The sequence below is a fragment of the Hypanus sabinus genome, chromosome 7, assembly GCF_030144855.1.
Source record: "Hypanus sabinus isolate sHypSab1 chromosome 7, sHypSab1.hap1, whole genome shotgun sequence".
NCBI lineage: Eukaryota > Metazoa > Chordata > Chondrichthyes > Myliobatiformes > Dasyatidae > Hypanus > Hypanus sabinus.
The window spans coordinates 122,075,806-123,070,824 of NC_082712.1; the positions used below are offsets into that span (position 1 = coordinate 122,075,806).

At 41.7% G+C, this 995,019-nt stretch overlaps 1 protein-coding gene, 2 long non-coding RNA genes and 1 other non-coding gene across 4 annotated transcripts; 2 read left to right on the plus strand and 2 right to left on the minus strand.

The window, feature by feature from the left end:
* Positions 1-33,836: 33,836 nt before the first annotated feature.
* LOC132397142 (potassium voltage-gated channel subfamily KQT member 1) lies at positions 33,837-828,933 on the minus strand. Its single transcript, XM_059975504.1, has 17 exons — positions 827,415-828,933; positions 825,775-826,161; positions 693,746-693,836; positions 584,075-584,201; positions 583,589-583,667; positions 582,143-582,239; positions 579,894-580,034; positions 570,124-570,234; positions 564,625-564,720; positions 560,459-560,575; positions 559,664-559,811; positions 543,226-543,349; positions 333,961-334,036; positions 331,176-331,270; positions 293,647-293,693; positions 289,693-289,754; positions 33,837-37,904 (listed from the first exon to the last, which is right to left on the minus strand). Exons 2-17 carry the CDS (start codon positions 826,098-826,100, stop codon positions 37,704-37,706), a joined length of 1,938 nt encoding a protein of 645 aa, XP_059831487.1. The 5' UTR covers positions 826,101-826,161; positions 827,415-828,933; the 3' UTR covers positions 33,837-37,703.
* LOC132397144 (uncharacterized) lies at positions 66,042-128,796 on the plus strand. The gene is made up of 4 exons (XR_009513274.1): positions 66,042-66,121; positions 81,164-81,240; positions 117,695-117,819; positions 128,427-128,796. It is a non-coding gene; the product is annotated as an uncharacterized LOC132397144 (long non-coding RNA).
* On the plus strand, positions 245,801-258,925 carry LOC132397143 (uncharacterized). The gene is made up of 3 exons (XR_009513273.1): positions 245,801-246,230; positions 257,325-257,458; positions 257,796-258,925. It is a non-coding gene; the product is annotated as an uncharacterized LOC132397143 (long non-coding RNA).
* On the minus strand, positions 334,775-334,938 carry LOC132397576 (U1 spliceosomal RNA). Its single transcript, XR_009513393.1, has one exon. It is a non-coding gene; the product is annotated as a U1 spliceosomal RNA (small nuclear RNA).
* Positions 828,934-995,019: the final 166,086 nt, after the last annotated feature.

A 995,019-nucleotide genomic window follows, 5' to 3' on the forward strand; every position in this document is an offset into this window, starting at 1 on the left:
AGAATCTGTTAATCACACTGCGAATCTGGAGGGGTTTGCTAACTTTGCCGTCATTTTAAATTAGGACAAATGGAAAACTCAAAGAAAAAAAACTATGGTCCAGAATGCAATGGTTTGTCTCATATGAGCTTCAAACATCAGACAACACGCTCCCTTACATTGAAAGTATGGGAAATACAGCAAGTACTATTTTTAATAAGAATTTATTTTTTATATATATTATGAAGAGTGACTGCAATCCTGGGTCTTTTAATCTGAACATTGCACCGTTTCATTGAACAGTCAATCCTGTTGCTTACTGCAACAGTCCGTCGCGGTCCACTCCTCCATTGTGTGACGCAAACTATTGTTGCCTTATTTTTTTTAAATAAATCATATATTAAGTAAACAGCGGAAACCAAATACTGATTTTGAGAAAGATCTTAACGTGACCCCTGCATGAACCTAATGGCAATTTCCTATAAATCCGCTGAATATTGGTACTGACACAGTGGGACAGTGGACTGGTTGGCGAGGCTAGCTTTACACTCAATGTTACAAAGCTGATTTATCAGATTTAGCACATTCAAGGTCTGGATGGGGGACCGCGCCTCGGTTTAAATCCACAGACATTCCTTGCCCATCTGCAGAGCAATACAATTTAATTCCAGAGAGAGAGAGAGAAGGGAGGAGGGGGAGAGAGAAAGCTAAGACAATTAGCATTTTACACAGGGCATCTGGCACTAAGGTTTGTTTCGAAGCAGACGACGTTTGTGGATGAATAACAAAAGAGAGCTTCATGGCGCGTTTAGGCTGAGGGTTGGAGTGAGCGTGCCACGCTATTGACCTGTAAATAAGCTATTGTACCCGAATTAAAGCACTCCCGTCCCGGGGCTCGCAATCAGCTCGATCGACCTCAATCAGAACGAAAACACTAATGAGTGCCGTCTGCCTTCTCACATACTCCCATTATGTAGCCAGGGTCCCGATAACAACAAGAAGGGTCTACGGGAGTGATTAGCGGTATCAGCAGCTCCTTGGGTTGTACCTCCTCTTCAAGCGCACCCTGAGGAGGGGTCATGGTGTTAACAACCTGTCTCTCTTAATAAATTATATCAGGCAAACCTCAAATGCTTGGTCGCGGTGATTTCTGTTATTTTATGTGTTACAAACAGTGATACCAAATAGTTTTGTGAGTGAGGTTTCGGACCAAAAAAAAAGGCGCAAGAAGCGGGAAAACATTTCGTTGTCTCATCAAATTTTGCCTAGCAGAAAATCGATCAGTTGCTTCAATTTATTACTCCGAGAGATTCACACCAAAAACCCCAAGGAATTTCATTGTACCCTGGTGTCTATGACAATAAACTAATCTGAGACACGCAGGAGTGTGGCAAACTGAAGATTTAAATAACACCCGAAAAAGTATATTCTTTTACTTCATGCGTTTTGAATCATATAGAGTCATTAGGAAGCAACCTACTGGGCTTTTTGTATCCGCCTCTTTATTTTGTGTAGAAATATTTGGCAATTAGAAATTGTACCTGAGCAGATCACGCCCATCTTTCGCAATGATTGTATGCGCGGGAAAAGCGGCTCCTTTACTGGCCTGGCGCCTCCGAGGAGCGGCATAGCGGAGAGCGCTCGGCAATCTCAATCTCCTCGGAGCGGGCGGAACAAGACCGATCGATCAATCAATCAATCAGTCTTAGGGGCGCGAATAGGCGCGGGCTCAGGGGAACAGCTCACCAACCACCAGGCGCAACCGATCAATCGTGTGCCCCTGAGCAGCGCCAGAATGAAACCGGCCGACCGTGCGGAAACTGGGAGGTGGACAGTAAAGTCAGCAGAGAACCGTCAGTTAAAGCGCAGTTATGTTTAAAGAGCGGCTCATAGCCTGCGAGGAACAATTTCTTCCCACAAGTAACGCTACAGATGAAGCACTGCTCCTTTAAGGGCAAATGCAATACAAAATAGCCGACAATTTAAAGATGTTGTAACAAATACCCACAGCTAGTCCACCTTAGACATTTAGTAGATTGCTCGTACTGTTGGTAAATCAAAGGGAATTTTCTGACCACATTTTCTGACCAGCATTTTCTGTTTTTATTTATTTAATGCGAAGAACTAGCCTATCTTTTTAAAAACTACCGGGAATTAAGTTGGTGCTGAGTTGACAGAGCTACTTATCTTGTCGTAGAGGTATTTGTTGCTCACTTGAAAAACGTAAAATAAAGACAAAGGACTCCACTTTGGTATTGTAATTCACCTCCTTCGCTTCAGTGTCCTTTCAAAATGCTCTTAAACCCAAGCTGTTGATTACACTGCACTAATAATTGTCTTGGTGTCGAACTTTGATTGATAACTCCTATGAAGCAATTTGCAACGCTTTTCTAGATTAAATAGGTTCGATATTGATACAGAGCGGAACAGGCTTCGAGCCGAGTCGCCCTATAACACCCGATTTAATCCTAGCCCGATCGCGGGACAATTTACAATAACCAATTAACCAATCTTCTTACTAAATTGACATCACGTTGACTGTGGGAGGAAATCGGTGCACCCGGAGAGAACCCATGTACTATAAGGGGAGAACGTACAAACTCCTTACAGCAATAGCGCTAACCGCTATATTACTGCGATACCCACAATTAACATAAGTTATAGCTGATGTCTGCTCCATTGCCATAATTGGGCGAATCGGGCACCGACATTTTTTTTTGCCCTTGTTCTCTCGAAGCACTATTTAGCCACCAGTGCAATGAAAAGGAAGAAGCTGATTTTCTCCTCTCGTGCTTGGTCGCTCCCAGGTGTTGGGAGCGGGTTTATCTCCTGTGCAAACAATGGAGACCCATTCAGGCAAAGCGGCCAGGCAGAAGGCTGAGTGACAAGGAACTCGTGGCAGCTTGTTCGATGGACGGCGAGAGGCTGGCTTTGCCTGCCCCGGACCGATTTCTCAGCACAGATACGTTTACCGGAGAATTCTAAACCCCTGCGAGAGTACTGGAGGAAAATATTAGCCGTCGCGGCCCAAGACGCTTTCGCTGAACTGGCCGTGCTCTGTTCTGCTTTCACCCCACCCCCCCCTTTGTTTTTATCGGAGCAGTTTACTATAAGATTAGGGAGTGAGGCTTATCATACGTTACAAATCTCAAATCAGGAGGAAATAGTCTTACCACTACACGGAGTTGTGAAGAAAGAAACACGATAAGGAAAATAAATAGTCCAGTCATATATGTATTTACGTGGGGCTATTTGGTCCAAGGGAAAGAGAAGGGATGATGTTCAGACCACTTTCAGCTCCACGGGGTCTTGCAGAGAAGGGCACATCAAATGCATCCAAACTTTCTCTCTCTGTCCACGATTGGGTAGCAAACTTCAAGGTACCACGAACCCAGATGAACCTTCTTCATGACCCACCTACTGGCCCAGAATTATTGACTTCAGCTGTATGCATTCTCAGCATCCTGTACCCACACAGGGTATCACAGAGTCCTGCAGTATAGAAACAGCTCCTTCATCTCATGCAGTCTGGACCAACCAATTGTTCCAATTCTATTAATCTCAGACTAATCCCTTTTAAAATTCTCCCTCTGCAACCAGATTCTGTGGCTCACCTACATAACTTGGGAAAAGTGGCTGCTCTTAAAATGGGAGAACTGAGGTAGAACAGGAACAGAGTAGGCACTAATATCCTCGCAGGAAGGTTTGCTAGTGCTGAACCAGAGGTTTTAAAAGGGTGGCAGTGGGATGGGAACCAGAGTGCAGGGGCAGATAGTGGAATAGTTGTGGGGAAAGATGTAGTTAAATCTACTTACAAAGACAGGGACTGAAAAGTTGAGCATGGTGGGAATAATGTTCTGAACTGTGTCTAGTTCAATGTAAGAGGTATTATAGGAAAGCTGGATGAGCTTAGAGTATGGGTTAGCATGTGGAATTATGACATTGTAGCCATTAATGAGACTTGCTTGCTGGAGGAGCAGGACTGGCAGCTCAGTGTTCTGAGATTCTGTTGTTTTAGACATAATAGAGCAGGAGGGATTAAAGGGGGAGGGGTGGCATTACTAGTCAAGGGAAATGTCACGGCAGTGCTCAGACAGGATAGATTGAAGAACTTGTCGACTGAGGCCTTATGGGTGAAACTAAGGAATAAGAAAGGGATGATTGTGTTAATGGGATTATAATTTAAACCTGCCAATAGTCAGCGGGATTTAGAGGAACAAATTTGTAGATAGGTAAGGCTGTTATAGTAGGCGACTTTAGTTTTCCACATATAGACTGGGACTGCCATATTGTAAAAGGACTAGATGGGATAGAGTTTGTCAAGTGTGTTCAGGAATGTTTTCTTGATCAGTATGTAGAAGTCCCAAAGAGAGAGTGAGTGATACTTGATCTGTTATCAGGTGACAGAAGTTTGTGTAGGAGAACACTTTGTATCTAGTGATCCCACAATGCAATTAGTTTCAAATTAAATAAGCAAAGAAGATAAGTCTGATTGTAGGTTGAGATTCTAAATTGGAGAAAGGCCAATTTTGATGGTATCATAAGTGATCTGATAAGTGTGGTTTGGGAGAGGCCGTTATTTGGAAAGGTGTACTTGGTAAGTAGGAGGCCTTCAAAAGTGAAATTTGAATATGACTCTAATACCATAAAAGGCTTAATGGGATTGAGCTTGTTAAATGTGTTCAAGAAAGTTTCCTTAATCAATATATAGTGAGTGTGATACTGGATCTCCTATTAGGTAATGAGACAGGACAGATGACAGTAGTGTGTGTAGGGGAGCACTTTGGATATAGTAATCATAATTTCATAGGTTTCAAGATAATTATGGAGAAGGATAGGTCTGGTCCTTGGGTTGAGATTCTAAGTTGCAGAAAGGCCAGTTTTGATGGTGTCAGAAAGGATCTGAAAATGTGGATTGGGTTAGGTTGTTATCTGGCAAAGGCATGGTACGTGGGAGGCCTTCAGAAGTGAAACTTTGAGAGTACAGAGTTTGTATGTTACTGTCAGAATAAAAGGCAAAGCTCACAGGTTTAGAGAATACTGGTTTTTGAAGCATATTGAAACCCTAGTTAAGATGAAGAAGGAGATGTACAGCAGGTATAGGGAGCAAGGAATAAATGAGGCACTTGTGCAGTATAAGAAATGCAAGGAAACACTTAACAGGGAAATCAGGAGAACTAACAAAAAGGTTGCTCTAGCAGACAAGTTGAAGGAGAATCCAAAGAGCTTCTACAGGTATATTAAAGGCAAAAGGATATCAAGGGACAAAATTGGTCCTCTTGAAGATCAGTGTGACCATCTATGCATGGAACCTAAAGAGATGGGGGAGATCTTAACTGGAATTTTTGCAGATGGATTTACCTGGGAGATGGACACAGAGTCTATTGAACCGCAGTGAGCTTATGGGCTGTATACAGGTTAGAATGGAGGAGTGGAGAAGGTGTTTGCTGTCTTGAAGCAGATTAGGGTGGATAAATCTATATGCCTTGACAAAGTGTCCTCTTGAACATTGTAGGAGGCTAATGCAGAAATTGCAAGTGCCTAGTGGACATATTTAAAATGTCCTTAGCCATGGGTGAAGTGCCAGAGAATTGGAAGTTAGCTAATGTTGTTTAACAAAAGACTTAAGAATAAGTTGGGAAACTAAAGGCTGATGAACCTAAGTCAGTAGTGTGTAAGTTATTGGGAGACATTCTAAGGGACCAGATATATATGTCTTTGAATAGACAGGGCCTAATTAGGGATAATCAACATTCTTGTGCATGATAGGTCATGTCTAACCAATCATATAGAGTTTTTCAAGGAGGTCACCAAGAAATTTGAGGAAGGAAAGGCAGTGGATGGAAACACATGGATTTTAGCAAGGCTTTGACAGGGTCCCACATGGGAGATTGGTCAAGAAGGTTCAGTTATTTGACATTCAGGATGAGGTAGTTTTTACAAGATGCTCCTACCCATGCCAGCTTCTGAGATGTAAACGCTCTAACTCTCCAGAGGACAGAGAGCTAGAGGAGGGCTTAGGACATTCCCATTAATTGGTAATCATGCTTTGGGAGCCAAGAATTGAGTATTTAAGGAACATTTGAACATAGGTTCAATGCTCAATCGTAACCCTACCAGTGATTTTGTCTAGCGTTTGATTTGTGTTTGGTTTCTCGATCCTGTTTGATACTGTGTCTCAATCCCAGCCTCGCATATCTGAGACCAAGTCATTCTCATCAAGGAATTTGGTCACAGTATGATTGAGTCAACATGGACCCAGGAGGGTATCAGAGTCTATCATCCGTTGTGACCAGCTACAGCGAAGGTATTTCCAGATATAGCCTGGAGATTCATGACCTCTGGGTAGCCATTGGTCAACTTTTGCAAGGAGGAAGCCAGAGTCACTTTTGAGAACCAGATGGTTCTGCTCCGGAGCCAGTACATCTTCCAACCCCATAGAAATTCTTCAGTAATCCAGGCTCTTGCTGAGACTTTCTCATTCTGTACTCACTAGTATTTGAACTTCAACTGTCTCAGTTCCCTTTGGAGTATGCAAAAATGGCCTTCATTATCGCTCTCCTGATTGGAAGAGCCCTGGCCTGGGTCACCATGCATTGGGAATGTAGGTCAGAGTTCTGTGCGGATTTGGAGGAGTTCATGGTCGTCATGAGGAAAGTGTTTCATCACCCCACCGGAGCCAGCCAAGCCTCAGACCGTCTGATGAAGATCCAATGTGGGGGACAGTCAGTGGCCGACTACGCAATTGAATTTTGGACCTTGGCCCAGGAAAGCGATAGGAACAGGGAGGCCTTGGCCACACTATATTGCCAAGGAATCTGAGATGAACTAAAGAATGCCCTCGCCTTGGGAGAGCCAGCAGAGAACTTAGAGGTTTTATCAACTAATCCATCTGTCTCAAGCTGGGAGAGCGAAAGTGGGACCGCTTCAGGAGGTCGAAGAGAGCTGGTCGGAGCCCAGTCCCTAGGCATCACAGTGCCACTCCCCAACCTTGGGCCATGACCAGCCCATCACCTGCTCAAGATCCAGTTGAACCCATGCAGGTCGGTTGCACTAGACTCTCTGCCGATGAAAGGTCCCGGTATTGGAATCAAGGTTGCTGCTTTTACTGCAGGGAAGCAGGTCACCTGAAGGACAAAAGTCTGAAGCTGCAGCCACCTGGGGAACTGTTACAACCATCCAGTGTTGGGAGGACTGTGACAGTCGCAGCCACTGTGTCCAATCCTGTGGATTTTAGTTTTGCGATAAGAACTTAAGGCAAGTGAAGGCTTATGTGGACTTTGGGACAGTGGATAATTTTATAGATTTCAAAACTGCCCATCAGTTCGACATACTGCTGCAAAAGTTGAGTCAGTCCATGCTTGTAACTGTTTTGGACAGCGGAACACTATGTTCCTAGCAGATCCAGACTGTGGTGTTGCAGTTGAGGATAGGGGATCATGTAGAAGACATTAATTTCTGCATTATTGACTCAGCACTCATGCCCCTTATCCTTAGATATCCTTGGCTGTCCCAGCATAACCCATTCATGGACTGGGAAGAAGGGAGAATCATTGCTTGGTCCAGTCATGGTAAGAGGCTTTGCTTACAGCATGGTGTTCCGACTCTCTGGTGAACAATGACCAATAAGAGGACAGGGTTCCCTATACAAGGGAACCTAAGACCTTCTGGAGACCTACTCCAGTCCTCAAGAGCGGACAAGCCAATTCTGGCCAACAGAACAGTGCGAGTCATGATCCAGTCTAGTTGGAATCCCACAGTAACTAGAGAGAGGGACTTTCTAGGTCAGGAGAAGACCAAGGAGAAACCTGAGCAGACTGGGAGACTTGCTGCTAAGCTGAAGGGAACCAGCCAGCAGGTCTCAAGAAAGGGAAAGACTCCTTTACTGTGATCCATGAAGCCAGTTCCAGAGAATGCAAGAACCCTCTGTAACACTGCATTGTCGTTGCCTTTGGGGAGTCAGACTTTGTTTCCACGGATGAACTTGTGAGCTCAGAGAGAGGACTCTGAAGCCCGTCAACTCACACCACACAAGAGAAATCTTAGGAGTCATCCTTGAATGAAGGTCTGGAGGAGATAGCAACACCCAAACCAGTTGAAATCCCCTCTGTTTACAAGGACTTAGAGGAGGTCTTCACCAAGGGAAAGGCCTCGACTCTACAACCATACTGACCCTATGACTGTGCCATAGACCTGCTACCAAGTACTTGTCCTCTGTGGGGTTATTTGTATGTGCTCTCAGGCCCAGAGAGAAACATAAAGGAAGCTCTTGCCACAGGCTTCATTTGGCTCTCCACCTCACCCGCTGGCACAGGTTTCTTCTTCATATAAAAGCAGATGGGAACCTGTGGCCGTGCATTGATTAAACTGCATAATGACCAAGTATCACTACTCCCTTCTTCTTATGCATACAGGTTTTGAGTTGCTCCAAGGGGGTGAGGGTACTCACAAAATTAGACCTCCAAATTGCTTACAATCTGGTTCATGTCAAGGAGGGCGATGAGTGGAAGATGGCATTCAATTCTCAGACAGGACACTGTGAGTACCAGATTATGCCCTTTCGCCTTGTGAACACCCCAACTGTTTTCCAAGCCTTTAGAAAGTGATGTGCCATGGGATACTCTCAATAAGAATGCCTTCATTTACTTGGGTTTAGTACTTTTTTTTTAGGATTTACTACTCCTTTTTTAAGGATTATATGGGTCGGCACAACATGGAGGGCTGAAGTGCCTGTACTGTGCCGTAGTGTTCTATGGTTCTATGGATGATATCTTAATCTTCTTGAAGTCCATGCTCATGGAGGAGCACGTCCTTAACGTCATGGATGTTTTAAAGAGACTGCTAGACCATGCACTTTACGTCAAGTTGGAGACATCCCAAGTTTCCGAGTCTCATGTGACGACTGTTTCATTTTTGGGTTTCATCATTTCGAATGGTAATCTCAAGATGGACCCTACCGAGGTCCATGCAGTCAGAGACTGGCCACCAGCATCCAATATCAAAAAGGTTCAATAATCCTGGGTTTTGCTAACTTCAGGAATTTCAGCTTGGTGACATTTCTGCTGACAGCCCTAAGTAAGGAATCCATGGGCCCTTTCATTTGGACTACTGAAGTGTAGGCTGCTTTTTGCAGAGCTTGAACAATGGTTTACTACAGCTCCCATTTTGGTTTCTCCTAACCCGGACCTTCCCTTCATTGTGGAGATGGACGCCTCAGTCATTGGAGTAGGTGCCACCTTGTCTCAATGACCACTTTTGGACAGTAAACTGCACCCATGTGCATTCTTCTCCAGGCAGCTATCCCCAACAGAGAGGAACTACGACATTGGAATTAGGAACTTCTTGTGGGTACGTTAGCTTTGGAGGAATGACACTACTGACTGGAGGGGGACAAGAGCCCTTTTAGTGTTTGGACTGACCATAAGAACCTGGTCTATATTCAGGAGGCCAAGAGGCTGAATTCTAGGCAGGCCAGGTGGTCTTTGTTTTTTAACCAGTTTAATTTCATCCTGACCTAGCGACTGGGGTCTAAGATCCAGAAGCCTGTTGCCCTGTCCCTCCAGTCTGAATAAAAGGAGCAGCCTACCAACATTTTGCCGCAAGCCAGGGTGGTGCTGCCAATTCGCTGGGGGATCAACGTGCTTGTTTACAAGACCCAAGCACGAGGAGGACAGCCCTCCTACCCAAATTCTTCCAGTCCTAGGTACTGCAGTGGAGACATTCATCAAGAATGACCACACACCCAGGGATTACCAGGACCCTTGAGTTTATCAAGAGGAGGTATTAGTGGCCGGAATGATGAAAGAGGTTTGGCAGTAGGTGCAGACATGAGAGGTGTGTGCCAGAACAAAGAGTCTTGTACCCAACCTCAAGGGCTCCTCCGCATCTACCCATTCAGAAAAGACCTTGGGCACACATCTTCATAGACTTTGTCACAGGTCTCCCAGCTTCCAGTCACCATGGTGGTTGTCGCTCGGTTTTCAAAAGCTTGTAAGTTCATTGGCTTGGAGAAGCTACCTTCTGCGGTGGAGACAGCTGAGATTGTCTTGGACTAGGTCTTCAGGGTCCAAGGATTCACAGTGGACTTTGTCTCCAGATCGTGGTCCACAATTCTCATTACATTTCTGGAAGGCTTTCTGTAAACTGATAGGGACAACAGCAAGCCTTTCATCTGCATTTCACCCACAGTCCATGGCCGGATGGAGCGGACCAACCAAGATTTAGAAGGTACCCTGAAATGCCTGGCCTCAAAAAGAGCTGATGTGTGGTATGACTATTTGATATGGGCAGAGATCGCCCATAACACCTTACAGCATTGAGCACATGGGATGTCACTGTTTGACCAGTTTAATTATCCTCTGCCTCTCTTTTCAGAACAAAAAGCTGAGGTTGGGGTCTGTGCAGAAGAAAATCTTGTCCAAAGCTGCAGGGAGAAATGGATTTGGGTAAGAGAGATTTTGCTGGCCTCTGCCCGGAGAGTCGAGACCAAGGCACACCAAAGAGGAAGTCTGGGCTTACCTCTTGAAGCTCTCCAAGATCCTAAAGATCAACCTTACCTTCCATATCTCTAAATTAAAAGCTGTCTACACCAGCCCCTTAGCCCCACCACCACCCAGGTTTATTGAGGGGGAATAGGTCTTTGTGGTGAAAAGACTTTTGGGCTTGTGTACTGTTCGAAGTGTTCAGCAATACCTAGTGGACTAGGAGGATTTTGGACTGGAGAAAAGGTGTTGGGTGTGGAAGGACACATCCTGGATCTGACTCTCATCCATGATTACCATCACTCCCTCTCTGAGCAACCAGGGCCATCAGGATTTGGCCTTAGGGGAGGGGGTCCCGTTACATGACGCTCCCAAATACGCCAGCTTCTGAGATTTAAATGCTCTAACTCTCTGGCTAGTTGGCGCAGCCTCTTTAAGGGCTTAAGGCCTTCCAGTTAATGGATATTAGTGTTTTAGGTGCCAAGAATTGAGTATTTAAGGAACACCTGAACATAGGGCTCAATTGTACCCCTACCACTAATTTTGTCTAGCATTTGTTTTGTGCTCAGTTTCTCAATCCCATCTGAGACCGTGTCTTGATCCCAGCCTCTGATACTCCAGCAGTTGGATCCAAACCGTCCTCGTCAAGACTCTTATCACAGTAGTAAGTAGAATTTGACATTGGCTTCACAAGAGAAACCAAAGAGTGGTAGTAGATGGTGGCTAGCTGACTGGTGGCTGTGACGCAGGGATCAGTACTGGGTCTTTGTTGTTTGTCACTGATAACAATAATCTGGGTGATAACGTGGCAATTGGATCAGCAAGCTTGTGAATGACACTAAAATTGGGGGACATAGCGGACAGTGAAGAAGGCTAGCAAAGCTCACGGCTGAATATGGGCCATCTGGAAAAATGGGATAAAGTTGTCAGATAATGCACTCAAGTGTGAGGTGTTGCACTTTGAGAGGACTGACAGAGTGAACGGTAGCACACTGAAGAAGAACAAAGGGATCTGGGATTCAAATTCATGGTTCCTTGAAAATGGTATCAGAAGTAACTAGATTTGTAAAGAGAGTTTTTGGCACATTGGCCTTCATAAATCGTAGTACTGAGTACAGGAGGTGGAATGTTATGTTGGAGTTGATGAGGCTAAATTTGGAGTATGATCAGCTACCTACCTGAGAGATATCAATTAGATTGAAAGAGTACAGCCAAAATTTTCAAGGATTTTAGGACCTGGGTTATAGGAATAGGTTGAATAGGTTGGGACTTTATTCCCTGGAGCATGTTGCGACTGTGTTCAAAGTCATTGGAGAGACACCGAAACCGGTGATATAGAAGTTTTTATTCATCACATCAAACAGGCTTCATTCTGGAAACACTTTTAGTAGAGGCCCACAAACTTGAAAGTATATAGGTAATAGTAGGTGGTGCAATACAATTTCAATAATTGGAATGACATTGTTTACTTCAATATTTTGAGCTGACAAGATTCCCTGGATTTACATATTTGCAATGGTTCAAATTACCTAAACCCATAGTTGTCTGGATTTTTGCTGAGCAATTAATACAACCCTTAATGTCTTAATATATAGCTCATGCATATACAAACATCTTGGTCACCATTTTGGAAATCATATCTCTTAGTCTGTGGGCTTTTAACTTCAGTTTACTGCTTACAATTTACATAAAAATTGAAGACAAGTTCTTGCTTGAGTTAATACTGGCTATATTCACATAAATCCAGAATATTCCCTAACAGAGTGAAAGAGAATGAGAGGAGATGTAACAGAAGTACACAAAATTAAAAGGGGTACATATATAGTAAATGCAAGCAGGCTTCTTCCACTGAGGTTGGGTGAGACAAGAACTAGAGGTCATGGATTAAGGGTGAAAGGCGAAATACCTAAGGGGAACTCCTTTTCTCAGTCGGTGTTGAGACTGTGGAATGAGCTACCAGTGGAAGTGGGGGTTGCAGGTTCAATATCAATATTTATAAGTAGCTTGGATAATACATGGATTTGAGGGTGATGCAGGGCTATGGTCCAGGTACTGGTCAATAGGACCAGGCAGTATAATAGTTCAGCATGGACTAGATGGGTCGAAGAGCCTGTTTCTGTGCTGTAGTGATCTTTGACTTCATGACTCAATTTGTCTCTGGACAATAAAAGCACACTGCTTTTTGTGTAGCTAGACAAGCTTGTCTAGCAGGTTTAGCCTAAACCTTTGAGTGGTGGCCTTCTCTGATTCAACAAGAATTCCCCACAGATTACAGCACGTCATTTTTGTGGCCGTCCGACTACTGAACAAAGTGAGCTACGTTGTAAGAAGTGCCTTACTTGCGCCTTCAAGTGGAGCTAAGAAGTCTTATATCACTAGCTCTAGAAGGCTGAAGAAGGAAGTCGGCAGGTCAAGCATCATCTGATCAAGTCCTCATTCAGGGTTTTAATCTGAAACATCAACAACTCTTTTCTCCCCATTGGTGCCGCTCGACCCGTTGAGTTTCTCTGTTGCTTGCTTGCTGCTCCCGATTCCAGTGTCTTCAGTTTCTTGCATCTCCATCTTCTGTTACAACTACAGAAGTTGTACCAGTTTCCTGATATATCACAAAGGACTTACAGGAAGCTATCTGGTGGGTGGAATGCTTGGGACCTCAGCAGAGCCTGATCTTCTGAGTTTTCCAATTTCAGATTACCAGTAAATTATCTTCAACTCCAACCCCTTATTCCACTGTACTCTCCCTAACTACATCTGAGCTACTAACCAGCCCAGCAAGTGTTGTTGAGTGAATGAAATCACCAGAGAGAGAGTCACTGGTACTTATAAAGCAGCTTCGTTATTCAACAAAACAAGGTGCAGCAGGCATCATATGGAGACGCTTTTGGTGGAAAAGTCTGCTGGCCCATTGTGGGGCTCGATATTTATTTGCTAAACACAAAGGGCAATTCATATTTACAAAGTATAGACAATGCTTTCTTTTGAAGCTACATACAAAACTTCATACCTTCTGATTACATCCATCCCATCGGCGTCAGCAACATCTGGACTGGTATTCAGGAATCCATTGCCCCAAACTGAATCCACAATACATTTATTTGGTATCTTACATGCTAAACATGAAGGACAATCCATATTTACAAAGTATAGATAATGCTGTCTTTGAAACTACATGCAAACCTCACACCTCCCAGTTTACATCCATCCCACAGACACCAGCAGCGTCTGGACTGGTATTCTGGGATTCACAGCTTTGAGGAAATGCATTGTTACAAACTAAAAATTGTCAAGGAACAGGTGGCCAAAGCCAGTTGCTAAATGTAAATGACCTAAACCCAAAAATCACTATAACACCAAGTAGGAAAAAGAGATAAGAAAAAAGGTAAAGAAAACAATGACGATGCATCGGGGGGAGGGGGGTGCGGAAAGAGACAGAATAAGTAAGAGATAATCAGAGAGATAAAATATAAATTTCTGCAGGAATAGGCCACATGCCTCATTGATATTTAAAGGTAAAGGATGAACCCCATCGTTGTCCGATCTTCCAGATAATGTCATATTGATATCTGTAAAAGTCAAATTGTTGGGCATCATGGAAAGACAGCCAGTTTCAGAGAAAGTAGTGAAAGAAGAAAAGATAAGATATTCATGTTGGGTAACCACTGTGTTAGTTAATCTGCTGCAAGTGCCTGAGGTTGACTGTATAATGCATATTTTATGTGTAACTATTTTCCATTTACACTTTTCTTTGAAAATTACCCTGCCCCTCTGGGAGGACATGTGGTTTTTGCTTCTTTCTCTCTTCAAAGAAACTCTATTTTCTAAATACATTACATTGTTTGATGTACAATGAAATGTTTGCTGTGAGTCCACTGTGAGCCCCTCCTTCAGTCTTTTGGCCAATGTGGTGTTGTCAATAAATATTCCATTTCAGAATGAAAGCTCATTTATTTTTGCAGGTTAACTCAAGGAGAAACCAGATTTAAAATTGTAATTAGCACAATTTTTTTCTGGATGGAAAAATGTACAAACTAAATCGCAGCTTCAGGGATTGCAGTTGAGGATGTCATAATCAGCTTTAAAGATCAGTCACTCTGCCAATAGTTATTACATATTCCCTGTTCCAGATTCATGCCTCTCCTGCTGTAGTTTTTGGACTGCAAAACCTAGGATTAGCAATTATCATAATTCTGGTAAAACTGTAAACTGAACTTTAATTAGTCTCCAGTCAATGTATAAAGCACAATATTATGTATATGTCAAGACCAATATGAGCGACGATTATATTTATAAACTATTATGAAATACACTGAAATACTCTGCAGCCACACTCAGCAAAGCACAAGACTATATACTGAAAGCATGAGTGGTATAAAAAACAGGAAAAAAAACATTTTAATAGAAAACATTGCCAGTTTAAAACTAATTAGATTTTAAAGAGCTGATCAGTAAAGGCAGCAGGACATTTGTTTGAAAGATGCTTTCTTAAGATTGTCCTTAAAGTATCAGGTCCTAAACTTGCTTCTTTGATCTTCAATCGCATCAGATTAACAAAATTCCTTTAACAAGGATATAAGCTAACAAGAGCAAACTGATGATGAAAAGTGCAGGAAATCCTTGGCAATTGATCTGTGAACATTTAGGCAGTTTCACAAACTTTGCAGTTCAAACAGTTAATAGAAGGACACTAAAATACACTTCCCTCACAATACTGTGGGTGTACCAGATGGCACAATTAAAATTCAATTCAGAAGCCCAGACATCTACGACATCATCTGCGAGTATATACGTTCTGTTTCTGCACAGATGTCCACCAGTAAAGCATTGGATAAATGAATGAATTTGCATTTCAAGCAATTGCTGAGGTCTATTCCCGGAACGCCAGGAAATGTCTGACTTCATTTTTATCAGCCTGATTGAGCTACCTGCACAATATAAAGTGTAACATAATGGTATATTCTAACACAGTTGTGTATTATCAACACTTAGTCAAGACCAGGTTAATCTTTCCACTGCAGGGTGAAGCCATCTCTAAAGTGGAAGGCTTTCAAGATACTTATTTTCAAATCACTTCAAGGCCTCAACTATCCCTGCAACTTTCTGTTTCTCTGGAATTCCAACCACATAACATATCCCCCTCCCTGAGATACATCCTTCTTTTCTAACCTCCAGCTCATCCTAAATTTAATTGCTCTACAACTGGCAGTTGTGTCTTTATCTGCCAAATGCCCTAAACTCTGGAATAATCTTTATGAAACTCTTCAACCTTCTGACAGTTTTTGATCCCAACTCTTTACCAGTCTGCCCAAGTAGCTCTTTGTTTGCCTTAGTATCAGACTTTGATTTTTTTTCAGAATCAGAATCAAGTTTATTATTGTTGATTTATATTGTGAAGTTTTTTTGGTTTGTTGCATCTGTACAGTGCAAGACATAAAAAACAAATTAATAATGTAATAAATGAATAATGAGGTAATATTCATGGGTTCATGGACCATTGAAAAATCTGATGGTGGAATGGAAGAAGCTGTTCTTAAAAACTGAGTGTGGCTTCAGGCTCCTATACCTTCTCCTGTGCTCTCATGATAACATTTAGAATGTTTTACCATGTTAAAGGTGTCATTTAAATACAAGAAAACTGATCACTTGTCAGGTCACCTGTCTGAGTGCTACTGGTACCATGTAACTCAGTACTACCTGTCGCATGGTCGGGTGGTCGGCGACTAAAGCGGTTCCCTGCAGCAGGCTTGCCTGGTGAGGAGCAGCTAGACGCCCTGCAGGACGAAAAACGAGACCTGTCAAAGGGCGGATGAACCCTCTCGTAGGGTCAACGGCCATCTAGCAAATACATGCCGTGAAGTTTGAAAAGGGCATCCCTTGTATCGAAGCTTGGTCTGGCCACTCACTGCAACAGAACTTCCCCCACCCATCTCGGACCCCACCATGCCGCTGGATCCGGGAGGGGATGTCGAGAGGGTGGGTCTAGACCTGTGCAACCCCCTACTCACTTAAAATCCATTCATGCACAGGCTATTCTTTTCTGAGGAGTGGGGTAAACCCCACTAACTGACTGAAAGGAACCATCATCATCCCACGGGATGGATAGCCAGAGAGATAAATACAAGATACTGTTGCTGTTATTTTGGAGATTTGAGATTTGGTCCAAATCGGAACCCTGATTTCAGCCAAGGCTCAGTTTGTTGCATGCTCCCTTTCCACTAAAAATTTCAGCTTCAGGTCACACTCCAGAGAATGAAGTTCAGCCCAGTAACTCCAGCAGAGAACTGAGTAGTGTCGTTGTTCCTTTTCACACCGTGTGGCACACCAGGTGGCATTTTTTGGCTGTTTCTTTAGCTTTTGACTATTTTTTTTTTACGAGGCTGAATCGCTCGCTTGATGCTCAACCCAGCACAGATGGAAAGCATGCAAGAAACTGGCTGGATTCGAGCTCTGGACCAATCACCTTGAAGACCAGTGCTGATGCCACTGCACGGAGAGCCAAATGAATGCTGCACTACTACTGGTGTTGGCTTCCAGATAATATATTACACTCGAGCGTTATCGGTTCTCTCAGGTGAACATAAAAGTCACCTTGACTCTGTTTCAAAAACATGCAGGGTAATTATCCTTGGTGTCCTTGCCAGTGTTTATTCCTCAGTCACTATACAGGACATTTGATTATTGAAATAATGTACCAACCAAGACAGCCACGAGTGCCATCGTTTTAAGTAAAAATTAACACTACTGAAACTTTTGAATGTAAACTGTTTTGTGCTGTGTTTATTCTTTCATATGTATTTTTATTATGAATAAAGTGTATATTTGAAAAGTAAAACAAATAGTCACTATTGTTGTATATGGAAGCTTACTGTGCTCGAATTGACTGCTGTGTTTCCCATGTTTTCGCAACAATGACGCTTCATAAGTATCTTGCAGGGTGTAAGCACGCCTTGGGATGTTCTGAGGGAATAAAAGTAATTTTATCAATGGAAGTCCTGCATCGAATAGTAATCAGTTCATAACTTGGTTCTGATCTTTGGCATTCTATTCAGTGGCACTCAGTGCTAGTACACCAATTGAAATTTTACATTGTTCCGAGTAAGTACTGCCTTCATCAATATTATTATAAAGATTATCCTTGTCTATAGAATCTGGCTGTTCAATATTAAAGTTCCTTAGAGCAATGCCATTTGCATAAACATCTTCAGCTGTTTCAGAAGTAGGGACATTTTCTGGTGAATGCATGGCATTTCATTCGACTGGCAATCTCCCACCTTGTGAAGCAGTATGTACTGAGCAGCTGAACTGGTGAAACGTTTAGGCTTGGCCTGGTAAGAGGCAAGTAACAATGACACCATGGCTGCTTTATCTGGCATGCCTGTACCCCTGCCCATTGATGCAAATATCTAATCAGCCAATCATGCGGCAGCAGCTCAAGTGCGTCATGATCAACAAGTCCAGTTGTTGTTCAGACCAAACGTAAGAATGGGGAAGGATGTGATCTAAGTGACTTTGACCATAGAATATTTGTTGGTGCCAGATGGGGTAGTTTGAGTATTTTAGAAACTGTTTATCTCTTCTTGTGTTCATGCAGAACGGTCTCAGGAGTTTACACAGAATGGTATTTAGAAAAACATCCAGTGAGCAGCAAGCCTGTGGGCAAAAATGCTTTTTTAATGAGAGAGGTCAGAGGAGAATGACTAAACTGGCTCAAGAAGACAGGGAGGTGATAGTAACTCAAATAACCATGCTTTACAACAGTAGAGTGTAGAACAGCATCTCTGAATGCACAACAGATCAAATCTGAAAGACCACGAACATACACTCAGTAGCCACTTTAATAGGAATTTCTTGTATTTAATAAATTGGCCTCTGAGTGTATGCCACATTATTGTCAGACACTGATTATCCCCTGGAGGAAATACTTTAACCACCCCTCACATGGTCCAAGGAAGGTGTCTAACCCACTGAGCATTCTCCATTTTATTTCGGCCTGTCACCATTTGCAGTGTTTGTGAATGTTTGTGAAAGGGCGAAAACTGATCAATGTCCGTCTTTGAGAAGTCTGAATTTTGAGAAATCAGGCTCAAATGACTCAATTGCCAGTCACCCTCAGTCAGAGTGATAAGTCTGCTTGATCTGTGAGTCACCAGTCTGATTCATTTGTGAGTTGCAGAGCAATTGCTACATCCTTGATAATACTTGCAGTAGGAAAGGTCAGAATGGTGGTGATGACTTTGCGCATTATTGCAGTGTTACTGACTGTACTGGAGATTAGTTTCCAGCAATTGACGCAATCTTACCACTCCTCTTTTGATAGATCTATGACAGTATCTGAGCCTCTGGCTGTAGCTGAATGCGTAGCTACAAGTGTGTTTGCAATCTATCACAGCTGCAACCTTACCTGTCTGTCGTCTCGCTTTAATTCCGCCAGCGACCTGGATGAAATCCTGATCTCTGGTGTTCTCCGTGTGGAGTTTGCATATTCTCCTGAGTTTCCCTTGTGTTCAGTTTTATCCGAGATCCCTGAGACATCCAGACGGCTAGACTAATTGGCCACTGTCAATTGCCTTTTGTGGTTTGGCATAGTGGGGGATTCTGGGAGGGCAAGGATTGTTGCTGGGATTGTGGGCAAAAATGTTACTGGAACAACTGGAGACAAGTGAGATTATCCTGTGAGCTAGAATAGATTCAATGGGCCAAAATGCCCATTTCTACACATCATTTGGAAATATGGAAATGTGGAAATATAGCACATACTCCACAAAATGGTAAATGACATCTAAAACTTTGACAAGCTTCTATAGATTGTAGTGGAGAGTATATTGACTGGCTGCATCACACCCTGGTAATGCCCTTGAATGGAAAATCCAACAAAAAGTAGTGGATATGGCCCTGTCCATCACAGGTAAAGCTCTTCCCACCATTGAGCACATCTACTTGGAGCAGCGTTGTAGGAAAGCAGCATGCATCATTCTGGACCCCCACCACCACTGCAATGCTCTCTTCTCACTGCTACCATCAGGAAGAAGGTAAAGGAGCCTCATGGCTCACACCACCAGGTTCTAGAACAGTTATTACCCCTCAACCATCAGGCTCTTGAACCAAAGGGGATAACTTCACTTGCCCCATCATTGAAGTGTTCCCCCAACCAATGGATTCACTTTCAAGGACTCTTCATCTCATGTTCTTGATATTTACTGTGTACTTATTTATTATTATATTTCCTTTTTGTATTTGTTCAGCTTGTTGTATTTTGCACACAGGTTAAATGCCCCAGTTGGTGCATTCTTTCAGTGATTTTGTATTGGTTATTATTCTATAGATTTGTTGAGAATGCCCGCAAGAAAATGAATCTCAGGGTTGTATATAGTGACATATAAACACTATATATATGTAACCACCTCCTGCAGGTCCTCCAGAAATGACAATGAATTTACTTTGAACTTTGAAATAGTCACGGCTGGGCAAGCAAGGAGAGAGAGAGGCTGGCAGCCTGTCTCAGTGAGTCTGCTCAGCCCCAGCCAGCCCCTCATTGTGGCGACTGTGATGAGGAAGGTAGGTGGAGGGGAGTCTAGAGAGGGCACGCAGGACTGTCATGTTTGAGCTGGCAGACGATGCTTGCAGCCCCATCCTCGCAAATCCATTCCGATATATCCGTCTCTCATTTTCACAGGCTGAACATAAGCTGGATATTCGTAACCTGGGTAACCCTTTTGCTGTAATACGTCCCAGTGGAACATGTTAAAAGCTTAATCAGATTCACATTTTTCCCAAATTTGTACGAGATTCCCGTCTACTACCTTAACTGAAGAATTAACACAGTGAGTAGACTAACATCTCCCAGTGTTTTAAGAATTTAGCTGTCTAAACATTATTTTGAACTTTTTAGTAGTTGCAGCAGCCATCATGGTGAAACAGGTGTCTCCCCTGAAACAAGGAGCCTGTGCACATTATTGTGACAACCGAGTGCAGACGAGGTCACTAATTTCTTTCAGTGAAGATATGCTGGCTTTCACCTGTTAAAGATGTGCTGTGTTTTTCTTTTGAAGCTTAAAGGCTGAATGCAGATGGATAGAGGAGCTCCTGTAACCCGATCCTTAACTCACAACTCAAGGTCAGCCGAAGGTCACTGGCCATACAAGCAACTCCATTGAAAGCTTTGTTGCTGGCCTGGGATGTTTAGTTAGGCAGAGCTGATGTTGGGACAAAGTACAGCCTCATCCATCCACAGGTGTACGGGAGAAATGCAGTCACTACCAAGAGTAACAGGCTCTACCATAAGGGGGGAGGGGGGTTCAGGTCTTAACTCAAGACGCATGTTAAAATAAATGGTCAAATCATTTTAAAATTTACTTCAAATATTATGATTTTTTTCTCTATTTTTCCAACAAGTACAGTTATTTTTTTCATCCCCGCTGTGATGGTTGTAATTTGATTAAAACCCAAACCTGTTTAGTTTCTGTCCCATTGACAAATCACCAGACATCTCTTTCAGAGGCAGGTCAAGTTCTCGGCCATGCCCGCTCTATCCCGTCAGTAGTTTGGGGGATTCTGTGACGACTTCAGGGTCTGCGGCAAGCTGCTCTATAAGATCTGCTGACTTGCAACTTGCTTCTGCTGCCAATAGGCCTGGTTCCCTTGTGGGTCTAATATAGAATCTGAGACATAAGGCAAAGGAAATGAAAATAGAGGGATTAATTCCTTTCACAGTTTAAGCTATCCGTTCCATACAATTATCGAGGGGCTATTGGACCAGTCTTTAAAGATGGCAGGAAAGGTGAACAGACTGTTAAAATAAAAGGCATATGGCATCCCTCACCAATAATAGACAATACAAAGCTAAGTACAAAATACTGGCCAGATATCTGCTGGGCTTTAGTAGGTAGTTCTGCCTTTACACATTTCCATAATGCAGAATGACAGATGAGGGACACTACTTTCATTACGCGTGCTGCATTGGATATAGTTCAATCATGATTTGGAAAATCTATTTAAATCTGTGCTTCAACAGCAACTATAGCGTTTTCTGCTATCATGCAGCTTTCTGTAATACAGGGTTTCTATCACTTTACAGTAATACTAGCTGTGTTTATTTTTGGAGGCTGTGTTTTAGGGAGACTGTTCAGTCTTAGAGGTGGCGATCAAGATGGTCAGTAGCCTAGACAGATAGGGGATACTGGGATTGTTATTACCAGGTTGAGAAGAGATTTTACAGCAGATTACATAATCATTTTGGTTTTGGTATGATAGCAGAAGGCAAATTGGAGTGAAGGAGTAGTAGGTGGTTAGATTCTATATTCTTTGATTAGTTGATTCTAAATAATGTTTCACCTCCTTCTATTCTGTCACATCCTAACACGATACATGTCTTTCAGGATAGAAGGGGCTGACTCCAGGCCCCCGTGTAGAGCTCCTAAAGACATCAAACTGGTCAGGTTTGGATTTTAGACCAATTACACCCGTCACAGCAGAGATGAAAAAAAAAACAAACACTGCATGTTGGAAAATAGAGAAACAACAATGTTGTAAAGTTGTGCACAGAGTACTTGAAGTACAACTTTAAAACAACAACCATCTATGTTAAATTGCACCTTGAGTTAAGTCCTGTCACGGCAGAGTCTGTTGCTTTTTGAGTGACTGTTTCTCCTGTACACCTGGATAGAAGTGGTTGTACTTTGTCACAACATCATCTCTGCTTAACGAAACATACCAACTAAACATCAAGCAGTGGCACAAATCAGAAGCATTGGAAAGAGTTTCTATTTTCTTACAACATGGACCATTCAGCCTGTTGAGCCCATGCTGGCTCCCAACATGGCTTCATCAATCTCATTTCACCAATTATTTCCCTGCAACTCATTCTCTTCCACTTACCCATCAACCCTCATCAATTGTTCCGTCACCCATCTGATCTTAGGACAGCTTACAGTAATGGATCAACCTACCAGCACATCTTTGGGATGTGGGAGGAAACTGGAGCACCAAGAAGAAACTCAATGCAGTTGCAAGGTCCACACAGGTAGAAGCACCAAGGTCAGGGTCAAACCCATCTCTCTGAGGTTTTACTAGCTGGGCTGCTATGCTGCCATGTCACACTAAAGTTCTGTCCTGTTAAGATTTTCTACTCCTGGGTTGGCACCTATTTAAGCAGCTTTCCCATGCAACACAAGAGAGAGAGAGAGGGACAAGGCTATGCCATTTTGTTTTTCTGATCTAATGGCAATTGGGTTAAGTTTGTAGGAAGACGTTCCGGCATCAGTGCAAGAAAATCTGCAGAAGTAAAGAAAAATTTGCAAATGTTGAACATTTGAAATATAACAAAAGCAAAAATGCTGGAAATACTTAGAACGTCAGTTAGCACCTTACGGAGAGAGAAAAACAGAGTTAATGTTTCACATTGGTGACGTTTTGTTGCGATCAAAGATAACTTTATTGGCTTTTCTCTCTCCACAGATGCTACCCGAATTGTGGAGTATTCCCTGCAATATCTGAGCCCAGCTGATCTGCATCACCCTGAGGATCTGAGTGACATTTGGATGCCATCTGCTGGGTCATACAAACAGCAAGCAGTTACTTCAAAAGGTGGGAATGGAGGGTCAGCTTTAGAGGCCCTAGGGCCATGTTTACACATAACATGCTAAAGGCTTTGTTTTGAATTCCATTGGCACTGAACGGCTGTGGCAAGTTGAGTTGAAGGGCTTGTGTCCATTTTGTATAACTCTACGACTCCAAGTAGTGACTGACTTTCCTTTCCCACTTCTAGCTGTTAGGCTCTGTGAGAGAGAAAATGGAACTTTGTTTGAGGACCATCTGGCCTATATAAATAGAACCATAGAACCACAGAACATTACAGCACAGAAACAGGCCTTTTGGCCCTTCTTGGCTGTGCCGAACCATTTTTCTGCCTAGTTCCACTGACCTGCACCTGGACCATATCCCTCCATACACCCCTCATCCCTGTACCTGTCCAAGTTTTTTTTACATGTTAAAAGTGAGCCTGCATTTACCACTTCATCTGGCAGCTCATTCCACACTCCCACCACTCTCTGTGTGAAGAAGCCCTCCCTAATATTCCCTTTATATTTTTCCCCCTTCACCTTTAACCCATGTTCTCTGTTTTTTTTTCCCTCCCCAAGCCTCAGTGGAAAAAGCCTGCTTGCAATCACTCTATCTATACCCATCTTAATTTTATATACCTCTATCAGATCTCCCCTCATTCTTCTACGCTCCAGGGAATAAAGTCCTACCTTTCTCTGTAACTCAGTTTCTCAAGTCCCAGCAACATCCTTGTAAACCTTCTCTACACTCTTTCAACATTATTAACATCCTTCTTGTAATTAGGTGACCAAAACTGCACACAATACTCTAAATTCAGCCTCACCAATGTCTTATACAACCTCACCATAACATTCCAACTCTTATACTCAATACGTTGATTTATAAAGGTATCTTAAAATCAGTCTTCATACTAAGACAGGCAGAACATAAGAGATCTGTTACATGAATTCTGTTACCCCTTAGTAATAATGATTAGAGAAGTACAGAGAGAACTTGTATTTACCGATCAGTACCTTTATTCTCTCAACTAAAAAGTATGTGAAATTACACAACTGACTACCTGTGGGCACATTTAGTAAGTTTATCTGATCCATTGAACAGTCAATGAAGAGAAAAGGTATTAGCTAGGAAAAGAGTCAAAGCTGGACATGCGTTCCTCATGGTCCCATTCCAATCTCCATGTGGCCGTGGGGTCCTCTGAGATGGTTGGTCTCTGGGCAGTTGTTGCTGCCTTGCATTGAATCTCATTACTTAAAAAGAAATAGTAACAGTTAAAATGGTGCATTTCCATTTTATTGCCTCTAGGTCACCTGACCTACCTGGTTTACCTTCGTATTTGCTCTGGTCCAGGGCTACAAGCAGCACTTTGTAAGAGTGCTGTTGTGATTGGCGCCATATAGGGTGGGTGGCATATCCTGCTCACTGCCATCTTACTGTAAAGCTAGAGCAATGAAGGTAATTTCCTTTAATCTAACAGAAATTCAGATTGAGGAATGAGGAATTCTGCTTGTTCATATAATGCAACAATCATGAGTACACACTTTCCTCAGTTAAACATACTTCAACACAACGTTCTTCTTTGAGCTAATTCTTAGTTTGTTAATTTCTTGACTCACTGAGATTCGTCTTCTAGGATGCAAATCTGCTGATGTTTTCAAAAGGCCCTATTCATTCAGCTGACTTTCTGTGGAGCTCCAACCCACATGCTGTACCGTGTAAATATCATACATTATCAGCACAATGATACACCTCTTTTAAAACAGCTGCAGAAAACGTTTGGAACAGGAACACACAGAAGTCATTATCTGTAATGAGTGTGGTGCTGAACCTCATGTCTGGACTTGGTCCGACAAAATTGAGTTGTAGGGATTTCAGTTGATTCTGACCAGTTTCAATTTCACTTCTTTTTCCATGCTTTAAGGTGACATTTAACCTTGTCTATTAGCAGAAATATTTCTCATTTATTATGCTGCTCTCAGAATCATTCAGGAATTTGTGGAACAGAATTTGTGATGACTCAAAGCCAGCAATTCTGAATTCTAGTTGCCATTGTGGAAAGCATGCCCTCCGATTTGTCCTCAGTAGGGACCCTGATCAACAATGTGTTAATGGTCTGATATTATTGTAATGATGGCTGAAGATTATATATTGAATGTCCATTGGAGGCAACTGTTATTCAGAATAATACTAGACTATTTTCAAATATCCACACAGGACAGTCATAGCCTGGACTTAAAATCCTGGGTAAAAGACCTTCAGAACTGCACCATCCCCTTTCTCTTTGCCTGCTGAATCAGACTGTATGTCTTCATGTTTCTGGGGAGTGACTTGAACCCACAACATTTTGATTCAGAGGCAAGAATGACAAAGAGTTAATGTCCCAACATGTAAATGTTTATAATTCAAAAAGACAATATTTCTCTCATTAAGTTGCCAAATTTAGAGTGCTCTGCTCGCAATCTGGATCCTACTTGTGAGGGGTAGGTGATTTACGTAGAAAGCTCTGCATATTTTGGCTGGGGTTATACAGCCCTTCCTCTTATCGCCGTGCAAAATAGAATAGAGTAAACACCTCAAATGACTGCCGAGGAATAGCTAAGTGCAGCCGCCACAAAACACTTTGATCGTACAGTGTTCGCAGTCTTTAATCTCAACCAGCAGATGGGCCAATACATTTGTTCCCTGAGGGACAGCCTTCCAGCAGCCAAGAACAACAGAAGGAGCTTAAATGAAACTGGTTCATTAAAATGCAATTAATGCAATTCTAAAGAGCTATAAAGAAGTGTTCATGGTATGTTGGGACTGTGTTGACATAAATGTACAGTACATTAAGAGTAAGTGGAGTAAATTACCTGATCCTTAGGCTTATTTTAAGGTAAATGTTTTGGATAGTAACAGGCATTCAGGACCTCTACAAGAATGTTTGGCTAACCTGTAGAACTTTATCTCAATTTTCCAATGACAGGGAGAGGAAATAACTGAAGAATTTAAAATATTGCAATCTCTTTTGATGAAAGCACAGAATGCATTCACCTGCTGTTTTCACTAAACTGGTGATATTTAACAGATTTGATCTGGTTAATTTTATAAGGTACACAACAATCTTCTGAGGCACCAATTACAAGTACTGTACGTATATAATATTACTCAGAAAGAGGTTGCTGTATTACACTTACAAATCTATTCCATACCCACCCATTACATTTGAGACAAATTAGACGGAAAACTCTCAACTTATTTCATTCAGACTCACATTTCAAATGGGTGTAGGTTATTAGCAGAGCCGCAAGATCTTGAAGTATTCTACATCTGCACACTTACCTCTCTATGTACAATTATATTGTGTATTTTCTCACTCCAATTTTTGACTTCTGGTCACATTTCTCTTCATAGATCCCTTTGTCTCTAAAACATGCCCCCCCCCCCCAACTATTAACTTGCAAGTACTTGAAGATCAGGTCTGTCCAGATACTTTCCTAAGTTCCATTGTGTCAATCAGTCCTGTAATAGTTTGCACTTCTGACATTTGTTGAAGTTGGTTCATTCTGTCTCCCACTTACATCTTCATTCTCTGAATGTAACAGTGAAATGTTATTGTGACGGAGGTTACACCTTTACCCTTTGTCCTCTTCCATTTTGCAGAAGCCAGAAAAAAACTTTAGACTGGAGATTTGGATTGACTCATTTTCTTCTAGGTTAAAATGGCTGGACAAAGCATGTGGATCAGATTTATTTAATGCAATTTATCTCTGCACAATAACATAAAGAGAGTAACTGCATCATGCTGTCTCACTTCAGCAGTTTACTTTGCCAAAATACACAAGCCAGCTGAGAAATTTTTGGTCTCAAAATGCAATGCTAATGGAAAAGACAATTGGGAATATATGTAAAATAGAATCACTTTTACACTTCCTGTCTTACTGAAGTCATCCTGATTATAACCTGAGTCTTATCACAAACAAGAGAAAATCTGCAGATGCTGGAAATCCAAGCAACACATTCAAAATGCTGTAAGAACTCAGCAGGCCAGGCAGCATCTATAGAAAAGAGTACAGTTGACATTTTGAGCTGAGACCCTTTACCAGGGAAGAAAAGTTGAGGAGTTAGAGTAAGAAAGTGGGGGGCATGGGAGGAAGAACCACAAGGCGATAGGTGAAACCAGGATGTGGAAGAGTGAAGTAAAGAGCTGGAAAGTTGATTGGTGAAAAAGATACAGGGCTGGAGAAGGGTGAGTCTGATAGGAGTAGACAGAAGGTCATGGAAGAAGGAAAAGGGGGAGGAGGACTAGAGGGAGGTGATAGGCAGGTAAGGTGAAAGAGGGAAGTGGGAATGTGGAATGGTGAAGGAGAGTGTGGGGGGGAGGTGGAGTTTGAGAAATAGATGTTTGTGCCATCAGGTTGGAGGCTACCCAGGCAGAATATAAGGTAAAACTCCTCCAACCTGAATGCGACCTCATCGTGGCAGAAGCATAGAGCCGAGCACCCATGCTCTGTGATGGTGCTACACTCAGGTTGGTGGAGCACCTTGATGAAGGGGCTCGGCCTGAAATATCGATTGTACTCTTTACCATAGGTGCTGCTTCGCCTGCTGAGTTCCTCCAGCATTGTGCGTGTGTGTACTTTGGATTCCAGCCTCTGCAGATTGTGTTTCTGATTAGAACTTCATTACACCTTTTCCATCTTCTCTGGGACCTTCCTACCTCAGTTGTATTTTCCATGAGGGAAGCTACGTTACTGTCAGATGTCAAATGTTCATGTGTGTTCGCAGTAGGAACAGGATCAAAAGCCTTTCACTGATGGGCATAACCATCAGGTTGATTAGATGTCGGTTGTTCCTTAATAATTATACTTCTTAAGGTTCACATTTCACTTCAAAGGCTTGCACAAACTCTAGACAGACAACCATGGCAGTACTGAGAGAGTGCTGCACACTTGGAGGGTGCCATCATTCAATTGAACCACTGATTATTTGCTGGCATGAGTGTACATCAAAGGTTCCACTGCAATCTTTTGAAGAAGATGAGACAAACTTTGCTTGTTGCTCTGACCTAGTATTTACCTGTTAACCAACATCCAATAAACTGATCATTATCTCAATGTACTGTGTACGCTGAGAGCCCATGAAAAGTTCTATATAATGTAAACCTCTCTTTCAGAGTTCATATTAGTTATGAGAAAATAATATACTCACTTGCATCTCAGTCATCTACTGTCAGAGCCTTTTTAGTTTGATTTTCCAAATTCTTAGTATGGGAAAGCAGTCAAACTATCTCTGACACGCGTTCACAAGTTGAGACAGAGAATACCGACAGACTCAGTGAGTGCAGGAAGTTTCACAGTCAAGTGCAGTGCTACTGCCTTCCAAAGTGAAGAAAAGATTAATTGTAGCAGGGCTTTCTGGATTGCAATTATGGATTGAGTGTCCTGGCTAGTATTCCTCTCCTTAACCTGAGCGCAATGAGAACAACCATGTCTCCTCTGTTGTTATCCTGGCCAACCTTGGTTAACTCAGTAAAGGTTAGTAATAAACAATAGTAATGTTAATACAGCTTGCTGACTGAACTTACTGAGCCATGAGGATAACATTTGTGCTTTTATTTTATTAACAGGGCACTGCCAGAAGACTGAGTCAAAATTCTCAGTTGTAGATTATCCTCAGCCATTTCATCAGAATGGAATAATATACAGAAGGCGTGGTGGGGAAGGGAATAATGGAATAGTTCACAGGTTCAATCTTCTGCAGCTCTTAGCTAGTTCAAGATAGCAGGGGTGGTTGGCATGGGAACGGGAAAGGATTTATATTAAAAAAAGCTAAAACACTCCTAAAGTTATTAAGAAATTGTAGGGTTGAGAATTCCCATTGCTACATGGCAGCTTGGTTTTGAATCAGGCACCAACCAGGGAGATGAACATCTGGCACATCGTAAATCATTGGTTCGGATGCAGCAAGATGGGATCCAAATTTGATTGAGCATGGCCATATTTAGCCACTGAAAAATGACTGTCACACCAAATGGAGAAGGAGCATAGGTGCATGGTCAATACTCTTTTTAAGAACTAACTTAAGGTAGAGATTTTGGGTGGATCACAGGCGTTTTGCTTTGTACACACTCCATAATGCATTTTTGGTGTAGATATATGGCAATAAGCTATATTTCCCAAATATAGTTGTCTTTTATCACGAGGGCATACAATGTGCAATGAATGAATCTACCTTTGACCTGCACAGCCTAGTATAATCTCCCTGTGGAATGTGGTAACCTCTAGTTTTGCTTTAAAAACCTGCTCATCTCCGAGCTTGTTACAGAGACGTACCCTCTTCTTAGCTGGTGTTTTTGGAAAGTGCATATTCGGGATCTAGGTCTTCCTATTTCTGCTGGCAAAACAATTTTGGACAGACCCTAAGAGACCTTCTCACATTTGACTGATGTGCTGAAGGCCTATTACAGCTGGTACAGAAGGTAAAAGGAAGAAGGATGACAGAATAAGAAAATAGCACTGATTTATGACATTATGTGACTTGTTCTGAAGCATTTAAAATAACTTTGCCAAAGGAAGGAGAGAAGTGTAAAACTTCAATGCAAGGAGGTTGCTTCACTCTAGTTCTTCATCATTTCCTGCCCATACCTGACCACTACTTAACTCAATGGCATTATAAAATCCATAAAGTACCTAACTTGCAGACCTCCAAAGCCCATGAACACAGAGATCTAGAATATTTTTTATATAATTGAAGAGGAGGCAAAGGAAGAAGCCCTGTTTAGTAAGGCAAAATATTAAAACAAGAAAGAGTAGGGGAATTAAAATAATAAAGAGCAAGTCTAAAGTGATTACATTGGGCAATAAAGATTTTGTTTTCTGAATACTTTTGGATGTATCTTATGGACTTTGGGCTGCTGATCAAGAGAACCACCATGATATGATGAGAAAATGGCGGTGTGATGGCAGCGTGCGTGGCCATTCCAGGAATGAATATCTGTTATCTGTAAGTAGGGGCTGTGCACAATCCTGATTTGATGGGGACAGACGTGAGAAGCACAGAGGAACATCTGGTGAAACTTCTGACGTGCCTGTTTCGCTGCCACTGCTACTGTGCGAATGAAAAATCTCCGGAGGGGAAGGCCCCGAATCCTTGGCTTTGCCTGTTGCTTGGTGGCCGGGGCTGGGGTCGAAGCACTCGGTGCTCGGTGTCAGAGGCTCGAAGTTTTTCGGATGGACTCAGAGTTGGCTGTGGTCGGATGCTTCCAGATGGTGCATCGGGAAACTTTGCGGCGCTGGAGGTTCATGGCAGGAAGAGTTTTTCTTCCTTCTACCGTCTGCGTGAGATGATGTGCTATCGGGGACCTTGAGACTTTTTACCGTGTCCATGGTCTGCCCTTATCAAATTATAGCATTGCTTTGCACTGTTGTAACTATATGTTATAATTACGTGGTTTATGTAAGTTAGTCTTGGTCTGTCTTGTGCTTTTGTGATATCATGCTGGAGGAACATTGTATCATTTATTAATGCATGCATTACTGAGGACTGAGTGTCCTCACAATCTAATATTTCCCTATCACACACTATATTTTGAAAATGCCTTTTTAAAAAATTTCAAATCATAATTCAAATCAATTCAAACGTTGCCCTGAATGTAAGCTGAAGAGTTTTCTATATTTTCCAGGCATGCCTGGTCATGCTTAGACAAGGTGCATTTTATGTAACTGAGGTCTTAAAAAGGTTATAAATTTCCGTGAGGAATTTCGATATTTGAGACAGATGTTTCCCAGAGTAACTGATGCCAAAATTAAGGAAGGTATTTTTGTTAGTACACAAATCAAACAGGTCACCAACGACAGGCAATTTGAAGGACTTTTGGTGGGACCAGAGAAAATCACATGGAAGGCACAGTGTTGAAAAATTTCTTGGCTGATACAGAGCATAAAAATACATATAGCTGGTTGACAACATGCTTCAAGCACACAAGACTGTTAAATGCAACATGTCACTAAAGATTCATTTTTCTGCATTCCTATTTAGACATCTTCCCTGTAAATCTTGGCACTGTCAGTGACAAGCATGGTGAAAGGTTTCACCAGGACATTGCAGTCATACAGAAAATGCATCAGGGCAACTGGAATCCATCAGTGTTGGCTGATTATTGGTGGACACATTAAGCAAGAAGCCTCAGACAATAAGTATAAATGAAAATCATCAACACAACATTTTTAGCTCAGCTGAACTACTATATTGCAAAGCATCAGCACCTTTATGAAATTAAACACATTATATTAAAAAAAATAATTTTGTGTTTCTTTAAATTCCTACATGATACAAATAGTCAGAACGTATATTTGTGTTCAGCTTCATGAATTCTATCATAAACAAAAAAAATTCTGAGGAAGCAACACTTCTGAAAAAATTTGTTGTCCTGTGTTATTAATGCAAATGCTAAAGGTGCACTGAAGAAGCAGGGTTTAGAAGAATCCTCCCATCTGTACCTTAAACAAAACTCTGCCAGAGATAACACAGAAGGATGAACAATATCAGCAAATCACAGACAAAAAAAGGAAGATCGAAGCTCGCCGCGAACAATCACTCAAAGCGTTAGCTGAAGCATGTCAATAAGCAAGAGTAGTCAAGACCCAGGAGCTAAAGTGAACTTGCTGCATCAGGCCAGAGCAGATGCTCCAGTCAGTCATTGGATATTGAAAATATAAATAATGGAGTAAAGTTTGCAGACAATGGTAACCGGACCAAGGACAAAACCTTCGCGGATATTGTCAGCAGCTGAGTAGCCATGCAGCTAAGAACCTACCGACAACAATGGCAAAAGAAGAAAAGGGAAGGAGTGAGATGGCTTGTGCCTGAATACGGCCTGGAGCTGCACATGCTGTCGTCGCCATAGAGACTAACCTCTCCCTTGAGAAGGTTTGATGGAGTATTGTCTGGAAGACATAAGATGTGTCATACACCAGATGGTCGTGTGCTGTATAACTCAGTTATCTGTCAGCATCAAGTGATGGAATGTAGGTTGCAAATCGCTTCAGAAGACAGAACAGGACACCATCTGTTCCTTTAGACTGAAGGCACTCATAAAATATATGGGGAGGATTTACATGAACAATAGCTGATCAAGAACAAAATGAAACGTGTGCATAAGTTTGGCAGGGAGTGGCTGGGGGAGGGGAAAGCCAGGGAGAGAGGAGAGAAAATGTATGTTGGATACATAATCCTACCTAATAAACAGAGCTATAGGTTTGACACCTGTGTTTGTTCACAATGGAGAGCAAATGTATCAAATTTAAATTAATCATGGTTTGATTTTTAAAAAAATCACTGTATAAAGTCAATTACCACTCACTGATCAGGAGCAAGGTCTCCATGTGCAGTGGTACACGTTTGAGGTGTGGAAACCCCAAGTGTTGCATTGAACTGGGGTACAAATTAGACAGGTGTTCAAGTGACTTCATTAGTGACCGTGGGTGCAAAGTAATGAAGTATTTCAGTGGAGTTTGTACATGTTAGTTAGTATGACAGTCCACATCACAGTGCAGCTCAGAGTCACAACATTTACACTCTCACAAACGATCTCATCTCCAATATCACTACTCAGTATCATTAAACCAAAATTGCTACTTTCATTCTGTACTGGACTAATATCACTTAATCCAGTGTCAGACTGAGATAACACGAGGAAATCTGCAGATGCTGGAAATTCAAGCACCACACACAAAATGCTGGTGGAACGCAGCAGGCCAGGTAGCGTCTATAGGGAGAAGCACTGTTGATGTCTCGGCCGGAAACGTCGACTGTACTTCTCCCTATAGATGCTGCCTGGCCTGCTGCGTTCCACCAGCATTTTGTGTGTGTTGATCAGAATGAGATACTTGCTGTCCCATACAAAAATTATGCAGTTCAATATTAAAACAGAATGACGCTGTGCCGGAGACACGAGAGTCCCATGACATTAGTAACTGTAACAGAATCATACACTGTGATGCTGAATAATAGCATTGGAATAGCAGCACTAATTAATACTGTCTTATTGTGATACAGTGACAATCTGTACTATGCTAAGGAATACATTGCACTCATTCTAATACTAATACATGGTTAGTGTTTTGCTACCGAACAACAGTATTTGTCATATGCTATTGAGTCAAATGCTTACAGGTTCAAAAACCATACAACCTACTATCTGTACTGTGACATTCTTGGATAAGTTTGACCTTAACCACCAAATGAAGGAACTGATGGAATGAGATCCAGTGCTTGTTTTGGGCTCTGTGCAATTTTACCCCTTCTCCTGACCTCAGTGTGAGAAAGGTGCCAATGGGTGCAGGAAGGGGAGAAAAGGCACATTGGGATCAAAACTGATTGACTCAAAGGGAGAGTGTGGAACGAGCGGCCAGCACAAGTGGTGCATGCAAGCTCGATTTCAACATTTGAAAAGTTTGGATAGGTACATGAATGGTAGGGGTATGGAAAGCTATGGTCCTGATGCAGGTCAATGGGAGTAGGCTGCTTAAATGGTATGGCATGGACTAGATGGGCCAAAGGGCCTTTTTCTGTCCTATATTTTACTAAGAAAGCAAACTAATGAATGGGAATCTTTACTTTGAAAGATAATTAAGTTTTAATTTGGGAATAAGTACGATTAACAATATTTCCCAAATCCTCCAAACTATATATAAAAATAGACAATGGTCAGTAAATCAGGCTAGGGAAAAAATGAAATTTAACTCTGCTGAATGTGCACATTGTTTCACGAGGGCCCCTTTCACAGGATTTTATGTGCTGTGTCAAGACAAGTGTCATTTAAAACCAGGCCACAATTAATAGAGCTTTTGCTTTTATTTGAGGCTTGATACCTAATTGGCATCTTCAAATTTATACACAATATTTGAGTTAAAAAAAGAAAGCATCTTATAAAATTGAGCTTATAAATCATAGCCTGAGTCCCAGGTAATTTGCTTCATCTGTAAGTAGGTTTGTGATCAGTACGTTTGCACTGGATTGATACGTAGGGAAAAGAGCTTAACGAGTCATTGAAATCTTAGTCGACTCAGCAGAGAGCCAAAGGATGTGTCAATGTGTGAGGAGAAGGATGAAGGCGAGGAAAGGAGATGGAATAGGTGAACAGATAGTGAAATGAAAAGAAACAGGCTGAAGCAGGAAGAGAATGGGAAGAGGAAGTTAAGGAACTGGTAGAGACTAAAAAGACAGAGAGATGCAAAGAATGATGATGGTGGAAAGACGAAACAGAAAGCAATGAAAGAGATAAAGGAGGTAGAAGGAAGAAAAACAGTGATGCTTCAAGAAGATTGTTAATCACCAATAACCTTAAGTGAAATTGGAAAGGCCAAAAATACTGGCATTGCCCATACCTTGTGAATGAATAAGGGGGAGGCTATTAGAGGAAGACAGGAATGAATGAAAGAAGGCTGAAAGAGGGTAGAACACAGAAGGAAGGGAGGAAAATGAGAAAGTGGCAAGGAAGGAATCAGTTATTATTAAAGTAATGGATGTAATTGAATCAATTTAATTTGATGAGTAAAATTTATAAAAATTACAATATACCCCAGGTTGTTTATATCAGTAAAAAATTTACAATATATATTGTTTTTTTAACACAAAGATAAAAGGACTCTTGAATCATTTTGTAGCTTGGCATGCCAGCATCAGTAGTTGCCAATTGCAAACAGATCCTTCTATACAGCATCAATAATCTTGGCAGGTACCAAATGATTTCATCCTTAAAAAGAAAATGATTAGTTATAGTGCTTTGTGCAATAATCATGGCATCATTTACACACTTGAGATGCAATGGATTTCATTGATTTTCTCTAGCTTCTTAGAATATCATCGATTCCCTGTTTTGCAAAGTCTTTTGAACTATATCTATGGTTGACACTATGGCTCCATTTTCATTTACACATTGTTCTCTCCCATCTCTCAAAGAGAGAGCACACATGAATCAGCTCCATAGAGGAAACTTTCAGGTTTGATTTCCAGGACTAATTTAGTTGAAGTATTATGCTCTTCAATTGTGAAAGCAGTCTTCTCTCATCCTTTTTCTTAATATCAATTTGTAGAGGGTTATGAGGGTGTTGGGTAGATGAATTATGGTCCATCACAATGATGTTCTAAATCTGAAGAACGCTCCTGTTTTTTTCCAGCACCTAGTGTTGCAAAAGCACAAAAGACAAAAATTTACTCATTCCTTCAGTTTCACCTAGCTGGTAAGGGACTGCCAATTTGGTAATCATTTCACACACTGCCACATGCCGAAAGTAGCAGGGGTCATCTAAATTGGAAGAATCATTCCTAAGGGATACAATGACAACATCACACTGTGGCATATGATGCAAGCCTTGCTCCGAACCTTAACAAGAAAGTTGATCTTGCAATGGATCCCAGTTAATCCCAATGTTGATGTTGTTAGATATCCACATGACTGTGGTTGTTTGGAATTGACTTTTTAACCCCTTGCCCTGTTCCAAGGTGCCAGAGTAAACTTTCCAGACCTACTTACTGCTTCCCTTATTCAAGGTAGCTGAGATTTAGCTCAATTATTTCCACAGACTTAATACCATAACTCATAAATATGATGCACAAAAAGTTCAAATGGAGATGCATGACTTGGGCACATTTGAATTTCTAACCTACTCACTGAATCATACAAATGTATGCTACTTACAGAAATCTTTTGGCCCATTATGTCAATATTGGCCAAATATAGACTTCAGTCAAGTTGCATTTTCTAGGCTTTCATGTATACTCTTGTAGGACATGACTGAAAATCCTCAGTGCTAAGCCCATCTCTTCAATGTCCCACCCAATTTTTACTTCAATTGATTTCAAAGTGATGGTATTTCTTCTGTGTCTGACTGTGGATTGTAGCTCATCCAATCATGAATTAATTTTATCTTCTAGGATAGCTGGAGCTGCTTGACCTTTATCATTCAACTGATCTTCTGATAAGCTGCTACAACAGGGCAACAGTAATTCCAGTAGCTTGTAGTCACAGACTATATTGGTTATTGACAAACAGTCTGGACTCATCGGTCTTTGGTTCCAGGATGACCTGACACCAGATTTGGAAAGACAGCATTTCACAAAGGCAGGTTAAATTTCAACCCAACATGTTACAGGACGCACCATCAGACTGATGGGTCCTTTGGAATCAATCGTTTGGGAGATTGTGCACTTTTCCTTCAATCTGTCTTATAACAATGACATTAAGGTTATAAAAATCAGCTGCAGAAAGATCGGAGGGGGCATAATATTGTGCACTGGTATATAATGGTGGACAGACATTGGCAAGGTCACTTCATTTGTGACTGAAGTATATGGAAGTAAAATCATGGCACAAATTTTAAATGGATGACTGTCATGTGCTTCTGATTCCAGTTTCCTGTAATGACGTGATTTTCCTCCAGGTGCTCTGATTTTCTCCTACATCCCAAAGGGCTGTGGGCTGGTGGGTTGCTGGCCACTGCAACAAGCACCAAGCATGTGGATGCGCACTGGAATCTGAGGGGATTTGGTGAGTAGGCGGAGAGAATGGGTTGCAGGAAAAATCAGATTGGGAATGAGAAGGCGAGTCCTTTAAGCTAGTTTAATCGCATCATCTGAAATGACCCACTTCCAGGTCTTAAGGTAATTTGGACATCATGCTGTCAGAAATCCCCAGAGTGAATTCCTTGAAATCAGTGAGCATTGAAATATAAAACCACTTTACGTCAAATGGAAGAGGATGCTCACTAATGGAGACTAGGATAACCGCAGACTCGAGAACTAGAAAAACCCTTGTAAATTAATCTCTGGTTGTAGTTACAGTCTGGGGGATGGTCTGCTATTGCAACTAAAAGGAGAAGTGTGGCTCCAGAGGTAGCAACTGACTTGCCTGAAGATATTCAAAAATAAAAGAGAGAAGTGAAACTATCATAATAATCGAAGTGAAGTGTGGATTACTGTAGCTTTAGAAGAACATACTTATCCCTTTATGGTGCTGAAAACAAAACAGCAACCTGGCCTATCTGGAATGAACTGGGATAAATATTTTTGAGAATTTATCAATGCTCATCAACCCTCTGGGTTTTTGGAGATTTACATGCGATATAAATTGCCTGTGCATTTCTTCTCCTGTCAGTCTACCTGCACAGCAGAATGAACGAAAGAGACAGTGAATTTTCACAGTTATGCTGTCACTGAGCAGTTTGGGGAAGATTGTACTGACACTGAGTTAGTGTTCATACATCTTTCATCAACCATACAATATTTTGAATTTTGCATTTAAAACAAATCTACTCTAAAAAGGATTACAATTTTCTTAACATTGAGTGCTACCAGTCCTCCAGTCTTACAGACAGTCAAAGCACTGCCTTCACATTTTCCTAAACAAGTAACCAGAGGGGTGTTTGAAATGTGCTTGGGCAATGTCCAACAGAATGCTACGAAGAACTCTGTAAAACCAATGGAGTCCATCAACCAGAATCAGAAGGGACATTTATGTCAAGGAGGCAGATGGAGTTTAATCATGGGCTGGTTTCAAGTTTCACACACTTGTTCAGTGCACTGTCAGCTCCTGAAGGTTAGTGTCAGTTATGTGTATAACCTTGAGGCTTACTACACAAGCATCCAAATGGTCTCTCTTGCAATCTCGTGAATGTGGTTGAACTTGAAACACCAGAGGAACGAGGATTAGGCCATGTTGTCTTGGTCGTTTCTATGCACGGTCAGCTGCTCATAGCTGGGCAGAGAGCTGTGTCTCGAGGCAACACCTTGTGAAACAGTTCCCTGCGGCAGTCGGTGAGCCTGCAAGTGCGAATGGCCCTCCTGGTTAGCAACCAATCGGTGCAGCATGTCCGTGATGGTGTTTAGCTTCTGATCCATGTCCACGACCTACCAGAGAGAAAAAAGAAACACAGTTTCTCAGTGGAGGGCAACAAAAGAGGAAGACTGCAGTCGGCTGGTGTGAGCATCGGAAACAGAAACAGGTTTATTATCACATCGATTCTCTGTGATGTGAAGGTTGGTGATTTGCAGCAGCAGTATAATGCATAGACATACATGGAAAATGACCAAAAAATACAAAATAAATTATTAATGCAAAAGAAAGGAATAATGAGGCAACTTCACTAAGTTTTGATATTGGACACCTCTCAGAATTTCAGAGCATCCCCAAGCATAAGGCAGCCATTCGGAGGACTTTAAACATTGACTCTGGTGTTTCCAATTCGCACACTGCAGGGCCTCACAGACTGAACTGTGATAATGGCCCGCTAACTTGCTTTTGTTGTGAAGCTGGTGGAAGGTTAATTATTACTAACCATAGTCTCATTGTTTTTATATTGTGTGTTTTCACCCGTTCTTCCTCGTTTTTCAGGGAAGGGGGATTCGGGGGCCGATGTTCTTGTAGTTTTTTGTGAGGAGAGGTGGGTTTCGAGGGCTGATGTTCTTGTAGCGATTTTGTCAGATTTTTTGTACAGGGAGAGGGGGATTTGGGGGCCAGTGTTCTTGCGTTTCATGGGGGAGAGGGTTTGGGGAGGCGATGATGATGGTGTTACTATTCTTTTTTTATGTCAGGTGGAATTGGTTTGCTGTTTCTCTGTGAACTGACTTCCATGGTTTTCTTTGTTTCGTGGCTCTATGGAGAAAACAAATCTCAGAGTTGTGTACTGCATATATACTTTCAGAATAAATGATCTGAACCTTTTGAACTTTTATTGGCCAGCATGCCAAGGAGAATTCCCCTGCTTTTCTTGTGCTATGTGATCTTTTCCACCCACCTGTAACTACAAATGAGGACTTGGTTGTCCAAAGAAAGTTACTTCCAATAGCATTATAGCACTCAATACCCTGTGTAAGGCTACGTCCACACTACACCGGATAAATCCGTAACTGAAGCTTTCTCTCTTCGTTTTTACCCTCCGTCCACACTGAAACGGCGTTTACATCCCCTGAAAATGTAGATTTTCAGAAACACCTTCCAGAGTGTGTAAATTTGAAAATGCCGGATTGGCCGGAGCAGTGTGGACGGGGTAACCGGAGAAATCTAAAAATGCTGTCATGACGTGCCGGAACAGATGGTGACGGCAGTGCACCATTTCATTGTTTTCTTGAACGCAACCTAACAATTTCAGAACAAACGGCAATAAAACTGAAGCCCGAAGAGTTAGAAATGTACTCACCAAATACTTTGACCCATAACTTACTGAATAAATAAGTATACTGACTTTGCCTTGTTTTCTGTCCTTGCTTGTATGAAGGTGATTTACCCATTTATGCAAGTACTTCTCTGACAATAGATGTGTGACAGCCTAATGTAACATTGTGTGGAAATACAAGATAACACTGATGCAGACATATTTTATACATTTAACAAGGGGATTTATTAATGCAACAAAGTCAGTCAGTTTTTCAATGTTCGTCGTCAGCCAGTTCATACTGTCCGTGAACTCCCTGTCGGTTGCCTCCATACGCTCCAGTATTTGTTTTTTCTTCCTCCTGCATGTGAGCCAACAGCTGTCCATTGTTTAAGTTTTTCTAGTCTGTAACTGAACAAATGCGCACCAAGTCTTTCACGGCGAGATTCGACACCAAACATGTCACCTATTTTCGGTAGTCTTGTCCTGCACGTGCGCAGTAGGAGGAGATTCACCGAAATATCCATTTTAATGTGGACAGAGATTTTTAAAAAAACACTTAGTGTGGATGCCTATCTTTTTTACTTGAAATCGGCATTTTCAAAATTATCCGGTCTAGTGTGGACATAGCCTAAGTGTCTGATCTGCCATCCAACAGCAGTGCTGCCGCTGTGTAATTCAGCCAACAACTGCTTACTGATGTTGAGTAAAAGACCTACATCCTGATAAATCTCCTTAGTTTAAGAGAATAATTAGTAAAGTTTGAAGTGTATTTATTATCAAGGTATGTATACTATCTATAACTTTGAGCTTCGTCTCCTTACAGGCAGCCACTAAACAAAGAAACCCAATAGAACCTGTTAAAAATAGACCATCAAACACCGAAAGTGTGGAAAAACCAAACTGTGCAAACAACAAAAACTAGAACAATGGAAGTTCACGAACGAGTCCACAGCCGCAAGGTCAGTCATCACTGTAGCTGATCCAGTAGCCCGTTAATTGCAGGGCACAGCCTCAGTTCAGTGTAGAGATGAATAAACCTCATGGGGCAGCGAGCCGAACAAGTCCATCTGGCTCTGACACCTTGACCTTTTCTTTTTGGCCCAGAACTTAATTCATCCAGAACTCAGCTTGTTCCTCACTCTCTGGCCCAGGCCCTGATATTTTGCTACGCTCTGGGGCCTGAGCCCCACAGTCTCAAGTCAGTCAGTAGCCAACCTTTCCAATTCAGCCTGGCATTTAAATTGATGAAACCATGGGTCACTCCTTGCCTGCCGCTTCAATACACTACTGCGCCTGGACTCCGCCACCTCGATTCGGCCTGTAGCCAACCAGTCCAATTTGGCTCACCGCTTAAGTTGATCATACTTCGGGTCCTCCCTGCACCTGGGCCCTGCTGCCTCAGCTCTGCCTCACCTTGGTTCTGTTGCATCGAATCATCTCCAAGACAGGTCCAGCAATAACAAAACATTGGCTCATTCCCTACTCTTATGCCTGGGCCCCACCACTTCAATTTAACCCATACGTACCACACCGCAACTGTCCTGCATCTTTGAGACTTTAGTTCACACCACAAAAATGTCAGGTTGTTCAGACAGTTCAAAAGCTCCAAAAGGGAGTTACAGGCTACTGGGCTGCAGTGGTCATTTACCAAAAAAAGTATGACAGTAAAGTAGATAGTAGTTTTGTTTGTGTTTTTTTTCTGCTGACAAGAATCTCATGTGGATAGGGTGGTGAAGAAAGCTTTTGGTATGCTGTCCTTTATAAATCAGAGCACTGAGTATAGGAGTTGGGATGTAATGTTAAAATTGTACAAGGCATTGGTGGGGCCAAATTTGGAGTATTGTTTACAGTCCTGGTCACCAAATTATAGGAAAGATGTCAACAAAATAGAGAGAGTACAGAGGAGATTTACTAGAATGTCACCTGGGTTTCAGCACCTAAGTTACAGGGAAAGCTTTAACAAGTTAGGTCTTTATTCTTTGGACCGAAGAAGGTTGAGGGGGGACTTGATAGAGGTATTTAAAATTATGAGGGGAATAGATAGAGTTGACGTGGATAGGCTTTTTCCATTGAGAGATTCAAACAAGAGGACGTTAGTTGAGAGTTAAGGGGCAAAAGTTTAGGGGAACACGAGGGGGAACTTCTTTACTCAGAGAGTGGTAGCTGTGTGGAATGAGCTTCCAGTAGAAGTGGTAGAGGCAGGTTCGATTTTGTCATTAAAAAAAATTGGATAGGCATATGGACAGGAAAGGAATGGAGGGTTATGGGTTGAGTGCAGGTCGGTGGGACTAGGTGAGAGTAAGCATTCGGCATGGACTAGGAGGGCCAAGATGGCTTGTTTCCATGCTGTAACTATAATATGGTTATATGTTATAAGAAGTCACTATACTTCACCAGCGACAACTTAAACCGGAAGATTTAATTTTTAAATCAGTCTGCAAACTCCACACATTGGGAATGGTTTGATATGGTTTTCCTTCTCAGAACAAACAAAATTTCTAAGGCTCAACAAAGAGGTGACAGGAGATCTCCCATGAAAAATTGCTCCTAAAGCAGGATTTCTCAACCTTCTTTATGACATGGACCCTACCATTAACTAAAGGGTCCCCAGGTTAGAAACCCCTGCCTTGAAGTTAGTTTCCTTGGGTCTTGGAACATTACAGTAGCCTGCACAGTCTCAAATAATCATTACGGACATCACCATACTCAGAATCAGAATCAGGTTTAACATCATTGGCATGTCAAGATATTTTCTGTTTTGTGGCAGCAGTACAATGCCATACGTAATAATAAAAAAACCTACAAATTATATATCACTGAATTCATAATTTAATTAAAGAAGTAGTGCAAATAGAGACAAAAAATGTTGAGGTAATTTTAATTGTCCATTCAGAAATCTGATAGCAGAGGGAAAGAAGACATTTTGAAACACCGAGTGTGCATCTTCAGATCCCTGCACCTCCACTTTGACATTAGCAATGAGAAGAAGGCACGTCCTGGGTGGCGGGGTCCTTAATGATGGATGCTGCTTCTTTAATGAGGCTAGTGCTCATGATGGAGCCGGCTGAGTTTACAACTTTCTGCAGCTTTTTCGAATCCGGTGTGGCCGCTCCATACCAGACGGTGACACAACCAGTTAGGATGCTCGCCAGAGTACACCTGTAGAAATTAGCGAGTGTCTTTGGTGACTTACCGAGTCTTCTCAAACTCTCAATGAAATATAACGGTTGTCATTCCTTTTTTGTGACTGCATCGATTTTTTGAGTCCACGAAAGATCCTCAGACGGCTATGGTCTAACTGCAGGTAGGTGGGCTTGGCAGAAAAATTGTTTGGCATAGACAAGATAGGCCAATGTGCTGCAATGCGGTATTTTTCTAAGTCACATGTCATACTGGAAAGATATTGATGATCCTTCATTACTTCAGAGATAAAATCCATGACTGGTTGAGTGCTATTTTTGTCACAAGGCAGTGGCTCATCACAACCTTCTCCGGGACAATGATGTTTGGAAAAAAGTGCTGCTATCACACATATCCTGTAACACGAATAAAAATTAGGAGCTGATACGCCCTTGTTGCTGTGGTGGTAGAAGAAGGATGCAATGTTGCAGACTGATTTGGATATGCAAGATGGTGAAGTCTACTTAAGGATTGCCCATGAAAGGAAAACCACTGTGTTCTTGTTATATATGGAGAGCCATATATAGTGAGAAATGGTTCCCACAGATTACATGGTTCAGGTACAGCACGGGACAGAGAGTCTCTGAAAATGTAAACAAAGTAGTGCCTGCTACTTGTTTACCATGATGCCTTTGAACATTTTATTCTTTTGAAGGTATTATATAAACTGCAAGTTGCTGTAGCTTTATGTTAAACAGTTAAAAGACCAGCTTGGGCATGTTTTTTTCTCTTTTGCTCCTCTGAGGGAACAAACACTTTTGTGTTAATCGTCACGTGGTTTAAACAAATTGCAGATTACAGCACATTTTTTCCCAAGACCCAGTCTTTTCTCCCATAACCTGCCCAGGTAATTTATTTTGATTATAGAAAATAGGTTTTATGCAAACAGGGGAGTCAATAGGCAGAGCATTTCACAGTGTGGGAGGTGGGAGAGTCAGCATTGTTTGACCAGGTGTACCAGTAAGATTAGCGTTCTGCCTCAGTTGCAGGCCAGTGCTCACGAGCTGTTTTAATTACCAGCTAAGCTGGGGTTTGGGACCAGGTGCAAATCCCTACCCCTGCTGTTCCTTTCAAATACATAATACAGTCTACAGTTTAATATTGATGTTCTGCATTGACAATGTAATTGGAATTGTGTGAAAATGGGACTTCCAATGTTACCAGACTGGCCAGGGATAGTTCATTGAAAGCCTGACTTTCTGACAGGGAATCTTGATAGCTAGGTATGTATGTTCAATCTGAGAAAATGGACAGCATCTGGGGTTAACACCTTATCAGAAGATTGGTACCTCAATCAGTAGAAGTGTCCCTTAATGTCACATTAGAACCCTTAAATCTCTGAATCAGAAGCAAAGGTGTTGGCAACTAGCAATAGTGAACTCTAAATCATTACATAATAACAAACTATGAAATAAATAATACTTCTTATTTTAAAAAAAATGACAGTGACGGTGCTACTGGCTCATTTTCCAGGCTGTGTTTAATTCTTAACAGCACCTCTAATAAAATACGAAGAAAATATTTAAATGCCATGCAGGAACTACATTCTGGAGGAGTCCAGTCAGGTGGCCTAGGGCGCTGCTATTTCTGAGCTTTGTGCCTCCCCCTGAGAGCAGTTTCCATTATAGTCAATGGCAAAGCTTGGGTTTCAGTCAGATCCCTGCCCTGAAAAGGAACATTCAGCCGGTGCCCATGAATCTGACTCTACTTCCCCTTATCTCATCTCATCTTTCACTAGTCTGTGCCTTGTGGCAGGTCACTGCATTGGAATGTTTAAATATTACAGGTGCAGATCTTTTTTGCTAATGGTTTTTATACTCATTGATGACTTGTTTTCCTAACCAGACCCACACATAAGCTATCCACTTACCGATCTCTCGTATGCATGTTATTTACACTAAATTATGTTGAACACTAAAGCCCACACTCCATATCTGCTATGGATAAATGCACCAGAGTGCCAATTGTCCCATCACTAACTTTGCATTTTACAGGGGAAAGATTGAATCAATTACACCAGCTCTTCACCTTTTCTAGACATGGCACAAATTTGTTGGTAGCACCTTCAGCTCTGGTTGAAGATTGCGAGTTTGAATCCAACTACAGAGCCTCAACGTATCGTTGGGTAACAAGTATGAGCATTTTCATAGTAGGAATTGGAGAGCAGATTTATTTTCACACTACCTACTACTCTTGAGGCCAGTTGAAATATCCCTGATAACCATTCCAAGTTGTCAGTTACCGCAGGAGTTGGCCACTTGATTCTTAGGACCAGCCCTGCCATTCAATATGATCATGGTTGACCTACTCCATGCATATAATTCCCTGTAGCTCTCAATTTTCTGATCTTAAAAGCATGTATCTGCCTCTTCTTTGAATCCCTCCAATGAATGGCCTGGCCACCACAATCCTGAGTACGTAATTGAAGAGATTCAATTTCCTCTGCAAGAAGCAATTCTTGCACACCTCAGTTTTAAGTGACCACTATCCCTCATGAAGATGGATGAAAATTTACTCTTATTTACTGAATCATCCAAGGTACTTTGCAAGAACCTTATTGGACAGAATTTGGCACCTAGCTACGCAGTGATGGAGATGACCAGAAGACAGGTCAAAGCACTGGATCTTAAGGACTCATTTAAAGGAAGGAAGGAACATGGAAAGCAGACACATTTAGAGAGGGAGTTACAGAGCTTAAATATCAAGTGGTCAGAAACAGTGAAGTCATTAACTTTCGAGTTGCATCAGATGTAGGAGTTAGAAGAACTCCAATATCTTGTAAGACTGGTGGGTTGGAGAAGGTTACTGATATCAGGAACAGGTAAGACCGTGTATAAATTTAAAAAGAATGGTTATATTAAAATAAAAGTTTTGCTTAATTAGGCAAATGTAGGGTAGTAGGTAAAACAGTGATGGGTGAATGTGACTGCGGCTTACAGTCATACTTATACAGCATAGAGAAAAAACCTTTGGTCCATTTTGACCAAGAAATGAGAGGTTCTGCAGATGCTGGAAATCTTGAGCAACACACACAAAATGCAGGAGGAACTCGGTAGGTCAACACTATCTATGGAGGGGAATTCATAGATACCTTTTGTCTGTTGCTCAGGATTTCCAGCATCTGCAGAATCTCTCATGTCTCTGCTTTGCTGCTCCACTGTAAATTTTCTTCAGGGTATATGCAGATGAGGATTTCCTCCGTTCTTTTTGGCCCAAAACGTCAACTCCGCATTTCCCCCTATAGGTGCTACCTGACCTGCTGAGTTCCTCCAGTATTTGTGTGTGTTGCTCACATCGACCAAGTTGCATACCTGAGCTAGCCCCATTTTACTGTGTTTGGCTCGTATACTTTGCAACCTTTCCTATCCTTGTATGTGTTAGTGCAGAGAGGGTTTAATTAAGTATTATTTTGCAATGGTAAGTCACTGGAATCTAGTTGGAAATACATTTGAACAGCAAAGACTAGAGAGCATGGACAAAGATTTTACCAACACATGAACTAAGGCAAAGCTTTGGTAGGGTAGAGTTATAGATATATCAACAACTTGATTTCATGTTGCTATAGACATGTCTTGAAATTCTTATGTCTCGTTTGCAAAAAGTTTGGCTTAACTTTGGGCCGGTTTCAGGAAGAGTGATGAAGTCAATGTCTGGGAAATGGATCACTCCAGGTTAGAAACATTACAGACCCCATTTCAATAGTTTAAGAATAACACAAGTTCTCTCAATGTTGTGAATTAAGTTTTTCTCTCAATGCCAGTAAAGCTAGATTAACCATGTCTTAATGTTTGTGTGACCTTAAAATGCACCAAATGATTTTATAGAATAGCATTGACCATTCCATCTCAAAGTAACTTACTCGTATAAGAAACATTGATCTATTTTTGAAATAGGTGTAAAAATAGCAGAAAAAGTATTTTATATGATCCATTTTGCTAAGCAATTCTGTGCCTGACAGAATTTGCACACAAGCATTTCGGATAGAATGTCTCAGTTATCTTTTCTGTGGATAAAACTATCTTGCCGATTTACATCACAAGATTTACCACTTTGTAAATGATAAATGTACTCAATCTCACCATTTGTGTTTTTTTATATGACTCCACGTGCCACATCCTACCCATTGGGAACTTGTAACAATGGTTTAGATCCTTCCCACACTTCCATGTTTGAATTAGCTAACAACCACATATGCCTGCTTCCATCTGGTCTCCTCAGATTGTTTGGTTGGTTTGTGCAATGCCTGGCACAGACCCAGATCATTGCAAATATAAAGTATTGCTTCCTGGATGAGCTACAGGGAGCTCGTGTTTCTTGTTGAGGATGGACAGCAGCTGAACTGCTGTGATTCTACAAAACTCCATGTCAAGAAACCCTGCAGTAAAAGGTACAGCAAGAAAAACTGATAAAACATCTGCCATCTGTGGGGGCAGCATGACCTTGGGAAGGAAGTGCAAAAAAATTGCAAAATTAAAGAGGAATATTTGAGAATATGAGATGTTCTTTTCTTACTTTACAAAACTGCAGGTAGCCATTAATCCATCTAATTCACTCTTTCAACCAGTAGCCTCATCACAGTTCTAAAGGTTGCTTCCTACATTGAGTTGCTCTTCTTTTATTCACTGGGAACTGCAAATGATGAGTTAACATCAATCATTTTGTTTCAAACCTGGCAGGTAACCAGTTCACCAATTCTAGATTGTCTCAATAAGAAAAAGTCATCCAAAGTTCTGTATCTAGAGCATATTATCCAAACCATGTAACTTCTCATCTCTTCCTCCAGCTCCTTTTCCTCTGTCTCCTTTTCAGAGAGTGAAATCTCACCTTCCCTGATATGGAGGGTCCACAACTGAGTTGGTCTCACTAGGCAAAGGTTTAACTATTAGATTAGATCGGGTAAACAGAGGGAAGAGTTTCTGATTCCTAGAAGTTTCAACTTTGGCTGAAAAACAAGGCTGTGGTAACAAGGTGGAGTGGAGGGGGTTGTGGAATTGCTGACGGGAGAGTGTGAGGATAAACTTTTAATGCAGAGAAGAATTTGATCTGGAAGTGACTGCCTGCAGGATGGCGTAAGCAGAACTTTCAAAGTGGAATTGTACTGGTGCTTGAGAGAGAGTAACACACGCAAAATGCTGGAGGAACTCAGCCAGTCAGGCAGAGAGAAACTTGCTCGGTGGTGGAGAAATTAGAGGAGAGAGGGAGTGACAAGATTCAATGAGCTGGTATATATCCAATGAGCTTCCTTCTGCGTTCAAACAGCTCATTGACTTATATGTCACCTCCCATGTCTGAATCATGAACATAATGATAATGACTTCATTTGAAATTTTTGGGATTTCCTGTCTGCTTTTGCAACCCTACCATTTCTTTACATTTTATCAGCAAAAATTGCCAAGCAATAACAAAATATTAAATCCACTACATTCATGTTCTGTGGTACAACTTCCCCACTTCCATCTGAAAATGTCTGAGTATCCTACTGCAGCCAGTTTTGACTCCTGAATAGCCAAAATAAAGCTACGTTCATATTCCCTACTGTACATTTCAGTATGTTTCCCCCGGAACTCTTATCAGATTCATTTCACTCTACTGTTTGACTCCGTAGATCTCTCATTCCTATTCTGCCCCATGACAGTTACAATTTTATTTTATATATTATTTGCAATAGTCAATTCCCTTTTAATCTGCAGTTTTTTCACTTTTGCCTTTTGGTCTCAAAATTTTCAGAAAAAATAACAATACGGTATATTGTAGAACAAAATATACCACTGGAATATGATTATTGCACATAGGTAATTAGAATATAGTTAGGGAGACATATAGCACAGAAACAGACCCCTTGGCTCACCACGTCTGTGCTGATCATGAAGAACCTATGTTTTGTAACTCCATAACATTAAACTAATCAGAAGAAAAACACGAAAGCCCAGGAATGAAACTTGAATGAGAATATTTGTTAATTAACTCTTCAAAAGTCATCAATCGACCATCACAAAATAAATCTGTAAAAGAACGGATCCCTTTACTTCTCCATAGGAGAAAAACGGGATTGGTTATTGAAGGTTTAAATAAAAAGTTTCAATATAAAAAACTTTTATACCGATTTTAAATTTTAAAATTAAAAAAATTGCGAAACTGAAACCAAATCCATAAGGACTGTTTAATAACAGAGTAAAGATTAAAATTTGGAAATTTAGAGAGTTGTAGAGGTAGTGGAGCTCCTAATATTGAAGTTAAAAAAAATTGTTTAACAGCTTTTAATTCCAAATCAACCCATGGTGGTTTTTGGCACTTGTCAAGCCAATATAGCCAAAAACATAATTGATATTAACAGCCCGATAATACTGTCTTAAATTAGAAGGTGCAAGTCCACCATCTTTTTTAGATTTTTGTAAATTATACTTATTAATTCTTGGTCTTTTATTGTTCCAAATAAAGGAAGAAATAAGAGAGCCAGTTTGATCAAAAAAATTTTTAGTTAAAAAGATAGGTATATTTTGGAAAATATATAAAAATCTAGGTAAAATCATCATTTTCACAGCATGGATATGACCTATTAAAGAGAGAGTAAGTGATTTCCATCTAGAAAATAATTGTTTCATGGAGTCCATTAAAGGAACTATATTAGCTTTATAAAGATCTTTATATTTTTTTAGTAATTATAATATCTAAATATTTAAAAGTATTAATAATTCTAAAAGGAATATCATTATATATAAAAACGGATCAAATTTCTGCTGAAGATCAACAGATGCTTGATGCTCCAATTACCAAGCATGAAATTCAGAAAGCTATTTTATTAATGCAATCAGGTAAAGCTCCCGGACTTGATGGTTATTCGGTAGGATCTTACAATAAAATTTGAAAGATTACTTTCTCCGTATCTTTTGGAAATATTTCATGAATCCTTTGAGAAGGGTAGTTTACCTTCTTCCTTTTATGAAGCATCTATTTCCTTAATCCTTAAAGAAGATAAAGATCCTACTGAATGTTCATCACTTGGACCGAGTTCACTATTAAATGTGGATGCAAAAATTCTCTCTAAGATAATGGCTAACCACTTGGAAAATATTTTAACTAAAATCATCTCTATGGATCAAACGGGCTTTATTAAAGGCCGTTACTATTTCTCTAATGTTAGGAGATTGATGAACATTATATATTCACCAATATCTAAGCAACCTCAATGTGTTATCTCTCTCGACGCAGAAAAATGCATTTGATAGAGTTGAGTGGCCATATTTGTTTAAAGTATTAGAAAAATTTGGTTTTGGTAGTAATTTTAATAGGTGGATTCAAATGATTTATAAGAATCCTATTGCCACGGTTATTACTAACAATTTCAGGTCCTTTTTTTTTCACTTTCTCATGGTACTAGACAGGGATGTCCATTAAGTCATTTATTATTTAATCTTGTATTGGAGCATTTGGCAATAACACTACGTGAAGCTAAAAATATTCATGGTATCTCTATGAATGGAACCATGCATAAGATTTCTCTTTATGCAGATGATCTTTTGTTGTTTATTTCGAACCCTGAAGAATCAATTCCTAATCTTTTGGAAACACTAAAAGATTTTAGTGGATACTTTCAGGATATAAACTTAACTTGAATAAAAGGGATAAAACTTGTCTACTTCATCTTTACTGTAGTGAGGCACATACAGATGACATGGTGGTGCAATGATGTAAGCCAAGCAAGTAATTGCAGTCTTCTCCAAAGAACCAGGAAAAATACTTGCACAGTTCCAAAGCAACAACATGCCAGTACCTGAACCAATTAAAACAGCATCTAGAAGTGCATATGGGAGAAGGAAGCATCATATAACACCAGTACTCAAAGGCTGAAGACCTACAACAAGGCCTCTGAAATCTCCCAACCAGTCACCATCATAGCAGTAGATGTCTGGAAATGGGGAGCAAGTATGAAGAACTGGACATCACCAGGGCCCGACATGATCCACACCTATTGGCTGAAGAAACTAACAGCATTACGCACATGGCTGGCAGCTCAAAAAAACCAGCAGCTTGAAGCAGGCTCCCACCTCGACTGGCTAACTCCAGGAAGGACAGTACTCATAATGAAAGATCCTCACAAAGGAGCAACACCATCAAACTCGTGGCCTGTAACCTGCCTGTCACCAACTTGGAAGCTCCTACCAGTCATCATAGCCATCAAGCTGAAGGGACCTGTGTGTAAATTCCTGAACCCTGCTCAGAGGGGGATTAGTTATGGAACCAGAGGCTCCAAGCTCCAATTGCTGGTAAATAAAACAGTAATGTGCTATTGCAAGACTAGGTAAATTAACCTGGCTCAGCCCAGGTCGACTACTAGAAAGCATATGACTTAATGCCCCACACATGGATCCTGGAATGCCTCTCTCTGTACAGGTCAACAAGACACTAAGGACCTTCTTTGAGAACTCAATGGGCCATTGGAGGACAATGCTAGAAGTTAACTCTAAGCCAATAGCACAAATGACCATCAGATGTGGAATATACCAGGTGATGTCCTATCCCCACAGCTGTTCTGATTAGGCTTGACTTCCCTCAGTCAAATCATCTCAGAGTGGACATGGGCACAGGTTCAAGAGTGATGTGACCATCAGCCGCCTCCTGTACGTGGATGACATCAAGCTCTATGCCAGAAATGAAAGAGACATTGACTCACTAATCCACCTGACAAAGGTATACAGCAGAGACATCGGGATGTCATTGGACTGGAAAAGTGCAGCCGGATATTAGTGAAACGAGGTGAACTCATCAAGACTGAAGGAGTCGAGTTACTTGAAGGCCACATACCAGATGTACAGGACTGCTACAAATACCTGGGGATCCTGCATGTGTATGGAAGCCACCATGAGGACTCAAGGAAGTCTGCAACATCCAAGTACTTCCAAAGAGTGAGACAAGTCTGAAAAGGCAGCTGAATGGGAAGAACAAGATCAGAACCATTAATATATCTGCCCTATTAGTCATCAGATATCCAGCTGCAATAGCTTGCTGGCCAAGGAGCAAACTGGAATCCACTGACGTCAAGACCTGGAACCACTCACAATACATGAAGGATTCCATCCTGAGTCCAACGTCGATCAACTATCCACCAGTCAGAATAAAGGAGGATGGGATTTGGAAGTGCCAAGGATACAGTCCTGGAAGAAATGCGAAACATCCATGAGTGTGTCACGAAGATGGCCCCTAAGGATTACCTGCTGGAGAATACCTCAGGCAGCAGGCAGGGGATATGGAAATGGAAGTGGATGAAGCCAGGGGACCAGAGGACCAGAGGCCACGGCAGGACAAGCCACTGCACGAGATAGACCATCATCAGATATCGGAGCTGGCTGACGTAAGAAAGTCCTACCAATGGCTGGAAATGGCAGGGCTGAGAAACAACACAGAGGTGCTTCTCATTGCTGCACAAGGGCAGGCGCTGAGCACAAGATCAGGGGTCTATCACACTAGACAAGACCCAAGATACAGACTGTGCAAGAATCCACCAAAACCATCCAGCCCATCATAGCAGGGAGCAAGATGTAGGCAGTGATAGCATCCACTGAATGGCACAAACAAGTCACAGGAATTGTGTACAGGAACATCTACGCTGAGTATGGGTTAGACACTCCCAAATCCAAATGGGAAACGCCCGAGAAGGTAGTGAAGAACGACAAAGCTAAGATCCTTGGGATTTCCAAATACAGATGGATAAGCAGGTACTTATCAGTCTGTACCAACTGGACATAGTAACACTGGACAAGGAACAGCAGAAAGCAATAGAAATAGATGTGGCAATCCTGAATGACACTAACATTTGGAAGAAAGAATATGAGAAACTACCAAAATTCCAGGACTTGAAAGAGCAGACGGAAAGGAAGTGGAAACTTAAAGCCAGAGTAAACCCAATGGTGACAGGAGCACTTGGAGCTGTGACACTTGGACTGAGAGAGTGGTTCCAACAAATCCCTGGAACATCTGAGATCTGGGTCCGTTAGAATGCACTACTAGGAACAGCAAGGATACTGCGCCAAACCCTCAAACTCCCAGGGCTCTGGTAAAGGTCCTGAGATTGAGGGAAAAATACACATACATACCACCCATAAGGGGTGAGAGGAAAAAAGTTATATATATATAAGAGAGAGTGAGAGAGAGTATATAACTTTTATATAGACATCCATAACATTCTAAGTTGTCCTTTTCAGGCATGAAGACTTAATCGCTGTGGAGGATTGCTGCTGAGATCTGTGGCTGTGAAACCAGCTCAGGTTCTGAGGCCTTCCCTATGGTGTGGTTGTAAGAATTAACTCCGGGGCTGAAGGAAGTTGTTCTGACAGCTCTGGCCACCATTCTTCTCTAATAATTGACCTTGATCTCCTCAAACGATCAATGTGTCATCTCCAGGTGACATCAGACACTGTGTAGGAGAGTGGTCCAGTACTGTAGTTAATCTTTCGATCACCTTCTGTAATCCCTCACCAGGACTGCTTGTCCTGAAGGAAATTGTCGAGCTTCTGACTGAATGTCAGTGTAGTGTGTTCTGCTGACAATGACTCTGGACAAACCTTTTCACCAAGCTATTTGTAGCAGGGTGGTATGATGCAGACTTAATATGTCATTCATTTTCAGGAATGACTGAAACTGTTCAGAAACAAACTGTGGTCCATTGTCACCGACTGAGTGCTCTGGAACAGCAGTCCTCGAGAAGAGGCTTCTCAACATGTCAGGAGTGTGCAAAGCTGTAGTGGAAGTGATTGGGAGCAATTCTGGCTACTTTGTCCTGCGTCCACTACTACCAAGAACTTTTTGCCTGTAAGTGGTCTGACAAAATGCATATGAATCCACTGCCGGACAATTCAGGCCATTCCCATTAATGTAGAGGTGCTGCTCTTGGCATTTTCTGTACGTGTTGGCATCCTGAACAGCTGTTCAATCTGCTGATCTATCCCAGGCCATCAGACAAAGTTTTGAACCAATGCTTTCATTTTGACCGTGCCTAGATGACCGGCATGTAGCTCCTTCAACACTTTAGCTCTCAGCCAGGATGGTACAACTCTCACATGAGGCAACCCCCATCCTGGGCAAATTCATTCCGGCTCTGGCAAAAATGGAGGAACTGGAATTTCTGCTCCATATTCCAGCCATTTTTGGTAGCTAAACAGACCTTAGACGGTATGGGGTCTTTTCTGGTTTCCCATTGGATCTCCTCTGCCGTAAAAGGGAGACTTTTGACTTGCATTAGGGAGAATATGTCGAGAAGTGTCCTCTTTTGTAAGTTTTCAGGTACATTATCTCCTTATCCAAGGGTAAATGGGACACTCCATCAGCATTTCCATGATTAGATGTCCTCTTGAATTCAATCTTATAATTGTGTCCTTCAAATAACAGAGCCCATCTCTGCATTCTTGCTGCCTCTGTTAGTGGAACACCCTCTGTCGACTGGAAATGCACACGTGGTTGATAATCAGTAATGAGGGTAAACTCTCTCCCATGCAAGTCTGGTTGAAATGTCTTATAGCCCAACCAAGACACAAATCCTCAATGTCAATCTGTCTGTAATTTTTCTCTGCGGTGGTAAGGGTACTTGATAGAAAGGCTATGGGGATGTTCACATCCATTACTCCTAACATGTGACAAGACCACACATGTACAATAAGACAATGCATCAGAAGCAAGCTTTACTGGACGATGTGGATCATAGTGTGTAAGTACAGTATCTGCCATCACCACTTAACTTTTTGAAAGCCACTTCACATTGCTTTGACCATTGCCATTTTTTCCCAATCTGTAGTAATGAGTGCAAGGGGTAGACTCAGTAGTCAGGTTTGGCAGAAACCTGTTATAGAAATTGACAATTCCTAAAAAGGACTGCTACAGCAACACGTCGTTTGGCCTTGGGACATCCACCACTGCTTGAATTTCCTCAGCACACTTGCATAACTCCTGAGCGTAAATGATATGATCACAGTAAGTGATGTTTGGTTTGAAGAATTCACACTTGTTGCATCATGCTCTGACCCTGTGATCTTCTAAACTTTTTAACACTGTCTTGAGATCTTGGAAGTGTTCCTTGTCAACCTCGCCAATGACAATAATGTCATCCAGGTAACACTGAGTGCCTGGGCAGCCTTGCAGCTCTTGGTCCATAGCTTTCTGCCAGAGTGGAGGTGCAGATGCTACTCCAAAAAAATAAGCTCACGAGACCAAAAAAGTCCCTTATGAGTGTTTATGGTGTGAACAACTTTGGACTCTTCTTCCAGCTCCATCTGTAGGTAGGTCTAGGCTAAGTCCACATTGCCAAAGTGTTTTCCTTCAGAAAGGTTTGCAAAGATATCCCCTATCCTGGGCAGAGGGTATTGATAGACTTTCAGTACTGGTTTGATGGTGAAATTAAACTCACCACAGATCCCAACACACCCATTCTTCTTGGAGACTGGGACCTTTGGTATTGCCCATGGGCTCCACAATTCCTTCAGCCTCCATGTGATCTAGTTCACTGGCTACTTTATCACGGAGGGTAAAAGGAGCAAGACAAGCTTTGTAAAACTTGGATGCAGCATTTTCATTTAACACAACTTTATCCTTGATGTGTTTGAGTTTTGCATTGACATCCATGAACACAGCTATGGCATCATCCAGTACCTTTCTGAAATTGCTTTCTGTTGACTCTATTTCAGGGATGTGGCATGCTGATGGTGGATAGATAGTCAATCAGCTTGTAGTTGTCTCAGCCAATCACATCCCCTCAATGCTGGCCCTCCTGCTTTTACCACATACAAGCCCAATATGGATTGTCAGTTGTTGTATTTCACTGTTACGAATGTCATTCCCATAGGAGTTACCATTTCTCTAGTATAAGTTCTTAGTTTGAAAACTGCAAGCTTCAGTTCAGTATCTTTGAAATGACATTCAAACTCATTTTGTGGAATGACTGAAACTGCCGAACTAGGGTGCAATTCCATTTTAATTAATGCTTCTAATGTAAGTCATATCTAATGGAAGCTAGCATAAGACACACTGTAAATCTCAAGGCTACCCAGTCCTGTGCCACTCATCAATATCAAATTTTTCACCCACAGCATTCAGATCAGTGCTCTTTTTGAAGCTGCAACTTGACTTTTTCTCTTTTTCTCTTCCCTGTGCAGTCAATTTATTTTTGTCTGCCTGACTGATTCTTTATATGTCTCCTATTTTGTAGCTTTTTCTGCAAGTTTTGCCTTTAAACCTACATCGATCTTCTGTATGTGTGCCCAGACCACAATTGTACCACAATTGGTCTGGCCAGGCTTGTGCCTGCTTAGAGGTTGCAATTTTGTTCACACTCACTTTCATTCCTGACTGCAACTCAATTGTGTCTCTGTCTGCTGTCTTCAATGATACAGCTACTCCAACTGCTCTTTTAAATGTAAGTTGTGCTTCAGTTAGGAGCTGCTTTTGAATGCTTTTTTGTAAGATTCCACAAACTAAAACAATCGCTCAGTACATTATTACTAAACTGATAATGCTTCGACAACCTCTTCAATTCAGCCATGTATGTCGAAATAGACTCCGCTACCTTTTGATTCTACTTATGAAACCTAAAGCGTTCTGCAGTCAACAATGGTTTCGGTTCTAAATGTTCCTGCAATACTTTCACAATATCAGCAAAGCACATTTCAGTTGATTTGATTGGAACAGTTAAACTTCTAAGCAATCTGTATGTTTTTCCACCCAGCGCTCTCAGCAAATCTGGCATCAATTTTCATTGGCTATTTCATTTGTTTCAAAATACTGCTCAATTCACTCAGTATATAATGTCCACTCATCTCTTGTGCAATTGAACACAGCTATCTTTCTCATGTAGCCAGTCATTTCTGCTTTTATTTTTATTTATGATCATTATCACTATTTTTGAACCCATGAATTTCTTCTGTTTTCTTCCTTTTTTTTAACTCTACTGTCTCTGTCCATTCCCAAAGAAGCACGTGTTGTGCTTTTTTAAAAACTTGGATGTTTCACTGTGCTTTTTTAAAACTTTAACAAACAGATGCACTTCAACAGGTAGGTAGTCATGCAGGGTTCATTTAAAACTTCCTCGTCTCCACTGTTACAATTTGTAACTCCAAAACATAAAATTAATTGAAAAACAAACACGGGAGTCCAGGGATGAAATTTGTCATCTTCATTTTTGCTTTGGTGGGGCATGCGCATATGACATGATGGCATAATGACGTATGCCAATCATGTACTTTTATATATAAACCATAATGAGTTATGTAAAGAACAAAGAATGCTTAATCAAACAATATATTTACAATCTTACTCAAATATTAAGTACACAGCTCCTATTTACACTCATGCCAATCACCAGCACTTGCTATGTGGCCTGCAAAGTGTTGGCATTCAGGCGCTTGTCTAAATACTTCTTTAATGTTTTGAGAGTGCCTACCTCCACCACCCACTCTGGTCGTTTGTTCTAGTTTAGAACCACGCAGTGTGTGATGACATTTTCCTTTAAACCACTTACCTCTTAAGCTAAATATGTCTTTCATTCTTAGATACCTTAGCTACAGGGAAATATTTCTACTCTCTGTACTGTCTTCACACCTCGTAGTTTTGTATACCTCTATCAAGTCCCCAATCAGCCTCCTTCAGGTCCCCCTGTATTCCAATAAAGTAAAAACTCTGTTCAAGATCTCTGTAGCATGCTTCTTTAGATGACTACATCGTGAGATACATTCAATTTTCTTTAATTAATGGTGGTTTTGAGCAATGCGTTGAATTTTCTTTGACAATACACATGCAGTGTGCTGAGTTTGGTTCAAATCATAGCAGCCAAATACTTTGAACCAAGTATTTCCAGAAATAGGCCATTGCAGCTGAGGGAAATTTTAACAGAAATGCAGATTCTGTTAGATTAATTGGGTCTGATTGGGCTAGATCTGGACCAGACCTTCAACTCACCTTGTGCCTGCACCAAACTTTTTAGGAAACAGAGAACTGGTAAGCTTTCTTTTGCACTCGAGGGAAGTCCCGTCAGGTGGGTTGGGCTCCCTGTGGCAGCAAATCCTCAGGAGATAGATCCTGAGGCCCTGCCTTGTAATATTTACTGCTATCAAACCCACTGATGCTAGGAACTTTCTAACAACAGAATAAATAAATATATATAAACTGCTTAATACCAAGAAAAATAAACGGGGACATTTAAAAAGTACCATGGTACCATAGCGGTTAGTATGATGCTATGACAGCTTGGGGCATTCCAGGGTTTGGAGTTCAATGTTTGTAAGGAGTTTTCATGGAATGTATGGGTTTTCCCCAGGAGCTCCGGTTTCCTCCCACAGTCCAAAGACTTACTGGGTAGGTTAATTTGTCATTGTAAATTGCCCTGTGATCAGGCTAGAGTTCATCAGGTTTGTTGGGGCTTGGCTTGAATGGCCAGAAGGGCCTACTCCATTCTGTATTACTAAATAAATAAAAATAAATTCATTGATCCTTTGTACAAGGGATTGTCAATGTCAGACAAATGAATAAGTTATGATCCTCCTATCAGTCAGACCCAGTATGAATTTATGGGACAAGGACACCCGGCCACCTATCACAGCACACTGGAAGCCCATTGTTGGTGGAGTGGGGAAGGGGGGTGGAGGATGACCTTCAGATTGTCCTTGCATTCTGCACTTCAATGCATGGATGTAGATGTCTGAGAAAAGGTGAGCAACCAGCTTGAGGAGCTGACAGTTCCTGAAAGAGCTACTGAGAGAAAGTCAGCATTGCTTTACTCAGTGGCTTTTCAGAAACATTCTAGGTAATCAGAACCTTCATAGGAAAGGATAAGGTAAACAAATTATCTCCCAAAATTAGAATTGATTATAGAAACGACGGGGACTTAATTTTAGAAGGGTATCTGTAAAATAATGGTTTAGCATTAAGTTGATATTTTAATTGTGCATATAATTAAATGTAATGATTTCTTTCACTTGTTTTTACTATGATTAATAAAGTTGATAGTTATTTTAATTTTAAACAAAGTCAGACTTGCTGCCCTGTACATTTTAAAAATCAATGTTAAATGTTATGAAGCCTTAATGAACAAGAAATACTAAATTGAGTTCACAGTTTGTTTTTGCCAGGAGTGTTTTCTAACGCTTAATAGACAAACATGTAGGTACAGGGAACTGGGACTCAGCTATAAAAGTGATCTAAGATATCAGAACCAGGATAATTCACGGAAAGATTAAAAATGCATCCTAAATTTAACAACTTATAAGAGATAGGAAATTGACTTTAAGGCACTGATTCTTTTCTCCATATTATTCTGTTTTGAGTAGCTTTTTCCCATTTATTCCTCTTAAGCAATGTTCCATCCCCACCCGTAATCGTTATTTCCAAAATTTGATTAACAGGCCCAAAACATCATTCATTATTACTCACTTATAAAGCCAGTATTACTTTCCCAACCGCACATTTGTACACAAATTCCAAAAAAAAATCCAAAAGTACTTCAGTCGAGATTGTTACATGGAGATAATTTTCTTTCTATGTCTTGTCCAAATTGGAAGTGATTGCAAATGTAGTTTTATTTTCTGATGTTTAGGCCTTACACTGTAATCCATTTCATCTGGTGGTGTTCCACGCCACCAGCTTTCCTCATATACTTTTGATAGGTAATTTCTTTGATATTTCACAACACCACTTTCTAACCCCCGAGTCATTCCTGTTCTCTGAAGATAATACTGTTTAAGTATATAGGTTTTAGTAAAATTTGAAATGAACTTCCCATTCACATTCATTCTTCTCCTCCATACCCTTGGATTCGTGTCCATATACGTGACTATATGTATAATTTCTTCCCAATGACGGGCTCACATTGCACTCTTTTCTATTCCTTGCTTGAACTGTGACATCAAGGGAAATTGTTGCAAGAGCTATGCTTCAGCATGCTTCAGAAATGATCACAGCAGGACAGGACATAGAAGCTCCTCTCCTACGTGCACTCATCTAGATCTTCTCGATCATTCTCAAATGGGTCCAAAGTGCAGAGGGCCAGTAATTTCTAATCCATCTCCCCACTGTTATTTTTCTCTTTTCACTTCCATGGTTTCTGAAAGTTGTTTTATGGATCCTCATCTCCTTCCTTTGTTTTCCCTCATCTCAGTGAAGTCCCGAAACATTGCAAGCAACATGCCATTTGGGATTCCTGGTAGTTTTTGAAATTTCATCTGGTAGTACCAGTCATCTTAAATGTTGACCTTTGCCACTGGAAACCATTAAAACCCATAAGCTCTTCCTTCCGTGCTAAATTCTATTGCTGAAAATCTGTCAAATATCTTTAGCTCCACAGGTTTGCTGCTTTGCTTTTTTTTTAATAAAGCCTTGAGTCATCCATCCAAATTTTGTTGTTGGCTTCACTGTCTTCCTTTATCATACTGGTAACAACTTCACAGAACTACATTGCTTCACATGTCCTGCTTCATTGCAGAATTTGACAACGTTAATCCTTGAGTCTAACTAGTCATTTGGGGAGAAATTCAATTATCTGCAACCTTTTCCCCATCTCCAACCCCTCCACCACCAACATTCACCTCCCAGAGCTATTACTATCTATCACAGAATACCACACATGAACTGTTAAGCTCTTCAGTCAATACTGTAGCTCAATGGTCCACAAGCAAAAATGAATTCCCAAATCCCTTTGCTATCGTTCCTGATTTTGTGTTGTAAAACAACACTACGGCAGCACTTGGGGTGCTAAAGGCTGAAGGAACAGCCAGCAACCAAAATCCCCTTAAAGGGAAATGATAAACTGGCAGATTCATTTGTTTTATTCAATTAATAGAACTCAATTGTACAACCTAACACAATATCAATATTTACCAATATTGTCAACCATTTGTTAACACTGAAAGGGAACTTCTTCTAATTTCTTCCTGTCAAGAATGCAAAGTTCCCAGGGCTTTACTGCAGAAGCATGATCTCCTTTGTGGGCCAAGAACAAAGGCTTAGGCTGAATAACTCATTTGATTCTTATTTAAGATGCATTTGTTCAGGAAAGTAGAATTAGGTGAAGAAGTCAAATAAAATTCTTCACTGTGAGTAAAGTGAATTCAAGTTTCAGATGTCAAATTAATACAGGCTGTTTGGGTAATGTAAATTTGCCCTTGGAGAATTCACAAATTACTCACCAAAAATTTGACATATGAAATAAAATTTTCTCTTTCAGATTTTACGTGAAAGAAAGGAAAAGTTTCTCCTGCATGTTGTGTGTGTTGTTCTGGATTTCCAGCAACCACACAAACACTTGTGTTTGTAAATAAATAAGCATATTTTATTTCCAGCTTGCATTTTATCATGTGTCCAAGTGACATGGATTTGTATCGAGGAAAATGAAGAAGTGAACCATTTTCTATCAAAGTAATCTGCTGTAATGCTGAGTTCATCTGTAGTCGCTTCAATCTTTGAAACTTTCCAGTTATTTTTTTGCTGATTACTAACTGCCGGTAATTGCCCTTGGTGTGACATTGTCTGTGCTTTATCAACCAAGGAAAGATTCCTCTCACTTACTCTTTTCTCCAAGGAGCTTGGATAATCCAATAGTACTGTTTGACGATTACTTTCTTTCTCTACTTCACCTCATGTTCTCAATATTTATTATTTATTTATTATTATTATTTCTTTCTTTTGATATTTGCACAGTTGGCTATGCTTTACACCCTGAATGAACACCCAAGCGGCTATGGCTTTTCATTGATTCTATCATAGTTATTATTCTATTATGGATTTATTGAGTATGCCCACAAGAAAATGAATCTCAATGTTGCATATGGTGACATATATATACTTTGATAATAAATTTACTTTGAACTCTACTTGTTCCGTTTGCAAAATACATATCTCAACAGTTACCTACTTGTTTTTTTGGCTTGAAATAGAATTGAGACTAAGCCTGAAATGCTGTGTATAGGTCTGCTCTTCTTACCTATGAGAAGAGATTGAATAGCTCTGGAAATTGAAAGGAGATTTCATCAAAACATACAAACACCCCTAAAGAGATTGGCAGGCTAGATGCAGTAAAGATGTTTCCCCTGGCTGAGGATACTAGGAGCATGCAGCACTGTTTCAGTATAAGGACCAGGCTGTTTAGGACTTCAATAAGGAAATAATTCTTCATTTAAAAGGAGGTGGATTTAGAAACCTCTATCCCAAAGGGACATGAATAAGTTCATTTAAAACACAGATCAATCGATTTCTGGAAATTACGAGAATGAAGGGCCATGAAATTAGTGCTGGAAATAGGCACGATGGTAGCAGATTTAACTAATCTGAAAGGAAGAATCTTAGATCAGTGAGAATGAATTGTCATGAAGCTGTGGATTTGTGATAAAAGTTGAAGTGGGTTACCATGCTCGAGGGAAAAAAATCAGTCATCTTTACCCAGTTCAGTGTATGAGATCTCAGTTCAATCATACAAAGTATTGAGGTTCAGCAAGCCTTTCAGTGGTGTTACGCTACTATGAGTGATACACAAGTCAGACAACCATCATCTTCTCAAGCCAGCTAGGCAATGCTTGTCAATAACAAACTCAGAATGAATTAAACAGATCCAGCCTCCAGATAACTCATCCCTGAGTACTAATTCCAACTGTGTCTGCATTCTTTAAGTGCTGTGTAATTGGAGATCAATTTCTTTTGAATAAACTGTGATAATAACTACTTCTGCATTGCTTTGTGTCACTATAGAAATTAAACAGGGAAATTCCTGGCCCTAATCACTGGTGGAACCTTGGCCTCTGTCCTGTATCATCAGGGCAAATGTCCTTCATTTCCTCATGTAACACATCTTTTGGAACAATTGAGATGAACTTGGATCGACATTGTGATCACATCACTGGAACAGCCCAAGGCAGCATGGATTTCCCATGCTAGTACCTGTTCTGAGTGCTTGACAAATGGGTCAATTGCTTCACTTCATGAAACTCACCCACAGACAATACCACATGGATCTCTGCCCACTACTCCCAAACCGTTGCCTTATCCTGAAACACCAAACAGACATCCCTCACGACTTTGCAATTCGTTGCCTCATTGAAAATGCTATTTTCTCATATACCTCCAACCTGTCAGCTTCCTTATCCACCGTCACTGTAACGTCCAGATTCTGATGAAGGAAAACATGTTACAGGGTTTACTATCACTCTGTCCACTTCTCTTGCCACTTACAAGGAGCCAAGATCCTTCCGTACATCAATGCTCCTAAGAATGTTGCCATTTATTACGGCATTCCTCTTGCATTCCTTGGTTCCTTAAGGTTGTTATAGCCGAGAGTGGTGATGTGGACGAGCTCCCACTACCTATTGAATGCTCCCAATGGCGTGTGCCTCAAATAGCCTCTGACAACCAAGTCCAGCTCCTGGCCTCCACGTGTGGCTTAACTACTCAGTCCAGCAGAACCATTTCTACACACAGGAGAAGGGGCAAAGGCAGGTTACTGGCGCCTTAAAACCAGTCACTTCGGGCAGATGGGGTTCATCAACCATGGAAAGCAGCTCATCTAGGAGAAGGAAAACTTTGATTTCAAACCTCTGTTGCCTTGCAGCCATACCCACTCATGGGCGAGGCTTTGGGAGTAAACCCTGAGAGAAAAATCTGGAGCTGGAGTCCCTAAGGCAGTCCTGCATTAAGTTCAACGTTGACTGGAAACTCCTGCGACGCTGCTGGTGCCAAACTGTATCGGTCTCTGCCGTTCCTTTGGGTTCATCAAATGTGTGGAGGGGGAAGCTCGCTACATGGGCCTCAGCTTGCTCTCCATATCTAGACAGCTAGGACACAATATCCATGGTCAACTCTGACCGATGGAGGCCTCAGGCCAGCTCAGACCTGTTGCATTTGACCTTCCAAATCGCCCACCTCATACCTGTCTGAATTAAGTTCCATCTGCCATTTATCTGCCCAAATTTCTAACTATTCTATATCTAGCTGCCCCCTTTCTCAATATCCACAGCTCCAACATAGTAAATATTGGCAAATACAACCTGTTTAATGCTTACTAGAGGTGAATGCAGATCTCCATCAAGTAAACAAAGCCAAGGCTTGCATTGTTGTAATACCATTCAGGTTCTCTCGGCATTTTATAACCAATAAGGTCCTTGTAGTCAGTGTTGTAATAGAAGAATGTTGGCCCACCTGTTCAGTGCAAATTCCTACAAGCAACAAGGGAGAAATGGTGAGTCCTTTGTTTTAGGAGTACTAATGATTAGTAGATATTGGGTAGGGTAACCATGAGAACTTCCCTATGGTCCTAGGAATGACATCTTGTGTGTCCAGACTAAAGGGAAGATGGGGCTATGGTTCAAAAGGATATCCTATCCAACTGTGTGGAATTTTCTTACCAGTGCATTGGGGTGTCATCTGGATTTTGTGCTCAAACAAGATAGTTTGAGAATTGATTAAATGCATTAACTAAAGCGCATACAGTTAGAGTCATAGAGCTACGGAAGACTATAGCACTGAAACAGACCCCTCAGCCCATTGAGGCTGTGCCAAACTATTAATCTGCCTAGTCCCATCAATCTTCATCTGGAGCATAGCACTCCATTCCCCTCCCATCCACGTACCTACCCAAGCCTCTCTTAAATGTTGAAATCAAACCTGTATCTACGACTTCCATTGGCAGTTTGTTCCACACTCTCACCACCCTCTGAGTGAAGATGTTTCCCCTCATGTACTCCTTAAACAATTTACAATTCACCCTTAACCCATGATCTCTATTTGTAGTCTTACCCAACCTCAGTGCATTTACCCCTCATAATTTAGAATAACTTTATCAAACTTCCCTCAATCTTCTACTATATGTTCCAGGGAATCAAGTCCCAAACTATTAAAACTTCCCTATTGTTCAGATTCTCATGTCCCAGCAACATCCTTCTAAATTTTATCTGCACTCTTTCAATCTTATTTACATCTTTCCTATAGGTAGGTGATCAAATCTGCACACAATACTTCAAATTAGGCCTAATCAATGTCTTATACAACTTCAAAATAAACTTACAACTCCTGTACTCAATACTTTGATCTATGACGTCCAATTTGCCAAAAGCTTTCTTTACGACCCTACCTACCTGTGAGGCTATTGTCAAGGAATTATGGATCAGTATTCCCAGATCCCTCTGTTGTACTGCACTCTTTGCTGCTCTGCCGCTTGTTGGCAAATCATCATCACACAGCCTGTCTTGCTTGGGAGGGATTCAGAGATATTTTCTTCTCTTTCACATCAGAGTTCGTAAGTGCAGCAAGGATGGGAAAATCAGAGTCCTATCTCAAATGTGGAAACAAGGCCAACATTGTCATGCCTCTCTGGAGTCTGGCATGTTTCACTTGAAACACGAGACTCAGAAACTGCAGTCTGATCTCAGTACGGGTCAGAGGAGCCAGCTCAGACTGTGGGCTGAGATCTATGGCATGAACCTATAGTCTTCTAGAGCCAGCATGAATGCTACCTTGAATCGGGGTTGGCACTGGAATATAATATATTAAATCCTCCTTCAACATGCTGCTTAGGTTGTTTTTCTGAGGATAAGATAGTGTGCGTTTGTTCTTCCAAGTTACAATGCAGATGCATATGGAGCATGACAGTGTGATTTTCATATTTTCTTACAACAGTAAATGCAAAGGTGTGTTGGCACGTGGCTAAGTGATTATGGCGTTCGTCTAGTCATCTGAAGTTCGCTAGTTTGAGCCTTGGCTGAGGCTTGCGTATGTGTCCTTGAGCAAGGCATTGCTCTGCGACAACACCAGTGCCAAGCTGTATGGGTCCTAATGCCCTTCCCTTGGACAACATTGGTGGCGTGGAGAGGGGAGACTTGCAGCTTGGGCAACTGCTTGTCTTCCATAAAAAAAACCTTGCCTCGGGTTGCGCCTTGGAAACTTTCCAAGGTGCAAATCCATGGTCTATCGAGACTAATGGAGGCCTACTAAAACAAATGCAAAGGATCATTTAGGTCTCTATTTAGTGCACTATATTATCTTGGGATGGATGATCATATGTAATAAGAAGGATCCACTTTCATGATCGGAAGTAGTGACATGGAAAGATGGAGACTTTGGAGATAAGATTTGTGAAGTAGGTCTTGGACTTAACGTGAGTGTATTGCATGGTCAATAGTGGGTTGAAGTCAGAGGAATCAAAATGGCGAATTTGCTAAATTGATAACGATTTCACTATCACATGCTTAACCGAGTTCATCACATTTAGATCTGCTCTTTTGGATTTAACATTAAGATTAGCAACCATGCTTTTTTGCATTTATTAAGTTTAAGTTGATTTACATTTTGATCATCTTTTAAACAGTGCCAGCCTGAAGGTTTTAGCCACTGTTATGGGCTAATAAACTTCAAATCAACAACAGAGTGGTCTTCACCTTTGCTGAACAGAGCATTCTTTCATTGGTAGTACGCTGTATGCCTCAGCAGTTTTATAAACAGACAGACCTGTGATAAATACGTATTAATCATATAGAAGATACCATGAAGCATGAAGTATTTTGACCTTTTCCAGACAGTCACTGGACTTGAAGATTCCCTCCAGATACAAAAATACTTCCAAAGCGTAGTACAAACAGCATTATAATTCTGCAAAAACACAGTGATCATGTGGTGTTTACGAGTGCAAAGAGCCAGCCTGTACTGGTTTCAGTTGAATACAGTGGTAAAGGTTCAATCTCGGCACACTATCTGGCCTTGATTTCTCTCTAGTACAACATGAAGTTCTGAAGTAAACACCAGTGCCTGCAGAAAAAAATGTACACACACTTGCCTAAGGTTTGAAAGCAAATACATCATGAGGATGCTTTATTACGGAGGATAAGATTTGCCTTATGCTATTGTCTAATTATCTTTTTATTAAACATTAGGGATTAGTAAGTGCTTTACTTTTGTGAGGGACATTTGGTATTGATCAGGAAATCATCTGCAAGATAAGACCAAAGGTACACCTATGTACAAAATGTCATCTTCTTCTGACATCTTGCAGCTGTTGAATTATCTTTGTCAATATTATGCAGAAAAATTAGGAGTTAGGCTTGTTTTTTTAAAGTGTGACTCCTGAAGTCAATCACAAGTTATTTCCTGTTGGTGTAAAATTCCTTTGGCCTACTGTAATTGTCTGTTTCTTCTCCCTGTTTTTCAGGGAGAGGTCCATTTCACTGGTCTCTGTCCTTCTGTCCACTTACCCTAGCTTTGATCAAAGAACCACAGACATTTCAAAAAAGACACGTGGAAAGCTTAGGGGCATGAGCAGGTGCTGGCATTTGACAGATAGGGGCAAATTGGTGCTGCTGGGATTTATCAACAATCTATTTTAAAATTTATTTAAATATTTACAGTGATTGCTATCAAAGGCAAGCAGTGATTAAGTTTCATTAAGTATATTTTGGGAGTAATCAATCTTTGGTGGTTTTGCTTTACTATCATTCATATTGAGACGCTGATGAATTTGGTATGAAAAACATGTCTATGTTAGAGTTACCCTCTGCAGACCTCTTGGCATTGCAAAATATATCGTTCCTCTCACAGCATCACCTGCAGGTGTGAGAGCTTCAGCACATAATGCTGACTTTCACTTATCCATGTTAAGATATGTTAGAAATTGCATTTCATAGTGCTGTGACCAGAAGTACTGTACATTTGAAATTAAATCAGAAAATACCGCATGCACTCACCAGGTCAAGCAGCATCTGTGAAAAGGGCAGAAAATGGTCAAGGGTTTACATCTGTGACTCTGGTGCTGAGTTCTGGCTGTGTTACCTGGACTGGAATGTGCTGAGTGAAGCTCAAGGTGGAACAGGGAAGAGTCTAAGTGTCAGTGGGCTGAGCTAGACTCTCAGAGGTTCACAGATTTGCACAAAGTACTGCTATACGGTCCAATTGTCATGTTGACCATGAGATAGTCCCATTCAGCCCATTAATCCTTTGCTTTCCAAACACATTTTAAACATTGTAAACCGGCGTCACCAACCTTTTTTGCACTGCGGACCGGCCGACGAGTGGCGGTGTTAATCACGACCGGAATATAGGTGATAAGTCAACCGTAAGTCACTTATAAGTGGCTAATACACTCAATTTCATTTCTAAAAGGGTTTATCTAACGAATTTAATATTAAACACACAGTGAGTATTTTCCTCGTATGAACATATAAAATCATTGCAACACACCAGTGGGAGGACAAGGTAAGGGCCAGAGGTCCCCGTACTGGGGCCGTGGTGGTCACAGTCCAGCGAGAGCGACCAACAAAAGTTTGGCTCGAGGGACGACTTTCAGTAGATCGCAGCGAGGTAGCTGCTCTGCTACTTATGGAACCCTGAGCCCGAATTAGGCCGTCTGTGAATATTTTAGCACCCGGTTCCCCACGAACATTCGGTATGCTGAACAGGTTTAGAGGCGGCACCCATCTGTCTGCACTCCAACCCAGTATCAACGGCACTTCTCGCTGGCTGCGCGAGGTGGCTGGTTACCCAAGGCCAAACAATGATCACTGCGTTTAGGTGACTGATGACCTCACGTGGGTAATGACTTTGAGTGCATAATGACCTCATGTGCATTCAAGTTCAACAGTGGGCGTGACAGGGAATGAGGAAAGGTGCAGCTGACTCATATCGTTTCATATCGACAAATCATAACATTTCCTCGCAGCCCGGTAGCACGTGCTGGTCCGTGGCCCAGTGGTTGGGGACCACTGTTGTAAACTAAGAAGGAAATTAATGTAATTGAGCCTCGGCAAGCTGATTCATAAACCCAAACTAGTCCTCAGTGAGCACACATTACTATGGATGGAAATGGGTTAGGGAGATGGCAAATAATCAAGGCCACAGTGCAGGGAATAGTTAGTCTGGTGTTGACTTGCTTCTCCTTCCCCGAGGATTCTGTACAGATAATGTTGGTGGTATCTTTATCTTTCCAGTGGCTTTAAGGCATCAGATCTAGGTCTCAGAAGCATGTGTGAGGGCAAGAGTCATTCTACCTGGTAGATCACGTGCCAAGATTGAGGTCTGTACAATATTGTTATTACCTCCAGCGAGGTGTTGGGAAGGAAGAGGAATGAAGTCTTCTGTGTCTTGGCACTAAATGTTCTTGAGACCCTTCATGAGTCTTGATGAAGGGTCTCAGCCCAAAACATCGACTGTTTATTTGCCTGCACAAATGCTGACTGGTTTCCAGCATTTTGTGTGTGTTGCTTAGGATTTGCAACATCTGCAGAGTCTCTTATGTTTCTGGTTCTCACAACGTCCTGCCTCGGTTAATTTGATGGAAACTCCTAAAACACTTCCAGTCCCCTTTTCTTTGATGAGGTGATGCCAATTAGATTTACATAGTTGGCTGAAGTCGATTGGAAACTGATTGCATAAAGCAAATGATTTATAAAGCATGAGATGTTGATCTTGGAGAAAACCCTACTAATATTGGCCTGCTAACTAATTCCCTGTCCTCCTTTCGGGGTATGTGTTGCCGCTTGATGCTTGCTTTGCTCAGCTGACTTCCGCTTGGTGTTATTTATAAACTGGAACCTTTCAACATCACATGAGCTAACCCATTCAGAAGCACAGGTTGGCTTAGTCTGCTCCACAGGTCATAGAATCAAATAGTTATAAAACCAGTACAGCGCAGAAATAGGCCCTTCATCCCATCATATCCATGCCAGCCTATCTCAACTAATCCCATTTTGCCTGCTCTAGCTCCTATATCCTTCTGTGGATTATAGGGAAATGTGAAGGTTACATGATGTCACATTGATAAGGTCCAGTACCTACTTGCAGAGTTAGTAACAAACCATTAACTGTTTGGTTAATCCAACAGTTCTGGATACCGATTTCAAATAGTTTGAAACAAATTGGAAGTTTTTCAGACGAAGTTTCTTCTAAGGAAATGTTATTTTAAATTTTTGACTTTTTCCATGTCTTTTGCTGCCAGCCGTATCTTTTGATGAAATTTTCCACAATCGAACAGCAGCTTTGTGAAATAAGAGTTACTGATAAGTTGCATACAGGTTCAAACTTCAGGGAGAATTTCAAACTTACTGGCTGTGCAGAGAATGGATCAGCATGAGGCTCCATAAAGCTGGGCACAGCTGAGCCTTCCTGCTATGAAAGGAGAAAAACTGCTTTGCTTTCCTTCTTTGTGAATCTGCCGGAAAGCTGAATCTAATCTGAAATAGATTTGATACTGATTGATGTTTCTGACTGCATTATAGTACCAATCTGTTACTGCCTTATTAGTTACTTTGTAAGGAGTTCTCCCGTAAATCTGGAGATTTATAAGGGATGCTGTGGTTTTTATTCACCTCTGTCCTCCCTCACTGTAAATAGGGATAAACAGAGAAATAATGGGTAAGGTAGATGAAGGAACAGAAATAGAAAGAAGGAGAAAACAAAGTAAATAAGGAAGATATGAGTGAAGATGCAGAGAGAGTAAAGAGAAGGGAAGTCAGATCTCCTGAAATCTTCCTGGAAGCCATGTGGTTTTGTCATGGAGTCATAGAGACAGGCCCTTTGGCCCATCTAGTCCATGCCAAAAACCATGTAAACTGCCTACTCCCAACGACCTGCAGCTGGACCACTCGCCTCCATATCCCTACTATCCATGTACCTATCCAAACTTCTCTTAAACATTAACATTGCACTCACATGGACCTCTTGTGCTGGCAGCTCGTTCCACACTTTCACGACCCTCTGAGTGGTTGCAGTCCCACCCAACCTCAGTGGAAAAAGCCTGCTTGCATTTAATCTGTCTATATCCCTCATAACTTTATATACAGTACCTCTATCATATCTCCACTCAATCTTCTGCATTCTGAAGAATACAGTCCTAACCTATTCAGTCTTTCTTTAGAACTCAGGTCCTCCGGACCCGGCAACACCTTGTATATTTTCTCTGTACTCTTTCAAACTTATTTACATCTTTCTCGTGGGTAGGTGATCAAAACTGTACACCATACTGTAAATGCTCCAGGACAGCATTGGTGAAGCACATTTTGCAGGCAGCTTACAAAACTATTAAATATATTTCATCTGAATTACTGTCACTGCAATCTGCAGTTCTACTTATCAAGACAGTTTTCCTCCATGAAGGTCAATGTAAACAAACACTCGAGGTATTCAGTGCAGTGATTGGCAAAGAAGGAACAGGCTACCCCAACGGCTTGCTGGGGACTTCAGTCAGGCTTATTTGAAGAAACCTCTGCTCAGTTATCATCAACATGTCACCTGCAGCACAAGGGGCCTCAACACACTCAACCACTGTTACACTACAATTAGGAATGCCTACTGTTCCAACCTTAGTCTGCATTTTGGTAAACCTGACAATTTGAGGTTAAAGAGGCAGAGGCTAAAGTGCAAATCTCCAGAGATAAGGACAACAAAAAAGTGGGTGTGGGAGGCAGGGGAGTGGCTATGGGCTTGCTTCAAGTCGGTGGACTGGGGCGTGTTCAAGGACTCATCAGAGGATCTGAACGAATAAGCTACTGTTGTCACAGACTTTATAAAAACAGTTGTAGATGACTGTGTCCCCACAAAAAGATTCAAGAGTCTTCCCCAACCAGAAGCCCTGGATAAACCAAAAGATCTATTGACAGCCAGATAGGTCGTTCACGTCTGGTGACCAAGTAAACACAAAAGGTCTGGCTACAATGCCTATAAAAAGTTTTCATCAGCTCTGTAATTCAATGTTGTAAAACAATAAAACGTGGAAACTTCCAAGGGTAGTGAATACTTTTGATAGGCACTGCATGACCCTCAGAAAGCCATCTCACATGTGAAGTTGAATCACTGAAGAATGCTTGACAGCCATAGCAGGGCTTGAATGATATTACCTTCTACAAAGTGACATAGTTGATAACAAGGTTTCGCTCCCAATGATTTTTATGCTCTCTTTGATCATCAAAACTGAGAGGCATCTTCCCACAGCCCCTGACAATCCAATGTAAGAGCACTCTTCAGGCAGGTAATCCCACAGAAAGCATTCATCCCAGATGGGGTGCCTGGTCGTGTAATGAAAACACGTGCTGGTCAACTGGTTGTAGTGTTCACTGATATCGTTAACCTCTCACTTTGGCAGTCTGAGCTACCCACCTGCTTCATGAAGGCTTCAGTTATACTAGTGCCTCAGAAGAATGTGGTAAACTGCCTCAATGACTATCATCCAGTAGCATTTAAATTCATTATGATAAAGTACTTTGAGAGGTTGGTGATGAAAAATATCAGTGCCTGACCAAGGTGCAACTTGGATCTGCTCCAATTGCCTACTGTCACAACAGGTCAACAGCGGATTCCATTTCATTGGCTCCTCACTCACACCTGGAGCTTCTGGGCAGTGAAGGTGCATACATCAGGATGCCCTTCATTAACTACAGCTCTACATTCAGTATTATCAACCTTTCAAGACTAATCAATAAGCTCCAAGCACTAGGCCTCAATACCTCTTTATGCAATTGGATACTCAATTTCCTCACTTGCAGACTCCAGTCAGTTTGGACTGGCGACAACATCTCCTCCACAATCTCCATTAGCACAGGTGCACCACATGGTTGTGTGTTTAGGTCTCTGCTCTATTCACTTTATACTTATGACTGTGAAGCTAAGCACAGCTCCAATGCCATATTTACATTTGCTGATGACATTACTGTCTTTGGTCAAATCAAAGGCAGCGATGGATCAACATATAGTAGGGGGAATTGAAAATCTGGCTCACTGGTGCCACAACAACAACCTCTTACTCAATGTCAGCAGGACCAGAGCTGATTATTGACTACAAGGGGAGGAAATGGGAAGTCCATGAGCCAATCCTCATCAGAAGATCAGAGATGCAGAGGATCAGTGACTTTAAATGCCTCAGTGTTGTTATTTCAGAGGATCTGTCTGGGTGCAGAACGTTACAGGGAAAGCAAGTCAGCACCTCTACTTTCTTAGAACGTTGCCAAGATTCAGCATGTCACCTAAAACTTTGAAAAACTTTTATAGAAACAACAATCTTCTTGAATGGAATATCCTCCAAGAAGTAGGATTATGGGTAAAGCTCTCCCCACCTTGGAGCACATCAACACAGTGCGCAGTGGCAGGAAAGCAGCGTCCATTATCAAGGACCCCCACTCTCTTCTCACTACTGCCATCAGCAAGTGTGTATAGGCGCCTCAGGATCTGCAGCATCCGGTTTGGGAACGGTTATTACCCCTCAACCATCAGATTCTTGAACCAATGGGGGTTAATTTCACTCACCTCAACACTGTGTTGTTCCTACAACCTTTGGACTGACTTTCATGGACTATTCATCTCATGTTCTTGACATGATTGCTTATTTTTTACTGTTAGTAATATTTTGTTTGATTTTTGTTTGTTTGTTGTTTTGTATTTACTGTGAACGCCCGCAAGAAAATGAAGCTCAAAGTGGTATATGGTGACATATGTGAAGTTTGAACTTTCCTTTTAAATTTACTTTTAACTTTGAACTTTAAATGCTTCACATTTACCAGTACAGCCATAAGCTGAGGTTGAATCTAAACTGCAATATCGAGAGAGACCATAAGACATTGGAGCAGAAGTAGGCCATTTGGCCAATCGAGTCAGCTCTGCCATTCAATCATGGGCTCATCCAATTCTTCCAGTCATCCCCACCCCCTTGCCTTCACCCCATACCCTTTGATTTCCTGGCTAATCAAGAACCTATTGATCTCTGCTTTAAATGCACCCACTGACAGAGAGAGGGTAGGATGCTGGTTAGTATTGGAAGTTCAATCAAATAATTTCTCCTTAGATCTTCATATAGTACTGGTATTGGTTTCCTATTGTCACATATACCAAGACACAACAAAAAGCTTGCCTTCCATACTGTTCGTACAGATAAATCATTACACAGTGTTTTGAAGCTTTGAAGTAGAATAAGGTAAAATATTAAGAATGCAAAAAAAAATAGAATGATTCTAATCAAAGTAACGAATGGATCTGCTGGGAGCAGTTTGTGGAAAGTTATCACACTCTGGCATCCTTCCAGTTCAAACCTAATCAATTTTTGTTTTCATTCTTGTTGATCCCAGAGCTAGGCAATATTTTCAGTTGCCTGTCACCCACTTTCTACTATCATGTTTGTGACCCCAGAAGTTATGGGAGAAAGTCCTGCTTGGCTTATTTAATCTGGTTATTGAAAGAAAAGGTTGGATGTAAATGCATATTTTATGAGAGAGAGGAGCCAATTTCCAGTGTTTCTCTGCCCTTGGTAATGTTTTCATGACTTGTCATTGAGTGGAAGACTATAACTGTGTTTCATTGAAATACAAGCTGCTGGTGTTAACCTCCCCCTCTCCATTACTAGCTACAATGTCATTCACACAGATTCAGTACACTTTAACAACCAGAGTCAAGTCTTTGGGTTTGCTCTTGGAAGAACATCACAAATGGGATGTTTTCATCCTAAATTGCATAGGCCTTACTACTATGCCTCCATAAATCAAGGCCCCAAGTCATGCCCAGAACTGTCAGCAGTGGAGCCACTACCAGAAATTACAGAATCTGTTCTGACTATACCAGTGATCTGCTGTGCAACGCTGCTTGAGGGCCTTGCGCCACTGATTGTTAAGTTCCCAAAAACAGCAGCAACTTGTCTAAACACAGCATTTCAGATTCAGGAAACTATACAGTTAAATTCTAGTTAACTGCTGAGGTCCACGTTAAATGGAACTAGGGAGATCAATCTTAACCACACTGCTGACACTGGCATGATGGAGAAAACAAACAAGCTTTTCCTGACATTGCTGACTTTGACCTGAGGAGATTGGCAGGTGATGAAGTAACTGCCCAAAGCTACCTAATGCATGTGAGTCTCATCCTTGTACAGAATGTTGACAGAGTCCCAAATGCATTATAAACACATGCTTCAGTCATCTCGGTATAGTCTAACAGATTTGGTCTTCCAGAGTGATTCATATACTGAGAACATTTTTGTAAAACACTTGAGCTATGTGCAGTTATTTCCCTATCACCACTGTAGTTCTGGAGTACTTTGGAGCACCTTACAGTTTCACACAGCAGCTTTCAGAAGGTGTGGTTGCTTTTAGGAAAATTCCCTGAAAACAGAACTGAAATGAGCTGCAGCTTGAAGTTAGCATTCCATGTTAGCTATATCTGGCACACAAACAAGGTTTGAATAAGGTCCCATTCACCAATATTTACAACACCACTTGCTTTTGTTGAACTCTGATAGGGTCAACATCTGGCATTAAAGTTTACTTAACTTGTGCTAATGATGAAGAATAATGGTTGGAATAAATAAATTTTAGTGTGTTCGTTTCCCTGAATAATCACACCTTATATTTCCTTAACCATTGATCATTGTAATTTCTCAAAATTAAAGGACACTCATTCCTCAGCCACCAATCTCTTCATTCCAATGTGCTTCACAGCTCATGAAGTATCCTCGATATGTAGACGTTATCACGCTGCAGAAATTGCTGTACCAGATTGGTGCATTGCAAACTCTCGATGAGTTCTGGCAGGTGGGAAGATAAAGTGTGGGACGGCTAACAGTATTGTTCTTAGATGAATTTGAACAGCCTATGCAGAAAGTGGGTGTCTAAGCTGACTTCTCAATTTCTTTTTTCCCTCCTCATCTTTCGAATCCATCCTCACTTGCCCTATCCGCCAAATAATGGCAACATTGTACGGGCTGCAGCAAATACAAGTGCTACAGCATTCCTCCAGTTTGATTCCAGATCCAAGCAAACCATTCAACCTGATACTCATATAGTGATGAGGTACTGCAATATTAAGGGTGATGCTGCCATTCCAACAAGTCATCAAACAGAAACCCATAAAGTTGATGTAAAAATTTCAGTGCACTATTTCTTAGAAGAGTAGGGGATTACCTTCTATAACAGTGGCCTATATCTATCGCTCAATCAGCTTCCCTGACACAGATTTTCTAGACATTATCACATTACTCATTGTGGAAGTTAGCTGCTTCATTTCCTACAAAAAGTCCCCATTAACCATGAAAATTGCTGGGACATTCTGGGATAATGAAGCACATCATAACATATGCTAGCCTGACTTCCCCTCTCTTTCCATCTAATTAAAAACGGAACTCTGGCGGTCTATAATGATATGCAGTACTGGAACCTACAGTACTATTCAGCCCAACCATCTTATTGATGTTCTGCTCCAATCTTCTTTTCATGCCTCCCTTCATGTAAATGTATTAGTGAAACCCTCTGTTACTTTCTCCCTCAACTGCATGTCCAAACTTCCTCTTACCGGTATTTGACCGTGCACTTCAATCATCCTTTGGTATCAGTTTTCACTTCCTCACCTCACATTAGGTGAGCTTGTCATTTGTCAATTCCTTAATGGATTTCATGGTAACAGTCACCTACTTATGGTGTCTAGATATGCTTCTCCTCACATGGAAAGATTCTCTCAATATCCACCTTTTATCCTTCTGAATTCTTCTAGAAGGCTGCTCATCAACTGCCATTGCTGAAGGGAAAGAACCTCTGTCTATACATTTTTTGTACTCTCTGTCCCTTCAGATATCTTCCATGTGAATCTTTGCGATTGTTTCTGTGCTTCTAAGTCCTTCTCACGTCAAGGAGCTAAGAACTGTAGGCAATACTGCAAAAGTGGTCAATAAAAGATTAGCATAGTTTCCCTCCTTTTATTTGCCAAGGGAAAACATGCTGCTTGAGATATAATTATGATCCTGAGTGGACTAAATATGGAGAAAGAGAAAGTACTAGAAAGATGAGGTGTATTTGAATGTAGATAGAACATCTGGTTCAGAGGGATAGTTGCTAAAAAAAAGAAAGCCAGGAAATTGCGCTGGCATTGACCATAACTTTCTAAACATCTATCAGTTCAGGAACATTGCTGGAGGATGGAAAATAGGAAATATTATCCCCTTGTCCAAAAAAAATGGTTAGAAGAATAAACCCAGTACTACCTAGAGTTTCAGCTTGGTGGTGAGGAAAGTTCTGTGAATAGTAATCAGGGACAGAATTGTCCACCACTCAGACAAGATTGGATTCGTTAGAAGCACATGACATGAATTTGTTAACAGTAGATTGTATCTAAATTGAGAATACTCTTGTTTTGAGGAAGTAACAAGGAGGATCAATGAGGGAAATGCAGTTAATGTGCTATATATAAAATTCCAAAATGTGTTTGGTAAAGTGCAAGTATTTAAAGCAGGGTTCTCCTGCTTCATCTATACCAGCAATGCAATCTGGCATTGAGATAGAACAGCCTTGTTACTCACAGTGACAGAACAGCAGGATTAGTTGTGACATAGGAATTGGAATTGATTGCTAACATTAATCAAGTGGGTGGTCATTAATCTTCACCTAACTCTGGAACCAATCTTTGGGACAATTCACATACCTACGTGATTGTTCCCGTAATTGGTATCAATGCCCCCCAACAAGCACAATATCTTCCAGCGGTGGTAAGATTCCATGGACACTTCTCATTTAAGGTATGCCGAGGTGTCATCAATTAGTAAAATTTGTTGCAGCTTATTTTCAGGACTCCTGAAATTGCTTGCCTTTACCAAGTACTAATGAGGAAGACAAAGTTATTAGCCTCCCTTACATCTTGCATGAGTTGTGTGTATAAAAATTCCACACTAATGGCATAGGGATATGCTGGCAGAGGTTCTCTTGGACAGACCTATTTTCTGACATGCTTTTGCCCATCAGTGAATTGTTCAGCTATCAGGTCTAGAAATCACAATAGTGTAGATAAGAGTTTCAGTGGTGGAGAGTCTGAGGTAAGTGAAAGTAAGTATTCATAGTAACTCACAGAACCTGTGGTTTGAAGTTCAGCTTGGACTTTTGCACAACTGCCTGGCTGTTTTGAAAATCGGATTTAACCTTATTAAGAAGCCAACAATGGATTTGAAAGCTCAAATGTAGAACTTATGATAAGGGCTGAGAGTAATGTCATTGGTTTTATACTAGGTTGGTGGAGGAAATTTCTACAAATGGGGTTATTGGCCAACAGCTGATCCATGGCCATAGATGACGTCACCAGAGAGAAACATGCAAATGAGGAAGTGGCTATTTCATCACTATTCCAACTCACAGCAGCCTCAATATGAATGATCTGACTTGTTTTCTGTGTTTGCTCTCTGGCTGATCTAATTGGCCTTGTACTGTGGTGAACTGGTGTCTCTCTTTACACACACACACACCCCATTGTTTCCGCCTCCCACCAACCACTGTATACCCGGTATATCCTGACTTGGTGGGGCATTTCAGCTTTGTGCCCACATGTGAGTCTGCCGCCTGCATTAGCAACCTACCTGTCATTTATGGAAAACCACCCTATTTTCAGTTCCATTCAAAATAAACAAATTGCATTCTCGGAAGAATGGTCATAAAATAATATTTCACTGGCTTATAGAAATAAAGAAGGCTACTTCATTTTGATTCCTCCTTGCTGCTTAGTTATCTGAAAGCCTGGTTGGTGTCACAGAATGCCATACAGCACAGAAAAAGCCCTTCAGTCCGTTAGGCCTGTGGAAACGATCAAATCCCCATCTGCACAAATCCAACATGTGCCTATTTTATTCTGATCATATTCCCATCGACTACCCTCAGTTTCTGCCATTCACCTACAAATTAGAAGCAATTAACAGAGCCCAATTAGTATACCAACCTGCAAACCGGACATGGGGGCAAATCGGAGCACCTATGGGGAAACCCACATGGTCACAAAGAGAGTTTACAAACTACATAGGGGGTAACAAAGGTCAAGATCGGGTCCAGTCGCTTTTGCAATGAGGCAGCAACTCAGCTGGCTCTGACACCGTGCTAGCCCATTGTTTGGGGCTCATGCAATTGGATTCAGTAATTGTGCTTCAGAAAGCTGAATGTACTACATGAAGTCACCATCCTTCAAGAGGTTAATGCAGCAATATAATAACTGTTAGACTTTAGTGGCATTCTCCATTGAGCCTTAGACCATAAGACTGTAAGACATAATCAGAATTAGGCCATTCAGCCCATCAAGTCTGCTACACTATTCCATCATGGCCGATACTGGATCCCACTCAACCCCACACACCTTCATGCCATAATCTTTGATGCCCTGACTCAGCAGGAAACTATCAATTTTCACTTTAAATGTACCCACAGTCTTGGCCTTCACAGTTGTCTGTGGCCGAGCATTCCACAGATTTACTCTGGTTAAAAAAATCCTTCTTAATTGTGTGGATACCGGCATATCCAGAGGCATCACAGCTTGGTATGACATCTTCATACCTGAATGAATATGCCCTAGCTGTCACTGACTTCATATTTTTATGCCATGGACCAATACCATTAACGAAGGGGTCTGTGGACTCCAGATTGGGAACCCTTTGACATAGAGGGACGTAGGTCAAACCGAGACAAATGGGACTAGCTTAGATGGGAGTCTTGTTTGGCATGGACCAGTTGTGCTAACGGGCCTGTTTCAATTCTGTATGACTGCATGACTCCAGAGTCATTCCAAAGTAGTCACTGACAGTCTCACACACCTTCAATGCTGGGCTCTCCAACACAAACCTTTTAAATATTCTAGGCTAACACACATAAAATGCTGGACAAGCTCAGCAGGCCAGGCAGCATCTATGGAAGAAAGTACAGTTGACGTTTTGGGCCGAAACCCTTTGGCAGGACCCTTTTAGGCTGTTAGGGTCCATTTTCTTGTGTAAGACCCACGATGACTGCGAGTTGCTTATGTGTGAATCTGCTTCATAAGGGAGATGTCAACTGGGCATTGCACCAGGAGTGATCCCTACCCTGTCCCCTGTGTACTTTATGTCTGTGCACAGTACCATCCAATGAAAGACTTGTGCTAGAAACTTTGAGCTAGCACTGCAGTCGATTCAGGCTTAAAATCAATTGCACAACATGCAGAAAATAAAATGAAGCTGATGTCCAAACCGTCTTTGCAATCCTGTCCATAGCTCAAGTCACTCCCTGTCCTTGGGTTACAACTGCCCTTGATGTCTAGTTCCGTTTCAGCTGATGACTGGAGACTCTTCCAGCATGTTATGTTTTTTCCAGCTTTACTCTTTTATCTGACCACTCCCAAACTATTTCTTCTCCATCTTCATTTGTGGTTTTAAATGTTCCGTACACTTTCATTCACCTCTTGCCCAACACCCAGAACTGCCTGCCAGTTTTGTTTGTGGTTTGTTGAATTGGTTATGCTTAATTATTATTTGTTAAACCTTTCAGGATGCTGTTCATAAATGCAAATTATTGTAAATTGATAAGATTACTTCATAAGTGAATTATTTGTAGTGGCAATATTTGTAAAGGAAGGGTGCAGAAAAGTTATGGAGTGCTGACTGCGTTAGAAAATACTCTTTAGGCCATATACTTTAAACAAATTCTACTATTAACAAATTAAATTTAGCAAGTTCATGTTTTTTCTGCTTCCTTCTAATTTGTTAACTTGCTTATTCTCTAAAAATGTAATTAGTTAATTTCAACCTGGTCTGAAGGTAGCATAAGCAAGTTTCTTGAGAGTGTGTTTGTCTGATCCCCCTTGGGACAGCATAGAGGTAGGGCCAACTTGTTCCATATTAAACCACTTAAAACAGTGTGGATTGCCACTGACCTTTTAAATTTCTTTTGCTTGTTCCTAATAGCTTCCAGTGTTCGATCGCTGCTGCAGTCCCCGCACCCCCCCCCCCCCCCGCTCTCGTTCCCTTCCATATGAAAGCTCCAGTTGATTTTTGGTGAGAATTACACAGAATTCAGTGCACAATTGCAAAAGAAACTACAACACTAAAACTGGAATTCAGCTTTTCACATCTGTGCCTAATTCCTCATTAGTATCTTCTCTGACCCCAGCATCATCTTATATTCCTTCCTTCCTCATAAAATTGCCTAATCATCATTTAATTTCATCAGTTTGAGAAAAAAAAAGACCCTCTTAATTAATGCTATGGTACTGTCTTGAAAGTTGCCTTGAAATTCTATTGTACATCACATCATTTACATGTTCTTTGTAACTGAACTTCATTTATTTATTTATTTTAACTTAGAGACACAATGCAGACGAAGCTCTCCTAGCTCAGCGAGCCTCACTGCCCAACAACCCACCTATTTAACCCTAACCTAATCACAGGACAATTTACAATGGCCAATTAACCTAACTGCTGTGCCTCTGGACTGTGGGAGGAAACAGGAGCACCTGGATGAAACTCTTGTGCTCACGGGGATTTCTTACAGATGGCATTGGAATTGAACTCTGAACTCCAATGCCCTGAGCAGTAATAGCATCGCGTTAATCGTGGCACCTACTTCTATGGGAACAATTTTTTTAAAGCAAACCAGGACAGGTGGCATGGATTATGCGACCATAATTTTATTCTCCAGAGTCTATTATTGTTTTCTTGAACCATTAACACAAGGAGGTGCCCAGATACGGGAAGAGATGTCCAACATGGGCTTTACTAGAGCACTGCTCGACCTGCAGGGTGTTGGAACCAATTATGTAGAAGCAGGTCCAACAACACACACGAGCTTGCTTTGTCTTTTGGAAATACTGTGACTGGGAATCAACTTCTACTAGGTCTTCGTCAACAAAAAACTTACCCCTCAATGAAAGTTTTCCTTGTAACAACCCAAACCTCAAACCTACCCTGGTTGCAGACTTCAGCCAGATCTCACACCACTGTCACAAAGCCATGTCTCCTTCTCCATTGGATAACAAGGGTAGTAGTGTTCCCTTCAGCAGTCAATTATTATTTTCTCTGAAATTCCTACCCTAATCTCCACTCCAAAACTTAAGTACTCTAAGTATGTGGACTGTTTCTTCCTTGCTTTCCAGGGACCTTGAACAAGACTGGCAATATCAGTGGGAGTGGAGTGAAGGTGTGGGAATACTGGGTGCTGGAAAATGTCTAAGTAAGTATGTTTGTTGTTAATAAAGTCATCGCTCATGGTGCGTGAGTGTCAGGCCTAAGTCTTCACTGACTTATGTTCCGGAGGCTTTGAGTCATTGAGTTGAACAGCTCAGGAACAAATCCCCTTGGTACACTGTGTCCATGCTGATGCTTTGGCCCATCTACATTAATTCCATTTGCCCACATTAGAACCATGTCCTTCCATGCCTTAGCTATTTAAGTGTCTGTCTAAACACCTCATAAACTGTAGTAATTGTATCTGATTCTACACTTTCTCTGGAAGTGCATTTCAGGTATCAACAATTTTCTATGTAATAAACTTACCTCTTGATTCTCCTTCTTATCACCCTAAACCTATATCCTATTGGAACCCTTACCATGGGATAAAGATTTTGATTATCAATCACACCTATGCCTCATAATATTATATAGACTTTCCAGGTCACCTCTCAACCCCTCAAACCAGCACAGCCTATCCAATCTCTCCCCATTACTGGTGGCCTCCATTCCAGGCAACATCCTGGTGAATCCTCTCAGGACTCTCTCTAATACTGTAGTGGCAGGAAACGTACACAACATTTCAAAGTTGTTTCAAGCTACTGGATAGATATACTATGGATCGCACTGATCAGATTCCAATTATATGATTATTGCTGCTATGTTGGGTCAACCCTTTCACAGTACTTGCTGACTGATCACAACATTATTCCACTCATTACACATCATGCTCCGCTGCTAATTAACTACAATACACTTCACTTCACGTCAAATGGACTGGATTTATACAGATCTGGCTTTGGTCTCCTTGACCAAGGAAGGATGAACTCAACACAGAGGAGTTGCAGCAACAGTTCACCAGATGTTTATTTAGGGAGAGGTTAAACTGACTTGCTCTGCAGTAACCAGAACTTAGAAGAATGAGAGGGGATATAAATGAAGCACAAAGTTCAGTTAGGGTAGATGGACTGGATGCAGGGAGGATGCTTTCCCTGACCGAGATATCTATCCAATATGTCACAGTCTTAGGTTACAAGGAAAAGGGTTTACAATAAGGTGAAAAGAAATTGTTTATAGGAATTCACCACTGCAGAGCTGTAAATTCCTGAAATATTTTAAGATACAAATTCTAAATACGAAAAGCATCAAGGGACTAGGGCTAAGAGCAGGAGTATGGTACAAAAATTGACGAGCAGCAATTATAGAGCAGATTCAAAGGGCCAAAGAGTCTACTTCTATCAATTTGCAGTGGAGAGTATATTGACTGGTTGCATCACTGGAAACGCCAATGCCCTTGAATGGAAAAACCCTCAGCAAGTAGTGGATACAATCCAGTTCATCACAGGTAAAGCTCTCCCCATCATTTAGCACGCCTATAAGGAGTGTTGTCACAGGAAAGCAGCATCCATCATCAAGGACCCCCACCATCCAGGCTTTTCTCTCTGCTGCCATCAGGAAAGTGGTATAATTAAGTCACGTCAAATAAAGTTTATTGTCATTCAACTATATGCATGTATATAATGTTTGTAACGATACAATGAATATAGAAATGAGACATTTCTTTGAACTAGGGTGTAAAGCACATAACACACAAAACTTATGAAGGTAAGGATTAAACTCTGCAGATGAATCACACATAAGTAACAAACTAAATTAAATATTCATTAATTAATATGAAATACAGGAGCCTCAGAACCTGTACCACCAGGTTCAGGAACAGCTATTTTCCCTCAACCATTAGGCTCTTCAACCACTGTGGATAACTTCACTCAATTTTACTCACCCCAACACTAATTGAGTGTTCTGAGGGATTGATCTTAGAGGAGGTTACCGGGTCAGCACATTGTGGGCTGAAGGACCTCTAATGCATTGCTCTATGTTCTATCTATCCTTCCCTGATCTGTGCAACTCTAGAGCCTCCAGTTTGGTAACATAGAACAATCTGTTGCCACAACTTAAGGACACATTTTCAAGGTCTCTTTATCTCAGGTTATCGATATTCATTGCTTATTTATTTATTATTATTATTTTTCTTTTTGTATTTACACAGTTTGTTGTCTTTTGCACACTGGTTGTTCGTCCATCTTACTATGTATGGTCTTTCAATGATTCTATTGTGTTTCTTTGAATTTACTGTGAATGCCCACAAGATAATTAATCTCAGGGTTGTATGTGTTGATATATACATCTTGTAGATAATCAGTGTACTTTGAACTATGTTTCTCACTACATATTTTGGAAAAGAGACACTATCAGAATCAGAATCAGAATCATTTACTAACTTCCTGATTTTCTTTTTCTGTCACTTGTGATGGTAACTGTTTAACGTACATCATGGAAAGAAGAACTATTTATTCATTCTATACAAAGCACATTTTTCAAATCTAGCTGCCCAAAATGCTCTCTGGCCCTTTAATAACACTTGGAGAGTACAGGAACAATGGTACAGGCAGAGGCATATGGAAGGAAGTAAAAAATTAAATCCTCAAGGGTGATTATTTTATGTTTCCACAATGCATGGCCTGAGCTCATTGCCAATTTGACATGAATATTGATGATGGCTTCACACTGTCTGTAAAAGTCAAAGTCAGATGGATTATGGAGACTGTGGGACTATTGTGGATGGAGATTTGGGACTGACATGAGTTCTAGTTGAGCTTTAATTAGTAATCTAAAACTGGCACCTATAATGTTAATCACAAAGCTACTTGATCATCATAAAAAAAACTCTCTAGTTCACCCAAAAGAACATTTGCCAGCCCTACTTCACTTGGGTCTATATATGACCCCAGAACACACAAATGTAGTGGATTCATTTGTCCACTGATATGGTCTAGCAACTCAAACTCAATTACAAAATGAGCTTCTTGTCAAAGAGGTCCTTATCTAGTAGACGATGAAGGTTACTGGTAGAGCTTCATAGAACCAGGGCAAGAAAGAGACTGTCATAGTTTCTTCTATCTGCTCCTCCTTCTCATTCATTCTTGAAAATTAGTAACTAAATCATGTATGGATTTCATTCTTTGGTGGGTTTCATTAGAACAGGTCTCACTACGACCTGATTTCATCAACATCATTAGAAAAAGGAAGAGCAGGCTATAAATGTGACCCAGAGAGATTACAGACTGGCACCTGGCCAATTTGCTTCTGAAAAAAATAGAGGGAGGAGAGACTGTAAATGGGCCTCAAGAAAAACTGGCGTTAAGCCAATTTGTTTGTCAAAAAGAGTGTAAATGGGGCCCACAGAGAGATAGGCCTGACTATAGACTGGCAATAGGCCAGTCTTTTAATGAAGAGTTCAAATAGGTCACAGACATGAACATCAATATGTCCTGGTACTAAGTCAGCCCATTTATTAAAGTGAGAATGTGACAATAAATTTAATAGGCTTATAATTAATGGTATAGTTTCTTTCCCAGGACCTCAGAACTGTGGAACTTTACCTTTCTCCAGCTTTGCTTTCCATTATAATGCTAAATTTAGCACCACCTAATCCATTACTATGATTAACTTAGTTATGGATTAGGTGATGCTAAGTAACTCCCAGCCTTTTCAAATTTGATATTATTTGGGTTTTCTAAAGTATTTTGAAGGAACTGTAATACCACATTGTCAAATATCTGGGTGGTAGTTTTGTGTTTCCCATGTTAGAAACCTTCCCCTCTTTAAAGCATACAAGTACATACTTTAAACCAACAAATGATACCCCGGTAAGAGAAGTGCAGAGAATGTCTTAGGTTATTTGAAATACTAATTCCCCAAATGAAAGCAAATTTCAGACAACAAGAACAGAGCCGTGCAGTTGACTGTTTTCCAGATTCTTTCCACTTCAATTAATTTGTCTTGAGAGCCCAAATTATGGAGCACTTGGTTTTCATGCGTAAATCATGGAAAACAAATCAATTTAACCCAAAGACTAGCCTAGGGATAACGTCCTGGTGAAATAGTTTCTGTGATGTATCTCTTCTTCCCGATTCTATGATGCTGTCCCTGTCCTCAGATTCTACCACTCGTCTATGCACTACAGGCAATTTACGGTGGACAATTAACCTTCAAACTAACACAGCTTTGGGATGCTGGAGGAAGCCCGATGATTTGTGGTGACAAGAAAGTCATACAGGTAGTGGCAAAGGTCAGGATTGAAACTAGGTCTTTGGAGCTGTGAGATAGCTGTGCCACTCTTCCACCCAGTGCCAAGAACATGAAATATATTCCTACTTTACTCCATCAAGTAAGGGGTCTCACACAAGGAGACAGCTGGACTTTTCTCCCCCAAATCTCCCTTTGCTTGCACTGGCTGGTGTCCTGGTTCCCTACATGCACGGGATGTCCTTCCTGCTAAATATCTCTCTACTGAGAGCTTCTGCATCCCTTTTAAAGAATCTGGGCATTTTCTCCCTCTCATACTGCCTTTCCCTCTTTGATGTTAGCTTTGGTATGTTTTACTGCTTTCAGGCTATCATGATGAGTGGGATTGATGAGTAATCTCAAATTGGTGTGCATATTCACTTGGCAATGCTAGTAAGTCCTGACTATGCCAGTGATATGCAGATCTTGAAACACAAGGAAAAGTAAAGTAAATTGGAAAGAAAGTAACTTCTTCAGGAATTATTTAAGCCTCACAATATGGTATTTTTCTGGATCTAGAACTGTCTGACAACATTTCAAATAACTCTTTGTACAATTTCCAGTTGCTTTTTTTTTGGGTATACAATTGGATTTTAGAACAGAACACAGCAATGATTTGAAGCATCATGGCCATGTAAAATCCATTTTCAGGAGGGCAAAACAGTTGAGAAAACAGTGAATATTGCACAGTGGAAAGATAAGTCTGTAGTTGCTTGGGTATGCTGAGGGGGAAGGAAGTATTAAGATGTATGTTAATTATGGGTTAGATGTTAACCCATCCATACCAACACAGAAAGGGTACCATTAATTTGAAATATTTATAATCAGCAGGCAAAATATGTTTGAACTCAGGTGACTTATCAATCATTTCAAAGAAATATTCTTATCCTCTGTCCTTTTTCAGTTCGGTTTTCCTGAGCAAAATTTTTGACCTAATTATTGTATTTGAAAAGCTCCTAGTACATATAAATCTTTATATTAATATCTTCCTATACTTGTGCCACTGTTCCTTAATATCACAATTTGGTATGACAACTGTTCAGCCGAAGAACTCAAGGATTTGAAAAGAGCTGTGAACATGCAAACCAGCCTAAATTGTAGTGAGGGGAGAGGTGCAGGGGCAGTTGTAGTGCTTGACAAGCTTGCAGCGATAAGCGCATGGTGGGAGATCAATAAAGAGGGATGAGTGGGAAGCAGAGTGGGGAAGGAAAGATATGCTTAGTGTAGTAGGATCCTGTTGGAGATGGTGGAAGCTATAAAGAATGATGCGCTGGGTATGGAGTCTCATGGGGTGGTAAGTAAACACAAGGGAAACCATATTCCTGTAATGACAGTGGGAGGATGGGGTAAGGACAGTTGTGTGGGAAATGGAAGAGATGCATGTAAGGGTAGCTTCAATGGTGAGGGAAGGGAAACCCCATTCTTTGAAAAAAAGAGGACATCTCAGAGGTTCTAGAATGGAAAGCCTCATCTTGAGAATGAAAGTGGTGCAGAAGGAGGAACTGAAGGGGATAGCAATTTTACAAATGACAGAGTGAAAAGAGGTATAGTCAAGACAACTATGAGAGCTGGTAGGCTTTAAAGTCAGTAGATAGTCTGTCTCCAGCAATGCAGACACTACACTTTCCGTTAGATAATCTGTCTCCAGCAATGAAGACAGTGAAATCGAGAAAAGGGAAAGAAGTGTCGGAGATAGAACAAGTAAATTTAGATCAAGGTAGAAGTTGGAGGTAGAGTTGAAAAAAATGGCAAGCTCAGCATTGGTGCAGGAAACACCAATTGACTCTATTGAATCTGTTACTTTCCACTGCTTGAATAAGGCACTGAACATAATCACAGATCCCTCCCACCCCAGTCCTTCTATCGTCTCACTTCTCCCATTGGACAGAGAAGTAAAAACATAGAAACATGTACCACCAGACTCGAGCACTGCTTCTTTCTGCTGTTATCAGACCCTTCAACGGACCTCTGATACTTTAAAGATGAAATATTGATCCCTCAATCTACCTCATTGAGGCCCTTCTGTTTTATTTGTCTACCTGCACATCACTTTCTCTGTAATTTCAACCCAATATTAGAAACATAGAAAACCTACAGCACAACACAGGCCCTTCAGCCCACAAAGCTCTGCCTAAAATGTCCTTACCTTAGAACTACCTAGGTTTACCTATAGCCCTCTATTTTTCTAAGCTCCATGTACCTATCTAGGAGACTCTTAAAAGACCCTATCGTTTCCACCTCCACAGCCTCTGCTGGCAGCCCATTCCATGCACTCACCACTCTCTGCATAAAAACTTACCATTGACATCTCCTCTGTACCTACCTCCAAGCATCTTAAAACTATACCCTCTTGTGCTAGCCATTTCATCCCTGGGGAAAAGCCTTTGACTATCCACATGATCAATGCCTCTCATTATCTTGTACACCTCTATCAGGTTACCTCTCATCCTCCGTCACTCCAAGGAGAAAAGGCCGAGTTCACTCAACCCATTCTCATAAGGCATGCTCCCCAATATGGGCAACATCCTTGTAAATTTCCTCTGCACCCTTTTGATGGTTTCCATGTCCTTCCTGTAGTGAGGCGACCAGAACTGAGCATAGTACTCCGAGTGGGGTCTGACTAGGGTCCTGCATAGCTGCAACATTACCTCTCGACTCCTAAACTCAATCTCACGATTGATGAAGGCCAATGCTCCGTATGCCTTCTTAACCACAGAGTCAAGCTGCTTAGCAGCTTTGAGTGGTCCTATGGACTTGGACCCCAAGATCCCTCTGATCCTTCACACTGCCAAGAGTCTTACCATTAATGCTATATTCTGTCATCATATTTGACCTACCAAAATGAACCACCTCACATTTATCTGGGCTGAACTCCATCTGCCACTTCTCAGCCCAGTTTTGCAACCTATCAATGTCCGGCTATAACCTCTGACAGCCCTCCACACTATCCACAACACCTCTAACCTTTGTGTCATCAGCAAACTTACTAACCCATCCCTCCACTTCCTCATCCAGGCCATTTATAAAAATCACAAAGAGTAGGGGTCCCTGAACAGATCCCTGAGGCAAATCACTGGTCACCAGCTGCCATGCAGAATATGACCCGTCTACAACCACTCTTTGCCTTCTGTGGACAAGCCAGTTCTGGATCCAAAAAACAATGTCCCTTTGGATCCCATGCCTCCTCACTTTCTCATTAAGCCTTGCATGGGGTGCCTTCTCAAATGCCTTGCTGAAATCCATATACACTACATCTATGGCTCTACCTTCATCAACGTGTTTAGTCACATCCTCAAAAATTTCAATCCGTTTCATAAGGCACGACTTGCCCTTGACAAAGCCATGCTGACTATTCCTAATCATACTATGCCTCTCCAAATGTTCATAAATCCTACCTCTCAGAATCTTCTCCATCAACTTACCAACCACTGAAGTAAGACTCAATGGTCTGTAATTTCCTGGGCTATCTCTACTCCCTATCTCAACATCCACAACCCTCCAAATCCTCCAGAACATCTCCCATCCTCATTGATGATGCAAAGTTTATCACCCGAGGCTCAGCAATCTCCTCCCTCACTTCCCACAGTAAACTTGGGTACATAAGTCCGGTCCTTGTAACTAATCCAACTTGATGCTTTCCAAAAGCTCCATCACATCCTCTTCCTTAATATCTACATGCTCAAGTGTTTCAGTCCACTGTAAGTCATCCCTACAATCGCCAAACTCCCTTTCCGTAGTGAACACTGGAGCAAAGTACTCATTAAGTACCTCTGCTATCTCCTCTGGTTCCATACACACTTTTCCACTGTCACACTTGATTGGTCCTATTCTCTCACGTCTTATCTTCTTGCTCTTCACATACTTGTAGGATGCCTTGAGGTTTTCCTTAATCCTGTCCGCCAAGGCCTTCTCATGGCCCCTTCCGGCTCTCCTAATTTCATTCTTAAGGTTCTTGCTGCTAGCCTTATAACCTTCTAGATCTCTATCATTACCTAATTTTTTGAACTTTTTGTAAGCTCTTCTTCTTGACTATATTTACAACAGCCTTTGTACACATCAGTTCCTGTACCCTACCATCCTTTCCCTGTCTCATTGGAACGTACCTATACAGAACCCTATGCAAATATCACCTGAACATTTGCCACATTCCTTCTGTACATTTTCCTGAGAACATCTGTTGCCAATTTATGCTTTCAAGTTCCTGCCTGATAGCCTCATATTTCCCCTTTCTCCAGTTAAACGTTTCCCTAACTTGTCTGATCCTATGCCTCTCCAACGCTATGGTAAAGGAGATAGAATTGTGATCACTATCTCCAAAATGCTCTCCCACTGAGAGATCTGTCACCTGACCAGTTAAATTTCCCAATACCAGATCAAGTACGGCCTCTCCTCTTGTAGGCTTATCTACATATTCTTCATCCAGTTTTCCTGTTTTTACTATTTCAATTTACTCATATCTGAAGTGTATGCATGGATAAGACTGATCTTACATAAGACTGATTTCCATGATGGACTGGGCAGTGTCCACAACTCTGCAACTTCCTGAGAAAAGCCATACCAAGCGATGATGCATCCAGATAGGCATAAGGTGAAATCAGCATTGCAAATTTGCAACACCATAATTCAATGCAAATTGCCCTCACATAATTCAATGCAAATTGGGTCGCGATCCCACTCAAAAAGGTCTACATAATCGTCGAAGTGGGAAATGATAATACCTAACTATTTGGAGAGACGGGGGTCAAATTTGAAACAATCAGCATGGCTTTGTACATGGGAGGTCATGTCTGACAAGTCTCTTGGAGTTCGTTGATGAGATAACCAAGAGGGTAGAGCAGTGGATGTTGTCTGAATGGACTTTAGCAAAGCTTTTGACAAGGTCCCTCATGGTAGGCTGGACTGGAAGGTTATATCCTGGGGATCTAGGGGGTTATAGCAGATTGGATTCATAATTGGCTCAGTGGTAGGTAGCAGAGGGTGATGGATGAATAGTTCTTCTCTGACTGGAGGCCTATGTCCAGTGTTGTGCCACAATAGTGTGATGGGAACTTTGTTGTTTGTAATTTATATAAATTAATTGAATGTGAACTTATGAGGCATAGTTATGTTTGTGTATGATACTAAAATAGATGTTGTTGTAGAAGGTGCAGAAAGTTATGAAAAATTACAAGGTTATCTTAATCAGTTAGTTATGTGGTCTGAGGATTGGCAAACAGCTTTCAATCCAGATAAATATGAGGTGCGCATTTTGGGAAATCAAACAGGGTAGGGCTCATATGGTAATTTGGTGGACCTGGGAAGTGCTATAGAACCGAGGGAGCTGGGAGGGCAAGTGTACAGTTCACTGAAAGCAGTCTCACAGGACAGTGAAGAAGGCATTTGAGACACTGGCCTTCTTAAGTCAGAGCAGTGAGTATTGAAATTGGGAAGTAATGTTGCAGTCACATATGATATTGGCAAGGCTACATTTAGAGTTTCGTATACAGCTGAAGCACTGTCTGGTATGGGGAGGGGGTTGAGGGGTGCTATCGCACAGGAATGAAAGAGGCTGCAGAGGGTCGCAAATTTAGTCAGTCCCATCTTGGGTACTAGCCTACAAAGTACCCAGGACATCTTCAAGGAGCGGTGTCTCAGAAAGGCAGCGTCCATTATTAAGGACCCCCAGCACCCAGGGCATGCCCTTTTCTCACTGTTACCAGGATGTACAGAAGCCTGAAGGCACACACTCAGAGATTCAGGTACAGCTTCTTCCCCTCTGCCATATGATTCCTAAATGGACATTGAACCCGTGAACATTATCTCACTTTTTAAATATACATTATTTGGTTTTGCATGATTTTTAATCTATTCAATATACATAAACTGTAATTAATTAATTAATTTATCAATCATTATTTTTTCTTCTTCTATGTTATGTATTGCATTGAACTGCTGCTGCTAAGTTAACAAATTTCATGACACATGCCGATGATAATAAACCTGATTCTGATCTTTTGTAACCCTGTTATATGAAAGATTTTAGTAAATTAGAAGGAGTGCAGAAAAGATTTACCAGAAAGTTAACTGGACTTGGGGGCCTGAGTTACAAGGAGAGTTTGCATAGAATAGGATTTTATTCCCTGGAACATAGGAGATTGTGCAATAATCTGAGAGAGGTATATAAAATTATGAGGGCATTATCGAGTGATTACACTACTACTCCTATTAACTAGAATAAGTTAGCAATGCCATTATGATCCAGATGACCAAGTTGCCTGATAAGCATTGTCAAGATAGAGTCTCATTTTAACTCAAACAGAAGTTATCTGGTTTAACTGCATCTCAATGTCTTGCTAGTCTGAATCTCCAATTTTCCCTTCCACCCACTGCAAATGATCCAGGGTTAGGACAGAAGGATGTTTCTTGGATCTGAGATCTGTGCACAAGTCTTAGATTTGGCTTTTCCACTTAAACTAGAATTAATCTTTTTATCTTCCAGATACAACAATGATCTAGCATCTCTGCATATAATCTGAAACTACTTTTTAAAAAGGTATATTTGGCACGTTGTTTGTGTTCATCCCGATGAGAGATCTCTCAGGGAAGATAAACTTTTTCATTTCAGATTTTAAGGTTGTGAATACGGGAGAAACTGATGCTTGCTGAAACTCTGTCTGAGAAATTGACGTGAATATCAATACCAAACAGTATTTAGGAAGTACATGCAAAATAATATTGCAATTTTTTGCGTAAATATGGACCAGGCAGAACTCAACATAGAGACACAGAAGGAATTAAAGTGTTATAAGCTGACTAAAACCAAAGCAAACCAAAAGAGCTGACAACATGGGCGTGGATATTACATAAGACTGTCAGTAAGCAAACATATCTCAAGGCTGGATATTTTATACATTCTTTGATAATAAGTAGACCTTGAATCTTGAATTTTTGAATCTTTATATTGTGTGACTGACGCAAGCTTCTTGGAACTAATTTCCAAGCATACCCAATTCCCCATGTTAGACTTGGATTGTCTCCTGAAAACTTTGACTCAACACACACAAGGTCCCCGAATTTCCTGTTGAGGCAGATCAGAATCTGCTGCCAATTATGCAAAAGAAACCTCAAATGGAACCGAAAGGTACAATGGTTTCTTGCTGCCTCTTTAAATTCCACCTCCCTACTTCCCTTGAGGTTCCAAACTTGCTTACATGGTTTGATTAATTCGGTGATTTCCCCCGCACTTCAAAGAAAAGGAAGGACAAAAATCATATATTTCTTCTAAACGCAGGAGATAAATCTTTATATTTAATTTGAAGTAGAATGGATGGCAATGCTTCTAAAAAGGACAGAGCACCCTATGAGTGCAATGATGATACAGCCTGCAATATTTGCCTTGTTGTCTACTTTCTCCAGTGACTAGCTACTACTATTCTCATTGTTTTACATTCACTCCTGTGGCTAATTTGTTCCATTCTGCTTGATAGCTGGAGTATTTGTTCTATTCAGTTCCAATACAGCCACTTCATTAATATTCAGGGGTCACCTCTAACAGCAAAAAGATGTATCAGTTCCACAGGGTCGATGTCTTCTTCAGCATCCCTTGTCAAGCAAGGAGCAAATCCCAAGAAGCCTTTCACTTCCCATGTACACTCAAAACCTTACCATAAATATCAGAATCAGATCAGGTTTATTATCACTGAATTATAGCATGTGAGATTTTTTTGGCAGCAGTACAGTGCACAGACAAAAAATTACTATAAATCTGGTCAATTGACAGCATAATGGTATTCCCAGAAGGATCCGCTAAGATGGGAAAATAAGATTTTACAAAGCATTGTAGTACCCAAAGGAAAATGTTGGTGGAAGTACATTTTTGTTAATACTCCAGCAACAAAGGATTCAAAATTAATATAATGTTTGTAATTCTATACTGCAGAAGAATTTTAGCTGTTTAAGCAAAATACTATGTTTCTGAAACAAAAACAGAAAATGCTGACATATTCAGCAGTTCAGACAGAAACTGCACAGAGCAGAACATTAACAGTTTGATGATTTATTACAAATCCCAGTGAAGAATCAGTAACCTGAACTATCAATCCATTTCTCTCTTTGCAGATACTGCTTGCTATTTCCTGAATGTTCCTGGCATTTTCTACATTTTTAATTTATTTAATTACTTAACTTCATTATCAGGATTTTTTTTCACTCTGGTTTAGCAAATGGAAATAAAGTATTAAGCTTCTGCCCTGAGACTAGTAGCCAGAGCTTGGAAACCAGCCAGGTAGTGCCTCATTATATAGAAAGTGCAGCACGTGTGCGTCTAAATGTGCATGCATATTTCCCCTTGCAGTTGTTAAAATTTAAATATGCAGTGGGTTTGAACAGTGCCTGCACTGTTGAACCGCTCAAGTATATATAATATAATTTATATAACTCACATACAGTATATATAGAGACTTTAACACAGTAAATTCCACAAGGCACACCACAGGAGTATAATTAAATGAAATTAGTCTCCAGGCCATGCAGGACATATTGGAATCAGAGGTATGTACTAAGGAGCTTCTTAAGGGGTGGATTACATAACCATGCATTTTGGTGGAAGAAGTAAACGGGCAGTATATTATTTAGATGGGGAGAGAATTCAAAATGCAGAGATGCAAAGGGATTTGGGAGTCCTTGTGCTGGATACCCTAAAGGTTAACATCCGGGTTGAGTAGGTGGTGAAGAAGGTGAATGCAATGTTGGCATTCGTTTCTGGAGGTATAGATTATAAGAGCAGGGATGTGATGTTAAGGCTCTATAAGGCACTAACTAGTGAGACCACACTTGGAGTATTGTGTGCAGTTTTGGGCTCCTTATTGTAGAAAGGATATACTAACATTGGAGAGAGCTCAGAGAAGATTCACGAGAATGATTCCAGGAATGAAAGGGTCACCGTATAAGGAATGTCTGGCAGCTCTTGGGCTGTATTCCCTGGAGTTCAGGAGAATGAGGGGGGGGATCTCATAGAAAGGTGCCACACATGAGGCTGCTAAACATGGTAAGTGCATTAAGCATGGACAGAAGATTGGCTAACTGGCAAAAAGAAAATAGTACAAATAGAATGGTTGGCTGCTGGTGGCCAGTGGTGCTCTGCAGGAGCTGGTGCTGGGACCACTTCTATTCAAGCTATATGTCGATGATCTGGATGACAGAACTGATAGCTTTGTGACCAAGTCTGTAGCTATTACAAAGAGAGGAGGGGAAAATGTTGAAGAAGCAGAGTCTGCAGAATGATTTGGACAGTTTAAGAGAATGGGCAGATGGAATACTGAGAAGGAAATTGCATAGTCATGGACTTTGGTAGAAGGGATAAAAGCATACTCTAAATGGGGAGTGAATTCATAAACTGAGAGTCCCTGCATAGGATTCAAAGTTGACTTGGTTGTAAGGAAGGAAAATGTAATGATAACATTCATTTCTAAAGAGCTCCAATATAAAAGCAGATATGTAATTCTAAGCCTTTCTAATGCTTTGGTCAGATTGCATTTGGAGTATTGTGAGCAGTTTTATTTTCCATATCTAAGAAACTATGTGCTGGCGTCGAGGAGAGTCCAGAGGAGGCTTACGAGAATGATCCTGGGAATGAAAGGGTTAACATATCAAGACCACTTAATGGTGCAGGACTCACTGAAGTTTATAAGAATGAGGGGGTAGTTCACTGAAGCCTACAAAATATTGAAAGGCCCAGATAGATTGGAACATGCAGAGGATACTTCCAATATTGGGAGTATAAGGAGCTACAGGGCAAAGCCTCAGAACAGAAGGGTATTCCTTTAGAACAGAGATGAAGAGAAATTCACCAGTGGATGGTGAATCTGTGGAATTTATTGCCATAGACAGCTATGCAGGCCAAGTCACTGGGTACTTTTAAAGTGGTGGTATCAGTTTCTTGATTAGTAATGGCATCAAAGGTTAGTTGGAGAAGGTAAGAGAATGGAGTTGAGATGAAAGATAAATCAGGCATGATCGAATAATGGAATGGACTCGATGTGGCAAATAGCCTAATTCTGCTCCCAAGTCTTGTTTTCTTATGATAGATAGGCAGGCAGAATTAGTCAGAGAGTTCCATAGATTGAAGCCTAGGCATTTAAGTGCATGGCCACCAAAGTTGAAATTACGACAATCAGACATCCGGATGATACTTGGATATAAGTTCTAGTGTATCAATTTGTGCTTCATGTCAAAGGCTGAAGCTCAATAGTGGATAACTTGCATGACTATGGGAAACGAGCAGAATAATTGGACTGATTGAATGCTTTAGCTGGCACAGGTTTGACGGACTTCATTTGTACTACAGTTCTATAAGTGAACTGAACCATTCCAGTAAACAAGCTATATAAATAATAGATATAATAATCGTTGTTGATACTGTCTCTGGCTTACTTTATTTGTAGGTGAATAATTTTGCCTCGCAACCTATCATTGTTACCTTATGTTTACCTTATTTGGATGCCTTTTTTTTCTAGTCATGTGCAAAAGTCCTCCTCAAATCAGTGAAATAATCTTTTTCAGGACAAATCTTTTTCAATTCCAATTTTTGCCCTTGACTATAGCAACAATAAGATTTAATAAGCTTTGATAACGATTACCTAGGCATTCCTTTTCTAAAACATTGAACACTTCATTCCTCAGGAGTACATTGGTGTTGTCTTCCTCTTAGGAATAAACATTAACTAAAAAAATTTATATGTGCATAATTAGGAATCCTTCAACCTATTTGCCAATTGCTTTTTTGTTCTAGTTGAGTAGAGGGAACTGAAATGTTTTTATTATGCTTACATGACATGGAAATGGCTCACTGATTTTATATTTCTCATACCACAGCAGTTTATATCAAAAACAGAAATGGAGCAGCAATTTTTTCTTCTTACAGTCATGAAAATGGATTCAGCTTTTGAATCCTCCAAAATTTCATGCCTTTAAAGAATTGAGATATTATCCTTGATCCATGCTGGTACCCTACACTACCAGCACAATTCTGTCTCATAAGATTTTTCTCTATTTCTTCTCTTCAGAATTTGTGATAGCCTGGAACATTTAGCCTTCACAACTCTTTGTTTCTGTTATAGCCATCATATCATAAAATGGTAATTTGAGCCTGCACCTCATCGATCTCATACCTAACACTCCATGCATTAGCATCCATGTGCTCCAGCACCAAGCTTACTTACTGTGTTATTTTCCTTCTTTCAACATTAATCATGGTGTTACTTCCCCCTTCTGTTTCTTTTCTGCACAGTCTCTCCTCCCTGTTGCTGTGTCCCTGCATGTAAGAAGGCCTCAACCGTAGATAAGCTGAGGCAAGTATGCAATCAGGCAATGTTATGGACAGTGTTTAACTATATCAGGACTTGTTGGCAGGACATATCAAAGGAGTAAAGAGAGGTGATTTGAGTGTAAAGGTGAAAGCAGGCAGCAAATGAGTATTAAACTGATTGAATTCACCTGCTTAAAAGTCTGGATTATGGCTGCAGTCTTGGAGCTGATTGCCAACGGTGGCTACTGCTCCTCACTGGAGGCTTGATCATTTCTTAATTAGGACAATGCGCACACACACACACCTATTGAGTGTATGAGGTTCACAGTGGCATGTTTCATGAAGGTTCAGGGTTCTGGAGTAGGCTCAAAGAGCTCTTGGGTTGCTGTGATGTTGGAGGAGGGTCAGCGGAAGAGGTAAGAGGAAGGCCACATGACTAAGTGATATGGTAATGTGGCAATAGATGACTGAAGGTGCCTGCTACCCACAGAATGATGCTCCTGTGTTTTACTAAAGTTAACATCTTGACATAAGTGGCCAATGATTTACAATTTAGTTCAACACCCACATACTTACTATTTACATATTCCACACTGCTGTATGTTTCTCAAGCATTGTACAAATCTCTTCAAAGAGGATGCTTTCTTACTTCCTTGTCCCAATTTTTTCAGTCATCATTCATTCCTTACACAATCATCACTCCTTCGATTCACAATTGTCACTCCTTCCTTACACAATAATCACTCCTCCCATTCACAATCATTACTCTTTCGCTCCTGGGGACTCACGACTGGCCGCTTTTCAATATCCCAAGGATACGGCCTAGAAGACAAGCGTGCCTTCGAGGTTCTGAGGCTTCACAGCCCTGTGGACGAGCCAACTCTATGCTGGTGTCACCAAGTGAAGAGTCATTGGAGAAGACAGAATATTGGGAACAGTGAATTGGCTGTCGGGGGCTCTGTACTTAGTGAACTGTTTCTCTCTCTCTCTCTCTCTCTCTCTCGTTGGTAGGGGAGGGTTTGCTGATTCTTGAGTCAAATCACGGCAGACTTTATCATCACAAATCAGCAAGCTGTTTTCTTATGTCTCCTGTCTTGCTGTTGAATGGTAACACCCTTCTGTGGTACGTCGAATTGCTGGGTGACTGACTAGCTTTTGTTGTACTGCAGATCATGGTCTTTCTTGGGACCTTTGCTTGGTGGGTGGAGGGTGCTGATGCTTTGTCTTTGCTGAACTAAGGGGGGGAGGGGGGATGTCATTGCTTTGCTGCTGCTTGTGTGTGGGAGGGTGTAGTGGGGGGGGGGTTTGGGTGTTCTAATGTTCTTACTGTCACTCATTCTTCGGGGCGCTCCTCTGTTTTCATAGATGTCTGTGAAGGACAAGAATTTCAGGTTCTATATATCGTGTAGATTTCTCTGATATTAAATGGACCTATTGAATAATTGAACTATTTCCATTCTTTCCACTTCCATCTCGACCGTCATCCATTGATCCGCCTATCACTTGCCAGCTCTGGTCCCAACCCTTCCCCTCACGTCTTTATACTGGCTATCCCCACACTCCCTTTTTGGTCTGGATGCGGGGTCTTTTGATGAAGTATCAACTGTCCCTGTCCCTCTACAGCTACTGCTTTGTCTGCTGAGTTCTTCCAGCAGTTTGTTTTTTTACTCTCTCCAGATCCTAGCGTCTCCAGCCTCCTGTCTTACTCTACATTGTAATTGTTGCTATCCTGTGGCTGTGAAGCATTTTAGAACACCTTGTCATGAATGGAGTTCTAATGACGTATGGCTGTGTTGTCACAAGTATACAAACAATCAAAACCAACAGACAAGCGAAACACAATTATCTAGCAAGACTGCCCCACCCTATGATAAATGGAGGAGCATGACAGATCACTTGCTCACTCCAACCCAACGTCATTTTTCTGTGCCCAGCAGCCCCACAAGCAATCAAACAAAATACAACTTGCCCGTACATGCTTCTAGACGTCAAGAATGAGTTGGAAGTAATTACCTCTCTGAATTAGAATGTACGTCCACTCCTGAGACTTTGGTACAAAAGTCTTGTCAGTCAAAGAGTCCTACAACATGGAAACAGGGCTTCATGCAGACCAAGATGCCCAGCTAAGCTAGTCCCCATTGCTTAAAGTGGTCCATGCCCCACTAAATCTTTCCTGTCCACCTACCTGGCCAAGTGCCTTATAAAAGTCATTATCATTACCTGTCTCAAAAATTTCCTCTGGCAGCTTATTCAATTTATGGGCCTAGCTCCACATAAAAATGTTGTTCCAGTGTAGTTAATTTCCAGTGGGGACACTAATATCAAGATCTATCAGCTCCCTCAGGCAATCATTTAATATTCAGCAAGATCAGTTAGAAAAGGAGCAGGAGGTTAACCCTATTACCCTCATGTTTAATCTTACTACACTAGTCAATATACATCTTACAATGAAAATTACAAAAAATATTTCAAATCATTCTCATATTGTCATTTGTGGCAGCTTTCTGCGTGTGAATTGTCTGCCACGTTTTCTTCAATATAATGTGTTGTAAGATGCTTCAGGGCATTTGGAATTCGTGAAAGATGCTGTATAAATGTAAGTTTCCTTTTCTTAATTACAAGCTGTTTCTAGGAAGCATTTCAAACTTGAAGTGAACATAATGCTAGATTGACATGAGTAACCAATTTTTTAACCAGTCAACCTAATGCTAATTAGTGCAGGATTTTGCAAAAGATCTCAATTATTTTCTTCACCTTAATCCCTGGACCTAAAATCTTGCAAGGATCGATGACTTAAACCGAGCGTTAGCATGTATGTGACTTTGGAGAAGTTGACAAACTTTATGATCACTCCTCCTGTGATCGTATTGGGTTTGCTGACCACAAAGCTCTAAATTCAAAAGAAAATTCTCGGCCTTATCTGATGTCAATAGCTACAGGTACCCTCACTAAAGGGAGGTTATACTGTAGCTATCTACCCTTTAAAGACTAGTTCACTTCCATGTTTATCCTACACAGTGAGCTTAGCTGCTAATACCCACTATTTGAGCAATGCTTCCTCCCTCCCTACCAAGCAGGAGATGCATCTGGCTAACAAAGTAGTTTAAACACAGTTTATTTAATTTTTGTGATACTCATTTAAATTTAAATAAAGTTCATAAAGCACATTAAAACTCACAGAGGTTTTCTAACTTGTAAAATATATCCACATTACAAACAATTTTGAAAACACAAAGGATTTCCAAAACATAGGTGCTATTCCTCTAAACTAAAAAGACATACCAATAAGTTGCAGATGAACAAATCATACATCACAGAAATCAATGGCAGAGGAATGGACTCTAGATCACCTCGTTTTTCTGGCATTCTTCTTGATATTTCTTAAACATTCCTAACAAGCCTGACGACTGTCTTTTGCTACTTGTGTCACTGCACACATGTGATTCTTTTTTCACAAAGGTGGTCTAAAAGCTTCTGGGGAGAGGGTTCTCAAGTGCCCATAAATAATGCTATGTAACTTACTATTTGAGTACACAGATCTTCCAACTTCCATAGATCAGCTATTTGATGTGCTAAGTGATAATATCAGTCTAGTCTGCAAACTTTCCTGAACAAAGTAACTTAGCTAATGTTGTTTGTTTTGATTCAAGCAAACTAACATGGTCCCATTGTCTTACACTGTGACCAGCTGAATGCTATGGGCCAGCATCCTGTGTTGATGAGCAGTTTGAGCAGACAGACTGAGCAGTTTGTTTGCAAAGATGTTCTTTTAACTTCAGACTGATTATTGCTTGCCATTTACATTAAGAACTGAAGAGGGGCTCCCATTTATGATGAAAATTTGAACAAAGAATTTTGGTTGGAAGTTTAACTTGCTCAAAAACAACTCTTTGATCTCTAAAAGTATCAGCTGCTGTGTTTATAAAGCTGAGCTTGGCAAAAACGCAAGGCATTCTGGCCCAGACAGTGAATATACATCACACTCCTGTCCTGGTGTCTATGACTACAGCTCTTTCCTCATAGAACCAGTCCTCTGCTTGCCAGTGGATCAGCTACACCAAATCCATGCTAATGTCCACTGTATCAAGTCAGATAGCCACTGAATAACAAGGGGTATTAGTTTAAAAATGTGTGGCTCAGGCATTCAGGAATATCTAGGAGTCAGTATGTTTTAATTAAGCAGCACAAGTCCTCATGAGGTTAGACCTTCTTACTTTTCTGCCCAAGCTGTTCCGAGTGCATCCTGAAACCCTCCTTGCAGCATCCGAAGCTGCAGCCACTTGTGCAGTGGGGATTTATGCCGCAGGGTGCAAACACATACTTTTCTCCTTTTGTGAACAATTGCTGCAGCGAGGCTGGGCAGGGAAGGAGCACACACAGCACACACAGTGCGGTGAATGCAGGGCAGGTATCCTCCCCGCCCCCGCCACAACTCCTTATTTTGATATGTGGCTGGTGGCTGAAAGCACTGACTGAGTCAGCAGTTCCCGTTGCCCAGACCGCTCGGCACTGCCGCTCTGAGCCTCCATTTATCATTTCCTGCAAGAGAGTTTCTTGGCTTCCCTCCTTTCAAAACATAATTTCAAAAACAATGCAGCATTCCAGCAGACTCAGAATACCAGAACATATATCCTTCTCTGTTCTCTGGCTGTTTCTCATTGATGAGAACTAAATCTTTCGATCCTGTTTTTAAATCTGCACATCCCACTCCTGGTGAACAACGATGTCATTTTAGGGTGTCACAGCCGTAACTTTAAACTTGCATTGATATGTTGATTTTCTGTGCCGTTTCCACTGCTTCCCCCACCCCACTCCAAATGAGAAGGAGGGAAATAATTGCATTTCTTAGTGCCCATCAACAGCTCTGCAACAGTGAGAAGGAAGAATTATTATTACTGATCCAAAGCATTTATAAAATACTTGGGATATGTTGTCAATTTTGCAAAAGTGGTGCACAGAAAGATGCCATAATCAACAAGGGGATAATGAACTGATAAACTGTTTTGCCACTGGCGGCGGAGTACATCCAGTCTCTGTATAATCCCTTTGCAATAGGAGCCCATAAATTCTATTGCGTACTGCAATTTTTGGCCATTAAATTTATACGCTGTGACTTCTGTTAAGGGCAACTAGGGAGCTCCTACATAATTTTCCTTCCAGCAAGTCCATATTGCTGGCAAACTAAAGTAAGTGTACATAATTGTCCAACGTACTGCAGCACATAACAAGGTGCCCATCCCCAGATGTCCTTCCATGGACAATGCAACCCACTTCCCACTGAAATACAGCTATAACTGAGCATTGGTTGTTAGAAGCCAGAGCGCAACGGCTGCCACAGCATGACACTGCTCTGGGTTAAGTCCGATGGGCTGCCCATATTTCTTCAAGACCAAGGTGAAAAGCTTACACGATCTCACTCGGTTGAGCAGCATGCTTCAACGGTGATTGTGGTGATTATATGTGCAGTGCTTGAGGACAAGTGCGAGGCAGCAGAGTTCCTGACAAGAGTTAATGCGTATCCAAAGTGGTGGCGGAGGAGCAGATGGCAGCAGAGGGAGTGTGGGAATGGGGTCCAGTATATTACTGGACAATCTCACAGGCTAACAAGTTTTGAACATAAAACTCTCCCCTCTCCTACAACATATCCACTGCCTGGAGGAACTTAAGTGAATGCCTACCTACCAGTCTCCAGCATTTTTGTAGGAAGAGAATTCAGAGAGAAAGGTAGAGAAGAATAGAGAGGGAAGGGGAGAGGGAGAGAGATAGAGAAAGAATAAAATTTGTAGAGGGGTGTGAGTGACAGTGGTAGTGGTAGTGTGGAAAGTACTGATTTCATGATACTAAACCATGTAAAATAAGTCAACATACACACAAATGGTAAACCCTCTTTTTCTGAAGATCTATTGATGAATTGCTCAAAGGCCTTTGTTTTTTTTGGATGCATTTTTATGCCAGGATTTTCCATTATTTTTACATTTCAAGATTTACCTTTCAGATCACAACTTAATTTCGTACAAGTGGGAAACACCCATGAAGAGTTTAAAGACTCATGACCAAGGGTTCAGCCCAGAAAGGGTGGACATTTTGTTCCATTCTGTGGGTTACTGAGTTGAACAAGCCATCTTCTGAAGGGCTCGTGGAACAGTATGGTTGTAGCCACACTCTGCAACAGTGAGATGAACAAAAAACCACCTTGTAGTTTGGAGGCTATTTCTCGAGATTTATTCTCTCCTGCAAAACCCCAATGTTTTTCCAACATTGACCTTCTCACTCACCCACACACCCAACACCTTATTTTATTGGTGAACTGAGCAAAAAGCGTAATGTTTATTTTTGTTTTTTTCTTCGTTGAGTTTCTGTACTTACTAAAGCAAAGGTTATCGAGGTTTGGAATGGAACTTTTTTCTCACTTACACCCACTCAAAAGATAAAGCACTTTCCGTGCTAAATTGTGTATAGATAAACTCAATCCCTTGCAGAACTATCTCTACTCACCCTTCATTCCTATTCTGCTGTTATTCGGTACTTATCCTGACACAAAACCATTTTTCATTCAATTGTATGCATTCATCAGATATCTCTGAAGGATAGTTCATTTAGTGGTAATTAAAGACTATCATCTAGGTTTATGCTGGTGACTTTCAACTCAATGCTAACATAGTATAGACCACATTCACTGGCAACGACTCAAGTAATATTGTAAACTGGCAAGTGCCCATAATTTCCACTGGGCAAGCGGATGGGAAAGGGGGCCTTTTAACCTTTGAGAGTGAGCAAGTAGGATTAAAAAGCCTGGTCTCATGGGTAAAGGGGCTGCACAATGTAACAAGTTCCATTATTCTGTCCTTTAAGAGAATGGGCACATTTCCTTTGTATAGCTAAAAAGGAGAGCTCAACACAGAATCTCGCTACACACTCAATCCCAAGGGCTGGACTCTGGTACACATTGTTTTAAGGATGTTATGGATGGCAGTGAGATGCTGTATTCTTTCCTTTTTTTGATAACTTTATCTGCAGTCATAATTGGCAAAAGGGGGTCCACCTGCAGCTTTAAACTTGAATATGACAGTTCGATTGTGTTTATAAAAATAATCTGAAGTTCATAGTAACTTCCTCCAGTGCATTGCTAAAACCCTAAGTATAAACTTTCTCGTGAGAATTTGAGCATAAACAATTAAAGCTGTGATGGACATGCATTTGCTCAACACAGAAAACACCAAGTAATTAGATCATTGATTTCTATAAACATGGCATGTCAGTCAACTAGATCTGACAACATTCTAACGCTGCATGCCTGATCCCTACCTTGAGTTAAACAGAGGCAGGCCTAACAAAACACAACATGCTCTGTCTTGAAAGTTGGAAAGAAAGGGAAGTGAAATGTGGGTCAGCAAAGAAATAGTAGAATTTGTGTTTACTGTCTACTGAGGCATAGAATAATACTCCCCTATGGAACCAGCAAGCAACCACAACTCTTACCCAAGTTTCGTGGTTTTTAAAAAAAAATCATATAATCAAAATTATAACTACTGCCATGTACTGCCATGTGGTCAGAATGATGCTATTGTAGCTCGGGGCATCAACGTTCGGAGTTTAAACCCAGTGTCCTTTGTAAGGAGTTTGTATGTCCTCCCTTTGGAAAGCTTAGGTTTCCTCCAGGTGCTTCAGTTTCCTCCCACAGACCAAAGACATTCCAGTTAGTAGGTAAAATTAGGCTAGGGTTAAATTGGGGATTGCTAGTAGTGTGTCTCGAAGGCCCGGAAAGGCCTACTCCTCACTGTATCTCTAAGTTAAATAAATAAACAAGCCCATAATATACGCAATGCTTAATGGGTTATCTCACATATAAGCCATTCATTCTTTTCAAATCTCGTTCCTCTCCAGTTCTTGATAAGCTGAACTTTACCCAGACATCAACTACCTATACTCCCCCCATTTCCTTATAACTTCTTATGTGCCGAAAATCCTCTGGACTATTTTGTATTTTGTTCCACTGTTGTTGGCTGTCTTCAAATGTCCATCTGTGGGATCTCTTTTCTTAGTGTCCTTGCCTCTCCACCTTTCTCTTTACATTTTATTCCTAGTACAAGTTAATAACTTCATGGTCATAGAGTTCCACCTTAAAGATATTGTCAAATAGCACTTGGGATATGTTACTTTGTCATGCAGGTAGTTCTTCTATCAGTCACAATACCTACAAGTATCTGGCCCAAATGGGCAGGTATCTTTGTCTGAGACCAGCCAAGGATTACTGACCGGTCATTCAGCCTAGGATGATTAGGGTCAACTCACTCATTTACATTGGATGTCATTAAATCATAGAAATTATATAATACAGAAAGAGGCCATATAGCCCATGAGTCCATGGCAGGTCTTTATGAAAAAAAATCATACAATTCCTTTCCTCAGCAGGCAATGAATTCCATATTATAGGTAACCATAATATTGAGGCCTTCCATACTTCCTTGAATGATCTTGCACATCTCCAACAAATCTCTGTTCAACTTTTTCCACCAAGAAAAAAATTCTAGCTCTCCAGTCAAACCTTGCAGTTGAAGTCCATCATCCCTGGAACCATCCCACTCAATTCCTCCTGCACCCTCTTCAGAGCTTACATGTTCTTCCTAAAACTCCAGCTCTGACCCTCTGTAACAGTTTGGTACAGCTCTCTGCTTCTGTGTTCTATTGGCTTTATTGACAAAGCCCAGAACTCATCATGGGTTACTACCCAGTATCTGAGTTTCAGATACCAGCACCTACCATTTTCCAAGATTAATGTATACCAATTCCCCAATTTCCATTTCTGTGTACCCTTTAGAAATATTCCATTAAGCCCATATTATAATATCACCTGTCTCTCTTAGCAAGCATTGACTCTTTCTGTATATTTTGTCTACCACCTGTCTGCAGCCCTTGATCAATTTGCATAGATTACCTCGGTGTCCAATCAGCTGCAAACCTCCTCTAGCTGCTTTACATACCACTCAAGGTTTATGGATCTTTAGATTGGTTATTGCTCTTCTATATGAATAAAAGATCCAATGATTAGCCTTCCCTAAGTAGTCCTCTGCTGATACATTGCCCACTTAGCCACCTCATCCATAGAAGGTCATTAAAACCACAGCTCCTTCTTCATCAGGTGAAAACATATTGGCCAACAAAGTTCTCCTGAACACACTCCATACATTCTATCCCCTCTTTTCATTACATTCTAACATTAGCCCAATATATATTGAGGTAACTGAAGCCTTCCAGTTTACTAAATCTTTGAAATCTACTGCAATCAGATTTATTGCCACTGTATTATATGACGTAAAATTTGTTGCTTGATGGCAGCAGTACCAAAAACTATTATAAATTACAAAATAAATTAACAGTGCCAAAAAAAAGAAATAATGAGGTTGAAACAACCCACATAAAATGCTGGAGGAACTCAGCAGGCCAGGCAACATCTATGGGAAGAAGTAAACAGTCGATGCTTTGGGCCGAGATCCTTTAGCAGCACTGATCAGAGGGCAGCAAAGATTACGGAGGGGGCCTTGTCCTTTGGAAGGGTCTCAGCCCAAAATGTCAACTGTTTACTTTTTTCCATAGATGCTGCCTGGCCTGCTGAGTTCCTCCAGCATTTTGTGTGCGTGTTGCTTGGGCTTCCTGCATCTGCAAGTTTTTTCTGGTTTGAAGTAAAAAGGTTGTGTTCATTGGTTCATGGACCATTCAGAAATCTAATGGCGGAAGGGGAAAAAGCTGCATCTGAGTTGTTGAATGTAAGTCTTCGGTCTCCTACCCTCCTCCATGATGGTATTAATGAGAAGGCACGGAGCGACCACTCTCAGCTGAACATTGATGGCTCCTCCATTGAGATCGTTAAGAGCACCAAATTTCTTGGTGTTCACCTGGCGGAGAATCTCACCGGGTCCCTCAACACCAGCTCCATAGCCAAGAAAACCCAGCACTGTCTCTACTTCCTGCGAAGGCTGAGGAAAGTCCATCTCCCACCCCCACATCCTCATCACATTCTACAGAGGTTGTATTGAGAGCATCCTGAGCAGCTGCATCACTGCCTGGTTCAGAAATTGCACCATCTCGGATTGCAAGACCCTGCAGTGAATAGTGATGTCAGCTGAGAAGATTATCGGGGTCTCTCTTCCCACCATCACAGACATTTACACTACACGCTGCTTCCGCAAAGCAAACAGCGTTATGAAGGACCTCACGCACCCCTCATACAAACTCTTCTCCCTCCTGCCATCTGGTAAAAGGCACTGAAGCATTCAGGCTCTCACAACCAGACTGTAACAGTTTCTTCCCCCAAGCTATCAGACTCCTCAATACCCAGAGCCTGGACTGACACCAACTAATTGCAGCTTACTGTGCCTGTTGTCTTGTTCATTATTTATTGCAATGCCTGCACTGTTTTGTGCACTTTATGCAGTCCTGGGTAGGTCTGTAGTCTAGGGTAGTTTTTTCTGTGTTGATTTAAGTAGTTCAGTGTAGTTTTTGTACTGTTTCATGTAGCACCATGGTCCTGAAAAATGTTGTCTTGTTTTTACTGTGTACTGTACCAGCAATGACAATAAAAAGTAACTTGACTTGACTTGAGAAGAGGGCACATCCTTTATGGTCAGGGTCCAAATGATGGACATTGCCTTCTTAAGGCACTGTGTCTTGAAGATGTTCTTAACGTTTTTATTTCCTCTCTTTTTGCACTACTTATTTAATTTAAGTTTTTAAATATATATATCACTGTAATTTATAGGTTTTTTTTATTATCATGTATTGCACCATATTACTGTTGCAAAACAACAAAATTCACGACATATGCCAGTGATTCTGTTTCTGGTGGGAAGTTCTGTGCCCGAGATACAGCTGTCTGAACCTTCAACCCTCTGCAGCCACCAACTGCTACGTTTTGCATAAAACACACACAAACTACTAGATACTCTCATAGATATACTTCTTCTGAACCCCGATCACTGCGGTCTGCAGCCTGCAATTTCCCTTTAAGGATGTCCTTTTGAACTGACTAAACAATCTGGTGCTTTTGCAATCTCCAGGGGGATTGGGCGAATGTGACTGTCAAGAGCGCGGGTACGGCCGGGGTGGCCATCACTGGAGTGGATGTTGTGTCGAAGCCTGATGGTGGAAGATGAACCTGTGGTCCGCACTGATTAAAGCATCGAACAAGATTGTTGAGGACGGGAGCAGAAAATAAACGCTATCTGCCTGTGTTTGACCGGTCTCTCTTTCTGCTCACTACGACTGTCCAGTGGGACATGCAGGAATCTTGGGCCCCACACCGCCAAGTTCGGGAGCAGTTGTTGCCCAGCAGCCATTAGGCTCCTAGATGGACTTCACTCGTCTAAGCACTGAATGCGGTCTGTAGCTGTGGGCTCACTTTCAGAGACTCCAGCAGTTCATGTTCCACAGGATTTTGTTTACTGTTTTTTTTTAACTATTTGCACAATTGACAAAGGACGATCCTGTGATCAGCTCACTATTCCGTGAGGCTTACTCACCTCAGCGCTGAACCGACTCCATGAGGACTTGCGATCGGGGACTTTGTGGTTAATATTCCATGTATTGTTTGTTTGCTTTTTACTCATTTGCATGACTTTAGTTTTCGTACATTGAGTGTTTGATGGTCTTTGTTTTGTGGGGTTTTTTAAATGAATTCTATCATGTTTCTTTATTTTGTGGCTGCCTGCAAGAAGGTGAATCTCAAGGTCATATACAATATACATACTTCGATTATAAATATACTTTGACCTCTTGCAATCCTGTAAGAAGGTTAGAGCCTCAATACCAGACTGTGAGGCAACCAGTCAAAATGTTCTCCACTGTACATCTATGGAAATTTGCAAGAACCTTTGATGAATCTCCTCAAACCCCAATTGAAGTAAAGCCTTTGTTTTTTGGTACGTCACCAATTTGATGGTCTGCAGTGGGTCCAGGTCTTTGCTCAGGCATGAGTTAATTCTGACCATAACCAATCTCTAGAATCGCCTTGTTATGGTAGATATGACTGCTAATGATTGACAGTTGTTGAGACAGGTCATCCTGCTCTTCTTGGGCACCATGGTATGAATGATTCCCTCTTGAAGTAGGTGGGAATCTGGGCAGGAATAGTCATGTCCTCTTTTTTGAGGTATGTTTAAATTCTCACCATTGCCACTGCCATGTGTCTACAGCTCGCTGGGTTTATTCACCACTCTCTGTCATTTTAATGGAACTTAATTTGTACATTTACCCTCATGCATTAAAACCAACCTTTGTTTTCCTTGTGCTCAGTTTTCTACTCTACATCCACCTGTCACTCCCATCCTGTGTGCACCTCTCTTTGGCTGCCATGTGTGAGTGCTTAACTATACACTTCCCTGCAGATGTACTGGACAGCAGCCAGGAACCAAAAAGGGTGTAGGCAACTACAGAGAAAGATATATACTGGCTGCGGTCTAAATAGCTATCTTGCTGACTGACATTCCATGATTCCAGCAATAAGTGAATCAAAAATTATCTGTTCCTTCCCTAGTGTCACAACAAACAATCTGCAACTGTTCCAGCTTCTCTCTTGTACTAGCCTGCAGCCAAAGACATGGAATTATCCAAAAAACACTTCAATCTGGCTGTTCCTCCAACATTACGATTGTTCCAGGTCCTTGCAATTGCACAAGATAGGAGTCATGCTGTTTTTAAGAATTACAATAAAATTCTGATAATCCAGAGGCACAAGAGACGGCAGATGCTGGAATCTGGCGCAATGCATGGAAAACACTGGACAACAGTCAGCATCTTTGAAGGGATGTGAAACCCTTCATCTTGTCTAAAAGACCGAGAGGAGACAACCAATACAGATAAGGTGGAATGAAGGAGCGGAGCAAAACCTGTCAGGTAATAAGTGCCGCCACGTGAGGAAGGCTGAGCAGGCAAACAAGAGAGGTGGCAGAGTGAGAATCACGTCAAATGCTGGGAGTTGATTGGTGAAGTAACAAAGGGCTGCAGATGATGGGATTTGATAGGACAGGAAGGTGGACCCTAGAGAAAAGAAGGGAGGTGTTGAGGACAGAAGGGGTAAATCCACAAAGAGTTATCATTGTTGTAATGCAGGGAGTATTACAAACAATTGGTCATGGAGTCACTGAGAGATACAACACAGGAGGATCAAAGGAAGGAGTATGCGGTTAATGGACAGACGGAGGATGAGAGAGGAGAAAATATAGGGTGAGAATCCCTTGGTGGTGCCAAACTGGCAGACTTTCCAGAATATGATTGAAACATATAAGATTATTAAGGGATTGGACACGCTGGAGGCAAGAAGCATGTTCCCGCTGTTGGGTGAGTCCAGAACTAGAGGTCACAGTTTAAGAATAAGGGGTAGGCCATTTAGAACAGAGATGTGGAAAAACTTCTTCATCCAGAGAGTGGTGGATATGTGGAATGCTCTGCCCCAAAAAGCAGTGGAGGCCAAGTCTCTGGATGCATTCAAGAGAGAGTTAGATAGAGCTCTTATAGATAGCAGGGTCAAGGGATATGGGGAGTGGGCAGGAACAAGGTACTGATTGTGTATGATCAGCCATGTTCACAGTGAATGGTAGTGCTGTCTAGAAGGGCCAAATGGCCTACTCCTGCACCTACTGTCTATAATATTGCTTGTTCTTGCAATGAGTACGCCTAAAAAAAAAGTTAATTGACTTTATTTTAGATGTTACACAGTATTGTAATAAAATTTTCAGTGAACACGTTAAGTTTAGGAAAATTTGGGAGGCAGGGCCCCAGTCAGTTTAAAAGGAAGAAGTCTGTAACTGGGGCCCTGGTGAGTTTAAACAGAGAACAGGAAACAGGGCACCATGTGCTTAAAGTGAACATCACCCAGTGAGCCAAATAACAAACCACTGGGAGTTATAAACAGCTGAACAGCACATTACTGGAGGTTTATTGCAAGTACTTTCTTACTACTTTTCTCTGCTACCACCCCTCACCTTTAAGAGAAAGCATTGAGGCAAAATTCCACAGTTGTGGTTGAATTCCAATATCTCAATAGAGGAACCATTACCTTACTATTTATTATGAGCCCCAACAATGAGTTTCTTCCTCCTTGGGTATGAAGAACACCTTCTAATGTGGAAACATTTTACTCTCGGGCTGATTGCAGCAATAATGGTCTTGACCACACCCATTTAGCACAACTCAGAAATCTGCAATGCACACTTTAATGCTGGCACATACACCATTTTACCATTTAATCCAACAGGCAAGTGCCACATTTGTTGGCAGATGTAAAAGTCTTGAGATGACTCTGTCTCCTTGATTGTATTGCTATAAGACAGAGCAACAAAATGGTTAATAAAAAAAAAATTACAGCTTGCCAGAATTTTGGATTATCTGCAACAAAGAAGAGGGAGGGAATGGAAGAATTAGAGCTCTGAAAAGTAGGAATTTGAAGCTGAAGGAGGTAATTCCTATTTAAATATTAATGTTTTAGAATACCAACAACATTATTTTGCTACAAAACAATGCATCAGGAGAAGACTATTACAGCAACAGATTCTATCAGAAGACTGTAGGTAATTTTTTTTACCCAATCCCACCTTCAAATCCTCCCACTTTATGTAAAACATCTCCCACTACTTGTAAGGATCACGCTTGTTCTTAATATCTTTCAAATATTATATTAATGACTCTGAACACCCAGACAACTCCCTACAGACAACTCTCAGTGATTCATGCTTGATTATTGACTCTGACAGCCTTTGGCTGACTTGGCCATGCAGTTACACTTCTCATTGGAGCACAAGTACAGACAGGGTATTCAACCTGGAGTGTGTCATAAGAAAGAAAGCTTTTCCTCAGCTGACAAGAGAGATTATTATCATTGATTCCTACAGAATGGAAGCAGGTCTTTTGAGCATCAAGCATCCATTTACACTAATCCCATTCTATTCCCCCCCCCCACATTCATCTATCACACCCCCCACCACCAAAAAAAAGTATCTACCTCTCTCACTATGGGAAATTTAGAATAGCTACTTAACTATGAACCTAATCATCTCTGGGAAGTGGGAGGAAACCAGAACACCCCGAGGAAACCCATTCTGTCACAGGGGGTATGTGCAAACCTCTCACAGAGAGCACTGGAGATTAGAATTGAATGCAATCGCTAGTGCTAAGAGATAGCAACTCTCCTTTTTTGAGCCATGATACAGAATAGGAGCTGTCTTTATCAAACACAATGAACTGAAGCTAGTTCAACCATCTACCATTTGCAAAGTTGGCCCTAGTTGTGACTGAACTTCCTAGTTCAAAGATGATTTTAAGCTAAAACCTCTTCATCTCTTTATCACTCCCTCTCTTTGACTGCATTTGTAACCCATGTAAGATATAGCAAAGAAAAGTTGGATGTGGATGTCAAAATTCCATTTGTCCGACAGTGGTTTCAAATTTGTAAGCAGGGGTGGCTCTGGTTATTAGTGATTACTGCAGCCAAGGCTCAATGGCAGGAAGGTCAACCTAAAACCAAGATACAAGCATAAGATCATAGCTGAGACTTCAGTGCTGTACTGAGGGAACCTGTGCTTCTTTGATGAAATGTTATAGCAAGGTCTAGCCTGATGCAGTATAAAGTATCCCACGCATAATGTGCCTTCCATTGTCCCTAATATTTATCCCTCAATCAAGATCTCAAACAAATTATCTATTCACTACCTCATTGCCACTTATAGGGGCACCTGCCTATTCACCAATGGGTGAAGCATGTGGACTTAGTGGGTTGAAGAATTGTTTCTGTGCACTGCCTCTCCATGACTCGATGAGCAATTGCTTGTAACACTCGCTACATAACAACAGTGACTATTCTTTGCAAATTTATTGGTTGTAAAGCACTTTGTAACATCCCAAGGTCTTTAAAATTACTTTATAAGTTATTTGTTTCCTTAAAAGGTCTGCCCTAATAAGTCATACAGAATATTGTGGAGAAAAAGAAGCTTTTTCTTGGAAAAGCTTTTTCCAAGAAAAAGCTCAAAACTATGAAAATATTTTGTAAAAAAACAATGTATGTATTTATATTTTAATTCCACCTCCAAAATCTTTACATCCATAACATATTACTTACTTCATAGTAAGCTGACATAATTAAGCTGTACTCAATCAAATAAAAGTCCCTCTACAAATATTATGAGAGAGAGAGAGAGAGAGAGGGAGAGCATAAATGGCAGAAAAGGTGGCAGCTCCGTTTGAGGTCTGCACACTGGCGAACGGAGGCCGAGTAGCCAAAGAATTCCAAAAGCCAGTCTGAGCTCTGCTCTGCTTGTCACTCACAGAATAACTCGGTGACAAAACACAGTGATGGTGCACGTGAAAGAGCAAAAAACATAGCAGCAGCCGGGCTACAGAAATCAGTAACAACCGCATGAACAGCAGTGACAAACTTATCAATGATACAAACATGGAAGCAAATGACGTGTCTGATTTAGATTAAAAGAACCTTGATTAATGGTCTTTATTGCTATTCTGTAGTCCCTATTTTAAAATATGTGGGCCTGTATAACAAGCAGAGTAGGATTGAGCTTGCCTGAGATTTGACATTAAGTCATACTGCTAAGAAACAGGCCCTTTACCCCACCACATGCATGCTGACTAACAAATAGATATTTATACTGATTCCATTCGCTAGCACTTGTTCTGTAGCTTTCTACGCCTTGGCAATTCAAGTGTTTGTCCAGATCTGGAAAGAGATCAGAAAGAGTTAACATTTGGGCCCAAAGGCACAAAGAATAGAGACCTGGGTGCCGACTATATACTGTAAACTTCCTCAGAGAGAAGAGGAGGCAGACAAGTTATTATTGTGTTGTGAAGAATTTGCACTGATGATGTGTACACAAGTACCAGTTACAGAGTAACCCTGGCCTATGACAGGAAGGAATCCTCATGGTCTTAAACTATTGCATGGATCTGATGGGTGTTCCATCATTTGCAATGGAAACGTCAAATATTGATGTTCCAAATTAACTGTACTGAAAAATAAAGACAGCTCTTTCATGCATCTCTTCTCTCTTATCACTTCTCCAAGCTTATTTCACTGCCCAGTGTATTCACACAATTCCATATGTCCTCAGTCCCAGTAATTATCATAAATTGGGGTAGTGTAGGTTTAAATTTTCCCTCAGCATTGTCCTTGCGTATGCCCATCTCAAAAAAGTCTTTCTCTCTCAAATGTTCCTATAAATCAACTATATATAGTAATATTTTTAAGGAGGTGGAGACACATGGCTCACTACAAGTCAACTATACTCTGAAGCCATACTTGGGACAGAATGTTGAAGGCAAATTATATCAGTAGTCTGGTCAAATCCTGCACACTAGAAAGGTCCCATCACAATTGTCTGAAAGAGTGCCAGCATCTTGTAGAGAATGCTGGGAATCAGCTCAGGGTGTCCTCTGCAGGATGTTCTGTGAAGGGCTGAGCGGCGGCAGATGGAGCAGGCGGGGAGAATACAGTGTAAGCTGTACTGTAACTGAGAACAGATTATCTGTCTGGAAAGATGTGATTCAGGAAAGCTGCAACACTAGCGTTTCCTGAGACATCACTTCCAAAATTAACTTACTCTCAAAGATTTATTATTATAATGCTAAATCCTCATAATTTAGTATTGGCAAGGGAATAGAGTGAACCTAAATACAAACGCTTGTACTAAAGAACCTGTTCTGGCTATGCTAAGATTTATTTTCAATCAACCTTAGCTTGGACTTCACAACCACCTAAAAATGTATTCTGGCACAAGTTGTCTTCTAAAGAACTGCACTTCTGAAAGGCAGAAATAGAATACCCTTGTATTTCTTTCCGGTCCTCTCACTCTCTCCATAAGCAGAGTTGTGATAGAGTGATATAGACATTCCAACAGAACATGACAGAGTTTGCCCTCTGTCGGCTTGACTGGCTGACGGAGGAAAGCTGCCCTGAGGGTCTCCAGAAAGAGAGTATCTGCCATTACCAGAAAGCTGGCCCACGCAGGGGCAATGCTAGCATAGTGATCTCAAGATGCTCTGGAAACTGGAACCACCAGCCAAAACATCTGTAGATGCTCTCTGGAATACACCTCTTTTCAAGTTCAGGTAAGCTTGAAAAGAAGGGCATTCCAAAGTGAGCCCAGAGCAGATTCTACAAGATGAGGGTCACAAGTCTGTAAAAAGCAATTTCAAAACAGATGGCAGTAAGCTTTTCACTTGCCAAGTGGCTGGCAGGTGGAATGAGTGGTCAGGCTGAAGAGTCAAGATCAAGAGAGTTGACTTACTCTCAAGATCAAGAGAGTGGTTGTGACGAGGTTGAAAATAAAAATGAAAAGTGGCCCAGTAAAGAGCAGAAGTTTGAAGAGACTTGGTGCAGCACCAAAGACTCCAGTAAATTTCAACAGATGTGTGGTAGCATTCTGACTAGTTCCGTTATCCGTGGAGGCTCCAATATGCAGGATTGGAAGAGGCTGTTGATGGCTGTAGCTTCAGCCAGCTGTATCACAGGCCCAGCCCTCTCCACTATCGAGGGCACCTTCAAAAGGCAATGCCTTAAGAAAGTAACAAAGGACCCAGACCATCTGGGATATACCCTCTTCTCTTTACTACAATTGGGATGGAAGTCCAGGAGCCTGAAGACACACACTCAACATTTTAGGAACAGCTTGTTCCTTTCCACCATCAGATTTTTAAAAGGTACATGACCCATGAACACGAACCCTTTAACACCATCTTCCTATCCATCCATCCATCTATTGTAACTGATGGTAATTTTTATGTTTTTTCACTGTACTGCAGACACAAAACCACAACTTTCATGTGATAAAAGACAATGATAATAAACATGATGCTGATTCAATTACTCGCTTCAGTTACTCAAGAATATAACTTATGAATTAATAAGCAATCAGTTCTGAGGAAATATGGAGGTGTACATGCAACACACGCAAAATGCCGGAGAAACTCAGCAGGCCAGACAGCATCTATGGTAAAGAGTAAATAGTTAACGTTTCAGGACAAGACCCTTCATCAGGACTTTGAGCATTTTGTGCGTGTGGCTTGGATTTCCAGTATCTGCAGATTTTCCCCTCTTGGAAGTGTACATACTGACTTAATTCTTGTATACAGATTTATTTTTAAATGATTCTTTGAGAACACACAGTAATTCCTCATGGTGCAGATATATTTTAAAATCCTCATTGATTAATGTTATTGATGCATTTACGTGCACAATGGGAGAATGTTACTGTTTCGTTTAAACCCACTGTTCTTTTCATTAATTTAAACATTTCTAATAGACCTCCATATAACAGCAGTCTATTCGTGATGCAATACGCTCTGCCACAAAGCCAGATTATACAGGCTATCTTGTGAATTCCTGATCTCAACTGTCTCAAGTGGAGGATGGCCATTTCCCGTGGGAAGGAGGGAGAAACATTGGAGACAGAGAGGCACAATCAATTCTCATGCACCTCCACGCTGGCTGCACACCAAGGCTGGCAGAGGTTCAGGAACAAGTGGCCTCTCAGTTCTCTTATTTCAGGCAGATAGTGCGGGGAGACCACACGAGATGGGGAAACAGATAAAAATAAATAGACTCTGTGCTGCATGCTTTATTACATTTCCCTGTAACACTTTAACACAGCTAGACCATTTAACAATAATCCTATGAAAAGTCTGTCAATGAGCAATGGGCTGGCCAAGTTCTAATCATTGCTCAGGGGATTCTATTGTGAACTGGCAGGAAAGCTTTCACCATCTAGTTTGCCAAGTCTCACCCATTTTCTGGGAATTTTCGCCCTTCATGAAATACCAGGTCTCTGCCATGGCTCAATGGGAGCACTTTGACTCAGAAACTGAGTTAATATTTCAGGTTGAAAACCTTTCCTCAAAAGGACTCTAATGAAGTGTCTTTCACCTGAGATGTTAATGCTGTTTCTCTTTCCTCAGATACTACCTAACCTGCTAAGTGTTTCCAGTATTTTCTATTTTTGCTTTACAAAACATTGGTTTAATTTTTAACTTGAGACACCCTTCTTCAGGAAAGATGTAAAGGCCTCAGATAAGGCTGCAGAAAACATTTGCCAAAATGAGCCCATGGAGGGACTTTATTGATGTGGATGGATGGAGAAGCTGGGGGTTGATCTTTTGGGAAAAGAGAGAGTTGTGAGGGTGTCTGTTCGAACTATTTTAAATAACCAAGGGGCTTGACTGATATTGTTCCCATGATCGGAAGAGTTAGGAACCAGAGGGCATAGAATAAAACTGGCTGGCAAAGGTGATGTGAGGAAAAGGTATATTTTTAAGCATTAACTATGGACGTAGTTAACCCATATTTCAATGGTGACGATGAAGTGGGAATAGTGCAAGGCACCTGAAAGGGAAGAACTTAGCAGGCTAATACAATAGGTTTCAGGAAAAGGATGCTTGATGGTCAGCAGAGACTTGATATGCAAAAAAAGCATGCTTCTATGCGATATGACTTTTTAACCTATGGATGTGGGATGAGCTTGGAGGGGGGACGAGCTTGCTGAGTACTGGTATGACTTTACAGGCGAATGTCTGCCATCCTATGAAGAATCGCTTGCTGACTTGCTGCACCAAGTTAATATGAAAATCCCAAACCTCGGTTAATCACAAAGAAGAGAAAATCTGCAGATTCTGGAAATCCAATACACAGAATGCTGGAGGAACTCATCAGGTCAGACAGCATCTATGGAAAAAGAGTACAGTTGACATTTCAGGCTGAGACCCTTTTGTATCTGCAAAAGAAGGCAGTATTTTTTTTAATACTGAAATAAGCAGATCAAAGTCCAAGGCAAGTCAAAATAATCATTAGTGTCAGAGAAAAATAAATCTAATCAGTAGACCTGAAACATTTTTATTGAGACTACCTACTGCTGCCAAAAATGTAACTGGGTATGACTGTACCAAGGTCTTGTGTATGAAATAAGCATTAAGCAATATTGTTCCCTCTTTCAGATTATTATGTGTAGTTTTCACCGCATCACCTTTTCATTCATCTCTCTATGGTTCTTCGTTGCAGATCAGCCTTTACCCCTTCCTGCAACACCATTTTGCTCACAGCCGCAATGGTGCCTTTCCTCCCTTCACTGCTTCTTTGTGACGGTTGTGTGACCCCTCTCAGATGATTAAGGTTCAACCATACTGGTGAGTCCGGAGTCATATTTAAGCCAAGGATAGCAGCCTTACTGCACTAATGGATAGTAATGCATTATCTTCATATTTGTTCATGACATAGAGATATCTGAGTCCAGCCAAGTCAAGGCCAACTCGAAGAATAATCTAATTCTTCCATGTAACCTATTCTTTCCATATTCCCATTGACTCCCCCCCCCCCCCCCAATTTACAATGACCCGCCAACCTGTAGGTCTTCAGGAGGTGGAAAGAAAAAAAAGCACCTGAAGGAAACCCATTCGAGCACAGCAAGAACGTGCAGACACCGCACAGACAGTATCGGAGCTCAGGACTGAACAAAGGTCACTGTAGTTGTTAAACAACAACTCCTCCAGCTGTGCCATTAAGCCAGTCTTGGGTTTTATCACAACACTGCAGTTTCACCACTGATGAAAAAAGGTTTTATATTAAATTTCCAGGTTTATTTATTTTCTTGAATTTAAGTTCCCCAGCTGCAATGGTGACACTTAAACATGTTGTTGGTTCAACGATGTAGGCCTCTGGTGTATGGCCCAGTATGTCACCACACCCTCCCAATAATCTGGACTGACTGCTTTACGAATAAATTGAGGCCTATTTGATGGAATAGATATTCAAGGATAGAAGATGTGTTGCTCAGTACACAACCAGATAATGGCAATGTGCTTTGCTTCATTTGTGAATCCATTTACCTTCATTTGCCAGTCAATTCCCACCACTGTCTGTAAGGAGGTTGTGTATTCTCACTGTGACCTCGTGGGTTTCCTCTAGATGCACTCGGAGACTTCAGCCACGCCCAGCGAGCCTCCCTCTCCCCTCACCTTCATATTTTGGCATCTTCCCCCCCTCCTTCTCAGTCCTGAAGAAGGATCTCGGCCTGAAACATCACCTCGTTTCAGTAGATGCTGCCTGATCTGCTGAGTTCCTGCGGCATTTGTGTGTGTTGCTTAGGATTTCTGGCATCTGCAGAGTCTCTTGCATTTATTAGGAGCTCTGGTTTCCTCCCATGCTCCAAAGGTGTACAGGTCAGTGAAGGTTAATAAGCTTTTCGAATGCTATGTTTGCGGCATAAACAGTGACATTTGTGGGCCGCCTTCAATATATTCCCATACTATGCTGGTTGTTGGCACAGAACAACACACATCACTGTATGTTTTGATGAATGTGTGACAAATAAAGCTAAGATTTTAAGATCTTTAAATTTCTTCTCTGGTTTATGACAGGAAGGGATAGGGACCATAGTTCACATGGTGCATTGCAACTAAAGTAAGAATTAAATCTGGCAATAATATAATGCATTTCACTGTTGGACTACACTAAATTACTTTTGAAGCATAGCCATTTTTGCAATGGTTGAAGTGCAACTAATTTGCACTAGAAACCCTCACAAACAGCATCATGGTGTTAACAGAATAACTGCCTTGTTCTTCTTTGAAATTAGCTATGGGATCCTTTACATCTATCTAAGAGCACTTAATGCCTCATCCTGAAGAATCCCTTCAGTATTATACTGGAACCTCAGCAGTATTTTTTAGATAGCCAAGCTGCTGAAGTGAGACTTGAACTCATAACCTCTGATTCAGCGGTGAGTGGGTGAGCAATTTAGCCACAAGATAGAATAGAACCAAGTGGTCTTCTCTCATGTAAAAGTTACTTATGACTTCTTGATGGATTACTTTGTGGGATATTAATCCACTGCCTCAAACACTCTGACTACCAAAATTCTCTGGGAGAGTGATTTGTAGAGAAATAAGTCTCCTATAATCGTATGCAGAAATAGAATTGAAGGAAAATAAATACTATCCTCTCTTGGAGGGAATTTTTTTTCCACTGGAATGGCCCGTTGGATTGGTATTTGTTTTCAGACAGAAGCAACAGTGGAAAAAGCGATACTTCTTGCCTTTGAGATGGTGGTGAGGAGATGCCACTTTAAGCAACAACATCATGTGGATAAATTGCTGCCACCATGCCAGCTGGTAAAGGACTTAGACAAAGCGTGTTATTGACATTGTTCTGAATAGCACATCAATATTACAATGTAGAAGTGGTTGTCTATTTGCAAATACTAAGTTCCCACATGAAGTTATGTGATAAAGACCTGATTATCTGTTTCAGTAGAGGCACAAGAGAGTGTAGATGAGGGGCAACACCTAAAGGAGATGGAGGAACTCAGAGGGTCAGGCAGCATCAATAGAAGGAGATGGACAGTTGACATTATCTTCCTCCATCTTCTCTGAGTGTTGATCTGATTTAGAAATTTTGATTTGAAGGGTACTACTTTGCAAAGGCTCCAGACATGACACCTTTCCTATTCTCCACAATGGTCCCATAACCTCTCTCATACTCATCTCTGATAATACTACAGTCACATTTGCTTTGGGTCAGAGGTTGAGTTCTGCCACTTTGAATGGTTTCCCTTGGTGTTGAAACCTCTCCTTGACCTCACTCCTTCCTATTTACCTTCCCAAACTCATTCAAGCCTCATAGAACCTTCTTCAAATTCCGTCCTCTTGAGCATCTCCCATTTCTTTCACCCCAGCACTGGAACTCTCCCTGTAACTCCCCTCCTCACCCTTAGTTTTTTTTCACCTTTAGAGCCTCTCCTCATCAGTTCTCCATGACTGATTATTGACTGTGGTGCTGCTACACAGGTGGTTCCCAGTTTGGCTCTCTGCTGGCAGCGTTCTAGCCTTTGAGGCGACAGGCTGGGGGTTGTAACTTGGATGATTCAGTAATAGAAAAGCAATAAAATTAATCATTAATGTGCAATTTTAAACAACCCCTGGGTTTCAAGGTTCCTGTTCAGTAAAAGCTGAAATGACATGCTGGTCAGATTGATAGTGGTCAATAAGGGATGAGATCACCTAAGTTGGTGTAATGAAGTGTAGCATTCCTACAGAACAGCTCACCTAACTGACTGTAGTATTTCTACTGAAGCCTACATTTTCGATTTCACTGACTTCTGGTGTTTTAATTGGGTGCTGTGCCACTCTCTAAAGATATATTACTAACAAAAATTACTAAAATGATACAAGCCTGCTTTAAGAAATCATGATTTTTGTCCAAATTGTAGGGGCTAAAGTCACACCTGGAAATTCACAAAAGGCAGCTGTCCACAGAGCTCATAGTAGTGGCGTTTTGTTCAGCTGCAAGGTGCAATTAATGCAAACACTCTGCGGGAGCCATACAGACTGGACAAAGATGATGGGAAGTGGATAGGGAGTGAAAAGGGAGGGGGGAACCTGAGGCGGGACGGATGGATGGGGAAGGGTTAACTTGCACAATGGTGTGTGACGGGTCTTCTCGGATTTCAGAGTGGTTTGATCGGGCCTCGTGCCTCAGGAGGACTGTTCAGGAATTGGTCATCGGGGTCATATTTTGCAACAGATAGCGCTCAGATAACCTAATCTTTATTAGGGCTACTTGTCTGCAAAGGAGGCAGAGGGTGAAAATGAACTTTGGGGAGTCGGGGAAAACAAGGACTGCAGCAGCAGGGGGTCCCTTCGCCTCCAGCTCACCTCGGTCACAAGCTGATGCCCGTTCCGATTATGTCATCAGGTGCACTAGACGTGGCAGGCGGAGGGGCACCTACATGGGCGAGGTGGGGGGTGGACTGCGGTGGGGACAACGAGCTTCCCGACCAGCAGAAGTAGGCGCGGCTGTGTGCGAGGCGCTTTTGCCGTGTTGGAGTGACCAGCCGCAAATAGCTTGTCTCTAATCTTACTTGACAAGGATTTTTTTCCCCCCCTCAATCCAAGTCAATCAAATTGAGGTCATTGTCTTAATGCACTAGCACTGTGAGGTACAGGTAGAGTGAAAACCTTGCTCACAGCGTCACAGGCGCGTAGATTAAGATAACACGCAGAATTTAAATTACACACAAAGTGTGAAAGAAAAACCACAGACCCTTGCAAACAGAATGAGCTTGCCAACGTCTATAACTCTCCCCCCCCCCCCACCTACAAAACAGCTCCCCATTCCGAGGCGGTAATGTACTCCTTTAAGAACTGTGAACTGCTGGGGAAAACAAAGTCTCAGCCTGTGTCAGCTCTTTTGAAATCAGCCACGGGTTATGTGTGTGTGTGTCGGGGGGGGGGGGGGTAGTTGGAAGAAGAACTTCTTTCCCCCCTCGGTGTCCTGCAGTTGCTCAGAGAGCAACAGACCGTTGTTGCTCTTGGCTACTCGCTCCTAAAGGCACCACCTGAATTTGATTCTCTTCGGTTAGCTCACTCGTGCTCTAACCTATGTAAACACAGGAAGCAGACAAGAGATGCCGCGGAGATGGAACATTATGTACCCTGCGCACTCTGACAGGAACAGCACACAAACCCTTTCATGGCTTCTGTACTGCCTGTCTGCAGCCAAAACGTGTCTCGCAAGTGATTCAAACTGTTAGATGCAAGGCTTTAGAGAACAGCACAGCTGAACAGAGTGGGAAAAGACTCGAAAGATTTTAATGCAATCTGTGTGTTTTTGGAGGCTTTTAATAGTTTCATTTTGCGTCAGTAAAACATTTTCAAAGTGCCCAGTTTGGCTCGCTCAACTCTTTCCATACAGCTGGAATTATTATTGACATTCTAGAACAAAAACAACAGCAAATCCCCACCCCCACCTCACTCAAACTCCCTACCCCCCCCCCCTCCACACACACCACAGTCATTCAATCCGCGGTTTGCTTGTTCAGGTGAAGCAGCTTCCCCTTGCCTTTGGGGAGCTGGGGGGCGGGGTAGGGGTTAGGGGGAGTGAAGAACTCTTTAAAGAACCATTGTCTTCATGGGAAAGTGTTTGGCAAACCTCTCTCTACGTTTGCAAACAAAACCATCTGATGAATTCATTTGCATAATTATAGTGTCATTATGGCATCATGTTACACACTGCGCTCTCAGGCATTGCAATTATGTAAATTAAGCCAGATTGTTTGCAAATTCAGAGAAAGACCTGTTAGGGGGCTTCTATAATAAACCACGTCCCTGTAATTAAAGATACAAGCTGATTAAAAACACATTATTTTTACGCTTCTGTGAAGTGCATTGGACTATCTCTGCTAAACGGCAGCAGAAACATGTTCAGGTAGATTACTGGTGCTCCTCCAACAACACTAACATTAAATCACAGCAAAAGCATCTTTTACAAAAAGACACAGCTCATAAAAAAACCAGCAATTCAAAAGCAGATCTGAAGGTAAGCCAAAGGTATATATACTTATACTGAAAACTCAAGCTGTCATGGGCAGTCAAGGTCAGTGGTTGGCATTTCCATTCTATGTACATCAAGATGCAAAATGCCATCACCTCTATTCATTCCTTATCCCTATCCATTTCATCCCAGACGGCGAGGTGTCTAGAATAGGATACCACCCTGTGGTGGATGGCATCTAGCTCAATAACTTCAAGTGAAAACTGGGCCCATTTTTAGTTGGTATGTGGTCATCACCTCAGATATTTAAGGATTCCAGGAGTTTAGGGATCAGAATTAGGCACAACAGCACCTCTTTCACCTCAGACAGTTGAAGAAGTTTAGTATGGGCCCCCAAATCCTAAGAACGTTCTATAGGGGCATTTTTGAGAGCATCCTGACTGGCTGCATCACTGCCTGGCATGGGAACTGTACTTCCCTCAATCATAGGACTCTGCAGAGAGTAGTGCAGACAGCCCAGCGCATCTTGCAGATGTGAGCTTCCCACAATTCAGGACATTTACTAAGACAGGTGTGTAAAAAGGATCACTGGGGACCCGAGTCACCCCAACCACAAACTGCTCCAGCTGCTGCCATCTGGGAAATGGTGCCACAGCATAAAAGCCAGGACTGACAGTCTCCGAGACAGCTTCTTCCACCAGGCCATCAGACTGATTAATTCATGCTGACACAATTGTATTTCTATGTTATATTTACTGCCCTGTTGTACATACCAGATATTATAAATTACTATAAATTGTACATTGCACATTTAGATGGAGATGTAACAAAGATTTTTACTCCTCGTGTATATGAAGGATGTAAGTAATAAAGTCAATTCAAATTCAATTTACAGTTGGAGGGGATTCTCCCATATTCCTTGCTTGGTTTATTATTTGATTTCTCACTTCTCCTGGGCATGGTTAGCAACAGCTCCCAACTGAACACAACCTTCCTCATATCAGTGGGAAAAATTGGTCCTCTGCTTACTTACTTATTATGAACCAGAAGGAAACTAAGTAGCCAATGGTTCCAGGCTGGCTCCCAGCAGGGGATTCCCAGTATTCCCATCCATGTCTCCTTATCCCTCTGTAAGTCTCTCATGTTCATCAGCTCCCGTCGGATTTCTCTGCCCACATTAGGGGTAAGTTAAAGTAAACCAATTCCCCTATCAACATGTACATGGCATAAGTGGCTCCCACATTGCAGTCAAGAAATGCAAGTTGGAAAGGAAATATATTTTGTGTTTATTTCTTTGCATTCCCCCACCCCCCAATTCTGTGAGTTGTGCAAACACCACATAGCAGTGCCCTAGTATAGACTTGAACCAGGATCTCTGGTGTTATGAGGAAGCATTACCAACCTCTGTGCCACTGTTCCATTCATAAGGTTCTGGTTCAGGTCATCCAAATTCTACAATGATTTTCTTGACCAGGGATGTTGAACCCTGGCAAGGAAAACTAGGATTTTCCAATTAAATCAGTCTGGCTCAATGCTGACTTCAAGAATACATTGAAAGTTATCTCAAACCCAAGTAGGACTCGCTGTAGATCCTCTAGAAGAGCTTCCGATCATACACAGTACAGAGGAAGGATGGTGGGGGAAGGGGAGGGTTGAGAATGAGGAGGGTAGGACTGAAAGAGAGGCTATAGGAGGGAGGAGAGTGGAAAGTGCAGGAGGTGGAAGGGTAGGATGGATGGGATGTAGAAGAAGGAAAAAGGAAGGAAGAAGAGGATAGGGAGTGAGTAGGGTGGAGGAAGAAGGTATAGCTAGTGGTGTGGGAAGGAGAGAGGTATTGATAGAGAAAGGGCTAGGGAAGATAGAGGAAGGTTAATGTGATGAGGAAAGGAAAATATGTAGGAGGTAGGAGGGAAGGTTTAAAGGGAGCAGGGATGGTAGAAGAGTGGGCAGGGCAGGAGTGAGAAGAGATGGTATCATGTGGTGTGGTAGGAGAAAGGGGAGGGATGATAGAGTGTAAAAAGGGATAAGCTGATGAGGAGACAAGGTGAGAGGAGGGAGGGGTGAGCTAAGAAGAAAGGAGGTTGTTTGGAGAGATGAGGGAGTTTAGGATGACATTGGGAAAGTTATGATGTGGTGGAAAGTTAAAGAGGTAAGAGGGAGGATGGGATGATGTTGGAGCGAGAACGGAGAACAGGAGGGAGAGTAGGTTGCAGGATAGCAAGAAGAAAATTTGGAGTGGGGGATGAAAGCAAGTGTGGTTTGGGGTAGAGTGCATGGAGGGAGCATGGGGAAAGTGAGGAGGGGAAGAGTTGTAACGGGTTAGAAGGGAGGAGAATGGGGAGGTAGGGTAGAGGGGAGGGAATAGCAGTGGGTATTGGTAAGTGGAGGGATAGGAGTGATGAAGTATGATGCAAGGGGTGGAAGGAGAGTTTGATAAAATAGGGTATGAGGTGCGGTAGGAGAAGAGCAGGTCTTAGGAGGCTGGAGGGCAGGTTAGAGAGAGGAGAGGAAGGAAAAAGGATGAGTGTGGATGGGATAGAGGAGGGGATATGGGGGCTTAGGAGGGGTTAGGAAACTGGGAGGGAAGAGAAAGTTAGGAAAGAGTGACATTTTGGGAAGTGAATGGTGGATATGAAGATGAATGGTATGAGGTTGTCGTGATGGAATAGGAGGAAAGGTGGAGCATAAAGGGAAGGAATGGGCTGCAAGATAGGATGGGGAGAGATTGGGAAGGAAGGTGGAATAGTGGACGGATTCTGGGAAGGAGTGTGTGTGTAAGCAGGAGGAAAGACAAAGGCTCAGTTTAGCATCCCCAGAAGTACAGTAGTCCCTCAGAGCTAGTGTTTCTGCCTTGTCCTTGCGATCAAAGTTGAGATTTTCAACCTTTTTCAATGAAATACGCAGTTATTCAGTCAGTATAATATATCCCCACAAAACTGCCTGACACCATCATTGGCCTCTCCTTTGCAGGAGTCTAAGAATTTTCCAGGATCTCTGAGGATACCTTTCACCTCTGTGATTGGGGAAGTTGGTGTGTTGTGCATTTTTACTTCCTGCTTCCTAGTTTTCTTTTTGTGAACTTTCTAACTAAATTAAGTCAATATTATTAGGGCCTCACAGATCCCTTATAAAACTTGGCATTTCTCAGGTTGGGAACCTCTACTCCAGAGTAAGAACTGAATCTACAGAATCGTTTTTTGGCCCAGAATCAAGTGTGTTAGCAAATGAGCCATAGCTGACAAGGCCCTAAGCAAAGTGGGAAATAAATTCAGAGCACCATTAAATTTATGTAAATTTTCTCTGAGCGAGAAGTATTACAAATGTGCTGTAAAGTCTGAAAATCACGATGATTAAATACGTTGGTAGGTTAGTTGACCAGTTGGTAGGTAAGTTGCCTCTGGTGTGTAGGTTGTGGGAAAAATGGGGAGGAATAAATTGGGATCAATGCAGGAATAATGGTGACCATGGATTCGGTGGCCCAAAGGGCCTGTTTTCCATCATGTCTCAATGATGCCACGTACTACCTCAAGGATGAATTTATTGAGTGACTGGGGCCAGGACAAATAGTTGGAAGTGATGTGGATTCTACTTTGGACTGAGACAAAAGACAGCTCGTTTATTGCAGATGGTTGTAAACCTTGGGAAATTTTAACCTAAGAGGGCTGGTGTTGCCCTGGCCTTGAGTACATTCAAGGTTGAGATCCACGAGATCAATAGGTTTTTGCAGACACGGAGGATCAGGATGTACGATGATTGGATAAGATACTGAGTGGCAGAGTAGAATTAATGAGTTAGTTTGGCCACCCCCATTGCAGTTCACTGTTTTCTTAAAAGTATCCATAACAAAGTTTCCATCCACATTTGGCAACACCAGTGCCGAGGTAACACCCCCATTTTTACAAGTTGCTTCAGATGTACATCAAGGTTGTGACCGGAATCCTGGCCTAATGCTGTGAGGAAAAGAGTCCAAATCACTCGCCCGCAGTTTGGAAGTTTTAAATGCCTTTAATAAAGCTTTTCTCAAGGAAAAGCTGCATCAGCAGTGACGGCTGTGAAACTCTCAGTCTGCATTAAAACAAAACATTTGGTTCACTGATGTCCTTTAGGAAAGGAAATGTGCCATGCTTACCCTGCCTGCTCTACAATTGACACCAAGCAACGAGCAATGTGGTCAAACCATAACTGCTGCTTGAAACCCAGTCATTTGTAGAAAGCTGTTTTTACAAAGTGCAAAGTCTGAATAAAACTGGATTAACCATACTGGCTTCAAACCTCAGCTATTAATATGGCAAAGGCAAATACATATCCTACCCTGCCAACCCCACAAAGTCTTCTTATTGACAGCTGGAGATGAGACTGAGAGAATTTTCTCATAGGCGTGCAAGAAACAGATTGATGCAATCATATTCACAGAGCCTTGGGGCTTTCAGGCAATGCCCCTCATCTTCTGTATTAGCACGCAAAGTATTAGTCTCACCAGAGTTAGGGTCACAGTGGAGCACAGGTAGCACAGAGAGAGCATCACAGAGAGTCCTCAGTTTTGACTCTGAGTATTGACACTGAAATTGTCTACAAGTCAGTACTTTACTCTCTCAAACAATGTTTAGAAAAATCAGTAAGAACTTTAAGGGCATACAAGGTACCCTGGGTGGCAATCTCAGTAACCATCACCAAGTATAGCCCAGTAACAATCCTACTGATGAAGGTGTCTGAGTCCTGAAGCTGTAATCCTGGATTGGATCTACAACAGGTGGAGAGAAGAAGAACAAAAGGGAAAATTGTGTAACTGTTACAGATGATGGAGGTGGCCATCACATGTTCACAAAGAGATAAAGTCCCACCCTCAAACAGATGACACCCTACTTCCAGCAGATCGTGCATATCAAAATTTGGCATCTATGAGGCAATACAAGCCAAGAGCAGCAGAGAAAACTAGCTTTGCAAACCCAAGGAATCCCTCTGACAGGAAATTCCCATTCAAAAATGAAAAAAAATCACAAAGCACTGGCTCTCAATCCTCCCCTTTCAGTGATTTCCTAAACCAGGGGTTCCCAACCTGGGGTTCATGGACCCCTTGCTTAATGGTATTAGTCCAGGGCATAAAAAAGGTTGGGAAGTTCTAAACAGAACTCGAATTGCTTTATGTAACATTGGTCCCTAGATCCCGAGCACAGATCTTGCAAATGATATTTAATTATTCCTACAACATTCACACAAGTTAGACCCTTGAAACTGTTCTGACATTTAATGAAATCTTGGCTGATCTCTTTTGTTCCAAATATCTTTGGTAAAGGAAGATCTATTGATCTTAAATTGAATGTTAGTATTTTCATTAATACCATCTTTGTCCTTTATGTGGAGATATTCCTCCAGACTTCACTCCTGTAACTTATGTCTGAGCCTTCTGCTGCCTAAACTTGCCCACTAATGAAAGCAATTTCTCTTTTGTTCACCCTTCATTCAGGAGTTGGAACCACTCAGAAGTGCAGCCAAGTATAGGAGTGATGGAGAGTGGGGCCCACACACTGCTGGAGCCAAATGTGGATTGTTGGCATCAAAGCAATGCCCTGCACTTAACTGCTATCAATTTACTGTTCTCCCTCTCTGAATACATTGACAGCTTACTGGGCTACACCTCTGTGTCCATTCATTTTCCCACACTAGCTCTCTTAAATGATCATTTTTCATGTGTGAAACCAGAGAACGAGGCTGGCTATGTTATTGCAGAGACCATTGCAGCCGATCTTCAATCACCACCCATTCTTGCACACTTCAACAAGAGTGTTATGGGGTGACAATTAGAGGCAAGAACCCTTGGCTATTTTCCCTTTCCAAGCCCAAAGGATCAAGACACTGGAGTCAAATCACTGTATTGCTTAATGCGATCATCTACTGAGATATTGGAAAGCAGAAATAAAGAAAAACAGTTTATTGAATTGTATATTCACAAGCTATTGATCATACCTTTGTTGTTTTTAATGATAATAATGCACCTCCAAATCCATTATATTTTATAATAATGGCATTAGCTCCCATGGGAAAATATCGATTACAGGGAGCTGAGGAAAACACTCAGTTGGAAAGGTTTTGTTGAGGGGAACACAGAGTTCAAGTTACAGCTGTGGGATGTTGATCGACAATCCAGGGAGTTGGAGCACGGAATATGATTCAAATCACACCACAGCTAAGAGTTAAAAAAGGAATCAGAAAACAATGCTTATATTAGTGGAAGTGAGCATAAAATTGACAGGGTAGTGAAAAACGAGAGAGATAAAAGACTGCAGATGCTGGAATCTAGAGCAGAAGGCAAAGTAGCACACAGGGAATGATGGAGGGAGTCAGCGGGACAGGCAGCACCCATGGAAACGCATGGTTGAAACGCAGTTGACATTTCGGGCCAAGGTCCTTCTTCAGGATTGGAAAGGGAGGGGGAGATGTCCAGATAAAAAGTGGGGGGGAAGGGAAGAGGCTAGCTGGAAGGTGATAAGTGAAGCCAAGTGGGTACAAAGGTAAAGGGCTGGAGAAGAAGGAATGTTCAATGTTTTGGCCTGAGACCTTGTATTGAGACCTGATCCAGGTTCTTGATCCAAAATGTCAACCATCCTTTTGCCTTTGCGAATGCAGCCTGAACCACTGAGTTCCTGTGGCAGTTTATCATTTGCTTGTTGTGAAAGCCTAACCGGTTCAAGTTCTTTAGGGAAATTTACCACAGTTAAGATTCACCAGACTGGTTTCAGGGATGGCACATAAGCTGCATGAGAGTCTGAGTAAACTAGGACTGTATTTTTTAGAGTTTAGAAGATGAGAGGAGATTTCATTGAAATCTGTTGGCTAGATGCCGTGAGGGTAGAAAAAGGGACCCAGCCTCAGAATAAGAAGTAGGTTCTTTGGGACTGAGATTGGGAAAAATTTGTTCACTCGGGGTAGTGTATGATTGGAATTCTCCATCCTGGACAAAGGTAGAGGCTGGATCATTATATATATATTCAACTTACACATGTTCAAATTAGATCATAAGGCTGTAAGGCAGAGGAGCAGAATTAGGACATTCAGCCTGTCCAGATGTTCCAGCATTTAATCATGTCTGATTTATTATTCCCTCTCAATCCTATTCTCCTCTTAACTTTTGACACCATTGCCATTCAAGTAAGGGATATTATAATAGTACAGGAAAAATAAAGTTGAGGTTCTTGAGAAATGATGGAGTTAGCTGGAAGAGTTGTGTCCCTGCTCTCATGGCTTTTTTTTACTGAATGGAACTCAGTGTCTTTACCTGCAGAGACTATGTGGGACTCCAGTCTCACCAACGTAAATGGATGCTAGTTGGTCACAAACTGCACAAATCCTCACAAGGAAAGCCTTGGCTGAGTGCAGATTCAAGTCTTGCCAATAACATTCACATTTCTAGATCCGCTAAAGTGAGTGGAAGTTAGGAGTGGAATTTTTTGAAATATATTCCAGTCAACTTCTGCTGATGCAATAATTGACACCTAAAACTTTGTCACCTGAACATCCCCACAGAATGTGCTGGAGCAAGGCCATACAACTGGACACGGTCAGGGAAACTCAACTCTCTTTGTACACAACAACAGAAGAAACAGAATGAAGAATAAGTCCTTTTCCTCCTTGTGAAGCAGTAGTGCCAATTAGCTTCCCCAGGAGGAGAAGGTTGGTGTCACACGGCGGGAAACCTTGAGCAATACACACAAAATGCTGGAGGAACTCAGCAGATCATGCAGTTTCTGTGGAGAGGACTAAAGAGTTGTGTTTCAGGCTGAGGCATCGACTATTTATTCCCTTCCATTGATGCTGCCTGACCTATTGAGTTCCTCCATCATTTTCAAAGTTCAAAGTAAATTTATTATCAAAGAACATATACGTCACTATTTACAACCCTGAGATTTGTTTTCTTGTGGGCATATACAGTAAATCCAAGAAACACAATCAGTGAACGTTTGCACTAAACAGGACAGATAAGCAAACAATGTACAAAAGACGTCAAAATACACAAACTCAAGAAAAATAATAAATAAATAAACAATAAATATTGAAAACATGAGATGATGAGTCCTTGAAAGTGAGTCTATAGGTTATGGTAACAGTTCAGTCATAGGGCAAGTGAAGTTGAGTGAAGTTATCCACCTTGGTTCAAGAGCCTGATGGTTGAGGGGTAGTAACTGTTCCTGAACCTGGTGGGTGTGGGTCCTGAGGCTCCTGCATCGTTTTCCTAATGATGGCAGTGAAAAGAGAGATGGTGCAGGTGGTGAGGGTCCCTGATGATGATACTGCTTTTCTGTGACAATGCTCTGTGTAGATTTGCTCAATCGTGGGGAGGGCTTTACCCATGACAGACTGATTCACTACTTATATTTTATTTACTTATTATTTATTGAGATACAGTGAAGAATAGGCCTTTCTGTCCCTTCGAGCCATGCCACCTAGCAATCCCCCAATTTAATGTGAGCCTAATCACAGGACGATTTACAAAGACCTGCTAACCTATTAACTGGTATGTTTCTGGACTGCGGGAGGAAACCCGAGCACCCGGAGGTTACCTACGTAGTCACGGGGAGAATAAAAAAACTCCTTTATAGGCACCAGAGGGAATTGAACCCAGGTCACCTGTACTGTAAATAGGCATCCGTTTGTCTCGAGAGACCATGGATTTGCACCTTGGAAAGCTTCCAGGGCACAAGCCTGGGCAGGGCACTGTAAAGCATTGTGCTAAACACTACGGTGCTATGCCACCCCATTAGTGTTCCGTACCAGGCCACGATGCAACCAGTGAATATATTTTCCGCCATACTTCTATTGAAATTTGTCAAAATTTTAGATGTCACGTCGAACCTTTGGAGACTTTGAAGGGAGTAGAGATGCTGCTGTGCTTTCATTAAATGGTTCTTATGTGCTGGGACCAGGACAGAGCCTCTGAAATAATAATACCAAGGAATTTAAAGTTGCTGATCCTCTCCACCTCTGATGCCCCAATGAGGACTCCAGTTTCTTTCTCCTAAAGTCAATAATCAGGTCCTAGCTCTTGCTAGCATTGAGTGAAAGGAAGTTATTGTGGCATCACTCAACTAGATTTTAAATCTCCCTCCTGTATGCAGATTCATCATCACCTTTGCTCAGCAATTTCTCTGGTTTACTCAAGATTTCCAGCATCTGCAAAACCTCTTCTATCACAGTGCGACACCTACCTTCTCCCCTTGGAGAAACCAATTTGCACCAGTGGAAGGCCTGGACTAAGTATTTAAGAAATAGAAGGAGGAGTAGACCATTTGGCCCACATTCTTGCTCTGCCATTCAGTAAGATCATAGTTGATCTTTTGCCTTCTGTTTTCCTGTATTATCCCCATATACTTTGAATCTATTAATATCTAAAAGAAAAGTGTTAATCTCAATCTTGAATATAATCAGATTCAACCTAAACTAGATTTGCATGGACCTCCAACCCTGGTGTCCTGGGCCTCCATGAGTCCTTCATCCATTTACCTTCTGTCTTTGACCTTCAGGCTTCTACCTTTGGACTTATCGTGCTCTGGACTTTGACCTTTGGTTTTCCCCTCCAAAAATGTAACATCTGGACTTGCCAATATTATCAATAACTGTGCCTCTGTAGTCTTCTTGTGTAGATAATTCAAAGAATTCTAACTCTTTAGGTGAATATATTTCTTCTCATCAGTGACTTGAATGGTTTATTTTGAATTCTACATATCAACTAGGGGAAATATCAACTCCTCATTTACCTGTCAAAGTTGTAAGAATTTTATGTAATTCAATCAAAACATCCATCCAATGACAAGCCTTGTTTGGAGGTTTGTGTGCTTCAATGACCCAGAGAGCTCTGTTGGCTGGAGTCAGGGCTTTATGACAGGTCACCAATGCGAAACAGGTCAAAGGACATTGGCCAAACTAAGAATGGTCCACCAATCCTCCAGGTTTGGGGATTCAGCTCAGGGCTACCAGCCATGATTGGTAAACCAAACTATTATAGAATCCTTCTACGTATGAGTACAATGGTATTCCTGAGTCTCCACCCAGAATTTCATGACTGACAATGATGAAAATTGAGAGGAAGCTCCTGGCATGATTAAGGAAGACCTGAACGCCACCAGAGATGGAGGAGCTTCATTGCTGTCCTAAGCACCAGTGGTGTAATGGGCAGTAAAGGGAAATGAGAACATCTCACTTCTGAACTCATGACAAAGTAGGCTTTCTTTCTTTAACTTCTCCTCCTTTGATTAACCATCCATCCCTGAACAAACCTGGAGGACCTTCACTCCATTCCCTTTATCACAAGCATCCATTTCCTTTCAATAAGACAGAGTGTGGTTCTTCCAACTGTTCCTGCACTTCGTCCACTTGCTGGCGACCACATTTGGGACACTGATGCTACTCTGTGAGATATTGGCCAGGATTGGTTCACTGATGCCACTTGTGCCTTTCAGTCAGAAGTTCAAATCCCACTTCAGGGAGTTAATCACACAATCTGATTTTACACATTATAAGACATGCAGATTATTTCAGATTAAACTTCGACCCCAAATTCCCTCTTGCCAACATAAGAGCTACCATAGCACAAACAGGAGGAAGGTGAAAAATTTGGGATAATATTTTTTCCTTAATCAACCACATGAAAAATGAAAAGACCTTTAAACTTGTTGACCTCTGTGGTGTTTGCTGTATTTTCCTACATCACCGAAGTGACTGCGCTTCAAAACTCTTTATTTGAACATGAGGCACTTTGAGATGTCCTAAAGATGGTGTTTTATAAACATGAGTTAGTCACATGTACTGCAAGCAATTGCTGTTTTAGTAAAAATAAGTGCTTGCACGTGGGAAAGACAACACAGTACAGAGCAGTAATAAAAACTGCAACAAACCCACTGGTTTATGCAATGCACCTTTCACACAGTAATAAATAGCCTAGGGATAACTTTTCTCCTTATATGTTATGTGCTATCTCACCACCCCCTAACTTCAGCCCTGAGCTGAACCCCTGAATCCAACTTCTTTTGCACATATTAAGATTTTTGGAGATTGGCCCTTGCTTGTTAATATGTTATGGTTTTTTATATCCCTCTCTGTCTCTCTGGATTTCAATATGAACTGAGTGCAAAGAAACTTTTTTTATTGTCTATTACGTGTACTCTACTATGAGATCTGGGCGGTAAGGGCTTATTTTTTTCTGCTGCAGTCACAGTGAAAGAACATTGTGCAGTTTCCTGTTTGAAGAGGAGAACTGCGTGTTCTTGATCTATTAAAACCACATCCTACTTTGCAATGTCCTGCGCATGCCGGAGATGTACAGCCAGCTGTTCAATGAATTCTGGCAAAAATACTTTGCATACAAAGGAAAAAATATAGTAAGAGCTGCCACCTGAGGGTTGGGGGTGTTGAGGCAAGATGCAACCACCTCACTCAAGAAAAAATGTTAACTCTATATTTCCTTCTCACTTATTCTGACACCCAACAAAACCTGAAAGAGTAGAATTAAATTAATGGTAATTAATTTGGAGAGGACTGGGGTATGGTTTGAGGCACAAGGTATCTGGAAATAGATTTCTGAGGCAGAGTCTCTTCTGCCTGCTGTTCATCTGTTGGGAAGGGGTGTGGTGGTGGAGAGGGTCCCAGGTTTTAGAGAAGGAAGGAAAGTTTGCAGTAGAGGCACAGCTACATAAAAAGAGCTGAGAAGAGGGAGTACCTCATTTTAGGATCAGAATTATGCCAAAACAAAAACTTGAAACTTGTTCCACAATGGCTCACACCATTCTTCTGCCCCACAAGGCTGCAAGTCCCACTTCGTGGCACAATAATATCAGTGCCAGTCTCCGGAGCGGAGGTTCCCGTGTTTGAATCCAGGTCGGGTCGAACATCGAGCTAGCAACTCGGCCTCGTAAAAACAAGAATGGTTTACTACAGAAACACCGTCATGATGGCGCCCCGATAACTCCACTAGCGAGTTAAGGGCTGTTCTTCTTCTACAAGGCTGCACTTGCCCTCAGCTTTCTAGATTTACATTCAACAAAAATCTCCCTAAACCTCCTGGTCGAAATGACAATAAAAGTTGACTTGACTTGACTTGAAATCCAACTGTTGACGAAATACTTTCTTACTTGCATTTACTTTTCACTCTTAGTCCTGGTAACAATTTTTCTTGGTAGTGCCCACAGTCACTCTCCTTGTAGTATTTTATTTTAATAGGGCAATACATTAATGAGGGTTGTTCTTGGTCTCATTTCTGATGAGCCGAAAGTGGTGGTGTCTATAATTTCATCGAGAATAAGATAGAAGTCAACCTGTATCACAAAGACTAAAGATTCTGAAGAAGCTTGAAATGTTGAGCAATACACACAAAATGCTAGAGGAATGCAGCAGGTCAGGCAGCACGTAGGGAATAAATGGTTGGTGATTCAGGTCAAGACCTTTCATCAGGAATCATGAAATCCTGTTAAAGTGTCTCAGCCTGAAAAGTTGACTGTTCCATCATTATAGATTCATCTCTATAGATATCGCCTGATCTGCCGAGCTCCCCCAGCATTTTGTGTATGTCAACCTGTATCACTCTTCTTCATCTAATCTGTTCCACCACTCAGTAAAATCATGGTTGATCTTTTATCTCAGCATCAGTTTCCTGCATTCTCCTTTGATTCCTTTAATATTTGAAGTTCAAGCTTCAAGTTTAAGTTCAATTGTCATTCAACCATACATGAATACAGCACAACGAACCCATGTGGGGCCAAGGTGCAAAACATGGTATCAACACTCATAGATAGCAAGCGCATATAAGATATCAGTAAAATACAGTCACACAAAAAATGCAACATTGATCTGTGCTTTGAATAGCTAGTGACTACCTTCTACAACTATTTGTCTTAACTGTTTTACCTCTCATTTTCATATTGTAATCTCTAGTTCTAGAAATTCCAGCCAGGATAAACATTGAAACTGTATTATCCCATTGAAATTCTTCAGGAATTAGTGCGATGATATTACAGCTTGGGGTGTTGGATTTTGGAGTTCATTTCTGGCGCTGTCTGTAAGCAGTCTCTGTACATTCTCCCCACAGAATATGTGGTTTTCTCCGGGTGCTCTGGTTTCCTCCCACAGTCCAAAGATGTATGGAGTAGGTTAATTGGTTATTGTAAATTGTCCTGTGATTGGGTTAGGGTTAAATCAGGGGTTGCTGGAGTGGTGCAGCTTGATAGGCCAGAAGGGCCCATGCCATGCTGCATCACTAAATACAAAAATAAATAAAATAAAACCCATATGTTTCAATGGGATCAACTCTCATCTTTTCTACACTTAAGTAAATATACACCCAGTCAGCTTAACCTCTCCTCTTATTGAAATGTTGTCATCCCAGGAATCAAACTTCATTGCACTCTTTCAATCATAATTATATCCTTCTTTAGGTAGTGAGATTACATACTATGTTCCAGATGCAGGTCTTCACACAACTGAAGCGTGATGTATCTACTTTTGTGCTCAAACCCTCTTGCAATAAAGTTCAAACATCATTAGTCTTGTTAATTATTTGTTGTTTCTGCCTATTAAGTTCCAGTGATTTGTGTACAAAGACACTTTCTGATTAGGAACACCTTTGAGAATCTCATCAATTAAAAAAAAATACTCTTCTGTACCAAAACTGATGGCCCTACATTTTCCCACATTATATTCTAACTTTCATATCCCTGCCCACCTAATTAAACTCCTTATATTTTCCTCAAGCTTCTCAACATCTTTCTCACAGTTCACAACTGCCACCCAATTTTACATCATTTGCAAACTTGGCTATATTATACTTGGTCACTCCTGAAGTGATCAGAATTATGAATAGCATGGATTCTTATAACATTAGTCACATCTTGTAACCAAAAATGATTATTTTTGTCATATTTTGCCTGTAAACTAATTCAGTTTTCATTAGCATGTTGTCTCTTATGCCCTATAATACTTTTCAATAATTTAGGATTTGGTACCTTATTGAAGGCTTTATTAAAGCCATATTGATTAGTTATCTTTTTCATTGGAAACAGCCTCAAAAATGCCAACAGAATTGTACTAAACATTGACCCCCCCCCCAAATCCTATTAATATTTTCAAAGTGCTTTGTAACCCCATCTGTTATAATAGATTCTTACACTTTCCCACTGTTATCATATTAACTGGTCAACACTTTCCTGCTTTCTCTCTCTCCCTCCTTTTGTATATAGTGCAGCTATCATGACTTTCTTCCAATCAGTGAGAGAGCCATTTCTGAATTTATAGGAGTTTGGAAACTGACAATCGGTACAGCCACTGTTGCCACACCATCTCTTTCAAAACCCCAAAGATAGAGGTCATTGGGTCCTGAGGAGATTTTCACTTTCTCCTTTCACTAACTTCTCCAACACTAGTCTTTTGCCAAGGCTAATCTTTTAAGATGTTACTGGCAAGACCAGCATTGACTTGCAATCCCCAAATGCCATTGAGCTATTAGCTTAATAGGTTGTTTCAGTGAGCATTTAAGAGACAACCACATAAGGTGGTCTTGGGTCACATATAGGCCAGATCAGGGAAGGTTGACAAATTTCATTCCATGAATTATTTTAGTGAACCAGATGGATTTTTACAACCTAATAGTTTTGTGTAGTGGTTACTAAGACTAGTTATTTTACCATACATCAAGTTATTAACTGAATTTAAAATTTATCGCTGCCGTGAGAGAATTTGAGCTCTGCTTAGTATTTCAAATTAGGTCTTTGGATTGATAATGTGGTAACTTAACAGCTTGAAGACAGACAAAACAATTGTTTAATTTCTCTGTTGTTTGCTTAACCACAATATACTTTCTCCTGTTTTTAAAGGATATCCACATTAACTTCAGTGATTTGTAGAATCTTTTGCAACTGGTTGTTATGGTTCTCGCTAGGTTAGTTTCTCTTTCCTGATGAATATCTTAGCCTTCGTTTGCAGAATTCAGGAAGTTTCCCAATCTTCAGCCTCATTACTATTTTTTTTTGGAAAGATTACATGTCTTTTCCTTTGATCTTAAACATTAGCATTATCTGTTTACTGAATTATCTTTTAATGTCACTTCCCAATTTACTAAAGCTAACTCACACCTCATACATTGGGAATATGCTTTATGTAGATTTATGACCATGACTTTAGTTTGAACTAAGTCATCTTCACTTTCATAATATACAATTCTGTCACAGTTCTTTAAAGACACTATAGCTATTAGATCCTTAACTAATCTTCTCTCATTTCATAATACTCAATCTTCAAAAAAAGCCTGATCTCTTGGAAAAACTGATCAAAGAAGTCATGTCATGCATACTTTGAGAATTTGTCCTTCACTCTGTTAATGTTCATTTAGCTTCACCAGTCCTTATGTATATTATTCCCCTGTGAATAATTTCATGTCTGGTTATTAACGGCGTGTGAGAAAATAAGTATGAAATTTGAGACAAAAACCAATTCTAAACTGATTTTATGCAGCATGATTGTGCACTGATATTTTGAGAAAGGTCATAATCCATTCTAATATATGTTTCTTGAGAACTAATCTCTGGAATGCTGTAATAATAAAGATGAAGTATGAGTTCGACACCAAGCTATTTCCAATTAATTTGCAATGACAGCATTGGCTTGGTGAACAACAACCCTCTCCCATAACAATATTGGTGGGGGCCATTAGAAGAGAGACTGACGGTGGTAGAAATAGAACAAGAGACAATTCATGTACTTTATAACTTCTTTCACAATTTTACAATATCATAAAGTGTTTTACTTTTGAAATGCAAACCGTTATAAAGCAGGTACTCTAGCAGTCATTATTTGTCCTAACCAAATAAACTTATTTTTTAATGTTGAGAGCAAATTAGAGATTTGAGTACAGTACATCCCTAGTCTTCATAATGGTGCCATGCTGTCTTATTAGTATAATATCTTACCTGAAGGACATCCTGTCCCACCTGGAAAATGGTGCCACATATGCCAGGTTGCTGATTATTCAACTTCAGCTTGGTGTTTAATATGATCATTACTCAGAAGCTGATTGGTAGAACTGTCCTCATTGGGTCTCAACACTTCTCTCTGTAGCTGGATCTTGGACTTCTTGACAAAAAGACCAGTCAGTCCATGTTGGCAGCAACATTTCTAGCTCCACCAGGCTGAGCATCGGCACCCCCCAGTGCTGTGTGCACAGGCTGCTGCGGATGCATTAGCTGCACTGCTAGACCCAGCTCCAACGGAATCATCAAGTTCGCTGATGATGCAACGGTGGTTGACATCATCAGCAATGGCGACGAGGTGGTAGAGTGGCTGGTAGAATACTGGAAGCACAACAACCTGACTCTCAGTATGGACAAGCCTAAAGTGATGATTGTGGACTGTAGGATGGTGCAAGGCTGACTATTCCTCACTACACATAAATGGCTCCTCCTGGAAGATTGTTAGGAGCACCAAGTTTCTGGGAGTGCACATAATGGACAATGTTATCTGGTCCCTCAACACCACATCTTTAGCCAAGAAAGCACAACAGTGTCTCCATGTCCTGAGGCAATTGAGGTGAGTGAGGCTCCTCTGCCTCCCATTCTAATCAATTTTTATAGATGCCCCATTAAGAGTGTCCTGACCAGTTGCAACATTGTCTGGTACGGGAACTGGAAGGCATCTGACCACAACACAATACAAAGGATTGTGAGAACTGCTGAGAGGAACACTGGGGTCTCTTTACCATCTATCCAATACATTTATCAAGAGCGCAGCATTTGTAGGATCCTTAGCATTGTCAATGATCCCTCCTTTCCAGCCATCCAACAATCCTGGAACTCCTGCTATCAAGCAGGAGGTACTGTAGCAAGGACTGGGAAAAATCTTCTTCTCAGGCTGTGAGACTACTGAACTTCCTGCCACATCCCAGGTTTCAGCATATATTAAGTGCCAGTAGAAAATACTGCTTACTTTTTGACTTGTGTCGTCAATGCACATTATTGTTTGTTAAGGTATTTGTGGTAACATTACTTTTGGGTTGTTTGTGAGTTATAAGTACTATGCTGTGCACCTTGGTCCAGAGGAACCTTGTTTCATTTGGTTGTATACAGCTGAATGACAATAAACTTGAACCTTGCACCTTTCCACCAGAACTTCAGACAGCATAAAGAAATCCATCAGCTAACAGTTTTCTACATTAGTGTGTTAGTGCTAACACAGAGCGATTGTTGAAATCATCACAAGAATTAGTGAGAATCCCAAGCAGATTGTTTGCCTCTGTCCATACACCTGCCTCAATACACTTTGGCCGTATTCACCTCTAATGTCCCCATTGGAAGGGATTTGCTGCTGCTATACATGATTAATCAACTGGTCCACTACCTCTCATTGCGACTATAGGTAGTCAGGTCTTTCTAGCATTCAGTTAAACTAACGCATGCTGATGCCCCAAACCATGCCTCTTCTCATTTTACTACATCCCATACAAGCACCATTTTGTCAGAACAGGTTTGCAGTGTTAATTTTCCTGCTTACCTTGTCCCTTTGCCCGGTTAGTCCCTCCTCCTCATTCTCTCCCTGGTCTAGTTTCCCCAGTAGTTCACATACTTTGCTCGCCCATACTTCAGTTCTTGGCAGTTCATCATTTACACACCCCAAAAGTAAAATAATCACTCACTTGACTGATCAAAACAATCACTTCAGTTCACATGCTCTACTGGTTTGTAACTCATAAGTATAAGAACTCCAGACACAAGCATTCCAAACAATTTCATTTTCACTCACCCCGTTATATCAGTTTGTAGACAGCAGAGCAGCTCCAAAAGACCCAGGGACAGTTTGGAGTGTTCTAAAATAATGCCTGGCTTAGTGGGAGCAGGGGCACTACACCTTACAGAGGCAACACCACTGGTGGGGAGGCATTATTCTTTTATATTCAGCTGAGCACATGGACTCTGATCTATGGGGTTAACTAAGGCATTTGTTGTGGAATAAAACTGAAGGATGTTAGAATCCCCGTTATAAATGTTCCAATTCTGCACCTGAAATAATTATTATGGCTTGGTCACATGATTATCCCTGCCCCCCCCCCCCAGACCAACAGTAGAATTTCCGGGTCCTTCTAGGCCAGGCGGAGTCACATTTAAGCCGTCAGCCTGGCCTTGCTGAAGAGGTGTGGAGCTAGGTTTCAACAGTGGGTGAATAGTTATATTGGAAAGTTAAAGACAAGAAGTGTGTCATGGAGAAAGCCTCTGTATATTTGCAAGTTCTTGTATGTACATGTCTGCTTTCATTTGTCTATTTGTCAGTACTTCTCAACTTTTGGGCAGCATTTACATTTTTTTCATCAGGAACTAAATAAAACCCCTTGCACTAATGTGCTGTTGTGGCTTACCATCTGTTCTTTTTCAACTGGTGACCCTTGTCGGGCACATTTACCCGCACCTGATAGTGAGGTGTGACAACCATATTCTCTTCCTTTCATGCAAGTGACAGGGCAATAAGGTGACCTATCAAGTAGAGCTGCTACCTCAAATCACCAGAGGCCCAGGTTCATAGCCAATAGAAGCTGGTCAAGGGGAAACAAATTTCAGAACCGGGTCAAGAAATGCCATGTCATGAGGGCAGCCAGTGGTAACTGAGCAAAGAGGACAGCCAGTAAACATTTGGGCCAGGATGACAGCCAATAATTTTTGGGGCCAGTGGTTAGTCAAAAGTGCCTGAGTCAAGAACGTAGCCAATAATTATACTGCTATGAAAATAGACCTAAATTGTCCATGTTGATCAAGTTTCCTACATGAGCTAGTCCAATTTTCCCAAATTCCTCTAAACCAAAGGTTTCCAACCTGGCCTGCACAGACACTTATTTGATCATTTTGCTCCATGAGGGAACTCTTGCTCTAAACCTTTCTTTTACATGAACTTGTATAAATGCTGTAATTGTAAAAGTTGTACTTGTAACCACCTCTACGAGTTCCTCTGTCAACTTGCTCTATATAGCTGCCACCTTGATTGTGAAAGCTTACCCTTTAAACCCTTCACCTCTCACCTTTACCTGGGACAAGAGAAGGGACAATAGTCAAGAATGTAGCTAATCGTAATATGTCAAGAAAACCCAAGAGTAGTTGAGCTGGGAAGATAGCTAAAATCTCTAAGCCAAAAGGGACAGTTGATTTTAGTTGGACCTAGAGTATGTCTCATTTTTCTTGTACTTTCTTAAAATATCGAAAGAAGTCATTCAGCCCTTCAAGTCTAAGATGACTCTCAGTGCAATTCCATAAAGCCCATTGGCCCACTTATTTCAATCTAACCTTTTGCAATTCAACCTATCAATTTCCCCTTGATTGATCTACCACCCTCTTACACCAGGGTAATTGAAAGTGGCTGATTAACCTTTGGAATGTGGCAAGAATTCAGAATCCCTGAGAGAAAACCCATGCACTACCAGCAGCACCAGAAGCTGGGACTGAATCTGGTTCACTGCGGCTGTGAAGCAGGGGCAATAATAGTTAATAATATTAACGAATAATATTCAAGTCAAGACCAAGACAATAGCCAAATGTAGCTAGATATAATAGATTCTCAACCGGAGTTGGGATTGAGATGAAACCAAAAGTATTTGGAACTAGAAAAAAAGTGCAATTAATAACTAAAGAGATTAAGGTACCATTATCACCAGACTGTAAAGTCCATTCACACAGATAGAACATATTCGGCCAAACTTTCTATTTGGTGGGTGGGATAGGAGCCAAAAATCTATATTTCATTTTAATTCAGGAACTTGCATTTGAGTAACTCCTTCAAAGTGGTAAAATGTCCCAAGGCATTTTATTAAAACAATCATCAAATGGAAGCCACATCTGAGGAGATATGAGGAGATGACCAAAATCTCAGTCAGAGAGGCAGTGTATGTTTATGGAGCTCTTTAAAGGAGGAAAGGTGAAGAGTGGACCATAGCAGCTGACGATATGGCAATGTGAACAGCTGCAGGGAGGGATACATAAAATACGACAGACCCACGTCCCAGACACAGCAGTGGGTGCACAGAAGAGCAAACAGCACAAGGAGGACAAGGGAAATGAGCTTTTGTTCAGTCAGGTTTATCTAGTGCACAGAGCAACAATAGACTTCAGAACGTAATTGCACTGCTGCTGTCAACATGACAGCTGTAACCAAGTACTACAGTTAAAGGGAGTCCAGTCTGTGTTTAGAATTACAACACGAGAAGCAAATAGCAGGGAGTGTTGATAGGACACGAGCAGATTTGTTAGCTCAGCGATGATTGATAGCTTTTACTTTCATGCTGGACTTTCCAAGATGTCAGGAGCTACTCTTAACAACAAGCTCACAATTAGGAAAAGTGCTGACTCAACGAACAACATTCACTGCCGAAGAAAGCCGCAGGTTAAAACAGTTCCAGGAGAAATGCTTTCAGCATTCAGCTCAGTACTGTGTAAGAGAGGTGAAAGCAAGCAGGGAGTTGCTGGGTTGCCAAACTGCTGAGATTGGCCTGGAGTCTCCAAGAATTAAAGTAACTGTTGCAACCAGAAGGGAACTCACAGGCACTGAAAAATAAATACTTTTATTTATTCTATTATGATAGTTCCCTGAATGAATTACAATACAGGTAAATAAAGTGTAACTTATCAAAAGTGTAAACTAAAACCTTTTCACTTTCAAACCGGCCTGGGTTCCACAAAGATGGATGTCGTAGATAACCAGTGCCAGAGTGTGGATGATGTGCTGTAGGTGGCAGGAGGTTGTGATGAAACCTCCAGGAAGTTGGTGACCCTGCTGGTGCATGCTTAGAGGGGTTGCTGGTGAGGGGAATGATAAGAGCAAGGAGTCTTGATGAATCAGTGGCGGTTAGGAGGGATCCTTAATTTCTCCTGAATGAACTGCTTTCTCCAGTACCAAGAAGATTTTCTTCAGCCCATTGAATGTCTACCATCAAGCACCTTCTACACTAATCCTATTTTATTCTCACCACATTTCTAACACCTCTTTCTAAATTTCACTACTTAACTACATATTTGGGGTAAATTACTGTGACCAAAAAACCTACCAACTCACATGCCCCGGGGATATGGGATACACACACGGCACCAGAGATTGGGATTGAACCCAAGGCACTGGAACTGAGGGGCAGCAGCCCTGCTGTCCCTCAACAAAGACAGCTTGTGACCCCACAGACACACTTTTGGAGAAGTACTGCTGGATTTGTAGCTTTGCAAGTGATCTAGTAAGCAATTTTCTCATGTAAGGTAAAGCAAAAATCACTGTCGCCTTCTTAACATCTACCGTCACAGTCAAAGGCTCGTGGTCTGGCAATGCTCTGATTGTAAAAAAAAATTCTTCCAAATACATTTATGGTCACACTCTCCTCTCCCCATTCCTCAGGGAACTTGTCTGGTTCTCTAGCAGACTGCCTCCACGCCCTTGATTTTAATTACTCCACAATATTGGAGGTAATATTTTCAGCTGTTTGATTCCCTTCTCCAAATCTCTCTGCCTCAAACTGACCTTGACGAAGTCACATCTCAGCAACCCCACCTGAAATAATACCTTCTCATGTGGCTTGGTAACAAATTTTGTTTAACAGCACATTTCTAAAGCAGCTTTCCTACATTAGAGCTGATACAAAACTGCTCATTATCATCGCGGGTACATTTTCCAAGCAATGCTGAGGTCTGTCAGACAGTCTGAGATAACCACATGTTTGACCCGTCTATCTGTCAGACCCAAGCAGAGTTGTTGCAATTGTTCCCAAAGCCCCTGCTCTGGGGAGTGCAACGAAGAAGGACCAGCAGTGGCCCCTGCTGGAAAGTCTGCATGTGTGGACGTCACTTCAGAGCTGGAGTTCCAGGCCCTGATGCTACTTAGGACTGAGCAGCATCAAGACTGTGGGCAGTGATTAGCTGCCTGATGTTCAGCACCTCTCCACCCCCTCCACCCCGAGACTCTTGGACAGGTAGCAGCCATGGGAGAAAAAGTAATGGTGCACAGAAATAACATATCGCCATGCAACGGATTTCACTGGCAGAAACATGGGCCTTGAAGCGCATGATATAAACTGTACGCAGTGTCAAAGGCATTTTAGCTCAGAAATTTGATGCTTGCTAATGAGCAAACTGCCTGTGGTCCTTGCGACTGAGCCAGATTGGTGGCACTCCTCAGGTGTACTGCCTATTTATTACCGACATCCCCGTTCCAATGTTGAACTTCAGGCAGCTTATGTCTCTTAAAGGCAGCCAACACTTCTTAAAGAGGAGGTACAACCTGGTTGAAAAATAGCTGCAGGAGAGACAGACTGAGTATGGAGGCTGTCAGATTAAATATAGGAGGCCCTGGTCCATGGGAGGCATATGATACAGGAGAACTCTTTGCCTTCCAGACAACGTTAGATCAACGTGAACTCAGATTCAATCTGTGATGATGTGCCTCGTTGACAGTGATCAGGATATTGAGGATGCCTCGTCACTCCATATTACCTAAGTGTATACCAGTGAAGAGGCTGACATGGAGCATCCTTTGGAAATAAGTGCAGGGCTGCTGAATCAGTGGCCAGGAACTGGAGTAGGGGAAAGGCACAGAATAGTCACAGGTTGAGATCACGTTCCAGTGCCGTTACAAATGATCCAGAGTTCACATCAAGGGTTCACGCGTCTGAATGAGGCTGATGGATGAACATCAGTGTATTCCAGGGGTGCTGGGCAGCCTGCCAGCGAACATGCTCGCATAGTTCATGGCACGGAACCGTTCAACCTTTACCAGGGTAGACATAACTCTGTGTAAAAGCAGACCAAGCAAGAGGCTGCCCGGACATGATGCGATGCCCATCATAAAGGAACTGCTCCGACAGTTTCTATGGATTGTCCCAAAGCTGTCAGAGAACAGTAAATCAGACCTCAGCCATATTGTTTATCCCCAGACTGAGCCTCTGCACAATGGGCATTCTCTTATGCCCCATGGTAACACTGTTGTATTTATTTGGAGGGCAGAGCTTGAATGTTTCCAGAAATTTCAATGACTTTGGTGTACAAATCATGCTAAACATGATGGAATGAATACTCCTTCAGAAGTATTCCTTGCATTCTGTCTGACAGATGCTAAAAATTACTAACATAATGCAGTTACGCAATGTACTCAGTAATTCCAGGAACTATGATAACACCTCCATCTAGGTGAGCCGCTAAAGGTCTGTGTACTTCCTACGAATGTGCTTTCGTTTGAACTTTAACAGCAAAACAGTGAAGACCAGTTCGTAAAGGTCTAATTTTCCTGTCTGGAGAGTGGAAGAGTGGTGCGGTAACTAGAGTGCTCACTCAGAACATCAGGGAGCTGGGTTCAGTACTTTGGCGCAGTCTGGGTGATATTTATACTTTCTCCCAGTGACCATGAAGCTCACCACTCAGTCTTTGGTTTCTATCCACCTCTCACAAGCCTGTAGGTTGGAAGGTTACCGACCACAATAAATTACACCCCTCCCCCACCTGTGTGCAGGTAAGTGGCAGATTCAAGAATCGATGCAAAGGGGATTAGAGTAAGTAGGTCCTTGATGTCTGGTACATGCATGGTGGGCTCGAGATCTCCCTCTATGATATATGAATCCGTAACTCTCATTGAAGGTCCTATGCTTAACCAACTGGTTCAGTCCATAGTTAGAACCGATTTTCACAATACAGGAACATTCCTCCTGCTGGTTCTGCATATCAACTTAAATCCTTCCAGGTATGTCCAATACGACTGCACTGTGCTGCAGAAAGGTCGACTTAGATTAGATGGGAGCAGGAGGCTCCAAGTCAGCAACCTAAGTCACAAAAAAAAAACACATCTCCTTTCCAGTTTAGAGGATGAGAGTGGAGAAAGGTATTTGCCCTCAGGAGACAGATCTGCTCTCTGGACGCTATGTAGCTCCATTTTATGTCTCAGGAATTCCACTGTGTAGAGTAATAGACTCAAAGTCACAGATCATACAGTATGGAAACAGCCCCTCAAACAAACAAGTCTGCACCAATCATCAAGGCCCCATTTATACTGTTAACATTTATTTGCCCCAAATATCTGTAAATTACCCCAAGATTCCAGCATTCATATACACTCTAGGGTAATAACCCTGGCCTAATCTATGGACCTAAACATTTGTGGGACGTTGGAAGACACTGGAGGTCCTGTGGGATTCCATACAGTCATAGGAAGATAACTCCACACAAACAACACCAGAGGTTTAGAGTTGCTGGATTTATGAGCCAGCAGCTTTACTAGCTGTGCCTCTGTGCAGCTCAATATTTATTTGCAATATTGGAATAAAAATGTTCATTAAAATATTCTGTGGCTCAATAGATGCTCTGCAAAGTCTGGAATTTTCTTTGCAGATTTCCCTTATATCAGAAATAAAAGTGTAAGGAGGCACCTGACTATCTGAAGTCATGTGCAATGGCATACAGCATGTATCTGGGCAACATGTTTTTTTCAAGTTCGGTTCCCATGAGTGAACCAAAGGGAACTTGCCCAAGCAGGTTATAGGCTTTCTAGTCTGGTGCTAGGAACTTAATTCAGGTAGGCCATCTTTTTAAATTTAAAACATACCCCTCTTAGTGGCTGTCCCTGCGTCCCAACACATCCATTAGAGAATTTCAAAATAGTTAGCCCTCAAAGAATTTAATTTGTTTTCATGCGTTATTTTCTATTTCAATTCAAATTACCAGGGAATCTGGCAGGTAAAATGAGGGAGAACTCATCTCTCTATGTCCATGCCAACCATCAACTATCTATACAGAACAAGAATTTCAAAGGACAAACTGCATAGAACATAGAGCATAGAAATCTTCAGCACATTACAGGCCCTTCGGCCCACAATGCTATGCCGACCATGTAACCTACTTTAGAAACTGCTTAGAATTTCCCTAGTGCGTAGCTATCTGTTTTTCTAAGCTCCATGTACCTAAGAGTCTTTTAAAAGACCCGATTGTAGCCACTTCCACCACCGTCACCAGCAACGCATTCCACGCACCCACTCCTCTGTGTGAAAAACTTACCCCTGACATCCCCTCGTGTTAGCCACTAAGCTATAAACTATGCCCCCTCATGTTAGCCATTTCAGCCCTGGGGAAAAAGCCTCTGACTATCCACACAATCAATGCCCCTCATCATCTTATACACCTCTATCAGGTCACCTCTCATCCTCCGTCGCTCCAAGGAGAAAAGGCCAAATTCACTCAACCTATTCTCATAAGGTACGCCCTCCAAACCAGGCAACATTCTTGTAAATCTCCTCTCTACTCTCTCTATAGTATCCACATCCTTTTTGTAGTGAGGTCACCAGAACTGAACTCAGTTCTCCATGTGGGGTCTGACCAAGGTCTTGTATAGCTGTAACATTACCTCACGGCTCTTGAACTCAATCCCATGGTTGACGAATGCCAACACACCCTGTGCCTTCTTAACAACACTCTCAACCTGTGCAGCAGCTTCGAGTGTCCTAGGGACATGGACCCCAAGAACTCTCAGAATCTTACCATTAATATTATATTCTTTTTTCAAATTTGACCTACAAAAATGAACCATTTAACACTTACCTGGGTTGAAGTCATTCTGCCACTTCTCAGCCCAGTTCTGCATCCTGTCGATGTCCCGCTGTAACCTCTGACAACCCTCCACACTATCCACAACAACCCCAACCTTTGTGTCATCAGCAAACTTACTAACCCACCCTTCTAATTCTTCATCATTTCTCCTCTAAAACAGTTCCTAAATGAAGACTGATCATTACAAGTCATTGCTGAGCATGATTAAAACTGAATTTTAAGTCCTTGCTTGAACATTTTAGTTTTGCATTCTGGCCAAGCAGATCTACCAAGTAAATGAATGGAACAAGGCAAGATATGGGTGATGAACAGTGTGACAGACAGCCTGGGCTATCTCGGTTGCTGTTCCTCATTTCTCTTTCTCATCTCCTAATCTTCCACTAATTCCCACTCCAAAGCTAGGGTCAGTCCTCTGATAATGGCAACAAAATGCACAGCACAAAGAGTGCTGCAGGTGTAAGAAGCATTGCTGGTCAGTTGACTGCTGTATATATCCTGTGTGGCAGCCTGACGGTCTCCTTTATCCTCCCCACTGATCTTCCTGGCACTTATTCCTGTAAGCAGGACAAGTGCTACATCTGCCTCTGCACCTCTTCCCTCAACATCACTGAAGGCCCCAAACAGCCCTTACAAGTGAGACAACACACTTCACCTGTGAGTCTGAGAGGGAGCATCCTCTGTATTTGACGTTCCCAGTGTGGCCAATCCTACATCTTGAGACCTGACATAAAGTGGGGGATCACCTTGTTGAGCACCATCGCTCTGTCCATCTCAAAAGGCAAATTTCCTACTGGCCACCATTTTTAGTTCTACTTCCCCTTCCCATTTTATTAGGCCCATCCATATCCTTTTGCACCATCACAATGAGACCACTCTCAGGTTGGAGGAGCAACACCTCATATTCTATTTGGGGTAGCCTCCAACCTGATGGCGTGAACATCAATCCCTCTAATTTCTGGCAATTTCTCCCTTATCCCCCTTCTCTCATTTTCTATTCCCCAGTCTGGCTCCATTCTTATCCCTTCTATTCTCCTCTATACAAAGATAGGTGGAGGAGCGGGTAGTGTCGAGGAAACAGGGAGCCTGCAGAGAGACTTAGATAGCTTAGGGGAATGGGCAAAGAAGTGGCAAATGAAATACAATGTTGGAAAGTGTAGGGTCATGCACCTTGGTGGAAGAAATAAACGGGCAGACTATTATTCAGATGGGGAGAGAATTCAAAATGCAGAGATGCAGAAGGACTTGGGAGTCCTTGTGCAGGATACCCTAAAGGTTAACCTCCAGGTTGAGTCGGTTGTGAAGAAGGTGAATGCAATGTTGACATTCATTTCCAGAGGCGTAGAATATAAGAGCAGGGACGTGATGTCGAGGTTCTATAAGGCACTTGTGAGACCACACTGGAGTATTGTGTGCAGTTTTGGGCTCCTGATTTTAGAAAGGATATACTGACATTGGACAGGGTTCAGAGAAGATTCATGGTAATGATTCCAGGAATGAAAGGGTTACCAAATGAGGAACATCTGGCACCTCTTGGGCTGTATTCTGTGGAGTTTAGGAGAACGAAGAGGGATATCATAGAAACATTCAGAATATGTAAAAGCCTGAACAGATTAGATATGGCAAAGTTATTTCCCATGGTAGGGGATTCTAGGTCAAGAGGGCACGACTTCAGGATTGAAGGATGTCATTTTAAAACTGAGATGCGGAGAAATTACTTTAGTCAGAGGGTGGTAATCCTGTGGAATTTGTTGCCAGGAGCAGCTGTGAAGGCCAAGTCATTGGGAGTATTCAAGGCAGAGATAGATAGGTTCTTGATTAGCCAGGGCATTAAAGGGTATGGGGAGAAGGCAGGGGAGTGGGGATGACTGGAAGAATTGGATTAGCCTATGCTTGAATAGTGGAGCAGACTTGATGGGCCAAATGGCCTACTTCTGCTCCTATATCTTATGGTCTTATGGTCCTCAACTGCCCATCACTCTCCTCTGGTGCCCCTCATTCCCTTTCTCCTATAGATCACCCTTCTCTCCTATCACATTCCGCCTTCTTCTGCCCTTTTACAGTACTTCCTCTGCCTATCATCTCCCAGCTTCTCACTTCATCCCCCTCCACCGCACACCCACTTTTCCCCTCATCTGGTTTCACCTATCACCTGCTAGCTTCCAGTTCTTCCCTTCCACCATCTCTTATTCTGCCTTCTTCACCCTTACTTTCCAGTCTTGTTGAAGGATCTTGGCCTGGCAAGTCAACTGTTTATTACCCTCCATAGATGCTGCCTTACTTGTTAAGTTGCTCCAAAATTTTGTCTCTGTTGCTCCGGATGTCCAGCATCAGTAAAATCTTTTCTGTTTCTTTCTCATTATACCATATACCTTCTGCATATGTGCATTGACGGTGATCCACAGTTAAAGTCCATGTCTTCAATGAACAGTCCTTTATAGCTGATACCACCCACCAACCCCACACACAATGCAGATGGCTCATAGGACTGCTAGAGGACAGGGGTTTAGACAGTTGTACAATTCTCTACTTCTGGCCACACATTAAGAAAGTGATATGTTCTCCCAATCCAGTTTATATCCAATTTAAATGCAGTATTTACTTGGCACATTCATGTTTCCAAATGCAATCTCTACCCAGCCTGGAAAGTCTGCCTATTTCTCCCTAGCAAGGCAGTGAAATTAAATCTGACGTGTTGAAGTAAGAGGCTTATTGACCTCCCTTATCAACAGTAGGTGGTAAGTGGAGGGATAGTATAAATGTCTCCAGCTCTATCCTGGAGGGTTCAAGAAGGTGCATGGGACTTCAAGACTATGGCGGCTTTGGCAGTCACTGGTAGTGTTCTCATTTCCCTGTTCTGGGGTTGCACTTGTAACTGCAGCCATCAGAATGCCTTCCTTACAGAAGATCTGACTTAATGCACAGAGCACCAACTAAGATTCAGGTAGGATATTGATCACTGTGTGTGGATATTGCCTTCTGTTGAGAGTCCTTATCATTTCCTCCCCTCCCCCACCCCTACTCTGCTCTATGTGCCCTCTGCTCATTTTCCCTGTGAAACTATTCAAGTGGAATTGTCTACAAATACACAAATATCTAAGAACAACTGAAGCCAGAGAAGTCCAGTGCCACATATCAAACCACATTATGTACACTTTTGCCATCTAAATATCTGTGGCTGATATTAACTGCTCAGTCATTGCAACAGCCTGATGAGACCCATTTGCCTGTGAGCATTTGATGACCTTTCTAAATAGTAGAGTTTGGGGACTCCCCTGCTGCTCATCACATAGCTAAGGAAGGAAGCATTAGAGTTGGGGGTGAAAGTAATATAATTTTGTTATTGATAAGTCTGCATTGCCAATTTAACACTTCTGTTGAATGTAGCAGCCACTTCCTCACTGGTGCATGGTGAGCAGCTTACTTTCACTTCGGTTCCAAAGTAACCTTGCAGGTGTCAAATCAGGCTCTGCACATTTTGATGGATCCAAAATTGCTTTTGTTGCCATTTACCCATGGATGTGCACCCTCTCATCAGTGCTAATTTGGAACTGGTCCCTAAAAAAACACTTCCACTATGTTGCCTATGGTCAAGTGGAAGCGCGGAGCCAAGGCAAGTCCTGGGGCTGCACTGAAATGAGCTCAGAAGACAAGAGCTTAGAAGTCTGCTGATGGATGACTGCAGGAAATGTCAATGACTAATTAAGCTCTGTAGTCACCAGATCCCTCTGAAGTACAAACATTTAGAGGTTGTGGGCTGCAACCTTCAAAGATCTTTTAGCAGTAAAGAGTCAATGAATGAGGAATAAGTTCACCATTACAGAACTAATTAGAGAGAACATGACCAAGTGTGAATGATAATTAAAGTCTGGTTAAGCCTGGTTAAGATGAAGGAAAACTCAGTCAATCCAAGGAATGACTGAGGATCAGAGTGTGCTAATGGGCTGCCTGGGAAGCTAGTTTTCTGCTGTCTAAGCTAATTTCATGAGCAAGAATATTGATTGGAATATACGAGGTTTGAGCACAATATACTGCCTTTTGTATTGAACGCCCACAGCCGGTCAGTTGTACTCTCCTGAGGTGGAGGTGCTGGAAAAGCACTCTGGATTCCTTTCAATCATCTTGTGGACATCCAGCACTGTCACAGTGAATTCACTGATCACCCTGGATCTCTGCCAATCATATCCCAACTTGGTCTTTAACTACAATCAAGTCACGAGTCCCTGAATGGGGGGTGTGAGTGTGAATGTGTGAGAGAGAGAGAAAGAGAGAGATGGTTAGGGAAGAAGAAACTTAATAGAATTCAAAACAATCCTTTGTAGCTGGGAGAAGAGTAATTTTGGACCCTGCTCCTAAGAGACATGTGCTGGAGTACAAGACTGCTCAGGTAGCAGATTGCCAGAATCGAACAAGACTACAAAAGTACACATATCAAACCTGGTTTACTGAGGCATGGCTTGCATTAAAGGGAGTGGTGGATGAAGTGGCAGAGATGGATATTTGAATCACAGCACTAAAACCACCCCCTTGCCTTTGCCAAGAGTAAAGGTGGGAGTAGCTAGCCAGTATAATGAGGATAGATAGGAAAGGGTGGGGCAACAGGTGGCATGTGACAGGTGGATCCAGGTGAAGGGACAGATGGATAGGCAGCTTGGGGAGGAGGGATGGAAGAATGGGATTGAAGTCAGTAAACAGGAGCTGATAGGTGAAGGTGACATAGGATTGCAAAGGATGGCATCTGATAGGAGTGGAGTAAAGGGTGGGAGGTGGGGAGGGCAGAGGCAAATAGTGGCAGCGGCGACCATGGGAGGGGTGTAGGGGTGATGGATAAATGGAGTGAGTGGGAGGAGGGCAAAGAGGTGGGGTGATGGGTGCAATGGGCCAAGAGGAGAGAGGAAAGAAAATGGGAAAGGACAGAGGGGGCGCAGTTACTAGAAGGTACAGAATTGCACTTAGTTTAATCTATTTTTTCTTTATTCATTTGCAAATTAGAACATTCACACCATCTAATTGTATCAAACAGCAGCACACCAAGGGCAATTTATAATGGCAATCAACCTATCAAGCAGTACATCTTTGACCTATGGGAGCAAAGCAGAGCAATTGGTGGAAATCCCAAGCAGTCACAGGTGGAAGAAAATGTACTAGAGATAAGCATTCTACGCAGGTTACCTGGGTTACCTGGCAGTTCTGCTAGTTGCAAAACCATTCCTCTTGACCTTGAAACAGAGATAAATGCGTACTGTGTTGGAGAATACATAATGTTAAGATAAGGCTTGGTTAGAGTTGCAGGGTGGTGGAGTTTGTTGGCAGGGAGAGGCAGAGGCTGAGGGCAGGCCCATTCACTGGTCTAGCAAACGCTTGCTGAAAATTCTTTCACCTTGCTGTATTTGAAGCTCCTTGACAAGCTCTCGCTCTGCACGGCAGCATGTCCATTTAGCAAGGAGTGGTACGAGCTGCTTCAGGTTCTGTGTTCTGTTTTCTGGGCAAAGCATGCTCCATCAAAACACTAAGAAAACCCTAAATACAAACACCCTCCTCAATTCCAGCCAAAAATGAATAGCAATATCATTTAAAAACAAAATAGTGCTTGGAGGCATTTAGAGCTGGGCACCATTCAATTGATCAAGACATCATTAAAAAAGAAGTGGCCTTGAATTTTTAAGAGCAGTTCTATATAAGCAGAATCAATTCTATTCAAGTCAGTGTGAAGTTCACTGAACTCACTCAATTGTTCCCTGTCAGATTTATTTTTTAATTAGCTCCTCATTGTATTGAAGGGAAACATGGTAAACAAGCTCAAAAATGCTGCTAACATTCAACCTGTTCTGGTCATTTGTCCCCATTGCTCCCCCAGTAAATGCTCTCAACTTGTTCTCATCTCTTTCCATTTACTGCATTCCACCTTCCAACCCCACACTCATTCCTGAGCACAAATGCAACTGGCAACAGCTCTCTACTCTCTTTAAGAGGACAAAGAGGTTGGAGGAACAACACCTTATATACCGGCAGGGTAGCCTCCAACCTGATGGCATGAACATTGACTTCTCTAACTTCCGTTAATGCCCCTCCTCCCCTTCTTACTCCATCCCTAATATAATTATAATTTTTCCCCCCTCCTTTTTTTTCTCTCTTTCTGCCCATCACTCTGCCTGTTCTCCATCTCCTTCTGGTGCTCCCTTCCTTTCTTTCTCCCTAGGCCTCCCGTCCCATGATCCTTTCCCTTCTCTAGCTTTGTATCCCTTTTGCCTATCACCTTTCCAGCTCTCAGCTTCACCCATCCCCTCCGGCCTTCTCCTATCATTTCGCATTTTCTCCTCCCCCCTCCTACTTTCAAATCTCTTACTACCTTTCCTTTCAGTTAGTCCTGACAAAGGGTCTCGGCCTGAAACGTCGACAGTGCTTCTTCCTATAGATGCTGCTTGACCTGCTGCGTTCCACCAGCATTTTGTGTGTGTTACTCTCTTTAAGATTTAGGTTTGCAATGGAAGTCCATTATAACAGGACTTACAAGGTAGTAATTTCTGGATTACTCCTAGTACCATGTGTTAGTCAGGACAGGAATAGGATGAATGAATGAATGAATGATTGACCAAGGGAGTGGTGCAGGGGGCAGGGTTTCAGATTTCTGGATCATTGTGATCTGTTTTGAGGAAGGTATGACTTGTACAAAACAGAGGGGCTACACCTAAACCCGAGGGGAATTAATATCCTTGCAGGTAGGTTTGCCAGAGTTATTGCAGAGGGTTTAAACTAAATTGGCAGGGGGGTGGGAACTGGAAATGTTAGGGCTGAGGATGGGGCAGCTGATGTACAAGTAGATGCAGCGTGTACTGAGACTATGAGGAATGACAGGCAGATGCTAGGGCAGAATTGTAGTCAGTGGGATGAGTAGAAGTGTAACATGGAGGCAAAATTGAAAAGGTTAATGAATACAGGACTGTTAAATTTGAATTCCTGTAGTTTGCAGAATAAGGTAAATGACCTTGGAGTGCAGTTTAAGATTGGCAGGTATGATGTTGTGGACATTAATGAGATGTGACCGAAAGTAAATCATAGTTGGAAGCTTACATCTAAGGGTATATCTTGTATCGAAAGGACAGGCGAGGAGGTGGAGAGGGTAGGGTGACTTTGGTGAAAAAATGAACTCAAATCCTTAGAAAAAAGTGATGTATGATTGGAAGATGTAGAATCCTTGACAGCAGAGCTAAGAAACTGCAAAGATTAAAAAAAAATATGCTGATGGGATTTATACCTAGGCCCTTGAACAGGAGCCAGGATGTGGGATATAAAAAGCATGTAATAAGGGCATGTAATAATAATGGGGGATTTCAATATGCAGGTAGGCTGGGGAAAACAAGTTGGTGTCAGATCCCAAAAGAGAGAAAGGCTTTTAGAGCAGCTTGTAGTTGAGCCCACTGGGACAATTCTGGACTGGGTGCTGTGTAATGAACCAAATTTCATTAGGGAGCTTAAGGTAAAGGAACCTCCAGGAGTGAGTGATCATAATTATAATAAATCCACCCTACAGTTTGAGAGGGAGAAGTTAAAATCAAATGTATCATTATTATAGTGGATTAAAAGGAATAACAGAGGCATGAAAGAGGAGCTGGCAGAAGTTGAATGTAAGGGGATGCTATCAATTATGGTGACAGAACAGCAATGGCCAGAGTTTCTGGGGGCAATACAGAAGGCACAGTACAGGTACATCCCAAAGGTGAAGAAGTATTCTAAGAGGAGGATGAGGCAACCTTGGCTGACAAGGGAAGTCAAAGGCAGCTTAAAGGAAAAGAGAGCGCATATAACATAGCAAAATTTAATAGGTATGTAGAGGACTGTGAAGCTTTTAAAAAAACCAACAAAGGCAACTAAAAAAAGCCATAAAGAGAGAAAATGAAATTGAAGGTAGAACTTGCCAATAATATAAAAGAGGATCCCAGAAGTTTTATCAGATATATAAAAAGTAAAAGAGAGAGAGATGGAAAAGTGGATATCGGACTGCTGGAAAATGACGCTGGAGAGGTAGTAATCAAGGATAAAGAAAAGGTGGATGAACTTAGTAAGTACTTTGCACCATTCGTTACAGTGGCAGACACCAGCAATATGCAAGACGTTCAAGAGTGTCAGGGGGAAGAACTGAGCGTAATTACTATTACTAGAGAGAAGGTGCTTGGGAGCTGAAAGATCTGAATGTGATAAATCACCTGGACCAAATGGACTGCACCCCAGGGTTCTGAAAGAGGTAGTTGCAGAGATTGTTGAGGACTGGTAAATTTCAAATGCCACTCCATACTTTAAGAAGGGAGGGAGGCAGAAGTAGAAAAATTATAGGCCGATTAGGATGCTTTAGTAGTTGGTAAAATGTTGGAATCTATAACTATGGATGAGGTTTCAGGGTACTTAGTAGGCCAAAGTCAGCATGGTCTCCTTCATGGGAAATGTAACCTGACAAATCTGTTGGAAGCCTTTGCTGAAAGAACAGGCAAGATAGACAAATGAGAGTCAGTAGATGTTGTTTACTTGGCGTTTCAGAATACTTTTCACAAAGTTTCGCACATGTGGTTGCTTAGCAAGATGAGGAGGGCCCATGGTATTGCAGGAAAGATACTAGCATGCAGCAGGTAGAAAAGAGTGGGAATAAAAGGGGCCTACTCTGGTTGGCTGCCAGTGTGCAGTGCTGTTCCGCAGGGACCAGTACTGGGTATGTGTCAATGATTTGCATGATTTAATTGATGGTTTTTGCCAAGTTTGCAGATGATACAAAGATAGGTGGAGAGGCAGATAATGTTGAGGAAGTAGAGAGACTTAGACAGATTGGGAGAATGGGCAAAGAAGTGGCAGATGGAATATAGCACAAGGAATGTATAGTCATGTGCTTTGGTAGAAGGGATGAAGGCGTAGAACAAGTTAAAAAATCAGAGATGCAATGGGACTTGGGAGTCCCTGTGCAGGATCCCCTGAAGATTAGCTTGCGGGTTGAGTTGGTGGTAAGGAAGGCAAATGCAATGTTAGCATTCATTTTGAGTGAACTTGAATATAAGTGCTAGGATCTGATGCTGAGGCTTTATAAGGCATTGGTCAGACTGTATTTGGAATATTGTGACCAGCTTTGGGCTCCTTATCTAAGAGAAGATGTGCTGGTACTGGAGAGGGTCCAGAGGTGGTTTACAAAATGATTCCAGGAATGAAAGATTAACATATGAGGAGCATTTGATGACTTTGAGCCTGTACTCATTGGAAGAAATATACATGTCTATGGTTGAATGACAATTAAAGTTAAATTTGAACTTGAACTTGTATGTGTAAAGATCTGGTCTTGAACAGGATATAAGCCATCATTACAGGGAATGAAATAAGTTACAGACCTTTTGGCACTAACTGTACAGATATACACTTCTTCAAGTCATGAAGAGCAAATTTCATTTGGACAGTGGTACAAGTAGACCTATCTGAGTTGCTAGACTGAGGGCTTGCTTACCTGAAGCAAACAGGTCTCCATTATGCTTACAAGATGGGCTCAGATCTCTGCTGAGGAGCTTTAACCCATGCTCCCAAGAAAGCCAAGCTTACACCTGAACACAACAAGATTTTCTGCATGTAACTGGAGGAGGGCTGAAGTTGAATCACCATTGTTTAATATGCTTTAGATATTTCTCCAAGAAAACTGCAGTCATCCTTTAGAAAGCTTCTGGAAGCAGCTCCTGGAATTTTATGGCGTTTGGCTCTGGGGTAAGCAAGCACTGGTGAATTCAAGTTGCAACAATTTGTTAAAAGGGCTTGCTTAAAAATACTCAAATTCAAGTCCTCTTAATCTGCCACACAACCTCTGCAAGCAAGTGTCCATGCTCAATATTTTGCATCCTAATTGCTTAAAGATTATGCTGAGGCTTGGCAATAGAATTAGATTTGCTCTTGTAATGAGCTTTCTGGTTTCATTGCCGTTTTTACGAGTTTCTGGACCTGTCTCTTTCTGTGGATCATTCACAGTGCAAATAGAAAGCACAATTTGTGAACGCAGCAAGGGGAGTGGTCAAAGTTAAGAATCAAGCCTACACTTTCAATGACCTTCGAAAAGCAAACATACTCTTCCCATCCCCCAATACACAAAAGCCTCAGAGCACTTTAGGAGCATACGTGTCAGTTGGAGCAAACCCCAAGCCCCCAACCATGGCTGCTTTTGCAAGCACCAATTCTATACTCTCTCTAACTCATTTTAAACCACAACAGAAGCAAAGGAAGCCTGACAGCTAGTAAAGAACTGGAGGTTGGTCTCCTTCGCTTGAAGGGTGTTTATGTTTACACATTTAAACATTCTTTAAATCAAGTGCAGCTTAAAAGGTTTGTCTTTTTCATAAGTTCTAGCATTTACAAAGTTCAAAGTAAATTTATTATTATCAAAGTACATATATTTCACCATATACAACCCTGAGATTCATTTTCTTGTGGGCATTCACAGTAAATACAAGAAACTCAATAGAATCAATGTAAGACCATGGAAGAAAGGGAAGGGGGAGGAGCACCAGAGGGAGTTAATTGTGAAAGCTGTCTCCCTCCTCACTTTCACCATTCCCTATTCTTGTTTCCTTCTCGCATCTTCTCTTCTTACTTGTCCATCACCTCTCTTTGGTGTTCCTCCCCCTTCCCTTTCTTCCATGGTGTTCTGTCCTCTTCCATCAGATTCCTTCTTCTCCAGTCCTTTATCTCTTTCACCAATCAACCCCAGCTCTTTACCTCACCCCCTCTCCCTCTCCCAGTTTCACCTATCACCTGCCACCTTGTACTTCTTCCTCCCCTCCCCACACTTTATTATTCAGACTCCTTCCTCTTTCTATTCCAGTCCTGATCAAGGGTCTATCCCAGTCCTGATGCCGACTGTTTATTCTTTTCCATAGATATTGCCTGGCCTGCTGAGTTCCTCCAGTACAGTGCATGTCCAACTGATAATAGATTCTCTAATTCTAAATCAAGCTTGATCGAAAAGCAGAAATCTTTCATGTTGTTATGTTGTCTTCCAAAAAGCATTTTATTCTGTCTCATACACATGGTTAATAGAATCTCTTAACATGTATATAAACTGCATCCAATACTTGTGAAATTCCACCAACATCTAAAGAAGCATTGATTGCCTTGCGATAATTAACAGCCAAAAAAGAACAACCAGTGTTATCAAAATAAATCAAGGAACTTTCCAGGGTAACTCTTTAAGCCCACTATGGCTTTGTCTATCTTCAAGACCACTCTACTGAATAGATGAAAATTGGTTATCAAATCAAGAGACTGAATGTACTTTGAGATACCTTCTGCATATGGGTGATTTGAAATTATATGCTCCAACAGTAATGCTACAACAATTCAAATAGTGGAACAATTTTCTAAAGATATGAACATGAACTTTGGAATAGAACATTACGCAGAAAGAAAGGTGCACTAGAGCTAGTAGAATATAAAACAGAGCAGCGGGACGCAATACAGCTTATGGATGAATGTCAGTATTTGGGAAATTAACAAGCTAAGAAAATAGATCATGGTGCGATTAAGGGAAACCTTTGAGAGAATTTACTTCAAGGCTTAAGAAACCAGAGCTCAATGGTAAAAATATAACAAAGGCAATAAACCCCATATTAATATATTATTTTGATGTAATATCTTGGACAGAAAGTGATCTGGAAAATTCACAAAGAAAAATAAAAATTGAAATGACAAATTTTAGAAAACTCTATGTTCACTCGAATGAACTTAGATTAATTGTACCTAGGACAGAAGTAGGAAGAGGAATTAACAGACATAAAACAATTACACGTCAGTCAGATAAAGTTTCTGAGGATATACTTCTAACAATGAAAATAGGCTCCAGCACTCCATGTGAGCGTTTGCAATTCTGGTAAGAAGTACACAGCACTAAACCTAAATGAAGCACAACCAAGAACAATGAAGAAATGATCACCACAGAAGAAAAAGTTAATCTATGGAAGAGCATGACCCTCCATGGAAGTATTCCCATAATCTGAGCAGACTAGAGGTTGACAGGGAGGTATTGAACGCCAGGCTGAAAGGTGGAGACCTCTTCCCAGAAACAGAGGGGCTCCTTGTGGCAATACAAGATCAAGTGGTTAACACAAAAAAACCCCAAAATACCTAATAAATGACCAACAGATTCAAGACAATAAATGCAGAAAATGCTTCAAGAAACAAGAAACAATCCAACACATTACAGCATCCTGCAGCAGTTTAACTCAATCTGATTAGTTACACAGGCACGATCAAGTAGCAAATATCATTCACCAAAATCTTGCTTTATATATAAACTCATAATATACACCATAGCTTACTATAATTACAAGCCTGATCCAGTTTTAGAGTCAGTCATACAAATTATATAACGACTGATTGATTATTACAGATAGGTCAATCCATAATAACTGTCCGGATATAATTTTACAGGATTAACAAGCAAGAACTGCTTAATTAATAGGTATATTCATTCAAAGCATACAGAAATCAATAAGTGGAAAATGCCTGAATTATACTGAATTACAAAAGGAAACTGAAAGACTATGGAACATGAACAGGGTATACGTTGTTCCAATAGTAATATCTACAACTGGTATTATTCCAAAGTTACTACATAATGCTTAGTTAAACAATTAGGCCTACAAAGCAATACGTATGTAAATTTCCAGGAAATCGCAATAATAAACACCACTAGAATAGTCCAGAAGTTTCTAGCAATTGAGAAATGAGTGTGCTTGGCTATGCCCGCACCTCAGGTTTTACCAGCTTGAGCTGAGAAAAAAGCTACAATAATAATAATTACAACAATAACACTAAGAAAAAATAAGCAATAACTCTCAAAAACATGAGGCGAAGAGTCCTTGAAAGTGAGTCCATAGGTTGTGGGAACATTTCAGTGCTGGGGCAAATGAAGTTGAGAGAAGTTATCCCCTCTGGTTCAAGAGCCTTATGGTTGAGAGGTTAGGAAGAAAAGTTTATTCAGCAGTTTTCACAACCTCAGGACACACCAAAGCACTTTGCAGAAATAAAGCACTTTTGGAGTGCAGCCACTGCAGTAATTTAGGAAATACAACAGCCAATTTGCACACAGCAATCTCCCACACACTGTAATGAGATGTACATACAGGAAGTCTGTTTGTTCAAGGCAGACTGTTTTTTTGGGCTGGACCATGCAATCTTTTTAAAGAAAAAAAAATGCTGTAGATCTGAAATAAAAGAAACAAAAAAGCTGAATCTTTTAGGGGTGACACAGTAGCATAATGCTGTTACAGTGTTAGGAGCCCAGGGTTAATTCCTCTGCTGTCTGTGAGGAGTTTGTATGTCCTTCCCATGACTGCATGGGTTTCTTCTGGGTGCTCTGGTTTCCTCCCACGTTCCAAAGACTTACCTGTTTGTAGGTTTATTAGTCACATGGGTGTATTGGGTGATGTGGGCTCATTGTGCTGGTAAGATCTGTTATCACACTATATTTCTAAATCTAATTCTTTATTATGTTAGAAGACGTGGAATCCTTTATATTTCAAGATTCAAAACTCTTTTCTTGTCATTCGTCAGTACACAGGTGTAAAAGAGAATGAAATAAGTTACAGATGAAGTCAGAACTTTAGTTTAGCATCTGACTAGATCAACTGAGGAGGTCTCAGTTTAAAATCATCTTGAGCTGTCGAGTTAATCTTGTTTACAATACTATATCTGGAGAATGACTTAAAATGAAATATTTGGTCCCAGTTGACCACTGTGCACATTCATCACAACTCAAACCACAAAATCCATACCCAGCCAGCTTCGCAATGGGTGATACAGTGGAGTGTAGCTGCCTCACAATTTACTCCTGACCTCAGGTCACGACAGTATGTTCTTCCTGTAACCACATAGGTTTCCCCTGAGTGCTCTGTTTCCTTCCACTTCCCAAAGACTAGCAAGTTGGGAAATTATTTGGTCATTTCAAAATTTCCCTGGTATGTGGGTGGATGGTACGTTCTGGAGAGAGTTGATGGCGATGATGGGCGAATTTAAAAAAAAGGATGAATGCACATGGTGGTTGATGGTCAGCGCAGATCCAATGTGTTGAAGGGCCTGCGTCTCTGCTGTTTATCTCTTTGCCTCTATGAGGTTAAATGTCACTAGCTGTGGACTTAAATAAGCCCGTAAGACATGAGTGCAGAATTAAGCCATTCGGCTCACAGAGTTTGCTCCACATTTCAATCATGGCTGATTTACAATATTTTTCTCTCAACCCCATTCTCCTGCCTTCTCCCCTTTGGTGCTCTTCCTAATCAAGAACCTATCAAATTTCGCTTCAAGTACACCTAATGACTTTACTCGCAATGTGGCAGATTCACCGCCCTCTAGTGAAAGAAATTCTCTTCATCTCTTTTCTAAATAGACATTGATCTAATCTGAGATTATGCCTTCTGGTCCTACAATCTCCTACTATTGGAAATATCCCTTGGAAACATCCTCTACATATTCACTCTATCTAGGATTTGCAATACTCAGCGCATAATCTACTGTGGACCGTTAACCCCGAGTGGGTTTGTTTTTCACATGTTACAGTAAACCAAAAGACCAATTCAATGGCATTATTCCTCCTCAGTTGACACCACCAATACAAATTTACCAGTCATTTAGTGTTAATGAGGCCTAATTGTATGTGAACTGGCTGTAGAATTTATCGAGATTATGAGAATGACTGCATTTCGAAAGCATTTCTTGTGCTGTGACACAAGCTCCTACAAATATTTAATCAAAATTGAGGATGGTAGCAATGATCAACAACAGAGTGTTTCAGCCTGCATGTTTGTGATTCAAAAAAAGTTGAAGGAAACAAAAAGAGGAGCCCTTGTTACACATCAACCATGATTCTGGTAAAAATGGAATCATTAACAGCACTTACTAAAATCCTCCACCACAGATACAGTCCTCCTGCAAAACCACAACCAAATGTTATGCAAACTCTGTGTTGAAGTTGCTGCTTTGGAAGAGTCCAGAGTCTGGGCCATTTATCTGATCGTTACCTTGGTGCAGGAGAAGTGATGTGTGTTACCATAGGAAGGCATGTCTGAGGGATACTGGATGTAGGCCAGTCAGTGCTACTGAAGTGCCTTAAATCTCATTATAAAAATCAGACTGAAGCAATTCCTAATGTCGCTGAATCAAGCTTAAATATCTGCCATTACTTGCTAATGTTGCAACATGATGAGCTACATTTAAATATTAATTATTTTTGTTAACTCAAAAGCAAATCGAAATGACTAAAACACTCAATATTAGTTAAAGGCAAAAATTAAACAGATCTCTGCACGACATGACACATTTGATCAGCTGTGTGTCATTGTGTTTGAATGAGCAGATGGAAAGCAAACTTTGAAATTTTTTAGAGCTGTTGAATCCTTCTTTTCGTGGGCCTGGGGGGGGGGGGTGCGGGGGGGGGGGGGTCGAAAACTCAATCAGAGGCCTGAGGAAAAAAATTGTGAAGCTAGAAAACTTGAGGAAGTCACTGAACATCCCTTGTATGATAAGATGGACTCTTGAGTTCATAATCTACCTCATTATGAACTTGCAGTTTACTGTCTACCCACATTGCACTTTCTGTGTAACTGTAGCACTTTATTGTGTACTCTGCTGTTGTCTATCTTGCACTACCCCAAAGCACTGTTGTAATGAATTGATCTGTATGAATGGTATGCAACACTGTACCTCAATGACAGTAATAAACCATCTTACTACTTTACATCTGTATTCCCTGGGAATGGTCCAATGTAATGGCAGGTTTCTGTTTCTGTAACCCCACTACCATCCTATCACTGCCACAGCTAGAGAAGGAACAGTTGGGAAAGAAACAAACCATCTAAGGAGCCTGCAAGAGAAACTTTGTCTATTTCTTCAGAAGGTGATAAATCTCTGGAATTTTCTTGCCATAGAAAGCTGTGGAGATTGATAAGTTCATGCTTTGTAAAGGGTAAAGGGTTACAGAATGAAGTTGCGAGCATGGTGCTAAGAAAAAAAAACAGTCCTGATTGAATGATGGAGCAGACTCGATGGGATGAATGGCCTAATTCTGTTCCCTTATATTATGGTCTTACGGACACCACTTCCAGCTAGGGAGTTAGGGCAGTTATGTGTCTCATAATGGACAGGAAACACCCTTTCCCTTTGAGTCTCATATGTGTACAAGGACCAAGATGAGTACACCCAAATAGAAAGAATACTGTGGGTTTCTGAGGAGAACAAGTTCTTGTCATGAAAAGGCCACTGACCACAAACCATTGTTAACAAATTTGAATTAGGTATGGAATTCCATAATGGTGGCCTCAAGAATGAAACAGTGGCCCATCCTTGTGTCCCAGTTTCCTTATGATATTGAATATCAAGCAACCACACAGATGTGTTATCAAGATTTTTCTATTAATTGTGGGACACTGATACGTATTGATATACAGTATATGTAGAGAATGGGATACACACGTGGCAGGATGATCAGAGAATGCTTTTCTTGTTCTGGCAGTGACAATCTCTAAAACTGACCCAAAGGGATTGAATATTAAAGCAAGTCTCTGGAAACACTGAGTGATTGGACTGACTTGGACAATACAACACCTTTCCATCAAATATATGAGTTTTCTGTTAACCAGGCCTATATCAAGTGCGGTCACAGAATAGTTACATTCAAAAAACTACAAAGCAGAATTATGAGGAAAATTCACTCCGACCTCATGGACGCTCAAAATCAACAGATATAAAGGAGCCTGCCAGCGAGTGCCACTGGCAGACATCAGCACAAGACCCATCCAGTCTGTCCAAGTCGGCTATGGCAGTGAATGTCCTGTTGTTAGTGCACAATAATTTCGAGTTTAAGCAGGTGAGCCATGTATCGCCACTGAAAGCACCTGTGAGAAATTCAGATCAATTTTGGCATTGTGTTTTGGGTTGATGACCTGCTACCCTGATATGAGTATATGAAATTATGAGAGGCATAGTAAGGGTCTCAAAAACGAGAGAGAGAAGTTTTAAGGTGAAAGGAAGGAGATTTAAAGAGGAATAGAAGGAGAAGTTTTTCTTACACAGACATTTTTCGGACATTGCTTCACATCTCCTAATAATGCTACCTTAAACAGAGAAGCTGTGAGATCAGCACACCCAGTGAACAAAGCACTAAGGATGTAAGTCTCAGACAGATGAGGTCATACTATGGGGCGACTGACTTGCAAATTTTCTCCTAATCTGTAGACAGGCACTGCACATCTGCTGAACCTGGAAGTGAAAATGGAAATACACATATCACATCCTGCAATGATTGGGGGTGGGGGGGTGATTGAGATTACATTAAGATATGTGTGCTGAGAGGATCAGGAAGGATGGAAATGAGAAATGGGAAAAACAGAAGGATTGTGGAGATGTATGCTTCCAAAAATGATCTCAGAACTAGAGATTCAGAAACGTTGATAGACTACTTGATCTCAGCATGAGACACTGAGGTGAGTAGTAATGGACATACTTCTGAAGTAAGTCCTTTGATTGCTGAAGGCAAGTCAGCAGTGAATATGATTGAAATGAGTCAAGAATTGATTCCTTCTTGGGTCCAGAATTCGTTGCCACAGTAACAACATCTGTTCAGCCTCCAGGATCAACACAAGCGATTGCACATCAAAACACAGTTGATGTGTTGAACCAGTTGTACACCACTTTTGAAGGAAGAATCAGTGTTGTAAGAATGACTTCACAGGATGATATATTTGATCAGATGTGAACCATGGTATGCATGGTGCAGCTCAGGAAGAACCTCAAATAATCCAGTCGCATCTTCTCATGTGCTCGATATTTCCTGCATGCTACTATATAGACACTGCATGTCACTACAGTGACCAGGAACCCACAGGGGCATACATATTACCACTCTGAAGCCAAATCTGAGTTCCATTTCCCATTCACTGACCCTTGTAAAAGAAGACATTTTGCCTATCAATAAGCGAACTAACTAATGCAGGCTTCATTAACAAGGAATGTGTCTAAACACCAAGACGATAACTGTACTCAGCTGCAGCCAGGGAATATTACATTTAAAAAACAGGCAGAACTTTTCTGTTTACAGAGTAATAAATATAATTATCCCCTCTTTAATGAATCTGATGTGACTACATTGGATAAAGTCAGTGACTTCCACATTTTACCAAGAGGCATATTATATTTTATAATTATGACTATGGAGATATCATAGAACAGTGATGATTTCATGGACTTATTGATCCAAAGTCTATAGCAAAAATGATAACTTCCATTTATACAGCACACTAATATAGAAAAAGTGCCAGAAAATGATTGATTGGATATCATATGTTAAAAACCAGAGAAACGAAGCCACATAAGAAAGTATCAGAACGGGTGATTAAAGGTTTGTTCAAAGGGGTCAGCTTCAAGGAGCATTTTGAAGGAAGAAAGAGAAGTTGAGAGGTGGAAAAAGTTTAAGAGGAAATTCAGCAGGCTGGGCAGCTAAAGATGAGCTGCAAACAGTAGAATATTTAAGTGTGTAAATGTCCAGGTTTGTCTGTCCAAGAATGGAGGAGCACAGCTGTTTTTGGAGGGTGAAGGAGCATGAAGAGATTACATACATAGGCAGGGGTTAGTACATTGAGGATTCAGAATTTTAAAAGTCAAGTTTTATTTTTAAAGTTGAGACTCAGTGTAGGCCAGCAGATGCAGGGGTAAAGGACTTGGTGTGAGTGAGTGAGTTTTGGATAACCTTACGTCATCAAAATTGGAGTAAAGGAGGACAGTTAGAAGTGCACGGGAAAGGTCAAGTGTGGAGGTGACAAAGACATGCATAAGGGTTTCAGCAATAGATTGGCTGAGGCAAAGCCAGAGTCAGGTGATGTGAGGAGGTGGAAACAAGGAGTCCTACAGACAGTGTACATATGATGTTCAAAATTAAACACAACGTTGAAAATACTGGGCTAGTTTTAGACGATTGCCAGGGAGATGGATGACTTTGGTGGTTTAGAATCTGTTGAGGTTTTAGGTGATGGCTTTAGTTTTTCTAGCATTTATTTGGAGTAAATGTTTGCTCTTCTAATCACAGGACCGAAAGAAGCTGCAGAAGGTTATATATCTAGTCAGTTCCGTCTTGGGCACTGGCCTATAAAGTACCCAGGACATCTTTAGGGAGCAGTGTCTCAGAAAGGCAGCATGCCCTTTTCTCACTGTTACCATCAGGTAGGAGGTACAGAAGCCTGAAGGCACACACTCAGTGATTCAGGAACAGCTTCTTCCCCTCTGCCATCTGATTCTGAAATAGACATTGAAGCTTTGGACACTATCTCACTTTTTAAAATATACAGTATTTCTGTTTTTGCACATTTTTTAAAAGATCTATTCAAGATACGTAATTGATTTACTTGTGTATTTATTATGTTTTATTATTTTTTTCTCTCTCTCTGCTAGATTATGTATTGCATTGAACTGCTTCTGCTAAGTTAACAAGATTCACGTCACATTTCAAGGTAATAATAAACCTAATTCAGATTCTGATTCCATCTATTGTTACTTATTTATTCAGATAGATAGTTAGATAGATAGATATATGGATAGATACAGCATGGAATAATCCTTTCCAGGCCTTCCGAGCCACACTTCCCAGTAATCCCCTGATTTCATCTGTGCCTAATCACAGGACAATTTACAATGATCAATTAACCCACCAAACGGTATGTCTTTTGACTGTGGGAGGAAACTGGAGCATTGGGAGGAAACCCACGCGCTCACGGGGAGAATGCACAAACTTCATGCAGGCAGTGGTGGGAATTGGACGAGGGGCTCTGGTACTGTAAACCACTGTGCTAACCACGATGCTACATGTGCAGATGTTGGGCAAACAAAATTAGGTGCAGATATGGGTGGGGTGACAAGGACGACGTTACTGAGGTAGAGTTGGTGATATCAACATACATTTGGCAACTGACACTGTATTTTCATATCTGCCACTGATTGGACTAAGCTTTGATACTTAGTTCATTGAGCATGACATTAAATACTAATGCATCAGTTTGCGAATTTGAATACAGATTTTAAAAATATCTAGGAGTATTAAGTAAACACAAAACTGTCTTATATTCTCTGTTGAAGGATAATTGCTGTGCACAATAGTGCTGTTTGTATATGTGACTCAAGTTCTATGCTTATATAATTTATTTTAATAGTGGTGGCTTTGGATCACGGCCAGAAGAGGATAGACAATAAATGCTGACCTTGGCAGTAATGATCACATCACAAAATACACATATAAATAAATTAACCTGAACAACAGTCTTCTCCAATATCACTCCACTTATTCTGGCTCCCACTCTTGTCTCCAGATGACACCAAGGAACATGGTAGGGCCCGAAATAGTTGTTTCCTCTCAGGATTCTGCTAGGTTTACTTGGTCCACAGGTAACAAGTGCATTCAAAATGAAGCTTTGAGAGACTCAGTTCATCAAGTGATCCAGACATGAAAACAGCAGTTTGACAGTCTTTCAGACTTACTCAAAAAAGAAGGAAAATATTAATCCTCTTTTTTGCAACACATGCATGCTTCTTTTAAAGATGATATCAGTGAATATTTCTGCACTAAGTTTAATAGCGCAAAACAGAAACAAATAAATGAAATATCACTACTTCAACCTGACCCTAGTATATTGTTACAGAACTCAGTTTGCATAGGTGTATCTAGTAAGAATTAGGAAGTCTCTCCATTGTATCCAAAATTGCCAAAACACAGGACTGTCCTTAATACATTTCCTTCCTTTATGATCTCCTCTGTGCTGTTTCCACCAGAAACCTTAATCTGTCTTGTTCTACAGTGAGCCTGATCCCAGACTCTCTGGGCCACACTGTGGCAACAAAGTTGCAAAAAGGCAATTCTATTGCTGGTGGAGTGCAAACACAGATTCAGAATTTCCAGGGAGCTTGACGACCAATCACTGTTGTGTCTTAACTGCAGGAAAGCTGAATCCGATGATTTAATGCAGCTACTGGGAAGAAGCTCTTTACCTTTCATGCTGCTTCTCAAAGACAAAGGGAAATTGCAGAGCTCGCATCATCTTGAGCATTTAATATTTATCAGTCAAGGATGCAGTTGCACCCTCAAAGTTGTGAGATCAAGTGGCATAGAGGAAATGTTTGGCAAGTCTTCTTGCTGGAGGAAAGAGTCTCCATATAGCAAAGAAAAGACCAAATACAGGCTCCCAAAATTATTGGTTAAATAGCATAGAATGATTCCTAATTTCTCAGTGGTGTAAGCCATATTCTGGGAGGGAAAGTGTTCTGCCAGTACGCTTAATCTCCATTCTCACAGTTTGCTGTGTTGCGTAAGGCTCCCATGGTGCTGTTACCTTGCTTTTTTTTTCTGCATAAAGCACGCAGAAGCATTTGGATCACTAACATGGGTTGAAATGATTGCACAAGGCTGCTGTACATTACTTGAGAAACATGAAAGCTACACAAGCCTTCAAAAATGTTAATTTTATCCAAGAAACATTGGCACTAAATGTATTAACTTGAGGAGAACTCAATCAATAGTGGAATTGTTAATTTGAATTAACACATTCATAGGTGATGATATATGTAACAAAGACAGCTAGGTGACGGTGCCTGCCAGCTATGTCAAAGAAGAAGCCAAAACAATGCTCCCCACAATTCCTGGCCCACACGCTGCACAACTGAAAGAATATCTATCAACTCTGCAGTGACCTTTGAAAAATAATATTCATTTTTTGCAGGTAGTTGCCACTGGCAAGGCCAAGATGTATTGCCTCTCCTTAATGGTCCTTGAGAAAGTGGTGGTGTGCCATCTTCTTGAGAAGGGGCTCCAATGTTCTGATAACTGCTCTGTCAGCACGGATCTGCACTAGCTTTGTCCTGGCTTGTTCAGACAGTGACTGCAGGCAGGGCTCGTCTACCCATGGAGGGATCTCTTGAGATCTTATCACCATTTTGGAACCTCGCTTTTTATTGCCATGTGGGCAGCTCCTGACTGAGGAATGATGTACAGAACTGCATCTATTAGACGGTTGCGTTACCAGTTGGGACAATTCTCCCAACGTTGGATGATCTTAAGATAGCATGTTCCTGCTAGAAAACACAAGGAGTGTTCAGCTTGGGCGACACAGACTGGAGGGTGGATCTCATTGTGGGTGTAGCTGATAAGGTCAAGAACGTTCAGTCACTAGGCATTCAAGATGAGCTAGTAAATTGGATTAGACATTGGTTTTGTGGGGGAAGCTAGAGACTGGTAGTGGATGGTTGCCCCTCTGACTGGAGGCCGATGGCTTGTGGTGTGCCACAGGGATCAGTGTTGGGTCCGTTGTTGTTTGTCAGTTATATCAATGATCAGGATGATACAGTGGTTACCTGAATCGACAAATTTGCGAATTACATCAAGACTGGGGGTGTTGTGGACAGTAAGAAAGGCTATCATGGCTTACAGTGGGATCCGGGCCAGTTGGAAAAATGGGCTGAAAAATGGCAGATGGAATTTAATGCAGGTAAGTGTGAGGTGTTATACTTTGGTAGGACCAACCAGGGTAGGTCCTGAACAGTGAATGGTAAGGAAAAATTGAATAGGTTAGGACTTTATTTCTTGGAATGTCGAGGATTGAGGGGGATTTGACAGAGCTATACAAAATTATGAGGAGTATCAATAGGGTAAGTGCAAACAGGCTTTTTCCACAGATTGGGGGGGGGGACTACAACTAGAGGTCATGGGTTAAGGGTGAGGGTTGAAAAGATTAAGGGGAACATAAGAGAAAACTCCTTCACTCATAGGCTCATGAGAGTGTGGATTGAGCTGCCAGCGCAAGAGGTGCATGTGAGCTCAATTTCTGTGTTTAGGAGACATTTGGATGTGTATGGGTGGCAGGTAAATGGAGGGATATAGTCTGGGTGCAGTTCGATGGGAGTAGGCAGCTTAAATGACTCAGCGCAGACTAGATGGGCTGAAGGGCCTGTTCTGTGCTGTACATTTCTGTGACTCTATGACTCCATAACTTCTGCTTCAGAAGGTTTAATTGTCATTAATATATCAGTATATCTGAGCCAGTTTGAAACCTAGAGTATTTTATGTGTGCTATCAGTGCTTAAAGTCAGGAGATCTATAAACAATGCCAGCAGCACTGCCAAGTTCAAGAATTGGGGTTGGACCTAATACCACCCACCATTATACAGTCTGTAAATATGCAAAGATGAATCAGCATTTAATATCTCTAGAGATCATCACAGTAAAAGTACAATTCCTGAATGCTATGAATTGATTGCCAAGATCACTTAAACTAAAGTGAATGGTTTAGATCCAAGATTTTGTGGTTAACTCATCATTACAGCTGCAGGTTTGACGTTGGCATGCACAGGAGGAGGAGAAATTTTGCAGATGCATCCTAAGGAGGCAGAGGCCATTATTAGGAAATGCTAAGGAAGGAAGACAAAAATTATTGCATCTTTAGGAAAAGCCCAAAAAAAAACCCTTCAAATCATCAACATTTTCTCAAGGCTGAAGGGGAATCTGGCTGAGAAGAAATAGGCAATAATGGACGGAAAGGGAAACAACTTTGAAGGTAATAATCCTGAATGATCTAATGGAACGATTGTTCACTCTGCTCCTGCCTGTCAGAGTGGAGATAATGTTGTATGAAGTGTTCGGAAGGTGGACACTATTTGTAACCCAGCATGCCTGGAAGACGTTAGAGACCTTACTTGACCCTAAACTAAGTAATCAGCTTAACTCTTCTCCTCGTCAAACTCACATCCATTTTGTTGACATCGTTTTTTTGCAGGAGGCAGCGGTTCATATACAGTGATGAAACAGCAGAATGTAGGCATCCATTTAGCTGTAAATCAACATAGAATCGAAACTTTAATTTCTCAACAGCTGAGGGGAGCATATTTGAAGGGAAGCCACATTCTTGGAGGGGAAATGTACTTCTTTTGGAGGCAATCTAACATCCACTCTTCATAGATGTCAGTTCATCCAGGATGTTGTTATATCCTAACCCATATCACTCATGTGTATTCAGAACCAGAATCACAATCAGAATCAAGCATAACATCACCGGCATATACTGTGAAATTTGTTAACTTAATGGCAGCAGTACAAAGCAAGTAACGATAAATATCGAGAAAATAAATAAATGAATTAATAAATGAATAGTTAAATTAAAAATAGTAGTGCAAAAAAAGAAATAATAAAAAAAAATGCAGTAGTGTTCATGAATGGGTTCAATGTCCATTTAGAGACTGGGTGGCAGAAGCTGATTGAACACTGACTAGGATTTAGATCCCTATGTCAGATATGAAGTTAACTTAAGTGAAAAGCAGCCTTCTCTCCACTAATCACTTCAAATGTAAGTCAGGCTGCGGGGTGAAGTACATGCCCTTGTCTATCCCAATAGTGCTGAGATCATTTAGAGCTTCAAGTTCCTATGTGTACATATCACCAACAATTTGTCCAGGTCTGACTATGTGAATGGTCTGTGAAGAAAGTGCACTAGCATCTCCACTTCTTCACAAACCTAAGGAAACTTGGCATACCTGCAATGTCTCTCACCTGTTCTTTTAAAGGTGCATCTTAGAAAGCAGCTGCTCCAAGTGCATAACAACTTGGCAAGGCAACTGCTCTGCCCAAGACCACAAGAAATTGAAGAGAGTTATGAATGCAGTCCATTCCCTGAGCCTCCCTTCCATTCAGTCAGCCTACATTTCCTGCTGCCCTAGGAAACAGCCAACATAATCAAGGACTTCTCGCAACCCTCCCTGCACCCCTTTCCTGTCAGGTAGAAGATACAAATGCTTGAGAGCACAAGCCATCAGGCTAATGGACAGCTGCTATCCTTCCTGAACAGATCTCAAGACTCTCAAAATGAACACGATCTCCCAGTCTACTTCACTGTGGCCCAGCCGTTTGATTTGTCCACCTACACTGCACTTTCTTTCCAAACATAACATTGCTTTTCCTTTATACTACCTCAATATACTTACTGATCTGTCTAAATGACACACCAAAAAAACTTTTCATGTTTTTAACATATATTGATATAGGTGACAACTAATATGAATTCAATTTCCTATTGGTGAAATGCTGGTGAAGCCACATAAAAGGAACTTGCGTGATGTTTGGTTAATGAAATTACATATTAAAATCGAACTGTCCAGCCAAATAATTAACCTTTGTTCTAGACTTTGGACATAGTTGTGGAGGTCATGGATTCAAAGAGCACAAGTGGATTGATTTTATGTTGACTCTTTCAAAGAATTGCTGATTACTCTTACATTTCTTGTACCTTCTCCACACAGTGTAAGTTCATCCTCCTGAAGCAACTGTTTCTGTTCTGAACATAATCACTGAACCTGTCTTTCAGAAACAGTATTGGGTTTAATATCACCGCATACAGCACGTTGTGAAATTTGTTGTACAATATGATACATAATATTAGTGAAAAACAGTATGTATATATATTAAATAGTTAAATTAAATAAGTAATGCAAAAAGAAATTAAAAAGTAATGAAGTTGTTTTCATCGTTTCAATGTCCATTCAGATATTGGATAGCAGAGGGGAAGAAGCTGTTCCTGAATTAGTGACTGTGTGACTTCACACATATTCTGCATATTGAGGTCTATTATAATCAACCATAGAATGATGGTGCATTATGTGCTAGACATTTCATAAGAACTTTATAAAACACAATCTGAAACTGAGCCATATAAAGAGATATGATAGAAGATAAGCCATAGCTTCATCAAAGTAGCTTCTAAGAAGGAAAGAGGGGGTGAGAGGTAGAGCTTTAGGGAGAAAATACCCGTGCGTAGGAGCTTTCCATTTGAAAGTCTCACCACCAACTGTAGAGCTGTTAAAACTGTAGATGCACAAAAGGCCACATATCTAAGGAGGTTAAAGGATTCAGAGATTAGAAGGTGAAAGGTGAAAGGTGAAAGGCCATAGACTGATTTTAAATCAAGTATGCGAAGATTAGAGATATACCATAACTAGGACCCAATTTGACTTAACAAGCATAATGGGGTACATGGGTGATGGGTGAAGGGAAATTAGTTCAAAAAAGAATGCAGGCAGTCATTCTGTACGATCTCAAGTTCCAATTTGTGTAAAACAAATTCTCTTTGACTCTCTCATGGTTATTTTGCCAAGTTTCTTAAGGGTCAACCTTACAAACTGCTGACTCAGAGACAAAAGTCTCCTCACTGAGCCAAGCTCGTGCATTAAATAAAAAGCATTTGAATTGTTGGCAAGCTTCGTTGAGCTTGAGCTTTCATATTTACACATGCACAGACCCTGAGAGATATTAGAGCACGTCTCAGTCTGAAAACTGTCTAGGGCAAACAACAGTGAAACCAGATATGGAATGACTCCAGCGACTGCTCTCAGCTTGCAAACAAGCTGAGAAAGGAATGCCTAAGTCAATGACACACAACCTCCAGAGCTGGAAAGATGGGAGTGCAAACTGCAGCTTTAGAGCTTAGTTTATTACTGATAATGCAGCTCTGTGATTCCACTTAAATTCATCATCCACCAATAACGAGCATTGTAGGCTAATAAGGAATTTGATTAGTTGTCGAATTAACGGCCAATTTAATATCAATTTTTTTTGGGGGAGCATGACAATGTTAAATTAATACTTGTACCCATCCAAATACACTACCACAAATCTCAGGGAACGATGATTGTTTTATAACTGACTTGCAGAGCTAGGGGTAATTTTGAGGTTAGAGGTAAAGATGAGATGGATGAGAAATGAAAGGGCATGGTCTTATCTCTCAGAAACAGAACATTGGAAGAGTACAGCATAGGATAAAGATTCTTCAGTCCAAAATGGTGTGCTGAACTCATTAAATTAATAATCAAATGCCCAACTAAACTAAACCCTTCTGCCTACAGAATGTCTATTTCCTTCCACTTCCTGCACATTTGTGAGCCTACCTAAGAATCTCTTGAACGCCTCTATTATATTTGCCTCCACAGTAACCAAAGGCAGCACATTTCAGGCTTTCGCCGCTGTCTGTGTAAAAACTTCTACCCGCGCATTTCCTTTGAACATTACCTCTCTCACTTTAAATGTGTGCCCTCTGATTCCACATATTTCAGCTTTGGGCCAATCTACTGGTTGTCTTTTTTACCTTTCCTTATGGTAATCTTATAAACACCTATCAGATTTCCGCTCAGCCTCAGATGCCCCAAAGAAAATCCATCCTGTCCTGATAGCACATGCCCTCTAACCCAGACAACATCCTGGTAAGCTCCTTCTGCACTCTCTCCAAAGCCTTGGCATCCTTCCTATAATGAGGTGACTGAAACCTAATGCAATACTTTAGGTGCAGCCTTGCTGGAGTTTTATGAAGCTGCAACATAACATCCCAACTCTTAAACTCAATTCCTTGACTAATAAAGCTCAATATGCTTTCTTTACTACCCAATCAACCTACATTGCCACTTGGATCCCAAGATCCCTTTAACACTGTTAATAGTCTTGCCATCAATAGTGTACTGTTAATTGCAAGACCCTTTCTGCTTGAACCCTGTAGGGTCCTGATACATTATTTTGACCTAAATGGATGACAATTCCTTTCCTCCCACAGATGCTGCTTGACTTGTTGAGTTTGCTCAGCAGATTATTTGCTGCTTTGGGTGTTTAACCTGCTGCTAACACTGTTGATGGAAGGAGTACATCCTGGTGCCTTGGCCAATATTTATTCTGGAACTGACCCTTGGTTGAGCAGTGCTGCAACGACCACCTCTTGCTCAGTGTCCGCAAAACTAAAGACCTGATCGCTGACATCAGGAAGGAGAACAAGGGTGAACAAGCTTAGTGATGGAGCTCAGTGGCTTTAAATTCCTGGACATTAACATACTAGGAGACATGTCCTGGGCCCAAAATATCAACGCAATCACCATAAGGAATGTGTGCCACCATTTTTACTTTCATGGTAGGATAAGGAAGTTTGGCTTGTCACCAAGTTTGTCTAACAAACTTCTACAGATGCGCTGGTAAGTTATTCTGACCGGTTGCATCATGGTCTGGTACTGCAGTTCAAATGCACATAGAATAAGAAAACTGCAGAGTGTAGTAGACTCTGCCCAATGCATCATGGGCACATTTCTCCCTGCCATTGGTAGTATCTACAAAAGGCACTGCCTCAAGAAGGCAATATTTATCATCAAAGATCCCACCATTGGGCCATGCTATTTTTTTTTATAGGTACCATTGGGTAGGAACCTGAAGTCTCACATCACCATGTTCAAGAAAAGCTATTTCTCTTCAACTATCCAGCAAAACTCTAAACACTATACTTTAGCAAAACTATGAGCACTTTGACCATTTTGCATTAAAATTAACTTTGTTTTTTATTGTCCAAATTTATGTTTACCGCTTTATCAACCCCTTAAACCTAATCAGTAAATTCGAAGACCTATGGCTCAATACCTCCTCGTGCATTTGGATCCTGGATTTCCTCACTTGCAGATCCCAGTCAGTTTGGATAAGCAATCACATCTCTTCCACGATCTCCATCAGCACAAGTGTGCCACAGGGATGTGTGCTTAGCCCCCTGCTCTACTTCCTTAACACCTATGACTGTGTGGCTAAACCCAGCTCCATATTCAAGTTTGCTGATGACATCACTGCTGTGGGCCATATCAAAGATGGTGATGAATCAGCATACAGGAGAGAGACTGAAAATGTGGCTGAATGGTATCCTAACAATGACCTTTCACTCAATGTCAGCAAGACTAAGGAACTGATTGTAGACTTCAGTACAGGGAAACCAGAGATCCATGAGCCAGTCCGTATCAGAGGATTAAAGGTGGAGAGGGTCAGTGACTTCAAATTCCTAGGCATCACTATCTCAGAGGACCTATCCTGGACAGTGCCTTGAATTCCTCAGGAGTCTGTGAAGATCCTGCATGACATCAAAACCTTGGCAAACTTCTATAAATGTGTCGTTTGCAATTACATTTACATGATGGGTCCATTTTCATGGAGAGTGTCTTGACTGGCTGCACCATGGCCTGGTATGGGAACACCAATGCCTTTGAACAGAAAACGCTACAAAAGGTAGTGAATACGGCCCAGCACTACAGGGGTAATGCCCTCCCAACCATTGAGTACATCTACGTGAAATGCTGTCATGGGAAAGCAGCATCCATCATCAAAGATCCTCACCACCCAGGCTATGCTCTTTTCACAGTATTGCCATGTGGTAGAAGATGCAAAAGCCTCAGGACTTGCATTACCATGTTTAAGAACAGTTAGTACCCTTCAGTCATCAGCCTCTTGAATAAGACAGGATAACTACACTCATCTATTCCCTCGACCAATGATCTCACTTTAAGGACTCTTTATCTTGTTAATTCATGCTCTCGTTATTTATTGCTATTTATTTATATTTACATTTACACAGTTTTTTGTCGTCTATGCTCTACTTGATCTTTCATTGACCCTGTTATAGCTCCTATTCTATAGACTTCTTGAGAATGCTCACAGGAAAAAGAATGTCAGTGCTGTATGTGGTGACATATATGTACTCTGTTGATAAAGTTTACTTTGAACTTTGATCTTTGCTCTTTCTTGTAAAAATTGTGTAGAATTTATATTTAAATTATGTTTTTTTTGTAAATGATGTGTATCTGTTGTCTGTAATGTGCCTGTAATGTTGCTGCAAGTAAGTCTTTCATTGCACCTGTGAATACATGTCCTTGAGACAGATGACAGAGACCATAAGTTCAAAACCTGAAATGACACTCAACGTATCTGTAGATGAGGAGTAGGTTTGTAATGCTTCCAAGCTGGCCTCGGTATTGTCTTTGTTGAATATTCACCTTCTCCAGATGACCACATGGTTTTCCTCAGGTGCTGCAGTTGCATCTCCCTTTACAAAAGCACACTGCTTGGCAATACCCCCTAGACTCAATGGACTCACTTTCAAGAATCTCACGTTCTGGATATTTATTGCTTATTTATTTCTATAATTGTTTCTTCTTTTTGCATCAGTCAAACAACACAGAACAGTTACAATCAAGTGAAAACAAGCCTCTTTCCTGCCTCCCACCACTCCACCCCCCCCCCCCCAAACACACCCACGTAGACGGTCCTCCACTCCCAAGAGAGGCCACTGGGCTTCCAGCAGACTTATGGACAGCAGGACTCTGTCATTCCATGTGACTTTCAAACTCATAGATCCAGGGCTGCAGGCATCAGGTTTTGACTTTCAGACATCCAAACGTACTTCAGGCTTGAATCTTCAACATTGACCCCTGGACTAGCCAATGATGGGACCCCGAACTCCAGGCTGTGACCTCTGGACTTGCTGACTCATGTACCTATGGTGTCACTGGCTCTTCAGTCTCCTGTTTGCATGGACTTCTGATCCAAGGACACACCAGACCAGCTGACCTAGTAGACGCCAGACCACATTCTTCCTGGTCATTGTCTACAACACTCACCAACCTGACATCCACAGGTATCCTTTGTCATACGTCCACATCTCTGACCTTCGAGAGCAGTTCTTAGGTCTAGAATCCCAATGCCCTTTCTCACAAGTCCACGTTATTTGTTTTCGAAAGTAAAGCACAGAGTGGAGGACTAGCCTGAACTCTAACTTCTCCACATCCTTATCCCTAATCGGATGCCTAATTCCTCTCTCTGACCCCCAAATCTTCCCCACAAGCTCAAAAAACAGTGAAAATAAAGCCATGAACCAGCATGGATTACTTCACTCACCTCAACACTGATCTGTTCCATAGCCTATCAACTCACTGTCTACAATTCGTGTTCTTATTAATCACTCCTTTTTTATTATTATCATTATTATTATTTATTTCATTGTGCATTGGCTGTTTCTCTGTCTTTCCTTGTGTGCGGTTTTTCATTGATTCTGTACGGTTTCTTTGTATGCCCTCACAATAAAATAAATCTCAGGGTTGTATCTGGTAAAATCTACGTACTTTGATAATAAATTTACTTTGAATGTTGACCGTGACCACAGCTTGGCATCATCTTGATCGGAGAGAGAATGGATCACGGGGAACTAAGATGGTAGGTTAATTGAATAAAGAAAATTGTCACATGTACATATGTGGTTGGCAGAATCTGGAGTGTTTTGACTAGAATGTAGGGAGAATGAACACAAATGGGATTAATGAAGGATTAATGTAAACGGTCAATTGTTATTGCAGGTTTAGTAGGTTGAAGGGTCTGTTTCTCTACTCTCTCTCTCTGTGATAAGATTGTTTTGAAATCTAGAATAGACTCAATGACCAAATAGCCCCCTTTATGTCATGTGACAATTACGAATTGTCTGTTTATCATTTTATTACTTGTGAACCCTCGTCAGGTGCCTGTTAGTTGTCACTTTTCCTAACCTGCATATCAAAATTACTTAATTGACTGTAAAACACTTTGGATTGACCTAAGGTCACAAAATGCAAGATAGAAACTCATATCTTGCATTTTTCTTTTTATTAGGTATAAGTCCAGTATCAGCCTAAATGGAGCTTTAATTAGGTTTTAATTGTGATTGTCCTGACCTAGGGTTTGGTTTAATACAGGCCCACAACTTGTGTCAAGCCAGAAGCTCGGACCCTAGAAATCAATAAAGAAGATGACATTGACCACAAAGACACTCCTGATTCTGCCAGTAAGTAACTAGAGTGCTAATGAAAACTGGACAAGAGAGTTGGCGCAGTGTTTTAAAATGGGATTGAAGGAAAATGTGAGACTAAGACATCATCTGGCTCAACTTCAGCGGTCCTCCCTCCTCTTCGAACCTTACCCCTCTGAATGCTCTGCCCTCTACTCCCTAAGCACCAACCATCAACCACATAGACAAAGGGCTGTAGTGTGATGGACCTTGCTGAGACCAGGTAGCACCTCTCAGACACTGCATCTTATTTACCTCTTGAAAAGGACGCCACTCAGGACCATCAGAAAATTGTCTCCAACACCATCACTAACCTCATCAATTCTGAAAAACTCCCACCCTCTGCCACCTAACTCAGAAGTGATCTTCACCCTCAACAATTTCTCCTTGGGCTACTCCTACTTTCTCCAGACTCAAGGAGTCACCCACATTGACATTAACTACATCTGCTTTTTCGTTAGCTACGTAGAACAGTCCATATTCCGAGCCTTCCTTGGCAATGCTCCCCAACTCTTCTTCTGCTAAACTGACGACTGCTTTGGTGCTACTTCATGCAGTCGAGCTAAGCTCATCAACTTAATCAACTTTGTCTCCAACTGCCACCCTGCTCTTAAACTCACTTGGTCCATTTCTTCCACTTCTCTCCCATTTCTCGATCTCTCACTCTCCATATCTGGAGATACTGTGTATTGACATCTTTTATAAACCTACTGATTCCCACGGCCATCTTGTCCATATTGCTTCCCACCCTTTTGTCCTGTAAAAACACTATTCCATTTTCTCAGTTCCTTCGTCTGCACCACATCTGTTTCCAGGGTAAGGCTTTCCTTTTCAGGATATCTGAGTTGTCCTCCTTCTTCAAGGAATAGGAGTTCCCCTTCCCCACCATTGATGCTGCCCTCACTCACATCTCCATTTTGCCAACATTCACACTCACCCCATCTTTTCATTGCCTTAACACGCAAAGAATTCCACTTTTCCTCATCTACCACCCCATGAGCCTCCCCATCCAACATACCATTCTCCACAACTTTTGCCATCTTCAATGGAATTCTACTATAAAACACATCTTTTCCTTCATACCCCCACTCTCCACTTTCCCCAGGGGTTATTCCCACCGTGATTCACTTGTCCCTTCATCCTTCTCCACTAACCTCCCTCTTGGCACAGATCCCCGGAATTGACGGAAATGCTACACCTGCCCGTTTATGTCCTCCCTCTCCTCCACTTGGGGTCCCAAACGTGTGAGACAATAGTTCACCTGCAAATCTGTCGGGGCTGCTCATTGTATCTGGTGCTCCTGGTGTGGCCTCCGCTACAATGGTAATGTAACTTGGGGGACTGCTTCATCAAGCTCCTCTCTGCTCCATCTACCAAAAGTGGAATTTCCCGGTGGAAGACCATTTCATTTTCTATCCACATTCCTGTTCTGACACATCAGTCCATGGCCTCCTCTCTTGCCATGATGAGGCCACTTACAGGGTGGAGGAACAACACTTACATTCAGTCTTGGAATGATGACATGAACATTGATTTCTCCTTCTGGTAATTTTTTTGTTCCCTCTTCTTCTACTCCCCATTCTGGCCTCATACCTCCTGTCATACCTCATACCTTCTGTCACTCCACCCACCCCACTCCGCCCCAGTGCTCCTCCTTCTCTTTCTCCTATGGCCCATTCTCCTCTCCTCTCACATTCTGACTTCTCCAGCCCCTCCCCCAGCTTTTTTTATTCTGGCATCTTCCCTCTCCCTTTCCAGTCCCAAACAAGTGTCTCGGACTGAACCGTCGACTGTTCATTCACTTCCATAGACACTGCCTGACCTGCTGAGCTCCTGCAGCATTTTGTGTGAGTGTTGCATGAGAGTGAAAAGCACTCCCTTTCCCATCTCTCTGTGTCTCAGCAGCCAGCACGTTGTTTTGGTCAGCTGAACTGCAGTTGACTATAAGGCTGTAAACCCAGCCTTGTGGTTTCTCTTGTGGTGCAAAGTCTGGCTGTTTTCTTTACGATGCTGAGTGCAGAGGCTAGAAAGAGCAGCTTGCATGCAGGGTTTGGATCGTCGTGTTTAAGACAAGGCTGTCCACAACATTTTTTCCATTACAGCTCGAGACTGCAGATAATTTCCTTTGTTTTTTTTTCTTTCTCTTTTTTTCCATTGGTATTCGCCAGATTGCGGGGGTTGGGTGTGGGTGGGCTCAGCAGGCTTATTTTGTTATGAGTGCAATTGTAACGTGCACTGTGTCATTGCAACATCATAAGCAATGGAGGACAGCTTTATTCCAGGGCTGGGTAGGCCCACTTTCTCTGTCTGCTCCTGGCCCACTGGACTCCTGTCCACACACCACACCTCCATTCTATTCCCTTTGGTTCAGTCCCTTCCCATCTACATCCAATCTACATCACATACTCGCAATCTCCCCAACAACTTTCAAGCTGTTTCTGTTTATCTCCACAAGCACAGAATTACACAGCGAGTTTAGTCGTGTCAGAACTATTTTGGTTTTTTAAAGGAGACACAAGAGATTGTAGATGCTGAAACCTGGAGCCAGGAAAAACAACAGCGAGCCCCATCCCTGGGGTGGGGGGGAATGGGCTTGCAGTTTTGAAATTCTGAATCAGGAACTGAGAGGAGGAGGGCTGGTATAAAGAGGAAAGGGGGAGTGGTGAGGCAGGAGCTGGTTCAGAGGTAGGTAGATCAAGGAGGGAGAAGGGATAATAGGCAGAAGAGACCAGTCAGGGGAAGGTGAGTGGTGGTGCTGAGAGACAAAGATAGATGGAAGTGATTGATAGAATGAGATAATTGGACTAAAAATAGTGGTTGATGGAATCAAGTGGGAGAAGGGAAAGATGAAGGTAGAGACAGAGGCTAGAGGACAATGAACAAAGTTACAAAGGCTGCAAGTGCTGGAACCTGATGAGTGCATTTTGTTTCCTTGACTGCTTCCACTTTCACCCAGCAGCCACAGTCACAACCCTCCCAATTTAATGTTGGCTGTCTTCCCCTCTCCACTGTCAGTTCCGATGCAAGGTCTCAAATCGAAACACCAACCATTCCCCACAGATGTTGATCACGCTGACTGGCTGCATCACGGCCTGGTATGGAGGCTTCAATGCACAGGATCGAAAGACTCATCTGGTTCCATCTTGGGCACCAGCTTGCCCAAGGCCGAGGACATCTTCAACGAGGCAGCGTCCATTATTAAGGCCACATCATCAGAAACATGTCTTCCCCTCACGACTACCATCAGGGAGAGAGTTCAGGAGCCTGCAGACCCACACTCAATGTCTAAAGAGCAGCTTTTTCCCCTCTATCAGATTTCTGAACAGTTCATGGACACTACCTTGTTTTCCCTCTTTTTAGTTATTTCCGTATGCATAAGAACATAAGAAATAAGAACAGGAGTAGGCCATGGCTCTGCCATTCAATAAGATCATGGCGGATATGGCCATGGACTCATCTCCACCTACTGGACTCTTCCCCATAACCCTTAATTCCCCTACTATGCAAAAATCTATCCAACCTTGTCATAAACATACTGCTGTATTGTAACTTGTAGTAATTGTTTTGCCTTGGGGCACTGTACTGCTGCCACAAGTCAACAAACTTCACAATGTGTAATCCTGGTAATAAAACTGATTCTGATTCAATGGTGCGTGTTTTATGTAGTATTTTAAAGAACGTTTTCACTTCCGAATTTAAAGTTTTATTTTGTGTGACAAGAGGAACCAGCAGTGGAAGTAGACTCAAAGTGATAGAGAAATGGCAGAGACTGAGCGCAGGAATCTCAGGTAGAGGGAGATGGCCGGGACTGAGGGGACTCTCACAGTGAAGGAAATAGGGCAGAGATTCAGTATTGGCAATGGTTTGAACTGAAGGCAGGAGACAGCGAGGGCAATGGCTGGGATTGAAAGCCGGAGACAGTGAGGGCAATGGCTGGGACTGAAAGCCGGAGACAGTGAGGGCAATGGCTGGGATTGAAAGCCGGAGACAGCGAGGGCAATGGCTGGGATTGAAAACCGGAGACAGCGAGGGCAATGGCTGGGATTGAAAACCGGAGACAGTGAGGGCAATGGCTGGGACTGAAGGCAGGAGACAGCGAGGGCAATGGCTGGGATTGAAAGCAGGAGACAGCGAGGGCAATGGCTGGGACTGAAAGCCGGAGACAGTGAGGGCAATGGCTGGGACTGAAAGCCGGAGACAGTGAGGGCAATGGCTGGGACTGAAAGCCGGAGACAGTGAGGGCAATGGCTGGGATTGAAAACCGGAGACAGTGAGGGCAATGGCTGGGACTGAAAACCGGAGACAGTGAGGGCAATGGCTGGGACTGAAAGCCGGAGACAGTGAGGGCAATGGCTGGGACTGAAAGCCGGAGACAGCGAGGGCAATGGCTGGGATTGAAAGCCGGAGACAGTGAGGGCAATGGCTGGGACTGAAAGCCGGAGACAGCGAGGGCAATGGCTGGGACTGAAAGCCGGAGACAGCGAGGGCAATGGCTGGGACTGAAAGCTGGAGACAGCGAGGGCAATGGCTGGGACTGAAAGCAGGTCCTTGAGTGTGACAGTGCAATGGTGGAGGTAGAGAGCAAGAGATTCAGAATTTTAAAAAAAACATTAAGGGAGCAAATGAAGAGTAATAAATATCTGTACAACAGATTTGCCAAAACACCCCTAGCTCTCGTTTCACGTATTGCTACTGAGTAAGTAAAGCATGAAGAGTAAGACAGGAAAACTGGGACCAAAGGGGAATTGCCTTAAAATGACCAAGGGCTGAAATTTGGAGAAATAGGGTTACTCCCTGATGGAGCTTATGAGAGGCTGTTTGAAAGGCAGGACGCTCTGACAGACAGATGAAAGTCACTCTGGGGTTAACTGGGGAAAATTCAAGGGACATAGATTAAATGTGTTAATATATTGCTATTTGCAATACTGAAACAATACAAAGTCTCCTTGAACATCCTCTAGTCCAATTAGAATCCAAATAAACAACATTGCTGAGATTCTGTGTCTCTGACTCCCAAATATTTCCTACATTATTTCAAACCACAACTATTTGGAGGTTTCTAGCATCAGGGCTATGTTTTCTTTCTCCAGCATGCATCTAATACATTCATGCTCCAAAGCAGCAGTCGCTAATTGTTACGGCTTATCTGCTATGATGATTAATTTGATTAGTGCAATCTTTAACTAGACTTGGCTCCACTACAAAGATCCTGCAGTGGGGAAACTGCGCCTTCAAAGCACTTTAAAACAACAAATTGATTTGTAAATATTAGGCTTTTAATACTCAACCAAACTACACTGTCACTTAAATCACTTCAGATTACTCTAATTTATGAACTGTTAGGATTAGTGCAATATTCCTAAAAGATGTACTTACATCTTTTGAAAATCAATCTACAGGAAAACTTCTATTCTGAATAAAAATCACAATTGCATTCCATAATAGAGTTGTTCTGTAGCCCATTGTATTAGTGGGGCAATAGAAAGTAGAGAAGAATGATGGCACAAAAAAGTTTTCCAACTGGAGAGAGGAATAGGATTGGTTATTCAATGTTAGAATTACAACAGTTGTTCATAAAGTATAATTGAACAATATTTGAATATAGGGAAAACATGTCAATGTGCAAATAGAGCGAACCTATTTGTGGCACACTTCAGAAGGGTATTGGTTATGAACTGGAGATGCATACAGAGATAAAATTCAACAAAATATGAGTATTTCCTGGCTGTCTTTCATGAACTACAGGTTGAAGAGGATGCAGAGCACGAGAGAGATCTTCCACACTCAGAGGCTTAGAAAGCCATCTAGGCCTGAGTGGATGGTGCCTGTGATTTGAATTGAAGGGGGGATGGCTCGAGGAAGTTATGGGGGAAAGAACATCATGACTTCACACACGTGGCTGAGTTTAGTGAAAATGTTGGGATGTTTCATCTACCAATATCTAGCGAACTCCACTTCCACTCTATGTACCACTTTTCCAGTAGTCACCTAACAGCGTTTAACTATCTGCACTGTTACTTAGCAGCACACTTGCATCCAGTCAACTACTCCAACCGTCGTGCATAGTACTCATGCTTTCTACTATTCAACCATGAAGATAGATAACAATGAACTCAATAATCCTTCCCTTGTCTTTTGCAGCCATGTCAACAAATTAAGAGGCTCTTAGAAGAGGATATTGGCAAACGGGGTGTTGGAAGCTACTTAGCTTGTGGCTAGCTGTAGTTTGGAGATCATTGGAGGCAAAGGTAGAACTTGTATGATGCATTCTCAAATCTACCTTCTCTCCCATTTCACAAGTGTCAGATGATTGAAGTGAGTCCAGGCTCTGGACCTCCCTCTGTCACCAAGACAAGGGCCATGTTCTTTTCTCGCCTCGATAAGAGAATCCCTCTTGGCTGGCTCCACTGGATGAGCTGTGAGTAAAGAATCTCATCATTCCAAGACCCACAGCCACCATCACCTGGCTGTAGCAAAATGTGTGTACCATAAGCCACCAATACTGAGTAGACTTATGACCAGGCCGTGGATTAAAGGTGACATAGGTCAAGAAAATGTAGAAGTCTTGTCACCGTCTGCTGCTCACAGAAAAGTCTTTCCAATTCAGTAGAGAAGTCACTGCTCACTGCTAGAGTGAGAGGAGCAAGAAGCCCACACACCAATAGGAACAGGAAGTATGAACTGAAGATTGAATGAAGCAGGAAGAACCTGCCCACCTTAAAACTTATATGAGATGCCAGAGAAAATAAGCAAGCTTAGTTCCAACTATACACGTATGGAAACTGGGGCCCATGGAGAATCTCGTGTACAGGGATATATAAATTGGCATCTACCTCACGGATTTTAGAATAACCAAGCAGCAGATGTCCTTTAGTTGCTGAATAGTGAAGCTTCATATGTACTGGTGATAGCTGGTGTCCATTTTGCAGATGGCTTACATTAAAGGCATTGCACCTGCACCTGGGACAGATGAAGATGAAAGTAAAAGATGGTAAGTGTTCTGAATAAATCCAAGTTACTTCCACACCTGTGGAGCTGCAGTCATGGATGGAATGAACAGTAATCTGGCCCACAAGTGGAGGAATTCTTATGTCTTTGAAGCCATACCTATAGGCAAATTAGAGAACTTCAGTCGTTCATCCCCTGATATGCTCTTACAATGTCTTTGCAAAGCCCGGAGATGAATCCCACAATGTATAACCTTCAACCCCTGTTGTGCTTTCACTAGTCAAATGGCTAGCATGAGTCATTTCCTGGTTAGTGGTGAACTTGAGGGTGCTGGTGGTAGAATAAAGCCATTAACTGACAAGAGCAGGAAGCCGGGTTGATTCTTCATAGAGGATCATTGTGAGGCACATGCACAACTGGAGGGCAATTTGCCACTTATCACTGTAGAACTGTCTGTTACTAAGGCCTTGCCTGAGCTGTTTCTCCACTCCCTTATTAGCAAGCGGCATTCTTATTTGAACCACAAGGTGATAAGAGAGCTTTTGAAAATGTGTATAGAAAAGGATGATCTGCTATGATCTTCCTCTTCATCTTCCAGCAAGCATGTGAGATACCCTCATTAAAATGAACTGCTCCTCTGCAGCAGTGGCAAGCGACAAAGAAGGTGGTCCATTCTGCTATGGACTGGATGGGATGATTTGACTGGTGTAGACATCAAGATCTCTATTTGACTATTGTGATGGTGCGCAAGGTTTTCTCAATGATTCTGGTAGTTAATAGCTTGCCAGCATCTCCAGGATCTTTGACTGGAGTGAAGGCACATAATTTCAAGTAAATTCCCAGTCACACCATCTTGGTCAGCAGTTGAAACATGGCGGACAGCCTCAAAATGAGTTAATCATGCAGGCTTTTTGGGTGGAAAGCATTGAATAGCAAGTTCTCTGGAATGTGAGTGAACATCTGCTCAATTAAAGAGTGATCATGTATATTCCGTTGTTGTCTACAGGAACTTCACATGGATATGCACATTATGCTTGTAACTTGGGCCGATCTACATGCCTACCCTGTAGCAAAAGTTCACAGGATTCAGACAGAAGGTACTTCTACATGAAATGATCTAAAGTGAGAAAGGCCAGGCGAGAGGGACCTTCCATTCTTCAAGGAGAGTTGGGCCAGCCACAGCTGGAGCTTCAAAACTCTTAAATTTGCAGATTAATTGCAACCTTTCATTCAAAGCCTTGTGTAAAAGCCTTGCCATATAAAGACCCTCAGGGTGGAACATCATGGGCAGATCCTTTTCATCTCCATTGATAAGGGTTGTTCATCCATGGCCCATTACCTCCTACTTCAGGAGTTCTAGTGAGACCATGATTGATCTCCTACATTCTATATGAACTCATATCTGCATATGATTTGATTCCTGCATTTTAACAACAATAGGGCAAACCAAATGCAAAATGTCTTGTGCAACCCTGTAGAGAATAATGGGCTCTCCTTTAAGTCAATCTCCAAAAAACCTCCCTATTGAAGCATCCCTTTAACTAGCTGATGTATGTGGCTTCTGTTTGCTGTTTATTCACATTATCCTTGTGAAATTGTTTGTGATCACATAAATTAACACAGCAATTACCACAAGGCAAATAGATTTGCAAACTGATATGCCAATTGTATTTGCCATCAAGTTATCCCTAGTGATATGAGGGTGAATTAGTATGCCAATCACATTTGAAAAAGTGACTTTAATAAAGAGAACTGGCACTTCTCAGAATTCAGTCAGTGTGAAGGGTGGTGGGGGGAGGGAGAAAGCAAGTGGGGGGAGGGTGTGGTTGAATGTTAGACAGTATTAAAGAAGAGATGGAAAGGTTTATGGAGAAAATTCCAAAGAATAGAGCCCAAAGAATTTAGTTCAGTGACCTCAGCTGGGTCACAGAGAGGTAAGTGTCCAAGAGGCCAGAATGTGGATACTGTGGTCGAGCTCATTAACATGGGATAAAGTAGGCACCAGTGAATTTGCCTATATTGGTTTATTGAGGATTGTGAATGAAGGGAAATCATAGGAGAATTAGAATAATTGAGTCTGGGAAAATCCTTGCAAATAGTTCTATTAAGTTATATTATTGAAAATATAGTCCTGATATCCTATGTTTGGCACTGAGTTAGAAATCTCTTAAGTCTGCAGTTTTTAAGGGAAAGAAGCACACGCCATGATTAAGACAATAATTCTTTCATTTGTGTAAATAGAGAAGCAAGACTATGTGAAGTTCTTAAATATGTCAACACTGAGATTCTGTCATTCAATGCTAGATGTTTAAACTAAATGTAGAGTTCAGGTGAAGGGGATTACAGGGCAGGGGATAATTGTACAGAGCTTGCAATAATATTCATTTTCCAATTTAAAATTATATATTCAGTTCTTATTTTAGAAACTATGTTAACTTTTTTGTTCCTTAGAATTATATACCATAAAAAGAACAGCTTGAGAATTAAAAAGTAGGGTTGATTTGTTTGTCTTTAGAAGTTAACGGGAGCAGTAGAAGGATCAACAGGTTCATGATCAGTCTGACAGAATGTAATAAGAATTCTCTTTCCATGATCAGAACCAATAGTGATTCGTACTTTACACCAGCGATGTTATGATTTCTCACATTCAATTTGGCCATTTGGCTGCTCACCCAGAATTCATACAACCTATGTGGGGTTTGAATCATGATTGGGTGGGAATATTGCCATGAAAGCTCACTGCTTAAAGTTGGTCAGAGCTCAGCAACTTAAATGCGATACAATTTGAAGAGCAGGGAGTAAAAACAAAGGCAGAGGCAAGTGACTATAGCCCAAAAATTTGCTCAGAAAATTTACGTTATAAATGGAAATATGTAATCTCTTTCCCATTGTGTGTATATGATGACCATTTACAGTTTTGTGATTGGCTCTGAGGTTTGAGAATCTTTTCTCTGATTGGCTGAAAACTGATTCTGTTGATGCCATAACCAGGCTTTATTCTCTTGGTCTAACTCATAGTCCAATCACAATCTGGAAAATAGTTTGTTCTTGGTGTATTCAGGGCTTAAAAAAAAGAAGGTACATTTTCCCAGAAGCTGAGTTGGTTCATTACTGGTGCATTAAATATTGTTGCGTTTAGTACAGCACCAAATCAGGCTCTTTTCTCAAAAAAAGAGTTGAGGAATTGGTCAAAAGCAAATGAGCAATTTTAAAATGTGATCTTCATGATTCCCAATGGGATTTGCCTAAATTCAGCACAGCTGTTGAAACTTTCTGCACAATAATCAGAACTTAAAGGCACACTGCCCACCATAGCCTGAGACTAGCAGCATGCACCCTGACTGAGTTTGAGGAGTGACAGGCCGCAGGAGAGAGGAAATGTGATGAAAGGGCCAGTGAGGTGTGAGTGAATGATATGCTCACCATCACATATGAGACTAGCTGTCTCCTTTATGAGTGAAAAAGTGGTGGATAGCCACAAGAAATATCATGACCTCACATGATATCAACAATTGAAAACACTGCTCTGTTGGGTAGTCTCCAACCTGATGGCATGAACTTTGATTTCTCAAACTTCTGGTAATGGCCAACCCAACTCCCCCTTCACCATTCCGAACCCCTTTCCCCCCTTTCCCCTTGTCTCCTTATCTCACTATTGCCTCTCTCTGGTGCTCCTGCCCCCTTTTCTTTATTCCATGGCCTTCTAACCTCTCCCATTAGATTCCCCCTTCTTCAGCCTTGTATCTCTTTCACCAATCAACTTCCCAGCTCCTTACTTCACAGCCCCCCCCCCCACCCACCCCCGGTTGCATCTATCACCTTGTGTTTCTCCCTCCCCTCCCCCCACCTTTTAACTGATTCCTTGGCATTTTTCTCCAGTCCTGCTGAAGGGTCTTGGCCCAAAACATCGACTGTTTCCTCTTTGCCAGAGATGCCGCCCGGCCTGCAGAGTTCATTCAGCGTTTTGTGTGTGCGCGTCGCTCGAATTTCCAGCATCTGCAGATTTCCTCTTGTTTGCTCTGTGCTACAGGGTGATATCCATTCTTTCACTTAACCCATTCCCTCACACACCTCACCTTTCCCTAACACCAGTTCCAATCTTCTCCCTGCTATTGACCTTCTAATCCCCTTAGGCTAAACCATTGAATTTAGGATCTCAAGTGTACGGTCACTTGATGCCATTCACTTCCTCAATTTAAGCTAAAACAGCAAGGAATATGAGATGACCGGACAGATGGAAACAGGGTCCACCAGAGTTCAGTGGTTCACCTGCCTGGATATTCTGATACTCTTTTGGGGGAGGGGGCTCGGGGGTACGAACAGCCTTTCCTACTGAGACATTATGAAATTTTCCAGGCATGCTTAGCAACTGTTTCATTTCAATCACCATTATTACTAGCCATGGCGCTACGTTACCATAAAAGTGTTCTGGGTACAGCTTATCGATTCGGTTTTCTTCTGTTTCGACTATGCAATGAATAAGAGCAAGCTAAAGCTGCACAAACCTTCTCCGATAACTTGAGCAGTCTGCTGTCGGGTCACTTCTGAAGCCGCTTTAAGGGATGTTCTGATGTCAGTAGTGCACCCCCTTAAATCTCTAGTACAGGAATGGGATAGCCTGGTGTGCTCTGAATCCTCCATAGACTGCCTCAGGAGAGCCAATCCCTGCAACTGTGGGTGGCCATTCATATTGGGGGCTGAAGCAGGCATTGTGCAGAACAGGTATCATTAGGTAGGCACAAGATGCCAGGAAAACATCAGGCATGTTAACATTGATCATGAATAGAAGTGCCTGGTTCAATTTTGCAAATGGGGTGATTTCACCCAGAGATAATTACATCGTTTGCAGATCGATTTTTGGACCGTGTAGTGCTGAAAAAACAGCGCTACGTGATCTAATTCCTAAGCAATTCTGTGGTAGAAAAACAAACATTTTTCAGTACCTTTTTTTGAACCAGTCAGTGAAACAAACTCCAGATGTTCTGAGGGAAAGGTGAAGGGGGAAGGGTGTCCTAGCATTAAAACTGGAATCTCTGCTTCACTTCGGTGATTTATATCTCAGTACCAAGAATGCTGTCCTGCAAACACAGTGTGGGTGTAGAGCACTACCAAAAGTGAATTTCCACCAGCCCCGCTATTGTGAGAATGCACAGCAGTCAAAGTAAGCCAAATCTCCAAGCAAGTCTGATTGACCTGGACACACTTTTGCAAACACTACACAGAAGATCATACCACATTTTTCAAGCTGTGACTACTAATGTAGCAAAAGAACAGAGCATTTATCAAGCTGTTCATTTCATTAAAATATTTGGCAGCCACACAACATCCCTTGGCCTTAATCTGACCAATATATTTTGGCTTGGCTGGCCAAATGTTAAGCAGCAAGAACAGTTTGCAATTACTTGGTGCTTTCCAAGCAAAATTAATTGTGGATGTGAAGACAGGCGTGATAATAAGCAAGGGTAAAACGAGTGGAAAAGAAAGGCCCAAATAAAGATATTGAACATGTTCTGGAGGAAGCTTATGAAAGCAGAAAGGGAAAGAGCAAGGTGGAAATATTTGACAAAAGAATTCCATAAGACCTGAATATGGTGAATGGAACATATGAAAACACAATGTGTGGACCTACTCACCAGTGGTGGTCAGGAGAGGATTATAAGAAAGAAGAAAAGTGCTTTTTGCTTTTGTCATGTCCAGCGCACACTACATTTTTCACAAAACTCAAGCAGTCAGCTTGTTTAAAAAAATCTTTCCAGTCCTGCTCAAAGCCTTCAATTATTGCTAGATATGTTCTACCCTTTTAATGATACATACCTGTTGAAAGGTTGGTGGAAGCAAATGCAATGGTAACTTTGAAATGAAATTGGAGTTATACTTTTCCAGTAAAGGGTTGCAAAGATCTGTGGAAACAGCAGCTACATATTTTCCGTGTTATATGATTCTGTAAGTAATTATCTACATTGCCCCAAGCCAGGATTTTTATTGTGTAGGGCATTACATCTGTGACCAATTCAATTCTTAGCCAATGCACTGGCACACGTACATATACATGCAAGAGTATTTCATGGCGCAGGTGATTGGGCTGGAATAAGGACCAGGCTTAATTTTCACATCTCCTATCAGAGGACTATAGTTAGTCATGTGACTCAATTGTTTTTGTGGCTGAGATAGATAACTAAATAAATACTGGGAATCAAGTTCATTTTGTCTTGATATTAATCAAGTACCTTAGTATTAATGCAAGCAGCGTAATTAACCGCTGGATTCAGTTGTCTTTTTAAATAGACAATCTCTAGAGCAGGAGGGAACAGACTCGGAGAAATGGCGAGATGGTGAGTCCAGCTTCACTATAATTTTATTCTCTACAGGCAGCAACCAGTCCTGCTGATGTTTTCTTTTTTTGCTATGTCCCTCTGGCTACTCTCTTACCAGTGTTTATTCAGTACTCAAAATATTCTATGTCGCTTTATGTGGCAGAGTTCAACTAATGGCTGTAACTGCTTCTAATGAAAACAATCACTCCCCACATGCTACTATCTCTTGTCAGAGAACAGCCTATTACAGGTTTATTTTTGTTACGTCTAATGAGCAAGGAATTTGTAAAAATCACAGAATGAGAGCCTTCTGCCATCATGTACAAACTTCAGATTATGGCAAGCATCCCTAAAGCTCTTCCAGTATGCCAAAACTTTTGTGACTGTCTTAACCGAGATTCCTGAAGAGCAATGGCTTGAAGAGGTTGGGTTATATGAGGGTTTATCCATAAAATGAAAATCTTCTGTCTCAGCCATTTGCAAACACGTTCTGAACTACTTTTATCTGGCTTCCTGCACAGATTTACTTAAATTTTCAGCTAACAGCCCCACTTAGAGAGAAAACAGGTATCTGCAGAATGGTTCAGATGGGGGTTCATACTCCAGTCTTTGGTGGTATGATCAAAACTGAAACTGGGCTACTTTGACAAACTTCCATATATATGTTGTGGAGAGTGTATTGACTGACTGTGTCAGGGCCTGTTATGGAAACACAGAAAATCTTACAAAAGGTAGTGGATTCGGTCCAATACATCACGGGTGAAGCCCTGCCAACCATTGAGTACATCTACATGAAATGCTGTCGTAGGAAAGTAATATCTATCAACAGAGATTACCACCGCCTAAGCCATGCCGTTTTGTCATTGCTGCCATCAGGTAGAAGTTACAAGAGCCTCAGGACTCGCACCACCAGGTTCAAGAACAGTTTTTACCTCTCAACCATCAGGCTCTTGAACAAAAGGGGGTAACTACACTTACTTTCCCATCCATTGAGATGTGCCCACAACCAATGACCTTACTTTCAAGGATTCTTTATCTTATTATTTCATGTTCTCATTATTTATTGCTATTTATTTATATTTACATTTGCACGGTTTGTTGTCTTCTGCACTCCAGATGATCTTTCATTGATCCTGTTATAGTTACTATTCTATAGATTTGCTGAGTATGCCCACAAGGAAATGAATCTCAGGGCTGTATATGGTGACATATATACACTTTGAAAATAAAATTTACTTTGAACTTTAAACGCTGTGGATATTTTCCTAATGCCAGAATGCAAAAATGAATGATAGTAAATTATCTTCTCATTTTACAGCTCATATGAGTTTTATTTCTACTGAAAACAAGGATTGGATTCATAGGCAGCTTTATGGCTCAGAATCCATTTATTGTTACTTAAAAATGCCATCCATTTAGATTTCATTAATAAGAATTGTTTGCAGATTGAGACTTGCACTTTGATTTACCAACTGGATCCAGAGCTATGAAAAGCTTAGCAACTACAGAAACCATGGCTTCTCTTTTAAACATTCCAGTCTCCTGGCCAAGCTATAAATTCACATAAAAAGATAAAATATAGAATTTCCTATGAATTGAAACTGGACAGGTCCCAGGACCCATCATAACATGTAGGAGCAGAAAAGTGCAGATCAAAGGAGCTTATACTGTTGCTACTGGCACTAGTCAAAGCATTGCCGGGAATATCATGTGCAGTTCTGGCTGCTTAGTCATAAGAAAGATAATTAATATTCCTCTTCAAAAGATCCAGAGGAAAGGAATGAAGATGATTGTAGCTGGAAACATTTCCCTGTGGGTTATGTGCTGTGGAATTATAAACATATTGATAAAAAGCCCAGGTGAGTAAAGCCCGTGGATGTGGGTCAACTGAAAATTTCAAGGCTGGGGTGACAGATTTTTATTCATGAATTATTTCAAGCGATTTGGATCAAATGCAGGCACACAGATTTGAGGTCTCGGTTACCCATGAGCTAATTGAATGGCAGTACAGATTTGAGAGACTGGATGGCTTACACCTGTTCTTATTTATGTTATGGTTCAGCGTTGGGATGGAAACATCACTGTTACCTCCGGCATTCCTTGCCTACTATCGTCATGCTAGGGGTAGTGACAATGAACTGCCTTGTTGAGCTGCTTTTGTGTAGAGAATTCCAAGCGTTAGGGCAAGCAGCAATGAAGGAATGGTGATACATTTCCAAGACAAGTGTGATATGGAGGGGAACCTGCAGGTGGAGGTGTTCCTGAAGTTGTTGGACATATCATCTTTCTGCTCCTACATGTTATGATGGGTCCTGGGACCTGTTCAATTTCAATTCATAGGAAATTCTATATTTTATCTTTTCATGTGATTTTATTGCTTGGCCGGGAGACTGGAATGCTTAAAAGAGAAGCCATGGTTTCTGTAGACAACTTTGGTGTAGAGATGAGTTCAAGGACATTAGCCTAAAAATAATGATTACTAAATTAAAAGATAACATTAATCACAGCAAATGAAAGGTGAAGAATGAGAAAGAAGTTATCTCAGGAAGTGTCATTGATGCCCAGTAGAAATGGGTTCAAGATTGGATTCAGTAATTGATGCACCATCAATAACTCTAAGACATAAGGCGAGATATCGGCTTTTATTGACTGGAAGAAGGAACAAGCAGTGAGTGACCACCATACTACATCCTGGAGACTGAGAGGCTGGGCTCAGGCCTTGATTGCCTTTATACAGGAGTCTGTGGGAGGAGCTACAGGAGCAGTCAGCAGGGGGTGTGTCCAGACAGGTATATGTAGTTCACCACAGTAATAATGACTTTGTAAATCATGGAACTCCTAATTGATGGAAAAGTACAAATAATAAAAGCCATTTCCAGGCTGCCTATTCTGAAAAAAAACAGAATGATGAATCCTTTCATTACATCATTATTTTTTCAAAGGATTCCAGAGATTCTACCTTAATCATTCCTATATACATTTTTCTCGTGTTAAGAATCCATTGGATGAAGAGAAACAAGAACGTTCCAAATGGGAGGTGCCCTCTGGTGCACCAGTACTTACTGATGTCACCAGCTATACTCTAACAGCCTTCCCTAACAGTCTCTGAGACTATCTGCACCATATGGACTGCAATGATCTGGAAGGAAGCTCACCACCACTTTTTCAAGGGTTACACTATAATTACTGGCCCTGGTATTAATGTAACCATGAAGAAACTTCCTCATGCTCAGGTAATAAACATTTTCAGACCTGGGAGAAATTCTCCATCCAGTCTGAGGATTTATTTTCTTCTATTTATTCCAACATTTTCATCTGAGGAAGATAAATGAAGATTTTGTCTGGAATATCTACATTCCTTGTTGTTTTTGGAAGAATGATCCAATGTCTGAGGGAGCAGTGATAAATGTCCACCTGGGAAGCAAACAACAATGTCACAGTGATGACTTTTCCCCAACATTGCCTCCATTGCTGAAAGAGACTGCAAGGGGAAGCAGTGCCTCTTAAGTAATTTTATTGCTGTCCTCTTATAATGAGCCTCGCACTCAACATCAGCAAATTCAAGGAAATGATGTGGAGCCCAGCAAGGGGAAGTTAGGAGAACACATACCAGCAGCTTCAAGTTCTTGGGTTGCTACATCCATTGTGGCCTAACATATTGACACAATCATGAAGAAGCCGTGCCAGGGTTGTACATCATTAGGAGTTGGATTAGAATTGGTATGTCACTAAAGATTCTGGCAAATCTCTACAGATGTTCTGCGGAGAGCATTCTGACTGGTTCCCTTACCACCTGCTATGGCAGCCCTAATGCATACAGAGGTTTGTAGACTCAGCCAACTTGAGTATGGGCATAAGTTTCCCCACCATCTTGAAAAGGCGATGCCTCAGGAAAGTGGCATCCATCACTAAAGACCCTCATCATTCAAGGCATACCTTTTTCCTCATTACCACCATCAGGGAGGAGGTACAATAGACTGAAGATACACAGTTAATGTTTTAGGTTCTCCTCCAGCATCAGAGCTTGGTCCATGAAAGCATGGCCACTACCTCACTGCTCCTCATTTGCACTATTTAATTGTTTTACTTTAAATTGTAACTGACAGTAAATCTTTTTATGTCTTGCACTGTACTGCAATCACAAAACAATAAATTTCACAACATACACTGTACTTCACTTCCAACTAGCTTTCTTGTGGAATGGGGCTAATCTGCAGCACATGTAGAAAATCCGTTCAAGCTTTGTCACTTCCACTGCAGAACCAGGGTGAATCCAAACTAAGTTGCTGAATTACAGAACATAGAGTCAATACTGTGTATGTGCACATTCAGAGACAACTCCAAATTGACACCTTTTCTGAACCATACTAAAGAAAAGGCCTGACAATATGCACCTGGAGGACAAGGTTCCACAACCAAAATGACCTTGCACATAACACAGCCCCCACTTCTTCCCACTACCTGAATCCACAGCGAACTCTTGTCATATCTAAGGAGCAAAAGAAGGCCTTGTTGAGAAAGTTCAGTACTGATTTCAGTACTCTTGCATAGTCCTTGGAAACTGGAGAGGTAAATTGTATTGAAGAATTTGGCCTTAAATCTGGTACTACGCTCAGGTTCTACAAAGGAGCAAAGGTTTCCACTATTCTTCTCATAAACAGTAGACACCCTATACACTACACTGTCTCTGCAAAACCCTGTTCATCGCTTGACAGGATAGGTAAATCAATGGAAGTTTGCTCTGCCAAAGCAACGTCACCAGGCTGTGATGATGCTCACCCAGGAAATGGGCTGATCCTACGCTTGCTGACATCAGAATCCCCTAGCACGCACTCTGCACTGTCACAGGAGGAGAGCTGCATGAGGACAGAGAAACCACTTCAGGGATTAACTCCACATCTCCTAGAAGGACTGTAACATCTTCACTGAGTCATGGGACTCTTGATAGCTTGCAGATGAGGAGAAGCATCCAGGAAGACTCTGAGAAGTTTGGGTGATGGGAGAATGTGAAGGCTTGTGTGCAGACATTGGAAGCAGCCAAAAACATCCCAAATAATCCACTCTCCTTCCCATTAAGCACCAGCTATCCCAATTGTTGGCTCCATAGTTTCCAAAGAACTGAGCCAAATCATCCTTATGGGTCTACTTATAAAGAATAATCTATTGTACACTTCTGTTGTGGGGGATAGACATTGAGCTCCTGTAATGTTGTATCAGGTTCATGGGTCTGGCAAGTGAGATAAGAAATGCACTGACTTTGAACAGGTATATTACTAATTTATTTACAAGCAGTAAAAATTTGACCAAACATTCATGTTCCCCAGGTTACAGACAATACGAAGCTGAATACTCAACAAACAAATGTACATTCAACAAATGTTCTTAGTTGAAAGAGCACACAGAGTATACCTTCCCAAATGTTTCACCTTAAATAAAGGAAGAAGAGAGCAAGTCCCTTCTCTGTGCTATTTTATATACCCACGTGATTTGAAAGTGGACACCAGGCATCTATCCAATAGGAAAAGAAGCTGCAGCTTCTAAACAAACCGATCACAATGGAATTGACTTTTGACAATCAGAATAAGGCACGCCCCCACAGCACAGCCCTGTGTCAGGAGCACAGTGCTTTCTCCTGGATGATCTGAACTTGGGTTTTGTTGGAGTTCTTTTAATGCACTTGGAGATGAGTGAATTTAAAGACAAAATCAAGCACATTGGCAAGGCAGGATTTTCCACTTGGATAGAAAATGACTGCTGTTTATTAGATTACTCTTCTACAGCTAATTAATTTTACTCCTGAACACTTAATTGTCATTATATTGACATAAAACTAATGAGCTATTAGCTGTCCATGTATGAATTGGTAGAATATAGAGCAAGGCGATAGGACATTTAGTCCAACGTTTGTATACCCAAAACAGCCTTCTCCCATTCTGTTGATTCTATCTTATCAGCATAACCTTCTGTTGCTCTGTATTTATCTAGATTCTCCTTAAATGCTTTGTTTAGACTACTGCTACCAGAGCAGTATCTGTGAGCATGATGCTTGGTGAATTACCCATGTTAAAGCAGAGATTGCATCTCACACAGAGCTTAATGATAATGTTAATTTAGTTTCCCAGGCAACTTCTTTTTATCATATTGGAGAAATGAAGTAAAATCTTTGCATATCCCAGAATTGCGAGAATTTCATAATAACTCACTGTCTGCACTCAATGATCTGTCACATCATGCTGAACCCATTGGATGAAATGAACTAACAAGAGGTTAAGAAAACAAAGTATTGAGCCAGGTTACTGGAAGACAGAGTTTAACTGGAGGACAGCCAGTTCCAATCAAGTTCAGGGTCAAGAATAATTTATTTACTTGCAGTGTGAGTGCAGTAAGCGAGGTATAAGGATGACCTATTTATCAGCAGGCCTTTTCAGCTAAATGCTCACAATACCTCAGCTCCCCTGCACATGCAGGCCGCTATGAGATGCTCACACCCACATCACCCAGGCTAATGACCAATCAGCTATTTTCAAATATTAATTGACAGAGATGTAACTAATTAATATAATTCAATCAATTGCTATAAATAGACCAGGTTTATGTTTGCCCATCACCCTCAGCATGGTGAAATGTCCCAAACCTGTTCAAAGGAGCATAGTCAAAGAAAATGTGACACTGGAGTCTAAGAAGCTTAAAGGAGGAGAGAGGACAGAAGAAACTGAGGAGAGGTTTTAGGGAATTCTGGAGCTGAATTAGTAATTAGTACATCACAAGAGATAAAAGCAAAAAAATAAATGTGATTCTGAAGAGGATCTTGATTAACTGTACCAGCAGGAGAAGGTTTATAGCAGTGTGTTGGCCTTTGAACCAAATAACCCTGAGTAGTATTTATATTTTTCTTAAAAATATACTTCATTCACAAAAATTTCAAATATCTAAAGCAGTGCTCACATTTGTCATCAGTAAGGCATATTGACAATAAGTTTTACATTATATTATTACGTCATGATTTTTTCTTTTACATACATTCCACTGTGTAGTTGTTCGAGGATGCAATATAGAGGCCTTTTGCCAAAGGGTCTTTGTGACAATGCACCAGGCTTCAGTGGGGTCTTCAGTACACAATCCTGTACTTTGGGAATGTGCCGGTGTGTAACACCTGACTACGGGCAGTTCCTTGCAATGAAGGTCCAGCTCAGAGGACTTCATTCATTCACCAAGCTCATAATCATTTGTCAACAGAGATCATACAACATAGGACTGTAGCTTGGACCACAAAATTGTTCCAACCTTTTAACCTACTGCATGATCAATCTAACCCTTCCCTCCTACACAGACCATATCCCTCCATATTTCTTTAATCCTTGTGAGGATATGAGAGTTTCTTAAATGACCCTAATGTATTTCCCTCTATCACCATCCATGGCAATATATTCCAGGCCCTTTCAATGGCTGGTGTTTCTCTCAGTAATGAACAGCCTGTGGAGCTGTTACGCAAGTGTTTGAGCTGAACCTCAACAAAATCACTGCAATCTCTTTCCGAACCTTTTTGGCATGCTCCAGAGGGTGGTCTCACCTCCACTGCATTGCCTCTGTGGCAACATGAGATGGACCTAAATCCAGCTCAGCATAATGGACACCCTAACATTGGAATTCAGTCTCCACATCTTGTTTCTCAGAAAGTTCATTCAATAACTGGCCAGGGCAATTGACAAGTCATGGCTGAAAAGGGAAAGCTTAGCATAGCCATGGTGGAGTGTCATCATTAGTAGCAGTTGACGTAGGACATTTAGCAATTGCTCTCAGTGATCTTGCTGGCTGCTGGTTAAGCAGACACACTATTCCCTTCTCTTCGCTACAGTGGACAGCAGCATTCAGTTAAAATGAATACAAACAGAAGAGAAAAATCATCGTACACAAAGTGGCCTTCCAGCCTCTCTGACCCATGCCAGTTCCTAGTAAATGTACTCCTATTCATTCTATTGTCTGATTGTTCCCCATATCCTTCAACCAGCCATCCAATTCTCTCTTAAAAGCCATTTAGCTCTTTGTCCAAATAAGAGCAATCCAATTTGTTCAGTCTTCCCTATAATCCTTCATATTCTTTCCTTTCAGATACTTACCCAGCTCCATTTCAAAAACGATAACTGAATTTGCTCTTATCACACTCTACAGATCATATATACTTAAGACATGAAATATTTTTTCCCTTTTTCACTTTAAATCTGGATGCAGATCCTTCTGCCAGTTTCTCTTTACTTAAGCTATCTGGATCCCAAATCAACATTCAACCTTTTCAACTCAAAGAAGGACAAGTGTATCTCTGCAATCGATCTACTTAACTGGTCACTCAGCCTAAAACCATTCCAGTGACTCTTTCCTGCACCATCTTTTAAGGCTGTTGCATCCTTTCTAATGTTCAGGATCTAGCATGGACATAACACTGAAATAGTTACTTAACCAGAAGTAATAAAATTCTTGTTTGCTTTTTCATCAGTCTCTCTGCTTACTTTGTTCCCTGTACTCATTTTAGAATTGTGCCTTTTATATTGCATTGCCTCTTCTAATTCTTCCTACCAGCACTTTTCTGTATTAATATCAACGAGAACGTGTCTGTTCATTCCATCAGCCCCTTGAAACCACTCACTATAATCTTCACTATTCACTATGTTTCATCATCTGCAGATTTTGCAAAGTTAATTTGTTACCCACACAAATCATTTAGGGATCAGTGTGAAATGCTATTCTTACCAGCAATGTCTACAATGTCTGGGGTTCAGTGGGATCCAGGATCAGCCATGATGGAATGACGGAGCAGACTGTATGGGCGGAATGGCCTAATTCTACTGCTATGTCATGGTCTAATTCATAATGAATAATAAATTTAATACGTATAATGGACAACAGTGGTGCTAGCTCTGATTCCTGGAACAATATCTCTGCATCATTATTACCAAGCTGAAAACAACACTCTTTCCTGTTACATGGACAATGCATCTAAAATTGTAATTTTTTGGAACAACCCCATTTGTGGCACTTTAACCAATATCTTCAGAAAACCCATATGCAAAAATCAACAGTAACACCTTCATTAATCCTTTCTGATGTCTTGTTATATAACACAGTTGTTAATTAAACAAAATTTGCCTTTAAAAATATCTATGGCATTTGCCTTTATTAATCTACACTTGCCCAAATGATTCTAAATGATCACTTCCAGCATCTTCCCCACTGCCAAGATTTGACTGACTGGCTGGCCTACAGATAGCGGGTTTATCCAAGGTTCCTTCTTTGTATAAGGGTGTAACTTTGGCAATTCTCCAGTCCTCTGGAACCACCCTGTACACATGATGGAATGGAAAATTATGGACACCACCTCTGAAAAATTCTACCTCTCAGCAACCAGATGTATCCCGTCTGGAGCCATTACCATCTGCTTTAAGTAGAACCAGCATTTCTAGAACTTCCTATTAGTTAATTTTAAACCTATCCAGTATCTCAAATACTTTCACTTCTACTGTGACACTGGCAGCAGCAACTTTGTCTGTGGAGTCTAATGTAAAGGACTCATTTAAACCTATTTAGTTCTCTTTGCATAGAACTTATTTGGCCACCAAAAGGACATACAGCAAAGAAATAGGCCCTACAGCCAACACATCCATGTAAACCATTTTATAATAGTCCTATTTACTTACAAGAGGCTCCACTAGTAAACTTACCACCACTTACTAATTATATGCTAATAGAAGACTTTCGATCACTCATTTTCTGCTCCCCACCAACCCCCTATGTAATCTACTTTTGTTCTTATTTCTTTTATTCTTCCACCTTCAGCTGGTTTTCACCAGGATCCTCATCCTGACATGTGTCTTGCATCAGATTATTCTGTATCTCTGGGTTTTTTTCCCAGGAGAATATTGGCTTATATTGTTCCTACCTTTTCTGCTGGTAGAACTGTAAATGGACCATTCCCAAACCAGCTCCTCTTTAAAGACTTCAATTGTTTGATTACGGTTTTTTCTGCCAATCTTTGATTTCAGCTTACTCTGGCCAGATCTGCTTTCAACCCTCTCAAACTGGCCCTCCTCCAGTTAAGTATTTTTGTACTTGATTGCTCTTTGTCCTTTTCCATAGCTAATCTAAACCTTATGATACCATGATAAAGTTCCCTTAACATTTCCCCACTGACACATGATCCACTTAACACAGCTCATTCCCTTGAGTGAGAGCTGGCAACATCTTCTTTCTTCTTGGGCCAGAAATGTAAGCAAGATCCCTTGAACACAAACTCCCCTCTTATCCCTATGCATATTCACTACTCTAGCCTGAGAATAGTTAAAGTCTCCTATTATTAGTATTCTAGGGTTCCTATGTCATAAAATGATTTCCTTTCAAAGCTGCCCCACTTACCATATCTACCCCACTTATTGCTGGCGAAGAATATATTCAAAAGTTTAAGTGACTTTCATTTTTTGTCAACACTATCTACTGAATCCTTGATCTGTCAGCCACATATCTCTCCAGCACAGTAAAATTCTTGTTAATAGTGTCTCTCCTATCTTAGCTAAGACCTTCATATCCAAAAATATTTAGACTCCCAATCCTTCTCCTTTGCTGTGTTCACATTCCCATGTGGTTAACACACACAAAATGCTGGAGCAACTCAGTGGCTCAGTCAGTATCTATGGAGGGAGATGAACAGTCAACATTTTAGGGCAAGACCCTTCATCATGTTGACTGTTCATTTCCCTCCATGGAATCTGCCTGACATGCTGAGTTCCTCCAGCATTTTGTGTGTGTTGTTCAAGGCTTCCAACCTCTGCAGTATCTCTGCATCCCATGTGGTGACTTGTGCTTCCAGCTGACAAAATTATTTGCAATTTTTTTTTAAATGTTTATTCATCAGCACAATGCTATGCTCTCCCTTTGTCACATCCCATTTAACACTATTATTTCTTACTGTAGTACCATCTATCTCTGAGTCTGGTGCACAGCTTATGTCTCCTTTCTAAGAATAACTCCTCAAATTTATCCCACTGCCCTGCTTTACACTGTTTTTCACCATTCACCATTACCCTTATCATGAGGATCTCAGTTCCATCCTGACTTTTGCCATGCCCACCTCCTGATGTCACAGCTTCTTCCCCTCTGTCATTAGATTTCTAAATGATCAGTGAACCCATGAACACCATCTCACTGTTTTTGCTCTTTTTCTACACCATTTATTTACCTATCTATCTGTTTATTTATACTGTATAGATAAATATATGCACAGAGGCCACTTTATTAGGTACTCTAGTGGAAGTTGGTGTGGTCTGCTGCCGCTGTTCTCCATCCACTTCAAGGTTCAACATGTTACGCATTCAGAGATGATCTTCTGCACACCACTGCTGTATCACGTGGTTATTTGAGTTATTGTCACCTTCCTTTCAGTTTGAACCAGTTTGGCCATTCTCCTCTGACTTCTCCTATTAACAAAGCAGTTTTGGCTCAGAAGTGCTGCTCATTGGATGTTTTCTTTGTTTCTCACATTGATGTGCATGGAAATCCCAGGAGATCAGAAGTTTTTGAGATACTCAAACCACCCCATTTGGCATCAACAACCATTCTATGGTCAAAATCACTCACATAGTTTCTTCCCCATTCTGACGTTTGGACTGAAAAGCAACCGAATCTCTTGACCATGTCTACATGCTCTTCTGCATACGGTAGCGGTTCCCAACCGCTTTTATGCCATAGACCCTTACCATTAACTGAGGGGGCCATGGGACCCTGGTTATGAACCCCTGTTATATAGTATATTTTGTTTTTCACTACTTCCTCAAAGTAACAAATTTCATGACATATATTAGTGATAATAAACCTGATTCTGACCTTGCCTCCTAGTTTCTCCTCCTAAATGAATACGCTCCCACCAATCAATAGTCTGGTGAATCTCCTTTGCAAAAATTAACATATCTTTCCTAAAGTCTGGTGACCAGTACATTGTTTTCTGAACTTCTACTATTGTATGGCTCTGATAGTAATATGGAGAATGTCATCTTCAAGGTTTGTTTTTCAGAAACTCATCTTCAAAATCTTGCCTGCAAGTCCTCATCTCTCTTTGTCTTCAAGTCATAGATGCCAGTAAGGACTATGTACCCCATCAACTTCCCACTGAAGAAGATTCTGCAGCAACATGGAAACTCCACACAAGTACCATGAAGACAACCCACTATTCTTTAATTACACCATCCTAACTAGTCCCTATTCATAGTTGTCTTGCTGGCTCACATTCTCCCCCTTCCCACCTGACTCCCTGACCCCACTGTTCAGTTGAGTTCCACTGACTTGCCTGTCAGCTGCACCCCTGAAAGAAAATACTGGCCTCACCAGAATTCACAACACTGATATATATGTAAGCTGCACTTAGGAAACAGACTAAAATTTACAAGCTCATTTGAAAAAAAAGAGGAAAAGGTCTGATTTTGGTTCCAATAAATATGTTTTTAATCTCAATGTGTGTAAAACCAAACAAAAAAATTTTGGTTCTTTTTGTTCATTTGAAGCATACTTCAGTTGGAGATAAAGAAATGAATAAATTAAGCCTCTTCAAATTTGTACTTATTATTTATTATTTTCCAGAATCTCTGAGGAAGGACCACACCCTGGATGTCTCACGGAGCTCCACTGTCATTAGTATCTTTACTGGAAATATCATCCCACCCAGCCATTTTTTCATAGAAATTGTAATCTTATAACTCCAAATTCAAGTTATTTGTGTCAATGGAATCCTAAAATGTAAATAGGAAAAATTTGCAAATGCTGAAAATTTGAAATAAAAACAAAAACTGATGGAAAATTCAGTGGGCATCTGTCAAAAGGCAAACAGTTAATGTTTCAGGAGATACAAGAAACCAGAGGCTGGAATTTGGAGTATTCACCCAAATCACCTCTATTTCCTACAAGTCTCCCCCAGACAGGACAGGGATGAAAGTACCTTGATCCTCACTTATCACCTCACCATCCTATGCATCCAGCATATTATTCCTTGTAACATCTGACAGCTACAATGAGATCCTACCACCAGCTGTGTCTACCTCTTCCCATCTTCTAAAAGGATCATTCTCTCCATGACTTCCTCAAACTTTTTCCACTGGTGTGCCTCCCACACTTCTCCATTCTTGTGTCCCTCCCCAGCTCCCTCCCTTTATTCGATACTCCATCTACTTCTCTTATGTGGTTCCCTTGCCACTTCCACCTATTACAACTTCTGTGGCTTCTCCTCTCCCCATCTGTCTATTACGTCCCCCACCCCCACTCTGTTCCTTCCCTCCACCTTTCTCTACTGCTTATCTCCCCACCAAAAGGTAGTGGGTAGTGGTTCCATATGTCACTACTACTGGGTGTGACGACCCTGCCTTACATGAGTCCCGGGCTCAGCTGTCTCCGGCTAACAGTACCCGGTAAGGGGCCCGTATCCAGGGTTACAGATCCCACTGCCTTGTGGGTATCTTCAGGAGAAGAGAAGGCTACGGAGTAAACCCCACACAAATCCAGAGTGGAGCCTCTAAGGCAGTTGGATGACGTATCACGTCACCTGACGGCAGCTCCTGCAGTCAGATGCCAAATGGGCTGCTTCACATTCCTTTGGACCACATCCATGAGGCCGAGAGGGGGGTCTTGATGTCTGGGCAGCTCAGGATGTCAATATTCATCGCCTAGGTCAGCACCCCAGAGAGGTTTGAGTCCTAAACCGGGCGCATCCAGTGTCTACTTAGAGAGACGGAGCCTTTACATTACCTCCCCACTACCTTTCTGTCCAGATAAAACATCTCAGACAGAAATATCAGCTGTCCGTTTCCCTCCAAAGATGCTGCCTGACTGCTGAGCTTCTCCAGTGAAAGTTTCACGTCTGGGACCATTCATCGTTCTTGGAGAGAGAAAGAAACAAGTAAGTTTAGGTAACAGAGAGGATGGAGATAGGGAATTTCTCTGATAGAGTGAAAAAATGCAGCTGCTTAGCTCCATTGTATCATGTGTTGCTCATGTCAGTGTAATGTTGCAAAGTCTTGCCCACTGGGACGTGCCCCATACAGACCAATGAAAGAAATGGGAATAAAGGGATTGAAGGCAAAAGTGGCCGGTCCTGGTACAACCTGAGGAGCAGCTTATCTAATGTCAGTATTTTGCAGGTGGCAAGGTATTCAGATATACACTGCAGTTCTGCTCTCCAGTTTTCAGTGTGTGGATCCCTGTGACCACGTGGATTTCTGGTTTCCTCCCACATCTCAAAGTATGCTGCTGGATAATTGATTATTGTAAATTACTCCTCAGGTAAGTGTCAATAGAACCAAGTGGGAGGTGATGGGCATGTGTGGCAGAATGTGTTAGAGGAGCGGAGCAGGGGAAGGAAGAGGAATGGAACTGAAGTGATAGCTTTGCAGGCAGTTATAATGGAGCTGAATGACCTCGATCTATGCCAATAATAAGTAAGTAATTTATGTTTTATTCTACTACTGACAACAGAAGTCTCAGCAAAATGGGTCAACTATTAGCTACTTCTGTTGATTCATGATATTGCTGCTGAGTTATTACAGGCTGAAGAGCACACAGTGAAAAATAAACACACCATCATGTTCTTATCTAAATGACTGATAGCTGCATCTGACATAAAGCCAAGCAACATTCTCCAAAAGTTACAAAGGAAAATGCTGTAATTTCACAGGGTCACAGACAGACACATGCCAATCATCTACACTGACCATGAGATACCCACCTTTATACTATCCTACCCTTATCCAGTTTATTCTCCCTAAGTTGTCATCAATTCACCCTGAATTTTACCTCTGACACACTAGGGATGAGTTAAAGTGGCCCATTAACCAACTAACCCACAGAACTTTGGGATCACATGTGTGAATGCAAACTCCACACAGACAGCGCCAGAGGTCATAGTCAAACCACAGTCGCTGCAACTATGAACACCTGTCCTACTAAACTGTGCTCACCTGTCCTACCAAACTGTGCTCACCTGTCCTACCAAACTGTGCTCACCTGTCCTACTAAACTGTGCTCACCTGTCCTTTCTATGGAAAAGAGAGTGCAGTCGATGTTTCGGGCCAAGACCCTTCAGCAGGATTGGAGACAAAAGGATGAGGAGCATAGAGATAAACACAAGGTGAAAGGTGAAACCTGAAGGGGAAGGAATGAAGTAAAGAGCTGTGAAGTTGATTGGTGAAAGGGATACAGGGCTGGAGAAGGGGGAATCTAATAGCAGAGGACAGAAGGCCATGGAAGAAAGAAAAGGGGGCAGGAGCACCAGAGGGGGCAAGGAGATAAGGTGAGAGAGGGAAAAGTGGATGGGAAATGATGAAGGAGAGGGGGGTGGGGGGCATTACCAGAAGTTGGAGAAATCGATGTTCATGCCATCAGGTTGGAGGATACCCAAACGAAAAATAAGGTGTTGTTCCTCCAACCTGAATGTGGCCTCATCGCGACAGTAGAGGAGGCCATGGAGTGACATATCGGAATCGGAATGGGAAGTAGAATTAAAATGGGTGGCCACTAGGACATCCCACTTCTCTGACGGACGGAGCATAGGTGCTTGGTGAAGCAGTCTCCCAATCTGCGTCAGGTCTCACTGATATACAGGAGGCCACACCAGGAGCACCAGACACAGTATGTGACCCCAACAGGCTCACAGGTGAAGAGTCACCTCACCTGGAAGGACTGGTTAGGGCCCTGAATGGTAGTGAGGGAGGAGGTGTAGGGGCAGGTGTGGCACTTGATGCGCTTGCAAGGATAAGTGCCAGGAGGGAGATCAATGGGGAGTGACGCATGGACAAGGGAGTCGCATAGAGAGTGATCCCTGCGGAAAGCACAAAGTGTGGAGGAGGGGGGTGGATTGGAAGATGTGCTTGGTGGTGGGGTCCCATTGGAGATGCATTTTACGCACTTGAACCCAGCTCATCTGCGTCATGGATCATCTAGACAGATTTTCAAAGCCTCTATTGAATTCAGGGCAGTATTTATATTAGTGTATCTTGGAATTAAAATCATCTGAGCATCTGAAGCACACCAGCTTACAGCATGTGAGCTGGTGCTTGATTAAAGTATCCTGGAGTCCGTACAAGAGGTACATTAAACCTGGAACTGAAGCATGTGATAAGCATTTCAAACTTCTCCGCTCTTGCCACAGCACAACTTATTGCAGAGCAACTCCTACATTGTTGACATGCAGTAGAAATTCTGATTCTGGAAATAAACAGAACAGCTTGGTGCACTTCCGATGGAGTAAGTTAATGAATGGATGTTGCTCGGGAATTTTCACATACTTGGGCTAACTGCACAGAACTGTTGGTCCATAATCTACAACTATTATACCTGCAGATCTCCAGTTGTTCCATTGATATAGACTGTAATGCCAGTGAGGGCAATACAAGAATAGAATAGATTATCTACTGGTGAAGCCTGAAATGGCAAAACAAGCTACAAACCACTCCAAGATATTAATGGCAGACACTATACTAATTTCATCTTGGTGCACTGATTGGTGTTTGATTTAATAAATGTCAACACATTATACAAACAATATGAAATAATTTCACCAGGTTGTCTAGTTCTCATCCACTCTGATCCTATGTATCACCAAGTGTGAGAGCTGATAGACGACCAATGTGCTCGTCTGAGGATGCTTACCCCTGTGACTGTTTGAGCAGCAGAAATCACAGTGTATACATATCACACTAGGTCTAGCCTGAGCTTGCATTCCTCCTCCTCTCGGCTTGGTTTGATGACCATGTTATAGCATGCCCGTTGAGATTAATTCACTGAAACTTCAGAAGAGAGAGCCAATGTATTTTAAAGGGACATTACTACCCCTTTTTTCTTACAATAATCTTATGTCTAGGGGCTGTGTACTAGGCGAAGAGGAATAATATCATGAAGCAGATAACCTTTGTTGATCATAAATTACTGTTACCTTTTATTTTATACAATTAGTTTGATCAACTACTGAGAATGAACTTATCATCACAGTGACAATCAGACATGAGCACTTCAGAATGATGCTGTCCATTTAAGTATGAAAGAAACAATTTATAGTTTGCTCTACCTGACCAAATATTCAGTTATTTCTTTTCCATTTAGAAGAATCAAGAGATAAGGGGTTGGTGCAGGTAAACAGCACTAAGATAAATGAGCAGCCATCATTTTATTGAAAGGTTGACATGGCACACGAGTATGATTGGCCAACACCAGTTTCCATGACTTATATGATGGGTTTGATTACTGTAGTTGTGCATCTGAACAAGCTGCCGTCAAACAAAGGAAGCATGATAATGCAGCTGTTGACATGCTTGCATCAGAACAGTCTGACAACATGATTGATTCTGGTTTTAAGGTGGTGCTCAGTGATTTCTGGCTGGTGGCTAATGAAACAAAATAAATCAACGAAACACTTTGTTAATCACTCTTTTTCTGGTAAGTGATCTTTGCCAATGATAGCCAGTAACTTCCCTTTGGACTTGGAGGCAATTCGATGTGGCAGAACCGAGGTGAGGCAACAGGCCTGTCATTAAGTCCAAGGTCGACTCCAGATTCGATTGATTTAGATTCCGAGCTGAATTGGAAAGGTCGAGGTGGCAGGGTCCAGGCCCCAGTGTATTGAAGTAACTGAACCTGAAGTTTGGACAATGATTGAAAGGTCTGGTTGTCAGCACCCAAGGCAGAGGACAGGCCGGTTCAGATTGCTGCCCTGCTCGGCGCTGAACTAAGGGTCTGTGGTCGGACTCTGTGGACTTCAGTTCAGAATGCGATTTGCTGGCATTTATTGTTGCATGATTTGTTTTTTTTCTCTCTGCACATTGTGTGTACAACAGTTTTCAATTTTTTAATGTGTTCTTTTTGGGTTCCTCGTTTCCTGGCTGCCTATTAGGAGATGAATCTCAAGGTTGTATAATGTATACATAATTTGATAACAGATGTACTTTGAACTTTGATTCTTTCAGTCTGTCTGAAACAGTGCTGCCTCAACTAGACCCATCTGATCCCTTCTCTGATACTATTGAATCGTTCCTCAGGACAACCTGATACAATCAACCCTTCCTTGATCCAGTGTGATTCAGCCACAGCTACTCTGGTCAATATAATGAAGGAAATCCTATTACAGATACAGTGCTACCTCTCAGTGTACACACACCGCCACTTCTGCATATCTGATTTCCCAGATAACAAAGGAAATACTGCATAAAATGAAGAAACAAAACCGTTCGTGCAGAAATTTCAACATGACTGTTGAAGATGGAAAAGAATTACTTCATGCACTTTAGTTTGCTGCATTACCCTGGTAATGCTGACCATGTCAAATTGAGATGAATGGTAATCTCCAGCTGTTTGTCCTCCAAACCTGCGAGGGATGACGTCTCTTTGAAGAGATATTTAGAGCAGAGAGAAAGTCCTTGTGGATTCTTCAGAAAGCCTTATGACTTGAGCAAGGTTATGTCCTGGAGCAATGATACTTGCCAAGTTTAGTACAAATGTTCTGATCCCAAGAAAAAAAAATAGCTCCATCCTGGAGTACCAGTACTTTTTTGAGTTCAAGGTTATGCTTTACAAAAGGAAAGGCCTTACTTTAGTTTAATAATTCAGTACCCATAGAATCTTCACACGTGGAAAATTCTGAGCTTCATCAACATTAAATTTAGAATATATCTCCTTTTCAAACAAGAGCATCATTATGCTATTTTTTTTACCATTAGTGAGTTTTGCGGATACTTTTTAAATTGTGCATGCTATTTTTTTATTGAGTGGAGTGAAAATGACCGTGAGGCTGATAATTATATTGTCCTGCCATCATTTCATTTGACATATCCTAGCCAATTATAAATCACAACTCAGGTACAAATGGAAGAAAGAACCAAATTTAGACCAACTTCTTCCAATTCAAGAGAAGAATGAATGAGTCTGCTTCTGATTTAAATGTCTCACTGAGAGTAACAGCAGAGGTACAACCATAGGCTTCTGCACCTATTGACTACCAATACTTCCTCAGGGTCTCACTAGAAAGCAACCTTGACTGTCCAGTGGAAAACCTCTGCCACATCAACAGGCAGTGTACAAGCAAAGCCAGTCATTTATATTTGCATGGTTTTTTTTAATGCAGATGCAGCAAAATGTTCCAATCTGCATCGCAGCAACAATGCTGGTCAACAGAGACGGTGGTGGGAATGGGACTTTGGAGTAGAGCTTAGAGGGCAATGGTTATGGAGAATAGAACGAAGGCCAGGCAAGTTTAAAACAAAGTCAGGGGTTGGGTGCAGAGGCAGATTGAGACTGTGTTAGAGAGGTGGAGCTATTTGGTTTAGGTTATAGGGCGGATACTTAGCTCAAAGCTCACCTCCAGGTCAAATACGAAACTTAAATCGGACTTCAGATGGTCATTGGTTAGAAGGATGGAGTTGGGAATTTGGGGAATAAAGCTTCAGTTTTGCTTTGTTGCTGTGTGATGTGCTGAAGGGAGCCTGGAGTCTAGCATTCAGATGGCAGAGGGAGGTAAACAGGTTCTTCATCCTGGAAGAACAACTGTTCAGTCGGCCTATACTTTATGCTCAAATAGAGCAGGCGCTTGAAGTACATCTAATCAGTGATGCCTCAAAAAGGTGGCATCCATCATTAAGGACCCCCACCACCTAGGATGTGCCCTCTTCTCATTGTTACCAGTAGGAAGGAGGTATATATAGAAGTCTGAAGGTGATTCAGGAACAGCTTCTTCTCCTCTTCCATCCCATTTCTGAATGGCCATTGAACCCTTGAACGCTCCCTCGATGTGCTGTTTTTGCACTACTTATTTAACTACAGCATATATGTCAAACTCAAGGCCCGCGGTGGAATTATCTTTGGCCCGCGAGATAATATCTAATTACTATTAAAGCTGGCCCCAGTAATCAAAGCGCCTATGGCGTATGATATGTCTAATGCTGAGTTTATTCAGGTACCAGGTTTTCAGGGATTTAATGTTTATTCGGTTTCCCTGGTTTATTTCCTGAATATCATTAATGAATAAATTTTTTTTCTATTAGAGCTGGCCCGCCCGTATATTGCATGCACCACTAGTACTACAAATCCCACAATGCACTGCCAGTGCATTGCTCACGCTTGCCTTACTCTCTCATCAGCATCCTTATGGCGCTAGTCACGTGTGGTCAACTTTCAGCTACTCCTCACCCCAAAAATGGCTGAACGAAAGGTGGACTTTGAAAACAGGGGTTTTCAAGGCAGGTGGGAGGCAGAGTATATGTTCGCAGATATAAAGGGCAAACCTGTTTGTCTTGTGTGCAGAGACAGTGTGGCTGTAATCAAAGAATATAATGTAAGACAACACTATGAAACGAAACACCACGACAAATACAAGCATCTGGACAAGAAACAGAAGCCCGCGATGTGCGGTCAAAAGAGTGGATTGGTGGGCAGGATCCGGGAGAAGATGCGGGAGGAAAACGGCACAGGTGAGCTGACAGCTTATCACTGCATCATACACCAGGAATTGTTGTGTGGCAAAGCCTTGAAAATGGAACATATAATGAGCACCATAACACGAGCAGTTAACTTCATAAGAGCCAAAGGTTTAAATAACCGCGAGTTCAAGTTGTTTTTGGAGGAGTTGGGTTCAGAATATAACGATTTGCCCTATCACACAGAGGTGCGATGGTTAAGCCAAGGAAAAGTGCAGAAAAGATGTTTTGAGTTGCATTAGGAGATCCGTCAGTTCATGGAAAGCAAAGGGAAAGACACAACAGAGCTCCGGGATAAAAAGTTGCTTTGTGAAATGGCGTTTCTGTGTAACGGTTAGGTCTACATTTGTGTTTGCTAATGCTTGATTTCAAACGGTTTATTAATGGAAAAGGTATGGCTCCCAAAACAATCTTAGCTGAAATAGCATCGTTTTTTTCTCGTTGCCTACTTTCTTGTAATCTACGTCTGTAAGTTAATACCAATCATAAAAAGAATGCTTGCTAGGCAATCTGCTTCATAAAAAACGAAATTCGTAAAGTGAAACAATTTTAGATATAGCAGAGACTGAGACACATGAGAGCAGGTTGAAAAAATGAAGGCAACGAAAGCTGTGGGAGCACGCGCGCATGCACAACTGATCCGGCCCGCATGACGTCGCATTTTTCTCAATCCAGCCCGTGACCTAAAATGAGTTTGACACCCCTGAACTACAGTATTTAATATACATATACAGATATGCGTTGCTTAACATCCATGATACGTTCTGTGAAATCGGACATTGTGTGATTTGGACACTATATTATATACCTTGCCTCTTGCTGCTACCATCACTAGGAGTGGTTTCGCTGCATTTGGAAGCCATGATGCACTTTACGGTGATATTTTTGAAAGAACATTAAACAGCGAGATAATGCTACTATACTCAAGAGACACGCGATACACAAGATTCTCTGATCGGGACTATGGATGTATATGCGATCGGTTGTTGTCCAAATGGACATTAAGCGGCGCAAACCTGTACATGTTGCTGTTGTTTAGTCATTAAGTCAGGTCTGACTCTTCATAACCTCACAGACCAGAGGTTTCTCATGGCAAGATGCGGGAGTAGGTTGCCAGGCCTCTGTTCCGCGCAGATACCGCGGTTGGGAACCAGCTGGGTTTGAACTTAGGACCATCTGCCTTGAAGTCCAGTGATGATGCCACGACACCACCAGCGGGCATTACATATTCATACATATACATACTTACTGTAAATCACAGGTTCTTTTCTATATTTATCATGCAATGCATTGTATTGCAGCTGCAAAGTTAACAAATTTCGTGACATATGCCGGTGATATTAAACCTGGTTCTGACTCAGTACTTCATTGAAACCGGACAATTGAAATATTTCGGTCAGCACTGCAGCACAGCTGGTAGCACCGCAGCTTCCATAATCCGGGTTCAATCCTGATTTTTGGTGGTGTTTGTGTGAAGTATTCACATTCTCCCCGTAACTGGATGGGATTCCTCTGGAACTTCTCCTACATCCCCAAAATAAGCATTGTTAGATCAATTGGCCACTGTGTGCTCCCCTGAGTGTAGAGCTGAGTAGTTGGTACTGAGGGAACTCATGAGAATGTGGAGAAAACAACAGAGTATTGATGTACTGTAAATAGATGCTTGCTGGTCAGTGTAGACTCTGTAGGCCAAAGGTCTGCTTCTGTATCTCTGTGCCTTTATTGCTAAACGTATAACATACATACAGTGAACAGTATATACTTTCTCCTCATCCCTATAGATTAGGGCCCTGCTGCTGATGTGATTTCACTTACAGTGAAGTAAGTGAAGCAACACCTTCCCCTGGACACAAAGAAACCATGGCCTTTGGCAGTGGGAAGCTTACCTCATAGCTGCAACCGGACACCCAGTAAATTAATCCCATGCTTCCTGTCCGGCACGGACTCCCTATGACCATCTCGGTGCAGGGATCAATAGTAACTGCAAGCAAGTATGAGGAATCATACAGGAGTAAGTCAGGTTGGATGATTTGGCGGGGGGGGGGGGGGGTGTCACAAGGTCACAATCGAGCACTCAATGTCAGCAAGACTAAGGAGTTGATGATGGACTTCAGGGACATGAGAGCACAATCTGTTCTCATTGCTTTCCTCCTCCATCACATCACTGAATGATCTGTGTATATTCTGGTTCCTTGCTTTGTAAGATTGCACATGCGAATGATAATGTGATCTAGCTCATTATTCCACTTTGCATATTTATGTATTTTGTAATGTATAGCAATTTTATGTCTTTGCACTGTACTGCGGCCACAAAACAACAAATTTCAGGTAATCTAGGACAGTGAAAATAAACCTGTTTCTAATTCTGATATGAAAATATGTGGTATTTTTAGTGTGTTCTAATATATCTGAGTTACTCAAAGTTCAAAGTAAATTTATTATCAAACTATGCATAGATCACCAAATACTACCCTGAGATTTATTTTCTTGCAGGCATTCATAGCAGAACAAAGAAGTACAACAGAATCAATTTCAGGTGTCTCCCCCCCCCCCCCCCTTACAAAGGTAGAGTGTTCCAATGAAACCTTTCTTAAGCCGAAATGGCATAAAGCAAAGAACCATTAATTTATATGGGAAAAATTTTTGTAAAAGCGAAAATCCTCTTTGTAATGCGAAAACAGGTTACTAATGTATGTCTTTTGTAAAAGCGAAGTGGCGTAAGGCGAACATTCGTAAAGCAGGGGACACCTGTAATAAAAACTACACACGAAGACCGTAAGCAACCAATGTGTGCAAAAGTAGACAAACTGAGCAAATACAAAGAAAAACAAATAATAATAATAAATAAGTAATACTGAGAACACGAGCCCTTGAAAGTGAGTCCACAGTTGTGTTCAATGATCAGTGTCGAGGTGAGTTCAGGAGCCATTAACTGTTTACCCCTTAACCATCATAACCGTGCAATGATGTTTTTTTCCTTAGAAATGGGAAGAGGTGCACAATGTCATGGTTCCACACAGGATATAGTTCTGTTTCCTTGCTGTTCAATACTGCATATGGGAAAATGATAAGGAATAAGTTAAAAGCAAATTACATTTATATAGCAAATTTTTTTTAAAGTTGTAGAAATTGGGAATTCAAAAAGGAAATAGATAATTCCAGAAATATTCAATCAATTAAACAGCATCGGTGGAAAGAGAAAACGTTCAGATTTTAGATTGAAGGGTCCTTTTACAAATTTAAGATGCCTTCTGCACTTATGTAGCATCTTTTATAAATACAAGGGATTGCCTTCTGCGATTACTGACAAGCAGTCATTGATAGGTTCCAGTAAATGTTTCAGTCAATTTGCAAGTTGCAAGATTCAAGAAGATGCAATATGATCATGAGATTGGTGTAGATGGGTGCTCAATCATTGACCTGGAGTTGATCTGAGGGGCCTGTTTCCATGCTCTGTTGGTCATTAATAATGACCTGATAAGCTGACTCCATGCACAAATGTTGTGGGATATATATATTGTCCAGAACACTCCAATAATCCCCCTGATCCTCTTCAAAGTAGAGCAATGGGATATGTATCATCCATCTGTGAGGGAAGGCAGTCCTCTTTAGTTCAATTGGCACTTTCAACACTGTGACATTCCCTCAGAGGTGCAGATATTCTGGATTACATGCTCAGGTTTCTGGAGTGAGGTTGAAACCCATGAATTACTGTGTCTCAAGGTAAATTGACTGCAATTGAGCTGTAGCTGACACACAGCTGTTTTGGATGCTTGTCAGAGAGTGGAAGACTAATTTTATTACAAATCCACGAGTAACCTTTTCAAGCCACATCATTCATTTCTGAAGCATAATCAGTTAATGCAGCCTTGTCAGCATTTCTGGATATTTTTGTTACAGACTGCTCTCCTCGATGTGAAAAATAATATCAACTATGTTCAAAGATTCGGAGTGCTCTTAACTCTGACTGCAGGGGAATGGAATGTCCGTCTCAGGGACCAAGGGTGAAGAAGGTCACACCATAGATTTGTGCAAAGTCCAAGATACAACATACAAAGCAAAGTGGTTATCTGCAAGGTTTCTGTATCACATTTTGTTAAAGAAAACATATGTAATATTAATATTGCCAACAACCATATTAAAAATAAACTTGTGGATTGAATGATATTGCTTGTTGAGTTACGCTGATTTCTGGAGGGCACTGGTCGAGTTTCTTCGGATCTGTTTCTAGCCCCATATTTTTTAAAATATTTTTTAAAAGGTGAGCATAAAAGAGGATTGAAGAATTCCTTAGCCTGAGGGAAGCCTTTGCCAAGTCAAGGGACACAGCAAAGGTGGTGAGAGGCAAGACCAAAAGAAAACATGCGACAATTTCTTATTCATTAGACTATTTCATACTGATACAAATAAATATTTAATTCTTCCAGGCCAGTGGCAATGTGGCCAGCTGTAAGTCTCAGCAGGGTAAAGTCAAGAAGAGTGATAGTGATAGAAGACATGATGGAGATTCTGTGGCCACAAAAGAGACAGCAGGGTGTCGTGTTTCCTCCCAGCTGCTGGGGTCCAGGATGTCTCTAGTGGCTGCAGAAGATCCCTGGGGTTGGGGGAGGTGGTGAGCAGCCAGGAGTTGTGGTGCATATTGGCACCAGTGACACAGGAGAGTAAGATGAGTATAGGAAGTTAGGGAAGAGGTTGAAGAGCGGCACTGCCAAGGTAGTAATCTCTGGATGACTCCAGTACCACGTACTAGTCAGGGCAGGAATAGGATGGAGCTGCAATTGAATGAGTGGCTGAGGAAGTGGTCCAGATCGCAGAGATTCAGATCTCTGGATATTTGAGATATCTTCTGGGGAAGGTATGACCTGTATAAAAAGGATGTGTTACACCTGAACCCGAGGGGGCCAATATCTTTATGGGAAGGTTTGCTAGAGCTGTTGTGGAAAGTTTAAAGTAATTCAGCAGGGGGGTGGGAACCGGAGTGATAGGGCTGACGGTGGGGCAGTTGGTATACAAGTCAATGCATTGTACAGTGAGGAAGGACAGGCAGATGATTGGGCAAAATTGCAGTCAGTGTATCATGCAGACAAAATCAAAACGGGTGATGAATACAGGACTGAAGGTGTTATAATTGAATGCACACAGTATACGGAATAAAGTAGATAATCTTGCAGTGTGTTTAGAGATTGGCAGGTATGATGTTGTGGGCTTCACTGAGCCATGGCTGAAAGGAGATCACAGATGAGAGCTTAACATCCAAGACATCCAAGGATACACTTTGTAAAGAAAGGGCGGGTAGGTAGGCAGAGGGGGTGAGGTGGCTGTGTTGGTAAAAAATCAAATCAAATGTTTAGAGAGAGGTGACAATGGATCGGGGTAGTGTTATATACAGAACAGTAACCAGGATGTGACAAATAAATTACAACAGGAGATAGAAAAGGCATGTAAAAAGGCATTGTCGCATTAGTCATTGGGGATTTCAATATGTAGGTAGATTAGGAAAGTCAGATTGACACTGGATCTGAAGAAGGGAACTTGTAGAATGCCTACAAGATGGCTTTTTAGATCAGCTTGTAGCTGAGCTCATGAGGGGAAAAGCAATTCTGGATTGGGTGTTGTGCAATGAACCAGATTTGATTAAGGAGCTTAAGTTAAAGGAACCCTTAAGATTGAGTGATCATAATTTGAGAGAATTCATCCCACAGTCTGAGAGGGAGAAGGTAAAGTTAGATGTATCAGTAACACAGTGGAGTAAAGGGAATTACAGAGGCATGAGAGAGGAGCTGGCCAAAGTTGATTGGCAGGGGACACTAGCAGGAACGACAGCAGACCAACAATAGCTTGTATTTCTGGGGACAATTCAAAATGTGCAGGATAGAATAGTCCCAAAGGTGATGTATTCTAAAGGAAGGATGGCAACTGCAGCTGACAATGGAAGTCAAAGCTGCATAAAAGCAAAAGAGAGGGCATATAACATAGCAAAAATTAGTGGGAAGTTAGAGGATTGAGAAGATTTAAGAACCAACAGAAGGCAACTAAAAAAGCCATAAGAAGAGTTTACTGCTGGGTTCCTCTTGCTTTTCATGCATGTTGCTTGGATTTCCAGCATTTGCAGATTTTCTCATGTTTATAACACAAGATTGTCTATAATTTAGCACTGCTTGGAAAGTAACATTGATTCTATCAGGAGAAATCAGCAGGAGATGTCTCCCTGAGATTGGGAATTTCTAACAGGCAACAGTAGCTCAGAACGAAATTGTTTCTGGCCCATGCTGGGGACTAAGTCCATCACTTCTCAGCAGAAAGAGTGGCTCTGAGCAGCGGCTGAAAACTTCACCGCAATATCCTAAAGCTGAATTTCAAATGCACTTAATATTTTAGGATTAAATCCAATTAAAATTAATTCCAAATGATGAACTTTAAGACTAGTATTGAATCCGGTCAACCCAAGAAAGGATACTGTGCTGAGATTCTAATGCCATTCTCTGTAAGGAGCTGTGAGCCTGAAGTTTTTCTGAGAGCAATGGGCATAACTGTCACACTCTCAGCTATGTGAATCATAAACCAGGACTGGGGTCAACTTTCTCTAAGGAAGCTCCATGAGGGAGTAGCCAATCCACAAATGATAATCCATCTACCATTACGCTTAGAATACAGCTACAAAATGACCACTTAGAAGACGACTTCCCCTTTGTTCCTTGCAATTCTGATTTGGCCATTAAAACATGAATAGGAAAATATGATCTAATCTTGATGTGAATTACCATGGGAAGAAATTACCCTTGTTAGTGCAAAATGAGACCTATACCATCAACCCTGCCTGATACTCTTGTGTTTCTATCTTGGTGAACAATGGAAAGTTGTCCAGTTAGGGCCATCTTTTTGACTTTGTGACTTTAATCAATTAATTTATCAATCTGCAGGTAGAACTGGCACAGCTCAAATGCTATTTATAAATTTACCGACAACACAACTATTGTTGGCAGAATTTCAGATGGTGATGAAGAGGCATATGGAAGCGCAATTGATCAGCTGGTTGAGTGGTGTCACAGCAATAACCTTACACTCAAGGTCAGTAAGACCAAAGAATTGATTGTAAGTTGAGGACACACATACTGGTCCTCATCAAAGGATCTGTAGTGGAAAGAGTGACCAGCTTCAGGTTCCAAGGTGTCAATATCTCTGATGTTATATCCTGTGTTACTGTTTTTCATTTGGAGTTTGGGGAGAATTGTTATGTCACCAAAGCTACTAGGAAATTTCTGCAGATGTACAATGGAGAGCATTCTAACTGGTTGCATCACCGTCTGGTATAGAAAGGCCACTGCACAGGATTGAAATAAGCTGCAGAAAGTTGTAAACCCCTCAACATCTAGGCCACCTTCAATAGTCGATGCCTCAAAAAGGCAGCATCCATCATTAAAGAGCCACATCACCCATGATGTGTCCTCTTCTCATTGCTACCATCAATGAGGATGTACAGGAGCCTGAAGACATCCAGTCAGCAATTCACGAATAGCTTCTTCCTTTCTGCCATCAGTCATCTGAATTGACAATGAACCATGAACACTTCCTCAGTATATTTTCCTCTCCTTTGCACTACTTATTGAACTTACTTTTATGACATAATTTTTATTGTAATTTATGGTTTTTATTAATATGTATTGCATTTTACTGCTGCTGCAGCAAAAAAAAATTCACAACATATGCTGATGATATTAAACCTGATTCTGATTGTGAACCTGAAGGACGACTGAACATTTGAAGGAGAAGGAAAGTTGGGCCTGGTGTCTTGAAGAGTCAAGTCATGTAAATACAGAACAAACTACTGAATAGTTGTTAATGCCAATATAGATCTCCCCCAGCTCTTCACTCCACCCAGAACTCAGAGTAAGATCCGGTTCCTTCGGCACAATGATTAACAAAATGTGGTGAGAACCTGGTCTCTGTTTGTCTTACGTTTGTCTAGTGATTGACAGTGTGAACGGAGTGGCCCCCACTTCCAAATGGCACGGATTGTGTTAATGAGGTGGCAGACTGCTACCTTGTCCTTAACTGACAACCTCCTGATTTATTTTGATCTGGGACCCGGGAAAACATAGGGCAGCAGTCTATCTTCATCACCCTGCTCTCCAAGGATTCTCCTTGAGACCACAAATTGGTGAAATAAAGATATAAACTGCTCCTTTATATTTAAAATCATTCTCCTCTCCGCTCTGCCTCTTTCCCACCCTATCTCCTCTTGTCCCTTCATACCTGAAAGAGCCGAGCTATATCTGACTTTCCTTCAGATGTTGAGCCCTCCTCCCTGTACAGGTCGAAGGATAAATACTGGAAACAAGTGCTTCAAAACAGAAGCCATGAAAACCTGTACACTCATTTCACAGGGCAGGAGAGGATCTATTTGCCTTGAGAAACCAGTCATTGTAATCAAGAACCCCGTTTACACAGATCATTCTCATTTTTTCCCTCCTTCCATCAGGCAGAAGATAGAAAAGCTTGAAAAGATACACCACTAGGTTCAAGGCCAGCTCCTAACCTACTTTTAGAGGATACTTGAATGGACCTTGAACGCTACAGAAGAACTCTTGATCTCACCATCTGTTTTATTGTGACCCTGCGCCTTCATTACCTACTGCACTATACTTTCACTGTAACTGTGAACTATATTCTGCATTCTGTTTTTGATTTCCTTTAGAACTATCTTGATGTACTTAGGTATGGAATGATCTGTATGAATGGCTTACAAATGAAGCTTTTCACTGTATCTTGGTACATGTGACAACGATAAACCAACTTCCAATTAATTTAAAGTTTTAGTCAAGAAAAACACCTTAGTACAGCGTTACAGCAGTATAGACTGTCAGCCTTTGACATGACTGCCATCTGTGGCTTCTCTCCTACCACAGGATGCCATTCGGCCCATCAAGTCAATGTCAGCTCTCAGTTAATTCCCCCCCAATTCCATTGTTTCTGTCACTGTAACCTTTTCTTTCTCATTTTGCCCCAGTCCTTCTGCCACCCACCTACACAAGCAGTAATTTACCATGGCTGATTAACCCAGCAATTAAGTCAAAGTCAACGTTGAGTTTATTGTCATATGCACAAGTACGTGTGTGTGTACAGGTGCAATGAAAAAAAAAACTTGCAGCAGCAACACAGATGTAGTATCATATAAGGTCATAAATTATGTGGTATTTTTACAAGAAAGCACACAATTAGAAAAAATATGCCAATTTTTGTGCTAAATGATCAAACTGGGAAAAGAATTGCTAAACTGTAGTACATATGGCTATTCCTGTTGGTTCAAGAACTGAATAGTTGAAGGGGAATAGAGATGCTGAATCTGGTGGTGAGGGACTTCAGGCTTCTATACTTCTTGCTTGATGGTAGCTGCTTATAGATGGCTTGGCCCAGATGGTGGGGATCTTTGATAAGTGATGCCTCCTTCATGAGGTTGCACCTCTTGTAGATGTCCTTTGTATGTGGTTGAAAGCCAGAGTACTTGGGGGAATTCCAGGCAGTTGCAGGAAGCACCTTAGAGGAGGATCAAATGCCGGACACTGGAACTGTATGGTGATGGGACTGACTGTGCCATACCGATTGGAAAAGAGGAGTTGCTACTGAGTTGTGACTGAAATCCATTTTTGGAATGGAGGCTGTTGCAAAACTGCAGTGTTTCCCCAGGTGAGGTGGGACAAATCATGAAGGAAAGACAAACTTAAATTTATTCCTGGCAAGAAGAAATTGTACCCTCCTGGCAGTAGCAGAGTGATTAGGTGTTCACTAATCTCAGTCAGGTAGGGCAGGGGCTGGAAAATGCAAGGAAGGAAGTAGCAAAGGCCACAGAAAGGTATAACTTCTCGATGTATCTACTAGTTGAACAAGCAGCAATAAACAATGCAGAGAGTATTAATTTTGCATTTCATGAAAAATTCCACTCTTTACAATTAAATTATTCTCATAATTTTTTGGTACATTTTGTGCTGAGATAAGCAATTAGGGCATTTTGCTGGAGTCATGCGCAACAAGGGCAGTAAATTATTCCCAGATGTAAAAAATCTGGGAAGATTTACTGCTGAGTCGACTGAAACATGGGCTTCAAGGGAAACCGTGCGAACCCCAGAAAAGGTCATGAACCTGGTCAATTTGAGGTCATGACCTGACACATGTATATTCTGGTGTTGACAAAGTATCTGTTTTGCGAAGTGTTGCTCGGCTGAAGTCTGGCACTGATGTCCTTCTCTCATATTACGCATTAATTATGCTCATCAAAAAAAACTTGCTGCAAACTTATCGAAAGATGGCTGGGTGGGGAAATATAGGAGAAGTGGAAGGGATAGGCTGCTTCTAAAAGTGATGGGAATGGATCAAATAAGACTCCTTGGTGTTTGTATTACATGTTGTACAATAAACAAAATTTGTAATGTCATAGGCTACATGTACACATCGATAAGCATTGCTGCCTTTTGTTATGAGCTACAGCCCAAACTTTACTGTCACACATACCATCGTTCCTTGTTTCTTTAACAATCCACTCAACCCATGATTATTTCTCTCGCTTGTCATCTGAAATCGTGTGCATTTGATTTTGCCTCCTGCCTTCACATTTAATCCCCTCGGTCACTGGAAACAGTAAATGGTTACATCTACCCGGTACCATTCCACCACACTTCTTGGAAATAAACCCTTTAATCTCCTCTGCATTAACAAAAAGCAGCTCCAGGTCTTCAAATCATTCATCTGCTACATCAGTGAAAGGTCAAATAGCAACAGTTCAGAGTCTACAATGAACTATGAGTGGATTGATTGAAGACCTCGAGAGATTATTTATGCTTCAAGCTATTGCTGACATTTATGCCTCTCAGTGCTTCAATAAAATAGAGCGATTTGTGTTTAGGAGGTGATTATTAATTCTATCTTCCCCTCCCCCTCCTCACTCTTCCTTCTCTGGACTCATGCTGGAGTAGTGTTTGCAAATAAGGGGTGACATAATATTCAGTTATCATAACAGTGTCATGACACACAAAGGATTTATCACTTTTAATTCTCTTTAGTGTGATACATTTATTAACCACATGAACAGGACCAATAAACTAGCAGCAGCTTCTCAGTTTCAGTCTCATTTCACCTATTTTAAACACAACCTCAACAGCAATAAGCTTCTTGCCAGGTGATGCTTCATGTGGTCACCACTTGTCTTGCACTAGGCAGTGAAGACAGTGGGGGGGGGGGGGGGGGAGGCAAATATTTGAACACAATTAACAAAATATGCACAGGGAAGGTGGCCAGCTTTATGGGTTCAGCTTGTAGTCTCTGGAGGCAGCTCCTGATGTTGCAGTATGAACATATAAAGCCAACATCGATGCAGATGGTTCTTCAGTACCTGACTGAACCGTTTCTTACTCATGCTATTGCCTCCTCCGATCGAGGGGATTGAACGGGTAGAATAGAATTTAGAGCTGAGGTTACAATAAAATCAGCTGTCTTCATTAATGACAAAGTGATCTGCGACAGTGGTAAGACTGGTGCAAGGAAGAAGGAATCTGACCCACATCTGAGAAGTCAATAAATTCACTCGGCAGAGAAGCTGTATCACAACAGCATTACTTAAGTACTCACTTGCTCCAGTACTGGCCAACCAAGGATGCAGTGTGCACCATCTACAAAGCACCTCACAGCTGTTTTTCAAGGCTACTTAGGCAGAGCCTGCAAAGGCTGTATTCTCTACCAGTTAAAGGTCAAGGACATGAGACTCGTGGAAGCACCATTGTCCCTGTGCTTCTTTAAATGTCACCTCATCCTGCGATACTTCTCCAATCCTTCATCATTATTGGGTCTACATCTTGCAAACATATTCAGTGGTATAATGGGATGATATTCTCTGGAAAGACTCAAAGGTTCACCACTTCTTTTTCAAGCTCAATAGGAATGGGCAGCACCACTGCCATCTCATTAACTAAGGTATGCAATGGTTGACGTGAACAACTGGTGAAGAAAGATTTAGCTTGGAAATACTGGACTTAGAAGTCCATAGCAACAAGTTACTACCATGAGGCAAACTGCTCAAGACATTTTCACTCTCGAGGCAGTGCCAAACTTGTGGTTGAATAGGACTCTCTGAAGTCGGCATTAAATTGCAGTTTCATTTCACTAACTATGGTCTAGCATTGCCACGAAGATGATTTTATTTTAATTCATTTTTGAGATACCGACATCTTTAACAAGGCCACTATTTATTGTTTATGACAAATTGCCATTGAGAAAAAGTGGTCTTCTTGAACCAGAAGATAAACACACACTTCTGTTGTGTTGTCCAGGTTTGCAGTGCTAATGAATGGTCAGCTTGCTTGGACCTCAACGAAGAAACTGGTATCCTGATATATGACATCTTTTTTCCAAGGAATCTAGTGATCAGGGTTTGCCTAACAAAATCTGGCTGCACAGTTGAATTAGTTGTCTAGTTGCCTATCCAGCTGCTTGGTTCTTGTGTCTGCCTCTAGGGAAAGTGGTGAACTCCACATTGTGAGCAGAAACTCCTAAAAGCTTCTCATTTGTTCAGCTTGGAGACCTAAACATGATGATAACTTTTTCTATAATTGTTGTCTACGTTACTATATTTGTAGAGATCCACCCTCAAGATATATATCCCTGATACATGGAATAAACATTCTTGATGACAATAAAGAGTTAAAAAAAAACATAACCAACTTTTCATACTAATAATCCCAGTGCACCCTGGGAACACTTAACCTACTTAACCCTGGGAAAAGCTTAATAGCCTGTTTGTAAAACAATTTTTTATCAGCAGCCAGTATTGTCGAACAGAAACAGCTGAGAAGGCAAACCTGCCAATGGGGCCATCATTTCGGTAACATGCATTCATTTCAGGGGAAAATGGTGTAAATGTGGTGACCCACTTCCTAGCACACTCGAACCGGTTCACAAATAGCCAGCATGCAGGCACAAAGGCCAGGTCCGCAACAAAGGGAGAAAAGCCTGCGGGGGTTTGTGAGTACATGTCTCTTGGAGCATCTGCGCCCGGGGAGGGCGGGATGAGGGAGGCTTTAAAGCAAGGCTGTGAAGTTCGAATAAAATTATCTTTGACTGCAGTTTACCGACTCCGTGTCGTTATTTTAGCGCTGCATGTAGCACACCGCTACAATTGGTGACCCCGACAGTCCAAACGATTTTGGACCGGAGATGAACGACGCCGCATCTGTTCATGCGGTTTCGTTGAAACTGCCAAGCTTCTGGACGCTGCGACCTCACCTATGGTTCCAGCAAGTAGAAGCCCAATTCCACGTTCGGCAGATAACCTCAGAGGACACCCGTTAATACTACGTGGTGAGCTCCCTCGACCAGGGCACATTGGCCCAGGTCGCGGAGTTCGTACAGTCTACCCCGGCGGACGGAAAGTACACGGAATTCAAAGCCCTGCTCCTAACGACTTTCGGACTCTCACGGCGCGAGCGGGCTGCCCGTTTACTGCACCTGGAAGGCTTGGGCGACAGACCTCCATCGGCTTTAATGAATGAGATGCTGTCCCTGGCCGGCGGACACACACCCTGCCTCATGTTTGAGCAGGCATTCCTAGAGCAGCTGCCCGAGGACATACGCCTGCTGCTATCCGACGCGGATTTCAGTGACCCCCGGAAGGTGGCAGCCCAGCTGGATGTGCTGTGGAAAGCCAAGAAGGAGAGTGGGGCATCCATCGCACAGATCACCCAGCCACGCTCCCAGCAGTAAACCAGTCCAGGCCCGGCTGCAGAGCCCGCTAACCCCAGAGGCAGGGGTGGGGAGCCCAATGAACAATGGTGTTTCTACCACCAGCGGTGGGGCGCAAAAGCCTGCAGCTGTCGCCCGCCCTGCCAGTTCCCGGGAAACGCCAGGGCCAGACGCCGCTGATGGCTATGGCGGCTGGCCTTTGGGATAGCCTCCTGAATGTGTGGGACCAGTGGTCAGGACGCTGTTTTTTGGTTGACACCGGTGCCGAGATCAGCGTCTTACCTCCGATGAGTTACGACACCCGCAACAGGGCACCGGGTCCCCCCCTGAGGGCCGTGAACTGCAGCACAGTAAGGACCTATGGCACCCGTCAGGTGCAGCTAGAGTTCGGCTCCAGCCAGTTCACGTGGGACTTCACACTGGCCGCCGTAGCCCAACCGCTTCTGGGTGCGGATTTTTTGCGGGCTCACAGCCTACTGGTCGACCTGCCCAGGAAGAGACTGGTCCACGCCGAGACCTTACAGATGTTCTCCCTGGGTGCAGCCCAGTTGCCAGCCCCTCACCTCGGCTCCATCACGCTGTCCGACAACGACTTCACCAGGGTCCTGGCGGATTTCCCATCGGTTCTGGCACCGCAGTTCACAGCGGCCATGCCCAGGCACGGCGTACAGCACCACATCCCGACCCAGGAACCACCACTCCACACCCGCGCTCGGCGGCTTCCCCCGGACAAGCTCCGACTGGCGAAGGAGGAGTTCAAGAGGATGGAGGAATTGGGGATCATCCGGCGGTCCGACAGCCCATGGGCCTCCCCCCTGCACATGGTGCCCAAAGCGACAGGGGGCTGGAGACCGTGCGGCGACTACCGCAGGCTGAACGAGGCTACCACACCGGACCGCTACCCTGTGCCGCACATTCAGGACTTTGCAGCAAACCTGCACGGTGCATGGATCTTCTCCAAGGTAGACCTCGTCCGAGGATACCATCAAATCCCGATGCATCCGGACAATGTTCCTAAGACGGCTCTCATCACCCCGTTCGGCATTTTCGAGTTCCTCCGTATGCCGTTCGGCCTGAAGAATGCCACACAGACGTTCCAGCCGTTAATGGACGCGGTGGGATGCGACCTGGACTTCGCATTCATCTATTTGGACGACATCCTCATAGCCAGCAGCAGTCGTCAGGAGCATCTGTCCCACCTCCGTCAACTCTATGCCCGGTTGAGTGACTACGGTCTAACAATCAACCCGGCCAAATGCCAGTTCAGGCTTGACACCATTGACTTCCTGGGCTTCAGGATTACTAAAGACAGGGCAACCCCTCTGCCCGCTAAGGTATATGCGGTCTGCCATTTCCCCCGACCCACCACGATCAAAGGCCTTCAGGAATTCGTAGGTATGGTCAATTTCTACCACTGCTTCCTCCCTTCAGCTGCCCGGATCATGCGCCCCCTGTTCGCCCTGCTGTCCGGTCCGGGCAAGGACATTACCTGGGACGAGGAGTCCACTGCCGCTTTCATTCAAACGAAGGAAGCCTTGGCAAACGCCACGATGCTAGTGCACCCCAGAATGGACATCCCTACCGCCCTCACAGTGGATGCATCTAACATGGTAGTCGGTGGGGTACTGGAGCAGCTCATCGCGGGCCGCTGGCAACCGCCTGACCATTGTGGACTGGTTCACAAGATGGCCAGAGGCGATCCCGCTCACCGACACCACCTCCGAATCTTGCGCCCGGGCACTGATCGCTACCTGGGTGTCCCGCTTTGGTGTACCGGCCCACATTACCTCCGACAGAGGCGCCCAGTTCACCTCCAGCCTGTGGTCAGCTATGGCCAGCCTTTTGGGGACTCAGCTGCACCACACCACTGCCTACCACCCACAGTCGAACGGGCTAGTGGAGCGTTTCCACCGTCTCCTAAAGTCGGCTCTCATGGCCCGCCTGCGAGGAGCCAACTGGGCGGACGAGCTTCCCTGGGTCCTACTCGGCATCCGCACGGTGCCCAAAGACGATCTGCACGCCTCGTCGGCCGAGTTGGTGTACGGCGCACCCCTGGTCGTCCCCGGGGAGTTCATAGCAGCACCAAGGGGGCAAAAGGAAGAACCCACAGCAGTCCTGGGCAGACTACGTGAGAGGCTCGGTGACCTGGCCCCCATACCCACTTCACAGCACGGGCGGAACCCGACCTGCGTACCCAAAGACCTGCAGAACTAAGTTTGTGTTTGTACGAAGGGGCGGGCATCGGCCACCGCAGCAACGGCCCTACGAGGGGCCGTTTACGGTGCTCCGGAACAACGGGTCCACGTTCGTGCTGGACGTTGGGGGGAAAGAGGAGGTTTTCACGGTGGACCGACTCAAACTGGCCCACGTGGACCTGGCGCAACCAGTCGAGTTTCCGGCACCACGGCGCAGAGGCTGACTTCCCAAACAGGGTCCGGCCCAGACTGTGGACATTGGGGGGTGTATCGCCGGTTCTGGGGGGGGTGGGGTTATGTGGCGACCCACTTCCTAGCACACTCGAACCGGCTCACAAATAGCCAGCGTGCGGGCACAAAGGCCAGGTCCGCAACAAAGGGAGAAAAACCTGCGGGGGTTTGTGAGTACGTGTCCCTTGGAGCATCCGCGCCTGGGGAGTGCGGGATGAGGGAGGCTTTAAAGCAAGGCTGTGAAGTTCGAAAAAATTATCTTTGACTGCAGTTTACTGACTCCGTGTTGTTATTTTAGCGCTGCGTGTAGCACACCGCTACATAAACTCAATTTAGACAACTGTATTTCAAATGTTAATTTACTTCACATATATCTCTGTTATTCAATAGCTAAGGAAGTAATGCACCCAAAGCAGTCAAAGCAACACTCACACACCCTGCTCTTTGAAACTTATTTAAATCAAGTGCACTAAGAGCTTATATGGCATGTGCAAGTCCTGTGTGAATTGATGTTTGGAGATCATGTGCTAACTGATCTGCCCATCACTCAATTTGTATTTACTAATCAGAAGAGGAATTGGACCAAAGTGGATTGCCACTTGCCAGCAATGCTCATGTATCAACCAACTTCAAACTTATACGATAATATGACCATGCTTCAGAAAATAAGAGAATCATTTCACCACTCAGATAATTCAGATTATTATCATTATTATCAATCTTATATTGATTCCAGAATTATAGCAAGACTATTAATTTTACTATTTTACTTTCGGTTGATCACCTTCATGCGATTACTTAAGTGTCATTTTTGAATTGTATTAAATACATGCCATTTTAGTTTGCCACCTTTGTAATTTTCTGTAAGGTCATAAAGGGAGGCCTCATGAATGCTGCCCTGGCCTCAACTCTCTTTCACTGATGTGACAAGAGTCCTGCAATATACCTCACACATGAGTACACCCCTCACTCAAAGTCAATTACGCAGTGACACTGGGCCAACAAACGATTAACAATTGCCTAGAGTCCCGTGTAATTACCCATTCATTCACTGACAATTACAGATTAAAGGAGCAGTCGAATCCAGACTGGGCTCTTACAAGGAATTGACAATCAATACAGTCAAACTCTTTCAAACCTTTCTCACGTATAGAGTGAAATAAACAGTGACCTTCAATCATTAGAGTCATTTTATAATATCATCTCTCCCACCCCTTCCAGCACTTGTTCAAAACTTTTCCTTCCCAACATCACCAATTTCACCCCCCTCCCACCCCCAACCTCTCACCCTGGCTCCCCACACTCTGCAATGTTTCTTGACTGAGAAGAGGATAGACAATCCTCTACCTAACGCAATCTTGTCATACTCCGGAAGCCCTGGAGGTGGAGATGCCTTGAATTGAGTTCTCTTCCTTCATGGTGCAGTGAACCATGCACTGCCACATTAAGTCTTGCTCAGTGCCTTCTCTGCAAAGATCAGAATCTCACAGTACAAATCCGAGGCACATAACATCTGCAGACTGTTGTCTTGCAAAATAGGGAAAGAATTGAAAGAGAAAGCCAGCAAAAAGCCACATATTATGGTCAGGGTTAGAGACCAACAGACAGCTGTTGCACTTACCATTAGACTATAAAACCATAAGACATAGGAGCAGAATTAGGCCATCTAGCCCATTAAGTCTGCTCTGCCATTCCATTAATGCTTTATTTATTTTCTCTTTCAACCCCATTCTCTCGCCTTCTCCCTGTAACCTTTTCATTCTGGTGAATACAGGTCCATCAAATGCTCCTTATCCATTAAATGCTTTCATTCCTAGGATCATACTTGTGGACCTCCTCTGGATCTTGACCAAAGTCAGCAGATTGGAGATTCTTAGATTGGAGATCCAAAACTGCTCATGATACTCCAAATGTCACCGGACTAATATCTTAGCATTACGTTGCTGTCTTTATATTCTAGTCCTCTCTAAATGAATGTCATCTTTGTATTTGCCTTCCTCCTGACTCACTGACTCATCCTGCAAGTTAATTTTAGGGATCCTGGACTAGGACTCTCAAGACCCTTTGCTCTGCCTTCCTTAAGCATATCCACACCCTGTCATCCCAACTTTGCAATATTCTCCAGTGCTTTAGACTCTGGAAACAACCTGATTATACAGGATTTTTTGGACAAAACAGGCTACTCCTTTAATATATAAGATCCACATGAGCCTTCTCCAACCCTATTGTCTTGGCCAATAGTTTATCCTCTGGCTAACACTATTGTCATAATCAGCAACAAACAATCTGCTGGAGGAACGCAGCAGGTTGAGTTTTTGGGAGGAAAGGAATTGCTAACATTTCAGGTCTTGTCATCCCAAAATGTTGACCATTCCTTTCCCCCCACGGACGCTGCTCAACCTACTGAATTCTTCCAGCAAACTGTTTGTTGATCCAGATTCCAGCATCTGCTGTCTCTTGTGCCTCTTTCTCATCATCATCATATGATTATTCTTGGGAACTTGCTATGCAGAGATTAGTTTGCACATTTCCCAAGTTACGATAGTACCTCCACCTAGTCACACCAGCTGTTTTGAGGTCATTCAAATTCTGCTTGCATGACCAAGAACTAAAGAAAATAGGAGTTGGCTATCCAGTCCCTCAAGTCTGCCTTGTCATTGCTGTACATGAACTATTTATCTTGTGTATCTTATGCTGACATTTTCTTTATTTGAATATTGCACTTCAACAAGATTGAATGTGAAGAACTGAAGGGAAGAAGTCTGGACAAATAAAAATTCTTTGTATTCATGGATTTTTGATCTGAGCAGGGACATGTGCCTGAAATGATAATGAGGGAGAATTTCCTCTGCAAGTACATTGACATCCTGATTTAAGGATAAATGTAGGTGATTTGCCCACATCACTTGACAACCCTCCCTGGATGTTTTGAGATGTTAAACAACTTATCCTGAATACCAAAAATATCTCATTTTTGGTACTGAGAGTAAGTAATTTAACATGTAATTTTAATAAAAATGACATGTAATATCTAATTTTTCCCAATAATGCAAAAGGGTTTGTAAAATTCAGGTAACAATTCCTTAATGACCCAACTACAGCTAGAATTCATTATAGTCAGGTAAGCAGAGTTGTGACACTTGTGCATTTCATAAATGTTGAATGTATCAGGGCTTAACGGAACATTTTGTTGCAAACATTTATCTTGATTTCAGCTTGGCATCAGGACGTACTTAAGCTTTACAATTATAGTGCAAAGTCACTGATTGATCTGATTCTGTCATTACATTTGCTGCCTGGTCCATTGAGTATTTCCACCCATTTCCAAGTTTTGTTCCTACAGAGCTTGAATACTGTTCAACATAATTCCAACAGGAGATATTCAACGCTCTTCTGGAGAATACTGATAGCAAAAGATCATTTTGCAGTCACAGTACTGGCAGATTCAAAGGACCTGCAGCTGTGTGTTGGATTCTCCGAACAGTACCATTTGGAAATGCCCTTGTGTAATTTTGGCTGTTATATGTGTTGCATAGAAACCAGTTCTGCAAAGTGAACTTTAGAAAAGGATATCAAACTTAGTAAAGGATCAAAGATTGTCACCCTCAGTTTAAATAACATCATTCCCCCTTGAAAGGGTACACTTAGATACTATAATTTGAATTCGCCCCCGCTACCATCAGCTGCATAACCAGGGCTCTGCTGAAGGAGTGGTGGACCATCAGAGATGATTACATTTGACTGAGACATTGAACCAAGGGGCCACATACCCTGTCAGGCAACTGAAAAAGATCTGATGGAATGATTGAAAGAAAGCCAGTTGAAGATCTGCTGGAGGTGATTATGTAAATAGTTATATAATAAGTCTACACATTTGGGGCTACTGTTACTTGAATGGCTGGTTTTAAAATGGTTGAGTTTGGAACTTGCTTTCATGTACCATGAGCAAAGAAAGACATTGGTGTGCTGGAATCTTGCTAGCAAAGTCTGTTTCATTGAAACCAACAGAAGCAAATTTTGGAATTGGACTACAATATGCATACACTATGCTTAGTGCATCAGCTAAAACAAAGTTTCTACTACAAATTCAAAGTTGAAGGTACATTTATTATCAAAGTATGTATACTCTGTGCAACCTTGAGATTTGTCTCCCTACAGGGAGCCACAAAGTAAAATAAACAATAGAACCTATTAGAACAAGAAGGCCGTCAAACGCCCAATGTGCAGAAAAAAGACATCTGTGCAAACGACAAAAACAAGTAAACAAGTGATGTTGATGAAAATGAGTCTACAGCCGTGAAGTCAGTCATCACTGCAGCCAACTCAGTAGCCTGTTCAGTGCAGAAACAAGTAAACCTCGTGGAGCAGCAAGCTGAACGCTAGCTGTTTCTCCAGCTCTGACACCCTGACTGTTTGAATTTGGCCCGGCATTTAAATTGTTCAAACCTTGCTCTCGGATCCCGGCCCTGCCACTTTGCTGCACTCTGGCCCAGGCCGTGCCACCTCAATTCAGCCCGTACCCGATTTTTCCAATTTGGCCTGGTGCTTAAACCAATTATACCTCAGGTCGGTCCTTGCTCTTGCATCCCAGCCTTGCTGCTTCGATTTGCTCTTGGACATGTGTCCCACTGTCTCGATTCGGCCTGTACCTGACCTTTCCAATTCAGGTAGTGCCCCACCGCCTAGACTCTGCCTCGCCTCGGCTCTGATGCATTGAATTGCCTCCAAGTGCACTCCAACAATGGTCAAACATCGGCTCATTCCCCGCTATTGGGCCCGGGCCCTGCCACCTCGATTCGGCCCCACACACCATGCCTCAACTTCCGAGACTTCAGCTTACACTGCAAAAATGCCAGGTTATACAGGCGGTTCCAAAGCTCAGCTCCAAAAGGAAAGTTATAGTCTATTGATTGCAGTGAATGTTCACCAGAAAATGTGTGATTAATAAATTAGTTTGTATCTTTCTTTGTTTTGCTTGCTACCGAAAGAAGTGCTTCACCAGTGCCATCTCCAACTGGAATGTGTACGAGTGAAGTTTTTTCCGCGTTTTTGCTTCTGTAGTTTAGCTGACGAGAGCTGTGTGTATTCACCTGCATGTGGAATGGCAAACTGAAATGCTGAAATCAGTGTCAATAACACCATTTACCTAATAGGTAACAAACTGAACTAGCCAAGGCTTCTGCTTCTTGTGTCTCTATTGCCCAATGGATTATTTCACTGATGAAGTTTGCAAGACTTGATGCTCACCTTCTGACATTCAGTAATCTGATCTGAACCAGAGTTCACAGATTCAGAAATGGCATGGATTGTAAATCTCGCGAGCAGAGACACACCGATCAGTATCTCATCTTCCCCCCACCCCCCATCCCTCAGCCCTCCTGACTCTAACAGCAGCTGGAGACAGCTGCAAGTTCAAAACCAACTACACTGCTTCAGGAGAGATTCTGCGAGAGCTCTGTTTTAACTAGTCTTAACATGAATTGCATGTGGCATCAACCATCTGGTTTCCCAAAAGAGTCAGGCAGAAGCTGCCAGTGCTTTACAGTTAGGCTCCGCCTGCTTCCGTGACTAAATGCAATCAGACGAAAATGAAGTGTAGGAATGAATCACTGCAGGTTAATTGCATTTCCAGATAAAATAAATGGAAACTGTCAACAAGGTCAGAAGCCATTCCTAATGGCTTGCCATGCTACGGTTGGATCCAAGCATACCCCATGTTCTAAGGAAGTTAATAGTATATGATCTGCAGAGACTTCAAATCTTTATGTAAGTAACTGCACAGATTCCACTCAGATACAGCACTACAACTTGAGTAATGTTTACTAAATGTTCACTGTTTTAACATACCTACTGTCGAAGCTGCCACAGAATCTCTACAGCTCCTATATAAAATATGACAATAAATTCTATGAAGACACCATAAGCTAATCTGTGTAATCATGTACAAATTCTTACGCTCATTTTCAATCATGAGTAAAACAAAATTTGAATCTATAAAATCTCTAAACATGTGGCGTACGTGGCTGTACATAGCCTGCACAGGCACTTTCTAGTATTTGTGCTCTCTAAATATCTGATATTGTGACTGTCTATAACCTGCACAAGCAGTTTCTAGTGTGCAGAATCCTCAGCAAATCTAATTAGTAAGTACAGCTCCTAAGGAAAGTCCCGAGACTCTCCCGAACCTGGCATAGCTCCAGGTTCCTCATTGAGAGTTGGAGCCTACAGGGAATGTAACGAGAACAGTTAGTGAAAATGATGGAGGAAAATGAATACAAGAAAACATTTCAGAAAGAATAAAAACTACCAGCTTCTGAAAAGATTACATAGCAGGAGGTAGATGTTTATGTTCATGTATCATGAGAATTTATTACACTTTATTTCTACTGACTTCTTTTTCAAATGAGACCTTTACCTTGCAAACATAATTTTCTCTCCTCATGATCTCTGATATACAAACCTACTGATCAGTTCAGCAGGATATTTGACGTTACTCAACCCTTGGGTCAATAAACAGAAGTCGAAAAATACTGACTCATTTTCTCCAACTTGCAGTGCAGGAGAAGACACGTTGTTTTGATATACTCTAGCATCCTTCACCCACTAGTGTGCCTTACAACCAATTAAGTAATTGTTTGAGTACAATCCCTCACCTAATTTTGAGAAAGCAGCAGCCGATTTGTGCATGAAATCTCTCATGCTGTAAGTTTCGGTGAAAAAGAAACAAAATGTTATATGTGCTAAAAACCCTCAGAAGATGATTCTCAGCAGGTCAGGCAGCGTCTGTGGAGAGAAGCCGAGTTAATCTGTCTGTTCAGTGGCTTTTCATCAGATTCTATTGACTCTGTTTCTCTTTCCCTGGATGCTGCCTGACCAATGATTATTGCCATTATTTTAAGTATTCACCATCTTTATTTAAGTTCCAGTGAGGTTGTTTGAGGTTTAAATACCAGCCAAGGCAATGGAGTTAAACAGTGCCGTCATATTGTTTTACATCATCCTCAAGGCCTGGTCAGGCGCTAATTTAATATCTCATCCAAAACACAATGCAGCACCAGATTCACTGGAGTGGGACTCCAGTCCATAACTTTCTGACTTAGGGACAAGAGTAAAACTCTCTGGCGATGCAAAAATTCTCGCACTTAATTCACAAAACAGAAGTGATTAGAAATTGCATTCTGCTTACCGCATTCACCTTCACTTCAATTAATAAAATTGAACTTTGGAAACAAAGCACAAACAGCTGTGATACATGGTTTCAGACTGATGCATAACTTACTCCCTCTCGTCATGTAAGCTCAATAAATTTCTGAACAATTTTACAATTAGAGGGATTGCAACACTCCCTCTTTCTATCATACATTTCAATGGAAGGTGTACTAGATCTTAAGCTGGGCCAGCTTTATGGTCACTGCACTTATATTTCAAGGTGTTTTTTAGCACTTATCCTGCTAAACCTTATACAGTTTTACCCTGATGGGAGACTTGTAGAGGTGGGTAAATGGTGCAGTAAAGCCTTAGGGAATGATTGTAAAGATAAAGTGGTTTTGTGTGGCAGCCGAAAATGATGAGAGCAAATCATTTGGGAAGGAATTTAATCAGAATTCAAAATTAGCTGTCTTTTTACTAACAACCTTTTCTGTGATCACAGAAGACTCGTTCTCAGTATTATTTTACATTCTTTTGCACGTTGGTTGTTTGTTGGTCTTTGTCTAGCTTTTCATAAATTTATATTGTATTTTTTTCCTGTAAATGCCTACAGGAAAATAAACCTCGAAGTAATAATTGAGTTCCACTGGGATCCCCTCTCAACCCCAAATCCACTGATGTCTCCATTCCTCCTGTAATCCACAAGCAGCTCCTTTTTTTTGCAATATTGAGGGAAAGGTTGTTTCCTTGACACCACCGTGTCAGAGAGATGACTTCTTCCCTGTAGGCCACCTTATTATTGCTTGAGATAAGGCCAATCAATGTAGTGCCATCGACAAATTTAATTAGCAGATTAGAGCTGTGGGTGGTGATACAGTCATGCGTATACAGGGAGTAAAGGAGGGGACTCAGTACACAGCCCTGAGGGGCTCCTGTATTGAGAGTCAGAGGGGTGGAGGTGAGAGAACTGACTCGTACAACCTGCTGGTAATCTGACAGGAAGTCCAGGATCCAGCTGCACAAGGCACGGTCAAGGCCGAGGTCTCTGAGCTTCTTGTCGAGCTTGGATGGAACAATGGTGTTGAATGCTGAACTATAGTCAAAGAACAGCATTCTCACATAAGCCTCCTTCTTCTCCAGATGTGCAAGGGTGGTGTGTAGAGCTGTGGCTATCATGTCATCTGTTGATCAGTTGCGTTGGTAAATGAATTGCATGGGATCCAGTCTGGGTGGTAGCATGCTGCAGATGTAATCCTTGACCAGCTTCTCAAAGCATTTGCTTATTATTGAGGTGAGTGTGACAGGACACCAGTCGCTCAGGCATGTTACCTTGGTCTTTTTTGGAACAAGGACAACGGTGGATAATTTGAAGCAAAAGTGCACTCTACACTGGGAGAGGGAGAGATTAAAAACGCTTGTAAGCACACCTGCCAGTTGTGCTGTGCACATCCCAAGTACTCGCCCTGGGATGCCGTCCAGTCCTGCAGCCTTACGACTGTCCACTCGTTGGAAACATCTGCGTACCTCAGCCTCAGAGACGACCAGGTTTCAGGTTGTAGCGGTGGCTTTCCTCGGAGGCTCAGAGTTAGTGACATCGATCAGAGCGTAAAAGCGATTGAGCTCATCTGGGAGAGAGGCCGTGATGTTGGCGGCACCTCAACACTTGGCTTTGAAGTCTACGATGGTAAGCAGCCCTCGCCACAAGTCACGAGTCACAATGATCATAATAAGCTCTGCAGCATTTCAATCTTAATATGGCGGTGTCACTAGTGGCCAATGGAAATACTTTTGGACACAATAAAAAGAATGTCAGCTGTAAGAAGTAGCTATTAAAATGGGAGGTGTGGTCGGGACAGAGGAAGGGGGCTACTGTCTGCTCCACAATTTCAGATCATCAAGCCTGTGACACTTTATATTGCTTAAGTAATTTCTGTAACATGCAGAAACAGGCCCACCTGCTTGTATATACACCTCTCTAACATAGCCATACTGCTCAAAATAACAGAAACTCTAAATAAAATTTATCGTCTCTTAAAATGGAAGGCAATTTTACCAAGTAAGGTTCATCAAATCAAAATTGAAAAGTGTTATGATTTGACTTAAGATTCAAAATGCTGTTAAATTGACTAAGGACGAGCATGCACTTATTTAGCTCTTTATCGTACCTCATACCTTATTTAGCTTGTTATCACACCTCATAAGATATTTTAAAATAGCTCAATGCAAGTGAAAAGAGATGATATCCATCCACTCTTGTTTTGTAGGGGAATGTGTAAACCGTGTTTTGGTTCACAAACTAAAACATGTTTTTCACAACAAGTTTCCACAAACAGGACTAACAATTTATTTATTTATTGAGGTATAGTGCAGAGTAGAATAGGCCCTTCCAGCCCTTCGAGCCAAGTGGCTCCTAGTCGAATCATCGGACAATTTACAGTGACAATTAACCTACTGGGACTGTGGGAGGAAATCAGAGCACCCGGAGGAAACGCACGCGTTCACAGGGAGAATGAATGTCCAATCTCCTTGCAGGCAGCGGTGGGAATTGAACCTGGGTCGCTGGTACTGTAAAGCACTACTCTATTGTGCTGGCCTAATCTTTTTTACTACGTCATTCTTATAAAGGAGAGAAATAAAATTATACAAAAGCAGTGCCCCGAAAGGGAACAGGAAGGAAAAACAGAAACCGAGCCAAAATACAAAAGGGAAGCAAATACAATGAACGTACAGAGGGAAGAAAGTAGAAATAAATAAACTCATTGAAAATCAATAAGCTGAAAAGCAGCCAAGAAAAAGACCAGTGCATTAAAAGGAAAATTAATGTTAAAAACAAACATAAAAATGTATCACAAACAAGTAAAAATCTGCAGATACTGGAAATTGAAGTTACACACAAAATGCTGGAGGAAATCTGTAGACCAGGCAGCATCTATGGATTAGAGTAAACAGTCCATACTTAGAACCGAGCCCCTTCATCAGGACTGGGTAAAAAAGGTGAGCAGTCAGAATAAGGTGGTGGCGGGAGGGGAGGGAGAAATGCAAGGTAGTAGGTGATTGGTCGAACCAGGAGAGGGAGCGAGGTGAAATAAAAAGCTGGGAAATTGATTGGTGAAAGAGATAAAGGGCTGGAAAAGGGGGAATCTGATAGGAGAGGACAGAAGGTCATGGAAGAAAGGGAAGGGGGAGGAACACAAGAAGGATGTCATGGGCAGGTAGGGTGATAAGGTGAGAGAGGGAAATTGGAATGGGGAATGGTGAAGGAGAGGGTGACTGAAAAGGGCTATTATCAGAAGTTCGAGAAATTGATTGTCATGCCATCTGGTTGGAGGATGCCCGGAAGAACATAAGGTATTCCTCCTCCAACCTGAGTGAGTCCTCATCATGGCAGCAGAGGAGGACATGGACTGAAATTCAGCATGGGAATTAAAATGGGTGGCCACAAGGAGATCCTACAGCTTTTGGTAGATGGAGCATAGGGGCTCGGCAAAGCAATCTCTAAGTCTCTGTTGGGCCTCACCAATGTACAGGAGCTCACACCAGGAGCACTGGATACGGTAGATGTATCAGTTCCTTGGCTGAAAGAGGTCAAAGATTGCAAATCTACCCCACTGTCTTGAATATTTAATGCAGTCTTTTGGAAATACACTGTTCCCGTGTACTCGCCCGTTAATTCTTTGTACATTTTGCACTGACCCAGCAAACTAGCTATTGAAGAACTTATCATGGGTGAACAGGATTTGAAGAAGGTGGGGCCAGTTCACCCAGAACCTGGTGTCACTCCAGCATCACTTCCTCCTCTGTCCACACTACTGCACCCTTTCCAACACAATACCTCTGACACAACACTCCATATCCTTACTGTATGTGATGTGTGGCCTGCTGCCACAAAATAACAAGCTTCACTTGATACAAGGCAGAGATAATAAAACTGTTTCTGATTCTGATGAGTCCAATAGGGGACAGGGATAGGAGGAAAAGAGATAGGACTCTCTATGTAACATCTAGTTATCAATTATCAACATTCAGCAAAATAATCATTGATTTATACAACTAATTTTGCAAAATGCATGTAACTTAAATAATGATATTTTTTGAAAAAAAAATAAGCTGCATGAAATAGAAGGGGAAGAACAAAAAGGCAGTTAAATGTAGGGGACAGCACAGAGGAGACACTTAATATGTGGAATGAGTTAGTGAGGCACCAAAGACAAAAAGATCTGCAAATTTAAAAAACAAACTGCAAAAATAAAAACATAAAATTCTGAAAACACTCAAGAGATCAAGCAGCAACTAGTGAAAGAGAATCATAGTTCCTTCATCAGAAAAATTCTGAGTTGGAGTATGAATAGGTCACTCAACCCCTCAAGCATTGAATATTTTTCTGTCCCAGGCCACATCTCCTCTCTTAATTTCACATAACCCTCAATTCCCCAATTTTTCAAAAGAGAAAGATCTACATGCCTTTTAAAAAAAACCCTGGTGATCTCGCCTCTACCTTTCCTCTCAGACAGAGAGTTCCAGAGATTCATCAACCTAACGAGAAGAGTTGAAGGCTTGGCAACTCATAAGACCAGAAGGCCAAAGACACAGAGGCAGAATCAGGCCATTTGGCCCATTGGAGTCTGCTCCACCATTTGATCATGGTTGATTTATTTTCCCTCTCAACTCCGTTCTTCTGCTTTCTCCGAGAAAACAAAATTGATTCTATAAATTTGCTGAGTATGTCCACAGAAGAGAAGAATCTCAGGGTTTTATGTGGTGACATGTATATACTCTGATAATAACTTTTACTTTGAACTTTGAGACAATACCTCTTTGTCTAACTGAAGCCTTGATTTCCTCACTTGCAGACCCCAGTCGGTTCGCATTGGCAACAGCATCTCCTCCACAATCTCCATCAACACAGGTGCACCACAAAGCTGTGTGCTTAGTCCTCTGCCCTATTCCCTTTACACTTACGACTGTGAGGCCAAGCACAGCTCCAATGCCATACTTAAGTTTGCCGACGACGCCACTGTTGGCCGAATTAAAGGTGGTGATGAATCAGCATATAAAAGGGAAACTGAATATCTGGCTGAGTGGTGCCACAACAACCTCTCAATGTCAGAAAGATCAAGGGACTAATTATCAACTTTAGGAACAGAAAACTGGAGGCCCGTGATTCAGACTTCGTTGGGCAATCAGAGGTGGAGAGCATCAGCAACTTCAAATTCCTTGGTGCTATCATCTCAGTTGTGTGGTGAATAGTACATTGACTGGTTGCATCACAGCCTAGTATGGAAACACCAATGCCCTTGTATGGAAATGACTACAAAAAGTAATGGATATGGCCCAGTCTATCACAGGTATAATCCTCCCCACTGTCAAACAGATCCTCATGGAGCCCTCTCACAGGAAAGCAGTATCCATCATCAACTACCCCCATCATCCAGGCCATGCTCTCTTCTTGCTGCTGCCATCTGGAAGAAGGTACAGGATCCTCAGGAACTACATCACTAGGTTCAGGTACAGTTATTACTCCTTAACCATCAAGCTTTTGAGCCAGAGGGGATGACTTTACTCAACTTCACTTGCCCCATTGCTTAACTGTTCCCATAACACATGCACTCAAGGACTCTTCATCTCATGTTCTCCATATTTATTGCTTATTATCATATGTATTTTTCCTATTTCTTTTTGTATTTGCGCAGTTTGTTGATTTTTGCACATTGGTTGTTTGTCCATCCTGTTGGGTGTCAACATCTCAGAGGATCTCTCTTGGGCTCAGCACATGATGCAACCGTAAAGAAGACATGTCAGCTTGTCTATTTCTGAGAAATCTGGAGAGCCAGAATGTCATTAAAGGCTCTGTCAAATTTCTACAAATATACAATGGAATGATTACATCATGGCAGAGTATGGGAACTCCAATGTGTAAGAGAGTGGTGGATTCAGCCAGTTCCAGCAAATTTCAAGTGTTCAGAGTGTGGTAAACTATACGTATACCTGTCTGGACACGCCCCTCTGCTGACAGCTCCTGTGGCTCCTCCCACAGACCCCTGTATAAAGGCGATTGGAGGCACTGCTCCTCCCTCAGTCTACAAGATGTTGTGGTCACTTTTGCTGCTAATAAAAGCCTATCATTCGCCTCCCGTCTCTGAGAGTTATTGATGGTGCATCACAGAGTAAGATTACTATCAAAATTTTGATTACTATCAAAGTATGTGCTACCTTGAGGTTCATTTTCTCACAGGCATTTACAATGAAAAATGAAGTAAAATAGAATTTACAATAACTACAGAGACAAAGATTAACAAACAGCCAATGTACAAAAGAAGACGACTTGTGCAAATAAAAAAATAATGCTGAGGACATGAGTTCTTGAAATTGAGTCAAAATCGTTTCAGATTAGGTGGAGGAGATACATGGGAGGTAGGGTTTAAGGGTCAGCACAACATTGTGGACCGAAGGGCCTGTACTGTGCTGTACTATTCTATGTTCTATCTACGTCCTAGTGGTAATCGAGGGATCAGAAATGGAAAGGATGAGCAATTTCAAGTTCCTGGCTGTCAGCATTACTGATGGTCTATTCTGTGCCCACATGTTGATACGGCTACAAAGAAAGCACAACAACAGCTATATTTCTTTAGGAGTTTGCGGAGATACCATATGCCACCAAAGACTCTCGCAAGTTTCTGCAGGTGTACTGTAGATGCATTCTAACTGGCTGCATCACCGTCTGGTATGGGGTAGCAGGTAGCATTGCACTGGATTGAAAGAAGCTGGAGAAAGTTGTGAACTCACTCAGCTTCATCATGGGCAGTAGCCTCCCCAGCATCCAGGACATCTTCAAGGAGCGATGCCTCAAAAAGGCAGCATCCATCATTAAGGACCCCCATCACTCAGGGCATGACCTCTTCTCATTGCTACCATCAGGGAAGAGGTAGAGCAGCCTGAAAGCACACACTCAATGATTCAGGAACAGCCTCTTCCCCTTCTGAATGGACATTGAACCCATGAACACTACCTCATCGTTTTTTTTTAACTACTTATTTAATTTAACCTTTTTAAATATATATATATATACTTCTCACAGTAATTCACAATTTTTGTTATAATGTGTTGCAATGTGCTGCTGCGTAACAATGTATTTCATGACATTTGCTTGTGATATTAAACCTGGGTCTGATTTAAGTTATCCATGCTTGTTCAGGAGCTTGATGGCTGCAGAGTGATATCTTTTCCTGATCCTGGTGGTGTGGGACCTTGGGCTTCTATACCTCCTGGTAGAGGTGAGAAGAGGGTGTTATTGGGTGGTGGGGGCCTTTGGTGATGGATACTGCTTTTTTGTGGCATTGTTTCATGTAAATGAATTCAATGGGGGGGGGAAGGGATGAGTCTGCCACTTCTGTGGCTTTTTTCATTCCTGGGCGATGGTCCCCTCCACCAAGGGCATCTCCAAGAGGCGATAGCTCAAGAAGGCAACATCCATCACTCAGGATCTCACCTTCTTCTCATTAGTGTCATCAGGAAGAAGGTACAGAGACCTGAACGCCATTCGCCCAAATCAACCTTCGCCCTGGCATCCCGAGGTTCAACCGCAGTTTCTTCCCCACTGCCATCAGGTTCTTGAGCCAACCTGAAATTCCTTAATTCTACCTCTGATTATATTTCCCTCAGCTTGCAGCAAAGGAATGTAATTTATTTGGTTGTGTAAGTTATGAATAATTTAATTTAATTTGATGTAATTGATGTTTGTCATGATTTTGATGTACTGTGGTGCTCCTTTTGCAAAAAGCTAATTTTCATTGCATTCATTCTGTGGGTATATATGCCATTAACAATCAATTTAAAGTTCATAGGCACAGATATGGTGATCTATGGGGACTAGTCCATTGTCACATGTTAGATACTGCCTTGCTGGGAACCTGCAGCCAACTTGAGCACAGAGAATTTCGATGGACATCAATGAAGTGACAACTGGTTAATTACATTGCATGAGGGATAAATACTGACCAGATGGGGATTGTTCCTGTCTGAAGTCCTGTAATGGGATTTTTAGGGCCAATTTGTATTTTCTAAACTACAGTGTAACAGAGGAAGAATGTAAATAGGTCACTGCAATGCTTAACAAGTTTGGGAGTAAGGAATTTTTATAGCAGTCACTTCCAGAAGCCTGGAGGAACAGGTGCCGATTGAAGCCTGCGTATATCTGGGACATGGAAGCCTGAAAATATTGTTGTTTGGCGACTCCTCTTCTCTTCATCACTCGCAGATGTTGCTTTATTTCCAGACAGAGATTTTGAGAGCCACAGCTTAGAGAGATCCTGGGCTGGGAAATCTTGTAAAATAGAGAGGTTACAATCAGGGAGTAAATTATAGTTTCGAGGATGGTGGTAGAATATATTAGATCTGTAACTTTAAGTTTTCAGCTTCAAAACAGGCTCCTGCAGTTGCTCCAGTTTTCTGACTTCTCCTTGTGTTTGCAGCCTTTACTTTGCATTTAATTCCTGGATGCCTCTACAAATGCTGGTGAAATTTGAAGCTGTTCAGTGCCTGGCCTGGTTCCAGGCTTTAAACAAAAACAAAGTATTTGAGAAGCAGTCGCTGAACACGCAGCCTTGCAGGACACGGGATATGAGTCTCCCCTGCTCTGATGCACTGGTATTTTTGCCCTCGCTGGCTGCATGAAGGGATTTTGAAGGCAGCTCTGACTGTGACCAGGCTAACAAAAGGAAAGGGACACCATTTCTTTAAATGACAGGAGTGATGGTGTTAACAGTGGTGAGGGGAGAGAGAGAGAGAGAGAAGAAAAACTACAGTCTTAACGAATCATTTCTCCGTTATTTCCCCTATTCACTGTGTTCATTTCAATAGAGAGACAGAATGTGGAAGAAAGTAAGACAATGCAACAAATGGAAGGAGGCAGACGTGTGGAGAAAGCAGGGGAGGGATAATGGGAGGAGTAACATCAGCTAGAAACTGAAGGTAGGTTATGCAATCAAGCCCTGAACTGCTCACCACCACGTTGCACCTTTGTCAAGTAAGCTGCCTGTTTGCCCGGGGTCGGGAGGGGTTGGTGGTGGTAATGGTTGTGCCTAGAATTGGGATAATTCCATGATCCTACACTGCTGAATGAACACCAGCCTGGCCAGACCGGTGTTCCCCACCAAACTGTGCAGCTGAAATAGGGAGGGGCCGGGCGGTGTTACTTTCCTCCCGTGACTTCTAGGTGAACGTAAGAGGAGGGAATGTGCTGCCGTGTTCATTACAACAGCAACTGATCTGACTGCCAGGAACTGGCCTCGCCTAGTTCTAACCTGATCCTTCCAAACGTTGCACCACTATTAAAGTTCTGGCACTTGGCGTGCTAGCAGTAAGTTGGACAAACACAGATGGGTGCTGTGACAAAGGGGATTGGGGGCGGGGAATCCTGCACACTTGTGTTTGTAAATTTAAGGGCTGGTGAAGGGAGTACAAAGTGTTTTGAATTGGCACAGGAGGGTGGATACCAGATTAATTCTTGCCTCATGTGAGGTAGGGTTGTGACAAAGCGCTGTCGCCTGATGCTTGCTGATAGAATCACACTGTCTTACACTCACAAGAAACTGGAGTAGGATGCCAATCCCCTCAAACCTGTGTTGACATTCAATATAACCACGGCTGATCGTAGCCTGCTTCTCATAGTTCCCTGAATTGCCCAATCTTTCAAAAATGTATCTATCTCCTCTCTCAATGTCACCAGTGATTTAACTAATAAACTTCTGGGTTGGAGGATTTTTGAGACCAGCAAATTTTGAGGAGAATAAGAAGCCCTCATGGCTAACTGTAAAAGTATATCGTTCAGCTCACTTTTTCAATCCCCCTCTGCCATTGTGGCATAGACTGTCATCTGTAACAGGGCCAAGGTGAAGATTCGTCTTAGCGCCTGGGGTAATTCTGAGAATTGTGCACCGTAATCGCATGCAGAGAAACAGAAATCTGATTCAGTATCATGTTGAATATCACCAGCATATGTGGTGAAATCTGTTGACTTTGCGGCAGCAGTGGAATGCATAGATAATAATAAGGAAAAAGCTGTGAATTACAGCATGTTTATATATATATGTTAAATAGGTAAATTAAATATGCAGTGTAGAAAAATGGAAATAAAAATATAGTGAAGTTGTGTTCATGGGTTCAATGTCCATTCAGAAATCTAATGGAAGAGGGGAAGAAAGTATTTCTGAATCGTTGAGTGTGTGTCTTCAGGCTCCTGTTTCTCCTTCCTGGTGATAGAAATGAAAAGAGGGCATCCTGGGTGGTGATGGTCTTCATCAGGCACTGCTCCTTGAAGATGACCTGAACTCTACGGAGGTTGGGGCCCTCGATGGAGTTGACTAATTTTACAACTCCCTACAGCTTTGTTCACGGGATTATATTCCTCACTGAGCTTGCCTGATCTGCAGCTGAGAGCTGTGACCATTTTTAAAAGGAATCTGTGTGCACAGCATTGTGGAAATAAACATTCTGCAATAAACCTTTTTCTCTTATTGAGTGACCATAAGAGATAGTTCAGTACACTGCATGTCCTTGACAGGTATTGCACATTATGAACAATTATTAAAAAGTAAATTTCTGTGAAATCTGAAATAAAAATAGAAAAAGCTGGAAATATTCGGCAGATTATGTAGTGTTGGTAGAGAGTGAGAAGGTAACATCTCAGATTGGTGGCCCTGATAAAAGATTAATGACATAAAAACTGCCTTCTTCCAATGTCTTCTGCACTCTATGTATTCCTGTTTTTATTTCATTCATTTATCAGTGTTTTCACTTTTGGGTTAGTACATTTGCTAATGATGCAATCTACAGGGGTCAAAGGATGCAGCAGTTTATAACTCAGTTGCAGAAATGGGTGGTGAAATGGCCGAAGGAATTTAACCTGGCCGACTGTGAGATGGTCCACTCTGGGACATCAAATGTAAAGGGACGGTACACTGTGGATGGGAGGATGGTCACCAGTGTTGATGTGCAGATGGTCCTTGGGGTCCATAGCTCCTTGAAAGTGTGCAGACAGGTTGACAGGGTGGTAAAGAAGACATGTGGAATGCCTTCCTTTCTTAGTTCAGGTGTCAGGAAGTTATGTTGCATCTTTGTACAGCTCTAGGTGGGCCACTTATGGAGTATTGTCTGCAGTTCTGGTTGCTGCATTACAGGAAGAATGTTGAGGCTTTGAAAAGGTTCACCAGGATGCAGCCTGGGTTTCAGAGTATTGTGAATTGCTTTCTTTGGAGTGTTGGATGTTGAGGGATGACCTGATCAAAGTATATAAAATTGAGAGGCATTATTCCAGAGCTTTATTCAGAGGATAGCAATAACAAATATCAGAGGGCCTAGCTTTAAGGTGAAAGGGTGAAATTATAAATTAGAATTGCGAGGGAAGTTTTTTTTAAACAAAGACTGATAGACACCTGGAGTTCACTGACAGTGTAAGACGCATTTGGACAAGCTAATGAACAGGCAGAGAATGGAGGGATATGGGCCACATACAGGCAAATACACAGTTTAGATGCTGTAATTGGCACAGACTTGGTTGGTCAAAAGGCCTGTTCCTGCCCCTGCTGTACTGTTGTGTGTTCTGTGTATTCATTGCTCTTGTAGTGAGTGGCTTGCTGTACCATTGCTTAGAAATCAACCATGTCGATGGGTCTGGAGCCACATTTAAGCCAGTGTGGCAGATTCCCTTCCCTGTTTGAATGAACCAGTTCAGTTTTACATCAATTTAGTGGTTTTGTGGTCTTTGCTACAACAAAAGAAGTTTGTTTTTGAATTGCAGATTATTAATTGAATTATCTTCCCCAGCTGCCATGTCTTTAATCTTATTAATTCTGCAGATATATGCTTCACAGGCTGAGGCGATGTTTAATGGCCCAGCCTTTGAACTGTGGCTGTAAGCACCCTTCTTAAACCACTGTAGTGGTTGAGGTGTGAGTCGACGCTGAAAGGGGGAGAGAGATCGAGAATTTTGACCCAGTGATGGTGAAGGAATGGTGATAATTTTACGAGTCAGGGTGGTGTGTGGCTTGGCGGGCAGCTCCCAGGTAGAGATATTCCCATGCCTTTGTTAACCTTGTCACTTTGCTTGGTAGAGTCTCTGAGTTTGGAAGGTAATTGCAGTTGCTGTAGGTGGTACAATCTGCTGCCACTGTGCATCGGTGGTGGAGTGGGTGTTGTAAAGTTCAAAGTTCAAAGAAAATTTATTATCAAAGTACATATATGTCACCATTTGCTACCCTGAAGTTCATTTTTTGAGTGAACGGATGTGAATGTGGTGCATATCAGGCAGGCTGCTATGTCGAGCCTCTTGAGTGTTGTTCAATCTGCTAAGAGTGAGAATTAGGGAGGAATATGAGGAATCTGATAAGCAGCTGAAGGAATTGGAAATCAGCTGATTTTTGTCCTCTCGTCACAATCAGTTCAATCAGAACAATATAACTAATAATTTCAACATATTTATCTAGAAAAGCTTCCAGTTCCTGCCAGATTACCATCATGTTAAAAGCATTGCTGATGGCTTACTGACTTGAGTTTTAGGGTTAGAGTGGAGGAATTATTTCTTTGCTATTTAGCGACAATGTCGGCAAGTGGTAGATTAGAAGCTATCAGTAGCATTAGCTTCATACAATGAAATGCCAATACTGAACCAGATCTGTGCAATGAAATGCCTAGACTAGATTTAATGGCAGCATCAGTACTTGTCCTGTATGATGATATGTGAGGAACTGTGGTAAACTATGTATACCTGTCTGGATACACCCCTCTGCTGACTGCTCCCACAGACCCCTGTATAAAGGCGATTGGGGCACTGCTCCTTGATGTCGTACTCCCTTTTTGCTGCTAATAAAAGCCTGTCGTTCACCTCCCGTCTCCGAGAGTTACTGATGGTGCATCAGGAACAAAGTCAGTGCCAGTGAAATGGAAGACCCTGCCCAGAATCAGTCTCAACTAAATTCCAACATAATGAGTTGCCCTGTCTAGAGTCTGTGCCAGTCCTAACCCATTACAATGAGACATCCCGTCGCAGACTACTGTTCCTGCTTCTCTGACAGAACAAATTGGTTAGTTTGCAAAAGTATTGAAAGCATTGGTGTGACGGAGCACTCGGACTGTTGGCATTGAGTGTACATGTATCCTCTGCAATGTATGCTCACCACAGCTGCTTTTCTGTACTTGGACACGTTTGTTTAAAATTACAACATATTTGCATCACACTAGGCATGGGGGGGGGGGGCAAGGAGAAGAGAACTAACAGTTCAACATGTTGTTTTAATCTGTATTATTTGTAGGACTTATAAAATTCAGCCAATGAAATTGCACACACATTGGTTTCATTAACATTATTAGTGTGCTGAAGTTGTCAATAACATAGAGAGGCTGCATTGATGACTGACTGAAAAGACTTGCCTGGACCTTTTGCTATTCAATGCAACACTTTCTGGTGTAAACTGGCCTACTAAACTCCCAATGTGGCAAGCAGGAAGAGTTTGCAGAAACCCTATAATTGTACATCCATCCATATTGGATAGGGTAGGTGTGTTTTCATCAAGAGTGCAATTACACACCAGAGCAATTTATTTAAGCAACACACACAAAATGCTGGTGGAACACAGCAGGCCAGGCAGCATCTATAGGGAGAAGCACTGTCGATGTTTTGGGCTGAGACCCTTCATCAGGACTAACTGAAAGGAAAGATAGTAAGAGATTCGAAAGTAGGAGGGGAGGGGGAAATGCAAAATGATAGGAGAAGACCGGAGAGGGTAGGGTGAAGCTGAGAGCCGGAAAGGTGATTGGCAAAAGGGATACAGAGCTGGAGAAGGGAAAGGGTCATGGGATGGGAGGCCTAGGGAGAAAGAAAGGGGGAGGGGAGCATCAGAGGGAGATGGAGAACAGGCAGAGTGATGGGCAGAGAGAGAGATAAAAAAGGAGGGGGAGAAAAACTAAATGTATCAGGGATGGGGTAATAAGGGGAGGAGGGGCATTAACAGAAGTTAGAGAAGTCAATGTTCATGCCATCAGGTTGGAGGCTACCTAGCTGGTATATAAGGTGTTGTTCCTCCAACCTGAATGTGGCTTCATCTTGACAGTAGAGGAGGCCATGGATAGACATATCAGAATGGGAATGGGACGTGGAATTAAAATGTGTGGCCACTGGGAGATCCTGCTTTCTCTGGTGGACAGAGCGTATGTGTTCAGCGAAACGGTCTCCCAGTCTGTGTCGGGTTCAGCGAAACGGTCTCCCAGTAAACTTATTTCTGTCTCTGTCGGACCACTTGCTCAAGTTTTGACTGCAACAGAGCGTTGCATAGCACAGACTCATCTAACACTTAACAACTGAGTGAATCCCTCTCTTATCTGGATGACACTATGGAGGAGAATGAAAATTTAAAGATTAGCTTTATTTGTCACATGTATGTCAAAACTCAGAGTGGAATGTGCTATTTGCATTAAATCAAATCTGTGAGGTTTGTGCTGGGCAGTCTTCAAGTGTTACCATGCTTCCAGCACCAAAATAGCGTACACACAACTCACTGACCCTAACCTGCACATCTTTGTATTGTGGGAGTACACAGGAGTGCCTGGAGGAAACACGTGCAGTCACGGGGAAAACATACAAACACTTTGCACACAGCAGCGGGAATCGAACCATGATCTTACAGATAGTGTTGTACAGCGTTACCCTAACTGCCATGCTAATGTGCTGCCCTTAAGTGCACTTAATCACCCAAGATTAAAAGAATACTTCCCCTCCTCCTCTGCAGTGCACCTTGAACAACAACATGGAGTTTCCACCCTAAAAATATCAATCTCTGACTTCTGCCTCAACCCCTCTGCCTCCATTTCTACCTGAGCTCTCCCAATTGTTCAGTTCTTCCCAGGAGATCTGATGTAACACAGACAGTGACCCTACTTTCAAGAAAATGTGTTAAAAATTTGCAGTTACTAGAAAACCAAGGTAAGAACAGCAAAAAGCTGCAAACATTTAGCAGACTAGATATCAATTGTGGAAAAGGTCGAAACCCTTTATCAGAATATGAAAGAGAAAGGTAAGTTTATTTTAAGTTTTCGGAGAGCATCTGGAGTTGGCTGACTAATGTTGCTCGCAGTTCAACAAGACCTCCATTTTGGAATTATTTCTTTCTCAGATCTCTCCAAGGCTTCACCCCTTTGTATTTCTGTACACTCCTGTAGCACTCACTTCAGTTTATTTTCTCTCTCTCTCATTTCTGGCAAAGGGTCTTCAACCTATAAAACATGATTCTGTTTCTCCCTCTACAGATGCTGCCTGAGTTTTCCTGCAGCACTTCAGTTTTATTTTAGGCCAATTTTCAATGAAGCCTTGTGGATTGAAGGAGATTGCAGATGCTGGAATCTGGAACAACATACAATTTACTCAGACTGCCCGTCTCGATGCAAGGTTTCAAACTGAAATATCAACATATACACCCCCCCACCCTACTACCGAAATACACTGCTCAAACTAATGAGCTTCTCTAGCAGAATTTTATGTTATTCTGTGAAGCCGCCACTAACAGCTCCAGACAACAGAGTCTGGAGACTGACTGTCTCTCATCAGCTGTGAGATGCTTGATGCCTGGAGGAAAATGGGTAAAGAAAAAAATAACTTCATAAAGAGCACTCACAAAGGCAGTGTGCACTAGTTACCAGAGTTAAGTGTTGATTCAGTGTTGTGCTATTGTCTCACCATAGTTAGGCAGTGTGACAGCTATTAGTATGAAGAACACCTTATTTTTGTGAAATTATTCATAAGACAGTCTATGCTAGAGTATCCATGGCAGTGAGTCCAATATTAGGGGTGTTTGACCCAGGGATATTTCCCAGGCATGTGTATAGCCGAAACATAAGGCCACAAATTTTAGTCAGTTTTCTAACTGTTAGAATGGACTGAGTGTGTTTAGAGTTGAACAGCAAAGCTCTTCCTCAATAATACAGTGGTGGCTGCAGGGAAATACACTGGGCTTAATGCCAAACCATATACCCCCCCCACCCCCCCCATACAAATTGTCACCCAATACTACCTATGGTTACACTGAAACTCACCTACCCTGGAGGGCAATCAGCATCCAAGCAACTGAAGCCTAACAAAAAGCAGCCCTTCTGGAGAAGAGAGAATGAAGAGGGGAAAACTAAAGAGAGGGAGGCCTTTAGTGAGGGGTGTTTAAATTGTGTTATGTCTCTCAGATCATGGATATTGCCAATTGCTTGATACAGCATGTGAAATGGGTGCTTTTGTTGGAAGATGAGCAGGCATTTTTACACATGTTTTTGTTTTAAGTGTTTTTCTTAAATTACTAGTTGAGTTCTTAAATTGTGCTTGTGGACTGGGTCTAATGTGTTAACTGCACCAAGAGACCATTAAGCACAGATGTTACACAGCAACACGACCAATTAATTATTTAACAATGCAGTAGTTCATTGAAGAACTGCTCCAGAAAATGTTAACCCCTGTAGGTCTGGAAAGAAATGTGCAAAGATGTAATTTCAGAAATAAAGGTTTTCATACTAACAGCTACGACCATGAGACACAAGAATTTCTGCAGATGCTGGGAATCCAAAGCAACACACACAAAATGCTGGAGGAACTCAGCAAGTCAGGAAGCATCTATGGAAATGAATAGACAGTCACCATTTCAGGCCGAAACCCTTCTTCAGGACTGAGAAGGAAAGGGGAAGATGCCGGAATAAAAAGGATAGGGGAGGGGGAAAGAGGCTAGATGAAAGGTGATAGACGAAGCCAGGTGGGTGGGAAAGGTCAAGGGCTGGAGAAGAAGGAATCTGATAGAAGAGGAGAGTGGACCATAGGAGAAAGGGAAGGAGGATGGGACCCTGGAGGAAGTGATAGGCAAGTGAGAAGTAAAAGGTCAGAGTGAAGAATAGAGGGGCGGGGGGGAAAATCGATGTTCATGCCATCAGGTTGGAGGCTACCCAAATGGAATAGAAGGTGGTGCACCTCCATCCTGAGCGTGACACATCAGAACAGGAATGGGAATCAGAGTTAAAATACTTGGCCACACTCATCGCTGCTGTTTACCAGCATGACATTGATTTAATGGTAAACACTGTGAAACAACAGCACAAACAGATTCAGCACCTAACTGTTACACTTATTGCCACAAGTGGTTAGCGTAAGCTTTAGTCTCACCAATTTTCTAATCAGCTCCTCCCCCATTTCTCAATTATCTTGCACGAGGTGTGATCATTAGACCATAAGACACAGGAGCAGAACTGAGTCATGTGGCCAACTGAGTCCGCTCGGCCATTTCAAGATGTCTGTTCTATTATCCCTCTCAATCCCTTTCTCCTGCCTTTGCTCTGTGACCTCTAATTCCTTTACCAACCAAGAACAAATAGATCTTTTCTGTAAATACACCCAATGACAGCCTCCAAAACCATCTGTGACAATGAATTCCACTATCCTCTGGCTCAAGAAATTCCTCCTCATTTCTGTTCTAAAGGGATGTCCTTATCTTCTGAGGCTGTGCCCTCTGTCCTAGACTCCCCCACTATAGCAAGCATCCTCTCCATGTCCATTCTATCTAGGTCTTTCGATATTTGATATATTTCAAAAAGATCCCCCTCATTTTTCTGATGCTAGCAATACAACCATAGACCAATCAAGTCCTCCCCATTCGTTAACCCTTTCATTCCTGAGATCATTCTCGTGAACCCACTCTGGACCCTCTCCAATGCCAGCACATCCTTTCTTAGATGAGGGGCCCAAAACTGCTGATAATACTCCAAGTGCAGACTGACCAAAGCCTTATAAAGTCTCAGCATTACATCCTTGCTTTTATATTCTCGTCCTCTTGAAATGAATTCTAAACTTCTTCAATACCAATTCAACGTGCAAGTTAACCTTTAGGGAATCCTGCATGGGGATGCCAAAGATGCTTTGCACCTCTTTTTTCTGAATTTGTTCCCTGTTTGGAAAATAGTCTACGTCTTTATTCCTTTGACCAAAGTGCATTATATATAAACTGTATACCATCTGCCACTCTTTGCTTAGTCTCTTACCCTGTCTAAGTTCTACAGCAGAGTTCTTGCTTCCTCAATACTGCCTGGCTCTCTAAAAATCTATCTTCGTATAGTCTGCAAACTTGGCCATAAAGCCACCAATTCCATCATCCAAATCATTGACATGTGTTACTGAACAAAAGTCTTAGACAACCTAGATTTGTTATATGATTTCAGGCCTCCACAGAGCCCTGATCTCAACATCATCAAGGCTCTCTGGATTACATAGAAACATAGAAATCCTACAGCACAATACAGCCCACAAAGCTGTGCTGAACATGTCCTTACCTTAGAAATTACTAGGGTTACCCATAGCACTCTATTTTTCTAAGCTCCATGTACCTGCCCAGGAGTCTTTTAAAAGACTCTATCATATCCGCCTCCACCACTGTTGCTGGCAGCCCATTCCACGCACTCACCACTCTCTGCATAAAAAACTTAACCCTGACATCTCCTCTGTAGCTACTTCCAAACACCTTAAAACTGTGCCCTCTCATGTTAGCCATTTCAGCCCTGGGAAAAAGCCTCTGACTATCCACACGATCAATGCCTCTCATTATCTTGTACACCTCAATCAGGTCACCTCTCATCTTCCGTCGCTCCATGGACAAAAGACCGAGTTCACTCAACCTGGAGAAACAGAATTAAGCAGGACAGCCAAAGTCTAGAGAAGAACTGTGGCAAGTTCTCCAAGATGCTTGAAACAACCTACCAACTGATTTTCTTAGAAAACTGCACAACACTGTACCTAAGAGAACTTATACAGTTTTAAAGGCAAATGGTGGTCACACCAAATATTGTTTTGATTTAGTTGTTTACTGCTTACTTCTCTTTGTAGTATTTTTTAATATTCAGAAACTTTCATTTCATTATTTTTGAAAGCTTCTTTGCTTTACAGTATTTTTTTACAAGTGTCTAAGACTTTTACTCAGTACTGTATAATGTAAAGAGAAGTGGTCCCACCACTGATCGCTGTGAAACACCTCTAGTCCCTGGCAGTTTGCAGTAAATCATTGTTCAATTGAAAATTGGCAGTGCATTGAATGAGAATAACTTTACCCACTTTTTGTCTGAGACTTTAGCTGTCTTTTGGCTGAAATGTCAAATTGAGGCTCAATCTGTTCTCTCAGATCCTATTGCACTGTTTCAAAGAGTGGAGTTCATGCTGTCATGGCCAATATTTAGCTTTCAAACAGTTTGATGAAAGGAGTAGATTTGGTTGTTAACGCATTGCTCTTTCTAAGATATGCTTGTGTTCAAAATCGTACATAACAACTGTCAGCTCAAAAATATCTCCTTGTCAGTAAAAGGCCTTGCAGCATTCTTAAATGATTAATAAACTCTTTATAAGTCCGAATTCTTTTTTCTAGAGAATCGGTTTATGTGTCTCAGTCAGCAGTGAGTGCTGGCGAACTTCCCAACAGTGTGGTACACAGCAGCATCTATTCCTCAATTCCTCAATCATGCAACATTAACGTGCAGTTCCAGCAGTTTTTAAATGGCCCACGCTTCTCTCCAAAGTGCACGGCCACTGAAGGTAACCTTGCTGACACTAATCTGTTTGGACCAGGGCTGCAGTTTGTACCTGGGACTGCCATGATCCAGGTTGCTCAGATACTTGCTGGATACATTTCACAGCCATCCTGGACTGGTGTATAGTGGTGCAACCATTTGTAGTACCAGGTTTTCACATCTTCTTTATCACTTAATACAATATTTTCCAGACTTCAGTACAGCCCTCCCTCCAATGATACTACTTGCTCCCTCAGTAAAGCAGGCAGCATAATCAAAGACCATCCCATCCCTGACGTTCTCTCTTCTCCCCTCTTGCACTGGGCAGAGGATGCAAAAGCCTAAAAGCAGTAACTTAACGCACCATTGTATTGTTGGAAGTAACCCGACATGTAACAAACACCATGGTCTGGCAATATGAGTGCACAGGAACAAGCTACACATTCATATGTGCATGATCATAATATATGTGTATTTATATGTTCATATATTCCATAGTGCACTCAGCTGATTACACACAACGCTCCCCATCAATAGAAATATCTCCAGGAAATGCCACCTCAAGAAGGCAACATTCATCATCAACTACCTTCAGGATCCAAGTGACACCATCTTCTTGCATCTACCATCAGGTAGGAGGTACAGAAGCTTAAAGTCCCACACCACCATTTGGTTCTTTAAGCCAAGCCCTAATAACAACAAGTTAGCAACACTAACATCACCGTTTATTTTTGTTCCATTTATGTTCTTTCTTGTAAAATGAACATGTATAATTTGTTTTTCATATGAACGCTGCTTGTATGATGCTGTGCTCCTGTGATGAAGCTGCAAAATGAGTATTCCACATGTACACACTGTGCACATGTATACTCGTGTATATAACAATAAACTTGTCTTGGACTTCAATCCAAAGCTAGATATTAACAGTACATTCATTAAGAGCAGCTTTGCCCATGTTTTGTCTTACAGTTTTTCAGTTGGAATATCAAACTGACACTGAAACTATCCCTGGCTCTCCGCTCATCCTTCATCAGGCTACTGTTAAGTGATTACAGCTCAGCATTCAACACAATCGTACGCTCAGTTCTAATCAACAATCTCCAAAACCTGAGCCTCTGTATCTCCTTCTGCAACTAGATCCATGACGTCCTCACTGGGAGTCTGTATGGATTGGAAATGACATGTCCTCCTTGCTGACAATTAATACTGGTGCACCTTGAGCACATGTGCTTAGCCCACTGTTCTCCTATCTCTTTAACCATGACTTTGTGGGTAAGCATCTGTATCATCTATAAAGTTGCTGATGACACAATTACAATTGGCAGAATTTCAGATAGTGACCAGGAATGAGATAGAGCATTTGGTTCAGTGGTGTTGCAACAACAACCTTATGCTCAACATCAGTAAAATCAAGGAATTGATTGTGGACTTCAGGAAGGGGAAGTTGAGGGAACACACACCTGTCCTCATCAAGGGATCAGCAGTGGAAAGGGTGAACAGTTTCAAGTTCCTGCGTGTCACGATTTCTGAAGATCTGTCCTGCATCTAACATATTGATGCAATTGCAAAGACAGTGGTTATATTTCATAAACTGTTTGAAGAGACTTGGAATGTCTCCCAAGACACTCACAAACATCTACTGGTGTACCGTGGAGAGCATTATAACTAGTTTCATCACTACCTTGAATGGAAGGGCCACTGCGTAGGATTGAAAAAAGCTGCAGAAAGTTGTAAACTCAGCCAGCTCCATCACGATCACTAGACTCTACAGTATCCAGGACACCTTCTAAAGGCGATGCCTCAGAAAGGTGGCATCCGTCATTGAGGACCTCCATCACCCAGGACATGACCTCTTCTCACTGCTACCGTCAAGGAAGAGGCACACACTCAGCATTTCAGGAACAGCCTCTTCCCCTCTGCCATCAAATTTCTGAATGGACAATGAACCCTTCAAATATACCTCACTATCATTTTTGATCTTTAGGCACTACTTATTAATTTTAATTTTAAATACTTTCCTTATTGTAATTTAGAGTTTTCTTTTAAGTTATTTTGTATTGCAATGTACTGTTCAAAGCTTAAAGTAAATTTATTATCAAAGTAAATATATATATCACCATATACAACCCTGAGATTCATTATCTTGCAGGCATACTCAATGCAATAACCATAATAGAAAAATGTACCAACAGGGTGGACGCCCATTGAGGAAAAGACAACAAACTGTGGAAATACAAAAAGAAAGAAAATAATACATACTTAACAAAACCAATGTACAAGCACATGGATGAATGAATGCAAGTAAGCAATAAATATCAAGAACATGAGATGAAGAGTCCCTGAAGAGTCTATAGGTCATGGAAAAGTTCAGTGATGGGACAAGTGAAGCTGGGTTAAATTATCTCCTCTTGTTCAGAAATCTGATGGTTGAGGGATAATAGCTGTTTCTGAACCTGGTGGTGCAAGTCCTGATGCTCTTTTACTTTCTTCCTGAGGCAGCATTGGAAAGAGAGCATGACCTATGCAGTCCAGGTCCCTGAAGATGAATGCTGCTTTCCTCAGCAATACTCTGGGTGAATGGTGGGGAGGGCTTGACCCATGATGGACTGGGCCGTATCTACTAGTTTCTGTAGGATTTTCCATTCAAAGGCATTAGTGTTTCCATACCAGGCTGTGATTCTGCCAGTCAATGTACTGTCAGCTACACATTTATAGAAGTTTGTATGCCTAGTCTTCACAAAACTCCTAAGGGAGTAGAGGCACTACCCTGCTTTCTTTGTAATTGCACCTACATGCTGAGCCCAGGGCTGGTTGTCTGAAATCATAACACCAAGACCTTGCTGACTCTCTCCACCCCTGAATCCTTGATGAGGACTGGGTCATAGATCTCTGGTTTCCTCCTCCTGCAATCAATAATCAGCTCCTTGGCCTTACTGGTATTGAGTGAGAGGTTGTTGTTATGGCACCATTCAGCCAGATTTTCAATCTCCCTCCTATATGCTGATTTGTCACCAGCTTTGATTTGGCCTACAAAGGTGGTGTCATCGGGAAACTTAGATATGGCATTGGAGCTGTGCTTAGCCATGCAGTCATTAGTGTAAAGCGAGTAGAGCAAAGGGATAAGCACACAGCCCTGAGGTGCACCTATGCTGATAGAGATTTTGGAAGAGATGTTGTTGCCAATCTGATCTGAGAGGTGTTACTATCTTTTTTAAGGGACTTATTCAAGCTAGAAGTCTGTAATTGGTGGTGTTCCACAAGAACCTGTGCCGGGACCTCTGCAGTTTATAATGTATGTAAATGACCTGGATGAAAATGTAGATGAATGGGTTAATATGTCTGTGGGTGATACTAAGATTGGTGGAGTTGTGGATAGTGTAGAAGACTGGCAAAGAATACAGCATGATATGGATCCGTTGCAGATATGGGTAAAGAAATGGCAGATGCAGTTTAACCCCAAAAAATGTGAGGTGTTGCACCTTGGTAGGATAAATGCAAGGAAACAGTACACCATTAAGGTCAGGATCCTTAACAATGCTGCTGAGCAGAGAGATCTCGGGATCTAAGTTCATAGCTCCTATGAAAGGGACTACACAGGTTGATAGGGTGGATAAGAAGGCTTATTCAATGCCTGCTTTTATTAGTCGAGGAATTGAGTTCAAAAGTCAAGAGCTTATGTTGCAACTTTATAAAAGTCTGGTCGGCCAATATCTGGAGAATTGCATACAGTTCTGGTTGCCCCTCTGTAGGGACGATGTTGAGGTTTTTGAGAGGTTGCAGAAGAGGTTTACCAGGGTACTGTCTGGTTTAGCTGACATGTGCTATCATGAGTTGTTGGATAAACTTGTTTTGTTTTCTCTGGAGTGGTGGAGGTTGAGGGGAGATATGATTTAGGTGTATAAGATTATGAGAGGCATAGACAGAGTGGGCAGAGAGTATCTGTTTTCCAGTGTTGAAATGTTTAATACCAGAGGGCATGAATTGAAGGTGAGAGGGGGCCGGTTCAAAGGGGATGTGAGGGGTGAGTTTTTTATTCAGAGAGTGGTGGATACCTGGTATGGTGGTAGAGGCAAATACACTCAAGGCTTTTAAGAGACATATAGACAGGCAGTGATCATCTTACTTGCTTTTCCTGAGATCGTTAGGACCTCACTGGATATTGTTAATATGGAATGCAGCAAGTCCAACTCACTGAGTTATTGGCAGACGGCAGGGGAGCTGCGTGTCCTTGGCAGTTGCGAGGATTCGGCTTCAAGCCGCAATTGTCATTTGTTTACAGCTGCCCAGGAAAGAGGTGTCTTCTGCAGGCGATCAGGAAAGTCATTTGTTAAACTTCACAATTAATCTGATTACCTGGCTACAGTAACATTGCTGTTAGAGGGATCATTCTACGCAAAGATATTTTCACCAACAATTGTTAGTATGCCCGATAAACAGTTAACAGGTGTACAGTGCACTCGAAAGTCATGAAGAAGCCTATTATGAAAGAGGTATTTTTGGCTCTGTATGGTCCCACATGTGTTTTCCAGGTTATGTCAAATCAGTTTATTTTCAGAATTTTCAGAAGGACTTCCAGACAGATAGGAGAATGATAGCACAGTCACAAATCCAGCCATGAAGGGAGTAAGAAACGCACAGAGGGCAGAATTAGAACAGCCAGTTGGATCGTAAGGCTAAGGGGTAGTGATAGAAAGTGGATGGCATCATGCCATGTAGAGCTTCAGGCACTAAGACATTTGTAAATGCTAGATTTTGAGAGACGAAGTGTCAAAGTGACTTACTGCGTGAGCTTGACGTGGTGTTCAGTGGAACACGGGCAGCAGCATTACCTGCCGCATTCTCCTGCTGAGACCACAGTTATAACACCGACCTCATCAACCCAAAGTGGATTTCGGAAAGCAGTTGCACAAATACACCTGGGAGCTTGAGAAAAGCCATCTTGAAACATAACTGAGAATAAATGAAGTATGTATAACCCCACGTGCTGCCTGAAGATATCACCCTTTGAATAACATTAGGTAGAACATTTTTCATATTGTGATAAGCAGGCCGGGCAGCATCCATGGAAAAGAGTAAACAGTCGATGCATTAGGGTAAGACCATTCACCAGGACCCTGCATGAAGGGTCTCGGCCCGAAGTGTCGACTGTTTACTCTTTGCCATTGATGCTGCCTGGCCTGCTGAGTTCCTCCAGCATTTTGTGTGTGTTACTTGGATTTCCTGCATCTGCAGATTTTCTCAGTTTCATATTGTGATAAATTTAGTTGGTAGAGTTACAAAATGAGAGTGGCTAGCAAAGTCTGCTCTCACAACAGAGTTTAGTGCACTAGGTTCACACTCTGGTGAAGGAAGGAGAGAATTCTCTTCCATCTAAGATGCCCCCTTTAAGGTCAGGCCTTCAAGCAAAATCACATCTCCCTCAGGTACATAAAGACGACATCACAAAGAGCAAGGTGTATTGGTAAATATTTGTCACTCAGCTAATAAAATTAAAATAGGTAGTCTGGTATTGCCACATTTCCATGAGTTCGATGTGTACCAAACTTTCCATCTGATGACAGCACTTTCATTTCAAATACAATTCTCTGGCAGTAAAATGGACTGAGACATCCTGAGGTCAAAGAAGGCATTATGTAAATGCAAGATAGTCCCTCATCTGGCACATCCCAGTCCACGTTGCTATAAGTATCACATAGCTTCACACAGTACAGATGCAGAATTTGGACAGGCAGTCCATTCACCAGGGATAGGCAGTTACATGAATTTATCAGTAAAAATATACAGGAGTCTGCAGACGCTGGAATTTGGAACAAAGAAAAACAAGATGCTGGAAGAACTCGATGGGTCATGGAGTGTCTGCAGGGGGAAATTGACAGTCAGCATTCTGGATGAAGATTCATCATCTAGACTGAAAGGTAGAGGAAATACTTCTAAGACAGGAGGCAAAGATCTTCAAAGTGTGAAGTTCTTGGAGACATTTCACAAAATTCTCTTTCAGACCAAGCGAAGGGTCTTGAGCTGAAACATCAACGGCCCATTGTCCTCCACAGATGCTGCCTAACCTGCAGATTTCCTCCAGCATTCTCGTTGTTGTTCATGCTTTTGATGCTGAAATGTACTCCTACAACCCCAACAAACCAGGGGTGTGCATCCAGAGAACAATAAGGACATTGTCTAGGTGTACATTTATCCCAGTTCAAAGACAACATGTACCAACAAGAAGGACCAAAACAATTATAAACCTACTAGATCTGATTGTAATCTGCACTTCCCCAAACCTGCCGAAATTCTTTGGCAAAGGTAAAGGGAGAGCATCTCATAAAGACAAGAGCACTAGGAATAAGATCTCCTTCTCCTTCCCACCCATCCAGTCAAATGTTACGTCTGAAATAAAGGCATAACATGCTGGAAAAGTACATAGACTCTGTGAAAACTGATACAGTTAATAATACAGCAAAAAAAATCAGTTTGCTGAAGGAACTCAGTAGGTCAAGCAGTATCTGTGGAGGCAAAGGGACGATCAACGTATTGGGCTGAGCTCCTGCATCAGGACTGAGAGTTGTAGATGGAAGGCAGCTGCTATAAAGAGGTGAGAAACATTCTCAGTTTAGCACCTTTTGAAATGATCAGGTCTGGGGCCCTTCAGAACTAAGAAGGGAGAAACTAATTATTCTACATACTGTAGGGCTAACACCTTCTATAACGGGGGTTCCCAACCTGGGGTCCATGGACTCCTTAGTTAATGGCAAGATTCCATTGCATAAAAAAGATTGTGAACCTCTATTTAGAGGTTAGGGAAGGGCAGAGGTTTGAACAAATGGAATTTTTCTGTTAAGGATAAGTAATAGAGGCAAATAAGGTAAGTCTAAATTTTTAAATAATCATCTGTTGCTAATGATATACAATCTGTGCATAGTTGCATGGCCTGGCTACACAAAAAACAAATAAACAAGAAAGAAAGAGGAGGCACAATGCCAGAAATCTGGAGTTACACATACAATGCTAAAGGAACTCAGCAGGTCAGGCAGCATCTACGGAGGGAAATGGACAGCTGATGTTTCATGTTGAGGCCCTTCATCAAAAAAGCAATGGCAGGCAAAAACAGCCATCCTAATACAGACAGAAAGCATGGAACCTGAAGTTGAAGGATTCAGTACTGCATCCAGAAGTCTGCAACAAGCCCATATGAAAGATGAGGTGTTCATCTTTAAGTTTACATTGCCACTAGCATTGAACCAATGTCCAACGCTATTGGACCAGACATATGTGTGTGGATGTCAGATAGGTATCTCTTCTCTGCTTGTCTCAGCCGGAATAAGAGAACCCATGGTGTCCACTGCAGAGACGTGCTGGAGAGGGATTGCAAGCAAATGCAATGGCAAGCTGGGAGGTGGAAACCATTACTCAGCTTTAGTAGAGCCTCATTCCCATCAGGCAGTGGCTGTTTTTGAGGGCAAGCACTGAGCCATCAGGGATGGAAAGAGTGAGAGGAGAAAGGCAAGAGAAAGATTGCACTATCAGTATGCAGCTGACTGGCAAAGAGACATCTGTACCTTTTGTGTTGGGTTTGTGATCAACTCAATACTCATGAATTAATATAAGGTCATCTGGGAATTGTTGCATTATCAAAAACGTGACTGAGTTTTAGACTGACAACATTCTTAATCCTTGGGCTCCAGCTCCTTTGGATTCAGTTCCTAGTCTATACTGAATCCATTAATGCCAGTTAAGTCAGTAGTCAAGGATAAGGTGATTGACCTCAGTACCAATAGACTACAGGGCAGAAGGAGGAAGAAGCCCTGGGTTGTGCCCATGAAATCGAGTTGGAGCAAAAAGATTAATTTGTGGGTGATTTTAAAGATATCTGTTATATTACAGAAATGTCTGTCCATTGTACAAGATATACAAATATACAAAATATTTTCACATTTTACTGTCTCATTTTCTAAATACACAATATATTGAAATAGGATTTTTGGGCTAATCTACAAAACATTGTACATCATGTCAAATCAAAAGCAAAATTTCAAAACCTGTCAACAATTTACTGGAATTTAAAAGCTAAAATTGTGAGGCTGTGAAGGTGTTCATCCCCTTTGTAATTATTAGACTAACTTACCTCAGTAGCAGTATACTACCTTACCAACTCACCCAATAAGCTGATGTACAAAATTGGAAGATACTTGTTTTACAATGAATTTTTAAAGATATTGTAAATACCCCCTCTCTCTGTAAGGTGCAACAGTATAGTACAGGGGTGGGCAAACTTTTTGACTCGAGGGCCACAAAGGGTTCTAAAATTTGACAGGGGGGCCAGACCAGGAGCAGATGGACAGAGTGTTTTGGTAATACACCTCATAAGAGAAAATAAAATATCATGGGATATGTAGAAAACATGTGCTTTAATTTCAATTGAAAATGAACAAATGCATTACAACAAAATATCTGTCTTTGAAGTCCCATGGTATTTAGCTACTTATTGAAATGACTTTTAAAACACTGAAAATTAAATGAATAAAATACAGCTTTTTTTAATAGTAACAGTTATTATTTTAAAGCACTGAAAATTCTGTTATCCTTCAAGATATTATCATCATCACTCTCCTCTTGACTGTCTTTATTTCAAAAACGGTAGGAGATGCAGGTCTACTTGTCCTGCTCCTTCTTATTCAATTGTCCCCTGTGCCAAAACTGTGAGAGCGCGCCAGTATGCGGAGCTTTGTGCTCACAAATCCCCGCAGGCTATCTCCCTTAGCCGGAACGCTGGCTAATTGTGAGCCGGTTCGGATGTGCCAGGAAATGGGTTGCCACAAGGTCATAAAGTAAAGCGCAAATGTGGAGTAATACGCTGCACCTCAACAAAGGTCAATGTATATAGACTGCGTCATCTATTGGGAAAACGCCAGAATTGCGGGGAAAAAATGTTAACAAGGTTTATTAATATAATTTCATCAAGTTCTGCGGGCCGGATTAAAAAGTTTAACGGGCCGCATATGGCCCACGGGCCGTAGTTTGCCCATGCCTGGTATAGTAGATTTTTAATGGACCAAAGAGCATTCAAGACAAGTCAGGGAAATTATAACAGAGAAGCACAAATCTGGGCCAGGGTACAAAACCATCTCAAAGGTACTGATCCCTGGAGCTCAGTGCAGGCGTAATTGAGAACTGGAAAGAGTATGAAAACCCACAGCCACACTGCCTAGGTCAGGCCGGCCCTCTAAACTTAGCTGCCCGTGAAAAATGGCACTTCTAAGAGAAGCTATTGTGATGACAACAGTCACTCTGAGGGAACTGCAGAAGTCACTGGCTGCAACTGGAGATGAAGTTCATGGCTCACAATCTCTAAGATAAAGGCTATTTATAGAAGAGTGGCAAGGAAGAAGTCCTGGCTAAAAAAAAGCATATCCTTGCCTGTAAAGACTTTGCAAAGTGTCACTTAAAAGATACTGCAAAGATGTGGAATAAGGTCTTGTAATCGGATGAGACCACAATTTTACAGAGTCTAATACTGCACATCAGCTAGGTAAACCAGTCCTTACAGCAAAATATGGTGAAGGTAGCATTATGCTATGGGGATGCTTTTCAGCAGCAGAGACTAGAAATCTGGTCAGGATTGATGGGAAAATGAATATTGCTGAACACAGAGAGATCTTGGATAAAAGCCTGCTAGCCTCTACCAGGAAGCATAGACTGAGGAGGAAGTTCTTCTTTTTGCAAACTATGACTCAAATCACATTGACAGAGCACCATGGAGAGGTTTTAAGTGAAGAAAATTGATTTCCTTGAGTGGCTCAGTCAGAGTCCTGACCTTAACCCGACTGAATATCTCTGGCAAGACCTCAAGAGGGCTATATACTGCTGCTCCCTGACTAACTTGGCACAGTTTGAGCCATTTTGCAAGGAGGAGTGAGAAAATCTTAGACAATAGACAATAGGTGCAGAAGTGGACCATTTGGCCCTTCAAGCCTGCACTGCCATTTTGAGATCATGGCTGATCAATTACTATCAATACCCGGTTCCTGCCTTGTCCCCATATCCCTTGATTCCCCTATCCATAAGATACCTATCTAGCTCCTTCTTGAAAGCATCCAGAGAATTGGCCTCCACTACCTTCCGAGGCAGTGTATTTCAGACCCCCACAACTCTCTGGGAGAAGAAGTTTTTCCTTAACTCTGTCCTAAATGACCTACCCCTTATTCTCAAACCATGCCCTCTGGTACTGGACTCTCCCAGCATATGGAACATATTTCCTGCCTCTATCTTGTCCAATCCCTTAATAATCTTATATGTTGCAATCAGATCCCCTCTCAATCTCCTTAATTCCAGCGTGTACAAGCCCAGTCTCTTTAACCTCTCTGCGTAAGACAGTCCAGACATCCCAGGAATTAACCTCGTGAATCTACGCTGCACTTCCTCTACAGCCAGGATATCCTTCCTTAACCCTGGAGACCAAAACTGTACACAATACTCCAGGTGTGGTCTCACCAGGGCTCTGTACAAATGCAAGAGTATTTCCTTGCTCTTGTACTCAATTCCCTTTGTAATAAAGGCCAACATTCCATTAGCCTTCTCCACTGCCTGCTGCACTTGCTCATTCACCTTCAGTGACTGATGAACAAGGACTCCAAGATCTCTTTGTATTTCTCCCTTACCCAACTCTACACCGTTCAGATAATAATCTGCCTTCCTGTTCTTACTCCCAAAGTGGACAACCTCACACTTATTCACATTAAACGCCATCTGCCAAGTACCTGCCCACTCACCCAGCCTATCCAAGTCACCCTGAATTCTCCTAACATCCTCACCACATGTCACACTGCCACCCGGCTTAGTATCATCAGCAAATTTGCTGATGTTATTTTCTATGCCTTCATCCAAATCATTAATGTAAATGGTAAACAGCTGCGGTCCCAATACTGCGCCCTGTGGTACCCCACTAGTCACCACCTGCCATTCCGAGAAACACCCATTCACTGCTACCCTTTGCTTTCTATCTGCCAACCAGTTTTCTACCCATGTCAATGCCTTCCCCCCGATGCCCTAAGCTTTGATTTTACCCACCAATCTCCTATGTGGGATCTTATCAAATGCCTTCTGAAAATTGAGGTACACTACATCCACTGGATCTCCCCTGTCTACCTTCCTGGTTACATCCTCGAAAAACTCCAACAGATTAGTCAAGCATGATTTACCCTTGGTAAATCCATGCTGGCTCGGCCCAATCCTATCACTGCTATCTAGATATGCCACTATTTCATCCTTAATAATGGACTCTAGCATCTTTCCCACCACCGATGTCAGGCTGACAGGTCGATAGTTCTCTGTTTTCTCCCTCCCTCCTTTCTTAAAAAGTGGGATAACAATAGCCATTCTCCAATCCTCAGGAACTGATCCTGAATCTAAGGAACATTGGAAAATGATTACTAATGCATCAGCAATTTCCAGGGCCACCTCCTTTAGTACCCTAGGGTGCAGACCATCTGGACCTGGGGACTTGTCAGCCTTCAGTCCCATCAGTCTTCTCATCACCGTTTCCTTCCGAATGTCAATCCGATTCATTTCCTCTGTTACCCTATGTCCTTGGCCCATCCATACATCTGGGAGATGGCTTGTGTCTTCCTTAGTGAAAACAGATCTAAAGTACTCATTAAATTCTTCTGCCATTTCGCTGTTTGCCATAACAATTACACCCAATTCATTATTCAAGGGCCCAACATTGTTCTTAACTATCTTCCTTCTCTTCGCATACCTAAAAAAGCTTTTGCTATCTTCCTTTATATTCCTGGCTAGCTTGCGTTCGTACCTCATTTTTTCTCCCCGTATTGTCTTTTCAGTTAAGTTCTGCTGTTCCTTAAAAACTTCCCAATCATCTGCCCTCCCACTCACCCTAGCTCTGTCATATTTCCTTTTTTTTAATGCTATGCAATATCTGACTTCCTTTGTCAACCACTGTGGCCCCTTTCCCCCCTTTGAATCCTTCCTTCTCTGGGGCATGAACTCTGGGGAATCTTGCTCCATCACATAATGTAAAGCTAATAGAGACTTGTCCAGAAAGACTACTGGCCATAATAACTGCAAGGTGGTTCAGCTAAAGACTGAGCAAAGGGGAACGAGAGCTTTTCAACTGCTGACATTTCAGTATTTGAATTTTTAGTATATTATGCTTTACAATTTCCCCTGTTTTTGAGGCTGTATGTGAAAAAGAGGCATGTGATTCAAAAATAAAAGTTATCAGTTAAATTGATGAAAATTCCTGGTTGTAATATCCATTTATGTGAATAAAGGGTTGGGGAGTGAAAACTTTTTACAAGGTTTTGTATACGTCTGAATTACGGATATCACCTAGTATTTATTTATTTACTGAGTTATGGGTGGAATAGGCCTTTTTGCACCCCCCCACCCCCGGCACCGAGCTGTGCACCCCTGCAATCCCCTAATTCCATCTCAGCCCAGTCACTGTTCAATTTTTAATGAACAATTAACCTGCCAACCGGTATATCTTTGGACTGTGGGAGGAAACAGAATATTGTAAAGCTTTGACATATTGAGCATTTTGTTCTCAAGGAGGATGTTTATCAGAACACTTTATCTCTGGTAACCACAGCGTCCCAAGAAGAACAGTGTAATTGTAGCTAACTTAATCAAACTCAGCTCCACTCAGCATTAACCCTATGTTAACAACATTCAAGCAATTTTGCAAGGCTTTCTTTTATCAGATACGGTAAATGTATATTTCAATCTTCATTTTAAACCTGTCTACAATCTAATTACAAAACTAAATAACTAAAATCATGCAGCACAAATACAGAAGCTTGACCAGGTATTCAGTATCACACTGCACAGATATGGGAGTTAGTCTGGGTCCTCAGTATCACACATCACATAAACAGGAGTTAGAGTGGGTCATCATTATCAAAAAGTATTTACAGCTGCTGATCTGAAACAAAAGCTTGCTGGATACTAGATAAGGCAGTTGTGGAGGAAGAACCAATGTTTCAGGCTGTTGAATCTTTCATTGGAATTTGGAAAACCTATGAAATAGATTTTAGCATGTAGAGAAGAAGGGATGGAGAGAAAATTTGGGAAGATCAATGATAGGGCAAAATGCAGGAGTGAAAATAGTGAAAATAGTCCAAAAAAAACCAATAACATCTGAAATGACACAAGTTGGAAACTGAGGCGCTGTTCCTTGAACTGACATTAGGCTTCCTTGGAATAACATAGATGCCCAGAATCAGAAAGATCATGGTGAGAATAAAATAGTGAACTAAAGAGATAGACCACTTCCTTTTTCAAGAAAGTTACCCAGGAAAGTTGATGAAGGCAAAGCAGTGGATGTTGTCTACATGGACTTTAGCAAAGCATTTGACAAGGTCCCGCATAGAAGGTTGGTCAAGAAGGTTCAGTCGCTCAGCATTCAAGATGAGATAGTAAATTGAATTAGACATTGGCTTTGTGGGAGAAGCCAGAGAGTGTGAGTAAATGGTTGCCTCTCTGACTGGAGGGCTGTGACTAGTAGAGTACCATAGGGATCAGCGCTGGGTCCATTGTTGTTTGTCATCTATATCAATGATCTAGATGCTAACGTGATTAACTGGATCAGCAAATTTGCAGATGACACCAAGACTGGGGGGGGGGGGGGGGGGAGGGCCAAGACTGGGGGGGGGGGAGGGTTAGTGAACAGCGAGGAAGGCTATCAAAGCATTCAATGCGTTCTAGAGATAAGGGAAAATGGGCTGGAAAATGGCAGATGGAATTTAATACAGACAAGCATGAGATGTTGACCAATCGGATAGGTCTTACACAGTGAACGGTAGGGCACTGAGGAGTGTGGTAGAACAAAGGGATATGGGAATACAGGTCCATAATTCATTGAAAGAGACCACATAGGTAGATGGGGTCATAAAGAAAGCTTTTGGCACATTGGCCTTCATAAATCAAAGTATTGAGTACAGGAGATGGGGAGTTATGTTGAAATTGTGTAAGATATTGGTGAGGCCTTATTTAGAGTATTGTGTGCAGTTTTGATCACCTACCTATGGGAAAGATATAAATAAGGTTGAGGGGGTACAGAGAAAATTTACAAGGATATTGCTGGGTTTGAAGAACATGAATTATAAGGAAAGAGTGAATAGGTTACTTTATTCCTTGGAACATAGAAGATTGAGAGGAAATTTGCTAGAAACACACAAAAATATGGGGTGTCTAGATAGGGTAAACGCAAGCAGGTAAATGCACCCACTGAGGTTGGGTGGGACTACAACCAGAGGTTAAGGGTGAAAGGTGAAAAGTGTAAAGGAACAGGAGGAGAAACATCTTTGCTGAGAGGGTCATGAGAGTGTGGAATGAGCTGCCAGCACAAGTGGTGCATGCGAGCTCGATTTCAACATTTAAGAAAAGTTTGGATAGGTACGTGGATGGTAGGGCTAGGATCCCAGTGCAGGTCGATGGGAGTAGGCAGTTTAAAAGGTTTGGCGTGGACTAGATGGGATAAAGGGCAAGCTTCTATTCTGAGTTATTTTATCACTCTAAGATTCGATAACTGATAGCTCAGGATCATTGTTGTGAACTGAACAGAGGTGCTATGTAGTCAGGACAAAACTTATGAGCAGCAATAGATTGTGATAGTGGGTAAACAGAGGTGATGTCATTCATAATTGAAGCCATGGCAAGAGCAGAAATATAATTGGGGGAGGCGTGATTCAGACAAAGAGGACTGGAAAGATGGACACGTATTTGCAAGTCTCCAACATGCTCAAGAACTCTCAAGAAGAAGGTAAGAGATCATCCACATAGACGGTATCTAGGATTGGATTTCTGAGAAGTGAAAGTGAGGGGACAGTATCTGAGGAAGGGAAACAATGAACAACAGCAGGTAAATCAGGCAACAGGACAAGAAATCAGGTTGTTATTAGTTTAGTGGGAATAGAGTGGAGAGAGCAAAATGTGTTTGTGGACATGATAGTTTGTAAATAGCTGAAGAGGAGTAGGAATGGAAGTTAGGTGAAGTTGAAGATTAGGACTGGGGTTTAACAAAAGGTCCAGTAATCAGTGCACAAATATAGAATGAAATTACACTCAGTGGCCAGTATATCAGGTACAGCTGTGCACCTGCTCATTAATGCACATATCTAATTGGCAAATCAAGTGGCAGCAACTCAATGTATAAAAGCTGACAGACATGGTCAAGAGGTTTAGGTGTGGCTCAGATCAAACATGAGAATGTAGAAGAAAGGTGATCTTAAGTGACTTTGACCATGGAATGATTGTTGGTGCCAGACAGGGTGGTTTGAGTATCTCAGAAATTGCTGATCTCCTGGGATTTTGATGCATAACAATCTATAGAATTTACAGAGAATGGTGTGAGAAGTGAGACAAAAGCATTCAGGGGGTGATAGTCTTGTGGGCTGAAATACTGTGATAATGAGAGAGGACAGAGGGGAATGGTCAGACTGGTTCAAGTTGATTGGAAAGTGACAGTAACCCAAATAAACTAGTCTTACAACGGAGGTGTGCAGAAAAGCACCTCAGAAGGCACAAATATGTCAAACCTTAAAGTGGATGGGCTACAGCAGCAGGAGACCACAAAGATACACTTAGTGGTCATTTTATTAGGTACAGGAGGTACCAAACAAAGTGCAATTGAATGTAAGTAGACAATATCACGTTGTACTGAACTAACTTTATGCAATCAATATGATATGCTCCAAGTGCTGGTTTAGGGGGAGGGAATTGTGAAATTTCAGTCATTTCCTGCCCAGTTACACAGTAATAAATAAAAAGTTCAAACATTATCAGGACATTCCCTAGAAATCTTGAAACCTCTAAAAGAGGAACTAAACCTGAACTGGATATGAATTCCCTCCTTCCCACTGCCTGTGATAATTAGGGCCTGAGAGCTTCACCACTACTGCTATGACATTAGCATTCTGATGAGCATATTTTATTTATTTAGATCTACAGCAGGGTAATGGGCCTTATGGCTCAGTGAGCCTGTACTGCCTAATTACACCCATTTGTCACATTAACCCACTGACCCAGATGTCTTTCTGATGTTGGAGGAAACCAATGTAGTCAATGAGAAAACGTACAAACTTCTTAAAGATAGGGGTGGAATTGAACCTGAATTGCTGACTTAATAGCACTATATTAACTGCTACGATATTATGCCTCCCAGGAAAACATAGACTAGCATTCATTAAAATCTTTCCCTTTAGTTTTTCCCACGAGTACCTCATGGAAACCATTGAATGGCGACTTTTGAAAAGTGGAGGCACTGAATAAAGAAATGCTTGTTGTCAGTTTAATCTTTGTAGTTTATTTCAATATCAAAAGTAAAGCCACTTAGGAGGTACCTTCAAATTTAATAAATACAAAAATGCCAGCCACATTCAAGAAGGTGATGTAGCTGATGTAGCTGTGTGGATGGAGAGGACTAAATGAGTTATCTGGCACTTGAATATGCAAAATGATTTGGGTCAGAGAGCTCTGCTACTGTAATTTCCTCAAATTGTGTGGTTTTCTGGGTCAATGCAATTCCTTACTTCTTTTTATTTAGTAAGGAGGAAGCAGGCTCTGCATGGCCTTACTAGCGAGGATTTTGAGGGAAGCCATAGGTGGGAAATAATAACATGCAGATCAAAACAGTGTACTCAACATATATGATAGCAAACTACTCCACAAACAATTGGATGGGCTGGGCAACATACAAGCTGCTGACTGTGCACTAAGCATACATCAGCATCCCATAGCTTGCTATTTATATTAAATCCCATCTTCACTTTGCTTAAGGTCAAGGCTTTGGCCATCTGATGTGTCACATTATTTTTGAGAAATTTGATCTTATGTGGTAGAGTCACTGATTAGCCAAGATAAATCTATTCACCAATTGATGGGTAGCTTTGTGCAAAATTGTTGCAGATTGACCTAGTTTCAAGAATTAAGACTTTCAAAAGCAACTTTTAAGTCAGGTATACTGCAGTTGAAACGTGGAGTGTTAAGCATATAATAAACTATCTTTGAATGCCAAAGGCAGAATGTAAGGATAACTTGCCAATTTTCCTTCTACTTCCTTCTTGCCTGGGCATGTAGGGAACTCAAGTGAATCTTTACGCAAGCAAAGTGGCCGTGAGAGGGCTTCCAGTGAGAGCTCCGTATGAGATGATCTGCCAAGATTCTCCTCCCCTGTTTTCCTGTTTCTATGTTCCTTTTCTTGCTGTGCCTGCTATAATCTTCGGTAAGTAGTGAGTACTCTAAATAGCATAATTACACAGAAGTCAGCAGATGGTGAGAAGATATTTCACACTCAAATGGGGAATACCACATGAAAAACACTGACAGGCATAGACATTAGAATTGATTTGTAAGGCATCCAGTGACATTCTCCGCTAGATTCCAGATGGTAATGCTTAAAACTGTTGTCTGGTGTACAAGCCAAAGAACAGAAGAAAGGTGTAGCCCTGACCATTCAAATTCCCTCTTTGGAGTCGAAACAGTTTCCAAAGTTTATAATAGATTTTACTGACCACGACAAATTTCTACAAATGGATGACCAAGAGTTGTGTGTTGAGGAAATGATATCTCTTGCAAATTTTGCAGAGCTCTCAATTCAAATTGGCGCTTCAAGGAGAGATGTGTGCAGTACACTGCGCCCTCTGACACTTCTGGCAATTTTCACAGAACAATATGATCCCCTCAGCATAATTCTGTCTCAGCAAGGAGAAGGAGACACTTTCTCCTCAAAGAACCATAGAACCATAGAACACTACGGCACAGTAAGGCCCTTCAGCCCTCCATGTTGTGCCGACCCATATAATCCTTAAAGTACTAAACCCACACTACCCCATAACCCTCTATTTTTCTTTCATCCATGTGCCTGTCCAAGAGGATCTTAAGTACCCCTAATGTTTTAGCCTCCACCACCATCCCTGGCAAGTCATTCCAGGCACTCACAACCCTCTGTGTAAAAAACTTACCCTTGATGACTCCCCTAAATTTCCCTCCCTTAATTTTGTACCTATGCTCTCTGGTGTTTGCTATTGGTGCCCTGGGAAACAGGTACTGACTATCCACCCTATCTATGCCTCTCATAATCTTGTAGACCTCTATCAAGTCCCCTTTCATTCTTCTATGCTCCAAAGAGAAAAGTCCCAGCTCTGCTAACCTTGCTTCGTATGATTAGTTCTCCAGTCCAGGCAACATCCTGGTAAATCTCCTCTGCACTCTCTCCATAGCTTCCACATCCTTCCTATAATGAGGTGACCAGAATTGAACACAATACTCTAAGTGCGGTCTCACCAGAGATTTGTAGAGTTGCAACATGACCTCTCTACTCTTGAACTCAATCCCCCTGTTAATGAAGCCTAGCATCCCATGGGCCTTCTTAACTACCCTATCAACCTGTGCAGCGACCTTGAGGGATGTATGGATTTGAACCCCAAGGTCCCTTTGTTCATCCACACTCTTAAGTAACTGACTATTAATCCTGTACTCAGTCTTCTGGTTTGTCCTTCCAAAATGCATCACCTCACACTTGTCCGGATTGAACTCCATCTGCCATTTTTCTGCTCAACTCTGCAGACTGTCTATATCCTCTTGTAACCTTCACCACCTACAGCTCCATCCACAACACCTCCAATCTTCGTGTCATCCACAAACTTACTCACCCATCTTTCCGCCCCTACATCCAGGTCATTTATAAAAATCACAAATAGCAGGGGTCCCAGGACAGATCCCTACAGCACTCCACTAGTCACTGACCTCCAGGCAGAATACTTTCCTTCCACAACTACCCTCTGCTTTCTTCCTTTAAGCCAATTTTTATCCAAACAGCCAAGGTTCTACTTATCCCATGCCTCATGACTTTCTGGATGAGTCTCTCATGAGGGACCTTGTCAAATGCTTTGCAAGTCCATGCAGACCACATCCACTGCCCTACCCTCATCAATTTCTTTTGTTACTTCTTAAAAAAACACAATCAGGCTTGTGAGGCACGATCTTCCCTTCACAAAGCCATGTTGACTATCCATGAGTAGACTGTACTTTTCCAAATGCTCGTAGATCCTATCATTAAGAATCCTTTCCAGTAGTTTGCAGACCACCGGTCTATAGTTCCCAGGTTTCTCCCTATTACCTTTTTTAAACAAGGGAATTACATTTGCCATTCTCCAGTCCTCCAGCACTTCCCCTGCAGCCAAAGAGGATTCAAAGGTCATAGCTAATGCTCCTGCGATCTCTTCTCTGAATTCCCACAACAACCTGGGCTGTGTCAGTATAAACGGCATGTGTCACTGAGCTTCCTACCACTGCGGTGAAGAGCAAACTGGGGTATAACACAGGAAGCAATTGCCATCATACTGAAATTCAGGGCAATGGTCACCTTGACCTCCAGGAAGGAAATGTCTAAGCATAAGCTCTTGGTTGCAGGACGTTTCTAATCAGTTTCCACTGTCTTTGAAAACCTGACTTCACTCCTGAAAAGCTATAAATTGGATCATGGTTCCTGGGAATTAGTATCTGCAAACATTCCTTTACTTCTCCTCAGTGATAACACTATTGTATATTGAGTTATGTATCATATGTTTTGGGACCATCATAGAAATGTCCATGTTAAAGGTCTTCTTCCTCTTCTCAGCTGGTCCTTGGAGATCAAAGATACCTTGCTTCCATTCTGGCTTTTTGAATTCTGAGGTAGCTAATGGGGCCAATGTAGGAATCAGAGCCTTTTCCATAGACGTGGCTGGTGGGGTGGACAGATGTGCAGTTTCGGAGGTGGTGCCCTGCTTCTACTGCTTATTGAATGAACTCTTCAGGGACAAGCTGTGATTTAACTGAAGCAGGAAAGGGTACTATGATTTGAATACTTAGGAAATCATACGTGTAGGGGATTGATGGGACAGCAAAGAATACTTGTCTTTCCAGTGAATTTGGAGGCATTTGTAGAAGTGTTGGTGTTTCCCCAATGCTTTGAAATTCCTCTGTAGGTGGTGCATGTGTCAGAGGTATGTAGGAGGGCAGGGATTACTGCTGCCAGGAGATGATGAATCTGTCCAGCATTCCTAGTATTGAAGGCCTGGCTACTCTCCATTCGTTAAGTGTGGGCAGGGCAAATCATTTTGCATTCCCAACCCCCGACTCCCAAGAACAGATACACTATTCCAAGCACAGTCCTAGGAAGATTTTCCGTGTGGACTGATGAAAAGACTGGAGGAAGTGCTCAGATGGGGAAAATTACAACATCTTTTGACTCCTGGGGAACTCTGATGCACGACATCTCAAATGTCCTCTTTCTTTCAGGATTGTGGTTTCCCTTCTGGCGTCATTAAAGATGACCTCACCCGCATCTCCTCCACCTCCCGCACTTCAGCCCTTAACCCATCCTCCCAGCCTTCCGTCACCACAACAGAGACAGGGTTCCCCTTGTCCTCACCTATCACCCCACCAGTCTCCGGATCCAACACATTATCCTCTGCAACTTCCGCCACCTTCAACAGGACCCCACCACCCAGCACATCTTTCCCTCCCTATCCCTCTCAGCTTTTCGCAGGAATTGTTCCCTCAGCGACTTCCTGGTCCACACGTCCCTCCCCACAGAACTTCCACCCGGCACTTATCCCTGTAAGCGCAAATGCTACACCTGTCCCCACACCTCCCCCCTTATCACCATTCCAGGCCCCAGACAGTCCTTCCAGGTGAGGCAACACTTCACCTGCAAGTCTGCTGGAGTCGTCTATTGCATCCGGTGCTACCAGTGTGGCCTCCTCTACATTGGTGAGACCCGACGCAGATTGGGGGACCGCTTCGTCCAGCACCTCCGCTCCGTCCGCCACTACAGACAGGACCTCCCGGTTGCCACCCACTTCAACTCTGCCTCTCATTCTCATCTAGATATGTCCATACATGGTCTCCTGTACTGCCATGATGAGGCCAAACTCAGGTTGGAGGAGCAACACCTCATCTACCGTCTGGGTAGCCTCCAGCCTGGTGGTATGAACACTGAATTCTCCAATTTCTGGTAATTCCCTCCCTCCATCCTAGGTCCCTCTCTGCCCCTCTCCCCTTTCAACTTTCTGCTCTTTTATCTCTACAGTTCTTTCATGCTTATCCCCTCCCCCTTTATCATTCCTCTGGTTGGTTCTCCACCTGGCGCCTCTAGTCCTTCCCCCTCCCCTATCTCTATTTCTGGGCTTCGGCCCTCTCTTCCCCACCCCCATTCCTGATGAAGGTTCTCGGCCCAAAACGTTGGCTACTCTTTTCTCACAGATGCTGCCTGACCTGCTGAGTTCTTCCAGTGTCGTGTACGTATTCTCTGAATCATGACTACTGGACAAGTGGTCATGGAACATCTGATGCGGTTTTGAGAACTTTGCATTCAGACATCGGCTGTAAACGTAGGCTTCGCCTAAGCCGTGGAAGGAGATGAGCGGCTCTCTCTCCTTGCCAACTGCCAGATAAGGCAGCTGCACCCTGCCCCATCTACAGTACTTTAGTGACTGCAGGTCATGCTTTGGTTTTATCAAGCATTGCAGGGCTTGTAAAGCTGGAGAGGAAACAGGACTGCCTAGGAATAAAGGAATAGAATATAGCAATTATCTTCGAAGCCATGTTCATTTTCTGCATATGACTGACTGAAGCATCCACACCATTTACAGTGGTAGCTAGATCAACAGAAGGGGTCAGCATCTTTAAAGTGTTATCATTTCAGAGGCCCTGTCCTCGGACCAACATGTAAGTACAATTATGAAGAAAGTCTCTACTTCATTAGAAGTTTGTGGAGATTCAGCATAACATTTAAACTTTGATAAACTTCTATAGATGTGTGGTGGAGGGTATATTGACTGGCTGCAGCAAGGCCTGTTATGGAAGCACCAATGCTCTTGAATGGAAAATCCAACAAAAAGTAGTGGAAATGGCCCAGCCCATCACAGGTAAAGACCTCCCCACCACCGAGCACATCGACATGAAGTATTGTCGCAGGAAAGAAACATCCATCATCAGGGTGTTCCACCAACCACTTCTCGCTGCTGCCAACAGGAAGAAGGTACAGGAGCCTCAGGACCCACACCACCAGGTTCAGGAAGAGTTGATTCTTGAACCAATGAGGCTAACTTCACTCAACTTCACTTGCCCCATCACTGAAATGTTCTCACAAACTATGGACTTGCTTACAAGGACTCTTCATCTCATGTTCTTGATATGTATGGCTGATTTATTTACTATTATCATTATTTTTGTTTATTTATTTCTGTACTTGCTCAGCTTGTTGCCTTTTGCACACTGATTTCCTGTCAAGATGGCACCAGTGAGCAACAATTTCTCAGGTGACACCTGACAGATAGCCAATCTCTTAAATTTTTCTACACCTTCTGCTTGTTCTTTTTGTTTCCAACACTGTCGGAGCTCGTGACGTGCAGTTTGGAGCTTGATCTGTGTCTGGAGAGCTGCCTCATGGAGATCCAATAAGATGGGGACCCAAAGAGGACCGAGAACACGAGCTGCCTTGTGGAAAACACCAAAGGTGAGGCGTGGGGTCGTGAGCGACCTCATCTCGAAGCGGCAAGGGAGATTGAAGCAACGAGGTGAGTGTGGAAGGGTCAGCGATCGCTAATGATGGAGGCCACTGGGGTGATGAGGGTGAGCAGCCGGGTTTATGGCAGTTGGATCCGGTGTTGTTACTCTGCATGAGAGAGAGGGGGTTGGGGATGGTTATTATCACTGTTTTTTTCTGCGGGGGAGGGGTTTGGGATCTGTTGCTATTATCTCTGTTTTTTCCCTGTGGGGATGCTTTGATGCTGTTGTCGCTGTTTTTTTTCTGTGGGGAGGGGGTGGAGGATTTTGGGGTTTGCAAGTTTGTTTCATTTTCTTTTTCATGCTGGTTGGTGGGGGGGGGTTACGTTGATGTCTTTATTTTCAACAACACCCATGGCCTTTCTGTAGTTCATGGCTATATGGAGAAGACGGATATCAGAGTTGCATTGTACATGCATACTTTGACAATAAAATGAACCTTTGAATGCCTAAGCTGGTGTGGTCTTTCATTGATCTTATGATGGATATTATTCTACTATGAATTTTTAGAGTATGCCCAGAAGAAAATGTTTCTCAAGGATGTATATGGTGACATATATGCACTTAAATAAATTTGATCTTTAAAGAGACAAACCATCTGTCATATCAGGCAGAAATAAATAAAGCAATAGAGGTGTTTGATGAAGAGCTGCTGCCTTGAGCAGAAACAATATCTAGTCATTGTCTCATGGGTGTCCTGTGCTACGTTGCTGTGCAGTGATAGGCTGCAACACACTAGTTATTGCACTATCCCACTAATTCCACAAGTTCCTTTGCAGGCAATTGTGCACTGATGGCATGGGACTGCTGAATTTTACCCTATCACGATATTAGAAAGATGAGGGGTGATTGATAAGTTCGTGGTCTAAGGAAGAAGGAGTCAATTTTAGAAAACCTAGCACATTTATCTTTCAACATAGACCCCTCCTACATCTACACACTTATTCCAGAGTTTGTGGAGCATACAGATCCCTTCTTTGTAGAAGTCAGCGTCTTGGACCTCCAGAAAGTGGTCCACAGCAGGGGTGATTGATAAGTTTGTGGCCTAAGGTAGAAGGAGATGAGTTATTAACTTCAAACTTTCTGCATTTTCACTCAAAGAGTTGAACTGCACGTGCATGTAACGAGAGCTGTATAACTCATCTCCTTCTATCCTAGGCCACAAACTTATCAATCGTCCCTTGTAGAATCCAGGTATGTAAATATAAATAAGCGGGCAGAAGTCCGGGTCTTACCGATTGTTCATTTCTATCATAATTATTTGTGTTGGATATTAATAATACATTTTCTGAAGTGGCATTATAAATCAGAATCCTGTTTAATCTCACCAGCATGTCATGAAAGTTGTCATCGCAGCAGGCAGTACACAATGCAATACATAATAATAGAGAAAAGAAACTGTGAATTACAACAAGTATATATTATATATATTAAATATTTAAGTTAAATAAGCTGTGCAAAACTAAATATTAGACTAATTGGATGGCAGAGGGGAAAAAGCTGTTGAGTGTGTGCCTCCTTCCTGAGGGCAGCAATGACAAGAGGGCATGTCCTGGATGACAGGGGTCTTTACTGATGGATGCTGCCTTTTCCAACCATCACTCCTTGAAGATGTCCTGCATGCTGTGGAGGCTAGTGCCCATGATGGAGATGATTAAGTTTGTCAATCAGAATATGTGTCAGTACTTGCTGAGACTACCTTGCGTGGCTAGAAATCTGCAGGCTATAGAATGTGTGGAGCCAGTTAATGTAAGCAGGTTATATTTTTAACTGTGTTGTGGGATAGGTGGACTCAGTGGCAAAATCTAGTGGTATGTACATTGTATTTGCCTTCATCTTTTCTCCACCTCCTGTAAATAAACTATTCAATGTACTGAATCCATGGAGCTTTTAACTTCCACTATTTGTTTGTTTCTTTGAGAAACAGGATGTGGAGGAGACAGCAGGTGCAGTGACAATGGATAACATGGAGTTTTGTTCAGAATAAAAATGGATATGCTTTCAGTTAGCTTGGAGAGGAAATCCTCACTTGTTTTAGTTAATAACCATGATTTTGAAAGCTAAGAACAAGAATCTGGTAATGTGGTAGTTAGGCCTGTTTCGAGATGTTTGATGGTAAAGATTAGCAAAGAGGAGTGAAGCTCACAGTCCGTACAATAGGAGGCAGGTAACAAGTCAAATATAATACATGCACAGACCTCTAATTGTGTTAGAGGCAAGGTTCACAATTAGTCATAATTTACAACGACCTGTTTTTCTCCCTAGCAGTATATTGCTTAATGTATTTATGGAGGACAATCACATAATATAATGCAAGGTAAAAATAAGGGAATAAGGAAAATAAGAAAAGAAGTCACCAACACTCAGTAGGTCAGGGTGGATCTGTGGACAGAGAAACGGTTGGCATTTCAAGTCCAAGAACTTTTGTCAGTAGTGGGAAAGAGAAAAAACAAGATTGTTTTCAGTGGCAGGGAAGATGGAGAAGGGAGGGGCAGAATAAAGGGAATGTGAGACCAAATGAGTTAAAATAGTGGCTAAACAATAGACAATAGGTGCAGAAGTAGACCATTCGGCCCTTTGAGCCTGCACCGCCATTAACTTCTAAAGTAGAAGTTGGAAGCACATTCTGGTCGGTGTAATAAGTTGTCAATAGTAAAGCCGTGACACATGTCCAACAGGCTATACTAGTAGAAAAGGAAAACAGAGCTAAAAAGATTCTAGGTAGAAATGGCCAGTTCTGATAAATACCAAATGAAAAAGTTGAGTACCTAAAGTTGGTGAATTCTGTATCAGAGTCAGGTGGAATCAATATGCCCAGACAGACGATGAGGTGCTGTTCCTCAGGCTAGTTTTGGCTCTGGTTGTAAAAATACAAAAGGCCATAGTGGGAGTGGAAGGCTGGTGGAAAATTAAAGAGGCAGGCTACAGGAAGCTCAGGGTATCTCCTGCAACTGAAAGCAGTTACTCCAAAAAGTGGCTCCCTTTCTACCCTTCCCAGGGCAGAAACTGTGTTCCTTCCTCCCTCTCCACCTCCCCTCCATCCTCAATCTTGCTTGATCTCTCTCCAGCTTAAAACATATTCTGAAAATGCTGCTCGATTTGTTTTGTACTCCCAGGATTTTTTTTTATTACGGTATTGTGTCTTTTAGTGAATATAAGATGGGTCACCCACGACACATAAGCAGTGATTAAAGTGGAGTTACAGATTTATTGCTTCCTTGGAACAAATCAGAATGATCAAGCTTCCCCAAAGTTCTCTATGTCACCACTTAACACCACAACTATTACGCATGGAGTTAAATACTGTACACTGTGATGCTGCTCAAATGATTGGCATCTATAATCCATCTTATCATACGAGGTCATTTTCAACATACCAAATACACTGACCAAATACACATGATCCATGAGAAGTCTACATTTGTACAATGACCATCTTGATACTTTTATTATTATTTTTATCCTTCTACAGACTCATATAGACAGAGATCAAGAATAAAATAAATTAGTTTTAGCCATAGATAAAACTTTGTCAACAACATTCCCAGTGGACTAATGGTAACTCTATTAACAAGGCCAAGAAGCTGATTACTAACTTCAGGAGGAAGAAACCAGAGGTGCATGAGCCGGTCCTCATTGGGGGATCTGAGGTGGAGATTGTCAGCAACTTTAAATTCCTCGGTGTTATCATTTCATAGGAAGCACATTAGTGCCATTATGAAGAAAGCACGGCAACACCTCTACTTTCTTAGAGGTTTGCGAAGATTCAGCTTGTCATTTGGAACTTTAACAAACTTCTATAGAAATGTGATGGAGAGTATATTACCTGGTTGCATCACAATCTGGTATGGGTCCACCAACGCACTTGAACACAGAGCCTACAAAATGTCATGGATGTGGCCCAGTGCATCATGGGTAAACCCCTCTTCACCAAAGAGCACATCTACATAGAGCGCTTTTGCAGAATATCAGCGTCCATCATCAAGGACCCCCACCATCCATACCATGCTGTCTTCTCACTGCAGCCATGAGGAAGAAGGTACAGGGGACTCAGAACCCACACCACAAGGTTCAGGAACAGTTATTACCCCTCAGCCATCAAGCTCTTGGATCAGAGGGGATAACTTTCATTCAGTTTCACTCATCCCATCACTGAACTGTTCCCACTGAAATAGGGCTCACTTTCAAGGACTCCATCTCATGTTCTTTATATTTATTGCTTACATGTGACTATTTTTTTTTTCTCTCAGCTCAAGCTAGTAAAACCTGAGATACAGGCAAAGCCAAGCACACTCATTTCTTGACTACTGGGAACTTTCAGAATACTCAAGTGTTGTTTGGAATTGTGGTTTTCTGGAGATTTATGTAAATATTTCTGTGTAGCCTAATTGTTTCATGCGGTTGTGTAGTGAGTTTGGGATGATAGCAGATGTAGATATTAATGTACACCCTGTTCATGTTCCATAGTCTATTGATTTTTTCTTTTAATTCAGCATATTTCTGGTATTTTCACTTATTGATTTCTGTATGTCATGCGTGTTTGGAATAGCTGTATCTATTAAGTAAGTTGTTCTTACTTCTTTATCATGTTTTATTATATCTAGAAGGTTATTATGGATTGTCCATCCACAGTAATGGATCGGGTGTAATATAATTTGTAGGACTCTGATTCTAAAACTGGATCAGGCTTGTATTTATAGTAAGGTATGTTGTCTTTTATTAGCTTATATTTTCAAGCAAGATTTCGGTGAATGACATTTACCACTTGATTGTGCCTTTGTAAGTAATCAGATTGAGTTAAACCTGCTGCATGATCCTGAATTTGTTGGGTTGTTTCTGGTTTCTCTTGGCATTTTCTGCATTTATCATCTTGAATTTGTGGGTCTTTAATGATGTATTTTTGATTTTTCTGTGTTAACCACCTGGTCCTGCATTGCCACAAGGAACTCCTTTGTTTCTTGGAAGAGGCCCCTAACTCCGAACCAGGCTTTGCTGCTCGCTTGTCAACATCTCGTCTGCTCAGACTGCGGGGACATGATGATGACTATTATTGGAAATAATTCAAAAGATGTGTAGTTTGCATGGTTGATGGGTGTGTTGAGTTGTTCTCAGATCTTGACAATTTACTTGCCAATGTTTCATCACCAAGAGGAGACGTCGTGAGTGTGCTGTTGATTTCGGTGTGTCCTCTGAAAACTTGGCCCTTATATACCTCTCTATTTCAAAATGAGATCCAATAAGAAAGTAAATTGCCAAGATTGGAGGACAACTTAACACAACCGTGATGATGATGATTTATTTCCTTTTTTTGCATTTGCACTGTGTGTTGTCATTTACACATTGATTGTCTGTTCGTAGTGTTGGAAGTGGTCTTTCATTGAATCTCCCAATGGCAACCCATTTTAATTCCACTTCCCATTCCCATTCTGACATGTCAATACATGGCCTCCTCTTCCATCGCAATGAGGCCACACAGTTTGGAGGAAGTTTATGATTCTTTGGGTAGCCTCCAACTTGATGTCATGAACATCAGTTTCTTGAACTTCTGGTAATGGCTCTCACCCCTCCTTCACCAATCCCCATCCCCCTTTCCCTCTCTCACCTTATCTCCTTGCCTGTCCATCACCTTTCTCTGGTGTTCCTCCCCCTTTTCTTTTTTGCATGGCCTTCTATCCTCTCCTAGCAGATTCCCTCTTCCCCGGCCCTGCATCCCCTTCATCAATCAACTTCCCAACTCTTTACTTCACCTCTCCACCTCCAGGTTTCACTTATCACCTTGCATTTCTCCCTTCCCTCTCCCCACCCTTTAACTTGACTCTTCATCTTTTTTTCCCACAATCTTGCTGAAGGGTCTCAGCACGAAACATCAACTGAACTCTTTCCATAGATGCTGCCTGGCCTGCTGAGTTCCTCCAGACTTTTGTGTGTGTTGCTTGGATTTCCAGCATCTGCAGATTTTCTCTTGTTTTTTATTGACTATTGTGTTTGTTGTATTTACTGTGAATGCCTACAAGAAAATAAAATTCTGGGATGTATATGGTGACATATATTTACCCTGATAATAAATTTACTTTGAACTTTGAAGTTTGTGGGGGGGGGGGGGGGTTGAAAATCTCTAGACAAGTAATCCTTCATAGCCCAAGCCACTGAATAGTTTGCTTATGCAAAAACAAAAGGAGGACATAGAGTAAAAATATATTTTGATTTTTCCCTGCCTTCCCTGCATGAGGAAGTAGGACTTAAATTGTTGAAAACGTAACAGTACTTTAGGTTTCCTTGCACAATCTTAACCATGATTTTTATAAAAAAAAGCTTCAGCATTGACATCAAACTAGACTTTCAATTCGACTCACAAAAATTATTGGATTTTTTTTAACATTCTCTTTAAATTTACAGGAAGAATTCTCTGCAACAACTAGAGGTGTTCGATAGATAACAACCCATTGTTACAAAGTGCTAGAGGGTTGTGAGTGTAACATTACACCATGCCATGAGTCGCTGAGAAAGTTGCAGCCAGACTCACAACGAGCAAAGACAGCTGAGTGGTCAGGAGAAGGACACAAGAAATTTTGCAGATGCGGGAAATCTTGAGCAACATACACACAAAATGCTGGAGGAACTTAGCGGGTTAGGCAGCTTCTATGGCAGGAAATAAACAGCTGATGTTTTGGGCTGAGACCCTTCATCAGTACTGGTTAGGAGAGGCAGATGTGGAAACAGAGCGAACAAAGGGAAGTGATATGACCTAGAAAAGGGATAGTATGTATAAGAGAATAAGAAGTGGTAAAGGAGTAGGGAGAGAGGAGGCCTAAGAGATAGGGTTTGAACGCATTAGGGATGACGCTACTACACAGGATTGAAATAAGCTGCAGAGAGTTAGTCAGCTCCATCATGGGCACTAGCCTCCATAGTATCCTGGACATCTTCAAGGACCAATGCCTCAAAAAGGCAGATTCCATCAATAAGGACCCCCATCACCCAGGACATGCCCAATTCTCATTGCTATAATCAGAAAGGTGATACAGGAGCCTGAAGGCACACACTCAACAATTTGGGAACTGCTTCTTCTCCTCTGCCATCCAGTTTCTGAATGGACATTGAACCCATGAACACTACTTCACCACTTTATTGTCATTTGTATTTTTGGACTACTTATTCAATCTAACTATTTTATCTATACTGTAATTCACAGGTCTTTTTCTCATTCACTATATATTGTGTATATATATTACTATATCTATTACTGCCACAAAGCCAACAGATTTCATGACATATGCTGGTGATGTTAAACCTGATATTGAAGCGAGGGACAGCTCGTGGAGTGAAATGTGAAATACTATGTAATTGAGAAGGATACAAGAAATAAGGATACAAAAGAAAAACAAATGAGGTTCTTGGATGGAGAAAGGTGACAGAATGAATGGGTAGGGCAGCAGTGTGGAGAAAGAGAATGATATATACACTCGAAGAGAGTGAGTGGGAGATAAATGCGCCACAAGACAGAATGAGTGAGATATGCCACAAGGGACCCAGAGAGAGTGGAGCCACTGAGTGCAGAGGAAAGAAAGTAGGTTGCATCTACAGGCAAAATATCATCTATTTATCTCTTGCAATGCAGATATTACTGTACTTAGAGGTGATAATGATCCTTTTCAGCAAAGTGATATGATAATTGCATGAGTTTTATCTGTCAACTTTTACCCAACCCCAGTAACACTTGCAGTGACAAAACATCTGTACATAATCAAGCAATATGTTTCCACAGATACTCTGCATCAGGAAAAAAATGTGAACATACGGAGTACAAGTGTCAACACATATAATCATTTCCTAGAAATTTATTATTAAACAATTACTTAGAGTTTTCTGAATCCAATAATTCTGAGCTGAGTTTCACAGAATCAAGTCTCTTCGGCACCTTCTATTTTACAGGTCTGCCCTGCTCTCTGCAGCCTGTGATCTCTGCTGGGACTTTCCCCATTACGTATTTCCTCCTGTCAACTCCAAGTACAGATTTGTCTGTTTCCTTAGCAGAGTGGGGGAGGGAGGTGAGAGGAGATTCAGTTTGATATTAAATGTTAGTTCTTCATTTATAATGCTGTATATCCGGCAAAGGGAAGACAAAGGGTTTTTTGTTATTAATAAACAAGTTGTGATTTAGGGAAGGAACTGCCTGAAATGCAACCTCTTCAAAGTGGAATAGGTTAAATGATTGCAAACAAAAAAATCGTGAAAAGACAATGGAGAGAGTGTGAAGGAATGGAAGCAAGGTGGCAGTTTGTTTAAAAGCATATACACAATGGACCAAGTAGCCACTTTTGTGATGATATTTCAATAATTCAACTGCTTGAGCCACGCAGAGTTGCGCACAAGAACTCAAGTTTGCTTCTCTGCACTTTTGGAGGGGTTACTTAAACAGGTACATGCTGAAGACGTCCTCGTATGTACATGTCCTTAAAGTGCTTAATGGTTACTCGAGGAGTGAAGGGAATCTGTGTCCCACCCCTGTGAGTATCTTGCTTTAATCGTGTTCTGTGCACTAAAATAGTCTGATGCACTTAGGAACTTGGAACCTGGGCGGGAGATTAACAGGATTGAAATAACACCAGTTCCTGCCCATCCCATCGCCAAGTATTAATCACTGGAGAATAATATTTAATAACTACCCATCGCTGTGGGTTTCTCAGCTTCCTAGTCAGGTTAAAATTCATTTTCTATTCCCACCCTACTAGGTTGCAGCACAATTCAACACGGCTTGACGTACAAGCTGACATCTTCCTCGTTATTTCCCACCTGTGATTTAGCACTCTCCCAGGTGAGAGTTCAGAAGTCACAGATATATCATGGATAATTGATTTAAATGAAGAACAAGAAGGGATGGCTAGAGGTTCGCCAATTAATTTCTATTGTGTCTGTGAACAGGGCTAGGGCCACAAAGACTTGACATTCTGAGGAAAGCAATACTGCTATTTTTAATTCTATTGAACTAATATTTCTCTGAGCTCATAATTCCAAGTCAATGTTGGTTGATAATATCTGATAAAACACTGGTTGATCACAATGAAAAAGAGGTTTATAACCAGCAGAAATAACAAGAAACATTTAAAAGGGTTTTCTTTCTTACACTAAATATTGAATTGAAAGAAAGCACTTTTGTGTTGCCTTTTCTACAGTCTACAATGAATGGCTGATACTCTCCATCGACTGAACCCTGTTCTCTTGCTGGAATTTCATAAGATTCTGGAGCAGTCTCCTTGAACTTTAACTAAGATTAATGGAATCTCAGTTTAAGGATGCACAATGTCACATTACTCATTAGCAGCTATCCTCAGTCAGTATTCTTTCTTTCTGAGTAGAACGAGCTCACTTTACAGACCTTTGCTGAACCAGATACAGTGGGAAGTTTGTTTAAAACAATTGGCTATGCACCATCCATGATTTTCTGTCCACATTGTTTGAGGAGTTACCTATTAAATTGCTGACTGCGCTTCAGGTTTTAATGGTGCCTCAGAAAAATTCACCCTGCTCCACACACCACGGGAGCAACAACTTGGAATGGGAAAACTTCTTTATTTTGTTCCCCTATCTCTGCATCACAACACTGAAGGCAGTTATCGCACTATATTCCTATCCTGGCCACAATCAGCTATTGACACTCAGGAGTCTAAGTCTGAAACTTATCTTGCAATGTTACTAGTCTCAAATTAAAGTTATAGTTCTCAGGAGCTAGTCAAAGGAGTATTAGATGAATCTATGCATACAGATGTATTGCATCAATTAGCCCATGTACTTTTAGAAGATGAAGTGCGCTTTTACAAACCAGTCATGAGCCTCTAATCTCATACTTCAGAATGCAGACCTTAGAATCTATGCAACAAAGGTATGTTGAGGACCGGTTTTGTCATTGGTGTTAGAAAATCTAACTCCTTACCCAGCTGTGGCTCAGAGTGAGGTACTTCATAGTTGGGCACCAGTTGTTTTTCCCTGACTTCACCACCAGGGATGGCAAGAGAGCAGCAGCTGATTTCCTTCTCCATTTTGTCCTCCTACATATGCATCCTGCCATCTTCTTCGACACATCTCCTCAGTCTGTATGGATGTGCAGACTGACCTGGATGTGTGTTGGATGTACATTATTCAATGTCAGAACTGACCCTGTGCAAGATGCAGAAGAGCTGGGGTGCACTCATTAACTCCATGAGAAACGCGAGGTTCCTTCAAAATGGCTAGTAACAAGATTTCAATACAACATGTGAGCAATCAGTCAGCTAAATGTGTGTTAATTGTAAAGCTGTCTTACCTTCTCTTCTACTCTGTTAAGTCTAGCTCCAATTGTGTTCTTTCCCCTGTCCTGGCTCTTTTCTAAAACATACCAGGAGAAGAAGAATGAAATTAATACTTGTTGAATATTTTAAATAATTTCACAAAAGGTGATAACAATATGTTTGGATAAATATTTTTACAATTGATAAGAATAAATTGCATTACAAATCTATGTAACTGGAAAACTCATTAAAGTATCAAATTCACATTTTGAAATAATTTTCTTCACACCAAAGAGTCTCTGCTGTAAACTAGATTAGTTTTCAGACAGATTGGGGTTGTTAAATCTTAACACTTTACAACTGGCTCACATGTTTAACCCCTGTAAATGAGATGTTCCAAGTAAGATGTTAAACTACTTCTCACCATGAGAGGTGGATAAATTCTGATCTTCTTTGTGCCATTTCAGATAAGTAGAATTTAATAATAAATAATGCCAAATTACCTTGTAACACAAGGCATACAAGATATAAAAATATACTGTACTTCAAGGTCTTGGCGGGTATGGTTTCAAGACGGAAGAATCATCTGTGCATCACCTAATATGGAAGGACATCAATGCTGGAGAATGGTGTATATTCCTTTATGTCAACACAACGACAGTAAGGTCAAGTAGAGTATGATACTTGATGTGGAGTGAAGGTTCCTCTATACTGCTGCAACCTCGGAGTATCTCCTGCCAATTGTTTTCATGGAATATTTCCAAACAGCTAACCTGAAGGCCTCTCTGAATGAGACTTGACAGTTTAATGCCAAGAAGTGCTAGTGTGTGTTGAATATCTACTATGGACTTGCATAAAACTGCGCATAATTTCAGCAGCCATTACATTACCAAGTCACCTCATTTAAGAATTACTTCCTCATTCAACTTGGTTGGGATTCAAACCATTCTCTATTCACCTTGACTTCATCGACTTCAGGCTGAGGTTTGGATACACTGGTGTTTGACACCCACTGAAGTCTTATCCCGATTGATTAGTGATCAAAGAATTAGGACAGCCTGTTCTGTTATGGGACATTGTAGCTAAGACTGTCTATATCCTTATGCAACGCCCACATACTAGCATGGCTGTATCCACATGGACAGGATTATAGGCTGGTCCTCCTCTCTCTAATCTAAAACTGACTGAGGCTCTAACTCCCACCTAAATACTTTACCTACATTTGATAGCTACTTGCTTAACATTATCACTTTAAGATACCTTGTCTCCTACAGGGTTTATTAACTCAGTGCAGTTACTGTCAGTTGTTTCCACATCTCACGATCTCTCTCTCTCTGTTTAAAATACCTCTCTCATCATCTTTTTCATGTTTTGACCATATATTTTCTCATGACATAGAAAGAGACCATTTTCACATCACAATTCCAGCAATTCCATTCACTTATTTATTTCCCTGTAATATGCTCTCTCTCACATGCGTGTATTCTACTTTAGCTCTTCTACCACCTACCTATACAAGGGGTAATTTGTAGCTGCCACTTGATCTACCAGCCTGTATGGCTCTAAGATTTGGAAGGAAGCTGGAGAGCCCAGCAGAAACCCAAGTATTCACAGGAAAAACATGCAAAGGCCACAAGGGTATCAACTTGAGGCTTTGACTAAAGACAATCACTAATTCTGAAAGGCATCTGCACCACTGTGTCAAAGAAAGGAACAAGTTTGGAGTAGAATGACACTAGTACACAGCTCACACCCAGTGGAATCAGAATGTGAACCATCCCCAAGTCCTCACAGTTTCCATCCAGATTTTGACTCATTCATAGTCCTATTGTCCATATCATTCCACACAAATGCATGGTAGATAGTGGTTAGCACCACGCTTTACAGTACCAGCGGCCCTGGTTAAATTCCCACCAATGCCTGTATGTTCTCCTCATTACCATGACAGTTTCCTCCCACAATCCAAAGACGTACTGGTCGGTAGGCTAATTGGTCATTGTAAATTGTTCTGTGATTAGGCTAGGATTAAAATCAGGAGATCGCTGGGGAAAGGCCTATTCTGTGCTGTATGTCAATAAATAAATAAACAAACAACAACACTGTGCTTTTCTGATGTCTCTGCACACCTCAACTTCAAATGCCTCAGGCACACTCGACCTAAGTTCCCCTATCTCTGAATGGATCTCTCTCCAAACCTTTCTTTAAAACGTTATTCTTTGATCTTGTTATCTGTCCTTGATAGTAAACCACATTGTATGATGCAGCCTTCTTGACCGAAACTCAACAAGGGCAGGTAATTTGCTTCCTCTGTTTGAATCAGGACTGTGCAATTCTGGTCAATTCTCCTATAACTCATAGATCTGTAAGTCTAGGTCAGTTTTCATCTCTACCAGCATGTTTTAGCAAGATGAGTATTCCCTACAAGTCTGCAATTCACAGGTTTTTTTGTTTGTTTGTTCAGCCTTTTAACCAAAATAATCTCATTACCATATAGCTTTTGCCCTATTCCCTTCACCTAACCCTCTCCCTCCAACTCCCTCTACAACTTAAAACTGATTTATTTTCTATTTTCCTAGTTCTGTTGAAGGGTCTCCAGCCCTGAAAGATCAACTTCTTTTCTGCTTCCACAGATGCTGCATGACCTGCCGAGTGTTTCCAGCATTTTCCATTCTATGTTTCTGCTGTTCACTCTGCTGACCCACGACTGTGCTTGAACCACATCATCAAGTTCGCGATGGCACGACCGTGGTGGGTCTCATCAGCAAGAACGACGAGTCAGCTTACAGAGAGGAGGTGCAGCAGATAACAGACTGGTGCAGAACCAACAACCTGTTTCTGAATGTGAACAAAACAAAAGAGATGGTTGTTGACTGCAGGAGGGCACAGAGCGACCACTCCCCGCTGAACATCGACAGCTCCTTGGTAGAGATCATTAAGAGCACCAAATTTCTTGGTGTTCACCTGGCGGAGAATCTCACCTGGTCCCTCAACACCAGCTCCATAGCAAAGAAAGCCCAGCAGCGTCTTTACTTTCTGCAAAGGCTGAGGAAAGTCCATCTCCCATCCCTCATCCTCATCACATTCTACAGGGGTTGTATTGAGAGCATCCTGAGCAACTGCATCACTGCCTGGTTCAGAAATTGTACCATATCGAATCGCAAGACAGTGCAGCGGATAGTGAGGTCAGCTGAGAAGATCATTGGGGTCTCTCTTCCAGACATTTACACTACATGCTGCATCCGCAAAGCAAACAGCATTGTGAAGGACCCCACGCACACTTCATACAAACTCTTCTCCCTCCTGCCGTCTGGGAAAAGGCACTGAAGCATTCGGGCTCTCACAACCAGACTATGTAACAGTTTCTTCCCTCAAGCCATCAGACTCCTCAATACCCAGAGCCTGGACTGACACCTTACTGCCCTATTGTCCTGTTTATTATTTATTGCAATGCCTGCACTGTTGTGCACTTTATGTAGTCCTGGGTAGGTCTGTAGTCTAGTGTAGTTTTTTTTTCTGTGTTTTTTTTTATGTAGTTCACTCTAGTTTTTGTACTGTGTCATGTAGCACCATGGTCCTGAAAAACATTGTCTCAGTTTTACTATGTGCGGTACCAGCAGTTATGGTCAAAATGGCAATAAAAGTGACTTGATGACTTGAATGTTTCAGATTTTTATCATCTGCAGCATTTGATTTTCTGAACTACATTCTTCTCAGCACTATGAAGCAATTTAAGCTGTTTTATTAAGTTAAATACATTATTGCATGCTAACATCAGTGCTGTCTGTGGTTTGCTATGTTTTGTTGCTGTTGACACAACTAACCCCTACTACATACTGGATTTGAAACTGAAATCATCTTGGTTCAAATGTCCACTTTAGTCGATGGTTGATAAACGGGAGGCAGTAAAGTTATCCTGCATTTTGATGCTGATGATAAACTTCCATTTTTTTTGTTCGGTTTCACCTGATTTAGGTAAGTAATATATTTACCTGACACAGATAGGAACATTGTTGGTTTTCCCAAGGACTGATCTAGCCTAGGAGAAAGGAAAAAATCTGAGTTAACAATTAATGCAGCAAACATTTAACATTATACATAAGATATGATCAGAGACTCGCCACTTTCAATAACTATGAGTTATACATTGTTGATAGGAAAGATGCAAGAAGTTAGTGTTTCTGCTTTGGGTGTTATCAGTCACCTTAAAGACTTTAAAATTGGCTTGCAAGTTTGACTTGAATGTTTAGGTAAAATATAAAAGGACTTCTCACCTTGATAGAGTTACATTTTGTTTACACCAAGTCATGTCTATAAAATTATATCAAACTTGAATGTAGATTTTGATCTTCATGAGCCCCTTCAATTCAAGATTAATATTCATGAAAACCCGACATAACTGATCAATGTTGCAGAATTATTTATTTTTTATTTTATTATTGTTTATTATTTATTAAGATATAGCACAGAATAGGCCCTTGCAGCCCTTCGGTCACAGCAATCCCCCTATTTAATCCTAGCCTAATCATGGGGCAATTTACAATGGCCAACTAACCTACCAACTGGCATATCTTTAGGCTGTGGGAGGAAACTGGAGCAGCTGGAGGAAACCCACATTGTCATGGGGAGAACGAACAGGCAGCGGGGAGTATTGAACCCAGGTCGCTGGTACTGTAAGGCATTGTGCTAACCACTACACTACTGTGCTTCTCAAAATATTCCTAATTGTATTCAGAGCTACCTTGAGAAAACAAATTTAAATAACTGAAAGTGGTTTAAAATAGTGCTTAACTATTTTCTGGTTACATTCATTTTCAGTGATCAATTGCTCAATACTTCAAAAAAAATATTCAACTGCTTTGAAAATGTGCCAGGTTAATTTTAAGAGCCTTCTTGAAGCACTGAAAATGAGCATAATTACTGGAAACTCCCAATGCTGATTAGTTTGATCTGGAGTATGGCCAGTTTTATGGACGGGACCAGTGTACAACATGATTTTCAAACTAGCACAAAAGATGGCAGAAAATCAATTTGCCATGGACTTAACTTATGCTTTGATTTTTTTTTTGGATCTATTGGAATGGTTTGGTCAATTTCAAGCAAATTGTCCTGAAATATAAAGTCCGACACAACAGAAAAACTGGCCAAAATATGTAAGACAGAGGTACAATGATTGCTTAATTTTTCTCTTTTAAAATCTGAATTTCTCAAATTCTCATTTTACATGATCTCCTAATCATCAATTGGATGTATGAAGAATGCCTTGACATTATATTGTGTTTTTCAGTCTGGATCATAGATTTTGACTCCCTAGGTAGTTTAGGAGTACTTGTGAAAGCAGACACCACTATAGCTCCTAATGTAAGGAGACAGGCACTGAAATTTGTCCAATTCTTTTTCAGTGCTGATCCAAGAATGAATGAGAATTGTCATACACACAATGTTCCTTACAGTGAAATAGCTCCACTGTCTGGTAACAATGGAAAGCATGTGCATAGTCTGGAAACACAGTATAATTGTGTTTTCCAGGCCTTATTTAATATTCTACACTTAATATTCAATTCCACTATTTAAAAATTCTCTCTGTTTAATACCAGTTGTCATTCAGTCAACGTGATAGATTTAATGTCATAATGCGACATCAGTTCAAACTGCTTTTCTGTATTTCCAGTGGCCAGTCAAAATGACACTGGGACCTTTCCAGCAGCACCTCTCAAACCAGACTTTTGAATGAAGGAGCAAGGGGACACTGGTCCAGCAGGTATCCTGACTGTTTTTGAGAAAAATGGAACCTGGACATTAAGTATAACAGCTCATGACCTGTTACCCTGACCTCCCGTGAACTTGGAGCACATGTGTATAATATGCAGTCCTGCTTTTGAGTTTCAGAATACTCCCTCAGTCCAACTGGTCGCACAGACTTGTTAGGCTTTTTTTTGTCTTTGCATTCTTCCCTCAGAGAACAGTTTAAAGCGTGTCTGGCTTGCCAGAGTCCATCAGAATTTCCTACTTGATTAACTGTCTGGCAGGCCACAAGATGAACACTCCTTCTACAGTCATACCACGTGCGCCCATCACTCATTTGATAAGCAGGAGCTCATCCACCCACACACCACAGCCCCAGCCCAGCTCTTTGGATGCAACTGACCTGCAGCAAGTCAACCTAAGATTCAAACCTTCATCTCCCACATGGTGAACAAATTTTGATTTGGAAATAGGAATGGTCCCACAAAGCCAGGGTCTCCTTTCTTCACCACACAAAAAATAATGACAAACTTGTCTACTTCTAAATGGGATTCAATTCATGATGCAGTTTTAAAATGCATTACAATATTCTAACTGAGAGTGTATACAGCAGTTACATAGAACATAGAATAATACAGCATATTACAGGCCCTTTGGCCCACAATGTTGTGCAGACCCTCAAACCCTACCTCCCATATAACCCCCCACCTTAAATTCCTCCATATACCTGTCTAGTAGTCTCTTAAACTTCACTAGTGTATCTGCCTCCACCACTGACTCAGGCAGTGGCACCAACCACTCTCTGAGTCAAAAAACCTTCCTCTAATATTCCCTTTGTACTTCCCTCCCCTTAACTTAAAGCCATGTCCTCTTGTACTGAGCAGTGGTGCCCTGGGGAAGAGGCGCTGGCTGTCCACTCTATCTATTCCTCTTAATATCTTGTACACAAGATAATAAGATACACAAGAAGCCAATGTACAGTTTATCTAGCACATGGCCAGGCATCTGGGTGTGGTGGAAACGAAGCAGTGAAATTAGACCGTTGTTTGACTACTCTATACGAGCAAATTTGCACCAGAATTATTGCCTTGTAAATGCATTGCAAATATCAGGTGTAACACAGACATTGGTGCTTAACTTCGGCAAGTTGCAGAGAGCTAATAACTAGGCTGCAGATATTTTATAAGGATTAATCCTTACTTTATTTTAATGGAAGTATTAGGTCATCTCTTACTCTGCCTCATTGCATCTTAGATAAACAAAGCAATGAACCTTCTGAATTAGGGCTCCCTTCTTCAGTCTAGTTTCAGCTGGGCTCTGAGCTTGCTTATTAGCAAGTTTAATGCAAAGAGAGAAATGCCACGTGGCTGAGCAAAGCAACTTGGAGTCAAGTGTGAGGAAAGATTTAACAAGTAAAGAGGAGAAAAGATTGAATGCTGAATGAACTATAAAAAATATTTTCAGTGTGTTAACATCTACTTTCCATGTTTTTCTGATATGTAGGGTGGATTCTTCGGCTGGAGTCTCACTGGTAACCAGGAAAATGCAAGCAATGGGTATGCGTCAACATCATGACCAGCAATGACAAAATGCTCTAAAATAAAGTAACTATTGCTTTTTGAGCCTCTTCCAAGACTCCAATGAATAAGGATTTTAGAGCCAAGGGGAAGTACTTCAAATAGCTGAAGTCATACTTCACATGAAGAAGATGGTTTTGGTGGTCAGAATATAATGATGTCAGTCTCGAGACATTGATGTAAGATTTATTATTATTGAGGACCTCCAGCACCCAGGACATACCCTTTTCTCATTGTCATCATCAGGTAGGAAATACAGAAGCCTGCAGGCACACACTCAGTGATTCAGGAATGGCTTCTTCCACTCTGCCATCCGATTCTTAAATGGACATTGAAGCTATGGACACTACCTCACTTGTTTTAATATACAGTATTTTCTGCTTTGCAGAAAACAGAAAATACATATCTTTTCTATATACGTAACTGACTGACTTGTTTATTTATTATGTTTTATTTTATTTATTATTTTTTTTCTCTCTCTCTCTCTCTGCTAGATTATGTATTGCATTGAACTGCAGCTGCTAAGTTAAAAAATTTCACGTCGCATGCCGCTGATAATAAACCTGATTCTGATTCTGATCTGATTTCCACGAGACCATGTCTAAGCTGCTTCAGGTCTTTTATATGGTCAGAAGTGCTCCTGATCATTCAGTGTAATCATTATATCACCTCCGATGGTGAAACTTTCTATGCTTTGTAGCTTGCAGCAAGACCTAGATATCATTCAGGCACTGATTGATGACTCCAACAACACCTAAGGAAGGACCTAATCACTACTGTATGGACACATATGGGCATTAACCCCACCAAAACAAACACCTTCAATGACATGAGGGTCATCATTAACCAGAAACTTAACTGAAAAAGCTGTATCAATTCCATGGCTACAAGAGTACGTGGGAGGTTGGCTATCCTATGGTAGCACCTTTAGTGAGCACCTGGTCTTCCATCCTAAACTTGCATGTTCGTCAACACTGGATCACTATGAATACCATACACAAAATGCACTTCAGCAACATACCAATGTTTCTGTGTCCAGCATCTCCCACCGGCACTGCCAAATATTTAAAGGCTCTACAAATTATTGGTCACAGAAGCTTCACCAGACTACAGCCAAAAAATCTCCACACAAAATATCTAACATTTATACTGAAACAGGTCAAGGGTAATAGTTCATTTCAGCTTTTGCAATGTGTGTCTGGAAGTTCATATAACATTACATTTATTGAAAAGTCCAACTGGATAATTCTGGAATACAGGACACAAAGATAAACATAAAATTTAAAAAAAAACCACAAAGATAAACAAAAAGAAAATAATTGAGAAAATGACAAAATTAGTTTAAGAGTCTCGATACTATTGAAGAGGTGAAAAACTAAGAATTATAGAGTTAAAATTTTCTCTTTGGGATGGTGAGAATGTTAATTCAGATTCCTCAGCCTTGATAAGATTTACTTAATCTTTCAAAATAATAAAAGATCACAGGCAGTTCTGGCAATACAGGAAGCACCTGTTGAGAGAAAAACATATTAATGTTTCGAACTGCAAATATTACTTCAGAATTGAATGAGATGAGAGATAAACAGGGTTTAAATGTAGAGAAAGAGGGGATAAGACAATGTACAGAAAGGTCTGTAATAGGACAGAAGATGGGAGGCATTTGATGTAAAAGATGATATTGCAAGATATCTAAAGCTAAGCAGAAGCGAAAGTACAGAATAATTATCTAAGTTCCGAAGGAGCAGGAAAGAGGAAACCTGAAATAAAAATGCTGTAAATCACTATTTGAACATACAAATTAGGTGCAGGAACAGATCAAAGAGGCTCTTCAAGCCTGCTCTGCCATTCAATCAGATCTTGGCTGATCTGACTCTAACCTAATTCTACATTCTTCCCTATTAAAATGTATCTTTCTTTGCCTTATGAATATTGACAAACTCTTCGTCCACCACCCTTTGAAGAAGAACATTCTAAAAACTCACAGACACCAAAAGAAAATATCTTGCTTTATTTCAGGTGAAACAGACACCTCCATGCTTCTGAACAATGACCTTTAACTCTGGCTTCTCTCCAGGAGAAAACATTCTCTCCACATCTACCCACTTGATGTAGACAATGAAAATACATTGCCATTTCTTCATGGAGACAGAAGAGAAAACAAATGCTGGATTCTGCAGTAACAAATAATCTTCTGGAGGAACTCCATGGGTCAAACAGCATCTCTGGGAGGAGGTGAAGGAAATTTCAAAGTTTTGGGTTGAAACCCAAAAGGTCTTGATGCAGGTTTTCCACCGGAAATATCAACAATTTTATCCCTCCCCTCCCCACAGATGCTACTCAACCCACTTGAGTTCCTACAGTGATTTGTCTGTTTCTTTCATTGCTGTGTCTGATTAATGGAGCTCACTCCAAAATAACTTGACCAGCCTGAATAAAGAACTGCCACAGTTTAATAAGGAAGCTCACCTCCACTTTTTTCCAGTTAAGAATGATACCCACATCTATAAGTGAATAAAATATTATGAATAGAAGAAATCAGTATTTGGAAAGGAAGCCCTCTTAGTGGCTTTGTGACTTTATTTTATTTGTCTTAAAAGAAGAGATTTTGCTGAAAATCAAGAACAAAACACACAAAGTGCAGGAAGAACTCAGCAGGACAGGCAGCATCTACGGAAATGAATAAACTGTTGACATTTCGGGCCATGGCCCTGTTTTCCATAGATCCTGCCTGACTTGTTGAGTTCCTCCAGCATTTTGCGTGTGTTTCTTTTTGATTTACTTAAATAATTTTGTGGCGTTTTTCCCCACAATGCCCCAGGAGCAATTATCATGGTATACAACTCTACCGTGACTGGAGTGGACAAGGAGTAAAATAAAGCTGAAATCTGACCCACAGTTTAGCAGGCCAGAAAGTAACGCGGGGAAGTACTGGGAGTGCAGTGGGGAATGGGAGAGGAGACCGAGGATGGAAAATCAGGCATACTTTGCCTTCCAGTGCCACCAAGGAAAACTGAATTCTGAAGCATTCAGCCATTTGAACTGCATGCAATATCAGAATATATCATGAAATTTGTTGCTTTATGGTGGCAGTGCAGTGCAAGTCTTAAAAAATTGCTATAAGTTTAAATAAATAAATAAATAAACAAACAAACAAACAAACAAACAAATAAATAAATAAATAAATAAATAAATAAATAAATAGTGTACAAAGAATTAGCAAAGTGTTCTGATCAGAAAGCTGATGGCAGATCCGGTGCAATATAAAGGACATTAAAACTATGCTTTCCACTGGCTAATTATTTTCTCACAGTTAACGTATACCCTTTCCTGCTCTTAGTTTTCTTGTGGATGCTGCAGCTGGATTTTTCGAAGACTATACTCTTAATTGAAGTGCCAAGGCACACAATGCAGGGTAGATCCAGGGCTGAAGTAAGTCATTATCCATATGCCATTTCAGCTGACAAAATGCATGTGTTTCTTTGGCCTACAGTGTGGTGAAGCTTTCTAATGCACTGATTCAGACTCCTGGGTTATTGTCTCCTGCAGGTCCTGTAGTTTTTGGTCACATGCTTCAAGTAAAAGGTGTTTGTTAACTGACTGAATTTGATGGCAGAGGTAAAGGAAAGCCAGCTGTGATAATGCTTTCTTCAGAATTTTCAAACTTTTTTAATTGGCTCTCAGCTGATGTAAATGGCAGATATTCCAGAACTCACATTGCTTCGTACAAATGGTGCAAAATACCCAGAAAGCTTAATGCACAGTCCAAGCCGAAGAGTTTTATTCAGTTGTATTCTGCAATACATATGCTTTACTTTTCAAGCTAGAATAGAGACGGGGGGAAATGACAGCTCATTAACTTTCACTCAACCCAATGAGCACAGCACCAGGCTGCTGAGTGAACTAACACAGAGCCAACCACGATAGAACTTTATCTACAAGGAGCCCTCAGTTCTGTAGGATGCTAGAACAAAATCGTTCCAATCTTATAACAGAAAGGACGGAGTCTATGAACTTGGGAGATGAGAGTGGAGCAAGGACACTAAGCATAAGGCTTAGAAGTTGAATGGAATATCCTAAATAATTTATTTCTTTACTGATTTAGAGATACATCATGGAACAGGCCCTTCCTGGCCTTCACACCATGCTACCCAGCAACCCTCCAATTTAATCCTGCCTAATCAAGGGACAGTTTACAATGGCCAGTTAACCTACTAACTGGTATGTCTTTGGACTGTGAGAGGAAGCTGCAGCAGCCCGAGGAAACCAACATGCACATGAGAAGGAATGTACAAACTTGCTTACAGAGGACGCAGGAAATGAACTCCAAACGAAGATGCCCAAGCTGTAATTGCATTGTGCTAACCACTATGCTGCCATGGGACAGAAGTAACATTTTATAGGCTACACTCTCAAGACTGATTTTTCTTTTCACGAAAAAAACTAATTGTACAGCACCCAGCTTCTAATAAAGCACTTGCAGTTTTATAAATATGCAAATTAGAAGAGGTAGTAGTCAACCCAACTGCATTGAATGAGCTTATGATGATCTGACTCTAATCTCAATTTTGGCATTCCTGCCTACACTCAGTAACCTTTTACCCCATTGAGTAGCAAGAACCTTTTTATCACTACCTTGAAGATGTTCACAGACTCTGCCTCTGAGAGAACTTGCATTTTTTTCTGTCATAAATGGATGATGCTTTGTTTTAAAGAATAGTCCCCAATTCTAGATGTTTCCACAAGAGGAACTATCCTCTCTACACTAACCTTGCCAATATCTATTCAGTCTTGTAAATGGATACACTGGGTTAGAGATTGGAATTTATTGTACTTGTTGGGGGGTTGGGGATGGGGGTGGTTATGGAATAGTAAAGTCTTTGAGTGCAGAATCCACTCTCTTGTAATTGACATTGATCCCATTACAAATGTGTGGATCCTTTTTTCAATCATTCACTGAGGATCTCTGAAAGGGAAAAGTTTGAGGACACCATTAGAGACTGAATAACTGCCCCTTTGACCCCTTTGAGACATTAGCTCCAGATTCAAAAGGCTTTCTCAGAATCCTTCTCAGAAACTTCCACATGGCAGAAATTGTGTTTACCCTCAACAACTTGTCTTTTGGTTTCTTTCACTTTTCTCCAAACCAAAGGTATAGCCAAGAGCAATTGTATGGTCTTCAGTTCTACTTGCTTTCTCATGTGGAGCCATCCATATTCCAAAATTATCCAGCACTGTTCCCCAATCCATGTTCTGATATATTGATGGATGCATTGGTGTTACTTCCTTTGGTATCAACTTTGTTGCCAGCCTCCAGTCCACCCTCAAATCTAGTTGGTGTATCTTTGACATCTCTCTCCTTTTCCTTGAACTTTTTCTCAGGAGACAAATCCACTGACAAATTCTACAAATCCCACTGTAATTCCCACTGTTCCTCAAATACATCTCCGCTAACCCTGCCACTTGCAAAGATATTATTCCTTTTACTCAGTCCTCCTGTCACCACTACATTTGTTCTTACGAGGAGGCCTTCTACGCCAGGACATCCAAAGTGTCCTCCCTTACAGAAGTGTTTTGACTCTCCATAAGCACTTGGTTTAAAAAAAAGTGGAACAGGAGTTGAACAGCTCCGCAGATTTGAGTCCATTATTCCATTATTCCTGCACCAGTGGTAATGACAACTGGAAGCTCTTCCACCTGCGCTGACTTACATGCACGCTGCCAACACAGAGTATTACATATATGTTATTTTCAAACAAAAAAGTGCTGTGTTTGCTTATTCTTCCAAATCCCATCCCTTCCATCCCTTACGTAACTCATGACAGATATGAAACACTGTCAAAGTCAGAATCAGGCTTAATCTCACTGGCATACGTCATGAAATTTGTTATGTTGCAGCAGCAGTACGGTGCAATATATAACAATATATAAACTAATAATAATAAATAAATTGATCAATAACTATCTAGTACCAGAAGAGATGGAAAAAATAGTGAAGTAGTATTCATGAGTTTATTGACCATTCAGAAATCTGATGGCAAAAGAGAAGAAACTGGTCCTAAAACATTGAGTGTGTGTCTTCAGGCTCTCATATCACATCAATGATAGCAGCAATGAGAAGAGGACATGCCCTGGGTGGGGGGGGGGGGGGGGGGTCCTTAATGACGGATGCCGCCTTTTTGAGGCATTGCTTTTTGAAGGTGTCCTAGATGCTGTGGAGGCTAGTGCCCATGATGGACCTGGCTGGGTTTACAACTTTCTGCACCTTTTTCTGATCCTGTGACCACTCCATACCAGACAGTGATGCAAACAGCAAGAAAGCTCTCCACAGTACATCAGTAGAAATTTTTGAGAGGCATTGTTGACATAGTAAGTCTCCTCAAACTCTAAATGAAGTATGGCTGCTCCCGTGCCTTCTTTCTGTAACACTCTGGGAAAGGTTTCACTGCTATCGTAATGGTATTTCTGTAGAAGCAGTGTTTGGGTTATGGCTAGAGATAACGGGGGCTTTGGAATGTGCACTGTCCAATGAAGGGAGAGTTTTTTCTTGTTGTGTGTCTGCGACTGAGGTGATCTGGGTCTTTTGTTCGACGGAAGATGAAGAGTGAAGATGCTAGAAAGGAGAGATTGTAGACACCAGAAAGGAGTTGACTTGGAATAGGGCCAGGAGTCTACAAAGCCCAGGGAAATTGATGGAAGACCTGTGGAAGGAAAACCGTGAGCTCCACCTTGTGCATATTAGACTGTTTCAATAAAATAGGCCCTTTTTCTTTTTGTTTACCTTTAGTAACCCTTTAGTCAAACTAAGAATTATAAAGCAAAATCGTTTAATTGCATGTGGTGTACTGTCTGTTATTTTGTGGTACTGATTTATAACAAGGGAACATGTCGCACAGCATCCACACAAACAGGATGTTTTGCACCTCAGGTTTCACATGTTTGGTGGGGCCAGAGGCTGCCTTCCCTAGACTAATGCCAGCAGCCAAACCCGAGGGTTAAATTTGTAATTGCATCAATATGTTGGGCCCAGGATAGATTTTCAAAGATGTTGACACCCAGGAATTTAGACCCGCTCACCTTTTCCACTTCTGATCCCTCAATGAGGACCGGTAAGTTTTCCCTTTACTTCCCCTTCTTAAAGTCTACAGTCAATTCCTTGGTCTTACTGACACTGTGTCCAAGCTAGCTGTTTCAACACCACTCAACTATCTCACCTGCTGTCCAGGTGATCCAGGGCTGAGCGAACAGCCAGTGAGACCTATTGTGGAAATAGGGAAGTTGCAACAGGTTCTGATCCTTACTTAAACAGAAGTTGGTTCTAGCCATGACCAATCTCTCAAAGCACTTTATCAAAGTACATGTGTGCCACTGGATGATATTCACTGATGCAGTTCACCCTGCTCTTCCTGGCACTAGAGTGATTATCATCCTTTTGACGCAGATGGGAGCCACCAACTGCAGCAGTGAGTTCTTGGAGCTGTCCTTGCACACTGCAGTCAGTTGGTTGGCACAGGATTTCAGAGCCCTACCACGTACGCTATCAGGGACGGACACCTTGCAATAGTTCACTGACTTGAAAGGTATTCTGATGTTGGCTTCTCAAACGGAGGTCACATGGTCACTAGAAGTAGCAAGGATTCACACAGGTGTTGCTTCATTCTCCTTTTCAAAGTGTGCATAGAAGACATTGGGCTCATCTGGGAGTGAAATATCACAGCCATTCACGACATTATGTTTCACTTTGTAATAAGTACTGGCCTGCAAACCCTGCCAGAGCTGACATCCATCCGATTCCATCTCTAACCTCAACTGAAGTTTTTTTTTGCTCTTAAAATAGACTTCCATAGGTCATATCTGGACTTGTATAGTTCTGGATCACAGGTTTGGAATGCAACAGATCTGGCCCTCAGCAGAGTATAAACCTCCTGGTTCATTTATAACTTTTGATTTGGCTGTGTCCAGTATGTTCTCAAAGACACAAACTCATCCACACAGGTCTTGACGAAGTTGGTGAAAACAGTGACTTATTCACTGAGATTGGAAGATGAATCCCTGAATATTGTCTAGTTTACTGAATCAAAGCAGTCCCGTAAGTGCTCCTCCACCTCCCTTGACCATATCTTCTTGGTCCTTGCTCCTGGTGCTGGTGTCTTTAGTCTTTACCTATACGCTGGGAGTAGAAGAATAGCCAGGTGATCGGACTTTGTAACATGTGGACGTGGAGTGACACAACAAGCATTCTTGATGCTAAAATGTGTTGTTTCAAAGGTGATATCCTGGTTGTTCAGAGACTTCTTCAAGCTGGCCTAGTAGAAACCCCCCAAGTGATAGGAAAGGTATCAGGGAGCACTGCTTTGTGCATGCTCTTTGTGGAGCATAGCTCCTTCAGTGCTGAGACGCAATGTACACCACTACCAGGATGATGGCAGAAAAGTCCTTTGGCAGATAAAATGGACAAAATTTGACCACTACGTGTTTCAAGTTGGGTGAGTAGGACTAAGACAGAACTGCCACGTCTGTGTACCATGATGAGTTAATCACAAAGCATTCTCCACCTCCTCTGCCTGTAAATGACAGAGCTCTCCTGTCTTTGCAGAAAATGATGAAACCATCGAGCTGCACTACTGTATCCGAAATGGCGAGAGATAGCCATGATTCTGTGAAGCAGAGTACACAACAGTCTCTGATGTCCCTCTGGTCCAGCAATCTTGCTCTGAGGTCTTCAGTTTTGTGTTCCAGAGACTGTATATTCACCAGCAGGATAATCAGATGGGGGGGGGGGGGGGTCTAAAGCCCTTCTGTTTTCATCATACCTGTAGATTGGCTCAGCTTCCACACTTCAATTTTCCTAAAAACGATAACTGCAGTCCAGAATCCATCAATTTTGAGTATCAATTGATTGTTTTAAAATTTCTTAAAACAATGTTGCTTACTGAAGTACCCATGGCTGTGGATTTCACTTACAGTAGTCCTGAAAGGGAGCTGCACGCAAAGAGTCGCCCCTTATAGGAGCCATCTTATAAATGAGACTGTTTTAGTTTCTGTATTCCTTTGAGTAATTCTGCCCAAACTTTTAAGTGCACTGATAATGCAGCAACCTGAACTGAGTTTGGTGCAGGAGAAAGGCTGCTGAGTAAGGGACTCGAAAACCCGCTACTGTTTTTTCCCAAGCCTTACAGCACTCACTGGGGATCCTCTGACCATTTAAAGGAAGAACATGAATCTTCCAATAAAATGTTTGAGAAATCTGAAAGCATTGTGCATTCTTTTTCTTTGTTTTCTAAATTACCACCTGCTTTGCAAGAGTAATCACAAGGAAAACATGCTATCCCTTGTCCATTTGCCCCTCCCCGCTAATCTCCCTCCCGGCACTCATCCCTTCAAGCGGCCAAAGCGTTAAACCTGCCCATTAACCTCCTCCCTCACCTCTATTCATGGCCCCAGGCAGTCCTTCCAGGTGAGGCCACACTTCACCTGCAAATTTGCTGGGGTTGTCTATGGTGTCCGATGCTCCCGATATGATCTCTTCTACATTGGAGAGACCTGCCATAAATTGGGGAACTGCATTGTTGATCCAAAAGCAGAACTTTCCAGTGGCCAAACATTTTAATTTCAGTTTCCATTCCCGTTATGACGTCTAAGTCCATGGGCACATCCTGTACCACAATGAGGCCACTCTCAAAGAGGAGTAGCACCTTATATTCCATCTGGGTAGCTGCCAATCTGATAGCATGTATATAAGAACGTAGAACAGAACATAGAACATAGAATAGTACAGCACATTACAGGCCCTTCGGCCCACAATGTTGTCCTGACCCTCAAACCCTGCCTCACAAATAACCCCCCACCTTAAATTCCTCTATATACCTGTCTAGTAGTCTCTTAAACTTCACTAGTGTGTCTGCCTCCACCACTGACTCAGGCAGTGCATTCCACGCACCAACCATTCTCTGAGTGAAAAACCTTCCTCTAATATCCCCCTTGAACTTCCCTCCCCTTACCTTAAAGCCATGTCCTCTTGTACTGAGCAGTGGTGCCCTGGGGAAGAGGCACTGGCTGTCCATTTTGTCTATTCCTCTTAATATCTTGTACACCTCTATCATGTCTCCTCTCATCCTCCTTCTCTCCAAAGAGTAAAGCCCTAGCTCTCTTAATCTCCGATCATAATCCATACTCTCTAAACCAGGCAGCATCCTGGTAAATCTCCTCTGTACCCCTTCCAATGCTTCCACATTCTTCCTATAGTGAGGCGACCAGAACTGGACACAGTACTCCAAGTGTGGCCTAACTAGAGTTTTATGGAGCTGCATCATTACATTGTGTCTCTTAAACTCTATCCCTCGACTTATGAAAGCTAACACCCCATAAGCTTTCTTAACTACCCTATCTACCTGTGAGGCAACTTTCGGGGATCTGTGGACATGTACCCCCAGATCCCTCTGCTCCTCCACACTACCAAGTATCCTGCCATTTACTTTGTACTCTGCCTTGGAGTTTGTCCTTCCGAAGTTTACCACCTTACACTTCTCCGGGTTGAACTCCATCTGCCACTTCTCAGCCCACCTCTGCATTCTATCAATGTCTTTCTACAATCTTCGACAATCCTCTACACTATCTACAACACCACCAACCTTTGTGTCGTCTGCAAACTTGCCAACCCACCCTTCTACCCCCACATCCAGGTCGTTAATAAAAATCACGAAAAGTAGAGGTTCCAGAACAGATCCTTGTGGGACACCACAAGTCACAACCCTCCAATCCAAATGTACACCCTCCACCATGACCCTCTGCTTTCTGCAGGCAAGCCAATTCTGAATCCACCTGGCCAAACTTCCCTGGATCCCATGCCTTCTGACTTTCTGAATAAGCCTACCATGTGGAACCTTGTCAAATGCCTTACTAAAATCCATGTAGATCACATCCACTGCATTACCCTCATCTATATGCCTGGTCACCTCCTCAAAGAACTCTATCAGGCTTGTTAGGCATGATTTGCCCTTCACAAAGCCATACTGACTGTCCCTGATCAGACCATGATTCTCTAAATGCCCATAGATCCCATCTCTAAGAATCTTTTCCAACAGCTTTCCCACCACAGACGTAAGGCTCACTGGTCTATTATTACCTGGACCATCCCTACTACCTTTTTTGAACAAGGGGACAACATTCGCCACCCTCCAATCCTCTGGTACCATTCCTGTGGGCAACAAGGACATAAAGATCCTAGCCAGAGGCTCAGCAATCTCTTCCCTCACCTCATGGAGCAGCCTGGGGAATATTCCATAAGGCCCTGGGGGACTTATCCATCCTAATGCATTTTAACAACTCCAACACCTCCTCTCCCTTAGTATCAACATGCTCCAGAACGTCAACCTCACTCATATTGTCCTCAATATCATCAAGTTCCCTCTCATTGGTGAATACCGAAGAGTAGTATTCATTGAGGACCTTGCTCACTTCCACAGCCTCCAGGCACATCTTCCCACTTTTATCTCTAATCGGTCCTACCTTCACTCCTGTCATACTTTTGTTCTTCACATGATTGAAGAATGCCTTGGGGTTTTTCTTTACCCTACTCGCCAAGGCCTTCTCATGCCCCCTTCTTGCTCTTCTCAGCCCCTTCTTAAGCTCCTTTCTTGCTACCCTATATTCCTCAATAGACCCATCTGATCCTTCCTTCCTAAACCTCATGTATGCTGCCTTCTTCCACCTGACTAGAATTTCCACTTCACTTGTCACCCATGGTTCCTTCACCCTACCATTCTTTATCTTCCTCACTGGGACAGATTTATCCCCAACATCCTGCAAAAGATCCTTAAACATCGACCACATGTTCATAGTACATTTCCCTGCAAAAACATCATCCCAATTCACACCCGCAAGTTCTAGCCTTATAGCCTCATAATTTGCCCTTCCCCAATTAAAAATTTTCCTGTCCTCTCTGATCCTATCCTTTTCCATGATAATGCTAAAGGTCAGGGAGCAGTGATCACTGTTCCTCAGATGCTCACTCACTGAGAGAACTGTGACCTTACCTAATACTAGATCTAGTATGGCATTCCCCCTAGTCGGCCTGTCAACATACTGTGACAGGAATCCATCCTGGACACACTTAACCAACTCTGCCCCATCTAAACCCTTGGAACTAATCAAGTGCCAATCAATATTAGGGAGGTTAAAGTCACCCATGATAACAACCCTGTTATTTTTGCACCTTTCCAAAATCTGCCTCCCAATCTGCTCCTTGGTATCTCTGCTGCTACCAAGGGGTCTACAGAATACCCCCAGTAGAGTAACTGCTCCCTTCCTGTTCCTGACTTCCACTCATACTGACTCAAAAGAGGATCCTGCTACATTACCTACCCTTTCTGCAGCTGTAATAGTATCCCTGACTAGTAATGCCACCCCTCCTCCCCTTTATCCCCCCTCTATCCCTTTTAAAGCACTGAAATCCAGGAATATTGAGAATCCATTCCTGCCCTGGAGCCAGACAAGTCTCCGTAATGGCCACTACATCATAATCCCAAGTATGTATCCAAGCTCTCAGTTCATCACTTTTGTTCCTGATGCTTCCTGAATTGAAGTACACACACTTTAGCCCTTCTATCTTACTACCTTTATACCCTTTATTCTGCTTCTCTTTCATCAAAGCCTCTCTATATGTTACATCTGGCTTTACTCCATGCACTTCTTTCACTGCTCTATCGCTCCGGGTCCCATCCCCCTTGCAAATTAGTTTAAACCCTCTTGAACCATGCTAGCAAGCCTACCTGCAAGGATATTGCTCCCCCTCGAGTTCAGGTGCAACCCATCCAATCTGTACAGGTCACACCTTCTCCAGAACAGATCCCAATGATCCAAAAATCTAAAACCCTGCCCCCTGCACCAACTCCTCAGCAACGCATTCAACTGCCATCTCCTCCAATTCTTACCATCACTATCACGTAGCACTGGCAGCAATCCTGAGAACGCCACCCTTGAGGTCCTGTTTTTCAGCCTTCTGCCTAGTTCCCGAAACTCGCACTTCAGGACCTCTATCAATTACTCTTTCCAGTTAAAAAAATGTTCACCTCCCCCCCCCCACCCTTCTATTCCCCACTCTGGCCTCTTACCTCTTCCAACTTACTTATCACCTTCCTTTGGGTCCTCTCCTCCTTCCCTTTCTTGTATGAGCCACTCTTCTTTCCTATCAAATTCCTTCCTTTCCAACCTTTCCAACCCACCTGGCTTCACCTATCTCCTTCTAGCTATCTTCCTTCCCCACCCCCACCATTTTATTCTGGAGTCTTCCTCCTTTGTTTTCAGCCCTGAAAAAGGACTTCAGCCAGAAAGCTCAACGGTTCATTAATTTCCACAGATGCTCTCTGACCTGCTCAGTTTCTCCAGTATTTTGTGTGAGTTGTTATCAATTTGTCGGAGTAGCTTTTTGCATTTATCATATTGAAAATTATATAGAGGTCTCAAACCATGACCAATTTCAAAGCAACTGAGAATTTGTATCTCAAATTTCTGGTCCCTTCTGAAAAACTTCTCCAAGCTGTGATTAAATGACTGTAGGAAAAGTCACTTTGAGTCACAACTTTGCCCTGGCTCACGAACTTCCTACCAACACACCTCAGATAGTCAAGATGTGTTATGTCTTGTAACTTCAACATTTAAAATTTAATTGAAAGGAAAACAAGAGCGCTGGGAGATAAACTCGAGGAAATCGGCAGATGCTGGAAACTCAAGCAACACACACAAAGTGCTGCTGTGTTCCAGCAGCATTTTGTGTGTGGTGCCAGGAGATAAAAGTGTTTACGATTGTTTTTATTTTAAATGAGATGCACACATATCATGGGGGGAGGGGGGCGTGATGACATATGCATTTATGTAATTTTTACAGATAACCTGCAATGCATTATGTAACCAACATAGAATACATAATCAAACAATATATTTACAACATTATACTCAAATATTACTGAAATATTAAATACACAAGATTTCTCCCTGCTTAGCTATGAACTCCAACCCAATATAGAATGCATCTGAACTTAAACACATATATATATATATACAGCATTCTATATAATACAGCTACTGTATATGCATCCACAGCATAGTAAATTTTAAATTGTCTCATTCAGGCCAATAGATTTAATCGCTGTGGAGGAGTTCTTACTCTTGTGGGCTAATGTCTTTTCTGACAAGGGTGGGAGAGTTGGTCACTCAGCTTAGCAAGTGTGACTTGTGGCTGTGAAACAATATCAGGTTCCGGTGCCTCCTCTGTGGTGGTTGTAGGAGCTGACTCTGAGACTGCAGGAAGTGGTTCTGACAGCCCTGGACCCCTTCCTTCTCTTTCTCTCAGCTTTTTTTTCTCCAAGTCTACTTTGAACCTTGCATCTCTGCTTTTCTACTTATCTTTCTTTCCTCACCTTTCTTTTTCTTCTTCTAGCCTCTTGTGAGTATCTCTGAATTTGCTAGTTTCTCGAGAAATTAGAGTTCATTTTTCTCATTTCTATAGCACTTATGTCATCCTCCTCTTCCTTTTCCTTTCTCTTCTTTCTAGGATGTGCATCTTGATCTTGGGATGGTGCAGTTAGTTCACTGGAGTATTCTCTAAATAATCCTTCTATTGGTCCATTTATTTTCAAAGAAGCTGTCATCAACGGAGTGCTCTGAGGCAGAGTGGTAGGGCTTTGCCTCATTCATGCTTTGGCGAGGTAAATGGATAGGTGGACTTCATTTTCTTTTTTTGTTTGGAGGACTTAGAGAATGTCTGTACTTTGTTCTGGGTGTCCGATGTGGGAATGCTGGGATTCTTTCAGTGTCCCCTGTGGCCACATCTGCGCTAGGTGCACCGAGATGCAGCTCCTGAGAGACTGTGTTAGGGATCTGGAGTTGAGGCTTGATGACCTACAGTTTATTAGGGAAAGTGAGCGGGAGATAGATAGGAGCCACAGGGAGTTAGTCACCCCAAGGCTGCAGGGGTTAGCTAAGTGGGTGACAGTGAGGGAAGGGATTATAATGAGAGACGCAGAGATGGCAGAGGAACTGAATGCATATTTTGCATCAGTCTTCACAGTGGAAGACACCCGCATTATACCGGACATTCAAATTCAAGAGTGTAAGGCAAGTGAAGTATGTACAGTGAAAATTACGACTGAGAAGGTGCTTAGGAAGCTTAATGGTCTGAGGGTGGATAATTCTCCTGGACCTAATGGAATGCACCCTTGGGTTCTGAAGGAAGTAGCTGGAGAGACTGCAGAGACATTACTTTACTTTATTGTCACCAAACAATTAACGATGATCTTTCAGGAATTGATAGATTCTGGCATTGTATTGGATGACTGGAAAATTGCAAATGTTACTCTGCTATTTAAGAAGGCTGGGAGGCAACAGAAAGGAAACTATAGACTGTTAGCTTGACATCAGTGGTTGGGAGGTTGTTGGAGTCGATAGTTAGGGATAAGATTATGGTGTACCTGAAGGCACATGACAAGATAGGCCAAAGCCAGCATGATTTCCTGAACGGAAAATCCTGCCTGACTAACCTACTGCAATTTTTTGAGGAAATTACAAGCAGGGTAGACAAAGGAGATGCAATGGATGTGGTATACTTGGCTTTTCAAAAGGCCTTTGACAAAGTGCTGCAAAGGAGGCGGCTTAGCAAGATAACAGCCCTTGGAATTACAGAGGAGTTACTAGCATGGGTGGAGCATGGTTGATTGGCAGAAAGCACACAGTGGGAATAAAGGGATCCTATTCGGGCTGGCTGCCGGTTACCAGAGGAGTTCCACAGGGCTCGGTGTTGGGACTGCTGCTTTTTACAATCTATCTCAATGATTTGGACTATAGGGTTAATGGTTTTATGGCTATATTTGCCAATGATGCAAAGATAGGTGGAGGAGCAGGTCGTGTTGAGGAAACATAGAACCTGCAGAGAAATTTTGATGGTTTAGGGGAATGGGCAAAGAAGTGGCAAATGAAATTCAGTGTTGGAAATTATATGGTTGTGCACTTTGTGAAAGAAATAAATGGGCAGACTATTATTTAGATGGTGAGAGAATCCAAAATACAGAGATGCAAAAGGACTTGGGAGTCTTTGTGAGATACCTTAAAGGTTAACCTCCAAGTTGAGTTGGGGGTGCTGAAGAAGGAGAATGCAATGTTGGCATTCATTTCTAGAGGTATAGAATATATGTGATGTTGAGGCTCTATAAGGCTCTCGTGAGACTGCATATGGAGCATTGTGTGCAGTATTGGGCTCCTTATTTTAGAAAGGATATACTGACATAGGAGAGGGTTCAGAGAAGGTCCATGAGAATGATTCCAGGATGAAAGAGTTACTGTATGAGGAATGTCGTTTTCTTTTTCAATTTTTTTTATTAAGTTTCAAATTAGTAAACATAACAATAATGATAATGATACAGAGATCGGGATTGCATTAATAACGGTTAACATGTACAGAGATTCCAAGTAACAAATGTAGTTTAGCCTCCTAATCTCTTAGTAACTAACCATGAAAAAGATATTTTATAAAGAGAGAGAAAAAAACCCCTAAACTAAGAAAAAATTAAACTAAAAAAAAACAAAGATTGGGCTGCCATATTTCATCGGCTAAAACTATAATTTGTTGTTAACTCCACTCCTCTATACCTGAGCAAAAAATTACTAAAAAAGGATTCAGAAAGGGTCAACTTACATCATATGAAAATATTGAATAATTCCCTCTAAGTTTCTTCAAATTTAACTGAAGGATCCATAGTACCGCTCCTAAATTTTTTCAACTTTAAACATGCTATTGTTTGGAAAAACCATTGAAATGTGGTAGGGGCATTGGAAGCTTTCCATTTAAGTAAAATGGATATTCTGGTTATTAACGCAATAAATGCAATTAAATGACAAGCTGATGAGGATAAATGACTGGAGTCTACACTGGTAGTCCAAAAATTGCAGTAATAGGATAAGCTTGTAAATCAACACGCAGAACTACTGAAATAATATCAAAAATACCTTTCCAATATTTTCCTAAGAGAGGACAAGACCAGAACATATATGTCAAGGAAGCTACTTCAGAATTACATCTATCACAAACAGGATTTATATGGCAGTTTATATGGCAGTAAAAACAAGCTAGCTTATCCTTGGACACATGAGCCCTATGAACCACCTTAAATTGTATCAAAGTCTGTCTGGCAAACGTTGAGGAAGCATTAACTAGTTGAAGAATTTTCTCCCATTTCTCTGTAGATAAAGATATTTAAAATTCTCTTTCCCACGCAGACTTAATTTTATCAGAATTACTTAAGCGTATTCATAATTCATAATTAAATCATAAATAAATGCAATTAAACTCTTATTATATGGATTTAAACTTAAAATTTTGTCTAATAAATATAATTTGCCTGGATTACACTTTTTCAGATATTTACAGATTAGAAATTTTCTGAATGCTACTTTAGTTACCTTTCCGATTTTGCATCAAATTGAAGTTACAGAAAAAATTTTAAGTATGAGGACTATCTGGCAGCTCTTGAGCTCTATTCCCTGGAGTTCAGGAGAATGGGAGGGGGATTTCATAGAAATATTTTGAATGTTAAAAGGCCTGAACAGATTAGATATGGCTAAGTTATTTCCCATGGTAGGGGAGTCTAAGACAAGAGGGCACAAATTCAGGATTGAAGGATGTTCACTTAGAACAGAGATGTGGAGAAATTACTTTAGTCAGAGGGTGGTAAGTCCATGGAATTTGTTACCATGAGCAGCTGTGGAGGCCAAGTCATTGGGTACATTTAAGTCAGAGATTGATAGGTTCTTGATTAGCCAAGGCATCAACAGGTATAGGGAGAAGGCAAGGGAGTTGGGATGATTGGAACAATTGAATCAGCCATAATTGAATGGCAGAACAGACTCGATGGGCCGAAAGGTCTACTTCTGCTCCTATATCTTATGGTCTTATCTTATGATCTGATTTCTTCTCTTAGTTTCCTCATCTACAACATTATCTGATAAACACATTGTTTTCGTATCTCCATTGACTCCTTTCCTTTTGGCCTTCCATTCATCCAACCAAGTTTTGGTCTTTACATTTACTTTTACAAGCAGCTTTTGTCTTACTTGAAGTTTGTGCAATAACTTTAATGCACACAGTGTGGATTCTAGTTCTTTATACTCACAAGAGCCAAAGGCTTATAACTTTCCCAAAGCTCTGAACTCTCTTCCAGCTTCAAAACAAGCCATATTTCATAAGTAGCTGCCTAAATAACATATCAGAAGCTTTCTCAGATACGTTGCCTACAAAAGCCGTTGTAAATGGACCGCTGCTTTTGTCATTTTCATGTTTCCTCTGAGCAGCTTGGCCCTTTCTTAGTCCAATTTCCTTTTCAACCAGAGCTCAGAGGTTGGGACCAACACCTGTTTGCCCTCTGTTGGGCAAAAGCTCATGGTATGGAGTTAGTCATGGCATCATCCAGTATCTTTCTTAATTCACTTTCGGTTGACTCTATTGAAAGGGATGTGGTACATAAATGGTGAACGAAGCTGTAGTTGCCTCAGCCCTCACGTCCCCACATTGCTGGCCCTCTTGTTTTTACCACATGCAAGCCCAATGTGGCTTGTTGGTTGTTGTATTTCACTGTTACGAATGTCATTCCCACAGGAATAATCTTTTCTCCAGAATAAGTTCTTAGTTGGATAGCAGTAGGTTTCAATTCAGTATCTTCGAAATGCTGCTCAAACTTATTTTGTGGAATGAGCCAAGCCACTGTCCAATACCATTTTAATTAATTTGCCCTTCACTTCTGGTGTAAGCCATATTGCTTGTCTATTTCGAGTTTTCATATTGTAAATCTTACTACTCAGCCTTGTATCAGTCCCATCTTTATCAGATTTTTCATCAACAGCATGCAGATTAACATGTGGTAATCTTTTTGAATTTGCAACTTAACTTTTTATCTTGCTCTTTTGACTGTGTCCTATTTGGTTGCAATTTCTCCAAGTTTTAAATTTGTGATTGTCTAGTGTATGGGAGCTCCTGCCACACCGATAACATAATTTGTTCAGCCAGGCAGGCCTCCATCTAGACATTGCAACTCTGATCACATTTTACTTCAATTTCTGACTGGAACTCAATTGCATCTCTGTCTGTTGTTTCCATTAGTACAGCTATTTCAACTGCTTTTTAAAATATAAGTTGTGCTTCAGTTAGGAGTTATTCTTGAATGCTTTCTTGTAAGATTCGACAAACTAAGTGATCTCTCAGTGCATCATTAAGTCCATCATTGAACTTGCAATGCTCAGACAACTTCTTCAATTCAGCCACATACACTGAAATTAACTCTCCTTCCATATGATTCTGCTTATGAAACCTAAAGCATTGTGTAATCAACAATACTTTCAGTTCTAAATGATCCTGATTTACTTTCATGATATCAGCAAAGTTCAATTTGGCTGGCTTGTTTGGTGCAGTCTTAAGTTGACTGTGCCAGTCTCCTTTTCTGAAGAAGCACATGCTGTGCTGCTTTTCAAACTTTACTATTTCTTGCTGAGTGCTTTGTTAACTGAAACATCTTACTGCACTTCAACAGATAGGTAGTAGTCTGCGGTTCATTTAAAAGATACCTTGTCACCACTGTTATGTTTCATAACTCCCAAACATAAAAACTAATTGAAAGGAAAACAAGAGAGCTGGGAAATAAACATGAGTTTTGTTTATTTTTACTTTAAATGAGGTGTGTATATATCAAATGGTGGCATGATGATGGGTGCTATTCACTTAGTTTACAGATAACCCGCAGTGCGTTATGTAAACAATGGAGAATGCATTTACAATATTACTCAAATTTTACTGAAATATTAAATACACAATAAGATGCAAAGCCACACCTCCCTCCCCAACATCCACAACCTGGATGCCCCCAGGGCTGTGTGCTGAGCCCATTGCTATACACTCTATTCATATATGACTGCACGGCCAAACACCCACATAATCACATTGTCAAGTTTGCCAATGACATGACAGTTGTGCGACTCATCGCCAAGAAGGATGAGACAGCCTACAGCAAGGAGGTGCAAGAGGTCGAGGCCTGGTGCCAGGTAAGTAACCCCTTACTCAACATCAACAAGACAAATGAAATGGTTATCGACTTCAGGAAGACTCGCACCACTCACACTCTACCTCGATGGCACAGCAGTGGAGACTGCGAGCAGTTTCAAACTCCTGGGAGCGCACGTCTCACACAATCTCTTATGGTCCCAGAACACCTCCTGCACAATCAAGAAAGCTCACCAACACCTCTGCTTTCTGAGGAGGCTGAAGAGAGCCGGACTATGCAACTGATATTCACGACCTTCTGCAGATGCGCAGTAGAAAACATCACTGCATGGTACGGAAACTGCAATGCAGCGGACAGGAGGGGTCTACAGAGGGTAATCAAGGCTGTGCAAAGCATCACCAGCATCAGCTTGCCCGCCATCAAGGACATATATACAGAACGGTCCCAGAAAAAGGCCAGAAATATCTTGAAGGATCCCACCCACTGTGCTCATGGACTGTTTGTCCCACTCCCATCAGGGAGGAGGATACGTAGCATTTACGCCAGGACCACTAGATTCAAGAACAGTTTTCACCGAGCAGTAAGGCTGATCAACACCTCCACCCACTAACCCACCACACCACTCCTCCCAACACCACGACTTTATCATTTCCTGTCAGGCTCACCTTATGTAAAGCCACTCCTATAGATAGTATCTCTTCAGGCACATATAATAAACTTATGCAGATAAGCTATCTTTTGCACTTATACTTATTGTGTCTTTTTGTGCTGTTTATCTTAGTGTATATTTTTTATATGCTGCATTGGATCCAGAGTAATTATTATTTCATTCTCCTTACACTGTGTACTGGAAATGACATTAAACTATCTTGAATTTTGAATATGGAACTCTGAATCTTATAAAAACCCTGATTGTTCACATAAAGAGTGCCTTGATAACAGTTCTTTGCCATCTGCTGTAAGGCCTGGTGAGCAATTCAAAAAGAGAGCAAACATGTATTCATGTAATGTTTTCAAATCTGGGGGGGCATCTCAAGAGCTTTATGGTCAATTAAGTACTTTCTCAAGTGTGGTAAAGGAGTGAAATGCAGCAGCTAATTTATGCACAGTAAGAACCCAAATAATCAAGAGATTAATGACTCATTAATCTGTTTTAATGATGTTGACTGAGAACAAATATTAACCAAGATGCCAATAGATTTTCTTGCTTTTCTTTGAATATTCCATTTATGTTCAACAGAAAGGACTTTAAAGTCTCATGCATAGAACAGAACTTCTGATAGTGTAGCACTCCAACAAGGCTGCACAGGAGCATCAGTCTGAGTTATGTGCCAACTTCTGAATTGGCTTGAGCCTTCAGTCAGTGTTATTATGAGTCAAAGCTGAATAGGAATTGTCTTAGACATGTGATTTGTCAGGGAAAGTCAGATTTCGTTCTTCTAAATTGAATGTCAAATCTTAAGAAAGGATTCACACTCATTTTGAGCATCAAATCCAAGCTCCCATCCCCTCCCTTGCAACTTAGCAGAACTGGCTTTCTGTTTGAGCAGTTCTCCCAATCTTATGGAGCAGCTCCCTTTCATTAATATTATCCCAATTTGTAAAGCTCAAATGGAAGTGTATGAAAGTCATAGAGTCATAGCATTACAGAGCACAGCACAGTTTCACTAAGTCCACACTGACAATCAAGTATTCACCTACACCAATCCTACAATTCAGAATCAGAATCAGAATCAGGTTTAGTATCACCAGCATATGTTGTGAAATTTGTTAACATTGTGGCAGCAGTACAATGCAATACATGATAACGTAGAGAATATGGAATTGCAGTAAGTATATATATATGTGTATATTAAATAATTAAATTACAGCAAGTAGTACAAAAAACAAATTTTAAAAGATAGTGAGGTAGTGTTCATGGTTCGATATCCATTTAGAAATCATATGACAGAGGGGTAGAAGCTGTTCCTGAATCAATGAGTGTGTGACTTCAGGCTTCTGTACCTCCTTCCTGACAGTGCCAAATAGAAGAGGGCATGTCCTTGGTGGTAGGGTAGTTAATGATGGATGCCACCTTTTTGAGGCACCACTCCTTGAAGATGTCTTGGACACTATGGAGGCTGACACTATGGACCTGACTAATTTTACAACTTACTGTAGCTTCTTTCAATCCTGTGCAGCAGATTCCCCCCACCTGACCCCACATACCAGCCGGTGTTCATGGTACATCTGTAGTGCAATTTATTCTCCCAAATACAAGCCTCCCACAGATTCTACCTCTCACTTACATCTTGCAGGTAAGTTACAGTGACCAATTAACCTGCCAACCCACTTGTTAGGGATAACCACCAGAGGGATATCCATGAATGTGCAAACTCCACACTGACTGGCAGGATCCAAAATCAGGAATGGACTCAGGTCTCTAGATCTGTGAGTCAAAGTCAAAGTCCTGCCCCAAGCCTTTGTGGCTCATCAGGCCGGTGCTTATGCCAGTTTCTGTGGTGTGAAGCGACTGAGAGTACGAGATTCCCTGCCCCCTGGATAGGATTCCAGTCCATTGTGAGGTTGACCCCCCTGGAGTGCCTTGCTCAAGGACACAACACGTTGCCTCGGCTGGGCTCAAACTCACGACCTTCAGGTCGCTAGTCAAACTCCCTAACCACTTGGCCATGTGCCACACTGATCTGTGAGACAGCAGCTCTCTGTTCACTGTGCTGACTTGCTAGAAGTGGATTTTATTGTCTATTCCAGTGAACTCTATGGACAATGTGCTTTTGGTTGCAGTGACATCTTTGACTGACAGAAGAGATGAGAAAGTAACATATACTCTATTTGCCGTGACCACGTGCAAACCCGACTGCAGCTTTTCTTGTTCAAATAACTGCAGATTGTTTCGTTGAGACAGAATGATTTTGCTAACAGAATTGTGAAATCTACTGTCAGTTTCAGCATTACTTTCTAATGACAATTTCAACACGCTTCTGCCCGTTTTTCATCAACACTTGAAAGCAGGAAGCAGCAGTATTTTCCAATCTGGATAGAACAGTTTTATAGCTAGGAAGAACGTGGAGGGCCATACACCAATTCCATCTGCTCTGCAATTCTGTCAGCATAAACTGCAATTGCCTGAAGCAGGCAGTACATATGTTTAAGATGACTTGGGGGGGTGATCCATTTCTGTGAAGGGGATGTGGTCAGAAAGGTACTGTGCAGTCCCTTGGTTCAGGTTTGTAGAATACCACATCGCTGTCACTCACTTCCTTAAGTGATGAATATTCAGAATTGCTCAGGTCTGTTACGGCACAGAACAAACAATGTATGATGTGTATTTTAATTGTCTCTTCTGTATTTTGCTGGCATGTCGATTTTGCCAGATCTTTGTGCTTGCTATTGCCACCGGTTCACTGGCACCAGCCAGCTCAGCACAATAGGTTCCCATAATGAATGGCCCCTCCTGAGGTATTTGGATGGGAAATCAATAGATTGCCAAGTCACAGGAAGTTTGCTTTGTCACCATACACCGGTCCTCTGCTGTCTGATGAACAGTCCCTGTCTTTGCTGATAGTTCATGCACAGTGAAAGGTATACAATTAACAATTGGATTCTTAGGAACAATGATGTACAGAGAGATCTTGGGGTACACATCCATTGCTCCTGGAAGTGGGAGCACAAGTGGATAGGCGTATGGCATGCTTGATTTTGTCATTTGGGGCATTGAGTATAAAAGTTGGGACCTCATGTTGCAGCTCTGTAAAACTTTAATTAGGCTACATTTGGAGTTCTGAGTACAGTGCTGATCGCCAGTCTACAGGAAGAATGTGGAGGATTTGGAACGAGAGCAGAAGATGTTCATCAGGACGTTGCCTGGACTAAAGTATGTTAATTATACAGAGGGTAGACAGATTTGGACACAAGTAACTCTGTAGATGCTGGACATCCAGAGCAACACAGACAAAATGCTGGAGGAAATCACTCCGTCTGTCAACTGTTAACAGCAGCAGCTATATATTTAAATATTGGGTCACTAATCCACACTGACAGGCTATTTCCATATATCCTAACTTATGTCATCTCATTCACTCAATGTCAGTACTTGCCCACCTACACCACTTCCTCCTGGATGGACAGTGTCTCAATTCTTGCTTTTAAACTTCCTCTGTGACTGACATACTCAATTCTATGCTCAAGTGGGCTGTTGAATTGTCCACTAATTGGAGCGTCTCCTTAATTGGGCCAAAATGTACTGGTCCCATTTAACCAGAATCTGCTGTGTTTCCTTATTGCTGCAGTTAATAGACTAGTTATAATTTCATTTAACAAAATGCTAAAAAGCATTTGAAGAGTGTTTTTTGTTATTGGTAATTGTACAGAAATCGACTTTGAGACTTTAAGGCCTTAGAAGGCATCTATATTTTTGCATCCTTTCACAATGAAAATCTGCTCTGTGGTTATCAATAGATCTTATATGTGCTCTGTGTTTCCACAGAAGAGATGTTGATTGCAAAGCTGTGAAGGTACAGTAGCAGGTTAGAAAGGAACAGAATGTATTTGGAGTGCTATGAAGGATGGTTACAAAAACACAGGTTCCCTTTACTGTTGGTGGTAATATCTCAGAAGAGATATGCAGAAGTGAAGTGCTTTGGCTAGTTGAGTGGGATCACAATACCAACTGTGCACTCATTGTCAGAAGATCAAAGAACTGATTGTGGAGTTCAAGAAGGGATAGTTGCAGGAAAATGCAGCTGTCCTCCTTAAAGGATCAATGGTGGAAGAAGAAGAAGAATGCCCTTAACTCCTGGTGGAGTCATCGGGGCGCAATCATGACAAGCTTTTTGCACCGATCTTATTGGTGATTGCTCATCATGTGGCGTTTTTGTAGCATTCTCCAGTTTTTTTTTACGAGGCCGAGTTGGTAGCTCAGCGCTCAACCCAGCATGGATGGAAAGCGTGCAAGGGAGCCGGCCGGGTTTGAACTTTGGTCCATTCGCTCCGGAGTTGGCCACTACGCCACCAGCTGGCATTAATGGTGGAAAGGGTGAGCTTTACACCCCAGGGTGTCAACATCTTGGTGGATCTATCCTGGACCAGACAGACTGATACATGCCCAACTTTGTTAGGACTTTGAGGAGATTTGGTTTATCACCAAAGACTAGCAAATTTCTACAGATGTACCATGGAGAGCATTCTGACAGGTTGTATCATCACCTGACATGGAGGCTCCAATGTGCGGAATCAGAAAAAGTTGTAGAGGATTGCAGACTTATCCATTTTCATCACAAGTACAACCCCCCCCCCCCTCATCAAGGATATATTCAGGAGTAATTGCCTCAAGATGGTGACATCCAACATTAAGAAACCTCACCTTCTGGGACATGCCCCCTTCTCTTTACTACCATCAGAGTTTTAGGCACAGGAGCCTGAAGACCCACACTCAACAATTCAGAAACAGCTGCTTCCCCACTATCATCAGATTTGTCAATTGTCTATGAGCCTATCAACATTGCTTCTTTTTGCACTATTCACTTATTTTGTGATTTCAGACAGTGACAATAAACGTGATTTTGATTGTTTGAGCTACAGATAATTAAAGCAGGCACAAAGCCCAGGTTAGGCCAGAGTTAAAGTACTGCATCAGTACTGGTTACTGTTTTACAGGATGGATGAATGCCTGAGAGGGGGAAACAGAACAGACTTCCGGGGATAGTGGCCGAGGTTGGAGGACATTGTTCACGAGAATGACTGGTCAGGCTGGGATCTGTGACAAGAGGCCTAGGTGAGGGTAGAAAGGACCCAAGTGCTGGAGTAACCAAGACTAGAATCGAGACATGATTTTGAGACTGAGACAAGAGGGGGGTTCTCGACTAGATACTAGCTGAGAATCCAAATGAGACAGAAATCCTAAATGCGATAGCAGGCAGAACCGAAGTTGAGCTGAAGATTGAGCACCGAACCTGAGTTCTGGTGCTCTTTAAATATCCAAATCCTGGTGCCAAGATATGGCTGCCAATCAGTGGAGCAGACCAGAATCTTTAAAGAGACAGAACCAGCTATCCATACACTGGAGAACTGGAATGTCTAACCCAAAGGGGCTGGTGTGGTTGGGTGTGTATCATAACAGGATTGTTTCTATGTTAAAGGAAGATTTATTCAATGCACTAAACATTTAAGATGTGCAGAATCATAGGTTAAAATGGCAGAGTGCTGAATCGAATAGATACACGATTCCAGCGATATGGGTTCAATCTTGATCTCCAATACTGTCCGTGCAGGGTTTGCACGTTCTCCCTGTGTCGGTATGGGTTTCCTTGGGTGTTCTGATTTCCTCCCCTGTTTCAGAGACATGCAGGCTAACAGATTAATTGGCTGCTGTAAATTGCTCCTAGTGGGTAGGTGAGTGGCAGAACCTTGGGGGGAGTTTATGGGAGTGTGGCCCGCCGTCAGTCAAGATCGCCCGCGGATGTTGTGTCCTAGCTATCTACGTTGCTGGTGCAGCGCCGTCTGAGGCTGATTAGACCAATGCAGGAGTGTCAGTCTCTGTTGCAAAGGTCATATCTGAAAGTGGTCCAGCCCCGCTGGAGACGTAGCGTTCCTCTCTACGGGTCCATTTCCCTTCGGCTGCTTTCAGGAATTTTTCCTTGCCTACTTAAGGTGTTGTTTCAGGGTGTTTCTTCACCTGGGGCGTTCAGCGGCATGTTCCTCCTTAGACTCAGTGTTGATGTCCAGCACCTGCAGACATCCTTGTACCAGAGCTGAGGGTGACAACTGGTTCTCTTGCCTGAAGCCACCTCACCATAGAAGATGTAGCCATCCTGCAAATGGCAGCCATGGACTAGCCAGCATACATGATACGGAGACTGGCATGAAGGAGAACCTCTGCATTGGGTAAATGCCAAGATACAATAAGATGGGAGTGTGGGGAGAATAAACTTGGATTTGTACAGAAGTGTTAAGGATTGACTAGGATTCATGTAGGATTATGTAGGATGGGCCTCTGTACCTCCCTCTGCAACTGGATACTTGACCTGCTCTTCGGGAGACCACGGGTCAGAGCGGATCAGAAACAGCATTTCATCCTCACTGACAATCAACACAGGCGCACCTCAAGAACGTATGCTTAATCCACTGCTCTAGTCGCTCTGCATTCATACTGCAAAGTGTGTTCTAAGTGGTGGCATCACTTTCAGATGTCATCCTGCTGGCGGAGTACATTCCACCCCTGACCAATGTAAAGCTGGCACTGGAGGAGTACAGCACCGTGACCAGCAGTCACGAAACAGAGCACCCTAATGCCTTCCTTATCAGTGGGGGATTTCAATCAGGCCAGCTTGAAGAATTCCCTCACCACCTGTGGAACCAGAGGAGCCAAGACACCTGACCACTGTTACACCACCATCAAGAACGGTTATGCCATCATTTTGGAAAGTCCAGTCACCTGGCTGTGCTTCTACTCCCAGCATATAGACAGAGACTAAAAACCAAGAAGGTATGGTCAAGCAAGGCAAACGATATAAGACTGCTTTTGAGTCAGTGGACAGGACGATATTCAGGAATTCGTCTTTGAATCTGAGTGAATATGCCACAGTGATCACCAACTTCATCAAGATCTGTGAGGAGGTGTATGTGCCTTTGTGAACATACCCCAGACATGCCCAGACTAGAAGCCTTGCGTGAACCCAGAGATTCGTAGTCTACTGAGGGCTAGATCTGTGGCATTCAAGACCGGTGATCCAGAACTATACAAGAAGTCCAGGTGTAACCTATGAAAGGCTATTTTAAGAGTGAGAAGACAATTCTGATTAAGATTAGAGACGGAAACAGATGCATGTCAGCTCTGGCAGCGTTTGCAGCCCATTACTTCCTAAGTGACGAAAGCTAACATCATGAATGCTTCACTCACAGATGAGCTCAGTGCCTTTTATGCACACTTTGAAAGGGAGAATAAAGCTACATCTGTGTGAATCCTTGCAACATCTGGTGACCTTGTAATCTCTGTCTGGGAAGCCGATATCAGAACATCGCTCAAAACTATGAACCCTCAAAGGGCATCCGGCCCTGAAGGTGAACCTGGTAGAGCTCTGCCAACCAAGTGATGGGAATGTTCAAAGACATCTACAGTCTCAGTTTCCCGCCTACTTTTAAAGGGCACTAATAATGCCGCTGCCAAAGAAGAGCAGGTGAGCTGCCTCAATGACTAACACCCAGTGGCATTCACATTTACTGAGATGAAGTGCTTTGAGAGATTGGTCATGGCCACAATCAACTCCTGCCTAAGCAAGGACCTGGATCTGCTACAATTTGCTTATTACTTCAATAGGCCTACAGAGGATGCAATCTCATTGGCTCTCCACTTGGCCTTGGATTATCTGGACAATAGAAATGCAACGTCAGGCTGCTGTTCCATGATTACAGCTCAGTATTCAACAACATTATACCTTCAGTACTGGTCAACAAGGTCCGAAACCTGGGCCTCTGTAACTCCCTCTGAAACTGGATCCTTGACTTCTTTCATTGGGATACCACAGTCAGTGCGAATCTCCACCTCGCTGACAGTCAACACTGGCACACCTCAAGGATGCATGCTTAGCTCATTGCACTACTCTCTCTACACCCGTGACTCTGTGGCTAGGTACAGCACAAAAAGTCTATAAAGTTGGCAACGATATAACTACTGATGGCAGAATTTCAGACAATGACAAGGATACGTAAGAATGTGAGCTGCAGTAGATCAGCTAGTTGAATGGTGTCACCACAACACCCTCGCACTCAACGTCAGTAAGACCAGGAAACTGACTGTGGACTTCAGGAAAGGAAATTGTGGTATCACATGCAAATTTTTGAGAGTTTGGCACTGGAAAGAGTGAGCAGCTTCAAGTTCCTGGGTGTCAACATCTCTGAAGGTCTATCCTGGGTTCACCATATTGATGCTATTACAAAGAAGGCATGACAGTGGCAATATTTCATTCGGAGTTTCAGGGGACTCTGCACGTCACCAAAAACTCTAGCAACTTTCTAACTGATTGCATCACCATCTGGCATGTAGGGGCCACTGCAGAGGATCATAAAACATTGCAAAAAGTTGCAAACTCATCTAGCTCCATCACGGCCACTAGCACCACCCCCTCTACCCCCCCCCCCCACCCCAGCATCAATGATATCTTCGAAAAGCAATTCCTAAAACACACGGCTCCCATTATTAAGGACTCCCATACTCAGGACGTGTCTTGTATTCATTGCAATGATCAAGGAGGTGGTACAGGAGCCTGAAGGCACACACTCAGTGTTTTATGAACAGCCTCTTCCCCTCCACCTTCAGATCTCTGAATGAACAATGAACACCAGTACACTACCCCACTACTTTTTTATTTAGTTTGCTTTGTTTCTGCTCTACTTATATAATCCAATTTACAGTGCCTTGAAAAAGCATTCAGCCCCTCAACTATTTTCACATTTTATTGTCTCATTTTCTAAATTTAAAACATATTGAAGTAGGATTTTTCAGCTAATCTACAAAACATTGTGCATCATGTAAAATCAGAAGAAAAATTCCAAAACCTGTCAACAATTCGTTAAAAATTTAAAACTAAAATTGAGGCTGAAGAAGTATTCATCCCTTTTGTAATTACTACATAATTACTTAGTGCCAATATATTACATTACACACTCACCCAGCTTGTTGATGTAGGAAACCTGTTTCACAGGAATACTCTAAATAAAGTTCAAAGTTCAAAGTTGAAAGTACAAGAGTTGAATTGTGGAAAGTATATTTATTATCGAAGTGTGTGTTAGGGAGTATTCTGGAGTTAAGGTATATAGCAAATATTAATTTCAACAGCAACCAGTCTTCAGATTTAAGTGTAGATTGTATCCTGGAAATACAGACTGGGGTTGAATGCAAACCAGGAAACAGCATTCATTTGATATCTGCATTTATATGAATGCAGTTAGAGACCGACAATGCTGTTTAACGTTCATTTTGGGTGTCTGGAGTGTGGGTGTGGGTGTTTGAAAATTATATGTGATTCAAAGGAAGCATTGTGGATATATTGTAACTATTGAATTGTCCTGCCATTACCTTTGATCTTTAGCATATAAAAATGTCATGTAATATTGGGTCAGGCAAGCCTTTTTTTCCAAGACTGTCTCAAATGTGATGCCTGCTGCTTGTTTTTTGTGGAATAAACACTTCTACATCCATTAGCTTCAGTGTCTCTCCGGTGACATTGTTCAAAGTCACAACAGTGTGCATGCAGTAACATCCCTGAGATACTTCTTCCCACAGACAGCCGTGAAACAAAGGACTATCCCCTCTCTCTTTAATGTCCAACATTATGGTCGATTTTCAGCAAACCAAATCAAAATGAGGACAGAAGTGCATTCAAAACAAGTCAGGGAAATTAAAACAGAGAAACACGAATCTGGGTAAGAGTACAAGACCCTCTCAAAGGCAATGAACATGCCTCAGAGTTCAGTGCAATTCATCGTGAAAAAGTGGAAAAATTATGAAACCACAGCCACACTGCCTAGTTCAGGAGCAACTCTAAACTTAGTCTCCGGAGAAGAATGGCACTTGTGAGAGAGGCTGCTGTGATGCCAACAGTCACTCTCAGTGAGCTGCTAAAGTCAACAGCTACAACTGGAGTTGATTTCATAGCTCGACCTCTAAGGCTTTGCACAAAAAGTATATTTATGGAGAAATTGCAAGGAAGAAGATCTGACTTTAAAAAATAAGCATATCCTTGCCCTTAAAGACATTGCAATACAATAACTTAGAAGATACTGCAAAACTGTGGAAGAGGTCAGATGAAATTAAGGTGGAACTTTTTGGCTTCAATATTAAGTGGGATGTGTGGCATAAGTCTAATGCTGCACATCACCAGATAATATCATCACTTTTGTAAAGTATGGTGGGGGATGCTTTTCAGCAGCAGGGACTGAAAATCTGATCAGGATTGATGAGAACATGAACGCTGCAACATACTGAGAAACCCTGAATAAAAACCCGTTAGCCTCTGCCAGGAAGCTTAAACTGGGGGAGGAAGTTTGTCTTTCAGCAAGACAATGACCCAAAGCACTCTGCCAGAACAGCCATGAAGTGGGTTCAACTGAAGAAAATTGAAGTCCTTCAGTGGACCAGTCACAGTCTTGGCCTTAAACCAATCAAATATCTCAGGCAAGACCTCAAGATTGCTGTCCACGATCATTCCCCAACTAACCCTGCACAGCTTGAGCAATCTTGCAAGGAGGAATGGGCAAATCTTGCTGCATCATATTGTGCAAAGCTAATTGAGACTTATCCAAGAAGACTACTGGCTGTAACAGCTACAGGAAGTGGCTAGCCCAAAGAGTTGACTGTTTACTCTTTTCCAGAGATGCTATTTGGCCTGCTGAGTTCCTCCAGCATCTTGTGTGTGTTACTTTCAAGTTCCAGCATCTGCAGATTTTCTTGTGTTCAACAGGTGATTCAACTAAATACTGAGCAAAAGGGATGAATACTTTTGAACAGATGATATTTCAGTTTTAGAATTTTTAGTTTGTCATGATTTACAATTTTCCTTGTGTTTTGTGTCTGTAAAGAAAGGAGCATGTGAATCACAAATAAAAATTCTCAGTAAGTTGATCAATATTCCTGGTTTTCAATATTTTCTTACTGTAATTTCTAGTTTTTTAAATTATTATGCATTGCACTATGCTACCGCTGCAAAACGACAAATTTCATTACATATGCCAATGATATTAAACTATTCTGATTCTCTACCTCACTATTTTGCTCTCTTTTAACACTGTAATTTATATAATTTTTTATTGTAACAGTAATTTTTAATGCATTTAACTGGACTGCTGCTGTAAAGTAACGAATTTCACTGCATGTGCCAGTGATAATAAACCTGATTCTGATCCAGAATTAGTGTCGTTGATCATTTGCTGGTCAGCATGAGCTCAGTGGGCCAAAGATTTTAAGAGAGTGATTAAGGAAGCCATATTGGCTCCGGCAGAGAACCATCATTTAGAGAGCACTTATTTAAGTTCAAATCTATAAGGCTACACTTAAAGCTAGGAAGCAGCATTAGTGGCAAAAAAAAAGTTATTTTTATCTATCAAGGTCACAGTGGGCTGAATTGACTTTATTTGATTTTTCTGTTCTAATCTGAATGCCTGAAAGAAAATGAATCTTAAAGTGATATTTATGTATTTTGATAATAAATTGACTTTAAACTTTGAACTTTGGATCCCTTTTGTATTGCAGTTTTCTATAAATCCGTAACTGATTAATTATTCATTCCCAGGCTATTTCTTGGGTAGGGAGATGGAAAAGTCACTGATCCCAAGAAAGCTGCAATATTCAGTACCAATGATTGCAGCGAAGAAAAGTACTGAAAACAATACCTTCCCTCTTCACTGGTGCAGTCCACACTGCTCAGTGGTTCCTGACTCCCCCAGTGTCCACGAGACTGTTCTACTCTTAGCTCCTACTTTCCAATCCTCCCCAACACAACAACTACAGCAAAGATCTCATGTTACACTGGAGGTTTGCTACTGATCTGATTCCCCGGGGCTGTGTGCTCAGTCCACTGCTGTTCACTCTGCTGACCCATGACTGTGCAGCAATACACAGCTCGAATCACATCATCAAGTTCAAGTCAAGTCAAGACAAGTCAAGTCACTTTTTACTGTCATTTCGACCATAACTGCTGGTACAGTACACAGTAAAAACGAGACAACGTTTTTCAGGACCATGGTGCTACATGAAACAGTACACCGATGCTGATGACACCAGTTCGCTGATTACACGACCGTGGTGGGTCTCATCAGCAAGAACGATGAGTCAGCATACAGAGAGGAGGTGCAGCGGCTAACAGACTGGTGCAGAGCCAACAACCTGTCTCTGAATGTGAACAAAAGAGATGGTTGTTGACTTCAGGAGGGCATGGAGCGACCACTCTCCATTGAACACTGACAGCTCCTCGGTAGAGATCGTTAAGAGCACCAAATTTTTTGGTGTCCACCTGACAAAGAATCTCACCTGGTCCCTCAACACCAGCTCCATAGCAGAGAAAGCCCAGCAGCATCTCTACTGTCCATCTCTCACCACATTCTACAGAGGATGTATCAAGAGCATCCTGAGCAGCTACATCACTGCCTGGTTTGGGAATTGCACCGTCTCAGATCGCAAGACCCTGCAGCGGATAGTGAGGTCAGCTGAGAAGATCATTGGAGTCTCTGTTCCTGCCGTTACAGACATTTACACCAGATGCTGCACCCGCAAAGCTAACAGCATTGTGAAGGACCCCACGCACCCCTTATACAAACTCTTCTCCCTCCTGCCATCTGACAAAAGTTACCAAAGCATTCGGGCTCTCACAACCAGGCTGTGCAACAGCTTCTTCCCTCAAACCACCAGACTCCTCAATACTCAAGAGTCTAGACTGACATCTACATAATTTATTATGATATTGTGGCGGCTCATTTCCTAGCGTATGCGAACCGACTCACAATTAGATAGCCTACGGGGGTTTGCGAGCACAGAGCTTTGGAGCCTCTTCGCCATGGGGGGCCGGTTGACAGAGGCTTAAAAGTGAGGCTGAAGTTTTCGAATAAAGTTTTTCCTTCGACTGCAGTTACCGACTCCGTGTCGTAATTTTAGCGCTGTTTGTAGCACACCGCTACAATATTGTAATTTGACCTCTACTGTGCCTATTGCCTTGTTTATTAATTATCTATTTATCAATTAATTATTGTACTGCCCTGCACTGTTTTGTGCACTTTATGTAGCCCTGTGTAGGTCTGCAGTCTAGTGTAGTTTTTGTGTGATGTTTTTCGTAGTCTAGTGTAGCCTTGAGTTGTCTCACGTAGTCTAGTGTAGTTTTGTGTGGTTTAATGTAGCACCATGGTCCTGGTGGAATGTTGTTTCGTTTTTACTGTGTACTGTACCAGCAGTTTATGGTCAAAATGACAATAAAAAGCGACTTGACTTGACTTGAGTAGTCATTTTGAGACATAACTACATAGGGTCCTGTAGGGTCAGGCTGGAAAACTTGAGCAGGTGGGTGACTTTGCTCAGGAACATAGAAAGCCCTGGAAGTTTACATTCACTAGTCTGTATGCTGCAGATTATGGAACCTGTTTACTTTCTACAAGCAATTCTCAGGGTAAACTGTTAAATACCTTCTCTGCAGTTCCTTGATTCGCACCATCAGGTTGAGATGACCCTGAGAATACTGCTCGATTACATCTCTGACATCATAAGGCTTTCTGGCTTGCTGTAAAGCAAAACAAGAATTTGCAGAACCATGAGACAAAGCAAGTTTGGAAAGTCCAGTGTGTTGAAGGCAGAAGTAAATGTTGACAGGCTTCAGGATGACAATGATTATTACGATTAAATGCAATTGTATCCAAGATTATTCTCATTACTGACATGAGGTGGAACCAGTCTTGGCTATAACATGGATTAAAGCAAAGAGCCAGCCCTGCTATGTATCAATCATTCATTGACTTTAATGGAAAGTCAATCAGGTGAACTGTGAAATGTGTTATTCTCTGCTTTGGATAATCACCCAAGGCCAATCCCACCCCCAATAGAATATCGTGGCTTGATGCAAGCATGGACTTTTAAATCTCAGACTGTAACAGCTTAGTTTCCCTAGGGTTTTGTGGATTTATTTGCTGTTATTATTGTATAAGCCATTATCAACCAATTGTGACTGTTTAATAGAGTCCTGAGGAATTTTATGCATCACAGGCAAGGAAAATAAAGATTTTTGTGGCTCTGGTAACACTAATAAACCAAAGCTGTTGTAAACCTGTGGGAGCTGCCTGTGCAGAATGATCAATTCCAAAAACTCAAACATGAGGCATCCATACACAAGGTTCAATTCAAGCCTATTATCAGCAATGAAAAACCCTCAGCCCATGAGATCAAATGTTTCAGAAATTGTTTCACACTGAATGGCTCCCAGAATTTCCCACTGTTAGAAATGTATATACTTCCTAGTTGGTATGAATATATTTGAATCTTTGGATCAAGGCAGCCTCTAAGTAAATATTTTGGGCCATAGTCTTTGAACCTGAGAGATCTATGGGTTGTGAGAGCTAGGAATGCTGCTACAAATGTTTCTAAGCGCTCTGCAATAGCCCTTGTTAAATTAAGAAATGGGACAACAAGCACAACGAGGAATGCCTTGGTGTCTCCTCTGATAATATTAATCAACATGATTGTTAACCATCCTGTGTCTTCATCATTGAATCTAGACTCCTTGGGCTCTGTGATATAATAGTAAATATTATCCTGGGGCAAATTGGGCAATATTGGGTTATAGCACTGCTCCAATCTGAATTTCATTGCTCCTATCTAAATTGGTCTCATTTCTACATGCAAGCATGGATTCAAGCATAAACGCATTTTCCTCACATCTGCTGTTTTTCCATTTCTTTCCAACGAACCCGTGGACAGCAGAATTGGCCCCAACCCAGCAAAGGGAGAGTGAGACTGACCTATACAGGGCTTCTGATTGTTTTCTCATGGAAGGTGAGGACTACAGATCATGAACAAATCCAGTCTTTGAGGTTCTGCAGTCCTTTCCCTTCTATGTCTTAAGATGGTGCAAATCTTTGCCAAGCACCAATTTCCTGGCAGGAATCCTCAAGCCATCCAGTGTGAACACACAATGATCCTTGCCCAATAAAACTGGATTGTGCCCCTGGTGGCTTCCTTTGTTTTAACATTAGAAACTGTCCTTTCCTACTTTGTCTGATCTGACTTGTTATATTTTCATTTTAAAAGGGTTAACAAAGTGTCATGATCCAAGTATGACTTCTGAAATGCAAGAAGTCGGTGTGGTACTCTCAGAGAACACTAAGTACAAGACTTTTCCGGCAAAACGTCACCACCACTAGCTGAAAGAGTGGAGTATGCTTTCTTTGGAATATCACAGAGTGGTGACACAATAAATACCTTTATTATAACTGCACGGTGAGGCTGAGTGCTGGAGGCATGAGAAAATCAGCTGAAGTGGGGAAGATCAGCAGCATCATGAGAACAAGTTGTTTAATTTCCTCCAACTCCTGCTTCTACTTCCACCTACAATTGAGGGAAAGGAGACAGGGCTTGTTCTGCAGAATAGTGGTAAGGATGAAATGAGGGGTGTTACCTGGGAGCTCCAGCGACCCTGGTGCAGTCTTGACCTGTGGTGCGTCTGTCTGAAGTTTCAACATGTGTCCTGTGGGTTTCCCCAGCCTCCTCTCACATCCCAAAGACGTGTGGGTCAGGAGACTGTTGGTTGCTGTAAGTGGCCCAAAGTGTGGAGAGGGTGGAAATACCGAGGGTTTGATTTTGGGAATGTGTGAGAACAAAATAGGATTAATGTAGGATTAGAGTGAATGGGCCCCTTCTGGTCAATGTGGACACAGTGAACTGAAGGGCCTGTATCTCTGGCTGTGTGACCTTGCGACTTACAATAAGTATACAACAGGCATAATACAAAGTAAAATAAATGGTAAAAGTGAAGGATAGCAGAACATGCAGAAATGGCCACTGCTTTGCACGGCATCATCTAGGAAAGGCATTGATTTAAAAATGGGTCAAAGAATTGCAATAGACTGATTTCTTATCTTGTAATCAAGTAACTTCACACAAGGGATGGAAGCAACTGCGGAGCCGGTGAAAAGAAACAGGAATGTGTTAGTGGAAAGTGATATACATAGGTGCTGAAGTTGAAGAGTCAAGGTCATTGGCAGAGAGAGAAATAAATGATATTCATCCAGGTCAAGTTTCAGCAGTGCCTGTTCCTCCATTCCCTGTTGAGACAGTCTCCTCCATTAAGGAGCCCAGAGAATAAAGGGTGTAACTTGCAGCCTTACAGAAGTTTGTTACCTCTACTAGACTTTCCTACAGAGTCCAAATGAAACAATGGGAAATACCTTTTGACGTTCCCTTCTATCATTAAGCACTCACCTGAAATTTCTTCTTTGCTACAAAATACTGCATCCTGCGAATCACCTTGATGGTGATCCTGTGGGAATCCCTCAGCCTGTAAATAAAGCAGGAATGTGTTAGGAGTGAAGACCTTTGAGAGAAAGACTTCTTCATGAAGTTTTATTTTTTGAGTATGGTTAAACATCCTCTTTTTAAAGCCATAGTTCGTGTTTTATTGTTGAAACAGAAAAAAGCATTTTCAATTTTGCACATTAAATAACTAAATACATTTTAAATACAGGTTAAATGATTTTCCCATCCTATTTCTTCCTATTCTCCTGCTTTCCTAGTGTGTTTGATCCACTACTGGAATATCATTTCATTAGCACTAATTTCTTTGTTTAATCTGAGTTACAGTTCTTCAGATTGTAGTTGAGACAATGTGCATTAGGTAGTCACTGCAAAATTTTACTGGTTAATCAGAGTCTCTTTACTCAGCGTCTGCAAACAGGTATGTCCACAGATATCATCATCAAAAAGGAATTAAAGATCACTAAAGTCTTTCATAGGACTTCCACAGTGATCCTGGTTCTGACCTGCTGATCAGAAGGGCTCAGCCTGAAACAGCAACTATTTATTCCATTCCATGGCTATTGCCTGACTTGCTGAGTTCCTCCAGCATTTTGTGTTTATTGTGTGTGTTGATCAGAGCTGGGTCCTTCTGGATTCGATTGCCTCAGTTATTCACTGGGAGGGTCAATTAGCAACTCATCTTTAAGAATGATCAGCTATTACATATTGGTACACTGGACAAAATTGTTGGGCCAATCAAGTTGAAATTTAACCTTTTTTTCAGGGGAGAGCACAAGCGCAGTCTCCCACTACAACAAATTCTGCATTCGAGTATCCTGCATTTGGGCATATCGCAGTTGTCAGCATATCCGAATTGCAATGGGATAGCCTCATCCTGGAACCTAGACCCTCCTGACTGCCGATGGGTCCCTACCAGGAAAGCAACTTGGACACAATGAACTCACAACCATCAGGCTCTTGAAGGAAAAGGGATAACTACACTTACTTGCCCATTGAGATATTCCCACAACCAATTATCTTACTTTAAGGACTCTTTATCATGTTATCTCATGTTCTTGATATTTATTTATATTTGCATTTGCACAGTTTGTTGTCTTTTGCACTCCGGTTGGTCTTTCATTGACCCTCTTATAGTTACTATTCTATAGATTGGCTGAGGAGTCCCAGGGTTGTATATTGTTACATATATGTACTTTAAAAATAATATAAACTGTCAACTTTGAACTTAGAAGGCGTAAATGTACAATGCCTCAATGGTGAAATTCATTTCCTTTGGACTTCAATAGTTAGCACTGGTGATCACAGGTGAATTTCAACTCCCAATTGTCTTACCACTTCTTTCAATATCTCTATTGGGTTGTTATTAAAATCCTAAGGAAAATGAAAAATCAGCCATTTGACAGGCCAGGGCAACTGAAAGTGCCCTGGTCATGCAATAAAACACCAGGAAAACATCTAACTGTAAAAATCAATTCTAAATCTTTTCAGTCCAGAGTTAAGAAAGCTTAAGTAAAGTTACTCAATTTACACAATAGACTCTGTTGCCATTACAAAGAATTTAACAATGAACTATCTGCTCATGCACGGGCACGCTGTGCAAAACAAACTGGTTTTATTTAGCCTAGATATAAACTCAGTGGCCACTTTATTAGGTACCTTCTGTACCTAATAAAGTGGCCAATGAGTGTATGTTTGTGATCTTCCACTGATGTAGCCCACTCACTTCAAGATTTGACGTGCTGTGTGTTCAGAGATGTTTTTCTGCACATCACTGTTGTAACATGGTTATTTGAGTTACTGTCACCTTCCTGTCAGATTCTCCTCTGTCCTCATTTATTAACAAGGCATTTCCATCCCCTGAACTGCTGTTTAGTGAATGTTTTGTTTTGATTTTTGTCCGATTCTCTGCAAACTCTAGAGACTGTTGTGCATGAAAATCCCAGGAGATTAGCAGTTTCTGAGATACTCAAACAACCCTGTCCAGCATTAACAATGATTCTACAATCAAAGTCACTTGGATCACATTTCTTCTGTTTTTATGCATTGAGTTGCAGCCACATGATTGGCTGATTAGATATTTGCATAAACATGTGTTCCTAATAAAGTGGCCACTTCAAAAAAGATTTAAGAAGAGTGTTTAAAAAGATTATAGTGATTTGCTTTGTGACTAATATCAGGGTTCATTTCCTACTGCTGTTCAAAGAAAGCTTATCCATTCTCCACATATCCATGTGGGTTCCCTCCAGGTACTCTGGTTCCCCCCCCCCCACCCCCACCTTTCAAAGACATGGGAATGTTATTAAGGTTAGGGTTAGTAAATTGTGGGCATGTTATGTTGGTGCTGGAACCAAGCAGGGCGACACGGCAGACTGCCACCAGCACAGCCTCGGACTGTGTTGGTCAATGCAAATGACAAATTTAGCAGAATGTTTCTGTTAGTGTGATTTTTGGGTTTAGCATATCTAGCAAATGACTTCAGCTGCCAATCTTCAAATCTGAATTATACTGTAGATTGTAGATTAAATTTAAAATGAATCTTTGAACAATAGGTTTCTAAAGGCCTTGAATCACAAACTAAAAATGCTGATTAAAATTCATTTAGATGTCTGTGGTGTGGGTGCGAATCAGGAGGTGTGAATTTTGTGTGTAGTTTCAAAGAGAGCATCGTGGATGCATTGTAAATATGGAATTGTCCTTTGATGTTTAGCACATAAAATATTAAGCACCACGTTTGGCCAGCCAGATCTTTCAACTGAAAGGGCCTCAACATGATGCCTGCTGCATCTTGTTTTGTTGAATAAAGAAGCTGCATCATATTTGCCAGGACTTTTCTCCGGTGATTTCATTCACGCAACAGTATTTTGATGTATATGTGACAAATAGAGCTAATCTAATCTAATCGAATATTTATAAGTAGATAATATATATCATTATATTTTATTGGTGTTGGAAAAAAGGATTCCACTGTCAAAATTCATTCAAATAGAATATCCCCTGCCTTAACTAGTGATAATTTAATGCAATTTAGAAACATATAGGATGTGGAAACATTTTAGGGAAGATGATTTTTGGCAAATCTGTGATCATCTTACTTTCTAGATTTACAGCTCCTTTTTTTCCAATACAATTTCTACAGATACGTCAAAGGACAATAAAGTTTCCAGAAAAAAAAAACATATTTTTCCAAGGGAAAATGAGTATTTTCTGTAGAATAGCAATTACAGACTGAAACAGCAAATGTACTGGGGTTTATTTTGCAGTTCGCAAGCAATTGCAAGCATCAGAAATTTGATAGTCCCACTGAGTTCTCACTGCTGCTGAGACAAGTTGGATTAATTACAGAAATATCCAAACTTTGGCCATAAACATTCAAAGCCAAGCCCTGAGTAACTTGAAATGCTATTACACCAAAAACAACAATGTTATGTCTTCCATAAAACTTGGACTAATTTATATTTTCTTACCCCCCCCTCCCAATTTCTAGCTTTCAGTCACTGATTAAGCATTGCTTAAGCAAAAGTAGAGGACATTTTTTCAAATGAGATTAAAAAAGGAAGTCATTGAAAAAAATTGTTGACACAGATAGAGGCAAAGAAGGAATGAAAATTACTGAGCATGGATGCAAATAGAGTAAGCAAATGAAGGAGCCAATTATAAGAGATGCAGATGTAAATATAGGCATAGAACAGCAACCGGCTGAATACAGATAAATAGTGAAGGGGAATCACTCAATGAGAAAAGAAGAAAGAAAGATAATCAAAGCAAAAACTGGCACTTAAAAACATTGCAAGATATATGGAGCATAACACAGAAAAGGCTGAACTGGTAAGCCTGCAGATCACTACACAAAGTGAAAGGTAAAAGAGATCATTAGATAGATAGAAAATAGGACATACAAAGAACGAGAGATAAAATCACAGAGAGTGAACCAGAGGGAACAAAGCTCTGATGGAGAGCAAGATAAAAAAGACAGATCTGGACCAATGCCAATAACTTGCCTTTGATCAGATTCATTATCATTCACTCTACTGCCACCTTGCTTTTGAATTTTAACAAGGTTTCAAGGTATTTTTGTTTTTTTTCAGACATTCATTTAATTTGCCTGATTGCCTGTGGCTTGCAGGCCTGCCCCAGCTTTCCAATTTAAGGCATCATTTAAAGAGACTATAACTTGATCCGTATTATGTCACCCCATGAGGCAAGACCCACTGACCACAAGACAGAAAACTAATAATATATTGTCAATAAAAGCTAACATGAAAACATAATTAGTGAACATGAAACTGCTCCATTAACAAATCTGGAGCCTTCAATTTCTATTGAGAATAAAACCAAAATCAAGAGCACATTGCATATCAGCTTCCCCAGTACATAATTCTTAATGATGTGAGGTAGTATTGCTGCACTTGCCACTACTTGGTTTGCATGCAACAACAAAGGGCAGGCTGCAGGCAAACTACAGAAACACCCAACAGTGAAGTTCTAGTCCCAGCCACACACACTTAAAATGCTCAGGGATCCATCATTGAAGAGAACAAAATCTTCCCAGCAAAGTATTCTAGCATGGAAGATGAACCATTGTTGTTTTTTCCACTGTCCTCAGTGTGGTACACACTAATAACTATGATGCACTAGACAAAATGCTAGAAGAAGTCAGCAGGTCAGGCAGCATCCATGGAAATGAATAAACAGTCAACATTTCAGGCTGAGACCCTTCTTCAGGAGTTAGAAGGAAGAGGTATGATGCCAGAATATAAAGGTGGTGGGGAGACTAAGGAGACTAGCTGTAAGGTGCCCCTCCCCTCGCATTTTAAGTCTGGCATCTTCCCCTGCTTCCTTCTCGGTCCTGAAGTGTTTCGGCCTGAAACATCAAGTGCTTGTTTATTTCCATAGATGCTGCCTCACCTGCTGAGTTCCAGCAGCATTTTGTGAGTGTTGCTTTGGATTTCCAGCATCTGCAGACTTTCTCATGTTTATAACAACTATGATGCATTTAATATCTCAGAATTGTTCACCCAAAGAAATTAAAAGGTCACTTGTCAAGTTTAAAGAGGCAGGGAAGAAGTTCACTGTCATGTGTTAATAGGGTAAAGAAGAAAGTATGGCCAGTACTCTTATTCCATTTCTCCCACTGGATGAATTCAACGAAGCCTGGGTCACAAAACAACTCAAATGCTGAAATATCAACAACAATGAAGAATTATACAATACAAAGTCTTCACCATACAAAAATGACCTAAGGTACGACATGAGGTATTTTATTAAAATTTTACACTCTGCCACAAGGAAGTTGAAGACAAAGTTGATACAGTCAAAAGTTTGGTCAGAGAATATATTGTAAATGGCTGCTATTGGGGAAAGAAATGAATAACGGCAGTTCATGTTTGAGAGGGGATTCCAGAGCTCGGGGACTTGGTTGGTGAAGGAGAGGAACAATGGAATCTCGAAATTATTAAAAGACCAAAGTTGGAGAAAAGCAGAATGCTTGGAAGGTTGTAGAGGCTGAAACTATGCCAAAATCATGGAGACTTTTGAAAAAGCGTGAGAATTGGAATACTGTTGGATGAATGGGAACCAGTATAGGTCTGTGAGCACAGTGGTGATGATTGATTTGGACTTGATGCAAGCCAAGACATGGACAGGAGAACTTTGCATGGCCACAATTTTGTAGGGGTTTAAACAATGGAGACAGGCCAAGACTGGATTTAAATAGTCAAGTCTAGAGGTAACAAATGGAACAGTTGACATTTCGGCAGCAGAGGAAAGTGTACAGTTGAACAATATAACAATAGTGATAAAAAATGCACAAAATGCTGGAAAATCTCAGCAGGTTAGGCAAGATCTCATCAGGCTACTGTCTTACCACCACTCACGAGCGAATTAGAATCATTGGGAGCTCATTCGACAAGTGGTCACTGCTGATCAAAAGCCTATAGTAGAGTTACTATTTATGTTTAAATTTTCCATTCTAGATAAATTTGTTAACTTCTATCAAGATTCGCATACATGAGTAGCCAAAAGTCACGATGATAGACAAGTGGTCGTAAATGATACTTGCACAGACATGGAGGCTTATAGACTATAAAGGAGGTTTTCATTTTGGATTTTGGGGTAAAGTGTAAACAGTAAACTTATGCTAACAGCTGAAGTGCTTCTCTTGCTCAGCTGGATCTATCAAACCCCATGAACTTTTAGCAAGCACAAGGAGGGACTCAGCCTGAAACGTCGACAGTTTACTCTTTTCCATAGATTCTGCCTGGCCTGCTGGGTTCCTCCAGCATTTTGTGTGTGAACTTTCAGCAACTACTTTTTCCAGTGCTCTTCATGCTTTTGTTATTTCTTGAATTTTGCTTTCTATCAATTTTACAGAATACAGCGAGTCCACTAGTTTAAGATGGGGGCAAGCTTCAGGTTTCATCTTGAATTTGGAAAGTGCAGAATAATGCTTAGTCACAATCGTCCTTTAATTACTAATTGAAGACCACAACCACCTGTGGAACTATGCAGCCTGCCGGACTGCTGAATATCAAAAGAAGCTTGACTTCAAAGGCAACCTCATCCCTAGAAATCTTATGACTTCACAAACCACCTGCCCGCCATCACTGTGCCCTCTTCTGTGATCAAAGTAAATTGTAAACTTAATCCTTTGCCACTTGCCGGAAATCTTCCAAAGAAAGCCATTCAGTTTTTGATTGTTCTCTTTGAGTGGGCTGTGGGTCAGAGGAATGGAGTGCTTTTATAATCATCAAGGAGCATAGCTTGCTCCTTAACCAACTATAGTCTGAGAGTATGTGCAAATATTAAATATATCTTTGTTGTGACCTAGCACCAGTCCTATGATTCTAGGCAGATATTTTAATGCCATACAGAGGAACATTAAATAGAGACACATCTCAGATTTATAGAAGAATAATGACCATGTTTCAAGGAAAAGCATGTCAGTTCTCCCTAGTAACCTGGCCAGTCCCTATTCCTTCACCAGCATTATTACAAATGATCCTTCACCAAAATCATTACAAATGAGTCATCTCGTCAGTAACATGTTGCCTTCTGAGGACAGACTTACCACATGAAGAAATTGGTTCATTACCTACAACATATCCAGGGCTAACCTGAGGCCACAAAAAGTGTTCTATAAATGCAAGTTCTTTTTTTTTCAAATTTAAATTAGCACAACTGCAAACTATATATGAGACGAGCCATGTCTGAGAATGACAGGGGTGACCTGAACAGCTTTGTCCAAGGATCATCTTAAGAGACAACTTGTAGGGGAATCTACAGACTGATCACCAACTTGTTCGACTTTGGAAGGAGAAAGAGGGCTTGCAGAGCACCCGCTCCAACACGTGGTATGAAACACTTGCAAAGCAAACTTATCAAATGGTGAATAAGCCATCATTTCCTCTGATTCAATCTGGAAGTCACACCACCCCTGACAGAGCTGTACAAAGCTTACAAGAATTGATGTCATTGTTATGATAAGCTTATCAAAAAACCTTCAGTTAATTATCAGCTTTTGGCATCAAAATGATTTCACTTCACCTCTCGTTTCCAACAAGTTGGTCACCCACCACTACTGGTGTGACCACGAAATGGGACCTGTGAGAATTAATTAACTTAGCCCAAATCACAAACCAGCTGAGATGTTGAGATGTCTAAATAAGTGTCCATATTTACCAGTTCAAATGTTACCCTGTTAAGTGAGATGGGGGGGGGGGGGGGCGCGTGGAGTGGTGAGGGAAGTGAGAGAAGGGGAAGCAAACAAAGAGATGACATATACCATAGTGACTCTTTGAAAAGAACCCAGCCTGACATGATACTGTAAAGCCCGGCTCCCAACTGGCCCGCCAGGCAGACAAAAACACTCAAACCTCTGACCTCTCATTTACTTGACTCCAGCGTTGCCATAACAACAGTAAGATCAGTGAAGGAAAACATTAAAGAAAAGTGACGCATCCCATAAAGCTGACTGCAGTGGTTAAAAATACTCCAATCCCGATTATCCAGAGAAACAACATTCCTGCTTTTTATGTTCTTTCCAGGGAGGCTTTTGTATTCATTATTTTAACAATTTGTGACTTGGTTTTTAAAAATCAACTGCGAAATATAAATTGACAGCAGCGGATATAACAAAATAAACACTAAAATATTTTGTTTAGTCAGAGTAAGAACCTAAAGGTTACTTAAACACCAAATTGGAAGAAAAACATTCAGACTTCATTTCCTTCACCTTTTATAAATTAACTAGTCCAAGAGGGCTCATTGGTACAACAACTTCCAGAGGCACACATTTAAAGCTTAGAATGGTCCAGTAAAGACTTAACTTTCTGTTTACTACGAAGGTTAATTTTCAATGGATCTTGCCTGATTAATTATTGTAATATAGGCACAGTCAGTTTGAGTAGAGATCTATTTTTGCCACATCACCTACGATTCAGTGTTCCATCTAGTATTCTAGTTAGGCTTTGTGCCATGAGTGTGCATCTAACTATATAAAAAGCCATAACATTTAGGCACACTATTTCCCAAACATATTGGCAACTAAAATGGATGAGCAGAGGTGATGAAGTATAGAGTTAGTGAAAGTACTTTAACAAATACAATGCTCATTTTGAGCTATTTGTGAAAAGTTGCTGCCTGTTTCTTTTTGCTTTCAACAGGTGATCAGGGAAACAACACAGAAGGAGTTTTGACAGAGGCATTTTGTACCATAAAGCCACTGTAATGGAACAATAGGCTTTAAAATGGAGTAATCAAAATCACCTACTTATGAAGAAGAAGCACTAGGGCAGAATCTTGAGCCCGGATACACATGAAGGAGATGGTGTCCACTAGTTAGTACAGCATGGGAGGAGGCTGTTTGGCCCATCTAGTCCATGTTGGCTCTGTGTAAGAGTAGAGCTGCTAAACCTGCTCTTCTTTTTTTCCTACCCCTCTCATTGCTCTGCACACTAATCCTTTTCAAATGCTTATCCAATTGTCTTCTGAACACACTTCATTCTTAAAAATTACTATCATTCTGCCCCCTGTCACTTTACCATCCCCATCCTTGTTACTACTGCCTTTGTTATTGCACAGTCTCTGATCTGAGTGATATCGAGACTTCAATTAACATTACTGGATTGTGTTGGGAATCATTCTGCTGTTATGATATTATGGATAGCATAACTCACATAGCCAACTCACAGACCTCTGTTGATACCCCTGCCCCCCCCCCCTTACTCCCATCTCTATCTATTATCTTAGTCTGGTTCTCTTTCTCTCTCTTTTTCCCCCCCTCACTATAATCTCCCCCCAGCCCTACCTTTCTTTCTCTTTTATTTCCCATAATTCTCCACCTTCCCCCTAGCCCATTTCCCTCCAGCCTATCACTTCCCAGCTCTCTACTTCATCCCCCTCCCCTTCTTATCCCCTCTCCACCATCCCATGTTACTTCACTCCTGATGAAGGGTTTCAGCCCGAAACGTCGTCACTACCTCCTCCCATAGATGCTGTCTGGCCTGCTGAGTTCTGCCAGCATTTTGTGTTTTTATTTATTTCCAGCATCTGCAGATTCACTCGTGTGTCTTAAAAGACCCTATTTGTATCTGCCTCCACCACCGCCGCCAGCAGTCCATTCCACACACTCACCACTCTCTGTGTAAAGAATTTACCGCTGACGTCTCCTCCGTACCTACTTTCAAGCACCTTAAAACTGTGCTCTCGTGCTAGCCTGTAAAAAAGCCTCTGACTATCCATACGATCAATGCCTCTCATCATCTTGTTGTTGTTGTTGTCCACTCATTTAGCTACCACTTAGTCTTTTTTAAAAAAATTAGGGAGCAAGCCTCTTCTGATATGGCAGACCCATCATCTCAAGAACCAGTCAAATTAATCTTTGTTACATTCCCTTTATAGCATGTACACTCAGTCACCATCTTAAGTGTCTCCTGTACCTGACAAAGTAGCCACTGAGTGCATGACCGTGGTCTTCAGCTGCTGTAGTCCATCCACCTCATTCAGAGATGCTCATCTGCACACTACTGTTGTAATGCATAGCTGTTTGAGTTGCTATCCAAAGGTCAAATAAAATTTATCATCAAATTATGTATACCATATATATCCTCAAGATTCACTTTCTCATTGGCACTCAGAAGGAAGGAAAGAAAGAAATATGATAGATCCATGAAAAACCAGGCAGAATCGCTGGAAGTGAGATTACGGGCTGTGGAATCAGTTCAACACTGAGGCAGGCGAAGCCACCCACTGCTCCTAAACCTGGTGGTGTGGAACCCAGTACTCCTGCACCTCCCATCCGATGGCAGTAACAAGAAGCGGGAGACACATCAAATTCAGGCAGACAAGAAGGGCTCAATTAAGGGATCTTGACTGGCCCGAAGTTGTGGGGCTGAACACTGGTTCATTTTCCACCCTCAGGCCTTGACTCTTCAATCTTGCTCAATGCTTTGATTGTCTCCCTCTCTCTCTGTTCTAGCAATGGATGAACTTTGTTCGCTTCAAGGTGCCATAACTGCATCCCAAGAGTCAAGTTCACCAGATCCTACAGATCATAAAATCGCCAGTTTGATTAGATAGTTCAAAAATATGTTTCTGAAGGGGAATTGCAGCGTTCATAGTTTAGAAGAAATGGGTTTAGTAGAGTATCTAGCAGTTTAGTGAGCTGCTCACAAAACGTTGTTGTATATTGCCAGCGGTATCTTGAAATTGTGACCTTCTTGTCAAATCTGGCCATTCTCGTTTGACCTCTTTCTTTAACTTAACATTTTCAGCTGCATTTTCTTGAAACTCTAGAGATAGTTGAGCATGAAAATCCCAAGATCAGCAGTTTCTGAGATACTAAAACCATCCTGCCTGGCACCAAGGTCAAAGTCACTTTGATCACATTTCTACTCCATTCTGATATTTGATCTGAACAACAGCTTCTTAGGAGGAGGAGCTTAGGAGAATCAATGGTGCCTAACAATAACTCCTTTGCTTGCATCTTCAGAAGCATCGCTATTTCTATCTTTAATATTTCTATTTTTTTCTTTCAGGGTTCTTTTGAAGAACCTGACCTGGAGTTACATGCTGACTATAGTTCTTTGCAGGAATGTGACCCGCTCTCAGGGTTTCACGACTGGCTGTTATTCAGCATGCTAAGGGCACGGCCTACAAGCTTTGGAGGTCTGAGATTTCGTGGTGTCCGGGCAGGAGATCGGTGTGTCATCGAAGTCAGAAGATCTAAGGCTATGTGCCCAGAGCCTGGAAAAAGTGACTTTTAACATTGTAAACCAGCAAGTTGTTTGTTATGTCTCCCCTCTTGCTGTGAAATGGAGACACCTCTTTCTTTCTCCCTTATTAGGAAGAGAGAGAGAGCCTGTGGTATGTTGAATATCGGGTGAACGAGTAGTCTCTGGGGTAACTGCAAGTCTGTGACTTTGCTGTTGCTTAGCTCATGCTTGAGTGCTTGGTGGCGGGTGCCGATGCTTTTTTTTGCTGGTGGGGGGAGTGAGAAGGGATTGTTGCCTGCTGCCATTTACGCATGGGAGGGAGGGGAGCTGAAGGGTTACCTTGGGATTCTAACATTTAACGGTCTTTCTTTCTTTGGGGGCACTCCTCTGTTTTTCATGGATGGTTGTGAAGAAAAGCATTTCAGAACGTATATTGTATACATTTCTCTGACATTAAATGCACCATTGAAACCTTTGAACTGAACCACTTGACTATGCCTGCATGCTTTTTATGCACTGAGTTGCTGTCACATGATTGACTGATTAGATATGTACATTGATGAGCAGGTGTACGGGTGGCCACTGAGTGTAAGTATATCTTTAGATAAGAAGTTCAAAATCCTAGGTAATGGTTTAGGTATAGTCACTTCAGTAAGATGTCTTTAGTTTTGTTCTTATATCCTCTTGAAATAAAACTGACATGCAATTTGCTGCCTTAAGTAACTACTGCACTGCACATTAATTTTCAATAATTTGTGTATAAGGACACCCAAGTCCCTTTGATAACCAACATTTGCCAGTTTTTTGCCATCAAAGAGTACTCAACATTTCATTGGTATTCAACCTCACTTTTTTCCACCTTGTACTCCTTTTGATATGTTGTTACTCATTCACTGGGCTTGCATTTATCCTCTTGAAGCCTCCTAGCATCCTCATCTGTACTCAATTTCTCATTTAGCTTCATGTCTTCAGGAAACCTAGAAATCTTACAAATGAGGCCTTCATCAAAATCACTCATATAGTTTTGAGGAGATGGGGATCAAGAAATGATTAATATCGACAGCATAGTGGTGCAGCTAGCGAAGCTACCGCTTCATGGCTCCGTTAAGTCCAGCCATGGACACTGTTTGTGTGGAATTTGCATTTTCATCCTGTGGCAGAATCGGCTTTGTCTAGGTGCCCTGATTTCCTCCCAGACATGAACATTGTTTATTGTTTTATTGCTCCTTATGTGCAGTGAATTTAAAATTTCACGGGAGTTGATAGGATCACAGTATGCCAATCTACCCATTCCCATTCATTGCTTTTCACTTGTCAATGAACTTTTGGTCCATACTTATATATTATTTCTAATCCCAAATGCTCTAACTTTGTTTTAAGTTTCTGGTTGAGAATTTATCAAAAGGCTTCTGAAGATTCAAATACACAACATAGTCATTGATTCTGCCTTATCTGTTCTGCGAGATATATTTTCAAAAAACTCTAAATGATTAATTAAATGTGATTTCTACATTAGGCCATACTGACTCTGTCTGGTTCTATTATTATTTTCCATGCATCCTGATACCACCCCTTCGATAATACATTCCAGCACTTTTCACAACTACTGTACCTATTTTAGGCTAACAGTTTTCCCTCTTCTCCCTTTCTTAAATTGTGGTCATATTTACTACCTTTCGATCTGCAGAAACTATTCCAGAAGGTAGAATTTTGGAATGTGATAACCTTTCAAGTGTCATCCATTTTATCTGCGGAGAGGGTTTTCCACCATCATCCTGGTAGCGGTGTCTATTGCACATCATCAGGCCACTCCAGGCAGGCGCTGGAGGAACTGAGCAATGCAATCAGCATACATGAAACTGTGCCCCCAATGTCTTCCCTATCATTGTGGGAGATTTCAAACAGGCCAGCTTGAAGAAGCCTTTGAACAACTACCACCAACATATCACCTGTGGAACCAGAGAGGTCAATACACTTGACCACTGTTATACCAGCATTAAGAACACTTATTGTGCAATCCCATCACCCACTCTTTGGAAAGACTGATCACCTGACTGTACTTCCACTCCCAGCACATAGGCAGAGACTAAAGACTTCAGCACCAATGGTAAGGACCTAGAAAGTATGGCCATGGGAGGTGGAGGACCTACAGAAAGCTACTTTAAGAGTGTAAAAAAATTCTGATTGAAGTTAGGAATGGAATCGGATACATGTCAGCTCTGCAGAGTATGCAGGTCATTACTTCCTACAAGGCAAAACCTAACATTATGAATGGCTGCGATGCTTCATTCCCAGATGATCTCAACACCTTTTATGCATGCATTATAAGGGAGAATAAAACTACAACTGTTTGAATCCCTAAATCATCTGGTGACCCTGTAATCTCTGTACAGGAGTGGGACAGATCAGCTAGTTGAGTGATGTTGAAACAGCAACCTTATACCCAATGTCAGTAAGAGCAAGGAATTGATTTTGGACTTCAGGAAGGGGAAGTTAAGGAAACACACATCAGTTCTCATCAAGGGATCAACAGTAGAAAGAGTGAGCAGTTTCACATTCCTAGGTGTCAGCATCTTAAAAGATCTAACTTGGGCCCAACATATTGATGCAATTATAAAGAAGTCATAAAAGAAAAATTGGCTTTATTTCATAATGGGTTTGAGAAGACTTGCAATGTCACCAAAGACACTCACAAATATCTACAGATGTACCATGGAGCATATTCTAATCGGTTGCATCACCATTTCTATGGAGGGGCCACTGCATAGAAACTGAAAAAGCTGCGAGAAGTTGCAAACTCAGTCAGCTCCATCATGGGAACTAGCGCCCCAGCATCAATAACATTTTCAAAAGGTAATGCTTCAGAAAAGTGGCATCCATCATTAAGGACCCCCATCACCCAGGACATGCCCACTTCTTATTGCTACCTCAAGAAGCAAGTACAGGAACCTGAAGAAACACAGACAATATTTTAAGGATTCCCCTCTGCTATCAGATTTCTGAATGGACAAGAACCCATGAAAACCACATTACTTTTTTTCTTATTGCTGCTCTCTTTTTGCAATACTTACTTAATTTTGCTTAATGTAATCTATAGTTTTTTTAAATTATGTATTACAATGCCACAAAACAAGATATTTCACAATATACAATACGCTAGTGATATTAAACCTGATTCTTACACAACCAAACAAAGACCCCTGTCCTAAAGAAAGGTCTTGGCATGAAACGTCGGCTGTTTATTCATTTCCATTGATGCTGCCTGACCTGCTGAATTCCTCCAGGATTTTGTGTGTATTGCTCTGGTTTTCCAGCATCTGCAGACTTCCTTATGTTTACAACCAGAAATTGTTGTGAGGAAAACATTTGGAGAATATAAATAAACATCAGCTTGTAAGTAATGAAGAGTTTGTTTACAGATGCTAAACCTGATGATGAAGCCTTGAAATTTATACCAGAATAGGTGTAGAGTGAAATCTTTACGTTACTTTCATGCTGAAGCAGTAGGGGTGAACAAGTTATTACAAGACAAATCTTGTCAAAAAGTTTAGGGAAAGGAGGTAACTAAAGATATCTTAACCACTTCCTAGACAGCCATATAACTCACTCATCTCATTTGCATGGTTCTGTTTCATTATAAGGATTACCACTCAAAATCCTCTTGCTGACAAGGCTGATTTCAATTATTTATACACGCTGCTTTCATAGTTTCTTTCACTAAGCTGGAAATTTGATCCAATCAAATAATCCAAGGCTTTAAAGGTTATTTTGTATTGCTGCACTGCAGATGCATTTTTTAGATTAAGTTTAATATCAAGGGAGAATGCCTGAGCAGGTACTCCAAAGCTTGCCATTTGGATTCTCTTTTGTGACTGGCGAAGAGTTGGATTTGGTTTGGAATGGTGGGGGGTGGGGGTGCTCTTGCTAGTGGTGGATCCAGCAGGATATGCAGTACCTTGTCACGTTAATCAATGTTATCTCCTGGATTGGTTTTGATCACTCAAAGGGGATCAGTGACAAGTTTTCCAGATATTCCTACCACATCCCACCATGTCCCCTCAAGATCTTCTGCAGTAAATTTCTAGCATGTCCATACACTTTTCTAAACTGCACAGGGAAAAAGAGGCCCATTTATGATAATAATAAACACAAGAGTTTCTGCAGATGCTGTAAATTGAGAGCAACACACACAAAATTCTGCAGGAACTCAGCAGGCCAGGCAGTATCTATGGAAATGACAGAACAGTCGAGGTTTTGGACTGACATATTTCATCAAGACTGGAAAGGAAGAGGGAAGAAGCTAGAATAAGAAGCCAGCTTCTTACTTCATCCCCCTCCTCCACCTACCGGATTGCACCTATCACCTTCTAGCTTGTACTCCTTCTGTTCCCTCCCCTCTCACCCCACCTTCGTATTCTGGCTTCTCCCCACTTCCTTTCCAATCCTGCTGAAAGGTCTCAGCCAGAAACGTCAACTGTTTATTATTTTCCATGGATGCTGCCTGACCTGCTGAGTTCCTCCGGCATTTAGCGTGCGTTGCCATTTGTAGCAATATCTTCATTCACCAAACATCGGCTATATCCCTAAGGCAAACTAATGCTTCCTACAGACGGGTAAAGTGAATGGAATAATAAGCCCTGGGCAAATCAGATCTGCATGTTGCCTCTCAATTTATGTTCAATTTCCATCCATCATCCACATCAAAGAAATAATATCAGTCACACCAGCCAGTTTTGATGGACTCGTCTCCTGCCAAGTTCCTACAGACCATCATTTGTAGGAGTGAGCAGAAGTGGAGTGTCGGTGAAGTCATCCTAACAGTAGTGTGGATGTGAGCCATTTTGCAAAAGGGTGGGCAGAGAAAAGCTGTCAATTGGTGATCGTTCCCTTTGCTTTGTTTGTCAATTTATCTTAGAAAAATACAAAGTGCTTCTCTAAAGGGGATCACTCACTGATCCATGTCAGTTGCTTTGAAGCCTTGCCTTTGAATCTATTATGACTGAGTGTAAATCTTAGTTAAGAACTGTGATTCTGATATCCATGTAACTACTAGAAATATATTCTTGGCTTTGAAAAGGCAGGCTGAGGGAGGGGCTTTATTTTGACAATGGCAGCATTCAGTAAGTGCTGTCTGTGTTGGAGCAGCTGATTAGATTATGCTATTAATTAATAACCCCCTGATATACGTTAATTGCTCCTAGCACTGCGTGTCAACAGTTTGTTTTCACAATGTCTACACTGGCCAGTAATTGGCTGTGTGAGATCACTTTGTTTTTGCCCTTTGTTTAGTTAAAATGGCAGGACAAGTTTTCCCAGCTTGCAGCTCCAGAAGGCATTTTGAGACAGAGTTTTCAAAGAACTAAAATACTTTAAACTATGACAGAAATCCATAAGGTAACAAAAATAAGGTTTGTGACATTTCCATGATTGTTTACACTGTTCTGTACAGTTGTGTTGGTTATAGGGGAAAACCAGGGAATCCTAATGGAATTCTGATGTAGACATTTTTTTTTCAACTGTGCACGTTCATCACTCACAGATGATACTGAGTTAAGGAAAACAATGGGCATTCAGCTGATGGGAAAAGGAAGCATCAGAAATTGGGTGGGGAAAGGAATATTTGAAGAGAAGCTTTAATAAATGGCTTCTGAAAATAACAGTGTGGAAGCAATGTGGGGACTACTAAAGATCATGGACACAATGATGCTGAATCAGAGGGAGGGAAGAACGCTGTAAGTCATGAATCTAACTAAAATCATGGCAGAATAATCAGGATATTACACTATGCCTCTTCCAACAAACTTTTGAGAAAGAATATAAAAGCATCCTATTAACATGTCACTCCCATTTACCGGAACAATTCAATATTCTAATATGAAATTCATGCTCATGATTGCTGTAGGAGTTATTGTTTCTGCTTGGATTTTGTGGAGCCAGTTCCACTCTTCCTTTCATTCCATTAAACCATTCATCTAATCTGTACCTAAGTTCCTTGTTCTAATGACCACTGTTTTGAAATCTCTCTCGTTGTTCATGTGTCAAGTCACCATTAACTCTGAACATGGTGTGCATTCCCACTTTGTATCTCATCCTTCAGCAGATCCTAACATTAGCCCTTGATCCACTTGGGTCACCATTTTCAATCTGCCCTTTGAAACCTTGCTTATACTGTCCCTCTTGGAAGTGCAAAAATTAGACATTCTCCAATTCAAAAATGATCTTTAATGTGGCAAAACACATAGGTAACAAAAAGGAAGGTTGTTAAAATCCCCAGAATGCTGGAGTCTCAAAGAACAGTTATCCTTTCTATTATGCCTTCATTCTCTAAAAATGTTCTTTTAGCTGAAGCCCTAGTTCTCTCTGATGTTTCACCAAGGTAGCTATAATTCCTGTTTTAGATTTAACTGTGGGAGTTTTTGTTAGAGAATAGAGAGCAACATAGTCAGTGGGTATAGTTAATGGAATCATTGATAATAACTAAGTACCAGCCTTAAACCTAACTCTTGAAACTCAAGAGACTGTAGACTTTGGAATCTAAAGCAAAAACAAATTGCTGGAAGAACTCATTAGTTCCGGCAGCATCTGTGGAGGCAGAGGGATATTTCATATTTCAGGTTAAGAACCTGCATCAGAACTGAGAATGTAAAGAGGAGATTGCGAGAACAAAGGGGGGAAGGATGGGTCAGGCAGGAGTAGGGAGCCTACAGGAGTGGGCATATGAGGAGCGGCTTGATGGGCAGGTGGAAGAAGAGGCAGAGGCTGAAACCTGAGGAATAGGAACAACAAAGGGCAGTAGATTTTGGGATCTACTGAGTAGGGAAGGTGAAAAGTGGAACCAAAGAAAGAGGGATTATAAGTAGGAGGAATCAGTTGGAGGAGGGGATAAAATTCACTGTAGGTTAAAACTGTGGATGATGGGTAAATTGAAACAGATGGGGAGAGGAATAACCAGGTAACGGGGAGTTGAGAGGGGCATGCATTGTTGGAAATTAAGAGGTGAAAGTGTATCAGAAGGAGAGAGAGAGATTTCCTCCTCATTGACAATCTACACTGGTGCACCTTAGGAATGCGAACTCACCCACAACTGTGTGGCTAGGCACAGCTCAAATGCCATCTATAGATTTGCTCATGACCCAACTATGGATGGTGATGAGGAGGTGTACAGGAATGAGATAGATCAGCTGGTTGCATAGCGTTGAAACAACCACCAACATCTTACCGATGTACTCAACATCGGTAAGACCAAGGGATTGGTTGTGAACTTCAGGAAAGGGAATTTAACGGTGCAGACATCAGTCTTCATCAAGGGACCAGCAATGGAAAGGGTGAGCAGTTTCATGTTCCTGGGTGTCATCATCTCTGAAGATCTATCCTGGATCTAATGTGTTCATACAGTTACAAAGGAGGAACAGCAGCAGATATATTTCATTAGGAATTGAAGGAAATTTGGTATGTCACCAAAGACTCTCACAAATTTCTGCAGATGTACTGCGGAGGACATTTTGACTGGCTCTCTATCCGGTATGGAGGGACCACTGCACAGGATTGGAAAAAACTGCAGAAAGTTACAAGCTTAGCTAGCTCCATCATGGGTATTATCTTCCCCAGTATGGAGGCCTAATCTTCAAAGAGCGTTGCCTCAAAAAAGTGGTATCTGTCATTAAGGAACCCCATCACACAGGACATGCCCTCTTCTCATTGCTACCATCAAAGAGGAATCACAGTAGCCAGAAGACACACACTCAACATTTTCAGAACAGCTTCTTCACCACAGCTGTCAGATGTATTGAAAAGAACTGCTGCAGCAAAACAACGTATTTCACAACATATACCAGTGAGTCTGATTCTGATTCTGAGAAAGGCACTCAAGGGTTTGGGTTACTTGCATACCGTTGGGTTGCAGACTATCCAGGAGGAGTATAAGCATCTGTTCTTTTAGTGAGTATTTGACCTCAGCCTAGTAGTGGGAAAGGCTCAGGACAGTCAGTTGGATGGGCAAATAAGGAGACTTGAAAGGGCATACAACTGGGAGCTCAGTATGGACATCTTACTCTTATTGTGACTAATATTGATGTCATAGAATCGCTAGTCTATTATTGATACACAAGCAACAAAGCACAGTTGAAACCACCAGGGAACCATGCCAACAAATAAAACTAATACGATGTTTGCACATTTGAAATATCCAGGCTACAGCAGCAAAAGACCACAAGTACACACTCAATGGTCACTTTATTGGGCACAAGAGGTACCTAATAAAGTGGCATCTGAGTGCTTTCCTCCCATCCTTTCCCACCTAATAGCACTACTTCACACACTAACAAGCTACAGTGACTAAAGCTGATGATTCAACCTGTGGTGGACCAAAGCAGGAGGTCCTCATCCAATCCCTCACTCCATCACAATGCCACAGACCTCAATTAATGTAAAAGTCAACTGGTATCAAGGAGTGTTATGAATTAAATATAACCTATGCCTTGAAATACACTGCACAAATACTCTAAGTCTTGGTCTGAGATGATTTAAACACTTGCACTTATCACTGCCAAAAAGGACATTACATTGGCCTGCATTGCTAGGTCAGAAAATGGAAAGTGAGGGAGGATGAGAGTCTGGATAGAGAACAATGAGAATTTGTCCTCCACCCTGGCAGTTCTATCCAGGTATATGACAGCTGAGAATACCAACACATTCAGCTGTGTTGCATCTGAAATTGAACCCTATCTCTACTTGTAAGTTTTCTTATTCACACATTTAAATCAAATCAGCATCAGCATCCGTCAGATTCCGCCCCAAGCCTTCTGGGGATTAAACCCATAACTGTCACTGTGCACCAGCCTGGTAGTCATCGAATGAATGATGTGAACGTAAAATTTACTGTATCTGTGATGGGTTTCAGGGAGAAGGAAAAGTGATGTGGGCTTGTATTCCCATTGCCAGCACAACATCTCGTTTGCTGAATGCAAAGCAGCACGATGGTATGGCTTGTAGAGCTGCTGCTTCTACTGTTATCAAGAATCACACCCATCCATCCAGCATCCTCTTTGGCTTTCTACCATCAAGCACGAGACTCTGATGCATTAAAAACAAGAACGGTCAGGGTGGGAAACAATTTCTTCCCTCAGGCCTCTAGGCTTCTGAATTCCCTGCCCCATCCCATTCCAAGTGTCACCGATTAACTTGTTCTGTATCTTACAATACGTCACTTGTTCACTTCAGTTTGATTATTTATGCTTAATTCCTCTGTAGATTTTATTCTTACTTTCATAAGTTATTGTGTGTCATATGTGCGTTATGTGTACTACTGTGCTTTACACCCTGGTTCGGAGAAACATTGTCTCATTTGACAGTATACATATATACAGTTAAATAACAATAAACTTGTCTTGACTTCTAGCAATTAAAGTTCCATTGTGACATCGTGAGCTGTCGGTGTGGAGTTTAACCATTCCCTCTGTGACTGGTTGGGTTGTGTTGCTCTCTGATTTTGGCAATTTACTTGCAAATGTTTCGTCGCCATGTGAGGAGACATTGTGAATTTACCCTCTGCAATTTCCCCGTGTCTGTAGTGAATGGCGGAATCCGAGGAAAGGGCTGCTGATTGGAGTGTGGCACAAATAATATGGGATTAGTGGAAATGGAGTTGATGGACATTGTGTGCCAAAGTGCCTGTTGCATGATATTTGGTAATATTCTTGCCACATAATATTCAAAGCAATTAAAAGTGAATGTGTTTATGGTTCATCTGGAGTAAAGAAAACAAGCAACCAGTGATGATACCAAGAAGTCTCTGTAGGATATTACTTTTTAGCCAAAGATCAATGTATCTGAATGAAGGGGAAGGCAAGATGAGAATAGACAAGTGTGTTCATTCTAAATTATCTGCTATTTCTTAATAATTGGACGTATTTGCGATATGACCTTCCACCTTCAACTCCCCTCAGTAGCCTTTTTCTCATTTACCTGCTTTACTCTTTCTGTGATTGACACTAGTGTTTAAAAAATGGAAGATAAGACTCTTTTAATGCCCCTATATATTTTTTTCTTAGTTCTTTATATAATTGCTCAAGAATCCTGGGAGAATGTGCAGGATTAACATTCTCCCTGTACCCTAAAGCTCCCAACCCCTTTCTTTGCCCACACAAAGTTCAGGTGAAAGAGAGACTCTGGATCACACTGATTCTACTCCATTGAGATCCCCAAGGATGGGATTTGAGCCTAGCCTCAGCCTCAGAATAGTTGGGTAACTTCTTCTTACAATCATTAGTAATCTTGTCAGTACTGAACAGCAGTGTTCAATAGCAAACTGGCTTTAACAGAGAGAGAAAAAAAACATCCAATCTACATCATTTGAGGGTCACAATGGTTCTGGGTCAACTGAACTCCAGCCAGTGAAAATATCTCCTCCCTCCCTCCCCATGCTTCTTATGCCAAACTGCTGTTTGCTTTCCTCTACATCAGAGCATTCCAATGTGGGTGCCTGTCATCCCTTAGTCAGGTATCCTACACATGCCTCAATATCAGGCTAGTGCAGACGAACATGTCAATATGTTGAGTTTTAAACCATTTGAGTAGTGAATCTTGGGTGCTGCCTTTGTTTTGGCTGATCTGGGCGGCTAGCCTGCTTGAACTAAAGCATTTCCTGTAGATAGGCTGGGCTGGGGTGGGGATGTGAAACAGGACTTCTATAATTGCCATTTAATTAAAATTACGAGGCCCACAAACAGGCACCAGGCCATGGACTTCTTCCTGGGATACTGAAACCATGAAAGTGAATGGCAGCCCCCTAGCCAAAATCAATCCAATCTGATAACCAGGGCTGGGGCCAAAGATATTCCAGCAATCCCTCCCCCCTCACTTACCCACCCTGCTGGAATGTAATCTCTTGCTCTTAATGGATTTAAGTATCAGCAGTGGCCGATGTATTTTCAGCTCTTTAAAAGGACTGCTGGCACAAAAATGAATCATGCATTCCCCACCCCACTCAACCCACTCCCGTCAGGGATGATTGATCTAGTGTGTCTCTCTGACAGATAAGAAATCTCGTGTATGGGTTGAACCCAGTGGATGAACTGCAGATCTGAAGGCTCCTGGTCCAGAGACAAATGTTTGATAAAAGAAGGAAGAACGGTTCCAAGTGGTAGAAGAGAGTATAGCAAAGAGGAGAAATTGTTTTTACTGAGGTCAATTGCTATAATTTGAAAAAAAATGCCTTAGAAGATAATGAATATAAATTCAGTCATTTCTTGTGGAAGTTAATGGATATGTATTCAAACAAAAATTCAGTACTATGAAATAGGGTTCTGCTGTGAGTTGGATAAAACTTTCAAAGTGCTCGCAGTGCGATGGGACAAATGGGCTCATTCTGTGCTGTTGAATTTGCTGGTTATTGAGAATTGCCCATCCTTCCCATGGTCATCGTCTAAATGGTTTTTTTGAGTTGGTCTCTGATCTTGGCAATTTACTTGCAACTGTTTTGTCACCATGTGAGGAGACGCCGTCTGGGTACTGTTGAAGTCTCCGCGCATGGAGACGAAAGGTTTGCTAGTAAATTGCCGAGACTGGAGAACAACTCAATCTGACCATCACCCCTGAGCTGCACAGCTTCCGAATGATCTCCAGTGGTCAGAGTACTTCCAAACAGATGATAAATTATTGGACAGTGACCGCCCAGAAATATGGTCTTTCAAGAACCAACCTTTACAGACCTTAGGACCATTGTAACCTCTGCACTGCGATTCTTTGTTCTCCTTATTCCAGTCATTGTGTCACACAGCAGACAGTATGGAAACAGGCCCTTTGGCCTGACTCGTCTATGCCAAACACAGCATCCTCCATGTTAGGCCCATAACCCCTCAAGCCTTTGCCCTCGATGTACCTATCCAAATGCCTCTTAAAGTTACAATTGCACCTACCTCAAACACTTCCTCTGGCAACTCATTCTAGGTACTGTCTGTGTAAAGAAGATACCTCTCATGTTTCTTTCAAATCTCTCACCACTTATCTTGCATCTGTTCCCTACAGTTTCAGACTCCCCAACTATGGGAAAAATACGATAACCATCCACCTCATCCATACCCATTATCATGTTATAAACTGCTTTGAGGTCACTTCTCATTCTCTGGTTTTGCCAGCCTCTCCCTATACCTCAGTCCCTCTAGGCCAGGTAATATCCTTGTAAATCTCTTCTGTACCCTCAGGATCCTTTGGGCACAGCCTCAGAATGCAAGGACATTTCTTTAGAACAGAGATGAGGACGAATTTCGTTATCCAGAGGGTGGTGAATCTGCAGAATATATTGCCACAGATGGCTGTGGAGGCCAAGCCATTGGGTATTTTTGAAGCAGAGATTGATATGTTCTTGATTAGTTAGGGCATCAAAGGTTACAGGGAGCAGGCAGGAGAATGGGGTTCAGATGGAAAATAAATCTGTAGAATGGTGGAATAGAGTCGATGGGCTGAATGGACTAATTCTGCTCCTCTGTTTTATGGTCTTATTAAAACACTGACAACTTGACAATGTCTTGCTTACAATAGGGTGACCAAAACCATACACAATACTGCAAGTGTGATGTCATTAATGATTTTTATAATGTCTCTACTCCAAAATTCAAAACCTTGGCTGATGAAGGGCAGCATGCTAAATGACGACTTCAGCACCCATCTACTTTCCTGGCTGCTTTCAGCAAATTGTGTACTTGTACTCCCAAGCAACATATATAAAATGCTGGAGGAGCTCAGCAAGTCAGGCAGCATCAGTGAAAGGGAATAAGCAGTGGACCCTTCGTTAGGATCACCATGAGTCCTGATGAAGGGTCTCAGCCTGAAATGTTGACTGCTTATTCTCCTCCGTAGATGGTACCTGACCTGCTGAGTTCCTACAGTATTTTGTGTGTGTGTTGCTCAAGATTTTCAGCACCCTTTGTCTCTATGGCTGGTAGTCTCAGATCGCTCTGTTCTATAATGCACGGCAGTGCCCTGCCAGTCACTGTATAGGTCCTAACCTAAATTGAATGTCCAAAATGCACTGCCCCACAATTCCCTATGATGAAATCCATTTCATTGTTCACCATGAATTGTTTTAAGGCGGAAGCAAAATTAATGGCAAAATACTGCGGGAGAACAAACTGTTTCCCCCTTAGGTACCCAGGCAGCAATTTGAAGTTGTTCAATGTCTTACGCATATATTATTTTGCTGATAATCAAAGTAAAGTAGGGTGCGTAGTGAATGTGTGAACTACCATCCCAACCCCTATCCTCATTGAGAAGGGTCCTTTGTTCTATTGTGGTTGACTGAAGGTTTCAATGGACTCAGGGTCTGGACTATTTAGATACATATTTTGTGTGGTTGTGTTTTACTGATATGTTCTTGCTTCCTTGAATGTGTGAGGTCCAGGCCTCCAGCTGCAGTGTCGCCCGGAGAGAGGCATTGGCGTTGGTGCGCTCAAGCAGGAGGTGGTGTGGTATGGCATCCAGACTGGAGTCGGTGCTCCCCCCCCAGTATTCGTTGGTGGAAGGCAAGCTGTATTGTAATCAACTGCAGATTTTCTGAGGCATTGGATGGCTCAAGTTTGGGCTCTTTTATTGTGTGGCCATATCTTTCTATCTTATACATGCTTTGTCTGCTTTGTGCTGTGTATGACTGTTGGTACTACGTTTTATACCTTGTAACGCTGTCTCATTTGGCTGTATTCATGTGTATTCATGTATGGTTGAATGACAATTAAACTTGAATTGAATTGAATTGTTTAAATCATGCCTCTGCAACTGGAAAGAAGAATGATCATTGTCGTAACTGGTGTGCATTGTTGCATGTGAGAGAGACTGAGAGGGAAGAAGGAGAGAAGAGTGGAAAGAGAGTGACTTAGTGATAATGAGATAACTAAGAAAGCGCAGTAAATTGTGCACACTTGCACATTGGAGAAGATGAGAAATGGAATCCCCAGAGATATGTATCAAGTTGACACACCTGCCAACATTCATGGCTTTGCGTCATTCTGGCAAAAAAATGTAGTTTCAGTGAATTCACCGAGGCTTGAGATGTAAAACCAACAGTTCTGAGTGAGACTCATTGCTGCTTGTTTAATGTAAGGGACAACAATCATTGCTGATTCACACAAAGTGCTGGTGGAACGCAGCAGGCCAGGCAGCATCTACAGGAAGAAACACAGTCGGCATTTCAGGCCGAGACCCTTCATCAGGACTAGCAGGCCTAATCATTGCTGATTGCCTCCTTGACCATAAGTTGGGGTTTTTTTACAGTGGGTCTTCAGTTTTCACCAAAAAAAAGTCTTTAAATCACACTGCCAATGACCTTTATAACATTTTATCTACAAACCTCCTACCAGTATGAGGTTAGAATTACAAGAAAGGCTTGAGACACAAAGGAAATGTAATAAGAGATTTTTTTAAATAAATAATTTTTGGAAGGCAGATTGAGAAAGTCTGTGCCTGAACTTGGTGGAAAAAGGCAGCACTTCCGTGATAATATTGAAGCATTTACCTACCCTATACATTAGCATCTCTGAAACCTGTGAGCAAACACAGAAATTCTCAACGCAGCAGCTATGGTCTGTGTGTGATTTCCTGGCTGCACTCCAGATATTGGGATCCCCGTGACAGGACTCATTCTTAGCAGATTTCCCTGCACTGATTCCAGAGAATTTGCCACTGAACCTGCTTCATTTAAGCCTTCCAAGCCCATTCATTTGACTGGAGAAGAACAGCTGCAGGGAAGAAGGCTAAGGATAAGATAAGCAATTTTAATTGAATAAGTTTGCTTTAATGTTTTCAAATGTTTGATAATGTTTTAAGTATTTAGATTTAATTTATTTACCAATTTTAAATATTTTAAAGCTTGATTTTAAAGCTTTTGCATTTAGGTCAAGAACTCTACTCCAGTCCGTGATAGTTGGGACAATTGGCACATTTCTCCGGTTATTTTGTAGGCTGGTCTTGTTCTGGCCCACTCATATGATCAAAGTGGATCATTCCGCTGGGCTCCATCATTTTGGACTTACTCATCACAATTTACACGCAGCGGGCAGCTAGTACCATGTTCTGCCCTGGTCTTCACAAGTTCAGGACTTGAGTAAGAAGAAGCAGAAGCAGTATTATCAGCAGAAAATTGAGCTTAGAGATCAGTAAATCCTGTTCCGAGTCCTGCAAATCTGCTCTCACATGTTTCCCCACAGCAATAGTGTCCGCCTTATTCTCGTCTCCCACCACCATGAGCTTCCACATTCAATGGATCTATCTTCCTACCAGTTGAACAGTGAGCACAACAAGCACATCTAACCCTCTGCTCAACTTCCTGCATTCCAAAAGCAATATTCACCCCGCCCTACCTTGGTCCACTCTTCATGCAGTCCCATCTCTTCCCATAACACCACTCTTTCCAACCATGGAGGGTGTAATATTTGCCATTTTAATCATCTATAGCCAAAACACTCCCTTCCTGCTACTCATGATGTGATCTCCCCTACATGGAAAAGTCCTGCCCATTAGAAACGTGGACGATGGACTCCTCCACAGGTGGATGTCATTTCTTTAGAGCCATTTAACCATTCAATGAGTTTAGTGCACAGGCTGCTTGCTTCATCTATCTTGACTGGACCGGCACAATAATGTGTAACCTATGACCGTGTTTTTCACTTATTGATCAACAAGGGACAAAACTCTCATCTAGCCACCGGGTAGATGTGAACTACAGTGAAACTGGTTTTCTGCCCCCTGACTGTGCCGAGGATAGCAGTAGATTTGAGGTGTGTGCCTGTAACCTTACATGCACAGTGGTCAGTGCTTCCAATTTCTGCCTGTATTACAATCCCATATCTGACATAGGATGCACAGGCGCAACTGCTGTGGCAGGAAGAGGAGGGCTCGCAGCCTTTGGCTACTGTATTGTGACTGCTGTAGAAAATGTACTTGAAGCCACTGATCACTTCCCAGCAGTCAGTCTGGGAATGAAGAGCAGCTGCAGGCTCCGAATGCAGCTGCTGTTGAGAAACACACAGGCTGCAATTGAACAAAGGGAAAAATTTGCAGCCCACCCTAACAATTCTTCAAAGGTGCACATAATCAATTTTGCAGGTTTTTTTTGTGTGGGTCCTTTAGGGTGAAATGCAGCATCCACTTAGCAAAGATGTGTGAAATCCAATTTCCTGGCAGTCCCTTTTTTATTTTAAAAAGACAAAACACTTTACCATGCCGATAATGAAAATGCAATTCCATATAAAAGGATATAAGGAATTGGCTGGGTAAGACATGAAAGTGGGTAGCTATAGCTGGAAAACACACAAAGCACTGGCAAGATAGAACAATCAGTATCTACACTGAATCTAAGAAAGACAATACAGACTTTTTTCTCTAAATGTTGATAGACCAGGAATTGTGGAGGGACCAATGGATATTGATGTTCACATGCAAAAATCACTATGAGCATCTGGGTGGTTAGCAAACATAATCAGAGTGACTAATAGAAAGCTGGCCTTGATCCCATCAATGGAGCTAGATTGACCAGAATGATAACCAAGCTTGGACAGCGAGCCTACTGTTTTCTGATTGAGAGGCTGAGGCGTGATCTAATTGAGGTATTTCAGATAATGGGATTGAATGAGGAGAAATTCTTCCCCCTGGTGGGGGATTCTAGAACAAGAATTCAGATGGGTTTTCATGCAAAGAGAGATGGGAATCGGATGCTCATTTCCTCTTTAGGCTGTGGGTACCAATTAAATGCTGAAGTAAGGTTGACAGGTTGATGCACCTGTCCTACACCAGCAAAATGAACGCTACAAGGTCATAAAAGGTGAGCAAGACACATGGAATAGAACACTGAAGTATATGCTCAAAAATGTACAAAGAACAAAAAAGGATTGTCAAAGAATGGATCGTACCTATTCGGGACCACAAAAGGATGTGTGTGTGTGTGTGTGTGTGTGTGTGTGTGTGTGTGTGTGTGTGTGTGTGTGTGTGTGTGTGTGTGTGTGTGTGTGTGTGTGTGTGTGTCTGTGTGTGTGTGTGTGTGTGATAGTGCAAATGAGTACTTGGTATTTTTCTTCATGAAAGAGAATACAACAAATAGCCCGAAAGAGTAGGTGGTACAGATATTGGTTGACCTGAAAAGTAGAAAGAAGTGGTACTTCGAAGGCTGCATAGTGGAGGATGGGATCAGTTTAAAGTTTCTGAGTGAGGAATTAGAAGAAGTTAAATAGCATCGTGATAAAATCTACTTCTTTTATCTTGGAGGGAAAAATAATAATCCTGGTAACTCCAAGGCTTGTACATCGTGAGGAAACTTCTACAATATTGCAGGACAACATTAATCGTCACTTTCAAAACTAAAAAAGTAATGATCATTGGCTTGTTAAAAGCAAATTGTATCTGGCTAATTGCTGAAATATACCAATAAAGACGGTGAAGAGAGTAACATGTCATAGAGTCATAGAAGATGGAGACATGAAAGCCCTTCAGGTTTTGTTTCCATACTGGAAATTCTGGTAAGATAGTGGTACACTTGGACGCTGCAGCTTCTCTGGGTATAAACAAAGGTGCATTTGGTTGTCCTTTATGTCTTTGTTATGATTGGAAGACTGATAGACATTAAGAACATCAAGTATGGTTGGTCTACCGCACTAGTGAATTGCTGAAAAGCAGTGGAGCTGGACTTGTTGCAGCTTGTTTCAGCCTCCCAGGGAAGAAGGTGTCAGATGCACTGCACGGAGCGCGATCCAATGGATGGTGTAGGTGATTGTCTTGGATGTTTTTGTTGTGATCACAAGACCCTGTTGGAAACTGCGAGTCTGATTCACTAGTTTATTGGCGAGACTGGCAGCATGGGAGTTGCATTGCCCTAGCTGAATGTGCACACAAGACCCTCATGCCTTGGTGTCCCTGTTGCAGCTGCTGGTGAAGGAGACGCAGAGCAGGTTATGTGCCATTGGATTCTGTATTGGTTTGTAGGCTAGCCCCTTCTGTCGATGCTACTCTCCAGTGTTTGCTCCCGGGATGACAAGCTGGATTGTGTTTGGCTGCAGCTGCACTTGAGCGAGATGAGGAACTGCTGTAGCTTGATCTTGTGGAAACATGTCTCCAGGACAACATCCAAGCATTATCAATCTACGGGCCATGACACTCAGGGAGTTGGGCTATAGTATTATTTTTTAAAATATATTTTCTTTGTAACTGCTTGCTTTTCTGCTATCATAATTATATGTGCTATATATGCTGTGACTTTTGCACCTTGGCCCTAGAGGATCTGTGTTTCATTTGGCTGTATTCTTGTGCATGGTTGAATGACAATTAAACTTGAACTTGAGGTCACCAACTCTGTGCCAACCATCTCACATCCACTTACACTACTATTATCCAATCTTATTTTATTTTCCCACATTCCTATTTATTCCCTCTAGGTTCCTTCATTCACCTACACACTAGGGGCCATCTATGGCGGCTGATGTAACCACTATGTGGGAGGAAATGGGATCACCTAGAAGAAGAACATGCACCAGCACCCACGATCAGGACTGAACCAAATCAGTATGGCTGTGAGGCAGCAGTGTTCCATACTGTCCTACTGTGCCACAATGTGTGTTTTTGTTTTGTACACATGTGGTTGCTTCAATGGCTGCTTGATTAAATACATATTGAATGCAAGCACTGTCATAGGCAGGATCAAAGCTGGTGACAAATCTGTATGTAGAGGGAGACTGAAAATCTGGCAGAGTGGTGCCACAACAGCAACTGCTCACTCAATGTCAGTAAACCAAGGAGATGATTACTGACTTCAGGAGGAGGAAACCAGGAGGTCTATGAGCCAGGCCTCACTGGGGGATCACAGGTGGAGAGGATCTGCAGCTTTAAATTCCTCAGTGTTATTTCAGTGGACCTGTCCTGGGCCAAGCGCATCAGCGTCTGTACTTCCTTAGGAGTTTGTGAAGATTCAACGAGACTCCTAAAACTTTGACTAGCTTCTATGGAGGTGTGATGGAGAGCATATTGACTGCATCACAGCCTGGTGTGGAAGCACCAATGCCCTTCAATAGAAATTCAGATTCCTACAAAAAGTAGTGGATATGGCCCTGTCCAACTTGGCTAAAGCCTTTCCCACCATCGACCACATCTACACAGAGCATTGTCACAGAAAAGCAGCATTCATATTAGGGACTCCCACCACCCAGGTCAAGCTCTCTTCTTGCTGCTGCCACCAGGAGCCTCAGGACTCACATCACCAGTTTCAGGAACACTTATTACCCCTCAACCATCAGGCTCTTGAACCAAAGGACATAAATTCACTCAGCTTCTCTTGCCCCATCACTGAAATGATCCTACAACTATGAACTCACTTTCAAGAACTCTTCATCTCATGTTATCATATAACCATATAACCATATAACAATCACAGCACGGAAACAGGCCATCTTGGCCCTCCTAGTCCGTGCCGAACCCTTAATCTCACCTAGTCCCACCTACCCGCACTCAGCCCATAACCCTCCACTCCTTTCCTGTCCATATACCTATCCAATTTTACCTTAAATGACACAACTGAACTGGCCTCTACTACTTCTACAGGAAGCTCATTCCACACAGCTATCACTCTTTGAGTCAAGAAATACCCCCTCGTGTTTCCCTTAAACTTCTGCCCCCTAACTCTCAAATCATGTCCTCTAGTTTGAATCTCCCCTACTCTCAATGGAAACAGCCTGTTCACGTCAACTCTATCTATCCCTCTCAAAATTTTAAATACCTCGATCAAATCCCCCCTCAACCTTCTACGCTCCAATGAATAGAGACCTAACTTGTTCAACCTTTCTCTGTAACTTAATTGCTGAAACCCAGGTAAAATCCTAGTAAATCGTCTCTGCACTCTCTCTAATTTATTGATATCTTTCCTATATTTCTGTGACCAGAACTGCACACAATATTCCAAATTTGGCCTTACCAATGCCTTGTACAACTTTAGCATTACATCCCAACTTCTGTACTCAATGCTTTGATTTATAAAGGCCAGCGTTCCAAAAGCCCTCTTCACCACCCTATCTACATGAGACTCCACTTTCAGGGAACTATGCACAGTTATTCCTAGATCTCTCTGTTCCTCTGCATTCCTCAATGCCCTACCATTTACTCTGTATGTTCTATTTGGATTATTCCTGCCAAAATGTAGAACCTCACACTTCTCAGCATTAAACTCCATCTGCCAACGTTCAGCCCATTCTTCTAACCAGCATAAATCTCCCTGCAAGCTTTGAAAACCCACCTCATTATCCACAACACCTCCTACCTTAGTATCATCGGCATACTTACTAATCCAATTTACCACCCCATCAATATTATCAATATTTATTGTTTGTTTGTTTGTTTATTTATTATTTCTTTTCTTCTTTCCTTTTGTATTTGCACAGTATATTATCTTTTGCACACTGGTTGTCTGCCCAGGTGTGATCTTTCATTGATTCTATTATGGTTATTGGATTTATTGAGTATGCCCACAAGAAAATTAATCTCAGGGTTGTATATGATGATTGTTGCAGCGTGAATGAAATCACCGGAGAGAGAGTTACTGGTAGATACAAAGCAGCTTCTTTATTTGACAAAACAAGGTACAACAGCAGACATCATACGGAAATACTTTCAATGGCCAAGGCCAGGCCAAGTGTGGGGCTCAATATTTATTTGCTAAATGCAAGGGGCAATTCATGTTTACAAGGTATAGACCATGCTTTTTTCTGAAGCTATATACAAAACTTAACACCTGATTACATTCATCCCACAGACACCAACAGGTCTGGGCTAGTATTCACAGTTTTTAGGAAATGCATTGTCAAGGACCAGACGCCTGGTGGCTGAAGCCATTTACTAAGTGTTAATGACCTAAACCCAAAGAATACTCTAACAGTGATAATAAATTTACTTTGAACTTTTATCATGGGCATCAAAAGAGGTATAGAGCTAGCCAAGAGTCAGCAGAGCATAAATAGTTTAAAACTAGTTCCATGAATCTACCATTGAAGAATGAAGAACCACCAATAAATTGGTATGTTTTGAGTCAATGCTATTATCTGAAAGGTAAGGCCGTATTGTCTTAATTTGTGCCCTGACCGATCTCTTCTTACATTGCTGACATGCTGAACGTCATTCAAGAGCTCTTGATAGCATTGCCCTATGCAGAAACGAGGAACAGCAGAAACTAATAAGAATACATTAGCATGCATTTATTCCAATTCTGACATGATTCCCATGAATAGTCCTCATTAACATATAATGGGTGGTCCGCAATCAGTTCAAGAGGTTAATGTGTTTCCTTTTAATCAGTAATCTTTCTATTTTGTCCCACTCTTGTACAAGTATGACCTTCTGAGGCAAAGGGGAAGTGGGTTATTAAAGGTCAGTGTGACACCCTGCCTTAGTATGTACACTTCAGTAATGCATTTTACAACATTGTAATCACTCTGGCTCCAAAAAGATCCCATTTCACTGGAGTCTCATAAACATTTATGATCTTTTGAAGCCTCAAGTGTGAGAGAGGAAAGTTCACATCACTCATGACAGAGCATCATTTAGATATGCAAAGCCACACAAAAAAATGGTATTTCTAGGAATTGCCTAGATCATAATGCTGCATGATGAGAGAAAGGTCTTATCACATGACAGATCTCTGTTGCTTTTGAATTATTCATCAAAACCCTACACAGCAGTGCTTTCTGTGGAAGGTTTATTTAAATTTGACGACATATGCCTCCACAATTATCACTACTAATCTAAATTTACCGTAAAGTCAGAAAGGAAAGAAGTAATATACTTTCACTTATCAGGGTTAAATATGAATATTTCCATTCAAATTAGTGGGCTCTGTGTGATTAATGAGATAAGAACTGGAGGCTCTTTCATAGTGGCAAAGTCAGGACATCGGGATTAGAGGTCAGCGCAAGTCTGGAAGTTGAGGCCCGAAGCGCTCTGCAGCTGAAGGTCAGCAATCAGGTAAATTGGGTTGGTCAAGGCCCAAAGGTCAACCCCTTAATCAGCGATTCCTGGGGTCGGTGAAGTCTGAAGGGCAAAGTCAAAGGTGGAAGACCAGAGCTTGGTGAGTCCAGAGGCGAGTCTGGTGGTAAAGGCAAAATATCTGCGAGTCTGGAGCTATGGACCGGTGGCCCCTGCCCTGCCCTGTGGTTGAAAGCCTGTCGGTGTGTGTGAAGGGGTAGATGGGTGGGAGGGCAGGAAAGGGGTTTAGTTGGATGGTATTGTCTTGTTCTGTTGTGTTGCCGTTGGTGCTGCTTGTGTTCTGCTCAGCATTATGGGTACGCTATGTTGCTGCCCAAATTGTGTGGCAACAGTTGCAGACTGCCCCCAGAACATCCTTGGCATCTTTGAGGGCATCAGTTAATGCCAGTGATACATCTCACTGTGTATTTCGATGTACATGCCATGAATAAATCTGAAATGAATGTGACTAGGAATGGAGACAATGTCTCATCTCCTATTATGGGTGGGCAGGCAGTAATTTATGAGGTTGTTTATTCCTTTTACCATTTATACTGGGCTTCTGTGTGCTCCTGATATTAGCCTTAAGATTTTTTATAGCATCCAGATTACTAGACAGATGTCAGTCAAAGCTAACCATATTCTACTGAGACGCAAGCACCTGTCAGCTACAATTAGACTAGTACTCCATGTGACCTCGGCACCAGAACACCTGGGCGGATTAACGCTCAGATATTCCAGGGCGCTATTGGCTTTCAGTCACTTTCATTGTGATTGTTGCACCACTTGCTTCTGGTCAGGGTCACACCAGTCTCCACAATGACTGGCACTGGTCACTTCAGTCAGATTCAAAAGATCCCCACTCTCAGTGGAAGCACTTCAGACAAAGGGTGGAGAGCAGAACAAGGTAAAGCCTTTGTGTCATTATTACACTTTCACAGTGCCTCTCCGCTCTTAGGAGTGATTATGAAAGAAGTGTATTTCCCTAAACTAAAGATAAGCTGGAATGGACATTGACAATAGCCTTTGTAGTTCAGTGTATGGAGATGTCTGTCTAGAAGTGTTCCCATTCTGGATGAACGTTAACACTTAGAAGTTAAAAAAAATAGCGCTTTTAGCCCTTCTGTTCTTGGATGTAAAGAAATTCAAATATTACAGTAGTTTCACAGGTAATATTTACAATCTCAAAGCTTTCTCTGAATACTCAACATACAAACTTGTGTTCATGAAGGGTTTAACTTGGTTAGCACATTATATATGTCACAATTGTAAAGGATAGAACCTGCTTATCACCATGTTTCTCATTAAGTGGTCTATCTGCCAGTCTCAATTCCTGACCATTCAATTATTCAAGCATTTAGTTTTAAAAAGTTGACTTTTTTGCCATAACTTCTATAATCAATTTTGCAATAATCAGTTCATTGACAGCCAGGCAATGTGTTCTTTAACAAACAGGTAAGAGGTGGTTCCAAAAGTTAGAAAGAGTGAATAATGTTGGTAACTAAGAGAGGGTTAAAGAACAAATAAGAAAGGATTTAAGGGGCTGAAAGTTGGTGAGAGAAGATTTCAGAGACCGGTAGTATTGAAGGAAGGATCAGAGAGTGGAAACACTGAAAGAGGGTTTAAGAAAAGTAGTCACAGTGAGAAGAGAGTTAAAAGACCTCCACTATTTTTATCAGAGCACACGTATTTGAAATATTATGGGAGTTATAATCAAACCTCAGGCAGGAGAATGTAAAGAAGCATAGATTTTGCTTTGGGGAGAATCATACAAAAAGCTGTCTCAGTTGGGGGATTAACTCAAATGTCACTTCTTAAAATAATATCTTCTATAAAAGACAGCTGGGACTACATTTGATTATCTTTTCCGTTGTACTTTCTACAGATGGGAGCTTAGAAACAAGTGAAGCAGCAAGCCATACTAAACCACAGTGCCACTGTGAGTAAAAGATTTGTCATTGCTTTTGCTGTGACGCATTTGGACCAAAGCCTACTTTCCTATTTATGTTTTCCTGTGGTGTGTGCTAGTGGGAGGCAGGGGATGGTGTGGACCTCCTCAGAATCAGCTTAAAAATAGTGAAGTGATGAGCTTGGGAGCAGGAATTCACTGTATAACACTGAGGATGCAGTACCTGCCTCAGAAACGCGGGGAAATTCCTGTACATGGCCTTTTATATTCTCCTTCTTGTTGACATGTGTTCAGGATTATTGTGAAATGATGTGGATCTAAGAGCTAACTAAAATGAGAACCAGCCTTCAAAAAATCTGCATAAGTATACAGTAAAAGCAATAATCAATTTTGAATTTTAAAGAACATCTATGTAAACAAACAGAGCTGCCAATATGTCCACAACAGGACATGGCTCCTCAAGAGATAGGATCTGTAAATGAAATGAGCACGAGACATTCTCATAGGCACAAGCCAATTATAAAACAATGGGGCTGTGTTAACTGGCCTATACCAAAACAGGCACTTTCAGCTAAATTATTCTGCCACTAGCTCATCAAACATGGTCATAAGCATATTTAAATATGAGGAAATCTGCAGATGCTGGAAATTCAAGCAACACACACAAAATGTTGGTAGAACGCAGTGGGCCAGGCAGCATCTATAGGAAGAAGTACAGTCGACGTTTTGGGCCAAGACCCTTCGTCAAGACTAATTGAAAGAAGAGATAATAAGAGATTTGAAAGTGGGAGGTGGAAAGGGAGATCCAAAATGATAGGAGAAGACAGGAGGGGAAGGGGTGAAGCTAAGAGCTGGAAAGTTGATAGGCAAATTTAATATGCATATTTTGAATTATTGGGATATGTGTACACCCCAGAGAATCAGCCTTTACAAGAATGTCTGGATCTTGGTTTTTAGACCATCTGTGTGAATGTAAGTGTTTGGATATTTAGTTATGATGTCTCCCATTTCAGATATGCAATTCAATGCTATAATCTGTTAGTAAGCAATATCATTGTAACTATTGAAATGATATTGAATCACCAGCTGTTACCTTTATTCTTTAAGGTTTAAAAACTTGATGCATAAATGTTCAGGGAGATTCTGCTGAGAGGGTTTCCAAGGCAATACTTGATTATTATGATGAAGGAAGACATTCCACTGCTACCAGTTTCTCTCATGTCTCCATTGACCTAGTCATGGTCACAACACGTTTACCCGGGAAACACAAAGCCCTCCTGTACTTTTCCTACTGAATTGCCAAAGCAGTGAGTGGTACTTGTTGGAAGAAGATGCTCACAATCCAGCCCAGTCTGGCTCACACCCATAATGGACCCATGGGTGCAGAGCGAGTCTTTCTTGCCCTCAGTCTGGTGATCACAAAGCCAGTTCTATGTCACTCGCTGACCTCAGCATGTCCTGAATAACCCACCCGATTCACTTGTTCCTTTGCAGAATTGCTGCAATGCTTATCATAGAGCTGGACAACACAGAAGGACAAACACGAGAAAATCTGCAGACGCTGGAAATCCTAGCAACACACACAAAGTGCTGGAGGAAATCAGTAGGTCAGGTTGCACCTATGGAAATTAATAAATAGTAAACATTTTGGGCTGAGACCCTTCATCAGGACTGAGAAGGAAGTCATTTGCCACATGCTAGCTGCACTGATGCACTGCAAGTGTTACCCATTTAGTTCTCTCTTCTTCCTTTCTCATCACATTGCTCTGCAAATTGCTTCACCTTTTTTTGAAATTAGTGTAGATCTGCTGTCAAGAAGTTCTTAACTGACAGTGCCTTTTTTCACAGTAAATGGATAAATTTCCTTCTACTTTTCTATCTCCTCAATAAAACCAAAATCTTATTTCTTTATTAATCCACAAATGTGGAACCCAGGTGAGACCGATGTGTCTTTTTAGTTTCTAACCTGAGGAAATTATTCTGTTATATCTCTAACTTTGCTCATTTTTCCAATCCATATTCACCATGCAGTAACTTTGATAGAAAAATGCTCAAACATTATTTTTCTTCTGACGTTTTAAACCAATTAATTTCCTTTCCCCTCATGCTATGAGATCCCTCCAAACCACATGCCATTCCTGAAAAAAATGGTGCGGTCCAGGTTTTGTTACATATGTTTGCAAATGGTATGTCTGGATCCAAAATAGGAATAGCCTGCCTATGAGTTTAGTTTCCCTCATTCCTGAGTAAAGAAAAACACACAAACCAGTATTCAAACATCAAATGTAAGACACTCAATTTTAATTATTACAGGAAGTCAGAAGGCCCTCTGGAGGTCAGAAGTCACCAAAGGGGGAGGGTGTCACACCTCTTGACACCCTTAACATCTGACCTTCACATATTAATCTAATTTCCTGTTATTCCAGAGACAGTGTGGGAGCAAATCATGTTTAGTACTTCCAGTGTGCCATCTGCATTGAATAGTCCTCTTAATTTTATTGGCCACATTTATTTTATGTATTTGATCTCTTTTTAAAATGGGGATTTGATGCACACATGTATCAATTTGGATTGACAGGAAATGTCAAAAAATCACCATCATACTGCAGTTCATTAGAAATCTGCACTCTCTGTATTGGAGGCTGGAAACAGGTAGGGGTCTCTTTGACAAGGGTTCACCATTATTTTTTTTCCAGTTTTTGCCAAACTTTTGATGCAAATCAGAAAAACAAGCTCTCCTAGTTCCTAGAGTATCCAATTATTGTTCAACCATCCATCCACCTTGCACCCTGCAACCGAAACACCTTATGGCTTGCTAATGGAGGTTAAACCTGCTTCAGATGGTTCACCTGCAGTAAATGCTGGCCACCAGCTCAACGGGCTGAAGATGTCCAGTGAGTAGATATATCATGTGCTTCCGAGTACTCTGAGTTCTTCAATGTTGACCCTTGTTTACCTTTGATATTCACCACTCCACCATTGGCAGCCATGCCTTCAGCTACCTGAAATTTAAAATATGGAAATCCCTCACTAAATCCCATTGCTGTCTCACTTTTTTCTGGCATTCCTTGAAATTTACCCCCTCGACAAACCGTTTAGTCATTTGCCTTAATATTGTCCCTATTGTGAACTGAGAAGCTAGCTGGACCTAATATCTATGAGGGTGCAGGGGAGATCCACTGTGATCATACCTTGGACTGAGTCCTTCCAGCAGGGACTGAAGAAGCTGGGGTTGTTTGCTTTCAGTGGAGAGGGTTGAGGGGTAATGGGAGGCATGGATAAGATACATCATCGACAACATTTTCCCAGTGTGGAAGAGGGATCAAAATCAAAACGGCACAGGTTTTAGATGAGATAAAGAGGTTTCAAAGGGAAAGCGAGCTGTAAGATTTTAGCATAGGGGATGGATGGTATGTGGAATGTGCTCCCAGCAGAAGTGAAGTGGAATCAGACACAATTCGCACAGACTCTTAAATAGACAAGACATAGAAGGATTTGGTACTAATGTGTGCAAATGGGATTAGTGTATGTGGGCAAAAAAGTTGATGTGGATGTGATGGGTTCTATATCAAAGAAGAAACATAGAAAACCTACAACATAATTGTGGTGAACTACATATACCTGTCTGGACATGCTCCCTCTGCTGACTGCTCCTGTGGCTCCTCCCACAGACCCCGGTATAAAGGCGATTGGAGGTACAGCCCCTTCCTCAGTCTCCAGGATGTTGTGTGGTGGTCACTTGCTGCTTGTTCTTTCTGCCAGCCAATAAAAGTCTATATCTCGCCTCACGTCTCCGAGAATTATTGATGGTGCATCAATAATACAGGCCCTTCGGCCCACAAAGCTATGCTGAAAATGTCCTTGCCTTAGAGCTACCTAGGCTTACCGTTAGCCCTCTCTTTTTCTAAGCTCCATGTACCTATCCAGGAGTCTCTTAAAAGACCCTATCGTTTCTGCCTCCATCACCGCCACCAGCAGTCCATTCCTTATTCACCAATCTCTGCATAAAAAACTTACCCCTGACATCTCCTCTGTACCTACTACCACGCACCTTAAAACTGTGCCCTCTCATACTAGCCATTTCAGCTCTGGGAAAAAGCCTCTGACTATCCACACAATCAATGCCTCTCATTATCTTGTACACCTCCATCAGGTCACCTCTCATCCTCTCATATTTAACAATAAATTCTGGTGAACAAATTTCAGATGGTGTGCGAGGAAGCGGAAGCGAGGCGAGTGGGCAGGAGTCGTGCCAGGAGAAAACAAGCCCTAGCCGGCCAGCTCTCCCGTCCATTCTGCTCTCCAATGCTGCTTACTGAGGGTATCGGGCCTGCAGTCCTTAGAGTCGCCTGATGCCGGTGGGCGAGTGGGCAGGAGTCCGTGCCAGGAAAAAACAAGCCCTAGCCGGCCGGCTCTCCCGTCCATTCTGCTCTCCAGTGGACATTAAATTGGACTAGATCTGTGGCAACAAAATACTCGGCATGAGTACAGAAACGGACAGAATCCTGGGCGCTGCCATTCAGCTAATTATTCATGTAACAGATTTTCTCCCAAGACATTGGACTACCAACCCACTGACCTCTGCTGTGCCTATTGTCTTATTTATTATTTATTGTAATGCCTGCACTGTTCTGTGTACTTTATGCAGTCCTGGGTAGGTCTGTAGTCTAGTGTAGTTTTATGTTGGTTTACGTAGTTCAGTGTAGTTTTTGTATCGTTAATGTAGCACCGTGGTCCTGAGAAACGTTGTCTTGTTTTTACTGTGTACTGTACCAGCAGTTATGGTCGAAATGACAATAAAAAGTTACTTGACTTGACTTGACTTGACTTAAGATGCTTTGCTCTATTAAGTTCCTTTTTATTGCTAATTTTTACTTTTTGTCTCTTATTCTTACACAGCCAGGAGGGTTACTGCTTCAGCGGCCAGGTTTCATTGCTGACCACCGTGCCTCTCTGCGTGGAGTTTGCATGTTTTCAGTGCGACCGCGTGTGTTTCCCCCAGGTACTCTGGTTCTCTCCTATGTTCCAAAGCTGTGGCTTTGTAGATTAATTGGTTCAAATAGACAGTGAAGGTGTAATGTACAATAACATATTAACCTACCAATATGCTTTTGACATATGGGAGGAAACCAGAGCACCTGGTGTAGATCCACACAACACGGGGAGGATGTGCTAACAGCACACACACATCAGAGCATGGGATTTAACCCTGGTTTCTGGAGTAATCAGGCAGAAGCACAAGAGGCTGTGCCACAATGATTTTAACACTCAAAAGGTCCTCATGCCTTCATTTTCCTCGCAGGCTTCCTTAGCTTCACAGTATCCAATTTACTTTATCTACCCGTTGGATTATTTCGTGGCACCGGTTTTCTTGCCCCGACTTTCTCCTTTGCTTTGCAATCTCCCCTCCCCAAACACTGTCACCTCTCAACAACTCACAGCATCGGGATAAACATACAATGACTTGGCTTCAAGTTCAGCTCCTCAGTGACTCACACTTTGGATTCAATCACACACTGACTGTAAGGCACAATCAGCCTGTCTTTGATCAATGGCACGCTGGCAATAATCCACAGAACACAGCTCTAATGACACAGCTGAGAGACAATTGCAGCCATTCTCCTTAGGCTCTGGTTAGCATTTATTTAATCCTCTAAACAGCCCTTTGATCTGCAGCGAGTGGGGTCCGACAAGCTCCGTGTACAATCTCTAATAATAATGGTGCACTGTTACTGACACGATTCACTCGAATGAAGGATGCAGGATTTATAAGTTGCCAAGTTACAGTTTTGCTCCTAAGAAATAAAGTAATTATAGATACCCGTTTAAAAAAAATCTTCAATATGATGCTGGCAAATTATTTCAACTTAGTGTATTTGTAAATCCCTCTTAATAGTAAGTGTGAAGCAACAGAAAATGTTTCTCAAGAAATCTGGTGTTTTGTGACTGCAACACACTGTTTCACTAATGCTATTTCTTAGTGGAATTCCCTGCTGTGAGTTGCTGGGCTCTGAAGAGGCCCAGGGTGGATCTCAAGGATCATAGAGGCATACGTACTGAGGAATAAAGCCGGAATTAGAGAAGGTAAACCCAGAAAGATCAACATTATCAGTGTCAAAGTGAGAGGCAGAAAGAAAGATGGAGAGCTTGAAGGTGAAAATAAGGAAAGACTGATTCGCAGTAACAGAGAACGTGGTGGTTGTGGAGAGAGGAAAAAAGAGAAAGAACGCAGGATGGAAATGAATAGAAACAGAGTAACAGAGCAGCAGTGCCAGAAAGATTAATGGACATTTGGGAATTCTGCAGCAGACAAGTCATCCCTGGATGCCCAATAGCCTTTCTCCCGAATAAACTCTTCACAGGCTTCCAGCCAGATATGGGTATTGATTTTAACCGCCATTTCGATGCAAACTCTGTCATCTTCATCAAGGATGATGCCTAACTAAACGTGTCTAGTCTGGTGGTATATATACTCCTGTCATCTATCCCTTCTGATTGGTTAGTCCTCATCCAATCACGTTTCATCTGTCCCACCTTGATAGGAAGAGGACTACCCAATCAGGATGGATGGACGATGGAGATATATATACCACCGGACTAGACATGCCTAGGCATCAGCCCTGATGAAGGTGGCAGAGTTTGTCATTGAAATGTCAGTTAAAATTGATATCTGTACCCAGCTGGAAGCCCAAGAAGAATTTATTTGCCATAAACACATTTATAATATGTAAATCTGGAGTGTGATTGAATACTCTCTATTAGCCTAGAAAAATGAAGCTGCAGCTAGAAGCACTATATCACCATCCTTAATAAAAAAAAACATTGCCCTAAATCTTCATTTGCAGCACCACTGCGTCACTGTGATTGCACCGTGTATTATCTACCAAAGGCAGGGCAACATCTCCAAAACCAGTGACACCGCCTTCCAGACCAATGACAGCAGCGAGGAGGAAGGGAGTATCACCATCTGCAGGTAACTGATTAAGCCATACACCATGGTAATTTGTCAATATATTGGTTGACCCCGGGTTATGAACTCCCAAATTTTGGATATCTACACCCAAATGAACTGCTGCAATGATACAAAGTTCAGAAGTCTGACATACGTAGCTAAGTTCATTTCTATGAACAGCAGAAGGTAACCTTTCTCACTCCCCACTTTTAGTAATTGTTCTTATCAGTTTTAGGTGCTTTGGATGTCATTCATTATAATACTATGGAGGTAGTGTGTGTCCTTCAGCAAGGCACTTAACCACACATTGCTCTGCGACAACACCGGTTCTAAGTTGTATGGGTCCTAATTCCCTTCCCTTGGGCAACATCGGTGGCGTGGAGAGGGGAGACTTGCAGCTTGGCCAACTGACAGTCTTCCATAAAAAAAACCTTGCCCAGGCTTGCGCCCTGGAAACTTTCCAAGGCACAAATCTGTGGTCTATTGAGACTAACGGAGGCCCACTACTACTACTATGGAGGTAATTAACATATTGAGTACTGCTTACATTATTTCTGACAAATTCAACTGAAGAACTTTTGTTAAAACAGAACACGTTATTTATCTTGAGAAGATGCATATCACTTTGCATTACTTGGTCCTGGTACACCTTAGCCAGCAAAATTGTGATACACGCACAGCATACAGGCAGCAGTTTTCCAGAATGAAAGTGCACCTACTCAAGAATGGTCATGAGTCTTGGTCTTGTCAGTGCCACTCATATTCGAAACATTAAGGGAGAGGGTAAAAGATTGTAAAGGGTCTGGCCATTCAAAGGCATCTCCAGCAGAGGGCTTTTCACCCTGCTCACTGGTGTTCCCTGCAAGCTCAGTTAGAAAATGGGTTTGCCACTGAAAAATGTGGTGCTGAAGAGTGGGATAAAATGTCTTAAAAAAAATAAAAGGTTATAGATAAAGGACAAGGAATAAAAAGCAACTGTCACACTTTCTGAGAATTTCCACAAGTTTAACAGCATAAATGAATTTCTTGTTGTAATGCTCAATGAATTGTCAAAGGCTTAAGTAGCAGTAGAAAAGAGGTAGGATCAGAGGAGGACTGTATTTTGGGGTTAGAAGTAAGAATTCTCTGTGAAATATCTGAAGTTCAAAGACCAGTAGATGACTTAAATAAACACAGTATGAAATCACCTCAGAGTGTATTCAAAGAGAGATTTGGGATTCAGAGTTAGAGTTCAAGTAGGAACTAAGAAGTAAGATGGAGGAAACTCAGCCCCATACATGACAATGTCAGGCATAAAGTGAAACAGCCATTGCGGTGTAGACATAATTAAAATGCAGGAAATACATCAGCTTATTTGCAAACATCTAGACTCCCCCAAAGTATAATGAAGTATTGGCCACCTAATCTATTTTGTTGTTGCTGGCTGAAAGACAAGTTTTGGCTGGAACACCAAAGAGAACTTCTTCTGATTTTGGGATAATTGTAGCCCACAGATAGTCCCTCCATTTGACAGCTCTGCTAGGGCAGCTATCCCTCAGTAAAATATATTAGATCTTCAGCCTTGATTTTTTTCAAGGTCAGGTATCAACCCCACATCCTGCCAGCTTGGAGGGGAGACCATTCTCACTCAAACATAACTGACACAACTGGGTTCATCCTCCAAGATTTAGTGAGGATTAGCCAGAGGTGAATCACACAGAAATTCATCTTTGATACTCATTGATTCATAGATGCTGTGGAAACTTCAGCTGATAAATTGTAAAATTTGGCACCAATTCCTCAGTTTCATTACATCAAATGGAATCTTAGAGCTTTGTTGCACTTGTGATTTATGAATCTCATCTCAACAAACATGGTGCTTCCCCACTTCAGTATTTAAATAGTCTCTGGAAAAAGTTGGAGAGATTTAAACACCCAGCTTAGTGAGACATGTAGGAGAAGGGAAGGCTATGCAGGCAATGGCAAAATCATTTTACTCTAAGTATGAGATGTTTAGAAATTGTTCCAGTAGTGGTTACTGTACTTAAAAAATAACTTACTGGCTGTTTCACATTCAACCTGAGATCATCACTGATGGAACATAGATTCCATTAGTCTACCATCAATGATCTGCCAATGATGTTAACATCAACAATTTTCTTATTTGATATTCAGTAGGCATTTCCTAATTGATCTCTGAGCTTTGGAAGGATTTTTCTATTGCTATTTATATAAAAAGTTGCAACATATAAAATCTATATTGCAAATCCAGAAATAAACCAAAAAGTGATTGCATCAAGTATGTTTATGAGGAATCCTCTTTGGCCATCCTATTCTGTACCCCTTCAGTATTCCACACACAAAAAAGACATAATTGCCAAGGATCATGGAATGTTTAATGGATGAAAAAGTAAACAATGGGAAATGCTAATTGTGTGACAACAAACTATTTCTGCTTGGGTAGCAAACAGCCCAATTCAGGACACTAAATGCAGCATAATAACGGAAAGGGAAGGGCGTAGGTCTCTTTGGAGAAACAAACAGTTTGTCATATCTGTGTAAGTCATCACAAATAGCAACAGCCAAACAATTTATTGACAGAGAACTGAAAACAGGATGGGACTCTATGGGGGAGGGCAGGATTGGTAGGGGCACAGGTTATGGTGGTGATGGTTATGGTGAAGATTAGTTTTACAAAAGTTCATTTATTGCCAAGTCCAGTGTCACTCCTGAGCCACAAGGGCAGCCTCACCTTGCTTCATTTCAAACTCATTTAATGCTTATCCTATGAATTTATAACAAGCAGATATACTTTCATAACAAAACAGGTGTCGATTTGTGCAGGTATGGAAGGATATAAGATAAAAACATCCTTAAATATCACCCTAAGAAACAGTTATCGATTCAGTCAAGGCCTGGATTGATCACCACATATTCTGTAGTAAGACTAGTCTTCAACCTCCATCTTCAAGAACAGTGAAGGTAGTTCTGATACTATCCAGGACAGCTGATACCAGTCCAAGCTTGTTTATGACTGGTTTTGTATGGTAGTCAGCTTTATAAATTGAACAGTTTCAAAATTTTACTGTGCTATTTCCCTGAAATCTAATATTTTAATAATTAATTTCAAAAACATGGTTTCCTAAAAGAAATTGTTTTCTTAAAGAGCCCAGTACGCATTCCACTTGGACAGTAACTGTTATGAAAGTCCCCATCATTCTATGCTTCCCCAATCCACATAAACCCAGATGAAAAGCTTTCTGTTTCTATAGATACCAAGGGTTTGACACTGGAATGAATCCAGATCAATGTTTGTGAAATAAATGTATCAGCACAAAGCTGGGCTGCCCAACAGTGAGTTGGTGGACACAGAGGTTGCTTGGCAACATATATCAAATAGGCGATAGCAGTGTGCCAATGCTCATTGTTGTATTTGGTCATGTTTGGATGGCTTGACAACAGTTTCCATAAGTCATCTGAAGTCTCCTGTGTACTGAGAACTGTTTTTATTTCATTCCCCACTGTATTTGGATTGGAGAAGCTCAGTCCCAACAATTAACCTTCCTTGTAGGATTGCTCACTGGAGAACATGGAAGATGCCTGCTGTACTGGTATCACATTGGATCATAAAATTTCTAGTGGGATAAGTCATAATTCCGAATTCAGAATCAAAATCCATGACAGCAAGGCATGGTATAAGCACACCACTAAACAGCATAACTTTTGTATGGAAGAGCTGGCATTGATCCACACTGAGTTCATCTATCATTTTGAGTAAGGTGACTTTTAAAGTTGTTTGAATGTATCAGTCATTTGGACAAATCAGCTAAAACTCCTGTTGCCTTGGTTACATTACCCATATGCTCAAAGTAGATCTTTTAAGACAAGATGATGTTCCAATGATATGTGAGCTTCCAGGTATCATACTGTTCAATGCAATTTTACTAGAATGAAAGATTAGCAGCTACAACTGGGATTTTTATCCCATGATATTTTATGATGTGAATTTTTTTGACACTGCTAATAACATAAAATGCTAGCACTACCTTCAGAGCTCTGTAATTGATGGACTAATGATTTATACTGCTGTGTTATACACTCAATTAAACATTTTAATTGCTTCTTCTCTGAGTCTTATGTTTTTGCAAATTTGACATTCCTCCCTTAGTCCCCTCATCCTTATGATTTTTGTCCATGGATAAATGAATCAGTGTCTTCAAAAACAACAAACAATCTGCTGGAAAAACTCAGCAGGTCAAGCAGCATCTATGGGAAGGGAGGAAGGAATTATGGACGTTTTGGGTTAAACCCCTTCATCAGCACGAGACATAATGCAGATTCTTGTCCTGAATTGACAGTGATTCCTTTCTCCAGCAGGTACTGCTTGACCTGTTGAGTTCATCCAGTTCATTCGTTTTCCAGATTCCAGCATCTGGAGTCTCTTGTGTCTCCAGTGTCTTCAGTCAACAATTTAAGGTAATTGACTAAGTAATTAAGAGACTAATGAAGATGTCTTACTATAGATAATTAAGAGACAAATGAGAATGTCTTACTATAGATAACGAGTGCAGTGCACTATTTGAAAGGATAGCGGAAACAGGTTCACTTACTAAAGACCTAGGATGTGGAAACAACAGGGCAGTGACTCTTCCAAAGATAATGGTTGATTGGCTTCCTTTTTTGGGTGATTTACTGGTAGGTGTATCAAGAAATCTCACCAATACCTCTGTTTCTTCAGGAGGCTAAAGAAATAAGGCATGTCACTGTCAACCCTTACCAATTATTATTGATGTACCACAGAAAGCATTCAATTCTGAATGCACAGCAGCTTTGTGGGGAAAAAAAATCTCGGCACATCACAAGAATCAACCTCCCCTCTATTGACTCTGTCTGTACTTCTCTCTGCCTCAGTAAAGCAACCAGAATAATCAGAGACTACATCCACCCTGGACCTTCTCTCTACACCCTTCTCCCATTAGGCAGAAGATACAAAAGCCTAAAAGTATCTATCACCAGGCTCAAGGATAGCTTCTTTCACTGTTATCTGGCTCTCTAACTGACCTATTTATGTTAAAATAAGACCATAAGACATAGGAGCAGGATTCAGCTCCTATAAGTCATTGAGTCTGTTCTGCCATTTCATCGTGGCTGATTTATTATCCCTCTCAAACGTTTTGTCCTGCCTTCTCCCCATAACCTTTGATGTTCCAACTAATCAGAACCTATCAACCTCCACTTTAAATATACCTAATAACCTGGGGTCCACAGCTAACTGGGTTAATGAGTTCCACAGATTCACCCTTGCTTTTCCTTTTATTATACTGTCTTTAACTTCCCTAGTCAGCCACAGTTGAGTCATCCACCCTTTAGAATACTGCTTCTTCTTTAGGAGGCATTAATCTTGTGCCTTTTGAATTGCTCCCAGAATCTGCTACCATTCCTATTCTGCCATCATTCCTGCTAGTGGCCCCTTGCAATCAACTTTGGCAAGCTTCTCTTCCCTCCAACTGTAATTCCCTTTACTCCACTGTAATACTGATATATTTGATCCTAGATTCTCCCACTCAAACAATAGGATTAATTCTATCATATTATGATGACTATTTCTTAAGGGTTCCTTTACCGTAAGCTTCCTAATCAAATCTGATTCATTACACAACATCCAATCCAGAATTGCCTTTTCGCGATCATGTTCAACCACAAGCTGCTCTAAAAAGCCATCTCACAGGCTTTAACAAATTCTCCAGCACCAACCTTATTTTCCAAACCTACCTGCATTTTGAAATACTACCCCCCTCCCCCACTACATGGCTATCACAACATTGCTTTTTTTACATGCCTTTTCTATCTCCCATTGTAATTTGTACCCCACATCCTGCCAACTATTCAGAGCCCTGTATATAACCCCATATTAAGGTCTTTTTATACTTTTTACCCACAAGGATTCTACATCTCCAATCCTATGTCACCTCTTTCTAAGGATTTGATTTCATTTTTACCATCAGAGCTACCCCACTCTTTTTGCCTACCCTTCTGTTCTTTGGGTGCAAGGTGTACCTTTGGAAGTTAAACTGACCTTTCAGCCTTGGCTCAGTGACGCCCTCAATGCAATACCTGCCAATTTCTTACTGTCCTACAGGAACATCTAGCTACCTATTCCAGATACTGCGTGCATTCAGTCCTGTTCTCATCACTTTTCAATTTTGCCCCCACATTACATTTCAACTCATTCCTCTGACTGTAATTTTATTTTATCATCTCTACCTGCCCTTTCTCACTGTCTCACTACACATTATATCCACTTGCAGACATCCCACCCTGCAAACACTCATTTCAGGGAGGTAGCAGCATCAATTTGCGGGAGACTCCTGGAACTCCCGGGAGAAGTGGGATGTCTGCAATAGAGCAGCTCCTTAGCAGCTAGCCATCTAGTTTAAATAACGTTAACTATGGTAATGAATGAATGGCACCTATTAAACTCACCTCAACAGTGATTTAACCCACCATAGGCAAGAGAAAAGTCACTGTTGCAAACAGTGAAGTGAGCAACACTGTCATTATTTTTGATCCCTATTAGGCAGGGGTACACTTTAGTGTAGTCTGGGGTGAAGTACGTTTTATGTTTTCTTTTTTTTTGGAATACTCTGCCATGGCTCTCTCTCTCGCTCTATCGCTCTCTCAAAAAAATCGATTTTGTATATAATTTGCCAGAGTCAGGGAGCTGCTATCAATATGCAGGAGACTCCCAGAACTTCCGGGAGAGGTGGGATGTCTTCATGTGTATATCAACTGCTCCACCTTCTGCCCTATCTCTGCAGTCCCAGCGCCCTGCCACATTAGTTTAAACCCTTCCTAACAGTTCTAACAAACCTTCCTTCAAGGATATTAGTCCCCCTCGAGTTCAGGAGTAATCCAACCTTTTTGTGCTGGCCATATCTTTCCCAGAAGAGATTCTAATGATCCAAAAATCTAAAACCCTGCCCCTGCACCAACTCCTCAGCCACGCATTCATTTTCTAGATCATCTTGTTCCTACCCTCACTGGTGCATGCACAATTTAGAAATTACTACCCTTGTGGCCCTACTTTTCAGTTTTCTACCTAACTCCCTATACTCTCACTTTAGGACTTCATCCCTTTTCCTACCTATATAATTGGTACCAATATGTACCATGACTTCGAGCTGTTCACCCTCCCCCTTAAGAATGCTGTGGTCCTGATCTGGGACATCCCTGACCCTGGCATTTGGGAGGCAACATGCCATCTGGGTATCCCTCTCATGTCTACAGAATCTCCTGTCTGCTAACTATGGAATCCCTTTGCACTGCTGCACTTCTGTCCCCTTCCTTTCTGAGCCACAGAGCCAGACTCAGTATCAGAGACACATTCGCTCAAATGTCATCACTCCCAACCGTATCCCAAGTGGTATAGTTATTATTCAGGTAGACCGCCACAGAGGCTTTGCACTAGCTGCCCATTCCCTTTGTCTCTTTTGTCAGTCGCCCAGTTACCTGCCTCCTACAACTCTGGGGTGACCACTTCCCTGAAGCTCCTATCTGTCACCTCCTGTCTTCTGTATGAGGCAAAAATGGAGTCCTGGCCTCACAATCTAACTTGTATGATCTTGTACTTTACCGTTTACCTATACGACACTTTTAAACTTGTTCTGCATTGTTGTTGTTTTACCTTATTCCAGCTCAATGCACTGTGTCATGATTTGATCTGCATTCGCAATAAGCAAGACAAGTTTTTCACTGCATCTCGGCTCAAGTGACAACAATAAATCAATATGAAAGCAAATAGATTTGATGAGCAGTCTATGCTGTCAAATATAGTTGTAGTTGAGATCTTTGGCTAAACATTGCAGGAGAATAAACATGCAACTAAAAAGAGCAGAAAAAAACCCAAACAGTAATACAAAAGCTGTAAAGTTAGAAGATCAAACAAATCACAATTAAGCTAACATTAGTCAGTGACAGTATAAAGCAAGGCTCCCCAACCATTTTTATACCATGGACCAATACCATTAAGCAAGGGTTTGAATAGCCTTTGAACGTCCTTGAAGAATAGCATTTGACAATGCAATCAAGTATTTTTTTCCTTAAAGTCAGTTTGCGTAAACTGAAAAAGATTATAATCTTAGTGTAAACTTCTGCACTGGAACATCAGTCACATCAAGGATTACATCAGAACAAGATTGTGTTCCAAGTCTTTTATCTCAAGGGCAAAGGCTATCCAGTACAGTAACTAAGCAAACAAAAAAAAATTAAGGTGGAAGAAAATACAACTAGTTACTAAGTACAAGACCTTTGGGAAATGAAGCAACAGAGGAAGAGAGTGCAATGGAAATTGGTGATGAGCATGAGAGATGACAAAAGGCAACTGAAAAACAAAATTATAAACTCTCAAGAGGCAAGATTGTGTATCAGTCTTGCACAATGGCCACAGAAATCTTCACTCTTTTGTTGCAAATAAATCCCACCAGAAAAGGAATTTCAGGATTGTATATAGTGACACATAAGTACTTTGATAATGAATTCACTTTAAACCTTGAACTTTGAATTACAGTATTAGTGAAAAAGTGAATTACATTGCATTAGGCCTTAAGAGAAATTGCTAAGAGTTTATGCGATTGGGTAATTCCTCCATGAACAGTTTGGGCAAATTGAGTGTGGAACATGGAAGCAATAGCCTTCAGCCAATTCAATTCACCCAATGTGATATTGAGAAATGGCTGAGAGCTCTGAAAACAGCAGAAGTGACTGGATCAGGCAACACACCAGCTGCAGTGCTGAAGACCTGCTCCCCACAACCAGCTATGCTTCTGGTGTTCTGTTCCAGTACATTTACAACAAAACCAATTATCCAACAACATGGACCACAATGAGCAGGAAAATTGCAATCTGACCAAATACTGCCCAGTCTACTCACAGTGATTTGCAATACAGGAGACAGAGATGCTCACTTTGGGCATAACAAGGCTAACTCTGCTCAGACCTTTTCACAGCTTTAGTCCAAACATGAAACACGATGAGTATTCCCATTATAAGAACATAAGACTGCAAGATAAAACAATAGCATTAGACCATTCAGCCCAACAAGCCTGCTCTGCTGTTCAATCTTGGCTAAATTATTTTTCTCTCTTACCCTTTCTCTGTAACCTTTTACATCCTTGCTAATCAAGAACCTATCAATCACTTTAAATGTACTCAATGACTTGGCCTTCACAGCCATCTGTGGTGATGAATTCCACTGATTCAGCACCCTCTAGCTAAAGAAATTTCTTCTCATTTCTGTTTTAAAGGTATGTCCTTCTATACTGAGGTTCTAGATTTTTCGACTACTTGAAACATTCTTTCAATGTCCACTCTATACAAGCCATTCAATATTTCATAGATTCCAATGAGATTTCCTTCTCTTTCTTCTAAATTGCAGGATGTACAGACACAGAGCCATCAAATGCTACTTATACCTTAACTCTTTCATTCCTCAGATCTTTCTCATTAACTTTCTCTGGATTCTCTCTGATGCCAGCATATCCTTAAAATATGAGGGCCCAAACTGCTCACAATATTCCAAATGTAGTCAGCCCAATGCCTCAAAAAGCCTCAGCATTACATACTTGCTTTAATATTTTAGTTCTCTCATCAAAATAAATGCTAATATTGTATTTGTCTTCCTTACTACCGGCAAAACTTGCAAGTTAATCTTTAAGGAATCCTGCACCAGCACTCACAAGTCCCTTTATACCTCCAATGTCTAAATTTGCTCCTGACTTAGGAAATAATCTCTGCTTATATTCATTCTACCAAAGGGAATGACAATATTTCCCCACACTATATTTCTTCAGCCTCTTCTTTTCTTATTCTCCTAATCTGTCCCAGATATTCTGCAGGTTCCATGCTTCCTTAATACTATCTATCCTTCCACCTATCTTCGTAATATCCACAAACTTGGCCACTCGGCTATCAATTCTGTCATCCAGCTCATTATCATATAACATGAAACGTAGTGGATGTAACATTGATCTCTGCCGAGCATCACAAATCATTGGCAACCAACCAAAATGATCCCCTTTATTCTCACGCTTTCCTTCTGCCAGTCAGTCAATCTTGGATGTCACCTTGACCAAAAACTCAGCTGGGTATTTAATGCAAACACTGTGGATATTGAAACAGATGAGAGGCTGGATATCCCATTCGAGGAGGCTTACCTCCTGATACTTATTTATTTATCTGTCTATTGAGATGCAACATGGAATAGTCCATTCTGGTCCTTCGAGGACCACCACCCAGCAACCCATATTTAACCCTAGCCCAATCATATGACAATTAACATTGAGCAATTAACCTACCAAGCAGTACATCATTGGACTGGGGGAGTTATTTATTGATAACTGGGGGAGTTAGTTATTTCTACAGTGCAGAATAGATCTTTTCAATCCTTTGAGCCACCCAGCCCAGCAATATCTCCAGTTTAGTCCTATTTGCCTAATTACAGGACAATTTACAATGACCAACTAACGCACTAACTGGTACGTCTTTGGACTCTGGGAGGAAACCAGAGCACCCAGAGGAAACCCACATGATCACGGGGAGAACATACAAACTCCTTACAGGCAGAGGCAGGAATTGAATCTGGGTCACTCGTTTGTAAAGTGTTGTGCTAACCACTATGCTACCATGCCACCCTCATCTCAAAGGTATTCCAACAACAGGCACGTCAAGAGTGTGAAGCAATACTCCAAATTGGCCCAGATTAACAGCATCCAGGACAAAGCAGCCCATACCATCAATTACTGACACTCCATCAACAATCCAAAATATTCAAACACTCCACTAATAGCAAGCAGTGCTGCAATGTGTACCATCTGCACTTACTCACCCAGGCTACCTTGGCAGCTTGCCAACTCCATTTCCCTCCAAACCATACACCATCCTGAGATATGAAATATATCACAGGTATTTCATTGTGGCTGGATTTAGGTGCTGGGACTCCCTGCCCCAGTACATTGTGAAAGTAACTGAACCAGAAGGATAGCTACAGTTCCAGAAAGCAGTTCACCACCAAATTCTCAGGGGCTACTCGGAATGAACAATAAATGCTGATCTTGCCAGCAAAGCCCAGATCCCACAAAGAAGCAAACAAACTTCTATTGAAAGTGTGTTGACTTGAAACATGACATCTTGTTACGCCTACAAAATGCTGGAAGAACTCAGCAAGTCAGGCAGCACCATTGGAAAGGATGACTGATGAAAGGTCTCAGCCCGAACTATCAATTGTTTATTTCTTTTCATAACCACTGCCTGACCTGCTGAGTTCCTCCCTCCCATACCTTTTCTGAGTTTCTCTGGATTTGCAGCATCTGAAGAATATTTTGTGTTCATGGGTAGTTATTGCCTTTTTACATTGCTGCCTGGATGTAATCTATTGTTTCAAACATTTTCATCTTTAACATCCGTTGACAATTTTGTATTTAAGTGTTGAATACGAATGAGTGGGACAATTCAGATTGAAAGTACGGTGTTGGATGAGCTAAAATTTATGTTGGGGATGGATGGTTGCTAGGGTGGAAAGCATTATTATAGGTATGTCTTGTGGTAACCAAAACACAGATAAGGGTTTGTTGAACCAAATTAATGGCTAGAGTATCAGCATCTACTTTGTTTACACCAACAAACCTCTGCATCAGAGCATCTCCTCCCTGCACAGTCACATGTACAAGGAGGAATTTGAGGAGAACAGACTATAAACCTTTGAAGTCATTTTATTTTCTTGACTGCACTGGGATTATCCTAGGGAAGGCCAGGATAAGGCAGCACACAGTGGAGTGGGGAGCTGATCCACCAATTGTCCTTTTCATATGATCTTAAGCCCATAAAACAAAGGAGGAGAATTAGGCCATTCAGCCCATCGTCTGCTCTGCTATTCTATCACGTCTGATTTATTATCCCTCTCAACCCATTCTCCGGCCTTCTCCCTGTGACATTTCATGCCCCTAGTAATCAAGAACCTATCAACCTCTGTTTTATATATACTCAATGACTTGGCCTCCACATCCACCTGTGGCAATGAATTCCACAGATTCACCACTCTCTAACTAAAGAAATTCCTCCTTGTCTCTGTTCTAAAGGGACTTCCTTTTATTCTGAGGCTGGGGCCTCTGGTCCTAGACTCCCCCACAACAGTGAACTGGCTTGCTGCAGTAGGTTGAACTCAGATTGACCTAGGATAATATCAGATAAGCAGATTTCAATTTAAGGGCATTACTGATTACAGAAAGCCACAAACAAGAGTCTTACATCATCCCAAAGTTGATGAGCAGGATATGAACAGCAATACAACTGTGTTACCAGCAGCAAAAGTGTAGCAGTCTTAAAATTAAGTGAGAGTTAATGATCAGTACATTGATATAAACATTGACATGAATGCTAACTGCTTGATTATGCAAAGAGATAGGTATGTCAAGAAGTTCCAAAACAGGGGTTAACAGAATTAACACGTTTAGGCTGAAAACACAATATGGCAAGACAATGTAAACCCTATGAAATAAAATGTATACGTTCTTATAATGGACAAAAATTGAATCAATCAATCATAGCATCTGAAGAACAGAATGGTAGCCTTATTGTAAGAGAATTTTAATACAAGAGCAGAAACACATTGCCTCAATTATATATGGCTCTGGTGAGACGAGACATATAATATTGTTGAGGACACAGGAGACGTTTGTGAATCTGGAGCAAAAAAATAAACTGCTGAATTAACTCAGCAGGTAAGACGCCATCTGTACAATTTACTACGTGTACAGTATAGGTTTTGCGTGTCTGGTCTCCCTATCTCAGGAGGGATATTGTGTATTTGTGACAGAGGATATGCAGAGAAGGTTCAGCAGGATGACTTGTGTGGTGATGGGTTTGTTATTGGAAGAGGCATTGAAGAGCTGGGAATAAACTTTCTAGTGTTTAGAAGGGATTGGCCATTCAAAACAGAGGTAGGAAGGAATTTCTTCACCCAGAAGGCAGTGAAATTTCTATACCGAAATGCTGTGGAAATTCTGTCTGGTGGAATGATACGATAGATTAAATGGCCTATTTTTACTTCTGTTTATGTCTTTATGTTGCTAAATTAGGGGAAGTTCAAAGTGGATTAGCAACCTCACAACCTCATCTAGGTAAGTTTCTAGAAAGGAATATTCATCCCAGCATTAAGGGGTACAAAGCCCACTCATGAACTGAACAAAATGCTTTTCTAATTTCACTCAACCACAGCCTCTACCACATGTAAAGATGGTTCAAGAGAATGAGATGAATAAATCAGAACAATGCCTTATTTTGGTCAAAACTCCACAGAGTAGTTGGGTGACATTTGCTGCTCTGACTAAAACAGGCAAAAATATCTGGCTTCATGGAGATCGTAAAGTACCACGGACAATGAGCAATACGCTTTGCCCAAGCTGTACATTGCTTAGGCAGGGGGCTTTGGCTTTACCAGGTTGGACCTGCAACACATGTATGCACATTAAATGGTGATTTGAATAGTCACCACAATTCAACAATCAACACATATTTCTACACCATGCCCTTGGTAGCATTCCCTTAACGAAAAGTTGATACAATTGACTGAAAGTTTGAGAGAAGTAGGTTAAAGCCATACAATCTTGGCTGATGCCTCCGGCTACTATTGAAAAATACTGATTTGGTTAGAGTATTTTCTTTCTGATTAATGCTAAACATTTAGGATGAACTAAGGGGATTCTTTTTTTTAAATTTTTTTATTGAATTTTCAAATGATTACAGAAGGAAGGAAAAAAAATATCAACCCTTCCCCCCTCCCCACTAACATATCCCTATAGAAAGAAAAAAAAGAGAAGAAAGAAAGAAAGAAAGAGTGCCTGGATATCGGAAGATCCCCACATGCTCCATGGAGTTCATAATAACTTTAGTATATATATTTATTTCTTTCCCCAAATAACCAGTAATTTTATCTTCGGAGCACCTATATATTTAGTCCTATCTTTTGTAAATAAGGGGGCCAAATTTTCAGAAATGTTTCATATTTATCCCTTAAATTATAAGTAATTTTTTCAAGTGGAATACAGCTAAAGATTTCGTTCTTCCAACGATCTATATTTAAGTATGAATCCGATTTCCAAGTAACTGCAATAGCCTTTTTGGCTACTGCCAATGCAATTTTTATGAATTCTTTCTGATATTTATTCAATTTGGGTTTCGGTTTTATCCCTTCAATATCGCCTAGTAAAAATAATATTGGGTTATGTGGAAGTTGTGTTCCAATAATTTGTTCCAGTAAAACTCTTAAATTTGTCCCAAAAGGTTTAATTTTAAAACAAGACCAAGTAGAATGTAAAAAAGTACCAATTTCTTGATTACATCAGAAGCATTGATCAGATAAATTTGGGTTTAACTTATTTATTTTTATTGCCAAAATGTTATTGCTGAAACTTAATGAAATAGAAACATTAATTCAAAAAGGAAAAATTTAAAAATTTATTTCATGTATGTATAGTTTGATTCAAAAACAGGCAATTAAACAAGGAATTCATAAGTCGACAAAAATGGGAAACTGACTTGAATATTAAAATTGAAGAAACAAGTTGGTCAAGACTATGTCTTGACAGTATGACAAATACAGCAAATGTCCTGTTAAGATTAGTGCAATATAATTTTTTACATCAATTATATATTACACCACAAAAAATCAATAAATTGAACTAAGGGGATTCTTGAAAAAGTGGCTTTTGAGACATATGTATGATCAAACTGTGCCTGTGATTTCCGATACAATGGTGGACTCCAGCCTCGAAGGTGTCTAACACACAATATCTTCTTGTCATCTTATCTGACAGTTCACTGGCCTTGTAGCCTTTGCCCTTCTGAAGTGAAAACATGGTTTCTAGAGTATGGACATCTCATACACAGATTCTTTTTGAGGTTTATGTAAGAGAATTCCTCCATGAGCACTCGAGATGAATAAGGATCCTTGCAGAGAGCTCCCTTACTCCTCCAGCAACTTGTATGTGCTGTGTGGCTCTTCATGTCAATCTCTCATCAGCTGTGCTATATTCCAAGGGAAAACTTTACCAGTGCATCCATATCTAGGAAAAAGCAGAAGCCCAGCTATCAAGGTAATACTCTTCAGTACCAGCTATATGACCTATACAGTATCAGAATGTAGGTGATCATTTTGATAGTTGGTGAAATTTCCTTCTACTTTTAATAAGTGTGTATTGCTGAGATGGCACTTTTTGGAAGTGCTGGACCTCATAACTACAATGCTGACATTAAACTAATATTGTAAACTTTAGTTGGGCATAAAATACATATGCACATAGGCACTCACTGAAGAGAATCCAGTGCCATTCACTCCATACACCTCTGTGCATGTTTGAGTGAAATTTTGAAAACAAAAAAAGGCATCCATAACTTTATGAAGTCATATTTTTTACCATTAACCTTTTCAGGCTGGGATGTAAAAGATCCAATGCTGCTAATCTGAAAAGAGTTAAAAATTCTTCTGGTACCCAACCAATATTTATCAGACACAGCACTAAAACAAATTGGTCTGAACCTTCCTATCTTGTCTAAGCTTCCCTGCAGGAAGTGCACCAGAAACCCAGGTTTTGCAAGCCATCAGAGGTTTCACTCTACTTCTTATAAAGTAACAACATCAAGGTGGCAGATATCTGAGAAGTCTTGGGACTCTAAATCCAGTCTCCCATATTATTATTTTTATTATGCAAACTTGCTGTCCCGTTTGTTTAAAACTGCTGTGACAACACTTGATCATTAGTTCCATGAAAACTGGGAATCACGAGTGGGACATCTTAAAGCCAGTGTCGTTCAGATCAGTCCTAAATAAAGTTATTATCAGAGAACGTATATGTCGCCATATACAACCCCGAGATTCATTTTACTTGCAGGCATTCACAATTAGAACAGAGAAATATAATAGAATCAATGAAAAACTGCAAAGAGTCTGACAAGCAACCAATGTACAGATATAAAAAAGGCAAATAATAAATAAGTAAATGAACAAGCAAATAATACTGAGAACTTGAATGAACGAATGATATTTTACTCTTTTCCTCTTTCTTAACATGCCAAAGCAATTGAACTGCCTAAATTCCAAACAAGAGAAAATCTGCAGATACTAGACAAACAAAATGCTGGAGGAACTCAGCAGGCCAGGCAGCATCTATGGAAAATACAGTCAACCTTTCGGGCCGAGATTCTTCACCAGGACCTGTTGCTTAAACTGCCTACGTTTGTTGCTCAGGCACTTTCAGCGGGGCAACTTAGGAATGGACAAGCACAGGTAAATGGAAATCTTTTTCCAAGAATGTTCTTTATTAAATATTCATTACTGAATGTGGACAGTAGAGTTTTACAACTGATTCCATGCCAGATCCAGCTGCTGCCCAAGTTGTGTTAACTTGTCAAAACCTTGCCTTCCAAACTAATGTTAAACACTGTCTCAAAGGTTTAAACACTCCTTCAATTCTGCCTTCTTGATCATCCTCAGTTTTATTTGCTTCATACTAGGTGCTGGTGCTTTTGGCGACCCCCAAGGACTTGGGTTCCATGTTAATTGTCCCTGGCTCTCTGTCTCTCTTTCCCACTTGAAGACAACCCTTAAAACTTCATTATTCACCAAGCATTTTTTGATCAGGTATGTTACTATCTTCTTGGATGAATTGATGTCAAATTCTGATTGATAACACTCTGATGGACTTCCTTTAGTTTTTTATAGCATGGAAGGATCTTGTGGTTGAGCAAGGAATAGCTGCAATCAGAATGTTTATATTAGGCAGCTAGCTGATAGTCGGGATGACCACACCTGCATTAGGTTTAAAATCAGCAAAAAGCTTCAAATGAAAGAGTATGTACTTGGAGCGCTTATATAAGAGGTTTGACTCTTTCTTAAGAATTTGGTGACAGTCGAAGAGTACAAAACTGTCAGAGAGAAAAAAATAAAGATGACAGTTTAGCACCTTTCATAAATCAAAAGGAAGTGGCATCCCCTTTCCAGGCAGTGATTAGCTGGCACCGGGATGTGACTCCAGCTTCAAATTATAGAGAAGCAAAACCATCAATCACAGCCCAAACATCATCATCAACAAGACAAATAAAAGGAAGGAAGTCACAGGTAATCAGTACATGGAACACATTAAGTTGGCTTTTGGGCTATGGAGTAGATAAGTCTTTATAATTCAGTCACCAAAATGCTTTGAATATGTTGAGTGTAAAGATATTCTTAAATATACTTCACATCTAAATGCCTTATAATTTAAATGTAGACTCCTTATAATATATTTAAATAATAATAATCAATCAATGCTGATACCAGATTTGCCTCCGTCGAGTCAGTTATTGATCTTAAGTTCTTATTGTTGCCTATAATTTTCAATGTGAGACAACCCTGATGAAACAGGAATACACAGAGACAGAGTGAACATTCCAGTGCAATTAAATGTGTTCTGCCTGAACTCAAAACTTGGAGGGATGTTAAACAACGAGGGTTGTAATGGATGTGAAAGGACATAATAGGTCTCTCAGTGGTGCAGCTATTAGAGGTGCTGCCTCAGAGCTCCAACAGCCTGGGCTCAATCCTGACCTCTGGTACGGTCTGCGTGGAGCTTGCAATTCTAATTTGTAGCCACATGGATTTCTTCCATGTGCTAACTGTTTTGTTTTCTCAATATCCCAAGGATGTGACGGGTTCATTGGTGCCTGTAAATTGCCGTTAGTGTGTGGATGAGTTGCTTAATTTGTGGGGCATCTCTAGGAATATGAGGAAATTATGATGGGTTAGTGTAGGATTAGGGAAAATAGGCCAGTGTGAAATCAATGGATTTAAGGGCTTGGTGGCATGCTGTATCTTTCCATAACTCCATGACTTGCAGTGAGCATGTTTGCTTAATAGGCATTGAAATCACAGATGAAGTTTACCAGTAAGAAATTGAAGTGATACATTTTGACGACCAACATGGATAATGTAGGACAGTTTTAAATAGTGTGCAGTTTACATGTGCTTAGATCTTTGACAGTGGCAAAATATTTCTATAAAGCATATAGGATGCAGGGTTTCATGAAGAGCAATATAGAATGAGGTTTCAAATAGAACAATGTATTCTGTTTTAATCACTATGTTTTATTAAAGGTGCTATGTTCTTGGGGAGTTGCAAGAAAAGAAGGGCCTGATATAAATTTAGACAGGAGAAAATGGGCTTCATCATTTTGGACCAATGAACTTTGAGGAGATCCAACAGAGGGGTATAGTAAGATAGATCGATAAATAGTGCGAATCCGAGTAGATGATTCAAGAAATAATTCACATGGATTGAGAGCATTGAACAAAAGTATACTGGAGAGATGCAAACATAGATGTTTCTTTTCAGACGGAATATTGTTAAGAGTTTGAACTCACTGCCTCCAGGTGGATAAATATTAGTTAGTGCACCAGGCAAATTTTCCTGATCGTCAACAATACTACAAGAGCATTCAACTGCAAAGACAGTAAGGGAGCTCAGTTTAAATGAAAGAGGTGAACACGACATAAGGAGGAGGAGGGGAAGGAGGAGGAGAAGACTAGCTGGCTGTTTGAGTATCCTCTGCCCTTCATCAATGCCATTTTCCAGCATTCTCCTATATCCCTCATTGCCCTTCACGCTCTGAAATCCATCAAGGTCTATTTTGAATGAATTTGATTCCTGGGATGGAGAATTCCTGAGGTTCACAGCCTTCTGCATTGAAGAAATTTCTTCTCATCTCATCCCTAAACAGCATGACCATAATTCCCAGACTGTGTTGCTGCTCCCAAAATCTTTACCCAGGAGGAATATCCTCCCTACATCGAGCTTGTTCACCTTCTTGTAAGTTTGTATGAGATTTACCCCTAGCATCTCAACTCTAGAGAATGCAGTTCCAGTCTACTCGATCTCTTAGATATGGCACACCTTCCATTCACAGAACCTGTCTAGTATATCTTCAGTGCATTCCCTATATAGGATGTAAGATCATGCAAATATTTACAAAAAGGATCATGAAAGATCTTAGTGTAGACACTGTACCACTCAGTCAGTGCTAACTGCTGACTTGAAAATTACAGTGATTGACAGCATTGCTGGCTGAAGGCCGGAAACATCATTTGTGACAGCCAGCGTATTATGTGTAGTCATGGAAATGGTCTTAATACCCCTGGGTTGGAAGGTGAGAAATCTATCGGATCTTCTGTTCCAAATCACTGCTGGAAATACACACATATGGACGTTCATTGAGAACAGGATTGCATTCAGCTGTGATGGTCTGGCTGTAGGATAGCATGCCTGCGCTTACTGTTTTGGCTCAGTAGTGAAGAACTGCTGATTCAGCTGCCTGCAAAATTGCGTCGAGATGTAAAGAGAAGTTTTGATATAAAAACGATACAAAGCCCGCCTGGAAACATCACCATATGCAACTGTGTAAGGACACCAGCGAGCCCTCGTGATAGCAGATTTAGAAACACAGAACGATGTTAACCAGAGGCAAATGCAAGAGCCTCATATCTTGCTCGCTCTCCATCGCAAACAATGGCAGTAGATGAGGGATGTGATCAAATTAGCAACATTTTTTTTGAACAGGACAAAAAAAACTCTCCATTCACCATTTGTTTTGCAACAAAAGGCTCCCTAAACTGATCCAATTTATTCAAATTTAAGGTTGCTCTTTTCAGTGAACTTTCCTTACTTCCTGGGAGTCATTAATCACCACATTTCATTCTGTCCCCTGCTTCTGTACTGTGTGTCAGCGCCTGAATTGACCATTAATTAAAACCAAGGAAAAAAAGGGACAGGCCTCAAGAGCGCAAGCTCTGCCATCCTCTCTCATTTGCCATCCTTCAAAAGCACTGAAGCATTAAATCAAAGTTTTTTTTCTCCTTTTAAAAGAGAAGCAAAAAAAAAACCCCTCATTCGAGCAGGTTTGGCAATAATAAAATCTATTGTGTGCTGAGCAAACCAGGGACTCCGTCACAATCCCAGCTTTGTAACAGTCTGGCAATTGCAGAATACACTAGATGTCCACATGTCCCAGGTTAGCAAACATTATGGTGCCCTGCAGAGAGCAACACGGCTGAGTACAGTAAAGCCACTATGCACACCAGCATTGATCAAATCACTAACAACAGATAAAAGATCAATTTTACTGCGATTTCACTTCAGTTCTTCAAAGCATGGCTTTCACTGCACAAGAGCATTTTCATCAACTTAGTCTTCTAATAATAATCACAGATGGCTGTACTTGGCTGGGATTGCAAGGCCGATGGGTGATCTAACGCAGAAGCTGTACATGCTGTTTGCAGAGACAGTCTCTAGAAAGAAAAGAGCTCTTTTATTTGCCTCCCTAAGCCAAGCTTGTTTACAGCCATGAGCACTTTTTGAGTCACAGCTACTCTTGGGAGCACGGGGAACTGTGGCAAAGGCATAAAGTCAGCTGCCTCTCAACGATTCTTAGTTAACCATTTCACCACTGAACATTCTTAAGAGCATGTTTTTTTTATCCCAGGGAGCAACTTTAATCCCTAACCCCCTCACTTTTAATTCACCCAAGATCCATTCCACTTACAGTCATTGCAACAGATGTTCCTGCTCCATTAAGCATGAAGCAAAGAAGTGTGCCTGTTGTCAGCTCCAGCTCGCTGATAACTCTCTCCCCTTTGTTAGAACATTATGGGTTCAAGTCCTTTTGAGAAGGTCTCTTTTTATTTCAGAGTCATATACATAATATATATGCTTTAGTCATAATATATATAGTAAACACAGTCATACTTGCCTTTCTCTATGTTTGGAAAATCTGAAGATGCTGAAAATCCAAATCAATGCACACAAGTTCCTGAAGGAACTCAGCAAGCCAGGCAGCATCTATGGAAAAGAGTAAACAATCGACGTGTCAGGCCGAGACCTTCATCAGACACTTCAGAGTCCTGAAGAAGGGTCTTGGCCCAAAATATTGACTGTTCACTCTTTTGTGTAGATACTGCTTGGCCTGCTGAGTTCCTCTGGCATCTTGTGTGCATTGCTCTACTTTAGTTGTGACTTGTAGAGAACTGAGCACAAAACTTAGGCTGGTGCTTTAGTTCATCACTAAGAGAATACTGCATTTTTTGAACGATACGTTAACCTGAGATTACATCTGATATCTCAGATGGGTGTAAAAGATCCTCTAGAGCTACAGTTCCCAGCATTCTTTGTGCCATAGATCCTTAACATTGATCGAGGGGTATGTGGACCTCAGGTTAGGACACCCTGCTCAAGAGCAAATTTACTAAAGGGGGGAGGCTTTCTCCTTGACATCCTAGCCAAACTTCAACCTTCAATCAATATCATTATCATTATCACGATCAATATTTAGGTCAAAAGTGACATTGACATTATCAGTTTGCTGTTTGTGGGATTTGACTATGTTATCATTCCTGCTCCATATCCTGAGAAAAAATAACAGCATTTCAACATAGTACATGAAAGCATGAAAGCACAAGATATGTCTTTCTGAGCAACACACACAAAGTGCTGGAGGAACTTAGCAGGTCAAGCAGCATCTATGGAAATGAATAGAAGCTGTGTGGCCTGCTGAGTTCCTTCAACATTTTGTGGGTGTTGCGCTGGAGTTCCAGCATCTGCAGATGTTTACGTCTTTCTAACATTAGCCATTTTTGAAAAGACAAGCTTGCAGTTTATCTGCCGTCCACTTTTCTCATTTAACAATGATAATGATCACATACCCAACGATCACAAAGATGGTCAGTATAAGCCTACAGAGTAGGAATTAGCAAAAGAATCAATGCCTGCATTGACATTTTGAATTGTGTAAATGGAGTTTTGGATGTGCATTCCTGACAAGAATATATTGTGAAGTGAACAACCTGGTGCATTTATGAGAAAAGACAAATGAAGATGTCTTCAATAACAATGATAACATTCATTAAGTTACTCATCCCAAAAAATAAATAAAAGATTTCTACACTAGGAAAAATTATCAGCTATGTACTCCATCTATGCCATCTTCAGTCAGGCCTCTCATCAGGCTCTACTACTTCAGAGAAAACAACATTAGCTTGTGCAGCTTCTAATAGCACATGACCTTTAGTCCAGGCAGCATACTGCTAAACCTTTTCTGCACCATGCTCCACATCTCCTTCCTATAACAAGGAGACCAGAATTAATCAATCACAGCTTACATATGCCTAGCCAAGTCTAAATGGATCCAGCTATTTTTCCCAATTTGCTGCACATAGATTTTTATCTCTGGAGCTTTTGGTTCTATGGAGCCTGAGATTGACAGCATTCAGCCAAAGAGCATGATAAAACAAAATGATGCAAGTTCTGTGCTCTCTTATAGTTTGTGTGATCTTGCAGGTTGTCAGCTATAACGAGGAGTACTCTTAGTTCTGTTGTCAGGTTCACGTGTTCATTTTAATGTCAGCCTTATTCAAGTAACATTGGAAAAGCTCCAGAGAGCCTGCAGGATTGATCTGGGAGGAATGTCATGTCAAATGTACTGTCTTATGTACAAGTAATGTGAGTTACAGGTACAATGGAAACTCTCCATGCAGCCAGCAGCACAGGCATGCTACTTCAATAATAAAGACAGGAAAGAATAAGAAGTGGCATGACATTAGTGCAATAAAACATAATCGGAGACAAGTCTCTGTTGATGCAAGAGGTGGGATGTACTGTTCTGTTGCTGCGATAGGATTAGGGTTGTGCAGGTCATTTGCCGAGCCTGATGCTTGGAGGAAAGTTAGTGACATGGGACTTCAAGCTTCCGTACCTCCTGCTTGATGGTAGCAGTGAGGTCCAGTGATGCTTCTTCAGTTTAGGAGCCTAGAACCAAGGATTGCAGTGTTGCATGATGAGGTGGACCATCAGGAAATATTTCATCAATCAGATTTCATCCAAAGTAAATTACCGGAATTCTCTTCCCAGACTTCTACTGAGGCGCATTTATTCACTTCATTCTAAAAGAGGCCAGTGGAGCTCTAGGTAATAAGAATGAAGAGGATATGGAGCTTTTAGCAAAATGTTGCTGAGGGAGAAGGTCAGCCATGATCATAATGAAAGGCAGAGCAATCTTAAAAGGCCAGATGTCCTGCTGCTGCTCCTAATTCTGATTAGTTTGCACAGTGCTCCCCAGAGACTTTGAGTCATTGTTAGAGAATTTTCAGGTTCCTCTTGTTCAGAGATAATTTTGCAGAGAGATAATACACAAGGACTAGGTTTGCTGATTTCCTGTGCAATTCACTCTGTAGGCCAATCAAATGCAAAGCATCTCGATAATGCCAGTGAAAATCTTCATTATCCAAAATCAGGTTTCTGCACTCCTTGTGCTGTTTTTCTCTAAATAACGTAACAATGGAAACCAGTTGCTACCTACAAAGTTGCCCATGTGACCAAGTTGAATTAATCATTTTGCTGTTTCTACTAATTATGGCTGCCTTCAAGGAGACCCTTGTAATTGAGCTGTTTTTTGATGCGAAGAGATAAAGACATGTTCTAAAAGATGCTATTCCATTATTTTCAAAAGGAGAAATTTACTTAGAAACTGACTACTCTTCTCACCAATATAACTGGGTTGTATGTTTTTTTAAACATTAGTTTAAATGTGTATGTTTTCACGGTGAGTTACCCATGGCTAAAAATGCTTTTATTGTGATGAACCTTGTTCAGTTATGGTGTTCCAGATGCATTATTTCCACCTTTAAGCATTTTGAGGGGTATTTTTTAACGGTTGAAACAAAAAAAAAATACATTTTAACGTAATGCCCTTGTTCATTTGATTCATGGGACGTTTTACAATTGTGATTATGTGAATGCACTCAAGGAGAACATTGAACCATAACGTCAATTTGCAAAATGAATGCAACCCTAAGGACAATTTGAGTACTGATCGCAGTCAAAAAGCATCTCCTCCCCCCATACTTCATGATGCCAAGGAGAAGGCAGGCAATTACTCAATTACATAGCCAGGCACAAACTGGCATGAGTGAGGTGTTATCTAGAAAGTTCCTTCTCAGTCCTCACCTTCCATTTCCTTGGCCCGTTTATTCTCACCTTTAACGCACAGGCAGTTTATTACCCCACTTGGACTTCTTTTCCTCTCCTTAATCACATCATCACTTCCCTGATAGACCATAAGATATACAGTGGAGGCGGACTTAAAGCCATTTGGCCAATCGAGTCTGCTAAGCCATTCGATTATGTCTATTTGTTTTCCCTCTGAACTTCATTTTTCTGCCTTTTCATTTAATCTCTGATGCCCTCACTAATCAAGAATCTATTAAGCTCTGTTTTAAATATACCCAATGACTTGGCCTTTACAGCCATCTGTGGCAATGAATTCCACAGACTGAACAGCCTCTGGCTAAAGAAACTCATCCTTATTTCTGCTGTAACTGGATGTCTTTCTATTCTGAGTCTGTGCCCTCTGGTCCTAGACTCTCCAACTATAGCAAACATCCTCTCTCCATGTCCAAACTATTGAAGGCTTTCAATGTTCAGTAGGTTTCAATAAGATCCCCCATGGTTCTTCTAAACGCCAGTATTTATAGGCTCAGTGCCATCAAACACTCCTTATATATTAACCCAGGATCATTCTTGTGCACCACCTCCAGATCTTTTCCAATGCCAGCATATCTGTTCTTAGATTTGGGGCTCAAAACTGCTTACAATACTCCAAATGTGGTTCAACCAATGCCTTATTAAGTCTCAGCATTATATTTTTATTGTTATATTCTAGTCCTCTTAAATTTAACGCTAACATTGCATTTACCTTCCATTGTACCAACTTAATCGTGTGAGATAATGTTTAGGGAATCCTACACGAGGACGTCCAAGTCCCTTTACATCGCCAATGTCTGAGCTTGCTCCCTTCACTCCTTTATTCCTTCAAGTTCTTCTGCAGAAACTTGCTTTTTCAACACTACCAGCCCCTTCTTTGTATCATCTGCAGACTTGGTCACAAAGCCAGAAGTTCTGTCATCTAGATCATCGACATATTATGTGAAAAGAAGTGGAACCCACACTGACCCCTGCGGAACATTACTAGTCCTTGGCAGCCAATATTTGTTCCCACTCTTTGCCTCCTGTCAGCCAATCTTCTGTTCATGCTGGCATCTTTCCTGTAACACCATGGGCTCTTACCTTGCTTAGCATCCTCATGTACAGCAACTCGTTAAAAGCCTTCTGAAAATCCAAGTAAACATCCACTGACTCTACTTTGTGTACCGTGCCTGTTATTTCATCAAAGAATTTCAGCTGATTTATCAAGAACGATTTCCCCTTAAGGAAACCGAGCTGACTTTGACCTATTGACTTTCAGATTACTATCCAGATGGATGGGGTGAGTAGCTGTAGGAAGGAATATCTCAGGGACCCCACTGCGTGATTAACATGGGTCTGTTGATCACCGAGCAAGCAATAAGCCAGCTTTGACCACTTACAGCAAACAACCTGTGCTAATCACAGTGATCATTGTTTAGACGCGTCACAAGTTAAAGGTAAACCTGCACTTCTTGAGGTAGAGCTCTAGAGTCGTTAGGCCATTTGGTGCACTGAGTTAGCGCTGGCTAACAAGCACTCACCCACGTAAATCCAACGCTGATACCTTCTTTATTAGTTGGTTTTAGTGAAAGGTTCATGTGAATGAATGCTCAGTGGCCAAGCACATTCACACCCATTTGTCACACACCATCCCACTGGACGCTAGCACTCACTTGCACATCAGAGTCATTCACAGCTGCCCTATTAACCTGTGGGGAGAAAGTGGAGTACCTGAGACAGCGATGTGTAAATTGCAGGCAGACAGCACCAGAACCCTGAACACATGTAGCTGTTATGAAGCTCACTGGACTATTGTGCCACCCTGAAGCGAAGATGCATCGGATCTGGAATAGGCACTGGTATGAACATCTAACTGGGTGAAGAGTGAAGAACAGCACAATGTGCAAAGAATTGAACATGAATTAGAGTCCTTGGAATAAGAGGTACAAAATGAGGGAGATACCCTTCCGCAAGAGCCCGTGTGGATTCTAAGACAAATGCTCAGCAGGAAGTTAGAGCAAGCAATAATGGTGGATGAAAACCAAGAACCCGTGTGTGTGGAATTAGCAGCTGGAGGAAATCCATGTGGTCACGGGGAGAACATACAAACTTCTTACAGGCAGCGGCAGGAATTGAACCCAGGTTGCCTGTACTGTAAAGCGTTGATCCACTACACTACCATACCACCCCTACTACCAAAGGGAAAACATGGAAACTGAGAGGGAGAAAGCTGAAAGGAGATGTGCTGTGCAGGTATTTTACACAGTGAATTGAGTTGACTTTGTCACTTACATCCTTCACATTCATGAGGAGTAAAAATCTTTGCATTACGTCTCCATCTAAATGTGCAGGACAGTCAATATAACTGCAATACAATTGTATCAATATGAGCAGCAAGTGTTTGCAATGCGCTGCCAGATATGGTGGCAGAGGCAGATACTATTGCACCATTTTAAAGACTGTTGGACAGACATATAAATAAGCAGAGATTAGGGGGATATGGACCATGTGCAGACAGAAGGGACAAGGTGTCATTAACGTAATTAGTTTGGCCAAGGATTGTGGGGTCAAGGGTATGTTCTTATGTTGTGCTATGTTCCATGATGGGGTAGCTATGTTGAATTCTGCTCCTGGCACCCCGATGACAAAGTAAAGACTTCATCAGAAGCAAGTTGGAATGATAACAAATAACAAAATAGGACACTCAACTTTATTAGTTTGTGTCTTTAAAAATAGGAGAGATCAAACAAATATCTTCTGCCCACTCTATTACAGGCCAAGCAGCATTGGAGGAGACAAATGTGATGTGTACGTAGCTTGTGCTGAGGCATGTGGGACTGGGGGAGAAGAGGAAAGATAGCAATTACTATGTACGTACAGTAGTGGTAACCAACCTCTTTAAGTCCAAGATCCCCTACATTGGACTTAGTGAAAGGATGCCCCGCATGCGCACCGGGGCGGAAAAGACCGGAAGTAAAAACCCCGCAACCCAGAAGTAGAAATGATGTATAAACGCCAGGGGTACCCACCCTTTTTTGCACCGCGGACCAGTTTAATATTGACAATATTCTTGCGGACCGGCCGAAGGTGGGGAGGGGTGGTGTTAAAAACAACCGGAATACAGCAATACTCAAAGCAGGTTCCTTATGTCCAGTCTATTCTGCAATTTAGTTTTCACGGCTCTTGGCACTTAGCTTCTATACTGCTTGCTCATGTTTTTTCCGCTTATAAAACTCAACAGGTTTGTCTTTAAGTGCGGGATGCTTGGACTCAGGGTACCGAAGCAGTTTTGAGGGCTTCATTGCCTCATTAGACAGCCTCCCGGCCTGAACTCCAGCCTCCTGCCTGCCCGTCTGCTGCCAGATGCCTTGGCCAAGTGCGGCTGGTCGTGGCTGGGGTGAGAGGACAACGTCAGGACCGGAGGTCCCCGTACCGGGGCCACGGCAGTCGCAGTCCAGAGAGAGAGCGACCGGCTGAGCGAGGAGTGTAACAGGGAGCGGGCACGCCCCCCCTTGTAGGATCTATCGGCTGACAAAAGTTTGTTTCAGTCGATTGCAGCAAGGTAGCTGCTCTGCTACTTACAAAACCTTGAGCCAGAATTAGGTCGTCTGCGAATAGTTTAGCACCGGGTTCCCCACGAACATTCGGTGTGCTAAACGGGTTTAGAGGCGGTGGCCATCTGTCTGCGCTCCAGGCCAGTAGCGATGGCACTTCCCGCCGTCTGCGCGAGGCAGCCAGTGATCCCTGGCGCGAGGGTGTCACTGCGTTTAGGCGACTGATGACCTCGCGTGTATTCAAGTTCAACAGTGGGTGTGACAGGGAATGAGGAAAGGTGCAGCTGACTCGTATTTTTTCCTCGTGGCCCGGTGGTTGGGGACCACTGAAGTACACTGTAGTGCGTGGCGGGGGAGCTACAAACATGCACACTGGGCAGAAAGAACGGAACTAAAACCCCGCAACCCGGAAACAATCTCTCAACAGTGCTTGTGTATTTATTTTTCATTTTTTTCGGGATCTACTGGGAAAGTCTCAAAGATCGACCAGTCGATCGCGATGGACAGGTCGGCGACCACTAACATACAGTGTGTGGCAGGGCTGAGACAGGAGCTGGTAGTTCAATGGTTTGACTGTTGATTTTTCCAAGTTCAGATAACCATAGCCCGGTGTTCCTTTCCCACTCCCATTATTCTCCCATGTTTTCTGATAAGGGAAAGATAGGATGCATTGGTGATTTCCATGTTTACAAAGCTGTAACTATTGCAATCATCTCATTGACCTACCCTGATCCAATTAGACATATCCCCTTGGCTCTATCCATCCCTCCTATCACCCCTCCATATCTCAAAACTCACTTATTTTTTCACTTTCCTGTGAAGGGTCTTCAAGCTGAGATGCGAGCGCAGTTTCTCCTTCCACAAATGCTGCCTCAGCCAGTGAATGATTATTATGTTTTCTGTTTTTTTTTAATTTCAGATTTTCAGTATCTGCAATTCTACTATTTAATTTTCAATTAGTAGTCAGGAAATCTACCATTGTCTCAGACAGCCATTCCACAACAACCACTTTGATGAGAGACAGTTTGCAGTTGTGGCTACTCAACAAAGGTCAAGCTCGAGAATGAATTAAGTAACCTGCTCGCTGTTATGACTGTGATCTGAGTCACCGGAGAGATAGCGAAGCTATCTGTTCTCTGTTCACCATGATAAGTAGGCCTTCACGGTAGAGTCTCCCAAACTCAAAGTATACCATACTTTCCTACCCTTAAGATCAAAGGTAATTCAATATAATTTCAACACTTACGATGACAACTTTTACTTTAATATTTTAGGTTGACAATGGTTCCTTTAAATTATATATCCATAGTGGGAGACCCCTCTGAATTTCAAACACCTTTGCTGGGACAAAGTAATTCACAGAGATGGTCTTAAAGCTTCTGGGGACAGAGATCCCAGACACCCAAAATTAATGTTGTCAGGGATGACTCTGAGTACATAACTATCCCAGCTACTGATTGATCAACTATACTGATGATCATCCTTGGCTGTGAAAACATCAGTCTTGTCTGCCAGCTTGAAATCAGTCACAAAAACAAAATCACTTAGTCCATGTCACTTGGTTTGATGCAGGCCGATTAATATAACCCCACTGTTTTACATTTGGATGATGCATACGAGAATGTCTCATGGTGACTTTGCTTTGAAAATCATATCTCTTGGCAGTCTGTGGGCCAGCAGCCTGTGTTATGTAGACATTGCACTTTGTAAAGCTGAATTTTAATTTTCAAACTGATTACTGTTTGCAATTTATATTAAGAACTGAAGACTAGTGCTCCCTTAAATTCATATCTGCTATATTCAGATAACGTCATAACTCCAGAATAATTCCTAACACTTGTGAACATCATATTGCAATTACTATCACCTCATGACTACGTGCAAAGTATCAGGATACTTTGAAAGTTAGCTCTGAGAAATAAAATAAGATTATCTAGAAAATGGAATGTGTAGTGCTGTTTCTTCCCAAGCCACAGGATCCAAATTCAGTTTTTCACTAAATGATCACAAGAGCTAAATGTAAAATTATACCTAACACTCTGAACCCTAATACTTTCTCCAGTACCTACTGGTGTCAATTATTGTGCAACAACTTTCAGCCTAGACTGGTATGAAAAGCAATTCCATACTCCACACAACAACCAACATACAAGGAACATCACATCCTTCATCTAAAGGACCACTGTGCTGACACTAGAACGTTTCACAAGGCAGCTCTAATATTCACTGGAGCTTTTGAGTACACAAAGCTGGCTGTACACAGACGAACAAGAGTGTTTCTGAGTAGTGTATGGGGTAAGCAAATAGTGCTATGCATGCTTCCAACATCATTTGCAAAGACAGTGATCACAGGACTAGGCGTGGCACACGACTTGAGGGGTGTCATCTCCCTCGGTGAGAAGGCAGCGAGTTGTATACTTGTGAAGACCCCCTCCCATCCAGCTTCAGCTCTGTCCCTGGCACCACAATTATGTCCCTTAAAACTGATGCCCATCGGAACACAGGCAGAGTGTTATTCAGTACATCCACTGGGGGAAACTGCACCAAAATTGACATGAAGAGGACATGATTTGAGAGTGAGGACATGATTTGAGAGTTAGGGGGCAGAAGTTTAAGAGAAACACGAGAGGGTATTTCTTTACTCAAAAAGTGATAGCTGTGTGGAATGAGCTTCCTGTAGAAGTAGTAGAGGCCAGTTCAGTTGTGTCATTTAAGGTAAAATTGGATAGGTATATGGACAGGAAAGGAGTGGAGGCTTATGGGCTGAGTGTAGGTAGGTGGGACTAGGTGAGATTAAGGGTTCGGCACGGACTAGGAGGGCCAAGATGGCCTGTTTCCGTGCTGTGATTGTTATATGGTTATATGTTAATTCTTGTAGCTTCCTTTTTAATCAATTTGTTTATCATTTGGGGACATTACTTCTCCAGAAATGGTGAAGTTCAATTTCCACGCAAAGGCATAATTCAAGTGGATTCGGGAGTGGTAAGTTGTCACTCAGCAGCCTGTGGTCGTACTATGACAACCAAACAGCTATTAGACAATAACCTGCAATGACATCAGTTCCTTTACTTATTCCTGTGCTCCGCCCAGAATCAACGTCTGGAGATTCTGATGATATCACTCAGTTAATGCCCACTCAAATGACCTCAGGAATATTTTTTCCTATCTAGTCATTACAGCAGACACATTACTCACTACATGTGGTATGTATGTAACAAGAATGAAGCAGGAAGTGAAAATCTCTCTAACAATTCACAGCTTTTTGTCTCAAGGAAGACATTACTTCTGCCAACCCTCTTGTCGCGGTCTTTCAGAACTACCTATTTCATTGCCAGCCTGATGTATTTTACAATGACATCAGTGAAAAGCATGATCACAATAGTTAATGTTGAGACTACAGCAGAGGCTTTCAGCTAAGATGATTCAAGAAGGATACTTGAGGTTAGCAATCAACATCAAATGAGGGTTAAAGGAGTGCGGGGGTTAAGAGAAAATGGGTTAGCTAATGGAGAAACTCGGTAACTTGGGGACAAAAAACTGCTGATCAAGGAGGAGTAGAAGGGGTAAATTCTTTTAGTCACTAGCTCTAAGCAAGAGATATGGCCTCAAGTTCAATTTACCAGCAGATTCATTTAATGAACTGGTTTCTGCAAGAGGCAGACACAAGGAGTGAACACAACTCTCACATGGGCCGTTCCAGGGCCCCTCAATGAATTCCACAAAACATTTAATTGCCTGTTGTGAAATGAGGCCCTGATTCAAATTAATCCAGGTGTACAGGTGAGAAATAAATCTGAATCTAAAGTGACGAAGGAACACATGCCAACCCTCTTGGAGGGATCAGAAGTGGAGAGAGTGAGCAGTTTCAAGTTCCTGGGAGTTAACATCTCTGAGGATCTAACCTGGTCCCAACGTATCGATGTAGTCATAAAGAATGCAAGACAGTGGCTATATTTCATTAGGAGTTTGAAGAGATTTGGCATATCAACAAAAACACTCAAAAACATCTGTAGATGTACCATGGAGAGCATTCTGACAGGCTGCATCACTGTCTGGTGGGGGGGGGGGGGGCTACTGCACAGGACCGAAAGAAGCTGCAGAGGGTTGTAAATCTAGTCAGCTCCATCTTGGGTACAAGCCTACAAAGTACCCAGGACATCTTCAAGGGAGTGGTGTCTCAGAAAGGCAGCGTCCATTATTAAGGACCTCCAGCACCCAGGACATGCCCCGTTTCTCACTGTCATCATCAGATAGGAAATACAGAAGCCTGAAGGCACACACTCAGCAATTCAGGAACAGCTTCTTCCACTCTGCCATCCGATTCCTAAAATGACATTGAACCCTTGGACACTACCTCATTTTTTATAATATATAGTATTTCTGTTTTTTGCATGTTTTAATCTATTCAATATACATATACTGTAATTGATTCATTTATTTATTTATTATTTTTTTCTCTCTTCTATATTATGCATTACATTGAACTGCTGCTGCTAATTTAACAAATTTCATGTCACATGCCAGTGATTATAAATCTGACTTTGATTCTGATCACGAGCTGAAACAAATCGGCAAAATGCCATCTGGTCAAGTTGGTAGGGTGAGTGTGAAGTGACTAACAAGCTGTGTGTGGAGATTGACTTCCTCTTTCTTGTCAAATTTTTTCCCATCTTTCTTGAAACTCCTGACTTTTGCCAGGCATGGTTCCTTAACAATTGCATGTAATTCTAATCTATCTGCTAAGGCCCAATATTAATCTGTAAGCATTGATGGCAAATACTCTGGGATAGAGATGGTCCAGTCAAATCCAGTCCTACCCTCAACAGATGCTCTAAACTGTGAACATATCTGTCAGACCACTCCATAATGAACAGAAGTGGGAATTTGCATAGAATTTCCTTTTCTCTCTCCAAACACATATACTAATATGTCTGATAAGGTTCTGGAATCACAACTCAGCATTGAATGAACCTGAAATCCATACATTTGAAATAATCCCCTGCTAGTGTAACACTGCTAGGGGATCCTTTAGCTTCAGAGTCAATTACAGTATATGCATATTGCCCTTTAGTTTATTGATTCTCACAAGTTTCAGTACTAGAAAGTAGTTTCTCAACATTTGCCACTCTTGGCAATCAGGAGATGTTGGTGTGCAGAAGAGAAACTAAGCAAGAAATTAAAGGGAAGAAAAATAGAGCCAACATTGAACAAACCAGTGTTGAAAGATCATTGACCCTGCCTTCCTTTCTATAGATGCCCCATGATTCAATGAGTATCGCAGCATTTATGTATTTAAAATATTAGCAGGTTTTCTGAGATTCCAAAAATGGACTTGTATCTAGCAGTGAAAGAATAAGACCAATGCAAATCAGTCATCTGGAGAGGTTTTGACGCAAACGGAAAATGTGATCTTGGCAGGAGAACATGGTGACCAAAGTTCCTCTTTCAGTCTGAGCATCATTTCCACAATGGCACATAGATACTTTGAAAGGACAAATTGACCAGGAAAAGTTGAGGAGGGTAAAAGCTGAGGAAGAATCATCACCATGATAGAAAACAGGGATTTGAATCGTTAAAGGAAACTAGAGTTAGGAATTGTCTACTTGCGTTGATGAAGTGGGAGCATTTTTAACATAGAGGTGTGCAGGAAAATATAAATATTGTGATTACAATGTACATTTTAGTTAATTTTCATATAAGCTAACGAAAGCAGAACAAAGAAGTGGCATTCATCATTAAGGAACCCCATCACCCAGGTCATTGCTACCATTGGGAAGGAGGTACTGAAGCCTAAAGACACACACTCAATGATTCAGGACCAGCTTCTTCTCCTCTGCCATCCACTTTCTGAATGGATGTTGAACCCGTGAATACCCCCTCACTACTTTTTTAATTTCTATTTTTGCACTACTTAGTTAATTTAACTATTGTAGCGGTGTGCTACACGCAGTGCTAAAATTACGACACGGAGTCGGTAACTGCAGTCGAAGAAAAAACTTTATTCCAAATCCTCAGCCTCACTTTTAAGCCTCCCTCAACCTGCCCCCCAAAGCTCCAAAGGCTCCAAAGCTCTGTGCTCGCAAACCCCGGTAGGCTATCTAATTGTGAGCCGGTTCGGATGTGCCAGGAAATGGGTCGCCACATAACCCCCCCCCCAGAACCGGCGATACGCCCCCCAATGTCCACAGTCTGGGCCAGAACCTGCTTGGGAGGTCGGCCTCTGCGCCGAGGTGCCGGAAACTCGGCCGGTTGCGCCAGGTCCACATGGGCCGGTTTGAGGCGGTCCACCATGAAAACCTCCTCTTTCCCCCAACGTCCAGCACGAACGTGGACCCGTTGTTCCAGGGCACCATAAACGGCCCCTCGTATGGCCGCTGCAGCGGTGGCCGATGCCCGCCCCTTCGTACAAACACAAACTTACAGTTCTGTAGGTCTTTGGGTACGCAGGTCGGGCGCCGCCCGTGCTGTGAAGTGGGTATGGGGGCCAGGTTACCGAGCTTCTCGCGTAGTCTGCCCAGGACTGCTGCGGGATCTTCCTCTTGCCCCCGTGGGGCTGGTAGGAACTCCCCGGGGATGACCAGGGGCGCGCCGTATACCAACTCGGCCGACGAGACGTGCAGGTCGTCCTTGGGCGCAGTGCGGATGCCGAGTAGGACCCAGGGAAGCTCGTCCGCCCAGTTGGCTCCTCGCAGGCGGGCCATGAGGGCCGACTTCAGGTGACGGTGGAAACGCTCCACTAGCCCGTTCGACTGTGGGTGGTTGTGTGGTGCAGCTGAGTCCCCAAAAGGCTGGCCATAGCTGACCACAGGCTGGAAGTGAACTGGGCGCCTCTGTCGGAGGTAATGTGGGCCGGTACACCAAAGCGAGATATCCAGGTGGTGATCAGGGCTCGGGCGCAAGATTCGGAGGTGGTGTCGGTGAGCGGGACCGCCTCTGGCCATCTTGTGAACCGGTCCACGATAGTCAGGAGGTGCCGCGCTCCTCGCGACACTGGCAGGGTCCCACAATATCCACATGAATGTGGTCGAAACGCCGGTGGGCAGGATGGAACTGCTGCGGTGAGGCTTTGGTGTGCCGCTGCACCTTGGCCGTCTGGCAGTGCATGCACGTTTTGGCCCATTCACTGACCTGTTTGTGGAGTCCGTGCCAAACGAACCTGCTGGAAACCATCCGGACGACTGATGCGCCAAGTTATGAATGGAGTCGAAAACACGGCGCCGCCAGGCTGTCGGGACGACGGGATGGGGCTGGCCGGTGGCAACGTCACAGGGTAGGGTCCTCTCACCCGGGCCTACGGGGAGGTCCTGGAGCTGCAAACCAGAGACTGCGGTTCTGTAACTCGGAATCTCCTCATCTGCCTGCTGTGCCTCTGCCAGTGCCTCAAAGTCTACCCCTTGGGAAAGGGCATGAACGGTAGGGCGAGGGAGCGCATCCGCCACGACATTGTCCTTACCCGAGACGTGCCGGACATCCGTCGTGTATTCAGAGATGTAGGACAGGTGGCGTTGCTGGCGGGACGACCAGGGGTCGGACGCTTTCGTAAACGCAAAGGTAAGCGGTTTGTGGTCCGTAAACGCGGTGAAGGGCCGACCTTCTAGGAAGTACCTGAAATGCCGGATTGCCAGGTGGAGCGCCAACAGTTCCCGGTCGAAAGCACTGTACTTGAGCTCGGGTGGCCGCAGGTGTTTGCTGAAAAACGCCAGGGGTTGCCAGCGACCTGCAATGAGTTGCTCCAGCACCCCACCGACTGCCGTGTTAGATGCGTCCACTGTGAGGGCGGTAGGGGCGTCCATTCTGGGATGTACTAGCATCGCGGCGTTCTCCAAAGCTTCCTTCGTTTGAACGAAAGCGGCGGCGGACTCCTCGTCCCAGGTAATGTCCTTGCTCGGACTCGACATCAGGGCGAACAGGGGGCGCACGATCCGGGCAGCTGAAGGGAGGAAGCGGCGGTAGAAATTGACCATACCTACGAATTCCTGAAGGCCTTTGATCGTGGTGGGTCGGGGAAAGAGGCGGACCGCATCTACCTTAGCGGGCAGAGGGGTTGCCCCGTCTTTAATAATCCTGTGGCCCAGGAAGTCAATGGTATCGAGTCCGAACTGGCATTTGGCGGGGTTGATTGTAAGACCGTACACACTCAGTCGGGCGCAGAGTTGACGGAGGTGGGACAGATGCTCCTGACGACTGCTGCTGGCTATGAGGATGTCATCCAAATAGATGAACGCGAAGTCCAGGTCCCGTCCCACCGTGTCCATTAACCGCTGGAACGTCTGTGCGGCATTCTTCAGGCCGAACGGCATGCGGAGGAACTCGAAAAGGCCAAACGGGGTGATGAGAGCCATTTTCGGGACGTCGTCAGGATGCATCGGGATTTGATGTTACCCTCGGACGAGGTCTACCTTGGAGAAGATCCGTGCGCCGTGCAGGTTTGCTGCAAAGTCCTGAATGTGCGGCACAGGGTAGCGGTCCGGTGTGGTAGCCTCGTTCAGCCTGCGGTAGTCGCCGCACGGTCTCCAGCCTCCCGTCGCTTTGGGCACCATGTGCAGGGGGGAGGCCCATGGGCTGTTGGACCGCCGGATGATCCCCAATTCCTCCATCCTCTGGAACTCCTCCTTCGCCAGTCGGAGCTTGTCCGGGGGAAGCCGCCGAGCGTGGGCGTGGAGGGGTGGTCCCTGGGTCGGGATGTGGTGCTGTACGCCGTGCCTGGGCATGGCCGCTGTGAACTGCGGTGCCAGAACCAATGGGAAATCCGCCAGGACCCTGGTGAAGTCGTTGTCGGACAGCGTGATGGAGCCGAGGTGAGGGGCTGGCAACTGGGCTGCACCCAGGGAGAACGTCTGAAAGGTCTCGGCGTGTACCAGTCTCTTTCTGGGCAGGTCGACCAGTAGGCTGTGAGCCCGCAAAAAATCCGCACCCAGAAGCGGTTGGGCTATGGTGGCCAGTGTGAAGTCCCACGTGAACTGGCTGGAGCCGAACCCTAGCTGCACCTGACGGGTGCCATAGGTCCTTACTGTGCTGCCATTCACGGCCCTCAGGGGGGGACCCGGTGCCCTGCTGCGGGTGTTGTAACTCGTCGGAGGTAAAACGCTGATCTCAGCCCCAGTATCGACCAAAAACCGGCGTCCCGACCTTCTATCCCACACATACAGGAGGCTATCCCGACGGCCAGCCGCCGTAGCCATCAGCGGCGGCTAGCCCTGGCGTTTCCCGGGAACTTGCAGGGCGGGCTTCCGTGCCCCACCGCTGGTGGTAGAAGCACCAGTGTTCATTGGGCCCGGGGTTGGCGGGCTCTGCGGCTGGGCCTGGACTGGTTTGCTGCTGGGAGCGTGGCTGGGAGATCTGTGCGATGGACGCCCCGCTCACCTTTTTGGCGTTCCACAGCAAGTCCGCCCGGGCTGCCACCTTCCGGGGGTCACTGAAATCCGCGTCGGACAGCAGCAGGCGTATGTCCTCGGGCAGCTGCTCCAGGAATGCCTGCTCAAACATGAGGCAGGGTGTGTGTCCGTCGGCGAGAGACAACATCTCATTCATTAAAGCCGATGGAGGTCTGTCGCCCAAGCCTTCCAGGTGCAGTAAACGGGCAGCCCGCTCGCGCCGTGAGAGTCCGAAAGTCCTGAGGAGCAGGGCTTTGAATTCCGTGTACTTGCTGTCTGCCGGGGGCGACTGTACGAACTCCGCGACCTGGGCCGCTGTGTCCTGGTCGAGGGAGCTCACCACGTAGTAGTAGCGGGTGTCTTCTGAGGTGATCTGGCGAACGTGGAATTGGACTTCGGCTTGCTGGAACTATAGGTTCGGTCGCTGTGTCCAGAAACCCGGCAGTTTCAACGAAACCGCATGAACAGAGGCAGCGTCGGTCATTTCTGGTCCAAAAATCGTTTGGACCGTCGGGGTCACCAATTGTAGCGGTGTGCTACATGCAACGCTAAAATTACGACACGGAGTCGGTAACTGCAGTCGAAGGAAAAACTTTATTCGAAATCCTCAGCCTCACTTTTAAGCCTCTGTCAACCTGCCCCCCCCCCCCCGTGGCGCAGGGGCTCCAAAGCTCTGTGCTCGCAAACCCCCGTAGGCTATCTAATTGTGTGCCGGTTCGGATGTGCCAGGAAATGGGTCGCAACACTATTATATTAAACCTGATTCTGATTCTGGTAACCATCAAATTGAGACCTTATGGAGGTAGAAGTCATGGCCAAGGTGGCAAATAGGAATTTGCATATCTCTTCTCTGATGGAGAGGCTATTGCCAATATGATAGTAAAGGAGAAGTTAGAAGAGAAGTTACAAAGGATAAAAATAAAGGAGAAAACTTAGAATATTAGCAATGGACAATGATGAACGTCACTCAGTTTAATTGACTGCTGAGGGTGGCAGAGTGGAAACTGTACAATCTTCCCATTGTCTCCAGATAAGGGAGTTGTACCAAATTATTTGAAGGTTGCAGGTTTTACCACTCTATTTAAAAAGCGGGAAATGGTTAAATCTAGTAATTGCAAACAATCAGCCTAATATTAAGAATGCAAAATTATATGGTTCTTGGTAAAACTTGGATTGCTAAATGAATGGGAACAAAGATTTATTAAAAGTGAATAGTGTTCGACTAATTTGAGATGAAATAATGGGGATTATGGGTGAGCGCAGTGCGGTTGATATTATGTATGTGAACTTCCAAAAGGCATTTCATATAGTAGCCATTAAAGATTTAAAGACCAGTGGGTATATGGATATAAAATTGACCAAAAAACAAGATGCAGAGTGTGCAGGCAAAAAGTTGTTTGCTTAGGGAAGTGGGCAGTGATAACCTTGAGTTTGACGTTGCCCCACTAGTGTCTTTTAATATTATTAATGCTATAGGACTTAAGCATAATTGGATTAGATAACAATCTAATACTGTGATACTAACATTGACAAAGAATTACAAACCAAGGATTTGAAATGTAAACTTTGAAGGAGCAAATTTAACATAATAAACTGGGCTGCACTACTAAGGGACAGGCAAAGAATTCACAGAGACATTTAGCATAACCCAAAACAAATACGTTGTCCTAAAGTCCACTCGTGTAGTGAAGCAATCTTAGTCAACAAATAAGATCAGAAACAGTCAAGATAGGAGGAAGGCTTACATAATATAAGAGATAGTGAATATCCAGCACTCTTTAAGAGTTAAAAATTAAAGTACAGTGGTTAATTGGGCCATTGGTTAATTGGGGCAGCTGCTTATTTGGGACAACTCTTAAGGAACAAAAACTAATTGAGAAAATAGCCAAGATTCCCTTTATTTAATTGGGAGACTGTTGCCGAATAGTTTCTAACTCATGTCAGTCGCATGCACTTAAGTGTCCTAGATACTACACTGTGCATCAAGCGAACAGTTATTAAATAGCATCTATTCCATGTGTTCGTCTTCAAAAGGCTGTGATTTTTGTCAATGATAGTGGTGAGAAATAAGCAGTAAGACAAATGAGAACTGCTTTGCTCACTGCTGTTTCCAGCATTCAGACTTGGAGATGGCCAGGAGCTAAAATGAAATGATTTCACTACTTTAACAATTTAGAAACAACAAAGAATTTGAAGGTATCAACAATCATCTTGAACATTATAAGGAAAATGAAGATTTGTGGGATGTAATCGTTGAAAGCATTGTATGAAGGCAGTCCATTATCTACACTAGGTGTCTGTGCAGATTTTGTTCATTTACAGTCAATCCAAAAAAAACACAACATTGTACAATGAGTGGATCCCTCCATCGATAACTATTAGGAACTAATACACAGTTGAATAGTATTGTAGTAGTATTGGTGGTGTTCTAATACGCTCTATATATAACTTAAATACATAATTTGATACTCAAAGTGTGGTTCATCTTTTTTATACTTTTTAATTAAAAATGTGAAAAATAAATAGCAAGGATACAAAAAATAATTAATATAAATATATTAAGAGAAAGCATTTCAAAGACAACATGATCACATGTTTATGCTGTATTTGAATAGCCACTGCACAACTTCAACTAAACTGTATATCCTTCTATTCCTTTCTTCCTCAAAGATATTGTCAATAAATAAGAAAAGAATTGAGAGCATTTGGAACTGGAGGTAATCTTTTAATAGATAGCAAGAGATGGTGTGAAAGAGAACAGGAAATATTCACTAATTCCCAGGATATGACACCCTCCAAAGATCTACTGGAGTCTTGTCTTTTTTTACCATACATGGTAATGACTTGAACAAACAAAGCGAGAATGACATATCCAAGTATGGGGATAGCAAACACCAAGATGGGAAACACAATATGCTGTTGAGAAAGTTACAAAGGGGCACACAAAGAATGCAAGTAAACTATTGCATATGAAGTTTATTGTGGGAACTTAGATCACCCAGTTTGGACTTGAAAATTACAAATTAGAGTTTATTGCTTTTACACAGCCATTCTCAGAATTATGGAGCAGCAAGAGCATTGAAATAATTAGGGACCGTGACTACCAAAAACAGCTCTATAGTTACAAATAAGGAAGACTAATGAAGTATGCCATTTTTTTCTAAAGGACCTAGGCGGAGAACTGGTGTGACCCCGCCTTGAGAACTGCATTCAATTTGGGCAATGAACTTCAGGAAGGATTTGTTTACATTTAAAAGGGTGGCTTGTAAATTTAGCAGGATGATACCAGGAATTAGAGGATCAAATTACAATTTATTATATAAAACATTTGATACATTGGGTATCCACTTGGAAAAAAAAAGGGTATAGCAAAAGTACAGAGGCATTTGCCTGTGGTAGAGAATAAAGTTAAAGGTTTTAGTTCATTGAAGACTCAGCCTGCTAATGCAAAGTGACACCAAATTGTGCTCCCAATGCCCAAGCCTTTGAAGAAAACTTTAGCGATGACATTTCTCCCAGCAGAAGCAAGCCTCTGAGAATGGGGCTGGTGCCAGAAGATTTCTCCCAGGTCACTGTGCCAGTGGGATTGGCATGATGCCACTGCTCCAAAACTATGGAAATTGCTGAATGCTAAATCCTTGAACCTGCGGGAATGGCACGGTGCCAGCGCTATCACAAGTCAGAGAGGGGAGCTCTTCCACTGGCTGCTCTATCACTTTCTGATTGTTGCCAATGTAACTCCATGCACCCTTAAGAGGTCTCCAATAAAAAAATAAAGCCTCCTAAGACAATTCCAAGATATCAGTACTGACATAAAAGGTACCGACCGCTTCCATTCTCTTTCACTATATTTCCCTTCCTTCTGTGTTACCCAGTCAATGTAAACAAAAATGTGACAATTTCAGGAATGGTGACAGACTGCAGAAAGAGAGTGGAGGAGAGAATTAAATCAGAATAGCAGTGACATTAGATTGGAGCAAGGGTGGGTCAACTATTGATCCAGCACATCATTATCATCCTCCATGAAAAGAACAGCAAAGCACACTCAGTGTGTTTAGGGGAAAGACTACATGAATCTTCTCCCATCTATAAAGCCTCACAGAGAGACAGTCGCCATCTCTGCTTATGTAAAGCCACAGTGTGCATCAGCTGCAAGCATTCACAGTGTGGAAAGAAATCCTCCACATCAATTGATGATGAGCCAAGGATATATGGGGAAATATGGGAACCCATTAAAATAACCACCAGGTACTGCAGAGGCTTGACTCATTTAGTTATCTTCTTTCTGATAGTTTCATTTGCTGCTCTTTTCTAAAAACATTTACCCCACTGAAGCTAATTGGAAGCCAAGAGGCAAGGAAAAACCTTTGCTGGCAGCCTGTAAATCAGATTATTCATGACTTTTGTACCTGTGAAAGGAAATGATTTAATGGAGTTCCAGTGGAAGAACATGCATTGGTCACTTTATTAGGTACACCTGTTCACCTGCTTGTTAACTAAAATGTCTAATCAGCCAATCATGTGGCAGCAACTTGTTCATCTAATATACTGGAATGGGGAAAAATGTGATCAAAGTGACTTTGGCCATGGAATGATTATTATGCCAGAGGGTGGTTTGAGTATCTCAGAGACTGCTGATCTCCTGGGATTTTCACACACAACAGTTTCTAGGGTTTACAGAGAATGATGCAAAATAAAAAAAAGTCTAGTGAACAGCTGTTCTGTGGGTGAAAATGCCTTGTTAATGAAAGAGGTCAGAGGTGAATCAAGTCAAGTCAAGTCACTTTTATTGTCATTTCACGTAACTGCTATGTATAGTACATAGTAAAAATGAGACAATGTTTTTTTCAGGACCATGGTGTTACATGACACAGTACAGAAACTAGACTGAACTACGTAAAAAAAACAGACTGGTTCAAGCTGACAGGAAGGCGACAGTAACTCAAGCAAACGTGTGTTACAATAGTGTTGGGCAGAATATCATCTCTGAATACACAACACATTGATCCTTGAAGTGGATGAGCTATGGCACAGAAAACCACTAGCATACACTCACTCAGTGGCCACTTTATTAGGTACAGGGGGTAGCTAGGTGTATACAGTACTTCAATCCTGAATTTCCATAAACCCATGAATATTTCTCAGTGAAACATTAATTATCTGAAATATTAAGTCTGTTTCTTTCCCCACAGATGCAGCCTGAACCTTTCAGTGTTTCTGGAACATCCTGTTATTACTGCAGATTTTCAGCAGCTGAATTCTTATTCACTTTTCAAATCAAATTCCACCCACTTGAACAGTTCAGCTGGCTAAGAGACTTGAATTGAAACCTATGTCAACTCTGCAAGACAATTAAGAAGGAGAATCATGAATTTCAGATGCTCTCAGTATTAACCTGTATCTGCAATGACATTTGGACTGGTTTACAGAGTTTGCAAGGCTAGCCTCTTTGGAAAGACCCTGTTTCTAAGAGTAGGGCCTGAATTTTAAAAGACGACGCTTTAGACCATGAAGACTGAGGGTGGCATGGTAGCTTAGTTGTTAGCACACTTTACATTATCAGTGGATTCCGTTGCTGCCGCTGTCTGTAAGGAACTTGTACGTTCTCCATGTGTCTGCATGACTTCCCTCAAGGTGCTCTAGTTTCCTCCCGCAGTCCAATGATGTCATTGTAAATTGTCCTGTGGTTAAGCTAGGGTTAAATCAGACCTTGAAGGATTAGAAGGGGCTATTCCACGCTGAATCATAATAAATAAATAAATAAATAAATAAATCTTTCTTAGAGTAGACATCAGTCTGTTTTAAGTCGTACAGAAGAAACTCCAATCACAAGTCACTAGGATTACAATACACTGCTAGTGCAATTACTGCTGCTAGAGCGGATCAGAAATAATATCTCCTCCGGGCTGACAAGCAGCACAGGTGCATTTCAAAAATGTGTGCTTAGCTGAATGCACTACTCTCTACACTCATGACTGTATGGCTAGGCATAACTCAAATACCATCTACAAATTTGCCAATGACAGAACTCATGTTGGCAGAACTCAGGTGGTGATGAGAAGGCTTACAGGAGTGAGATAGATCAGCTGGTTGAATGGTGTCACAACAGCAGGTAAAATTAAGGAACCAATCATGGGGAAGTTATGAGAATACTCACCAGCCCTCATCGAGGGGTCAGCAGCAGAAGTTGTGAGAAGCTCCAAGTTCCTCGTTGTCAATACTCCTTAAGATCTATCTGGGACCCAACATATTGATGTAATTATGAAGAAGGCACACCAGTGGCTATACTTCATTAGGAGTTTGAGGGGATTTGGTATGTCACCAAAGAACTGAGTAAATTTCCATAGATGTACTGTGGAGATCATTCCGACAGGTTGCACCAGTGTCTGTTATGGAGGCACTGAGATGCACATGATCAGAAGTAGCTGCAGTGGGTTGTAAATTCTACCAGCCCCATCACTGGCACTACCCCACCCATCACAGAAGACAGTCTCGAGAAAGAGCCATCACTATTAAGTAACCTTGTCATCCAGGATATGGCCTCTTTAAGGAGAAGGCAGAGGAGCCTGAAGATAAACACCCAACATATTAAGAACAGCTTCCTATCACCCCCCTGCGGATCCCCTGCTTCTTCTCTTCCTTCCATGGTCCACTCTCCACACCTATCCGATCCCTTCTTCTCCACCCTTTTATCTTTCCCACCCACCTGGCTTCACCTATCACATTCTAATTTAGCCTCATTCCCCTCCCCAACCATTTAATTCTGTTATCTTCCCCCTCCCTTTTTTTCTAGACCTGATTAAGTGTCTTTGGTCTGAAATGTTGACTGTTACTCATTTCCGTAGATGCTAGCTGGCCTGCTGAGTTCCTCCAGTATTTTGTGTGCGTTGCTCTGGATTTCATAATCTCATAATTTTGCTAATACATTGGTGACATTATGAGTTACCACCCAACCAGAATAATGTGTAGAAATCTTGAGAACACATTGAAAACTCACAGATTTGACTTCCTCAACATTACCCAACATCTTGTAAAAAGAGTGACAATATTTGGGACCATTTAGTGTTGCCAGTTATTGTGGAATTTGATCCTTTTATTCTCTAAAAAGAATACACTTATATAATAAGTGTACTATATAATTTATTATATATTATATAATATACACTTAATACACTTTATCAGTCCACAATGTATCTCCATCCCAATGTCTTCTGAATGGTTAGCTTGAAGAAGAAATCAGCTAACTTCAGGAAATCCAATTAGTCTCATGGTTTGAAGCAAAGCGCTCCGGCTCCTCATTAAACAGTCTCATACATTGGTACTTTCATGGATAATTCTTAATCTGGGAAAACACAGCAAAACATGCCACCCCAAATGAGTCACCATGTGCATAGAAACTAGATGTGACTATAAATATACATTTTAAAGGTTGAGAGGGTTTGGAGTGTGTGTGAAAATTGAGGAATGTGGGCAAATTGCCACCCTGTTAAACTGTTTTTCATTAAATAGGTTAACTGGACCATACTGTTTTATTATGGAGTGACTGGCAAAGTGCAATTTATTGATCCTGTAACTCACAGCAAGTTTTCTCAATAAAAGTTAAATTAAAGAATAATGAGCACCTCCTTTCATCTAGAATACAATATCACATTTTTTCCAATAGTTAATGGACAGTAAATTCACTCCAAGTTGCCCTTTAACTAACTTTATCATCATCTTTTCAATTTGTTTTACGGAATTTGAAATACTTTTAAACTGCAGTCAGACTTACAACTGAAGTGTTTTAAATGTGGAACCTGTAAAATCCTTGAATATATGCTAATTCAGTCACACGGTTACTGAAAGCTGAATGGATAGAATTGTTTTTTTTTTCACTTGCTTGCACCTCAAGAGTATAGCACTGGTAAGGATCCCAGATCGTAAAAACACCTGGCTCTCCAATCACTCTTAAAAACTCTTCATAATTTGTTCCTATTTTTTTGTTTCTTGTCTATATTTAAATGTCCTTTGCCATGTCTTTAGTCTGATTGCAGCATTTTCAATTTTCTCTCAAGTACCTGCATTTTATTTCCGATTTAACTTCCATTTTTAAAAAATAATTTCAAAGAACCTTATCATAGTTGTTTTTAGAATGTCTCACTTACCTAAAATAAAATTATAGACACCTTCTAGATCTCTAAATGCTCTTCCGAATTTAACAAATTTGTTTAAAGAAGTTGGGTAAAATGACATTTTATTCCTTATCTGCTTCTTAAGCTTCCCTAATGTTTCTTCAGACTATTACAACTAGATTTTTAAATATTTCTGATAAAACACAGAAGCTTGGGATTTGAATTTTGCAAACAAAATTGCAAGAGGAAGTTAAACAGTATAAGAAAAATTATTCAAGGCAAAGGGAGAAATGATTAGAGGGTAATGGAGCTTAATATAGCCAAGAAAGTAATAAGTTGTATTAAGAAGACATAGTAAGTGTTTAATAATACAGAAACCAAGTAGACAGGAAGATTGGATGAAGCATAATTGCAGCCAAAAATAGGTTTAAAAATAATTATAGGGAGCTCAGGAAAATCTTAAGACTGTTTCTCCAGTAATGATGTTTTTTTCTTACTCTATTTACATGGTGTACCAGGGATGAAGGAAAGTTTCGTTTAAAAATTATGAGGGAGATGGAATTCAATAACAAGGAGTAGCTGTTAAATAGTTACTTCAGCTATTTTGACTGGGATCCATGAATGGCATGATATAATTGAAACTGTGGTGCAAATGCAGATTAAAAAAAGATTATGGCGACAATATTTATCTTGGTGGTGCAAACAAGCTGCTGATTCGTGAACACCCAGTTTTTACAACCACCCAAGATGAATTTTATGCCATAATGTTTAAAATAAGGAAACAAGGAAATGAGAACACTTCTCTGGAGGCAAATTATCGTTGTTCCAAAATCAAACAAGAAAAGTCTATGGTCATTTTGCAAATGAAATATCGAGCAGCATATGCAATCCACCACAAAGTTTGTTCTGCTTTTGCTAGTCTTCCACTGCTCCTATTTTATTCATTGCCCTGTGCACACCTGAACAATAATGAGAGTTTGTTCTGCTCTGCCAACCAATGCAGCTGATGAAATCCCAGACTTCACTACTGCAGATCTTAATCTAACTAATGTACTGAAGCCAAGTTAAAGTCAGTGCTATTCCATTGGAGAGTAGCTGATTCTGAATTTGTAAGGCAATTTTTTGATTATTAGAAACTTGTATTCAGCAGTTTTCCATATGAATCCACATCATTTAAGTTTGGACTTAATTAGAACCTTGAAGATTCTATTCCTCAAATACCTCCTTTCCACCAAAGTGTAAGGAATCAAGAACTGCTCTTTTCAAGATGACCAGGTCCTCATTCAATACCTTACTAAGATCTGAATTGCTTGAACAATTCTAAGGTGTATCTATGTAACTGTTGATCCAATATATAATATTAACAAAGAAAGCTGGACCACTCATCATAAAGTTTAGACAGAGTTTTCCTCTAAACTGAATCTATTGGTGGACAGCGCAGTAGCACAATTCCAGCATCCCCAGGTACTCCAATATCGTCCCTCACCTCAAGGACGTGTTGGATGTGTAGGGTGTAGATGAGTGGGGGACTTTGGGAAGAGTTGATGTGAATGTGGAATAATAAAATGGAAATTAGTGTAAATAGATGGCGAAAGTCAATTCAGAATTAGCTGGCGGAAGGGTTTGTTTCCAAGCTGAGTGTCTTTACGTCTACTCTCAGTGAGCGATTTCCCCAGACATTAATGCTTAACAGTTAAATCATCTCAAATACTTACTTTGTTTGATTTAGTCTATTGTACTTTTGTCTTGATCAAGTGAAGAGCTTAAATGCTGATAAGAATGTTGAATATTGTTCTCATTTAAATTTTCTTCCCAATGTCAGCATCAAGAATGCTTAGAGCAACCTCAACATAATAAAGACAATAATTCATATTCCCTTCAAGATAGTAATATGTGCCAAGGTGCTTCAAGGGAGCAGGATCTAACAACATTGGGAACTAACCTCCCATCTGATATTAGGACAAAGAGGCATTTTTTTCATGAGAACCTTAATGGAAAATTAAAGGGGATAGAGAAACATTAAAGGTTGGGAAGGGAATTCTAGAGCATGAATGCCAAAGAGGATAAAAATCATTGATACGCAGGAGGCTAGAATTGAGGAGCCTTTAGAGAATTCTAAGGAAGGTTTTAGTCATTTTGTTCCATTAAATGCAGTGACAGTTTGAATGTGGTTGGAAAGGCTTAAAAATACACAAGAAGTAAAGTGCTTTAAAAGCTTTTGATTTTTTTATGTTACGTGGGTGACTTGGACAATATTCAACGACTAGAATCCACACAATCTAATAAAGTGACCTGTGTGGGCACAAGCCACTGATCTATGCATTCTTGGAATTTGCAAAACGATGAGCAAATTTTTTTTCAGCGCTTTCTATTTGTTGTAAGTGTTTGCAGTCCTTGTCAGAGGTGGTGTAGTCGGAGGCTGTGAGAGGAAGTTTTGTCCACCCATAACAAAGCAAATATTAGAAAGTGAAAATCATATCACTGATATCTGTGGGTTGGGACAAAGCATTGCCATTCCATGGTGCAATTTAGCTCAGAGTGTCATTGCTTTGGTATGAGTTACATGATAGTTTCATAATGCTATACTTTGAAGTAGGAGATAGCTGCAACATCCTAAAGGAGACTGGAATAGAGCATTGTCATCTTATGGAGTGTTGTGGCTAAAGTATCACTATCCTAAGGAGTGGACTGAGTAGAGCTCTGTATTATTAAGTGGCTGATTCATCTTAAAGAGTGCATTATTGCTGTATCACCATCCAATGAAGTAGGTTAACAAGGAGGCACTCTGAAGTATTCAGGGAACTCATGACATTGCAAGTTGGGAAATGGAAGAGTGGATGAGCTTTGAAGAGTATAGGATTCAGGTGGTCAGAATAATAAAATTGCACAAGGCTAGGCTTGTTTTCCTTGCAGTGGAGAAGGCTGATGCAGGATCTGATGGAGATATACAAAGTTATGAGAGGCATGGACAAGATTGATGGGAGAAAACTTTTGCCCATAGCAGAAATATCTGGATTCCAGATTCAAAGATTCAAAGTACATTTATTATCAAAGCACATATGCAGTATACAGCCCTGAAATTTGTCTTCCCACAGATAGCCATGAAACAAAGAAAATCATCAAACACCAAAAGAGTAAAAAATTGCAAAAAAGAATGAAAAACACAGAATATAAAAGATAAAACCATCATATAGTTATCAAAACAGTGCAGAAATATTCAGATTAGCTCAGTGCAGTTCAATCTAGTGGTGAATCATTCGTTGACTGTAGGCCGCAGAACCAGTCAGCACCAAGCAAAATTGTGCAAAATAGCAACATAAAAGGAGCACACTGAAAACACATCATAAATTGAACTATTCCCAAACTGCTTCTAAAACTAGAGGGTAGGAACTTAGACCAACAGGTTTAGAGAAACCTGAAGAAGAAATTTTTCATCTAGTGGAAGGTTGCAATATAGAACATACCGTTTGAGTTGATGATAGAGAAATTTAAAAAGTACTTGTATGTACAGCGGATGAGCACATGAATCACTAAGGCTAAAGCTACCAGTTAAATGCTGGAAAATGGGATGAACATAGATAAGCACTTCAGAATTAGAATCAGGTTTATTAGTGTGGTCTTATATGGTGTGATATTTGTTGTTCTATGGCAGAAGTACAGTGCAAAGACATAAAATTACAACAAATTACAAAATAAATCCTGCAAAATGGGAATAATGAGATAATGATGAGTTCATGGACTGTTCAGAAATCTGATGATAGAGAAGAAGAAGCTGTTCTTGTTTCATTGAGTTAGCATAGATATGATGGGGTGAAGGGCCTATTTGTATGTTGCATGACTCTATGACTGTATGATTTCACTATAAATAACTAATTTTTAAACTCCAAATTAAGGTAATGTATGTCTTGAAATGCATCTTTTAATTGCTGACAAGAACTGAGGCTGTCCTTAAATCACAAGCCTAGTGCAGTTCTGATAAGAAAATGAAAACAGTTTCCCTAGCAGTGAACATGACAAGCTCTCCAAACAATGGTTTCATTGAAAATCTCTGTCAAAGTCACTGACACGCCTGCATACAACTGTCAATCAGCCAATGTCTTTGTGCTGCCACCTTGGCCAACAAAATACCCTTTGTTTTACTGTAAGAATAGTCACTCTTCAAACCAGGGTTGGTCCCATTTCATTTTAGTTCTCCATTATCAACATGCAAATCAGCTTCCATCCCAGCAACTACTGGATTAATGGGAAAAATCTTTCATTCCGACCTTTTAGCGTGAGGTGGATATGGACACCCACGTGCGTTTCAACTTTCATTCATTATTAAAGTGTGGGCAGCAGGAAAAAGTGCTGGAATGCTTTTTTTTTTCATTTGAAAGTGAGGTGGGGAGGGATGCAGTTGATGGGAGGGGAAGATGAGATGGTACAACTGGGAATGGAGGCTCAAATTCTGGCAGGTCCAGAGATTGTTGACTTTCTTCAAGGTCCCATTCACCCACATTCCCAATTGAAAACCCATTTCATACAAATTCCATGGAGCACATGTGCAGCAAATCTATCCAGCATTATCAAACGACTTTCATTAGAAGAACTAATACACAAATCATGAGGGGTTCACTCTACATTCTAGCATCCAACTCTGCAGGAGGAAAGGAATTTGACATGTCCCCATCAAAGCTCACCAGTTTCTATTCATACACATCCTGTCTGGATGCATCACAGCTTGGTATTGCAATTGCTCTGCACGTGACTGCAAGGAAGTGCAGAGAGTTGTAGGCATTGCAGAAACCAGCCACCCCTCTATACTTACCAATGCCTCAGTAAAGTCACCAGCACATCAAAGACCCCAACAATCCTGGATATTCTTTTTTTTTCTCTTCCCCCTTCAGATACAAAGGACCGAAAACATGATCAAGGATATCCTCTGCCACACTGTTATAAGAATATGGTATGGTTCTTTTTTAAGATCTCAAAGTCTTTTCTGTTACGACTTTGCACCTTATTGAGACTACCTACATTGCACTTTCTTTGTAGCTGTGCACTTCACTCTGCATTCTGTTGTTGTTTTACCTTGTTCTACCTCAGAGCTCTGTGTGATGATCTGATCTGTGTGAACTGTATGCAAGACAAGCTTTTCATTGTTTTGCAACATATGTGACTATAAAATTATTCCATTCTAGGAATCTACCACCCACTTTACACAGGACACAGGTTTTCTTCTCTCCCTCCCCCCAAGACCAACAACTCTGGAAATAATCCTCCATCCATCATCAAACAGTTATCCAAGGAAACCTCTCTGTCCCTTACTTCTTTCTTTCTTAAAACTACCTTGATAAAAAGGTAAAGAAAAAGTACATTGCAGATGTGAGAAATCTGACAGAGAAGCAGATAAATGTTGGAAACAATTAGCAGGTCGGGAAGCATATGTGGAGAGAGAATCAGACTCGTGTAAATGATATTGCAATAAGAAGTGTTTCTATCTGAATCTTTCCAGTCCTTATTCCATTACGTCACCTTCCTTTACCACAACCCGTTGACAACCCCATTTAAAACAAAAAAGCATTCCAGTGCCTTTTCCTCTTTCTCGTAACAATATTTAAATACCTTTTTAAATGTGTGTTGTTTCTGATGTTAAATGACTATTAAATAGCTCTATAGTATAATCAGTTAGACTCCCGACCTAATGATCTATCAGTGGGGTAGAAGCTGTCCTTCAGCCTGGTAAAACATTCTTTTTTATGTTCCGCCTGATGGAAAGGGGGAAGAGAGAATATCTGGGGTTGTACTGGTATTCGATGTGATCTACCACCTTATTGTTTACCTGCACTGTATTTTCTATGCAGTTGTTACACTTTATTCTGCATTGTTGTTGTTTTATCTCATTCTACCTCAAAGCACTGTGTATTGATGAGTGTGCAAAAAATACTTCTCACTGCAATGCAGTACATGTGACAATAATAAAACGAGTACCAATATTCATAATGAAATTATCAGTATGGATGACAATCCAAACTCGGTTTTTTATCGTATCTTGGTCCATATGACTATAGTAGACCAAGTTACCAACCTTGAGCTGTTGCCTGATCTGCTATGTTTTTACAGCATTTTTGGTTAAAACATATTTGTCGGTCCTCTCATATAAATGCCATCTATAAATTTGCCAATGACACTAATGCTGTTGGCCGAATACAAGAGTGAAATTGACTGGCTGATGGGTGCTGTCACAACAACAACCTTGCACTCAACGTCAACAAGACCAAGGAATTGATTGCATTCTTCAGGAAGAGGATATTGGAGAAGACATACCAGTCCTCATTGAGGGTTAACTGGTGAGAAGGATGAACAATTTCAGTTTTCTGGCCATCAACATTTTAGAGGACCTATGATGAGACCTAAGAGTTTGAGATGTTGCGTGTCACCAAAAACACGAACAAATTTCTACAGACATTCCAACTGATTGCAATAACACCTGGTTTGGCAGTTCCAATGAAAGGATCATAAGAACCCTTGGAGGTTTGTGGACTCAGCCAACTCCATGATGGGCACAAGCCTCCAAAACATCAAGGGCATCTTTAAAAGATGGTGTCTCAGGCAGGCGGTGTCCGTTATTAAAGACCCTTACCATCTGGAACATACATAGAGAGGATGTTACTTTTTGTGGGGGAACCTTGGGCCAGAGGGCACAGATCAGAATAGAAGGGTGTCCCCTTAGAACAGAGATGAAGAGGAATTTCTTTAGCCATAGGGTAGTGAATCTGTGGAATTCATTGCCACAGGAAGCTGCAAAGACCAAATCACTGGGTTTATTTAAAATGGAGGTTGGTATGTTCTTGATTAGCAGGGCATCAAAGGTTATGGGGAGAAAGCAAGGAAATGAAGTTGAGAGGGATAATAAATCAGCCATGATGGAATGATGGAGCAGACTTAATGGGCCGAATGGCCTAATTCTGCTCCTGGGTGTTATGGTCTTCTCATTATTACCATCAGACAGGAAGTACAGAATCCTGAAGAACCTCATTCAACATGTTAGGAATAGCTTTGTCCTCTTGGCATTCAGATTTCTGAACTGTGAACACTACCCTGCTATTCCCCTTTTGCATGGAAGCATGGGTGAAGTAGATTGGTTGTAATATACTGAGTTACTCTAAGGGGGATATTATAAAGTGCATGAAAGCAGTCTGATGACAGTTCACCCACTCTATGGCTTGGTCCCTACTAATGGCAGGATTTGGGAATTGGAGTCATCATTTCTCACTGCCAGTACACCAACCCAGTTCCCTACCCCTTACTGCCAGTGTAGACACATACTGCACAGGCCAGTCCCCATCCTTCTCTGCCAATGTGTAGACACTCTGCACTGTTTAACTGCCACTCCTCACTGTCCGCGTAGAGCCATAATTCACTGCTCAATCCCCACTCTACCCCTGTTTTGTACCACTCACTTATGTCCTCCCATTCCTCATTCCTCACTGGCTGTCTAACCCCTTTCTTCCACTGTGGCATTATAACACATGTACCATGCTAGACCCAGATTATTCAGTTTCAATGTACTGTCATTTATCCTACACTATTCCAATTTCTCGATGGCAATGTATTGTCACATGTGCTCTGTCCAGTTCCAGCTTCCTGCTGTCGGTGCCTTACTACACGCAGCCCACCCAGTCCTAAGCCTTTGTCACTGGGTTTCTGGTTCATGTTTGAACAGGCCCAGTTCCAGAGTCTGTTTCTTTAAAGAGGCTTTTGTAGATTGTGTTTCTTTTAACTCCTCCAAAAAAATACAATTTACAAAAGCAGATAGACAGAGTGTTCCAAGACCTTGGAATGTTGTACTCCTACTGGGTACATCAACCTTGCATTACACAAAAACTTAAATGCTAATGACTGTCGTCACCAGCCTAGGACAAGAAGCCAGGAATATTTTGCTCAAAGCAATTCCATAATTGCTTATGCCAATCAGTAAACATAATTGTTGTAGGCTGCAGTAAGAAGTGATTTTACGTCCCTAACAATCTGACATTTATACTCATAGTCTAAAAACGCTAATGTGAAACAAGCAGCAGCCAAATCACCCACATTCTGCTTTGGTGCATACAATTCTAAATTAGGATTTATGTTTCGAACAAAGTTTTATGCATTTAATCTAAAATATGTTATTATGAGGGACACAGGAGTTCATTCATGCCTGGATTAATTTACAATGTGCTAAGCATGTTGACTAACAAAGGGTCATTTGTGTAGTTTAAAGCAATTCGTACAATCCTCTTTCAGTGGACTCATTATCTTTACAAATTGCCTTAAGTACTTAACAGCCCCTAGTTGTGCAGCTATTACATACAGTAAGATTGCTTCTTGGAAACAAATCTTTCTGAGATACAATTCAATTCTTATTACAGCTCTGCACCCATCCCCCACCACCTTCTCTGAAGTATTGGACCACATAGGGTTTCTTGGTCAGCTGCTGCCCTTTTGGGACTTTATCTCAGGTGGTGATTTATCACAAGCAAGCCTGCATGGATGTGCAGAGATATTTGATATTATGAGGGCATCACAGAGACGTCAGATTCTGCTCTTGTCTGAATGAACACCAGTGTGATAGGAGTTATAAATATCATTGAGGAGGAGAATGCTTGCATGGGATGCATGGTGCAGAAACAGGCCATTTGGCCCAACTGCTCCATACTTCTGCTCAAATGTCCTCTTGGCTTCTTTCAGTCAAATCCATCAGTGAAACCTTCTATTCCCCATCTCCCTCAGAGATTTGTCCAGCCTCCCCTTGAAAAGAACTCTACCATTCACACTAGCAACTACCTGCAGTTACAGCTCTCACCTTTCTACTCAAGGACAACACAATGCAAGAACATAAGAGGCAGGAGCAGCTATGTCAGAATTTGGGTTAAGATCACTGGCATATGTCATGAAATTTGTTGTTTTGTGGCAGCAGTACATTGCAATACATAATTATAAAAAGCTATAAATGACAGCAAATGTATAAATATATAGTAAGTAGTGCAAAAAAAGAGGAGGTAAGAATATTGAGGTAGAGTTCATTGATTCATTCTCCATTCAGAAATCTGATAGTGGAGGGGAAGAAGCTGTTCCTGAAATGCCTTCAGGGTCCTGTACCTCCTCCTTGATGGTAGCAATGAAAACAAGGCATACCCTGAGTGACGGGGCTCCTTGATGATGGAAGCTATCTTTCTGAGGCATCACTCCTCAAAGATGTCCTGGGTGCTAGGGAAGCTAGAGCCCATGACTCTCTGCAGCTTTTTCAGACTCTCTGCAGGAGTTCGTTCATACCAGCCAGTAGTGAAACCAGTTAGAATTCTCTCCACAGTACATCTGAAGAAATTTGAAAGTGACTTTGGTAACAAATCAAGTTTCCTCAAACTACTTATGAAATATAACGGCAGTCATGCCTTCTTTGTAATTCTATCAGTATGTTGGGCCCAGGATCTTCAGAATTATTGATACCCAGGAACTTGAAAGGATTCTTTCTTCTACTGATCCCTTGATGAGGATTGGTTTGTGTTCCCTCAACTTCCCCTTCCTGAAGTCCACACAACCAATTACTTACTCTTACTGATGTTGAGTGCAAGGTGGTTGTTGTGACACCACTCAACTAGCTGGTACATCTCATTCCTGTACATCTCGTCATGTCACCATCTGAAATTCCGCCTACGTTAGTTGTGTCATTGGCAAATTTCTATATAGTGTTTGAGCTGTGCCTAGCCACTCAGTCATGGGTGTAGAGAGAGTAGAGTAGTGGACTAATCCTGCATCCTTGCGACATGCCAGTGTTGATTGTCAGCAAGAAGGATATGTTATTTTTGATCTGCACTGACTGTGGTCCCCTGGTGTGGAAGTCAAGGATCTAGTTGCAGAGGAAAGTACAGAGGCCCAAGTTTTGGAGCTTGTTGATTAGAACTGAGGGCATGATTGTGTTGAAAACTGAGCTGTAATCAATATAAATGTAATTGCAAATGAAGCATGACAGCACTTCTACTTCCTTGTGCAGAGATTTGGCATGACATCAAAAACTTTGACAAACTTCTATAGATGTGTAGTGGAAAGCATATTGACTGGCTGCATCATGGCCTGGCATGGGAGCACCAGCACCTTTGAGCAGAAAATCCTACAAAAGGCAATGGATTCGGCCCAGTACATCACGTGAAATACTGTCATAGGAAAGCAGCATCCATCATCAGAGATCCTCACCACCAGTCCATGCTCTTTTCTCATTGCTGCCATCAGGTAGAAGATACAAGTGCCTCAGGACTTCCACCAGCAGGTTCAAGAACAATTACTACCCCTCAACCATCGGACGCTTGCACAAAAGATCATAACTACGCTCATCTACTGGGGTGTTCCCACAACCAATGATCTCGGTTTAAGGACCTTTCACCTTGTTATTTCATTCTCGTGTTATTTATTGCTATTTATTTATAGTGGCATTTGCACAGTTTGTTGTTTTTCCGTGCTCTTGCTCTTTCATTGATCCTGTTTACAGTTACTATTCTATAGGTTTGCTGAGGGTACTCACAGGAAAAAGAATCCCCAGGATTGTTTATGGTGACATATATATATTCTGATAAAAAATTATACTTTTAACTTTTTGACTTTAAACAGAAGCCTGATGTAAGTAGTACTATTGTCCAGGTAATCCAAGGCTGAGTGGAGAGCCAGTGAGATTGCATCTGCTGTTGGCTTATTGTGGCAATGGGTCTAGGTCCTTGCTTAAGCAGGAGTTGATTCTAGACATGCCAACCTCTCAAAGCCCATCATCACAGTAGATGTGAATGCCACTGGTACTCATGATAGATACTGAGGCTCCTTTTGAGCTCTGGTATGATTGTTGCCCTTTTGAAACAACTGCAGCAGTGAGAGATTGAAGATGTCTTTGAACACTCCTGTCAATGGTTTGGCACCAGTTTTCAGAGTTCCACTGTGTACAGCATCGGGGCCTGACACTGTGCGAGGGTTCACCTTCTTGAAAGATGTTCTGACATCAGCCTCCGAGACAGAGATCGCAGGGTCACGAGATGCTGCAGGGATTTGCACAGGTGTAGTTTTATTCTCTCTCTTAAAGAGTACGTAAAAGGCATTGAGCTCATCTGGGAGTGAAAAATCACAGCCATTCATGATATTAGGTTTTCTTAATATGAAGTAATGGCCTGCAAACCCTGCTAGAGCTGAAATGCATCTGATTTTATCTCTAACCTTAATTTTTATTATTTTCTCACCCTTACAGTAGCCTTTCATTGGTCATACATGGAATTCTTGTATAGTTTTAGATCACCAGTCTTGAATACTGTATCCAGCCTTCAGCAGTCTATGAATCTCCTGGTTCATCCAGGCCTTTTGGTCTGGGTATGTCTGGTATGTTCTGATAGGCATACACTCGTCCACACAGGCCTTGATGAAGTCAGTGACAACTGTAGCACATTCGTTCAGACTTGAAGACGAATCCCTGAATATTGTTAAATCCACCGACTCAAAGCAATGGCTCACCTCCCTTAACCATACCATCTTGGTTCTCACCACTGGTGCTACAGTCCTCAGTCTCTCCCTATATGCTGGCAGTAGAAGTACAGCCAGGTGATCAGACTCTGTAAAGTGTGGGTGGCACTGGAAGCATTCTCGATAGTGATGCAACAGTGGGCAAGTGTGTTAGCTCCTCTGGTTCCACAGGTGATACGTTGGTGATAGTTGTTCAGAGGCTTCTTCAAGCTGGCCTGGTTGAAATTTCCCACAGTGATAGGGAAGGCATCAGGGTGGGCAGCTTTTTGCCTGCTGATAATGTTACTCAGCTCCTCCAGTACCTGTCTGAAGTTGGCTTGAGGTGGAATGTATGTCACCACGAGGATGATGGTGATGAACTTCCTTGCAGGATGAAAAGGACGACATTTGACCACTAGATGTTCCAGGTCAGGTGAGCAGGACTGAAACAGAACTGTCATGTCTATGCACCATGATGAATTAATCATAAACTGTACCCCATCTCCTCTGCCTTTAAAAGACTGAGTAGTCGTGTCGTTGTGGAGAATTGTGAAGTCATTGGTCTGCAGCGTTGCGTCCAAAATGGCAGGGGATAGCCATGTTTCTGTGCAGTAATGTACACATCAGTCCCTGATGTCCCTCTGGTATGGCAATCTTGTGATGAGGTCTTTAATTTCATTCGCCCCAGCGACTGTATATTCACCAGCAGGGTAGTTGGGAGTGGTGGGGGGGGGGGAGGCCTCTCAAGCATACCTATAGACCAGCACACTGTCCTTGCTTCTGATTTCCTAAAGGGGAAATGCACTCGTGACCCAAGTCTACCATCTGAGATTTGTTAATTTTGAATATTGATATATTTTTTAAACATCTTAAAACAATGCTTTCTACAGAAGTACTCATGGCTGTGACTGTGGATTTCAATTGTATTAGTGCTACGTGGAAATATTTGATGATTCCCATTGGAACTGCATGCAAAGTGCCATCTTACCGGACGGAAGCCGTTAAGTATTTATGACTGCTTTGTCAGTCAATGTCCATGGGTGATATACCTGCCCTGTTTTCATATCCATTGACTATTTAGTATCTAGAAATCTAACTATCTCAGTTTTGCATGCTATTCATGAGTGAGTCTCCACAGCTCTCTGGGGCATGGACTTCCAAAGATTCACCATCCGCTGTGTGAAGAAGATCCTCCTCACCTCTGTCTTAAATTTCCTACCTTTTATTTTTGTGCCCCGAGCTCCAGACCAATAGCCAGAGGAAATATTTTCCCCATACTATCCTTGCATAGATCAGTAGCCTCTCATTGTACATCTCAATGAGGTTACCTCCACCTCCTCTAAATTCTGGAAAATACAGACCTCGCCTTCTCAGTCTCTCCTAATGTGACAAACCTACCAACCTTCAACCATCTGCTGACCCTTTGCTCGCTGCAGGAAGTAGGAATGAAGACTAATGTAGTGAACAAAATTCCGGAATAAAAACAGAAAATTCTAGAAGTACTTAGCAGGTCAGGCAGCATCTCCAAAACAGAAGCAATCGAAGTTCCTGATCCTGCAGTCTGGATCCGTAACATTCATTGTTTCTCTCTCTACGGATGCTGTTTAACTTACTGAGTGCTTCCTTTTATATCAGCTCTCTTTTTTTATTTGCAGACAAAATTCTGTATTCTTTAGAATTATCTATTTGATTTCTAGTTTACTTTAATGGCTGCTGGACATGATCATTCCTACTTGTGGAAATATTTTCACTGTGTCGACTTTATGAAACTTACCATAATTTGAAAGACCTCTATTAGATCCCCTCTCAGCATCCTTTGCTGTAAGGATCCTATCTGTTCAGTCCTGTTGGATACTTCTCTTTTTCAGAGTTAAAAGACAGCATCAGCTGCAGAGACAGAGCTTGTGTTTTGAATAATGTCCCATTTATTTTAGAGACCAAACCTGGAACCTGTCACCTTAATTTAGAAATACTGATAATTAAATACCAACATACACCCCTTAATATGTGGACCGAAAATATTTGTGCACAATGAAGATTGTAACTGAGCAAAACAATAATTGGTTCAGGAGCTTGAAGATTTGTACGTCCAGATTTGGGAACAGCTTCTTTCCAACTGTGATAAGACTGCTGAACGGATCCTGACCCGGATCTGGGCCGTACCTTCCAAATATCCAGACCTGACTTGCACTACCGTACTTTCCCTTTTCTATTTTCTAATTACGATTTATAATTTAAATTTTTATTATATTTACTTTGGTTTGTACTCCAGGGAGCACGAAGCGCAGAATCAAATATCGCTGTGATGATTGTACGCTCTAGTATCAATTGTTTGGTGACAATAAAGTAAAGTAAAGTAAATCTGCCTCTGCTCAGGAGGACTGAGATGGATTGAGAGGAAAAAGGAAGTGTTGCTGGTTGTGAGATTAGAGAAACTAAACAATGGATCAATCTGAACGTTCTGGTCAATGTCCACATCGAGCAATCAAACTCCCTGTGCCGCTGTATCATTGAGACATCCCTCCATAATGAGAAAAAAATCACACTGATTCAGAACCCATTTGTTCCCTTTGTACATGTGCTATTTGCCTCCACCAGCAAGTTATTTTTGTTGTTGTGGTAAGCACTGAAGAATGGGAAAAATTATATAGTTATTTCTTGATTAACAAAAGCAATGCATGACTAGAAATTGTGTCATTAAATGAAGTTTTTGAGCTTGAAAAGGCCCAGCACAATTATGGGTATGTTGGAACAGTGTATTTTCATATATAGAGTGTGGTGTGTTTGCTTTGTCACAGCAAAATCCAGTTGCACAAATCAAAACCATTATCAACCAGAGTGATTCTTCAAACAGAAACATTAATTGTGTTTCATTCCACAGAGCAGTTCCAGCACATTGTTTTTACTTCTTATTTCCAGATCCTGAGGTTTTTTATTAAATTTTCATTAACCCAAAGAGTTAATGCATTCTAAAAACAAATAAATTGAATTTTCGTAAATCATAAGTACTTTGTCTTTAATCTTTCTTCTGATGAAAATCATGGATGAAGCGCACTCCGCCCCACCAGTCTAAATCAAACATAGCATTAAGAAGGAGGATGCTTATTTTGGAGATCAGTCATTCCAGCCATGGTACAGAGCTGCAGCTCTTGTCAGTCCAGTGTTCTAGGCCCAACCATCGTCAGCTGGTTCAATCGTCCTGTTCATTATAAGGTTTAAAGTGGGTGTGTTAGCCTATATAGCTCAGTTCCACTTTCAGCTCCCCAGACACTGAAGCAATTCATACCTGCATAGCATAAATCCTAAATACCAGTCAAGGGGTGATAAATGGCAAATATTTGCTCACACTTGATAATCTACAGCAAGAGAAATCTGTCTATCCTTCTTGATGATCAATGGCATTTTATTGTTGAATTATCTCTCTGTCTCGGCATCACATTCGAGGGTCAGGATTAACCATTTTCCAGAGACATAATTCCTAACAAAATCGCAAGTGTGACATGTCGAATGACTCGTTCAGCTACCTGAAAGGCACCTTCACAGTATTCTCCATTTGCCCACTGCCATCAGCTCCATGAATACCTGAGAAGTTTGGTGCTACTGAAAACAAGGTAGTCCACTTCCGTGCTACCCATTAAACATTTGCTCCTTTCATCACTGCTACAATGCCCACAGTAGCTATCATTTAAATATGCAGAGCTTTAACTTCTCAAGACTTTTTTGACAGAATTCCCAATGCCTCTACCATCCAAAAAGTCATGGGCATGGCATTGTCCCCATCTGCAAACTCTCAATGGACACAAATTTCTGTATTATCACAATGTTCAGTTCCTTGTTCTAGTGCAATGGGGGAGAAAATTCAACAAGTGGATTGCTAAGGTTTAAAGTGGAGGTCAATCAGCACCCTCTTAAAGACAGATAAGTTTGAGCAATAATTAGTAGTCTTCCTCATTTCCCTGCCAAAGGAACAAATTCTCAGTTGTAATGAGGGGTCCCGTATCTGAAGCAGTAATGGTTTAGCTTTGTACAGATGAGTCATGACACGATCACCTTTCCCCGCATTTTCCATCATCTGTTTTTATATCTTCTTGGCTTACTTTCTCTTGTCTTTACCACACACAAGTACCACCTGCCAAGCAAATCCCACCATTTTACCATTAACAATGCATTACATACACCTCAAAGATTAATGGGATGATAACTGTCCCCAACAAACCATTTCAATTCATCCTATCTTTGTTTAAACATCCCTTTGCCACCTTCCCTCCTATGGAAAATCTTTTTGCATCTCTCTGTCTGACGAAGGCAGACCCACAACATTAATTGATTGTCGTTCCACAGTTGCTGCTTAAACTGCTGAGTTTTCTGCTGCATTTTGATTCAGGTTGCTGACGTCCGCATTTTTTTGATTTTCAAATACTGCTCTTGCCAGTGATAATCAAGTCCAGTAATGGATCATCCAGTTAATAGATAGAAAATTAACTTCCAATGTACCAGTATACCTAGCAATTACATGTCACGGCTCAGTGCTGATTAACAAAGATTCAAGATTCCAGATTCCAGCACGCTTGCATAAAGGAAAACAAAATAATTGTTGCTCTGGATCCAACGTGGCACACACAAAAAAGGCAAGATAAAGAACACAATAAATATAAATACATCAAGCAGCTTACATGCATAGATCGATTGTACTGTACGTCCATAAAGTGATGCTAGACACAGAGAAAGTGGCTGTTTCTGAGTCTGGTGGTCCTGCCGTGGATGTTGGTTACTACATAGCCTTTTGTGGGATCTGAGCTCAAAGAACACTTACACATGCTTTAATAATATTTCATATTTATTAAATAATTTTAATTATTTCTCAACCTGGATTCCTTTTTGAAGTTTTGCCGTCAACACCGATAAAGTCAGCAGCCTTAAGAAACCCATCTGAAAGAGGTGGGTGCAAGTGGAGGAGACAGAGGAAAATGAGTGCTGGGGGAGGGGAGGGTTTATTTCTTTTGGTTTTCTATAGCTTTGGAGTCAACAGAAAGGGGTCAGAGGTCACTGGGCAAAGAAAAAGGGAACATAAAGGCAGTTGGTGGGGAGAGAAATCCTCTGGAATTGGCGGCAAGCTTTTCACGCACACAAGGTAATTAGCAAGTCTATGAGTCACAAGATGACAGTCAATATGGGGAGAGAAAGAGGCGGCCACTTGGAAAAGGGAGAGATCTCTCACTGTCCACAACATAAAGAGAAACCGATTGTAAGATAAATTTTGAGTAAGAATCCACACCTGCGCTGAACTGGGAAAACTAAAAGTGGAAAGGCAGATTGAGAAAACGGGCTAAAATAGAAGGGATTTGAGCTCATTTGCCTGGTGCAGCAGGTGACAGCAGCAATTGTTCCTATTCAAGCGTTGGACTAAATCTCCCCCTTCCTCATTCGCCAGCTCACCTGGAGACCATTGTGGCTGTATCTGGAACAAGACGTGCCATTCCCAGCTTCTTCTCAATTTGGCACAGCTGTCAGTACTTTCGGAGCTTCAGAGCAGGTGTTTCTTTTCCAGTGCACAACAGAGCTTTTTCAGCAGTTGGGCTATAAAGAACTACTGTTGCCACCTCACTGTTTTTTAAGAGTATGGAGCATTTCACTGACAGGTTGTAAGCAGACGCATCAGTCTGTTAAAACTTGATTAAAACTCTTTCTTGAGAGAAAACCAGTAAGTCAATTTATCACTTACAGCTTCCTCACCAACAAAAAGTCCTTTAAAAGTCCAATATTTATACATCACAACTTATAACTCACTTGATACATTCAGATTGTCAAACTTCCTCAAACTCATTCCCTCATTCACCACACAACATCCCATTCAAAGCAAAGAATTTATTTTTGATTTTTACAAGAAATAGATTCCAGCACCAATTACACATCCCAGCACACAAGAGAATATATTCTTTTTGTGCCAACAATCTCTTATTTAACAATGTAAAATACATTTCCCTTTTTACTGATTATATCAATATGGCTACAATCATCTTGACCTCATGTTCCTTCTGTATTTCAGTTAAAAATAACACTGGACAGCAAAGATTTTGCTTCCTGAATAATGTTCGGTGTATCTTATACATTTTGGGCAGCTGACCATGAAATATCACCATGAAATTTTCCAATCATGCATCATTTTTTTTACATTGTCTATATTTGTTATTTTAATTCATAATTCAAATCAGAGTAAATAATGCCAAGATTAAGGAAGACATTTTTGTTGATCCACAAATCAAGCAATAACAGGCAATCTGAAGAACTTCTAGTGGGACCAGAGAAAATCGCATGGAAAGCACTCCAGGACGTTGATGAAAATTGTCCTGGCAATTACAGAGCAGAAAGCTACGTGCAGCTGGTTGACAGCATGCTTCGAGCATACAAAACCATGAAGTGCAACATGCCACTAAAGATTCATTTTCTGCATTCCCATTTAAGCAACCCTTCGCCAGGTCCTGGCCTGAAACGTCGACTGCACTTAGTCCTATAGATGCTGCCTGGACTGCTGCGTTCCGCCAGCATTTTGTGTGTGTGTTGCTTGAATTTCCAGCATCTGCAGATTTCCTCGTGTTTACATCCTTTCTTAGATGAGGATTCAAAAACGGTTCACAATACTCAGGGGTGCAGCCTCACCAGTGCCTTATAAAGCTTCAGCATCACATCCCCGGTCTTGTATTCAAGACATCTTGAAATGAATGCTAATATTGCACTTGCTTTCCTCACCACCAACTCTACCTGCAAGTTAACCTTTAGGGTGTTCTGCGCAAGGACTCCCAAGTCCCCTTGCATCTCAGGCTTTTGGATTTTCTGCCCATTTAAAAAAACAGCCTGCATATTTATTTTTACTACCAAAGTGCATGACCATGCTTTTTCCAACATTTGCCACTTTCTTGCGCGTTCTCCAAATCTGTCTCAGTCCTTCTGTATCCTATCTGTTTTCTCAACACTACATGCCCCTCTTCCAATCTTCATATGATCTGCAAACTCGGCAACAAAGCCATCTATTTCATCATCTAAATCATTGATAAACAGCATAAAGAGTGGTCCCGACCCCTGCGGAACACCACTAGTCACTGGTAGCCAACTAGAAAATGATAATTTTATTCCTACTTGCTGCCTCCAACCAATCAGCCAATGCTCTAACCATGCCAGTAGCTTTCCTGTAATACCATGCATGGTATTAACTTGGTAAGCAGCCTCAGGTGTGGAACCTTGTCAAAGATCTTCTGATAGTCCAAATATACGACATCCACTGAATCCCCTTTATGTGTAATCTCCTTAAAGAATTCCAACAGGTTCATCAGTCAAGATTTTCCCTCAAGGAAACCACGCTGTCTTGTGCTGTGTCTCCAAGTAGTCCCTAACCTCATGCTTAATAATTGAATCCAACATTTTCCCAACAACTGAGGTCAGGCTAACTGGTCTATGATTTCTTTTCTGCTGCCTTCCTCTTTCTTAAACAGTGGAGTGACATTTGCAATTTCCCAGGCCTCGGCACCATGCCAGAGTCCAATGATTTTTGAAAGATCATTACTGATGCCTCCACAATCTCTACTGCGACCTCTTTCTGAACCCTGAGATGCAGTTCATCTGGTCTGGGTGACTTATGTACCCTTAGCAGCTTTTTGAGCACCTTCTCCCTTGTAATAGTAACTGCACTCTCTTCCCTTCCCTAACACCCTTCAACATCTGGCACACTGCTAGTGTCTTCCACAGTGAAGACTGATGCAAAATACTCACTTAGTTCATCTGCCATCTATTTGTCCCCCTTTATTATTTCTTTTGAGATCCATTTCCAATCTGACTTTCCCAATCGACATTCATGTTGAAATCTCCCAGGACTACCATAACACGGCCATTTTAACACACCATTTCTATTTCCAGTTGTAATCTGTGGTCCAGAGCCTAGCTACTTTTGGAAAGCCTGTATATAACTGCCATCAGGGTCCTCTCACTCTTGCAGTTTCTTAGTTCAACCCACAAGGATTTGACATCTTCTGATCTTATGTCACATCTTTCTACTGATTTGATGCCATTCTTTCCCAGCAGAGCCACGCCACCCCCGCTGCCTTCCTTCCTATCCCTCTAATCCAAAGTATAACCATGGACATTTAGCTCCCAACTACAACCATCCTTCAGCCATGATTCAGTGATGGCCACAGCATCATACCTGACAATCTGGAATTGTGCAACAACCTTATTTCGTAAACTATGCGCATTGAGATATACCACCTTGAGTGTTGTATTTGCTACTGTTTTAGATTCTGCATCACTAAGGCACTGAAACTCCCCTCTTGGCTGCAATTGTATCCTGCTTCCCCTTCCAGACAGTCTGACTGCATGCCATCTTTGCTTTTTTTACCATCCGTCCTATCCTGAGTCCCTTCACTCTGGTCCCCAACCACCTGCCAAATTAGTTTAAACCTTCCCCAACAGCTCTAACAAACCTGCCTGCGAGAATATTGGTCCCCCTCAGGTTCAAGTGCAACCCGTCACTTTTGAACAGGTCATACCTCCCCCAGAAGGGATCCCAATGATCCAAGATCCTGAGGCTCTGCCCCCTGTACCAGCTTCACAGCCAAATCATCCTTTTTCTACCCTCACTGGTGCGTGGGACAGGCCCTGCTTCTCAGCTTTCCAGCTAGCTCTCAAAATTCTCTTTTCAGGACCTCTTTGCTTTTCCTTCCTATGTCATTGGTACCCATATGTTCCAAGACATCTGGCTGTTCTCCCTCCTTCTCCTAAGTGTTGTAGATGTGATCCAAGATGTCCCTGACCCTGGAACTTGGGAGGAGATGTGAAGCTGCTTCATTTTGGCTTTCACTGAAACAGCATGTCCTACTCGGCACTTCAACTCAGTAGCATGACTCTGTTCCGTGCGGATAGACACTCTCTGTAAGGGAAATCCAACAGAGGTGAACTCTGTGTGTTCATTAACAAAGGTTGGTGCACAAACTCCACTGTAGTTAGCAGTCACCGTTCTGTGGCAATTGAACAGCTTACAATTAAATGCCCGCCACATTACCTGCTTAGAGAGTCTACTGTTGTTTTCACCACTGCTGTCTACATCCCCTCAAACACCAAGGACGCACTGGGAGAGCTACACAGTATCATCAGCTCTCTGCAAAACAAGCATCCGGACGCTCTCTTCATAATTGCAGGAGATTTCAAATGTGTTAACCTGCAGTACATTTTACCTAATATGTCACCATGACCACTAGGGGAACAAACTGACTGGTCCATGTTTATACAAACTCTGTACTTACAAAGCCATCCCCTGCCCTCATCTTTGCTTCTCTGACTACATCACCAAAATATAAACCCCAGCAAAGCAACCACTGCTGAAAATGGAGAAGTCAGTCAGGAGGACCATCACTATGTGGCCTAATGAGGCAGCCTCTTTGCTTCAGAACTGCTTTGAATGGAGAAGATACAGACCTTAATGAATGTGCCTCATCTATCACTGGCTACATCTGTAAGTGTGTAAACGACAATGGTAGCTCAAGAATGGTTATCTCATGGCCCAAGCCGAGCGCACTAAAAGTACTGGAACACTGTCTTCAATTCGGGAGACAGAACGGCTCTCAAAGCAGTCAGGAGGGATCTCATCTTAAACATCAAGAGGGAAAAGATAGCCTATGCACAAAAAATTCAGAAATTCATATGTTCCTGGCGTATGTAGCTGGGCATCAAAGGCATGACTGAGTACACAAGGAAAAACAGCAGCTCCAGTGACACCTCCCTCCCCAACAGTGTAAACAACTTCAATGCACACTTCAAAGCATGTAACACAAAGCCAGCCACAAAAGCTTCCAGGTGAACAGCCACGGACATGAGAAGGACTCTGCAGAGGGTCAACACCCCTCATGCTGCAGTGTCAGACAAGTACTCAGGCACACCAGCTCACTGATGTCTTAATGGACATCTGCAACACTTCACTCATCCAGTCTGCTGTCCCCACATGCTTCAAATCAGCCACGATCATCCCTGTACCAGGAACTCTACACCTTCTGAACTAAACGACTAGCACACTGTAGCATTAACACCAATCACCATGAAGGGCTTTGAACATTTAGTAATGTCACACATCAAACATCTATTCCTGCCACACTACCCACTCACCAATACGTTTACCAAAAAAACTGCTCCCTGACAGATTCCACAGCATCTGTCATGCACATGGCCCTGACACACCAAGGGAGCAATGTCACCTATGTCAGAGTATTGTTTCTGGATTTTAGTTCAGCATTCAACACTCCTGTCCCATGGATCTTAGTGAAGAAACTCCTACTTTTCGGTTTAAATACACCACTGTACAACTGTGCGTTGGACTTTCTAACCGACTGACCTCAGATAGGCAGGATACACAACCGCTCCACCAAACCCATCATCCTCAATGTGGGTACTCCCAGGGCTGTGTGCTGAGCCCACTGCAGTAGACTCTCCTCACATACAATTACTCTGCCAAACACCCGAGTAATCACATTGTCAAGTGAGACCAACTATGAGGTGGCTTACAGAGGAGATGAAAGAGCTTGAGGTCTGGTGCCAGGCAAATAACCACTACTTCGATGTCAACAAGACAAAGGAGATGGTTATCAACATTAGGGGAGCCTGTACCACCTGCACCCCTCTTTGCATCGCAGCACGGCAATGGAAATTGTGAGCAGTTTCAAACTCCTGGGAGTGCACATCTCACTCAAACTCTCATGGTCCCAGAACACGTCCTACATATCAAGAAAGCTCTCCAGTGCCTCTATATTCTGAAGAGGACTAGACTGTGCACATCAATAGTCACCACCTTCTACAGATATGCAGGAGAGGGCATCCTCGCATGCTGTTTCACCGTATGGGATAGAAACTGACCCGCAGAGGTGAGGGAAGTTCCACAACCGGGGGTCAAAACAGAAACTATATCACCATAGACATGAAAGGTGCCAGAAAAAGGCCAGCAATATCATGAAGGATCCCTCCCACCCTGTTCATGGACAGTTTGTTCCACAGCCACCAGGAAGGATGGTATGTAGCACCAACACCAGGAACACCAGACCTAAAAACTATTACTTTCCTCAAGCAGAAAGAATAATCAATACCTGCACCCACTAACCTATCTCACCCACATCCACACCACCACCACTTTATCATTCTCTGTCAGCCACCTTATGTACATATCATCAATGTATGTATATAAGCTGTTACATATTGATACTCAATATGTTTTTATTAATATTATTGTGTTCTTTATCTTATTGTGTTTTTTTTTGCACTGCATCTGATTGGAGTAACAATTATTTCATTCCCTTTACACTTATGTACTGGAAATGACATTAAACAATCATGAATCTTGAGTTGCTTTCCCACTTTAACGTTTTGGAATATAATCAGCTAAATTTGGAGAATTATGTATTTAAAATGGCAACACAACCCATCAGGCAGAACCTCTTTGAATATTCAATACTGCTGTCTGATCCAAAAGTTGGATTAGTATTCACCTTTTGTTACAGCGTTGAGAGATGTCTCCATGTATATACAACAAACAGAAGGTTAAGCAAGAAAACAGATCTCTCCTAAACTGTATGCCTGTCCATGAAATGGCAGGGATACGCCTTAAACAATGACTTCACCTGTAACAGTATCAGGGACATTTGGCTATCGTCCTCCCCTATGTAGTTTCAATGGGACAGAATAAGAATGATGGGTTTCACTAGCCACAAAGTATTAATTATGTACAGGTTTTATTTCCTGAAGGCAGGTTCTCAGTTTAGTTAAACCATAATTACATTATCCAACATTGTTTACACTCCAGATAATGATCCCAACAGACTCATAGAGATAAATAGCATTGAAACAAGCCCATCCTGATGAAATTGTCTATATGAGCGAGTCCCATTTGCCTGCATTTGGCCCACATCTCTTGAAACCTTTCTTATTCTTGTGACTGTCTAAATGTCTTTTTAAAAATCATTATTGTACTCGTCTCTACCACTTCCTCTGGATGCTCATTCTACATATCCACCGCCTCTGTGTGAGAATTATACCATTCAAGATCAAGCAGATTAATGGCAGAGAGTCTGAATGTCAGAGTTAACCAGCCTTAGCTTTCTTGGTTCCCCTTTGTCAATCTAGGATGCCAAAATTATTTTCTTTAAAGAAAGATCTGTATGATCCAACTCCAGCATAGGGTTCTGACAATCTGGTGCTGAAGAGAGGGTCTAAAATAAGTTGTGCATGCCTTCAAGTCCCTGACTGAATGACATATTGGCTCTCTTAAAGGGGCAGCAACCCTCTCAAAGGGGAGCCACTACTCAAAGGGAAAACAGCTCCCTTGTAAATAAGTGGGCACATTTTTGCTGTTTTCTGGCTGAACACAGATGATCGTGTGTATCTGCCTGCAGTGTTAAGGCTGCTAAACAGAATAAGAGTCTATGGCTTTGCGGAGAAAATACTACCATGGATAGAAGATTGGCTGACTGGCAAGAGGCAAAGAGTGGGAATAAAGGGGGCCTTTTCAGGTTGGCTGCTGGTGACTAGTGACGTTCTGCAGGGATCACTTCTTTTCATGTTATGTGTCGATGATCTCCTGAATGGAATTGATGGCTTTGTGGCCACATCTACAGATGATATGAAGGTAGGTGGAGGGCTAGGTAGTGCTGAGGAAGCAGGGAGTCTGCAAAAGCAAGGAAATAATGTTGAGGTTTTATATGGCATTGGTCAGAGCACACTTGAATTGAATTGTGAGCAGTTTTGGATCTCTTATCCATTAAAGGATAAGCTGGCATTAGAAAGGGTCCATAGGAATTATCCCGGGAATGAAAAGGCTACCGTATGAGGAACATTTGATGGCCCCGGGCCTACACTCACTGGAATTTAAAAGAATGACGGGAAGCTCATTGAAATCTGTGGAATATTGAAAGGCCTAGACACAATGGATGTGGAGATGGTGACTCTAGGACCAGAGGGCACAGCCTCAGAATACAAGATGTCCCTTTAGAATTGAGATGAGCAGGAATTTCTTTAGTCAGAAGCTATTGAATCTGTAGAATTCTTTGCCACAGATGGCTGTAGGGGCCACGTCATTGTATATATATATATATTTATTTTATGTACTGTGTGTAGTGGACATCGTGTCAGGAGGAGGAAACTGGTCCATGAGCCAGTCTTCATCAGGGAATCAGAGGTAGAGAAGGTCACCAACTTTAAATTCCTCAGCTTTATCATTTCAGAGGATCTAAACTCAGCCCAGTATGTAAGTGCAATTATGAAGAAAGGACGGCAGCGCTTCTAATTTCATAGAAGTTTGCAAAGATGCAGCATGGTGGGGAGTATATTGAATGGTTGTATCACAGTATGGTATGGAGCACCAATGCCCTTGAATACAAAGTCCTACAAAAGGTAATGGTTATGGCCCAGTCCATCACAGGTAAAACCCCTGAGCACACCTACATAAAGCGCTGTCACGGGAAAGCAGTATCCATCATCAAGGACTCCCACCAGCCATTCCATGCTCTCTTCTTGCTGCTGCTGTCAGGAAGAAAGTACATGAACCACAGAACCCACACCATAGTTATAACCTCTCAACCATCAGGTCTTGAACAAGTGGGTATAGCTCATGTTCTCAATATTTATTTCTTATTTCTTTATTACTTTTTATCTTTTGATTCTTGATTAGTAAGGAGAAAGCAGGAAAATGGAGTTGAGAGGGATTATAAATCAGCATGATGGAATGGCAGAACAGATTCAATGGGCTGAATGGCCTAATTGTGCTCCTATGTCTTCTGGATGATCACCATTACTTGTGGAAAATGTGTCTCCTTACCCTTAAGCAGTAGGAGCTGTTTAGCATTAGGACATATGTGCTGTCTTTACGACAGTTATTTAGTTTATAATATTTTCGCTTAGTAATTCATTCAATAGTATTTTCTAGTTAGAATTAGAAGTGTTTAAAGTATATTCATTGCATGTAAAATATATCGGCATGCGATGACGTCACATCCGGTTTCGCCGCGTCTTGTGGGAAAATACCGGTTTGAAATTAGCGCGAGGGTGGGGGCTCACCACGAGGCACACCCGAGCAGAAGTTGTTTTGCAGGCATGAGAAATCACAGTGACAGCAACGCTGTAAGTTAATAGATAATCGATATATTGAACTAAGATGTTAATGCCGATCCTGTTAGAAGTAACGACGGTAGATAATGTTTATGCTTTCGTTAGTTAAAGAGTCGCGGATAGTTTGCATGGAAGTGTATTTAAAGTAGTCAATGGAGCAGGTAAACTCTCCCTGTATACTGCACCTTAGTGTAATGTAGTTATAGTCACCTTTGCAAGTATTTACACTTGAAATGTGATATTAAGGAAGGAACAAATACTGTATCAATCTTGTATTGTTTTATCAACAGTTTTCACCATATGTTAATGTGAAGAGTGAACAGTAAATGGTTAATCTTACTGCGATCTGGTTCTTATTAACTGGTTTATCTCGACGTTAAATTCGGCGTTCGTGACACGCGAAGGAGAACTTTACAACATATTTTTACTATTTCCTTGCCAGAGATCGCTCTCAACCAGCTGCACTGTTGCTTCTGTCATGCAGTCTCTCCTGGTCTTCACCCAACACAATCTTCTACACGTCCATCCCACTCTACACAACTTGAAACATAACAAAACAGCTCGTCACTCTTCTGTCATTAGAATGGAATACTGACTCGCAATCTTCTCCAATCTTCTCCATGCCCATCCCACCCTACACAACTTGAAACATAACAAAACAGCTCGTCACTTTTCTGCCATTAGTCTGGAATACTGACTCACGTTTTTCTCCCTTGACAGACACTGGTTGTACCTGCTGAGTATTTGACATCTTTCTTCCCGTTTTAAATTCCTGTAAAATGAAATTAGTCCACAAAAAATAGATTATAAAATTCTACAGTTGGATATTCTATATCTCTTTTCTTGCATACAGGGTCCATTAATAAGTTCATAGTATTCAATGTTCCTAAAGTCAAAAGGCCAGGCAGCATCTATAGGGGGAAGAACTATCGACGGTTCGGGCCGAGACCCTTTGTCAGGATGAAGGGTCTCGGCCCGAAATATTGACAGTGCTTCTCCCTATAGATGCTGCCTGGCTTGCAATGTTCCACCAGCATTTTGTGTGTGTTGTTTGAATTTCCAGCATCTGCAGATTTCCTCGTGTTTGCTTCCTAAAGTCAAAGTCAAGTTTGTCATCATATGCATGAGAGCATGTATGCACTTCAATTAAAACTTAATTGAAGTGGCATTACAGGCTAATAAAATAATATATAAAGGTGATGCTGGACAGAGGTGACACTTATCTGGCAGCTAACACCAACATAGTTTCATACTAATTTCCCCAAGTGGCAATCTATGTTTGAAGTATTAAATGTCATCAGGATCTATGACCAAATGGTATATTGCAACTCAGTCCAACCTGCTCTTCACCTCAGACATGTGACTTCTAGGTTGAGGTTGAAAGGATGCTGCCAATCACTTGTGTTTTCGATTCTATCTGGGGGATCTGAGGCCAGATCTTAAACATTGAGATTTGGTTCAGTCTGACATCTGGTGCTATTTGTCTAGGGTTTGCTTGTTCTCTCTGCAAACCTCTGGGATTCCTGTCTCATCCAATGGAAGGGCTGATTAGGTAGGTTAGTGGACCACTGTAAGTTGCCCTAAGGTGAAAGAATTGATTGCTTGGCGGGGAGAATGGGCAGCAGGGAAACACAGTGGTGAAATAGGATTTGCTCTGTGAGCTGGCATATTTAATGGGTCAAATAACCTCTTGTAATGTTATAAGGAAATATGAAATAACTAAAAGCTTCACACAGATTGCAAAGAATCTGCAGTCCAACAGTAAGCAAGTCTGATGGTGGAAATACTCCATAGAAGCCTCTCAGATCAACCTATCTATCCCAACCTCAAGTTCCCTGATCTTTGGAGCTTTATCTAACTTCCCCTTAAGTGTGTCTTTCCTGTTCACCTCAACTATTCCTTGCAGCACTCTGTTCAGGAGAGAGGTCGAATTCGAAACAAAAATCTACAAAGGACACATGCAAATCCTGCACTTCCTTACGAAACAAATTTAGAGAATGCAGTGATCACAGCATAGTTGCAAGTTAGGCTATAATAAAATCTTATAAGTTATTTTATAGGCAGTTTTGGTTCAAACAACCAAGGACCATTAGTTGTCTGAAAGATTTTTTTTTAAATCACTAGATTCTTAAACATATAAATATACTGAATGCTGCAGAAATCTACTCCTTCCTTATCCAAACAAGTCCTTGATCTTTCACCCAGCTTCCAACCATTATTTATTAATGTTAGCCTACCAAAATATTTTTTAAAAATCTCCCCTGTAGGTATCCTACATCCCTTTTAGTTCTATTTATATACAGGGGTCTATTAACAAGCCCAGAGTACTCAACAGTCCCTTTAATTTCTATTTACATACATAGAAGCATTAACAGGGCTCTAATTTCAACACAGTCTTAATATTCAAGCAGTTCACTAGACCATGGCATGGCTGCTATCTTTAGAAATCCCATTTACCATTGTTACCAGTCTATAATTTAAATCAATCTTGAGGCTTAAAAGGTGAAATATGAGACACACATTTTCAGCTTAATGAACAAAGGGCAAAGAGTTTAGCATAAAGAAGCTGGGTGGTCCCAGCGCGGAGCACTCACTGCACACTTCTGCTTTATTCAGACTGCAGCCCTGCTGTCCATTACAACTGACTTCAATAACTCACCTTTTATTTTGCTTCCTTCAAGAAGCAGAAGGAATAGTAATTAAAGATAACAAAAGATTTAAGCACACTTCCAAGCCTTATGCTTGGCAGCGTCTGTCCAGATACATTTCACTTCCCATGCAGAACTTCACCATCATCAGCTTAAATAGGATTGCATACCTGGTCTGTATCCAGTGGAAAACCAATCTCTCCTTCAGGACATAGCATTGCAAGACTGATATAGGATTACTCCTGATCCATCACACAATTCTGATTAGCGTTGCTGCTAATTCATCAAGCATTCACACAAGATCAACCAATCTCAACTTAAAGTTCAAAGTTAAAAGTAATAACAATGTACATATATGTCATGATATACATAGTATGCACTAAGGAGCTGCCGACACGCCTGAACATGTTGTTCCAGACTGGTGTGCCCGAAATTGCAAAACACGATGAAGTAGGAGAAACAAAGAGTTATAGATGGATCAATGTGGTTCTATCAGCCACAGATCATGTCAAAGTCGTAGCACATTCAGTTGCATATCACAGAGGACAATGAAGGAACTGCTGTGGGGAGGAGATACTGAAATCATCGTTTGTGTGCAAAACACATGGCTGAAATTATTGCAACAAGCTTCAACTAAAAGCATCAATCCTTTCTGACCTTCTCTTGAGGTTACAGCATCAAAGATCTCAACTTTCAGCTTGTTTGATATTATCCATATTACATCAATGGGCATTGAGAACATTAAATTCAGTGAGTCCCAGTAACAGCAAATAACAAAGTGGTGCAGATGGGAGGTCTACTTCTTCACCATGGTCCATTGTTCCATGAAAATAACAACAGAGGTAGACATGGTGGTGAAGAGTGGAGATGACATGCTTGCCTTCATAGGTCGCAGTGCAGAATATAACAGTTGAGACATTATATTGCAACTTTACAAAGCATTTTTTTCAACAGTGAATGACTTAATTACATAGAAAACATTTCCATTGACCCAATAGGTCAAGGAAACATAATGACCAATATGTACAAACCTAATCACTATATAAGTACAACAACATAATGACCATTTTGTACTACAATGGACTTTTGTTTTTTGTCCTGATTGTATACTTACTTGTAAAAAATGTATAATTCATATTTATTTATGATTTCCTTGTGAATGCTGCTCATATGATGGTATGTGCCTGTGATGCTGCTACAAGTCAGTTTTTCATTGCTCCTGCATATACACGTACTTGTGCATATGATAATAAACTCAACTTTGACTTTAACATTGTAGGTCGAAGAATGCTCCATTTTTTTAAATTTCAGATTTCAGGCATCTGTAGTTTTTTGATTTCATGTTCCATTGGTGTATTTGATCAGGTAATCCATGAGAATAAATTTTCAGTTCTGTTTTCAATCAGATTCATTTGGTTGCTTGTCATGTGTCAAATAACATCATACTAACTGCAATGAATGGGAAGAGAAGTCCACTCTGAGACAACATCACAATCTATTTTCAGCAGCCTTCCCTTTGCCTCCACAGATGCTGCTTGACCCATTGAATTCTTCCAGCAGTTAATTTTATTGCTCCAGAATTGAGCATCTGTCGTCTCTTGTGTCTCCAGTCAATTATCTAGTCACGTTGCGGGCTTTTCTGCATGATGAACAATGATGACAGCTCAGAGGTACTTCATCAGCTGTAACTTAAATGAGCTTCTTAGCTGTTTGTCTGCAGATCTGAGATATGAAACCTGTGATAAAATTTCTACTAATAATTTTAATTTCTGATCTTAAAGTGGCAGATTAAGAACAGTGGTGTAGAAATAATAGTCAAATGCCTCAGAATTCAGATGATCTTTTACAGAAAATGCTCTGGAAATACCCTTCCAAACCTCCTCACAGATTGCAGATGCTGGAACCTTGAGCAACAATGAGCAATATTGGTGGGAGGAAAGAAATTACGTTGTTTTGAGTCCAATTTCTCTCCATCTCTCTTGTTCCCATCAATTCTTCAGATCAATCACTTTGTCCAACCAATGTCTTCCTGTCCTTCAATCTGCTGTTTGGTTGCACTATTATAATGCGTTCCGGAGCACTTTGATACATAAAAGGTATCAAAAGTATATATAAATTCCCACAGCAGATGATTTAGTTTCTCATCTGTCTGATCAATATAAAACTTTGCCAATTGCCTGAACAACACCAGGCAAAATAGTTCTAAAGCTTCACTGGTACAATAAGCTTTACAATCTCAGGCAATTTCAAGGAGTCTATTAGTCTTAATTTTAGGGTCTATTGGGAGTGTGGGGGCAGGGCGGTGAGTGGAGCTGCAATCCCATATCGCAGCCCTCCCCCTACTGAAGTGATTCTGCTTTTGGAGAAATATGTATATTTCCAGTCCGAGGAGTATCATTAAGCAGAAATCACAACTTTACATAGAAATGTAATATGGGTTTGAAACAAAAGGCTTTGCGAATTGGAGGGATGGTGGATACAGAATTAAGCACATCCCTTGAAAGTTAGTTGAATTGACTTCTGCACAGAAGAAACAAGTATGTCTCTGAGAAAGGCAAATGGTAGTGAAACGTACTGGAAATGGCAGCTATAGAGCCGGCATGTACACCATTTACTTAGTTTCGGGTTTACTCTTCTCTATATCTGCCTTCTCCAAAATTCACATTTCCCCAGTCCCTGCTTCCCACTTCCCTTCCTCTCTCCTACTAACCACATCTGGTTGCCCTTGTGTCTTCCCTCCTCCTCGAATGTGTTCCTCAGTCAGATTAAGACTTATCTTTGATCTTTCGACTTTGATCATCGATATCGACCCTAGACTTGCCAATGATGGGGCCCCAAGTTCCAGACCTTGAACTCTGACAAGCTGATTCATGTACCTAAGGGGACACTGGCCCTTCGTGCCTCTTTCCCACATGGACCTCTGATCCTGCTTAACCCACAGGGTCTCACTGACCTTAGTGGGGTGGGGGGGGGGGGGGGATGATGCTGGGCAGCATGGTCCTCATCCTTGCTGGTCTTGCTGGCCTGACATCCATCCATAGATGTCCATCGTCCATGTCTGACCTTCAAGCATCAAGCATAGACTGGATACCTAGACCAGCCTGACCTCTGTCTCCCAACATTTCTGTCCTTAAACCCTAACCTAACCCTAATTCCCCATCTGCCCTGAAAACCGTCCCCGTGCACCTAAAAAACAACTGTCTGAGCCATGACCTTGACGGAGACCATGACTAGACGCCATCTAGACTGCATCAATTCAGAATCTGATAGATTGAGAAGGATGCAACTACAGATAAGTTTTAAAAATAATGAAATGAGGCATGAAAAAGGTTTATTGTCTGTCCCACTGTCACTGCCATTTTCATCTGAAAGCAGACTTTTCAAACCTGGGTGGTAACGGGCAGTCTGGGAGGGAGATGCAAGACAAAGATTGGAGCTTTCATTTGCATAAAATTCCACTACTTTTGCCCTTTCCATTAAGAGAATTGAACAATGTTAATTTTAAGAGCGTGTACCTCTTCACCAGAACATAAAGGCAATCCAAACATATTTCACAGACTGCCTTTTCCCATTCTCCACTTTAGTCAAAGTAAATGCTCTGAGGGCTTCACGCATAAAAAGGCAAATTCAACACCACCCGCTGCTGTTTGAAACACACATGTTGTGAAGCTGGGGCTGACCTGACAATCCTTGCAATGGGGTCCCTCATAACGCTGCTTTAGAAAGCAACCGCATGAATAGTGTGGAAGACTTTACATGTACTTCCTTACAAGCATGCAAAAGAGCATACATTGATGAATGATTTCCACAAATCATTACAAATTTAAAGTCTGTAAGGATTTCCATTTAATAGGAGACAATTCTAGTAACTTTGGAAATGCTGTCTTGCAATAAGCTGATGCATTTGAGTTGTTGGGTGCTAAAATGCAGAGAGAATTTGCCAATACATTTTTTATATATTGTAGATAAGTAAACGGCTTGACAATATGAAATTAAGGGTTATAAAACCATAAAACATAGGAGCAGAATTAGGTCATCTGGCCCATCGAGTCTGCTTCATTATTCAATCATGTCTGATTTATTAATCAACTCAACCTCATTCTCCTGCCTTTTCCCTATGAGCTTTGATGCCCTTACAAATCAAGAACCTATCCCCCTCCCCTTTTAGTATACAAAATGACTTGGCCTCATCAGCAAGATCACCCTCTGGCTAAAGAAATTCATCTCTGTTCTAAAGGGATGTCCTTCCATTCTGAGTCTGTGCCCTCCAGTCCTAGACTCCCCCGTTATTAGAAACATCCTCGCAATATCTAGGCCTTTTGATATTTGATAGATTTTAATGAGAACCGCCTCATTCTTATAAATTCCAGCGCATACAAGCCCAGAGCCATCAGATGCTCCTCGTGTATTAACCCTTTCATCCCCGGGATCGTTCTTGTCAACCTCCTTTGGCTGCTCTCCGTCCTTTCCGATATGAAGGTTCCAAATACTTCATGGACAACAATACGTTCCACCAATGCTGAAGTTTGCAAGTAATTTTTCACATGGAAGATCACAAAGACCAGCAGACAGCGACTTTATGACACAAACAAATGTAGCTGTTTAGTGTGCTGTTACTTCATAATGGTCTGAACCTGCCTCAAGTGTGAGCAGCAGATTCAGAGCGAGCGGAACCAGAATATGTTAAATACCGACTTTCTGATGAGATCTCAATCTGCTGTCCCACCTGCTCTCTATTGTCACTGGATCAATAATAGCCGGGGGAGTACTTTTATCAAAAGGAACTGCAGCTACTCTGGAAACTGCCCACCCACGCCTTCACGGAGGCAATTATGGATCAACAAAAGATGTTTAAAACTTTGGTTAGGCCACAGTTGAGGTACTGTGTGCAATTCTGGTCACCACATTGCAAGAAGGATATGGAGGCTTCGGAAAGGGTGCAGAAGAAGCTCGTCGGGATGTTGCTGCAACTAGAGTATTGGCTATAAGGGTAGGTTGGGCCAATTTGGGTTGTTTTCTCTGGAGTGTCGTAGGCTGAGAGGAGACAATATAGAAATGTGGAAGTGGAGGGAGAAAAGATTGAGCCAGAAACAGAATGTGCCTATTAACACATGGAGCTCAGGTGTTCACACCTAAGGATGCAGCCAAGTAAGCAACCTGTGCCAAGGATTTTGCCCAAAAGCATATGTACACTGCTGCTAACTTATGTAAGCTATGGCATACTGTGATTTGACGTCTTTATTGGTGTGGAAGCACTGCAGGGGCAATTTCTTTCTATGATTTTGTAAGAAATGCAGTTAAGTCCAAGCAACACACACAAAATGCTGGAAGAACTCAGCCGGCTGGGCAACATCTATGGAAAAGAGCACAAACAACCTTTTGGACTGAAACCCTTCAGCGGACTCGGCCTGATATTCAGCTGTATTGTTTTCCATAGATTAGTTACATAGAACATAGAAATCTACGGCACGTTACAGGCCCTTCGGCCCACAATGTTGTGCCGGCTGTGTAAACTACTTGAGAAACTGCCTAGAGTTTCCCTAGCGCATTGCCCTCTATTTTTCTAAGCTCTATGTACCTATCTAAGAGGCTCTTATTGTATCCACTTCCACCATTACTGGTGGCAGCGCATTCCACGCACCCACCACTCTCTTTGTGAAAAACTTGCCCCTGACTTCCCCTTGTATTAGCCAGTAAAGCTATGCCCCCTCGTGTTAGCCATTTCAGCCCTGGGGGAAAGCCTCTGGCTATCCACACAATCAATACCCCTCATCATCTTATACACCTACACTTCTTCCCGCATTTTGTGTGTGCCGCTTGGATTTCCAGCATCTGCAGATTTTCCCTTGTTTGCAGTTAAGCCTCAATTGTTTTTAGTGACATGGCTCTTCAATAAATCTTAATGTAGCTTTGACAAAACCAAAGCTTCTTGGATTAAATAGAGCTTATTTGATGGGAAGTGAACAGAATTATTCTGGGATCTGGCTGCAGAGATCCAAGAGGAACAGTACTGAGGAAAATAGAAAGTATAAGACAGCATCATTCACTAGCATTGAGCTTGAGTTATTTTATTCACTCAGCACAACCCTTTTCAACTCTAACAATAACCATGGCACAAAAGCATCCAGATTCATCCCAGTGACAGTGGGAACATTTTTTTTTAAATAGCAGTGATTTCTTGTTTTGCTTCAGGTGCAAAGAAATGTAGGCAACTTGTGGCTAGCTTTCCGCACTTAACAACAAGGAATGCGGCTGCTTTTGAGTCCCATGTTTTTGCACGCTGGCATCCAATTGATGCACAAACACGTGGCATGATTTGGCACCCGTGCCAGTTTCAACTCCAGTCAGTTTCAGCTCTTGCCCTTGTATTTCAGAGCCAGGTCATTGGATCAAAGCCACTGGGTGCATGAGGCATTTGAATCTCCACTGTTCAGTCTGGACTCCATCATTAAAAGAAATTCATTAGGAAAATGACACTTAAATGCTCTGCTGTTCTGACTGGAAAATATGGCATCAATTAGAAAGCCTAACTAGCCACATATAGACAGAGCTCCAATTAGAAAATTTCATTCAAACACTCGCAAGATCTATTAATATCTTTCCCACTTTTAAAGCAGTAATGTGAATCATAGCCATTGCTTAACCAGAATAAACCTCATTCAAATGTAATTTGCAAACACTGTTATCGGATGCAATGCACGGCACAGCATTTGCCACACGTGTTTGTGATAATGGACATCTTAGTTTTTTTAGTCTTTTGAAAAGCACCCTCAGTTTTTCCAGATAAATTTCCAGCAGCTCACGCCTGCTTAAAAATCGTTAAAGTAACAACATATGATTACCGGGACAAACCATTTCTATTTAGCCAGCAGTATAAATGCGTGAACCCCGTGTACCCAAACAGAAAAAAAAACACATCCTTCTAGATCAGTCCGCTAAAATCATGTTTGTCTAGGTTTGCCCCTGCACATTGCCTGTTTTTTGATGCAGGGTTTAGGCAGAAAAGCCAGCATGATCTGCTGGACAAAACTGTTGCCCACTTTAACTAGCTTGCAAACCCACCAGACGGCTGAGCTGCTCAAAGGTTTTTGTGCGGATAATTTTCCTTAGTATCTTTTGATGAAGGGTAGCTACTTGTTGCTGGTCCTTTCCAATTAGGTTTGTACAGTTTCCCCACTGTGAATTCTCTGCCACTAATAGCTTAGATAGGCAAATGGGTCAGAATGAACACAGTGGGCCGAAGAGCCTTGTTCTGTGTTCTGTGACTCAATGCTTCTCTATGACTCTATTGTACGTTGGGAGAAGAGCAAGTTCAGTGAAAGGAGATTCTCTTCTCCCAACATACAATTGAGGCATAAAGAGCCATTACAAAGTGATCAGATTAGTGAGGTAAAATTCAGAGAACTGGCACCCACAACGTTAAGCACTTCATACAGTAAACAGGCAGGAATGCTCCTATCTGTGTTTGATCGGGAAGCATTGCCTGTGGAGACAAAGCCATGATTTATTGAGTTATGCTACATACTGAGAGCAGATTTATGGCCTCCTTCACTCCTGGTGCTATTCTGCCAGTGGATCTTACGGTAACCGCAACATAGTTTCAATCCATGAAATGGTTCTGCTTTGCTGCAGCCGGTTTGCATGCTGCCATCTAGTTGGTGCACAACTACGTGGAGTGACCTGGCATTTCCCAGCTCTTGCTTTATTATTTTGGAGTAAGGGACATCCAAGTTCAACCCTGATGTCGCCACATGAAGAATCAGCTCTCCCCACATAAAATATCTTTGTAACCAGCAGCCAACTATCGCTTGACAAACAACTACTCTTCTGACAACTCCCTGTGTGTCTTTATTCTTGCTTCAGCTTCCTTATATTATCAGTCTTTAGCAGGTCACTGGGCACTGTTTCAGATCCAAGGCTAACATTATGATCAGTCCTGATGAAGGTTCTTGATCCAACATGTCAACTCTTCATTTCCCTTCATAAATGATGCCTGATCTGCTGAATCCCTCCAGCATCTTGTGTGTTGTTCCTGGTGACATCAAATTGGCTCTTTGGCAATTGAATACTACCTTAAATATGAAAAATGAGTAAGAAAGAAAGCTCGCTGGCAGAACCAGATGGAGCTACTTCAATACATTCTTTGATAAAAGAATCATTTCAATCAGGCCCTCACTGCTCCACTATCAATGAATACTTCATAGCTGCATTGTAGACAAGCACCCTGGGACATCAGGTCAGATACTGTCATGACGTACCATATTGTGCATAACATTGCCTTAAGTATACTTATTTATGGCTTCTAGGATGCTGGCTTCAGAAGGATTAACAATTTGAAGAAAAAGTATAGAATAACCCATTGATTATATCAAGAGACATTTGTATGGAAAATCTTTTCTTGATATTCATTTCGACCTAAGGCATAAACAGACCCATCTACAGCTTGTCCTTCCCCACCACAAGGAAGCCATGAGCTCTCAACTCCTGCTTGTGTACATCAATATCTATTCCCACTACCTCACACACCACTTCCATACCACACTAACGGTAACATCTCAACTCTCAGTGAACTGAGCATTAAGGTAGCTTTATTTACCTACTTCACCCTCTACATTTGCTTCATTTTTCTTACGACTTGTACTTCCTCTTATTTTGTTTTGAGACATGAGCTTTTTAATCTGATTTTGTGCTTCTACCTCATGCTCATTCAATGTTCGCTGTATGCGATGTGATTGGCTATCAGGTTTCAGGATAGTCCTTGCCTTTGGGCATCAAAGTCCTGACTGGGATTGTTGTCCAACGTTTATATCAGCAGCACACAATATTTGTTATGCGCAGGACCAGGTTAAGGCCACTCAAGACATTTTTTTTTTATTTTAGGAGTTCTAGTTTAACAGATTTTAGCGTAATGCTCTACAGAGCGAGCGATCACCAAGGCGGGCTCAATTCCAGCCACCAACTGTAAGGAGTTTGTACTGTAACTTCCCCCCTGTGTCCGCATGGGTTTCCTCCAAATGCTGTGGATGCCTCCCAAATTCCAAATAATACGTACAGTTAGGGTTTGAGTTAGTGGGCTGTGGGAATGCTAAATTGGCTCCGGAAGCTTGGTGACCCTTGAGGGCCCGACCCCCAGCACAACCCTCTGTTGGTCGTTGCATAAAATGACACATTTCACTAGATGTTCCGAATGTTCGATGTTTCACTGTACATGTGACAAATAAAGCTAATCTTTAAGATTTAAAGATCAAAGATGCATTATGTTTAAATATCAACAGGTGTTGATATTTAAGTTGTATTTCAAGCAATAAAAGTAACATTTCTCAATCCTCCCTCGTGTTATTTTCTTTGCTCTTTCATGGGTCCACTTGCCAAAACTCCCACGTTCCTTTCCATTTTATCAAAACTATGCCCACTGGTACAGCACTCCAGTGTCATACCATGACTGATCTGTACCCTCCATTAGAGTACCCCGTGTTATACCATGACCTACTAACACACACCAATTCTGTTCCGGTTTTATTGCGACCAATCCATGCCAATCAACACAGTATGGAGCAGTATGGAGTCTAGAAATGGATTTCAGAATTAGAATCAGAATCAGGTTTAAAATTACTGGCATATGTCGTGAAATTTGTTGTCTTTGCAGCAGCAGTACAATGCAATACAGAATAATAGAAAAAAAACATGAATTGTGGTACGCATATATATATATTAAATTGTTCAATTAAATAAGTAGAGCAAAAATAGTAATAAAAAAGTAGTGAGGTAGTGTTCATGGTTTTAATTTTCATTTAGAAATCGGATGTCAGAGGGAAGAAGCCATTGCTGAATCACAGAGAACCCTTCAGGCTTCTGTACCTCCTCCTTGATGGTAGCAATGAGAACATGACTTGTGTGATAAGTGTCCTTAATGATATGTGGTGCCTTCTTAAGGCATTGCTCCTTGCAGGTGTCCTGGATATTACGGAGACTGGTGCCCATGATGGAGCTGACTAGATTTACAATGCTCTGCAGCCTCTTTCAATCCTGTGCAGTGCCCCCCCCCCCCCATACCAGACGGTGATGCAGCCTGTTAGAATACTCTCCACAATACAGCTGTAGAAATTTTCGAGTGTCTTAGGTGACGTACCAAATCTCCTCAAACTCCTAATGGATTTGGCCGTGGATCTGGATTTAAGACTAAAAAATTTGGCCTAAGGCTTGTGTGGTGTACAAAAAGGATTCATGCTAAGCCACAAGTATCAACCCCTACTCACTTCCTGCTGGATACATAGAGCTGTCTGGTCATCATTTGTGTGCATTGTCACAAATCTGTGGGGGAAAAATACTTAATTATTCCAATATGATGAGATATAAAAAGGAAACTATAAGGCTTTTAAAATACTAGAACACCCTGAGGTGTTTCTCAGAATTGTCGAACTAATTTTGACACTAAGGAGATTTAACCATTAACTCTAGTGAGATTCTGTGCTCAGCAGCAATCTTGGATGCCTTTTTAAAGAGTTACAAACAATGCTCAGTTTCTGAACTTCTTTTCTACCTCTCATTTCCCAAGGACATATACCCTTCCTGTGATTAGCACATGCCGATGTTTACGAGTTGCTCTCACAAAGCACCTAAACTATGCAAGGGGCACCTTGGAGCTGTAGAGAAAACAGAAGATGCTTCTTGCAACAGTTGCAAGTCTCAGGAATTGTAACCTGGCCTCATCTCACCATGATTGGGTCCTGTCTGGTAGATCAGAAGCCTCCAGATGGCTATCCCAAAGCCCATAATGATCACTTCCTCCTCCATGTTATATTTGTCTGAAACGGCATCCACTACAGCCTCTTGTACAAAATCCAAAATATATTTTATTATCAGAGTACATATATGCCACCACATAAAACCCTGAGATTCATTTTTCTGCAGGCATACTCAGCAAGCCTATAGATTAGTAACTATAACAGTGTCAATGAAAGATCGAGAAGAATGCAGAAGACAACTAGCTGTGTAAATGCAAATATAAATAAATAAATAGTGAGAATACGAAATAACAAATAAAGAGTCCTTAAAGTGAAGTCATTGGTTGTGGGTACATCTCAATGGATGGGCAAGTGAGTGTAGTTATGCCCTTCTGTCCAAGAGCCTGATGGTTGTGGGCCTACCGGCAGTGGAGGTTACCCGTGGATATACCTCTGCACCCTCATGCATTTGTCTGCACTGAAATGGCCATTCGGAGACTTGCTGTGAGTTTGCTTTTTCCTTTCACCTCAATTATCCACAGCTCTCCGCATATTTGGGAGTGGTACTCCAGTGTAGTGTACAATACCAGCCAGTAATTATGTTCCACGTTTGGCGTGCCGTACCAGGTCATTTATTTCCTTTCTTAGGCAGAACATTCTTACATAGGTCAAGCACACTTGGCAACTGAATAGCATAGAGGCAGCATGGATATTTCCATTGTGGTTGGGTATGCCCCCCAGTTTGCATTTGCAAGATTCCAAAGGGTATTACTTTGGACACTGAATTCACTTCTCATTCTGCCAATGGGGAAATCACGTGCAAGAGCAGACATATCATTTGTATGAAAGTAAACAGAAACATCCAGTTGAACATGCCCATCTCACCAGGAAGCTTGTATTAGCTCTTTGAAAGGCTATCCAATTAGTTCAGCTCCAGTACTCTTTTTCTCCATACCCTACAAGTTTTGTCTTTCAACTATTAGTCATCTTGCATCAGATTGCCATCACTATCTGATGCATGCTGAGGTACAATGTAGAATCAAACTTAAAAATGCATATTTATATTCCAATATATTTGTCACAAAAATTTTGGTGATTATGAACACTTACAACTCTCACACTAATCTGTGACAAATCATACTAAATTTAACCATAATACTTGATTCTCCCAAAATGATAAAAAATATAGGAGATAGGGGCAGAAGTAGGCAATATGGTTCTTGCATTCATTCCGCCACTTAATAATATCTTTTACTTCAGTGACACTTTCAAGCATTAACTCATATCCTTTATTTCCCAAAATACCTGAAATTCTGTCAGGTCTTTCTTGAATATACTCAAAGAACTGCAATCATCATGGGCAGAGAATTCTAAAGATTAACCCCATCTGTGGATGAAGGAATTTCTTTCTTCTAAATTGTTTTGAGCTTGTGACCCTTGTTCTGAACATACTGGTCAGAGGAGACGTCAGCTCTCCATGTACTCCATCAAGGATGTGTGGCATTTCAATGAGATTGCTTTTCATCCTTCAAAACTGGAGACAGTATAGGTCCAGACTGCTTAATTTCTCTTCACAGGACAAAGATACAGTGCCAGGAATCAATGCTCCCTATATCCCATGATTATTCTTCCCTTTACAAACTAATCTCGTTCACATACATCTAGCTTCTTCCCCCACCAAAGCCGTCCTCTCAACAGTTTCTCTAGTCCCTATAAGTGTTGTACCAACTAAGTTGTTTGTTACAATATAAAGAAACAAAATCTATGTGCACAACTGATAAATATTCCAAGAAAATTAGATGAAGAAAATAATAAAGAAGCATGTGATCGAGGGAAAACTACGAGAGGAGATTGACCAGGATACTGCTTGGATTGGAGGGCTTGTCTTATCAGGAATGGTAGAGTGAGTTAAGGAGTTTCTCCTTGGAACAAAGGAGGTTGAGAGTTGACTTGATAGAGGAGACATTGATAGAGTGCACAGCCAGCAGCTTTTTCCCCAGAGTGGAAATGATTAATACAAGAGGGCATGGTTTTAAGGTGATTGGAGGAAATATAAGGGGCAGTGTCAAAGTTAGGTTTTTAACACAGACAGCGATGGGTGAAATGAATGCACTGCCAGGGTGATGGTACAGGTAGATCCAGTTGACACAGTTAAGAGACTCTTTACATGGGCACATGGATGAAAGAAAATATGAAGGGCTATTTGACAGGGAGGCATTAGGCTGTTCTTGGAGTAGATTAAATGGTTGGCACAGCATCGCCAGCCAAAGTACTGAGCTGTACTGCTCTATATTCTATGCATTTTTAATATTTGGATTCAGAATTGGCTTGCCCATAGACGACAGAGAGTGGGGAAGGAAGGCTGTTTTCTACCTGGAGGTCTGTAACCAATGGTATTCTCATGATGGTCAGTACCATGAGCTCTGTTGTTTGAATGAAAATGTAGATGGGTGTATTCTCATGTTTGTGGATGACTCCAAGATTGGTGGAGTTGTGGAGAGTGTAAGTGAAAGCACATGACTTGTGGAGAGCAAGAGGGAGCGTGACGATTATGGTGGCACCATGGTGCACAGGGTAGAGCTTCAGCCTCAGAGCTCCAGCAGCTTGCATGCAGTGCTGACCTCCTGTGCTGTCTGCCTGGTGTTTGTACATTCTCCCTCTGACTGTGTTCCTTTCCCCTGGGTGATCTAGTTTCAAGTTAAGTCACTTTTTATTGTCATTTCAACCATAACTGCTGGTGCAGTACATAGTAAAAATGAGACGTTTTTCAGGACCATGGTGTTACATGACACAGTACAAAAACTAGACTGAACTATGTAAAAAACAACACAGAAAAAAACTACACTAGACCACAGACCTACCCAGGACTGCATAAAGTGCACAAAACAGTGCAGGCATTACAATAAATAATAAACAACACAATAGGGCAGCAAGGTGTCAGTCCAGGCTCTGGGTATTGAGGAGTCTGATAGCTTGGGGGAAGAAACTGTTACATAGTCTGGTCGTGAGAGCCCAAATGCTTTGGTGCCTTTTCCCAGAGGGCAGGAGGGAGAAAAGTTTGTATGAGGGGTGTGTGGGGTCCTTCATAATGCTGTTTGCTTTGCGGATGCAGCGTGTATTATAAATGTCTGTAATGTCAGGAAGAGAGACCCCGATGATTTTCTGAGCTGACCTCACTATCCGCTGCAGGGTCTTGCGATCCGGTATGGTGCAATTTCCAAACCAGGCAGTGATGCAGCTACTCAGGATACTCTCAATACAACCCCTGTAGAATGTGATGAGGATGGGGGGTGGGAGATGGACTTTCCTCAGCCTTTGCAGAAAGTAGAGACGCTGCTGCTTTCTTTGCTATGGAGCTGTTGTTGAGGGACCAGGTGAGATTCTCTGCCAGGTGAGCACCAAGAAATTTGATGCTCTTGACTATCTCTATTGAGGAGCCGTCGATGTTCAGCGGGGAGTGGTGGCTCCGTGCCCTCCTGAAGTCAACAACCACCTCTTTTGTTTTGTTCACATTCAGAGACAGGTTGTTGGCTCTGCACCAGTCCGTTAGCCGCTGCACCTCCTCTCTGTAAGCTGACTCGTCGTTCCTGCTGATGTTCTTCCTTCCACATGCCAAGGATATATGGGTACATTGTTAGTTGTCATGGCAGAATCAGGGGTGGCAAAAAGGAGTTTGGGAAGGAAAACATGAGATTAGTGTAGGATTAGTGTAAATGGGTGTTTGATGTTCAGCACGGACTCTGTAGACTCAAGGGCCTGTCTCTGTTCTGTATGGCTCAATGGCTCGGTAACAATCACCAACTAATTCATCCTCAGGCAGCATTGTAAGCATCACAGGAGTCAAGTGATTGCTAGTGACATTGCCTGAAGATTCAGAGCCCTTCAGCAACTCGAATGCACAATATTTAAAAGTCTGACGGACACAGGCAGGTTCAGGCACTTCTGCTCTCCACACACTTCATATGCACAGTGAAGCACAGGCGCACATGACCCACAGCTGCCGCTGTTCCTTTGGAGGCTTTTCACAAGACAGAGCCACCTGTGGAAGTGACACCCTCATGCAAGGGCAGGGCCACCAACATGGCCAGCAGCCACTAAACACACATTCTTCCTTGTCACTCAAATGAGATTGGGGGAGGGGGGAACTAGAATTTTAAAAGCAAAGTTCACAGTTCCTCATCACACTTTTAATTAATGATGTCACTGTTAAAAACAACAAAAAAGACTCCTCATGTTTTATTTACAGATCATTTCCTGAACAGATCTGCACTTTCTCCATCTGGAGGAATAATTGCATCTAACCTGTTATTTCTAACAAAAACTCTTCCCCTCACACACACCCAAAGTCGTTTTTTTTTTCAACCTTTCTGCTTCTCTTCACTATTACATAAGAGCAACAGCCTGAATTCATTTAGCAGACTTAGCATCAAACTGTTCTTCATTGGAGTTGAGTCAAACTTAATCTCATAAGCAAAAATTGGATAAATGATCAAAGGTTTGATTATGAGGTAGATTTTAAGGAGAGAGTGAGAAAGACAAGGGGCATTATTAAAGGAACTCCCAATCATAAAGTCTCAGCAGCTGAATACAAAGAACAGTGGATTTAACTTCATAGCTCTTCGAATATTAGATGAACATGACTGAAGAGATCAATGAGAGTCTATGGAGTGAGATCATAGAGATGTGGTATGATGGTGACACTCTCAGATGCAGTGGCCACTCCCAGTCCAATCAAAGATGTATTTGTTTGTCTCTTAAGAATAAAAACTCACTGCCGAATACTAAGAACATCAAGTATCGCAGGACTATCCCATCAGTGAGTTTCTCAATAGTGATGGAGTTCAACGTATTATGTACCTTTGTTGTGTTGTCACCTGGGCTAGCTGAGACAGTGCGCGGTGCAAAAAGAGATGCAAATTATTATCTCGGCCATTATTATCATGATCGCGAGACCCTGTCTGACATTGGTAACCTAGGACATTGCAAGCCAGGTTCACTGATTCTTTGGTGAGACCAACACAGGGGAGTTGCATTGCCTTGGTTGTTGCGTGGACCAGGCCCCCATGCCAGAACTGGCTGTGTGTCACTGGATTTCGTTCTGAGTTAGGGGCTGGCCCCTCCTAACAGTGCCGCTCTCCGGTGTTCACTCGGTGCTGCTGTCTGGTGTTCGCTTGGTGCTGCCGTCCAATGCTGGCTCGGTGGAAGAACAAGCGGGACCGGGACAACCCATGGGTTTGAACTGTATTATTTTTTTCTCTTTGTGAGTGTATGTTTCGTCTCACACCATAACCAATGTGCCACAGTGTTTGTACTACGTGCTATGTGCAGTGTGCTGTATGCTGTTGGTAATGCGGTTTGCATCTCGGCCTGGAGGAGTGCTGCTTCATTTGGCTATATTCATGTATGATCGAATTAAACTTGAATTTGAAATGAGGAAGAGAGTTTGAAGACATCAAAGCACTTTCAAAGTAAGGGTGAATTCAGTGCCAGTTAGGGAACAGCTGGCAGCATTTTGGCTTTAGCTGGCCTCCTGTTAAATATTATCTGCTTCATTCACTCTTTGTGGTCATGCATTTAATTGTTCTGAGAAATGTTCTTAATTCATAATTTCAATTGCTGTAAGTTCTTGCAGTTACTGTATTAAGACGGAGATTTCCTAATCAAGGGAAATTCTTGTCTTATTTTCTATTTTAAGTAATAAAATTACTGCCTGGTCTGAAAATACCAATGCCCAAGAATGGAACTGCCTGCAAGAAGTTTGGATACCGTCCAGTCCATCACAGGAAAAGACCTTCATACCACTGAGCACATCTATAAGGATTACAGCCACAAGGAAGCAGCATCCATCAAGGACAGCCACACTCCAAGCCGTGCTCTCCATTTATGTTTTTATTGTATTTGCACAGTATGTCTTTTTCACACCGGTTGTTTTTCAGCCATTATTTGTTTATGATTTTTCGTTGATTCTATTGTCTTTCTTTGTTCTACTGTGAATGCCTGTAAAAAGTCAATCACAAGGTAGAATACAGTGACAGACAATAAATATACTTCCAGCTTTGAATTAGCAACTGTTAAACACAAGAGATTCAGCAGATGCTGAAAAGCCAGAGTAACACACACAAGATGCTAGAGGAACTCGGCAGGTCAGACAGCATCCACAGAGACTAATAAAATGTCAATGTTTTGGGCCAAGACCCAGCAACAACCAACTTTCTTTTTACATAATCTAAATGGAGCCCAGGGATGTGCTGAAAAGTAAAATCCTCTTCCAGCTTTCCAGACTTTCATTCTGAAGATGTGTACTGGATGCTGGATTCACAGAGTCTTGTGGCATTAAATAGGCCCGTAAGCCCACTGAGTACGTGCTGGCTACCTAACACCCACCTACACTAAGCACATTTTATTCTCTCCACATCTTCATCAATATCCTCCAGATTCTCCCGCTGCCCTAGTGCCTGGAGTAATTAAAATGGCTGGCCAATCACCCTGCACATGTTAGGGATTTAGCTGGAGAACAGAGTACTGAGAGGAAATACATGCAGTCATAAAGCAGATGCCCCCTCAAAGGCCACCCTCCGTCCCCGTTGTAAGAGGTAGAAGTGGATAGGTCTGGCCAACAGGGCTCTGGTGAAGCTGTACAGGCCAATTCCCTGTACAGTGGATACAATGGATTACAGAAACATCGATGAACTGCTACCATACTATCAACTTTGTGAGAAGAGACTCACTATCGAGTGATGCAGCGTAGAGAACATCATCCAGATCCTGCACAGCCGACAACTCTTTCGTAACCAAAGTCCAGATCTACCTTGGGTACCTGGAAAGTGAGAACCATGCAATGGGCAGGAAAATCTGCCCTCTTGGCAAGTGAGATGAGCGCATGGAGGAGAGGCACCGAGGCCGAATTTAGATGACGTGGACACTACTGGTCCACCCTCGAGAATCCGGCTCAGAACAGAGGATGATGGAGTTGAGAGGTCATTGCTGGCCTATACTCCACTGGGAGCTGAGGGCCCCAGAAGAGTAAAGCAGAAAAACAAACCTCATTAAGACAGCACTCAAGGTCAGGATGGAATCCATTCAGGAGATGTAAGGTAGCAGATCAACCAGCCATGTCATTGTGCAACCCCAACAACACTACACAAAAAATGGAAAAACATGTATTCCAGAAAAAGCAGGAAACTTCCTGTCTAACCAGTTACCATTCCATACGTCAGCTTATGCCCAATCAGCAAAGTGCCAATGATAGAGCTTTTCAGCATCATTTAGTCAACAAATACTTGGTTACTAATGACAATTTTTGGATTCTGCTCGGATCATTCATCTCCAAAATCTCATTACATCCTTGGTGCAAAAGTGAAGGAATCACCTAATCCCAGAGGTGAGGTAAATGCTTGACATCAAGCAACCTGTGTAGTCAATGGCTATTTAGGAAAAGTTTCCTATCAGTGTGAGTCAAGATTGAACAATTAAAAAAAAAAGCTGTTCTATTTAGTAAAGATTAACCTAGTGTTTTGACTTCTCCTGGACTCTTTTAAGACAATGTCCTGCACGCATCCATCTTCTTTTGTCTTTGTCATGGGGCTGATTCATATTGCGCAGCACCAGCAAAGATGTGTGCAGCAACGGTTGAACTGCATCAGGTGTAGCATAAACAACATTTGAACAATTATACAATTACCATGCAACGGCCTTCTTTCGGTACAAAAACAAAGGCTAGGCATGGTGACTGGCTCAAATCTATTTCCTGAAAGCCTTTCGTCCATCTGTAAATCAGGGATATAATAAAATAATCTGTGCTTGCCTGAGTAATAACGCTATTGATACAGGCCCTTCCATCCCATCTGTCCGTACCAACCATGGTGCACGCCCAGCCAGTCCCAATTGTCTGCATTCAACCTATATCTCTCGAAGCCCTGCCCCTCCATTTATCTATTCAAGCGCTTCTTAAATGATTCTATTCTACTTGCTTCAAACACTTCCTCTTCCAGCTTGGGACAAATACACTCCACCCTCAGAATGAAAAGGTAGCGCCTCAGCTCCCTCCTAAATCTTTCCCCTTTCAACCTAAACCCTTTCCTCATTGCTTTGAACTCACCTACCCTGTAGAAAAGACTGTAATCATCCACCTATATCTATGTCAATCATTATTTTAATCACTTTTTTAAGGTTGCAGCTCATTCTCCAATGTTCCAGGGAATGAAGACCTGCTCTGCTATTTTCTCCCTGAGACTCAGTCCCCCCTAGTCCTGTCAACATATCTATAAATCTTCTTTGTACTCTTGCTAGTTTAACCACATCCATCTTATTACAGAGTAACTAAAACTGCAATATAATGTCCCAACTCCTGCACACTCAGTGCCCTGGCTGATGAAGGCCAGCATGCTAAATGCTTTTTTCAAAAACCCAGACAAGCTGAAAATGTTGTCAAATCACACTCAAGAAGCTTGACATCATTCTAGGCTAAAATAATTCACTGGAAACTCTCTTTTAAATCTCATCCCTTGTTCCTTTACTGTGACACACCTCCAAGATTCACAACAGAAGTTTTTTTTTCAATTCCGCTGGCTGAAAACTCTTTAAACTGCCAATCTAACAGCAGTGTGAGTATTCTCTGACAGACACAGCAGTTTGAGGCTGTGGGTCACCATCACCTCAGAAGCCACTTCTGAAAATTATGTAGCCACAATGCCTATATCTTTGTGATGAATAGAAATAACCCCACTTTATGCCATTTCTATTCCAGCATCAAGCAATTTTTATGGCCTTTCAAGAAGGATTCCAGCATGATACAAAAACCAGTCATTTTGCAGGGATCTTTTCATGATAATCCACCATAACTTTGGTAAAGTATAGTCATCAGCTCTGAAAGAACACCATAAACAATCATTTATGACATAAAACTGTTCCTGCCAATTTTCTATTCCTGTTTTAGTACTGGTTTGGAACCCCAGTGGAAAATTCTATCTCATGACAATAATGTTTTCATATACTAAGTCTGAAAGAAACCTGTTCAATAAAGAAGTTCTGCAGTGAAATGATACTCTACAAGACAGCTCTCCAGTTTTTCACATCTAACTTAGACAACAGAGCAGTATTTGACTGGTATTGAAAAAAATAACCATTCATTTTTTAAGATAATCTGCAAAATTACTTAACTGCACTACAACAGGGTCAGGTCAATCTTACTTCAGAGGTGGTTAGCTTCAGAGTGATTGATTAGTCTCTCCATAAAAATGCTGATTTCAAATTTCTTTAAAAGTTAATTCTTGATTAATAAACGTTCCATTTGTCCTCCTACTTCTTCCCACTGATTTTCACCAGCTCCAGTCGACCCTCAATCCTACCCTTCTTATCATTCTGAATATGCCATTGATCTCCCCATACCCCAAGACATCTTGGGTCATTGTACAATGTATTTACTGCTCAAAAGGTGGCCTTATTTACATGGGATTGACCAACTGCTGAATGAATGATAGCGTATCGTCAATAAGTAAGGGCGATCCTCTCCTTCTTGACAAGTGTACTTTTGTTCCCTATGCCCAGACACTCCGAACTCACTGTCCTCAGTCTCCTACATTGCTCCACTGAAAATTAAAATGATGAGAAAAGGCTGGGCAGAGAGCCTCTCTATAAAAGCCTCCTGCTGCCTTTGACATTCTTGTCTTATTTGTCAGTCACTAACACTACTAAATTCCATTCTTAGAAATGCAAAAAGGAGAGGAAGGAGGGAAGGAAGATCTGAGAGATGTGTAACTTCCTTCCAGAAAATAGCATTTCCATGCAAGCGCCATATTAAATGAATAGTTTTTACAGACAGGAGCAAGTTACTTGATCCAAAAGGTCTGTATCGATGTTTATGCTCCATATAAACCCCCTCTTACTTTATTTCATCAATCAGCCGCTTGTCTATCTCTTTCCTCCCCATGGACCTCTCCCCTGTTGTAGAGTAGTGCATTTACTGCACCGAAGCTGTAATCCTGAAAATCAGGCGGTTGTGAGCAATCAAATTTATTTTATTCATAAATTAATGATTAACTGCTGTTATAATTAAAAACATTGGCTTTGAGAATGAAATAAATAACAAAAAAGAGTTGACCAGAGCTGCAGGAAATGCTCTTTAGCATTGGACTGTAGGTGACCTGGTAATATTCTGAAAAGTTGGAGCTAATGATTCACAGAAAGATTAAATAGAGCATTCATATCCCAGCTGCTGACTACTTAATTTATGGAACACCAACTGGTAAAACAGCAAGTTGCATCCATTGGGAAAGTGGGGTGGTGGTGGGAGTGAGGAGGGGGTGCTAATAGATGGATGTAATACATATTGAATTGTCAAACATACTACGCAATGTGCAGTCGCCAGCCCAGAACAAACTGGTGCCAAGTTAGATTTGGAAGTTACACCGTGACACGCTTAGGCTGTTGGCATCTGTACTGAACTTCGGTTGTTATCCAGTCATCTGAAGCAAATGCAGATGTCATTGGCCGAAGGGAGATCTCTGATGTGAACCAATAGACTGTGGAGCCAAGGAATGGGTGAGCCTGGCCTTGTGCCCACAACTCTTCTTTCCAAACATGCATACACCAACACTTCCTCTCTCAACTACCTAGCATCGTGTGTGGGGTCAGGCTGGGTTGATGTGTGAGGGACTGCTGCTTCTTTGAAAGCCACGAGAAAGTACAAATATATCACCTGGACTGTACTGCTGAAGGTTGCATTGGCCTATTTCACAGCTGCAGTGAGTAAAGTGGCTAAAGGCCTTCTGCCTTGCTCACAGATGCAATTCAACCTTAACTGGCACACTTAATGCAATAAAAATAACCCACAGTCTGCATTACAGAAGTAAAGATGTGTAGAATGAAGCTTTTTTTGTAACTTACGGTGATTACATAGTGCATTTAACAAGGCTAGCAAAACACTAGATTATAAGTAAGCAAAGTATAAAAGAATCTTGATGTACCTATGCTGAATCAAAAAGTTAGTAGGCAGGTGCATCAAGTTAACTAGGAAAATGGTATTTTGGCCTTTATTGCAAGAGGATTGGAGTTTAGAAATAGGCTAGGTAGTATTGTTACAATTGTACAGAGTACTGATAAGGCTAGACCAGTCTGGTCACCCTATTTAAGAAAGGATACACTGGCATTGAAGGCAGTCCAAAAAAGATTCACTAAGTTAGTTCCTGGAATGAGAGGGCTGCCCTTTCAATGAAAGAAAGGAGATCTGTATTCTTTGGAATTTAGAAGAATGAAGAATGGTCTTATTGAAAACATACAAGGCTTGACAGAATAGATGTTAAGATATTTCCAGCAGAGAGAGAGTCTTGAACAAGGAGACATATTTGCAATTTAAGGAGGCAATCATTTAAAGGTGAAGAGATTTAATCTCTGGAATAATCTATCCAGCGATTTGTGGAGGGGAGTTCACTGGAGGTATTTAACGAGGAGATAGATACATTTTTGAAAGACTGAGGAATTAAGGTCTATGGAGAACTCTCACACAATAGGAGATGAGGCATGAGAACAGATTACCCCTGTTATATCGAATAGCATGGCTTACTCTTTCTCCTATTTTCTTATGCTTTTTGCACTCTAACCCCAAGGCTGTGATTAAGGCAGTTGATCAAAACTTGGTCTTAATAAGTATTTTTAATGAGAATTAAATGGGGAAAGACAAACCATGGTTTAAAGAGAAAATGAAAAGTTTGCTGATACAAGGGGACATTAAATAAAATACAATATATGCAAAGGCTAGAACCAAAAAAGTACAGTTTTCAGATCACTTAGATCTGATGTGACTCTTTGACATTTGAGAACCCAGCTATGGATTAATTTGAAAATGTTATTGTTGAGTTGCAAGTCAATATGGATTGCCAAGCAAAAGCTAATGAGCGAATGTGATTGGTTCTCCTTCAGCATGGTGTTATAAGCCATAGTAATAGAGGTACAATGTAAGATATGGGCTGCAAAGTTTAGGGGGCAACCACAGGACTTCAAGACTACTGGAGTAGTTGTCCAGAAATAATTAAAATGTAGGTGAATGTTTCAGTCTGTGGAGTGAAATGCTGAGTGGTGTAGGGGAAGACAAGCAAAGGATAGAGCACTTGAAGACACCTGTGGTAGAGGTTCAGAAGCAGAAAGAGAAGTCATTACTAATAATTCTCTGGCTATGACTAAACAGTTAAGAATGGAACCAGGTGAAAATGGTACCATTCAGATGGACAACAGAGATGAGACTAAAGTTGCTGAAAATACTCAGCAAATCAAGAAGCATCTGCAAAGACTGAAAGAGAGTTTAGTCCAATAGGCTTTCATTTTTCAGAAGAATACTGAAGGAGGATTGTGCAATCATCATGCTCTCTATCTCCTTTACCTCATTTGGGATATTTTAAAAACCAAACTAGATAAAGAAGTGGACGATACTTTATCATTTTCAGAGTCACATAAGATTACTAAGAAGCATTCAGAGAGATTGGGAGACCTGATCACACAAATTTAGACTGAGTGTCACAGTATAGCAATGATTACCATATGCTATTACACCGTCAACAACCTAGTTTCAATTCTGCTGCTATCTGTAAGGAGTTCGTACATTCTGCTTGTGACCATATGGATTTCCTCCTATTACTTTGGTTTCCTACCGCATTTCAAAGGTTTGTAGATTAATTGGTCACATGGAGGTAATTTGGTGGCATAGGCTCATTGGGCCAGGAGGGTGTGTTATCACGCTGTATTTCTAAATCAATAAAACTTAGAAACACAAGTGAGATGTACATGGATTATGGAGCTGACAACATACTCAAGGACTCGAGTGCAATGGAAGGTTATAGGTGATGCAACAGCTTACAAGGATAGAGGGAATATGTAAGAAGAAATGACAGACTTGGAGAGAAAGGGACAAGTATCAGCTGACGTAGTGAATGGGAAGAGAAGCTGGTGGGAATGTGCTCAGGGATGATGTGGAAGGTATTATGGGTAAATACATTCAGAAATGGGTTTAAATGGGAGTAAAAAAGAGGTGGTGGAACCCCTAGAGAACAGATGAAGTGAGAGAATAAAGAGAGACAGCTAACAGAGACAGTATTAATCTTGGTGACAAAAAGGACCATTAACTCTTCATGTTTGTTATAGGTGAAGGGTGGAGAAAGCAGGGGAGAAGGCTTGTAGTGGTAGAACATAGAACATAGGAAACCTACAGCACAATACAGGCCCTTAGGCCCACAATGCTGTGCCGAACATGTCCGTACTTTAGAAATTACCTAGGGTTACTCATAGCCCTTTATTTTTCTAAGCTCCATGTACCTATCCATGAGTCTCTTAAAAGACCCTATCGTATCCACCTCCACCACTGTCACCAGCGGCGCATTCCACGCACTCATCACTCTGCGTAAAAAAACTTAGCCCTGACATCTCATCTGTACCTCCTTCCAAGCACATTAAAACTGTGCCCTCTGGTGTTAGCCATTGTGGCGATGAGAAGTTGAACCTAAACCATAATCAAAGAGTAGCTTCTGGAAAAGGTTTTGTTGAAACAAGCAGGATGATAGGGTACAAAATATATGAATAGGACTGAGACTGCAGAAAGCTCTGCTGCCAGTGGTGAGGGCTGGGACTTAAAACTGATATGTTCAAGTAGGGGGGAAAGTAGAAAGATTCTATTAAGAAAGACAAATGTACCTGAAAACCAAGTAAGTTGCAATCATTAGTGAACTGCATTAGTGCAGTGAAATTCTATTGTCGAGATTATTTTCTGGTACCATTTGTAAATATCTTCAAGTACATGAGCCTCCTATTATTCAGATGCTTGTTTTCATCCTGTGTTTCTGAAACAAAGACACCATACCAACATTTCTAATACTACAGCCTCAAAGTAAAAAAGGGCATGGCCCGAATGTCGCATCTTCTGCCTGCCCAACTTCACCTGCCAGCAATGAGTGGACATACAGAAATGAGGTCAAAATGACATCATGTCGCTTTGCAATACTTCACTTGATAGGAAGTACAAGGAGTGGTAATTGAAACTAAATTGTATAATGTCGAAGTGGGCATAGGAACAGAATGACCCAGAGATATACATACAAGCCTTTGAAGATGCAGAACAAGCTAAGAAAGCTATTATAAAGGTCTAGAAGACACTTGCTCTTATTACTAGCAGCACAGAGAACAAAAGCAAGGAAGTTAAACTAGATTTTGAAAAATCATTCAACACAAGAAACTGAATTAGGAAAAGAAATGTTGCTTTCCTAATATATGTATTCTTATGTGCACAAAAATTTGCATAGAGTGACACTACGCAGAATAAGGCCTTTCTGCCCAACTGGTCCTTGTCAACCACAGCATCCTCACTGCTGGTTTCCGTTGTTACATTTAACCCATAACCCACCAAGCCTTTCACCTCCATGTACCCATCCAAATGCTCCTTAAATAGTGCAATTGTCCCAGCCTGACCGCTTCCTCTCTCAGATCATTCCAAGTATTGTACATTCTGTGTAAAGAAGTTACATCTCAGGTCTCTTTTATATCTTCCTCCTCTATCTTGTGTTGTGACTTCTAGTTTTGAACCCACCATCCCCACCCAATCCTAAGGAAAAGTCTTTGTCTGTCCACCTTATCCATACCCCTCATGATTTTATAAATTTATGTGAGCTCACCCCTCATTCTTCTATGCTCCAGGGAATAAAATTCCTACATGGCTCGCCTCTATCTATAATTAAGGCTCTCTGGACCAGGCAGTATCCTTGTAAATCTTTTCTGCACCATTTTGACAATGTCTTTCCGAGAAAAGTGTGATCAACACTCCAAATGTGGCCTCACCAATGACTTATTTAACTACAACATAACGTCCCTCTTCCTAAACTTGATGCACTGACAGAAGAAGGCCGCCATGCTAAATGTCTTCTTGTGTGGTGGCCGCTTTCAGTGAACTGTGCACTGGGACTCCCAGGTCTTCCTGTTCCACAACATCGTCAGTGCATTGCCATTCACTGTATAAGTCCTATACTTGTTTGACTGTCATTTCAGTCCAGTTTTCTGGTTGAAAGTTAGAAAAATGTACTGTATATACTGATATCATCACAAGTGGGATAGGCAAAGTAATTCTGACATCAGCTCTGGATTGTGAGCAGATGTGCCCAGTACATTTTCCTGATGGCCAGAGTTTCTGTTGGAATTGGTTCAGACACTTCAAAACATGTAGGGTTCAGCTCAGGATCATCTGGGAAGTTGAGGGCTTCATTAAGAAGGTCACACCCAAGGTATAGGCTCTTTACAGTCAATACTCTTGAATCCTGGCAACATAATTGTGAAGCTCTTTTGCACCCTCCCCCAAGCCTCTACATCCTTCCAAGAATGCTGCGAACAAAACTGTATGCAATACTGCAAATGAGCCCTTGAAATTTGCTCAGCGATTGAGTGTCCACAGCCCTTTTGAGAAGGAAAATTTCTTCTTCTCTTAGCCTTGAAAGACTTATTTTGAGACTTTTAGCTTGAGACTATGATCCCAGCTCCTTGGTACCCAGGCTGAGAGACAGATCATCCCTGCATCAATCCCAAAATAATTTTGTACATTGCAATGAGTTCAAGCAGCAGATGCCATGGATGTCACCCTGGGAGTGGAAAGTTTGCAGGACTGTGGAAAAGGAAATGAATGGCATCTTTCTGTGTGTGTGCCATCTAAGATTCATTACCACATTTGCACCCTAAGAAAATAAATCTCAGGGTTGTATATGGTGACATATATGTATGGTCTTGGATAATAAATTTACTTCAAACATTGAACTTTTGATAACCAAGATCATTCATTTGTATAAATAGGTGTCAAAAGTTGAAGGAGCTGAGCTTAATGTGAAACACAATTTACAGAATCATCAAACAGTATCAGAGGAAAACCATAATTTATTTAGGCAATTTATCGTGGGTCTCAAACATTTTCTCTCCAGCACCTGTTGGACATGCAACGGTCTTTGTATTCTTTGCTGTGCCTAGACTTTAATCCTTCTATATGATCCTTTGTTGTGCCAGGAGGGAGATGTAAATCTGGTTTGACTCTAAATGATCTCAGCCCACCTGCTAATGACTTCATGATACTGAGTGGAAGATATCAGTCCCATCTGCAGTACATCGATGTAGAAAGCAAGTGATGGATGGCTTAAGTAAATGATTTAATCTCCCTCCTCTGGATAATTGGCAACATTAAGAGAGGATTTTTGAAACTTCAGTAAACAGGAGGATTGCTGAAGGGAGTTCAGGATGCACACGTAGCCTTATATGGTCTACTATTCAATGCCATGTCCTGAAGGAATTGTGAAACTCGCTGAGTATTCCATTTGTTTGAAAGCAACAGTATGCAAGTAAGTTCATATATTCAGGCAGCCTCCATAACACCTTTGTAGTAAAGTTGTCCACCAATATTCTAAAGCAGTTCTTGAAATGCTATATTAGTGAAGAAACTAAATTCTGTTCAAATATTTTGATTTGGCCCAAACACTTTTCTCAATCTTTCTCACCCGAATTCTGCACCTCACCTCCAACAAGGTTTCTGCTGGAGTGGAACTAATCTGCAAGGTAAATGAGAAACCTTTGCCTCCACCCAGAACCAAGGTCACATCCACCTGTCACTAGCCTGCACTGAGCACATCTCGGCCAATATGCCAGTCCTCATACTTGCTGCAATATAGAAATTAGACAGCACAGAAACAGGCCTCTCATCCAAATAGTCCCTTTTATATGATACTGATCCCACTTTAATTTACTCACATTCCTATCAACTCCTCTCAGATTCTACCATTCACCTACAGACTAACGGCATCATACTGTAGCTAATCAACCCACCATTCTCACAGCTTTGGGCCATGAAGAAAATTGAAGCACTCATCGGAAATCCTTGCAGACACATGGAGGACATGCAAACTCCATACAGCCAACACCGGAAGTCAGAACTGAATCTATCTCAGTCATCAATCCTTCCATAAGCAGACACACATGAAGAAGTCATTAAACTGAACGTAATGCTATATCAAAGGAGAATTCAAGACCAAGTAGAAGATTATTAAATGCAAAGCAGAGACTCTTGGAAATGAAGAGAAATGCATTCTTAACTATGCTTCAGAAGCAAAGGGTTCAGAAGCATCCGTAATAATACACTTTACATTTGTATTCTTCCCCACTGCCATCTGATTTCGAAATGGACGTTGAACCCGTGAACACTACCTCCCTACTTTTTTCAATTCTGTTATATTGCACCACTTATTTTTAACTTAGCTATTTAATAGACATATATACACTTAATGTAATTCAAGTTTTTTCTCTATATTTATCATGTATTTCATTGTACTACTGCAAGAAAGTTAACAAATTTCACAACATATGCCGGTGATATTAAATATGATTCTGATTCTGACATTCACTTACATTACCTGGCAAGTGCTCTCTTGACAACAATTTAAGTTTTTGCTTAATTTCCTTGTTAGTTCAACAGCAAATTAAAGTTAAAGGTCAAGTCCCCTGCAGTACTTAACCATTTTGGAATGTGGAGTTTACTGCCTAATCTTGGATTGAACTGTGCCAAGTGCAATGAGGTAATCCTTAATGTTATCAGATAACCTGCTTTTACTGCAAAGATCAGGAATACTAAAATGAATTCACTACAGATCTTTCAACAAGATTCTGTGAAAGCAGACACCATTGTCTAAGATAGTTGTTTTTCACAGATACAGACATTATTTCCATCCATATTTCCCCAATCAGGAGATTCATACTCCTTATTTGTTATTGGGTACAAGTTACAAGTTAGCCATTTGGAAAGTGTGCCAGATTAAAAGTTCATCAAGTTTTTATTAACAGATATTGAGCAACTCTGCAAGACTATAGAATTTCACACAGGACAAAAGGATAGGGCAGTCAAAGAGTCACTTGCTGGTCTACACAGTAGCTTAACATAATGATTAGTGTTGCTCAGCAAGGGAGGGGGAAAAAGAAAGACTTTCAAAAATTGATAAATCTTACTGACATTTCTCCAATTGCCATTTTGAAATGCTTTTGCTTCCTGTATTTCAACACTTCAAAACTACTTCATCTGTAGTGAAGTGCTTTAAAACATCAAAGTCATTTCCCAAGGGCAAGTTCTTCCTTGCATTGTAAAAACTAAATGCAACCTCTCCTATCAAATTTTGTTCTCCTGTTTTGATTACAATTTACCCATAGATCTAGATATGCTTTAACCTTAAGTCTTAATTTTGTTCAGGCAAATGGGGTTATTTCAGAAGGCTAATGTGCGTCATCATTACACAGAAATCCCTTGACTTCCAGTTTTGATTTCTAAACACCAAATTCGTGCTAAGTTGATTGTGGCAACTTCAGTGCACCAGGAAACCAGACAGTATCTAAGACAGCAGGAAGTGGAACACCAACAAGCCACACTGGACTTTGTAAACAAGACCACATGTAATGTGATACCATGACCTCATAAAAAGCACACAACTGGAAACAGAATTTGATGAGCTTTTGGTCACGAAATAGGGCTGCATGAGATGCTGTTGTGTAAAATTACTAAATCACTCAAATGTTGTGCAATGTCAGCAGCCTAACAAACAAGGAAATATAAGGGAGAGAACCAAACAGTTCATCTTTTGAACCTTATTCCATTCATCTGCTCAGTAATGATAAGGAGCAAACCACATTTTCCATTGCAGACCTAAAAGTACAAATGGTATTGCTTTCACAGACTTTTAGCAAGTACTCAAATTTATCTTTGCAAGCGAATGACCTCATGCTTATCCACTACTAAATGGATAACATCAGCAAACATTAGTGGAGCCATTACCTCTTACTTGTGGAATCAAACTCTATTTAAACACAAAGTTGAAAGTTAACTCACAAGCACTGTCCTTCGTTGATAAACGTATGGGTGTTGTTATGCATCAGTAGCGTCCAAAAACACCAAAGAAAACCCGAAGCAGAGGGTGGTCAACCTGAGAAAAAACTATTCCTGTTTTTCTCTCCACATTTGCTGCCTGATCTGCCATGTATCCCCAGCAATTTCTGCTTATACTCAAACTTCAAACATAGTTCCATTGGTTAACCTGAAGACCAACCCTATGAGTGACCACAAAATTCAAGATAGATGCAACCTTCCGTAGATAATGTAATCTTTTCATGTGCAATAGAAAGCAAGACCTTTCACTAATGCATAAGGGAAATCTAGATCTTGCACGTTATACTTTAATCAATTTTACAACATCCAACATGATTTTCAGTGACTTACCTATAAATTGGACTTTAGACATTTCTGATGTGATAATTGGGTGCTTTATTAGCATTAGGGATGTCACAAAAAGAAAGACTAAAGTGATAGGGTCTCAGCCCAAAACATCGACTCTTTACTTTTTTCCATGGATGCTGCCTGGCCTGCTGAGTTCCTCCAGCATTTTTGTGTGTTGCTTTGGATTTCCAGCAACTGCAGATTTTCTCATGCTAAAGTGAGACATCCCTGTTTTATGAAAATGCTTGTCATGGAGTACTCCCTTTATGAGAAGTTAAAATACACCACACACCACTGCTTGCTAAGCTTGCAGCTGTGATGGGTGTTCATGTTCCGAGGCCCAAGTTGCTGAACCTCAACCTCAGCTTCCTACTACAGCAACATGGTGTTTCCAAAGAGTCAGAGTTGCTTGTGGCAAATTTAAACTGCTAGCAAATATTCCTTATTCAGCTTCTTGTTGTAAACAAGAACTAGTCTTCAGTCCTTAAAGTAAATTGCAAGCAGTAATCTTTTTTAAGTTAGAATAACACCTGGGCTGGCTGCTAAGAGATGTGGTTTGCAAAGTGAAGTGACCATGACATTTCTTGTCTTCATTGGCCAAAATGCAAGACAGTGGAGCTCTGTTAATTGCCCTTCATTAAACAAGGCAAATACAGGTAAGTTCACTACTGGTGTCAGGCAGTTAAGCACAGACCAAATTTTAGATCTGGAAACTCAAGTCAATGCAACTCAAACAACAGTAGACCAAGTAATAACATTTGAATGCATTTACTAGAACTAGGAGACATGTCCTCAAGATTCAGGGGAATGGACTGCGGATAGAGATGAGGAGAAATTGCTTTTCCCAGACAGTAATGAATCTGCCCAGGGAAGTAGTACAGGCCAACTCATTAAATATATTTAACACACAGTTTGAGTTTTACATAACAGGAGAATTAAGGCTTATGGGGAAAAGGTAGGTAGATGGAGCTGAGTGTACGGCCAGATCAGGCATGAGCTTGTTAATTGGTAGAGAAGGCAAGATGGTCCTGATGGCGTATTTCTGCTCCTATTTGTTATGTTCTTGTGTTATTTGCACCATTGTCCCCAGAAACTTTCAGACCATCTGTGCAAATTACGTTCACCCAGCTGAGGCATCTGGTGAATAAATCATGCTGATGATGTCATCTAGTAGCAAAATCTAGTATAAATATAATTATGCATTGGGGATTGTTAGGAATGACAGAAAGATGGGGTGACAAAAAGAACTAGAATTCATTCGTCAACCTTCGTTTTCTGTTGGGACAACACATTCATCTGTAATTTCATAGGTGTGTTTCTTTGTAAGAATTGTACCTGTGTTTGGTAATCCTTTGTAGTTTGTAAATATTTTGAAATTTGAAAATCTGTGAGTGTTAAATGCGTGTTAAGAACCATTTGTATAATTTTAAATGTGCATAATTTAAAAATAAGTTGTGTTTAAACTACTTCTTTAGCTGAAGGTATCTCCGCCATCACAGGGATCCACTGCTAAGGCAGTGGGTATTGGCAGCTAGACTTTGCTGCAGAGACCAGATAAGGAAGCGGGCCAGTCCTTGAAGTGTAAGTGGATATAGTATGACCTTTCTATAGCAAGGGAGCATCTATATCAGGTACGGTTTAAATTCCACTTTTGACTTGAGGGCTTAGGGAACAGTGAACCCCAGCACCATCACACAGCAACAATGCTGTTAAAGAGATTTCCCAGCTTCTAAAGGGGACCTCTCCACAGTAGACATATCTGACACAAGGTTTCACTCCCAGATGAACTCAATGCCTTTACTAATAGTTTTGGCCAACAAAACATGGAGGAAGCTTCATAAACTCTCACAGCCTCCGACGACACTGTGATATCAGTCTCTTTAACCTGACATGAGAGCTTCCTTCAGGAGGGTGAACCCAAGGAAAGCATCTGGCCCAGACAGGTTATCTGACCAAGTACCAAAGGCCCGTACTATTTAACTGCTTGGAGTGTTCAAGGATATCTTTAACCTCTCAATTTGGCAGTCTAAGGTACTCATCTCCTTCAAGCAGTCTTCAATTACACCAATCTCCTAGATGAACGTGGTCACTTGTCTCACAGACTATCATCCAGTAGCACTTACATCCACAATGATGAAGTGCTTTGACAAGTTGGTGAGGAAGCCTATGAGGGGTGACATGGATCTGCTCCAGTCTGCCTACCAACATAACTGGTCAATAACAGATACCATTTCGTTGGCTCCTATGTTCAAGCTTGGAACATCTGAACAGTGATGATATATACATTAGGATGCTCTTCGTCAATTACAGCCCTGAATTCAGCAGTATCATCACCTCAAAATTGATCAGTAAGCTCCACGATCTTGGCCTCAGTACTTTCTTGTGCAATTCGGTTTTCTCACTTTCAGACCCCAGTAAGTTGGGATTGGCAGCAATATCTCCTCCACAATCTCCATCAGCACAGGTGCACCACAAATCTGTGTGCTTAGCCCCCTGTTCTACTTGTTTTATACTGACGACTGTGAAGCTAAGCACAGCTCAAATGGCAGATTTCAGTTTGCTGATGACACCACTGTCGTAGGCCAAATCAAAAGTGGGGAAGAATCTGCATATACAGGAGGGAGATTGAGAAACTGGCTGAGTGGTGCCAAAACAACACCTCTTACTCAATATCTGCAAAGCTATAGTGCTAATTATTGATTACAGGAGGAGGAAACCAGAGGTCCATGGACCAGTCCTCATCAGGGGATCAGAGGTGCAGAGCTGTCAGCAGCTTTATATTCCTTGGTGTTATCATTTCAGAAGATCTGTCCTAGGACCAGAAAGTAAGTGCCATTACAAAGAAGGCACAGCAGTGCCTCTCCTTCATGAGAAGTTTACCCAGATTTGGCATGTCATCTAAAACGTTGACAAACCTCTGTTGTTGCATGGTGGAAAGTATACTGACTGTTTGCATCACAGCCTGGTACGGATGCACCAGTGGAACAGCCTGTAGAAAGCAATGGATTCAGCCCAGGCAATCACAGGTAAAACCTCACCACCATTGAACACATCTACAAGTAGTACGATCGCAGGAAAGCAGCATCAATCATCATGGACACCAAACCCCTCCCCCCACCATAGAGGCTATGCTTTCTTCTCACAGCTTTCATCAGGAAGAAAGTCCAAGAGCCTCAAGTCCTGCACTATCAGGTTTAGAAACAGTTCTTACCATCAACCATCAAGCTCTTAAACCACAGGGGATAACCTCCCTCACCTCAACACTGAACTGATTCCACAACATATGGACAACCTATGGATTCACTGTTACAGACTCTACTACTTATGTTCTCAATATTTATTGTTTATTTATTTATTTATTTATTACCTTTTTCCTTTTTTGTATTTGCACAGTTGTCTTTTGCACGATGATTGTGTGTTTTTTCATTGATTCTATTGTGTATTCTTGTATTTACTGTGAATGCCCATAAGAAAATGAATCTTAGGGTGACATATATGTACTTAGAAAGTAAATTTATTTTGATCTTTGAACTGGGCTCAGGCTGCCGCAGAGAGTGTGTGTGTGTGTGTGTGTGTGTGGGGGGGGGGGGGGGTGGGAAGGAGGGGAGAGCGCAGGGATTTTATGCAGAAAGTGAAGAGGGAAGTTAAGATGGCTGAGGAAGTCTTCAACTACACATGGGTTCCTGAGACATGAAGCATCCCAGTGGGGACTGGTCTCAGAGTGCTGTGGTCAAGCTAGGAACATCTCAAGGACAAGGATGTGATGCCATGACACTTATAATGCAATAAAATTGGTGGAGGAATGAGTGGCTGGTTTATAAATCATTAAGCAATATCCTGGTAATGCCCCTTTCAATTTCACAGGATTCACTACATTCACTGAGATGAATACATTACCAAAATCAGAGGCCACGAACTTTGGGTTGCTAAGTAATTAAAATAAGCTATATCCATCTGTGTGGGAAATAGAATTGGAAATAAAAGCCCATATTAAGTGAAATTGTGAGAGGACAGGCTCTAGCCCTGTTTCAAAATGGATGCAAACACTTTGCTGAAAGGTTAATTATGTTTTTTTTTATTGAAAAATATGTATGCATTGAAATGTAGAGAAAAAAATAGATTGAACTTTGAGGTAAATGAGTGTGGTCATTATCCCATTCTGTGTATTGAGGTAGTCAATTGGCTTACAGACAACAATAAAATAAGAATCAGATATTCCTTTGGTGACATTGGTTTAAGGCTAAATACTGACTAGATTCCAATAAACCTAGAAATATAAAAAAATAAACTGCCTACAAAGTAATTTTAAAAGATGAACTCATGGAAGTAAACACAACCAAAGCCCACAAAGGGAATCTATTGGTAGATGATGGAAAATTGTTTACAATAAAAAATGTGCGACCAGCACAAGAAAGACACTAAACATAAAATGGAGTTCAGGGGGGAATGCAAAATCAGACTCAGTCACTGGCATCCTTTGGGTGTTATAAGAACCTTTCAACAAGGCACAGAATGATATACATGGTATGTGGACAGGTGTGATCTGCGTCATGCCAGATATTATGCAAGTGAGGTCATCACGTTTGAGTACAGAAAGCATACTGGAAGTATGCAGACTAGGAAAATCAGCACGCATCACTGATTTTAATCAAGCATGAATATTTTGGAGCCACACCATCTAGCTAACTCCTTTTAACTATGCATGGCTGACCCCAGTGGTGTGTGCAATGCCACCATTGCCCCAGCTCAATGCACCTAAACCCATGGAGCCTAAAGAGACCAAAAGCTCTTTGCAGATTAGCAGTGGGTTAATTTTGTCTTGCTCTTGTTCTGACTGTGAGACTGCTTCGTGCTTTTGGAACTGATTCAACTTGCAACAGTTTTCAGTGAACGATGTATTTGGCACTGAAGGGCATTTTTCTGGTCAAAATGGTACTCCCAGGACCTGGTACATTACTAGACCTCAGAATACAACATAATCAGGGGAAAAGAGCGGAGGGAAGGACACAGTGCCAGAAGAGGAAAGAGGAGTGGGAAGAAGCCTTATCCATCTGGGATGTTCGACCACTTTTCCTGAAAATCATCAATGGACAGCATGTGGGTTGTCTCCTTTCTCCATAAAGACGGTCTACCTGAAGTGCAACCCTAGGATAAGACAAGGTGTGCTTTGCTGGTAGTGTCAAGTCAACAGCGGTAATTAAGTACCTGCATTTGTCACTTTAGTTCCCTCATTTAAAAAGATAGCTGACGACACCATGCAGAAACCGGCAATTTTTTTGGAAAGGTTCTTGCCTTGTGTGCCATTGACGCAATGCATGTGGATTGGAAAGGTTTAGAATGAAACAGGGCAAACAGACAAATGGAAGTAGCTCAGGTAGACACCTCAGTCAGCCTGTACGAACTGGGGCAAAGAACCTGCTTCCACGCTGTATGACTATGATCACAAAATACTTTTATCCTCCCTTGTTCACCATAAATCGGAGGCCTTCCAAAACTGTTACTTGCTTCCTAACTTGCAACGCATCCTGTTCACTCAGTGCCACTGCAGCTGTTGATCTACATGATCTTCTCATCCCTTTGTCTGCAATCTCCTCCAACCCTGTAACCCTCCTCGATACCTGCGTTCCTCTGTTTCTGTCCTCTCGATCTTCCCCAATAGCTCCACAACTGACTGGCAGACCTTTAACTGCCAAAGCCATAAATGTTGGAATTCCCTCTCAAAACGTCTTCAACTACCTTTTGGGCAAGTCTTATAATGTAGAACTTTGACTGAGCATTTGGGCTGCTGCACTAATTAATGATTCAGCATTCATTTTCCATTTGTAGTTATTCTGTGAAATGTGTCATGTGAATTCCAGCCACACTTGAACTTACACAATTAACTAAAGGGTGATAAACAACAAAAGATGATGGGAACTGAAAATGCTAGAAACACTAAGAAAGTCAGGCAGCATGTTTAGAAAAATAAAACATATAGGACAGGGTGATATGGTGGAAGATAGCAGCATTAAGTAAGAGGGCTAAATAAGTGGAACTTCTGAAAAATATTAGGATAGATAAGTCCCCCAGGGAAAGATAGAATATGACACATGTTACTAGGGGAAGCAAGAGATTAAATTGCATTGTCTTTGGCTATGATCTTTGTCTCCTCCTAGCTATATGAGAAGTGCTAGAGGATTGCAAGGGTGGCAAGTGTTTTTCCTTTGTTCGTGAAAAGTAATTGGGATAACTCTGGGAAATATAGACCAGTGATTCTTACTTCAGTGGTGGGCAAAATCATGGAAACAAGAGCCTGAGCAGGTTAGATATGGCAAAGTTATTTCTCATGGTAGGGGATTCTAGGACAAGAAGGCACAACTTCAGGATTGAAGGACATCCATGCAGAGAAATTACTTTAGTGAGAGGATGGTAAATCTGTGGAATTTGTTGCCACGAGCAGCTGTGGAGGCCAAGTCATTGGGTGTATTTAAGGCTGAGAGAGATAGGTTCTTGATTTGCCAGGGCATCAAAGGGTATGGGGTGAAGGCAGGGGAGTGGGGATGACTGGAAGAATTGGAACAGCCCATGATTAAATGGCAGAGCAGACACAATGGGAGAAATGGCCTTCTCCTATATCTTATGATCTTAAGATTTGCAAGCACCAAATAAAGTCAGTCAACATGGCTTTGTGAGGGGGAGCTCATGCCTTACAAGTCCAATTGAATTCTTTGAGGAAGTGACAATGCACATTAACGAAGGTACAGCAGTAGATGTATATGGTTTTTAGCAAGGTGCTTGACAACATTCACAATGGTAAACTCATTCAGAAACTCAGGAGGCATGGGATCCTTGGGAACTTCGCTACATCAATTCAGAACTGTCTTGGATGACAGAAAGCTGAAAGGCAATGGAAGTGGGAACGCTCAGGTTGATCTTAGAGTAGGTTAAGGGGTTGGCATAACATTGTGGGCCAAAGTATTGTTCTGTGTTCTATGTTTTATGACACATCTGATAGAGTAGTTAATAAAGTAGCAGTTAAGATTAGGCTTCGCTATCAGTATAATGTGTTGCTAATGGCACTTTAATTAACCATCCCACTGAAACTCTGTGCTATCTGCCTTCGCTTCCTGCAGTTTTATAATATGGTCCAAAACAAGCTTGAGGAACAACATCTCAACTTTGCAGCCCTCTGGACTCAATATTAAATTCTCCAATTTTTTGGTTCCTTGTTCTTCCTTTCTGTCTGTATCAAAACTCACCACCTGCCTATCACAACTTTATTTGGTTTCTCCTTTCATTATACAGTCTGCCCTGCTGGGAGTGTTCTACCGCCTTAGCATTGACATCATATCACATTGACAAAGAAGCCAAATATTAACACTGCTTGCTTGTCTTTTCACAGACATTGCCTGGCCTGCTCAGTGCTTCCAGCATTTTGTGATCTCTGATGGTGGTACGATAAGAGTATGCGGCATTTGCAATCTGATATAGATTGGGAAAGTGAAGAGAGAGGGAAAGAATAGCAAGACCAAATGAAGAAGCAAAATTGGTCAATCACTAGCTGCCAGAGCTGTCAATGAAGAACAAAAGTGTGTTCCCAATTATGATTGATGGTCAGTCTTTCTCCCCAGGTGGAAATGTCAAATACTAGAGGACACACCTTTAAGGTGAGAGGGGTAAACTTAAAAGGAGGTTTTGCTTTATTCATAGATTGGTAGGTGCCTGTACATGCTACCAGTGAGGTGATGGAGCAGATATAAGGATTTAAGAGGTATAAGAGGTATTTAAACAATTACACAAAGAGGCTTGGAATCATATGTAGCCAGACGTTTAAATTGAAGGGCTTTTTCCTGAGCTGTACAGTTTGATGTTCTATGTTCAATAATCCTATTTTCTCATTCATTAAGAGTTCCACATCCTATTGACCATCAGAGCCAGCTCACTGTTCAAAAATAACTATCACCCTAAAATAGAGATTCTAAATTAAATTCACATTCAAAGTTTCCATTTGCCATGCAAATCAACTAAATACCTTTGTAGTATTTCTTTTGCGACAGTCTTCAAATGTTGCTATATCATGTAATCCCAGAGGCTAGCAAATTGCGGTTGACACCCAGTGAAGCAGACTGCAGGTGGATTTTAGAATCAGAATCAGAATCAGGTTTAATATCACAGGTATAGGTATAACCAAATAGTATGAATGGCAGCAATGCTTCACTACCAGATGAACTCAATGCCTTCTGGATCCGCTTTGAAAGGGAGAACACGACTATAGCCGATGTTAGACTGTCTTTAAAGAGAGTGAACCGTCATAAGGCGGAAGGTCCCGGTGGAGTACCTGGTAAGGCTCTGAAAACCCGTGCCAACCAACTAGTGGGAGTATTTTCAACCTCTCACTGCTATGGGTAGAAGTTCCCATCTGTTTCAAAAAAGCAACAATTATACCATTGCCAAAGAAGAATAGTGTGAGCTGCCTTAACAACTATCACCCGGTAGCACTCACATCAACAGTGATGAAATACTTTGAGAGGATGGTTATGACGAGACTGAACTCTTGCCTCAGCAAGGACCTGGACCCATTGCAATTTGCCTATTGTCACAATAGGTCAACGGCAGAGGCAATCCCATGGCTCTCCACATGGCTTTAGACCACCTGGACAACACAAGCACCTACATCAGGGTGATGTTCATTGCCTACAGCTCAGCATTTAATACCATCATTCCCGCAATCCTGATTGATAAGTTGCAGATCCTGGGCCTCTGTACCTCCCTCTGCAATTGGATCCTCGGCTTCCTAACCAGAAGACCGCAGTCTGTGTGGATTGGTGATAACATAACCTCTTTGCTAACGATCAACGCTGGCACACCTCAGGGGTGTGTGCTTAGCCCACTGCTCTACTCTCTGTACATACATGACTGTGTGGCTACACATAGCTGATATACCATCTACAAATTTTCTGATGATACAACCATTGTTTGTAGAATCTCAGGTGGTGATGAGAGGAATAAGATGTGCCAACTAGTGGAATGGTGCCGCAGCAACAACCTGACTCTCAACATCAGTAAGACTGAAAGAGCTGATTGTGGACTTCAGGAAGGGTAAGACGAAGGAACACATACCAATCCTCATAGAGGGATCAGAAGTGGAGAGAGCGAGCAGCTTCAAGTTCCTGGCTGTCAAGATCTCTGAGGATCTAACCTGGTCCCAATATATTCACGTAGTCATAAAGAAGGTAAGACAGTGCCTATACTTTATTAGGAGTTTGAAGAGATTTAACATGTCAACAAATAGACTCAAAACCTTCTATAGTTGTACCGTGGTCAGCATTCTGACAGGCTGTATCACTGTCTGGTTTGGAAGGGCTGCTGCACAGGACCAAAAGAAGCTGCAGAAGGTTGTAAATCTAGTCAGCTCCATCTTGGGTACTAGCCTACAAAGTAACCAGGACACCTTTAGGGAGCGGTGTCTCAGAAAGACAGCGTCCATTATTAAAAACGTCTAGCACCCAGGGCATGCTCTTTTCTCACTGTTACCATCAGGTAGGAGATACAGAAGCCTGAAGTCACACACTCAGCGATTCAGGAACAGCTTCATCCCCTCTGCCATCCGATTCCTAAATGGACTTCGAAGCTTTGGACACTACCTCACTTTTTTTAATAAACAGTATTTCTGTTTTTGCACATTTTAAAAATCTATTCAACGTATGTAATTGATTTACTTATTTATTTATTATTTCATTTTATTTATTATTTTTTTCTCTCTCTGCTAGATTAGGTATTACATTGAACTGCTGCTGCTAAGTTAACAAATTTCACGTCACATGCCGATGATAATAAACCTGATTCTGATTCTGAAATTTGTTATTTTGTGGCAGTTGTACACTGTAATGCATGATAATTTAAATCTATACATTTCAATTAGAAATATATTAAAAATTAAATTAAATACTTTGTGCAGAAGGAGAGGAAAACTACCAAGGCAGGTATTCGTGGATTCATTGTGCATTCATATATCTGATTGTGGAATGGAGGAATCTGTTCCTGAAACATTGAATGTGTGTCTTCAATTTCCCATACCTCCTCCTTAATAGTAGCAATGAGAAGAGAGCCTGTCCTGTGTGATGAGGTCCTTAGTAATGGATGTTGCCATTTTGAGGCATCACCTTTAGAAAGTGTCCTAGATGCTGGGGTATCTGGAGCCCATGATGGAGCCTGGTGAGTTGATAACTTCCTGCATCTTTTCTTTGATCCTGTGCAGTGGCCCGTCCATACCAAATCGTGTTGCAACCAGTTAGACCAGGCATGGGCAAACTACGGCCCGCGGGCCATATGCGGCCCGTTAAGCTTTTTAATCCGGCCCGCAGAACTTGATGAAATTATATTAATAAACCTTGTTAACGTTTTTTCCCAGCAATTCTGGCATTTTCCCAATAGATGACGCACTCTATATACATTGACCTTTGTTGAGGTGCAGCGTATTACTCCACATTTGCGCTTTACTCTTTGTTCGGCTCGACCTATTTGTGTGAACAGGCGTTCAGCGTCATGAACATCAACAAAGCCAGCCACAGATCCAAGTTAACTGACCAACACCTCAGATCCATCCTGAGAATCGCCACAACAAAACTAAATCCAGACTTTGATGCGCTGGCTAAAAAGGGAGACCAACAACACTGTTCCCACTGAAATTAAAAATAAGTTTCTTCATTGTGTTATGTAAAAAATGCATTTGAAAATATTTTTTTCAATAAGCCTTACATGTTACATGTCATTTCTGTTAAGTGATGGACATGAGTAGTGCGCAGGTGCACGTACGTTCTCAAAATAAAAAATGCGCTCCAGATCAAATAACGCGCTCCGCATATTGGCGCGCTGTCACTGTTCTGTCCTTGTGCTGGTCGTTGTTGAGTTTTGGCACAGGGGACAATTGAATAAGAAGGAGCAGGACAAGTAGACCTGCATCTCCTACCATTTTTGAAATAAAGACAGTCAGGAGGAGAGTGATGATGATAATATCTTGAAGGATAACAGAATTTTCAGTGCTTTAAAATAATAACGGTTGCTATTTAAAAAAGCTGTATTTTATTCATTTAATTTTCAGTGTTTTAAAAGTCATTTCAATAAATAGCTAAATACCACGGGACTTCAAAGATAGATATTTTGTTGTAATGCATTTGTTCATTTTCAATTGAAATTAAAGCACATGTTTTCTACATATCCCATGATATTTTATTTTCTCTTATGAGGTGTATTACCAAAACACTCCGTCCATCTGCTCCTGGACCGGCCCCCCTGTCAAATTTTAGAACCCTTTGTGGCCCACAAGTCAAAAAGTTTGCCCACCCCTGAGTTAGAGTGCTCTCCACAGTATATCTGTAGAGATTTTGAGGCTGTCTTTGGTGACGTACCAAGTCTCCTCAAACTTCAATGAAATGTAGCCTCTGTTGTGCCTTTTTTGTAATAGCTTCGACATGTTGGGTCCGGGATAACTCTTCAAAGATGTTGATGCCTGGGAACTTGCATGATTGCAATCTAGACTTCCATTACAATCTTAGAGTAATGAGGAACAATGGTTCTGTTTCAAAATAGAAGATGCACAATAGGCCAACATACGCATGCCTGTTCAGTCAGTAAATATGTAAATAGTTATCAAGTTCACACTGGAAGTCAATGGCTCCAAGCTCTACTTAAGGCTTTGTTGCGGGGCTCTTCTTTGCTCTTTGATGGGGGTGGGGGGCAAGAGTTTTCTAGCAGGTCGAGAATACTCTGGGCATTTCATGGCACAAATCCATCATCTTCATATCGACTGACCATCCAGATTCTCAGCTTGTCCATGTTTTGACAAACTGGCACCTGTACAATCCTTTGCTGGCCACAGCCTAGTGTACACAGTGCTTGCTCCACTTATAAATTCTGCTCTATGCCTTCTTTGGAATTAGATTCAGCCTCAGTGTCTGAGCTAGCTTCAACTCTGTAATCAAGTCATGTTCTATTGTTTTTCTCATCCTTCCTCCTCTTGGTTTGATTTTCTTTAATGCTGTTGGAATGAAAATAATACTGAGGTGCAAATTGCAAAGAATACTAACAGCACACGCTTGCATCTTCTAGAGCTTTATAAGTCAGAAGGGGGTGTAGATTGAGGGATAGGCTATTGAAGCATTAGGTAATAAGGATACCCTTTCCTGAAAAGTCTCTTGTACCTAACAATGGATGCCCCAGTAATGTGCAGCACTGAAGAGAATTGTACTGCCTTGAACCCTCTACATAGCAGCTGTCCTGCTTGTGCCACTTTCTCTTCAAGAGAAAGGAAGTGTGTTAATGTCACAGGTTGTGCTTGGGTGAGTTCGTTGTCAAGGTCAAACAGCTGGCAGCACATGCAAATTCTTAAGTAAGAGCATAAGCAGTACTATATACACAAGGGTGCAGTGGAGCATATAGGTACAGGTCCTTCTAGAAGGAGATTACTGTTTGGTAAAAGATGGAGTGCGGTTACTTGAGAGGTGCCTGAGGCTGGTGGTACACTTGGTGTAATGTGACATTTGACGCTTTGGCTCTGAACACCTGTACGTGAGGTCATTGTACTTCTTGCAGCACCACATCCAGGTCATCAGCACTTGATTCTTTGACTGATAGACTGCTGCAGACTAGTTGTCAAAAAGTCATTGTCATGCAACTGGGGAACAGGCCATTTGGCCCATCTTATCTGTGTTGATTCTACACTAAATCTATTGACCAGCCTGCTATGCCATTCAAGTGCTTGTCCAGGTGTTTTTTTAATATCTGGTAGACCCTGCTGCTCAGACAAGATCACCAGCAACAACCTACCTCCTGTTTTAAAGACACATTAGTTTTAATTGCTACTTGCCACCTGAATAGGCTGAACTCCACAACAGTTCGAGGAGGGAAGTGATTTGCACACCTTGTTTTGCTCATTTTTGGGTGTTATCAAATTTAGACCCCAAGAAGACTTGATAGTGGTAATATAAACCACTGGAATAAGTCAAACAGTTTATACACAACAAAATGGCTCGAAACCTGATTTCTATCAAAAGCTAAAACAGAAGCTGATTTGTCACCAGATATCATTATGAGAGAAAGTGTGAATTCACCCAGGCGCAGAAGAGAAACACATTACTGAAACAACTGTTCTCCTTTTTAAATAGGAGTCATTACTGCATTTATAGTTTGGAAGTTGCCCGAAAGCAACATTGACTGACTAAAACTGATTGTGAATGTTAATTAGGTTGGCAATTAGGATGCGAGTTAGAGTAGCTCAAGGCAGAGGTAAATTTAAAATGACATGACTTTGATCATCCTCAAATGTTTCAGAAAAGCCTTCAAAGGAGTTGATTTGCTCATTAATCATTTTGTATCTGAAGGAAGATTTACAGAGTTGAGTACATGAAAACTATAATCGAAATATCACAAGTGCACAATTTCACAGGGCAAATTATGATTGTGATGTACTGGAAGATGTTCTATTGCATTAGTAAAAATGACATCCTAACTCGGCAGCCCTATTTTACAGCTTGTTTTAATTTACCAGCATCTGTAAGAATGGTTGTTCTTTTCTCTTTTATGTATTTTAAAGTGTGGACAACAGAATTAACAGAAATAAATTCTCAACTCAGGGACTTGAAGAACACCATAATGTAATTCTTTGTTATGACATTATTCTTAGTTTTACTGTGTGGTAAGCAGAAAAACATATTCTCAGAAAATGACAGGCAAGGATTCCTAACCATCCCTCCCCCATCCCCCAACAAAAAGCTTTGAGTCATAATGATAATTTGCAGCCCACGTTTGTCAGCCTACTCAGTGCATACCACAGCAATTGAACCTGCGAGTTAGTTCAATTGTCAGCTGCCGTTGCTGTTTCTGTTGCTGCTCTTACAACAATTGAAAGCAGAACATTGTAGTTTTGAGAACAAAGTACTATCAATTGCCCCCTGCCCCTTCTTCAATATTCACTTCCAACTTTGTTTCCTTTCGTTCCTGACTAAAACATACATGCTTACTTAGCTCCAAGCTTCCACGATTTGGAGGGCACTTTTCATGTGTCATTTAAAAGGTAAAGTCATGAACATGTTGAGAGCCTCTCTCTTAAATGGGTAGCACAATGCTTTACATTTCCAACAACCAGGGTTCAATTCCCGCCACTGTCTGTAAGGAGTTTGTATCTCAACTCTCTGACCACGTGGGTTTCCTCCAACAGTCCAAAATGTACCATTTAGTAGGTTAATTGGTCATTGTAAAATGTTCTGGGATTAAGCTAGGGTTAAACCAGAGGTTGCTGGGCAGTGCACCTCAAAGGGCAGGAAAGGCCTATCCAATGCAGTATCTCAATCAATCACACAATCAATCAATAAATGTAACCCACTTGACATCCAACACCATGGCCATTTGCTTATAATGATCAAAGAAACTCTGGCAAACATTTTTCATCCTGGCTCAGAAAAGCTGCGGCCATCTTATATTGAGATCAGACTGGGGACAGAGAATGGAGCATTTTTTCCACAACTCAGCACCATCCCAACAATTATGGAGCCAAATAGCTGACTACAGACAACTCATTCATTTTAAGGCAAAAAGATTCTGTGATGTGACTTCTGGATCAACCGTGTGTCCAACAATATGCACTTACACTGTGACTTAAACGTAATGAATAAAGCTTCAATGCACTTCACAGAATGGAAGATAAACTGTGATGCTGAGTGACACTGAGAAGATTAAACAGGCAAGTTAGAACCAGAAGAGGGATAATGACTGTTTGTACTTCAGCAATACACAGGTTGCAAACTATTCTGTAATATTTCGGAGAAAATCAAAAAGCTAGTTGCAAACCTTTTTCTCTGTTAAATACGGTTGTTGGGTTCAGTGGTGCTTATTACTCATGATGGCAAATGAAGCACGTTAACATTAGTGCCTTCTTGTGATCAAATCTAAGTATTTACCTGTGGTTTTCCAATCATTTATATAAGGCAGACTGAGCAAAAATAGGTGCCCAAGCAAGCAGGTAGTGAAATGAAGTCAGCACTGACTAGATAAATTTTATTCCTCAATCAGATAGATTCTCTAATAAAACAGGTAGGAATTAATTCATTAAATTAAGATTCCAAGCTATTGTAGCGACCCACTTTCTGCGCAGGCGAACCGGCTCACAAATAGCCAACGCGTGGGGAGAGACTTTGGTAATGCACCCCTGACGTCTTTTCCGCCCAAAGAGGGCAGGTGCTAGGGATTAAATGCCAGCGCCACGAAGTTTGAATAAACTAGTCTCGAAACGACTTACCGACTGCGTGTTGTCTCTAGCTCTGTATGTAGTACATCGCTACATTGGTCCAAAGATGACCGACTCTGCATCTGTTCACGCAGTTTCTCTAAAACTGCCGACTTTCTGGACGCTGCGACAACGCGTGAGGTTTAGCCAAGCAGAAGCCCAGTTCCAGATTTGGCAGATATCCTCTGATTCCACATGTTACTACCACGTGGTGAGCGCCCTTGACCAGGAGACGGCCACCCAGGTTGCGGATTTCATACAGTCGCCCCCAGAAGAAGGCAAATATGAAGCATTCAAAGCGCTGCTCATTGGGACCTTTGGCCTCTCGCGGCGTGAGCGGGGTGCCTGCCTGCTTCACCTGGATGGTTTGGGAGACAGACTGCCATCAGCATTGATGAACGAGATGCTGGCCCTGGCTGACGGACACAAGCCCTGCCTCGTGTTCGAGCAAGCGTTCCTAAAGCAACTGCCCGAGGACATACATCTGCTGCAGGCCGATGAAGATTTCAGCGACCCCCGGAAGGTGGCAGCCCAGGCAGACATGTTGTGGAAAGTCAAGAGGGAGAGCGTGGCGTCCGTCGGTCAGACTACCAGGCCACGCGCCCAATAGCAGACCAGACCAGGCCCGGAAAGGGGGCGCACACAACACAGGGACAGGAGTGAGGAGGACAGTGAACAGTGGTGTTTCTACCACCAACGGTGGGGCACAGAAGCCCGCCGTTGTTGCCCGCCCTGCAAGGGCCAGGACCAAGGCCAGCAGCCACTAATGACTATGGCCGCTGGCCACCAGGACAGCCTCTTGTAATTCTGGGACAAACAGTTGGGATGCCGCTTCTTGGTTGCCACCAGAGCAGAAATCAGCGTCTTGCCCCCGATGGGGTACAACACCCGCAACAGGAAGCCAGGACCCACCCTGAGGGCTGCAAACGGCAGCACGATACGGACCTACGGCACCCGCACAGTTCAGTTGCAGTTTGATGCCAGCCGGTTCACATGGGACTTCACACTGGCTGCCGTGGCCCAACCACTCCTGGGGGCGGATTTCTTGTGAGCTCACAGCCTGCTGGTCGACTTGCAAGGGAAAAGACTGGTACATGCCGAGACTTTCCAGACGTTCCCCCTGGATGAAGCCAAGTTGCCGGCCCCACACCTGGACTCCATCACGCTGTCGGACAACGAATTCACCAGAATCCTGGCGAACTTTCCATCGATTCTGGCACCGCAGTTCACAGCAGCCATGCCCAGACGCGGGGTACAGCACCACATTCTGACCCAGGGGCCACCCCTCCACACCTGCGCATGAAGGCTCCCCTCGGAAAAGCTCCGCCTGGTGAAGGAGGAGTTCAAGAGGATGGAGGAATTGGGGATCGTACGGAGGTCCGACAGCCCATGGGCCTCCCCACTGCACACGGTGCCCAAAGCAGCATGCAGCAACTACCACAGACTGAACGAGGCTACAACTCCAGACCGCTACCCCGTGACGCACATACAGGACTTTGCAGCAAACCTGCACGGGGCAGGAATATTTTCCAAAGTAGACCTCGTCCGGGGATACCATCAAATCCCAGTGCACCCTGAAGACATCCTTAAAACAGCACTCATCACCCCATTCGGCCTGTTCGAGTTCCTCCGAATGCCATTCAGCCTGAAGAATGCCGCACAGACATTCCAGTGTCTAATGGACGCGGTGGGACGCGACCCGGACTTTGCGTTCATCTATTTGGACGACATCCTTATAGCCAGCAGTAGTCGCCAGGAGCATCTGTCCCACCTCCGCCAGCTCTACTCCCGCCTAAGTGATTTCAGCCTCATGATCAACCCGGCCAAATGCCAGTTCGGTCTCGATACCATCGACTTCCTGGGCCACAGGATTACCAAAGACGGGGCAACATCTCTGCTCGCCAAGGTAGACACTATCTGCCACTTTGCCCGGCCCAACACGGTCAAAGGCCTGCAGGAGTTCGTTGGTATGGTGAACTTCTACCACCGTTTCCTCCCCTCAGCAGCTCGTATCAAGCGCCCTTTGTACACCCTGATGTCGGGTAAAGGCAAGGACATTACTTGGGATGAGGAGGCCGCGGCCGCTTTCGTTAAAGCCAAGGAAGCCTTGGCTGATGCCGCGATGCCGGTGCACCCCCGAACGGACGTTCCGATCACCCTCATGGTTGGCGCATCCAACACAGCAGTCGGTGGGGTACTGGAGCAGCTCATCGAGGGGCGCTGGCAACCCCTGGCGTTCTTCAGCAAACACCTACAACCACCTGAACTCAAGTATAGTGCTTTTGACCGGGAGCTGTTGGCACTGTATCTGGCAATCCGGCATTTCAGGTACTTCTTAGAAGGCAGGCCGTTCACCGCGTTCACAGACCACAAACTGTTGATCTTCGCGTTCACGAAGGTGTCAGATCCCTGGTCGGCTCACCAGCAGTGACATCTGTCCTACATATCTGAGTACACGACGGACATCCAACATGTCTCAGGAAAGGACAACGTATTGGCAGATGCACTCTCCAGACCAGCTGTCCAGGCCATGTCCCTGGGGGTGGATTATGCAGCACTGGTGGAGGTGCAGCAAGCAGACGACGAGATGCCCAGCTACAGGGCCGCAGTCTTGGGTTTGCAGCTGCAGGACTTTCTCATAGGCCCAAGTGAGAGGACCCTCCTGCGCGATGCGGCTACCGGCCAACCTCGCCCCATCGTCCCGGAAGCCTGGAGGCGGCGAGTTTTCGACTCCATACATGGTTTGGCGCACCCATCTATCAGGACAACCATCCGGCTGGTCTCCGGCAAGTTTGCGTGGCACGGACTTCACAAGCAGGTCAGTGAATGGGCCAGAATGTGCGCGCAGTGCCAAACAGCCAAGGTGCAGCGGCACACTAAAGCCCTGCCGCAGCAGCTCGAACCCACTCACTGGAGGTTCGACCACATTTATGTGGATATCGTAGGCCCCCTACCAGTGTCCTGAGGAGTGTGGTACCTCCTAACTATGGTAGATCGGTTCACGAGTTGGCCAGAGGTGGTCCCGTTCACCGACACATCTGCCGATTCCTGCGACCGAGCACTGATCGCAAACTGGGCAGCACGTTTCTGAGTACCGGCCCACATTACCTTTGACAGAGGCGCCCAGTTCACCTCCAACCTGTGGGTTGGCTGTGGCCAGCCTGTTGCGAACGCAGCTACACCACACCACTGCCTACCACCCACAGTTGAACGGACTAGTAGAACGCTTCCACCGTCACTTGAAGTCGGCTCTCATGGCCTGCCTGAGAGGACCTAACTGGGTGGACGAGCTTCCTTGGGTCCTACTTGGAATTCGCACAGCGCCTAAAGAGGATCTGCACGCCTCATCGGCTGAGTTGGTATATGGCGCGCCCCTGGTCGTCCCAGGAGAGTTCATACCAGCCCCAAGGGGGCAAGAGGAAGAACCCACAGCAGTCCTGGACAGGCTACGCGAAAGGTTTGGCAACCTGGCCCCCGTGTCGACTTCACAGCACGGACGGACCCCGACCCATGTACCCAAAGACCTGCAGGACTGTAAGTCTGTGTTTGTACGAAGGGGCGGGCACCGGACGCGGCTACAGCGGCCGTACGAGGGGCCGTTCAAGGTGTTCAACAACAACAGGTCCATGTACGTTCTGGACATTGGGGGGAGAGAGGAGGTTTTCACGGTGGACCGACTCAAACCAGCCCATGTGGACTTGGCGCAACCAGTCGAGGTTCAGGCACCACAGCGCAGAAACAGACCTCCCAAACAGAGGCTGATCCAGACTGTGGACGTTGGGGGGGTGTATCACTGGTTCTGGGGTGGGGGGGTTATGTGGTGACCCACTTTCTGCGCAGGCGAACCGGCTCACAAATAGCCAGCGCGTGGGGAGAGACTTTGGTAATGCACCTCTGACGTCAGTTCCGCCCGGAGAGGGCGGGCACTAGGGATTAAATGCCAGCGCCGCGAAGTTTGAATAAACTAGTCTCGAAATGACTTACCGACTGTGTGTCGTCTCTAGCTCTGTATGTAATACATCGCTACGTTATCATTGTGTGACTTAGCTGCATACCCCAGAAGTAATAGACCATGTTCCTAAATTTAATAAGAAGGCTTCTGGTATTCAGGGCCAAATCTAGAGCTGGAACACAATGCAGAAGTTGTAGTTTTGCAGAGAGCTACCGACACGATTTTTTATGGAAGTAACAGAGTTTAAAGGAATACCTCTACATATAGATGGCAGCTTGCTGCAGATTTGATACAGACAAAACCTGAGGGAAACTGAGTGACACTCAGAGAGACCTTTTGAGACATTGCAACTTTGGAGCGTCTCTGAATTGTGCATTCAAGGACAGACTCCCATTTGGCCCATGAGGATCCAGCTGAAGCTCTGGGCACTAGAAAGTACTTGCATTTGATTTGGCTTGGAGGATTGCAACTTCCATGGAAAAGGGAACCAAATAAATATTTATGAAGTAGCAGTTATTGATGTAGCTCAAGTCTACAGTTATGGGTTGACATCTAAAACTTTTGCCCAGAAAGAAACAGGAACAGCAACATATGATTGCAACTGGAATGAGTAACAGTCAAGACACACATAACTTTTAAGAAGTTCAAATACGACTCACGTAAAAAAGAAAAGAAACACAATAGTGCTTTATAGGATGAAAAACTAAACAGGAAGCAGGAATGTAATCTTAAATGTAGCATCAGCAGAAATGGAATGGGTTTCTCAGAGAAATCTACAAATTTTACACCTATTCCATACAGAGGGTACAGAATTTACTCTGTTCACCATCCAATTCAATTAGTTGTCTGTGGTAATGTAGCGGTGTGCTACACGCAGCGCTAAAATTACGACACGGAGTCGGTAACTGCAGTCGAAGGAAAAACTTTATTCCAAATCCTCAGCCTCACTTTTAAGCCTCCCTCAACCTGCCCCCCGTGGCGCAGCGGCTCCAAAGCTCTGTGCTCGCAAACCCCCGTAGGCTATCTAATTGTGAGCCGGTTCGGATGTGCCAGGAAATGGGTCGCCACAGTAACATAATTTTAAGCTTGGTCTGGATTGACAGAATGTCATTAGACTTGACATAACTGTAGATTGTTCCATTGTGGGGAATGCCAAGCAGTTCAATTGTTTACCCACAGTAAAGAGAAGGGTCAATCTTAAGACGTATTCTGACCTGATTTTTCAGCTTTTACAAAGAAAATGTCAGTCTTGAGTAGCTACCTTAGTTGACCAGTGACAATTCACTACTCTTTCTACTAAAGGCAGATTGATGCTACACTATTTTCATCACTTAAGACTGCTGAGCAAATGGTGAACCATACCCTTCTCGAGTCTTCATGATAAATAAAACAATCAGTAATTCAAAAGAACAGAAAAAAGGTGAGAAAATGATGTAAGAACAGAACATTCTGGAAACACTGAACATGTCAGGCAATATTTGGGGTGAGAGGGACAGAATTAACAATTCATGTAAACCATCTTTTGGCACAGTTCCATTTTGATCATGGAACCATGAAGTCTATTTCTTTCTCCATGGCTGTTGCTTGGCCTGCTGAGTACTTCCAGCACTCTCTGTTTGTACAACTGAAGAATTAAATCAAGTGTACATCTGTTCAAGATGGATGAAGGGAGGTAATAGATCCATTCATGTTCACTCCCCCTTAGTCTTTTTGCCGTTTGATCGCTCGTCTTCCATTCTATTCCATTTTACCTGCCATATGCCCCCAGCATTCCTTTGCCCACCCTCGCCTCACTGGATTTCAAAACTTGTTTTGTCACTACCTTTTCCACTTCTGATGAAAGATCTTCAACCTGAAACGTTAACTCTGTTTACTTCCTGTGTCAGATGCTTTCTCAGGAGAGGAATACATTCAGCATTTGCTGCTTGTATTTCAGATTTCATATTTCAAAGTTTCGGATGAACCTATTAAACTGAATCCTTCCACAAGCCATACAAATAAAAACAGCTACCTAAGAAAGATGTTTCACTTAAATTCTATTCGCACTGCCATCATTTATCTTCTGAAAAACACTTGTCTCATTGCAAAAAAAGCAAGTGTCATCATATTCATAAATAAACAGCAGTGAGACTGATTTTTTCCTCATAAATTGGGTGAAGCTGAACATAAAGTCATATCTATCATTCAGTCTAATTCAGCACTACTTCATTTTTACTTAATTAGCAAGCCACTCAGTTACAGTGAAATCCATGAAATATTCTTGCAGACAACAGTAAATGAATCATGAATAACTTAAAAAAGTTTGATATTCCTGTTAACCCTGCGAAACCAGTGGAGAATGATTTCAACATCGGGTTACTTATATAACCAGCAGACGCTAAGTATTTGCCATTAGGCAAAACCCAAGCACATAAATTGTCAGCAGATTTGTAACACAGAAAATAGCTGCAGCCATTTTGGCTACAATATGACATTGTTACTTCAGTACAAATTCTATTCTCTTTGCTTTTAACTAACTTCATCATTAAGCCACTGTTCAGTGGCCATGTTTTCTTCCTGCAGGCCACTATAATTTCTCTGGAAAAAAATATGAAAAATATGCTGAACATGTTTTGACTGGAGGTTAATGATAAAGAACCAGTAGGAGTTTATCAGATTCTACCCCGTGCCAGTGTTATAGAGAGTGCAGTTGCTGATCCACTGACCCTATCTGAACTCCAGAGTTTTTTCTCTGGCCTCCGAGAAGTTTCCATAATTCAGCATCAGCAGGAAAGCAGTCAAAGGTCATTTATGCAGCATTTTCGCCCTGGTTTTGCAGTCACTGAGTAGTGCCTTAACCCTTCCTAACCCAGGATCAGTCGCTTTAATTATTCTTAGTGCAGACGATTGAATTTAGCTTGAAGGCTTTAACATTTCTCAAGGCAAGTCTGGGTCACTGTAACAAAAGCGTTTACCCTTCCCAAAGAGGAACTCAGGGAAATTCTGACCAATAATTTAGATGAACCTTCTGTAACTGTGAGGAGCAGTAAGCTATTTAACGACAATCAAATATGAAAAATCAATCTTGGCCCCAAAATTAGGTAACCTTCAAGCTGAAAATGCAACAGCCTGTGTGCATTGTTTCTTATTGTTAACCTGCTTCTGAGGGCAAATGTGCCTAGAAATTAATTTGCAAAATGCTTTCTCTATCAGAGTTATACCATTGAAAATTGATTTTTTTCTCTCATGTTGAAATGTGGTGACCACTATTTTCTGATTGTTTTCCATCACTTCAGAAATGTGACCGGTCACTTTATGGAGCGAGTCACTCTAGTGCCCGGGTACACTGTTGGGTACAGTGTATAACATCTCATGGTTCTGGTATGATGGATACCCACCCTTTTCTCATTGCCTGTTAATCAAGAGGGACAGAAGCCTGATGTCCCATGCCACCAGGTTCAGGTACAGCTTCTTTTCTACAGCCACCATGTCCTCATATTGACCTGCTCAAACTTAATCTTACCTCAGTGATGGAACACTATATACCAATTACAGCACCATCAGTCCTGACGAAGAGTCTCAGCCCGAAACGTCGACTGTACTTCTTCCTATAGATGCTGCCTGGCCTTCTGCGTTCCACCAGCATTTTTTGTGTGTTGTTCACATCTCTGATTATGTCTTCTTGTTCCAAAGTCTTGAGGTTGAGTAGTCTTTTCTGCCTCTCTCTTCACTGTCTTGTAAAATTTGTCTAATTTAGATTCTGGGTGTCATCTGTACCCATGTATATGCCTGGATCGCTGCTGCAAACAAATTTTTTCATTCTATGTGCACCTCACTATACTTTTACATATGACAATAAATTCAACCTGACTTGATTTGAGTGAGGATTACTGAGCACTTCCAGAATAATTAGGCCATCAAAGTGCATTCTCCCCACTCACAAGATATCAATCAGCCCAACATGAGGAAATACCCTGCATTGTCACCACCTCTTCCTCTTTTCCCACTCCAACCCCTCTGTTATGACACTGGCCCCAACTTCCCAATGGCCTACCTAATCTACCTAGCAACTTTCCACCACCTCCTTCCCAACTGAGGCTTCTTTAATCCTTCCACAATCACCTCAAATCCCCAACACAGTCCCAGTGGTAGAACCTACCAACCATCCACTCTTTCAATCCGCCATATAAACCTGACTATTCCCCTCAATTCTTGGTCCAAATCCTCTGCAGAGATCATTCTTACCCCGCCCCCACCACCTCCAACATGCTTCTCCATCCTCCCCCTGAACAATAAACACCCACCTGCCCATTTTCATGGCATAATCCAAAACTACTGATATAATTCCCCAGCCTCGACAGTCTTCTATCAATAACACAAACAATGCACAAACATAATCTGTTTTGTTCAGTTCTTTTGAAAAGGAACAATTGCATTTGCCTCTATATTGTGACAAAGTGATTCACACTCTAACAACTTCAATTGTTAAAAGAACTATTGTGAATCGTGGATTGTTCTACGAATCAGTATAGATGGAATGCACTGAATGGCCTCCTGCTATGTTGTAATCGTATTTGGAAATATGGATTACAAGCACGATTCAAGGTCAGATATAAAACTGAAGCAATGTGTTGTTACTTTCATCCTGATTAAATATCCAGGAGTGGGCCCATATGACCAAGGATAAGTTGTCTCATTTTTATTTAGATATATCTCTGTATTGTGATAAATGTAATAATGGAGAAGCTTCACTCATTCATATGCTTTGGACATGTCTGAGTCTTGGAAAATATTGGAAAGAAGTATTTCAAACTTTCTCAATACTTTTCAAAGTAAACTTTAAGCCTAATCCTTTGACCGCTTTATTTGGTATTGTTGGAGGAAAGGATATTATTTTGGAGTCATTTTTGGCTTTTATTTCTCTTATGGCCAGAAGGACACTCTTGCTTAAATGGAAAGGTGCGGCCCCTCCTATTCACACCCAATGGTTATGTGATGTGATGTCATGTTTAAATTTAGAGAAGATTCAATGTTCAATCTCTGAATCTAGCCAAGACTTTTAAACACTGTGGGGACCTTTTTTGAATTATTTTCAAAACCTTTGATTTGCTGTTAAAGCACAGATGATGATTAATAATTACCTTTCCTTTTTATCTTTACTAATCAGCTTCGGTATTGGTAGTGGGTTAGATTTTTTTATATAATAAAATTACTATATTTCAATGTTATCAATTAATTAATCTGTATGAATATAGGGAAAGGAGTCTTTATAGATGATTTAGTATAATGTATTGATAGGTCTTTTTTTTCTTGTACTCTGTGTTCTTATATGTAAATTAATAAAAATATTGGAAAGAATATCCAGGAGCAGGCTCAGAGCTTGGATCTTAAACATGGTTGGTTCAGGCTCATCACTAACCTGACAATAAATGTGACAATGTAAGGCTACATTAAACCATAAGCTGCAAACACGCAAGAAAGCTAACAAATTAATTAATAAAATTGGAACAAGGCGAAACTCTTGGCCATGCTAGGATGTCTAGTCAGAAATCTTTCCACCTTTTCTCCACCACTCCTCCTCAACCAGGCAGAGTCTCCTTCTCAGACCTCAGCAAGCTGCTGAACGATTGATATTAGCCTGGGACTGAGCAATGTTCCTGTAGCACTTCAATGTCTCCTCATTTATCTTGGCTCCATCAGCATTTGAATTCCCAAGTGTCACACTAACCTTGACCTTCCAGTGGGGTAAATAAATCAAATGCTCATCTGAAAAGTGGGCATACACGATTTTTAAGCCAGACGGCACAAACTTAGATTGTCAACTTAGTTTTAATTTGTGAAATACATATTTAACTATTCAAAATAATATGAAACAAGCAATTTTTTGAAGGTTATGTTTGGCATAGAGAAGTTACTGCCGGATAAACAGCCTTGGTTTTGACTCCCACCTATTTCCCATTGACCACACAGCATCAAAGAGGGAATTACAAACCTTGATATCAAGAACCAGCTCCATACCATGATAGTAATGTTGATGAAACAAACCTTCGAAGAAACTCTTGCTAAATATACGGGGGATATACTTACAACTTAGACATCCTGACCTACAGGAAAGATATCAATAAGTTTGCAAGAGTGCAGTGAAAAATTACAAAGATATTGCCAGGATCTGAGGAACTGAGTTATAGGGAAAGGCTGAATAAATTTGGACCTAATCCCTGGAACGTAGGTGAGGCCACACCTGGAGTACTGTGTGCAGTTCTGGTCTCCTTACTTAAGGAAGGATATACTGGCTTTGGAGGCGGTGCAGAGGAGGCTCACCAGGTTGATTCCAGAGATGAGGGGCTTAGACTATGAGGAGAGATTGAGTCGCCTGGGACTGTACTCGCTGGAATTCAGAAGAATGAGAGGAGATCTTATAGAAACATATAAAATTATGAAAGGGGTGGATAACTTAGAGGCAGGAAAGTTGTTTCCACTGGTAGGTGAGACCAAAACTAGGGGACAGAGCCTTAGGATTCGAGGGGGCAGGGGTGGATTTAGGATGGAGATAAGGAGGAACTGCTTTCCTAGAGAGTGGTGAATCTGTGGAATTCTCTTGCCCAATGAAGCAGTGGAGGCTACCTCAGTGAATATATTTAATACAAGGTTGGATAGATTTTTGCACAGCAGGGGAATTCAGGGCTATGGCAAAAAGGCGGGTAGGTGGAGATGAGCCCATGACCAGATCAGCCATGATCTTATTGAATGGCGGACAGGCTTAGCGGGCTAGATGGCCCACTCCTGCTCCTATTTCTTATGTTCTTATGTAAAATGAGGAGATATCTTAGAGGTATACAAAATCATGAGGGGTACAAATGTGGTGAATGTACTCAGAGTTTTTTTCCCCCCAGCTTGGTTGAGAATACAACTAGAGATCATAGGCTTAGAATGAAAGCTGAAATATTTAAGGCGAATTTGAGGGGAAACCTCTTCACTTAGCGGTTGGTGCAAGTGTGGAACAAACAGCCAGCAGAGGTTGAATGGCCTTGTACAGCGCTGAAATAAAATATGAAATGTGAATGAGAACTCTGCAGGAGGAGTCAATAAACATTCACATATTCAAGTGGAAACATTGGAGAATTTTAAAAAATGGATGTGATCTTCCTTCAGTGTAAACTGTACAGCTGTGAAACCTACCTCAAAGGCGAGTCTAACTTAACGTGGCACATATAATTGCACCCACATTGTTGAACAGAGGCCTATTTTCAGGCAATTTTAATGCAATACGAGTTCCAAGCACCTGTATAAACAGATACTACAAGCAAAAGAACCTAACTTGGCCCAAAAGAAATTAACTTTTATTTTTTTGGCACAGGCAATCATTGGAGAGGCAGCGATATTTTCAGATCTGGTTTGAAGTGCAGGTTCTGTTCTTTGTTTATAAAGTAGACCAGCAAGTTGTAAGCTGAGTTATAACTGACGATGAGGATTTGAACAGTCCAGCCCAGCTGTGAGTCAGGCTTCCCCTTTCTGTCAGGGGATTGAGGAGTCCCCACCCCACTCCACCTCAAACCGCAGTCTGAAGGACAATTGTCCAGGCAGATGGCAACAGACTATTATTGACATAACTTAAGCAGTATGACTCTAGCTGGACAGTGAAGGTTAGTGTGTGTAATACAGGGAGACTCCGAAGAATAGAGGGATCTGCTGAATCAAGCAAATATTTAAAAGCACATATTATGTTAGTTAAATAGTTTAACCTGCAGTGTGATGGTTAAACATTTACGGAATAATTAGCAGGCACAGCTTTTGTTTGTTTTTGCAGGACCAGGAGGTTCTTCATACTGTTGATTAACAACCATTCTGAAGTGAAATATGCTGCTAGTTGCCTGCTCTTCCTGCTCAATGCCATGCCAAGAATATTAACTTTACCACATGATCTTTCCAGGCCTGCAGGCAAGACCTAAGAAACAAATCAGTGGCTTTGCCAAGAAATGTCTTCTTGGATCGAGATCTTCTGCAAGGCTGATAAAAATAGCTTTGCCCTCAACCCCAGCACCAGCCGCACAGGAACCAGCCACTCAATCGTTCATTCAGCAGCTTTACCTAAACAAACATGACAGAACAGACACGACACATGGCTGACGGGTAGGAAGCAGGAGGGTACCCACGTTTTGTATTAAGTGCAACACTAGGGGGGAAAATGCTGCTAAAGGGAGACTACATTATTCTGCAAACGGAATTCGGCAGCATTAGCCCTACATAACCAGCAGGCCTCTTGAGGTAAGTTGGTGGATCGTCACTTAGGAACTGTGTGCAAACAAAGACTAAATAGTTTGCCTCCTCTCATCCTAATGATTCCATGATGTAATGATAATGAAGCTATCAACTGAACAAAGCAATCAATCACCCTTCTCCTCGGGCAGGTCCAAGGGATCAAGGATAACGTGCCTTGTCCCCAGTTCTGTGGATTCTGAGTTGACTGATAAGGCCAGTGTTTGAATGCAGACTCAGGCTCAGAAGCATCAGGTTTATTATCACCCACGTATGTCATGGGATGTGATGTTTTTGTGGTACTAGTACCGTGCAAGACATGAAAAAAAGTTAGTATGTTATAATAAATAAATGAGAAATGGAAAAGAGGAATAGTGAGATAGTGTTGATGGGATCATGAACCATTCAGAAATCTGATGGCGACAGTGGGGAGGAAGCCATTCCTAAAACATCAAGTGTGTGTCTTCAGGCTCCTGTAACACCTCCCGAATGGCATTAATGGGAAGCGGGCTCATAGTGGGTGGTGAGGGTCCTTCATGGTGGATGCTGCCTTCCTGAGGCACTAGCTTTTGAAGGAGTCATTGATGGTGTATTAGAGGCAATGCTGCCTGATTGGATGGGATGGGATGTAGGATGTAGTTTGTGATGTGGTGGCTCCTTCCACCATTACACAAGGTCTTCATGTGTTCCTGACACTTGCTTTCAATGTTCCCTGGGCTGCTCCTTCTCCATTTTTAGCAGTCGGGGGCCAGGAAGTACTAGGGTTCAGTGTAATGTTGCATTTTTAAGGAAGTTTAAGCATATCATTGAATCTTTTCCTCTGTCCACTTGGGATTTCTTCCTGTGACAGAGCTCAGACTGAAATGTCTATTTCAGCAGTCTGTTGTCAGGTATGCAAACATGGCCTGTACATCTGAGCTGACAGTGTGTAATTATGGCCTTGGGATGTTGCCTGGGAGAGAAAACTGATATTGACTCATTTACCCATACTAAATCTGGCAAATTTTGAGGAGATGGCATTGACGATATCTTTCCAGTGTCTTGGGCTGCCTTCTGTAGATAGTCCAGAGCACAAAAGCACATAAGAGGTCATGGTTTACTGTTGTCCAATAGACAATACATTGGAGGTCTTGACCCTCAAACACCCTTTTCTTCTGTAACCCAAATAACATGTTAGTTCTTTGAAGCCTCTGGTGAATTTCAAGATCAATGTCTGCTTTTGTTGAAGGGTCTTCTGAAATATGGAGAGCACACTCATTCTCCGGAGTCTCTCTCATGAACCTATATTGTTAGAAGATGTCGTTCTGAAGCAAGGCATTTGCAGGTGTTAAGCATAAGAGCCATTCTCCTGTATGTTTCTGTGAGCAGACTGACAATAACTTGGAGCATTATATGTAAATAATGTGAGTAAGTCAAGATTGCTGCCTTCATCTTGCCATGCTCATATGCTTCTAGTTATCCACTCTCAGCAAATGGTGGGTACAATACCCCATAGCCTCTGGCAGCCCAGATGAGAAACCAGACCGCGATCAAGAAGAGAGCCAATTGCGTCCTAAGAGGGAGGGGAAATCCAAAAGTTGAAAGGAGGCTAACTGTGGGAGGGTGGGAGGGGTTTGGAGAGCAAGGAGAGGAATACTCAATAGAGGAGAGAATTAGGGACAGTGAAGGGAGAAGAAATGAGGGGCCTAGGGATGAGAGAAAAAAATCAGCATATCTCAACTATAACAGACACAGATGTGGAAGAAGAAATATCTAAGAGGTGGAGAGATGAGCTGATCCACCCTCCTGTCTCTGTTAAAACCAGATGAATTCAGAATGGGATGGTCTTAGATTTGAATTTCCTCTTGCGTTTAAACTTTTCATACAGTTAAAACGCTCATATTCTGTTTTGTTTGAATTTATCTTCTGAAGCTTCTTTCCTCCTCCTCCTTCTTCAGGTGCAAACTGTCCATTCTGCTTCTTGGATGCCATACAATCACATGACTTTGATTTTTACTGCCTACTCAATCCCTTCCCCTATCCCAGTTCCTTAACTTCAACAAAACTATCACAGGACCCTTTCAACCATTCTGCAAAACTGCTTAATCATGCACACCTTTGCAGGAAATAGAAGAAGTGGTAAGTCTCCTGATCCCTGGCTGATCACCAGTTGTCCATGCAGGTGTCTCTGCAGCTGGGAAAAGGCAAATAGGGTTGTCTACCTTTCCCTAATGCAATAGTACACACATCCAGCAAAAGCAAAACAAGAACTCATCACATATCCTCTCAGTAATATTTCACCAGTATATCAAGCAATATTTCACCAGTATATCAAGCAATATTTCACCAGTAAAGCATCTCAGTCGGTTTTCTTCTCATTACATGGGTTTCTCCCTCCATTTTTACCAGCAAAAGCAAGGAGACACAGACTTACTAACTGAGACTAATTGATAGTTGTATCTTTTATTTCTGTCCAGCTAGGGTGGTCTTCTATGATTCTGCATTATACCAGCACATTCATCCTAATCCCAATAATTCCACCCTTATCTTTCCACATTCTACATTCTAAGATTATGCTATCCACAATAGCCAGTGTTGACAACAGAATTCTTCTCTTCCATTCTCCATGACCTACTATTTTTAATACTTCTCTCTTTTGGGGTACAGTGTCCACAATCTCTACTCTCCTAACAATTCAGCCATCATCATCCCACCTCTCAAAGATCAAACCCTTGATCTCTCCAATCCTGCACAGCAAAATTTCATGCCCCACCTCCCTTTGAATGTGCTGCCAGCTTCAAACCCGTACCTATTTTTCTTGAAGCCCATCTAAGCATGTTACATCTGGTCACAGTGATAGTAAGAAGGTTTCAACAAACAACTTGACCTTGAATTCAATTATCTTGAAATGATTTCTTACTCTGTTCCTGCACTGATAATTTGGAGACCCTATCCTCACTCAGGGATATCTTTGCCCTCTTTTTCTTTTTACCTTGCTGCTTATCTGCAAGGTATCCATAGGTTTCCAAGTGCAAGCTAAGTAATTTCTAGCTATGTCATCACACTCTCTTGCCACTTCTCCACATTGCCATTATAGTCAGTTTATCTGACACTACATAATGCATGAGCACAACACTTTCCAATACAACACTGGGAAGTTGAAGCCATTTTCTTTGGTTCCTACCATAAATATCTGAATAATCATCAATTCCATCTTTCTCCTCAGGAAATATCTGAGAAAAACTGCTTGCCGCCCTTGTTCTCCCAAGATGAGCTTCCAAGCCAAATTTCTAAGCAATTTTCAGACAGCCTACACCCACCTATTTAGCATCAATTGTTCTCTTTTTGCCCCTGCTCATCTGCTTTAGAATCCATATTCATACTTTTGTAAACTCCTGGAAGATAGTTCTATTGCTCTGCAGCTTGTCCTCCCAGTTTTCACCTTCTAACAATGTGTCAGCCAAAACTCCACTGAAATACTATAATTCAAAGTAAATTTTCTGCTGACCAAGGTTCCAAAACTGGATTTTCAAGTTCTTTATAAGTGCCTTTTTAACCTTACTTCTCCTCATCTTTAGAACTGCCTTCATCCTGACAATGCTCCAAGAATTCCAAAAACTTTCCAAAAACATTCCAAAAATGTTTGTCTCATGCACACCACAAATTTAATTGCCACCCACTCCCCAGCTCCAAAGTTCCTTTCCTAAATCTCACTGTTTTTGGCCAGTCTTTTCTCATTTAAAACGGTACTTAAAATACTTTTATTGTAAATTGCATCTATATTGTTCCTTTAATGGGAGTGTGATTCAAGTTTGACGGCAGGCTGCATAAAGTGACAACAGGATCTGAGATTTTGTCAAAAGAGGTTAGCTTTACAGGCTGCTTAAAGCAGTGAAAAGAACTGGGTTGGCAGGCAGTCTTAGTGGGGGAGTTAACAAGAGGGAAAAGCAAGAAGCTGCAGATGCTGGAACTATGGAACACACAAAAACTGGAGAAACCGAGTGGGTCCGCAACAGCTTTGGAGAAAAATGGACAGTTGACATTTGCCCACTTCCCTCCGCAAATGCTGTTTGACGCACTGAGTTCCTCCAGAGTCTTTGTGTGCTGCTGGGGAACTATCCAGCTTGGGATGTTGGAGGCCAGCCATCAGTAGTTGAATGATCAAAATCAGAGGTACTTAAAAAGCCAGTATTAGAGAAAAGTGAATAATTTGTAGTTTTCCATTGATGGAGGGGATGGCAGTGCTAGAGAAGTGTAAGATCGGAGAGAAATTTTAATTATTTAAAATTGAAGTATTACTTATTATATGAGAGACATTGCAGATCAACTAGGATGGAGGCAATGGATGAATGGGCACAGGAAAGAGAATATTGTACAGCTTCAAGTTTATGGGGGATGGAGGACTGCAAAGCCCTTGAGCAGTGCATTAAAGTAGAGAAAGGCTTGGTATGGAACAGCAGTTGGGTTTGAGCTGGGGTGAGTTACTATGCAGTGGAGCTGCAGACAAATAGTTTAGTCAAAGTCGAGGTAAATTTTATTATCAAAGTGCATATATATTACCATATACATCCTTGAGATTCAATTTCTTACAGGCATTTACAGAAAAATAAAGAAATACAATTGAATTTATGAAAAACTATACATAACCAAAGACTGACAAACAACCCATGTGCAAATAAAAAAAATAATACAGAGAACATGAGTTGTAAGAAGTCCTTTAAAGTGAGTTTGTAGGCTGTTGAATTAGTTCAGAGTTGTGCTGAGTGAAGATATCCGTGCTGGTTTAGGAGCTTGATGGTTGTGGGGTAATCATAAGTTCCTTACCGTGATGGTGTGTGACATAAGGCTTTTAAACCTCCTGCCCAATGGTAGTAGCAAGAAAAAAGCATGGCTTGGATAGTGGGGGTCCTTGATGATGGATGCTGCTTTCTTGTGGGAGTGCTCCATGTAAATATGCTAAATGACGGGCAGGGCTTTGCTTGTGATGGGCTGAGCTCTGTCCACTACTCTCTATAGGATTTTACCATTCCTGGGCACTAGTGTTTCCATACCACGCCATGACATAACCACTTAGGATATTCTCCAATGTGCATCAATACAAGTTTGTCAATGTTTTTGGTCTATGCTGAATCTACGCAAACTTCTAAGAAAGTAGAAGACACTGTTGTGCTTTCTTTCTTGTGGCACTTATGAGATGGTCCCAGGCCAGATCCTTTGAGATGATAAATCAAAAGAATATAAAACCTCTCCACCTCTGATCTCCTGATAAGGAATGGCTCTTAGACCTCCAGTTCAGGACACAGATGGGGTTGGAAGTTCATTCCAGATATTATCTTCCATCTGGCTCCCAGAATTTAGAAGGGGCCTGGAAACCCACTACCTGAAATGATGGTGGAGACAGAAATCCTCATTATACTTAAAAATTACTTAAAGAGCCAGAATTGGCTAATGACCAAGTGCTGTAAATGGGATTGGGCCGAGCAACTCATATTCAGTTGTCGTAGATATAATGGGCTGAATGCTCTCCTGTGTAATAAACTTACTCTGATTCTGTGATACCATGTTTCTAAACTGTCTGAAACATTCCTGGAAGTCAGGGAGAAGGTTTAGTCATCATTTGTGATGGCAAGGTCTCTGCCCTAAAATTCTCATAGTTGTCTGGGTGTCAAATTTGGTTTGCCAACACTCCAGTGACCCACCTCAGGGTGTCTTACAATCTTGAAGGCACCTGTGTAAATATAAGTTACTGATGTTGTTGTCATGGATCCCAAAAGTTCCTGGAAGATGGCATACAATCTAAAAGCAGTGTAAACCTCTGTGCGGCAAGGTAGTACTTTGTGTGATCAGCACAGATGTTGTCCCATGGACTTATTTTTCACTTTTCAAGGTGAGCCCGGATCCATGCAGATCTTGAAGTCACAAGAGACTGCAGCCGTTGGAATCTCACTGAGCTCGCTCCTCCTGTACTTGTCACATACTGCTAGAACGGCCATTGTGTGGTTGCAGGGCCAACCATGACTTAAGACACTCGTCATCGTCTGAAGCCTCTCACTCATCACTTGAGCCTGCAGCTCAAGTGCATTCAACAGCCTCTTTTTGGGTTCAGTCAGCTAGACTTTCAAACCAATTCTTTCAGGATGGTGGTAGGAAACTGTAGGAGGTGGGGGAAGGGAAGTGTGGAAAAGCAGGATGCATCAGGCTAACTTACAGGCAAATACTAAGTTGACATAGACTGCCCATTGTTTGTCAAAAATCCTGTTGCTCTACCATCTAATCAATGTCCGCTGCTCACACTTTACTCACAGAAGGGTAGATGACAATCATTTCAGTTTGCCTTCTCAAAGTTACCTCACTTGCACATAACCAACCATGAGAAGGCATTAAAGTGTTAACAAGCACATCTTGAATGTGGAGTCACTTCTGCACGAGGGAACGGATGCAGGGAATGTAATCAATGTGTAGACTCAGTGCCCTCTACTGGCTTCTTCTGGGGAGACAATTACATTACCCAGATAAATGGTCATTTATAAGACCGGCTAGAAAATGATTAAACCACACTGTTCCCCAATCTTCTAATCATAGAGTGCATTACTGTTGTGTACAGACCACAGAATTTTCATATTAGGTCAGGACATTTGGTGAACATGACAAGACCTTTTTCCTCAGTAGAACCATCCACACAAATTAATTCCTTCCCACCATATGCATCATTTAAGTATTTTATATGGTCTCTGACAAGTTAATATTTATCCACGAGAAAAGCAAAAGGATGTGATTAATAGCAAATAGTGTGACTGTTTTGGAGCAGGATTCTGGCTCCACGCTTCTGCCTGCATCCTTGCTAGCCCAGATGGAGACCAAACCTCATTTAACCAATCAAAACAACTTCTCCACACCACAATTGGTGCAACAAGTGGAAACCAGTCACAGCTAAGCAGATTGCCCTCACTTTCTGCCCCATCAGCCTTCACATCCAAAAGTTCATCACCACCAAGCAGAGCTTCTTCTCATACCTTTCAACAGTCTGCTAAAGCAACTGATAGTCTGCTTGAGGGCAAGTCACAATTTATGTTTTTTTCCCCAACTAAAATGCAAATAAGTTGAATGTTCAAAACATCTTCATTTTGGACATAATTCTGATTCCAAGCTTTTGACTATCAATGCTAAAATTTACCATGCCACTCCCAATTGAATCTATCCTCCACTAGTTCAAAGAAGCTCAAAGAAAACTTGTGGAACAGCAGCTCATTATTCAACTAGGTGCATTACATGCTTCCAGCCTCAACAATGAATTCAACAATTTCAGCTGATGGTTCTGTCATTCCCAGTTGCATATCTTCTTGCACTTTGCACTATTGCCCCTTTAGTCATTTAATCCATTGTGTACTCAATCACAGTATCACTTTTGATTATTCTCTCCACCCACTCGCACCTCACTTTCTCTGCACGCCAAAATTGTTCAATTGGTTTACTAAGGGACAGCAATAATCTTTATAGTGCATGCAATCCATAAAGGTAATTTCATCACATTAAGTCCATTGAGATAATACAATAGAAAAGTAATAAAGCTTTACAGAGAAAGTGCAGGCAGAAAATAAGGTGCAAGGCATGACAAGTTAGGTTATAAAACAGGAACCCACCTTATCGTACAATGGGTCCATTCGATAGTCTTACAACTGTGGGATATAACTGTACCTGAGCCTGGTGGTACATACCTCCAGTCTTTTGTGTCTCCTGTCTGATGCGAGGGGTTTGGGGTGTGGTCTTTGATTATGTTGGTTATTTTACTGGGAGAGTGAGAAATACAGTCAGAGTTCATGGATGAGGGGCTGACAGGAATAACATATATTTATCCCTAAGATTTTCTATTTCTGATTGCAGGTGATCAACATGAATGTAAATTCTGTTTTATTCTCTACGGATGCTGAATGACCTAACTTTCTACATTGTTTTGCCAATTAGCTGGTGAGCAAGCACTTACGAGCAAAATGATCAATGTGATGCAACCACAGCAAATGAACTGCTTCAGATTCAAGTTGAATTAACAATGATTTGATTAGGAGCTGGGGTAGCAAAAATTTATTGCAGTATATTTAATGTCATTGAAGAGTTCTGAGCAGATAATAAGATTCCAGTTTTCAATATAATACTCAATTGTTGGTCCTTTAATGGACAACAGACCACAAAACCATGAGATCAGACGGTATCATAGTCAAATTCTTAAGTTCACCTGTGCCATTCTAAGCATGGAGAACAAAGCGTTTTAATTGACACTGCATTGCTAAATTTGGGAAGTTTGGATTATCACTGAGGTGACTTGTGGGAAACAGGCAGCAATGTAGAATTGGGACCAATATTCAATCAGCCATGGTCTCATTGAATGATGGAACCAACTCAAGCAGCTGAAGGCTTCCCTCTGCTTTGATTTACTTTATGCTTTGATCCAAGGGTCCATTCTAATTCTTGGGTTCAGTGAGCAGTAAGTATATTCCCTTTCTTCTTGGTAGGCATTGCTCCCAATTCTCTTTAGTGAGACAAAGATGCAATGGTCCATGGAGTGAAGGAGGTTCATATCTTAATTTGTTTTCTGCATAGTTTGCATTACATGTGGGTTGGGATTGGGGGGAGACTGAAGTTAGTTCCTTTATATGTTGTATCAGGAGAATGGTTACATCGCCCAATTGGAAGTATTAGTAACTATCTTACAGTAATGGTCGTAAGCATAAACGTCGACTGTTTACTCTTTTCCATAGATGCTGCCTGACCTGCTGAGCTCCTCCAGCATTTTGTGTGTGATACAGTAATGGCCATGGTGTTGCATGGAATCACAAGATAATACTTCGCAACACCAACTCTAGTGACCATTGTTGTGATTTTAGCAATCTATTGGATCACTGCTCCAATACCACCACCATTCATTTAATTCCCATCACTGCTCCACCAAGAAATATAGGGAAAAGCAATGCTTGGACAATGATTTTCACAATTAAACAGAAAGTGCTATTTAACAAGCATGAAAACCTGCAGATTCTGGAAATCCAAGCAACAGACACAAAGTGCTGTAGGAATTCACCTGGCCAGGCAGCATCTTTGGAAAAGAGTACAGTTGACATTTTGTCCCGAGACCCTCCAGCAGGACTGTTTTTCCTCCAGTCCTGCTGAAGGGTCTCAGCTGAAATGTTGACTGTACTCTTTTCCATGAATGCTGCCTGGCCTGCTGAGTTCCTCCAGCACTTTGTGTATATTGCTGTCCAAAAACTTGCAGCAGGCAGTCACAACAACTGAGGTGCCGTGGATCGTATTTGCATGTGTTCAAGCATAAGGGCATACGGGAGTGAAACTATATGTGCCCTGAACCCCTTCGCACTGAACCCCCCTCAAAGAAAATTTCTTTTTTGTCAATACCTCTCTGCTTAGCAATGCCTCTCTCAACTATTCACTGTACAATGGTTGTTTGTTGGGGGGGGGGGGCTGCTAATACACACTGGACTGTGGGGAGCCACACACTTATGCCCAACGCAAGTTAGCAATTGTGGCTCCTCCAATTCTAGCTTCCCGTGACATCCAAAAACAAACAATAAAAGGAGGATGTTCTTCAGGGGCAGAGTCCTCATTATCAGATCAAAGGCCCAAAGTGGTGGAGACCCAGACAGCAGCTCAAATCAATGCACTTTAATTACTGACATTAATCATGTCTGGGGCCAGCTCACAGCTGGAGAACCATCTTATAAGGGAGCTGGCAGGCGAGGGCACTCAAAACACAAAAATAAATAAAACACAATAATCACAGCGAAATGTCACAACCAAGAGCTTATCGTGTTTATGCTTATCCATCTTAGAGGAGGCCCGTTTATGAAATAAACATTTTATATATGGAAGAGCTTGTTGCCAACGTTACAGTATATTATCATTGATTACATCTACATTGCTGATGGTGTTTATTAAATTTGCCATTATGTAACTCTGGATGCTCCCATGCCAGCTCCCATAGTGCACTCATCTCCCACTGGATCTTTTTGGACGAAGTAAACGATGCTTTGTTCATTCATAAGCCTCTCCTGCTTCTCCTGATCTCACAGATTCCAGGTGCTGCTTAACCTGCTAGTAGTTCCAGCAATTTCTGCTTTAAAATCAGAACTGTCTAATTTTCATTTTCTGTAAGACAAGATGGATCAATGATCCAATAGATTGCTAAAATCACAACAGTGTTCAGTGGAGTTGTTGTTGCAAAGTATTATCTTGTGATTCAATGCAACACTACAGCCATTACTGTAACCCACACAAAATGCTGGTAGAACTTAGCAGGTCAGACAGCATCTGCGGAAAAGAATAAACAGTCTACTTTCATGCCTATGGCCATTACCGTAAGATGGTTACTAATGAATTCAATTAGGAGAGGTACCTGTTCTTCCTCTACAACATATAAAGCAACTACCTTCAATCTCCCTCCAATCTCAACCCCCAAGTAATGCAAACTGTGCAGAAAACAAATTAAGGTATGAACCTCCATCTCTCCATAGACCATTGCATCTTTGTCTCGCTAGAGAGAATTGTCAGCAATGCCTACCAAGAATAAAGGGAACAAACTCACTGCGCATTGGAGACTGCCTGAATATATATTTATTGAGCTCCACTGTAAATAATAATCCTTTACAATCATGGTGTTTCATCATTATATTCATGGTAACATGTCGGCATTCATAGTAAGCATCACAATAAATATCTCTGTCCTTAAAGAGGCCCCAGTGGATAGAGCTTCTGTTCTTAAAGGGGACATCTCTAAAAGTAACATCGAGTGCCAAGGCATTTATCTTTCATGCATATGATGTTCCTTCCATCTCCATAAAGATTTGTTGACAGTCCCTGTCTGAGACCCACTTCAGCTCTTTTACTCTTAAGCACGTGCTACTGTTTCCCAGAGGAGAAGAGGAATGAGGTTTCCGAATCATGTGACACACATCATGTACAATATTCTGGTGACGTTTTTCTTAAGAGCTCATCTAAAAACATTGGATTGATCAGCAAACCAGTAGAAGTTGGCTATGTGGTAATAAATTGTTACACACGTTACCACTAAAAATTGTACACTTCCAGGAAGAAATATAGCTATTTTTCCAGAATTCCCATTCGCCTAAATGCAGAGATCCCTGGATATGTTACTGAAACATATCTGCAATATGGATGACATGATTTATATTCATTTTATATATGTTATGTTAATTTTATATTTGTGGTATACTATTTATTAAAAATTTTCTTTAAAAATAACTTGCAATATTTCTGAAGGAACAAAAAATTGGCAGGCATTGCTTAGGCAGTTAAAGTGAGATACTTACACTCAGTGGCCATTTTACTAGATACACCCGTACACATGCTCATTAATGCAAATATTAATCAGCCAATCATGTGGCAGCAACTCAATGCATGCAGGCATGGTCAAGAGGTTCAGTTGTATTTCAGACCAAACATTAGAATGGAGAAGAAATGTGATCTATGTAAGTGTGACTGTGGAATGACTGATGGTGCCAGGTTTGAATATCTAGCTCAGAAATTGCTGATCTCCCGAGATTTTCACACACAGCAGTCTCTAGAGTTTACAGAGCATGGTGCACAAACAGAAGTTATCAGTGAGCTGCAAAAGCAGCTTGTTAATGAGAGGGCAGAGAAGAACGGACAAACTTATTCAAGCTGACAGGAAGGCGACAACAACTCAAATTACCACACTTTACAACAGTGGTATGCAAAAGAGCATCTCTGAATGGATAACATTGACTCTTGAAGCGGGCTAAAGCTGCAGAAGTCCATGAGCGTACACTCTGTGGTCACATTATGGGGTACATGAAGGCCTGAGAGCATTGCAATGTAGGGTGAAGGTATCATGTGACAGCTACTTGCTCTGTCAGCCTAAAGTGGATCACAAGTGTTCTATCCACCATTCAGCAGGAGGTTGCCTGATGGTGTTCCAACATCAATACTGGAGCTCCTGTCCTCCACTGGAAGACACTGCTGATGTACGAGACAGTCAAAGACACAGACCCTTCAGTCAGCCAACTTTGTGTCAACCATCAAGCACACATTTACACTCATCCCATGTTATTCTCCCCACAAAATCTTACAGAATGCACCCCACCCCCACATCAGGTCCATAACCACCACTACACTCATCTACAACCTTGGGCTATTTATAAAGAACACTGAACACAGAACAGTACAGTATAGCACACAAAAGGGCCCTCCTGCTCACCCTATTTTTGCTGACCACGATACCAATACAAACTAGTCTCACCGACCTGCACTGGGGCTGTACCTCGCTATTCCGTGCCTGCTTATATTGCTTTCATATGTGCTTTCAGACTTCCCCGGCAATGTGCTCTACCTCTCTCCTGGCACCCACCCCCCTCTCTCTCTCCCCATAAAATCTGGACTTGTAAATCTGCTTTAAACTTTCCTTCTCACCTTCAACCTGTGACAGTGTGTTTGACATTTCCACCCTGACAATAAAACGGACTCTCCACCCAATCTACAGGTATGACTTTCAAAGTTCTATAAACTTCTATCAGGTCTGTCCTCAGCCTCCAGAGAAGCAAACCATGTTTGTTCAACCTCTCCTGAGAACACCTTTCACGTAGTTTCTCTAACCATTCTGTTTAATTTGTACATCTCTGTTGATATTTGCATTAAACAAAATTGAGGTGCTCTTGGTAAACAGCTCGTTTCTACAGCTGACAAGTGTGAAGGTAGGGATGATCCCCTAACCCCTGGCCAATTAACTTCCAAACCTCACATGCTTGGGATGTGGGAGAAAAGTAAAGCACTCTGGGAAACTCAGTCACATGGAGCCTTGAGGCACAGCTCTGTTATCTCCATCTCCCGCTCCAAAATTAAAACACAAACATGCATTTCAGCATTGAAATTCAGTTCGAAGACAAATTAAATGGTTTAGACAGTTTAAGATTTAATTCAGAGATGCAAAAACTTCTACAGATGAGGGTAGTCTTGAGCAACACACACAAAATGCTGGACGAGCTTATTTTGTGTGTGTTGCTCCATGCAGGGAAATAAACCAGGCCTAATGAAGTGTTTCAGCTCAAAACTTTGACTGGTTATTTCTCCCTATAAATGCTGCCTAACCTACTGGATTCCATTGGAAACAACTGTTTCTTTTAAATAATACTTTTTCTAAGATTTGTACTTTTCATGTAGTTCTCACACTCGCTAGAAGAAAGTGGCATAGCAGCTAAACTAACAGTTTATCAGATTTCTCATTTTTCGTTGGCTAAGTATTAGCACATTACCCGTGTGACATAATTGTTTTATTTATGTATCCTATTAACTAATTCATTTCTATCTGAGGAATTTCTCTTATCTTATCTATAAAGTTGATGAATTTTTCAAAGGTGCCATCTTGGCTTTTTGTTTATTCCTTTGTTTTACACCCCTAGCATTGTTTCCCAGCTCTTTATTTAATTTGCTTAGTATCTGTATGTTTGATTGCACTTTAAAATAAACTGAAATCTTGGATTTAAGACTCCTCATCACTCCTGCCTCCCGGAAGAACTCTAATAATCAGAAAGTAAACAGGGATCCAACAGTCCCTCCAGCATTTTGTATGTGTTGCTTAAGGTCTAATTCTGCAGAGACATTTGGTGGTCAGTGTTTGTGGAAGCAATGTCCGTAAATTAATTTACTTGTGTTAAGGCAATGCAGATTGTCATCTCACTGTACAGTCTTTGCCACAGAATTCTGCATTGCCTCCCACTTACTCAGGTCTCCCTCATGCATTATCATTCTGTTTGCTAAGCTGCACTTGCCAGCAATGCTTCTATTTCCAGATCTGCATCCTTCTTGGAAATTTTTTCCATGGTTCTAAGCTACCTGTTGTGTATTTAATATTTAAGTAATGTTTGAGTAATCTTGTATATGCTGTATATTGGTTGATTAAGCATTCTTGTTCCTTTAAATACTTCATTACGGGTTATATGTATAAATATGCAAATTGCATACGTCATCACACTACCATGTGATACACACACCTTGCTTAAGGTAAACTTGAGATTAAACCCACATTTATGGATTCCCATGTCTTCCTTTGAATTAGTTTAATGTTTTTGAAATTCCAAAACTTAACACTACCTTTGCACCCTATTCTACTCGCAGAGAGATCCTAGATCTCAGACAGTTACTTTTTTAACTCTCTTGATTTTAATCACTTCATCACAAGTAATCATGCCTACAGTTTCCTTTGGCCTGCGCACACAAATTTCTCTGAAAATGCTCCAGTTCTAAACACACACACACACACACACACACACACACACACACACACACACACACACACACACACACACACACACACACACACACACACACACACACACACACACACACACACACACACACACACACACACACACACACACCCATCCCTTGGGCATGCTTCTTGTGTGTCATCAGAAATGACACTATCTATTTCTTGTGTTTCCAGTTCTAAATGTAAAACAGAACATTACAGCACAGGACAGGCCCTTTGGCCTGCATACATTTCTTCCATTTAAGCCTATTTTTCACCAGCCACTTGGTCTTTTGTCCCCACATCTCTCTTGTTATCAGATATTCCCAGCATTTCATTTGATAAAGATTCTATTTATATACTTTGGGAGTTACTTCTATTGTATATTTTGGGAGTAAAAGAGCATGCAGGTTTGGGATAGAACCACGGAAGAAGTTACTAAGAAGGACGCAGATTTGGAAACACAGGCATTGTTGGTGAGTGAACTCAGAAAGCACAATGGTAATGTCTGAGTGAGACCTGAGGAAGAAACAATAGATTAGAGGATTATAAGGAAGCAATGCAGAATTCTGTGGCAAAGACTGCACAAGTACTAAATAACTACAAGGTTATTGTTAATCCTCATGATACTTGATGGGAATTCAAAGGACTGTAATAGGAAAGTTCTGCCCAATCGTTTTTCCTCAAACTAATGCCTTTGCAGCAAACTACCCAGTCACTAATCACAAAGTCTTTTATGGGACACTGATGTGCGCAAGCTAGTTGCCATGGTACAGTGGAGAGACCAGAGGCTCAGTGGGTTGAGAAGTATCTGTAGAGATGAAGAGATAGTCAACACTTTCAGCTGAGACTCTGCATCAACACTCCTTCTCTACCTCCACAAATGGTGCTCAAACTGTTTGCTTTTTGATTCATGTAGTAGAATAGTCATTGCATCTTAAAAGTATTTCATTGGTTATAACCTACCTTGGGACACCCATGTTTGTAAAAGACACTATATAAATAAAAATTCTTTCCACCAATCAGTTTTATCTCACTAATCCTTCCAGTGCCACTAATAGAATCAAATTGATTAATTCAATCAGCGTCATTTACTTGCAGATATGTAAAATCAGGACATATTCCCATGCTGCATCTGATCAACAGCTCACTGTCAATTCAAGCAATGCCTCCTGTCAGCACAGCTGTCTTATTTCCTGTTACAACTTGTATCTCACCAGTTAAGACTTCCACTAAGTTGCAAATCCCTAGCTTTAAGATACTATCTCAATGTAACTTTCCTCTTTGTGTAATTTGCTCTGTTAGTTCTCTGCATCGTAAGTGCCTGTGATCACAACGTGCCCATTTACACCTCATTACAATCCAAGCCGCCAATCCAATAGCACTAGGAATATAGACAGTTTGGGCAATTGAAGACTAAGAGCATCTGGTTTCGCTATACTTCATACAACCTTAATGAGAACGGGTCACTGTTTTATCTAATGAAGTAACCAGACACATTTAAAACCTGTCTCAAGACAAACCAGTTTTTATTTAACTTGTGCTGTTTTTTGCCCATTAGTTCAATGCTTGAACATTGGTTTTAAACATGCCAGGCCTAAGCACTATCACATCGCAACTGAAGTTTTCCTTGGTCAAAGGCCTCATTGCTTCTGTGTCCCCAGTGCACTAGATTCTAATCAGTTCATCCAAGTAATCTCCATGTAAATTCCTCATTTGGGATTGCAACAACTTCATTAATGCTGTCTAGTGCCAATATCACTTTTGCAATTAATTTCAAACTAATACTTTTGTATCAATATGATCTTGGGATAATAATTATTTTCGCATATTTCCCTGTGGAACATTGGGACAAGGTGTAAAGCACACCTGAGCTTAGGATCTTGCCACAATGAGAAGTAGAAACATAGAAAATCTACAGCAAAATACAGGCCCTTCAGCCCACAATGCTGTACCGAACATGTCCTTACTATTAATAAACACTTGCAGATCATCTCATTTTAATTCAATCCATACAATGTAAATTCATGTTTGATCATCAGTAAAGTAAAGTCAGTAAAACTTGTTATTATCTAATGTTCAAAGCACGTCACCAGTGCAGTTGGTATCAATATTTGAGTTTGCATCTTTCTACCTCCTCAGAAATGTAAACCATTGCCTTTCGTGCAACTCCTGGGACATGTGCTGAATTACCTTCTCCATCACTACTTTTCTCTCCGATCTTGGGAACAGTTGTCACCAACTATATTTGTGTTGGAATATCTATATTTCTATGATCTCAACACCTCTGCATCATCAGCATATCATGAACTGGAATGTATACATCTCCCCCTCACTGGCCATCAACACAGGCACAGCTCAGGGCTGCCTGCCTAGTCCCCTGCTCTACTCCGTACCTACGGTGGTGTGGCTAAGCACAGCAGCAACTCCATCCGCTAACAGATCAATGACAAGACAGCTGGTGGCAGAATCATGGATGTTGATGTGGCTGTACAGCCAAGTGAAACAGGTCACTGGTTGAATGGTGTCAGAATAAAGTCCTTGCACTCAAAGTCAGTGGAACCAAGGAATTGATGTGGACTTAAGGCAGGGAAGTCCACATTGAAGGATCTACAGTAGAAAAGGTGAGAGCTTCAAATTTCTGGGTATCAACATCAAGGAGAATCTATCCTAGCCCCAGCACATAGACAAACCAGAAAGAAAGCGTGCTAACAGTAAACACAAAGTACACTGCAGATGCTGTGGTCAAATAAACACGCACAAACAAGCTGGATGAACTCAGCAGGTCAGGCAACATCTGTTGAAAGGAGCAGTCAACGTTTGGGCCGAGACCCTTTGTCAGGACTAAAGAAGGGGGGCAGGGGCCCTGTAAATAAGGTGGGGGAAGGGTGGAAGGTGCCAGGTGAAAAACCAATCAGAGGAAAGATCAAGGGGTGGGGGAGGGGAAGCAGGAAGGGGATTGGCCAGAAAGGTGAAGAAGGAATGTACGGGGAAAGCACTATGGGTAGTAGAAGAAGGCAGAATCCTGAGAGAGGTGATAGGCAGCTAGAAGAGATCCCTGCAAGCTTAAGTGCTGCATCTGTCCCTACACCTCCTCTCTTACCACCATTCAGGTACTCAAACAGTCCTTCCAGGTAAGGCGACACTTCACGTGCGTCTGTTGGGGTAATCTATTGCATCCGGTGCTCCCAGTGCGGCCTCCTCTACATCGGTGAGACCCGACACAGATTGCGGGACCGCTTTGTTGAGCACCTATGCTCCGTCCGCCACAACAGACAGGATCTCCCGGTTGCCACTCACTTCAACTCTGCTTCACATTCCCATTTGGATATGTCCATACATGGCCTCCTCTACTGTCATGATGAGGCCAAACTCCAGTTGGAGGAACAACACCCCATATACCATCTGGGTGGTCTCCAGCCCCTTGGTATGAACATCGAATTCTCCAACTTCCGGTAATTCCCTCCCTCTCCTTTCCCCCATCCCATTTTCACACTGCCTTCTCTTCTAGCTGCCTACCACTTCTCTCAGGATTCTGCCTTCTTCTACTACCCATAGTGTTTTCCCCTTACATTCCTTCTTCACCTTTCCGGCCAATCCCCTTCCTGCTTCCCCTCCCCCACCCCTTGATCTTTCCTCTGATTGGTTTTTCACCTGGCACCTTCCACCCTTCCCCCACCTTATTTACAGGGCCTCTGCCCCCTCCTTCTTTAGTCCTGACGAAGAGTCTCGGCCGGAAACGTTGACTGCTCCTTTCAACGGATGCTGCCCGACCTGCTGAGTTCATCCTGCTTGTTTGTAAGCATGCGAACATTTCTATTTTGTTAGTTTGTGGAGATTCAGCAGGTCAATAAAAGCTCTGATCATCTTTACAAATGTATAATGGGAAGTATTCTGACTGGTTGCATCACAGCCTCACAGACAAGTGTGGACACACCAATGCTCAGGAATGTAAGAGGCTACAAAGAGGGGTAGACTTGGCCAGGTCTTAATGGATACAGTTCTCCCTACCATTGAGGTTATCTAGAAGACATTATATACCATGAAGGCAATCTGCCACTATCTGTGCCTTGCCCTGTTCTCAGTGCTGCCGTCAAGAAGGAGGTAAAGACACACACCTCAAGGGTCAACTACAGCTTCTTCCTGACTGCCATCAGATTCTTAAACTGACCAGAAAAATACTAACACTGCCCCAACAATGTTTTCTCATTCTCAACCATAACTTCCGTATGTTTATTTTGTTGTTTATTTTTGTGCATGTGTAAGTTATGTATAATTTTGTTTAATTTAAGCTTTTGTAAAATTATGTTTGCCATGTTTATAATGTACTGTACTACTGCTGGAAAACACTAATTTAATGGCATTTATACCCTATAAATACACGACTATGACGATAAACTTGAAGTTGAACTTCCCATGATGTAATGCCTTGGAGAATCTGCTTTCTTGTGCTCCCAAAGCCTTGGAACAATCAAATACAGGAGGCAGTAGTTAGGTACTTAGAATTATCCTCAGGGGTATCTGCTTCCTTTCCCCAACTAATTTCCGCTGTTTTGCCAATGACCTAGCATTCACTATAAAAAGAGAAATGGGGTAATTCACTGAAGACTGCCCACCTCCATACAGCAGCCCAGTTCAATAAAGTAAATAAAGGTAATCACGAAGTCTCTCAGGGAACTAATGTATTTTGGTTAAGGAGCCACAAAGCCCCTGCTCCATCACATATACCTCATGTGTTCAGCCTTTTAGCAAATGCTTCCTCCCGAGCCCTATACCAATGTGTATAGAATCTCGCCAATTCGAAAATTGCTATACTTTTTCATATGGTGATAAATAATCTTTTGAAATGGTTCCTTCTTACTGTTCTTTCTTCCACCTTCCTGAAAGGATGACAATGCCTGATGTTCCAGTTGCCCTCTACCAAGGATTCTCCGGAAACTTACTTTGGTCACCAGCACTAACATAGAAACCTGATTACCAAATATTTGCAAGTAATCTGGCAAAACCAGTTTGGGCCTCAGCCTACTTCTATAACAGATATTGAACAATAATTAAGTTCAAGGATTGGGGAAAGTAGATTAGAACAAGAAAGAAGGTCTGGGTGAACCTGGACAGAGTGAATGTTACGATAGGGATAGCAGCTGAAAGAGTTTAATAAAGGCATGTGATTAACAAAAGGTATATCTAGTGTGAGGGTAGAAGCATAAAATTGGAAATGTGAGATACAGACCTTGAATGGCCAATTCTCTGAAATTGCTGAATTCATTGCCGAGGCTGGCTGGGTGGCACTGTGGAGTCCCTGCCTCACAGTGTCACAGTCTTGGAATGGATAACTTACAAAGTGATAATATAACCTCAAGTTCACGCTTGTGGACTGAATGGAGGTGTTCTACAAGTTCAAGTTCAAGCTTAGTTGTCATTTCACCATGCATTAACCCAGCCAAACAAAACAGTATTCCTCTAAGGCCAAGGTGTAAAACGCAGTACCAACAGCCATACACAGCATAAGGCTCCATATTGACCCCACATTGACATAAAAGAAATATATAATATATCCTAAGTCCCTGAGTCCAGGAATCTTGTCAGCAAGAGCAAGCCCACAGCAGACTGCCGACAAATGCTGTCTTGCAGCTTGTCTTCCACTGAATGAACTCGGAACATTGGAGGGCTGCACTAATGCCAGTATGGACACACATAACACCTCCTCTGGGCACCGACATTAACACCTTTCTCTTGGGCAGCTGCAAACAGGGGACGTTGCAGCACGAGACCTAGTCCTCTCTACAGCTGAGGTCACACAGCTCACCTGCCATCAGTCCCGCTGTCAACCGGATTTGCAACATGCCACATTACCAACATTCAACAGGGTCTTGCAAGAAAAACGACTAAGAGAATCACTCGCTGTTAGGCTGCACATCACCTTCGCACACTGATGTAGCAGGCAGCAACATGGTCCACACCGAGTCCAGCTCTTCTGCTGATGAGCAGCTCTCCGATGGAGTAGATCTGCAGTACTTGAAGTTCTTAATTTGCAGCAGTATCTTACGATCATAAAAAAAAGACGATAGCGCCTTTGGTTGGCTCCATAGAGGCTGCTGCGTCCAAGCGCACTGCCATCTTACCAGAAATCTTACCATCTTCAAGACACTCAATTAGTGTTTGGCTTGCCCAATAAAGAGAAAACAAATGTCATGTCAAAAGCACTGGTGAATTGCTGCTTCACCTGGAAGTAATCTTTGGGGTCCAAAACAGTGGAAATAAAGCCCATTATCCTGTTACAAATGTTCAATGGATGGACACCCCTGCATACCAATTAACTCCTATAATAGTATTAAATTCAAAAGTCCAATGGCTATAGTTGTTCATTCCTACAGATGGCAGAAATAATTTCCTCTCTTTCTTATCAGTTTTATGTGCCTTTGATGCCATTCATTACAACTTTGTGTTTATCAGAGAATGCTTTGAGCAATGCAACCTTCTACCATTCTTCTCCTCAAACTATTCATTTTCTTCTCTTGAACTATTTTGCACTACTACTTCTAACTGAAACTCCATTACACTCCAATTTCATGACAGTCTGCAACTACAATGTAATCAACACCTCAGCCATTCCTTTCTATTTCATTCTCCTTTTTGAGTGTTGTTTTGTTCCAGCCAGTGTCCATTTTTGCCTACGTAGGGCATGGGATATCACATCAAGGTGACTCATTAGCACTTGATGCCTCACACCTACTTGTTAACCATGCCAGGAATAGGATGTAAAGATCTCAGTTGCACCATAAAAACTGAAACCAGCTGCTAAATTTATGTGGTCATTTACACCACAAGTTTGAGCTCTGGAGACACATCTCAGCTCCAGCACAGCTCAGTTACTTTTATCTCATTACCACGCCACCCAAGGTAACCTAGCCACAGATTTCTCTAGATGCAGTTAAATATGTTTGTCATGGTCCTATCTGCCTTAGGGTTGAAGAAGTTATGCTTCTTTCTAAACACCTTCATCCGACATCCAATGAGATCTGGTTGGTTCAAAAGAGAGGTTGTGGCTTCGAAATGAAAGGAAGGGAGGAAAGTGTACTCCTTAAACATCCACCTGAGTAACTCACACTCAAATGGAGGGAAAAAAACAGTTGATTATCCTGAGGATGCATGCTCCATCTTACACTGATGACTGTTATAAAGTTAGAAAAAGAATGAAGAGGGGGATAAAAAAAAACACAATACTACCAACAGGCACAGGAAGGGAGCTAGAACTTAGGTGAACTGTAGGCTGTTTGACAAAACAATAAGGTAACATAAATAATCATGTATGTGATAACATAGATGGTTAGAACTAGTGTGCGGGCTAGGATGTAGAACATTTAAAACAAAAAAGAAATAACAAAACAAGGAATATAATGCCTTAGGAGCAGCAAGTATAACACTGCAGTTGAAAATATTGATTCTCCTATTATGTAATGAGATAGGACAGGTGACAGAAAAAGAGGAAGTCTATTGCAGGTATAGGCAGCATGGAATAAATGAGGTGCTTGAGGAGTATAAGAAAAGCAAGATATAACACTTAAGTGGGAAACCATGAGGGCTAAAAGAAGGCTCTGGTAGGCAAGGTAAAGGAGAATCCTGTGAACTTCTACAGATAGCAAAGATAAATTGGAACTGAAAGAGATCTTGAGATCTGAAATCTTGAATGGATTTTTTTTTTGCATCTATCCTTACCCAGGAGATGGACAGAGTCTATAGGATTGAGGCAAAACAGTAGTAAGGTCATGGACAGTATACAATTGCACAAGAGAAGGTGCTATTTGTCTTGAGAGAGTGATGCACCATCAATAACTCTCTGAGATGTAAAGGTGAGATATCGGCTTTTATTGACTGGAAGAAGGAACAAGCAGTGGTTGACCACCGTACCACATCCTGGAGACAGAGAGTACGGGCTCAGACCTCAATCACCTTTATACAGGGGTCTGTGGGAGGAGCCACAGGAGCAGTCAGCAGGGGGACTGTCCAGACAGGTATATGTAGTTCACCACAGAGAGAAATTAAAGTGGACACGTCCCCAGGGCCTGAAAAGTTGTCCCTTTGACCCTTGTGGGAGTCCAGTACAAAAATTGTACTAGGGCCCTGCAGAGGTTTTTAAACTGTCCTTAACTATTGCTTAGGTGCTAGAGGACTGGAGAATAGCTAATGTTGTTCTATTGTTCAAGAAAAGCCTAAATAAGCTGGGGAAGTTTAGGCTGGTGAGCCTGAAACCAATAGGAGATAAATAATTGGAAGGCATGCTGAGGGATAGGATATGCATGTATTTGGATGGAGAGGACCTGATTAGAGATAGTCAATATGGCTTTGTGCATGTCAGGCCACTTCTAATTAATTTTACAGTATTTTCAAGGAGATTACCAGGAAAGCTGAAGAAGGAAGAGCAGTGGATGTTGTCTACATGGAAGTTAGCGAGGCCTTTGACAAGGTCCCACATGGGAGGTTCAGTCATTTGGCACTCAGGATGAAGTAGTAAATTGGATTCAACATTGGCTTAGCGGAATAAGACAGAGAGTTGTATCAGATGGTTGCATCTCTGAGTGAAGGCCTGTGACTAGTGGTGTGCCACAGGGATCGGTGCTGGGTCCATTGTTGTTTGTCATCTATATCAGTGATCTGGATGATACCGTGGTTAACTAGATCGGTTAATTTGCAGATTATACTAAGATTGGTGGTGTAGTGGAGATCAAGAAAGAGCATCAAACCTTGTAATGGGATCTGAACCAGCTGTTAAAATGTTCTGAAAGACTGCAGACAGAATTTAAAAACAAAACAAGTGAGGTCTTGCCCAGTGAACAGTAGGGTACTGGGGAGTACAGCAGATCAAAGGGATCTGGGAATACTGATCTATATTTCCCAGAAAGTGGTATCACAGGTCGACAGTCTTTAAAAGAGAGCTTTTGGCACATTGGCTTTTATAACTTAGGGTACTGGGTACAGGAGGTAGGATGGTATGTTGACGTTGGTGAGGCCAAATCTGGAGAATTGCGTGCAGTCCTGATAACCTACCTACAGAAAAGTTATCAACAGGACTGACAGAGCCCAGAGAAAATTTACAAGGAAGCTGCTGGGACCTGAGGACCTGAGTTATAGGGAAAGATTGAACGGATTTTCCCTGGAGCACAGGCAAATGAGGGGAGGTTTGATACAGATGTACAAAATTGTCAAGAGTATAGAAAGGGTAAATGCAAGTAGCCTTATTCCACTGAGGTTGAGTGACACAACTAGAGCTTATTGGTTACGGGTGAAATGTGAAATATTTAAGCAAAACCTGAGGGGAATCTCCTTCACCTGGAGGGTGTTTCAAGTATGGAATGAGCTGCTCGTGGAAGTGGTAGATACAGGCTTGTTCTGCAGTGTTTAAGAAAAGTTTGAATAAGTATATGGATGGGAGGTGTATGGAGGGCTACTGTCTGGGAGCGGGTCAATGGAACTGGGCCAAGTAACTGTCTGGAATGGATTAAATTGGGCTGTTTCTGTGCTCCATGTCTCTAAAACGCAGGTGAAATATTGTAAATTCACTCAAGAGGACAGAGCCTGTGCCAAGGAGCTGGACCCCCACCTGCACTAAGCCCTGGGAGTTGCTCTTTGGTTTAGGTGTAATCCTGTCTCCTCTCCCTCCCCAGTGGACACGAACAAACCACTTCCCCTCCAGTCCACACAGATAAGCATTCATTGCAGCGAAGAAAATGAAGAATGCAGCTGAGCTCTAAAGCTGCTAAACTATTTGTTCAGATCAGAGGAGCTTTGAAGTTAAAAAAAACAAGAATGCACTTCATCTTATGACCAGTCTATGGGGTAGTTTGATGAAGGGCATGCAGCCAAAACATTATATTCTACTTTAACTGGTGCTGATTATGCATCCCTGCCCTATCATATTGAATTTAGTTTCAAACATCTATTGATGTTCATTTTCTTTAACCACGGATTCCTTCTCCCAGATTAGCTCTTGCATTTGTCACAGAACTATCACAGATGCCTGTCAATAAATTATCATCCTATCATTAATCCAGAACCTATTATATCTGAATCATTTTGATGTGATATTCCCACCAATGCTTTTTAATGTGAGGAGACCCCCACAGTCACAGAACTTCCTGGACATATGCAGATCAAAGTCTCGTAACTTTGTCAATTTAACCAATTAGAAACAAAATCATAAGGACCCAACTCATTTTGAGGGCATAGAAGTGGATTGAACCAGGGTGATTGCAGAAAGTTCCTTTGAGCATAATGACTTTGATTTCATTCCTAATTTCCAAATGCACCTGCAATGCTGATCTTCCTCATGCACCAATGAAATGAAGCGAGAGTTTTGCTGGACCAGGTATCCGATATAGTGGCTGCTCCCTGTTGTTCCAATGGTACCTTGTAAAAGCATGATTACAAATGGACACAAAGACAATGAACTCCAACTAAATACATTTCTGGACCACAGCATCATTATACTGATGAAATTGCCTTGATGAAATTGCAAATGATTACTTTGCCATTTTCTGGTCCCTGCTCCTGTCAGTTCACAGAAGCACCCACAGCACAGATTAAAAGCTTATCTGGGCCAAGACTGCATTAGCTATCCCATAACAAACCAAACAGTTAAAGGACACATGCTCTTTCGTCTAATGTTTTTTAAAATCATTAAATGATTCTTTAGAATTATTGATTTAGCCCCGCTCTGTATCTAGAGCTATCCTGAACACAACATTACATCAGGTTTTATACAATATCAATGATTTACTGAACTTTGTTTATAAACTGAACATTTGTGGTAATAAACTACATTTGTGTCCGCAGTTTTATAGTACAGAAGCCAAAGAAAGAGAGAGAGAGTAAAATGAAGTTTTTGTAATCTTTGATTAAATTCATATCCAATCAATTAACTGTTTTGTTTTGGAGAGAGTGACCCATTCTTTTATGTTAAGCCTAACAACAGCCTGATTGCCCCTGAATGATGGTGTTAATCAAGAGTATTTTGATCTTTACTTATAATACTGTTACCTAACCAATTTGTGCCAGTAATTCTTCAAAAGCAAAATGCTGCAAATGCCACAGATCGGCAATAAAACCTGAAAAGGCAGGAAATAATCAGCCAACTGACTAGCATCTGTGGAGAGAGGAAAGATCACGTTTCAGTCTGATGACCTGTCTGCGGCATCTGCGATCTGGTTAGTGACCTGAAAAACATAATCGCACCTTCCCCTCCACAGACAATGTCTAATCTGAATATTTCCAGCACTTGCTACATTTTTTAAATTTCAGCCAGAGAGAGATGGAGAGATGAAAGAATCCAAACACAACCTTTTGAAAATACTATAACTTAATGGCAAGTAAGTTGAGTTTTAAAAGAACATATATATTTTTGTTTTTGGAATGTATGCAATCTGTCAAGCCCTTATTTATTTCCTCTTTGCTCGTCATTACATGGATATGAAAATCTAAATATATCAAGAGAGAGAGTGAGAGAGAAAGAGAAAGAGAGAGAATGAGAGAGAGATTGAGAATAAGAGAGAGAGAAAAATTAATTTTTTATAAATGGTCATTGAATTGAAAAGTTAACTCTCTTCCTCTCTCCAAACATGCTACCTAACCAGTTGATTGTTTTCAGCATTTTCTGTATTTCACATTTTCAGCAACATCTTCCTACTCTGGTACTTTGCTACTGTACTCAAGTAGCAAGGCTCCTTATTTAACCATTCTTTCTCAGCAGAATGCTGAATATGTTGGACGGTTTTCCTGTCTTAATTCTCATGCCATCCATTTCTATTTATATAATTAGTTTTTGCCTCCAGTGAAAATTCTGAGAAAATCCTTCAGTTTAAATCGAAGGAAGTTAGTTACATCTCTCATTTTCCCCTAGTTACAAGACAGAGGAGCTGGGGAAAAGAGGTACAGTTATTTTCCAGCTTCTCTCCAGCTCTTACCCATCAGATCTGCTGTATTCTCCCAGTTGTCTGAAATATTCAGCATTCAAGAGAAATTAACTTAAAACCTTTTTTTTCTCACATGAGTAGTACTTACTATTATAGTACTTACTATGCTATTAAATCTCTTCCAGACACTGTATGGCTAGCTGGTTGGGCCAAGAATTGGAATGGCAAATGATATACTGGAACTACTGACTGGATGCATTTATGAAGGTTTCATTACACAACTTCTCCCATCCCTGCGTTCCTACCATCTACTGTCTACATCATTCCACCCCCCCCCCCACCAAATGGAATCCAAAAGACTTATTCATCAGCCAGTTAGAAACTTCTTCACCCATTTGAGCAGCAACTCTCCACAAATTCTGTTCCAATCTGCAAGAGTTGTCATAACATTATTAATGCCTCCATGACTTCTCTCTCAGGTTCCTCAAAGCAGAATCTCGGGGGTTAATTTTTAGACCATTCTAAAGGGCACAGGCAGTATCGAGAGTCATTAATAGAGAGCAGTTCTGTTCCTGTTTATCACTTTGTACCTTCAGGTTCTTACAGGGATTCCTATTTGCAGCCTAGTTGTTCCCGATCAACAGATGAGTTTGGCAGATCACTAAATGGCTGCCCATTACTCTTGGGTTTCATCCTTTAGTCATTCCCAGCTCAGTTACTATACTGCCTTTTTGCTTCATCTGCAGGTCACATTGTAAGAGAAGGCAAATCTATCAGTAAATCAATGAAATGTACTGCGTTCTTAAATGTAGTAGAGAAGGGATTTCCAGGCAACACATAGAAGATGTTATCATAGAAGAGGGCTTTTGGAACGCTGGCCTTTATAAATCAAAGCTTTGATTACAGAAGTTGGGATGTAATGCTAAAGTTGTACAAGGCATTGGTAAGGCCAAATTTGGAATATTGTGTGCAGTTCTGGTCACCGAATTATAGGAAAGATATCAATAAATTAGAGTGAGTGCAGAGACGATTTACTAGGATGTTACCTGGGTTTCAGCAATTAAGTTACAGAGAAAGGTTGAACAAGTTAGGTCTCTATTCATTGGAGCGTAGAAGGTTGAGGGGGGATTTGATCGAGGGATAGATAGAGTTGACGTGAACAGGCTGTTTCCATTGAGAGTAGGGGAGATTCAAACTAGAGGACATGATTTGAGAGTTAGGGGGCAGAAGTTTAAGGGAAACACGAGGGGGTATTTCTTGACTCAAAGAGTGATAGCTGTGTGGAATGAGCTTCCTGTAGAAGTAGTAGAGGCCAGTTCAGTTGTGTCATTTAAGGTAAAATTGGATAGGTATATGGACAGGAAAGGAGTGGAGGGTTATGGGCTGAGTGCGGGTAGGTGGGACTAGGTGAGATTAAGGGTTCGGCACGGACTAGGAGGGCCAAGATGGCCTGTTTCCGTGCTGTGATTGTTATATGGTTATATGTTGAAAATACTCAGCAGGCCAGGCAGCATTTTGTGTGCGTTCCTTGGATTTCCAGCATCTGCAGATTTTCCCTTGCTTGTGAATGGATTTCCTGGAATCTGATAAAATGGTGGCATTCTCAGATGCAGGGGCTTCACGAGGGCCAACCAAAGATGTTATTATATTTTTAAAGGCATTTTTTACAATCACAAGACCCTGCTGGATATTCAGAACTTAAAGCACTGCAGGTGGACCCCATCAGAGAGTTGCTCATTGGTGGAGAAACTGAAGGAGCTGGACGGTGCAGATGGTGCTGCTGCCGGCTTCGGAGGAGTTGGAGCGTGAAAGTGGTGTGCGGTCTAACAGCAAGTGATCATCCTAGTCACTATTCTGGTGATCACAAGACCTTGTTGCACACTGTTAATCTGGAAAGCTCCAAGTCTGATTCACTGTTTTATTGGCAGGTGGTGGGGGAGTTGCTTGGCTTCAGTCGTAGCAAGGGCTAGGCCGGAAGTTGTCAGTTTAGAACCGCCCAGGAGAGCTGGTGGCATTGGAGTCAGTGCACTCCACGGGAATGGTGAAGGTGAAGTGGTGCAGCATCCATTCTGGAGTCAGTGCTGCCCCCAGTGTTCATTCAGCAAAAGACAACCCTCATTGTGTTTGACAGTAGATTTCTACAACTTCCGTGGTCTCAGGGATCTGGACTATCTTTTTTTTTGTGTGACCGTATTTTACCGCTACCTTATATGAGCCTTGTAAACACAAAATAATCTGCAGATGCTGGGGTCAAAGCAACACGCACACAACACGCTGGAGGAACTCAGCAGGTCGGGCAGCATCTGTGGAAACAAGCAGTCAACGTTTCGGGCCGAGACCCTTCATCAGGACTGAAGAGGGAGGGGGCAGGGGCCCCATAAAGAAGGTGGGGGGAGGGTGGGAAGGAGAGGGCTGGTAGGTGCCAGGTGAAAAACAAGAAAAGACCTCTTTACTGCCATGATGAGGCCAACTCAGGTTGGAGGAGCAACACCTCATATACCGTCTGGGTAGACTCCAACCCCTTGGCATGGACATTGAGTTCTCCAACTTTCAGTAATTCCCTCCCCCTCCCTTCCCCCATCCCAGTTTCACTCTGCCTCCTCCTCCAGCTGCCTATCACCTCCCTCATAGTTCCGCCTCCTTCTACTACCCGTAGTGCTTTCCCCTTACATTCCTTCTTCACCTGTCCTGCCTATCCCCTCCCTGCTTCCACTCCTCCACCCCTTGTTCTTTCCCTTTACTGGTTTTTCACCTGGCACCTACCAGCCTTCTCCTTTCCACCCTCCCCCCCACCTTCTTTATGGGGCCCCTGCCCCCTCCCTCTTCAGTCCTGATGAAGGGTCTCAGCTCGAAACGTTGACTGTTCATTTCCACAGATGCTGCCCGACCTGCTGAGTTCCTCCAGGGTGTTGTGCATGTTATATGAGCCTTGTGCTGTGTATGACTGCTGGTACTGTCCTTTGCACCCTGGCCCTGGAGTAACGCTGTTTCGTTTGTCTGTGTTCATGGGTACTCATGTATGTTTGAATGACAATTAAACTTGAATGTGAAGTTGGGACTTGAAAGGATAGTAAATGACAATTCATTTTAAAATGTCTATTTTCATCTTTAGATTCAGAAGTTCTTGCACTTTGAAAGTAAAATGGAAGCTTGGCTAGAGACTCTAATAAAGGCAGATGACAATCTGCAGAGACATTATTTAAGGAGGAATACTCCTGCTTTAACTTGACAATTTGCTTTTAGAGTGGAGGAGAAACAGATTCAGAAATGGTTTGCCTGGAGCACTGAACAGATCAGTTTGTGGATCTAACAATTTAATTTCTAAAATAAATTTGTGAAGCATTTTTCATTGTCTTATTGCTCTCTGAACCAGAAAATCAGCTTCAACATCAATTGAAAAATCAAACCAGTCATTCCAGAAACCTTAAAAAAAGACACTAATGGAATTAAACTTTGACTGCAAACTGCTGTATCAACATCAATTGGGTTTTACTGCTGCGTAAGCTTGGTTAGAACATGCATGTGTTCTTAACGCATGCTTGTCAATTGGGATTGAACACAATGTCATAGACATGATGTCATCAGCTTTCATTACTGGTAAATTGCATCCAACTGTTAAAAATTAAATGTCTTTTAAGCATATTCTTTGAAGATTCTTTGAAGGCAATATAGATGAGCATGAACATGCTTCGATTTCCCTCTGAAGCAAGGATTGCAGATTCCCTGATGAGGAATGTCAGCTTTTTATGTCAAGAATTCTTTTGTTCACAAATAAATTGACTGATCGCATGCCAACTGCGTTTGTCTCCAAAAAAAAGCTTTAAATTCCATTCAGTTAAAGATATTTAACACTTCAGATTGGCTCTATGGGATATGTGTGTGTGTGTGTTTTCTATTTATCTGTGTGTGTGTGTGTGTGTGTGTGTGTGTGTGTGTGTGTGTGTGTGTGTGTGTGTGTGTGTGTGAGTGTGTGTGTGTGCGTGTCCTTGCATGTGCATGTGTGCATCTCATTAACTAGACTTCCCTCCAATACTAAGTCCCATCAACATTCCCCTCCTTAACAACCAATATTCACCATGCTACTTACAACATTCCACCACAAAAGTCTCCAGACATGGAAAATATCATTAAACATATTTGTTGGTTAAAGGTTGCCTTCGACCTGCTTCTGACTCACAGTTTATTTTACCAGTTAAAAAAGGTTGCATTCAAATTGCTTCTGAGTCAATTTATTTTTTCTTTTAAATACACAGGCTTAAAGTTATAAATACTGTCTAATCCCCTTTGAAAAGATCACTTTACTCCAATCATTTCTTCCCATATTTTGCTTCTTTTTTGAGAAGGGGCAAGTCACTGTGATTTCCCATTGATTCATTCCTCTGGGCGGGAGCTCAGTGAATTCAAACGGACATCAAAGGCATTTCACTTGAGAGAAACAGGGCTGTTTCTTTGCATGTTTCCTTTCCCACGCGGTGCAGTGTCTTACTGCCATCTAGTTCTCCGCCTCAAACCTGAGTATGGAAATTTAGTGGTTCCGTTAATAGACTAGTTACTCAGTAGGGGCTGGGTCTCCTGTCGTGGAGCATTCATGTTCAGGGCCAGCAGCTGTTGCAGGAATAACTTCAAGGGTATCCTTGAGCAGGTGACAGGGGGGAAACTGAGGGCTGAGAAGAAGAGAACTGGTAAATCCAAATACAAGTGAACTGATGATGGAATAGCCAAGATAAGGTGACCTTTGATTTCACAAGTTGCTCATGGAAACTCCCTGAATCTGAACTGGCAATCAACAGTAAAATGGTAACACTGGGATTTCTCTCTTAACCAACAGTAAAATGATGTATTTAACTGGCCATAATAGATGTAAATCTTTCCATTTGTAACTCGTATGCAGTCCACACTGATGTCCACACATGAACCAGAATCCTATTTGAAGAGTCATCGGGCTCCCTTGTTGATACAAGTTTAAATTGTTCATATCTTGTTGGACATTGAATCACCTGGGAACCTCAAGACAGACTGATCCACCACAGCAGCTCCACTGATGCTTTTAATCCCCTATTTAAAGATGGGTGGACTACCAGTTGAGGCTGTGAAGAACAGATTCATTTGGTTGATTCCTGATATGAAAGGTTCGTCCAAACACAAACAAACTAAATGAGTAACACTAGACCCCAAATTCTATGGAGCTTAGTACAATCTTATTGAATCTTATAAGATCCTAAGTTGGCATGACAAAGTGGATGTTGAGATAGTTCCATAATGTGAAAATTTCCCATAAAAGGGTACAGTTACAAGATAAAAACTGTGGCATGGGCTTAAAGTTATAAATATTGTCTATTACCCTTTGAAAAGATTAATCATTTTCTTTTCATCATTTGCTTCTTTTTTAAATTTCTTCTCACAAGAGAGTAGTGGACCTTTAGGATTGTTACCCCAGAGGCCCGTGGAGGCTAGATCACTGAGATTTAAAGTTGTTATGGATACATTTTTGAAAGGTCGAGGAATTAAGGGCAATGTGGAACTGGCACAGAAGATGCCTGGGACAGGACAGACACAATCATACTAAGTGGAATGGCAACCATCCTCTTGTTTGCATTTACACTGCACCTGTTAATATGATAAAGAACATCACAGGAGCTCAACCAAACTGATGGTTTTTTTCCAGCTTTATTTTAGGGTGGGTATTAAAATGCTTGGTTAAAGGCTTTCAGGAGCTTCTTACAGAAGACCGAGAAATAGGCCAAGAGATTTTGGGAGGAGTTCCCGAGTCTCGAGCCTTGGCACCTAAAGGTTGAACTGCCAAAGATGGAACAATGACACAGAAAGATGAGCAGAAATCGGAACAGAAGGAATATCATACCTTGAAGAGTTACTTGGGTGGAGAAGATTATATAGATAAAAGGGATAGGCCATGGAAAGAGGAAACAAGGGTGGGCATTAGAATATTTCATACCAAAGCATAGCTTAACCACGAGCTAGTTCATGTCAGTAGTGACTGGCCAGTAAGTTGTTCCATTTTATTATGTAGGTGGCAGAGCTCATTACAATGGATTAAAAATACTAATGCCAAAGACAACTTCAGCATGAATCGAAATCAGTAGAGAACTTGAGCAAGATTCTGGAAACAAACATAGGTGATCTTTATGATGGCATGGTTGTGAAGTCTTAGAGTCAACCTAGTTGAAATGTGGCACCAAAGTGTTGAAGACTTTGGTTCCATTTCAGAAAGCTGCCCAGGAGAGTGATAAGAGTTGGTGATTAGCAAATGCAGTTTGTGACAGAGACTAAAGTTAATAGTATCAGTCTCCCTGATGGTTAATTGAAAATTTCCACTCATCTGGCACCCACCTAACTTTGTATTTTTTTCAAAGTGAGCTTTCCTGGCAAGGGCAGAGTTTAGTTCCCATTCTAGATTAGCCTTGAGATGGTAGTACTGAGCGAACCACTGCACATTCTGGTGAAGTTACTCCCACTGTCCTGTAGGAAAGGTACTTCTAAGATTCAGGAACAGTGACAGGAGAGTGTGCAACTTTTAAGCTTACATGTAGGTGATGTTCCCACATGGCTGCTGCAGTTTTTCTTTCCCAATGTTGCATATTATATATCAGTCAAATATGTTAACAACTTATAGACAGTGGGGGTATCAAGTGAAATGGCAATGGGCTGAAATTACATATCATCAATGCCAATAAAAAAAAAGTGATAAGTGATTTCAGGTGCTGTTGGATGTGCCTACATATTGAAGCTGACTAACACACACTGGCCTAAGAGGAACCACAGGATCATAAAGGGCAGTGTGTTTGGTAGAAGGAAGCTATGACCTCCTTTAAGATCAGAATTTTTTAAAGGATCTTTCATAGCAGTTTAGAACTTACTGCACAGAAGGAAACTGAAGGATTATTGATCACTCTTCAGTTCCATTTTAAACTCCAACAAATATATTTTCTATTTCAAATCTTAATTCTGTTTCATTTTAAATTAAGTTTAGTCTCCAGAACTACTGTATGTGTTGAAGTTTCCCAGTTAATCAGTTGAACAGCATGAGTCAACTCCTCATCCATGTTTTTCCCTTTACTTGTTCAATTAATGGAAACAGCCTTTCACGGTTTAGCCACAGCAGGGTCATCCAATTTCATTTACTTCTCCCTCAGAGTCGTTCCCACTCACCATCTTTCTGTTGCCTCACTTGGATATGGAAAAAGTCTTCATTATCCTCACTCTAACGTGTCTACTTTGTGATTTTCTGAGCTGTGGCATTAATTTTCCACAGTGAGCCGGTGGAAATTCTATTTTTATTTTAGACTGGGAAACGTCAACTGACTCCCACCTCAGTAAACAAAGTGTTAAACCCAAACTTTAATGGCTACTGTAATGGGATGCATTGCTCCTGTTACGAATGTGCCACAACTCTGAGGGGCTGAAGGGTACAAAGTAGCCCCCTCCTTTGTGAGAATCGCAAGATCTCTATTAATTTGGGTCTGGGACCCAGGAAATGAGAGAGAGACACGCAGGATCCACAAGGGTTTGGAATGTGGGTCCTGGCCTCAGCAATACAAAGCCACGGATAACGGCCATTGTCTCTTGGAGACGGAATTGTGTATTGAGTACTGTACTATTCATTGAAGCCCCTCAGGGGACGACCAGAGTGGGCTGGTTGAGGGATTGCATCATCCCAACCTGATTGACATCTGAGACCCCGTGAGTAAGGATAAAAGAGGGTCTGGGGTACAACCCCTTCAGACGCACCAGGAGAAACGTATGAGACTGGTGGGGACTTGTGTGTGTCCATCCTTACCCGGATGACAAGTCTTCCACGGAACGGCCTCGCTAAAGGACGAATACAGATCAAGATCGGATGAAAGGAAAAGCCGGCAAGTTTCTAAAAATCTGTCACTCTCTCCAACCAAAAAGCTGCAGCCTGAATGAACTGAGTGACTTTTATATTTCCATCAGACAATACATTATCCCCTAGACAACGATAGAGCTTATTTCTTATTGATTATTATTATACCCGCACTTTTAGATTTAGTATTGATGACATATATTATCTGTATGTTTGCATTGATATTATTTTTGTGTATTTTTATCAATAAATACTGTTAAAAATAGTACCATCAGACTTCAACGGACCTCTCTATCTTTGCTGGTAAGTGACCCAGTTATGGGGTTCGTAACACTCCATTAACAGTATTAGTTAGATACTGAAATGATGACACAAGTATTCCCTACTTTTCAAATGAGCAGCCACCAGAAATAATGGAGCATTACATTAACTGAATGAATCAGAAGTACCAGTCTCTTCAAGATAATTCTCTATTCACCATGCTTCCATGTTGAATGGCAGATTGTTCGATAATTTGTTTAAATGCTCTAATCACTCACCAATACAATGATAAGGTTACATGAGTCTTTTATTTGCCTCTTTGAACATTGCGCCGGGGCATTAATAAAATAATCCAATTCGTATGTGAAAGACCCAAACCAGGTTATGTGTCACTGGCAACATTCTGGCCATTTTCATACAAAGGGGAAATGTTTGGAAACTCAATACATCACCTAATCTTTTGCTCCTGGAATCAATTAATTGTCAAATGAATATGAAATTGAGAAAAGCTTCAGGGAGAAAGTTCAGTTAGAATCTAACTTTCTACATTAACTCGCTGCAGACCTGATGACGCCTGAACCAGCTACAACAGCTAACTTTCTAACTGTGTGACAATAAACGATTGCAGACAAAAAACACCAGGAAAGAAGATACAAGGAGCCATGACTGTGAGTGAAAGAAAGAGAGAGAGGGAGAGAGAAAGGACCAAAGCTGACAACAAGGAAAAACCTAATCATTGTTGGCTACTTTAGAGAACATTGCAGCCCTAAAATTTATGCTTGGCTCTTTGAATGGAAAGTTCACATTCTAAATTTCAATAGAAAGCTGTAAAACACATTTGTGGTTGATCTGTGGTCATGTTCTTGCCAAGAACTAGAGTGAAGGAGAAACAATGGTGTCCCACCAGATATAGCAGCCCTGGCCAGATTTCCCCTTCCCCACGCCATCCTGATACATATGCCTGAACCAGACCAGAGAGGATTGTGTTCACGAGCAAAGACTTGAAATATACACAACAGTAAGATACTTTTAAGTTTCACTATTGCTGATGCTGGAACTTTACATCTGCACTGACAGCTTTGACTTTGTGATTAATTGAACAGCTCAGGACCAGTGTGATGTTTCTGGATTTAATCCTCACAAACCACACGCTATTCAACAAGAATTGCAATGGTTATTAATATTTAACATACAAAGAAACAACATGTAACAATGGAATATCACATTGACTCAGCCTAGATGTAGACTGCCAGGGAGCGATTTGAATCTGCCCATGGGACTGGAATCTGACCAGACCATACTGGATATATTTTACAGTCCAATTGAAGTCAATGGAATGTGAAATGCAGGCAATCCAATCAGCCTGCTGCTGGGTGCATTATGTTTAGTGATCCCCAATATATCTCAGTCCGTGAGGAACTGTTGTACTATATGAAGGTAAATTTTCTTGGGCTCCTGCCCATGTACATTAAATTGATTGGGCACAGGCTGTGCAGATAATTTTGAACAGGGAAACACTTACATTCATCTGTAAAGGATTTTCAAAGACTTACAAATTAACAGACTGAAAGATGGGCATAATTCCTTTGGGTTATGTAGTCCCACTCAATATTTTCAGTTGTACCTTTTTCTGTCCAGTGTTCCTTGGAGGTAGTGTTCCTGGGTGTTCGCAGGAGTCGTATCCAGGAAGATAAATCCTCAATTCTTTAATGAAACACCCCAAACTTACCTGTATACCTCAGTGAACAGACAATAACCGCATGCATTTCAGAAAACGCATCACCACATTCTGAGTTGTTTCTGAAACAGTTGTTCATTTGACCCTTAGAAATGGTGAGAAGTTTCAATCAACCTATGACTTATTAAGGCAAACATTCAGAAATCATATGGTAACTTAATCATGCAAGTCTTTCCTGGGGCTATAATACATTAGAGTGAATATGATGCCATTTTTGTGACTGTCCAGCAATGTTAAGATCAAGACTAACCACTTGCAGTTGAGTGTGCCAGCTGCCAAGAACTCCCCAGAACCTCAGCGACATGAGCTTAATTATTGTACTCAGTGACTTACTGCGAAACATGTGTGATGGGGGCCAGTGCTGACTCTCCCTCGATGAGGTCAAGGTCATCTCCATAGCTGTTTGTCCTCGACAACGTTCCACTGTTCACTTCAAGCATCCCCAGCGATTTCTTCACTGCGAGGAAACATATTAAAAAAATATTGAAGTACATCCGCATAGAGCACAAAAAAAATCAACATCTGTTGTCGTTTCCCACCACAATTTTCCTCCATTTTCCCTTCTCTCTTACATCACTAGCATGAGCTGAGGCAGATTTTTGGTTATAGACATGACCTTCTCCAGTGCCCTTTGCCAAGTGGCCATTATTCCTGCACAAACCTTGACAGCAAGAGTTGGCAAGGTGTGTGCACCAAGTCTAATCCTGTGTCTCATCCCGATATGTCACCCTTCCAACATCCAAAGACTTGAACTTTCCAGCAATGGTCACCAGTGACTAAGAAAAGGAATTTGGATTTCATGTTCCTCTCTGTTAGCAATGAACATCCTCCAACTCAGCAAATTGACCCAAGAAGGCATTGCCTTCCCACTAAGACAACCATGCAGACATATTCATTCATATTCCAAAATACAAAGTAAAGACTTCGACAGAGAAGAGATTACCTTGGGTTTTGGAGCATTGAAGGATATATTATGCTGGTTGTATTCAACCCACTAATTCACATCCATTATGCTTGAGACAAGAGATAAATTTCTCCCCTTTGCTTTGTACATAATCACAGACAATATGCTACTTTAACAAGTTAAAAAAATAATGAATAAAAAGTTACGCTTCCAGTCTTCAGTAGAAAACATAAAGATGCTTTTTACCTTAATATTGTTGAAGTTAGAGGCCTTCCTCAGAGAGTGAATTTATCTTTGAACTAATTTGACATCCAAAAATGAGGTAAGGTTTTCCAAGATTTACCATGTGACAGGACTGTGCAATGAAGTGGGAGATAAGTTCCCTTTTGTAGCTATTATCCAAGTGAAAAGCTGCCTAATGCATGAGCCAGAAGAGGGAATTCTACTGTATCCGTAATAACACTTAGCAGTACATAAACATAATCATCCTCATGTTTCGGTCAAGGGGACTACAATCAATGTGGGCATGTATGAGTCACCTTGACTGATTGAAAAGCTATTTTATTCACCATGTATGGAATGAAGTCAAAGAATGACACAGGAAACAAACAGGCCCTTCAGCCCATTGAGTCTGCACCAACAATCAAGCACCCATTTATGCTAATTCCATTTTGTTATAGAGACACATAGATACACAGAACAGTACAGCACAGGAACAGACCCTTCGGCCCACAACGTTGTGCTAAACCAGCTAAAAAGTAAATCAAAAACTCCCCAAAAATTAATCCCTTTTACCATCTTCTTCACATCCAAGCGCCTATCTAAACATCTTTTAAAAGCCTGTAATGTGTTTGCCTCCACCACCATATCAGGCACCGCATTCCAGGGATCTACCACTCTCCAAGTAAAAAACTCACCCCTCAAATATCCTTTGAACCTATCCCCTCTCACTTTCAATGTATGGCCTCTGGTATTAGACATTTCCACCCTGGGGAAAAGATATTCCCTGTCTATTCCACCTATGCCTCTCATGATTTTATAAACATCTATCAGATCTCCCCTCAGCCTCTGCCACTCCAGAGAAGGCAACCCAAGTTTGTCCAGCCTCTCATGATAGCACATACCTTCTAAACCACCTTGTTATCAACTGCCCCCAGACTCTACCACTCACCTACACATGATGGACAACTTTCAGTGGTCAATTAACTACTCGCCCGGAAATCTTTGAGAGGAGGCAAGAACACTAAGAGAGAACAGGCAAGCTCCTCACAAACAGCACTGGAGATGGAGATTGAATCCAAATCACAGGAGCTGTGTACTGTCCTATAGAGGATAGTACTCCAACACCCATTTGAGAAGTGTGTGGGGTCAAACTCAACTTCAGAGGCTCCAGTGTGTTCTACGGGGAAACCATTTTTGGGTGAGATATCATACTTGAGCTCTATATATTCTTTCAAGTATTGAGAAAGGACAGGGAGGTTAATTGTTGTACTCTGGCTCAGCCCTCAACCCACACTTTTCATAAATAGATCTGTTCTTTGTTGAAGTTTCCTGTTCCCAAATTGCATGCTTAGATTCGACATTGATGAATATCAGAACTGTTTTTGATCATGCTAAGAGGGGACTGTAGAAGCCAGTTTTCTTTTACATATTATATTCTTATTTGGTGAACCAAAGTTTTTTTTTCAAACAGACAGAGAGGTAGAAAAACTACAGGTTAAAAGGAGCTGGTAGCTACTTAGCTCAGGGAAACCAAAGAGAATTCCTGGTCCTAAATTCTGCTGCAAGAAGTTGGTGTTGATTTTCTCTTTGAACTAGTGGAAATGAATGATTATGCATCAGCCACCTGCTTACATCCCCACAGGCTATTTTCCTCCGTAAAAAAAACGCAGTATGTGTAGGGAAGTCAAGAGGGGACAGGAGCATGTGAGGATATGACGTTCTTAAAAATCCTGTAGGCTCTTAGATTGAATATAATGTCGAGCTCTTGGCTGAGGCAATAGAGGTTGTAGATACCCACAGAGCTCTACTCAACAAAATTCAGTATCCTTTGGAGAGAGAGCCCCTCAAAGGAAATTGTTAATTTCATCATGCTAAATGAGTATGATTAGGTTGTGCTGAGATAAGTGCAATTAGGGAAATCAAAATTTCTTTATAAAAGTATCTCCAGTCAAAACGAGACCAGAAAAGTAACTCACTTCCTCCCATGGGACACTTCAATAGAAATAAAAATTGGAAGAAATACAAAATAAGCTGCAAATATACCATCAATCATTTTACATTAGGGCATATTCAAAATCTACACCTCAGACTTGAGTACTTCTCCAGCACTTAAATCGTTCGATCAACCTCACTGACATCTTAGTGATCAATGCCAAAAGGAAAACACAGTGAAGTCCTATTAGACTGCTAAAGGCAGGTTGTGATAATGAGGGGAAACTGCTTCTAAATCCACACAAAATGCAGTCATTGCCTAATACGTAAGTTTTTAAGCAAGTGTATTGCTCTTAACTCTTCTTGACAGAGGGATGCTTGCTCAAATACTTACAGTTCTACAAGGCAACCAATACAATCCAAAAAATGAAGCCTCTGTGGCATTGTACACGTATTCCAAATGACCCCCACCATGCCCTATTGCCCCCATCTGCTGGAAATATACTTGCAAAATTTCAGGGAGAGCTTTGGCACAGCACAGCTCAACATATCTGAAGAAATAAAACTAAGAAACACAAAACTATTCATATCTTGCTAGCACACACAGTATACACCTGACTGGGTCTTCCCATTGCATGTAATCAAAAACAGAGTGCACAATCTGACCCCAATATAAGGTTAAGTGAGGCAACTAATTGCCTTTTTTATACCACCTTCATAAATTCCTTTCAACAAGGTCAAGGTCACTCTTATTGTGTTTGTAGCTTTCCAACTCCAGCTGCAATTTTATTAAAGGCATAAACTTGTTCAGTATGGTTAGCCACAGGATTCCATCCAAACAAACTGGTTTCACTAAAACATGTGAGGAAGATCTTATTTCTACAATTAAATAGATTGGGGATATAACCTAACCAATTGCTGGAATCTTTGCCTCACTCACATCTTTCTCATTGACAACACCACTAGCGATATGAAAGAAATGCTCTAAATTACTCTAGAAGATTTGTCTACTGACAGAGTTCAACTAGAATCAACATGGTTTTATAATGCTACACAATACTATAAAGACAGTGAGGGAAGGCAGGGCCCAGAGAAGGATATTAGATAGAAAATGCACAGAGCTAGATGAAAGATCCTGGTGAACTTAATTCCAATCACCTTATATTATCTCTTTCTCCCATTTTTCACCAGGCATTTCCAAGAGGACCACAGCCTTGTCATGGTTTGGAGGCTTGTGTACCTCAATGACCTGGAGAGCTATGCTGGTTGGAGTCAGGCTTTATGCTTTAGCTCTCGGTAGAGTGACCCATGCCAAACAACGCTAAGTGTAGAGGACAGAGTAAGAGTGATCCTCTGGTTCTCCAGGTTCTGGGTCTCAGCTCAGGGCTAACAATCCTGTCTGGTAAAACAAAATCGTACGGAAGCAGCAATAAAGAATCCTTCAACATCTGAATGTGATGATATTCCTGAATCTCTACCCAGGACTTGCATGACTGATGGTAGTGAAAATCGATGGCATAACAGGCTGTAAGTAAGCAAGCACTCAATGAGATTAACAGTGCCCAGCTGTCAACAAGGAACCAAGCAACTGAAAGATGCACCAAAGAACTGTAGGAAACGTGGGATGGTGAGGGCTGCAAGGTGGGTGGGGCATGGGTGCAGAATCAAATTTAGCTGGGGCTTGATGGAGTGAACTCAATTAGTTTGCAGGTTGGATTCAGCTAACTGGAGGCATGAAGAAACTATCCTGTTCCTCTGGCTCCACATGGCATGCTATCTGCAATGCCCTGCTGCACCCATCTTCCTTTTACTGCCAAGCTTCCCTCACTCCAGGAAGTCTGATCAGACTTCAATGATTTCAATTTGCAGCCAAAGTATGAATGGAGCCTTATTTTAATATTATAACCACAGACCCATCTTTCAATTGACTTCATTCATTCTGCTTCAGACCTGAATATTTAGATGTCTCAAAACAATAGATAATTAAAATGATTGAAGGGTGCTGTGCTTTTTCCAATTTAAACCTTGTGCCCTCCTTGCCTCCTTCTACTCATGGGGGTGGGTTTGTCATACACCTCTACCCAGAATGTTAATATAGACATCTAAATGGCAGCTACGCTTAAATTCAATGCGATGCAAGACTTATTAATAATGTACTACTCTATGGTGATAAAATAATGGAAATACATGGAGAAAGATATGTCAGCAAGACACAAAGGAAAAGGACAAGGGAGAACATACTTCAGAATTCTAAGGTGGTGAGAGGTACAAGGTGCTTTACAGAGACAGCTTACTTTTTATAATATCTTCCAGAATAGTTCAAATGCCTTACAGTACTTCAAAAGTATGGGGACTGCTGGAAAATGCATATAAATAATACATTTAAAATAGGGCTTATCAAATGAAGGAATGACTTTGAAATTTGGAGATCTCCCACCAAATAGAAGGAAATCACAAACTTTGAAGGAGGGTGTAAAAAATATTCGGAGTGATGACTTCACATCTGGAATCAGTGTAGTTGCAGTAATATTTTATCATAAATATTAATAACTGGGAGAGAAAGTTTTAGATCCATATTTTCAGATGACAAGACAGATTGTACAGATGTCTAGAGAGATAAATAAAAATTGGTCAATCTATTACTTTCTTTGGAGCAAGATGAGGAGACAGACAGGGTGGAGGACAGATTGGAGAGAGATTTCCACAGATTAGCAACAAGCAACTGAATACACAGGTGTCAAAATCAGAGTGAGCAACACTAGCAATGATTAAGAAGCCAGGATTGGAAGAGTTTTGACATCTTAGAAAGTTCTGAAGCTTTAAATTTCAAAAAGGTACAGGTGGCGGGCAGGAAAATGGGAGATGTAATGTAGCTTCTGTAAGTTCAAGAGAGAAGTGAGGGGCAAGTTCTTTTTATATAGAGAATGTTGGGTGCCTGGAGTGATGGTCAAGGCAGATATGTTAGAAGCTTACAAGAGACATTTAGGTAGGTATAGGAACGTGAGAGAATATGAACATTGTGTAGGTAGAAGCAATTAGATTATCACTGATTTGATTACGAATTTAATTGGCTTGGCATAACCGGGGCTGAAGAGCCTTTTCCTGCACTGTACAGTTCCGTGTTCTATAATCACTTTTTTCTTTATCAAGCCAGCTGTCGTAGAGAAAAGATGGTTCAATCACTTTGAATATAATTACCTTGCTCCAGAACATGACAAGAAGGAATATGATTTAAGATCTTCATTTTCAGTCAACCATTAATTGTTTAGTTGCATCAAACATTCACTTTTCAATTTAAGCCCGTAAGATTCCCAGGAAATTTTAGTGGAAATTGCCAATGGAAAGAATGGCATAGATTTTAATGTTAATATGTTATTTATGCTTTTTTAGCAAAATTCCTGTCAACATGGATTTAGATCTGGTCTAAAGGAAATGGGTGGAAGCTCCACTGTGTGATTTCACTTCAGTGCTTATCTGGGGAAAAAAACAATGTATTTGGTTGGGAAAGTGAACTGAGGTCCTTCTGTCATTGTTTCATGGGAAGGTCCCTCTCTACTGTTTGAAAAAGATTAGCAACTTTTCCACAGTATTCCAGTTGGCATTGCTTCAATAGCATTTCAAGAAAAATTTAGTAAATTAATTGATCAATAATTATTATCAGTAATTATTCTTTAAAATACACTGGTGATAGAAAATTGTCATCATTCTCTTCTAATATAATGGCAGCTAAAATCCAATGGTTTCGGTAGACATAAATTGGAACAGCCTGCAAAGGTACATAAATACTATTGATAACCCATGGGTTAAATTGACTCTTAAAATATGGAAAACTACTATAAAAAAATATAATCGAGAGGGAGATATTGCAATTCTTAAATAGTGTGCATATGACTTGGATTTTGCACCAAATAAATTGGATGCTAGATTTAAGGACTGGACAGCTAAAGGAATAACAGTTCTTTGCAACATAATGAAAGAAGGAACATTGTTCAAATGCTTAAAGAGAAACACTTATTAGAAAAACAAGATTTTTATCGGTATTTACAGATGTGACAATATGTTAATAAGACACTTAAAAATGTAACCAAGGCAAGTACGCGCTTGATAGAGCTATTTGAAAAACATATAATTGAGATAACAGTAGTAGAGTCATTTCAAGCATGAATAAGGGGTTGTCGAATCTTAAAACACATTCAACTTCATATATTAAAACAAAATGGGAGAAGGAGGGAGGGATAATTATATCTGAGGAAGAATGGACAATAATATGGAGGTATCAATGGAAGTGTACCAGTTCACAGAAATGGAGGGAGTTTGGATGGAAAAACTTGATAAGATATTTTATTACACCCTCTCAGAAATCCCATTATGATAGTAACCTCCCTGTTTGCTGGAGAAATTGTGGAAATCAAAATGCAAATCATTATCATATATTTTGGGACTGCCCTGTAATCAAAAACTACTGGAGGGGGATACACAATGCCCTACAAGACATCTTTAAATGTGAAATACCCTTAGAGAGAAAGACCATACATTTTGGATATATACCTCAAGAATGGTTGAAGAGAGATAAATATTTAATGAATATACTGCTGGTGGCTGGTAAAAAGACTGCTACTGGGAAATGGTTACAACAAGAGAGCCCAACTTTAAATACATGGATGGAAATTACAATGGACATTTACAAAATGGAGAAGATAACAGCATCTGTTAATCATAAGCTGGAACAATTTGATTCATACTGGGAAAAATGGTTTAACTACATAATGCCTCATAGGCCTGATTTTATTCTCACAAATCAATGAATATGTTGTAAAAAAAAGATAATTTCCTACTTATACATAGTTCTTTCCTTTTGCTTGTTTTTTTCTTTCCACTCTTTTCTGTAAGTGTATACCTCAGATAAATACTTTGTGGAGATTTGTGATATATATGATTATATGATATATATGTACAATTTCTGAAATACATCTTATGGAAATGTTTGATGAACTTCAATAAAAAAATAAATTACAAAAAAAATATATAAATTGGAACAAGAGTACACTACATAGATGATACAACATGTGTACATTTTGACAGAGGATGAATTCCTCATCCTGTATGCCTTGGTAATAAGTGGCATAGTGATATTTTACTTCTTATCAAATCAGAGAGGCACTCATGACAGAATCCTAGCTCAGACTATTTGAATCCATTCTGCTTCTTCCTTATCAGGAAGAGAACCTCTTTCATCTTTAAGTTATTGAAGTCAATCACTTTACTGAATTGTACATCATAAAGAGAATCTTAGCAACACTGCATCAACTCCAAGTGGGGCAGGTCTCATTTGACCAAGCTGTGGAAGCATTTGCACTGAACAATATCAGATGAAGTTCAAATTTCTAATCAATTCAAATCAATTTCTTACATCCAACTTGGCCATTACCTTGAGGAAGAGGAGAGCTGAAGGAATAGAGCGGAGGAAAGGAAGCCCAAGAATGCTGACGAACTTGGTCACCAGCCAGAGAACAGAAGAAAAGAGAATAAACAGAAGGAAGACAACCATTACTTACAGAAGAAAGAATAATAACATTTTCTCCATACCTGCCCAGAAGGAAATGCTTTTTCTGCACTTCAATCCATTCGATTCTTACCATTACACAATGTGAAATGAGACAGCATTAATGAAAGAGACAAATCAAGAAACAATTATCAGTACATGGGACTATTCCTGGTGGCTATACAGGAGTGAACCCATTTCCCATATAGCTGCAGTAAATAATGATGTAAGCATAAAATAATGTAGTTATTGCCCAGATAATAGCTCACCTAATGAGAAAGGAGATTAATTAAGATTGAGGTGGATTTGTGGAATAAATTCAAATTATGAAAGTGGCAGGAACTTGATGTGGGATTGGAAAGCATTATTTCAAATATTTTTTTTTAATTTATTGAGCTACAACATGAAGTAGGCACCTTCAGGCCCTTTGAGTCATACCACCCAGCAAGCCGAATTAACTCCAGCTTCATCATGGGACAATTTACAAAGACCAATTAACCTACCAAAGAGTACACCTTTGGACTGTGGGAAGAAGCTGGAACACTCAGAGGAAACCCATGTGGTCACAGGGAGAACGCACAAACTCTTTACAGACGGCGGCAGGAACTGAACCTGGACCGCTGGTACTGTAAAGCACTGTGCTAACTACTACGGGGCAGCAGTGCACCATAGTGGTTAGCACAACGCTTTATGGTATAGACGGCCCAGGTTCAAGTCCCACCACTGCTCCCTGTGAGGAGTTCGTACACTCTCCCTGTGACCATGTAGCTTTCCTCCGGGTGCTCTGGTTTCCTCCCACAATCCAAAGACATACAATTTGGTAGGTTAATTGGTCATTGCAAATTGTCCCATGATTAGGCTAGGATTAAATTGGGGGCTGCTGAGTGGTGTGGCTTGAAGGGCTGTAGGGCCTATTCCACACTATATCTGAAGAAATAAATATATTAAGCATAGGAAGTAGGGAAGAAGAGGATCAGTTGTTGTGGAAGTGGCATTTATGAGATTCTTAGATCGACACGTGACTCTGCAGAGAATGGTGAGCTATGGCTCCCATGTAGGGAGAACAGATTAGTTTAACCAGACAATAAATTACTAGTTTAATTAATTTGGCACAACATTGTGGGCTGAAGGGCATGTTCCTGTTCTTTACTCTTCTACGTTCTAAAACTGAGGCTACGCAAAATTGACCACCAACAAAGCAAGGTCGATATGCGCCGAAACAAAATGAGCAATAAATGAGAAGAGCAATAAATGAGAAGAGGCGGCTCCTTCTTCTTTGAAAAAAATAAAAGCATGTGCTCCAACATGACAAATAATGACTTCAGCATTGGCCTACATTGATTGGTCAAATTATACTCTTTCCAGCTCTAAGTAAAATTCACAGTCAGGAAACAGGAATAAACCATTTATCCCCATGAGCCTGTTGTGCTACTCAGTCAGCTTTTGACTAATCTCAATCCATATCCCTTAACCTTATGGTTGATAAATTTATATCATATTAGTAAATTTAAAAATTAATAGCTATCACAAACAATTGGTTGCTATTTGAGGAAGAGCATTCCAATTTCTAAGCTTCTTTGCACTCTTCTTATTTGTCTCTGCCTCTCATTTATAAACAATTGTGTAAAAGTCTTAGACTCCCCTACCAACAGAAAGTTTCCCTCCATTCATACTATCAGATTCCCTTAATATTCTGAAGACCAAATAATCTCTTTACTATATAAAATCTTGAAAATGTCACTGTGATCTGTGTAAATCCTCTTTGTTATATAATCCTAGGGGATTTTGTAATTTAGATCCATGCCTAATGATTCCTACTGAGGGAGTTGTGTCCAAAATTGCTCTCAGTACTCTAGCTGTCATCTAATCAGTAGAAAATTGAGTGTACCATGACCTCCACCTTCATAACTTCAGTCCTCTAGAAAGAAAGGCCAGCAGCTCTTTAGTTCTTTTATTCTCTGTAGTTGTGTATAATCTCTCAATAACCTGTTTGAATGGACTTCAGCATGAAACATTTAATCAGGTATGATGGGAATACAGATCTATAATTCTTTGAATTAGTGTCACAGGTTGATAGGGTATTACAGAGACCTTTGGCACATTGGTCTTCATAAATTGAAGTATTGAGTTCAGGTATTTTGTTTGTTTTGTTGGAGTTATATAAAATGTTGTTGAGGCCTAATTTGGAGTATTGTATGTAGTTCTGGTCACTTATCTACAAGAAAGAAGTTAAAAGGGTTGAAAGTGTACAGTGAAAATTTACAAGGATGCTGTCAGGCTTTGAGGACCCGAGTTATAGGGAAAGATTGAATACATTAGGACTTTATTCCCTGTAGCGTAGGAGAATGAGGGGAGATTTGATAGAGGCATATAAAATTTTGAGTGGTATAGACAGGACAAATGCAAGGAGTCCTTTTCCACAAATGAGAAAATCTGCAGATGCTGGAAATGCAGAGTTCTGCCAAAGGGTTTCAGCCCAAAATGTCGACTGTACTTTTTTCCACAGATGCTGTCTGACCTGCTGAGTTCCTCTTGCATCTTGTGTGTGCTGCTCAGGCTTTTTCCAGAGAACCTGGTTGAGACAAGGTCATGGGTTAAGGGGGAAGTGTGAAATATTTAAGGGGAAATTTCTTCACAGAGGGTGATGAGAGTGTGGAATGAGCTGCCATGAAAGTAGTGAATATGGGTTTGATTCTAACATTTAAAAGAAGTTTGGATAAGTACATGTAAGAAAGAGTGGTATGAAGGGCTATGGTCCAGATACAATTGATGGGACTAGGGAGAATAATAGTTTGTTGGACAGAATAGATGGGCTGAAAGGCCCATTTATGAGGGCTGTAATGCTCTTTCATTCAGTGGACCTCTTTTGTTTCTGGATATTTACCATTTAGAAAATGTTCTACTTTGCCTGCTTTATGTTGATCCATTTGCTGCAGTTTTTCCCATTCATTGAATTTGTTAGTCAGACCTGTAATGTGACTTAATGAGGGTCCAAAAAGAATCCTGTGGTACCTCAATGATTGTTTCTTTTTTGCTTTCAGCTTTTTATTCCTACTTTCCATTTTCTCCCATTTAGTTAATTTCAATGTCAGAACAGTAATATCCTTTCAGTTCCGCAAGTTTCAACATCGGCAAAGAATTCTCAAAAGAACATTTCTAAATGCCTTGGAATATAAACATCTATAGTGTTGGGATCATCAGACCAGACATGACTGGAACAATATTCATTTCCTCTCGCCAATCAGATCCAGTGGACATAATTCTATCAATTATCAATGCTCCTGCCCTATCTTGTGCAAATCTTTACAAGGCATTGATGTACCTCCCAGCACTCAGCTGCCTAGGCATTCCTAGGTTGTCCATGGTGGTATGGCCAATTCATGGTGAGTACAGGGAGTATAGGGTGAGCTGGAAGATCAGTGGATGACCGTAGGTCATTCAAAATCTACTGATTAGTGAAGGCTGCTTGTACCCGCAGATACAGTAGTAACTTCCAGTAGGGTCTTGGAAGTTCCATACTCTATTGAGAGACGATCTGTAAATTTCTATTAGATGGAAGCAATCACCACCTGTTTAACAGCATTGCTTTATTAATTACTATTATTTTGCTTATGTTAACTTGAAAGAGTAGTTCCCCCCATTCCATATTAATTTTTTATGATGTGTAACACTCTGTCTTTTTCTGCGATTATAAATGGAGAGGTAATCATTCATCTTGTTGTCATTTCCTTATCTTACGTTAACCATCTTCAGGAGGTCCAAATGTTTCTCACTACCCTGTTGTTCCAAATCCTCTGATTAAAAATGCAGTGTTTTTGTTTTAGCAACAGAGGTCTTGACCTTTTCTGCTTCAGATAATAATTTCCTGGCATAGACCTACACTGCAGTCAATATTTGTACTTAGCAATGACACAAAAATAACAGAGGGAATGCACTGCTTTGGAACTTCATCTTAGAAATGGAGCATGCTTAATTCAGATTGCTGAACTTCACAAGTTTCTATAGCTCTAAACTAATCACCAAGACACAGTTTGCAAGAGACATCACCCACAGCATTTGTCACAGCACTGAAAGCGCCAGTTTAAAAATAACATACACATGTCTACAACCACAGTCTAGTACAGCTGGTAACTTACCAGTTGTTTTCAACATCTTTGCTTTTCCTGTATACTTGCAGAAATGGGAGAGAGGTTACAGACAGAGGAGTCACAGACAGAGAGAGATGGAAGAACAGTCAGAAAATTTCAATGTTGAACATATTCAAAACATTACAAAATACTTCATTCGCCTGGAGTTCCATGTGGATGTAAAAAAGCCAGAAGATGAATTTGGAGTCTAAGTTTACTTGGGGGGGGGGGGGGGGGGTTGACACTAATGTGATGGGAAAGCAGGAGCATCATGTTATAGCAGGGATGGGATGGAGGTGTCTGCTAGCAAGATGTGGCATACAAAGTTTTAGCAAGATCACCTAACCTAATGGATTGTATATAGATGCATTGGCCACTCGAGGTCAAACAAATGATGAAATTTCTTGTCCTGTTCATCTTTTCTATGAACAACAAATACTGCTGACCCATGTTGCACTTTGCTACAGGCATTTTTATTTATATTTTATTAATTTATTGACAGTATAATATTTTGGTTTATGTGCTGTGTGTGATATATGTTGTGTGGGTGCATTGTAGTCTGGAGGAACATTGGTTCATTTGGTTGTAGATATGTACAGTCAAATGACAATGAACTTGAATTTGAACTTGGATGGGAAAGGGAACCGTAATGGTAGTGATACGAAGGTGAGGTGGAGGGGAGGAGTGTGATAGTGAAAGGAAGCCACTGCAGTATTGTTAACTGTGCTCCTTGGTTTTCTCTCCATAAGAAAAAAATAGAACAAAATTGATTGACTTTTTTGAAAAATTAAGACAAATAAGACATGAGTAATTGATATCAAATATACATTGGACTGTACTGATAAATGGTCTCCATTCTGATGATGTACCAAGGATAGAAATGGAACTTCCTTCATCTAAACCATCTCCCTCCTGCTTATTCTCCTTTAATTCACACTTACCTCTGGTCATTGCTTTCCCTCACTATGCACACACTGTGACTATTCTGCCTGGCTTGATCTTTGTTTTTTTTTTAACTCCAGCATGCCTCCTGACTCAGTCAGAAATGACTAACCCATTTTCCTCCTTTTCTATTTTTGTTTCTCTGTCCTTCATCCCACTCTGTGGTTTACCAGCACATAAAAAGTCTCTGCAACTTTCTCTATTGACACTAATTCCTATTATTTCCAGAGTCTATGCAAACTTCTCATATTGGGGTATCAGCAAAGTATTTGGCACTTATCTTACGTTTATTATCAAAAGATAAAGCACCAACATTCCCCAGTTCTATTACTGCATGACACACTTGTATGAAACCTGGAACATTCCACACTCGATAAACCTCACACAGCAAACCGGTGAAGTCCATAGCTGGATTGTAAGAATTCACTGGCCATAGGAGAGTCAGTTTTGTGATCCCCACTGATGCAATATCAGAAAGATTAGCCACACGCAAGTATAAAGTCTCATCAACTGACCTCTAGCTTCTTTTCGACTCAAGCTTCTTAACAAAGATGCGATTAGTAAGGTTTATTTTCTAAATCCTCTCAGTGAATTGATTCAGTACAGATCTTAAAAAATGCATGAGCTTGCTTAAGGCACTTTATTGATAGTTTAATAATTTTTTTATACCTCACCTTTGCTTTAAAAATTCATGCACCAAAATTCTATTTATTTATTTATTTATTGAGCTACAGTGCAGTATAGGCCTTTCCAGCCTATTGAGCTGTGCCACCAAACAGTCTCCCAATTTAATTCGAGCCTAATCATGGGACAATTTACAACGATCGATTAACCTACCAAATGAAACATCTTTCGATTGTGGGAGGAAATCAGAGCACCAGGAGGAAACCCACACAGTCATGGGGAGAACATATAAATTCCTTACTGGCAGTGGTGGGACTGAATATTGAGTCCTAATTTGATCTCTAGGTACCTCACTTAAGGTTCTATATCCTTATCAGAGGAAAGGTAAGTTGCTTAATACCAGGTTTCTCTATTTAAGCTTAAACTCTCTAGACTCTCAATTTAGAGCTTCAAATAAACTACGTATCTCCTTTCATTGAAGATAGTAAGATAGAAAATAGCAAGATGCAAATCTATAGGAAAAGTTGACAGCTGCAAGTAACACAGATAAAATCAGCTTATACATCTTGAAGTGTTTTTTAGACTTACACACACTCAAGCAACAATGGGTACACATACTGGGATTATTGTTGTGGAATATTCTGTTGGAATACCTGATCAACTTGTTCACTATGCTATATAAAAATACATTTAAAATGTTGTGAATTTGCAAATGAATAAAGTAATGAAGTTTTCACTATTTTACTCATGGAATGAAATTGAAATTAAATGGTGGCCAATTTAGTTTTGTGAGAAAGTAATGAGCATTTGCACACTAGCTCTGCAGAGCAAAATTTCTACACTCAAAATAGAAAATATATACTAAATATAGGAACTGCTCAAATCACACTGCATTTTTCAACTTAACTTCAGAATCACAGAACAACTGAGAGGACTGGCCAGTAAAAGATGAAGCACGTGTTCCCTTTTACTTATTGCTTTTTGACATTTAACATTCAAAGTCATGGCTGATCTATTGCCTGAAGTCTGCCATTCCTCATGCATCCTTGTGAAAGTTGATTTTGTTTGACTTCAAAACTTTATCAGCTCAGCAATTGAGTGTCTACAGATGAAGAATTCCAAAGATTCACAGAACTTTGAGTGAAGAAATTTCTTCTTATCTCATTACTATACGGCAAACTCATTATTCATGACTATGCTCCCTTGAGATATAATTTCTAGCCACAGGAAGTACCCTCTCAAGATATAGTTCTGTTTCAAGGAGAAAAACAATCTGATAATTTTATGGCATATCATATGGGTGACTTAATGCACACTTACTGACAATTTTTTTTTCTTTAAAGACAGATCTAGTATTTCATGCTTGATTTTAAAATACTTGACCCTCAATTTTCAAGATATGGTAAATTCCTTCATCCTTCTTAACATACAGCGATATCATTCCCTAACATTAATAGCTTCACCATTGCTGTCTGTATGATTAGTTGCCAAGGCCTTGTGCTTTGAAATTGCCACCTTATAAATCCCACCACTTTTCAATCTTTCTTTCCTCCTTATGGCATCTTTTTAAATCCTAGAAACTTTTGGACAGTTTCCTCTTGCTTCATGGCAGTCCTGTCAAATGATTTTATAGATTTATTTTGCTATATTAAACATTCTATTTAAAAGTTAATTGTTGAGAATAATAGAGAAGTGAATTCTTTTCCTTCATTGGTTAAGAAAACATGTTCTGGTCTTTTTAAGCAATTACTTTTAGACAAAATAATTCATGGTTGAGCCATTTTAAGAATTTATTTAATTTACAGTCTATATTTAACTGGTAGTGAAGATTTACTGTGTATTGGAGAACCAGTATGCTTAATGGATCATTTCAGCAATAGGAAAACTAACCTAAGCAAACTGGACCACACTCATATATATATGTATTAGATCCTTAGATGTTCAAAGTGTTATCTAATTAAATGCTTGGCCTCTCTTTTTTAATTAAAAGCAGCTCATTTTAAAAGGATAAAATATCGTAATATTTATGGATGTTTATTTAAAATATTTTTCTGAATGTTGCTAATTGTGGGACTTTTCCAAATGTTCCTAGCTTTCCAAGCACATCTGAAACATTTACATGACTGCACATGATAACCTGGTTATCAAGTTGAATGAATTGGTTTGGTTCATCTCAACAGTAAAAAGATTGTTCAAATATTTCCCAGAAACTAAAGCTGCAGATGTGGGAAATTTGAAAGAGAAACAGAAATGCTCAACACATCAGGTAACCTCCGCGGGGAAAGAAACAAAAATTCATTCTGAATTGTTAGCCCTGTTTCTTCCACAAATGTTGCCTGATCTGCTAAATAAATTCAGCATGGTCCATTTTGATTCTAAATACTTGTTGAGCTATGTTGAACTCATCAAATACCTCATTGGGAGGTTATTGACTAATATGACAACAATTGTCTACTTACATTTGATTATCTCTCCTACCTGATGAATCGTATCCATCGATATTTGAATTTTCATTTTTCTTGTCATCCTTATCAACAACATAGTTATACGTGACATTGGGCACATTCAGTGACTTCTCAGAATTCAATCCGTTGTCTTTATCAGATTTCATTCTCTTTCTTTTCACCTAAAAATGCCAAGCAGTCAACAATATTGTTAGTCAAACAGTTTTACAATTCTTATGATAAAGCTTTCCTAAGTGCACAGCCAGAGTGGGACAGGAATGAAAGGGTGTGTAAGACTACGTCAGGTGTGTGTGCGTATGGTGGCATGACACTTAGAGCATTTTTCTGAAACAAAATTAGCTATCATGTCTGGGTAAGCTTTGCCTTATAGGTTTCTATAACTCAGAAACAGGTTTTTCACCCAACTAAGTTCAAGTCCATCAAGAATACATTTACTAAACTAATTCCATTTCATTCACCTCAAATTTCCAAGAACTCCCTCCAGATTCTACCACTCTCTTACACAATAGAGGCAATTTACAATAGTCAATTAACCTACCAACCCTTACATCTTTGGAATGTGAGAGGAAACTGGTACTCCCAGAGGAAACCTACACATTTGCAAGGAGAATGTGCAAACTCTTCATAAATTACTTCAAAAGACAAGACTGAACCTGGGTTACTGAAGCTCTGAGACAACCTCTTTACTAACTTTACCATTTTACCATGCTATAAAGGAAAATAGGAAAAGGACCAAGAGGGGTAGATAAAGGAAGGCAAGAGTTCGGAAGGATGATGTAAAAGAAAGAGAATAGAAGATTGTTATTACCACTGATTTCTTTGTCTTTGGACTTGGAGATGGAACATAGAGTTTGCTAGGTTGCCGAACATACATTTTCCATGTTGCAGATTCATGGTTTTCTGCTGCATAGCACCTCCATGATGTCTAAATGGAACAAAATCAATAAAGCTGCTTAAAATCTTTTGAACTAGGAGCGGGGCAAAGGCACAAATGATTCAAATTCCAGAAAAGTTCATTTTGCATTGATACTGCCTGACCTTCTGAGGATTTTCTGCATTTATATTTTTTCCTTACAATGAAGTTTGGTATTTATACTGAATTCATTTGTTGTAACGTTCAGAACAAATTATTTCACAATTCTGTGTTGATTAAGTTTCAGAGATGCAAATGCTCTCAAATCTGAAGATCAGCTCACTCATTATTCCTCAAACCTGGTAAACAAATTCAAAATGTCCACCATCTCCAGCAAAAACATGAGCTCTGTGAATTATCATTGTATCAGCAACTGAAAATAAATCACACTTGAAGACAGGCTCAAAACAGAACTGCTGCAGCTTGGAAATTAATCATTGGCTAGTTAAATTCATGTTGGATCTTCATGGACAATCAACTCCTACCCTGTAACCCTCCAAATTATTTCAACTTTCTCTTGAGTAATTCCCTTCTAGTTTCTCTACTTGGCTCTGTTTCCACAAACTTTTCCAAATTCCAAATTGTTTGTAAGACTGTAGTTGTTTCTCTTGTCTCAACATATCGCTTGCACAGCTGTTTGGATTTGACCTTCCTCAGTCTTGAACCCATCACTAACAAGAATGCTCACACTGCTAACTTTATCTACAACCCCCCCCCCACCCCCATGACATTCCTCCCAATATCCTTCACATCAGTTCAGTTTTAATTTTACAAAGTGGCTGATAAATTTCAGAACTATTTATTTCTTTTTTCTGACTCTACTGAAATAGTCATGAGATTATTGTGTATGGAGAAGATTTATCAATTCGTTTTCTACCATCAAGCCTATCTAGATTCCCCCATTGTCACTTCAATTTAACCCTTGATTACACGGTTTTATATAACTACAAGTACACTACTTCGTTTACTCTATTTATTATTTCATTCAATAAATGAAAAATGTCCTCATAACAGTTCAAAGTTTAATACTGCATTATACTGAAGATTCTAAAACCGAACTGGAAAGAAGTTGTGAAGGTAAAGGTGTCCAATCAAAGCAAAGGCTAATTTCAAAGGAGTAGAAGAAGCACACACTTTGGATCTTTCACTCTTTGTTACACTAGGGAACGGTTTCCCTCTATCTCTGCAAAAGGTCCCTTTCCTTCCTCTTCATTTGGATGACTGTGATCTAGCTCTGCATTTCATTGTACTTTGCCCACTTTCCAGGACCATCTAGCTGGTTACATCTTTCTACAAAAACATTGCTTGAGAAAATAGCTAGACATCCTATTACTCATACCATTTTTTCTTCTTTTCCCATATTAATACACTCTACTGCCACACATAACAAACTTTCCCTTTGTTTGCAGGCAGTGTGAGTAAGTGCTGGCAGACTATCATGGGAGAATATTAAAAAGCAGGTCAGAAATGCATTAAGAAAGTATATCTGGCAAAATTAATCCAATATAAAATTTATGTTCTTGTAAAATGACTTTATTTCCTGTTGTTGTTCATAATTTACTCACAAATCATTTGTGAGTACCATAATGACAATAGAGCAGCTTCTTACAAAATAAATTGAAGTGCCTTGACTTATCTTTAACATCATACAGACCACAATTTTTGAATTAGAGCTATTGGTAGGATTACTTTACTTTATTGTCACCAAACAATTGATACTAGAGTGTACAATCATCACAGTGATATTTGTTTCTGCGCTTCGCACTCCCTGAAGTACAAATCGAAGTAAATATAATAAAAATTTAAATCATAAATCATAATTAGAAAATAGAAAAGGGAAAGTAAGGTAGTGCAAGTCAGGTCCAGGTATTTGGAAGGTACAGCCCAAGTCCAGGTTGGGATCCATTCAGCAGTCTTATCACAGTTGGAAAGAAACTGTTCCCAAATCTGGCCGTATGAATCTTCATGCTCCTGAACATTCTCCCGGAGGGAAGAGGGACAAAAAGTGTGTTGGCTGGGTAGGTTATGCCCTTGATTATCCTGGCAGCACTGCTCCGACAGCATGTGGTGTAAAGTGAGTCCAAGGATGGAAGATTGGTTTGTGTGATGTGCTGGGCTAGGTTCACTATCTTCTGCAGCTTCTTCCGGTCTTGGACAGGACAACTTCCATACCAGGTTGCGATGCACCCTAGAAGAATGCTTTCTACGGTGCACCTATAAAAATTAGTGAGGGTTTCAGGGGACAGGCCAAATTTCTTCAGCTTTCTCAGGAAGTAAAGGCGCTGGTGGGCCTTCTTGGCAGTGGACTCTGCTTGGTTAGACCAAGTCAGGTCATTTGTGATATTCACCCTGAGGAACTTAAAGCTTTTGAACTGTTTCACCTGCGCACCACCGATGTAGATGGGGTAGTGCGGTCCGCTACTCCTTCTGAAGTCAACAACCAATTCCTTCATCTTGCTGATGTTGAAGGATAGGTTATTGTCTTCGCACCATGCCACCAGGTTCTTAATTCCCTCTCTGTACTCAAACTCATCATTATCCAAGATACGGCCTACAATAGTGGTGTCATCAGCAAACTTATATATTGAGTTCGATGGAAACTTGGCTACACAATCATGGGCGTAGTGAGTACAGCAGGGGGCTGAGTACACAGCCTTGTGGGGCACCAGTGCTCAGAGTGATTGTAGAGGAGAGCTTGTCCCCTATTTTTACAGCCTGGGTCCTGTCTGTGAGGAAACTGAAGATCCAGCTACAGATCTGAGTGCTAAGACCCAGGTTCCGGAGCTTAGGAATCAGTTTATTTGGAATGATGGTATTAAAGTCAGAGCCGTAGTCAATGAAAAGGAGCCTTACATATGCGTCTTTATTCTCCAGGTGTTCTAAGGAGGTCTGCCGTTGACCTGTTGCTCCGGTAGGCGAATTGCAAAGCGTCGAGGTTGACCGGTAGGTTATGGTTGATGTGTGCAATAACCAATCGCTCGAAGCTCTTCATAGCAATTGATGTCAGAGCCACAGGTCGGTAGTCATTCAGGCATGCCACCTTACTTTTCTTCGGCACCGGGATTATTGTTGCCTTCTTAAAACATGAGGGGATCTTAGACAGAAGCAAGGAGCAGTTGAAGATGTCAGCAAACACTCCAGCTAGCTCGCTTGCACAGGCCCGGAGAACCCATCCCAGGATGCCACCTGGGTCCGTCGCCTTCCTTGGATTTATCTTCAGGAAGGCTCGTCTAACATCTTCCTCGGTGACGATGAATCTCGATGCCACCAGGTCCGGTTCATCCAGAGGGGGAGGGATGCTCCTCTTTTGTTCGAATCTTGCGTAGATTAAGTTCATCAGGAAGAGAAGCACTACAGTTATTGATATTCTCAGCCTTTTCCTTGTGCCCAGTGATCTCATTTAGACCCTGCCATAGTCTACTGGCATCCCTCTGGTTAGCCTAGTTTTCCAACTTGGCTCGATATTGCCTCTTGGCTTTCCAGAGTTCACGCCTGGATTCCATGTAATGACTGGTATCCCCGGACCTAAAAGCCACAGCTCTAGCCTTCAAAAGGGACTGGACCTCAAAATTCATCCAAGGTTTCCGGTTAGGGAATAACCTGGATCGTCTTGCGAGACACATAGTCCTCTGTGAACTTTCAGATAAAGTCCATGACAGCTCAGGCATACTCATCGAGGTTAGCTGCCGAGTCCTTGAACACTAAGCAGTCCGCTGATTCAAAGCAGTTATGGAGGACCTCATCCGTTTCCCCTGTCCAGCGTGACACCGCTTTGGACACCGTGACCTCCCACTTCAGTTTCAGATTAAGAGTGACATCAGAACAACATTTAAATAAAATATTACATTTTCTAAAGTTTCCAGAAAGAAATAAAATCTGCTGATGGAAATTAAATCTCATGGATAAATAACCTGATTACAATGATCTCAAAAAGCCAAATCAAAATGCCACATCAAAGTAGGTTTTTTTAGACAGTAGAACTTCAGTCATTTTTAATTCCCCAAATGTTAGAGCGTCAGATTATATTCAGTACATAAATTGATTAATAAACCATGATGAACCTGAATAAGAGAAGCGGCTGCTGGAATCTGACGGTTAAAATGCTTCTGTCGCTGCTTTTGTTGAACTTTGAGAGCAAAACCCGAACCGAGAATCCCCTGGTTGGCAGAAGAGAAAAAAATCAAGTTGCTTGTGTAGGTTTTAATATTGAAGAATTTAGAATGTGTGCAATGGGATAGGTGTGGAGTGTACTGATCAATAACAGGTCAATATTGAGGCTTTGCTGCAGGCAACCATCCTTTCACTTATCTTAACATTTAATTACTTTTTTATCATCTGTTTGTCTAACAGCATCAGTACTTTTCACCTTCACTGCTTCTTGTTGTAGTGGGCTTCACACTCTAGGGAATTTCCAATGAGTTAACTGTCCTAGTTCATTAAGTGAACTTACAAACTGGACACTGCACCAAGTTATCCAGGAATGCCAAAGGCTTGGGTGTTGACTTCCCATCTTTGCTGCCTTGACTAGAGAAACCACAAGCTGATGCTCATAGAGCTGTGCCTTGAAAAGGGTTCTGGGCAAAAGAATGTGATGAGCTTTGAGCAGATTTGAGACAAATAATTGTACAGCTGGGCAAAAGGAAAACACCTGTTCAGCCAATCCCAAGCACTCGTGGAGTCCTAAAAACTGATACAGGCTCTGGGAGTACTTTTGACTCACTGAATTCCTGAACCTTTTTCTAGCAAGATCAGGTCATCACAGTCTAACATAGATGAAGGCCAATGCCATTACCCTAATGGGGTCATAGAGGAAGTTTCCCAGAATTTATTTCACCTTTCTTTTGGTGTTCAATCTGATTATTTGACCCGTAGTAATTATAGTAGGTTGGTACAGCATGGCAAAAAGCTGTGATACCAGAGTGCTTACACCATTGCTTCTCATAGTAAATGTGTTTGCATTGTGAAGGAATTGATTATTACTGGACTGACCACTTCCTAATTTGCTCTGTCACCTTCAAAACACTGCAATCAAAGGTCTGACAAAAGATCAATATCAAATCCATAACAGAGCCAATTTCTATGAAAACTGGTGTCCGACAAGATGGATTCATTGCCCCAATATCTCTCAATGTGTCTCTCACAATGTTGTTCTTCACCTCCAACAAATTAGCTGATCTTCAGAACTAATGGGAAAGTAAAGTGATAACACTTTAGAGCCAAAGTGTGCAGATGACACTTGCATTTACGCACACTCAGTTGCTGAGCTTCAAGACATGCCAACTGAAACATTGAACCATATCAGAGGATGGGTCTTGTAATCAACATTATCAATACAATGATTCTCCACTAACCTTCTCATGCTGCACCATACCACCACACAATACTAATTTCAGAATTAGACCCTGGAAAAGAAGGACTACTTCTTCAGGGGTCACCCCTCAGTGAAGTCAGACATCAACAATGCATTCAATGTGCCAACACAGCCTTTGGTTCATCTGAAGATCAGGGCACTAAACTCATTGTCCACCAGCCAGAAGTGATTTCAGCCATCCTCTATAATGATTTCAGTCATCACTCACAACTCCCTGCTTAAAAAATTACCCCTGACATCTCCTGTCCCTAGCCTTGACTTTGTAAAATCCTTCAAATTCACAGGAATGATAAATTAACTAACATCAGAATCCTCTCCCAGGACAATATCCACAGCACTGTAATCCAAGTTATAGTTGTTACGAATGTGCAACAACTCTGAGGGGCTGAAGGGTACAGAGTTGCCCCCTCCTTGAGAATCGCAAGATCACTATTAATTCGGGTCTGGGACCCAGGAAATGAGAGAGAGACGTCCAGAATACACAGGGTTTGGAATGTGCACTGGCCTCAGCAAGACGGAACCATTGATAACGGCTATTGTCTCTTGGAGACGGAATTGTGTATTGAGTACTGCACTATTCATTGAAGCCCTTAGGGGACAACCAGTGGGCTGGTTGAGAGATTGCATCATCCCAACCTGATTGACATCTGAGACCCCGTGAGTAAGGATAAAAGAGGGTCTGGGGAACAACCCCTTTAGACGCACCAGGAGAAACGCTAGAAATCCCATGACAGCGTTTAATAGCGAATGCCGGTGGGGCTCGCATGCGTCCTTTTCCCTTGCCTGGGGAATTGGCGGGATCGCCACAGAAGAACGGCTTAGCTAAGGAAGGGGCCACACCAATGAAATTTCGAAGGATCGACATCATAAAAAGGAAAAGCTGGCAAGTTTCTAAAATCTCTCTCTTGACTCCAACCAAAGGCTGCAGCCTGAATGAACTGAGTGACTTTTATATTTCCATCGGACAATACATTATCCCCTAGACAACGATAGAGCTTATTTCTTAGTGACTACTATTATACCCCGCACTTTTAGATTTAGTATTGACAACGTATATTATCTGTATGTTTGCATTGATATTATTTTTGTGTATTTTTACCAATAAATACTGTTAAAGATAGTACCATCAGACTTCAATGGACCTCTCTATCTTTGCTGGTAAGTGACCCAGATACGGGGTTCGTAACATAGTCAACTGACATGGCCAGTGACATTGTTCACTTCCTAACACAAAGCTCCGAAATGGCACACTTTGTTCCAAGCTGTGTCTGGAGAAGAGATTACCAGGCATGTAAAAAAAAGACAGAAGGGTGTGCTCAAAGCTTCCTTGAAGAAATGCAACATTTGCTCGTTTGCTCAAAATCTCTGGACCATGATTGCTCTGAGTGGAGGACCGACTGCAACAGTATAGATGACCATAAGTCCATCAAGTCCTGTGTGGGTAGTAGAAGGTGTGTACCACCTCACAAGCTCTCCGCCCCACAACCCATCAGACACCTCCTGCACCCATCTGCAGAAGTGCATAAACCACAAGTGAACTAACTGAATTACTGGAGAACAAGACATCATCGATCCTGAGGCACTGCCTAAAAAGAGCAAAAATATATTGGTTGGATACCACTTTACATCTAGGGTATTCTGGTTAAGCATTATATCATTATCAAGTCATCAAAAGCTTGGTTTTGATAGAACATAGAACAGTACATCACAGGACCTTTCAACCCACAATGTAATGTCAACCTAATTAAATTAATAATCAAATGTCCAACCAAGTTAATTCCTTCTGCCTTTACAATGTCCATATCCATCCATTTCCTGTACATTCATGAGCCTAACTAAGAACCTCTTGTGTGTCTCAGTCATATTTGCTTCCACCATGACTCTCTTGGCAGCACATTCTGGGCACCAATACATGTCCCGCACATCTCCTTTGAACTTAACTCCTTCCCACTTTAAACGCATGTCTTCTAGTATTAGATAATTCATCACTGGGAAAAGGATATGACCTACTCCATCTATGCCTCTCATAATCTTATGAACCCCCATCAAATCTCTCTTCTTCCTCTGCTGCTCCTGAGAAAACAAGTCCAATTTTGTCCATCTTCTCCTTAGAGCACATGCCCTCTGATCTGGACAGCATCCCGCTAAACCTCTTCTGCATTCTCTCCAGAGCCTCCACTTCCTTCCTATAATGGAGTGACCAGAAACGTATGCAATATTCCAAATGCAACCTGACTAGAGTTTTATAAAGCTGCACCATCATTTCCTGACTTGTGAACTCAGTGTCTCCACTAATAAAGGCAAACATGCCATATGCCTTCTTAACCATCCTATCAATCTGTGTAGCCACTTTCAGGGAGTTAAGGACTTGGAAACCAATATCACTCTGCACATCAACATTTACAAAGCTCTTGCTATTAACAGTGTACTGTCCCTTTACATTTGATTTCCTAAAGTCGGTTAAGCTCCATCTGAAATTTCTTTGCCCATATCCTCAGCTGATGTATCTCCCCATATCGTTTTGTTGTCTTCTAGGCTATCAACAACATTACCAAACTTTGTATCATCTGCAACTTATGATTCCACCTATCTACATTTTCATCCAGGCCAGTTATATACATCACAAACAACAGAGGTCCCAGTATAGATCATTGTGTAACACAAGTAGTCACAGACCTCCAGCCAGAATAAGTCCCATCAATCTCTACCCTCTCTCTTCTATGGGCAACCCAATGCTGAATCCAAACAGCCAATTCATAGTAGATTCCATGCATCTTAATCTTCTGGATGACCCTCGCATGAGAGACCTTGTCAAGCTCCTTACTAAAATCCATGTGGAAAAATTCCGTACTTTTATCTTCGAATCATCACCTCCTCATAAACTCAATCAAATTAGTTACAAACAACTTGCCCCCACACAAAGCCATTCTGATTGTACCTAATTAGGCTTTTCCAGATGCTCATAACTCCTGTCCCTATTTTTTAGGTCTATTGGCTAAGTGGCTGAGCCATTTATTTTGTTCCTTCTGAGTGAGTGCATTTGTGACATTGTCCCTGATTGATCAGTATCAGAAACAGGTCTATTATCACTGGCGTACAACCTGTCATGAAATTTGTTGTTTTACAGCAGCAGTGCATTGCAATACATACAAATTACTAAATTACCACAAGAATATATTAAAAAATTGTGCAAAAACAGAGCAAGATAGTAAGGTAGTGTTTATGGGTTGAAAGACTCTTCAGAAATCTGAATAGTGCAACTCCTTCCTTCCCAGCCCCACAATCTTTTATCTCCTTCTCTGCCTCTTTAAAACTTGATACTGTACCTAGTTTATCCATACGTCTGCCCGCCATCTACCTTTCACCATGATAGCAGCTTTGTACCCAAGCTTTTCCCAGATACCTCTTTGCCTTTATTCCAAGACTTGCAAACAAGACTGGGAATTTGAATATCCACTTAACCAGAAGTCAGTACACATCAGCAAATATAGAGGTTATAGTTCAATGGGATCCTGTGAACACGAGACAACATGGTTTTTGACTTTATGGGAGCTGGGAGGGGCAGGGCAGAGCTGAGGTAGATGGGAGTACATTAGTATATTAGTACAAAGAAGGGATCCAGATGCTCCACAACCGCTGGACTAAGTGTGAAAATGTAAGAAAAATAAATGTGCTAGGTTTTCTGAAATTGACTCCTTCTACCTTAGGCCACGAGCTTATCAATCACCCCTTGTATATTGAGGAATCAATTATTGTCTATATAAAAATAACAATTATTTTCCAGATCATTTGTTAAAATTTTTTAACATAACTGAATCCTTTGATTTCAAAAGTAATCACTCCTTTTAAATTTCAATGGAGTAGTTTGCTCGCTAACATCATTTCTTTTTAGGCATTTAAACACTTAAATGTTTTCAATGCAAGTCAATGCAATAATTATTATAGGGCATGGTATGTTTATTTGGCAGGTGTACTGGTTATAAAGGAGATACCCAGATTTTTATTATTGTCGGGAAGTCCATGTCCTATTCCTCTTGGATAACAAGAGTTAGTGTAATTCAAACAAAACAACATAACTTTCTCAATTTCTTTTTTATCTTTGACAGGAAAGAATGCAAAGATAGAAGATAATTCATGCTTCGGGTAACCAGAGCAATAAACTGATGACTAAATTCGGGCAAACACTTACCGCAGGAAGAGCGAAGAAGGAAATTGCAAATACAGAGAAGCAGGAAGCAATGGTTCTGCCAATCCAGGTCTGAGGGACTTTATCTCCATATCCAATTGTTGTAACAGTTACCTGATTAGGAAGAAATCAGCAAGTGAATTTAAAAGTTACTGTTAAGGAATATTCTGCAACAGAAAATACAGCAGTGGAGAACTTAATTCAGTTTGAATTATTTGCCTAAGGATAGCTTTGCTCATTTATGCCCTGCCCAATATTCAATGCCATCAAAATTAATGATACAGAATATTTAATGAGATACACAATGGGCTGCTGCGAATAGATAACGTGATTCAGCCAATCTGGAATGACTAATTATTAAACTATTCAAAATGCCAATGTCCACACGGAGATGTTACATTCCCCATACTTAGGGAAATGTGGCTATTACACTCCTTCAGAAGTATCACAATCAATATACCATAAGATAGTCACTCTAATAGAAAAAACCTAATGAATCTGATAGAAGATCAAAATTTAGGTTAAAAGAGATCATAATCACAGTATTGCGTGGGAAGGGCGGGGACGCAGAGGTGGGAAACAGATAATACAAAGGTGCAGGAAATCAGAAGGATTAGACTTCCAACAGCCTGGAATAAAATATTAAGTGGACCGGATTTTGCAAATTCACAGGTTCCCACTCCCAGTCAGCTGAGTTCAGAGACTCACTCATTTCTGGGTCATTGTCCAGGGTGGCACTTCTCAGCTAGTTGGGAAGGATGATATGTTTCTGCATGGGTGGGGAAGGTGGAAGGTTCCTGATTGTTGGGGAAGGACTGATTGTTGATCATGATATCAGTGAGAGGGCTTAGAATGAACAGGGGCTAAAGAAGACATGGATGGAACGGCCAGAGGAATTGAGAAGAAGCAGAGAGTTCAAGCAATATCGAGAAAATCGCTGGCCTTGGAGAGCAATGGAAAGGTTTTAGACAGGGTAGAGGTACCCAATAGCTATGGAGATTAGTTGGTTTGCTTCTCAAAATCCACAACCAGGTGATGTCTTACTTGTGGCATATCTGGGCATCACCTTGTACCAGAGTGCTGCTTATGCAGGGTCCTTAGTCTTATTAATGATCCCACCCATCTATCCAGCATCCTCCTCGACTTTCTACCATCAGGCAGGAGACTCCGATGCATAAAGACAAGAACGGTCAGGATGGGAAACAGCTTCTTTCCTCAGGCCGTTAGGCTTCTGAATTCACTGCCACATCACATTTGAAGTGTCCCTGGACAATTTGTATACTTTAATGATCATAGAGCTCCAAAGTTGAATGAAAGAATCTGATACAGGCCATCTCCAAAAAATATTTAAATAGGACATCAGCCCCTTTGGAATTGTCTGGCTATCTCTCTCCTGTTCTGCCTTAAATTAAAGTGCATCAGTGGTTTTAATTTTGCTTCAGGAGTTTCTATTCATTTATACTTATTGTTTAAATTTTGAGATTAAAATTCCTCTTTGAGAGCTCTAAGAGCTCACAAGATCGAACAAATTCATTTTGGCCAACATCCACTCACCAGTTCTTTGGAAACTGATGTGGGATCATTTACTCCCATGCCTAGCTAATTTGCTGCAGCCTGGCAATTATTTTCTGTTTAATTACAAACACAATCCCATTTTGAAATCTGCTGTTAAACCTACTTACACCATCATCTCATTCAAGATCATCATCTGCTCCATAGAAACACACCTCTGATATTTCTGAGAAACCTATGTTACACCATGACTCTCTCCTCTAACTGTGAAAACAGTCTATCCACAGTCTAACTAAAACATGTAAAATTTAGAGGCAGATAAGTCATGCCTAAATTTCCTATGCTGTGAAGAGAGTAATTTTATTTTCCCCACACCAAAGCCCCTTAACCACCGTTGTAAATCTTCCATACACTGGCTACAGGCCAAAACGACGCGGGGAAGGGGTCCAGGCCCCAGAGTGTACCAGAGCAGTTCAACCTGACGCTTGGACCTTGATTCAGGTGCTAGGCCTGATTAAAAAGTTCAGGGTGTCGGGGCCCAGGGCGAGGGACAGCTCGCTGCTCAGAGATGTTTACTCATCACTACGCTGAACCATGGGTCTCAGACTCTCTTTGTGGACCAAAGAAGAACGTTATTTGCTGGTGGTTATTGTTTGCATGAATTGTTTCTCTCTCTCTCTCTCTCTCTCTCTGCACATTGGATGTTTGACAATCTTTTTTTAATAGATTCTTTTGGGTTTTTTGTTTCATGGCTGCCTGTTAGGATTTGAATCTCAAGGTTGTATAATGTACACATACTTTGATAATAAATGAATTTTGAACTTCAAATATCTTTGAACCTTAATATCTTTGCACTCTTCTAAAATGTGGTGTTCAAAACTGGAATAACAGCTAAGAAGCCAACTTTAAAAAGATAAGGATGCCATATACAATTTTTTTCTTAAGTATTTTTATTCCTGAAACCTTTTTTAAAATTGACTTTATTGAGAACAAGTGTCTGGCAGCAACAGAAAAACAAAGCATTTGATGGTCATTGAAAGTGTCATTTATTCTATAAACAGCTGCCTCTGAATAAAAAACTAGCATCTGAGGCAGGGATACTTTGCCTCAGGAGTTAATTGCAAAGAGGGTGGGGGAAGCAAGGGGGTCGGAGGGATTGCTCGCTGTTGAGGTGGGATGGGATTGGCACAATCATAAAGGTATGAGGACACAATGTAATAGCATCTAAGTTGTACAGCTCTCATTCCACAAAGAAATGGAAAAGACATTTCTTTGTTTGAAATCAGATACTTAACAAGTTCACTCAGGTAAAAGCCCTGTTAAAGATTTCTTTCCCCTCTCTCGCTTCTTACCAAAGCAATGATTAGGAGAACAATGAAGTGGAGCACAGCTGGGGAGCATGTGCCAGAACAAAAGCAGAAAAGATTAGAAATGTGAAGTCGCACGACAGCACGATAGTGATGTGAAGCAAAAGCTTCAGCTTTCAGACCTGGAGGCAGAGCCACTGACTGTTAGCACTGTACAGATGTCCCCTCTTCAAAGATAACACAGCTTTATCAATAATTCACCAATGTACATCCTTGGTTTCCAATTTAAGTGCAACCAGGTGTCCCATTACAGCGTTGCACTGATTCTCTGCACGAGAAAGCCCACACTATAGACGCGGGGTTGGTGGGGGGGTCTTATCACCAAATAAAGCCCTTTGCTGTGCACAGGCTTAAACACAGCATCATGTTACTAGCCCCACAGAAGAAAGGGGAATACCTTAAACATCAGTGGAGCGAAAGAAGGGATAAAAGCTTGCATAGGTGTCATAAGCAGCAGTTATAAACTGCACCGAGGGGAATGTTACTCATATTTTTAGTTCTTTTAAAATGATGCCTAATCAAAAGATTTCAAGATGTTATTGATAAATATTTGCATGACCACAATTCACAAGCATCATTCCACAGTAGATTGTTGATGTTTCCTGTGAAATCTCTCTTCAATCCATAAAGTAGCCTTTCCACTGGATGTTGATATAATGTGTCAAATTATATAGAATGGATATACTTAGAGCCACCAAGTAAGAGGCAGGGTTGATTTAACATGGTGATTCAAGGGTTAAAATTATTGGAGCCATAATAGATGAAGGATTTTCGGGGGTAGGTTGAGGAATGGAACACAAAACATTCCTAAATATAAGGACGCCTTCAGGAATCAAATAATTATTTTAATGAATTAATAGCAGCACATTCACTCGGTGATAAAAGTGTGATAATATAAATTAGCATTTAGGTGAAGAATGATTTTCAACGAATGAGATCTGCAGTCGAAATAATCATTAGAGAGTGAGAAAAAACATTAAAAAAATAAAAGCAATTAACTTCAACTAACTATAAAGTGCTACAGAGATAAGTACAGTAGGCAATCACCATGGACAAAACTGGCTGAATTGTTGTATTCTGAGCTGTTATTTCCAAGATTCAATGCGCACATAGTTTATGCCACACAGTGGTAGAATAAATTTGATAAATCAAAGTAAACATACTTTCCAGGTTTCAATTTTTAGGATTTTGGCATTGCAGAAATCCTGTGTTGAATTGTTCTAAGATGATTGATGTTTCTCAATGTTTTTCTGATCATGTTCATGATCCTTGAACTCAGGTCTATCTTCACTACAAATAGTGCAGCAATTTACGAGGGGTTCCCAACCCACTCTTCAGGGGTTCTTGGTGATAAGCATTAATGCCAGTCTTTCCTGAGTGGTCCACATCATTTGTATTGAAATTGAGAAGGCATATTTACTTTGATTTATCAAATTCATTCTATTGTTTTGAAGTTTTGCTCTGAAAACTCTGTTCCCTTCCTCTCTCACTCTCTCCTTCTTCTTTTTCTCATATAGTATCACGGTGGATCTTTTAATTAAAAAGCTGTAGAGATCTTCCAAAATGATGGCACTGGGTCATTGTTGTTTATCAACTATATTAAAGATTCAGAGGATAAAATCGTTAACTAGATCAGCAAATTTGTGGATGACATCAAGATTGAGAGTGTAATGGGCAGCAAGGAAGGATGATCTTGACTAGCTGTGGAAAAAATCGGCTGAAAAATGGCAGATGGAATTTAATGCAAACAAATGTGAGGTTGGACTTACACAGTGAACTATAGGGCATTGAGGTGTGCAATAGAACAAAGGAATCTGGGAATACAGATGCATAATTCCTTGAAAATGGCATCACAAGTAGACAGGATTATAAAGAATTCTTTTGGCATATTGGCCTCATAAATCAGAGCATTGCGTTAGGGACTCAAGTGTTGGGAAGCTATGAAGAAGTTGTAAAAGATGTTATTGAGGCCGATTTTGGAGAATTGTACACAGTTCTGGTCAACTATCTACAGGAAAGATATCAAGAAGCTTGAAACAGTGCAAAGAAAAATTTACAATGATGTTGATGCAGGTACAATAGTATCACTGAGATACATGAATAGTTAGGACTTTCAGGTATATGGGCCAAACACAGGACATTGAGACAAGCTGGATCAGCTAGGACTGGTTGGGCTGAAGGGCCTGTATCTGTGTTGTATTGCTCTATGTTTCTCATAACGTCTGCATGCTTCACCTGTAACAATATGGGTTTCTTCCAGGCATTCCCATTTCCTCCCACATCCCAAAAACTTATGGGTAGATACATGGATGAGAGGTTAACAAAACTGATGTGTTACGAGGGGTGATTGATAAGTTCATGGCCTAAGGTAGAAGGAGTCAATTTTAGAAAACCTAGCATATTTATTTTTCAACATAGTCCCCTCCTACATTTACACACTTAGTCCAGCGGTCGTGGAGCATACAGATCTTGGACCTCCAGAAAGTGTCCACAGCAGGGGTGATTGATAAGGTTGTGGCCTAAGATAGAAGGAGATGAGTTAAAAAGCTCCCCGTTACATGCACATGCAGTTCAACTCTTTGCGTGATTATGCAGAAAGTAAGAAGTTAATAACTCATCAGGGATGATTGTTAAGTTTGTGGCCTAAAATAGAAGGAGATGAGTTATTAACTTGGCAGATGTCATTCAATGTGAAGTTATCCACTTTGGAAGCAGGAACAAGAGGGCAGAGTATTGTCTGAATAGTGTAGAGTTAGGTAAGGGAGAAATGCAAAGAGACATAGCAGTCCTAGTTCACCAGTCAATGAAGGTGAATGAGCAAGTGCAACAGGCAGTGAAGAGGGCAAATGAAATGTTGGCCTTTGTTACAAGGGGAATTGAGTACAAGAGCAAGGATGCCCTTTTGCATTTGTACAAGGCCCTGGTGAGACCACACCTGGAATATTGTGTACAGTTTTGGTCTCCAGGTTTAAGGAAGGACATTCTGGCAATTGAGGAAGTGCAGCGTAGATTCACTAGGTTGATTCCTGGGATGGCAGGGCTGTCTTACGCAGAGAGATTGGAGAGATTGGGCTTGTACACGCTGGAATTGAGGAGATTGAGAGGGGATCTGATTGAAACGTTTAAGATAATTAAAGGATTTGATAGGATTGAGGCAGGAAATATGTTCCAGATGTTGGGAGAGTCCAGTACCAGAGGGCATGGATTGAGAATAAGAGGTCAGTTATTTAAAACAGAGTTGAGGAAGAGCTTCTTCTCCCAGAGAGTTGTGGAAGTGTGGAATGCACTGCCTCGGAAGATGGTGGAGGCCAATTCTCTGGATGCTTTCAAGAAGGAGCTAGATAGATATCTGATGGATAGGGGAATCAAGGGATATGGGGACAAGGCAGGGACTGGGTATTGATAGTGAATGATCAGCCATGATCTCAGAATGGCGGTGCAGACTCGAGGGGCCGAATGGTCTACTTCTGCACCTATTGTCTATTGTCTATTGACTGCTGGGCTAAGTGTGTAAATGTAGGAGGGGACTATGTTGAAAAGTAAATGTGCTAGGTTTTCTAAAATTGACTCATTCTACCTTAGGACACAAACTTATCAACCACCCCTCATATTCAGGTCAATGTACAGATGTGTCACTGTAAACAACCCTGAGATTTGCTTTCTTGCAGGCATACTTAGTAAATCCAAGAAACATAATAGAATCAATGAAAGACTGCACTCAACAGGGCAGACAAATGCAAAAGAAAAACAAAATAATAATAAGTAAATAAGCAATAAATATTGAAATCATGAGATAAAAAGTCCTTGAAAGTTTGTGGGAACAGTTCCGTGATGGAGCGAGTGAAGTTGAGTGAAATTATACCCTCTGGTAAAATGCCTGATGGTTGAGAGGTAATAACTGGTCCCGAGCGTAGTGGGTCAAGTCTGAGGTTCCTGTACCGTCTTCCTGATCTACGTTAGCTACTAGTAAACCAGGGATTTGTAGCACAAATATGAGGCTTCAGGCTATAAAACATAATAAATTTGTTCAATTTATTTATGAATGTTCTTTGCTATCTGAGCATGAAATGAGCTAACAGATAATATAAGCAAACAGCAAAAGCATTATGGTCTTCTAAATGATAGTAAAAGCATCGTTAAAGAGTGTGAGGACCATTGAAGGTTAGAGAGGGAGTACAACAGTGGAGGATAAAAGCAGAACAGAGATAAATATGAAGATTTTACATCATTCTTTAGAAATGGTGGGAGCATGAGAATATAGGTTTTCTAGAAAAGGATGTGGTTAGAGGAACTGGTGACAAGAAGGTTACCCAAACTCAAGGCTGAATGAGCCCAATCATGTATACCCTTGTCCTCTGAATGGCTGGAAAGAAGAGAGGAGACTCTCATTACAAGTTCTGTAGAAATCTAAATAGAACTGGAGAGGGATTAATGTTATATACTTGTGGACAAAGACAAGGGAAGATAAACTGAGTAACAATGGATTGTTAGCCAAACTGGATTCATATTTTCACTGAGAATATGTAGATGATTTAGAATTAAGCATCAAAAACGTAACTGCAAAATTTGTTGATGCCACATAGATTGGATATTTGCCAATTACTCAAAGATAATTTCAAAAGATTTTTTGTGAAAAGGAAGCAAATTGCAATAAGAAAGAAGAGCTGGCAGATGCAACATTAAGATAAATGTTGGACAATAAATATCGAGAGTAATCTGACAATAAGAAGTTAGAATGAGATAAAACAAGCAAAAAGTAAGAGAACATAATTCTTAGTAAGTGGAGTGTAGACAGATACATTAATAAAAATAAGGCATAATTTCCAGAGCATTTTAAAATAAGATCATACGAGGTATGAATTATAATGATGAATTTATATGAAGACTTGTTATGAGGAGAGACTATATGGGGGGGCTTTATTTTCTTTAGGGCAGAGGAGACCAAAGAAGATCTAATTGAGGTGTACAGATTATGAGATGAAAAGACAGGGTAAATAGAAATAAATATTTCTCATAGCCAATTGCTTAACGTGAGGAGTAGAAAGTTTAGAGGGATCTGGGGAAGAGATTTTTTTCATCCAGAGGTTGTTGCATTCTGGAATGGACTGCCTGAGGAGGTGATGGAGATAGGAACTTTGAACAACATTTAAAAAGCATCTGGATTACTTGAATTCCAAGGGATAGAAGGCTACAGACCCATTGCTGTGAAATGGGATTAGTGTATGATGTGCTGAATGGTAATCTTCTGTGATGTATATGCTATAAACCTAGGTTAAATCACATTTGAAGAACAGTTGTGAATATCATGGTTTTGGAAGGCTGTCCCATGTGGTATCCAAAATGACAGCTTTCTATGACACCTGCCACTGTGCAGATCACATAGATGATGACCTGTTCTCAGGTGATGGCAATAGAGTACCTGATTTCTATTGGTCCCTTCTTCCACTGAGTCCCTTCTTCACAACTGAGAAGGAAGGGGAAAAATTAAAAGGCAGGAGGAGAGGAAGGAGGCTAGCTAGAAGGTGATAGATGAAGCCAGGTAGATGGGAAAGGTCAACAGCTGGAGAACAAGGAGTCTGACAGGAGAGGAGAGTGCAGAGTAGGAGAAAGAGAAAGAGAGGAGGAGAAGAAGTAAAAGGTCAGAGTCCGGAATAGAGGAAGTGGGGGGGAGGGGGGGAAATTTTGTTCACAGAATGGAGAATCTGATCTTCATACCATCAGGTTGGAAGCTACCAAGATGGAATATAACCCATGTTGCACTTCCACCCTGAGGGTGGCCTCATCTTGGCACAAGAGGAGGCCATGGGCTACCACGACAGCACGCAAAAGGGAATTGAAATTAAAACGTTTGACCAGCAGCAAGTCCCATTTGTGAGAGATGGTGCGGTGCTGCCTGATGAAGTGGTCCCCCAATTATGATAGGTCTCACCAGTGTAGGGGAGACTATAGGAAGAATCACTCTAGGAAGGACTCAAGGCCTATGAGCAATTCACGGCATAGATTAGCCAGGACAACAACAACGAGAAACAATGACACACTTCAGATACCAAAAGCATATGCAATGATAGAGAACAGGGGAAGGTTTACATTATCCTCAAAAGGACAATAAAAAGTGGAATAGTTCTTTTGATCATGAAGTGGTCATTAAGGAAAGGAGAAAATATTTGTTTACTACAAAGTTTGACTGAAGAGAGACAAAGATAATCTTTTGAAAGTGAAGTGGTTAAATATTTGAAACAAAAGAAGTATCAAGGCAGTAAAACAAAGAAGAGTATTGGGATTAGTAATGGATAACTTCAACAAAAAGTCCAGAAAAATATGATGAGCCAAATGGCTACATTCATAATTTAAACTGCAAAAGTTCCAAGGCACATTGGATTTTCCTGATAGAATATCAAATATATAAAATAATATAGAATGATACATTAAAAACATTTAGTATACTTAGCAGCAATTTGTTGAGTATTTGTTCAAGCAGATTCCATTGTTATGGAGCCCTAAGTTACTCTATTGTCAAATCAGTTGGTTCTACTAAATAGACAAATTTCACCCCTGGCCATTATAAATCAGGACCCAGCTTTGCTTACAAAGATCCATGTCACACCAGGCAGACTTCGGGTTCTGTGCAATGCCCTGTTGGAACAGACGGCACAAGTTTCTTATTAACCTACCCAGATATCAATCAGAAAATTGTAACAGGAGAAGACAAGAGTTGTAGCTGAGCAGAAAATTACAGGAGTGCTTCAAACTGAAAACATCAGATACTAATTATCCTTGGCCCCTATTACTGTTTTTTTTACAGTCCATTTCCTTATCAGGTCGTATTGTTGAAGTAATTTCCAGATCTCAAATGACTCCGCTAAGCGGAGAGCTTTCCCACTTACAAACACTTACCACACCCCACCACAGTGCATCCGCGTAGCTGCCAAACTGCTGGGAGCCACTGTCATCCACTGCATCTTTTTCAGCCAGATATACAAAGTAGGAAGAAAAGATGAGGCCCAGGAAGCCAATGTACAGCGTGGTGATCAGCTCCTATTCAAATACAGAGTGACAAGAAAATTAAACGCCAGGTGATCGTAGCTCAGGCTTGTTCACTGTACGACAGAGGAATATTATGTGCTCGTGAGCAATCTCAGCATCAGAACATGGAAGATGGAGTAGACCATTCAGGCCCTCAAGCTCGTTCAGCCAATCAGTTAGATTCAGGTCACCGTAGCTCAATTTACCAAACCTGATATGTGTCATAGCTATCATGGGTTACTGATACCATCCAACCCTATTGGGACAAGAGAATGCTTGATTTTCATTAACAGCTCATGTGCAGAACTTTTTCATAATTTTCCCCTTAAAGGCCAAAAACAAATTTTATGATTATACAGTATCTTCTGGTACTTGAAATCACTTCCATGGGAAATAATGTCTCTGCACCTGCCCTAATGAACCAGTCTGGCATTGCAAACATCTCGATTTGTTTTCCCCTCAATTTTCTTGAAGAACTGCAAGCTACAAGAAAATATAATTCGAAACTTTCACCATCAGGACAGGGCCAATGTATTCGTTGCAAAATCCAAATAACACTCTTCCCACAGTAGTCCAGCTTTCACCCCTTCATGTAAAAAGAATGATATATTTCACAAAGCTGCACTCTGCTGTAGACCTATAATCACAAAGCAGCTCTAAGCTTCATAATAATTCCCAAAACACATTTTCATGCTTGTGTGGAAAAGATGCTTATATGACATTAGGCGAAGTTAGAGCTAAACCCAGATATGTTAAAAAGGCTGTATGACATCCTGATTGCATGCAGTTAACCCTCTTAACCTTTAAATTCATGTTTTTCAGTCATTCTAATATACAATAATTAAATCAGTGAGTTGAGTCTAAGCATTTAAGAAAAATAATTGTCTAAAATTAAAACAAACTGTGGCTGATTTTCCTTCTAAGTGCAAAATGGTTCCAATATACAGAAAGCTTTTATCTTTGATTGAATAACCATTGTCTAATGCTACAAAAGATGGTGGCGCCATGCCCAAGCAAGTTTCACTTCTATTGATTTGTTGTTCCTCTAAGCTCTTTCCAAACTTCCACAGGCCTAAGAAAAGGTTGTATCATTGCATTATGTAGCAATTTAAAGATCTTCACGGCCCGTTTGCTTATCTTCAGTCAACCCCGCATTTTTACACATGATCGCAATGAATGCAAGGATCAAATCAAACAGCCTGTATACAGAACAGCATGCTTCCACAATGTTGAGATTGACACTGCAGCACGGCAATGTTGCACTGTTGGGATCTTTCGAATTTGATATAATACTAAATGACCAAAGGTCCTTGGACAATTTGCACAGTGCTGCTTCAAAAAAAAAACAGCCTTGTGTGCCTGTAAATTTCACAATAGATTCATGAAGTTCCTGTGTTTGCACACTTATTATTTATTAAGCACGCCACAGGGCATCGTCTAATAATTAACAATGTTAAAAATATGCCTATCAATTGCTTTGGCTCAGAATGTGAACAAATAACCTACCCCACCCCCACCCCCAACGCCCTATCTTGTCAAGTATTTGGGACTTCATCAATGTCAAATTTTGAATTTCTATTGCTTTCTCTTTGTTTACTGTTTAATTCCTTCAATATCAATGTCTGACATTGAGTTCTCTTCGGTCTTTGTTCTGTTTATATGATGATTCTGTAACTTCACAGATTAGGCTTTTCTATTGCCCTGCAGTGTCCTAAATGTCCTATTGACAGTTATCAGCTCACATTTTAACAGCATATAGACAGAGTGCATGAAAGGTTCGATGAAACAGATACCCTGAGTGATAACCTGCTCCAGTGAATACCAGCTCACTGACATTTTCTCATTGCTAAAATTAACCCACTTGAGCTCAGTAGGAAAAGGCAAGATATGAGTTGGAATGAGGGCATTCAGCAAATAAACAAGCAGTTTTACTTCTGCCAGATAACTTGAGAACGTTAAACGGGAAACAAAATCTGAATCAAATGATAAGGATAGGAGTTGAAGAGAGTTCTGATCAAGATCGATTCAAGTGAGTTGAGCACTTCGATGAAAGGCAGTTGTCTCTCAGTCGGCCTTATTGTTCATATCGGTCCCTGGAACATAAAACCAGGTTCGCCCACCTGCCGATGAATAAAGACAACCGATCCCAGAAGTCTCCAGGTGCCACCCTGCCGATCGACATGCAGCATTCGAAGAATCTGCAGAAAACGAATGCCCCTGGAAGAAGATAAAATTGGTGGTATCACTTATTAGCTACTTGTATAACAGGATAAGCTGATACCAGTGGCACAGTCCTGGTGTTTAGGCTGTAACTCTAGTCTTTGATGCTGAAAATAGCAACTAGTTAGCAATCAGGATTAGACCCAATCTAAAGCCTGCTGTCTTGGAACATTTTGTTTGCTTCCTTCCATAGTTGTGTACATTAACGGCATTTATCACAAGTTGCTCTGCAAAGATAATGGGGGTAGCTGCTTTTCCTGAAACCAAGACAGCTGATACATTGCGAACAATGCTTGGGATGTGATATATCTGTGTGATTTGCAACAGCACTTCAGAATGTTATTTAATCTTAACCACACTAATGTGGGCTTCAAGTTCCTTTCCTCAAGGAACAGTAATGAATCAGCTGGGTTGTCACCACAACCTGACAGACTTCATGAGCCACTTGTACGGGCTTTTATTTCCAGATTTTTGAAATTGGACTCAAATTCTCAATGAGGAATGATGGCACTGGAACTCTATTTCTCTTCACCAGTAACCCAGACAGCAGGATTAATTGTGTATTAACATAAAATGGCTTCAGTGAGATACCAGTTTTGAGGGCCAGTATCTCTCTCATTTTTAAATTAATCCATGTGCAATGGTAGAACTTATGAATTGTTTTTAAAATGATATCATCTTTGTTGGCCTATTACCCTGTGTGGTAAAGAATTCAAAATATGTTCTGTCTTGAACTTATTTTGAATTCTTGACACTGACAAAGTGTTTCTGTTCCAGACACAGGTCGCCATCAAAGCACCTCTTGAATGTTTGGTACAACAAGAGGAGAAAGAATGAAGATTAAGTTGGAGAATAAACTCCTCATGATGAATTCCTGCAACATCAAGTCGTTCTGCTCCAGAAGATGGGTGCAAGCCACCAGATAACTCTTAACACCAGGGACGGTGCAGGTCAGAGAAGGAACAGACAAAGCAGACCCTGACATTGAGCCATAAGGTCTCTCAAGATGGGATAGTGGTGTTTTAAATGGGAATTTCCTGACTTCACATTGTCTGTGATCCATCTGCCCCAAGCATTACAAATGTTTTATTTAAATAGATGGAAAATCAGGTTGTCATCCAACATGTGGAAATTTGAGTTCATGTAAGGACATAACATTATTCCTCTTCTCAGTTAAGATTTTAAATGAGCATAGATGTGCTAATGATGATAATAAATATCAAACAAAACTCAATGCAACATACTATGTGATAACAGGAAATACATTCCAGACAAAGAAAGATCAAGGAAAGCTTTAACTAATAATATCCTTTCCAGCAAGTTGATACTAAACTTGTTCTACCTACCTGATGGCTGATGTTGCAAAGACTTGTCCATTCGAACCCACGCAGAGGACTATGACTGAAGCCACCACCACTATGAGATCTGTTAGGTTCAGAAATTAATTTAAAGAAGGTTACAGAAGTCTAGGATTTACCACACATGCCCCACCCAAAAATAAAGTCAATGTTTGAGATTGGAGATACAAAATTATAAGAGAATGGGAAATAATTGTTCAAGCAATTGTATAAATTGTACTGCACTGCTAATTTATTTTGTATGCTTTAATTGTTCCAATTTTAGATGTTTCACATTTTCCTTTACTTTGGGCTCACAGTACTATTCAGCACCACTCAAATGAACACGCTTTCAGTCTCCCATTGAAGCTAAAAAGTGTGGCTCTGAAGCCAAATATGAGGAGTCACACAGGAGCAGGAGCCGCTCTCTGCTTACATTCAAGTAACGGATTATCGCACACCACGTAGGTGGAATATTATTTGTCTGCCACTCACCGATAATGGAGATGGGCTTCCTTGCGAAGCGTAGCCTTCCCCAAAATCCAACGTATTTACTGCGGCAGCCTGCTGACCATAGTCGGACAATGTACTCAATTCCAAAAAACACCACTAATACAATCTCCTGTTGAGAAACAAAGATGACAGATGTGGAGTAACTCCAAACGGCACAAGATCTGGACACAAGTAGAAAGTTTAGAGCTTTCACTGTGACTGTTAAACTCTGTGCAATGCAAGACTGGTGCAGCAGTCATCCTCTAAAACAATGGATCATTTGAAACAAAAGAGAGAGTCGTGAAAATCTTAGCAAGTAAGGATATTGAGGCCTTGTTCTGCTTAGTCTTTCCAACATTTGCGGGATCTACTGTATCTTGCTGATGGATTATTTATTTACTTAGCAGCACAGCATGGGATAGGACCTTACAGCCTTTTGAGCCACACCACCCCAGAAATCCCCAAGAACCCCAATTTAGCCCCATCCTAATCATGGGACAATTTAAAATAACCTACATTTTTTGGACTGTGAGGGAACTGGAGCAGCTGAGGGAAACCCATTTGTTCCATGGGGAGAATGTACAGACTCCTTACAGATGATGCCGGAAGTGAACTCTGAACTTCGATACCATAAAGCCGTTTTAGTGTCATGCTAACTGGCATGCTTTTGAGGCTCCTGTCGCAGAAAATCTGTAGTGAGGCTGGAATTGGGAGCAGGCATGTATGAGAGCAGACTGCAGTTACAATGGACACACAGCAAAAGAGATATATTCTATTTCATTTGCTTTTCTTTGAGGACTGAGGAGTATTTATGTATTCGTGCATTTCAGTAAAGACAGCATGACCAGCTCGTTGCGCCTTCCTGCTTTGGATCTGACTAGGCAGTTCATCTTTGAGAAGACTTTAATTGTGTTAGATGGAGAGAGCGATTTATAATCTCGCATGAGAAATCTGTTCTTACTTTAAATTGGAATGAATATCTTAGATAAGATGCTTTCTTTACAATCTTGACCTGAGCCTTTGTGCTGAGTGTAGAACTTTCCTAATATGGTGCCGAGACTTTTTGGAAAAAAAAGCAACAGGTGTTAGATGCATTAATTGAAGCTGGTCACATGCCACCACTCTAAAAAGTCTGCAATAAAGCCACTTTTGATAATCGAGCTCAGATCCAAGCAAGGTAGAGTCAAGTTAAAAACCACAAGCTCTGTTGCTGCCCTTACGTTAACTTTTTAAAGATTCAGAGTAAGATGCACATTTCTGATCCTCGAAGATCCAAGCAGAAACGCTTTCGTGTCATGTTTCCATTTGTCATTGAATACACCAATTTGTTAAAAAATGTAAATGAGAATGAAGTGATGTCACTTCACTACTAAGGACAGGACTGCTTAAAATTCTGCCCAACGCACCGCTGTCCCACATCTTCCTTTTAATCCATTTGTCACTATGTGTATTGTTCTCTTTTTAACAATGCTTTATAAAAGCAGTAAGAATGTTGATGAAACCTTGCTGGAAACATCCAGAGCCAAACTACTGGTTGAGAGGAACTGTATAATGTATGCCTGTAGATGATTACAGGAGAGGTACCAGAGTGGTGCAAGCTGTAGAAACACCCATGGGATCGTCACTGGGCACTCCAACAGCATTACAAGACTAAGCAATACATTAGAGAACCAAACTAATGCTAAATTAACTGTTTGGTCACGCACACACAAGCTGGCACAGGTTTGGGTAAAGCCCTGAGAACAAACTTCAATGAATAATATTTATGCTTAGGGAATCAATCATGAAGTCGGTATAAAAGTCTTCTTTAAGTGTTTATCAAGTTATTTAATTGACAAGTTAATTAGCGTTCATGGACAGATGGTAGTCTCCTTGTTGCTTAATAAAGGGATCCTTTGATTGGATCCCTACAAGGAAACGCCTTTCACACTGGAATTCACCACTCTTGCCACTCAATATTCCCAAGTTTGTTTCTTTCTCTCTGTCAAACCACATGTCTCTATGAAATAACAATTTGCACTTTGAACTAGCATTGTCAAAGCAGGAAACTTCATCAGCTGCCACACCACTTCAAATGATTTTAATCAACAAGGGAAAAAATACACCATTTTTATTATTTTTTTCCATGTGTACAGCTTGTAAACCAAGGCATTGTCAAATATGTAAATGTGCTCTGTCAGCAAGACAAAGCACAAGACAAGTAGGCAATGGTTACTGTCTTTGAATTCCGAACTCTACATGCAGACAAGCTAAGTGTACATCGATCAATCTTGCAAGAGACGAAAACGACTAAAAGGAGAGGACTAGTCGGCTGAGCGCCAGGCGCCATTATTCACGTCTGATGTTTAAATAAAGGACCACTGACCCCAACGAGACCTCAGATATTCATGGGAGGTCAAAGGTGAAAGTGCACAAGCTGTTCTCCGTAGCTGTACAAAACCAATCCAGGTAACCATTGGCAACCAGAACATGCCCCCTGGTGACTGCTTGCTATCGGAAAGTATTTTCTTCTTAGGCCCTTGCATGAGCACAAACAGCTTTGCAGTTTAATAAATAGCTTGTTGCTACAGTTCAGTACGTTTATTAAGGGCAGAGCCAGAGAAGATAATATTACCAAAGAGCGAGAAATAAAACAAGTTTTCAAAAGCTCAGGTCTTTGCAAAGCTACATACTCTAACCAGAGACTGAACACAAAAAAGGAGAATCAATTAAGGAAAATATTGTATATAATAATCAATGGTCATATGTAAGCACATCCAATTGTCCCAACAGCGCACGTCAGGGCAGGAGGAGTGGGACTGGGGATTACTGCGCTCTAACAATTACAGTGAGGCAGTCTCATGTGGATCATTGAACCCTAACACTAAATCTTTAGGCAGGGGGTGGTAAATTAGTTTTAGAAAAAGACCTGTTTAAAACTGTAATATAAACAGCTCGAAAGGCTTTTAGCCTCTGATGGAGGGAGATTTTATCTTTGCACGAGAATTCTAGATCGCTGTTCTCTGCCAAGATTCCTTATCTGAGATCTCTGGCGATGCTTCATATGAGTTAAATAAACTAAGTATGGATTTTTTTTAAAAAATGTATGTCATAATTCAGCTCTCCACAACAACTTGTGCAACTTTAATGAAAATAAAAACAGAACGAAAACAAAATTCAGGAATGTTATTTAGTGTGCTTAAGTCTTTTCAGAAAGGTCTCTTTAGGCGAGTAAAAGGCACAAATCAGATCAGACCTAAGTACCCTAATTAGAGCCAATTATTCTTTTTCTCCCACTCGTAATTCATTTAATTTCTCTGAGCTGGGGAACAGTTGACTGCTTTTCAAGTCTGAGGAAAGATATGGAGTTTATGTTCAACTCTACCCATCATTAATACTGATGATTTTACATTATGATACACTCAGAGAAATCCTGATGATACTTGACAGAGGGAAGGTGAGAAGCAGTAAAATGACGCTTAACTCCGAGTGAAGCAATAACACAGGAATGAGTGACTGCCACACAACTCGTGAATCATGAAATGCCATTTAATTCATGGCTGGTGAGTCCCTCATTTCCCATTACCTGTCTTTCCTTATATATTTTCCCCTAAAAATAACCCATCACCCAGTCTTTTTACGAGTCAGCCTTTGAGGGAAGTCCATTCCCTGTTTTCACTGCTTTCTGAGAGGCAACATAGCAACTCTTCCTTTACCCCTGTGGATTCCATCTGTATTTTAATTCTAAGGTTGTGCATCCTTACTCTGAATTCTGTCACCACGAGGAACAGTGGGATATTCTGAGTCATATCGCTGAAATCCAGGATAATAGCACATGTATCTGGAGAAGATAACAAACTGCTGTAGGGATTGAGCAGGCTGGGCAGCATCTGTAAAAGTTAGTAGGGAGTTAATGTTTCACGTTGAAACCCTACATCACAGGCAGTGTCATACGTGTTTTGTCCTTTCCTTCCAAAATTCTGTTGCATTAACTTTAGTGGAATCATCCTTTGGAAGTAAACTATAACATGGAAGCACTTCTATACCATGAAATTAGCAGATTTCTATCCCAGTTTTCAGTACTTTATGGACCAATGCTAAGCTTACCTCTCAACTTTCCAAGCATGCAAGTGTAGCAATAAAACGTCCCGCCACTTGGGACAAAATTATATATGTTACTAGCTCGGGGTTTTGTCAGTGTCACTAAATTAGGAAAAGACCCGTGCGATTTTGGCACAGTAGCCAGAATAATCCAAGAACAAGGACATCCCCCACTCAGCATAAGATGTACATTGGATCAAGTAATATCAAATAAATTATCTGTTCCACTTGAAAAATGCATGCAAGAAAGCAATTCTAGTATCCTTGCAACATGAGATGCTAAGCTATAAGGATCCTTTATATTTGATAAGCCAATTACTCATATCCTTCATTCATTCCATTTCATCTGCATCCAACCATGGTGCAGGAATAGGCTATGATTAATACGTATATTGTAGCGGTGTGCTACACGTAGCGCTAAAATTATGACACGGAGTCGGTAACTGCAGTGGAAGGAAAAGCTTTATTCGAAATCCTCAGCCTCACTTTTAAGCCTCCCTCAACCTGCCCCCTGTGGCGCTGAGGCTCCAAAGCTCTGTGCTCGCAAACCCCTGTAGGCTATCTAATTGTGAGCCGGTTCGGATGTGCCAGGAAATGGGTCGCCACATAACCCACCCCCCCAGAACCGGCGATACACCCCCCAATGTCCACAGTCTGGGCCGGAACCTGCTTGGGAGGTCGGCCTCTGCGCCGAGGTGCCGGAAACTCGGCCGGTTGCGCCAGGTCCACATGGGCCGGTTAGAGGCGGTCCACCGTGAAAACCTCCTCTTTCCCCCCAACGTCCAGCACGAACGTGGACCCGTTGATCCGGAGCACCATAAACGGCCCCTCGTATGGCCGCTGCAGCGGTGGCCGATGCCCGCCCCTTCGTACAAACACAAACTTACAGTTCTGCTGGTCTTTGGGTACGCAGGTCGGGTTCCGCCCGCACTGTGAAGTGGGTATGGGGGCCAGGTTACCGAGCTTCTTGCGTAGTCTGCCCAGGACTGCTGCGGGGTCTTCCTCTTGCCCCCGTGGGGCTGGTAGGAACTCCCCGGGGACGACCAGGGGCGCGCCGTATACCAACTCGGCCAACGAGGCGTGCAGGTCATCCTTGGGCGCTGTGCGGATGCCGAGTAGGACCCAGGGAAGCTCGTCCGCCCAGTTGGCTCCTCGCAGGCGGGCCATGAGGGCCGACTTCAGGTGACGGTGGAAACGCTCCACTAGCCCGTTCGACTGTGGGTGGTAGGCAGTTGTGTGGTGCAGCTGAGTCCCCAAAAGGCTGGCCATAGCTGACCACAGGCTGGAAGTGAACTGGGCGCCTCTGTCGGAGGTAATGTGGGCCGGTACACCAAAGCGAGATATCCAGGTGGTGATCAGGGCTCGGGCGCAAGATTCGGAGGTGGTGTCGGTGAGCGGGACCGCCTCTGGCCATCTTGTGAACCGGTCCACGATAGTCAGGAGGTGCCGCGCTCCTCGCGACACTGGCAGGGTCCCACAATATCCACATGAATGTGGTCGAAACGCCGGTGGGCAGGATGGAACTGCTGCGGTGAGGCTTTGGTGTGCCGCTGCACCTTGGCCGTCTGGCAGTGCATGCACGTTTTGGCCCATTCACTGACCTGTTTGTGGAGTCCGTGCCAAACGAACCTGCTGGAAACCATCCGGACAGTCGTCCGGATGGAGGGATGCGCCAAGTTATGAATGGAGTCGAAAACATGGCGCCGCCAGGCTGTCGGGACGACGGGACGGGGCTGGCCGGTGGCGACGTCACAGAGTAGGGTCCTCTCACCCGGGCCTACGGGGAGGTCCTGGAGCTGCAAACTGGAGACTGCGGTTCTGTAACTCGGAATCTCCTCATCTGCCTGCTGTGCCTCTGCCAGTGCCTCAAAGTCTACCCCTTGGGAAAGGGCATGAACGGTAGGGCGAGGGAGCGCATCCGCCACGACATTGTCCTTACCCGAGACGTGCCGGACATCCGTCGTGTATTCAGAGATGTAGGACAGGTGGCGTTGCTGGCGGGACGCTTTCGTAAACACAAAGGTAAGCGGTTTGTGATCCGTGAACATGGTGAAGGGCCGACCTTCAAGGAAGTACCTGAAATGCCGGATTGCCAGGTAGAGCGCCAACAGTTCCCGGTTGAAAGCACTGTACTTGAGCTCGGGTGGCCGCAGGTGTTTGCTGAAAAACGCCAGGGGTTGCCAGCGACCTGCAATGAGTTGCTCCAGCACCCCACCGACTGCCGTGTTAGATGCGTCCACTGTGAGGGCGGTAGGGGCGTCCATTCTGGGATGTACTAGCATTGCGGCGTTCGCCAAAGCTTCCTTCGTTTGAACGAAAGCGGCGGCAGACTCCTTGTCCCAGGTAATGTCCTTGCTCAGACCCAACATCAGGGCGAACAGGTGGCGCATGATCCGGGCAGCTGAAGGGAGGAAGCGGTGGTAGAAATTGACCGTACCTACGAATTCCTGAAGGCCTTTGATCGTGGTGGGTCAGGGAAAGTGGCGGACCGCACCTACCTTAGCCGGCAGAGGGATTGCCCCGTCTTTAGTAATCCTGTGGCCCAGGAAGTCAATGGTATTGAGTCCAAACTGGCATTTGGCGGGGTTGATTGTAAGACCGTACTCACTCAGTCGGACGCAGAGTTGACGGAGGTGGGACAGATGCTCCTGACGACTGCTGCTGGCTATGAGGATGTCATCCAAATAGATGAACGTGAAGTCCAGGTCCCGTCCCACCGCGTCCATTAACCGCTGGAACGTCTGTACGGCATTCTTCAGGCCAAACGGCATGCGGAGGAACGAAAAGGCCAAACGGGGTGATGAGAGCTGTTTTGGGGACGTCGTCAGGATGCATCGGGATTTGATGGTACCCTCGGACGAGGTCTACCTTGGAGAAGATCCATGCGCCGTGCAGGTTTGCTGCAAAGTCCTGAATGTGCGGCACAGGGTAGCGGTCCGGTGTGGTAGCCTCGTTCAGCCTGCGGTAGTCGCCGCACGGTCTCCAGCCTCCCGTCGCTTTAGGCACCATGTGCAAGGGGGGAGGCCCATGGGCTGTCGGACCGCCGGATGATCCCCAATTCCTCCATCCTCTGGAACTCCTCCTTCGCCAGTCGGAGCTTGTCGAGGGGAAGCCGCCGAGCACGGGCGTGGAGGGGTGGTCCCTGGGTCGGGATGTGGTGCTGTATGCCATGTCGGGGCATGGCCGCTGTGAACTGCCGTGCCAGAACCAATGGGAAATCTGCCAGGACCCTGGTGAAGTCGTTGTCAGACAGCGTGATGGAGCCGAGGTGAGGGGCTAGCAACTGGGCTGCACCCAGGGAGAATGTCTGAAAGGTCTCGGCGTGTACCAGTCTCTTCCTGGGCAGGTCAACCAGTAGGCTGTGAGCCCGCAAAAAATCTGCACCCAGAAGTGGTTGGGCTACGACGGCCAGTGTAAAGTCCCACGTGAACTGGCTGGAGCCGAACTGTAGCTGCACCTGACGGGTGCCATAGGTCCTTACTGTGCTGCCGTTCACGGCCCTCGGGGGGGACCCGGTGCCCTGCTGCGGGTGTCGTAACTCGTCGGAGGTAAGACGCTGATCTCGGCACCAGTATCGACCAAAAACCGGCGTCCCGACCTTCTATCCCACACATACAGGAGGCTATCCCGATGGCCAGCCGCCGTAGCCATCAGCGGCGGCTGGCCCTGGTTTTTCCCGGGAACTTGCAGGGCGGGCGACAACGGCGGGCTTCTGCGCCCCACCGCTGGTGGTAGAAGCACCAGTGTTCATTGGGCCGGGGGTTGGCGGGCTCTGCGGCCAGGCCTGGACTGGTTTGCTGCTGGGAGCGTGGCTGGGAGATCTGTGCGATGGACGCCCCGCTCACCTTTTTGGCGTTCCACAGCAAGTCTGCCCAGGCTGCCACCTTCCAGGGGTCACTGAAATCCGCGTCGGACAGCAGCAGGCATATGTCCTTGGGCAGCTGCTCCAGGAATACCTGCTCAAACATGAGGCAGGGTTTGTGTCTGTCAGCTAGAGACATCTCATTCATTAAAGCCGATGGAGGTCTGTCGCCCAAGCCATCCAGGTGCAGTAAACGGGCAGCCCACTCGCGCCGTGAGAGTCTGAAAGTCCTGAGGAGCAGGGCTTTGAATTCCGTGTACTTGCCATCTGCCGGGGGCGACCGTACGAACTCCGCGACCTGGGCCGCTGTGTCCTGGTCGAGGGAGCTCACCACGTAGTAGTAGCGTGTGTTTTCTGAGGTGATCTGGCGAACGTGGAATTGGGCTTCAGCTTGCTGGAACCATAGGTTCGGTCGCTGTGTCCAGAAACCCGGCAGTTTCAACGAAACCGCATGAACAGAGGCGGCATCGGTCATTTCTGGTCCAAAAATCGTTTGGACCGTCGGGGTCACCAATTGTAGCGGTGTGCTACACGCAGCGCTAAAATTACGACACGGAGTCGGTAACTGCAGTCGAAGGAAAAACTTTATTCGAAATCCCCAGCCTCACTTTTAAGCCTCCCTCAACCGGCCCCCCGTGGCGCAGAGGCTCCAAAGCTCTGTGCTCGCAAACCCCCGCAGGCTATCTAATTGTGAGCCGGTTCGGATGTGCCAGGAAATGGGTCGCCACAATATCATGTGCCTGACAGTAGGACTTTCATTTAGTTAGAATCCATAAATAACATAAGACACTGAGTATTTAATGCCAATATGTTATTAGAACAAAGCAATTTTGAATTGATTTTTATTTTACAAAACAGATACCTGGAACGAAATAAACAACTATAATGCAAACTTGGATTCCAGCAAGGTTTCTCAGCCGGCAAGGCCATGGGCGTTGTGCTTCGAGCATGTGCTAATTCTTGATTAGAGACCTTGTAATCTCAATACTTACTGTAGATTAAATCATAATCAACAGATTGATAGTAACATAGAGGGGAATTCCAGCAGTGCCGATGACAGTAATGTGGTGAAGTATTCTATAGATTCACTTATGATGGGGCAGGGCACATATATCAAATGAAGCAAAAGGCTGCAGAAGCAGAAAGCCTGAAACAAAATCAGTCTGCAGGAAGTACTCAGTATCAGCAGGATGAGAATCTTAGCCACAATCTGACCTAATGTTAAAGTGGAATTCAGACCCGACCTCCCATCTGAAGGGAGCCGCAGGCAAACCTGCAAACTAATTTATGCACAAAGAGAAGTGAGATAACTGACACTTTAATCTGCTTTCTAGTGATTATCATTGGAGTGAAATGCTGTCAGTGAAAGCAGGAGGACTTTCTGCTACAGGCACCTAAGAAAGCAGGTTAGTGCCTTGAGTTTTGTGTCTCTTTCAATGTAATGGTTTCTCCCTCAGTGTAACATGAAAGCATCACTTTCAGCTTCAATGTCTCCATCGTTAAATTCTCACCTTTATCTTTAAATCTCTCTTGGACCTTGGACCTTTCTAATCTCTGCACTCATATCCAATTCTAGCCTTTTAAACATCCTGTATTTTCTTCAGTTCTTCATAAGCACCCTTGCCGTGGAATTTCCAAACTCTGGCTTCTCATCTCAACCTCCTCCTGAAATCCTATCTCCTTGACCAAGGTCCCTGCCACCATCCTATCAGCTCCACGTGTGACTCGCTGTCAGAACTAATTTGACAAGCCAACCTGTTAAGTGCCTTGGGAATGTTCTATCACGTTAAAGGCACAAAACAAATCCAGCTGACGTATGGATTATATGCTCAAATCCCCAGAGTAGCATTTCAACCCATAATCTTCTGACACACTGGCAAGATTGCTGCCAGCTAAGACAAAGGTGACGCCACATTCAAAGGGTTAAATGTCAGGTGGGAGCAACATGCTGAATTCAGGACACAGAATATATTTTCAGCAGCTTTCCGTTGGAACTGTCAGCTGTGAACACTGAATGATTGGAATGGGTACACTGCTGCCAGAGTAACTGTGCAAACACTTACAGTGTAACAAAGCCTAACCAAGTAGGTGAGATCAAAACGCAACACAAATCCCTAATAAAAGTATGAGTTTATTTTACAAGCTACACTGCTGGGGTAAATAAAAAAAAGTAACCATTAGTGAGATCGGAAATGATACATAAGAATTTATTTCTATTTCCCAAAGACAAAAGAACTACTGGGAGGAAAAATAGAAGGATCTTTGAATAGAGGGAAATTTGTGAACATTTTGTGACATGCCAGTGATATTAAACCTGGTTCTGATTCCTATAACCACACAAGCTTTAATTTTATTCAAATACCAACGCTAAATAAAGTCAAAATACTTAAATATATTTGTTCTATTCTTTGTAACCATGTAAACCAGCAAGAAATGTCTTGTTCATGAATAAATAATCTACTTCATTGAAACTGGAAAGCCAGGGCTTAAGATCTGTGCTCCAACCTAGAAATCTTTCCTTGTCACTTATCTGAAACAACTAGTATGAAGCAGGGGAGAGAATATCAGGAATGTTTCGCAGAGAGTTTAAGTTTGTTTATAATCTCCTTTCAGCTTCGTCCAAGTCAGCTGCAATACCCTGTCCAACTCTTCAATGCAGCAGAGCCAGACCCACTCAGCTGGGAGTAAAATATCCTGAAACTGTTGAGGAACATCAGGAAATTCTTCCCAGCAATACTCCAACCGTCATCTTTATCTTTTCACTTGGAATTTCAGGATATTCACAGCACGGTTACCTAACACGTGTAGCCATTGATGTCAATCTAACTGAGCCTTTTCCCTCTCTTTGCATCTCTTCCTATTTGCTTATCCTTCACTTCATTCTGTTTCATTTCAGTCCAATTAGTCCTTGTGGTAATAAGTTCCACATTTTAACCATGCTCCCGGAGTGCAGAATTCCCTATTGGATTTACTTGCTGCTATACAATACTGCAAGTAAAACCATCTCTACTTCAGACTGTCAACTTTTCTCAAGGCCTATCATGCTACTACCTTTGTGTCCTTTCCAAGAGAAAATACATCTTCTCAATATTTCCTAATCAATATCTCAGTTCTGATCACAGTTTATTAGTCCTTTCCTATTTTATAATAAGGAGATCAGAATTGCAAATATAATCTAAAGAACATAGAACATAGAAATTTAGAGCACATTAGAGATCCTTCGGCCCACAATGTTCTGCCAACCACGTAACCTACAATGAGACATTTATAAACAAGAGAAAATCCGCAGATGCTGGAAATCCAAACTACACACACAAAATACTGGAGGAACTCAGCAGGCCAGGCAGTATCTATGGCAAAAAATACAGTTGGCGTTTTGGGCTGAGGCCCTTCAGCAGGACTGGAGAAAAAAAGATGAGGAGTAGATTTAAAAAGTGGGGGGAGGGGAAGGAGAAACACAAGGTGGCCTATGGTAGGGATGCCTAACTTGAAGAAGTTTAAATCTTCCCTTCCATGAGAGTTGAGTGAAACCCTCTCTCAGCTCTGTGATCTCTGCATCCCTTCAACTCTTCGACCATGTGCATATCCAGACCCTCTATCACAGATCATACATTTATCATTGTTCTTTATTAATCTCTTCTATTTAGAAATAAAACCCAGGCTTTTTAATCTGCATCACAGGCTCCCAATCTTTTTTATGCCATGCGCCAATACCATTAAGTAAGGGGTCCGTAAACCCCAGGTTGGAATCCCCTGATCTACATTATGATTTATGGTTTACCTTTCATCCCAGCGCTTCAATTCAACACATTTTCTAGACAGCATGCCCCTTGCAAAATATACCACCTTACTGTCATCTTGTTGAAATTTAGAAATGGGTTGTCTTGCCTCTGAATTTGTGATTGCATTTCTAGAATGTATCTTGTGGGTTGTACAGCAATATAGTGTGTCCTTTGGTCATGAAAAGTACAACATAATTAGATGCCTTTCCTTTTTTTAATTAATTTTTTTATGCATTTCTACAATTACTACGACAAAAACCCAACTACAAAATAAAAGATTAATACAGTGCAAGATAAACATACAGTAATATGATTCAAAATAATGATAAAAAAGCACCCAAAATAAAGTCATGTAGAGTTAGTATCCACCACCCCCCACCCCACAGGAAAAAAACTCCAGACTAACCACTGCAAGATGGGAGAAATATAAATTGGAACATTCAAACCCCCAAAACTGTAAATGAAAATAAGAACAAAAGATAATAATGCCTACTACCAAGGAGGAAAAAAAAGCTGAAAGTAAGAGACTGAAAAAATAACTTAATCTAAAGAGAAGTTATGAAAATATTCAAGAAAAGGTCTCCACACCTTTTGAAACTTTATGTCCGAATTGAGAAGTGAGTAGTGAATTTTTTCAAGATCTAAGCAGGACATAATATCATGAAGCCATTGAGCATGAGTGGGTGGGAGCATGAGTGGTTTTTTAATCCTATTTCTCCAAACTCAATCCAATCCTGTTGCCTTTATCTAACTCTACTAAGCATTTTCTTTCTAATATCCAGGCTGGAAAACCCTGTTCAAATCAATGAGGACTGTGATACTGTGCATGTATAATAGAAGAAATAACAGATGGACAGGGTCCCGATGAAATCCCCACTATAATTGGACTCTGCTGTATGACTCTGGGTAGGGGCCCATGACATCCTGGAGTAATAGATGTGCCATCACCCAGCATGGCCCTGCACTGTTGTTGCTCTGAGCAGAGCCTGACATTTCCTGAACTGAAAATGGGCGAATGCTGCTGGTTTCCTTTGGAATTTCACAGCTCAGTAAATTTTCAGTTTCACTAAATCCTAGTGAATCTTACTTAACTCTGCATCCTCTTTCAACCAGCCTAAAACCACTTTTAACTAAATTCCTCTGAAAATTATTCTATTGTCGACTGTTTCCTTGATCTGCAGTGCTCATTGCCCCAGCAGGCCAGGTAATGAAAGAAAAAGAAAGGGAAAAACTGAGCCCAAATGATGACAGACAAAAGTAGCCAGTTCTGAAAATTTTAAAAAAGATCGAGTTATCTGAAGTTGGAGTAATGGATATTATGTTCACAAGGCTGTAATAAGCTCAGTCTAAAAATGACGTGCAGTTCCTCGAGCCAGCATTAGACCTCAATGTAACAGCGCAGGGGCCACGGGCAGAAAGGTCAGAGTGGGATCAGGATGGTGAATTAAGATGGCAGGCAGCTGGAAGGGCAGGGTCACCCCTGTAGACTGAATGCAAATGCTCTGTTCCACACTAACCACATCTTTGGGAGTTGAATGCCGGTGCACTAAGTGATACGCTTGGAGGAAAGATTCTTAGGAAATCACTCGGGGTAGTTGCAGACTGTTCCATTAGGAGGAGTTATGTAGTTTAAGATAGCATTCTTTAAAGAAAAAATACTTATTCTTGCAAATTGCCACTATCAGGAAGCTAAAATCCTTTGTTTATGCACTGAATATGTTTGGTTTTGGGAAATGTTGGCAGGTATTGAAGTGTTTATGCGGTTTAAGTTGTTTTCCCATTCTGCTCCCCCACTCCATTAAAATGAATAATCTTACAGACTTTTGCAAATTACTGCAAATAAGAAGCCAAAATTATTTCTTCCAAATGTGTTTTGTCTGCAGCTCAATCATAATCCTTTGAAGTTAATTCCACATTTTGGGCATAATCTTCATTTAATCCAGCACATTGATTTAACAAGATTTTACATCCATCAGTAAGTTGTATTTGAAAGAAATAATTAATTTCCATAGATTTCATGATCTATTATTTCACAGTTCCAGGTTTGCCTTTCATAAATATTTAATCTGATCATCGTTGTAGGTTTTCCCCTTGAAATTGCTTTTTTTGTGTTTTCCTTTTGCACATGCATGGCTCCTTCCTTTGTTTTCTTTTTCGTAAACTTCTTGATTTTACAAATGTTGGATTTAAATTTGCGTTACATCTTATCAGAGTCTCGCCTCATCAGTCAAGAGATTGGAGGGGAACTCTGAGCGAGTAAGTAAGGCTGACATTCTAGAGCAGTGTTTGTTTCAAAGTTATGGACTCTGCATCCACTTGCTACTTGCCTTTTGATAACTGTGGCTACAATGTGCACTACATGGGTAACAGACAATTCTGCTTTGCTCCCAGACTGTTTTGTCAAATAAACCATTGGTGGCCATTAACTGATGTTCGGCTTGCAGAGGAGATCACTTAAAAGGCAAACATTTGCTGATGGCATAATGTCCTTCTTCTTATGCACACCCTTTGCGGTCAAGTGTGATTTGCTTTCACTGATGTGATGGGCAGAGAATACATGTGATTTTTCTGGGGGGGGGGGGGTGGGTGATTGGCTGTTGCAGATCGGCTCCCATATGGACTTCACCAAGTGAGGGCTTGGTCCAACAGCAATGAGGCTCAAGATCATTGGCGACCATGTTCTGATGAATGGACTCACACATTCTAAAGACCTCACATCTGCTTAAGTCACTCACAAACATTCTAACCACATCCAGTTCTGGTTTCACACAGCAGTGGCACTCTCATCTGCCTCCAAACCCCTCCCCCCATATGTATCTGGTCCTTCTGCCCTTCACCTTTCCCCTGTGGTCCTTGCATCTCAGGAGATACAGTCTGGCAACACAGATACCTGCTCCTACTCTGAGCACCAACATGGAAAGGTACAAGTACATACATTTGGGTGAACAGGGAATGAGGGAGGAGAGAATTTCCTTCGAGTCATGAGTGATTAACACGGAAATCATTTGTGCCCCACTCTAGAGATAGTGTAGACTCATTTCCATCTGTTACCCTCAAAGATAATGCACCTGAGAAAGGTTATCATAGTTTCACTGATCAATCATTTGGGAGGGAGTGGAAATTGAAAAAATGTGAAGAAATATTATGGCCTTGTTGGCTGATACTTCAAATGCACAATGTTTGCAAAATTCACCCATGAATCTGACTACCCCTCACCAGGAGGTCCAGACTGAGCCCAAGACCCTGACAATGCCCAATGTTTTAATCAGTTGTACCCACAAAGCTTTGAGGAACTGGGCTTTTGGAGGGTGGGGACCATCAGCTATGTGATTCAGCGAGAGGTCAACCATGTTGGCAGGCAGCTGGCTGAAAGGTGATCAGCTCGGTAATCTGCAAACCCCTCTGCCAATCACAACACTTCCCTCTTGACAACAGCTCTCTTAACTGCTGGTGTGTGGAGATACAGCCCTTTGCATTCTAATCTGTTCTTTACAAAGAATTGTGCAAAAGCTAGGCTTTACTGTTGTTCAATCCAACATTCGTTCTTTAACTAAAAGCACCCAGAAGACATTATCTCATCTCATTGGGTGGAACTTCTATTTTGAAGTTTCACACTCTTCACTCTGTGTTGCTTCGAGTTGGCCTGAAGATGTGCTGAGCACTGTATAGATGCAAATTATTTGCCTTTCATTTCCTCATCATATGTTTCCCCCTGATAGTCCATTACCCATTCTCCCTCATTCAGTCTCTTTCTGCCATGACTCAATCAGTGAAAGCGAGAGCTGGCAGTCCAAACCCAAGACCTTTTGGCAGCACTGTCAAAAGATTTACCACAGGTCTTGGCAGCAGATGAAATATTTGTCAAACCTTTGGCAGTGACAAGGTAAATTCTTTTCCAGGAATTTTGACATTGATTTTACACATTACAGAATTCATCAGGAACATTACAAAGTGCCCTAAATCATAATGTCAATTAATTCTGCAAATGGGATTTTCCTCACTGTGAAACTGGGGTAGGGGCCAAAATGTAGCTTCCTGGGATGTAGGCATTGCAAAGAGAGTGTCCAGGGCAGACAGCAATTACCTCTCTCGTTGCCCTTTATTACGGTTCTCTGGAAAAGGAGCAAACACCAAAAGCCTAACGTGAACTTTGCTCTGCTGCGTGCAAAGATACAAGGATTCCGATTATGCAGGGTTGCTGTCTGAGCTCTGTCCTGGCACCGGTTTGCTTTAATCAGTCTGATATTTTCAGCTCAAGAGGATACAGCTGGTTCATGAATAAAATGCACACTACTGTGGTTCACTTCAAAAGGAGCTGGGTGGTATTGAACGCTGGAGTAGATATTTCATCTTCTTACATTATGCAGTTAAATAATATGTAATCACATGTGCTGTATTATAGATTAGGGTGAATAGAGGGCAATTGCAATGCAGGATCAATTAGATATTAAACTCACCAGCCATACACATCAATTATTTGTCTTTGAAAAACCAAGGCCCATTGCTCTTTGTGCTTTTGATACATGGCTCGGATGAAGAAGGGGACGGAAGGGTTATTAACTTTGCAGATGACACAATGACTTGAGGAGCTGCGGATAGTGTGGATGGCTGTTGAAGGTTGCGGTGGGACATTGACAGGATGCAGAGCTCGGCTGAGAAGCAGCAGATAAAAGTTCAACCTGGAAAAGTGTGAAGTGATTCATTTAGGAAAGTCGAATTTGAAGGCAGAAGTCAGGATTCTTGGCAGTGTGGAGGAACAGAGGGTTCTTGGTGTCTGTGTGTCCAGCAGATGCAATCTCACTGGCTCTCCATTTGGCATTAGATCATCTGAACAATAGTAATACTTATGTCAGATATACTGCTTCCTCTAAGCTGCATGGGTTTGCGGCCGCGCAGTGACTGAAATACTCCCGTGCTCATAGCCTTTGTTACCACGCAGTTTCTATAATTTTCAAATTATGCCATAATAATTTTGAAATCTGTTAATATAATTGGAAAATACTATGTAATTAACTATGTGTTAATAAACAAAATCCACAAAATTTCTAAATATTAAATGTACCACAACCTTTACTTTGAGACATTTTGGAGCTTCAGTGTATTTCCATTGTCAGTGTTTAAAGTTACAACACTGTTACAAATTGAAACAACAAACATAGAATGGAAGTTCTGTGGTAGCTCATTGTTAGTAAACCGCCAGCCTACTGAATGACAAAGCCCTCTAGTCAAAACATTTTACTTTTTTCATTATGTCTGTCAGTTGTTTTGACATCGTTTACTTGAGTTGTAAGTTGTAGCTTGTGTTTGATGTGAGAAAATTTATATTCTGAGTTTCTTGGCAAATAAACTTTCAAAAAACATATTTTAATATGAATTCTTGAATTAAAATTGTGTCAGAACAAGGTAGAAATTCATTTTTATAAAATTGTTTGCATGACTGGTTATTTTATTAAAATATAAATTTTTCAACTGTCTTATTATTTTTTCAAATAATAATAATTAATTTTTAGTATACTAAGGACATTGAAAAGAAAAGCAGAAGAAGAGTTAAATGCTTTGAAGAACAAAGCTTGTATAAACTTTAAGGTACAATGGATTTTGCAACTCGTAAATGTTAACTACCGTCTTTGCATCAAACACAAAAAAATTTAAAAATTTGCGATATTTTTACATATCAAGATACTGGCGATGTTGTATGGACTATTTACACAGAAGCAAAAATTGAGGGTGAGATCAGTAGTAGAAAAAAATTGGAAGAATGGAAGTTACATTATTTGAAACCAACTTAGTGTTCATGAATTCAATGTCCATTTAGGAATCGGATGGCAGAAGGGAAAAAGCTGTTCCTGAATCACTGAGTGTGTGCCTCAGGCTTCTGTACCTCCTACCTGATGGTAACAATGAGAAGAGGGCATGTCCTTGGTGATGGGAATTCTCAGTAATGGATGCTGCCTTTCTGAGGCACCGCTCCTTGAAGATGTCTTGGATACAATGAAGGCTAGTAGCCTTCACTAATGTGACAACTTTCTGGAGCTTCTTTTGTCCTTGTGTAGTAGCCGCCCCTGCAACACCCGCCCCCCCCCCCCCCCCACCACCACCAATATCAGACAGTGATGCAGCCTGTCAGAATACTCTCCAAAGTACATCCATAGAAGTTTTGGAGTGTTTTAGGTGACAAACCAAATCTCCTCAAATACCTAACAAAGCATATCCACTGGCTTCATCGATATGTTGGAACCAGATTAGATCCTCAAGGATGTTGACTCCCAGGAACTTGAAACTGCTCACTCTCTCCACTTCTGACTCCTCTATGAGGACTGGTTTGCCTTCTCTTGTCCTTCCCTTTCTGAAGTCCACAATCAGCTCTTACTGACATTGAGAGCAAGGTTGTTGCTGCGACACCACTCAACTAGCTGGTATATCTCACTCCAGTATGCCCCCTCATCTCTGTCTGAGATTCTGCCAATAACGGTTGTATCACCAGCAAATTATTTGAGCTAAATCTTGTCACAGTCATGGGTGTAGCGAGTAGAGCAGTGGGCTAGCACACATCCCTGATTGCCAGCAAGGAGGAAATATTATTATCGATAGGCAAAGATTGCGGTCTTCTGGTTAGGAAGTCAAGGATCCAATCACAGAGGGAGGCACAGAGGCCCAGGATTTGTAGCTTATCAGCTGCAGTTAACGAACAGCACCCAGACATAGGTGCTTGTATTGTCCAGGTGATTGATCTAAGGCCGTGTGAAAAGCCATTGAGATTGTGTCTGCCATAGATCTATTGTGGCAATAGGTAAATTGCAGTGGATCTAGGTTCTTCTTGAGGCAGGAGTTGATTCTAGCCATGACCAACCTCTCAAAGCATTTCATTACCATAGATGTGAGTGCTACTGATTGATAATCATTAAGGCAGCTCACACTACTCTTCTTAGCACTGTTATAATTATTGCCCTTTTGAAACAGGTGGGAACTTCTGACTGTAAGAGTGAGAGGTTAAAAATGTCTTTTAATACACCTGCCAGTTGGTTGGCACAAGTTTTCAGAGTCTTACCGGTATTCCATCAGGGCCTTCTGCTTTGCGAGGGTTCACCCTCCTGAAAGACAGACTGACACCAGCCTCCGAGACAGAGGCCACAGGGACACTGGGTGTGGCAGGGATCTTCACAGCTGTAGTTATATTCTCCAGTTCAAAGCAGGCATAGAAGGTGTTGAGCTCATCTGGTAGAGAAGCATCACTGTCATTCATGCTATTGGGTTTCACTTTGTAGGAAGTAATGTCTTGCAAGCCCTGCCAGCGTTGACGTGCATCCAATGTTGCCTCCAACCTCACTCAGAGTTGTCTCTTTGCTCTTGAAATCGCCCTCCATATGTCATACCTGGTATTCTTGTACAGACCTGGGTCACCAGTCTTAAATGCCATAGATCTAGTCCTCAGCAGATGGCAAACCTCCTGGTTCATCCACAGCTTTTGGTTTGAGAATGTACAGCAAGTTTTTCTAGGCACACACCCATCCGCACAGGTTTCAATGAAGTTGGTAACAACTGCAGCGTGCTCATCCAGATTTGAAGAGGAATCCCTGAGTACAGTCCAGTCCATCGATCCAAAGCAGTCCTGGAAGCACTCCTGTGATTCCCTAATCCATAATTTCTTGGTCCTCACTACTGGAGCTACAGTCTTCAGTCTCTGCCTATTCTCAGGGAATAGAAGTACAGCCAGGTGATCAGACTTCCCAAAGTGAGGGCGTGAAATAACACAGTAGGCATTCTTGATGGTGGTGTAACAGTGGTCCAGTGTGTTGTTTCCTCTGGTACTGCAAGTGATTTGTTGATGATAATTATTTAGCAACCTTTTAATGCTGGCCTGGTTAAAATCCCCTAAAATGATGGTGAAGGCATCATGCAAATGTGCCCAAACATGTAAATGTACCTGAGTTGGTGCAGCAAGAATGATAGATTTGATTTTGTTCAATGCATCTGCTTCGTGTTTCTGAAACTGATACTGGAAGAATGGCGGAAATCTGCTTTACATACACTAATTGCTGACAAAAGTACAGAAAATGATAATTTTATATTTTAGGTTTTGACCAGAAAATGAAGCTTCCTATAACACTGGGTGATGGCATATTTTGAAACTGGATGTGAGAGTATCACTACTATTGAAGCATTGAAAAATATTTATCAACTACAATCTTGATATTCAAAAGATGGTGATGTTTAGGTCAGATGGGGCAAATGTTATACCGGTAAAGAATAATGGTGTGGCAGCAATTCTTCTCTAAGAAGTAAAACATCCTGCTGAGCAACACTGCATTGCACACAGAGAAGACCTGGGATTAGTCGACACATGGAAAATGTATCAGTTGTGCAGGATATAGAAACGCTGCTTGAACAGTTTATAAAATGTTTTGCAAATAGTTAGTTAAAAAAGGAAAGCTCGAAGAATTAACTAATATCACAGAATCTAATGTGTCATTTAGAGCACTAAATGAAGTAAGATGGCTGTCAATATGTTTTTTCAGTACTGCTTTAATGAGGAATTACAAACTTTTGATCTACTATTGCAAAGAGCAAGTTAATGTACGTAACGATCCAATCTGCAACTACTGCCTGTAGATTTGACTGATCCACAATATCGAGTAGCATTAACTGATCCTACTGATGTTTTAAAGATCTGGCATCTCTTTGTAAATATCTTCAAAAAAGCTGTTTGAATTCAATTGAAGCACTGCAGTATGCAGAAGTAAAAATTAACAGGTTACACGATAGCATTTATTGCAACGACAAAGTGAATGATCTACTTGCACCTTTAAGTTCTGATATTGATACTGTGCCTTCATTGTGTGTGTAATCACTTGGATGATAAATATCCTGATGAAGAGCAAAGAGAATGGAAATCTTTTGATCCTGTTGCTATTGCAAAATACAATCCATTTTAAATTTGGAAATGAGAATGTTATGCAAATGACAAAAGGATACTCAGCTACTATTACGAGCTACGATGAAAGCATTGCCTCAAAAATATCGCAGCAATACAGTCATTTCAAATTTGTTGTTCTCTGAGAAAGTTAAGTGGTGAAATTAAGAAGTTCACTGATATGTTGAACTATGTGCTTTAGAAACGAAGAATTTGAAGAACTGTCAATTCTTGTTGGAACATTTCAGGCTTCTAGTGCTGACTGAGAATGTGGATTCAGTTTTATAAATTCAATAATCTTCAATACAGGAACAGACTAGAAGTGGAATATTTGGATAGTCAAATAAGGATTAAGATGAATCTTTAATCTGGATGCAAGATTAATTTGGATAGTGTTTATAGAAAATGGTTTTATAGTAATAAAAAAGCTTATGAAATGCAGAAGATTTTCTTTGTTGTACTGTATTTTATTACATCCTTAATAATTAAAATCAAAAGTATGCGATTTTTCAATTTTCTTTCTAAATATTCAAAGTCTGCATATTACAAAAACAACATTTAAGGTGTGCACATTTTTCAGGCCATACAAAATTTCCTGTTCAAAACAATAGTTGGTCTAAACAACTGTAAAAAAAATTCAAGCACCACACACAAAATGCTGGTGAAATGCAGCAGGTCAGGCAGCATCTATAGGGAGAAGTGCTGTCGATGTATGGGGCTGAGACCCTTCTTCATGACAAAGTGTCTCGGCCCGAAACGTCAACAGCGCTTCTCCCTATAGATGCTGCCTGACCTGCTACGTTCCACCAGCATTTTGTGTGTGTTGCTTGAATTTCCAGCATCTGCAGATTTCCTCATGTTTGCTGTAAAAAATATATCATTGGTCAGGCTGCTGTTTATTGATTATTGTTCACCATTTAACTGTATCATACCCTTAGTACCAATCAACAAGCTCCAAATCCTGGGCCTCTGTACCTCACTCTGCAACTGGATCATGGACTTCCTTATCTGGAGACTATAGTCAGAGCAGATTGGAAATAACATCTACTTGTTGATGATCAACACCGGAGCAGCTAAAGGGTGCATGCTTAGCCCACTGCTCCACTCTCTACCCATGACTGCGTGGCTAGGCACAGCTCAAACACCATCCGTAAGTTTGCCAATGACACAACTATTGTTGGCAGACTTTCAGATGGTGTCAAGGAGGCATACAGCAGTGAGATTGTTCAGCTGATTGAGTGGTGTCACAACAGCAACCTTGCACTCAACATCAGCACGAGGCAGATGATAGGTGAAGCACAATGAGACACAGGTGGCAGCAAAACAGGTAATAATGAGAAACAGGTGAGAGGCGGAGTGCTCAGTAATACAAGGGCCAGAGTAGAGCAGGAGCGGGCACAGGAGCATGAAAACAAACAGGAGCACATGGCAATACAAAACCACAGACTGACGGCTACAAAAAGACAGAGTTCAACCGGAGGTACTGACAAGCTTCTTTCTGACAGTCATCAGATTACTGAATGGACAATGAACCTGTGTAAAACACCTCACTACTGTTTTCATGCTCCTGTTCTCTTTTTGCGCAACTTATTTCATTTATTTAATATATACACAAGTGGATTCCAGTTAATTGGAACACATTGGGACCAGTAAAATTTGACCCAGTTAAGCAGCTCTCCCAAATAGCTGAAGTTTCAGGGAAATAGTTAAAAAGTACAAACAAGACAAACTACCAGTTAACTGAGTAACAAATAATGCATTTAAAAGAAATACAGAACAGATTAGAACACTGTCAATGATACTGAGATACTATAAAACTGTTTATTAGTTCCTAATACTTATCAACAGAGGAATTCATCCAATATATGCTTTGTGTTCTTTTGATTCACTGTAAATGAAAAAAATTAATTCAGCAGACACCTAATGCAGATAACCTTCAGACAGACTTCATGCAATGCTTTAGACAACTGTATTATCCAAATTTTCATTTTCATTATATCTTTCAAGATAGTTGTTGATGCCTTCAAATTCTTTGTAGGTCCTAACTTGTCGAAATAGTGAAATCATTTCATTTTCATCTCCAAGCCTGAATGCCTGAAACCACAGTGACAGAACAGTTCAGAATTGCCTTTCTGCTTATTTCTCACCAACTGTCAGTGATAAAAAATAAATCGCTGCTTTTTGAACACAAGCACGCAACTGATGCTATGTAAAAACTGTTTGTTCTAAGCATGGTGTAGTGCAGGGGTCGGCAACCCACGGCTCCGGAGCCGCATGCGCCTCTTTCATCTCTGTGCTGCGGCTCCCCGTGGTTTGTTAGTTTTTGAAATGTAATTCGAAATTTGAAGATTATGGTGATCTTGTACAATCTAAAAACGTTGTGGAGACCCCATTTCCTGGCACATCTGAACCGGCTCACAATTAGCCACCGTTCCGGCTAAGGGAGATAGCCTACGGGGGTTTGTGAGTACGTGTCTTTTGGAGCATCCGCGCCCACGGGGATGGGTTGAGGGAGGCTTTAAAGCAAGGCTGTTTAGTTCGAATAAAGTTACCTTTGACTGCAGTCTTTATTTTAGCGCTGCGTGTAGCACACCGCCACAACGTGTTTTTTATCGCTATTAATATACATCACCACTGCCAATGCCTGACACCCGCCAGTGCGCGCTTTCTTTTAATTCTTCGATCCAAGGTAGGCTAACTATGGAGTAACCTTCAACCCAACGTCTTTTTCTCGGAGTTCAAAATGTTTTTGTTGCATGTGGAAATGTAATTTCGTTTTCTCTGCAGGAGTTCATCGATTTCATAAATGCAACACATTATAGTTTGTTTATACATAGCATAAAGGCAAAAAAAACCCGTTGTATGCAGTGTTATTTCATTTTAAATGTCAAACGGGTTTTGTGGCTCCCAGTATTTTCTTTTCTGTGGGAAATGGGTCCATATTGGCTCTTTCAGTGGTAAACGTTGCCGACCCCTGGTGTAGTGGCTAATAGCCAGGCAAGTGCTGACGTTAGTTAGAAACTGTTCAGCAACAGTCCCTTGTCCTGTGTAAGCTGCATAGTGTCCCAAATGTACAGAGGTATCTCAACGACTTTCTACATCAGTTTTTGTTCTTCAGCAGTTGTTCCTAATAAGCAGCTGTGTTGCCTTTATAGCAATTATTTAGTTTATAATATTTTCACTTAGTAATTCATTTGTTAGCATTCTAGTTAAAGTTAGGATTGTTTAAAGTTGTCTGTGAGATATTGTGGCATACGATGACGTCACATCCGGTTTCGCCACATCCTGTGGGAAAATACAGGTTTGGAGAAACAGGAAGGTGGGGGTCGAGACCTGTGCAAGCGCAAGCAGCAACAATGTTTTCTCTCTACGCACCAGAAACATTGTGAAGGCAACGCTGTGAGTTATGAGATAATTGATATGTTGAACTAAAATTTTAACGCCGATCCTGTTAAAAGTAATGACGGTCGATAATGTTTATGTTTTCGTTAGTTAAAGAGTTGCGGATAGTTTGCATTGAAGTGTATTTAAAGCAGTCAATGGCGTAGGTAGATTCTGGCTGTATGCTGCACTTTAATGTAATGTAGTTGTTGTAGTTTTACTTTTGTATTTACGATGTGAATGTAATATTAAGAAGGAAACAAATGCTGTACAAATCTTGTATTGTTTTATCAACAGTTTTCACCATACGTTGATGTGGAAGAGTGAACAGTAAACGGTTAATCTTACTGGGATCCTGTCGTCATTGACAAAGGTTTAACTCGGTGTTTAGCTCAGCGTTATCTTAACACGCCGAGCGAGAACACTACAGTGAAAAAGCGGCATTAGCAGGTGTTGCAAGTGCTGCAATGACAACTCGATCCAGCATCAAGTCGTTGTCACGCAGTGAGGGGGGCAGTGAGACATCATCAAGTAAGGCCACCATGGTGCGACTGCGCTACACCAAACGAGAAGCAGAATTGAAATTGGAAGCGGCTGCCAGAGAAGCCGAAAACCAGAAGGAAGCAGCTTCCAGAGAAGCCGAAAAACCAGAAGGAAGCGGCCGCCAGAGAAATGGAAACGGCTGCCAGAGAAGCCCAAAACCAGTTGGAAAGGGCAAGAATAGCGTCAGAGTTAGAAATGCTGACGCTGCAATGAGAAGAAGAAGCTGCCAGGGTGGAAGCAGAGTTCATAGAAGATGCTGAAGAAATGCAAGACCTGGTTGACGTAAAATCTACTTCAGAAAAGACCAGATTGGAATGCACAAGCGACTATGTCCAATCTCAAACAGTCTGGAAGATTCGTTCTTCCACTCCATACTTATTTGATAACGCCCCACATCATGAGGAGTCTCAGAGAGACGCAATTGCATCACATCCATCCGAGGAAGACAATTTACCCTTGCAACTCCGTGATGAAGTCAAGAAAGAAAGGGCTGATGACAAATACTTCTCGACACCAAACTTCCAAGATTTGGCGAGAAGAGAGGCAAAGGCTGAATTCAGAACAGCAAAGTCCATAACAGAGGTACGCCCTCGGTCATATACCCTCCGACATACTTCCCCAGGCCGCATGCCACTTGCAATTGAACCCCTGGCACAGTATTTAACACAACGAGATCTCGTCACTTCAGGACAGTACCAGTTTGACGACAAACCTGAAAATTACCGTGCATGGTACTCCACATTCATCACCGCTATCGATGGAATCCAGCTCAGAGCAACCCAAGAGTTGGATCTTATGGCGAAATGGCTGGGAAAAGAATCATGCGAACAGGTGAGACGCATACGTTCAGTGTACATCAACAAACCCGAGCTAGCCTTAAGCAAAGCATGGGAGAGACTTCGGGAGGGCTATGCGGCCCCTGAAATTATCGAAGCAGCGCTATACTGACGTCTGGAAAACTTTCCTAAGGTGTCTGCCAAAGATCACATTAAATTAAGGGAGCTCGGAGATTCAAGGCGCCAAAGAAGATGGCTACTCAACTGGGCTAGTATACCTAGATACTCCATCCGGGATTAGACAAATCGTGGACAAACTTCCATTTGGACTGCAGGACAGGTGGGTGTCTGTTGCCTCAGAGTACAAAGAAGACCACAATGGTCGATTTCCTCCCTTTGAGTATTTCACTAAGTTTGTGTGCAGGGAGGCGAAGAAGCGAAACGACCCTAGCCTCATGGGTCAAGGAAGCAGTACAGTTTACACCAAGCCAGATAAATCCTCTTCGAATAATTTCAAAATTAATAAACCCGTCTCAGTGCTTAAGATTGAAGTTTTTACAACTAACCACGACCCTAGCAAGAATTGCCCATTGCATAACAAACCCCACCCCCTCAGAAAATGCAGAACGTTTAGGGAAAAACCCCTTGAAGAGAGGATGGCCCTTCTCAAGGAGAAAAGAATATGTTTTAAATGCTGTTCCTCGACCTCTCACTTTGCTAGAGAGTGTATGATCGCCATGAAGTGTCCGGAATGTGATAGCACTAATCACGATGGGGCCATGCATCCCGGACCATTACCGCAAACCGACAACGCTCCTTCACCCCCACAGCAGGACGGCGCGGTGGGGGGGGAGAGGCTCACTCCAGGACAACAGTTGTCAGCTCGAGCTGAACAGAAGTTTGCGGTCAAGCTCAGTCAAGCCGTTCTTGTTCCAAGATCTGCCTCACTGAGGTGTACCCTAAAGGAGCCAAAGACAAGACCATCAAAGCCTATGGCCTATGTAATTCTGGACGATCAGAGCAATCGCTCACTAGTCAGTCCAGGGTTCTTTAAATTGTTCAACATTGAGAGTGAGCAGTTCCCATACTACCTTAGAACTTGCTCAGGCAACGTGGAAACTCATGGAAGGAAGGCAGAAGGCTTCCAGCTTGAGTCCCTGGATGGTAAAATCGTCATCTGTCTCCCTCCACCCTTAGAGTGCAATGAAATTTTGAATAACCGCACTGAGATCCCGACGCCAAGTGCGGTGCTACACCAGCCACATCTCCACCACATCGCCAAACACATCCCAGAACTGGATCCAACAGCAGAAATACTCCTGCTATTAGGAAGAGACGTTCTCCAGGTGCACAAGGTTAGGCAGCAGGTCAATGGACCACTCGACGCCCCCTTTGCGCAACGCCTGGATCTAGGCTGGGTGGTGATAGGAGAGGTGTGCCCTGGCAATGTATACAAACCGACGGTTAGCACACTCAAGACCAATGTGCTAGAGAGTGGCCGCCATTCAATTTTTCAACCCCGCGCAAGTGTCACGTGTATTAAGGAAGCACGACAAGGCTTTAACAAACGTAAAGTAACCGACAAGACGTTGGGTCAGTCAGTCTTCGCTCAAACTGAGCATGATAATAAACTTGCTCCATCAGCTCAAGACGTCATTTTCTTAAAAACAAAGGACACCAAGGTCTTCAGAGATGAAGCAAATAATGGGGTCGCCCCATTGCCTTTCAGAGAACCTCGCCAGCACTTGCCAAACAACAAAGAGCAGGCAGTCAAGCAGTTCACGCCCTTGCAAAAAACCCTGAAAAGGAAACCTGAGATGCAGCAACGCACCTGATTGACCCACGAGGTACTGTGCACACTAATGGCAGAGGTCACAGCCATTATAAATGCACGACCACTCCTACCTGTGTCTCCTGACCCGGAAAACCCCTTCATACTCTCGCCATCAATGCTCCTTACGCAGAAGGCAGGAGCTCCCCCTCCACCAGAGGACTTCTCAGACAAGGATTTGTACTTAAAGCAGTGGAGACAGGTCCAGGCTCTGGCAAATCGGTTCTGGTCTCACTACATTCCCTAGCAGGGACGGACATGTCAGGAAGGTTGAGTTGAAAACTACCCACCAAAGTGATGTGAAAATATACCAAAGGCCTGTTACAGAAGTCATTCTACTTCTACTTAAGGACTGATTAGAGACTAAAGTTTTGTATTATGTTCATTGTGACCTTACGAAGGTCAAGCGGGGAGTGTGTTGCCTTTATGGCAGTTATTTAGTTTATAATATTTTCGCTTAGTAATTCGTTTGTTAGCATTCTAGTTAAAGTTAGGATTGTTTAAAGTTGTCTGTGAGAGATCGCAGCATGCGATGACGTCACATCCGGTTTCGCCACGTCCTGTGGGAAAATACCGGTTTGGAGAAACGGGAAGGTGGGGGGTCGAGACATGTGCGAGCGCAAGCAGCAACAATGTTTTCTCTCTATGCACCAGAAACATTGTGAAGGCAACGCTGTGAGTTATGAGATAATCAATATGTTGAATTAAAATGTTAACGCCGATCCTGTTAAAAGTAACGATGGTCGATAATGTTTATGTTTTCGTTAGTTAAAGAGTTGCGGATAGTTTGCATTGAAGTGTATTTAAAGCAGTCAATGGCATAGGTAGATTCTGACTGTATGCTGCACTTTAATGTAATGTAGTAGTTGTAGTTTTACTTTTGCAAGTATTTACGATGTAAATGTAATATCAAGAAGGAAACAAATGCTGTACAAATCTTGTATTGTTTTATCAACAGTTTTCACCATACATTAATGTGGAAGAGTGAACAGTAAACGGTTAATCTTACTGGGATCCTGTCGTCATTGACAAAGGTTTAACTCGGTGTTTAGCTCAGCGTTATCTTAACATGCCGAGCGAGAACACTACAGCAGCTGTTCCAATTAAATGATGGCCCAATTAATTGGAATCCATTGTTTATATGTTCTTATTGTAATGAATAGCTTTTTTTATTATTATGTATTGCAATGTACTGCAGCTGCAAGGCAACAAATTTCACAACATAACTTGGAAGATTTAGAGAGGGTGCACAGGAGATTCACTGTGATTCTGACTAGATTAGATGGCATGTCTTGTGAAGATAGGTTGAGAGAGCTAGGTCTTTCCTTTTTGGAGTGAAGGCAGATGAGAGGAGAGGAAGATAGTGGTACATCAAAGAACACAGAACTACACGAGTCTACGTGAAACATCACAAAACTACACTAGACTATGCAACACAACACAAAACTACACTAGTCTATATGAAACAACACAAAACCACACCAGACTTCAGACCTACACGGGACTACATAAAGTGCACAAAACAGTGCAAAACAATACAATAATTAATCAACAAGACAATAGGCACAGTAAAGGGCAAATGACAATATAATAACAAATAATGTAACTGTAAACAATATTTTAGCAGGAATTGAGGAAAAAATGCACAAAAATTGCAAAGAGAGTGGAGTGGTGTTTATTTGAGGGAGAGAGAGTGTGTGTGTGTGTGTGTGTGTGTGTGTAAGTAAGTTGTTGTCAGACTAGACTCTGGGAATTGAGGAGTCTAATGCCTTGGGGGAAGAAACTATTACACAGTCTGGTCGTGAGAGCCCAAATGCTTTGGTATCTTTTGCTGGACGGCAGGAGGGAGAAGAGTTTGTATGAGGGGTCCTTCACAATGCTGTTTGCTTTGCGGATGCAGCGTGTGGTGTAAATGTCTGTAATGGCGGGAAGAGAGACCCCAATGATCCCTTCAGCTGACCTCACTATCTGCTGCAGGGTCTTATGATCCGAGACGGTGCAATTTCCGAACCAGCCAGTGATGCAGCTGCTCAGGATACTCTCGACACCTCCTCTGTAGAATGTGGGGAGGATCGGGGGGGTGGGAAATGGACTTTCCTCAGCCTTTGCAGAAGGTAAAGACGCTGCTGGGCTCTCTTGGCTATGGAGCTGGTGTTGAGGGACCAGGTGAGATTCTTCACTAGGTGAAAATCAAGAAATTTGGTGCTCTTTAACGATCTCTACGAAGGAGCCGTCGATGTTCAGTGGAGAGTGGTCACTCAGTCAACAACCATCTCTTTCATTTTGTTCACATTCAGAGACAGGTTGTTGGCTCTGCACCAGTCTGTTAGCCGCTGCACCTCCTCTCTGTAAGCTGACTCATCGTTCTTGCTGATGAGACTCACCATGGTTGTGTTATCGGTGAACTTGATGATATGATTCGAGCTGTGTGTTGCAACACAGTTGTGGGTCGGCAGAGTGAACAACAGTGGACTGAGCACGCAACCCTGGGGGGGGCCCCCATGCTCAGTGTGATGGTGTTGGAAATGCTGCTCCCGATCCAGACTGACTAAGGTCTCCCAGTCAGGGTCTAGTATCCAGTTGCAGAGGGAGGTGTTTAGGCCCAGTAGGCTCAGCTTTCCAATCAAGTGCTGAGGGATGATTGTGTTGAATGCTGAACTGAGGTCTATGAACAGCATTCGAACGTACGTGTCTTTTTTGTCCAGGTGGAGGGTGGTGTCGATGGCCTATTGCTGTGTGTCCAGTCACATACAGTGCATGTCAGATTGTGTAAGGATGGCAGAACAAAGATGTATTTAGGGAAGAAAAAGTTAGATGTTAGTGAACCAAGTATGTTTTTAAACACAGCTACCAATACTGAGATTGATATTTTATATCTTTTATTAAATATATTGAGTCAGCAGTTGGATAAGGAGCAATTTGCTATTGCTATGTTCTGTAACTCCAGAAATTAATTGAAAGAAAACACAAGAGAGCCCGGGATGACATGTACTTTGCTTTTACTTCGAGCAAGGTGCATACTTAGACGCGGTGGCACATTGACGTGTGCCATTCACATACTTTTACATAAAACACAATGAACTATTTAAACAATAAAGAATGCTTAATTGAACAATATATTTATTATATTACTCAAGTATTACTGAAATATTAAATACATAACAGCTATGGATTATTGAATCAGGATAAGTGTTGTAATAGGATTTCAGGGTCCATATTAAAACCTTAAACATCAATAAAACTAATACATAAAATAAAATGTTCTCAAGAATAAACCAATAATAACACTGTTGGTAAAATAGTTATCTGAATCCTGCTCCTTTCTTACTACTTTAACAGTGTTGTAAATTTTACTGACACCTAAAAGCTTCCATAAAAACCTGATTTCATAAAGGTTTGGGACGATTGCACACTAACAATCTGTCACCTTGTTTGCTTAAGCTGCTGTTATGAAAACAGCCTCTGACTGGGCACTCAACTCTGTGTCGGTAAGCGTTACTAGTTTTCCATCTGAGGTTGGCTCAGGGGAATTCCCGACATGCTCCGCCACACAGCTGCAACAACAGTAAGTGAAACCGACCCTCATGGTCCAGCACTTAACAGTTCTCAAAGGAGCAAAGTTTTGCTGGCAGCTCGAGTTGGCAGAAATGCTCAACCCCTGTGCGTGATTAGTGTTTGCACTCGATATGCCCCCTGGCCCTGCCAATCTGTGGCTGGAGTTAAAGATTCTTTAATGACATGCACAGGAAGCCACCATCATTAGGGAAAAGACAGGATCTCCAAGTCAGCCATTCTGCACTAGATATTGCGTGGATTTAAGGAAAAGCTAATGCAATTTTAATCAGCAAGACATTTACAGGAAGCAAACAACCTTTCCAGAAATACTACGAGGGCCTGCTGGCTGTGCAGGAGTTCTGGGTTATACACCACTGACTGAAGGTGACATGTGTAAAAATTCTTGAATATTTTGCTTCTTTTATCAACTTTCCACTTATTTTTCCATATTTCAATTCTATCTGTTTTCCCCATAGGCCATTGGAGTTAACTTCCTACTGGGATACAATTCACAACATGATTTATATGCACGATTTTAGACAGCACCATTCACAGTCTATCTAATGACAAAGAACACAGAACATAGGCCTTGAGTCAGCTCTCACAGCAAGGGGTAATCCCTATGTGGGCTCCATTTTCACTCCAGTAACAATAGACTGTCATGAAAATTTCAACTGATCCATCATCAGGAGCCAGTTTTAAGAAATAGCTCCAGATTTTCATTACCAGTTTTCAGACTGAATCATCTTGTACCAGCTGCCTGCAAGAAACAGTTCCACTTTCAAAGTTCTAACTGAATTTATGAGCTTCAGGTCAGTCACCCTCAACACATTTCCTTTGATGAGACTACAAGGCAAGGCTATGGAATACATCTTCATTGTTTAATGATCTAGAATGGAGTTTCACAGTCTTTAAATAAAATCTCAGCTCTTCCGGATGAAATGTGTGGTGCCTTCACTCAGAAAATAAAGAATCCTTGTAAGTTACCACCAAGGGTACTCTGAATGCTCATTTGCCAAGAATATTCAGGACAGATTGAGAAAACTTTAGATAGGTAAAGATAAGAGTTAGTGTATATAAGTGGCTGATCTTATTGAATGACAGAGCATGCATAGGTGGTCAGATTGCCTCTTCCTGCTTCCAATTATTATGTTTCATGTTCTTAATCACCCAGGATGCACATATTTAAAGTTTCAACCCTGTCCTCTTCCAATGCCTGGATGTCACTGAGTCATAGAGCACAGAACCAGTCCTTCAATGCATCAAGCGCTCTGCCCATCAAGTGACAATCCACACTAATCCACATTCTATTCTCTCCACATTCCTATCATCTCCTCTCAGTTTCTAAAATCCACCCACACACTTTTCACAATTGCTAATTAACCTACTAACACACATATAGTGTCTTAGAAAAGAACACAGTCACATAGCTGACCCATTGTACCACTTATTTCTAGCTGTGGGAAAACAAGAGATTCTTATATTGGAGGCCAAAACTCTGAAGTCAAACATACTCCGGAGCTTTACTGGAGTTTATCTGTCTGGATGACACGCAGACAAATATTTTATCACTGTATCTTGGTATGTATAACAATAATTAACCAATACCAATAACAAACATGTTCAGTCATGGCATTCACATTGTTGAATGGTGCTTCAATAACCTCCATGTGATAAGGACAAGTAAAATATAAATGAAGGATGCCCTGTGAGGCCACCCGTGTCATCTTACAGGTCATCATCATAGGTTTGAGGGCAGAACAGCAAGACTCCAGTGGAGAGGGGAGAAAACGGAGGGAAAGTGTTGTTCCTCTTTACTCGCTAATGACACCAAGGGCAGATGATATTCAGTTCATTGCTACCATAACAGCATTAGTTCAATTCCAACTCCTTATTTCCCTGTATTCCAGCAGTTTATTTTCTCTCACAGATAAATTCATAAAGATTAGGACTTTTCAAATCCTTTAGTGCAATTTATATCTGAGAACATTAACATGAGAAACTAGGGCACCATTACAGATGACAGAAATAAAGAGGGAACGTAGGCATTCACATTAACAGAGTTAAAAACAGACTCGTGATATCTTATTGAAGCAATGTAATAAATTTTATTTAGACGAATAGAAGCCAAATGTTTTTTTTTGCAATGAAATAGAAATGCATAATGGATCTTGTTGCCTCTACTTCTAACAAGCTTGTAGGCATCAATGTCAGCTCATGTCATGTACAGTGTCAAACCAGGTACTAAGTTACATTTGACATAAACCATGCACTGTTGGAAATCAGGCCAGAGTGCCATATAATGGAAAGAAGGCTACATCTTGTCAATCAAGCACCCTTAAACTGTAGGGAAAATTGCTTTAACTCTTTCACTATTACATTAACTTGCACTCTCATTAGTTTCACATTAACGACCAACATCTGCCCAGCATGAACAATTCAGCATCCACTCAAGTATTACACTGGGCTGCACATGTGCCCCTTAGCATTCCTGTCAAACGAATAGAAATTAAAATCAACTTGTTCGTGTCAATCACTGCACAATAAGAAAACTCCATGAAGATTACTTGTGACTTAGAGCAAGGTGGGAAGTAAAACAGCTAGCTAGAAACTGAGGAAGATTAGTTAAAGAGAAAAAGACAGATTCTGAAACCTCGGAGAATATCAGACAATGGTTGGGAGATTAAAGAGCTGGTGAGGGCTTTGTTTACTTGAGAATAAACAACTAAAACTGTACATTAAAACAGTTGAGCTACTAAAAGTGCACAGACTACATCTCCTTTTTCCAGATGTATTCTAAGGCTATAAGGTTGGACTGAGTCACAGAATTCCTGTAGGATTTGAACTGGCATTGCCCAGTCTGAGGTACCACCAACTGCAAAATTAGAGTGAAAGTAGATCATGGCCTTCTCAGCAGTTCATTGTCTTAAGAAGATGATTCATATTTGGTGCCAAACAGTAATCTGTAATCAACACAGTGATTTACAGAAATCGTTTACCCTTCAGAATCAATTCACCCGTACATTGCCAATCAAATATCTTTCCATACAATAGTCAACTTTATTAGCAGCTCCTGAGCCCCTGCTCTGCTGTACACTATGAGTATATTTGATACTGTATTTCGTAAAAATCATGAGGACCATAAATTATCCCAGGGAAAGGAAAAAGGGGAGGTTAATTCTTGGCTTATTATAGACTCTGTAACTACCAAATATCTGAGCCTGCAGTGGGACCAAAGCCCAGTTTGATAACCAATTGACCAAAGGACAATGCAGGAAGTCTTCATTGAAGGGAGACAGACAGACAGACATACTTTATTGATCCCGAGGGAAATTGGGTTTGAGAATTCTTCAAGTCTCTAAATATTACAATAATCAGCCACGTAGATTCAACCCACAGATATTCTTGGCGCACTTCTTTTTAGAAAATTTCCAAACACTTCTCCTCTCACCAAACTGGCAAGGAAAATGATCCAATTTTACTTTTTGCTTCATCTTCCACAGCGAATTCTGAAGGAGCTCAGATTTTTCCTGATGATCTCAGGCCATACCCAACGTGCCTTTACAGCAACATCACATGCACAGCAGTGACTTTGTCCAGTAAATAGCAATGTTTGACAATCATCAATTTGACATTGAACAGACTACGTTTCTTTGACTTGGTTAAAAGATAAATTTTACCATGGGAAAAACTCTTTACAAAGCAGTAAGAAACATGTTGGTTACCCATTAAGTATATGGCTAATATTAAGTTCTGCACTTAATACAATAGGGTTGAAAAATGCTTCCATTTTTCCATGACAGAGTTAATCATACTATTATATTTACCCTGACAAACATGGTTGTATCCTAATCTGACAATTTGCAAATAGAATTGGCAATACAAATTCAGAGCCTATTATATAAGCCATATGATCCTTATTTTAACTTCCATTAAACCGAAGATGGAGGCTGCCTGCTTTCCATAATGGCGGCTGATCCTCAATGCCAGTTTTCAACCATGGTGACAAGTTTAAACTCTACCCTAGTTTGTCACATGACGAGGCAGCAGCTCATAAATTGCTGGTAAATCAAGAACAAAGACAACAGCGCTTATGAATGCTAGTGCAAATTCCACAGCAGCTCGGGGCATGGGCAGAGAAGTGATTAAACACAGAACTCTAGAAGCTGCTGTGAAAAATATGCCTCCGGCTTTCTGAAAGTAACATTTGCTGACTGCATCCCAAGTCACTTGTGCTGAGTAGGGTGCACTTCCTTTGCTTACACAGTATATGTGGAGCTACCTTGCCTTGGATCGCCAAATCTGTGTGTACTACTCTTTTATTCACCTGACTTTTTCTGAAGGGGCACGAGAGTATTCTCCAAGTGTCATAAAGTCAAACCGCACAGAAGCAGACTCTTTGGCTTACCATGTCCACACCAGCGATGAAGTACTCATCTCCACTAATCCCCAGAAAATATTAACCCTATGGTGTTCATCCCTACTATTCAACCTCTCTGGGATGCATATTAACAACTATAATTGTGGAATTATATTTCTTTAAACCAGCATGGATGACTTTTCATCATTTTTAGTTTTTAAAATTCCTTTTCTCTACCCTCCTAAACCTTTCCTTACTTCTGTTTCTGCACAAACTCACAACCTCATGTCCGGGAGCAAAAGGACATTCCAGGTGTATATTGAGCCACGATATATGACTGCAGAAGGGATCTACTTGCTTTCTGCTGCAAGGAATGACATTAGCAGATCCTCCTTGTTTTTCCGAAGAGACACTCTCTGAATTGCAATGCAGATTCCAGTCATCCAGCAATACAACAGACAAGAGCCTTATTATGCCATATCAAACAGCTTCAGCCACTCCACACAGCCTTTTATCATTACACAGAATCTTAAACCAATCAAAAGGGGCTGAGGAGCATCCTCATCAAATTTGGCTCCATTGGAAACTTACCTCCATCTTGCTTCTGCAAGCTATGATTTTAATCAGTTGCTCCACAACAGACTCAGTCTCAGTGCAGACCGATATCAAGCAAAGGATGTGTCATCACCCAGCAATTTTTCTCAGTCCTTCCCACTGCAACTAAGGCTGTCTAATGATAAGCAAAGGTGGCGCTCAGCTGCAGTCTCCAGAGGTTATGGCTCACATCTAGTTAGAATTTAGGGCTTTTGTAGGTTTATAAAAATGGTTTTAGGGACAGCAGGGGGAGTTTGGGGTGAGGTTAGACTTTGGGGACAGGGATGCGGTGAAATTGGAAGACAGACTGGAGTCTAAGTTTAAGTCTCAGCATTCTCCCTGTATTCAAAGCAAAGCAGAAATGGTATGGTTGGATGTTGGACTGACAGACCAGCGAGACGTTCAGAGTCCTGTCAATGGCGATGCCGTAGTTTGAAGCCTAGTTTTCAGCGTCTTGTGATGAGCAAGTCCAGCTTTCAAGACCTGGAGTTTGGGCCATCATTCAGGGTCCACATACAGCATCATCTTCAAATCCTGAGTCAACACTGAAGGTAGAAGCCTTAAAGTCAATCAGAGGTCTGGATCGAAGCCCAAAGACCAATTGGAGGTCCACAGCAAAGCACAAAGGCCTATTGAAGGTCCAGAATTCGAGGCCTGACGACCTGAGCCCCAAGTCTGCATATCTCTCTGAGCCCGCTGCAGAAGCAATGGCCCTGTGTCTGCTGCAGGATGACGCTGGCCTGCCTTGGGGTTGGCGGACCGTGAATGTGCACGGGTGGATGGAGGTGGGGCAGTGGCGGTGGTGGGGGGGGGTGCACTGGGCTCGTTTTGGATTTGCTTCGTTGCTTGGTATGTATAGTTTTGCTCTGTTCTGTGTTGTTCCATTGAGCATTGTGAGCACGCCATGTTGGCACCGGACAGTGCGGCAACGCTTGCAAGCTGCTCCCCGGCGCGTCCCTAGGTGGGTTAATATTTAAGCAAACGACACATTTCTCTGTATGGTTCAATATACGTGTGACAAATAAACCTGAATCCGATTGAGCTCTGAGTCTGTATCAATGCTGCACCACAAACAAGCTTCCCCTAAGAATGCAGCCAGTTTTCAAGTTCAAAGATGAACAGCACTCTTCGTCTCCAGCCCAGAAGCAAAGTCACTCACTGAGCCGCAGTACGCAGGAGACACAATGTCAGAATACCAAGCTCGCTCACCTCATCATATGGGAGAAAGGAACAGAAAGATTGTATTTTAGATGACTATCATCTGCAATTTATTTTTGCTTTGGTGCGGTCTGCGAGATGAGTGTCAGGCCTTGTTTCTGATCTGTCTAGGGCCGAATGAGGACGTTGGGCAGAGGAGAAAAGAATCCTGCAGCTGCTGGGAATCTGAGTCCAAAGGGGAGATTGGAAATGCTCAGTGGACTGGGCAACATCTGGGGAGGGAGGAGTGGAGGAGGCGGATGAACATGAGGAGGACACTACCTGTGCTCAGGGTGGGGAGAGGGGAATGAGAGCGTGTATGTGGGAAGTGAAGCAAACACCCGGTCAGAATTATGGCCTGCATTGAGTCTTGGATTCTTACAAGCAGGAAACTTTGCTCAAATGTTTACACACCATTTGAAAATCATAGTGCGAGGCGGGCAGACTGTATTCCTGCTCCGGCCCAGAACAAGAATTCTTAATCGCACCAAATGTAATCTCCATTACGTGGCACGCAGAAGCATTGTATTCTGTGATGGAATTTTTTAGGACCGGGGCATCTCATTCAGTCACCCCTCCTGCTGAAGACTGCTGCTGAGCGAATATTCACGACATGGGAATTTGCAATGCCCCTACCGTCAAATATTCATCTCAGATATAGAAAGTGTGCTTTTAAACTAGTAATGTGGACAAATATAACTCAGTTAACAGCTCCAGTTCTAGGATTGACTGAAATGTGTCCTGGGGATGGCAAGGGAGAGGGGACAGAGATGCAGTAATTTACAAAGTGACCTTCCCCTGACGAAAATGACCTGAGCACAATCTGAAAGGTCACCGTGCACCAGATTTTAAATAAAAAAAACGTGGCCATCAATGAGTTTTGGGAAAACAAAACATAAGGAAAAGGGCAAATACGGTAGCTGACTAGAGACAGGCAAGCTGGTGATTGCTAAACCATCCAAGTTAATGACATGTTTGGAAGGATCTGTCTCCTAGGAGGCAGTGAAATGAATAGGGCACATTTTAGGCTCATAAATCTCTTGGTCAAGGAGCAGACTGGAACATGGGCACCTGTTGATTTGACCAGAAAAACAAATTAGCAGCACTGTGGCTTTACATAAACCCATTGCTTCTGGCGCCTTCTTTACTTTTCTTATCTGCTCTGCAGTGGCGGGTGCATCGAAGGTGCAGGCAGGAGAGCGGTGAGGAGATTAATGTTACTCAGGGGGGATGAGACTCCATTGTTATCCTTGTCTGCTGGAGGTACTGCATACTCCTTTTTATTACCCTTCTGCACTCCAAAGTAAACTTAAACCTGTGACCTCCTGAAAACTGAAAGCTTAAGGCTGTTAAATTTCCTTGGCAAACTCTCAACCTAAAGATGATCCCTTTTGTTATTTTCTGCAGGGGCGGGGTGAAGTTACATCAACTTGACTCTTTCTATGCAGACAAGGTTCCACAGAGTGTTCTATCAAAGCCATAAATAACATCCGGCGTTCCTGTGAGAGAGATAGCCTGTCCTCCTGTGACCTGCCCATGGCCTTTGACATTGCTGACTGCATTATCATCTTCCAATGTCTCTCCACTGCCTTTTCCACTGATGCCAACTCATTTGCAGAGGAATGCCTCATGTTCCACTGCGGCCTTTCATAGTCTGTGCTGAACTCTTCAAAGATTGGTCATTCTCTCGGTATCAGAAACGGCCCTTTTTCCAGTCTTCCATCTGCGATTTTGGCTCAGATTTCCTCTCTCCTCAAGTGCACCTTGATCTGCTAGGCATGTTTCAGAGCTTTGCTATTAGCAACTGGTATGATGGACGACCATCGAAGGTAAAACGGGAAAAGCAAATTCTTCCACTCATGGGAAAGGTGAAGACCAGCAGAGCAGATGGATGGGCAGCTTGTGGTGGGATATGCTCCTAATGCAGGATGTATGTGCATTCCTGATGCATTAAAATTATCCCGGATGCCCCTTCCCAACTTTGATCTGCCTGGAGTTACGGTTTCCCAGGAATTGATAGGGATGCCATGCTTCTTCAGGAAAGACTTGAGTACATCTTTGAAACTTTTCCTTTGGATTCCTGATAGTCACCTTCCTTGATGGAGCCTGGATCTGAGTGTCTATTTTGGGAGTCTAGTATCAGCTATGTAAGTGACATAGCCTGAGCGGCATAACTATTGGGAATGCTTGCCTGGTTTTGGTTCCTTTCCTTCCAGTGAAGTTCGAAGATTATGTAGAAATTGCTATGGTGGCATTTTTCCATTGTTTAAGGTGCCCAGTGTAGGTAGTTCACGTGTTAGAAGAACACACAATGGCAAGGATCACTGCTGCCTTTGGTTGATTGGGAGTTTTGCATCAGCTCTGAATTGCTGATCCTTAAGCACAGTTTTCCTCCATTGGCCAAAGACTGTGCTGGCACTTTGAAGATGATGGGGGCTTTGGAGATATAAGGAGTGGCTCAACTAGTCAAAGTCTCATTGATAAATTTTGTTGCAATGTGATGCACCTGGGACATGTTGGTAGAAGGTGAGGCATAATTTTAAGGTGATTGGAAGAATGTATAAGGGAAATGTCAGAGGTAAGATTTTTACGCGGAGAATGGTGGGTGTAAGGAAAGCCCTCCCAGGGCTGGTGGTAGAAGCAGATGCATTAGGGACATTTAAGAAACTCTTAGATAGGAACATGGATAATAGAAAAATGGAGGGCATGCAGGAGGGAAGGGTTAGATTGATCTCAGAATCGGGTAAAAGGTCAGCTCAACATCATCAGCTGAGGCGTGCTGTAGTGTTCTATGTTCTACAATAATGCTTTAGGAGATATTGAGTGTAAGCCCCATCTTCGCATTTACTTCAGTGAACAAGTCAATTATTTCTTGGAGCTCAGTCTCTGAACATGCACAACTGCGAGAGTCATCTGTTCCCTACACCTCCAAAACTGAGACATGGGTGATGTTGGAGTGAGGGTGCAATACAGGTTTCCCCCACAATCCGAAGGCAGAGCGTTCCTAGGAAACTGTTTGTAAACCAAAATGTCGTAAATTGAAGAAGCAATTCATTTGGAAAAAATTTCTGAGCATTCCCAGACCCAAAAAAAACCTACCAAATCAAACCAAATAACACATAAAACCTAAAATAACACTAACATATAGTAAAAGCAGGAATGATATGATAAATATACAGCCTATATAAAGTAGAAATATTGTAGGTACCGTGTAATTTCACTTATCAAACTCAGGAAGACAGCGAGCCAAAATCGATTTGGAGGAAAAAAAATCGGCACATACACGCCTACGCACAAGGCTTCACGGTCATTGTAGTCTTCTCGAGGTAAACACACATTTAAAGCATCATTTTTTTTGTAAAAGTGAAAATCCTCTTTGGTTAGCGAAAACAGTTACTAATGTAAGTCTTTCGTAACAGCGAGCTGACGTAAAGCAAACGTTTGAAAAACGGTAAACCCGTATTATAATTGAGAAATATGTTGGGGCATTGACAGAGCCTGGTTTGACACTAGTTTTCACTGATGAGTATTGTGGCACACACATTGTTGTGGAACAAACTAAGATGGGGCAGATTTCCATGGACAGCAAAATTTGAGGAGAGTGTTCCACAGTCACTCCAAAAGGATGAAGGCCAAGTGAAAAATACTTCACCGGGGTACCACATCACTATATTGCTTTAGATCACAGGGACGATAAACCAGTACTAGTGAATAATGAGGGGTCACCAGTGCAGTGCATTACATCACAATGGACCACAAGTACAAGGCTACAAGACTCCTGCTGGTTCAATGCACCGGTGAGTCACGGCAGAACATAAATGCTATTCAGCACTGTGCCAGTGACAGAGATAACATAATAGCAAGGGAACGAGCATGAGAAACAAATGTAAACCAGATGCCAAACTTGCTGGCATCAGGAAGGTTTTACTTTCTGAGTTTCACACACAGAGTTATCTTTTATAAGCAACATTTCCTCTATTTTTTTAAACAGCTACACAGACCAACCTTTACACTCAGCAGGAAATTTTTACACAGCCTGAAAACTGCGCAGCTCTTCTGATTATTTTTAGTAATATGCATACTATGAATAATTGAAGGGTGTAATGAGATACAGTGCAATAAAGAATATCTTTCATGTTTCATAAACTTTTTCTTGTCTGTCGTTATTACAAATCCATTGTCTATACACTGTGCAGATTAATTTTGCACCCACAAATGAAAGAGACATCTCAATCCACATAAGACCAGCCAATTGACCCACTTCTGAATTTACATTTGATTGAATTCATAAGACTGAACCCATGTCTGCAGTCAGCACTGGAAATTTGAAACGTTCCAACAATGTCAACAAGAATTGACAGTTCTTCAATTTTTTTGTTTTTAAGCACGTTTATTGTTACATTTGTAACAGTGTTGTAACTTGAAACAGTGACAATAAAAATAGAAGCTCTAAGATGTTTCAAAGTAAAGGTTGTGAAAATTTAGAAAATTTATGGATTATATTCATTAACACAATTACTGTAATTACTGGGTATTTCACAATTACACACTCAGACCCTGCATAATGCTACACAGCATAGCACTGATTTGTTACAATGCTGTTACTCATCATTTAATTAAAAATTTTTAAACTGACAAAAATTAATTCTAAACAACACTAAAAACTTCTCAAGACAGGCCAGTATTTCAGTAAGTAGTCAATCAGTCAGTGAGAGCACTTTACATTTGCTCTGAACCAATCCATAATGTGGGTGAGAAAATGGCCTGCAATTTCCAGGGAGGGTAGTACATCTAAGATGTCTAGGAACAGCATTAGCATGGATATGTAACTATAAGGGATACAGTATTTGGATGCTGGTGAGAGTAAGGTTAATGTTTGCGCCTCTTTGAAATTTGCAATGTTCATCAATGATGACCCTGATTGGGAGCGAAGCAATAAGGCAAAGAGAGGATATCTCAACATGATTTCCTGCTTCCGAAAACAGTTTCATGAGAGGAAATTTAAGAAAAGGCAATCAAATCTTGACGCCTACTTGAAAAAGAAGCCGAAGTTAGAGGAGGACCCATAGCCTGGTCCCTCCTGTAAGACGTAACCGCCACCCGCTTCCCTCCGCTGCTGCTGCAGTGTGTTTCTGCTCCACTGATGGACAGGAACGACCCCCCGCACCCCTCATACAAACTCTTCTCCCCCCCCCCACCCGCCATCTGGCAAAAGGTATCGAAGCATTCGGGCTCTCACAATCAGACTGTGCAACAGTTCCCTTCCCCAAGCCATCAGTCTCCTCAATACCCAGACATCTACATCATTTATTATTATTATATTGTAATTTGTCCTCCACTGTGCCTGTTGTCTTGTTTATTAGCTATTGTACTGGCCTGCACTGTTTTGTGCACCTTATGTAGTCCTGTGCAGGTCTGTAGTCTAGTGCAGTTTTTATGTTGTTTTACGTAGTGTAGCCTTGTGCTGTCTCACATAGTCTAGTGTAGTTTTGTGTTTCATGTAGCACCAGGGTCCTGGAGGAACATTGTTTCATTTTTACTGTGTACTGTACCAGCAGTTTATGGTCGAAATGACAATAACCTGACTTGGACTTGATTTGAGGTTAGGTCTATTTGCATGTTTGTTGCTGCACAAATTACTGTGTATTCAGAAAATAATATATCATATATCTCGGGTTTGATTTTTTAAAAAATCAGGCACACATGCTCATTTATGTAATTATAATGACCCCTCATAGTGCTGATTTACATAGCACTCCGCCTCCGAGGAATGCATCCTCAGCATTAAGCGGGGTCTGAGTGTAATATCATAGATTTCAAAAATATATTAACAGTATATATAACAGAAAATTCCAGCTGGCTATGGGCGCATTTCGGTTAGTGAGTGGCCACGCACCCGCACAGCTTAGCGTTTGTAAGGTTGTAATTAGACAGGAAGATGGCTCAGCTCCCTTTCCCATCCACAAACTAAACAAAGAATCAGAAACAGGTTTACTATCATGACAAATCATGAAATTTGTTGTTTTATGGCAGCAGTAGAGTGCAAGTCATCAAAAAATTACTATCATTTAAAATAAGAAATAAAATAAATAAATGGGTCTGAAGTAGTGCTTGTGGACCATTCAGAAGTTTACTACAAGATCTAAAACACTACAGTAAGTGTGTGATTTCAGGCTTTTGTACCTCCTCCCTGATGGTAGTAATGAGAAAAGAGCATGTCCTAGTTAATGGTGGTGAGTGTCATTAATAATGGAGGCACTGCCTTTTGAAGACATGCTTGAAGGTGTGGAATGTTGTGACTGTGATGGAGCTGACTGAGTCTACAACCTTCTGGAGCTTCTCTTGATCCTGCACATTGCCAACTCCAACCTGTCAGAATCCTGGAGGTTCCTGACAAGCCCTGTCTGTCTGCAGAACTTTATGCCCCTGGGCTACGAATGTTTGCTTAAAGGTCAACATTCTCTGAGGAAAGACTTGCCTCACATTGTTTCAGAAAACCAGTTAACTTAAACCTGAACAGAAAGATGGACAGCAAATGAGGTAAAGAAAAACAAATTAAAGAAACCTTTGTACTTGATCCTAACGTTGCCAACTTCAGAATGAATGAGGTGAGGAGGGGTGAGTTACTACGCTTATAAAACCGCAGGTGGTAACCAGAAAAGAATTAAGAAGAGTTGAAACCCTGCATATCGCGGTATCACTTCTGTCAATAATCTAATAAGATCTAATGCAGCATGAAGAGATAGATATGCATTGATAAAGCAGATACATGTACCATGTTATAGTAAGCTACATACTCACAAATCTTTAAAACATCAGTTGCATTGCCTGTGATTTCAATAGGTTTGCTATTCAGACAATTATTAGTAACTCATCAGAATGAATAAAGCAAAGGAGCAGATAAGTGAAAGTATTAACAGAATCATTTCCATAATAGAAATGAATTAAAGTGGAACTCCACTTGGAAACGTCTCTTCAAAGTCATGCAAAATACTTGCTGCTTGACACTATTAATGGAAAGCATTTGGAAAATAGAATGGGAGAAAATTAAGATGGAGAAGATGGCCATTGTTAAATAGTTAGTAGGGGAGAGAAAAAAGATCCTAGAAATATATTGAACACTGAAGTTTTATTTATACATCAAAGACAGTCAGTGCATTTTACGTAATGTTATCTGGGTTATCTGGCCATGAATACCGAGCAGAACATGATTATCATGTTCAGAGGAAAGTAAAGATGTAAGCTATCTTCTGGGAACACTTGCATACTGATGTATATAATAATGAAGCAACACCCATTATTATCTTGGCTTTGAGGCAAAGTTAACAGTTATCATCAGCTGACTATAACAGGGTCAGAACACTTCTAATTACTTATGCACATTCAGCTAGCGTATGAACTGTGAATGAAAGCAGTCCAGAAAACAGGGGCTAAGCAAATGTTTCAATTGGTTTGGCAGGAAATTAAGGCCCAACTGTGAAAAAAAGGAAGTAAAATTTTGACATGAAGGCACTCATCAGTAGGTCAAATATACAAAGCCACAGTATATATGCATCACGAGATGGCAGTTTATTTGCAAAACTGAACACTTAACCAAATTTACAGACATTAAGTCTTTAAGCTCCTGTTACAGACTGACTGTCTGTGACGTTGTTACAAAGCAGACGCATATGAGCCGCCTGTCCAATGAAGAGCATAGTGTGAACACATAATTAAAGACAGCAAGAACAGTACATCAATGCTTTATACTACACCACCCCCCCCCCCCCCACCACCTCTACTTGTTAAAGGAAAGGTTATTTTTATCCATTCTTTGAATGTCGGTACACTGATTTTTGCCTAAGCATTCACTGTAATGTCCTCATTGACTGCACTTGGTGTGCAAACATTGCGACAGAACATCTGGGAAGGCATTCTGCTTGCAAACTCTCTATAGATGCCCCTTAGCTTTCAAAAGCCTGACTTAAGTGCGCACAGTGATAAGGATGAATTTGCCTTTTGGTGCAGGGTTACACCATCCCCTGCTACCTGGGAACTTGATTTAAGGTTGTATTTCTGACTTGTGAAAGAAAATAAGAATAAACATTTGACAGGAACAAAGCTCCGCTGTAACCTGCGGAGGACACACGTTTGATTGTGGTGCAAAAGAAGGATGCTCATCTTTTGCATTCTTAGTACATTGGTTATTTGGGACATAATATTGCCAGTGATGATGAACAATCTGTTCTTATCATAGGAGCAATGTGCCATATAAATACTGATATAATTTCTTCAATGCAAATACTTTTTCAAATGCTTTCTTAATGTATGCACAGCAGCACGTGCTCCACTTGCATATAATCCATCACCTGGTTTATTGCCTGATGGTTTAGAATGAGCTGGCAAGAAATCAGCTGGGCAAATGGCCTATTTCTCTCTATATGGTAACTTACAGGATCATGTGCCAACTTCAACTTCGATATCATCTGGTAAAGGAACGTAGGGAGTTCCTCTTGCTGGAATTTTCTTTCATTCATCGTAATCATATTGTTTCTCCTTGCTCCCTTCGACTATTTTTACAACAGGGGATGCAATGGTGTAAGCACCATCAAAATATCAGCGCGCAATCAAATGTAAAATTCTCCAGTTTCAGCCTCAGCTTCAGGGCACTGGCAGCAATTTTCAAGCCAGCTTCTTGCAGCAAGTGCACAAGATTGTTATGTGTCAACTTCACATTGTATTGATGTAGTGTTCTGAACACAGCCCTCCAAGATCAGCAGGTTTTCTTCTTTGCCATGGCAACTGACTGATCATCATAGTGTTCTATTGCTAGCAAGGCTATATCTGTTGAGGACTTGGAAATTCCAAGTGAAGATTTGACCCCATATCTTGAGAGTGGATATAGACCTCAGGGCCTTTTTTGTGGAAGGTGGCACAATATGTAGTAGCTGTCCATCTCGATTCTCCTAACCTGTGCCTTCTATTGGAGGTCATAGATGGTGTTGGTTTCTACAATGCTGACCCAGGTGGAAGAATACTGTTAGCAGGTTACTAAACAACTAGACTACATTTACAACTAGCTCTGCATTTCATTGTACTTTGCCCACTTTCCAGGACCATCTAGCTGGTTACATCTTTCTACAAAAACATTGCTTGAAAAAATAGCTGGACATCCTATTACTCATACCATTATTTCTTCTTTTCCCATATTAATACACTCTACTGCCACACATACCAAACTTTCCCTTTGTTTGCAGGCAGTGTGAGTAAGTGCTGGCAGACTATCATGGGAGAATATTAAAAAGCAGGTCAGAAATGCATTAAGAAAGTATATCTGGCAAAATTAATACAATATAAAATTTATGTTCTTGCAAAATGACTTTATTTCCTGTTGTTGTTCATAATTTACTCACAAATCATTTGTGTGTACCATAATGACAAAAGAGCAGCTTCTTACAAAATAAAGTGCCTTGACTTATCTTTAACATCATACAGACCACAATTTTTGAATTAGAGCTACAGGTAGGATTACTTTACTTTATTGTCACCAAACAATTGATACTAGCGCGTACAATCATCACAGTGATATTTGTTCCTGCGCTTCGCTCTCCCTTAAGTACAAATCAAAGTAAATATAATAAAAAAAATTAAATTATAAATCATAATTAGAAAATAGAAAAGGGAAAGTAAGGTAGTGCATGTCAGGTCCAGATATTTGGAAGGTATGGCCCAGATCTGGGTAAGGATCCGTTCAGCAGTCTTATCACAGTTGGAAAGAAGCTGTTCCCAAATCTGGCCGTATGAATCTTCATGCTCCTGAACATTCTCCTGGAGGGAAGTGGGACAAAAATTGTATTGGCTGGGTAGGTTGTGTCCTTGATTATCCTGGCAGCACTGCTCCGACAGCATGTGGTGTAAAGTGAGTCCAAGGATGGAAGATTGGTTTGTGTGATGTGCTGGGCTATGTTCACGATCTTCTGCAGCTTCTTCCAGTCTTGGACAGGACAACTTCCATACCAGGTTATGATGCACCCTAGAAGAATGCTTTCTACGGTGCACCTATAAAAATTAGTGAGGGTTTTAGGGGACAGGCCAAATTTCTTCAGCTTTCTCAGGAAGTAAAGGCGCTGGTGGGCCTTCGTGGCAGTGGACTCTGCTTGGTTAGACCAAGTCAGGTCATTTGTGATATTCACCCCGCGGAACTTAAAGCTTTTGACCTGTTCCACCTGCGCACCACCAATGTAGATGGGGTTGTGCGGTCCGCTACTCCTTCTGAGGTCAACAACCAATTCCTTCGTCTTGCTGATGTTGAGGGATAGGTTATTATCTTCGCACCGTGCCACCAGGTTCTTAATTTCCTCTCTGTACTCAGACTCATGTAGGGTTTTACTACGACACAACTTTGCATCTATGGTACCTGCCTGAACTTGCTTGATTTATACCCTTGATTCATGGAGAGTAGAAGTACAATTGTGCATGTCATTGGGAACATCTTCATTTGCAATTCTGTCCATTGCCATTACTGTTTGCAGCACTGATATTGTACAATCACAGCTCCAAACTGTGTTCTCTTTCCTGTTGTCATTTTAAATGACCTCTGAATTGTTTGCTCTAGTATTAGACCTATTTACAGCAATTCATTTTGAATGCCTGGCCTTTATGAATTGGTAATACTGAGGAAAATGAATAAATTAAAGTGGTAGCAGCTGACTAAGTTGGTCTCAGAGCCTTGCTCTGACTCTATAACTGTGGATGGCAGATTTGCTGGTTGCTTGTGGACAATGAAGTTCTCCAGTATTCTTGGAAGCTATTCCCACTGACCAATTAGTTTTAATGCAAGTATAAACTCGCAACGGCTTTTACTGATGGTATTCATATACCAGTTTAAACATTACTTAAAGAACGATCAAAAATGAATGAAAATCTCAGGCTATGCTCTTTCCTGAAACAGTGCACTCACTAATGATCTTACCGTAGTCCCAGTTGAATAGTATTCAGCTATTTCTACAGACTTAGGCTAAAAGTACTCTTATAGTTTTTGTGTATTTTTACACAAGGCATGTTGAATGACGTGAGAAGATTCCTTTGTATGCCTATGGCTTCTGACTTAACCGACAACAAGCATATTGCTTTATTAAGGATTATGATTTGACATAATAAAGGATAAAACCCTTTATTATGTCAAGGAGCTCCTCATAGTTGATTAAGACAGTGCTATCTTTGGTAAGTGCAGAAGTCCAATGGTACGTTAATACCCGTGACATAGTCACTGTCGTTTGTTGTGGTATGCACACTCATTGTTTCATATAAACTAAGACAAATGAGAATTATGTCAAATCATAACTCCATGAAAGTGATCATAGAAATGTAGTATGAAATATCTGTTTCATCCTGCAAACTCAAGTAAGACTGCTTTGAAAAGATATGTGTATCAGCAGGTTAATTGCTTTCAGTAATTGCCCTCAGTGTGTAGGTGATTGGTAGAATTGAGGAGGTGGAGGGGGGGAACCGATAGGAATGTGGAAGGAAGAAAACTGGATTTGTGTTACATTGGTTGAAATAGGTTCCTCATGGTTGACATAGACTCAGTGGGCTGAAAGATTATTTCTGTGGTCCACAAATCTATTACTTGCCAAGGGAGAGTTATCAATATCCTTGAAAATTCCTAAGAAAAATTTCCACATTTGATGCCAGTCTGAACTGTCTTCACGCGTGAAGCAGGGCATATATACAAGCTAATTTGCAAAGCAGACTATCTAATGCCTTTAATTTCTTGCCACAGACTTTCTGCAAGTTGTCATAATGTAAAGACACTCATGCCTATTCAGGATTATTGTGTTAAAAGACAGTTAGATAGAGAGAAAACAGCATGTCCAGGCTGAAATTTGCGATGCAGAAATCTACTGTTTGATTATTCAGATATGTTTGAGGAGAATTCATTGAATGAAAGAATCACACAACATGAGAAATGAAGTTTAAACCATTTTCATTCTGATATATCTACCCATGGCCTCCTCTACTGTCGAGATGAAGCCACTCTCAGTTTGGAGGAACAACACCTTATATACTAGTTGGGTAGCCTCCAATGTGATGGCATGAACATTGACTTCTCTAACTTCTGTTAATGCCCCGCCCCTTCTTACCCCGTCCCTGATATATTTGTTTTTTTTTCTCTCTCTGCCCGTCACTCCGCCTGTTCTCCATCTCCCTCTGGTGCTCCCCTCCCCCTTTCTTTCTCTGTAGGCCTCTCGTCCCATGATCCTTTCCCTTCTCTAGCTCTGTATCCCTTTTGCCAATCACTTGTCTGGCTCGCAGCTTCACCCGACCCCCTCCGGTCTCCTATCATTTTGCATTGCCCCTCCCCCTCCGGTCTTCTCCTATCATTTCGCATTGCCCCTCCCCCTCCTACTTTCAAATCTCTTACTATCTTTCCTTTCAGTTAGTCCTGATGAAGGGACTCGGCCCGAAACGTCGACAGTGCTTCTTCCTATAGATGCTGCCTGGCCTGCTGCGTTCCACCAGCATTTTGTGTGTGTTGCTTGAATTTCCAGCACCTGCAGATTTCCTCGTGTTTGCCATAAGGAAACAAATATTTACATAACTTGATCATATAACCCGATCCATACAATTTGACTACTGGTTGCACTGTAATTTATACCAGTACAATGCGAATCATATTGTGCATATATTGCAACTTTTACAGTACATGTCCAGAGGATGTGAGAAACAAATAAAGTAGAACTAGATTCTGTATGTAGCATTTGTGTTTTTGAACCACCGTAAAAGTATTCAAAAAATAGAATAAAGATTTGGAGTTAAAAGGGAACTTCCCCATTTTAAGTTTTTAATCTCCTGTCTCTGCGACGTAAGACTTTATTTTGCCTTCCCTTTCTTGAGATTCTAGCAGGTGTTGCACTGTGATTTTGAGAACATCAGGAACATCGCCAATACCAGTCCTCAGCAAAGGGAAAGCATGCAAGCAAAGTCACAAACAGGAAGTGATCAAACCCACAATTTTCACCATCGCTTTTGGAAACCTTTGTCTAACCTAAATGAGAAACCCCTAAAATACCAGCAAAATTCTCAAAATCCTTAGCTGTGGGATTAGAGTTTCTGAATCTCAGTCTAAATTTTAGCGTGGTTCTGCTTTCACAGTTTGTCCACAATAACGCAGTTAAATGAAACCCACAGCACAGGAACAGGCCATTCAGCCCGACATGTCTATGATGGCATAAACACTCCATATACTGTGAGCCCCATCTACAAACTAGTGGAAGATAATCAGAAAGTCTTCTGTAAGGAATTATTAGTTAGGCAAAGATAAAATAAACCCTGTCCACAGGAGTAGAATGTGAAGAAGGAGTAAGGATCAGGACTAAACAAATCTTTGTGTTAGATTACTATTTTCTAAAAATGCTCTTCCTCTGTATGGTCCAGATTTCTTCACATCCGAATGATACGTGGATCTGTAAGTTTGCTGGACAGTGTGAATCATGGCTTCCCTTCTGCCGTCATCAATGATGCCCTCACCCGCATCTCCTCCATTTCCCCACTTCAGCCCTCCTGTCACCACAACAGGGACTGTGTTCCCCTTGTCCTCACCTATCACCCCACCAGCCTCCGGATCCAGCATATTATCCTCCGCAACTTCCGCCATCTTCAACAGGACCCCATCACTAAGCACATCTTTCCCTCTCTACCCCTCTCTGCTTTTCGCAGGGATCGTTCCCTTCACGACTGCCTGGTCCACACGTCCCTCCCCACAAATCTCCCACCTGGTACTTATCCCTGTAAGCGTAAGTGCTACACCTGTTCCTACACCTTCTCTCTTAACACCATTCAGTGCACCCAACCAGTCCTTCCAGGTGAGGCAACACTTCACTTGTGAGTCTGTTGGGGTAATCTATTGCATCCGGTGCTCCCGGTGCAGCCTCCTCTACATCGGTGAGACCCGATGTAGATTGGGGGACCGCTTCGTCCAGCACCTCCACTCCGTCCACCACAACAGACAGGATCTCCCGGTTGCCACCCACTTCAACTCTCCTTCACATTCCCTTTCAGATATGTCCATACATGGCCTCCTCTATTGCCGTGATGAGACCAAACTCAGGTTGAAGGAGCAACACCTCATGTACTTTCTGGGGGGTAGTCTCCAGCCCCTTGGTATGAACATCAAATTCTCCAGCTTCCAGTAATTCCCTCCCTCTCCCTTCCACCATCTCACTTCCACTCTGCCTCCTCTTCTAGCTGCCTACCACCTCTCTCAGGATTCTGCCTTCTACTCCCCATAGTGCTTTCCCCTTACATTCCTTCTTCACCTCTCCTGCCTATTCCCTCCCTGCTTCCCCTTCCCCACCATCGATCTTTCCTCTGATTGGTTTTTCACCTGGTAACTTCCACCTTCCCCCCAACTTCTTTATAGGGCCCCTGCCCCCTCCTTCTTCAGTCCTGACGAAGGGTCTCGGCCCGAAAAGTTGACTGCTAATTTCAACAGATGCTGCCGGACCTGCTGAGTTCATCCAGCTTGTTTGTACGTGTGTTTATATGTTTATACAAGTCCCTGGCTTGTCAGGTATAATATGGGAAGAGTTGAAGAAAATAAGGGGAGAATAAAATGGGATTATTGTCAGAATGGTGTAAATGTATGTTTCACATTTGGCATTGACTCTGTGAGCAGAATATTGGCAACTTAAAATCTCAGTAATATTTGAGTAATAGCTTGATTAAGCATTCTTTGGTGTTTACATAATTAATTACAGGTTATACTTAAAAGTACAAGAATGGCATACATCATCATGGCACTATGTCTTGCATGTGTGTTTCACTTTGAGTAAAACTGAAACCAAGACACATATCTCTCGGGATTCCTTGTTTTTCTTGCAATTATTTTTACCTTTTGGAATTACAAAACATACTGTGACAGAAACGATGAGAAAGTTTTATGCAAATCCGAGACACCTAACTACCAGTTGAAATGCAATTAGACATTTGAGTTATAAAACAAAGTCTAGCACATGCTTCTTCAGGGGGGGACAGAAAAGAGGGAGTTTAAAAAAGGGCAGAAAATGGACTAAATTCACAGCTTCATAAACAGTGAAAACAGTTGATAAAATCATAAATAAAGAAAAGGTAAAAATAGCTGGCTACATTGGAAAGATAGAAGAGGTTGATTGCACAAGAGATAACTGGATATTGCATACTGAGCAAATTGAGCAGTATTTTGAAGCAAATGAAACAGCCAATGAGAAACTGAGGGCCAATTTTGCTGAGTGCTTTGGATTTAGAGGCATACAGTTTGCTTAGGTGTTGGCAGCTCCAAACAAGTTAGCTGAAATGAACTTTGCTGATATTGTAGAGGTAATGTTTGGATATTTAGAACCAAAAGCGTTGTTGATTGCAGAAAGTATTAGGTTTCATAAGCAGAATCAAAAGGATGGAGAGTGTATTTCAACACAGGTGGCTGAATTGAAGTTTCCTGAGCATTGTCAGTTCTGAAATGGGCTTAATGATTCACTGAGAGATCACTTAGCTTGTGGGATCTTATAAGAAAGCATTCAAAAATGACTCCTAACTGAAGCACAATTCACATTTAAAAGAGTAGTTGAAATAAAACAGCAGACAGAGATGCAACTGAGATGCAGTCAGAACTAAAAGTGAGCATGAACAAAATTGCAACATTTAAATAGAAACCTGCCTGGCTAAACACATACTGTTACAGTTGTGGCAGGGGCTCAGCCCAATTCAAGTTTAAAGGTGAAACTAGCAGAAAATGCAACAAAGTAGAACACAAATAAAAAGCGTGTCAGGCAGACAAAAATAAATGAACTACAGAGAGAAAAGAAAAAGATACAGTCAAGTTGCAGTTTCAAAAAGAGCATGAATCTCCAAGCTGTCGATGAAAAATCTGATAATGATGAAAATGGCACAAGACCGATTAGCCTAGAGATTTACAATGTTAAAACTAACAACAGATGCGCAATATGGCTTTCACCAGGAGTGAAGAGCAAATTAATTAAAATGGAATTGGACACAGGCTTGGCTGTTTCAGTCATTCCACAAAATGAGCTGAATGCTTTTCAAAGATACTGAACTGAAACCTGCAGCTCTCTAGCGAAGAGCCTATTACTGGAGAAAAGACAGTTCCTGTCGGAATGACATTCATAACAGTGAAATACAACAACCAACCAGCCACATAGGGTTTGCAGGTGGTAAAAACAGGAGGGCCAGTATTGTGGCATCGTGAGTGATTGAGATTAGCACAGCTTGACTGGAGATCCGGCCATTATTTGCATGCCACATCCTCTGTAAAAGAGTCAACTGAAAGCGAATTAAGAAACATTCTGGATGTTGGCATGGAGGATGGCATTGGAAAACTCAGACATATCAAGGGTAAAATAGTGTTAAGTGAAAATGCCACACCCAAGTTTTACTAAACCTTTCTGGTCCTTTATACCATCCATGACAAAGTAGCCAGTGAACTGGATCACATGGAGACTGATGGAGTTCTTTCCAAGGTTGAGTGGAGCCCATGGGCAACACCAGTTGTCCCAGTAGCCAAAAAGAATAGGTCTTTCTGACTTGTTTTTCTCAACAAACTATACAGAAGAGATTGACAGAGGAATACTTCGGGATTCTTTTAAGGCTTTTATCCGTGGACAAATTATCTCATACTCTGTCGGTAAAAGAAAACAAAGATATTTAGATATTGCTTTATTAGTGGATAAAATTAACGAAATTGATAAGATTTATTCCGTGACTCCTACCAAAGAACTTTATAAGAAAAGAGTTGAGCTTCAAATGGAGCACAGCTTATTATTATCTTCTTCAATTGAGAATCAATTAATTAGGACCAGGGCCCAATTTTATATCCATAGTGATCGAACTGGTAAATTATTAGCTAACCAATTAAAAGCTATTTCGACTAAGCGACAAATTATTAAAATTCGTAAACAAGACGGCAATCTGACTACTGATCATAAAGAAATCAATAACACTTTTCAAGATTTTTATAAATCTTTATATCAATCAGAATTTGACGGCGATCTGTCCATGATGGATAACTTTTTTAACAATTTGAATATTCCCAAACTGACAGATGAAGATCGTAGCTTGTTTGATGCTCCTATCTCTCTGGCCGGAATAGGAGAGGCCATCTCATCAATGAACTCAGGGAAAGCTCCTGGTCCTGATGGTTATATTATAGAATTTTTTAAAACTTTTTCTTCTTTGCTTTCCCCTTGGCTATGTGAAATTTTTAATGATGCATTTGTTAAGAAGAGATTACCTCAGTCTTTTTATGAAGCTACTATCTCTTTAATTCTTAAAAAAGATAAGGATCCCACTTTATGTGCATCTTATCGCCCTATATCACTATTAAATGTAGATTCTAAGATTCTTACAAAAATTTTAGCTATTAGGTTAGAAAAGGTATTATCACAGATTATTTCAGAAGACCAAACTGGTTTTATTAGGAATCGGTATTCCTTTTTTAATATTAGAAAATTGATTAATATAATTTACACTTCATTACCCACAATTCCAGAATGTGTTATTTCATTAGATGCTGAAAAAGCCTTTGATAGAGTTGAATGGGTATATACTTATTTAACACTTTGAGATATTTTAATTTTAGTCCTAATTTTATATCATGGATCAAACTATTATATCATAAACCTGTTGCTTCTGTTCTTACAAATAATTACAGATCTTCTTTTTTTCAATTATCTCGTGGTACGAGACAAGGTTGTCCCTTAAGTCCTTTATTGTTTAATATTGCATTAGAACCTTTAGCCATTGCTATTTGTGAATCTCCTAATATTTTTGGTATTACCCGTAATGAGAAATTATACAAGTTATCACTCTATGCTGATGACTTGTTATATATTTCTGATCCTGACAGGTCTATTCCCGCAATTTTATCCTTGTTGGCTCAATTTGGTAGTTTTTCTGGTTACAAACTAAACTTGGATAAGAGTGATTTATTCCCTTTAAACGCGCAAACTTTATTGAATGAAAGGACACCATTTAAAGTTGTTGATGATAACTTTATCTATTTAGATATAAAAATTACTAAGAAATATAAAGATTTATTTGCATTGAATTTTCTACCTATGCTTTATCAAATTCAACAACTTACTACAAGATGGTCTCCCTTATCCTTATCATTAGTTGGTCAGATTAATGCTATTAAAATGATGATTCTACCGAAATTTTTATATTTATTTCAAGCTTTACCAATTTTTATTCCTAAATCTTTTTTTGATAACATTGATTCAAAAATTTCTTCATTTGTGTGGCAAAATAAAAATCCTAGGTTCAGTAAAAGGCAATTACAAAAATCTAAAAAAGATGGTGGTTTAGCTCTACCTAACTTTAGATTTTACTATTGGGCGAATAATATTCATAACTTAATTTATTGGAAATCAGATTTGGATTCACCATTGTGCCCACAGTGGGTAAATTTAAAATGCAATGAGGCACAGGGATATTCTCTATTCTCCATTCTGGGTTCTTCTCTTTCTGCCGATTTAGTTAAATTCAATAAACAGATATCCAACCCTGTTGTCAAACATACATTATGAATTTGGTTTCAATTTCATAAATTTTTACTCTGAAAAACTTTGTTCTTGATAGCCCTATTTTACTTAATTTTTTTTTCAAACCCTCTTTGACAGATCAAGCCTTCAGCATATGGAAAAGGAAAGGTATAAAATGCTTTCGTGATCTCTTCTTTGAAGGTAGTTTGATGTCTTTCGACCAACTTTCCAACAAATTTGAGTTACCTAAATCTAACTTTTTTAGATATTTACAAATTAGAAATTTTTTTACATAAAATTCTACCATCCTTCCCCAATTCAACTTCAATGGACATTTTAGGTATGATTTTTACCTTAAATCCTTATCAGAAGGGATTAGTGGCTTTTATTTATAATATGATTATGAAGATACAACCAGAAATATCAGGTAGAATTAAACAAGAATGGGAAAAAGAACTTCAATATAATATATCAATAGAAAAATGGGAAAAAAATTTACAAATGGTTAATTCTTCTTCTATATGTGCTAAACATGCTTTAATACAATTTAAAATTGTACATAGAGCTTATATGTCTAAAGATAAGCTTGCTCGATTCTATTCTCATATTAACCCTCAAAGTGACAGATGTCATTCAGATGTGGCTTCATTGACCCATATGTTTTGGTCATGTCCCACTTTACATAACTATTGGAAGGACATATTTGCTACCATTTCCTCAATTTGGAATATCGATTTACAACCTCATTTTATTACTGCAATTTTTGGTATACCAAATGAGGATGATAATCAGTTTTCCCCTTCAATTAGACGAATGATTGCTTTTGTAACATTAATGGCCAGAAGGTCTATATTACAAAATTGGAAAGAAGTAAATCCTCATACCACGTTCCAGTGGTTCTCTCAAACTATTTCTTTTCTGAGCTGAGCTTGGAAAAAATTAGAAGCACTATTTTTGACTCATCAATTAAATTTGAAGAAACTTGGGGAACGTTCATTCGACATTTTCATATGAATTAATTTGGCCTCTTCCAGACCTTCTCTTTACTTATCTTTGTTCAGGTATGGAGTTCCGGAGTTTTTGGCACTATCATATACAAATAAACTGTTATTATTGCCCATGTTAGTTTAGTTTAGTATTTTTTTTATATTTTTGCCTTTATTTTTATAATTTTTTCTTTTTCTTTTGATGATTATTTTTATTTTTTTCATATAATTATTATAGACTTGATTGATAATGTACTATGTTTTTCTGTTGATATTTTAATAGGATATTGTTATCCCACTATTAATTCAATTTCAAGTCTTATGCATTTATAACCTATTTATTATTATATTATTTTTTTTATATATGAAATTCAATAAAAAGATTGAAAAAGAAAGAAGAATAGGTCTTTCAGTATCTGTGGTGATTATAAGGTCACCATCAACCCAATACTACAAGTAGATCAATATCTTCTGCCCAGGATAGAGGATATCTTTTCCTGCCAACAGATGGAGATGGAAACAGAATCCAAAGAGTTTCTCACTAGAAACACTCATGAAGAATTCTATCACTACAATAAGCTTATTTTTGGAGTAGCATCTGTACCTGGTCTCTGGCAGAAAGCTATGGACAAGGTTCTGCAAGGTTACCCAGACACGCTGTGTTAGGTGGATGACTTCATTGTTACCGGTAAGGATGAAAAGGAATATCTCCAAAACCTCAAAATAGTATTAAAGAGATTAGAAGATTATGGGCACAGAGCACGGTGCAATAAGTGTGAATTCTTTAAACCATGCATCGCTTACTGCGGTCTCACCATTGATGCACAAGAATTACACAAGTGTACTGAGAAAATTCAAGCAGTGGTAGGTGCCCTGAGGCCAGAGGATGAGTCACAGTTGCAGTTCTTTTTAGGATTTGTTATTTGTCAATTACTATAGCAGGTTCTGTTCAAACCTGGCTACCGGGCTCTATCCCATGAACTCATTACTACAGAGCATAAGAAATTAAAATGGAGAAAGAAGTGTGAGGTGGCTTTCGAAGTAGTAAAGGATATTGTGATGACAGACACTATTCTCAAATGTTATGATCCACATTGTCTCGTGAAGTTTGTCTATGACACCTTGACTTATGGTATAGGTGCAGTCATGTCACATGTTATGAGTTATGGAAGTGAACATACCATAGCTTTTTCATCATGTTCCCTTACCACTGCAGAGGAAAATTATGCACAGATGTCAAGTCAAGTCAACTTTATTGTCATTTCGACCATAAACTGCTGGTACAGTACACAGTAAAAATGAAGCAACGTTCCTCCAGGACCCTGGTGCTACACGAAACAACACAAAACTACACTAGACTATGTGAGACAGGACAAAGCTACACTAGACTACATAAAACAACATAAAAACTGCACTAGACTACAGACCTGCACAGGACTACATAAAGTGCACAAAACAGTACAGGGCAGTACAATAATTAATAAACAAGACAATAGTCACAGCAGAGGACAAATTACAGTATAATAATAAATGATGTAGATGTCAGTCTAGACTCTGAGTATTGAGGAGTCTGATGGCTTGGGGGAAGGAATTGTTGCATAGTCTGGTCATGAGAGCCTGAATGCTTTGGCACCTTTTGCCAGATGGCAGGAGGGAGAAAGGTTTGTGTGAGGGGTGAGTGGGGTCCTTCACAATACTGTTAGCTTCGCGGGTGCAGCATGTGGTGTAAATGTCTGTAATGGCAGGAAGAGAGACCCTGATGATCTTCTCAGCTGACCTCACTATCAGCTGCAGGGTCTTGCAGTTCGAGGCGGTGCAATTTCTGAACCAGGCAGTGATGCAGCTGCTCAGGATGCTCTCAATACATCCTCTGTTGAATGTGGTGAGGTTGGGGGGTGTGGGAGATGGACTTTCCTCAGCCTTTGCAAAAAAGTAGAGATGCTGCTGGGTTTTCTTGGCTATGGAGCAGGTGTTGCGGAACCAGGTGAGATTCTCCACCAGGTGAACATCAAGAAATTTGGTGCTCTTAACGATCTCTACCAAGAAGCAGTCAATGTTCAGTGGAGAGTGGTCGCTCCATGCTCCCCTGAAGTCAACAACCATCTCTTTTGTTTTGCACACATTCAGAGACAGGTTGACGGACAGAGTCTGGGGCAAAACATTTCATCTAGTACCTGACTGGAAGAGAGTTTACCATGATTACAGATTATCAACGACCTGTGTCCATTTTCAATCCAGAGAAGTTATTCCACTAACAGGAACAGATCGAATGCAGAGGTGGGCTGTTTCTTAGAGGACACAAATGTAAGATCAAATTTAAGAGAACAACTAATCCATTCTGATGGATTGCCTGTTTACAATTGGAAAAGGAAATACCTGAAAAATTTACAAAGGAGTACACACATCTTGACGTATTCTCTCTAAAGCAAATTGGACATCTCCCTATTATGGCAGAGATGATCCAAAGGGAAACCAGTAAAGACATCCCCCTCCCCACTGTCTCAGGTCTGCATGGCAACCAAAAATGGCTGGAATGTCTATCATTCCCCATTTTTACCAGCGCCAGGTTGAACTGTTTTTGACAGGGTTTGCATTATGCTGGGATTGAGCGTTGTTGTACCTTCCATGCTGAGAGATAATGTGTTGGGAGAAGCTACATGTGGTCATCTAGGCATTGTCAAAATAAAAGCATCGACTCAAAGCTTTGTCTGGTGACTCCGGATAGATCAGCAGATCAAGCAGCTTACCAACACATCCAAAAGAAAGTTGTCCTGAGCTGTCAGACCTACTTCCTAAGTCCCATAGTCAACTCTTACAACCACCATGGAAGAGGATCCAGAACCTGAGGTTATTTCACAGCCACAAGTCTCACTTGCTAAGCAGAGTGACCACCCTTGTCAGGAAAGATGTTACGTCAGTTGGTTTTGAGAAGTACAGAGGCTACAGTAGGACATACAGATTAGGAGAATGGGCAAAGAAGTGGCAGATGGAATACAGTGTCAGGAAGTATATGGCCATGCACTTTGGTAAAAGAAATAAAAGGGTAGATAATTTTCTAAATTGAGAGAAAATTTAAAAATCTCAGGTGCAAATGAACTTGGGACTCCTTGTGAAGGATGCTCTAAAGGTTAGTTTGCAAGTTGAGTCTGTGGTGACGAAGGCAAATATGATGTTAGCATTAATTTCAAGAGGACGAGAATATCAAAGCAAGGATATAATGCTGAGGTTTTATAAAGCACCAGTGAGGTGTATCTTGGAGTATTGTGAGCAGTTTTGGGCCCCATTGGAGAGCATTTAAAGGAGGTTCACAAAAATTATTCACTGATGAAAGACTTGGTATGTAGGAGCATTTGATGGCTCTGGGCCTCTACTCACTGGAATTCAGAAGAATGAGGGGTGACGTCATTGAAAACGGTTGGATGTTGAAAAGCCTTGTTAGAATGGATGTGGAGAGGATGTTTCCTATGGTGGAGGAATCTAAGACCAAAGCTCACTGCCTCAGGATAAAGTGTGTCTTTTTATAACAGAGATGAGGAGGAATTTCTTTAGCCGGAGTGCTGATTGTGTGGAATTTGTTGCCACAGGCAGCTGTGTGGAAGCCAAGCCATTTGATATTTTTAAGGCAGAAGTTAATAGATTCTTGATTAGTCAGGGGATGAAAGGACACAGGCAGGGAGAAGACAGAAAATGGGGGAAGAGAAGAATAATGGATCAGCCATGATGAATCGGCAGAGCAGACCTGTTGGGCCAAATGGCCAATTCTCTTCTTATATCTTATGGTCTTGTCCCACCAGAGTAAGAAGTTGTCCAAAGCGATTAAATTGTTATGCCTGAATAAGGCAATTTAAAATTCACATAAACAGTGGATGTCTATTTAGCGGATGTATTATATAGACACATAGAGTGTGTATATATATATATATATATATATATATATATATATATATATATATATATATATACATACATAGCTACAAAAGTTGAGATGCATTCTATCATTCTATATTGAGTTAGACTTTTCAGCTACCCAGAGAGGAGTGTTATGTATTTAATATTTCAGTAATATTTGCATAATATTGTAAAATATTGTTTAACTAAGCATTTGTTGTTGTTTATACAATTAATAACGGGTTATATGTAAAAGTACATGAACAACATACATCATCACGCCACTATGTTATATGTGTACATCTCACTTAAAGTAGAAATTATATATCTCCTGGGCTCCCTTGTTTTACCTGCAATTATTTTTCTGTTTCAGATTTACAAAGTATAACTCTGAAGGATATATTTTCATGCTATGAATGGACAAGCTCCCAAAATGCAACCTAAATATTACTTAAATATTAACATTTAGAACCAACTAGTGAGACATTTTCTTTAACAGCAAGAGCATTTTACCAATTTCAGTTCTTTTTTTTTAACTAAGCATCTTCTTTTTGTTCTGAGCTATGAAGCTAACAGCAGGTAACTATTCTAATGAAATAACTGATAACTCTTAACCCATGAAACCACTAGCACTGCCACCATCTCCCTCCCATTCATCACCACACAGTTAAATCTCAGCAAAGAGATTCCATAGCCAGTCTTGGATGAAATTAAGTGATTCCTTTGGGGAATGGCTTCACTGACCAGATGTCTCTAGCCAGGTCTGGGGAGAGGCGTTGGGCCAAGCAGAGGAGGGGAGTGGTGGGAGGTGGGAGGGGTTGCGGGGGGAGCAGCTGCAATGCCTTCCTGGTTGTCATGGACACCAGCTTTCCCATCCATCCTGCAGCAGTGAGGAGGAGAGTAGCTGCCAGCTGTTGTCACTGTGCCACCGGGATAATAAACAAGTGGGAGGCTGTGCCTGGCCAGCTCACAGGCCTCCAGACAAAAAGGCAAAAAAAAAATCTCCCGTGCCACAAAGCCGCCTGCGCGGCTGCCTGCTTCTGTTCGATTCCTGAAAGCCAGTATTCCTTCCTTCATTCCTGAAACTTCAGATGCCATCTGCAGCAGCAGGGGATGTGGTGATGAATCTGTTTGACGATCTGACGATGCAGGTTCATTTAATTGGAAAAGCTTCCCCCCTTCCCCCCCACCAGCACTTACTTATTGAGAAGTTAAATGATTTTACGAGCTTAATCCTGGACTTTCAGGGCTTGTTTTCTTGGACTGGTTTGCCAGTTTCAGTCTCATTCCATCATTTCAACAAAGCTTAATTAAACTCCCCTGCAAAGATAAACTAATAGGACATGGTTTAACCCTTGTGGTAAAGTTAATCTCCTTTCTCCACCCCCCCACCATGCCCCACCATCCCTTCACTATTAATAAGAGTTGATCTGAAGAGCTAACTCCCCAGCAACCCCACCCACCTCTTTGCTCCAAGTTTTAAATGTCTAATTATAGCTCTGCTGAGCTAATGATCAATATATCAGAGACTTCAGGATATCTTTGAAGTCATAATACACTAGAGACGGAGAGAGAGTTCTAGTTTTCAGAGGGTGGGGGCTTTGGTGTGAAGGTGAGGCTGGAGGAAGTGAGGGATGGAAAGGAAGGAGATCATAAATCATGTTCTTCTCCCCCCCCCCACCCCTGATTCTCCCTTCCCACCTGCAGACTTCACCAACCCAACATACGCAGAGTGGTGACTCATTATAAAACTGTATAAATAGGCTCCACGCAGACATTGGGGCTTTCGTTCAGTGCCGCATCTCTACCTCAGGCTAACAAATGGCAGCACACTTAGTCGGCCCTGTATCATTAAAAAGGTTTCAAACTTCATGTTTCATTGTGCATCTCCTTCATCCAACATTTTTCACTTTCTAAGCTACCTAATTGCTACCATATATAGCCTGACACTCTGCTGAGAATATAAATAAAACTATATAACAATTATAGCACGGAAACAGGCCATCTCAGCCCTTCTAGTCCGTGCCGAACGCTTACTCTCACCTAGTCCCACCGACCTGCACTCAGCCCATAACCCTCCATTCCTTTCCTGTCCATATACCTATCCAATTTTGCTTTAAATGACAATACAGAACCTGCCTCTACCACTTCTACTGGAAGCTCATTCCACACAGTTACCACTCTCTGAGTAAAGAAATTCCCCCTCATGTTACCCTTAAACTTTTGCCCCCTAACTCTCAATTCAAATATGATTAGCTCCTCCCCTCCCCCCCACCACCTTTGTCTCTTTCCTCTGTTACAGCTACCTTACACGTTCCACGTGACAGGAAATGTTATAACACTTCAAACGTTACTTTTACTTCTCTTACTCCCACCCTCACCTTCCCAAACAACTATCCCATCCCCACCGATAAACCCCAAACTGTTCCTCCTCCTTTTCCATTTTGTCATTACATACACTCAGCCTTCTGAACTCCTCCAACTTGTCTCCATGGGATGGTCTGGCAGGATGTTCAAATGAAACAATCTGTGTCTTTCCTGCTAGACCAAGGCTGTTAATGAAAGACTATAATTAAAGTCCCCCACTGAGAGTAGAAGCACAGAGAGGGAGGGGGAGGAATTCAAAAGAAGCTCAACTCCCACAAAATGCTGGAGAAACTCAGCAGGCCAGGCAGCACCTATGGAAAAAAAGTACAATCCATAGATACTCCCTGGCCTGCTGAGTTTTCCAGCATTTTGTGTGTGTTGCTTGGATTTCCAGCATCTGCAGATTTTCTCTAGCTTGAATCTCAACTCCAAACAAGTGGGTGGGGCATTTATGGAAACTACCGGAGAATGATAACCACACCGCAGAAACATTGCTTGCAAGGTTAATGTGCGTTCCTGATAAGACTGTGTGGAGCGAAGTTTAGCTGATCTCAGACTCCTGGGACCAAAGGGACCAAATGCCAAGATACAGTGAAGAGGTTGTCTTGCATGCTGTTCATACAGATCAAATCATTACACAGTGCATTGAGGAAGAATGAGGCAAAATAATAACAGAAAGCAGAATAAAGTGTAACAGCTACTGAGTAAGTGCAGGTCAGGCAAAAATAAGGTACAAGATCATAAATTGTGAAGTTAAGAATTCATCTTATACTAAGGAACCTTTTAATAGTCTTATAATAGTGGGGTAGAAGCTGTCCTTGAGTCTGGTGGGACAGGCTTTCAAGCTTTTGTATCTGTCTGACAGGAGAAGAGAGAAGAGAGAATATCTGTGGTGGATGGGGTTTTTGATTTTGCTACAGTGTTACTGAGGCAGTGAGAAGTACTGAGAGTCCGTGGAAGGGAGGCTGGTTTCTGTGATATGCTGAGCTGTGTCATCTACTCTCGGCAGCTTCTTGTAGTCACATGCAAAGGCATGTCATACCAAGCTGTTATGCATCTGGATAGAATGGTTTCTATGACAAAAATTGGTAAGGTTTGATGGGAATATGTCAAATTTCTTTAGCCTCCTGAGGAGGTAGAGACATTGATCGGTGAGCTTTCTTGGCAATGGTGTCTACATGGCTGGACCAGGACAAGCTATTTGTGATGTTCACTCCTACGAACATGAAGCTTCCAACCCTCTCAATCTCAATAGCATTGATGTAGACAGGACCTTGGGTACTGCCCCCCTTCCTGGAGTCAATGACCAGCTGACATTGAGGGGAAGTTATTGTCATGTCACCACATTACTAAGCTCTCCGACTCATAGTTATTTGAGATATGGCCCACTATGATAGTATCACCCACAAGCTTGCATATTAATTAATTCAATTAATTAAGTGTGGACTATCAGTAAGGTTGATATTCATGACCTATCCCCAGCTGTTGCTGAGAACTTGCTCCATGAATGTCAAGAGTTTGTGTGGAGAAAGTGATTAACCAGCCAATTCAGGGCTGGGACTCGGCAATTAGCATTATGTCCCCGAGTTCAAATGTTACATGGCTGCCTCACTATCCAGAACACCCAGGCCTGTTAGCCTTGTACTGTTTTGAGTTGTTTTGACTTTCTACCATCAGGCAAGAGACTCTGGTGCATAAAGACAAGAATGGTCAGGATGGGAAACAGTTTCTTCCCTCAGGCCGTTACGCTTCTGAACTCCGTGCCACATTGCAAATCACCGGTAAGTGTTCTATACCCTACAATATTTAACTTCTGTGCTTTGCTTTGTTTATTTATGGATAATTAATTTATAGATTTTATTCTTATTTTCCTAAGTTATTTTGTGCTAAACTTGTGTTATGTGTACTACTGTGTTTTACACCCTGGTCCAGAGAAACAATATCTCATTTGATTGTATACAATTATATAGTTAAATGACAATAAACTTGACTTAGCCTAATGCACTTAATAGATTTTTATACACTTGTACTGTACTGCTGCCACAAAACAACAAATTTCACACCATATGTCAGTGAAGATAAATCAGATTCCAAGAGCTCTTACACACTCAGATTCAGTTATAGCAGTAAATTTTAAATTAACCCCTATGTTCTTTGCTACGGGGTTCTAGTTATCATTCTACAGGGTCAAATATCAAAATTGCAATTGAACAATGGTGGAATAATATATCTACTGCCCTCACAGTGTGTATATATACAAAGTTGTGCAGCGAGTTAAACAATTCCTCAAAAATTACCCGAGACGGAAGCTTCCTTCAGGGTTTTTAATGAGAATGCTTACTTGTGAAACTTCAGAAAGTTAAGTAAAATACGTATTAAATTCAATACAGAATCACTGCATGCCAATTATTCTAACAACCAGGGGTAACCAAGATAACACAACACACATATGCTATTTCTTAACTATGTTGTGTAAACAAGAGTAAATTTATGGCCCAATGACAAACTTAAACATAATCCTTCCTTCAAAATTTATCTACTATATGTTTACCAATATTGATAACTTAAAACTCAAAGATATTGCTGTTTCAAGGGCAAAGAGTGAATGGAGATAGATGTCTTTCTATCGTGTGTTTCAAATTGAATTGCACAGGAAATGATATTCATACAAAATGAACTCTGCCTCTAGAAGCAAGAACTTCTCCCACCTAACATCCGTAGGATGTTAAACTGAACTATTGAAACTCAATTGAAAGTCAAGTGATCACTTCACTAAGCCTTTAGCAAAAGAAGGACAATCTCAGAGCCTGGTCTTGAAAACAGCCTTACAACTCAGTCTTCAACCATTCTCTCTTTGAAAATATGGGCTTTGATGACGTACTTGCTCATGGTAATGTCTAATGAGCAGACAGGTGACATGATACTCACCCTGAATGATGATTGGGTAAGGTACCTTTGAAGTGAGCTGTGCCTTCTTTATCCATCCTCCAACTCACAGTAGCCCCTCAGAGTCAAGAAAGGGACAGACTTTACTAAGAGTCTTTGTTTAGGGAGAGGCTCCTGCTTTGAGATGCACTGCACTTCCTCTGCATAAGTCTGTCTTTGAACAAAGATGCTAACCTTTGCCCGATTCAGATGCTCTGTTTTTGAGAGGTTGCTTACGAACGTGCCAACCATTGCAAAGGCTGCCATTGGTTACTCCTGTAAAGGAATGAGCAATATCTGAGAGTCAGGAAATTGCTCTGGGAAACTCAGAGTGTGCACTGCCAATTTGGAGCAGTGATAAATAAGGCATGTTGGTCGACGCTTGCGGACCTTGGGGTCCGCTAAGTCAGAAGTTTCCTACTGACTATGTTCCTTTTGGGGTTCAGCAAGAAATTCGGGGCTAGTTAACCAAGAGGAGATGGTGTGCTGATTCTCTTGCATAATGATCAGATGGGTTGTGATGCACCATCAATAACTCTGAGACGTGGGTTAAGGTAGGCTTTAATTGGCTGGAAGAAAGCACAAGCAGCAAGGGACCATCACACAACATCTTGGAGACTGAGGAAGGGTCTGTGCCTCCAATCGCCTTTATACCGGGGTCTGTGGGAGGCGCCACAGGAGCAGTCAGTGGGGGGGGGGGGGGGGGGGGGCGTGTCCAGACAGGTATATGTAGTTCACCACAGGTTGAGATCGGTATTTATTTATTTCGCGATATATCATGGAGTAGGCCCTTCATACTGCAACCCACAAGCTCCATTAACCCTAACCTAATCACAGGTCAATTTACAATGAGCAACTAACCTACCTAGTATGTCTTTAGATGTGGGTTCTGAACCCTGCAAGAGCACATTGTTCAGTGATGTGCCTTTGAACTGTGCACTTGAATCGAAGACAATTCGTATTTGTGTACGTTTCTTGGGGTGGTAAACACCAAAGAGGGTAAATGCCAATTTTTCCGCTATGATCTGGTGAGGGAACTAGCACTGCCTGATTGTTCCTGAAGTGTCTGTCCATGAAATCCACCATTTCTGGTTTCCTTTTCAACGGGTAACTGAGCAACATGAGTTAACTAAAGGCTTGTTCTTTGATGGGAGTCGTCATGGAAAGCAGAAAGGAAGGGGAGCTACCCAGTTGTTTGACTCATCTTTACTAAGCTCCTTGTTTATTATTCGAAGGAAGACTTCATCTTCAATGGAAGATCCTAACTTATAGTCATCTTCTGAGTGACATAAGACTAGCTTGCTTAAAGCAGAAGTTGAGTAGAGGTAGGTCTGTCGGAGTGCGTGGTTTGCTTACCTACAATGTTCTCTGTCATTGAGGATTCTACCCTGAACTGACTTGGGCTCTCCAGGAAATTAGTCTTAAATATGCTGATGGTCCTTTCAGGTCGATGTAGACTAGACATACTTTAGAGCAGGATTTACTTTCAATGCCTTTCCCGCATATCTCTGTACATTAGGAAGACGTCACAGCTGATGGATGTTCAGCTGGCTCCCTGCTGTGCTCTGATACAGGTGTGCCGGAACCAGTAATGGTCCAATGTGCTAGCCCTGAAAGAAGTGCTGATATGTACTCACCACTGTTGCACTCAGTGCAGAGTATGATAGCTCAACAGTCTTTTGTTTGGTGTACTGTTGAAGCACAACATTTGAAGCATATTGAATGCTCCTTTGGAAAGTGTCCCCACTCTACAGTGTGTTAGCGCATATTCTGGAGTTATGGTGTACAACAAATAGTAATTTCAACAGCAACCATTCTTTAGACTTGAACATGGATTGTAGATTGAGTTTAAAATGCAGCTCAGAACAATAGAGCTGCAGCTTGAGGTGGATTGCAAATCAAGAAATACCCCATTGACCCGAGATGTCTGCATATGCAGCCCAGGGAAAATGGTGATTGACATGTTGGGTGTCTGCAGTGTTGGTGTGAAGATCTAGGTGTTTGAAAATGATATGTAGTTCAAAGGAAGCATTGTGGATACATTGCAACTATAGAAATATCCTGATGTTACCTTGGATCTTTGGCATATAAAAATATCATGTAATATTGGGTCAGGAAGCTTCTACTGAGAGTGTCTCCATTGATGCCTGCCTGTTTCGCTGAATAAAGACTTCTACAGCTTCAGTGTCTTTCCAGCGACTTTGTTCACACTCACTATACTGAGTTTTCCTTTGGACAGGTTACTGTCTATTGAAGCTCATGATAGATTTTTCTACTTCAGTTGTAATTAGAGAGATGAAAGAGGAGAATGGCCTGACTGGTTTAAGCTGACAGGAAGGTTACATCTGCGGTGTGCAGAAGAGCATCTCTGAATGGACATCACGTCGAACCTTGAAGTACACAGGTTACAGCAGCAGAACACTACAAGCACACACTCAGTGGCCACTCTTTAGTTACAGGACATACCTAAGAAAATGAGTGAATTTGCACAACATTACTAGGTCTATGCCTTCGTAGTGCGAGCACATTCTGTATACCAAGTGCCCAATGCCATTCCTTTGGACTCCTACGATAATCCAGGCTTCATGTGTTTCAGAGGCTTTGACAAAAGGCTTAGCCGCTTGATATCTAGTAGTAGAAAGACTCTAAACTGTGGTCCTTCCCCACAAAGCCTTTGTGTTGCCTTTACCAAGCTTCAGTGCATCACTCAGCATGTACTCCTGCAGCCTGCAGATTTCCCTTATGGGCATCACATTGTACTGGAAGACCAACACAGACCAAATCGCCTCTTTCACTGAGCAGATGATTTTCAAACAGCATTTGCTACTTGTCACGTGCGTGAGCCTGGGAACAGCCTGCAAGTCAGAAAGTCCTCTATCACACAGCAGCTCACGATGAACAGCAACAAGAACTCTTGCATCCTTTCCCAGACCTTTGCAAACCCAAGGCTTGGCCAGTTGGCTCACCCCCAAGGCGGCTGTCCCAAAGTCAGCCTGCACTGCAGATGAGATACCAATTGTGTAGGGAGGATCGGGTGGGGAGGGCACCTCTCACGAGCAGCCAAGCATATTGTCACAATTCAACAGCTGCTTTTTAACAAGCCTAAAAATTTAAATACAAGACAACACAGAGAATCAGCTGTGTTCCTGTGACACCAATCACATCACATACATTGTGCAATTTAAATTGGGCCTCGAGGGCAATCTGATCTCCTTCCGCCTTCCACTTTCCAAAAGATAAGAGTAATTGAGGAGGAAACAGAAGGGCAGTGACTACCTTGAGATTAGGCTGATCAAACTGAATGCCCAGAATGTGTTCTGGGAAGGGCAGTAGGGCGTGCACTAGGTTGCTCCGTTTGGCAGTGTTTCAGCCATTGACAGATAAAATTCATCAGTGTATCTTTAACTCAGAACCTCATCACACAGAGGAGTTCATTTTGTCCTGTGAACTTATGACAGTTGCTGGAAGAATGATTGTATTTATGTAGGATGCATGTTTAGGATTTCTTACATCCCTTTCTCAATATTTCAAGAGACTCTCTGTAATTTGCCAAAGTCCTGTAAACGATTTTTTCTGAAGGTTTATTCACTTCTGAGTTATTGAATCACTCTTTCTAATGATTCTGCTTGTCTATAATCATAAAAAGGTGCAAAAAGAAAATATTATTCTTATCTTATTCAGTTATTTTAAATCCCTGTCCTTTTGTTCAAAGTCCAAAGTAAAATTTATTATCAGAGTACATGTCACCACATACAACCCTGCGATTATGTTTCTGCAGGCATATTTAGCATACTTAGAATTAGGTTATTAATTCTCTTGCCAGTGGAACAGTTCCTTCTGAGAAGCCGTATCAGCTTGCAGCAATAGTTTCACATTAGCATGGCCATTTCCACAGAAGCCAAGAGTAAAATGCTGGAGGAGCTCAGCAGGTCGAGCAGCATCTTTGTGGGGTGGGGGTGTGGAAGAAGTGCCAGCATTTCTCAACCCTTTCCCTTCACAAATACTGACAGACCCACTGAGCTCAGCCAGTAGTTTGTTTTCTTTTGCTCCAGATACCAGAATCTGCAGTCATTTCTGCCACGACTTATATATGGTTTGCCTTCACGCTGGTGGCTATAAAAGGAAGGAAAGAATGGATTTCCTCATTAGCAGGAAAGGGTTTTACTCACAATACCTCCATCACACATTGCGAACAGTAGCAGCTAATCGCACACTTGGCCTGTCTTTGAATTCCAACATGGTGATATGAAAAGAAGGCAAAAGCAATGGTTGTTCTTATTTTCAAGTTATAACTCAAAAATTCAATGTACAATAATAATTCAGGGTTAAGATTCCACGGGTGTGACTGTGAAACTAGGGTAGAGAGAGAATGAGAGGATTGAGAGAGTGGGACTGAAAGAGTCCGAGAAAAGAAAGAGAACTTGTGTTAGAGCATGAAATTATTTCTGGAGAATATGCAAGAAGCTAATCAGTGACATTCGTTTTTTACCAGAGCGGTAACAAGGTGAGAGCAAGTGTCTTTATTAATGTGCATGCTGGAATGCTCATTTGCACAACAATCAGCTGTTTCTTTCCATGGCACCTTTGAAGAAAGTTTAATTCCTTCCTGTGGAGGTGCTAGGGATCAGAGGCACCTCCATAACTCCCCCCTCACAAGTCTCGCAGAGAACAGGGCAGGATGACCTCACAGAAACAGGCCCTGCCCACATCATAGTTCTCATGGAAACAAAGGCCTACAACACAGGTGCCATCATTCAATCTCTCACATCCATATTAGCTGAATCAGGATTAATCTCCAGGTCCATAACATTGTTAATTCCCCTATAACAAGTGCAAATTCAGATATTTTTGAAGCGTACTGAGGGATTCCACAAGTTGCTGGAAATGATGTGGGGGGGGGGGGGGGAGAGATGCTCAGTGGTTCAGGCAGCAATTGTGGTGGGAAATGGCCAGTTGAATTTTGCTGAGTTCCCCCAACATCATTTGTTTTGTTCCAGATTCCAACATCTGTAGTCTCTTATATCTCCAAGAGGGCTTCCACAATCATCACCAAGCCAGTGACTTCTGGAACCCTTCACTCATTGGGCAAAAGAAGATGTCCTCAGTTGCCCTCTAAATTTTCAATCTGTTTTCTTTAGCTGGTAACCCATACACTGAGGAAAATAGGCTGTTGCTGTTCAACCTCTCATAAATTCACACATCTCAATTGAATTACCACTTTTCCAGGGAATGTCATCAAATCTAATCTTTACCCTACTCCATGTGTTCATTTCCTTCTTGTACTGCAGTGGCCACAGATGTACACAGTATGTGAGGCATGGGATCCAAGGGGACATTGCTTTGTGGATCTAGAACTGGCTTGCCCACAGAAGCCAAAGAGTGGTTATAGACATGTCATATTCTGCTGGAGGTCAGTCACCAGTAATGTGCCTCAGGGATCTGTTTTGGGATCCCTACTCTTTATGATTTTTATAATGACCTGGATGTGGAAGTGGAGGGATGGGTTAGTAAATTTGCTGATGACACAAAAGTTGGGGGTGTTGTGGATAGTGTAGCGGGCTGTCAGAGGTTACAGCGGGACATTGATAGGATGAAAAATTGGGGTGAGAAGTGGCAGATGGAGTTCAACCCAGATAAGTGTGAGGTGGTTCATTGTTGTAGGTCAAATATGATGGCAGAATATGGTATTAATGATAGGACTCTTGGCAGTGTGGAGGATCAGAGGGATCTTTGGATCCGAGTCCATAGGACGCTCAAAGCTACAAGCAGGTTGAATCTGTGGTTAAGAAAGCATATTGACTTTCATCAATCGTGGGATTGAGTTTAGGAGCTGAGGGGTAATGTTACAGCTATTTGGGACCCTGGTCAGACCCCACTTGGAGTACTGTGCTCAGTACTGGTCGAGTCACTACAGGAAGGATGTGGAAGCCATAGAAAGGGTGCAGATGAAATTTACAAGGATGTTGACTGGATTGGGGAGCATGCCTTATGAGAATAGGTTGAGTGAACTTGGCCTTTTCTCCTTGTAGCGATGAAGGATGAGAGGTAACCTAATAGAGGTGTATAAGATGATATATAAGAGGTAGATAAGATATAAGAGAGGCATTGATCATGTGGATGGTCAGAGGCTTTTTCCCAGGGCTGAAATGGTTGCCACAAGAGGACACAGTTTAAGGTGCTGGGGAATAGGTACAGAGGAGATGTCGGGGTAAGTTTTTTTACGCAGAGAATGGTGAGTACGTGGAATGGGCGGCCGGCAAAGGTGGTGGAGGCGGATACAATAGGGTCTTTTAAGAGACTTCTGGATAGGTACATGGAGCTCAGAAAAACAGAGGGCTATGGTTAACCTCAAGTAATTTCTAAGGTAAGGACATGTTTGGCACAGCTTTGTGGGCCAAAGGGCCTGTATTGTGCTGTAGGTTTTCTATGTTTCTATGATAGCTGCAGTCATCTGGGGCTATATAAAGTTTTAGTATGAGTTCTGTGTTCTTAGTGCATCAGGCAGAGATCAGCATGAAGTACCCTGCAGACATTGTGGGACGGAGGCTTCTGATGCTGTGGATGTTTCCCTGAGCCAATTGCCAAGTCATCTGCAGAATACCTCATTGTCGGCAAGCACCAAGACCTCATTTAGCGGGTGGCGAGAGGAGCCATCTTAATCAGATTCTTCCAGAACAGACAAAGAATTATCTTCAAAGCATGCTGCCCTCAAAATGGCTGCAGTGGGGAAGAGATGGTCACCCATCTCGTTTCAGAAGGTCAAGGATGTGGCAGGTGTGGAGATGGATGCATGGGACCACAAACCAATTCATTTTGAATAGCTGTGTAATAGATTCTCAGATCTGTGGACTGCTCCCAGGATCACACCCTGAGACAGACTGGGAAATCATCAGGCCGGTGAGAGGCACTCTTTAACCCTGCTGACACCTGTTGGTTTTCAAGTAGAGTGAGATGTCTAGAAGGGAACAGAGGAGTACGTGCTGAGGGATGAACTAAAGCTTGGTGCAGCCAATGCAACTAGTCTACAGAAAATGACCAGAGTCTAGTTTCCCTCTGCTGTTGCACATGGGGAGGAGGAGCCAGGTGAAGAGGTCTCTCAGACATTGAAAGGGTGCACCACTCCAGGGGGAGCACGTATGTGGCAATGATGCTATGATTTAAAAATAAGTTAACACTACTGAATGAGACACCATTGAGTATTAGCAAAGACATTCACATATTTCTACAGATATACCACGGAGAGCATTCTAACTGGCTGTATCACCATCTGGTATGGGGTGGGGTGTTGGTGGTGGGTGAATCTACTATACAGGATCAAAATAATCTGCTGATTTGTAAACATAGTCAGCTCCATCACAGGCACTAGCCTACATAGTATCCAGGACACCTTCAAAGAGTGATGCCTCATAAAGGTGGCATCCTTCATTAAGAACCCCCATCATCCAGGTCATGCCTCGTTCTCATTGCCACCATCGGGAAGGAGGTACGGAAGCCTGAAGGCACATAGGAATAGCTTCTTCCCCTCTGCTATTCAATTTCTGAATGGAGTTTGAACTCATGAACATCACATCATAACTTTTTATTTCTATTTTTGTAATACTTTTTAAATGCAACTGTTTGATATTATATTTATATATATTTACTCTAATTCAGTTTTTTTATCTATTATTATGTATTGCATTGTACTGCTGTTGCAAAGGCAAAAAAAATTCACAACATATGTTTGTGATTTGGTACAGACCATGAACGTAAAATGTTTTTGCACTGTTTATTCTTTTGTAAATATGTTTTTATTATGAACATAGTTTACTTTTGAAACAAAGCAGAATCTATCATTCAGCCGATAAACAAAATTCTTTATGCCTTTTTAACAATGCTAGCAAACTTCAGCGATTTCTGTGCCTTGCTGCTTCACAGCATCATATTATTGACAATAAATTCTCCTGCCTTGATTGTCCTCCCCATCGTTCTTTGACTGAATTCCTATTGCTGATCTTTAACCCATTTGACCATTTCATTATCTTCCTGCAGTCTTCACCTTTCTTCCTCACTATTGATCACACTGTTTAAATCATTTGAAAACTTCTAAATGAAACTACTTATATTTAATTCAAAATCACTGAAGTATTACATGCTGACACAATTGTATTTCTATGTTATATTGACTGTTCTGTTGTACATACTTTTCATTATAAGATACTATAAATTGCACATTGTACATTTAGACTGAGAGGTAGCGTAAAGATTTTTACTCTTCATGTAAATGAAGTAATAAAGTTAATTCAATTCAATTCAATCTCTAAGTGATGAAACCTTTTCCGTACAGCCTTCTAATCACCTTACAGGTTTGACACTTTGCTTGTAACCACTGAGCTAATTTTGGATGGGACATGACATTTTCTCTCATATCTCAATAACTTTTATTTTTGTGTGGAATTTTGTCAAATATCTCGCTATAATGCAGACAACAAATAGCGTGCTACACTAATTAATCCTTCTTGTTACTTCCTTAGAAAATCAATTGTTGGCACTTCCTTAGCACTACACAGGGAAGTCAGCCTCAGTTACGTGCTTGGGTCTCTGTAATGGGACTGGAATGTACAGCCTGTTGGCTGGCATAAGTGGGCCACTGTAGTGCCAAAGCCAGGGAAACTTCATGTCTCAGAATGCTACACTGCAACCTGGCGGAACAGCAGTTTGTCCAAGGGTCAAATATCTTACTCCGACATATTGAGGAAGTGCTTCGAGTGGACCTTGTTTACACTGAGTTATCAAACTAAGTAAGATCGCTTCCATCTTCTCAGATAAATTTCAAAGTTCCTAAAACTTCATTCAAAGTGGTGGTGGAAACACTCCCTAATGTCCAGGCATTAGGTATCCAACAAACAACCTCCCATCACTAAAACTGATTATTACTCACCACCAAGATACAGTCTGTGGCAGCTTGTTGTTTGCAAATTGCCTGCCTACTCATTTCCCCTTATGCACACAGTGACTACATTTCAAAACTTCAGCGGTTATGAAAGGTGCAGATATAAACATGGGGAGATGGGCATCTTCTCATGTGGAGAGAGAAGTCTCCTAAACTACCGGGGATCTGCATCTGTACTTTAAAAGGGCATTTGGAAGAAAATCTGAAAAAAACCCAGAAAAACTTTGTGAATAACCACAACGGCAGTTTTTCCTCTCCAGCACTGAATGGCGGTCCAGTCTACGTCAGAGTGAAATCGCTCAGACACCTGGCGACAGAGGAAGGGAACTGGAGCAAAGCAGTATGTGGGAGGCAGGGTCCGTACCCTGAACGTTCATGTATACCACCAACATTCAAAATTGAACTTTTAATCTGAGTATCCAAAATAATCTTTGTAAATTCTTTAAAAAGTGTCTAATTTTATTTACAAGATCCTTGAAATACTGTATGTCCTAATTCTGGCAGAAGTGGAGAGGGGCTGTAATGACATGAAAACTATTTGCTTTCGTCGCATATTTATTTCTGCTCAGCTGAGACTGGACGTCCCCAAATGAATTCATTTTTAAGTCAAATTTACCTGCTGTTGAATAACTGGTTTTAAAACATTCCCAGGCTATATCACTTGCCTCAATTGCATGTTCCATTTAGATTCTGATATTTGGCATTTACAAACTCCACTTTATCAGATTCCACATTCTTTAACTCAATTTAAAGCCAGAAAACGAGATGCAATTTACATTTTACTCAATAATAATGCACTGAGATTACACTAAATGCACAGGACCTCTAGGGAAATGGCTTGTCTGGTTGCTGCCACTGTGTTGGCGACAGACCCCAGCCCCTGAGGCAGAGGGAGCCCAGACAGACACAGATGGGGAATGGCTGGGAAATGACTATGAGGTGGCACGAAACTCGAGACATGACAACTCCTTCACCTGCACAAGACAAAGGGCAGAGCTTCGGTAAGAGCGAGACAGCAATTTTCTTTTAGAAAGAAAAGAAAGCAGTTCCTGTGAAGGTAGTCTGCTTCCTGATTTTATTTTCCCTTTTGGGTGAGATTTTAAATAAAGGGTCTCATCTGCTCTGTCAGGTAAAGGCTTCCATGACACTGTTCAAAGGAGGAGCGGGGGAATTCTACCTGGCATCCTGATCAATATTTATTCTTCAGCCTACGTGATTAAACAAATCATTTGCTCTTTGCTACGTAACTACTTGTGGGAGCTTACTCTGCGTCAAATCTAATGCTACATTGCACACATTAAAAGGGCATCTAACTCTTTAGCTGATAAGTGCTCTGGGACATTGTGAGGCTGCGAATGGCACATTACAAAATTGTTCTTTTTATTTCCACTGACACCAAAATTTGAGCAACATCGTACTGCACAGCGTAACATTCAATCCAAAGATTAGTAAATCTAAAAAAAACACATTAAAGCATGGAAATGCAAAGTTTGCTTGAGGCAGTGTGAGATAAGGATGATTGCCCTAAATAGAACACTGAACTAATCGCTGGCTGTACGGTAGAGGATCAAGCTGTTTCTGTAGACACCAGACTGCAGATGCTGGGATCTGGAGCAACAAGCAGTCTCCGTGGGCCAAGCAGTCTTTGTATGGGGAAAGGAATTGTCAATGTTTTGGGTCAAAACCTTACTTCAGGAGGTGTTTATGCAATTCAATCATCAACTGCTGCCAATGACAAAAATATTCCTGACTAAGCGTTTGCATTTGGAATAGAATGCTGAAATATTCAGCTTTAGTAAAAGAAGCTAGTTTCTTACTCCTTAAGCTGTTGGATAACATTGAAACTCATGGCTTAAGCAGGATCATCTTTATTGTTAGAAACCTTCGAGACAAATATTCCAAAGCCAATATTGCTACAATGATACAAGGACATGTTAGGAGTAGTGTGCACAGTTTTGTTCTTCTTATTTAAGAATAAATTGGTATGCAAGGCAGTCCAAAAGAGATTCCCTAGACTAATTTCTGGGATGAGAAAGCTTCCACTATCACAAGTAGGTAAAGAATTTGAATATATTCTTTGGAGTTCAGATGAATGGGGTTGATTTTATTAAGACAGATCTTAATGATCCTTTGGAGAAGATGTCAGGGCAGGTGACACATTCTCACTTGTGAAGAATCTGAATGAGTGGACATAGTTATAAGATCAGGGAGCAGTCATTTAAAATTGAGGTATGTAGGAATTTCTTGCAGAGGGTGGTGAATCTCTGGAATTCGCTACACCGGAGGATGGTAGAGGCAAGACCTCTTGGGGTATTTAAAATATGAGTAGATAAATTAATGAAAGACTGGGGACTCAAGAGCTATGTAAAACTAGCACAGAAGAAGAGATGGAGAAGATCACCCATGATCATATTGAATGATGGGGCAGTTTGAAGGTCAGCTCTTTCCCTTATTTTCACATGTTCTAGTATTGACCATCACATGTGCAAAGCAATATTGCAGAAGTTACTTTGTTTTGGACAACTAACAACTAGCCAATTTAAGACGGACGGGAAACTGGACCAGTAACCTTCTAGCCTAATGCTTATGGATTAATACCTTTACAGAATATCGTATCTGCTTCTGAGCTTGATAAATGGAACCAATCTCATATGACTATATAAGCATATATGCCTTAGAAAGGCAGCTTCCGTCATTAAGGCCCCCCACCACCCAGGACATTGTTACCATCGGGAAGAAGGTACAGTAGCTTAAAGGCACTCACTTAATGATTCACTACTTCTTTTATTCTGTTATTTTTTGCACTACTTATTTTTAAATAGACTATTTAATAAACATGTGTATATATATATATATATATATATATATACACACTTACTGTAATTCAGTATTATTTTTCTTTATATTTTTATCACGTATTTCGTTATACTGCTGCCATAAAGTTAACAAATTTCACGACATATGGGAAGTGTGCAAGATGCTGGCCGAATTTGAACCCAGGACCACTCGCCCTGAAGTCTGGTGCAGATGCCACTATACTACCAGCTGGCTCTATGCAACACAAGCTTTTCTCTATATCTTGCTGCAGGTGACAATAATAAGCCAATGCCAACATTTCAGAGTATCAAATATGAGACAAAACTTGGAAGGGAAGGAGAGAAATGGCAGCCTTGGAAGTTTTTGAATCATTTCCAGTGTGTTAGAAAGATAAACACACTCACCCCCTTTTAATTTTACCCAAAGGCGTAGGTCATTGGTTATCACCTTGGTCTAGTTGGGAGTAGGGTTTCCCAAGATGGGATTAAAGTAGGTCATCTGGACTATTATTTTACATTTAATGCATGAAGTGTTTGATTCAATGCCAGTTTCAAGGTGTCTAAAATTTTCCACTTGCTGAGCGTTTGATCATTCTCTGCAATGATGTCCACCAACTGGACACTGGAGATTACTTTCGCTTGTTAAGCCTGCTTATTATCAATAAAACAGTCAAGATAGAATGATCGGGTCATTTTATATTTAAATCACACACAACTATGCTCTGCAATGACAGCCTTATCCTCCATGAACGTAATTTCAGGAGCTCTCGATGAACAGTGTCCTAACCTCTATAGTTCACAGATAGACAGGGCTCTATCAACAAGCAGTTTACAAAATTCCAGATAAGGGATCTGTCAGTGACCATTGTACTAGCCCCATTATCTAGAGTCAGGGGCTCTAAGGGAGACCAGAACTTTTTTAAAAAAAACAGCATCTCCACTGTCAAATAATATTTGTGTTTGCAGATATTGTATTTTATCTAATCTAATGCATCCAATTCCGTACTAGCTTAAGGTGTTCTCATTAAATCTGAAATCTGGGGAGATCAAGGGTTTTAATTTTTAAAGAAAATAATTGGTAAATGAATATTATATGCACTTATTCAGCACCACTTAGTTAGCCTGTAATTGAGGGCTCCCTTGGCTCATTTTACGCACAAAGTGTGCTTTCACTCGATGTGAAAGATGTATAAGAAGCTTGAGAATATTTGCTGAAAATACCCCCATTTTCTCAAATGGTTTGTTTCCTGACTTGTGAATCCATTTACAGGGAAAACTGCTTTAGACCTGTTGAACCTTTATCAATTTCTGTGCACCTGATGGCTCTTCTGATCCCTCCCGCATCCACTTCCATTCCAGTAATATGTAAGGCTGTTTCTGGTCCCACAGCAACCTACAAAGTGCCAAAGTCTCATCTGAAGCAGTCTGTTGGATGCACTGACTGCTTTTACAATCCTCTCATTTATTTCAAGGGTAAACACACAATACATAATAAAAGCTAAATTACGGAAGGATGTATATAGAATCAGATTAATGAATGAACATTGAACGCAGGAACACTACCCATATATATATTTAAAGAGTTAAATCAAATAAGTAGTGCAAAAAGAGAAAATTAATTAGTGAGGCCGCGTTCATGGGTCCATTGTCCTTTCATTAATCGGATGGCAGAGGGGAAGAAGCTGTTCCTGAGTCATTGAGTGGATATCTTTAGGTTCCTGCACCTCCTCCCTGATGGTAGCAAAGTGAACAGGGCATGTCCTGGGTGATGGGCATCCTTACTGATGGATGCCGCCTTTTTGAGGCATCGCTGCTTGAAGATGTCAAGGTTGCTCTGGAGACTGGTGCCCATGATGGAACAGGCTGAATTTATAACTTTCTGCAGCTTATTTATTGCTGCAAATCTTTGTATTCGTTCACAATATAGACACTGTGCTGAATTTGAGAAGCACGGTACACTGGGAAGGAACATTTGACAGATTAAAATCCCCTACATTTACTGAAGCTAAGTGAAAATGGCGCCACCTGCAGGATTTGCACATTCAAGAGCAGCTGTCTGTAACAAAGCACAAAATAGTGCAAATATTGGAAAAACTCACGTTAAAATGAAAATGGGAAGTACTCAAATAGTATCTGCAGAGAAAAAGTTACCCTTTTTCCCCTCTGCTCCATGGTGACCTGCTGAAATTTTCCAAGTTTTTCATTTTATAATTGCTTCTTTAACTTTTTCTACACTTCACAATCTCATCAAGCTGTTATCAGGCTCTTGAACAGTGCTTATAAAAAGTATTAAACTCCCCTTTGGAAGTTTTCATGTTTTTTTTACATCATTGAATCACCGTGGATTTAACTTGGCTTTTTTGACACTGATCAACAGAAAAAGTCAACAGTCAAAGTGAAAACAGATCTCTACAAATTGATCTAAGTTGATTACAAATATCAAACGCAAAATAATTGATTGCATAAGTATTCAATCTCATTTAATATGACACAGCAAATCATCACTGGTGCAGCCAGTTGGTTTCAGAAGTCATATAATTAGTTAAATGGACATCTGTTTTTGAAGACCTCTGTGCAGTCAAGGTGTTCCAATTGATTGTAGTAAAAATACACCTTTATCTGGAAGGTCGAACTACTGGTGAGTCAGTATCCTGGCAAAAACTACATCATGAAGACAAAAGGACTCTCCAAGCAAATCCATGAAAAGGTTATTGAAAAGCACCAGTCAGAAGATGGATATAAGAACATTTCCAAGTCACTGAATATTCCTTAGTGTGAAGTTAAGTCATAAATGGAAAGAATATGGCACAGCTGTAAATCTGCATAGAGCTGGCTGTCCTCAAAAACTGAGTGAATGTACAAGAAGAGGACTAGTGAGGGATGCCACCAAGAGACCTATGACATTTCTGAAGGAGTTGCAAGCTTCAGTGGTTGAGATGGGAGACTGAGAATGCGACAACTGTTGCCCGGGTGCTTCACCAGTCACCACTTTAAGGGAGAGTTGCAAAGAGAAAGCCACTGTTGAAAAAAAAACTCACATGAAATCCCTGCTAGAGTTTGCCAGAAGGCATGTGGGAGACTCTGAAGTCAGTTGGAAGAAGGTTCTATGCTCTGATGAAACCAAAATTGAGCTTTCTGAGCATCAGACTAAACTTTATGCTTGTGCAAGCCAAACACCACACATCATCAAAAACACACCATTCCTACTGTGAAGCACAGTGACTGCTATATCGTGCTGTGAGGATGCTTTACTGCAGCAGGCTCTGGTAGGTTTGTGAAGTCACATGAATGCAGCAAAATACAGGGAAAACCTGATGCAGTCTGATTGGGGTACAGCTGTAGACAGAGCAAAGAGTTAAATTGCACCACAGAAGCAAAATTCTTAAGGGCAAAGAATGCAGGACTGAAGGTGGTATATTTAAATGTGTATAGCATCTAGAGTAAGGTGAATGAACTCATGCACCATTAGAGATTGGTCAGTATGACATGGACATCTGTGAGTCATGTCTGAAAGAAGGCCATAGTTGGGAGTTTAACATCAAAAGATATATATGGGGTGATTGATAAGTTTGTGGCCTAAGGTAGACCTAGCACATTTATTTTTCAGCATAGTCCCCTCCTACATGAACACACTTAGTCCAGCGGTTGTGGAGCATACGGATCCCTTCTTTGTTGAAGTTGGCATCTTGGACCTCCAGAAGTGGTCCACAGCAGGGGTGATTGATAAGTTTGTGGCCTAAGGTAAAAGGAGATGAGTTATTAACTTCAAACTTTCTGCATTATCACTCAAAAGAGTTGAATTGCATGTGCACGTAACAAGAGCTTTATAACCTTCTACCTCAGGCCACAAACTTATCAATCACCCCTCGTACTTTGTATTAAAAGGACAGGCAGGAGGGCATAGGGGTGATGTAGCTCTATTGATAAGGGATGGAGTTAAGCCTTTAGAAAGAGGTAACATAGGATCAGAGAATGTTGACTCTTTGTGGGTGAAGCTTCTGCAAGGGTAAAATATCCATTATGGGAATCATATATAGGCCTGCAAGTATTAGACAAGATGTGGGGTTGAGATTGCAAAGGGAACTGGAAAGGGCATGTTATAAGGGTAATGTCACAATTGTAGGGGGGCTTCACTATGCAAGGGGATTGGGAAAATCAGGTTGATGTCGGTTCGCAAAAGAAAGAATTTGTTGAATGCCTATGAGATAGCCTTTCAGAGTAGCTTGTGCTCGAGCCTACTAGAGAAAAGGCTATCTTCGACTGGGTGTTATGTAATAATCTAGATCTTATTCGGAGCATAATGTAAAGGAGCCCTTAGGGGGCAGTGATCATAATATGATTGAATTCATACTACAATTTGAGAGGGAGAAGCACAAGTCACATGTATCAGTATCACAATGGAATAAAGGGAATTTGAGAGGCGTGACATGAGAGAAGGTGGATTGGAGGCCCTGGTGGATTGGAGGAAGATACTTGTGGGGATGATGGCAGAGCAGAGATGGCTGAAGTTTCTGGGAATAGTTCACAAGGCAAGGATAGATAGATAGAAGGATGAACAAAAGAAGAATTCTCAAATGGCAGGGCGAGGCAACTGTGGTTGACAAGGGAAGTTAGGACTGCATAAAAGCCAAGGAATTTCCTTGGCATATAAGGTAGCAAAAGTGAATGGGAAGTTGGATGATTGGAAAACTTTTAAAATCCAACTCAAGGCAACCAAAAAAGTTATAAGAAGAGAAAGGATGAAATATGAGGGCAATGTAATTGATAATATAAAGCAGGAAATTAGAGTTCTTTTTTCCAGTTATATAAAGAATAAAAGTAAGGTGAGAGTTGATATTGGACCACTGGAAAATGATGCTGGTGAGGAGTAACGGGGGAACAAAGAAGTGGCGGGTGAACTTAATAAGTTCTTTGCTTCAGTCTTTACTGTGGAAGACACTAACTGTATGCCCCAGGTCCATGAGTGTCAGGGAGCAGGAGTGAGTGACATTGCTATTACAAATGAAAATGTGCTAGGCAAACTTAAAGGTCTTAAGATGGATAAGTCATCTGGACCAGATGGATTGCATCCCAGAGCTCTGAGAGAGATTGCTGAAGAGATAATGGATGCATTGGTCATGATCTTTCAAGAATCACTTGATTCTGGCATGGTCCTAGAGGACTGGAAAATTGCAAATGTCACTCCACTCTTTAAGAAGGGAGGAAGACAAAAGAGAGGAAATTATAGGCTAGTTAGCCTAACCTCAGTGGGTTCATAGACAATTCAGAAATCTGATGGCAGAGGGAAGAAACTGTTCCTAAACTGTTGAGTGTGGGTCTTCAAGCTCTTGTACCTCCTCCCCGATGTTAGTAATAAGAAGAGGACATATGCCGGGTGGTAAGGGTCCTTACTGATGGATGTCACCTTTTTGAGCCACTGTCTCCTGAAGATATCCTATTGTGTGCGCAGGTTATGTGCATGATAGAGCTGGCTGAGAGGACAACCAGCTGCAGCCTCTTTTGATCCTGTGTATTAGAGTGTCCATACTAGATATGTGTGAATATTGGAAAAGGGACTGAACTACTGTCACTAAAGTATTTCCTAGCTCAGGATATGTTAGAGTTGTAGGATTTTCTCTGTGTCTAGAAGACCTCCCGAGTTCAGGCTCTTCATGAGAATTTTCTATTGTCCTGTCTTTTCTAGTCAATGCTTATTCATGTGTCTCTTTTTCTTGTCTAATCTCGAACTCATGGAGTAAATGGGAAGTTCTAACTCGAACTCAAGTGGTTAATGTAGGCTCAGTTTTAACATTTAAGAAAAACTTAGACAGGTACATGGATGAGAGGAGCATGGAGGGATATGGTCCAGGTGCAGGTCAGTGGGCTAGGCAGAAAAATGGTCTGGCACAGCCAAGAAGGGCCAAAAGCCCTGTTTCTGTGCTGTAATGTTCTATGGTTCATCTGGTGTAGTTCTGACTTTTTGAAGTCCAGCCATCTCACACAATTCTTTTAATCAAGTGTGATTCACAATCAGGCCTTCTGTTGCTGTGTAGGCATTTGGGATAACCATACTGAGAGATGAAATGCTTTCATAAACATTTCACAACTGTCTTGCCATTTTGGTTAGGAGTAGAAATAGCCAAAGCATAAAATGATCAGTTATTACTAAAACATCCTTTGTGCTACTTTGATTGGGTTCCAATGCAAGAAAGTCCATGTAGACCTATTGCAAGGGTCCAGTACCCACAATATACACTAATGGAGAAGCTTTCTCAGGCAAGCTCTTTCTTCCTAAGTATCAACCACATGTTTTAATCTTGTGTTCTACATCAACAGCCATCTTGGGCCAATAGAATTGGCTTCTGACTAAATCTAAGGTACAATCAATGCCCATGTGACCAGAGTCAATGTGAAGACTCTTAAGGACCTCATGTTGAAACTTCTCAGGTAAAACAGGCAGGTATATTGTTTTATCTCCAGTTAATCTTTTCCTACAGAGAATTCTGTCTTTTAGTTCTGGACGATCCCATTCTCTGAGAAGATCTGATGATTACGTTTCTCACAGAAGTGGATCGTGTTTTCACCACTTTCCATCAGCTTGAAGACTTCCCTAATACAATGATCTGTAATCTCAGCATCAGAGAGATGAGAAATGACTGATAATCCCCCCCCACTGAATTTCTTGTGCATAGCTGTCGGGTATAGCACCTGAATGCATCGTTAGGTATCCAACAAACACAATGGCAAGATCTGCGGCAGGTTCTGTCTGTTGGATAAGACAACTCTCACATACAGCTTGCACAATGTCAGTGCTAACTTCACCCACGTCACCCGAGTTCACCAGCCAGGACTTTGTCTTGTGACTAGACCAGGGTTAAGCAAGTGGGCTGCTGGGCAGTGTAGCTCATTGGGACGCAAGGGCCTATTCCACACTCTTTCTCTAAAGAAATATAGAAACTATAACATAGTCACCATTTATTAAGTGTCACTTAATTGTACTAAGCAACCTTCATAACAAAGTAACTTGTTTTGCCATAATAACCGCTTACTACTAAATATTTGATTGGTAACCCATAAATCATAGGTAAAAATGATTATATCACAGACTACTATCATGATTGAAATAAAGACCACTTCATACAATGGACATGTAAAAACTTATGTTTCAGGTATTGTAATAAATGGTTTCTATATTTGTGTTGTCAAATGATACCCAGGGTAACTGCGATAACTTTGAAGGTTTGCATTGAAGAAACAACTGCAATCAGCTTCGATATCACAATCAACCTGATGGTGGCGATGTTGGATCAGTAGCACACAGTCTCGCCACTAGGAGTCACTGAGTGGTATTATGACTGTGGACTATTGTTCAGCTTCCCAATAAATTTTAACAAATTCCAAAGGTATTATTTAACATTACCTTGGCCCACCTGGAAATAGAGATCCACAACCAGTTTTATCATATAGTCATAGAATCATACATACAACATAAGGTAGGCCCTTCGGCCCATTATGTCAATGCTGACCACCAAGTACTCGGTTATTCTTGCCACCATCCCCTTACCGGTTGTTCTACTTCATGAAAAACAAGCACTGCTAATGCAGCTTCACCTCATATCCTTAATGGTCCATCCTTGGTGACACCCTGGTGAATTACCTTCGCTCCCTCTCCATTATAATCATGTCTTCCCTATAATGTGGTGACCACACCTGTAAACAATAACAATGCTAGCTATGTTTTAGAACATTGCACCATAACCTCTCTGCTCTCACAACTTACGCCCTCACTTTCAACAGCAATTATTTCCATATGCTCTTTCTGTCGCTGTACCCACCTAAACTGCCATTTTCAGGGACCCTAGGCTAATAAACCCTGAATGCTTTCTAATCTCACATCACATAATCGGGAAGACAAGATCTTTGATGGCTATGTTTAGGTCTTTGGTTCTTTGAGTGGGCCCAGCAAACCAAGGGTTTTTAAATTTGAATAGGGATAGATTCTAGAAAGCATTTCTGCACTGGTTGAAATGGTGAAAAGTTTATTCTCTGTTCAATGGGAGAGGTTGCTGGGGGAGGTTTACTCAGTCAGTAGGTAATGGAGCAGACGTCTTAGTAAAGTTTTCAACTTCTGGAATAAGTTGGTTGGTTGAATGCAATTTTGTTGCAGCATTTGAAAAGAATGTTGGAAAAGACTGGAGATCTCTAGTTCTTGGGAACATCACCCTCGTCCTTTAGATGTTTTATCTACCCTCTCCAATACTCAGGTCCCACCCACTATCTTCAAGGTTACCTCCTGCCTTATGTTTATTTGCTCATTCTAATCTTATCAATAGCTTCTGGAAAATCATACAATGAACCCCTTTCAGACCTTCCTCTACCCTGAAACAAACATGAGGCACTGTTCTTCCAACTGGACACACTGAAACCCTCAGGACTCTTTCTTGAAATTTACATAACTCACTTTCTCTATCTGTATCAGAACTTGCCAGTTCTGTTGCAAGTTAGCCATCTGAGATTTTGGACAGAACAACCTACAGGGCATGTCCAGCAGCCCATATTTTGCCTATGTCAAAGTGTGTATTTCTCTCTCTCTCTTGACTCCAAAAGGCTGTCAGCTTAATTGATTGAAAAGAGCACTTTTCAAATAATGAAAGGAGCATTTCCCACCTCTCCCTAACCCCCCACCCCCGGCCACCTTTCTCTCTCTTTTGGGATACATCATGACCAGTATATTTGGGCCCAATTAAGAGGCAGTCCCATCTAACTGAAGTTCTGAAGCTTTGTGGAAATAGTTAAAAGGTATAAAAAATACAAAATACTACTTAATTGGGTAACATATTATGGATTTAAATAAAATGCAGAACAAACTAAAATGCTACCAATACCTCTACAGTACGATAAAACTGTATTAGTTTTTAATAATTATGGAAGGAGGAATTCATCTGCCATATACCTTTGACTGACTGTAAATTGATAAAATCAGTGCAGACACGTACTGCAGACCATGCACTGCCTACAGACAACTGCATTCTCCAAATCTTCATCTTCATTGTAACATGGAACTATTAGCCAATGACCACTACGACTTAACCCAGTAATATAAAAGAGGATGCTGAAAGTTTTTTCCCCCAGATTTATAATGAGTGAAAGAAGAAACAAGATATTGGACTGCTGGAAAATGATGCTGGAGTGGTAGTTGTGGAAAACATTACAGAAATGGTGAACATACTTAATAAGTATTTTGCTTCAGTCTTCACTGACACCAGCAGAATGCAAGAGTGTCAGGGGACAGAAGTGAACGTAGTTTCTATTACTAAGGAGATGGTGCTTGGGATGCTGAGAAGTCTGGACCAGATGGACTACACCTCAGGGTTCTGAAAGAGGTGGCTAAAGAGATTGTGGAGGCATCAGTAGTGATCTTTCAAGAATCACAAGATTCTGGAATGGTTCCAAACGACTAGAAAATTGCAAATGTCATTCTACTCTTTAAGAAGGGAGAGAGGTAAAGACAGGAAATGATAGATAGGTAAGCTATCTGACTTCAGTGGTTGCAAAGATGTTGGAGTGCATTATTAAGGATGAGGTTTTGGGGTACTTGGAGGCACAAATTAAAAAAGGCCGAAATCAGCATGGTTTCCTTAAGGGTAAAACTTGCTTAACTAATCTGTTTGAATTCTTGAAGGAAATAACAGACAGGATAGACAAAGGAGAATCAGTGGATGTTGGATTATCACAAGATCTTTGACAAGGTTACACATGAGATTGGTAAACAAGGGACGAGCCAATGGTATTACAGGAAAGATACTAGAATGGATACAAGATTGGCTGACTTGCAGAAGGCAAAGAAAGGTAAAAATGGAAGCCTTTTCTGGTTGACTGTCAGTGACTAGTGGTGTTCCACAGGAGCCACTGTTGGGACTGCTTCTTTTCGTGTTATATGTCAATAATTTGGATGACAGAATTGATGGCTTTGTGGCCAAGTTTGCAGAGGATACAGAGATGGGCAGGTAGTGATGAGGAAACAGGGAGTCTGCTGAAGAACTTAGATAATTTAGACAAATGGGCAAAGAAGTACAGATGGAATACAATGTCGGTGAAGTTTATGGTCATGCACATTGGGAAAAGAAATAAAGGTGTAGACTATTTTCTCAGCAGGGAGCAAATTAAAAAATCATAAATACAAAAGGACTTTTGCAGGTTTAGTCAGTGGGAAGGAAGACAAATCAAATGTTATCATTCATTTTGAGAGGACTAGAATAAAAAAGCAAGGATACAATGATGAGTACGAGGAGTATCGAGAACAGTAATGGACCACTATCTAAGAAGGGATGTGCTGGCATTGGAGAGGGTCCAGAAGAAGTTCATGAGAGTTATCCTGTGACTGAAAGGGTTAGTGTACAAGGAGTGTTTGATGGCTCTGGGCCTTTACTCACTGGAGTTCAGAAGAATGTGGGGAATCTCACTGAAACATATGGAATATTGAAAGGCTCAAATAGTGTGGAAGTGAAGTGGATGTGGGAGCATGTTTTCCACGGTGGGAGAGTCTGTAGAGTGGATGTGGGGGGATGTTTCCTGTATTGGGGAGGTGTAGAGTGGATGTGGGAGGATGTTTCCTGCATTGGGAGTGTCTGGAGAGTGGCTGTGGGGGGATGTTTCCTGTAGTGGTGAAGCTGTAGAGTGGATGTAGGGGGATGTTTCCTGTAGTGGTGAGGCTGTAGAGTGGATGTGGGAGGATGTTTCCTGTATTAGGGAGGCTGTAGAGTGGATGTAGGGGGATGTTTCCTGTATTAGGGAGGCTGTAGAGTGGATGTGGGGGGATGTTTCCTGTATTGGGGAGTCTGTAGAGTGGATGTAGGGGGATGTTTCCTGTATTAGGGAGGCTGTAGAGTGGATGTGGGGGGATGTTTCCTGTATTGGGGAGTCTGTAGAGTGGATGTAGGGGGATGTTTCCTGTATTAGGGAGGCTGTAGAGTGGATGTGGGTGGATGTTTCCTGTATTGGGGAGGCTGTAGAGTGGATGTAGGGGGATGCTTCCTTTAGTGGGGAGTCTGTAGAGTGGATGTGGGGGGATGTTTCCTGTATTAGGGAGGCTGTAGAGTGGATGTGGGAGGATGTTTCCTGTATTAGGGAGGCTGTAGAGTGGATGTGGGGGGATGTTTCCTGTATTGGGGAGTCTGTAGAGTGGACGTGGGAGGATGTTTTCTATATTGGGGGCATCTGTAGAGTGGATGTGGAGAGGATGTTTCCTGTATTGGGGAGTCTGTAGAGTGGATGTGGAGAGGATGTTTCCTATAGTGGGGGTATCTGTAGGACCAGACGACAGAAAGTCAGAGATGAGGAGGAATTTCTTTGGCTGGAGAGTCATGAATCTGTGGAATTCATTGCCACAGATTGCTGTGGAGGCCTGTGGAGGCTATATTTAAAGTAGAAATTGGTAAGTTCTTTATTAGTCAGAGGTTATGGGGAGAAGGCAGGAGATTGAGGCTGAGAGAGACAATAAATCAGTCATGATGAAATGGTAGAGCAGACTCAATGGGCCGAATGGCCTAATTCTGCTCCTATGTCTTATTTTCTTATAGTCTTATGGTTTTACTTCCTTTTCATTCATCCTTATTTCTAATGAAGAGTCTCTTCCTAGAAGCTCAAAATATTCTAGTATTCTCTGTTTTTATGTCAGATTTTCAACTTCTGCAGGTTTTAGATTCTAATGTTCCTAGGCTACTTCATTTGTAAAATATTTGAAGATTTGGGCTTCCTTATTTGCTATTCTACCATTAGGATCTGCTTACATCGACAATCCAGCCAGGCATGAAATGCTAAGATCAATTGTTCTACAACAATGTTAAATGCTGCAGAAACAAAGAAAGCAACCTTAGGAATGTAACCATAGCAACATCTGTGAAATTATTCCGAGTCTTATCTAACATCAAGACCACTGCCTCAGCTTTGATCAACAGGCAGCCTGTTCATTATGATGAACTCTTGTCAGATTGCCTGCCTTGGGAACCAAGACTGTTATATCAGACACAACATTACACTCAGGACAACGGAATCATAGAGTCTTATAGCAAGGAAACAGGCCCTTTGGGCCCACTCATCCAAGATGCCCATCTAGTTAGTCCTATTTGCCTGTGTTTGGCCCATTTTCCTCTACAAGAGGATTGTAAATGGCCAAAACCACGTGTTAAACAGGTTTATCACACCAACAGAGATTCTATAGAGTACAGGGACATGCAAGCCCTTATATTGGACTCTTTGGCTAGAAAAACATCTGCCACAAAATGAGACAGAACCACTGGACTTTCTGCTGCCTGAATCAGTCTACACGAGTGCCAGATTGATGTTTACAGGATTACTGTGTATTCAGTGATGGTGATGAGCTCCAGTCTCAGGAAGATCTATAAATGTTCAGCAGGCCAGGCAGCATCTGCTGAACGAAAGTTTATGTTTCATTTTGAAGATCCTTTGTCAGAACTGGTAAAATGAAGGAGTTAAACCCAGAGAATCCACTATTCAGATATTTTGAGAACCCAATTATTCGGGGGTCAGCGGGAGACGCTCATGGAGTGAGTACTGTTTTGGATTCGCTCCATAACCTTTACTTTTTTTTTTAACCTTTGATCACCCTTATTCAGCTTATTTTTACCTATACCGAAAGTTTCTTTGTTAATTTTTTTTTAACTTACTGCCAAGAGTTTGTTGTGAACTTTTGAAGATATGCAAACAGAAATGTCTCTCAGGTCTAAGGGACGAGAACCCGGACGCAATCCGAACGGTAACGGAAAGAAGCAGGCTCCGCCACAACAAACTCAATTAACTTATGAATTGTTTATGGAGGTTTTGGACAAAAAATTTGATCAATTACAACAATTTTTTAAAGAAGATATAAAGGCTTTTCAAGAGTACATGGTTAAGACGGATTCAGTAATTAACCAGCAACAAGCTCTTATCGCATCTCTGCAAGAAGATGCTCGGAAGCGAGATTTGACTATTGAAAAACTGCAACAGGATTTAATTTCGAACATTAAGCTGATGGAAGCCCTTAAAGCCAAGAGTGACGATTTTGAGATTCGGTCCAGAAGACAGAACCTACGTATACTTGGTCTTCCAGATGGCATAGAAAAAGATGACCCTTCGAAATATGTTGCTCAATTTTTAAAAGAAGCGTTTCTGACGATTTTCCCGAATAACCCTCCTTTATTGGATCGGGCACATAGAATTTGGCGTCGATCACTGAGTGCTACAGACAAACCTTCGGTTGTAATTGTCCGGTTCCATTATGTACACAACAAAGAACAACTTATAAGTGCAGCTCGTCGGGCAGGAATGGTTAAATTACAAGACTACTGCTTCCGTCTGGTTGAAGACTTTAGTCCTGATCTTTTAAAAAAAAGGCTTCTTTTTAAACAGTTGATGGCTGAATGTTATGAGAAAAATCTGAAACCTGCGCTCCTATACCCTGTGAAGCTTCGAATTCTCCGTTGAATGCACCATGCCAGGTTTTTCTTTCAACTTCAGAAGCGAGAAATTATCTGGAGAAGAACTTCCCTATTGCTATAGACACCAGTCTCTAATAAATGAACGATTCTGATCGTGTGAGATGGTTCTCGATTTCTTAAACCAGAATTAACCTCTGGTTATTGGTGTAGGTTCATCCTATACTTTATACTTAAGTTAAAGTGTGTTTTCGTTATATCAATTGTTTTGCTTTATACACTTTAACCATTATACTACATTCTTGTCTATTAACTTTGTTCCTTCGAAGGTATATTTTTAACCCTTTGAAGGTGAATTTTTTTTTGATTAAGATGGTGGTTTTTTGAAAAAGATTTTTGGTTTTGCTTAAGATGGCGTTATTTTTTTTCTTTCTTTCGTCTTCTTCCTACAATGCATTGCTTATCATAGCTTAAATATTTTTTGTTTTGTCTCGGCTAGAGCCCGATTTATAAGTTTTTTTTAGTGACTATATTCTTATTTTTTACAACTAACTATACTTAGAAATATGGTTTTTATTATAGCGATTTTAATTTTTAAAGTTGGGGTGATTTTTTTATATATATTCTTTATATATGGAGTGTTCTTCCGCTGACATAGGGGTAGAATTAGTCTCATCTTTTCCTTTTTTAAGTCATATTTTGGCTTTTTCTCTTTTTCTTGGGGGGTGGGGGGATGGTCTGTTTCCTAATTCTAATTTTTTTGCATCAGTTTGTGTTAGTTTTTTCATTTGGGCTGTTTTTGAACTTCAAATATGTCTGTGTTGTCATCACTTCCGGGTCCTCTCTTTACTTTTGTTCCTCTTCCGGGTGTATGAGTTTACAAGTTGGTTAACCCTTTCTATACCTGTATATATTTTTTATTATGAACAATGTTTATTTCTGAAATAAAAAATCTTCATGGTATCAAAGGGTAGATGAAGGATGTCCTGATGAGAGGAACTGTTATCAGAATGGCAAGCCACATACAAAGAAGGGTTACCCACTAGGACACAGCAAGAGGAATAAACCCTCTTATGGAGACACCACCAAGCAGAGGATAGCTGAAGTATTTAAGAATGAAACAAGACATCATGCCCCTTATCTGTCATTTTTATTCTGCTGTCAAGCAGAAATGTGAAATGACCCTAGCTCTCATCTTCTGGTAACACGTTATTCAAACATGTCTTCAGCAGAAGTATGGAAAACCAAAGCCCATCGCGGTCAACAAAACTGAAGAAGAAAACTCTGTCCTGAACCCCAATAGACAATGACTGGTCCATAAGAGACATCACCCCTGAAGAAAATGCAGTGGATTCAGAGAAAAATTGCTAATTGACTGGTGACACTGTCCAGACATCCCACCCTGCAAAAACTCATTTCAGGGAGGTAGCACCACATTCCCCCCCTCCCCCCCCCCCCCCCCCCCCCCGGTCAACCTCCAAGTGTGTATGTATACAGGACATTTGATTATGAAAGAACACAACAATTTATTTGATCACATATCTACACACACACACTCACACATTCCTTGCTGAGTTCTTGGGTCTTCTCTTCATTTGGAACTTTTCTCAAAGTAGTAGTAGATGTCAATTAGCAGTTCTCCAGGTGACATTGAGAACTCCTTAGCAGCAGTTTAGCAGCACAAATGTTGACTTGGACAGCCAACGCTGTAAATATGAGCAGCCTGTGCTTCCACTTAACCCACCATGGCCAATAGAAAAGTCACTGTTGCAAACAGAGCAGCGAACAACACTGTCATTATTCTTGACCTCTATTAGGCAGTGGTACACTTTAGTGTAGTCTGGGGTGAAGTACGTTTTATATTTTCTTTTTTTGGAACACTCTGCCATGGTGCTGCAGGACACTAAACTGAACTGATGGACACTGAAAGAGAGTGAGAGGTCGACTATAAAGCCCGCCCACAGAGAAAACTGATAGGTCTACTTAGAACAAAGAGAAACCAGTCAGGATGCTCTCTCTGTCATTCTCTCGCAACCTCTGTCTCTCTTGCTCTCTCTCTCTCTCTCCATCTCCCTCTCTCCCCCTCTGGCTCACTTGCTCTCAAAAAATCGATTTCCAGGATATTCTGTATAATTTCAGGGCTTCAGGGAGCCACCATCAATATGCGGAAGACTCCCGGAACTTCTAGGAGGGGTGGGATGTCTCCGCTGTCAGGCATTGTAGAGGAGGTGTGACCCAAACACAAAACAAAAGTGACAATTTAGCAATGAGTAATCACTTTACTAATAAATTGCAAAAGAACAAACTATGAGGGTCACAAGTAAGAGAGAATGGACCAGCTAACAACCCGGTGACTGAAGGCTAGTTGCAACTGGTTGAGTGAACAATGGCTGAGGGTCACTGATAGGTTTAAATAGGCTGCAGGTGATGAGTTGGAAATGAGCTGCAGGTGAGTCCTGTCCGCTGGTGGAGACTGGGAAGAGCAGGGCTGATGGGACCCCTCCCTCCTATGATGAGCACAAGACAACCCAGGATGATCTGGATGGATCTGGTGGAACTCGCTCCTCAATGAGCGATGGATTCAAGATATAAACTGGTTGGCGTCCAAGGTCTCTCTTCTGGGCTGTACCCTTCACAGTTGACCAGGTACTGCACATCCCATCCACGATGTCATAAATCCATCAAATGGTGAAATGGAGTAGATTGGAGAGCAAACTTAAGGCAGGATATGTGGAAGATAGGTGCAGCCCTGAGGGAAGGTGGCTGCTGGAGATGGTAAGTGACTGAGTTGATGTGATGGGAAAAATGGACTATGGGAGTCGGTTTGAAGGGGCAGATATCTCGGTCCCCAGGCCGGAGTAGTCTGGCTAGGCAACGATGGTGGTAGGCACAGTTGGCAGCTAGGATGACCCTATGTGCCCTCTTTCAAGCATTTTGGCATTGTGAACCAGGGCCTGGTAGATGGGGCTCCTCTGCGGGGAACAACAGGGGTTGGTAGCCATGAAGTATTTAATAGAATGACATAACCGTGGCAGAGGAGAAGTGTGGATTGTGGGCTAATTCATCCCAGAGCAGATACTTCTTCCATGTGGAAGGGTTAGAGGGGGTAAAGCAATGCAGAAAGTTCGCCACTTCATGATTGGCTCTTTCTGATTGACCATTACTCTGTGGATGATAGCCGGGGGACAAACAGCGCCAGAGGGCTGTAGGAGAAGGTGAAGTTGAATGGCTTGAAGAATAGGGCCCAGCCAGCCTGGAGTGGATCTGTCGTATGAATATGAGGTTCTGGTGGTCAATCCAGGGTTGAACTTGGGCGGGAAGAAGGCACTATGGGATGCCTTCCCATCTGGTTCTCATTAGGAGAGGATGGCTCCAGCTCCAGACACGATCCTGGATCCTACTCTGCCTTTCAATTATGTTGTGGCTAACCTGGTTATGACTCCACCCTACCCTGAGGAAACCCTCATCACTACAGTATTAAAAACACCATGACCACTTTGCACAGAAACTGATTTTTTTTTTATTCTACTTGTGTTCTTTCTTGCAAAAGTCAGGTTCAATTGATGTTTAATATATAGATTGGATTTTTATGTCTGATGCTTCTGCAAGTAATCTTTACATTGCAACCATACTTGTATATCTGATAATAAACTCGACTGTGGCAGTACCCCCTCACATACCAAGAACCGGCCTCCTTGACCTCTGGTAGTGATCAGAATTGACACAAAGGTTGACTTTCCCTTCCACCAGTTTGAGGAGGAGTTGTGAACCTAATGACTAATCTTTTACCTCAATATCATTTCCCTGCATTAACCCCTGCACTGGGTCCCTTAATCTTATTGCTCAGTTGAGATTGCTGGACGCAATCCCAACCAGACTGTGCATGGAGCTCCCCCCGACCTACACAACTCTGTGCAATGATTGACGCAGATCTGTCAATCATCCAACTCCTAATGCCTGCCCATGGGTTGCAGAGGTTGACACAGCCGCTATCTCTCTGGATGTCACCATAAATCTCCACTAATTGAAAGCAGAATTCAGGGACTCTGTATGGACTTGGTATTTGGGCTCCTTCTCCCATTCTATTGGAGATAGGGAGGTCCTATCACGCTCAGTGCCCCCTGAGCAAATTGATAGACTGTCTACTCCCGTTGGCAAACAAGCCACCATTCTTTGGTGCTCCAAAATAAATGGGAATTAGAAGGGGAGCAGAGGTGTCCCTCTAACACCTTAAGAACTGTGTCCTAAGTAATTTAAAACAGCTAAAATATAGTTACACTTCAAAATATAATGATATTCCCACAATACAAACCATCAATTCAGATTACTTGAAAATACGTAATTAAAATGCATTATCTTCAGTGGAATGTAATGTGCAGAAATGTGCACATTCTTGCATAACTTTAATGTGGACAAACGAAGTTTCAATCCTGATAAAGGATCTCTGCCTGAAATGTCGACTCTTTAATCATCTCCATAGCTGGACCTACTGAGTTCCAAAATAACTTACGAGTGTTGCTCTGGATTATTAACAACTACACAACTTTGTGTGTTTATGAAATCACATCTCCTGCTGGTATCCTGGTCCACTTTTTCCATTTTGCTGAGAACCAGAAGGTTTTCTGTTCCTGGCTGGCTTTGGAACTTGTAGGCAATATCGCCCTCTTTTGGACATTCAGAGTATGGCAGTGTAAAGGTATGGAATTTAATCAAAGATTCCACAGTCAATTTCCTTGTGTTTAAAGGACAATCATATCAGGACAAGTTAAGATTTAAAATAAAGGAAGCAAATTATATTTGAACCTCAGTTTGAATCTCAAAATGCTCAAGGGCATAGAATATAAGGATGAGCCAAATAAATAAAAGTTCCCATCTCAGTAACAAATTGTATTTAGCCCTTGTGAGATCCAGGCTGATGGAGTCCCACCATCTGTGTCTGTACCCAGTCAGCACCAGACTGGCTCAGCACATTGGCCAAGACAGGAATCACATCCTGTATGTGGCATTGCTGTATGTGAGTGATGAGCTTGTAATTGGTTACAGACAAGATGTGGAAAGAATAAGGACCCGAACTCAGGCTGTGTTTGGCATGGTGATGCCAGGATTTAATCTTCTATATCCAGCTCTCCAACTCTGTCAAAGGCAAAGCACAAATGAAGCATAAAGAAGGGCTTCAATGTCTAGCTTTCCAAGGCTGTAACTTTAGTTCCTTTCCATGAAAGTGGTTATTGATGTAAATGAATCAGAATCACAATCAGGTGTATCAATGCTGATATATGTCATGAAATGTGTTGTTTTGTGGCAGCAGTACAGTGCAAGACATGAACATTGCAATAAGTTGCAATAAATAACTTAATTAACAGTGCAAAAGAGGAAGAGAGAGATATTCTTCATTGCTTCATGGACTGTTTGGAAATCCGAAGCAAGAGGGAAAGAAGCTGTTCCTAAAACAGTTATGAGCTGTATTTAATATTTCAATAATATTGTAAGTATGTTGTTTGATGAAGAATAATTCTTTATGGGTTGTATGTAAAATTACGTGACTAGTATAATTCATGATGCCACACTGTCATCTATGTGCCTCGCTAAATTAAAAACGAAGTACACAAGTTTATACAACACACACAAAATGCTGGTGGAACACAGCAGGCCAGGCAGCATCTATAGGGAGAAGCGCTGTCGACGTTTCGGGCCAAGACACAAGTTTATCCTCAGTCTCCCCATGTTTTTCTTTCGATTAGTTTTGGAGTTAAAAAAACATCAGGGCAGAGATGAGGAAGTTTTAAAATTAACCTGAGATGACAACCTACCTGTTCTTGAGACAGAGCGAGAGAGAGAGACAGAGAGAGAAGTCAGTGATAATAACTATAAATAAAAAATAAGTAGAATGTTTGGCTACATCAGAAATACAGATGCATTTGATTGCACGATTGATAACTGGATTATGTATACTGAGGGAATTGAGCAGTATTTTCAAGCAAATGAAATAGCTGAGGAAAAATGAATGCTGAGTGCAATGGGTGGAAAAGCATACAGTTTGCATAGAAATTTAACAGCTCCAACCAAATGAGCCAAAATTAACTTGGCTGAATCATGAAAGTAATGCAGGAACTTTTATACCCAAAACCATTGTTGACTGCAGAATGCTTTAGGCTTCATAAGTAGAATCAAAAGGAAGACTGGAGCAAAAGAATCAAAAAGGTTGGAGCGACTGGGCTTGTATACACTGGAATTTAGAAGGATGAGAGGGGTTCTGATTGAAACATTTAAGATTATTAAGGGATTGGACACACTGGAGGCAGGAAGCATGTTCCCACTGATGGGTAAGTCCAGAACTAGAGGCCACAGTTTAAGAATAAGGGGTAGGCCATTTAGAACAGAGATGCGGAAAAAAAAATTTCACCCAGAGAGTGGTGGATATGTGGAATGCTCTGCCCCAGAAGGCAGTGGAGGCCGTCTCTGGATGCATTCAAGAGAGAGTTAGATAGAGCTCTTATAGATAGCGGGGTCAAAGGATATGGGGAGAGGGCAGGAACGGGGTACTGATTGTGTATGATCAGCCATGATCACAGTGAATGGTGGTGCTGGCTAGAAGGGCCGAATGGCCTACTCCTGCACCTACTGTTTATTGTCTATTGAAGCGGAGTCCAGTTCAACAAAACTGGCTGAATTGAAGAGATTGTGTCTGATCATTGTCAGTACAAGGATGGGCTTAATAATGCACTGAGAGATCATTTAGTTTGTGGAATCTTACAAGAAAGCATTCATAAATCATTCAGAATCTTTGCCAATTAGAAGACCTGGATGAACCAGGAAATCCACAATCTGCTGAGAGCCAAATCTGCAGCATTGAAGTCTGGTGACCAAGAACGTTGAAAGGAATCCAGGTAAAATCTCTGGAAAACCATCTCTTGGATGAAGTGGCAATTCCGGACTAAACTTGAATCAAGTAGGGATGATCAACAGTTGCGGCAGGGCTTGAATGCCATCACCTCGTATAAAGTGAAATTAAGTGACCTAGGTGACCACAGGGCTTCGCTTCCAGATGAGCTCAGTGCCTTCTATGCCCGCTTTGACCATCAAAACCTGGAGAACCATCATGGTCTCCCACATCCCTCGATGATCCAATGATTTTAGTCTCTGAGGCTGATGTGCGAGCGTCCTTCAGGAGGGTGAATCCATGATAAGCATCCTGCCCAGGTGGGTTACCTGGCCAAGTAATTAAAAACGTGCTGACCAGCTGGCTGGTGTGTTCCCTGAGATCTTTAACTTCTTGCTTTGGCAGCTTCAGTTATACCGGTGCCCAAGAAGAGCATGGTGCCCTGCCTCAGTGACCAGTCACACTTACAGCCACCATAATGAAGTGTTTTGAGAGGTTGGTGATGAAACGTATCAACTCCTGCCTGAGAAGCAACTTGGATCTGCTCCAATTTACCTACCAGAGCAACAGGTCCACAGTAGATGCCATTGCATTGGCTCTTCACTCTTCACTCAACCCTGGAACATCTAGTCAGCAAAGATGCATACATCAGGATGCTCTTTATCGATTACAGCTCAGCATTTGATACCAACATCCCCTCAAAACTAATCAATAAGCTCCATTCCTTGGCCTCAATCCCTCCTTGTGCAATTGGAGGCTAAAATTCCTCACTTACAGACCCCAGTCAGTTCAAATTGGCAACAACATCTCCTCCACAATCTCCATCAGCACAGGTGCACCATAAGGCTGTGTGCATGGCCCCCTGCTCTACTCACATTACACTTATGACTGTGTGGATAAGCACAGCTCCAATGGCATTTTCAAGTTTGCTGATGACACCACTGTTGTGGGCCGAATAAAAAGTGATTATGAATCAGCATATAGAATGGAGATCGAAAATCTGGCTGAGTGGTGCCATAACAATATCTTACTCAATATAAGCTGATTATTGACTTCAGGAGAAGAAAACCAGGTCCATAAGCCAGTCCTCATTAGAGGATCAGAGGAGGAGAGAGTTAGCAATTTTAAATTCCTCGGTATTAATATTTTAGAGGACCCATCCTAGACCCACCAAATAGAGCACAGCATTGCCTCTACTTCCTTAGGAGTTTGTGGAGATTTGGCATGACATCTAATACTTCGACAAACTTCCATAGATATGTAGTGTAGAGTATATCACAGGCTGGTATGAAAACACTTATGCCCTTGAATGGAAAATCCTACAAAAAGTAATGGATACAGCCCAGTCCATCATGGGTAAAGCTCTCCCATCCACTGAGCACATCTATATGAAACACTTTCACAAGAAAGCAACATCTATTACTAGGGACCCACACCACGCTCTCTTCTCACTGCTGCCATCAGGAAGAAGTTACAAGAGCCTTAGGACTCACACCACCATTTTCAGGAACAGTTACCATCAACCATCAGGTCTTGAACTAAAGTGGATAACTTCACTCAACTTCACTTGCCCCATTATTGAATTGTTCCCACAACCAATGGACTCATTCACTTTCAAGGACTCTTCATATCATGTTCTCGATATTTATTGTTTATTTATTATTATTATTTCTTCTTTTTCTATTTGCATAGTTTATTGTTGTCTGCACAATGTCTTAGTTGGGCTGTCTATCATTGATTCTGTTATGGTTACTCTATAGAATTATTCAGTGTGCCATTAAGAAAATTAATCTTGGGGTTGGAATTTGGTGAACATTGATAATAAATTTACATTGAACTTTGAATTCATGAATGGCTCCTAACTGAAGCAAAAGTCACATTTAAAAGAGCAGTTGAAATTGCTATATCAATGGAAACAGCAGAAAGAGATACAATTGAGTTCCAGTCAGGAATGAAAGCAAGTGTGAACAAAATTCCAACATCTAAACAGAAAACTAATGATAGACAAGCAATGTCGCTTACACCAGAAGTGAATGGCAAATTAATTAAAATGGAATTAAGAGATCAGTTCAGCTGTTTCATTCATTCCACAAAAGTGTTTGAATGGCACTTCAAAGATTCTGAACTGAAGCTTGCAGGTATCCAACTAAGAAGTTATACTGGAGAAAAGATAGCTCCTCTGGGAATGACATTCATAACAGATAAATACAACTAACAAGCCACATTAGGCTTCCATGTGGTTAAAACAGGAGGGAGCATTGTGGGGTCATGATTGGCTGACACAACTAAAACTTGATTGTAGATCCACCCTTCATTTTCATGCCACAGCTCTTGCAACAGAGTCCGTGAAATTGAATTAAGAAGTGGACTGGGTGATGCCACAGCAGTGTTCAAGGATGGCATTGGAAAACTCAAAAATGTCAAGGGTAAAATAGTGTTAAATGACAATGCCACACCAGTAGCAATTAGCTAGTGAGCTAGCTCAAATGGAGGCTAAAGGAATTCTTTCCAAGGCTGAGTGGAGCCCCTGGGTAATAACAGTGGTCTCAGTGGCCAAGAAGGATGAACTTGATAGGATCTGTGGTGACTTTAAACTCACCATCAACCTAGTCCTGAAAACAGATCAATAATGTCTGCCTAGGATAGATGATATTTTTGCAAACCTTTCTGGAAGGAAGCACTTCAGCAAACTGGACTTAGCGGAGACCTACCTACAGATGGAGATGGAAGAAGAGTCCATAGTGTTTCTCAACATAAACACACAAAGGGCATGAATGCTGTAATAGGCTTATTTTTGGAGTAGTATCTGCACCTGCACTCTGGCAGAAGGTCATGGACTATGTGTTGCAAAGCTGCCCAGGCACACAGTGTTACTTGGTTGACATCACTGTAAGGATAACAAAGAACATCTCCAAAGTCACAAGCCAGTGTTAAAAAGTTTAGGAGATTATGGGCTCAGAGCATAAGGAAACAATTATGAATTATTTAAACCAAGCATCACTTATTGTGGTCACACCACTGACACACAAGTATTACACAAGTGTGCTGAGAAAATTCAAGCAGTGGTGGATGCCTCAAGGCCAGAGGACATATCAAAGTTGTGATGGTTTTTGGGACTTATCAACTACTAAAACAGGTTCTTGCCAGACCTAGTTAATATGCTCCACCCCTTGAACTCATGACTACAGAACTGGAAGAATTGGCAATGGACAAAGCAGGGCGAAGTGGCTTTCAGAAATGTAGAGGGGATGATGACATCAGACAATATGATCCAAATCATCCAGTTAAGGTTGTGTGTAACACCTCACCTTATGCAATATGTGCAGTCATATCACATTTTAATAATGATGGAAGTGAACACCCCACAGCCTTTGCATCATGTTCCCTTACCACTGCAGACAAAAATTAAACACATTTTTGTACCCATATGGGAGTGAATTTACCCTCATTACTGATCATCAACCACTACAATCCACAGACAATAAAGAATGAATATAGAGATTGTCTCTGTTCCTTAGAGCATACAAGTACAAGATTGAATTCAAGAGAACAACTAATCATGGAAGTGCAGATGGATGGTCCCATTTCCCCTAATCATGGAAATAACAGAAAAATTTACAAAAGAGGATACTCTAGGTGAAATATTCTCCCTAATGCAAATTTAAAGTCTCCCTATTACAGTAGAGATGATCCAAATGTAAACTAGAAAAGATCTAAAGAAGTGTAAAGAATGCACGGTGGACAGCATCTGCAGAATACACTACACTGACTCAGAATGAGAAACTTCCAAGTTCCCCCAAGCAAATCGCAATGCAGCACACTCCACAACCAACAACACACCAGCGATGCTGTTCCTGGGTTATCCCCTGTGCTCACGCTTCAATCTCCTCAAACCCAATCTCAGAAGTAGTATGTGGGACAAACAGCTGTGACAAATTGAGGCCTCCACAAGCAAAGAGGTTCAATGCTTCACTCCGGGATGAGCTATCCCGGTGAGGGACTACAGAGGTGATCGAATGTACCAACTTGGAAAGATTAAGGACGGAACTGGACCCATCGCCTAAAGAGTGGAGATTGTGTCTGATGTCATCCGGAGATGACACATCGATCAGCTGAGAGCAGAGTCAATTGTTAGAGAAGAATCCAGAGCTGTTGGGAGTCCCAGAGTCAAATCCTACAACCAGCATGGAGGAGGACCCAGGACCTGAGTCTGTTTCACAGCCACAAGCCTCGCCTGCCAAGCAGAGTGAAGACATCTCCCCACGTTGTCAGGGATCCTCCCACATCAATTAAATTTTAGGTCTGAATAGGACAATATAAAATGTACTATGCTGTGGATGTCTGTTTAATAGTTGTATTAAACAGTATACTGTATGTATATAAGTTGAGATGCATTCTATTTTGTATTTGAGTTTATAGCTAAGCAGGGAGGACGGTTGCGTATTTAGTATATCAGTAATATTTGAGTAATATTGTAAAAGTATTGTTTGATTAGGCATTCTTGTTTAAATAATTCGTTACAGGATATATGTAAATATACATGAATGGTTTACATCCTTACGCCACCAAGTCATATGCACCTCACTAAAGTAAAAAGTAATGTACACATATTTACACCCGGGCACCTTGAGTTTTTCTTTCAATTAGTTTTGGAGTTACAAAAATGTAACGGTTGGGTGTGGGTCTTCAGGCTTCTGCACCTCCTGCCTGATGGCAGTAATACGAAGAGGGCTTCTTAAATATGGATTCCCCTGCCTTGAGGCATCACCTTTCGAAGATGCCCTCGACGGTGGGGAATGATGGTCCTGGTGATTTCTCAATAACCTGCAGCATCTTTTAATCCTGCGTTTCAGAGCCTCCCTACCAGGTGCTGATGCAGAGAGTGAGAATGACCTCTGTGGTACATCTCCACAAATTTAAACCAGTCTTTGGTGACATACCGAATCTCCTTTAACTCCTAATGAAGCATAACCATTCATGATCATATCGATGTGTTCATTAAATAGTTCAGCCTAAGCCCACACTTACAGCAAGGTCCACACTTAGGGAAGGGCTCTGATGGAGCTGTTGCAAAGGGGCAGCAGTGATTGCTTTGGCCATGAACTTCACCCCCTCCGTGAACTTCAAAACAGCGGAAAAGTTGCTTCTAGATCAAGGCCAAGACTGATGGTCGGGGAGAGATCGTTGGCAGCCTCAGGTTCTAGTTACGGGGGGGAGGGGTGGTCCAGGACTGGGGAGTTTGCAGAGGTCAAGGCTATCACTGGGGAACTGTCTGGTTGTTGCATTGTGTTGATGGGTGGGGCAGTCAACAGAAGGAGGAAATATAAGTGAGGGACTTGGCTGACAAGCGTCTAGATCTTAGAAAGATGGCGTTACAGTCATAGATTCACACAGCACGGAAACAGGCCTTTCAGCCCACTGAGTCTGTGCAAACCATTGAACACTCTCCCGATACTAAAACCATTTCTTATCCCCTGTTCCCATCAACTACCCACGTTCAATTCTCCTGCCACCCACCTACACAATGGCTATCTCTCAGTAATCGAACAAACTCTCACCTTTGGGGTGCGAGTGGAAACCAGGACAGCTGGATGAAAACCCACAGGGAATAGTGTGCAAATCCCACGGGGAGTAGTGTGCAAATCCCACGGAGAGTAGTGTGCAAATCCCACGGAGAGTAGTGTGCAAAACACACAGGGAGTAGTGTGCAAATCCCACAGGGAGTAGTGTGCAAATCCCATGGGGAGTAGTGTGCAAAACACACAGGGAGTAGTGTTCAAACCCTACGGGGAGTAGTGTGCAAAACCCACACAGGCAGCACCGCACGTCAGGATTGAACCTGGATCGCTGGAAAATTAACTATCATGTCACTATGTAATCCTGGAATATCCTGGAGCCTGATGCATTTATTAGCTTACTCTGCATTGTCATACAACATAGAGGGAGGCCATTTGGCCCACCCAGTCTGTGCTGGCTTTCAGAGGAGTCACACAGTCCCATTAGAATACATATTTCCATCTTCTCTCTGACATGCCCATCAACTTATCCAGAAGCTCCCAGGACAACATAGTCTAAATACTCCCAGGAGAAGTGATCAGCGAATGGCATCAGTCCTAAATTCCTGCCATTGTATCGGGCACAGGGACAGTTCTGTCCCTGAAGCAGTTGGTCAAATTTCCGGTGTTACTGTGTTTCACTCCATTTCCATTTGTACCAGGTTGAAAAGGAAATGCAATTGAGCCTTAGGTCTGACGGCTCTAAGAAAAAAAAGTATCATTTGATCTGCTACAACGCATTATTGTCAAGGATGAGTGAGCACTTTTGCACTCTGGTGATGCTGGAATGGAACCAGGATTTAATTAAGGAAGAATGTGGTGTGGAAAACCTGACAAACAGAGACAGCCAAGGGGTGGGAGAGGTGTCAGCTTAAATTGGGAAACTTCCCCCAACAAAGTTGCTTTGCTTGTCAGCCCACAAGGCCCAGGGAAGGACCTCCAGCTGGTTGTCAAGGCAACTTCCACACTTCTTTCAAGCTGAGAATCATACCATATTAACCCCATGCTGAACCGCGTCAGCACCTACGTTGTGCACCTGCCAGTCAACTCTATTACCACAGCTGCCAAAACAAATTGCCTAAACCACTGCAATCATGATTTGGGACAGGCTCGTTGCCTGATTTACGGTATTTTTTCATTTTAATACCCTAAGACCATATAAAATTACAACCATTCTGCCCATTGAGTCTGCTCCACCATTCAATTATGGCAGTTTTATTTCTCAATCTCATACTCACTCCTTCTCCCCTTAACCCTTCTTATCGATCAAGAACATATCAACCTTTACTTTAAGCGCTCCCAAAGACTTAGCCTTCACCACTGTCCATAGCAACGAGTTTCAGTTTCAGTATTCTCTGATTAAAGAGGTTCCTTTTCATCTCCATTTTAAACGGATGCCCCTTTGTTCCGAAGCTGGGCCCTCAGATCCTAGACTCTCCTGTTATTGGAAATATCCTCTTCACATCTTTCAGTGTTTGGCAGGTTTCAAAGACATTGCTCCTCATCCTCCTGAACTACACTGAGTATCGGCCAACTAGCACTTCATATTCTAGAATCCTCTGAGCAAAAAAATGGATTAGCAAGGACACGTTTGACTTAAGATCACAAGAATCACCTATTGTGACGAATCTGTGATGTTATAAAACATGCAGTTTTGTCTAAAAAGCTGTGTTAGAGTCCTGGTCACATTAACCACACCATCATTGCTCAACTAGAATTGCTGGTGTCCAGCTCCAGGGATAGGTGATGGTGAAGGGGAAGGGTCTGCCATTGGTACACCAACTGATGGAGTTCCTTAAATCCAGCCCAATCTTTACATCTCTACAGCCCATGATGGTGAGTTGTCTGGGAACCGTCGACACATTTTGGGTACCTAGTGGGTGAAGTGGGACTGTCTAACATAAAAACAGAAAACACTGGTTTGCTTTGCAGATTTTCTCTGGTTCTGCCTGCAGAAAACATCTCAGCAGGTCAGGCAGAGTCAGAAACAGAGCTGACCTTCTAATTTTTGAAGAAGCTGCAACATAAACTCAGCCTCTGTCACGAAAGATGCTGCCTGACCTGCTACATATTTCCAGTGCTTTTTGTTTTGATCGCAGGGACAGGTGTTGGGTTTTTTTTTTGCTTTTGGTGGATAATTTAGACCTTGAGGAAGTGACACCTGATGGTCAGGCATTCAGATGTTCCAGTTTCCAGACCAAGCAGGAGTAAAGAAGTAAATGAACGTACGCACCTCCGGGGCATTTCTTCTCCATCTGTGCTGCGGGCTGTGAAGCAAGCGGGGTCAGGGGGAGGTAACATTGAAACACAAAATGGGAAAAGGAACAGGCTCCACCATTCAGTACGGATGACCATCTATCTTAGTGCTCAATTTCTGCTTTCTCTTCCTTCACTTTCGATGGTACCTGTGTCTAGAAGCTTCCTACATCCCTCGTAAATACATTCATTGAGTTGACCTTCACAGCTGTCAGTGGTAGAGAACTCCACAAGAGCACCACCCTCTGAGGGAAGGCATTGTTCCTCATAGATCAAGGTTCAAAGGCACACTGATAGTGTGTAACCTTCAGTCATTTTAGCGATGTATGGAGGCACACAGGATGTAAATGGCTCCTTGCTCACTGAATCCATGCTGACCACCATCACCCATTTACACGATTCATTACATTTTATAATCATCCCACCATATTCCACCAACTCACTTACACGCATATACAGTGGCCACATGTCTTTGAGAGGTGGGAGAAGAATGCAGAGGAAGTACATCCAGACTCCAAACATGAGTTCAGGATTGAATCCTGTGTGATTGGGATAGGGAGATGGCTAATCTCTGCTGGGTCAGATCCCAGTCCTGCTCAGCCCAAACGCAGCAGCAATAGGGAATCAGAACACAAGCACTCCAACACAGCTTGACTCTAAGTGAATGTCTGTCTACACTGATGATTTGATTCCCTCCCCAGTCTGCCTGAACGAGCATTCATCTGCTCTAGTTATTAGTTGTGGTGCCAAGTCAAACACCTGATGTAATTATCATGAGCTGAAACCTGCTGCTGGCCAACCCCTCCTTCAGGCACCAACACCATCGGGAACCCAGGCGACTTCTCCCACTCCCCTGCTTTAAACAACGTTGCCTGGAGACAACGAGCAAGAAAAACCTTCCATTTTGACCAGGGCTAACCTCTGCCTGAATTTTGCCCCATTAAAGCCAAGCTTCCAAGCAGACAATTAAAACCACTGTTAATGCTATTTGCTTCGACCGTAATTTAACACATAGCTTGTCTTAGAATCAATAAGAAGTGGTAGCATATATGCACTCTTAAAATAGAAAATTACTGGAGACATATAAACTGAGGTGCTGAGACTAAGCATTGAACCCACTGGATTTTGATTGCATCCCAATCATTTGGAGGCAATACAACGTGGGTGCCAGGCACATTAGCACTCTTCTTCTGGCACCCGTTGTACTTTACTCACCTTCATCCCAAGTCAATGAAATCTTCGAACCCCCACAACTTTTCACTACGCTTGTTAGTAAAGAAAAACATGTTGTGGGCCATGGCCAACATTCTGGTAGGTCGAGGACCAGGCCCCCACAGTAGTGACACACTCTCAGGTCGCTGTGCACTCAGTTTGCAGACATCCACTGTGAGTGACTAAAGCAGAACTGCACTGTAAACACTGCTTTCCCTCCTGTATCTGACAACGGCACAAACTGGCAATACTGATCTTTGTGGAAGGAACATGTTGAAGGAGCTTAGGAGAACGGTGGTGCCTAACAGAGACCCCTTTGCTTGCATCTTTGGAACAGCTCTATTTCTATCTTTAATATCTCTATTCAGGGTTCTTTTGACCTGGTGTTACACGCTTACTTTGGTTCTTTGTGGGAATGAGACCTGCTCTCGGGGTCTCACGGCTGGCCGCTATTTGATATGCCGAGGATGCGGCCTAGAAACCTAGTACACCTTCAGGGCTCCGGGGTTTTGTGGCTCTGGAGGCAGGCGGACTTGAGGTCGGTGCCGCTGCGGGAAACTGGTGCGTTGTGGGAGATGGAAGATCGAAAGCAGTGAGCTGGCTGCTGGCTGTCTGCCCAGAGACCCGAGTTCTTTGGGCACTGAGCTCGGAAGAAGTGACACAACAGAACTTTACCATCATAAATCAGCGAGAGGTTGTTATGTCTCCCCTCTTGCTGTGAAAAGGGGCCACCTCTTTTTTCCCATATTAGGGAGCGAGAGAGCCTGTAGTATGTTGGATACCAGGTGAACGTGTAGTCTTTGGGTTAATGCACGTCTGTGTCTTTATTGATGCTTTGCTGCACGCCGTCATTGCTTGGTGGGGGAGGGGATGCCGATGCTTTTTTGCTGATGGGGAGGGGGGTTCGTTGCTTTGCTGATGCTGCTTATGCGTGGGAGGGAGAGCTGGGTGGACTTCTGGGTTCTAACATTTAACTGTCATCCATTCTTCAAGGCACTCCTCTGTCTTCGTGGATTTTTGCGGAGAAAAAGCATTTCTGGATGTACATTACACAACATTTTTCTGATATTAAATGTACCTTTGAAATATCCACTTACAGGCACCAGGACAGATTTTCTTGCATTGTCACAGCATGTTTGCCTCTGGCCTTCCGGAACTGCACTCATTATTTTTAACCCATTCAAGTTCTTTGTCATGAGGTGAACACAACTAAAAAGGCCCACAGCTAATTTTCCTTTTGCAAAATACTCCACGCACAGCCTAACCAGCATCTGTACAAGCAGAACATGATGTCCCATGTTATCATTCTACAGTACATAACCTTTCTAGCCAATTAAAAGCTGTTCTATTTTTTCTACCAGAGTAAGTACACTTACATTTTCCCACATTGTACTCTATCTGTTACATTCTTACCCACTCATTTATAATGGCCGTATCCTCTGCAGACTCCTCATACCCACCTTACTTTCCTTTTTATCATTTGGCTTTGTATTAACAGCAAACTTAGGCTCACAAATGTTAGTTTTTCCATTGAAGTTACTGAAGGATTCAAAGTACATTTATTATCAAATTATGTATTCAGTTTACAACCCTGAGATTCGTCTTCCACACAGACTGCCACGAAACAAAGAACACCATGGAACCCATTCAAAGGAAAACATCAACCCCCCTTCCCACAATGAAAAAAGAATTTACATTGTGAATAGCTGAGAGCTCAGTATTGGCACCTGACATTTAACTGATCCTCGTTAATACATTACTCTCAACCCAGCATCCCTTATTTTCTGCAAAAATGTATTGTTTCACTGTATCAAAGGCAGTTTGAGAATCCAGACTGACTATATCCATTGGTTTCTCCTTCATCCATTCCGCTGGTTACCTTATCACCTAGCCTTTCTATTAAACTATGTTGACTCTACCTAATCAGTTTATGATTTAAGTGCTCTGTAAACAAATGCTTAATAATGGATTCCAACACTGGCCGCCAATTGACGTCAGTGTTATTAGATTTCTGAACTTATCTCCAGGACTGTTCCAGAAGCTCAGGACATTTGCTTGATCAATTTATTCTGCAGCCACCTCTTCTAGAAATGAAGGCATTAGGACCAGAAATTTGTCTGCTTTTAGACCTTTAAGTCCTTCAACTCATTTTTCTTTGGCAATATTAATTGCCTCCAGTTTTTTACTGGTGCTGCACCCTTGGTTCTCCATCATCTCATTTTTGAAGTCTTCTTCAGTAAAGATAAACCATACTTGTTTAATACTTTAATTACTTTATTCTTCAATAAAATTTGCATCTTGTATCCACACATGCTATCATTAATCACTATATATAAAGCTCTTACAATGCTTATAAATCTTTCTAATTTCCATTATCTCTATTAGGATTTTGATCATCCTTCTGCTGTTCACTAAAACTCCCAAACTTGTTATTCTTGTGAACAATATTATCCCAAGTCTCTAATTCTGCTGATTGATGGACTTTATCACTGGGATATTACTTCTCAAAATAGTTGTTGGTAAAGAAATACTTCTTTGAAAGTTTCCCCAGTCTGCGTTGGTCAAATTGCTATTCTGACCCAGTGATCACAATGTCAGTGAAACAACAGGCAATAGTGCACCGAGTATACTGGCTGATAATGAGCATGCAGTATTGAGCTAGACTCAGTGTACTGAATCCAGCAGCTGTTTAAGCACCAGATGTAACAAATCTGTCAGCCATAGCAATCTCATGGATAACTGACCACAAAAAAAGGATTAATTGCTCAACACAATTATATTTGGCAAGGTAATTTGTGCAGCAAGGGGCACCAATCCATTCATCACCTTGAGAAAGTAAGATTCAAAAACTGTGACATGTCAGGTTTAAGATTACAACACTAGATTTTTCTATACATTATTCTGTATACATTAATACAGGCTACAGACTCTAAGAGATTTGTATACCCCACTAGAAGAATGTCAAGTGGTGGGAATAATTATTCTTAATAACCAAGCCCACATTACAGAGTGTGTGCAGAAGAAACATCATTGGTAAGAACATTGGTTTACGTACCATCCACACGAGAGCTCTGTTGGCAAAGTAATGGTATTGTTCGATTGTTGACATGACACTGAAGATGAGGCAAACCAAAACAATTAGAAATCTGAAAGGCAAAAAGAAAATGAAATGAGAGGGTGAAGAGCACAGAAATATAAAATCAACATTTTTGATAAGGCAACATTCGCCATACTTTCAAAAAGAGGAACAATTACATCACTTCTTTCAACCAGCTTATGAGGAAGCCACATATACCAGCCTTGTTCTCTTAACCATTTAACAGGGAGGATAAGGTTTAGCTATCCTGCCCACTGAATGAGGGGAACAAAATACAATTGGTCAAGTACCCTAACTCCAGCTTACGGATGGGAGAGTTTTAATATAGCCGCACACACATTGGTGTCCCCACCTAAAACGTAGCCAGACCATTTCTGAAATCCAACGGAGAGAATACAGTGAAGATATACACTGCCTCAGCGGCTCACTGCACTCACATGCAGTGATGTGCCCATCCTTAACTTTGCACTGCTGCACAGTACCACTGTCATTTGCCTGACGCCAGCCCGCTAGGCCCGAGTTGACGTAGTAGTAGTCATACGACTGTCACTGGTGCACCTACAGTATGCATTATAATATCACAATGGTCCCTTATTGGTTCTTATTCCATCTCTGAAGACTCAAGAGACTGCATATAGTGTAATCTGGAGCAAAAAAAAATCTATCGAAAGAATTAGGCAACAGCATCTATAGGGCAAAAAGAATTGTCAACATTTGGATGCAGAGTCTAGAACTGAAACATTGACCAAACCACTGAGATCCTCCAGCAATTTAATTTTGATCCCATTAGTGCTCTTATACCCAGGAATGGATAGGAAGTATCAGTGTATTTGAAATTACAACCGTTATAAATTTAACCAAAGAATTCAATGTGATAATGAAGAAGTGGAACAGAAGTTAACATTGTTTCTCCAATAACTGATAACTCTGCTGGGTCTCATCTCTGGATATGCCTCATACAGAATGGACCTCACATCATTCATCTCAGACCTCACAATTGTGCACGTTGCTGGGCATTTACTTTCCATCTTATCTGTGGGTTCTTCAAAAGGCACAGGTGATGCTTGAAACCTCAGTAAAATGGTTCTCTAACATTGGGGGCAACATATTACAGGGTCTTCTGTCAAGCGTCTTGCTGTTGAGAATTGCAAATATTACCATTCTGGACCAGTACGTTGTTTTGCTTCACAGGTTTGTCTCTCAAATCTTATGGTGGTCTTCAGAGATGACTCTGTAATTAATAGTTTCTGTTCTGGTATCTATCTCAACTATTATAACTCATTGCATGCTTCACTTACTGACCAAAGAGAAATGGTAAGTACCCATCTCCTGCTGGCAAAATGCTCAATGCTGGCAATCTGTGGCATTCCATAAATATACCCAATATTCCCTTTATGCCAATAGAAGCTCTGCTCTTTGTTGATATTACCAACTCACATGACCAACCAACTTCTCCACTGGTAACCTGCAGGATTCCTCCTGTATGACTAGCTAACAGCACTTGGCTCCACCCCAATGAAAAATGGTTTCCAACGCACGTCTTAGTCTTCAGCCAACTAAAATCGCAATATCTATGGACTCGCATATCACTGCTTTCTCAATTAATTGATTTGAAATTCAACATTCTGTTTCCATCTCCTCATTACCTAATTTTAAGTACTTCAAGAGGACTGTTTATTATACTTGGACCATGTGAGGGAGTTTAAGTTTAAGGTAAACTTTGCTGGTTGGTTCCTTCTACACAGATTTATGTCCTTCTGCAATATGCCTCATCAGTAGCAAATCTAGCATTAAATCATTTTGAAGAGGGGTTTTGAGGATCCTGTGATTCACATTGTAATGCTTCCATCTTTTGCACTCGCATGCATTGTTACTCATACTTTGATCACTATAACTCCTCTTGTGCAACCTGCCGCATATCTTCACTGCTCTCTTAAGCAACACACACAATGCTGGAGGAACTCAGCAAGTCAGGTAGTATCTATGAAAGTTAATAAACAATCAATGTTTTGAGCTGAGATCCTTCATCAGGACTGGAAAGGACTTATCATATCATTGAAGCCTGATGAAGAACCATCAGATATTCAAGGGTAATTCTTGCCTCGAGATGCCTGGCCACAAGTTCAGAGTGAGGCAAAATGATCTGAATATGGTTATAATAACAGTTGACTTGGAAAAGGAATCGGTTTTTAATCATGTGCTCCTAAAGTATGCAATTAAATTAATAAGCAAAATTACTTTCAGCAGGTTTGACAAGCTAAATGCAAAGGTGATGATGGGATGGTCCAGAATACAGGTTGCGCACAATGGGTCAGTATAAGGAATTGCACACTTAGGATGGAGATGAGAAATATCTTCACTCAAGGAGCTGCAATTCTCTATGCAATAGATACTGAGTTTTTGCCTGCATTCAAGGTAGATGCTAGATTTTTAGATAACAAGAGAACTGGGAATAAAGTGGAAAGGTGAAATAGAGGTAGCAGATTAACGTGACCTTATTGACCAGCTGCATTATATAGTGTGTGCTGCTTATGACTTTGGATGCATTCATTGCCGTTGTTTGGATATTGCTAGCCATTAATAAAGGTTTGCCATGAAGCTCTGTCCTGTGTACTAGTCTAATTGATCAGAAGTACCAGAGAGAACACCATGTTGGTAAGGAGTATCCAGGGAAATAGGAAGAAACAAGTAAATGTAAGAGAGAAAAGAATGGTGTTCCCTAGAAAAAGCGTGAATGGTGTTAATGATATTAGTTAATGGATGTGGCATTTATAGTGAATTAGAAAAGTATGACAGATCACAGCTGTTTGCTCCATATAGGAGAATGGGAGAGAAGACCCTGAGTGCAAATAATATTGTCAAAGTCCCAGCAGGAAGACAGAGATCAGAGAAATGGGTCCTTTTCAAATAGACAAAGATCATAACTACTTCTAGTGGTAGGATCAGAAATATTTCAAATAATAATGAATTTATTAGCATCTTGAGCATGAAATAAGTTTCTCATGAGGATAATTGTGAGGATTTTGATGGGAAGTTAAATCCCAGCCCATTCAGAGATTTTCACAGGTACAATGGTCGGAAAACAGGTTGTCAGGTTTAAGTCATTGGCTAAAAGAAGCAAGTTTCAAATATTTTTAGACTGGGTGCAGTAAGATCATTCATTTTGTTGTCTGGAAATAACAGAATTAATGAAAAGCTGTTCAACTCAATGGAGCTTTTTTCAAAGGATTGTGTTGAATAGTCTGGAAAATGGAATGGGCACCAATCAATTTGAAACAGGTTCATTCAGGACACTGTCTTGAAGTTGGGCAGGGAGCAACCTCAAGACAGATAACAGCATGGTCTTCTCCTTTATGAGCAAGTCACATAATGCTGTGGTATCTTCAGAGGAAAATCAGCAGAGCATTTGAGTGTCAGATTTAAGAAGGCGAGAGTCCTGTGGATGGAATAGATGGGAAGATTTGTCATGGTTTGATACGGACACCACCTGCATCTTCAAGAGCTCTGATGCAAGAAAATTGCAAAAGTAGGCTTTTAACAAGTTCCAAGATGATGCCACCAGAGTGAACTGTATCTCAATAATAAGTCCAACTAAAGAGATGAGATAGGAAGCTTAGTGAAAAATGTCATGGTAACAACCATTCCAACAGAGCTGGTCATTGACTTTAGAAAGGGAAACGGTCCACATGATCCTGTCTAGTCCAATGGTGTTGAGTTTGAAAGGGTTAGGAGTTTTTGGAATGTGAGGGAAAACCAGAGCATCCAAGCAAAGCCCTCGCAGTCATGGGGAGAACGTTCAAACTCATTCCAGAGCGCAGCAGGACAATCTTTCAGCTGACACTGTGAAACAAGGTGCTAACCATTACGCCGTTCTGCTACTCGGCACATTATGGAAACCGACCTTCCCTCTCTGGGCTCTGTCTGTACTCCTCGTATAAAGCAGCCAAGATAAACAAAGACCCCATCCGTTCCAGGAATTTTCACCACCCACTTCTAATGGGCATACTGTGGCGACCCACTTCCCAGCGCACTCGAACCGGCTCACAAAGCGGCGCGTGCCGGCATGGAGGCTGGTCCCAAAGAGGGCGCCAAGTCTGCTCACCAGCAAGAGGAGCGCGGGATCAGGAAGGCTTTAAAGCGAAGCCGCGAAGTTTGAATAAATCTCTTTTGCAACTGCAGCTCACCGACTCTGTGTTGTTATTGCAGTGCTGTGTTTAGCACACGGCTACAATACAATACAAAGGCCAGACAGAAAGTACGTACAGCTTCTACCCTGCTGTAATAAATGGTTCCCTAGAATGATGTGATGGATCCTCAATCTCACAATCTACCTTGTTGTGATCCAGCTCCTTACTGTTTACTGGCACGGAACTTTCGTTGGAGCTGTTACACTTTATTCTGTATTGTTTTACCTTGTATTGCTTCAATGCACTGTGTAATGATTTGATCTGTGGGTCCAGTACACAAGATATACTGCTACATGCAACAATTATAAATCTATTCTGATTCCTGTTCAATTTTTCTCTGAATAAGATGACTGTTGCTGAGGGTAGTAATTCCTGCTTGCCGGGGACACTGGGGGAATGTGGATTGCCACCCATGTACTGGAATCAAACAACAGAGAGAAACTCAAGTTGTGATGTTATATAAGTTTTGCGGGTACCAACAATACCTTAATGACATCCCTTCTATCAATTAGTCATCTTGACAAGTGGGAATATTAATACTACTGCAAGCCAGTCAGCTATATGTAAAATGTACACTTAGAATATCCAAACACTTGGAGTTTAAGAACAAATTGGCATTCAAAATTATACAAGTGGGGCTCTACAGGGACTCGGCCAGATAGACTGTTGGTTTGCCAATGAATGGAAGGAATGTGTTTCAAAGTGAAACAGCTACAGCTGTAGGAATGTGACCATGAAGAACAGGAAATCAATATGTGTTAGTACACAGGGCACGAAAAAGAATGCCTAGAGGGCACAGCAAGGTGAAGACAGTTCTCTTTATATCAGCAACTGTGGGAATTGTGGTATAAGGAGCAATGTACCAGTTAGTGATTCTGATGGCAAGTGTGATTTGGGCCATCGGGTGAAAACGCACACCAGGGCAAGGTTTTCAAATAAGGAGGAAACATAACTTGTGTGGAGCTGGGGCTGCAGTGGAACTATATGATAGAAAATTGAAAATTTGTTCTTCCACACACATTTAAGAATTTTTAAAGATTTAAAGATTAATGTTATTTGTCAGAAGTACATCAAAACATGCTGAACAGTGAAATGCATCATTTGTGACAAACCAAATCAGCGTGGATTGTTCTGGGCAGCGTGCAAATGTCAGCACGCTTCTGACGCCATCAGGCCATGCACACACCTCACTAGCCCTAACCGTAAGTCTTTGAGGTGCGGGGGGGAAAGCAAAGCATCCAAGCGAAGCCCGTGTGGTCATGGGGAGAACGTACAAATTCCTTCCAGACCGCAGTAGGAGTCGAACCATAATCTTTTAGCAGGCACTGTGAAGCAATGCCATTACGCTACCATGTCACCCAGATATTTATGGTGTGGATTAGAAAGGTTAATTGAGGTATCCCTCCTGCAAAATTAAAAGAATGACAAGAGTGCTTTCATCAACAATTTGTAGTGATAACTGTCTGAGTTTCTATCAGTGAGAACTGTGCACATGTTTACTTCACTGTGGTTCAGTAAGGAAATGTAATCTGAGCAAGGAGAGAGGTGGCAAGGGTCAGAACATCAGGAGAACCATAAATGCAGAACATTGTGAGATACTCTACAGTGACTGAGACTCCTTGATGAGTGGTTGTAATCTAGGGTACGATGGAAATGACTGTAATATTCAAACTACATTGCAGCAAACAGCCCTGAAATTTGTCTTCCCCACAGACAGTCACAAAGCAAACAAGAACCTGGAACCAACCCCTTTCAAAGAAAAATATCAAACAGCAAACTCCCCTCTCTCCCTCACCCCCCCCTCCATGTGCAGAAAAACAAAATCGCACAGATGGTAACGAAAAAAGTGAGCAAAAACACTGAATATAAAACACAAAATCAAAGGGCATATTTCAGTTCAGTTCAGCTCAGGGTGCATTATCTGCAAATTGCCCCGATAGGATCTTCTGTTTATGATTTGCTGCTTTACCGTGAAGTCTCTTCTAGGTATGCCTACCTCAAAGAAATTTAAATCTTCTCTTCGACGGAACTTCAGTGAAACACGCTCTCTCTGCTCCCCCTATGTAATCGCTGCTGCTGTCAGATTCTTTGACCTTGTGCTCACACTGACTTGCACCTATCACCTGACAGTTTGCGCTCCTTCCCCTTCTTCCCACTTTCTTATTCTGGCTTCTTACCCCTTCCCTTCCAGTCCTGAGGAAGGGTCTTGGCCCAAAACACTGGCTGTTTACTCTCATCCATAGATGCTGCCTGACCTGCTGAGTTTCCCTGGCATTTTGTGTGTAATCTAGTGCATGGTGTGGAAAGTCATTTTATCTTTTTGCCCTTGTGTAACCTGCAAGTGAGTGAAGGCAAGAAGATGGGAAAAGATAAAGTATAAGTTGTTGTTATTGGATTTGTGATACTAAAGAATATTTTGGAAACAATGTTAAGTAATTATTAAAATTGTGGGAATTAACTCTTTAGTATGAGATCTGTTATGTGTAAAGTCAACTGAAAAAACGGGTGGATTTAAAGTCAAAGTTAAGGTTAAAGTTACACTCATCATCATACGCATAAGCATAATGAGTCATAGAGCAAAACAGTATGGATACAGGCCCTTTGGTACATCAAGTACATAATAACCATGGTGCCCACCCAGCTAGTCCCAATTTCATGCATTTAGCCCATCTCCCTCTAAACCACACCTCTCCATGTACCTATCCAAGTGTTTCTTAAATAATACTATTGTGCCTGCCTCAACCACTTCTTCTGACAGCTCATTTCATGTACTCATCACCTCAGATCGGTTTTAAATCTTCCCCTCTCACTCTAAATCTATGCCTTCTTTTTTTTAGCCTCCCTTACTCTAGAGAAAAGACTGTTAGAGTCAACCTTTATTTGTCTCTCATAAATTTAAACATTCTCCTATGTTCCATGGAATAAAGACAGTGTAGCCAAAGTCTCCCTAGAACCCAGGCTCTCGAGTCCTGGAAACAACCTTGTAAGTATTTTGTGCGCATCTTTCCTATAACAGATAACCTAAACTGTACATTATACTCCAAGTGCAGCCTCATCTCTGATTTATACAACAATTATGTCCCAACTCCGATACTCAATGCCCTGACTAAATGCCTTTTCTTTAACCAGCTATGCCACTTTCAACAAACTATATACTTATACTCCCGGGTCCTCCAGTTCCATTACACTCCCTACTGCCCTTCCATTCACTGAATAACTCTTGACTAGTTTGACTTTCCAAAATGCATCACCTCACACTATCTGTATTGAAATCCATTTACCACTCCTCAGCCAACTTCTCTAATTGATCAAGATTCCCTTGTAATCTATCATAATCTTCTTCACTACCAACAATCCTAGTTCTGTGTTGTTTGCAGACTTACTGATTAAGTAAGTCTGATTTATTGAACAGTAAGTCTGACTGAACTGACTTATTTGCACCCACAAACAAGAGTTTTGCAAGTGCTGGGAATCCAAGCAGCACACACAAATGCTGGAGGAACTCAGTAGACCAGCCAGCATCTATGGAAAAGAGTATAGTCAGCGTTTCAGGCTGACACCTTTCAACAGGACTGGGTCCTTGCCTAGACTGCTGAGTTCCTCCAGCATTTTGTGTGTGTTGCTTTATTTTCATCTGAATCACTTATATCAATAATGAATAACAAGGATCTCAACACCAGCCCCTGTGGCACACCATGAGTCACCAGCTTGCATTCCAAGACACAAACTTCAAACACCATCATTCAACATAAGTAGAATTTTCTGGTGCAAAAGGGGGTTTGAAAATGTATTCTTTTGGATATCAGCACAAGCCCCTGGTATCAAGTTAGATAACAATGGTATTCTAAATGGTATTTTATTTTATTTTATTTTAAAGTCCAAGCTTGCTGTTTGATCAACAGTTTGTTGGAATTTCTAAAGCAGACAAAATTGATGATCCAAGGTAATCAATAAAGTAGATGGTATCAGTTTTCCCAGAAAAATAAAGAGACTGGTTTCAGGATGGATGGAAGATACACCACATTCCGACCTCTATCCCACCACGTTTTATCAGTATAGGCAGACCTCAGGTTACTGTAGAGATTTCCTGAGATTCGATTGTAAGTCAGAAACAAACAATAACAGTATGTGGGAGAAGATCACTGGAACAGCTGTGATGGGAGAGCAAGCAGGCATGGGAAGAGCATTAGGTGACCTCATTAACTCCGTGAGTGGGTAGATGAATTTGTTCAGTTCTCCCAGCTCTGCTCAGCTCGGTTCTTATGACCCATGGGGGGGCTGGGGGGTGGAGTGTGTGTGTATAGAAGTTCCCTGCAGCCACACAGCGACTGGTAAATTCATCCCCACCCAAGCACAAAGTTTGTAAGCGTGTACGGGTTATCAATTAGTCCCATGTTCCTAACCCAAGGAAAGACTGTATTTTTAAGCTTTATAATTTCACAGTGAATGGATTCTCAACTTTTAGTTAAACATTTGTAAAAGAATACTATGAAACAAATGGCATTTTTATGGTCAAAACTTTACAGGGAAACTAAGAAAATTCACACTCTTGCAACTGAAATCCCGGCTAAGCAGTTAGAGCAATGCCATTACAGCTCCTGGTGTTCTGGAGTTCAGAGTTCAATTCCAGTGCCGGTCTATAAGGAGTCTCGGTACACCCTCCCCGTGGGAATGAGTGGATTGACTCCTCCCACAGTCCAAAGATATACCAGTCCAATTAATTAGTCATTGTAAACTGTCCCATAATTGTATCACTGTATCACTAAATAAAATAAATACATTTTTTAAGGAGTTAGATCGGTGCAACGTCTGCTGCCTGTTCCAGCTGTAGATTTCAGGAAAATTTAACAGAAAAGCAGCAGTGATAACAAACCGCCATGACCCTCTTTATCCCCATGTCATATCTCCTCACCTCACTGACATGGGAAACGAGCCTTCTCACAGGACAAGAGAGGAGATATTTTTGTGGTCAGAGTCATGGTGAAAGGAGCCAACCCGATAGGGTGGTAGAGAAGTAGTCCTGAGGTCTGTACCATTAAATCATTCAAACAGACTCAAATCTGAACACAGGATGAATTGGATTACTTCTTCATACCATCCTTCGACACTCCTCCAGCAAGGTGTCAGGAGCAAGTTAACAATCTACTCACTGCATGAGTTGGTGTGCTGTGGTAAACTCATAGTATCTCATCTTCCTAAGTATGTTATGTTGACAGAATTAACATTTACTTTCACATTTTCACATTTCACAGGGCTAAATCCCACAATGCTTGTCACCATTAATGTTGAAAGGATGATAGGACATGCACACTGGTGCTGCAGTTCGTGGTGCTACATGACGGTTCCAGGGATCTAGGTTTGACTCTGATCTTGGGTGCTGTGCAGAACTTGCACCCTCTCTCCATTTCCATGTAACATTCCAAAGACCTGCTGGTAGGTTAAATGGCTGTTTTCAATTCAGCACGCATCAAAAAGAATCGAAAAGGGGTTTTGTGAATTTACGTGTGACAGAATGAAACATAAGGATCCACAGAAGTAAGGAGCTGAAGAAGTGATGACAAGTGATTGCTCCCTTGGGAGCCAACATGATGCACATGGGTCAAAGTATAAGAGTATGTAACAGGAAAATGAGATTCAGCGGTGACAATCTTGGGCATCAAGCATCAAGACGTGAGTGGATGAGTGTGTGCTTTCAGGAACCTAGTAAGCTTTCCCAAACCAGAAGCAAAGGATGAGCCAGAAGTCTTATTGTCTGCTGAAGGCTAGATCTGTGGTGTTCAAGACTGTTGATCCAGAATCCTATAAGAAGTCTAGGCCTGAAATTCAGTGAGTGTGAAAAGGCATTTCTATGTGAAATTGGAGACACAATTGGATGCAAATCAGCTATGGTAGGGTTTGCGTGCCATTCCTTCCTGTAAGGAAACAGCTAACTGCATAGATGGTAGTGATGTTTCCCTTCCTAATGAGCTTAATGTCTTTATTCTGGCCCCATCACGTTGATACAATCATGATGAAGGCACACCAGTGACTCTCCTTCATTAGGTGTTTGAGGAGATTTGGTGTATCATCAAAGCAGTACAGTGGAGAGCATTCCGACTGGTTACATCACAGGCTGGTATGGAAACTCCTTTGCACTGTATCACAAGAGGCTACAGAGGGTTGTGGGCTCAGTCAGCATCATGACTGATACAACCCTCCCCACCAGTGAAGACATCTTCAAGCGGTGGCACCCATTACTGATTACGCTCACCGTCCAAGATTCTCATTCCTACCTTCAGGGAGCTGACCCACATTGAACAATTCAGAAACAGCTTCTCTCCCTGCACTAATTCATTCTAAAACATGAACAAATTTAATTTAACCACTGAACAACTATTTTTTCCTTGTCTCCACATTTTATTTATTTTTAATTTATATTAATTTCACATCTTTGTACAAAACAATGAATTTGACATCACATAAGAGGGTGATACCTAAACTGATTCTGGTTCTGATTCTTTTGGGATGTAAATATTGAGAGGATTAGAATCCCTGGACATAAACATCTAATGGAAACCAAGTATAATTTGTATCTCTCGTCAGAACATCTTGGTCGTAGCCCAAGTTCAAGTTTATTGTCATTCAATCATACTCATGTAAAACAAAACATTGGCCTCTGGGGCCAAAGTACAACACACAGTACATATTGTCACACACAGCACATGTAGCCATGTTCCAGAACATCCAGTCACAAAATAATGTTAGCACAAGTCCCTGAGTGGCATGGCCTGAAGATTGATGGGTTGACATAAAGTTTAAGGTGCATGTTTATGGAAGACAGTATAACATCACTGGTACTATTTTACTAAAACAAGCAGTAGGGCAAATATATGAAACAGTAGCAATAAAAGAAGGAAAGTGACCAGTGCAGGATGAGAGTGTGTCTGTGAGTTGGGGAATGATGGCAGTGGTGCAGCAACAATTTGAACGTGCTTGAAAATCCTACATTGTTTGTGTAGTGGAGAAGTGGGGGGGGGGGGGACAGTCTGTAGAAAACACCTTTTAGATTATCTAAACTGGCTGGGATCCAAGTGCAAGATCAATTGAAGTGATGTTAGGGATTTGGTATTCCCCATTTTCACTAATGTCCGAGGTTAATATCATTCCTTAGAAACTCAAGAGATTCTGCAGATGCTGGATATCCTGAGCTGCACACACACAATGCTGGAAAAACTCAGCAAGTCAGGCAGCATCTATGGAGGGCAATAAACAGTCCTAATGCCTCGGCCATAAAGCCATATGAATATTCATAGAGAAACTTACAAATACCGGGACCAAGTTATACAGTAGGAGATATAGTAGGTTTGAAATCTACTCCAGTAGACAGGAACACAAGGACATTGGGACATGGGTAAGCTATCACAGCTGATATGCGTAGGCCTCAACTTCTCTTTCAAACCATTTTTCCATATTCCTCTATTCAACAATCTACCAAATATATAAACACCACCACATTAAATAACTTCTCATTATCCAGCTTCCACCATCCATGGAGCAGAGAATTCCAGAGATTCACTTTCCTCTGCCCAGAGAAATTTTTATCAACTTAACACTCTGGTCCATTTTTGTGGTTAAGTCTCTTGTTCAACACCCTCACATAAGAATGCTTAAATAAGATGCCATTCTTCTAAACCTCAAGGAATACAAACCAAACTATTTACTTTCTCTTCATAGGAGAACCCTCTCATCCCAGGAGTTAACCTGATGAATCTCCTTTGTTTTGCCTCCAACGTTACTATTTTTTTTCTGAGGTAAAGGTATCAAGCATATATGCAGTATGCCAGGCGAGGCCTTATACAATTGCAAAAAAAACCTCCCAATTTTTAAACCATAACCTCTTTGCAAAAAATACCAAAAGTTCCATTTGCCTTCTTAACTATTTGCTAGACCTGCTTGTTAGTTTACATTATTCACCTCGATCCACTAAAGCACCTCGATCTCACTGCTCGTTCACTCGCAGATTCTCTACATTTTGATAATAATCTGCCTTTCGACTTCTCTTAGCAGTGTGAATCCCCACATTAAAATCTCCTGCCAGTCCTCTGCCTACACATCCAGTCTATCTGTGCCCTAATGCAGAACGACAGCTGAGTAAGAATGGATCTGAAGGGAAAATATACACTTCTTTATCAGACAGTAAACTATGCAATTATCCTAACCCTCGCTGGTTAACAAAAAGATTTCTATACAAGCAAAAAGGCAATAAACAATCTCAGGTGGACATGGACAAGAAATACACAGAAATCAAAGTCCAATATTTCTGGAGGAAGATGAAGATGATATGCTGATTTTCTTTGTAATTTGTAAAACACAAATTGATAGCTTGAAAGCAAATATTTGTAACGAAAAAAACTTTAAAAGGGTGTAGGGAGTGGCATGAGTTGAGACATGGGAAAAAGGAGTGAGTGTCCTATGTGAAATTCTATGATCTTTTGTCCACAGATGAGGAATGCTTGGGAGCAATAATTCACTGAGGATCGTCATTGGGACATAATAGCTGCTTTGAAGATTTGGCAGTCAACTCATCCTTTACACTTTGGAAAAAATATATAATACAGAAAGTACTACTGTATATTGTACCAGTATGTGCATAAATCCTTTGTGCACCAGGAGAGTTAACGAAATGACAGTGCTCCAATGCTCCAATATTCAATTTGTATAATGCTTCCATATGGAAGGAATCATGTCCATTCCATTCAACCACTTACTTTCAAGTAATCCCATTGTCCATCGTGTCCTGATTAGCAAACTCCTGATTTTCCAACCACTCACTAATGCTGGAGCTTACTTACAGTTGCCAATTAAGTTACCAACCAACAATTGGAATGTGGGAGCAAATGCAAGCAAAAGAAGCGCACACGGTCACGCATTGCATAGACAGCTCTGGAAGAGGGTTGAACCCGGCTAGCTGGAGCTGTAAGATGACTGGCAGTGCCGCAGTGCAGCTCCTCTGTGAAGTAAGTCATTCTCCCAGTCTGATAGCTGAACTCTCAATGGATGTGAGAAAAGTTAAATGATGGATTTCAGTGGAAGCATACTCTGAAGATGCCTGCCATTGTTCTTGATACTTATAAATTAATCCAAGCAACCTTCTTGGTTTTCAAAGCCTTCAAGGCATGAAGTGTGCCTCACGCACGATCTCTCAGATCAGGCAGCCAGATAAACTTGCTTCATCACCATTGTTATCACCGGATTTGGAGCCATTGGCTCTTGCCACTGACAGCAGAAAATATCATGAATCGATGACCTCCCAGTAAGTACTGAAGATTAGCCCATATTTAAACAATAAATCTTTCTTGCACAAAATCCCCAGGCAACCTTCAAAAGGACATATTGCATTGTAGAGAAAACTCAGTCTGAAAAACCCTAAGTGCCTTGTTTGTATACCATGCCGTTGTCTATTATGGTTAATGATCAAAGTCTCGATGTGTAAAAACTTGTGTAAAACACTGTGAAAATAGACATTCATTGTACTTCCATAAGACATGGCAAGTGCATGTTTCGCTATTAAAGGTAAGGACACAAACAAAATAAAAAAGTGAATTAAGTTTTGTTTTAAAATAGTACTCCAAGACTCTCATTAAAGGTGCTCAGAAGTAATTCTGAGGCATTCCTCTGGATTGGGAAATGGGCCAGATATTATATAGGGCTATTGCTAGTATAGGGGAGGTGAGAGGAAGCCAAACATACAGATCCTTCACAGCAACTGTTGTTTTCCGTCAAGGAAATAAATCCATCTAGGTCACATCGAGAGAACAAACCTCAATGAAAGACAGCAGAAGCAACTTTGACTGAATTGCATTTCTCCAGTAATACAATTAAACTCTATTTTGTGGCTCAAATTTTATGCTATAATATTGCCATTCATTGAAAGAGGCGTGGAAGCAATGAAAGAAAGAAAGAGGATTAAGGTTAATCAGATAGCATTCATGGCCACAGGTAGACCAAGCATAGCCAGACAAAGGGAACACGAGTTTCTAATTAACCTACTAAAAACTGGTAAACAATGAACATGCAATGCCTTGGAGCCTGTTCTTTCTGAGTGCCAGAAAACTTTAGTACAGTTTGGTGCTACTCTGAGTTCGGTTTGTCTGAGGGTTTTACATGGGTCTATGCATTTGTCTTTTGCTTCTGAACTTGCTTCACCTTTTAAGAACCTCATAGATCCATTCGTTCAGCTGGTTCTTCCAATAATTGTTAACCCGTTGGCTCAAAGCCCTTTCTGTTCATTAATAACTGTGCTTTTATGAGGTGCAATTTAAATACTGTCAGCTAAATCAGCAAAAAAATCATCTTTCTCAAATCTGCAGACCCGTTATGAAACAAATGTGAGAGTTGAATGAAAAAAATGTGATATCCTTCAAGGCCACATCAGATGTCACAAGATGGGGGACTAATTTTGAATTACAAAGTGCCTTTGGTGGTGGAACAGTGTGAAGTGTGGTGATGGGGGGGGGGGGGGCAGACAGACTGGATGGGAGTGGGATGAAAGATAATTAGCCATTGGAATAAATCAGTGCAAAAAGACACAGCAATGAGAAAGCTAGCCTTAGATGTATAGTGGTGATGGAAAGCTATATGTGGCCGACAGGAACAGCAGTGATACCTTTACCTTGGGCAGCACAGTAATTTGACGGACAGTAGAGCTGCTGTCACACTGCTCCTGTGCTATCTCGTACAGAGTTTGCATATTTTATTTCTGGCCATGTGGGTTTCACAAAACATAGAAGAGTAGAGCACAGTACAGGGCCTTAGTCTCATGATACTGTACATACTTTTAGTCAACTCCAAGACCAATCTAACCCTCCCCCCCCTGCCACATAGCCCTCCATCTGCCTTTCATCTGTGTACCTATCTAAGAGCCTCTTTAAATGCCCCTGATGGATCTACCTCTACCACCACCCCGGCAATGTGTTGCATTGTGGCGACCCACTTTCTGCGCAGGCGAACCGGCTCACAAATAACCAGCGCGCGGGAAGAGAATTTGGTAATGCACCTCTGACGTCATTTCCGCCTGGAGAGGGCGGGCGCTAGGGATTGAAATACCAGCACCGCGAAGTTTGAATAAACTAGTCTCGAAACAACTTACCGACTGCATGTCGTTATTTCAGCGCTGTGTGTGGCACATCGCTACAGCGTGCCTTTATTACTACCTTCCTGACATCCTCCCTAGCATGTTTTCTTCCAATCACCTTAAAAGGATATCCTCTCGCATTAGCCATTGCCACCCCGGGGAAAAAGGCACTGACAGTCTACTCTATCTATACCTGTCATCAGTTTATATAGTCACATCTTATCCTCTTTTGCTCCAAACTGAAAAGCTCTAGCTTACCCAACCTTTCCTCATAAGACATGTTCTCTAATGTCGGCAGCACCCTGGTGAACGTGCAAACTCTCTAAAGCTTCCACACTCTCCCTATAATAATGCAACCAGAAATGAATATAAAACTCCAAGTGTGGTTTCGTCACAGTGTCTAGACTTCCTCCTATATCCCAAAGATGTGTGTTGGTAGGTAACTTGCCCCTTCTGTGTGGGTGAGTCGTAACATGCAGTGAGACTGGGAGAATAAAACACCTAGGATTAGTATAAATGAGTGTTTGATTGCTAGCGTAGACTTGGTTGTCTAAATAGTCTGTTCTCATGCTCTGTGAATGTATAATTTGCTATTTTGCACTTACCCTCTTGATGATATCTTTTTGCTATCATTAAATCAATGATATATTTCCATTGAATTAAACACGTGCGGATAGAAATCTATTGTACTGCAGTTTCACAGAGGCTACTTTGAAAGTCCTTTGTTAATAATTGCACTCCTGATTATAAACACATTGCACTGGTAAAACTGCCTACCAAAACAATCAGCCAACTGGTCATTAATAACTAACCCATGTATCTGACCTGCCGTTATTACGATATCATTCCAGCATTGAGGTTCAAAGCTTATTAAATGATCCGAGTAGCCTACTCATGCTCCAGGTTCATTTGCTTGGATATTCATATCAATTATTCAAGTACATTCTTAAAGTAAAAGAAACTTAAAGACTAGTGCATGGGACCAATTGTTAAAGATGCACCACTGATATTAGCATCCTATCTTGATGCATCATAGCTCAGCTTGGCAAATGTTCTTCCTAAGACCACAAGAAATCAGACAGACTTGTGAACGCAGTCCAGTCCATCACAAACCAGTCTTCATTGACCTGTCTACACATTCTGCTGCCTTGGAAAGGCAAACAATATAGTCGAGGCCCATTCCCAACCCAGTCATTCTCTCTTCTTCCCTCAGATGTGAGGCAGATACAAAAACTGGAAAGCATGTACCACAAGGCTCAAGAATGGCTTCTATCCCACTGTTATCAGACTCTTAAATGGGCCTCTATAATAATAAGAACTCTCGATTTCCAATCTACCTCCTCAAGGCCTTTGAACTTCATTTGACTATCTGCACTAAACTCTGTAACACATTATTCCATTTTCTTTGTCATTATCTCAGTGTACTGACATATGGAATGATCTGTCTGAAGAGCCTGAAACCAAGAGTTTTTCACTGTCAACGTTCCCTCGAAGTCGTGTGCTCAAAAATCTTCTGGTCTGCAATTTTCTGCCCAGTGACAACAACATATGCTTTCTTCAATATAAGTAATATAAATAGACATTTCTAATCACTGCAGACAAATCACTGCAAACTCCACCTTTTTAACACTGTTCAAAACCAGAAAAGGGAATCTGATTGTGTACAACCGTGAAATATGTTATATTTAACATACCAACAAGGTAGAAGGTGATAACCTTTTGTGCGCAGTTTAAATTCCTTTGTGCGCCAGTAGCAGAAGATGTGTGCACGCACACACGCGCACACCTTAGAGGGAACGTTGGTCACCATATCTCGGAACATGTAAAGCAATACCAATGTACCAATAGCCAGCTGAATTGCAAGTGGTCATATGGCTGTTAAAATTGTACAACAAATGGTCAGAAGAAAAATATTAATTCACAACATAATTATTTTGGCAAATCATACATTGGCAAGTAATTGTGTCAGAACCTTTTGTCATTATTGTATCATCGCTAACTTCAATGGGATTCTTCAAAAGATTGGGAATGCTTATTTTCTACTCCTTAGTATCATAGCAGCTCAATATGATAAATTGATCGTGACCCTACTGAGAAGCACTAACGTCAGACACAAGTGGGCCATGTTCTGGATGATTAGATTACAGACAAATACATGTTAATGAGGCAAATCTTTCTGGCATGTCACTGCAATTGTCAGCCATGTGTTCATGTTGGCAACTGAATCTGTAACTTTCCTTCAGAGGCAAATTAGATAAATCCAATGTAGCTGATTTTAATCCTCTTCCAATTGTAAACATTACCAGTTGTATCATGGCTTCATATGGAAACACCAGTGCCAAGAACAGAAAAGCCTCCAAAAAGTGATGGATATGACACAACTCAGTGTGAAAGACCTCTGCACTACTGAGCACATCTACAAAAACCACTGCCACAAGAGAGCAGCATTCATCTTCAAGGAAACCCAGCATCCAGGCCTTGATCTATTCTCATCGCTATCATCAGGAAGTAGCTACAGGAGCCTTAGGTCCAGGAACAGTTATTACCCTTCAACCATCCTAAACCAGTATGGGCAACTTCAATCACCATAACACTGAAATGGTCACTGAACACAACCTCTGGACCACTTTCAAAGATTCTACAACTCATGTTCATAGTATTATTTGCTTATTGGTTTGTTTGTTTATCTATTTATTTTGGCGAAAGTTCTACACTTGCTCGTTACCTCTTCCCTCACCCCCACTCAAGGCCCCAAACAGTCCTTCCAGGTGACCCAACATTTCACCTGTGGATCTGCTGAGGTCATCTATTGTGTCCAATGCTTCTGATGTGGTCTCCTTTACATTAGTGAGACCCGTCGTAAATTGAGGGACCGCTTCGTTGAGCACCTCTGCTCCATCCACCAAAAGCAGATCTTCCTGGTAGCCGAACGTTTTAATTCTGAATCCCATTCCCATTCCAACATGTCGGTCCATGGCCCCCTCTTATGCCAAGATAGGGTAGAGGAACAATACCTTATAATTTGCCTAAATAGCCTCCAACCTGATGGCATGAAAATTGATTTCTCCAACTTCCAGCTTTAAAAAAATTCCCTCCTACCCTCCCTTCTTCTATTCCCTGCTCTGCCTTCTCACCTACCTATCACCTCCTGGATCTCTGCCTCCTTCCTTTTCTCCTATGGTTTACTGTCCTCTCCAATCAGGTCCCTTCTCTCCAGCCCTTTATCTTGCCCACCCACCTGGCATCACCTATCACCTTCTAGCTATCCTCCAACCCCCTTCCCCACCATTTTACCCTGGCGTCTTCAACCTTCATTTCAGTCCTGAAAAAGGGTTTCAGCCTGAAACGTCAACTGTTTATTCACTTCCATAGATGCTGCTTGACCTGCTGAGTTCCTCCAGCATTTTATGTGTGTTGTCACGCATTCGCGCCTGGAATTTCTAACACTTTCCATGATCCCTATATGCTGACACTAATGAGGGCCCCATGCAGGAGTCCTATCCCAACTGTCCCTGCACATGAGGAAGTTCAGCAGAGTGGTGGAGAAGAGCAAGTGCAAAGGCAAGGGCAGGAAGAAGTCCCACACACCTCTGAGAGTCTTTGACAGAAGGAAAGCTGGGAAGCAGCTTTGCCTTGCATCACCTGGAATACTGAATATAATTCTGGCTACCTTCTTAAGAAAGGATATACTAATTTTGAAGGAGGTCCAGAAGAGAGTAACTGGAATGAGTGGGCTGCCCTATCATGAGTAACTAAAGAGTTTGACCTGTAAGCTTTGGTGTTTGGAAGAATGAGGAGTGATTGTACTGAACTATACCTGACTCTAAAGGCTATGACACAGTAGATATTTTGTTGCAATTTTCTCAGTGCAATATTTGGATTGAATTGGTTTCTCATTAGCGAATGTCATAGTCACATGAAAACTTCTCAAATTCAAATTTATCATTAAAACCAAAAGAGCAAATTATAAACAAATACTGTTAAAAATATGAAATTGGAGCAAAGCAAAACAAAATTTTGAATCTTTTTTACCTGTTCTGTGGTTGAGAGTCCACTTTTATATCAGTAGTGTGACTAACCCAGTAGCAGAACTATGTGCTGGGGAACTGAGAGGAGATTCACAAGTCAGGCGACTTCAACAAGCTCTGCTACTGAGTCAGTTAGACCTTGATTCAGATAGACTTGCTTCACTTCAAACCCAGAGTGTGCAAGAGACAGCAGTCGCTGGAATCTTGTTGACACACACTAAAAGCTGGAGACTCGGCATGTCAGGCAGCAACTATGGAAGGAAGTGGGGGTGGGCAGGACCTGAAATGGTCAATTTCCCTTCAAAGGTACTGCCTGACCTGCTGAGTTTCTCCAGCTTTTTGTGTGTTTTCGACGAGATTCAGCCCAGCTCAATGCCAATCAAGGCTGTATATTACTTACACACAATGCCCCAAAATCAAGGAGGGAAGCCTGACTAAAATCTGAAAAACTGTAGTGCACAAAGAACTTTGAAAGAGTTTGTGACAGTGTGATGTAATTCTCTACCCAAGTTTCTAATAATCAAAGAAACCTATCATGAATGCAAAAAAGTCACATTGGCTTCTCTTCTACAAAACAAAGCAGGAAAAAGAACACTTTTACTTTGGACAGCAGTGCTGAGTGGTCAATCCTTTTACCTGCACACACCTGTCGCTAGTACATGCCCACACTTTCACTTGGCCCTGCAATGTTTTGCTCCACCATACAGTATAATTAAGCTGGAATAATCATCCAGGAGGGGCCTCCTGAGGCACAGATGGTAAAAGCTGAAGAAAAGCAGGTGCCGGCTTTGTCTCCCAACATTAATTGCAACCATCTGGAAACAACATGTTCGCTGTTCAGTCCCAAAGTGTATTTCAGCAAAGGGACTTCAGATCCCAGTGGGTTGCCACAAAATCCTCTCATTTCAGGGATCTTCTTTTAAATCCAGACTATCTGCCAGGCCAAGAGCTTCATATGCTTTCAACTTGCACCATGCCAAGACAGTGCATAGCATACCTGGGTCTATGGCACAGAACTGCCCATAATTATCTCTATTGAGCAGCTCATTTTAAGGAATGAAATAACATCACGTCAAAGTCAAAGTTAAAGTAAATGTTATTATCAGAGTACATATATGTCTCCACATACAGCACAGAGGTTCATTTTCCTGTGGGTATACTCAGCAAATCTATAGAATAGTAACTGTAACAGGATCAATGAAAGATCAGCAAGAGTGTAAATGACAGCAAACTGTGCAAATGTGATTATAAATAAATAGCAACTAATAAGAAGAACATGAGATAATGAGATAAAGAGTTCTTAAAGTGATATCAATGGTTGTGGGAACATCTCAATGGATGGGCAAATGAGTAAAATTATCACGAGCCTGATGATTGAGGTGTAGTAAACGTTCTTGAATCGATGGTGTGAGTCCAGAGATTCTTGTATCTTCTATCTAACAGCAGTAGTGAGAAAAGAGCATGGCCTATGTGGAAAGGCTCTCTGATGATGGATGCTGCTTTCCTACGACAGTGTTTAATGAATATAGAGACTTGTCATTATGCCTTTCACAACTTTAGAACACCACAAACCCTTTCAGTTCCACAATGTAAGTGTCCTAATGTTGGAAATCTGACCTCTAATTTATGCATAACAAGGTTCTACAAGCAGGAGTGCTTATATCATCAGACAATCTAATTTATTGACACCATTTTAAGTATAAATATTGGCCAGAATGCATGGGAAATTGCCTGTAAAGGTAAGCTCTCAGTGAAAGGATTTTTTCCAGAAATGCAGCATTGTGCATTCATCTTAGATCTTTGCTGAACTCTGCAGAATGAGTTTAAAGCTCATTCAGCTCATTATTAAGTGGCCATAGAAAAGTCCTAACTAGCCAAATGACTCATTTACCCAATTTAAGTTCTATTACCATCTAGTAATACTTTTCATGAATGCCCTTGACTGAAGCCTCCTAAAGTGCGGAAAATAAAGTGCTTGGAGATGGAAAAAACATCTACGCACCTCTCTGGGCATCAGGACTTAGTAATGTTGATAAATCAAGATTATTGGGAATACAAAAGCACACTTATGCTTGCTGTGAAAGAGGTTTCTTTCTTCTAAATGGAACCAGTGTGGAATTGGATTACAATCTGCAGGGCTATCTATTTCTCAGCCTGAAGCTTCCTCGAAATGTTACTTGAGTTTAAGAAGCCCAAGGATCTATCATAGTCCTTTTAAAAAACAAGCAAAACATCTATAATTTAAGATGCCACAATTAAACATCACAGATGGCTTCATCTGCTATGCTTCCATTAATAAGCTATTTGCAGTCTGCTTTTTCCTGTATGTCTATGATGTGCAATAGGGTAAAATTGTGTCCAGGAAAAGAAAGTGCAGAGTTATGTTGTGTTCAGAGGGCAGTAAAGAGCTCTCTGTTTAACTGTAGCTGAAATCCTTGAGGTACAAGTAGACTACCAACTTTTTGGCACCGAGAGTCCTAAAATTGTTCAGGGTCTTAGTGTCTTAATGTTTTGGGACCAAAAGCTCTAAAGTTATTATAGGTCTGAATGTCTATCTTCAGAATCTGGTGTCAAACATGTAAACACCATATCCTGTCAATTGGAGAGAACACTAATGTTGTTTGCTTATCCTTTCAGTAGATATGGCAGATTTTAGTATCCCCACAGTGTTGGAGGTGCTTTCTTTAGGTTGTCCACGTCTTTGAAGTGTAAAAAAGGTTAGTGATCATGCTGTTTGGTAGGTCAGGAACTCAAGTCAATAATTTTCAAATATTCTTTTCTTTGAATGGTAAAGATTGATGAATCATTGAAATATTTCACTGAAAGGTGACCCCCCAAGGTGTGGAATCATCCTATGCTTTTTAGAAGCACATCATGGATGTTCAGTACTGGGGCCTAGATTGGAAAAAGTTGTTATTTTTATGGATATTCAAAAGAAACCCATTCTCAAGCATGCTTCAGTTAAAGTAGCCTCCAAGCATGCATATACATGTGTGTCATATGTATACCATACTCAATGAGTGAGGTTAAAATGGCCTTGTTCTAGAATGGATACAAAGTTTTAATGGTTTAATAATAAATGGTTTTAAATTTGTCCCTTATTCTAACTGTACTCTAGCTGGAAGTTTATTGGAGATGAGGCGCAGTGTTGTAGTGCGAAAACCTGGGAGACATTTTTGACAATGGCAGAGATTGCTTGACAGCAGACTGCACTGAGATTTGCTCTGTTGTTGATCCACTGTTTAAGATTATAGCTTGCACACATTCATGTAGCAGATGCATGATGGAGATGAATTTTTGCTCATGGCCTTATTTGCAAAGTACACACTCAGTCTTTCTTGACGTTTATATGAGGTAAATAAAAAAGACCACTTATAATAGTTGATATTATTCCCTGCTTTTCTCTTGGAGTTGATATGCAGTGCAGATCATGTCTACTGTCCTCCACGTGGATGAAACCCTACTGTTATTAAGGAGAAGCACTACAGCCACTGGGAGGAGATGATTGATGAAGATCCTGGCGATGACCGGTAGACTCTTCAGTAATTGCCACAATTTGAGTTGTCTTCTTTCGTGAAGATGCTCATGATTATGATCCTTTAAGTTCTCTGGGATGTTCTGTTCTTTCCAGGTGTCTGAGATGATCTTGTGAATGTGTGTGTATAAAATTCCTCTCTGGCAAGTTTTAGAGTTTTAGCATTTGTACCCGAGCCCTTGTTACTGTTTGCTCTAACGTAGATCTTTTGATTTCTTGTCAGTCTGACGTGGTGGCATGGTTAGATCAAATATTTGTGGTACGCAATCAAGGGCACACGCAATGAGTCAGAGTCACAGTTGAGGAGTAATTTGGAGCACTCAAAGGTGCTGACTCTTTCTTCTTGATCATTTATGCTCTGGTTTGTGTCTGAATATCTGGGGTTTCAATTGTTTTGATAGTGCTGAAGCATCTAACCACATTATAGCTATCAGTGAGTTGTAATATCTGATGTGTTCTTTCCACCTACCAAATTTCTGTGGTCTTTTACAAAGTACCTCAAACTTTTATTACTGATGTTCATTTTTGTTGTCCCTATTACACTGGGCCCATTCTGAAAGTGAAAAGGTGGTTATTTTTCCATGAAGCACTTCATTCCCCTGTTTGAAAAATTACACGACCTAGCATCATTGGGGGTTATCATGAAGTCTTGTGCTTCCCTCCCAAACAAAACAAGATGCAGTTTATGACAACCTATGCTCCACCATTTGTCCTGAAGTCGCTGTTGAAGCTATCTTTTCTTACTCCTCCTGCAGACATTTCTGACCCTGATTTGACCTGATCATGTCTTGCTGACCTTGGCGGCAATGAGGTTTACCTAGGGGAATCAATTTGATTCTTCTGAGTTAGGGGCCAAGATTACTTCAGAGAACCCTGGCCTCATTGCTAATTTTTAATGTGTGTTGATGACCACAGCATGGTGATTCTATAACAGAATGAACTGGAAGCTCATATTCCACCAGGGGACTCACCAAGACACCAAACATACTCAGGTTTGATGGCGAAACACATCCCATGAAAGACAGTGCTCCTTTTCCAGCTTGCCTTTCCATTGCCTTATTTGTTCCTAGAGATGACCACTTCTAGGACCCTGTTGGGTGACAACGTGCCCAGAAAGCAAGGTGAGAAAGACAAGCCTATGTCAGACACAATGATCACTATACAAACCAGGAGCATAGAAAATCAACAAGTGAAATTAAAATGGAAACCAAGGCAATGAATGGAGAATGTAATAAACGAATGACAAATTAAATGAAAGAAAATCCAAAGTATAAAACAAGCAAAAAGATTACCAAGGAAAGAGTATAACCTATTAGTTAATGGGAAATTAACCTAATGGTGGAGGTAGGGCGGTGAATGAGAGTTTTTGTAAGTACTTTATAGCTGCTTCATAAAATAGCAGAATGTTGCTGATGAGGGATCAAAGGTCGGGAAAACACTAGCTGAATGATTGAAAGAGGCAGAATCTTCAGCAGTCTCTTCATTTAAGGAAAATATCACTACTTGACTGTTGAGGAAAACAAAGGAGTTGGTTGTGGATTACAGGAGGAATGGAGACAGGCTAACCCCTGTTGACATCAATGGATCTGGGGTTGAGAGGGTGAACAGCTTCAAGTTCTTCAGCATCCACATTGCCGAGGACCTCACGTGGTCTGTGCATCCCAGTTGTGTGGTGAAGGAGACACAACGGCCTCTTTCACCTCAGGTGGTTGAGAAAGTTTGGTATGGGCCCCCAATTCCCAAGAACTTTCTACAGAGGAGCAATTCAGAGCATCCTGACTGGCTGCATCACTGCCTGGTACGGAATCCTGGTACAGGATTCTGCAGAGAATGGCGCAGACAGCCCAGCACATCTGTAGTGGTGAACTCCCCATGATTCTGCACATTTACAAGGACAGGTGTGTAAAAAGAGCCCGTAGGATCATTGGGGACCCGAGTCATCCCAACCACAATATATTCCAGCTGCCGCCATCTGGGAAGCGGTACCACAGCATAAAAGCCAGGACCAACAGGCTCCGGGGCAGCTCCTTCCATCAGGCCATCAGACTGATGAACTCATGCTGGCTTGAGTGTAGTCTATATTACATTGACTGTACTATTTATTATAAATTATTATGAATTACTATGGTTGCATATTTAAAGATTTTTACTCCTGTATGTGAAGGATGTGAGAAATAAAGTCAATTCAATTCAATTCTTTATCTGGATTAATTCTCAGAATACAAACATGACACTCTTTAAAATGTGCAAACATGTCTCTTGCTGAGTTTAAGCTATTTACATGCCACACTATTTGCTATTTTCACAACTAATCTACCTCAACCATTACGTTAATAGTCCATCGGAATGTCTGCTAAGTGGTGTTAACACTGAGTAACCTCAGTTATGCTTTTAAAGCATTTATCCCCACAACTTGCGTTGGTTTCTGCTTCAATTGCTTCTCTTTCACTGAACCCTTAAGATTTGTCTGGACTTAGCTCACTCATTGTCTGAGGCATGCATTATTAAGTCTGCTATTTAGCAAAAGGCGAGCTAATTCATGTTTCAATGTTAAACCTGAGTGCATCCTAACACTTCAGTGATCTAGTGAAATAACTGTTGACTTAATAGCCATTTGCTTCATAAAGTACCCAGATAAAAACAAAGAGTGAGAACCATTACTCATGACTGGCTCTTCTGGTAAATCACGACAAAAGAAAATAGTTCTCAGTTCTTCAAACGCGTGCTCTCCATACAATAAGACCCAACATGTTTCACCTCAATCTATTCCAGATCACTTTCTATGAATACTAGTTATAAAATCCCTTTCTCATAAAGGTATCACTGAGCGTTTCTCCAGTTGACATTTCTGGCTGAGGCAGCTCAAGTAATATGGTGGGAATTTCTCTTCCATTGAAAAAGCACCAAAACTTAATAGCTGTCTGGTATCTTGTTCCCCGGAGTCAATATCTTGGCCTGAAACGTCAATTCATTTTCATAGGTGCTGCCTGACCTGCTGAGTTCCTCCAACATTTTGTGTGAGTTGCTTTGGATTGCCAGCATCCGTAGAATTTCTTGGGTTCATAACTTGCTGCTCCACTGCGAAGTCTCTACAAGGGATGCTGACCCTGAAGATACGCCAAGTAGGGCTCATTTATGAAGAATCTGACACTGCATTAAAATACAGGTGTCTCCCCCCCCCCCCCCACAAGGGTAGAGCGTTCCTATGAGACATTTCTTAAGCCGAAATGGCGTAAAGCGAAGAACCATTAATTTATATGGGAAAAAATTTCGTAAAAGCGAAAATCCTCTTTGTAATGTGAAAACAGGTTACTAATATAGGTCTTTTGTAAAAGCGAAGTGGCATAAAGCGAACATTCGTAAAGCTGGGGACACCTGTATTTATAGTCTCTTCTTCCACTTCCCTTTGAGGAATAGAGTTCCAGACAGACTGCTTTCTGGGAGAAAAGATTTCACCACCTCATTTACCTTAAATCAACAGCCCTTTACCTTCAAACAGCTTCCTTAGTTCTTCACTCTCCCAAAAGAAGAAACCCTCTCTAAATCCATCCTGCCAAGAACCATCCAGATTTAATATTTTTTGTCAAATCTCCTCTCAGTCTTCTAAATACCAACAGACCATCCAGTCTGTCCAACCTATCCTCAAGACAATCTGCCTATCTTGGAGTCAATCCAATTATTCATCCTAATCTCCAATGTATATACAATTCATGTTACACATACTAACCCCCACTGTTTATAAACTGATGTTTTATACACCAGCCTCATTCTACAAACCATACCCGATATTGAGACATAGTAATTCCCAATAAAGGGGCCACAATTTGAATATTTCACTCCTACTGTACATACCAGCCCCACTGTACTGACCATCCTACTTCCATTGTACAGATAACCCAACTATGCATGTCACCACACCTTCTGTACACATCACCACTGTCTATGCTATCCCTACTTCACCAGGTACTTATAGATGAGAGGGAGGAATTAGGCTGGATTGACTCTGCAAGTAGTAATTGACAGCTGGGTTGAAAAGGTGAGTTTTAAGACGTTTTTGAAACAGCGAAACATTCAACCGTTACACAGTTTCAGCTTGAACACAGCAAAGTCCTATCGACAGCAATATATAACAATAATCTATTTATCTGCTTCATTAACAGCGTTTCAATTAAAATCAGAACCTGAAAACCTAAATTCTTGGCAGACCTCCACAAAGCAGAGAGAAAAACAAAGGATTATTTGCTCAGGATACCGGTAGAACTTCCCAGTACAAAGCTTGACATGATACAGTGATGTATATACCAACAGGGATACAGTGATACAGGGATACAGTGATACAGGGATACAGGGATACAGTGATACAGTGATACAGTGATACAGTGATGCATGACATGATGCTCATCATAAGGGCAGCTCTTCAGACCGTGCTGAAGCCCCTCAGTGTAAAATTAATCCCAATTTATATATCACTGTGCTTCATATGCAGTACTTTCCGGTCATGCTGTTGATGTTCCAAGAACACTATCTGAAGGAGATTAAGAATTGCACCCTGGAACTTACTGCTACAATTGGTTCCATCCCATTTATTGGTCTATTAAGAAAGATTACCCTTTTGGACCTAGAAGGACTGCTGGTATGAATCACTTCCCAGGATGGGCCCTGAGATAAGACATCAGATCCGAATCATTAGGATAGTTTACTGTCAGGTCTGTTGTAAGATGATCTCAGTTACTGACATAAGAAGTAGGGATATAGTTCCTACCTGCTCTACCTCTAACACAGGGCTGGGATACAGTGAAAGAAAAGATGGATCGATTCACTGTCATTTGATATTCAGTAACTGAGCAGAGTTGCAGCATTTCATGTAATGAAGAACAAAGCTGGAATTCCGGAAGATTTCCAAATGATCATTTTTGGCTTAATTCTATTGTATAAGACGTGGTTTTAAACATATTCCTCTCACTCACAACTAGGGAACAAAAAAGTGTATCTGATTTCTTGGATGAGTGTCACGCATCTGAATATAAAGAATCTTGAGTGACCAAACACGGCGATTTCAAACCAGTCAGAGCTCTACTGGCCAGAGTTCAAGTGCATCAATATACACCCTCCCCATGCGCTACAGCCCACCAAGCCCTCCTCAGCACTTCTGGGGTTTTATGTGGTGGTCACCTTAAAGCTGGTTTTGTTTTTATTGTACCAAGAGATCTACAAAGCTCTCCAGTAAGTGGCAGTTTAAGTGAGGCACTTAAATTGCTACGGGACACCGCAGTAGCAGATCAGTTAGTGCAGCTCAGGGCATCGCAGTTCAATTCAGAATGTATCTGTAAGGAGTTCGTACATCCTTTTCATGAACGTGTGGGTTTCTTCCCATGTTCCAAAGAGGTATGGGTTTGTAGGTTAATTGATCATTATAAATTGTCCTAGGATCAGATTAGGATTAAATGGGTGGTTGCTGGGTAGTGTGGCACATCAAGCTGTAAGGCTCTGTGTTCCATGCTAAATAAATAAACAGAACAGGCCCTTTGGCCCAAGATGGTGTGCCAACCAATAAAAAACTCCAAAATCAATCTAACCCTTTCTTCTTATACCCCTCATATCCCTCAATTTTTCTGACATCCATTTGCTTAAGATTTCCTTAAACGTTCTTGTTGTATCTGTCTTTATCACCATGCCTGGCAGTACATTCCAGACACTCACTGCTCTGCAAAAAAAAAACATGCCTCCAACATCTCCCTGAAAATTTTCTCCACTTACCTCAAAATGATATCCTCTGGTACAGGGCACTGTTGCCCTGAGTAAAAGGTGCTGGCTATCCATTCTGTGTATAACTCTCATAGTCTTATACACCTCTATCATATTGCCTCTCATCTTCCTTCGCCTCAAAGAGAAAAGCTAATAAAAATAAGATAACCCTTGCTCCCTCAACCTTTCTTCACATGCATGTTAACTCTCTGAAATCTCTTCTTATGCTTTCATGACCACCTTGTAACTCTCTAGAGCTCTATCTGTTCCTTGGTTCCTAAACCTTAAGTATGCTTCCTTCTTCCTCTTGACTAAATGTTTCATTTCTGTTGTCAACCATGGTCCCCTCACCCTACCATCCTTTCACTGCCTCAATGGGACAAACCTATCCAGAATCCCTTGCAAGTGCTCCCTAAAATAATCTCCATATTTTCATTTTATATTCTCCCCAAGTCTACACTCACAAATTTCTGTCTAATGCCATGATCAATCACCCTCTGCCACATAAATACTTTCTAATATTGTTTCATCCTATCCTTGTCTAACCCTATGGTAAAGGTCAGGAAGTTGTGGTCATTGTCTCCACCCACAAAGAGATCTATCACCTGACCTGGCTCATTGCCTAGTACTGGATTCAGTATGGCCTCTCCTCTAGTTAGCCTGTTGACATAATGTGTCACGAATCCTTCCTGCACACAACTAAAAAATGCTGCCCCATCTAATCTTTTTGCAATAAGGAGAAGCCAATCAATATTAGGAAAGTGGTTATTTTTGCATCTTTCAAAAATCTGCCTCCCAATCTGCTCCTCAGTGTCTCTTATGCTACTGGAGTTCCATTCAATTCTCCCAAATGAGTGTCTGTTTCTGACTTCCACCCACACAGGCTCAGCAGACAAACTCATGATGTTCTCCCTTTCTACAGCTGTGATACTGTCCCTGAATTGAACTGCTACTCTCATACCTCTTTCATTGTGTTTATTTATTTTTTGAGGTACAGTACAGAATAGGCCCTTCTGCCCTTTCAGCCTATTCTGGCCCATCCCAATCATGGAATATTTTACAATGACCAATTGGCCAATCAACCAGTACATCTTTAGACCGTGGGAGGAAACCTATTTGCTCATGGGGAGAACATACAAACTCCTTACAGACAGCAGCCCGTTACCTCCCTCCCTGTCCCTTTTGAAATGCCTAAACTCCTGTGACATCCGGCAGCCATATTCTGGCCTTGTGACATATCTAGTCACAATTTGCAGAAGGGTGAGATCTTTCTCTTCACTTTTTTCATATAAACACATTTGCCTGGATTAAACTTCCAAACAATTGTAAATATTATTTACTCAAGAGTAGGAGAATTGACACAGACTTTGTGCCTGGAAGCCATTTCCTTATTAGTTTTGAGAGTGGAATGGGTCCAGTAGCGCACTGCCTACTAGCTCCAGAAATCCAGGTTCAATTCTGACTTTCAGGCACTGTCTCTGTAAGCTTACACATTCTCCCTGTGACCATATGGCTTTCCTCCAGGTGCTCCAGTTTCCTTCCTCTTCCCAAAGACATGTGGACTGAATGCCCATAGTGTGTAGGCAAGTGGTAGAATGTAGCTGGCAGTGGGATACGGGGGATTGATGAAAATGTCTGATTAGTGTAGGACTGGGGTAAATTGGGTGCTTGATGGTTGGCACAAACTTGTAGGGCCAAAGGAACTGGTTACTATTGGAGGAGGTAACCTGTGTCATTCTGTCAATAGGTACTGAAGCTAGAAGTAAAAGAAATATTTATATTTATTGAGATAGAGCATGGAATAGACCCTTCCTGCTCTTTGACCCATGCCATCCAACAATCATCCAATTTAATCGGAACCTAATTACAGGACAATTTACAATGACCAATTAACATACTAATCAGGATTAAAGTACCAACGTAGGAGGGTACCAGATCACCCAGAGGAGATCCACGCAGTCATCGGGAGAACGTACAAACTCCACGCAGGCAGTTGTTGGTTGTCTACACTGTAAATCATTGTGCTAACCACTGCTATCGTGTTCACCCCCCTCCCCACTACTTAGCCATGTAGCGGCAGGAGAGCTAGGAGTTTGGATCATTTCAGAGTCTAGTATTCAAAGGCACAAATAAAAGAGATGGGATGGAAAATCCCACCAGAATACAGAATGAACTGCACGCACAAAGAGTAGAGGGGAAATTTAGAAGAAAGTTGCCAGTCTGGAGGACCAGAGTTATAAGGAAATATTGAATAGGTTAGGATAGTATTCCTTAAACACAGGAGTGGAGATTTGATAGAGGTATACAAAATTATGAAGGGTATAGATAGGGTAAATGCAAGTAGGTGTCTTCTACTGAGAACGGGTGGGACTACAACCACAGCTCATGGGTTAAGGGTCAAAGGTGAAAAGTTTAAGGAGAACATAGGGGGATCTTCTTCACTTAGTGGTTTGTGAGAGTGTGGAATGAGCTGCCAGTGCAAGTGGTGCGTGCAGCTCCGTTTCAATGTTTAAGAGAAGGTTGGATAGGGACATGGATGGTAGGGGTGCAGGTCGATGGGAGTAGACAGTTTAAATGGTTTCAGCATGGCCTAGATGGGCTGAAGGGCCTGTTTCTGTGATGTACTTCTCCACGACTCCATGACACTATAGCAACAGTGTATTAGCTAATGAACAGATTTAATAAACTTGATGAAAATGCAAGGATAAAGGAATATAAATGTATTTTAATACACTTTTCTCTCATCTTTCATCATTTCCAGAAGAGAACCAAGTAAGCAAACACACACTGGCAGAAGGATGCTTTAATTACATTTATGAGCGCAGCACTGGAGGTCACAGTCTGAGGTAGTTGATGATAAATGCAATTCTGTCTTGTGGCCGAGCCCAGATATTTTAAAGGGACTTCAAATCTAATGTACTGCATTCAGCGTTCATGACATGGTCTCCTCTACATCGGAGAAGGCAAATGGATATCAGGTGCCTGCTTTGCAGATCACTTCCGTTCAGTCCACCGGAGTAATACTGAGTTTTCTGTTCCTATCAGAGTTCCACTTTAACTTCTTTGACTGAGGCCTCCAAACTTTTATAGTGAGACCCAACATAAACTTGAGGAATAGCATCTCACCCTCTGGGTATTCTGTAGCCTTTTGGACTTAATATTGAATTCTACAACTTGGGTAACTGAAGGAAAAATGCTGTCTTGTTCAGCTATATTCACATATGGTTACAGAATAATTAAACCTGAACTGTGAACTAACTTAATTTCTTTGCCTGTATCAGCTGCTCATCTGTGACATTGGCTCAGCTTCTCACTTTCTCCCCGTTTTGTTTGTCTTTTTTGTTTCTGCTGGAAGTGGAGAACATGTTCAGTCTCACTACGGGGCATGTCTTCCTGCTTTGCTCATCAGAATCTCTATAATATTTCATCCATGTTCTCACTCTTAACTGCTCCCATTCATTCACCTTCCAAATAACCTTATCTGTAGCTTATCTCAGTAGTCATTCCTGTTTTACCGCTAGGAATTTCCCTTTCCTACCCACCTCGAGGCGTTACAGGTTTCTTCTGTCCCCTCCCTAGTTCTTTGGCTTGAACCATTAACTTTGTTTCTCTATACCAAAACGTGGCCTAATCTGCTGAGTATTTCCAGCATTTTCTGTTTTTCTTTACTGTTGCAGTAAAGGGGAGTGCTTGCCTGTACACCTACTCAGTTACTGCATTTTAAAGTATTACAATTTGAAACTATTTGATTGGTGGAGCTTTGAGTCAAGAACTAGAAATATTCTCACTTTTTTTGTGCAGTATGTAACCAAAACCCCAAAACCATGGGTGAACTTCAGCAGCTGCAAACAATTTGCTGGACGATCCCAGCTGGTTGAACATCTGTGGGATGCAGGAACTGTCAACACTTAGGGTCAAAACTCTGCATCATGACGAGATTCCAGTGCATGAAGACAGTGGTGCAAGTGCAGGATTATCAAATGGCTGCCATCGTTTTTACACAACTGTAGTGTGTGTAGGAGGCCTATAGAACACAGGAGCTGGAGTAGGTCATCGGGCCCTGGAAGCCTGCCCCATTCAATATGATCTTGGCTGATCTACGCTCGCCTCAACTCCTCTTGTATCATTTCTCCAAACCCCTTTGTTCCTTTATCTATCGAATACTTATCCATCTCCATTTTAAATACTTCTTGTGATTCAGCTTCCACCATCTGGCAGGGCAGAGAATCCCAGTGATTCGCCATTCTCTGTGAGAAGGAATTTCTATCTGGCTCAGTTTTCCAAGCAGAAGAAAATCTCCAGATGCTGGAAGTGCACAGCAACACACACAAAATGCTGGAGGAACTCAGCAGGTCAGGCAGCAGGCAGCATTTACGGAAAAGAGTAAACAGTCAACGATTCACACTAAGACCCTTCTTCAAGACTGAAACATTGTCCTGAAGGAGGTTCTTGGCCTGGAACGTTGACTATTTACTCTTTTCCATAGATGCTGCCTGGTCTGCTGAATTCCTCCAGCATTTTGTGTGTATCAATTTTACTCAACTGGCCCCTTGTTGTTATATCCCTTTGATCCACACTGTCCCACTACATAGCTTTAAGCAAATAGATTAAAACTCGATGAGGTTTCCAGATGAGGTTTCACCAACATCCTGTACAATAGTAACAAAACCTCCCTATTTTGGAAACATCCTTCCCCTTCCAATGGAAGCAAATTTGCTTTTTGCCTTCTTAACTATTTAGTGAACTTGCCTTCTGATGTTTTGTGGTTCCTGAACGAGAACACCTAAATCCCTTTGATTTTCAGTCACTTACCATTTGGATCACAATATGTCTACTGATCTCTCTTACTGAAGTCTATCACCTCTTACTTCTCCACATTACACTCCATTTGCCATCTTTTGCCCACTTGCTCAATATCCATATCCCTTGCAGAATCACATTATTCCTGTCACTATATGCCCTTACATTTATTTTTGTATCATGATCAAATTTGTTCCTTCCCTCAGATCATTAACATTAATAGTGAAAATTTGTTGGCTAAGAACTAATCACTGCTGTATTCCGCTAGTTGTCTTCTTCCAGTCTGATAAGGACCCATGTTTACCAATTCTCTGCCAGAGTTTTCAATCCATTGTAACACTTCCTCTGAAACCATGGGTTTCTAACTTATGCACCAGCCTCCTATGTGACACATTGTCAGATGTTTTTTGGAAATCTAAATATACTCCATCTAGAGGTTCCCTTAGATCAGCTCTGCCAGATAAATCCTCAAGAAACTCGAGCAAATTTATCAGCTAAAGTTTATTTTTTTAAAATCATATGTTAACTGTGTTTAATTATATTTGTCTTGCACATATGTTCAGTTATTTCCTCTTTCCTAATTAATTATTGTACTTTCATTGTGACCATTATTGAGACTAGCAGTTATTCCAGATTTATTTAATTCCTTGGATATAAATTCAAGGCCAGCTCCTCAGTGCCTTCTATTAGCCTTTGGCTTGCTACTGCTGGGTACCTACGTGTGACAGTCCCCGGTTCACTATTCCTGAGGAAAGGCCTCTGCATTCTCTCCCTCTCTCCCTCCCCCTCCCCCTCCCCCTCTCTCTCCCCCTCCCTCCCTCCATCTCTCTCTTTCCCTCCCTCCCTCGATGCTATCAGAGGATGATACTGAAGTTCTGTGATCGAATTGTAGTTCAACTGATTCTTTCAGTTTTAGGTTTTTATAATCTGTGTTTTTGCCTGTTTTTTCTTGTTGCTGTTTGCGTGATCTGTTTGTTTTATTTTGCACTTGAGGGGGTTGATGTTGTTGTTGCCGTTTGTACGATTTGTCTTTTTTTTGCACGAGGGGGGGTTTGGTGTTCTTTTTGCTGTTTGCGAGATTCTTTTGGTGCATGGGGAGGGGGGGGGGTTTATGTTTCTCTTTGAATGGCTTCCATGCTTTTCTTCGTTTCGTGGCTGTCTGGAGAAGACGAATCTCAGTATTGTATACTGCATGCATACTTCGATACTAAATGTACTTGAACTTTGAACTTTGGAACTTCCCGGCTGCCATGGTGGGTTTCAAACTTGTGGTCAGCAGTCAGGAACTCTGGCTGCTTGTTCAGTAATTGAACGGCAGCACTGTCACACTGTGATGCCATGGGGAAGTACTTTGTTATTTTCTTTTGAAGATTTGTTTGCTTCTTTGGATCAGATGAGCATTAAATATTCCACTGCACAATTTAAAGCAGTGCAAAGAATTCTTGGTGCTTTTTGAGTAACTTGCTTTCTCAAAATGCCAAAACATTAGCATTCACCTCAACTGCTGTGTTCCGAATGGATATTTGAGTCAGTCCATGTAAAATTTTGTATCCTTTATAATGCAAAGATCCAAACACACTGTGTGTTTGGCATCCCACACAACTGAATCACCTGGGAGGTCATTGTTATGAACTTACTCTCAGCGGAATCCAAAAATCATTTTCCCTTCTCTGCTGGTTAAAGTTATCCCCCGGAGACAGCTGGCATTGCCCTTGGGAATGTGAATTAAAGGGATGATAACTTACTGAAAAATTGCCTGGCAGATGTTATTTAATCCGGAGAGAACAAATAGCTATGCAGCGTAGCGAACCTCATGGAGATGCCACAGTGATATATCTGCACCGACACCTTTGCTTTCCATGTTTGTAAACAAACAGGCTGGATTGCCACAACATTTTTCAATAAATGTGCTGCCCCTTTAATATCTCACCATATTGTTTACCTTCTGAAGATAGAGCCAAGGGAAAGGTTTGAAGTATTTGGGTCTTGGCTCAATCATATTACTCCTTACTTGAAAGATTCATGGAATTAGTAATTACTTCATACCAGTGAAGCCAAGTCGTGGGCATAGTGACTAAGGAGCATGTTTCCTCAGTCGCAGTTTTATTCCCAGAGCCTTCGAAGAGTGTTCGCAACCTGGATAAAAGGCCTAGAGAGAATGTTTTTCCCAATACAGAGCCTGTCCTCACGGAGGCTTGCAAAGTTCAATTTCTTTCATTCCCAGTAGAGTTTAGTGCAGACTTGACTCAGATATAAACACAAATAAAAGTACTGTGCAGCACAGGCAAGACCCAGTTCAATTTGGAACTAAACTCCTCCTGACCTTTTGAGGGGAACTCAGGGCACAAACATTTAAACAAGAGTCAGAAGTGTCATTCAGTATGGGAGAATAGAGCAGAAAGGGACACTTAAACATATGATATCCCCCTTTTTCACACCACTGTAATGCCCTGGATCATGTTTTTACTGTTAGGCTGTATGCATTTCATTTAGCAGTTCTGTAGGAGCAGTCTGTTCTGCTGTCAGCCTGTTTGGGTTATTGTTGAATGATGAGGAACGTGTGCCATCCAATTAGGATGACAGAATTAGGGAGAGGTTTTCCTCGTGAGGGAAGCAAAGCTTGGTCTTGGGTGGGTTTTTTTTGCTGGTTTGGCGGGAGATGAAGAGCGAAGACGCTGGGGGAAACCGATCGTAGGCATGACCTGGTGGGAGACCCGTTTGTTTGAGCTGGATTGTGAACGACGTTCGGAAGGTGGTCTATGATTTCACACTGTCTAAGGGCCCAGCGCTTGTGCGAAAGAGAAGTTCAAGATGAGCGGCAACTTGTGCACATTTGACTGTTTAATTACGATGGACCCTTTCCTTTTTGGTTTTGTTTATTAGCCCTTTAGTTAAGTTAATATTCATAAATATAATTCCTTTAATCGTGTGCGGTGTACTGTCTGTTATTTCGCGGCACTAATTTATATTAGGGTAGCCAACTACACAGCATCCACACAAACCGGGGTTTGGGGCGAGAGAGCAGTCTCAGTCTCGTGAGTTTGGTGAAAGCAGAGAGTGTTTTCCATAGACTTACACAGCCAAGGACACTAGGGGGTCTCACCACTAATAGCACATACACCAGAAGGAGGATTAGTGGTGGGCACTGTACATTATCATTAGGGTCATACCAAGAAATATTGCTCTGATAATAAAAGCAAGATATTACATCCCCAAACGACAGGGCATAAGTATGTGCTTATCTATTCAACATGTGGGAGCTAGATTTTCTAGAAGTTTGCTTGATAAGCATGACAATCTTGTAGAGAACAGTAATTACCTGCAAAAATAAGAATGTCACCCTTGTTGATGAGGTGTGGGGATCGAAAGGAAGTTCTCTCATCATTCCACAAGGCATTGCCAATTTCTGGTCCAGCTCAGTACCCGGGCAATATTAATAAAACAATCCAAAGTTTTGGCAGAGAGACATATCAAGGGCACCGATCAACACACAAACCAGCAAAAGGTCCCTTCAAAACACTTCCTTCTTTGATACTTCCACTTGAAATTGTTTGCTACTTTCCCGACTACCTTTTCAAATTGTGACCATTAAGGAGCATAACTTGATAATGTTAGTGCTTTGCTATCTAATGTCAGAGCCAATGGAAAAGAGTGAGATCTTACAAGTCCTTGCAAAGTGTTACAAGGATGAAAATCTGACATATTTTGAGTTGCTCATATTAACACTGTTGACTAACAGTTATGAAAATCAGTAAATCTCCAGGTATTGGAGACTTGAAAGAAAATAGGAAATTCTGGTAACACTCAACAGGTCACATATCAACTCTGGAAAGGGGAAAAAGTAACATTACAGTTCTAAATAAACATCATTAGCCTTAAGCATTAACTCCTGTTTCTCATTCCACATATGCTGACTGACCTGCAGAGTGTTGCAACATTTTTCTGACATTTTATGGCTAAATGATGAAAGAGTCCTAAACATTTTCATCAAAGATGAATAGCTAAGTTATTTGACAGCTTTTCCTTTTCTTTACCATCTTTACTTTTCTCATTTAGCAAATGAATTCCTAATTCTCTTGTCTTGGCATTTTCTCAAAACTACTGCATTGTCTCCTTCTCAAATTGCACTTCATCACACTTTTCTGCTCTGTTTCTGAAGCATTCCTTCATCCAAAGCCTCTTTCACTTGATTTTTACCATTTGTTAGTGGCAGCTAGTAGAGTACAGGGGGATTGTTGTTGAGCGGTGAGGGAGCAGCGAGATATAATGAGAAATAATGAGGGATGTAGGACATTGAGAGGGCAGTGAGAAGCAGTAACGAACAGTGAGGGAGCAGCAAGGGATAATGAACGGGAGTGGACGTTAGTGGGGAACAGTAAGGAGACAGGGCCAGTGAGGAGACAGTGAAGGAGCTGTAAGGGCCAGTGATACAACTAAACATTTCAATAACTGATTACGTATCATTCAAATAAAACTCATGTCATTCAGAAGTGGTTCGGATTGTAAATGTGGCACTCACAGCTAAAACATTTTGCCTCGCTAGTGTAGTTGTAAGAAACTATCATCTGCCCTTCCGCTCTGTGTGGATAATTGTGGAGCACTGGGTTCTGAGGTTTCTAGAACACCTATATTTGTTACACATTGTCTGAACTAGCATTGTTAAGCCCTTGTGATCTCCATTCAATCTTGACAAGTTATTTTGACTGGCACGGGTTTTCTGTGATTACTTAAAGAGTGCTCCCAATTAGTCCTTATCGTAGGGTCCTTGTCTTGAGAATGATCCATCTCTCAGTGTCGCTCAATCAAGCCACTGATGTTCTGTTGGAATTCTTATGTATAAACTTCTGTTTCAGTCCCTACATGCCTCAGCACTTGGGTTCAGTCGCTACCAGTGCACACTGCAACAAAAATCAGACTAAAGGCGTTTACAGAACTCAGACACACAACCTCTCTTCATAATATTGTTTGCATCTGAAGTAACTTTGTTTGCAATTTATTGTTGACAAGGCACAATGATTTTGGAAGTAACAATAGTGAGCTGGTTGAAAATTTTCAATAATCCTTCATTTTCATGACTATACAGTGCATGCCAACATTCTGCCTTCTAGATATGTAAAAGCTCAAATTTGTTAGTTGATGATGGATTTGAATCCATGATTCCTAGTTAGTTAATTTTTCAGTACGTACCCAGAACATTATAAAGCATTCCTCAGCCAATTAATTATCTTTTAACTGCCAATTCATTGCGTTCAATTAACCTTTTTTCTAATGGCAAACTGCCTCAAGGTTCCATTGATGGATGCAATTGATGGATGTTCCATTGATGGATGGATGCTCCATTGATGGATGGATGTTCCATTGATGGATGGATGTTCCATTGATGGATGGATGCTCCATTGATGGGTGGATGTTCCATTGATGGATGGATGTTCCATTGATGGATGGATGCTCCATTGATGGATGTTCCATTGATGGATGGTTGTTCCATTGATGGATGGATGTTGCATTGATGGATGGATGCTCCATTGATGGATGTTCCATTGATGGATGGATGTTCCATTGATGGATGGATGTTCCATTGATGGGTGGATGTTCCATTGATGGATGGATGCTCCATTGATGGATGTTCCATTGATGGATGGATGTTCCATTGATGGATGGATGCTCCATTGATGGATGGATGTTCCATTGATGGATGGATGCTCCATTGATGGATGGATGCTCCATTGATGGATGTTCCATTGATGGGTGGATGTTCCATTGATGGATGGATGCTCCATTGATGGATGCTCGCTTCGCACCTGCCGCAGCTCAGACATCATATTGAAATGTGAAAATGCCCATGCTGTGTTTTAAAAACAAAGCTCTTAAAAGGTATTTCCATTCAAAAAAGAGAACTGATATCACAAGAAATTTCCCTTAAAAAATTATTTTGTCTTCCGCTTGGTAAATTGGCTGAGGGATCCAGAATGAAGAAACACAGAACAGAACAGAACTTTATTGTCATTGCTCAGAACAACAGGATTGCAATGCTACTCCAGTCTGTGCAAGACGTATATTTATAATGCATGCGGTACAGCTTAATTAGGGAAGTGAATAAATTCCCATATTGACATTTAACAAGTGACTTTGATAGTCCGTTACACTGAAAGGCCGTTGGAAAACTGGAGTGGAGCACTATTCAGCTGCACAACTTCCTCGGGCAGAAGCTGTGTTCAGTCTCACTGTCTTGGCTAAGATGTTTTTGCATCTCCTACTAGATGACAGGAGATGAACAGACAGTGTTCAGGATGGGCTGGGTCTTTAATGATATTACAATCACACCGTAGACATCGAGAGTTTCAGATTGTCTCCAGTCCGGTAGTTAAGTCCCAATGATGTGCTGAGCCATCCTAACCACCTGTCGGAGTGCTTTGTGATCTGCCTTGCTGCAGCTAGAGTACCACACTGTCACGCTCTGTGTCAATATTCTCTCTGTCGCATATCAATAAAAGTTGGCCAGCAATTTTTGGGGCAGGTCAGCTCTCCTTGAGCACCTCAGGTGGTACAGTCATTCTCTACTATCGAGGTTGAGTTGGCGGATCAAGAAAACTCCCCATCCCCAAAAACCTGAAACTGGAGACCCTTTCCACCACTTCACCATTTATGAATATGGGGCTTCTTCGGGACCTCTTGCCTTCCTGAAGTCAATTATCATTTCTTTTGTCTCCTTCGTACATCAGTCAGACAGTTTCAGCGCCTCCTCTCTACGTGCAGATTTGCTATTGCTTGTGATGAGGCACTGTTGTATTGTCTGCAAATTTGATGATTGAGTTTGCAGCGTGAGCAGGAGTGCAGCTGTAGGTGAGGAGAGGGTAGAGAAGAGGCCTCAGTACACACCCCTGTGAAGCACCAGCGTTCGGGGTTGGGGGGAGGGGGTTGATGTGCTCTTGCCTCGTTTTACTGTCTGGGTATGATTAGTGAGGATGTCCACGATCCAATTGCAGATCGATGTGCTGAGGCCTAGATTGTGGAGCTAGACAGACAGCTTGTTCAGTAGTATAGCTTTAGGGCCAGGCTGTAACAAAACGAAACACATCCTTACGTAGGTGTTCCAAGACAGCATGAAAGGTGATAGAAATGGCGTCTTCAGTTGCTCTATTCGCCTTGTATGCAAACTGTTGCCAGTCCAAGGTAACCGGGATTACGTCCGTAGACATGAGTGCAAGTTATGTGTGGCGAACAGCCGAAGAAGCTTACTTTTTACTCACGTACAACACACTGATGGTTTGAGACATAAGTAGTGTTGGCCTCTGACACCCAAATCAGGAGAACTTTGCGTTTCCACACTTGCAGGACGATAACACTAAGGTTGGATTAAACTTGTCCATGCCACCTTACAAGTAGTTCCAGTGAAATTCCAGTGAAACACTACAGTTAACCTTCAGATATTCCCAACGCTTAATCTGAAACAGTTCACACAAACAGCTAACCACTTTTTCCCTCTTTGGAGTCACCATCAGTGGCAGAAATCTCTGATTAATGTGTAACAAGCTTATATTCAAAGGCCTCTCCCCTCCTTATGATTTGTTTATTTTGAGAGCCTGCTGGCCCTTAGAACTACTCCAGCCAGCAACTAATGACAAACCCTTACTAAATCACAAGGTAACTTACAATAACCAATTAATCCACCCAGTACGCCTTTGGACTGTAGGGGGAAACTGGAGCCCAGAGACGCATCTCACAGAGAGGATGTACAGAGACTCCTTGCAGAGGATACCGTAACTGAACTCTGAACTCCATCACCCTGAGCTGAAACAGCTCCACGCTAGCCAATATGCTGCCAAGGCGTTGTTGCGCGGGTAGGTGGGTGCAGAAGAACAATATCGATTGTCTCATTCTCAGAATTTCTTGGCAGGTGAGTGATACTGGAAAAAGACAATTACCCTGTTGTGTGCATATTTTCTTCTTGGCAACAGAACCACATATCTGACCAAAGCAGACCTACTAATTACACTGGACAACAAAGATTTTGCTTCCTGAATACTTTAGGGGGTATCTTATGGATCTTGGGCTGCTGATCCTGAACATCACCATGAAATTTCCCTATCACACACCACTTTTAAAAATCACCTATAGTTGTTATTTCAATTCATAATTCAAGTGAGAATAACTCATGCCAAGATTAAGGAAGGCATTTTGGTTGATCTACAAATCAAACAATGACAGGAAATTTGAACAACTTCTAGTGGGACTGGAGAAAATCACATGGAAAGCATTCAAGGATGTTGAAAATTTTCTTGGCAAATACAGAGCAGCAAACTAGGTGCAGCTGGTTGACAGCATGCTTCAAGCATACAAAAACAAGAAGTGCAACACGCCACTTAAGATTCATTTTCTACATTTTTATTTAGACCTCTTCCCTGCAAATCTAGGCGCTGTCAATGACAAGCACGGGTGAAAGGCTTCACCAGGACATTGCGGTAACAGACAAACAGTATCAGGGCAATTGGAATCCACCAATACTGGCTGATTATTGTTGGACATTTAAGCAAGAAGCCTCAGACACTTGGGACAAATGAAAATAAACAACAAAGCATTTTTAGATTAATTGAACTGTTGCAATGCATCAGCACCATTATGCAATTAAACCCAGTGCATTCAATAAAAGTTAGTTTGTTGTTTCTCCAAATTCCTACCTGATGCAAGTAGTCTGAAATTATATTTGTTTTCAGCTTCAAGTAGTCTATCATAAACAACAAAAATATTCTGATGAAGCTACCTTTTTGAAAAATGTTGCCCTGTGTTGTCAACAGCACATATGTTCAACCAAAAATGTGGCTTCTATTTGAAGCTCAATTAAATAGGATGGAGTGAGGCTGCAGTTGTTCGAGGAATAAAAATAAAAATTATGTCCTTGAAAGGGATCACCAAGATCTTTCAACCTTGGAACACTAATTTCTTTTAGACGCAACCAGCAAAGAACTGTCATCTAATCATTACCTTTTAATTACCTTGAGATCTGATAATGAAGAGATATTGTCAGTAGTTCAGACTGACCTCCAGAGCAACTCCTGTAAGAATGTTTGAACTTGATCTAGTTTCTTTGACCATTTCAAATTAATTAACAAATTCCGTTTTATTCAGAATGCTATTCGATCTTCCTTCTCATTGTTCTTAAGAACAAAGATAATTCTGAATAAATAAAAATGGGATCAATATATCTAAATAGGAAGGATTTGGTCATACTTATTTATTCCAATACAGACGGAGGCCATTTAGCCCACTGGGTTCATGCCTGCCCTAGAGAGCTATCCTATCAATTTCATTTCCTGGAGCCCTGCAACATATCCTCTAACATGTACATGAACTTCTTCTTTGATCGTTTTGCCACTTTTCTACAATTGCCCAAGGAGTAACTTATAGTGGCCAATTAACTTACCAATGCACCTTCAAGGCATGAGGAAAAGCCAGAGCATTCACAGGAAATCCACATGGTCACAAGGAGAATATGCAAACAAACAGCATCAGGGGTCAGGGTTGAATCCAGATCACTGGAAATGTGAAACAGCATTTGCACCAACCACCATGATACGCTGCTTTCCGCTGCTTTACTGCCTATGGATTGGGAGGTGTTTTCTGCACAATACAGCATGGATGTCACAACATGACCTCACTGGCTGTGATGTGCTCAGAAGTCTCCAGCAATCTTCAAAAGCAACACACACACACACACACACACACACACACACATTATTCACATTATTCCTTTCTTTGTGGAAAAGATTTTCTACACTTTTGTGACTAGGTTGTTCAGTGCTTAATCGTTTAGTCCATTAGGATGCCATAATGTTTGAATATATATTGTTGTTGTTTTCCCTTCTTGTGCCCTGTGGGGCATTGGGCAGCAGTTTTGCCACTTCCATAGTATTTGACTGTTTTTACGAGGCTGAGTTGCTAGCCTGACGCTCAACACAGCATGGATGGAAAGCATGCAAGCAGCCTGCCGGACTCAAACTCGCGACCATTCACCTCAAAGTCCAGTCCTGATGCCACTACCCCGCTACTCAGCACCTTTTATATGTCTATGGCTTCAGCGTATGCATTGCCAGATTCTGCCTATCAAGCAACATGGAAATTTCATTTTTATTCAATGGACTTCCACTAACATGTCTGCAGGAATCAAGGCCCAATACAATTAAAGCCTGTTTAGCATTTTGCACTCAAAACTCTTCTGAGTAGGAGTCCAATTTGTTGACTACTGCCCATCATCATGCCCACTAACATCAGAAAGGATGCAGGAGGGGGGATGTCATGTGATGACGTAGGATCGAGACGTGGAAATCCAGCTCTCACGTAAAAAACCAGTAAAATTATGTTTAAGTGAAGAAAAGTTAGTAAATACTTTCTTAAAATTACTTATAAACTACTCAGGATTGTCTTAAGATATGTCTCCTAAACAGAAGCAGAAGAAAACTACTACTTTGAAGACAACACAAGTTGGAAAAGAATCAAAGAGCCTTGGGCTCAAGTGCATTTTACCTTCGGCGATACAGAACAGGAAACTGCTGCAACATCAACCGTTTCCAAAAAAAAAAGAGCAACAGGAATTGCGCATGCGTGAAGGAAGGGGCATGCGCAAACACGAGCAACCCAAACTACAAATCCCAGCTATGATCTGAACTGAAAGTGAAAGTGAATATGAGGTGGAATCAGATTCTCTGGATAAATTGGACGACGATGAAGAGACAAACAAAGAAGAGCAACAGGAAGAGGTTGGAGGTGATATTGGAGACATAAAAAACCTTTGGTGCAAATAATGCATCAATTAAAAGCATTAAAAGTTATAAAATTTTATTAAAAATATGAAGATTATGTTTGATAAAATGATGAAAAGACAGGACAAAATGGACAAGAAAATTAAAAACTTGGAAGAAATAACAGGAGACACCATTGATAGAGTGAATAAAATGGAAGATAATATTTCTGCCTGGACACCAAAAAGAAAACGGTTATTGGAAAAAGTGGATGTACTTGAAAATTTTAGCAGACGAAATAATATTAAGATTGTTGGACTTAAAGAAGGTATAGAGGGAGAGGATCAAATAATTTTTTTTCAAAAATGGATTCCAGAAATTTTGGAAATGGCAGAAGGAACCCAGTTAATTTGAAATTGAAATGTATCACAGAGTCTTAAGATCAAGACCACAAGTTGATCAAAACCCACGATCAATCTTGATAAAATGCTTAAGATATCAAGATAAAGAAAAGATCCTGAAGGCAGCTGCCCAACGTGCCAGAAAGAGAAACGGGCCATTGATGATAGAAGAGCAAACAGTTCTTTTCTATCCTGATATAAGTTATGACCTTTTGAAGAGAAAGAAGGAATTTCAGGCAGCGAAAATAGTTTTATGGGAAAAGGGTTATAAATTTATATTGTGCCACCCAGCAACCCTGTTAATTTTTTTGGATGATGAAAAAAGAAGATTTTTTACTGATTATCAGGATGCAGAAGAATTTGCACAAAAACTCCCAAATATTCACTAACCACAGCCAAAGATTTAAAAGTGAAACAGATTAAAGATGAAGACAGGGACAGTGAATGGAGTTGATGGATGTTTAAGGACTGAAGAATATTTAAATATATTCTTATTTATATGATACAGGGGGAGAAAGGTAAAAATTTGAGAAATATTAATCGAGAGTAGTGATATTATTTTTTCTTCTCATATATACTTTTTTATGTTACGGGGAGCTGGGGGAACTTCTGATCGATTGCTACGGGAGTCACATGTGTAATCATGGCAATTGCCATGACCCGTACAAGGGAGGGGGGTAATGTTGTGGTTTTTTTTATTCACAACATTAGTAGTGGGGTATTTTTTTTTTATAATCTATTTTTCTTTAATCTTTCTTTCTTTGACTGGACAATCGGGGGGGGGGGGGGGGTGCGCGGGAAGACACATAGCAACACGGAGAATTTTGAAAAGATTCCCCAAGGTTAGGTATTACTGGAGTAACCAGTCTATGTTAAAAATAATGACTAATTTACTGAATTTTTAAAGTTTTAATGTTAATGGGCTTAATGGACTGGTGAAAAGAAAAAGAATTTTAACATACATTAAGAAAATAAAAATAGATATAGCTTTTTTACAAGAAACAAACTTAACAGAGATAGAACATCAGAAATTAAAGAGAGATTGGATCGGAAATGTTATTGCAGCTTCATTTAATTCAAAGGCGAGGGGAGTTGCAATTTTGGTTAATAAAACTTTACCAATTAAAATACAAAATGTATTAATTAATTCTGCGGGGAGATATGTAATTATACATTGTCAAATTTTTTCATAACTATGGACTCTTATGAATATTTATGCACCAAATGAAAATGATGTAAAATTTATACAAGAGGCCTTTTTGAATTTGGCTGACACACATGACAAAATATTAATAGGTGGAGATTTTAATTTTTGTCTAGACCCAGTTTTAGATAGATCAACAAAGGTTGTTACAAAATCAAAAGTAACAAGATTAACTTTATCATTGATGAAAGATTTAAATTTGATTGATATATGGAGAAGAATTAATCCAAAAGAAAGAGATTACTCATTTTATTCAAATAGACATAAAACTTATTCAAGGATAGATTTTTTCCTATTATCAACGAATATTCAAGACAGAGTGAAAAATATGGAATATAAAGCAAGAATATTGTCAGATCATTCCCCCTTGACAATGACAATGATAATGATGGATAAAGAGGAATCGATTTACAGATGGAGATCTAATTCAATATTATTAAAACGTCAAGATTGTTGTGATTTCATGAAAAAGCAGATTCCGTTTTTTTTAGATACAAATTTACATTCAGCTGATGATAAATTTATAGTATGGGAAGCAATGAAGGCATATTTGAGAGACCAGATAATAAGTTATACTTCTAAAATTAAGAAGGAATATATGGTAGAATTAGATCAATTGGAAAAAGATTACAAAATTAGAAAAAGAATCTCAAAGATATATGACAGAAGAAAAACGAAGACAACTTGTTAACAAGAAGTTACAATATAATACACTTCAGACATACCGAACAGAAAAAGCAATTATGAGAACTAAACAGAGATATTATGAACTAGGTGAAAGATCACACAAGATTCTTGCTTGGCAGTTAAAAACAGACCAGGCTTCCAAAACGATAAATGCAATTAGAACAAGTGTAAATAAAATTACTTATAAACCTTTAGAAATTAATGAAACTTTAAGAATTTTTATTCTGAACTGTATCAATCAGAATCACAAAATGATAATGTCGACATAGAAAGGTTTTTATCACAAAAAACTTTTCCAAAATTGAATTCGGAAGAACAGAAGGGATTAGGTATGCCTTTTACATTAAAAGAGGTTGAAGAAGCTCGAGGATCACTTCAGAGTAATAAATCCCCAGGAGAAGATGGTTTACCGCCCGAATTTTATAAAAAGTTTAAAGATTTACTAATTCCTTCTTTTATGGAGTTAATATACCAAGCAGAAAGAACGTATAAACTTCCAGAATCTTTTTCGACAGCTATTTTAATAGTATTGCCAATAAAAGATAGAGATCTTTTAAAGCCAACATCATATAGACCTATTTCTTTGTTGAATACTGACTATAAAATAATAGCAAAAATTGTATCTAATAGATTATCTAAATACTTAGCAAAATTAATACATATGGATCAAACAGGATTTATCAAAAATAGACAATCGGCAGATAATGTAACTCGGTTACTTAGCATAATTCATTTGGCACAAAAGAGGAAGGAAATGAGTGTGGCAGTTGCCTGAGATACAGAAAAAAGCATTTGATAGATTAGAATGGGATTTTTTATTTAAGATATTGGAAAAATATGGATTATGAGTATCTTTTATAAAATGGATTAAAACCTTAAATACAAATCCCAAAGCTAAATTAGTGACAAATGGTCAAATTTCAATATCATTTCAGTTAACAAGGTCAACTGGGCAAGGTTGTCCATTATCACCTGCTTTATTTGTGTTGGCGATAGAACCATTAGTTGAATTAATTAGAACGGACCCAGATATTATGGGTTTCAGAGTTAACCAGGAGGAATATAAGGTTAATTTATTTGGTGACGATGTTTTGCTTTATTTAACAAACCCATTGTATTCGCTGCATAAATTATCTTCTAGATTGGAAGAATATGGGAAAATATCAGGCTACAAAATAAATTGAGATAAAAGTGAAATTTTACCCCTTACTAAAGGAGATTATAGTCAATGTCAACTAATAACTCAATTTAGATGGCCAATAGATGGTATGAAATATTTAGGTATAAGCGTTGATAATGATACAAACAATTTATATAAATTAAATTATTTACCATTATTGAAAAAAATTCAAGAAGATCTTGATAAATGGATTACATTACCAATAACATTAGTAGGCAGAGTAAATGCTGTAAAAATGAATATATTCCCTAGATTACAATATTTATTCCAAACACTTCCAATACAATTACCGCAGTTTTTTCAAGAGTTTAAATGTGTGAGAAAGTTCCTTTGGAAAGGCAAGATGTCAAGAATATTGTTGGAAAAATTGACATGGAAATTTGACCTAGGAGCGTTACAACTTCCAAACTTTAAGAATTATTATAAAGCAAATCAACTTAGATTTATTGCATCTTTTTTTGATGAAGATAAACCGGCATGGATTAAAATAGAATTAGATAAAATAGGAGAAAATATACCATAAGATTTTATATATAAGTGGGAATCTAAATGGATACGGGAAAAGAAAGAATCTCCTATATTAAAAGATTTGATTGATTTATGGGATAAGTTAAATGTTGATGATGAGATAAAGAAATCTTTATTAGCAAAGAGACCTTTAATTCAAAATACACTTATTCCTTTTACAATGGATAACCAACTTTTATACAATTGGTTTCAAAAAGGGATTAGATATATAGGAGATTGTTTTGAAGGAGGTATATTAATGTCATTTGATCAATTAAAGAATAAATACAAAATATCAAACAACACTCTTTTTTGTTATTTCCAATTAAGGGATTATTTAAGAGAAGAATTGGGTCAAATAATGTTATTGCCGAAACCTAATGAAATAAAAACTTTAATTCAAAAAGGAAAATTTAAAAAATGTATTTCTTGTATGTATAGTTTGATTCAAAAACAGGCAATTAAACAAGGAATTCATAAGTCAAGACAAAAATGGGAAACTGATTTGAATATTAAAATTGAAGAAACAAGTTGTTCAAGACTATGCCTTGACAGTATGACAAATACAACAAATGTCCAGTTAAGATTAGTGCAATATAATTTTTTACAACAATTAAATATTACACCACAAAAAATAAATTAATTAAACCCAAATTTATCTGATCAATGTTTCCGATGTAATCAAGAAATTGGTACTTTTTTACACTCTACTTGGTCTTGTTTTAAAATTCAACCTTTTTGGACAAATTTAAGAGTTTTATTGGAACTAATTATTGGAACACAACTTCCACATAATCCAGCATTATTTTTACTAGGCGATATTGAAGGGATAAAACCGAAATCCAAACTGAATAAATATCAGAAAGAATTCATAAAAATTGCATTGGCAGCAGCCAAAAAGGCTATTGCAGTTACTTGGAAATCAGATTCATACTTAAGTATAGATCGTTGGAAGAATTAAATTTTCAGAGACATTCAACTTGAAAAAATTACTTATACTTTAAGAGATAAATATGAAATATTTCTGAAAATTTGGCACCCTTATTTACAAAAGATAGGATTAAATATATAGGTGCTCTGAAGATAAAATTATTGGTTATTTGAGGAAAGAAATAAATATATATATACTAAAGCTATTATGAACTCCATGGAGCATGTGGGGATCTTCCGATATCCAGGCATTCATTCATTCATTCATTCATTCATTCATTCATTCATTCATTCTTTCTTTCTTTCTTTCTTTCTTTCTTTCTTTCTTTCTTTCTTTCTTTCTTTCTTTCTTTCTTTCTTTCTTTTCTCTTCTCTTTTTTTTCTCTTTCTACAGGGATATGTTAGGGGAGAGGAGTTAAAGGGAGGGGGAAGGGTTGATAATTTTTTTTTCCTTCTGCAACCATTTGAAAATTCAATAAAAAAAATTTATTAAAAAAAAGAAAGGATGCAGGAAGAAAGAACATTAACAGTTAAATTATCAGTGGTGCCCAGTTCACCAAATAAAGCATCTTAGATAAGGACAGGATGTACATTTGCACATTCATTTTTCTATAATTAAGTTCATGTGCCTTACTGTTTCCTTTCCGATTCATAAAGCTTTGTGCAATTTTTGTTTTGGATTCATTGTTCACCTGTCTACACACAGTCCAAAGGACTGCCTGCGCGACATGAGTTTAGTGCCTAGTGTAGGACATGGATTGCACCCACCGTGCACAACAATTTGTAAGCTCACAGGACTTTAATGCAGTAGAACTTTGATGAATTTATCAGGACTGGTTGAGGCAAAATGCATAGAGAGGCAAGGTAAACACAAGAAAGCACATGTAAATGGAGAAATGTGAGAGGAAGTTCACGTGATGTGCAGATACCAGCAATGGATTGATTATCCTAAACTTGTCCGACAGTACTTCTCAACAAAAAAAAACAATAAGTAGACAAAGGAGAGTCTGTGGAAGTTGTTCACTCAGATTTTCAGAAGGCTTTTGAAAAGAGATGAAGAGGAATACCTTTAGTTAGAGGGTAGTGTATATGTGGAATTTATTGCTACATGTGGCTATGGAGGCTAAGTTATTCCTGTCATTTGCCTCCCTCCCTTCTTAAAGAATGGGCCAACATTTGTAATGTCCTTTAGAACCAAAATCTAATGATTCTACTAAGGTCACCATTCTTGCCTCAGTAATATCTTCAGCTACCACTTTCAGAACCCAGGAAGGTAGTCCATTGGTCCAAATAACTTATCAACCTTCAAGCCTTCAGCTCTCCAATTACCTTCCTCCCCTGACACTCTTGAATTTCTGCTCAACTGCTTGTGTCTTCTACAGTGGAGACTGATGTAAAGTATTTCATCAGTTTGTCCACTATTTCTTTGTTCCCCCCCCCCCACTTTACTACCTCTCCAGTGTTATTTTCCAGCAGTACAATGTCCACTCTCACCTCTCTTTTACTCTTTATAAATCTGAAAATAACATTTGGAATCCTCTTTTATATTATTAGTTATCCTTTCTTCATATTTTATCTTTTCTAGAATTATTTTAGTTGCATTTTGATGGTTTTAAATAGCTTGCTAATCCAATAGCTTCATTATATTGTATGTCATCTCTTGCATTACTACCTTTGACTTCCCTTGTTAGCCACAGTTGCCTTATCCTCCCTTTAGAAAACTTGTTCTTTGGAATGAATCAATTCTGTGCCTTCCAATTTACTCCTAGAAATGCCAGCCATAGTTGCTCTGCTGTCAAACCTGTTAGTGACCCCTTCTAATCAATTCTGGCCAGCTCCTCTCTCATGCTTCTGTAGATCCCTTTACTCCATCGTAATACTGATACATCTGACTTTAACTTCTCCCTCTCAAACTGAAGGGTCAATTGTATCATATTACGATCGCTACCTCCTAAAGATTCCTTTACATTAAGCTTCCTAATCTAATCTGATTCATTACACAACACCCAATCCAGAGTTGCCTTTTTCATTCTGGGCACGACTACAAGCAGCTCCAGTGCCAAATCCAATTCCACCAGTCTACCTGCGTATTGAAATCCCTCCCACCCCCATGACTGTTGTATCATTGCCTTTTTTATATGCTTTTTCTACCTCCCATTCTAATTTGTATCCCACATCCTGGCAACCATTTGGAGGCTTGTATGTAACTCCTGCCAGAGTCTTTTTACCCTTGCAGTTTCTTGCCTCAACAATTTTACATCTTCTGATCCTGTATCACTTCCTTCTAAGGATTTGATTTCATTTTTTAACCATCAGAACCACCCTGCTTCCTCTGCCAATTGCCTATCCTTTTCACACAATGTATGTCCTTGAACGTTAAGCTGCCATCTCTGATCTTCTTTCAGCTATGACTCTGTGATGCTCACTGCATTAAAACTGTGAATTTCTAACTATGGAGGACTGTCCTTTTCTCCTCTGAGAGTTGGCTCCACCTTCAGTCAATGACCAGCCAAAGCAGCAGAGCGGAGGGGAGAGACAGACAGGGACAACACATCAAACAACCAAAGTACCGCCCCTTCAAGGGTGTCCAAAGTGCACAATTCACTAAATCTTCTGCTTTGAGGTTTGCATTAATATTGCAGCACAGTGACATGGCTGGTCGCGGCAATGCCTCACACCTCCAGCAACACAGGTTCATTCCTGACTTGTGCTGTTACTTCTGTGGAGTTCTTCTTCCTGTGATGGCATGCATTTCCTCTGGGTGCTCACAGTTTCCTCACACATCCCAAAGATGTACAGGTTTGTAGTTAACTTTGCATTGTGAATTGCCTTCAGTATGCAGATGAATCAGCGAGACTTGGGGGAGTTGACAAGAATGTGGGGAGAATAAAATAATTTTAAAGTAGGATTAGTATTAACATGTTGATGTTGGCATAGACTTTGCAAAAGTTTCTGTTTCATTGTTATATGACTCATGATTCATATATTATTCTATAAGTTTCTACAGTAATAGTGACCTGAGTAAAGTAGAAAAGTGTCTTTTTATATGTACATTAACTGTCAAGCAAGGTGGGAGAGCAGAGGAGGTGGTGATATATTTCTGAATGGGGAACTTCACAGGATTCACAGAGACCCAAACTGAACAGTGAAGACCAGCCAGTTGAGGCTAATGCTTGAAACGTTATCTCAGTTCCACATTTAATGTTGGGTGTTTCATTCTGGGAAACCAGTCAGTGGAATGGAACTGAATAAGTGGGTGTCAGATGAACTGCCTTTTGAGGACTGCTGTATGCTAAGAGTTCTTCACTCTGGTTGATCTTCACCTGCTTCTAACTTTGGGATTGTAATCCAGAAATTCCACTGAGGTCCAGTTCTGCTCTCCTGGAGCCCCCAGGTCACCATCACTGATGTCAACCCAGCACCTCGCCGTTCTTCCCACCATAATCCCTCTGCCATCAAACCATTCACCTTAAGAACCACCTGATCTTCCCTTTAAACCCAATGCCTGAACCCTGCCTGCAGGCTGATGCAGGAAATCTACAGGTCTAACAGCCAGCACATATGCCTCAATCTATCTGACTACATATGGAGAAAAATAACTTTGAACATTTTAAGTATGGCTGTGCTACCAAGAATGCGTTTTTTTTTCAAGGTGATGAACTTCCCTTAATTATTATTGAAGGTCAACAGGAGAATATTTCATCTTCTCACCATTTCCATTCCCAAAACAGGATGGACATTCAAGAGACTGATGATGCTGGAATATGGAACAACACACAAAAGCAGATGGAGGGAAATGAACAGCTGACATTGGACTCCCGGTGAAGAAACTTGACCTGAAACATCGGCTATCCATTTCCTTCCTTAGCTGCCACTGGGTTCATTGGGTTCCTCCAGCTTTTGTTATTTCCCAAGAACAGGATGTCCAGTATGTTAAAGTGTGTTTCGTACATGGCTCCCTGGGGCCAATTTGAACTCAAACAAGGTTTCCAGCAGTAGGCAAGGGTCTTTGATCAAGTAAAGAATTGGGATCAATGACCAATGTGTTTTTAAACTTTTAACCATGCAGTTCCTGCACTGCACCAATCACGGGCATGGTGGGGAAAGTGCAAGGGTCAGAGATGAGCAAGCCATTGTTCAAGAAGTCACTGGTGGTTTTCTAAAGCTCTTATCCATTCCAAACTATTCATTTTCTGTTCCTGCACAAAATCTATTGCATTATCTCTATTGCTTTAAAACAATGAAACTCCCTACCCAAAAACCATATGAGAATAACTTCACCAGAAGGCATCAGCTGCACAAGAAGACAGCTCACCGCCACTTTCTTAATTAGGGGTGGGAAATAAATGCTGTTAAGGTTTCAGATATTTGCTTTGGAAGTAGGAATTACTACCTCTTACTCTGAAGATAAACTCATTCCCATGCTGTACATTAGAGTAGATACATTATTTTGCTCTGCTTGAGAGATTATTACAGGATAGTTTGGGAGAGTAGATACTCAAAATACAGTTTTTTAAAGCAAAACTAGAGGCAGTTTGAAATATTTGTAGAAATATTCTCACCACAGTGCCTTAGGCATGTGGTATTTCTACAACTTCTCTCTGTCATTCTTGCCATGAGGCTGGGCTTATACACTTTGTTACCAGAGACACTTACACAGAGAACTCCTGTTGCCCATGCCATCATCATTTTTGTGATTCAATGCTAGACCAATTGCGACATAGAACATCTACCATGTACAGTGGCCATTCAGCACACCAGAGCTAAAGTAAATGCCAAAAATTTCAGAGGGAAGATACTCACACAGTGAATACTTCCTTCTGAACCAGTGGCAGAAACTTAGTTAATCATCGCTTTCAAAAGAATAAATGGAACAAAGAAAATTACAGCAGAATGCACGACGTTATGCTGATCTTAAACCTACTCTAAGATAAATCTAGTCTTCCCTCCTACAAAACCCTCCATTTAGCTAACATCCGTGTTCCTATCTAAGAATTTCTTACATGTGCCTAATGTATCTGCCCCTACTGCTACCTCTGGCAGGGCATTCCATGCACTCACTACTCTGAGTGTAAAAAACTTACTGCTGACATTCCCCTTATATATTTCTCCAACCATTATGTCTGCTCCTTTAGCTATTTCTGCTCTGGGAAAATGTCTCTGGCCGGCCACTTGATCTATGCCTCATCATCTTGTACAACTCTATCAAGTCACCTCTAATCTTCCTCCTTTCCATTGAGATAAGCTTTAGCTTGCTCAAACTGTCCACACAAGACATGCTCTCTAGTCCAGGCAGCATCCTGGTAAAACTCTACTGGACGCTTTCTGAAGCTTCCACATCCTTCCTATAATCCCGATAACCAGAAATGAAAATAATATTCCAAGTGTGATCTAACCAGGGTTTTATAGAACTACAACATTATCTCATGACTCATGAACTCTGTCTCCCAATAATAAAGGCCAACACACCATACATTTTCTTAACACACACAAAATGCTGGAGGAACTCAGCAGGCTGCATCTAGGAAAAGAGTACATTTGACGTTTCGGGCCAAAACCCTTTCTTACACACTTTATCAATTTGTGGGGCAACTTTGAGGGATCTATGAAGATGCATCCCTCTGTTCCTCCATGCTGTTAAGAATAAAAAGGGAGATGGATAATTACAAGAAGGACTAAACTGAGGAGGGCTATGGAAAAGAGTTGGGGAACATGATTAACTATCTTTGTCATCCCCACCCAGTAACCAACCCATTCACAACTCCCCCAGAATCATTTCTTTATCATCAACAACTCCACTCAGTGACCCACCCCTTCACAATTCCTGTCATCATTATTAGGTTGTCTTTGGATAGAACGTGGGCTCAATGGGTACATAGCCTTCATTCATGTTGCTATGACTCAATGATTCTTGAACTCCAGGATGTTCATAAAGGCTATGATTTTATCAAGCTTTGATAGAAACGTCCTTGAATGATCTTCCTCCACTATTTTCTTGAAGCTCATTGACACAATCTCATTTCCTGTTTTTTTATCTGTTCCTAATTTAGACAATAGACAATAGACAATAGGTGCAGAAGTAGACCATTCGGCCCCTCGAGTCTGCACCGCCATTCTGAGATCATGGCTGATCATTCACTATCAATACCCAGTCCCTGCCTTGTCCCCATATCCCTTGATTCCCCTATCCATCAGATATATATCCAGCTCCTTCTTGAAAGCATCCAGAGAATTGGCCTCCACCGTCTTCTGAGGCAGTGCATTCCACACCTCCACAACTCTCTGGGAGAAGAAGCTCTTCCTCAACTCTGTTTTAAATAACTGACCTCTTATTCTCAATAAATGTCTCAATAAATCTTGTTGGCAATCCCATTTCTCAAAACTGTTAGTCACACTCACATTTAGTGGATTGATGGAAAAATATCCACACACCTTCACGTTTCAGTAAGAAGAAAGGTCAGGTCTCCTTGACAACCAAGATCAAAACTTTTATATTTGAAAGTTAAATCACATAATTTAAACTGCAAAGAACCCTGCAATATTATCTACAGTTCAAAGGGCAGTCAATATTCATTTATCACTATTCAACCTGCAAGTGAAGCCCATATCTATTTTTGCAATGGTCCCAGCAAGGAACAGGCACAATATCTATCATATGGTTATTTATATTACTTTATAGCCTTTAATTCCTAACACAAGTGAATATTTATCAATGTTTTCATTGCACATTAAGAAGTTGAATGGAGCACAGTTGAAGTTGTGCTACAAAGCCACGTGATCAAAAGTTGACAGCAGAGAACGACTGCGGTTAGAAGAAATCATCCATAATTTTTGTCACTTTGTGGAATATTTATAGGATAACTCTTGAAAAATGAAATCAGAAAGACACAAAATTCGAAACAGTGCTGTATGTTTCTGTTTGAATGAATTAACTCAAATTTTCAAAAATTCTTAAACTGGGATTTATAATGCTAAGTAAATTCAGTATGAAGGGCTTATAGGTCACCAGACACACTTATAGGTGACCATGTCTTACAATTTAGCTGTAGCTAAATCTTTCAAAATTTTAGCAAGATTAATTTAAATTAGCAATGACTAGAATTCTAGCTAAGCACTAAGTAAGAAGGTCATAAGTTGACATAACAAATCATTATCGAAATGTTGTGACATCAGCAGAGATATCATCTTATAAATCAAAGCTCTGTACCAAAGTCCCAGTTGTTCTTTCAGATGGATGACATCTTATCAAAGGTGAATGGTGTGTCCCAGCCAATACTTATTGTACTGCCAATAGTTCTAAAGGACTTCACATGGTCATTACTACAGTACTGATTGTACAAGTCAATAATTGGCAAATTATCCATAGCATTATAATGGAAACACTGCAAACATTAATCAATTGTGTAATGGGAATTCATGAATCTGTGAGACACATTCTTTCAAAAATGTTTTAGAAAACATGACCAAGGTCAAGAAAGGGAAATCAAAGTGCGACTGAGGTTGTGGCCAGGTATGTGTCCTGGCCAGCTGCACCATCGGCTGGTACAGGAATTGCAAAATATCTGACAGCAAGTCCCAAAAGGATTGTGAGGACTGCTGAAAGGATCATCAGGCTCTCCCATATGTGTACGCATGGCCTTAGCATTGACAATGATTCTTCCCAACCATCCTACCATCCCTTTGACCCCCCCCTGCCATCAGGCAGGAGATCCGTAGTGTTAGGACAAGAACGGTTAGGATGGGAAACAGCTTCTTCCCCCAGACTGTAAGATTACTGAACTCGCTGCCAAGTCTCATCATGCATGAAGTGCCAGTAGCGTTATAATGTTTACTTTTTAACGTGTTGTATTAGCACCTTATTATTAGTTAATTTATTTGTGTTAGTATTATTTTAGGTACGCTGTGTGTGAGTTACACACACGGTGCTGTGCATCTTGGTCCAGAGGAACATTTTTTCATTTGAAGATAAACATATGCACGACTGAATGACAATAAACTGAACTTGAACTTGAAGATAGGAAAAAGGAGGCAGAAATGAAGAAATAAAGAGAGAGATAAAGAAAGAGGTAAAGGAAGGATGGATGAGGGAGATGTAGAAAAAGAGAATGCTACAGAAGGAGATGAGAAATAAGTAATAGGGATAAGAAGAGATAAAAAGACAGAAACAAGAACTTCAGGAAGAAAGAGAGAAACAGGAAAAGAGATGTAGAATAAAGTCTGAAATGCGTTGTTTGCCCTTCTAAGCCTCAAGCCATTTGTATTTTAACCAATTATGTACTTTTTGAAAGATTTCTTTTCTAAATTGCAGAACTATATTGGGACATTTGCCACTGCTTTCAAAGAGTAAGACAGAGAGACACCAAAGGCAAATACGCCAGTGAAAAATGGATGATTAATTCACTGGGATGTTAGTTCTTTATAATAAAGTGATTGTGTGATGCATCCACTTGTGTGCATCGGTTCTTTTTGACATTCAGTAGAAATTTTTTACAAAACATTTTTTCCTATATGTCACTGGGTGAAATTCTTGGCATCAACTGTAATCAGTTTTGTTTTTGATAATGGTTTCAGAGATGCTGGAGAAATATGTAGCACAGCAAATCACATAAATACTGACTTAGACTATGCTCAGGGACAGTCAAATCTTCTTATACTTAAAGATGCAAAGTGAGTGCTCCGAGGATTAAAGAAAACATGGCCAAGGGGAAACAGAAGTGACAACTGACTCTTTTACTGAATGCCCTCAAAGGTCAAAAGGGCAGACTGTGGGAAGCTGAAATAACTGGAAGGAATGAAAATGCTGATGATGATTTGAGAGAAAATGATATACTGCATGGATACTGGGTGACTCTGATTTTCAGATCATACTGATGGTGGGAGCATAGAGATACTTATGAGGATTTTTGAGGTTACATGTACAAAAATACTCCCAAAATGATATGAAGCAAGTTGATTGGGAGAGCAAGAAAGTTTACTGGACAGGAAAAGATTTTGATCTAGTCTCTGCTAGCATTATCCTATAAACTTATAAAATGGACATTTATTATAAACAAGGCATTTATAAAAGTTTTGGATGTTTATTGTGCTGTATCACTATCTGAGTAATGGCATTCACTAGCCTATTTTAATTCTGCATCACTGGTATGCTATTAAATCCCACAGCATAATGGGATGATTCATTATAGTGCTATTACTGCTGCTATTACTATTACTTCACGGCTGCATCGCCAAATGTACATCTGCTTCGGCTGGGTGTTGCTCTCCAACAATGGCTTTCTCCTTCCTTAGCCTTGTATAAAGAGGCATGCTTTGAACGCTATTGTAGGTAGAGCAGGGATGGGAGCAAGGTGCTGTCACTGCGAGAGTGTAGCTGCTCGGCATTGCGATTTGAGGCTCAGGGCTCAGGCCTGATCCTGTGGCCAGTACGGTACGTAGGACCCTGGCTGGGCTGGCTGCACCTGGTCCATGTGCCAATCCTCCAATCTCTCTCATCACCTCCTGTTGGGTGTAACAGAAGCTGTTGTCTCCTCACCTCTTCGGATGCACCAATTTAACTTTGGTAATAATGGTGATTGTTGGTCAATTAGAATTTTTATAGGAATATTAATTATAATAGGCATCCCTTAGTCTTGTGAGACCATGGATTTGCGCCTTGAAAGGTTTTCAGGGCGCAGACCTGGGCAGGGTTGTTTGGGAGACCGGCAGTTGCCCAAGCTGCAAGCCTTCCCCTCTCCATGCCACTGATGTTGTCCAAGGGAAGGGCACTAGGACCCAAGCAGCTTGGCACCGGTGACGTCGCAGAGCAATGTGTTGTTAAGTGCCTTGCTCAAGGACACAAACACGCTGCCTCAGCTGAGGCTGGAACCAGTGACCTTCAGGTTACTAGTCTGATGCCTTGCCCACTAGGCCACGCATTAACTGTTTGTTGTACTGCTGCTGTAAAGTTAACAAATTTCACAACATATGCTGGTGATATTAAATACAATCCTGATTCTTTTTTAGTCATAGTTCAGAGTTCAAAATACATTTATTATCAAAGTGTGTGTACATTATACAACCTTGAATTTCATCTCCTTAAAGGCAGCGAAAAAACAAAGAAACCCAAAAGAGCTCATTAAAACAAAAGGCCGTCAAACACTCAATGCAAGGAGAGGAAAGAAATTGTGCAAACAATAAAAGTAAGCAAATAGCATTCAGAACTGAAGTTTTACAGATGTCGTGAAGCCAGGCATCACTGCAGCTGGAGTAGACCGTAGCCTCAATTCATCTCAATTCATCACAGAGCCAAACAGAAGAGCCTTTGGCCTGCTAAGAATTAGCAATAATAAGATGGAGAAAGTAGCCGAGGAAAGATTTTGTACAGCTAAGGTGATCTTAAGCATTACACCGGTGTATTATCCTGTGCTACAAGGGATGTCACAAAGGGTAGATGATTCAGATGATCAGCCTGAGCTTCAGTGGAATGAACTTCAGATAATGAAGAACGTGAATGATAAAAATGATGAATGATCCAAAGGCTCTGGCCTGTTACAGAATTTGCCTTGCTAATTTTCCACAAAGTGTTCTCTAAAGATTGAACAATAAGCACTCCAAACATTGAGGAATGGAAGCAGTAACTTGCAAAAGTCTGGCTTGTAACAACTCATCTAACAATTCAGTTAGTTAAATTGTGGGGATGGTTTGTCAGGTATCTTTCCTTTTACAGAATCAAGAAAAACGGACAAATGTTGTGCAAACCCTTGCTTTCCAATCTCTCTGCCACCAACTTATTCCTCCTTTCTGCGTGAGGTACAAGGTAATTCTAAACACAATGGAAAGGTCATTGGAACACATTCATTTGGTCTTACCAAATTAGAGGTCCTTGGTATAAATATACACAGTGTACTAGATTTTTCGAGGCCTGTATCTTATTTTTAAATGAACATGTTATGTTATTTGGTGAAAAATAAGTCCTCAAAAATAAAAGACACAAGAATAACTTGGCTTCATTCAAGCTATGTTAAATTGTACAATATCAAAGGAATGTTGATCTATTGCTGAGTGAATGCACATTAAACCTGATTAATGAATGTTGTAAACATGGGAGTAACTTCCTGTTCTGCTTTTATTTAGTAAATCCAGTGGCAAGACTGAGTTTTGCAGAACAGTTAGCAACCTCTCCCTTCCATATGGAACACCAATAAAAACAGTTATGTTTTCTTGAATTTTCGCCACATAGTGGCCGAGATATGTTAACTGCTATCTTATCGGACATGAGCTGGTAGAAAGTAGTATAATGTACTTTTATTCAACAGATGCTTCTGGCTGAAGGTACCTGATTGCATGGAAATTGCAATACAAGTAGCAACCCTATTCGGTGCTCCAGCTCAGTCCAGCAAGGTCTATTCAAGCTAGAGGTAGTGAAAGCACTTTCCCAATCAGAGTTCCTCTGAAGAAGAAGGTTGTGAGTTCAGGTCCCATTCCAGATGTGATTGTAAAACCTTAAACCGACAGTGCTGTAAGAGTTGGAGGAATGACTTTGGCTTACTTGTTAAGCCTAATTCACGGTTGCTCTCTTGGTGATGAAGAGAGTACATGGCATCATTTCAAAGAAAAGAAAGTGAACTGTCCAAGATGCGTGGCCAATATCTATCAGTTTAGCAGCACTGAAAACAGATAATGTTACCATAGTCGCCGTGGGAGATCGCAGTTAGTGTAGACTGAAAATAGCATCTCCTCCTCACTGACAATCAACTCTGGCACACCTCAAGGATGCATGCTTCACCCACTGCTGTCCTCTCCTTAGAGCCAGGCACAGCTCAAACACTGTCTACAAATTTGTCATTGACATAACTATTGTTGGCAGAATTTCAGATGATGACAAAAGGAATGAAACAGATCAGCTTGTTTAGTAGCGTTGCAACAACAGCCATGCATTCAATGCCAGTAACATCAAAGGATTGATTATGGACTTCAGGAAGAAGTCAAAGGACACACCCCAGTCCTCATCAAAGGATCAGCATTGGAAAGGGTGAGCAGTTCCAAGTTGCTGGTATCAACATCTCTGAAGATCTATTCTGGGCTCAACAAAGAACTACAAAGAAGGCATGAAGTGGCTATAGTTCATTAGGAGCTTGAGGAGACCTGGTATATCACAAAACACTGTTGCAAATTTCTACAGATGTACCACGGAGAGCATTCTAACTGGTTGCATCACCGTCTGGTATGGAGGGGTCACTCTGCAGGATTAGAAAAAGATGTAGAAAGTTGTAAACTCAGCCAGCTTCAGCACGGGCAGTGGCCTCTCCAGCACTGAGGTCATCTTTAAAAGGCGACGTCCATCATTAAGGATCCCTGTCACCCAGAACATCACTCTTCTCATTGTTACCATCAAGGAGGAGGTACAGGAGCCTGAAGACACACACTCAATGCTTCAGGAACAGCTTCTTCCTCTCCACCTGCAGATTTCTGAATGGACAATGAACCCATGTAAACTACCCAACTATTTCTATTTTGCTCTACCTATTTAGTATAATATTCATATGTACTTCTTATTGTAATTTATTATTGCAACGTACTGCTGCTGCAGGACACCAAATTTCATGACATAACCCAGTGATATTAAACTTGATTCTGATTCTGCTGATGATTCACTACTTGTCAAAGTTTAGCTTGGCTGCAATTTGTACAGTCCTACTCTCAAAAAGTACTAAATCAGCAGCAAGATACTTTAGAAGAGGTGTAAAAAAAATGTAGAGCTTTCTCTGAAGATCAAGATAACTTCTCGGGTTTTTCAAACTATACGATACTTTTTTTAAAACATTTTATTTGTTTGCTTGTACACCACAGAGTAGGCCCTTCCAGCCTTTCGAGCTGCACTGCCCTGCATCCCCCAAGAACTGCTGTTTAACCCTAACCTAATCTCGGGGCAAGTTACAATGACCAATTAATCCATTCTTTGGATGGTAGGAGAAAGCCAGATGGCAGGAGAAAAGCCCACGCATTCCATGAGGAGGACGTACAGGTGACGCCAGAATTGAATTCTGAACAACTTTGCCTCGAGCTGTAATAGCGCCACACCAACCGCTACAATACCATGGCGCCTACTTTTTCCCTGCTGCAAACCTTGTATGCTGAAATTCCCTCTGCATGGAATGAAATACTAATCTCCTCTTGCCATGTGGTTGGTAAGTTTCTATACAAGTTTTTAATAAAAGGCAATGCCTCCTGCAGAACACGATTGCAAATAGCCTTCCAGCCCTCAGCTATCATGCTTAGCCTTTTGTGTCTCAGTCAGTTTGGAGAATTATTTATCCTAGATTCCAGCCACCTTTCCTTGATTAATCAATCTGCTTTGTGGGACCTGGTCACATGCCCTGCTAAATTCCACAGAAACCACTTCAAACACGATACCTGCACTGTCTGTCCTTGTTACCATATTCAACATAACCTTCCATTAATAAACTTACATGATTTTCTATGATTAACTGGAGGCTTTCTGTCACATAATTTTGTCCTCAAAAGGTGAGAATGGTGCTTGAAGGCGCAACCTTCTCGCCCAGGGCAAAAGCACTCTTACTGAGCTCAGACTAACTCTACAAAGTAGCAAACTAGGTAACTTCTAGAAGGTGAGGCACAAGCTCGAACCCCACACTCAGCAGTCCAAGCATCATCGATGGTGGGGAATGAGCAGTCCACGTTTTGGAGTTGAAACTACTTCATCTGATGCACCCTACTGCACCCACAGTGGCAGAGCACTGAAACGTCAGCAGAGATTTTGAACTCTGAGTGGGACTTAGAACCTCTAGCAGCCTACGAAATGGTGATACATCACTGAGGCAGGATCAGGGAACAAGTTATGGGGTAACGGCACTGACGGAGAGTTAAGGCCAGCATTAGTCAGCCGTAATTCTATTGAATGACAAGACAGGCTTGAGGAACCAGGTGGCCTCCTCCTTTCCCATTCTCTAGAGATCTGTAGTTCAACAGACTTCCAATATTATGACCTTGCTGATCACTCAGCTTCAAACCGCACACTGCATTACCTGCACAAGCTACTACGGAGTGAAGTCCAGAGGATCACATCATAAACCGTTACAGTCAAGCAATTCTATATGTGGTTATCCCACTGAAGTGCGATCCATTGAAATGGAATAAGTCTCAGATAGCTGCATGAACGTCCAGGGAGTTGCAGAGACAGAAGGTGTTCGTTGTGCTGAACACTTAACGACTATTTTAAATAATCTGGCACATTGTGAACTGAAGGGCCAGTTCAGATGCTGTGCGGTTTGATGCTCCAGGTCAATGAATCGTTCAGCTGTAATCCTTCAAGAGGTTTATATGTGAACATAGCAATTTGTTTGGAAATTATTCAGAACCTGGCTTTTGTGTTTTTGCCTTCACCATGACTAATTAAGAAAATGAATCTATCAGGGCGTAAGTTGCACATCAAGCTCATTAGCATTCCGCTACCTGTTCTCATATGACCAAGCTCAAATTGTATTGCTTAAATGTGGAATAGTCTCCCTTCCAGCCCTCAGAGCTGTGTGTTGTATTCACAGCGAATCAACAATGAATTACTTGTTCAGAGCAAGTGGAAACAAATAACTGCAGTCCATTAACTTCAATTTGACTACTTAGATCAATCTACTTTGGACTTAAATCTCCTGTACAGTCATACAGCACAGAACCGGGCTTTTTGTCTCACAACCTTTAGATGGCTATCTACACTAATCCCATTTAGCAGAAGTTAACTTGGAAAATTCTGTGTGTTGATGATTGAAGTGATTGTCTACATATTTCTTAAACAGTGTGAGAGAGCCGCCCTCAATCTCCCCCCAAGCCACTGCATTCCATATTCCAACTCAGCATGAAAAATATTCAGATCTGCCCTAAATCTCTTACTCTTTACCTTAAATCTTGTAAAATTAGTCAGCTCCATCATGGGTACTAGCCTCCATAGTATCCAAGTCATCTTCAAGGATCGGTGACTTAGGAAGAAAGTGTCCATCATTAAGGCCCCCTACCATCCAGGACATGTTCTCTGCTCATTGTTACCATTAGGAAGGAAGAACAGCAGCCTAAAGGCTCACACTCTGTGATTTAGGAACAGTTTCTTTCCCTCTGATATCTGATTTCTAAATGGACACTGAACCCATGAACACTACCTCATTAATTTTTGTTTTTGCTTTTTTTTGTACTACTTATTTTAGCTTGACTATATAATAGACATATATATATACTTACTGTAATTCAGGTATTTTTTCTCTATATATATCATATATTTCATTGTACTGTTCCCATAAACTTAACAAATTTCCTACATATGCCGGTGATATTAAACCTGAATCTGATTCTGATTCTGAAAACCATGCCTTCTAGTTTTAGACACCACTTCAATCTGACGAAGTTCAAAGTAAATTTATTATCGAAGTACTTATAGTTCACCATATCCAACCTAGAGATTCATTTTCTTGCAGGCATTCACAGTAGAACGGAGAAATAGAACAAAATCAATGAAAACTACACACAAAGACTAACAAACAACCAATGTGAGAAAAAGAAGACAAACCATGCAAGTAAAACTGTTGCATGGCAACGTGACTCTGAGATCCATAATTCCAAGAAAACAGAAATATAAAACTTTATATATAGTGCATTCTGAATCAACAGGTTGTGTGGTTTACATCCATGACTCTTGACCTGTTGAGCTCCATTTTCACTTCTGATATACCGATGCACATAGGTTTAAATTACAAATACAAATCATTAAAGAATGAAAGCAAACTACAAAAAGATAAAAGCCGAGTGTGATTAACCAAATTGTGTATCAAGCCAAAATATACATGGTGCAGAAATTTGGGAAGAAGCAGTGGGTTGTTGAAAATAAGAAATATATTTATTAGCTAACATTATACTATTTGCAGAAATTGTGATGACATTTTTGCACATGCAAGTCCACATTAAAACCCTAGCAACTGCTTGTCCGCATCAGAAAAAGCTCCTTCTTGTATCCTGCTGACCAAGCACATTTACTTTTATTACAAACTCGTCCATCTGTGCAAGCACAATTATTTGGACTTGAGCGTACACATTGATGCCCCTTACAATAACTGTTAGCATATCACCCTGTGTTGTATTAGGGTTACGTCTGCCAACAATCTGATCTATACTCAGATCAGAACCTAATCATTTCTCTGCTACGATAGGCATGTCAGTTCTCAGCTGGTTTCATTGCTTATATTTTTCTCTATTGGAGAACAGGATTATAGCAATGAACAGGAAGACTTACCACGAAGAATAAACAGTGTGTATTTTCTCTTTACATCACTGACAATGTATTTGCATTTTGTCACTTTACACAACAGAGATCCCAACATTTATTAGTTTCAATGAAACAACATCTGCTCTTTTATATGACATTCAACAGCTTGTCAAAACACATCCAAATTAATTCTGAAGCAAGTGAAAGACTGGCAAACAGATCACGTGTTCCTTTAGTGGCAGAAGACTGTAGCAAATCCTGGAACAGGAGGGCATTTTCAGTATTTGAGAAATATAGTAACGTTTAACATAACGTGAATTTTGCACAAAAACAGCTGCAAAACCTATTGCGTATTTAGTAGTGCAGATAGCTGACCAGCTCTTAATGTTTTCAAATGCTGGGTCACTCGTTATACATTCAACGCCAGCTTCCACTATTAGCATGGCCAATTAATACTCCAGTCAAGACTGCTGACCATTCTCAACAGCTGGGACTCATTAACGATCTCCTGCCAACCTCCCAAACAAACTTTTCTGGTAATTAAAAGGATTTGCCTGGCTTTCAAAAAAGGAAGTCCCACTTGTTGGAGAAATAGGGAAAGGTGTAGTCAGGGAAGCCCAGAATTACCTTGCAGTCTCTTAAGAAGACCTCTGTCATTCCTGGTCCCCACAGTGGTTGGTGAACTAAGATTTCATGTCCATGTTCTGGTGAGAGTGAAAGGTCCATGGAGAAGAAGCTGGTAGAGCTGTTGCCTCACAGCGCCAGGGACCATGGTTCGATCCCTGCCTCTGGCACTGTCTGTGTGGAATTTCCACATTCTCGTTTTGACCAGGAACTGATTCTGCTAGGTGCTCCAGTTTCCTCCCATATCTCACTGACATGCACGCTGAGTGAGTTAACTGGCCCTGGAATGTGGGTGAGTGGGGAAATCTGAGAGAAGTTGTTGGGAATGTGGGGAGAATAAAAATGTAGGAGTAGTGTAAATGGGAGGCTGATGGTTGACATGGACTCGATGGGCTGAAGGGCCTGTTTCTATGCTGTATGAAAATATGACTATGACTTTTCAAAGACCACCAGGTAGTTCTCCTGCAAACTTGAGTAACTTTTTGGTGTTGATGGTATTTGAGGTTAAACCTGTCGTGTTGAAGTTGAAGTGCGAACAAGATTATAATGTCAATACATTACTGTAGAGCACATTGATCCTGAGAATACGGAAAAGTGAAAGTTGAGCATATTAATGCCAATTCCCTCATTGTAACCTGCATCAAAACTCTAGTAAGATGGTGGAACGCTCGATCGCAGCAATCTCTTCAGTTCCAAAGAAAGCGGTAATTGTTCGTACTTTGTCACTTTTCTGTGATCACAAGACACTGCCAGATATTGAGAACATCAAGTGCTGTAGGTAATGTCCCACTGGCAAGTTGCTCAATGGCAGTGGAGCTATACTTATTGCGTTTCGTGTTGCCGCAAGGAAGCAGTCAGAGACGGTGCGTGGACCAACAAAGAGTGCAAATGATTGTCTTGGACATTTCTCTCATGATCACAAGACCCTGTTGGACATTGGTAATGTAGAATACTGCAAGTCTGTTTCGCTGGATCACCAGAAGAGACGGGCGGCGGGGGAGCGGAGTTGCGTCAGTTGTTGCGCAGACCAGGCCTTATTCTGCAGAGTTGCTTGTTGCAGGGAGGAGATGCCGGAGGCAGCGATGAAGAGAGCTGGAGCCCGTGTGGGGTCGAAGGCTTCCCATTCCAGTGGTGCAGCTCTCCAGCGTTTGCTCGGTGGAAGACGAGCTGCACTCGTATGCGGCAAAGACTGCTGCACGCTTGTTCTTGCAGAAATGTGGCTGCAGGACAACGTCCTGTGCACCATCAATCTACAGGCCTTGACACTCAGGGACTTGGGCTAGATTTTTTAGTGTGGCTGTATGTTTTCCTGCAGTCATGACTACACTTGTGCTGTGAGTGTTGGCACTGTGTTTTTCACCTTGGCCCCAGAGGAATGATATTTCGTTTGACAGTATTCATGTGCATGCTTGAATGACAATTAAACTTGGTCTTGAAATTAAACTTGGTATCGGAGTGCCTCACCATAAAGTGCTTGGGTTACATTCATGGCATTGTACATCATAGACTCGTATAAGCAATAAAGAAAGTAATAGGGTCAGAACCCCAGCTGAATATCACTGTTACCTCCCAAATGCATTAACAACTTAAGAACAGCACACTTGTCTTATTTTCTTTTGTATGTTGCCCACACACACGATTCTGCCTTCCAAATTCAGGTAACATCCTGTCTTGAAAATGGCTTACAAGTCCTTCATCAAATCCTGGGACCCCCTGTCCGTCAACAGAAGTATTTTTCCCACATAAATGGGTCTGTTTAAAGAAGTGACTGATCACCATATTCTCCAAGATATTTCAGAATGAGAAATAAGCAGTCCCTGAAGAAGGGTCTCAGTCCAAACCATTGACGGTTTATTCATTTCCATAGATGCCACCTGACCTGCTGAGTTCCTCCAGCATTCTGAGTGTGTTGCAATAAACACTAGAAGTGTACGCTGAGCTATAAGCAATCTGCCTCTTCATATTTGAAGTGTCACCGGTTAACCTGTTCTGTACCTTGCAAAATTTAATTTCTGCACTTTATTTATGTATGATTCATTGGTGGATATAATTAATACCTTCATAAGTTATCATGTGTTATGTTCACTACTGTGCTTTACACCCTGGTTCTGAGAAATACTGCCTTGATTCTATATACATCATATGGTTATTTATGTTATATACATGTTTGTAGTTAAATGACAAAAAACTTCTCTTGACTTAACTATATGAGGCAGTATAGTTAACTATAGAAAATGGACATTTTTGACTAATGGAAAAATAATATTACAGATAGTTCTCAGGAACAGAAACTTTACAAAACCCAGGAACTGCCTATGCTGGTTTCCCAAATTTTCTTTTGTTTCATCTGAACATATAGCTTTCCACAGCAGTACAAAAGGGTTTCAGAATTATACGTGGCCTTTGATGAATGCAAAAGATTCCCGAGTATGAGGAATGAAAAAAGAGCAGGATAGCTCTTCCTGATATTTTGGCCATAATTATCCCCTCCGTCGACACCTGCGAGTGGCATTATCACATCGCCCTTTGTGGATCAACTGTGTGCTAAATTGGCTGCAGGACTTCCAACGATAAAATATCAAAAATACTTCAGATTTCCCGCTTGGCCTTAAAGAGCTTTAGGATGCTAGAAGTCCTCTTAACTGTTGTCCTTTTTTTCTGTATAAGATAAATAGTAAACAATTTCCAATTAATATAACTGAATGACAATTAGTAGAGCAGCACCCTGGTAGGTTTAAACTGCAAACTGATTTTATCATGAATTTGGCAGTTTGCTGTCAAGCATGTGTCTGCTAATAACAGACTGCTGGTCTTTATCTGCTCAAAATAATAGCCTGGCCAGGGTTGTGTCATTCATCTGTAGCACTTATGAACAGGCATTTACATCATCCAGCTGCCTTCCATGACAAGCTTTTATTGTGATGTATGGAGAAGGTGTTAGCTACAAGAATACGCCCTTCTTTCTCTTCTCACTCTCTCTATTGAAAGCAGTGACGTGGGAACAAAACAGAAATTGCTGGAAACACTCAGCAACTTACAGCACTTACTAATTTCAGAGTGATGACCTTTCAAGAGTTAGTGAGGCAAACAAAAACTTGACCCGAAACATTACCTCGGCTTCTCTCTCCATAGAAGACACCTGGATCACTGTAGCTCCACCAATTCTGTTTTTAAATTTAGATCTCTGGCACGGAGCATTAGTAGCATATTCTAAATTCAATATCGTGGATAGAAATACCGCTTAATATCAAATTGACTTTACTTGCAAGTAAATTTGGAATTTATTGCATGGATTATAACAGCAGTGCTTAATGTAGCATTATAATGCCAGAGCTTCAGTACTTTCCATTAGGGGCCACTGCATGTTTGCTAATCCTCCCTCATGACTGGGAGCCCTAAAGAAAACATTCAGTTTACACCATTGCACCGTGAGGTGTCAACATCAGGTGTTGAAGTTGAGAATTCTTCTGTGCTACGTTTTGTTCCTGCACTTTTCAGTATTACAGCAAAACAGCGTGGGAGACACAAAGTGAGGGACTGTAAATATAAGGCTACTGCCTACAATCCTAAAAAGGAAACTTGAGAGAAATCAATAGAACTTTGACATGAATGGAGTAGGTGCATTTTAAAAGGAATCTGGACAAATTCTAGAAGGAGAATGAAGAATGGGCCAAAGTGCATCTTTCCATGACGTATCTCTCTATGACTATCATTAACACAGAGAAATGGACCATGGAAACGAATCCTTTGACCCACCACGTCTGTGCCAAACATTGAGCGGGAATTTGTATACTAATCCTGTTTTATTCTTACTCGCACTTTTCTGAGGTGTATTGATGTCACAAAAGTAGCAGGCAGAGACTATCATTGAGGGATCTGTAAACAGAGATGTGAATTATCAAGCTACCAGGTTGCCAACAAAGATAGAGGATTATTTGGTCTTTAGTTAAAGTTAGGAATCTGACAGAGCTCAGAAACAGAGGGGTGGAAAATAGGAGACCAATCAGAAGAGTATAAGGATAATTGAATTATAAGTAATGAATGTAGGGAAGCTTCTATTATAGAAGAATTGAGAGTGAGGACTGATGTTGGAAATCATCAATGATGTGGAGGATGTATAGTTATGATCTTGACTTGAGGTCAAGTGTGCACTTTCAAACTGCTTCACCCTCAAGTGACCAGATCAATCCAGAGCAAATGCTAGTGCCTAGAGCAGAGGTCGGCAACCTGCGGCTCCGGAGCCACATGCGGCTCTTTGATCTCTGTGATGCGGCTCCCCGTGGTTTATTAGCTTTTGAAATGTAATTCGAAATTTGAAGATTATGGTGATCTTGTACAATATGAAAACTTTGCGGAGACACCGTTTCCTGGCACATCCGAACCGGCTCACAATTAGCCACCGTTCCGGCTAAGGGAGATAGCCTACGGGGGTTTGTGAGAACGTGTCTTTTGGAGCATCCGCGCCCACGGGGGGGGGGGGGGGGGGGCGGGTTGAGGGAGGCTTTAAATCAAGGCTGTTTAGTTCGAATAAAGTTACCTTGACTGCAGAGTCTTTATTTTAGCGCTGTGTGTAGCACACCGCTACAATGTGTTTTTTTTATCGCTATTAATATATGTTACCACTGCCAATGCCTGACACCCGCCAGTGCGCGCTTTCTTTTAATACTTCGATCCAAGGTAGGCTAACTATGGAGTAACCTTCAACCCAACGTCTTTTTTTCGGAGTTCAAAATGTTTTTGTTGCATGCAGAAATGTAATTTCGTTTTCTCTGCAGGAGTTCATCAATTTCAAAAATGCAACACATTATAGTTTGTTTATACATAGCATAAAGGCAAAAAAAAAACCATTGTATGCAGTGTTATTTCATTTTGTGGCTCCCAGTGTTTTCTTTTCTGTGGGAAATGGGTCCATATTGGCTCTTTTAGTGGTAAACGTTGCCGACCCCTGGCCTAGAGAGACCTGTGACAATGTTTAAGTGCCACTGTGGAAGTTTATTAAAACTCCCATGCAATCTAGACAAACTTTGTCATCATTACCTGCAACTCTCTAAATTTTCAAACATTAATCATTTGATTTTTCTCACTTCTAAAACATCTTGGCATAATGTACAAATTGATTCAATTCCTATTTTCATCCATCTCTGTTTCACTATAAATTCAGCATCATTTTCTACTACATAATGTCAATGTAGCTATACCCACAGAATATCAACTGTATTATACAGTTATACGAAACAGCAGACAGGAAATTCTATTTCTATTGAAAATAATCTTGCATTTCTGCACCACTTTTTATGACCTCAGCGTATTACAACATTTTCATATGGTATGTGAGTGCTTTATAAAAATGTTATTACAGCTGTAATGAATGAAAGGGAGAAGCCAGTAGTACAGGTGCTCATAAGCCAAAAGGTGGTATTGTTATTAACATTGATGAATATTTGACAAATAATGCAAAATACAATTTGGCCTTACTCTTCTTTAAATAGTTCATGGAATATTTTATGTCTGGCTAAAGCAGGAACACAGAAGTTCATTTTAACATCTCACCCAAGGAGAGGACCTTTTCAAATTTAGCACTCCATCAACCTACACAATACTCAGGCCTCAGGCCTTCGGGGTAAGATTTAAACCTACATGTTTTGGATGTCATGGCTGACATACTCCTGGCTGTGATTAGAAAACCAGACATGACCAAACATTCCACCCTCTGCTTTTAACTTTATTCACTTTTTTTCATGTGATGAGGATGTGGCTGGCAAGCAAAGGGATGATAAACGGTCACTGGCTTCTTGTATTTAGAGAAAGCATAAAATAGAAATGTCTGTCAAGTAAGCCAGGCAAAATAAGAGACTTTGGGAGGTGATTAAAAGTAGCCTGTGTGGGCCATTTGTTTTCTATGTGGTTTACAATTTATTAAGTATTATTATTGTCCTTAAGTAGAAGACAGCATTTGAGCTCTTCTGATCGTTTCATTATTAATTAGTCCCTTTGTGACATAGAGCCATTAGTGAAATAATGGAGCTCCCTATGAGCACTGCAAGCTGTTGTGTAATCAGCCTCTATTCTGCCATCTGCTCCTTGGATTGCCAGTAACTGACACTATATTGTGTTCCAAACCACAGATTACAACTTGTCTAAACATAGCCCGCGTTACACTCACAGGCTTCCCTAATATAGCCTGTTTGAGAACAGTAGCAAAATCTACAGTTTAACAACAAATCAGGGCAACAAATCATGTCCATCCACCGTATGCATTGCAATGGAAACTAGCTTTTTAGTTCTGGGCTTTGAACAGAGCTCTAAGTACAGCATTAACTCTTCACACAACACAAACATGTTTACAACATGTTTTAAACAGCCTTCCTTATAATTCAGCTGCAAACCTTTTGTTTTCTTTTGTGTTTCCAATTATGTGAATGACATCATGCGCACAATACACTTGATTACGTCCAAGACCAATCTGAAATTGCAGGAGATGCAAATCTCAGTAAGGTACCAACCACTTAAAGTAAATTGGCAGATATTCTCCAATGGCTGTGGGACTTTATACACCACACAGATGCAAGAAATCAAGTTCTTCAAGACGTTATTGGACAGCCAGGGGCTTGAGTTCGCCAACTACTAGCCATGATTGACTTTCAGAATTGTTAGGCAGGTCGGATAAGGCTGCAGATAGATTATAGAATAACATTTAAGCAAACAGCAGAGTCCTTCAGCCCCTTATATCCATGCCAAACATGATACTAGAATACTAGATTAAACTAATCCCTTCGGCATAACCGCCACCCCTCCCCATTCCGTCATGTACCTATCTGAAAGACTCTTAAACACCATTATTGTATCTGCAATAGTACATTTCTCATCACTAAAATAATTTTGTTTCTATCACATACTTTTGAATTGAAAAATATATGCAAATCTTGTTGCAATTTCATACAACAAACTACCCAAGTCATAATAACTCTGTCACCCGCAACAGGATCACCAAAAGGGACCCTAACCAAATGGAGAGGTATCTGTGCTTCAAAGCATTATGCAGGTTATTAATGGCAGAAACCATTCAATGTCAGTTAAAGTTCTAGCGAGAAGGAAAGTCCAAGCCACCTGGTAAACCTTTACACCGAATCATACAATTGCAAAAGCACAGAAGCAAGACATTCAGCCTATCAAGTCTGCACCAGCTCATTGTAAAATAATCTGTCAGTCCCATTCCACCACTCTTTCCTCTTAGCCCGTAAGTTATCCAATTTCCTCTTATAAGCATGGAAGTACTCTGTTTCCACCACCACTGCTACAGGCAGTGAATCTAACTATTTCCTGCTTAAATATTTCTTCACACCACCTTCTCATATCATTCACTCCAAATTTTAATTATGTCCACCCTAGTTCTTGGACTATTCCCTAATGGAAACTGTATGACTCAAACCATCCTCTCGAGTGAACCAAAGTTCAAGTAAAAAAACGCGATCTTGTAAAACGCAAAATCCAAAAATTTAAATATTTTACTTAGCATGAGAAACAGAATATAACTCTAAAAATATGTGAAATACTAATCATTCAATAATCTGTACAAACATTACAAGCATCCAACTTACAGACACTCTATATAAATAAATTAGGTTTATATAAAATAAGTGTTGCACATGTGTTCATTTCTACAGTTAGCAAAACTAGTTTTCCCTCTCTCCACTTCTGGTAATTGTTCTGACTTATCAGTTAGACATGTATTTAATGGTATTCATTACAATACTGTGAAAACATGGTTACCAAATTAAGTGGTTTTTATGTATTTTCCAATTTATGGACAAAAGCCCATTTAAACACATAAAATAGAAATAGAACTGTAAAAATAGAACTCTTTTGTTATTAGGAGATAGCCTGTAACATCTTGGTTCATGCCAGACACCCCATCTGAAGGTGTAATAAGCTATTATGAACCAATGACACATGACTGCGTACAAGAGAACAAATGGAAGAGGAGAGTGAACAAAATAGAGGTAAAAGCTTAGTCATATGACTGGAAGAACAAAGAAGATGGTGAAATACCTAGTAGACTTTCCCACAGTGAAATTATCTTCGAAGATTCACTAGCTAACCACAATGCAAAGTAACCCAATCATTAAAGCACTCTGCCATTCACAGTATCCATTATATCAGGACAATGAACCCTCCTTCATAACAAGTGGAGCAATATAAATGATGAAAGGTGGCACCCACATATCTGACCATAGAAATGACATTGATATGTTCTCGATGAATCTAGATCAGAATCAGATTTACTATCACTGACTTCTGGCAGCAGTCCAGTGCGAAGACATAGAATTACTATAAGTTACAAAATAAATAAGTGGTGCAAACAAAAGGAATTGTTCATGGGCCATTCAGAAATCTAATTGAGGAAGAGAAGAAGCTGTTCCTGAATTATTGAGTGTGGGTATTCTGGCTCTGGTACCTCCTCCCTGATGGTAGTAACAAGAAGAGGGCATGTCCTGAGGGTAAGAATCCTAAGCGATGAGTGCTGCCTTCTGGAGGTACTGCCTCTTGAAGATGTCCTCTCCTCTGGGGAGGATTGTGCTTGTGGTAGAGCATGCCGAATCTACAACTCTCTTCAGCCTCTTGCGATTCTGTGCTTTAGTGATGCAGCCATTAAGAATGCTCTCCATATATCTGTAAAGAAGTTTGCTAGAATCTTTCATATCATAGCAAATCTCCTCAAATTCGTAAAGCTGTTGGCATGCCTTCTTCATGACTGCACCAATGTGGTGAGCCCAGAACAGCTCCTCTGAGATTTTGACACCAAGAGCTTAAAGCTGCTGACCCTTTCCACCATTGAGGGCTGGAATTTCTGTCCATAATGAGTGTTCTTTTCCAGCTTCCCTTTCCAGAAGCCTACACCAGTTCCTTGGGCTTGTTGATGTTAAATGCAATGTTGTTTCAAAACCACTCAGCCAACCGTTCTATTTCACTTCTGTACACCTCCTTGTCACAACCTGAGATTCTACCAACAACAGGGGTGTCATCTGTGATTTTATAGATGCCATTTGAGCTGTGCTTAGCCACACAGTCATGAGTGTAGAGAGGATAGGGCAAAGAGCTGAGCAAGGCGTTCTTCAGTATGCCTGTATTGATCGTCAGTGTTAGGGAGTTTTCTGGATTCATGTGAATATGGCCGATATAAATTCGAACAGGAACCAGGCTTCAGTTCTTTTTGTAAATGTAAGTAAGTTCAGGAAGTTTGCCATTAGCCTTCAGTTTTTTTTGTAAATTTCCAGCAATAAATTGAAGTTAAAAGCACAGACTATTCCACAGACCTAGAAACTGCATAAACAAGAGCCAAACGTTAAAACAATGGGGTTGTGTTAACTAGTCCGCATCAAACCAGGCAACATAGCTAAATTATTTGCAGCATTGTGACTTGAGTGCAAACTGACAGACTGGACTGATGTTGTTACAAACATGGTCACAGGTATAGGCAATCAATAGTTTTTTTATGTACTCAGGATATTTTTGTACTCAGGGACAGCCCTGACAAAATTAATTTTGGATGTCTGGGATTGCTACCACCAAAAAATTTTAGACTATTTATGTGAATTAATTTGTGCCAAAGGTGTTTGAACATTCAAGGGTATATGTCACTGTAGATTTGTAATTCAAAGAATGCACTGTCAACCCAAAACATTGAAGGAAATTATAACTGTTGAAATTGTTATTGAAATATCAGCCACAGTTACTTTAGATCTCAAGGCTATAAAGGTGTGTTCTCGTGTTGGGTTTGTGAGCATCTACAGTGAGAGTCTCCACGAGAATGCTTCCTTGGTTGTGCTGAAGAAAGGCTTCCATATCACTAGCTTCAGTGTTTCCCGATCACAGTCACAACAGCAAGGAGGACATTTTAATACCAATCTCTACTAACTGCAGTTTCTCAATTAGGAAATCAAGGATCCTGTTGCGATAGGGGGTTGTGGGAGTTACAGAGGCCCAGGTCTAGAAGCTTGGTGATTAACATTGAGCAGATTATGGTATTGAGTGCTGAGCTATAACTGAAAAACAGCAGTCTGGGTTTTGCTGTTGACAACAAAATACTGAAAATCCAGAGCAATGTGCACAAAATACTGGAGGAACTCTGCAGGTCAGGCAGCATCTATGGAGAGGAATAAACATTCAATATTTTGGTTCGAGTCCCTACATCTGGATTACATTAGTGATACTGCATCTGCTGTAGACCTGTTAGATGTATGGAGGAGCACCAACGTAAGACATAAAAAGTTCCTTACAGTATGCAGTGTATCAACTGGTAGAACTCCACAGTAGAATTAGACCATTCAGATTTAATTCTTAAATCCAGCAGCTTTATCCATGATCAAGGATCAACTTTACATGCCACAAACCATTTATATGTATTAGGAATTTGCTGCCAAAACCAAAGACGTGGCTTTTATGCTTATTTTGTGTTTTTTTAATATTGCATCAATCCCAGAGTTAACAATCATTTCATTCTCCTTTATATTCGTCTACTGAAAAATGACAATAAACTACATATCTTAAATCTTAAAAAATTAACATTCAACGGTTATAAACAATAAAGAATTATATAAAAAATAAAGTCAGAGGTTTAAATAAAGGTATGGAAGAAAATGTGCATTAATACATAAATATCAGTATCCACAATGCACACAGCAAACTGAAATGTTTGAAGTGTTTACAGTTTGAAGTGTTTACAGTGCAGTGTGGTAACAGGATGTTGAATAATTAATTAGAATAGTTAAATCACAAACGAGAGAAAATCTGCAGATGCTGGAAATTGAGGCAACACACTCAACGTGCTGAGGAACTCATTGGACCAGGCAGCATCTATAGAAAAGAGCAAACAGTCAACGCTTTAGGGCCAAGACCCATGTTTAGCAAGTGTTCTGTGCCCGAAACATTGACCGTTCACTCTTTTCCATAAGTGCTGCCTGGCCTGCTGAGTTTCTCCAGTATTTTATATATGTTAACTACAATGGTTGATTAGAGTAATTACTGGGGGGAAGAAAGCTTTAAAATGTGTGATTTTGTTTTGTTTGCTTAAGTAGGCTATAGTGCTTTCCAGAATGGGGCTTTTGGAAAAGGTACCGGGTGGGTACTGTCCGCAATGATTTTTCCTGTCTGCTTCTTTGTATTGGACACATAGAGTATTAACATGTCCATTAATAAATAAGTTAATAGTAAATAAGTCCTGCTATTTTAAATGCATATTGTCATAGAGCAATAGAGGGCATTGTGTCAGGAGTCAGTAGTTATAGTTAAATTCAATTGGCTCCTCTAATGGAGCATTGAGGTGGGATGATAATTGTTTCATTCAAGGGATAGTACTTGGAATTTCATTAGCACCTGTGGCCCAAGGCATTGGGTGTTGACGAAGGGTCTCGGCCCGAAACGTCGACAGTGCTTCTCCTTTTAGATGCTGCCAGGCCTGCTGTGTTCCACCAGCATTTTGTGTCAGTGTTGGGTGTTAATCAGAATTGGCTTTACATAAGAAATGTGAAGGCAAACTCAGGGCAGACCATGCCCAGTGGATTGCAAGGGAGCCTCGGGGGTGGGAGAAAAGACTGAATAAGAAGTGGGGTCAGCTGAGAGCCGTTGCAGGTGATGCGTCTGAGGTCTGGTTGGGAGTTGAGAGTCGAGGAGTCAATGGCACCGCAGTGGTGTGTTGGCAGATTATGAATTAACTGGCAGTGGAGTTAATACGGCTGATCTGGCAGGAATACATGTCAGGTAATGACAACTGGCAGTTGGGCACCTGGAGATCATGATGAGTGTTTGTTTAATCAGTTGGAGAGAGATCAGGTGATCAGTACACTTGACCAGGTCAGTCAATGGAGTGTATCAGTTGGGGTGGGGGCAAGGGTTGATCTGGTGATCAGGGCTGGAAGGATTACCCAAGTGCAGTTCCCATCACTAGGTTGGAACATGAACAATGTTAAGAAATCCTGATGCAATGGTAAGTTGCTTTGGATCTGTTCGACCCAGTTCCTCCTGGAAAATTCTGAATAATAACTTTCTTGAAAACCAGCGTAACCAGATGTTATGACTCACAACTGGAAGTGCCTATCCATTTTTCCAGAGTGTTGCAACTAAAGTCAGAAAACATCATAATTATGCTGCACTCCAGGAAATTCCAGCTTCTACTGTATGTACAGGGCTCAGGAATGGTCAATGCCATGTGACCTGACATATATGCAAAGGCTGTAACAGGGTCTCCTCACAGAGCTTCCAGGGGTAACAAAATAACAGCTACTAACTTATTATCACCTTTTGGTGGATAACACAGTTTTCTATGTGTTCTAAGGATCACACTCAGATAGCTGAGGACCAATTCTAAGGGTATTGTTCCACCTCAGGGCACAATGTAATGATCTGATCTGTATGAACAGTGTGCTGGACTGATAATAAGACCAGAAGACCATAAGAATATAGGTGCAGAATTAGGCAATCTGGCCCGTTGAGTCTGCCTTGTCATTTCATCATGGCTGATCCAACTTTCCTCTTAGCCCAAATCTCCTGCCTTCTCCCTGTAACCCTTCATGCCCTGACCAGTCAAGAATCTATCAACCTCGGCCTCCACATCTGCCTGTGGCAAAGAATTCCACATTTTCGCCAGCCTCTGGCTAAAGAAATTCTTCTTCATTTCTATTCTAAAAGGATGCCCCTCTATTCTGAGCCTGTGTACTCTGGTCTTAGACTCTCCCACTATAGGAAACATCCTCTCCACATCCCTCTATCAAGGACTTTCACCATTCCATAGGTTTCAATAAGGTCACCCTTCATTCTTCTGAATTCTAGTGAATACGTGCCCAGAGCCATCAAACTAAGAACAATACAATTGAATTTCTAAATCCAGTATCACACATGCCGCATTTAAAATTGGTATTGGTCTTGGTTTATTATGAGCACATGCATCAAGATACAATGAAAAGCTTGACTGTTTATACAGATTCAATCATTAGGTTAGTAGGGATTTGCTGTGCAGATCCTATATCTTATGAGACAGATTATGGTTTAGGGACAGGAATGAGAGGAGTTAGGAGTCAGGGGCAGTAAATGAACTGTTAGAAGCAGGAGCCAGAGTCCAGGTCAATGTTCAGCAGTGGAAGGCTAATGAACCCCCATGGAAGTCCATGGGGGCAAGAGGCACAAGGGTCGGTGACCCTCCTTCTGCAAGTCTGCAGTTCCCATGATCGGTGAGTCATTGGATCAATATCAATGGTCGCTGTTGGTAATCTGGAAGTGAAGTCTCCACGTCCTCGATTCAAAAAATCCAATGGTCAAAGGCATGGTATCTGCGACAGGGAAATTGTAGGCAATTTCTAGAGTGGGTTACATGGTCGGCACAACATTGTGGGCCGAAGGGCCTGTAATATGCTGTAGATTTCTATGCTTTCTTTGTAAGTCTGAGAGTCCAGGCTGGGGGCTGTATGTTGGACGCCTGGAAGTGGTGTCTGTGAGTGAGTGGGGGTGGGGGGGGCGAGGAGGGGAGGGGAGGGCTTGTTCTGTTGTTGATTTCTTTTTTGTTTTGTTGACGCTGTTTTTTTGTTGTTGCTCGTGGTGCTCTGCTGAACATTGTGGGCATGCTATGTTGCCGCTGGAATGTGCGGCAGCACTCGTGGGCGGACCCCCAGCACATCCTCCGGTTGTATTGGTTGCTAACGCCAACAACACACTTCACTGTATGCTTCAATGGACAAGTGATAAGTAAATGAATCCGAATCTGAATCATTACAAAAAAATCAATGCAGAACAAAGCGTAACAGCCACAGAGAAAATGCAGTGCAGGTAACAATGGTTACTTCTCCACCTACATGATTACCCGGTCACAATTTTTGTTAATGGGTGTTTACTGTATGTGTTTTGGCTGTTGCATTGTCTAAATTACATCTAAAGTACATCACAAAATTTCTCATAGTTTGAGGTGACTACTTAAGAATGGAAACTTCTTTTCCGGCTGAGAATTTATTGGATACACTTTTCCATAAGCAATGTAATGAAGCGTTAAACTGGCTCACTATCAAGTATTCTGTGTTGACATCTCAGACAAATTATATGTCAAGCTTGATAATCAGGGCTCATAAATACCATGCTTAACATTGGGTCACTCGAATGGTTGGCTGAAGAACTTGGCATCAGTTATTCAGTACATCTGGCAGTGACTAATGGTGAACAAAGATTCTTCCCACCACTTCTAGTTCAGAAAAAAAATATCGTCCCATCAAGCACGCTGCAACACTCATGCTTCTTGCTGATGATGGGTCCTCTGTATTTTCACCAATATTTTGGGACAACTTCACCATGAAGGGTTTGAGTGAGAACACTGTGTGTTGGTACAGTGGACTGTCAATTCAGTTCTGGGCTAAGGTTTCAAATCTGATTTACATGCATGAGACAAGGGTTACTGAAGCAAATGGAATTATTGAATATGCAAGAGAGTTACTTTCATCTATCCCAGTGCTTAAATAACCAGGGGGTTATTCCTGTAGCTTTTAGAGGTTAGGTCACTTAACCAACAGAGGGCATTAATCCTTTGATTCGTAGCTGTGTATGTGTTAAACGTATTTGCTAGCACTGAGGTACAGTCAAGCAGAGGCTAATTAACAGGGCTAGCAGTCCGGGGAAAATTGGGGTGGGTAATAAATGCCAACACACCCAGTAGTGTTCATGTCCTTTGTTAAGTAGATAAAAAAAATCATTCACCCGGATCGTTTAGACTGATTAAATGGTTACTATCATACTGTTCATGGGAGCTTGTTGTGCAGAGTTAAGATTACTACCTGGAAGCAGTGACGACAATTGAAAACTGATTTCATTGTAAGAACTGGTTTTTGGCAAAACTAGGTTGCATAAGTCTACTCCGGAAAAATAACCTGCAGAAAGCAGGTGTATCAGTAATGCCAGGTTGCACGTGGGCCTCGGCCATCAATCCCTCATCTAGCAGCCTTCTTTGCTTCCCACTCTAGACTGGTAGAGGTCAGATTTGGGACATGCATTTAAATATGTCTTTTACTTGAGAAAGCTGCGGGGAAAATTGTTGTAAACCTATGCACATGTATATATACATCCTAAACAGTCTTAATGATTTATCGCAAGCCCGTGCTTCTGTTGCACTCCACACTTTACTTGCCCTGTCTCTGAGGGCAAAGAACAGTAAGGAGCCCTGCAACATTCAAACATTCCTGCTAGATGTGAATTACCTGGTGATTCATTGATTGAGTGTAAAAATTAGTGCACCAAAGCACTATGCAGTTGACGATTGATTTATAGTAGCAATTACTCAATCTTTTTAGCAGTAAGACACTCCCATTGGTATTATAATTCTCCAGTTGCAAGGGAAGGAAAAACAATTATTTAAAATTCAATCTGCATTTGTCCTGGCAGTTGGATAGATAGGCAGTGAATTTAAAGAAAGTTGGCTGAAGGATAAAGGCAAATTGCCCAACCTAGATGCCAAGTATGGGTAAACATGGACAGAATCTTTGTTACATGATGTAGATTAACCACACAGTGCATATTTGCAAAGATGAAATATTACATATAAATTGTTTTTCAGAGTGGGTGAATACAATTGGACCCTTTCACTGAAGTGTATGACTAACTGAAATTCTTCCAGTAAGTTGCAAAACTTAGCCAGAGTCTCTTAGCTCAGTAGATAATTGAGATTTTAATTAGATACCATAGATCCACAATACAAAGTACAATATACAAACCGTACAACAGAGGAATAAGAATGAATTAAGACTTGAAAGTTTAGTTCCTGATCACTAGGCAGAAAATAGAGATAATTGCTTTTGACCAGTGATGGGCAACCATTTTATTTGTTTCTTTGCATTATATTAAATCAGGGCAGTTCAATCTTCTTATTAGAATGATTTTTGGGTTTAGGTCATTTACATTTAGCAAATGGCTTTGGCTACCAGTCTTCTGTTCCTTGATAATGCATTATGGATTTAATTTGGAACAAAGCATTTCCTAAAAGCTGTGAATCCCAGTCCACAGACAATGCTGGTGTCTGGGATGGATGCGAATCAGAAGGTGTGAAGTTTGCATGTAGTTTCAAACAAAGCATTATCTATACTTTGTAAATATGGAATTGTCCTTTATGGTTAGCATGGAAAACACCAAGTAAATGTATTGTGGATTCAATTTGGAACAATGGATCCCAAAAGCCCAGTCCCGACGCCGGGGGTACCGGTGGGATGGATATGAATCAGAAGGTGTGACATTTGTATGTAGCTTCAAAAGAAAGCATTGCCTATACTTTGTAAATATGGATTGTCCTTTGGGTTTAGCAAATAAATATCGAGCCCCACAATGGGCCAGCAGACCTTTCCACCGAAAGCAACTCCGAATGATGCCTGCTGTACCTTGTTTTGTTGAACAAAGAAGCTGCTTTGTATCTACCAGAGACTCTCCCCGGCGATTTCATTTACACAACAACTCTTCCCATGGACTATTTTTTAACAAAACTCTTTGCTATTTTGTGACTTATGCTGGATGCATGCCCTGCAGTGCGTGTTCAATGAAGTTCCATAATTAACAACCCTTCGTGCAGATATAAGTTCTGCTCATTAAATGATCCTAAGTTCATTGTGTAAATGACCCTACGTTGATGCCACACACACCTGAAATGCTGGAGGAGTTCACCAGGTCAGGGTGATGAAATGGAATGGTGTAACAAGTCAGGAGGTGAACGGTAAAAAGGACAAAGGACTGAAGATGAAGAAATCTGATAGGAGAAGCCAGCAGATAATGGAATAAAGGGAAGAAGGTGAAGTCTATGCCATGTTGTTAATCACACTGACCAATGAACAATTCAGAAATTGCATGTGAAATCCTTTCACCCTCTACCCTAAAACTTTAATGACCCTTGAACTAATAAGGATAAAGCATTTCTGATTGAAGCCACAGGACACTTAAGAGGAATTGGAATTAGAGGGTTATAAAGATTTGCAAAACCCAGTTGTGATCATTGGTGAGAAGACTGAAAAGGCTATTTGGGAAATTATCAATAATATTGAAGGAATTTGAGATGGTAAAAAGTGAATGATTATTATAAAGTAATAAGTTAAACTGCTGAGTAAATATTAAAGCAGTAGAGTACAGTATATACATAGACTGAAGAGTAAAGATATTGGTCCAAATTTATGTTGGATACCAAAACAGAGAAGAACACAAGTAACTTTGAGTATTGTAGAATGGTTGAAAAGTGGCAAATGCAATTCAAGATCAGCAAGACTACAGTGATACATCTTGTTGTAATATCATAAAATAATTGCACAAATCTGCACAATATAGAAAAACAAAATGGATTTTAGGTTTTTCAAGATAAATGCTGCACCAGAGAAAAGGTCTTAACAAAAAGGCTGCATATCATAGCAATGAAATAATCAATCAAAGCGGAAATGATTGGATAATTCTGCCATTAATCAAACTTAGTGGCCACACTGCTGTAAGTGGAGGATGATTTTGTATACAGATTGTGTAATTACCCTCTGCTCAGTGCATTTTTGAGAGACATTACCCTTTATTTTGGAAGAATTTGGTATTGTTTCTGTTCCTTTTGCCGTTAAACCAAGGCTATTATCTGAGTAATTGCCTTCCACATAATGGATTGATATATAAGCCATCACATCTCTAAAGGACAATATCAATAAATTTGCTAAGATACTATTGGTAAGAGGTATAAAATAATGTTGAATTGATGCAAAATCAAATAAGATCATAGATGAAATATTGTTACGTTTCGAACAATGGGAGAAAAGACAACTCAGATTCAGTGTGAGGACATGCAAAAGATGAACACATTTTAGATTCAAACTGCTTTTTTACTGGCAGCTTAAAAGATTAGATGAAAAGTATTTTAGGATTTAACAGAGTGGCGCAGCAGGTAGAACCACTACTTCATTGCTTCAGGGACGTGGGTTTAATCTCGACCCCCGGAGCTGTGTGCGTCGAGTTTGTACATTCTTTTCCTGAAACACATGACTTTCCCAATTGCATCAGGCTCCTCCCACAATATATCCTTGCTCTTCAACTGGCAATTAGCCACAACAAAGGTAACTGGCAAGAGAATCAAAGGGAAATCTATGGGCATGTGAGACAGAATATATTGCAGGGGTAGAAGGATATAGGGAAGGTGTAAAGAAACTAATGGCATTGCTCTGCTAGAAGCTGGCATGTTCAAAATTCAGAGTAAATTTATTATCAGTGTACATATATGCCACCATATACAACCCTGAGTTTCATTTTCTTGCAGGCATACTCAGTAAATCCAAGAAATATAATAGAATCAACGTAAGACTACGCCAACAGGGTGGACAAACAATTAATGTGCAAAAGACAACAATCAACAAATACAAAAGAGAAAAATAAGACAATTAATAAACAAACAATAAATATTGTGAACTTAAGTTGAAGAATCCCAAAAGTGAGTCTTTCGTTTGTTGGAACAGTTCAGTGATGGGATAAGTGAAGTCATCACCACTGGTTGAAGAGCCCGTTACTCGAGGGGTAATCAATATCATGGCATTGGAGCTGTGCTTAACTACATAGAAATAAGTGTAAAATGAGTAGAGCAGGGCACTAAGCACACAGCCTTTGGTACACATATGCTCATGGAGATTGTGGAGGAGATGTCGTTGCCAACTCAAACTGACTGGGGTCAACCAGTGAGGAAGTCATGGATCAAACTGCACAAATACATACTGTGTCCAAGATCTTGAAGCTTGTGGATTAGTGTTGAGGGGATTATGGTATTGAATGCTGAGCTGCAGTCAACAAAGAGCATCCTGATGTATGCACCTTTGCTGTCCAGATGTTCCAGGGTTGAGTGAGGAGCCAATGAAAGGGCATCTGCTGTGGACCTGTTGTGCTGGAGGGCAAATTGAAGCGGATCCAAGTCACTTCACAGGTAGGAGTAGATATGTTCCATCATCAACCTCTCAAAGCACTTCATCACAATGGATGTAACTGATACTGGACAATAGTCATTGAGGTTGGTTACCACGTTCTTCTTAGGCACCGATATAATTGAAGCTCCTTGAGGTGGGTGAGTACCTCAGACTGCTGAAGTGGGAGGTTAAAGATATTGGTGAACACTCCAGCCAATTGATCCACACAGGCCTTTAGTATTCGGCCAGGTATTCCAGCTGGGCTAGATGCATTCTGTGGGTTCACCCGCCTGAAGGGCACTCTCACGTCAGCCTCAGAGACTGACATCATAAGATCATTAGGGGCTGTGAGGATTTGTGAAGGTTAAGGCCAAGATGAGCAGAGAAGGCTTTGAGTTGGGCCATGTCACCTATTTCAGTAGGTTTCACTTTGTAAGAGTTAATATCATTCAAACCCTGCCAGAGCTGTTGAGCATCCCCCATTGACTCAAGTTTGGTCTGGAATTGTCACTTCGCCAATGAGGTGGCTTTCCAGAGATCCTACCTGGGCCTCTTGTATCTTGGTCACCAGACCTGAATGCCAATGATCTGGCCCTTGGCAGACTGTGGATTTCACTGTTCATTCGGGGCTTCAATTTGGGGAAGGCTCTGAATGATTTTTTAGGAACACATTCATCGATGATTGTTTTTATAAAGTCCACTCGTGGTGCATTCATTCAGATCTTCTGATGAGTTCTTGAGATCCTTTGATGAATCCTTTAACCCAAAAGGACAGATATGCCTCCTGTCTAGCAACAGTAAGAAGATTGAAACAGTAGCATGCACTGTGGATAAACACTGACTCCTATTTCTGAAACATGGTTTTGTCAATGCCAAAGTAGTGGTGTCATGTGCAAAGATTTGCTAGAAGAGCAATTAAGTGCCCACATTGAAAAGTATAAATGGGATACTTGGCAAAGACAAGGCAGAAGAGCAGCAGAAAACCCAAAGAAAATTTCCAGTGGAAATCGACATTGAAGAACAGGTTTGGTTGGTAGGTGAAGGGGAATAAATGATTACAACAGCAAAACAAGCACAATGAGTTCAAAGTTCAATGTTCAAAATAAATTTTATTAAGTTTAAAAGTGATCAAGATTAAGATTACAAGTGACATCTGCATTACTGTAGTTCAGGTTACGGAAATTCACCATTTGAAAATTCATACACAACTCACTCCCGAGAAATCTGAGAAACAGGATAAATTCACTATTATAGTTTTTAATTGAAAAGTGTAGACAACTAAACACAAAGCTTTTTTTAAACTTGTGTTTCTTGATGCATTCACAGATGAAACACCTTTGCATCATGGAAAATTGTGGCACAGACAGTTTTTGGAAATGCAACACCCACCCCCTGTAGTTTAGGGGTCACCTGTAGTGCTTATGTGGTAATATTAGATGTAACTAATGGCCCTGAGATGTTTATATTTCTGATGCAATGGGCCATTTTATCCCGATAAAAGAAATCCCATTTCTCTTATGCTCATGAGCATGGGGCCATGATTAGAGCGAAGTAAAGAGTAAATGGTGGCTGAATGCTGGCGGTTCCACATGTGTTGGGTATTGGGTTTAATTCATAACATTTTTAACAGGTTGCTAAATAAACAGAGATAAGATAAAAGTGTTAGATCATCAAAACTTCTGTTGGTTCATCAGGGACCATGGGAATATCACCTGTGGAATGCATCCATTTTGTTTGTGATGTTAGATTGATATCATGGAACCTTGCTCTACTATTTGTTAGAGTTATAGAGCAACAAAAAAAAGATCATAAATGGGCATCTTTCCTTAAAAATTATTCCATTTAGATGTACAAGCATTGCTAGGCTTAGGCAGTATCTATCACCTTTCCCTTAGTTTCCTAAAAAGTGGTGAACCTGTTCATAGCCTGAATGGAGAGTTTCCCAAATGAATTACTGTTATTATTACTATGAATCTTTTGCTTGAATAATCAATGATATTATTGCTTCAAGCAACTAGTATCACCATCTTGGAGACAATGATAATAACAGTTCAAAGAAGTTTCATTTGTATTGTGGCCTAAGCCTGACATTGTCAGAATGTCCCTTTTGTCCGCTTTTGATACTCATCAGCAAGAACGACGAGTCAGCTTACAGAGAGGAGGTGCAGCAGCTAATGGACTGGTGCAGAGCCAACAACCTGTCTCTGAATGTGAACAAAACAAAAGAGATGGTTGTTGACTGCAGGAGGGCACAGAGCAACCACTCCCCACTGAACATCGATGGCTCCTCGGTAGAGATCATTAAGAGCACCAAATTTCTTGGTGTTCACCTGGCGGAGGATCTCACCTGGTCCCTCAAAACCAGCTCCATAGCAAAGAAAGCCCAGCAGCATCTCTATTTTCTGCGAAGGCTGAGGAAAGTCCATCTCCCACTCCCCATCCTCATCACGTTCTACAGGGGTTGTATTGAGAGCATCCTGAGCAGCTGCATCACTGCCTGGTTCGGAAATTGCACCGTCTCGGATCGCAAGACCCTGCAGTGGTTAGTGAGGTCAGCTGAGAAAATCATCAGGGTCTCTCTTCCCGCCATTACAGACATTTACACTACACGCTGCATCTGCAAAGCAAACAGCATTATGAAGGACCCCACACACCCCTCATACAAATTCTTCTCCCGCCTGCCGTCTGGGAAAATGCATCGAAACTTTCGGGCTCTCAAAACCAGACTATGTAACAGTTTCTTCCCCCAAGCTATCAGACTCCTCAATACCCAGAGCCTGGACTGACACCTTAATGCCCAATCGTCTTGTTTATTATTTATTGTAATGCCTGCACTGTTTTGTGCACTTTACGCAGTCCTGGGTAGGTCTGCAGTCTAGTGTAGTTTTTTTCTGTGTTGTTTTTTACGTAGTTCAGTCTAGTTTTTGTACTGTTTCATGTAACACCATGGTCCTGAAAAAACTTTGTTTCATTTTTACTATGTACCGCACCAGCAGTTATGGTCAAAATGACAATAAGAAGTGACTTGACTTGACTTGATTTGACTTCCAGCTAATCAAGTACTTTTCAAAGTACAGTCACTGTCATTCAGAATTCAATCAAAGCAGCACAGAATGAACCAATGGTAAACTGAGAAAGATGTTTAATCAATCCAATTTTACTAGACCAGGATTTTAGAATGCCTTTTGTTTCATTATTCCTATTATGGATTTACAGCTTTGTTTGCAGTTGCAATTAATCACATCTTAGGTTATGGTCATTTGGGTTATTCAGTAATCTCAAGGTCTCCCTACTGTCGGGTTCAGCAGGAAAAGTCCTTGTGATTTTGTCAGAAGAAACCTCATCCCAGTCCAACACATTTTGAGCATCATGATATCAAAGGAGACTTTGCTATGAGAGAAAATCAGGTATGCTATAGAGTTCATGGTACTGTATTATTCCGATGTTCAGAAGTGTGAAGCATGGTCAGGTTAGTGAAAGCAGTCTTTGTGCATTGAGTAACAATCCTGCACTGAAGCATATTTTAACCCTGACTAAAAGGAATTACATAACTTTGCTTAAGGACAGTTCATTACAAAGGACACAGTGAGAATCCGCTTGCTCTTCTTTAATAGGGTTGCATAGTATCTTAAAGTCATCTGAAGAGGTAAAAATAGATCATGGTTTAATGCCACATGTGTCAATGGGGAAATGTGTTACAGTGTGAGCCTGGATTACTTCTTTCTGGGCAGGAAGTAAACTTAATTGTTCAATTACTTACTTTGTTCATAGTTTGGCTTGGTTTTAAAAACAGTTTAAGATTTCCCTGTAATTGACACTTAGCTTTTTTTACTGAGATCACCTTTTTGTCTTTATTTTTGTTAAGTGGCTGTACATTCAGCCTTCTGAATGTTCTAATTAATATTTAAGTGGAGTGTTAACATTATAGCAGCTGCCAATTGAACTTGAGCTTTGACTTCTCAGATATTTAGACAAATTGATTTTAAACGGCTGATTTCAGTTCTTCATTATGTTTCTTCAGGCAGTCTCAGCTTAACATCAAAGAACTACTATGGAAAAATCCCGCAATGAGCAAGCAAAGACAGCGAAGCTTTGTGACAGTGCAGCTGTAAGCCAAATCTAAAAGGAAACTCAAAACAAAAAACTCGTGTTTGCCGATGAATCTCCTCATGGCTGTTTATCAGGTAGCAGGGAAAATGGCATTTTTTCCCCCCAATTCCACACTGCAAGTGCTCCCTTACTTTGTTCTAATGAGATGGTTACACCAGTGGCCACAGAAAACAGTGGAAGGTTTTGTATATGAAATTAATACATTTGAAGATTGAACTAATAGAGTTCAGATGAGAGAGTGACGCGCAACCCTTTCTTTAGGCAGCCTGTCCGAGCTGCTTTTCAGGGCCACGTTTTGGTGGGGGGGGGGGGGGGGAGGAATACAACAGACAGGCTGCCATCCGAACAGGATCATCCAGCTACTCTCCCATGGTGCCACAGCCAACACCCCCCCGCCCCCCCAGGAACGAGCCTGAGCACACCCACTGCTTTGCCCAACATCAGTGTGTCAGAGTGAGGGGATATTATGGACACTCTGATCCGTTTTTTCCTTCCAAGCTATGAACCTGTGGGAGATGGTGGAGATAAGTTTCCAAGATGGCAGGAAGCTGAGTTGCCACCAAAGCAGTCAGAGCTAAAACTAAAAGCTTTCTGACTGAGGACCTTGCACAGAGGCGGCCATGCTAATTAATGCAGTACAGTTGCACCTGGACTTCATTTTATTCAGAGAGGACTCTGTCCAACATGTTTGCAAAAGGCTCAGGCTGCATCGGACCAAACCTGCAGAATATGTATATTTGCCAACGCGCCACTTCCGCCCGCACCTGACTATCCCTCAAGGTCATAACTAAAAACAGATAATGCTGGAGATGCTCAGCAGGTCAGTTAGTGGTCACATTGAAGAAACAGAGGCAACCAGGACTTTTCATCAGCACTGAGCAGTTAGAGGTCAGACATGTCCTGAGACGCAGAGAAAGAGGAAGAGTGGTGAGATCAGGAATGTTTGTGATTGGGAGGAGAACAAGTGACCCCATAACACATGGTGATGGTGGTGCCTGACAGAAGGCAATGACAGCTTGTTAATCACAGCTGCTCAATCTATACGAGATGTAAATAGCAGGCGATGACTGAAGACAGTCGGGAAGCAGATGGGAGGAGTGCCAGAACTGTGAACAAAGGAAATAAACTTTTTAAAATGCAATAAAAATGAATTCTAAAAATATTCAATGGGTATATTGTGTGGAGAGAATAACAAGAGTTAGTATTGCAGATCAATGTCCTTCCTGATGCAAACCGAAAAAGCTGATTACCTGAAGTTGTTGACCCCAACAACATGACTCATTCGAGAATGCAAGTCTGCTCTTTGAGCTCACCTTGGGCTGAGTTGAACCAGATTCAGAGGTCAGAGTAGGAATGGAATGGATAATTAAATTCACAGGTGACGTGAAGATTAAGGTCACCCTTGTGGACTACAGAGAGGTACTCTGCAAAGTTATCAACCAACCTGCGTTTGGTTATACCGAAGAATAGGAGACAACATTGCAAACACAAGATGCAGTATAATGAATTGTAAGTGACTCTCATCTTCACCTGAAATGCAGTCTTGGGCCTTCGATGCTGGGAAGGGAAGAGGCAAATTGGAAGGAGCATAAGGAGCTCCTTAAGGAGCATAAGAATTGGAATATAATGATGAATCACAGAGTCAACAAGTCAGTCAACATTAAATAATAAATGGAATATTCACATCTAGCCCCTGAGCTGAAACATCAAAAATAAAGTTCACATAAGGAATGTTTTGATGCTGGAAAACAAGACATTCAAACACAAGTTGCACCCATGAAAGTAAATGCTGGAAACATTGAGAGCATGTTCTGCAGCACCACATACCAGACAGTGCCTCAAAAAGACAATCACACTAGGGAAACACTGGTCTGCTAGTCAGCTACTCCTTACAGACACTCTAAAAGACAGGTTATCATGCTGAGCAAATTTATGGGAATGCCTTTAGGGGGTGGAACCCAATTGGTCAATGTCGGGTGCCTTGCCGTACAATTCTTAACAGAATTTGGCTGGACATTGCCTGTCATTCTGTAGAGAAACAGGCCAATCTATCCTCTCATGAAAAAGAGAACCAAAAGATGTTTTAATTATCCTTTGGCTATTAGATATAATTCTGTAAAAGAAAAAAATATATAAAAAGATTAGCTTTATTTGTCACATGGACATCAAAATGTCAAATACAGAGAAGTGGGGCATTTGTGTCAATGACCAGCACAGTATGAATATCTGCTGGGACAGGCTGCAAGCGTTGCCGTGCTTCTGGCAGCAACATAGCATGCCCACAACTTACTAATCCTTACAAATCTTTATGTCTTTGGACTGTGGGAGGAAACCGGAGCACCCAGAGGAAACTCATGCAGTCACGGGGAGAACATACAAACCTCTTACAGACAGCAACGACAATTGAACCCTGATTGCTGGTGCTGGCCAGTATGCTACCATGATTCCAGGATATCTGATTTCACTACCCCATTCTGTGAGCTGCATTCCACATTCACAATGTAGACTCCTTTAGAGTGGCAAAACCAAATGCAGCAGCTTCCAGTTGCCGGCAACTTTAATCCTCCACTGCACTGTTATAATGAGGATTACTGTAATCTTGAGGAACCTCAGCAGCAATCTGCAAGCTTCCTATTCAAATAACAATTTTTTCCATTTCAGTTGATTCGCCTTCTCTTTCTGTATCAGGACTGGCCAGTTTTGCTGTAGGTCATCCATCCGTGACATTAGATCAGATATTCTCTCTCCATAGGTAAATTTCAACTTGATGGACATTTTCCATAGCCTGCTATTTTCAACACTTTATACTTCTTTGCCTGTATTTCCTTGAACTGTTCTGGAAGTTCCTTTAACTTATTCCCCAGTATCTCCCTATACCTGATATTCCGTTCATCCCATTCATCCTTCTGTCTTCTTTTCAGCAGTTTAAAACTAATTTGTTTTCTCTCTTTCCCAGTTCTGACAAAGGTTCTTTGACTCGAACCGTTTCAGATCGACTTGAGTTTAAGACAGGATTATGATCCTCGGAAACATTCATAACCCAAAGAGTTGGAAAATGGGAAATATAGCTGAAAATTAGTTTCCAGGTGGCAGAAGATCATGTACCCACCTGTCCCCCCCTTATCCTCATTCATCACTGTACATAGGTCAGGCTCTCATAAACTGGAGAAAATCTGTACTTCGCTTCTACTTCTACAGATGCTGCTGAACCTGCTGAGATTTCACTGCTTCAACAGGATGACCACTTGTTATTTTAATTAGTGCCTTTGTGAAGATAATGATACATATGGGTTTGTCTTTTACATGTCGCCTCAAACTCTGGCACTATGATAAACAGAATCTAATTAACATTCAAGTACCACATCCTGGATTTCCAATAAAAGTAGCCAAAAGATCAGAAATGTCCTTGGTTCTCCATTACTACAGCCACATCAATCACAAATAAGTCACTGAAGCTAAAATAAGAACAACTCAAAGGAAACTTAAGAGCTGTGTTATGTTTTCACGGAAGGTGTTCTTTGGCAGGAAGCACATTATTTATCCTGATTATAGCCAGTTCCAAAATACATAAAAAGACTTGCTTCAAAATTCCATTACTTCTGAACTTGAGCACCAACCAGGCACTGTACAGTCCAAGTCATATTGTTGCAAACTGTTTGTGGTTTTAGAAATTGTCCCGATATCATCCTTCTGGCAATGTTTTCCAGTCAAGAGCCTATCACGATGGTGTGCATGGACACCCTCTCTCCTCAAGGTGAAGGGAGGAGCTATTCTCCATTCTGACAGCTGTCACGAGGACACTGCAGTACAGAAGCAGGGCAAGTAAGTCAAGTACGAAGATGATTTCTAATTATTAAGGTTAATGCAGCATGTGTCATTTTGATTTATAATTAAAAGGCATTTGGTAATTAAAATCTTTACTTCAATTATTCAAAAGCTTAATCCAATGGTGGGTGCAAATGGAGTGACTGAAAAGGCAACTGGCAGGAAAATGTGAGTTTCTGATAGGAACTCTCATCTTTTCCTTGTGTTCCTAAATCATTAATATGCCCATGACACTGAATAGCTAAACTAGCAAGGAAATATAAGTGTTGGAGTTTTGCTGATTTCCAGACCACTTGGTATCATGAACATGTCCAACTATCCTAAATAATATCAGCTGTGAGTGTATTCATGTCACTCCTCAGTCCTTATCTACTACTGATGATTCAATATAAAGCCAGATGTGGATAATCCTTGTTTGGGCAACAAATTAGCAATGACTTTGACCTCATTATGACAGCAGATAAACAGCTCTTGCAATAGCTAAGACGTGTTATAAAGCGCAGCCCCGTCACTGAGAACTCTGTCTATCTAGAGTTCCCATTCATTGTTCATAATTCACGAGATGGATGTTCAGAAATTCCCAACTCATGAAGTGAGGTGGTTCAGTTCATGAATTTCTTCCTGGCTTGTCCTCTCCTCAAGCCCACATCAAATCTCAATGTTGACAGCCACTTTGGGTGATCTGTACTTGCAAGTTTATTAATACCTCCTAATTTCCTGATTGCCGCAATACATGATAGTTGCTGCCAATTATCTGGGCACTACATCTGTCTCAGCTTGCGGTGTAGCACCAACAGAGATGCCCATGGAATTTCCAACCAGTGCTCCTTCAGATGGTGCAGGGACCACAGCTTCTCCTGATCTAGCCCAATTCTAGGATTAAGCAGTTCAACTGTGCGCTGGCTGGCAGTGACCTTGAGCATAGCTGGAGCTCTCCTGGAAAAGCATACAGATATGAACATGCTGACCTACAGAAGCTAAGTCAAAATATGACTGTGGCCTCCTGTCTACATGGTGCTGGGTCTTGGGGAGACAGTGGAAAATAAAATCTGTGAAGGTGAGCAGCATTCAGAACTAGCAGATATTCACTAACAGAGACATTTAGTTATTTTACATTTTTTAAAAGTTTTCATTTAAATTTTAATATGTATTTACCTTTTCAGCTTTACTTTCTCAGCTTTTAAATTAATCTGAGTAACTTTTTATATGTCTTTCTCCTGAGTTATAGGAAGAAGTTGAATAGGTTAGGACTTTATTCCTTGGAGAGCAGAAGAATAAGGGGAGATCTTGTAAAGATATAGAAATTATGAGTGGCACAGATGGAGTGAATGCATGCAGGCCTTTTCCCAACAGGTTTGGGTCAGACTAGAACTAGGTCATGGGATGAAAGATGAACTATTCAAGGGGAATTTGAGGGAAAACTTTTTCATACAGAGGGTGGTGCAAGTGCAGAATGAGCTGCCAGTGGAAATGATCAATGCAGGTTCATTAGTAATGTATAAGAGAAGCTTGGATAGAATATGGGTGTGAGGGGTTTGGAGGGATATGGCCCAAATGCAGGTCGAGGGACTAGGAGAAAACTAGGTTGACATGGACTGGATGGGCCGAAAGTCCTGTTGCTGAGCTGTAGTACCCTATGACGGTATAACATTTTAAGTGGCTTTTAATAGCTGGCAACCTTCAAATGCTGTCAGAGGTATTCGAGCAGAGCCACCCAGGACTTTCAGTATTCAAGGGAAGACAGTCGGGCCTTTTGCATCCAGATAGCAGGCACTGCGAGTCTGGGCAGACCCAGCACAATGAAGCCTGCTCACTTTCATTAACAGGGTCTTGAACCAACAACCATCAAACACAGAGTCAAAAGCACAACTGAGCACACCACATCAAACGCACTGTGAAAAGACTTCGAGAACATTATCACACCCAAACACTATTTTGTGGGTCACCAGAGGTAAATCACACATTGCGAAAGTCCAAGCTTCTGGGCTCACCAGAACTAAACATAGAAGCTGCATCAACTTATAACTTGTTGGACTATGCAACATGTTCAAAGTTGAAAAAGTAAATTTATTATCAAAGTACATATATGACACCACATACAACCCTGAGATTCATTTTTCTGCAGGCATACTCAGCAAATCTATAGAATAGTAACTGTAAGCGGTTCAATAAAAGATTAACTAGAGTGCAGAAGACATCGAACTGTCCAAATGTAAATATAAATAAATAGCAATTTATAACGACAACATGCAATAATGAGACAGAATCCTTAAAGTGAGATCATGCTGCAACTTCAACAAAATAACCAGTCTTGAGAGAGTTACTGCTGAAGATGAAACTTTGTTCTTCTCAGTTTTGCTATCATTTTAGTTTCTGACAGTAATCCTTGATGACCTCACTCTCTCATTGGATCAGTAATAAAGGCCAAGATGTCACTACAGGGAACCACTATCGATTCATTGACCCAATACAAATCACCACTTTATTCGGTTTGAAAGGAGAAGTTCTAATTGAATGAAATAACTGGTGAGTCTAGAGACACAGGTCCTTTGACCCACTGAGTCTGTGACTACCAACACAAGACTATTTTAATCCTATACCAATCCCATTTCATTCTCCCCACATTCTGATTAACTTCCTGCCAATTTAACCACTCATCCTCACAGTAGAAGCAACTTAGAGCAACCAATTAGCCCAACGTCCATTGGTCAGGGACGTGGGAGGACAGCAGAGCCCTGGAAGGAAACCCGTACAGTGACAGGAAAGTGTGCAAACTCCATAAATCCAGCACAAGAACTCAGTATTAAGCCCAGACTGTTGAGCTGTAAGGCAAGAGGTCTATGAGCTGTGTCACGACACTCTCACATTGATTATTGGACATGTGTTACATACATACACTGCTAAAAAACCCATAAAAACTGGTTAGCCTGATTCCAAGACAATTACACATAGGATCACCAATTCCAAGATGCAAAAGCCTACCATGAACTTCGGAATAAATGAAGGTGTGATATTCTCATATGATCTTGCGTGAGACTAGTTACTGTAGTAATAAGTACAGTTCAGAATTTATGCTGGCCAATGGGGTGAAGAGGAAGAAAATACTGACCAGGACAACGTTCTTTCTTGCAGAAAGAATCCACATCCATCCTTGAATCAACCCGAGTATAGCACTGTTTTGCCAGTTTAACAGAGGAAATTTTACTTAGATTTCTGAGAATAGAAATGCATCCAGAGGACACAAAGTGTGTTTATAGTCATTTTCTTTTCAGATATCAATAAGGTTGAAGATGAAATGGAACCCTGCTTGACAGGCTGGGCTGGTTGGATGTGTGTGATGAAACCTTCAGGAATATGCATAACCACAATCTGATAACTCTCTTCTGGTAACTGTTTTATCTTATGATACTGCTGGATTCTCAGTGCCAGAATTGTGGTGGATTTCTGTAGGGGGATTACCAACTAATTCAAAGGGCAGACAGCACTGTTTGTAAATACACAGGGTTGTAGCGATGTGCCACACACAGCGCTGAAATAACGACACGCAGTCGGTAAGTTGTTTTGAGACTAGTTTATTCAAACTTCACGGCGCTGGCACTTATTCCCTAGCGCCCGCCCTCTCCGGGCAGAAATGACGTCAGAGGCGCATTACCAAAGTCTCTCCCCGCGCGCTGGCTATTTGTGAGCCGGTACGCCTGCGCAGTAAGTGGGTCACCACAGGGTCAAATGAGCAAAACACGCTATCAATGGAAAACAGAGAAGAGTCTGTGGTTCATTATTTGGACAATATTTCATTTTCCGATTATGTGCTTATTAAGACATGTTAAAGATTTAAACTGATGAGCTTCATTTCACCTCACAATGTTTTATCAGCCATTGACAACCAGTTTTCCACACTAGATACAATTTTCCAATCAGTTATGTGGCTACCCCAGTGTGAAGATATGTGTAATCTTAAATACATAACCTATAGTGGTGTCACTACTGAAACTATAAAACTAGTATTTCTGCCCTTCAACTATGAACAGGTGAAAATTCAAGTTTCCTATGAACAACCATTTGCTACAGTTCTGATTCTGCTCAATACTGAAGGGTGCACCAATCCAGTCATTACAATGAAGGCCAGCATTAAGTGGGTACAATCCTTAAAGTTTTACAAGATTCTGACACACATGGAAGCAACTTTAGTGAAACATGTAAAGAAAAAAGTAGATACCAGTTCAAAGACTAAGTACTGACATGCCACAATGATTCCTAGATAGCCTTGCATTCTTACCCAGGATATTAATTTGGTTTCAGGAGGGGTAGAACCTAGTAGTCTTTCTCTTGTGTTCTCCTACAGGGCCAGGCATGGGAGGTTGCTGCAGTACTGCATTTCACACAAAGTAAGCAACATTAGTAAAGGAACTTCAAAGGTGAAGGTTATCTGGCTGTTAATCACATGCAAGCTCAGAGCAAAGCTTAATATTAGACACAACCACTTTTTCTGACAACTGCATTTTCAACAGGGAAGAAAGCAATGGGTTTGAAATGCTTTGACTGATCTGGGGATTGAAGTTTGTGAGGGAAGGTCATGAACCTGGATCTTCTCTCCATTGATGCTGCCTGAGCTACTCAACATCCCGTGTCGATTTCAGATCATGGAACTATCGTACCGATAGAGGCATGAGGTGATAACTCCCATTTATGATGTGCCTTTCATATGTAGACTATCCCCTGGTGCTAACACAATAGATCCTTTGATTACAGTACTTAAATGCCAAAGACTCTGATCTCACCATAAAACAAAAGACCATTAAATTTGATGTTGTGGCATTTGCTGAGCTTGTCAATCAGCTTCATCACCAGTCGAAGTGACATCCTCAGTGTGAGGTTTCTCTCTGGAAGTGCTTGCGCCCTCCATTCACTCGCCTCGGTCCTGATCGGCTCAACAGGTGATGAAACATCTGCAATCTCATTGCTAAACTCGGCAAACACCACAATATCAACTTCCTCAACTCGAGCTACCGATATTCACCACTATCCTAAACCATTAGACTTATTGCAAAACCAAATGGTATATCTGAACACGTTTTGATTTGAAAATATTCGGGTGGAGTTGACTTGGAAGATGGCATTAAAATGAACAGCTTCACAACAATACTTGCCATTGCCCACTAAACATGCTTGTCCAGTGCAGAGTTCACTGTCACCTTGAATATGCTTGGAGAGACTGAGAGTTGACCTCAGAAGGGGTTTAACCTTGCAAGTGTTGCTCGTTCATACAGTAAGAAGTAGCTGTTTTCAGACAGACAAATTTAATTAGGCTACCAGTACCTCAGACCACCACACCATTAAAGGAGGTTAAATACACTTCCATGCTCCATTGGAAACAAATGATCCAGATATGAAATGAACTGTTTTAAAACTGTGACTGAGAAGACTTGGATGAGTGGAGGCTGTCATTTGAAGTTACTCAAAAATAATGCCATGCCCTTTTGGTAATGTTCACACACTCTGCACTCTGCTGCTCCTTAAGCCCAAGCTATGCTGCTTCCTTTCAATGGTTTGCACAGGGGAATGGGAACCATGTCCCAGTAAGAAAAGAGATCCAAAATGACAGCTTTGTGTTCAGAATCGCTACAATGCTGGCTGCTCTCAAAGAGATCAGGAAGACAGACAGATACAGGTTTACTTTGCTTGAGGTGCATCAATCAGCTGGAGTAAAAAGACAAGGTCACTGCAACGACCTTTCTGTTTCTGGTGGATAGAGCAGCCATGGCTGGAATTTCTGGAGTTCGGGAGTTTCACAGTAACATAGTGGTTAGCACAGTGCTTTACAGTGCTTGCTGTAAGACTGGAGTTCAATTCCAACCACCGACTGTAAGAAATTTGTATGTTCTCTCCGAGACCATCTGGGTCTCCTCAAATATTCCAAAGACATACGAGTTAGGGTTAGTAAGATGTGGACATGGGCTTGCGATTTGACAACATCTGTGGGTTGCCCCCAGCGTATCTCAGACTGTGCTGTTCACTGACACAAAAAAATGAATTTCACTGTATGTTTGAACATTTTGATGTACATGTGACAAATAAAACCAACCTTTAATCTTAAATCTTTTATAGGAGCACTTTGGAAGATGCAGTACTGGTTCATCCCAAAATGGAGAAATATTCTACACAGAGGATGAGGCAACCATGGCTGACAAATCTACCATCATTCCTGACCCCTTGTGTTCTGGACATCCACCCTGATTCCAGCTACACACCCAACCACAACTAGACCCTGAACCACGTTACACACCTTCTTGCAGTTAGGAGCCCAACTTTTCTCCTGCACTAACAAATGAGCTTGATACTAAACCATTAGGACGTTCAAAAAAATCAGATATCAGAGTAGAGGTGTTCAACAGTATTTGTTCAGGGCATCTGGCAAAAACATTTTCAATGCTCTTCCCAAGACTCCTAGAGTGGGTATTGTGTCAGTGCTGACCTTAACTTGATATTGGTCATACAGAAGTCTTAAGTCAGGAATTGGCAGTATCTGGACCATGGTACGAAGAAATGAGAAGGACCATGTGTAACTTTATGGAAAGGAATGGACTAGATAATCACCTGCTTTCATGATGTTGGTTGGGGGATAACTGATGGCCAAGGCAGCAAGGTTACTCTTCATATATCCACATGAGAACAAAGTTGAGGCTTTGGTTTAATGTGGCTGCAAGCTGAACTTGTCATCGTTGAAATGTAATCATGTAAGAGATCAGCAAGCATTTCCTTCCTTTCCTACTTCCAACAGCAGCAGGGGTATTATTGAGCTTAATAAAATTTAATCCAGTCGCATAGGCCAGTTTTACTACTCTTGCTTCCAGTCAACATTCTTTGTTCTTTTAAGTGCTCTAAGCGTTCAGGCTCTAAGTTCAAGTTGACTGACAGAAAGCTATCAGTTTTCACTGCTGAGCACAGGGATCTGCAACAATTTAGGTTACAGGTAAATCTCCCTCTCAGGGCGTGAGCACAAAAGACAAAGTGGTTGCTGTTTACATAAAATGTAAGTTGTTGATTTTGTGTCATTAAAAAAAAAGTCCATTCTACCCCCAAATGTTTAACGTCATCACAACCTGCTCAGTGTTTATGGTAACAAACACAAAGGACTGGAGGAACTCAGCAGGTCAGCCAATATCTATGGAAAGGAGTACAGTCGACATTTTGGGCCGAGGCCCCCATTGGTGTTTATGGTATTGATTTTTCAGTGCTCAGTTCCCTTCTGAATTTTGCTGTCTTCTTTTTCAGCTCCTGACTGGCTCTATTATGCACATCTGCTCTTGATCTACACAATCTATTTAAGTTGTTTTTCTCTTTTATTCTAGTGCATCTTTTCAAGGATCTCAAACTGCAACCATCTTTATGGTCCTAGGTTATTTCTTTATCTTTCACCCTCTATGCAAGTTTGGTACTTATTTTATTCTTTCAAATATTTATGGTCCCAGGACACATGGGTCAATCTTTCAGCCAGGTTTCGTAAATAATCGATCATTGTATAACAGTCAAAGTGGAGGATTGATAACATAAGAGTCTGCAGCCCCTTCCCTCTTCCACACTGAGATTTCTACCACATTAAGATCCTAGCCCAGGCACAGGCAAACTATGGCCCGGGGGCCATATGCGGCCCGTTAAGCTTTTTAATCCGGCCCGCAGAACTTGATGAAATTATATTAATAAACCTTGTTAACGTTTTTTCCCCGCAATTCTGGCATTTTCCCAATAGATGACGCACTCTATATACATTGACCTTTGTTGAGGTGCAGCGTATTACTCCACATTTGCGCTTTACTCTTTGTTCGGTTCGACCTATTTGTGTGAACAGGCGTTCAGCGTCATGAACATCAACAAAGCCAGCCACAGATCCAAGTTAACTGACCAACACCTCAGATCCATCCTGAGAATCGCCACAACAAAACTAAATCCAGACTTTGATGCGCTGGCTAAAAAGGGAGACCAACAACACTGTTCCCACTGAAATTAAAAATAAGTTTCTTCGTTGTTTTATGTAAAAAATGCATTTGAAAATATTTTTTTCAATAAGCCTTACATGTTACATGTCATTTCTGTTAAGTGATGGACATGAGTAGTGCGCAGGTGCACATACGTTCTCAAAATAAAAAATGCGCTCCAGATCAAATAACACGCTCCGCATACTGGCGCACTGTCACTGTTCTGTCATTGTGTTGGTCGTTGTTGAGTTTTGGCACAGGGGACAATTGAATAAGAAGGAGCAGGACAAGTAGACCTGCATCTCCTACCGTTTTTGAAATAAAGACAGTCAGGAGGAGAGTGATGATGATAATATCTTGAAGGATAACAGAATTTTCAGTGCTTTAAAATAATAACTGTTACTATTAAAAAAAGCTGTATTTTATTCATTTAATTTTCAGTGTTTTAAAAGTCATTTCAATAAATAGTTAAATACCATGGGACTTCAAAGACAGATATTTTGTTGTAATACATTTGTTCATTTTCAATTGAAATTAAAGCACATGTTTTCTACATATCCCATGATATTTTATTTTCTCTTATGAGGTGTATTACCAAAACACTCCGTCCATCTGCTCCTGGTCCGGCCCCCATGTCAAATTTTAGAACCCTTTGTGGCCCACAAGTCAAAAAGTTTGCCCACCCCTGTCCTAGCCAGTGCTGCAATCTATATGGCACTGGCTCTGAACTTCCCTTTGCAGTTACAACTAAAATGGCAAAATATTGGACTCATCTTGATGCACTATGCAAATAACATCAATGCCTGTACACATCTGGGCAATAGTTAAGTGGGCCCTGTCACAGCCTGCTCATGCAGCTACATAGATGTCATAAGCAAATAAAATGGCTGGAATTACTCTGACCCCATTCAATATCTCATCCGACATTTGGAGTCTGGTCCAAGTGAGGAAAAGTAGCCTATTTTTAGCCTATTTTTAGCTGATTTGGTCAGAATGTTTGGTTGCTGTTGGAACATCACTGCCAAGCAACCAGCAGACTAAGATTGTTCCGCTGTGTTCATTTCCTCTATAGGAGCATGTACACGAACATGATGATTATATGTTATAACATCAGCCTTACTGTCCTTTGCTTCGGTGTGAAATAGATGCAACAGAAAGGAATCACCTCCATTGACTTCTGCTTTAAACAACCAATACATCTTGTTGATTCATCTTCGACCTTGAAACTATAGGCACCTGCCACACATTTCTGAAATGTTTTGTGCAGGTTGTCAAGCATTTATTTTGATATTGTGAAAAAGGGAGAAGGAAAGATGGACAAGGTACAATGATGGTTGATAAACATTTTTCAATTGTTTACAACACATATTGAATACATAGGTTTTAAAATAATGAATTACACATGTAGAAAATGGGACATCACAGAGATAACAATCAAGCTTTTGGAATTCCTTTCAGATATCTGCTGTGTGAAAAAGTCAGTGTCAAACCATGGCCAGTCTAACTGATTGAAACTTTGTTTCACAATCAAACATTTAGAGTTGATTTAATTAAATCTTCTGGACTGTTCTCAATCTATGCACCATCTTGAGAATGTGGGCTATCACATGCAGTTCAAAAGGGATACCCACTAAGAAGATAAGATAAGATATTAAAAAGAACACAACACTGTCATTGACTTGTAGGTATATAGCTCTGTTAACATTGTAAGATATTATCTGACTCTTCATAAAATCTGGCCACGTGAGGGGAAACACCTTATCATTTGTCACCAAGGTAGCAATGTGGTCATGGAAAAAGATTACTGCATGGACAGAGGAAGAGATGCAAGGGTGTCTCAAAGTCTACTGGAAAAACAAACATGTGGCATCTCCACCACCTCTGGAAACTTGCAAACAACGTTAATCACCTTTTCGTACTGTAGCGGAAAATACAGTGCTCTATTCTAGAATGGTGCAGGTGATAGTGACCAAGTCATTCAAGAGTTAACCAGAGATGCAGTGGGGCCCCACCAGAAGCTGGTTGGGCCTGCCCACATGGGCACCAGCTATGTCTGCCTTTTAGTTTGCGAGGTAGAACAGTCCATGTTCCGAGCCTTTCCCAGTAAGGCTCCCCAACTCTTCCTCTGCCACATTGACGGCACCCGCGCAGAGCTTGTCCATTTCACCAGCTTTGCTTACAGCCTCCACCCTGCCTTTATAATCACTTGATCCATGTCTGACTCCTCCCTCCCCTTTCTCAACCTCTCTGTCTCCATCTCTGAAGACAAGCTGTAAACCGACACCTTTTATAAACCTGCCGATTTCCATGGTTATCTTGACTGCACCTCTTCCCACCCTGTAAAAATGCTATTCCCTTTTCTCAGTTCCTTCACCACATCTGTTCCCAGGATGTGTCTTTCCTTTCCAGGACATCAGAGATGACCTCCTTCTTCAAAGAATGGGGTTTCCCTTTGTCCACCATTGATGCTGCCCACACACACATCTCCTCCACTTCCTCAACATTCATGCTAACCCCATCTCTTCCCCCCTCCTCTTCTATACCCACTCTGGCCTCATATTTATTCTCACCTGCCTATCACCTCCCCTGGGTTTCCTCCTCCTTCCTTTTCTCCTCTCATTTCCCTTCTCTCCTACTGGATTCCTTCCTCTCCAGCCCTTTACCTTCCCTACCCATCTGGCTACACCTATCACCTTCCTGCTGTGGCAGTTACCTGAAGACAAACCAAAACCACTAAGCATAGGTAGGAAGCGCTTTCCACAGTAACGAAGGTCCAAAGTTCAAAAGAGTATGGTTGAGAAACCAGCAAAGACGAAAATCTTGCAGCGATAAAAAACTAACGAAACTAAAACTGTTAAGTGGTCTAACAATATAATAACAGACCTAGCAGTAGTATCAATGGTCAACATAAAAAAATCATTCCGGCTGCCTCTCTGTCTCTAACTAGACTGAAGTGAACTTAGTCAAATCATGCTCATTTGCTTCTACCATGGCCCAACCCATATGACAGATTAAGCGCGCAACACAAAATACAATACAGACAGACAGAAAATAGATACACTAGCTTTTCACATTCCCCTTCCAATCATTTTTTCATTCTGGCATTCTTTCCAATCCTGAAAAAAGGATTTGGCCCGAATTGTCAACTGTTTATTGATTTCCACAGATGCTGTCTGACCTGCTATGTTCCTCCAGCATTTTGTGTGTTGATGGAGATATAATGTTGTTTTATTGAAGAATATTTGCCAACGGTATGAAAGAAGTTGACATTTTAAACCAAAGCATCTTTGCCTTCATTTGGACAGACAAGTGCAGTTGTCATTTCTGTCCTGATGAATTGATGTCCCTCAACATAATAAAATCACAAGAATACTAGAATTTTAATGTGTGTAATTCATACATTCTTGTTAATAAATGTGCTTTGAATCTTGAATCTTTGAAATAGGAACAGGAGGAGCCCCTCACCTCCTCAAGCTATCTCCACCATTCATGGTCAGAGTCTCACTCCCAACACATGCACCCTTGGACAGCTCGAATGAAAACAAGATGTCTGATCACCTCTTTGTGCAATTGTAAAGAAGGATGGAAGAAAATGCAAAGTTCCTTGTTGAAGTTCATCATAAGTATAACAGAAGACTCTCTGATCTGTGTGCTGTACACCATGTGGTGGTGTAAGATTATCAACCTGCCGAAAGATTCACTTTTGTCTGCCAGAAATGTGTTGATCTTTCAATACAAGGAGATGTCCATACCGGAATACTGCCATCTGGCAACTTCTGGGCTACAGGAGTATGTGCTGAGGTATACACTGAAACTTGGTTTCTCCAATGTAAAAGCTTAATGGGGAAGACTGTAATCTAAGGTCCTGCTTCCTCTAGTCACTAAGGGACTTATCACATTGTTGATACTCGAAGTTTCTATCATCCAAGGAATCCACTTAAATGTGCTAATATTACAAATGTATAGAACTAATGCTTGAATGTATCAAAGCAACGACACCACAAATGTAGAAAGGCCTGTGGCGACTCATTTCCTAGCGTATCCGAACCGACTCACAATTAGATAGCCTACGGGGGTTTGCGAGCACAGAGCTTTGGAGCCTCTTCGCCATGGGGGGCCGGTTGACAGAGGCTTAAAAGTGAGGCTGAAGTTTTCGAATAAAGTTTTTCCTTCGACTGCAGTTACCGACTCCGTGTCGTAATTTTAGCGCTGCGTGTAGCACACCGCTACAGGCCCATACTTGGGTTTTACATTTCGTATATAGTTTTATGGATAAAACTCATTTTTGAAATATATTTTTTTTAATTCCCATTACTGGGAACTGGCTGGCTGGGTGAGGGGCAAGTTGGTATTAGAAGAGCAATCTATCCCAGAGCAAGATAGCGGAAAACTATGATAGAGAACTCCACTTAACATAGCATGGAATGATACAAAGACAAAGAGAGGATACTAACAAAGAAATTATTTAATAAAGAACTTCCAATTCTAAAGCAGATTATCTCAAAGTGCTTCAGATTGCAATTAATCACTTTGAAGTGCAGCCAGTTGTTCTTTAGGTAAATGTAGCAGTCAATTTGATACTTAGCAAAAGCAAGAAGATGAATGACCACTCAATCTTTTCTTACTGGTGTTGGTAGAGAAATGAATGCCTGGCTGTGGCACCTGAAGAAAACTTTCGGTAGAACTACTCAATCTTCCAAACCCAACTGAACCACTGAAACAGGAGTATTTTAATTTATTGCACCTTTCAAATAAACAGCATTATTGTGAAACACCTGGAGTAAAGTTTGGCTCTATAACTGAATTACACAAAATGGTGGGATCATTGAATCAAGTTGAGAATTTCCTGTTGAGAATTTTGCATGTGCTGCTTTGGATTTCCAGCATTCGCCGACTTTCTTGTGTTTGAGCATTTTCTGTTCACTTTGTCCACCTGGAGCATCACAAAGAGCTGGGGAACTCTTCAACAGGACTAGACCTATCATCACACCGTGAAGGTCTGATTGGATAATTTACATTTGGACTACACCTTTCAGAAGCTGAGGACATTACAATTCTTGGAAGTTAATATTAAAAAATGCTTTTAAAGAACAAGCGCTATTAAAACATAGGAAACATAGCAGGCAATCTACATTCCGCAAGCACCCACATATAGCAGTGAAACAACAGGCCATCAACTGAAGAATAATTATTTGCCAGAACTATGGAGTGAGTTTTGGGAGGCACTGTGGCATTGAAGTTAGTACTCTAGAGATTTGGGTTTAATCCCAACCTTGGATGATGTCTGTTCAGTGTTTGTATGTTCTCTCTAGCTGTGTGACCAGCAGGCACTCTTTGCAGTGGACTCTGTAGCTCTCAAAACCAAAACCAAATATACAGTTTAAGTACCACGTCAATGACCATGCAGTGAAGTCACAACCACACTGAAAGGCTTTGGCAAGTTGCACTTGCACTTAAATAAAAAGGAATAAAATATTGAAATGATCCAGCAATAATTATCTCACTGAATCTTATGACTATAAACTGTAGATAATCCAAATCAGCTTCAGACTTTGTCTGAAACTGATTAGTGAAATAAGGGGCAGATATCCAACTCACTGCATTACATCAGAGCATTCATTTCAAGCAGAAATCACTTGAGTAATGCTCCTCACACCAGATTATTCAACCATGGAAGGGGAAATAAAACACAAGTTAGGGAAAGAATTTGGAACCGAGGTGAGGTGGAGTTGAAGAGAAGAGTAATGAACTTCCATTTGGGCGTTCCTTCTGCACCTTAATCGAAGGTGACCAATACAAGCCTCCCTCACTGGGGAACAAGCGTAAGCAGCAGGTTACGATACTTTCCTGGGAGTCCCATCCTCTCACCCACCCATGTTATAGCAAAGATTTGAAGATAACTAGAAAAACCTTCAAGGAAAAGTCCAAAGGAAAATATGGTTGAATATTATTTGGTGAAATGCTTGAGGATATAGAAAGCCTACAGCACAACACAGGCCCTTCAGCCCAGGAGCTATGAAGAATAACAGTTTTGAAAGCAAGTGTGACGAAGGCATCAATTAACGTGGCATTGACTATTGTCTGTCTATCCATGTAATCTAGTTAAGGGCAAGTCTTTTGTTAATGTTTCATCATATAAAGGGATGTATGGTTTGAAATAGTGATTTGATGAACCCAAGTCACTTTATAACTAATTATGTATTTATGATGTGGCTCAGAAGATTTCCACAAACATCAATAAGAAAATAATCAAATAATGTCTTTAGTGAAATCAGTTGAGTGATAAAGGACACTCACATAATAACATCTCAGGGAATATTTATATCCTTCCTGCTATGATTTGTAGCTCCAGAGACTAATCAAAAGAAAAGCACAGGAGCTGCGATGTTGCGTCTACTTCATTTTCCTTTTAGTGAGGCACTCACATATGACATGGTGGCTGTTTTGCTTTGTAACTTCAAAGCATTAAACTAATTCAAAGAAAACCTAGGAATCCAAAATGTGAGTCTAACTTCTTGTTTACTTTAAGCGATCTGCGCACATATCATGTGGTAGCGTGATGACATATGCAATTAGCATATTTATACATATAATCTGTAATGAATTTAAACAAGCAAGAATGCTTAAATAAACTATATATATATATATATATATATATATACATATGTAACTCCCTGGGTCGCCTCAGGCTTGCTCAGCTCGTTCTTGTCTAGGGGGAGCAGCCTTCGGCCCCGCCAAACTGGGTAATCAGCTGGTGTGGATGCTGTGTGATGCCCCCGCCTCGCCCAAAACCAGACAGTACACCATATGCGATTAAATGAGTACAATTTATAAAGGTTACTATAACTAAGTGATTAATAACGATACAGTATATATAAAGAGAAAATTAAAGAAAAGGCGTCAAACTTATCAAAGTCCAAACCACTTCGTGCACAACCGTTGGAGCTCAATTACTGAAGTCTTCTGGCCACCATTCGATCCCCTCCGAACTCCTCAACTCGCAGCTCAGGACCCTCCGAACTCCTCGACTCTCCAAACAGCTCAGGACCCTCCGAGTGGTCAACCAAGCACATCTAGCTTCATCCCCCCCCCCTCGGAGAATCTCCCGGCCTCGGACCCCCCTTTGGGGTCCGATCCTCGCCCAGCTTAGAGCATTGCGTCCTCTCTCTCGACCCCCTCGCGCCAATCTGCCCAAAAGCCCGTCAACAAAAGCTTACAGACTCAGAAGAAAGAACATTAATCCCCATTTGGTTTACAAAGGAATACCTTTCTCGTTATCAGTAAATTAGCATTCCTGCTGGTTAACAAAAGGAAACCCTTTCCCAACAGTAACAAAGAAAAAAAAAGAAACCCCCTTTACACACTTCCTCCACCAAATAAAAGTCATGTCCTCATGACTACTAAATAACTCGCCACCTTTCCTGCCAACACACTGTAACCCAAGCACAAACAGTGACATCTCCTCCCCACACAGTAACCCTCACGCCCTGTTCCTCAGGCGCTACTTAGGCCAACTATCTGGGAGTTCCCTAACCCTTCTGAGGCCTCCATACCCCCTCACCTAAACCCTTCAGGCTCGGACACAACTGGGATACCTTGGGCCCACTACCAACTCCTCTCTCAACCTCTCACTCATGCCCCACACTGCACACAGCTAACCCTCCCCGCTACACCTGACTCAATGGGAGAAGGGCCAAAGGTCTCTTCCTCAATCGAGGGAAAGTCAGCAAAAGGCAGCATGTACCACACATCCCGCACATCATCCATCGAATCTGTATTCTTCCTCATTCCTGTGATCGGTAGCTGCTGTTTGATCTTCTCCAAACGGAAACACATGGCCTGCACTGCTCCCGCAGTCTCTTCAGCCTCCTGTTCAGTATTCACTGCACTTCTCTCCAGCTTTTTCTTCCTCATGACTTCTTCCAGATCAACTTTCAGGTTTTGCACTTCATTTGAACTGTCGATGGTCATCTTCAGGTTCCCTTCAAGCTTCCGCTTCTCTCTTCTGAGATTCGTCTGTAATTTCTTCACCTCTGCAAACTCCCCTCTCCGGGTTCTCAGTTTGCTATTACCCTCAGTCAGACAACTTTCTTCATTCTCTCCAACTTGTAAGTCTTCCGAATGGTTCCAGATCACTTTCTCCAGTCTCTCCGTCTTCATTTCAAACTTGATTCCGTAGAGACAGTCTCTCACGAGCTGCGACCTTCACCAGCCCTGGCACGTGTCCCTAAAACACTTTAACTCGGTAGTTCTCAGCTGCTCCTGCAACGACCTCACTTCATATTCTCCTGAGGCAAATCCAAATACCAAGAGATCATCCACATACACCAAAACTCCAAACGCCTCCACATCCCCTATGGTCTTCCACCTGCCCCGCAGGAAGGTTGGAAGGGCTCCAGATATGCCCTGTGGCATCTTTTCGGACCCGAAGACTCCTAGGGAATTTATAACAGCCGTCTTCTCCTTGTTGGCCCCACTCATCGGGATCTGGCAACATCCACTCCTCAGATCCAGCACCTTAAACCACTTCACACCACTCAGACAGGCCATCGCCTCTCTGACCCTCAGGGCCATATTCTGGTCACTGACAGTGCACCTCTTCAACGCAATATAATCCATACACACGCTGCCTACATCTTCCACGGCTGTAGGGGCCAGTCGCCGGAACCTCTCTCTCTCCGAGGTGTCTTCAGCAGTCAATTCCCCTCCCTTGTGGTATTTCGCAGCGTCCACGAAGAGGGTCTCACCCTCAGATACTTCCCCAGGCCGTACCACCACTGGCTCTTGTTTGAATTCGTTATCAGCCCAATGCTGCTACACATGTCCGCACAAGCAGCTCGAAACCCTGGGTGCATCGACAATGCCTCCAAACAGCGCTCACCCGCCTCCTCCGGGCAGGCTCCCAAGTGCACCAGCAGGATTTTGTTTCTCTCTAGAACAGAAATGCTGCCCGTCTCAACAGGGTCCGGACACATCAGCATTAACGATTCATGAACCTCAGTCTCCTCCACATTTGCCTCTAAGAACTCCATTTTCACTGACCAACAACCGTCGTCTGGATAATCACCGGCACTGGTACCCCGAATCTCCAGTGTCCTCAATGTTGTCAAGGGTAAATGCTTCCAATAACGGTTATGAAACAAACTGTACAGCAACTTAACCGGCGCCCCGGTGCCGAGGATGGCTTTAACTTGACTTCCATCCATCCGTAACAACACCTGTGCGCGTGGCCCCTCTAAACCTTCAGGAATAGGGTCTGTTCCTTTCGGGAGTTCCTTGGTACATTGCTGGGAACGTGCTCCCCCAGAGACCCCAAGCCGTTCCCCCACTGGGCCTCCTCTAAGTTTCCTGACACCTCTCGAATCAAAGGAACAACTGATCCCCTTGACAGATCCCCTTGGCACCACAAGCAATTTATCTGCCCCCCTAGGCAAAAAGGGATACCCTAAAAACTTCCCACCAATCTCCTGCCACAGATATAATAAGCCCCCCAGCTGCGGCATTTGACTTCCAGTCGAACCATACGCATTTTCCCACACTTTCCCAGAACTGGCAGCGGTCACTTCGAGGTAATTGCGCCTGACAGTTCTAACAAAGTCACCAGCCCGCCTACTCAAACTTTCAACCCGTCCCTGTCGCTTTCCCTCAGCCAAGCACTGCCACTCACCCAACAACTGAGGGGTCCGCTCCGCCCACGCCTCCGCCCCTTTAGGGCTGGACATTATTCCAATAACCGGGCGGAGCTCACCACTGCTGAAACATCCCAACTTGTCACTCCTCAATCTCCAAACAGTACGGACAACCCATGGTCCCACCACCATTTCGTCAGCACTAGTTGGAACTCGAACAACGACCTCCAGGCTACCAACAGCAACCACCCCACCCAACACACACGCAGCGATAACCAGCAATCGCACACCCACAAAGGTACACCAGCTCTTCGCCGCAGACACAATTTAAAGAGGGTGATCACACAGCTTCCACAGAAATCAACCCCGGACGAGCACCCCACAATGTAACCCCCTGGGTCGCCTCAGGCTCGCTCAGCTCGTTCTTGTCTAGGGGGAGCAGCCTTCGGCCCCGCCAAACTGGGTAATCAGCTGGTGTGGATGCTGTGTGATGTCCCCGCCTTGCCCAAAACCAGACAGTACACCATATGCGATTAAATGAGTACAATTTATAAAAGTTACTATAACTAAGTGATTAATAACGATATAGTATATATGAAGAGAAAATTAAAGAAAAGGCGCCAAACTTATCAAAGTCCAAACCACTTCGTGCACAACCGTTGGAGCTCAATTACTGAAGTCTTTTGGCCACCATTCGATCCCCTCCGAACTCCTCGACTCGCAGCTCAGGACCCTCCGAACTCCTCGACTCTCCAAACAGCTCAGGACCCTCCGAGTGGTCAACCAAGCACATCTAGCTTCATCCCCCCCCCTCGGAGAATCTCCCGGCCTCGGACCCCCCTTTGGGGTCCGATCCTCGCCCAGCTTAGAGCATTGCGTCCTCTCTTTCGACCCCCTCGCGCCAATCTGCCCAAAAGCCCGTCAACAAAAGCTTACAGACTCAGAAGAAAGAACATTAATCCCCATTTGGTTTACAAAGGAATACCATTCTCGTTATCAGTAAATTAGCATTCCTGCTAGTTAACAAAAGGAAACCCTTTCCCAACAGTAACAAAGAAAAAAAAAGAAACCCCCTTTACACATACATACACACAAGATTACTGAAATATTACTGAAATATTAAATACGAACTCCCCTCCCGGCAACTAATATATACAGACATCCAGAGCATGGTAAATTTTAAATTGTCCCATTCAGACCGAACCACTTAATCACTGTGGAGGACTTCTTGAGGAATAATATCTTTCCTGACAAGGATGATCTCTCTAGCTGGCAAGTGCGACTCGTGGCTGTGGCCTCTTTCATGCTGTCTCCTCGGTGCCAGTTGTAGGAGTTGATCCTGAGCCTGCAAGAAATGGTTTTGACAGATCTGGGTACCTTTCTCCTCCTGTCCTCTCTGGATCTACTTTTAATCCTTGCTTCTCTCCCAGTCCCGGCTTCTTATTCTCTCATTCCCACTTCTTTTCTTCTTTCTAGGATGTACATTTTGATCTTGAGAAGGTTCATTTTATTCACAGGATTATTCCTTTATCAATCCTTCTATTGCTCCACTCATGATCTGATCTCTCTTCTTGGTTTCCTCTTCCACAACATCATCTGATGAATCCTTTGTTTTTGTATCTCCATTGACTTCTTTCTTTTTGGTTTTCCATTCATCCAGCTGGGATTTGGTCTTTGCAGCTACTTTTCCAAGACACTTTTGCAAGTGTCCAAGTGTCCAAGATACTTTCCAAGTCTCCTACTTGAAGATCATGCAATAACCTTAATACACGTGAAATTGATTCTTGCCCTTTATACTCTCAAAAGTCGAATGCTTGCCACTTCACTGAAGCTCCTTGAATTCTTTCCCAGCTTCAAACCAACCCATATTTCACAAGTAGCTGCCTAACTAACATATCAGAAGCTTTCTCAGAGTTGCTGCTTTCAAAGACTGTTGTAGTCAGACCACTGCTTTCATCACTTTCACACTTCCTCTGAGCAACACAGTCTTTTCTTGGTCCAATATGCTTTGCAGCCAGAGGCACAGAGGCTGGCACTAACACCTGTCTGCCCTCTACATGTCCTACTTGGTTGCTTTTTCTACAAGTTTTGCCTTTAAATCTTCATTGGCCTGGTGTATGTGAGTCTCTGACACAACAGCGACACAATTTGCTCAGTGAGGCCAGTTTCCATTTAGACGATGCAATTTTGTTCATGCTCACTTTTATTCCTGATTACAACTCAATTGTATCTTTCTCTGCAATTTCTATTCCATAGCAATTTCAAACACTCTTTTAAATGTGAACTGTGCTTCAGTTAGGAGATGTTTTTGAATGTGTTCTTGTAAGATTCTACAAACTAAACAGTCTCTCAGTGTATCATTAAGCCCATCATTGAACGGACAATGTTCAGCCAAGTTCTTCAATTGAGCCACATACATTGAAATGGATTGCCCTTTCCTTTGATTCTGCTTATGAAACCTAAAATGCTCTGCTTCAGTTCTAAATGTTCCTGTATTACTTTCATGATATCAGCAAACTTCATTTCACTGGCTTGTTTGGAGCAGCAAAACTTTGAAGCAACTGTATGCCTTTAAACCTAATGCATAATTAGTACTTATTTCTCATTGGCTATTTCAATTGCTTCAATATACTGTTGAATTAGCTCAGTATCCATATGCCAGTTATCTTTAGTGAAATCAAACACCTCACTTTTTCTGAAGCAACCAGCCATTTCTGCATTTTTTAATGATTATTACAAAATGGTACTCACTCTTTATGAGCCTGTTAATTCTTCCATGTTCTGCTTTTTTTTTTTAACCTGACAATCTCTGCACATGCTGTACTGTTTCTCTTACTGCACTTTTTTTTAGTTCAAATGTCTTACTGCACTTCAACAAATCAGTAGCCATCTCAAGTTCATTTTAAAAATACCTTGTCGCCACTGTTAGGTTTTGTAACTTCAAACCATTAAACTAATTCAAAGGAAAACATGGGCATCTGAAATGTGAATCCAATTTCATGTTTGCTTTAAGTGAGGCATGCGTGTATCATGTCATAGTGTGATAACATACAATTCACATACTTATACATGTAACCCATAATGAATCATGTAAACAACAATTGCTTAATCAAACAATATACTTACAATAATACTAAAATATTATTTACATTTTAACTACACTACGAATTTGAGTAGTGAAGGGGTTTTAGCCTTCTAATGACATTAAACACCTGCTGAAGGTCAAATATGCTGCAAAGCAAAATAGAATGAGGTTTCCTTCTTCAGGAAGTATCAATTCATTGGCAAGTTAGGTGTTCACAAAAGCTGGTATAAAACAAAATACACTTTGAACACATCTATAATGCTGGTGCCTCAAGTCTTAAGTATGGGTAACATTGCTTGAAGCATTCCTTTCCAAATTGTACATGAGGTATCAAAGGTAATATCAGTAGGCATGGTAGCATAGCAGTTACTGCAGAACTTTACAGCACCAATGATTAGGGTTCAATTCCGTCGCTATCTATAAGCAATTTGTATGTTTCCCACAAGTCGACTTGGGTTTCCTCCAGGTGCCCCAGTTTCCTTCCACATTCCAAATACTTGGGGGTTAGAGTTAATAAATCGGGGGCATGCTGTGTTGACACTGGGAGCATGGTGACAATTGTAGGCTGCCCCACCACATCTTCTGACTGCATTAGTCATTAATATAAATGATACCTTTCACTGCATGTTTTGATGTTTAGATTGGCATATGATACATAAAACTAATCCTAATCTTACCTCATTAAATGCTGGTCTTGCCAGTGACATTCCATCTCATATAGAGGTATATAAAATGATGATCGGTATAGATAGAGTGAATGCAAGCAGGCTTTTTCCACTGAGGCTAGGGGAGAAAAAAACCAGAGGACATGGATTAAGGGTAAAGGGGGGAAAAGTTTAAAGGGAATATTAGGGGGGGCTTCTTCACACAGAGAGTGGTGGGATTGTGGAATGAGCTGCCAGATGAAGTGGTAAATGTGGGCTCACTTTTAATATTTAAGAAAAACTTGGACAGGTACATGGATGAGAGGTGTATGGAGGGATATGGGCCAGGTGCAGGTCAGTGCGACTAGGCAGAAAAATGGTTCGGCACAGCCAAGAAGGGCCAAAAGGCCTGTTGCTGTGCTGTAAAGTTTTATGGTTCTATGGTTCTATTGAATGAATGGGAATTACCAGGCATGTCTTTACAAGAGCAAGTGGTGTCCAATGAGCTGCTTGCAATTCAGACCCAATGGGCCAAAAGTAGAATTTTTTTGAAGGCATAATTAAAGATTACAAAATCTCATCTAAATATTATAAACACTTAAAAAAGGAAATTTAATTTTTAATTTAGTACTCTGCAGTATTCCCTTCATATACTATCCATCAACAGAGACTACCACTGATGAGTCTGTCATTTATTCTCCATCCATCACAAGACACAAATAAGTTTGTTGTCAGGTCATTAAAGGTCAATCACATTGCTGTAGTCCTGGAGTCACACTTAGGCCAGGGGATAAGATTATTTTTATTCCTTCCTTAATCATCACCACTTTTCAAAGTTCAGTAGTCTCATGAACAACATAATAGACCTTTTAATTCCAGATTTATTTAACTATATTTACATTCCCTGGAAGCTATGGAGGGATTTGAACTCATTACTCCGGATCATTAAACAGGATCTCTAAATTACTTATCCAGGGATAGCCATGCTACTGTATCAAATAAATGATTTAAGAGTTACCACATTACACACCAGCATTTCCATAAATCTTGACTATTGGATCAGATCAAGGATTTGAGTTTAAATATATAACAGAAAAACTTATCTAACTTGATTAGCTCCAAAAATGAGTCTGAGTATTTCAACACTAATCAAAAGATGCTTGTTTCTAGTACATTACAACTAGGAGTGTGAGAAGTGCCAGTTCTGTTCATGCAAACACCCAGTGCAAGAGCAACCACATATATGATAGCACAAAGCATCTGCCGCGAATACTGAAGACTACTCTTTAAACTAAATAAACTTCCTCGTAGCACACATGTATGTGATATTTTTTGAAGCACTACACTTTGCCAGCCAATGTCCAGCTTTAGTTTGCTTCAGAAATTTAAAACTCACAATTGCAAGCAGTTTCCTGCCAATAAGTGGGCAATATCCCATTTCCACAAGCTGACTTATTTAGGACCAAACATGTGCATTTGAACACACATCACCTCATGTATTTACATTGCGGAGTCAATGCCAAACTGTTTCGGCAAGTGAGACAACAGTTTCTCCCCATCCTGGATTTCCACCTGGTGTAAATTCATTGTGTGGAGTATGGATAGATAGATGGATAGATAGCTAGATAGTGTTACGAACCCCGTAACTGGGTCACTTACCAGCAAAGATAGAGAGGTCCATTGAAGTCTGATGGTACTATTTTTAACAGTATTTATTGATAAAGGGGGACAAAAATAAGATCAATGCAAACGTACAGATAATATACGTCATCAATACTAAATCTAAAAGCACGGGAATATAATAATCAATAAGAAATAGCTCTATCGTTGTCTAGGGGATAATGTATTGTCCGATGGAAATATAAAAGTCACTGTTAGTTCGTTCAAGCTGCAGCATTTTTGGGTTTGAGAGAAAGAGATGGGTTAAACTTGCCCAGTTTTTTTATGATGCCAATCCTTCGAGTCTTTTGGGAGTTGGTTTCCCCGTTGTTAGCTAAAAGCCAGTCTCCCATGGTAAAACCCACCGGTTCCGGGGCAAATGGAACCGAACGCACATGGCCTCCTCCCTACTGGCTTCCGCTATTACGGGATCGCTAGCGTTTCTTCTGGTGCGTCTGAGGGGCTTTTCCTCAGACCCTCTTTTATCCTTACTCACAGGGTCTCAGATGTCAATCAGGTTGGGGGTGATGCAATCCCTCCACCTTCCAGCCCACTTTGCCTGAGGGCTTCCACGTAGCAGAGTATTGCAATACACAAGTTCGTCTTCAAGAGACAATGGCCGTGTCCCGTAGCTTTATATCGCCGGGGGAACGAGACATTCCGCATGTCTCTCTCTCATTTCCTGGGTCTCCTGACCCGAATCAATAGTGATCTTGCGATTCTCACAAAGGAGGGGGCTACCCCGCACCCTTCGGCCCCTCAGAGCTGTGGTACATGCATAACAATAGTTTATTGATCCCAAGGGAAATTAGTATCACAGGAGTATTACAAGTGCAAATATTGGAAGAGAAGTTGAAAGAATAAAAAATAAGTTATCAGAAACTTTCTAACAGGAGGGGGTCATCACTTCCCAGGCTATAGGTTGACTCATTATAGAGCTTAATGACCAAGAGTAAGAAAGACCTCATAAAGTGCTCTTTGGAGCAGCACAGTTATCTTAGTCTATTAATAAAAGTTCTCCTCTGTTCAGCCAAGATGGCATGTAGAGAGTGAGAAACACTGTCCAGAATTGCCAGGATTTTCTGTAGGGTCCTTTGTTCTACCACAGTCTCCAATGCGTCCAGTTGACCCCTATAACAAAGCCAGCCTTTCTAATCAGTTTATTGGGCTTGTTGGCATCATCACTGTTGATGCCATTGCCCCAGCACACCACCGCATAGAAGATTGCCCTGGCGATAACAGACTGGTAGAACATGTGAAGGAGAGGCTTGCATTCTCCAAAGGACCTCAGTCTCCTCAGGAAGTAGAGATGACTCTGGCCCTTCTTGCACACAGCCTTTGTGTTGGTACCCCACTTAAGTCTGTCATCCAGGTGCACCCCCCATTACGTCGAAGTTCTCACCACATCCACATCCTCTCCATCAATAGTAACAGGGAGCAATGCAGGCTTAGTCTTCCTAAAGTCCATCACTGTCTCCTTTATCTTACTGATGTTGAGCAGCAGATGATTCAGCTTGCATCATTTAACGCAGTCCTCCACCAGGGCCCTGAATTCATCCTCCCATCCTCTCTTTATACACCCAACTATTGCTGAGTCGTCAGAGAATTTCTGCAATTGAAATGACTCAGTGCCCTATCTAAAGTCTGAGGTATACAGGGTAAACAGGAAGGAGCCAATACAATGTCCTGTGGGACATTATAATGTTTATAACCATCAATTGTGTTTAATAGGCTTGGCCAGAAATGAAGTGTACGTGACATGAATGATGGAGGATTGGAGGATAATCTGTTACTAGGCTGTTAGTCTAATTTTAATATCAGGGTTTCATTCCAGACAAAGCCACCATGCACTGTGGATAATCAGCTGTGGTACAAGTGAAGGAAATTGCATGAGTAGTCTTGAGATAATAACTTGAAACACTTGGTAATGCTGAGCCATAAGATTCTGGATTCATGAACTATTGTACCTGTGCAATCTTAAGGTGGTGTTTATCACTCTCCTAAAAGCCCTGGAACAGTACCACCATAAAACCTTACTAAAGATTTTGAGGACTGAACAGACATACTAACACTAGCGTACTGGACCAGAGAACACGACCAGCATTTACACTGTGATAAAGCAACACCAACTCCAGTGGATAGGTCATGTCATCTGAATGCCTCACGTCTCCCCAAACAGATCCTTTACTCCCAGCTGAAGGAAGGTCATCAAGTCCTTGTTGGGTAAAGGAAAAGGTTTCAAAGATGACATCAAAATCAGCCTGAGGAAATTCAGCATTACACCTAACAACTGGGAAAACATTGCACTCAATAGATGCACCTGGAGGAAATTTGTTCAAGAGGGAGCAGCATTACATAAGAGCGGACTCTGCCATGCTGCAGAGAACAAGGAGCAGCTGCAAAAGGAGACAATGTATGACGGAAAGACCCAGCCACTGACCACAGCCACCACTTAAACACACGTCCACACAGCACCAGTCTCTTCAGCCTCCTGAGGACCCAGCTATAGACGCGCCCTTAGGAGAACCTCTTTCTCGACTCGAGTGATCGCACTACTACTACTACTATCGCTCTCTTTAGGAAGAACTTCTTTGCCTGACATACAGTATGAAATATTAAATCCCAGCTCCATCCAGTCCTATTCCACTCTGAGGAAGCCACTATTTATTGCTAATCTGCTTCCTGTCTGTTACCCAACATGTAATCCCTAATTTTGAGTGTTTAATACTGCATGCCAATCTTTTATCAAAGACTTACTAATAGTCCACCTCAGCCACTGAATGCCCTTTACCTATTCTACCAGCTACAACCTCAAAAAAGCATTAGTCAAGTATCTCAAACAGAGAAACATTCAAGGTCAAGAATAAGGATAGACACCACCTAATTAATTTTCCATGGTTTGGCAAGCAGAATGGTTGACAGTAGAGGTCTACATATTTTATTCTTTCAAAAAAATGAATTGGAGCAATTTCCAAATATTTACTAAGCTGCATGGCAGACAAACAATCTAACAACATGAAAGCTCTGAAGCTGTCTAGAGATAGACATTGTTATTGACAATGTGGAAGTTAACCTGGATCTATAAATTGTGCTACCAAAAGGCAGCAGGATTATAGCAGGAGGGGCCATCGTACAGGTTCTTGGGACATTTTTGAATTAATAATCATGTGGAAAATAAATCACATAGGATAAGTAATTTCAACACCTGTTGAAGAATAGATTAATGAGGCAATGTGTTAACAATACAATATCTTAACTTTGCCCAAATAAAATATATTTTGCAGCAAACTGCACAAAGAAAACGCACCATTAAATTTTTAAAAAATGTACCTGGCAAGCAATAAATCACTTTGATGTAATATAATAACAGTAACTGCCATTCAGAATTGACTTAGTAATCATTAATCACTTTGGAATATCCTGAGGATATGACTAGGAGCCCAATAAATAAATACAAGCGTTTACTTATGCCAAAAAATACAATAACATACCATTTTCCAAACACTATTATTGAAGGAATTGGTTGAATATGGTGTAGTTCCCAAGATGCTTTAAAACCTCTATATAGTTTCAAAGTATTGCAAGCAGGACATAGAAACCAGCTTCAGTTTAATATCCCACATAAGAATTAACTTATCCAATACACAGAACTCTGCCAATGCTGCACTACTGTACTTCTCAAAGTTGTGTGTTGTAATCCTCCATATGTCAATCATGGTTCATAACAATAAGTTCTCATCAGAGTTGTAATATAAAGGGTTCAAGTCCATATTACAAAGACTTTAGTAAATAATCTTGCCTGGTAATTCAGTGATGTACAAATGGAGTGCAGGATAATCAAACATGTAATTGAACCAAAGGACCAAATGGCCTCTCATACAACTAGAAATTTCCTGTTATCCTTTTCTTAAGAACTGCAGGAAGATTTCCTGGGGTATGTTGCAATTATTTATCCTTCAATGAACATCACTGAAACAGATTCTCTGAAAAACTATTTCAGTAGTGCTTGTAAAGCATGTTCCAACAGCGATGACATTTTGAAGATAATTAATTAGCTATAAATCATTCTGGGATATTCTAAGGTCCTGATTAGTGAGTTACAAATACAATTACTTCATCATGTAGTTCTCCGAATTTTACCAGCAGAAGTCCACATAGTTTATTCTTTCAAAATAAGACTTGGAGGTCTTGCTCTCTTCGGGTCTATTCAGGGACAGCTAGTTTGTTTAAGTACATTACAAAATGTATTAATTCCAGTACTTTCATTAAGTTTAATCCCATTAACATTTTTTCCTGTGACAAGTGACATCATCTGATTTTTAAAAATACTAGAAGTCCATGAGTTATTTTTTCATTACTAAGCATTTTTTCGAAATGAAAGCAGAAAATCCAGAAAATTTAGAGTAAGTCAGGCAGTATCGGCAGAGAGAAACAATTTTACTGAAGTAAAAGGAGGGTCTGGAGGAAGTATAACAATGCTAGATTTTATCTTGACATTTCCCAAAGAAAGTATACTTCGTGTCAATCTGTACTGTGAAAACACAGCCTAGAACTGAAAAAAAGCATAGAATAGCAGAATCATTTTCTGAAACTCAGTATTAATTGAGTCCAGGTGGCTCTCCCATGTCAGAAAAAAAGGAGATATTGAGTGGTATTGGAATTTTATAGTTGGTTGAGAATAAAGGTGCTTGTGGATGGAATGTAAGTGTTTATTTAATCTGTGCCTGGTCTTCGCACTGTAAATGGGATCGCAATGAGAGCAGTGAGTACATAGTGCTGAAATTAAAGAAGTACAGCTGAAGCATTGTTGCATTTGGAAAGGCCCTGATCTGTGTTGGAGTGTGTGGTGAACTACATATACCTGTCTGGACATGCCCCCCCCCCCCCCCGCTGACTGCTCCTGTGGCTCCTCCCACAGACCCCGGTATAAGAGCGATTGGAGGCACTGCTCCTTCCTCAGTCTCCAGGATGTTGTGTGGTGGTCGCTTGCTGCTTGTGCTTTCTTCCAGCCAATAAAAGCCTACCTTAACTCACGTCTCCAAGAGTTATTGATGGTGCATCAGAGTGAAAGGGCAAGCGTTAGAACAAGTTACTGGAAGGGAAGGATGGGTTACAGAAATCACTGTAAACTGGGGCATCCCCAAAGAAATAGTCTCTTCTGAATGCTGAAATGCTTCAAAACTAGTCATCTCAGTCACTCTGTGCAGTGCACTCTCTCCATTTTCAGGGTGAAGGAGTTTCTCTTTGGGTTCATGCGGACTTACAAGCATGCAAAATAGAAGTGGGAGGAGGCCATTTTGCCCATCAAACCTGAAAAACTGTTCAATAAGATCTTGGCCAATCTGACTGTAGCCTAAACTCTGCAAAACTCACCACCCTTGCTAATCAATAATCTATGCCTTAAAAACATTCAAAGACTCTGGTTTGACTGGCTTTACAAAGGTAAAAATATTTCACCTTATCTCTGTCTTAAGTGGATAACCCTTTCTTTTAAAGCAGAGATCCCAATTTGTAGATTTTACCACAAGAGGCAAACATCCTCTCCAAATCAGCCTTATCAAAACCTCAGAAAATCTTAAGCATTTCTTTCATCCCATTGTACACTTCTAAGCACTTCTTTAGATGGGATCTCAGCCTATCTAACATTCACTCACATAACAACATGTCCATTTAATTTATTAGTTCAGAGCATGGCTAAACTGCTTCTCACATCTTTAGGAGAGGAGATGAATATTCACAGAGTCTTTGTTGTAGAGTTATATAACATGGAAACAGGCCCATCAGGTCATCACATTCACGTTGACCAGTAAATACATATCTACACTCAATGGATACGTTGTTATGTAATATGTGAATGATAAAAATGATGAATAGTGTGAAGGCTCTAACCTCTAACAGAATTTGCCCTGAACATTCTCCACAAAATATGCTCTGGATCAGAGATTCCCAACCATTTTTATTTATGCCATGGACTCCTAGCATTAATGGAGGGTTCTGAGGACACCAGGTTGGGAACCCCTAGTCTAGATTGAACAGCTAGCACTCCAAACAGTGAGAAATGGGAACAGTAACTTATAAAAAGTCTGGCTCATCTAACAATTCAGTCAGTCAAATCGTGATGATGGTCTGTCAAGTATCTTTCCGATTATGGAATCAAGAATAATGGACAATTCTTGTGCAAGCCCCTGCTGTCCAATCTCTTTACTGCCAGCTCAGTCCTCCTACCTGTGCAAGGTGCACAGGAATGGGGCAATGTCATACTAAACACAGTGGGGATGTCACTGAATGGCATACAATGAGCGTTACAAAATTAGAACTCTTTGGTGTAATAATACACCGTGCATTGGATTCTTCAATTTCTGCATCTTATTTTTAAATAAATACACTCAGTGGCCACTTTATTAGGTGCAGCTGTACACCAGCTCGTTAATGCAAATAGCTAATCAGCCAATCATGTGGCAGCACCCCAATGCGTAAAAGGCTGTACACATGCTCAAGTGGTTCAGTTGTTCAGCCCAAACATCCAAATGGGAAATAAAAGGGGATAGCAAAAGCTTTTTTAGCTATGTGAAGAGAAAGAAGATAGTTAAGAACAATGTTGGCCCCTTGAAGAATGAATTGGGAGACATTGTTATGGGAAACAGGGAAATGGCAACAGAATTTAATGCATACTTTAGATCTGTCTTCACCAGGGAGGACACAAGCAATCTCCCAGATGTATGGATGGGCCAGGGTCATAAGATATCAGAGGAATTGAGACAGATTGACATTAGGAAAGAAACTGTGATGAGTAGACTGGTAGGACTGAAGGCTAATAAATCCCCGGGTCCAGATGGTCTGCATCCAAGGGTTCTAAAAGAGGTGGCTCAGGAAATTGCGGATGCATTGGTAATCATTTTCCAATGTTCCTTAGATTCAGGATCAGTTCCTGAAGATTGGAGAGTGGCTAATGTTGTCCCACTTTTCAAGAAGGGAGGGAAGGAGAAAACGGAGAACTATCGCCCTGTTAGCCTAACGTCAGTCATGGGGAAGATGCTTGAGTCCATTATTAAGGACGAAATAGTGGCACGTCTTGATGGCAGAAATAGGATTAGGCCGAGCCAGCATGGATTTACCAAGGGCAAATCATGCTTGACTAATCTGTTGGAGTTTTTTGAGGGTGTAACAAGGATGTTAGATGAGGGTAAGCCAGTAGATGTTGTGTACCTAGATTTTCAGAAGGCATTCGATAAGGTGCCACATAGGAGATTGGTGAGTAAAATCAGAGCTCATGGCATTGGGGGCAGGGTTTCAACATGGATAGAAAACTGGTTGGCAGATAGAAAGCAAAGGGTAGCAGTGAATGGGTGTTTCTCGGACTGGCTGGAGGTGACTAGTGGGGTACCACAGGGCTCTGTATTGGGACCACAGCTCTTTACGATTTATGTCAATGATTTAGATGAGGGCATTGAAAACTATATCAGCAAGTTTGCTGACGATACTAAACTGGGTGGCAGTGTGACATGCGAAGAGGACATTAGGAGAATACAGGGAGACTTGGACAGGCTGGGTGAGTGGGCAGATACTTGGCAGATGTCATTCAATGTGAATAAATGTGAAGTTATCCACTTTGGAAGCTGGAACAAGAGGGCAGAGTATTGTCTGAACGGTGTCGAGTTAGGTAAGGGAGAAATGCAAAGAGACCTAGGAGTCCTAGTTCACCAGTCAATGAAGGTGAATGAGCAAGTGCAACAGGCAGTGAAGAGGGCAAATGGAATGTTGGCCTTTGTTACAAGGGGAATTGAATACAAGAGCAAGGATGTCCTTTTGCATTTGTACAGGGCCCTGGTGAGACCACACCTGGAATATTGTGTATAGTTTTGGTCTCCAGGTTTAAGGAAGGACATTCTGGCAATTGAGGAAGTGCAGCGTAGATTCACTAGGTTGATTCCTGGGATGGCAGGGCTGTCTTACGCAGAGAGATTGGAGAGATTGGGCTTGTACACGCTGGAATTGAGGAGATTGAGAGGGGATCTGATTGAAATGTTTAAGATAATTAAAGGATTTGATAGGATTGAGGCAGGAAATATGTTCCAGATGTTGGGAGAGTCCAGTACCAGAGGGCATGGATTGAGAATAAGAGGTCAGTTATTTAAAACAGAGGAAGAGCTTCTTCTCCCAGAGAGTTGTGGAGGTGTGGAATGCACTGCCTCAGAAGACGGTGGAGGCCAATTCTCTGGATGCTTTCAAGAAGGAGCTGGATAGATATCTGATGGATAGGGGAATCAAGGGATATGGGGACAAGGCAGGGACTGGGTATTGATAGTGAATGATCAGCCATGATCTCAGAATGGCGGTGCAGACTCGAGGGGCCGAATGGTCTACTTCTGCACCTATTGTCTATTGTCTAAATACAATCTCAGTGACTTTTACTGTGGAATTATTGTTGCCAGACAGGGTTATATGAGTATCTCAGAAACTGCTGATCTCCTGGGATTTTCACGCACAACAGTCTCTAGAGTTTGCAGAGAATAGGGAGAGAAACAAGAAGTATCCAGTGAATGGCAGTTAACGAGAAAGGTCAGAGAAGATTGGCCTGACTGGTTCAAACTGACTGGAAGGTGACAGTAACTCAAATAAACATGTGTTACAACAGTAGTGTGCAGAAGAGCATCTCTGAATACACAACATGTCAAACCTTGAAGTGTATGGGCTACAGCAGCCGAGGAATTTATTAGATACAGGAGGTACCTCATAAAGTGACCACTACGTGTATCCAGAGATAGTCATACCAATGCACCACATCACTGAAGTATAACCTCCCTACTTCTATATTCAGTTTTCCTCAAAATACAGAAAACGAGTCTATTAGCTTCCTTGGTTACTTGCTCTACCTGAATACTTGCGTTTGGAGGGTCATGCATCATCACATTCATACACTGCTGCATCTCTGCAATCTCTCACCACTTAGATAATAGGCTTCTTTTTTTTAATTTTCCTAAAAAGAACAATTATACTGCAGATTTTTTACAAAATTATTTGCCACATTTATGAAATCTTTGACTACCTACTTAACGTATTTCCTTTTGTAATCAGATCTCCTCTTAGAATTTACTTTCTGACATTGTCTTTGTGACTTGACTATCTTACATTGATGATATTTACTTCTGACTTTCCCACAGGAGGAAACACCTTTTGTGGGCATCAAGGTTTTTGATAATTTCATACCTTAGTCTTTATTGAGAAACATAAGCCCCAATTCTGTTATCACCATTGTAATTGTTTTCTTGCACTTATCCTATGGCTACTTATGTGGACAATGACAACAGAACTCCACATAGTCTTTTACAAGGGCTCAATTCACCTTATTGCATTATTGTGACTTTTATCAATTTTATGTATCATTTTCTGGATCCCTCCAGTTCTGTTTTTTAAACAAGTTGCTAACCCCACAAACCTTTCTGCCAAAAATATGCCCAGAACATAGTTCTTTTGAACACAGGTGTACCTGTATTGATTTTCCTTGCTGAAAATCAGCACAGGCACACCTCAAGGATGTGTGCTTAACTCACTGCTCTACTCATGACTGACTATATGGCTGGGCACAGATCAAACGTCATCTATAAATTCACCAGTGACTTTATTGTTCTTATCAGAATCTCAGATGGCGATGCGAAGGCGTATAGGAGTGAGATTAATCAGCTGGTTGAGTGGGGGTGCAACATCAACCTTGCCCTCAGTGTCAGCAAGACCAATGAATTGAGTGTAGGCTTCAGGATCAATAGTGGAAAGGGCTAGCCCCTTTAAGTTCCTGAGTGTCAATATCCCCCACACATTGACACAATCATGAAGGAGGCCTGCTGGCAGCTATACTGTAACTTCTTTATCAGTTTGAGGAGATTTGGTATTTTACCAAAGGCTCTGAGCAAATTTTTTATAGGTATACAGTGGAGAGATTTCTGACCAGCTGCATCACAGACTGATATGGATGCACCAATGCACAGGATTGAAAGAGACTGCAGAAGACTGTAGTTTCAGCCAACTCTGTCACAACTCTCCCTACTATTGAGAACATCTTCAAAAGTTGGTGCCTCAATCATCATTAAAGGCCCTCACCATCTGGGACATGCCCCCTTCCCATTACTGCAATCAGACAAGAGGTACAGGAGCCTAAAGACACACACTACATTTTAGGAACAGCTTCCCTTCTACAAATAAGATTTTTGAATGGTCCATGAACACTACCTCACTGTTCCTCTTTTGCACTATTTTTTAATAAATTATAACCTTTTAGTTGTATTTTATGTCTTGCGCTCTACTGCTGCCATGAAACAACAGACTTAACAGCAAATATCAGTGATAATAAACCTGATCCTGATTCTGAAAAGTACAGCACTCGAACAGGACCTTCTGCCCACAAACAAGAGAAAATCTGCAGATGCTAGATATCCAAGCAACACACACAAAATGCTAGAGGAACTCAACTAGCCAGGCATCACCTATGGGAAAAAGCACATTTGACATTTCGGGCTGAAACTCTTCCGTAGGACCTTCAGCCCACTGTGTCTGCACAAAGCATTATGCCAATTTAAACGAGGCCCATCTGCCTGGACATACTCCTTATCACTGTTACATACTTGCTTAAGTGTTCGTCTAAGTACTCCTAACAAACTATCAGATCTGCACCTACCATCTACTTGGCAGCACATTCCAGGCACCTACCACTCCTTGTGAAAAAAATCTTGCCTCCCGTATCTCCTTTAAACTTTTACCCTCTCAGCTTAAACTATGCCTCCAGAATTTCACACTTCACCCTGAGAAAAAGACACTGACCATAAACCGTAACTACGCCTCTCAAAATCAGGTCCTTCAGAGAAAACAATCCAAGTTTATCTGGTTTCCTCATGTCTAATGCACACCAATCCAGTCAATATCTTAGAAGAAATTAAAGGCTTAGTTCAATGGAAAGAAAGTTATTTACTTTTCTTAACAAGTCTAGTCAAAGATTTGTTTTCTTATTTTGTTTATTTTCACTGACTAATCACTGAAATAGCATTTTCTTAAATGTCTAATTTCAAAGTTGTATTTTTAAAAGAAAATTAAAAGCTTCCTAACATATTCCTACATTCCTTCCAGAATGAGCTGGATGTAAAAGATATTAAAAATGAATAGCAAGTCCTGGTTATGCAATCACTGACGCCAGGCAATATCTGAAGAGTATTGATAATGGATGGGGGTCACCCATCTTGTAAAGACACTGCCGAGAAGAAGGCAATGGCAAATCATTCCTGTTGAAAAATTTGCCAAAGACAATCAAAGTCAAGACCACGATCGCCCATGTCATACGACAGGACACGTAATGAATGAGTGAAACATAAGAAAATAATATACGATGATTATGAAGAGATACGTTATCTGGCCAGATACTTGTTTCCCCTATTTAATTATAGTGTGTGGCCATCACTGATAAAGCCACCAATTTATTACTGAATGTTTATGAAGCAGGTTCACATGTTATAGGCTATGGTCAAAGATTGTATCTGTCATGTGACCTTTCGTCAGAACAGTTCTGATGTCATCAGTTAGAAATGTCAACAGTGCCTCTTTCTCCGCAGGTGCAGCCTGACTTTCTGGTTATTTACAATAGGTTTGAATGCAAGATTGCTGGCAACTCTAATATTTTGTCCTTGAATTTATGTAAAATAGGTAGTGATTAATCAGCAAGTTTAACTCTCATTTCCCCTTGAAAAAAGTTGTAATTAATAGCACTAGCATAAAGGTGAGCAGAGCTTTTGCTTGTGTTAGAGGTTCAAGATCTGCACACACTGAAAGTTTTCACTGCTCATGATACATCTTTCCCTTTCATTTCCTTGGGAACAGGGATGTTCTGTTTTTTTTTGCAATTCTGTGCAGAAGAAAGAAAATTATAGACCAGTTAGCCTGAGCTCAGTCGTTGGAAAGTTGTTAAAGTCTATTATTAAGGATGAGGTTTCAGGTACTTGGAGGCACATGATGAAACAGGCTAAAATCAGCATGTGGAAATCTTGCCTGACAAATCTGTTGGATTTCTTTAAGGAAGTAACTGGCAGGATAGAAAAGGAGATTCAGGGGATGTTGCTTATTGGATTTTCAGAAGGCCTTTGACAAGGTGCCTCATATGATGCTTCTTAACAAAATAAGGGCCCGTGGCATTATGGGAAAGGGAATAGAATGAATAGATGATTGGCTGACTGGTTTTCTCTGATTGGCTCCCAGTGACTAGTTGGTGTTCAGGTCACTTCTTTTAACATTGTCTATCAATGATTTGGATGAAGGAATTGATGGCTTTGTGGCCAGTTTGCATATGATATAAGGATAGGTGGAAGGGCAGGTAGTGGTGAGGAAGGAGGGTGTCCACAGAGGACTGAGGCAGATTGGGGGAATGGGCAAAGAAGTGGCAGGTGGAATATAATACAGCAAAATCTATAGTCATGCATTTTGGTAGAAGGAATAGAAGGGAAGCCCATTTTCTAAATGGGGAGCATATTCAGAGGTGCAAAGGGACCTGGGAGCCCTTGTGCGGGATTTTCTAAAGGTTAACCTGCAGCTGGCATTGGCAGTAAGGAAGCCAAATGCAACATTACTATTCATTAACACTAGAAATTCCGCAGATGCTGGAAATCTAAAGCAGCACACACAAAATATACAGTATGTGTAATAAAATAGCATTCATTTGGTATTTTAAGGGTGGTGAATCTGTGGAATTCATTGCCACAGGTAGTGATGGAGACAAAGTCAATGAATACATTTAAAGCAGAAGTTAATAGGTTCTTAGTCAGGGCATCAAAGGTCACAGAGAGAAGGCAGAAGAATGGGGTTGAGAGGGACAATAAATTAGCCATGATAGAATGGCACAGTATGCCTGATGGGTCGAATGTTCTAATTCTGCTCCTAGGTCTAATGGTCTTAAATAATATGCTAAACAATGTCATCCTGAAACACAAGATGCAATAAAGGGCCTCCTATTATAAGATCCGTTTTTTTCCTTTCTGGATATCCTATACTCCACTCCAGCCATAAGCAAGAGTACATGTAGTGGACCGACCAACTGCAGGATTTCTCAGAGTACTGCTCTGTAACTGCTGCTGAGAAAACATCACTTCCAACTGAATTACAGAGGTGAAATCTTTTCTTGAGACAGGTGAATAATCCTCTGTGCAAACAGTAAGACCCAACAAGTTCTTCCACTAGCTTGTGGTTTGGCACATGATGCCACCTCAGTTTATATACAGACAAGCTCCTCATTTTCCATATTTTGTTGTTCAAATTTTCATCAGTTTTGTCATTCAACCTGCTTATTTAATGTATCAGTTGCTTTAACGATCTGAAGTTAGCCTCAACAATGGTCAAACCTACAATTCAAAGCATGTCTAAGAGTAAATATGGCACTCTTCTCAACTTGTTGGATATGGGAAAGTTAAGGTCTTTAATCTGGTTATGTCACAGTGTGCACTGGCAGCAATAGAATGCAAGTGCAGAGGAAAGACAGACTCCCTTGTAGAGAAAGCAAACAGAGTTCACACATAAGAATTCCAACAGACTTTCTCCAAAACTAGTATTTCACAATAAGTGCTAAACAGCATTTACCTAAATAGTACAGATGACCCAGAAACACCAAGACTATCAAAATAAAATCAACAAGGTAAAACAATTAAAAATACAAGTTAAACAACAATTAACCAATTAACTTTAGAAACTAAGGAGCAAAATGCTCTCTGGCTCCCCACACAGGCTCAGAGAGCTTATTACAAGTTAAGGTCAGTGATCCAGCACCAAATAATATCAGATAGATTTGATAGCTTGATGCCTGAAATGCTTGGTCCATGAGAATGGGAGGAAACAACAGATTTAACATCTAACATATGGCATAACAGTGGTGTTACAAGTAGCTTCTTGATCTTAAGTGAGATTACCAATATTAAGAAGAGAGACAAAAGAAGAGACTGCAGATTCTGTGATCTGCAGTAACACACAAAGTGCCGGAGTCGCTCAGCTAGTCAGACAGCATCTATAGAGGGAAATGGACAGCCAAACTTTTGAGTGGTGACCCTTCATCTGAGCTGAATTCACAATTTTCACTACCTAGTCACTCCATTAAAATCCAGTGAACAATTATTGAACTGAACCATTAGTATATCTCTCCTCATGGAAGCTGCCTGACCTGCTGAGTATTTCCGGCATCCTTTGTTCTTTCGTTCATCCCTGTTGTTCAGAAAAGTGTTGGGCCTCCATGGTTTGTAGATTTCCTTGACAGGCTGGTTTACCAAGTTTATTAACTTAGAAAGAATGGGTCTGTGATATCGATCTCCTTTTCAGGACCCTTTTGCTCACTGTGTGTTATCTAAGGAATTTGTATGTTAAATCCATGTCATGAATAAAGGCTTCTCATTGAATAAAGGCTTGCCTTAAAACACGGCGATTTAAGAAGTTCTCCACATAACATTTCCACACAGATTTTTATTTTATTTGCGCTAAATTTTCCTTTACAAGTGTCAGATAATTTGGATTGAAGGGCAACTAACACCAGCAAAATTACTGAACTTGATTTCATTACATTGATATGAGACAATTGTGTCACCTAAGCTCCTTGACTATTATTAAATTTAAATCCATAAAAAGCTATCACAATGGTTTTGAGTTTACTATACATCAAAGTTTTGCATAGCTAAAAGGTTTAATTGAATGAATTTGCAGTTACAGCACATTATTTATAGTTCAGAATATCAGTGGCGTCTTATAGGAGGTTTCAGCTACTTTTTCTTCAATTTACTCTAAGGGCATAGCCCACAATTACTCTACGTGGACAGACTCTTAGCTGACCAACAACTTCTGTGCAACTGTTCCATGTGGTAGAAAGCTCCACATCCTAAGCACTCCAGTGCTGCCGAATTCTTCTTTATTTTAAGCACCATACACTTTTACAATAAATGGATTATCAAACCTACTTTGACTTTTGTACGGGCATCAATCAGAAAAGAAAAATGTCTCCGGATTGAAGCGGTGCAGAATGAAAAGATGGCCTGTTGCGTTCGCTGTTACACACAGCACATTAATAGCTTGGAAGGTCATTAGCTTGCAAGGACAATGCTACAATGTATTTCGTCACCAGATTTTTTGCCAAGGAAGGGCAGTACTTTTTTAAAGATGGACTTTTACCTCCACCCATCACCCCCCCCCCCCCCCATTAGTAAGAAGAGTAGTTCGATAAAACATTTTTCTCTCTTTAATATTTTCGCTTCCCCACCTGGGCCATTACCACAGACCAAGCAAGGTTAATGATTCTCACAAGAACAACCTGCCAACAATTGTCTGAAAGGGCACTGGAAATAAATTAAATAACAACATTCAAAATAAAAACTCGTCTCCTGTAAGACTGTGAACTACAATGCAGTGAGAAGATCCAGAAAGAATTCTGAAATTTCTAAGAGCGCCTTTACTTTCAGAAGTAATGCGTTTAAAGGCGTGCCATGCCATTTCCAAATATTACTCATAAAAGAATAATATTTAGAAAGGAAATGCTTTGTGAACACGATTCGATATGATAGGAAGGTCAAAGCAGAAAACAATCTCAGACAATTGGGTCTTTCAGTCAATAGATTTCCAATCTTATTCAATAAAAAGAATCCGGCCACAACTCGCAGAACTTTCACCGGGGTAAACAAATTACTTCAATCTAATCGTTTATTGATCCCGCAAACCTTTTGCAAGGACATATGTATATACGTAAATTCATGTAATGTATTTAACCGTTCATGCCAAAGCTCTCAACCTTTGCTAATAAATAGTTTTGCGGTGGTATCAGTTTTAATATTTGCGTAGGTGATAGCAACATTGTTAGAAAGGGACAATTTTTTTAATAAACGTTGCCATCTCAACACCAGATAGATGGAGCTCAACTTAACTAACTAATTGTAGTTACAGTATTTCAAAGGCAAAAAAGTCTTAAGGTCATCAGTTCTGATACACCAGAATTCGGCTTTTCGTTAGGAACTGCCAGACACTAAACAATCTCGCTCTCCCGAATTTCTGCTAAGTACATTATAAAAGTCTAAAACTTGAATGAAAAGCAAGAAGAAAATTACTTATAATTCAAAAATCGACGAAATAAGTAGTGTTAAACTGACATTCTCGTTTTCTGCGAAAGGGCGAGAACGAACAAGTTTGTAAAACAGCGCACTTTTTTTTATAAAGTTGTACTCACACTGTGAAGTGGTAGATGAAACATTTCCAGCCGGTGGGCCGTTCTAAGAAGTTGTATGTTCTGCCTTGGATGTTGACCTTAGAGAAGAAGGGCTTCTGAGTGCTGTACAACGACATCTGGTTCGGTAGGGAGATGGCTTTAGGGGGAATCGGGGGGTCAATGATCACCTCATCAGCTCCTGGGCTGTCTGGAGACTTGTCCGCCGTGCTTTCGGGCTTGCTGCTCCTCTGTAGGTCCTCAGACATCTCCAACATGGTCGGTCTGCAGACCGCTCCGCTCGCCTGGGAAGACGAGCCACTCCATCGAGGTTTGGTTTCGGAGGACATCAGGGTGGGAGGGACGCCCAAGCAGGCGGGTCAGAGCTTCGGACCGTCAGACCGAGCACAACTGAAGGGAGGAAAGAGAGGGGAGAAGGATTATGAAGACAGTGGGGACATGTGGCACGGGAGATTCAAAGGGTGGGCATGGATCGCCCACTCAGGAAAGAGGAGAGGCACGATGTGTCAGGGCATGGGCTTTAAGATATCTGGCCGAATAAGGTATCGGCCTTTACGGGGCGGGGAGATTCCTCCCAAGAGTCAGCAACTTTAACTCAAGGACTAGAGTGGTCAGGACATTGAGAGTCTCCGGACCATAAACAGAGCGGGAAGACGGGATCACAGGTGTTTCTGCAGGGGCGGGGCTGAGAGTGTGGGAGGCAAGAGCAAGGGGGAAAAAATCACCGCTTGATAAGGTTTAATGTGTGGATGCTGAGGAGATCTGAGAGAACTCGAACTGAGTAAACAGGGAGTTGGGAATAACAACCTTGCCTGCCCTGCACATGGGGACGCTTGAAATGTCAACAGCGGACTGCCAGAGATGGATCGCACCGCTTACCTTAGCTCAGAAAACCCAGACATCTGAACCCAGGAGAAATAGTCTTAAAAGAAACATCGCAACCTCAAACAGCTTGCCCATCACTTACACTTTAGCCGTGCAAAAAATATGTACACATCTAGTAACTAATCTGATTTAGATGCGAAGAGTACTACCGTAGGAAAACAGGTCCTACACCCCACCGACTTACCCACCTTACATTTGCCCGCGTTTGGTCCCCATCCCTCAAAGCTTTAACTGTATATTTAAACTAATTTCAACCTGAAACTTAAAGTCAAGCGTTGACGTTTCCAGTTGCCAAGATTAATGTGGGAGGGGTTTTGAAGATTTAGGCTAGTTTTGAGTGGTTGGAACCGAGGTACACTTGCCGGAGCAGTAAACATAAAAAGAGGCACCGGGAAGTTTCATATCGCATTCCCGATATGAAAGAGTGACGGAACAAGCCTATAGTTCAACTGTTAGCTTGCTCCGGAGCCCGGTGACTCTGACAGCCGCTCCGATTGAGTGACAGCTCTGTCAGTGGGCTGATGCCGCGGTGGCGGCGGTGACAGGGGCAGGAGACTCGGGCAGTGTTCCTGAAGGACTTGTCTGTTGAGAGTTTTTGGAGAGGATTTTAGCGCAGGTTCCCCTTGTCTCGCTCCTCCCTGCAGTCAGTGGATTGCCAGCTGTACCTGGAAGCGTCCTCGGGGTGAGGGAAACTACCGGCCGGCGCCTGACACCGAGAAGGAAGGAAGAAGACCTTTCCGACCATAAGTTGCACTCACCAAAGCAAAGCCGGCGGTGACTGGGTGCTGTTGCGAGACTGATTTCTCCCACCCACCCGCCCCCAGCTCTCAAAAAAAAAGTGCTCTAACTTGTCTTAAAACCACTACAGACCGGTGGCACTTTGCGACCTTGCTTCATGACTCCGGTGAGGAAACAAAGCGCCTGAAGGAACCGAGCCGAACCAAGCGGCGGTTAGTTACTGAAAAAAAAATCACAGAACCGCTGGCCCGGTCTCCCTACTCGCGAGTAATCCGACAAACAGCCGCGGTTACGAGAGCGTCTCTTTAAATGGGACCTACGGGTGTCTCGGGGCGTGGTGGATTGCTGACACTTCACGCCAAGTGAGCCTTGCCTCCTTCTGCTCACCTGAAACAAAGGGAGGAGACTAGTGAAATTCTTTACAATTTCATTGGGACATCCAGAGCGCCAGGAATTCAAAGCTGTTGAATGCAAGTATAAAGGGTCCATTAAGATTGGGATCTTTAAATGGGAGCGTCTGGACAGACCGTACTGTATTCTTATTCAGGGCCGATTAGTTTACACAGATAGTATTTACACAGAAACTAACAAGATACTAGAGGAGTTTAGCGGGTCATGCAGCGTCTGTGGAGGGAAATGGACGGTAAAGACCCGTCATCCGGACAAAGATTTTGCACGACCTCTTGAGTTCCTCCGGCATCTCGTTTGTTGCTCCAGACCCCAGCATCTGCAATCTCTTGTATCTCTAACGTTTACAATACTCCTCACCAAACACAGGGTAAGATCAATGATAATTTTTATACTTCTCTCGCTTTTTTACATTCTTATGCTTTTCAAAGAAGGTTCTGAAGACACCCTGGTAACCCGGGCCTCTGCGCAACGGGTGACGACACTGACTTCTGTTCACAGTATCTGCCAGTGGTTGTGGAGGTCGCATTATCTCTCAAATGCTTTGAAATGCCTGCTGTACGTCGACAATGATTCCCAAGCAGACAGGAGGGCTGAATCGCTGCTTCCCAGTAGGTTGTGATCTTCCAATATTGAAGGTTTGAACTTCAAATGTTCTTTTTCTCAGAAAGCCAAAATCTGTGCGGCTACAGTGAAGGCGTGCTGAATTTCATAAAGTTTGCCTTCATTGAAAGCTGACTCCTGATATGTTAACGCTTGCCATAGACTCACCACAGGCCTTGTTAGCATCTAGATTGGTTAGATCATTCATGGGCGGGGGCAGCATTTCAAATAAAGAGGAACATTAAGCCACCGCGTTTAGTGGATTCTGCCCTATATACCATAGGCCCATCCCTCCCAGCCAGTGAAGTATTGACAGAAGGCGCTGTTTCAAGAAGGCAACATCTTTCATCAAAACTTCCCAGTATCCAGGCCATGCCATCACCTCACAGCTACCAAAGGGAACGAAGTCTGATTTCACACACCTCTAGATTCAAGAACAGCTAGTTCACAGCAATCATTCAGTTTTTAAGCCGCCCTGCACAACTACTAATCATCACAACATAGGAACACTATGACCACTTAGGTCACTTTGCACTGTGATGGACTTGTTTTGTTCTAATTGTCTTTTTTTCTTATAACATTTCTGTTTAATTTCTGTCTTTTTTTCTTGTGAATGTTCTTTATATGATACTATGTACCAGTGATGCTGTTGCACTTAGTTTTTCATCGCACTTGTGCATATGACAATAAACTCAACTGTAACTTTGACTTTTTCTAGGGATAGTGTTCCACAGATGGTGGCAGGTTGGTAAAGACTAATGTAAAACTCATGCTCGAGAATTCCTTGGTAAACAAGTCAATGATGCCTTGGAGCTCAGGTTTAGAACAGGAACATTCACAAGTGTCATCTGTTCTCCAGCTCTATAATTCCTATTGTGATGATTTTGGTCCTAGAATGTAGACAAAGTAGGCTCAACAGTTTCCCAGAGTCAATGGAACAGACTGGGCAGTTGCAGGTGAGATGCAACACTGAGTTAAAAAAAGGTTTGGAGAAATTTTGGCATGATTGCACATCCTTACATGACAATGGTCCACTGTGATTCAGCATCCTGAGAAACAGTAACCAAGGTCATGGCTTGCATAAATTGTGAAGCAGACACAAGATGGAAATAAGTTTCTGCGCACAGCCAAACTGAAGTCGGAGATTCTTAGTGATGTCCTAAAAGGCCATGTATAGTTGCCACTGCTTCATCATTCAACAAGGTCATGACTGATCTGCAGTTGCCTTAAGTTCCAATCTACTGCTTGTTTTGTTCCCTTGACTCTTGACTGCCGGATTGTCTACAATTTACTTGTCCCATCCTTCAAAGCTGAGTCTCTGCAGCTATCTGGGGTAGAGAGTTTCAAAGATTCACAATCTTCTGGGAGATGAAATATCACATCCTTTCCACATTAAATGGGTAACTTTATTTCCCTGAAACCATTTCACCAAGCTTTGGATTTTCTCACAAGGAGAAACACCTCTTAATATTAATCCTGCAAGCTTTGCCAAATATTTCTCATGGTCCCTTCTGGCACCTTGCTATTTACCTCAGGAATTGGAACTCAATCACCTCATTTAATTTCCAATCATTCCCAGGTTCCACTAAATTACACACACCTGCTTCCCATTAGAAACTGCAGGATAAAGACCCTGTGATCACTACAAGGAGCCACCAGTTCGTTGGTCAACTCATGTATGAGTAACTGTGTTCCATGGTTCTTAGGATTATCCGTTCTAAGTCTAGCATCATTCCTGAATTCTCTGCGGAAACCAAAACTCAGTGTAAAGACACCCTTGACACCCATTCCACGCTCGCTACGACCCTAATGCCTCCCAACTCAGCCTCCGTGCCTGTGTTCAGCATTTGGGTTCGTTCCACCACCACGTCCTTACAACAATATTAGATAGATAGATAGATAGATACTTTATTCATCCCCAAGGGGAAATTCAACATTTTTCCAGTGTCCCATACACTTACTGTAGCAAAACTAATTACATAAGTATTTAACTCAATATAAATATGATATGCATCTAAAATCACCCTCCCAAAAAGCTTTAATAAATAGCTTTTTAAAAGTTCTTAAACAGTTACTAAAGTGCATTGAGTGGTAACTTAAGCTCAGTCCTAACCCCGGCACTTTAACATGTCTTGTCCCTGGTGGTTGAATTGTAGAGCCGAATGGCGTTGGGGAGTAATATTATTGGTTTCAGTTAAATAATTTCTCATTTCTGTAAAGTTTGATGATTATAAGCCCAACTTGTTCAACTATTTCTCATATGGCAACCCCATCATCTCAGAAATCCTAGTGATTTTTTTTTCTGGATATCCCAGCACAAGTATATCTTCTGCTGTTTGTACATGACCTCTTATGTTCTCCAGACATGGAGTCTCAAGTAGATCAGTGCCTTCCCAAATGTTCCTTCTCTACTCAAGATGTCACACCATGAAGTTACAAGGATATTAAATTTTACAAGATTATTCAAAGAAATTCCTTCTCATGATGGAGTTTAGAGTCTAGTGTTGGGTATAAGGATGAGGTGGACAATCCACCAATACAGATTACATGCAATTAGAAACTTGATGCTGGAGTTGTAGGCTTGAGAGAAGGCATACACATATTAGTTTGCTCGTCCTACTATTTGAGTTAAGATGGCACATTCGCTATTTCCAGTCCATTTGAGGAGTTTACTGTCCATGACGATGAAGTGTACCAAAGGATAGGGATCTCTACTACTCATTAGGCCTTGGGTTTAATGCCACATGCCTGATCTTGGTCTTTGATACTCATCTCTATTGCTGGTCAATGCTTGACCTGGCAGACAAAATACAACATTAATTCTGAATCAGAATCAACATCGGGGTTATTATCATTCATATATGTTGTACAATGAAAATCATAAAATTCATGATAAGTTAAATAAATAAATAGTGTAAAAGAGGAATAATGTGATAGTGGTCATAGATTCATGTACCATTCAGAAATCTGATGTCAGAGGAGGAAAAGCTGTTTCTAAAATGTTGGCTGTGGGTCTTCAAGCTTCTAACATGCTCCCTGATGGTAGTACCAAGAACAGGACATGTTCCAAATGGGGACTATCCTTAATGATGGATGTTGCCTCTTGAGACACCATCTAAAAGATGTCCTCTGTGTCAGGAAGGGTTGAGTCTTTGATGGGGCTGGTTGAGACTACAGCCCTCTGCAATCTCTATCAATTCTGTTGATTGAAGTCAATTGTACATCTGTACAAATTTTCAAGTCTTTGTGGGACAATCGTTTAAATCCCAAGAAGGCTAAGGTTAAAAGTGATGTGTATACATCCATCCTGGCTAAAGGCAAACTGGATATATCTCCAGTATAGAGTACAGTTGACACACCAAATAATTGTAGAATCGTGCAACAGGAAGTTGAAACATTTGGCCTTTAGCCAGTTTTTTTTAACAATCTTCATATAGAACCCCACTTTGCCACTCCTTACGAATAGCTTTCAGTTGTTCTTCCTCCTCAAATATGTATCCAATTTCACTTTCAACATTATCATTGAATTGGTTCCATATCATAAAACAGTCACATTATGAATATAAGTTCCCAGCTCTTCATTTGTTATAATGTGTTAATTATAACAGCACCTTATTTTATTCATATACATAGCCGTCATTAACTCACACTGACTGAATTTATGTCATGCTTAAAATGATTATGATACTTTGGACCTGAGACTGGAGATAACTCCTCAGCATTTAATATGAAAAGCTCGGTTTGAGAAAGTAAGATGTTTGTAGAATATACTAAGGAAATGGATACTGTGGTTTTGAAGAATGACAAAAAATGGAGAAGGATTTGCTGTCGAAATAAATTGTCACATGAATCATCAAATTAGTCATGAAAGCTAATAAGCGAATAAGCTCTTGCCAATTTGTGATATATAAAAATGACAGAACAATAGTAAGCATTGTGATTTTGACACATTTATTAAATAATGCAAGGGAACAAAACAAAAAAGGGCTTCAGGAAGTATTTTTGCAACGATTATCATTTTGGATAACTGGTGAACACTTAATGCATGTATGCAAGGCAGATTTGATGTCTTACAGCAAAATCATGATTCTATACTTATCAACAACTTCATGAAAGAAGTATTATTGCATGACCCCATCACCACCTTCCAATAAATGTATAATATACCACAAATATCACATTCCTCTTAATGTTAAGAATGATAAGCAAAAAAGTAATTAGAAACTGTTATGTATTTAATATTTAAGTAATATTTGAATAATATTGTAAATAGATTGTTTCAGCATACATTCTTTATTTGTTTAAATAATTCATTAGGGGTTATATGTACAAGTATGTGAATGGCATATGTCATTATGGCACTATGTCATAAGTGTACACCTCAATAAAGTTAAAACAAAGCATACACATTTATCCCAGGCTCCATGTTTTTCTTTCAATTAGTTTAATGTTTTGAAGTTACAAAACACAATTGGATGACAAGGTAGTTTTAAGACAAATCCAAGACAACTAGCTACCTGTTGAAGTGCAACATGATTTATTCTTTGTAAAGGAGAGAGGGAGATGTTGGAGTTTAAAAAGTGGCATAGTTTTTTGTTCAGAAGCACAATGAGACAGTTGAGTTTTTAAAAAAGGCAGAAACTTAACAAGTTCATGGGTTCATGAAGAGTGAGTATCAGTTGATAATAATAATAAAACAAAAAACAGAAATGGCTGGCTACATCAGAATTGATTGAAGAAAATATTACTTGGTGACGTATACTGAGTGAATTGAGTAGTATTTTAAAGCAAATACAATAACCAATGAGAAATGAATCCTAGATTTGCTGAGTGTATTTGGTGGAAGAGCATATAGTTTGCTTAAGAGTTTAACGGCTCCAACCAAACCAGCTGAATTTAGCTTTGCTGATTATTGTGAACGTAATGCAGAAACATTTAGAACTGAAGCCATTGTTGATTGCAGGACACTAGGTTTCATAAGCGGAATCAAAAGGAAGGGGAGTCCATTTAGGCAGATGTGACTGAATGGAAGAAATTGTCTGAATATTGTCAGTTCAGTAATGGGCTTAATAATGCACTGAGAGATCATTTAATTTGTGGAATCTTACAAGAGAGCATTCAAAAAGGGCACCTAAATGAAACACAACTCACATTTAAAAGACCAGTTGAACTCACTGTGTCAATGGAAACAACAGACAGATCACAGTTGAGTTACGATCAGGGAAGGAAGTGAGCATGAATAAAATTGCAACATTTCACCAGAAACTTGCCTGGCTGATGAAATTGTGTTACCATTGGGGCAGGGGCTCATATACACCAGACCAATGCAAGTTTAAAGGTGAAACGTGCAGAAACTTCAGGAAAGTAGGACATATACAAACACCATGCCAAGAAGACAAAAACAAATGGACTGCACAGGGAAGAGAAGAAGATAAAAGTCAAGTTGCAGTTTCAAAAAGAGCACTAATCTACATGCAGTTGATGAAAAATCTGATATTGATGTGTATGGCATAGGTCTGGGTAACCTTGGGATTTACAATGTGAATTGAATCAAATTGACTTTATTTCTTACATCCTTCACATACATGAGGAGTAAACATCTTTACATTAAGTCTCTACCTAAATGTGTAATCTGCGATCAGTAATTTATGATGAAATGAACAATGTAACATAGAAATACACTCAAATCAGCGTGAGTTAATCAGTCTGATGGCCTGAAGGAAGAAGCTGTCCCAGAGACTGTTGGTCCTGGCTTCCATGCTGTGGTACCTTTTCCCAGATGGTAGCAGCTGGAACAGTTTGTGGTTGTGGTGACTTGGGTCCCCAATGATCTTTCGGGCCCTTTTTACACACCTGTCTTTGTAAATGTCAATCATGGGAAGTTCACAACTGCAGATGCACCACTCTGCAGAATCCTGTGATTAAGGGAGGCACAGTTCCCATACCGGGCAGTGATGCAGCCTGGTATGGGAACAGACAAGAGACAAGCAATACAGCTTACAACAGAAGTGAACAGCAAATTAATTGAAATGTAAGTAAAAAAGACTCGGCTGTTTTAGTCATTCTACAAAATGAGTTTGAATGGCATTTCAAAGATGTCTAACTGAATTCAGCAAATAAGAACCTATATTGGAGAAAAGATCATTTAGGGGCAGACTTGTGGGCCCATGATTGGCTGATTCAACTACAACTTGATTGGAGATCCATGTACCACTTACATGCCACATTCCCTGCAATAGAGTCAACTGAGTGCAAATTAAGAAATATTCCGGATGATGTGCTCAAGAATGGCCTTGGAAAATTCAAACATATCAAGAGTAAAATAGAGTTAAATAAAAATGCCGTACCCAAGTTTTTCAAAGTCCTCCCAGTCCTTTATACTATTTGTGATCATGTAGCCAGTGAGCTAGATTGCATGCAGGATAAAGGAATTTTTTCAAGCTTGAGTGGAGCCCATGGAAAATGCCAGTGGTCCCAGTAACATAGAAAAATGGGTCTGTCAGGATCTGTGGTGAATTTATGGTCACCATCAACCCAGAAAATAGATCAATACCCTCTGCCCAGGATAGAGGATACCTTTGCAAACCTTTCTGGAGAGAAACACTTCAGCAAAGTGGACAGCTGAGCTCTACCTACAGATAGAGATGGAAGAAGAATCCAAACTGTTTTTAACCATAAACACTCACAAAAGGCTTTATCGCTATGATGGGCTTATTTTGGGAGTAGCATCTATGCCTGCACTCTGGCAGAAAGCTATGGACCAGGTGCTGCAAGGCTGCCCAGGCACTCAGTGTTACCTAGATGACATCATTGTTACCGGTCAGGATGACGAAGAACATCTTCAAAATATCAAGACAGTGTTAAGAAGATTAGAAGATTATGGACTCAGAGTACAGCGCGACAATTATGAGTTCTTTAATCCAAACATCAATTACTGCAATCACACCATTGACACCACAATTTACACAAGTATGCTGAGAATAATCAAGCAGTGGTGGATTCCCCAAGGCCAAAGTTGTGGTTCTTTTTAGGGTATGTCAATTACTCTAGTCGGTGCCTGCCAAACTTAGCTCTGTACTATACCCATTACTACAGATTGGGATGAAGTGGCAATAGACAAAGCTGTGTGAGGTGACTGTCCAAAAGGCAAAGGAAATGGTGATGTCAGCCACTGTACTCACACATTATGATCCACTGATGTCACATGTTATGAGTGATGGAAGTGAATGCCCCATTGCCTTTGCATCATGATCTTGTACTGTTGCAGAGAAAAATTACTCAGAGATTGACAGTGAGATCTTGAGCCTGGTAAAACATTTCAACCAGTGCTTGTATGGAAGGGAGTTTAACCTGGTTATTGATCATCAACCACTGGTGTCTACTTTCAATCCACAGAAGGGTCTTCCACTAACAGGAGCATCACAAATGCAGAGACGGTCTCTGCTCCCTGGAGGACGCAATTACAAGATCAAATTCAAGGGAACAACTAAACATGGAAATGCTGATGAGTTGTCCTCTTTACCCTTGGAAAAGAAAACACCTGAAAAATATCCAAAAGATCCTTGAGATATTCTCCCTAACCCAAATCGAAAGTTTCTCTATTATGGCAGAGATGATACGAAGGGAAATTAGAAAAGACTCTACACTGTCTCAGGTCTAATGGCCACGCAAAATAATTGGAATGTGCAGCAGGAACTTCAGTTCCCCATTTTTACCAGAGCCTGGATGAACTTGTCCGTGATGGAGGTTGCCTTATGTGGGGATTGAGAGTTGTGGTATCATCCAAGCTGAGAGCTAAAGTGTCAGAGGAGCTAAATGCTGGTCATCTAGGGGTGGTCAAAATGAAAGCACTGGCTCGAGGCTTTGCCTGGTGGGCTGGGATAGATCAGTAGATCAAGCAGCTTGCTGTGCACTGTTTGAGATGTTAACACATCCAAAAGATGCCAAGAGCACTGCCTCTCCATCCCTGGGAATGGCTGGCATTGCTGTGGCAGAGAATTCATATGAATTTTGTCAGACCTTTCATGGACACAAATTTCTTCGTAGTAGTGGACACTTCTACAAAGTGGCCAGAAGTGTTCCCAATAGACTCCACTACAGTTTCACACACTATTGATGTATTGAGAAGCCTCTTCTCAGAAACTGGTGTTCCAGAAATCTTAGTCAGTGATAATGATCCACAGTTTGTTGGGACCTGTTTCCATAAGACCATAAGACATAAGAGCAGAATAAAGCCAGTTGGCTCATCGAGTCTGTTCCACCATTTCATCACGGCTGATACTTTTCCTCTCAGCTCCAATGTCCTGCCTTTCCCCATATCACTTTATGCCTTGACTAATCAAAAAATCTATCAACCTCTGCCTTAAATATACATAAAGTCTTGGCCTCAACAGATGCCAGTGGCAAAGAATTCCACAGATTCACCACTCTCTAGCTAAAGAAATTCTTCATCTCTGTCCTAAAAGAACACCCCTCTCTATTCTGAGGATGAACCCTCTGGTCTTAGACTTCCTCTGCATAGGAAACATCCTCTCCACTATCGAGGCTTTTCAATATTCGATAGTTTTCAATGAGGTCACCTCTCATTATTCTGAAATCCACTGAGTACAGGCCAAGAGCCATTAAACTCTTTTCATATGACAAGCCTTTCAATCCCAAAATCATTTTTGTGAGCCTCCTTTGAACCCTCTCCAATGTCAGCGCATACTTTCTTAGATAAGGGATCCAAAACTGCTCACAGTACTCCAAGTGAGAACTCACCAGTGCTTTATAAAGCCTCAACATTACATCCTTCGCTTTATATTCTAGTTCTCTTGAAATGAATGCTAACATCATTTTTGGCTTTTTCACTACGGACTCAACCAGCAAATTAACTTTTAGGGAATCCTGCACAAGGACTCCAAAGTCCCTTTGCATCTCAGCTTTTGAATTTTCTCTACAGTTAAAAAATAGTCTACACTTTTTAATTTATTCTACCAAAGTGCATGACGATACAGTTTCCAACACTTTTCCATCTGCTGCTTCTTTGATCATTCTCCCAAGTTGTAGTCTCTCTGCTTCCACAAAACCACCTGCCCCTCCATCTATCTTCATATCATCTGCAAACTTTGCCTCAAACCCATCAATTCCATCATCTAAGTCATTGGCATATCACATAAAAAGAAGCAGTCCCAACACAGACCACTATAGTATAACGCTGGTCACTGGAAGCCAACCAGAATCAGAATCAGGTTTATTATCACCGGCCTGTGTCGTGAAATTTGTTCAATGCAATACATAATATAGAAGAAGAATTTTTTAAAATTATTTTTTAAAGAATTAATTAATTGATTACAGTATATGTATATTGAATAGATTAAAAATCATGCAAAAACAGAAATAATATATATTCAAAAAGTGAGGTAGTGTTCGTGGGTTCAAGGTCCATTTAGGAATTGGATGGCAGAGGGGAAGAAGCTGTTCCTGAATCGCTGAATATATGCCTTCAGGCTTCTGTATCTCCTGCCTGATGGTAAAAGAAAGAAAAGGGCATGCCCTGGGCGCTGGAGGTCTTTAATAATGGACGCTGCTTTTCTGAGACACTGCTCCTTGAAGATGGCCTGTGTACTTTGTAGGTTAGTACCCAAAGTGGAGCAGATTAAATTTACAACCCTCTGCAGCTTCTTTCGGCCTCCCATACCAGACAGTGATACAGCCTGTCAGAATGCTCTGCACGGTATATCTATAGAAGTTTTTTGAGTGTTTTTTGTTGACGTACCAAATCTCCTCAAACTCCTATTGAAGTATAGTTGCTGTCTTCCCTTCTTTATAACTGCATCAATATGTTGGGACCAGGTTAGGTCCTCAGAGATCTTGACATCCAGGAACTTGAAACTGCTCACTCTCTCCACTTCTGATCCCTCTGTGAAGAATGGTATGTGTTCTTTCATTTTACCCTTCCTAAAGTCCACAACCTTACTAACGTTGAGTGCCAGGCTGTTGCTGCGACACCGCTCCACTGGTTGGCATATCTCACTCCTGTATGCCCTCTCGTCTCCATCTGAGATTTTACCAACAATGGTTGTATCATCAGCAAATTTATAAATGGTATTTGAGCTATGCCTAATGACACAGTCATGGGTATAGGATGCAGAGCTGAGCCAACAAGCGACAAATGGGTTCATCCAGAAAAATGTCAATAGATACATTTTGGCAGAAATTTGGGTTGATGGCAGAATTCTTTACAGTGTAGAGGAACAGGAGGATCTTTTGGTCAGCAACCATATGTCCCTCAAATTGTTGCAGAGGATGGTTAAGAAGACGTATATTGTTTTAACCTCCATTAGTTGGGGGATTGAGTTCAGGAGGCATGAGGTAATGTTGCAGCTCTATAAAACTCTGGTTACACCATACTTGGAGTATTATATTCAGTTCTGGTCGCTTTATTATAGGAAGGAAGTGGAAGCTTTCCATAGGTTATGAAGGAGATTTACCAGATGCTGCTTGGATTGAAAAACACACCATATGAGGATAGGTTGAGTGAGGTGAAATAAAGGAAAATGAGAGGTGACATGATGAAGGTGTACAAGATCATAAGAGGCAAAGACCAGAGACCGTTTTCCATTGTGGAAATATGAAGGAGTACCATTTTAAGGTGATTGGAGGAAAGTATAGGGTGGAGGTCAGAATTATGCTTTTTACACAGAGAGTAGTAGGTATGTGGAACATGCTGCCAGGGGTAGTGGTAGATGCAGATTCATTGGGGACATTTAAGAGTTAGATGTGCACCTGGATGAAAGAAAAATGGAGGTCTCTGTGAGAGGGAAGGGTTAAATTGATCTTGGAGAAGGTTAAGTTGTCACATGGCATCATGGGCTGAAGGGCCTGTACTGTGCTGTACCGTTCCATGTTCTAGTCAGCCCCCTGTGCTTGTTATGCCATTTAAGGTCACAACTGATCATATAATAAGCTTAACTCTGCATTACCATGTACCCTTGCTATCGAGAATCTACAAACATCTCTGCATCTCTCCTATCAAATCATTCCAACTCTGTTTCCACTTCCTTTAACACAACAGTTCCAGAGTCACACAAATGTTTTAAAGAAGAAAAAAAATCACATCATCTCTATTTTAAACAGGTGACGTCCTCTTGTTCAACAAGGATTCCTAGTCCAGAGTCACTCACAAGTGGAAACATTCTCCACACTGACTCAATGCAGAACCCTCAGAATCTGAAATACTCCAGCACCCCTTCACTCTTCAAATGCTTAGCAATCTATTTTGCATCCATTCAACATTTCTTCATAAGTTGAACTGCTCATTTCAAGCATGAATCCAGTAAACATTTTATTAATTGTTTCCAGCACGTTTACAGCCTTTTAAAAAATAAGGTGACCACCACTGATCAAATCCTCCAGAGACCAATGAGAGAAGACATGGGGCATCCTCTCAGTATGAAAGTTAATCTCCAACAGGATCCCACCATCAAGCACACCTTCCCCCCACCTTCCACAGGGATCACTCCCTCCATGAACCCCATGTCCATTTATCTCTCCCCACAGATCTCCCTAATGGTACTTATCCTTTCAAATGGAACAAGTGCCACACCTGCCCCTACATCTCCTCCCTTCACTACCATTCAGGGCCCCAAACAGTCCTTCCAGGTGAGGCGATACTTCACTTTATCCAGTGCTTCCAGTGTGGCCTCCTGCGTATTAGTGACATCCCACAAAGATTAGGAGACCATTTTGCTGAGTACCTATGCTCTATCCACCAGAAAAAAAACAGTATCTCCCAGTGGCCACCCATTTCAATTTCACTTCTCATTCCCATTCCGACATGTCAATCCATGGTGTCCTCTACTGCCATGATGAGACTACACTCAGGTTGGAGGAGCAACCCCTTATATTTTGTCTGGGCAGCCTCCAACCTGATGGCCTGAATATCAGTTTCTCCAACTTCCGGTGTTTGCCCCACCCCTTCACCATTCCCCCATTCCCATTTCCTTCTCTCACCTGTCTCCTGACCTGCCAATCATCACCTTCTGGAGCTCCCCTTCCCTTTTTTCCATGGTCTTCTGCCCTCTCCTATCAGATTCCCTCTTCTGCAGCCCTTATCTCTTTCATCAATAAGTTCCCAGCTCTTTCACTCCCTCCCCCTCTCCCGGTTTCACCTATCACCTACCACCTTGTACTTCTTCCTCCCCTGCCACCACCTTCTTGCTTGGATCTCGTCTTTTTTCCCAGTCCTGATGAAGGGTCTCAGACCAAAATGTTGACTGTTTACTCTCTTCTATAGATGATGCCTGGCCTGCTGATTTCCTCCAGTGTTTTGTGCGTGTCCCAGTATGAAAGACATCTGAGATGCCATCAGAAGCCTGAAAATCAACAAAGCTACTGGCACCAGGCCACAGAGATCCTCAGGGAAGGTAGACAACTGTTCTCAGAGCTCAGATAGTGACCATATTCACAAAAGAAGACAAGGTAGATTGTAGCATTGATGGAGGCATCTCTCTCCTGTCAAAAACAGCAGGAAAAAGTCATGAACAAAGGCAACCCTTGTACTTGGCTTTCACAAATTTGACACAGTTCACCACCAGGCTCTCTGGCGAGTACTATCAAGACATGGCTGCCCTGATAATTACTTAAGAACATTGAGGCTATTGCATGATTGCATGTCAGTCACAATACTTAGCAATAGTAGGGTTAAATCAGAACCCTTTACTGTAAAGGCAGGAGTCAAACAGGGCTCTATCATTGACATCCTTCACCTCATTGTCGTGAAATTTGTTAACTCAGTGGCAGCAGTATAATGCAATTCAGAATAATAGCAAGAAAAAACTGTAAAGATATATAAGAATAAATGTATATATACTTATTGTTCCATTAAATATCACAGTAGTTAAGATATAACTTATATATATATATATATATGTGTGTGTAATTGAATTTAATAACTGATGCAGAAAGAAATAAAAAGTAGTGAGGTAGCTTTCATGGGTTCAATGTCCATTCAAGAATCAGATGGCAGAGAGGAAGAAGCTGTTACTGAATCATTGAGTGTGTACCTTCCTGATGATAGCAATGAGAAGAAGGCATGTCCTGGGCGATGATGGTTTTTAATGATGGATGCCACCTTTTTGGGTCACAGCTCCTAAAAGATGTCCTGGATACTACATAGGTTAGTGCTCATGATGGTGCTGGCTAGTTTTACAACTCTCTGCAGCTTTCTTTGATCCAGTGCAGTAGACCCCCACTACCCCATACCAGACGGTGGTGCAACTAGTTCCACTATTCTCCTCCGTTCATCTGTAGAAATTTGAGAGTGTTTTTAGTGATATACTAAATCTCCTCAAACTCCTCAAGAAACTTCGTTAATTGTAATCGATGTCTCTTTATTGCTGATCTAAATTTGGACTGATTACAGCACTGTAGGAAAAGACCTGAAGTATACTAAATCAAATTTCATGAAGTACGACGGTTTGAGAAAAAAACACAAGGTCGCAGTTAAATCTGTCAGTTTTGCAGGCAGTAAACTGAATATTCTCATCAACTGTGCTGTGAGTCAATAAATCACTATGCAAATATAGCACATCGTAAACAGCTCATTCAGAATTATCAGGTATCAAATCAGGAATTAAGCCCAAGGCATCAAGTTTACAAAAGCTCAGTAGAAAAACTGTTCTGGATTTTGAAAGCAAATCTTTGAGCTTGTCAAATGCATTTTAAAGACATTTAAATGGTGGAACAAAACTTTATTGGGTGGGGTTATCAGTAATCTAATGACAATAAGAAGATCACATTGTTCTAATCAATTAGTGTCTTTCAAACTTTACACAACTTTAAAAAGAGCTTGATATATAAAGAAGTACACATAAGGCACACCTCTTTAGGAATATAAACCACTTGCTCAAATTTCCATCCGGAGACCAAATGTGGACTACCAATGAGGCAGTAAACGCAAGATGAAGAGTTATAGAGCATGGGAACAGGCCATTTAGCCCATCATGTAAATACCAACCAGTGGACACACATCCTTATTAATTCCTTGTTTCAGTATCTGTCCCTATCTGTCTTTTATCCCTAGGCAATTTAAATGTTCAAACGCTGCTTCCACCACTTTAATGCATTCCAAGTATTCACCACCCTCCTCAAATTCCATTTAAATTTCTTGCCCCTTACACTAAATCTAGGTCCTCTAATTTTATTTAACTCTGATAATGGGAAAAATTTCTCACAGTCTAGCAGCCTTTCTATACCCTCATAATTTTTGTACACCTCAGCCATGTCCCCTTTTTACCTCCTCTGCTCCAGGGAAAATAGATCAAACCTCTCCAGTCTTTACTTTGCTTTTATTGTCACCAAACAAAACATTCGCTCTCCCTGAAGTACAGATCAAAGTAAATATAATAAAAATTTAAATTACAAATCATAATTAGAAAATAGAAAAGGGAAAGTAGGGTAGTGCAATTCAGGTCGGGATTCTTGGAGGGTACGGTCCAGATCTGGATCAGGGTTTGGGTCCAGACCCTCATGTCTGAAATATTCCATTCCAGGCAACAACATGGTGAATCTGCTGCGCACTCTCTCTAACACTATCACCTTTCCTCCAGTGTGGAGAACTGCGTGCTGTACCCGAGCTAAACTCTGCCTAACGTTTTATAAAATTGGATTATTTCTTTGCACCAAGGCCAATGTCATGGAAATCCATGGGTATTTAATGGAATCCAAGGTTGCTAAAAATAGACTGGTACTTCAATCCTCTTCAGTCTTAAAGTTGGAGTGATATTCACTCATACATCTTAATTTGAAAAATAACTGATTTTATCCATGGAATAGTTTTGAATGAAATTCAACAAAGGGACTGGTGTATACATATATATATATTTATGCAAAGGCCAGGATCACAAAGAAGGGAGGAAAGATGGAGAGGGTTATGCTGATGGAGATGGATGAGAAAATACAGGAGGAAGATCAAATAAAATACGTTAAACTGGACTGATTGGCCAGAAGATGCGGCATATTCTATGTAAAGAAAACCATTTCACAAAACTAATAGGCGTGTGTTCTTGATGCATCATTTGACAAAGTCCATTAGTACCAAAGCCATGCAGAAGAGGTGCTCAATTCAACAGCATTCACTCCTCAATGCAAAGCTTATTTTAGGCTTAAGAGGTAAGAAACGCTTTCAGAAGCTGCTAATGGGTGAATGACATTGGAAAGTGAGTTGGTGCAGAGATTAAAGCTACATCCACACTGCACCGGATAATTTTGAAAATGCTGATTTCACATAAAAATGGTAGGTGTCCAAACTATGTGTTTTAAAAAATATCTCCATCCACATTGAAACAGGTATTTCGGAGAATCGCCTCCTACTGTGCATACGCAGGACACATCTACCGAAAAGAAGCAACATGTTTGGTGTCGAATCTCGCTGTAAAAGTGCACGTTTGTTCAGTTACAGACTAGAAAAACTTAAATGACGGACAGCTGTTGGCTCTCGCACAGGAGGACTTAAAAGTAAAAAATAACAAATACTGGAGTGTATGGAGGCAACCAACAGGGAGTTCACAGACAATATGACTCGGCTGACGACGAACATTGAAAAACTGACTGACTCTGTTACATTAATAAAGCCCCTTGTTAACCGTATAAAACATGTCTGCATCAGTGTTATCTTGTATTTCCATACAATGTTACATTAGGCTGTCACACATCTATTATCAGAGAAGTACTTACATAAATAGGTAAACCACCTTCATACGAGCAAGGACAGAAAACAGGGCAAAGTGAGTATACTTATTTATTCAGTAAGTTATGGGTCAAAGTATTTGGTGAGTACATTTCTAACTCAGTCTTCAGTCTCATTGCTGTCTGTTCTGAAATTGTTAGGTTGCATTCAAGAAAACAATGAAATGGCGTGCTGCCGTCAGAATCTGTTTGGGCATGTCACGACAGCGTTTTTAGATTTCTCTGGTTACCCGGTCTACACTGCTCTGTCCAATCCACTGTTTTCAAAATTACACACTGTGGAGAGTGTTTCTGAAATTCTCCGTTTTTGAGGGAGGAAAACGCCGTTTTAGTGTGGACGGAGGGTAAAAACGAAGAGTAAAAGCTTCGGTTACGGATTTATCCGGTGTAGTGTGTACGTAGCCTTTGTTGTCTGTCCTCACACTATTTCCTCCACTAGTTGAGTCTATGTTGACTCTAAGAACATACTCACAATTCTGTTCTTTGCAACCTTTTTACTTTCACATATTCATCATCTACTTTCTTTGTGAACCACTGGATATGTGGCAAACATCTTGTTTACAAATTTTCCAGAAAAATTACAGTAACATACCAGGAGCAGCTCTCTCAAAATTCTCAGCCTAATTCTTTAAATCTACAGGTGTCTGGACTATCAATTTGTTTGGCATAATTGTTTGGTAGGATGAAATGCTGCAGAGAAGCATTGGAGAAAATGTATGAATGTATTTCAAACTTATAGGAAACACAGAGCTGATTAACCACACAACTGATTTAAGCAAAATACTAACTACCATTGTGTGGTTTTAGTTTCCGGTATTGTGATTGACATATCTCATTGTGTCTGAATAGTACAGAGATGTTTCAGCTTTTGTTTTCAAATATATGGCTGAGCAGATGAGAAACGGAAATCCTACCATATTTAAAGCTGGGCAATGATCTTACATTACAGAAGTTTATATCATAAACCGTCTCTGGTGGCTCCTGAGATCAGAAACCTAACATTGCACTCAAATTTTCAAAATTATAATCCTGGCTTGAAGGTAAGGACAGCAAGGCTAGAATTTATTGTTGATCTTTAGTTGTGTTGTGAAAGAGATGGTGGGCTTTCATTTTAAACAATACCTAGATTCATTCTTGGCATACTTTCTATTCTTTATTGATACAACTATGTGCTTTTGCTCAGCCACTTCAAAGGTTTATTATAGTTCTACCACACTGGTATTGGGCTGAGGTCAAATTTAGGCCAGATCAATTAGGCCAGTAGGCCTTCTTCTTTAAAAAAAATGAAAACGTTAAAATAACTCTCCAAGGACTCCCACTTGATTCTAAATCTTGAACATGGTGAGTTTAGTCAACAACCATGAATTTTAATTAATTTTCTCTCCACACAAAACAAACTAAAGCAATTAATTTGCATTTATAAAATACCAAGTGGGATATTGTACAAAGTAAAATCTCATGGCATCGCAAGTAAAACATTCACATGGATGACAGGTTAATTACCTGGAAAAGAGCTGGGATAAACAGAACATTTTCAGGTTAGAAAACTGTAACCAGTAGAACACTCTAGGAATCAATCACCTTCTTACAGTCTAAATTGTGAATCATGTAAAGGAAATATATCTACTGCAGCTATATTTACTGACAATAACAAAAATATTCTGGGGCGAGATGAGGTGAAGAGGATTTTGTTTACTCAGACAGTTGTGAATCTTTGGGATTCTCTCCCTTGGCAAGTTGTTGAGACAGAATAGTTGGATAAACTCAAGGTTTATACTGACACATTTTTGATCTACAGGGAAATGGGTAGGAAAACGGCCGAGGCAAAATCTTATTAAATGAAAGATTAGGCGTGACAGTGGCTGTGACCTTATGTTCTTTGATCACTTAGGTACTTCTTTTATAATCACTGCTATTGAACAGGCAAAAGCAAAAGACATTTTATACACAAGAAGATTTGACAAATATCCAATAAATATATTTACTGGTGTTGGTTAGGGCAGAAATGTAGTTAGACCAGCCACCATCTTTTCTCTATATATTATGACAAGAATGGTCCAATTATTGTTTAAGCTTCAAGTTTTAAGCTTTAGAATTCAGTGCACCTTGATTTCTGGGCTTCTGCAGGAAAGAACTGAAATCCCTATTTCGGTATCCTGGGAGAAAATCCATCAGAGAAAGCAGTGTCAGCCTCCTGTTCCTCTGACACCAAGCTAATGGAAATACTGAAGTCAGTGTCAACTGCAGAACAGTGATCACCTAGCCCATGGCTTCAAGTCCCTCTGCACAGACTTGAGCACAGAATCTAAGCTGACACCCAACAAAGTGCCACACTGTTGATATTGCTATCTTACATTGAGATGTTCAACCAAGATAGCCTTCGAAAAATCCATCGCTGTTGTTTTGAAAAGGCCTAGAAGTATTCATCCAGTGACCAAGCTAACAATATTAAACTAACAATATCACTAAAATGAGATTTTGTGTGCCAAATGGATATCGTTACTATTGCAGTTACTGTATCACAAAGCTACTTCATCAGTTGCAAACCGTCATTGAACAACCCAGGACAGTGAATTTTGAAAGGGTTTCTTCCTCAGAATTTTTCTATGATTATGATAGACCACTTGAAGCTGAACACAAATATAATTTCAGATTATTTATATCATGTAGGAATTTGGAGAAACTAGTATTTAACTTCTATTGAATATGAGTTTAATTGAATGACGGTGCTGGCACTTTGCAATTGTTCAACTAGGCTAAAGATGCTTTGTTGATCCTGTCTTTATCTTTCCAGAACACGGCAAAGATCCTTAGGTTCTGAGGTCAGTGGATGCTGATAACCGAGATGCACAGGAGTGAAATTCAGTTCCCAAGTGCCCCAACATGTCAAAGGGAGTTGGCTTTATCCTAACCAAGGGTATTCTTACACTTTTGTCAGATTATTTTTATCCCCATTGGAAAAAACCTATAGATGTTTCTCTAAAGGTTGATTAAATGACATAAAAGTGTGCAAGCTCTCTATCTGGAGTGACAACACCTCTTATTCATAACTGATCATTATTCATTGTCAACAAACTAGTGTTCGGGAGTTATGTGAATATTGAGCAGATATTAATTCAAACAAGAAACAGGCTTCAGTTCTTATTGTAAAGGTAAATGTTCAGGAAGCTTGCAATTAGTCTTCAATGTTTTTGTGTGTGAATTGAAGTTACAAGCACAGACCACAGACTAAGAAATTGCGTATGCACCAGCCATGGGATTGTGTTAATTGCCCTGCATCAACTCTGGGTTTAAGGAATTTGCACATTGTGTGAATTCAGGGAAGTGTCCCAGCCAAGGTATTTGAACATTCAGATGAGTCTCCCACTGCAGATAGCAGTTCAAAGGAAGCACTGTCAACCCAAAGTATGCAGTGGAGGATGTCATTGTAACTATTTGAATTGGATTGAATCACCTTTTGTTGCCTTTGATCTTAAGGGTATAAAAATGTGATGCACCTCTGGGTCTGTGAGCCTCTGCTGAGGGTATCTCCAAAATGAAGCCTGCTTGTTGTGCTGAATAAAGACTTCTGCACCAGCAGCTTCAGCACCTCTCTGATGATGTCAATCACAGGCGCAACACCACTATCATGCTTATTGCTTTGCGGACTGTTCCACATTCGAGCTATCAGCAAGGGTTCCACAGTAAAGAGTGACAACAGGATATTATTCTGGAAATGGGTTACAAGCGGCATTATTTTTCCCATTTAATTTAATCTGGTTGACCAGTATGGGACTGATCAGTCTGATTTCAAGAGATAAAGATTTCATATACTGTGCCAATTAATATTTGGTTAAAGTGAAATCGTTAACGAACAGGTTCAAGTATAAATAAAAGGATCAGTCGATCAGGGTATATCAGTGGCAAGGGATGGGGAAAAAGATTAGAAGCCTGAAATACTGCTGAAAATGTAATTTATAAGAAATTCCTGTGCAATTCAGATGCTCATCCATGACTACAAATAAAATTGAGTTCTGAATTTAGTAAGATAGTGGTAGACACAATTAGGGCATTGAATTCGAATGGATACAGCTCATCATTGCTTCCAATGTAGATGTATGTCTGGTACACAAAAAAACCTCTGAAATTAATGTATATGCTTACATAGTTTTGAGGAATGCATAAAGGATTTTTTAAACTTCTTATGAACTTCTTTCTAAAGCACTATTTTGTTGATTCATTTCTCATTTAATCTCTTTATTGATATATGTACCTTTTGATATATGTTTGCTAATAATTTATGGTATACTGCCTTCAATAAAAAATGACTTTTTTATGATCTTTTCCTTACAGTATTTGTTTTTGTATATTTAATGAATATTAAGCAATCTGCAGATGATACAATTGCACAGGGATAAGAGTGATTTTGGGGGTGGATGTTGGTCAAACTATGTAATGTGGCAGTGGGTGGGTCACAAGGGTCTGCTGGTGGGCTTGCTCCTGGGCCTGTCCAAGATGGCTATTCAGGGGTCTAGGGATCTGCCAGAGCTGATTGCCTGCCCCTCTTCCGAGGATATGTTCATGCCCAGCTGTCCTTGGAGAGGAAGGACGCAGTTACAATGGGTATAGTGAAGGATTTCTGGGAGCAGTGGGACCCCCACAGGGAATTGACTGTTTTATAGATGATGATAATCAAATTTTAATTTGAATTTTTTTTCACGGACTTATAAATACTTAATGTTTGTACTTTGTGTACTTGTTTTGTAAGTCAACTTTTGTAGCTTTGTAAACAAAAATCTGGCAGGGGAGGAGGTCCCCAGTGGAAATCTCTTTATGCGGGGGTCCTTCCCCTGTACACTTGGGACCTGGGGTAGGAGGTGTTGCTTAGGGCAGTACGGTGCAACAGGCTCACTGACACCCCGTCTACCTGTCCTTTCTGTGGGTGGGAGGAGTCAGTGTGCCATGCTTACATGGAGTGTGAGAGGTTGGCTACCTGAGGGGGCTGCCGCTCCAGTTCTGGTAGACACTTTAACTTCATATACAGGCACCCAGTATGGAAAGGGGCGGGTCACGAGGAGTATCTACTGATGGGCTTGCTCCTGGGACTGGCCAAGGTCGCCATTCACAGGTCTAGCCAGCAGAAAGTAGAGGGCTGAGGATACGTTTGTGCCTGGTTGTCCTTGGAGGGGGAGCATGTGGCCACAATGGGTACAGTAGAGGATTTCTGGGAGCAGTGCTCTCCCCCCTCCCCCCGGGAATTGATTATTTTAGAGACAGCAGTAATCATATTTTAATTTTAATTTATTCACTGTCTTGTGAGTACTTAAACGTTTGTACTTTGTGTATTTGTTGTGTAAATAAGCTTTTATAGTTTGTAAAAACAAATCAGATGTCAAGTGCAGGGTCACTGGATCGGTAGTAAATGACTTGCTGTTCAGCAGGTAATCATGGGTCGGTGTGTGGAATAGGAATCAGATAAACAAGCAATTTGAGGTCCTTGAGATATCGATAGTGATGTGAAATGATGCCTGGGGGTTGATCAGAGCATATACTAATAAACCCAGATGCTGGAAAACCAGCTGGGAAATTACAGACACCTCCGTGATTATTTGGCATGGACCAGTTAAGTTGTCACCCTTTAATGAACATTGGAGGGGGCCTCAACCCTTCATTGAAGGCATGTTTTGAAGAGAGCATGGATTAAATTTGCATAAACGAATTTTAAAACATTCATGGACTTGGTGTGCTTGAAGCGTACACATACCAAGCACGACAAGCAAGAGCACATTTTCAGAATTGGCTTGTCAGCATATAATGTTCACCTTCCATAGACAAGTGCTGGTGTGCAGATATTTTTAGAGCAGAAGAAGTTCTATGAGACATCATTGAACTCATTCATCCCTGACAAACCTGGGTGTTGCTGAACAATCTATTGTCATCCTTGATTGGCCTTTGCGGGAGGTGATAGAATCAAAACCTGAGGCAACCATATTCATGTCCGACTGAGTTACCTAGAGGCCAGGTGTACAAATCAGATTTCCTTCCCTAAGGGAGTTCGGTGCCCAGTTGATCTTCTACAACAATCTGAAAGCCTTGTTGTCACTTTTACAATATTTCTAGATTTTAAAATGCAAAGATGAGATGTGAACTCATACTCTGCAGTTAAATACAGCTCATCCCAGGTTTCAAACACCTGACTTATGGGCACCACAACCATCTGAGCCACCAGGTTCAGGAATAGTTATTATCCTTCAACCATCAAGTTCCTGAACCAGCATGGATAACCTCACTCACTACAAGACTAAACTGATTCCACAACCCATGGGCTCACTTTTAAGGACTCCTCAATGCATGATCTTAGTATTAGTCATTATTCTTGTTATTTGTGTTGTATTTTTTGTATTTTTTTGTATTTGCACAGTTTGTCTTTTTTCCCCCACATTGGCTGTTAGTCCATCGTTTTTTGTGTGTAGTTTTTCACTGATTCTGTTGTACTTCTTTATTCTACTGTGAATACCTGCAAGAATGCAAATCTCTGGGTAGTATATGATGACATACACATACTTTGATAATAAATTTACTTTGAACTTTGAACAACATACAAATAAGATCAATATTATTCATTTCAAAGTCTGAGTTATGTACATATATTTATTCCTACAAATGACAGAACTTGTTCTCCTTCTTTCTCTCTCTCCCTCACTGTCCTCACTCTTAGTAATTGCTGTTTTTATTAGTCTGATGTACTTTCAATGATATTTATTTAATACTGTGGAAGTATGGTCACCATGGAGCAGAGGTTCTCAAACTGTTTTTTCCCATGGACCCCTACTATTAACCAAGGTTGGAAACCCCCACCATGCAATGATTTTTATGTATTTTCCAACTTAAAGGCAACATCAGCTTATGGATGTCTGTAAAAAAGAACAGATTTGTTACCCAGGCATAGTCCGTGATTGGGGAGCACAAATTGTAATTGTTGGAACCTAACCACAAGTTAATTGGATCTGCTGAACAAAAAGCCAACGTCTCTCCATAGCCTTGATGAAAGACACAGAGGAAACCTTGATGAAATGATCTGTGCATTGTAAGTGACAGTTGTGAGCATTCTGGGAGTTATTTAAAGAAAGTTGCTGAATATAACATCTAATCACTAAGAACATAATTGATGGGGTTGCTGAAAACATGTTTGTGTGACCAATATATTATACTTAACCACTAAAACTCATTACAGATGGCAACTGCGTTCAATGCATTTATAAAAAGCTATTATGCATGATAGCATACTATCTCGTACAACCTTCCCTCTACTCAATCACTAATGCGAAAGTAGTTGTCAGACTTGGCACAAAGGCAGAAGTTTTACTTGAGGTTATTTTTCTTTTCACAGTTTTGAGTTGATGCATTTGCAAGTTAGCAACGATATCATATAGAAGAGTTTACCAAACTTCTCTTTCATCCCTGTGTACCTCTGCTATCTCATTTTACATTTTAGCTGCTAATTATGATTATCATGTGTCTGCCCTGACCAATGATCTGCATGATTCCCACTTACCAGCTTCCTGGCCATCTCTTCATCATCAGTAAATATGCCGAAAGTTATAAATCTACCATCACACAATTTCACCCTTTTACCTTTTTCATGAGATCTAGATACTGACATTTCATTTCTAAAGTTCCATTGTTGCACTTCATTGCCACCCTTTAAATAAAATAAACCACACCATCATAATTTGAGAAGAGGACAAGCACAGTACGATAAATATTTATATTAGGAAGGAATTAGCATGCTTCTCTACTTTAAAACTAGACATTATTAAGCATCTTCACCAAAGCAAAACAGTCCTTAATGAAGTTGTGCCTAAACATATCATGTCTGGTATTCTCGGTATTCATGCTGTAATTCTTCCCATCCTTAGTGACCTCGATGGTGTACTTGATTTATTTATTGAGATACGGCGTGGAATATACCCCTCTGGTCCTTCAAGCGCCCTGTCCAGCAACCCTCCGATTTAACCCTCGCTTAATCACAGGACAATTTACCTTGACCAATAAACCTACTAACCAGTACGTCTTTGAAATGTGAGAGAAGACCCATCCATTCTACAGGGAGGATGTGCAAACTCCTCACAGGTGACGCCAGACTGAACTCTGAACCTTGACCCCCAGACCCGTATTAGCATTGGGCTAACTGCTATGATACTGTGGTGCCTTTGATGTTGGATATCACCTACGAATGACAAAACTCAATCCAATGAGAAAGCGACTTATTTTTGAAAACAAGCATGGATTGATGCAGGATTACAACAGGTAAGGTTTATAATACCTATTACATAGGCGGAGAATGCCTCTTTGGTTCTCTCTTATTGTTATTGACATATTAAGTGTTGAATAATACCTGACCAAAGCAATGGTGACCAGAAATAAAAAGCCTGGACACTTCTGATCTACCTGATACCAATAGACACATGAGAAGGAATCTTGCAGGTGCCTTTAGTATAGACTATAGAGAATGAGAGCTGTAATCATATCAGTTACACCAGTCATGGAGTGTATGAAAACATTATACCTCATATCCCTTTTTATGTACAGGCCATGAAGTCTTTTCTTCTGGAATCTAAAACTTCGTAAACAATACGTGCCTTATCTATCTAGGGACCTAAGTAATCCAAAGAGACACCAGTGATCCATAGTACATAGACTATGTACTATGAATGTATAATTCAGCTCATTGCGTTTATGTTATAGTGCCTGAATTGGCATAAATGTACAATTTGCTGCTAAAAATTATACAGGAATATGAAATCATAGCAAAATTAAACATCATTTCCTTATCCGATTACAATTTTATTAGTTCTTCCATTGATGGTTCACATTGTGATATATTGCATCGAAACAGGAAACCTAGGCTTCTCCCCAGACATTTAGAAGGTAATGTTAAGCCAACCTACCATTGGGTGACTGATGGGATTAGATACTCTTCCCCGAAGTCGAGAGAGAATAATAAACACAAGGAAGTCTGCAGATGCTGGAAATCCAGAGCAACACAAACAAAATGCTGGAGGAACTCAGCAGATCAGACAGCATTTATGAAAAAGAGTATACAGTTGATTTTTTCAGGACTGACAAGGAAGGGGGGAAGATGCCAGAATAAAAAGGTGAGCAAAGGGGTAAAAGCCTAGCTGGAAAGTGAGTAGTGAAGCCAGGTGGATTGGAAAGGTCAAGGACTGGAGAAGAATCCAGTTAGCCTCTTTCCACTCCCACTACATTTTTATTCTGCCATCTTCCCCCTTCTTCTTAGTCCGGAAGAAGAGACTCGGCCCAAAACGTCAACTCTTGTCCATAGATACTGCCTGACCTTTCGAGTTTCTTCAGCATTTTGTGTGTGTTGCTTGGGAGAGAATAATATTGATATATGTTTAAAACAGCCATTCCATTTCATGCCATTTGCTTCCTGTCTGATGGATTAGGCTCTAGGGTCACAGTCAGTCATAGAGCTGTACAGCATAGAAAAAGCCCCTTCAGCCCATCATGCCTATCCTAGCCATTATGGTTGTCTCTACTAATCCCATGCCTGCATTAATTTCATATCCTTCAATGTCCTGCTCAAGTACCTGTCATTATGTTGTTACTATTCCTGCCTCCATCCCCTCCTCTGGCAGCTCAGTCCAGATACCATGACAAATTTACCCCTCAGATCCTTTTGAAACTTCCTCCTTCTCACCGTTAACCTACGCCCTCTATTTTTAGATATCCCTACCATTAGAAGCAGTCACTGGCTGATCTATAGCTCTCACAACTTCTATCTATATGAGATCTCTATTCATGTCACCTCTCAGCCTCCTTTGTTCCAGGGAAAGGACTAAATTATTTAATCTCTCTTGATAACAGGCAACAATATCATGAATATTTTCTGCACCGTCTCTAGCTTAAAAACTCTGGAGACCAGTACTGCACACGATATTTCAAGTTCGGCCTAACCAACATTAAGTACACTCTAACTGATACTCAAGATGTTGGCCAATGAATGCAAATGCACCATCAGCCTTACTCACCATTTTGCTTACCCATGCTCCTGTTTTCGGGGGAGCTATGTACTTGCATCCCTCGGTCCTTCTTTTCTACAACATTCTCTCAAGCCCCATTACTTCTGGTGTTATGTACAGTCCTGGTTTAACTTCCCAAAATGCATCACTTCATACTTGACAAAGTTAAATTCCATTCACTACTCCCTTGCCCACTTTCCCAGTTGATGTATGTCCTGCTGTAACCACAGATAAACTTTTTCTCTGTCCATTATACCACCAATGTTGGTGTAATCTGCAAGAAGTACCACCTACATTTTCAATCAAATCATAAATTAAAACTATCCCCATACAATGTGCACCATAACTGCTTTGCACAGGATATGCAACAAAAAGTAAAATTCCTTGGACTATTTTCCTCCTTGAATCAGGTCTTTCCTTTTAATGTGCTTTGTGATACATTCAAAGCAAATGTCGAACCCCTGCGGAAGATCTTAACATTTGAATCAACCTTAATATAAACTGCCATGGAGAAAGGCAGCCAGCAGTACACTTCATTGAATTAAACAGGTGCACAAATAACAATCCTTGTTTTATAGCTTGCCAACTGCATTAAGGTATAAAATAATACTAGTTCATGAAAAAGGAATGAAAAATATGTCATAAAACCAAAAGAAAAGTGTGCATTGAACTTGTGTATTTATCTCCCCACTGGACATATCTCCACTAAACTCTGTGACCCTGACCATATTTCCTGCATGACAGCCTTAGCAGATCCATACATTCAACAAAGACTGATACATGGTGTACACTTCACATCAGAACATGAGAAATGGAAGCAGAGACAGAATAGTCAGCCTCTCCTACCCACTCCACCACTCGATATCATGACAGGCTCTATATATCAGCTCCATTTTTCTCCACTAGTCCAATATCCAAGCATCTATTGTTTTCTGTTGCACATAATCAATGACTGATCCTTCACAACTCTCTGTATAAAAAACTGAAAAGACTCAGTACCCTGTGGGTGCTTAGAGGGGCCTGCACTGTTGCTGGCTGCCCATACCCACCTGAGTGTGTCCCAAATGCAGGGGCCTGGAACTCAACTTAGAGTGGCCTGCTGAACCCTGCCCAGCTCCCTGGTTGTAGGCAGCCCAGCCAGGGGAAATATCATTTCCCCCTTCTGATCTGTCAAGCTATGTAAGAAATCTATGTGGTTCAGAAGCCCTGGTTCGTTTAACCTTGAATGAGTGTTGTCCCAGTCTGGTCACTCTCTCCTTATGGAGTAACTCCTTCCAACTAAATCCAATGAATCTTTGTTGCACTTTCTCTGTTAAGGAATATCTCTCCTTGGATCAGGGGACCAAATCTATGCAGAGTATTGCAAGAGTATTCTCACCACAGTTCTGTATACTTGTAGTAAATTCAAAGTCCTACAGCAAGGAATCTGATTTCTCCGCTCACTAAGCCCACAGAGACCACCAAACAGCCATTCACACAAAGTGTACAGTAATCCCATTTATTGTTCTTCCCACATTTCCATCAACTCCTCCCCATTCTGGCACTCACCTATACACTGGTGGCAATATAAACCAGCCTATCTACTCGCCAACTCCCAGAGCACTCAGGGTCACAAGGGACAAAGTGGAAACTCCATATAGACAGAGTTGGGATCAGGATTGAATCTGGATTATTGGAAAATGTAGTGTCACTGTGCTGCCAATAAGATGTCTCCACTCATATACTCAAATTCTCCTGTAGGAAAGTCCAACACATTTCCCTTCAGGTTTGTTTGAAGTGTTTTCATATTCACTTCCATCGATTTCTGCCAAAGCTTCCTTGGTCCCTTTGAATGCCAACACCTTTTCAATCTGTTGCACTTTATAACCACACAGTTTTTCTGCTTTTTCCTCCAAATCTTAATCCCTTTAGATTACCATAACTATGAGCTCTACTGCCTACTCATCATTTCCAAATTTATCTTTAATTTCTCTCAAATAGTTTCGTTGAATGGCTTCCAATTATTTTTAGTACAAACAAAAACCAGCATTGTGGAGTTAAAAAAAAATCAGACTTAAAATAACTTAATTTATTTGGTACACTCAGTAAAAGCAACAAAACTCATAATCAATTATTCCTAAAAGCTTTTCAACTACATGTCCCAGAATTTACCACAGCAATCCATAAGACCATAACATACTGAGGCAAGGTTTAGAGCTAAGGCAAGGTTAGCAGAGCTGGGACTTTTTTCTTTGGAGTGTAGAAGGATGAGAGGGGACTTGATAGAGGTCTACAAGATTATGAGAGGCATAGATAGGGTGGATAGTCAGTACCTGTTTCCCAGGGCACCAACAGCAAACACCAGAGGGCATATGTACAAAGTTAAGGGAAGGAGGTTTAGGGGAGACATCAGGGGTAAGTTTTTTACACAGAGGATTGTGGGTGCCTGGAATGATTTGCCAGAGATGGTAGTGGAGGCTAAAACATCAGGATTATTTACGAGCCTCTTGGACAGGCACATGGTTAAGGGGTAGTGTGGGTTTAGTACTTCTTTTTTGAGGAATCTCTGATTCAGCACAACATCGAGAGCTGAAGGGCCTGTACTGTGCTGAAGTATTCTAGTGTCTGGTGTCTAGTACAGGAGCAGAATTAGGCCATTTGGCCCATCTAGTCTGCTTCACAATTTCATCATGGCTGATCCATTTTCCCTCTCACCCCAATCTCCTGCCTTCTCCCCATATCCCTACATGCCCTGACTAATCAAGAATCTAACAACCTCTGCCTTAAATATACCCAATGACTTGGCCTTCATAGCCACCTGTAGGAACAAATTCCACAGATTCACCACTCTCTGACCAAAGAAATTCCTCCTCATTTTCATTCTAAAAGGACACCCCTCTGTTCTGAGGCTGTGTCCTCTGGTCTTAGACTTTCCCACCATTCTCTCCATATCCACTCTATTGAGGCCTTTCAACATTCAATAGGTTTCAACGAGGCCTCCCTTCATTCTTCTGAATTCTAGTGAGTAGAGGCCCAGAGCCAACAAACACTCCTCATATGACAATGCTTTCAGTCCTCCAGAATCATTTTTGTGAACCTCTTTCAAACTCTCTCCAATGTCAGCATGTCTTTTCTTAGGTAAGGAGCCAAAACTGCTCAATACTCCAGTAAGGGTTTATTAATGCTTTATAAACCCGCAGCTTTAAATTCTTCCTTTTATATTCTAGTCCTCTCAAGATGAATGCTAACATTGCATTTGCTTTCCTCACCACTGACTCAACCTGCAAATTAACCTTTAGGGAATCCTGCACAAGGCTTTCCAAGCCCCTTTGAACCTAAGGTTGTTTAATTTCTCTCCATTTAGAAAATAGTCTGTGATTGTATTTCTTCTATCAAAGTGCATGACTATACTCGTATTCCATCTGCCATTTCTTTGCCCATTCTCCTAATCTGTAACCTCTCTCTTTCCTCAAAACTGCTTGCCCCTCCACCTATCTTCATATCGTCTTCAAACTTGGCCACAAAGCCATCAAATCTGTCACCCAAGTCATTGACATATAACATAAACACCACTAGTCACTGGCAGACAACTAGAAAATACTTCCTTTATTCCTACTCATTGCCTCTTGCCAATCAGCCACTGTTTTATCCATGCTAGAATCTTTCCTGTAATTCCATGGGCTCTTAACTTGTTAAGCAGCCTCCATGTGTGGCACCTTGTCAAAGGCCTTCTGAAAATCCAAGTGCACAGCATCCATCGATTCTCTTTTGTCTATCCTGCTTGTTATTTCTTCAAAGAATTCCAACAGATTTGCACTTCATAGACGCAAAATCAACAGCTGCTTTGAACGCAAAAAAACATTTCTTCTTAACTCATGGCATCACCTTACACAGACCAATATTTTATGGTTAATTTGCTCAACTGTAAGAAAATACACATTTTTCCTCTTTCAACTGGATGAATCGAATAGTTATTAAGATTAAGAGCAAGGTCAGCTCTCTCCTAATTAAACACATTGGCTGCCTTTATCACACAGTATCAACATCAAGTGCTCATGTGCTACTGCAAAGTTCCCTCTTCTGTGCCCCTTCACAACAAACTCAATACAGAAATTAAGCTGCATGTGCTTATTTTAAAGAAAGATTTGTATTTGCGCAAAGGCTTTAGGAATGCTTTAATATGTTTTACAGCCAATGAAATATGTTGTTAGTCACTATTTTAATGCAGAGAGGGTAAAACATGTTGAGTGAGTGAAAGCTGAGCTCAGGAGCTGGTGTTAGGATACTGACTGCAGAGATTATGTCTCCTTTGATAAGATTCCACCAACAGATACACCTTTCCGTGCCCTCCCTTTTTTGTTATTCTGAAGTGACCATTCTGTTTATGATGGCTTGGTCTGCTGTTCCAACTGCACCAACCACTCCCTTTCCTTGGCCTTTACACATGTAACAATAGGTGATAAGGTAGCATTCCTTTTAACTGTCTCACCATCCAGGTAAACAGACAGTGTATCTACTGGAAACAACGACTTTCGAAAATTAGCGCTGTATTCAGTACCCACTGATGCTGCTTAACCTTCAGAGTCTTTCAAACATTATGTAATAGAGCTACAGCTGAGTGCATGGTTGTAGGACGAAGTAAGAAGGATTCTGGCCTGTGGTCAGCGACTGTGTCCCATGGCCATTCAAGGGTCAGGGTGCAGATTTGATAATGACACTGATGAATAGGCTTCACAATGACCTGTAGTGAGTGAGGGCATTTTTAAAGATCAATGTTTTCATCAAGAGCCTTTAAGAATATAGAATTAGATAGCTGTGGTGTGACTTTGGGAGAACAGAGGGGTTTAGAATATTAGTGCCTAATTCTCAGGCGATTATGAGTAACCATAAACTATAGGAGCAGAATTAGGTCATTTGGCCCATCAAGTTTGCTCTGCCATTTCATTATGGCTGATCCATTTCCCCTCTTAGTCCTGATAGAAACAGTATAGGCCCACAATGTTGTGCCGACCATGCAACCTACTCTAGAAACTGCCTGGAATTTCCTCTACAACACGAGTGAATCTGCAGATGCTGGAAATAAGTAAAAACACAAAATGCTGGCAGAACTCAGCAGGCCAGACAGCATCTATGGGAGGAGGGAGTGACGACGTTTCGGGCCAAAACCCTTCATCATCATCTATTTTTCTAAGCTCCACGTAGCTATCTAAGAGTCTCTTAAAAGGCCCGATTGTATCCACCTCTACCACCTTCGCTGGCAGTGCATTCCACGCACCCACCACTTTCTGTGTGAAAAACTTACCTCTGACAACCCCTTGGACCTGCTTCCAAGCACCTTAAGACAATGCCTCCTCATGTTAGCCATTTCAAACTTGGAAAAATGCCTCTGGCTAGCCACACGATCAATCATCTTATACACCTTTTTCAGGTTATCTCTCATCCTCTGTCATTCCAAGAAGAAAAGGCCAAATTCAATCAAACTATTCTTATAAGGCATGCTATCCATCCTTGTGAATCTTCTCTGCACTCTCTCTATAGCTTCCACACCCTTCCTGTAATGAGGTGACTAGAACCGAACACGGTACTCCAAATGGGGTCCAGCTAAGGTCTTATATAGCTGTAACATAATTTCACGGCTCTTGAACTCAATCCTACTGTTGATGATGGCCAACACAATGCATTTCCTCCCTTCTTCCCGTATCCCTTCATGCCCTGACTAATCAAGAAACTATCAAGCTCTGCCTTAAATATACCAAGTGACTTGGCCCCCGCAACTGCCATTGGCAACGAATTCCACTGACACCAGTAACATCAAGGAGTTGGTGGTATTTGGTGCACTCTAGGTGGGATGGGCAGGGAGGGAGAACACTCAGAAAATGCAAGCTCGGGATTAATAAAATACTAATCATAAGTGACATCAGATGTCAACAATTATTGTTGTTCCAAAGGCGGATCATTTTACAGACTGTACAATTTGACAAAAGTTTGGCATTGTGCCAACAATGTTTAGTGTGGGGAACTCCAGTGTCTGTCAATGATGTTGTGACAGTGTAAGTTTTTAACTGATAAATTATTCTTGTTGTTAGTTTGAATTAACCTGTGTCCCAGTATCTTAGATACTGAGACAACGACAGATCTGCTGCATAATGAAACTAGGAAATGTGGACACTGCGCCAGAGTGGAAAGATGAATCTCAGAATTTATTCCACTGGGAGATCACATGTTATGTAATGAAACATAGTGAGCTGTGTGGTTAAGGAGAAATGTCTAATACCAGAGGGCATGCATTGAAGGTGAGAGGGGGTAGGTTTAAAGGGGATATGAGGGGTAAGACAGTAGTGGATGCCTGGAATGGTGATAGAGGCAAATACATTAGAGACCTTTAAGAGACATTTAGATAGACACATAAGTATGACGAAAATGGAGGCACGTGGACATTGTGTAGGTAGGAGGGATTAGTTTTTGGGTTTTTTTAAAATTTACTTTTTAGCTGGTTTAGCACAACTTTATGGGCCATTGGACCTGTCCCTGTGCTGTTTGTTCTACGTTCTGTATTCTAGGAGCTGGAGGAGCTCAGTGACATTACAGATATTTACACTGCACACTGCATCCGCAAAGCAAACAGCATCATGAAGGACCCCACGCACCCCTCATACAAACTCTTCTCCCTCCTGACATCTGGGAAAAGGCACCGAGGCATACGGGCTCTCACGACCAGACTGTGTAACAGTTTCTTCCCCCGAGCCATCAGACTCCTCAATACCCAAAGCCTGGACTGACACCAACTTACTGTCTTGTTTATTATTTATTGTAATGCCTGCACTGTTTTGTGCACTTTATGCAGTCCTGGGTAGGTCTGTAGTCCAGTGCAGTTTTTTTTTCTGTGTTGTTTTTACATAGTTCAGTGTAGCTTTTGTACCATGCAGCACCATGGTCCTGAAAAATGTCTCGTTTTTATTGTGTACTGTACCAGCAGTTATGGTCAAAATGACAATTAAAAATGACTTGACTTGAATTGAGTTTGACACCATCAATAGAAAGAAATACACTGCTGACATGTTGGGTTAAGATCCTGTATCAGGAGCAGTGCGATTAGGACGTGATGAACAAACAAAACTGCCCAGGCTTCCGGATTTCTCGGTCATAGAATGCAGACATTGGCCCTTCAGACCACCACGTCCATGCAGATCATCAAACACCCATCCACACTTCGTCTATTTAGTCAGGTAATTTGTCCAAAACAGAGCAAAGAGTTTCATTCTATAGTGAAAGCACAATAGCAGGTAAGCCAAAACATAAAGATGGTACTATTTCTCATTTATCACAGGAGGATAGAATTGCACCCAAAAATAAAGACCTCAGAAATGACGTCAGGAAATGCATCACAAGCACATTGTTGCTCCACATAGAAATAATTCAGTTGTCCTTTTTCTGGATTCTTTATCTGCAACCTTAATAACACAATCAAGATACTTGGTGCTCTGAGTATGGCCAATCTCTTTTCCCATCTTGCTTATCCAGCACTGAGGAGCGTGATAGAACTCCTTCTTTAAAACTCTTCAACCTTCTTCTTAAGAATCATTGCTTCTAGATCATTATAGTTTTATAAATTTGAAATCTCATTCATCAGAGGTCACCACCAGCAGGTCATGTTCTCTTCTTGCTGCTGCCATCAAGGAGAAGGTACAAGAGCATCAGGATTCACACCACCAGGTTCAAGGACTGTTACTACCCCTCAACCATCAGGCTCGTGAATAAAAGGAGATTACTACACATCATTGAAATGATCCTACAACCAACAATTTCACTTTAAGGACTCTTTATCTCATTATGCCAAGTTCTCATTATTTATTGTGATTTATTTATATTTGCATTTGCACAGTTTGTTGTCTTCCGCACTCTGGTTGATCTTTCATTGATCCTGTTAGAGTTGTTATTCTATAGATTTGCTGAATATGCTGTATCCAGAGATACTGGCCTCGTGACAGATGCACTGCCCCCTGGCTGGTCGGAGGACACACCACATGCCAATCAACATTTGGTCCCTCCCAACTAATCAATGCACACCTAAATTATTGGTCACCTTAAGTGGATTATCTTGCCCAGCCCCATGCTATAAAAGGTAAGACTTGGCCCTGGCTTGCTCGCTCTTACGGACCACCTCATTGAAGGTAAGTGCATTGATTTATGTTTGGGAAGGTCTATCGTTTGTCCCGGTAAGGGAGCCGCAGGTATCCAAGGTCAAGGGGGATAGCTGTCGTAGTGCTTTTCACTTGTTCTTTGTTTGTGTAACCGTACCCTGTCCCCACACCGCTTCCTGTGTATTGTAGTTGCTTGTGTTGACCCGACTTCCCCTTGTAAATAAATTCCTTATAATTAAAACTGTGTGTGTCCAGGCCTCTACTGTTGAGACTCAAAGAACCAGTTATTTTCCATCACAACATTTGGCGCTGCGAAGCAGGGTCTCATAGGTTTTGGGTGGACACAAGCACAGGGGATAATGTTCTGGAATAAGGGGAAGAAAGCCAGTGCAGGCACCCAGGATAAGATCCCCGGGTGGGCTGATGAAAGGGAAGGATTTGAGAGACTGGCCAGCATGCTGGCAGACCACGGAAAACCAGTGGACCGGTCTGAGCAGTTAGAGCCCCATGGCCCCATGGGCCATCATGTGGTCTCCCTCCTGAAGGAATCAGGATTCCCCAAAGCCAAGGGGAGTCAAAGGGGTGCCTTCTGGCTGTTTGTGTCCCTGCTGAGAAGCCAGGTTAGAATTATCTATCACCTGTAGCACTTGTATGGTCAGAAGGACAGGGAAATTAAAGACCTCAGTCAGCGTTGTTGCACACTGAAGGAAGCAGCACAGGCTGCCCAGGCCTGAGCCAATGACCTTGAAGTTCGGGGAACTGAACTTGCCTGTCGCCTCATAAAACTTCAGCAGACCAGGGCAGCCCGTCGGTCTGGCTGGCAGCCAGACCCATTAAAGACTCAAGTCTTAGTCCAGTGTGGCGACAAGCTGGACGCTTGGTGGGGGATGGGGACATCTGGCTGGATAGTGATGATGAGAGGGTGCCCGAGGAACCAAGGTCCCACAACCACCCTTTCCCCTTCTTACCTGAGCTCCAACATGCCCGACCCATCACCACGATGTCCCAGGTTCACCACAGGGAGGAAGAGAACGAGGGGGAGTCGGCCGGACCTTCCCCTAGTCACTCTGAGACCACGGAGACCCGGGACTTCTCCCGCGAGGAACTGACCCAACTGGCGGATCAGTACCGCCAACAACCAGGCGAGCACCTCGCGGCCTGGCTGCTCAGGATGTGGGACGAGGGGGGGCCCAACCTCAGCCTCTCCCATCAGGAGGCAAGCGCCCTGGGAAGCCTCTCTGACCAGCAGAGCATAAACAATGCGCTGCGGGCACCACAAGCAGAAATCCGCGACGGCACAACCCTGTGGGATCGGGTAGTGACCGCGGTACAAGCTCGCTATCCCACACTGCTGGAGTGGGATCTACACGGGCGCCCGCAATGGGGTACGGTCAGTGAGGGCACCCGGGTTATCAGGGAATGGGCACTGGTCAACGGCATCTATCAAGGTGCCTGCGACCGTAACTTCCTTGAAAACACACGAGTGACCGGTGCCCTAGCAGGATACTTGGTCACCACCACATGCCCCCATCTGAAGTTGGTAATCCTGCCCCTCATGGCACCAGCTAGCGGTAGGACCGTACGGGATGTCATCACCCTCCTGGAGGGATTAGAATATATTCAGAGGGGGGGCACCTACCCAGATCTGCAAGACCGAGACAAGGGCCCTAGACACTATCCCTCTCAGATATACACGCAGGCAGCTGTACACGGGCTTGCTGCGTGCAGGGGTGGATCGTAACCAGATAGATGGCATCCCCACCCCCAACCTATACGCCCTGTGGAAGGAGCATTGCAGGGGTAGACTAGTTACAAAAAGACCACCCACACCGAGCCACCCTCCGCGCCTCTCCTGCCCGAAACTGTCTCGAAGGCCCTCGAAGCAGAACTCAGACAGCTCATCAGGCAGGAAAAAAATCCACATTTCTCTGGGGGCCAGCGGAATAGGCTGCCTTTGATATGGCGAAACTAGCGGTGGAACAAGCCATGCCACTTTCTTCCCGCCAGGCGGGTCTGCCTTTGGAGTTGCAGGTCTCAGCAAGCGAGACGGTCGCTGAGTGGAGCCTCTGGCAGAAGACTCCAGGGCGTAGAGTCCCCCTCGGTTTGTGGACTAAGTCCCGACCTGAAGCGGCAGTGAGCTTACAGCCCCTTCGAGCGCCTGCTACCTGGCGCTCCTCGCCACAGAACACCAAACAGGCACTGAACCTATCGTCCTTCGCCCCCATCTCCCCATAATGCGATGGGTCAAGTCCTCCGATTCTACCCACAAGGAGGGCCGTGCCCAGAGGCCCTCCATTGTCAAGTGGAAGTGGTACGTTGTAGACCTGGCTGAGCCTGGTCCTGAAGGGGTCAGCCGCCTCCATGAACAAGTCATGGCTTTCCCCCAGTCCCAGGACCCTGCCCCAGACAACCCCGAGGTACAACCCTCCCCAGCATGTTGGGGTCAATCCTTTGATTCCCTCGACCCCGACAGCAAACTGCGCGCCTGGTTCACAGATGGCTCCAGCCGCTGGAAAGGGGGTAAACAATTTTGGAAAGTGGCAGCACTTCATCCTGCCACGGGTAGAATTTTAACCACCGAGGGAGAGAGGGGTTCCAGTCAACTTTCCGAGCTGGCGGCAGTAGCCCTCACCCTCCAAAACACTACCGGACCAGTCCACATCTATACTGACCCCTGGGCAGTAGCTAACGGCATTGCAGTGTGGATGGCCTGGTGGCAAGACATGGGGTGGGAAATACACAGAAGTCCCCTCTGGGGACAGCACCACTGACATTTCATTTGGGACCAGGCTACCCACAGGAAAATTTCTGTCCACCATGTGGATGCCCATACCCGGAAAGAGAATGAAGAGGCAACGTTTAACGCTGCTGTGGACCAGGCTGCCCAAATATCATCTGCCACCACTTCCACCCCTGACACAGACCCCAGTGCACTAGCTGCGTGGGCACACCGCAAAGGTGGCACGCGGCTGAACAATTCGGTGTCACCTTGACACTCGATCAATGTCAAACCTCTGTAGATAACTGCCCCATCGTCCAGCAAGTCAAGCCACGGGACTGGCCGATAGGCCACCGGGCCACATTCGTCGTGGCACGGGAGTGGGTCGGGTCCGGCAAATCGACTATATTGGACCGCTCCCGCGACAGAATAAGAAGCAGTATGTCCTCACGATGGTGGACACATACTCGGGTGTCCTGGTGGCGGTGCCCTGTGAGAGGGCCGACCAGAACGGCACCATCAGAGGATTACAGCACCTCTCCTCTCTATGGGGTCCCATGGGAGGTACAATCCGATCAGGGCTCACACTTTGTTGGGACCAAAGCCCAGACCTGGGCGGCTGAGGCGGGGATCTCGTGGCTGTTCCATATACCCCACCACCCCCAGGCATCGGGCTTAATTGAAAGAATGAACTGCCTGCTCAAGGAAAGAATTCGCACTCTGACACCCTCTCGCATGCTGCAGGGGTGGCTAAGTGTCCTTCAGCAGGCCGTTGACCAGTTAAACACACGGCCCACTAGCCAAGGGGGATCCCCACTGGCCCGCCACCTGGCATGGTCCCCATCTCCCGACTGGGAAACCACCAAACCCCCCCGAGACCGAGGACTCGGGCAGAGTATGGATCCGACAGCCGCAGAGCCTCCCCAGAAAGGGAGAAGTTGTCACGCGCGTGCGGTCCAGGGGACACCCGTTGGGTTGCCATTCCGGGCAAATCTGATTTGTCCTGTATACATACCCAGCATTTAACCAGCCGGGAATGAGTTTCCTCCTACACCTACCCCCACCCTCTCCTCACGCGCCCCCCCCCCTTCCCCGTCTCCCCCTACAGGACAATGGTGCGACTCCAGTCATCCCTCCTGGTCGCTGCGATGCTCGGCTCCGTGACAGCTGCCAACACCTTCCTCAGGGTCGCTTATGAGTTTACCAGCAACACCAACAGATCGGACTGCTGGATCTGCTTGCGGGCCCCAGCACACGCTGATGATGCGCTGCCATTCACGCTGATCCCGCTGGATGACATTGAGATGAACTGTTTACACAGACTGTTTGCCCCTGCTGGTTTTGGTATATCTGTTTGAGGGGGGGGGGGCCCTGCTGGCAGTCCCCCACCACTCTCCTCCCCACTCCACAACATCTCTTCCCTTGACCCCCGATGGGGTGGATGCTTCAGGAACTGGTATTTCCCTCCCTACAATTTGACCTCCACCCGAGTCCCCACCCTCAGAGTTATTCCACAGCCACTGAGTAGACCTAACGAATGCTGGTGCAGACTCCGCAATGCGCACACTTCTAACTTTTCCGTTGGTCACAGCAACTGTCAGCGAAACTGGTACCCGGGTGCCCCAGTGACCTCTGCCGACGATGCTGCTAAGCTGGGAGCTCCCTGGACCCTAAACGGGACCCACTGGATCTGTGGCCACTGTGCCTACCCGTGGCTCCCCACGAGCTGGTACGGCTGCTGCTTTCCCCCTTATGTGGTGCCCTTCATCCACCCCCTGAATGACCTTGGGGAGCATCTGGTGTACAGCAGCCCCTGGGACAAGAGGGCCATTATGGAGGCAGAGAGGTTCTGGATGATAGCCTGTCCCGGGAGGTGATCCAGATGACCAGTGTGCTCGGGACTCTGGCCAACGAGACGGCAGTGGCACTGTAACACACGGAGGATGGTACGGCCCGGCTGTCCCGGGAGGTGATCCAGATGACCAGTGTGCTCGAGACTCTGGCCAACGAGACGGCAGTGGCACTGCAACACACGGAGGATGCCCTCACCCGAACAGCGGCAGAACTGACCCCTGTCAGGGTGGTCGCCCTGCAGAACCGAATGGCACTGGACTACCTACTCACTGCTGATGGTGGAACGTGTGCAGTGGTTGGAAAGGAATGCTATACCTTTATCCCTAATGAGTCCAGCAACATCGCTCACTTGGGACTCAGTGGCTAAAATTCAAAAATCAAGGGACCAGCTCCTCCAGCACAACACCTCATGGGGCAATTGGTGGCCATTTGGGTCCCTGGGGGGTGGTGGGCAACTGTCATTCACTGGTCCATCGCACTCATTCTTGTAATCATAGCCATTTCTATACTATGTTGCGCATGCCAGCTGATTAAGAGTATCTCTGCATTGACTTAGCTGCTCAAAATTGGTTATTTCTGGTATATGCGATTTTGTTCCACCCTCTTATGAGTGTTGGCTATGTGGTGCGTCTTCCGAGGGGTGGAGTGTATCCAGAGATACCGGCCACGTGACAGCTGCACTGCCCCCTGGCTGGTTGGAGGACACACCACATGCCGATCAACATTTGGTCATTCGCAACTAATCAATGCACACCTAAATTATTGGTCACCTTAATTGGATTATCGCACCCAGCCCCATGCTATAAAAGGTGAGACTTGTCCCTGGCTCGCTCTCTCTTACAGACCACCTCATTGAAGGTAAGTGCATTGATTTATGCTTGGGAAGGTCTATCGTTTGTCCTGGTAAGGGAGCCGCAGCTATCCAAGATCAAGGGGAATAGCTGTTGTAGTGCTTTTCCCTTGTTCTTTGTCTGTGTAACTGTACCCTGTCCCTACACCGCTTCCTGTGTATTGTCATTGCTTGTGTTGACCTGACTTCCCCTTGTAAATAAATTCCTTATTAAAACTGTGTGTGTCCAGGCCTCTACCAGTTATTTTCCATCACAATGTATGCCCACAAGGAAAATGAATCTTAAGGTTGTATATGGTGACATATATGTACTTCAATAATAAAATTTACTTTGAATTTTTGATTTTGTAATCCTTGAAGAATCTGAGAGTTCAGTCTGAGTGACTAAACAATAACTAATACAGAGTAAACTCCAGAAATGTAGATATGTGAAGTTTCACAACTTTCTAAAGCCAGTCCAGAAATGTTTGATGACAAAAATTATGCTCATTTTGGATTTTCTTATATTAAATTCGCAGCCAAGCCAAGAACACGTTTAACTCAGAATATTAAAAGAATCAGAAGGTTGTTCAATAAAGGAGATTTCTGACCTTCATGTGACTGATGTCCAGATATGCCTCATTCAATTCCAAAAGTGAATTGTGAAGACTGGTGTGCATATATTTTTAATGCTCCTTTCTGAGACAAAACTATTTTAATTGTTTAATATTGAAGAAACAAACTGAACCCAAATGGATTTCTATGGAATTTAAGTATTTCCTATATTGATTAGCACAGGTTAACCAGTAAACTGCTGATTGTGTTCCTGTTCTGAGCTTCAAATTTTCAGACCATTCCCCAAGCTAAGTCTTCATTGTCCCTGATCTATATTGGGTCGAATTTCACATTCAGATTTATTTATCACACATGAGAGTGACGGCCTCCATCAATCAGTGTTGACCATGGATATTGCATCCTAGCTATCTAGATATGCAAGCCTGGGCAGGACGATATGGAGAGCAAACTGTTGCCCATGTAGCAAGCTCCTCTTCTCCAAGCATCTGGAGAAAAGGAACCCCAGAGATTGACACAATTTGGTACCAGCAGCGTTGCAGGAGTTGCCAGTCAGCATTGAACTCAATGTTACCTTGGGGAATCCAGCTCTAGATCTTTTCCCCTCAGGGTTTACTCCAAAAGCCATCCCCATGAGTGGGTATAGCCGCAAGGCAGCACAGGTTAGAGAGCAGAATTGTCCTTCTCCTAGATGAGCTACCAACCACAGCTAATGATCCCTATCTGCATGACGAGACACCAGTAATCCGCCCTTGCTCCTTCTCCTGTCTGTTCCAGCAGTCTTAGTAGTTAAGCCGCATGTGAAGGCCTGGAGCTGGACTTGGTTGTCAGAGGCTATTTGAAGCACATGCCATTGAGAGCATTTAACAGGTAGCGGGAGCTTATCCCCATTACCACCCCTGGTTATAACAACCTTAAGGAACCACATGTGAATCAAAATATAGTCATCCCACCTCTCCCTGAAGTTCCAGGAGTCTCCTGCATATTGGTAGCAGCTCCCTTATGCCCACAAATTATATACAATATCCGGAAAATTGATTTTTTGAGAGCAATGGAGGGAGGTGGGGGGCGGGAGAGCGAGAGAGAGAGAGACAGAGAAACAGAGCGCGAGTGACAGATGTAGAGAGAGAGAGACAGCATCCTGTTTGGTTTCTCTGTGCTAAGTAGATCTATCCGGTTTCTCTGTGGGCCTCTCTCTCTCTTTCATTGTCATCAGTTCAGTTTAGTATCCTGCAGCGCCACAGCAGAGTGTTCCAAGAAAAAAATATAAAACGTACTTCACCCCAGACTACACTAAAGTGTACCCCTGCCTAATAGGGGTCAAAAATAATGACAGTGTTGCTCGCTGCACTGTTTGCAACAGTGAATTATGTCTCAACTAACCTTGAAAGACTGGTGCCAAACTACAAAAGTTTGCCAGTTGATGAGTTCTGGGGGAAGCTGTCCTAAGTAAAATCTGTGAGCACAGGGAAGTTGAGATTCAAAGAGCTCTGCCAGTTGATGAAGATGCTTTTGGTGCTGCCAAATTCTAATTGTGATGTAGAAAGGGCATTCAAACAGAATTCAGAAGTCAGCTGTCTCACAGAACACTTGTCACTCTGATGTTTTACAAAATTAACAAATTCATTGACATAGACTGCTATGAGGTTGAGACTTCCGGCAAAATGCTCAAATCTGCCAAGCAAGTCACATCACAGTACAAGGAAAGTTTGCAAAAGAAATAGAAAAGCTATTTGCATTAGCATTTAGCTATTAGCATTGAGACTGCCAACAAAGTACTCAACAAGGTGTGCGTGTGAATAGTTTCAATATGGGATCAAATAAATTGTTGTGTTCATTCATAATCAAGTGTCCTGTATACATACACACTTGGAGGTTGACCTGGGGGGGTGGGGTGGTGATGCTGCCTCCCTAAAATGAGTTTTTGCAGGGTGGGATGTCTGAAAATATACAGTGAAATGTGTGGTTTGGCTTACCAACCAACACTTCCAGGAACATTATTTTGGGAATAGAGAGAGGAATTAGGGGCCAGGTTATGATTTAGGGACAGGTAAGTGTAGAAATTTGGGGTCAGCCCCGAATCTAGTTCTCCGCTTCACGTTCATAGGCCAGAGATGGATAACAACCATGGGCCTGGCTGGGACGTCTAGTGGATGTTGGGCCAACAGACTGACATGGATGAGGGCTAGTTGCCCTTTCAGGGTCAGTGAATTTTTGACAGTTTCCTTAGTCGGAGTTCTGTGCAGACAGGAGGAACAATGATGGATGAGTGGTGAGACGAGTTCATGGCCTAGTGTTTGGTGTCACACCATTGGCAGTTCCAAAGTTCGAGACCTAGTGTTCAGTGATCAGTGGGTCCTGGCGTCAATGCCATTGACTGAGGCCCAAGGGTCAAATCAGAAGTCTGGAAGTCAAGGTCCATTGGCTGGTACCCCGAATCTTCAAACTCTGTGAGTCTACTAGAAAAGTCATAGTGCAGTATCTGTGAATCTGAGTCTGAGTCTGCTGGAGGCTGGAAGTTGAACAGGAAGGCTTGTCCTGGGGTTAGAGGATCATGTATGTGTGTCAATGTATGAGAGTGGGGCTTGTTTGATCAGCCCCAAACCAATTCGAGTGTCCAGGAAATTTGCTGATAAGCGTACAAGCACAACAAAGTAACTTAAGCCTAATTTATTATCAGAACCCAGAAGGTTCAAATAAGCCACACAAAATCCTGGTCAGTTACAGAAGTCGGTTGCCTCCATTTTCGAGGGACTCTGAATTCCGACTTGTGATATCACCCTGGGTCCATCCTAGGCACTTAGACACAATCCTTGGTCTAGGTGAAGTCCCAAACTGAACAAGAGATGCCTCAGTAATGAGGGGTTCAATCCACAAGCATTGACAGTAAATTCTTTGATCTTTTTTCTCATGCCACTGGTGCCTGAGGCTAAGAATGAATCCAGAGGCTATTTGCAAACACTTAACAAACTTATAGTGGAAGAATCCAGCTGCAATTATGAAACACTTAACAAATCTACAGGCACCTCACATGGTGCTAGTTGACAAAGAGCTACAGTGTCTCTTGGAATTGTTCAGACTTTCATCTAATATTTTTACAAAATTTAATACAGCACAGCACAATGAGGCTTGATTTGCTGTTGCTGTTTTGGTGCTTGAGTCTTGTTTTGTCGTGTTCTGTGCCGTTCTGCTGAGCACTTTGGGCAGGCTATGTTTGCGATGGAATGCGTGTTGACACTTGCAGGCAACTCTCAGCTCAGCCTCAGTGCGTTGCTTGTGAACTCAAATGACACGTTTCACTCTATGCTTTGATGCACAAATGATACTTGACTGATGAAACTTGAATACAAACATAGCAACATAGAAAACCTACAGCACAATACAGGCCCTTCGGCCCACAAGGCTATGACGAACATATACTTACTTTAAAAATTACCTAGGGTTGCCCATAGCCCTCTATTTTTCTAAGCTCCATGTACCTATCCATGAGACTCTTAAAAGACCCCACTGTATCTGCCTCCACCACTGTCGCCGACAGCCATTCCACACACTCACCACGCTTTGCTAAAAAAAACTTACCCCTGACATCTCCCCTGTATCTATTTCTAAGCACTTTACAACTGTGCCCTCGTGTGTTAGCCATTTCAACCCTGGGAAAAAGCCTCTGACTATCCACACAATCAATGCCTCTCGTCATCTTATACACCTCTATCAGGTCTCCTCTCATCCTCCGCTGCTCTAAGGAGAAAAGTTCGAGTTCACTGAACCTATTCTCATTAGTCATGCTCCCCAGTCCAGGCAACATCCTTGTAAATCTCCTCTGCACCCCTTCCATGGTTTCCACATCCTTCCTGTAGTGAGGACTCTTAGCCGTGCTGAAGTCAGCCAGTAAGTGTGAACACAGATTCCAGCGCCATCATAACAGAACAACACAGAACACAAGGGACAAAATAATAACAGCAAAACAAGTCCCATTCCTCCCTCCTGACCCACCCACACAATCATAAACACAGTCCTCTAACCGCAGGACAGGCACCAAGCTTCCAGTCTGTTCATGGATTTGCAGACATGGGGCATTTAATTTACCCAGAACACTCAGTGATTCTCAGGCTCGGGGCTCTGGCCATCGGGCCTGGATTTCTGAACATGCGATCAACCTTCAGGCTATGATCTGGACTTCCAGTCGACTTTTGTGCTTCGATAATTACTATGGACCCAGGATTCTGTGATGACAATGAGGACTCGAACTACAGGCCTCTTAATGCTGGATTCACCATGTTGGGTCTGAAACACCAGGCTTCAATCACCAGGGTTGCTGCCTCTTGCCTGGTTGGATCTCCGATCCCAGAACTTGCTGACGACTTGCTGACCTGCGGGTGAGGTGGGGCTGTCAGCCCACGTCTTTGCAGATCTGTCAGCCCGACAGCCAACCACATTCACGTCTCTGGCCACTGGCCTTTGAGCACAGAATCAGGTTTGTACTCTAATTCCTCCACATTGCTGTCTCTAAACCCTAACTTGATCTTTAACTTGCTTCTCTGTTCCCCAAACCATTCCTACAAATCTAAAAGTAACTTAAAAAAAACCAAAGACATCAATGGAAGCAATACACACAAAATGCTGGAGGAACTCAGCAGGCCAGGCAGCAACTATGGAAAAGAGTACAGTCGACAGCAGGACTGGAGAAAAAATGCTGAGGAGTCAATTTAAAAGGTGGGGGCGAGTAAAGAGAAACACAAGGTGATAGGTGAAACCTGGTCCATTTCCAACACTTCCCTCCCCTTTCTCGATCTCTCTGTCTCTATCTACTGATGTCTATTACAAACCCACAGACTCTCACAGCCACCTGGACTATACCTCCTCTCACCTTGCAACTTGTAAAAAGGCCATCCCCTTCTCTCAATTCCTCCGTCTCCACTGCAGCTGCTCTCAGGATGAGGCTTTTCATTCCAGAATGAAGGAGATGTCCTCCTTGTTCCCTTCCTCCACCATCAACGCTGCCCTCAACCGCATCCCTTACATTTCACGCATGTCTGCTCTAACCCCACCCTCCCGCCACCCTACCAGAGATAGGGTTCCTCTTGTCCTCACCTTCCACCCACCAGGCTCTGCATCCAGCATATAACTCTCCACAACTTCTGCCATCTCCAACTGAAACCCACCACCAAATACATCTTTCCCTCTCCCCACACTTTCTGCTTTCTGCAGGGACTTCTCCCTACACGACTCCCTTGTCCATTCATCACTCCCCACTGATCTCCCTCCTGGCACTTATCCTTGGAAGCGCAGCAAGTGCTACACTTTCCCCTACACCTCCTCCCTCATTACCATTCAGGGCCCCAAACAGTCCTTCCAGGTGAGGTGATACTTCACCTGTAAGTCTGTTGAGGACATATACTGAGTCCAGTGCTCCCAGTATGGACTCCTGTACATCGATGAAACCCCATGCGGATTGGGAGACCACATCACCAAGCACCTACGCTCCATCTGCCAGGAAAAGCAGGATCTCCCAGTGGCCACCCATTTTAATTCCACCTCCCATTTCTATTTCAATATGTCTACCCATGGCCTCCTCCACTGTCGTGCTGAGGCCACACTCAGCTTGGAGGAACAACATCTTATATTCAGTCTGGGTTGCCTCCAACCTGATGGTATGAACATCAATTTCATGAACTTCCGGTAAAGCTTCTCCCCTTCACCATTCCCCATCCCCTTTTCCCTCTCTCACCTTCTCTCCTTGCCTGCCAGTTGCCTCTCTCTGGTGCTCCTCCCTCTTTTCTTTCTTCCATGGCCTTATATTCTCTGCTCTCAGACTCCCCCCTTCTCCAGCTCTGTATCTCTTTGACCAATCAACTTCCCAGCTCTTTACTTTATCCCTCCCCCTCCCGGTTCCACCTATCACCTTGTGTTTCTCTCTCCCCTGCCCCAGCTTTAAAATCTACTCTTCAGCTTTTTTTCTCCAGTCTTGCCGATGGGTCTTGCATGAAACATCGACTGTACTCTTTTCCATAGATGCCACCTGGCCTGCTGAGTTCCTCCAGCATTTTGTGTGTTGCTTGGGTTTCCAGCATCTGCAGATTTTCTCTTATTTGTTATTGAAGACCTCAATAGAAACTGCAGCTTGGGACCATCTTGACTGGAATTTTTATTGCCTTTACCTAAATTATTTGTGATGAGTCAACAATTTGTGATGAGTCAACAATAGAAGATCCTCATTAATTTATTCCAACTTTCCTTTCACGAACTGGCAAAATAACCACTTACCTGAGTTGTAGTTTAGAGGATAGATGTTAAATAAATGTATTAAACAATTAATGGATAAATAAATAGAAGGAATAACTCACTGGAGGCAAATCTGGAGAATGGAGAAATGGCAAAACTGGAGAATGGAGGCAAATCTATATTGAGCAACCCATTACAGGTAGATGTTGTGCTAACACGAGGAAATCTGCAGATGCTGGAAATTCAAGCAACACACACTAAATGCTGGTGGAATGCAGCGGGCCAGGCAGCATCTATAGGAAGAAGCACTGTTGATGTTTTGGGCTGAGACCCTTTGTCAGGACAGATGTTGTGCTATTGTATTGGGAGAAAATTGTACCATGTTGTAGACCTGTAGAATGCATTGCATTGCAAGCACCTTGCAATCTGCCTGGGGTACATACAAACAGAATCAAGGGGAGTATTTTGAAGTTTCTTTGACAGATTGAGGAAATAACTAGCAAATAACTGTAGTTTGGCAGACTTGAAGGATTGGCTCTTCAGAGACAAGGTTATTTGTGGAATTCAGGATTCTAGCCTAAGGGAGCAGTTAGTTTATGAGACAGCATTAACTGTGTAAGAGTTAAACATATAGGCAGAGCTATTCAAAACCAAATGAGGAATATTGAAACACAAAAGACTGCAGATGCTGGAGTGAAAAACAGCTACAGGAGGAATATAGTGGGTCAGGCAGCGTCTGCGGAAGCAAAGGACTAGAGAATGGCCAGGAGCTTGAAAAAGACACAGTGAAGCAGGAGATGAGATGCAGGAAAATTAGCACACTGATATAGGGACAATCAATGCTGATCAATGCTGTTTTGTCATGGAGGCATAAGGAACAGCAGATGCTGGAATATGCAGCAAAATCAGACTGCTGGAGAAAGTACCATCAGTGAATGTAAATGGACAATTGGCAGTTTGGGTCAAAACACTGTACTGTAGGGTTTTGACCCTAAAGATCTCTTTACCTGCACAGATACTACATGACCTTTGAGTTCCCCAGCTTTTTGCTGTTTCAAGGACTGTAGATGGCAATAAGAATGGATGAGAAATTGAAAAGCCTTGCACAACATAGGCAGGGAAGCTGTTTCTACAAGCAGTGCACAATGAAGAGGACATTGTAAATTCAGTGGACTCCACAAATAATCCAATCTCTGAGGCGCTAGTCCTTCAACTCTGCCAAACTAGAGTACAATTACCTGCTGATAGATGCTGCTCTTCGGTGAGCAAGAACAGAATCACCCTCTTTCTGTTTGTGTGTAATGTTCAGCCATTTCTTCTCCAGGTAGTTTCCTGTATCACATTCTCCAGGGTCGCAATCTGTACCATGTTACTGGAGATTTATAACATGGTATAATGAGCCCTGGAGGGAGAGAGACAGGATTAGGTTCAGTTAATGACAACGTACTTGCTGCCCTTTCTGTGAAACCAACACCTAATACTGGATAATTGCCAATGCTAAGATATTGGTGCAAGAACAACCAGTGCCACTTCAACCTGACTGGGGAGAAACATGTAATATCATCCTAATGCAAGACGTCAATATTGAGGCAGTACCAGTCAAAGCAAGCAAGTCATGTACCATTGATGGAAAACAAGATGACACTGAAGAGTAAACACAAGAATGAAGAGAACTTTGATTTGGATTTCATTATAGTAGATGAAAAAAAATCCTAGTTATAATTGGAAGCAAAAGAGCACAACAGATGTAATGAATAAATATGCAGCATGATAGCATCTTGCAGATTGCTTGTATGCAAGCTATCACAGAAATCACAAATTAGTATGGCCATGTCTTTCATAGAACACTGAAACTGGAAGGCAAACACCTTCTCAGGTCAGGTGGAGTTTATTGTCATATGCACAAGTACAGTGACGTAGAGGTACAATGAAAAACTTGCTTGCAACAGCATCGCCGGCATGTAGGTGCAGGCAACACACAGAACAGAAGTTACATAAATTACACAAGACAGTGAAGGAAAAAAAGACTGTGCAAAACAAAACATTAGTGCACAAAAGAAACTATTAAAGTCAAGTCCACCTAGTCCTGGATGAGAGGAGGCAATCAGTAATAGACACTGAAGCATGTTCTAGAGGCTCTCGAGGGATATACCTAAAGACAAACTGGGAAGACCGACTATGATAAAAATAATAATCCTAGTAAACATGCTTAACTACAAGTATCCAGTTTGGTTCCTGTGGGGAAATCAAGCAGCCAGCTGAGAAAATATAATGGAGCTTTGAAGAAGAGCCTTACCCTACGAAGGCAACAGAAGATGATTTCTCAGATCTGAGTAGTTCAAAAAATATCGGCATGGTGGATGCAAGGAGTAAGTTCTGGTCTGTGGAGTTTGATTAGGAGAGCTCACTTTTAAACTGTAGCAGTACATCAGTATAAAAGCAAATAGTGTTGAAGAAGAAGAATGCAATTTGCAATCAACAAAATAGCAAGACCCTGAAGCTACAATTTAAGGCACAGTAAAGAAAGACCTAACAGAAGGCATTTGCTCTTAGATGTAGGGAAAACTGTGAAAAATGTTTAGTTTTACCATGAGCATAAGATGCTAACCCCAATGAATAGATGCACAAAATATAAATAAAGCTGAAACAAAAATCACCAGTTCAAATCAATGGATATATCTGTCATAATTTACTTGATCAGAATCAGGTTTATCGTTGCTGTCCTATGTTACATAAAACTTGTTGTTTTGTGGCCACAGTACAGTGAAAGACATAAAATTACTATAAATTTCAAAATAAGTACAGTAAATAATGCAACACAAAAAGGAATAACGAGGCAGCATTCATGGAAGATTGAGAAATCTGACAACAGAGGGCAAGAAGCTGTTCCTAAATGACTGAGTGAGAGTGTTCAGGCTCCTGCACCTCTACCAGATGGTAGTAAAGAAAGAGGGCATGTTCTGGATAGTGATGGTCCTTAATGATGCCATTGTGGCAACCCACTTCCCAGCGCACTCGAACCGGCTCACAAAGCGGCGCGCACCGGCATTGAAGCAGGTCCCAAAGAGGGCGCCAAACCTGCTTCTCTAGCAAGGGGAAAAGCCCGTGCGCGGGACAGGACTGTGAATACCCGCCCCCTACAGCATTCCCGCCCGGGGAGGATGGGAACAGGAAGGCTTTAAAGCGAGGCCGCGAAGTTTGAATAAACCTCTTTTGCAACTGCAGGTCACCGACTCCATGTCGTTATTTCAGCGCTGCCTGTAGCACACCGCTACAATTGGTGACCCTGACGGCCCAAACGATATTTGCACCGGAGAAGAACGACGCCGCATCTGTTCATGCAGTTTTGTTAAAACTGCCAAGCTTCTGGACGCTGCGACCTCACCTATGGTTCCAGCAAGCAGAAGCCCAATTCCACATTCGGCAGATAACGTTGGATGCCACACGTTACTACTATGTGGTGAGCTCCCTCGACCAGGAGACAGCTGCCCAGGTTGAGGAGTTCATACAGTCTCCCCCAGCGGATGGCAAATACACAGAATTCAAAGCCTTGCTCATAAGGACATTCAGACTCTCACAGCGCGAGCGAGCTGCCTGCTTACTGCTTACTGGATGGTTTCGGGGACAGGCCACCATCAGCTTTGATGAACGAGATGCTGTCCCTGGCCGGAGGTCACAAGCCCTGCCTCATGTTTGAGCAGGCATTCCTGGAGCAGCTGCCCGAGGACATACGCCTGCTGCTGTCCGACGCGGATTTCAGCGACCCCCGGAAAGTGGCGGCCCGAGCGGATGTGCTGTGGAAAGCCAAGAAGGAGAGGGGGGCATCCGTCGCACAGATCACCAGGCCACGCTCCCAGCAGCAAACCAGCCCAGGCCCAGCCGCAGAGCCCACTAACCCCGGAGGCAGGGGTGAGGAGAGCAACGAACAATGGTGTTTCTACCACCAGTGGTGGGGCGGAGAAGCCCGCCGCCGTAGCCCGCCCTGCAAGTTCCCGGGAAACGCCAGGGCCAGCCGCCGCAGATGGCTACGGCGGCTGGCCATTGGGACAGCCTCCTGTATGTCTGGGACAAGCAGTTGGGACGCTGCTTTTTGGTCGACACCGGAGTCGAGATCAACGTCTTACCTCCGACGAGTTACGACACCCACGACAGAGAACCGGGTCCCACCCTGAGGGCCACGAACGGCAGCACAGTAAGGACCTATGGCACCCGTACGGTGAGGCTACAGCTCGGCTCCAGCCGGTTCATGTGGGACTTCACACTGGCCGCTGTAGCCCAACTGCTCCTGGGAGCGGATTTTTTGTGAGCTCACAGCCTACTGGTTGACCTGCCCTGGAAGAGACTGGTCCACGCCGAGACCTTTCAAACATTCTCCCTGGGTGAAGACCAGTTGCCGGCCCCTCACCTAGACTCCATCACGTTGTCCAACAACGACTTCACCAGAGGCCTGGCACCGCAGTTCACAGCAGCCATGCCCAGACACGGCGTACAGCACCACATCCCTACACAAGGACCACCCCTCCACGCCCGTGCTCGAAGGCTTCCCCCAGACAAGCTGCGGCTGGCGAAGGAGAAGTTGAAGAGGATGGAGGAATTGGGGATCATATGGCGGTCCGACAGCCCATGGGCCTCCCCACTGCACATGGTTCCCAAAGCAACAGGGGGCTGGAGATCATGCAGCGACTACCACAGACTGAATGAGGCTACAACACCGGACCGCTACCCTGTGCCGCACATTCAGGACTTTCCAGCAAACCTGCACGGCGCACAGATCTTCTCCAAAGTAGACCTCGTCCGGGGATACCATGGAAGGTTATGAGGGAGGTAGCGGAACTTAACACTTCCCTCAAAATAAAATTCCCTTTCTCTCTTTGTGAAATGGTGGGGAGGTCTTTATCCCTGAGGCTTATAATTTTATTTTGGTGAAAAGCAGCCCAGGAATGCAAACCAAGGAAAATGTTGACACACGAGACTGCAGATATGGTAAACTGGAACAAAATTTAAACTGCTGGAGGAACTGAGTGGTTGAGGCAGAGGCACAATCTGAAACCGCAGACCACATGAGGGGAAAAGCTGTGAGAGAGAGACTCTCAGAACTCAGAAAGGAGAAGGAAAATGCTGTAACCATTCTCTGACCATCCTTCTGTCTCCACAGATGCCACCTGACATTCTAAATTCCTCCAGCAGATTTTTTCCCCAATAAAAAATGTCAACGATAACATTTCATAAACTCAATGATATTGCAAGTTTATCTCTCTATGAAAGTCAGGTGGTAAGGTGTACAATAGGCTTTAGACATCAGGATTAAACCCAGTTCAGGATATCAATAACAAAACTTCAGAACTATGTATAATTTTCCAATAATTTTGAACCATAAAGCAGCAAGACATGGGTGGAAAATAGGTTTTCTCCATACCAGAACATCATTTTGTAACATTCATTCACCTTCTTTGACTGCAACAGAGTGACCGTAGCAATCCATTAGGGGTTTTGTGTACAGTACACAAACCAATCACAGCACAAACCAGTAGGTCCATGGCATCACCAGCAACTTCATGTTCTCCTTCAACTATCACTTCACCCCAATACTTCTTTGTCAAAGTTCAAAGTTAATCTATTATCAAAGCATCATTTTCTTATGGGCATACTCAATAAATCCATAATAGAATAATAACCATTGCAGAATCAATGGAAGACTGCACCAACTTGGGCTTTTGACCAGTGTGCAAAAGACAACAAACTGTGCAAGTACAAAAATAAATAAATATAATAAATGAATGAACAATATATATTAGGAACATGAGATGAAGAGTCCTTGAAAGTGAGTCCATCGCTTGAAGGAACAAGTGAAGTTGAGTGAAGTTATCTCCTTTGGCTCTAGAGTTTGATGGTTGAGGGATAGTAACTGTTTCTGAACTTGTTGGTGCAAGTCCTGATGCAAGCAACAAAAACAAAGTATGTCTTGGGCAGTGTGGGTCCCTGATGATGGATGCTGCATTCCTGTGACAATCCTTCATGTAGAAGTGCTCAATGGTGGGGAGGGTTTTACCCATGATGGACTGGGCTGTATCCACTACTTCTCGTAGGCTTTTCTGTTCAAGTGCATTTGTGTTTCTATACCAGGCTGTGATGGAACCAGTCAATATATTCTCCACTACACATCAATAGAAGTTTGCCAAAGTTTTAGCTGTCATGTTGAGCAAGGAAGTAGAGATGTTGCCGTGCTTTCTTTGTAATTGCATTTGCGTGCTGGACTTGACAGGTCCTCCAAAATAATAACACGGAGGAATTGAAAGTTGCTGAATCTTTTCACCTCTAATCCTCCGATGAAGACTGGCTCATGTACCTCTGCTTTCCTTCTGAAGTCAATAATCAGCTCCTTGGTCTTGCTGACATTGAGTAAGAGGTTTTTGTTAAAGATACCACTCAGTCAGATTTTCAGTCTCCCTGGGTCACTGAGTCTCAATGCTTGGCTCCCTGCATTGTGAATAGTTATCCACTGATTTGAGGATAATCTCTCCCACAGACATCCTCTCCCACAGACAGCAGTTCAGGAGCCAGATCTCAGAACCTCTAACCCACCTGCATAAGGTACAGATGTTTTCTCCCAGTTAGTTGTCTGATAATAAACTTTTCCATTTCATCCTTCTCATTTCACCTGAGCGTTTCTCCTTGCAACATATCGTTAGCTGATGTGTTCGAATCAAGGCCTCTGAATTACATTTCTTCTCAATTGCAATATCTGTGCCTGCATTATTGATGCACTGTACACTTCCATGTGAGCTGGTAATGTTTCTTTGACAAGCATGGTCAGACTGTGGCCAAGCTGAAATAGCATGCTAGTTTAAGGAGATGAAAGTGTATCATCAACGGACCAAATATTTGGGCCAGTGGAGCTACTGCATGATTATCATTGCCTCAATGCTGTAACATTGGTTTCAGTGATGATGCAGGCACTGGTGTGGTGAAATTGAGATCTTCTCAAGGCACAAGCTGGTAGCTCTCTTGACTCCTCCGTTGCTCTGAGGAGGGCACCATGCAGAGATGATGATTGGTTTATAGATCTGGATGTTGTGTACTTCTAACAGATAAGACCATCATGATCTTCATGATAAGACCATCAGACCATAAGTCTAAAGAGTAGAATTAGGCTATTTGGCCCATCAAGACTGCTCCATCATTACTTCAAGGCTAATGTTTTAACCCTGTCAACACCATTTTCCTGTCTTCTCCCCATAACCTTTGCTACCCTGACTAATCAAGAACCTATCAATCTTTGTTTTCAATATATCCAATGACTTGTTCTCCACAACCCCTGTGGCAATGAATTCCATAGATTTGCCACCCTCTGGCTAAAGAAATTCCTCCACTGGATGCGGGCCAGGCAGCATCTATAGGGAGAAGCACTGTTGACGTTTCGGGCCGAGACCCTTTGTCAGGACAGATGATGTGCAATTGTATTGGGAGAAAATTGTACCATGTTGTAGACCTTCCAATGGGATCCAAGCAAAAGTCATTTACATATAAACAGAATCAATGGGAGCATTTTGAAGTTCCTTTGACAGAATGAGGTTTACTAGCAAATACCTAATTTGGCAGACTTGAAGGATTGGCTCTTCAGAGACAAGGTTATTTGTGGAATTCAGGATTCTAGCCTAAGGGAGCAGTTAGTTTCTGAGACAGCATTAACTCTGTAAGAGTTAGACATATAGGCAGAGCTATTCAAAACCAAATGAGGAATATTGAAACACAAAAGACTGCAGATGCTGGAGTGAAAAACAGCTACAGGAGGAATATAGTGGGTCAGGCAGCGTCAGCGGAAGCAAAGGACTAGAGAATGGCCAGGAGCTTGAAAAAGACACAGTGAAGCAGGAGATGAGATGCAGGAAAATTAGCACACTGATATAGGGACAATCAATGCTTTTCTTTTTACAATATTTTTATTCAGGAAAAAAAAGTTTACAGAGTGCAAAACATAGATACATCTCAACACAACTTATGTACATTCATATATTATAATAAAATTGATCAAAATGTTATAGCATAACACAAAGGCAAACCATTCTGTAATCAAAAATTTAAAGATAGGTCAAACATCATAAAATAATTTTTTTATATATAAAAAAAGTCAACCCCCTACCAACTACCAAAGAAAAAAGCTGATGGATGAGAATGGATAATTAGAAGAAAAACATTCACTTAAGAAGAGAAGATAAAAATATACATAAAAGTCTGTGCACTGTTAAACTTTATAAATTGGAAAAGTAATTTAGGAAAGGTCCCCAAATATCATAAAAAGATTGTTTCGAATTTAAGACTGAGCAGCAGATCTTTCCTAAATTTAAATACGACATAATATCACGTAGCCATTGAAGATGTGTAGGAGGAGTAGACTCCTTCCGTTTAAGCAAGATTGCTCTTCTTGCTAAAAGAGAGGTAAAAACTAAAACCTGTAGGTTAGGAGTATTTGAAGTTATATCTTCATTTGCAATAATACCAAACAAGGCAGTAAGGGGATTTGGGTCAAATTGGACCCTAAAAAGTTGAGAGAAGGTATGAACTACTTCCCGCCAAAACTTTTCAATTGTAGGGCAAAACCAAAACATATGAATTAAAGAGGCATCAGCAGAGTTGCATTTATTACAAAGTGGAGAAACATTCGGGTAAAAACTGGAGAGCTTCTGTTTAGAAATGTAAGCTCTATGAACCACTTTAAATTGTAGAAGAGAATGACGAGCACAGAAAGATGATTTATTAACCTGTTTCCTCCCAAGCTTTTTTTGTTTTATCTAAAAAGTCTTGTCTAGAATCAATCAACAAGTTATAGATACCGATAATAGAACCATTAACAAAAGGTTTTAAATTTAAAAGATCGTCCGGTAAATTTTTATCAGGACCTATAGGAAAAGTAGCTAATTGGAAACGTAGAAAATCTCTAATTTGAAGGTATCTGTAAAAATGTGATTTTGGGAGTGCAAATTTATTTGACAATTGGTCAAATGAAGCAAGAGATCCTGAGATAAACAGGTCCCAAAAACACTTAATACCTAGTTCATCCCAATCTTTAAAGACTTTGTCAGTCATGGAAGGGATAAAAAAAATTAAGGAGAATGGGAGATGATAATGAAAAATTCGCTAAACCAAAAAATTTTCTAAATTGAGACCAGATCCTTAAAGTTTGCTTAACAATTAAGTTATCTGTTGTTTTATTTGCTGAAAAAGAAGAGTACGATCCCAGAAGAGAGACAATAGAAGAATTTTTTACAGAATTAACTTCTAAGGAGACCCATGATGGGCAATCTTTACGATAAATATAATAGGACCAATATTCCTCATATTGGCAGCCCAATAGTAAAACCTAAAATTGGGTAGGGCTAGTCCACCCATCTCTTTATTTCTTTGTAAGTAAACTTTACTTAAATGAGCTTGTTTATTATTCCAAATATAAGAGGTTAAAATTGAATCTAAAGAATCAAAGTACGTCTTAGGAATAAAAATAGGTAAGGCCTGAAAAAGATATAAAAACTTAGGAAGAATCTTCATTTTAATCGAATTAATTTGGCCAATTAGGGATAAAGAAAGAGGGGACCATTTAGAAAGCATCTTTTTCACATAATTCAAGAAGGGGTTTAAGTTTTCTTTGAATAAATTCTTGAAGTTTTTAGTCATTGTTACACCTAAATATGTATTTTGACCTGTAACAACTTTGAACAGAAATTTGGCATTTGATGACATTAGGTCATTTAAAGGAAATAGCTCACTTTTATGTAGGTTCAGCTTATATCCTGAAAAAGAACTAAACTGGGAGATTAAAGAAAGAACCAAAGGTAAAGAAGTTTCAGTGTTAGAGATAAAAAGTAAAATATCATCAGTGTATAATAAAATTTTGAGACATACCTTCCCTTAGTATACCAGAAATGTCCTTAGCTTCTTGAAGTGCTATTGCTAAGGGTTCTATAGCTAAAGCAAAAAGTAAAGGACTAAGAGGACATCCTTGTCTAGTTCCCTGCTGTAATTTAAAGGGCTTAGAAATTTGGGAGTTAGTAATAACCTGAGCGGTAGGAGACAAGTAGATTAATTTAACCAAACGAATAAAATTAGGCCCAAAATTAAACTTTTCTAAGGTCTTAAAAAGATAATTCCACTCAATCCTATCGAAGGCTTTTTCTGCATCTAAGGATAATATACACTCTGATATTTTTTTGGATGGTGAATATATCACATTCAATAACCGACGTATATTAAAATGTGAGTAACGATTTTTAATAAATCCTGTCTGGTCATGTGATATCATAGATGGTAGAATATTTTCTAGTCTTCGAGCTAAGATTTGAGGACCCGGAGGACCACGAATGGCAGCACAGTAAGGACCTACGGCACCCGTACGGTGCAGCTACAGTTCGGCTCCAGCCGGTTCACGTAGGACTTTACACTGGCCGCTGTAGCCCAACCGCTCCTGGGAGTGGATTTTTTGCCAGCTCACAGCCTACTGGTCGACCTGCCCAGGAAGAGACTGGACCACGCCGAGACCTTTCAAACATTCTCCCTGGGTGAAGCCCAGCTGCAGGCCCCACACCTAGACTCCATCATGCTGTCCGACAATGACTTCACCAGAGGCCTGGCGGATTTCCCATCGGTTCTGGCACCGCAGTTCACGGCAGCCATGCCCAGACACGGTGTACAGCACCACATCCCGACCCAGGGACCACCCCTCCATGCCCATGCTCGAAGGCTTCCCCCAGACAAGCTCCGGCTGGCGAAAGAGGAGTTCAAGAGAATGGAGGAATTGGGGATCATACGGCGGTCTGACAGTCCATGGACCTCCTCCCTGCACGTGGTGCCCAAAGCAACAGGGGGCTGGAGACCGTGCAGTGACTACCGCAGGCTGAACGAGGCTACAACACTGGACCGCTAACCTGTGTTGCACATTCAGGACTTTGCAGCAAACCTGCATGGCGCACGGATCTTCTCCAAGGTGGACCTCGTCCGGGGATACCATCAAATCCCGATGCATCCGGATGACGTCCCCAAAACGGCTCTCATCACCCCGTTTGGCCTTTTCGAGTTCCTTTGCATGCCGTTCAGCCTAAAGAATGCCGCACAGACGTTCCTGCGGTTAATGGACACAGGGACGTGATCTGGACTTCGCTTTCATCTATTTGGACGACATCCTCATAGCCAGCAGCAGTCGTCAGGAGCATCTGTCCCACCTCCGTCAACTCTACGCCCGACTGAGGGAATACGGCCTAACAATCAACCCGGCCAAGTGCAAGTTCGGGCTCGACACCATCGACTTCCTGGGCCACAGGATTACTAAAGATGGGGCAACCCCTCTGCCCGCCAAGGTAGACGCGGTCTGCCATTTCCCCCTACCCAACACAATAAAAGGCCTTCAGGAATTCGTGGGTATGGTGAATTTCTACCACCGCTTCCTCCCTTCAGCTGCCTGAATCATGCGCCCCCTGTTCGCCTTGATGTCCGGTCCGGGCAAGGACATTACCTGGGACGAGGAGTCTGCCGCTGCTTTCATTAAAACCAAAGAAGCTTTGGCAAATGCCACGATGCTAGTGCACCCCAGAACAGACGTCCCTACCGTCCTCACAGTGGACACATCCAACACGGCAGTCAGTGGAGTGCTGGAACAACTCATCGAGGGTCACTGGGAACCCCTGGCGTTTTTCAGCAAACACCTGCGGCCACCTGAGCTCAAATACAGCGCTTTCGACCGGGAACTGTTGGCGCTCTACCTGGCAATCCGGCATTTCAGGTACTTCCTAGAAGGTCGGCCCTTCACCACGTTCACGGACCACAAACCGCTTACCTTTGTGTTCACGAAAGCGTCCGACCCCTAGTCGTCCCGCCAGGAGCGACATCTGTCCTACATCTCCGAATACACAACTGATGTCCGGCATGTCTCGGGAAAGGACAATGTCGTGGCGGACGCCCTCTCCCACCCTAACGTCCAAGCCCTGTCCCAGGGGGTAGACTATGAAGCACTGGTGGAGGCGCAGCAGGCAGACGAGGAGATCCCTAGTTACTGAACCGCAGTCTCCGGTTTGCAGCTCCAGGACCTCCCCGTAGGCCCAGGTGTGAGGACCCTACTCTGAGACATCACCACCGGCCAACCCCACCCTGTTGTTCTGGCAGCCTGGCGGCAGCGGGTTTTCTGCTCCATTCACAACTTAGCGCACCCCTCCATCAGGACAACCGTCCGAATGGAAGCCAACAGGTTCGTTTGGCACAGACTCCACAAGCAGGTCAGTGAATGGGCCAAAATGTGCATGCACTGCCAAATGGCCAAGGTGCAGCAGCACACCAAAGCCCTTTCACAGCAGTTCCACCCCACCCACCAGCGTTTCGACCACATTCATGTGGATATCGTAGGCCCCCTGCCAGTGTCGCAAGGAGCGCGGCACCTCCTGACTATCGTGGACCAGTTCACAAGATGGCCAGAGGCGATCCCGCTCACCAACACCACCTCCGAATCTTGCGTCCGGGCGCTGATTGCCACCTGGGTATCTCGCTTTGATGTACCGGCCCACATTACCTCCGACAGAGGCGCCCAGTTCACCTCCAGCCTGTGGTCAGCTATGGCCAGCCTTTTGGGGACACAGCTGCACCACACAACTGCCTACCACCCACAGTCGAATGGACTGGTGGAGCGTTTCCACCGTCACCTGAAGTCGGGTCTCATGGCCCGCCTGAGAGGACCTAACCGGGTGGACAAGCTTCTCTGGGTCCTGCTCGGAATCCGCACGGCACCCAAAGAGGATCTGCACACCTCGTCAGCCGAGTTGGTATACAGCACACCCCTGGTCGTCCCAGGAGAGTTCAGGGGCAAGAGGAAGAACCCGCAGCAGTCCTGGGCAGACCACATGAGAGGCTCGGTAACCTGGCCCACATACCCACTTCGCAGCATGGGCAGAACCCGACCTGCGTACCCAAAGACCTGCAAAACTCTAAGTTTGTTTTTGTACAATGGGGCGGACATCGGGCACCACTACAGCGGCCCTACAAGGGGCCGTTTATGGTGATCAGAAACAACAGGTCCACATTCGTGCTGGACATTGAGGGGAAAGAGGAGGTTTTCACGGTGGACCGCCTCAAACCGGCCCATGTGGACGGCGCAGCCGGTCGAGATTCAGGCACTGCGGCGCAGAGGCAGACCTCCCAAACAGAGACCGACCCAGACTGTGGACATTGGGGGGGTGTACCGCTGGTTATGTGGTGACCCACTTCCTAGCGCACTCGAACCGGCTCACAAAGCGGTGCGCGCCGGCATTGAGGCAGGTCCTAAAGAGGGCGCCAAGCCTGCTCACCAGCAAGGGGAAAAGCCCACGTGCGGGACGGGACTGTGAATACGCGCCCCCTACAGCATTCCTGCCCGGGGAGGGCGGGATCAGGAAGGCTTTAAAGCAAGGCCGTGAAGTTTGAATAAACCTCTTTTGTAACTGCAGCTCACCGACTCCGTGTCATTATTGCAGCACTGCATGTAGCACACCGCTACACCATCTTCTCAAGGCATCACTTCTTAAAGAGGTCGACAATAGTGGGGAGGATTGTGTCCGTGATGGATCTGGCTGAATTCACACTACTCTGCAGTTTCTTGAAATGCTGTTCATTGGAATTTTCAAACCAGGATGTGATGCAACTAGTCAGAACGTTCTCCACTGTACACCTAGAGAAATTTTGAAGTCTTTGGTGACTGATCAAATCTCCTCGAAATCTAACAAATGCCTTCTTTGTGATTGTATCAATGTGTTGGGTCCTGGACAGATCGTCTGAGATGTTGACACCTAGGAATATGAAGCTGTAAACCCCTTCCACCGCTGACTCCTCAGTGAGGTCTGGTGCGTGTTTTCTCCACTTCTCCCAGAAATTCATAATCAATTCCATGATCTGATGACACTGAGTGCAAGGTTGTAGGTGTGACACCTCTCAACCACTTGATCTATCTAACACCCATACACCCCCAGAGATGACCTCAAGCCAGATTCAGCTGACGTGAAAGCAACAAAGGAGGTGCTAATTGTTTTGCAGGACTGCATTGCTTTCTTGGACTCATTGGAGATCTGAGCATGTGCTACTCCAGGAAAGATGCAGAGCGGTGTTGTTTGGGCACTTCTGGACAAATGGTCAAATGATTTCACAGGAGGTCATAGCAGAGCCTGCATTGTGATACTTCAATGATAGAAGTAGTTTACAATGCAAGCAGATGCTCCAGGAAAAGATCTTGAAGCAAAGTATTATTCAGAGCAATCAGTTGATTTAACATATGAATAGAACTTTGATGGTGTTGAGATGTGTTATGAACAGGAGAAGGAGTTGCTGTGCACATTGAAATATATGGGCTTTACCAAGGAGCAAATGGAGTGCATATCCCAATTCAAGTTCAAGCTACTCGAGATCTTTACAGTTAAACTCTTCCAAGAGAACAAAGAATTTGCAGAACATGCAACATAAATATTCAAGATGGTCAGAGCAAAGACATGAATGTAGATGACAGCAGCTACCTTAAAGACACAGAGGAAATACTATTGATATTGAGCCAGTCAACATTTAACGAACAGAAGAGATTCTGCAAATGCTGGAAGTCCAAAAGAACACTTACAAAATGCTGGAAAATGCAGTCCTGATGAAGGGTCTCGCCCCAAAACATCAACTGTACTTCCTATGGATGCTGCCTGGCCCTCGGCATTCCACCAGCATTTTGTGTGTGCTATCTGGATCATCAGTAGGCTGGGTTGCATCTGTGGAAAGAAATTAGTCAATCTTTTGGGCTGAGGCCCTCCAACAGGACTGGAAAGGAAGAGGGAAGAAGCTAGAATTAGAAGGTGGAGGAAGGGGAAGGAGTACAAGCTAGAAAGTGACAGATGAAGCCAGGTGAAGCAATCTCTCAGCCACTGATGCAGAGATTAGCAGAAAAGATCATGGGATGTAGTAACTGATTCAATCAGTATAGACAGAGACATGGTGAGGTTGAAGCTGTTCTCAGACAATTCTTTCACATGAGTGGTGAAGTAGGCACTTAGAATGATATGATCTTCAAAGAGAAAAGGTAATTGATCCCAAGCCACAAATGAACCATCCGGGATACAGACTACAGGCATTATTGGAGGTTCCAATGTGATGAGGCATTTTGAAAGCTTATCCCCATCTTGTTGCAATTACGTTATTTTACTAATTGTAGATTTTTTAAAATTGGGTGATAAAAGGAGAGGTCAGCAGGTTAAAGGCTAGCAGCCTGGAGCATTGAAGACATTGCAATTTTTAGTAAAAGTTTAGAATGTAAAAATAAAACTCAATCCAATAAAAAGCAAAAGGGAAAAGACATGCACGGAATGTTCTGCTGCCACTGCATCAAGAGTGATTTCGACAGACTGGAATCAATACTGATAAATGCTTAAATACTCTCCATTCTTTGTCCCGTCTCTAGCAGTGAGAATGGCTGTATCATCTCTTATCAGGCATGATCATATGGAAAATGTCACAGCAGTCAGGCTAATTACAATCATAGTGCTTGTTAAAAGGATGGTTCAGTGATGAGAAGAGCTATTTCTTGTGATGTTTATTTGTGGTACTCTTAAAGGGTGAAAGTATTTTAGGAATTTCCCTTGCCAAAGTACAGTTAGACACGCTGATATTCATGACATGAACTTGGCACTAGCTCACATTGAGTGAGTGACCTTTGGAGAGTACAGCAAGTAGGATTTATCTTTTTGGCTTTTTCTTTTTTTTACCGTTATCAAGTATCTTCAGCAGCCTGCTTACAAAGTTCTACAAAGTATTTCAGGCCTTGTAATGGTTATAAACATGAGAGGCATGCTTGGAGAAGGATTCTCTCTGAGACCATGGCCTTCATCCCTCGCAAGATGCACAGGCAGGGAGACCTGATTTCAGTGAGGGCATTTTGGATTGACTTTGTATTCATTCAGATTCACATGAATGGGTAGAAAGCCACAGGCCACAGGAAGAACTTGCATTTAAATTAAACCTTTAACAACCTCAGGCTGTGCTGGAGTTCCTTACTTTTAGAAAGTTACTTTTACAAAGTTGGAAATGTAATGAGCACCAGGCTTTACTGCAAGACAAGCACCATTCCCTGCAGGATGATTCTGAGATCACATAATGCACGATCCTACAAATTAAATCTTTCTTTCTTTTTCAATCTTTTTATGTATCTGTTTTTGAAAGATTCAATAACAGTCATAATAGTACAAAAGGAGTGAGATTACATTATTGACAGTTAACACATGATAAAAAACTATAGGTAACAGCATATAATAGACCTCCCAAACCCTAAATATAAACAGGATATCAGAAAAAAATAAAAAGATGGAAAAAAAACCCGAATTGAAAAAAATAAGAACAAAATATACTAAACTAAACACAACTAAACCTAAACTTTAAAAAAAAGCAAGCTGGGCTATTCTATTACATCAGAAAAAAAAATTATTAGTGTCGTCAACTCTGCTCCTCTACTCAAATTAAGGAATAATATAAAGGAATCAAAAAGGTCAAATTACATTCTGTGGAAGTATTGACTAAAAGACCTTCAAGTTTCTTCAAATTTAACCGAAGAATCAAAGGTACCACTTCTAATTTTTCAATTAGTTAATTTTTCTTCTATGTGTACATTGATTCCATTTAAAGTGGTTCACAGGGCTCATATGTCTAAAGATAAATTAGCTTGTTTTTACTCACATATAAATCCAATTTGTGGTAGATGTCACTCTGAGGTAGCCTCTCTGACATATGTATTGATCTTGTTCTTTTTTGGAAAAATGTTGGAAAGATATTTTTGATACATTCTCTGCAGTTTTGCATATTGATTTACAACCTCACCCTGTTACTGCAATTTTTGGCTTACCAATGATTGATCTGCCCTTTGCAGCTCGGCAGATGATTGTATTGGCTACTTTAATGGCCAGAAGATCTATTTTATTGAATTGAAAGAGATGAATCCTCCAACTACACACTCAATGGTTTTCGCAAACCATATCCTGTTTAAATTCAGGAAAAATTAGAAGTACTACCTACAAATTAAATCTATTAGTATGGAAAACAGAAAAGGTACAGGAATTGCTCTCAGACCCCTTTACTTAGAGAGGGTAACCCCTTGTGCAGGGTTCCTGTTTGTTACTTAATGATCCTGATTGGAACATATGCAATCTTTATTCAAGATTCAAGATTCAAAAACTTTATTGTCATTCTAACCGTACATCATCTCTGCATGGCAGAATGAAACTGCTTCCCAGGAGCAGTGCAATCATAACATAACAAATGCAACACTAAATAATAAACATAACAATAAATAGTAAAACACAACAGCCACATGTCAGTTAAAAATATTGGGCAAGGAGTACAACTATGTCAAACGTAATGCTGCCGTAGTATCACTGGGTGATGAATCAGGAGACTGACATACAGACAGACAGACATACTTTATTGATCCCAAGGGAAACTGGGTTTCGTTACAGTCGCACCAACCAAGAATAGTGTAGAAGTATAACAATATAAAACCATAAATAATTAAATAATAATGTGTAAATAATGCCAAGTGGAAATTAGTCCAGGATCAGCCTATTGGCCCAGGGTGTCTGACACTCCAAGGGAGGAGTTGTGAGGTTGATGGCCACAGGCAGGAATGACTTCCTATGACGCTCAGTGTTGCATCTCGGTGGAATGAGTCTCTGGCTGAATGTACTCCTGTGCCTAACCAGTACATTATGGAGTGGATGAGAGTCATTGTCTAAGATGCCATGCAACTTGGACAGCATCCTCTTTTCAGACACCAGCATCAGAGAGTCCGTTCCACCCCCACAACATCACTGGCCTTACAAATGAGTTTGTTGATTCTGTTGGTGTCTGCTACCCTCAGCCTGCTGCCCCAGCACACAACAGCAAACATGATAACACTGGCCACCACAGACTCGTAGAACATCCTCAGCATTGTCCGGCAGATGTTAAGGACCTCAGTCTCCTCAGGAAATAGAGATGGCTCTGACCTTCTTGTAGACAGCCTCAGTGTTCTTTGACCAGTCCAGTTACTGCTCCATCTGTCATAATAAAAGTTCAAAACCTACAGGTGAGTAGGAGAAACATATTAATTGCCTGGATTTATTCTTTGATCAATTCCATTCCTTGCACCAAATTTCTGTCCTTCATGGAAAACATAATAACTTTGCTGAAATGAAATAAATTAAAGCATCTGTTACAGTAGTAGGGGCAGGAATTTGGTATTAGCCCATAGCAACACTGCAAAGTCCGCTGGCTAACAATCAGATTCATGTGAATTTGGCTGGCCAATGTTTATGCTACAGGTGTATCGTCCTGAGATTTTGCAGCATTAGATCAACAGATAGCCCTCATTCAGTAAATGAGTCACCTCCTGAAAATGTAATCATTCTGAAAGCAATTGTTTTATCATTGTAACCATGCAGTACAGTTACAGTTCCTGGAAATCAAATCCTGAAGCATTGTTCGAGGACTTCCCCAGGGCAGTGTTTGTCCAACCACCTTGACTTGCTTCATCAAAGACCTTCCTTCCATCATAACATCAGAAGTGAAAATGATTAATGATGATTGTGAAATGTTTAATTTCATATGCACCCCTGTAACAAAAGAAACAACCTGTGTTAACATGCAGTGAGACATGGACAACTTCAGACATTATAAGTGATAGGTAATATAAGCACCATAAAGTTGATCACCTTCAACAAGACAGAGTCTAGCCAATTGCCCTTAAAAATTAATTACATTATGATTGCCTATCATTATCCTGAGTTTCATGGCTGAACAAAATCTCAACCCAACCATCTACAGAAGTACTATTGATAGAAGAGAAAATCAGAGTCTGGGTGTCCTTCCATGAATATCCTCTGACACTGTGGTATTTTCATCAACTATAAAGCATGTAAAGAAAATGATGGAATACTCTCCACTTGTCTGGATAAGTGCAGCTCCAGGAAACCTGACACCATCGAGACAAAGCAGCCCGCTTGATTGGGACCTAATCCACCATCTGAAATATTAATTCCTCTGTCACCAGCTCATAGTGGCTGCAATGCACAAAGGACAGTTTAATTACTCATCTCTGCTACTCCAACAGCACCCAGCCTATGACAATTACTACTAAGAAGAACAAGGGCTTCAAGTTCTTGGCATTATCACCAGCTGTGGGCTGCCCACAATCCTGATTTCAAAATACACCACAGCTCTTTTATCATTGATGGGTCTATCCCTGGAACTCCCATCTCACAGTAGCTGGATTGAAGAAGCAAGCACACCACCACCTTCTTAAGAACAATTATTAGTGGACAATAGACGCAGACCATGCCAGCAATGTCCACTTTCTTAAACATTTTTAACAAGCATTGTCCAGAACATAAAACATGCCTGTGGTAGTCATAGGGGATTCCATAGTGAGGGGAACAGACAGGAGGTTCTGTCAGCCTGATAGAGATACCCACATGGTGTTTTGCCTCCCGGGAGCCAGGGTACGGGATGTCTTGGATCGGGTGCAGAGTATTCTGAAGGGAGAGGGTGAACAGCCAGAAGTCTTGGTACACATAGGTACCAATACATAGGTAGAAGAATGGAGGAGATCCTGAAGAGAGAATTCAGGGAGTTGGGTAGGAAGCTGAAAGGCAGGACTTCTAAGGTAGTAATCTGAGGATTGCTGCCTATGCCACGTGTTAGCAAGTTCAAGAATAGCATGATCAGGCATATTAATGTGTCTCTGAGACTGGTATCAGGGGCAGGGATTCATATTCCTGGATCATTGTGGCTTCTTCTGGGGTAAGTATGACCTGTACAAAAAGGATGGGCTACCCCTGAACCCAAGGGGGTCCAATATCCTAGCAGGCACATTTAATAGAGCTGTTAGGAAGGGTTTAAACTAATTTGGCAGGAGGATGGGAACCGGAGTGATAGGACTGAGGAAGGGGAAACAGAAATAAATCAAAGATAGCATGCAACAGAGATTATAGAAAGAACCGGCAGGAGATGAGGCTTAATCAAAGCCAGTGGCATGAGTTACAGGGCAATAGAGGCGTGGTGGCTACAGGTTGGCAAATATGACGTTGTGTCATTTCTGCAACTTGGCTAAAGGAGGCTGAACGTTCAAGGATATCTAGTATATCGGAAAGATAGGTTGGTAGGCAGAGGGAGTAGTGTGGCTCCATATTAAATCATTGGAAAGAGATGACATAGGATTGGAAGGTGTAGAGTCTCTATAGGTTGAGTTAAGAAAACGCAAGGGTAAAAGGACCCTAATGGCAGTTGTACACAGGCCTCCATACAGCAGCCGGGATGTAGATTACAAATTACAGCAGGAGATAGAAAAGGCATGTCAGAAGGGCAATGTCATGATAATTGTTGGGGATTTTAACCTGAAAGTGGATTGGGTAAACCAGGTCAGTACTGGACCTCAAGAGAGAGAATTTGTAGAATGTCTAAGGGATGGCTTTTTAGAACAGCTTGTTGTTGAGCCCACTAGGGGATCAGCTGTGCAATAATCCGAGGTGATAAGAGAGCTTAAGGTTAAGGAACCCTTAGGGAACAGTGATCGTAATATGATTGAGATCATATTGAAATCTGAAAATTCAAAAAATAAAATCCAATGTGTCAGTATTTCAATGGAATAGAGGAAATTACAAATGGCATGAGAGGGGAACTGGCCAAAGTTAACTGGAAAGGGACATTTACAGGAAAGTCAGCAGAGCAGCAATGGCTGGAATTTCTATGAAATACGAGGGGAGTGCAAGACAGATATATTGCAAATAAGAAGAAATTTTCAAAGGGAAGAAGGACACTACCATGGCTGACAAGTGAAGTCAGAGCCAAAGTAAATGCAAAAGAGAGGGCATAAAAGGAAGCCAGAGCTAGTGGGAAAAAGAGAATTGGGAAGCTTTTAAAAACTTGCAGAAGGAAACTAAGAAGGTCAGCAAGAAAGGATGAGTTATGAGACAAAGCTGGCGACTAATATCAAAGAAGATATTAAAAGCTTTTTTAAGTATATAAAGGGTAAAAGAGAGTCAAGGGTAGATACAGGACCAATACAAAATGATGCTGGAGATATTGTAATAAGAGACACAGAGAAGACAGAGGAAGTGAATATGTATTTCACATCAGTCTTCACAGTGGAAGACATCTGCAGTATACCAGGCATTCAAGAGTGTCAGGGAAGTGAAGTTTGCGCAGTGAAAATTATGACTGAGAAAGTGCTCAGGAAGCTTAACGGTCTGAGGGTGGATAAATTTTGTGGACCTGATGGAATGCACCCTCAGGTTCTGATGGAAGCAGCTGGAGAGATTGCGGAGGCATTAACGATAGATTCTAGCATTGTACCGGATGACTGGAAAATTGCAAAAGTTACTCCACTATTTAAGAAGTGTGGGATGCAGCAGAAAGGAAACTATAGACCTGCTAGCCTGACATCAGTGGTTGGGAAATTGTTGGAATCGATTGTTAGAGATGAGATTATGGAGTAACTGGAGGCACAGGACAAGACAGGCCAAAGCCAGCATGGTTTCCAAAAAGGAAAATCCTGCCTGACTAATCTACTGCAGTTCTTTGAAGAAATTACAAGCAGGGTAGACAAAGTAGATGTAGTAAACGTGGTGCACTTGGATTTTCAGAAGGCCTTTGACAAGGTGCCGCACATGAGGCTGCTTAGCAAGATAAGAGCCCATGGAATTACTGGGAAGTTACTATCATGGGTGGTGCATTGGCTGATTGGCAGAAAACAGTGAGAGGGAATAAAGGGATCCTATTCTGGCTGGCTGCCAGTTACCAGTGGACAGTCCACAGGGGTCGGTGTTGGGACTGCTGCTTTTTACAATGTATGTCAATGATTTGGACTATAGTATTAATGGATTTGTGGCTAAGTTTGCCAATGATACAAAGGTAGGTGGAGGAGTGGGTAGTGTTGAGGAAAACAGAGAGCCTGTGGAGAGACTTAGATAGTTTAGGGGAATGGGCAAAGAAGTGGCAAATGAAATATAATGTTGGAAAGTGTTCGGTCATGCACTTTGGTGGAAGAAATAAACAGGCAGACTTTTATTTAGATGGGGAGAGAATTCAAAATGGAGAGATGCAAAGGGACTTGGGAATTCTTGTGCAAGATACCTTAAAGGTTAACCTCCAGGTTGAGTTGGTTGTGAAGAAGGTGAGTGCAATTTTGGCATTCATTTCTAAAGGTATAGAATATAAGAGCAGGGATGTGATGTTAAGGTTCTATAAGGTATTCGTGAGATCACACTTGGATTATTGTGTGTAGTTTTGGGCTCCTTATTTTAGAAAGGATATACTGACATTGGAGAGGGTTCAGAGAAGATTCACAAGAATGACTGCAGGAATGAAAGGGTTAGTGTATGAAGAAAGTTTGGCAGCTCTTGGGTTCCCTGGAGTTCAGGAGAATGAGGGGGAATCTCATAGAAACATCTCAAATGTTAAAAGGCCTGAACAGATTAGATATGGTAAAGTTATTTCCCATGGTAGAGGATTCTAGGACAAGAGGGCACAACTTCAGGATTGAAGGACCTACTTTTAGAACTGAGATGCAGAGAAATTACTTTAGCAGGAGGGTGGTAAATCTGTGGAATTTGTTGCCAGGAGTGGCAGTGCAGGCCAAGTCATTGGGTGTATTTAAGGTAGAGATAGATAGGTTCTTCATTAGCCACAGCATCAAAGGGTATAGGGCGGGGGTCGGCAACCCGCGGCTCCCGAGCCATTTGTGGCTCTTTCACCTCTGTGCTGCGGCTCCCTGTGGCTTTGGGAAATAATTGGTCAGTATTTAATTAAAATGTATTTTATGTTAGTTTGTTAGCTTTTGAAATGTAATTCTAAATTTGAAGATTATGGTGATCTTGTACAACCTAAGTGTGGCGACACATTTCCTGGCACATCCGAAACGGCTCACAATTAGCCAGCATTCCGGCTAAGGGAGATAGCCTACGGGGGTTTGTGAGTACGCGTCTTTTGCAGCATCTGCGTCCATGGGGGCTGGGTTGAGGGAGGCTTAAAAGCAAGGCTGTTTAGTTCGAATAAAGTTATTCGACTGCAGTTTACTGACTGCGTGAGCACACCGCTACAACGTGTTTTTATCGCTGGCTGTCCAGAGGGGAGGTGCTGAAATGCTTTGTCGCGTGTCTGGAAGAAGTGAAAACTTTCCTGGGCAGCAAAGGGCTCACCTTTCCTGAGCTGGAACAGCCAGAGTGGCTGGAAAAGCTACACTTCATGGTAGACATGACAGCGCACCTGAACACGCTGAAAACAGCTCTTCAGGGGTAAGGACTTACAGCCCTACACATGTTGGAGGATGTTTTGGCATTCGAGCGCAAGTTGACAGTGCTTGCCAGAGATTTACAGAAAGGCACATTGTCTCACTTCCCCAATTTGAGAGAGTTCAAACAAGGTCACGACATGATAAATTCGGAGTATTTACATTCTGCAATCATCGCAATGCAAACATCGTTTGGGAAACGCTTCTGTGAGTTCAGAGAGGAAAAAAACACATTATCCTTCCCGGTCACTCCCCTAAGCATCGATCCATCCCTACCGAATACGACTGCATTGTCAGGTGTGAGTCAACCTGACCAAGTATGATAAATATTTTAATTGCCTATTATTTTACGTATATTCATATGTTTTCATTGTTCAGTGAAATAGTCCTTTTATTTTTCAGGTTGACAGCTGGCTGACGTTATTTTTGGTTTGCTGCTGGCGGCAAATTTAAGTTTAGCGTTTTTCATAAACACAAGAAGGACTCAAATAGACGTTGAGTATTTTACTTAAAAGTAACCTTCAACCCAACATCTTATTTTCGGAGTTCAAAATGTTTTTGTTGCATGCAGAAATGTAATTTCGTTTTCTCTGCAGGAGCTCATCAATTTCATAAATGCAACACATTATAGTTTGTTTATACATAGCATAAAGGCAAAACAAAACGTTGTATGCAGTGTTATTTCATTTTAAATGTCAAACGGGTTTTGCGGCTCCCAGTGTTTTCTTTTCTGTGGGAAACGGGTCCAAGTGGCTCTTTCAGTGGTAAAGGTTGCTGACCCCTGGTATAGGGTGAAAGCAGGGGAGTGGAGATGACTAGAAAGATTGGATCAGCCCATGACTGAATGGCAGAGCAGACCCGAATGGCCTACTTCTGCTCTTGTATCTTATGGTCTTATAGTCTTATATCACTAATTATCTGTGTCATTTTAAAACAACTTAAAGGAAAGAATTTTATTTATGCATCTTTCAAACAATAGTCCATCTTAAAGCTAATAATGTATGCTTGAAAAATACTGTAATTGTAACATAGGGAAGCAATTTCCGTTTAATTAACTATGCTACTTGCTACATTGTCTGGTTGTTACATACTGTTCACAATAAATCTTTCAAGTTTCAACTGTTCCTTTGTGTGGAAAGGTTATTTTTCCACTGTAAGGTGTAAACTATGACTTAGTGCAAGAATGTGGAACCAGTAAAAGCAAACTAGCAGCTTATTTACATCACTGGTCACTTTCATTACATCAATGGCACTAAGAGGAAGACTAATGCCCACAGCCAACTCTCTATCCCATTTTACAATGTATATTTTAAAGAAAATCTACAAACCTCTTCTAAAAGTAAAATATTTTGAAAAATGTCTTCTGTCGTCCTGTAGATTGCAGTCAATGTTTGACAGATCTTGTTTGCAATAGTTAATGCTGATGGTGCAATAGATTTGGAAGATATCCTGTGGTAAGTGCTCAGTGACTGCTCAGTCATTCCTGGTGTTTATGCCCTCCTCTTTAGTGACGCACGTCTCCATCACAATCAAATTCATTGAATTCAGATAAGGCTGTTTTAAAATAGGCAGGAAAGAGCTGGTGTGAACAGCAGTGTCAAACTTGTTCATAGGTGGTGATTCATCAGGGTATGAGAAGAGAAGTAACTGTAGGAAATATAAGCCTGAAATCTTCGCTATTTGATAAGATGATGGCTGACCTTCGACACTGTTATCTTCCTCTCTGATCACATATTCCATATTTCTCCTGGATTACAATATCTCATCTTTCCTACACAATCTGACTGAGCAATTACAGTCCCCCCAGCAGAGAAATTCTCAGAGTGAAGAAATTCCTCCTTATCTCAGTCCCTATCCTAATACTTACCCTCTGTTCTTGACTGTATGAATAGTGTGGGGAAGAGAAACGCCTCACAGCATCCACTGCTCATCTTCTTTTGGAATTTAAGATGATTTAATGAGATTGCCTCTCATTTTGCTAAACTTCATTGGCTCATTCAACACTTGCTCACAGTCAACCTCTCAGCTGTCAGTCATAATGGCACAAGAAGTTTTAAGCACTTTTTCACAGTGACCTCCTAGATCAAGAGCATCCGGTATATGGGATCACCTTTGTCTCAATGTCATTTTGCAGGTCACACACTTGACAGATTTTATCACTAATGCATCAACATTCTGAAACTGCACACTAAGCAGTGCTGTGGGAACACTATTTGTAGCTTATCTCCAGGCTATCAAGCACTGACCTCGCCAGCAATGTTCAGTCACAGAGTGAATTTCAAAAGGGGATTTCAAACACTTATTTTTCTTGAAAGTTAAAATGCGGACAGTCAAGTGAACATTCTTGCTTGTTTCACTTCCCATGAGACAGATCCGCAATTGAACAAATCAGGATTCAAGAGGACTCAGGATACTACAGGGTGTGACCTAGTATAATAACAAGTTGTAGCGAAACGCACCCGCCCCCACCCCCCGCTGCTCCCCATAGAAAACTAACCCTCCTGCTCTTTTGAGTCTTTACAAATCGTCAGTCACCTAGTTCCCTCACATTCCCCTGAACTCCCCAAGATACCGCAACTCACCTTCTCATAGGAGCAGTTTACAGTGGACAATTCACCTTCTAACCTTTCACCTTTTGGGTTGTGGGAATAAATCAGAGAATACAAGGAACCCATGTATTCATAGGGAAAACGTGTAAACTCCACACCAGTAGCAACAATGTCAGGATTGATACCAGGTCACTTGATTTGCGAAGTGCCCCATATCCTCCTGAAAGGTCTACTGTCATTTAAATGGTGCTAGTGTGTTCTGCATTGCGTATTGAACAGTAACACACTTTCTAACTTGTCAGATCACTGCATGATGTTTTTGAAGATATTATCAACCAGATCCTATGGCAATTATGCAACGTGGCACTCTAAGGGCTGTCTCTTAAATTTGATGCTGAGTCACTTTAGAGTACATTCTCACTGTACCAATTTTAGCAAACTGTGGTTAGGTTTCAAAATATCGCTTCATACTTCCCTGTGGAGGAAATAAGTGCCTCATTATTTGGCCCAAAACAGCAAAAGCTTACTCTTTTCCATAGATGCTGCCTGATCCATAGATGCTGCTGAGTTCCTCCAGCATTTTGTGTGTGTTGCTTTGAGCTCCTCCCCTTTTATAAACTGTTTCTCTTACTGCTTGGTAATAGATTTGAAACCAACAATATTATAAGTGAGGCTTTATTCCCTTAGATGCATTATCAATGGACATACTTATAGCGGGCCTTAAATAAACTGTGTGATTGTTCCAGCAACAGATATGCAAAAGGAAACTGGAGCAGCAGTCGACTATTTGGTCCATGATCTTTATCCTGCTAATTACTGAGATAATGGTTGAACTTTCACCTCACAACAGTAAAAAAATCAACAAAGTGTCTAGAATATGCTCAATAACGGAGCCTCCAAAGCCTTAGATGGAAAATCAGAAAGACTGATTATTGTCAGATGAAGAAATTTCTTGTTTCAGTCTTGAATTGCTGACCTACCCCTGATTTTAAGACTGTAACCCCCTGTTCGAGGCATGCTAGTTGACTGACCAATTAACTACTGTGTCTAAGGACACCCAGGTTCCTCTCAACACCTCGTAATCTCTCACCATTAAAAAAATACCCTGTCATTATGCTATATTTTTCCACCATAGTGAATTACCTCATAATTTGCTGTAGTATATATCAGCTATCATTTGATGAGCAAACAGTTCTGACAAAATGTCATCATCATCAAACCAAATCAAGAACTTTTTTTATTTCCAGCAGAGTTTTCATTTCAGATTTCCTGCATCTTTAATCTTTTTGTTTATTTTAATGAAAACTAGTTGTGGAATAAATGCTGAAATGGAAGAAGTAAAAAACATTCGTCTTCCGTAATCTTTTACTATTTTCCTCTGATTGACTGTCCAGGGAAAGTATATAGCTATTAAGAGACAGCTGATTCTGGGCAAATGCACTAGAAGTGCTGGTTCAGAAGCTCTGAGATACACTGAGTGAAAAGGTGCATCAATCATAGCTGGCTTTGTGGCATTTTTAATCTGAATCAGAAGGTTGTTTCCTTATCCCACTCCAAACACTTGTTAGTCCTGCACAGGCAGACACCTCCCAGTCTCCAACCAGTTCACAGGCGACATCTTACACTAGTTTCCAACTGATTGCCTGCAGTCTACTTAAACTCAGCTCTCACCCACAGCCCTTTATTCACTCATCGAACCAGCCACCCTCAACCAGTCCTCACTAGCCTTCAGTACCTTGTTGCCTTGTTATGTTAAACATCTGTTCTATTTTTGTAGTCCTGATGAAGGGCCTTGGTCCAAAACGTTGGCGGTACTCTTTTCCGTAGATGCCTGGCCTGCTGGTGTTCCTCCAGCATTTTGTCTGTGTTGCTTGGACTTTCAGCATCTGCAGATTGACTCTTGTTTGTGATCCATTCTCACTTGTCTGGTGGCCTTTTGCAGCCTGTTATTTTGCAGTTTATTGGTATAATACTGTTACTGCTAAATTGTCTCCACTGCTCTACTTCTGGGTCAAGCCTCCTCTACATTTCCTGACAGATTGCATGAGCCAACAATTGGCCCAGCTGAGTATATTTACCTAAAGGAAGTCATCCGTCCACAGGAGCTCACGATCCTGAAGCAGGATGAACCACTGACTGTCTGCTAGTCACTCTCAATCAACTCTCTGTCTCAATACAGCAACCCCTTACCTGTCAACCTCCTCCCTTGAGCCCCAAATTCCAGTGCCCAAATGCTTCATTGGATCTCCAACCAGATGCCACAACTTCCTGCCCCAATGTGTCTTACACTTTGAGCTCCAGTCATCTCTGTATTCTACAGACCAAGCCAAGACTGCCTTCGTCATCTCTCTTTTGACTGGGTGAGCTCTGACCTGGGCTGCCACTAACTGGGAAATAAAACCACCATTTGCAATAAATACGAGGAATTCACTGCTGAGACACACTAGGTTTTTAACCATCCAGTAAGTGGAAGGAGAAGAGGGGATCAGATACTTCACCTGTGTCACATGCTCGGTGATGGATTACACTCTGGAATTCAGGACCCTGGAGGCAGAGTGCAGGTGGAATGTAGAAGCATGGCTGGGTCATTACCATCACAGCCTCTCAGAACACTTGAAAGACAAGCTATCTACCCAGGAAATGTCCAACGACCCCAAATGCCTCATCAATCTGGCCCTCTGAATTGACAAGCTTCCTAAGAAACGACCCTCGTCATCATCAGGCAGAAACCCATTTCTGTTCCCAGAACCATTTCAGGCTGCAGGACCCTCATCGGCAATGCCTCCAGAAATCAAGAAGTTAGGGAAAGCTCCCTTAACTCCCCAAGTGTGAGAGTTTCGGCGGAAGAACAATTTGTGCACTTACTACAGAGCCACCGATCACCCACACATCAAATGCCCACAGCATTTGGGATACTCCTTGCTCTCCACTCCAAACCCTCACGTTGTGATGCACCATCAATAACTCACACTGAGACGTAAGGCGAGATATCGGCTTTTATTGACTGGAAGAAGGAACCAGGAGTGAGTGTCCATCATACTATGTCCTGGAGACTGAGGCCGAGCGTTAGGCCTCAGATCGCCTTTATACAGGGGCCTGTGGGAGGAGCCACAGGAGCAGTCAGCAGGGGGCGTGTCCAGACAGGCACACAGTTCACCACATTCACCCCCCCTTTGTTTGAAAGAGTCCCCATGTGGTGAAGTTTCTTACAAGTCAAGTCTATCAGGTGGTCGAATCTGTCGCTGCGATCTACGTAGCACCGGCCGTGATCGCATGGATGCCGGCGACATTGGTGATTGCACAGGGGACGGAGGTTGCGCTTGTTCCTGCCCACTAGGTGCCGGTGATCCCTCACGCATGTGCGAGGCGCCTGGTATAAATGCATACGAAACGCCCGGTATACAAGTGTCGTGAGGAGTCTGTGTAGGGCTTGGTGTGCACGGTGTCACCTTGGGTACGGGGCTCATAGTTACCGGAGAGCCTTCAGGGTAGTGGTCTGCTGCACCTGCGGGTGCCAGGTCGTGGATGGAGACCGTGTCCTCCCGCCCATCAGGTAAGACCACGTAAGCATACTGGGGGTTTGCATGTAGAAGGTGAACCCTCTCTACCAGCGGGGAGTATTTATTGCTCCTCACATGTTTCCGGAGCAGCACTGGCCCCGGGGACGTCAGCCAAACTGGTAGGGTGGTCCCAGTGACAGACTTCCTGGGAAAAGAGAATAGGCGTTCGTGAGGGGTGGCATTGGTGGCCGTACATAACAGAGAGCGGATAGAGTGCAGTGCCTCAGGAAGGACCTCCTGCCATCGAGAGACCGGCAACCCTTTTGACTTAAGGGCTAAAAGTGTGGCCTTCCACACTGTGGCATTCTCCCGCTCCACCTGGCCATTACCCCGGGGATTATAACTCGTGGTCCGACTGGTAGCAATGCCCCTAGCTAGCAAGTACTGGCGCAGCTCCTCACTCATAAAGGAGGACCCTCTATCGCTGTGGATATAGCAGGGATACCCGAACAGAGTGAAGAGCTGGCGCAGGGCGTTTATGACGGACGTGGCAGTGGTGTCGGGGCAGGGGATGGCAAAGGGGAACCGTGAGTACTCGTCGATAACACTGAGAAAATAGACATTGCAGTCAGTGGAGGGAAGGGGGCCCTTAAAGTCAACACTCAGTCGTTCAAAAGGGCGGGTGGCCTTGACAAGTTGTGCCGTGTCAGGACGGTAGAAGTGCGGTTTGCACTCAGCGCAAATTTGGCAGTCCCTGGGTCATCATCCTGATGTCCTCCAGGGAGTATGGCAGGTTCCGAGTTTTCACAAAATGGTAAAATCGGGTGACCCCCGGATGGCAAAGTTGTGCATGAAGGGCGTACAGCTGGTCAAGCTGTGTGCTAGCACATGTTCCCCGGGATAGGGCATCAGGGGGCTCATTGAGTCTGCCAGGCCGGTACAGGATATCATAGGTGTAGGTGGAGAGTTCTATTCTCCACCGCAAAATCTTATCATTTTTGATTTTGCCCCGCTGTTGGTTGCTGAACAGGAACGCAACCGAGCGCTGGTCGGTCAGCAAGGTGAACCTTTTGCCAGCAAGATAGTGCCTCCAGTGCCTAATAGCCTCCACTATGGCCTGGGCTTCTTTCTCCACCACGGAGTGCCGAATTTCGGAGCCTTGGAGGGTGCGAGAAAAGAATGCTACTTGTCTGCCTTCCTGATTGAGGGTAGCAGCCAGAGCAAAATCGGAGGTGTCACACTCCACTTGGAAGGGAGCGGTCTCGTCCACGGCATGCATCGTAGCTTTGGCAATGTCCTCTTTAATGCAGCTGAAGGCCGCGCGGGCCTCAGCAGAGAGGGGAAACGAGGTAGACTTGGCCAGGGGGCGTGCCTTGTCTGCGTAATGGGGGACCCATTGGGCGTAATAGGAAAAAAAACCCAGGTACCGTCTGAGGGTCTTGAGAGTGGTGGGAAGAGGGAGTTCTAACAGGGGGCGCATACGTTCGGGATCAGGGCCAATAACCCCGTTTTCCATGACATACCCAAGTATAGCTAGGCAGGTGGTTCCAAACACACACTTGTCCCTGTTATAAGTAAGGTTCAGAGCTGCGGCCACTTGGAGAAATCGTTGGAGGTTGGCGTCGTGATCTGGCCTGTCGTGACCACAGATGGTGATGTTATCCAGATAGGGAAATGTGGCCTGCAGTTGGTACTGGTCCACCATCCGGTCCATTTCCCTCTGGAAGACAGAGACACCATTCGTGACACCGAAAGGGACGCGCAGGAAGTGATAGAGCCTGCCGCCCGCCTCGAAGGCGGTGTAGGGGCGGTCCTCTGGGCAGATGGGGAGCTGGTGATAAGCGGATTTCAGATCTATTGTCGAGTACACGTTGTACTGAGCAATCTGGTTGACCATATCCGCGATGCGGGGTAGGGGGTACGCGTCAAGCTGCGTAAACCTATTGATGGTTTGACTATAGTCCACCACCATCCTATTTTTCTGCCCAGTCCGAACAACAACCACCTGGGCCCTCCAAGGGCTTGAGCTTGGCTCAATGATCCCCTCCCTGAGCAGCCGCTGCACCTCCGACTGAATGAAGGCCCTGTCCCCCGCGCTGTACCTCCTGCTTTTAGTTGCCACAGGCTTACAGTCAGGGGTCAGGTTGGCAAACAGCGGTGGGGGAGGGACCTTGAGAGTGGAGAGGCTGCAAGTGGTGTCGGTAGCGCAGCTGTCGGCCTGGTTCTGGATGGGATGTGTGTGCCCGTGTGTGTGTGTGGTCAGTAGCGGGGTATGTGAAGAAGTCCCACAAAACTGAGGATTCCTGACAGTGAGTGGTGGGAGGGGCCCGTCGTATACCATAGTCACACTTTCGAGATGGCTCTGGAAGTCCAGCCCCAATAGCACAGGTGCGCACAGATTAGGCATGACCAGGAGCTCAAAGTTCCGATATTCTGTGCCTTGCACCACCAATGTCGCTACACAACCCGCCCGGATGTCTGTGGACTGCGACCCAGAAGCCAAATGGAACCTTCGACTTACCGGCCGCATTGCGAGTCTGCAGCATTGCACCCAGTCCGGGTGAATAAAACTCCCAGTGCTGCCCGTGTCAACCAGGTATCTAGTCCTGTGCCCCTCCACCCGGATGTCCATCATGGACCTTGCAAGCTGGTGTGGGGCGCTTTGGTCGAGAGTTACAGTGGCCAGAGTTGAATCGCCATCGGGGTACCCGGTAAGCATCGGAGGGCCGGGGGCGGGGCATGCTGACGTCGACAAAGATGGCCGCTCACATCCGGGGTACCCGGTCAGCATCCGAGGGTCGGGGGCGGGGCGTGCTGACGCTGACAAAGATGGCCGCTCACATCCGGGGTACCCGGTAAGCATCAGAGGGTCGGGGGCGGGGCATGCTGACATCGACAAAGATGGCCGCCCACATCCAGGCATGCAAGATGGCGGCCCCCACGTTTCACCCGCAGCGCTGCACTCCGCTCGAGGTTGAGACTTACAGACCTTGGCGAAGTGGCCCTGCTTTCCGCAGCTGGAGCAGGTCGCTTCTCGCGCTGGACAGCGTTGTCGAGGGTGTTTTTTATGGCCGCAGAAATAACACACGGGCTTCTGACGGGCCACAGCCGTGGTCTGGGTCGGGGAGCTCGTGGAATTGCGACTGGCAGCGGCGTTGGTGAATTCGCTCCCGGGAGTCGGTGGTGGCAGGGTCTGAGGTGTCCACGGAACCGGCGGGGAATCGCGCGACTGGACAGCGTCAGCATTATGCAAAGCAGCTTCTAGAGCGTTGGCCGTCTCTATCGCCGAGCATAAGGTAAGGTCGGCATTTTCCAGCAGTCGCTGGCGCATGTACACTGACCTCAGTCCCGTCACAAAAGCGTCTCGCACCAGCAGCTCCGCATGCTGTTCTGCCGTGAGCGTCTTGCAGTCGCAAGGTCGGACGAGTGTCTGTAGTGCTCGGAGAAACTCAGCGCACGATTCGCCAGGCCGCTGTTGCCGGGTAGCTAAACGATGTCTTGCGTAGACGGTGTTCACCGGCCGCAGGTACTGTCTTTTGAGGGCGTCCAGTGCCCCATCGTAGGTCAGCAGGTCCGGATAATGGAGTAAACTTTGGGGGTGACCCTCGAGAGTAGGATTCTGTGCATAACGGCGGGTTCAGTTGCACGAACCTCCTCCAAGTACGATTGGAAGCATGCAAGACAGTGTTCAAAAGCGAGAGCTGCGTCGGGGTCTTGAGGGTCCAAATCCAACCTTTCCGGACGCAAAACGGTTTCCATGTTTTAAAACTTCCAGTCAATAAAATTGATGCACCATCAATAACTCACACTGAGACGTAAGGCGAGATATCGGCTTTTATTGACTGGAAGAAGGAACCAGGAGTGAGTGTCCATCATACTATGTCCTGGAGACTGAGGCCGAGCGTCAGGCCTCAGATCGCCTTTATACAGGGGCCTGAGGGAGGAGCCACAGGAGCAGTCAGCAGGGGGCGTGTCCAGACAGGCACATAGTTCACCACACGTTGCCTGGGCATCCAGTTCTCTGCTGAGTGAGGGACCCATGTACCAGACCACCTGCCTGCATCTTCAGTTGACTTCACCCCATGAACCTGTCAAAACGGAGGAAATCCTCAACCTCACCAAACTCCCACAGGAATACCACAATTTAGCCATCAGTTTCAGTAAAAGGGAGACCAGTACCCTGATGCCTCTCAGACCACACAACGGTGCAATTGAATTCCTCCCAGGCACTACCCCTCCCCTGAGGTAATCTGTTCTCCTTCCCTCTTCCTGAGATCTAAGTCATGAAGGCCAATATCGCTGAAGCGCTAAAGCTCGGCTTCATTTGATGCAGGATTCTGTTTTGTCAAGAAGAAAGATGAGGGTCCTAGCATTGACTACAGTGAACTCAACAAAATCACCATTCAGAACCGCTACCCCCACCTGTGATGCACAGCTCATTCAAAACACTCGGCAGGACCCAGTCTTCACCGAACTGGATTGAAGGAGCGCCTACCTGTGATGCACAGATCTGCCTCTGTCATGGGGGATAAGTGGAGGATGGCATTCATAATACCCACTGGTCACTACAAATGCTTGGTGAATCCTTTTAGACTGTCCACCAGTTCAGCTGTTTTCCAAGCCTTCATCAATGAGGCTCTCTGAGACATCCTCCACAGGTATGTGTTTGTCTACCTTGATGGCATCCTCATCTTGTCCAAGGACCCTCAAGACCACATATGTTCACAGCCGATCAACCCTTCAGTGTCTCCTCAAAAAACAACTGTACTGCAAGTTGTAAAAATGCCAGTTCCACACCCCAGTCTATTCCTTCTTGGGTTACATCCTTTCATCCTAAGACATAACCGTGGACCCACAGAAAGTGTGCTTTGTCAAACTGTGCTCCCTCAAACAGCTACAGAGCTTCTCAGACTTCCGACTTTTACCGCCATTTTATCAGGACCTACAGCCAGAATGCCGCTCTTCTCACCCCCCGCACCAAATCCCCTACCTCATGGGTAACCTGGTCTGCAGCTACAGACCATACTTTCGAGAAGCACAAGAGATGTTTAACCAGCACTCCCATTCTCTGCCATCCGAACCCCTCCGGACTGTTTGTGGTAGAAGTGGACACATCTGCTGTTGGCACTGGGGCTATCCTCTCTAGCAAGGACCATCTGGAAAGACATACCTTTGTGCTTTCTTTCCGCGCAAGTTCAAATCTACCTAGCACTGTTATGGAGCAGGAGAGAGGAAGCTACTCGCCATTAAGTGAGCCTTGTAGGAATGGAGACATTGGCTGATAAGAAACACTAAGCCTTTCCTGATCTGGACTGACAAACAGAACCTCATATCCATGCAACAGACCTGCCAAATCAACCCATGCAAGACTCGCTGGGCCCTCTTCTTCCAGCAATTCAACTTCACTATCTCTTACCAACCTGGCTCCAAGAACACTAAGTGAATATCTTGCCATGACAGTTCAATTCAGCTAAAATGGAGATCAACCCTCATCCCATCATTCCGTCCTCGCCAATCCTCACCTTGATTATCTGAGATTCTGAGAGCCTGATCTGTCAGGCCCTACAGCATGAGCTTGCTCCGACTGCACACCCAACAACCACACATATGTGCTGGAAAATGTGCGCTCTGTTGCACTCTAGTAGACCCATTCCTCAATCCAGGCACACAGCAGACTCTGAATTTACTGTTACACTGGTTTTGGTGTCCCACCATGATCACAGATGTAAGTTGCTGGCTGCCCTCATTGTGCCTAATCCAATTCCTCCAACCAATTGCCCTCTGGACTCCTCTGGCCCTTACTGGTCTCCCAATACCTGTGTGGTCTCACACACCATGAAGTTCATCACAGGATTGTCACCTTCCAATGGGGCCATGGTGATCATGACAGTGGTGGACTGGTTCTCCAAGGCTGCCCACTTTATTGACCTCCTCAAACTTCTGTTAGCCACTGAGATGGTGGACCTGGTTCTTCAACATGTTGATTGCCTCCACATTGTGTTAGACTTGGGCCTACAATTCATCTTCCTCTTCTGGTGATCCTTCTACTCTCTCCTCTGCACCTCAGTGAGTTTATCCTCCAGCTATCATCTGTAGACTATCAGAAAGAGCCAATCAGCAAGTGGGGAAATTTCTGTGATGTTTCGCTGCCTCTAACCCATCCACATGGAGGAAGTATCTACTCTGGGCCAAACTGTTCCACGATGTACACACCTCCTCTGTCACAGGTATGCTACCCTTAGAATTGCTTCACGGCTACCATCCCATGCAGAGGAGACAGCGGTGGAGGCTTCTTTTACCAGGACGCTAGTTCACCAATGCTGGAATGCTTGGAAGAGGGCATGATGGGCCTTTCTAGCAGCCAACGGAGCCTCCTGCTGTTAGGCTAACCATCGGTTGTGCCCAGCCAGATAACTCTAGGCTGGGGACCATATCTGGCTGTCCACCCAAGATCTGCTCCTGCACATTAACTTCCACAAGCTCTCACCACAGTTTATAGGTCCCTTTAAGATTATCCAGCACATCAACCCAGTCACTTACCATCTCCAGCTACTACTGTCCTTCAGGATCACGCCTACTTTCCACATGACCTGCCTCAAACCCATTGTCCATGGACCACTCAACCCAACCAAAACCAAGGATAGTGGAAGGTGGTCCAATGTACTTGGTTCACCAGTTGATGAATTCACATCATTGTGGTCTGCGTGTTCAGTACCTGTCGACTGGGAAGGGTACAGCCTAGTGGAGAGGTCTTGGGCACCATCCAGCTTTATCAGGGATCTATTGCACATCGAAGAGTTCCACCAGACCCCATTTTGATTGTACTGGGCCATCTGGTGCTGGCTGAAGTAGGGGAGGTTCTGTCAGGCCTGTGCAAGCAGACACTTCCCAGTCTCAACCCAGCCAACAGGAGTCACCTGCTACTTGTTTCTAACTCATCAACTGCAGCCTATTTAAACCCACTCATCCACAGCCTTCCACACACTCATCAATCCAGCCAGCCTCATCCAGTCATCCCTAGCCTTTAGTTACCTTGTTAACTGAAGTATTTGTTCTCTCTTGCTTTGTGGCACTTCGTGCTTTTTTTTATTCTGCCGTTTATAGAGTATTATTCACTGCAAAATTATCTTTGTTGTACTGCATCTGGGTCAAGCCTCCTTTAAATTTCCTGACCCCCCCCCCCCCAGTGTCATACTGAAGGAACACTGCACAGTGGGAGGTGCTACCTGTGGAGGATTTGCTAAATAAAGACTGCCTTCATTGCAAGGTGGAAGTATAAGATCACATTGCATTTCTAGATGTGCAGTAAGATGCCTCTATGGACCCAAGTAACATTTATTTTCTCAATCAATACTTGCAGATGGATGACCTAGCCATCATCTAGTGTATTTCCTTTTCTTCTTATGGCCAGGAATATCTTCTTCCACTCTAATCCTGTTGGTTCTGAGTCCTTTGTGGGAATCATAGATCGTGCCATGGTGAAGGAGAGCAGGCAGTGCTAGCTGGAGTGACAGTTGAGTGGTTTGAGATTCTATTTAACCCTCATTTAGAAAGGCCACAGGGCCAGAAATTTCCTGAGGTTAGTGAGCGTGTTCTAAGTATTCAGGGGAACTATGAGAACATCCATGAAATTTTCATTTTTGGTCCTTCTAGAGACTTGTGGCAAAGCTCGGTATAAAGTTCGTATGTCAGGAGTCTCTGAACTTGACATGCATATGATGTGGCCTGCCAATCAACGCTGGATGATCAGAGCGTCAGTGCTGGCAATATTAACCTGGGAGAACAACTGGAGGAATCTGTGGAGACAGTATGTTTTCCAGGGCTTGGTCATGGATCTAGATTGTTGATGGGGTAATCTGTGGTAGAATGAAGCTGTGCTCTGGAAATATAACATAAAGCTAATGTTTTGGTAAAGGAAATAGGAATCTGAAGGTTGATGTTCAATAAAAAAAACCTGTAACATCAAGAACAGAGGATGGGTGGAAAAAGCAACTAGCTGATAACCATCTCATGTAGTCAACCCCAAGCAAAGAGTTCATGAGAAACCTAATGTCAGTGTAGACAATGCAACATCATGTTAAAAGACCAGTAGATATAGGAGCAAAATTAGGCCATTTGGCTTATCGAGTTGGCTCCACCATTTCATCATTTTTCCTCTCAGCCCAGTCTCCTGCCTTCCCCATATATCTCTTCATGCTCTGACCAATCAAGAATATATCAACTCCTCCCTTAAATATATGTAAAGTCTTTGCCTCCATAACGGCCTGTGGCAATGAACTCACCAGATTCACAACCTTCTGGCTAAGGAAATTCCTCATCTCCTTTCTAAAAGGACGCTCCTCTATTTTGAAGCTGTGTCCTCTGGCCACCATTCCCACCAAAGGAAACATCTTCTCCACATCTACTCTGTCATCACCCTTCAACATTTGATAGGATTCAATTAGGTTGCCCCTTATTTTTCTGAAAACCAGTGAATACAGGCCCAGAGCATTCAAACATTCTTCATGTGACAAGCTGTTTAATCCTGGAATCATTTTTGTGAGCCTCCTTTGAACCCTCTCCAGTTTAAGCACATCTCTTCTAATTTAAGGGGCTCCAAAACTGTTCACAATTTTCCAGATGAGGCCTTACCAGTACTTTATAAAGTCTCAACGTTACATCCTTGGTTTTATATTCTAATCCTTTTGAAATGAATGCTAACATCACTTCCCCCACTGCAGGCTCAATCTGCAAATTAACCTCTGGGGAATCCTACACAAGAACTTCCAAATCTCTTTGCACCTCAGATTTTTGTATTTTCCTTCCATTTAGAAAATAGTCAACCTTTTCGCTACTTCTGCCGAAGTGCATGACCATACACTTCCCTACACTGTATTCCATCTGACACTTCTTGCCCATTCTTCTAATCTGTCTAAGTCCTTCTGTAGCCTCTCTATTTCCCCAAAACTACCTACTTCTCCACTTATCTTCATATCATCTACAAACTCTGCAACAAAGCCATCAATTCTATCATCCAAATCATTGACATATAACGTAAAAAGAATTGGTCCCAACCTGGACCCCTGCAGAACACTACTAATCAGCAGCAGCCAACCAGAAAAGGCCCCCTTTATTCCCATTCTTTGCCTCCTGCCAATCAGCCATTGCTTTAACCATGCTAGAATCTTTCCTGTAATACCATGTGCTTGTAGTTTGTTAAGCTGCCCTGTGTGGCACCTTGTCAAAAGCCTTCTGAAAATCTAATTAAATAACATCAACCAATTCTCCTTTGTCTATCTTGCTTGTTATTTCTTCAACAAATTCCAACAGATTTGTCAAGCAAGATTTTCCCTTGAGGAAACCATGCTGTCTACAGCCTGGTGTATCATGTGCCTCAAAGTACCCCAAAACCACATCCTTAACAATTGACTCCAACATCTTCCCAACCACTGAGGTCAGATTAACTGGCTTATAATTTCTTTTCTTCTGCCTCTCTTCCTTCTTGAAGATTGCAATGATATTCACAGTTTTCCAGTCTTCTGGAACCATTCCAGAATCCAGTGATTCTTGAAAGATCATTACTAATGCCTCTACAAGCTCTTCAGCCACCTCTTTCAGAACCCTGGGGTGTACACCATCTGGTCTACTTGACTTATCTATCTTCAGACCTTTCAGTTTCCCAAGAACCTTCTCTTTAGTAAAGAAGAGGTTCACACACTTTCTTTAGTAAAGAAAGGTTCAAACACTTCATGACTCCTGACGCCTAGATCTTTCATCGTACATCTAGTTTCTTCCACAGTGAACCAATGGAAAATACTTACTCAGTTTGTCTATCATTTCCTTGTTCCCATTACAACCTCTCCGGCATCATTTTCAAGCAGTCCGATACCCACTCTCGACTCTCTTTTACACTTTATATATCTGAAGAAACTTTTCATATCCACTTTGATATTATTGGTTAGCTTACTTTCATGTTCCATCTCAACCTTCTTAATGACTTTTTTTAGTTGCTCTCTGTTGGTATTTAAAAGCTTTCCAATCCTCTAAATTCCCACTAATTTTTGCTTTATTATATGCCCTCTCTTTGACCTTTATGCTGGCTTGACTTTCCTTGTTAGCCACGATTGTGTCATCTTTCCTTCTTCCTTTTTGGGATATATATATCCTGTGCTTTCTGAATTACTTCCAGCAATTCCAGCCATTGCTGCTCTGCCATAATCCCTGCCAGTGTTCTTTTCCAATCAATTTTGGAACCATTTATCGAACCATTGGTTCTTCCCATCTCTATTGTACCAATCTTGTAATTCACCTTCAACAAGCTTCCTGCTGAACACACGAAAAGCTGTTCAACTAATCCATCAGAATCTAGACCACCCAGTCCTCTGTCAGTTGTTGCATGCATATGTTCAAGTACACATTTAAAGGTTAAGTTGCAAATAATTTTTGCCATTTCTACCTATGTGTGTTTCCCATATAAGAATATCCACTGTTTCTTAATTTCTGTGAAATATGCTGCCTTTCATTTAATCCCAAGACAAGTGTAAACACATTCTACTTTACAGACCTGGAATTTATTAGTTAATTTTCTTGTTTGCCATTAGTTGCCCAATGGCAAACATGGCAAAATACAAATAATATTTTAAATTGAAAGCAAACTAATGCTTTTGTATTTGCTTTATCAACGTGACCTCATCTTCCATTCTTGCATTCATTATTCAAGGTGCCTCATTCAAAATTCTAGATCCCATACAGGTGATGACAGTTTCTGAGTTTAAAGATCCCTCTATCAGCACAATTCAGTTCAGAGATCTCAACCCAAGAGCCACTTTTACTCACTGGTCTGATTCTCTATGATGCATTTAGTATTTGAAACCAGAAGCAATTCTGATGAAAACTGGGTTGAGCAAATTTTCCACACACAACATTATTCTATATGTTACAATAGAGTTAATGGGAATCACCTTAGTGGAGAAAGATCATATGCTGAATTGCGTATCCTGTCCCTCTCAAGTTTCAGGCCTCAGTTTGGGGGTCACAACTAGTTACAGCTAAGTGGAGAGAATGATGGGGAAATTAATAATAATCATTTATTGATTAATAAAAACTACATTGTGTTCAAACAGTGATCAGCCCCATAGTACTGAAAAATATTAGTTCTAAACAAGTGATTGTCACCCTACTGAAATGTGAATCACACAGTGATAGGAATGAGCTGCTGAATAAGCAGAAACTTTGTCTGCATACAGTGAATGGATAAAACACTGCTCTGGAGCAATGATCTTTGGTGCTAATGAATTGGAAGTCCCTTCTTTGCAACCCCACCCCAATAACACTGGAGTGATTTCATGATCAAAGCCAGGCTGAGGGAGATGCCAGTAGGGAAAGTGTAAAAGCTTTCTTGGATGCCCTGCAACAGTTACTCAGTTAGATTGAAAGTGATCTGTGGGCAGATCTGATCTCATTCACAGAAAATAAGAAAATCAGCGGGATATGTAAACTGAAGAAACAAATAGTCTTCTGATTAATTACAAAACATCTTTGTGTTTGCAATGCAAAAACATCATTCCAGTTAGACAGAAAATACAGCTTCAGGCTCTGCTGTTGAGAATCCATGTCCTTGCCTCCATTGATATGTTGCATCATGATGAAGAGATTATTGAATGCAATACTATACATAGCAAGCTTCTCAAATTACAGGAACTAATTTAAACATGCTGTCACTTCTGTAACCTTAAGGAAAATACCTAGCATGAGTGCACTTTATAATTGCTGGGAAAATGAGGTAATTCAGAACATAGCTTAATGTGACAAAACTGGTATAACTGGTAACAGAACATGGTATTGTTATTTCTCAAACACTTATTAAAAGTTGCTCTATGACAATTTTAGTACAAAGTCCTAACCCTTCAATTTGTATGAGCAGACCTAGAATGCACTGTCAGCCGCAATGGTAGATGTTTCTTCAATCCTCCAAAAGCAAAAGATGTTATTTTCATGATATGTCTAAGCAGGAACTTGAGAGCATAAACTGGGAAGAGGTTTTCTCAAGGACATGTGCCGAGGAAATCTGGAATTTGCTTAGCGAGAACTTACATGGGATTCTGGATAAGTTTGTCCCACTGAGGGAGGGAAAGGATGATAGGGTGAGGAAATCGTGGTTGACAGGAGAGGTAGAACATTTAGTCAAGGGGAAGGTGGAAACACATTTAAGGTTAAAGAAGCAAAGATTAGTTAAGGACCTTGAGAGTCATATGCAGCCAGGAAAGAGCTTAAGAACGGCCTTAAGAGAACACTTGCACAAAGAACAGGAAGGGCTAATTTTGGATAAAAAATTAAACATGTGCCTACAGTCAGAGGAGGTAAGCATGGTCCTTAATGTGGCAATGAAGCCATACTCAGGTTGGAAGAGGAACACTTTATATTCCATCAGGGTAGCCTCCAACTTGATGGCATGAACATTGATTTCTCAAACTTCTGGTAATGTCCCCAACCACACCCCCCCCACCCCCAACCCCGCCACACTGTTCCTCATTCCCACTTCTCTCTCTCACCTTAGCTCTTTATCTGCCAATCACCTCCCTCTGTTGCACCTCCCCTTTCTTCCATGGCCTTCTGTTCTCTCCTATCAGATTCCCCTTCTCCAGCCCTGTATCTCTTTCACTAATCAACTTCCCGGCTCTTTACTTCACCCCTCTCCCCTCCCCTCCCCTCCTGGTTCACTTATCACCTAGTGTTTCTTCCTCCTCCCCCTCCCCCCCCCCCACTTTCTTACTCTGACTTCTCGTCTTTTATCCTCTAGTCCTGGTGTAGGGTCTCGGCCCATAACGTCAACTGGAACTCCTCGCCATGATGCTGTTTGGCCTGCACTCTCCTTTATAGCTGTGAAGCTTGGGTAACCTACAGCCTTGGAGTGCTTTCACATAAGCTGGCTTCAGCGCATCCTGAGAATTACTTGGCATGAGTGGGTGCCTCACACTGAAATACTTGTAAAGAAAACAACTGCAGAAGTATTGAGGCCATGATCACCCAGCGTCAGCTGCAGTGACTGGGGCACGTGATAAGGATGCCCCCATGTCGGCTACCCCGCAGAGTGTTATACAGCCAGCTACAGCATGGTTGATGTTCAGCTGGAGAGCTATAAGGATCAGATGAAGAGTGCTTTTAGGAAGCACAAGATCAGACCCAAGGACCTGAAAGATGTTGCTGCAGACCATACCACTTGGCGACAGCTGTGTAGGGATGGGGTTCGTTTTCTGGAGATGGAAGGAACAACCAGAAGATAGCAGAAGAGAGCCAGGAGAAATGCAGCCATGGTTGCCATCACTACCCCCACCACTACCACATATACATGTCCCACCTGCAATAGAGCTTGTGGGTATGTCCCACCTGCAATAGAGCTTGTGGGTCCAGGATAGGACTGTATAGTCATCACCATTAAAGGAGTGGATGTTGTCATCGGATTTCAATGGACAACAGGAGAGAGAGAGAGAGAGAGAGAGAGAGAGAGAGAGAGAGAGAGAGAGAGAGAGAGAGAGAGAGAGAGAGAGAGAGAGAGAGAGAGAGAGAGAGAGAGAGAGAAAGAAAGAAAAAAGTGTGTGTGTGTTTTGCTTGAATTCCCAGCATCTGCAGATTTTCTCTTGTTTGTACTTGGCTTCATTATTCACCAGTGAGTGGGACCTTCATGAATGTGAGGTCAGTGTAGAACAGGCTAACAGGCTGGAACATGTCAAAGAAAAGCACAGCCTGATTAGGGATAGTCAGCATCACTTTCTGAGGGGAAGGTCATGTTTTATGAACCTGATTGACTTTTCAAGGAAGGGATAAAAACAAATCAATGAAGGTAAAGCAATGGATAGGCATAGAGGTGCATATGGAATTTAGTAAAGTACTCAACAAGGTTTCCTATGGTGAGCTCACTCAGAATGTCTGGAGACATGGGTTCCAGGGAAAAAATTGGATTTGGGATTGGCTTGCCCACAAAGGATAGTGGGTGGCAGTAGATGAAACATATTCTGCTTAGAGGTTTCTAACTAGTGGCAGTCCACAAGAATTTGTTCTGTGACAACTTTGTGATTTTTAGAAATGACTTAGATGTGGAAGTGGAAGGGTGGGTCATGCAGACAACACTAAGATTGTTAGTGTTGTGGACAGTGTAGAAGGTTGTCATAGATTACAACAGGACATTGACAGAATGCAGAGCTGGGCTGAGAAGTGGCAAACGGAGTTCAATTCGGGAAAGTGTGAAGTGACTGACTTTGGAAGATCGAACTTGAAGGCAAGAACAAGATTTGTGGCAGGATTCAAGTGTGGAGGAGTTCACATCCTTAGATCCCTCAGATTGCTGCACAGCCTGATAGGGTAGTATAGAAGCCATATGGCGTCTTAGCCTTCACTAGTTGGGGAGTGATTTCAGGAGCCATAAGGTAATGTTGCAGTTTTACAAAACTCTGGTTAGATCACACTTGGAGTCTTGTGTTCAGTTCTGCTGCCTCATTATAGGAAGGATGTATGTTGCATAGAAAGGATTTGAAAGCTTGAGAGAAGGTGCAGAGGAGATTTACCAGGATGCTGCCTGGATTAGAGAGCATGTCTTATGAGGTGAAGTTGAATGAGCTCGGGCTTTTCCCTTTGGACTGAAGGAGGATAAGAGTTGATGGTAGAGATACAGAAGATGATAAGAGGCATGGATAGAGTGGACAGCCAGAACTTTTTTCCCAGGTTGGTAATGGCTAACATATAAAGGACATATTTTTAAGGTAACTGAAGGAACGCATAGGTGGATGTCAAGAGGTAGGTTTTTTTTAAACACAGGGTGGTCAGTGCATGTAGCACACTGCCACAGTAGGTGGTAAAGGCAGATACATTAGGGATATTTAAGAAAGACTTAAAAAGGAACATGGTTGAAAGGAAAGTCGAGGTATATGTGGGAGGAAAGGTTTGATAGATCTTGGAGTAGGTTCAAAGGATGGCATATCATAAGCTGAAAGACATGTACTGTTCTGTACTTTTCTGTGTTCAGAAAAGGCAGTTTTTATGTTATTCAAGTAGGAGATATACAGACATCTTCTCTATATGTATAGTTGCTTAACCATTGTATTATAAGACTTCTGACCAAGAGTTACAAATTCAAATGACCATACAGCTGGGGAATTTAAATCTGAATAATAATATAACAAAGAATTTTTAAAAATAATATCATCATGTGAAGTGACCAAATTATTGAAACTGACCTAACGGGTTCACTGAAGTCCTTTAGGATTGAAATCTGCAATCAATAATTGGTCTGGCCTATACTTTACTTGAGGTGCACAGCACTTTGGTTGAATTTTAACTCCTCTTGACCCTACAGTCTTCTCAGCTGTTAAGAATTCAATTCTTAATAACCTTCTCAAGGACAACAGGCAGATAACAAACACTGGCACCAGCAATGCCCAGAGCTAATGGAAAGGGATTGGTCCTAAGTATTTCAAATCTGGACTCACCTTTTGGGGATTTATTGCTGTCAATTTGTCCTGATCTAACATCTAAGTCCCTCAACAGGTATTGTCATCATGTGGTGGTGTGGGGGGAGGGGTCGAGAAAGACAAGATAGTTAAATGCACTTTGACATCTGGCTAAATGATATGCCCAGTTTAACTGACTGTCAAGCCGGCCAAGTCCTACGGATGAAAATCAAAAATAAACCTACAGATGATGGAAACAAAATTAAAGTAAAAATTACTGTAAGTATTCATTCCACAGATATCCACATGTGCAGTCTGACCTGCTGAGTATTTCCAATATTTGCTGTTTTTATTTAGAGTCTACAAATACTTGTGAAGGTATCTCAATTTGAGAAAATCCAAAATCAATGAAAGAAACAATCAGAAAATCTAAGAATTATTTTTAAAAATTGAAACACTTTTGACTAATTAAAAATAATAAAGTAAATTCAATTAAATCAAATCAAACCAAATGTAAATGACTTGGTACCCACCCTCAGGTCCTCACAGCTGTTCTATACCTTTAATTCAATGGACTCTCTGTTCTTAGATTCATAGAGTTAAACTGCGTGGAAGCAGGTGCTTTGACCCTCTATGTCAACCAAGATGCCTGTCTGTGCTAAATCAAATTTGCCGGCAGTTTGTTCATATTCCTCTAAACTTTTCCTATCCATATAAGAGCATGACTGTATCATTTAGCCCCTTGGGATAATTTGCACATTTTCTGTTGCTAGTTAGTGTGAATATGAACTACATTTACCCAATATATGACCATTGCTATCATTACAGAACAAAATTATTTGGCAATAGACTTCTGCGTTTTTGATAACTGAACACATGTCATTGAAACATAAACAGGAATGAATATCATGGAGATCACTTTTATCTCTTTTGAATCAGGGGTGTTGAGGTCAGATCTGCAAACAGGATTACACCCATGGATCCATATTTTCAAAATATTTTGCCTCATCTTTTCCTTTGTAAACCCTGTCCAGTTTCTTCCTCCCTTTCTCTATGATGCTTCTGATATCCTCACGGTCTTCAGCAGTATCCCATGTACTGATTGTAACGACTTCTTTTTCAATGTGACTGTCTAGTCTCTTGATGACTGCCCCATCACCTTGATGACTTGACGATTTGTGTTGAACAGCAGCTCAGCCATTATCATCTCTCTACTTGGCTGAACTTGGTCTCACATAGAACAATTTCTTCTTGACTCCATTTTGTTACCCTAATACACAGGTGTTGCTGTGGAAACCTCCATTAGTGCTATAACTGGAACATTCTATGTCCTAATCACCTGTGGGTGTTCCTTTCCTCAGGCCCTTCTTTAGTAGTTCAATGACAGTATTGGTCCATCTGGTGCAGCCATCAATGTGTTTGAAAAACGAAGGTTATAACCAAAGATTGTTGATCATTGGGTGTTTTGTGGACAGTGTTTGCTGTGGCTGAAGACTGTTGAGGCTGGGTCTCATTGTTGATGGGTCTTATCTTGCTTTCTGGGAAGGATTCTAATGGGAAAGATCACTATGAAATAAGTTTCAATTGACTTGGAGACCAGTGAAAGGTGGCCATTACTTATTGTAGGTCACAAAATACTGGTTCATTGTGTCTGTCATACAACTCTAGAGAATGAAAGATCGACTAGGCTTATACACACTGGAATTTAGAAGACTGAGGGGGGATCTTATTGAAACGTATAAAATTCTAAAGGGATTGGACAGGCTAAATGCAGGAAGATTGTTTCCAATGTTGGGGAAGTCCAGAACGAGGGGTCACAGTTTAAGGATAAAGGGGAAGCCTTTTAGGACCGACATGAGGAAAAACTTCTTCACACAGAGAATGGTGAATCTGTGGAATTCTCTGCCACAGGAAACAGTTGAGGCCGGTTCATTGGCTATATTTAAGAGGAAGTTAGATATGGCCCTTGTGGCTAAAGGGATCAGGGGGTATGGAGAGAAAGCAGGTACAGGGTTCTGAGTTGGATGATCAGCCATGATCATACTGAATGGCGGTGCAGGCTCGAAGGGCCAAATGGCCTACTCCTGCACCTATTTTCTATGTTTCTATGTTTCTATGAAAGATTCAAGCTTTGTAAGTTTGTGCCTGGGTCAGGAATACTGTGTTTGTGTGTGTGTGTGTGTGTGTGTGTGTGTGTGTGTGTGTGTGTGTGTGTGTGTGTGTGTGTGTGTGTGTGTGTGTGTGTATGTGTGTATTTGTGTGCTCTTTTGATATTTGGTACACCTTACTATAATAAAGATGCCAGAATTGTGGCAGAATACTTATTGTTGATGTGCCAAGAGGTTTGACTATGTATTCCAGTTATAATTTGTGATGTTAGATTTGGCATACAGCCTTTATGAACATTACAAGTCTGGACTTCAAGATAGATTCCCAGTAGAGAAAAAAATTATCAGCAAAGATATATGCAAGTCCTGTCTCATGCCATAGTAGCAATGGCATGTTTATTCCAGTCAATCAGAAACTTTTCCCAATGATAAGCTTTCTGGCACAATTAACACCTAGTTATGATAACAAGATAAGCCTCCATCTCTAACACAAAGCAATGTCAGCTTGTGGCTGCTTTGTACCTCTCTCGGGATTGTTTGTTTGTTTGTTTATTTATTTATTTATTGGAATACTGAAATAGGTCCTTCCTGCTGTTCGACCCATGCCAACCAGCAACCCTCGATTTAACCCTAGCCTAATCATTGGGCAGTTTACAATGACAAATTAAACTACTAACTGGTAGGTCTTTGGACTCATGCATTCCATGGGGAGGACTTACAGATAACATCGAAAATTGAACTCTGATACCCAAGCTTTAATAGTGTTGAGCTAACCACTTAGACTAGTGTGAGTTAGGTGGGATTGCAATTAATCACAATTAAATTCACCACAGCGAAGGATTAACTTTGATATGCAAACACCTGTAATGCAGTTGCATAATTAACACATCACTGACTAAACCAATAATTATGCTGAGTGGAAGGGATAATTACATGACCTATGCAATTCCAGCTATGTTATTTAAAGGCTCATCACAAGTCTGAAATGTCATGTTCAGGAATTGCCATTCTGTAAGAGTGAAGAAAATATAAAGTATTTTGTGCTGATGCTATCTCCTAATTTTCTGATGCCCTACCAGTGTTAGCTGCATCATGTTCTCTGAAGGTGGGAGGAAAGCACCAGCAGACGACAGCAAGAAGACCTACTTGGAGATGACCAAAACGGTGAGAGGATTGTTCCCCTGCTTATGCATTCAATATCATAATCATATAACCACTTAACAATTACAGCACAGAAACAGGCCATCTCGGCCCTTCTAGTCCATGCTGAATGTTTACTCTCATCTAGTCCCACTGACCTGCACTCAGCCCATAACACTCCATTCCTTTCCTGTCCATATACCTATCCAATTTTACTTTAAATGACAATATTGAACCTGCCTCTACCACTTCTACTGGAAGCTCATTCCACACAGCTACCACTCTCTGAGTAAAGAAGTTCCCACTCGTGTTACCCTTAAACTTTTGCCCCCTAACTCTCAAATCATGACCTCTTGTTTGAATCTCCCCTACTCTCAATGGAAAAAGCCTATCCATGTCAACTCTATCTATCCCCCGCATAATTTTAAATACCTCTATCAAGCCCCCCCTCAACCTTCTATGCTCCAAAGAATAAAGACCTAACTTCTTCAACCTTTCTCTGTAACTTAGGTGCTGAAACCCAGGTAACATTCTAGTAAATCTTCTCTGTACTCTCTCTATTTTGTTGACATCTTTCCTATAATTCGGTGACCAGAACTGTACACAATCCTCCAAATCACTTGAGGATCTCTCAAACAAGGAAGGCAAAAATGAGCACAGTGGAACTTCCACCTACATTCTGCTCTGAATTCTAATCTAAACCCCCATCCCATTCCTCCCCAATAATATCCTCTCTTTACCATAGTATCTACACATATTTATATATTTAGCAGTTATATCAATAATTTCTGTCAACACACTTCCTTGTGTTCACAGCTGTCCAGCCCCCACTCACATTCAGTCTCATAATCACCTAATGCCTTGTCCCCCCTCCATAAAGACATAATCAATAAATGTTTCCCTGTCTATTTCTTTGTTCAAGGAATGCTTTACTCTTGTGCAAAGGTCACTTAACCTCTTTCTGGAGGAGACATAGAAGATCAAGGATATGGGAAAAGTTCAAAGTTCAAAATAAAATATATTATCGGAATACATACATGTCACCACATAAAACACTGCAATTCTTTTTCTACAGGTATATTTAGAAAACCTATAGAACAGTAACTGCAAACAGGATCTGTAAACTGTAAACATCTAGAACTGTTAGCTGTAAACAGACTATGACCATGCAGGTATAAATAAATAGCAATAAACAATGAGCATTAAATAACATTATAACATAGTCCTTAAGTGAGTGTAGCGATCCCCTTTTGTTCAAGAGCCTGATAGCTAAGGGGTAGTAACTGTTCTTAAACTTGGTGGTGTGAGTCCTGAGGCACTTGTACCTTCTGCCTGATGGCAGCAATGAGAAAAGAGCATGACCTGAGTAGTGAGGGTCATTGATGATCGATGCTATTTTTCTGTGACTTTGGTAAGGACTGCCAACCAACATTAGAAAGGAAGGCAAAAGAGGAGAGGTGGGCTTGAAAGTGTAAGTCAGGGCAGAAGATAAGGCAGAATTCTAATAAGTGTCTTTTGTATTTACCAAGGAGTAGGGTGCTGCCAAAACCTCAGTGAAAAGGAAGGCCAGAGAATGAGAGATGGGAGAAGGAACAGGTGTATGGAGGTCTAACCATAGATAGCACTTGGTATGCCTGAGGCTGCTGAGTGAAGGTGAAGTGAGGCTAGGTGGGTGTGGATTGTGATTACTCGAGTTAAGTAAGAGCAGAAATTTGCATAAGGCCATAGTTCTCTAATCAGCCATGTTGTGATGGTGGAATGGAAAATGGGAAATCTGTTGGGCTGATCAAAAGGATACTTGGCATCTACAGGCTGGCCAGCTTAAGTAACGGTGACTTGCTTACAAAGATGCTTCAGAAAAAAATGTAAGCATGAAGAAATCTGAAATAATAAAGGAGTACCAGCACAAATTTATTAAAGAAAAGAATAATTAATAAATTAATTAAACTGACTAATCCAATTGAAATTTTGACAAGGTAGCAAAGAGTGGTCACCATGATAATGCAGCTGTTGTCACCTGTACTAATTTCCTTAAGACATTTGATGAACTCCTCCACAAGAACAAATTTAGTTCTTCTTCGGTTCTTCAGTGAACCGAAGTCCACCGAATAAGGTGGCTTGATAATTTGGATAAGAAATTGCTCTAAGGTTTGAGAACAGTCAAGATAAATACAGTAGTTGTTTTTCCAGAATTAAGGCAGGGTAACCCTGATATTCTTTGACATTGACTTAGAGTAGGGTATCTTTAGTTTGTAGACGTGACTTAAACAAGAGAAATCTATAATTTTACAGTACAGAACTTGTGCAACTCTGTAGGCAAAATGATCCCCTTCTGTGGTGTTAAGATTCTATGATCTCGTTCTGTGATTCCAGATTCTCAGCTCTCCCTCTGTTGTGCACTCACCAGGGTCTCATTGGAATCCCTGTGCTCCAAATTAAATTTGCCAAATGCTGTTGAAATCATTCTCGATGAACATTTGAAGTATTTAAATAGCTAACCTCATTCTCAGAAAAAGGATTTCCCAGATCCAATGTCTTGCATTTACTGGCAAAGCTAGAAATTGGTAGATCACATTGGGTTGACATTTTTCCACTTGGCTCTCTTTATTCCTGCAAAATGTTTGTGCATATAAGGATTATGCACCTCTCTTGAAATGTGGAAAATGCATGTTCTAATCCAGTTAAGAGTCATTGCTTTCAAAATCAAGCATAAATATGAATAAGTATGTGAGAAATGTTAAGAAATCACACATCAGAGTAATCAAGTATTTTTAAACATTGATAGTCCTTATTTCTCATTGTACAGGTGCAAAACTTTCTGAGATAAAGTGTTCACTGTTTCCATCTGTAATCAGTTTTTTTCTTAACCAAAGAGGACATATGACCCCTATAAATAGCACTGCTGATACAGATTCTCGTCCTCACAGCCACTGGAAATTCCCCTAAGGATGGGTGCAAGTGTATGAGGGAATCCTTTGCATCAGGGAACTTCCCATTGTTTTGCAGCAAGGTTACCTAAATCCCTGCTGACCTCTGTAAGTCCCTCACACCTGCCTCGTTCTAATGGGAGGGGTGAATAAATTACACAACGAAGGGAAAAGCGATCTGCAAAGTAGAGCCATAAAGCATGATAATAATGATTCCACAGGTGGACATTTCAACCCTTTCTAACTGCTAATAGTTGTCATCATGTAAGCAATCAGTTTAATTCTCTATCTAGGCAATCTTTAATTTAATCCTGAATTAATGCCTTCAATATATAGGTAATGACTAATGAAGAGAGCCTGCAGGTGTCACCCTTGCATTAGTAATTGGAAAGTTTTCAGCTTTATTGCATTAAGCCTTGTCATACACTCATCTATAAGAGGCAGTTCAGGCAGGCCCCACTCGCACTGTACAAGTACAACTCAACAGTATTCTTAAAGCTCGATACCATACAAGATTAAGCAGGTGACTAAGCGTTTGCTTTCTCTACCAACACTGTGCACAAGCATGCCCTTCCATTGTCCTGCAGTAACCTACTGACACTCCTTTCACAGCTCTTCTCAAAAGCATGGCTCTTACAGCCTCCAAGAAAGAAGGTAGCAGGTACTGGGAAACACCAATACCTGTGTGCTACCACCACCCCACCCCCACACAATTATGCAACACACTGATTTGGACACTGTTGGCGCATGGCCTAGTGGGCAAGGCATCAGACTAGTAACCTGAAGGTCACTGGTTCGAGCCTCAGCTGAGGCAGCGTGTTTGTGTCCTTGAGCAAGGCACTTAACAACACATTGCTCTGCGACGTCACCGGTGCCAAGCTGCATGGGCCAACTTCCCTTTGACAACATCGGTGGCGTGGAGGCCTGCAGCCGGTCTCCCATACAACCCTGCCCAGGCCTGCGCCCTGGAAACTCCAGGCACAGATCCATGGTCTCTCGAGACTGACGGATGCCACCACTGATATGGACATAAGTCACTATTCTTTCTTCGTTGCTTCTCAAAATCACAGATTTTCTTACTTGACAGCACAAAGGTGTACCTTCACTCAAGATGGTACTGGCCAACACTTCGCCAAGGTCATCAATCTCCGAGCTTGCCAACAATCCCCACATCCCACGTTCAAAATTACAAGGATGGCAAAATATTCCATCTAGTATTGATGGTCACTAACAGGCTATTCCAGTTTTATGACAACAAGATGACATAACATGTGGACTGGGGGAACATTTGGAAAGAGCTGGACTACTATGGAATCAGCTATCCTAATTCTCAGCATGTCAGTTTGATGTGCAACAATACATACAATTGATTTGTCATTAGACTTTTCGACCAACACCTCTCTCCATTTCACATCCACTGTTGTCAAACTGGATAAGAGAATCAAATTTCTCATTCCAATACCTAACTTTGCTATGTAAAGCTTCAATTCAATTGCATCTTCACTTGTGGTTATATAGTCCAGTGGACAGTTATGGTTGGATAGTCTAAGTTTGTGCTCAATGATTGATCGTTCATTGAGTATCAGAAAATCCCTCATTCCTGGAGGTCCTCACTTAACCAATGACCAGTCTACATCTTTCCACTGTGAGCAACTGAAGAAGTTGAATCTTTGTTCTTTAGTAGCCTCAAAAAAAAAAGATCTGCAGATGCTGGAAATCCAAAGCAGCACATACACAATGCTCGAGGAACTCATCACGCCAGGCAGCATCAGCCCTGATGAAGGGTCTTAGCCCGAAACATAACTTTTACTCTTTTCCATGGATGCTGGCTGGCCTGCTGAGTTCCTCCAGTATTTTATTAGTGCTGCTCTGTATTCTTCAGTGCTTAGAATAATGAGTGAATTCTTGTAGGAACCTTTAAAGTTAAAGGGAATATGCCAAGATAGATGTTTTCAGCTGTAGGAAAATTTTAAACAAGTGGAATTATTTAAAGGTAATTTATGGCTGAGATGTATAATAACTTCTTCATGCAAGGTTGGTGAATATTTGGAATTCTCTTCTGCAGTCGTTCGATCAGGTGTATTTAAGATGAGGTAAATAAGTTTTTGGAATATCAGGAAATTCAGGGTGGGTGGAAACTGGGAAGAGAGTTGAGGCTTGGAAGAGATCAGCCATAATCATTTATATTTGTGAAGCAGGTATGAAGGGACAGTGGCCTACTCCCGATCTTATTTTCTTGTGTTCTTATAAGCACGGAGCAGAATGAAAATCCGTGAGATCTTGGATCTTGAAATCAATTCCTTTTCGTTGTACGACATAAAGAGATTTTTCAATTATAGCAAATCAGAGATGCATTTCTCTTTGAAATAGCATGCCTCCTACCTTTTGTGAGCCTTCATTAATAAGAATTTCCAATGAAGTAGGATATAAGTTATAAAAATAAGTAGATGATATATATTTGCTTAAGACATTATTTGCACTCCAATTTAAAACCAGCTTATAGTTTTGAGGAATGAAAAATTTAGTACAGTTGAAACTGTATATAAAACAGTATCAGATGAAGTATTATAGTCGATAATTCAGTAAAGACATATCTGTAAGCCAAGGCTATCGGTATGGAAACAGAAGTCTGAGTTCTACAACACAGCTGGGGAACATAAATTCAGATAGTTAAATAACTCTGGTGAAAAAAAAGCATGTATCACCAATAGTGACCATGAAATTACCGGATTATCAGTAAAACCCAATTGTTTCACTATTCTCCTCAGAAAAGGAAAGTTGCCACCCATACCTGGTCTGATCAAAATTGGTCCTGAATTCATTGCAACTTAGATGAATCTTCGCAGTTCAAGGGCAATTCGGGATGGAGAATAAATCTCAGCATTGCTTTTGACATCCATTTACTGAGAAGAAATAAACAGGAATAAATATAAATAGATTTGTTTCTGTCCAGAATGATTTTACACTAACATTACATTGGTTTATATTTCCTAAAATGACCAGCCTCAACCTGATACATTTAGAAGATCGCGGGCCCTAACATACTTTGAAAAAATACTCTTCTCTGAACACTTTATTTCAACAATAAAGCACGATATAATCCAAATTCTCAAGTTAAATATAGCAGCTTCAATATTGTGGTTGTGATTAATAACAAAAACAATCAATCTATTCATTAGAACTATGCAGCTGAAATCATTGTATTATTAACCCCATCTCATTTACCTCCCCAAATCCAGATCATGTCTTCATCTGATCATTGTTATAATGATCAGTGTAACAATGGGAATCGCAACAGAATGGCAATACAATCTTTAACAGCTCATATATTTCTCCAGAAGTTGTTAAGGAGAGCCTAAAAACTTAACAACACACACAAGCTCATCCCTAGTGTTCCCATGGTTTTCTATCTCTCTTTTGAACGAACATTTCAATCTACACTCTGAAACTGTTCTATCTTGTACTGCTTCAATGCACTCTTGCAATAAGTTAATCTACATGAACAGTATACAAGACCTGTATACAAGTATACGTATACCAGTATACAAGTACCTGATTGCATGTAGCAATAATAAACCCATTTATCAGTTTGATGTATTTGCCTTTAATGATTTATTTTTGATGTAGGCCATCCTCGAATCTCAGAGATTACCAACTGTTTATATGTCATCCTATGCAAAAAAGTACCTTAATGACAGAACTTACTCTCGCTAAAACACAAACATAAAAAACTAGAAAATCTTGCAAGTCAACCAGAATCTGAGGAGAAAGAAACAGTGTACATTGTTAGTCTGCGAGCATTCATTAAAACTGGAAAAGAGAGAGAAGTAAGTAACTTTCAGTAGGAGGGAACAAAGAGTGTCTGTCATAGGACGAGTAGGAATGGCTCAATGGGGACAGTCACTGGCACATCAAGTTTCTAAGTCGGTGTTATGAGTTGTAAATGGTAAGTTGATGAGACTGGCCTGATATATGTAGGACAAGAAGAAATGAAATGGAAAATACAAGAAAAAAAAACAATTCAGCTACATCTTTGTTAAGGAAAACTGCTAATGTTTTGGATAAGGGACCATTTATTATTCCTGCTGAACATTTTCCATTTTCTAGTGAGCTCTGGTGAAATATGGCCTTTTTATTAACATTATCCTCTGTTAGATGTCTATAAAACAATTCTCAGGCTTCTGTCAGTCAAAAGTTGACCATGAATATCTGGCCCTAGCTGTCTAGACAGCCTGGGCAATGCAATATGGAGAGCAAGCTATTGCCCATGTAGCAAGCTCCCCTTCCCCATGCAACTGATGAACGGCAGAGACTGATACAGTTTGGTACCAGTAACATCAGCAGGAGTTGCCAGTCAGCATTGAACTCAATGTAAGAACGCCTTAGGGAATCCAGCTCCGCATTTTTCCCTTGGGATTTACTCCTGAGGACTTCCCCATAAGTTGGTATAGCTGCAAGGCAGAGGAGCTTAGAGATCAGAGTTCTCCACCTCCTAGACGAGCTGCCAGCCAAAGCCGTTGAGTCCCATCTGCCTAAAGTGACTGGTTTTAAGGCACTAGTAACCCATCTTTGTCCCTACTCCTGTCAGTAGAAATGGTTCTGCTGGGCTTAGAAGATAAGCCACATATGAAGGCCAGGAGCTAGTCTTGGTTGTCAGAGACTGTTTGAGGCGCACGCACCATTGGGAGCATTTAATAGATAGTGGGAGCTTATCCCCATTACCACCCCCGCTATAACAAGGAACTTATAAAACAATTAATCTACATATATATTACAAATGCCCTAATCATTTGGAATTAAAATCAAACACTATACTCAGAATACAGTTTGACAGGAGTATATAGTTTCAAAATGCACCAACTGATATTCAGAAGTGAAATAGTTTTCAAGAGAAATAACTGAAGGCAATAAAAAATACATGAATATAAGAAGAGTTAAGATTGTTCCTCAAAAATAGCCAGCACTATGAGAATGGACCAATAGTCTCTTTTTGTATTGTTCTACAAAATTTGGAACTATACAAATAAGTTTTCATATACCACCAATATTGAACTTGGAGATAGTATCCCCACAGTTAAGTAACTCAGTAGCAAGACGTAAATGATGTGTTTTTATTTCTTGCTAACACGTAAAATATGGTCACCTGGACAGGAGCCCACAAAATGAAATCCTCAAAAGCTTTTATCAAATTATGCCTGAGGAAGTATCAACATCTTCAGAAGAGAAAGAGAGTAGGATGTTGGAGTAAAACATAAAAACTGTTTCTCTCTTAGCATGTAAACAAAATGCTGACAAACAGCAAACTGCTTAGAGGAAGAAATAGCAAAATATTCAGAAAAGAATATTCAGTGAAGCTTCTGTGTTGTCTGCCTCTGAAAAGACACCATTTTCAAAGGAAGGGCAGCCAATAAGTCACATCTGGCCGCATTCTGGCTTAATCAAAGATCTAGTCTCAGTGGGACTATTTTGGAAGCACCAACACAGGAGCACCTAGGGGTTTCCCAGAGCCTTCAGCGATAAGCATTGCACTTAGGAGGAGAGCATCATTAATAGAACTGCCCAAACAAAAATTGCATGGTGTGGAAGTAGAACCTGTTTAATGCTACATTTACAGCACATATCCAGAAGTACAAAATTGCCACAAAGGGCTACAATCTCAATCATCACACGTGATGCCTTGAAACAAGGATAAGGTTGGAAACCATTCTTAATGGATCAATTTGATATCAAAAATCTAGACCGGTATCATTTTCTCTAATCCCTGTAAAGAATGAATACTGAGATCTTCTTGGACTTCCTGCATTATTCTTTGCAGAGTAAAAACTCATTGAACTCTCTTCTATTCCACCTATATCCCGGTACTTGGGAGAAGCTAGGGAAAGGAAATAGTCTCATTACCTAGGGAAGTTCGTGGCTTCTATTTAAAAGGCCCACCCAAAGGTAAATGAAAGAACTGCCAGTTATATTACAGTTTTCTTAATGCAACACAAAATTCTCCTTATACACATACCTGTACAGGTACAAACGTTACCATCAAGTCAGAACATATTGTATCATAAAAAATTATACCATATTTCTTTTCCCCGGTAGAGGCATAATCATACTGTTGTTGCATCCCCATACCTACTGCTTTATAACTAAACCAGATCACTGTAATCTGTTTCTCTTCAATTCAGGCACTGATAATTATGGCATGATCAATGTTATTGTGAATATCATGCTCAGAGAGGCTGCATTCCTCCAAAACAACAGATGACAACTGTTTTTCATTTTGACTTCCATTGTTCCACCCCTTATTTCAAAACTTCCTCACTGATTGTTTACTACTGTGGCCTTGAAAACAAGTCAGGAGACTTATACATCCTGTCATATACATCTTGTCACTTCAGCATGCACCAAAACAGTAATTAAAGGTAATCTGATGCAGGATCAGAATCAGAATCAGGTTTAATGTCATTGGCATATCTTGTGAAATCTGTTGTAATGTGGCAGCAATACATTGCAATACATAATAAAAGCTGTAAATTTCTGTAGGAAGTATATATACATACATATATTTATTTAAAAAGTTTAAATTTAATAAGCAGTGCAAAAAGAGAAAAATAAGTCATGATGCAGTGTTCATGGGTTCAATGTCCATTCAGAAATCTGATGGTAGAGGAGAAGAAGCTGTCCTGAATCATTGAGTGTGTGCCTTCAAGCTCCTGTACCACCTTTGTGATGGTGGCAATGAGAAGAGGGCATGTCCTGGGTGTCGGGATCTTTAATGATGAATGCCACCTTTTTGTGGCATTGCTTCTTGAAGATGTCCTGGTTGCTGGGGAGGCTAGTGCTCATGATGGAGCTGACCGAGTTTACAGCTTTCTCCGGCTTATTTCGATCCTGTGCAGTGCCCCCCTTCCCCCAATACCAGACAGTGATGCAGCCAGTTAGGATGCTCTCAACGGTGCATCTATACTAATTTGCGAGTGTCCTTGGTGGCATACAAAATTTCCTCTGACTCCTAATGAAATATAGCTGATGTCGTGCCCTCTTTGTAACTGTATCAATAAGTTGGTCCCAGCATAGATACTCAGAGATGACACCCAGGAGCTTGGAATTACTCACCCTTTCCACTTCTGATGAGGACTGGTGTATCTTCTCTCATCTTACCCTTTCTGAAGTCCGCAGTCAAGGTCGTTGCTGCAACATCACTCAACCAGTTGATCTATCTTGCTCCCATAAGCCTTTTCATCGCCATCTCAAATTCTGCCAACAATTATTGTGTCATCAGCAAATTTCTAGATGGCATTTGAGTTGCACCTAAACACACAGTTGTGGGTGTAGAGAGAGTAGAGCAGCGGGCTAAGCACACATCCTTGTGCCAGTGTTGATTATCAGTAAGGTAGAGATGTTATTTCCAGTCGGCTAAGACTGAGGTCTTCCAGTGAGAAAGCTGAGGATCCAGTTGCAGGGGGAGTTCCAGAGACCCAGGTTTTGGAACATTTTGATCAGAACTGTAGGAATGATGGTGTTAAATGCTGAGCTGTGGTCAATAAACAGCAGCCTGATATAAGTATTAGCATTTTCCAGTTAATCCAAAGCCATATGAAAACAATGAGGTTGCATCTACTGTAAACTTGTTGCAGCCATAGGTAAATTGCAGTGGCCTCAAGTTCTTGCTTAGGTGTGAGTTCATTCTAGTCATAACCAACTTCTCAAAACAGTAGGTTAGGTAGCATCTGTGAAAGCAAAGGTATGGTGAGCCTTTTGGGTCACTTTATGACACCTTGCATCAGACACATGCAGAGTCAACCATCCCTTTGTCTCCAGGGATTCTGCTTATCGTGCTGAGTTCATCCAACAGTTTCTTGTTTGCTCCAGATTCCAGTATCTACAACCTTTTTATGCCTCCATGATGTACAAGCAGCTGAGGAGGCCAGTCTGAGGTACAAACTGATTGTTCTCTTGTTCTGGATGAGCCCTTCAGTGGCAAAGCTCATTCAGATGAGTGTCTTGCCTGCTTTACCCATAGTCTCCAACACATCCACACAAATTTTGTTGAAGATAGCTGCAGGATGCAATTGATAAACAGCCACAAATTTTGACAATTCTTCTGCAAATGTCATTAGCTTTTCTCGAATGGTAATAAACTTATCTCCAAAGTTCTGCATCCAACTTCTCCACATACCTTTCGTGAAGAGAACCTGACACAGAAGTATTCAAAAAGCATCTTTGGGGCTACAGAACTGATAAATCCTCCTGCAAAATTTTAAAATTCCACTCCCTTGGTCCACCTCCTCTGCTCAATCGCTTTGCTTCATTACGGAGTTCCAAGTAGTCCGGAAAATCTCTGTAGATTGATTTAAACCACGGACTCCTGTAAATAACCCTCTTAATTAGGGATTACTCAGCTGAAGTCACAAACCCAGCTCTCCTGAGAGAATTTCCTGACTGCAGCCTATTGCACTTGATTAAACATGAAACGCGTCAAGGTGGCATTGGGTTTCCAACATTAAGTCACCTTTACAAAAGCAACATGCTGTGAATGCTGAAGATCAGAAATGAAAACAAATAATGCAGGAACCACTCAGCATCTGTGGAGAGGCAAACAGTTAATGAATTAGGTCAGTATATTCTGAGGGAAAGTCATAGCCTGAAATGTTAACCCCATTCCCAAAAGTTATGATTCTTCCCAAAAGCTTTGAAGCAGTAGACATGCACAAAGATAAAAATACATCATGTTTAATTTCCTAGGAGAATCGGGCCATTGACCTTTTCCTGTTCTGGACCCCTCTACTCGTTACAAAGTGGCTGAGAACTTTGATGTATATTTTTTCGTGAATAGTAATTCTGGCATGACTGGCGTTATTGTGAATAAGACACACAGAGAGGATGCATATGAACAAAACAACAGGTGCCAATTGTTTTTCAACCCGTCTTCCATTGTTCCATTCCGTACTTTGAAACTACATCGTTAACCATTTATCAGCGCAGCAATGAAAGTAGGTAATGCCAAACTTATTCATTTCAGATACCCTGAGAAAGTTGTTCACCAGTCTTTCCTACCTTCACACCTGCACATCCTCTGCCCCCAATTCCACCAAACCCGCCCATCCAAACCATAAATCACCCTGAAAATAAACAGCTATCCATAATTACTAAGTATTTTAATCACAAGCATAATTCAAATTCTAATTTTATATATAATTTTATATCAATATAGTGGATTCCAATTAATTGGGACACATCAGGAGCATTTTGACCCATTTAAGCTGTTGCTTCAATTAGCAGAAGTTTCATGGAAATAGTTAAAAAAAGACAAAAAGAATAACGACATGTATATTTAAATAAAATACAGAACAAATCAGAATCAGAAGAAAAAAACAAAATTATCTTACCTCACATAACCGTACACTGATGTTTATCCTCATGATTCAAACACAAGTGCTGTAGTTCTCCAATACTTCTTCCTACCTTTTCAGTCTGCCTCCCCCCCTCAGTACTGTACCCCCAGTGTTATACAGTGTCGATTCTATGGCCACCCATACAACATCCAGTGTTGTACAGAAACTGATCTATGACCACTGTATTATATAGTGACAAATCTATCCCCACCAGTTCTATACCCATGTATTATTGCAAAAGTGCAGTGCCCACAAGCACCTTGTGTTTTAGACTGACAGACCTGCAGCTGCCAGTACTGTACCCAGGTAATACAATGATATACGTATTGTAGACATGCTATGCTGCACTATAGTGTGTGGTGAAAGCTGTGGGCTGCCTCCAACAGATCCTTGGTGTTTCACTGCAGGTTTCAATGTGATAAATAAATCTGCATCTGATAGACCTGTAGCGATCACTACCGTACCTGTATTGCACAGAGACAGATCTTTACCCAGCAGTATTTGACCTCATTGTTATATGGTGACAGACATGCACCCACCATTAGTATACCCCAGTGTTATAATGAGACATGTTGGCGCGTGGCCTAGTGGATAAGGCATTGGTCTAGTCATCTGAAGGTTACTGGTTTGAGCCTCAGCTGAGGCAGTGTGTTGTGACCTTGAGCAAGACACTTAACAACACATTGCTCTGCGACGTCACCGGTGCCAAGCTGCATGGATCCTAGTGCCCTTCCCTTGGACAACATCGGTGGTGTGGAGAGGGGAAGGCCTGCAGCTTGGGCAACTGCCAGTCTCCCATACAACCCTGCCCAGGCCTGCGCCCTGGAAACTCCAGGCACAGGTTCATGGTCCCTCGAGACCGATGGATGCCTATTATACTGCGACAGACCCATGCCCACCAGTACTATACTCCAGTGTTAGACAATGAGAGACCCATGCCTAACTATACTATACCCAGTGTCATATGATAATAAATAAGTTCTCAATGGTACTGTGTGCACCCTGGAGTTATAGAATGAGGAACCTGTAACTACACTCAGGCCCGATGATGTCAAGGGCTTCTCCTTTTAAGTTTAACAAATTTGGCACATATTTTAGAACAGGGGTTCAGAGACCCGTCGGTTAATGGTAGGGGTCCATGGCTTAAACAAGGTTGGGAATCCCTGCTTTAGAAGGAACAATACTGCCCTCCTAAGGAATTGGTGAGTACTATAAGTTGGGAAATTCAAGGCAGAGTCAGTGAGTCATAGAGATCGATCACAAAAACCACTGAATCGACACTTAACATTGTTGGGTCTGTGCAACTACATATCAATTAAATAAAAGCACACATGCGGAAGATGACTTTATCTGGTGTTTTCACATTGCAGTGAGAGAGAGAGAGAGAGAGCAATGTGCATGCATAGGCAACAGATCAATGCACGTGCATAAATAACAGATCAATATGTAATGCTAAGGGGAGTCATTGCTCTAAAATAGATCCATACGTTACACTTCCTCCCCCTTTAAATTAATGTAATATAATACTGTACATGTACAAAACATTCAATTTCCCTCTTACAAACCATAATCAAATAAACATGTTTTCACAATAACAGTCCATAGCTAACTTCACTGTTCTAAAGATTCAGTATTTTGGGTGGCATTCTGTTTCTTTCAGGGACCTGTGGGGTGGCATCAGGTTTGGTAGGTGGCTTGGCTAAGAAAACGTCCTCTGTTTTTGGTGTCACATTGCTGTCAGTGACAGCATCACAGAGAGGTAAGTCCAGTGACTGTGATGTGTCCGTATTGTTGGATGCAGTCAGCTCAGGTGTGTTCTTATGTTGAGCTTCTAGTATCTGGTCCACATGTCTCCGTGTTTGATCTCCAACATCCTCTGTGCAAATCAGTTCTTGCAGCTATCCTACTGGGTGTTTTCTTGGTAATCACATGCTAGGACTTCCTGTCCAATCTCAAAGCTCCTTGTTGATTCACTTGGCAACTGGCTGAATTGTTTATTCTGCGCTTCCCTCCATAGATCTGGTTTCAGGAGGTCTATATGAGATCTCATTTCCTGCTCATGAACAGTGTTGCAGATTTGAAATCACATGAACAGAGTTCCGATACATAAAAAGGAAGTTGTCCACCTTGTGTGGTTATTTCTTGTTTCTCTTTGAATTTTCGAATTTGTTACTGACAACCTGTCTATCAATGCAGTGTGGAGCACCGGCTGGGTCACAGTATGAAGACTTTTCTTCTTCAGTTGCCAACAGTGGAAGACGTGACAAACCATCAACATTGCTATGTTGTTAGGTGCCTTTTAAATATATGTCTTAAGAGTGGGGACTTGGAACAGTGTAGACATCACTGGAATTGAAAATAGACACATGAGCTGGTGTTCTGTCACTAGTGTAAACTTTTGATTGTAGAGGTAATGAGTGGTGGATCTTTCTTATTCCCCATACTAGACTAAGGGCAGTAGACTGTGGTAATCAGTGATCTGGAAGCAAATGCAATCAGATGTTCAGATCCATCTGCCTTGGGGACAAGGCAGGGACTGGGTATTGATAGTGAATGATCAGCCATGATCTCAGAATGGCGGTGCAGACTCGAGGGGCCGAATGGTCTACTTCTGCACCTATTGTCTATTGTCTATTGTCTATCATTCATAGTGTGTGACAAAACAGCTCCAATGCCATTCAGGGATGCATCTCACATCAGTCTATTGTGATCTATATGATTTTGTGACCTGCTTCAGTAATATCATGCAATTCTAAGCATGACATCTCACCTTTGTCAGACTCTATGTTGTCTGATTCTGTTTTACATTTGGTCACTTTATGCATTTGCTTAGCTTTGTGTTTGAGATTTTTCACTTTATTGTGCTTTTTGTCTGCCTTGCACATGCTCTCTATGTGACCTTGTCTGTGACACTTTTTGCAAACTTTTTCTTTGAAGCAACAGTCATTTGCATCATGGGAGCATTTGCCACCTTGATACAATTTTTAGCTTTTTGCACACTTCAGGGATACTTTCTGCATTTCACATTCTAACCTCATTTTCTCTAGTTCTTTTGCTGCAGTCTCTAACAATATTGCAATGGTCAATGCCCATCCCAAGGTTAGGTATCTCTCTGACAATATCCTCTTTGGAGTGCTTTGACTATGCTTGACACATACAAGCCTGTCCCTTAATGCATCAGAAAGTCCAACTCTGAAGTCACAGTACTGAGAAAGTTTGCGCAGTTCTGCAATGTATTCAGAAATGACACTTACGTCTTAAGAGTGGGGGCTTGGAACAGTGTAGACATAATTGGAATTGAAAATAGACACGAGCTGGTGTTCTGTCACTAGAGTGACATCTTTTGACTGGTTCTTTTTGTAAAATCTAAATCCCTCAGCTATCACCAGTGGTTTAGGGCTCAAGTGATTTTGTAAAATTGCAACATTTTCTTCGAACATCTTGCTTTCTGGATTTTAAGGGGTTACTAAGTTGCCTAAGAGATGGTACGTCCTAGCACCCATTAAGCTAAGAAACACAGTGGCATTCTTTTTCTCATCCACATCGTCCACCTCACAACATAATTCAAACCTCGAAATACAATTCCCAGCCTTTACTAGCACTATCAAATTCATCAACTTTCCTGACTGAAGCCATCGCCATGTTATGTTCACTTTAACTTTGCTAATTGTGCCTTTCACTGTGTACTATGCGGTGTACTCACAGATTACTTTGTTACAGTCCTTGACGGCCTCTCTGTACTGTTTAACTCTTTCCTCTTGCTGTCTCATCCCATAACTGTCGATGCAGTTTGTGGTATTTTCTGACATTCAGGTTTGTACTCATCGCCAATTTGTTTTGTCTGTGCAACTACATCAATTCAATAAAAGCACACACACAGGAGATGGCTTTAACTGATGAATTTACATTCCAGTGAAAAAGGTGAACAATACGCATGCATAGAATTCAGACAGTACATAGTGCTCAGGGGAGTCATTGTTCTAAAAGAAATAGATCCATATATTACAACCATCAACCACCCATGTACACTAATCCTAAAGACAGTTCATAACCCGCTGTTATAAGACTATTAAACTGTCCCCTTGTATGATAAGGTGGACTCTTGACCTCATTATGGCCTTGCACCTTAATGTCTGCTTGCACTGCCCGTTCTCTGTAACTGTAATACTATTCTGTCTTATGTTATCGTTTCGCCCTTGTGCTTTCTCAGTGTATTGATGTGATGAAATGATCGGATGGATGGAAAGCAAAACAAAGATTGTCACAGTACTTCAGTACATAGGACAATAATAAGCCAATTATCCAATTTTATTCTCCTCACACTGTCATCAACTCTCCCCAAACTCATCTACACACTACAAGCAATTTTCAATGGCCAATTAACCTATCAACAAACATACCAATGGGATGTGGAAGGTAACCAGGGCACCTGGAGGAAACCAAAGCTATCAGAGGGAGACCATGCAAACTATTTCCCACCTTGATTCCTATAAGGGCTCCATCTTATTCTCCCAATACCTCCGCCTCTATTGCATCTGCTCCAGTAATGAGTCCTTTCACAAAGATGCCTCTGAGATGCCTTCATTCTGTGGCTTCCCTCTACCATGGTCAACAAAATCCTTGACCACATCTTATTTCCACTCCATGTGGCTATGGATTCAGTGGATCGTCCTTCAGAAGTTCCAGCAGAAAAGAAATGTTAGAAATACTCAACATGTCAGACAGTATCTGTGGAAAGAGAAACAGCAATAACATTTGAGGTTGCATACTCAGCACAATCGATAAAAATAGAAAACTTTTAAAACGTCACCTTTCACCAGTGCATACTACAGATTTTAGGACTTAACATTCAATGACTTGAGTTTAACAATTTCTGGTATCTTACTTTCTCTGTTGCATAAGAATTGGCCACTTCTGTTTCAGGTTGTACATTAATAGAGTCTTAAAGTCAGAAAACTACAACACAGAAACAGGTCCTTTGTCCCATCTAGTCCATGACAAACTATTTAAAATGCCTCCTGCCATCAACCTGCACCTGGACCACAGCCATCCATACCCCTACTATTCATGTACCTATCCACACTTCTCTTAAACATTGAAATCAAAATTTCATTTACCACTTGCGTTGGCACCTTGTTCCAAGCTCTCATGACCCCCTGAGTGAAGATGTTTTCCCTCATGTTTCCCTGAAACTTTTCACCTTTCACTCTTGACCCATGATCTCTACTTGTGGTCCCCATCAACCTCAGTAGAAAAAGCCTGCTCATATTTACCCTATCCATACCCCTCAAAAATTTGTATACCTCTATCAAATGACTCCTCAAACTTCTACGTTTCAAATAATAAAGTCCTATCCTATCCAATCTTTCCCTATGACTCAGCTCCTTCAGTTCCAGAAACATCCTTGGAAATTTTCTCTGTACTTTTTCAATCTTTCTTAAACCTTCCTGCAGGAAGGTGACCAACACAATACACAATACTCCAAATTATGCCTCATCATCATCTTATAGAACTTTAACATAACATTCCATCTCCTATACTCAGTACCTTGATTTATGAAGGCCAATGTGCCAAAACCTTTCTTCATGTCCCTAGCTACCTGTGCTGCCACCTGAATTTCCAAATCCCTTTTCTCTACCACACTCCTCAGTACCCTACTGTTCCAGATCCGTTTCCTCTACCACACTCCTCAGTGCCCTGCTGTTCCGGATACCTTTTCTCTACCACACTCCTCAGTGCCCTGCTGTTCCGGATACCTTTTCTCTACCACACTCCTCAGTACCCTACTGTTCCAGATCCCTTTTCTCTACCACACTCCTCAGTACCCTACTGTTCCAGATCCCTTTTCTCTACCACACTCCTCAGTGCCCTGCTGTTCCGGATACCTTTTCTCTACCACACTCCTCAGGGCCCTACTGTTCCAGATCCCTTTTCTCTACCACACTCCTCAGTACCTTACTGTTCCAGATCCCTTTTCTCTACCACACTTCTCAGGGCTCTACTGTTGCAGATCCCTTTTCTCGACCACACTCCTCAGTGCCCTTCTGTTCCAGATCCCATTTCTCTACCACACTCCTCAGTGCCCTACTGTTCCAGATCCCATTTCTCTACCACACTCCTCAGTGCCCTGATGTTCAAGATCCCTTTTCTCGACCCCACTCCTCAGTACCCTGCTGTTCCAGATCCCTTTTCTCTACCACACTCCTCAGGGCCCTACTGTTCCAGATCCCTTTTCTCTGCCACTCTCCTCAGTACTCTGCTGTTCCAGATCCCTTTTCTCTACCACACTCCTCAGGGCCCTACTGTTGCAGATCCCTTTTCTCGACCACACTCCTCAGTGCCCTACTGTTCACTGGGTAAGAACACCGATCCTACCAACTCAGAGGCACAGTTTTATAGAGAACACAGACAAACTGCTGGTGGAGCTCAGCAGGTTAGGTGGCATCTACGGAAATTAATCAACAGTCGACTTTTTGGGGTGGAGACCCTGATGAAGAATTTTGTGTGTGTTGTCTTGGATTTCCAGCATCTGCAGATATTCTCGTGTTTGTGATTCTCGCCGTTTTTCTCTCATTGGTGACACTGTATTTCCTACAGCACGGATCTACATTTCACAGCTTTAAATGTCCCTTTTATTTTGTAACCTATCAATTTGGTGATTTCATTGCAGTTTATTGCAAAGATAACATGAATGAGAGATATTCCCATTGCCCTATCCATTTCTCCCTAACGCTCTTTAGAACTTAAAACCTACTTGTCTTCTCTCTTTCTTAGATCCATTGAAGGGTCTTTTGACTTTGTTTCTCTTCCCACAGACCTGCTAATGTTTTCAGCATTTTCTATTTTTATTTCAGATTTCCAACATCTGCAGTTTTTTGATTTTCAACTTTAAACTAAATTGGGAAGCAGATTGTGAACTCTATACCTTACTTTAGTCTCACACATCACAGCATTTTATTTTGCTTATGACAATCATACTTAAGAAGGTATTTACACAGTATGCAGGCATTCTTAGCTCCCAGTGGATCTTTAGCTGCCAGTGGAGCAGAGGCCATTGATGACCTCCCATCTCCATCGTCCAAAGTTGATGGTATGGTTGGAGTTCATCAATGTTTCTGTAATCCATTGCATCCACTGTGCAGGGGATTGGCCTGTACAGCTTCTCCAGAGCCCTGTTGGCCAGCCTTACCCATTTCCACCTCTCACGATAGGTATGTAAGAATGGAGTTTGAGAGGCATTAAGGCATTCATGAACAATCAAAAAATCAATTGAGTTTTTTTGAACATGTTGATGAAGACAGGTACATAAATCTTAATATCAGAATGCTTGGAACTTCTTTCAGTGGTTTAATGGGATTGTACTTATCTACTTAGACAAAGTAACAGGCCCTGTGTTAATCTTTTGATTGACAGGTCTGAAGCTCTGAACATACAGCAGCACTGCATGTCAATCTCTCGCAAGTCTCTGAGCTGGTATCGTGTAGACAGCAGTACTGTGAACTTGGTCAAGCCAACACAAAACTCAAAATTAAGCATAAGTTTACCATGTATAAAATGTTCCAAATGGAGAAATCAGGCATTATAATAAAGATAGTGTAATATTTAGATCAAATATGGTCTGTTTATTTCTAATTGGGTGAAGCTCCTGCTGCCCAAGACTGAAGACCATCTGCATTGGCCAGGGAGTTTATGTTAGTAAAGCCCCTGGATGCAGACTTCTTTTGAAAGGCAGGCTTCTGGCACCATGGTCATTGTAGCTCAGGGTATGTTACCTCTTCCATTGCAGGAGGCCATTCAACCACCAAGTTTATTCTGGCTCTTAGCAGAGCATTCCCATTGGTCCCATTTTCCCTTTGCTCCCTGCAGCCTTGCAGCATATCAGAAATAAATTATCACTGGCATTTGAAATGAAATTTCTTGCTCTGCAGTAGCAGTACACAGACATAAGATCTATAAATTACATGGAAAAGGAAACAGAAAAGGAATAACAAGGTCGTATTCATGGGTTCAAGGATCATTCAAAAATCTGATGGCAAATATGAAGAGATTGGTCCTAAATCAATGAGCATGGGTCTCCAGGCTCCTGTACCCCATCCCTGATGGGAGTAGCAAGAAGAGGCCATGTCCCGGATGGTGAGGGCAAAGAATGACGGATGGCACCACCTCTTGAAGATGTCCTCATAGGTAAGGAAGATGGAACTGGCTGAGTCTGCAATCCTCTGCAGCCCCTTGTGTTCTTATGCATTTGAGCCCCCATACCCGGCTGTGATACACCACACATCTGTAGAAATTTGCCCGAGTCTATTATGGTTCACTTTGGTGTTATTAAATCATGGATAGCATAATTATAGATGAAATAAAATGAGCACTGGCCTTTAGGAAATAAAACCTGTACACGATTTAACTGCAGGAATACCCTCTCTGTCCGATCAGACTGCCAAACAGATAGCCAAGTTTGTGAGGACAGCATCCAGGTCGGACAAAGGTCCGGCAGCAGCCTCCATTTTAAGTGGTGGTCACTGACAGATGTACACAAACTGTACATTAGAAGGCCAGCGATGAGATATTTTAGTGGACATAGGACCATCAGTGTTAATAACTAATCTACCATGACTGGAGAGGTGATTTACGTTACCAGTTGAGGATGTGGGGCAGGGTCAATGAGAACAGATAGAAGAGAGTCTCAGGTACTTGAGCTGGAGGGGATTCAGCTTCCTGTAGGTTTTTGGGCATGCCTAAACAATGAAGGTACTGAACTAGGGATAGAACACACTGAGTAAGGTAGTTGCTATCATAGATTCAGGAACAAGACAGTGTCAGTGAACATGTATGATCCACAGGGCTGACACCATGACCCAGAGAGGGAAAGCAGCCTCAAAAAGGGACAGAAAACAGGACAATATGTGTAAATCATGTCTGGATGTCCCAAGAGTAAAGGCCAGACACAGTTAAGAACTGTTAGCTAATTTTGTTCCCTTGGAAGATTCTATGAAGTATTTATTTAGCAGATGGAACCCACTTAAATTTTCTCTTGCTGGCCGCATCCATAAGGTCAAAATGATGATTTTACCAAATTTTTATATTTATTTCAGAATATCCCTTTTTTTTGACTGAGAAGTTTTTAGATCAAATTGATTCTATTATCTCATCTTTTATTTGGAATGATAAAAGACCAAGAATTGGTAAATGTCACTTACAAAAATTGAAAAAGTACAGAGGTCTTGCTTTGCCTAATTTAAGAATGTATTACTGGGCTGTTAATGTGCGATATATGTCCTTTTGGTTACACTGGATTGATAAGAATGAGCGGCCAATTTAGGTAGATTTGGAATCGAAAGCTGTGAAACAGTTTTATTTAACCTCGTTATTGGGAGCTGCTGTACCTATACAATTAGCTAAAGTTGCTAATTTACATTTATACTCTGTGATTAAGTAGTCTTTACAAATTTGGCTCCAGTTCCATAATTTTTTTAATCTTAAAAAATTTAAACTTTGTAGTTTAATTTATTGAAACTATTTGTTAAGCCTTCTTTGAATGATCCAATTTTTTTATTTTGGAAAAATAAAGGTATTAATTATTTTTTGGATCTATTTACAGAAGATAGACTGAAGTCTTTTGAACAATTAGTTGATAAATACTCCCTTTCATATTCACACTTCTTACAATACCTTCAAGTTAGACGTTTCTTCCAAAGATATTTAAGTAATTTTCCTTGCATATTAGAGGCCAACCTGTTAGATACTATTATGAGTATGAACCCTTTGATGAAGGGTTCGATTGGAAGAATTTATAATTTATTATTACAATGGGATAAGTGCCTTTTCTTTAAGTTTAAACAAGAATGGGAAAGGAACTTAATTTGACTTTTATAATGGAGGACTGGATGGGGATCTTGAAGTTGGTTAACTTTTCCTCGATTTGTGCTGGCCTTTCATTGATTCAATTAAAAATTGTACATCGTTACTATTTGATGAAGGAGAGATTGTCTAAAATCTTTCCTAATGTTGATAGATGTTGTGATAGATGTAAAACTGAGACAGCTACACTGACACACGTGTTTTGGTCTTGTTTTATACTGGAACAGTTTTGGAAGTCAGTTTTCTCTACAATTTCTAAAGCACTTAAAATTAATATACAACCTAACAAATTAACTGTGCTCTTTGGAATAATACCTCAAAATACCCATGGTATTTCTCTGTCTGACCAACATGTTATTGTGTTTGTTACATTGATAGCTAGGAGTGCCATTTTGTTGAAGTGGAAGGACACGTCGGTTCCCACCCTGTCACAATGGTTCTCTCAAGTGATGTTAGGTCTCAGTTTGGAGAAAATTAGATGTCGAAACTTCGAACCTATGTTTGATTTTGAGAAAGGATGTGGTTCATTTGCTCATTACTACCATTTGAGTTAATTGATAGATTTCCTCCACGATCTAATTGTAAATTTTGGTATAATTTTTTTTGCTGGCGGTTTGATGTTTATCTTTAGAGGCTTCTTGTATGACACATGGCTCCGGGGTTGAACACCTAATGGGTTCTTTTTTTCCTCACCTTTTTCTTGCTTTAGTAGGGCTTTTTTCTCATTTCTTCTCTGTTTTTTGTGTCACCATATTTTTCAATCCTTAATATTGTTTTTTTTTCCCTTTTGAGACATTGTAAGTGTTACTTACTTTGACGTACTCTTGTTATTTTGGTTAATAATAACAATAAAAAGATTTGAAAAGAAAGAAAGAACGTTTAGAAGTTGCACAGCTGCCGACAGAGGTAGCAGTAATTAAAGATTCACCAGAAAGAGGTGGGTTCTCCAGTGACTACACGTTTGTTAACAAAATGCTGGGTAGACAGGTCCTCATCTCTCTGTGTTTCAGCCTGGCTTGGAGTCCCCTCACCTCGCTTCCAGCCATGGTGATGTATCTTTGTCCACTTAAAGGTGCCATACTTGCTTGGTCCACCAAGTCCTTCAGAAGATCGCAAACTCTTTAGGTCAACAAGTTGATTTAAAAGTACATTGGAAAATTACACGCTGCAGATTGCAGTGAGAGCAATTCAAAAGAGGTAAATTTATAAATATTGTACGTAGCCCACAGAACATCATGGTTCACCAGCGCCAACTTGTTGATAGTGTTGGAAGGAAAACTTTTGGCATATTGGCCTTTATAAGTCAATGTACTGAGTACAGGAATGTGTTGGCATGTGGCCTAGTGGATAAGGCATCGGTCTAATGATCTGAAGGTCACTGGTTCGAGCCTCAGATGAGGCAGTGTGTTGTGGCCTTGAGCAAGGCACTTAACAACACACTGCTCTGCGATGTCACCGGTGCCAAGCCGCTTGGGTCCTAGTGCCCTTCCCTTGGACAACAGCAGTGGCATGGAGAGGGGAAGGCTTGCCGGTCTCCCATACAACCCTGCCAGGCCTGCACCCTGGAGACCTTCCAAGGCACAAATCCATGGTCTCACGAGTCTAACGAATGCCTATATAAGAGTACAGGAGTGGGGTGTTATGTTGAAATTGTATAAGACATTGAAGAGGCCTAAATTGGAGTATTGTGTCCAGTTTTGGTCACCTACCTTCAAGAAAGATGTAAATAAGATTCAAAGAGAGCAGAGAAAATTTACAGAGAAAATGTTGCCAGAGCTTAAGGACCTGAGTTACAGGGAAAGGTTGAATAGGTTAGGATTTTATTCCCTAGAATGTAGAAAGATCGAGGGGAGATTTGATAGAGGTATACAAAATTAAGAGGGATAAAGCAAGCAGACTTTTATCCATTGAGGTTGGATGAGACTACAACTAGAGTTCACGGGTTAAAGATGAAATGTTTAACAAAACATGAGGGAAACTTCTTCACTCAGAGTGTGGAACAAGCTGCCAGTGCAAGTAATGGATGAGGAGTCAATTTCACCAGTTAGAAGTGATTTGGACAGGGATGAAAAAGATACAGAGGGGTATGGTCCAGGTGCAGGCCAATGGGACTGGGCAGATTAATGTTTCGGCACAGACTAGATGGGTTGTTTCTGTGTTGTAGGGTTTGATGACTCTAAGTGCCAATTTAGTAAAATTATACGGAAATGCGATGGATTATTGCAACCAGGTTAACTCTGAGGGACAGAGCTAAATAGTAGCAACATATTGCTGATCAGAGAGCCCAAGGAAGAGAAGAGAGTCCTCCCACAGTCGGGTGATCAGGTCATGGTAAAGGAGCTGCCTGAAAAGTTAGGGTTTACTCCCAGGTGGACAGGACTATGGGTGGTGCTCCTGACAAATGATACCTGTGTTTGTTTGCCGTCCAGGCAAAGTAGCCAATAGAAACACAGGACTCGGGTTGAATGCAAAGACTCACCTTCTTATCACCCTCTCAAGCAGACCAAAGGACCAAGTCCACCCAACAACAATGTCAGTGCGGAGAATTTAAGCGATAAACACAAAGTGTTGCTTCATATCTGACTGCTCCTCAATGAAAGCAGGCCAAAGAAATTAGGATGTGAAGGCAGCAGTCATAGAGAGCGTGTCAGAAAGGGATGAATAAAGAGCTAATGTATAATGGTAATGGTACTTTGTAGTGAAGGGTGGTTCTGGGAGGGAGATGACTGGTTGACATGATTAATAGATGATTAGTTAGATCATTTTTTACTGCACTACTTAATTAGATCGTACTTAAAGCTTGGCCTCCTTGGGAAGGTCAGAGAGAGGGAGAGGGAGAGGGGAAATTGCAGAGAGAATCTGAAAACAGCCACCTCAGTCTGAATGGGAGTGAACACAAGTAATCTAAACTCCTTTCAGTGGTTGGTCCAGCAAGTAAAAGGACAATCTGGGAGAGGGTGCCACTGGGGTGAGGTTTTTGCAGCCAATCAAATAGAGACCACTCCAAATCCTCCTGTACTTTGATCAAAGGGACCGAGAGGCTTGTCAGATTATTACGACAATCTTTTCTCACGGCATGGAATGTGAACTGTTGCCTGTGAACCTGAAACAAAGCTACCTTGCTGGTGCTTCCTGCTCACACAGTAACTACAGACAGCCATGGGTGATAGTTTGAATGATCAGAAATTGAACAGGTGGAGATAGGAAATAATGTATACTATCAAGGGCCAGCAGGGAAGGAGCTTACAAGCAAATTGTCATGAACGACAAAGCTGCATTTTAAAGACTGGTTGAAATCAAGAGTACAAATGTTTACAAGAAGAGGATGTGATCACATGCCTGGAACATTCTGTTGATGTCTCTGCTAGCCTTACAGACAACCAGATAGGGATGACAGACAGTGTACATGTAGATTCACATGGGGGAGATGGTAGCGGTGAATTATGGAAGGGATAGAAAGTGAAGGGCATTTTTTTGCTGCCCTACTTAATTAGATCCTCCTTAACGTTTGATCTTCCTGGGACAGATTTCTGCCCAGGGGCCAAGAGGAGGACATATTAAGGATCATTTTGGTGTTATGAAATCATGGATACCATAATTATGGACTAACTAAACCGAGAACCATTCTTCAGAAAATAAATCCTGTACACAATTTGATTGTCAACTGGTAGGTTGTTCCTGACCTGCTGAATTCCTCCAGTATTTTGTGTGTGTTCCACAGGATTTCCAGCATCTGTGAAAACTCTTGTTTTCAGTCTGATTTTTTTCTCACTGAACCTACATAGGGAAAGACAACAGTTCCTGCAAATAGCACATTGTGTATCCCTACTACTGAATGCACAGTCCAGGACAGGTCTGTTTTGACAGTTAAACTTCTGGTTTGTTGTACAATCATGTAGCCATCTTTCAACACTCAACAAAATGGGTATATTTTTGGTCCCTGTATTTTGTACTCAGATGTTTTTGGAACCATCAACAGTATTGAATATTCAGCAACATACATAAAATGCTGGAGGAACTCAGTGAGTCCAGCAGCTTCTACAGTATGAGGGGAAAAACACCGTCAGCATTTCAAGAAGACCCTTCATCAGGCTAAAAGGTAAGATGGAAGAACCCAGAATAAGGAGGTGGGAGCGGAAGGGGAAAGAGTACAAGCTGGCAAGTGACACTTGAAACCACGTAAGGGGGAAGTGGGTGGGTGGGGGGGGGGAGAGAACTGAATTGGGGAGCTGGAAGGCAACAAGTAAAGGTCTGAAGGAGGAATCTGACGGGGGATGACAGTGGACCACGGGAGAAATGGAACCAGATGGAGGTAACACAAACAAAATGCTGGTGGAATGCAGCAGCCCAGGCAGCATCTATAAGAAGAAGCACTGTCGACATTGCAGGCCGAGACCCTTGTTCAGGACTAAACAGATGGAGGTGATGGATAGGTGAGGAGAAGAGAAAGGTGAGAGGGGAGTCACAATGGGGAAAATGGAAAAGGATAAAAGGGAAGTGGGGAGGAATTAATGAAAGTTAAAGAAATCGATTTTCATGCCAAGAGGTTGGAGGCTTCCCAGACAGAAGATGAGGTGTTGCTTCTCAACCTGAGTGTAGCTTTATCATGGCAGTAGAGAAAGCCATGGACCGACATGTCACACTGGAAATGAAGAATTGAATTGGAATTGATGGCCACTGGGAAATCCTGCATTTTGTGATGGACAGAACGAAGACACTCAATGTAATCTATATTGGGCCTCAATGACATGTACCGGGCGGAGCACTGCCCCCACCTCGGTTACCCAGACCACATCTCTGTTGTGCTAATCCCAGCATACAGACCGCTCGTCAGGCGCTCCAGACCAGTTCAGAAGCAGGTGAAAACCTGGCCAGCAGGAGCCATCTCTGCTCTTCAAGACTGCTTTGAGAACACTGACTGGCACATGTTCAGGGAGGCTGCAACCGATGGCGACTCCACCAGCTTAGAGGAGTACACAGCATCAGTGACCAGCTACATCAGCAAGTGCATTGATGATGTTACTCTGTCCAGGATCATCACTATACGCGCCAACCAGAAGCCATGGATGACCATGGAGGTGTGTGCGTTGCTGAGGACCTGTGACTCCGCCTTCAGAACAGGTGACAAGTCAGCGCTAACAACAGCAAGGGCCAAACTGTCCCGGGCCATCAGAAGGGCAAAGCGTGCACATGCCCAGTGAATCCACAGCCACTTCCAGGACAGCGGCGACATGCGGCGTATGTGGAAGGGCATCCAGGACATCACCAATTACAAGGCAACATCACCTGACTGTGCAGGTGATGCCTCCTTCCCAGATACGCTGAATAATCTCTATGCTCGTTTTGAGGTGGAAAATGACATGGCGGCAAGGAACTCCACCCCTCCTACAAATGACCAGGTCTGTGTCTCACCGTGGCCGATGTGAGAAGAACCCTGTGCAGGGTCAACCCATGGAAGGCTGCTGGACCAGACAACATCCCTGGTAGAGTGATCAGAGGATGTGCAGACCAGCTAACAGATATCCTCACTGATATCTTCAACATCTCCCTGAGCAGCACCACCGTTCCAACGTGGCCGCCACCATCATCCCCATGCTGAAGAAGTCTTCAGTGACCTGCCTCAATGACTACTGTCCCGTCGCACTCACATCCATCATCATGAAGTGTTTCAAGAGGCTCATCATGAGGCATATCAAGACCCTGCTGTCCCCCTCACTGGACCCCCTGCAGTTTGCGTACCGTCCCAACCACTCAGCAGACGACACCATTGCCATCACCCTCCACCTTGCCATCACGTGGATAAAAAAGACATGTACGTTTGAATGCTGTTCATAGACATCAGTTCAGCATTCAACACAATCATCCCTCAGAAACTGATTGGAAAGCTGAGCCTACTGGGCCTGAACACCTCCCTCTGCAACTGGATCCTAGACTTCCTGACTGGGAGACCTCAGTCAGTCCGGATCGGGAGTAGCATCTCCAACACCATCACTCTGAGCACAGGGGCCCCCCAGGGCTGTGTGCTCAGTCCACTGCTGTTCACTCTGCTGACCCACAACTGTGCTGCAACACACAACTCGAACCACATCATCAAGTTCGCTGATGACACGACCGTGGTGGGTCTCATCAGCAAGAACAACGAGTCAGCTTACAGAGAAGAGGTGCAGCGGCTAATGGACTGATGCAGAGCTAACAACCTGTCTCTGAATGTGAACAAAAGAGATGGTTGTTGACTTCAGGAGGGCACTGAGCAACCACTCCCCGCTGAACATCGATGGCACCTCCATAGAGATCGTTAAGAACACCAAATTTCTTGGTGTTCACCTGGCAGAGAATTTCACCTGGTCCCTCAACACCAGCTCCATAGCAAAGAAAGCCCAGCAGCGTCTTTACTTTCTGCAAAGGCTGAGGAAAGTCCATCTCCCATCCCTCATCCTCATCACATTCTACAGGGGTCGTATTGAAAGTACCCTGAGCAGATTCATCACTGCCTGGTTCGGAAATTGCACCATCTCGGATCGCAAGACACTGCAGCGGATAGTGAGGTCAGCTGAGAAGATCATCGGGGTCTCTTTTTCTGTCAATATGGACATTTACACTACATGCTGCATCTGCAAAGCAAACAGCATTTTGAAGGACTCCACGCACCCCTCATACAAACTCTTCTCCCTCCTGCCATCTGGGAAAAGGCACCGAAGCATTCGTGCTCTCACGACCAGACTATGTAACAGCTTCTTCCCCCAAGCTATCAGACTCCTCAATACCCAGAGCCTGGACTGACACCTTACTGCCCTATTGTCCTGTTTATTATTTATTGTAATGCCTGCACTGTTTTGTGCACTTTATGTGGTGCTGGGTAGGTCTGTAGTCCAGTGTAGTTGTTTTTTCCTGTGTTGTTTTTTACATAGATCAGTCTAGTTTTTGTACTGTTTCATGTAACTCCATGGTCCTGAAAAAACATCTCATTTTTACTGTGTTCTGTACCAGCAGTGATGGTCGAAATGACAATAAAAAATTACTTCCCTTGACTTGATGTTGAGGAGGCTGCACTGTGAGCACCAAATACAATCGATGACCCAAAGGATATGCTTCAGCTGGAAGCCACAAAGGAATATTGTATCAGATTCCACTGTGATGAAGTGGTTTGAGAAGTTGCTGATGAAACATATCAACTCCTGCCTGAATAGTGAATTGGATCCCCTCCAATTTGCCTACTGGCACAACAGGTCCACAGCAGATGCCATCTCATTGGTTCTTCACTCAACCCTGGAACTTCTGGACAGCAAGGATGCATACATCAGGATTATCTTTATCAACTACAGCTCGGCATTCAATACTATCATCCCCTCAAAACTAATCAATGAACCTCAAGACCTAGCCTCAATACGTCCTTGTGCAATGGATTCCTCATGCGCAGACCCCAGTCAGTCGGATTGACAACCACAGCCTCTCCACAATTTCTATCAGCACAGGAGCACCACAAACTTGTCCCCAACTCTACTCTCTTTATATTTATGACTGTGAGGCTAAGCACAGCTTCAATGACATATTAAAGTTTGCTGATGATGCCACTGTTGTTGGCCGAGACAAAAGAGGTAACAAGTCTGTGTATAGGTGGGAGACTGAAAACCTGATGGAGTGGTGTCACAGCAACAACCACCCCTTCAATGTCAGGAGATGATTATCGACCACAGGAGGAAGAAATGGAGGCCCATCAGTCAGTCCTCTTTGGGGGAACAGAGATGGAGAGGGGCAGCAACTTTAAATTCTTCGGTGTTTTCATTTCAGAGTCTGTCCTGGGTCCAGCATGTAACTGCCATTACTCAGAAAGCATGGCAGCACTTCTACTTTCTTAGAAGTTTGTGAGGATTTACCACGTTATCTAAAACTTTGACAAAGCGTGTACTGTCTGGTTGCATCACAGCCTGGTATGGAACACCTATGCCCCAATGGGAAAGCCCACAAAAAGTAATGGACACAGCCCAGTCCATCACGGGTATATCCCTTCCCACCATTGAGCACATCTACAAAGAACACTGTCGCGGGAAAGCAGCATCCATCATCAAGGACCCCATTATCCAGGCCATGCTCTCTTCTCGATGGTGCCATCAGTACAGAAGTACAGGAGCCTCAGACCTCGTGCCACCAGGTTCAGGAACAGTTACTACTTCTCAACCATCAGTCTCTTGAACCAAAGGGAATAAATTCACTCAACTTTACTCGTCCCAACACTGAACTGTTCCCGCAATCTATGGATTAACTTGCAAGGACTTTTCACCTCATGCACTTGATATTTATTGTGTATTTATTTAATTTTCTTTCTTTGTATTTACTGTGAATGTCACAAGAAAATTAATCTCAGGGTTATAAATGGTGACATATATGTATTTTAATAACAAATTTACTTTGAAAGCTGAACTTCACTAATTAAGGTGACTACAAACCTAAATTAATCAGTGAAAGAGAGAGAAAGAGAGAGCAGCAGAAGCTTATCAAAGAAATTTACTGTATTTGTGATCTCTATATTTCCTTACAAAATTGAAAGGAGCTGTTAAATATGCCAGCTTTCAGAATAATCATATTCCCCTTAATTTTCTCTGTTGCCTTATCTCCCCCATATGTCCAACCACTCTCTACCACACCCATACATTAGTGGCAATATACAATGGCCAATTAACCAGCCAATCAGTATGTCTTTGGGAAGAAGCAAGAGTACCCAGGTGGAATCCAGAGAAAATTAACAAACGCCCCGCAGACACGACTGCAGGATACGATTGGAGCTCAGATGTAACAACTCAACATTAGTTGTGTCATTAGTTGATATTTTAAAAGAGGTTATTGGTGGAGAGGTTTGCATACATGGATGTTGTTTTGTCTTCCAGAAGGTGTTGAATAAATTAAGAATAATTTTGTTCAAGAAGGTGTTGAATGAATTAAGAAGATTCTACACAATGAATTATTAATAAAAGTTAAACATGCAACATTTTTCTTAATATTATGCATGGTTTGGTAATCAGATTGAAAGAGATGATGGAGGGTAGAGGTATTTGATTATCTGGATCTAGCAATTCCTTATTAAGATTTTGCAATAGATCATTAAGAAATAGGATGAAGTTATACCAATTCATAATTGGTCTTGATTATAAAAGCCACAGATAGATACAGGAAATTACAAAATAGTGCAGATAAAATGAGTAAAAAATCAATGGCAGATGAAGTGTGAAAGGCTGTGCTATTGACTGAAGGAATGATAAATAAGGATTGTTTTTTTTTAATTTACAGAGAAGGAACTGTTGATGGAGAAAGAATTTTGATACCTCTGTGCTTAGATCAGTAAGTGCATGTGCACAAACCTAAAACATAATACAACTGAAATCATAATGTTGACCCTTTTCTTAAAGATTAGCCATAGAGGACATTATGTACTAGTTGTTGTGGAGCCTTGGATTGGGTGCAGTACTGCAATCAGTTCTGGAACTACTCAAGATTCAAGATTGCTTAATGTAATTTCTGTAAAGAACAACGAAAAATACATCACCGTTGGAGATGGTTACTTGGGTGTGTTACGAATGTGGAGCAACTCTGAGGGGCCGAAGGGTGCAAAGTCGCCCCCTCCTTTTTGAGAATCACAAGATCGCTAGTATTTTGGGTATGACACCCAGGAAATGAGAGAGATACACAGCATGTCAGGAAATGAGAGAGACACACAGAATACACAACCAGGTGGAATGTCTCCTGACATAAGCGGAACGGAACCACTGATTACTGCTCTTGTCTCTTGGAGAAGGAATTGTGTATTGAGTACTGTACTATTCATTGAAACCCCTCAGGGGACAACCAGAGTGATCTGGTTGAGGGATTGCATCATCCCAACCTGACTGACATCTGAGACCCCGTGAGTGAGGATAAAAGAGGGGTCTGGGAAACACCCCTTAGACGCACCAGGAGAAACGCTAGAAATCCAGTGACAGCGTTTTATAGCAAAAGCCGGTGAGAGCTCGTGTGTGTCCTCCCTTGCCTGGGTAGCGGGCTCATCACGGAAGAACGGTTTAGCTAAAGGAGCAGTCCTACTTGAACGGCCACAGCAACGAGACACCGATGGATCGAAATCATAAAGGAAGGTTGGCAAAACACTTAGCGGTAACTGTTCCCATTCTTCTCTCTCTCTCCAACAATTGCAACACAGCGACAAACAAACGACAACAGCCTGTGTGAACTGAAGCGAACTTTATATTTCCATCGGACAATTCATTATCCCCTAGACAACGATAGAGCTTATTTCTTATTGATTATTATTATACCCGCACTTTTAGGTTTAGTATTGACAATGTATGTTATCTGTATATTTGCACTGGTATTATTTTTGTGTATTTTATCTAATAAATACTGTTAAAAATAGTATCATCAGACTTCAATGGACTTCTCTATCTTTGCTGGTAAGTGACCCAGTTACGGGGTTCGTAACAACTTGGGGCCTCGTCTCGAGATTTAATACCAAACTGGAGGGCCAGTAAATCAGGCTTTTAAGTCCAAACTTGGATCTGGTTACATGGGTAACCAGATGGGAAACCAGCAAAGATGGACATAGATGAATTTATAAAAACCCGACTCCGGGGGCGCTAGAGGCTGCCACAAAGTCGGACTTGATAAATATTGTGAAAGGACTAAATCTCGCAGAGGTGAGGTTGTCAATGAAAAAGTGGGAGGTGTGGAGGGCCATAACTCAGTATTATATTGAGAAGAATGTGTTTTCGGCTGAGGTATTGGAAAATATCCCGGAAAAGGTACCAGCTAGTGGGACGGCTCAGTTAGAGTTGGAAAAATTAAGGTTGGAACATGAAATTAGGTTAAAACAGCTGGAAGCAGCTGAAAAGGAGAAGGAAAGAGCTGAAAAGGAGAAGGAAAGAGCTGAAAAGCAGAGGGAGCATGAAATTAAGTTAAACCAGCTGGAAGCAGCTGAAAAGGAAAAGGAAAGAGCTGAAAAGCAGAGGGAGCATGAGCTCCAGCTATAGAGGTGAAAAGGGAGCATGAAATTAGGTTAAAACAGCTGGAAGCAGCTGAAAAAGAGAAGGAAAGATCTGAAAAGCAGAGGGAGTATAAGGAGAAGGAGAAACAGAGGCAACATGAGCTGGACATGGAGAAGTTAAGGAAAGAGCGAAGAGCTCAAGGGCCAGACCGAGAGGAGCAGTTTAATGTTAGTAGGGAGTTTAGGTTAGTACCTCCGTTCGAGGAGACAGATGTTGATAGTTATTTCTTGCACTTTGAAAAGGTGGCAGTGAGTCAGAAGTGGCACAGTGATCAGTGGGTGGCGTTGTAACAAAGTGTGTTAAAAGGGAAGGCACAACGGGCATATGCGGCGTTGTCTGTGGAGGAGGAGGAGTATGAGAATTACGAGAAAGTAAAACAGGCCATTCTTCGGGCCTACGAATTGGTACCCGAGGCCTATAGACAAAAGTTCAGAGATTTAAAGAAAGGGTGGAATCAGACATATGCAGAGTTTGCCTATGAGAAGGGTGTGCTCTTGGATCATTGGTGTGCAGCAGAAATGGTGGAAGAAGATTTTCGGCGTTTCAGGGAGTTAATTCTGATTGAGGAATTTAAAGGTTGTGTTTCGGATGATATCTGGATGTATTTGAACGAGAAGCTGAATAAGTCCATCTCCGAATTTGCCAGGTTCGCAGATGAATATGCCCTAATCCACAAGACAAAGTTTTCCTCGAATAAGAGTTACCAGAAAGACCATGGGAACAGTAGAGAAAGCCCGCCGGCTGAGACAGAGATTCAGCCAGGAGCTAGTGGTAGAAATAAGGAGGAAGAAAGGCAAGATGGCAGGAGGGGTCCTGGCTTGACCTGTTTTAATTGTGGAAAGGTGAGTCATATTGCATTTAAGTGCTTTGCTCCGAGGAAGGAGACAGGAAAAGGGAACGCAACAGTCCCTAGAGGGTGTATTGTGTTGATCAGTAAATCAACGAGAAAGCCCCAGGTAGATAAAATACGAGAGGGGCGTGAGAAATTTATTTCAGAAGAGACCATGTCTGTGAAAGAGGGAGAAGCACCAGTTCCAGTGCGGTTCTGGAGAGACTCTGGAGCTGAGCAGTCATTGATCCTCAGTAAGGTACTAGATTTTGGTCCTGAGATGGGAGAGGCATAGGAAAAGGGACAGAAGCTGTACTTTTGCATAGGATCATTATAAGTTGTGAACTGGTATCTGGACCAGTTGAAATAGGGGTGCAATCAGAATTTCCGAGAACTGACGTGGACGTCCTTCTGGGTAACGATTTAGCTAGGGGTGAGGTTTGGTCAGCCATGAAGCTAACGAGCCAGCCTGTAAGTGTTGAGGTCCAACCCTTAGGCTCCAAGATCTACCCCACATGCGCGATTACTCGCAGCATGTCGAGAAGGGCAGCTGAGACAGAGACCAGTTTAAATCAGGCCAGTATCGATTTGGCTGAGACGTTTTTACCGACCCTGTACCAAGAGGGGTTAGAGGGTGGTAAAACGGAGAATAGGGAGGTGAAAGAGAGTAAAGGAGAGGAGGTAGACCTATCCTTAGCCAGGAGGAAATTTATAGAGGCACGGAGTAAAAATGAGCAACAGATAAGGCTGTTAGAAGGTCCAGGGTTGGACATGAATGATCTGTCTGGTTTGGCAGAACTGTTTGAAGAAGTTGAAAATTTTAAAGGTGTTCCCGATAATGAAATGAGGGCAGTCCTAGATGAAAAGGATGCCATTACCTTGAAGGAGTCTGCTAGGTTGGCAGATGAGGTTGATTCAGCCCGCGGGGTTGAGTTTACTCCGGAAGGGAGTTGCCCAGAGAGTAACTGGGAGAATCAGGGGAACTTGGAATTTGAAAAGGGGACGGGTATTGAAAGCCTGGAAGAGGCAGATGTCCCGTTTGAGTGTTTTCAAGATGTGGATGCACGTGGTACTGAACCTAGTAATGGAACTCAGGAAAAGTCTGAGGTATTTGATTCAGTTAAAAAGGAATGCAGTCCTTGTGGGTCAGATGGACTTGGTTCAGTGAAGAAAGGGTTAACCTTGGTACTCGTGGGAAGTGAGAATTCCCAGTTGTTTGTGTTCGAAGGTGTGTTAAAAGTTAGTGAGGAGATAAAAGGTGGTGATGTGGATATTATTATTGAAGGGAAAGGGAAAAGTGTAGTTCCTAAATTGAATGAAGAAAGTTTAAAGTCTGGATTGGTGTCAGAAGCAGTAACCAGGCAGAAGGAACACAGTGCCTCCGAATCAATTACAGTTTGATTTGGAATGTAAAGGTGCCCCACGCGCTAATGTTATTCAAGGGTGTGCTGTGAAGAGGCAGAATTTGAAATGTTGTTTGGACAAAAAGGGATCGCTTGCAGATATTAAGCTGAAAACTAATAGAATGAAGGGTCCTGAAGATAAAACTCACGACTTGCTTAAAAATAAGGAATTGTGTGGACGTTCAGAAAATGGGCTAAGTTTGGAAAACATTATTGATAAAATAACTCCTATGAAAGGAGCATGCAAAAGCCTATTCCACACTGGGAAGCAAGCTAACCACGTGGGAGTTAACTGGAAAAGGGACGAGGGTTGACGGGATGCCACTTTAAATAACAGGATCCGGTTTTAAGGGATTTCAACAAAGCATGTAAATAATAAAGACAACCCCATGGAAGATTGACTGTTAAGTTTGAAAGTAAAATAAAGATTAGTATTTGCATGAACTTTTGTAATATACACATAAGCTAAGATCACAACTCTTTAGTTTTGTTTTGCTGAAGAAAAGGAATAAAAATAGGTGTTTATTAAATTGGAGTCTGATGCTACAGGAATTTATTAAGGTACAAGATATTAAGATATTAAAGGAAGTGACAATGTACTGTTTAGATGCTGAATTGAATGTATAACTGTATTACTCTGTAGTGAAAAAATAAACTCTTTTGTTTTGTGTTAGATTCTGAAATTCTGTAAGACTGTTGTAGTTAATTTTTACCTGTGGTAAAAATCCTTAGAAGGATGGGGGTATTACGAATGTGGAGCAACTCTGAGGGGCCGAAGGGTGCAAAGTCGCCCCCTCCTTTTTGAGAATCACATGATCGCTAGTATTTCGGGTATGAGACCCAGGAAATGAGAGAGGTACACAGCATGTCAGGAAATGAGAGAGACACACAGAATACACAACCAGGTGGAATGTCTCCTGACATAAGCAGAACGGAACCACTGACTACTGCTGTTGTCTCTTGGAGAAGGAATTGTGTATTGAGTACTGTACTATTCATTGAAACCCCTCAGGGGACAACCAGAGTGGTCTGGTTGAGGGATTGCATCATCCCAACCTGATTGACATCTGAGACCCTGTGAGTAAGGATAAAAGAGGGTCTGGGGAACACCCCTTAGACGCACCAGGAGAAACGCTAGAAATCCAGTGACAGCATTTTATAGCGAAAGCCGGTGAGAGCTCGTGTGTGTCCTCCCTTGCCTGGGTAGCGGGCTCATCACGGAAGAACGGTTTAGCTAAAGGAGAGGTCCTACTTGAACGGCCACAGCAACGAGACACCGATGGATCAAAATCATAAAGGAAGGTTGGCAAAACACTTAGCGGTAACTGTTCCCATTCTTCTCTCTCTCTCCAACAATTGCAACACAGCGACAAACAAACGACAACAGCCTGTGTGAACTGAAGCGAACTTTATATTTCCATCGGACAATTCATTATCCCCTAGACAACGATAGAGCTTATTTCTTATTGATTATTATTATACCCGCACTTTTAGGTTTAGAATTGACAACCTATATTATCTGTATTGATATTATCTGCATTGATATTATTTTTGTATATTTTTACTAATAAATACTGTTAAAAATAGTTTCATCAGACTTCAATGGATGTCTCTATCTTTGCAAGTAAGTAACCCAGTTACGGGGTTCGTAACAGGTGCAAACCTTGTTTCCAACATTTTTATTAGTTTCTACATAGAAGAATACAGAGTACAAGAAAGTATATATAAGGTCAAAAAGATTTTAGAAACTACCAATTACATTATATCTATCCATAATAACAATCTCATTACCCTGTATTCATGTAAGTTAATCAAGTTATATTGAAATATACTAATTTATTACAAAAAAAAGAATCTAACCCCACCAAGACTAAAGCTGTTCATTAAGGAGAAAAGGAGGTAAAATACCTCCTCATATAATACAAATTAATAATGGTCAACATCTGAGTTTAAACAATGAATTGAAGGTTTTGAAAATAATTCAGAAAAGGTCCCCACAATGTTTGAAAGTCCTGACGAGATTCAGAAATTGAACAACAAATCTTCTCACTTGGTGCAAACCTTAGAAGAATGGAAGTGCTCTTACTGCAACTATGGTCTGACAGGCTAGATGCAAAAGGATGTCTCAAATGAGCGGTAGATCTGAGAGAGGAAGTAGCGTTTAAAATTGTTGAATGTAATTTCCAGTTCAAAAGTGTAAAGGAGATGAAATAACTGTTACTCTGCATTTGATGCAGCACCAAAACACACAACAAGAGGTGTTGGTTAGTCTTACTTGGGGAAAGTAACTGTTCTTGAGTTTGGCAGTCCTGGCATGCATGCTACGTAGCCCCTTTCCTGATGGGAGAGGGACAAGTAGTCTACGAGCAGGGTGGTTGGGATCCTTCACAATATTGCTGGTCTTTTCCTGGCAACTTTCTGTTTATATGGCCTCAATGATGGGTAAGCTGGTGCTGGTGATGCATTGGCCAGTTTTGACTACCCATTGCAGAATCTTCCTGTCCACTGCAGCACTATTTCCGTATCATGCAGTGATGCAGCTCATTAGGATGCTTTATGCACGTTTGTGGAAGTTCATGACATTTATACATAGTCCAGCTTTCTTCAGCCTCCTCAAATGTAGGACATAAGACATAGGAGCAGAATTAGGCCATTTGGCCCATCGAGTCTGCTTTGCCATTTCATCATAGCTGATCCATTTATCCTCTCAGCCCTAATCTCCTGCCTTCTCCCTGCATGCCCTGACCAAACAAGAATCTATCAACCTCTGCCTTAGATATACATGAAGACTTGGCAAAGAAGTACACAGATTCACAGAGGCATTGGTGAGCTTTCTTGATCGTGCAGAATATGTTCTGGATCCATGAGAGTTGTGTAAGATGTGCACACCCAGGGGTTTGAAATTGCTCTCAGTTTCCACTGCTGTGCCACTGATGTGAAGAGGGGTGTGAATGGTGAGAGTTCTCCTGAAATCAAAAGCCACCTCCTTCATCTTGTTGACTCTGAGGGAGAAATTATTTGCCTGGCACCAGACCTCGAGCTCTTCCACCTCCTCTATGTAGGCCCTCTCATCGTTGTCTGTGATAAGCCTCACCCATCAGCGAACTTGACAATGTGATTACTCAGGTGTTTCTCTGTGCAGTTGTGTGTGAACAGAATGCAGGCAGTGAGCTCAGTACGCAGTCCGGCGGGGCACCCGTGCAGGAGCAGTCTTGACAATCTGAATTCTGTTGGTTAGGAAGTCCAATTCGCAAATGCACAGTGGTGTATTTAGACTGAGGAGTAGGAGTTTGTTCACCGAGGTCCGTGGGACAGTACTGATCAATACCAAAATGAAATCCAGAAGCATTGTTCTGACATGCATTAAATGTCCTTCTTTTCTTTTTTTTTGCTGTTGGTGATAATTTGTTTAAATTTATATTTTTATTGAAGGAATGACATAATACACAATACATAATGGATTACATTTTCCTCCATTTTGCTTTTATATCTTACCCCTAAACAAATCTCCCCTCACCCTCCCTCCCTGAACATACCATGGCAGCTAATGTATTTACAATACAACAATTTACAAATACATGTAAGGACATTTCACAGCCGTACCCCCACACTACTTCAAGATGAAAGCCCACACCCATCCACAACATGTCAGATGATCCAAAATACACTCACATTACAATTCATCAACCACCCTGTGAGGTAAACCAGATGTGTGTTAAAAGGGGAGCAACTTCCCAAGTACAATCAAATGTCTTTCTTTTCTAGCTGTGTCAGGCCAGGTGCATGACAGATGCAAAAGCATCTTGATGCTCAGCTACATATATCTGGGATGGTTACCAATTTGGCAATTTAGCAACCCCTCTCTCTGATGAACCCAAAGGAAGTGCAGAGACCGAGTCACAGGAGTTGCCAGTCAGATTGAATTCAATGTAAGAATGTCTTAAAGACTCCACTTCAGGCTAGTTCTCTTTGGGGTTTACTCCTGAAGCTTTCCCCAGGAGTGGGTATAGCCGCAAGGCAGCAGAGGTTTGACATCAGAGTTTTCCTTCTTTTAGGTGAGCTGCCATTAATAAAAGTTGCCAGATCTCACTTTCTCCACAGGCATGGTCGCCTGCAATAACCAGGAATCCAGTTCCACCCCTCTTTCCTAATCACTTAGCACTTCAGTTGAATTGCCCCTTTGTGAGATTGTTAAACAACGCATATTGCTAACTTATTGAACAGGAAATCTCTTCCCCATTATATCCAGTATTTAACATCTGGCAAAATCATCCAGTCAGAGTCACTATCTGGTTGCTGTTTAGGGACTTCGGAGCCCAGATCTCCCCACACAACAACGGGTACTTCCTATCCAAAGTGCTTGATTTATTGTGAGATAATTTAAGAAAAACCAATCGTAGGAAGCATTCTGCGGATCAGGCAGCATCTGCGGAAAAGCGAAACGGAGATTACATTTGAGGTCGCAGGTCGGTCGAAACGGGAACATTTAGAAACACGCTTTCAAACAGCACTGCTAGTTAACACAGTACCTGTACTGCTCGCTCTGATGAGCGTTTCCAGCTGTTTCAGGTTTCTAGCATTTTAAGTTTTATTTTACGGGCGCTTTGTGAGGTCGAGAACTTGCCGGACACGAGCCCTTCCGAGACCCGGAGCAAGAACTCGTTCAATTTACATACACGCACAGCCTCACCTCAGTGCATCCTTAGCCCAATCCAAAGGCGCTAGTTGGTGTTTGCATTGCGATAACGTAAGGCGGCGTCGAATATTTTACCGTGGTATTAAAAGCGGAAGCGAGATCAAAGACGTCCAGTGCACTTGATTCCCAACTCTGCCCCCCCCACCCCACCCCACCCCACCCCCAGGGCAGAGCTTCTGACATCATTCAAGCAGGTAGCGCAGAGCGAATTCATTTCAACAAGCTTGGGAAAGAGACGAGGCGAAATGACCAGTGGGGAGCATGTACACCTGGTGAGAAATGTTAACTATGTTTAATTTAATTCTTGCCTCCCCACAACCAAATCATTCGAAGAAGAGGTTGCAAGATATGATCCTCTATACTTGGGTGATATAAGGAAGCGGCGTGTTGGTGCCTCCAGTATAACCTTGCATTCCATGGGTTTAGCCTGGTTCTGCCCTTTGCTCGGGTTGTTTCAGTTGTTCTGTGTTCTTTCTGTGTATGCAGAAAGTTCTTGGCTATAATCGTACTTTGTTGCTTCTGTAGTCGGGGGAAGCGAGCTGACTTTTCATAGACTTGGAAGAGACCAAGTGCGTTAAACACAACACAATTTGCTGGGTCTGTTCGAACCCCGGCAGAGCACTGGATGACCCCTGCTGTGAATTATTATAAAGGACTAGTTTGTTTCCAACGATCTTTAATTTGTATTTTAAGCAGAGCGTGGAGGAACGTCATGCGCTTGGTACAAAGTTCTTGGGAATTTTCGTCACTGGGAATTCGTACGCCCATTTTTTAACAGAGGGACCACTGAGTCTTCGTGTCCTCCGGCACATCTTCATCAACTGTCCAACAGTTTAGAAGACGCCTTTAGTCATCCAGCATACAGACAGGTCCCTCAATTCAACTAGACCATGTTGATCAGGATGCCCATCTCAACTAGTCAATTTGCCAGTGTTTGATCCCTCTCCATCTAAATTTTTTCCACTTACCTATTCGTGTTTTTTTAATATATATATATATATATATATATATATATATATATATATATATATATAGTCATTACTGTACTTGTCTCAATCACCTCCTCTAGCAGCTCATCAATATGCAGTAAAGTGCAAAAGTCTCCAGCACATATATCGCCAGGGTGCCTGATATTTGACAGTACTGTACTGTATTTGTCGAAGTGTAGCGGGCAGAGAGTTTGTAAGTCTGGCAAAAGGTGTTGGGAATGTTCAGAGTGAAGCCCCGCGGGAGGGGCGGGAGGCAGGTAGTTGAGGAGTGCCGGGGGCGGGGGCGGTGGCGCACGCACAACCGGCCTTGAGACAACAGGCAAGGTCATTTGATTCGGAACAACTGGTTTATTGATCATTACAGAATGTCTCTCTGGTGCTTCCCTCTCCCTACCCCGTTCATACTCCCAGTCCACAGTAGAGACCCATACCAGAATCAGGATTATCATCTCATATATGAATATCATGAAATTTGTTAGTTTTGTTTTGTGTGTCGGCAGTACAGTGCAATACATAAAATTACGACGGTACTGTGCAAAAGTCTTAGGCACCCTAGTTCTCTATATCTTCCTAAGGTTTTTGCACATTACTGTACATACCATTTTTTGTGTGGAAAACATTGCCCCTTGGGTTCCGATTACATCTTTTCTCTTTCACCTTAAAACTATGCCCTCTAGTTGTTCATTCCACAACCCTAGGAAAAAAGACGATGTTTATTGATCATAATTAAGCCCTCATGATTATATATGTTTCTATAAGATCTCCCCTCAGTCTTCTATGCTCCAAGGGGAAAAGTCCTGGCTTGTCTAAGTTCTACATATAACCCAGCCCCAGTTCTCGCAATATCCTCGTAAATCTTTTCTGCACTCTTACCAGCTTAATGGCATCTTTCCCATAGCAGGGTGACATAAACTGAACACATTCTCCAAGTATGACCTCAGAAAAGGTTCTGTACGATTACACCAGAACGTCTCAACATCCTGATTGATTAAGGCCAGTATGCCAAAAGCCTTTTTCCGCATCTTGTCTACCTATGACACCTCTTAGTTAGTTGGGAAAAAGTTCAAAGCAAATTTATAATCACAGTGCATACGCAGCTTGTCACTCAGTCCTGTTCAATTCTTTGCTGGAGAAGTTGTTTGGCTGTGTGCGATGCGCATTGCAACAAGCTCAGTATTATGTTGGCGCAAAAATTACTGGTAAAATTGAAGTGTCTACCTGTTTAGTGCCTTTGAAAAAAGTAGCAAAGAGCTCCCCCTACTCTTATTTATCGCTAGAGATCTGAAAGGGATATTTCTAGTGCTGAAGTTTGTGCTTCCAATTTGGAACATGACACAATACGCATCACCTATGCTCAAATAGTGAGGTCTAAAATACGACCGTGTTTCAGAACAAGGAGAGGAAGAAGGCAGCGTGGGAGATGTTCAAGATCGGAGCGGGTGATTGGAGGGTGGGGAAGAGGCTGGGACAAATTGAGGAGGAATTTCTGGTGCTGCTGGCTATTGAAGGGGATTGTTTTCTCCTGAGATTGAGCAGTGACTAGACAGACCTATACAAAATTATGTAAGGCAATTAGATAGTCAGACTTTGTTCCCAGCGTGAAAACGTGAATTACTCAGGGACACACCTTTAAAATAAAAGGGGGAGCAGAACATTTAAAACATGTTGGGGTCGTCTATTGTATGCGGTGCTCTCCGTGTGGCCTCCTGTATGTTGGGGAGTCCTGAAGTAGATTAGGTGACTGTGCTTCTCTGAGCACCTATGTTCCATCTGTCAGAAAAACAACTTATATTCTGGCTGGTAGCCTCCAACCTGATGGCATGAACGTAGAGCTCTGGAGCTTCTGGTAATTGCTGACGCCTCCCCCCCCCCCCACTCTATCAGCATTCCTCATGCCCATTCCCCTCTATTAACTTACCTGCCCATCACCTCCCCATGGTGCTCCTCCCTTCCTCTTTCTTCAGTCACCTTCTGTCCTCTCCTATCAGATTCCCCCTTCTCCAGACACTTATCTCTTTCACCAATGGAATTTCCAGGTTCATTACTTCACCCTTCCCCCTTTCCCAGTTTCATCTACTACCTTGTAATTTTTCCACCCCTCCACCTACCTTTTTACACTGACATCTCAACTCTTTCCTCCAGTCCTAATGAAGGGTCTCGGTCCAATCCTTGTCCATTCATCACTCCTCACTGATCTCCCTCCTGGCACGTATCCTTGCAAGCGGGACAAGTGCTGCACTTTCCCCTACACCTCCTCCCTCACTACCATTCAGGGCCCAAACTGTCCTTCCAGGTGAGGTGACACTTCATCTGTAAGTCTGTTGGGGACATATACTGAGTCCAGTGCTCCCAGTATGGACTCCTGTACATCGATGAAACCCCATGCGGATTGGGAGACCACACCTACGCTCCATCTGCCAGGAAAAGCAGGATCTCCCAGTGGCCACCCATTTTAATTCCACTTCCTTATTTCCATTTCAATATGTCTATCCATGGCCTCCTCCACTGTTTATAAGAGGCCACACTCAGCTTGGAGGAACAACATCTTGTATTCTATCTGGGTAGCCTCCAACCTGACGGTATGAACATCGATTTCTCGAACTTCCAGTAATGCCTCTCCCCTTCACCATTCCCCATCCCCATTTCTCTCTCTCACCTTCTCTCCTTGCCTTCCCATTGCCTCCCTCTGGTGCTCCTCCCCTCTTTGCTTTTTCTCCAGCCCTGCTGAAGGGTCTTGGCATGAAACATCACCTGTACTGTTTTCCATAGATGCTTCCTGGCCTGCTGAGTTCCTGCAGTATTTTATGTGTGTTGCTTGGATTTCTGCATCTGCAGATTTTCTCTTGTTAGTCACTTGTTTTAATAATCTGATTTCACATGAAATGTGAAGTTTCAATGTTCTGCCTTGATGGCATGGGCTTTTCCTGGGCCCTCCACTTTCCATCCATGTCCCAAAGAGACAATAACATCTGGTAAGATGGCAGCACATGCAAATGCACCAGCCTCTGAGGGGCCAACCATTGATGCTTTTTCCTTTGTAAAATTTGCCCTTTATGATCCAAAGACAATTCTTCTCTGAGACCATTGGGTACTGCAGGGCTACTCCAGCGGTGAACTGCACGTTGATCGGTGTAGCTGGACTGGTGTTGGTGGTGGAGCCGGCCGAAGTGGGCATGGTGGAGAAGAAGCTAGCCAAGGTGTCAAAGGTGCCAGCCAAGGTCGCGATGGTGTAGAAGGAGCTGATCGGGATATTGGAGGAGCCAGCCAGTGTGTTAGAGGAGCCAGATTGGGATCAGAGGAACTGATCTGGCTGTAGACCGTGTTGCTGCCCGCTGATTGGAAGCATCGAAGTTGGTGCAATATAACTGTGGAAGTTTGTCTTGGACATTTCACTTGCGATCACGAAACTCTGTTGGACAGTAATTATAGAAGTTGTGGCAGGCCTGCTACCCTTGTCTGGTGGTGGGATAGGCGATGTGGTTACTGTGTAGCCTCAGTTGTAGCGAGAACTGGGCCACAAGCCTTGGGCTTGCCTGCTGCTACAGATCAAGTGGGAGATGTAGAGGCACAACAGTGTGTTTGAGCTTGGCTGGGCCCTGGCCTCACCAGTCAGTTCAGCCCTCCTGTGTTTGAGTGGTGGAGTGACGGGCCATACTGCGTGCATCTGTTCACTGCCAGGAGTCTGTACCATCAACTGCCGGGCATTGTCACTCAGGGTCTTGGACTACATATGTGTTTTTTTTGAGTCAATATGCTTCTTTCAATTTGTTACCCGCTTTTTAAAAAAAAATTTCCTTGCTATTTTTGAATGTTTTGCACCTTGACCCCAGAGGAACGTTGTCCCCTTCAGTTGTGTCTATGTATGTCTTGAATAATAATTATACTTGATTTGACGACTGATTTTGGTAGATTCATTGGCTGCTGTAAATTAGGTTTAATTTAGGAGAGAGGGAGGAAGGCTAGGGTGGAGTTAATGGGCAATTGAGAAAGAATGGGTTACATGGCAATTAGTTGGGAATATGACTGATGGTATTGCCCTGAGAACCAGCATAGATTCCTTAGGCTGAATAGCCTCCTTCTATGTCGTAACAAAGTACGGCAGCTACTAAGTAGTGCTGCATCAACGACTACTACCGAGTTGGCGGAAGCCTGCTGCTGATGTTAAGTGGAAGACACTATGTCTAGTACAGAAGAATAACCAAAATGACTGGCTGAATCTACCGTCATGGATCGGCAGCAGCTGCCGGTTCTAGCTGATCAGCGAGCATTATAGCAGCCAGTGGGACCATGACTGTACCACCTTGAGAGATAACAGCAAATTTGTGCTCCATAAAGCACAGTTCCTTTAACGTGGGCCACTGAGAGCCCCTGAACATTCTTATCCCCAGAGATGGCAGCAGCAGAGTTGCACACTATTGAAGGCAGATATTGTGGAGCTGTCAGTGGAAGCTGACTGGTGAAGCATCACAGCTCATATGAAAGCTGAGACCCTGACTGTGGAAATGGAAATGATCACCAATTCATATTGGAAAGGATAAGTTTCAAGCTTTGCAGACAGTCTAGTTGGAATTGCTAGTAAGCTTCCAAAAGATCTGGCAAAACGTCTTTTATTTATTGCACACCTTCAAAGTCCGAATCTGAATCCTTGTCAGCAATACTCTCAAGGAAGCTGGCATCTGTCATTTTGCCACATTCAGATCCCATCTGTGAGCCAACTTCTAGTACATGCCAAGTATCCATACCTGAGGAGGTGGCTGCAAATGCCAAGCCCTGCTATGATTGACCAGGCTCTATTATTTGACAATGTGGTAGCTAATGACCAGAGGATTTGCCTGTCATTACAGAAGGTTGGCAGGAGCAAAAGGAAGAGCTCATAATCTCTGCTGCTTCTAAACAGACTGTGGGGTGAGAAGACTGTAGACAATAGATTAAGTACCATGATCATCATAACATCATCAACTCCAGTGCTAACCATGGACTGTATTATAGACAGATACTGTGTAAAGTCGAAGTCGAGTTTATTGTTAAATGCACAAGGTCATGCATGATGGCATGATGGAGTCTATGCTAGGTTGTGGGCTGGCCCCTCTCATTGGTGTTACTTCCCATTTTCACTTTGTGGAAGACAAGCTGGATTGCATTTGTCTACAGCACCATCAACTTTCAGGCCACACCACTCAGGGACTTGGGCTATATTATTTATTGTGACTATATTTTTCTGCTAAGATAGATATATGTGCTCTGTGCTGCTGTTTTCACCTTGGCCCCAGACGAACACTGTTTCATTTGGCTGTATAGATGTATACGGTAGAATTACAATTAAACTTGAACTTGAACTTGGTGATTGCACAGGCGCAATGATAAACTTACTTGTAACAGTATCACAGGCACATTGAATTATATAAGGAGCATTCACAAGAAAAATCTAAATTTAATATAAATAATGCCCAACTTTTACAAGAAGGAACAGTTAGAACAAACAAAATACAATGTCGTCTCCTCCATAATCTCCATCAGCACAGGTGCACCACAAGGATGTGTCAAGGTGTACAACCAAGCTGGATGAACTCAGCAGGTCGGGCAGCATCTGTTGAAATGATCAGTCAATGTCCCGGCCCGAAACATTGATTGTGAGTCCTGACGAAGGGTCTCGGCCTGAAACGTTGACTGCTCATTTCAACGGATGCTGCCCAACCTGCTGAGTTCATCCAGTTTGTTTGTACGTCTTGATTTGACCACAGCATCTGCAGTGTACTTTTTGTTTACAAGGTTGTGTGCTTGGCCCCCTGCTCTAATCACTGTATTCTTATGACTGTGCTAAGCACAGCCATATTTACATTTGCTGATGACAGCACACAAAATCAAAGGTGGTGATGAATCAGCATATACGAAGGAGATTGAAAATCTGGCTGAGTGGTGCACAGAAATCTGGGCTGTGCAATTTTTTGCCCAGTGACAACATATGCACATTGAATTTTATATATGGAGGTATTCATTTTAACAGCAAGCCTAACACAGTCAATAAGAACTTTGATCTGCTCTGGGATTGATTGTTTTCACTCTCGTTCACCTGGACTCTACAAAACACACGTAGCAAATAATGAAGGATCTTCTTGCCGGAGCTTTTGCACACCATCAGTGTGATTTGCTTGCTAAATTACACTTTAAAAATTCAAATTTCCAAATATCACTCCAATTCTTTCCACTTGCAAATTCTCCAGCAACTTTTGCATCGCAACATGCACACAAGAAGCACCCAGTTTCTGTGTTGTACATAAATATTTCTCATAGCGGCACATTCCTGACCTCATGAGCTTTTGCTGTAGCTTTTACTGTTTCATTAAGCTATTTGCTTAAATGAACTTGTAGTTCTTTCGCACTTCATGCACTTTGCTTCTTTAACATTAGACATAGTGAGTCAATAATTTCTTTAATAAAAACAGTATAAATAAGCCTGTTCTAAAATCTGCAGACAAATCATCACAAACTCCATATTGTCAACACTATCTGCATCAGGAACCAGAAAAGGAAATGTGACTGTGTATGTTTGTGAAATATATTTAACATGCCAACGAGGCAGGGGGTGACAACCTTTTGTGTGCGCATTTAGGGGGAACATTGGAAAGAGGAATCCAGAGAACCATGAGCCAGTCCTTATCAAAGCATCTGACATGGAGAGGGACAGCAACTTTAAGTTCCGAGGTATTATCATTTCCTGGGTCCAGCACTTAACTGCCATTACAAAGAAAGCAGGCTAGTAGTTCTACTTTCCTTGAATTTTGTGAAGATTTGTCATGTCATCTAAAACTTTGACAATCTTTTAAAAATGTACAGTGGAGAGTATACTAACTGGTTGCATCATAGCCTAGTATGGAAACACCAGTGCTCTCGAACAGAAAAGCTTACAAAAAGTAATGGATACAGTCTAGGAATTCATGGATAAAGCCCTCCCCACCATTTAGTACAGTTGCTGTTGCAGGAAAGTAGCTTCTATCATCAAGGCCCTCCACCATGCGAGCCATACTCTGTCCTCACAACTGTCATCAGGAATGGGATACAGGAGCCTTAGGCCCAAGCTACCAGGTTCAGGAACAGTTATTTCCCATCAAGTGTCAGGCTCTTGAATCGGAGTGAATAATTTCACTCACCCTAATAGTGAACTGATTCCACAACCTATGGAGTCACTTTCTAGGACTCTATATTTCATGTTCTTGCTAGTTATTGCTTGTTTATTTCGAAGTTAAAAGAAAATTTATTATCAAGGTACATGTATGTCACCAAATACCACTGTGAGATTCGTTTTCTTGCAGGCATACTCAGTAAATCCAAAAAAAACATAATCGTGTCAATGAAAGACCCATCCAACAGAATGGAAAAACAGCCAATGCGTGAAAGACAACAAACTGTGCAAATGCAAAAGAAAAATAAACACTGATAATAAATAACAAGAACATGAGATGAAGAGTCCTTGAAAATGGACATTGAATTATATATTTTTTTCTTTTTGCATTTGCACAATTTACCTTTTACGTTTTGGCTGTGCGTCTCTGTTGTGCATAGTTTTTCATTGATTTTATTGTGTTTCTTTGTATTTACCATAAATGCCTGCAAGAAAATATATCTCAGGGTTGTATATGTTGATATGTGTACTTTGATAATAAATTTACGTTGAACTTTGAACTTCAAAGTGTTCAGAGTGTTCTAAATTCTAGTGATCAGAGTTTAGCCGATTGCTTCAAGAACCAAGTGGCCGAAGTTAAGTAGCTGTTCTTGAACCTGGTAGTCTGGGACTTGAAACTTCTGTACCTCTTGCCTGATGGTAGCTGCAAAAAGGTGGTATGGCCCAATGGTGAGGATCTTCTTGAGGCAGTACCTCCTGCAGGTATTACCAGTGGTGGATTAGGATGTAGGGGTGTGCCTGTGATGTACTGGGCAGTGACTGCTACTCTTTCCAGCCTCCTATAAGCCTGCACATTCGAATTGCCTTTCCAGACTTATGTTACAAAGAGGTATGCAGAATGCTTTCAGCAGTACATCTGTAGAAGTTTGTTAGGGTGTTCAGTGACAAACAAACCTTCTTAACTTTTTTTTAGAAAGTAAAGGCCCTGGTTCCCTTTTGCTATGGTTGCATCAGTTAGCCACTGAGTTGTGTGTTTATAGAGAATGCAGCAGGAGGCTAAACACTCACTCTTGAGATTCACCTGCATTGATCAGCGAGGAAGCCATATTGTTATCATTCTCACAGACTGAGGTCTGCCAATGAGGAAGCCAAATTTCTAAGTGCAGAAGGATGTACGGTGACCCAGGTCTTTAAGCTTCATGAGTTTGCATGGGATGTTTGTGTTGTACGCCACTGTAGTCGATGAGCAGCAGCCTGATGTATAGGTTCCTGTTGTCTAAATGGTCCAGAGCAGAGTGAAGAGCTGGAAAAGTTGCTGTTAACCTGTTGTGGCCGTAGGCAAATTGGAGCAGATCTAGATCATCTTTGAGGCAGGAGTTGATTCTGACCATAACCACTTGATATAGGTGCTATTGGGCGATAGTCATTGAAGCATGCCTCAGTGCCCTGGGCACTTGTGCAACAGTTGCCTTATTGAAGCAAATGTACTCATGTTACCAATCGGTTGTTTGTTGCTGTCAGATCGTCCTGCAATGTCACAGTCGTTGATGCAGCATGTGTTTTTGTTTGATGTTCCTGACATTGTTTCTTTGTCTGGAATAGCTATGATGTTTGAGTAATGTATGAGATTATGGTAGGCTTTTCATTATTGGGCCAGAGTTCTTTTTGAAACAGATTGTTTCCAGGCTGCATTAATTGAGCAACAGTTGAGGCTTGTACTGCAGTTGGTAGGGTATGCTAATTGCAGATGTGTCTATTCCACAGCAACAGAGACAGTGACTGCTCATGACACAAAGTGCCCTTTATCAAACACAGATTGACCTAACACTACAGATTGGGAGTGTAATGGACGGCGAGAAAGACTATCAAAACTTGCAGCTGGATCTGGAGCAGCTGGAAAAATGGGCTGAAAAATGGCGGATAATGCAGATAAGATGATGCACTTTGGAAGGACCAACCAGTGTAGGTCTTACACAGGGCACTGAAGAGTGCGGTAGAATAAAGGGATTTGGGAGCACAGGACCATAATTCAATAAAAGTTGTGACACAGGTAGATAGGTTTGTAAAGAAAACTTTCAGCACATTGGCCTTCATAGATCAAAGTATTGAGTACGGGAGTTGGGATGTTATGTTGAAATTATATCGTTGGTGAGGCCTAATTTGGAGTATTGTGTGCAGTTTTGATCACCTCCCTACTGGAAAGAAGTAAATAAGATTGAAAGAGTACAGAGAAAATGTACAAAGGTGTTGCTGGGTCTTGAGGACCTGAATTATAATGAAAGACTAAATAGGCTAGAATTTTATTCTGTAGTACATAGAAGATTGAGGGGAGATTTGATAGAGATATACAAAATTATCAGAATCAGGTTTAATATCACTGGCACATAATCATGAAATTAGTTAACAGCAGTAATACAATGCAAGATATGATAAATATAGAAAACAAGTTAATTACAGTAAGTATATATGTTATATTAAATAATTAGATTAAAAGCAGTGTAAAAACAGAAATAATGAAAAGAAAAGTGAGGTAGTGTTCGTGGATTTTTACGTCCATTTAGAGATCAGATGGCAGAGGGGAAGAAGCTGCTCCTGAATCGCTGTGTGTGTGCCTTCAGGCTTCTGTATGCAACCAGGCTTTTTCCACTGAGGTTAGGTGAGAGTACAACTAGAGGTCATGGGTTTAAAGAGAAAGGTGAAATCTCTAAGGGAATGTGTAGGGGAACTTCTTCATTCAGAGGGTCATGAGAGTGTGGAATGAGCTGCCGGCGCGAGTGGTGGTTGCAATTTTGATTTCAACGTTTAAGAAAAGTTTGGATAGGCACTTGGATGGGAGGGATCTGAAGGGCTATGGCCCAGATGCAGGTTGACGCGTCTAGGTAGTTTAAATAGTTCAGCATGGTCTAGATAGGTGAAGGCTCTGTTTCTGTGCTGTAGTTTTCTATGACTCTATTAAAATGTCATTGTCTGCAAGTCCTCCACCATAATGTCCTGGACCTTACCTGGATATTTAAGTGCTGTGACTGCAAGAGCAGATAAGAGACTGTGGTGAGTGACCCACCTCACGATTCCCTAAAACCTTTCCACAACCTGGAACTGCAAGTTTGAAGTGTTGCAAGTTCGCCATTTGCCTGGATGAGTGCAATTCCAACAACTCTCAGGAAGCTCAATGGCATCCAGGGCAACGGAGTCCGCTTGACTGGTTTTGGTTACTCTCTCAACTTTGCTCTACCACCAGTGTACTATACTGCTGTTAGTCACCTTGGCTGCTATGTCTGCATTCTCAAGCCCACACCTCCATCACTAATAGGCAACAGGTGAACAGCAGGAAATGCTGCCTGCTGTAGGAAGTGAGGGAGGAGACTGCTGAGCCTCTGGCAATGATCTTTGCATCATCAATAGGGATGGCAGAAGTACTGGAGAATTGGAGGGTGGCACCTGTTGTTCAAGAAAGGGAGTAGGGATAACCCAGGAATTTATAGACCAGTGAGTCTTACTTCAGTGGTGGGAAAATTAAGAAGACACTGAGGGAGGATCTGATTAGGGATAGTCAGCATGGCTTTGTCAAGGGCGGGTCATGCCTTACGAGCCTGATTGAATTCTTTGAGCATGTAACAAAACACATTGATGAAGGTAGAGCAGTGGATGTAGTGTATATGGATTTCAGTAAGGCACTTGATAAGGTTCCCCATGCAAGACTCAATCAGAAAGTAAGGAGGCATGTGATCCAAGGAGACCTTGCTTTGTGGATCCAGAATTGGCTTGTCCACAGAAGGCAAAGGGTGGTTATAGATGCTTCACATTCTGGATGGAGGTCAGTGACCAGTGGTGTTCTGCAGGGATCTGTTCTGGGACCTCTCCTCTTTGTGATTTTTATAAATGACCTGGATGAAGAAGTAAAAGGATGGGTTAGTAAGTTTATTGAAGACACAAAGGTTGAGGGTGTTGTGGATAGTCTGGAAGGATGTCAGAGGTGACAGTGGGACATTGATGTAGAATGCAGAGCTGGGCTGAGGTGGCAGATGGAGTTCAACCCAGATAAGTATGAAGTGTTTCATTTTGGAAGGTCAAAAGCAGAATATAATATTAATGATAAGACTCTTGTAGTGTGGAGGATCAGAGAGATCTTGGGGTCCATGTCTATAGAATACTCAAAGCTGCTGCACAGGATGACAGTGTTGTTAAGAAGGCCTATGGTGTGTTGGTGTTCATAAACCGTGGGATTTAGTTGAAAAGCCATGAGGTAATGCTACAGTTATATAAGACCTTGATCAGACCCCACTTGGAATTTTGTGTTCAATTCTGGTCACCTCACTATAGGAAGGGTGTGGATACTATAGAAAGAGTGCAGAGGAGACTTACAAAGATGTTGCCTGGATTGGAGAGGTTGAACGAAGTTGGTCTTTTCTCCTTGGAGCGACGGAGGATGAGAGGTGACTTGATAGAGGTGTATTAGATGATGAGAGGCATTGATCTTGTGGATGGCCAGAGGCTTTTTCCCAGGGCTGAAATGGCTAACATAAGGGGGCATAGTCTTAAGGTGCTTGGAAGTAGGTACAGAGGGGACGTCAGGGGTAAGTTTTTCACACAGAGAGTGGCGGGTGCATGGAATGCACTGCTGGTGATGGTGGTGAAGGCAGATACAATCAGGTCTTTTAAGAGACATTTAGACAGGTATATGGAGCTTAGAAAATAGAGGGCTCTGCGGTAGGGAAATTCTAGGCAGTTTCTAGAGTAGGTTACATGGTCAGCACAACATTGTGGGCTAAAGGGCCTGTAATGTGCTGCAGGTATCTATGTTCTATGAAATACTCAGTAGGTCAGGCAGCAACTGTTGAGGGGAAAAATTTCACATTTCAGGTTTATAGCCTTTTATCAGAATCTGGTTGAAGGCACTTATGAATTCCACCACCTTGCAGATTCCCTTTCCAATGAGACATTTTCCTGACTCAAATATGTTATTGGTCTTCTTTCGTCACTACGTCTAAATCCTGGAACTCACTCCCTAACTGCTCCTTCACCATAATCTCTGCAGTAATTTGAGAAGGTAGTTCACCACCACCACATTCGGGTGATTAGGAATAGGTATTAAATTCTGGCCTTCTGAGCAACAGCTTTCACTTATTATAAAACATTGTTTATAAGAATGGACTACCCAATTACCTGTTGGGTAGATTACCTTGTGTCTTGAGGGGTATAATGAAGTTACATGAAATGCCAAAAATCGTGCACAGAGTTGGTCTGAAAATTTGCCTAATAAATTCAAATATGTTGAAATTTCCAAACCCTTTCTCCCTCCTTTACCATTGCCATTGACAGTCATTTTGAATGGAGAATATTGTGTATCAGAACGTTTCAGAAACAGAATCTGGTTTAATATCACCAGCATATGCCGTGAAATTTGTTACCTTTGCAGCAGCAGTACAATGCAATATATAATAATAAAAAAAAACATGAATTACAGTAAATATATATAAAACTGTTCCTGAATCGTTAAGTGTGTGCCTTCAAGTTTCTGTTGTCAGTGCTAGCGGTGTAGCGGCATCCGTACCTGGACTTCGGAACAAGGGGTCCCTGGTTCGAATCAGGTCATCTCCTTCCACCTGTGCTCGGTTGAGCATCAGGCGAGCAACTCGATGCTCAATGTAAAACAGACAAACTGCAAGGTTGCCACCTGAAGTGCCAAATGAGGAACGGGGAGGAACTTCAGGCTCCTGTACCTCCTCCTAGATGGTAGCAATGAGAACAAGACATAACCTGGGTGATGGGGATCCTTAATGATGGATGCTGCCATTTTGAGGCCAAATTTAATCCCCACAGAAATAAAAGCATTAAACTTCTGTAGTTAAGTATTCCAATTAGGAGAGCAATAAGGCCTGACCCTTCCAGTAGTTGATTCTAAACATGGGTGAAATATTGTCATGCAGAGACTACACAGCAGGAGTCATTGGGTTACATTGAACTCTATTTCAATTCTGCTTTATTATTTACTTTGTAGAATTTTTACTTTTAGGGAGGTGCTGTATAAACACAAGATGTTGCAGTGTTTAGCTGCACCTGAGAATTAAACAGATACTAAATGCAATTCCAATCTAATGGTAATACATTAGAGAGGTCACGTCCATGAATGCAAATGCAGTTACTTATTTGTTTAGATGTCAGCTGTTATTGTTATGTATAGTAAAATCCAACCCCATCAATGTCAATGGTGTTTGGTACTATTCAAATATCAGAACACGAAAACAAACTAGAAATGAACAGGTGGCGGAAATCTGAAACAAAAAATAGAGGCTGACAATGGTATGGAGGTAGACAGGAATATTAAACATGAATAGAACAGAGGGAAACAAATGTGGAATGGGAAAATTAATGCAGATAGCTGTGACCTGGGTGCCCTACAACTCCCTGGTCTGAATGCTGACTGCTTTTATTTCAGACATCGGCATTCTGCTTATTTTAGATCGGTTTAATTTTACGAGGGGGAGGTGGATTGTCCAGTGATTTAGTGCCTAATATGAGGGCTGTCAGCTTGCGGTTTATCCCTGGGGACATTATCACACGGCACCTGAGTGTCAAATAGTCTGACACTGATGTTTTTGTAATGAATTACAAATGTAGTTAAATGAATTACTTTCTATAAAATAAATTACTCTCTATAAAATTCAGGGTGATCTCTGGTAATCATGAATGTTTGATACATCCTGGAGCACTGGACCCGGCCCATATATATTTTTGTCCTCAGGTGAGTATATTCATTGTTCATAGTGAAGCTTTTGCTTCACGAGGAAGGAATGTCCATTCTAAGCACATAGCCCTACACTATGTTATACATCATTATAAATGCCTTCCGAGTCTCACTGTGCCTTCTTCTGCTTTCAGTCTTCACGATTGCTTCAGTAAAACCCCAAGCAAGCTTGAGAACCAGCACATTATCTTTCTATGAGTTAGTTGTCTTACCTAGGAATTGACTTGTTACGTAGGGAGATAGCTGACCTCTTCAAAAGATTTGTTGCTGATGTTCACTGGGAGAGACCACACTTGAGGATAAGCAAGGGAAAGCTAATAGATTGGGATCCAGTTTGTTGTACATGAGATTGAGAATGTGCTAAATGGGTCTGAGGGAGAACTGCTGCAAGGGATACAAGTTTAAATAGACCTACCCAAGGTCATTGAATAGTGCTGGACTCCTTCCTAAAACAGCCTTCCTAATTCATATGGAAGCAGAGTATTTGGAAAGTCTATTTCCTCCTGAGTGTCCTGCAGAGATATACAGGCACCAAATTCACAGAAATGCTGTCAAAAGAATGAATGAGGCAAACTATTAAAGTAATACAAAGATTCAAAGTACATTTATTATTACTGCTGTATGCAGTATACAGCCCTGAGATTCGTCCACCTCACAGACAGCCACGACACAAAGAAAACCATGGAACCCGTTCAAAGAAAAACAGCAACCCCCCTCGCACTCACACACACAAAAGAAACATCGCGAAACCAGCAACAAAAAAAGAGCAAATAAACACAGAATATAAAACACAAATTTGAGGGAGTCCAACAATAATAATTTCTGCTCAGTTTTTGTTATCTGCAGGCTCCTCAATTCAAAGTTGCACAAAATAGCAACAGAAAAAGGAGAGACCAGGAAGCGAAAACGCAACTTAACGTGAACTACATAGTTCAATCCACAAGTACTATATAGGAAGTAAATTGTTTTACATCTTGTACAATACTTTTTAAAATGTTAGAAGTTTCTGAGTTTTATGAATACATGCTGCACTTCACTATAGATACTGTATAGATACTGTGTGTCAGTACGTCTGATGCACAGAGGATATATAAAGAAAAGTACGGGCTTTGAGTGCTTGGGTTCCTCCAGATCTGCTGTTCCCAACTTTTTTTATGTGAGTGTTTGCAATGTTTTGTCTGTGAATCCCAGGTTGGGAACCCGTGGTCTGGATTGTGCTTGTAAAGAAGTAGTATAGCTGTAGTGCACACCAACATGAAACTGCACACAAAGGTTTCACACCTTTTGAGTTTCAAATCATCGCAAACTCGGATAACCACTGTTTTTAGCTGTTCAGAAGCAAGGGTTTGCTTTTGACTTTCTGAAAGTTTAAGAAAAAGACTCAATTAGTTTTCACAGCTGATACTTGCAGTTGTGGTTTATTCTTGGTTGCTGCGTGTTTCCAATGGAAGACTGGTGAAAGCTTATAAGAGTGGATAGGAATGTAGAGTTGCTTACAGGCAGCCATGATCTTCATCCTGACGAAGGGTCTCTACCCGAAACATTGACTACTTCTTTCAATGGATGCTGCCTGACCTGCTGAGTTCATCCAGCTTTTTTTGTATGTCTTGATTTGACCACAGCATCTGCAGTGTACTTTGTGTTTACATGATCTTATTAAGTGGCAGAGCATGCTCAAGAGGCCGAATCGCTTACTCCTCCGCTTTATTCGTATGCTTGCAGGTATTAATCATATGCACTCTAGTCTAGTCTAAGAAAGCCAAAAACATAGTGCTCAATCTCACTGAAGTTTGTTCTAATCCTTTTTTAAATGACAGCTAATTTAACTTGAATTTGTAGCTTTAATCAGAATCAGATTTATTCTCACTGTTTTATATGACATGAAGTTGTTAATTTGCTGCGGGGATACAATGCAAACATGTAAAATTGCTATAAATTACAAAATAGGTAGTGCAGAACAAAAAGGAATAATGAGTAAGTGGTTGACTGGTTATAGATCATTCAGAAGTCTGAAGGAAGAGGGAAAGAAGCTATTTCTGAATCACTGAGGCAACAAGTCAATATTCCTTGCTTTCTCACGGATGTTGATATTACTCGTAGTTGGCGATTGAAATTTGCTGACATATTTATTTTCCACAGGTCCTTTTGTGATTGCATAAGGTTTATAACTGTAAGTAGCCAGAGTGAGGGGCCAACTGACGATCAGCTTGATGGTGTTGAGCACCGGGTCATAGCCTCATTAAGAACAGTGGGAGGATTAGAGGGGCTCTGCAGTAGACTGCAGGAAAGCTAAGGGGTAGGGGGCACAGAGCCAGAATTGGTTAATAGTTAGAGGTTGGGATTCCATTGAAGGACAGGAGGGGGGATTAGAAAGCCACAGTGAAGTGGTTTTAGGAGAGGTCTGGAAGGGTAGAATACTTGAGGAGTTGGGATATCAAAGTAGCTGCCATCTAAGGGGCTGTGTGAAGCCTTCTCTTTTTCTTGAGTGTGGCCCAGAAACTGCACTGGAAAAACATTTATATACTGGGCTGAGCAGGATGTGTCTCTCTTCAGCTCCTGGGTGACCAAGTCTGGAAACACCGTCATCCTGTAAGACATTTACGATCTTGTTAAAATAATTTCAGCTGGAAATGCCTGCGTTCAAAGTAGCATTTGAGTTTCACGTTTTCAACCCAACGTTACTATGACCCACCTGACTTTATTTTTGAGGGTTAACATTCTTTTTGGACCTTCTGCACATAACTTCTGTTCATCAGCAGCAAAACTCACAACTCCTCTCAAAGACCAAAGGCCAAGATAAATCGCTCGATACAAGCATTTTGTGGCACTGAACCTTCCTCAGCAGAAGGACTGGAGGAAACATCCAAATCACTGAACGTGTGGTTGGTCTCCCAATCGAGCAAATTCTGGATCAGGACCTCCTCTGTGCAGCTGTGACCATCCTGCTGAGTGCTTCCAACGTTTTGTCCATGCTTCACAGTTCCAATTTTTATTTCTTCTTTCCTATCCCTCCCACCTTTCACTTTCTCTGAATCCTGAACTGTTTGGCATCCTTATTAACAACTTTTTATTTTAAGCTGATGTCATATGATATATTATTCTTCCGTTGATACTCCTTCTGGAGGGTGACTCACAGCTAGTACCCGACCCAGACGGAGTATATGGTTGAGTACTAAAGTCTTGCACTGATCAACTGGCTGGAATGATCACCAATGCCTTTAGACTCTTTCTTCAGCAGTCTGAGGTACCTGCCTGCTTCGAGGCATTATACCAATGCCGAAGAAGATCATGGTAACCTGCCTCAATGACTATCGTCCCTTGGCGCTTATGTGCACAGTGATGAAGTGCTTTGAGAAGTTGGTGATGGAAACATATCAACTCCAGTCTTGGAAAGGAATTGGATCCACTCCAATTTACCTACTGGAGGAACAGGTCAACAGCAGGTGCCATCCCATTGGCTGTTCATTCAATCCTGGACCATCTGAACAGTGAAGATCACATTAAGCTGCTCTTCACTGACTGCTTCTCGCATTCAATATATCATCCCCTCAAACCTAAACAATAATACAAGCATGCTTTAAAAAAATTTGTAACTGGTCTGTTCACCATGATAAAGACTTGATCAACTTAAACTAACAGATCCTTCAAAAAGTTGAAAACTTCAGTTAGGGCTTTTACAATTTTCCTCTTTTTCTTGAGGAAATAAGCCTAATAGTTTTCTCTCTTGAGCCCATCACTTGGAGCTCTCTCTTGGAGCTTAGAAAAATAGAGGGCTATGCACTAGGGAAATTCTAGGCAGTCTCTAAAGTAGGTTACGTGATCGACACAATATAGTGGGCCACAGGGCCTGTAATGTGCTGTAAATTTCTATCTTCTATGCTCTAATAAGCTTCAGGTCCCAGGCCTCAATAGCTTCTTGTGCAAGGGATCCTCAATTTCCTCACTTGCAGACCCCAGTCAGATCAGATTGGCAACAATATCTCTCTGAGCACAGGTGAACCACCAGGGTCTGTGCTTAGCCCTCTGTTCTACTCACTTTATTTTATGACTGTGAGGCTAAGCATAGCTCCAATGAGAAGAGAGATTGAAAATCTGGCAGAGTGATGCTACATCCTCTCACACTGACCTCATCAGGGATCAGAGGTGGAGAGGGTCAACTACTTTAAGTTCCGTGGTGTTTTCATTTGGGCGGGTCTGTCCTGGGCAGAGCAAATAAGTGTAATTACAAAGAAAGTGTGGCAGAGCCTTCTTAGAAGTTTGCCAAGATTTGGTATGTCATCTAAAACTTTTGACTAACTTCCATAGATGTGTAGTGGAGGGTATATTGACTGGCTGCATCACAGACTGGTATGGAAACACCAATGTACTTGTACAGAAAATCCTACAAAAAGTAGTGGCAACGGCCCAGTCCATCACAGCTAAAGCCCTCCCCACCACTGAGCATATCAACGTAGAACGCTGTTGTAGGAAAGTATCAACCATCAGTAGGACCCTCACCATCCAGGCCACGCTCTCTTCTCACTGCTGCCATTAGGAAGAAGGTACAGGAGCCTCAGGACTCATACCAACAGTTATTACCCCTTAACCATTGGGCTATGAGTCAGAGGGGAGAACTTCACTCAATTTCACTCACCCCATCACTGAACTAGACTCACTTTCAAAGACTCTCAATCTCACATTCGTGATACTTTTTGTTTGTTTATTATTATTTCCTTTTCTCTCTTTTTGTATTTCCAGAGTTTGTTGTTTTTTTTCCATACTGGTTGTTATCCATCCTGTTGGGCGTGGTCTTTCATTAATTATATTGTGTTTCTTGTATTTACTGTGATTGCCTGCAAGAAAATGAGTCTCAGAGTTGCTTATGGTGACATATATGTAATTTGTAACAAATTTATTTTGCTTTTTTACTTTTGTGCTTTGATATTTCCTTCCCTCAGGAAGATGGTAGGTGTAAGTTTAGTGTAAATTGAAGTGTAAGTGTAACAGTCATTAGTCTGACTCCTTATGGCATTAAAATGTTTCAGATTGAGATTATTTCCATAGAGTTGTTAAGCAATTTTTAAAAATTGGTAATTGCCACCATCAAAGTAAAAAATGAAAGATGTATTTCAGTGTCTTTTTTAGGTAGGATTCAAATCCATCATGGAAAAAAAATGAGTTAAGTTGTCGCTGTAGATTAATTCAAAAATGCCTATTTTCCAGAGCAGTGAATTATAAAATGGTGACTTCATTTAGGCAGCCCCATTGGTTCAAGGAGGGTTTCTGTTGTACATTCCAGCTTTTTGATTCAGGATTACCTGTGTTTTACCTGGCTTCTGCAGGTTGTGCCAAGGTGGGGCAAGTAATGCAGCTGTGATGGATGGATGGTTTGATTGTTTGAATAGTGATGCCTTCGATTGATTACAGACAGCACTATTAAGTGATAGAATCCAAGATTTGAAAATACAGGCTAACCCCACCTAACCCATGTGACAGCTATGTACACGAACTAGCATTGTTTCTCCCATTTTCTTTATAGTCTGAAACCAGTGATTCAGGTCTTGTTGAAAAAAGCAACATTGCAATTAGAGTATAATGACTGATAAATAGCTAGATCCCAAATAGGAGTTAACATAAACCCTTGGCTTTGGAAACAAAGGCATGTTGTGGGTCTTTTGCAGGGAGAAGAAAAACTATATTCCTTTGGATGAAAGGAAATTCTGCAGGTATTCTCCTAGTATTCCTGTTATTTTGGAGAAGACTGGAAGCCTAAGGAATTTTAGACCAGAAGTGCTCTCTGTGTTAGCTCCTATTGAATTTCCATTTACTGGAACTTTGAAAATGTTAGCATTAATTCAGGGAAAGGCCTGGGTTTATTGTAAAAGGTTGATTTAGAAACTTTGTGCACATACCAAGCAAGTATGCCCAAATCTACTTTCCTAAGTACTGCCTGTTATGCTGCAGGCAATTAGGGCAGCAATGAAGGTCCTCCATCTCGGTCAGTTTCCATAACATTTTCATTTTACCAGTCAGGGTTGTTGGCCCTAAGCTGAAGCCTCAAACCTGGAGGACTGGTGACCATTCTCAATCTGTCCTGTACTTTTTGACCTGTTTGGCATTGGTGACCCTACCAAGCATAAAGCCCTGACTTCAGCCAACGTAGCTCTCCAGGTCATTGAGATATGCAAGTCACTAAACCCTGTGACAAGGTTATGGTCTTCTTGGAGGATGCACTAATCTAATATAATATATTTGATTCATTTCCTGCCTGATTTACATCTGCATGCAAACAACACAGTAACTTTGATAAAATCAACTTCTCTGAAACCAATGAAGAAGTAATTTAACTGTTGGCCCTAACTTTTAATTTCAGTTTCCTTTAATTCCAAATTTCAAAAGGATCTGATGTGAAATGGTGGCACAGAAACAGGCCATCTCAGCCCTTCTAGTCCATGCTGAACACTTACTTTCACCTAGTCCCACTGGCCTGCACTCAGCCCATAACCCTCCATTCCTTTCCTGTCCATATACCTATCCAACTTTACTTTAAATGACAATACCGAACCTGCCTCTACCACTTCTAATGGAAGCTCGTTCCACACAGCTACCACTCCCTGAGTAAAGAAATTCCCCCTCGTGTTACCCTTAAGCTTTTGCCCCTTAACTCTCAACTAATGTCCTCTTTTTGAATCTCCCCTACTCTCAAAGGAAAATGCTTATCCACGTCAACTCTATCTATCCCCCTCATAATTTTAAATACCTCTATCAAGTCCCCCCTCAACCTTCTACGCTCCAAAGAATAAAGACCTAACTTGAGCAACCTTTCTCTGTAACTTGGGTGCTGAAACCCAGGTAACATTCTAGTAAATCTTCTATGTACTCTATTTTGTTGACATCTTTCCTATAATTCGGTGACCAGAACTGTACAATACTCCAAATTCGGCCTTACCAATGCCTTGTACAATTTTAACATTACATCCCAACTCCTATACTCAAAGCTCTGATTTATAAAGGCCAGCATACCAAAAGCTTTCACCACCCTATCCACATGAGATTCCTCCTTCAGGGAACTACGCACCATGAATCAGCATTGTCTTATGTTTTTTATTTCATCAAAGCTGAAAGTTAACTTTTCTCTTCAAGAATATACATTTTCTCCTCTTATCCAATCCCAATGAGCAAGCAAAAAATTTGAAGTTCTTATTGGTGACATTCAAGCATTGGAAAGTTTTGGTTGTTAATGTTCTACAATTTTCCCCTCTCTTCACAGAACATGTGTGTTAATAAAGAAGAATGTGAGAAGAATTTAGGTTCACAACTCAGCATTAAGTAAGTGAAAGATTTAATTTAATATAATTTAACATTACATCAAAATATGATGTCAGCTATGTAAGCATGCTATCAGTGTTGAGTATGTTTACTTAACAGCAGTAACCACAGTTGTTTCTGGAATGGGAACTAGCAATGGATATTTTCAAGTGAAATATATCTGTGGGTTAAAGGGAGATGGGGAGGTTTGGCTGATTAAACTATTTTTGCCTACTGCAATAAATTTTTTCAGTGAGTGCACGTGCCAAAATATACACACAAGAAAAATCCAACATCGTTCTACACCATTTATTTATCTCCTGCATTAATGATGTAACATATTTCTGTTTTCCCCAGGGACCTGACGGTCTCCTAAATTATTTCTCACACCTATCATTAAAGTAATCAAAGGGTTAAAATTTTTCAAAATAAACTATTTATTAGTCATAAACACAAGAGATTCTGCAGTTGTTGGAAGTCCAAAACAACACACAGAAAATGCTGGACGAACTTAGCAGGTCAGGCAACATCTATGGAAATGAGTAGACAGTCCACTTTTCAAGCCATGACCCTGCATCGGGACTCGAAAGGAAGGGCGGAGTTGCCAGAATAAGGTGGTGGGTGGAGGGGAAGGAGGTCAAGCTAGAAGATGATAGGTGAAGCCAGGTAGGTGTGGGAGGGTGAGATGAAGTAAGAAGCTGGGAGGTGATAGGTGAAAAATGTAAAGGACTGGAGATGAAGGAATCTGATGGGAGAAGAGAATGGACCATGGGAGAAAGGGGAGGAGGAAGGGCCGATGAGGTGGAGAGTTAGTTATTAGTCAAGTGTCTACAGTAACTTAAGTAACAGGAAAACATGCACAATGTAAAATTTAACTTTCTCTAAATTTATCTTTATTTGCAAATCTGCCCTTTCTCTTGAGGAGTGACAATTAGCTGAAGATCTCATAGATCTGTTTAAAATCTGTTGTTCTTCCAAAACTCGTATCAAAGATGTCAAGCAGTTCACGTGGTTGGATGCAGCGCCTAATTGTTTTTCAAAGGCCATTCAGTCCATTGATTTCATACCATCTCACAAAGCACCAAGTCCCATTCCCCCACTGATTTCACCTGTAACCTATTCTCCCCACTTTCCTTTTAACTGCCCCCACCTTCCCAAATGTAATTGGTAACATTCATGATAAAGTGTCCAAAAGCTATTGCTGCTCCACATATATAACATTAAATATCCTTTCTCATCTTGCCTTGGCCAGTGCACAACTTAGCACAGGTATGTGGGTGGTGTACATTTGAGATGGATTAATCACCCTGATTATAATCAGTGAGGTGTGCATGCAAACAGTTACTCAGGCCTTGTAAAGTTTATATGCAATAGATCTCCTTGTAGTTACATTTGATAGTTTTTTATTCAAGAGGGAAGGTACAGTTGACTCCAGAACATATTGAAATTTTACATTGAAGATGATGAATTTTAAATATTTGTTTGGGTGTGTGTGCTTACTGGTGAGGTCAGTTACTGCACATATCTTGGTTAGTTAACGTGTTTGACCACTCCAGAGACAAAGTAGTTCGAGAATGGAGTTAAATATAGATCTGACAAAGCAAAACCAGCATTTGTGATTCAGTTGTATTTTCATAACAGTTTAACAGATCACTACCCTGACACTTTGAGATACAGAACAAAATTCACTCTTACAGAAATTATGTAGAAATAAAATTACGGATTGTTTTTCAACTCTTATTTCTTATCACATGCCTAGATGATATGGTTTCTCATTGGAGAAAATTGTGATATAGACCTTGACAATAAGTACCCCTGCTTATTAAACAGCCTACCTGGGGGAAACAACAGTGGCTGTGCCTCTGGCACAGATTCTGGCCTGGTGGCTCAGAAGGGTAGGGAAAGGAAGAGGATGGCAGCAGTGATAGGGGATTCTATAGTTAAGGGGTAAAACAGGCGATTCTGTGGACGTGGGATAGAAGCACGGATGATAGTTTGCCTCCCAGTTTCCAGGGTCCGGGATGTTTCTGATCACATCCAAGATATCTTGAAGTGAGAAGTAGAACAACCAGAGGTTGTGGTACATATTGGTACCAAGGACATAGGCAGGAAAAGGGAGGAGGTCCTGAAAACAGACTACAGGGAGTTAGGAAGGAAGTTGAGAAGCAGGACCACAAATGTAATCACCTTGGGATTACTGCCTGTGCTATACAACAGTGATTAAAGAAACAGAGTGAAGTGGAGGATAAATGCGTGGCCGAGGGATTAGAGTGGGGGCAGGGATTCAGATTTCTGGATCACTCAGACCTCTTTTGGGGGCAGGAGTGAGCTGTACGAAAAGGACAGGTTGCACTTGAATCCCAGGGGGACAAATATCCTGGCGGGGAGGTTTGCTAAGGCTGCTGGGGAGAGCTTAAACTAGCATTGCTGGGGAGGTGGGAACCAAACTGAAGAAATGGAGGAAGAGACGGTTGGCTCACAAATAGAGAAAGCTTGGAGACAGTGCTAGAGGAAAGATCGGCAGGTGTTAGAGAAGGGATGCACTCAGGCTGATGGTTTGAGATATGTCTATTTTAATGCAAGGCATATTATGAACAAAGCAGATGAGCTTAGGGCATGGATCAGTACTTAGAGATATGATGTTGTGGCCATTACAAAGACTTGGATGGCTCTGGGGTAGGAATAGTTACTTGAAGTGCCAGGCTTTAAATGTTTCAGAAAGGATAGGGAGGAGGCAAAAGAGTTGGTGGCGCGGCACTGTTGATCAGAGATAGTGTCATGGCCGTAGAAAAAGAGAACGAAATGGAGTGATTGTCTATGGAGATTCTGTGGGTGGAAGTTAGGAACAGGAAGGAGTCAATAACTCCTAAGTGTTTTTTATAGACCACCCAATAGTAACAGAGGAGTAGATAGGGAGGCAGTTTCTGGAATGGTGTAATAATAACAGTGTTGTGGTGGGAAATTTTAATTTCCCAGATATCGAGTGGCATCTTCCTGGAACGAGGGGTTCAAATGGGGTGGAGTTTGTTAGGTGTGATCAGGAAGGTTTCTTGACACAATATGTAGATAAGCCTACAAGAGGAGAGGCTGTACTTGATTTGGTATTGGGAAATGAACCTGCTCAGGTGTCAGATCTTTCAGTGGGAGAGCATTTTGGAGATAGTGATCACAATTCTATCTCCTTTACCATAGCATTGGAGAGGGATAAGAACAGACTTGTCAGGGAAACTTTTAACTGAAGTAAGGGGAAATATGAGGCTATCAGGCAGGAACTTGGAAGCATAAATTGGAAACATATGTTCTCGGGGAAATGAACGGAAGAAATGTAGCAAATGTTGAGGGGAGATTTGCCTGGAGTTCTGCATAGGTACATTTCAACGAGACAGGGAAAGGATGTTAGTGTACAGGAACCATGATGTACAAAGGCTGTTGTAAATCTAGTCAAGAAGAAAAGAAGAGTCTACGAAAGGTTCAAAAAGCTAGGTAATGATATGAATCTAGAAGAAGCTCAAGAAAGAAATTAGGACAGCCAGAAGGCGCCATGAGAAGGTCTTGGCGGACAGGATTAAGGAAACCCCAAGGCATTCTACAAGTATGTTAAAAGCAAGAGAGAATAGGAGCAATCAAGTGTGACAGAGGAAAAGAGTGTATGGAACTGGAGGAGATAGCAGAGGTACAATGAGTAATTTGCTTCAGTATTCACTACAAAAAAGGATCTTGGCAAGGCATGACTTACAGCAGACTGGAAAGCTTGAGCATATAGATATGAAGAAAGAGGAAGTGCTGGAGGTTTTGGAAAACATCAAGTTGGATAAGTCACCGGGACCAGACAAGATGTACCCCAGGCTCCTGTGGGAGGCAAGGGAAGCGATTGCTGAACCTCTGGTGATGATTTTTACATCATCAATGGGGACAGGAGATGTTCCAGAGGATTGGGTTGCAGATGTGGTTCCATTATTCAAGAAAGGGAGTAGAGATAACCCAGGAGATTATAGACCAGTGAGTCTTACTTCAGTGGTTGGTAAGTTGATGGAGATCCTGAGGGGCAGGATTTATGAACATTTGGAGAGGCATAATATGATTAGGAGTAGTCAGCATGGCTTTGTGAAAGGCAGGTCATGCCTTACAAGCCTAATTGAAATTTTTTAGGATGTGACTAAACACATTGATGATAGTAGATCAGAAGATGTAGCGTATATAGATTTCAGCAAGGCATTTGACAAGATACCCCATGCAAGGCATATTGAGAAAGTAAGGAGGCATGGGATACAAGGGGAAACTGCTTTGTGAAACCAGAACTGGCTTGCCCAGAGAAAGCAAAGAGTGGTTGTAGATGAGCCAAGATGGCGGCGCAACACCGCTTACAGCAGCCGCTCCGGAGCTGATATCTGTTATTTGTTAAGCGGGGTGCCGTTCACAATCCTAATCTGATGAAAAACGGATGTGGGAGCAAGGAGGAACATCTGGAAATCTCCAGGAAGGCCTTCTTCGTTGCTGCTGCTGCTGTGAGGTCTGGGTCTCTGCTGAGAAGGACCCATTCCTTGGAGTCGCGTTGCCGGTGGCCGTTGGCAGGGGCATCTTAATACGCTTGGCAGAGGATGGTGCTCGGAGAAGCTGCGCCCAAGGGGATGGTCAGAGGCTCAGGGGTTCGATGGGCTTGGAGTCCGCTGCGGTCAGGGTGCTTTCAGTGTGTGCTGTGTCTGTGAGGCTGAGTTGGGCGGCGCCGTGGAAGTCCTGAAGGGTATTCCCTTCTGCCGCCAGCGTGGGATTACGAGTCTGTCAGGAACCTTGAGGACTTGTGGAAACTGTGTGGTGGTTTCTTTCGAACTTAGAGTCTTTTAACATCTTTGGACTATTTTTACTGTGCCCATGGTCTGTTTTTTTAAATCAATTATGCTATTGTTTGCACTGTTGTAACTATGTGGTTTTCTGAAGGTCTTGTAGCTTTAGTTTTTGGTCTTGTTTTTGTCTGGTGGATTTAGATCTCCTTTCCGGGGAACGTGCTAAGACGGTAGCGCAATATTAATACGCAGCAGCCTCTCCGGACTCTGGATTGGCGAATGCCAAACGTTATGTGGATTTTCTGGTGTAGTCTGTTTGGTCATGTGCTTTTGTAATATCATTCTGGGGAACGTTGTTTCATTTTTTAACTGCATTGCATTTGTGGTTTCTAAATGACAATAAACTGAATTTGAATCTGAGATGGATCATATTCTGCATGGAGGTCGGTCACCAGTGGTGTGCCTCAGGGATCTGTTCTGGGACTCCTACTATGCGTGATTTTTATAAATGAGGAGGGATGGGTTAGTAGATTTGATAATGACACAAAGGTTGGAGGTGTTGTGGATAGTGTGGAGGGCTGTCAGAGGTTACAGTGGGAAATTGATAGGATGCAAAAATGGGCTGAGAAGTGGCAGATGTTCAACCCAGATTAGTGTGAGGTGGTTCATTCTAGTAGGTCAAATATGATGACAGAATACAGTATAGTATTAATGGTAAGACTCTTGGCAGTCTGGAGGATCAGAGGGATCTTGGGGTCTGAGTCCATAGGACACTCAAAGCTGCTGTGCAGGTTGACTCTGTGGTTAAGAAAGCATACGGTACATTGGCCTTCATCAATCATTGCATTGAATTTAGGAGCCAAGAGGTGAAGTTGCAGCTATATAGGACCCTGGTCAGACCCCACTTGGAGTACTGTGCTCAGTTCTGGTCGCCTCACTACAGGAAGTATGTGGAAACCATAGAAAGGGTGCAGAGGATGATGCCTGGATTGGGGAGCATGCCTTATGAGAATAGGTTGAGTGAACTCGGCCTCTTTTCCTTGGAGTGAAGGAGGATGAGAGGTGACCTGATAGAGGTGTATAAGATGATGAGAAGCATTGATCATGTGGATAGTCAGAGGCTTTTTCAAGGGCTGAAATGACTAGTATGCGAGGGCACAGTTTTAAGGTGCTTAGAAGTAGGTACAGAAGAGATATCAGGGGTAAGTTTTTTGTGTAGAGAGTGGTGAGAGCATGGAATGGGCTGCCGGCGACGGTGGTGGAGCCGGATACGATAGGGTCTTTTAAGGGACTCCTGGACAGATATAGAGAGCTCAAAGAAATAGAGGCCTATGGGAAAAGCATAGGTAATTTCTAAGTTGGGGACATGTTCGGCACAACTTTCTGGGCTGAAGCGCCTGTATTGTGCTGTAGGTTTTCTATGTTTCTATGTTTTTCTCTGGACAAAACCCCCCATAATGGGGCGTGGGGGAGGGGGGTGGAAAACATTTCTGTTCCTTGTCCCCTCTTCAAACTTGTTTCACTAGTTCACATTCCAATTTTTTAAATCCCAACTTCTTAGTAAGCACTATCATTCCTTGACCATTGTTTCCAGGGTCTAACCTTGCCCTCCCCTCCATTTTCTCATTTTTCATCACCTCTTCACAGCTATTCCCTATATCCTTGATTCCATGCCTGTTTGAGCTCTGCTCCTGACGTCAGAAGAGAAAATTGTCACCTCTGTGTGATATTCCTGTTGCTAATTGCAATGGGTGCTTTCCCAGTTACTTCTGGAAACCATTATCCAAAGGAAACTTCGCTATTTTTGACACAACTCAAGAACTGATGACACACTGGAACACACTGTGCTTGAAGGCAGAGTAGAAGGAAGCCGCTCCCGAGGCAGACAGAGGACAACCTGGATCGACAACATCAAGAAGTGGACCAACCTCCCCGCCAGAGATGCAAGAGGTTTGACCGCCAACAGATCGCAGTGGAAGAAAGTGGTTGCCGAGGCTCTGGCAGAGTGTGGCACATGATGACAATGATAATGCTTTCCATTAACAGCAGGAGTTATCTTGATGATGAAAGAAACTCATCTGTATGAACTGGTCATTAATAGATATGCAGGGCCTCTGCTCCCAATGCCTCTATTGAGATTGAGATCTCAATGAGATTTTTCTCTTTTCTCCCCCCACCCTTGATAGAGTATTCAATTTAACTAGCCCTCTTCTGCTGATTGTTCTTTCAATGTCCTTAAATTTGAGGAATAGTTTACATCGATTAAACCGCTCGATAATGTTGATTGCTTCTATCCAAACTTTTTTTAATTTGTGATAATGAAACTCAGTTTGTTTCATTACCTTTTGTAACAAAAACTCCTTAGCCATTTTAACACCTGTGGAATTTGATGCCACGGGCGGCTGCAGAGACCAGTCTTTACATATATTTAAGACAGAGCTTGATAGATTCTTGCCTGGCCAGGGCATGAAGGGATACATGGTGAAGGCAGGAGATTGGGGAAATGGATCAGCCATGATGAAATGTTAGAGCAGACTTGATGGGCCAAATGGCCTAATTCTGCTCCTATATCTTATAGTCTTATTATCTCTAGTGAGTACCTTCATCAATGTTTTTTAAAGTTTCAAAATGTACTTAATGATGTAGGGTTTTGACCCAAAACATCAATGATTCCTTTCCCCTTGTAGATGCAGCTCAACTCACTGAGTTCCTTCAGCTTGTTTGTTGCTCCAGATTCCAGTTGCTTTCAGTCTCTTTGTCTCTATAATAATAAAAGAGGCAGCCCCTGGATTATAGTTGCTTGGGTAGTGGAAATGCACCCTTACGAGATTCAAAATCACAACAAAAAGAATCTGGGATATGGAAAACAGGATCACTCTTACAAAATGTCTGAGGAGAGGATAGTAAATAATGTATATTTTTTCAGCCTGTATTTCACAACAAATGTTCAGGTAATGGGGCTTCACATTGTAGATAATCACAATTATTGGTTGTTTTCTAGGAACACAACCACTCTCCCCCCCCCCCCCAACATAATACAGAGGTCACTTTAGAACAAATACAAAATATCGTCTGCATTAACTCCTGGAGCTTGATTTCCCTGAGAAAATGAGATGGCCAAGTCTAACTGTTCTAATTGAGAACGAAGTGCGTTGCCTCTACATCTGTTTGTAGTGTTATTTGCATCCCAGGTTCATTCGGTGGAACTGGAGCCACAATTTCAAAAGATGGATTGCAAAAATGTAATAACCCACTGTCCCTTGACTGTCTGGCACCACGGAAAGTGACTGCAAAGGTCAAACAAAAAGGATGCAAATTTATTTCTCCTGGCAATACCACACCTGTGCAATTTACAAGAAATGCACAGCAAAATGCAAATCTTTGGGTACCTTTCCTTTTTGCATCTCATGTGCATAGATCCAAGATACAATGATTGCATTTATAAAGTTACAGATCTTGTGTCCAGCATTGCCTGTACTTTCGTGACAGGCCGGGTGTATATCAGCAGGAGCACACCTGAGCCTTCCTGTTGAGCGTGTTTGTGCATGAGTGTTAGTTGATGTGTTTGCATCATGTATAAGCTCACATTAATTTGAGCAACACACAAATTATTCGGCAGTAATTTGAAATGATGACATCCTTGCCATCCATAGGGTTTATTCACTGTACATTTTGCTACCAGCATTTAGGGCAGCAATGAAGATCCTCCATCTCTGGTGGTGTTTACTTCCTTCATCATGCCAGTAGGTTCCTCTTGGTTTTCACTACTGTCAGTCATGCAAATCTGGGGCAAAGACGCAGGAATACCATCACACTCAGTTGGAGGATTCTTCATTGCTGTGTCCGTAGCAATTTTTTCAGATTCGGATTCAGTTTATTGTCATTTATAAACCACAAATACAATGCAGTTAAAAAATGAGACAACGTTCCCCAGAATGATATCACGAAAAAGCACAAAACAGACCACTTTAGAAAAACCACATAACGTTTGGTAATCTCCAATCCAGAGTCCAGAGAGTCTGCTGCGTATCGATATCGCATTACCGTCTTAGCACGTTCCCCGGAAAGGAACTACAAACCCAACAGACAAAACTAAAGCTACAAGACCTACACAAAACCACATAGTTACATATAGTTATATTTAACATAAAGTTTCAACAGTGCAGACAATACCATAATTGATAAAAGACTAACTGACAAAGACCACATAATTATAACACTTAGTTTCAACAGTGCAAAGCAATACCATAATCTGGTAAAGAGCAGTCCATGGCACGGTTTAACAGAAAGTCTCAAAGTCCCGACAGCCCATCATCTCACGCAGACAGTAGAAAGAAGAAAAACTCTTCCTGCCATGAATCTCCAACGCCGCAGCTTGCCGATACAGCACTTTGGGAGCTCCGACCACAGCCAACTCCGAGTCCGTCCAAAAACTTCGAGCCTCCGACCAGCCCTCCGACACCGAGCATCATCTCTGCTGAACGCTTCGACCCCGGCACCGGCCGCCAAGCAACAGGCAAAGCTGAGGATTCGGGGCCTTCCTCCCGGAGATTTCTCCGATCGCACAGTAGCAGCAGCAGTGAAACAGGCATATAAAAGTTTCTCCAGGTGTTCCTCCGTGCTTCACACATCCGCCTCCATCAAATCAGGATTGTACACAGGCCCCTACTTACAGATAACAGATATTCATTCCTGGAGTGGCCACTGCACACTGCCTCATGCCACCATCTTTTTTAAAACCATCTTGGGTTGTTTGCCCTGAGCTGAACTCCTCCTGCACCTGGAGGACTGGTGAACCACTCTTAGTCTGGCCTCTACCCTTTGACCTGTTTGGCTTGGGTGATGCTATCGAGAGCTAAAGCATAAAGCCCTGATTCTCTCCGAGTCATTGAGGCACGCGATGCTCTGAATCACAACAAGGTTGTGGCCCTCTTGAGGATACATGGTGTTACTGCAGTTTAAATGATTAACCCATTAATCGTGAATTGAATTTGAGTGATCCTACTTTAGGGGAAAACGTGTTGCTGCAAAATGGGTTCAAGAGAACATAACTTAACAGCTCGCTAATCTTCCCTTGTCACTCACCGAAGCCAACATGCTCTCACTGTTGTTTAGCCACAAAGCAGTGTCACTCTTAAGGAATATTCATCATTGCTATATCCAGCCAGAAACCCCCTCCATCCTAACAAACAGCAAGTGATCAGGATGTGAGCCCTTGAGCTTCTTTTAATACTGTGCTTATGTATGGATTTGGTGTGAATCTTTAGATTCCTAGCTTAAGGTCATCACAAAAAGGACATTTATCAAAAGGGATGGGTGTGTAGTGTTTTAAAAATAAGAGGTGGAAACAAGTTACGAACAAGTAGATAAATGAATTTGATATGAGTCAGTAATGTACGTAGCCCCATATGTTTCATTATCTAATTTTCTCCTGATTGCCTTGACTTACAGCTCGCACACAGCAGGAAAAGTTCCTACAGCAACTGTGA

Coding starts and splice junctions, on each gene's coding strand:
- LOC132397142 (XM_059975504.1), bottom strand. CDS start 826,100: ATGTCCTCCGAAACCAAACCTCGATGGAGTGGCTCGTCTTCCCAGGCG. Junction 583,668..584,074: donor GAAGCCCATCTCCATTATCG/GTGAGTGGCAGA, acceptor TGAACCTAACAG/ATCTCATAGTGGTGGTGGCT. Junction 334,037..543,225: donor CCCATCACACATGTTTCGCA/GTAAGTCACTGA, acceptor CTTTATTTACAG/GCTGAGGGATTCCCACAGGA.